This window comes from Vicugna pacos, chromosome 7, assembly GCF_048564905.1.
Source record: "Vicugna pacos chromosome 7, VicPac4, whole genome shotgun sequence".
NCBI classification, from domain to species: Eukaryota; Metazoa; Chordata; class Mammalia; order Artiodactyla; family Camelidae; genus Vicugna; species Vicugna pacos.
This window is the reverse complement of record NC_132993.1, coordinates 52,577,346-53,730,778: the sequence shown is the minus strand read 5'-3', so window position 1 is coordinate 53,730,778 and position 1,153,433 is coordinate 52,577,346. Positions and strand designations below refer to the sequence as shown.

At 39.7% G+C, this 1,153,433-nt stretch overlaps 2 protein-coding genes and 6 long non-coding RNA genes across 18 annotated transcripts in view; 2 read left to right on the top strand and 6 right to left on the bottom strand.

The window, feature by feature from the left end:
• Positions 1-223,597, bottom strand: part of LOC140697421 (uncharacterized) — a 586,614-nt gene extending 363,017 nt beyond the window's left edge. Inside the window, exons 1-3 of one of the 4 annotated variants that reach the window (XR_012074451.1) lie at positions 223,551-223,597; positions 221,922-222,012; positions 174,282-174,358 (exon numbers count right to left, since the gene is read on the bottom strand). This is a non-coding gene — a long non-coding RNA (uncharacterized lncRNA). Of the gene's footprint in view, positions 1-174,281; positions 174,359-221,921; positions 222,013-223,244; positions 223,318-223,370; positions 223,530-223,550 lie in introns of those variants that run through there. The other 3 variants (XR_012074450.1, XR_012074452.1, XR_012074453.1) reach the window with 3 other exon arrangements.
• A 19,889-nt stretch (positions 223,598-243,486) lies between these two features.
• LOC140697570 (uncharacterized) lies at positions 243,487-243,970 on the bottom strand. Its single transcript, XR_012074722.1, has 2 exons — positions 243,913-243,970; positions 243,487-243,699 (listed from the first exon to the last, which is right to left on the bottom strand). It is a non-coding gene; the product is annotated as an uncharacterized lncRNA (long non-coding RNA).
• Positions 243,971-301,693: 57,723 nt separating this feature from the next.
• Positions 301,694-388,938, bottom strand: ETV1 (ETS variant transcription factor 1). 7 transcript variants are annotated; one of them, XM_072964911.1, is made up of 14 exons: positions 387,152-387,266; positions 386,857-387,053; positions 386,594-386,725; positions 385,670-385,757; positions 384,233-384,280; positions 374,650-374,703; positions 341,214-341,343; positions 338,413-338,601; positions 333,738-333,985; positions 317,319-317,385; positions 315,669-315,739; positions 312,238-312,407; positions 306,984-307,085; positions 301,694-302,071 (listed from the first exon to the last, which is right to left on the bottom strand). In XM_072964911.1, exons 3-14 carry the CDS (start codon positions 386,636-386,638, stop codon positions 301,850-301,852), a joined length of 1,434 nt encoding a protein of 477 aa, XP_072821012.1. In that variant the 5' UTR covers positions 386,639-386,725; positions 386,857-387,053; positions 387,152-387,266; the 3' UTR covers positions 301,694-301,849. The 7 variants fall into 7 exon arrangements, with proteins under 7 accessions (XP_072821012.1, XP_072821011.1, XP_072821013.1 ...); XM_072964910.1 differs by lacking the exons at positions 386,857-387,053; positions 387,152-387,266 and adding an exon at positions 388,745-388,938; XM_072964912.1 differs by lacking the exons at positions 386,857-387,053; positions 387,152-387,266 and adding an exon at positions 388,773-388,938.
• A 44,889-nt stretch (positions 388,939-433,827) lies between these two features.
• LOC140697569 (uncharacterized) lies at positions 433,828-445,695 on the bottom strand. The gene is made up of 2 exons (XR_012074721.1): positions 445,506-445,695; positions 433,828-435,006 (listed from the first exon to the last, which is right to left on the bottom strand). It is a non-coding gene; the product is annotated as an uncharacterized lncRNA (long non-coding RNA).
• A 324-nt stretch (positions 445,696-446,019) lies between these two features.
• LOC140697568 (uncharacterized) lies at positions 446,020-466,537 on the top strand. Of its 2 annotated transcripts, XR_012074719.1 has the most exons (5): positions 446,020-446,628; positions 448,299-448,453; positions 448,643-448,727; positions 454,481-454,538; positions 466,330-466,537. It is a non-coding gene; the product is annotated as an uncharacterized lncRNA (long non-coding RNA). The 2 variants fall into 2 exon arrangements; XR_012074720.1 differs by lacking the exon at positions 448,299-448,453.
• Positions 466,538-505,520: 38,983 nt separating this feature from the next.
• On the bottom strand, positions 505,521-1,092,106 carry DGKB (diacylglycerol kinase beta). Its single transcript, XM_072964909.1, has 26 exons — positions 1,092,085-1,092,106; positions 1,037,833-1,038,093; positions 967,477-967,553; positions 963,783-963,803; positions 952,354-952,507; positions 939,521-939,661; positions 932,510-932,559; positions 929,153-929,227; positions 926,039-926,158; positions 917,435-917,552; positions 914,787-914,875; positions 914,589-914,705; positions 904,634-904,732; positions 879,318-879,353; positions 871,103-871,219; positions 862,180-862,253; positions 858,775-858,849; positions 838,930-839,015; positions 837,347-837,436; positions 831,530-831,690; positions 758,994-759,058; positions 665,022-665,112; positions 654,507-654,702; positions 533,165-533,285; positions 532,175-532,235; positions 505,521-506,454 (listed from the first exon to the last, which is right to left on the bottom strand). Exons 2-26 carry the CDS (start codon positions 1,037,900-1,037,902, stop codon positions 506,347-506,349), a joined length of 2,412 nt encoding a protein of 803 aa, XP_072821010.1. The 5' UTR covers positions 1,037,903-1,038,093; positions 1,092,085-1,092,106; the 3' UTR covers positions 505,521-506,346.
• Positions 515,516-517,101, top strand: LOC140697567 (uncharacterized). Its single transcript, XR_012074718.1, has 2 exons — positions 515,516-515,826; positions 516,983-517,101. It is a non-coding gene; the product is annotated as an uncharacterized lncRNA (long non-coding RNA).
• On the bottom strand, positions 751,232-754,247 carry LOC140697566 (uncharacterized). The gene is made up of 2 exons (XR_012074717.1): positions 754,171-754,247; positions 751,232-751,427 (listed from the first exon to the last, which is right to left on the bottom strand). It is a non-coding gene; the product is annotated as an uncharacterized lncRNA (long non-coding RNA).
• Positions 1,092,107-1,153,433: the final 61,327 nt, after the last annotated feature.

The window sequence follows — 1,153,433 nt, the reverse complement described above, 5'->3', positions numbered from 1 at the left end:
TCTAGGCTGCCCTCCCAGGTAGACAGGCCCACAGAGACACTCTAGGCTGCCCTCCCAGGTAGACAGGCAAGGATAGAGGCACACAGAGACCCTCTAGGCTGCCCTCCCAGGTAGACAGGCAGGGAGAGAGGCACACAGAGACACTCTAGGCTGCCCTCCCAGGTAGACAGGCAGGGAGAGAGGCACACAGAGACACTCTAGGCTGCCCTCCCAGGTAGACAGGCAGGGAGAGAGGCACACAGAGACACTCTAGGCTGCCCTCCCAGGTAGACAGGCAGGGAGACAGGCACACAGAGACACTCTAGGCTGCCCTCCCAGGTAGACAGGCACACAGAGACACTCTAGGCTGCCCTCCCAGGTAGACAGGCCCACAGAGACACTCTAGGCTGCCCTCCCAGGTAGACAGGCAGGGAGACAGGCACACAGAGACACTCTAGGCTGCCCTCCCAGGTAGACAGGCACACAGAGACACTCTAGGCTGCCCTCCCAGGTAGACAGGCACACAGAGACACTCTAGGCTGCCCTCCCAGGTAGACAGGCAGGGAGAGAGGCACACAGAGACACTCTAGGCTGCCCTCCCAGGTAGACAGGCACACAGAGACACTCTAGGCTGCCCTCCCAGGTAGACAGGCAGGGAGAGAGGCACACAGAGACACTCTAGGCTGCCCTCCCAGGTAGACAGGCAGGGAGACAGGCACACAGAGACACTCTAGGCTGCCCTCCCAGGTAGACAGGCACACAGAGACACTCTAGGCTGCCCTCCCAGGTAGACAGGCAGGGAGAGAGGCACACAGAGACACTCTAGGCTGCCCTCCCAGGTAGACAGGCACACAGAGACACTCTAGGCTGCCCTCCCAGGTAGACAGGCAGGGAGAGAGGCACACAGAGACACTCTAGGCTGCCCTCCCAGGTAGACAGGCACACAGAGACACTCTAGGCTGCCCTCCCAGGTAGACAGGCACACAGAGACACTCTAGGCTGCCCTCCCAGGTAGACAGGCAGGGAGAGAGGCACACAGAGACACTCTAGGCTGCCCTCCCAGGTAGACAGGCAGGGAGAGAGGCACACAGAGACACTCTAGGCTGCCCTCCCAGGTAGACAGGCAGGGAGAGAGGCACACAGAGACACTCTAGGCTGCCCTGCCAGGTAGACAGGCAGGGAGAGAGGCACACAGAGACACTCTAGGCTGCCCTGCCAGGTAGACAGGCACACAGAGACACTCTAGGCTGCCCTCCCAGGTAGACAGGCACACAGAGACACTCTAGGCTGCCCTCCCAGGTAGACAGGCACACAGAGACACTCTAGGCTGCCCTCCCAGGTAGACAGGCACACAGAGACACTCTAGGCTGCCCTCCCAGGTAGACAGGTAGGGAGAGAGGCACACAGAGACACTCTAGGCTGCCTTCCCAGGTAGACAGGCAGGGAGAGAGGCACACAGAGACACTCTAGGCTGCCCTCCCAGGTAGACAGGCACACAGAGACACTCTAGGCTGCCCTCCCAGGTAGACAGGCAGGGAGAGAGGCACACAGAGACACTCTAGGCTGCCCTCCCAGGTAGACAGGCCCACAGAGACACTCTAGGCTGCCCTCCCAGGTAGACAGGCACACAGAGACACTCTAGGCTGCCCTCCCAGGTAGACAGGCAGGGAGAGAGGCACACAGAGACACTCTAGGCTGCCCTCCCAGGTAGACAGGCAGGGAGAGAGGCACACAGAGACACTCTAGGCTGCCCTCCCAGGTAGACAGGCAGGTAGACAGGCCCACAGAGACACTCTAGGCTGCCCTCCCAGGTAGACAGGCAGGGATAGAGACACACAGAGACACTCTAGGCTGCCCTCCCAGGTAGACAGGCAGGTAGACAGGCCCACAGAGACACTCTAGGCTGCCCTCCCAGGTAGACAGGCAGGGAGAGAGGCACACAGAGACACTCTAGGCTGCCCTCCCAGGTAGACAGGCCCACAGAGACACTCTAGGCTGCCCTCCCAGGTAGACAGGCAGGGAGAGAGGCACACAGAGACACTCTAGGCTGCCCTCCCAGGTAGACAGGCAGGGAGAGAGGCACACAGAGACACTCTAGGCTGCCCTCCCAGGTAGACAGGCAGGGAGACAGGCACACAGAGACACTCTAGGCTGCCCTCCCAGGTAGACAGGCAGGGAGAGAGGCACACAGAGACACTCTAGGCTGCCCTCCCAGGTAGACAGGCACACAGAGACACTCTAGGCTGCCCTCCCAGGTAGACAGGCACACAGAGACACTCTAGGCTGCCCTCCCAGGTAGACAGGCAGGGATAGAGACACACAGAGACACTCTAGGCTGCCCTCCCAGGTAGACAGGCACACAGAGACACTCTAGGCTGCCCTCCCAGGTAGACAGGCACACAGAGACACTCTAGGCTGCCCTCCCAGGTAGACAGGCAGGGAGAGAGGCACACAGAGACACTCTAGGCTGCCCTCCCAGGTAGACAGGCACACAGAGACACTCTAGGCTGCCCTCCCAGGTAGACAGGCACACAGAGACACTCTAGGCTGCCCTCCCAGGTAGACAGGCACACAGAGACACTCTAGGCTGCCCTCCCAGGTAGACAGGCAGGGATAGAGACACACAGAGACACTCTAGGCTGCCCTCCCAGGTAGACAGGCAGGGAGAGAGGCACACAGAGACACTCTAGGCTGCCCTCCCAGGTAGACAGGCAGGGAGAGAGGCACACAGAGACACTCTAGGCTGCCCTCCCAGGTAGACAGGCAGGGAGAGAGGCACACAGAGACACTCTAGGCTGCCCTCCCAGGTAGACAGGCAGGGAGAGAGGCACACAGAGACACTCTAGGCTGCCCTCCCAGGTAGACAGGCAGGGAGAGAGGCACACAGAGACACTCTAGGCTGCCCTCCCAGGTAGACAGGCACACAGAGACACTCTAGGCTGCCCTCCCAGGTAGACAGGCAGGGAGAGAGGCACACAGAGACACTCTAGGCTGCCCTCCCAGGTAGACAGGCACACAGAGACACTCTAGGCTGCCCTCCCAGGTAGACAGGCAGGGAGAGAGACACACAGAGACACTCTAGGCTGCCCTCCCAAGTAGACAGGCAGGGAGAGAGGCACACAGAGACCCTCTAGGCTGCCCTCCCAGGTAGACAGGCACACAGAGACACTCTAGGCTGCCCTCCCAGGTAGACAGGCAGGGAGAGAGGCACACAGAGACACTCTAGGCTGCCCTCCCAGGTAGACAGGCCCACACAGACACTCTAGGCTGCCCTCCCAGGTAGACAGGCACACAGAGACACTCTAGGCTGCCCTCCCAGGTAGACAGGCAGGGAGAGAGGCACACAGAGACCCTCTAGGCTGCCCTCCCAGGTAGACAGGCACACAGAGACACTCTAGGCTGCCCTCCCAGGTAGACAGGCAGGGAGAGAGGCACACAGAGACACTCTAGGCTGCCCTCCCAGGTAGACAGGCCCACACAGACACTCTAGGCTGCCCTCCCAGGTAGACAGGCACACAGAGACACTCTAGGCTGCCCTCCCAGGTAGACAGGCACACAGAGACACTCTAGGCTGCCCTCCCAGGTAGACAGGCACACAGAGACACTCTAGGCTGCCCTCCCAGGTAGACAGGCACACAGAGACACTCTAGGCTGCCCTCCCAGGTAGACAGGCTGGGAGACAGGCACACAGAGACACTCTAGGCTGCCCTCCCAGGTAGACAGGCAGGGAGACAGGCACACAGAGACACTCTAGGCTGCCCTCCCAGGTAGACAGGCAGGGAGAGAGGCACACAGAGACACTCTAGGCTGCCCTCCCAGGTAGACAGGCACACAGAGACACTCTAGGCTGCCCTCCCAGGTAGACAGGCAGGGAGAGAGGCACACAGAGATACTCTAGGCTGCCCTCCCAGGTAGACAGGCACACAGAGACACTCTAGGCTGCCCTCCCAGGTAGACAGGCAGGGAGAGACACTCTAGGCTGCACTCCCAGGTAGACAGGCAGGGAGAGACACTCTAGGCTGCACTCCCAGGTAGACAGGCAGGGAGAGAGGCACACAGAGACACTCTAGGCTGCCCTCCCAGGTAGACAGGCACACAGAGACACTCTAGGCTGCCCTCCCAGGTAGACAGGCAGGGAGAGAGGCACACAGAGACACTCTAGGCTGCCCTCCCAGGTAGACAGGCAGGGAGACAGGCACACAGAGACACTCTAGGCTGCCCTCCCAGGTAGACAGGCACACAGAGACACTCTAGGCTGCCCTCCCAGGTAGACAGGCACACAGAGACACTCTAGGCTGCCCTCCCAGGTAGACAGGCACACAGAGACACTCTAGGCTGCCCTCCCAGGTAGACAGGCAGGGAGAGACACTCTAGGCTGCACTCCCAGGTAGACAGGCAGGGAGAGAGGCACACAGAGACACTCTAGGCTGCCCTCCCAGGTAGACAGGCACACAGAGACACTCTAGGCTGCCCTCCCAGGTAGACAGGCAGGGAGAGAGGCACACAGAGACACTCTAGGCTGCCCTCCCAGGTAGACAGGCAGGGAGAGAGGCACACAGAGACACTCTAGGCTGCCCTCCCAGGTAGACAGGCACACAGAGACACTCTAGGCTGCCCTCCCAGGTAGACAGGCAGGGAGAGACACTCTAGGCTGCACTCCCAGGTAGACAGGCAGGGAGAGACACTCTAGGCTGCACTCCCAGGTAGACAGGCAGGGAGAGAGGCACACAGAGACACTCTAGGCTGCCCTCCCAGGTAGACAGGCACACAGAGACACTCTAGGCTGCCCTCCCAGGTAGACAGGCAGGGAGAGAGGCACACAGAGACACTCTAGGCTGCCCTCCCAGGTAGACAGGCAGGGAGACAGGCACACAGAGACACTCTAGGCTGCCCTCCCAGGTAGACAGGCACACAGAGACACTCTAGGCTGCCCTCCCAGGTAGACAGGCACACCCAGACACTCTAGGCTGCCCTCCCAGGTAGACAGGCACACAGAGACACTCTAGGCTGCCCTCCCAGGTAGACAGGCACACAGAGACACTCTAGGCTGCCCTCCCAGGTAGACAGGCAGGGAGAGAGGCACACAGAGACACTCTAGGCTGCCCTCCCAGGTAGACAGGCAGGGAGAGAGGCACACAGAGACACTCTAGGCTGCCCTCCCAGGTAGACAGGCAGGGAGACAGGCACACAGAGACACTCTAGGCTGCCCTCCCAGGTAGACAGGCAGGGAGACAGGCACACAGAGACACTCTAGGCTGCACTCCCAGGTAGACAGGCAGGGAGAGAGGCACACAGAGACACTCTAGGCTGCCCTCCCAGGTAGACAGGCACACAGAGACACTCTAGGCTGCCCTCCCAGGTAGACAGGCAGGGAGAGAGGCACACAGAGACACTCTAGGCTGCCCTCCCAGGTAGACAGGCACACAGAGACACTCTAGGCTGCCCTCCCAGGTAGACAGGCAGGGAGAGAGACACACAGAGACACTCTAGGCTGCCCTCCCAAGTAGACAGGCACACAGAGACACTCTAGGCTGCCCTCCCAGGTAGACAGGCAGGGAGAGAGGCACACAGAGACACTCTAGGCTGCCCTCCCAGGTAGACAGGCACACAGAGACACTCTAGGCTGCCCTCCCAGGTAGACAGGCAGGGAGAGAGGCACACAGAGACACTCTAGGCTGCCCTCCCAGGTAGACAGGCACACAGAGACACTCTAGGCTGCCCTCCCAGGTAGACAGGCACACAGAGACACTCTAGGCTGCCCTCCCAGGTAGACAGGCCCACAGAGACACTCTAGGCTGCCCTCCCAGGTAGACAGGCAGGGAGAGAGGCACACAGAGACACTCTAGGCTGCCCTCCCAGGTAGACAGGCACACAGAGACACTCTAGGCTGCCCTCCCAGGTAGACAGGCAGGGAGACAGGCACACAGAGACACTCTAGGCTGCCCTCCCAGGTAGACAGGCACACAGAGACACTCTAGGCTGCCCTCCCAGGTAGACAGGCAGGGATAGAGACACACAGAGACACTCTAGGCTGCCCTCCCAGGTAGACAGGCACACAGAGACACTCTAGGCTGCCCTCCCAGGTAGACAGGCACACAGAGACACTCTAGGCTGCCCTCCCAGGTAGACAGGCACACAGAGACACTCTAGGCTGCCCTCCCAGGTAGACAGGCAGGTAGACAGGCACACAGAGACACTCTAGGCTGCCCTCCCAGGTAGACAGGCACACAGAGACACTCTAGGCTGCCCTCCCAGGTAGACAGGCAGGGAGAGAGGCACACAGAGACACTCTAGGCTGCCCTCCCAGGTAGACAGGCACACAGAGACACTCTAGGCTGCCCTCCCAGGTAGACAGGCACACAGAGACCCTCTAGGCTGCCCTCCCAGGTAGACAGGCAGGGATAGAGACACACAGAGACACTCTAGGCTGCCCTCCCAGGTAGACAGGCACACAGAGACACTCTAGGCTGCCCTCCCAGGTAGACAGGCACACAGAGACACTCTAGGCTGCCCTCCCAGGTAGACAGGCCCACAGAGACACTCTAGGCTGCCCTCCCAGGTAGACAGGCAGGGAGAGAGGCACACAGAGACACTCTAGGCTGCCCTCCCAGGTAGACAGGCAGGGAGAGAGGCACACAGAGACACTCTAGGCTGCCCTCCCAGGTAGACAGGCAGGGAGAGAGGCACACAGAGACACTCTAGGCTGCCCTCCCAGGTAGACAGGCAGGGAGACAGGCACACAGAGACACTCTAGGCTGCCCTCCCAGGTAGACAGGCAGGGAGACAGGCACACAGAGACACTCTAGGCTGCCCTCCCAGGTAGACAGGCACACAGAGACACTCTAGGCTGCCCTCCCAGGTAGACAGGCACACAGAGACCCTCTAGGCTGCCCTCCCAGGTAGACAGGCAGGGATAGAGACACACAGAGACACTCTAGGCTGCCCTCCCAGGTAGACAGGCACACAGAGACACTCTAGGCTGCCCTCCCAGGTAGACAGGCAGGGAGAGAGGCACACAGAGACACTCTAGGCTGCCCTCCCAGGTAGACAGGCCCACAGAGACACTCTAGGCTGCCCTCCCAGGTAGACAGGCAGGGAGAGAGGCACACAGAGACACTCTAGGCTGCCCTCCCAGGTAGACAGGCAGGGAGAGAGGCACACAGAGACACTCTAGGCTGCCCTCCCAGGTAGACAGGCAGGGAGAGAGGCACACAGAGACACTCTAGGCTGCCCTCCCAGGTAGACAGGCAGGGAGACAGGCACACAGAGACACTCTAGGCTGCCCTCCCAGGTAGACAGGCACACAGAGACACTCTAGGCTGCCCTCCCAGGTAGACAGGCACACAGAGACCCTCTAGGCTGCCCTCCCAGGTAGACAGGCAGGGAGAGAGGCACACAGAGACACTCTAGGCTGCCCTCCCAGGTAGACAGGCACACAGAGACACTCTAGGCTGCCCTCCCAGGTAGACAGGCAGGGAGAGAGGCACACAGAGACACTCTAGGCTGCCCTCCCAGGTAGACAGGCACACAGAGACACTCTAGGCTGCCCTCCCAGGTAGACAGGCAGGGAGACAGGCACACAGAGACACTCTAGGCTGCCCTCCCAGGTAGACAGGCAGGGAGACAGGCACACAGAGACACTCTAGGCTGCCCTCCCAGGTAGACAGGCACACAGAGACACTCTAGGCTGCCCTCCCAGGTAGACAGGCACACAGAGACACTCTAGGCTGCCCTCCCAGGTAGACAGGCACACAGAGACACTCTAGGCTGCCCTCCCAGGTAGACAGGCACACAGAGACACTCTAGGCTGCCCTCCCAGGTAGACAGGCAGGGAGAGAGGCACACAGAGACACTCTAGGCTGCCCTCCCAGGTAGACAGGCAGGGAGAGAGACACACAGAGACACTCTAGGCTGCCCTCCCAGGTAGACAGGCAGGGAGAGAGGCACACAGAGACACTCTAGGCTGCCCTCCCAGGTAGACAGGCAGGGAGAGAGGCACACAGAGACACTCTAGGCTGCCCTCCCAGGTAGACAGGCAGGGAGACAGGCACACAGAGACACTCTAGGCTGCCCTCCCAGGTACACAGGCAGGGAGAGAGGCACACAGAGACACTCTAGGCTGCCCTCCCAGGTAGACAGGCACACAGAGACACTCTAGGCTGCCCTCCCAGGTAGACAGGCCCACAGAGACACTCTAGGCTGCCCTCCCAGGTAGACAGGCAGGGAGAGAGGCACACAGAGACACTCTAGGCTGCCCTCCCAGGTAGACAGGCAGGGAGAGAGGCACACAGAGACACTCTAGGCTGCCCTCCCAGGTAGACAGGCAGGGAGACAGGCACACAGAGACACTCTAGGCTGCCCTCCCAGGTAGACAGGCAGGGAGAGAGGCACACAGAGACACTCTAGGCTGCCCTCCCAGGTAGACAGGCACACAGAGACACTCTAGGCTGCCCTCCCAGGTAGACAGGCACACAGAGACACTCTAGGCTGCCCTCCCAGGTAGACAGGCAGGGAGAGAGGCACACAGAGACACTCTAGGCTGCCCTCCCAGGTAGACAGGCCCACAGAGACACTCTAGGCTGCCCTCCCAGGTAGACAGGCAGGGAGAGAGGCACACAGAGACACTCTAGGCTGCCCTCCCAGGTAGACAGGCAGGGAGAGAGGCACACAGAGACACTCTAGGCTGCCCTCCCAGGTAGACAGGCAGGGAGACAGGCACACAGAGACACTCTAGGCTGCCCTCCCAGGTAGACAGGCAGGGAGAGAGGCACACAGAGACACTCTAGGCTGCCCTCCCAGGTAGACAGGCAGGGAGAGAGGCACACAGAGACACTCTAGGCTGCCCTCCCAGGTAGACAGGCACACAGAGACACTCTAGGCTGCCCTCCCAGGTAGACAGGCAGGGAGAGAGGCACACAGAGACACTCTAGGCTGCCCTCCCAGGTAGACAGGCACACAGAGACACTCTAGGCTGCCCTCCCAGGTAGACAGGCAGGGAGACAGGCACACAGAGACACTCTAGGCTGCCCTCCCAGGTAGACAGGCAGGGAGAGAGGCACACAGAGACACTCTAGGCTGCCCTCCCAGGTAGACAGGCACACAGAGACACTCTAGGCTGCCCTCCCAGGTAGACAGGCACACAGAGACACTCTAGGCTGCCCTCCCAGGTAGACAGGCCCACAGAGACACTCTAGGCTGCCCTCCCAGGTAGACAGGCAGGGAGAGAGGCACACAGAGACACTCTAGGCTGCCCTCCCAGGTAGACAGGCAGGGAGAGAGGCACACAGAGACACTCTAGGCTGCCCTCCCAGGTAGACAGGCACACAGAGACACTCTAGGCTGCCCTCCCAGGTAGACAGGCAGGGAGACAGGCACACAGAGACACTCTAGGCTGCCCTCCCAGGTAGACAGGCAGGGAGACAGGCACACAGAGACACTCTAGGCTGCACTCCCAGGTAGACAGGCAGGGAGAGAGGCACACAGAGACACTCTAGGCTGCCCTCCCAGGTAGACAGGCAGGGAGACAGGCACACAGAGACACTCTAGGCTGCCCTCCCAGGTAGACAGGCACACAGAGACACTCTAGGCTGCCCTCCCAGGTAGACAGGCACACAGAGACACTCTAGGCTGCCCTCCCAGGTAGACAGGCAGGGAGAGAGGCACACAGAGACACTCTAGGCTGCCCTCCCAGGTAGACAGGCACACAGAGACACTCTAGGCTGCCCTCCCAGGTAGACAGGCAGGGAGAGAGGCACACAGAGACACTCTAGGCTGCCCTCCCAGGTAGACAGGCACACAGAGACACTCTAGGCTGCCCTCCCAGGTAGACAGGCAGGGAGAGAGGCACACAGAGACACTCTAGGCTGCCCTCCCAGGTAGACAGGCCCACAGAGACACTCTAGGCTGCCCTCCCAGGTAGACAGGCACACAGAGACACTCTAGGCTGCCCTCCCAGGTAGACAGGCAGGGAGAGAGGCACACAGAGACACTCTAGGCTGCCCTCCCAGGTAGACAGGCACACAGAGACACTCTAGGCTGCCCTCCCAGGTAGACAGGCAGGGATAGAGACACACAGAGACACTCTAGGCTGCCCTCCCAGGTAGACAGGCCCACAGAGACACTCTAGGCTGCCCTCCCAGGTAGACAGGCAGGGAGAGAGGCACACAGAGACACTCTAGGCTGCCCTCCCAGGTAGACAGGCAGGGAGAGAGGCACACAGAGACACTCTAGGCTGCCCTCCCAGGTAGACAGGCAGGGAGACAGGCACACAGAGACACTCTAGGCTGCCCTCCCAGGTAGACAGGCAGGGAGAGAGGCACACAGAGACACTCTAGGCTGCCCTCCCAGGTAGACAGGCACACAGAGACACTCTAGGCTGCCCTCCCAGGTAGACAGGCAGGGAGAGAGGCACACAGAGATACTCTAGGCTGCCCTCCCAGGTAGACAGGCACACAGAGACACTCTAGGCTGTACTCCCAGTTAGATAGGCAGGGAGAGAGGCACACAGAGACACTCTAGGCTGTTCTCCCAGGTACACAGGCACACAGAGACACTCTAGGCTGCCCTCCCAGGTAGACAGGCAGGGAGAGAGGCACACAGAGATACTCTAGGCTGCCCTCCCAGGTAGACAGGCACACAGAGACACTCTAGGCTGTACTCCCAGTTAGATAGGCAGGGAGAGAGGCACACAGAGACACTCTAGGCTGCCCTCCCAGGTAGACAGGCAGGGAGAGAGGCACACAGAGACACTCTAGGCTGCCCTCCCAGGTACACAGGCAGGGAGAGAGGCACACAGAGACACTCTAGGCTGCCCTCCCAGGTAGACAGGCAGGGAGAGAGACACACAGAGACACTCTAGGCTGCCCTCCCAGGTAGACAGGCCCACAGAGACACTCTAGGCTGCCCTCCCAGGTAGACAGGCCCACAGAGACACTCTAGGCTGCCCTCCCAGGTAGACAGGCACACAGAGACACTCTAGGCTGCCCTCCCAGGTAGACAGGCAGGGAGAGAGGCACACAGAGACACTCTAGGCTGCCCTCCCAGGTAGACAGGCAGGGAGAGAGGCACACAGAGACACTCTAGGCTGCCCTCCCAGGTAGACAGGCAGGGAGACAGGCACACAGAGACACTCTAGGCTGCCCTCCCAGGTAGACAGGCACACAGAGACACTCTAGGCTGCCCTCCCAGGTAGACAGGCACACAGAGACACTCTAGGCTGCCCTCCCAGGTAGACAGGCCCACAGAGACACTCTAGGCTGCCCTCCCAGGTAGACAGGCACACAGAGACACTCTAGGCTGCCCTCCCAGGTAGACAGGCAAGGATAGAGACACACAGAGACACTCTAGGCTGCCCTCCCAGGTAGACAGGCACACAGAGACACTCTAGGCTGCCCTCCCAGGTAGACAGGCAGGGAGAGAGGCACACAGAGACACTCTAGGCTGCCCTCCCAGGTAGACAGACACACAGAGACACTCTAGGCTGCCCTCCCAGGTAGACAGGCAGGGATAGAGACACACAGAGACACTCTAGGCTGCCCTCCCAGGTAGACAGGCAGGGATAGAGACACACAGAGACACTCTAGGCTGCCCTCCCAGGTAGACAGGCAGGGAGAGAGGCCCACAGAGACACTCTAGGCTGCCCTCCCAGGTAGACAGGCTGGGAGACAGGCACACAGAGACACTCTAGGCTGCCCTCCCAGGTAGACAGGCAGGGAGACAGGCACACAGAGACACTCTAGGCTGCCCTCCCAGGTAGACAGGCAGGGATAGAGACACACAGAGACACTCTAGGCTGCCCTCCCAGGTAGACAGGCACACAGAGACACTCTAGGCTGCCCTCCCAGGTAGACAGGCCCACAGAGACACTCTAGGCTGCCCTCCCAGGTAGACAGGCACACAGAGACACTCTAGGCTGCCCTCCCAGGTAGACAGGCAGGGATAGAGACACACAGAGACACTCTAGGCTGCCCTCCCAGGTAGACAGACACACAGAGACACTCTAGGCTGCCCTCCCAGGTAGACAGGCAGGGAGAGAGGCACACAGAGACACTCTAGGCTGCCCTCCCAGGTAGACAGGCACACAGAGACACTCTAGGCTGCCCTCCCAGGTAGACAGGCACACAGAGACACTCTAGGCTGCCCTCCCAGGTAGACAGGCAGGGAGAGAGGCACACAGAGACACTCTAGGCTGCCCTCCCAGGTAGACAGGCCCACAGAGACACTCTAGGCTGCCCTCCCAGGTAGACAGGCACACAGAGACACTCTAGGCTGCCCTCCCAGGTAGACAGGCAAGGATAGAGACACACAGAGACACTCTAGGCTGCCCTCCCAGGTAGACAGGCACACAGAGACACTCTAGGCTGCCCTCCCAGGTAGACAGGCACACAGAGACCCTCTAGGCTGCCCTCCCAGGTAGACAGGCAGGGATAGAGACACACAGAGACACTCTAGGCTGCCCTCCCAGGTAGACAGGCACACAGAGACACTCTAGGCTGCCCTCCCAGGTAGACAGGCACACAGAGACACTCTAGGCTGCCCTCCCAGGTAGACAGGCCCACAGAGACACTCTAGGCTGCCCTCCCAGGTAGACAGGCCCACAGAGACACTCTAGGCTGCCCTCCCAGGTAGACAGGCAGGGAGAGAGGCACACAGAGACACTCTAGGCTGCCCTCCCAGGTAGACAGGCAGGGAGAGAGGCACACAGAGACACTCTAGGCTGCCCTCCCAGGTAGACAGGCACACAGAGACACTCTAGGCTGCCCTCCCAGGTAGACAGGCACACAGAGACACTCTAGGCTGCCCTCCCAGGTAGACAGGCAGGGATAGAGACACACAGAGACACTCTAGGCTGCCCTCCCAGGTAGACAGACACACAGAGACACTCTAGGCTGCCCTCCCAGGTAGACAGGCAGGGAGAGAGGCACACAGAGACACTCTAGGCTGCCCTCCCAGGTAGACAGGCAGGGAGAGAGGCACACAGAGACACTCTAGGCTGCCCTCCCAGGTAGACAGGCAGGGAGACAGGCACACAGAGACACTCTAGGCTGCCCTCCCAGGTAGACAGGCAGGGAGAGAGGCACACAGAGACACTCTAGGCTGCCCTCCCAGGTAGACAGGCACACAGAGACACTCTAGGCTGCCCTCCCAGGTAGACAGGCAGGGAGAGAGGCACACAGAGACACTCTAGGCTGCCCTCCCAGGTAGACAGGCACACAGAGACACTCTAGGCTGCCCTCCCAGGTAGACAGGCAGGGAGAGAGGCACACAGAGACACTCTAGGCTGCCCTCCCAGGTAGACAGGCAGGGAGACAGGCACACAGAGACACTCTAGGCTGCCCTCCCAGGTAGACAGGCACACAGAGACACTCTAGGCTGCCCTCCCAGGTAGACAGGCACACAGAGACACTCTAGGCTGCCCTCCCAGGTAGACAGGCAGGGAGAGAGGCACACAGAGACACTCTAGGCTGCCCTCCCAGGTAGACAGGCCCACAGAGACACTCTAGGCTGCCCTCCCAGGTAGACAGGCACACAGAGACACTCTAGGCTGCCCTCCCAGGTAGACAGGCAAGGATAGAGACACACAGAGACACTCTAGGCTGCCCTCCCAGGTAGACAGGCAGGGAGAGAGACACACAGAGACACTCTAGGCTGCCCTCCCAGGTAGACAGGCAGGGAGAGAGGCACACAGAGACACTCTAGGCTGCCCTCCCAGGTAGACAGGCACACAGAGACACTCTAGGCTGCCCTCCCAGGTAGACAGGCAGGGAGAGAGGCACACAGAGACACTCTAGGCTGCCCTCCCAGGTAGACAGGCACACAGAGACACTCTAGGCTGCCCTCCCAGGTAGACAGGCACACAGAGACACTCTAGGCTGCCCTCCCAGGTAGACAGGCCCACAGAGACACTCTAGGCTGCCCTCCCAGGTAGACAGGCACACAGAGACACTCTAGGCTGCCCTCCCAGGTAGACAGGCAGGGAGAGAGGCACACAGAGACACTCTAGGCTGCCCTCCCAGGTAGACAGGCAGGGAGAGAGGCACACAGAGACACTCTAGGCTGCCCTCCCAGGTAGACAGGCACACAGAGACACTCTAGGCTGCCCTCCCAGGTAGACAGGCAGGGAGAGAGGCACACAGAGACACTCTAGGCTGCCCTCCCAGGTAGACAGGCAGGGAGACAGGCACACAGAGACACTCTAGGCTGCACTCCCAGGTAGACAGGCAGGGAGAGAGGCACACAGAGACACTCTAGGCTGCCCTCCCAGGTAGACAGGCCCACAGAGACACTCTAGGCTGCCCTCCCAGGTAGACAGGCAGGGAGAGAGGCACACAGAGACACTCTAGGCTGCCCTCCCAGGTAGACAGGCAGGGAGAGAGGCACACAGAGACACTCTAGGCTGCCCTCCCAGGTAGACAGGCACACAGAGACACTCTAGGCTGCCCTCCCAGGTAGACAGGCAGGGAGAGAGGCACACAGAGACACTCTAGGCTGCCCTCCCAGGTAGACAGGCAGGGAGAGAGGCACACAGAGACACTCTAGGCTGCCCTCCCAGGTAGACAGGCCCACAGAGACACTCTAGGCTGCCCTCCCAGGTAGACAGGCAGGGAGAGAGGCACACAGAGACACTCTAGGCTGCCCTCCCAGGTAGACAGGCAGGGAGAGAGGCACACAGAGACACTCTAGGCTGCCCTCCCAGGTAGACAGGCCCACAGAGACACTCTAGGCTGCCCTCCCAGGTAGACAGGCACACAGAGACACTCTAGGCTGCCCTCCCAGGTAGACAGGCAGGGAGAGAGGCACACAGAGACACTCTAGGCTGCCCTCCCAGGTAGACAGGCAGGGAGAGAGGCACACAGAGACACTCTAGGCTGCCCTCCCAGGTAGACAGGCAGGGAGACAGGCACACAGAGACACTCTAGGCTGCCCTCCCAGGTAGACAGGCACACAGAGACACTCTAGGCTGCCCTCCCAGGTAGACAGGCACACAGAGACCCTCTAGGCTGCCCTCCCAGGTAGACAGGCAGGGATAGAGACACACAGAGACACTCTAGGCTGCCCTCCCAGGTAGACAGGCACACAGAGACACTCTAGGCTGCCCTCCCAGGTAGACAGGCACACAGAGACACTCTAGGCTGCCCTCCCAGGTAGACAGGCCCACAGAGACACTCTAGGCTGCCCTCCCAGGTAGACAGGCCCACAGAGACACTCTAGGCTGCCCTCCCAGGTAGACAGGCAGGGAGAGAGGCACACAGAGACACTCTAGGCTGCCCTCCCAGGTAGACAGGCAGGGAGAGAGGCACACAGAGACACTCTAGGCTGCCCTCCCAGGTAGACAGGCACACAGAGACACTCTAGGCTGCCCTCCCAGGTAGACAGGCCCACAGAGACACTCTAGGCTGCCCTCCCAGGTAGACAGGCAGGGATAGAGACACACAGAGACACTCTAGGCTGCCCTCCCAGGTAGACAGGCAGGGAGAGAGGCACACAGAGACCCTCTAGGCTGCCCTCCCAGGTAGACAGGCAGGGAGAGAGGCACACAGAGACACTCTAGGCTGCCCTCCCAGGTAGACAGGCACACAGAGACACTCTAGGCTGCCCTCCCAGGTAGACAGGCAGGGAGAGAGGCACACAGAGACACTCTAGGCTGCCCTCCCAGGTAGACAGGCAGGGAGACAGGCACACAGAGACACTCTAGGCTGCCCTCCCAGGTAGACAGGCAGGGAGAGAGGCACACAGAGACACTCTAGGCTGCCCTCCCAGGTAGACAGGCTGGGAGACAGGCACACAGAGACACTCTAGGCTGCCCTCCCAGGTAGACAGGCAGGGAGACAGGCACACAGAGACACTCTAGGCTGCCCTCCCAGGTAGACAGGCAGGGAGAGAGGCACACAGAGACACTCTAGGCTGCCCTCCCAGGTAGACAGGCAAACAGAGACACTCTAGGCTGCCCTCCCAGGTAGACAGGCAGGGAGAGAGGCACACAGAGACACTCTAGGCTGCCCTCCCAGGTAGACAGGCAGGGATAGAGACACACAGAGACACTCTAGGCTGCCCTCCCAGGTAGACAGGCATGTAGACAGGCCCACAGAGACACTCTAGGCTGCCCTCCCAGGTAGACAGGCAGGGAGAGAGGCACACAGAGACACTCTAGGCTGCCCTCCCAGGTAGACAGGCACACAGAGACACTCTAGGCTGCCCTCCCAGGTAGACAGGCACACAGAGACACTCTAGGCTGCCCTCCCAGGTAGACAGGCACACAGAGACACTCTAGGCTGCCCTCCCAGGTAGACAGGCAGGGAGAGAGGCACACAGAGACACTCTAGGCTGCCCTCCCAGGTAGACAGGCACACAGAGACACTCTAGGCTGCCCTCCCAGGTAGACAGGCACACAGAGACACTCTAGGCTGCCCTCCCAGGTAGACAGGCCCACAGAGACACTCTAGGCTGCCCTCCCAGGTAGACAGGCAGGGAGAGAGGCACACAGAGACACTCTAGGCTGCCCTCCCAGGTAGACAGGCACACAGAGACACTCTAGGCTGCCCTCCCAGGTAGACAGGCACACAGAGACACTCTAGGCTGCCCTCCCAGGTAGACAGGCACACAGAGACACTCTAGGCTGCCCTCCCAGGTAGACAGGCAGGGAGAGAGGCACACAGAGACACTCTAGGCTGCCCTCCCAGGTAGACAGGCAGGGAGAGAGGCACACAGAGACACTCTAGGCTGCCCTCCCAGGTAGACAGGCAGGGATAGAGACACACAGAGACACTCTAGGCTGCCCTCCCAGGTAGACAGGCCCACAGAGACACTCTAGGCTGCCCTCCCAGGTAGACAGGCAGGGAGAGAGGCACACAGAGACACTCTAGGCTGCCCTCCCAGGTAGACAGGCACACAGAGACACTCTAGGCTGCCCTCCCAGGTAGACAGGCAGGGAGAGAGGCACACAGAGACACTCTAGGCTGCCCTCCCAGGTAGACAGGCACACAGAGACACTCTAGGCTGCCCTCCCAGGTAGACAGGCAGGGAGAGAGACACACAGAGACACTCTAGGCTGCCCTCCCAGGTAGACAGGCACACAGAGACACTCTAGGCTGCCCTCCCAGGTAGACAGGCACACAGAGACACTCTAGGCTGCCCTCCCAGGTAGACAGGCACACCCAGACACTCTAGGCTGCCCTCCCAGGTAGACAGGCAGGGATAGAGACACACAGAGACACTCTAGGCTGCCCTCCCAGGTAGACAGGCACACCCAGACACTCTAGGCTGCCCTCCCAGGTAGACAGGCAGGGAGAGAGGCACACAGAGACACTCTAGGCTGCCCTCCCAGGTAGACAGGCACACAGAGACACTCTAGGCTGCCCTCCCAGGTAGACAGGCAGGGAGAGAGGCACACAGAGACACTCTAGGCTGCCCTCCCAGGTAGACAGGCAGGGAGACAGGCACACAGAGACACTCTAGGCTGCACTCCCAGGTAGACAGGCAGGGAGAGAGGCACACAGAGACACTCTAGGCTGCCCTCCCAGGTAGACAGGCAGGGAGACAGGCACACAGAGACACTCTAGGCTGCCCTCCCAGGTAGACAGGCAGGGAGAGAGGCCCACAGAGACACTCTAGGCTGCCCTCCCAGGTAGACAGGCAGGGAGACAGGCACACAGAGACACTCTAGGCTGCCCTCCCAGGTAGACAGGCACACAGAGACACTCTAGGCTGCCCTCCCAGGTAGACAGGCAGGGAGAGAGGCACACAGAGACACTCTAGGCTGCCCTCCCAGGTAGACAGGCACACAGAGACACTCTAGGCTGCCCTCCCAGGTAGACAGGCACACAGAGACACTCTAGGCTGCCCTCCCAGGTAGACAGGCAGGGAGAGAGGCACACAGAGACACTCTAGGCTGCCCTCCCAGGTAGACAGGCACACAGAGACACTCTAGGCTGCCCTCCCAGGTAGACAGGCAGGGAGAGAGGCACACAGAGACACTCTAGGCTGCCCTGCCAGGTAGACAGGCACACAGAGACACTCTAGGCTGCCCTCCCAGGTAGACAGGCAGGGAGAGAGGCACACAGAGACACTCTAGGCTGCCCTCCCAGGTAGACAGGCAGGGAGAGAGGCACACAGAGACACTCTAGGCTGCCCTCCCAGGTAGACAGGCCCACAGAGACACTCTAGGCTGCCCTCCCAGGTAGACAGGCACACAGAGACACTCTAGGCTGCCCTCCCAGGTAGACAGGCAGGGAGAGAGGCACACAGAGACACTCTAGGCTGCCCTCCCAGGTAGACAGGCAGGGAGAGAGGCACACAGAGACACTCTAGGCTGCCCTCCCAGGTAGACAGGCAGGGAGACAGGCACACAGAGACACTCTAGGCTGCCCTCCCAGGTAGACAGGCACACAGAGACACTCTAGGCTGCCCTCCCAGGTAGACAGGCACACAGAGACCCTCTAGGCTGCCCTCCCAGGTAGACAGGCAGGGATAGAGACACACAGAGACACTCTAGGCTGCCCTCCCAGGTAGACAGGCACACAGAGACACTCTAGGCTGCCCTCCCAGGTAGACAGGCACACAGAGACACTCTAGGCTGCCCTCCCAGGTAGACAGGCCCACAGAGACACTCTAGGCTGCCCTCCCAGGTAGACAGGCACACAGAGACACTCTAGGCTGCCCTCCCAGGTAGACAGGCAGGGAGAGAGGCACACAGAGACACTCTAGGCTGCCCTCCCAGGTAGACAGGCAGGGAGAGAGGCACACAGAGACACTCTAGGCTGCCCTCCCAGGTAGACAGGCACACAGAGACACTCTAGGCTGCCCTCCCAGGTAGACAGGCAGGGAGAGAGGCACACAGAGACACTCTAGGCTGCCCTCCCAGGTAGACAGGCAGGGAGACAGGCACACAGAGACACTCTAGGCTGCACTCCCAGGTAGACAGGCAGGGAGAGAGGCACACAGAGACACTCTAGGCTGCCCTCCCAGGTAGACAGGCAGGGAGAGAGGCACACAGAGACACTCTAGGCTGCCCTCCCAGGTAGACAGGCACACAGAGACACTCTAGGCTGCCCTCCCAGGTAGACAGGCAGGGAGAGAGGCACACAGAGACCCTCTAGGCTGCCCTCCCAGGTAGACAGGCAGGGAGAGAGGCACACAGAGACACTCTAGGCTGCCCTCCCAGGTAGACAGGCACACAGAGACACTCTAGGCTGCCCTCCCAGGTAGACAGGCCCACAGAGACACTCTAGGCTGCCCTCCCAGGTAGACAGGCAAGGATAGAGGCACACAGAGACACTCTAGGCTGCCCTCCCAGGTAGACAGGCAGGGAGAGAGGCACACAGAGACACTCTAGGCTGCCCTCCCAGGTAGACAGGCAGGGAGAGAGGCACACAGAGACACTCTAGGCTGCCCTCCCAGGTAGACAGGCACACAGAGACACTCTAGGCTGCCCTCCCAGGTAGACAGGCAGGGAGAGAGGCACACAGAGACACTCTAGGCTGCCCTCCCAGGTAGACAGGCAGGGAGACAGGCACACAGAGACACTCTAGGCTGCACTCCCAGGTAGACAGGCAGGGAGAGAGGCACACAGAGACACTCTAGGCTGCCCTCCCAGGTAGACAGGCCCACAGAGACACTCTAGGCTGCCCTCCCAGGTAGACAGGCAGGGAGAGAGGCACACAGAGACACTCTAGGCTGCCCTCCCAGGTAGACAGGCAGGGAGAGAGGCACACAGAGACACTCTAGGCTGCCCTCCCAGGTAGACAGGCAGGGAGAGAGGCACACAGAGACACTCTAGGCTGCCCTCCCAGGTAGACAGGCAGGGAGACAGGCACACAGAGACACTCTAGGCTGCCCTCCCAGGTAGACAGGCAGGGAGAGAGGCACACAGAGACACTCTAGGCTGCCCTCCCAGGTAGACAGGCACACAGAGACACTCTAGGCTGCCCTCCCAGGTAGACAGGCACACAGAGACACTCTAGGCTGCCCTCCCAGGTAGACAGGCACACAGAGACACTCTAGGCTGCCCTCCCAGGTAGACAGGCAGGGAGAGAGGCACACAGAGACACTCTAGGCTGCCCTCCCAGGTAGACAGGCAGGGAGAGAGGCACACAGAGACACTCTAGGCTGCCCTCCCAGGTAGACAGGCACACAGAGACACTCTAGGCTGCCCTCCCAGGTAGACAGGCAGGGAGAGAGACACACAGAGACACTCTAGGCTGCCCTCCCAGGTAGACAGGCACACAGAGACACTCTAGGCTGCCCTCCCAGGTAGACAGGCACACAGAGACACTCTAGGCTGCCCTCCCAGGTAGACAGGCAGGGAGAGAGGCACACAGAGACACTCTAGGCTGCCCTCCCAGGTAGACAGGCACACAGAGACACTCTAGGCTGCCCTCCCAGGTAGACAGGCAGGGAGAGAGACACACAGAGACACTCTAGGCTGCCCTCCCAGGTAGACAGGCAGGGAGACAGGCACACAGAGACACTCTAGGCTGCCCTCCCAGGTAGACAGGCAGGGAGAGAGGCACACAGAGACACTCTAGGCTGCCCTCCCAGGTAGACAGGCACACAGAGACACTCTAGGCTGCCCTCCCAGGTAGACAGGCACACAGAGACACTCTAGGCTGCCCTCCCAGGTAGACAGGCAGGGATAGAGACACACAGAGACACTCTAGGCTGCCCTCCCAGGTAGACAGGCACACAGAGACACTCTAGGCTGCCCTCCCAGGTAGACAGGCACACAGAGACACTCTAGGCTGCCCTCCCAGGTAGACAGGCAGGGATAGAGACACACAGAGACACTCTAGGCTGCCCTCCCAGGTAGACAGGCACACCCAGACACTCTAGGCTGCCCTCCCAGGTAGACAGGCAGGGAGAGAGGCACACAGAGACACTCTAGGCTGCCCTCCCAGGTAGACAGGCACACAGAGACACTCTAGGCTGCCCTCCCAGGTAGACAGGCAGGGAGAGAGGCACACAGAGACACTCTAGGCTGCCCTCCCAGGTAGACAGGCAGGGAGAGAGGCACACAGAGACACTCTAGGCTGCCCTCCCAGGTAGACAGGCACACAGAGACACTCTAGGCTGCCCTCCCAGGTAGACAGGCAGGGAGAGAGACACACAGAGACACTCTAGGCTGCCCTCCCAGGTAGACAGGCAGGGAGAGAGGCACACAGAGACACTCTAGGCTGCCCTCCCAGGTAGACAGGCAGGGAGACAGGCACACAGAGACACTCTAGGCTGCCCTCCCAGGTAGACAGGCACACAGAGACACTCTAGGCTGCCCTCCCAGGTAGACAGGCACACAGAGACACTCTAGGCTGCCCTCCCAGGTAGACAGGCACACAGAGACACTCTAGGCTGCCCTCCCAGGTAGACAGGCACACAGAGACACTCTAGGCTGCCCTCCCAGGTAGACAGGCACACAGAGACACTCTAGGCTGCCCTCCCAGGTAGACAGGCAGGGAGAGAGGCACACAGAGACACTCTAGGCTGCCCTCCCAGGTAGACAGGCACACAGAGACACTCTAGGCTGCCCTCCCAGGTAGACAGGCAGGGAGAGAGGCACACAGAGACACTCTAGGCTGCCCTCCCAGGTAGACAGGCAGGGAGACAGGCACACAGAGACACTCTAGGCTGCCCTCCCAGGTAGACAGGCAGGGAGAGAGGCACACAGAGACACTCTAGGCTGCCCTCCCAGGTAGACAGGCTGGGAGACAGGCACACAGAGACACTCTAGGCTGCCCTCCCAGGTAGACAGGCAGGGAGACAGGCACACAGAGACACTCTAGGCTGCCCTCCCAGGTAGACAGGCAGGGAGAGAGGCACACAGAGACACTCTAGGCTGCCCTCCCAGGTAGACAGGCACACAGAGACACTCTAGGCTGCCCTCCCAGGTAGACAGGCAGGGAGAGAGGCACACAGAGACACTCTAGGCTGCCCTCCCAGGTAGACAGGCAGGGAGAGAGGCACACAGAGACACTCTAGGCTGCCCTCCCAGGTAGACAGGCAGGGAGACAGGCACACAGAGACACTCTAGGCTGCCCTCCCAGGTACACAGGCAGGGAGAGAGGCACACAGAGACACTCTAGGCTGCCCTCCCAGGTAGACAGGCACACAGAGACACTCTAGGCTGCCCTCCCAGGTAGACAGGCACACAGAGACACTCTAGGCTGCCCTCCCAGGTAGACAGGCAGGGAGAGAGGCACACAGAGACACTCTAGGCTGCCCTCCCAGGTAGACAGGCACACAGAGACACTCTAGGCTGCCCTCCCAGGTAGACAGGCACACAGAGACACTCTAGGCTGCCCTCCCAGGTAGACAGGCAGGGAGAGAGGCACACAGAGACACTCTAGGCTGCCCTCCCAGGTAGACAGGCAGGGAGACAGGCACACAGAGACACTCTAGGCTGCACTCCCAGGTAGACAGGCAGGGAGAGAGGCCCACAGAGACACTCTAGGCTGCCCTCCCAGGTAGACAGGCAGGGAGAGAGGCACACAGAGACACTCTAGGCTGCCCTCCCAGGTAGACAGGCAGGGAGAGAGGCACACAGAGACACTCTAGGCTGCCCTCCCAGGTAGACAGGCAGGGAGAGAGGCACACAGAGACACTCTAGGCTGCCCTCCCAGGTAGACAGGCACACAGAGACACTCTAGGCTGCCCTCCCAGGTAGACAGGCAGGGAGAGAGGCACACAGAGACACTCTAGGCTGCCCTGCCAGGTAGACAGGCACACAGAGACACTCTAGGCTGCCCTCCCAGGTAGACAGGCAGGGAGAGAGGCACACAGAGACACTCTAGGCTGCCCTCCCAGGTAGACAGGCAGGGAGAGAGGCACACAGAGACACTCTAGGCTGCCCTCCCAGGTAGACAGGCCCACAGAGACACTCTAGGCTGCCCTCCCAGGTAGACAGGCACACAGAGACACTCTAGGCTGCCCTCCCAGGTAGACAGGCAGGGAGAGAGGCACACAGAGACACTCTAGGCTGCCCTCCCAGGTAGACAGGCAGGGAGAGAGGCACACAGAGACACTCTAGGCTGCCCTCCCAGGTAGACAGGCAGGGAGAGAGGCCCACAGAGACACTCTAGGCTGCCCTCCCAGGTAGACAGGCTGGGAGACAGGCACACAGAGACACTCTAGGCTGCCCTCCCAGGTAGACAGGCAGGGAGACAGGCACACAGAGACACTCTAGGCTGCCCTCCCAGGTAGACAGGCAGGGAGAGAGGCACACAGAGACACTCTAGGCTGCCCTCCCAGGTAGACAGGCACACAGAGACACTCTAGGCTGCCCTCCCAGGTAGACAGGCCCACAGAGACACTCTAGGCTGCCCTCCCAGGTAGACAGGCAAGGATAGAGGCACACAGAGACACTCTAGGCTGCCCTCCCAGGTAGACAGGCAGGGAGAGAGGCACACAGAGACACTCTAGGCTGCCCTCCCAGGTAGACAGGCAGGGAGAGAGGCACACAGAGACACTCTAGGCTGCCCTCCCAGGTAGACAGGCACACAGAGACACTCTAGGCTGCCCTCCCAGGTAGACAGGCAGGGAGAGAGGCACACAGAGACACTCTAGGCTGCCCTCCCAGGTAGACAGGCAGGGAGACAGGCACACAGAGACACTCTAGGCTGCACTCCCAGGTAGACAGGCAGGGAGAGAGGCACACAGAGACACTCTAGGCTGCCCTCCCAGGTAGACAGGCCCACAGAGACACTCTAGGCTGCCCTCCCAGGTAGACAGGCAGGGAGAGAGGCACACAGAGACACTCTAGGCTGCCCTCCCAGGTAGACAGGCAGGGAGAGAGGCACACAGAGACACTCTAGGCTGCCCTCCCAGGTAGACAGGCATACAGAGACACTCTAGGCTGCCCTCCCAGGTAGACAGGCACACAGAGACACTCTAGGCTGCCCTCCCAGGTAGACAGGCAGGGAGAGAGGCACACAGAGACACTCTAGGCTGCCCTCCCAGGTAGACAGGCAGGGAGACAGGCACACAGAGACACTCTAGGCTGCACTCCCAGGTAGACAGGCAGGGAGAGAGGCACACAGAGACACTCTAGGCTGCCCTCCCAGGTAGACAGGCCCACAGAGACACTCTAGGCTGCCCTCCCAGGTAGACAGGCAGGGAGAGAGGCACACAGAGACACTCTAGGCTGCCCTCCCAGGTAGACAGGCAGGGAGAGAGGCACACAGAGACACTCTAGGCTGCCCTCCCAGGTAGACAGGCACACAGAGACACTCTAGGCTGCCCTCCCAGGTAGACAGGCACACAGAGACACTCTAGGCTGCCCTCCCAGGTAGACAGGCAGGGAGAGAGGCACACAGAGACACTCTAGGCTGCCCTCCCAGGTAGACAGGCACACAGAGACACTCTAGGCTGCCCTCCCAGGTAGACAGGCAGGGAGAGAGGCCCACAGAGACACTCTAGGCTGCCCTCCCAGGTAGACAGGCAGGGAGAGAGGCACACAGAGACACTCTAGGCTGCCCTCCCAGGTAGACAGGCAGGGAGAGAGGCACACAGAGACACTCTAGGCTGCCCTCCCAGGTAGACAGGCACACAGAGACACTCTAGGCTGCCCTCCCAGGTAGACAGGCAGGGAGACAGGCACACAGAGACACTCTAGGCTGCCCTCCCAGGTAGACAGGCCCACAGAGACACTCTAGGCTGCCCTCCCAGGTAGACAGGCAGGGAGAGAGGCACACAGAGACACTCTAGGCTGCCCTCCCAGGTAGACAGGCAGGGAGAGAGGCACACAGAGACACTCTAGGCTGCCCTCCCAGGTAGACAGGCAGGGAGAGAGGCACACAGAGACACTCTAGGCTGCCCTCCCAGGTAGACAGGCACACAGAGACACTCTAGGCTGCCCTCCCAGGTACACAGGCAGGGAGAGAGGCACACAGAGACACTCTAGGCTGCCCTCCCAGGTAGACAGGCAGGGAGAGAGGCACACAGAGACACTCTAGGCTGCCCTCCCAGGTAGACAGGCAGGGAGAGAGGCACACAGAGACACTCTAGGCTGCCCTCCCAGGTAGACAGGCAGGGAGAGAGGCACACAGAGACACTCTAGGCTGCCCTCCCAGGTAGACAGGCAGGGAGAGAGGCACACAGAGACACTCTAGGCTGCCCTCCCAGGTAGACAGGCACACAGAGACACTCTAGGCTGCCCTCCCAGGTAGACAGGCAGGGAGAGAGGCACACAGAGACACTCTAGGCTGCCCTCCCAGGTAGACAGGCAGGGAGAGAGGCACACAGAGACACTCTAGGCTGCCCTCCCAGGTAGACAGGCAGGGAGAGAGGCACACAGAGACACTCTAGGCTGCCCTCCCAGGTAGACAGGCAGGGAGACAGGCACACAGAGACACTCTAGGCTGCCCTCCCAGGTAGACAGGCAGGGAGAGAGGCACACAGAGACACTCTAGGCTGCCCTCCCAGGTAGACAGGCACACAGAGACACTCTAGGCTGCCCTCCCAGGTAGACAGGCAGGGAGAGAGGCACACAGAGACACTCTAGGCTGCCCTCCCAGGTAGACAGGCACACAGAGACACTCTAGGCTGCCCTCCCAGGTAGACAGGCACACAGAGACACTCTAGGCTGCCCTCCCAGGTAGACAGGCAGGGATAGAGACACACAGAGACACTCTAGGCTGCCCTCCCAGGTAGACAGGCAGGGAGAGAGACACACAGAGACACTCTAGGCTGCCCTCCCAGGTAGACAGGCACACAGAGACACTCTAGGCTGCCCTCCCAGGTAGACAGGCACACAGAGACACTCTAGGCTGCCCTCCCAGGTAGACAGGCACACAGAGACACTCTAGGCTGCCCTCCCAGGTAGACAGGCACACAGAGACACTCTAGGCTGCCCTCCCAGGTAGACAGGCACACAGAGACACTCTAGGCTGCCCTCCCAGGTAGACAGGCCCACAGAGACACTCTAGGCTGCCCTCCCAGGTAGACAGGCAGGGATAGAGACACACAGAGACACTCTAGGCTGCCCTCCCAGGTAGACAGGCAGGGAGACAGGCACACAGAGACACTCTAGGCTGCCCTCCCAGGTAGACAGGCAGGGAGAGAGGCACACAGAGACACTCTAGGCTGCCCTCCCAGGTAGACAGGCACACAGAGACACTCTAGGCTGCCCTCCCAGGTAGACAGGCACACAGAGACACTCTAGGCTGCCCTCCCAGGTAGACAGGCACACAGAGACACTGTAGGCTGCCCTCCCAGGTAGACAGGCAGGGATAGAGACACACAGAGACACTCTAGGCTGCCCTCCCAGGTAGACAGGCAGGGATAGAGACACACAGAGACACTCTAGGCTGCCCTCCCAGGTAGACAGGCACACCCAGACACTCTAGGCTGCCCTCCCAGGTAGACAGGCAGGGAGAGAGGCACACAGAGACACTCTAGGCTGCCCTCCCAGGTAGACAGGCACACAGAGACACTCTAGGCTGCCCTCCCAGGTAGACAGGCAGGGAGAGAGGCACACAGAGACACTCTAGGCTGCCCTCCCAGGTAGACAGGCAGGGAGACAGGCACACAGAGACACTCTAGGCTGCACTCCCAGGTAGACAGGCAGGGAGAGAGGCACACAGAGACACTCTAGGCTGCCCTCCCAGGTAGACAGGCAGGGAGACAGGCACACAGAGACACTCTAGGCTGCCCTCCCAGGTAGACAGGCAGGGAGAGAGGCCCACAGAGACACTCTAGGCTGCCCTCCCAGGTAGACAGGCACACAGAGACACTCTAGGCTGCCCTCCCAGGTAGACAGGCAGGGAGAGAGGCACACAGAGACACTCTAGGCTGCCCTCCCAGGTAGACAGGCCCACAGAGACACTCTAGGCTGCCCTCCCAGGTAGACAGGCAGGGAGAGAGGCACACAGAGACACTCTAGGCTGCCCTCCCAGGTAGACAGGCAGGGAGAGAGGCACACAGAGACACTCTAGGCTGCCCTCCCAGGTAGACAGGCAGGGAGAGAGGCACACAGAGACACTCTAGGCTGCCCTCCCAGGTAGACAGGCACACAGAGACACTCTAGGCTGCCCTCCCAGGTAGACAGGCAGGGAGAGAGGCACACAGAGACACTCTAGGCTGCCCTCCCAGGTAGACAGGCACACAGAGACACTCTAGGCTGCCCTCCCAGGTAGACAGGCACACAGAGACACTCTAGGCTGCCCTCCCAGGTAGACAGGCAGGGATAGAGACACACAGAGACACTCTAGGCTGCCCTCCCAGGTAGACAGGCAGGGAGAGAGACACACAGAGACACTCTAGGCTGCCCTCCCAGGTAGACAGGCAGGGAGAGAGGCACACAGAGACACTCTAGGCTGCCCTCCCAGGTAGACAGGCACACAGAGACACTCTAGGCTGCCCTCCCAGGTAGACAGGCAGGGAGAGAGGCACACAGAGACACTCTAGGCTGCCCTCCCAGGTAGACAGGCAGGGAGAGAGGCACACAGAGACACTCTAGGCTGCCCTCCCAGGTAGACAGGCACACAGAGACACTCTAGGCTGCCCTCCCAGGTAGACAGGCAGGGAGAGAGGCACACAGAGACCCTCTAGGCTGCCCTCCCAGGTAGACAGGCACACAGAGACACTCTAGGCTGCCCTCCCAGGTAGACAGGCAGGGAGAGAGGCACACAGAGACACTCTAGGCTGCCCTCCCAGGTAGACAGGCCCACAGAGACACTCTAGGCTGCCCTCCCAGGTAGACAGGCACACAGAGACACTCTAGGCTGCCCTCCCAGGTAGACAGGCACACAGAGACACTCTAGGCTGCCCTCCCAGGTAGACAGGCACACAGAGACACTCTAGGCTGCCCTCCCAGGTAGACAGGCAGGGAGAGAGGCACACAGAGACACTCTAGGCTGCCCTCCCAGGTAGACAGGCACACAGAGACACTCTAGGCTGCCCTCCCAGGTAGACAGGCAGGGAGAGAGGCACACAGAGACACTCTAGGCTGCCCTCCCAGGTAGACAGGCAGGGAGAGAGGCACACAGAGACACTCTAGGCTGCCCTCCCAGGTAGACAGGCAGGGAGAGAGGCACACAGAGACACTCTAGGCTGCCCTCCCAGGTAGACAGGCAGGGAGACAGGCACACAGAGACACTCTAGGCTGCCCTCCCAGGTAGACAGGCAGGGAGAGAGGCACACAGAGACACTCTAGGCTGCCCTCCCAGGTAGACAGGCACACAGAGACACTCTAGGCTGCCCTCCCAGGTAGACAGGCACACAGAGACACTCTAGGCTGCCCTCCCAGGTAGACAGGCACACAGAGACACTCTAGGCTGCCCTCCCAGGTAGACAGGCACACAGAGACACTCTAGGCTACCCTCCCAGGTAGACAGGCACACAGAGACACTGTAGGCTGCCCTCCCAGGTAGACAGGCAGGGATAGAGACACACAGAGACACTCTAGGCTGCCCTCCCAGGTAGACAGGCAGGGATAGAGACACACAGAGACACTCTAGGCTGCCCTCCCAGGTAGACAGGCACACCCAGACACTCTAGGCTGCCCTCCCAGGTAGACAGGCAGGGAGAGAGGCACACAGAGACACTCTAGGCTGCCCTCCCAGGTAGACAGGCAGGGAGAGAGGCACACAGAGACACTCTAGGCTGCCCTCCCAGGTAGACAGGCAGGGAGACAGGCACACAGAGACACTCTAGGCTGCACTCCCAGGTAGACAGGCAGGGAGAGAGGCACACAGAGACACTCTAGGCTGCCCTCCCAGGTAGACAGGCACACAGAGACACTCTAGGCTGCCCTCCCAGGTAGACAGGCACACAGAGACACTGTAGGCTGCCCTCCCAGGTAGACAGGCAGGGATAGAGACACACAGAGACACTCTAGGCTGCCCTCCCAGGTAGACAGGCAGGGATAGAGACACACAGAGACACTCTAGGCTGCCCTCCCAGGTAGACAGGCACACCCAGACACTCTAGGCTGCCCTCCCAGGTAGACAGGCAGGGAGAGAGGCACACAGAGACACTCTAGGCTGCCCTCCCAGGTAGACAGGCACACAGAGACACTCTAGGCTGCCCTCCCAGGTAGACAGGCAGGGAGAGAGGCACACAGAGACACTCTAGGCTGCCCTCCCAGGTAGACAGGCACACAGAGACACTCTAGGCTGCCCTCCCAGGTACACAGGCAGGGAGAGAGGCACACAGAGACACTCTAGGCTGCCCTCCCAGGTAGACAGGCACACAGAGACACTCTAGGCTGCCCTCCCAGGTAGACAGGCACACAGAGACACTCTAGGCTGCCCTCCCAGGTAGACAGGCACACAGAGACACTCTAGGCTGCCCTCCCAGGTAGACAGGCAGGGAGAGAGACACACAGAGACACTCTAGGCTGCCCTCCCAGGTAGACAGGCACACAGAGACACTCTAGGCTGCCCTCCCAGGTACACAGGCAGGGAGAGAGGCACACAGAGACACTCTAGGCTGCCCTCCCAGGTAGACAGGCACACAGAGACACTCTAGGCTGCCCTCCCAGGTAGACAGGCACACCCAGACACTCTAGGCTGCCCTCCCAGGTAGACAGGCAGGGAGAGAGACACACAGAGACACTCTAGGCTGCCCTCCCAGGTAGACAGGCACACAGAGACACTCTAGGCTGCCCTCCCAGGTAGACAGGCAGGGAGAGAGACACACAGAGACACTCTAGGCTGCCCTCCCAGGTAGACAGGCACACAGAGACACTCTAGGCTGCCCTCCCAGGTACACAGGCAGGGAGAGAGGCACACAGAGACACTCTAGGCTGCCCTCCCAGGTAGACAGGCACACAGAGACACTCTAGGCTGCCCTCCCAGGTAGACAGGCACACCCAGACACTCTAGGCTGCCCTCCCAGGTAGACAGGCCCACAGAGACACTCTAGGCTGCCCTCCCAGGTAGACAGGCACACAGAGACACTCTAGGCTGCCCTCCCAGGTAGACAGGCAGGGAGAGAGGCACACAGAGACACTCTAGGCTGCCCTCCCAGGTAGACAGGCAGGGAGACAGGCACACAGAGACACTCTAGGCTGCCCTCCCAGGTAGACAGGCAGGGAGAGAGGCACACAGAGACACTCTAGGCTGCCCTCCCAGGTAGACAGGCACACAGAGACACTCTAGGCTACCCTCCCAGGTAGACAGGCACACAGAGACACTGTAGGCTGCCCTCCCAGGTAGACAGGCAGGGATAGAGACACACAGAGACACTCTAGGCTGCCCTCCCAGGTAGACAGGCAGGGATAGAGACACACAGAGACACTCTAGGCTGCCCTCCCAGGTAGACAGGCACACCCAGACACTCTAGGCTGCCCTCCCAGGTAGACAGGCAGGGAGAGAGGCACACAGAGACACTCTAGGCTGCCCTCCCAGGTAGACAGGCACACAGAGACACTCTAGGCTGCCCTCCCAGGTAGACAGGCAGGGAGAGAGGCACACAGAGACACTCTAGGCTGCCCTCCCAGGTAGACAGGCAGGGAGAGAGGCACACAGAGACACTCTAGGCTGCCCTCCCAGGTAGACAGGCAGGGAGACAGGCACACAGAGACACTCTAGGCTGCCCTCCCAGGTAGACAGGCAGGGAGACAGGCACACAGAGACACTCTAGGCTGCCCTCCCAGGTAGACAGGCACACAGAGACACTCTAGGCTGCCCTCCCAGGTAGACAGGCAGGGAGAGAGACACACAGAGACACTCTAGGCTGCCCTCCCAGGTAGACAGGCAGGGAGAGAGGCACACAGAGACACTCTAGGCTGCCCTCCCAGGTAGACAGGCACACAGAGACACTCTAGGCTGCCCTCCCAGGTAGACAGGCACACAGAGACACTCTAGGCTGCCCTCCCAGGTAGACAGGCACACAGAGACACTCTAGGCTGCCCTCCCAGGTAGACAGGCAGGGAGAGAGGCACACAGAGACACTCTAGGCTGCCCTCCCAGGTAGACAGGCACACAGAGACACTCTAGGCTGCCCTCCCAGGTAGACAGGCAGGGAGAGAGGCACACAGAGACACTCTAGGCTGCCCTCCCAGGTAGACAGGCACACAGAGACACTCTAGGCTGCCCTCCCAGGTAGACAGGCAGGGAGAGAGGCACACAGAGACACTCTAGGCTGCCCTCCCAGGTAGACAGGCCCACAGAGACACTCTAGGCTGCCCTCCCAGGTAGACAGGCACACAGAGACACTCTAGGCTGCCCTCCCAGGTAGACAGGCACACAGAGACACTCTAGGCTGCCCTCCCAGGTAGACAGGCACACAGAGACACTCTAGGCTGCCCTCCCAGGTAGACAGGCACACAGAGACACTCTAGGCTGCCCTCCCAGGTAGACAGGCACACAGAGACCCTCTAGGCTGCCCTCCCAGGTAGACAGGCAGGGATAGAGACACACAGAGACACTCTAGGCTGCCCTCCCAGGTAGACAGGCACACAGAGACACTCTAGGCTGCCCTCCCAGGTAGACAGGCACACAGAGACACTCTAGGCTGCCCTCCCAGGTAGACAGGCACACAGAGACCCTCTAGGCTGCCCTCCCAGGTAGACAGGCAGGGATAGAGACACACAGAGACACTCTAGGCTGCCCTCCCAGGTAGACAGGCACACAGAGACACTCTAGGCTGCACACCCAGGTAGACAGGCAGGGAGAGACACTCTAGGCTGCCCTCCCAGGTAGACAGGCAGGTAGACAGGCACACAGAGACACTCTAGGCTGCCCTTCCCAGGTAGACAGGCAGGGAGACAGGCACACAGAGACACTCTAGGCTGCCCTCCCAGGTAGACAGGCAGGGAGAGAGGCACACAGAGACACTCTAGACTGCCCTCCCAGGTAGACAGGCAGGGAGACAGGCACACAGAGACACTCTAGGCTGCCCTCCCAGGTAGACAGGCAGGGAGAGAGGCACACAGAGACACTCTAGGCTGCCCTCCCAGGTAGACAGGCACACAGAGACACTCTAGGCTGCCCTCCCAGGTAGACAGGCACACAGAGACACTCTAGGCTGCCCTCCCAGGTAGACAGGCAGGGAGAGAGGCACACAGAGACACTCTAGGCTGCCCTCCCAGGTAGACAGGCACACAGAGACACTCTAGGCTGCCCTCCCAGGTAGACAGGCACACAGAGACACTCTAGGCTGCCCTCCCAGGTAGACAGGCACACAGAGACACTCTAGGCTGCCCTCCCAGGTAGACAGGCAGGGAGAGAGACACACAGAGACACTCTAGGCTGCCCTCCCAGGTAGACAGGCACACAGAGACACTCTAGGCTGCCCTTCCCAGGTAGACAGGCACACAGAGACACTCTAGGCTGCCCTCCCAGGTAGACAGGCACACAGAGACACTCTAGGCTGCCCTCCCAGGTAGACAGGCAGGGATAGAGACACACAGAGACACTCTAGGCTGCCCTCCCAGGTAGACAGGCAGGGAGAGAGACACACAGAGACACTCTAGGCTGCCCTCCCAGGTAGACAGGCAGGGAGAGAGGCACACAGAGACACTCTAGGCTGCCCTCCCAGGTAGACAGGCACACAGAGACACTCTAGGCTGCCCTCCCAGGTAGACAGGCAGGGAGAGAGGCACACAGAGACACTCTAGGCTGCCCTCCCAGGTAGACAGGCACACAGAGACACTCTAGGCTGCCCTCCCAGGTAGACAGGCAGGGAGAGAGGCACACAGAGACACTCTAGGCTGCCCTCCCAGGTAGACAGGCTGGGAGACAGGCACACAGAGACACTCTAGGCTGCCCTCCCAGGTAGACAGGCAGGGAGACAGGCACACAGAGACACTCTAGGCTGCCCTCCCAGGTAGACAGGCAGGGAGAGAGGCACACAGAGACACTCTAGGCTGCCCTCCCAGGTAGACAGGCACACAGAGACACTCTAGGCTGCCCTCCCAGGTAGACAGGCAGGGAGAGAGGCACACAGAGACACTCTAGGCTGCCCTCCCAGGTAGACAGGCAGGGAGACAGGCACACAGAGACACTCTAGGCTGCACTCCCAGGTAGACAGGCAGGGAGAGAGGCACACAGAGACACTCTAGGCTGCCCTCCCAGGTAGACAGGCCCACAGAGACACTCTAGGCTGCCCTCCCAGGTAGACAGGCAGGGAGAGAGGCACACAGAGACACTCTAGGCTGCCCTCCCAGGTAGACAGGCAGGGAGACAGGCACACAGAGACACTCTAGGCTGCCCTCCCAGGTAGACAGGCACACAGAGACACTCTAGGCTGCCCTCCCAGGTAGACAGGCAGGGAGAGAGGCACACAGAGACACTCTAGGCTGCCCTCCCAGGTAGACAGGCCCACAGAGACACTCTAGGCTGCCCTCCCAGGTAGACAGGCACACAGAGACACTCTAGGCTGCCCTCCCAGGTAGACAGGCAGGGAGAGAGGCACACAGAGACACTCTAGGCTGCCCTCCCAGGTAGACAGGCACACAGAGACACTCTAGGCTGCCCTCCCAGGTAGACAGGCAGGGAGAGAGGCACACAGAGACACTCTAGGCTGCCCTCCCAGGTAGACAGGCACACAGAGACACTCTAGGCTGCCCTCCCAGGTAGACAGGCAGGGAGAGAGGCACACAGAGACACTCTAGGCTGCCCTCCCAGGTAGACAGGCTGGGAGACAGGCACACAGAGACACTCTAGGCTGCCCTCCCAGGTAGACAGGCAGGGAGACAGGCACACAGAGACACTCTAGGCTGCCCTCCCAGGTAGACAGGCAGGGAGAGAGGCACACAGAGACACTCTAGGCTGCCCTCCCAGGTAGACAGGCACACAGAGACACTCTAGGCTGCCCTCCCAGGTAGACAGGCCCACAGAGACACTCTAGGCTGCCCTCCCAGGTAGACAGGCAAGGATAGAGACACACAGAGACACTCTAGGCTGCCCTCCCAGGTAGACAGGCAGGGAGAGAGGCACACAGAGACACTCTAGGCTGCCCTCCCAGGTAGACAGGCACACAGAGACACTCTAGGCTGCCCTCCCAGGTAGACAGGCACACCCAGACACTCTAGGCTGCCCTCCCAGGTAGACAGGCACACAGAGACACTCTAGGCTGCCCTCCCAGGTAGACAGGCAGGGAGAGAGGCACACAGAGACACTCTAGGCTGCCCTCCCAGGTAGACAGGCACACAGAGACACTCTAGGCTGCCCTCCCAGGTAGACAGGCAGGGAGAGAGGCACACAGAGACACTCTAGGCTGCCCTCCCAGGTAGACAGGCAGGGAGAGAGACACACAGAGACACTCTAGGCTGCCCTCCCAGGTAGACAGGCAGGGAGAGAGGCACACAGAGACACTCTAGGCTGCCCTCCCAGGTAGACAGGCAGGGAGACAGGCACACAGAGACACTCTAGGCTGCCCTCCCAGGTAGACAGGCACACAGAGACACTCTAGGCTGCCCTCCCAGGTAGACAGTCACACAGAGACACTCTAGGCTGCCCTCCCAGGTAGACAGGCACACAGAGACACTCTAGGCTGCCCTCCCAGGTAGACAGGCACACAGAGACACTCTAGGCTGCCCTCCCAGGTAGACAGGCAGGGAGAGAGGCACACAGAGACACTCTAGGCTGCCCTCCCAGGTAGACAGGCAGGGAGAGAGGCACACAGAGACACTCTAGACTGCCCTCCCAGGTAGACAGGCAGGGAGACAGGCACACAGAGACACTCTAGGCTGCCCTCCCAGGTAGACAGGCAGGGAGAGAGGCACACAGAGACACTCTAGGCTGCCCTCCCAGGTAGACAGGCACACAGAGACACTCTAGGCTGCCCTCCCAGGTAGACAGGCACACAGAGACACTCTAGGCTGCCCTCCCAGGTAGACAGGCAGGGAGAGAGGCACACAGAGACACTCTAGGCTGCCCTCCCAGGTAGACAGGCACACAGAGACACTCTAGGCTGCCCTCCCAGGTAGACAGGCACACAGAGACACTCTAGGCTGCCCTCCCAGGTAGACAGGCACACCCAGACACTCTAGGCTGCCCTCCCAGGTAGACAGGCACACAGAGACACTCTAGGCTGCCCTCCCAGGTAGACAGGCACACAGAGACACTCTAGGCTGCCCTCCCAGGTAGACAGGCACACAGAGATACTCTAGGCTGCCCTCCCAGGTAGACAGGCACACAGAGACACTCTAGGCTGCCCTCCCAGGTAGACAGGCAGGGAGAGAGGCACACAGAGACACTCTAGGCTGCCCTCCCAGGTAGACAGGCACACAGAGACACTCTAGGCTGCCCTCCCAGGTAGACAGGCACACAGAGACACTCTAGGCTGCCCTCCCAGGTAGACAGGCACACAGAGACACTCTAGGCTGCCCTCCCAGGTAGACAGGCAGGGAGAGAGGCACACAGAGACACTCTAGGCTGCCCTCCCAGGTAGACAGGCCCACAGAGACACTCTAGGCTGCCCTGCCAGGTAGACAGGCAGGGAGAGAGGCACACAGAGACACTCTAGGCTGCCCTCCCAGGTAGACAGGCAGGGAGACAGGCACACAGAGACACTCTAGGCTGCACTCCCAGGTAGACAGGCAGGGAGAGAGGCACACAGAGACACTCTAGGCTGCCCTCCCAGGGAGACAGGCCCACAGAGACACTCTAGGCTGCCCTCCCAGGTAGACAGGCAGGGAGAGAGGCACACAGAGACACTCTAGGCTGCCCTCCCAGGTAGACAGGCAGGGAGAGAGGCACACAGAGACACTCTAGGCTGCCCTCCCAGGTAGACAGGCACACAGAGACACTCTAGGCTGCCCTCCCAGGTAGACAGGCACACAGAGACACTCTAGGCTGCCCCCCCTGTTAGACAGACACACAGAGACACTCTAGGCTGCCCTCCCAGGTAGACAGGCAGGGAGAGAGGCACACAGAGACACTCTAGGCTGCCCTCCCAGGTAGACAGGCAGGGAGACAGGCACACAGAGACACTCTAGGCTGCCCTCCCAGGTAGACAGGCACACAGAGACACTCTAGGCTGCCCTCCCAGGTAGACAGGCACACAGAGACACTCTAGGCTGCCCTCCCAGGTAGACAGGCAGGGAGAGAGGCACACAGAGACACTCTAGGCTGCCCTCCCAGGTAGACAGGCAGGGAGAGAGGCACACAGAGACACTCTAGGCTGCCCTCCCAGGTAGACAGGCACACAGAGACACTCTAGGCTGCCCTCCCAGGTAGACAGGCAGGGAGAGAGGCACACAGAGACACTCTAGGCTGCCCTCCCAGGTAGACAGGCAGGGAGAGAGGCACACAGAGACACTCTAGGCTGCCCTCCCAGGTAGACAGGCACACAGAGACACTCTAGGCTGCCCTCCCAGGTAGACAGGCAGGGAGAGAGGCACACAGAGACACTCTAGGCTGCCCTCCCAGGTAGACAGGCACACAGAGACACTCTAGGCTGCCCTCCCAGGTAGACAGGCCCACAGAGACACTCTAGGCTGCCCTCCCAGGTAGACAGGCAGGGAGAGAGGCACACAGAGACACTCTAGGCTGCCCTCCCAGGTAGACAGGCAGGGAGAGAGGCACACAGAGACACTCTAGGCTGCCCTCCCAGGTAGACAGGCACACAGAGACACTCTAGGCTGCCCTCCCAGGTAGACAGGCAGGGAGAGAGGCACACAGAGACACTCTAGGCTGCCCTCCCAGGTAGACAGGCCCACAGAGACACTCTAGGCTGCCCTCCCAGGTAGACAGGCACACAGAGACACTCTAGGCTGCCCTCCCAGGTAGACAGGCCCACAGAGACACTCTAGGCTGCCCTCCCAGGTAGACAGGCAGGGAGAGAGGCACACAGAGATACTCTAGGCTGCCCTCCCAGGTAGACAGGCAGGGAGAGAGGCACACAGAGACACTCTAGGCTGCCCTCCCAGGTAGACAGGCCCACAGAGACACTCTAGGCTGCCCTCCCAGGTAGACAGGCAGGGAGAGAGGCACACAGAGACACTCTAGGCTGCCCTCCCAGGGAGACAGGCAGGGAGAGAGGCACACAGAGACACTCTAGGCTGCCCCCCCTGTTAGACAGGCACACAGAGACACTCTAGGCTGCCCTCCCAGGTAGACAGGCAGGGAGAGAGGCACACAGAGACACTCTAGGCTGCCCTCCCAGGTAGACAGGCAGGGAGAGAGACACACAGAGACACTCTAGGCTGCCCTCCCAGGTAGACAGGCAGGGAGACAGGCACACAGAGACACTCTAGGCTGCCCTCCCAGGTAGACAGGCAGGGAGAGAGGCACACAGAGACACTCTAGGCTGCCCTCCCAGGTAGACAGGCACACAGAGACACTCTAGGCTGCCCTCCCAGGTAGACAGGCCCACAGAGACACTCTAGGCTGCCCTCCCAGGTAGACAGGCAAGGATAGAGACACACAGAGACACTCTAGGCTGCCCTCCCAGGTAGACAGGCACACAGAGACACTCTAGGCTGCCCTCCCAGGTACACAGGCAGGGAGAGAGGCACACAGAGACACTCTAGGCTGCCCTCCCAGGTAGACAGGCACACAGAGACACTCTAGGCTGCCCTCCCAGGTAGACAGGCACACCCAGACACTCTAGGCTGCCCTCCCAGGTAGACAGGCACACAGAGACACTCTAGGCTGCCCTGCCAGGTAGACAGGCAGGGAGACAGGCACACAGAGACACTCTAGGCTGCCCTCCCAGGTAGACAGGCACACAGAGACACTCTAGGCTGCCCTCCCAGGTAGACAGGCACACAGAGACACTCTAGGCTGCCCTCCCAGGTAGACAGGCACACAGAGACACTCTAGGCTGCCCTCCCAGGTAGACAGGCACACAGAGACACTCTAGGCTGCCCTCCCAGGTAGACAGGCAGGGATAGAGACACACAGAGACACTCTAGGCTGCCCTCCCAGGTAGACAGGCAGGGAGAGAGACACACAGAGACACTCTAGGCTGCCCTCCCAGGTAGACAGGCACACAGAGACACTCTAGGCTGCCCTCCCAGGTAGACAGGCACACAGAGACACTCTAGGCTGCCCTCCCAGGTAGACAGGCAGGGAGAGAGGCACACAGAGACACTCTAGGCTGCCCTCCCAGGTAGACAGGCACACAGAGACACTCTAGGCTGCCCTCCCAGGTAGACAGGCAGGGAGAGAGGCACACAGAGACACTCTAGGCTGCCCTGCCAGGTAGACAGGCAGGGAGACAGGCACACAGAGACACTCTAGGCTGCCCTCCCAGGTAGACAGGCACACAGAGACACTCTAGGCTGCCCTCCCAGGTAGACAGGCAGGGAGAGAGGCACACAGAGACACTCTAGGCTGCCCTGCCAGGTAGACAGGCACACAGAGACACTCTAGGCTGCCCTCCCAGGTAGACAGGCAGGGATAGAGACACACAGAGACACTCTAGGCTGCCCTCCCAGGTAGACAGGCAGGGAGACAGGCACACAGAGACACTCTAGGCTGCCCTCCCAGGTAGACAGGCACACAGAGACACTCTAGGCTGCCCTCCCAGGTAGACAGGCACACAGAGACACTCTAGGCTGCCCTGCCAGGTAGACAGGCACACAGAGACACTCTAGGCTGCCCTCCCAGGTAGACAGGCACACAGAGACACTCTAGGCTGCCCTCCCAGGTAGACAGGCACACAGAGACACTCTAGGCTGCCCTCCCAGGTAGACAGGCAGGGAGAGAGGCACACAGAGACACTCTAGGCTGCCCTCCCAGGTAGACAGGCAGGGAGAGAGGCACACAGAGACACTCTAGGCTGCCCTCCCAGGTAGACAGGCAGGGAGAGAGGCACACAGAGACACTCTAGGCTGCCCTCCCAGGTAGACAGGCACACAGAGACACTCTAGGCTGCCCTCCCAGGTAGACAGGCACACCCAGACACTCTAGGCTGCCCTCCCAGGTAGACAGGCAGGGATAGAGACACACAGAGACACTCTAGGCTGCCCTCCCAGGTAGACAGGCAGGGAGAGACACTCTAGGCTGCCCTCCCAGGTAGACAGGCACACAGAGACACTCTAGGCTGCCCCCCCTGTTAGACAGACACACAGAGACACTCTAGGCTGCCCTCCCAGGTAGACAGGCAGGGAGAGAGGCACACAGAGACACTCTAGGCTGCCCTGCCAGCTAGACAGGCACACAGAGACACTCTAGGCTGCCCTCCCAGGTAGACAGGCACACCCAGACACTCTAGGCTGCCCTCCCAGGTAGACAGGCAGGGAGAGAGACACACAGAGACACTCTAGGCTGCCCTCCCAGGTAGACAGGCACACAGAGACACTCTAGGCTGCCCTCGCAGGTAGACAGGCAGGGAGAGAGACACACAGAGACACTCTAGGCTGCCCTCCCAGGTAGACAGGCAGGGAGAGAGGCACACAGAGACACTCTAGGCTGCCCTCCCAGGTAGACAGGCACACAGAGACACTCTAGGCTGCCCTCCCAGGTAGACAGGCACACAGAGACACTCTAGGCTGCCCTCCCAGGTAGACAGGCACACAGAGACACTCTAGGCTGCCCTCCCAGGTAGACAGGCAGGGAGAGAGGCACACAGAGACACTCTAGGCTGCCCTCCCAGGTAGACAGGCAGGGAGAGAGACACACAGAGACACTCTAGGCTGCCCTCCCAGGTAGACAGGCAGGGAGACAGGCACACAGAGACACTCTAGGCTGCCCTCCCAGGTAGACAGGCACACAGAGACACTCTAGGCTGCCCTCCCAGGTAGACAGGCACACCCAGACACTCTAGGCTGCCCTCCCAGGTAGACAGGCAGGGAGAGAGACACACAGAGACACTCTAGGCTGCCCTCCCAGGTAGACAGGCACACAGAGACACTCTAGGCTGCCCTCCCAGGTAGACAGGCAGGGAGAGAGGCACACAGAGACACTCTAGGCTGCCCTCCCAGGTAGACAGGCAGGGAGACAGGCACACAGAGACACTCTAGGCTGCACTCCCAGGTAGACAGGCAGGGAGAGAGGCCCACAGAGACACTCTAGGCTGCCCTCCCAGGTAGACAGGCAGGGAGAGAGGCACACAGAGACACTCTAGGCTGCCCTCCCAGGTAGACAGGCAGGGAGAGAGGCACACAGAGACACTCTAGGCTGCCCTCCCAGGTAGACAGGCAGGGAGACAGGCACACAGAGACACTCTAGGCTGCCCTCCCAGGTAGACAGGCAGGGAGAGAGGCACACAGAGACACTCTAGGCTGCCCTCCCAGGTAGACAGGCACACAGAGACACTCTAGGCTGCCCTCCCAGGTAGACAGGCAGGGAGAGAGGCACACAGAGACACTCTAGGCTGCCCTCCCAGGTAGACAGGCACACAGAGACACTCTAGGCTGCCCTCCCAGGTAGACAGGCACACAGAGACACTCTAGGCTGCCCTCCCAGGTAGACAGGCAGGGAGAGAGGCACACAGAGACACTCTAGGCTGCCCTCCCAGGTAGACAGGCAGGGATAGAGACACACAGAGACACTCTAGGCTGCCCTCCCAGGTAGACAGGCAGGGAGAGAGACACACAGAGACACTCTAGGCTGCCCTCCCAGGTAGACAGGCACACAGAGACACTCTAGGCTGCCCTCCCAGGTAGACAGGCACACAGAGACACTCTAGGCTGCCCTCCCAGGTAGACAGGCAGGGAGAGAGGCACACAGAGACACTCTAGGCTGCCCTCCCAGGTAGACAGGCACACAGAGACACTCTAGGCTGCCCTCCCAGGTAGACAGGCAGGGAGAGAGGCACACAGAGACACTCTAGGCTGCCCTGCCAGGTAGACAGGCAGGGAGACAGGCACACAGAGACACTCTAGGCTGCCCTCCCAGGTAGACAGGCACACAGAGACACTCTAGGCTGCCCTCCCAGGTAGACAGGCAGGGAGAGAGGCACACAGAGACACTCTAGGCTGCCCTCCCAGGTAGACAGGCACACAGAGACACTCTAGGCTGCCCTCCCAGGTAGACAGGCAGGGAGAGAGACACACAGAGACACTCTAGGCTGCCCTCCCAGGTAGACAGGCACACAGAGACACTCTAGGCTGCCCTCCCAGGTAGACAGGCAGGGAGAGAGGCACACAGAGACACTCTAGGCTGCCCTCCCAGGTAGACAGGCAGGGAGACAGGCACACAGAGACACTCTAGGCTGCCCTCCCAGGTAGACAGGCAGGGAGAGAGGCACACAGAGACACTCTAGGCTGCCCTCCCAGGTAGACAGGCAGGGAGAGAGACACACAGAGACACTCTAGGCTGCCCTCCCAGGTAGACAGGCACACAGAGACACTCTAGGCTGCCCTCCCAGGTAGACAGGCACACAGAGACACTCTAGGCTGCCCTCCCAGGTAGACAGGCAGGGAGAGAGGCACACAGAGACACTCTAGGCTGCCCTCCCAGGTAGACAGGCACACCCAGACACTCTAGGCTGCCCTCCCAGGTAGACAGGCAGGGAGAGAGACACACAGAGACACTCTAGGCTGCCCTGCCAGGTAGACAGGCAGGGAGACAGGCACACAGAGACACTCTAGGCTGCCCTCCCAGGTAGACAGGCAGGGAGACAGGCACACAGAGACACTCTAGGCTGCCCTCCCAGGTAGACAGGCAGGGAGAGAGGCACACAGAGACACTCTAGGCTGCCCTCCCAGGTAGACAGGCACACAGAGACACTCTAGGCTGCCCTCCCAGGTAGACAGGCAGGGAGACAGGCACACAGAGACACTCTAGGCTGCCCTCCCAGGTAGACAGGCAGGGAGAGAGGCACACAGAGACACTCTAGGCTGCCCTCCCAGGTAGACAGGCACACAGAGACACTCTAGGCTGCCCTCCCAGGTAGACAGGCCCACAGAGACACTCTAGGCTGCCCTCCCAGGTAGACAGGCAAGGATAGAGACACACAGAGACACTCTAGGCTGCCCTCCCAGGTAGACAGGCAGGGAGAGAGGCACACAGAGACACTCTAGGCTGCCCTCCCAGGTAGACAGGCACACAGAGACACTCTAGGCTGCCCTCCCAGGTAGACAGGCACACAGAGACACTCTAGGCTGCCCTCCCAGGTAGACAGGCACACAGAGACACTCTAGGCTGCCCTCCCAGGTAGACAGGCACACAGAGACCCTCTAGGCTGCCCTCCCAGGTAGACAGGCAGGGATAGAGACACACAGAGACACTCTAGGCTGCCCTCCCAGGTAGACAGGCAGGGAGAGAGGCACACAGAGACACTCTAGGCTGCCCTCCCAGGTAGACAGGCACACAGAGACACTCTAGGCTGCCCTCCCAGGTAGACAGGCAGGGAGAGAGGCACACAGAGACACTCTAGGCTGCCCTCCCAGGTAGACAGGCAGGGAGACAGGCACACAGAGACACTCTAGGCTGCCCTCCCAGGTAGACAGGCACACAGAGACACTCTAGGCTGCCCTCCCAGGTAGACAGGCAGGGAGAGAGGCACACAGAGACACTCTAGGCTGCCCTCCCAGGTAGACAGGCACACAGAGACACTCTAGGCTGCCCTCCCAGGTAGACAGGCAGGGAGAGAGGCACACAGAGACACTCTAGACTGCCCTCCCAGGTAGACAGGCAGGGAGAGAGGCACACAGAGACACTCTAGGCTGCCCTCCCAGGTAGACAGGCACACAGAGACACTCTAGGCTGCCCTCCCAGGTAGACAGGCAGGGAGAGAGGCACACAGAGACACTCTAGGCTGCCCTCCCAGGTAGACAGGCCCACAGAGACACTCTAGGCTGCCCTCCCAGGTAGACAGGCAGGGAGAGAGGCACACAGAGACACTCTAGGCTGCCCTCCCAGGTAGACAGGCAGGGAGAGAGGCACACAGAGACACTCTAGGCTGCCCTCCCAGGTAGACAGGCCCACAGAGACACTCTAGGCTGCCCTCCCAGGTAGACAGGCCCACAGAGACACTCTAGGCTGCCCTCCCAGGTAGACAGGCAGGGAGAGAGGCACACAGAGACACTCTAGGCTGCCCTCCCAGGTAGACAGGCAGGGAGAGAGGCACACAGAGACACTCTAGGCTGCCCTCCCAGGTAGACAGGCAGGGAGACAGGCACACAGAGACACTCTAGGCTGCCCTCCCAGGTAGACAGGCACACAGAGACACTCTAGGCTGCCCTCCCAGGTAGACAGGCAGGGAGAGAGGCACACAGAGACACTCTAGGCTGCCCTCCCAGGTAGACAGGCAAGGATAGAGACACACAGAGACACTCTAGGCTGCCCTCCCAGGTAGACAGGCAGGGAGAGAGACACACAGAGACACTCTAGGCTGCCCTCCCAGGTAGACAGGCAGGGAGAGAGGCACACAGAGACACTCTAGGCTGCCCTCCCAGGTAGACAGGCACACAGAGACACTCTAGGCTGCCCTCCCAGGTAGACAGGCAGGGAGAGAGGCACACAGAGACACTCTAGGCTGCCCTCCCAGGTAGACAGGCACACAGAGACACTCTAGGCTGCCCTCCCAGGTAGACAGGCCCACAGAGACACTCTAGGCTGCCCTCCCAGGTAGACAGGCAGGGAGAGAGGCACACAGAGACACTCTAGGCTGCCCTCCCAGGTAGACAGGCAGGGAGAGAGGCACACAGAGACACTCTAGGCTGCCCTCCCAGGTAGACAGGCACACAGAGACACTCTAGGCTGCCCTCCCAGGTAGACAGGCAGGGAGAGAGGCACACAGAGACACTCTAGGCTGCCCTGCCAGCTAGACAGGCACACAGAGACACTCTAGGCTGCCCTCCCAGGTAGACAGGCACACCCAGACACTCTAGGCTGCCCTCCCAGGTAGACAGGCAGGGAGAGAGACACACAGAGACACTCTAGGCTGCCCTCCCAGGTAGACAGGCCCACAGAGACACTCTAGGCTGCCCTCCCAGGTAGACAGGCAAGGATAGAGACACACAGAGACACTCTAGGCTGCCCTCCCAGGTAGACAGGCAGGGAGAGAGGCACACAGAGACACTCTAGGCTGCCCTCCCAGGTAGACAGGCACACAGAGACACTCTAGGCTGCCCTCCCAGGTAGACAGGCAGGGAGAGAGGCACACAGAGACACTCTAGGCTGCCCTCCCAGGTAGACAGGCAGGGAGAGAGGCACACAGAGACACTCTAGGCTGCCCTCCCAGGTAGACAGGCACACAGAGACACTCTAGGCTGCCCTCCCAGGTAGACAGGCAGGGAGACAGGCACACAGAGACACTCTAGGCTGCCCTCCCAGGTAGACAGGCACACAGAGACACTCTAGGCTGCCCTCCCAGGTAGACAGGCAGGGAGAGAGGCACACAGAGACACTCTAGGCTGCCCTCCCAGGGAGACAGGCAGGGAGAGAGGCACACAGAGACACTCTAGGCTGCCCCCCCTGTTAGACAGGCACACAGAGACACTCTAGGCTGCCCTCCCAGGTAGACAGGCAGGGAGAGAGGCACACAGAGACACTCTAGGCTGCCCTCCCAGGTAGACAGGCACACAGAGACACTCTAGGCTGCCCTCCCAGGTAGACAGGCAGGGAGAGAGGCACACAGAGACACTCTAGGCTGCCCTCCCAGGTAGACAGGCCCACAGAGACACTCTAGGCTGCCCTCCCAGGTAGACAGGCAGGGAGAGAGGCACACAGAGACACTCTAGGCTGCCCTCCCAGGTAGACAGGCAGGGAGAGAGGCACACAGAGACACTCTAGGCTGCCCTCCCAGGTAGACAGGCAGGGAGACAGGCACACAGAGACACTCTAGGCTGCCCTCCCAGGTAGACAGGCACACAGAGACACTCTAGGCTGCCCTCCCAGGTAGACAGGCACACCCAGACACTCTAGGCTGCCCTCCCAGGTAGACAGGCAGGGATAGAGACACACAGAGACACTCTAGGCTGCCCTCCCAGGTAGACAGGCAGGGAGAGAGGCACACAGAGACACTCTAGGCTGCCCTCCCAGGTAGACAGGCAGGGAGACAGGCACACAGAGACACTCTAGGCTGCCCTCCCAGGTAGACAGGCACACAGAGACACTCTAGGCTGCCCTCCCAGGTAGACAGGCACACCCAGACACTCTAGGCTGCCCTCCCAGGTAGACAGGCACACAGAGACACTCTAGGCTGCCCTCCCAGGTAGACAGGCACACAGAGACACTCTAGGCTGCCCTCCCAGGTAGACAGGCACACCCAGACACTCTAGGCTGCCCTCCCAGGTAGACAGGCACACAGAGACACTCTAGGCTGCCCTCCCAGGTAGACAGGCACACAGAGACACTCTAGGCTGCCCTCCCAGGTAGACAGGCACACAGAGATACTCTAGGCTGCCCTCCCAGGTAGACAGGCACACAGAGACACTCTAGGCTGCCCTCCCAGGTAGACAGGCACACAGAGACACTCTAGGCTGCCCTCCCAGGTAGACAGGCACACAGAGACACTCTAGGCTGCCCTCCCAGGTAGACAGGCACACAGAGACACTCTAGGCTGCCCTCCCAGGTAGACAGGCACACAGAGACACTCTAGGCTGCCCTCCCAGGTAGACAGGCAGGGAGAGAGGCACACAGAGACACTCTAGGCTGCCCTCCCAGGTAGACAGGCACACAGAGACACTCTAGGCTGCCCTCCCAGGTAGACAGGCAGGGAGAGAGGCACACAGAGACACTCTAGGCTGCCCTCCCAGGTAGACAGGCACACAGAGACACTCTAGGCTGCCCTCCCAGGTAGACAGGCAGGGAGAGAGGCACACAGAGACACTCTAGGCTGCCCTCCCAGGTAGACAGGCACACAGAGACACTCTAGGCTGCCCTCCCAGGTAGACAGGCAGGGAGAGAGGCACACAGAGACACTCTAGGCTGCCCTCCCAGGTAGACAGGCAGGGAGAGAGGCACACAGAGACACTCTAGGCTGCCCTCCCAGGTAGACAGGCAGGGAGAGAGGCACACAGAGACACTCTAGGCTGCCCTCCCAGGTAGACAGGCACACAGAGACACTCTAGGCTGCCCTCCCAGGTAGACAGGCAGGGAGAGAGGCACACAGAGACACTCTAGGCTGCCCTCCCAGGTAGACAGGCACACAGAGACACTCTAGGCTGCCCTCCCAGGTAGACAGGCAGGGAGAGAGGCACACAGAGACACTCTAGGCTGCCCTCCCAGGTAGACAGGCAGGGAGAGAGGCACACAGAGACACTCTAGGCTGCCCTCCCAGGTAGACAGGCACACAGAGACACTCTAGGCTGCCCTCCCAGGTAGACAGGCAGGGAGAGAGGCACACAGAGACACTCTAGGCTGCCCTCCCAGGTAGACAGGCCCACAGAGACACTCTAGGCTGCCCTCCCAGGTAGACAGGCAGGGAGAGAGGCACACAGAGACACTCTAGGCTGCCCTCCCAGGTAGACAGGCAGGGAGAGAGGCACACAGAGACACTCTAGGCTGCCCTCCCAGGTAGACAGGCAGGGAGAGAGGCACACAGAGACACTCTAGGCTGCCCTCCCAGGTAGACAGGCAGGGAGAGAGGCACACAGAGACACTCTAGGCTGCCCTCCCAGGTAGACAGGCACACAGAGACACTCTAGGCTGCCCTCCCAGGTAGACAGGCACACAGAGACACTCTAGGCTGCCCTCCCAGGTAGACAGGCAGGGAGAGAGGCACACAGAGACACTCTAGGCTGCCCTCCCAGGTAGACAGGCCCACAGAGACACTCTAGGCTGCCCTCCCAGGTAGACAGGCAGGGAGAGAGGCACACAGAGACACTCTAGGCTGCCCTCCCAGGTAGACAGGCACACAGAGACACTCTAGGCTGCCCTCCCAGGTAGACAGGCACACAGAGACACTCTAGGCTGCCCTCCCAGGTAGACAGGCACACAGAGACACTCTAGGCTGCCCTCCCAGGTAGACAGGCAGGGAGAGAGGCACACAGAGACACTCTAGGCTGCCCTCCCAGGTAGACAGGCCCACAGAGACACTCTAGGCTGCCCTCCCAGGTAGACAGGCAGGGAGAGAGGCACACAGAGACACTCTAGGCTGCCCTCCCAGGTAGACAGGCAGGGAGAGAGGCACACAGAGACACTCTAGGCTGCCCTCCCAGGTAGACAGGCAGGGAGAGAGGCACACAGAGACACTCTAGGCTGCCCTCCCAGGTAGACAGGCAGGGAGAGAGGCACACAGAGACACTCTAGGCTGCCCTCCCAGGTAGACAGGCAGGGAGACAGGCACACAGAGACACTCTAGGCTGCCCTCCCAGGTAGACAGGCAGGGAGAGAGGCACACAGAGACACTCTAGGCTGCCCTCCCAGGTAGACAGGCACACAGAGACACTCTAGGCTGCCCTCCCAGGTAGACAGGCACACAGAGACACTCTAGGCTGCCCTCCCAGGTAGACAGGCACACCCAGACACTCTAGGCTGCCCTCCCAGGTAGACAGGCACACAGAGACACTCTAGGCTGCCCTCCCAGGTAGACAGGCACACAGAGACACTCTAGGCTGCCCTCCCAGGTAGACAGGCAGGGAGAGAGGCACACAGAGACACTCTAGGCTGCCCTGCCAGGTAGACAGGCAGGGAGACAGGCACACAGAGACACTCTAGGCTGCCCTCCCAGGTAGACAGGCACACAGAGACACTCTAGGCTGCCCTCCCAGGTAGACAGGCACACAGAGACACTCTAGGCTGCCCTCCCAGGTAGACAGGCACACAGAGACACTCTAGGCTGCCCTCCCAGGTAGACAGGCACACAGAGACACTCTAGGCTGCCCTCCCAGGTAGACAGGCAGGGATAGAGACACACAGAGACACTCTAGGCTGCCCTCCCAGGTAGACAGGCAGGGAGAGAGACACACAGAGACACTCTAGGCTGCCCTCCCAGGTAGACAGGCAGGGAGAGAGGCACACAGAGACACTCTAGGCTGCCCTCCCAGGTAGACAGGCACACAGAGACACTCTAGGCTGCCCTCCCAGGTAGACAGGCAGGGAGAGAGGCACACAGAGACACTCTAGGCTGCCCTCCCAGGTAGACAGGCCCACAGAGACACTCTAGGCTGCCCTCCCAGGTAGACAGGCAGGGAGAGAGGCACACAGAGACACTCTAGGCTGCCCTCCCAGGTAGACAGGCCCACAGAGACACTCTAGGCTGCCCTCCCAGGTAGACAGGCACACAGAGACACTTTAGGCTGCCCTACCAGGTAGACAGGCACACAGAGACACTCTAGGCTGCCCTCCCAGGTAGACAGGCAGGGAGAGAGGCACACAGAGACACTCTAGGCTGCCCTCCCAGGTAGACAGGCACACAGAGACACTCTAGGCTGCCCTCCCAGGTAGACAGGCAGGGAGACAGGCACACAGAGACACTCTAGGCTGCCCTCCCAGGTAGACAGGCACACAGAGACACTCTAGGCTGCCCTCCCAGGTAGACAGGCAGGGAGAGAGGCACACAGAGACACTCTAGGCTGCCCTCCCAGGTAGACAGGCACACAGAGACACTCTAGGCTGCCCTCCCAGGTAGACAGGCAGGGAGAGAGGCACACAGAGACACTCTAGGCTGCCCTCCCAGGTAGACAGGCCCACAGAGACACTCTAGGCTGCCCTCCCAGGTAGACAGGCAGGGAGAGAGGCACACAGAGACACTCTAGGCTGCCCTCCCAGGTAGACAGGCAGGGAGAGAGGCACACAGAGACACTCTAGGCTGCCCTCCCAGGTAGACAGGCAGGGAGAGAGGCACACAGAGACACTCTAGGCTGCCCTCCCAGGTAGACAGGCACACAGAGACACTCTAGGCTGCCCTCCCAGGTAGACAGGCAGGGAGAGAGGCACACAGAGACACTCTAGGCTGCCCTCCCAGGTAGACAGGCAGGGAGAGAGGCACACAGAGACACTCTAGGCTGCCCTCCCAGGTAGACAGGCACACAGAGACACTCTAGGCTGCCCTCCCAGGTAGACAGGCACACAGAGACACTCTAGGCTGCCCTCCCAGGTAGACAGGCAGGGATAGAGACACACAGAGACACTCTAGGCTGCCCTCCCAGGTAGACAGGCAGGGAGAGAGACACACAGAGACACTCTAGGCTGCCCTCCCAGGTAGACAGGCACACAGAGACACTCTAGGCTGCCCTCCCAGGTAGACAGGCACACAGAGACACTCTAGGCTGCCCTCCCAGGTAGACAGGCAGGGAGAGAGGCACACAGAGACACTCTAGGCTGCCCTCCCAGGTAGACAGGCACACAGAGACACTCTAGGCTGCCCTCCCAGGTAGACAGGCAGGGAGAGAGGCACACAGAGACACTCTAGGCTGCCCTCCCAGGTAGACAGGCAGGGAGAGAGGCACACAGAGACACTCTAGGCTGCCCTCCCAGGTAGACAGGCACACAGAGACACTCTAGGCTGCCCTCCCAGGTAGACAGGCACACAGAGACACTCTAGGCTGCCCTCCCAGGTAGACAGGCACACAGAGACCCTCTAGGCTGCCCTCCCAGGTAGACAGGCAGGGATAGAGACACACAGAGACACTCTAGGCTGCCCTCCCAGGTAGACAGGCAGGGAGAGAGGCACACAGAGACACTCTAGGCTGCCCTCCCAGGTAGACAGGCACACAGAGACACTCTAGGCTGCCCTCCCAGGTAGACAGGCAGGGAGAGAGGCACACAGAGACACTCTAGGCTGCCCTCCCAGGTAGACAGGCACACAGAGACACTCTAGGCTGCCCTCCCAGGTAGACAGGCACACAGAGACACTCTAGGCTGCCCTCCCAGGTAGACAGGCAAGGATAGAGACACACAGAGACACTCTAGGCTGCCCTCCCAGGTAGACAGGCAGGGAGAGAGGCACAGAGAGACACTCTAGGCTGCCCTGCCAGGTAGACAGGCACACAGAGACACTCTAGGCTGCCCTCCCAGGTAGACAGGCACACAGAGACACTCTAGGCTGCCCTCCCAGGTAGACAGGCAGGGAGAGAGGCACACAGAGACACTCTAGGCTGCCCTGCCAGGTAGACAGGCAGGTAGACAGGCACACAGAGACACTCTAGGCTGCCCTCCCAGGTAGACAGGCACACAGAGACACTCTAGGCTGCCCTCCCAGGTAGACAGGCAGGGAGAGAGGCACACAGAGACACTCTAGGCTGCCCTCCCAGGTAGACAGGCACACAGAGACACTCTAGGCTGCCCTCCCAGGTAGACAGGCAGGGAGAGAGGCACACAGAGACACTCTAGGCTGCCCTCCCAGGTAGACAGGCAGGGAGAGAGGCACACAGAGACACTCTAGGCTGCCCTCCCAGGTAGACAGGCACACAGAGACACTCTAGGCTGCCCTCCCAGGTAGACAGGCACACAGAGACACTCTAGGCTGCCCTCCCAGGTAGACAGGCACACAGAGACCCTCTAGGCTGCCCTCCCAGGTAGACAGGCAGGGATAGAGACACACAGAGACACTCTAGGCTGCCCTCCCAGGTAGACAGGCAGGGAGAGAGGCACACAGAGACACTCTAGGCTGCCCTCCCAGGTAGACAGGCACACAGAGACACTCTAGGCTGCCCTCCCAGGTAGACAGGCAGGGAGAGAGGCACACAGAGACACTCTAGGCTGCCCTCCCAGGTAGACAGGCAGGGAGACAGGCACACAGAGACACTCTAGGCTGCCCTCCCAGGTAGACAGGCACACAGAGACACTCTAGGCTGCCCTCCCAGGTAGACAGGCAGGGAGAGAGGCACACAGAGACACTCTAGGCTGCCCTGCCAGGTAGACAGGCACACAGAGACACTCTAGGCTGCCCTCCCAGGTAGACAGGCACACAGAGACACTCTAGGCTGCCCTCCCAGGTAGACAGGCACACAGAGACACTCTAGGCTGCCCTCCCAGGTAGACAGGCAGGGAGAGAGGCACACAGAGACACTCTAGGCTGCCCTCCCAGGTAGACAGGCAGGGAGAGAGGCACACAGAGACACTCTAGGCTGCCCTCCCAGGTAGACAGGCAGGGAGACAGGCACACAGAGACACTCTAGGCTGCCCTCCCAGGTAGACAGGCAGGGAGAGAGGCACACAGAGACACTCTAGGCTGCCCTCCCAGGTAGACAGGCACACAGAGACACTCTAGGCTGCCCTCCCAGGTAGACAGGCACACAGAGACACTCTAGGCTGCCCTCCCAGGTAGACAGGCACACAGAGACACTCTAGGCTGCCCTCCCAGGTAGACAGGCAGGGAGAGAGGCACACAGAGACACTCTAGGCTGCCCTCCCAGGTAGACAGGCACACAGAGACACTCTAGGCTGCCCTCCCAGGTAGACAGGCAGGGAGAGAGGCACACAGAGACACTCTAGGCTGCCCTCCCAGGTAGACAGGCACACAGAGACACTCTAGGCTGCCCTCCCAGGTAGACAGGCAGGGAGAGAGGCACACAGAGACACTCTAGGCTGCCCTCCCAGGTAGACAGGCTGGGAGACAGGCACACAGAGACACTCTAGGCTGCCCTCCCAGGTAGACAGGCAGGGAGACAGGCACACAGAGACACTCTAGGCTGCCCTCCCAGGTAGACAGGCAGGGAGAGAGGCACACAGAGACACTCTAGGCTGCCCTCCCAGGTAGACAGGCACACAGAGACACTCTAGGCTGCCCTCCCAGGTAGACAGGCCCACAGAGACACTCTAGGCTGCCCTCCCAGGTAGACAGGCAAGGATAGAGACACACAGAGACACTCTAGGCTGCCCTCCCAGGTAGACAGGCAGGGAGAGAGGCACACAGAGACACTCTAGGCTGCCCTCCCAGGTAGACAGGCACACAGAGACACTCTAGGCTGCCCTCCCAGGTAGACAGGCACACCCAGACACTCTAGGCTGCCCTCCCAGGTAGACAGGCACACAGAGACACTCTAGGCTGCCCTCCCAGGTAGACAGGCAGGGAGAGAGGCACACAGAGACACTCTAGGCTGCCCTCCCAGGTAGACAGGCACACAGAGACACTCTAGGCTGCCCTCCCAGGTAGACAGGCAGGGAGAGAGGCACACAGAGACAGTCTAGGCTGCCCTCCCAGGTAGACAGGCAGGGAGAGAGACACACAGAGACACTCTAGGCTGCCCTCCCAGGTAGACAGGCAGGGAGAGAGGCACACAGAGACACTCTAGGCTGCCCTCCCAGGTAGACAGGCAGGGAGACAGGCACACAGAGACACTCTAGGCTGCCCTCCCAGGTAGACAGGCACACAGAGACACTCTAGGCTGCCCTCCCAGGTAGACAGGCACACAGAGACACTCTAGGCTGCCCTCCCAGGTAGACAGGCACACAGAGACACTCTAGGCTGCCCTCCCAGGTAGACAGGCACACAGAGACACTCTAGGCTGCCCTCCCAGGTAGACAGGCAGGGAGAGAGGCACACAGAGACACTCTAGGCTGCCCTCCCAGGTAGACAGGCAGGGAGAGAGGCACACAGAGACACTCTAGGCTGCCCTCCCAGGTAGACAGGCAGGGAGACAGGCACACAGAGACACTCTAGGCTGCCCTCCCAGGTAGACAGGCAGGGAGAGAGGCACACAGAGACACTCTAGGCTGCCCTCCCAGGTAGACAGGCACACAGAGACACTCTAGGCTGCCCTCCCAGGTAGACAGGCACACAGAGACACTCTAGGCTGCCCTCCCAGGTAGACAGGCAGGGAGAGAGGCACACAGAGACACTCTAGGCTGCCCTCCCAGGTAGACAGGCACACAGAGACACTCTAGGCTGCCCTCCCAGGTAGACAGGCACACAGAGACACTCTAGGCTGCCCTCCCAGGTAGACAGGCACACCCAGACACTCTAGGCTGCCCTCCCAGGTAGACAGGCACACAGAGACACTCTAGGCTGCCCTCCCAGGTAGACAGGCACACAGAGACACTCTAGGCTGCCCTCCCAGGTAGACAGGCACACAGAGACACTCTAGGCTGCCCTCCCAGGTAGACAGGCACACAGAGACACTCTAGGCTGCCCTCCCAGGTAGACAGGCAGGGAGAGAGGCACACAGAGACACTCTAGGCTGCCCTCCCAGGTAGACAGGCACACAGAGACACTCTAGGCTGCCCTCCCAGGTAGACAGGCACACAGAGACACTCTAGGCTGCCCTCCCAGGTAGACAGGCACACAGAGACACTCTAGGCTGCCCTCCCAGGTAGACAGGCAGGGAGAGAGGCACACAGAGACACTCTAGGCTGCCCTCCCAGGTAGACAGGCCCACAGAGACACTCTAGGCTGCCCTCCCAGGTAGACAGGCAGGGAGAGAGGCACACAGAGACACTCTAGGCTGCCCTCCCAGGTAGACAGGCAGGGAGAGAGGCACACAGAGACACTCTAGGCTGCCCTCCCAGGTAGACAGGCAGGGAGAGAGGCACACAGAGACACTCTAGGCTGCCCTCCCAGGTAGACAGGCACACAGAGACACTCTAGGCTGCCCTCCCAGGTAGACAGGCAGGGAGAGAGGCACACAGAGACACTCTAGGCTGCCCTGCCAGGTAGACAGGCAGGGAGACAGGCACACAGAGACACTCTAGGCTGCCCTCCCAGGTAGACAGGCACACAGAGACACTCTAGGCTGCCCTCCCAGGTAGACAGGCAGGGAGAGAGGCACACAGAGACACTCTAGGCTGCCCTCCCAGGTAGACAGGCACACAGAGACACTCTAGGCTGCCCTCCCAGGTAGACAGGCACACAGAGACACTCTAGGCTGCCCTCCCAGGTAGACAGGCACACAGAGACACTCTAGGCTGCCCTCCCAGGTAGACAGGCAGGGAGAGAGGCACACAGAGACACTCTAGGCTGCCCTCCCAGGTAGACAGGCAGGGAGAGAGGCACACAGAGACACTCTAGGCTGCCCTCCCAGGTAGACAGGCAGGGAGAGAGGCACACAGAGACACTCTAGGCTGCCCTCCCAGGTAGACAGGCACACAGAGACACTCTAGGCTGCCCTCCCAGGTAGACAGGCACACAGAGACACTCTAGGCTGCCCTCCCAGGTAGACAGGCACACAGAGACACTCTAGGCTGCCCTCCCAGGTAGACAGGCACACAGAGACACTCTAGGCTGCCCTCCCAGGTAGACAGGCACACAGAGACACTCTAGGCTGCCCTCCCAGGTAGACAGGCACACAGAGACACTCTAGGCTGCCCTCCCAGGTAGACAGGCAGGGAGAGAGGCACACAGAGACACTCTAGGCTGCCCTCCCAGGTAGACAGGCCCACAGAGACACTCTAGGCTGCCCTCCCAGGTAGACAGGCACACCCAGACACTCTAGGCTGCCCTCCCAGGTAGACAGGCACACAGAGACACTCTAGGCTGCCCTCCCAGGTAGACAGGCAGGGAGAGAGGCACACAGAGACACTCTAGGCTGCCCTCCCAGGTAGACAGGCACACAGAGACACTCTAGGCTGCCCTCCCAGGTAGACAGGCAGGGAGAGAGGCACACAGAGACACTCTAGGCTGCCCTCCCAGGTAGACAGGCACACAGAGACACTCTAGGCTGCCCTCCCAGGTAGACAGGCAGGGAGAGAGGCACACAGAGACACTCTAGGCTGCCCTCCCAGGTAGACAGGCAGGGAGAGAGACACACAGAGACACTCTAGGCTGCCCTCCCAGGTAGACAGGCAGGGAGAGAGGCACACAGAGACACTCTAGGCTGCCCTCCCAGGTAGACAGGCAGGGAGACAGGCACACAGAGACACTCTAGGCTGCCCTCCCAGGTAGACAGGCACACAGAGACACTCTAGGCTGCCCTCCCAGGTAGACAGGCACACAGAGACACTCTAGGCTGCCCTCCCAGGTAGACAGGCACACAGAGACACTCTAGGCTGCCCTCCCAGGTAGACAGGCACACAGAGACACTCTAGGCTGCCCTCCCAGGTAGACAGGCACACAGAGACACTCTAGGCTGCCCTCCCAGGTAGACAGGCAGGGAGAGAGGCACACAGAGACACTCTAGGCTGCCCTCCCAGGTAGACAGGCACACAGAGACACTCTAGGCTGCCCTCCCAGGTAGACAGGCACACAGAGACACTCTAGGCTGCCCTCCCAGGTAGACAGGCACACAGAGACACTCTAGGCTGCCCTCCCAGGTAGACAGGCAGGGAGAGAGGCACACAGAGACACTCTAGGCTGCCCTCCCAGGTAGACAGGCACACAAAGACACTCTAGGCTGCCCTCCCAGGTAGACAGGCACACCCAGACACTCTAGGCTGCCCTCCCAGGTAGACAGGCCCACAGAGACACTCTAGGCTGCCCTCCCAGGTAGACAGGCACACAGAGACACTCTAGGCTGCCCTCCCAGGTAGACAGGCAGGGAGAGAGGCACACAGAGACACTCTAGGCTGCCCTCCCAGGTAGACAGGCAGGGAGACAGGCACACAGAGACACTCTAGGCTGCCCTCCCAGGTAGACAGGCAGGGAGAGAGGCACACAGAGACACTCTAGGCTGCCCTCCCAGGTAGACAGGCACACAGAGACACTCTAGGCTGCCCTCCCAGGTAGACAGGCACACAGAGACACTCTAGGCTGCCCTCCCAGGTAGACAGGCAGGGATAGAGACACACAGAGACACTCTAGGCTGCCCTCCCAGGTAGACAGGCAGGGAGAGAGACACACAGAGACACTCTAGGCTGCCCTCCCAGGTAGACAGGCACACAGAGACACTCTAGGCTGCCCTCCCAGGTAGACAGGCACACAGAGACACTCTAGGCTGCCCTCCCAGGTAGACAGGCAGGGAGAGAGGCACACAGAGACACTCTAGGCTGCCCTCCCAGGTAGACAGGCACACAGAGACACTCTAGGCTGCCCTCCCAGGTAGACAGGCAGGGAGAGAGGCACACAGAGACACTCTAGGCTGCCCTCCCAGGTAGACAGGCACACAGAGACACTCTAGGCTGCCCTCCCAGGTAGACAGGCAGGGAGAGAGGCACACAGAGACACTCTAGGCTGCCCTCCCAGGTAGACAGGCACACAGAGACACTCTAGGCTGCCCTCCCAGGTAGACAGGCAGGGAGAGAGGCACACAGAGACACTCTAGGCTGCCCTCCCAGGTAGACAGGCACACAGAGACACTCTAGGCTGCCCTCCCAGGTAGACAGGCAGGGAGAGAGGCACACAGAGACACTCTAGGCTGCCCTCCCAGGTAGACAGGCACACAGAGACACTCTAGGCTGCCCTCCCAGGTAGACAGGCAGGGAGAGAGGCACACAGAGACACTCTAGGCTGCCCTCCCAGGTAGACAGGCAGGGAGAGAGGCACACAGAGACACTCTAGGCTGCCCTCCCAGGTAGACAGGCACACAGAGACACTCTAGGCTGCCCTCCCAGGTAGACAGGCAGGGAGAGAGGCACACAGAGACACTCTAGGCTGCCCTCCCAGGTAGACAGGCCCACAGAGACACTCTAGGCTGCCCTCCCAGGTAGACAGGCAGGGAGAGAGGCACACAGAGACACTCTAGGCTGCCCTCCCAGGTAGACAGGCAGGGAGAGAGGCACACAGAGACACTCTAGGCTGCCCTCCCAGGTAGACAGGCAGGGAGAGAGGCACACAGAGACACTCTAGGCTGCCCTCCCAGGTAGACAGGCAGGGAGAGAGGCACACAGAGACACTCTAGGCTGCCCTCCCAGGTAGACAGGCACACAGAGACACTCTAGGCTGCCCTCCCAGGTAGACAGGCAGGGAGAGAGGCACACAGAGACACTCTAGGCTGCCCTCCCAGGTAGACAGGCACACAGAGACACTCTAGGCTGCCCTCCCAGGTAGACAGGCACACAGAGACACTCTAGGCTGCCCTCCCAGGTAGACAGGCACACAGAGACACTCTAGGCTGCCCTCCCAGGTAGACAGGCACACAGAGACACTCTAGGCTGCCCTCCCAGGTAGACAGGCAGGGAGAGAGGCACACAGAGACACTCTAGGCTGCCCTCCCAGGTAGACAGGCAGGGAGAGAGGCACACAGAGACACTCTAGGCTGCCCTCCCAGGTAGACAGGCACACAGAGACACTCTAGGCTGCCCTCCCAGGTACACAGGCAGGGAGAGAGGCACACAGAGACACTCTAGGCTGCCCTCCCAGGTAGACAGGCACACAGAGACACTCTAGGCTGCCCTCCCAGGTAGACAGGCACACAGAGACACTCTAGGCTGCCCTCCCAGGTAGACAGGCACACAGAGACACTCTAGGCTGCCCTACCAGGTAGACAGGCACACAGAGACACTCTAGGCTGCCCTCCCAGGTAGACAGGCAGGGAGAGAGGCACACAGAGACACTCTAGGCTGCCCTCCCAGGTAGACAGGCACACAGAGACACTCTAGGCTGCCCTCCCAGGTAGACAGGCAGGGAGAGAGGCACACAGAGACACTCTAGGCTGCCCTCCCAGGTAGACAGGCAGGGAGAGAGGCACACAGAGACACTCTAGGCTGCCCTCCCAGGTAGACAGGCAGGGAGAGAGGCACACAGAGACACTCTAGGCTGCCCTCCCAGGTAGACAGGCACACAGAGACACTCTAGGCTGCCCTCCCAGGTAGACAGGCAGGGAGAGAGGCACACAGAGACACTCTAGGCTGCCCTCCCAGGTAGACAGGCACACAGAGACACTCTAGGCTGCCCTCCCAGGTAGACAGGCAGGGAGAGAGGCACACAGAGACACTCTAGGCTGCCCTCCCAGGTAGACAGGCACACAGAGACACTCTAGGCTGCCCTCCCAGGTAGACAGGCACACAGAGACACTCTAGGCTGCCCTCCCAGGTAGACAGGCACACAGAGACACTCTAGGCTGCCCTCCCAGGTAGACAGGCAGGGAGAGAGGCACACAGAGACACTCTAGGCTGCCCTCCCAGGTAGACAGGCACACAGAGACACTCTAGGCTGCCCTCCCAGGTAGACAGGCAGGGAGAGAGGCACACAGAGACACTCTAGGCTGCCCTCCCAGGTAGACAGGCAGGGAGAGAGACACACAGAGACACTCTAGGCTGCCCTCCCAGGTAGACAGGCAGGGAGAGAGGCACACAGAGACACTCTAGGCTGCCCTCCCAGGTAGACAGGCAGGGAGAGAGGCACACAGAGACACTCTAGGCTGCCCTCCCAGGTAGACAGGCACACAGAGACACTCTAGGCTGCCCTCCCAGGTAGACAGGCAGGGAGAGAGGCACACAGAGACACTCTAGGCTGCCCTCCCAGGTAGACAGGCAGGGAGAGAGGCACACAGAGACACTCTAGGCTGCCCTCCCAGGTAGACAGGCAGGGAGAGAGGCACACAGAGACACTCTAGGCTGCCCTCCCAGGTAGACAGGCACACAGAGACACTCTAGGCTGCCCTCCCAGGTAGACAGGCAGGGAGAGAGGCACACAGAGACACTCTAGGCTGCCCTCCCAGGTAGACAGGCACACAGAGACACTCTAGGCTGCCCTCCCAGGTACACAGGCACACAGAGACACTCTAGGCTGCCCTCCCAGGTAGACAGGCACACAGAGACACTCTAGGCTGCCCTCCCAGGTAGACAGGCAGGGAGAGAGGCACACAGAGACACTCTAGGCTGCCCCCCCTGTTAGACAGGCACACAGAGACACTCTAGGCTGCCCTCCCAGGTAGACAGGCACACAGAGACACTCTAGGCTGCCCTCCCAGGTAGACAGGCACACAGAGACCCTCTAGGCTGCCCTCCCAGGTAGACAGGCAGGGATAGAGACACACAGAGACACTCTAGGCTGCCCTCCCAGGTAGACAGGCACACAGAGACACTCTAGGCTGCCCTCCCAGGTAGACAGGCACACAGAGACACTCTAGGCTGCCCTCCCAGGTAGACAGGCACACAGAGACCCTCTAGGCTGCCCTCCCAGGTAGACAGGCAGGGATAGAGACACACAGAGACACTCTAGGCTGCCCTCCCAGGTAGACAGGCACACAGAGACACTCTAGGTTGCCCTCCCAGGTAGACAGGCACACAGAGACACTCTAGGCTGCCCTCCCAGGTAGACAGGCACACCCAGACACTCTAGGCTGCCCTCCCAGGTAGACAGGCCCACAGAGACACTCTAGGCTGCCCTCCCAGGTAGACAGGCACACAGAGACACTCTAGGCTGCCCTCCCAGGTAGACAGGCAGGGAGAGAGGCACACAGAGACACTCTAGGCTGCCCTCCCAGGTAGACAGGCTGGGAGACAGGCACACAGAGACACTCTAGGCTGCCCTCCCAGGTAGACAGGCAGGGAGACAGGCACACAGAGACACTCTAGGCTGCCCTCCCAGGTAGACAGGCAGGGAGAGAGGCACACAGAGACACTCTAGGCTGCCCTCCCAGGTAGACAGGCACACAGAGACACTCTAGGCTGCCCTCCCAGGTAGACAGGCCCACAGAGACACTCTAGGCTGCCCTCCCAGGTAGACAGGCAAGGATAGAGACACACAGAGACACTCTAGGCTGCCCTCCCAGGTAGACAGGCAGGGAGAGAGGCACACAGAGACACTCTAGGCTGCCCTCCCAGGTAGACAGGCAGGGAGAGAGGCACACAGAGACACTCTAGGCTGCCCTCCCAGGTAGACAGGCACACAGAGACACTCTAGGCTGCCCTCCCAGGTAGACAGGCACACAGAGACACTGTAGGCTGCCCTCCCAGGTAGACAGGCAGGGATAGAGACACACAGAGACACTCTAGGCTGCCCTCCCAGGTAGACAGGCAGGGAGAGAGGCACACAGAGACACTCTAGGCTGCCCTCCCAGGTAGACAGGCAGGGAGAGAGGCACACAGAGACACTCTAGGCTGCCCTCCCAGGTAGACAGGCAGGGAGAGAGGCACACAGAGACACTCTAGGCTGCCCTCCCAGGTAGACAGGCAGGGAGAGAGGCACACAGAGACACTCTAGGCTGCCCTCCCAGGTAGACAGGCAGGGAGAGAGGCACACAGAGACACTCTAGGCTGCCCTCCCAGGTAGACAGGCACACAAAGACACTCTAGGCTGCCCTCCCAGGTAGACAGGCACACCCAGACACTCTAGGCTGCCCTCCCAGGTAGACAGGCCCACAGAGACACTCTAGGCTGCCCTCCCAGGTAGACAGGCACACAGAGACACTCTAGGCTGCCCTCCCAGGTAGACAGGCAGGGAGAGAGGCACACAGAGACACTCTAGGCTGCCCTCCCAGGTAGACAGGCAGGGAGACAGGCACACAGAGACACTCTAGGCTGCCCTCCCAGGTAGACAGGCAGGGAGAGAGGCACACAGAGACACTCTAGGCTGCCCTCCCAGGTAGACAGGCAGGGAGAGAGGCACACAGAGACACTCTAGGCTGCCCTCCCAGGTAGACAGGCAGGGAGAGAGGCACACAGAGACACTCTAGGCTGCCCTCCCAGGTAGACAGGCACACAGAGACACTCTAGGCTGCCCTCCCAGGTAGACAGGCAGGGAGAGAGGCACACAGAGACACTCTAGGCTGCCCTCCCAGGTAGACAGGCACACAGAGACACTCTAGGCTGCCCTCCCAGGTAGACAGGCAGGGAGACAGGCACACAGAGACACTCTAGGCTGCCCTCCCAGGTAGACAGGCACACAGAGACACTCTAGGCTGCCCTCCCAGGTAGACAGGCAGGGAGAGAGGCACACAGAGACACTCTAGGCTGCCCTCCCAGGTAGACAGGCACACAGAGACACTCTAGGCTGCCCTCCCAGGTAGACAGGCACACAGAGACACTCTAGGCTGCCCTCCCAGGTAGACAGGCAGGGAGAGAGACACACAGAGACACTCTAGGCTGCCCTCCCAGGTAGACAGGCAGGGAGAGAGGCACACAGAGACACTCTAGGCTGCCCTCCCAGGTAGACAGGCACACAGAGACACTCTAGGCTGCCCTCCCAGGTAGACAGGCAGGGAGAGAGGCACACAGAGACACTCTAGGCTGCCCTCCCAGGTAGACAGGCAGGGAGACAGGCACACAGAGACACTCTAGGCTGCCCTCCCAGGTAGACAGGCACACAGAGACACTCTAGGCTGCCCTCCCAGGTAGACAGGCAGGGAGAGAGGCACACAGAGACACTCTAGGCTGCCCTCCCAGGTAGACAGGCACACAGAGACACTCTAGGCTGCCCTCCCAGGTAGACAGGCACACAGAGACACTCTAGGCTGCCCTCCCAGGTAGACAGGCACACAGAGACACTCTAGGCTGCCCCCCCTGTTAGACAGACACACAGAGACACTCTAGGCTGCCCTCCCAGGTAGACAGGCAGGGAGAGAGGCACACAGAGACACTCTAGGCTGCCCTGCCAGCTAGACAGGCACACAGAGACACTCTAGGCTGCCCTCCCAGGTAGACAGGCACACAGAGACACTCTAGGCTGCCCTCCCAGGTAGACAGGCACACAGAGACACTCTAGGCTGCCCTCCCAGGTAGACAGGCAGGGAGAGAGGCACACAGAGACACTCTAGGCTGCCCTCCCAGGTAGACAGGCACACAGAGACACTCTAGGCTGCCCTCCCAGGTAGACAGGCAGGGAGAGAGGCACACAGAGACACTCTAGGCTGCCCTCCCAGGTAGACAGGCACACAGAGACACTCTAGGCTGCCCTCCCAGGTAGACAGGCAGGGAGAGAGGCACACAGAGACACTCTAGGCTGCCCTCCCAGGTAGACAGGCACACAGAGACACTCTAGGCTGCCCTCCCAGGTAGACAGGCAGGGAGAGAGGCACACAGAGACACTCTAGGCTGCCCTCCCAGGTAGACAGGCAGGGAGAGAGGCACACAGAGACACTCTAGGCTGCCCTCCCAGGTAGACAGGCACACAGAGACACTCTAGGCTGCCCTCCCAGGTAGACAGGCAGGGAGAGAGGCACACAGAGACACTCTAGGCTGCCCTCCCAGGTAGACAGGCCCACAGAGACACTCTAGGCTGCCCTCCCAGGTAGACAGGCAGGGAGAGAGGCACACAGAGACACTCTAGGCTGCCCTCCCAGGTAGACAGGCAGGGAGAGAGGCACACAGAGACACTCTAGGCTGCCCTCCCAGGTAGACAGGCAGGGAGAGAGGCACACAGAGACACTCTAGGCTGCCCTCCCAGGTAGACAGGCACACAGAGACACTCTAGGCTGCCCTCCCAGGTAGACAGGCAGGGAGAGAGGCACACAGAGACACTCTAGGCTGCCCTCCCAGGGAGACAGGCAGGGAGAGAGGCACACAGAGACACTCTAGGCTGCCCCCCCTGTTAGACAGGCACACAGAGACACTCTAGGCTGCCCTCCCAGGTAGACAGGCAGGGAGAGAGGCACACAGAGACACTCTAGGCTGCCCTCCCAGGTAGACAGGCACACAGAGACACTCTAGGCTGCCCTCCCAGGTAGACAGGCACACAGAGACACTCTAGGCTGCCCTCCCAGGTAGACAGGCACACAGAGACACTCTAGGCTGCCCTCCCAGGTAGACAGGCACACAGAGACACTCTAGGCTGCCCTCCCAGGTAGACAGGCACACAGAGACACTCTAGGCTGCCCTCCCAGGTAGACAGGCACACAGAGACACTCTAGGCTGCCCTCCCAGGTAGACAGGCACACCCAGACACTCTAGGCTGCCCTCCCAGGTAGACAGGCACACAGAGACACTCTAGGCTGCCCTCCCAGGTAGACAGGCAGGGAGAGAGGCACACAGAGACACTCTAGGCTGCCCTCCCAGGTAGACAGGCACACAGAGACACTCTAGGCTGCCCTCCCAGGTAGACAGGCAGGGAGAGAGGCACACAGAGACACTCTAGGCTGCCCTCCCAGGTAGACAGGCACACAGAGACACTCTAGGCTGCCCTCCCAGGTAGACAGGCACACAGAGACACTCTAGGCTGCCCTCCCAGGTAGACAGGCAGGGAGAGAGGCACACAGAGACACTCTAGGCTGCCCTCCCAGGTAGACAGGCAGGGAGAGAGGCACACAGAGACACTCTAGGCTGCCCTCCCAGGTAGACAGGCACACAGAGACACTCTAGGCTGCCCTCCCAGGTAGACAGGCCCACAGAGACACTCTAGGCTGCCCTCCCAGGTAGACAGGCAAGGATAGAGACACACAGAGACACTCTAGGCTGCCCTCCCAGGTAGACAGGCAGGGAGAGAGGCACACAGAGACACTCTAGGCTGCCCTCCCAGGTAGACAGGCAGGGAGAGAGGCACACAGAGACACTCTAGGCTGCCCTCCCAGGTAGACAGGCACACAGAGACACTCTAGGCTGCCCTCCCAGGTACACAGGCAGGGAGAGAGGCACACAGAGACACTCTAGGCTGCCCTCCCAGGTAGACAGGCACACAGAGACACTCTAGGCTGCCCTCCCAGGTAGACAGGCACACAGAGACACTCTAGGCTGCCCTCCCAGGTAGACAGGCACACAGAGACACTCTAGGCTGCCCTACCAGGTAGACAGGCACACAGAGACACTCTAGGCTGCCCTCCCAGGTAGACAGGCAGGGAGAGAGGCACACAGAGACACTCTAGGCTGCCCTCCCAGGTAGACAGGCACACAGAGACACTCTAGGCTGCCCTCCCAGGTAGACAGGCAGGGAGAGAGGCACACAGAGACACTCTAGGCTGCCCTCCCAGGTAGACAGGCAGGGAGAGAGGCACACAGAGACACTCTAGGCTGCCCTCCCAGGTAGACAGGCAGGGAGAGAGGCACACAGAGACACTCTAGGCTGCCCTCCCAGGTAGACAGGCACACAGAGACACTCTAGGCTGCCCTCCCAGGTAGACAGGCAGGGAGAGAGGCACACAGAGACACTCTAGGCTGCCCTGCCAGGTAGACAGGCAGGGAGACAGGCACACAGAGACACTCTAGGCTGCCCTCCCAGGTAGACAGGCACACAGAGACACTCTAGGCTGCCCTCCCAGGTAGACAGGCAGGGAGAGAGGCACACAGAGACACTCTAGGCTGCCCTCCCAGGTAGACAGGCACACAGAGACACTCTAGGCTGCCCTCCCAGGTAGACAGGCACACAGAGACACTCTAGGCTGCCCTCCCAGGTAGACAGGCAGGGATAGAGACACACAGAGACACTCTAGGCTGCCCTCCCAGGTAGACAGGCAGGGAGAGAGACACACAGAGACACTCTAGGCTGCCCTCCCAGGTAGACAGGCACACAGAGACACTCTAGGCTGCCCTCCCAGGTAGACAGGCACACAGAGACACTCTAGGCTGCCCTCCCAGGTAGACAGGCAGGGAGAGAGGCACACAGAGACACTCTAGGCTGCCCTCCCAGGTAGACAGGCACACAGAGACACTCTAGGCTGCCCTCCCAGGTAGACAGGCAGGGAGAGAGGCACACAGAGACACTCTAGGCTGCCCTCCCAGGTAGACAGGCACACAGAGACACTCTAGGCTGCCCTCCCAGGTAGACAGGCAGGGAGAGAGGCACACAGAGACACTCTAGGCTGCCCTCCCAGGTAGACAGGCACACAGAGACACTCTAGGCTGCCCTCCCAGGTAGACAGGCAGGGAGAGAGGCACACAGAGACACTCTAGGCTGCCCTCCCAGGTAGACAGGCACACAGAGACACTCTAGGCTGCCCTCCCAGGTAGACAGGCAGGGAGAGAGGCACACAGAGACACTCTAGGCTGCCCTCCCAGGTAGACAGGCACACAGAGACACTCTAGGCTGCCCTCCCAGGTAGACAGGCAGGGAGAGAGGCACACAGAGACACTCTAGGCTGCCCTCCCAGGTAGACAGGCAGGGAGAGAGGCACACAGAGACACTCTAGGCTGCCCTCCCAGGTAGACAGGCACACAGAGACACTCTAGGCTGCCCTCCCAGGTAGACAGGCAGGGAGAGAGGCACACAGAGACACTCTAGGCTGCCCTCCCAGGTAGACAGGCCCACAGAGACACTCTAGGCTGCCCTCCCAGGTAGACAGGCAGGGAGAGAGGCACACAGAGACACTCTAGGCTGCCCTCCCAGGTAGACAGGCAGGGAGAGAGGCACACAGAGACACTCTAGGCTGCCCTCCCAGGTAGACAGGCAGGGAGAGAGGCACACAGAGACACTCTAGGCTGCCCTCCCAGGTAGACAGGCAGGGAGAGAGGCACACAGAGACACTCTAGGCTGCCCTCCCAGGTAGACAGGCACACAGAGACACTCTAGGCTGCCCTCCCAGGTAGACAGGCAGGGAGAGAGGCACACAGAGACACTCTAGGCTGCCCTCCCAGGTAGACAGGCACACAGAGACACTCTAGGCTGCCCTCCCAGGTAGACAGGCACACAGAGACACTCTAGGCTGCCCTCCCAGGTAGACAGGCACACAGAGACACTCTAGGCTGCCCTCCCAGGTAGACAGGCACACAGAGACACTCTAGGCTGCCCTCCCAGGTAGACAGGCAGGGAGAGAGGCACACAGAGACACTCTAGGCTGCCCTCCCAGGTAGACAGGCAGGGAGAGAGGCACACAGAGACACTCTAGGCTGCCCTCCCAGGTAGACAGGCACACAGAGACACTCTAGGCTGCCCTCCCAGGTACACAGGCAGGGAGAGAGGCACACAGAGACACTCTAGGCTGCCCTCCCAGGTAGACAGGCACACAGAGACACTCTAGGCTGCCCTCCCAGGTAGACAGGCACACAGAGACACTCTAGGCTGCCCTCCCAGGTAGACAGGCACACAGAGACACTCTAGGCTGCCCTACCAGGTAGACAGGCACACAGAGACACTCTAGGCTGCCCTCCCAGGTAGACAGGCAGGGAGAGAGGCACACAGAGACACTCTAGGCTGCCCTCCCAGGTAGACAGGCACACAGAGACACTCTAGGCTGCCCTCCCAGGTAGACAGGCAGGGAGAGAGGCACACAGAGACACTCTAGGCTGCCCTCCCAGGTAGACAGGCAGGGAGAGAGGCACACAGAGACACTCTAGGCTGCCCTCCCAGGTAGACAGGCAGGGAGAGAGGCACACAGAGACACTCTAGGCTGCCCTCCCAGGTAGACAGGCACACAGAGACACTCTAGGCTGCCCTCCCAGGTAGACAGGCAGGGAGAGAGGCACACAGAGACACTCTAGGCTGCCCTCCCAGGTAGACAGGCACACAGAGACACTCTAGGCTGCCCTCCCAGGTAGACAGGCAGGGAGAGAGGCACACAGAGACACTCTAGGCTGCCCTCCCAGGTAGACAGGCTGGGAGACAGGCACACAGAGACACTCTAGGCTGCCCTCCCAGGTAGACAGGCAGGGAGACAGGCACACAGAGACACTCTAGGCTGCCCTCCCAGGTAGACAGGCAGGGAGAGAGGCACACAGAGACACTCTAGGCTGCCCTCCCAGGTAGACAGGCACACAGAGACACTCTAGGCTGCCCTCCCAGGTAGACAGGCCCACAGAGACACTCTAGGCTGCCCTCCCAGGTAGACAGGCAAGGATAGAGACACACAGAGACACTCTAGGCTGCCCTCCCAGGTAGACAGGCAGGGAGAGAGGCACACAGAGACACTCTAGGCTGCCCTCCCAGGTAGACAGGCAGGGAGAGAGGCACACAGAGACACTCTAGGCTGCCCTCCCAGGTAGACAGGCACACAGAGACACTCTAGGCTGCCCTCCCAGGTAGACAGGCACACAGAGACACTGTAGGCTGCCCTCCCAGGTAGACAGGCAGGGATAGAGACACACAGAGACACTCTAGGCTGCCCTCCCAGGTAGACAGGCAGGGAGAGAGGCACACAGAGACACTCTAGGCTGCCCTCCCAGGTAGACAGGCAGGGAGAGAGGCACACAGAGACACTCTAGGCTGCCCTCCCAGGTAGACAGGCAGGGAGAGAGGCACACAGAGACACTCTAGGCTGCCCTCCCAGGTAGACAGGCAGGGAGAGAGGCACACAGAGACACTCTAGGCTGCCCTCCCAGGTAGACAGGCAGGGAGAGAGGCACACAGAGACACTCTAGGCTGCCCTCCCAGGTAGACAGGCACACAAAGACACTCTAGGCTGCCCTCCCAGGTAGACAGGCACACCCAGACACTCTAGGCTGCCCTCCCAGGTAGACAGGCCCACAGAGACACTCTAGGCTGCCCTCCCAGGTAGACAGGCACACAGAGACACTCTAGGCTGCCCTCCCAGGTAGACAGGCAGGGAGAGAGGCACACAGAGACACTCTAGGCTGCCCTCCCAGGTAGACAGGCACACAGAGACACTCTAGGCTGCCCTCCCAGGTAGACAGGCAGGGAGAGAGGCACACAGAGACACTCTAGGCTGCCCTCCCAGGTAGACAGGCACACAGAGACACTCTAGGCTGCCCTCCCAGGTAGACAGGCAGGGAGACAGGCACACAGAGACACTCTAGGCTGCCCTCCCAGGTAGACAGGCACACAGAGACACTCTAGGCTGCCCTCCCAGGTAGACAGGCAGGGAGAGAGGCACACAGAGACACTCTAGGCTGCCCTCCCAGGTAGACAGGCACACAGAGACACTCTAGGCTGCCCTCCCAGGTAGACAGGCACACAGAGACACTCTAGGCTGCCCTCCCAGGTAGACAGGCAGGGAGAGAGACACACAGAGACACTCTAGGCTGCCCTCCCAGGTAGACAGGCAGGGAGAGAGGCACACAGAGACACTCTAGGCTGCCCTCCCAGGTAGACAGGCACACAGAGACACTCTAGGCTGCCCTCCCAGGTAGACAGGCAGGGAGAGAGGCACACAGAGACACTCTAGGCTGCCCTCCCAGGTAGACAGGCAGGGAGACAGGCACACAGAGACACTCTAGGCTGCCCTCCCAGGTAGACAGGCACACAGAGACACTCTAGGCTGCCCTCCCAGGTAGACAGGCAGGGAGAGAGGCACACAGAGACACTCTAGGCTGCCCTCCCAGGTAGACAGGCACACAGAGACACTCTAGGCTGCCCTCCCAGGTAGACAGGCACACAGAGACACTCTAGGCTGCCCTCCCAGGTAGACAGGCACACAGAGACACTCTAGGCTGCCCCCCCTGTTAGACAGACACACAGAGACACTCTAGGCTGCCCTCCCAGGTAGACAGGCAGGGAGAGAGGCACACAGAGACACTCTAGGCTGCCCTGCCAGCTAGACAGGCACACAGAGACACTCTAGGCTGCCCTCCCAGGTAGACAGGCACACAGAGACACTCTAGGCTGCCCTCCCAGGTAGACAGGCACACAGAGACACTCTAGGCTGCCCTCCCAGGTAGACAGGCAGGGAGAGAGGCACACAGAGACACTCTAGGCTGCCCTCCCAGGTAGACAGGCACACAGAGACACTCTAGGCTGCCCTCCCAGGTAGACAGGCAGGGAGAGAGGCACACAGAGACACTCTAGGCTGCCCTCCCAGGTAGACAGGCACACAGAGACACTCTAGGCTGCCCTCCCAGGTAGACAGGCAGGGAGAGAGGCACACAGAGACACTCTAGGCTGCCCTCCCAGGTAGACAGGCACACAGAGACACTCTAGGCTGCCCTCCCAGGTAGACAGGCAGGGAGAGAGGCACACAGAGACACTCTAGGCTGCCCTCCCAGGTAGACAGGCAGGGAGAGAGGCACACAGAGACACTCTAGGCTGCCCTCCCAGGTAGACAGGCACACAGAGACACTCTAGGCTGCCCTCCCAGGTAGACAGGCAGGGAGAGAGGCACACAGAGACACTCTAGGCTGCCCTCCCAGGTAGACAGGCCCACAGAGACACTCTAGGCTGCCCTCCCAGGTAGACAGGCAGGGAGAGAGGCACACAGAGACACTCTAGGCTGCCCTCCCAGGTAGACAGGCAGGGAGAGAGGCACACAGAGACACTCTAGGCTGCCCTCCCAGGTAGACAGGCAGGGAGAGAGGCACACAGAGACACTCTAGGCTGCCCTCCCAGGTAGACAGGCACACAGAGACACTCTAGGCTGTCCTCCCAGGTAGACAGGCAGGGAGAGAGGCACACAGAGACACTCTAGGCTGCCCTCCCAGGGAGACAGGCAGGGAGAGAGGCACACAGAGACACTCTAGGCTGCCCCCCCTGTTAGACAGGCACACAGAGACACTCTAGGCTGCCCTCCCAGGTAGACAGGCAGGGAGAGAGGCACACAGAGACACTCTAGGCTGCCCTCCCAGGTAGACAGGCACACAGAGACACTCTAGGCTGCCCTCCCAGGTAGACAGGCACACAGAGACACTCTAGGCTGCCCTCCCAGGTAGACAGGCACACAGAGACACTCTAGGCTGCCCTCCCAGGTAGACAGGCACACAGAGACACTCTAGGCTGCCCTCCCAGGTAGACAGGCACACAGAGACACTCTAGGTTGCCCTCCCAGGTAGACAGGCACACAGAGACACTCTAGGCTGCCCTCCCAGGTAGACAGGCACACCCAGACACTCTAGGCTGCCCTCCCAGGTAGACAGGCACACAGAGACACTCTAGGCTGCCCTCCCAGGTAGACAGGCAGGGAGAGAGGCACACAGAGACACTCTAGGCTGCCCTCCCAGGTAGACAGGCACACAGAGACACTCTAGGCTGCCCTCCCAGGTAGACAGGCAGGGAGAGAGGCACACAGAGACACTCTAGGCTGCCCTCCCAGGTAGACAGGCACACAGAGACACTCTAGGCTGCCCTCCCAGGTAGACAGGCACACAGAGACACTCTAGGCTGCCCTCCCAGGTAGACAGGCAGGGAGAGAGGCACACAGAGACACTCTAGGCTGCCCTCCCAGGTAGACAGGCAGGGAGAGAGGCACACAGAGACACTCTAGGCTGCCCTCCCAGGTAGACAGGCACACAGAGACACTCTAGGCTGCCCTCCCAGGTAGACAGGCCCACAGAGACACTCTAGGCTGCCCTCCCAGGTAGACAGGCAAGGATAGAGACACACAGAGACACTCTAGGCTGCCCTCCCAGGTAGACAGGCAGGGAGAGAGGCACACAGAGACACTCTAGGCTGCCCTCCCAGGTAGACAGGCAGGGAGAGAGGCACACAGAGACACTCTAGGCTGCCCTCCCAGGTAGACAGGCAGGGAGAGAGGCACACAGAGACACTCTAGGCTGCCCTCCCAGGTAGACAGGCACACAGAGACACTCTAGGCTGCCCTCCCAGGTACACAGGCAGGGAGAGAGGCACACAGAGACACTCTAGGCTGCCCTCCCAGGTAGACAGGCACACAGAGACACTCTAGGCTGCCCTCCCAGGTAGACAGGCACACAGAGACACTCTAGGCTGCCCTCCCAGGTAGACAGGCACACAGAGACACTCTAGGCTGCCCTACCAGGTAGACAGGCACACAGAGACACTCTAGGCTGCCCTCCCAGGTAGACAGGCAGGGAGAGAGGCACACAGAGACACTCTAGGCTGCCCTCCCAGGTAGACAGGCACACAGAGACACTCTAGGCTGCCCTCCCAGGTAGACAGGCAGGGAGAGAGGCACACAGAGACACTCTAGGCTGCCCTCCCAGGTAGACAGGCAGGGAGAGAGGCACACAGAGACACTCTAGGCTGCCCTCCCAGGTAGACAGGCAGGGAGAGAGGCACACAGAGACACTCTAGGCTGCCCTCCCAGGTAGACAGGCACACAGAGACACTCTAGGCTGCCCTCCCAGGTAGACAGGCAGGGAGAGAGGCACACAGAGACACTCTAGGCTGCCCTCCCAGGTAGACAGGCACACAGAGACACTCTAGGCTGCCCTCCCAGGTAGACAGGCAGGGAGAGAGGCACACAGAGACACTCTAGGCTGCCCTCCCAGGTAGACAGGCTGGGAGACAGGCACACAGAGACACTCTAGGCTGCCCTCCCAGGTAGACAGGCAGGGAGACAGGCACACAGAGACACTCTAGGCTGCCCTCCCAGGTAGACAGGCAGGGAGAGAGGCACACAGAGACACTCTAGGCTGCCCTCCCAGGTAGACAGGCACACAGAGACACTCTAGGCTGCCCTCCCAGGTAGACAGGCCCACAGAGACACTCTAGGCTGCCCTCCCAGGTAGACAGGCAAGGATAGAGACACACAGAGACACTCTAGGCTGCCCTCCCAGGTAGACAGGCAGGGAGAGAGGCACACAGAGACACTCTAGGCTGCCCTCCCAGGTAGACAGGCAGGGAGAGAGGCACACAGAGACACTCTAGGCTGCCCTCCCAGGTAGACAGGCACACAGAGACACTCTAGGCTGCCCTCCCAGGTAGACAGGCAGGGAGAGAGGCACACAGAGACACTCTAGGCTGCCCTCCCAGGTAGACAGGCACACAGAGACACTCTAGGCTGCCCTCCCAGGTAGACAGGCACACAGAGACACTCTAGGCTGCCCTCCCAGGTAGACAGGCACACAGAGACACTCTAGGCTGCCCTACCAGGTAGACAGGCACACAGAGACACTCTAGGCTGCCCTCCCAGGTAGACAGGCAGGGAGAGAGGCACACAGAGACACTCTAGGCTGCCCTCCCAGGTAGACAGGCACACAGAGACACTCTAGGCTGCCCTCCCAGGTAGACAGGCAGGGAGAGAGGCACACAGAGACACTCTAGGCTGCCCTCCCAGGTAGACAGGCAGGGAGAGAGGCACACAGAGACACTCTAGGCTGCCCTCCCAGGTAGACAGGCAGGGAGAGTGGCACACAGAGACACTCTAGGCTGCCCTCCCAGGTAGACAGGAACACAGAGACACTCTAGGCTGCCCTCCCAGGTAGACAGGCAGGGAGAGAGGCACACAGAGACACTCTAGGCTGCCCTCCCAGGTAGACAGGCACACAGAGACACTCTAGGCTGCCCTCCCAGGTAGACAGGCAGGGAGAGAGGCACACAGAGACACTCTAGGCTGCCCTCCCAGGTAGACAGGCAGGGAGAGAGGCACACAGAGACACTCTAGGCTGCCCTCCCAGGTAGACAGGCAGGGAGAGAGGCACACAGAGACACTCTAGGCTGCCCTCCCAGGTAGACAGGCAGGGAGAGAGGCACACAGAGACACTCTAGGCTGCCCTCCCAGGTAGACAGGCACACAGAGACACTCTAGGCTGCCCTCCCAGGTAGACAGGCAGGGAGAGAGGCACACAGAGACACTCTAGGCTGCCCTCCCAGGTAGACAGGCAGGGAGAGAGGCACACAGAGACACTCTAGGCTGCCCTCCCAGGTAGACAGGCACACAGAGACACTCTAGGCTGCCCTCCCAGGTAGACAGGCACACAGAGACACTCTAGGCTGCCCTCCCAGGTAGACAGGCAGGGAGAGAGGCACACAGAGACACTCTAGGCTGCCCTCCCAGGTAGACAGGCAGGGAGAGAGGCACACAGAGACACTCTAGGCTGCCCTCCCAGGTAGACAGGCACACAGAGACACTCTAGGCTGCCCTCCCAGGTACACAGGCAGGGAGAGAGGCACACAGAGACACTCTAGGCTGCCCTCCCAGGTAGACAGGCACACAGAGACACTCTAGGCTGCCCTCCCAGGTAGACAGGCCCACAGAGACACTCTAGGCTGCCCTCCCAGGTAGACAGGCACACAGAGACACTCTAGGCTGCCCTCCCAGGTAGACAGGCAGGGAGAGAGGCACACAGAGACACTCTAGGCTGCCCTCCCAGGTAGACAGGCACACAGAGACACTCTAGGCTGCCCTCCCAGGTAGACAGGCAGGGAGAGAGGCACACAGAGACACTCTAGGCTGCCCTCCCAGGTAGACAGGCAGGGAGAGAGGCACACAGAGACACTCTAGGCTGCCCTCCCAGGTAGACAGGCAGGGAGAGAGGCACACAGAGACACTCTAGGCTGCCCTCCCAGGGAGACAGGCAGGGAGAGAGGCACACAGAGACACTCTAGGCTGCCCCCCCTGTTAGACAGGCACACAGAGACACTCTAGGCTGCCCTCCCAGGTAGACAGGCAGGGAGAGAGGCACACAGAGACACTCTAGGCTGCCCTCCCAGGTAGACAGGCACACAGAGACACTCTAGGCTGCCCTCCCAGGTAGACAGGCAGGGAGAGAGGCACACAGAGACACTCTAGGCTGCCCTCCCAGGTAGACAGGCACACAGAGACACTCTAGGCTGCCCTCCCAGGTAGACAGGCACACAGAGACACTCTAGGCTGCCCTCCCAGGTAGACAGGCAGGGAGAGAGGCACACAGAGACACTCTAGGCTGCCCTCCCAGGTAGACAGGCAGGGAGACAGGCACACAGAGACACTCTAGGCTGCCCTCCCAGGTAGACAGGCAGGGAGAGAGGCACACAGAGACACTCTAGGCTGCCCTCCCAGGGAGACAGGCAGGGAGAGAGGCACACAGAGACACTCTAGGCTGCCCCCCCTGTTAGACAGGCACACAGAGACACTCTAGGCTGCCCTCCCAGGTAGACAGGCAGGGAGAGAGGCACACAGAGACACTCTAGGCTGCCCTCCCAGGTAGACAGGCAGGGAGAGAGGCACACAGAGACACTCTAGGCTGCCCTCCCAGGTAGACAGGCACACAGAGACACTCTAGGCTGCCCTCCCAGGTAGACAGGCACACAGAGACACTCTAGGCTGCCCTCCCAGGTAGACAGGCACACAGAGACACTCTAGGCTGCCCTCCCAGGTAGACAGGCAGGGAGAGAGGCACACAGAGACACTCTAGGCTGCCCTCCCAGGTAGACAGGCACACAGAGACACTCTAGGCTGCCCTCCCAGGTAGACAGGCACACAGAGACACTCTAGGCTGCCCTCCCAGGTAGACAGGCACACAGAGACACTCTAGGCTGCCCTCCCAGGTAGACAGGCACACAGAGACACTCTAGGCTGCCCTCCCAGGTAGACAGGCACACCCAGACACTCTAGGCTGCCCTCCCAGGTAGACAGGCACACAGAGACACTCTAGGCTGCCCTCCCAGGTAGACAGGCACACAGAGACACTCTAGGCTGCCCTCCCAGGTAGACAGGCACACAGAGACACTCTAGGCTGCCCTCCCAGGTAGACAGGCACACAGAGACACTCTAGGCTGCCCTCCCAGGTAGACAGGCACACAGAGACACTCTAGGCTGCCCTCCCAGGTAGACAGGCAGGGAGAGAGGCACACAGAGACACTCTAGGCTGCCCTCCCAGGTAGACAGGCCCACAGAGACACTCTAGGCTGCCCTGCCAGGTAGACAGGCAGGGAGAGAGGCACACAGAGACACTCTAGGCTGCCCTCCCAGGTAGACAGGCACACAGAGACACTCTAGGCTGCCCTCCCAGGTAGACAGGCACACAGAGACACTCTAGGCTGCCCTCCCAGGTAGACAGGCACACAGAGACACTCTAGGCTGCCCTCCCAGGTAGACAGGCACACAGAGACACTCTAGGCTGCCCTCCCAGGTAGACAGGCAGGGAGAGAGGCACACAGAGACACTCTAGGCTGCCCTCCCAGGTAGACAGGCACACAGAGACACTCTAGGCTGCCCTCCCAGGTAGACAGGCACACAGAGACACTCTAGGCTGCCCTCCCAGGTAGACAGGCACACCCAGACACTCTAGGCTGCCCTCCCAGGTAGACAGGCACACAGAGACACTCTAGGCTGCCCTCCCAGGTAGACAGGCACACAGAGACACTCTAGGCTGCCCTCCCAGGTAGACAGGCAGGGAGAGAGGCACACAGAGACACTCTAGGCTGCCCTCCCAGGTAGACAGGCAGGGAGAGAGGCACACAGAGACACTCTAGGCTGCCCTCCCAGGTAGACAGGCACACAGAGACACTCTAGGCTGCCCTCCCAGGTAGACAGGCAGGGAGAGAGGCACACAGAGACACTCTAGGCTGCCCTCCCAGGTAGACAGGCACACAGAGACACTCTAGGCTGCCCTCCCAGGTAGACAGGCAGGGAGAGAGGCACACAGAGACACTCTAGGCTGCCCTCCCAGGTAGACAGGCAGGGAGAGAGGCACACAGAGACACTCTAGGCTGCCCTCCCAGGTAGACAGGCAGGGAGAGAGGCACACAGAGACACTCTAGGCTGCCCTCCCAGGTAGACAGGCACACAGAGACACTCTAGGCTGCCCTCCCAGGTAGACAGGCACACAGAGACACTCTAGGCTGCCCTCCCAGGTAGACAGGCAGGGAGAGAGGCACACAGAGACACTCTAGGCTGCCCTCCCAGGTAGACAGGCACACAGAGACACTCTAGGCTGCCCTCCCAGGTAGACAGGCACACAGAGACACTCTAGGCTGCCCTCCCAGGTAGACAGGCAGGGAGAGAGGCACACAGAGACACTCTAGGCTGCCCTCCCAGGTAGACAGGCAGGGAGAGAGGCACACAGAGACACTCTAGGCTGCCCTCCCAGGTAGACAGGCAGGGAGAGAGGCACACAGAGACACTCTAGGCTGCCCTCCCAGGGAGACAGGCAGGGAGAGAGGCACACAGAGACACTCTAGGCTGCCCTCCCAGGTAGACAGGCAGGGAGAGAGGCACACAGAGACCCTCTAGGCTGCCCTCCCAGGTAGACAGGCACACAGAGACACTCTAGGCTGCCCTCCCAGGTAGACAGGCCCACAGAGACACTCTAGGCTGCCCTCCCAGGTAGACAGGCCCACAGAGACACTCTAGGCTGCCCTCCCAGGTAGACAGGCACACAGAGACACTCTAGGCTGCCCTCCCAGGTAGACAGGCACACAGAGACCCTCTAGGCTGCCCTCCCAGGTAGACAGGCAGGGATAGAGACACACAGAGACACTCTAGGCTGCCCTCCCAGGTAGACAGGCAGGGAGAGAGGCACACAGAGACACTCTAGGCTGCCCTCCCAGGTAGACAGGCAGGGAGAGAGGCACACAGAGACACTCTAGGCTGCCCTGCCAGCTAGACAGGCACACAGAGACACTCTAGGCTGCCCTGCCAGCTAGACAGGCACACAGAGACACTCTAGGCTGCCCTGCCAGCTAGACAGGCACACAGAGACACTCTAGGCTGCCCTCCCAGGTAGACAGGCAGGGAGACAGGCACACAGAGACACTCTAGGCTGCCCTCCCAGGTAGACAGGCACACAGAGACACTCTAGGCTGCCCTCCCAGGTAGACAGGCAGGGAGAGAGGCACACAGAGACACTCTAGGCTGCCCTCCCAGGTAGACAGGCAGGGAGACAGGCACACAGAGACACTCTAGGCTGCCCTCCCAGGTAGACAGGCACACAGAGACACTCTAGGCTGCCCTCCCAGGTAGACAGGCACACAGAGACACTCTAGGCTGCCCTCCCAGGTAGACAGGCACACAGAGACACTCTAGGCTGCCCTCCCAGGTAGACAGGCAGGGAGAGAGGCACACAGAGACACTCTAGGCTGCCCTCCCAGGTAGACAGGCACACAGAGACACTCTAGGCTGCCCTCCCAGGTAGACAGGCAGGGAGAGAGACACACAGAGACACTCTAGGCTGCCCTCCCAGGTAGACAGGCAGGGAGAGAGGCACACAGAGACACTCTAGGCTGCCCTCCCAGGTAGACAGGCAGGGATAGAGACACACAGAGACACTCTAGGCTGCCCTGCCAGGTAGACAGGCAGGGAGACAGGCACACAGAGACACTCTAGGCTGCCCTCCCAGGTAGACAGGCACACAGAGACACTGTAGGCTGCCCTCCCAGGTAGACAGGCACACCCAGACACTCTAGGCTGCCCTCCCAGGTAGACAGGCAGGGAGAGAGACACACAGAGACACTCTAGGCTGCCCTCCCAGGTAGACAGGCAGGGAGAGAGGCACACAGAGACACTCTAGGCTGCCCTCCCAGGTAGACAGGCAGGGATAGAGACACACAGAGACACTCTAGGCTGCCCTGCCAGGTAGACAGGCAGGGAGACAGGCACACAGAGACACTCTAGGCTGCCCTCCCAGGTAGACAGGCACACAGAGACACTCTAGGCTGCCCTCCCAGGTAGACAGGCAGGGAGAGAGGCACACAGAGACACTCTAGGCTGCCCTCCCAGGTAGACAGGCAGGGATAGAGACACACAGAGACACTCTAGGCTGCCCTCCCAGGTAGACAGGCAGGGAGAGAGGCACACAGAGACACTCTAGGCTGCCCTCCCAGGTAGACAGGCCCACAGAGACACTCTAGGCTGCCCTCCCAGGTAGACAGGCACACAGAGACACTCTAGGCTGCCCTCCCAGGTAGACAGGCACACAGAGACACTCTAGGCTGCCCTCCCAGGTAGACAGGCAGGGAGAGAGGCACACAGAGACCCTCTAGGCTGCCCTCCCAGGTAGACAGGCACACAGAGACACTGTAGGCTGCCCTCCCAGGTAGACAGGCAGGGAGAGAGGCACACAGAGACACTCTAGGCTGCCCTCCCAGGTAGACAGGCACACAGAGACACTCTAGGCTGCCCTCCCAGGTAGACAGGCACACAGAGACCCTCTAGGCTGCCCTCCCAGGTAGACAGGCAGGGAGAGAGGCACACAGAGACACTCTAGGCTGCCCTCCCAGGTAGACAGGCAGGGATAGAGACACACAGAGACACTCTAGGCTGCCCTCCCAGGTAGACAGGCAGGGAGAGAGGCACACAGAGACACTCTAGGCTGCCCTCCCAGGTAGACAGGCAGGGAGAGAGGCACACAGAGACACTCTTGGCTGCCCTCCCAGGTAGACAGGCAGGGAGAGAGGCACACAGAGACACTCTAGGCTGCCCTCCCAGGTAGACAGGCCCACAGAGACACTCTAGGCTGCCCTCCCAGGTAGACAGGCAGGGAGAGAGGCACACAGAGACACTCTAGGCTGCCCTCCCAGGTAGACAGGCACACAGAGACACTCTAGGCTGCCCTCCCAGGTAGACAGGCACACAGAGACCCTCTAGGCTGCCCTCCCAGGTAGACAGGCAGGGATAGAGACACACAGAGACACTCTAGGCTGCCCTCCCAGGTAGACAGGCAGGGAGAGAGGCACACAGAGACACTCTAGGCTGCCCTCCCAGGTAGACAGGCACACAGAGACACTCTAGGCTGCCCTCCCAGGTAGACAGGCACACAGAGACACTCTAGGCTGCCCTCCCAGGTAGACAGGCAGGGAGAGAGGCACACAGAGACACTCTAGGCTGCCCTGCCAGGTAGACAGGCACACAGAGACACTCTAGGCTGCCCTCCCAGGTAGACAGGCACACAGAGACACTCTAGGCTGCCCTCCCAGGTAGACAGGCCCACAGAGACACTCTAGGCTGCCCTCCCAGGTAGACAGGCAGGGAGAGAGGCACACAGAGACACTCTAGGCTGCCCTCCCAGGTAGACAGGCAGGGAGAGAGGCACACAGAGACACTCTAGGCTGCCCTCCCAGGTAGACAGGCAGGGAGAGAGGCACACAGAGACACTCTAGGCTGCCCTCCCAGGTAGACAGGCAGGGAGAGAGGCACACAGAGACACTCTAGGCTGCCCTCCCAGGTAGACAGGCAGGGAGAGAGGCACACAGAGACACTCTAGGCTGCCCTCCCAGGTAGACAGGCAGGGAGAGAGGCACACAGAGACACTCTAGGCTGCCCTCCCAGGTAGACAGGCACACAGAGACACTCTAGGCTGCCCTCCCAGGTAGACAGGCACACAGAGACACTCTAGGCTGCCCTCCCAGGTAGACAGGCAGGGAGAGAGGCACACAGAGACACTCTAGGCTGCCCTCCCAGGTAGACAGGCACACAGAGACACTCTAGGCTGCCCTCCCAGGTAGACAGGCACACAGAGACCCTCTAGGCTGCCCTCCCAGGTAGACAGGCAGGGATAGAGACACACAGAGACACTCTAGGCTGCCCTCCCAGGTAGACAGGCAGGGAGAGAGGCACACAGAGACACTCTAGGCTGCCCTCCCAGGTAGACAGGCACACAGAGACACTCTAGGCTGCCCTCCCAGGTAGACAGGCAGGGAGAGAGGCACACAGAGACACTCTAGGCTGCCCTGCCAGGTAGACAGGCACACAGAGACACTCTAGGCTGCCCTCCCAGGTAGACAGGCACACAGAGACACTCTAGGCTGCCCTCCCAGGTAGACAGGCAGGGAGAGAGGCACACAGAGACACTCTAGGCTGCCCTCCCAGGTAGACAGGCAGGGAGAGAGGCACACAGAGACACTCTAGGCTGCCCTCCCAGGTAGACAGGCACACAGAGACACTCTAGGCTGCCCTCCCAGGTAGACAGGCAGGGAGAGAGGCACACAGAGACACTCTAGGCTGCCCTCCCAGGGAGACAGGCAGGGAGAGAGGCACACAGAGACACTCTAGGCTGCCCTCCCAGGTAGACAGGCACACAGAGACACTCTAGGCTGCCCTCCCAGGTAGACAGGCACACAGAGACACTCTAGGCTGCCCTCCCAGGTAGACAGGCCCACAGAGACACTCTAGGCTGCCCTCCCAGGTAGACAGGCAGGGAGAGAGGCACACAGAGACACTCTAGGCTGCCCTCCCAGGTAGACAGGCAGGGAGAGAGGCACACAGAGACACTCTAGGCTGCCCTCCCAGGTAGACAGGCACACAGAGACACTCTAGGCTGCCCTCCCAGGTAGACAGGCAGGGAGAGAGGCACACAGAGACACTCTAGGCTGCCCTCCCAGGGAGACAGGCAGGGAGAGAGGCACACAGAGACACTCTAGGCTGCCCCCCCTGTTAGACAGGCACACAGAGACACTCTAGGCTGCCCTCCCAGGTAGACAGGCACACAGAGACACTCTAGGCTGCCCTCCCAGGTAGACAGGCACACAGAGACACTCTAGGCTGCCCTCCCAGGTAGACAGGCAGGGAGAGAGGCACACAGAGACACTCTAGGCTACCCTCCCAGGTAGACAGGCAGGGAGACAGGCACACAGAGACACTCTAGGCTGCCCTCCCAGGTAGACAGGCACACAGAGACACTCTAGGCTGCCCTCCCAGGTAGACAGGCAGGGAGAGAGGCACACAGAGACACTCTAGGCTGCCCTGCCAGGTAGACAGGCACACAGAGACACTCTAGGCTGCCCTCCCAGGTAGACAGGCACACCCAGACACTCTAGGCTGCCCTCCCAGGTAGACAGGCACACAGAGACACTCTAGGCTGCCCTCCCAGGTAGACAGGCAGGGAGAGAGGCACACAGAGACACTCTAGGCTGCCCTACCAGGTAGACAGGCACACAGAGACACTCTAGGCTGCCCTCCCAGGTAGACAGGCAGGGAGAGAGGCACACAGAGACACTCTAGGCTGCCCTCCCAGGTAGACAGGCACACAGAGACACTCTAGGCTGCCCTCCCAGGTACACAGGCACACCCAGACACTCTAGGCTGCCCTCCCAGGTAGACAGGCACACAGAGACACTCTAGGCTGCCCTCCCAGGTAGACAGGCACACAGAGACACTCTAGGCTGCCCTCCCAGGTAGACAGGCACACAGAGACACTCTAGGCTGCCCTCCCAGGTAGACAGGCCCACAGAGACACTCTAGGCTGCCCTCCCAGGTAGACAGGCAGGGAGAGAGGCACACAGAGACACTCTAGGCTGCCCTCCCAGGTAGACAGGCAGGGAGAGAGGCACACAGAGACACTCTAGGCTGCCCTCCCAGGTAGACAGGCACACAGAGACACTCTAGGCTGCCCTCCCAGGTAGACAGGCAGGGAGAGAGGCACACAGAGACACTCTAGGCTGCCCTCCCAGGGAGACAGGCAGGGAGAGAGGCACACAGAGACACTCTAGGCTGCCCTCCCAGGTAGACAGGCACACAGAGACACTCTAGGCTGCCCTCCCAGGTAGACAGGCAGGGAGAGAGGCACACAGAGACACTCTAGGCTGCCCTCCCAGGGAGACAGGCAGGGAGAGAGGCACACAGAGACACTCTAGGCTGCCCCCCCTGTTAGACAGGCACACAGAGACACTCTAGGCTGCCCTCCCAGGTAGACAGGCACACAGAGACACTCTAGGCTGCCCTCCCAGGTAGACAGGCACACAGAGACACTCTAGGCTGCCCTCCCAGGTAGACAGGCACACAGAGACACTCTAGGCTGCCCTCCCAGGTAGACAGGCAGGGAGAGAGGCACACAGAGACACTCTAGGCTGCCCTCCCAGGTAGACAGGCAGGGAGAGAGGCACACAGAGACACTCTAGGCTGCCCTTCCAGGTAGACAGGCAGGGAGAGAGGCACACAGAGACACTCTAGGCTGCCCTGCCAGGTAGACAGGCAGGGAGACAGGCACACAGAGACACTCTAGGCTGCCCTCCCAGGTAGACAGGCACACAGAGACACTGTAGGCTGCCCTCCCAGGTAGACAGGCACACAGAGACACTCTAGGCTGCCCTCCCAGGTAGACAGGCAGGGAGAGAGGCACACAGAGACACTCTAGGCTGCCCTCCCAGGTAGACAGGCACACAGAGACACTCTAGGCTGCCCTCCCAGGTAGACAGGCAGGGAGAGAGGCACACAGAGACACTCTAGGCTGCCCTCCCAGGTAGACAGGCAGGGATAGAGACACACAGAGACACTCTAGGCTGCCCTCCCAGGTAGACAGGCAGGGAGAGAGACACACAGAGACACTCTAGGCTGCCCTCCCAGGTAGACAGGCAGGGAGAGAGGCACACAGAGACACTCTAGGCTGCCCTCCCAGGTAGACAGGCACACAGAGACACTCTAGGCTGCCCTCCCAGGTAGACAGGCACACAGAGACACTCTAGGCTGCCCTCCCAGGTAGACAGGCAGGGAGAGAGGCACACAGAGACACTCTAGGCTGCCCTCCCAGGTAGACAGGCAGGGAGAGAGGCACACAGAGACACTCTAGGCTGCCCTGCCAGGTAGACAGGCAGGGAGACAGGCACACAGAGACACTCTAGGCTGCCCTCCCAGGTAGACAGGCACACAGAGACACTCTAGGCTGCCCTCCCAGGTAGACAGGCACACAGAGACACTCTAGGCTGCCCTCCCAGGTAGACAGGCAGGGAGAGAGGCACACAGAGACACTCTAGGCTGCCCTCCCAGGTAGACAGGCACACAGAGACACTCTAGGCTGCCCTCCCACGTAGACAGGCAGGGAGAGAGGCACACAGAGACACTCTAGGCTGCCCTCCCAGGTAGACAGGCAGGGAGAGAGGCACACAGAGACACTCTAGGCTGCCCTCCCAGGTAGACAGGCACACAGAGACACTCTAGGCTGCCCTCCCAGGTAGACAGGCACACAGAGACACTATAGGCTGCCCTCCCAGGTAGACAGGCACACAGAGACACTCTAGGCTGCCCTCCCAGGTAGACAGGCACACAGAGACACTCTAGGCTGCCCTCCCAGGTAGACAGGCACACAGAGACACTCTAGGCTGCCCTCCCAGGTAGACAGGCACACAGAGACACTCTAGGCTGCCCTCCCAGGTAGACAGGCAGGGATAGAGACACACAGAGACACTCTAGGCTGCCCTCCCAGGTAGACAGGCACACCCAGACACTCTAGGCTGCCCTCCCAGGTAGACAGGCACACCCAGACACTCTAGGCTGCCCTCCCAGGTAGACAGGCAGGGAGAGAGGCACACAGAGACACTCTAGGCTGCCCTCCCAGGTAGACAGGCAGGGAGAGAGGCACACAGAGACACTCTAGGCTGCCCTCCCAGGTAGACAGGCACACAGAGACACTCTAGGCTGCCCTCCCAGGTAGACAGGCAGGGAGAGAGGCACACAGAGACACTCTAGGCTGCCCTCCCAGGTAGACAGGCACACAGAGACACTCTAGGCTGCCCTCCCAGGTAGACAGGCAGGGAGAGAGGCACACAGAGACACTCTAGGCTGCCCTCCCAGGTAGACAGGCAGGGAGAGAGGCACACAGAGACACTCTAGGCTGCCCTCCCAGGTAGACAGGCAGGGAGAGAGGCACACAGAGACACTCTAGGCTGCCCTCCCAGGTAGACAGGCAGGGAGAGAGGCACACAGAGACACTCTAGGCTGCCCTCCCAGGTAGACAGGCAGGGAGAGAGGCACACAGAGACACTCTAGGCTGCCCTCCCAGGTAGACAGGCACACAGAGACACTCTAGGCTGCCCTCCCAGGTAGACAGGCACACAGAGACACTCTAGGCTGCCCTCCCAGGTAGACAGGCAGGGAGAGAGGCACACAGAGACACTCTAGGCTGCCCTCCCAGGTAGACAGGCACACAGAGACACTCTAGGCTGCCCTCCCAGGTAGACAGGCACACAGAGACCCTCTAGGCTGCCCTCCCAGGTAGACAGGCAGGGATAGAGACACACAGAGACACTCTAGGCTGCCCTCCCAGGTAGACAGGCAGGGAGAGAGGCACACAGAGACACTCTAGGCTGCCCTCCCAGGTAGACAGGCAGGGAGAGAGGCACACAGAGACACTCTAGGCTGCCCTCCCAGGTAGACAGGCACACAGAGACACTCTAGGCTGCCCTCCCAGGTAGACAGGCACACAGAGACACTCTAGGCTGCCCTCCCAGGTAGACAGGCAGGGAGAGAGGCACACAGAGACACTCTAGGCTGCCCTCCCAGGTAGACAGGCACACAGAGACACTCTAGGCTGCCCTCCCAGGTAGACAGGCAGGGAGAGAGGCACACAGAGACACTCTAGGCTGCCCTCCCAGGTAGACAGGCAGGGAGAGAGACACACAGAGACACTCTAGGCTGCCCTCCCAGGTAGACAGGCACACAGAGACACTCTAGGCTGCCCTCCCAGGTAGACAGGCACACAGAGACACTCTAGGCTGCCCTCCCAGGTAGACAGGCAGGGAGAGAGGCACACAGAGACACTCTAGGCTGCCCTCCCAGGTAGACAGGCACACCCAGACACTCTAGGCTGCCCTCCCAGGTAGACAGGCAGGGAGAGAGGCACACAGAGACACTCTAGGCTGCCCTCCCAGGTAGACAGGCACACAGAGACACTCTAGGCTGCCCTCCCAGGTAGACAGGCACACAGAGACACTCTAGGCTGCCCTCCCAGGTAGACAGGCACACAGAGACACTCTAGGCTGCCCTCCCAGGTAGACAGGCAGGGAGAGAGGCACACAGAGACACTCTAGGCTGCCCTCCCAGGTAGACAGGCAGGGAGAGAGGCACACAGAGACACTCTAGGCTGCCCTCCCAGGTAGACAGGCAGGGAGACAGGCACACAGAGACACTCTAGGCTGCCCTCCCAGGTAGACAGGCAGGGAGAGAGGCACACAGAGACACTCTAGGCTGCCCTCCCAGGTAGACAGGCAGGGAGAGAGGCACACAGAGACACTCTAGGCTGCCCTCCCAGGTAGACAGGCAGGGAGAGAGGCACACAGAGACACTCTAGGCTGCCCTCCCAGGTAGACAGGCACACAGAGACACTCTAGGCTGCCCTCCCAGGTAGACAGGCAGGGAGAGAGGCACACAGAGACACTCTAGGCTGCCCTCCCAGGTAGACAGGCAGGGAGACAGGCACACAGAGACACTCTAGGCTGCCCTCCCAGGTAGACAGGCAGGGAGAGAGGCCCACAGAGACACTCTAGGCTGCCCTCCCAGGTAGACAGGCACACAGAGACACTCTAGGCTGCCCTCCCAGGTAGACAGGCAGGGAGAGAGGCACACAGAGACACTCTAGGCTGCCCTCCCAGGTAGACAGGCAGGGAGAGAGGCACACAGAGACACTCTAGGCTGCCCTCCCAGGTAGACAGGCAGGGAGAGAGGCACACAGAGACACTCTAGGCTGCCCTCCCAGGTAGACAGGCAGGGAGAGAGGCACACAGAGACACTCTAGGCTGCCCTCCCAGGTAGACAGGCAGGGAGAGAGGCACACAGAGACCCTCTAGGCTGCCCTCCCAGGTAGACAGGCACACAGAGACACTCTAGGCTGCCCTCCCAGGTAGACAGGCAGGGAGAGAGGCACACAGAGACACTCTAGGCTGCCCTCCCAGGTAGACAGGCACACAGAGACACTCTAGGCTGCCCTCCCAGGTAGACAGGCAGGGAGAGAGGCACACAGAGACACTCTAGGCTGCCCTCCCAGGTAGACAGGCAGGGAGAGAGACACACAGAGACACTCTAGGCTGCCCTCCCAGGTAGACAGGCAGGGAGAGAGGCACACAGAGACACTCTAGGCTGCCCTCCCAGGTAGACAGGCAGGGAGAGAGGCACACAGAGACACTCTAGGCTGCCCTCCCAGGTAGACAGGCACACAGAGACACTCTAGGCTGCCCTCCCAGGTAGACAGGCACACAGAGACACTCTAGGCTGCCCTCCCAGGTAGACAGGCAGGGAGAGAGGCACACAGAGACACTCTAGGCTGCCCTCCCAGGTAGACAGGTAGGGAGAGAGGCACACAGAGACACTCTAGGCTGCCCTCCCAGGTAGACAGGCACACAGAGACACTCTAGGCTGCCCTCCCAGGTAGACAGGCAGGGAGAGAGGCACACAGAGACACTCTAGGCTGCCCTCCCAGGTAGACAGGCACACAGAGACACTCTAGGCTGCCCTCCCAGGTAGACAGGCAGGGAGAGAGGCACACAGAGACACTCTAGGCTGCCCTCCCAGGTAGACAGGCAGGGAGAGAGGCACACAGAGACACTCTAGGCTGCCCTCCCAGGTAGACAGGCAGGGAGAGAGGCACACAGAGACACTCTAGGCTGCCCTCCCAGGTAGACAGGCCCACAGAGACACTCTAGGCTGCCCTCCCAGGTAGACAGGCACACCCAGACACTCTAGGCTGCCCTCCCAGGTAGACAGGCACACCCAGACACTCTAGGCTGCCCTCCCAGGTAGACAGGCAGGGAGAGAGGCACACAGAGACACTCTAGGCTGCCCTCCCAGGTAGACAGGCAGGGAGAGAGGCACACAGAGACACTCTTGGCTGCCCTCCCAGGTAGACAGGCAGGGAGAGAGGCACACAGAGACACTCTAGGCTGCCCTCCCAGGTAGACAGGCACACAGAGACACTCTAGGCTGCCCTCCCAGGTAGACAGGCAGGGAGAGAGGCACACAGAGACACTCTAGGCTGCCCTCCCAGGTAGACAGGCAGGGAGAGAGGCACACAGAGACACTCTAGGCTGCCCTCCCAGGTAGACAGGCAGGGAGAGAGGCACACAGAGACACTCTAGGCTGCCCTCCCAGGTAGACAGGCAGGGAGAGAGGCACACAGAGACACTCTAGGCTGCCCTCCCAGGTAGACAGGCACACAGAGACACTCTAGGCTGCCCTCCCAGGTAGACAGGCACACAGAGACACTCTAGGCTGCCCTCCCAGGTAGACAGGCAGGGAGAGAGGCACACAGAGACACTCTAGGCTGCCCTCCCAGGTAGACAGGCAGGGAGAGAGGCACACAGAGACACTCTAGGCTGCCCTCCCAGGTAGACAGGCACACAGAGACACTCTAGGCTGCCCTCCCAGGTAGACAGGCACACAGAGACACTCTAGGCTGCCCTCCCAGGTAGACAGGCAGGGAGAGAGGCACACAGAGACACTCTAGGCTGCCCTCCCAGGTAGACAGGCAGGGAGAGAGACACACAGAGACACTCTAGGCTGCCCTCCCAGGTAGACAGGCACACAGAGACACTCTAGGCTGCCCTCCCAGGTAGACAGGCACACAGAGACACTCTAGGCTGCCCTCCCAGGTAGACAGGCACACAGAGACACTCTAGGCTGCCCTCCCAGGTAGACAGGCACACCCAGACACTCTAGGCTGCCCTCCCAGGTAGACAGGCAGGGAGAGAGGCACACAGAGACACTCTAGGCTGCCCTCCCAGGTAGACAGGCAGGGAGAGAGGCACACAGAGACACTCTAGGCTGCCCTCCCAGGTAGACAGGCCCACAGAGACACTCTAGGCTGCCCTCCCAGGTAGACAGGCCCACAGAGACACTCTAGGCTGCCCTCCCAGGTAGACAGGCACACAGAGACACTCTAGGCTGCCCTCCCAGGTAGACAGGCACACCCAGACACTCTAGGCTGCCCTCCCAGGTAGACAGGCAGGGAGAGAGGCACACAGAGACACTCTAGGCTGCCCTCCCAGGTAGACAGGCAGGGAGAGAGGCACACAGAGACACTCTTGGCTGCCCTCCCAGGTAGACAGGCAGGGAGAGAGGCACACAGAGACACTCTAGGCTGCCCTCCCAGGTAGACAGGCACACAGAGACACTCTAGGCTGCCCTCCCAGGTAGACAGGCAGGGAGAGAGGCACACAGAGACACTCTAGGCTGCCCTCCCAGGTAGACAGGCAGGTAGACAGGCACACAGAGACACTCTAGGCTGCCCTCCCAGGTAGACAGGCACACAGAGACACTCTAGGCTGCCCTCCCAGGTAGACAGGCACACAGAGACACTCTAGGCTGCCCTCCCAGGTAGACAGGTAGGGAGAGAGGCACACAGAGACACTCTAGGCTGCCCTCCCAGGTAGACAGGCAGGGAGAGAGGCACACAGAGACACTCTAGGCTGCCCTCCCAGGTAGACAGGCACACAGAGACACTCTAGGCTGCCCTCCCAGGTAGACAGGCAGGGAGAGAGGCACACAGAGACACTCTAGGCTGCCCTCCCAGGTAGACAGGCACACAGAGACACTCTAGGCTGCCCTCCCAGGTAGACAGGCAGGGAGAGAGGCACACAGAGACACTCTAGGCTGCCCTCCCAGGTAGACAGGCACACAGAGACACTCTAGGCTGCCCTCCCAGGTAGACAGGCAGGGAGAGAGGCACACAGAGACACTCTAGGCTGCCCTCCCAGGTAGACAGGCAGGGAGAGAGGCACACAGAGACACTCTAGGCTGCCCTCCCAGGTAGACAGGCACACAGAGACACTCTAGGCTGCCCTCCCAGGTAGACAGGCACACAGAGACACTCTAGGCTGCCCTCCCAGGTAGACAGGCAGGGAGAGAGGCACACAGAGACACTCTAGGCTGCCCTCCCAGGTAGACAGGCACACAGAGACACTCTAGGCTGCCCTCCCAGGTAGACAGGCACACAGAGACACTCTAGGCTGCCCTCCCAGGTAGACAGGCAGGGAGAGAGGCACACAGAGACACTCTAGGCTGCCCTCCCAGGTAGACAGGCACACAGAGACACTCTAGGCTGCCCTCCCAGGTAGACAGGCACACAGAGACACTCTAGGCTGCCCTCCCAGGTAGACAGGCAGGGAGAGAGGCACACAGAGACCCTCTAGGCTGCCCTCCCAGGTAGACAGGCACACAGAGACACTGTAGGCTGCCCTCCCAGGTAGACAGGCACACAGAGACACTGTAGGCTGCCCTCCCAGGTAGACAGGCACACAGAGACACTCTAGGCTGCCCTCCCAGGTAGACAGGCAGGGAGAGAGGCACACAGAGACACTCTAGGCTGCCCTCCCAGGTAGACAGGCACACAGAGACACTCTAGGCTGCCCTCCCAGGTAGACAGGCAGGGAGAGAGGCACACAGAGACACTCTAGGCTGCCCTCCCAGGTAGACAGGCAGGGAGAGAGGCACACAGAGACACTCTAGGCTGCCCTCCCAGGTAGACAGGCACACAGAGACACTCTAGGCTGCCCTCCCAGGTAGACAGGCAGGGAGAGAGGCACACAGAGACACTCTAGGCTGCCCTCCCAGGTAGACAGGCAGGGAGACAGGCACACAGAGACACTCTAGGCTGCCCTCCCAGGTAGACAGGCACACAGAGACACTCTAGGCTGCCCTCCCAGGTAGACAGGCAGGGAGAGAGACACACAGAGACACTCTAGGCTGCCCTCCCAGGTAGACAGGCACACAGAGACACTCTAGGCTGCCCTCCCAGGTAGACAGGCAGGGATAGAGACACACAGAGACACTCTAGGCTGCCCTCCCAGGTAGACAGGCACACAGAGACACTCTAGGCTGCCCTCCCAGGTAGACAGGCAGGGAGAGAGGCACACAGAGACACTCTAGGCTGCCCTCCCAGGTAGACAGGCAGGTAGACAGGCACACAGAGACACTCTAGGCTGCCCTCCCAGGTAGACAGGCACACAGAGACACTCTAGGCTGCCCTCCCAGGTAGACAGGCACACAGAGACACTCTAGGCTGCCCTCCCAGGTAGACAGGTAGGGAGAGAGGCACACAGAGACACTCTAGGCTGCCCTCCCAGGTAGACAGGCACACAGAGACACTCTAGGCTGCCCTCCCAGGTAGACAGGCAGGGAGAGAGGCACACAGAGACACTCTAGGCTGCCCTCCCAGGTAGACAGGCACACAGAGACACTCTAGGCTGCCCTCCCAGGTAGACAGGCAGGGAGAGAGGCACACAGAGACACTCTAGGCTGCCCTCCCAGGTAGACAGGCAGGGAGAGAGGCACACAGAGACACTCTAGGCTGCCCTCCCAGGTAGACAGGCACACAGAGACACTCTAGGCTGCCCTCCCAGGTAGACAGGCAGGGAGAGAGGCACACAGAGACACTCTAGGCTGCCCTCCCAGGTAGACAGGCAGGGAGACAGGCACACAGAGACACTCTAGGCTGCCCTCCCAGGTAGACAGGCACACAGAGACACTCTAGGCTGCCCTCCCAGGTAGACAGGCAGGGAGAGAGGCCCACAGAGACACTCTAGGCTGCCCTCCCAGGTAGACAGGCACACAGAGACACTCTAGGCTGCCCTCCCAGGTAGACAGGCAGGGAGAGAGGCACACAGAGACACTCTAGGCTGCCCTCCCAGGTAGACAGGCAGGGAGAGAGGCACACAGAGACACTCTAGGCTGCCCTCCCAGGTAGACAGGCAGGGAGAGAGGCACACAGAGACACTCTAGGCTGCCCTCCCAGGTAGACAGGCAGGGAGAGAGGCACACAGAGACACTCTAGGCTGCCCTCCCAGGTAGACAGGCAGGGAGAGAGGCACACAGAGACACTCTAGGCTGCCCTCCCAGGTAGACAGGCACACAGAGACACTCTAGGCTGCCCTCCCAGGTAGACAGGCACACAGAGACACTCTAGGCTGCCCTCCCAGGTAGACAGGCAGGTAGACAGGCACACAGAGACACTCTTGGCTGCCCTCCCAGGTAGACAGGCACACAGAGACACTCTAGGCTGCCCTTCCAGGTAGACAGGCAGGGAGAGAGGCACACAGAGACACTCTAGGCTGCCCTCCCAGGTAGACAGGCAGGGAGAGAGGCACACAGAGACACTCTAGGCTGCCCTCCCAGGTAGACAGGCACACAGAGACACTCTAGGCTGCCCTCCCAGGTAGACAGGCACACAGAGACACTCTAGGCTGCCCTCCCAGGTAGACAGGCAGGGAGAGAGGCACACAGAGACACTCTAGGCTGCCCTCCCAGGTAGACAGGCACACAGAGACACTCTAGGCTGCCCTCCCAGGTAGACAGGCAGGGAGAGAGGCACACAGAGACACTCTAGGCTGCCCTCCCAGGTAGACAGGCAGGGAGAGAGGCACACAGAGACACTCTAGGCTGCCCTCCCAGGTAGACAGGCAGGGAGAGAGGCACACAGAGACACTCTAGGCTGCCCTCCCAGGTAGACAGGCACACAGAGACACTCTAGGCTGCCCTCCCAGGTAGACAGGCAGGGAGAGAGGCACACAGAGACACTCTAGGCTGCCCTCCCAGGTAGACAGGCAGGGAGACAGGCACACAGAGACACTCTAGGCTGCCCTCCCAGGTAGACAGGCACACAGAGACACTCTAGGCTGCCCTCCCAGGTAGACAGGCAGGGAGAGAGGCCCACAGAGACACTCTAGGCTGCCCTCCCAGGTAGACAGGCACACAGAGACACTCTAGGCTGCCCTCCCAGGTAGACAGGCAGGGAGAGAGGCACACAGAGACACTCTAGGCTGCCCTCCCAGGTAGACAGGCAGGGAGAGAGGCACACAGAGACACTCTAGGCTGCCCTCCCAGGTAGACAGGCAGGGAGAGAGGCACACAGAGACACTCTAGGCTGCCCTCCCAGGTAGACAGGCAGGGAGAGAGGCACACAGAGACACTCTAGGCTGCCCTCCCAGGTAGACAGGCAGGGAGAGAGGCACACAGAGACACTCTAGGCTGCCCTCCCAGGTAGACAGGCAGGGAGAGAGGCACACAGAGACACTCTAGGCTGCCCTCCCAGGTAGACAGGCAGGGAGAGAGGCACACAGAGACACTCTAGGCTGCCCTCCCAGGTAGACAGGCACACAGAGACACTCTAGGCTGCCCTCCCAGGTAGACAGGCAGGGATAGAGACACACAGAGACACTCTAGGCTGCCCTCCCAGGTAGACAGGCAGGGATAGAGACACACAGAGACACTCTAGGCTGCCCTCCCAGGTAGACAGGCACACAGAGACACTCTAGGCTGCCCTCCCAGGTAGACAGGCACACAGAGACACTCTAGGCTGCCCTCCCAGGTAGACAGGCAGGGAGAGAGGCACACAGAGACACTCTAGGCTGCCCTCCCAGGTAGACAGGCAGGGAGAGAGGCACACAGAGACACTCTAGGCTGCCCTCCCAGGTAGACAGGCAGGGAGAGAGGCACACAGAGACACTCTAGGCTGCCCTCCCAGGTAGACAGGCACACAGAGACACTCTAGGCTGCCCTCCCAGGTAGACAGGCAGGGAGAGAGGCACACAGAGACCCTCTAGGCTGCCCTCCCAGGTAGACAGGCACACAGAGACACTGTAGGCTGCCCTCCCAGGTAGACAGGCACACAGAGACACTGTAGGCTGCCCTCCCAGGTAGACAGGCAGGGATAGAGACACACAGAGACACTCTAGGCTGCCCTCCCAGGTAGACAGGCAGGGAGAGAGGCACACAGAGACACTCTAGGCTGCCCTCCCAGGTAGACAGGCAGGGAGACAGGCACACAGAGACACTCTAGGCTGCCCTCCCAGGTAGACAGGCACACAGAGACACTCTAGGCTGCCCTCCCAGGTAGACAGGCAGGGAGAGAGGCACACAGAGACACTCTAGGCTGCCCTGCCAGGTAGACAGGCAGGTAGACAGGCACACAGAGACACTCTAGGCTGCCCTCCCAGGTAGACAGGCACACAGAGACACTCTAGGCTGCCCTCCCAGGTAGACAGGCACACAGAGACACTCTAGGCTGCCCTCCCAGGTAGACAGGTAGGGAGAGAGGCACACAGAGACACTCTAGGCTGCCCTCCCAGGTAGACAGGCCCACAGAGACACTCTAGGCTGCCCTCCCAGGTAGACAGGCACACAGAGACACTCTAGGCTGCCCTCCCAGGTAGACAGGCACACAGAGACACTCTAGGCTGCCCTCCCAGGTAGACAGGCAGGGAGAGAGGCACACAGAGACACTCTAGGCTGCCCTCCCAGGTAGACAGGCACACAGAGACACTCTAGGCTGCCCTCCCAGGTAGACAGGCAGGGAGAGAGGCACACAGAGACACTCTAGGCTGCCCTCCCAGGTAGACAGGCACACAGAGACACTCTAGGCTGCCCTCCCAGGTAGACAGGCACACAGAGACACTCTAGGCTGCCCTCCCAGGTAGACAGGCAGGGAGAGACACTCTAGGCTGCCCTCCCAGGTAGACAGGCACACAGAGACACTATAGGCTGCACACCCAGGTAGACAGGCACACAGAGACACTCTAGGCTGCCCTCCCAGGTAGACAGGCAGGGAGAGACACTCTAGGCTGCCCTCCCAGGTAGACAGGCAAGGATAGAGACACACAGAGACACTCTAGGCTGCCCTCCCAGGTAGACAGGCAGGGAGAGAGGCACACAGAGACACTCTAGGCTGCCCTGCCAGGTAGACAGGCAGGGAGAGAGGCACACAGAGACACTCTAGGCTGCCCTCCCAGGTAGACAGGCACACAGAGACACTCTAGGCTGCCCTCCCAGGTAGACAGGCACACAGAGACACTCTAGGCTGCCCTCCCAGGTAGACAGGCAGGGATAGAGACACACAGAGACACTCTAGGCTGCCCTCCCAGGTAGACAGGCAGGGAGAGAGGCACACAGAGACACTCTAGGCTGCCCTCCCAGGTAGACAGGCAGGTAGACAGGCACACAGAGACACTCTAGGCTGCCCTCCCAGGTAGACAGGCACACAGAGACATTCTAGGCTGCCCTCCCAGGTAGACAGGCACACAGAGACACTCTAGGCTGCCCTCCCAGGTAGACAGGCAGGGAGAGAGGCACACAGAGACACTCTAGGCTGCCCTCCCAGGTAGACAGGCACACAGAGACACTCTAGGCTGCCCTCCCAGGTAGACAGGCACACAGAGACACTCTAGGCTGCCCTCCCAGGTAGACAGGCAGGGAGAGAGGCACACAGAGACACTCTAGGCTGCCCTCCCAGGTAGACAGGCACACAGAGACACTCTAGGCTGCCCTCCCAGGTAGACAGGCAGGGAGAGAGGCACACAGAGACACTCTAGGCTGCCCTCCCAGGTAGACAGGCACACAGAGACACTCTAGGCTGCCCTCCCAGGTAGACAGGCAGGGAGAGAGGCACACAGAGACACTCTAGGCTGCCCTCCCAGGTAGACAGGCACACAGAGACACTCTAGGCTGCCCTCCCAGGTAGACAGGCAGGGAGAGAGGCACACAGAGACACTCTAGGCTGCCCTCCCAGGTAGACAGGCAGGGAGAGAGGCACACAGAGACACTCTAGGCTGCCCTCCCAGGTAGACAGGCACACAGAGACACTCTAGGCTGCCCTCCCAGGTAGACAGGCACACAGAGACACTCTAGGCTGCCCTCCCAGGTAGACAGGCAGGGAGAGAGGCACACAGAGACACTCTAGGCTGCCCTCCCAGGTAGACAGGCAGGGAGAGAGGCACACAGAGACACTCTAGGCTGCCCTCCCAGGTAGACAGGCACACAGAGACACTCTAGGCTGCCCTCCCAGGTAGACAGGCACACCCAGACACTCTAGGCTGCCCTCCCAGGTAGACAGGCAGGGAGAGAGGCACACAGAGACACTCTAGGCTGCCCTCCCAGGTAGACAGGCAGGGAGAGAGGCACACAGAGACACTCTTGGCTGCCCTCCCAGGTAGACAGGCAGGGAGAGAGGCACACAGAGACACTCTAGGCTGCCCTCCCAGGTAGACAGGCACACAGAGACACTCTAGGCTGCCCTCCCAGGTAGACAGGCAGGGAGAGAGGCACACAGAGACACTCTAGGCTGCCCTCCCAGGTAGACAGGCACACAGAGACACTCTAGGCTGCCCTCCCAGGTAGACAGGCAGGGAGAGAGGCACACAGAGACACTCTAGGCTGCCCTCCCAGGTAGACAGGCAGGGAGAGAGGCACACAGAGACACTCTAGGCTGCCCTCCCAGGTAGACAGGCAGGGAGAGAGGCACACAGAGACACTCTAGGCTGCCCTCCCAGGTAGACAGGCAGGGAGAGAGGCACACAGAGACACTCTAGGCTGCCCTCCCAGGTAGACAGGCAGGGAGAGAGGCACACAGAGACACTCTAGGCTGCCCTCCCAGGTAGACAGGCAGGGAGAGAGGCACACAGAGACACTCTAGGCTGCCCTCCCAGGTAGACAGGCACACAGAGACACTCTAGGCTGCCCTCCCAGGTAGACAGGCAGGGAGAGAGGCACACAGAGACACTCTAGGCTGCCCTCCCAGGTAGACAGGCACACAGAGACACTCTAGGCTGCCCTCCCAGGTAGACAGGCAGGGAGAGAGGCACACAGAGACACTCTAGGCTGCCCTCCCAGGTAGACAGGCAGGGAGACAGGCACACAGAGACACTCTAGGCTGCCCTCCCAGGTAGACAGGCACACAGAGACACTCTAGGCTGCCCTCCCAGGTAGACAGGCAGGGAGAGAGGCCCACAGAGACACTCTAGGCTGCCCTCCCAGGTAGACAGGCACACAGAGACACTCTAGGCTGCCCTCCCAGGTAGACAGGCAGGGAGAGAGGCACACAGAGACACTCTAGGCTGCCCTCCCAGGTAGACAGGCACACAGAGACACTCTAGGCTGCCCTCCCAGGTAGACAGGCACACAGAGACACTCTAGGCTGCCCTCCCAGGTAGACAGGCACACAGAGACACTCTAGGCTGCCCTCCCAGGTAGACAGGCACACAGAGACACTCTAGGCTGCCCTCCCAGGTAGACAGGCACACAGAGACACTCTAGGCTGCCCTCCCAGGTAGACAGGCAGGGAGAGAGGCACACAGAGACACTCTAGGCTGCCCTGCCAGGTAGACAGGCAGGGAGAGAGGCACACAGAGACACTCTAGGCTGCCCTCCCAGGTAGACAGGCACACAGAGACACTCTAGGCTGCCCTCCCAGGTAGACAGGCAGGGATAGAGACACACAGAGACACTCTAGGCTGCCCTCCCAGGTAGACAGGCAGGGAGAGAGGCACACAGAGACACTCTAGGCTGCCCTCCCAGGTAGACAGGCAGGGAGAGAGGCACACAGAGACACTCTAGGCTGCCCTCCCAGGTAGACAGGCACACAGAGACACTCTAGGCTGCCCTCCCAGGTAGACAGGCACACAGAGACACTCTAGGCTGCCCTCCCAGGTAGACAGGCACACAGAGACACTCTAGGCTGCCCTCCCAGGTAGACAGGCACACAGAGACACTCTAGGCTGCCCTCCCAGGTAGACAGGCACACAGAGACACTCTAGGCTGCCCTCCCAGGTAGACAGGCAGGGAGAGAGGCACACAGAGACACTCTAGGCTGCCCTCCCAGGTAGACAGGCAGGGAGAGAGGCACACAGAGACACTCTAGGCTGCCCTCCCAGGTAGACAGGCACACAGAGACACTCTAGGCTGCCCTCCCAGGTAGACAGGCACACAGAGACACTCTAGGCTGCCCTCCCAGGTAGACAGGCAGGGAGAGAGGCACACAGAGACACTCTAGGCTGCCCTCCCAGGTAGACAGGCACACAGAGACACTCTAGGCTGCCCTCCCAGGTAGACAGGCAGGGAGAGAGGCACACAGAGACACTCTAGGCTGCCCTGCCAGGTAGACAGGCACACAGAGACACTCTAGGCTGCCCTGCCAGGTAGACAGGCACACAGAGACACTCTAGGCTGCCCTCCCAGGTAGACAGGCACACAGAGACACTCTAGGCTGCCCTCCCAGGTAGACAGGCACACAGAGACACTCTAGGCTGCCCTCCCAGGTAGACAGGTAGGGAGAGAGGCACACAGAGACACTCTAGGCTGCCTTCCCAGGTAGACAGGCAGGGAGAGAGGCACACAGAGACACTCTAGGCTGCCCTCCCAGGTAGACAGGCACACAGAGACACTCTAGGCTGCCCTCCCAGGTAGACAGGCAGGGAGAGAGGCACACAGAGACACTCTAGGCTGCCCTCCCAGGTAGACAGGCAGGGAGAGAGGCACACAGAGACACTCTAGGCTGCCCTCCCAGGTAGACAGGCAGGGAGAGAGGCACACAGAGACACTCTAGGCTGCCCTCCCAGGTAGACAGGCCCACAGAGACACTCTAGGCTGCCCTCCCAGGTAGACAGGCACACAGAGACACTCTAGGCTGCCCTCCCAGGTAGACAGGCAGGGAGAGAGGCACACAGAGACACTCTAGGCTGCCCTCCCAGGTAGACAGGCACACAGAGACACTCTAGGCTGCCCTCCCAGGTAGACAGGCAGGGAGAGAGGCACACAGAGACACTCTAGGCTGCCCTCCCAGGTAGACAGGCCCACAGAGACACTCTAGGCTGCCCTCCCAGGTAGACAGGCACACAGAGACACTCTAGGCTGCCCTCCCAGGTAGACAGGCAGGGAGAGAGGCACACAGAGACACTCTAGGCTGCCCTCCCAGGTAGACAGGCAGGGAGAGAGGCACACAGAGACACTCTAGGCTGCCCTCCCAGGTAGACAGGCACACAGAGACACTCTAGGCTGCCCTCCCAGGTAGACAGGCAGGGAGACAGGCACACAGAGACACTCTAGGCTGCCCTCCCAGGTAGACAGGCAGGGAGAGAGGCACACAGAGACACTCTAGGCTGCCCTCCCAGGTAGACAGGCCCACAGAGACACTCTAGGCTGCCCTCCCAGGTAGACAGGCACACAGAGACACTCTAGGCTGCCCTCCCAGGTAGACAGGCAGGGAGAGAGGCACACAGAGACACTCTAGGCTGCCCTCCCAGGTAGACAGGCACACAGAGACACTCTAGGCTGCCCTCCCAGGTAGACAGGCAGGGAGAGAGGCACACAGAGACACTCTAGGCTGCCCTCCCAGGTAGACAGGCCCACAGAGACACTCTAGGCTGCCCTCCCAGGTAGACAGGCACACAGAGACACTCTAGGCTGCCCTCCCAGGTAGACAGGCAGGGAGAGAGGCACACAGAGACACTCTAGGCTGCCCTCCCAGGTAGACAGGCAGGGAGAGAGGCACACAGAGACACTCTAGGCTGCCCTCCCAGGTAGACAGGCACACAGAGACACTCTAGGCTGCCCTCCCAGGTAGACAGGCAGGGAGACAGGCACACAGAGACACTCTAGGCTGCCCTCCCAGGTAGACAGGCAGGGAGAGAGGCACACAGAGACACTCTAGGCTGCCCTCCCAGGTAGACAGGCACACAGAGACACTCTAGGCTGCCCTCCCAGGTAGACAGGCACACAGAGACACTCTAGGCTGCCCTCCCAGGTAGACAGGCACACAGAGACACTCTAGGCTGCCCTCCCAGGTAGACAGGCAGGGAGAGAGGCACACATAGACACTCTAGGCTGCCCTCCCAGGTAGACAGGCCCACAGAGACACTCTAGGCTGCCCTCCCAGGTAGACAGGCACACAGAGACACTCTAGGCTGCCCTCCCAGGTAGACAGGCAGGGATAGAGACACACAGAGACACTCTAGGCTGCCCTCCCAGGTAGACAGGCAGGGAGAGAGACACACAGAGACACTCTAGGCTGCCCTCCCAGGTAGACAGGCAGGGAGAGAGGCACACAGAGACACTCTAGGCTGCCCTCCCAGGTAGACAGGCAGGGAGAGAGGCACACAGAGACACTCTAGGCTGCCCTCCCAGGTAGACAGGCACACAGAGACACTCTAGGCTGCCCTCCCAGGTAGACAGGCACACAGAGACACTCTAGGCTGCCCTCCCAGGTAGACAGGCAGGGATAGAGACACACAGAGACACTCTAGGCTGCCCTCCCAGGTAGACAGGCAGGGAGAGAGGCACACAGAGACACTCTAGGCTGCCCTCCCAGGTAGACAGGCAGGGAGAGAGGCACACAGAGACACTCTAGGCTGCCCTCCCAGGTAGACAGGCAGGGAGAGAGGCACACAGAGACACTCTAGGCTGCCCTCCCAGGTAGACAGGCAGGGAGAGAGGCACACATAGACACTCTAGGCTGCCCTCCCAGGTAGACAGGCACACAGAGACACTCTAGGCTGCCCTCCCAGGTAGACAGGCACACAGAGACACTCTAGGCTGCCCTCCCAGGTAGACAGGCACACAGAGACACTCTAGGCTGCCCTGCCAGGTAGACAGGCAGGGAGACAGGCACACAGAGACACTCTAGGCTGCCCTCCCAGGTAGACAGGCACACAGAGACACTCTAGGCTGCCCTCCCAGGTAGACAGGCAGGGAGAGAGGCACACAGAGACACTCTAGGCTGCCCTCCCAGGTAGACAGGCAGGGAGAGAGGCACACAGAGACACTCTAGGCTGCCCTCCCAGGTAGACAGGCACACAGAGACACTCTAGGCTGCCCTCCCAGGTAGACAGGCAGGGAGAGAGGCACACAGAGACACTCTAGGCTGCCCTCCCAGGTAGACAGGCACACAGAGACACTCTAGGCTGCCCTCCCAGGTAGACAGGCAGGGAGAGAGGCACACAGAGACCCTCTAGGCTGCCCTCCCAGGTAGACAGGCACACAGAGACACTGTAGGCTGCCCTCCCAGGTAGACAGGCACACAGAGAGGCACACAGAGACACTCTAGGCTGCCCTCCCAGGTAGACAGGCACACAGAGACACTCTAGGCTGCCCTCCCAGGTAGACAGGCAGGGAGAGAGGCACACAGAGACACTCTAGGCTGCCCTCGCAGGTAGACAGGCACACAGAGACACTCTAGGCTGCCCTCCCAGGTAGACAGGCAGGGAGACAGGCACACAGAGACACTCTAGGCTGCACTCCCAGGTAGACAGGCAGGGAGAGAGGCACACAGAGACACTCTAGGCTGCCCTCCCAGGTAGACAGGCACACAGAGACACTCTAGGCTGCCCTCCCAGGTAGACAGGCACACAGAGACACTCTAGGCTGCCCTCCCAGGTAGACAGGCAGGGAGACAGGCACACAGAGACACTCTAGGCTGCACTCCCAGGTAGACAGGCAGGGAGAGAGGCACACAGAGACACTCTAGGCTGCCCTCCCAGGTAGACAGGCACACAGAGACACTCTAGGCTGCCCTCCCAGGTAGACAGGCAGGGAGACAGGCACACAGAGACACTCTAGGCTGCCCTCCCAGGTAGACAGGCAGGGAGAGAGGCACACAGAGACACTCTAGGCTGCCCTCCCAGGTAGACAGGCACACAGAGACACTCTAGGCTGCCCTCCCAGGTAGACAGGCAGGGAGAGAGACACACAGAGACACTCTAGGCTGCCCTCCCAGGTAGACAGGCAGGGAGAGAGGCACACAGAGACACTCTAGGCTGCCCTCCCAGGTAGACAGGCACACAGAGACACTCTAGGCTGCCCTCCCAGGTAGACAGGCAGGGAGAGAGGCACACAGAGACACTCTAGGCTGCCCTCCCAGGTAGACAGGCAGGGAGAGAGGCACACAGAGACACTCTAGGCTGCCCTCCCAGGTAGACAGGCAGGGAGAGAGGCACACAGAGACACTCTAGGCTGCCCTCCCAGGTAGACAGGCACACAGAGACACTCTAGGCTGCCCTCCCAGGTAGACAGGCACACAGAGACACTCTAGGCTGCCCTCCCAGGTAGACAGGCAGGGAGAGAGGCACACAGAGACACTCTAGGCTGCCCTGCCAGGTAGACAGGCAGGTAGACAGGCACACAGAGACACTCTAGGCTGCCCTGCCAGGTAGACAGGCAGGGAGACAGGCACACAGAGACACTCTAGGCTGCCCTCCCAGGTAGACAGGCACACAGAGACACTCTAGGCTGCCCTCCCAGGTAGACAGGCAGGGAGAGAGGCACACAGAGACACTCTAGGCTGCCCTCCCAGGTAGACAGGCAGGTAGACAGGCACACAGAGACACTCTAGGCTGCCCTTCCCAGGTAGACAGGCACACAGAGACACTCTAGGCTGCCCTCCCAGGTAGACAGGCACACAGAGACACTCTAGGCTGCCCTCCCAGGTAGACAGGCACACAGAGACACTCTAGGCTGCCCTTCCCAGGTAGACAGGCACACAGAGACACTCTAGGCTGCCCTCCCAGGTAGACAGGCACACAGAGACACTCTAGGCTGCCCTCCCAGGTAGACAGGCAGGGAGAGAGGCACACAGAGACACTCTAGGCTGCCCTCCCAGGTAGACAGGCACACAGAGACACTCTAGGCTGCCCTCCCAGGTAGACAGGCACACAGAGACACTCTAGGCTGCCCTCCCAGGTAGACAGGCACACAGAGACACTCTAGGCTGCCCTCCCAGGTAGACAGGCACACAGAGACACTCTAGGCTGCCCTCCCAGGTAGACAGGCAGGGAGAGAGGCCCACAGAGACACTCTAGGCTGCCCTCCCAGGTAGACAGGCACACAGAGACACTCTAGGCTGCCCTCCCAGGTAGACAGGCAGGGAGAGAGGCCCACAGAGACACTCTAGGCTGCCCTCCCAGGTAGACAGGCACACAGAGACACTCTAGGCTGCCCTCCCAGGTAGACAGGCAGGGAGAGAGGCACACAGAGACACTCTAGGCTGCCCTCCCAGGTAGACAGGCAGGGAGAGAGGCACACAGAGACACTCTAGGCTGCCCTCCCAGGTAGACAGGCACACAGAGACACTCTAGGCTGCCCTCCCAGGTAGACAGGCAGGGAGACAGGCACACAGAGACACTCTAGGCTGCACTCCCAGGTAGACAGGCAGGGAGAGAGGCACACAGAGACACTCTAGGCTGCCCTCCCAGGTAGACAGGCACACAGAGACACTCTAGGCTGCCCTCCCAGGTAGACAGGCAGGGAGAGAGGCACACAGAGACACTCTAGGCTGCCCTCCCAGGTAGACAGGCAGGGAGACAGGCACACAGAGACACTCTAGGCTGCCCTCCCAGGTAGACAGGCAGGGAGAGAGGCACACAGAGACACTCTAGGCTGCCCTCCCAGGTAGACAGGCACACAGAGACACTCTAGGCTGCCCTCCCAGGTAGACAGGCACACAGAGACACTCTAGGCTGCCCTCCCAGGTAGACAGGCAGGGAGAGAGGCACACAGAGACACTCTAGGCTGCCCTCCCAGGTAGACAGGCAGGGAGACAGGCACACAGAGACACTCTAGGCTGCCCTCCCAGGTAGACAGGCACACAGAGACACTCTAGGCTGCCCTCCCAGGTAGACAGGCACACAGAGACACTCTAGGCTGCCCTCCCAGGTAGACAGGCACACAGAGACACTCTAGGCTGCCCTCCCAGGTAGACAGGCAGGGATAGAGACACACAGAGACACTCTAGGCTGCCCTCCCAGGTAGACAGGCACACAGAGACACTCTAGGCTGCCCTCCCAGGTAGACAGGCACACAGAGACACTCTAGGCTGCCCTCCCAGGTAGACAGGCAGGGAGAGAGGCACACAGAGACACTCTAGGCTGCCCTCCCAGGTAGACAGGCAGGGAGAGAGGCACACAGAGACACTCTAGGCTGCCCTCCCAGGTAGACAGGCAGGGAGAGAGGCACACAGAGACACTCTAGGCTGCCCTCCCAGGTAGACAGGCAGGGAGACAGGCACACAGAGACACTCTAGGCTGCCCTCCCAGGTAGACAGGCAGGGAGAGAGGCACACAGAGACACTCTAGGCTGCCCTCCCAGGTAGACAGGCACACAGAGACACTCTAGGCTGCCCTCCCAGGTAGACAGGCACACAGAGACACTCTAGGCTGCCCTCCCAGGTAGACAGGCAGGGATAGAGACACACAGAGACACTCTAGGCTGCCCTCCCAGGTAGACAGGCAGGGAGAGAGGCACACAGAGACACTCTAGGCTGCCCTCCCAGGTAGACAGGCAGGGAGAGAGGCACACAGAGACACTCTAGGCTGCCCTCCCAGGTAGACAGGCACACAGAGACACTCTAGGCTGCCCTCCCAGGTAGACAGGCACACAGAGACACTCTAGGCTGCCCTCCCAGGTAGACAGGCACACAGAGACACTCTAGGCTGCCCTCCCAGGTAGACAGGCACACAGAGACACTCTAGGCTGCCCTCCCAGGTAGACAGGCACACAGAGACACTCTAGGCTGCCCTCCCAGGTAGACAGGCAGGGAGAGAGGCACACAGAGACACTCTAGGCTGCCCTCCCAGGTAGACAGGCAGGGAGAGAGGCACACAGAGACACTCTAGGCTGCCCTCCCAGGTAGACAGGCACACAGAGACACTCTAGGCTGCCCTCCCAGGTAGACAGGCACACAGAGACACTCTAGGCTGCCCTCCCAGGTAGACAGGCAGGGATAGAGACACACAGAGACACTCTAGGCTGCCCTCCCAGGTAGACAGGCACACAGAGACACTCTAGGCTGCCCTCCCAGGTAGACAGGCACACAGAGACACTCTAGGCTGCCCTCCCAGGTAGACAGGCAGGGAGAGAGGCACACAGAGACACTCTAGGCTGCCCTCCCAGGTAGACAGGCAGGGAGAGAGGCACACAGAGACACTCTAGGCTGCCCTCCCAGGTAGACAGGCAGGGAGAGAGGCACACAGAGACACTCTAGGCTGCCCTCCCAGGTAGACAGGCAGGGAGACAGGCACACAGAGACACTCTAGGCTGCCCTCCCAGGTAGACAGGCAGGGAGAGAGGCACACAGAGACACTCTAGGCTGCCCTCCCAGGTAGACAGGCACACAGAGACACTCTAGGCTGCCCTCCCAGGTAGACAGGCACACAGAGACACTCTAGGCTGCCCTCCCAGGTAGACAGGCACACAGAGACACTGTAGGCTGCCCTCCCAGGTAGACAGGCAGGGATAGAGACACACAGAGACACTCTAGGCTGCCCTCCCAGGTAGACAGGCAGGGAGAGAGGCACACAGAGACACTCTAGGCTGCCCTCCCAGGTAGACAGGCACACAGAGACAGTCTAGGCTGCCCTCCAAGGTAGACAGGCACACAGAGACACTCTAGGCTGCCCTCCCAGGTAGACTGGCACACAGAGACACTCTAGGCTGCCCTCCCAGGTAGACAGGCACACAGAGACACTCTAGGCTGCCCTCCCAGGTAGACAGGCAGGGAGAGACACTCTAGGCTGCCCTCCCAGGTAGACAGGCAAGGATAGAGACACACAGAGACACTCTAGGCTGCCCTCCCAGGTAGACAGGCAGGGAGAGAGGCACACAGAGACACTCTAGGCTGCCCTCCCAGGTAGACAGGCAGGGAGAGAGGCACACAGAGACACTCTAGGCTGCCCTCCCAGGTAGACAGGCACACAGAGACACTCTAGGCTGCCCTCCCAGGTAGACAGGCACACAGAGACACTCTAGGCTGCCCTCCCAGGTAGACAGGCACACAGAGACACTCTAGGCTGCCCTCCCAGGTAGACAGGCAGGGATAGAGACACACAGAGACACTCTAGGCTGCCCTCCCAGGTAGACAGGCAGGGAGAGAGGCACACAGAGACACTCTAGGCTGCCCTCCCAGGTAGACAGGCAGGGAGAGAGGCACACAGAGACACTCTAGGCTGCCCTCCCAGGTAGACAGGCAGGGAGAGAGGCACACAGAGACACTCTAGGCTGCCCTCCCAGGTAGACAGGCAGGGAGAGAGGCACACAGAGACACTCTAGGCTGCCCTCCCAGGTAGACAGGCAGGGAGAGAGGCACACAGAGACACTCTAGGCTGCCCTCCCAGGTAGACAGGCACACAGAGACACTCTAGGCTGCCCTCCCAGGTAGACAGGCAGGGAGAGAGGCACACAGAGACACTCTAGGCTGCCCTCCCAGGTAGACAGGCACACAGAGACACTCTAGGCTGCCCTCCCAGGTAGACAGGCAGGGAGAGAGGCACACAGAGACACTCTAGGCTGCCCTCCCAGGTAGACAGGCAGGGAGAGAGGCACACAGAGACACTCTAGGCTGCCCTCCCAGGTAGACAGGCACACAGAGACACTCTAGGCTGCCCTCCCAGGTAGACAGGCAGGGAGAGAGGCACACAGAGACACTCTAGGCTGCCCTCCCAGGTAGACAGGCCCACAGAGACACTCTAGGCTGCCCTCCCAGGTAGACAGGCACACAGAGACACTCTAGGCTGCCCTCCCAGGTAGACAGGCACACAGAGACACTCTAGGCTGCCCTCCCAGGTAGACAGGCAGGGAGAGAGGCACACAGAGACCCTCTAGGCTGCCCTCCCAGGTAGACAGGCACACAGAGACACTGTAGGCTGCCCTCCCAGGTAGACAGGCACACAGAGACACTGTAGGCTGCCCTCCCAGGTAGACAGGCAGGGATAGAGACACACAGAGACACTCTAGGCTGCCCTCCCAGGTAGACAGGCAGGGAGAGAGGCACACAGAGACACTCTAGGCTGCCCTCCCAGGTAGACAGGCAGGGAGACAGGCACACAGAGACACTCTAGGCTGCCCTCCCAGGTAGACAGGCACACAGAGACACTCTAGGCTGCCCTCCCAGGTAGACAGGCAGGGAGAGAGGCACACAGAGACACTCTAGGCTGCCCTGCCAGGTAGACAGGCAGGTAGACAGGCACACAGAGACACTCTAGGCTGCCCTCCCAGGTAGACAGGCACACAGAGACACTCTAGGCTGCCCTCCCAGGTAGACAGGCACACAGAGACACTCTAGGCTGCCCTCCCAGGTAGACAGGTAGGGAGAGAGGCACACAGAGACACTCTAGGCTGCCTTCCCAGGTAGACAGGCAGGGAGAGAGGCACACAGAGACACTCTAGGCTGCCCTCCCAGGTAGACAGGCAGGGAGAGAGACACACAGAGACACTCTAGGCTGCCCTCCCAGGTAGACAGGCAGGGAGAGAGGCACACAGAGACACTCTAGGCTGCCCTCCCAGGTAGACAGGCACACAGAGACACTCTAGGCTGCCCTCCCAGGTAGACAGGCAGGGAGAGAGGCACACAGAGACACTCTAGGCTGCCCTCCCAGGTAGACAGGCACACAGAGACACTCTAGGCTGCCCTCCCAGGTAGACAGGCACACAGAGACACTCTAGGCTGCCCTCCCAGGTAGACAGGCAGGGAGAGAGGCACACAGAGACACTCTAGGCTGCCCTCCCAGGTAGACAGGCAGGGAGAGAGGCACACAGAGACACTCTAGGCTGCCCTCCCAGGTAGACAGGCAGGGAGACAGGCACACAGAGACACTCTAGGCTGCCCTCCCAGGTAGACAGGCCCACAGAGACACTCTAGGCTGCCCTCCCAGGTAGACAGGCAGGGAGAGAGGCACACAGAGACACTCTAGGCTGCCCTCCCAGGTAGACAGGCAGGGAGAGAGGCACACAGAGACACTCTAGGCTGCCCTCCCAGGTAGACAGGCAGGGAGACAGGCACACAGAGACACTCTAGGCTGCCCTCCCAGGTAGACAGGCAGGGAGAGAGGCACACAGAGACACTCTAGGCTGCCCTCCCAGGTAGACAGGCACACAGAGACACTCTAGGCTGCCCTCCCAGGTAGACAGGCACACAGAGACACTCTAGGCTGCCCTCCCAGGTAGACAGGCAGGGAGAGAGGCACACAGAGACACTCTAGGCTGCCCTCCCAGGTAGACAGGCCCACAGAGACACTCTAGGCTGCCCTCCCAGGTAGACAGGCAGGGAGAGAGGCACACAGAGACACTCTAGGCTGCCCTCCCAGGTAGACAGGCAGGGAGAGAGGCACACAGAGACACTCTAGGCTGCCCTCCCAGGTAGACAGGCAGGGAGACAGGCACACAGAGACACTCTAGGCTGCCCTCCCAGGTAGACAGGCAGGGAGAGAGGCACACAGAGACACTCTAGGCTGCCCTCCCAGGTAGACAGGCAGGGAGAGAGGCACACAGAGACACTCTAGGCTGCCCTCCCAGGTAGACAGGCACACAGAGACACTCTAGGCTGCCCTCCCAGGTAGACAGGCAGGGAGAGAGGCACACAGAGACACTCTAGGCTGCCCTCCCAGGTAGACAGGCACACAGAGACACTCTAGGCTGCCCTCCCAGGTAGACAGGCAGGGAGACAGGCACACAGAGACACTCTAGGCTGCCCTCCCAGGTAGACAGGCAGGGAGAGAGGCACACAGAGACACTCTAGGCTGCCCTCCCAGGTAGACAGGCACACAGAGACACTCTAGGCTGCCCTCCCAGGTAGACAGGCACACAGAGACACTCTAGGCTGCCCTCCCAGGTAGACAGGCAGGGATAGAGACACACAGAGACACTCTAGGCTGCCCTCCCAGGTAGACAGGCAGGGAGAGAGACACACAGAGACACTCTAGGCTGCCCTCCCAGGTAGACAGGCACACAGAGACACTGTAGGCTGCCCTCCCAGGTAGACAGGCACACAGAGACACTCTAGGCTGCCCTCCCAGGTAGACAGGCAGGGAGAGAGGCACACAGAGACACTCTAGGCTGCCCTCCCAGGTAGACAGGCACACAGAGACACTCTAGGCTGCCCTCCCAGGTAGACAGGCAGGGAGAGAGGCACACAGAGACACTCTAGGCTGCCCTCCCAGGTAGACAGGCAGGGAGAGAGGCACACAGAGACACTCTAGGCTGCCCTCCCAGGTAGACAGGCCCACAGAGACACTCTAGGCTGCCCTGCCAGGTAGACAGGCAGGGAGAGAGGCACACAGAGACACTCTAGGCTGCCCTCCCAGGTAGACAGGCAGGGAGAGAGGCACACAGAGACACTCTAGGCTGCCCTCCCAGGTAGACAGGCACACAGAGACACTCTAGGCTGCCCTCCCAGGTAGACAGGCACACAGAGACACTCTAGGCTGCCCTCCCAGGTAGACAGGCACACAGAGACACTCTAGGCTGCCCTCCCAGGTAGACAGGCAGGGAGAGAGGCACACAGAGACACTCTAGGCTGCCCTCCCAGGTAGACAGGCAGGGAGAGAGGCACACAGAGACACTCTAGGCTGCCCTCCCAGGTAGACAGGCAGGGAGAGAGGCACACAGAGACACTCTAGGCTGCCCTCCCAGGTAGACAGGCAGGGAGAGAGGCACACAGAGACACTCTAGGCTGCCCTCCCAGGTAGACAGGCAGGGAGAGAGGCACACAGAGACACTCTAGGCTGCCCTCCCAGGTAGACAGGCAGGGAGAGAGGCACACAGAGACACTCTAGGCTGCCCTCCCAGGTAGACAGGCACACAGAGACACTCTAGGCTGCCCTCCCAGGTAGACAGGCACACCCAGACACTCTAGGCTGCCCTCCCAGGTAGACAGGCAGGGAGAGAGGCACACAGAGACACTCTAGGCTGCCCTCCCAGGTAGACAGGCAGGGATAGAGACACACAGAGACACTCTAGGCTGCCCTCCCAGGTAGACAGGCAGGGAGAGAGACACACAGAGACACTCTAGGCTGCCCTCCCAGGTAGACAGGCACACAGAGACACTCTAGGCTGCCCTCCCAGGTAGACAGGCACACAGAGACACTCTAGGCTGCCCTCCCAGGTAGACAGGCAGGGAGAGAGGCACACAGAGACACTCTAGGCTGCCCTCCCAGGTAGACAGGCAGGGAGAGAGGCACACAGAGACACTCTAGGCTGCCCTCCCAGGTAGACAGGCAGGGAGAGAGGCACACAGAGACACTCTAGGCTGCCCTCCCAGGTAGACAGGCACACAGAGACACTCTAGGCTGCCCTCCCAGGTAGACAGGCAGGGAGAGAGGCACACAGAGACACTCTAGGCTGCCCTCCCAGGTAGACAGGCAGGGAGACAGGCACACAGAGACACTCTAGGCTGCCCTCCCAGGTAGACAGGCACACCCAGACACTCTAGGCTGCCCTCCCAGGTAGACAGGCACACAGAGACACTCTAGGCTGCCCTCCCAGGTAGACAGGCAGGGAGAGAGGCACACAGAGACACTCTAGGCTGCCCTCCCAGGTAGACAGGCAGGGAGAGAGGCACACAGAGACACTCTAGGCTGCCCTGCCAGGTAGACAGGCAGGGAGACAGGCACACAGAGACACTCTAGGCTGCCCTCCCAGGTAGACAGGCACACAGAGACACTCTAGGCTGCCCTCCCAGGTAGACAGGCACACAGAGACACTCTAGGCTGCCCTCCCAGGTAGACAGGCAGGGAGAGAGGCACACAGAGACACTCTAGGCTGCCCTCCCAGGTAGACAGGCAGGGAGAGAGGCACACAGAGACACTCTAGGCTGCCCTCCCAGGTAGACAGGCAGGGAGACAGGCACACAGAGACACTCTAGGCTGCACTCCCAGGTAGACAGGCAGGGAGAGAGGCACACAGAGACACTCTAGGCTGCCCTCCCAGGTAGACAGGCACACAGAGACACTCTAGGCTGCCCTCCCAGGTAGACAGGCAGGGAGAGAGGCACACAGAGACACTCTAGGCTGCCCTCCCAGGTAGACAGGCAGGGAGACAGGCACACAGAGACACTCTAGGCTGCCCTCCCAGGTAGACAGGCAGGGAGAGAGGCACACAGAGACACTCTAGGCTGCCCTCCCAGGTAGACAGGCACACAGAGACACTCTAGGCTGCCCTCCCAGGTAGACAGGCAGGGAGAGAGGCACACAGAGACACTCTAGGCTGCCCTCCCAGGTAGACAGGCAGGGAGACAGGCACACAGAGACACTCTAGGCTGCCCTCCCAGGTAGACAGGCACACAGAGACACTCTAGGCTGCCCTCCCAGGTAGACAGGCACACAGAGACACTCTAGGCTGCCCTCCCAGGTAGACAGGCAGGGAGAGAGACACACAGAGACACTCTAGGCTGCCCTCCCAGGTAGACAGGCACACAGAGACACTCTAGGCTGCCCTCCCAGGTAGACAGGCAGGGAGAGAGGCACACAGAGACACTCTAGGCTGCCCTCCCAGGTAGACAGGCCCACAGAGACACTCTAGGCTGCCCTCCCAGGTAGACAGGCACACAGAGACACTCTAGGCTGCCCTCCCAGGTAGACAGGCAGGGATAGAGACACACAGAGACACTCTAGGCTGCCCTCCCAGGTAGACAGGCACACAGAGACACTCTAGGCTGCCCTCCCAGGTAGACAGGCAGGGAGAGAGACACACAGAGACACTCTAGGCTGCCCTCCCAGGTAGACAGGCACACAGAGACACTCTAGGCTGCCCTCCCAGGTAGACAGGCAGGGAGAGAGACACACAGAGACACTCTAGGCTGCCCTCCCAGGTAGACAGGCAGGGAGAGAGGCACACAGAGACACTCTAGGCTGCCCTCCCAGGTAGACAGGCAGGGATAGAGACACACAGAGACACTCTAGGCTGCCCTCCCAGGTAGACAGGCAGGGAGAGAGACACACAGAGACACTCTAGGCTGCCCTCCCAGGTAGACAGGCAGGGAGAGAGGCACACAGAGACACTCTAGGCTGCCCTCCCAGGTAGACAGGCACACAGAGACACTCTAGGCTGCCCTCCCAGGTAGACAGGCAGGGAGAGAGGCACACAGAGACACTCTAGGCTGCCCTCCCAGGTAGACAGGCAGGGAGAGAGGCACACAGAGACACTCTAGGCTGCCCTCCCAGGTAGACAGGCAGGGAGACAGGCACACAGAGACACTCTAGGCTGCCCTCCCAGGTAGACAGGCACACAGAGACACTGTAGGCTGCCCTCCCAGGTAGACAGGCACACAGAGACACTGTAGGCTGCCCTCCCAGGTAGACAGGCACACCCAGACACTCTAGGCTGCCCTCCCAGGTAGACAGGCAGGGAGAGAGGCACACAGAGACACTCTAGGCTGCCCTCCCAGGTAGACAGGCCCACAGAGACACTCTAGGCTGCCCTCCCAGGTAGACAGGCAGGGAGAGAGGCACACAGAGACACTCTAGGCTGCCCTCCCAGGTAGACAGGCACACCCAGACACTCTAGGCTGCCCTCCCAGGTAGACAGGCAGGGATAGAGACACACAGAGACACTCTAGGCTGCCCTCCCAGGTAGACAGGCAGGGAGAGAGACACACAGAGACACTCTAGGCTGCCCTCCCAGGTAGACAGGCAGGGAGAGAGGCACACAGAGACACTCTAGGCTGCCCTCCCAGGTAGACAGGCAGGGAGAGAGGCACACAGAGACACTCTAGGCTGCCCTCCCAGGTAGACAGGCAGGGAGAGAGGCACACAGAGACACTCTAGGCTGCCCTCCCAGGTAGACAGGCACACAGAGACACTCTAGGCTGCCCTCCCAGGTAGACAGGCAGGGAGAGAGGCACACAGAGACACTCTAGGCTGCCCTCCCAGGTAGACAGGCAGGGAGACAGGCACACAGAGACACTCTAGGCTGCCCTCCCAGGTAGACAGGCACACAGAGACACTCTAGGCTGCCCTCCCAGGTAGACAGGCAGGGAGAGAGGCACACAGAGACACTCTAGGCTGCCCTCCCAGGTAGACAGGCACACAGAGACACTCTAGGCTGCCCTCCCAGGTAGACAGGCAGGGAGAGAGGCACACAGAGACACTCTAGGCTGCCCTCCCAGGTAGACAGGCACACAGAGACACTCTAGGCTGCCCTCCCAGGTAGACAGGCACACAGAGACACTCTAGGCTGCCCTCCCAGGTAGACAGGCAGGGAGAGACACTCTAGGCTGCCCTCCCAGGTAGACAGGCACACAGAGACACTATAGGCTGCACACCCAGGTAGACAGGCACACAGAGACACTCTAGGCTGCCCTCCCAGGTAGACAGGCAGGGAGAGACACTCTAGGCTGCCCTCCCAGGTAGACAGGCAGGGAGACAGGCACACAGAGACACTCTAGGCTGCACTCCCAGGTAGACAGGCAGGGAGAGAGGCACACAGAGACACTCTAGGCTGCCCTCCCAGGTAGACAGGCCCACAGAGACACTCTAGGCTGCCCTCCCAGGTAGACAGGCACACAGAGACACTCTAGGCTGCCCTCCCAGGTAGACAGGCACACAGAGACACTCTAGGCTGCCCTCCCAGGTAGACAGGCACACAGAGACACTCTAGGCTGCCCTCCCAGGTAGACAGGCAGGGATAGAGACACACAGAGACACTCTAGGCTGCCCTCCCAGGTAGACAGGCACACAGAGACACTCTAGGCTGCCCTCCCAGGTAGACAGGCAGGGAGAGAGGCACACAGAGACACTCTAGGCTGCCCTCCCAGGTAGACAGGCCCACAGAGACACTCTAGGCTGCCCTCCCAGGTAGACAGGCAGGGAGAGAGGCACACAGAGACACTCTAGGCTGCCCTCCCAGGTAGACAGGCAGGGAGAGAGGCACACAGAGACACTCTAGGCTGCCCTGCCAGGTAGACAGGCAGGGAGACAGGCACACAGAGACACTCTAGGCTGCCCTCCCAGGTAGACAGGCACACAGAGACACTCTAGGCTGCCCTCCCAGGTAGACAGGCACACAGAGACACTCTAGGCTGCCCTCGCAGGTAGACAGGCACACAGAGACACTCTAGGCTGCCCTCCCAGGTAGACAGGCACACAGAGACACTCTAGGCTGCCCTCCCAGGTAGACAGGCAGGGAGAGAGACACACAGAGACACTCTAGGCTGCCCTCCCAGGTAGACAGGCACACAGAGACACTCTAGGCTGCCCTCCCAGGTAGACAGGCAGGGAGAGAGGCACACAGAGACACTCTAGGCTGCCCTCCCAGGTAGACAGGCACACAGAGACACTCTAGGCTGCCCTCCCAGGTAGACAGGCACACAGAGACACTCTAGGCTGCCCTCCCAGGTAGACAGGCACACAGAGACACTCTAGGCTGCCCTCCCAGGTAGACAGGCAGGGAGAGAGGCACACAGAGACACTCTAGGCTGCCCTCCCAGGTAGACAGGCACACAGAGACACTCTAGGCTGCCCTCCCAGGTAGACAGGCAGGGAGAGAGGCACACAGAGACACTCTAGGCTGCCCTCCCAGGTAGACAGGCCCACAGAGACACTCTAGGCTGCCCTCCCAGGTAGACAGGCACACAGAGACACTCTAGGCTGCCCTCCCAGGTAGACAGGCACACAGAGACACTCTAGGCTGCCCTCCCAGGTAGACAGGCACACAGAGACACTCTAGGCTGCCCTCCCAGGTAGACAGGCACACAGAGACACTCTAGGCTGCCCTCCCAGGTAGACAGGCAGGGAGAGAGGCACACAGAGACACTCTAGGCTGCCCTCCCAGGTAGACAGGCACACAGAGACACTCTAGGCTGCCCTCCCAGGTAGACAGGCAGGGAGAGAGGCACACAGAGACACTCTAGGCTGCCCTCCCAGGTAGACAGGCCCACAGAGACACTCTAGGCTGCCCTCCCAGGTAGACAGGCACACAGAGACACTCTAGGCTGCCCTCCCAGGTAGACAGGCACACAGAGACACTCTAGGCTGCCCTCCCAGGTAGACAGGCACACAGAGACACTCTAGGCTGCCCTCCCAGGTAGACAGGCAGGGAGAGACACTCTAGGCTGCCCTCCCAGGTAGACAGGCACACAGAGACACTCTAGGCTGCCCTCCCAGGTAGACAGGCAGGGAGAGAGGCACACAGAGACACTCTAGGCTGCCCTCCCAGGTAGACAGGCAGGGAGAGACACTCTAGGCTGCCCTCCCAGGTAGACAGGCACACAGAGACACTCTAGGCTGCCCCCCCTGTTAGACAGACACACAGAGACACTCTAGGCTGCCCTCCCAGGTAGACAGGCAGGGAGAGAGGCACACAGAGACACTCTAGGCTGCCCTCCCAGGTAGACAGGCAGGGAGAGAGGCACACAGAGACACTCTAGGCTGCCCTCCCAGGTAGACAGGCACACAGAGACACTCTAGGCTGCCCTCCCAGGTAGACAGGCACACAGAGACACTCTAGGCTGCCCTCCCAGGTAGACAGGCAGGGAGAGAGACACACAGAGACACTCTAGGCTGCCCTCCCAGGTAGACAGGCACACAGAGACACTCTAGGCTGCCCTCCCAGGTAGACAGGCAGGGAGAGAGACACACAGAGACACTCTAGGCTGCCCTCCCAGGTAGACAGGCAGGGAGAGAGGCACACAGAGACACTCTAGGCTGCCCTCCCAGGTAGACAGGCCCACAGAGACACTCTAGGCTGCCCTCCCAGGTAGACAGGCACACAGAGACACTCTAGGCTGCCCTCCCAGGTAGACAGGCAGGGAGAGAGGCACACAGAGACACTCTAGGCTGCCCTCCCAGGTAGACAGGCAGGGAGAGAGGCACACAGAGACACTCTAGGCTGCCCTCCCAGGTAGACAGGCACACAGAGACACTCTAGGCTGCCCTCCCAGGTAGACAGGCAGGGAGAGAGGCACACAGAGACACTCTAGGCTGCCCTCCCAGGTAGACAGGCAGGGAGAGAGACACACAGAGACACTCTAGGCTGCCCTCCCAGGTAGACAGGCAGGGAGACAGGCACACAGAGACACTCTAGGCTGCACTCCCAGGTAGACAGGCAGGGAGAGAGGCACACAGAGACACTCTAGGCTGCCCTCCCAGGTAGACAGGCAGGGAGAGAGGCACACAGAGACACTCTTGGCTGCCCTCCCAGGTAGACAGGCAGGGAGAGAGGCACACAGAGACACTCTAGGCTGCCCTCCCAGGTAGACAGGCACACAGAGACACTCTAGGCTGCCCTCCCAGGTAGACAGGCAGGGAGAGAGGCACACAGAGACACTCTAGGCTGCCCTCCCAGGTAGACAGGCAGGGAGACAGGCACACAGAGACACTCTAGGCTGCCCTCCCAGGTAGACAGGCACACAGAGACACTCTAGGCTGCCCTCCCAGGTAGACAGGCACACAGAGACACTCTAGGCTGCCCTCCCAGGTAGACAGGCAGGGAGAGAGGCACACAGAGACACTCTAGGCTGCCCTCCCAGGTAGACAGGCACACAGAGACACTCTAGGCTGCCCTCCCAGGTAGACAGGCAGGGAGAGAGGCACACAGAGACACTCTAGGCTGCCCTCCCAGGTAGACAGGCAGGGAGAGAGGCACACAGAGACACTCTAGGCTGCCCTCCCAGGTAGACAGGCACACAGAGACACTCTAGGCTGCCCTCCCAGGTAGACAGGCCCACAGAGACACTCTAGGCTGCCCTCCCAGGTAGACAGGCAGGGATAGAGACACACAGAGACACTCTAGGCTGCCCTCCCAGGTAGACAGGCAGGTAGACAGGCACACAGAGACACTCTAGGCTGCCCTCCCAGGTAGACAGGCACACAGAGACACTCTAGGCTGCCCTCCCAGGTAGACAGGCACACAGAGACACTCTAGGCTGCCCTCCCAGGTAGACAGGCACACAGAGACACTCTAGGCTGCCCCCCCTGTTAGACAGACACACAGAGACACTCTAGGCTGCCCTCCCAGGTAGACAGGCAGGGAGAGAGGCACACAGAGACACTCTAGGCTGCCCTCCCAGGTAGACAGGCAGGGAGAGAGGCACACAGAGACACTCTAGGCTGCCCTCCCAGGTAGACAGGCACACAGAGACACTCTAGGCTGCCCTCCCAGGTAGACAGGCAGGGAGAGAGGCACACAGAGACACTCTAGGCTGCCCTCCCAGGTAGACAGGCAGGGAGAGAGGCACACAGAGACACTCTAGGCTGCCCTCCCAGGTAGACAGGCACACAGAGACACTCTAGGCTGCCCTCCCAGGTAGACAGGCACACAGAGACACTCTAGGCTGCCCTCCCAGGTAGACAGGCACACAGAGACACTCTAGGCTGCCCTCCCAGGTAGACAGGCAGGGAGAGAGGCACACATAGACACTCTAGGCTGCCCTCCCAGGTAGACAGGCCCACAGAGACACTCTAGGCTGCCCTCCCAGGTAGACAGGCACACAGAGACACTCTAGGCTGCCCTCCCAGGTAGACAGGCACACCCAGACACTCTAGGCTGCCCTCCCAGGTAGACAGGCAGGGAGAGAGGCACACAGAGACACTCTAGGCTGCCCTCCCAGGTAGACAGGCAGGGAGAGAGGCACACAGAGACACTCTAGGCTGCCCTCCCAGGTAGACAGGCCCACAGAGACACTCTAGGCTGCCCTCCCAGGTAGACAGGCACACAGAGACACTCTAGGCTGCCCTCCCAGGTAGACAGGCAGGGAGAGAGGCACACAGAGACACTCTAGGCTGCCCTCCCAGGTAGACAGGCAGGGAGAGAGGCACACAGAGACACTCTAGGCTGCCCTCCCAGGTAGACAGGCACACAGAGACACTCTAGGCTGCCCTCCCAGGTAGACAGGCAGGGAGACAGGCACACAGAGACACTCTAGGCTGCCCTCCCAGGTAGACAGGCAGGGAGACAGGCACACAGAGACACTCTAGGCTGCCCTCCCAGGTAGACAGGCCCACAGAGACACTCTAGGCTGCCCTCCCAGGTAGACAGGCACACAGAGACACTCTAGGCTGCCCTCCCAGGTAGACAGGCACACAGAGACACTCTAGGCTGCCCTCCCAGGTAGACAGGCAGGGAGAGAGGCACACAGAGACACTCTAGGCTGCCCTCCCAGGTAGACAGGCACACAGAGACACTCTAGGCTGCCCTCCCAGGTAGACAGGCAGGGAGAGAGGCACACAGAGACACTCTAGGCTGCCCTCCCAGGTAGACAGGCACACAGAGACACTCTAGGCTGCCCTCCCAGGTAGACAGGCAGGGAGAGAGGCACACAGAGACACTCTAGGCTGCCCTCCCAGGTAGACAGGCAGGGAGAGAGGCACACAGAGACACTCTAGGCTGCCCTCCCAGGTAGACAGGCACACAGAGACACTCTAGGCTGCCCTCCCAGGTAGACAGGCAGGGAGACAGGCACACAGAGACACTCTAGGCTGCCCTCCCAGGTAGACAGGCAGGGAGAGAGGCACACAGAGACACTCTAGGCTGCCCTCCCAGGTAGACAGGCAGGGAGAGAGGCACACAGAGACACTCTAGGCTGCCCTCCCAGGTAGACAGGCACACAGAGACACTCTAGGCTGCCCTCCCAGGTAGACAGGCAGGGAGAGAGGCACACAGAGACACTCTAGGCTGCCCTCCCAGGTAGACAGGCAGGTAGACAGGCACACAGAGACACTCTAGGCTGCCCTTCCCAGGTAGACAGGCACACAGAGACACTCTAGGCTGCCCTCCCAGGTAGACAGGCACACAGAGACACTCTAGGCTGCCCTCCCAGGTAGACAGGCAGGGAGAGAGACACACAGAGACACTCTAGGCTGCCCTCCCAGGTAGACAGGCAGGGAGAGAGGCACACAGAGACACTCTAGGCTGCCCTCCCAGGTAGACAGGCAGGGAGACAGGCACACAGAGACACTCTAGGCTGCCCTCCCAGGTAGACAGGCAGGGAGAGAGGCACACAGAGACACTCTAGGCTGCCCTCCCAGGTAGACAGGCAGGGAGAGAGGCACACAGAGACACTCTAGGCTGCCCTCCCAGGTAGACAGGCACACAGAGACACTCTAGGCTGCCCTCCCAGGTAGACAGGCACACAGAGACACTCTAGGCTGCCCTCCCAGGTAGACAGGCAGGGAGAGAGGCACACAGAGACACTCTAGGCTGCCCTCCCAGGTAGACAGGCAGGGAGACAGGCACACAGAGACACTCTAGGCTGCCCTCCCAGGTAGACAGGCAGGGAGAGAGGCACACAGAGACACTCTAGGCTGCCCTCCCAGGTAGACAGGCACACAGAGACACTCTAGGCTGCCCTCCCAGGTAGACAGGCACACAGAGACACTCTAGGCTGCCCTCCCAGGTAGACAGGCACACAGAGACACTCTAGGCTGCCCTCCCAGGTAGACAGGCAGGGAGAGAGGCACACAGAGACACTCTAGGCTGCCCTCCCAGGTAGACAGGCAGGGAGAGAGGCACACAGAGACACTCTAGGCTGCCCTCCCAGGTAGACAGGCACACAGAGACACTCTAGGCTGCCCTCCCAGGTAGACAGGCAGGGAGAGAGGCACACAGAGACCCTCTAGGCTGCCCTCCCAGGTAGACAGGCACACAGAGACACTCTAGGCTGCCCTCCCAGGTAGACAGGCAGGGAGAGAGGCACACAGAGACACTCTAGGCTGCCCTCCCAGGTAGACAGGCCCACAGAGACACTCTAGGCTGCCCTCCCAGGTAGACAGGCACACAGAGACACTCTAGGCTGCCCTCCCAGGTAGACAGGCAGGGAGAGAGGCACACAGAGACACTCTAGGCTGCCCTCCCAGGTAGACAGGCAGGGAGAGAGGCACACAGAGACACTCTAGGCTGCCCTCCCAGGTAGACAGGCACACAGAGACACTCTAGGCTGCCCTCCCAGGTAGACAGGCAGGGAGAGAGGCACACAGAGACACTCTAGGCTGCCCTCCCAGGTAGACAGGCACACAGAGACACTCTAGGCTGCCCTCCCAGGTAGACAGGCAGGGAGAGAGGCACACATAGACACTCTAGGCTGCCCTCCCAGGTAGACAGGCCCACAGAGACACTCTAGGCTGCCCTCCCAGGTAGACAGGCACACAGAGACACTCTAGGCTGCCCTCCCAGGTAGACAGGCACACCCAGACACTCTAGGCTGCCCTCCCAGGTAGACAGGCAGGGAGAGAGGCACACAGAGACACTCTAGGCTGCCCTCCCAGGTAGACAGGCAGGGAGAGAGGCACACAGAGACACTCTAGGCTGCCCTCCCAGGTAGACAGGCCCACAGAGACACTCTAGGCTGCCCTCCCAGGTAGACAGGCACACAGAGACACTCTAGGCTGCCCTCCCAGGTAGACAGGCAGGGAGAGAGGCACACAGAGACACTCTAGGCTGCCCTCCCAGGTAGACAGGCAGGGAGAGAGGCACACAGAGACACTCTAGGCTGCCCTCCCAGGTAGACAGGCACACAGAGACACTCTAGGCTGCCCTCCCAGGTAGACAGGCAGGGAGAGAGGCACACAGAGACACTCTAGGCTGCCCTCCCAGGTAGACAGGCAGGGAGAGAGGCACACAGAGACACTCTAGGCTGCCCTCCCAGGTAGACAGGCAGGGAGAGAGGCACACAGAGACACTCTAGGCTGCCCTCCCAGGTAGACAGGCAGGGAGAGAGGCACACAGAGACACTCTAGGCTGCCCTCCCAGGTAGACAGGCACACAGAGACACTCTAGGCTGCCCTCCCAGGTAGACAGGCAGGGAGAGAGGCACACAGAGACACTCTAGGCTGCCCTCCCAGGTAGACAGGCAGGGAGACAGGCACACAGAGACACTCTAGGCTGCACTCCCAGGTAGACAGGCAGGGAGAGAGGCACACAGAGACACTCTAGGCTGCCCTCCCAGGTAGACAGGCCCACAGAGACACTCTAGGCTGCCCTCCCAGGTAGACAGGCAGGGAGAGAGGCACACAGAGACACTCTAGGCTGCCCTCCCAGGTAGACAGGCACACAGAGACACTCTAGGCTGCCCTCCCAGGTAGACAGGCAGGGAGAGAGGCACACAGAGACCCTCTAGGCTGCCCTCCCAGGTAGACAGGCACACAGAGACACTCTAGGCTGCCCTCCCAGGTAGACAGGCAGGGAGAGAGGCACACAGAGACACTCTAGGCTGCCCTCCCAGGTAGACAGGCCCACAGAGACACTCTAGGCTGCCCTCCCAGGTAGACAGGCACACAGAGACACTCTAGGCTGCCCTCCCAGGTAGACAGGCACACAGAGACACTCTAGGCTGCCCTACCAGGTAGACAGGCACACAGAGACACTCTAGGCTGCCCTCCCAGGTAGACAGGCAGGGAGAGAGGCACACAGAGACACTCTAGGCTGCCCTCCCAGGTAGACAGGCACACAGAGACACTCTAGGCTGCCCTCCCAGGTAGACAGGCACACAGAGACACTCTAGGCTGCCCTCCCAGGTAGACAGGCAGGGAGAGAGGCACACAGAGACACTCTAGGCTGCCCTCCCAGGTAGACAGGCACACAGAGACACTCTAGGCTGCCCTCCCAGGTAGACAGGCACACAGAGACACTCTAGGCTGCCCTCCCAGGTAGACAGGCACACAGAGACACTCTAGGCTGCCCTCCCAGGTAGACAGGCAGGGAGAGAGGCACACAGAGACACTCTAGGCTGCCCTCCCAGGTAGACAGGCACACAGAGACACTCTAGGCTGCCCTCCCAGGTAGACAGGCACACAGAGACACTCTAGGCTGCCCTCCCAGGTAGACAGGCACACAGAGACACTCTAGGCTGCCCTCCCAGGTAGACAGGCACACAGAGACACTCTAGGCTGCCCTCCCAGGTAGACAGGCACACAGAGACACTCTAGGCTGCCCTCCCAGGTAGACAGGCACACAGAGACACTCTAGGCTGCCCTCCCAGGTAGACAGGCAGGGAGAGAGGCACACAGAGACACTCTAGGCTGCCCTCCCAGGTAGACAGGCAGGGAGAGAGGCACACAGAGACACTCTAGGCTGCCCTCCCAGGTAGACAGGCAGGGAGACAGGCACACAGAGACACTCTAGGCTGCCCTCCCAGGTAGACAGGCAGGGAGAGAGGCACACAGAGACACTCTAGGCTGCCCTCCCAGGTAGACAGGCAGGGAGAGAGGCACACAGAGACACTCTAGGCTGCCCTCCCAGGTAGACAGGCAGGGAGACAGGCACACAGAGACACTCTAGGCTGCCCTCCCAGGTAGACAGGCAGGGAGAGAGGCACACAGAGACACTCTAGGCTGCCCTCCCAGGTAGACAGGCACACAGAGACACTCTAGGCTGCCCTCCCAGGTAGACAGGCACACAGAGACACTCTAGGCTGCCCTCCCAGGTAGACAGGCAGGGAGAGAGGCACACAGAGACACTCTAGGCTGCCCTCCCAGGTAGACAGGCAGGGATAGAGACACACAGAGACACTCTAGGCTGCCCTCCCAGGTAGACAGGCACACAGAGACACTCTAGGCTGCCCTCCCAGGTAGACAGGCACACAGAGACACTCTAGGCTGCCCTCCCAGGTAGACAGGCAGGGAGAGAGGCACACAGAGACACTCTAGGCTGCCCTCCCAGGTAGACAGGCACACAGAGACACTCTAGGCTGCCCTCCCAGGTAGACAGGCACACAGAGACACTCTAGGCTGCCCTCCCAGGTAGACAGGCACACCCAGACACTCTAGGCTGCCCTCCCAGGTAGACAGGCACACAGAGACACTCTAGGCTGCCCTCCCAGGTAGACAGGCACACAGAGACACTCTAGGCTGCCCTCCCAGGTAGACAGGCACACAGAGACACTCTAGGCTGCCCTCCCAGGTAGACAGGCACACAGAGACACTCTAGGCTGCCCTCCCAGGTAGACAGGCACACAGAGACACTCTAGGCTGCCCTCCCAGGTAGACAGGCAGGGAGAGAGGCACACAGAGACACTCTAGGCTGCCCTCCCAGGTAGACAGGCACACAGAGACACTCTAGGCTGCCCTCCCAGGTAGACAGGCACACAGAGACACTCTAGGCTGCCCTCCCAGGTAGACAGGCAGGGAGAGAGACACACAGAGACACTCTAGGCTGCCCTCCCAGGTAGACAGGCAGGGAGAGAGGCACACAGAGACACTCTAGGCTGCCCTCCCAGGTAGACAGGCAGGGATAGAGACACACATAGACACTCTAGGCTGCCCTCCCAGGTAGACAGGCACACAGAGACACTCTAGGCTGCCCTCCCAGGTAGACAGGCACACCCAGACACTCTAGGCTGCCCTCCCAGGTAGACAGGCAGGGAGAGAGGCACACAGAGACACTCTAGGCTGCCCTCCCAGGTAGACAGGCCCACAGAGACACTCTAGGCTGCCCTCCCAGGTAGACAGGCACACAGAGACACTCTAGGCTGCCCTCCCAGGTAGACAGGCCCACAGAGACACTCTAGGCTGCCCTCCCAGGTAGACAGGCACACAGAGACACTCTAGGCTGCCCTACCAGGTAGACAGGCACACAGAGACACTCTAGGCTGCCCTCCCAGGTAGACAGGCAGGGAGAGAGGCACACAGAGACACTCTAGGCTGCCCTCCCAGGTAGACAGGCACACAGAGACACTCTAGGCTGCCCTCCCAGGTAGACAGGCAGGGAGACAGGCACACAGAGACACTCTAGGCTGCCCTCCCAGGTAGACAGGCAGGGAGAGAGGCACACAGAGACACTCTAGGCTGCCCTCCCAGGTAGACAGGCACACAGAGACACTCTAGGCTGCCCTCCCAGGTAGACAGGCACACAGAGACACTCTAGGCTGCCCTCCCAGGTAGACAGGCAGGGAGAGAGGCACACAGAGACACTCTAGGCTGCCCTCCCAGGTAGACAGGCAGGGAGACAGGCACACAGAGACACTCTAGGCTGCCCTCCCAGGTAGACAGGCACACAGAGACACTCTAGGCTGCCCTCCCAGGTAGACAGGCACACAGAGACACTCTAGGCTGCCCTCCCAGGTAGACAGGCACACAGAGACACTCTAGGCTGCCCTCCCAGGTAGACAGGCACACAGAGACACTCTAGGCTGCCCTCCCAGGTAGACAGGCACACAGAGACACTCTAGGCTGCCCTCCCAGGTAGACAGGCAGGGAGAGACACTCTAGGCTGCCCTCCCAGGTAGACAGGCACACAGAGACACTCTAGGCTGCCCTCCCAGGTAGACAGGCAGGGAGAGAGGCACACAGAGACACTCTAGGCTGCCCTCCCAGGTAGACAGGCAGGGAGAGACACTCTAGGCTGCCCTCCCAGGTAGACAGGCACACAGAGACACTCTAGGCTGCCCCCCCTGTTAGACAGACACACAGAGACACTCTAGGCTGCCCTCCCAGGTAGACAGGCAGGGAGAGAGGCACACAGAGACACTCTAGGCTGCCCTCCCAGGTAGACAGGCAGGGAGAGAGGCACACAGAGACACTCTAGGCTGCCCTCCCAGGTAGACAGGCACACAGAGACACTCTAGGCTGCCCTCCCAGGTAGACAGGCAGGGATAGAGACACACAGAGACACTCTAGGCTGCCCTCCCAGGTAGACAGGCAGGGAGAGAGACACACAGAGACACTCTAGGCTGCCCTCCCAGGTAGACAGGCAGGGAGAGAGGCACACAGAGACACTCTAGGCTGCCCTCCCAGGTAGACAGGCCCACAGAGACACTCTAGGCTGCCCTCCCAGGTAGACAGGCACACAGAGACACTCTAGGCTGCCCTCCCAGGTAGACAGGCAGGGAGAGAGGCACACAGAGACACTCTAGGCTGCCCTCCCAGGTAGACAGGCAGGGAGACAGGCACACAGAGACACTCTAGGCTGCCCTCCCAGGTAGACAGGCAGGGAGAGAGGCACACAGAGACACTCTAGGCTGCCCTCCCAGGTAGACAGGCACACAGAGACACTCTAGGCTGCCCTCCCAGGTAGACAGGCACACAGAGACACTCTAGGCTGCCCTCCCAGGTAGACAGGCAGGGAGAGAGGCACACAGAGACACTCTAGGCTGCCCTCCCAGGTAGACAGGCAGGGAGAGAGGCACACAGAGACACTCTAGGCTGCCCTCCCAGGTAGACAGGCACACAGAGACACTCTAGGCTGCCCTCCCAGGTAGACAGGCACACAGAGACACTCTAGGCTGCCCTCCCAGGTAGACAGGCAGGGAGAGAGGCACACAGAGACACTCTAGGCTGCCCTCCCAGGTAGACAGGCAGGGAGAGAGGCACACAGAGACACTCTAGGCTGCCCTCCCAGGTAGACAGGCAGGGAGACAGGCACACAGAGACACTCTAGGCTGCCCTCCCAGGTAGACAGGCAGGGAGAGAGGCACACAGAGACACTCTAGGCTGCCCTCCCAGGTAGACAGGCACACAGAGACACTCTAGGCTGCCCTCCCAGGTAGACAGGCACACAGAGACACTCTAGGCTGCCCTCCCAGGTAGACAGGCACACAGAGACACTCTAGGCTGCCCTCCCAGGTAGACAGGCAGGGAGAGAGACACACAGAGACACTCTAGGCTGCCCTCCCAGGTAGACAGGCAGGGAGAGAGGCACACAGAGACACTCTAGGCTGCCCTCCCAGGTAGACAGGCAGGGAGAGAGGCACACAGAGACACTCTAGGCTGCCCTCCCAGGTAGACAGGCACACAGAGACACTCTAGGCTGCCCTCCCAGGTAGACAGGCAGGGATAGAGACACACAGAGACACTCTAGGCTGCCCTCCCAGGTAGACAGGCAGGGAGAGAGACACACAGAGACACTCTAGGCTGCCCTCCCAGGTAGACAGGCAGGGAGAGAGGCACACAGAGACACTCTAGGCTGCCCTCCCAGGTAGACAGGCAGGGAGAGAGGCACACAGAGACACTCTAGGCTGCCCTCCCAGGTAGACAGGCAGGGAGACAGGCACACAGAGACACTCTAGGCTGCCCTCCCAGGTAGACAGGCAGGGAGAGAGGCACACAGAGACACTCTAGGCTGCCCTCCCAGGTAGACAGGCAGGGAGAGAGGCACACAGAGACACTCTAGGCTGCCCTCCCAGGTAGACAGGCAGGGAGAGAGGCACACAGAGACACTCTAGGCTGCCCTCCCAGGTAGACAGGCACACAGAGACACTCTAGGCTGCCCTCCCAGGTAGACAGGCACACAGAGACACTCTAGGCTGCCCTCCCAGGTAGACAGGCACACAGAGACACTCTAGGCTGCCCTCCCAGGTAGACAGGCACACAGAGACACTCTAGGCTGCCCTCCCAGGTAGACAGGCAGGGAGAGAGACACACAGAGACACTCTAGGCTGCCCTCCCAGGTAGACAGGCAGGGAGAGAGGCACACAGAGACACTCTAGGCTGCCCTCCCAGGTAGACAGGCAGGGAGACAGGCACACAGAGACACTCTAGGCTGCCCTCCCAGGTAGACAGGCACACAGAGACACTCTAGGCTGCCCTCCCAGGTAGACAGGCACACAGAGACACTCTAGGCTGCCCTCCCAGGTAGACAGGCAGGGAGAGAGGCACACAGAGACACTCTAGGCTGCCCTCCCAGGTAGACAGGCACACAGAGACACTCTAGGCTGCCCTCCCAGGTAGACAGGCACACAGAGACACTCTAGGCTGCCCTCCCAGGTAGACAGGCAGGGATAGAGACACACAGAGACACTCTAGGCTGCCCTCCCAGGTAGACAGGCAGGGAGAGAGGCACACAGAGACACTCTAGGCTGCCCTCCCAGGTAGACAGGCACACAGAGACACTCTAGGCTGCCCTCCCAGGTAGACAGGCACACAGAGACACTCTAGGCTGCCCTCCCAGGTAGACAGGCAGGGAGAGAGGCACACAGAGACACTCTAGGCTGCCCTCCCAGGTAGACAGGCAGGGAGAGAGGCACACAGAGACACTCTAGGCTGCCCTCCCAGGTAGACAGGCAGGGATAGAGACACACAGAGACACTCTAGGCTGCCCTCCCAGGTAGACAGGCAGGTAGACAGGCACACAGAGACACTCTAGGCTGCCCTTCCCAGGTAGACAGGCACACAGAGACACTCTAGGCTGCCCTCCCAGGTAGACAGGCACACAGAGACACTCTAGGCTGCCCTCCCAGGTAGACAGGCAGGGAGAGAGACACACAGAGACACTCTAGGCTGCCCTCCCAGGTAGACAGGCAGGGAGAGAGGCACACAGAGACACTCTAGGCTGCCCTCCCAGGTAGACAGGCAGGGAGACAGGCACACAGAGACACTCTAGGCTGCCCTCCCAGGTAGACAGGCAGGGAGACAGGCACACAGAGACACTCTAGGCTGCCCTCCCAGGTAGACAGGCCCACAGAGACACTCTAGGCTGCCCTCCCAGGTAGACAGGCACACAGAGACACTCTAGGCTGCCCTCCCAGGTAGACAGGCACACAGAGACACTCTAGGCTGCCCTCCCAGGTAGACAGGCAGGGAGAGAGGCACACAGAGACACTCTAGGCTGCCCTCCCAGGTAGACAGGCAGGGAGAGAGGCACACAGAGACACTCTAGGCTGCCCTCCCAGGTAGACAGGCAGGTAGACAGGCACACAGAGACACTCTAGGCTGCCCTCCCAGGTAGACAGGCACACAGAGACACTCTAGGCTGCCCTTCCAGGTAGACAGGCAGGGAGAGAGGCACACAGAGACACTCTAGGCTGCCCTGCCAGGTAGACAGGCAGGGAGACAGGCACACAGAGACACTCTAGGCTGCCCTCCCAGGTAGACAGGCACACAGAGACACTCTAGGCTGCCCTCCCAGGTAGACAGGCACACAGAGACACTCTAGGCTGCCCTCCCAGGTAGACAGGCAGGGAGAGAGGCACACAGAGACACTCTAGGCTGCCCTCCCAGGTAGACAGGCAGGGAGAGAGGCACACAGAGACACTCTAGGCTGCCCTCCCAGGTAGACAGGCAGGGATAGAGACACACAGAGACACTCTAGGCTGCCCTCCCAGGTAGACAGGCAGGTAGACAGGCACACAGAGACACTCTAGGCTGCCCTTCCCAGGTAGACAGGCACACAGAGACACTCTAGGCTGCCCTCCCAGGTAGACAGGCACACAGAGACACTCTAGGCTGCCCTCCCAGGTAGACAGGCAGGGAGAGAGACACACAGAGACAGTCTAGGCTGCCCTCCCAGGTAGACAGGCAGGGAGAGAGGCACACAGAGACACTCTAGGCTGCCCTCCCAGGTAGACAGGCAGGGAGACAGGCACACAGAGACACTCTAGGCTGCCCTCCCAGGTAGACAGGCAGGGAGACAGGCACACAGAGACACTCTAGGCTGCCCTCCCAGGTAGACAGGCCCACAGAGACACTCTAGGCTGCCCTCCCAGGTAGACAGGCACACAGAGACACTCTAGGCTGCCCTCCCAGGTAGACAGGCCCACAGAGACACTCTAGGCTGCCCTCCCAGGTAGACAGGCACACAGAGACACTCTAGGCTGCCCTACCAGGTAGACAGGCACACAGAGACACTCTAGGCTGCCCTCCCAGGTAGACAGGCAGGGAGAGAGGCACACAGAGACACTCTAGGCTGCCCTCCCAGGTAGACAGGCACACAGAGACACTCTAGGCTGCCCTCCCAGGTAGACAGGCAGGGAGACAGGCACACAGAGACACTCTAGGCTGCCCTCCCAGGTAGACAGGCAGGGAGAGAGGCACACAGAGACACTCTAGGCTGCCCTCCCAGGTAGACAGGCACACAGAGACACTCTAGGCTGCCCTCCCAGGTAGACAGGCACACAGAGACACTCTAGGCTGCCCTCCCAGGTAGACAGGCAGGGAGAGAGGCACACAGAGACACTCTAGGCTGCCCTCCCAGGTAGACAGGCAGGGAGACAGGCACACAGAGACACTCTAGGCTGCCCTCCCAGGTAGACAGGCACACAGAGACACTCTAGGCTGCCCTCCCAGGTAGACAGGCACACAGAGACACTCTAGGCTGCCCTCCCAGGTAGACAGGCACACAGAGACACTCTAGGCTGCCCTCCCAGGTAGACAGGCACACAGAGACACTCTAGGCTGCCCTCCCAGGTAGACAGGCAGGGAGAGAGGCACACAGAGACACTCTAGGCTGCCCTCCCAGGTAGACAGGCAGGGAGAGAGGCACACAGAGACACTCTAGGCTGCCCTCCCAGGTAGACAGGCAGGGATAGAGACACACAGAGACACTCTAGGCTGCCCTCCCAGGTAGACAGGCAGGTAGACAGGCACACAGAGACACTCTAGGCTGCCCTTCCCAGGTAGACAGGCACACAGAGACACTCTAGGCTGCCCTCCCAGGTAGACAGGCACACAGAGACACTCTAGGCTGCCCTCCCAGGTAGACAGGCAGGGAGAGAGACACACAGAGACAGTCTAGGCTGCCCTCCCAGGTAGACAGGCAGGGAGAGAGGCACACAGAGACACTCTAGGCTGCCCTCCCAGGTAGACAGGCAGGGAGACAGGCACACAGAGACACTCTAGGCTGCCCTCCCAGGTAGACAGGCAGGGAGAGAGGCACACAGAGACACTCTAGGCTGCCCTCCCAGGTAGACAGGCACACAGAGACACTCTAGGCTGCCCTCCCAGGTAGACAGGCACACAGAGACACTCTAGGCTGCCCTCCCAGGTAGACAGGCAGGGAGAGAGGCACACAGAGACACTCTAGGCTGCCCTCCCAGGTAGACAGGCACACAGAGACACTCTAGGCTGCCCTCCCAGGTAGACAGGCACACAGAGACACTCTAGGCTGCCCTCCCAGGTAGACAGGCAGGGATAGAGACACACAGAGACACTCTAGGCTGCCCTCCCAGGTAGACAGGCAGGGAGAGAGGCACACAGAGACACTCTAGGCTGCCCTCCCAGGTAGACAGGCAGGGAGAGAGGCACACAGAGACACTCTAGGCTGCCCTCCCAGGTAGACAGGCACACAGAGACACTCTAGGCTGCCCTCCCAGGTAGACAGGCACACAGAGACACTCTAGGCTGCCCTCCCAGGTAGACAGGCACACAGAGACACTCTAGGCTGCCCTCCCAGGTAGACAGGCACACAGAGACACTCTAGGCTGCCCTACCAGGTAGACAGGCACACAGAGACACTCTAGGCTGCCCTCCCAGGTAGACAGGCAGGGAGAGAGGCACACAGAGACACTCTAGGCTGCCCTCCCAGGTAGACAGGCACACAGAGACACTCTAGGCTGCCCTCCCAGGTAGACAGGCAGGGATAGAGACACACAGAGACACTCTAGGCTGCCCTCCCAGGTAGACAGGCAGGGAGACAGGCACACAGAGACACTCTAGGCTGCACTCCCAGGTAGACAGGCAGGGAGAGAGGCACACAGAGACACTCTAGGCTGCCCTCCCAGGTAGACAGGCCCACAGAGACACTCTAGGCTGCCCTCCCAGGTAGACAGGCAGGGAGAGAGGCACACAGAGACACTCTAGGCTGCCCTCCCAGGTAGACAGGCACACAGAGACACTCTAGGCTGCCCTCCCAGGTAGACAGGCAGGGAGAGAGGCACACAGAGACCCTCTAGGCTGCCCTCCCAGGTAGACAGGCACACAGAGACACTCTAGGCTGCCCTCCCAGGTAGACAGGCAGGGAGAGAGGCACACAGAGACACTCTAGGCTGCCCTCCCAGGTAGACAGGCCCACAGAGACACTCTAGGCTGCCCTCCCAGGTAGACAGGCACACAGAGACACTCTAGGCTGCCCTCCCAGGTAGACAGGCACACAGAGACACTCTAGGCTGCCCTACCAGGTAGACAGGCACACAGAGACACTCTAGGCTGCCCTCCCAGGTAGACAGGCAGGGAGAGAGGCACACAGAGACACTCTAGGCTGCCCTCCCAGGTAGACAGGCACACAGAGACACTCTAGGCTGCCCTCCCAGGTAGACAGGCACACAGAGACACTCTAGGCTGCCCTCCCAGGTAGACAGGCAGGGAGAGAGGCACACAGAGACACTCTAGGCTGCCCTCCCAGGTAGACAGGCACACAGAGACACTCTAGGCTGCCCTCCCAGGTAGACAGGCACACAGAGACACTCTAGGCTGCCCTCCCAGGTAGACAGGCACACAGAGACACTCTAGGCTGCCCTCCCAGGTAGACAGGTAGGGAGAGAGGCACACAGAGACACTCTAGGCTGCCCTCCCAGGTAGACAGGCCCACAGAGACACTCTAGGCTGCCCTCCCAGGTAGACAGGCAGGGAGAGAGGCACACAGAGACACTCTAGGCTGCCCTCCCAGGTAGACAGGCACACAGAGACACTCTAGGCTGCCCTCCCAGGTAGACAGGCAGGGAGAGAGGCACACAGAGACACTCTAGGCTGCCCTCCCAGGTAGACAGGCAGGTAGACAGGCACACAGAGACACTCTAGGCTGCCCTTCCCAGGTAGACAGGCACACAGAGACACTCTAGGCTGCCCTCCCAGGTAGACAGGCACACAGAGACACTCTAGGCTGCCCTCCCAGGTAGACAGGCAGGGAGAGAGACACACAGAGACACTCTAGGCTGCCCTCCCAGGTAGACAGGCAGGGAGAGAGGCACACAGAGACACTCTAGGCTGCCCTCCCAGGTAGACAGGCAGGGAGACAGGCACACAGAGACACTCTAGGCTGCCCTCCCAGGTAGACAGGCAGGGAGAGAGGCACACAGAGACACTCTAGGCTGCCCTCCCAGGTAGACAGGCAGGGAGAGAGGCACACAGAGACACTCTAGGCTGCCCTCCCAGGTAGACAGGCACACAGAGACACTCTAGGCTGCCCTCCCAGGTAGACAGGCACACAGAGACACTCTAGGCTGCCCTCCCAGGTAGACAGGCAGGGAGAGAGGCACACAGAGACACTCTAGGCTGCCCTCCCAGGTAGACAGGCAGGGAGACAGGCACACAGAGACACTCTAGGCTGCCCTCCCAGGTAGACAGGCAGGGAGAGAGGCACACAGAGACACTCTAGGCTGCCCTCCCAGGTAGACAGGCAGGTAGACAGGCACACAGAGACACTCTAGGCTGCCCTTCCCAGGTAGACAGGCACACAGAGACACTCTAGGCTGCCCTCCCAGGTAGACAGGCACACAGAGACACTCTAGGCTGCCCTCCCAGGTAGACAGGCAGGGAGACAGGCACACAGAGACACTCTAGGCTGCCCTCCCAGGTAGACAGGCAGGGAGAGAGGCACACAGAGACACTCTAGGCTGCCCTCCCAGGTAGACAGGCAGGGAGAGAGGCACACAGAGACACTCTAGGCTGCCCTCCCAGGTAGACAGGCACACAGAGACACTCTAGGCTGCCCTCCCAGGTAGACAGGCAGGGAGAGAGGCACACAGAGACACTCTAGGCTGCCCTCCCAGGTAGACAGGCACACAGAGACACTCTAGGCTGCCCTCCCAGGTAGACAGGCAGGGAGACAGGCACACAGAGACACTCTAGGCTGCCCTCCCAGGTAGACAGGCAGGGAGAGAGGCACACAGAGACACTCTAGGCTGCCCTCCCAGGTAGACAGGCAGGGAGAGAGGCACACAGAGACACTCTAGGCTGCCCTCCCAGGTAGACAGGCACACAGAGACACTCTAGGCTGCCCTCCCAGGTAGACAGGCAGGGAGAGAGGCACACAGAGACACTCTAGGCTGCCCTCCCAGGTAGACAGGCACACAGAGACACTCTAGGCTGCCCTCCCAGGTAGACAGGCACACAGAGACACTCTAGGCTGCCCTCCCAGGTAGACAGGCAGGGAGAGAGGCACACAGAGACACTCTAGGCTGCCCTCCCAGGTAGACAGGCACACAGAGACACTCTAGGCTGCCCTCCCAGGTAGACAGGCACACAGAGACACTCTAGGCTGCCCTCCCAGGTAGACAGGCACACAGAGACACTCTAGGCTGCCCTCCCAGGTAGACAGGCACACAGAGACACTCTAGGCTGCCCTCCCAGGTAGACAGGCACACAGAGACACTCTAGGCTGCCCTCCCAGGTAGACAGGCACACCCAGACACTCTAGGCTGCCCTCCCAGGTAGACAGGCAGGGAGAGAGGCACACAGAGACACTCTAGGCTGCCCTCCCAGGTAGACAGGCAGGGAGAGAGGCACACAGAGACACTCTAGGCTGCCCTCCCAGGTAGACAGGCCCACAGAGACACTCTAGGCTGCCCTCCCAGGTAGACAGGCACACAGAGACACTCTAGGCTGCCCTCCCAGGTAGACAGGCAGGGAGAGAGGCACACAGAGACACTCTAGGCTGCCCTCCCAGGTAGACAGGCAGGGAGAGAGGCACACAGAGACACTCTAGGCTGCCCTCCCAGGTAGACAGGCACACAGAGACACTCTAGGCTGCCCCCCCTGTTAGACAGACACACAGAGACACTCTAGGCTGCCCTCCCAGGTAGACAGGCAGGGAGAGAGGCACACAGAGACACTCTAGGCTGCCCTCCCAGGTAGACAGGCAGGGAGAGAGGCACACAGAGACACTCTAGGCTGCCCTCCCAGGTAGACAGGCACACAGAGACACTCTAGGCTGCCCTCCCAGGTAGACAGGCACACAGAGACACTCTAGGCTGCCCTCCCAGGTAGACAGGCACACAGAGACCCTCTAGGCTGCCCTCCCAGGTAGACAGGCAGGGAGAGAGACACACAGAGACACTCTAGGCTGCCCTCCCAGGTAGACAGGCAGGGATAGAGACACACAGAGACACTCTAGGCTGCCCTCCCAGGTAGACAGGCAGGGAGACAGGCACACCCAGACACTCTAGGCTGCCCTCCCAGGTAGACAGGCAGGGAGAGAGGCACACAGAGACACTCTAGGCTGCCCTCCCAGGTAGACAGGCACACAGAGACACTCTAGGCTGCCCTCCCAGGTAGACAGGCACACAGAGACACTCTAGGCTGCCCTCCCAGGTAGACAGGCAGGGATAGAGACACACAGAGACACTCTAGGCTGCCCTCCCAGGTAGACAGGCAGGGAGAGAGACACACAGAGACACTCTAGGCTGCCCTCCCAGGTAGACAGGCAGGGAGAGAGGCACACAGAGACACTCTAGGCTGCCCTCCCAGGTAGACAGGCAGGTAGACAGGCACACAGAGACACTCTAGGCTGCCCTCCCAGGTAGACAGGCACACAGAGACACTCTAGGCTGCCCTTCCAGGTAGACAGGCAGGGAGAGAGACACACAGAGACACTCTAGGCTGCCCTCCCAGGTAGACAGGCAGGGAGACAGGCACACAGAGACACTCTAGGCTGCCCTCCCAGGTAGACAGGCAGGGAGACAGGCACACAGAGACACTCTAGGCTGCCCTCCCAGGTAGACAGGCAGGGAGACAGGCACACAGAGACACTCTAGGCTGCACTCCCAGGTAGACAGGCACACAGAGACACTCTAGGCTGCCCTCCCAGGTAGACAGGCAGGTAGACAGGCCCACAGAGACACTCTAGGCTGCCCTCCCAGGTAGACAGGCACACCCAGACACTCTAGGCTGCCCTCCCAGGTAGACAGGCAGGGAGAGAGGCACACAGAGACACTCTAGGCTGCCCTCCCAGGTAGACAGGCACACCCAGACACTCTAGGCTGCCCTCCCAGGTAGACAGGCAGGGAGAGAGGCACACAGAGACACTCTAGGCTGCCCTCCCAGGTAGACAGGCACACAGAGACACTCTAGGCTGCCCTCCCAGGTAGACAGGCAGGGAGAGAGGCACACAGAGACACTCTAGGCTGCCCTCCCAGGTAGACAGGCAGGGAGACAGGCACACAGAGACACTCTAGGCTGCACTCCCAGGTAGACAGGCAGGGAGAGAGGCACACAGAGACACTCTAGGCTGCCCTCCCAGGTAGACAGGCAGGGAGACAGGCACACAGAGACACTCTAGGCTGCACTCCCAGGTAGACAGGCAGGGAGAGAGGCACACAGAGACACTCTAGGCTGCCCTCCCAGGTAGACAGGCCCACAGAGACACTCTAGGCTGCCCTCCCAGGTAGACAGGCAGGGAGAGAGGCACACAGAGACACTCTAGGCTGCCCTCCCAGGTAGACAGGCAGGGAGAGAGGCACACAGAGACACTCTAGGCTGCCCTCCCAGGTAGACAGGCACACAGAGACACTCTAGGCTGCCCTCCCAGGTAGACAGGCCCACAGAGACACTCTAGGCTGCCCTCCCAGGTAGACAGGCAGGGAGAGAGGCACACAGAGACACTCTAGGCTGCCCTCCCAGGTAGACAGGCAGGGAGACAGGCACACAGAGACACTCTAGGCTGCCCTCCCAGGTAGACAGGCAGGGAGAGAGGCACACAGAGACACTCTAGGCTGCCCTCCCAGGTAGACAGGCACACAGAGACACTCTAGGCTGCCCTCCCAGGTAGACAGGCACACAGAGACACTCTAGGCTGCCCTCCCAGGTAGACAGGCACACAGAGACACTCTAGGCTGCCCTCCCAGGTAGACAGGCACACAGAGACACTCTAGGCTGCCCTCCCAGGTAGACAGGCACACAGAGACACTGTAGGCTGCCCTCCCAGGTAGACAGGCAGGGATAGAGACACACAGAGACACTCTAGGCTGCCCTCCCAGGTAGACAGGCAGGGATAGAGACACACAGAGACACTCTAGGCTGCCCTCCCAGGTAGACAGGCACACCCAGACACTCTAGGCTGCCCTCCCAGGTAGACAGGCAGGGAGAGAGGCACACAGAGACACTCTAGGCTGCCCTCCCAGGTAGACAGGCAGGGAGAGAGGCACACAGAGACACTCTAGGCTGCCCTCCCAGGTAGACAGGCACACAGAGACACTCTAGGCTGCCCTCCCAGGTAGACAGGCAGGGAGAGAGGCACACAGAGACACTCTAGGCTGCCCTCCCAGGTAGACAGGCACACAGAGACACTCTAGGCTGCCCTCCCAGGTAGACAGGCACACAGAGACACTCTAGGCTGCCCTCCCAGGTAGACAGGCAGGGATAGAGACACACAGAGACACTCTAGGCTGCCCTCCCAGGTAGACAGGCAGGGAGACAGGCACACCCAGACACTCTAGGCTGCCCTCCCAGGTAGACAGGCAGGGAGAGAGGCACACAGAGACACTCTAGGCTGCCCTCCCAGGTAGACAGGCACACAGAGACACTCTAGGCTGCCCTCCCAGGTAGACAGGCACACAGAGACACTCTAGGCTGCCCTCCCAGGTAGACAGGCAGGGATAGAGACACACAGAGACACTCTAGGCTGCCCTCCCAGGTAGACAGGCAGGGAGAGAGACACACAGAGACACTCTAGGCTGCCCTCCCAGGTAGACAGGCAGGGAGAGAGGCACACAGAGACACTCTAGGCTGCCCTCCCAGGTAGACAGGCAGGTAGACAGGCACACAGAGACACTCTAGGCTGCCCTCCCAGGTAGACAGGCACACAGAGACACTCTAGGCTGCCCTTCCAGGTAGACAGGCAGGGAGAGAGACACACAGAGACACTCTAGGCTGCCCTCCCAGGTAGACAGGCAGGGAGACAGGCACACAGAGACACTCTAGGCTGCCCTCCCAGGTAGACAGGCAGGGAGACAGGCACACAGAGACACTCTAGGCTGCCCTCCCAGGTAGACAGGCCCACAGAGACACTCTAGGCTGCCCTCCCAGGTAGACAGGCACACAGAGACACTCTAGGCTGCCCTCCCAGGTAGACAGGCACACAGAGACACTCTAGGCTGCCCTCCCAGGTAGACAGGCCCACAGAGACACTCTAGGCTGCCCTCCCAGGTAGACAGGCACACAGAGACACTCTAGGCTGCCCTCCCAGGTAGACAGGCAGGGAGACAGGCACACAGAGACACTCTAGGCTGCCCTCCCAGGTAGACAGGCACACAGAGACACTCTAGGCTGCCCTCCCAGGTAGACAGGCAGGGAGAGAGGCACACAGAGACACTCTAGGCTGCCCTGCCAGGTAGACAGGCAGGTAGACAGGCACACAGAGACACTCTAGGCTGCCCTCCCAGGTAGACAGGCAGGGAGAGAGACACACAGAGACACTCTAGGCTGCCCTCCCAGGTAGACAGGCAGGGAGAGAGGCACACAGAGACACTCTAGGCTGCCCTCCCAGGTAGACAGGCAGGGAGACAGGCACACAGAGACACTCTAGGCTGCCCTCCCAGGTAGACAGGCAGGGAGACAGGCACACAGAGACACTCTAGGCTGCCCTCCCAGGTAGACAGGCCCACAGAGACACTCTAGGCTGCCCTCCCAGGTAGACAGGCACACAGAGACACTCTAGGCTGCCCTCCCAGGTAGACAGGCACACAGAGACACTCTAGGCTGCCCTCCCAGGTAGACAGGCAGGGAGAGAGGCACACAGAGACACTCTAGGCTGCCCTCCCAGGTAGACAGGCAGGGAGAGAGGCACACAGAGACACTCTAGGCTGCCCTCCCAGGTAGACAGGCAGGTAGACAGGCACACAGAGACACTCTAGGCTGCCCTCCCAGGTAGACAGGCACACAGAGACACTCTAGGCTGCCCTTCCAGGTAGACAGGCAGGGAGAGAGGCACACAGAGACACTCTAGGCTGCCCTGCCAGGTAGACAGGCAGGGAGACAGGCACACAGAGACACTCTAGGCTGCCCTCCCAGGTAGACAGGCACACAGAGACACTCTAGGCTGCCCTCCCAGGTAGACAGGCACACAGAGACACTCTAGGCTGCCCTCCCAGGTAGACAGGCAGGGAGAGAGGCACACAGAGACACTCTAGGCTGCCCTCCCAGGTAGACAGGCAGGGAGAGAGGCACACAGAGACACTCTAGGCTGCCCTCCCAGGTAGACAGGCAGGGATAGAGACACACAGAGACACTCTAGGCTGCCCTCCCAGGTAGACAGGCAGGTAGACAGGCACACAGAGACACTCTAGGCTGCCCTTCCCAGGTAGACAGGCACACAGAGACACTCTAGGCTGCCCTCCCAGGTAGACAGGCACACAGAGACACTCTAGGCTGCCCTCCCAGGTAGACAGGCAGGGAGAGAGACACACAGAGACACTCTAGGCTGCCCTCCCAGGTAGACAGGCAGGGAGAGAGGCACACAGAGACACTCTAGGCTGCCCTCCCAGGTAGACAGGCAGGGAGACAGGCACACAGAGACACTCTAGGCTGCCCTCCCAGGTAGACAGGCAGGGAGACAGGCACACAGAGACACTCTAGGCTGCCCTCCCAGGTAGACAGGCCCACAGAGACACTCTAGGCTGCCCTCCCAGGTAGACAGGCACACAGAGACACTCTAGGCTGCCCTCCCAGGTAGACAGGCACACAGAGACACTCTAGGCTGCCCTCCCAGGTAGACAGGCAGGGAGAGAGGCACACAGAGACACTCTAGGCTGCCCTCCCAGGTAGACAGGCAGGGAGAGAGGCACACAGAGACACTCTAGGCTGCCCTCCCAGGTAGACAGGCAGGTAGACAGGCACACAGAGACACTCTAGGCTGCCCTCCCAGGTAGACAGGCACACAGAGACACTCTAGGCTGCCCTTCCAGGTAGACAGGCAGGGAGAGAGGCACACAGAGACACTCTAGGCTGCCCTGCCAGGTAGACAGGCAGGGAGACAGGCACACAGAGACACTCTAGGCTGCCCTCCCAGGTAGACAGGCACACAGAGACACTCTAGGCTGCCCTCCCAGGTAGACAGGCACACAGAGACACTCTAGGCTGCCCTCCCAGGTAGACAGGCAGGGAGAGAGGCACACAGAGACACTCTAGGCTGCCCTCCCAGGTAGACAGGCACACAGAGACACTCTAGGCTGCCCTCCCAGGTAGACAGGCACACAGAGACACTCTAGGCTGCCCTCCCAGGTAGACAGGCAGGGATAGAGACACACAGAGACACTCTAGGCTGCCCTCCCAGGTAGACAGGCAGGGAGAGAGACACACAGAGACACTCTAGGCTGCCCTCCCAGGTAGACAGGCAGGGAGAGAGGCACACAGAGACACTCTAGGCTGCCCTCCCAGGTAGACAGGCACACAGAGACACTCTAGGCTGCCCTCCCAGGTAGACAGGCACACAGAGACACTCTAGGCTGCCCTCCCAGGTAGACAGGCAGGGAGAGAGGCACACAGAGACACTCTAGGCTGCCCTCCCAGGTAGACAGGCAGGGAGAGAGGCACACAGAGACACTCTAGGCTGCCCTGCCAGGTAGACAGGCAGGGAGACAGGCACACAGAGACACTCTAGGCTGCCCTCCCAGGTAGACAGGCACACAGAGACACTCTAGGCTGCCCTCCCAGGTAGACAGGCACACAGAGACACTCTAGGCTGCCCTCCCAGGTAGACAGGCAGGGAGAGAGGCACACAGAGACACTCTAGGCTGCCCTCCCAGGTAGACAGGCACACAGAGACACTCTAGGCTGCCCTCCCAGGTAGACAGGCACACAGAGACACTCTAGGCTGCCCTCCCAGGTAGACAGGCAGGGATAGAGACACACAGAGACACTCTAGGCTGCCCTCCCAGGTAGACAGGCAGGGAGAGAGACACACAGAGACACTCTAGGCTGCCCTCCCAGGTAGACAGGCAGGGAGAGAGGCACACAGAGACACTCTAGGCTGCCCTCCCAGGTAGACAGGCACACAGAGACACTCTAGGCTGCCCTCCCAGGTAGACAGGCACACAGAGACACTCTAGGCTGCCCTCCCAGGTAGACAGGCAGGGAGAGAGGCACACAGAGACACTCTAGGCTGCCCTCCCAGGTAGACAGGCAGGGAGAGAGGCACACAGAGACACTCTAGGCTGCCCTCCCAGGTAGACAGGCAGGGATAGAGACACACAGAGACACTCTAGGCTGCCCTCCCAGGTAGACAGGCAGGGATAGAGACACACAGAGACACTCTAGGCTGCCCTCCCAGGTAGACAGGCACACCCAGACACTCTAGGCTGCCCTCCCAGGTAGACAGGCAGGGAGAGAGGCACACAGAGACACTCTAGGCTGCCCTCCCAGGTAGACAGGCACACAGAGACACTCTAGGCTGCCCTCCCAGGTAGACAGGCAGGGAGAGAGGCACACAGAGACACTCTAGGCTGCCCTCCCAGGTAGACAGGCAGGGAGACAGGCACACAGAGACACTCTAGGCTGCACTCCCAGGTAGACAGGCAGGGAGAGAGGCACACAGAGACACTCTAGGCTGCCCTCCCAGGTAGACAGGCCCACAGAGACACTCTAGGCTGCCCTCCCAGGTAGACAGGCAGGGAGAGAGGCACACAGAGACACTCTAGGCTGCCCTCCCAGGTAGACAGGCAGGGAGAGAGGCACACAGAGACACTCTAGGCTGCCCTCCCAGGTAGACAGGCACACAGAGACACTCTAGGCTGCCCTCCCAGGTAGACAGGCAGGGAGAGAGGCACACAGAGACACTCTAGGCTGCCCTCCCAGGTAGACAGGCCCACAGAGACACTCTAGGCTGCCCTCCCAGGTAGACAGGCAGGGAGACAGGCACACAGAGACACTCTAGGCTGCCCTCCCAGGTAGACAGGCCCACAGAGACACTCTAGGCTGCCCTCCCAGGTAGACAGGCACACAGAGACACTCTAGGCTGCCCTCCCAGGTAGACAGGCACACAGAGACACTCTAGGCTGCCCTCCCAGGTAGACAGGCAGGGAGAGAGGCACACAGAGACACTCTAGGCTGCCCTCCCAGGTAGACAGGCAGGGAGAGAGGCACACAGAGACACTCTAGGCTGCCCTCCCAGGTAGACAGGCAGGGAGAGAGGCACACAGAGACACTCTAGGCTGCCCTCCCAGGTAGACAGGCAGGGAGACAGGCACACAGAGACACTCTAGGCTGCCCTCCCAGGTAGACAGGCAGGGAGAGAGGCACACAGAGACACTCTAGGCTGCCCTCCCAGGTAGACAGGCACACAGAGACACTCTAGGCTGCCCTCCCAGGTAGACAGGCACACAGAGACACTCTAGGCTGCCCTCCCAGATAGACAGGCACACAGAGACACTCTAGGCTGCCCTCCCAGGTAGACAGGCAGGGAGAGAGACACACAGAGACACTCTAGGCTGCCCTCCCAGGTAGACAGGCAGGGAGAGAGGCACACAGAGACACTCTAGGCTGCCCTCCCAGGTAGACAGGCAGGGAGAGAGGCACACAGAGACACTCTAGGCTGCCCTCCCAGGTAGACAGGCAGGTAGACAGGCACACAGAGACACTCTAGGCTGCCCTCCCAGGTAGACAGGCACACAGAGACACTCTAGGCTGCCCTTCCAGGTAGACAGGCAGGGAGAGAGGCACACAGAGACACTCTAGGCTGCCCTGCCAGGTAGACAGGCAGGGAGACAGGCACACAGAGACACTCTAGGCTGCCCTCCCAGGTAGACAGGCACACAGAGACACTCTAGGCTGCCCTCCCAGGTAGACAGGCACACAGAGACACTCTAGGCTGCCCTCCCAGGTAGACAGGCAGGGAGAGAGGCACACAGAGACACTCTAGGCTGCCCTCCCAGGTAGACAGGCACACAGAGACACTCTAGGCTGCCCTCCCAGGTAGACAGGCACACAGAGACACTCTAGGCTGCCCTCCCAGGTAGACAGGCAGGGATAGAGACACACAGAGACACTCTAGGCTGCCCTCCCAGGTAGACAGGCAGGGAGAGAGACACACAGAGACACTCTAGGCTGCCCTCCCAGGTAGACAGGCAGGGAGAGAGGCACACAGAGACACTCTAGGCTGCCCTCCCAGGTAGACAGGCAGGGAGAGAGGCACACAGAGACACTCTAGGCTGCCCTCCCAGGTAGACAGGCACACAGAGACACTCTAGGCTGCCCTCCCAGGTAGACAGGCACACCCAGACACTCTAGGCTGCCCTCCCAGGTAGACAGGCAGGGATAGAGACACACAGAGACACTCTAGGCTGCCCTCCCAGGTAGACAGGCAGGGAGAGACACTCTAGGCTGCCCTCCCAGGTAGACAGGCACACAGAGACACTCTAGGCTGCCCCCCCTGTTAGACAGACACACAGAGACACTCTAGGCTGCCCTCCTAGGTAGACAGGCAGGGAGAGAGGCACACAGAGACACTCTAGGCTGCCCTCCCAGGTAGACAGGCAGGGAGACAGGCACACAGAGACACTCTAGGCTGCCCTCCCAGGTAGACAGGCACACAGAGACACTCTAGGCTGCCCTCCCAGGTAGACAGGCACACAGAGACACTCTAGGCTGCCCTCCCAGGTAGACAGGCACACAGAGACACTCTAGGCTGCCCTCCCAGGTAGACAGGCAGGGAGAGAGGCACACAGAGACACTCTAGGCTGCCCTCCCAGGTAGACAGGCAGGGAGAGAGGCACACAGAGACACTCTAGGCTGCCCTCCCAGGTAGACAGGCAGGGAGACAGGCACACAGAGACACTCTAGGCTGCCCTCCCAGGTAGACAGGCAGGGAGAGAGGCACACAGAGACACTCTAGGCTGCCCTCCCAGGTAGACAGGCACACAGAGACACTCTAGGCTGCCCTCCCAGGTAGACAGGCACACAGAGACACTCTAGGCTGCCCTCCCAGGTAGACAGGCAGGGAGAGAGGCACACAGAGACACTCTAGGCTGCCCTCCCAGGTAGACAGGCACACAGAGACACTCTAGGCTGCCCTCCCAGGTAGACAGGCACACAGAGACACTCTAGGCTGCCCTCCCAGGTAGACAGGCAGGGAGAGAGGCACACAGAGACACTCTAGGCTGCCCTCCCACGTAGACAGGCACACAGAGACACTCTAGGCTGCCCTCCCAGGTAGACAGGCACACAGAGACACTCTAGGCTGCCCTCCCAGGTAGACAGGCACACAGAGACACTCTAGGCTGCCCTCCCAGGTAGACAGGCAGGGAGAGAGGCACACAGAGACACTCTAGGCTGCCCTCCCAGGTAGACAGGCAGGGAGAGAGGCACACAGAGACACTCTAGGCTGCCCTCCCAGGTAGACAGGCCCACAGAGACACTCTAGGCTGCCCTCCCAGGTAGACAGGCACACAGAGACACTCTAGGCTGCCCTCCCAGGTAGACAGGCAGGGAGAGAGGCACACAGAGACACTCTAGGCTGCCCTCCCAGGTAGACAGGCAGGGAGAGAGGCACACAGAGACACTCTAGGCTGCCCTCCCAGGTAGACAGGCAGGGAGAGAGGCACACAGAGACACTCTAGGCTGCCCTCCCAGGTAGACAGGCAGGGATAGAGACACACAGAGACACTCTAGGCTGCCCTCCCAGGTAGACAGGCAGGGATAGAGACACACAGAGACACTCTAGGCTGCCCTCCCAGGTAGACAGGCACACCCAGACACTCTAGGCTGCCCTCCCAGGTAGACAGGCAGGGAGAGAGGCACACAGAGACACTCTAGGCTGCCCTCCCAGGTAGACAGGCACACAGAGACACTCTAGGCTGCCCTCCCAGGTAGACAGGCAGGGAGAGAGGCACACAGAGACACTCTAGGCTGCCCTCCCAGGTAGACAGGCAGGGAGACAGGCACACAGAGACACTCTAGGCTGCACTCCCAGGTAGACAGGCAGGGAGAGAGGCACACAGAGACACTCTAGGCTGCCCTCCCAGGTAGACAGGCCCACAGAGACACTCTAGGCTGCCCTCCCAGGTAGACAGGCAGGGAGAGAGGCACACAGAGACACTCTAGGCTGCCCTCCCAGGTAGACAGGCAGGGAGAGAGGCACACAGAGACACTCTAGGCTGCCCTCCCAGGTAGACAGGCACACAGAGACACTCTAGGCTGCCCTCCCAGGTAGACAGGCAGGGAGAGAGGCACACAGAGACACTCTAGGCTGCCCTCCCAGGTAGACAGGCCCACAGAGACACTCTAGGCTGCCCTCCCAGGTAGACAGGCAGGGAGAGAGGCACACAGAGACACTCTAGGCTGCCCTCCCAGGTAGACAGGCAGGGAGAGAGGCACACAGAGACACTCTAGGCTGCCCTCCCAGGTAGACAGGCAGGGAGACAGGCACACAGAGACACTCTAGGCTGCCCTCCCAGGTAGACAGGCAGGGAGAGAGGCACACAGAGACACTCTAGGCTGCCCTCCCAGGTAGACAGGCACACAGAGACACTCTAGGCTGCCCTCCCAGGTAGACAGGCACACAGAGACACTCTAGGCTGCCCTCCCAGGTAGACAGGCAGGGATAGAGACACACAGAGACACTCTAGGCTGCCCTCCCAGGTAGACAGGCAGGGAGAGAGGCACACAGAGACACTCTAGGCTGCCCTCCCAGGTAGACAGGCAGGGAGAGAGGCACACAGAGACACTCTAGGCTGCCCTCCCAGGTAGACAGGCACACAGAGACACTCTAGGCTGCCCTCCCAGGTAGACAGGCAGGGAGAGAGGCACACAGAGACACTCTAGGCTGCCCTCCCAGGTAGACAGGCAGGGAGAGAGGCACACAGAGACACTCTAGGCTGCCCTCCCAGGTAGACAGGCACACAGAGACACTCTAGGCTGCCCTCCCAGGTAGACAGGCAGGAAGAGAGGCACACAGAGACCCTCTAGGCTGCCCTCCCAGGTAGACAGGCACACAGAGACACTCTAGGCTGCCCTCCCAGGTAGACAGGCAGGGAGAGAGGCACACAGAGACACTCTAGGCTGCCCTCCCAGGTAGACAGGCCCACAGAGACACTCTAGGCTGCCCTCCCAGGTAGACAGGCACACAGAGACACTCTAGGCTGCCCTCCCAGGTAGACAGGCACACAGAGACACTCTAGGCTGCCCTACCAGGTAGACAGGCACACAGAGACACTCTAGGCTGCCCTCCCAGGTAGACAGGCAGGGAGAGAGGCACACAGAGACACTCTAGGCTGCCCTCCCAGGTAGACAGGCACACAGAGACACTCTAGGCTGCCCTCCCAGGTAGACAGGCAGGGAGAGAGGCACACAGAGACACTCTAGGCTGCCCTCCCAGGTAGACAGGCAGGGAGAGAGGCACACAGAGACACTCTAGGCTGCCCTCCCAGGTAGACAGGCAGGGAGAGAGGCACACAGAGACACTCTAGGCTGCCCTCCCAGGTAGACAGGCAGGGAGAGAGGCACACAGAGACACTCTAGGCTGCCCTCCCAGGTAGACAGGCAGGGAGACAGGCACACAGAGACACTCTAGGCTGCCCTCCCAGGTAGACAGGCAGGGAGAGAGGCACACAGAGACACTCTAGGCTGCCCTCCCAGGTAGACAGGCACACAGAGACACTCTAGGCTGCCCTCCCAGGTAGACAGGCACACAGAGACACTCTAGGCTGCCCTCCCAGGTAGACAGGCACACAGAGACACTCTAGGCTGCCCTCCCAGGTAGACAGGCACACAGAGACACTCTAGGCTGCCCTCCCAGGTAGACAGGCACACAGAGACACTGTAGGCTGCCCTCCCAGGTAGACAGGCAGGGATAGAGACACACAGAGACACTCTAGGCTGCCCTCCCAGGTAGACAGGCAGGGATAGAGACACACAGAGACACTCTAGGCTGCCCTCCCAGGTAGACAGGCACACCCAGACACTCTAGGCTGCCCTCCCAGGTAGACAGGCAGGGAGAGAGGCACACAGAGACACTCTAGGCTGCCCTCCCAGGTAGACAGGCACACAGAGACACTCTAGGCTGCCCTCCCAGGTAGACAGGCAGGGAGAGAGGCACACAGAGACACTCTAGGCTGCCCTCCCAGGTAGACAGGCAGGGAGAGAGGCACACAGAGACACTCTAGGCTGCCCTCCCAGGTAGACAGGCACACAGAGACACTCTAGGCTGCCCTCCCAGGTAGACAGGCACACAGAGACACTCTAGGCTGCCCTCCCAGGTAGACAGGCACACAGAGACCCTCTAGGCTGCCCTCCCAGGTAGACAGGCAGGGATAGAGACACACAGAGACACTCTAGGCTGCCCTCCCAGGTAGACAGGCACACAGAGACACTCTAGGCTGCCCTCCCAGGTAGACAGGCACACAGAGACACTCTAGGCTGCCCTCCCAGGTAGACAGGCACACAGAGACCCTCTAGGCTGCCCTCCCAGGTAGACAGGCAGGGATAGAGACACACAGAGACACTCTAGGCTGCCCTCCCAGGTAGACAGGCACACAGAGACACTCTAGGCTGCACACCCAGGTAGACAGGCAGGGAGAGACACTCTAGGCTGCCCTCCCAGGTAGACAGGCAGGTAGACAGGCACACAGAGACACTCTAGGCTGCCCTTCCCAGGTAGACAGGCACACAGAGACACTCTAGGCTGCACTCCCAGGTAGACAGGCACACAGAGACACTCTAGGCTGCCCTCCCAGGTAGACAGGCAGGGATAGAGACACACAGAGACACTCTAGGCTGCCCTCCCAGGTAGACAGGCAGGGAGAGAGGCACACAGAGACCCTCTAGGCTGCCCTCCCAGGTAGACAGGCAGGGAGAGAGGCACACAGAGACACTCTAGGCTGCCCTCCCAGGTAGACAGGCACACAGAGACACTCTAGGCTGCCCTCCCAGGTAGACAGGCAGGGAGAGAGGCACACAGAGACACTCTAGGCTGCCCTCCCAGGTAGACAGGCACACAGAGACACTCTAGGCTGCCCTCCCAGGTAGACAGGCAGGGAGAGAGGCACACAGAGACACTCTAGGCTGCCCTCCCAGGTAGACAGGCTGGGAGACAGGCACACAGAGACACTCTAGGCTGCCCTCCCAGGTAGACAGGCAGGGAGACAGGCACACAGAGACACTCTAGGCTGCCCTCCCAGGTAGACAGGCAGGGAGAGAGGCACACAGAGACACTCTAGGCTGCCCTCCCAGGTAGACAGGCACACAGAGACACTCTAGGCTGCCCTCCCAGGTAGACAGGCCCACAGAGACACTCTAGGCTGCCCTCCCAGGTAGACAGGCAAGGATAGAGACACACAGAGACACTCTAGGCTGCCCTCCCAGGTAGACAGGCAGGGAGAGAGGCACACAGAGACACTCTAGGCTGCCCTCCCAGGTAGACAGGCACACAGAGACACTCTAGGCTGCCCTCCCAGGTAGACAGGCACACCCAGACACTCTAGGCTGCCCTCCCAGGTAGACAGGCACACAGAGACACTCTAGGCTGCCCTCCCAGGTAGACAGGCAGGGAGAGAGGCACACAGAGACACTCTAGGCTGCCCTCCCAGGTAGACAGGCACACAGAGACACTCTAGGCTGCCCTCCCAGGTAGACAGGCAGGGAGAGAGGCACACAGAGACACTCTAGGCTGCCCTCCCAGGTAGACAGGCAGGGAGAGAGACACACAGAGACACTCTAGGCTGCCCTCCCAGGTAGACAGGCAGGGAGAGAGGCACACAGAGACACTCTAGGCTGCCCTCCCAGGTAGACAGGCAGGGAGACAGGCACACAGAGACACTCTAGGCTGCCCTCCCAGGTAGACAGGCACACAGAGACACTCTAGGCTGCCCTCCCAGGTAGACAGGCACACAGAGACACTCTAGGCTGCCCTCCCAGGTAGACAGGCACACAGAGACACTCTAGGCTGCCCTCCCAGGTAGACAGGCAGGGAGAGAGGCACACAGAGACACTCTAGGCTGCCCTCCCAGGTAGACAGGCAGGGAGAGAGGCACACAGAGACACTCTAGGCTGCCCTCCCAGGTAGACAGGCAGGGAGACAGGCACACAGAGACACTCTAGGCTGCCCTCCCAGGTAGACAGGCAGGGAGAGAGGCACACAGAGACACTCTAGGCTGCCCTCCCAGGTAGACAGGCACACAGAGACACTCTAGGCTGCCCTCCCAGGTAGACAGGCACACAGAGACACTCTAGGCTGCCCTCCCAGGTAGACAGGCAGGGAGAGAGGCACACAGAGACACTCTAGGCTGCCCTCCCAGGTAGACAGGCACACAGAGACACTCTAGGCTGCCCTCCCAGGTAGACAGGCACACAGAGACACTCTAGGCTGCCCTCCCAGGTAGACAGGCACACCCAGACACTCTAGGCTGCCCTCCCAGGTAGACAGGCACACAGAGACACTCTAGGCTGCCCTCCCAGGTAGACAGGCACACAGAGACACTCTAGGCTGCCCTCCCAGGTAGACAGGCACACAGAGACACTCTAGGCTGCCCTCCCAGGTAGACAGGCACACAGAGACACTCTAGGCTGCCCTCCCAGGTAGACAGGCAGGGAGAGAGGCACACAGAGACACTCTAGGCTGCCCTCCCAGGTAGACAGGCACACAGAGACACTCTAGGCTGCCCTCCCAGGTAGACAGGCACACAGAGACACTCTAGGCTGCCCTCCCAGGTAGACAGGCACACAGAGACACTCTAGGCTGCCCTCCCAGGTAGACAGGCAGGGAGAGAGGCACACAGAGACACTCTAGGCTGCCCTCCCAGGTAGACAGGCCCACAGAGACACTCTAGGCTGCCCTGCCAGGTAGACAGGCAGGGAGAGAGGCACACAGAGACACTCTAGGCTGCCCTCCCAGGTAGACAGGCAGGGAGACAGGCACACAGAGACACTCTAGGCTGCACTCCCAGGTAGACAGGCAGGGAGAGAGGCACACAGAGACACTCTAGGCTGCCCTCCCAGGTAGACAGGCCCACAGAGACACTCTAGGCTGCCCTCCCAGGTAGACAGGCAGGGAGAGAGGCACACAGAGACACTCTAGGCTGCCCTCCCAGGTAGACAGGCAGGGAGAGAGGCACACAGAGACACTCTAGGCTGCCCTCCCAGGTAGACAGGCACACAGAGACACTCTAGGCTGCCCTCCCAGGTAGACAGGCAGGGAGAGAGGCACACAGAGACACTCTAGGCTGCCCTCCCAGGTAGACAGGCCCACAGAGACACTCTAGGCTGCCCTCCCAGGTAGACAGGCAGGGAGAGAGGCACACAGAGACACTCTAGGCTGCCCTCCCAGGTAGACAGGCAGGGAGAGAGGCACACAGAGACACTCTAGGCTGCCCTCCCAGGTAGACAGGCAGGGAGACAGGCACACAGAGACACTCTAGGCTGCCCTCCCAGGTAGACAGGCAGGGAGAGAGGCACACAGAGACACTCTAGGCTGCCCTCCCAGGTAGACAGGCACACAGAGACACTCTAGGCTGCCCTCCCAGGTAGACAGGCACACAGAGACACTCTAGGCTGCCCTCCCAGGTAGACAGGCAGGGATAGAGACACACAGAGACACTCTAGGCTGCCCTCCCAGGTAGACAGGCAGGGAGAGAGACACACAGAGACACTCTAGGCTGCCCTCCCAGGTAGACAGGCAGGGAGAGAGGCACACAGAGACACTCTAGGCTGCCCTCCCAGGTAGACAGGCACACAGAGACACTCTAGGCTGCCCTCCCAGGTAGACAGGCAGGGAGAGAGGCACACAGAGACACTCTAGGCTGCCCTCCCAGGTAGACAGGCAGGGAGAGAGGCACACAGAGACACTCTAGGCTGCCCTCCCAGGTAGACAGGCACACAGAGACACTCTAGGCTGCCCTCCCAGGTAGACAGGCAGGAAGAGAGGCACACAGAGACCCTCTAGGCTGCCCTCCCAGGTAGACAGGCACACAGAGACACTCTAGGCTGCCCTCCCAGGTAGACAGGCAGGGAGAGAGGCACACAGAGACACTCTAGGCTGCCCTCCCAGGTAGACAGGCCCACAGAGACACTCTAGGCTGCCCTCCCAGGTAGACAGGCACACAGAGACACTCTAGGCTGCCCTCCCAGGTAGACAGGCACACAGAGACACTCTAGGCTGCCCTACCAGGTAGACAGGCACACAGAGACACTCTAGGCTGCCCTCCCAGGTAGACAGGCAGGGAGAGAGGCACACAGAGACACTCTAGGCTGCCCTCCCAGGTAGACAGGCACACAGAGACACTCTAGGCTGCCCTCCCAGGTAGACAGGCAGGGAGAGAGGCACACAGAGACACTCTAGGCTGCCCTCCCAGGTAGACAGGCAGGGAGAGAGGCACACAGAGACACTCTAGGCTGCCCTCCCAGGTAGACAGGCAGGGAGAGAGGCACACAGAGACACTCTAGGCTGCCCTCCCAGGTAGACAGGCAGGGAGAGAGGCACACAGAGACACTCTAGGCTGCCCTCCCAGGTAGACAGGCAGGGAGACAGGCACACAGAGACACTCTAGGCTGCCCTCCCAGGTAGACAGGCAGGGAGAGAGGCACACAGAGACACTCTAGGCTGCCCTCCCAGGTAGACAGGCACACAGAGACACTCTAGGCTGCCCTCCCAGGTAGACAGGCACACAGAGACACTCTAGGCTGCCCTCCCAGGTAGACAGGCACACAGAGACACTCTAGGCTGCCCTCCCAGGTAGACAGGCACACAGAGACACTCTAGGCTGCCCTCCCAGGTAGACAGGCACACAGAGACACTGTAGGCTGCCCTCCCAGGTAGACAGGCAGGGATAGAGACACACAGAGACACTCTAGGCTGCCCTCCCAGGTAGACAGGCAGGGATAGAGACACACAGAGACACTCTAGGCTGCCCTCCCAGGTAGACAGGCACACCCAGACACTCTAGGCTGCCCTCCCAGGTAGACAGGCAGGGAGAGAGGCACACAGAGACACTCTAGGCTGCCCTCCCAGGTAGACAGGCACACAGAGACACTCTAGGCTGCCCTCCCAGGTAGACAGGCAGGGAGAGAGGCACACAGAGACACTCTAGGCTGCCCTCCCAGGTAGACAGGCAGGGAGAGAGGCACACAGAGACACTCTAGGCTGCCCTCCCAGGTAGACAGGCACACAGAGACACTCTAGGCTGCCCTCCCAGGTAGACAGGCACACAGAGACACTCTAGGCTGCCCTCCCAGGTAGACAGGCACACAGAGACCCTCTAGGCTGCCCTCCCAGGTAGACAGGCAGGGATAGAGACACACAGAGACACTCTAGGCTGCCCTCCCAGGTAGACAGGCACACAGAGACACTCTAGGCTGCCCTCCCAGGTAGACAGGCACACAGAGACACTCTAGGCTGCCCTCCCAGGTAGACAGGCACACAGAGACCCTCTAGGCTGCCCTCCCAGGTAGACAGGCAGGGATAGAGACACACAGAGACACTCTAGGCTGCCCTCCCAGGTAGACAGGCAGGGAGAGACACTCTAGGCTGCCCTCCCAGGTAGACAGGCAGGTAGACAGGCACACAGAGACACTCTAGGCTGCCCTTCCCAGGTAGACAGGCACACAGAGACACTCTAGGCTGCACTCCCAGGTAGACAGGCACACAGAGACACTCTAGGCTGCCCTCCCAGGTAGACAGGCAGGGATAGAGACACACAGAGACACTCTAGGCTGCCCTCCCAGGTAGACAGGCAGGGAGAGAGGCACACAGAGACACTCTAGGCTGCCCTCCCAGGTAGACAGGCACACAGAGACACTCTAGGCTGCCCTCCCAGGTAGACAGGCACACAGAGACACTCTAGGCTGCCCTCCCAGGTAGACAGGCACACAGAGACACTCTAGGCTGCCCTCCCAGGTAGACAGGCAGGGAGAGAGGCACACAGAGACACTCTAGGCTGCCCTCCCAGGTAGACAGGCAGGGAGAGAGGCACACAGAGACACTCTAGGCTGCCCTCCCAGGTAGACAGGCACACAGAGACACTCTAGGCTGCCCTCCCAGGTAGACAGGCACACAGAGACACTCTAGGCTGCCCTCCCAGGTAGACAGGCAGGGATAGAGACACACAGAGACACTCTAGGCTGCCCTCCCAGGTAGACAGGCAGGGAGAGAGACACACAGAGACACTCTAGGCTGCCCTCCCAGGTAGACAGGCACACAGAGACACTCTAGGCTGCCCTCCCAGGTAGACAGGCAGGTAGACAGGCACACAGAGACACTCTAGGCTGCCCTCCCAGGTAGACAGGCAGGTAGACAGGCACACAGAGACACTCTAGGCTGCCCTCCCAGGTAGACAGGCAGGGAGAGAGGCACACAGAGACACTCTAGGCTGCCCTCCCAGGTAGACAGGCAGGGAGACAGGCACACAGAGACACTCTAGGCTGCCCTCCCAGGTAGACAGGCACACAGAGACACTCTAGGCTGCCCTCCCAGGTAGACAGGCACACAGAGACACTCTAGGCTGCCCTCCCAGGTAGACAGGCACACAGAGACACTCTAGGCTGCCCTCCCAGGTAGACAGGCACACAGAGACACTCTAGGCTGCCCTCCCAGGTAGACAGGCAGGGAGAGAGGCACACAGAGACACTCTAGGCTGCCCTCCCAGGTAGACAGGCAGGGAGAGAGGCACACAGAGACACTCTAGGCTGCCCTCCCAGGTAGACAGGCAGGGAGACAGGCACACAGAGACACTCTAGGCTGCCCTCCCAGGTAGACAGGCAGGGAGAGAGGCACACAGAGACACTCTAGGCTGCCCTCCCAGGTAGACAGGCACACAGAGACACTCTAGGCTGCCCTCCCAGGTAGACAGGCACACAGAGACACTCTAGGCTGCCCTCCCAGGTAGACAGGCAGGGAGAGAGGCACACAGAGACACTCTAGGCTGCCCTCCCAGGTAGACAGGCACACAGAGACACTCTAGGCTGCCCTCCCAGGTAGACAGGCACACAGAGACACTCTAGGCTGCCCTCCCAGGTAGACAGGCAGGGAGAGAGGCACACAGAGACACTCTAGGCTGCCCTCCCAGGTAGACAGGCACACAGAGACACTCTAGGCTGCCCTCCCAGGTAGACAGGCACACAGAGACACTCTAGGCTGCCCTCCCAGGTAGACAGGCACACAGAGACACTCTAGGCTGCCCTCCCAGGTAGACAGGCAGGGAGAGAGGCACACAGAGACACTCTAGGCTGCCCTCCCAGGTAGACAGGCAGGGAGAGAGGCACACAGAGACACTCTAGGCTGCCCTCCCAGGTAGACAGGCCCACAGAGACACTCTAGGCTGCCCTCCCAGGTAGACAGGCACACAGAGACACTCTAGGCTGCCCTCCCAGGTAGACAGGCAGGGAGAGAGGCACACAGAGACACTCTAGGCTGCCCTCCCAGGTAGACAGGCAGGGAGAGAGGCACACAGAGACACTCTAGGCTGCCCTCCCAGGTAGACAGGCACACAGAGACACTCTAGGCTGCCCTCCCAGGTAGACAGGCAGGGAGAGAGGCACACAGAGACACTCTAGGCTGCCCTCCCAGGTAGACAGGCACACAGAGACACTCTAGGCTGCCCTCCCAGGTAGACAGGCAGGGAGAGAGGCACACATAGACACTCTAGGCTGCCCTCCCAGGTAGACAGGCCCACAGAGACACTCTAGGCTGCCCTCCCAGGTAGACAGGCACACAGAGACACTCTAGGCTGCCCTCCCAGGTAGACAGGCACACCCAGACACTCTAGGCTGCCCTCCCAGGTAGACAGGCAGGGAGAGAGGCACACAGAGACACTCTAGGCTGCCCTCCCAGGTAGACAGGCAGGGAGAGAGGCACACAGAGACACTCTAGGCTGCCCTCCCAGGTAGACAGGCACACCCAGACACTCTAGGCTGCCCTCCCAGGTAGACAGGCAGGGAGAGAGGCACACAGAGACACTCTAGGCTGCCCTCCCAGGTAGACAGGCACACAGAGACACTCTAGGCTGCCCTCCCAGGTAGACAGGCAGGGAGAGAGGCACACAGAGACACTCTAGGCTGCCCTCCCAGGTAGACAGGCAGGGAGAGAGGCACACAGAGACACTCTAGGCTGCCCTCCCAGGTAGACAGGCAGGGAGACAGGCACACAGAGACACTCTAGGCTGCCCTCCCAGGTAGACAGGCACACAGAGACACTCTAGGCTGCCCTCCCAGGTAGACAGGCAGGGAGAGAGGCACACAGAGACACTCTAGGCTGCCCTCCCAGGTAGACAGGCACACAGAGACACTCTAGGCTGCCCTCCCAGGTAGACAGGCACACAGAGACACTCTAGGCTGCCCTCCCAGGTAGACAGGCACACAGAGACACTCTAGGCTGCCCTCCCAGGTAGACAGGCAGGGAGAGAGGCACACAGAGACACTCTAGGCTGCCCTCCCAGGTAGACAGGCCCACAGAGACACTCTAGGCTGCCCTCCCAGGTAGACAGGCACACAGAGACACTCTAGGCTGCCCTCCCAGGTAGACAGGCACACAGAGACACTCTAGGCTGCCCTACCAGGTAGACAGGCACACAGAGACACTCTAGGCTGCCCTCCCAGGTAGACAGGCAGGGAGAGAGGCACACAGAGACACTCTAGGCTGCCCTCCCAGGTAGACAGGCACACAGAGACACTCTAGGCTGCCCTCCCAGGTAGACAGGCAGGGAGAGAGGCACACAGAGACACTCTAGGCTGCCCTGCCAGGTAGACAGGCACACAGAGACACTCTAGGCTGCCCTCCCAGGTAGACAGGCAGGGAGAGAGGCACACAGAGACACTCTAGGCTGCCCTGCCAGGTAGACAGGCACACAGAGACACTCTAGGCTGCCCTCCCAGGTAGACAGGCAGGGAGAGAGGCACACAGAGACACTCTAGGCTGCCCTCCCAGGTAGACAGGCAGGGAGAGAGGCACACAGAGACACTCTAGGCTGCCCTCCCAGGTAGACAGGCCCACAGAGACACTCTAGGCTGCCCTGCCAGGTAGACAGGCAGGGAGAGAGGCACACAGAGACACTCTAGGCTGCCCTCCCAGGTAGACAGGCAGGGAGACAGGCACACAGAGACACTCTAGGCTGCACTCCCAGGTAGACAGGCAGGGAGAGAGGCACACAGAGACACTCTAGGCTGCCCTCCCAGGTAGACAGGCACACAGAGACACTCTAGGCTGCCCTCCCATCTAGACAGGCACACAGAGACACTCTAGGCTGCATCCCAGGGAGACAAGCAGGGAGAGAGGCACACAGAGACACTCTAGGCTGCCCTCCCAGGTAGACAGGCACACAGACACCAGGGAGTTAAACCTCAATGCCTTAAAAATAGTGTCACTTGCATATTTCAGGCTAAAGGCATCATTCCTTTACAAAACCTAGAGAGGTAGCAAGAGTAAGCCTAGTTAAGGGGTACCGGGATACACCCAAAGAAACAAGTCAACTATACACTCAGTGAACGGATACGTAATAGAAAAGAAGAAATCTAATTATTTGTGAGTTTACCTGTATTTTGCCAAAAATATCTTAGCATCATAGAAATAAGTTGAGTCAATCAGATTCATTATTCTAGGTACCCTAGGAGATAAAAAGATAATATTTATACGTGAAGACGACATTTTGAATGTTAAAGTGATTAAAAGCAACAGGTTTACATCACGATAAGAAGTGTTATGTTTTCTTGGAAAAGTGACTCCTTTATTATATGTACACCTAACAACACGGTATCAAAGTACATGAGGCAAAAAATAATAGACATGTGTTGCAGCCTCTAACTCTGTGTTTCTGATAGATGTTTTCACTACTAACATCCAGGAGGCATGACATCAGTATGGACATGGATGAAGTCAGAGTAACAATCACCTGGATATAAACAACAACTATATACTACTTTATCTTGGTCAGTGTTTTGTTACAGTGTGTGTCATGACCTAGAAAGTTGTCTATATAACAATAGCAAAAAACCACACTGTTTTCAAGCTGAAACAAATCAACTACAGTAGAAATTGTACCATATCTACTTTCAGATCACAACACAATTAAACTACAAACCACTAATAGAGTAAAACGGAAAATTCATAAACATGTGCAGATTAAATAACACATTGCTAAACAATATTAACTGGATATATATCACAAAAAAACAAACATCTAAAATCATTTAGAAAGTGGAAAATAGTTAAGCAGAAGACAATAAGATATAATTATTTTGGATTTAAAGCAGAAACAAAAAAAATTGAAAGTAAGAGCTGTACACAAAGTCAACAAGACCAAAGACACACTCCTTGAAAAGACAATAAACTGTGTAGACTAGGCAGAGGCTTATAAAGAAAATAGTAGACAGAAATGACTCATACAGAAATAAGCGACAAGAATATCATCACTACAGCCACCAAAGACAACACTAGATAATACAGGAATACCATATACATGTCTACACCCACAAAGTTGATACAAATAAACCACTTTCTTTGACAGATTGTGCTTTTCAATTTCATATAAGACGAAATAGATTAATAGCTAAAAGCCCATTCAAAGAAAGATACTGAATCAATAATTAATAACCACAACAGACAACAACCAGGCTCACACAAATTCATTGCTGACTTCTACTAAACACTGAATAAAATTACATTACTTCTTTTAAACTGTATGAGTCCATCTTCTGATGAAGTATTCTGTCTGCCTCTAACAGTATACTAATACCACAACCAGGTAAAGCATTATAAGAAAATGAAGATTACATAGCAATATCTCTCATAAACATACATACAAAATTCATTATCAAAATAATAACAACATTCAAAACCATACAAAAAGAATTATATACTAGGACCAAATAAGACTCATCCCAGGCATGGAAGGCTAGGTTCAACATTCAAAGATAAATTACAAACATAATGCAAATAAATGCAGAAAAAGAAATGTGACAAAATTCATCAGCCATTATAATAACAGAACAAAACAAAAGAAACAAAAGAACCTCTCAGTAAGGAAAGAAGGGAGAACAACTTCCTCAATTTGATAAGAGCTAAGTATGACATTAGCAGTAAGTTTCTGTAATTCACAGTGAGAAACTCAAACCTTTCACAGTAAAATCAGGTACAAGAGAACGATGTACCCCTAATTCATTTTCAACATCCTAGTAGAAGTCCTAGATAATGCAGCAAGACAATGAAAGAACATAAAGGTATACAGATTGGTAAGAAAATGGTCTTCGTTCACAGATTACATGATCGTTTATTGTAGGATTTTGTCATTGTTGACTCTTCTAGATGTTCTACATAAACAATTATAGCAAGGTGGCATGACACACAACTCATATGCAAAGGTAAATCACTTTCTGTATACCAGCAATAAACAAGTAAAATTTGAAATTTAAAACATAGAATGGTATTGTATCTGTGAGTGTATTTCTGTTTTGTATTTATGGGTTTTTTTCCTTTTTTTTTATGGCTGAATAGGGCCAAAGGGCAGGAAAACATACACTGGGATTTCAAAATTGTACAATAGATAAACGAGACTATACAGTATAACACAGTAAAATATAGACAAGATTTTATGGTAGCTCAAAGAGAAAAAAATGGGACAATGAACATATATATAATGTTTATGTATAACTGATAAATTGTGCTCTACACTGCAACTTGGAACAACATTGTAAAATGATTATAAAACAATAAAAAACACCCTGAAAAATAAAACACATACATATAAATCTAACAAAATACATATAAGATCTCTATGACAAAAACAAAAACTCTAATGACAGAAATCAAAGCAAAATATATAACTAGAGATATTTTCCACATTCCTAAATAGGAAAATACAATATATTATCAACTTATCAGTACTGCCAAACTTGATTTATAGATTTCAGTCAATCCCACTCAAAATCTCACTAAGCATTTTGTGGATATTGTGAAACTGATTCTACAATTTAAACAAGAACAAAAGTGGAACATAAACACTAACCAACTTCAAGCTACAACATTCAAGACACTGCGATAATAATAAAATAGACAAATAATTCAACATAACAATAGAGCCCTAAAACAAACCCATATAAACATACTCCCCAAACCTTCAAAAACAGAGCAGAATCAATAACACAGAGCAAAGATACTCTTTTCAATGAACAGTACTACAACACCTAGACATCCAAATGGGAAAAAAAAAAACGATAATAATAAAATAGACAAATAATTCAACATAACAATAGAGCCCTAAAACAAACCCATATAAACATACTCCCCAAACCTTCAAAAACAGAGCAGAATCAATAACACAGAGCAAAGATACTCTTTTCAATGAACAGTACTACAACACCTAGACATCCAAATGGGAAAAAAAAAATGAAGCTAAACATGGACCTATGTGTCACAAAAAATTAACTCAAAAAATATCATACATCTAAATGTAAAATATAAAATGCAAACATCGTAAACTAGAAAAGAAAGTAAAAACTCTAAATAATTATTTCACAATGACTTTTTACATAGAACACCAAAAACACAATCCATGAAAAAAATCATCAATAACCTCGACTTCATTAAAATGAACACCTCTGGTTCTACAAAACACACTGTCACTATTCTTATGTATGTCCTCATATGTCATTGACAGACTGGGAGATAATACTCGCAAGCAGCACATCTGATAAAGGACAGTTATCCAAAATATATATACAACTCTTAAAACACAACAATAAAAAGACCCACATAATCCTAGGAAAACATGAAGCAAGGACATTAATGGACACTTTACCAAAGAAGGTATACAGACAAAAAGCATATCACAACATATTGCACACAATACGTTATCAGGGTAATTTAAACTAAAATAACAATGAGATATCACTTAAAATACAAAGGCCAAAATCCAAGATACTGATAACACTGAATGCTGGTAAGGATGTGCAACAACTGAAGCTCTGATTCATTACTATGGAATACAAAATAGTGTAGCTAATTTGGAAAACAGCGTAGTACTTTCTTAGCAAACTAAATATACTTTTGAGCGATGACATAATAATCCTATCTCTTGTGGCGCACAAAAAGCAACTGCAAACTTATTTCCACACCAAACAGAAATCACATGGATGTTTACAGTGGCTTCATTTCAACCACCAAAATTTGGAAGCAACCAAGATATCCTTCAGTAATTACATGGACACACAAACTGCTTTAAATCCATTCAATGCTAAATACAAACTATCAAGTCATGTAATGACATGAAGGAAATGTTAATACATAAGAACTAACTGAAATAAGACAACTAGAAAACGCTGCATACTGTATGATTCCAACTCTATCACACTCTGGAAGGAGCTAAACTATACAAAAAGTAAAAACATCAGTGCATGCCAAGGGTAGTATAGGTTCAGCACAGAGGAATTCTAGACCACAGAAAATGCTCTGTATGATACTACAATACTAGAAACAAGCCATACATGTATCCAAATCCATAGACTGTGCAACACCAAGAGTGAACCATACCTGAAACTATGGACTTCACAAAATTATACTGTGTTAAGTGATTTTTACTAATGAAGGTAGATATCTAACTTTACATTAAAATACAAGTGTACAAGTAGTCCCACGTAAAATATTAATAAACACTGAAAAGCAAAGTAAAGTTCATGGAAATTGATAGATCTATCAAGAAACTAATAAAGCAACAAAAGCAAACATAAGAAATTTTAATTTACAAGTAAGACCTAAATCAACAGACTACTTTGCTAGATAGGGATACTCAGTATCAAAAGATACTATACATAAAACATCCTCAAGGTACCAACAAGAACCTACTAACGCTCATCACTGAATTTAGCAAGGTTGCAGGATACAAAATTAATTACTTTCTGATAGTTCATTGTTACTATCAGTAATGCAACACAAGTACAACAGATCTCTGTATATTAAGAAAACAATCCCATTTACAATTCCATGAAAAACAATAAAAAACTTAGGAATAAATCCTACTGAGGAGGTGAACGACCTGCAGTCACAAAACTACAAGACACTAGTGAAACACATCTTCAATAACACACTACAAGCAGATGTAAAAATATATCATGTTGATAGACTTCAAGAATTACAACTGTCAAAATGAAATGGCTTTCACGACAGTTCGCCTGGCACTTTCACAGAACCAGCCTGGTATTTCCTAACATTTGCACAAAATTTTCTCTTTAACAATAAACAGATACTGAAACATACAACAGAATATGATTCAGTTACAAAAAAGAAAAAAAGGAATCTTGCTATTTGCCACCACCTGGATGGACTGAGATGGGATTACGCGAAACTACACAAGTCACACAATAAACCACAAACACACTACCATTTCACTGATATGTACAATCTAAGACAAAAAAACACATTACCAAAGGTAGCAAAACATAAACTGAGTTACACATACAAAGAACAAATAGAATTTGCCAAAGAGCAAGAAGATGGGGCAGGTGAGAATTAACTCAGGGAAATTAAGAGTTATATGCAAGCCATTTATTTTCCACTGTCAAGTTATAAAATGTGCACTATGGTGAACATACTCAATAACTATGTAATATCTTTGTATCATGACATATTGTAACTAGACTTATGATGGTGATCACTTTGAAATGTATAAAAATATGGAATTACTGTGTTCTGTAACAGAAACTAACACAGTTTCCATGTCAATTATATGTCAAAACAAACTCACAGAAAAACAGATTACATTTGTAGGGGTGGAAGGAGGGAGGACTTGCATGAAGGTGGTCAAATAGTACAAAATTCCACATATAACATAACTAAATACTAGAGATATAACGTATACCATTATAAATATAATTAACCCTGCTGTAAGGTATGTTTCAAAATCACTGAAAGAGAAGATCTTAAAACTTCCCATCACAACCTAAAAGCCATTATTATGCCTTTCTTCATAAATATATAAGATGATAGATGTTAACTACCCTTACTGTGATAATCACTCCATGATGTAAATCAAACCATTATGCTGTACACCTTAAACTTATATACTACTATACATCAATGACATCCTAATAAAACTACAAGAAAGAAACCAGTAGGGTACTGCCATAAAAAGATACATAAACCAATGGAACAAAATCAAAATCCCAGAAATAAACCCATACATACATAGTTAACTAATATCTGACAACAGAACCAAGATAAGTCAATGAAGCTAAGATAGTCTCTTTCATAAACGGTGGTGGGAAAATTGCATATACACATGTAAAAGTTAGACCTATACTTTATACCACTCACAAAAACTAATTCAAAATGAATTAACGACTTAAACATAAGACGTGAAACTACACAACTTCTAGAAGAAAACACAGGAAAAAAATCACTTTGACACACCTTTCACAATCATTTTTTGATGATGGCATCTAAAACATAAGCAACAACAATACTAAAAAACACAACACAATTATACTACACAGCACAGGGAAATACATATAAGGTCTTGTGGTGGATCACAGTGAAAAAAACTGTGAGAATGAACATACATCTCTTCATATATAACTGAAAAATTGTGCTCTATACTGCAATTTGACACAACACTGTAAAATGACTACAACTCAATACAAAAATGTTAAACAAAAAAAACACACAAGTGAGACTACATCAAACTTAAACCTTATACATGCTGAAATAAATCATTAAAATAAAAAGATAAGCTAAAGAATCTGAAAAATATTGGAAAGTCATATATATCATAAAGGGCTAATATAAAACCAAACAATTCACAAAACTCATTACTAACAAAATCAAACACACAATCCACTTACAAGTTTGGGAAAGAGCCTAAATAGATATTTTTTCCAAAACAGATGTACAGATAGCCAAAACTGACACTAAAAGGTGCTCCATCTCGCTAACAGTCAGAAAAAGGCAAATGAAAACAGTAACATATCAGCTGATGCCTATTACAATACCTACCATCAAAAAGACGACACAAAATTTGGAGAAGACGTAAAAAAAAGATAACATTTGTATCCTATGAGTGGAATTGTAAAATTATACAGCCATTGTGAAAAACAGTATGGAAGTTTCCCAAAAAATTAAAACTAGAACTACCATATGACCCAACAATTGCACTTCTAGCTATATATTGAAAAGAAATGAAACCATCATGTGAAACACACATGTTTCCCCTCTGTTCATTGCAGGATATGTATATGTGTGTGTGTATGTATAAATTATATTAAATCTTTATTATATCTAAGTATATATAATAAAATGACGAACACATATAATATAATGAAACAATATAATAAGATATTATTCTGCCATAAAGAAGAAGAAAATCCTGTCATTTGCAACAACATGGATAGACCTGGTGGCATTATGCTAGGTTACATAAGTTAGAGAAAGACAAGTACCATATGATCTCACTTCTATGTAAAATCTAAAACAAACAAACCAAACTCAAAAAAAAAGAAATCAGATTTGTGGTTTCCAGACATAGAGAATAGAGAAATTATATGAAGGTGGACAAAAGGCACAAACCTACAGGAACTACATGGCATGTAATTGACAATGGGATGATACTGATGACTATAGGTCACCCTGCTGGACAGTATACTGAAAAGTGCTGTTAGAGAAGATCCTAAAAGTTCTCATTTTGAGCAAAACATTTTTTTTCTAAGTTTACAGGATTACACATATTAACAAAGCTTATTGTCATAATCATTTCACAATACGTGTAACTCAAGTCATTATGCTCTACAAGTTAAACTCCTGCAGTGCTATACATCAATTATGGCTCAATAAAACTAAAAGATAATCATGTAGACTACACTATCTGCAACCTCGTAATATAAACTTTGCAGAACATGGAAAAATTTCATGCCAACTACTACTGAAATAAAGGTCAGTGACTTCACATAAAACTGGGCAAAGGCTCTAGTTGCTGATGATGCCCACTCTCAACAGAGCCATTCCTTGCAAACTATGTAACTAGCTCCACCATCTCAGGCTACAGGTAGACTGGCCAATCACAGGCACTGACATAAGACTGACGATGCCAAGAGAGAAAGCATTCAGGATACTTCTCTGTCTTTATCCGTCTCTGGCACTCTTTTCTCCTAGTAGTGGTGTCCCCATAATGCTCTAAGCTCCTGCTGCACAGCCCTGGCTTCCACTGGGCTTGTACTACTGATATTCAGACTCATGACCCAACAACCTGGGTACTTATCCTCAACAGCACTAACAAGCAACAAAATGCAAATAAAATTTTCAAATACAACTAAGCTGTTCTACAATCATGTTTTCAAATCTTATTTAACACACATTAAATATTGTTAAAAAGGCCATGATACCCAAAGCAATCTACAGATTTACTGCAATCCCTATCAACTTACCCATGACATTTTGCACAGGACTAGAATAAATATTCCTAAAATTGATACACACTGATAAATGACCCAGAATTGCAAAATCAATACTAAAGAAAAATAACGAAGCTGGAGGACTAACCGTCCCAAACTTCACACAATACTACAGAACTACAGAAATCAAAACAATCACACATATGGATCAATGGAACAGAATAAACAGCCCAGAAATAAATCCACACACTTGTGATCAATTAATATTTAGCAAAGGAGACAAGAACATACAATTGAGCAAAGACAATCTCTTCAGCAAATGGTGTTGAAAAACTGCACATTTGCATGTAAATGACTGAAGTTAGAACACTCCCTCACACCATTCACAAAAATTAACCCAAAATAGCTTAAAGACTTAAACATAACACAAGACACTATAAATCTCTTAGAAGAAAACAGACAAAACATTCTCTGACAAAAATCTTAGCAATATTCTCCTAGGGCAGTCTACCCAAGGAATAGAAATAAAAGCAAAAATTTAAAAAAAGGACCTAATTTAACTTATAAACTCTTGGACAACAAAGGAAACCATAACCAAAACAAAATGACAACCTACAAAACGAGAAAAACTATCTGCAAAAGATGAGACTGACAAAACCCCAATCTCCACAATATATAAACAGGTCACACAACTTAATACAAGAAAAAAAAATACCAAACAACCCAATCCAAAAATGGGCAAAAGACCTAAAACAGCCATTCTCCAATAAAGACACACAAATGGCCAACAAGAACATGAAAAAATGCTCAACATCACTAATTATCAGACACAAAACTCCACAAATGGTAAGAGCTGGAGAGGGTGTGCAGAAAAGGGAATCTCCTGCACTGTTGCTGAGAATATAGTTTGGTGCAGCTGTTATGGAAAACAGTATGCCGATTCCTCAAAAAACTAAAAATAGACGTATGATATAATCCAGCAATCCCACTCCTGGGCATATATCCAGATGGAATCTTAATGCATTCCAATGTTCACAGCAGCACTATTTACAATAGCAAAGACCTGGAAACAGCCTAAATGTCCATCAACAGATGACTAGATAAAGTTGTGGTATATGTATACAATGGAATACTACACCACCATTAAAAAAAATAAAATAATACCACTTGCAGCAACATGGATAGACCTGGAGAAAGTCATTCTAAGTGAAGGAAGCCAAAAAGAGAAATAAATATACCATAAGATATCATTTATATATGGAATCAAAAAAAAAGGCAAATAAATTTATATACAAAACAGAAACAGACACACAGACATAGAAAACAAACTTATAGGTACCAACAGGAGAAAGGAGTACGAACGGATAAACTGGGAGTCTGAGATTTGCACATACTATCTAATATATATTAAATACATAAAAAACAAGTTCATACTATGCAGCACAGGAAACTATATTCAATATTTTGAAGTAATTTATTGTAAAAAAGAATACAAAAAGGAATATATGTAAGTTCATGTAGGACTGAAGCATTAAGCTATACACCAGAAGCTGACACATTGAAAAACTGACTATACTTCTATATATATATATAGACAGAGAGACACACACAGACAGAGAGAGAGCGAGCGAGCACATACAAGCATTAAAGGCTCAACCAAAAAACAAAAAAAACTGTTGGAATCAACTAAGAAATACAGTAAAGTAATTTCGCATATAGAAACTTCGAAATATAGAACTGTTTACTTTCACAGAGGAAAAAATGTAAAGCCCCACAAAATTGAGAACACATTTTTAATATTTACGGAGAATATCTCCATCATTTGCACAGTGGCTTCGTTTTCATTTTATTCAGTTTGTTTGTTTCTAGCCATCAGCTAACGAAGACTTTCTATCACCGTACTGTTACCCTTACAAGACATTTTTACCTCTCCAAAATTTCCATAAGATATTTGGTTCATGCCAAAAGATGTTTCACATTTGATCCCGTCTAAAACATAATCATATTGATCCATGCCAAATGGTTTTGCAGAAGACCAAATATCAAGGACATTTTGGCACTGACCAAACGTCTTACAGACATTTTGGAAAGCACCAAAACGTCTGCTGACCCTTGTTATAAATTTGACTCACACTTAATTGGTCTCAAGCATTCTAAGCTAATCAAAGCTATTATATTTGACTTTCAGTATCAGAGTATGCATTCACTGGACCTACTAACCAGTTATAATGCTGTTACATGTACTGCCATCAGCACTCTGGGGAGACAGGAAACCCTAATTTGTGGTATTTGCAGTAACTGCAGTACTCTCATTATGGTGTACATTTTCTACACAAAGTAGTGAAGAGATACTCATAAAACTACCAGCCAGTCTCAAAGCTAAGCTTTGAAATCTTGTAAATTTTTTATGGAAGAAAAGCTTGACATCAACTGTTTCACGCAGAAACAATATTAGAGATCAGCTATTACATAATACCACTCATAGAGAATTCAAGTCTTACGACAAATGAAAATGGACACTCTAAAAGGCAATTTATAGTCTCTAAAGTCAATTATCACCTTATCTCCTAATATACTTATTTACCCCTGTCCTAACTTGTACACTCATTTATAACTTCAAAAGTTCTGTACATTATATTGTAATTTCAACTTAACCTACATACTTTTACTATCACATTACTAAGTTGATTAAAAGCATTTACAATCTAATGCTATGTAATGTCACATTTCTTAAGGTTATTTTATCAACACTTTGCACACTGCATTCTGATCAACTTACAGATAATATTATCTTGTTTACAACTCTGATCTACGGTAATTGTCATAAAACTATAACTCTAGTTTAATGATTGATCTATCAATTGGAGAAATAGCAGATCATTTAATTATGCCCTTTCAAAAAAGCAGATATGAAGAAATTTTAAAAACACTGCTTCGCACTTCAGGCAACTGTAAAATACTTTAAACATCACTCATTGATTTGTTACTGAAAGCTGCTACTCTTCGGGTGGGGGTACCTTTAGTGTCAACCCTCTACATAAAATGGGTAACTATATTCTTTCAGAAATCTACCTTTAGATATAGTGTATTCCACTCCTGTGATTCTTTTTCTTTTCTTCCAAGTAAAAGATCTATTATCACTAGATCACTATAGATTAAGACAGATTCCATGTGTCACACCCTTTCCATGTTCCCCGCCCCAAAATAATTGTACATAATTGGACAGCAGTTATTATTAAAATTATCCTCTAAATGAATTTCTTTTACAAGATACTCCAAGTCACTGCCAATACAAATGCAGTCTGAGAATCAAAATCTCAACTGTGTGGCTGTAAAAACCTTTGTTAAGAACGGAGAAGGATTTAAGAGTATGCCTCATTGAAACATTCTTCTAGACAACCAGTCTTCTAACACTCACTCCAAGGTAGAAAGGGGACTTTTTCAAAGAAATATCCAGCTCTTTAGTCTCATAGAATGGACTCAACTTTTATACTCAGGAAGGCCAAGAAGTTTCTAAGCCTGTACTACAAAGAACACTGATCTATCAAAATTAAAACAACTCTTTGAGACCCCAAATTCTACCAAACAGAACACAGCCTAAGAAGACTGCTTACCTGCATACACGGTGTAGATTTTAGGGCCAAGGACGACCCACTTTGGAGAGCTGGGAGCACAGAGGGTAAAGGCAAGAGGTATGCACAATCCATCCAAGAAAGTCATAAGGACTCCTAACCAAGGGACTAGCATGTGCCCACTTAAATTTCAAGATTTCTGTGGACCAGTGACTACTATGTGCTTCCCTCTTCTTGGAAATGAGAGTGTTCATTGTACTCTCCTCATCTCACCGTGGTATATTGTGTTTGTGGGAGTCACGTAACTTGACTCATAGTTTATAGCTCTGCATATCAGGAAGGACCTGAAGCACTTCATCTCAACCTGGACTTGACTGACGTAACAAGATACTGAACTCTGAGCCTGATGCAATAACGGAATGACACTTCGCAGTTCCTGGGGAGTGGTGAGGGTATCTTCCATGCAAGACAAATTTACATGATTTCCAGCTACTCTAAAGATGGCCCATTTTTATTCTTCTTCCCATCGCTATGTGGACTTTATTCCCTTTCCTCTTGAATCTGCGTTACCCCTGTGACAGCTTAACAAACAGAATGTACTGAAAAGTGACAGTGTGCCAATCACAGATAGACTTTTTAAAGACAACTTATAGGATGGTCTACTTCCTCCCTCTAGGATTTCTCACTCTCGGAAGACTACTTCTGGGAACTCAGTCATGACGCTGTGCAGTGCCCACGACACATGTACATTACACCTCCTGATGTTCCAACTGTCAGTCTCAGATGAGCTCCCAGCCACCAGCCTACATCAGATGCTGGCCATGTGAACCGGCCATCTTGGCCGTCCAGAACAACTGAACGCACACATGATGCGGCCACAGTTGACATTCTCAGGTAAGAAAGCCATGTAGCTTGACACACTCAACACCAAGACCAGTGAGCAATAATAAAACAGTTGTTGTTTTACGCTACTAAATTCTGGAGTGGCTTGTTATGAGACAGTAAGTAACTGAAACAAGAGGTGTCCGTGTGTGGGAGGAAATAAAGGCATGAGAATGCAAGAGACTTAATAGGCAACAACATGACATTAAAGAAAAGAGGCTGACAAGAGAATCCTAGGACTCCAGAACTGCTACACAGAGGAACAGAAGACGGCACCAGAATCTGTGAAACATGTTCATAAAGGTAGAAGGGAACAGAGGAGGTTGTGAGAGGCGTCGAGGCCAGTGGAAGAGAGAGGAGCCACCGACATTAGTGCTAATGAGAAATCAAATAAGATACAGCTGGTAATTGCTTGTTACATTTCATGACATGGAAGTCAGATGTAGTCTTAGCAAAAATAGATCAGCAAACTGACAGGGTAGAAGCCACACTGGTAGAGGTACAGGTAGTTGTAGAATAAACAGGAAATGAATACGTAGAAAACATATGTAAAGGTTGAAATTACCTTTATCTGCTGATGAAAAGGAAAACGGTACACAAGTCAGGGTAAGAGAAAAATATACATGACTACTATTTTACTCTTTCCAGAAAGCATCCTCAAACCACAAAACATCCATTTAGGCACTGTCTATGCCCATTGTCCAAACACACAACAACTTCAAAAGAACATTTGCTACAAAGCAGATTTTATAATAACTTAGCTGTATTATGGATCCAAAGGAAATGATTTACTCACATATTAAATGACCTTGTTAAAAATCACATAATTAAATCAATAGTGGATATTTAACGTTAAGATTCTATAGCTCTAAAAGACTATCTTTTAAAATTTCAGAAAATTCGTTCTTCTAAAATAAACTTCAATTTATCTTTTGACTACACCATCCGTTTTCAGGTAAGGAATTACTAGAGTAATATTCAAAACTGTGAAAAAAGTCTACTTACTGCTATGAAATAAAATATAGAAAATCATTTAGCTTGACAGACTTCTAAGGAAAATTGTGGGTACCTAACACTGTGGATACAGGTAGATAATGCCCTTCCCATACGTATGTCTATCTGTTCATGAATTTACACGCATGTGTAACCATCTCCTGAGAGCTGGATAGCTTACACCCTAGTTCTTATTCTGCGTGTTCCACAGTTATGGACAGGTCTCTGAAAGAACGAGTTGTTGTGTTCAAGTAAGAGTAAAGACTAGCAAACACAAATGGCACTGAAAGAGAATACAAGAAAGGGAAGGCTCTGGACAAGTGACTTGGGACTGATGCCAGAATACGGCGGTTAGAGGAATTTCCTGACAGCATCATGTGGCTTAATTCACTAAGCCATCTTGATCCAGATATACTGGCACTAAAGGAAGCGATCTTGGGGCAACTACCACGAGGGTGTGACGTGAAATATAACATCATACCAAACATCGGTAAGTCATTCTTCAGGAGGGAGGCAGTTTTCTGATACAACTCCTCACAAAAAAAAGATGCACCCTCCCCAGCTCCCTGAGATTCTTCGCACTCTCAGGAAATCAGTACGCTTGATCTGGGAACTTGGGTGATTCAGGTCACTGACCCACTTTATTTTCCCTACATCCCTTGTCTGTTCTGGGGTGTAAATTACTGCCTAATGGACACCCTTCCCTTGGTCAAAATTGTCTTTGCTGACCCATTCTCTCCTTAACTGACTCTTACAGGAAATTAGCAAAAAGGGAATTTTCATCCTGTTCTCTGCCCTCTTTCAGACCTTGGAACGTTTCATTTTTAGGAAGCTGAAGAATGAGTTAAATAAAATTCTAAGAGCACTTAACAAGACCACATAACATACTCTGTTTCTCAGATCATTTTATGACGCAAAAGCACAAACCACAACAAAATTTTTTGTAATATTTCAGCAATCTGCTCAATTCCACCTGTTGCAGTCGAAGGAAAGTAACGACAGGGAACAGGGACAAAGTAACTCTTTCAAGCAATCAAATGTCCCTTCTGTGATTTGCAGCCCAAGCAGAGCAAATCAGGCTTCCATAAGCTCAACGAGCCTCCCAAATATGCCTTTCTGCTAGCTCAGCTCTTGCCAGTTGCCACCCTCTCTAAGCATCCTCACTATTTTGACAATAATCCTAAGTGCTTTCAAAGTTTTAATAGCACATGCTTTAAAAACTATATGCTAGACAGTATTTTTTCAGCAAGTGCTAAAAGATACTAGTTTTGTGCCCTAATTGTTAACATGGATTAAACACAACAAATTAAAACACACACACATGCAAACAACTGCAATACCAAAAATTCCATCTGGCTTACTTAGCACCAAGTCACCAATACTGAGAGAACATTTCAACGTATTAACCAAATGCCCTCAAATTAAAATGAAACCAACCAATTTCCAAATTATGGACGGTGTATAATTAGACCAGTACTCCTCAACTGGAAAGGATTTTGTCTCTCATATGGCATTTGTCTGAAGATATTTTTCTCTGTCACAACTATTGGAAGGGGTGCTACTGTCATCGAGCGTGGAGAGACCCCGAGATGCCGCTAAACATCCTCAGAGACACAGGCCAACCCCTCCGACAATTATTAAAACACCAAAGGGGCCAGATTGGAGAAATTCTAGACTTATCCAAACTCCAATTTCTTTCTCTTTATTTATGAAACCTCCTCTCCCCTGGTTTGTGACCATAAAATAACAGCATAGGCATGTAGAAAGAAACATATATTCCAATCCAGGATGGTTTTCAGGGAATGGAGAGTAAAATTACATTGCTATATCTGAAAACAATACCTGGACATTAAACACTTCAGTGAGAATATCCAACAGACTAGAATCTTTGTACAACTTGATCTTTTAGATAAATCTCAACTTCAGCAACGTTTTGAAATACAGGTCAAGTCACCAGTATTCTAATTTTATAAACTTTCTACAATGCTCTAAGCATTTACTTTCCTCGTGCAAATGCCAAACAGGATACTGACGTACTCAGGAACAAAATGACTCTAAATCTATATACACGACACTAATACTACAGTGATTGTTTTAAGTTATAGACTAAAATTAAGAAGATCAAACTAAAAAATACGATTTAAATTAATTCAGTTAAACATTATTAATCAATACCACTTCCATTAATTTTATTTTTCCCTCCATTCAGACTTATATACTAACTTTCAGAGGAAGAAAAAATGAAGAAAAGGGTATACAAATTCTTCACACAGATTCTGTGGCAATGATCTCAAGAGGTCCAGTGGGGAGGAGCAAATTGACTCTCTGGTAACTTTATTAAGTAAGAGGGATACAGGCGTAAAAAATGGCCCTGTGTTGAATACAAGAAAAATCTTCCCTGGCAATATTTTCCTTTGCTTTCCAAACATTTCATTTACAAGAAATGCCATGATAAAAATTTGGGGAACAAAGTCTATATGGTCTATGTGTTTTGTCATATGCAGACACACACCATGAATCCAAATGATAAGCTAATAGTTCATCTATATTGAGTTTTAGCAAGGATGCAACCGGATTACAATATCTCAACTTTAGTGAGAAAGGGGTAATGGTTTTTAAACTAGAATGATAAATTGACCCAAAAGTTCCTCTCCTAAAAGATAATCCTTACAACACTACTTTCTCAGGTTGCCATATGGTGGCGGGAAGGCGGGAATGTTCCTAAGACGTTTAGAACATACTACTTATGTTAATTCTTCTTTGAGATTAAAGAAGCCTTTGAGAAGTACATATTAGAAGAGTTAAGTCTTTGAGAAACCTAGTTAACTGTTTCTAGCAAGTGACATTTTTTTTGTTGTTCAATTATCCAGTGTGGTCTATAAGCCAATTAACAAACTTTGAAACTGATATCCTGACTAAAGTTTAGAAAATAGATTTCTAGGACATGAATAGTAGTGTTGGACATATCAGCTGTCTGTTGCTATTTAACAAACTATTATATCCTAGTTTCCATGGGTCAGAGGTGAAGGAACAGCTTAGCTGAGTTTACTGTTGAAGGTCTCATAAGGATCAAATCAGGAGTGGACTACAGCTTACGTCATACATGGACCTCAAGAACCCCTTTCAAGCTTAACTGCTGTCAACATAATTCACTTCCTAGTAGCTATAGGACTCATAGAGCTTGCTTCTTCAGGGCTAGCAGGATACGGACCATTTCTGCTGCTTCAAGTCTCTGACCTCTAGTCCTTCCTTTAAAGAATTCATCCGACTACATCAGGCCCATCCAGGATCATCTTCTTTTTGATAAACTTGAATCAACTGATTAGGAACCTTAATTGCATCTGCGAAATCTCTTCACTTTTGCCATAAAACATGATCTAATCACGAGAGTCAAATCTCTTATATTAAAACGTCCCACTTACACTCATTGGCAGGAGATATACAAACACTTGGATACCAGGATATGGGAATCGTGGGGCCACCTTGGGATCCAGTGTGCATTGGAGATTTTCTTGAAAAGCAGTAAACATATTAGACAGCTCAAAGGAAAGGATAAAAAATCATAAAAGGATCTCAGACCCACAATCACCCTATTTCCCAAAGGCCTACCGATGGCCAGTGTTCCAATAGAAATACTTACCATGTCACAGACCGCATTCTTCAGACTGCTTCGCTTAAGAGTATTTCCATTCACGTAAGTAACTATTGCTCAAAGTTCTAATCCAAGACTAAACACGCAAGGAAATAGCAAACATTTTCTGGCACCTTTTCAAATTTACTATTAGAATGTCATCCTGGTATTTTTTTCTAATGAACATTTAGGGCCATTAAGTCTCAGGGCAAGGATGAAAAATGTATCACACTTGGCCCATATTGAAAAAATAGATTATCATCCCTTCTCAAGAAATGGCAAATCAAATCAATCAATAGATAAGCCATAATAAAGCTCAACAAAACTTGTCAGAATTAATTTCTAATGACTAGCATTTAGATTTCGAAAGTCCTATTTTGTCAAACTTGGTCTTCACTAAAAGACTGTAAAATTTTTTCTGATGACAATCACTAGTGAAAATGTTTTTACTATCTTCACACTAAATAATCCTTTAAGAAAATTAGCCTAGCCTTTACGTTATATTCAAACTTAAGAGGAAGAAAGAAAACAACTAAAAAAGTAAGGAAGAGACAGAATATTTTTTTATCATAATTAACTTCGAGTTTAACCTTCTTAAAATGAACATATGTAACGCAGAAACACAACCCATAGAAAGCAACACAGAGTGAAGTCTATTACTGTCTTTCTTGTTTTATTAAATCATACATAATAGGCTTTTTAAGTGAAAGTAGAGTCTCATTCCTGAATTTACAATTATGGTTTTTCATCTATTGATTTAAAAAATATTTCGTTTCTCTTCTCAACAGGAAGTATGAGATCACTGATAAAACTCAAAGCCATATGTCTTCATAGAGCACTGTTCTTTGTACCAGTTATTCTCTGTACTTATTGCATATTTTAAATTATTTATATTTCAGAGGAAAGGGTTAGCTAGGTGATTTACGTACAAGCGGGGAAATCCCAGTCCACACAACTAGCCGTACAGGAGACAACTGAACCTTACTTCTGAATATATATAGATATTTTTGAGAATTACATTATTATCCTGATTTTGGAACTGACAGCAAAAAAGCAAGAAAAGTTCCTTTTGGAGAAATAAAACAACAGATCCAAGTTTCAAATCCCACTGTACTGGGACATAAATCAAGTAGAAAGATATAATTTCATACAGAGCTGACTCTCTATTAAGAAAGGGGATGTGGATTCTGGGAGGCATGCACTTAATTCTGACTTATACACACCACATTTTTGTCTGTAGAATTGTACAAATCGCCCTGTAAAAAAGGTTAATCAAATGTGTAGCGTGACTTACGAGAAAATGCCTGGGACGGCTGACCGATTCGATTCATATCTGCTGGGGGAGATCCATAAAGTCTCAATTCTTAATTATCTAGTCTTTTGTGCATTAAAGAAAAAGTGGCCAATAAAATGACAGCCAAGAAACGCAGTGTTCATTCCTTTCAGGTTTATTTTAAACCTATTGCACTTAGGCTAGAGCAAAATCAATTTTTCATGAATATCTACCCCGGTAGATTGCGCCTCCAGCCAGTTCAGCTCCCCAGAGAATTTTCAAAAAGAGATTTATCAAGTAACAAGTAACACCTCAGGAAAAAGAAACAGGGTTTTTAATTGCTTTGTGCGCCCCATAATTGAAGGCAGGCACCTTCTTGAGGCACTTGCTGCCAAGAGGAGTGAGACTCCAGTTGGCCCTGCCTAATTAATCCTGTGATACAAACCTTCTGGCTTCAATTTTCACATTTCTGTCTCTTTTTAGAGGTGATAATAAAACTAAAAATTTATGTTGGTTACTGTATGACTATAACTGTGCCAGCGGAACACAAATAAAACCATATGGGCTCAGGAGACCTTGTCTCCACATTTCTGGTTTCTCTGTGGTGTGAGGCGGAGGGGCAAGATCTGTGCTAACAGGGAAAACTCAGGAGCAGGGCAGCAGGGCAGGTCAGCTCCTGCCTGTGAGTCCGCTCTGCTAGGATGACTCATGGAAGCATATGCCTTTTTTTATTGACCAAAAAAAAAAAAAAAAAAGCTCAAAATAGAACTGTACGTGCTGAAAGCTCAACGGCTCAGCGACGACAGATCACAAAACTACACAAAGCTTTTAATGATAAAAAGACAAATTGGACGGCTCAGCCTTAAAAAAAACCTATCCGAGCGATAAGCGCACAGTCTTGTATCTTAATAGCTTACCTATTAAAACGAGTATTAAACATCATCTGTGGGAACAGCATTGTCTATAGTTGAGCTGCAATGTGTCACACATGTCCCTCATAGCAAATTGGCTCCATTTTTGACACAGGTCAAAACTAATTAGGTTTAATGGAGAACTTTTTTGACAAATGTTAACATCATTGATAAATGCCCTATGGAATGATACTTAAATAAAGAGGTGTCATTAAAAACGCCCCATCAATAACACATAGTTACTCCCAGGACAAAATCTATAAGCACAGAAGCATGCAGATTTGTCCTTTTATTAGCGGTGAGACATGCTATTTGTGCTATTCAAAACTATAACACAAAAATACAAAAGCCATGCTATCATTGACATTTTGAACAGTTTTTCCTACATAACACTTCTTCTTCCATCTTGAAATACTCACTGCATGGTTATGTCCAAACAACAGAGTGAAAATCTAAAAGATACATCGAATCATGCTGTTCATATATACGTCATCCTTTTTAAAGGGAGAGAGAAATTTCCAAAAATCATGGAGCCTCAGTTATTTTCATATGCTTAAGATTTTCACACGTTCTATCACTTCCTTGAACTTTCTTCCTTTTAAATCTATGTTTATATATTTTGAACAGAATTTCCACTCTTTCTGCTGAATTTTTAAAAATATGGGAGCCATCTGGTGGTCAATGATTATATTTTTTCTTAAAAATAAAAACAATTCTGTGTCTTGCAAAATAAAGCATCCTTCTGTTTTTAGGTGGAGTAAGCTTTTTTTTGAGTAAAAGCATTTTAACAAAGGCATCAATTCCCCATTCACATACACCTACTTAACTGAATATGAAACTAACTTCAAATACTTTGTCTTTACTGGACATGTCACCTATTTTTTTTAATAAATGTAATATAGACTATTATTTCCACATGTTTCATACATTTACAGATAACTGCTTTACATGATACAGGGACCTGAAAAAAATACCAATATGTTGTTATAAAAGCTTTATAATATGTGGGTCTTCATACTTTTTAAAACAAAACAAGTGATTTTTCCAGAATATTCTTCATAAAGGGCTATTTTAGGGAACTAAGTTCAGGATTCCATAAATGTATACATATGAGGAATAGAATTTGAAAAGTAAAGATTAAAAAATAAAAACTATACAGGTTCAAGTCCTGGCCAGTGATGTGGGAAACATCAAAACAGAGCTGACGTTAATAGCGTCTGTTGAAATTCTACATGCCTTGTTCATACTGATTTATAATATGCTGTACATCTTCAAAACGGGCATACTGGATACATATGCGCATATATATACATGCATATTATATAAATATGTACATACACACATATTATAAAATGAGGCTTGTTGTGAATAGCTTAAAGCATAATTTGACTCTGATCTCTAACTTATGATTAACTGTTGACTTTTTGTTATTAGACTTGGTTACTTGTTTTCACTATGAACACACATCGAGTATTTACTATACGGCAAGTTCTTGACTAAAAGCTTTTATACATGACCTCATTGAATCCATATAAAATACTACCTACCAGGTACTATTATTTTCCTATATAACTACTGAGACATACGAGGCTCAGAGAAGTAATTTCAGAAAGGGTGAGTGGCCTTGGTTTAACCTCCATTCTAACACAAAATACTACACTTTTATCAATCATTCAAAACCAAAATGACAGACAAACACCCTAATCACTTTTAGTTTTACTATGTTTACAACAACGCAACTATGTCCGCAGTCACCTTTGAATTAGTAGGTAAGGCACCGACTTTATAATCTAAATCTATTACATATCTACCAAGTAACATAGAGACTAAATCATTATGAAGAAATCAAAGAATGCCTGTGTAATTGTCACCTATTGTTTCAGTCCATCAGGCACTCTTTCCTCTTCCCCTTCTACAGAAAACTCCTCCCTTTCCACTGAGGCTCAGCTCTCTCTCTACTCTACCTCTGGAGTTTGGGGAAGGGTACCAATCCCAGGACTCTGCGGAGTAGGCATGGAACCCCGGCCTGGCCATAGTGACACATTCAGGACAGAGTAGAGGACCCAGCCAGGGCAAGCAGAAATATTCCCTGGGGTATTTCTACCTTTGGAATGGGAATAAGGACGGCGAGAACTCTCTCCTCTTGCAGATCCCTAAACTGACATGATACAGGCACAAAGCTGTACTCACCCCTGGGCCCCGTGCCAGTCCCCTCGATACACACACGCTCTTCAGTACTGGAAGGGATACAAGAGAACGAGGTGAACACACACAGAATTATGAAGAAAAGCAAAAAGTCTAGAGAAGATATAGCCTGCTTGTCTATCCCTAAGATCGCCAAAGCACTGTCAATCTTACAAGAGTTACTTCAGTGTTCATGCTACCTCAGAATCCTTCCAAGAAACCCATCGGAGTTTATTCTGTTTGTTGTTATTGCTGTTTTGGTTTGAGCTAGTGTGAGTTGGATAGTTGTCACTTGAACATAAGAAGCCATTAGAATTGTACAACGATTACAATACTACGTTCCTTATAGCAGAAACACAGATAACCAGTATTTAGCCAATAGTGTCTTCTGAGCGTGTTTTAAAATAAACAATTTCCCTAGGAAAAGAGCCAACGTGCCTGCTTATGGCAGGGAAGTGTGACACAAAGCACCAGACTGGTTGCAGCAAACACAGGAATGAGCCAATTTCCAAAAGCTCAACAGTTTTAATCCCTACCAGCAGTCAATTTTTGTTTTTATCTCACCCTTATATGTGTAAAACCGGACTTAAAATTTGCACACTTGAGGAAAGACACAAACAAACACACACCTTCCTGATTTTAACAAGATCACATTCAGGCCAGGTAATAATTCCTCTTTGAACTCCATCATCATAGTCCACAGATAAATGGCAGATATACTGGAAGACATAGTGTAAATTTTGAGGATGTCAGAACAAATTTAGCTATTGTGCCTAGAGACACAGAATGAAATACGCCAAATACCATATGCTTTTAAGTTGCACCACTCCAGCTTACTCTCCCAGCATTGGTAAGTGTTATCGGTTACATACTTTACTGAGTCTCTGAATGTCCATTTCCGTTCCAATACAAGACAGGAACCATAGTCAACTTCAAGAATAGACGGAATCTATGAAAAGAATAGATGCTCACTAAATAGGAGCTGTTGCTGCACTTACAGGTTTTTATTAACAGCATTATTATTAAGTCTGCATATACTATTCTTAACCAAAGCACTGGAAAAAAACATGACAGACAAAAAAGTTTTCCTTATTTACTAACTTTGCTTTTTCTAAATTTTCACAATAAGCTTCTTCTAAAGTCACTAGCGATCAAACCCAATAGTTGAAAAATGTACTGCTCAACTATAACTCTATGGTCATCACTGCCAACATTAAATATTCTATTGTAGTTTTCTTTTACAGTGAATCTTACCATTTAGCTTTATCATGTTTTTCCAAATACTCCATTTATTTATTTACCTTTTGTTTTCTAAAGTGGAGGGAAAGAAATTTTACAGATTCACAACCCAGTCTTCAGACACTCATTCACAAAAGATGCACAGTGTATTGTATAATCTGTACTGAATCACTGTTAGCTATATATTTGGACAAAACTATTACATGAAAATACTTAATCTGAGAAAGATTTATTTTAAACAGAGTAAAGCCAAGTCTGAAAATGATTCCCAGTATAAATAATACAATAGTTCAATGTTTCCCAAACTTTTTTGCTCATTGCAATCACTGAGAAACTTGAAAAAATACTGAGTTTCACTCCCTATCCACCTGCTACATTTATTATTTGTCTGGGGTGTGGCCTTGGCTTTGAAATTTGTAAAAGACCACCCGGTGATTCTAATGTGCAACAAGTTTGGGAAACACTGGTCTAGCTTCCCCCATGTGTCTCATGACTGCTTAAGCTGTTCCTAGCTGTTCACTGTCTTTTTCTCTAATCCAAGCATTCCTTAGAGAAACTTCTATTTTATAACAGATATTGGGGGGAAAAAAGCAAACATTTTTCAATCATTTCATGAAACGAATGTGTTTCATTCTCCAATATACAACATACTCTGGTAGGGACTAAAAAGCAAGAAAAAAAAGTACAACTTCTCACAGAAAATTTTTACAACACAGCTCCCATGACAGATAGGACAAGTACATATAAACATTTTAAAATTCTAAGTGTCTCTTTAGGAATAATAATCCTGACAGGAATTAAAGACAATGAAAATATTTCTTGAAACACAAGTGAGCCACGTAATTGCAGCCATCATGGAGAAATTCACAGATCATTTTCCTTTGTCAATTGTTTCTCAACTGTTAGTGAAGTTTGGCTGAAATTGAGACTGTCAGCTAGAAACCACCTTGACTGACATTCATCCATACTGGACGTGACCACACAGCTACACGTATGCAGCCCTTGACTCCTAATAATACTATCTCACTTCCTTGAATGAGGTATCTCGTCCCATCTGTATGGACATATGAAATGCTCATGCTGAGACTCTGGTGGCCAAGAGGCATTAAACTGTGTACAGTATCCACAGTCTTCATTAGCATACAAAGAATACGGGGAAAGTCCCTATTTCCACAGATTTCTTGACTGCTTTCTAAAAATCCCAGCTAACACCACAGCTTCGCATTACTAGAAGATTTCCAAGTTTTATATCCCAACATTGCAATCGTTACACCAAACCTACAAAGGGGATTAAGGGTGGTCGTGTCAAAGAGGACACTTAGCACTTTGCCTGGGACATGGTAGCCACTCAATGAACATCTCTTTTCAAAAAAAGGTAATGTCCAATTCCACTGTCTTAAAATGATTGTGTTACTTTCAAAAGTGTTTACAAAACATTCTTTGAAGTCATTTATAAGAGAAGCGCTACCACGTTACTGAAATTGCTGCCAACGACTCACACACTTAACTGATCTTCTGTGGAAACATGGGTGGGTCTTCCTTAATGGCAGTGCACTCTTTCAAAATTCAGTTATTGATTCCTAAGCAGTATTCTGAGGACACCCAAAGTTGTTTTTTCTTTTTTTTTTCGCCAAAACAGGTTATGAAAGGGAGGCAGAAATATTCTGAGGCAGAATAATAGTTTACTTCTCTGACCTTCATTAAGTCTTCATGGAGGAAACCAAAGTCAGAGAACATCTGAACTCTGTCCAAACTTCAGCTGTATTTTAAAATTTCAGGTTAGAATGCATAATATATTAATGCTATACAACTTTTATTGTGTTCACTTTAAAATTTATATTAAGTAGATTGCTACATTATGATAATGTACTCAATTACCTAAAGCAAAGTAATACAATGATTAACTGACTCTAAACATTGGTTTATGGTCAGATTATAAAGTATTACAATGATTAACATTATGCATTTTCATAACACTAGAAAATTGCAGGATGAAGTATCTGTGGATTGACTTGGTGCCATTAGGAATAATAAAACACTGGTATAACTCAGTCTCAAGTTACATCTTGAGAGTAAACTTGGTTTTAAATCTCCTCTCTAAGTGGTTGGGAAATTCATTACTTTAAAATGCCCAAGGCTTGCCAAACACAGGCTAGTGAAAACAAGTATTCATGCAAATTTATAATATTAAGCAAAATAGGGCTTAACCAACAGTTTTTAAAAATCATTTTCTCTAGTACTTTGCTACAGAACAACCAGAACACATCAATTTTATTTATTATGTATTCTTTCAATGAAGAAATAAAATTGCTATATTCAAGACTTATCTTAAAAATAGATCTGAATCTGGTTGTGACCTTAAAAACTACACTTTCAGACTGAGAGAAGCCTAGTTCATCAGTTCAACAACATAATCTAACAGACTGATTCTTTGTGGAGAGCAGGCAATGCAGAGAAATAAAGATCTGGAGGAGAACTCATGGATTTCATTGTTTCCTGAAGGTAAAGGTTTCGAATGCAGGTAGACACCAATATAAAAGACTGGGGTATCAGGGCAGAAATCTCTAGAAAAATCCTAGTGATGGACTGACGCTGGAGAATGAGTCAGCAGAACTGTTGGGCTTAAATTCTTTTGTTGCTACATAACTGCTATATAATCTTAGGCATATTAACTTAATCTCCCAGCAGTAAAATGGGCATACCTCTCAGCTGTTGAAAGAACTGAATAACAGTTGTAAAGTGACTGCCCATAACAGACAAGAAATTGCACTTATTTTTATAAACAATATTATTATAATTATTACTACTTGATTATAACCAATTGATTATTACTGGATTCTAATGACAGGGAATGGTTTCAACAGGAAAAAGAACAAAGCAAAACTGGTAAGGCTACTTTAAGAATACTGGCTTGATGAACATGGTCTGACCTTGGGAAATTCTATCAAGCCCTAAAATAAATCTGCTGCTTATTTTATATTACACAACTTCAAATGTCCCACAGTGACAAGTGCCTAGTCCTCAGACAGGAAATAGAAGCATGTGAATCTTCCCTGAAACTAAACTTCTATTATACATATTGCTTCTTCAATGGTTAATCCATCACAATGCACTTACTTATGTTTTTGTTCACTTTCCCTAGATTATGAACAATTTTCAAACAGGAGGTCATATTTTCTATAATTCTGGCTCTCAACACACTTATAGGCTGATAATAGAAGCTCAATAATGATAGATTGAATTAACAAGTAATTTAATGAATGCCTAAGGAAAAATAGAAAATGTTCCACTTAATGAATCCTATTGCTGGTCTATATTATATTAAAGTTTTAACATCCACTGGTATTCATATGACCATTTAATTATTTTTATAAACTTCCACTGGCACTCATATAACCCTTTAACTGCTCGTTTGAAAACCCTTTCCCTGCTTTATCTATTATCTACAATATTAAGAGCAAGTATTAACGGAACAGGGCACTCACACTTTTGCCATGTTATGTTTCACAGAATTCAGAACATAGGTATACACACAGTAATACTACACTTTTTGACCTGGCCACTATAACATAATATTCTACAAAGTAATAAAACTTAGGCTCATTATTTCTTATTGCCTACAAGAAAGACAATGTGATGCTCCTCGGCTGGGTGGGCTGTGAAGCCGCAAGATGACACCAAAGCCGTTTTGTAAACACAGAAAGAGGAATTTACTATTCTGTGATAATAATGGAACTATACAGTCATAGTTTGGAATTTTTTCTTTTTTTTTAAGTTCCATGTCTCTCTACACCGGATTGATATCCTTCTTGCTGAACTTAATTTTCTTCTGTTTTTCTTAACCTTAAAACATTTGGAGAACAAATTTTTAATATCATTATCAGTGTGTAAACTATTGTGGCTTCTGGCCTCTTTTTTTAAACTGGTCTGCATGAGTGAAGTACAGAAATTTTAGTCACCCACGCATACGCTTTTTTTTTTTTCTTACTTTAAATTTACCTTTGGTCCAGCCTATTTATTTATTTATTTATTTATTTATTTATTTACTGAAGTATAGTCGACGTACAACATTGTGTTAATTTCTGGTGTACAGCATAGTGATTCATATCCTCTTCATATTCTTTTTTCATTATGGGCTATCACAAGGTATTGAGTATATCTCCCTGTGCTATACAGAAGAAACCTACTGTTTATCTATTTTATATATTACAGTAGTTAGTATCTACAAACCCTGAACTCCCAATTTTTCCCACTCCCACACATACACTTCCATTGAGCAATGTGTATCAGTTTTGTGACTCTTCTCTATGTTACATTTGTTCTGATCATGTTTATGGATTCAATTTTATGTCTGTTGGATCTAATAAAAAATTAAACCTTTCACTATGTATGTATTGTTTTAAGTTTATTTTCTAAGTAATTCATTTTTACTGCATTTCATGAAAGTGTCATTCGGTGACAGACTGAAAAAAAAAAAGGTGGGAGGAAAGAAACTAGTCCTCCACCACAAACAGTTTGACAAGCACTATCCTAGAATATTACAGCCCTTTCCCCTTACACAATTCCTTTAAAAAAACAAAACAACCAACCAAAAAACCCAACTATTTTTTAACTTGTTAAATAATTTGTAGGGTTTTTTTTGTTTGTTTCTTTGTTTTTGCTCTTCTCCAGGTGCTGCGTTCCATTCGTTACTTACAGGGATGCAAAGCAGACATTACCTTAACAAACCACAGAGTTACCAAAACTGAGTTTTACAATAACAGCAACAACAACAAAAATAACCCTGATCATATTACCTCCCTGCTTAAAATGCTTCAGTGCCTTCTCCTTAACCAGTATCTTTAATGCTTCTCAAGGCTTAAGATACTCCAAGAGCTGTCTCTGATGATTTTTTCACTTCATCTTCTCTCCAGCACCCATTCTCTTGCTCTCCACTGCAGACTGCAGACCACAGACATAAGCCTTCATCACCAGGCCTCAGAATGTACATTTACCCTCTCTATGTAACTCTTCTGTATTTCTCTTTCTCTCTCTCTACCTCTAGAATGTACATTCACCCTCTCCATGTAACCCTTCTCTGCCTCTCCCTGTCTCCCAAGACCTACCCCACCCCCACCACACAAATACACGTGCACGTGTGCATATCCCTATGCCTACTTGCTAATATTGTTAACACCAACTCTTTGTAGATCTCAGACTAAAGGGAACTTTGTCCTCAGTCCTTGGCCTATTATTGATACTGTTAGTTCTTCCAATTTTCCTTAGATAACATTTACTACATATATAAAACGTTTTTAATAGCTATGTTTTTCACTGGGCCATGGAGGGCAATGAAAGGGAAGGAGACTGATTTCTGTCTTGCCTTTTGCTTTCCCAGACCCTCGCTGGGTACCTGACCCATTAAGCGTTCTTAATATTTATTAAATGAATTAATGCATAAAAGTGATACATAAACTGGTGATTTATAATTACAAATTCTCATAAATTCTTTATTCCTTCATATCTTTCTGCAATACCCACAGAATGTTTTCAAGCTTTATAATTATAATGTTAACTTATAGAAAGAATGTTATAATCTCTTGTCTTCTTAAAAACCTTACTCTACACAAGACCTTCTCTCTACAGTATTTGCCATACAAAGAAGTTTGTTGTTGAAAAGTTCAGCTTGTCATCTGGCAGTTTATTTTTCTAACTTGTCAAGGGTTTTTACAATTCTAATCCTTTCCTCGATGTGATACAAAACCTCATGAAGGCAAACATTAACCTGGGGAGAGGAGTGAGATAAAATTCGTGGAATTCAGTGTAGTTTGCTGTTCATTTGAAATTACACTCTTTATAACTCCATTATTTCAGATTAATTTACACTAACTTCATCTGTAGCTCAGACTTCAATATATGCTTTTTTCTGCTTTAGTCTTTTGAAATAATGCCTGGTTTCTATAATTTAGGTAGTACTTTAATTATTAATTTAAAAAGATTTGTGCACGTTTATACCGTATAGCCCAGGGAACTATATTGAGTATCTTGTAGTAACTTACGGTGACAAACAATATGAAGATGAACATATGTGTGTTCATGTATGACTGAATCACTATGCTGTACACCACAAACTAAAACACTGTAAACTGACTATACTTCAATAAAAATATATATTAAAAAAAAGATTTGTTTCTTGCCCACCCATCAGGAGCCAGACATTATGAGAAGGACTTTCACAAAGACTTTACACTCACTGTAAGCCTGCCTGTGAGGCTCTTATTTCTGACAACCTGAATCCTAGAAAAATAAAGTCATCTATATTAAATAAAGTAGCTGAACTCTGGGAGAGCCAAAATTCAAACCCAAGCTGACTGATTCCACATCTAATACTATTTCAAGTCCTCTTCTTATCATTTTCACTGATATTTTCTAAAAATATATATAGTTTCTCCACCAGCTCTTTCAAGATTAAAAAACTCTAAAATAATTGCCCTTGAAACTTGCAAACTAAAACACATTCACTACATTCACTAAACCAAATGGAAACCTTATAAAAGCAAAATGTAAAGGAAAATGGTTAGCACATAGGTGATTTTTGGTGCAAAGTAAGAAACAATGAGTGACCGAGACCCATGTCATCAGACTGACTTGATGGTAAAGGAGTGTCAAGTCAACTGTCCAAGAGTCAGGTGAGCTGTCTTGATGACAACACTAAAACGCAAAAGCATGTCTGTACAATTAAAATTCCAACTTGCTTTAATAGCTTTTAAAGCAGGAAGAAATAGAACTCTGTGGACTCCTCTCAAGAATAAGAGCCTATCAGCTGTGAAACACAGATGACTCCTTTCCTGAGGGACAATATTGCACTTTGTAACAGATTCATTAACTCCATTCACATTTCTACTCAAGGATAAAGGAAAAGTAATACACCTGTATGGAATGTGCTTTCCTGTGAAAGGGAGGCCACTTGCAAACAAAGACCCACAGACCATCACAGCACTCAAATTCCATGATCTAAGAACGCTGGTTGCTCAGAATGTACTGAAAATGTGACGAAGCTAATTATCCAATCACTCAGCCATAGAGTGAGTTTTCTCCTGTACAGTACATAATCTGGCCAACTGTGTCACCAATGTTTGCTCTTGATCACAAGTGGGATCAGATATGAGTCTAACCAGCCACAAACAAGTTAAAATAAATGACCTTCAATTACTGCCATTCCACATGAAAGCAAACCTGATAACACGTCTACAGAAGCACTAAATAATTTATCAGTTATGCAAAAGTCTCTTCAACATACACCTGTCAATTTTTTTATATATGCTTGCAGAAATAAATCACCACTAGCCTTCATAGCAAATAAAAACAATAATTTTCAAACAAAACACTATTTAAACTAGCAACCGGATGCTAGTCTGGAATGCAAATTTTTTTTGCTCTCACTATATAGCTTTGCCTCCTTAAGAATAAAGAATCCTATTATAAAAAAACCCCATGATATATAAACAGGCTACCAGAGATTTAAACATGGCTACCGAGCCACGTAATAAGGAAGACTGGCTGTTGGAAAAGATACAGATGTCCTTCAGAATAGCATTCACATGAAATGGAGTTTGATTGTTGCTTTCATCATAGGGTTAGAAGTGATGAGGGAGGAAATCTTATCCACTATATAAGCTGAGTGTAGAAACCTATATTAAGCAATCTGAGAAGCTTAAGTACGGAACATTAAGTCTCTAGAAATACCTTCTTACACATACAACTGAAATGGCAGAAAACAGAAATCTTCGGCCTTGCATAAATATATTTCCACTTTTCAATTTATAAGAGCAATTACTGTACGGAAGGATATTTCACAGGGATTAATGACCACCTGAAGGTAATGATTCCTGCCCTCATGTTAGGCCATCAGCTCCCTTCAGAGATAAAACCTAATCAATCTGTCATTATTGAGTTGAGGTTATATAGGTACTTAAAGGAAAAAAAAAAAAAAGAACTCTCTCCTTTGATGCTGATAAACTCCTGAAGATAAAGAAGCATGGCCCTCTTTAGCAGGAGGATCCTGATTGACTCTGTCCCCAAAATCTGCATAAAATCTAACAGTCTGACTATAAAACTAAAATACTTGCCTATAGCCACATTCACATTAAGTCACTGATGGGATGAACTTAAGAAGCCACAACTTCTCTGGTGCTGTGACGGGTTATTTGCAACAACAGCTTTCACCCGCTCAACAAACATTATTTTGGGAGACAATTAAGTACCAAGCATTGTCTTAGGGGCTAGAAATACAACTGTGACTAAGCACAGTCCCTATCCTCAATGGATTTTTAGTCCACTTGGCAAGAAAGTCAAGTGATAAAAGAATTTCAAAACAGAGTGCAAAACTCTACTCTGGCTGGGGGGTAGAAAGAACATATAACCACTTATTAGAGCAGGTATGGGAGGTGATTGGAAAAGTTTATCCATCAGAAATGATCTTGAAACAGAAAATAATTGGGTTAAAATGTACATCTCACAGGTAGAGTTGATAATACATGCAAATACCTGGAGATAATTAAAGAAGAAACAGTACATCCAAGCTGCTGTAAGTTGTTCTGTTTGGTCCAATAATTCAGGGTTTCGGTGATCAGAGACAACGCTAAGAACTAAGAGGAGAGTAGGGCATAAAGGTCCCTCACAAACAACATTAACAGGTCTTATCCTGAATGAAATGGCAGTCATTTGCAGTTTAGACTGAAGGACTGACACGATCAGATCTTAGAAAGTCAACTTTAAATCAAAACTACAATGAGGTATCACGTCATTCAAGTCAGAATGGCCATCATTCAAAAGTCTATGAATGATAAATGCTGGAAAGGGTGTGGAGGAAAAAGAACCCTCCTACACTCTTGGTGGGAATATAATCTGGTGCAGCCATTAAGGAAAACAGGATGGACATTCCTCAAAAAACTAAAAATACACTTACGATATTATTCAGCAATCCCACTCCTGGGCATATATCCAGATGGAACCTTAATTCAAAAAGATACATGTACCTTTTTGTTCACAGCAGCATTACTTACAATAGCCAAGACATAGAAACAACCTAAATGTCCATCAACAGATGACTGGATAAAGAAGCTCTGGTATGTTTATACAATGGAATACTATTTAGCCATAAAAAAGCATAAAATAATGCCATTTGCACCAACATGGATGGACCTGGAGATCGTCATTCTAAGCCAAATAAGCCAGAAAGATAAAGACAAATACCATATGACATCACTTATACATGTAACCTAAAAAAAAAAAAAAAGACAAACTTATCTACAAAACAAAAATAGCCTCACAAACATAGACAACAAACTAATGGTTACTTGGTGGAGGGGGGAGGGATAAATTGGTAATTCGAGATTTGCAGATACTAATATATATAAAATAGATAAACAAGTTTATACTGTATAGTACAGAAAACTATATTCAATATCTTGGAGCAACTTATGGTGAAAAAGAATATGAAAATGAATATACATATGTTCCCATATGACTGAAGTACTGCGCTATCCACCAGAAATTGATACAACATTGTAAACTGACTATACTTCAATAAAAAATATATATAAAAGAAAAAAAGAAAGAAAGTCAACTTTGGCCAGAGGGTAGGGTAGATCAGGGTGGAGCTCAGCCTCACCTCTGTGGGCTGGAAAACCAGTCTTGCAAGGCAGTTAAGACATGACAGTGAAAGGGAAGAAAGCACAACATTAATATTATCAGAAAATAATGAGGAAATAGAATTTAAAATTTACTGGACATGAGAAATGAGAAGGGATAGACTAGGATTTCAAAATGTGGAATAGATAAACAAGATTTTACTGTATAGCACAGGGAAATATATACAAGATCTTATGGTAGCTCACAGAGAAAAAAATGACAATGAATATATATATGTTCATGTATAACTAAAATTTTGTGCTCTACACTGGAATTTGACACAACATTGTAAAATTATTATAAATCAATAAAAATGTTAAAGAAAAAAATGAGAGAGGAGGTGATAATCCTTAAGAGAAGGTAAAAAGCAAAAATTCAGAGTAGACAAGACTTTCTCTATGGGACAAGTTTTAGGGGACATCCAAATAGAAATGTCTATTAGATATGTCAGTGTAAAAGCCTCAACCTAAAGACAAACGGCTGGCATAGAAATGAAAACTTAGTAAGTATCTGAACACATATATGCAAATTAAAGCTTTCACAGGGGCTCAAACTGCCTAAGGGGTATAGTGAGAAGAGGCAAGAAGACAGGAGATGAACTGAGCAGTCAGCTAAGTATCTGAGAACATTTGAGTGATGGGAAGTAATAGAAAGTCTGTGGAGAAACACATAAAGAAGTATGTAGATGAGCTAGGAGAACATTAAGGAGACTGTGTTGTCCTAAAAATTCGAGTGGACTGTATATATTTACTTCCCAGTATCCACCACCCACCCTCTTCTATGGGAAAGCTACTTTAACTTTGATTTGGGTAAACTCTTCATTCCTTGCTCTTGAGATGAAGTAGACTCTATCCCTAGGCTCCAGGAGTTGGAAACATAAAATAAGGAAAACCAGTAAGCCTATTCCCGTCCTGTCTGCAAGGGGTTCTGAGGGTGGGCACACACCTGCAGTCAATCAGTGTCAAAACTACTCAATGATAGGATTCTGAGTTACTCGGAAAGATAGCCTTCTGTTGCATGGGTGATGATTCTGTGAGGCTGAAGCATGTAAGTTTCCTCCACAGAGTCTGAGAAGGGAGCCAACCCAAAGGTAGGCAAGGCAAGGAAGATAGATCCTACAAGTATCACATGAGCTCTTAATCACAGGTAGGGAAGTCTGAAGTTCATTTTCCTCCTCTTCCTACCAAGAGTCTCTGGCCCCAAGAGTACTATGTTTCCTTACTTTCCTGCATTCAAATCTACCTAGGAACTGCTGCCTTCCTGACGTTCCTATTTTCATTGTTCTAAGCTCTTTCTTCCAACTATAAAGAAATATAAAATCATGGAAAAACTGATTATTGGAGAAATTACAATGAAGAGCATAAAATTAGCACTAATTGCACTACTCAAGGATACCAACTGTTGAAATTCCAACATACAATAGTAATTGTATGTAACATAATTAAAGGAAAATATGTAAAAGGAGAAACAGACCACAAGGAAAAGTGTTAAAACATCGATTTAGGCTATTTTGAATGACAAGAATGTAAATAGATTTTCTTCTTCTCCTTAAGAGAATTAACATGTCATCTCTACATATTACCTTAACATAAAGGAATTTCAGGTATTGTTTTCTTCCCAATTTACCATGGTTCAGCTCTCCCTATCAGACTGGGGGACCCAGAAACGAAACAGTCAGCATCTACTTTTCCCTTTCTCCCTAAAGAGGCAAAAATTCTGTGGACTTCAAGAAGAAGTTGGTGTTATAAAAATAAAACAGGTACACTATATGCACAACTGAACAATTCCATGCTGTTATCACGTAGGCATGTGGGATCCAGAAATATCCAACAAGGATGATGTATAATTCCAAACTACGTGTTTTAAATAAATGTTGTTTTCAACTAGTAAGTGTGTATAAATAGGCTGACGTTTGAATGATAACATATAGAATTATTCATGTGATCTTGACAGAATTATCCTGGGACAGGAGTATGTAGCTCTGGGTTTAATGAGGGATCTAGCACCAATTAACTGGGCAAGTAATTTTGTCCACTTTTGTAAAGTAAGAAGTTTATTTTTCTTGTCAAAATTAGAAAAAAAATTTATAAAGCTTAAAATGACCTCACTGTTTCACGCACTCAATATTTCCAGAGAGAGGGATTTTTTTTTAAATCATATTCAATAAAAGTAATTCTAAAGTTCATAAAAAATTACACTGAAACAAAGCCCCAGTTTCTTTCCTGAATAAGAACTGAACTGCTAAGCAGTGGCACCTTAATTTACATATAACTCTCCATGTAGTTCTCTGTAACTTAATAATGAACTAACATTTCAGCAATAAATAATACATCAAATGCTTTCTCTTCTCATAGCCCACACTTTAATATAGATTCAATGTGTGCTAACTCTGAAAAGTCCAAGTGAGATTTAAGATGACTCCCAGATATTTTAATTCCATGATATAAATTAATGACTTCAGCAAATATTCTAATGTTACACTTCTCCTTACAAGAGTTCTTTCAATGGTTGATGAGTCCTAACCAGAGCAGATATTAAAATTGTGCTCCGGAGAAACATAATTTTAACCTGTCAAGTGGTTCAGATACTTTCCAAGGTAGAACAAGGATTAATTTTATTTAAGGCAATAAAATTCACTGCATAAACCAAAACTCTGCAGAAATTATATGAGATTTGCTCTCCATCTCCTGAGTCAGAGATGCCCTTAGCATAAAGAGTCTGCATTACCTTCCTTTTCTGTCTACTCTAGCCCCTACCCACAATCCAGGGCCGGGATTTCTACGGACTAGGTGTCATATTTTCTCTCCTTAATGTGTAAAGTGTGTGCTTGCCTCAACAAACGAAAGAAAGCATTTGAGAGTTTTCATTTTTTTTTATGAGCAGATGACCTTTATAGACATAAAATATTTTACTTGTAAATGGTCTTCTAAATCTGTATCCACAAATTCCAAAAGCCATAGCATGCTGTATACTTCAAAAAAAAATTCAATTTTTGCCAACATTAGATACTATTATACAGAGCAGAATTCACAGTATGTCTTACTCTGCTGTGGTTTACCTCCTTTCCAAAGGAGGTACCTCCACTGCTTTAGATATTGTTGGCTGAAGCACTGCCTATGCAGTGGTTTTTGTTAGTTTCTTTGTTTTTTGAAATGGGGGCTATGAAGGATCCTGCAAAGATGGCTGGGATTTCTTATTTTTACGACTCCTGTCTCTTTAAAGCTTCTGGGTATTTTGGTCACATCACGATTCAAATCCCAGTTCTGAGGTAGGGGGAGAGAGTGGGAAGGGGGATGGGAGTGAGTTGCTCTTACCTTATCACAGTTATCCCCATAACTCTCTCTGGAATTTGACTCCTGCTTGAACTTAGAGGGCAATTAAAATGCAGCCATGCCCAACTCTCAGCCCTAGCCAAATGCTTTCCACTTTTCTATTAATGGAATGTTTGCCTCTTAAGCCAAGATTCCAGCTTCTGTTTGTCCCTAGGCTGGAAAGGCTCCTCACTTTGCCAGCTGTTTAGCTTAAGCAGAGATGGGAGACTGGAGGCCTGACCTCTCACTCTCTCTACACAGTAGACCCTCAAGCAGTCTATAAAACATGAAGCAGAGAGCGAAAACCACTAGTCTAGCATGGTCTTTCAGTGTGCTTCTGGTCCCAAATCCTTGGATTCTCTATGACCCAAGACAATCAGTTTCTGTGGGTAACATACGTCCTTCCTTATTTAGTGTTTTAATATGGGCCCCTCACATTTAAATATATGAGCAGTTACATCAGGGACCAAGTTTTCAATACATTCACCATGATCTGGGGACACAACTGTGGAGCAGATAGTGACACTGGATCTCTAAACCATCAAAAATGCCAAGACTGTGGTTATCCTCCCAAGGGATGGAGTAAAATAATACGAGAATAAATGAATATAGGTGAATAGCAAAAAACAGAAGTTTAAAGGGCATTTTGTCTGTTGAATATGCTTGAAAGTTAACATCTTCTTTTAGATTAAGATCAAGATGGCCCCCACAGATACAGTACGGTGCCCTGAAACCTTGGTCTAGGGCTGGACGAATTCTTAACTTTCAATTTATAACTAGACCCAATATACTTATTTGTCTGAAGCTGATGCTGCCCTCTGGCTGCCAGCTGGAATTAAATCCTTACAGAAATTGATCTACAGATCTTCATGAAGAAGCACCTTCCATTTAGGGAATGAAATTTTTTGATAATATTCTCAGAATCACTCATCTGGGTCATGAAGTCAATACTCTCTCCAAACTCTCTTAAGAATACAGCACTTCTAAAGGGCTTCTTCCTCTCCGTACTCTGTTTCACGCATCTGACATTTCCAATAAGAGGGAATTTTCGTTTTTAAGTCACATTCCATAAAAATAAAAATAAACAAACTTCATAGAAAATCACAATGAGACCAATTCTTTACCCAGCATCTCTGGCTTTCACATGTTTTTGCATAATGGAAGGGCTAATATAACATAACAAATCCTAAACTGTTTTCACAAGGAGTGGAAAAAAGATGTGTAAAAGTATGCTCTGTCTTGCTTCCTTCTGTTCACAATGTATCTAAATAAAACAAATGGTGTTCTTGCTCTTTCTGTCTGTTTCCCAATCTGTTTGGATAGTAGCCACCATTCTGCAGCCAACCATAATATCTGACACTTCCTGACATCATGAAAGCCACCATCTGTCTATCACCAAAACCCTGTACTTTTTAAAGACTACTTGGCTTGATCCTTAATGAAGCTTCACGTTGAATGCACACATCAGTTTAGATGGGATACAGGGAATAATTGACACAAGGAATCTGTATAAAATCACGTTTTCATTAGATTCTGTCTGCAAACACAAAATGAAATATTAAAGCCCCTTTTCAGGCAGAAAACTTGGTTTAGTTTCAATTGTGTTTCATTTCCGATTTGCCTGTGAAAGTTTAGACAGGGTTGGACACCAAGAATAAACCTCAACTAAAACCTAAGCTTTAAATCCAGTATTTTCAGACTTGTAAAATTAAACAGTTAGACATGACTTCGCAGTGTGTATATTGGAGCTATGGAAAAAGAAGAAGAAAATCCATCCATTACTTTTTCCAAAGCTTGAGAAAAGCATGCCATTTAAAACTGAATCAACTTCATCTTTAACACCTGAGCTATTATCCAGGAAACAAAAGGCAGCTCTGTACGTCTTCACTTGTAAATGTCACAGGTGAACACAAACAACCGAGCGCTGGCAACGTCAAGTCACTCTTTGTTTTATTAAACTATCGTAGCTCTATGTGTGTAACAAGGGACTATTTTTACAAGGGAGACGGTGGAAGAATATTTTCCTAGGTGATAGTTTCTTGCATAAAAACTAATGCTTCCCTGGAAGAGGACAGAATAACAAATTTCATATAGAAATTTCATGACTGCACTCTGTGGAAGAGATTATTTATGTTGATTTTTCACCAATTTCTTTTTTTCTCTCCTCACTCCAAAATTACTCCCATGGTTCCCTTTAACAATCTCATAAATTTAAATTTTGTGAAGTCATGGAATTTTCTCTAACAATCAAAAAAATTTTATCTGTCTATCTATATATATATAAAATACACACAGACTGTATTTATATATATGTATATGCACACACATATAAAGAAAGACAAAAAGCAAAAGATTTTATATATTTTTATGGTCTCGAGGAGCCTAAGTTTGAATCTTAAGCAGGGGGGAAAGTTACTTGTATGGAGTTGTATATTAAGAGTCCTTATGCGTAGTGAATTTGCATTTCAACAGAAAATACCTTGGTAGAACAGGATGTATTAACGGCTTATTCTATGCCAGGTACAAGGTCAAATAATTCATATTTGTTAGTTTATTTGACTCTATGTTAGGCACTGTTATTATTCCATTTTGTTGACGAGGAAATTGAGGCTTAGACAAGGAAACTAACAAGGCTAAGAGTCCTAAATGCTGGATTGTAGATTCAAATCAAGACCTCCTATTCAAAGCCTGTGCTCTCTCCCACCACCATCCTACATTATCTTTTGGTTAGACTGTATACTCTGATAGATTCTAGCTATGACATTATAAATGATTTTGAGTGACAGCCTTCAAAATCAGTGCCGTGAAAGTCTAAACACTTATTCCTGCAAGGATGCTAATGCTCTGGAAAGGCAAACGACTCCATGCTGATGTGTCAGCCTTCAAAGGAAGGATCTTACTGCATTTTGCCCCACGTTGTATATAGAGAAAGAACCCTGAGCTCATTTCTTTATAGCAGTCTTGTTACTATTCTTTGCCTATCCCACTCTACATCAATATGTTTTCAAATGGAAAGTGAAGAATGAATTATCCACTTGAAATAATAGTGAGGGAGGCAGAACAATTCACTTGAGTAGATAGTCTGTCGTAACACTAGACTCTTACTCCCCTCGAACAGAGACAAACCCAGCAGATACTCAGGGAACTGTATTCAACACATTATCCAAGGTCCTTCTTCAACTGTCATGGAAATAGCTATAACTTTTTTTTTTCTGAACAAACTCAGTACAAGGCATGTATCATATCACTGAGTCTTCTGCTCTTTGCTTCTCACCTTACCTATTGAAAGAAAATTGAAAAATTAAAATACAAAGACTTGAACTAAAATATGAGCAAAACCAGCAACTAGTCCTTTAACTACGTGTGTGTGTCCTGAATAGCACAGTCACGCTAGGACTCTCTAGAGACATTTAATTTTCCCCTTCAGTTCAATAATATTTCATTCCTTCTCCTTTGGAACATACAAACAAATTTATTTCATGCTACACTTCCCTCTATCAGGGAAATCAGGTTCATGTTTCTCAACCTGGAGATGAGGCATTGTAGTTTTAGAATAGCAACGCTACATGAGAAAAAAATGAAAGCAGATTGTTTAAATAAAAAGTGAATAAATTATTCAGACCAGCTGTTTGGATTTGGAAAGAACTTTTCTGTGTTGATTAAAACCTCTTAATTTGTTTTGTGCTACTGTGAAAGAACAGAGTGTAAATAGACCCATGCCTACCACTATTGTGCTTGATTTTATTCTTAACTTTTATTATAAATTTACTTGTGATAAAATGACTTTTCTTAGCAATGAGTCTCTAAGCATAACTAAATATCTTTCCATGGAACTGTACTAAGAACCCCTTGTTATTTTACCCCCAATAACTCAATAACCTGTTTTTTAACACTATAAAATAAATACCTTATTTAATGTAATTTTGATGGTGATGATTTTTATAGAATATTGATACGAAACATACAGGCTATCATTTGGAACTTTTATTATACCTTAGTTCTAAGGAATTTGATACAGGAGCTAGCATCCAAAGGTAAAAAAATGATAAAAGAATTTAACTCAAATGTAGTCAAAAATCAAACTTAGAAATATTGTACATGAACATATACAAAAGATCTGAAATTGATTTTTTGAAAACCTTCCATTAAGGAGACTATCAATGATTTTCAATACATGTATATGTAACAGGTGTTTATGTTTTCAATACATAGCCATTATTCTTAAAAAGATAGAAGATTTTTATTCTAGTGCTATTAACTTAAAATGCTGAATCTTGCAAAAGGTATACCAAAACCATGTGTCTACAATGTTTCATATTACTTGATTTAATCTACTTAAACTCTGGAGCCCAAGGAGGAACTTCCTCTCCAAATTTTACATCTCCCAGTTTTTTCCTCCCTCTAATACTGTTTCATTTACAAAACAAAACAATTGCGATGTGGACATCTACATGGAGACACCCTCATTTGCAACAAACTCTATTTACAAAAGCAAAACATCAGGAAACGAGAGAGGGCAAAGACCTGCCACTCAGAATCCTGTAGCTAAGCAACAACAGGATGTCACCTCTTCAGTAACCAAATTATCCAATCAACCCCTAAAGGCTCCCACTCTCCATCTAGGCTCTCTAGAATCTCCATCACCAGACATACACATGAGCTATTTCTGAGCTTCTCCACATCGGGTGATCAACGCTGCCCTGCCAAGTTTATGGGGTATGGATTTCCATCTCAAAACTGGTCACCACAGTCCTCTGGGATGCTCTCTTCCCTAACAAACCACTTTATGGAATACTTGGTAGAACTGATAAAAATAACCTGAATCACAAACACAGGTATTCATGAAAGAGCAGCTGCAATGAACGAGGACTGTTTACACATAGGACGAGTTAATATTTGCTGTAAGTTTCAGTGACATTTTTTCCACATGCAGATTTCTCAGTATCAAGCAGAAGGATATTTCCACCTAAAATTTCATAATTATATACTAGTGAGAGAATTGCCTATAATGGCCCAGCAATGGAACTATTCTCCAGGAGAAAACACCATAAGCTAAACTCTTGATTTTTTTTTTTAATTCTGGAAAATATCTTCAGAAACGTATACATATGCCAGACACCTAGGATTTCGGGAACCTGGCAAACCACTTTTTTTTTTCTTTTTTTTTTTTTTTAGGATCAATGCCATCTTAACAGATGGGTGTTAGTGTAGACATGCCAGGGAATCAAAATGTACATCACGTTCCACTACAAGGGGGCAGAATCTCATCCAGAAATGCCCGTCTGTGCCACTGGCTAAAGGAATATTCCATTTCAACTCCACCTCAGAGACAGATCACTTAAAACAGTAACTTTGTAGGGGTAGGGGTTTGTCTGGTTGTCTTTGTTTTGTTTTGTTTTTCGCTTTTGGGTATAAGAATTCACATTCCACTGGGAAAAGTAGGCAGGAGCCACTGCAATGAAGTTTTCTCCAGCAAAAATGCTATTATAGCTTATTTGATTTTTCAAATGAATGGTTTACCTACACAGGAAAACCATTTTGTGGAAGGCAGCATCTACCTTTTTTGTTAAATAGAACCCCAGAGATCTTTCTGACTTACTTTAAAGTATTATTTTCCCTCCTTGGAACCTACAGAAACCCATCTTAGGTTGGGAATCGAGAGTTTCACTGGACCTGCCCTGCTGAGCAGGGTTGTATCAATAGCCCTAATTAAACACGCTATACAGAACTCATCCACCAGTTCAAGGATGTTCACCAACGGTAATATTAAGGAGGCTCTACACAGATTCTCTGGCTTTGACTAGAGTCTAAGGGAGACATTTCCTGGAAGAATGGAATGGCGTTTTAGGCTAGTCTCCCTTGAGCTTATGATTTCATAACCCCTACCAAAGAATCTGCTCACTAATATCACAGTGAATCATTCATGTGTACTCGGTTCTAATTCTGATCATGCTACTGAAACTAAATGTTTTGCCTTTGGGTGACAATGGAAGCTTAGAGATAATGTCCATTATAAAGATAATTTTTTTAATTAGGCCTGAAAACAATTTTATCTTAGAATTTGCACTTCTATCTCTGTTTGCTTCCCCTACTAGTCAAGTTATGGCAGTTACTAATATATTAAATTTCACTAGGTATAAACTATTTTTAATAAACGACATTAAGAGCTAATTAACATACTTCTTAATATTGTTATTAAGATAAATACTTATTTTTATTTAAGCATTTATAGTAAAATGTAAATTAAAGCCTTTTAGATACACGGGTTATAGACTATCACAGAGTATTGTAATCTTTATCAATCATCACAAGTTATATAAACAAATGTGACTGTGCATTTATGTTTTTTATTAAACTTCTGCAAGATTTTTTAATTGTTATTGTTCTTAAAGGGTAACAACAATCCTCATTAAAAACATAGCTTATTACCTAAAGTTTGGTAAAACATTCATCAAGTTGCAGTAAGTAATAGAGTGCCCAACTAATGAGAACCACTTCTAAGTAAACGTACTTGGTACATGTTTCTAATACTACATTTCTAAGTTCAAGAAAAAAAGAAATCTGATATTAAGACACATGGAGACTCCCCAGTTTTTAAATTAAGAGCCAATCAATGATTGCTGGTGAAACTCCCAAAACTAATATCCCTACCATCAACCTAATTGGTAACTCTCTACGCCACAGAACTTGAAAATGGACATGGTAAGTTGTATGAAATATAAAGGCATAATTCTATTTTTAGATTCAAATATCTCAACTAAATTTTTTCACAGAATGAACCATAAAAATCACCTGGTGGTTAGCAGCTGTAAAACAGGACATAATCTTTTTTTATCATTTCCCAAACTGGTAAACTATTGTGGAGAAAAAGATCTAAAGTACACCTATCTCAAACACAAAGTTGTCTCCCATTGGCCATGAGAATTACCTAAATGTTACTTGCTTTCATTTGCTCTTCTCATTTGCAAATGTGCCAAATTGACTAGCCTTTCTATTAAAATAAAGACTACCTTAGCCAAAGAAGGAATTGGACAGATTCTCAGCTTTGTCTGCAAACACGAAGAGGAAAAATACACTAATGGAAGCAGCACGATTCTTCATCATGGACCCCTCCAGGTCTTGAAAATCATCCAAGGCACTATCTCATCAAAAGTTGAACATCTTCCAAGAATCCCTTTACACACACCCTTTTTAAGTGGTGAGTTCCTATCAAGATTTTCTCCATTCAAAGAGTTGGGAGGGGCTTCTGGAATGATTTCCATTTTCTGAATGTTGTCTAAGTCCTACCCAAGCAGTGATAAAGCAGTCAATATACCTCATTCCATTTTTAAGGATGGAATACCTCCAAGGGAGAAGGAACCTAACACCATGATTTCCAAGGACATGGCTTGCCTACCATTTGGTGGTGGAAATTGTCCAGTTGATTCTCTCTTTGCTTCTAAATATATATCTACCTCCAGACCCAAGGAATGAAAGTATTCCATGGTCTCTTTTAGCCGAGAACATCCTCATACTTACACATATGTTACAGACACACCCCCCCCCTTAAAAAAAAAACCAATTTATTCTTTTAGAGCAGTTTCAAGTTCACAACAGAATTGGGTAGAAAATACAGAGGTCTCACATAGGCCTCCCCATCCACATACATATATACTCCCCTACCCTCAACATCCTTCATCAGTGTGGCATATTTGGTACAACTGATGAACCAACATAAGCACATTATTATCAACCAAAGTCCACAGTTTACATTAGAGTTCACTCTTGATGTTGTACATCCCATGGGTTTTGACAAGTGCATAATGACATATAGCCACCATTATAGTATCATACAGAATAATTTCATTGCCCTAAAAATCCCCTGTGCTCCATCTATTCATCCTCCCTCCCTCCCTCTCTCCAAAGCGCTGGAAACCATGATCGTTTTATTGTTTCTGTAGCTGTGCCTTTTCCAGAATGTCATATGGTTGCAATCTTACAGTTTGTAGCCTTTTCAGACTGGCTTCTTTCATTTAGTAATACGTCTTTTAAGTTTCTCCCATGTCTTTCATGGCTTAACACATTTTTTTATTGCACATATATTTTTAATTTAAATATATGTACTGTTCATTGATTCTAAGAACATTTAGAGCTTTAGCTTTTTAAATTTATATTTATCAAAGAAATAAAACCAATCACAAAATAAGAATTAATTCAGAAAGATACAAAAGATACATACACCCTGCTATTAACAGCAACACTTTATTACCAAGATACAATTGGTAAAGATATGGAATTACAATTGCCAAGATATGGAAGCATCCTAAGTACACATCAGTAGTTGAACAGATAATGAAGGTGCAGCATATATATATATATATATATATATACTGCAATACAACTCACCCTTTAAAAAGAAGGCTATCTTACCACTTGCAGCTTCATTCACTATTTTTTTTTCACTTCAAAAATCAGAATTTTATAGCTGGCAGAGACATTTCCATTACATCAAAAACAACAAAACATCTAGAAATAAACTTAACCAAGGAGGTTACCTATACTCCGAAAACCGAAATGACACAAAGAAATGGAAAGATTTCTTGTGCTCTTGGATAGGAAGAATCAACACTATCAAACTGGCCACACTACCCAAAACAATCCACAGATCCAATGCAACCCACATCAAAATACTCAGGACATTCCACACAGAACTAGAACAATTCCAAAATGTAGAAGGAACCACAAAAGACCCCGAACAGCCAAAGCAATCTTTTGTAGGTCTCTCTTTTTTTTTCAATCTCTCTTCTTTTTGTTCTCTTTTCTTATGGTTTGATGACTAGAGAAGGTCCTTTAATATTTGTTGTAAAGCTGGTTTGGTGGTGCTGAAATCTTTTAGCTTTCATTTATCTGTGAATCTTTTGATTCCTCCATCAAGTCTGAACGAGAACCTTGCTGGATAGAGTATTCTTGGTTGTAAGTTTCCCCCTTTCATCACTTTAAGTATATCGTGCCACTCCCTTCTGGCCTGCAGAGTTTCTGCTGAAAAATCAGTAGATAATCTCATGGGAGTTCCCTAGTATGCTATTTGTTGCTTTTCTCTCAGTAATTTCAACATTTCCTCCTTATCCTTAATTATTGTCAATTTGATGACTGTGTGCCTTGGTGTGTTCCTCTTTGGCTTCATTCTGTATGGTACTCTCTGTACTTCGTGGACTTGGGTGACTGTTTCCTTTCCCAAGTTGGGGAAGTCTTCAGTGATTATCTCCCCCAAAATTTTCTCAGGTTCTTTCTCTCTCTCTTTTCTCTTTCTGGGATCCCTATAATGGGAATATTAGTGTACTTCATGTTGTCCCAGAGTTCTCTTAAACTATCCTCATTTCTTTCCATTCTTTTTTCTGTTCTGCAGTACTGATTTCCACTAATCTGCCTTCTAGCTCATTGACCCGTTCTTCTGCCTCATTTAGTCTATTCTTGCTTCCTTCCAGTGTATTGTTCATTTCAGTGATTTTATTCTTCAACACTGTTTGAGTATTCTTTATATTTTCCAACTCTTTGCTAAAAATTTTGCTCTGTGCATCTATAGTCCTCTTGAGGTCTCTGAACATCTTGGCCATCATTACTTTAAATTTTTTCTCTCATAAATAGCCTATCTCCTCATCACTCATTTCTTCTTCTGGAATTTTATCTTGTGCCTTGGCCTGGAAGATACTCCTTTGCCACCTCATATTGTCTATCTTTCTGTGGGTTTGTGGATTCCTTCCATAGGCATTGGGATTATTGTTTTCTTACTTCTAATATCTGCCCCTGGTGGATGAGGCTGGACTAGAGGCTTATGCAGGTTTAAGCCAGTGCCTGCCCACTGCTGGGTGAAGCTTGGTCCTGGTGGATAGGGCTGTGTCTAGAGGCCTTTGCGGCATAGGAATTCTGATGATGGGTGTGGCTCTGTTCCTACCCTGTATGTTGTTTAGCTTGAGGCTTCCCTACAGGCTGTTGGTGGGGCTAGGTCTTGGTGCTAATGATCCAGTCAAGATCTCAGCCTCTAGGAAAGCTCATGTAGATTAACACTCCCGGAATGTCCACCACCAGCTTTTATGTCCCCTGAGTGAGGCACAGCTGTCCCCCACATTCCCAGGAGACCCTCCAAATCCAGCAGGCAGGTCTGGCCCAGGTTCCTATGAAATCACTGCCTCTGCGCTTGGACCTTGTACATGTGAGTTTCCGTGTATGCTTCCCAGAACTATCCCGTTTTTACCACTGAAATATTTCCAACTAGCAGGCTTAAAGTTGTGAAAAAGTTTTAACTGCAAAGTAATTCCCAATCACATTGTTTTCATTTTGAAACAACATTTGTTTCAAGTACTCTAAAGCAATTTTAAATACATGACAAAAATTACATAGCATTTATTCATATGAAGCAGAACACTATCAATAATTCATTATAATATTGGTTTGTTTCCAACAACTTTTACTTATTTCTTCCTATTCTAAATGAAATTGATCAAATCATACAGAGGTTTTGCCCAATAGCCAAAAGCAGAGGACTCCTTTGAAAACTTTCCTAAGCCAAAATGGTGTAAAGGGAAGCAGCAGTTATCTTAGGACCTGTTTTGCTAATGGAGGTACAAAACAAATGAAGATAAAGCTCAGATTCTGACATACACAGTTCAAAGCTACAGCAGCCTGGTGCTGAGATGCTTAAGTGTAGCTCCCAGGGAAGGAGCTCGGAAGTGCCACTCTTACAGCTCAGGACGCACACTGCCTTGATAAGGGCTTGCTTCCAAACAAACACTGAGCACTATTTTCAGTTTTTATCTTTTTTCATAAAGGTGAAAATCCTCTTCAGATTTCTTTCAGTTAGCGAAGACAGGTACTAATGTAGGTGTGTTGTACAAGCAAGCTTCAGAAAAGAGGGGGATACCTATACCCCCAAAGAAAGAGGTTGATCTTGGGATGGACTCTCTGGATACAAGAAGTGGAAATTTGCAAGCATCCCGAGAGTGTGGAGATAGCAGCCAGACTCCATATGGACCACAAAGCCCTACTGTTAATGATGCCAGAATGCATAGGCTCAAGGAAAGAGGAAAACCATGGCTGTTCACTCAAGGTCATTTCCAGAACTACAGTGCACGTTTGACTTGATTGCCCTTTGTTGGCAGCAATTTGTCTTTTGGGTTCTTAAACCACAGTGGTACTTTGAATTTGTGTAAGTTACTTCGGGCTCCACCTCTCCCTATGTGAACGTACCCAGGTAACAAGCTTTGAATGGGACTTTCAGGGTATTCAGCTGTATATAAGAGAAATTTGTCAATTTGATATGAAGTGACATTTAGAAGCTGAGAGTATTTACAATTGACACAAATCCAGTACCCAAGACTGAAGAGTAAGTCATATCCTTAAAATAAAACACTTGTTATTTTTTAAATTAAGATACATGAATATACATTATACTAATATCAGGTGTACACAATGATTTAATATATGTACATGTGTATATATATTGCAAAATGATCACCATGTTAAGTCTAGTTAACATCTATTACCATGCAGCTACATTTTTTTCTTGAAGTAACTTTTAGGGTGAACTCTCAGCAAATTTCAAATATGTAATATGGCATTGTTAACTATAGTCTCCATGCTGTATATTATACCCCAGGACTCATTTTGTAGTTGTAAGTTTGTTCTTCTGACTACCTTCATCCATTCTGACCACTTCCCAAAAGTTTTTCAAAATTTTTTGACAAAAATATTTTTTCATTAAAATTGGGGAAGTCATGGTCAAATATAGTGTTTCTTGTACCATGGCTTAATTCACATCCCTGGTGGGTAAACTCAGCTATTCGGAGCTTCTCTTTCACCTTCAATGATTATCCAGAGGAAAAGCTATCGAAATTTAGAAAACCGTGACAGAGTCAGAATCTCACTGTCCAAAGAGGACAGTTTTGATGTATCTGCTTTCATTAATGTATGTTTATGGTTGTAATCAGACAGCACATACTGTTCTTTACAGTTCTTCCCTACTTAATATCAAAAGCATTTTATATTTCTCTCTTTTGTTTAAATAAAACTTTTTAATAACTGTATTATATGCCATTTGGTGACTATGTCACTGGAAATTTAATGATCATTTTCTCCTGTTTTTAAACATTTAGTTTGTTTCCAGTTATTTACTTTTTATTTTTCATTTGTAAATTATTTTGTAATAACTCATAAATTATTGCTTTTTCCTTACTCATTTTTTAAGCAAATTTTTTGTTTGGGAATAATTTTAGATTTATAGAAAAGTTACAAAGATAGTACAGAGAGCTCCCATATACTCCTCATCATAGCCTTTCTTTTAATGTTATCATACTACACTGGCATGGTTTATTCATCAAAACTAAGACTATATGATCCAGCAATCCCACTCCTGGGCGTATATCCAAAGGGAACCTTATTTCAAAAAGATACATGCACCCCAATGTTCATAGCAGCACTATTTACAATAGTCAAGACATGGAAACAACCCAAACATCCACCAATAGAAGACTGGATAAAGTTGTGGTATATTTATACACTGACTACGACTCAGCCATAAAAATGATACCATAATGCCATTAGCAGCAACAGGGATAGCCCTAGAGAACGTCATTTTAAGTCAAGTAAGCCAGAAAGAGAAAGAAAAATACCATATTATATCACCTATATGTGGAGCCTAAAAAGAGAAAGACAAATGAACTTATTTACAAAACAGATACAGACACACAGACATAGAAAACAAACATGATTACCAATGGGGAAAGGGGGTGGGAAAGGATAAATTAGGAGGTCAAGATTTACAGATTCTAACTACTATTTAAAATAGATAAACAAGTTTATACTGTATAGCACAGGGAACTATATTCAGTATCTTGTAGTAACTTATGGTGAAAAAGAATATGAAAATGAATATATATATATATATATATGATTTCTATATGACTGAAGTATTGTGCTGTACACCAGAAACTGATAGAACCTTGTAAAATGTCTATAATTCAATACAAATATTAAAAAAAAACTAAGACTACCATATTGGGTATCACTATTAACTAAACTCTAGACTTTATTAGGATTTCACCAATTTCTCCAAGTGATGTTTTAATGATGCTGCACATTGATGTAGAAGCAAAAACAACTAGGCTATGTTTGTATAAGGCTACTAGAAGACCAAAAGTGGTCCAGGAGGTTAGCACATTAGTTTTTATGTTATTTAACATGATATCAGTTATCATCATTAATTTTTAAGGCCAGCCGATTTCTGCCCTCAAGTCTAATATTAGTTAGTAAAAGGAAACAGATAATACTAACTAAACATTAAAAGTACAGAAACGTTCCTGTTCAAATGAGACCATCTAACATGCTACGAGGGAGAATATGTTTCAGCCACGTTTATGTACGTTCCGGTGTACGTTTGTGCAGATAGCCCGTCTTTACTGAACTCCAATTATCTGCTCAACCCGCTCCCAAGTGCTGCCAAAGGAAACTGAGACATCCCTAAAATAGTCGACTCTCGTCTCAGAAGCTTAAAAATCCCAAATTCAAGAAAACAACAGTAAATTCATAAAGTGACTAATGTAACTCTTGTGGCAATGGAGAGCACAGAAATGACTACACAAGTTTTCCTGACACAGAATTCTGAGAAAGGTTGAAAAGAAAAAATACAGACTAACAAAGAGGCAGGCACAGCGTCCTGCAGAAAAAAAAAGTTGTCACAGAAGTTCTAGCACTCTTTTTGGAGTTACAACAACAGTTAGCAATGATCTCCAGTGCCACTGTGGCCTTTCTATATGCCAAGAACTGATGCACAAGTCGTTCCTTCTCCTACTAAACGGAAGCCTGTAGCCTCACAGAAGCAGCTAATTCAGGTGCCCCGACTGAATGAGTTGTAAGTCTCAATACAAATCACTGGATCAAAATGAAACATGATTTTTGACAGGCCTCAGAAAGACGGGTTAGATGAAAAAATAATACTAATATTTACTGAGCACTTCACTGTCCGAGGCACACTTTTACACACTGCACACAGATTTACTCATATAACCCTGACAACAACCCTATGAAGCAGAATCTATCAGGTCCATCTGAAGTTGAAGAAACTGAGTCCCAGTAAGTCATTATCACGTGTCAAAGTTTATTGAAGCAGGAAGTAAAGAAGTGTGTCTTCAAGCCCAGGCTGCTGTCTGATACTGGAGCCTCGAGCTGTGACTGCCCTGTATCTACAGGAGAGGACAAAGTCGGAGGCAAGGGGTTCTAGTAGGGAAGCCAAAAGGAGAAAGAAAAGATTAACAAGTTAATCAGCTGCAGTGAAGTTGATGCCTTAGTAGTACGTTTTTCAGTAAGCAGAAAAATTGAAATGTGAGAGACAAATGTGAGAGACAAGATACCAAATTTATATCTCATTTTTACACTAACATCATAACCAGTAGAAACTTTATTAGTAAGCAGAAAAATTTAGATTTGATCAACAACAGAAAACCAAATTTATATCTCATTTTCACACTAATATAACCAACAGAAAAGCAGAATGCTATATAGATAACACGCAGCATTAGGTTTCAAATTACATGAGTTCTCCTTCTGTTTCATACACTTCTTCTGTGGACTTAGTCTGTCTTAATTAACATACAAAAGACACACACTATTTCCACTTGTATCCAAACAATTTAACAGCAACTGTAGATGTTAACTTAGCTAACCCTGTATCTTCTAGTTTCAAGTGTTCATCTCCCCTTTTGTTTTTAAATGTGTCTTCTGGGCTACTTTGAAAATGCTCAAGACATTCATGTTTCAAACTCTGTCCACTTGGTCAACATCAAATCCATCACCCCTTCCCCCACACACATTTTGGGGCATGTTCCACCGTTTTTCAGTGCCTAACATAGTGCCGGACACTGCTGTGGAGCCACAAGGCAGGTAGGTAAAAGCATGATCACTTGTCCAGGATTAGCATAATTCTCCCCCATCCAGAGCAATCTGCAGGTTGGCAAATTTTCTCCAAAAAACAAGAGAAACTTTTACAAGGCTGTGTCATCAAGATACTCAGGTCCTCCTCCTCCTCCTCCAACTCCTCCTCCTTCTCCTCCAATGGCTCTTCTTCCTTTCCTCCCCCTTGCTCTCATTATGCTAATTTATATCATTTTAAATTGTTTAATCTATTTCCTACTAAATATGATTAAGAAGTTGAATACAAGATACTTAAAAAATACCCCATGCTCAAATTTGGCCAAACTTTTATTCTCTTGGCTCCACGCTGTTCAGACTTAAAACACTTCACACTATATAGTCATCATCATCATTATTAAAGTTCCTATTTCTTCAGCAGGTAATGTTTTACAGATGTTAATATAATCCTCACAACTACCTTTTTAGGTCACTATTATTATTCCATTCTACAGACTCAGCCATAAACTGAGGCACTGAAGCAAAATAAATTGCTCAAGATTACACATCTATTACCTTGTGGGACCAGGAGTTGTCACAAACATTTTGATTCCAGAGTTAAAAATACAGAGTTAAACACATCATTCATTCCACTTAATGTATAATACAAAGAAGTTCCTTTACTAATATATTGGTCATTGTATACTGTATTTTTGTCAATTATGTCAAACAGAAAACATTATGCACACATTCAGAGAAAGTGAGAGAGAAAAAAATTTTAAATTGGGGGTGTTGAAACTAGTTTTGATCGAGAACCAATGTTCTATTTTTTTCAATTACCCAACTGTTTGTGCCCATTTAGCATCCCCATAAAACAACTACCATGGGTAGCTCTGTGTAAGGTCTTATTCAAACGCTTGCATGGGTACATCATGTTCTCAGTGTTTACTGAATTATTTGATTCCATAATTACAATCTCCTCTGTTAATATCTCACCTTTAGTGTTTTTTATAGGACCACATTTATTGCTGGAGTACTTCTGATGCTAGTTAGGAAAAAATACATATTGCTTGTAACCTAAAGTGGCTTCCAATGTGCATATGGCTTCAGAAGCATCAAATGCTCATATAAACTGGTGTGAAACACACCTGGGACTTATTGACAGTTCATTACATTCAGGTATATGTGATATATACGGTAAGCCTCCAATAAAATCCATTTACTATTTACAGCATGGTTAAATGAATGAATGAAGATGATTTGTTCTATTTCCTAGTAGAATCAGCCAAGGAATTACAACTAAAAGAACAAGGATAATAATTATTTCTAAGGCTTGCAATCAGGGGATAAAATAAACCACTATTACTGAAATAAGGTACAAAGAAAATATATTTTTATCTCCAGGATCTGTGTGGGCTACTCCATGACCAAACTGAAATTTCTGAGTAATTTAGCTCTACGTAAGACGTGTTTGCTCTTGGCTCTTTCTCTTGTTTTGCCTCTAAATTTCCTGGTAACCTAGATACAGGCAATACACAGGTAATGATAAAAGATTAAATGGTCAAAGACAGTTGCCAGAAGTGAACCACCTAGACACAGGAGTTGGGTTGATTCCCATACCAGGTCTCTGGAGTTGATTTCCAGAGAATAAATTATCTAAAATAAAAAGTCTTTAGAGCATTCTTGCTAGTTATAGTTTAAGGACATGGCTTTGATAAACCTTTGAAATATGTTCTTTTTAACTTTGAAAATACACAGTTCCAACAACTTGGGCAAGTTAACTACTTGGTTAAATCCTCAGACTTTATTATTTAATTTTTGTTTTCTCATCTATACAATGGTACTAAAATGGAAGGGCAGGTATAAGAATTAAATGACATCACACATGTTAGATAGCTAGCCTTTATCTTAGAAATTTTGGGGTGGGGTACTGTACTGAAAACTTCAAGCCTTGGCTTTTACTTTTTGAGCCCAAATTCTCACTTCATTCTTTACTAGCTGTGTGACCTGAAAACCACACAGCATGTACAGCGCTCAACTGACACTCAACAACACCACAACTTCTCCAGGTTCCACTCACTACCAACAATTCGACTCCATGTTCAGTATCCTCTTTTCCCTGCCCTCTCCCCAATGCTCCCCTTGCTCGCCCTCTCCAGAAAAGTAACACAAACATACAAGCTAACACGTGGGATCTTGCCTCACTCCCCCGAAACAGACCAACCCTGGCAGTTGTGCCTCATCAACAGAGGTTGTGCAATTTTCAGCTCCTCCAATTAGTTCTCTAAATAGCCAGATGTTTTTTATTTGGCATCACCACTGGACACATCAACTGAAAACAGTAAATTCAATCCAAATTCATGGCCTAGGAATATCATGTCACTTGCAATCAGGAAACTAATGCTAACTTATAAAGAAATGGATAACTACTAACTACTACTTGACAATCCATTTTTTTAAAACGAATCTTTACAAATCTATCCTTTTGGGCTGCAGAGTTTATTTTCAGAGACAGTATTCTTACAGATAGCCTTGAAAGAGAAAAAACTAGTGACAGTCTCTGTTTACTTTGAGAAGTGAAATGGTGCACGTAATATCTGTTACACAGTACACAGCACTGTACTGATATTAACCCTTAACATCTGTCATTCACTTTGACTGCAAACTGACCTATACTTACGATGGCTGGGATCAGATCACACCTTCCAGTTCCCAGCTAACACCAAAAAATAAACAGACTCTGGTTAAACAAAGACAATCCTAATACTCCAAGTTAACCAAACACCAAAGCAAGAGCTAGTCCACAAATGTCCAGTGTTATGTAAGTTTACATAGAACAAGACACCAAATGGTAGCCTCTAGGGTTTTCCATCACTTGCGCTTTCCTTCCCTCACACTTATTGGAACAAGTGCAAGCTTCGATTAACTTTGCATAAGCACAAATCTATTACTTACTACTTAGTCTTTGGCAAAACAGTAAATCTCTCTGTACCCCAGATTATTCATCTATAAAATGGAGATGATGCTTATAGTAACCTCAGATAATTAAGAGAGGATTAAATAAGGTAATACATGTAATGCTCTTTAAAGAATGATTGGGATACAGTAAGTGCTCAAAAGATGTTAGTTATTAACAACCTCAATAATAAGAGTACTTTAAAAACTTCATGCACTCTACTCTACTCACCACAGAAACATCCCTAACTGATAAGAGTAAGAGTAATTCATTAAACCACTGGTGCACATCAACAACTCATTTATTAGCATCACTTAACCAGGAGCCAGACTTTATGTCTGTATCCCAAAGCTGCAACAGAGGATCGGGAATCAAATGTGTGACTCAGGAATATCCCTCTGGCAATATCTGAACAACAAACTGAAATAAATCCCAATATGAGATTACGGCACCAGTCAAAAGGAAAGGTGTTCACAGGCCTAAAGACAGGCAGTGGCAGCTATTAAACAAGGAATGAGAGAGACATCAGGTGTATGACAAAGATGGAAACTATACAAATATATCACTGATATACATGAGTAGTACCAAGGTACCACAGTACTTTAACTTTAATAAGTTATTTTTTAACTTTCTACAGCAGGGACCCATCTTAATTTTCTCCAGTATATACCTCATACAGCAAGTACCATTTATTCCAAATTTAATTCAATTCATTTTTTAAGTAATTGTAATATGTCTCACTGTAGAAGACAGAAAGAATACTTACAGCTGGTAAAATATGATTAGCTGCATTAATACGTCAATCTATCCATATGTTAATCAATATATTTACGTTAATTGCTAATTTTCATGTCTCACAACAAACGTGCAAATTGTGGCATCCTCTGACCTTCGAAGCACACGTGATACCAGGGATGCTTTTTCTTTCTTACTAAATTGTGCAACTGCTAAAATTAATTGCACCCCAGGGCTATTATATTATGCATGAATTGTCACCCAAATGAATGACAGTGTTGGAAAGGGAGTGAAAGAATAAGGATTTAGATGTATTCTCAGTAAACACTGCCAGCTACATGACAAGTGACATGATACCCAATTACAAGACCACTAATTAAGGCTATCAAACAAGCCTGTGCATTTTTGCCCATCACTACGATTTCTGATCTCATCCTTTGCCTTTTCTTTCAGCAAATGGGGGGAAAACCTCTCAGAGTAGTTTTTTCTGGCTTTCTAAAACTAAGTCTTATCACTGGATATATCGTTAAAAAAATGGTAATTTTGCTGTTCCCAATTCTAGCATGTAACAAAATAGCAACAATACACTTTGTTATTTTTCTTACCTCAGCACTCAAAAACAGCTAGTAGAAGTCAGGTGTAGGGTTGTCCTCTTAAGACTGAGCAATGACAGTGAAATGTTAAGAGCTTGATTTCATGGGGAATGCAGGATGTGTCATGGAGAACAAAGCCCCCAAAATATACTATTCATTATTTTCTTTATTGAAAAGGAATTTCACTAGTTAGAAGTATAGCTTACATCACTATATTATCACTCACATCACTTTATTAAGAAATAAAATGAACATGACGGCTCAAGTATCTCCATATGTAAAGTGAAGATAACTTTTATTTCACAGTCATCAATGAAATTCTTAGAAATATGTGCATATACAGTCATATATGATTTTATTCATTTATCATATGATTTTATTATATATTATTCAATACATATACTAAAATATATGCAGATATATACATACTATTTAGTTCACCTTCAGTGTTTAACCAAAGGGATATAGAAATGTTTTAGTATTACCTTGTAGAATAGGATTTAGCACCACTTATACATAATACACAAAGGTGCACACATACTCACATATAGCACCTATTTAATATATTTAGGGAGTGATGTCAGCATCATGGGGGCATAGGACATCTCTCCTTTTTGTCTCCACTTTTTAACAAGAAATTTGGCATCCATTCATAAACAAGAGAACTTCCGTGTGAGTTGCAAGATTCAGCACCACACACCAAGGGAACAGGAGGCATCGTACTCAAGCAGGCATTGAGTAACAGGCAGACAGACATTGGCATTGCTATGGAGCCAGCATCAGCTTGCAAACTGATCACAGCCCTTCTCAATGTCAGTCAGGGAAAACCACTAAAGGACTGACTTGCGTAGACATCCACAGATGAGAGAGACTATGTCGGAGTCCAGCCTTCCTAAGGAGAGATTCCAGTATTTCATTTGAGGAAAAAAAAAAATACAAGTTTGGACGCACTGAAGAGGACAACAGGAACTCTACCAACACCACACTTCCCCTGAGGCAGCATAGCCCTGGAAGGAACAAGCTGCTGGGGACCACTCTTGCAGGAAAAAGAGAGCAGTGAATGAGTACCTGCCTACCCAAGTTGTGCAGGACACTGCTAAAGAAGCCCGTTTCTACCTGCTACACCCACAGTATTGAGGCAGGACCTTCAGGACTAAGGGAAGGAAGTACAGGAAAGGGGCAGATAAAAATATCAAAGGGCATTAGATACATACAGTTCCTGCTGACTGCCTTTGGGACTCCAGCAGAAATTTCACCCTTGAGTCACTGGGAGAGCCTCACTCAAGGATACCCTTACCTGCCCACTGGTACTGCCAATGCTCCAAATGCTGAACTCAGAGCTCCACACCTCTGAAGCTGACTCCTTGTGTACAATTCAGACTGTAGATGCAAGAACAAGGTCCAGTAAACAAGAAGTCCCCTCAAAAAAAAAAAAAAAGCCTGGGAATTATAGGCAAGGGAGAAACTTCAACCTTTAGCTGTAGCACCTTCTGGGGGGAAAAAGAAAAAAGAAAAAGTTTTCCAGTAGCAATACTGGTGAGTTGTAAGAACTAGAGAAAATATTTAAGATTGAGAATTCTGACCGAAAAAGGAGTAAAAAGTGTAGATTAGATGCATCCATACAAGGTTGGAGAAAGTACCAGATTTAAGAAAAAACAAAGAAGACTATCTCCCATCAGAAAACAAGTAAGAATTTGAGAAGGTATCTGTTGCTTCTTAAGTGTAAACAGCAATGCAAAGCTTCAAGGAAAATGAAAAATTAAGGAAACATATCATCATCAAAAGATAACAATAATCCTCCATAACTGAATTCAAAAGCATGGAATTTTTCAGTATGGCTTATTAAGAATTCAAAATAGCTCCTTTGAAGAAATTCAATGAGCTACAAGAAAACACAGAAACACAATTCAATGAAACCAGGAAAATTTATGAACAAAATGAGAAACTTAACAAAGAGATAAAAATCTTAAAGAACCAAGAGAAATTCTAGATCTCATGAATTCAGTAAACAAAATTAAAACTGCAGCAGAGTGTATCTATAGCAGAACAGATCAAACAGAAGACAGAGTCAATAATAAGAGAATAGGTACTTTGCAATAATCCAGTCAGAAGTAAAAAAGATACAAGAATGAAAAGGAGCAAAGATAGCCTATATGATCTAAGAACACCATCAAATATACAAGTATTAGATTAATTAGGGTTCCAAAACGAGAAACGAAGGGAAAAGAGGTAGAAAGTTTAAAGAAACAACTGAAAATGTACCAAATATGGGGAGAGACTCAGACATTAAAATTCACAAAGCTAATTGATCACCCTATTATCTCAGTGAAAATGGACTTCCCTAACACAAATTAGAATGAAATTATCAAAAATCAAAAACAAAAAGAACCCTAAAAATAGCAAAAGAAAAAATAATGTAACCTTCAAAGGAACCCTCATTAGTTTATGAGAAAGTTTCTCAGCAGAAACCCTACAGGACAGGAAGGAGAAGAATGACATGTCACAGTGTTGAAACGAATTATCAGCCAAGAATACTATATCTGGCAAAGTTATCCTTCTGCTATAAAGGAGAAATAAAGATTTTCTTAAAGAAACAAAAGCTGAATGAGTTCATCACCACTAAATCTGCCTTGCAAGAAAAGCTCAAAGAATTTCATCTAGCAGAAATGAAAAGATGACAATAACATTAAAGCACACAAAAAAATTCCAAACTGTTAAAATTAAGTATAAGTCAGATGTAGAAAACTCTAATTCTGTAATATAAGGAGAAATTAACCATGTAAATATTGTATGAAGGTTGGTGGAAAAAGTGTTAAAACTATAGCCACTATTATTTTTTAGTAAATACACAACATAAAAAGATAAATTGTGACAAAAATACATTAAAGGAGAAATTTGTCTATAATCAAAGTTGTTGCTATTAGGATAAAATGGACTGCTTTATCTATAAGATGTTTTATGTAAGCTTTATGGTAACCACAAAGCAAAAATTTACAGTGGATTCACAAAAGAAAAAACATGGACATTAGGGCATACTACCACCACGGAATATCACCCACTTACAAAGGTCAGAAGAAAGAGAGGATAAAAGAAACAATAAAAATACAAAACAGCAAGAAAGCAACTATAAAATAGCATTAGCAATTCCTTATATATCAATAATACTCTAATTGTAAATGAATTAGGTTCACCAATTAAAAGACACAGAGTGGCTGGATAGACAAAAAAACAAAACCCAACTACTTTCTGCCTACAAGAGACTCACTTCAGCTTTAAGGACATGCATAGGCTCAAAGTGAAGGGATGGAAAAGATACTTCATGGAAGTGTAAACCAAAAAAGCAAGACTAGCTATACTCAGACATAATAAACTTTAAGCCCCAAATGGTAAAGAGACAAAAAAAAAGTTATTATACAATGATAAAGGAGTTAATTCATCAAGAAGATACAGCAATCATAAATATACATGTATCCAAAATCAGAGCACTTGAATATATCAAGCAAATAGTAAGCAATCTGAAGACAGAAACAGACTACAGTTATAGGAGAGGATCTCAATATCTCACTGTCAACAATGCGTAGATGATCCAGATCAAAAATCACTAAGAACACACTGGACTGAGATTACACATTAGACCAGATATACTTAATAGACATTTACAGAAAATTCCACCCAAGAGCAGCAGAATACTCGTTCTTCTCAAGTGTACATGAAACGTTCTCCAGGAAAGATCATACAACAGTCCACAAAAAAAGTCTTGGCAAATTCAAGAAGATTCAAATCATACCAAGCATCATTTCTGACCACAATAATAGGAAACTAGAAATCAACAAGAGGAAAGCTGGAAATTTTACAAGTGTAGAAACAAAACAACACACTCCTGAATAACCCATGAGTCAAAAAAGAAACCAAAAAGGAAATTAAAAATCTTAAAACAAATAAAAATGTAAACCAACACAAAATCTATGGGATGCTACAAAAGCAGTTCTGAGAGAGATGTTCACAGCAGTAAATACACACATTAAGAAACAAGACAGATCTCAAGCAAGCAAGCTAGCTTTACTTCTCAAAGAACCTGGAAAATAAACTAAGCCCAAAGTAGGCAGAAGAAAGGAAGTAACAAATATTACAATAGAACTAATTAAACTGAGACCTTAAAAACAGTAAGACAGATTAAAAGCTGTTTTTTTTAAGATAAACACAATTGTCAAACCCTTAACTAGACTAAGAAAAAAGAAACAAATAAATCAGAAATGAAAGAGACATTTTAACTGATGCCACAGAAATACAAAGGGTTATAAAAAACTATGACTAGAGAAATGCAATCAAAACTACAATGAGGTATCACCTCACACCAGTCAGAATGGCCGTCATTCAAAAGTTCACAAATGACAAATGCTGGGGAGGCTGTGGAGAAAAAGGAACCCTCCTACACTGCTGGTGTGAATGCAGTTTGGTGCAGCCACTGTGGAAAACAGTGTGGAGATTCTTCAAAAGACTAGGAATAGACTTAACATATGACCCAGTAATCTCACTACTGGGCATATATCCAGAAGGAACCCTACTTCAAAAAGACACCTGCACCCCAGTGTTCATAGCAGCACTGAATAGTTACAATAGCCAAGACATGGAAACAGCCTAAATGTCCATCAACAGATGACTGGATAAAGAAGTTGTGGTATATTTATACAATGGAATACTATTCAGCCATAAAACAACAACATAATGCCATTTGCAGCAATGTGGATGTCCCTGGAGAATATCATCCCAAGTGAAATAAACCAGAAAGAGAAAGAAAAATACCATATGAGATCTCTCATATGTGGAATCTAATAAAAAAAAACATAAATACGAAACAGAGACAGACTCATAGACATAGAATACAAACTTGTAGTTGCCAAGGGGGCGGGGGGTGGGAAGGGACAGACTGGGATTTCAAAATTTGTAGATACTGACAGGCATATGCAGAATAGATAAACAAGATTATACTGTATAGCACAGAGAAATATATACAAGATCTTGTGGTAGCTCACAGTGAAAAAAACGTGGCAATGAATATATCTATGTTCGTGTATAACTGAAAAATTGTGCTCTACACTGGAATTTGACGCAACATTGTGAAATGACAATAAATCAATAAAAAATGTTAAAATAAAAAAAACTATGACTAATCATGTACCAACAAATTAAACAGCCTAGAAGAAATGGTCAAATGCCTAAAAACATATAAAATACCAAGACTGAATCATAAAGAAATAGAAGATCAGAACAAACCAATGGGTAAAGAGATTTAATCAGCAATATAAACCTATCAACACAGCAAACTGCAGTTCTAGATGGGATTTTCAGTAGTTAATTACATCAAACTTTTAAGGAATAATTAATGCCAATCCTTCTCAAACTCTTCCAAAAAACCGAAGAGGAGGGAACACTCCCAAACTCATTTTACAAGGCCAATTACACTGATACCTTATCAAGAAAATGATTCTAGAAGAAGAAACAGGCCAGTATCCCTTATGAATACAGATGCACAAACTCAACAAAATACTAACAAACCAAATTCAACAGCACATTAAAAGGATCATACACTACAATCAAGTGGACTTTATCCCCGGGAATTAAGGATGATTAACGTGTGCAAATCAATAAATGAGATATACCACATTAACAGAATGAAAGATAAAAATCACACCATGATCTCAATAGATGTAAAAAAAAATTGACAAAATACAACATCCTTTCACAATAGTTGGGTACAGAAGGAGTATAACTCATCATAATAAAGGCCATATACAACCATCCCACAGCTAATATTCTATTCAATGGTAAGAGGCTGAAAACCTTTCCTCTAAGATCAGAACAAGACGAAGGTGCCTGTCCTCACCACCCTTATTCAACATAGTACTGAAAGTCCCAACTAGAGCAATCAGACAAGCAAAGGAAATAAAATGCATCCAAATTGTAAAAGACCAAGTAAAACTGTCATTATTTGCAAATGGCATGATCTTACATAGAGAAAACCCTAAAGGCTCAACCAAAAATTGTTGGAACTAATCAATGAGTTCAGTTAAGTTGCAGAATTTAAATTCAACATACAAAAGTCAGTTATGTGTCTATATTCTAACAATGAAATATCTAAAAAAAGAAAAAAGAGACTATTCCATTCATAATACTATTGAAATCATTAAGATACTTGAAAATAAATTTAACCAAGGAAGTGAGAGAAGTCTTACAATGCAAACTACAACTCTTTGATGAAATACATTAAAGAAGACACAAATGAAAAGATGTCTTGTGTTCATGGAAAAGAAGGATTAATATTATTAAAATGGCCATACTGCCCAAAGTCATCTACAGATTCAATGTAACCCCTATCAAGTTTCCAATGGCATTTCACAGAAATAGAAAACAAAATCCTAAAACTTTCATGGAACCACAAAAGACCCTTAAGAGCCAAAACAATCCTGAGAAAGACCAAAGCCAGAGGCATTGTACTTTCCAATTTTAAACCATACTACAAACCTGTAGTAATTAAAACAGTTTATTATTGGCATAAAACAGATACTAATGAAACAGAGAATACAGAAATAAATACCTTTATATATGGTCAACTAGTTTTTGATAAGGGAGCCAAGACTATACAACAAGGAAAGGACAGTCTCTTCGATTTAAACCAGTGTTGAGAAAAATGGATAACCACGTGCAGCAATATGAAACTGGACCCCTATCTCACACCACTCACACAAACTAACTCAAAATGGATGAAAGAGTTAAACAGAAGACTTACTACCATAAAACTCCTGGAAGGAAAACAGGAAAAAAAACTCCTTGATATAGGTCTTGGCACTGATATTTAAGATATGATTCCAAAAGCACAGGCAACAAGAGCAAAAATCAACAAGTGAAACTACACCAAACCAAAAGCTTCTGCATAGCAAAAGAAACAATAAAAAAGTGAAAAGGAAATGTATGAAATGGGAGAAAATATTTACAAACCCTTTATCAGATAAGTAATTAATACCCAAAATATAGAAAGGATTCATCCAGTTCAATTACCAAAAACCCAAACAATTCAATTAAAAAATGGGCAAAAAATCTGAATTGACATTTTTCTAAAGTCATACAAATGGCCAACAGGTACATGAAAAGATAAGGGATTAGCTCAACATCACTAATCATCAGGGAAATACAAATCAAAACCACAATGAGCTATCACCTCACACCTGTTAGAATGGCTAGCATCAAGAAGACAGGAGAGAACATAAGATATATGCATGTCCTTGTTTACTGTAGTATTATTCACAGTAGACAAGATATGGAAACAACTTAAGTGCCCATCAACTATGAATGAATTAAGAGGATGGGAGAAGATTATAGAATTATATGCATTTAATTCAGCCATGAGAAAAAACAACCCGCTATTTGCAACAACGTGGATGGACCTTGAGGACATTATGCTAAGTGAGATAAGTTAGAAAAAGACAAATATTGTAGAGCTATCATTTCAATGTTTAATTTCAAAATGTCAAAGTCATAAAAACAGAGTAGAATGGTGGTTACTAGTGGCTGGGGGATCAAAGCCTTGGGGAGGTATTAAGATTACTTATCTACACTGGAATTTGACACAACATTATAAAATGATTATAAATCAATAAAAAAAAGTTAAAAAAAAGATTACTTATCTAATCATTGTAAATTTTTAAGAGAGCTAATGCACACCATAGCGAGTATAGTCAACAAATACTGTAATATAAACTAAAAACTTGCTAAGACAAAGATCTTAACTGTTCTCATCCATAAAAAGAAATAATAATCATATGATGTGATAGAGATGTTAGCTAACACTACTGTGGTAATCCTATTTCAATAAATAAATGTATCAAATCAACACATTGTAAACACGGTACACTTTAAATTCACACAAATATATCCAAGACATAATTATATTGTTATACATACTATTTTTCTGAAATTGGAAAATGGTCATTGTATTTACCTCTAGGATTAAATCTCATGGTCAGGGAGATCAAATCTGATCTCTACTTTCTCTAATTTAACAATTGTTTCAGTTTTCTTGTATTAATCCCATTTGTCTTAAAATAGAGCCCAGTGACTACTCAAAACAATGTAACTGATACCTTTTAGTGCAGTGCTGGGTCATTTCTTGCCCAAACTCCTTACAACATGATGAAAGGAGGAGGAAAGTAGGTGTGGAGAAGAGCAAGAGTTGAAAAAGGAGTAGAAGACCAGGCAAGCCTTAAGCATTTTCATTACGACAGAGGACTGATTACCAGTCACCTACCAATGACTTAAAGGCAATGTTGCGGGTTAATGATCAGACTCTTGCCTTGTCCTCCATACAGATGACCATCTTTTTTTTTTTTTTTACTCTGACACCCAGTTCATGACAGAAATCAGCCATATTGCTCCAGCCAAACTAACTGCCTAGCTAACCCACAGAATCATGAGAAATAACAAGAGTCTATCATAAGTCACTGAGTTTTGGGGTGACTGGGTATACAGCAGATGAGAACTGATACACTGCATTAATCCACTGAGACTAGGAGCTTCATTAACTAGGTTTTCTTTTGCTGACAAATATGACCAGTAACACAAGGGACACAGCACAGGGTCATACCCCATGGTTGACAATTACTGGCGTAGGTGACAGGTGATCAAATCCTATAGCTGAAATGACTGTTGGTAGATTTTAATTTCAGTGGTTTGAAAACTGGTTTTTGGATGCCCTCGTTTTCAGAAAAGGCTTCAAAGGCTGTCCTGAAAGAAAGGCCAGTATTTTTCCCTGCTTCAAGTGGACCACATGGGTTAAACATAGTGCTTTCGCTTCAGAAAAGTTTTCATTTTATAAAAAGACCCAACTGAAAATACACTTTAATAAAAATGTGAAAGTCACTCATCTTGTCTAACTGCATTAGAATTATTAAGCCAAGACTCAGAAAAGTAAGGTGGTTTGTTCAAGTTCATGTAAGTGGGAGTGACAGAGAAGGAACCCCAACTAGAGAATAGCCACCTGACTCAGGTTTTTGTCTCCTACAACACCCTGAGACTTTTAATTTGGAAAAGGAGACCTCTACAACCCCAGAGGGCTAGCAGCCTAGGGGCCAAGAAATGACTTCACATCTGTGCCTTGAAATTTTTTTCTTATTCAGTCAATCAAATATCTACTAAAAAACAGCCACCATCACCTACATGTACGTCCTGCCTTAGACATGTTTCCCTTTGAAGGAGGAAGTCAATCAAGATTTATAAAATAGCAGGACTAGGGTACTCTGTGTTTATTAAGCAAAACTTGATTCTCCCTCCCTGCTTTAAAAAATATTCAATCCTTTATGTTTTACATTATACATACATACACACAGCTTTTAATATCGAGTGTTTTCCTTTCTGTAATCCAACAGAAGGATTAGGAACTTCAGACCCTATATAAACCATCATTATACTGCATTGCCCACACACTAATATTCAGTTTGAGCACTGTAAATGAGCCCCATTCATTCTGCAAACAAGAACGAGTCAATAGTGCTTGCTTACAAGGTCAGGACTAATCAGTCCTGGAATAAACTTTCCCTTTCTTCCACTCTGCAGCAAGAAGGGAGTTCTCAGACGAAATACGTTCAAGGAAAGAACTATTTAGTATAACATAAAATCACATTTATACATCAAAAACCCTTTATTTTTGGATAAGGACACTTTTGTCTCATGGTAAATCCCACATCTGATTTATCCAAGATACATCTCTATCAAGCAGTCTTGACTAAAAGTTAGCTTACCCATTGCCCTGAGCAGGATAAATGAACATGCTTATGAATAACAATGACTTACAAACATGTTATCACATTTATCAGTTCAAAATAAGCATAATAAAAAGCTTGCCAGAGACCATCATGGATAGAATTGGGCAAACTTTTAAGAGCCATACAAGTCTCTTAGCTACATCAGAACTGTTAATGAAGAACTTGGTTTATCTTAGATACATTTTGGTCAGTACGCTCCTCTCTGGTACAGATGGGAACTTCTCACAATTCATACTTAATAAAATTGATGTAGAATTAGGTAAGTTTATCTTACCACAAACAAGAATAACCACACTACTACCCTGGAGGGGAAAAAACTGTAGAAAGAAAGTGTTATTGTTTTGATTAAAGTTCACCTACCACTAAGACCATGTGCTGGACACTTTCACTATATTTGGTCATTTAATCCTCTGAATAATCTTACAAGGCAAACATTACTATCATCTCCTTTCCACAGAAAAGGAAACTGATTGAAAAATACATATGAAAAACTAGTAACTTTATAGTAGAGAAACCTTGCAGATACTATATATGGTTTGCAGACCTTCCACCTGACAAAAAGACATCTATAGCCTAAGCAGTAGAAACTGAGAATGGATTCTATTAACATGGCAAAGGAGAATTAAGGTTGCTAATCAGTGACCTTTAAATAGGTAGATCATCCCAGATTAACCAATGGGCCTGATGTCATCACAAGGGTCCTTAAAAGAGAAAGGAAAGGTAGAAGATGTCAGTCAGAGGGAGAGCTGAAGATGCTGAGGGGATGGCTTTGAAGATGGAGCAAACCAAGCAGCACAGCAGCCTCTGCAAACTAGAAAAGGAGGAAGTAGTCTCTCTAAAGCCTCCAAAAGAAAAGCAGCCCCGCCAACAGCTGGATTTCAGCCCAGGGACACCCGTGTTGTCTTTCCATTATATAGAACTGTCAGAAAATAAGTGTGCACTGTTTTAAGACACGGAGTTTATGCTCATTTGTTACCATGGAAGTAGGAAACTAATACACCATTGTAACCAAGTGACAAGTCTCACATCACCAGTGGTGCCATGTTGGTGTCACGCACCCTGACACAAGGCAAGGAGGAGGGCATCTCAGTCACTGCGACAGTCTTCCCCCAAACTCAGCGTCCCAGCCGAATCACGAAAAGACACCAAGTAAACCCAAATGGAGGGACATTCTAGAAAACACTCAAAGAGCACTCTTCAAAACATTCAAGGTCATAAAAAACACACAGAAACTGAGAAGTACATCCTTACTAAAAATGATGATAGTAATGGCTAACATTTATGAAGGCATTACCTCATTTAAACCTCACAACCATGCCTATGAGGCAGGTACTGTCATTGTCACAGATCACGTTCCCCCGGAAGTAGATTCCAAGATAGAAGTCAGAATGCATGAAATTCATCAGAACATGCGTCTCAGGACTGACCTCTGTAGGGGAAGGGGAGGAAGATTGGACAGAGGGAGGAGCTGGGCTGTGGTGTAGCCACAGCAAAGCTCTCAGACATTCCCCCAGAATTTTCTAGAGCTGAAATGGTCCTGCAGAACTGAATGAACTGAGGCAAAGGGGCCAGGTGTTGGTATTTATACCCCCTCAATGACCAGTCACTGGATGTGGGCTGCCCTTGGGAAGGCATGAGGCCTTGGGTGAGGAAAGAGGGCAAGTTCCAGGAGGATTCTGAGCTTTTACTCATTGGCTCCAACATGCTCAGCAGCTAGAAAATAAGTGCTTGGGTTCTGGAGTACAGGCGGAGTGCCAAGGGGTGTGCCAGATATGTACAGATGAAAAAAACTGAGGAGGAGGGAATAAAGGACCTGTTTCAAGTCAAACAGATACAAAGCAACAAGGTGAGGCCTGACTCCAGCTCCACTGGACTGTAGCATGAGTCCTGAGCAGTGTGCTATGCCTAGAACTACTGGGGACCAAAGAAAAGGTTTAGCTGCAGTGTAGCAGGAACAAATACTTGAAGTCAATACAACTGTAAGTGAAGCTACCTACTTCAGTCCAGGATATCATAAGCCAAGGTCAAATGCTTCCTGAGAAGTGACAGACTAGAGCAGGAATGAAGTCAGTGTACATTTTTATTTTCATTATGTGATTGTTAGCTAGCCTTTTGAAATGATGACTTTCAGAAGACCAAAGTTTTTTTCTTAAAAAGAACAAGAAATTAAATATGGTCTTTGAAGGGTACATGCAAAAAACAGGAAAGGTTAAAAATGAAAGTTCAGATGCAAGAATAGAACTCCCACACCAGCAATTTCTAACTTTCTGGTAAATTGGGCTTTCTTCAACTAGGACTCACATACGTGTAATTAATTCTGCTCATACAGGGCAAGGGAACAGAATTCTGTGTACAAACTTATTTGCAAAAATTGCTATGATGATACATTTTTATATATTTACTCTAGCTCAGATGATAATTTAATGGTTAACTTGTTATGAATAATCCACAGTAATGTTTCACTTTTTTTTTGGCTAATTTAACAGTAATTGAATGAGCTGTGAATTGAATCAAACTTCTTGCAAAATTACAGAACTTGTTTTATAATGCCTTTGAAAAGCTCTGATTCCCAATGCATCAGAAAGTGAATCTTATTCTTCCCATTGCATGTTTAACAAACATGAGCAAAGTGAGAAGATCTGAAGAGAAGTAACTCCGAAGACGATTACAATGGACAATGGGAGTGGAACTCGAAAAGTTAGAAGGAGCAAAATGCAAGGATGAAGGAGGTGGAGAAGAAAGACGCAGAGATGGGGGAGCTTGTTTAAGGTTTAACGGTACAAATAGCAAGTAACTGTGCAGTTGTGAGAAATGGGAAAGATTTTAGAAACTTTGTGTTCAAGGGTCTGATTCATGTCTCTCCACAAAACTGTCAGTAAATCCCACTCTTCCCATAATCCTACTTTCATCTTGTCTTTAAACATAAAGATGAGAAACTGTCAAATGCCTTTCCTTTCCAAAATTCAGCTATAATACGTCTATAAGAGCATTCCCCAGATTTTCTAGTCCAATAAACACTGCCTAAAAAGGAAATGACTCTGGTCTGGCATTAGTTCCTTAAAAAATGTATTCTATGATTACAGCATTTTTTTCTAAGAATTCACAAAATGACCGCTTATTAATCTGTTTGAGAACTTGACCAGGGGTGATGTCACCCTCACACATCAGTTCTATACTTCAGAACTATCCTGCTTTTTTGATATTTTCAAGATTTCTGTCTTTGGCACCAGGTTGTCAGTGGTTTCCCAGTGGTAAACAGTCCCGATGATCAACAATCATAAAAGCCATTTTTGAATGAATTTTTCCCACTATTAAAATAGGAAGATTATTCTCTCTAGTTGAAAAAGACATTTCCAAAGCAGCAGAACTTCCAGGCACAGAAGTGTTCGTGTAAACACTGGATGATTCCATGTCATAGAGTGAAGTGCTGCTGCTGTCTGTCACTTGTGGCTTCTACAGTCCTTCCACTGCGGTGGTACACCCACCACACAAATGCCATGTACTCATTCATTCAGCAAATGCTTACTGGGAAAAAAAGATTTGATTTTATTCTGTACTAAATACTGAGCTCAACACTAGTGAACAAAGGAAAATAAGGCAAAATCTAAGCCATAGAGTTTACATTCCTCTTACTATCACGAAAACTCATTTAAATTAACTGGAAGACACTAAACAAAAATGTATTCTAAAAACTTATTTTTAAATTAAATCAACAGTTTAGAACCAAAGAACGATGTTCAGTATAAACATTAACACCAAGGATCATATATTCCTACTACAGGACATCTCAGAACCTAGATATGCTAATAATAGGCATTGTGAATCCACAAGAGCAGAATAGACTATGTAATTTTTGCTAAACTTATATGACCAGGGGTCCACCTCTTCCCCTTGAGACATCTTAAGGGAGTAGGATTTTGCAGAAAAAAAATCAATCTTTCCAATATGGATGGGAAATAATGGACCTGAGAAATCTGTCTTTAGCACTGCACTGTCTGTTCCCATTCTGTCATCATCACACAGCAATTCAAAGGCAGTTTCAAGACAACCAATGAGTAAGTGCGTGAGCGAGCAACGCAGACCATATGCATGAGGGAAATGACATTACACAGAGATCCTGTGGGAGAAATAGGAATCTATTTTTTTATCCTGAGTAGTTTCAGAATATATTCTATACATATGTACATTGAGTCCCAGATTGAAAGAGTGCCTATGCACAAACTGAATGGAGAATTTCTGCATCTCATGACCCAGTTTTTCCATCACTCAGATGATTATTTTTCTTTCAAAAAATCCTTTTGAACTCTTCAAATAAAGCTCAGTGCATCCCCCTAAAACAGTGACTTCCCCAACTTTAATCTACAGAGCACCTACATCAAAACTTAGAATGTTCAGTAAAAAATTGTACATCTGTCAATCTTATCAAAAAATTGGTACCTCTGGTAGCGGTATCCAAAACTCTGCTTATTTTTAAAAATTGTAGTGATTCTTAGGTACACCAAAACTGGAGAAGCACTGAACCAGAGCCCAATCTCTTCCTCCTCTTGTTCCCTAATTTTAAGAAAACATCTCCTTATAGTGCATCATTTTTAATCTCCAGGGCAATGAGATCAAGGGTCACAACAGGTAACAGGAATCACAACAGAAGCACTGTTGTGTCAAGTGTGGCAACCTTATTAAAGTACAAATCATTTAATGGAAAAAAAAAAGGAAAAATAAAGATGGCTAGTTTGGGATTAATTTCCCTCATTATTGCAAATTGGAAAAGGTACGAAGTCAGAGGAAGGCAGATAATGAGCTTGAAGACAATGAGATAATCTACCTCCAAGCATCTATTATACATAGTTATTTCTTAAGTTAAAGCCAGTATTTGGAAGAGAAAGACGATTCTGGGAAAATGGCTGCCTGAGCTTATACACTTGGCCCCCTTGTCTTCCCCTCAGCTCCTTGTTAAAGAGGCTTAATGCATTAATTAAACTTGATGGTAAAAACTCCAGAGAAATGCAGTTAGGTATGTCATTGTCAGTAATGTCTGGGACATAATCGATGGGCCAACAGAGCCAAGGGTTAAGGCTACTGAGCTAAGGTTTGGTGTCAGACACTGGTAGACTCTAGATTTGGGGAGGGAAAGGGGTTTCTGCTCTTTATTTTCTTCTAAAGGTGGCTTGTTTAGCTACTAAAAGAAATCTAGAGGAAAGCATGCTCATAAACAATCATTTGTGGCCCATGATAAAGAGAAGCCATTTCTCTTCTTCTTGGTCATAAGAAGCCAAAAGTGAGAAGCCCTTCCCCTATTCCCAAATAGAATACTCACAGTTGTTCCTGCTTGATCTTCTTGTAGAGGTTCTCCAGGATTGCCACAGAATGAGAGGTCCCCAAATCTGTCTGTGCTGTACTGAGGTTACCTATATGTAGAGGAAGGCAAAGCAAAGTTACAAAATATCAGTGCAGACATCACAGATATACTGACTGGGAGAAAATATCTGTATTTCATATATAACAAATGGTCCATAAATACTTAAGAAAATAAATTCCATACATTTATTTCATAAATAACAAGCATTAGTATCTAAAATACATAAAGAGCATTACAACTCAAAAAGAAAAAGCTAAGTTACCAAATAAAAACATGGTTAAAGTAAATAAGAAAAAGCAATACAGAAAAACTCACCACAGAAAAACTCTTGCACATATATACAAGGAGTTGATTTCAAAATCATGGAAAAATGGGGACAGCCCACTTCTTAAATTATTATTTATTCATGTAGTTGAATACTACATTAAAATGAATTTAACAGAAACACATGAATCAATATGGATAAATCCTAATACATAAGAAAAAAAAGTACATGGGTTAAAAATACACTAAGATTCTATGCACATATATTTTATAAACCATAAAATACTATATTTGTATGTGTATTTATAGACAGAGAAAAGCAGAGAAAGATACATTTAAAAATCTGCATAGGACTAGAAACCAGCAAACTAAGGATTATGATTACTTCTGAAAAAAGAGAGAAGAAAATATGATCAGAGAACTTACTGGTTTCAGATATTCTTTACTGTATCTCTAATGTTTCATATGTAAATAAAAAACGGAAAATAAGGAAAAATTAAATTATAATTTCAGTAATGTGTTCACAGATGTTTCTTATACCGTTTTTTCTATCGTTCCATAAGCTTAAAATATGTTATTTAATGGAAGGATGATATAAAAAACGTTAGCTCAGCTGAGTAAGAACACAGATTTTCAATTTGGAAAAAACTCCAGTTATGATAAATTAAAGAGGGCACTACTACGTAAAACTGATGAAATAACTGAACTCTAAGACAAACTGAAAAGCTTTCAGATAGAAAAAATAGATGAAAACAAACAAAAAAGAGTCAAACTAGAAACAGCTTTCTAATCTTCAATTCTAGGGGACAAAATGTATTAATTTATAATCTGTTCTGAGGAAAGAACTGTGATTTCAAAGTCCTATTCTTAGCAAAAATACAATTTTTATAGAACTTCCGGTTTCCTGTGCCACCGATAAGGAATCGTTTTGGGGGCGGGTAATTAGTGGAGGTACCGGGGCATGAACTCGGGACCCCGTGCATGCTGAGTGATGCCCTCCCCATCCCCCACACCCACCATAAGGAACTGGAAGACGCCATTGGGTCTCAACAACCACAAAGCTGCACAGAGTTAAAAAAAAATCACCAGCTTTTCTTGGACCCACAGAGAAGACACCGCAGGGGAGACGACCGGCCCCCAGACCTGAGAGGCGGACGGCGGAGACGAAGTCCAGGTCCACGGGGCAGAAACTCGCACTTGGAAACCACCCCAGGAATGGGGAGGGAAAGCCTGAACTCTTCACTGGTAAACTGCTGGAGGCTCGGCGTGGACAACTCTGAGAGCTAAAAATTCTGCGGGAACCCCCCGTGAGGTAAGCCTTACCTCCAGCAGCGCCGCGAGCTTCCCGCAGGCAACGGGGAACACTTCCCTCCCGGCGTGCATCGCGCCCGGGGAGGGGGAGGAACGCTTAGCTGGAGCAGGACACGTGTTTCGTCTTAACAAGGCGTGCACGCAGGAGAAACTAGTTAGCCAAGCCTAAGCGGCTGGGGTATCATCAGAGCCTAACTGTCCTGGGAGAAGGCAGTATCTCACACCAGCTCCCTTTAGCCTTCCATGGGGAGGAAGGGAAATACCCAACTCTCACCCTGTCCCACCTAAAGAGAAAGACCCTGAGAAGCACTGGTGAAGTTCACAGCCCGAGGGCACAGGCTCACTCAAAGAATAAGGCCTACTCCTAGCATTAGAAAACAATTCCCCTCCGCACACATCACTGCCACATTACTAAAAGCCTCTTCACAGCAGTTCCTTTCACCTAGTACATCATGCGCATGAAAGCAAAAAACGGCATTTTCTGACATGCAACAAATAATGTATATACCTGCTATACTCATAGAGGAAAATACTGGACAGGCTCCTACCAAATGATCATTTAATGAGAACACCATCAACAAAATAAAGGAGAATAAAATTCAATGAGTGTCAAACGATGATTTTTAAAAATACTTATACGTATATAAATACTTGAAATTACATGACGAGGCATTATATTAAAGTATTAAGTAATGATTTTTAAAACATAGACATCACTGTAGTTCATACGTACAAATCCAAACTACTTATCTAGGAGCTGGGGAAGTAAATGCATTCCAAAATCTTCCTCAGTCAAGATTTTGGGAAACCAGTGATTTGAACCATTTTGTGCAGATTTAGTAGTTGTTTAATTTCCACTGATGTAGATACATGTTTACATAGATGCTTACAACAGGAACCTAAGCAGTAATAGAATGAGAAATACAATAGTACTTGTATTTCCAATTTAAAGTAGAGAGCAATAGAGGAAGAGAAAGAAACTTAATCAAGTCAGCATAGGATAAACCAGTTGCAAATAAGGGAAAAGAAAGCAAATGTACTCAATAATTAACATAGGATATGGTGCAAATATTTTAAAATATCATTTATCACAATATGTAGGATTGAATTTATTTATTCAAAGGCAAAAGCTATTAGGTTGAATGAAATAAGGAACTCCAGTGACATGCCATTTACAAATGATACAGATAAAATATTTAAGACAACTTGAAAACAAAAGAATGAGCAAATCATAGAATTACAAACAAAAAGAAAGTAGAGTGGCTGTATCAACATCAGACAGAGGGCAATTTGAGGTCAAAGGCAAGAAAAAAGACTATTGTATCTAATGATTACTGGGCACTTGCTATTTAGTTTAAACCACAAAGAATTGTCTATTTCAGGTCACAAGTAGTCAAATACTGGCAATTTCAAAAGTGTCAACATATAACCATTAAAAGTCCTTAAAAAGCAAACACATCGCTGCATTATAATTCTACTAAAGCAAAGATTGTTCAGCATTAAGGAATGTTTGATGTTGACAAAAAGACAAAACCTGTAAGATTATATTAATAAATGCCAAAACACATTTGCTAAAGATCATCAACCATTTATAATGAAGCTTCTAATAGAAACAGGACTAGAGAAAAAAAACTCTCAACTACAAAAAATACTTTTATTAATAGCAGATATTTAAAATGAAACAGTCCAAAGAAAATCAGAAATACACGAGGATAATTACTATCACCATATTTACTCAACTTGCTTTTAATAAGGGGAAGTTTTTTAAGTAGTATATATACTGTATATACAAATATATAAAATTGGGAAAGAACAGTATTTTTTATTTTCTGATTATAAGGCTGTTTTTAGACAAGAAAATCCAAAAGATTCTTCGTATAAATCTTTTACTTAAAAGAGTGATTTGCACTGCAGCTGAATAAACTTGCAAAACTCAATAGTTTTGCTGTATAATTTCAGTGGGCACTTGAAAATAAAATAGAGAAGAAAATCACAGTAATAACTGTTCACTACTACCTCACTGAAGGGATCATCAAAATAATGTTTATCAAGCAAAGTCTAATTAATCGTTCTGCTTAAGGGAGAACACCACCTCCATAGACTCTTAGTAGAAACCTGGCAGGAGAAAGTCAAAGGAGGGATATTTTAAAATTTTGGGGGATTTGATTCCCACGCAGGGTGGAGGTCCTGATTGAGATGGAACAAAGTTTATGATATAATAGTTTAGAACTGATAGACACAGTGAAATGAGGATTTTGAAGCAAGTTTTAAAGAGGAAAGCCCAAATGACCAAATTAATTTTTCTGAGAAGGGAGCTGTTTATTATCCTGATGAGAGCAAGTTGAGTAATGTTTTCTTTGAATAAATGAAATTTCTGAAAATTCCTGGAATGAACAATACAATTATGTCCAATGTTATTATCCTGGGCAAAAGTTTTCTGGACTAATAATGTTCTGTTAATGCAAATAGTTGAATACTAAAATTACCTTGATGTGGAGTTGTATTCTTAATCCTATTAATCTGTGGCTATTGGTGGTTTTGAATTTCATGGTCAAAATTGTAAAATACTTAAGACTAAATTTAACAAGATAGGTATAAAACAGATAGAAATTTATCAAATATGATATACAAGGGGCTTGGGTGGGAACACTTAAAGTAATTAAAATGTGTTCTTTTCTAATTATTATATAAACTTAATGTACTTCCAATCAAATTTTTAGAGAATTTGGTTAAGGAGGATTCTAAAAATGGATTTTACGTTTCTTACAAACAGGTATTTTGTACAAATTTCTTAAAAATTTTTGGGAAAAATGAGGGATTATTAATTCTAGAATATGGTAAAGTTGATTATAACTCTATTTAAAACTGTATGAAATTGATGCAAGAACAAACAGCTAAATTAATAAACAAATTCAAGAGTCTAGATATAGATTTAAGTGTATTTGGGAGGGTAATATATTATAAATGTGGCACTTTAATTGAATAAAAAAACTCTTTAATTTCCTGTGTAGTTCTTGCACAGTTGCTGTCTACCCCTAAAGAAACCATACAGAGCACTTCCTCAGGACATACATTAACAGCCTAAATGAAATAAAGTTTTAAGTGTTCAAAAATAAAAGTTATTTTAAAAATGAAGAAAACTTTAGAAAATATTTCTATAACCTTCAGGTGGTGGTAAACTTTTACCAGGATGGAAACTCAAAGCCAAAAAAGAAAAAATTATGTGTTTGACTACTTTTTAAAAAATATATGTATTTAAAAAGACACAGTTGTTCAACTCAAAAGACAAATGAGACACTGAAAGAAAATTGTCCTGCGATACATATGAAAGCAAAAAAAATAATATTCATAATCAAATTCGGAAAAGACAAAATCACCCAACAGAAAATAAACAGAAGATATAACAGGCATTTCACAAGAGTGGCTAATGGCCAATAAACATGAAAGGATGCCTACTGTAACTGGTCATCAGGAAAATGAAGTGAGATACCATTTTGCACACAATAAGTTTGCAGAGACAAAAAAAACTTAGTAGGCTACATGTGGAAATAGGCCCTCATATTCTGGGGGTAAGAACATAAATTTCCCTGGCTTTTTGAAAGTCTGCTAGGGTAAAAAGATACATCCTCGAAAGGAGATTTGCTTCTTCAAAGTGTATCACACAGATATAAATGTACCAGCTCATAAGTGATTTTTAGTTGTATTTTTAGTAATATTGTATATTTACAATTTAAAATTTATTCTATTTTTCCTTACCAGTTAAAAATAACAGAGATACAAAGAGAACAGTCATCACATCATGAACAATTGGTCACATTCTGGTGCTAGAGAATACCAGCAAGCTATTGCAGGAAAGGAAAAAATTCTCCTTTACCCTCTTTGGGTGTCTGGCTGAGCCTAAGAATTAAACTGACTTAAGATAGATTAACAGGAAAACAAAGCATACAAATTTTATTAAATTTCACATGTATGTGGGAACTTTCACAAGAGAATGAAGACCCAGAGTCAGAAGCTTTTATACTTTTTAGAGAAAGAAACAATAAATTTGTGAAAAATTGACAAAACAAAGGGGCTTGGACTATGGGTAGCGAACGGTGAAGATATAGGTAGGAAGACAAGGATTAGTTTAACAAAGTTTGTGTAGATTTCTCGGCCCCACAAACCCTGTCTCTAATGATAAGAAAGCCTGCCTTCCTCCTGGTACAGGGAGGGTACCCTTCACATGGGAGGATTATCTTCTGCTTTCAGGAGGAAAAAGAAAGGTCACAGTGTCCTTGTACCTGCTGTTTCCTAAGTGCCTTTAACTCAAAATTGATTAATGTGGTTTGATTAAGTGGAAAAAAGAAAAAAACACAAGTTGCAGTATAATTTTTACCAAGTGATTCCATTAAAATAAAAGGAAGGGAACAAAAATATTTCAATGCTTGTTTGTGAATGTTTTTATATGAGCGTAAATCAAAGTGTAAAAAGACTAACGTAAGGGTGTCACTAGTTTCCTGAGATGTGGCAGTGGGTGACAAATAGAATTTAGGATGGGGGAGTTTCTTTCTTTTTTTTTTAATTGAAGTACAAGTCGATTTACAACGTTGTGTTAATTTCTGGTGCACAGCATAGTGGTTCATATATATATATATATATACATGTGTATATATATATATTCTTTTTCATATTCTTTTGTTCCTTCTAATATATCCCTTGCACATAGGAAGAAAACGTTTTCCTTGATTCTCTTAGGTTTCCTGGCTGGGTCTGAAAATTAAACTGATGAAGATGGATTAACAGAAGAAAGCATACAAATCTATTTACTATTTAGTGGAAGTTTTATCTGACACAGGAGCTTTCATGAGGAAATGAGGACCTGAAGAAAAAAGGTAGACCTGAGTACATTTATGCCAGGTTTGAAGACATGCGGGCAGAAGTACGGAAACAGGACACGTGAAGGACTGAGAGGTAAGTGTGTTACACTGGGGCAACAGTAAGCCTCTTCGGATTCTTCTTAGCATCCCTTTGTCTTTGGAGATACAGACGCTCCTTTCCTCTCCATAAGGGAGAGCATCCCTCCCAGGAGACTTTTATGACTCTTTTCAGGGGAGGAGGGCAGGACAGGAGGGCAGGGCAGGAGGCCAGAGTGACCTTCCTACTTCTGCCATTCTGTATGCCAAGGTGCTGCATTTTGGGATAGTGTCTGATCCTGAACCTCATCATTTGACTAATGGCAGAGAGCAGATACTGCTCTTATCATTGGAAAGAAAGACTTCCAAATATTTTTAAAAATAGAGCAAATCATTTTTAAAGTTTTGTGGTTGTTATTCTTACAGTGATTTATTGACGAATGAATTTATTATGAATGTTATGCTGTTTCCCCCACTAATACTGAAAAAGCCATCTTCTTCATTATAGATTAAAATTAGGCAAATTGGTTATTGTTTTAAATGATCACCTGGTATGACTTTTGCTAGGATGAAAGAGATAAATTAGATAAATACCTATTTTTTAAAAACAGGAACATGTTGACTCTTATGCCAGAAATACATCATCCAACACAATGAGTAACCCAGCAGCCCCCAATCCCAAAATAAAACCTCCGTGTATCAGAGCAATTAACTTGCCAGAAATATGATAGAATAGTGATTAATCAAATAAGTCAATACATGCCATGATTTTATCAGTTTTTATCAAGATAGAAATTAAAAATAAAGGGAATATATTTATATATGTGTGTGTGTATATATATATATATATATATACACACACACACACATACATATATACACACACACACACACACAACTATTCCTAATCAGTTTATCTGGGATTTATCTATAAGCAATTTACTCACCATGCCAAATGTCATTCTTTCCTTAAATTACACAATTTCTACACTATGAAGATGTTACGACACATTAGCAGATGTTAGACAAAAAAATAGCACATGGATCTCGCTTAGTCAATCTTAAATTCCATATATTCAAAGTCTAATATTATCTTCTCACTCAAGTATCTCCCCTTCAATGACTCCATTTCTAGGAATCTTCTTAAGTGAAAACCTGGAAAACCATCTTCAATTCTTCACTTTATTTACATGCAAGCTCTCTCTAAGCCCCATTACTTGTTCATTTCAAGAATTTCTTGCATGTAACTCTTCCATTTCATTCTGTTAGTCATTATCAATATCAAAGTATTTATCACCTTACACTTGAATTACTTACATAGCTTATACCCAATCTCATGAGAGCTGTTCTCTGTATGGGCACCACCTCTCTTCAAGTTCCTTTTCTTTTTTTTTTTTTATTAAAGTATAATCAGTTATAATGTGTCAGTTTCTGGTGGACTGCATAATGTTTCAGTCATATATATACATACATATATTCCTTTTCACATTGTTTTTCATTATAGGCGATAGAAGTTCTTTTTTAAATGACACATCTACTGTCCTTGTCAAGTGCCTACCCTCATCTCCTAACAGAGCAAATCCCAACAACTCATTCTGGCTCTTGAATTCTTCTCCAGTGTCCACTCCTCCTCATTAGTCTTGGTCTTTCACAATGTCAGCCTTCCAGTTCCATCCAGAAAAGCATCAAGAGCACAGCATGGGCAGGGATGTGGCCATTGCCCCAGTTATGCTAGCAACTTAGTCATCTTTTTAAATAATAGATTTTGACTTTCCTTTAGAGCCGAAGCCAAGTACAGGTTGAGAAAAGGCAGGAAAAAGACCCCTCTTGTGTCCCAAGTAACTTAGCTGTATCAGACTTACAGTACCACCCCTCCCCCCCAACAAACAAGCTTACCATATCTGCCCTCCACAGAACTAAGTTTAATAATCACTCACATTAACTCCAGTCCTTATCAAGGCAGTGTTCCAAGAATATGGAGTATTCATTCTCTCTGAAAGAAATTCTAGGAAACATAATTTTCTCCAACATGTTCTAATTCAATGATGTTTTTCCTCCACAATGTATTTGCAGTTCTACCTATAGATAGGTACCCAGGGTGACTAACTTAATCTGCCTTCATGCACAAATCTCCTTGACTCTCATGGAATGGTTTCCTCTTTCCTGTCCACCTGTGGAAATGCAATTTACTCACAAGGGCTGATTCAAATTTCACTCTTGCTCATAGCCTTTTCTGATTAATTTGAATACATTGTTTCCCCTTTGGCAAATTTCTATTTTGTTACCATCTCATCTATGTTAGTCTTGTCTCCTGATGGAGATTACAAATTACCAGTGATCAAGCCCTCTATACTTTCTTTTATGTCTCTCTAATCACATAGCATGTACACAGTGATCAATAGGTACCTGTTAATCAATTGAAAACTGTAAGCCATCACAGCTTATTTAACTGATCAATGTAAAAACAAATTTATAACCAAAAGTAAACTTAATTACTAAGCAATTTTTTTAAGATTTTCAACAATCTGGTACAATATCACAAAAAGCCCTCATTAACCAATGTACAAATCAAGACACTATAGACTGTTCCTTATTTACTCCATATATTTGACAATATCAAAGTGGAATATTGTATATTGGAATCATGTTTTCTGCTCCTAAGATATGAATTCAAACTGCCTAAAATCCAAAAATTTTCAAGAAGCTGACCCCCTCCTTTGTACCTGAAGACACACAACAGTCATTGAGTTTCAGTTATAATAAAATAACACAGCATGGGGAAACACGGGAGTCTGAGAAAAGCCCCGGAAGAGAGGAAACAAGAGAAAATTTCTACTAAGATACTCTATTGGAAATGTGTCTTATATTCTAGATATTCATAGGAGTGCTAGAAGACAGGAATTAGCCCTCCAGGATGTTTATGAACATGACAACCCAGGGAATCCTATCAGAGCACATTGACATGCATGTTACGTAACAGTTCTGAAAATCCTGCCAGGTCTATTCATGTGTTGAGAACAGATGTTTCTTCTGCATAATTTTCTTTTCAACATTGAAAAACTAACTTTGAAGTTTGGGATCAATTTATAGATTTCTCATAATGTTAAGTCACTTTCTACAATCTATTTGAAGTAAAAACGATGTTTATTTTTATGGCAGTGGAAAATATCCTTTTGGAGTATAAAATGGGATAGTCAGGATGATAAGGAAGTCAGTTAAATCATATATGTTTTAGCGACAGTCTGTTTTGTCTTGAATTCTTAGAGGAAAAAGAAAAGAGCCAATTAGTAAAAAAAAAATTTTGTAAAAATAGCACTAAATTAAAATTAATGTAAGCCCTTACTCAAAAAATTGTTTTAAATTTTCCCATCACTTTCCTACAACTCTTCTAATTTGTCTATGCTTGAGTTAAAAATAACTCAGTCATCATTTTTCAGAGTGTGTCTCAAAACTTCAGGTTTAATGGTTCAAAAATTGTAAATGTTACATCCACCAGTTTATAAAAACAATGAAAGTAAAATATTTTGTAACAGCCAGTAATACAAAAAAGTAGGAAATGAATGTAGAAAGGGAATGCAAGTGAATTTCTACCACAAAGTGGAAAAAACATAACATATTGAATAACAAAACATGGACAGGACAGGTCTATAGTTCTTTTACTGACTCTCAGTGAAGAGTTTATATTTACTAAGAGAAGTCAGCATTTATTAAAATATTTTCCTAATAAATAGATGTGCCGTTGCAAGCAACACCATCTGTATTAAACAAGTTTTGTTTCTTTTCTGTAACAGAGTGCCTCCTTCCTTCCTTAGCATTGTGTTAGTTAAACTTAAGTTTGAAATCATTTGTGGCTTATTCTTAGATACACAAACTTATGACTATATATTTACTATGTTTTCCTCCCAATAAGTGAAATCAGTTTTGCTAATTATTCCTCATTTTGCACAAGAGAAATACCTATCATAGCCATTAGCTGCTTACTGAGGATATTTTTAAGCTTTTGTTCATTTAACGACCATTCAATCACATTTCAGTTAAGAATTGTTCAAAGTCGAAGCTGAGTCAAATGGAGTTTTTAGATTTTTTAATAGTATCATTAATTTTTTTTTTACTATTTTTCTTTAATTTTTTCTTTTAACAATATATATTTAATTTTGCAAAACTAGTTCCAAGTGACACCAGGAATGGTGGAAATTTATGCCAGTACTAACCACCTTTTAATAATTAAAATCCAGGAATTTGTGAGACTTTTGTGTGTGTGAAATTAAACAACAGCTTCCACCTTTGGCTGCTAATTGATCGCAAAGTGAGTGAGGGCAGAGGACAGATCAATTATCACATGGTGGTGCCCATGATGTAAGGATAACCGCAATTAGGAACTTAAAAAAAAAAATTCAGTTGGTGTGTTTCTCCTTTCTTTTCAGTGACTGAGAATGAAATCATCCTTCTCAAACCATGTGTAATAAGTCTTAAATAGTGACTTAGGTGAGGCAAGGCATCATTTGAGCTTAATGCATATGCTTCAGAATCTGAAACTTACTTCATTTTTTTGCTAAATTATCTGGCCCTTTGGAAACTTCTCTTGTCAATGGTATAATCAAACCTATAACCAACTTTGAAGACATATTTAAGAGAAGGTATTTCTCATATAAATTTTATAAACATTTTCTTATATAATTTTTTTCATTACGTATCAGATTGTGAACGCTAACTATTTCCTTAACCCAAGTCCAATCATTCAATCTGTTCTGTAATTATACTGTTAGGAGAAATTTTACCAGAAGTATAGTGACACATGAGCTCTAATTTGCTCCCCTGCAAAATACGTAACACTCTTCTCACAATTCTTTTTTTTTTTACTTCAGAGAAAGTAATTACAGAAAGGAATTTATTTTAACAAAGTGCTAATTTAGTGTTCCCATCTTTATATATAGACAAACACATAGAAAATTAAATATAATTCAAAGAATATAATATAAGGGAAATGCAAATTTTTATTTTCAAATTCTGAGTGTCAAATCTGAGAAACTGTTATCAGTATTACAGAAAGAATAATCTTGAGTAACAGTTACTTAGTGTTTTATGAAAAGTTTAACAGGAAGATACGCTTACATGCTTTTTAGTGATATGAAAGAGTAACAACAGAAATAGAAACTTGGAAACAGAAAAATTAGAAATAACTCAGGCATGATAAAATTTTTCACAGAAATAAAGATGTTTCTAATGATATAAATTGTACGGATATAAAACATTCCATATACTTCCAGATCTGGAGAACATGTTTGGGTTATGGATTGACCATTAGAATGAGCAGTTGACCGTTGGAAAGAAGAACTGGGCATATATAAAGATAAGTTAGGCAGGAAGTAGTTAGCCAAAATAAGAGAAAATTGTATGATTCAGTATTTCCATGCAAGCTAGACAGAGTAAGGAGGTCAAAAGATCAAAGAGTAAACATGTGACCTCTGATTCTATTTCCCTTCTTGGAGTGGACATCCCTGTGCCTAAAAGGAACTGGCCAGAAGCCCTCAGTTGAGCCCTGCCCCACAGTGAGGCAGCATAATGATACTTAGATTCATTTAACATTCATTCAACCATTATTTTTTGAATGTCTATCAACTCTGTGTCCAGTCCTCTGAGGCACGCTGTGTATACAATGGGGGGTGAAACACACCTGATCCCTGCCCTAGGGAGTTTGTGATCTAGTGGCAAAGACAAACAATAATTATCAAAGACACAAGTACACAAATAAAGGCTTGGGTAGTGTAGTAAAAAAAAAATAGAGTTCTATCTTACATGAATTTTCTAGAGACAGAGCCTGAGATCAGGATTCTTGTTCAAGTGACTTCCTGATGGAGTGCTCTCAGGAAGACCGGAGAAAGGGAAGCAGGATAAAGAGGGAAGAGGGTTAAGCAAGACTGTGGACTCACCCAGAGACTATCTTGAGCTTAATGCCACAGGGATCTCTGGAGCATGAATTGCACCACTGGGTTGGCTTCCCACTGAGGTGACGAGGCACACGTTTTTATAATTGTGGTCAGTCACTGGTCAAGGACTATCAAGTAGACTAGGGGTGGTGTGAGGGGCACCTTCTTCTGTAAGGATATCCAAATTGAAGTCAGAAGGTTGTACAGTGTCTACCTTAGAAAATAAAAGGACTAGACAGAAAATATGTAAGGTAGTGAAAGAGATCAATGTACCTCAAGAAGATGGTACCAGTACAGTGCAGAGAGACAGACAGGTGATAGTTGTGAAGAATCACATAGGACAGGTTTAAAATGTTGGTTTTTATTCTAAGAGCAATGGGCAGCTTTCAAGGGTTGCAAGCAGGGGAGGCACTTACTCAAATATGCATCTTTAAAAGATCTTTGGAGAAAAACAGAATCAGGGAGAGTGGAGAGTAGATCTTGGAAAGTCAGGTGATAAATGTACAGAATCTAGAAAGAAATAATGATGGTCTGAACTAGAATAGTGACAGTGCACATGAATAATTCTAATAAGATTCAAGAGTTATTATCATGTGAAATTGACAGGACATATCTAGGAATGAGTACTGTAAAGAATGCAATGAGATATACCAATAACATAGCAGTCCTCTATCTTTATTAGTTTCTTCAGCTATGTTGTGCTACTGAGTTACTAGCACAGATAAAGAGGTCAATTAAGTTAAACCAGAATTGATTATTTGCCTGGACATAATGAAAAAGCAAAGGGGAAAGAGAGGGTTAGGTCACAGCTGAGAGAGTTGTTGAAACAGTGGATCCAGAATTCAAACTGGACCAAGAGGGAACGAAGAAAGGATGAGCTTCCAAGTATGGAGACATAGAGGCATCCGCAGGCTGGAGCTGTTGAGGTAGCATGAAGATTTGTCCTACCTACTATGTAGAGTTCAGTTCTGATTGTGAAATTTTTCAGATTAAATCAATTAAATTTAATAGCAGTAAGTCCCTGGAAGAATGCATAAAGGAAATTAAAGATAATTTTGCATAGGAGAAAAAAATTCTGGCTGTACACTACCAAAGTAGAGATGATGCAACAGTGTAATTCAGGGGTACTCAAGGCAAACTCATCATTGAGATGATGGGTTGCAAAGCAATGTGTACAGTTAGGTACTAGTTACACAATATGCTCATCACGGTACTCACTAAGACCTCATGGTGAATTCTTCATTGCAACAGTAAAGCCGATTAAGAGAGGTATTTTGGAAAACCAGTAGAGCCATACAAAAAGGAAAGTAAAAACAATCCTGAGATGGGCCAGGGGATAAATTTCTGAGGTCACAGGGATCTTACTGGTTGATCTGCTTGGATAATTGCTTCAGTTCCTTATTTTTGAATCTATACACACCACCTTTATGAATTTGTGTAGATTTTGGAGTCCTTGAATTGCACTGCTGTCAAGTGAATGGAAACAGGAGTGACATCAGAAAGAGACATCTGCAGATGTGTTCTCTGGAAGGTTTTCGAACTGCCTGACAGGCTGCCCGGTTGGCACCGTGGATCCTGGATCCATGAAAAACACAGCTGTGTAGACCAGGGTGCAGATCAAAGGTTAGAATGCCTATTTTTATTTTAACGTTGTGAAAAATTCCCTGGTCCAAGAACCACATAGGTTTTGACATAAAGACTGCATAGAGAGAAATCAAAGGCCTTCAGTTCAGAAGTCCCTTGGAAGGATCATATAGGAGTGAAAAGGTGGAAATCAAAGTGTTCAGATTAAAAAAAAAATCACGTAAAACTGCACCATTAATTTTGGAACTCTAAAAATATCCTTCGTGCAAGCAGAATGATTTTTAAAGCTTCCATATTAAACTTTTACTTCTGAAAATAAACAGCATGCTGTTTATAGCAACAGTGAGCTGTTGTTCCTAAGTTTCTTAAAGGTGATTATAAATGTGTCAATATTACATTTGGGGTTCCAGAAGGAGAGCTGATCTCATTATCTGAAACCTTTTTTGCTGGGCTGGGACTGCCTCTCTATTAATTCTAGTAGAAAAAATATTGTAAGGCTTTAAAAAAGTTTTTTTAAGATACCAGGACTGAATTAACCATTCCATGTCCCTTTTGCCTAAAACAGCATCATATCTTCTCCACCCACTGCCTCTAACTGTCCAATTTTTGCCTCAAAATATATCTTCTTGAAGCCAAAAATAGTCTGCATAACTGTTTCTGATAACCAGACACCTATTTATCTATATTGAAAACAGAGTCCACCCTGTCATTACCTCCTGCAATTGGATAAGCCCTCATTGCCCCAAAGCCTTGCAAAAGCTGTTGAGTTTTGTATTAAACCGTGGTATCAGATATGCTACGGTCAATACCAAACGGAAAAACCTTCAATAACTGAATGCAACAGAACTTGCTACTCCACAGTGGTTCCCCAAGGTTTTGACAGGGAGGACCAGCAGTTTATAGAATTTACCGGAGTAGTTTTTGGTCTCATTTATTTTTATAGGATCCTCAATTTTAGCACAATTTTTTCTTTTCTTTTCTCCCCCTCCCCTCTTTGGCAGTGTTTTAGATTCCTAGTGAATGCCAGTTCTCAAAAATACCTGGTAAAAACAAAAAAGTACAGGAAGATCAATGAACTCTTAAATAGTTTCAAAAAATGTCCTGTCCCCCCCCCCCTTTCTAATCTGTGTGCTCTTTAGGGAACTCATGATAGCATTTGACAGCATCTGTGACCTTAATGGGGGTGGACCTTTAAGGCATTATGAACATATGTCTTAGCAACTCCAGTATATACCATGCCTTTAAACTGATGGGTCTATTATAAAAGCGATTTGCTTTTAATTTGAATGCATTACTACCAGAGAAATGTATAGTTAAGAGTTTTATCTATAGTTAATTATTTAGCTCAGAGATTTAAAGCTGAGTGGTAAATGGGTTTCTCATTTTCTCAACAGAAGGTTAGATCAGGCTTTAAAACGCTATCACAAGTTGGCAGCCAGGAGATCTCTGGTTGGCCTCTATTCTTCCAATTTGTTATATGCTGCCTGCTATCAGCTTCAAGATCCAGGCTTGCCAGCTGCACTCGCGTGTTCTGGGTAGCACCATGCAACGAAGCTATTAGGTACAATTACATAACCATTCCCAACCACTTAAATCTAACATCACCCCAGAACAACAAAAGCAAATAGGTCCAAACCTGTTCCATTCCACGCATGTACTAATGTGTCAAATGATTTTAATAAAGGTCTCATGTCAAATCTGTTAGGGGATGGTGAGGAAAATAAAACTTTACCCTGCCTAAAATCAGAATTGTCTGCCTCTCTCTCACTGTGTGAATATGAATATTCTGCTGAAAACCAGGGTAGCTGTAGCTTTTTGTTGCTCTCTGTTACTCCGGTTTTCCAGGCCCGGGAACAGATGGTGCACCACCTGACTCAGAATAGTCTAATGTAAGATTCATTGTGCTTCACGGGAAATCAGAGATCAAGCAACATTACAGAAGGTGACGCAGCACCTCGGCAACCAGTCACCCAGTATGATACAGTCAAGTGGCGAAGGGAGATGGGAGGAGAGCAAGAAATTAAAAGCAAAAATTGGAAAAGACAGAGAGTGAAATCAGTCAACCTGCTTGAAAAACAAAACCATCAGCCCTTGAAGGCTAGTATTTGAAAATACTATCAAACTCCATCCCAAATGTTTTAGCTCAAGAGAGTCATAGCTCTCTCTCTAAAAGACATTACTTACCTGATTGTTGTCAGCACTACAAGATTATTCTGATATCCTGTCCCTCAAGATATGTCTTAAATTCAAATCACCTTTAAGGCATACTAGTGGAGGAGGAGAGTGACAAGTGTGTTAAATGTGTAACTTTACAAAATCTATGGAGAAGGTGCCTGAGCCAGAACAACTTGAATTACACATGCTAAGTTGTCTTCAGAGCTACTGAAAAAGGATAGCAAGTGCGGTGGGGCAGACATCTGCAGAGCCCTCTTCCACTTAACCTAGAAAACGAGTTGGCCAACCATGGCCTGGGCACCAAACATAGCCCCTTACCTGTGTTTTTAAATAAAGTTTTATTGCAATAAACCACATTCATTCATTTGTTTATGGTTGGTGGCTGCTTTCAGACAACAGTAGCAGAAACTTGTAGTCATGGCTGAGAACATATGGCCCACAAAGCCTGAAACATGTACTGTCTGATCCCGTACAGAGAAGGTTTGCCGAGCCCTAGTCCAGACACAATTTCCCTCTGACAATCTACGTGTGAACATGAACTTTCACCAACCCAAAAAAGACAATAAAAACCCCTATTGTAAGAGTATCCTAAATATTTGACTCACTTTTTTATTTTTTAGAAAGAAACCAGCTCCCAGGGATATAAGTCCCTGTCAGTCAGAGGCCACGTTGTTTCGCTGGCTCCTCAACCCAGCACCACCCACCACCACCAGGAGTTTAAATCCGCAGAAGCAGAAAAGATATTAAGATGCCTCCTCAGGCCAGAATGTCAGCATCTGACTTCCTTATAAAAAGAGCCTATACATATAATGCCTTTGGGCAACTGTATGCTAATTGGTAGCCTTCCTACCCTTACGCTGCTAACTCCGGTTGAATCATTTGTTCCTGTCAGGCTGTCACAAGACAAAAAAGTTTCAGGCCCTAGACAAATGCCACGTGAGGATGGATCCCTAACTTCGTTATCTCTGTAACTGGTTGTATCACAGACTCACCCCCAGAGACAGAGTGGCATTAAAGTGCAGTCAAGACATTTACAAATAAATTACTGCCTGAAAAAATCATAATAAGTGAAACAGCATTTCATCCACAAAGAGCACACTTGAAAATCCGTTATCAAAGTCAATTTGCTATTTCCACCCTACATTAGCCTAATACGATGCACACGAGGCCCAGTCGGTGGTGTTCCAGCACAGGCTCTCCGAAAAATAAGCCTTTAAGAATTGCAAAATATCTGAGAAACTGCATTACTGGTCTAGATAATGGCATTTTTATAACAAATGAAAAATAGCAGCTGAAATGCACAAAGGCATGAGACTGGGCATGAACAATCTGGTTCTAATACGATCCCACCATCTGCCACTTCATGCATCATTCTGAAGCAGGTCAGTGCTTTACCTATTTTATGTTTGAAATCAGTATCAGCTAGAGGGACACCCAGGAGACAAAGAGATCCCTTTTCTTACTGTCCTTCTCCAGTATTACAGGGATGATGAGAACACCAACTTCTGTGCCAACAACCAATCTTCCCCCCAACCCAAAGACACCAGAAAAGCAAGATCATGGTGGACAGATGGGCAACTAGTTGGAAATACTGAAGACGATTTCATCCCACAGGAAAAAAATAAATAAAACTTCTACACTGTAGCACAAAGTTAAAAAAAATAATTAATTGAATCATTTGTAGTACATGTATATGTCTCTGCCAGTTCAGCATTCACTCATGGTAACTAACACGAACATTGAAGAAATGGCAAAATTCCTTCTTTATCTGTTTGTTTGTTTTGGACCTGCTGAAAAGGTTCAAACAAAAATCTAAGTATCTCATTGTACTGCCTCCATTGGATTAAGACTGATACTGAAGGAGTGCTGTTGCCAGGGGGAACCATCCTGTCCTGGATGGTCGCTTTAATCACATGCTCCATGACTTACATGCATACATTACATGTACTCTTTTGGTATCAAATATTTTGTAATAGCAACAGGGAAGACGCAAATCTTTAAAAATAAACTTTAAAAGGCAATTATTGGACTCTTTAAACTCACCGACCTAATTAAAATGACAGGAACAAATCTGAGAGAATTTTTTCAGCATCACTGTTCTTGCTGAAATGAGCAGAGTGGCTATAAAGAGTTTTGCTTTTCTTCCTAGAAGAATGATAGTCTATAAACTTTTCAGTCTATATGACCCAAGACCTTCAAGGGTATGATCCAAAGAGCAAACTTCTAAATAAGGCAAATCATAACTCAAATGCCCCATCAGTATTGTCTCCTATAGTAGGAAAATAAACTGATGAACTCATCAATGTAATTGAGGATAAATAAAAAAGAATTATAGGTGTCTCCATGACTTTAAGTCACTATCTCGACATATGCATTATAATTTCATCTCAAGAGTGAGCCTACTGAAAATACTATTAACGTGCCTAGCAAAACTAAGGAAAAACAATTTAAATTATACCTTTCAGCAAGAATTTAGTCTTTGAGCCCCCACATTTAAACAAACATGTATATAAATAATTTGTAATTTTTATAGGAATTTTATACAAATCTTTTTTACTTATTCAAATAGCGTATGAAGCCAACATCTGATGCTAAAAAGAGGAACTAATTACACCAAGGTTGGGAAAACAATTATTCCAAGAGGAGTAAAGAGCTCAGTCTTATATTCATAACCCCACATGGAATAAATCAGTGCAAGAATACTAATTTTACATTGACCTGAAAATTAGCATTAGTAGTTCTAATATTATGTTGACATGTTTTCAGATGGTCCACCCCTTAGATCAACAAAACGAAGTGGAGTAATTCATTCAACAAACATTTACTGAATACTTGCTCTACCCTGTGGGGAACAGGAGACAGTTTGCAATGAAAGGCTTCTGGAAGAAAAATGACACCTGAGTTCTTAGGGATTACCTAGGTCAAGGATGGAAAAGGAGAGAGTCTTCTCAATAGTGAGAGCAAAGACACAGAGGAACTAAATAGTGTCTGACAAAATGCAAGCAGTTTGGCTTTGCTGAGGCAAAAAGTGTAAGACATAGGGAAGGGAGAGGTACGACGGGAAATTAGGCAAGAACTAGATGAGAGAGTTTTTGCACCAAGCTAAGAAGCTCAGGATGTATCTTCTAAATTATAAGAAGAAACTGACGGGCTTTAAGCAGAGAGTGTTATATGTTTAAATCCACATTTCTGAAGGACCATTCTAGCAGCCGGGTTGAAGATGGATCTGATTTGCACAAGAATGGAGAAAGGAGACCAATTAAGACACTAATAAAGAGGAAGCAGCCGGATGAAAGATAATGAGGACGTGAACCAAGGTGAAGACCATAGGGATGGATTAGAAGGGATGGATTGGGATTTAAAAAATCAGTAGTATTCTATAGTTAATTATACATGGGTGGTGGATAAAGGGGAGGAGTAAATTACTCACAAATTTCTATGTGAGCTTCCTGGCTATGATTCCATCCAGGTGCTAGAAAGTAGGGGATGTGGAGAGAAATTTAGTAGGGGAAGGCAAATTTGTTTTTGACATATCACAGATATGTTTCCTATGGAACAATTGTTTGGTGGTGACCAGGAGGCTCAGGGATGTATAAGTCTACACAGAGGTTAGAATTACACATTTAAGTTTGGAAGATGAAACTATGAGTAGATGAGACACTCCAATGATGAACCTGAGGCACTGATAAGAAAGAGGAGATGAATTAGAAGGCAAAGAAACAATATCAAGATAGAAGACCAAGGAGAATGACTAATCACAGAAGCCCAAAGAAGAGGGGACAGAAGGATCAACAATGGCAAAAACGGCAGAAAGGACCAAAAAATAAACAATAAGAAAGACTTCAGTTGGCAATTAGGAACAATCAGAAGCCATGTCAGAGTGGATCAAGGACACCCCTATTTAAGGGGGGTGAATGTGGAGTATTATTAAAGTCAAGCAAAATTACTGGGCCAATTCTCAAATATCAGTAAAAAGAAAATAAAACCATCATTTCTAGTCATTTTATCAGAGATCAGGTACTACGCTATAATTTTTCGAAACCTCTGAATCTGTGCTTAATGCACATTTGCTTATAAGAAAATGAATTTTGAAAGACAGAGAGATACCAACTTCAAGAGTGAGATCACATTGCTCCTTCATATAAATGACACCTAAGAATGATGGCAGGGAAAAGGAAACATAAAAAAGGTAAAATTGGAGCCTGAGGGTAACAAATATCCACATTATGATTCTCGAGTCCTTTGAAAGCACTTCTCCTTGAGGACAGTCTCACAAAGGGCTGATTTCCATCCATCCTTTACTCTGGCGCGAAGAGCTTCATGTTTCTACACTAAATGAAGGCCAGTACACTGCTTGCTTTGAGGACATGTGACATTCTGAATGGCAACAACATGAATTACCAAGTCACATTATGATCTAAGCAAATGTGTCCTCTAAAATGTGACATTAGCTATGCATCGCCATATTTCCTCCCCAATTCTATTTTTCATTGAACAGTAACAGAAGACAGTAATAGTTTCACATCTGATTCCTAGGCAAAAACTGCTTCCTTAGAAAAGAGCCAGTTTCACAAAGCCACTGATGAAGTGCAGATGATTCAATCACCAACCTCAACTTTTAAGTGAAACTCGCACTTTCCCCCTAGTTTGGCTAGAATATATTACTGTTACAAAGCAATTTGCACTTTGTAACTTTAAAGTGAGCAGAAAGGACTAGACTTGCCACCAGGCACTTGGGCAATTGTCACAGGCAGATTGTTTATTCTCCCTAGAACTTTATTATTATTTTCATAGTACTCTGCAAAGATCAAGCCAAAGTACTAAAAGACTCTGGTGGTTTTTTTTTAAAGCTAGAGTTCAAAGTATTATAAGACAATAAACCATCGAGTTGCTTGAGAGTTTATACACGTAGGTTGTTCACATAACTATATTAGCAGGGAATACACTTTATTTCCATTAATTCCAAAACTCCGTGGCCTAGCCAAGAGAACAATTTGAAGGGATTTTTAATTTTTTCCCCAAATTTTTAGCAGAACTCTGCAAATGATTCAGCGCTGGACTGTAGTAAACTCATAGCATCTGAAACAGGAATCATTATTGGCACCAGAAATCATGATTCTGTCCATTTATAGCGTCAAATGCAATTGGTAAGAACAGTAAAAGTTTACTAATGGAAGCAGCAGTCTCAGAACTTAGAAGGGAGGCAGAAAAGAAATGATCTTCCTTTGCAGTGACACGTAATGGGAAGAAATCAAGTTCATATCATGTTTCTTACCATAAACTAAAATTGCTCAAGCTGGGAACCTGAGAAGCATCTGTATTAGTTTAGTTTTCTGGGACATCTGGAACAAAATACCACAAACAGGGCTGTTGAAGTCACCCAGAAATTTATTCTCTCACAGTTCTGGAGCCTAGAAGTCCAAGAACAAAGTGTTGGCGGGGTTGGCTCCCACTGAGCGCTGTGAGGGAGAATCTCTTCCATGCCTCTCTGCTCGCTTCAGGTGGTTTGCTGACCATCTGGTGTCCCTGGGCTTGTAGACACGTCACCTCGACCTCTGTCTTCATGTTCACACGATGTTCTCCCTGTGTGCATGTGCCTAAATGTCTCCTTTCACAAAGACACCAATCATACCAGACCAGATGCCCGCTGCACTCCAGGATGACCTTATTCTAACTAAAGACATCCAGTGACCCTATTTCTAAGTAACATTACATTCTGAGGTACCGCAGGTTAGGATTTCAACATGTTAATTTGATGGTGGGGGGAGGGACACAATGCAGTCTCTTTCTACATACCGCAGTCCCGAAGTCCAATTTCACCCACTTTCAATCTTCTCTTGTGTTTACCTCTTTCTCTCCAGCTCCATTATCGCCCTCGCTGTATTGTATTTCATCATCACTGAACTGTGATTTCACAAAGGCAGGGCCCAATAACCATGTTTTCCCTCTGAGTGCCCAGCGACTGGTCTCCTTTTGGCTTGCTCTTAATAGAATATCTGTTTAATGAGTTTCAGCTGAAAGACTCCTCATTGATTATTAAAATGTATTTCTAATTAGATTTCCTGTTTTTAAGCCTAATCTCCACTTCAAAACATTTCCTTCACTGCTAACAACAACAGTCTTTGAAATATCTGTACCATGCTCAAAAATTTTCAGTGGCTTATTATGAATAACAAGACAAAAATTTAAACTTCTGAGCTGGCACAGAAAGATCCTCATCCTTGCTTCAGCTTACCTCTTCAGTCTCATCTCCTCAACCCCTTCGCCTCCCCGTCATCCAATAAAAGCAATAATTGTAGCTCCTTGAAAAATCGCATGCTCTTCCATGCCTCCAGGTCTTAGCAAATCGTCTCTTTGCCTCTTCTTTCTGTTCCTCATCCCATTGGCTCAAACACATTCTCCTGTGTGAAGCCTTCATCAACATCTCTAATAAACCTTTTATGTACATCTGTACTAGAACAGCTTGTATATGGTCTTAAAAACCCTTGTTTTGGGGTTCACCTTCCATGAGACTCTAAATTTCCTCTGCTTCCTGAAGATCAAATGCAGAACATTTTTTTTCATCTTTGTATATTCTCAGCACATAATACAGGAAAAGGGCAGGCACTGAATAAACATTTGCAGGGTAAACAAACGCATGGGAGAAAATCTATATGGTCCAATGTACCTTTACAGAGCTTACTTGGGACACTTTTATTGGAAATATAACTTGAAAGTGATTGTGGCTCTTCTAAATCAGGAGCCAGAGTCAATAGAACATACACTTCAATAATAACCCTCAGTGTCAGCATTCTACCTGTGAAACATACACAAGCCAGAAAGGACAGAGAAACTTAGAAGCTCCCTTTGTTGCTAGTACTCAACAAGTAGTTCCTAAGACTGAGACACAGAAGAAAGCTCAATAGAATTTGGCGTATACTCTAGTGATGCCTGCCTAAGAAGGCCATGATTCTAACAAATCACATGGAGATGTGGGACAATGTTTGCCCTTTCTTAAGTCATGTTAAATTGAGCAGGAAGTTACTGACTCTTGGCTCAGGTAATAATATCAAACTAAATCTAAAATTAATAATACAGGGAAAAGCTTGGGTCTTACATACCATGATCATGACCCACAGAGATTGTTCTGTTTAGGGCCAATCTTCAGATGCAGAGGTTTGCACTTACTTCCATACTTAGGAAAGCATCAGTGACGTTAGCCAAAACTCCCCCAAGGAGATGTTTGATGCATGAACGTATATAGCTATGAGACAAAGGCATTGCTACCAGAAACATTTAATCTTCTATTTCTAGCTTCTGTCATTCAGGTTGCATTTAATTTCAGGAGGTGGCAGATTAATTTTCCATACCTCCATATATACATGATCCATGGTGTATATAAGATGATACTGCAGGCACTGGCAATAAAAAGATGGCTTCTCTCCTCAAGAAGGTCACAACCCACTGAGGAAGGCATATCTTCAAGTAAGTAATTATGACAAGATGTGTGTCAAAGTTTTGCAGAAAGTCTACTGGGATCTCAGAAGAAGTCACTAACGTTGTCCCCATTGTCCATTAAAAAAAAAGTCAGAGTTCCATGAGTCTTCCTTATCTCTGCACTGTATCCCAGTGCTGAAGAGGGGGGACTGGGCAGAGGAATGGATGGTGCTTCTGTGTGAGCTGTGTCAAGGTGAAGCACCCGTGGGCAACTGGAGGGCAGAAGAAACCCCGCTATTTCTGTCCTTCTCTCACTGCCTTGGATAGCATCTTCAGTAGTGGCTGTTTCCTTCATAGCTCCATCCAGGCCAAGAGACCCACCTCGTCTCCTTAATTCCACTTCCCGCATCCTTCACTTCAGGGGTGGCGGTCGTCTCCTGCTGGTACTGATCTCTGTGTTATCTTACCCTCCTCATCTGTCTGGCTTCTTAGCTCTTCCATCAGTTGTGTAACCCATTTTGTATATTTAATTCCCTGTGTTTTAAATACTTGTGATTTCTGCCTTGCTGTTGTACTTTGACTGATACGCATAACACAGAACAACCCAAGAGTGGAAAATGTGAACTTCTCTGTCCAAATCTGGGATCTTCTATGTGCAAGGAATTGAGTAGTTATAAACATGACTAATAATTATCTCATTTCTTATTTTACTCTTTTATACTTTAAGATCAGTTTTTGAGTCCAAATTACTAATATATTTTTGAAAAATCAGTGCCAGAAATTCTGAGAATTTTTTCTAACGTGAGATAGCACGATTTAGTTAAATAAGATTCAAAGGCTATGTGCAAAACCTAGCACAGTGCTGCAGCAGAAAATAAACGATATTCTAATCTTCATAAATAGAAAATGCTAACGACTTTCCTCTCATGTCAAACTTTGCTATAACTTTAATGTTAATAATAATCTAATTACCCTAAGGAGAGGAACTGAATTTTATTATCCTGACTTAATAACAATAATAAAGATATGAAATAAAAATTCAATATTATTAGTGATAAATCATGATTTAAAACTGCTAATGCCAATAATAATGCTTTAAAACAAATATCTATGAGTTGTTTTTAGATGTTTACGTAACTACCTTTAAACATTTGGCAACGATACTCTTTGGGTCTGTTTTTTCCAGGGGAAACTCAAGAGTTTAGATTATAAGAGTTTTTCCCAACCATTAATTCTCAGGTCTACCAGTCCCCATAATTCAAGACAATATTAGTCTCTATTGAAATTTCTATTACTTGAGTCAAAAATAAAGTAATTATTTAAAAATGTTTCCTTTAGGAAGGAGGAGTTAAGACCCTACTCAAGCGAGCATTCTTTGGTGTTCAGAGGAGGTCAGATGAGCTGGCTCATCAGTCACTTAATATCTGACTCAGTTGATAATCTTAGCCAGTCCATCAGTCTTAAACAGCACAGCGCTTTTCTTAAATTCTCAGTCAAACATTGTTTAATTTATATCCATAATTAGCCATTCGTTAAAGGCAGGAAGCTCAAGGAACACTGATGTTGAAATGCAATAAGGAAACTAGGAGCATAATGATATAATTCTGCAAATTTTGTTCAATTTTCCCTTCAGATCGAAATTCTTGTGTATGTTTTGTACTTCAAAAATCAATTTGAAAAGCATAAGCTAGTGTAATGAGTATTAAACACGGCTCAGAATCATGGGAAATAAAAATTATACCGCATACACTGTGTTACTTGTACACTGTTCACATAACATCTTGAATCTCCTTTTTATCTATTCAGTTAGAAACAAAATGTAACAATTATAAAAATAAATCAGCTAATTTTTAAAGTAAAGGGCAAGAACTCTACATATCTCGTCACAGTGTCACTTTTTTCTCATATTATTATACACATTAACAATATTTTATAAATATTTATTTAAAAACCCAAAATGAAGCACTATTAGATTGTTGAATTTATTTTTCAATAAATGTTAACCTTTAAAATGAAAGTAAAATGAAGATTTGTAATGGAAAAGGTTAAAATTGGTATTTTTATGTATTATTTCTCAAGATAGCATTAAAATATTTTATAGTTTTGGATAATGGATTAATCCAAAGCTATATATGTAAATATATATCTACTTAAAATATAGTTATTATATTTCACTCAAAATTGTTTTAAAGATTGAAGCCCTACAGGCTATGTGGAATGACACATCCCACTGAAGAGTTTTTTTCAAGTCAAAAGGAGTTGGGAAATGCCTGCTTTGGCTAAACTCAGATCTTTCCAGTTAAGTCTTCATGAATCCAGTGGCTTTGATGACCCGAAGTGGATTATCCTCAAGAGAATTCTAATGTTGTTATTTGGGTCCATAAATGTCAAACTCAAAGATAAAACTGAAAGGCGAGAAAACAATTATCTGTAAAAAAAAAAAAATCATCCATTAAAAATCTCTGTCTTTCACTTTCTTCTCCCACTCTCACTGTGTCCTTTGTCTGGACTATGTGATCCAGTTTTACACAGCCTGACACAAAATCAGGCCTTGCGAAAACCTCCATGTCATCTGAATTTTTTTTTTTTAAAGAAACCTATTTTTTTTCACATTTGGAAATCAGGTATTTCTGTTTGAGACATTTGAGATGCCCGTTTGCTCTCTTCTACTTTCATTTCTAACTTTTCAAAATGCAGATACAAAACGAAACTGAGTCCTAATCCTTAGGCCTAATGGAACTGAACTAGCTAGAGGATGGTCTACATACAGATGTGACGTGTTCTTGATCTGAGTGTTTACATGGACTCCATGAGGTACATGAAGAATAAAAGACGATTTTCATAAGCAGCACATTCATTCTTTGGATTCCAGTCATTGTGTTTAAATTACAGAAAATACCTACAATATATACTTGACAACTTTTTTAGTTTCCAACACCATTCACCAATTCCTCCTGAAAAAATTCAAATGAAAATATCTAATATTGTGTGTCTAGTACTAATAGTCCTTGTACCATGAGATCACAGTTTAGATCATGACTTTCAGGTAAAACTGTCACTCTTGGGGTTGAATGAAGGCTTATTCTCGCCTTCTTGGGGAACAACACAGAAAAGCAGCTCAGTATCAGAAGTACGGCCCATGTGGTTGAGACAGTAGTTTGGTTTAACAGCAGGTTTAGCAGCAGGTATTTTGCATTTGACGATTATTACCAGCATCTAATCTGCTGCCTATCTTTTTAGTGACTAGAAATAAGAGTAACAGTCCTTTAAGAAACTGCTGGGAATAGAGGTAAGGGACTTCTATGGACTGAATTTTTGTATCCCCCAAAATACATACAGCGAAGTTCTAATACTCAGTGTGATGGTATTTGGAGGTGGGCTCAATGGAAGGTAATTAGATTTAGATGAGGTTATTATGGAAAAGTCCCCATAATGGGATCTGTGGCCCTAGAAGAAATGGAAGAGCTCTCTCTTTTAGCCACGTGAGGATGCAAGAAGGCATTCAGCCGAAGTCAGAAAGAAGGCTCTCAGAGAACCTGACCATGCTGGAACCCTGCCCTTGGACTTCCCAGCCTCCAGATCTATGAGAAATAATGATCTGTTCCTTAAGTCATTCCATCTATGGTATTTTGTTACAGTGCCCCAAGCTGACCAAGACAGGCATCAGAGGGATGAATTATTCTTTTGAAATGGGCCTCTTCATAGAACATATTAACACTCTTCTGATGAATCTCATGAGTGAAACTTAAAAATGTTTAAAAATACTGACACTGTACAAGGAGATATGTTCTCTTGTTATGCAAATACTAAATTTACAAGGGCATGTATTCCATTAATGATGAAGTGACACCAAAGGATCTGGATGAAATAAAATGCACTTCACACTAAAAATAGGTTGAACAACTTCTAAAACTTGCAGGTCCCAGAATCAACATCAGAGTATATAATACCAGTCTACTGATATATAAAGTCTACTCCATTTGTCATACCCTTTATCTGTTGCAGAGAATATTTTTGTAGTGATTCTTTGATTAGTTCAATACTGAGTGATCCAAACATATTTATAATCGGAAATAATGGATGAGTCAAATACTATAATATAGGCAATGTTTTGGTAGAGATATAATTCTTCGGAACTCTGAAATCCCTCCATTACCCCCATCTTTATACTTTACTAACATTTAAGGTATGTCTACCATGAAACAGACAAAGCCATGAACTGATGTTTGCATAAACATCACACAATCTTCGTAACACTCTCATAGGGTAGGATCCATAACCTTTTTTTCTTTCAGGAAGTTAATATTTATAATTTTAAAAAGACACTCAAAGTTTTAGCTTCATACTATCCTTACTGCTGGCAATTTCATAGAAGTGAACATGTTTTATTTAGCAAGAGTTCCCTCTGATTTTCCAGAGTTGACTCTAATCACTTTGTTTGGGTATTAATATCCTTCCTTGAACCAATTCCTCTGTCAGACAACCCTAAGTCTTTTGCTTATGCTTAGGCTGGAGGGTACGGGTGGCAATTATCAGGCTAAACCACACGGACTAAGATTAAAGGGGTTTTTCCTACAGAGATTGTGAAAGGCAGACCAAAATTGAAATACGCTTTGATGTTCTGTTCCTTGATTGTCAGCATCTTTGCATGCTACTCTTCCAAAACAAACGTTCAAAACTACCTGACTTTATATGAGACCACTATCCCATACACAACCAAAAAAGGTCTCAGCATCCCACCAAGAGACAACTCAAAACTGCCCAATTACTACCTCTCGATATCCAATAAACACACCATGAAACTTGATTAATTTAGCTACCCTGAGCATCATCAGTATACCATGGTGGAGGGTAACCAGGATTATCTTTGATAATGTCTGAAAAGGGGACTCAGGAAAATCGTAATTCAAATCCAAGCATAGGCTTTATCCTAGGAATGAAAAGAGCCCTGATTCTCCGCCTTCAGAATGACTAAGTTGCTCAACCATTTAGTTGGGTTTCTCAAAATTCTTTTCTCTGATAAAATCTCTCTTGACCTTTGTTTTCTTTGACCAAATATGAGCAGTGCATTGGAGGAAGATTTTCTTCTGGGGGTTGAAGCCCTTCAGTAGCTCAGAGCCTACTGAGATAGGTTGTGAATTTTGCTTATTTTTTTTTTCAGGATTTGATTTATTGCAACTTCTAGGGGGATTTTTTTTTTTTTTAATGGAAGTCCTGGGGATTGAACCCAAGACCTCATACATTCTAAGCATGCACTCCACCACTGAGCTATACTCCCACACCCATGAATTTTGTTTTAAATGTGAAGCAACAACGTGCTTTATTTGACAGTTTGGAGATTTCTCTCACGATATAATTTACTTAATTTCTTAACTCTAACTGCTTATTTATAAATTTCTTATAGGTGTTATCTATGTGGGCTTATCAATGACTGTTTTTAACTTGCTTATCTTATTCTTTTCAACTAAGGGTGGCAGCGAGATAAAAATGTGAAGAGTTAAAATCTCCAAGTCTCAAATCCCTGCATGCAAGAATTTACAGGGTAAATAAGGGAAAATTTAGAAGTAATCACAGTCAGGATAAAGATCAAGAGATATGATAAAAGTGACTATGCACTGTTGTTTCTGTTTTTTCTTTCATTTCAAGTCTTTGATTACAAGTCACTTATTAAACAGACAAAAAAACTTTATGTAGTAATTAGTTGTAGTGTTTTTTTAAACCCCAAAAGGCATCAGGCCATACTTCTTCAAGTCTGGGATTAGGGAGTGAGAGACCATGTATTAATAAGAATAGCAGAGAAGAGTCAGGGAGTCTATAAGTCTCTTTGGTGAGTTAATTCATCCCTCTGACTCTTGGTATATTGAAGATAATAAAGCCCATGGTGATATATTTTCCAAATATAGTCTGACTTCCTTCCAAACACAGAGTAAGACTGTAATTCCCCACCTTTTTTAACGTTAGGTGTGGCCACTTTTAGTCAATGAAATGTGAATTTCCCTGAAGGGATGACTGAAGAGTCAGTGGACAGTGACATCACCAAAATGGTGGAGTAATAAACCCCAGCTTTCATTTCCCCCACCACCCAAAAGACCAACAATTAGGCAGGTATTTGTGAACAAAAACTGCTCTAGGAGAGCTCAGGAGTCCACTTAAAAAACTTCAGCAACATAGTGGAAGAAAAGTCTTGAGAATAATCACAGAGAAAGGGGAGGAAGAATAGCTTCCTTTTGCCCACATCATCCCATCCTCCAAGCAGACACTGCTCAGCACTAAGGGAACTCCCAGCTAGACAGGGTTCCCTGGATAGGAAATGCAAAGTGAGGTGGGCGACCTATTTCTCCAGTCTTTCAAAAAAGAACCCACTTCAGTTTCACTCCACCCAGAGGCTAGCAAAGCTGGGACATACAGAGAAAACTAGGAATAAGGAAGCATGGCAAGGACTACCAATACCAGCTCCAGGAGTGACCACAGTTCCCAACAATTCTCTCTGCAGAAGACCTCAGCCCCTACTGCCACCAAAGAAACCAATGGCCAGCAGAGCTGCCAGGGACCGACTGTGGATTTCACTAGATTTCACCCCATAGGTTACTGCATTTGTAGATGCCAACCACCTGAGTCCCTCCCTACTCCTTCCCCCACCACCACCACAGCCTAGGACCTGCCAGCCCCAACCCCCGAGTTCTTTGGCTACACCCATACCAGACATCAGTCTAGATCCCCCATGGCTGACCTCAACCACCATGTACAGCTTGAGGTTAGTCCCTCCAGTTATGTACCTGCTTGGCTCTGGGCTACCCTGAAACACTGGCTTCCACTGCTATGCTTGCCCTGCGGCAAGACTCTGCAGCAACGGGAGTGTACACCAACAGCCAGGGGACCTGCAGTTAGCCCCACCCCTTACTGCTGACCCTGGCCCCTCACCACTATGCGTGTCTACTATCGGCCCCTGCCACTACACAGGCACCTACAGGTAATCTCCACAGCCAAGTATATCACATTGCCAACTCAGGTATTCCTGCAGCCTGCTCCTGTCTCTACTGTTGGACTTGGAGGGCACTGCTGAGGACACCAGCAGCCCTTGCAGCCACTCAAGTGGATCCTCAGAGAACTTACTGAGGATCACACAGTTGTAGATGTTGTGGACACCAGCGGCCTGAGCCATGGAGCCACCACACACCCCTGCACTTGGCACCCTGCACCCTGTGGCCTCAGCACATTCCATCATGCTCCCACCAATAGGCGAAGGTCTTTCTTTTCCAATGTTAGTTCATAAAGTCTAGAAGAGACGACTGCTTCTTCCAACCTGCAGACCCCTATGCAAGGCTACAGGGATTGTGAACAATCAGAGAAATAGGACACCATTAAAGGAACACAAAAATCTCTTAGTAACTGACCCTAAAGAAATGGAAATACATGGATTTCCCAACAAAGAATTTAAAAGAAACAGACTTGCAAACATAGTGAACAATCTTATGGTTACCAGGAAAAGGGGGTGGGAAAAGGGATGGGAAAGGATACATTTGAGAGTTTGAGATTTGCAAATATTAACCACTATATATAAAAATAGATGAAAAAACAAATTTCTTCTGTATAGCTCAGGGAACTATATTCAATTTCTCATAATAACCATTAATGAAACAGAATATGAAAATATATGTATATATATGAATGACTGGGACATTATGCTATACATCAGAAATTGACACAATGTAACTGACTATACTTCAATTAAAAATTTAAATACTTTAAAAATAAAATAAAATAATTGTTCTGAAGATGCTCAGAGAGCTACAAGGGAGCCCAGATAAACAACTTATGAAATCAGGAAAACAAGAACAAAATGAGAAGTTCAAAGAGATAGAAGACATTAAAAACCAAATGGAAATTTTGAACTGAAAAAATACAATGGCTGATCTGAAGAGTTCAATAGCAAAAGCCAAAGTTAGCAGAGGGGAGTAGATAAAGATCTGACCAGAAATAAAATGAAATACAGAATAGAAAAACAATAGAAAAAAATCAGTCACTAAGAGATGATTTTTTGAAATGATAAACAAAATTGACAAACCTTTAGCTAGACCATTCAAGAAAAAAGGAGAGAAGATTTAAATAAAAAAATTATAAATGAAAGAGGAGATAAAACAACTTATACCACAGAAACATAAAGAATCACAAAAGACTTCTGTGAAAAATTACATGCCAGCAAATTGGATAACCTAGAAGAAACAAATAAATTATTTAAAAACACACAAACTACCAACACTGAATCATGAAGTAACAGAAAATCTGAACAGATCAATTACCAGTGAGGAGACTGAATTAGTAATCAAAAACCTCCCAACAAAGATAATCCCAGGATCAGATGACTTCAGAGGTGAAATCTACCAACATTTTAAAAAGAATTAACACCAATTCTTCTCACATTTTTCCAAATATTTGAAGAGGAAGAAATACCCCCAAGCTGATTTTATATACCAGCATTACTCTGACACCAAAGCCAGACAAGAACAGTAGAAAAGAAAACTACAGGCTAATATTCCTAATGAGAGCCGGTATAAAAATGCTCAGGGAAATACAAAAAAATGAAACTCAGCAGCACATTAAAAGGATTATTCACCATAATCAAGTGGGATTCATCTCTGGGAGGCAAGGATAGTTCAACATATACAAATCAATGTGATACATCACACTAAAAGAATGAAAGACAAAAAGTCGTATTGTCATCTCAACAGATGAAGAAAAATTGTAAGACAGAAGTCAACACCTTTCATAATAAAATCTTTACCATGTTAAGTGAAATAAGTCAGACCGAGAAAGACAAATACTATATGATTTCACTTATATATGGAGTCTGAAAACATTGAACTCACAGAAACAAAATGGATAAATGGTTACCAGGAGATGGAGAGTTGGGAAATGTGGACATGTTGGTCAAAGGGCACAAACTATCAGCTGTAAGTTCATTAAGTTCCAGTTATCTAATGTGAAACATGATGACAGTTAACATACTTAAAAGTTGCTATTAAAGAACACTTAAATGTTCTCAACATAGTAAGAACAACAAAAAAAATCAAATTATGTGAGATGAAGATATTAGCTAACCTTATTTTGGTGAACATTTGATACATGTAATATATATATATATGTATCCAATCATCATGTTGTAAACATTAAACTTATAGGATGCTATATGTCAGTTATATATCAATAAACCTCAAGGGATACAAAGAGCCAGGGGACAGTTCTTTCTGTTCTCCATCCCGTTTTGGTGATTGTCAAACTTCCTCCATTGGTATGGGTCCCTGAATAGGTGCAGAGCATCCCTACCGACCCATGTTGGTTATGCACTGCAAACAAGAAACATCTTTTGTTGCATTAAGCCACTGTGCTTAAGCTGCTCACCACAAGGATCAAATCACACAGCATGTTATGTTTGAATACTGCATAACACATAATAGAAGCACATAAATAGGTGTTTCCTTTATTCTAGCCACAAATGTTTAATTTTGTTCAAACACTGTCTTAATTTTCCCATGTGTAAAGTTGAAATAATAACGTCTATATTACCCAATTCAAATGTGTACCATGAAGCTCAATTAGCTGATTATTTCCATCAATTCAGCATTCAGCTATTTTTATTTTCATATTTATTTCTCTCCAGTCTAACTGTTTCAGGGCTCAGTATTGTCACTGATAAAATGTTCTCTTCAACATGTTTTAGAAAAAGTATCCTTCTTGAGTTATTAAAAATTACTGATTTTTTCAGTTGCATTTCTTTACACTAACGATAAATCAACAGAAAAAGAAAGTAAAGAAACAATCCCCTTTAAAATAGCACCCAAAGTAATAAAATATCTGGGAATAAATCTAACCAAGGAGGTGAAAGAATTATACCCAGAAAACTATAAACCATTGATGAAGGAAATTAAAGAAGACTTTAAAAAATGGAAAGATATTCCATGCTCTTGGATTGGAAGAATCAATATTGTTAAAATGGTCACACTGCCCAAGGCAATCTACAGATTTAATGCAATCCCTATCCAAATACCCAGGACATACTTCACAGAACTAGAACAAATCATAATAAAATTTATATGGAACCATCAAAGACCTAGAATTGCTAAAGCATTACTGAAGAGAAAGAAAGAGGCTGGAGGAATAACTCTCCCAGACTTCAGACAATACTATAGAGCTACAGTCATCAAGACAGCATGGTATTGGTACCAAAACAGACATATGGACCAATGGAACAGAATAGAGAGCCCAGAAATGAACCCACAAACCTTTGGTCAACTCATCTTCGACAAAGGAGGCAAGAATATACAATGGAATAAAGACAGTCTCTTCAGCAAATGGTGTTGGGAAAACTGGACAGCAGCATGTAAAACAATGAAGCTAGAACACACCCTTACACCGTATACAAAAATCAACTCAAAATGGATTAAAGACTTAAACATAAGACAAGATACAATAAACCTCCTAGAGGAAAACATAGGCAAAACATTATCTGACATACATTTCAAAAATTTTCTCCTAGAAGAAATAAAAGCAAGAATAAACAAATGGGACCTAATGAAACTTACAAGCTTCTGCAGAGCAAAGGAAACCTGAAATAAAACAAGAAGAAAACCTACGGAATGGGAGAAAATTTTTGCAAGTGAAACCGACAAAGGCTTGATCTCCAAAATATATAAGCAGCTCATATGACTCAATAAGAAAAAAATAAACAACCCAATCCAAAAATGGGCAGAAGACCTAAACAAGCAATTCTCCAAGGAAGACATACAAATGATCAAAAAGCACATGAAAAAATGCTCAATATCACTAATTATCAGAGAAATGCAAATCAAGACTACAATGAGGTATCACCTCACACCAGTCAGAATGGCCGTCATTCAAAAATCCACAAATGACAAATGCTGGAGAGGCTGTGGAGAAAGGGGAACCCTCCTACACTGCTGGTGGGAATGCAGTTTGGTGCAGCCACTGTGGAAAACAGTGTGGAGATTCCTCAAAAGACTAGGAATATGTGGAATCTAAAAAACAAAAACAAAAACAAACAAACAAACAAAAACAAAGCATAAATACAGGACAGAAATAGACTCATGGACAGAGAATACAGACTTGTGGTTACCAGAGGGGTGGAGGGTGGGAAGGGATAGACTGGGATTTCAAAATTGTAGAATAGATAAACAAGATTACACTGTATAGCACAGGGAAATATACACAAAATGTTATGATAAATCACAGAGAAAAAAATGTGACAAAGAGTGTGTATATGTCCATGAATGACTGAAAAATTGTGCTGAACACTGGAATTTGACACAACATTGTAAAATGATTATAAATCAATAAAAAATGTTTTAAAAAAATAAAAAAATAAAACTCACAACCAAAAAAAATAAAATTACTGATTTTTTAAAAGAAATAAATCACCAAATGTGAGCTGGCATCTTCTCAGTGGCTCCAAGGCCCCTGAAAGATGTCATTCATCATCAGAATCAGCTTTTAGAATAAGCTTGTTGAAGACAACAGTGAGAAAAGGATGTCTAATGTCTAAGAACAGAGAGTAGATTTTTTTAAAACAAGAATAAAATGAGGTAAAAAGTGTAATATACAAGGACACCTCATCCTTAGAAGGGTCATTTACACGTCTTTTCTATTTAAAGGTAGCCTACATTCATTAAGTGATTAGCTTGTTCTTCTAAACCCTTTTTTACCCCTGGCCTTTGTTTTTCTTTATTGTTTCAGTGTATATCCTGGACTTATAAATGTTCTGCAGTGAGTGTTTCAATCACCATTTTTGGCATATAGGTAGAGTTCTCATCTATATCTGAAACTGTTGCCATTGGGAGAGCTTGGCCAAGGAGAGCTCAGCACAGAAAAAGACAGGACAAGGCCAGAGACCAGGATTCCAAAGAGCCACTATGGCCTAGTCAACAGCACCATACAGCAGAAAGCGACTGGTAATACGTTTCCAGGTTAATCTGTTTATCTCACGTAAGGGTTTTCACATATTACTCAATGAAGCACCAGCTGTAGGATGGCATTGCCTCTCCTAAGCTTCTGTTCCTCTCTGGTTGCTCCAGCTTTTCGCACCGAAATCCCCTGTTTACAGGAACACAAAGAGCTGTTTTAAGTAGGAAGCCAACATTTGGGTGCCAGACAGCATGCTGCTGCTACATCACATTGGTTCCATATGAGACTGCAAACCAAGACCTTTCTGTGCTAAAGGCCACTGCCTCTCCTACCCTGCTTCATTAGAGGGGATCTCTTCCATGATGCCAGCTGCTTTTCTGGCACCAGGCATGAAGATTCAGGCTGAATTATCCTCACTCAAACCATCGCTAGTGTCACTGTGCACCACCCTGACCAGTCCGTGTTCAAAGGCACATCTCCTCCAGGCCTGTTTTAGATTTTTTTTCCCATTTCTCCCTGGATTTTGTATCTTTGCACCATGCTGGCGGGCACTGTGTCAGATAAACGAGTTGATGGCTGTTACTCACGAATGAATTTCACAGCACTTCGTGCAGAGGCTTGCTGCCTTTTCTGCATGACATTCCTAATTATGAGAGTGATATTGTCCAAAGAATCACAATGAAAGAATAATTCATAGTTTCTGTTCTAGGTGAGACAAAAGTCATCGTGTTGTAGGGAATCTGTCTCTTTACAAAAGCATAGCTCTGTGAATGATTTGCAACCAGCCCTCAGTGTAAAGTACTGATGTACGAAAGTTACTTATGTTGTGTATTTTATAGCCATTTTCCAGAAATAAAAGGATTTCATAATATTCACCTCTTTTTTTATATATTTTAGCTTTATTGATGTGTAACTGACAAACAGTAAGAATACTCACTTCTTTTTCCAAGTTAAAAATGTAATCCCTTTCACTACTCTACAGTGCTAAGCTCATGGCTGAGAGCTAGAAACACCATCCTTTGCCAAAGCTGAGCCAAAGCAAAGGGTATCTGGGCACAGGTTCAATGACTGCAAAGCAATCTGTGTTCATCTGAGTATGAAAAAGGGAGAAAAGGACCATACCTAGTCTAGAAACCCATCCTCAGCTCACTAATTCTGTATTTTAGGAAACAGAAAATAACAAGGACCTACTGTAGAGAAAAGGGAACTATATATTCAATTACTTGTAGTAACATACTATGGAAAAGAATCTGAAAAGAAAAAATATATATGTATGTGTATATATAACTGAATCTCTTTGCTATACACCTGAAACTAATTGTGGATCAACGACACTTCAATTAAAAAAAAAAACAAAATGAAAATCAAACTGATTTAAGCAAAAAGTATTGGTTTATACACATGGATGATGCAGAGGTAGACTGGGCTTCAAGTTTGCTTTAACTCAGCAGCTCCAGGATATCATTAAGACACTTCCTTTTCCTCAGTTCTGCCTTGACTCCCTCAGTGTCAAGTTCGATCTAAGACTGTCTAAGCCTCCCCCTGCAATTCCAAGATCCATGTCATCCAGAAAGAGAGAACCTGCAGGCTGCAGCCAGCTCTCTTAAGAAAGGGGTGGAGCTCTGCATCCTCAGTCACTTAGCAACATCTACCCACGTTTCTGGGGCCCAGATTGGCCATTCCTAAACCGATTCAATTGACACGGGATTATCACAGCACACTGAGTTTAAGGCTGAGCTCTCTGAAATAATCAGCATACAGGAAGGAGCAGATTTTTCAAGATGGGTTCAATCAGGGCACACTTGGTAAGTGGGGAGGGGCCAGGGTGACTTCCACCCCCCCCGCCCCACTCTTTGCTCCTATACAAGGGGGAATATGAGACACTCACGAGATCATACTCCTAGCAGTTACCAAAGGCCTTATCTTGCTCCCTAAAAGCTTTGCCCAGGGCTATTTTAGGGGCATTTGCTCGACCTAAACACTATGGAAAACCCTTCTTTATCAATGAGCTCTCTCCGAGCTGACGAAACTAAGCTTCTGTTCCACATTCAGGGTACTTAGGAAATGAAATCACAAATGGCCCTAAAATATTTTATTGCCTTTAAAGTACAAGACCTCCAGAACAAGTTTGACAAGCACAAAATTCCATGTTTGAGGAACTCTCTTGAGTGAGTGATTTGATGAAAATTCAGACATAATATAAAAGACAGTATCATCTCTAGGATGAAAGAGTAGACTATGATCCTGGTTTTATTTTTTTTAAGTTGTTATCCATGGAATATATAAAGATAAATATATATACACATCCACACATATATGTACTCATACACATACTCATACCCACATATGTATGCATGTATATAGACACATGTAGATATCAGTATAAAATGTATATGTGTAAGTCCACATATGGTGTATATAGATAGATATCTACACATACACATATACACTTTAATCACCAAGTAAATTTTATTTCTGTTTACAAAGAAACAGTAGGGAAATCTTAAGTCTCCTTTAACCATTGTGACTCAATGAATTCTTGTTTTTGCATAAGAGAATCCATCTGGGATTATAAACCAAAGTGGTCCCCATACATGTCCTGTTTGAAGCCTAGCCAGATCATCCTGTCTCCACTCTGACCAAACGCCACAACTTCCCTTCTTACACCAGATCCAATTCACAGCTTACTGTTAATCCAGCCTCTAAAGATATCAGAGTACCCCTATCAGAGCTGTGATCAACACATGGCCACAGCCTGTCTTAACAGAGATATGAAAGTCAAGTTAATAATCAGGCAACTCCTTGGTAAGCAAGAAAAAAAAAAAAAAGATGGTATACGCAGGCCAAGATGAGGACATTCAAAACTACCAGAGATTTTGCTGGGTTTTTTTGAAGTTTTCTTACAACACACTGCCTTTTTTTAAAAAACAGATAGAGTCAAACAAAAATTGACCCTGTGATAGCTTTAGCTATGCCAAGGCAGTCATCCAATAACTTAGTCATAGAATTTGTTGTTAGGTATTTCTAGACCCTTTAGTCACAGATTATTACCTTAGTTCAGTGATTTCTATAGCTGGCTGATCTCAGTTGTTTCAAGATGATTGTGTCTAATTTCATTCTCAGAGGGAAACCTTAATTCTAAGAATTCAGGTTACCTTGCAGTTACCTCCCAGGTACTAACTACAATTTTCACTATGGGTGTGAAAGTCTAGATCTAAAAATATTGGTCCAGTGTCACAACAAGATATTAAATAGATACTGAATTCTTTTCACTCTTTTGAACATTCTCCTAGTTCTCTCTCTGTAGGGTTATGTTTCCTCTTCAGTTGAAGTACAGTAACACATTTTTAAAGCACAGAATTTCCATACATCATACTCTGTCCGACAATCTTGGCATTAAACAATCCGTGTTGAGTACACACAGAATTTGAACCTGGCAGGTTATCCCTCACTTGCTGTGCTACATAAAGGGATTTGTTAAATTGCAAAAACTCACACACCTTTACAAGTTACCTGATGGTATACAAGTTTCATGGACCAAAAAGGACTGAGTGACATTTCTTTAGGACAATGTACTGTTTGGCATTTTCTTCCCAGCACCTGCAGCACGTAAGGGCTTGACATATATTTCTGAATGAACTAACCACACAAGTAGGAAAACAAGCTCAGAAAAAACATTTTCCTGCTAAGTTATTTAGAATGCAGGGAGATTTCTTGTAGAGATTCTCCCCAAGGTGAAAATATAGATACCAGCCAAACAATGAAGTAACAACTGATTCGTACAACTGAATGACTATCACTTCCAAATTCTATTTAATGACTCATACTACTTTCAAACTGCACAAGTAGAAACACTTGTTTTCTATGATTTGTTTTATAATAGAATCAGACACTTTTCTTCAAGGAGTACACATTATTAGAAAAAGGTGTTGTTTTTTTTTTGCGAGCTTAACTGGTAAAATAATATTTTATTTCCTAAAGAGACTCTTCTTAAGAGACATCAGCAATGAAAGTAAAAGATATTTCTCAAAGTAGATATGGATGTTAAGGTGTTACAAGGCTTATTTGTGCCGTTATTTTGATTTATTTAGTTGTGACGTACATGCCTGGAGGGTACATTTTACTTTACATAGATTTAGTAAAATTAAAATTAAAGTCAAGGCTAACATGATTACCTATTATGTGTTTAGATTATTTAGAAGTTTGGATCATAGGCATGTTTCAAATCAAAGTGATTATTAATAGGCAGTAAATATTTTTCTAGGTAGTGAAAGGTGAACGATGATTAGATTAGAGCACACACACACAAACAATGACAGACCATCACCAGTACCACCCGTAACTTTCCTTGGTCTAAGCAATTCAGAATATAACTTTATTTTACTTACAATTCCAGCTTGAATCAAAGCATCTACTACCCCAAGCATCAACGCTCCTCAATATCTAATTTCACAGTTTTCTTAACACGTATCTCATGTTATTTATTATAGTCAGAGGCATCCCAACACCTTTGCCTATCCTTGCTACCTTTTAAATGATTTATCTGGCAAACCATCAATCACAAATCATGAAACATATTTTAACCCAAGTAAGATCAGTTAAGAAAGAAAACAAGGCTTGTGTAGCCTAATTGGAAACATTACTCACATCAATAAGTGATAAATGCTTGTTCTGGGAAAGAAGATTTTTCCCTCAGATCTGTCTGTCATGTTTAATGTGGACAAGATTAAAATCTCCAATCACCTTCTAACTGGAGGCCATAAAGATATTGATAAAATAAAACAACGCAAAGTTTTGTGAAAAGTTTTGAAAATTCAATTTCAGGTGCAGAAGATTGCATTTATTACCAAGCAAATAACAATATGTATTTTATTTTGACTTATTCTTTGGCTAAAACCAAAGCTGACAAACAACTTGGAAAAAAAATGCCCAGTCAACATATACAAATGTTTTGGTGTGTAACAGAAGCCTTGATAAATTTGCTTACTTGGCTTTATCCTGAATGACGTGTGCTGGATGTTTTCAATAATCTCTTATTTGAAATGTAAACTATTCAAATAACTTGTATTAATATTATAAAATGTATAATTCAAAATTTATTGATATTTTATATAGTATTTTCTGTGTCTTATGGAGGATACCTCAAACATATCCCAGTAAACATATTCTCGAAATAGGAAAAGACCTAATGTTTCTTTCATAAAATTTTAATCTAAGAAACATAAAGGTACTCACTTATTCCATGAGGTCAATTGCCCTACCACGACCACATTACCCAAGTGATGTTCATTTCACATTCCAGGTAATTTATTATAACTGCAGCACTGTCACAGGGATGGTTCACACAAATAATTTAACTTAGGTAAACACCATTTTCCAGTAATGATAGGACAAAACAAACTTTAGCAGCATTTATGAACAGTAACATCTCATTCTCAGTACACATTTGCCGACAGATCTCTGTTGTTTGCAAATGAATTAACGATGGCTGGAAAAATCATTAGAGCCATCTGCTTTGATGGTAAGGAAGAACTGCTCTGATCACTTAATTGTAGGAGCAGAGACCAGGTACAATTGTAGCATATTTTTAGCATCATTTACTTTAAATTTTACATGCTGTCTAAAAAGTCACCTGTGTTATCCATTCTCGTTGAGGGTCCTTGTAAATCCATTTACTCAGAAACCACTTAGCATAGGTAACTGTGCAGTTTTTCAGAGATGTGGAACATGGGAAATGTCTGGGTTTTTTCCCTCTAGTAAAACTGATCATTATGGTTACCAAGAGGCTTGATTTTCCAGTATGTTTTAATCCTTCAAGTAAGAACTGACAAAAGAAGTTAAAATCAGCTTAACAAATTAGTTCCTTTGATTGTTTTGAGTCAGTGGATTCAAAACATACATTTGTTCAATATATTTTCTTGTTCAAACAATTTATGTGAATGTTATTTTTCAATACGTCCAACATTTGAATGCATTTTTTTTCACTTGCTTAGAAAGTATCTATCTTTATTTTCCTATAGATAGTTGATTCAGGAACATGTTTGTAATATAACTTTTAATATTGGATTATATTTGGCAAGTATAAAAGAGGAGGAAGAGGGGAAAGCAAGTTCACTAATGGTTATTTCAATGAAAATTTTCCAATAGTCACAGAGCTTAAATAATATTTGATACATAATATTAAATATGTTTTACCATAAAATAGTTTTTTCCTTCTCTTAGGATGGTAATGGTACTGAGATGTCTGTAAAGGAGGACCTGTCTGTTTTTAAGTGCACTTGAATTCAGGTGATATTCAAGAACTAAGTATATGTTGAACAAATGGATGAATGGATGGGTTGATGGATGGATAGTTGGAAATAGACATTTAACTCTATCTAAAGCTAAATTAAAAGTTAAGAGGGAAAAAAATCTGCCTATGTACTAAAAAGCAGTTCTCTTTAATCTTAGAGCATCTTTTCTTATCTGGGTTTGCAGCTAAGAAGGGGACAAATATGCAGTTTTAATCCATCAGATCAGAATCAAAGTTCTGAATCTGCGGGTGAGAAATATGCTAACTACATCTTCATTATAACTGCATTCAGAATAGTCTTTACCAATAGGATATAAAAAGGGGTGACGGGGTAAGCAAGTAGATTTCACAAAAGTTTCTCATAATTCTACATGTACGTAAGTAGCCAAATAGCAGATACACTTGATTGAGACTGTGAATAAAATGCATAAAACTTACATCTGTGTATCCAAAATGGAATTTCACCATCTGATAACTGATTTTTCTTTTTTACATTATTGAAGAAAATAGCATTACACTCTAGTGGAGGTTTAAGTCACTGAAGCCAAAAGCTGGCCACAGGCTGGTACTAAATACTGGCCTCTTCCTCTGGCTGGGCAAGCAGTCTGACACAGAAAAAGACAGAGGGCCTGCCTTCTTATCACTTAATCTTGAAAGTAACACTCCATCACTTCCATGATATTCACTAGAAGCAAGCCACCAAGGTTCCTGTCCCCACTCAAAGGAAGGGAATTACATGAGGGAGTGAGTATCAGGAAATGGGGATCACTGGGAACCATCTTAGAGGTTGCCCACTATAGCTCCTTAAACCATGGTCAGCTCCTTCTCTCTGGTTTATTCCACGGTATTGCTCCTCTCGGAATTTCAATAATTTATTTTAAATTCAAACCTATACCAATTAACTTATCCATAGATAAGCCACACTTCCTTCTTCCCCTGGATCTTAGAAAAAAGATCTCTTCCCCTACTTACCTACTTTTGAAAATATTAACTATGGTAATGAATAGCCAACACCTGCTAGAGCACCTATGGTATACAGTAGCCCTCACTGGGCCATCTTTTTTATCAACATTGCTGCTCAGTGTTAATTCCTAAACTCTACTCTGGATCCCATTTCTACAATTCTTGCATCATCAAACACTCATCTGCCTACTTCAACACCAGTGATAGACAATTTCAAGTCAATACCATATTTTAAAAAATGACTTATTTATCTATCTATTTATGTACCTGTTTAAAGTTTTAAATATTCCTTCCCATATTTTTTTTCATCTTTGGCAGCACCTATCCTACCTATCTTCAAAGTCAAATTTCTTAGAGGATAATGGGAATGGCTGGACGCACCTTCTGACCTCACTGCATTCTAGGCTTCAGGTGGGCTCAGACACCAGAACTGTCATCCACCATTACTTTTATACAGTGAACACAATTGTCAACACTGAAAATAAGCAAATAACGGCTGATTACCATTATTATAAGATCTTGACTTTGCAAACTCCAGGAAAGCATCTCGGAGACCACCCTGATCACTCTCAGGACTCCACAGAAAATGCTTTGAGAATAGCTCATCTAGGCATTCCGCCTCCAGAGCTCAGGCCCCTAATTTTGCCTTCGCAGTCCTCCCTCATTTGGAGAGTTATTATCATGGAGTTGCCAGGTACATGGTCTCTGAGGTTAGAATGCTGAGATTTGAAACTGGCTGTGCTATGAGCTGTGTCAGTCTGAACTACAAGTGTTACCTGTGACTATTATTCTAGACAAAAAAAAAAATTACCACTGAGGACCTCGACAAATTAGGACTTAAATGCAGGTTTATCTGCGCTGTTGCCTCCATTTACAATCTTTCATTCTCTGTGTGGCCATCAGGGATTCCCATAATTGAGTTCTTGTCTCTTGTCTCCCTCTCTGCCTTCCTCTGGTCTCTCTCCACTCCCAGACACACTCCGGAGCCCTTGCTCTAAACTGCTCGTCGCCTTAACACCCACAAGCCTATCAGAAGATGTATTTCACATCTATATGACCTACGAATACTCTCGTGGTGGTCTTCCTATCTCTAACACTAATTCCAGCACTGAGGCCCTACACACTTCTACAAGAACATCGTCTTTTACTCCACTTACATGTTTGCCTAACTGGCTTCCCCTTCTTGAGGGCAGGCATCTTTGTACAGTGGAATGGGTGGAATAACAACTGTTTTTTTTTATAACTTTCAAAGACTTCAAAACACAATGTAGGTTTAATTTAGAAGAAATAAAAGAAAGGGATTTATTGCAAAGCACTCTCATAAATACGTTGGCTTTTAAAGGAAATTATGAGAAATTTTCTTGCAAAGGGCTGAAAATTTCTTCTTATCCAGAGATCAGTAAGTAAGCAATCTTAAATGAAATCTGGCTTAATTACCGTATCTAAAGCTGGCAAAGAGTAAACTAAATTCCCATGTATAAAGGAAAAATGTGCTGATGTAGAAGGAGTGAGGAGGTGAAGGGAGGCCTTAGCTGAAGGACTACACCAGTCAAGAACCCACCATGGATATCAAGAAACTGGTAAGGTGCATGTCTATACCACAGCGTGAACAGTGGTTTCTGTGGTTGGTGGAATATGCACCCATGATTTTCTCCTCATAGTTTTCTTTTTTCCCCAGATTTTCTGCACTGGAAAGATGACACATTTATTATTTTAAAAAAAATGTTATTTTGAAAAATGCCTGAGGGAAACAATACAGAGTTGCCCAATCACAGCAGATAAAGATAAACTTTAGTAAACAGAAAATAAAGGTCCAGAAAGGTTCCTGGTTTAATTACAGGAATGCAAAAACTATTTTGTGGAAAACCAAAAGCAGGAAGGTATGTTCAATGACATTTAACGTTGATTCTTACCAATTTTACACACACAAACACATTTTCAAGCACCTCTAAAATTCCTCAGGATGTTCAATCCAGGCTTTGTGTGTCACCATCAGACCTAGTCCCTGTTAACATTTACCATAGAGAGTTCTAAATGACCTATGAAGTTGTGGGTAGAAAAAGTTAAAACGTATATTTAAACCTGAACTTTCTCATTAGTAACGAGAAAGGGTTAATGTTACATCTATTGTATAGGGTTGCTGCAAAGGGCACAGGAGCACTTAAAATTCACAAAAAGCACTTAAAATAGTTTGGAAGAAAGCTCTTCGATCAATAAATGGTAGCACTTAGTGTTATAACTACTATTGTTGCTGTCATTGATTTTAAAATTTAGACATAAGTTGAGCTTTGCCTATATTTACAGAAGAGAACAGCACTGTAAACCACAGAAATACACACATCTTGGACGTTCATATTAAAAAATGTTTACTGATGGGTTTCACAGTCAAAATTTTAGAGATCACTGACATACGGGAAAAAAAAAAACAAAAAAAAAAACAAACTAAATCTCACCTCAACCCAAAGTTTGCCTAAATCTAGCCAAGGTGACATGTTCTTTCTATAGTTATGTAAAAGCAATTTCTCCTGCCTGGAGTTCTCTTCCATCTCCTCTTATCAGCATAGTAAACCCTTCAATCCTCAGTTTAACCACCTGCGAAACTTCCCATTCCTCCTCTCCCTTACTCCCCACTTCTCTCTCCTCCTTGCAATCTCTCTCTTTGTTTTATGGCACTTATCTTGAACTGCAGTTGATTATGAATTTGTCTTCCCTACTTGATTATAAACTCCTGAAGGAGTTTTATTTTATTCATTTAGTGAATTTTGTCTCTCTGGTGAATAACACAAAGCTGGCAGTCAACAATTATTTGTGGAATAAATATTCAATTTATGGTGTAGGGATGGATCGATTTCTCCCCCTCTAGAGTGGTACTCGAGAAACAGAAAGCACGTGGAAAATCTAAAAAGTAAATATTTGCATATATATTATATTTAATGTGTATTTATATTACATTTTATGTATTACATATAGAATATATTTACATATATATACACACACACACACACACACACACACCCCTACTCTTTAGATTTTTTTGCATTTTGTCTTGTGATACATATGTATCTCATAAATCTTTTTCTTGGGTTGTTAAAATCTGAGATTCATTGTACAATTTTCGTCTCCTTGGAGGTAAAGACCTTAATTTTCCTTCACTTCTGTCTGACTTTGATGTTTGACTAAAACGCTGAAACGGCTAATCTGGAGAAGGTTCTGAGGAAGGCCACATGGTGTGGAGGAAAGGATTCACTTTAAAGTCAGAAAACCTCAGTTTGTATGGCTCCACCACTTGGGAACAAGATAACTTTGGGCAAGACATGTAAGCTGTTCTGTCTGGCCATGATTTTATCAGTAAGTTAAAATGATAAAGTTTGCTTTTTTTTTTTTTTAAGAGTATAAAATCCTAGACACACTATCTGGCATATATGAGTTTCCTTATACACGGCAGACATCCCTACTGACACTCAAGAAATACAAACACTCTCTCCGTTCAAGATGGGCCTTGCATTTTAAAATTATTTTTTAATGTTAGGTGATTGCCTCATTTCTTTACTGTAGGAAGCTCCTTGCTGACAGACTCAGTCTCGTCCTCCTCTTTATCCTCTCTTCAGCGCTAAGCCTGGGTCAGAGAGCTTGCTGAATCAATATTGGTTCCTTGAATTGAACTGAGCGGGGCGGCAAGACTTCCCTCCAGTTTGGGTTATTTTCAGTGTGTTCATGTAAGTCGGAGTCTGGATGATCCAAGTACACAGTACAAGTGCCCTTGCTCAGTCTGCCAGGCTGTGATCACCAGCCAATTTTCAGTTGCAAGCCCACATTTTTTTTATTCTGGGAAGTTATAAAAATAACAATTCTGCCATCACTTTCTAATTCACAAAGTGACTTTAGTCTCCTGCTTTCTAATTCCTTTCATTTCTCCTTTATAGGCCTGCCAAAAGCCTTGGCCTTTGCTGGTCTTGCGTATTTAATCAGAATAACCAATGCTGATGATTTTTACAGGGAATTAAGTTTGATTTGTTTTGAAACATTTATTTATTCCATATGGCATTTAAAGTGACTGAATTATTTTTGGTTTTCAAATGAGGTTGCATGAACTAGATTCGAATTTTCTTAAAAAAAAAAATCAAAAACACAACCAAAAGCCCAAGAGTAGTTTAGTCTAAAAAAAAAAAATCCTCTGTAAAAGGAATTAACGTATAACTGAGGGATCAGATCTGGAGATCTGGCAAACTCACAAAGATAATTTGGATAAAGCTAAGTCTCCAGCATAAAACTCCTCAATCTCAGGCCAAGACAGTGCAGCGGGCCCTGAGTTTCCTCCCTGTGAGTACCATGTCAGGGCCATGTGACAGTGATCTGGTTGGGCTGACGTTGGCCGTGACACCCTGTCTTAGTTCCAGGGATGAGGGGAGAGGACTGAGTGGCCTCGTTCAGTCTGTGAGGTGGCTTCACTCTTGCACAAGTTCAGGAGACTCGGGGGTCCAGGCCTAAGCCACAGCATCGTGCACAGTGATTGGTGGTTGGGTCAAAGGAGGGGATGTGACCTAATTTTGTCTGATTAGTAAAGCCTACTACTTTGTTTCAATTGTTGAGTAAAGATAAAGTATTGTGCCAGATCCTATATTACAGACATACATCCCAACACTTCCACAGCCATTTTCCCACCATGGCCAAACAAGGAAACAAACAAGAAACAACCTCAGAAAATGAAAGAACTACAGAGTCATCAAAAAAGAAATATTGATCATCAAATGTTGCCTAAAGTCCACTAACCTAGATGTGAACCAAAATATTCAAAACATTGTCTTTATTGTTTAAGCCAACATGAGCTTTTTTTTTTTTCCTTTTGGTTTTGTATTTTTTACATCAACAACAACAACAAAATCTTAATACATAAGCAGAGATGCAGAAAAGCAAACGTATAATAGTGAATCTTTGTGCTAGGGTTCTTCTGCCAGGACCAGTGGAACACAGGTATATATTATTTCACACACTCCGATACGGAAGTAAGGCCACCCTTCAGCCCTTAACCATGCTCAGGAGGAAAGACTGTGTTGGGAAGACCACTGTTTCTAATGTATGTTACCAAGTTGATGCTAATGTGCATTTTAAACCATCTAAGTGCATCATTGTTGCTTCCCTTCTCTGGTGGTTAGAGGTGTGAGTCATGCTTCCTGTTAAGCCCAGAGACAGTGCCTCTGTTTGAGGTTTTATTATTTGGTAACAAAATGGAAAGTACAGGGCTCTGTGTCAGTGAGCTGGAAGCAATCAACATTTACTAGGCTTACACACACGAGAAATGCAAATATGTTTCATTTGCAGGGATATGGGTTGGTGGCTTGACTCAAACAGTTCATACCCCCAGGAAAAAGGAAGTTAAACCACAGACTTAATCCTTGACTAAATCTTGAGGCATTTAGAACCACAAATTAGAAAATTAAAACCAAAATGCGTTCTGCCATTCCTAAACCAAAGAGCTAAGTTCTTACTTTAAAGGCGGGTAAATCCCATCACCTTGGCCCATTTCACTTGACTCTTATCCACTGGTTTACTTTTATGGCTTATTGCCAGCTCTCTAAGATGGGGCTTTGGAATCACGACTCTCAGCTATAGAATCAGAGACTGGGCAACAATTAGCCTTGAGAGGCAGAAGCTTCCAGTGATAATTAATCATTGAATATCTGGGGAATCTTTGGGCGATCTTTGGGCTGCCTGGAAAAGAATATTTACCTGAAAATTCACAACCTTCACAGTTGGTATAAAAAGCATTAATTATAAAGGTAAGTAACTTTATTCCAATAGAGATGATGAGGCAGAAAAAAGAGGAAATGTGCCATCTATGTCATTCAAGATACATGGTTCTCAGCAAACAGTAGTTCATAATGAGAATACATTTACTTTAAGCTGGCAAGAAAAATAACAGTGCCTTGAATTCATCGTATAAATGCCTAATTTTATTCCACACAGATTTTACCAGGACAGTCAGGAATTTTTATGAAAACTGCAATAATTTTTGAGCTTTGTTAAGCTGAAATTCTTAACCTAAGGAAAAACTATCCAGAGAGCAAAGGCTGTTAATGATTCATTTAGAAAATGAACCATTTGTGAGAGCACAGAAATAAACACAAGCACATGGCAGTCAACTTGTAATTGATAAGGGAGCCAAGAAAACTCAATGAAGAAAAGATTGTCTCTTCAACAAATGGTGCTAGGAAAACTGCATACTCACTAGTCAAAGAATGAAACTAGACCCCATCTTACACCACTCACAAAACTAACTTGAAATAATTTAAAGACTTAAATGAGACCTGAAACCAGAGAAATTTTAGAAGAAAACATAGGAAAAGAGCTCTCTGACATGGGTCTTGGCAATGATTTTTTTGGATATGACATCTAAAGCACAAGCAACAAAATAAAAAATAAACAAGTGGGACGACATCAAACTGAAAAGTTCTGTGCAGCAAAAGAAACGATTCACAAATTGAAAAGACAGTCTATGGAACGGAAAAAATATTCACAAACTGTATATCTGATAAGGGGTTAATGTGCAAAACAGAAAAAGAACTCATACAACTCAATAGCAAAAAAGCAAATAATCTGACAACAAAAATAGGTAAAGAACCTGAATAGATATTTTTCCAAGGTGGCCAACTGGTGATGAAAAGGTACTAAATCTCTCTGATTGTAGCGAAATGCAAATCAAAGCCACAATGAGGTATCACCTTATATTGTTAGAATGGGTACCATCAAAAAGGCGGGAAATAACACATGCTGGCAAGGATGTGCGGAAAAGGGAATGCTTGTGCACTGGTGGTGGGGTTATAAATTGGTATAGTTACTATGGAAAAGTGTGAAATGTCCTCAAAACATTAAACACAGAACTAAGATATAATCTGAACAATCCCACTTCTGGATATATATCCAAAGGAATTAAAATCAATATATGGAAGAGATATGTGCACCCCTATGATCATAGCACCATTATTTACAATAGCCAAGACATGGAAACAACCTAGGTGTCCATTGACAGATGAATGGATAAAGAAGATGTGGTATGTACATACAATGGAATACTACTCAGCTATAAAAAAAACCCTGCCATTTGCAGCAACGTGGAAGGAATTTGAGGGCACTATGGTAATGAAATAAGTCAGACAGAAAAAGATAAATATCACATCTGAAAAAGAAAAAGAAAACTTTATAATAAAAGAGATAAGATTTATGGTTACCAGGATGGCAGGGGAGGAAAATTGAATGAAGGGGGTCAAAACGTGCAAACTTCTAGTTATAAGATAAATAAGCACCAAGGGTGTAATGCACAACATGATGACCATAGTTAACACTTATGTGTAGTAAACTTGAAAATTGTTAAGCAAGTAAATCCTAAAGAATTCTCATAACTTTCAATAAAGCATATTTTTCTTTTTTATATCTATATGATATGGTGTATGTTAAACTTACTGTGGAAATCATTTCATAATATAGATAAGTCAAATCATTATGCCGTTCACCTTAAATTTATACACTGCTGTGTGTCAATTATATCTCAACAAAACTGGGGAGGAGGGATGAATGATTTGGAAAAATGGGGTAGAGAAGTAGATAATTTTAAAAAGCTACAACGTATGAGCCGCTTGACAAATTCTGGTATACTAATTCTCACAATTAAAAAAAAAAATCAAAGTTTCTCCTAATCAGAATTCCAGAGATGCATCATGTTAATCTGTGTTTCTACAATGACCCTGAGGCATTCTAGTGAATGTATGGATGAGTTGAAAGCAATCTGTACCCATTGCTTTCATTAATTCATTCACTAACTATTTAATGAATGCTATTATAATTGCAATGTATACAGATCTCTGGGACTACAGAGGTGAACAAAATAAAACAGAAATTTCTGTCTTCAGGAGACTTATCACCTAGCATAAGAAGAAAGGCATGGAGCTGTGTGCCTTTCTGTTAGTATCTGGGATGCAAACTGTATCCCAGTTGTCAAGTTTGGAATTTGATTCAATTCCACTTAAAACTAGTCAGTTGGCCTCTTTTTGCTTCATAGATGCTGGCAGAAGACAAGAGATTCCTGGTTTAGAGACCAAGGACTGATTAATGATGCAAGACACAGCAAGTGGCATGAGCATCACTGTGTTTGCGTCAGGTCCTCTCGCCCCCACCCAAGTCCAGGGGCTGGCGCAGAGGGCCCAGATCGATGTCTGCACACTCAGTACGTTGTGTTGCAGCAGAGGAACCTGACCTGAGAATCTACCACTTTCCTAGGAAGCAGTAGGCAAGCCTGCTGCTGGTCATGGAGGGGGACTTCACCTCATTTGTTAGAGCTGCTCTCTGTGAACACAACCTCAAGAAATAGCAGGCAGGGTCCTGTATTCTTGGTATAACAGCAAGCCGTGCAGGAGTGCAAGGACCCTGTCACAACACCAGGCAGGACCCAGAGAGCAACAGTGGCAATACCGCCTGTTGGCTGAAGCAGGCATTCTCATCTCTCTGCCTTCAACAAAAGCTGCTTTGTGCATTCTAGGTGTGAAGGGTTTCAATGCAGGAAATCACTGGGAGGATTGGAGAGCTAAGGTCAGGGAGACCGCTGTCTTCAATCTCAACCTAAAACACCAAACTGGACGGTTCTCAGCAGCTCTGCGGGAAGGCGATGCAGCTCTCAAGGATCTCTGGAACGCCTCCACTCAGCGTCTTATCTCCTAAGGACTGAAATGTGTCCCCTGTGCCAATTCACAGACTGAAGCTCTAACAAATTCAATGTGATGGCTTTGTTATTTGGAGGTGGGGCCTTTGGGAGGTAATTAGGTCCAGCTGAGGCCATGAGGGTGGGACCCTCATGATGGGATTAGTGCCCTTATAAGAAGAAAAAGAGACCAGAACTTACTCTCCAGCATGCTCTCCACCTCAATACCCCCAATCCCCACTCCCACCCCACCCCCACCACAATGTGAGGACACAGCAGAAAGGCTGCTGTCTGCAAGGTAGAAGAAACCTTTCACCTGAATCCGACCAGGCTGGCACTCTGCTCTTAGACTTCCCAGCCTCTAAAACTGTGAGGAGTAAATTTCTGTTGTTTAAAACGTGCCCTGTACGACATTTCGTTCCACCATCCCAAACCATCTAAGACATCAGCTTAGAGCTGCAAGGCAAACTGTGTCTGTCCATAGGTCTGGCCGCTCCTGCCGAAGAAGAATAGCTACTTCTAGTCACATTCCAAATCTCATGCGTGGGTTTCACATTGGGAAACTCTAATCCAGAGACATGCAATAAGGAAATTCTAGGAAACATAGTTCCAGGCTTTTCTCAGTGATAAAGGGAATAGTTATGATGCTGAGAGTTTATTAGAGATAATCCAACCAAACTGGATCATTAAGCTAACAAGCCAATTATCTAAGTGCCACACAGAATGTTATGAACTAAGTGATACAAGTTTGATAGTGACATAGGAGCTAACTGTACGCCTGATCACCCCAGAGCTGGGGTAAAATAGAACCTCCTGGAGCAGTAGACAAACACAAACTTTGACACGACTCACTAGGTTCTTCTCAGCAGAAACACAGCTTCTTGGGAAAAGCTGGAGACTTTGCTGGAACTACAAAGATGGGACAAGTATCAAGGGGACAGGAGAGAGGACAGACGTTTGCAGGAGCTTGGGTCTTTCATTAGCAGCTGACAGCAAGCATCAAAACATTCATTCAAAAATAAAATGGTCAAGACTGAAAAATTGTGCTGAACACTGGAATTTGACACAACATTGTAAAATGATTATAAATCAATAAAAAATGTTTAAAAAAAATAAATAAAATGGTCAAGTTATATTCAACAATACATTTAATGAATTAAGTCTTTTTCAAAGAATAACATGAAATGAAGTAAGGATTTTCTGGTGGATGATGAGGAATGACATGGGAACAAGGGTTGGGATGAATTCACAGAGGCCACTGAAGGCTAAGAAAGATGAACTTCAATCCAGAGGCAGGTAGGGAACGAGTGAAGATTTCCGAATAGAGGGATGATACGAACAAGGCAGTGTGTCAGACTGAACAGGAAACAAACCCAACGCAGGAAAGATAAAAATTGGGCCACCATACTGTTTAACGTCCATGATCATCAACATCTGGCTACAGTGATAGCACTGAAAGAGGCAAAAGGAATTCTTGGTCGACACTGTGAAGAATCAGAATAACCTAGTAGCTTGGAAAGAATTTTTTAAAAAGACCTTAGAATGCCCTTCAACTAATCTTTAAGACTTGCATTCACTGAAAGCAGTCTAGTGCCTTTTAGAGCCACCTCACTGATCTTCGATTTTCAATCCTCTTAACCATGATCTTGGCTTCATTTTTTGGAGGATTCACCTTTCAGCATAAGGTGGAAGAGGAAAAGGCATTTAGTGTTACTGTCCTCTCAGCATATTCTCTGGCTGAGTCCTCACCCAATCCTTGATTCTCTCTAGATCTGAATATGATTTTTAAGTTCTTTTGCATCTCCCTAATATTTTTTTCTCAAATTACATTTGTTCATCCATTCATTCTTCGGAGAGTGGCTGCTCTATGCCAGACACTGCACTGTAGGTAGGGACACAAATACCAGTAAGGTGTGGCCACGCACACAAGGGGCTCACATCATGCAGGTAAGTACACAAATATGCCAGACAACAGTATTTTTAAAGTGTACTGTTAACACCAAGGAGAGATTCGTGACATGGACTAAGGGATAGGCAGTTTGCAGAGGCTCAACAGAGAAAGTTTTTCTTAAACTGTCCCTTAAAGAAAGAGTAGGATTGGTCAGGTAGACAAGATCTGAGGAAGGGAATACCAAGCAGCTGCAAGGCAAAGAGAAAAAAAGGACCATGGCTTTGGATGTAAAGCATTTGCACACCTAAAAATTCACGTGCTTCTTGCATACACAACTCTACCTTTCATAGGTAGATTGACCATTTTCAAATGAACTAGGGTTAAAAAACATAGCTACATGCTTTTGAATGGCTTAACTGCTTTATGAATTGTTGGAAACATCTCCATGTTAGGATGTGCCTATTATCTGGAACCACATGGAAATGCATAGTAACTGGTGTGAGTCAGCTGCGGAACAGGGACTCCCTGGTGCTGCGTTCCAAGACCGGGAAGAGTGAGTTCAGCCGGGGTAACGCAGGGCACAATGATAGGCTATTTTGATAGAGAGCAATTTCAGCTATTTTTTATGGGGCAATTTGTGGCTGTAGGTCTCAAGTGCTGCTCTAGTTTATTTTCTTCTTTGGATGCCATTTATAGAACGCCACATTTGGATGTCATCTTATCTTTGAGAAGTTTACATTAAATCCAACCTGTATTTATTTAGTTTTGGGCTCTAGTGGTACGTAACTACCTGCACTCAGATCACCACCACCAAACCACCAAGTTTAAACCTCCTTGTTCATCGTGAGATATCTGTTTATTTTGGTTTGACATTCCTGCTTTCATTCTTCATGAATGTTCTGTTAAAATCAGATGTCATCAGAGATCTCACTTGATAATCTTTTTTTTTTCCCGTCTCTTCCTCCTCTTTTCTTCCTCCTTAGAAAGTTGTTTTATTTAGAGTCTTTTGTCTCTCTTGGGTTTTATTATGTTTTCTCAGATGTATTGTTCTCTATTCATGGCATCATGGCATCTTTCTCCTTAGGGTTTCTCCATCTCTAATATGATATTAATTTTTTAGGGCTGCCGTAACAGAGTACCACAAATTGGGTGGCTTAAAACAACAGACATTTACCATCTCACAGTTCTGAAGGCCAGAAGTCCAAGATCAAGTGGTTGGCAGGGTCACATTTCCTGTTTTCTCTGCAACCTGCAGGGTTCCTTGCCTCCTCCAAGCTTCTGTTGGTTTGCTAATAATCTTTGGTATCCCTTGGCTTGCAGCTGCATGAGTCCAGTCTCTGCCTACTTTGTCACATGGGGTTCTCCCCATGTGTCTGTCTCTTTCCAGAGCTGTCTTCTTAAAAGGACACCAGGCACCCCCATTAGGGGCCCACCCAACTCCAGTACCACCTCAACTTAAATTACATCTGCAACAACGCTAAATTCAAATAAAGCCACACTCTGCAGTTAGGACTTCAACCTATCTGTTTTAATGAGACACAATTCAAACCCATAACAATTACTGATGCTGAAAAATAATACAGGACAACGCTCGAGAGTATGGGCTTTGAAATTAAAAGGCTCTGATTTCACAGCTTTGTGCTACCACTAAGTGTGACGTGAACCAATTGATGTAATCCTTTGAAAAAGACTTGGCTCTCATGTATAAAGTAGGAATAATGACAACACCTTGGAAGTTTTCAAGGATTAAATAAAATAATACATTAAGGTGATTAGCTCAGGACCTGACTTACAGTAAATGCATCTAGTAAACGGCATATAGTAAATATTAAGCACTGATATTACCTTAAAGTACATCAAATATTTCTGAATATATTCAGCTAGTCCTACTTTGAACATTATAAAGCTTGGACGAATTAGGAAGGGCAAAGGAGTCACCAGATTTAGCCTAAACTGTGTCACCTGTTGGAGTTCAGATGTCCTGGTCATGTTTGTAAAAATGCTGATGAGGAACTGGAAAGACTATTTGCATCGGGAACTGGGAAGCCTCCAGGGTGAGAACACCTTCCAAGGGAAAAGAGAGCCATCAAGGACCAACTTGATCCCATACAACACGTTTGAGAAAAGTGACCCCCCTGTCAGGCTGTCACCGGCGCAGCACCATGGATTTCCAGCTGGAAATCCTAGTGGAAAGGCAGTACTCGGGGATATAACCAAAACGACAGTTTCACTGAAAACCTTAAAACTGTGGAACACAACATGCATCACTTCGGTACGTCACTACCGAATGCTGAAACAGAATGGTGGTGTTCTATTCTAACCTGCTACAAATACCTGTGACACTTTGGAACTTTGAGGACTCTTGTAAGGCCTGGCAGTCACAAGTGCATCTAGTAAAGGGTCAGCATGAGTGACACCAACTGCAGTCGTCTCCGGAAGAAAGCAGGAGAGAAGCAATATGATAGCACAGATGGATGTGAAAATCAGGGCCAGTGCTGCTTGCAGCTGATCCTAGCAACCACCTTAGAAGAGAAGGGTTGTTATTATGCCCATTTTATACCTGAAGGAGACTGAAAATTGAACAGTGGCAGTGTCTAGTCCAAGACCAGAGTTAGCAGCAGCAGGAAAAGGATTTTAACCCAAGCCATCACACTTCCAGAGGCAAGAACTCTCTAAAATGCATGTTAAAGACCCTTTAGGGCAGAGGTCAGAGATCTTTCTGTACAAGGTGAGATAGTAAATATTTTCAGCTTTGGGGGCCTGAAGGTCTCTGTTGCAACTACTTAACTTTGCCACTGAAGTGCAGAAGCAGCTGTAGACGGTCAGTATACAAGGGGCAGGGCTATATTCCAATAAAAGCTTATTTCCAAAAACAGGAGACAGCTAGGTTGGCCCAAAAGGCCACAGTGTGCTGACCCCCGCCTCCTTTTAACCGCTGTGGCAATGGATTTGTTCAGTCACAAAAACATGCCTATAACAACAGCATGTAAGCCCACATCACCGCTTTCCCTTCCTTTACCCTTAACCCCTGTAAAACTGTTGGAGGCTAGTAATTAGCCCTGATTAGTTTCACTTAGTGAGAACAGTCCCCTTGGTAACGGAGCTAGAAACAGTCCCTCGATGTGAAGTGTACAGACGTCACTCATCTTTGCACCTCTTTCGCTGCACCTGCTCATCGCCTGGATGCTGCTGGCTTACGCTGACCCTCCTCTTTGTCTCCACCTGCACTCGCCCATCTCCTCTTTCCATTTCTAAGTGAACTTCTGCTTATGCTTCTGAGATTTCACTTGGTTTCTGAACTTTTCATTTTCCCCTTCATGTCTCTGACTTTCCCCCATTTGCTATGCCTCTTTCCCTCATACAGCTGTGACTGCAACACACTTATTTACACTCAGAGCATTTGTGTCCCTGTGGACATCACACAAATTCTATGAGCACTTCAATTAATTAGAGAATTAGCATCAGGTGGGTAAATTCTCCAAGCGTTCAATGTTAGTCAGAAGTTTGTGTTAATTCAGCCTAGAAACACTGAGAAAACGATGCAAGATGAAACAGAAACCATCTGAAGTCAAAGCAAACTCAGCACGTTCCTTAAAGAGACTGTTGGTTGCAGCTGAAAGGGACATAACTACCAGTACCTCCACCACTGTCTTTAAAAAAAAGCAAAAACAAAAAAACAGAAATCAAGAAATTTGGAGAAATTTACCGACCTGGTTGTAGAGTTTACTGCAGAGCTGACTCTTAAATTCAGGTCTGCTGATTGACCGTCTATGGTTGTTTCTACCCACAAAAGGCCTGAACAGGTGGAAAGAGAAACTTCTAAAATGTTTTTCCTCCTATTGATCTAGCTTCTTGCATCACTATCCCTGGTCCTAATTCCTCAGGTGGGATGAGTGGGGCTTCTCCCCTCATCCACAAATGCAAGGGGCAGAGTTGGTTACATCTTTAAAGAAAGTTCAGTTTTCAAGAACCTCTGAACAAGCAGCAGTATCTTCTTTCTGACTGACTTCCACCTGCAAAAAATTTCGGAGCCAGCTGAATCAGTCTTTGCTGGTCTTTAATTTATGATGTGAGGTTAATTTTCCTAAAGCACAATTCTGAAAGTGCCACATGGCTGCTCACTCCAGAAATATTCAGAGGCATCTTACTATTTCCTCCAACTACAAGTATGTCCTCATCTTCAAATTTTACTCCCCATCCCCTTTGTCTGCTGCCAGAACAAACAAAATCTCTCTCTCTGACATTCTTCTGGTTATAATCCTTGTATTAGTTGACCTGGGCCACCATAGCAAAATGCCACAGACTGAGGGACTTCAACCACAGAGAAGGACTGTCTCACAGTTCTGCAAACCAAATACCCGAAATGAAGCTTAGCAAATTTCCAGAAGTCTCTAGAAAGGGTGATTTCCTTCTGAGGGCCGTGAGGGAGGATCTGTTCCAGCCTCTCTCCTTAGCTCCTAGAGGTTTGCCTGCCATCTTATCATTCTTTGGCAGCAGAAATCCAGTCATCACATGGCCTTCTCCCTGTGTGTGTCCAAATTTCCCCTTTTTATAAGGACATGAATCACATTAGATCAGGACCCACCCTAATGACCTCATCTTCACTTGGCTACATCTGCAAGAGCCCTATTTCCAGATCACGTCACATCGTGAAGTCCTGAGAGTTAGGACTTCAAGATATGACTTGTTGGGGGGACACAATCAAACGTGTAACAACCCCATCTGTGCTTCCAGGCCTCCTACAAAAACAGAATCTTTCATTCAACAGCTTCCTACCTCCAGGCCGAAGGAGTGTCTCCCCCCCGCGAGCCCCTTAGTAACAATCCCCTCTCCCCACTTGAAGTCAGGGATTGTATTTTTCTTAGCTTGGTATTTCCTCCCCAAAGTCTATCATGCTGCACAACATGGCGCAGCCCTCCCCAAACTGTTAGCTGGATCGAAAAGTAGGGTTCTACCCCTTAAGGGGGCCCGGGACTTTTCATGCGGTGGGGATTCAGGCAAGGGCCCTCCATCGTCGAGTACACAGCCATGCCACAATGCTGAGAAACTGCATGATGTTGTGGTTAGGAGGGTGGACTAGGTTCAGATACCGATTTTGTCACTTACATACGTAGGTAACCTGAGGATGTTACCTAATCTCTTGCGAATGTCTGTCCAAGTGCCTCATTTAGAAAGCATGGCCTGGAATCCATACTTGGCAGGATGTGACTGAAAGTTAAGACAATCCACACAACATTCTAAACCAGCGTAGCTAATAATACTGCTGTGTAGGACAGCCACATGCTTAAACGGCTGGCACAATTTTGAAAGACTTACAAGTTTTCAAAGAAGTTAGCAGGACTATAGATCACAGAGAGGCCTCCATACACACACAGAAAAATCTTTTGAGCCAACTATCTCGAGAGGTAAAATAAATAATAATAATAATAATAATAATAATAATAATAATAATAATAAGGGGGACTTTGTATGACATTCAGGAAAAAGTGGTCACTACTGGTCAAGGAGAACAGACAGCAACTGTACCAAAGAAAGCTCCAGATCCTACCTTTGACTTTCCAGTCACGCCACCCAATTAGCCAGAGAGCTGTCTTCAAATATCAAGGGCAATATAAAGAGTTATTATCATCACTCACTCTTCAAAGCAGTGACCTTTATCTGGGGCCAGTTTCTTTGGCAAGGAAGTTTGGCATGATGCTGTGAAACTAGCATTTAACAGCAAAAATCTGGTCTTGTAACTACGCTCTCTTAGCGGCAATTTAACAAAACACCTAACTTCAGGCTCAGAGATAAAACCGCTGAGGATAACCCACCGGAGACGCGGAGGCAGCCTATTTATCAAAACAAGTTAAAGCCACCTTCTGAGTAATTGCCGCGGAGGTGTTTGGGCACAGCAGACAGGAGTAGTTTCTATGGGTTGAGCGATTGATCGCCAAGTTCTAGTAACAGGTGCATCTTGCTTCGGGGGCCTTGAAACATGACAGCCTGTAGCAAGACTATTAAAATCACTTTGCTAACAAAGAAAAATCAATTGTTCTCCACAAGGAGGTGCCCTCAGGCACAATCAATATACAATAGCCCAACGCTTGGTTGTGAAGCCTGAGAGCAGACTGAAGCTTTTGCTTAGGTAAAAAGGGTGGCCAGCTTTCATCTCTTTGATGGGCTAAGAGAGGTAAAGATTCTGCCGCAAGTTGCACTTGGTTTCCCTTCAAATGCAACTTGTTAAAAGGAGAGTGTTTTTTCTTTTGAGTATGGTCCTTCAAAAAGTATCATTTTCCCTGTTTTCAGTTCAAAGCACGTGGGAGCGACTCAGAGTTGATAAGGAACCTACTTACAACACTAGTCTAACAATCAAAATGGAGAGACGCACGGAAGTCGTGACACCATCAGGTGTGAAGAGCTCTGGCTGAAAAGTATGTACTATTTGTGATTTTTCTGCTCCATGTCAGAGATATGTGAGTGGAGGTGCAGGGAAGATGTAGGTCTTGGTACTTTTTGTGCAACTGTTACCAACAAATCAGTAATCACATCATTTACAGACGTATATTTGAAGAGTAGAAAAATTGCATTTTCATGGCACTTACAACCTCCATGTATTTTCATAAAGCTTTACCTGTGTGCCAGCAATCTTTGAAGCAGGTACAAAACTCAAAATAAAACTCCACCAGGCTGTTCAGGTATAAAGCACACTGTCGGCAACAAAGACCTCTACGTGGAGAACATGAGGTGATTTTTCACTGAAAGGGATGTTATGGTTGAACAGTGCAGACAAGACCCACTGAACAATTGCCAGTGACTTTTCATACTTGGCTAGAATGTACACACATTAACAGATCTGAAAACCAATGTCAAAAAATATTAAATGATCTCGAGTTTATAAAATCAGCAACATGATTCAGTGTTTTCATGAAAATTAGTTATATAACTTGATTAAGCATAAAACAAAAATAAAGATATTTTGTAATTGCCATGGAGTTGGGAAGTACATATAATTTAGGGGGTAATTTTTAAGATAAATCAGCTAGTAAGTATCATTCAGTAAAACTTTCAGCCTCCTGAGTTTGAGTTTAACCAGATTAATCTCTGGTTAATCTTGTCCCTGGGTGAATGTTTTGGCCATAGAGAAGTCAAGTAGATTGCCAGACAGGAAGCAATGCATTTCTCGGTCTATGCATCCAAAATAAAGATCTGGAAGTTTGACATTTAGTGTTAGAAACTGGGGCCAAAATTCTAAGACAGCAGAGTGCTGTAGAGTCAAAAACCAGGACAGGTCTATGAGATTGTTCGCTCTAACAGCCGCCTACGTACTGCTGCCAACTTTTCAACTGGAATGAATTAGACATAGCGATAAATTATCACTGATCTGCGTGTCCAGAAAAGGGCTATGTTCATCTCTAATCAGACACCCTCATTATCCATATGTTTTGCTCAATAAATTCTAAAGGGAGTTTTTCAGGCAGAGGAAGTTGATACAAGAGGGAAGCATAGAAATGAAGAAAAAAAAATTTGAAAGAGCAATGCATTTGGAAAGATACAGGCAAACCTAAATAGTTATTTACTTAAATGTAATGTTTTAGGTTTTGTATGTATGTATGTATGTATGTTACACACACACAGTGTTTTAAGAGATAATATACATAGTGTTTTAAGGTCATTGCATTGTCTGGAAAACAAAGCTACTAATTTATATTTGATCTTACTCAGTCAAAAAGTCTTGTAATCTCTCAGGTGGATGTTAATATGTCAAGGAGTGTTGTAATAATAAAAATAGTACAAGAATGTGTAACAATCTGATGGGTGTGGAATTTAATAATTAAACGCAAACAAAGGAAGACAGAAGAGGGCAGAAGACCTAAACAAGCAATTCTCCAAGGAAGACATACAAATGATCAAAAAGCACATGAAAAAATGCTCAATATCACTAATTATCAGAGAAATGCAAATCAAGACTACAATGAGGTATCACCTCACACCAGTCAGAATGGCCGTCATTCAAAAATCCACAAATGACAAATGCTGGAGAGACTGTGGAGCAAGGGGAACCCTCCTACACTGCTGGTGGGAATGCAGTTTGGTGCAGCCACTGTGGAAAACAGTGTGGAGATTCCTCAAAAGACTAGGAATAGACTTACCATATGACCCAGGAATCCCGCCCCTGGGCTTGTATCCAGAAGGAAATCTACTTCAGGATGACACCTGCACCCCAATGTTCATAGCAGCACTATTTACAATAGCCAAAACATGGAAACAGCCTAAATGTCCATCAACAGGTGACTGGATAAAGAAGAGGTGGTATATTTATACAATGGAATACTACTCAGCCATAAAAACCAACAACATAATGCCATTTGCAGCAACATGGATGCTCCTGGAGAATGTCATTCTAAGTGAAGTAAGCCAGAAAGAGAAAGAAAAATACCATACGAGATCGCTCATATGTGGAATCTAAAAAACAAAAACAAACAAACAAAAACAAAGCATAAATACAGGACAGAAATAGACTCACAGACAGAGAATACAGACTTGTGGTTACCAGGGGGGTGGAGGGTGGGAAGGGATAGACTGGGATTTCAAAATTGTAGTATAGATAAACAAGATTACACTGTATAGCACAGGGAAATATACACAAAATGTTATGATAACTCACAGAGAAAAAAAAATGTGACAAAGAGTGTGTATATGTCCATGAATGACTGAAAAATTGTGCTGAACACTGGAATTTGACACAACATTGTAAAATGATTATAAATCAATGAAAAATGTTAAAAAAAAAAAGGAAGACAGAAGAAGAAAACAAGGGACCTAGGACAGACAGAAGAAAGAGGAAAAAAATTGCAAGATGGTAGATTTAAACACCAATATACAAGTAAAGACATTACATGTGAATGGACTAAAATTACAATTAAAAGATGAAGATTTAAGTACTTTAAAACAACTAAACTCCCATAAATGCAGCTTATAAGAAACCTATTTTCAATATTAAAATTCAAAAAGGCCACAAATAAAAGATGAAAGAATTACTGAACAAAATAAAAGGAAGCTTTTGAAACTGCACAAATATTAGACAAGGCAGACTCTAAGGTAGGATACCTCGTTAAGGACCAAAGAGACATTCGTTTCACAACGATTAGAGGGTAAAACCACTATGAAACTATAGTCATTCTAAATATGTACACACTTAATAACATAGCCTCAAAATAACAAAAATTTTCATGGAAAAACAGTCTCACAATTATATTGAAAGGCTTTAAAACAACTCTTTCAGCAATTGATAGGACAAACAGATAAGTCAGTAAAGATATAGAAGAGTTGAACAACACAATTAACCAATTTGACATACATATAGAACATTCAACCCAACAACTACAGAATATATACTAATTGAAGCTAAAAGTGAAAGGGAATCAGTTGACATTATAGTTTATAACTGGGAACTCTATGCTTTGATCTTCAGGTTTCAGACATCATTGGACCAAGGATTAAAAATACATTATGGAGGCTTTTATCACTCAGTTCTGCTTAATTTTACATATTTGATCTCATTATTTCTTGCTGCAAATCGGCTGTCCTTCTGAGACCTAGTAATATGGACCCAAGCTATTCTAAATTTATATTATTCTAACACGAAATTCCAAAGGCAAGAGACAGTTATCCATAGCAGCCCTTGCTAAGAAAGTGGGGAGCACTCTGGTCGACCTGGATTTGGTCTCAGGCTAATCCCTGAATTAAATACTGAGGGCCCGAAGATGGGTCAAGTGTCTAATTCTGTAGCAGCCCACTTAAAGTCCCACAGAGCAGAGGAGGACTTTGCCAAATGAAAAGGTTTCATACGACTGCATAAGAAGTTCTAAACTTCCATCTTCCAGTACTGTGACCTCAAAGACAGCCTTTGATGCTGGATCATAACAGAAAGGTTACAAGAAAAGTTATGATCGGTCCATTTTGTGTTACAAATTCAGCCTTGAATAACTTTAGCCAAAGAAATAGAGAATATTCTTATTTTCTTCTCTTTCAACTTTTTAGTTGAAAATAATTTCAAATTTTCATAAAGGCTGCAGTAACATTATAATAAACTCCCTTATTTCTTTCACCCAAATTTACTAACTTTTAACATTTGGTCACCTTTTTAATTTATCATAATGTGCACAATGTTTGTGTTTGTGTGTGTGTGTGTGTGCGCGCACGCGCACGCACACACGTATGTTTGTAAGCCATCTCAAAGTATGTTCCAAACATCATGGCCTTTACACTTAACCCTCATTTTCTAAGAACAAGGACTTTTAAAATGTATATTACAGCACAATTACCAAAATCAAGACATTTAATGTCAGTACAATGCTATAATATAGTGTAGATTCTGTATTCAAATGTCATCAATTGTCTCAGTGTATTTAACCAGTTTTCCAATGTGGAATATTTAGGTTCCTCCTTTCTACCCAAATTCATTTTGACCTCATCCTTTCTGAACCTCTGTGTACCATGGTCAACTACCTACCTTCTGTGTCTCGTTTGTCTTGTTGCCCTCTGCTGATTTCTTCCCTCATCCCTCCTCTGTGTTGCCTCCCTGAGCTCCAAACACACAGTTGGTGTTTTCTCCTTTCTCCTGCTGTATACAGACTACACCACGGTGTTCATCCCCTGTGGGTGCCAATAGTTATGCCAGGTCTGCATGCACTTTGGGATTGTGTGGACATAAAATATTACTCATTCTGAGAAACAAGTATTTTTTTCTTCAGAAAGAGAAAGGAAAGAATGTTCCTAGGTCTTGACCAGTGTTCCACCTTAGCCCACAGTGTATTTACATGTCCCTGTAGCTAGAAATAAGTCAGTTACTCTAGTAGTCAACAAATTGCCCTGAACTTCCAGTCACTTAACTGAAAAAATTTCATTGATTTGTTTTTGCATGGTTACCTTTTATTCAGGAATATGGTTTTGCTATTTTCTCAGAAATGACCTTGACATGAATTTCCTGCTGGTTGATTAAACTTCATCAAAAGTTAAAACAATAGCACAGCAGCATATCCTGTGACCCAGCACCTTCAATCATAAGAGTTCAACCAAAAAAAAAAAAAAAACCCAAAAAACAAAAAACTATAAGGTAAAAATACAAAGATAAATCTAAAATTTATAACACACACACACACACGTACCCACAAGCCTAGAAGCAACTCAGTATCCAAATCGAAAAACTGGTTAAATAAATCATAGAACATCAACACAATTAGGCATCAAATAACTTTTAAAAGTCATGATGTAAAATTCTACTCAAGAATACAGAAAGTCGTCCTGGTCAATAAATCAGGTAATAACCCGATTATTCTGGAATTACCTCCAGATTAGGTAGCAAACGTTGGGATTAGACAGATTGCTTACTCTAGATACAAAAGGAAAAGTGAGCCTAAGGCAAAACTGAAAATGTTCTTGAGGGGAACTGTAGACAAAATACATGAAATTCAAGAGTTGTCTGGGTCCAAGTCAGTCTTGACAGTATGTCTGCCATACACATCCCCTCCGAGAATACTACACGTTTGTAAGAATAGCTCCCTTGTGACCACTTGAATGTCAGAGTCAGAGCTCCCCCATATTCAGCTTCTGTGTTTGTCACAGAAGAACTCAATCCGCGACCTGACTGAGCTCAGGGGAAGGGCCAGCCTCTCAGCCACGTGCAGTGTTTATCCTTCTCCTCTAACCCATCACTCTCTTAAGCACTTTAGCTCTCCAGCCTAAGTACAGCGGTGAAACAAAGCATATGACACAACGCTTCTTTTCCCTTCCACCAGCTCACAGGCAGAGTTGGGATACAGCTTAGCCAGAGCCAAAAGACCGAGTTCTCTCGCAGCAGGAGACAGTGGACATATCTAGGCTCCGTGGCTGATTAGCCTTTACAGAAGAGCATGTCCCAGTCAACCCAGCCCAGGATGATTTATCTTCTGCTTCTAGAGGACAGAGACGGGGAATATCCAGGGTGAGATGTCCAGCAGTAAATCTCAAAGTAGGATTTGGACGTGGAGTTAAGAATTAAGACTTAGAATACATCAGAGTAAGTGGTGGTTGGAACCACAGGCTTCAAAGAGCTAATGCAGGGAGAATCCATAAAAAGGCCACGGATGGCCAGCCGAGCGAGGAGAACACACACAGGGGACTGACAGGAGTGACCCAAAAGGCAGGACAGAGCAGTACCTGGAAGCCTTTTAGAGACAGAGAAAGTAGCCAAGAGTTGCGAGGTTTTATTTGTCTCTAATTCTCCCACAAGTCAACCTAGACTCAAATTTCTGTAAATGCTAGAAGTATTTCCGTCATAACATGCTCTCTCTGTGCACAGGAGAAACTGCCCCTTCTGTTCAGAAGCTTCGAGCACATGACGTGAAATTTCCTTTCGGTTTTCCTTGGTGTTGTCTACTTGGTGTGCTGCCTCTGGCTCTACTCGAACTTTAGGACCAGGTAGGATCCTCCCTGTTGCTCGGGCTGCTGCTGGCCTTGGCCAGCTACTCCTTTTGCTTTGTTCCATTCCCTGTCCAGCCCCCATCCCCTCCTGGTCGTACTGCAATGCTACCGGACCCAGCGTCTGCCTCTTAACCTGGTTCCTACTGGCATCAAAAGTTTTCAGATACCCTCCTTTTCTCAGTGCCAGTTACTCCAACAAACCCAGAGTGATGGAGGCCTGAGCTCTTAGAGGGCTATCTGTGTCCTTTTAACTTGATCTTTGCAATCTTTTGCTTCTTTAGGACTTGTGTCTGGAGCCATCGGTAACAGAAGCCAGGTTGATTCACTAGCCTAAATACATGAATGTATTCAAATACATCCAAAGGCACTGTATTTAATAATGTGTAAAGGGTCAACTTCCTCCAGCTGGAAGCTCTGAAACCTCACCCCTGGCGCATTTCATCAGGGGGAGCTGGTGGATTGTGATGGGTAGACAATTAAGGCCCATCTCCGGTCTTCTGATTTCGAGCCCACTTGGCGTTCTACAATGAGTGACAACACCGACTACCTGTTTAAATATAAATGAGCCAGGACGGTAGCTACTCTTCAGGGCAGAACCTAAAAGCCCATCCAGTCAGCTTGTTTCAGGTGTGGGTAGGATGCTGACCTCCCCAGCATCACTGGCAGTGTATGGAAAAGCAGTCTCTCCACACTGGGGTACCGCTGTTTTGACTTCAGACCTGCACTCAGAACCTTCCCACACACCCTTTCTTTCCAGGCTTATTTCTCTTTATTATTTGGAAATGTTAAGAGTGTAAGCTTCTTGAGGACAGATGTAAAGATGGTAACTTTGGATGCTCCACAATTTCCTTGTGCTTTTAACACAGAAAGCAGAGACCAATACTGGGTAGAGGACATGGAGGAGCTGCAACCCAGGGCCCTTCTCGGCGGCTCTCCCCAGAGGAACTTGCAGTTCCTAGGGAAGGAGGCTCTGGGGTCTAATTATGATCCTCGTCCATCCCTTGCCCCAGCTAACTGCATCCTAATTGATGAGCTTGTCTCCACTGTTGAGAGGCCCCGAAACACCCTGCACACAGCTACAAAAGCAGAAACATCACTCTTCACACTTCTGCTTAGTAGTCTTTGGTGACTCACCTTAGCCAAAAGCTGTTTCTAAAACTTGCTTTTTATTAGAAATCACTTGAGCCACGTTATTTTATGAGTACAATTAGCATACAGTAAAATTGAAATTTTCTGTTGGTTTGTAATTCCATGAATTCTATGCCTACATGTTGTGGTAGGTAGAACAGTGGACCTCCAAACTTACAGGCCCCCTGAACCCCTTATCCTTCCACAGAAGAATTTCAAAGTTTAGTTTCAGCCTCTCTCAATAACCTCGACTCCAGGCATACTTCCTTGTCTCTTCCATCCCCCCAGCTGAGGTCGGTGTATCACTTAGGGCAGAATCACAGGGGAATAGGATTCCTGGACCCGATCCCAGGCCTACTCAACCAGAAACTCAGGAACCTTTATATAAACCAATACCCAAAGTGATTCCAGTAATAAACAACCCAGATCTCACAGATCAAAACGTGGAGCAGTGGTGGTGTTCCTACCGGCTGAGCGTGCGTCACAGTCATCTTGGAAGATTTATCAGGAGGAGCATGCCTCCTGCATTCTTCTGCTGGGCTGTTGGGAGTTGGGGGACTGGGATGCATAGCTTAAGAAAGTTTCCCAGAGGATTCTGCCAATCCTAGATTTTTCTCTCCCTCTCTGCTTCTCACGTGCCAGTTCCTCTTATCTGCCTGAAATTGTCCACCAAATTTATATGCTTGGGATCATACATCACTTCATCTATAAAGATGTCTCCATATCCTCATTCAAGGAAGATTGACTGCTCTCATAACTGTACTCAGGTACGTAGTAGATATTTGTTATACAGAATTTCACATACTGAATTATAGTCAGTGGTCTCTGCCTTTCATGCCTACGAGACTATGAGCTCCTCAAAAGAAGCTGTGCCTTCTTTATTTTCGTCATCTTCAGAGCTTATTCAATCAATATATGTTTAAGTATATAAACAATTATGTTTTATAAACACAACAAAATGAATACCTCAGTAACAGTGAAGTCAGTGAGACAAGTTCTAGTGTTGCAATTTTGATTTTCTCATCTCTGGAAAATTCTGTGTGGCCAGATGCAAAGCAGTTCTGTTTCATGTTTTCCTAAATGTTTGACTTTGAATATCAGAGTAGGGACCAACACTTTGTTTTAAGGTGTCATTTTCACTATGGGAAACTTTTACCATCCATTCCAATGGTATTTTCCTTGAAATTCAAAAAGAATATTAGGAGCCAAAGATGGTTTGCTTATTCATATCAAATGCCCCTCCATGCAGAAAAGTTACATATCGTCACTCCCTGGAACCCAAGCATGGCCAGTGACTGTGAACAGAAGTGCTAGTGTAACTTCGGAGCAGAAGCTCCAAGAGCCAGCAGGTGGTTACCACAGCCTGTTCGCCTTTGCTTTATCATCAGTGCTCTGGCGTAAGACTACACCATCAAAAGAAAGTCTGAAACAGGACTGCCGATGACCCACGGTGGGTATATTATAGACGGAAAACTAAACTTTGTTTCTGTAAGCCGCTTAGCACAAGCTAATCGATCCTGACTGATACAGGCTCTTGTGACATTGGGCCCTAGAATTCCCCAAGCAAGTATGACAATGAACCAGAATATGGAAACCTTAGTTATTGAGCTTGCTAGGGTGAGTGTGTTTAAAACTTTTTTTGAACTTTCCTCGGGTAGAGGGTGACCTTAGGGGCATCTAGAAATGTGCGTGTGTGTGTGTGTGTGTGTGCATGTAGGGGCTTGGCTTATCATTACTGGAGGACCTACTGGCATGTAGTGTCTGGGGTTACAGGTGCTATACGTCCTACAGTGCACGAGAGACTTGCTCAAGAATTGTTCTCGCAGGGACACTGAAACACAAAACCCACTTAAAAACATGCAGGTCAATTCCATCTCAAGAAAAAAAGAGAGAGACTTACAGATTCAATAGTCATGGTCATAATAAATACATAAAAAGTGTACATGGGGTTGAATTTTTATTCAAGTAGGGTTACTGAATCAGTTTGTCAAGAATATTCTTAAGTTCTTGACAAACCTTTGTTCAGAAAGCCATGGCATTTCTAACTTTTTGGCACATTCTTGAGTCAGTTCTTTAATCAAAGGGTGAACTTTGAAGGCTCTTTCTCAGATACAGTGTCTCTCCTTCCCAGGATTTAAATTTATAATCACTAATGTGGTTATAAATGTATTGATTCTCAGTTTTTCCAGTTGAGTGTTTTTCTTGCTCTCTAGAAAATACTGATTCTCTTGCTACTAATGGATGCTATATCCTGCAGATTTACTTCCTAATTCCTTTCCCTTTTAACAATATGACACACACTTTGATCTTTCATTATGAGTCGATCCTGCCACCTCATAATCATTTTTTGTTGCTATGCGCTGATTTCCCTGTACCTTTTTGCTATTCTAGAAAAGGATGTTTCCAAAGGGAATTAACTCAGTCTTCCAGAAGGGACTTTAGCATTATATTAGAACCTGATGAGTCTTTTCCAAACTAATCTAATTAATCAAACATCCTGTTCCATCTCTTGGGTGATACCTGACATTGCAAACTCACAGGCAAGTTTCTGTTTTCTGTCGCCTCATTGCACCCTCCAGCACTAATGCTGAATATTTTTCTCCTTTTCAAGCGACTCTTGTGCTTTGCATTTGATACACACACTTATCAGCTGTGCCAGGGTACCACTGTAATTTTACTGGCCTTAACTGCTTTTAGCAGCACCGCCCAATTTAGTATCAATTGTGAATTTCATTGCAATGCTTCTACGCCTTCATATTTATCCAATTAGGTATCCGTTTAACCTGCACCTTGAGGGCAGTATCTAACGTGAAGTCCACACATGGTGGGTGGGATTCAATCTTCTGAATACTAAACAAGTCAGGCAAACAGGAGAGCTTGTGCTATCTTCTTCATGAATAGTCAGTGTAAGGGCAAGCAGGCTTATACTAAAGTGTAGTATGACTTACTGTCTGTAAAAATATGGGTGACTTAAAGAATTGGCTTGTCTTGAGACACAGAAGAGAGGTCAAATAACAGCATCATTATACAATTGTACAGCATTAAGAGACTTAAATGATCCAATAATATAAGCAATTACTTTTAAAAGCATCAAAAATGAAGCCAAATCTATTTTTTCCTTCCCCCAAATCTGGATTGATTGTATGTATTGTCTGAAATCATGGGGAGCATTCTGAATCCTTTATTCCGTTTCTTTTTACCAAGCCTGGGAAGGCTGTGTGAATGTTAATATGTCCTGAATAAATCCCGTGCTCACTGTAGCACCTTATAATGATGTGTTTCCAAGCTGCCATATCACGGTTGATTATGACTTCTTTTTCTTTGCAATCCTTCATTTCATTTCCATTCCTTACCTTGGTGTTAATATTCCTGACTATTTGAATTCATTTTAGAGTTCATGAGATGCTGTATCAAATGTTTTGCTAAAATCCAAATGTATTACATCTCCCACATTGCAGTCATCCACTAATCTTGTAATTCAATAAAAAAAAAGCAATCAGATTTGTTTGGCATGATTTGTTCTGTGTAAACCCAGGCTGCTTATTGCTCAATGGTGCTTAAATGATAAGTAGTGCTCAACGCAAATTTCCTCATCTCACTTCTCATTTTAACTCAGAAAAGTCTATAGTGTTTTTGTTCACAGATTTTCCTCCTGGCACGTAGCTAGTTTCTAGGTCCGGAAAAACCAGAGAACAGAAAGAACATACTAATTTCATCTGGGTACCCCTTTCTCTTTGTTTGCTTTTATATTACTTATTTTCCCATTTATTACCCCTACAATTTCTTATTAGATTTTCATTGACTTTATTATGTGAGTAATCCCTTTATTCCTATTTTCCCATAACATCTTTTTAGGAAACGTGTTCATTGGTAGGGGGACAAGAGGACTGTGAGAATAAAATTTATTTCATACATCTCCGTTGAGAATTAAAGGGCAATGCCTTTATGTTTGTGCAATCTCTCTATCCGTATTAGGCACATAAGAAAGATACAGTTGTAATTTCTCTCTTAAGCCTAAATCTCACATATAACGGATGATAATCATTTCATTTTAATGAATTCTTTCACTTTTGCTCAACTTTAAGTACCTGCCATGGGTTGAATTGTGTCCTCCCTCAAAAAAAAGGCATCAAGTCCTAACTGCAGCATCTCAGAAGGTGACCTTATCTGGCGGTGGGGTTGCTACCAAGCCGGTTGCCTTACCTGACGATGGGCAGCAAGTCAAAGCACTGAGACACCGAGGTTTGCAGCAAAGAGAGGGTTTACTCGCGAGGCAGCTAAGCGAAGAGGCAGGAAAACAAAGCTCAAGCTCCTTCCCCAAACGCAAGGGGTTCTGGGTATTTACGTGATACCTAGCAGGGCAGTTCAAGGCACCGGGAGCGTGGGGAAAGGTGATTGGAAAAAGGTGCAGTAATTGTGGTTCTGCGCAGGCGTAACTAAGCTAAGGGCGGCTGCAGGTTCAGGTGGCCGAGAGGCAACTCGTGCATGCCCAGTTGGAGGATGGGCGGTCCTACCCAGTCTTCAGGCACTCAGCCTGACCTAGAGGCAGCTGACTCCTAGTTCCTAGAAAACAACTCATGCAAACATCTTTTTGTAAGCTACTTGCTGCTTGGAGGACATGCCAATCTTAAAACCACCTTGATTAGTGAAGGCAGGTGAAATGATTTAACCATGGATTCAGGGTCTTTACAGAGAGGTGAGTTAAAATGAAGTCATTAGGGTAAGCCCTAACCCAATATGACCCGTATCCTTTTGAAAAGGAGAAACTGAACACAGAGGCAGATGCAGAGGGAAGATGATATGAAAAGAAGTGGGAAAAAGAAGAACAACTACAGCCAAGGGGAGAGGCCTGGAGCAGATCCAGCCCTGAAAAGATACCAGCCCAGTCAATACCTTGATTTTGGACATCTAGCCTCAGAACTCGAGACAGTCAATTTCTGAGGTTGAAACTCCCCTGTTGGTGCTACTCTGTTATGGCAGCCCCAGAAACTAATATCGTACCTATCCTATATGCATATTGTTTTGTTTTCATCATTATTTCTCTTAGATTTTTACTCTTCTGGAGTTTGGTATTTCCAGTTCTTGCTAATCACTGCTTTTATGCACATTACCATAGCAGCAGGTTTTAAGGTCCTGTAGGAATTAAGCCATTCTTGAAGGAAATGGACAAACAAAAAGGACATTCTATACTCACTAGTTTTCACATTCTGAAAATGGGTGATAATATCATTTTTAGGGACTTTGAAAAAGACTGGACACCCAGCTGACAATTCTACTTCTTACTTTAGTTTCCAGTTGCTCAGTTACTTCTCACCCATCCTGCAAGGGCTTGATGGGACTGGAAGACTCCATGCCCATTGACAGGCAAGGAGTGAGGAAACAAACTAAGGCAAACCCTTGGGTTTTCTCTCTCGGGCTCTGAATTTTGAGTAAAGTCATGCAAGAATGGAAAGACACTTGGTAATCGTCAATTTCAGTAATGATGACCTGAAATAGACTGGTAACTGTTTCTTGCTACTAAGATTTTTTTTAAAGCTAAGTTCTTTATCATTTCCATCATCTTTGCTCTCTACTCACTATACTTCTACTAATCTCTTTTTCCACTTACGGGTAGAGGACATTTTCATGAGCACATATCCAAAGTTTACAGAATTTTAAATCTATCCATTCAGCCTCACAAAAACCCAGATAGATGGCCATGTCCCTAATTCCAATAAACATCCACCATCTCTTGACTGATAAAATATAAGATACAGGAATACAAAAAGTAAAATTTATGATAACTGTTGTGGGCCACCACTGATATAGAGGGGGGGAAAGTTTAATGTTATTAGGTCCAGGAAAGTTTCCCTGTGAGGGATATCTGTCCTGGAGTGATGATGGGATGATTCGATCACAAAAGGTCACTGTACAAGGCAAACTTAGAAGAGCATTTTAACCAAGCTTTCCCATGTAGGGTGTAGATAAAGACTGAACTTGTTTTCCAAACTCTGAGAATAAAACTGAGACCTGTTAATAATATGTGGGGAAAATAGGTGTCTTAGGCAACCATGGACCATGCCAGGCAAACTGAGGCACTTATTAAGCTGGTAGCAACTCCTAAGCTCTCTGTTATGAAAGGGACAGTGCAATGGACTATCAGATGGAATGCATCAAAGACTGGAGTAATTCAGTGTTAGAAGGATGTTGTACTCATCTCTGTTGTCCTTTTTTTGCATCAGTAGTAGGTTGTGGACAGGGGGCCAGTTGGCCAGGGTGTATACCATAGATAGCTAAACCATCTACAAAACGGTGCTTCATGGCTTTGAAAACCTCCTAATCAGTTCGTTATTGTTGCCTGGACCATCAAATACTAACGAATACAATGACCCCTTCGTAACAGTGAGGAATCTCAGTATGTTCACATACACAGCAAGTGGGCATTTGATAAATGCTTTTAATCAGGATGCTGAGGGTCAAGGCAGTCCGGAAGTTAGGGAGTCGGCAGTCTGCCTTGCCTTGAGTTTTAGTTAAATGTTCAACATCCTTCTGCACAATGGGCCACATAGACTTACACTTAGTGATTGATTAAATCCTTTCTTTTATAGTAAGAGGCATGATTGAAGGTAAATACTCATTATGTTTGAATAAAAGAATCTCTGCTTCCCACTGTCACTAGCATTCTTAAAGCTCCTTCTTGACCATACTCCTCTTGCATAGACATTATGCACTATGTGATAGATTTCAGCCTAATATACCACATCATATAGTTCTCTAAGTGTGGGTTAGATTCGTGTGGGTTAGTCTTATTTAGTTTTATAAATCTTTTTATAAATCTACTATATATTCCAGAGAGTCTACCTATAGGATGGGGCACTTAATTTGAATGTAGAAAGTACACTGTCAGCTGATCTTACAGCAATGTTTAGTATCAATCTGTAGAAGATTTATAACTGGAGATTTTGAGAGACTAAATCAATAAATTTCCCAGTATAGACCAAACTGAAATAATACAAAGTCTGTTCTAATATGATTGAATTACTTTTCACTCAGTGAATATATCTGCATGCAATACATTTCTCCTTTGGGATCTAAATTATCCAAATACTTATTTTCGTATTTCTCCTTGTTTTGGTTTTAGAAACACTGCCTCGGGGTTTCTACGAGCACAGATTTTTATGAAAACAAGTAAATTCTAGGAAAGAAGTCTTTTTTCAGTTGATTCTATGTCAGTTTTCTTGGTACTGAATTTCAGAGGTTAGGATGTGAAATAATTAAATGGCAATTTTATGGGTTATTTGAAACATTTACTATTTACACATGCAAAACAAGCTCTTCAGGAAACAAGAAAAATCAACAAATTTGGAATGCTATCAAATTTGGGCCTGGTATTATATACCTCAGAAAAAAAGAAATCAGAATCTTATCTCTTCAGATGCTGCCCTTCCTATAATAAACTACAATTTAGTCCGTAAGTGAGTGATTCTAAACAAATCACCTTAATCTATATGTGATTAAGTACCATATTTCAAGGATATGGTCTGAAATGATCACTGTCTTAAAGAGCTTAAGCATAGCCTCAATCTGTTTGTGTCTTTATGATATGCTAATCAAATCTGTCCAAACTAAAGAAACGAGTGCAAAAGATCAGCTCACTGTTTGACGTGGATTGTTTTAAGGTGCTGGGCTGTTTTTATTTGTTAACATAGATGTAAATAACTTGAGTTATTTTCAAAACACTCAATAAGCTTGTTATCTAAATACATTTTTTTTCTCTGCAACAATCATTGGGACTTTGTAGAAATAGTGTTTATACATAAAGTTCTTTCTTTTTTCTTTAATAATGCTATTAAACTACAGTATGAAATCAAGGCCCATCTATTAATAAAGGAACTACAAGAAATGTGAATAATTAGAAAGCGTAAGGTTGCATTTTTTACATTTATGATTCTAACATGTAACAAAGCATCCCCTGTAGTATTTTTTAAAAATAATTTAAGGATAAAAAGAATCTAAACGCTCTGGAGATACTAGTGGTGATGGTTGGACAACACTGTGAATGTAATTAATGCCACTGAAGTATACACCTAAAAATGGTTAAAATGGCAAGTTTTATGTTATACATATTTTAGTACAACTTCTTAAAATAGAAAAAGTTAGAGTAATATTCTTCAATATTTTAAGTATATTTCTGCAGTATTGAAAGCAGGATAGCATTTTGCAGTTTAAAGAGTACCACATGCATTCTTTTTTCCTTCCCATTTTTTCCTCACATTTTTCTTCTGTCCATTAAATTCACATTAAGTTTGCTATAGGACCAGTGGTTGTACTGACTAATCAAAAAAAAAAGTTAATACACATAAGGTGTCATAGTTTCCTCTGAAGCAATGGGATATTTTTTAAAAATTAAAAGCAATATGATTTCAGTTCTATTTTTTTACTTTAAAAATGCATTTGTTACTTCTTCTGAATCACGTGACTTGAAATCTACCATCCTTTCAAAGTTTTCTGGGAGATCTACTACTTTCAGAAGTCATGTCTAATATCATAAATCACGGGGGCAGTGCTTACAACTTCCTGAAGAGGTTGACCTGTCACTTTCAGAATCATTAAGCTGTATCCTTCTCCAGTAGAAAAACAGAGTGGTACTTCATTTTGATTTCTAAACGCTTAGAGACACGTGCAAAAATCATGTTTTTATATTGCTGTTGTTTAAATAGTACTTGATCTCTTTTTCAGATTTGTCTATAATCAAAAGTGGTTAAAGCAATACATTTTAAATAAGACTGTGTTTCAGCAAAATGTGAGTCATTGCCACATACATGTTTAAGTCATTAGGAACTTAAATCAAGAAGGTAGCTAGATCCAGGTTACACAAAAAAGTAAGGTCTATGAATTTACCTGTGATCACACGACATCTTGACTCGACATTCTGGTTTTGTCTTTAGCCTCAGCTTCTCCTCAGACAAAGCCAATCAGAGATGGGGCAGAACCATATGTCATGCGTGCCAGCTGGGAGTCACTTAAATAATTTAGATCCTTCCTTTCCCCTGATTTCTTCCTGGTATAGTGGCTGAACACATTAAGTGAAATAATATATTTGAAGAGATTAGAACACAGAACTAGGAAAAGATTTGTCAAATGTCCTAGGACCTTAATTACGTGGGAAGTTACAGGAGCACAGAGACATGACCCAAGTGCCTTACTCAAGAAATAAATGCTTTAAATGATTCAGATGATTAGAAGAAAGAAAAAAAAATAGATGCCACTTATCAGTTTTCCATGTGCCACCTTCCAGAGGGATCACGAAAGTGCAATGTTTTCAGTTTCTGGGCTTTTATTTTAGACTTAGGTTTTGAGCATATTTAATTTGCTATAATCCCATAAATTTCATAGCATGTTTTCTCAAACCATAATTTTAATACATCCAAGTGAATTAAAAATGTCTTCCCCATAGAAACATAAATATAATTTTGGAATGGAACTAAATAAGAATATTGGAATCAATATGAATTGATAACTATATGAATTTATAAACTATAATTATTCTATATATACTTTTAAGGGAACATTCTAAAATCATCATCATCTCTTTCTATGGGCATCCCACTACTAATCAGATCTTCTCATCTTAAACTCTGTTTTTCCATAAACTGCTTTTTTCAATACATAAATCTTTCTAAACAAGTCACTCTACCTCATATCCATCTCCAGATCCCTGTGAATAACTTATCCAGAAAAAGGGACTCTGAATATGTGATTCAGTTAAAGATCTTCAGATAGGAAGATTATCCTGGGTTATCTGGGTAGAACCTAAGTGTAATCACAGGTGTCCTTATAAGAGGTAGGCTGGGGGAGATTTGACTACAGTAGAGGAGAAAGACATGTGACCACAGAAGCAGAGAAAGCAGTGAGGACGCCAGGAGCCTTAAATGTCAGCAACTTCTAAAAGTAGAAGAAGCGAGCACAGGATTCTTCCCCGGATCCCCCAGAAGGAAGAAGCCCTACAGACACCTTGATTTTAGCCCCTTTGGACTCATTTTGGACTTCTGATCTCTAGAACTATAACAGGATACATCTGTGTTGCTTTAAGCTATTAAGTTTGTGGCAATCTGGTACAGCATCTATAGGAAATTGATAAAAATCTATAAAAACAAGTTTCAGTTAAATGACCTCCAAGATCCTTCCATGATTTGAGCAAACTGCTCTGCACTGTCAGCTGTGTGAATTTTTATTTTTCAGCATATTATAGGCATAACTTAAAAAAACAGTTTTCATTAGTTATTTGAGATGTAACATTCTTTGTTGTAATTAGTCTGTTGGGCATTAGCATCAAGAGGCAGCAAACACGAAGGGAGATACTTCCTTTAGTTTCTTTTACCAAGATAAAGGAAATGCTATATCATTGACCTTTATGATTGAAGAGCCAATTCAATTAGAAATTCAAAACACAAGAATCTTGCAGAAATCAGCTGCCAGATTTATTAATCTATCTGAAAATGAAAACACAACTAAACAAAAAGTAGAATAAGAACAGAACTTAAAAAAAAAGTTTAGATACATTTCCCAAAAGAGTTTATAATGCAATGTTTTGAACACTTCTGTATTGGAAACATCCTTAATGTCAGCCAATTACGTATTTCATTCAGTGAGTCACTACTGTAAACAGAAAAATATATGGTTTGTCCTTAAATATTATATAATTAATGCCGATTCTTCCTCGATCCCTTAAAATAACACACGGCTCAATTCTTTCCCGATGCCAAACTAGAACTAGAATTCTTAGAGGAAAAAAAGAGAGAATGAAAAAGAAAGAATCCTCAATGGAATTTTCATTTAGATCATATTTAAAGACCCACTTTCAATTTCTCCTTCAATTTCTCCAAATACGTCAATTCTCTTTCCAATAAAACTTTAGGTGAATATTTTAAAATCTGTTTTTACTCTAAGTGCTGTAAATGGTCACACGAGCATAGTGGGGGGGTGGGGAGGAGTTCTGATTTTTAAGGCATACTTATTAGCCCATCATGGGCCTAATGACATATGATGTCTATGTAGGACAATCATTGAAATCACAGGTTATATACATGTGTTGAAATTAGAATATGTGTTTTTTCATAGGATTAAATGTGAGTAGTATCGATTATGGTAGGTCAGTTTCCCAATAACTGTTCAATTTAGAGACATGAGTTGTGATCCATGTCTTGCTGGAAAATGGGTAGCTGGGAGACCATCTTTGAACAATTTTTCCTGTCTCATCATGAAATGCTTTCATAGGTTGATATTGGCTTTGTGTTTAGAACTTTTCTTAAACATTTTGCAAATGACTCTCTAAACATTTTTCTTCCTCTGGGATATTGATGGACTGAACAAAATTCATGTTTTTTGCTTGAATTGTTAAGCAAGCTATTGAGAGATATTGGAACCCCATCTACGTATGGTTTTTTTCAAGGTGAATTGAATGATATATCCTGCTTTCCATATTTTCTCCAAATACAAAACAAAACCAGAACAAAAACTTTTGAAACTTTCGATCTTTAAATCTTCTTTCAAACAATCCACACATATACACGAGTGTCCAAAACAAGACGGGTAATATCAGTGCCAGCACTATGTCACACAGCAACTTCCTCATCTTCTTCAACAGTTTGTAAATAATTTTCTATTTCACCAAAAGTTACAAAAGTTTCCACAGTTTCCCTTAGCAAGCTGAAGCTTACTCTTCATTTTGTCAATGTGCATAAAAGCTGCTTCGAGCATAGCATGGCATAAGCTATTTTGTAAGCAATAAATGGTTTGAGTCATCTATTTTGTCCTGAAATGCTATCTGTAGTTAACTGCATTGCTTATAAATGGTCATAGTAAATTCAGCATGAAAGAGAATATTACAGAAAAGACAGCAGCAGAAGCATTAGCATTATCTAATATTTATATATGTTATCAACATAACACAGCAGTAAAAGGTTTAAATGCATATCAATGGGTACCATGTCTAAAAATTACTATAGTACCTATTTAGTGTACTGGATATTTTTCTTAAGGAGTGCTTGCTGTATCTAGAACAGCATACTATGTGATTTAGTACAGTTAATTCTTATTGATTAAATGTTTTTATGTACTGAAGGAAGTGAAAGGAGACAGATTTTTTTTTTTTTTGCTTCATTGTGATCCCAGATTTAACATTTAAATGAAGGTCTTAAAGGACCATGAAAAATACCATTATTTAACTGAAATGCGCTTCAAAATATTTAAATGACACTATGATTTGTATCTAAACAGCAAGGTGGCACCAGATATGTGTACTGCTACTGGCCTGTGACTCAGTTTGGAGCCAGAGTCCAAAATTGTGCCCCTCATTTACAGTCATGATTACTCAGCTTCAGAGAGAATTACCCATTTTATGGTTATCCTCTGTGAGTCATATAGAAAGCAAAACAAAACAAAAAACAGCAAATGCAGTCTCTAAATACCTTTTTACAAGAGGTGCAAAAACAGTCATTTCTAACAATTAAACTGCCTTTTACAGTAGATTTTTTTTTGTACACCTTGCGGAGACTCAGTAATGAAAGGGGAAAATGCCCAAGGCAAAGAGTCTCCGAATGGATATTTACACAACGTGAATTAACTGTACCATAGATACCCAGAGGAAAGGAACATTTTCTATGCTGTTATGAAATCAAATAAACGTGATGTAGCATCATCATACTTAAAACCTGTAGGACCCCCACCCAAGCCTAAGTAAAAAGTAACCCCCAAACCCCCCCGCCCATTCACCCATTATCTTCCTGTTACACAGAATAAATGTTTCGATTACTCCCACCCTCCCTCAAATAAAGTGCGCAGTCCATGGCAGACCATAGAAGGATGCAACAGGAGAAGCCCCTTTTTGTGTATCCTTATTTAAAAATAAAATACAAACAACGAAAATCAAACAAAAATCGAAGAGAATTAGAGATTCTCTGCATCTCGCAGAAGAGGAGGAGAAGCGCGAGGAGGCCCCCGACTGTCCCCCGTGTTAATACACGTAACCTTCGTTGTAGGGGTGAGGGTTGCAGCAGCCCCCGTCAGGCATGTAGGCCATGCTCTCGTCGAAGTGAGACAGCGGCACCGTGTCCTCTTCGTTGACGTGGCGCTCCATGTCGGTCTTGAGCAGCGGGCGCTGATTATCCGGAAAGGCCATGGAGAAGAGGGCTTCGGGGTCACACACAAATTTGTAGACGTATCTCTCTCCAGCCACCTGGGAACACATGGAAGAGAAAACCCATCCTTACGTGGGGTGCTGGATGGCAGCCAGGGTGGCGAGCATTTTGCAAAGACCCAATCACTGTGTGGTATGCCTGAAACTAGTATCATGTGATATGTCAATTATACCTCAATTAAAAGGAAAACACAAAAACAAACAAACAAAAAAACCTTATCTTCACCATCCTTGGATGTGGAAGGACAGGGAAAGAAATGAACAAACACATGGTTTAATACACCAGGAAAGGGTGGATAACAAAAGAAAAAGCAACCAGGCATTAAGAGATATACATAGAAAAAAAATCCTCTTTTTGTGGACTTTGTGGACTAAACTACAGTTCAATGGAGGGAAATGCAAAATGTTGAGCTTGAGTGATAATTTCATTCATTCCACACATACTAGAAAGCTTAGCAGTTTGCTTGTTTTAATATAAATGTAAACTTACATTGTAATTTGAGGGGAAAAAAATCAATGATTTCATGCAGACATCTCACATTGAAATTTCTTTCCCTCTGTTTTAAAAGGTAATATCTATGGTACTTATAAAATAACCAGACCTCTAAAGTGTAGCATCTCCTTCTCAAAATTACATTTCTGAAACTGGAGAAAAACTGAACTTCCAAACCTGAAAAGAAAAATGTATTGTGTTCCTAATAACACTAGACTAGTGATTCACTGATTCGCAGGGTGAAATGTTCTTTCTCTCTCTCTCTCTCTATTTTTTTTTTATTTTGCACTGTATAGTCTCATCTGAAAATAAGAAAAAGATACATAGCCTTATTTAAATGAAATATGGATCAAGAGGGCAGCATTATCCTGGGTACATCACTTTTAAAAATGAAAGCTAGGTGCACTAGACAGAAGTTAAGGATGTGCATAAAGTGTCAAATTGAAGTAAGAGGTGTGAAAAATTGAAAGGCATTTAAAATACACAATGCAAAGAGAGGAAACGAGAAACAGAAACTTGACAGCTACCTGAAATAAAGAAGTAGCAGAACTGGTAGGAAATGACATGTCCCAAGCTTAACTTTTAAAGAGTAATGCTTCCCCAGGAAATTATAAAAAATTGAGTAAAACTAAACAAGTATGTCTCCCGCACCTTCTGCCACTAGCAGACAATGTTGAGCTTCTGAAAATCCTGGAGAGGGTTGGGTGTGGCAGAATACAGGTCTTTGTATTAACTTTGAGAGTAACTTTTTGTGGGTATGTAGAGTTCAGTGATTTTAGGAAGGTGGAAATTACTCGGCACCCCGGCTAGTTGCTACGGGACGTGGGGGATGGTGAGGCCACGGCTTACACGCCCTCTGTGCATGTTTGGGAGAAAAAGAGGCAACTACCAAAGAGCCCCGCTGTCCTGGACTCAGAGTGAGAAGATTTTCTGTCCCCGGATATTTACCGCCCAGGACAAGGAACCGATTTAGAGAATCCAAGTCATACGAAGACCCTTAGGCTTGAAAACAGCCAGTACTTGGTTTCCATGAATTTGGGCATGTTTCATAAACTGCCCTCAGGTCCCCTTTTTTTGTGAAATGGGGGCAGGAATGGCCGCTTGGAGAGCCTGCTGGAGGGTGGACGTGGGTTTCCAGCACAGAGCAGGGCAACCAGTGGAGTCTGCCCTACATTTATTCACGGGAGCCCTCTATGAATAGGAAATTAAGTTCCTAAAGGTGAAATGGTGACATCGCCATAAAAATAAAAATGGGTAATAGCAGAAACAAAGCCAAAGAGACTAAATCCTACGTTCCATTTTTCCCTTTGTTCAAAGCACTCTGAGAAACAACTAAATGGCCTGCGTAACGCAGATCATTTAATAACCTGCTTTGCTGTGTTGAGGGGCTTCTGAGAAGGAGGCCTTTGCTTTAAGCTGTTTGGGCTGTTTGGTCCAACCTGTGGCTACTAGTTATAATTGGAAATAAGTTGATAAACGAGTGTGAGGAATTAAGGTGAACAATATACAATCAAGGTTATAAAATCTCTAAAGGACTCTGCCTTGACTCACCCTTTTATTTTTCCTTTCAGTAAACATATTTAGGGCTAGTACTGCATTTACTGGACTACATTAAATGCCACAGAGTTTAGAACAAGGGCTGATAAGCAACCAAGGGACATAACGTCTTCTATTAGTAATACAGTAACATCTGGAAAATGCTGCACGCTGAGTATACACAAATGCAATGTTGAGATCGGTAAAACATGAATTTCGCAGGACAGATGAATCAGAATTAAACAAGGAGATATCTTTTGAAACTGTGCTGTGAAAGAGATATTTAAATTATGTGTTAACTTTTAAAATTTCAGAAGTAATACAGGGATATTGGAAGAAAATTAAAAATTATGGATTAGGCCAAAAGAAACAATGATCAATGATTATATTATCCATAAATAAAATGTTGAAATGTTTGTATATACTTTTCTAGGCATTTCTAAATTTCGAATAGAAGCATGTACATAGACTGTGTATAAGGTATAATAAACATTACAACCCTGTTGCTTATTTCTTTCACAACTACTGAAATAATCAGGTTTTTTTCAAGTTTGATCCACTTGGGTTTTATTTTACTTTCTAATGTTTCCATTTAATTTTCTTTCACATACACACAATTTTAAGTTTATAAACAAGTGTGGTCACATAAACATTTTCCCCTACACATTAAAACATAAAACTCTACATCATTTTTTTAAGGACTTCATAATTTTCCTATGAATGGCTATACTAGAACTTACTTAACCATTACAACCATACATATGTTATCAAGTAAAGCCAAGAAGGCAAGACATTCTAAAACCAGAAATAATATGAGTGAAGCAATGAGAGTCACAGGTGTGTCAAAGAGTAGCAAGTTGACCAGTTCAACTCCTATAAGGATGAGTAAACATGTACATCTACAAAAATTGTAAAAGCCTTCATATTTGTGCTAGTTATAAGCAGACTTCAACTTCTGCACTTTTCACCATTAAATGACTTATTCTTTCTTCTATGAAACACACCAAAAAGGCTGTGCTGGGCAACATTTTGCTATCCTTTATAAGCTGATAAATAGTTGCTAATAATTTCTTCTGGCAGTGACAGCCTAATAGGGGAAAATGTGAGGAGCCACAGCAGTTTTATGTGTATTTCGCCATCTATGCCATTATTTAATGATTTGATAGCATCTGGCTTATTAATTTATTAAAATAAGAGGTAAACAAGTGGGATATGTGATAATTGGATAAATAAATGGGAACATGGAAGTGGTTATACTCATAATAAGAATCATAAGTTTGAACACTTCTGAGAATATTTAAGACGAGATGTGACATCCTGGAGATACCCCATCAAACACTGTCTAAAAGCTGGAGTATGATTAGATATTTTGTGATACTTTTTAGCTCTCTGTGATGGCTCCCTTTAGTAAGGGACTAATGGTCAAGGCACAGAAGCTAAATAAATATGCCTTGGCTTCAGGGTGTGAGATGCATTCACAGCTATCATTTGTTAAAGATTTTTATTGCACCAGGTACAATGCAAGTGTCTCTAGTACATTATCTCATTTATAATCACAGCAACTTGATGTGTAAGAATACCACTATTTGGTAGTAGAAAAATCTGTTGAAAAAGGTGATCTAGTGAGAAGCTAGCACACAAACCTAAGCCATTATTGCATTTTTCACCACTGGGTAAAACCGCCCAGGGGAACTATTGAGCACCTCCTGTGCCAGCCCACTTAATGTGCCAAATTAGGAAGATGCTGACAACAAGGAAAGGAATGGGGTGTATCTGAAAGGGTTTGGCTGCAAATGGGAGTGGCACATGAGAGAAAGGGACGAATTAAAGATGACTCCAGGATTGAGATGGAGGAGACAAAACAAGCAAGTAGTAACTGGCTATCCATTTTGAAGGTGAGAGTCAGGGAAACAGGAAGCAATTAAGAATCCAGTTCAGCTGTATCTTTTAAGGATCTTGGAAGTTCTAACTTCCGGGCTGGCCAGAGCACTGATTCCTTTTGGTCTAGGAAACTCTGTGATGCCGTTTCCCTCTGTTCTATTAAGTTTCATGGCCCAACTAGTCTAGCTCTTCTTGGCATAACTATGGTGACATAAAAATATGTCATAATATATAACTATGTCCATGTCCCTCCAAATAAGCAAAGGACGCATGATACAACTGTAATGTTCACAGTGCATAAATCCTAAACTTAGTTCACAGATAATTAGGCTGAATATACACACAAGGCTGAAGGATGTAGCAGTAACAAATATCCAAATGTTTTATTTTTATTCATTTATTCATTACCTTCTTCAAAAATTGTGTATTTTGCTTTATGTGCAAATCATTTTATCTCATTCTTTTTTTAAAAAGCTCCTTTGAGATATTAAGAAACACTCATTTTAAATAAAATAAATTTAACTCCATTCTACCAACAAAATAAAATCAAATGTTGTTTTTAATCAATGGTTTAAAGGTGTTAAGCCGTCAAGTTATGAAATCGGCCAAGAAAATGTTTTTCAGAATGAGAACCAGAAATGTTCTGAATGTTTTAAGAATCAGAACAAGGGAAAAGAAGGGAAGAATTCACTTAATATTCAAAATTATACAGCTGTGGAGCATGGAGCAAAGTACCAAGAACTTCTGAGGATACATACTTGCAATAGTAGTACTGAAACAACATTTTTTTTAACCAAATACAGCAAAGTAGGGACTTCGAGAACGTCTACTACTTTGTATATGATATTATTACACATTTGTCTATAATGCCCATGAATTTATAAATAGAAAGGCTTACAATCGCAAAACCAAGAGCTAAGCATATGTTAAAGTGAGCAAAATCCTTGCTTCAGCAATGCAGTGATGTGTGGGTTTTAAAAGATGACATGCAGATGAATGTGCAACATTTCAATGAATTTTAATGCTGTATTAGCTGCTCACCTTTTGCATGATTCCTTTCTCATAATAATAGCGGAGTGAACGGCTAAGTTTATCATAGTTCATAGCTGGCCTGTTTTTCTGAATGCCCCAACGCCGGGCCACCTGCCACCAAAACAGAATTACACCATAGTGTTAAGTATCAACTTCTCATCAGATTTCATAAAAAATTAGTTAATTAATCATTTCCAACCCCTCCAAAACACATCCAAACCAAAGACAGAAGTAAAGAGGCAAAAGCCATCCTGATCTGTATTTCCTGTGTCCTGATTTGCTTTTTAAACCAGGCGTTTAGAGATCAGTCTGAAACATCACAATAGAATTCTTTGTCACTATTGTTTTGGATACAAAATTAAATGGAAATAAGGGAATGTGTTTACAACGGGAATGAACAGGCTGCAATTCACCAAAATGAGGCAAATTTCCCATTCTGAGGTACCCTGGCTGTTTTTCCCTTTTCCCTTTTTTTTCCCCCAGATAAAAACTATAGATCAAGAGCAGCTTAGTAATCTCTTTGTAAAGGTGTTTTTGAGATTTTAATAAACCAGAGGAATAAAGATATCCTGCTGGAGACAAAATGAGAGTGAACAAGTGTCCTAGTGTGTGCAGCAGAGGAAAGAGTAGACAAATTAGTAAGCTGAACTGCAAATAATTTTTATTGCCTGCAGCAGCATCAGAATAAAATTGTAGCCAATACTAAACTGGGAATTAAGCATTCATTTAGAGAATAGTAATTGGATGCTAAAAATAAGAAGGAAGTGAAAAAGGTCACCGTGTATATGAGTGCACAAACAAAAATCTCTAAAGCAGAATGTCTACTTTGTTGTTTGGAGATCAATCTCAGGGCTTTTTATGATGGGGCTCTGGAGGAGCAAGTTCTCTGGCAAACAGAATTCTTCAACAGAGCTTTAGGAAAAGCTCCTTCCTCAATGTGTAGGCATCCCCCACCTCACCGCAACCCTGGGCTAGCTAGCTGCAGCAGTATCCAGAGCAGGGTGGCCTGCTTCTGCAACCCTCTGTTAATGCCACATCCTCATTAATTCCCACTTTTGCTTAATCAGAGCAGAAGCTGCAGCTGCCATGCATACCTAGGCAACCTCAAGAGAGCATTTTCTAATAGGGTCAGTGTTTCCCTTTATGCCCGTGGAATTCCAAGTTGTCTCTGTGTCTCATGTACTAAAATAGACTGCTTTGCAGAGAGATCACTCTGTCTCTATTAGCAATTATCTTTCTCCAGAGTTTGCTTTTTTCACTTTAAAAAACAGTGATCCTTGCTATTCTCTCTCACTAATTTGTATTTGCTGAGTGAAGATACAGTGTAATTCAGTCACATGTATCATCAGTGCACTTTTTTAAGAGCAGGAAGATGTGATGTCACAGGGATCTAACTGTGTATCCAAGCAGACAGTCACAGTGGCAGGTATATCTTAATGTTCCAAAAATAAACTTCATTTTAATGTAAATGTTCTGAGCAACAGTGAAACGGGAGGGTGGCAGTCAGAAGTGAAAACAATCCTTTCTACATAAATGTCTTTTACAAAGCTAACAATGGACATCAGTAAATCTTTAAGAGACATGACAACTGAACAGCATGCAAACCCAGAGGGACATGGGAATGGATGATCAATAGCTCCTGAAATCGAACAACAATTTCTGAACACTTATTCATTTATAAATGATTCTTTTCTAGAAATTCACCAGGAGGCACCTAGAAAGTAAAATACTTTAACAAACTTTAAGACAACACAGTGGAAGTCTCTGGGGAGAGGAAGATGATTTTTTTTTAACACCATAAACAGAATTTGACTTTTACGATGCCAGTTAATTCTCAGCAGTGTGGGTACTAGTAAACATTTTAGAGCAATCAAATTTATTCTTAAGAGCTGTTTGAATGTCACATTCATCATAAAGTTGAGGGAAATGGGACATACCAATAAGCCTAGGAGATGCAGACAAGTTATGCAAGATGAGTGAATACGATCTAGAAAACTGCAGTATGGCACCAGGCCTACAGTTAACAATACTGGATGTACACTAAAAATTTGGTAAGAAGACAGATCCCATGTTGTGTTCCTACCACAATAAATTTTTTTAAGACGACTGAAAATTAAAATTAACAGACAACGTAAATAATTTCTAGGATACCTACCGACAAACTAAGAAAGTCCATTCAGCCCTCACATATGAACACCCACCAATCACCACTATAAGCCAAGGTACCATGCTCAACACGGAGCAGGTACAATGGTGGCATAACTTTCAGTGACTTCGTTACAACACTCTTTCAAATGAAAACTTCACTGTTAGTAAGGAGAGTGAAAAGATCAAGGCTGTATAGAATTTACTGTTATTGTCAAATAAATTACATAGGAGAATGTAATAGTTCAAGTATTATTCAATTTGTTTTTTAAAATCATGCTTGAAGATGCAAGAGCAAACCTGGAAACCACATTCGGGGCCTGGCTATCACACATCTTGATAACTCTTCTAGCTCAAGCTTGAACATTACCCAAAGACTTCTGCTCTAGGTCCTGCAGATACTTTGTTATGTTAATAGCTGTTCCTTGAAATAATTCCCTAGGCTCTATGATTAATTCAAAATAACATCTCTGTATGTTCATATATATCTGAAAAACTGTGCTCCACACTGGAATTTGACACAGCATTGTAAAATGACTAAAACTCAATTTAAAAAAATGTAAAAATAAATACATAAATAACATCTTATTATCTCAAATATCTCCAAAAAGAGAGATATTAGAGATTATACGCTTGCTAAAGTTAGCCAAACACACTGAGCAGATCATCAGCGTAAGACTGCAGTCTCACTCAATACCGTTTTAAGCTGCAAGATGATATATAAAGAAGTTGAACCAATGAGTAATTCCAACAAGGATGGCTTCAGAGCCACCTTTCATGAGCTGTGCTGTCACAGATTCCCAAAGAACTGCTGGGGAGTCGAAAGAAATGGGTGACCATGGGCCATAGGCGAAAGAAATTTCACAAACACTTCCCAAAGAAGAAATTTAAACATAAACAGCACAGTCACTGCCTGATGGAAGCAACTGTAACAGTGAGCGAGGTAACAATCAGAAATGGAATGTTTCATTTTGAACAAAGGGACTTAGGAGACATTTAGTGCTTATTGCACAATCTCCAGGGACTTGGTTACTATTTGGAAATGGTCTGCTGACTCTGAATTACCCAGCCCTTCTTTCCTTTATGAGTTGACTACAGAAGAGGTGTGTAAGTCTTGGTTTGTTGTATGGAACAGATGTAACTGTATTCCTTCCCGGCATTAAAAAAAGAAATCACAGAAATTCACAATTTGATGCAACTTAATGGTCCTCTGGTCAAGTCTTCTATTCTATTTGTTCAAACTTGACCATCTTAAAAATCAACCATTGCTACATAACAAACTTAATCACTTGCATAAGAAGATTTACACTTCTGAGTAGATGCATAATCACATTATTCAGAAATTTCCCCCATCTTAATAAATGGCAGAAATTTTAAAATTCTCCTTCTGCTTACCTTATTTTAATCACAGATGGAGGGCGGTAACTGTCTGATACAAACTCCTGTTGAATGTACTCAGTTCTAGCATGAACCAACTCTTGCAGCGATTAACAGCTTTCATGAGGTGAAGAGCTTACATCCGCATCCGTTAAAGGGCTTTCAAATTACGTCACGTCAAGTGTTTCTAGTCTCGATTTTTAGTACTTCACTTTTTGCGGCTCTTTCACTTACATTAGTTAAGTATGTCTACATAAAAATGAATTTCCTTTGACAGCCAAATTAAATTTTAGACGCATACTTTAAAATGGATACTTTCCAATTCTGATAGTGAGCTCTCTGCGCATGCGTGCCTGGTGCGGCGTAAGGGAGATGCAAAAATACCCTCTCGTGCTACCAGGTTATTGACATAACCCGGAGTAGACTTAACTGTGTTAACTAGCGCCTCTTATTTCATACTTTATTTAATACATATTTGAGTCATATAATCTCTTAAATCTTAATGAGTAATATCACCTTATCTCCTGGATATCAAATTATGGCTTGTTACCCGATTATGATTGACTACGTAGTTTCATATAACAGAAAATTTAGGACGCACAGGCCCATTAGCCTGGGATGCCAATGTCTGGTCTATATGAAACTCATCACTTTGGGTTAAAAAATAGCTGGAAATCTGGCTGAATCGTTCAACTTTTCTGAGATGTTTAGACCCTATAGCCAAGAGGATCAGTCATAGGCACGTTAGTTGAAAGTCCTCCATTGCTTCCTTAGCTAATGTAGACTAAAGTCAGTTTTAATAGTAGCAGAGAAAGCATCTTTAATAAGACGCAAACATTTCATATGAAAGACACCTTTCTCTGGAGGTCCAAAAAGCTATTTGGTAGGTTATGCTGTAATAAGAATAGGAGGCTTAAGCTGAAACTAGTCCTGGAAAGAATAAAACTTAAACTGAGAAGTTCTTCAGGAAAGTACTCCATTGGTAGGTGCCACGGGGACAGGTTGGAGCGGGTAAGGCAGCTGAACGTTTAGTTGAAAGGTGTTTGTTCCATTTACCCATATTATCTCTATCTAGAGTCCTCTCATTTTGGTAATTTCTTAGGTATTATGGTGACATTTTAAATTTAACTCCTACCCTCCAGTGCAGCGTGCATAGGTATCCTGGTGACATTGAAACAGACGGCACCAATAATCAAAGGGAAGCAATGTTCCTACAGGTCTGAGTCTCCTAAAAAATACTCGAGTGAGGATTGTCCACTGTGACCCTTGTGTGCATTTATCCCCCACAGCTGTGTTTCTTACACATGACTTTGATCTCTAAATGATCCTCTCTAGTCCCCTCCACAAAAATCAAGATTATCCAAATAATAACTGCTAACCAAAACTTGAGCTGTGACAGATCACCCTCTCTTCCTCAAAGACCATCAAACATCCCCAACCTAACAGCATCTCAAGAGACTTCCCAAGCCCTGCATTCTCAAATAAAGGATTATGCTAGTGATGTTCTGGTTGATTTTCTTCAATAAATTCTATAGGATGGTATTCAACTGGAATAAGCCTGCAACATGTTCAGTTCTTATTTGGAATGTATGCATGCTTTTTTGGGGGGGGGGCTTACTTTTTAATTCAAAAGGTCTCCTGAAAGTTTTAAAATTAAAAACTATATTTTGGGCATATGAATCAAATATATGTTTCTATTATAACATATCTGATTTTCCTACCGAAAATCTACTAAACCTACCTCTTCAGGCTCAATCAGTTTAAACTCCATGCCTCTCCCAGTCCAGGCAATGAAATGAGAATTTGAAGGGTCATCCAGAAGAGCCACCAAAAACTGCCAGAGCTGAAGTGATCCCCGCCGCTGGTATGTGGGTCCTTCCCGGTACATTCCTGGCTCTTGTTTGATGTCTCCTAAATTAAAAAATTTTTAATTTTCTATTATTAGCCATATTATGACACTCACATAAAATTTACATGAAACCAATCACTAAAATGGTTAAACCACACCACTTTAAGGGTTTCTATGAAATACAATGTTACCATTAAATAGGAATTGAAAATAGTTAAAAAGTTAAATACAAGTCAGGAATCTACAAACTTATGGACAACTATATACAACATATAATGGTCAATATAAATACACACAAGTGCGAAATAAATCCATAGATGTCACTGACTTACAAAGCCTTTGTATAAATTCTTTATCATTAGACACTCTTAAAAACTACAGTATCTAATCATACTTTTCTGCTTCATTGTTAATGCCATTACTCACTGCTCTAAGCAACATTGCAGAGGGAGTAATCAGGTTTAAGCTCTGGGCATTTTATTTGCACAAATTAAATTCTGCAAATTATAATTTGTAAATACGTCACTGACCTGCACATGACAAACTACTGAAAATTGTAATGCAAATATTTCAAAGCAAATTTAATAGCATCTTAAACTCTCAGTTAAGTAATCTGCACGTTATACAAATTAGGAAAATGTCAATGGCAATTCAGGGCATACTGGATCACCAACATACCATCTTTCTTCCACACCTTTACACAGGCACTATCTCTTTCTCAATTGGCAGCAAATGAAAATTTTTATCATTTTTATCTCTTGTTTGTATTTCACTCACTTGAATTTAGCTTGTTATTCTTCTTCTAAAAGTCCGGTAAAAATGTATGCACACACAAAAACATTTATACACCAGAGCTTTCAGTATATCTATATTTTTAAACAAGAAAGGTTTGTTTGGGTTACATTTACTTGCTAGTCATATGAAGTGTAAAAATCTATTAAATAGATTACAGCAGTAAAGGTGTTCATCTCCAATTGTTTGGTATAAATTTGGCCAGATATCTTGATTTCACAAACAAACAAATTAAAAGAAAACACACACACAAAAACACAACTCAAAAAAAAAAAAAACCCCCCAAAAAAAACCCAAAACACAACTCAGTTTCATACTACTGATTACTTACTTCTATCTCCAGCAATCTATCTCAAAAATATGTGGAACTGGTCACATTGGGGATTGAATGTCTGGGGCCCGACAAGCATATCATTGTTAATGCATGAATTTCTCTCCTCCACTAAAGAAACGATTCAGACAATATATTTAAGCTGATCTAGTCAACACTAAGTATGAATTATAAAACAGAAGAAAATCTCAAGCTTTTTAAAACTTTCCTCCGGTCAGGAAACAGAAATTCACCTCTCAAAATACTTGCAGAAAGAACAGCACTTTAAAACCCTAAACCAAAATGAAATTATTCACTCAATAGCTGCTAAAAAATCATTATGTTGTTCTGGTCTAAGTTATATAATATAGAAATTTCTCTTCATATTGATTTCAGTGACAGTTTTATTTATCTCAGTATTTCCTTCTGAGATTTACAGATTTTCATGGGGGTAACTGAGCAATTATTCAGAACGAGTGAAACACTGTCACATTTTCTAATCTCTGGATTGCTTCTGCCTGTAAATGTGATTGATCCTACTGGCCGTGTGCAATGAAACAATAACCTTTTGTTTTTCTTTCTTCATGTTCTCTAGTCCTTATAAAATATAAGCCCAATATTATCTTCCAAAAATATTTTCTTAGTATAAAATTGAGGAGTATTTAAAAGTCAAAGGGAAAAAAACAATTAAGACAGTTTCCCCAAACATTAGTGTAACTTTGACTCTACCCTATTAGATCAAATCATAATCCTGTCTACAGTGTTGAGTTATTTTTCTTCCTTATATGCCCATACCGATCATTACATTTCTTAAAATGTTAAACTCACTAAGAATGAAAGAAAGTGATTAAGGTCATTCCCCAAAGTAGACTTTATGCTTTATCTCAAGAGAAAAAAGCTGGATTTTAAGAACTCTGATGCTCTGCTGAGGGTACAAAGTAAAGTAAACGCAGGTCATACCTTTGAATCTCAAAGGTTTAAACTAACGTCTGTTAGAGAATAAGGCTGAGGAAGTGATCCTTACCATGACTGTGGTGGGGGTTTCACTGGTGTATACACCTATCAAAATTCATCACATTATACACCTGAAATATGTGTAGTTTACTCTACAGGAATCATACCACAATAAAGGTATTAAAAAACAAAACAAAACAAACAAAAACAGCCCCGTGAACTTAGCAAGAATTTAGCAATTTAAAGGGAGGCGAAGGAAACAGATCTTCCCAAGACGTCCCACCCCTTCTAAGAAGTGTAAGCAGCAAAAGCCTCGGGAACACAGTAGTCTTCAAGCCACTAATTAGAGACTGAGAAGCAATCTGCGCATGCACTTCGCTGTTTAAATAATGGCAATTAAAAACTCCTGAGAGCTACCGAGTCATTACAGGCATGATCCCCAAAGTTCGTGCAATCAGCTAATCAGAGGGCCCCTGCTCGTTTCCTGTGAAACAATCAGAGCAGGAAATCTGGAGACCACGCCGAAGAACCACCAAGTCAATTAGCTGTTCACTTTTTTCCCAAGCCTCCTCGGAGATGCGGACTCCGCCACTTTTGTCAAGAAAAGAAGATTCTATCCAACTTGACACTCCTTTCTAACAGGGTGGGGGTGGTGGTGGATATTTTCATTTCCAGTGCCACAGCGATGGATATGAAAAAGGCAATGCTTTCCTAACTCCATTTTAAGCAATTACAAAGTAATGTCACATTAGTGATGAACATCTTCCCAGGGAAAGACCAGAAAAGGAGGACTCAACCACCACTAACTGAATGGGCAGCTATGTTGTTCCCGTGTTCCATAATGCATCTTTTCACGAACAATAAAAGGAAAAGAGCCTGCATTAGTCATCTGGGCATCCACAGTAGCATGCTTTCTGCTCTGCTTTGTTAATTATGGGATCAGCTTTCAATAAATCTCCAACGACAAGCTGCATGTGCTCAGCAGGGCGATGGAAAGGGCCTTCTCACTCTACATAAAGCTCAGGGAGAAGGAGACTGTGTATATCTCTAAAAATGGGATCTCTCATAGGACGAAAGAAAAAAGCTTCTTAATGGGCGAAGGAAAGGGAATTTATAAGAGGTAAAGTTCAGCAAGACTTGAGTGCATGCTAAGTGATGTGCATACAAATCTTCCAGTAGTGATGCAGACTGTTTTCAAGAGAGGAGAGGGTGAGTTCTCTATGCCCTCTGACAAACATCACAACTTGATACACAATGAAAAACCTACCGTCGAATTTCTCTGGGACAACACAAGTGTCATCATAAAACTGCCTGGGACCCTTTTCAAACATGCAGCCTGTGGGGAGAAATGGGAGACATTTATTCATGACAGAAATAAAGCTCACAAACAATTCAAAATATAACCATTAACACAAAAATGGAGATAGAAAAGGACTCCTCCACTTTTCAGCTCCGTGACCTTGGATACATTATTTAACCTTCGTGCCTCAGTTTCCTAATCTATAAAATGGGAATGTTAATAAACCACCTACCTTATAGGGTTGTTGTAAGGATTAAATGGATGGATACATGCAACTTTAGAAGAGTGCCTAGCAGAGCAATGGAAGAGAGTCAGCTATTTCTCTTATTATTAACCCAAGCATAGAGCTCATGGCAAACGTGGGATTTATAACGTATCATCTTTTCCATTTTCTTCCAAGTTTCATGATTCAGTCAGATGAGAGGGAAATCAGACTGAATTACTGACATTTACTTTGCATTACTACCCTGAAGAAGTGAAACAGGTAAGGATTACCTCCTCACTTCCTTGCAGAAATATTTAGCTAGGTTAACCATCTCATGTTTTCACCTTCAATAACCCAGGCATTAAAAAAAAAACAAAACCTTCCTTTTCCACTATATCATAACTAAGTCCCCAGAAAAAATGCAAAATAAGCTGACAATTTTTCACAACATTTTCTGCCCCAAATATCCTTGAGTGGGAGACCTTTGTTTAATTATTGTTATCTTTAATCACCAGGCAGAAATTTCCCGTGGATTAGTCACAGTTTTATTTCTCAAATGTATTGGTCTCTGCGATAGGTACATAATATTAACAACAGCAACAAGAATTACATTGCATGTGTGCAGAATTTTTGGTCTCAAATATTCTGGACTTATTATCTTATTTTTCTATCCTTTAAACACAGGGAGTTACTTCTATTAATGTCCTTCACAGAAAACAACCAATGCTAGACTCAACCTAAAAGGACGGATTTAAGTCATTTCACCGAAGATACATAGTGTTTACATCAAGGACCACGACCATAATCCCAGAAATACTTTAATGGGGATTCTATCCAGATAACATCATTTGTATCCATTACTTTGCAGGTATCATGTCCATTAGAACAAAACTTTCCCACCATGGTTACCAAAACACACCCATAACAAAAACTTTTTCTGTAGGACTCTTCTGTGAAAGTCCACTCTTAACAATTACTTGTCCCAAAATGTAAAATCCAGGATGTTTAAAGGTGAGTGTATTTAAATCTACTGTGTTTTATTTCAAAACAATGCCTTAGGTCTCTGAAGCAAAACTGAAAATTCCTCGAAGATACATTTCAGCAGAGAGCAGTAAGGTGGGTGATCTATAAAGCACATGTTCCACTTGAAAAGGATGTGGTTGTTGGCAAGACAGAACAGAGAAATCCACTTTTCAGTTGTTTATATGCATATGACTCATGTTAACAACCAAATACAAGCTATCAAGACCTGAAAAATCTTCCTTTAACTTTACGAAGACAAATTTTAAAATAACGGTTTAGTGGACATAGTGATTTTTCCCATGAATATCATGATTATGTGACAGCATCCATAGGATTTCTGATTGTGTGGACAGGTATTTACGAGCGTGTCAATAATGGAAAACTTAACTTCTGTTCTGCTGGGATGAGCCAGGAAGCCTTCTTGCCTCATATAAATGGAGTGGCAGCTAGGCACTTCTGAAAGAAGAAACAACATTAGTCAAAGAGAATTCTGGAGCTGAAGAGAATGCTGTTATCAGTGGACGCAGCGCAGACAGGAAAGTAACAGAAACTGACACGAGTCTCCAGGAGGGGAAGCTGTCAACACATAGTTAACATTTCAGGCAGGAACCACACAAGAAACGTAAGGAGGAGAAATCAATCATGGTGAACACTGATTATCGTGAACAGGCATGTGAATTCAGGGTTTTACCCACATCAACCTTACGAAAGTTGGCTGGAGCAGTAACCCCACGCAAATGTGACAGTGTCCTCAAAATAAAGTGTCATGAGTTAAAAGACATTTCAGGATATCTGTGGAATAAACGTGTATAACCCATGGCATCCAAAGCAAAGATCAATAAAAGACTTATTCATAGTTTTTTTTTTTTCATGAACACTGGATAGAAATAATTATGAAAAGACAAAATTGTTACAACTCTTAAAACTATTAAGGTGATTGCTATTTTTTCCCTCAGACAAAAACTTGACTGGCTTTTCATGCTGTTAAGCACACCGGTCATATACAAAACCAGTGAGGCTATAAAAGAGAAATCCAACAATTTTACAGCAAATGCTTTTATTACCCTAAGAGTGAAGCCTTGCCTATGTGACCAAGTTAACTTATCCCTGAGAAAATAAACTTGGTTAATGGTTAAACTTGAGTCATAGTGATGGCTATGTATCTAATGTGTTTAGTAGCTTAGATACAGGAGAGAAGAAATAGACATTAGGAGACAAAAGATTAAAATTCAAGTTCTTTATTTACTACTAATAAAACTACATGACTTGAGATAAGCCATTTCGCGTCTAAGCTTATATAAAATAAAGGGCTGAGTTAGATGCAATCTAAACTGTATTACAGCCCGAGGGGCTTTGATTCTGAATATAAAAGTTCACTCACATAACCAGAGGCTGAGTCACGGTGAAGACAATGAAGTTTCAACCTCAAGCCCCTCCACTTGCAAGAGTCCTCCTGAGACCCTATACCTAATTTTGTTCGTGTCATTTCATTTTCTTTTTCTTTCAGAAGGTTCCCCAAGTTTTACGAGCTTGCGGGACCACAAACCTGGGCCCAACCCTGCATGTAACATAGGTTCCAAAGGAATGCGCAAATGTGATGAAGCTGATCCTAGCTTCTGTATGGATTACTAAAGGTTTTAAAACAACATAAACACAAATAAATGTGTAAAATACATACGAGAAGTGTGCTATTGAATATAAGAATATGTGCTCCTTTCCACCACTTGTAGTAAGTACATGACTTCTGAACAAGTAGTAACATTTAAATAAATTGGAATCTAAAGACCTTTAACTCTTCATATCTGTAGACGTTTTTATCTGTAGACGTTCATGCTGTAATAGACAAATCAGCACTATTTATTTATTTGGCCCAGAGAGTATCCTTTCCTGGTCTGGCATGTTCCATTTTTTAAATCCATCTGACTTTCCAAAAATGTGCCTGGTGATGAATTTAAACCTAAATATGAGATATGATTTCACAGAAAAAGAGTTTATGTCATGTAGTTTTAGTCAGAAATATCTTAGTGGCCATCCCTAACAGCAATAACATTGAAGAGTATGCAGGCATCCATAACTCACCAGCTGAACGTAGTAGAAAACTCATTATCAAACATTTTATTACATCATGTCTCTTCTTTACATAAAGTATTATGTGGTTTGTAATTCTGACCCTCAAAAGGCAGGGTTAAGCCTTTATCAGGGCTTATGAGAGGGTGGCCGTGAAGTTGACCTTTTGGGTTATCAAACAGCTAGCAATCCATTTTATCCCAACTTTTTAACCAATGGTAATTCAACTTAATTTTTAAGCTTATTTTGATTTCTCGCCAAGGCGTAAGGTCCTTCACGCAGCTGGGCCGGGAAGGGAGGGTGCGTTAATGACTCTGCCATCGGCTTACCAGCTGCTCAGAGGCAGGCATTTTGCTGTACGGGTGTTGACACCCCGCCACAAAATACTTTTACTGACTGCTGCCCAGCTGGAGTGTGGCTGTAAAAACAGCTGGCTAGCTCGAGAGGCAGCGAGAGGAAAACGTATAGGTTAAACCCTATTACACGTAAGTGTGACTAAACATAGCCCTTCCCTCCCCAGAGGGGGAGGAAAAGAGGAAGAAAGGAAACGCAAGCATTTCTGAGGAACCCAGTGTTCCAAGTCGAAGGAACAGCTTACAGAAGTGCTCCAACATAATACAAAATAAGCAGAATCTTGGAAAACTAGACATTTGACATCAAAGACAAGATTCGATGGCTAACTTCACCGACACTCATGTGGCTGCTGACCTGGCTGACTATTTTTTGTTGTATTTTCTCTACAATACGTTTCACAAATTCTACTAATTAATCTATGATATTCAAATTCTATTGATTTAAAATTAAGTCACAATAAATTAATGACTCATAATAAGGCTAAAGCCAGAACCTCCATTATATTCCAAAGGCCCAACTTGTAGTCTAAATTCCAAGAAAAAAAGGCACTGAACAGCAATTTAGGAGAAAAAAAAATACACAGATGAGGATATATTTGTGTTTACGCCAGTTCTTAATGCTATTTATTACACCCCAGAGTAAATAAAATTAACATCACGCTCCTGAAATTGAGACACTTGGCCAGCATTGTTTAAATCCAGTCTATCCTTAAAATCGGTGTCCTTTCTAAGGTCCAGAGAAGCCTGAAAAAATATGGCTAAGAGGAGTTTATTCCCTTAAAGTAACTAAAGTCATGTTATCCTAAAGTGATATCAGTTAATTTATGACTATCAGAGTGGGTCAGACTCTAATCAAATTGTAGAAACATTTCCAAAGTGATTATTCAATCAAATGACTAACATGGTTAATTAGGAGCCATAAACATTGCTCTGAAGTTCATCAAAGTAATGACTGGCCCAGAAAAATTACTGCTAATTAAATTGCCTGCTGCTTTCATTTCTACCTTATCTAATAAAAAATCCAACCAATGAAGTTTGGCATTACAATTTAACTTCAGCTAAATGCTCAACTAAGATCCAAACTAGCTACGCGGTGACTTCAAAGGCAAGTGTTTCGTAGCAGGGAGCGAAAGCATTTCACGTGTATTCATTTACGTTTATGCACATGAAATAAAACTTAGATAATTCAGCAACAATAATAAGCTGTAGTTTAACCCACGCACAGATGTTAGGATGACAATGTATTTACCCTGCCCTTATGTGCGTCCATAATTATAGCCTTAGGACCACTGGTACGGCACAGTGATTACAGACGTGCACCTTGTCATCTAACAGACCCGGCTTTGCATCTCAGGTCTGATATTTTGTGGGGGCATGACATTATATTAGTCATTTAACATCTCTAACTCTCAACCTCCACATCCATAAAATGGGAATAATGCTGATTTCCTTCAAAGGGTTGTCGGAAGTCCGAATGAGGTCAGCCACGGGCAACAATTTGCCCAGTGTCTGCGAACAGTGAGGAGTCAAGGTATGGCACTTCTTATCCATAACAGTCTATTTTTAAGTGAACTTCACAAGTATTTAAACAGCAGGAAACACAGTGCTTAAGACTAAAAAAATTTGTGTACCAAAATTATTTCTGTATTTTAATTTGCTATTTTGAAATCACGTATCTATTGAGATGGTTAACATTGCTTGTTAGTACTATTCTTCACAAATCCACCTATTAACCTATGACATTTAAAATACATTGATTTAAAATTCATTATAAATGTATGATTTATAAATGTATGATTTATAAGGTTTAAGTGAGAAGTGTGATTACATTTTCAAAACATTTGGAGGTCTCTTTTTTGAGCTTATTTTTTACTCTTAACCCCTGATATTTGGTGCTAAGTGACTTTAGTTTACAAAGTTCTAAATTCAATCTGTAAATTGAATTACGTACATTTAATTTAGGCTAACGGATTTTTTTCTTATTATTTTGAAACTTATGGATCAAAGAGCTGTACAACGTGGCATTAGTATGGGGCCCAATAAGCTTGCGGAAACTAAACTGCCTATAATTTGTCACAGATGAGTTCATGGTGATGAAAGCTGATCCAACATGCTGCAGAAATTCAAAGCAGCAAAGCACTGTTGTTATTTTAATGCTCTAGTCAATGGAGGGGAAGTTAAAAAGAGTAAACGAACACCCCAAACTGCTTGATTTGATTAATCTTCACCCTTAGTAACGCTGTTAAAATTTCCTTTAGATTAAGATATGCAGGTATGAAACTAAACAGTTGGTTTCTCTGTTTCCTGACTTGCACTTAAAAGCTGTATTGGGAAACATAATACTGATTTGGGAGGCTTTACCAAGGGTCTGACCACAAAGTGCAGTTATGAATTTGCTGGGCACCTCTCTGATTTGCATACGTGCTACCGCGTGGTACAGGATGAAGGTTCCCTTTCCTTCAGGGCCTGCTTTGCCTGAGGCTTCTAGGAGCTACAACAGGCCAGACCAGAGAGAAACCATTTGCCACAGTCGTATGAGACATCCCTACAATTTGTTGAGATGGTTTGTTATCAAGTAGTGTACAAACCTGGAGACACTTCAGACTGTAAACTCCAAACAAAGGTGGAAAAGCACCTCTCTTTGATTTGAAGCTTGCGGTTAAATTCCTATAGAAATAATCAGTGTGATACTTAATGAAGCATTCAAATCTCTGAGAGTAAGTGAGATAGCCCAGTAAGACAGGAATATGCTCAATATTGTATTTTGATGTAATTTTGCTTTCATGTGAGTGTGCAATGCAAAGATGGACTGACTACACCCTTAATCCTTGAGGAGGTGATATGACAAGATAAAATCCACCTAATGTTGTGCATTGCACATTGATCATGGAAAACCGGGGACATTAAAAGACTAAGGCCAAAATGTGTGTGTGGACGTACATCTGACATGGACAGGTAACTGATGAAAAATGTGCTCGTGTGTGTATATGTGTGTGTGTGTTTGTGTGTGTGTGTTTCAGTGTAAACAAAGGAGACTAAACAAGTTTTGCAAAAACATTTACATATCATCTAAAGAAATAATGAGTTGTTTGTACCAAGAACTCATGACATCAGTCTCACTCAAGAAAGATGATCACTATGACAGAGCCCGTCTCAATTTTATCTGTTTTAAACTTCATTCTTTTGTTTGTTTCCTCTTATTTCCTGGCCAACTCACAGTTTAACGTTCAAAATCCAAAGGTTTTCCAGAGTGCACAAAAAACATGAGCTTCATGAAGATGTATTTAAGTGCAAAAGCATTCACACACAAACTAGCGTAGTGTCTTTTCCCTCTGCATTGCCACTTGCCACATGACTAGATTTTGTGTAGCTAATCAAGAAAACTGTATTTTATGAAGTTTCCTGAAAAGGATGCTAATGTAAGGATTTCTTTTACACCCAGACAATCTTTCTATTAGGGAACAAACCTGAAAGTAATTGACTCTAAAAATAAGGCCCTGTGTTAGTATGTCTGAATTTACTTGAAGCATGGGTGATGGCAAAAAACTCCAGTTTTATAAGACCTATTTGTTGTCAGTCACAAAAGCTCTATGTGAATACAACGTCTTAGTTACTGAACCTCATGTGAAGAGGGAAAGGCTGGAGGTGGCTGAAATCTTAAGAGAGTGATGAATTTAGTATTACCTCATTCACACTTAGATGGGAGCTTTGTCATTAGGATTTTTAGTACTGTGAATATAAATAATGAAAATCTGCAGAGATATTTCTTCTGCCACAGCTCAGATGTACTGAATCCACTACTGACAGACTTTGAGGACAGAAAGAGAACGATGTTAGTCTTTGTATGCCTAGAATAGTGTTTGCAAAATCTTGGAGGGGGGGGAAAAGTAATGCAGTTATCTGAATTCAGATGCTTTTAAAACTTAGAGGCTACAATAACATGAAATAACAGTATAGAATTTTACCTAAGAAACTACAGACTTCTCTTGTGAGCATCTGGGTCTTTTGGGGAGACAGTATCCTGCATAAATAAGGACCAGCTCACCATTTTGTACGTTTTATAAGTCTGTGGAAGGTTTTATTAATTTAGAGTTAAAAATAAAGTTGAACAGATAGGAAACGTAAGTGCAATTGTCACTTTGACCATTAGACATTATTGTATTCTGACAATGAACAGAAGTTTAAAAGAAACTATGAGAAAAGATGTCATTAGCTACCAAAATGGGCCACAAAAGATTTCTGAAGAGGGGAAGTTCTAATGATTTTTTTTTTTTTTTTTTTTGCAATTTACACGATTTGAAACCAAATCAGCATGAATCGTTTGTCCTCTCACTTTCATATCTCCTTGGGTCACCACAATATTCAGACGATGTATTCTACTTGCTTTGAACATGAATAATACTAGCAGTAAGTTCACTATGATTGTTTCACTACGTCAGAAAGAGCACAATGGTACAGTGCCTTGTGGGCCATGCACAGGATGATTGTTTTAACATAAAAATCTCTCTTTGTCTTACCCTTTAGTACCCAAGCATACCTGTAAATACTAGAAATAAGAGAGGCATCTTATTCAACGGCTGGCAACAGTCTTGGAGGAAATCTGTAGAAGTTAGGATAAAATCCTACCAAGAGAAATTCTTATGATAATTGTCTGCACCCCTAATACTGTATCAGTAACTTTACAAACGTAGCCAATTTAATCCTTATGAAAACCCAAAGGGTAGAGGAATAATTTGCCCCTTTCTATAAATCAGGAAACTGAGGTCAGAAGAGGAAATAAAACATGCTCAAAATGACACTGATAGTGAATAGGTATCCAGTCTAAGATTCAGTAAAACGTTCCCAGTGTTATGCAAAGTGAGTGGTTTTATTTTTGTTAATGCTAAGAATAACAAAAACATGTGGATGAAAACAGCGAACTGCGAAGGCCCACCCACTGAAGAGGAGGGCTATCAGAACTGACCAGTCAGACACTTCTCTAAATTTAGGAAAAGAGCGACTAAATCACAATGACATGTGCATGTCATTCTTTCAGTTTCTTATATGTATCTGTGAATATGTCTCTGTAAAATTTTCCAGACTGTATTAGAAACAATAGAAAAATCACACACACACACACACTAAAAATAATAATCATCTATCTAATCTGACAAAAATTCCTCCAAAAGGATTCAGTTAAGTTATGCATATGTTAGGGAAAAATATTTTATGAAATAAGAAGTCTCCCTTTCCTCTAAACTGTTAAGTAGTTAAGTCATTTGAGTATAGAGATGCTTTAAGTATAAAAAAATTCTATAACAATGTTCTAAACCTAAAAACATATACTCAAACATATACTTTAAAAAATAAATAATATTTATCTCCCCTCTCTTGCTCACGTTTATGAAACATACGGGGAGAGATTCAAATGTGCCTCCTTAAACTGTCTCATTTAATTCCAGATCTTCGTAGCACATAGGAAATCAGTCGTGTGTTCATTTCATCCACTCAAAACAGGCAGTTCTGGGCCGAAGCATCCTGCTTGTTTTCTCTAAAAAGCTAAAAATCCCACACTAAATAGTACGCTCCCCTCCCCCTTCTAACTCCCTTTTTCCTTTTTTCATGCTAGCACAACTCGCAAGCAAATTATCCCTCCCTTCCCCCTTTCCTGCCTGTAAAATCCAAGTTAGACAAACACTGTGTGGCTGAAATGACATATTTGAATGGAATTCAGACCCACAGTTCCTGTTTATGTTTCTGATTTGAGAATGTTGTCTTCTCATTCACTATACATTAGGAGCATGCAAGGCCATAAACAGTGTCAGGTTACACGCAGGCGGGACCAATGAGCATTAATCATTACTTCCAGTCAACTGGCAAAGGCAGCAGCTGATGGAACACTACACCCTTCAGCTCTGTATAAATGGACATTCCAGCGAGTAAGAGTGTATGTGCGTGTGTATGTGCGCTTCCTTTCAGTCTCCATTTTATGAATGAAACTCCAGGCTCTGTAGAGTCCATTCATGTAAGAGAAATGCTTACAGGGCTCTGCCCCTAGGGATCAATCAGTCATGGATAAGACCGATATGATTGGTTTAAGACAGCCTTCAGCCTTCCATTACTGACTTAAAATGCAGTCCCTGTCCATCTGACCTGTGTTAATGCACAAAGAGTAAATCCAGACCTTGGTCTCAATTCTCAAATCAAATCACTAGCCAATGCCACTTACTGTAACTGTAGATTTAGAGCATATTGAAGTATTTCTTAGAAAAACTGATACAGTGGACCAAAGTACTGTTTTGGGGGATTTGCTATTTTAACTCAGCACCGAATGAGGAAAACTCATATGACGTCTGCTAAGCAATAGAAAGCGAAGTCAAATTGGGAAGCCAATCCATGACCTCTATTATAATAACAAAATCAATTGGAAAGACATCACCATCACTTTTCACAAATGAAGCACCTAAAAATCAGAGATGAAGTGATCTACTAGTCCACAAATCACTGGCTCAGTAAAAGAAACTTATCTTTGGATGTTAGAGAAACAGAATGTTAACATTTCCTGAAGGATCGATAGCTCATTCCTTTACATTCCCAAGAGATCCTCTACTTAAAATTCTTGGACAATAGTTTTAAAGTTAGGAGGAGGAAAAAATGAGCCACCATGTTTCAGGAAAAAATGTGGCCATAAGCAAATGATTCTTAGTAATGGAGTAGGGCCAAGGCTTGGCCTTTGGGAGTGTTAAATATCAGGTACAAAAAGCCAGAGTTCATGGGACCATAATCACTGCTGCCTTAGAAATTACTAAAGATGGTAATACTTAAAAATATCTAGAGTTTTTAGGAGGAAAAAAAAAGGGCAATTATGAGAATGATTTGTAAAGTCAGTCCCATACCAAACACTGTTAAAATACATAATGGGTTCTATCAGCCATCTGTAACTTGGTCCTGGGCTCCAGAGGGAAGGAAACACTTCTTTCTTCCAATGACCAGACTGGGAATCAGTGGCAGTCAAGCCCTGAATATATCTCTAAACAGTATCTCATGGGGTCTCTACCATACGATAAAAGAAGGAATGGGGACAAACATGAAAACTGCATGGTCTTTGGTTTGAAAGGTGGGAAGGATTGTCTACTACGGCATTATGATAATTTAATATTTACCTTCCAATATCTAATACCTGGCAAATAAAATGGTAGAGAATAAAGTTACCATCATATTAAACTTCGAACTAAAATTAAAACACGTGACACAGCCAAGTGGGGAGATGATAAGGAATTCTATAATCTACCATCTAAGGAAAATACGGAGCAGAGCAAGACCACTGAAAAGTGAATGTACATTGAATTACTAATTCCTAAATAATATTCTTTCTTCAAGGCTTTAAAGAAAATTCAGTATTCTTTCAAGAATTAGTTTTCAAAGTGGTTCAAAGCTATGTAAGTAAAAATGATGAAGTAAAGCTGAATATTTCCAAATGCTCTATTTTAAATTAAAAAAAAAATGAAAGTTATTGTCAATCATGGGGTCTTCCTTCCATTTTGGAAAGGATGAAGTTGGTTTATGGCAGGTCCGGAAGTTCAAAACAAGTATCAGTGGGCCTTATTTCTACCCTCTCTGTTCTATCCAACTTTATGTTTTTTTAATCCAATTTTAATTAGCCTTTTCAACAATTTCCTTTTGTAATAACTGCATTCCTTGTATTTCTTGAACAGTATTTTTGGTTGTTTACTTATGTATAATTCAACTGTTCACAAAGGATGTAAGAAAATATATTAGAAAATATAAATGAAGCCAATGTCCCTAAAACATGTCTCCTCTTAGGAAATAAATAATGAGAAACCATTAAAAAATAATATACCATGGTAATCGTAGTTTAGGGATAAACTACTGAGTACATTTAGCCTTCTGAATTTGGGGGTTTTTGTTTGTTTGTTTGTTTAGATTTTGTACAGGTTGAGTCAGTTGATTGAGACCCTGTCAAATCATCTGCAAACACAGAAAGCACTATTTATTCATATTCCTATGCGGCTACAGAAAATAATTATGTGTTTCTTGCTCTATTACCCACTGGCTTCATCCTGTAACTCTCACTTTAAAACCATATTATAAAATCTGGAAGGGGAATCCCAAGCAACACTGACTAAGAGCAGCATTAGGAATTACTTCACCTCTCCGTCTGCCGGATGATTAAGACAAGCACCCGCCCACACAGCAAAACGCAGGATCACATTTACAACATAAAAATCTTCTTTTGCCACATCAGACACCCCAGAGTAGTCTAACTCTTAGGACTAAAGCGCCAGCTTGGGCCTATGTGAGTATGTGCGCCATCTCTGACAAATAATGTTAAACATATTCCTAGTTTCAACATCTTCAACATGAGGTCAATATTTTTTCTGCATTTATTTCACCATTTCTCTGCCAGCACACAATTTTTATACATGCTAAGGATAGATCATTATTCTCTAAACTGAAAGTTTAGTCCATTGGCCTTCATCAAAGTCCAAAGGTGATAAAGAAGTGTGTGGAGAACTTGGTAGGGGCTGCTTGGGTCAAAAGTGAAGGGACTTAAAAACAGAAGACAGAAAAGGCCCATCTTACTTTTCCAAATGCAAGCTTTCTTTCTATCTGTTTCATTTATTGCAGTCCTTCACTCATAAGCTTTCTGCTGAAAAATGGATTCAGCTGACAAAGTTTGAAAATGACTTCTCGTTAAATTTTAAGCCATCAACATAGCAAATGTTTTAACAAAGAGTGAAGTCCAATAAGAAGGCTCAGACAAACTCAAGGTTCATATAACCAAAGGATTTTAGAGCTGGAAAGGCCACTGGTTTGCTGCTTTTCCTTCTAATTATTATTCAGCCTTTTCTGAAAGAACTGTTAGGAAAAGTTACCTCAGGGACAATCTCAACTCTTGACCGTTTATGGTATATTTTTAAAAAGGAAATAGAATGCATTTTAATCCTAAATATCATTTGAGTTTCTATATTTTCCTATCTTACAACAGTGAGCACCTAACAATTGGAAGAAAATTTGGAGACTAATATGAGACGAACACATTAGGAAAGCAGACCTTAGGCTTCAACACAGATGCATTTAATGCAAATTGCCCCGGATCACAGTGCAATTTTTTAAAAAACCTAGAAAAATACTCAGTCCAAAAAAGTGAGAAAAGGATCAATAATATATCTAGTAAATTGTGAATTTATTTGGGACAATTGTATAGTAAGACAGACTGTGAATTGTGCGCTAAGCTAAGAATAAGAAAATCTTGGTTCTCATTTGGGTTGTTTCCCCTCACACCTGTGTAGATGGTGGTAGGTTATCTCGAATGAGTCCTGGACATTTTATCCACACAGCTAGGGTGTAAAGGAGGAGTCTGAACTACGTGATCCCCAAGAGCTTTCATGAGTTTAAAGATTCATGAGTCTGTGAACAGCTATCTGTGTCCATTTCCCAATTTAAGATAATGCTAGCATTTATGACCACATAAACGTAACATGCCTCGAAATTCACAGAGGCCCTCATCAGTACATCAGCCCTTTAGGAAGGGCCCTAAAAACACAATTTAAAAAATATAGAAACATTTTCTTAGGAAAATATGATGTCAGCTTTCTCCCCTCCCCTCTATGTCTCCTTTCTCTTCTTCCCAAAGCTCCAATGACACAGTTTCTCCCATTTACTTGTTTTGGAAACCATCTTTATGACCTGAAAGTTCTCTTTTCCCCTCTTCATTCCCAGCTTCTAGGTTAAACTGCTTCTTTACATGGTCTGGAGGCATCTTTTGAAACTAACTAGGGTAACAGAATAGGCCCTGAGGGTTCAAAACACCTTATTAATGCCTCGTCCCTCCAATCGACTCCTAGGTTAAGACTTTTGATACACCCGAAGTGCAAAGGGAACTTAACAGCATGAAATGGTGGGACTGCAAGCGCAGTGCAGGGATGAACCTGACACCCACCATGTTAACACTCGCATGTTAATTCCCCTCCGTCTCTAAGGCCATCCCAGAAGTACATAACCACAGGATTTTCACACTGGGTCTTATTTTGCACGAGTCATGCTTTACACATATGATTTTTTAAAACGTGTTCACTTTATTAAATATTTTTTAAAGCCTGACTTCTAATGACTGTATAATATTTCTGATTTAGAGAGCCATAACTTATATTATCATTCAATTATTTTATATTTATAATATTCCCCCTCACCAAACATTCATCGTGTGTCTCTCATTCTATAAGATAATTTCCTGAGAGTGAAAACACCAAAGTGTATGAACGCAGTGTTCTGATATTTTCTTGAGTCAAACTTTAGTTTCATGGGCCCCCCAGCCTCCTAGAAATACTACCCTAAGCAAGCCAAAAAGAAAACAAAGCAAACGACCAATCAACAAACATCTCCATCTCTAATGAAATACATTTTTCTGAGTATCTAAAATATGTACCTCACTGGGCATTCTGAACGTGGAAAACCTCATATGTGAGCATGATCTTGAGAAGATAGCCATGATTTTATGGAAGCCCGAGCACGGCACACAGCACTTCAAACGAAACATTCAATGCCTGTTCAACTCTTTTTATGTAGCCACTTGGCCATAGAGGCAAAAAAAGAGGAAACCATGTTGGATTCAAGAAAGATCAACCAACCAACAAAAAACCCGTGTCCTGCTCTTTGAAGCATTATTAGGCTAGAGAAACAGAGAAGGAAAATAACAACAGACATAATGGGGCTGCTAAGAACTTAGTATCATCAGGTCATCATAATCCCACTGCACTGGTGCACCAAATTGGCCCTAAATAATCAATTTTTTATCCCCTCAGTGTCTTCTGATCCAAATTTTTTTCCCTTTTCCTGAATAAAAATTTCTACTCTACTAACATAATATTTTGCAGTTTTTTAGCTTAAATACTCAGCAGTTGAAATTGCATTCCTATAATTATAATTATAACTAATAGACCTTCCATTTCCCATGTCATAATTAATGTCAGGCTTTATTAGCACATAATCATGTTGCCTTTTCACTTACAAAGCTGCTTTTATTTTCACAACATTTATGTTATACGAAATTAAGTAATAAAGAGTCCTAGAGGCCTCCTGAAAGGACAACCTTTAGATCATAGATGCTAAGTAAACAGACTAGGAAACGCCTTTTGCATTGTTTTTAAGTCACATAAGGTATTTTCTAATGTGCTATTTGTTCAACATCGGTCAGTGAACCAAGAACTCAGTGATTCGGTAATAAAAACACTAGATTTCCTAAAAAGGTTATTTAATGTGCTCTCAGCAAGGATGAAAGAACGAATGACAATGCAACAAAGCATCTGGAGATCAGACTCGTTGACGGCAGTGTATGACGTTTACAGACGTGTCAACTTAATTACAGCAATTTGGTGGCCAGTGAAACATATTTTGATACCTACAGATTAATTTTTCATAGGCCCTGGTTACACAGTTACTACAGGTCTCCAGGCCACAGCCAGAAGATCTACCTCTGAACTGTATCTCATGGGCAACACTGAAATTAGAATTCAAAGGTGGTGTACAACTTCAGCAATTTGAAATACAATTTAGAGGAGAGAAAGCAATATAAATGAACAGCTTCTCAAATATTAAACAAGTATTGTACAAGTCATTTGCAAGGTATATGGCAACTTAACAAAAGACATGCCCTATGCACCTTGAAAATAAGATACTGGACTGTTACAGACTGAATATCCCCCAACACTCACGGTGACGTCCTGATGCCTGATATGATGGTATTTGGAGCAGGGGCCTTTGAGAGGTAATTAGGATGAGGTTAAGCCATGAGGGTGGGGCTCCTCACAGTGGGATTAGTGTCCTTGTAAGAAGTGGAAGAGAGACCAGAGCTCCCTCTCTCTCTGCCACATGAGGACACAGTGAGGAAGTAGCCCTCTTCAAGCCAGGAAGAGAGGCCCCACCAGGAAATGAACCTGCCCGTACCTTGATCTCGGACTTCCCAGCCTGCAGAACTGTGAGAAGTAAAGGTCTGCTGTTTAAGCTTTCTGGTGGATGGCATTTTTCATTATAGCAGTCTGAGCTAAGGCATGGACTATGTTCTTCAGGTTGTAAGTGACTGAATCCGTGCTTTTGAGGGTCAGACAGCGAATGACTCAGAATATCATTTTACGTATCGCCCACAAATAACACAATTAAACCTCACAGCGCCAGCTCCAATTTTTTTTTTTTTTTTTTTTTTGCCCTCATTGTACTATTTGAATCTTTTCCTTGTTTGGTTCGCATCGTCTCAAGAAAAGTTACACATCCTCAACACCAAGTTACATATAATTTTATATACAACATAAATATGAGGGGAATTTATATATGTGGCAAACTACAGAATCAAGAAAATGCTTTTACTGTTCATGTTGTTCAGGTTATACACATAAAAACATTTCTAGAACACACAAAGAACACATTTTAAATGCTATGACCTACAAATCTTTTCGAACCAATTATTTGGGCTATTTTAAATCATTTCCATGTAAAGTTTCCTGAAATCACAGTAAATTCAAAAAAACTGTGCAGCAAGTGAAAATGTGGTTTGGAGAATAAGGAGAACACTAGTTAACAGGATTAGAAGTTTAGAGAGAAAAGTGAATCCTCTCTATAATAAAGCCCATCATAGTGTAGTGTTCTTAATTACAGGCATAAATTATGCAATAATAGAGAAGGTTCTACGCTGTAACCACTATGGTACATTTTCGAATGGTCTCCAAACCACAGGGCCTGGGGCAAGCATTCAAACAAAGGCCTTCACATCATATGTTTCAATGTTTAATATTATAAACCAGCCAAACAATCTGATAAATACAGTCTCTCCTCCCATTCCTTGAAATTATGCCATCATAACAACTTGGAAGGCCAGGTCAAATCTACAAGTTCGGGAAATTTCTTAAGATGAGCACTGAAGGAGGATGACGTGGAGCCAGTTTCCAGTTTTTAGCCCTCAGCCCACACCCCTCCTGCCTCTCTTTTGACCCCTCCAGCCCACACTGTTCCATACCAGGGGGGCCTCATGAGTCGAGCATCTGGGCACGTCCAGGTTCCATCCCCACCCTCCCACAAGCACTGCCCGTGGGCCACCTCCTTGGACCTAGAGGCACACATGGGAGCCGTGTGCTCTGCCCACAGGAAAGCAGGCCCGAAGTGAACTAGCTCAGGCCCTGGAAGTGGACTCAGGGCTGGCTGGGCAGGGAACTCGGGGGTCCTGGGTAGCTGGTACGCTTGCTGGAAGTGCAGGTATGGCCTCCCAGTGGGCAACTCCTCTTTATTCCTGGAGCTTTTGCCCAATGAGAAACAGTGGCCAGAGGCAGACTCTCAGTTTTAGGCTCCTTCTTGCTGAGCTTTAAGGCCAATTCATAACAAAGCAGGTCATTTTAGGTAATGGAAATTTAAGACCAGGAGACAATTTTTGTTCATCAATTAGAACTGATAGGAAACCTCAGCAGATATCTCCCCAGAGGAGGAATAGTTCCTTCATAAAGAACATTGTAACTTGGCATCCAAATGAAAGGAAGCCACATGGTTTTCAAATGTTTCCAAGCCCACAACCACCTGCTGACCACGGTTACAATAACGTTAATATTTTGCAGGTAACTGGTCTCCGTCTTCTGAGTGTTGGCTTTTATTTTGACATTTTTTCCAAATGTCCTAAGATGTCGGAAGAGCACGTGCCCTGATTTTGAGACTATAACAGGAAAAAATGAGCACAGATGAGTTAAGTAATGTTTCTGAGCTCTCAAGGTCAAATATTGGCATACTTGGTGGTAACATTAGCCATAGACCTAAATGCTCCCTAATTTCAGGTAACCCCCTTTCTCCGTCTTGATATTACTTGATATACTACTTTGTGGGGCCTTTCTGGCTTAGTGCGACTAGAGCTCAGCTCTATGAATAAGCCGTAAGTCTATATTTTTGCTGTTTCTCTCCTAGTATGTACAAATCCTTACTTCTGGGCCACCAAGCAAAGAAAAAACAAACAAACGAAGAGTTATAAGCAATAAATTACCCAATACAGAAGAGTATTAATTTCTGTGAACGTTGTTATTCAATAGTGCTGCAGGAGCAAAATGGAAAGGAAGCCCAGAATCAAGAAAAGAAGGAAAATGCTCCTCTCTTGGGCTGAGGGCCTGCCTGATTTTATAAACTGCACTTTTCTCCTAACCACACTTTTAGCCACGACTGCAACGGTCAGCTCATGCCAAAGTGGTTTGATAGGCCAACCCTTCACCTAGAGAGAAAGGTGCAAAGAAGGCCTAAATCAGAATGATTCCACATACACACACACACATCATCAGGAGTCACCCAGTCTGAGCCCAATACTCGTCAAACTGACAAGCAAGTGAAAAGCTACCTCAAACGTAACTTCAAGCATGGGCCTACCTGAATCATATGCGAAATCTCTGGGCTCCTGTTTAATCAGCAGAGGAGGGGGGAAGCTTTGGCTGGCCGCACCACCCACCATGGTGTTGTGTTCATACACGGGGTCGTGGTACTCCTGCTTAAAGCCTTGAGGTGGGAAGGGGATGTTCGGCTCAGACAGCTGCCGTTGGTACATGGGACGTCCTTCCCTCGGCATTGCCGGCAGAGGAGGAAAGGAATTACAGGGTTCAGAAAGTTGGCGGCGAAATCTAGAAAATAAGAGAGCATGTTTCAAACAAAATGGTAACAAGGAATATTCTTTCAAATATTGGCAGAACAGAAAAAGAAAGAAAAATACCATATGATTTCACTTATATGGGGAATCTAAAAAAATGGCACAAATGAACTTATTTACCAAACAGAAACAGACTCACAGACACAGAAAACAAACTTATGGTTACCAGTGGGGGCGGGAGTGGGAAGGGAGAAATTGGGAGTTCAGGCTATGCAGATATGAACTACTATATATAAAATAGGTAAACAACAAGTTTCTACTGTACAGCACAGGGACTATATTCAGTATCTTACAGTAACCTATAATGAAAAAGAATATGAAACAAAGTATATGTCTGTATATGTATGACTGAAACATTATGTTGTACACCAGAAATTGACACATTGTAAACTGACTATACTTCAATTTTTTAAAAAGGGAAAAAAATAAAATAACATATTGGGACGATTTTTAACTGCTTAGTTAATGAACATGATACCAGCTGACTTGGACTGTAAATCTTTAACAAAGACTAGATTTTTCCTTCCTGGGTCAGTAGCACTGTGCTTTTTAATTATAGTATGCCTTGTGTTCCCCTTCTAAATAGTTGCTTTCAGCACCATTTCAGTACATTTTTATAAAAAGTTAAAGATGTGCCTTGAGCAGGGCTAGGAGAGCAGTGTAGTATTTTCAAAAAATACACACCCTAACAGTTCAAATGGCCAATTCTCAATCAATTACATCATTTACCAAATTTCCATAGTAAGAGGATATCAAATAATCACATATAAGAAAAAACGAAAGAAAAAACAGATAGAATTTAATCTCAAACTGTATCCGCTCTTTTAATTCTGTTACCAAACTAATCAACAAATAAAAAAATCAACCGAATAAAAATCTACTCCTTGGTTTTCCTTCCCTTACCATCAGTTACGAAGAATGTAAGAAAGGAATGACTTTCTTCTCAAATGGGCAGGACTCTTAAATCTTCAACATTGTCTGAAATAACATTGTATCCTAGTGAGATATTAAACTAGAAACTGAAATCCAGGCTTGTTTGTAAAAGACCACTTCTTTATGGTCAAACAGCAGCACAGAACACACTGGCTTCTAACTGCTTCAAAGAAAATATCATGTTGATAAAAATAAGCATAAAATATTACAGCAGACCTCCAAAGATGGAAATAAGATGTATGCATTCCATAGATTTGGGACAGTCATGCTGTTAGGTCATGAGGGACTTCTAAGGACTCGGCAGAAGGCTGAGGGTGAGTCTTTATGCTCCATCATTCTTCGTTATTCTGTGTACTGATTGGCTAATCAGATAATCATTCAGTTCTGCATTTCTCATCCTAATATCATTGACCCACCACAAAGATGTCGATTAATTAAAGATTTAAAAGTGCTCTAAAAATGCCCACGAGTGCTTACAAATAACCTATCCGACATTTCTATGAGCAAATGGAAGCCTATTAACTCCCCTGCTCCCCTCCTAAAAGCATTCCTGAGATTTTAATTAGGAAAGTTAACAATTAATTTTGGCGATGTTAAATGAAAATAAGGTAAAAGCAAAACAAAAATAAAAACAAAACCAGCAGAGCAATTGCTTTCACATTTCTAAGAACCCTCCATCCCGTGACTTAACTCCAGCCTTGCTGGTTGCCACAGAAAACACTGAAATTCCACCTACACCTGCAGAAAATAAACTTAGAAACTCGGATATGGCAAAACAGTTAGGCTGACTGGCACTGCATTCATTTCCCTTCTCTTGCTTATTTCATTAGCCGAAAAAAGAAACAGAAATTATCATTAAGAACTGTCAAGGAGTGAATCAGAAAATTGTAACTAGAAGTTAAAATAAGAAATCGGCTCCCTTGTGAAGCCTTAAAAGGAAGTTAATAATACTTCCACAAAAAGCTTTGTTTAAAAAAAAAAAAAAATCAAGCCACTTGTTTTTACGAGTCAACCTGATCCCAGCTGGTCCTTGCTGAGGACTGGTCCATATCAAACACATGCGCCTCATTAGAAACCGCAAGTGTGCTGTGTCATTCTTCTGATCAACTGCAAAGAGAAAGTGACTCGGGAAGCTTCTGGAAGAGAGTTAATGTGTAAGGAGAGTGGGCTGATGAACTCTTGGATCAAGAAAAACAGCAGCCAAGTGGTGGGAAACGCTGAGAAAAACAGACAGGGCTTCTGCTCAGTGGGTTCGGGAAAAAGTGCCAAAGGGCTGGCCCAAGGAGCAGGATGAAGCCGAGGAGAGGAAGCAGGGTCCAGCCTTGCTGGCCACCAAGCGGGCCCCGAGTGAGGTGGGGTGCCTGGGCTGGAGGGGGCTATTTGGGGAAAGGATCTGTTCCCAGAGCAAATGTGCCATTTATAACTGAGGGACTGTCATTTGTTGGCTGGAGCTCTCCAAGAAATCCTCCCCAGAAACATACGGCTTCAGAGATTTTCCTGGGATTGGCCAGCTGGTACTGGCCTCAAAACCCAGCGGGGGGCAGTGGGAAAAGACCCCGAGCTTCCCTCTCCGAATTCCGGGCCGGCTGTTCTCAGTCTCAAATATTTGACTTCAAGTCGAGAAACTAAAATGGATTTGGCTAAAGCATTTCAAGTTAGGTCACCTCAAAACAGCCAGCCTGCTTGTGCAGCAATCACCTTGTGGAAGAAAGAACTGTCTTGCACCAAGCGCCCACGATCCCATCTAGAATGCCGGCAGCCAAGCGGAGGGTGAGGGCCTCGGGCGCCCAGACCTCTGGGAAGTCACCAGAGGCGGACAAAACAAAACGTGCTTTTCTTGTTCATCCTCCTTTTCCTTGTCATCCCGCACAATGTGCATCTGTCTCGTGGCCCACCCGGCAGTAAGATTTCTTTCATCTGTATTTACAAAACTGTTTACACAGATGCACATACCATGACACTCTGACGGAGTCTCAAGGCCAAGGGGCAAGAAGGGAAAGATCACAGTTAGCATTTCAGAACCAAAGCCCAGGAGGACTTAGTGATGGAAAGCAAGGTAGGAAAGATGTTACTTAGTTTCACGCTGGAAAAGAATGCTTTTATCTTAGCCCTTCATACCAAAAGAGTTACTGAATTTGAGATGGAGTCCCATTAAAGAACCTATAAAAAGCAGATCTGAGTATTCCCTTATTTTCAGAAAGTTGCCAGTGGCACATCTTCTGGTTTCCTCTGCTGATGTGGAGGATTCCTCCAGCTGAGTTATTTTTATCATGGTGTGTCAGAGCCCATTTGCACTGGCTTATTGTTAAATTTTCAGGAATTTCATGAGCCAGCTATTAAACACAGCCATTGTTAAGAATTCAATGATGTAAATTAATAATTTAAAAAAATTATATTGAAAACAAAGGCAAAAAACCCCCTCAAAACTCATCACTTTCTAATTATTTTACATTTTACTACTAATTATATTATTCTCTTGAGGTTATATCTTTTGTATCTGTTTGGTAGAAATATGCTTTAATGGCATGTTACTGTATATCTTTTTTTCCAACTCTACATTCAGAGTTGTTACACTGACAACTTGGAGTCAGCCATGGGGACAAAACCGACATCACAGACTCATCAAATGCTACACATCTGGTATTTTGATTTTTCTCATAAAGCCTGTTGCTAACCATTGACCAGCACACCCCTGGCTCTACATAAGTACAAAGTTGAAGGGGAAGAAAGGATGCTGCATGTAACTGACCCATGTTTTAAGCTGTATTACTAAGGTCTCTAAAGGTCCTCTGATATTTTATTTAAATATGAATTTATTCGTCTCTAGGAGTCGAGAATTACATGCCACAGCATTCTCTCTAGCTCTGTATTCTGTCTTGCTTTGTTCCTTTCTAAGTAATACTAATTCAATCTCTATCTCTTTAACTTTATATTCCCAGTGTCCAGGGTCATGCATCTTCTGACATAAAATATTCATCACTTGGAAAGGAGGGAAAATAGTTTCATCAAGTATATCCTATTCTGCAAAACTGTGTACAGCTAAACCATTCAGTCGAAGGTAAAGAACCTAGTTCCAAAAGCCACTTACTAAAATTAGTCTCCTAACTTTATAGAACAAGTACACACATATGCTCATAAAAATGGGATGATCTGATTTAAAGTTTAAGTGAAGCAATTTAATTCAAGCAAAGCGAAAGGAAAATGTTCAAATGTCAGTATATGGATTAATTTTCCATTTTAGCAACCAATTTAAATGTTTATAAAGAGATGTTTATAAATGACCTTCTCCACAAATTATTTCTAGCTAGAGATAGAGCAAGCTCTTTCTAAAAATATTTTGCACAGATGTGAAAAATTAATATGCTCACCTTAAATTTACTATAGGTCTTAGGAACTGGTAATAGGAATTTCTTCCAAGAATGCTAAAAATAGTTTTTTGGTTTTTTTTAAGTGGTGTTTGTAGTTTACCTGTGGTCCATGGGGTAGCTGCTGTCTTGAATGGGTTGCGATGGAGGGAGGTGAGCTGGGAAGGCGCGGTCAGGTTTTGAAGTGTGAGTTGCGTTTGGAGATGCATGATGCAGTGGGGACACAGGAGTGCTGGATGGTGTCGGGGGGTTGGAGGGCCTCATTCCCACTTGTGGCTTCTGATCATAGGCACTACCCAAGGAACAGAAGAAAAGAGAACATTTGTTTCTTTGGAGCAATCAAAACACTTTTTTTCCCAGCCCAAGGCAAGAAGAAATATTTTAAGCTCAAGTCACAAGGAAGTGACAATTATATGTTTTTTGGTTTTTGCAATTCTAGAACATGTAATCTTTGAAAGTGCCACACACCTCGGCCGAAAATAGAATAATTAATGTATGACTGGATAACAACATAAACATAAAAAATATATATTTTAATATACATGGAAACAACTTAGGGAAAAGGAAAATCCCTGGCCTTGGAAGCCGTGGCATTATTTCCTTCTATTCTTGATATGTCTCCTTAAGCATGTTTCACAGATCTTTTCTAAATCATTAAATAATTCTGATACCATAATCCTTCTATCTTACATAAGATTTTAGAATAGGAACTGACATAAGTTTAACAAGATGCTGATCATACCTGGCTTGCCTTTTTTAGTGGCAGAATTCTAAGAAGACAATGCTTTTGCCTTGTTTTCATGTTTTATGCACCATAAATGATGCCTAGCATCAACTTCCTCACATGGGATGATAAAGATTTATGAGGCAAATTAAAATGTCTCTGACATAGCTGAACTTTCTTGGAGCATAAGATTAGGTACAAAATAGTGTTCTTAAGACTCAAACCCTATTAACATAGTCTAACTTCTAAAGACAATTACAAAAGAATAAAATGAATAAGCTTGTTTTTATACACAGTATGAATTTAAATTTTCTTAAACACAGATCTCCAGAATGTGATTTAACTAATTTTTGCAGTCTAAGAAATACTTTATTAAAAACAAATTTTACTTCAGTTTCTGAACAGAAAAAGATATTTCTAGATTAAAATACTATATTTCCTTGTAAAATAAAAAGCATTCATGAATATATACTTTTTCTTTAAAAAAATAAACTCTAGAAAAATTGACTTACATAATAATTTATCCTATTGCTCCATCTAAACAACAAAATTACATCCAAGTGCAAAAATACTTTCCAGAAGTGAAGGAGCGCATACATGCTGCCTAAGTCTACTCTTGCTTTAAAGCAAATAATACTCATATTATGTTTGGTTCTATCTATTTCTTTTACCAACATTTCTGAATGAGAACTCACTTTCTATAAAATGATTCACCTGTCTCATTCCCATGTAAAAAAAAAATGATACATCTTCTGCCTTAGGATGTTACTTTTTCCCTTTATTAAATGCTGTATTGAGTTACACTATTTGTATAGAAATGGAAATAATAGAATTTAATCTATGTATCACTGTGGGAATTATTGGTCCCCTAGAAAAATCTCAAAATATTCAGGCAATTATTCTTCTACCATTAATTTATGAGTCAGATAGGTCTTTCTTTATATGTCTACAAAGCAGGAGTTATTTCAGAGTCACACTACTGATCAAGGATGAGGACAATGACAATTCTCTACCTATTTGGTTCATTAATTTAAAATTCTTCAATATGTTAAGTAATTACTCTGTGCATAAATAGTCCTCTTAAGGAGAAAATGCCAAAATTAAAAATCCTATAAAGTAAAACTCGGATCGAGCAATACTGTTTTATCTCAGTATGCTTTAATAGTTCGCTTCTACATGAAATCTTCTTTGGAAAAGCTTTGCCGTTTCAACTGAACTGGCTCATCATTTCAGGCTCTGGTGAGCCTCCTAGGAAAGCAGACAGAAAAGACAAGTTTGCAAGAACAAATAGCAATAGACTACCCAGGCATTGGTCAGCTGCTGGGAGATTGCACAGATCGGAATTTCCTGAATCTTGAATATCTGGGGTAAATGAGAAAATAGAAAGACCCCTTGGATCATAATACGAGCCTAAATCAACATAATTTATAAGACCGCAAATATCTATAATCATTTTTATAAGTTTCCAAACTAACTCCTTTTAAGAACTAAGTTTCTATGATAATTGAGAGTAATAATAAACAATACACAGAGCCAATGTTTTCCTCATGCAATTAGAGGCCAGTATAAAAAGCAGCAGAATGCAATTTACTGTGAAGGGTTTTTAATGAACATATATGTTATCAAATTTTCTAACAAATGAACAATGTACTTCTACTGCTCCACCCTGTATTATCATCAGAAGACACAACTGGCTTTTTAATAGACAATAATAGCCACTGCGAAGGCTTATAAAACTCCACCTTTGCTGCAACTGTCCACGAGCACATCTTACAGATCATCTGCAAAGCCTGTCAGATAACTAACGCAATGCTTCGACCTGCCAAATGTTTCATTTTTTTCCTACAAACTCTATCTAAAGTGCATAATGTGTTCTTTCTAGCGAGGACTTTTAGTAGCTGCTCACGCCAAGGAAGACCCCCTTTTCAATCCCTGGATGCGGCACTGCAGGAGAAAAGCAACTAACGATTTGGATGAAAATTATTACTCTAAAATGATTCTAAAAAGTATGTGGTTGAATGGGAAAATGTCCTTCAGAGTTCTGCTAAACACAGTACCTAATTAGCTTGTTATATGCTGAAGATGTGACACATGAAAATATGACTTGAGATTTTTGTATCATTCTGGACCTTGTTTGCCTAAGAACCACCGAGCTCCCTGCGTCCACCTGACTGCTTTACCTGACGTTGTACAGGCACTTTTCTCCATAGCTGAATTTAAAGGGCTGTTCTTGACTGCAGGCAGAGCCGAGTTCCGAACATGGACTGTGGGGTTCCTTCTTGATTTTCAGTGGGAGGCCATGAAAAGCCACTAGGAAACAAAACAAAAATACCCACAGAAGTGAAATGTAGTTAGGAGTTAAGTATAATCATCTCCTCTCCTCCTCTTGGTTAAAAAGTCACTACCATTTCATATTAACTTACATGCATAAGAACAATTATATTTGATGAATTTCATGCCAGAAAAGATTCTGGAGAATCTCCATACACTCGTTTTTTTTTTTTTTTTTTTTTGCTTTTATTGCATAACAAAATGCGTGCTTGAACTCTCTCTCATCACTTAAGGTAAAATGAATTACTTGTAATTGGCTTAGCTGATATTAATAACACTAGAAGCTCAGTTTTCAGAAAGTAAGTTTTGAAAACATTTCAGAGAGATTTCCAATGACTAAAGCAGAAAAAGTACAATTCATTATCCAGGAATTAACTAAAGATGGGAACATTATGTATTCCTGAAAGGAAAATATCTCAAATGCATCCATAGTATTGGTTTAATGGAATGACAACTGGACTATGAAAAAGAAAATGCAAGTGCAGTTCTAAGGGTAACAAATAATACATTGGACAAAAAACTCAACATCTTTGAGGCCAATGCTCATGTATAAAAATACAGAAAAAAGTACCTGCCTAATTGCTTACCAGAAGTGGGAAGATAACTTGTGAGAACTATGTTACAGTTATTTGTCATATACAATTCACCACAAAACAATCATTCTTCATCAAATGATGTTTTCTCCCTTTTCATAACTTAGTCATATGTCATTAATGTTTAATATAATAAAGACTATACCATAAAATAGAAAGAAATATGTATATTTGGGTGGAATCATAGCTTTCAAACCAATAAATAAATAAGAATATATATTTTTGTTCTTCTATATGAAGCTGAAAAACTACATATTAGAAATCCTATCACCATGACTGAAGTATTAGTATACATGGAAAATTAATGAAAAAATAAAGGAAAATAGACATGATGATGAATTTTATTTTTATACAATATGTACAAGTATGAAAAATCAAGGATAAACACTAGAAGGACACACTTTGGGTATTTACTCTAACTCCTGTCAAACTTGGAATTAAAACACAAAATATTAAGTGTGCACTTTATAAAGGAAGATACAAGAGAAACTGTGGTTTGTGATGCCATCCAGTCCTGATTATGACACTGTGGCACTATAAACTTGTGCTAGCTTGAATGTTATACATAATTTTAATATAAGGAATTGTTATCAATAATGATCAAGCTCCAGGAAAATAAATGCTCTTTGTTTCTACATGCACATAATTCTGACAGAAGTGTTCAATGGTACTCAAGAGCCACTTGAAACATTGTAGAAAACAAATTTGCCAGAGAAACAAAAAAATTTCAGCAAAATTAGTCATCTGAGGAAAACTTAATAAATAATAATGCAATTATTTCACTGAGCGGTCTATTTCAATGTATTTTTTAAAAACTTAATGTGTGTTTAATCTGCCTATTCAAAATACAGAGCAGAGGAATAGTAACAAAGGAGAAATTACATGTGTCTTCATGGGCAAAGGGCACATGTGTTCATTAACCTTAACAAGTTAGAAAGTTATAATTTATTAACCATCAAGCTAGAAGAAGCTTAGGAAACTCAAGAATCAATTACGACATGAAGACTTGTTTGGATTCTGACTTGAACAAAACTACTAAAAAAGACAGCTTTGTAATAAATAAGGCATTTGAATGTAGACTAGGTATTAGATATTTAAGACCTTATTGTTAATTTTGTTGGATGTGATAATGAAGTGGCAGTTGTACTAAAAAGGGATTTGAAGTTAAAGATTCCTAAAATATTTACAGATAAAATAATTAAGTTCTCTGGAATTTTCTTGACAATACTCTAGAAAAACATGTATGGGGGAAGAATCAAATTAGAAAAATGTTGGTAAATGTTAAAAGCTGACTGGTAGGTAGGCAGGAGTTCACTATGTTAGTCTCTTCACTTTTACCTAAGTCTGAAATTTACATGATGAAATATTTTTAAAATGTGAAAAAAAAGTCACAAAGAATTTAAAGTAGTATTCTATAAGAAATTCCCTACCTCTGTGTGTACGCATATGTGTAGGTGCTACTTAGAATGACAAATATTGTATGATGCAACCTTGTAATATACTAACCACTCATTTGTTGTTTTCTTAACAAATAGTTTTCAACTATTTATTACTCATTTGAACATATACAACAAAATGTATATACCCAAGTTCAGGAATTTAGATTAACTATTGGGTTTTACATTTTCCTAAGAAAAAGCAATAGCAACATAAAAGGAACTCAATTTGTAATTCAAATAAGTTAACAAATCATTATACCTGAGAAATCAAATCTAATTTATATAAATAAAAATTGATAAGACCTCAAAAGCTAATGAAGGGTAGTGTGATGCAAAGTTTATCAAATTAATCAAAATATCAGACATATCAGAGGCTACTACATTCAACATTCCTGTATTTTAAAAGCCTTTGGGACCAGGAAGTAGGAAAAGATTAGTGAACAGGATGCAAAAAGCACCAACCGTAAAAGAAAATAATCTACAAATTAGGCTTCATTGAAATTAAGAACTTCTCTTCATGAAGATACCATTTAAAGAATGCAAAGTAAACTACAGACACCAAGAAGATATTTACCATAGAAAGATCTGACAAAAAAATCATATTCAATATAATAAGAAGTGCTACAAATTAATAAGACAAAATAAAAGACCCAATTAAAAATGGGCAAAAGACTTGAACAGGCAGTTCTTAAAAGAAGATATCCAGATGGCAAAACAAACAAATGAACAAGAGAAGCACATACAAAAAGGTACTCAGCATCTTTGCTTATCAGGAAACTGCAAATAAAACCACATGAAAGTATCGCTACACACCCACTAGAATGGCTCAACGGAGAAAGGTCGGCATGAGCAAGATTTGAAGAAGACCTAAGACAAGAACTTTTACACATTCTGCTGAGAGTACGAACTGATAAAAAATACTCCGGAAAACTTTTTGGCAGTATCTTCTAAGGCTGAATATAAAAATCCCCTATGATCCAGTAACTTAGGCAGATATCTAAGAGAAAGGACTGAATACGTTTGCCAGCGGACATGTAAAAGAATGTTCGTAGCGGCTTTACTCATCATACCAAAACCTGGAAAAATTGCACTGTTCACTAGCAGAAAAATGGATAATTTGTGCTTCCTTTATACAATGGAATACTCTACAGGAATAACAAGGAACAAATTGATGATACATGCAGACACACAGAGTCTCACAGATGTTGAGCAGAAAAAAAACACAACAGAGTATACAATATACGAATCTCAGGAACAGGCCCAACTGACTGATAGTGAAAGAGTCTTTTGTTGATAGACAGGAGCAGTCACGACCGACCAAGGGGACTCGTAACCTTCTGCAGTGCTGTCAGTATTCCACATCTTGCTCTGGGTGATGGTTATACGAATACATACACATATAAAATTCATCAAGCTATAAACTTAAGAGTTTTGCATTACAGTGAACGTATATCTCCATAAGAAGGTTTAAAAATATGAGGAACAACAGGCAACGCTCTACTAATTAAGATAGTTGAACAGGGCTGGCCTCCTGTTGCAGCAGACACATCAGCGCATGTGCTTCAACTTCACAGGATAACTAATTCCGGGTGGGCCGGGGGAGGAGTGCCAAGTCTGGGACACCATCAGGAAGGGCTGCTTGCGTGAGTAAGCCTCCTATCAAGATGTGTGCTGGTACCAACCTTAGATGCAGAAGGCACAAGCCATCCCTGTGGGAACACCACCTGGAGCGCCAGTGCTTTCAGGCTGGCCCTGTGAGCTTCCTGAACGGGCTTTAGAAGAAAGATCTTAAGCTCCCAGAGTGTTCTCAGACACGAACTGATCCCTAAAAAAGGGATCCCCAAATTTGGCCAATCATCCAATTACCTGGGAAATTTTGAAACAAAACAAAACAAAACAGGAATTCCCATATTCCTATTCCCACTATAGGGTGAATTGTTTCCCCCACGAATTTTATCATGCAGTCCTAGCCCCAGGACCTCCGAATGTGACTTATCTGCAAAATTACTTAAAATGAGTTTATTAAGGTGGGTCTAATCTGGTATTACTGGTGTCCTTGTAAAAGGGCAATTAGGACAGAGATACTGGCACAGGGAGAACACCATGTAAAGACGAAGGCGGAGATCAGGGTGATGCTTCTCTAAGCCAAGGAACACCAAAGGTGGCCAGCAAACCACCAGAACTGGGGAAGAGGAACAGATTCTCATAGCCCTCAGAACTCTGCCAACACCTTCATCTCTGACTTCTAGCCTCTAGTTCTTCTAGCCTTTAGCTCTTGTAGCCAACTGTCAGACAATCCATTTCCATTTTTTAAGCCTCCTGGTTTGTGGTACTTTCTTATGACAGTCCTAGCAAACTAGCAGAACACTCCCAGAAACTCTGATTTACTAGGGCTGGGATACAGATCAGGATTCTGTATAAAATTTTCTAGGTGATGCTCATCAAGCGAAGTTCAAATCCATTAGCATGCTTGGCAACACCTGGACCCAGTGTGCGGCACACTGAAGTAGTCCAGTACTGGAAAAGACTTCAAAAAACAATCAAACAACATCTTCCTTTTTGTGAGATGCCAACACTCAAGGATTCTCACAGGTCCTCCACGAAGTTCAGGGCTCCCTTTTCCCTCCATAATACTTTCAATGTGTGTGGGCCTCTTAATCACTGTAGGTCTGGGGAACCAAGACTTTTTTTTCTAATCGTAAGCCAAATGCTAAGTTTCTTTTTTTTTTTTTTTAATTGCTGTGCTGAGGAAGAAACAAGAAGCCAACCTATGATCTTCGACATTCTGCACAAGAATCGCATGCGACTTTATCTTCCTCATTTTCTCTTTTCTGCTTCCTGGAGATTTTAGATGACAAAAAATGACTTCTCTTATGTATTCTTAAGTCAGGGGAGTAGAGAGACTCCCACCAGAGAGGGCTGAGCTGAGACAGGGGATTTCATCACAGGGCTGAGAGGCTGAGCGTCTGGAAACAGGGCAGTTTTCCAGCTCACTGGCACAGGCACAAGCGAAAGCAGCACATTCATTTTGTGCAATTTGCTTTACCTTCCCACATGGAGTTGGTGCATGTAAAAGGCTGTTAAGTACTAAATTATTCCTTATCAAATGACCATCATCTGGAGTCATGATCAACACTAATTAAATTACTTTCGCTGAACACGGCTCCAGCCTGCTGCCGAGGCTGCTAGGTGCATTCACTCCGCTTACTGCGCGGTCCTGCCTGGGTCTGGAGCGGAGAGCTACAGGCGTCGGCAGTGTTTGTAGTTTTAATGACGGCGAATCTTTCCTTCTTCAAGTACATCACATCAAGCGACTTAACTCCTTCATTTCATTTACGAAAAAGGGATGGCTCCAAATGCTATGACATGATGTCCTTATCCCTGGCTTCAGACAGTTCAGATCATTTATCTCTGAAATCTGCCGTCTTCCTCAAACACGTTTCCATGCAAACTTTTATGACCCGCAACTCCTCCGGACAATCAAATCTTTGGGAGGAGAAACCAAAAGAACTCTCAAGAGATGCAGCTTGCATTTTTTCTTTGATGGAGGCTTGACCTTTAAAACCACATCTTAAGGCTGACTTACAATGACTGAGTTGCTCTAATGGTTAAACTGAAGGACGCCAAAATACCAGGACTTTAAAAAATGCTCTTCCAAAATAAACTTAATCACTTGTTAATTCAAAAAGTTTACTTGGGGTTATGGCAGTCCTTGTGAAGTATTTATTAGGTTAGTGATTGCTTTCATTTTAGAACTTTGAGCTGTCAGGCATCATCTTGCTGCCATTTTTCCCTCCCTACATTTTAGGACAGAGGCACAGTCTTGTCATCATTCTTCTAGAGCAGAGAAATGCCCCTGGTTTTACAGACACAACAATGCTGGTATACGACCATGTCTTTGGTTCAGGGTAGACAAATAATAAAGCATATATGAACACCTCCAATATAGATGGAGATCATGAATCTAGAAATTTGCTCATAGGGGGATAATTTCCTAAACAATCAGGACCCTGCAGTAATTTCTGGTACCACCAAATTGCAAATAGACCATGCTTGTTAGAACTGAATGGTTCAGGTCAGTCCAGAGAATAAACAATAAAATCTATGAACTGAGTTTTTGTTTATGTTTCTAGAGTGAAAATTTCTTCTTAAGAAAGATAATATGCTTAACTGTAGGCGTCAACACACTGAACTGTGGGTGAGTTTGGATAGTGATAGAAAACTCTAACTATGACAGTTTTTTTTTAAATCCTCAAATTTACATAGTATTATAAAGTTTTCAAAGAATATTCATCAACTCCTGATTCTCATCATTCAAGACAAGAAGGACATTAGCATTCCCATTTTTCCAAAAAAAAAAAGAATTTTAAGGCATAAAGAAGCTAAGCTTCATATCTAACTGAAGATCTAAGGACTAACTCATAGCAGGCTAGGGACTAGAGCCTTGGGCTTTTGGCTTTACCCATTCATTCATTCATTCATTTACTACGGCCTAGACACTGTGCCAGGTGCTGAGGGGGAGGGAATACAGAACTATAGAATGAAGCTGACCAAAAAGACATAGTCCTGCCATCAAAAGCTCATAGGAGTCCAACTGGAGCTTTATTTAGGGTTTTGTTTTTTTAAAGAAAAATTCTCTCTAATAGAGACACTAGCCAGGCTTCTTTTAGTTTAATTCATGTGTATGCAACATATTTCTGTATATATGACCTTAATAATATATTCTTGGCACTTCTATCTAAATGAAAACACTTCTCAGAGTATTCATGCTTGCTTTTTTAGGCATTCTGCCCTTTTTCAATTTATGGCTATGACCAAAGGCACTTAAAAATTCACACCACTCATATTCCACTGAAGGAAAAATGCTGCTATTCCAGCATCAAAAGCTTCCCCTCAACTCTGATAACCAAAATGTCACAAGTGATGGGTCCTCTTCTCTATGTGGACGGTGAATGTAAATACAGCGATAAGTTGTGTTGGCCCTGACCTTTCCCTCGGCTTCCCTCCCTACTCTTATCATAAGAGTGAAATAGAGTAGCAATTTCTGTGAGCAGAAGACAATTACCCTGAGCAGAGAAACACATCCCATTTTTAACTACTTCATATCTAAACAGAAGTATGTCTTTGAATCACATTGGTAGTTTCTGCATCAAGACTAGCTGGGAATATAGAGCCTTGATGAAAGTCTCCTGATTTTGATGGTGAGATTTCTGGTCTGCTCAAAAATTCTGTTTTAGAATCGTCTGCTGTATGATGTTCTAAAACAGGGGTTGGCAAATTGCAGCCCGTGGGCCAAATCCAGCTGTTTTGGTACGGAAAGCTTTATTGGAACCCTGTCCCACCCATTCATTTAGGTATAGACTTGGACTACTTTGAGTTACAGCGGGTATACGTGACAGAAACCCTATGACCCACAAAGCCTAAAATATTTACTGTCTGGCCTTTTGCAGAAAAAAAGCTGGCTGATCCCCATTTGAGATCATGGTCTACAATGAAAAAGCAAAAAGGAAATATAAAAGTGGATGGTTCATTTGCCATGGCAGAGGTGGGTGGGAAGGGACAGACTGGGAATTTGAAATGTATAGATACTGACAGGCATATGCAGAACAGATAAACAAGACTATACTGTATAGCACAGGGAAATATATACAAGATCTTGTGGTAGCTCACAGCGAAAAAGAATGCGACAGTGAATATATGTATGTTCATGTATGACTGAAAAATTGTGCTCTACACTGGAAATTGATACAACATTGTAAACTGACTATAACTCAAAAAAAAAAAATAAAGAGAAAAAAAGTGGATGGATGGCACCGTGACACCTGCTAGTGATAGGTTATAGCTAAATTAGTTTTTAAGGAACATTTAATTTTGCTTTGTTAACCCTGCATTGGTACTCTGTCTCTCAAAATCAAGTGTGCAGCCTTGTGCGGCCAGTTTATGGGAATAAACACAAACAAGATGACATGATATCGAGGCTCTAAAACACTACAAATTTCTGTGCTCTGAGGAATTTCAAGGTCTTTCCTTAGGCCAGGGGTTTGTATAATGTGGAGAATTTTTTATACGTGTCTACAAAATATAACTGAGAAAGTCAAAACAAATCATTCTGTGGACACTAAAGTGCTTGTAAAATTTTTTCACTTGGCTGTAGCAGCAAATTAAAAAAAAAAATTTCTAAAAGGGGAAAAAATAAATGGCATACATAAATTAGATTACTGAGGACCAGATACAAGTATGGCATGAAAAATGCATGTAGCCTTTTATACAGATATATGTAGTTGGAAATATACTCCCGAGATGAAAAACATTCACTTTCAGTTAATATCACTTCAATTTCAGGTGATAAATGGGTGGGAATGACCTCAATTAGTACCCGGTTAACGTCCAGAAGCAAAGGGGAAGGCTTGTGTACGAATAAAGACAATGGTGTCACATGCTCCGTATATCCATCTTCCAAGACAGACAGAAAAGCAGCGGGCACTTCGGCTGCATCTGAGCCTCTCAAAGATTCTTTTCCAGTACATTTACCTCTTCCAAGCCCTCCCAACCCCCACGGTATACACAGACCACTCACACATACACACACCGACATCCATTACTAAAGGGCCTAATCTCAGCTATCAGCAGAGTGCCTTTATGGGGCCATTAAACCATTTCTCTTGTTTACAGTGCCTGAAGAAAGATGTGAATTATGTCTGTGACAAAACAAGCGATAACATTTCTAAACTGCTATCAAAATGCAAACTGAAACACATTTAAGGACAGAGGCCCTGATTCCAGTTTTCATGATTTTCCATTATTTGCAGCATCTGTAAACACATTCACCTATCGTATTTCCAAGGCAAAAATTTAGACCATAGCACAGCAAGCTGATATGTATTTTTCCTTAAATAATATTCTTGAAGTAGAATTTTTTATTAAAAAAAAAGATAATACAATGTTTTTAAAGGAACAGTACCAGTGGGGATGGGTCCAATACCTCGCTGGCCCTTCGATGTTATTTGGACAACACACGGGGCCACTCAGGAGTCATCACAGACGTACAGTAAGGGAGATTCACCCCTCGCTGTCAATCTCAGAATTTTCAAATTTAAGACATTAAAGAAATGATCAAGTCTTAGGGCTTGAGCTGGTGTTTGTACTCAGAAACTTTTGTACTAAAGGAATCATTCATGGATGCCCTTCTGGGTAAAATGATAAAAAAGAGAAGCTGCTTTAATGAGAGGAAGGCAAAGAGTCATCAAAATCTGCCCGTACATGGCTCCTGAAGTACATACTCGGCACCTGCAGGGAACTGCCTGGGCAGTTTGGAAACAGGAACTGAGTCTCAGAGAGACCATGCATTTCTCAGAAGGGAATATCAAACTTTGTTCCCAATACCAAACTCCCATCAGTAACAGGGACTCCACACTCTGTTGCAGGCGTCCCTGCATGGTCCTACCAGGGGATGTATCAATCTGAACAAAGGAGGGGACATAGTTTGAAAAAGTCCCAGAGGTCATCCTGCACCTCCCAGACTAACCAGAATCGGATGTCTACAGACTTAGAAACCAACGCTCAGGACAGAGCTGAAATCAGAAGCCAGGAATCCTCCCAGTCTACAGAGGAACGACTTCTGACGATGTTCCACAGCCTCACAAGACAGTTACTTCTTATAAGTACACTTAGTAATTCAACTTTCTCTACAATGCAAAGCACCATTATGCCGTCTTATCGGACAGAGCAGAAGGGACAAATATTCTGGATTTGGGCCCTTCCTCTCTTTACAAAACACCAAGAGGCAGCCAAGTCTCGTTCATCTGAAGGGCGGTTATCCACCAGTTCTGATGATCCAAAACCACACGTCACCAGCATTTCTGTTTGCTTCACATAGTGGTTTCAGATCATTTCACTTAGCTGTGATCACTTAAAACTCAGCTTATAAATCTTTTTCTGGTTTAAAAATCCAAACTTCTGGCTTCTCTAGAAAAAGCACAGTATCCAGCAACACTGAATCCACTTTCCAGCATGAAAAGCAGGGCAATGGTTGGCTGAGCTCAATATCAGCTTCCCCCTTGGCCAGGACCCGTGTTTTCCTATTTGTCCCAGTCCCCACCATCACGACTGCGCCACACCCCATCACCTCTGGCACTGAATTCACAGCCCTCATTTCTACGCTTGGCATGAGTGTTTTCTACACCTGATTTACACATAGCTAAGAAATCATTCATAAGTTTCCACATGTGGACCTGCGTATGCACAGACACATACACACACACACACACACACACACACACACACACAGACCCCACCTCTAACAGGCAAAAATAAATATTAAAACAACTCACATTATGCTGTGGCTTACATACTCAAGTACTTATTTGCAGGCAATAAGAGACAGTGGCAAGGCTGGCAGATACTTACATCTGCCTGGTTTCAAATCCTGCCACTGCCACTTACCAGTCGTAAGACTGGGCAAGCCTCTCTGTGCTTCAGTTTCCTCTTCTCCAAAACGGGCATAACAGCACCTGCCTCACGGAGTTGCTGCTGGGATTAAATGGGACACTGTACACGTAAAGTGCATAGTAAGTATTCAGTAACGTTGGCTACTGGTGTTATTATTCACACCCAGAATACACAGGGGTTACAGCTAGAAGAGGGCTCGGAGATCACCCAGAAACATACTAACAGTGGCTGGCATAAAGATGAATCCTGGCTTTGCTACTTACTAGATAAGGACTTCTGGTCAACTAGGTGACAGCTACAGGATTTGGCTTCTCCCTACGTAATATAGGGCTTCTCACAGATCTTCCTCATGGGGTTTGTGTGAGAACTAAATGAGGTAACACACACGAGAATGTAGAATTATACCTGACACATAGTAAGCACTCAGGAAATGTTAGTTATTACCATGATTGGTCCAACCACTTCCTTTCACAGAAGACAAACTAAAACTCAAAGAAGTAAGCTGACTAATGACAGGAGCAGAACTTCAGCCATCAGACTGTTACTGCATTTCTTTTTCTATTTCACCTTGTCTCCAATATCACTTTATGTCAGACAACTACTAAGACCAAAAAATGTACATACTGAGAAGAATCTGTAAGGAAGGTACCCTGACAGAAGGAAAAAGTAAACAGGGTGGCCCGGTAGAATGAGCACTGGATGAGGAGTCAAGTAATCTGCACCCAGTTCCCTACCCCATCTCTAACTAGCTGTGTGACCCCAGGCAAACTGTGCAACCTCTCTGGGCTTCTGTTCCTAATCTACCAACTGAAAGCATCAGACTAAGCAATCTTGCCTTGTAGTTCTAAAACGTAACTCTGGGTATAAGTACCTGTCTCCTGATCTCAAAAGAAAATGTAAAGATGTCATACAGAATTCGGAGGGTGTAACATTCTGAGGCCACACAGCTCTAAGCATCTCAATAATTACTGAGGCCATTACTGCATTTTAGCAAGCGGTGGTCACTGGAAATCATAATGAGCCTTAATCACCATGAAAAAGCAAAACTGGGTATAATCTACTATATTCAAGAAGGGAGGGTACATAATGCACATTAGAAAGGCGTACATACAGTTAACATTTTAAAACACTTGACGCTTTAAAAGGCGATTCATGGACCACCTACTCCCCAGTTGACGTCGGAAAGTAATGTTATTATACTGATACAACACAAAGCAGAGTCAAAAGACAAAAAGTTATATTCCTAATTTAAAAGCATCACAAGCACCATTAACTGAAAAATAAAGAGACCACGTACAAACTGTGTGGATTCATTCCTCTAAATCTTAAAGCCTAACCCCACTATCACAGTACTTCAGCAGGAGTGGTGCTAAATGATCCCCATCTTCAGTCTAATTGCCAGGAGAAGTGCCCTGGGAGGAAACTGGTCCTTCCATCTGGAAAAGGGGAAGAACAGGCAGAGGAAGGGCTAATGTACGAACAATCCAAATCTAATCAGTTTTGCATTTTGCATTGGCTCCAAGTCAGGTCTTCCCACCCCTACTGGTCCAGTAGATGGAGAGCAGCATGACGCTATTTTTTTGGAAACAAATTCTGCACAGGGAGCCCAAACACAGAGCATTTCATATCCAACTGGCAGGCATAAAAGCTGAACAAGCTGCAGCGATCTGAGAAACAGATCTAATCAATTGAAACGAAGTTCGGAATCAGGACACCCACCCAAACCCGCACCCCTCCAAAACCGCCCTACCTCAGAAATTACCTAATTGTGACCTTTATAAATACGGAAAACACCTCTCCTGCGGAAATTGTTCTACTGTGCTTTCACGTGGACCTTTTGAAGCCCTATAAAATTACAAGAATAAGTATTATTTCTCTGTAATTTCTTTCAAATAATGGACAAAGCTCTTTTGGAAAAGACTGACCAGTATCTATTATTATTCCCAGCTGAGCTGGAAGATCTCAACACTACCTGGTGTGTTTCAGTCTAGCATGAAGAGGTTCCAAGGAATACTAGGACAGATGGGCCCCGGAGAATTCCCAGACACCAAGGGGGCTCTGTCCTCACTACTGTGTGACCATGAAGACAGGTCCTCCCCACAGGAAGGACATGTACAAGTGGCCCTCTCTCCTGCACCCCGCCTCCTGCAGCTCTCCAGGACGAACCCCAGAGGGCCACCCTCGGCAGACTGTCCGCACAGATCTCTAACAAACAGTTCAGAAAAAAGTGGTAAACATATTCTTTGTAAAATCTACTGATAAAAAAGAAAGCAAGCAGATAACAGACAATAGAGAAGAATCAAGACAGATGGCAGTATCTACGGACATTTTACTTAGAAGTAGTAAATGAGAAATGCGATCTTTAATTTTCCTTTTTATTAAATCTCAAACACAGATGCTCTAACCTAAAATTTTACATTGTAAACTGACTATACTTCAATTTAAAAGAATAAAAATAAGTAAAATAAAACCAATAAAAATTTGCATTAATTACTCTATAGACCATAGTAACATAAAAAAACAAGATTAAGATAATAGTTCATTGCCAGAGAAGACTGCCAATTACTAATATGCCTGTCATCACTTTGGAATAATAATTACTAAAAAGACCAGCAGTTTCCTATGATTGGTAAGTTTTATCATTTGACTACCAAGCAGTCAAATAAGTAAGCTTTTATGAAATAAAGTATAACCATTTTCTCCAGTCTTATTTTGAAAGCAATGAATTAAGTAATTAGTGATGCAAATACTTGCTTCAGTGAATTTATTACTGTGGTCTTCAGAGCTAGTATAATTCTTAATTTAGAATTCATCTCATATTTATCAGCATGATCTGGAAGAGCCCAGAGGTAAGAGAACTGGTACACGGCCTACAGAGTGAATACCGGCCCCAAGACAACTGAAATTTCAAACTCGTCTGTCACGCTCACAAGTCTAACGAAATTCTGTGACAGTTCCTCTTCTTCAGCGGTGTGTGCTTTACTTGTTTTGATCTTCACCTCCCGAAAAGAGCCTTTCACTTTTGATTGGATGGGCCTGAACTGCTTGAAAGATTCTATTCTCTTTCAAGTCAGTGAATCCTCACTTTTCGATTCAGAATTTCAACGTACTTTTCCTCCAGGCTGTACGGGAAAAGAGCCTACAATTTGCATGGGTCTTAAATCGACCACTTTAGTACCCACATGATACCCTGGGTAAGCAGGAGGCGACACTCGAATGGCTGAGGCATACCTGTGGTCTCCTCACATCACTTCCAGGATATGATTGAGAACAGTTCAGACGTTATTAGCCACTTGGCTCCTTGTTCCGAAAGACCCTACCGGTATACAATCAAAGTTGAAAATATGTTCTGAATACAAGAGCAAGCAAAGTTTGCCCCAAAAAAGAAAGCCAGCTGGCTAGGACCAAAAAAAGTACCTTTCAGTAAATGCCAGTAAAACTTTACAGGCTGCCAAAATAACAAAGATAATTACAAAGGAAGCTTTGCAATTTTCCTGACAATAAACACCTTCTTAAAAAGAAATTATCTGTCACTTGGCCTTGATGGTTACAGCTGTTAATACTGACTAAGGTAAATCCTGCAAATGCATTTTACTTAAACCAACTGCCAATTTGGCATGAAATTTTTATCATTTCTTCCCCAAAACAAATTTGGGGGTTTTCTTTAAACATGCTCTGTAATATGTAATTCAATGTATATTAGAGCAGTTTCCATGAGAAATTACCATTCTTCAATTAACTGCATCAAATTAGGAACCCCTCCCAAGAAAAGGAAGACGTATGAGAGGGAAAAGTAAATACTATGATATGGGAGCCATATTTTTTAACCCAAAATAGCCTTAAGGAAGAGAAAAATGTTTCATGATTGTGTAGAAACATTTAGGAAAGTGCATTTTTCATACAGGAGATAATATTGTTAACCAAACTTCCTTATGGAAGCCCATAAGACTTTCTTAAGAAGTAAAACTCATAGCTAAGTAGCAAGATTTGCTTCTTAAACTGTGACAATAGCATCAGCCCCTCCAGATGCCAGTCAAGGCCATTTGCCGTTCCCTAACAATAAACATTAACTTAAAAACATCTACAGCACAAGAGTGCTATCAGAATACTGAACTATAAAAAGTCTCTACTTACACAAGTCCAGTCTTCATTAATAAAATTCTAAGACACAAACAAGCTGAAGGCTGATAAAAAAAAAAACCAACCAAGACAGCCTTGGACAGGCTTACCCATAGCCATGAAATAAATGGTCAAGAGAGGCCACAGAAGGTATAGCATAAAAGAAACTATTTTACTTTGCAAGTGTTGCAAGGAAGCAAATGTAAATGATCAGTGTACACACAGATCACATTTCCACAGCTAAAGGACCATAAACCCAAGAAAACTGTTACTGGAATGAAGAGTTTTAGGATGTTAGTATTCTGTAAGTGATTTTTGTGATTTCTTAATAAACTTAATTTTTAATAGATTGTTTGCTTTGAATATAAGCTTTTTTAAAAAATGCATTATAAGTTAGATTAAAGAACTTTTTTTTCTACAGGAACACATCTATCATTTTTAATCGGCCTAACAGTTGGGAGTTATGAATCACAAATGAACCAAGTCAGTGGACGGGATTACATAAGGAGTTGAAGCGATTACTGTTGCCCGTTTTCACAGTCTTCATAATGAACAGTTACTGAGAAGTGCTTTAATCGTGGATACGCTCGTTAAATCTGATCTCTGTACCCTGCAGCCCAATTTATATTCAGGCATGTTTACATAAAGTTATAATTATATGTGACTTAGTTGATATGAACCCAGGGTACAGAACCATTGGAACAGCTGAAAATATAAAATCAAGTATTACACAACTATTCATTAATTACATACACTTACAAACCAAGACATTCCCTAATGTTCACCTTATCTACAGTATTCCAGAAGGGTTTCTTACTAGGTGTAGAAAAATTAGCCTTCAAATTTCATCACACTGCATTGAGTTGTTGATGTAACCCGCTAGTTCAAAGGACGTCTGTTCCCTTTGTGTCTGCTCTGGAACCTCACTATTGCCTGATCCCACAAGTGCATCCTTAAGGCTACATTACAGGGGAAAACCCCACTTAATAAGATCATTCTGATCCTTCAGGAACCAGCTCTCTCTGCTAGGAACCAAGACATCTCATCAGGTACTAAATCTGGCCCCAAAGCAATAGTGTCATGGCAACTTTCCAATGTATATTTTTTACTTTGACTTGTTAACTGCCAATAAGGGGAAGTTAGATCACCACATTAAACATAAAATATAGAGCGTAGCTAGGTAGCAGGATTGTACAGGTGTTATTGGAAATAGAAAATCACAGCCCAGAGGCATTAATATTTGGATATTACAAATCTTTTTACTTCTATTTTGGGCAAAGCATTTTGTGATAACATCAAAATACTTAAGAAATCATACGAATCCTTGCACAGTGCAAGCCTTTCTGTTATTCATAAAATATAGATGCACTAACTAGGAAACAAATTCTGCCCTAGATTTTATTTTTACATAAATTTCACTTAAATATTAGTTACTAGTCCTTATGGATTTTAAAAATTAAAGATGTACAGTGTCTATAAATGAATCTCCTTTTTTCTGGATTTCCATTCTAAAGTGAGGAGGTATATCCAATCAAGGCCCTCCAATCTTTAACTGCTTTCTTTTAAACTGTCAAAACTATATTTACTATTATGTCAACCTAAAGCACCTATTTAAAATTAGCCTTTTGAGACTCTTAGATGTTAACAGCTTGCCCATGTGAATGAACAGATATTATAATGCCTGCGATAGATCACACATTATACAGGAATAATCACTTTTCTCCAACTTAAGGATCAAAGAGAATTACAGACAATGACAGCAAACAGCATTCTTTCAAGCCCCTTAACGGTTTACCAGCATAACACAATGCAGGGAACGCATGAGTGGAATGGATTTCTTTTTAAATTTCCTCTTTACACTGTATTATGAAATAAAAATCTCACTCTTTAGAACTCAGAGCTCTGGCAACAAACGCTTCTGCTGTAACTGCAGGCGTAAAGTGACTATCAGGTGCATCACATGCTGTAGCCAGCTGATCCATTCAGCAGCTGATATTAGCACTTAAACACACAAAGAAGAATTACACAGCCCTCCTTTGTAATTAACAGTTCTAAGGAACTAGAAAAATATGAAGATGAAAGAGGACTCAGCTCTCCTTGCATGTGTGCAAATAGAAAAGATGAGCTTTGGAGAAGCATATGGACACCACCTGCAAAACAAGTGCATGATCACAAACATAACAGGCCTGGTTTGCATTCCCCACCTCGCCCCTTTGAAGTGAACAGGGCTTTGTAAACTGAGGCTGCGCGTGGGGATAGATATTAAGTCAGACAAAGCTTGGTTCCCTTCTTCGCTTACAATGCGTGCATCTCAGTTCTTAGCCACTGCACGTTTCTTTGATTTACCACGTTAGATTCCACTGACATAACAATGGAACTTCTGATACTGGTTTAGTATTATTCAGTATCTATTTGTTTTAAATATAATTAACTATAGTGTGCCTATATGCTGAAACCTATGTACAAAAGATATATGTTACGCCCCTTTGGTTTTTTCTCTCCACTTTCTCTTCCTTGATAACATGACATCTAATTTCATGCTCAGAAATTTCCAGGCTGGCCTGTTTGTTCTTAGCAATAAACTCAGATAGATTTGATTGATTTTTGCTGACTCACAAAATTTGACTTACACTGACCTATCAAACTTCATCTCTAACACCATGCAGTGAACACCGAATCTTCGAACACCTTTCTCTCCGAGGGACCGAAATGCTCAGGCCCACTTCTGAAAAATGAATACCTGGCCTTCATTTCACCTAACAGGCCCCCCCATCATGACTGGGTAAATCATACAAATCATGAAAAGCCAACTGTGGTATTGGAAGCACAGAAATATTGAAAATTAGGTACTAAGGATTAAGTTCCACTTTTGTCACTACTTGTCACCTTGAGCAAATTGTTTTGCCCTGACAACCTCAGTTCTGGCACCCAGCTCAACTTGGAATAGTGCAGGAGGATGGTGACGGGTGCAAACTCTAGAGTCAGCTCTGCAGCCTGGTCGCTGTGTGATCAGGAACAATCCACTTAACTACTCTGTGCCTCAGTTTTCCCACTTGAAGAAAAAGATGGGGGTTGGGGATAGCTCAGTGGTAGAGCACATGCTTAGCATGCCTGAGGTCCTGGGTTCCACCCCTGGTAACTCCATTAAAAAAGAAAAAAGGAGATAATATTTCCACGACCTAGGTTTGTTGTGAAGATTGGATGAGGCGTATATAACCTGTTTAGCAGAGCACCCAGCACACAGGGAGCACTAAGCAAGCATTAGCCATGAAGGGTGGATAATCCCTGGGTTCACTGCATTCCATGGGTCTGGGTTCCTAGTTCCAGGTCATGTTTCATTTTCTTCATGAAGCCATTCTCAACTATTTCAATTTACATTAATCTCTTACTTAAAAAAATAGAATTTATTATCTGTAACATTCATTTAAATTGTAATCATGTAGCATTTTTATGGTTAATGTTTAAGAGTAATGGCGTTGATAATTACGATTGCCCTGATTTATCTGAGCCCTGTTCCACACCTATGACATCCTTACTACTGAAATCCCTTGTGTAAGCTGAGGAAATGGGAGTGAATGGGGATTAAGTGATTCACCAGGGTCACCCAGCGAGAAAGCAGTGACGGGGCACTGGGCCTAACCAGCAGGACTCCAGAACCCACACTCTTAGCTGCTCTGGTAACTCCTCACTCTCCTGTATTTGAACCCCTCTTCTTCCAAATGCCTGGTATGCTTTTTGAATTCAGGGATCATGCTTTCTGGGGTTTTGAAAACATATTTTCTGCATGGAAACTGTATCCCATATAAACAAAGACTTCGACATTTGCCTATCTTTATCTTGGCATTGTAAGTTGGCAAATAAATAGTTTATACAATTTTTAAAATGTAAGGACTCCCTAAACCATGGTTTAAAGATGATGTGGTAGGTCAAACCATCTTTTTTTCCAATTGTGAATCATGAATACAGTGTTCATCGTTCTTACAAGAAATACTCGGAGCACTGCGCGTAGTTAATTCAACACACAGACTAAAGACAAAGGAGGCTCTTCTGCGGTTTTGTAACGTATATGCTGCTACACCTGGAGTGTCTCCTCCTCTGGGGTTGTTAATGGAGCATCATGGAAAGGAGGGTGACATTTATTTTTGGAGAAACAAAAATCTCTGGATTCCCTCTGTCTAAGGTAGAGACACTCCCAGCCTGTGGTAGGTAGCAGGAATGACATCACAAACCAAATTTCTTCACTGCAAGGTCGATCAAATGCAATCATTTTGAACTCTTTTTAACTGTATTATTGCTGTTACTATTCTGAAACTGTCACTGTGGCTTACAAAATCCTCTGGCCTCAGAACAGTATCGCTGTTGCTCACATCTTACTTCTCTGAACTACCGAGTTATCAAATACTAACCTGTGTGTCAAAATCCTGACATAAAGTATCTCTTTCACTCATCACGTCAAACCATATCCTTTCTCCTTTTCCTCGAAGAGCTCAAAGAAGATAGGTAATTAGCCCAAGACCACAAATATGGTAAACTGTGGAACTTAATGTATTTGAACCTAGACGTCTGGGCTCCAAAGCCAACACGCTGCCTTGTGAGATGATAGCAACTCTAACATCTTCCTTTCTATGCTGAACAATCATCTGATGTTGGTAATTCCAGTTTTTAAAGGTACAGCTATAATGTACTTTTCTTAAATTCAGCATGCAGTGCAATGTTTGGAGCAAACACACTGCCTAACTAATTCATTCACCCTGTTTTATAAGGACGATCTTAGGTCACTCACAACTTAAGCAACAATTACTTTTAAACGGGCTTCCAGGAGCTGTATCTAAAGCTGAATACCATTTCATCTAAGCAGTGTTTCAGCAAGGGTTCTGGGGATTAATTTTTATTATTTAAGTAAGAGATGATCATAAAATTAGCACCCTTCTAATATAGTTCACATCTTGATTATTGCTATTTAACTGGTGAAATTTTTTCTTCAGGCTGAGTGAACACTATAATTATTATAGCTTTGCATTGTAAAGGTTGCATCTTAATTGAAAAATCAACACTTTTTTCCCTTTCAATGAATACATCAACTTCAAATTCAACAGAAACATTGAAGATGCAGGCAATTTTGCTAGACCCACAAATTAGGGTGTCCTGATCAACCAGAATGCATAACGCATAATCTTAAACATAAGATGCAAACCGATCTTATAACTGGGCCTGATTTTCATGTACTGAGTATTTCCATCTCGACCTTCTGTTTATGAATCCTTATAGTCAAAATGACAGTGGGCTCAAGGAAGCAGTACCTCTGAGTATCTTCTGACAATATCACTGTGGATCTGCACTGAACTGCTTAGTGTAACCAACAGTACGTGGTCAGGTTATTCTTACAAGTATTTTACAGTATATGCAGATGCAGCCTGTAAGTTGGTAGATGTAGACCTAATTTCTGAATAGGGCAAAAACCAACCAACCAACAAAAAACAATACAGAAAGGTAGGTTGATCGAAACTGATGCATTTGTGAAATATTATGAGTTGTGTATTCTGAATGTTTTATATATATTTGTGTATATACAGAATAAATGCTTATATAGTGCTTTCTAGGTGCCAGACATACATAGTTGTCCCTAGGTATCCTCAGGGGATTAGTTCCAGAACCACTCCCACCCCCGGTCCCCACCTCTGGACGCCAAAATCCCTGGATGCTCAAATCCCTTATATAAAATGGCATAGTACAGTTTATTACTTATACACTTTATATAAACACACACAAGTTACTCTAATGCTCAGCTTATCCTTGGAGATGGTGGCATTATGGTCTCTGCTTTAAACAGGAGGAAGCTGAAGCACAATGATCTTACACTGCTTATACAAAGTCACACACCTAGTAAACAGCAGCGACTCGAGCTCAGGTATCGTAGGTCCAACGGCTCGCTCCGCGCACTATGTTGTACTGAGTGCCCTGAAAGAATCCTATCATGTTTATATAATAAGGCTGTAGTGTCTGCCGCATTGACACTATACAATAGCATGAATAGGGTATATGATATGAACATGATATAAAGAAGCTGAACCAGACAAAAAAGCCAAATGCGATGGTCAATTAATTTCAACATAATACTGGGAAGTGTTTTTGGTCAAATTATACAATGCCCAAAGATAAACAGTGCCCCAAACCAAGCTTTTAAAAGTCTCTTTTGAGAGTTTCATTATTTTGTTAAGCAAACATTCAGGATTCCTGAAGCTGAAGGCTTATGTATACAAAGGACTTAAGCACTCTTCTACAATTTAAAGCCTGAGGATGAAGATTTTCGTAGAATAATAGGGAACTTAAAGGGCTGTGTACTCCACCCTTGCTTTCCACGTAGGTGTCATTTTGTATATTATGTTATAAATTAGAGGAAACCTATAAATAATAAAGCATTTTGATGTTTTCCATTTTTGCTTTATTATATCATACAAATACATGAATTTATATATATATATATATATATATATATATATATATATACACACATGCATGTGGTAAAAGTACTTCTATATATTTTATTTACTTGTAGAGTCATAATGTTTCAATGAATGATGGATTGGGACATTTTACTGAGAGGCAGACAAGAGAAAATGCTACAAGGTAAGTCTTGGTTCTGCCATTTACTACATGTGGGGCTCTGGGAATCTCACTGAAGCTGTGTGAATCTTATCTGCTCTGCGTAGCTCCCAGGGCCATCGTGAGGAGCAAATGAGATGTAGGATGTGAAAAACGATCTGTGAATTCTAAACTGCTAAACATATATAGAGATTAGAATTATCACTAATATTGTTTTTAAATTTCATTCCACAGCATCGAGCATAATGCCTGGCACTATGAATATTTGTTGGCTAAACTGATTTTAGAAAAAAGCAATGGTAGAAACTCAACCAAAAGAACAAACTGTGTTCTACCACAATAAAGATGCCAAATCTTAAGATTCTTAAACTATTATCCGCTTAACTATATAACTGATATGAAAATAAGAGTATTTTTCTGACTTCGTAATCATACCATTTGCATCTTTTTTTAAACCACATTTACAAGTATTGAAAATTTACCTTAGGAGGTTTAGAAAATATTTGAATACCAGTCCTAACAAAACAAAGGTTTTATATATTTAGACAGAAAGGGAAAGGGGAGTTTACCGATGATAAGAATTTGACAAAAGTTGTAAGAATTTGTGACAAGAATTTTAAGTGAGAATGCGATATTTGAATAAAATACAGATAGCTATTTTTATATGTAGATCTACATGTGTGTACATCACACACACAGAAACTCATATGACTACCTCTACATGTACATACGAGGACAGAGCTATGTGGTCCATTAGGACATTATCCAAACCTTCAGGAATGGCCATTTAAAACCTAAGGGCTGAAATTTTGACTTTGATCGATGAAACAGCTTTATCACAAGATGGGATAACTGAAGTGTATTGACTAGCTGATAACCTTCTAATGCACCAGCCTTTAATCTGCAATAAAACAGTGAGCTTTCAGAAAGGAAGACAAGGTTTGATTATCCGAGAAGAAAACGAGCACAGGGAGAGACTCAAGAAGGCAGAAGCAGCCAGGGAAACGGAGCGATGACATCCAGTTACTGGGCTCTCCCTGCCGCCCTGTGAGCTGAGACAACCGAGGCCCCTGACGTTCCAGCCCCAGTGCCAGGGACCAGAGAATCAAATCAAATCAACATAATGGGGCTGTTGTGTCCACGAGGATGGAGAAAAACAACCTCGAACGCAGCAAAAGTTCACTTCACAGCATGACCGCCATTTCAAAGGGAAAGCTAAGACTATTGAAGGGTTGACTTCAATGTTATCCACGTAGCTTGATAAGAAAGAGCCACATTTCACAGAGTCCGGTGGCCTTGAGAGTGTTTGACAGAACTTTTGCTGGCAGCTCTGTGGCTGGAAGACAATCTAAGAAGAGCATATTGTGGTTTCGGATTCAATGTCAGTGTTGGGACAGTTCAGAGGGAAAAGCGGACGCAGTGGGATTTAGATTTCTCTCTGAGCAAAATGTATCCAGAAGGGGTTGCTAATAAGTGAGAACGTCTAGGTGCATGTAATTTTGATTTACTATTTTCCCAGCCCACAGGTAAGAGCGTGGAATCGTTCTTTTTAAAATCAGAGACAGCCCAATAACACTTTTGGATCAGTTTCTTATCTTTAAAATAAAACTGTTGGCGTCACTCATCTACACTGTCTCTTCAGGCTGCAGCATTAGGATTTTCATGCATATTTACTACTATCTGGCAATTCCATGAATCCCACTCCTGTGACTAGTACCAGTCACCGCTGGTAACTACTATTACTATCTCAATAGCCCAAATGCTGCTTCTCCCCACCGCCACTGCAGGGAACTATGCCACGTCCGAGACATTTCTGAAGTCAAGACCTACACATAAACAACATGAGAATATATGATGGTGTCATAAATCTCTCAAACGCTGGGTAAGTAAGATAAAATATTTGAGGAAGAGGGGGAAGAAAAGCACTGTAGCCCAGATGAGAACTGGCAGAGTTCCCAAACACCAAGTCCTCCCACCTCGCTTTCCTGCAGCCATGCGCTCACACCAGTCCCCAGAGCATCTTTCCTGGGACCAGCCCCTGTGAAGAGGTTCTCTTGGTCTCTCTCAATCTGTCACACCTTGATAAGAAGAATTTTCAAATAATATTGATGTGCTATCTGAAGAACATTCTTTCTTAGCAATGTACTTTTTTTTTCCCCCCCAAAAGTAGTAACAGTTATGAAACCTGCACAAGCAGCCCAAGGAATGGCTGTCAGGAAAGGGAGATCCCCACAGAGAAAGCAAGAAAGACCTGGGGCCTGAGCGATGTCATCTCTGTCATCACACGCCTTAGTTATTCGATTATTTGATGTACTAGGTTTCTCTCTGGATAAAATGGGAACGATACCAAGTTATGCCAGGGTACTCATGCTAAGTAGAGATTACTGAGAAATGTGTTATAAATCATGAGTCTCAAATAATTTTTATTAGAGAGCCCTAATCTGATCACTGAGATTTCACTCTAGGGTTATGTAAATACACACAGCTTTGCATTATCCCGCAAAGAAAAGTGAAACGTGGGGATATAAAAGCAAGTATTTGCATTAGATTTCAAATAACTTGAGCCACCTGTGCATGAATATGCTTTTTAAAAAGGTTCTCAATACCCAAGAAGCTATTCACTCAATTCAATTCCATATCCACAGAATACCCACAACATGCGAATCATACATGGACAGACCAATTGAAAGTGTTAAAACTGAGATGTTTATAAAGCACTTATGGGCACCAAGAAGTCATTAGTTCTAAGATAATCAGGGAATAAGTGACATATGAACTTCAAGATGAGTGTGACCTCAAAAATGGAGGTTCATACACTGCATATATTAATACTGCTACATTATGATTACAGTAGGTAATTTTTTAAAAGCTGTAAAATAGTATTTTTAGTCTCCCATCTCAGGGATTTCGGCTTAGGCTAAACAGGTGTGAACACAGTCATCCACTAGGAAATCCAGTGGCTACACGTTTGAGCAGAGTGCTTTTTGTGGAAATAAACATTAAATTTTTAAAAAGCCCACAAAACCAAAATACATTTTCTTCAGAACATCATGGATCAGAGTCTGAATGCACAATGACTACGCATATACACTGGACCCCTGCTACAGTTTTACACCCCTTAACACAGGAGGAATATGACTTTGTCAGTTACATGCAGTAAGAATGAAACCTCTAGGAGAGCGGAGGTATTTTTCTGACTTGTCCACAACTGTATCACCAGTGCCTAGAACAGAGCACGGCATATAACACGGCTCAAGACATATCTGTTGAATAAATAAATTTTAGTGTCTCATAAACCTACTTAGCATCCTTAATACCCAACTATACAGATGTCTGTATGAATAGACAAGTTAAAGTCTCATATGTAAAACAGAAATTGTTACACTACTAAGATTTATTATTTATATTTTAAATCCTAAAAATGAAGATAATGGATATGGCTCACATTGGGAAGAATACATAAGCATTCCAATTTTGCAAACAGAAATAGGAATATAATGGTTCCCAACAAGACGTAAAGGAACAATCACAATTCAAACTTCTTCTACGGGATCTAACAATCACTCTTAACAGGCCTGTAAATCCAACAGCCAGGAGTAACTATGAAACAAACCTCTGAATGGTTTAACAATGTAGCATCTACAGCAAAATGAACCTTTTGGCTAAACTTCAGGTTTAAGTAAGATTTAAAGATTGCTTACAAAAACCATTATACAAAAGTAGTTTTTCTTAGAGTTCAATTGGACATGATATAAATAGGATTTTTCATCTAGCCATTCCGGGTAAATTGTTAATAAATATGTTTTTGAGTTAACAATAGCCTCAGCTAATGTCATTGCAAATAGTGCGTGTGGGGTATAATTCATAAGATTTTAAAAAGCAACCACATCAAACCGACCATTTTTACTTGGTGAGACACAGCACAAACCCTCATTAGGAGAAAATTCAATAACAGAAAGAAGCAAATATGTGCTGTGCATATTAAGTAGATGTTTCATGTTATAAAAGGAAAAAAATGGGAAAAAAAGAATGATATAAATAAAAACCCATAAAAACACTAAACATGCAATTATGACATAAAGATTTACATGTACTCATTTAGCTCAGATTATTTCTTCATCTCTTTTTTATACCTGACTCCATGAAATTTACATATCCCATGAAATGGTGGCCCCAAAATATACTTATTTTCATGACTGCTTTGGCTTTATTTTCAAATACTAGCAAATGTTGTGTTTGCTTTTTTATTCACCACTAGGTATGTATTATGTGTATATATTCAAAATACTAAAAGAAAGAATAAAATTTTAGTTCTGCAAATAACTTTCCACTTTCCTCCCTTACCTAAATTTTCTAAGAAATACTGTTTGGCTCTAAGACTATTAAGTCCAGTTACTGCATAACAACATGCTTATTTAATATTGAATAAAGTTCAACCAAAGATGGCACAGATCATTCTTCTCAAAACAATTTGTTACTAATTATAGGCAGGAGTGGAAAGTATGTGTTGACATACTCCCTTTGAGCATGTTTCTGAAGTTAATTTCTATTATAATTTGTTGCACTGAAGGCAGAATTCAACAAGGATAAATTAAAAAGGAAACAAAAAGCTAAAATCTTGGGTTGAGATTTATAATTTTAGCGTTCAGCTATAATGAAACAAACCCCAATTTTTGGTGCAAGGGAGTGTTTTGCTTTGTTTTTTGGTTTTCACTTTAGCCTGAAGTCTGAACTATCTACCTTAGGAAGAATAAACTGAGAAAACCAAAAATTATGAAAAGGATCTATCTACTACAGCAGATTTTAATAAAATTGATGCAACTTTTTACTTGTAAATACACAGTCATTTATTGTAATTCCTACTTATATATTTGCCTATTAATTATCTTTTTTTCTAAATTCCACGTTCAAGCAAGCATTTACCATATTTAGATGTTAAACTTATTTTTCCCTTGAGTGTGGAACAAGAGTCACAGAAGCACAATGTGGCCTGGGTCTGAGAGATTATTATTTCTTTGTCACTCTACAAATAAATAGATAAAGGTTAAGAAACATGCCCAAGGTGTAGAATTTAGATTTTATTTCTTCTGCTGAACTTGGTGGATTCCTGGGAGGTTATCTAAAACAATAATTCTTGCAAGATGCAGCTGATTTTCCATTGGGTTCCTATTTTGATTTGAAAAATATGTTCTTTGTAAAACAAACAAGCGCCAAACTAAAAATTTTGTTTTGCTGAAAATGTGGCTGCTGGACTCCAAACTGTGACAGGCACAGACATGGCCACCGTGCACCACCGAAGGAAGACTAGACCCTTTGGTGACAAGAAGCCCTACGGGAGGCACCTGGAGCAGGGCGGGCGCCCCAGTGCATGGTTCTCTCTAACCAGATTGGGAAAATTGATTTAAGGCAAAACAATTTATTGGGTATCCTTCTCAACTAGAATTGATTCAAGTATGAGAGGGACCTGCAATCAGCAAGGACCCTCTGAGAGCTAAAGGTAAGAGAAAATAAGAAGAAAATAGTCTTTGGTATTGGAAAACACAAATAACTCTAGTGAAAATGATGAAAATGAAGAGAGGGCTCCACCGATACCATTTTCAGATAGCCTGCATTCCCTAGTATACTCCAACAATAAAATGACGATCTATTACCTATAAGCATTTTCAGACGCTCTATCTATGGCATAATGAATTGTGTACGACTAGCACAGTCCATTTTACAACTTAGTTGCTTACAACTGAGATGCTGAGAGCTTTACTCTGCAAATGGGTAAATGACAGGAGAGGCAAAACGTCTAACCTTGTGCTCTCTGGAATGCCCACGCCAGAATCACCTGCTTGTTAGAAATTCTGGGGCCCGTTCCGGGCATAAGACGTCAAGCTCTCATGGGATAGGGAAGAGAAAGTTGCACGTGAACAAGCTTCCCAGAAGAGCTTCTCCATGCTCAAGTGTGAACAGGACTCCTGGACTCATGTAAAATTATGCAGCCGATTACCTTCAGTAAAATAACTTACCCAACATGCTTATCTATCCAAACAGGGCAACAGAGAAAATTCTAAACTTGATAAATCAAGAAGTTGTGATACAATTATATTATCTAGTATGTGGGCCAACTCCGAAGGGGGAAAAAGTGATTTCCTCTAGAGAAGAGGCCTGTGGAAAACGGGGAATGATGTTATTTGTGCCTTTTTCCCCTATTCTATCAATTTACTACTTTGATAAAATATTTAAACGGTGAAAAAAACAAAAGCAAAAGGCAAAAACAAAGGAATAAACAGACCCAAACCAACTGAAACAACAAGAGAAGCCACACACAGAGGCGACAAACTTCAAGGCTGGCGATTGCGTGGATCTCAGGCATATATACAATCCCTGATGAGAAAGGAAGGAGCTCCTCATCCTTGAAATGGATCGTTCGAGTCTGACTCCAGTGACATGCTTAAATTTGCCTCAAAAAATGTTTTCGAAGAAGACAAACCTAGGGGAGGGTACAGCTCAGTGGCAGCACATGTGCTTAGCATGAACAAGGTCCTGAGTTCAACCTCCAGTACCTCCAATAAACAAATAAACATAATTACCTACCCCGCCATCCAAAAAAACCCCGACAAGACCAAACAAACAAAAAACAAACAAACAAACAAACAAAAAGAATTAAAAAAAAAAAAAAGAAGACAAAACAAAGTAAGAAACCCATGTCTCAAATCCCAGAAATGGAATTCTTCTGTAAATATGTGCTCACCATCTGGTAAAAGCAGGTGGAAAAACACAAGTGTCTTCCTGATCAGTCCCATCCAAAAAATTAATCAAAAAGTAAACTCTACAAAGCACTCACTGTATGTGTCAAAAGGGACAGAACGCAGGAAGGTAGCCTAGTAGAAAGGCCAAAAATTAAGAAACACAAACCGTAAATGGACCTTTCCGATCCAGGGCAAGTGCATCTTTATGCAAAAGTACTATTCAGGTGGGGTCGACACAGACCTGTCTAACTTCAGGTGTTTTTTTGTTTTGTTTTGTTTTTGTTTTTTCCAGAAGCAGATTTGTAACAGCAATCTGTTAAGGTATTTTTTTCCTCCTCTTCACTGCAGAAAAACACCCGAAGTGCTATTCTTTTTTGAAAAATTCCTAACAAAATGAAGTACAGCTAGGACTTTCATTGATGTAAACAAAGTATCACTCATGGAACAGCGGCTGTAAACAACTGTGTTTCCCCACACCGGTTTGTCTTGATTTTCAGAAGAGGTCACTGGTGTTGGTATTGTATCATGAATTTTGTTTTGGTTCAAGTATAGAAATTTGCCAACTTTTAAAACTGACTTTCATAAATATATCAGCAAAGAATCAAGGTTATTATTCCTTTAATGACATCACTCTAGTTGACTTGCATTCCAGTGTTCTTCCTGGAGTGTAAAAGAAAGGAGTAAGGTTACAAAGACCTGTCCTGCCGGGAATTTTGTATAACCCTGGCCATACCCTTTGGAAGGTTCTGGGAGAACGTAAAATGTTAATTTGAACATCATCTATCACATACATCATGTAGAGAAAACATGGAAAGGAACTAAATGTAATCTAAGGGAAATGAACTGGCTAGAAAAATAACAGCACGTAACTTTGTAATGAAGAGAATGAAAGGTGGCCGATTTTAAAAGATGAGTGATAGAACTAGATTAAAGTCAATGATTTAAAAATATAAGCTTATTGATGTATTGAATTTAAAACACATGATTTACAAAAATTCAGTTCATACACAAATGTGTTTCTACCTTGGAAAGACATCATTTCTAAGAAGCAATCTGTTAGAGCCACATAATTGTTCTTCTGACCCCGCATTCATTTCCTAGGATGGGCTTGCAGGGAGTTTTTTGTTTTCATTTGTTTTTAATGTCTATACATGCTTCAAGGGTCAGCATCCTTCAAAGGTTAGCAAACTATAGCATAACATCATTAAGATTCCAGGTTTCCAACTGAAATACCTTATAAATAAAAATAAGGAATGCTTGGGAAATTTTTTAGAAAATACCCAAGTGTTACGGTTTAATCTCATTTTTCACAATTTTCGAATGCCCTGTTCACTACTCTCAGCATATGTTGATACGTGTTACCATCAAATGTATATTCTATAATGTAGTGTTGAGCAGAGATTTGCCATTCATTCTCCTAACCTACATTTACCAAAGGACTAAAGCAATAAAAGCAAAAGCAGAAGCATTTTATTTGATTGAGGTATGTAAGAAAATCTGATTATTCACATTTGAAAAAAAAAGCCCGACCGAATTTATAGACAGGCCACACGGGGGAATGGAATTTCTTTCTGTTCCTAGAGACAGGATCCCTCTGCCCGACCAAGCTTTTCCAGACGGACAAGTATCAAACATTTGTAAAGGGCATTTAGGAGACAGTATAGCCTTTCAGTTCCAATATTTGATAAACTTCTCCAACCAGAGATCCTCCTTAGAACCTAATCTGCATGTCCTATTCCTCTTTTCACATCATTTCCCTCTAGTTCCATCCTCAGTGAAGACAAAAATTAGCTGGTCACCATCATCTGAACAATAGTCCTTTATGTCAGTGAAACTTCAAATATATCACTGCTCTACTTTTTTTTAATTAGACTCTTCCAGATTTATTTTGACTTTTGTTTATAGGTTTCCTTTCTAATTAGGTGTTTTATTCACAAGTCCCAGAGCCATATTTGCTAAAGTGTAAATGTTCACGTATGGCAGGAAAACAAAATTTCAGCATTTTGAAAAAGCTTGGTTAAACATTCATGGTTTCAGCATGTTTTCCCAGAAGGAGACTATATATATTGCTTTAAGGCATGATCATATGTCTCTACCTTAAGAAGGGAGTTAGGACTTTGAAAATACTTCAGAGGAAATGAGCACCAGGGAGCTGATCATGGTTATGATGACAATTTTACTTATTGTGCTTCTAAAACATGCCAGCATACGGTATAGGACATGCTCCTAATCCCCAAGTTCACAGCCTTACCGCCATGTATCTAAAATATCATAATAAATACAAGGTACAAGGTGCTATAGAGTCTAACTCTGTAGGGTAAGGATGCAAGGAAAGGTCGAGAAAGATCTCAGTGGGGTGGAGTCTCAGCTGAGCCTGCAACAGGAGGTTTACCAGACTGCAAAGTGAAAGTGAAAAAAAAAGTTTAAAGTAAAATGAACATGTGCAAAGGCACAGAGGCATGAAAGAACCCACTCCATTTGGAAAACTGAAAAATTAGAAAGGCTACAGTCTAGAGAATGGGGAGGAACAGGGTCTGGGATGGCAAGAGTTAAAACTCAAACAGTAGTCAAGGTCCAGGTTATAGAACAATGTTCTGTACAGCTAAAGAATTAGGACTTTGTCCTGAAGGAAGTTTAGGGGAAAGTTAACAAGGTCAGAGGGCTGTGCGTTAATATCATTGCAGAGGAGAGTCTGGAAGGAAGGAAAACTGATGGCAGGACCAACAGAAAGACTGATTCCCAAGTGCAGTGGCAGCAGATTGTGAGCAGGTGGGGATGAAGGCAGTAAAACAGAGATGGAGTAGAGGCCAGGAAATGAAGATACAGTTGAAAGGTAGAATCAACAACTTGGTAAGCAAAGGGAGGTTAATGGTAAAGAACTGGGAGGGAGTGAAGATAAATGAAAGGTTTGCAGCTTAGTTTGGGGATGCCATCAACTTAGAAAGTCAACAGAAGTTGAAGGGAGATGCTGGGCAGAACATATAAAGATGACACCAGTAGTCTTACTGAGTACGAACTACTTCCATGAATGAAGAGCATCACATGGAAAACTGGGGGTGCTGTGTCAACGGGGTTTCATGCTGATGCTCAGCTGAGGGCTAGAGGGTGAGTCTGGAGGTCCTGCATTGTTCTTGTTTGCACAGGGAGCCCAGGAGTGGGTCACAGGCTGATGTCCAGTGGATGGGGGCAGACTGGAGACCCAAGCTAGAGAAGACAATGCAGGAGACACAGCTCTGCACAACTGTGCTGACCCCTACGCTGGCCAAGAGCCACATGGGTTTATATAAATTTTAAGTCATCAAAATTAAATAAAATTAAAAATTAATTTCCTCAGTCCCATTAGCCACATTTCAAGCACTCCACAATGAATGTGGTTAGTGGCTACTATATTGAATGGTATGGACAGAGATTATTTCCATTATCACAGAAAGGTCTATGGGTCCATGTTGGCATGGCACAAGCAAAGAGGAAAGGGTTAGAGATAGAGAAGGAAGGAAGAGTAAGAAAGGGAAGGAAGACGAGTGAAGTGGGAAGGAAGACAAGTGAAGTGGGAAGGAATGTAATCAAAGGAGTGAAAAAGAGAAAGAAAAAAATCATACATTGTGGACCAAAAGACATGAGTTCAAGGAGATGAATGAATCAAGAATATGAAAAACCAAAAAGAGGACAAATCAGAAAAAAAAAAAAGAGTAAAAAATTCCCTTTAGGTAGTCATTTTACCCTGGCATTTGACAGAATATTAAAATCATCCCCAATTTCTTCAGATGTAAATGACCCCATGAGATGAACTCTCCCACTCAGATAGCAGGTTTAGTATTGAGAAAGAACTCACGTGCCCCACAGGAGGGGAAATGCAGAAATGTGACCATTCTCTTCTCACACATTATCAAAGAAGGGAGCCCCTGCTTAGCACTCATCCTGCTGAGAATTTCTAGAAGTCTCTACTTAAGGTCTGCAAGTTAGCTGAATAGGTTTCTTGAAATCCTATGTCTAATAACTATATTCAGATGTCAAACAGTACACAAAATTCTCTGATCAAAAATCATGCTGATAGAACAACAGTTATCAAGCGTTGGAGGCGGGGTAAGTGGCAAATTATTTTTCAGTAAGTACAGAATTTCGGCAGGGACGATGAGGTTGTGGAGATGGATAGTGTTGATGTGTGCACAACAGTGCAACTGCCACCGAACTGCACACTTAAAAATGGTTAAAATGAGACATTTTCTGTAATGTATATTTTACCACACACGAAAAACAATTTTCAATGACGCTGAACTAAAATCTGTCACATGGGAGAGAACCTGGAAGAAACCTCTTGTAACACTTGACACCTGGGAAATTTAAGATACCAAACATCCAAGTTGAAACCATCGCTCCCAAACATCTGTTCCACAAAGTACCATAGGTATTTGTATTAGATTTATGATATTAGGTGTGAAAATACGGGCTTGAGAAGCTGCAGGGTACTAGCATCTGTCACTGCTGCCGCTATTGCCGCCTGTGAAACTGTCAATGGTCTGGAAAAATGAAACGAGTTAGAGCTTTAAAGGGTGTGAACAGAACACCACTGTATCAGGTCAGTTTTATCATCGAGATGGCATTTATACCCTTTTCTTTACTATTCACACGTCAGGTCAATAGCTGCAGTTTGCTGGTAGAAGCAAAGCATAAGTACGAGAAGTAAACCCCGAGGCAACCCTGTCTGTCCAGGCGAAACCTCACTCTGCAGCGAGAGGTCTGTGTCACTCCCCGCGCGGCCTCTGACAGTCAGGCCCGGAGCGAGGCTCGGGGAAACAAACAGGGAAAGGGTCCTAAGGGAAGCCAGTGGCTACTTCCACTTGTGTTACAGCAACCAGGAAGCAGAAAACGAGGCTAAAAAGGAAATCAAAGCCGGTGAAAGTTCATGAATGTAAAATAATACAATAAGCCAAAGAATGTTCGGTCCAGAATTTTTGTGTTATGCAATAAATAATCTCATAAGGATTTTAACTACTGGATATCTCCCATGAGCACCCAGACCGCCTGGTGAACACACTGAAAAACCGGAAATAAAACATTTGCACGTTCATGGATCACACCCTGTGTCTTCACCGAGGATATTAACCAAATAGAGAACACTCTTTTAATCACATTGGTTTTACTTAACTACTATTTGGAGCTCTGCTCAGACCATACAGGGATTCTCTGGATGTCACAACATGACAAATAAAATCACCTCGTGACTATAAGCTAAAAAGGCATGAAACACAACGCAAGAACAGACACTGGAAGTGGAGACCAACCCCAAAGAAAGAATGAAAGACGGAAACAGTGACAAATTCAAGAGACGAGTCATACTATACTTACAACTTTCAGCCTGATAGTCTGGCACAAACTGCTCATCATTGTCAGGTACCTGAGCTGAAGAAAAAAAAAATTAAAAAAAAATTGAGAGAAACTGCCAAGGAATAAAGTATGTCATAAGATCTTTCACACAAGATCTCTCTAGGCTGAGACCAAACCTATGATTATTTGCCAGTGAATTCCTATTTAAAATGGTATTGACAGCAATACTCGGGAGGGGAAATAGAAGTGATCATCAATCGCAACCAGAAAACACATATGTCAGAAATACAATGGTGGCAGTTGGAGTCCCTCTGAATTTCACCTGCCAGATGGAAATAAAAGAAACATGTAAAATAAAAGAAGCTACAGGAATTCTATTAGCAGCAGAGTTTCTTTTTGCAAGAATGGAGTAAAAAGTATTTCAATTCACCTACAGCCAGTGCTTAAGCCTTACATTTAAATTAACCACACAATTCTTTCCAGTGATGTTCCATCAGCGCACACATCCCTCTGCTTTTTAGAAATGTCCACTTTTGATGTGCATGGTCTACCGCAAATTAGACTGCCACAGTTAAAAACGTTTGCCCTGAATTTGGCCAAAGTGTGTGATGACTTTTTTTTACATGAAAGATTGTCATTAATTTTGGTCCTATATAATATTAGATCTCGATGATGATGGTCACAATAATAAAAGTAAGATATAAGAAAAATAAACTCTGGGATGTGCAGATACTTGCATATATAAAATAGATAAACAACAAGATTATACTGATAGCACAGGCAACGGTATTCAGTATCCTGTAGTAACCTCTAATGAAAAAAATATGAAAAGGAATATATCTATGACTGAACATTATGCTGTACACCAGACACTGACAAAACATTGCAAACTGACTTTACTTTGATAAAAATAAATAAATAAATAAACGCCATCTTTTCCTGCAAAATATTTTCCTGGTGACTATTCAGCACTAACAAAAAGAATGTCACTGTTTCATCAGTCCTAATGTCAGATGACTTCCCTATTTTTAGTAAAGGAAAAAAATACTGAATAGCAAGCACTTAATGCATTTGGCAATCAAAACAAGAGTATCTTTCACTTCCAGAATATTCTTATCACAGTTGATCTAGACCTCAAAATAACCTATTCCAAATTGACAGAATGTACACAAGAATGGCTCTTCACAGGCACGCACAAATATGCACACTCACACACACACAAACTACACAAAATAGAAGTTGGGTCACTTTTAATTCAGCAAAAATATAATGAGTTATCATCCTAATTAACTTTAGCTACAATCTGATTAGCTAGTATTACTTTACTAGTATTAGCTAATACTGAAACTTTTTATCCAATCAAGTCATATTAAAACAGACATCACTTTTTTTTTTAAAGTGCCTGCTCTGTATGGGGAATTCTTATTAAAATAATCAGTCTCTGTTGAAAGAGTGTTGGGCTGGTAATTGAATGAGTTAAGGGAAAAAATCCATATAAAAGGAAATTCTGTATTTAAAAATTCTGTATAAAAAGGAATACAAGGTTCATAGAATCCAAATGTCTTTTTAACAGCTTATTTAATAGTATCTTTAAAACCAAATATTTGGCTGAATAAGTTTTATGTTATTAAGAGAAGAACAAATGATAATCTTGCCTGTTACCAATACATACACAGTTTGGCCTTTAACTCTTTTCTAATAACTGTCTTCTCTACACCGATACTTCAGCTTAGTAAAGACAAATTCTATCCTCTGCCACTAAATGAAACCAAAAATACTGAAGAAACTTTAGAACTTTTTTCCAGACTAGAACTGATGCCTATTTGATCAGCCTGTACTGGAGGAAGAGGTGCTTTTCCTTCAGATTCTACTAACGTCTGAACCAAGGTTAATCAAAGTCAAGTCAACTTCAACTCACTGTTCCACATTACGCTGTGTAAATTGTGTGACATTATTTAACCTCTCTGAGTTCCGTTTTACTTATCAGTTTAACAGTGATAATACAGGATTTTTGTGAAGATTAAATGAAACAGTCTGGGAAAAAAAAAAAAAAGTCTAAACACAATGCCAGACACAGTACCGGATACTCAAGAAACGTTACTCTCTTCTTTCCAAACCTCCACCACCCACCTATTTTTTTCAACTCATGCAAAAAAACTTCAATCATTACAATGCAAGTTTAACATCTTTACTTCTAATGAGTTATATTGGAGATGGACAAAAATGACATCTAAAACTTGTACCTTAGCATTCTCTCGGCTGTAAACATTTGTTCAACATTGCAGTGAGCTTGATTTTTCTCAGACTTAAATTGTAAGTGGAGGACTATCCTTTAAAATTAAGTCTTTTCAACAACAACAAAAATTACAAAAATGTTTTTACTGTCTGTTTAATAAATAACAGTGGGCAGACAGAATCAAAATCCTGCACATTTTTCCTACCATATCCACATGTTTGGGTTTCCCTTCTAAATTAACAGCTAAACAGACATAACTATTGAGATGCAAAATGATCAACCACAGCAATTACTATGCTTTTAAAAAGCCAACATTTACAAGAATCTAATAAAAATGTAATCTCTCTTTACAGGAATAGTCAAAAATAGCTGGTGAGTAACAAAAATATACTTGTAACAGAATACACTGGCCTAAAGGCCAGACTTTTTTTCTCTTACTATTTATCATAAGACAAAGTTGCAGCTCCATGATATACATTACTGCACGAAAGGCGTAAAAATCACTGATGGATCAGTGTGTGCACTGAGATAGGTTCGCGAAAAGAAAGGCCAAACTTTAGGAACAGAAGAAATCAGAAGTTAGATCTCACAAATATCCAGAAAACAGCTACAGTCGAACAATTTGTAAAAAGAATAAGACTTGCTGTAAAAATTGCTATTTCTGTTCTAACTCCTTAACATACTGAATAAATACTTCACACTTAAGCCTGAACACATTACAGAATTTTAACAAAAAACATATGACTCACATTTTCACAGACGCTAATCTTAAGAAACTGAATAGACCAAATGAAGCAGCATGCTACTTAAATAGACAAAGGCTTAAGTATACCTCTAATTCCAAGTTAGAGTAAAAGGGAAGCAGTTAACGAAAAACACACGTTGGATCTGGGCAAGGAAAGTATGATAAAGTATTGCCACACTCGGATTATACATTTCCTTTTTTTTCCCCCACTCAATTCATGGGAATTCTATAAAGTAGCAAACTACAGCTGCCTGAAAATTTGTGGCAAGCCAGACCAACTCCAAAGTGGAAAATTCATAATCGAGGCCAATCTAAAAAAAAAAAAAAAAAAAGGTTTTTCACTGCTATCTTTTATAAATTCTGCTTGGGATAATCACCTTTGGGGAATGAAAATGTTTCCCCACACTCCATAATTAAAGAGGAAAGGGAAGGGTAAGAAAGGAGAAGAAGGGAAAGTATATACCAAAAGACCAATAAAAGGCTTTCAAGAAGATTAAGCATGTGGATTTTATTGGTAAGAGCTGGAGAGCTTCTATCATGCACATTAATAGACAAATTGCTATCGAGTCTCAGGACTTGGGCTTTAAAAGGGTAGTGTCTGCGCTCTTAGCTGTTTGCTTTAGCTAGATTATTATCCAAAGTTGTTATTTTTTTCTCTCTCTCTTTTTACTATACAGCAGTACGTATTATGAGAAAGAAACTGATAGAACTATTCATCACGGTCTTGATGTCACAGAACCACTAACCCTCATTTTTTATTTTAATACACTTTCTTACCTGATTCTTCCCAGGTAGGGGACAGGGTTGGGGGAGGGATTTGCTTTTATTTTTGTGCTTATTTTCAACCTTTAAATAAAGTAATATTCATTACTTCAGCAAAGGTGAGGGTTTAAATATTTTCCAAGTTTGGCTGCAGGCAAGTAAAAAAAAAAAAAACCCTTTTTCTTATGTGCTAGGCGCCTGTCAGGTTTTCTTTTAAAGCGGAGGAAAAAGTGGAAAAATTACAAATGAAACACATGTCAAGTTGAAAAGGGGTTAATATTTAATTAAAACCAGTTCTATCCACTGTAACAATGACCTGGAGCCAAACAAGGCGGAAGATGTGTGAGTCATTCTTTCTGCCCGTGAATGAGACAGCTGATCTCCTCAGCAATTCCTCCAGACAAGCAGGCAGAGCTGGAGTTCTGCCTCCATTCACAAAAACACAGTCCAGCGTGAGCCATGTGGCCCAACCGCAATCTTTTCATGTCACACCCTTCCAGAGAGCTCAAGCAAGTCAACTTGAACTTGCAATATAAACACGCCAATTTTACTGCTCTATCACAAATACCGCCCAGATCCATTAAGGCACACATTTAAATAAATGACAAAATTAAATCCATACATATATATTTAACCTCTCCTGCTTTAGAGGGTAACTTGTCACAGAAACTTGAATCTACAAAACTAAGAAGGAAAGAAGGCAAGCGGGAAAGAAGGCAAGCGGGAAAGAGACGGAGGAAAGAACAGAAAGAAGGAAGGAAGGAAGGAAGGAAAAAGAAAAGCCACTGAAGAAATGCTTTATTTTTCGTGCTTATTATTCGAATGTTCTTTACTCTAAGATTACTGAAGAACTTGGTAGTATTTCACTCTGGATCACACGGTGAGAAACAGGCTTCTCTGAAGAAATTTGAATTTTCTTTCAAATAAAAGTGAAACAAGAAAATCAACCCTCACACAGTAGTATTTTGTTTAATTCTAAAATCAAGCTGGCCGGCCACGGAACAAAATAATCGTGAGACCACTAAGCCTGGTTTTATACCACATCTGCTTCTAACATTAAAATGATTGTACCAATTTATAAGCATTAATTAATGCAGAAGTAAAAATGTATTCAAACAGACAAAAAAGGGGTGCTATTTCCCCTAACAGAAACGTCTTAAATACTTGATAAAGGCCTTCTTTCTATATGCACTAAAACAAAAGAAAATGGTTAAGTTTTAGTGGTCTTAATTCTCAAATCAACTTCAATTTCCTGACTCTAAACTACCCTAGATAGTGACTTGAAAACTTAAGGGTAGCTCAGAGCTGTGGTTACTAGCCACCTATTCTCTTTAATGCTACTGAGAGCTGACTTGTATATTACTATTATTATTATTATTATTATTATTATTATTATTATTATTATTATTACAAGATTGCACACAAGTCAAAGGGAATAAAATCATATTATGAAATTCAAGAAAGAGTACAAAAACTCAGCAATATTTCATGAACATGTATTAAGACCTTCTGGAAAAACTCTAGGCTGCACCCAATCCAAACCCTATTTTTAACAAATGTTTCTGTTTTGCAAATAGACCCTAGATGAAAATGCACTTGTATAATTCCAATAAATGTTGAGAAATAGAAGACATTAACTCTACCTGCTATCCTTTTATCAAGTCCAAATGAGAAGTCTTTGTTTCCTATTTTAGAGTATTTCCTGTACAAGAAAAAGCTGTGCGGTAGCTCCCCCATTCCTCCCTCCCAAATGACTCTTGCTCAACTCCAAGAAAGAGTACGGACTTCTCTAACTTAATGCTTAATTCTCAATTCCTTTTTTATTTAAGCCACATAAAATAATGTAGTTTTTGAAGGCTTTATCTCTTCCCTGCATCACAGTAAAAAACAAAACAAAACAAAACATGAGTACATACCCAGTTTATGTCCTATTTCAAAAAGAAACAGTCTAATTGTTGAAAAATAAAAAATGAGCTCATTTTGACTACTGTGTTTTGTGGATGACATTAGGTATAATGAGTAACAACAGCACATCTTATTTAAGAAAATTCATAATAAATAATTTTGAATATAAATTTAGTACCGGCCACCGAAGTGAATGAAGGAGCTGGAATGACGCCTGTACTTTGAAGTCAATCTGACTATTACCAGAAGGTCACATAAAACGAAAGAGAAATAAAGCTCATCTGCATGAGGGTCTGAGGTAATAACCTTTGGTATAGAAAGGCTGCTCTTGAAGGCAAAACTTTGACTCAAGTGTGGTGGCAGCGTGAACCCTGACTTAGAATGCAACAGAAAAATATTTTTCTGATGGCGGTGAAACACTGTTGACATTTTTCCTTAATATTACTGATAAAAGGAAACCTCTAGACCCACATTAAAAATAACATTCAAAAGTCGCTATGTATTTATGTGAGATACACACAAAATGTATTATTTCTCTTTAAGTTGTATTAGCAGGTAAGCTTTAATGAGCAACTTTAGAAGAATGTATTCTTTTTTTAAACTTAATTTTACATCCTTCCATTTCTGCCCCCCACCCCAAAGTTTCCATTTTAACTAAGAATTTCTAGGACACTATCCATTAAAGCACAACTTAAAACAGGACGTGACCCTGACGTTGACAGAATTGCTGTTCGAACCCATTGTTTCATGGGATCAAATAATTGGAAGTGCCTTTCTGTCAGTGGCAATCTAATTCAAAAGCCAAAGAATCAATAAAGAATTGTACACAGTAAAATTACAAATATAAAGTGGCTGTGGCAAAATTAAAAATAAGCATATTCTCCATTTTTTTAACTGCTATTGTGGTCACTGAAAACATTACCTTCTCAATTTTCTTCCAAATGAGATGTGATTATTTTAAATTGTGGCATATATGTTAAAAGAACCTTCAAATTGCAGCGTTAGTACTTGGAAAGTGATACCAGTATAAAGTTTCTCTTCAAAAACATATTTTGATCCCTGTTTAGAAATTTGAGGGAAGAATGGAAGCCTATTTTTTGGAGAGAACTTTAGTGAATTGAAAACACTGCTTCCAACCCCACCCTCCAGCAAGTCTGCCTTCCCCATGCCCATTTCTCCCTGGACATAAAACACATTTCATAATCCATAATGATTTCCCTATGACTAGTCTATGTTGCACTTTGGGTCTACCTTATAAAAATTCTTAAAGGAAAAAAAAAATCTGCTAGGACATATCTTTCCCAAGGATTTAGGGACTTAGATAATTTTTTTAAAATGTACTTTTCATGTGACACATTACAACTAACTTGACTCTCATGTCTAATAAGATTTTTAGAACTGTTTAACTTCCCAGTGGGATTCTAACCCACGGGAGAAACTTGGTTAATTGCCAATGATCTTTTTTAAAAGGGTCAAGATGTCTTAAAATTCCATGGTCACTTTCCTGGCGACGAAGCATTAGGAAAAGAAATATGCAAACGGTTCATAGTCTGCCAGTTTGGCAATGTTTTAATTTCTGGAGGTCCAGAAGTTAAATGGACAAATGGACATAAATGGACAAATCTAGCTATGAATAAACTAGTGTAATTTTGAGATCTCTTCCTAGCTAATATTGTTTGAGATGTGGGAAAAGTTAAGTTAAAATGCTCATGGAAATAACATATAAAATGGCTAAAAATAAATAAAAGAAAAATAAATGTATAGTCCATTAACAAATAGTTAAAGAAAAAACCTCTCTTCTTAGTACTAGATTTTTAAAAAATCACATTAATGTTATGCTTTTAAAAATCATATTAATGTTATGCTTGTATCATGATAGGATAGATTAATGTGAACTACTCTGAAAAATGTTTAAATTATTCTAAAATGCAATCTTATCATAGTCTCTAAATAGTAGCCCACCTGGGTATTCAATAAAACACTCCAAGGATTAATTTCTGACCTTACTTAAGCTTATAAATTATTTTCTAAGTAAAAGTCCATGTTCTGCCACATACATCAGTCATTTTCTAGGTTTATGTTATATAAAGCTAATCCTTCAGATTTGATTTACAGGTAAATTAATTATTATGGGTAAGAATATTCAATGCAGAGTTTTAAAATAAACTCGGATAAATTACCAAATCACTTATCCGAGCGGCAAAGAAACAAAACAAGTCAAAAGTAAAACACTGCACTGAAACTGATTATAAAATGGTAAGAGTCTGTCACACATTCCACATTTTTAAATTCCAGGAAAAGAGTTGCTATGCACATTCAAAATCTGCCAGCAAGTGCACTGACTTGGAATCAATGAGACTTAAACATCTTAAGAACCAACAAACCTTCCAGAACAATTAAAATAGATATTTTAAAGTTATTTTGGATAAGCGAATAAATTCCCTCATAAGTGTAATGTTCTCACAACCTTCAACTTTGCAAAACTAACAGACAGAAGTTAAGGCAAGAGCCTCTGTGCAAATCTTTCTTGAAAAGTTACGTTTGAATATATGGCTTATGTTGCAATAATAAGTAATCTATTCCAATAAGTTTCATTTACAGAGACAAGCAAAATGACCTTTAAATATAACTAAAACTTTCATTAATACTCACCTTTCATTAACAGACAAATACAATCACCCTTTCAAAGGGCTACTGGAAAAGCTATTTAACTTAACAGGTTCATCAAGATTGCAGAAGCTCTTTGGAAGAAGTAGAGTATCAGCAAAACAAAGAAACTTATTTTACATGCTAACAGCAACTTCATCAACTAACTGCAAGCAAGACCACCCGAGAAAACACAGCAGTCTGCCTCAAAGTAGCAGCAGCAATTCTTGGGTTTCATTTAGAGACCCTCTCCTTTTAACCACCTTAAAAATCTGTTCCCCAAATTGCATGTTTCCCATTCAATGTAAAGACAGAAATAACACAATTATACTCAGCACTTAAATAGCTACAATTTACTCTTTATGTTTCCCACAAAACACATCATAAGATAAAGTTAATATTTTACATTTATCATAACAAACCCAATAGAAAAATTTCAAATCATAGACGCCAACACAAGTCCCTCAACGCTAGGCATTTCTCAAGTTGTCAAAGGCTGTACTACAGCAATATCTCATTGTTCCTATAAAATAAAAGTTTCACACAATGAAAAGATACAATAGGTTGCAACATGAAATGTTATCAAAAAGCAATTGAAAATAAAAGTAATGCCTTTAAATGTCTCCTTGCTATATTTAATACATCCTAATAAAAGTGGCATAACAGCAAAGGTCAATTTCAACAAACATCACATAATAGTAACGAATAGAAAACAGTTTTAAAATCCTCAGATCCCCTCAAGATTTATCTTAAAGCCATAGATTTCCTTAGCATTGGATACACACCTAACGTTCTGTGTTGTGAACAAGGTGGGAAGAAGACACTTGCACTTAAATCTTGAAGCATCCCGTCCTGATGAACCCAGAGAAACTAATTTCTGCCATCAGAAAAGTCCTCCAGCAGAACACCAAATAATGATATGCGCCGCTCTAAAGGAAACAGCAAGCCGGGTTCTGGCTCTAGGAGGTCTCTCGAGGTACAATAATATAAACCTGATCAATTGCAATTAAAATCTGAACAGAGGCTTAGAACTTGAAGTCTTGGTGCATTAGTTCTTGCCAAAAGCAGATGTGATTGTGAGCTGGAAGCAATTTCTCCTGGTAATTTGTGATGACACTGGGTAGTGCAGTCCCAGATTCCCCAAAGACAAACTCATCAGAGGCTCTAATGTATGCATGACACATGAGGTGGCTCTTTTAGAGCTCAATTAATTGGGCTGAACATTAAGACAGCAAGTTCAGGACTTTTTTTTTTTTTCTTCCCCTTCTAGAGTTGCTTTCCCCCTCCTTTTAAAGCAATTTTTGCCTTACCTTCTGCAAGCCATGTTTCTTGCAATTGACTTAGATCTTGAAAGAGTTCTAAAAAAACAAGTCAAAGACATAAACAAAAGATTTGCAAACCCCTGAGCTTCATTAAAAGGAAATGTTTGTCATGAAATTAGTATTAAATATTAACTTAATTTGGGGAGGGGGGTCAATATAAAAAGAAAATAGGATTCATAACTTAATTATATCAATAATCTTGCCCATTTTGATGCCTATTAAGCAATACTTATCAATATCTTTTCCCCCTTTTTAACAAACAGCTTAATAAGTAAGCTCAGTGATACCAAAAAACACATACACTAGAACTCAAACAGGCTGAGGTTAAGGTGTGTTTATCCACAGAAACCTTTTGTAAACATATTCAACTCTTGCTAAAATAGTAGAGGAAAGAGTAGAAAGACTGCAAAATATTTTATTTGTATCTTCCGAATCTTATATGAAAGATGTAACAGTATATCATATAATTCTCAAAGTCCTATCTGTTTTCAGGTTTAATGCTGCAAAACTAAAAGGGACAACTTTAAATACAAGATTTTAGAGGAAAATTTCTACGCTAATAGGTTTACAAAAGTCAGAGAGATAATTCCCTGACATCTGTCTATTTTCAAGTCCAAAACGTTGTATTATTCTATCATAGCAGGAGGGCCAGGGGTGTGCAACTTATTCATACTTACATGGAGAGTTGAAGAAGTTTCAGAATTCAGTCTACCTAATCTAAATGGCAAACTGAACTTTGGTGATTAAATCTAAGTATATTAAGTTTATTATGAATGCCCCCATATGGCTGGAATAATTCATAATATATTGACCTCCTACCAACAGTTTATAAAAAGAATCTGTAACCTAATTTCCCAAATAGGTATTATAATTATTAATTAGGCCCTAATTATAATTGAGTGAACACTCTAATGCCTATAAACAAGATATAATGACCTCATCATGTAGTCATCAAAATCATCCAGGAAAAGTTTGATAACAGGATATGGTTTCTGTGTAAGGGGATGGGAAATCAAGCCATCACTTATATTGCTCAACTTCTAATATAGGAGAAAGGAGAAATTAAGCAGGATACAAAGCTGCCTAATTTGTGCCACTGTTCTGGATATTTTAAAATTGTTACCTTAGTGTATGGGGTTACTTATATGCCATATGGACAAAGGTACTTAAATACAAAAGAATGATTAAAAGAAGGATGTCACTGTTAAGCTCTCATTTCCTTCTTTCACTCATTTGTGACAGGGCCATAAAATATCCCTCAACGCAAACTGCCACATCATGTTAATTACTCCAAATAAAAGTCTTGGTTAAACGCAGTAACTTGAAAGTTTATTATTCTTAAGGCAACATTGAAGTGTTTCTCTTCTTTATGAGGGTGGAAAGTATAGGTATAGAGAGGGGATTCAGCCCCAAATCAAACCTCACCTTCTGAATCATGAGCCAGATCCCTGTTAATGAATTTTCTTTTCCTGACATTTGTTGGTTTCTCGTTACAATTTCTCCCACGCTGATTCTACAAAGGGAAAGATAAAATTCTTTAAAAGAATGTAAACCTCAGATGTCACACACACACACACACACACACACACACACACACAACATACATGCATACATAAGTCTACTGGATCCCCTCCCTATATAGAAAAATTAAAGTCCACAGTATCAATTCTCATTTTCATTTTCTGCGTTCATTTGACAGTGAACGCTTATGCTGAGAATTCAACAGCCAGGGAGAGTTGCTCCCCAGTGCCGATCATCATACACTACTATTTATCAGTCACATATGCATGGTATCTCAGCATCAAAACAACATTAAGCAAATACACTTAAAGTCGTTTTTAGGCTGGATCAAAGTTAGATTTTTTAAAAAGTGAATTTTATCTCTCTGACAACCTCCCCAAAAAAGAACAAAATGAGAGCAGTGAAATGAAAAATATGAGAGAAAATGAGGAGAGAAAAAAAGGAAGAAACAAAAACACCCCATGTAAACAAAAGTGTCAGCATTTGTCTCAACTTCATTCTTTTCAATGTGGCAGACAAACCCAGCCAAAAACTTTGAGTGCAGCAGCTGCTGCTGCCCTCCATCTCCTCTTCCACTCATCTTGAGCACTTTCATCAGAAAAAAGGGGTCTTAAAAACAAAACTATGCCTTATCCAAATCACTGAAAGGTAAGCTCATTTTGAAGACTGGGCTTCTAGAAGCAGAGTCGCCCTACAGTGGCAACAAAGCAGATAAAGTATCTGCAATCCCAACCCCCTTGCCCCCTCCCTTCTCATTCTCTCCCTCCTCCCCCACACCCTCCGTCGGAGTCAAGTTTATAAACAGCAACTTTCGAACTGATCACTCACATTGGTGACCATGTAAGGCACTTGCTGGTCATAAAATCCATCCATGCTGCTGCTCTTCGCAAATTTCAGCTCAGTGTTTTATATTTTGAGCATTTAGCTGGAGATTTCCTCAGGATCTGGACTTCTATCAACCTAGAGGGGAACAAGATGGCTTTTAGGCTTTAAAAAAAAAAATCATGAATGAAGCTCTCGAATTTGCATAGCTAATTACCCTCCGGCAGTCCCATTCACAAAAATAACCCTCCCTACACCGCCTCCTTCACCTGGATCCAAAGAGAGCCAAGAGAGTTCACAATTTACATATTTTCGGCAGTAGCAAAAATCCGAACAAGAGGCGATGTATTTATTTACACTCTCGATGTTTCCCTGCGCGGTCGGTGTACCCCGGGCAGCTCTGATTCGCAAACGTGTGCAAAACTAGCAATGGCGATCAACGAGACTTGCTTTGCACCTAACGGGACTAAAGAGACGGAGTCACCTCTTTCATAAGGATAGTTTTTGCAACCCATAACCATGCAATTATCTGGAGAGACATAAAAAGTTGTTGGAAAGACCCACCTGAAGGCCACGCTAGGCGAACGGCTGCAAAAAATTCCCTCCAATTTTAATAAAAACATTAATTATTGCCCAGCACTTCCCCCTTGGAAGCCGAAAGCGCCTCTGACAGAGCTCAATTCGGTGGTTTTTCCTCTACTTCTCCTCCAGGGGCCTCCAATCCAAACTGATGGATCGCTGCCTCCCATTGGCTCCGCGTCTCTTTCACAAGATCAGATTTCGGGCTGTCAATCAGGAGGCTTGCTGCCCCTTCCCGTGAATCTCCCGCGCCCCTCTGCCCAAGCCGGTGCTCTGCCGGCTGGCGCGGGGTCCACAGCCTGGAAACGCCACAGAGGAAATCGACCGCCGTCCTAAACCGCTGCTTATTGTTAAGGCGCCCGGGGACACCGAAGCCATGTGGATCGAGTCGCCAGTTCTCCTTACTGCTGTGTTTAGTCCACTATTGGGCCGATTTCCTAAAGCACTTTCGTTCGGGTCAGGTATATACTCGGAAGCGCAATCCACCAAGACCGTGCCTCCTTAGTCCCCCACCTCCCCTTCCTCAAGATATCCAGCCTCTCTACTTTTAATCTGATAAGGAGCCCCCCTTGCTCTATAGCTTAGTCTCCACTAAGCTTTTGGCCCAAGTTCTCTTCCCATTTTTCAACACCCACCACTACCGTTATGGTTTATCAAAAACATTTTTTTAAAGGTCATCCTCAAGTAAATCTTTCACAACAGGGACAGTACAATAAGGAATCTTATGGAAGAAGCACCCGGGAGAAGCAGAGGAATTGCTTCTTAGGAGGGGTTGCGTTGGGAGAGAGCATTGGGAGAAAGACAGAGCCATCCAGGCGAGGAAACGTATAAAAATAAAAATTGTCCCACGTGTGCACGCACACTGGAACAAGGCGTTTCCAGTCCTCAGGGGAAGCGGGGAGGAGCGGGGATGGGTTGGGGTAACTCAGATATCCTAGGGACCCGCACGTTTCCTGAGCTATTGTTATGTATACACGGAGGCGGAGGGTGTCACTTACTGTACTTGACGCTTTCACTTCCTCTCCAGCTTTTAAACAGCCAGTGCTTGGAGTAGGGGGCGAGAGGCGAGGGGGTCGGGTTTCAAGGACAATGACTGGGACGTTAAAAAGTGAGGGCTACAATTCTGAAACCACTTGCCCTGACACTCCTATGGGGCTTACAGCTGTAAAGTCACTTAAGAAGCTTCGGCCCAACCGGGGATGAGAGGCCTCGGGAATGGGACCCAGGACTCAGTGGTGTTGAAATTCATTTGTGATCCTGGTGGCGACCAGAGCTAGAGACCAAAGGACGTTTCCGGCAGCTGTTCTGCCCGTTGGGAAACGTGCTGCAGTTCTCAGTTTCTAATTGAAAGTTTCCTTCCTTAAATGGAACGCTGTTGGAGCCGTATTAAAATGGAGTGTGAGCGCACAAGACTCTAATCTGGACCCGCGGAGGTCAAGGGTCAAAAAGCACTTTTTAATATTAAAAACAAAACACGTATTACTGGGGTTAACAATAACTGTGGACGGATAGCAAGGACACATAGAGTGCACTCTCTGAAAGTAAGTAAATGAGAGCAGCCGGTGCTAAGGAGCGCACCTATAAGCATTTTGAGCGGGAACTGCACCTTTACCGTAGCCCGGGAGGGGTTCGGACGCAGCCTGGGCCTCAAGGCTGGGATAGCGAGGCTCTTGGAGACTTTCTGAGGGTGCAATCAGGCCCGGAGCCAAGAGCAAGGGTGTCCCGCCGCCCAGCACTCCCGGGATAACTCAGCCCCTGTAATCTGAGCAACACTTTCCAAAGGCATTCTCTGTGGCCGGAGCCTGACGGGTATCCAGGGTAACCGGGAGGGGGCGGAGCTTCGGGTTCGGCCCCGCGAGGTTCCCGCCGCAGCCAATAACGTACCGCCTGTCCCCAGCCCATTGTTGTTTATTGCTGACCCCGCAGCGCTCCGCTAGGAGATTGGCCGCTTCAGAGAAGGAGGCGGAGCCTCCCCCACCCCCGCAGCCACCTTTCGGCTCCATTCACAAAATTCCGGCCTTTCTTGGTCACGTGGTTGGGGGCGTGGAGGGGCAGGGGAAATGACACAACAAAGGCCCAAGTTTTCCAAACCACAAAACTTTTTTTCTGCCTCGCTACCTCCTCTTTGTCCCATCACCGAACAAATACTAGAAGATGAGAAAAAGGAGTCTTGGATCTGAGAGCAACCAAAAGAGGGGGAAAAAAATAAGTCAGAAATTAAAAGAAGGTTCACAGGGGGATAATTCCCGGGTGCACTACATACGAGAAAAGCTGCAAAAAAAAAAAAAAAAAAAAGAAAGAAAGAAAAAGAAAAAAGAAAGAAAGAAAAGAAAAGATAAACAATAAGAAAAATAAAGGTAGAGAATTAAAAAAAGTGGGGAGAAAGCCATAAGGATAAACTAGGAACTTTTGCTTGCTGCTTCAAATCATTGCTTTTAGATGAGCAAAGAGTTCAACTGTAAGTGGATTTCAGTTTTCTCACTTAACGCTCTGTAATTTTCATCTCTACCTTAGATTTTCCCCACAGTCAACTTTAAAAGCTTCTTTCAAGAATACTGCAAGTTTTCGCTGGCCGACAGTTTTAGTTTCCATTTCCCAAGTCTTTACTCTTTCACAGCCCCCCCCCAAAGCACTGCCCTTTCTCCCCACCAACGCTGGACTGACAAACAGAAGCCTAGCGTTAATCCTCGGATTTTACTACGCTTTGCAGGGGCCCCATGTTTTCCCTTTGGAGTCTTTAAACGGACTCAGCTTTTAACTATTTGATCTTAACAGTAATCGAATATGATATGTGAATAAGGAGACAAGCCAGTCTCGCTACAGCTCAGTTTTGTCAAAACAGCATACAGTTTTGAGACAAATGTTTCTCTTTTGCAAGTGACCTATCCGGCCATGCTCCCTCTTCTCTCCCACTTTCTCTTCTGTCCTTTCTGTTTCTGTCCTTTTTGTGCCGCAATACTTAGTGAGACACTAGCTATTAGCAGGGAAGCTGTTTGTCTTCCATGCTGGGCTCTGGGAAAAACCAGGAGACCTAGTGGCTGAAGACACTGGAAGGGCTGAAAATTCATTTTTCAGAAAATGTTACCATTGTGGAAAATGTCTACAGAAGCAGCTGTTCTATCCACAGAGAGGAACGTCAAAACTTGCCCAAAGTTTCCACTACTTTTGAAAGTGAGTCTTGAAAAAAATCAGCTTAGTAAATGCCAGTCCTCCTTGAATGGAAAATTTCATTTTGGCAGGATTTCAGGCATAGAATGGCTGAGCAGGGGCCAAGAGGCTTTGACATTTATTTACTTGTATTTTGAAATTCCATCTGGGTTTTGAAATTAGAGCTCTTGAGAGAAAGCTGCCCCCCTCCCCACCTCCTTCCATAAAAATCCGTCTCTGAGTTTGGAAAGTTTGTAAATTGCATATAAAGCTATTTAAATCTTTATAGTTCCTTTGCTGTTATTTAACAAAATAAAATAATATTCACTAGTGGCTTTTCTGCAGTTAACTTACTATAGCATTGTACTGAAAAATGCATGTTGTTAAATAAAGCCCGTTTCTAAAAGCAGCAAAAAAAAAAAAAAAAACTAAAATGGTACTGATTGTCTTAAATGGTTAATACGATTAAAATTAAATAAAATTTGTTCAGTTGGGTTGATTATTAAGTAAATTGTAACTTCTATAATTTTTCAAAATACTATATAAAGCAAATTGTTAATGGCTTCATTTGTACAGAGCTACATCAAATAGATAAGGAAAAGATAAACTATTAAATAGCCAAATGGGCAAAGGAAATGAACAGGTGAATATAATTTTAAAGGAAAACTTAGAAATCTGCCAGGACGGTGAAAGATAATCGGTGGCTGTAGCGGACTCCCTGTGGGAAGAGAAGCAGGAATTTGAGAGGAAAGTGGACCCTGGGACAAAGGTCAGGTCATCAAGGAAACTGACACTGTGCGGGAAGTGTGGGTTCCTACTCTAACCGTGCCACTGTCAGCAGGGGAATATCTCTAAAGTCCCCAAGTAGAGGAAATGCAAACATGTGATAAAAAAAAAATTCTTAACTGCATTAGAAGTCAGGACATCATTCACTAAAAAAATTTAAAAACACTTGTATCCCATCATGGCAGAAAAAAAATATCTAATATCCAGGGATGTTAGTTTTGGGGTAAGGGCACTCATATACATTGTCGGTTGGAATGAGACTTTCTGCAACCTTTCAAAAATAAGCTTACAATCTCTACTAGACCCTAAAATGTATAATATCTATTAGACCTTAAAATTAGACCCAATAATCCTAATTTGGGAAATCTATCCAATAAAAGTAAAAGCAATGAGCCTAAGGACATTTACTGAAGTATTTTTATAGTGGGGAAAATTTGGCAGCAACTTCAATACCCACCAATAAGGAAATGGTTTTTAATGTAGTATGATCATTTCAAACTTTGGGATTCAATTGTGGTGGTGATGCAGCTGTTAAAAAGTATGCTATATTCTTGGTTTTCAGACTTGGGATTACATAAGAAACTGTTAAAAATTCAGATTCCAGAGTGGATCCATGGTGTTTCTGATTCGTTAGGCCTGAACTGGGCCCAGCAAGCACATCACATGAAGACTCTGTTGCAGGGGATTTTCTTGCAGTTGGCTTCTGAATCTTTCTGGGACAAACCCTGAGCTGGACCTCTACCAGAAGTCCAAAGGGAGACCTGCAATGTTTACTAGTTTGGACAGGTTTTGCTTGACCCACATAATGTTGACACTCATGGAAAATCCAGTGTCAACACATAAAATTTGAATTTCCACTGTTGCTTGACAAATCTGAGCATATGATAACACTGAGCCCAAATTCCCAAATAGCACCGGCCAGCTGGAGCGGAATACCTCCATCCCTTGTAAAGGAGCTTGGGTCTGCAGGCTTCTGTAAGTCCTGTTTTTCTTATTCATATTACCCACCTGACCTCTGTAAGCATTTGCATGTGTCAAACCTGATTTACCTGTGACAGCATTGTAAGTGAAAAAGCAAGAGATAGAGTAGAATACAGAGTATCATATAATTTGTTTTTGCTCAAAAGAAAAACTAGTGCATAATGGTGTATATATACACCCACATGAGACGTGTGTATATATACCTATACACCAGTGCTTCTCAACGTTTGTTCATTATCCCCCCCAAAGAGTCTTTTTGGACCTTTTGTATACCTAATTACCCTTCTCTCAATAAATTTTAATACCATAGATCTATTATATATCCGTTTATGTTCTGTAATCCTTTAGAAGTTCAAAAATTAGTATAATACCTAACATCTACCCCTCCAAGAACAAATGTTCAACATTTGGGGGTAATATCACCCCACTGAGAATGTGTAATATGTACCTATAGTTTCTTCCCATAGGTACTATACGTACTTACAAGTATTGATTTTTTAACATCCAACAGAAGAATACATGTCCACCTTTTATTATTAGTTACATCTACCTCTAGTAGGCCTGGTTGGAGGTATGAAGCAAAAGATAATTAAATTTTTCTTCTAGCACTTGGAATGGCTTGTTACAACATGTATGTATCATAGCCATTTTTTAATCTATTTAAAGGGTGAGCATATTAGTAGTTTAGTTTTGTAAGATTCAGAGAAACTTTCATTTATAGAATAACAATATATCTAGGTATCGTGGATCTTAACTTTTGAATGATACATAAATTTTGGAATAAATAATAAGCGAAGAACAAAACATAAATCTTTTACCTTTCTCTGGAAAGAGGAACACTTGCGTTTCCTTTAGATTTGAAGGCATGGGATCGGTAACTTTAAAAGAAATGGTGAAACACCAGCTGCGTTCACTGATCTCCACCCTTGTAGCTGTTTCCAGGACCACAGTGAGAGATGTAGGTGCAGTTGAGGTGCTTTTCTCCAAGGTAAAAGACAGGTTAGTGACAGAAGGGAAAAAAAGGATTCTCGAAGTCCATTTTAGAAATGAACTTTATTCTCCTGGGACACAACTTGATTTAAAACAATCTAAATCACTAACAATATAGTTCATCTTTTATGTGTAGTACACATTGGGAGGACTATGTCCAGGCTGGCTTCCCAAAGTACTTCCTCTGGATAGTCTTCCTGGAAATAGTTTGTTTTCCCCAGTTCTGAACCCAAAGGTAGCATTTGAAAAACCTCTTCTTGTGGCCTCTTAGAGCTGGTATTTTTTCATAGCTCTAAGCTCCATGTAAATGTGTACTTTTGTCCTTCATTCAATAAACTCCTTAGGACTTTCATTACAATTGTGTTCTCAGCCACCAGCACATGGAAGGTGCTGAACGCTTGCTGGGGGATGAATGAATCAGTGCATGGCTAGCATGCTACTGAACTGTCTTACTCCACAGATATGAACACATTTCAAATACTAACTAAGCAATGTTGTAGGGAATCTGAAAACAAACAAAAATTCACTGGACAACTGAAAAGGGCTAGTTACCCGAGGACAAATAGCTTTTAGATAAAAGTTTGCTCTTAAAATTGTTGTCGAAAAGAAAATTAAAAGCTGCACTGAGCTGAATATACTTTTCCTATGTATAGGTTTCTTTCATTTTTTTTTTTGACACTGAGAAACGTTCTTTGTGATTTCTAAGGATGTGATATTTATGTGACCAACAGCAAAGTAGCTGAAGTGTATCATTCAGACTCACAACTTGTACCAATGTGAACTTTCTTTCTTTCTTTTTTAAATGTATTAAATGAAGGGCTTGTACTAGATGCCCTTGGGATCCCTTATGAAAGAAATCCCCTGATTTTCATCTTTTTAATCAATGGCTGTGTTGAAGTCACTCATAGGAAAAAACAAAACAAAACAAAAAACAGTGTAGTGGAAAAGAGGATTTGGCTTCAGACAGTCATAGATTTGAATGCTGGCTCCAACATAGGCCAAATGACTTCATGTCTCTGAGTCTCAGTTTCCACATCTATATAATGGATCTAAAACCTATTTTCCAAAATTACCATAAGGAAAAAATGAGCTAACATATTTAAACTGCCTCCCAGAGTTGATATTCATAGAACGTGCCTTTCTTGTCCTGTTTGTTAGAGCTTTTCTCTGACATAAGATGATAGATCTCTCCTCTCTGGGTCAGCCCTCGTCGGCCTGATGTCACAGATCTATCCCTATGATCTTCTAGATGACGTTTAGAACTGTCCTTAACACCTGGAACAGTCAGCCTGACTTCCTGCCCATGTTTAAAATAATTTCCTAGCTTCCCATCTATGTGGGGGCCAATCCTGGTCTCCAATACTTAACCTACTCAGGCAGTGGACCAGCACGTCAGATTCTTCTCCCTGCCTCTGGTCAGCCCATGTGATGCCTGATGCAACATGCCAGTATTTTGCAGTTAAGATCACCTTGCTGAGTTCAAAAAGTCTGGCACAGTAGTTGAAGGAGAGAGAAACTGTTGCTTGATAGCAATGCACAATGCAGGGACAGAGGGATTAGTCTCAAGAAAGTAAAACAGAAAAGTGGTCCAAAACAGTTTCTGAAAAGGGGGCAAAAGAACAGCCTCATGTCCATCACTTCCTAAAAACTTAGAAACTCTTCCCTGAATGAGGGTCACCAACTATCCTTAAGTCAGTTTTTTGGTATTTGAAGAACAACGTGTCTTTGAACTTTGTAATAGTGATTTCACTCCTTTGTGATCTTCCTGAAGTCTCTTTTATATTTAAAGTGTTCCTTTTGTCCTGAATTTCTTCTCAAGTTTAAAAATAGCCGTTTGACTACAGGCATTTCATGTGAGCACATCAAAGAAAGCTACAAATCTTCTTTGTATCTGTATGACACTCTCTAAATACAACTCAACTTTTTATTCTTGGTTCACTTTTATATTCTAAATTGAAATTACTCCAGTTCTATTGTGTCAAATAATATTAATGCTCATTGGTTTAATCAACCATATTTGGGAACAACAGAGTCCACCCAGAAAAATAAGTTGTTTATGATGAGAGTCTTACCTCTGTTGGGAAAGATTTGTATCTTAACATCATTCGAGTCAGTAAAGGAAGGTGTTATCAGAAAGGTATTCAAGAAGCAGAACCCAGGGCTTCAGGCATGTGTATGGATGAACTCTAAAAATAATCTTTGCATTTAGAGTTAAAACAAAGGTACTTTTCCTATACACGTACAAGTTCTCAAGCTCACTCCCACTAAAATCTACTTGGAATTCTTAAAATAATGTGTTATCGGTTAAAACAGAGGAAAAGGCCATGCCATTCATTATAAATAGCTCTTGTCATTTGACTCATTCCTGATGTAATAGCAAGATATTAGTGCTTGGATTCTGGGTAATTCGGTCTTACAGCTGGAAGAGGCATCAGTAGCTCATTTAGTTTGTTATCATTGCCATCACTTCTCTCCTTATTTTCCAACACATAGAGCCATACTTACTTAGAGTAAACCAGTTCTTACTTAAACCTTCCACATCTGATCAAGAATACTCTATGTCATTGTCTCTCCAATTATCTGCAGCGAAAGACCTGCATCAAGTGTCCATCACTGAGTTACAAACTACCCTCAAATCTAGTGGCTTAAATCAATCCACCTATATTATCTAATGGTTTCTGTGAATCAGGAATCTGGGAGCAACCTGGCTGGGGGTTTCTGGCTCAGGATCTCTCCCCTGAGGTTGTAGTCAAGCTGTGGGCTGAAGCTGCAGTCATCTGAAGCTGAAAATCTGCCCCCAAGCTCACCCATGTGGTGGTTGGCAGTCCCAGTTCCTTGTGTCTGTTTGCCGCAGGGCTCGGGTTTTTACTGTGTGTGGGTTCCTCCACAGAGCTGATGGTGACATGGCTTCCCGGTGCAAATAATCCAAGAGAGACAGCTCAAGATGGAGATCACAGTCTTTTACAACCTGATCTTGGAAGTGACTGACCATCTATTCTGCTGCATGCCGTGGGTCGTACAGACTAGGACAATGTGAGAGAGGGCTGGCACAAAGGTGTGAAGACCAGGAGGCTGGCACATTTGGGGGCCAGCTTAGAGGCTGACTATGAGAACTTTTTTTTCTTTTTAAATGTCCAATCCATCACAGATGGAACAGATTTATTTGCCATTCTAATTTCGGCAAAATGACTTCCACAATTAGACCCAAGGCTCTAGGAGAACAGGAACTTTGTCTTCTTCATGGTTGTATTCCTGTCACAGGACTGAGGGAAGACTGTTAGAGTTATTATTAAACACACCCTATTTTTAAAGCTGCTAAAACAAAGCATTACGGACTGAATGTTTGTGTCCCCCTCCAAAAAACTTTACATGTTGAAGTTTTAACCCCTCATCTGATGGCCTTGGGAGATGAGGCCTTTGGGAGGTAATGAGGGTCCGATTAGTTCATGAAGGTAGGACCTTCATGACGGGTTCAGTGGCCTCATATTAAGAGGAAGAAGAGGAAGAGAAGGCTTCTGTCTCATTCTCTCTGCCTCCCTCCCTCCCTCCCTCTTTCTCCCCTTTCCTCCCCGCTTCCTTTGCTTCCCTTCTCAGCCACTTGAGCGCACAGTGAAAAGCCCAGCCAGGAAGAGAGCCTTCACCAGAACAGGACCACGCTGGCACCCGGACCTTGACTTTCCAATCTTTGGAACCGTGAGCAAATAAATTTCGGTCATTCAGCCAGTCTGTGGTTTTTTACTATGGCAGCCCATGTAAACTAAGACCTGAAGGAAATCCAGAACTTCAAGTTGCCACACCACATAGGGATTTCACACTTCAGGACTGGGATATGCTTAGTAATAACTAAACGAAATCCCTTATGCTGAAGTTTACACTTATTTCCTCATATTAAGTTCTCTATTCAGCAAAGGGAGAAGAGCAGCTGCTCCCAGCAGTTCTCAGCATATTCATCGCCACAGCGTCCCAGGCGGTGTGTTCAGTGAGGAAGACGTAAATAATACAGCACCCCCACCAAAGGAAGAGCATACGCCAGAAGGAGAGCTGTGTCAGCAAAGCGGCCCTTCAGAGGGGCCCTCCGCGACTCCCCCACACGCCCCCCAACCCTCCCTCTCCAGCGTCCTCGTCTGCTTTATTTCATCGTGGACTTGGCTTGTTGAAACTGTTCCCACTTGGTCACATAGATGCCCTGGTTTTTGTTGCCTGACTCCTCCTCCCTCCTACATTGGTGGGTAGGGTTTCAACATATGAATTTGGGAGCAACATAAATAGTCAGTCCTTAACAACTTGTGAACAGATCTTCCTGTACAGGCACTTAACTGGCGGACAGAATTGGGAACCTGCTCTCCTAACCTGAATCCCCAAACCGAAGGATGAGCCCACAACCTCGTATGTGAAACCCTGGTTATTTTTTAGAATACAGAAGAGAAATAAGTACCTCAATATACTGCACACTGCATAATACAGAAAAGGGTAGGGGACCCTGGAATCTCATATAGTAACACTTCTGCAGCAAAGCATGGATATTCATATATCAAAAAACGAAATAAATGTAGATTATAACAAAGCCTGACATCAGTGCAAATCAGAAACAACATTCTAAACTACCACATAGTTTTCAGAACATTTTCAAACCTACGTCATCCGTCTCCCCTCAAAAAACAATCTGAATTTCCACTCAGTCAGTGAGGCCTAGCAAAATAATTTGCCTGACTTCAGCCCTATGCTTTGTGAGATTGACCTCACCTATGCCTTATTTGTCTACAGGAATTTTCCCTTATGATGTTCAGTATGTGGTTTAGAAGTCATGAGTGATACTTGCATAAAAAGGAAGATTCCTACTTCTTAATTTTTTGGGTTGGAAGAGATAATGGAATATCATCACCTGGGGAACATGAAAAATGTTAAATAATAGGCAGACAACTATTAGGGAAAGTTATTCCCATAACTAAACTGAAGAGTGTTCGTGAATTTTATTTATTAATGAGAGTTATCTTAGTGCAGTGGTTAAGACCATGGCTATGCTTGATTTCTGTGGGTCCTCAATGTCTTTGCTTTCATGGGCTACATCCTCCATTAAAAAATTAATAATTAAAACATATAATTATATTATTACATTTTAAGACTGTTGGCATAAGAATTCATTATATATTCACTATTATATTATTTATATTTATTATATGTTCAATCTGATCTTTATTCTATATTCAGCATTATTAAGTTCTTTTCTTGCTTCTGATTTTAAAAGAAACTCAAAACATTTTTATGGCCCCCTAAAATGTGGTGGGCCCCTGACACTGTGTCTGTGTGTCTACTGGAGAAGTCAGCCTGGTTAGGAATGTAGATTCTGAAGCCAGGCTGCCTTGTTGCGAACCCAAGCTTCTCTCCTTAGCAGCTGTGTGACCCTGGGCAAGTTACTTTACTTTTCTGTGCAGTTATTTGTTCTGCAAAACGGGGATAATAAAATACCTACATCACAGAGCTGATAAAAGGATGAAAGGCATTCTCTTCTGTCCTGCACTTAGATCAGTGCTTGGCACAGTCACTTTCTAGTAGTTCATAACAGTTTATTTTATTATTAAAAAAAAAAAAGCTGATAGTGGAGGTGAAGTTTTTCTGACTAGAAACAAGCTTCTTCCTGCCTAGGAAGACAAACGAAAAAGAAAACATGTTTCTTTCAGATCAGAGGAGGTGGACGTCTAGAAGGCTAAATTCCTGGGGCTAGATTGCCTGATTCCAAAACCTGCTTCTGCCATTTAATGGCAGTGTGCTCTTGAGCAGGTGATTTAATCTCTCTAAGCCTTGTTTCCACGTTTCTGAAATGTAGGCAACAATAGCCTCCAGTTTGTAAGGTTTCTGTTAGTTTAAATGACCCTATTATGGCACACTTAATAATTGCAGCCCTACATACTGTCCACAATTATTTTTATTTCTTCTTAACTTTCCACCAGCAGTTTTGCACTTTAGTTCTCCCCTATCATGACCACCTTTGCTTGGAATCCAGAAGTGTTGGCCTCAGAGTTCCAGCTCCATGGAGGAACAGCTGTATTTGAGGAGACCACAGCGCCCCATCCTGTCCTTGCCTTGATCCAAAATGTGCAAGAAAATACAAAACTTGAACACTAAGGAAATTCTTCAACATAAATACAAGTCTTTTATCATTAAATAAGTATCTTTCTCTCCACTTTCTTACTAATCAACACAGGCACAAATCTTTCTCAATCTGTATTGTCACCTTAGCCATTAGTGAAAAACAAAAGCAGTGGGGTGGGGGAAACGAGGGCGGAGGAGAGAAATAATAATAACTTGCAATTCCACTTGCTATATACATCATAGGCTCTAAAGAAGAATCTCTGACCAGCGATCATTACCAAGCATGGCTGAAATGACATTTAAATGCAAGTCCATCCTTAATATCTTCAGGACCAAATAATATTTGGGGACACAAATACGAGCGAAAGCTCATATCAGTGTGGGTTCTCGCCAAGTGCTGAGTGCCCCCTTGTCTAAGGGCAGGACTGCTTGGATGCTTGAAACTCTCCAATTCCCCCATACTTTTAAGAATGAAGGGGAGTGGGACATAGATGTGTATTTGGTATTCATAATCTCATGCTAATGGTTAGCTTATGTTCAACAGAAGTCTCTAATTCAATGAAGTGGCATATCTTTAATGGAAGGATAACAGAGGAGGGTAATTTCCATTTCTTGTATGGTAAAGTGAGTATAATACATAGAATTTAGGAAGTAGCTGCTAATAGTGTCAGGAGGTAGATTATATATTATTATAAAAATTTTGCTTTCAAACTGAAGTTATATATATGGGCATGATTTTCAAGTCTATAAAGAAAAGGGATTTAAATCAGGGATGGAAAATAATGGTTCTTTAGAGTAAATCTATGTGTATATACAAAAATATATAAATTTAAACATATCTTTTAAATATGGGGGGAGATAAATATGACATATTTGTCTCTTCATATAAGCTTTTCCTACAATTTGCTACTTAGCTTATTTTCTCTGGGTTAAGGAAGTCAAAATTATTATTTCGTTGGTGTTTAGATGTAAAAATTGCATAGACACTTCCTAAGCCAGGCTGCATTCCCCACACCCCACGCCCCCAATATTATGTATTTTATGTTAATTATCTGTGTTATAGCTTCTTTAGAAAGTGGGTGAAAACTTACTTTTTTGACTAAATATTCTTGCACTTTGGTAAGTACAAAGTATAGCCAGGAAGCTTTACTGAGAGAATTAATCCATCTGACTTAATGTATTTTCATTCAATGAAAGATCAATGGCTTAAGATTCTTTATGTTCTAGATGTAACATTGCCTACTCCATAACTTTGTGGGCTCAATTATGTCTCTGCTTCAGTTTTTTAACTATAAAATGGAATTACTATCTTTCTCTGCTTTCTTTCCTCAAATCCTATGGACTCATCTGAGTATATAGAGTTCAAACAGATGCCTTTGTTTTAGTCTCATTAAAATATGGCAGACAATCCCCATTGATAAAGGCTAACGTACAAAACATGTATGCACACTGTGATTATACAATTATTGAACTGATTTCCAGCAAACATAGATCTTTAAATTCAAAAGAATACTGGGGCTTTGATATCCTGGTTCTCTCGTTAGCAGTGGGCACATGCCTGACAGATGCCTCTAGAAAAACATTTCTGAAAAAAATCGTAAATGCATGCTTTATATTTAGTGAATCGAATACAATATGTAGACCAAAAGGTGATGCTTAAATCATCTGTATCTGGCATCAATGTGGGCAGCATATTCTTAATGGGATAATTTTAACATAAGAGAGCCTTTGAGTGCTGATTTCCTTTGAAACAATTTAAAACATGTGGGGAGCATCTCGTAAATAAAATGAAGTAAGTAATGTTGCTTTTGCTCGAATACTGGTGCAAGTTTAACGTACTCGTATTGAGACTCACTTTGTTATATAACTCAGACTCTCAAGACAGTAAGAACAGGGAACTCTGAAATTTTTAGTTGATGAGAGAATCATTGTAGCAATTCCTTTAACTGGCAAGATTAATACATGCATGGCAGTGAAGATGACAGTTCTTAGGATATTTGGCTAAAGGCCAGGGAAATAAAGTATTTGGAAAAATTATCACTATAATAGAAAATTTAAGAAGCTGCGGAATCTCTCATTATAATCTTTTTAACTTATGGATGATACCACTGAGAATCAGGAAAGTAAAGCAATTTAACCAAGCCCCTGGATGCAAAATCAGAAATTGGAACTAGAGGCAGGATACTTGATATGTAGGAGAGCTTTTTGCCACCATTACCTCACAAATGGTGACAAGTTCACTGAGCTGTCTCTCAGAATAACCAAGCTTTGTAGAGGCAAATCTCTTGCATGAGTAGTGACGTACACAGATAAGGACTAAAGAATGCTGTATTTTTTTTTTAATGTTAGGTTTCACCCCTTGGGTTTGTAAAAACAAATTTGAGAGCTTTAAATTTTTCTGTGCATTGAAAAATTCTAGGGAGTTTTTCCCTACAATGAAGCATTCTACCAAACACAACACTATTTTCACTCTACTGGAACATACATGTCCATATAATATTTATATATAGTTTGAACTTTGCCTTTCGATGTTTATAACAGAGAAAAGTAATCCTTATTTAACTATTCAGAGTTATGTGTGTTTTATAGTCAATTTTCAGAAGAATTTTTATTGCTCAGTACTTGCTGCCATTATAATTCTCAGTTTCTGTGCTCATGAGCAAGAAATGTCATGTTATCTTTCTCGTCACTAAATCAAATTGAATCTGACTCCAAGCCTCTTCTTGTTTGGCTGGTGAGAGATCCAAATTCAGTCATTTTGGCAATATTTACCTGCCTCTCTAGGACTACACAGGAATCCAGGAGTTTTATAAGACAACTGGGAAATGGGAGAAGGCTTCATTTCTTTAGTCAAGGATGACTCTAACCACATGCTCAATATCCAAGCCCATTTTTTCCCTAAACAATAAAGTATATTTTAATTTCTTTAGCTTTAGTTTTTATGCAGTTTTTTAATCTTGAAAAAAGATCAAAAACAGTTCTTCCATTTCTCCTACTTCCCACCCCCAGCTCTGGCAACCACTATTCTGTTCTCTAATTTTTTATTTATTCTTTTATATGTGTACACACACAAACACATACATACATGTGTAGTATCTGTCTTTTCTATCTGACCTTTCTCATTTAGCATAAGGCCCTTGAATTCCAACCATGTTGTCAGAAATAGCATGATGTCATCATTTTTACGACTGAGTAATCCATTGTATATATACACCACATCTTTATTCAGCCATCCATTGATGGACATTTAGATTATTTCCATATCTTAGCTATTGCAAGTAATATTACAGTGAACATAAGGATACATATATCTTTTTGAGTTAGTGTTTTTATTTTCTTCAGATAAATACCCTCAAAGTAGAATTACCAGATAATACAGTATTCTATTTTTAATGTCTTGGGAAACCTTCATACTGTTTTCCATGGTGGTTGCACCAATTTATATTCCCACCAACAGTGCACCAGGATTTCCTTTTTCTCCACATCCTTGCTGACGCTTGTTAATGCTAGTCTTTTATTATAATGGCCATGCTAATAAGGGTGAGGTGATATCTCATTGTGGTTTTAATTTGCATGTCCTTGATGATTAATGATTTGTTATGTTGTTTTGCATGTGGCTGTCCAATTTTCCCAATATCATATATTGAGGAGGCTGTCCTTTCCCCACTGAGTATTCCTGGCTCCTTTGTCATAAATTAATTGAGCATGTATGTATGTATGAGTTTATTTGGGGGCTGCCTATTCTGTTCCATTGATCTATACCTCTGCCTTTATGCCAATACCATACTGTTTTATTTACTATGCCTTTGTAATAGTTTGAAATCAGGGAGTGTGTTGCCTCCAGCCTTGCTCTTTTCTCTCAAGATTGCTTTGGCTTTTGGGGGGGTCTTTTATGATTCCATACAAATTTTAAGATTTTTTTTTTCTAGTTCTGTGAAAAATGCCATTGGAATTTTGATAGGAATTGTATTGAATCTGTGTATTGCCTTGGGTGGTATAGACATTTTAACATTATTAATGCTTTTAATCCATGAGCATGAAATGAATGGAATCTCTTTCCATTTATTTTATCACTTTTGATTTCTTTCATTAATATCTTATAGTTTTCAGTGTACAGGCCTTTGACCTCTTTAATTAAGTTTATTCCAGGAATTTTACTCTTTTTGACACACTTGTAAATGGGTTTGTTTTCCTAATTTCTTTGACATTATTAGTGTCTAGAAATGCAATAGATTTTTGTGTATTGATTTTGTAGTATCAAGTTTTCTAAATTTGCTTATTAGTTTATTAGTTCTACCAGGTTTTTAGTGAAGTCCCTTGGGGTTTATTTATATATATGTATATATATATATATATATATAAATAGCAGCATGTCACCTGCAAATAGTGGCAGTTTAACTTCTAACGTTCTTTGGGTGACTTATTTCTTTTTCTTGCCTAATTGTTCTGGCTAGAACTTCCAAAAGTATGTTCAATAAAAGTGGCAAGAGTGGGCATCTTTGTGTTATTCCTGGTCTCGGAGGAACAGCTTTCAGCTTTTCACCATTGAGAATGACATTAGCCATGGGCTTGTCATATATGGCCTTTATTACACTGCAGTATGTTCTCTATATACACACTTTGTTAAGAGATGTTATTGCAAATGGATATTAAATCTTGTCAAATGCTATTTCTGCATCTACTGAGATGATCTTTTGACTTTTACTCTTTAATTTGGTCATTCAATGTATCACATTGACTGATTTATGTATGTTGGATTATTCTTGCATTCTTGAAATAAATCTCATTTGATTGCAGTGTTGTATAAAACTTTCAATGTATTTTTGAACTCAGTTTGCCAATATTTTGTTGAGGATTATTGTATCTATATTCATCAGGAATGTCAGCTTGTAATTTTCTTTTCTTGTGATGTCCTTGTCTAGTTTTGGTATCAGGGCAATGCTGGCCTTGTTAAAAAAAATAGTTTGGAAGAGTTCCTTCCTCTTTGATTTTTTTTTTTAGAATAGTTTGGAAGGATTGGAATTAATTCTGTGAATGTTTGGTAAAATTTACCAGTGAAGCTGTCTGGTCCTGGACTTTTGTTCATTGGGGGAATTTTGATTACTGATTCAGTCTCCTTACTAATAATCAATGTCTGTTCAGATTTTCTATTCCATTACAAATCAGTGTAGAAAGATTGTAAATTTCTAGGAATTTATCCATTTCTTTAGGTTGTCTAGATTTTTTAGTGTGTAATTATTCACAGTAATCTTTCATGATCCTTTATATTTCCGTGCATCATTTATAATAGCTCCTCTTTCATTTCTGATTTTTAAAATTTGAGTACTCCTTTTTTTTTGGTGAGTCTAGCCAAAGGTTTATCAATCTTGGTTGCTTATCTTTTCAAAAAACCAGCTTTTAGTTTCATTGATCTTTTCTATTACCTTTTTAGTTCTAATTTTATTTATTTATGCTCTAGTCTGTTATTTCCTTTCTTCTATAAACTTTGGGCTTTGTTCTTCTTTCTCTAGTTCCTTTTGTTGTAAAGTCAGGTTGTTTATTTGAGACCTTTTTTTGTTTCCTGTGGTAGGCATTTATCTCTATGAACTTCCCTCTTGGAGCTGCTTTTGCTAAATCCCATAAACTGTAGCATGTTACAATTCCATTTTCATTTGTCTCAAGGTTTTTTTCTTAATCTTTTCTTTGACTTGTTTGTTGTTCAGTAGCATGTTGCTTAATCTCGGCATATTTATGAATTTTCCAGTTTCCTTTGTATAATTATTTCTAGTGTCATACCATTTGGTCAGAAAAGATGCTTCATATGATTTCAGTCTTCTTAAACTTATTAAGACTTGTTTTATGGCCTCACATATGATGTATCTTAGGAAATTTTCCATGTGCACTTGAGAAGAATGTGTACAACTGACCCTTGAACGACACGTGGGTTAGGGATACTGACCTCTCATGCAGTCAAAAATTCATGCACAACTTTCCACTTTCTAAAAGCTACTAATAACCTACTGTTGACTGAAGCCTTACAAATAACATAAACAAATGACTAATACATATTTTGTATATTATTTGTATATCTTACATGTATTTTATGCATTCATGACATACCTTTTCTTAATTTTTTCAGTATTTTTAGCTTATGCAGTTTATCTAAGTTTTTTCAAATTGTTCCAAATTACTAAAAATTTTCCTAATATATTTATTGAAAAGAATCTGTATATAAGTGGATCCATGCCATTTGATCCATGTTCAAGAGTCAACTGTATTCTGTTGTTATTGTATGGAATGTTCTATAATATCTGTTAAGTCCATCTGGTCTAACATGTCATTTAACGCTGATGTTTCCTTATTGATTTTCTGTCGAGATGACCTATTTATTGATGTAAGTAGGATATAAAAGTTCCCTACTATTATTCTATCACTATCTATTTCTCTTTTTAGTTTGTTAATACTTGCTCTATTTAGATCTTCTATGTTGGGTGCATAAATATTTACAAATGTTATATCTTCTTGTTGGAGTGATCCCTTTATCATTATGTAATGCCCTTCTTTGTCTCTTATTACAGCATTTGTGTTAAAGTGTATTTTGCCTGATTACATACGGCTATTCCAGCTTTCTTTTGATTTCCAACAGTATGGACTATCGTTTTGCCTCTCTTCACTTTCAGTCTGTGTGTCCTTACATCTGAAGTGAGTCTCTTGTAGGCAGCGTATAGATTAATCTTTTTTGAAAATCCAGTCATCCACTCTGTGCCTTTTGATTGAAGAGTTTAGTCCATTTACACTGAAAATAATTATTGATCGACATATGCTTATTTCCATTTTGTTAATTGTTTTCTGGCTGTTTTTGCAGTTCCTCTCTGTTTCTTTCCTTCTCTTACTTTCTTCTTTTATGGTTTGGTAATCACTGCTTCTTGAAGGTAAGCAGTGCCAGTCAGAGGAATTTTTGTTAAGTCCTTCAAGATCCCTGGAAGCCCCATGGACTTCACCAAACTCTTCCTGTTTCTCCCATACTCCTGTGGTTTCAGGAAGGACTAAGACACAGACCCCTGTTAATCATGAGTCCAGTAGTCTTCAATCCCCTTCCTTTGATGCTTCTTCAGCCCTGCATCTTCCCCCATTCCTCTCCCTCTCTCTCCAATCTCCAGCATAACCCCTAAATAACCTGAATCTTTTAAAAACATAAGCTATGGAGGGAGCTTGTCTTCAAGAAACAAAAGGAACATAAATTCTGGCTACTTACTGAAATGAGAATGGGAATGTAACAGAGGTATCAAAGTAAAAGTAGCCATTGTTCTTCCTGATCCTTCCATAGCAGTGAAAACAAAACACAAATTAATATAACAATGAACTATCCTGTCACATGTTTTACATGTATGAATATACTCTATATTTTGATCATTATGAATATTGGTATGTAAAAATGATGGATAAGTTTAATTCTTTATTATTACAGTAACCTATTATCAGATGGGACCCTAAAGCTGATACAGCACCAATTCCTCACTATAGGAAATGAAATAAAGATCTAGAGACAGACATTCCCATTCTTACCACCATATATGTTAGTAAATTAGCATTAACTCCCACTTTAGCATTCTTAGTATTAGAGAAATTCAAATACTTTTCCTTATAAATAGGAATAAACAATTCCAATAAAAGCCAAAGAATTTCTTAACACACCAACACTGCTAAGGTTGACAACTGTTTCAGAGTAATTTTCACATAGCTCTTGGTCTTGCTTGATATAGACTTAAACTCTAGTTAAAATTAATCAGTAAAACATTGAGTAATTACATAAAAATAAACAATTTAGTTTCACTACAAATTACTTCAAATTAGACTATTCTTCCCGCCTCTCCATCCCCACCTTATAGAGACAGAAGAAAATCAAAATTGGCTGAACTAAATAAATGTTTTGTGCTTCTTCTGTAAAGATGTGATGATAGTTAGGAAGCCCCATTTTCTTATGGAACCTCTCTTACCTATTCTCCACCCATGGCAGCTGGGGGGAAGTAACACAGCTGATGGGTTACCCTCTTCAAAACTCCTAAAAAAAGAGAGAGAATCAGCAGTTATTAAACTGTATGTGGCAAAAGAAAAAAGTCAGAGTTGGGGGGCTCATTTTGACAAGAAATTTCTAAAAAAAATGGCCTAAGGATTTTGGGGTTGGATAGCCAACTCAAACAGATATAAAGTAACTGAGAGAGAGATTTCAGTATTTAACCTTTAAGTTTGCTACAATAACACATTTTAGTCAACTTTTTATCTTCAATTTTCAAAGCCAAAATCTTAAGTATGACCGGTATTTAATAGTTATTCCTTGCATGTTAATTTCCAAGGGAAAAAAACAGTTAAACAGTTAAATGAGTCCTAAATTCTCCTTATTATTTTGAGGTTTCTAAAACTGTTCCATCTTGTATATAGTGAGCTTGAAAGGAATTTAAGGGTTTGACCATCTCAGTATTATTAACAAAATTATAGCTAAATGCATAGTGATTGATGTTACTAAGTATCATGGAAGGTAGTAGGCTTCTTGAAATAAAATTGCATAAAATATAATATTTTGCTTATTTAATATTTTGCTTAGACTGTAGGCCATCACTGGCAATTAGGAAGGCTAAGATTTGGAAAAATGAATAAATGTTGCATATTTGGTTTAATGATGTCATTTTCACGTGGAAGTCAATTTAAATGTGTAAAATATTCTAAGTGTATCTATGTTAACATGCTCCATAAGGTTTCCCTTTTAAGGAAGTGTTGACTGAAACTGATTTAGGGCAATATGGATCAGAATCAACCAGGGAAATTCTTACAAATTCAGTTCTTCAGTAATTTTCTCATGAATTTTATTATTAAAGATTAAAAGTTATACCTTTCCATTCTCCTGTTTGGTGAGAACTGAAAACAAAATCCAAATTCCTCACGATTTGAAAACGCGGTTTTACTTATTTACCTTGATGGCATACATGAAACTGCTGTAATTTCTCACACTAGTGGAATTGTGGCTAGTAAAGATAGCTAGTGTAGGTCAGTCATATAAACACTTTGTCAAGTATGAAGACAAAATTGAATATCTGTATTTTTCCTATTTCATAGTGGAGATACAGAAACTAAATTTCTATACGAGTTGATTTTCACTTATTTTAAGTTTTACCATTACACGGGATATCTATAATTGTATCTTTAGAAGTGAGCCATTTTGACATATATTCATATTTCAGATATTAAGTACGAATGTAAACATAATAAAAACAAATTATAAATATACATGTAATAGGTAGATTATTGCTCTCAGTTCTTCACATCTTTCCTATGTATCCATGTACTCTGCCACGTGATTTGGGGGTTCTCATCATTAGGAGCATTGATACAGGGCTCGGCCAAATGACTTCCTTTGGCCAATGGAATGTGGGCAGAAATGACAGTGTGACAATTCAGAAAAAAAGGAAGAAAGGCCATGCCCCAGGGTAGATCCTGCCTCTCTAGCTGGGCCACCAGAAAGAAGACACGTGAAGAAGACCTGAACCCAGCTGTCAGTCTGCAGCCACGCCCAGCTGATCTGGAGGTGACATCAGCTGAAGAATGTGGTCCAGCTGAAGAATAGTGGGTGTTAGTCTCCTAAGCTTATACGATACCTGTATACAAATGTGAAAAATAAATGTACTAATTCATGATGAAATAAATGAATAAATTACTTGAACAGAGAATTAGTCCAGCTTCTGGACCCAGTGTTATCCTTCACAGTATGATTTGGGCAAGTCATGGTTCTCATATTTCTCAATTATAGTGCTAGTGTTGGATGGGGTGGTTTTTAAGGTCTGCATACATCCCGTGAAGCAAGAACACCTCTGTACCAGAAATTAACACAACTTTGTCAGTCGGTTATACTCCCATGAAAAAAAGAACACCTTTGCATTTCAAGAATAATTAAAAGCACCAAAGAGAAATATTTCATAAGTTGAGTGCCCCTAGAAAACCATTATTGCCAGTTACACATTATGACCATTTATTTATCTAGTTGTTACTTTAAAACAACCATCCTGAATCCAGAATTTATACCAAGCACCATAAGAGATGAAGGGGAAGAGAGGATGATGTGTTTTTTGTCTGGAAGAAATGAAAAACCTAACAGGGGACATAATACAAAAAGGAAGAATCTAAGTGTTATAAGAGTGTCACTAAGAGCTTAAATAAGGTAATCCCTTCCAGATGGAGAGATCAGGAAAAGCTCTTGGCAGGAAGTGGCATGCACACTGGATCTTGGTGGACATGACTTCAACGTGAAGAAATTTCAAGTCATTTATTGACTGAAGAAAGGGCATTGAAACAAGATAGAACCAGTTACTTGAAAAGCTGGTTTTTCTCTGTGGGTGGACTACACTGAGTCAGACAGGATAGAGATATGGCTGAGAAGAGAGGTACAGGCCATATTTTGAGGATTTTGATTTCTAGGTTCAGGAGCTTAGACTTCACTATGTAGAGGATGATTAACAACTAAAAATTTGAAGAGTGTCTAATGAGTTCTAGAAAGACCCAGCTGGTGATAAGCAGGATGAAAAGAGATGAGGAAAACTCAAGGGGAGTTGGAGGCAGTTTTCAAAGAGTGTGAGCTCAAGTGAGTGGAGAAGAGAGCAAATGTTTTAATTTTATTTTTTACTCCAGTTTTATTGAGATTGATTACAGCACTATAGCTTAGGGTGCACAGCATGATAATTTGTCTTATGTGTATCATCAAATGATGACCACAGTAAGTTTAGTGGACATCCATAATCTCACACTGATGCAATAATAAAGAAATGGAAAATTTTTTTCCTTGTGATGAGAACTCTTAAGATTTACTCTCTTGACAACTTTCATATATAACATATAGCAGTGATAATTACCTTCATCATGTTGTACATTACATCCCTAGTCCTTATTTATCTTATAACTGGAAGTTTGTACCTTTTGACTACTTTCATCCAATTCCCCCTCCCCTCAGCCTCTGCCTCTGATCATCACAAATCTGATCTCTTTTTCTATGAGCTGGGTTGTTTCTGAGGCATAACTGACCTACAATACAATATAATGATTCTATATATCTATACATTTCAAAATGTCCCCATGAGAAGTCAAGTAATAATATGTCAGCATACAAAGATATTACATAGTTATTGACTATATTCCCCACACTGTACATTTCATACCCATCACTCATTTATTTTGTTAACTGCAATTTTGTACCTCTTAGTCTCCTTTACCTATTTCTCTCCTTCCCCAACCTCCTTCCCTTCTGGCAACTACCTGTTTGTTCTCTGTATCTATGACTCTGTTTCTATTTTATTATATTTGTTCATTTGTTTTATTTTTTAGATGAAGGTGAAGTCCTACTGGCATTTGTCTTTCTCTATCTGACTTATTTCACTTAGCATAATACCCCCAGGTCCATCCATGTTGTCACAAGTGGCAAGATTTCATTCTCTTTTTCATGGCTGAGTAATATTACATATTGTGTGTGTGTGTGTGTGTGTGTGTGTGTGTGTGTGTGTGTGTGTGTTTATATATAATAAGTAATGTTTTTCAAACTTTAAAGTGCATAAGAGTCACTTGGAGTTCTTGTAAAAAACACTGTGTGTGTGTGTGTGTGTGTGTTTATATATAATAAGTAATGTTTTTCAAACTTTAAAGTGCATAAGAGTCACTTGGAGTTCTTGTAAAAAACACAGATTTCTGGGCCTCAAACCAAGAGATACTGAAACAGTTGGTGTTGAGAGACACCTGCATTTGTATTTTAATAAGCACCTCAAGTAATAACAATGCAGATGGTTTGCAAATCATTCTTTGACACTGGTTGGAAAATATAATAGTGACAATAAAAGAAAACATTTATTGCTCATTTGGCTAGATACATGTATACAGTATCTCATTTTACCCTTATAATAAGCCTAAAATGTAGCTATTAATATTATTTCTCCAACTTACAGAAAACTGAGAATTAGAGGGGTTTTACAGCACTTTGAAAGTCATAGAGCTAAGTAAGTGATGAATTCAGGATATGGATCAAAGACTGTCCAACTTTAGAACCCACATTGGAAAAGTTCATATTATTAAAGATGGTAGGTTTTGTCTTTCTTCTTATCCTTTCGCTTTCCAAAACTTTCAACTGAGTGGGACCAGTGCCACATTTAACAAGATTGTCTGATTAAATTCACTCCAGTGAAAAACTTCATTCCTAAGTAGAAAAAGACCAGCTGGAACATAATCAGTCATCATAGTGGGATGCCCTAGATATGAAGATGCCCATCCTACCAAGAATAATACATATGCCCATAGCAGTAATTCTAAAATAAATATAGGAAATTTCTACAGCATGTGTCATTATAACTACTTAAGAAGAAACACAAGGACTTTAAAGTGGGACATTATCATTGCCTTGAACATTTTCTTCTCACTGCCTTCAAACTGACAGCTCAAAATAAATTCATCGTCTGGAAGTCGAAGCATTAATTGTCGAAAGGAATAGTTCACAAAAAAAGATGCTAAAAGTCAAAAGTCAGATCTAACTTTATTGTTCTTAACAATCTCTTGGCTCAAATGGTTATTTTTCTTAAGACTCAAGGGCTAGTCATTCATCTACATTTCCTATAATAATGGAAGCAGCAGTAGCTTATGCTGCTTGAAGAAAAGGAAATGAGTTAAATATGTTACGGGCCACTACTCAAAGCCCAGCCAACCCAGAACAGACATTAATTCTCCCCACTTTGAGAAACAGGCCTAAAGAGGGAACCCTTAATAGATTTTTTTGTCTCTTCCTAAAGCTTAAGGAGAAATGAACATGAAAAATTTCCAGAGTTGGAGCAGCAATTGATACCTGTCATCAGTTGTAACTTTCCAGTGTTCAACCCAACAACTGTGCCGTGTTATTGCTTCTTGAAGATGGTGACTGAGGAAAAGGTGGTGGCAGCATGTTGTCACTTTAAACTGATAACAGAATTTTTATTTGCTTTTCTTATCAGTGACACTCTTTCATGTAGTGATAGTTCTCCCTTGCTCCTGGAAGTGGAAGTGAGAGCATTAGAAAAAGTTCCTTTGAATTTCAGGCTTAGTAAAAAAGGCCAATTTATATGGTTTTTATTATTTTTTTCTAGGCCTTTTAGAAGTAGCTTTTATTTAAAGTTCATGGAGAACCAATTACATCCCAGACACTATGCTAAACTGTACACAGGGCACTGGCGGATCCTGATCTCTCTGTTTTCCCTTCTGTTTGCGTACAGTTTGCTGTGTTATCTTCTTTTGTCCTCCAGGAACTTATTAACCCTTAAAGAACAAGGGAACAATTTAAAGTCTACTCAGTACCATGGAAGTTTGATATATGATAAAGCATATGTATTTGAAAAATACATCAAATGAGAGTGGCGGAATTTCTTTAATTCTTTTTTAAAAAAAGGTGTTTATCACAGAGGCTAGACATTTGACCGTGACAGAAGATATATCAAGATCCCATTTTACATATGTCCTCTGGTCTACACTTCAGTATAAACTTTCTGATTGCTTGAAAACACGGAGAGAGTTGACAGTGGTTTATAGAAATGGAAGACTGAAAACAGTGTGCCAAAATTATTTACTTAGGATATGATTATTTATTAAGAAACCAAAGAGAACCAGCTGAAATTGTTTAAATTCAGTGTATAACTATAAAAAGTGGATACAAAATAAATAATCTAAACCAATAGTATTTTTACATTTATCAAAAAATACATGAGGATAAAAAGAATATCCCACTCACCATAAAAAATAGAAGTAATAAACCTAAAAAAATGGACAGAACTTATATGAAAAATCTCTAGAAAATGAGTATCTTTTTATACAACACTCACATAAAGGAAGAGACAGCAGATGTGAATATTCAATATTGCAAAGATGTTGATCCATTCCAAGTGAATTCTATAAATTTAGCACAATTCCACTCAATATCCCAATTAGATTTTTCTTATGAAAATAAAGAAATTAAGCACATTTTTCTTTTTCATGGAATGACTTTCTATTTCCAACTTTTGATTTATTTTCTGGCAACGATTTATATTCTTTAAACGAATGATCAGCATGCATTACTCCTATGTTGTTTTTTTCTTTTCAGTTTAGAAAAAATCTTTCTCCACCTCACTTACTCCTCAAGCTACCATGTTTTCCCTCTCTTCCTCTACACCAATACTCCATCAAAGATTTATGTGTACTTTTTAAACTTGCCCTCTACTTATTCTTTCTTCAGTTCACCCTAACTCTCCACCAGAATGCTCTTCTCAAGGTCACCAAGCAACATGACTTCCATGTTGCTAAAAGTAATCTTCCATTCCCTGTCCTTGCTGCATTTGACCTGTCAGCAGCGTTTGATGACTGCACTTAAACCCAGGGAGCTGCAGCATGTTTTCCTCTTGACTTCCAGGATACCACCCTCTTCTGGTCTTCCCATTTCTCTGCAGTCTTCTTCCTCTCCGGCTCCTTCTTAGAGATACTTCTCAGCAACCAGAGCTCTAAATTTTGGACAGACTCCCAGTTCGGCCCTTAGATCTTTTCTCTTTCCTGTTGATACGTCAGGTCTATGTGGTCCGATCCTAATTCAAGGCTTTAAATACCACCTACAGGTATTCTGAACGTTCTCAGATTTATGCCTGCAACTGGGCCCTCTCCCTTGACTACCTGACTTCCACATTCAGCTGATGACTGGAAGCTTCATTTGCATGCACACTAGGCCTACTCCACAAACAGGCCCCAAACTCAGCTCCCTCCCTCCATCACTTCCCCATCGCTGTAGACGGCAGATTCATCCTGCCAGACATTTTTGGGACATGACATTCTTGACATTTTTCTTTCTTTTTTATATCTTACATCTAGTCCATCTGCAAATCCTTTGGGCTCTTTCTTCAAATGTATCAGATTCTGATCACTTCCTAACCCCTCCACTCCTTCCACCCTCGATCAAGCCTCCGTCATCTCACTTGAACTAGAGCAAAAGCCTCTTAACTCTTTGCTTTGAACTGAATGTTGATGTCCCCTCAAGTTCATATGTAGAAAACTAGTGCCCAGGGTGATGGTATTGGGAAGCGAGGTCTTTGAGAGATGCTTAGGCCACGAGGGTGGGGCCCTCGTGGACGGTATCAGCAGTCTTGTAAGAGAGGCCCTGCAGAGCTCCATGGCCTCTTGCATCACGGGAGGACGCAAGTCAGCAGGCTGCAAGCTGGAGAAAGCGGGCTCTCACCAGAACCCCACCGTGCTGGGACCCTGATCTCAGACGTGCAGCCTCCAGAACAGTAAGCAACACATTTCTGCTGCTTACAGGGTACCTGGTTTATGATATTTTGTTATAGCAGTGTGAACGTACTATGACACTCTTCTTCTCACTTAGGCCTTTATTCCCGTAAAACCATCCCCAGTGGAGCAGCAAGAATGATCCTTTTAAAAGTATAAGTTATCACTCTGCCCAAAATTCTGCAAGAGTTTTTTTTTTTGGTTTTTTTTGTTTTGTTTTGTTTTTTTTAATCCCACCCAGAGGGAAGAAAAGTCATCACAATGGCCTATAGGATCTCAAAGAACGTATTAGTCATCTACGGCTATGTGACAACTTACCCCAAAACTTACAGGCTTAACACAAGAAACATTTATAAATTACAGTTTTTGTAGGTCAGGAATCTGAGTGCAACTTAGTTTGTTCCTCTGGCCCAGGGTCTCTTAGAAAGCTATAATCAAGCTGTCAGCTGGGGCTGCGGTCTCAAGGAAACGAGCCACTGTGGAAGGCCCACTGCAATCATGGGGTTGTTGGCAGGGTTCAGTTCCTTGCTGACTCCTGGATGGTGGTCTCCGTCAGTTCTTGCCCCGGGCCTTTCTTTCAGTCCGTTCACAACGTGGCAAGCAAGAAAGTAAGAAAAGGTATATAAATTTGGAACCAAAGTCTTTTTTTAAAAACATAATTTTGGAAATAATATCCCAGGATTTCTGTTGTATTTCCTTCACTAGAAACAGGTCACTAGGTCCTGCTCGCAGCTGCAGGTTGGCTGTGACACAAGAGCATGAATACCAGGAGGTGGACACCACCGGGAGCCAACCTAAAAGCTGCCCGCCGCAAAGGAGTGCCCTCTTCGTCACACATCTGGCTTTCTCTTCTGTCGTTTTCCCCTTGGTCACTCTGTTTCAATCACATTGGCTCCTGGGCTGTTCCACGTGTGAGCTGTACCCTCTCAGGCCATTTGGGCTAGACACATTGAAGAGATTTTTGATTTTTAAAGGCTGCATCCAAATCCTAAGAGGTTGTCTGGGGCAACAAGGGTGGTAGTGATCTCACATCAACTTGACAGGAATCCACTGTTGTCCTAAAATCAGTAGCATGTTCAGAACCCTGCTGCTGAGACGAGGCTATGTGATATATTTCCATGAATTTAAAGCATCATGCGTGATAGAAAGTGTCTCAGAAATCATGTGAAGCTAGCTTGGTGAACTGCAGGATTCTCCTGACCAGTTCTGATTTTATGGATATTATCAGCAGGTAAGAAGTAAATCTCAATTATCCTGGAGCTTATTCATTAGTTAAGGTAAGAATGTCACGGTGGCTGCAATGTTCAGAATGATTAGAAGAGAAACACTGCATAAAAAGTCAAAGTATAATTTCAAATGGAAAACAAAAAAAAAACCCACTAAATATATATAAAAAAGAGGGAAACAAAACTAGATGTGGTGTACAGATATACAATGAAATACCACTCAGCCATAAAAAAGGATGAAATAATGCCATTTGCAGCAACATGGATGGAGCTAGAGATTATCATATTGAGTGAAGTAAGTCAGACAGAGAAAGACAAATATCATATGATATCACTTATATGTGGAATCTAAAAACAAATTATACAAATTCTATTTACAAGCCAAAAACAGACTCATAGACATAGAAAACAAACTATGGTTACCAAAGGGGAAGAGGTGGGGAGGGATAAATTAGGGGCTGAGGATTAATAGATGCACATTACTATATACAAAATAGATATACAACAAGGACCTACTGTAGAGGACAAGGAACTATATTCAATTTCTTGTAATAACATATAATGGAAAAGAATCTGAAAAGAAAATATATATGTATGCATATGTATAAATGAATCACTTTGCTGTACACCTGAAACTAAAATCGTACATCAGCTACATGTCAATAAAATTTTTTTAAAAAGAGTTGACAAGATTGAGCTTCCAGGAACTTGTGGTGAAGACTACAGACAACCTAGAAAATCTTTACGAATGAAGTAAAAAGTGAGCATGGTAGGATATAGGTAAAATATACCATTATTACAGAAGCAAGACCAGAGACGTGTTCCTAAATTATGACTGTAAAAAAATACTGTGAGAAAGTCCAAAGGGCAAAAATATTATATGAAGAACTCCATATTGATAAAATATTTGCCTTCATTAGTAACTTCTTATAAAGTTTTGCTATGTTAGTACACATGCCTTCAGACAAGGATCTGGCTTTGTGGGTTTCCAGGGAACTTTACAGATTCCCAATAAATATTACATAAGTAACTTCAACTCAGCAAGCAATGGCAGGATTTTCAAGAACAGCACTACATTTTCCTAACCATGATATTATCCACAGATAAACAAAATTAAAGGAAAAAAAAAAAGACTGAACAGTATGTTTTAGAGTATTTCTTTTTCATTAAGTTATCTCTGATGAAATATTTACAGTGTATTTAATATGAACTCCTATTTTCTACTTAAATATCAGATAAAATTTGAGTATTAAAATTACCAGTATAAATATCAACATGAAGAATATTTAAAAAGAAGTAATTTTACCACATTATTGAAAAATCCAGACCTTTTTAAATCCTTATTCTGTTAGAAGTTTACTATAAGTTAGATAACTGAGTCAAAGATTTCCAATTGCTGTCTAGTGCATAAGTAGCAAGATTTTTAATATTATATATTAATAGAAAGGGGTCATGGTTTTGATTAAATGCATCTAATACCAGGTAATCACATTTGGAGTTCTCTTTACCTGACGTTGTTTACCTGACATTTAAAAGCTAACTAGGGAGAAATGCATCTAAATCTACACTACACATTTGAAATTGATAGTTTATATTTGGTATAAAAGGGATAAAATTTATAGTCTTGAGTTACAATTTTATGTAACAAGGCATGAGAATGTAAAATTCCATTCAAATTCCTTTCTTATCACTATTCATGAAAACAGCATTTCTCAGCTGGGAAAGCTAACAGTGATATTACATGGTGACATTATTTCAGAAGAGTTGTCTACGATGCAGAATATCTAATTTTTTCACACATGAGTAAGGACTATGCAAAATTTAGCATTTAATTTGCATGCTATACACAGTATTTTAAAGGGCAAGGGTAAGTATTTAAATTAATTTAAAAACAAAATTCAATATCTGTGTACCTCTTTTCTTTCGAGTCTTTCCAAATAGCTTTTCCAAAAAGAATAGTATATCTTGATATAGTAAAGATACAAACACTATTATTGCTGCTTTAGTAAAAAAAGAAACTGGTGCATGGAATGGCATAAATGATTTTTCTAAGGCAACCCAAATAAAGGATAGGAGTAGAGGAATCAGAGTATCGCCAAAGCCTCAGTATTCCTCATTTCAGTGCTTGATGCTTTTCTTTTAAATATTGAAACCTATGGAACAGCCTCATAACATCATGTGCAAGTGAGGAGGATATTAATTGCACTCACTGTTTTCACAACCTTATAGAATCATAGTTGGTGCAAGACCATGCAATTTAATCCCCTGTCTTTATGGACAAGGAAATTTAAATTTAGAGGGACTGTGACTTGGCCATGGAGTATGTTAACAGCACCCACAAGAGTCAAACTCAGGCGTCCTTTATCCCTTGTGTTGTGCTGTGAACGCCACAATTAAAGTAAAAGAATTTATGCAGGTTGCCAGGTACTTTGCTCCTTTATGCAATTAGATGAATGATACAGTTTTCTGACAATCGATTTTGACTTTAATATGTCTCAAATATAATCTGCACCTTAGGTATTATTTTCACCTGCCTTTTATACTGAAGAGGAGACAAAATTTTAATAATCATTTTTACTTAATTCAGAATTAAAAATAGAATATTTGCTATCCTTTCACATCTGATGTTCCACTTATGCATTTAATTTTCAACAAAACAGCCATGAACTCTTATATTCCTGCATCTTAGCCATCTAAAGCAGCTATGAGCAATCTTTTTCTGTAAAGGGTCAGAGAATAAATGATTCTGTACTACACAATTCTGGTATAACTACCAGTGTTTGTAGCACCGAAGTGGCCACAGACAATAAGTGAGTGAATGGAAGTAGCTGTGTTCCAATAAAACTTTATTCACAGAAGAGGTATTGGCCCAGGAGCTATCGTAGTTTGTTGACCTTGATCTAAAGCATGGTGACTGCAGAATGAAGGACCAAGATGATGATACACTGTGGCATTTCAGTTTGGGCATATTTCAGATCTGCAATAAAATCACCCTCAAAGTCTGAGTTCTAGTTTCTTTTAAGTGATATCTATAGATCTACTGAGGTGGCATACATTTTTAAAAAGAAAACTTATTGTAACCTTTCTCAGATTTCTTTTTTTTTTAAGTTATCTTAGTATTATTATTGGCAACACTTTTAAAGGGAGAAAACTGAAGAAATAGACAATTTGTAGGGTTTAAATAAAACATTATATGCTCCCTTAACTTAAATGTTTCCATATCTCTGACCCTCATCTCCATTTGTCTCATCACTCACCCTTGGCTCTTGAGAATAACAGTGAAATGCCAATAAAAAATTTTTGAAGGTACAAACCCAGTTTGAAAAGATACAGGCACCCCAATGTTCATAGCAGCACTATATACAATAGCCAAAACTTGGAAGCAATGTCCATTGACAGATGACTAGATAAAGAAGTTGTGGTACATTTATACAACAGAACACTGCTCAGCCATAAAAAAGAATAAAATAATGCCATTTGCTGCTACATGGATGAACCTGGAGATTGTCATACTAAAAGAAGTAAGCCAGAAAGAGAAAGAAAATACCATATGATATCACTTATATGTGGAATCTAAAAAAAGACACAAGTGAACTTACTTACAAAACAGAAACAGACTCACAGACATAGAAAACAAACTTATGGTTACCAGCGGGGAAGGTGGTGGGAAGGGATAAATTGGGACTTTAGGATTTTCAGATACTAGTATATAGAAACAGATGAACAACAAGGTCCTACTGTATAGTACAGGGAACTATACTCAATGCCTTGTAATAGTGAATAATGAAAAAGAATATGAAAACACACCCCCACACACAACTAAATCATTATGCTGTATGCCAGAAATTAACACAACATTGTAACTCAACTACACTTCAATTTTAAAAAAGGTACAAATTCACAAGGTTGCAGAGAACTCGGGGAGAACTAATGGGCCACAATTCTAAGCATGCTTTTGGAAGCCAGGAAGCAGAAGGAGTGGTGGAGACTTAGATGAGTGAAGGAGGCCAAGTGTAAAGTGCCTGCAGAGGAGGGCCCCGAAGAGAAACAGGCTGATCCGAGCTTCAGATGGCCAAACACCAGGAAGACTCAGCAGCTGAAGGCAAGGATCAAGGCAAGCAAACAAGGAAGCAACAAGGAAGTGAGGCATGGGAGCGAGGGCTGGTTGAGAGTTTGCATATAAAGTATGTTTCACATAACATGTGTTTCAGTGATGAATAAAAATTTTTACCATTTCATTTGCTCATGACTCTGGAAATCAGCAATGTGAACTGGGCTCAGCTGGCCAGTTCTGCTGGCCTTCTCCCCACCCCCAGGGCTCCAACTCTCTCACAGCCTCCCATCCCTTCAGTGCCTCCCTAATTAGTAGAGAATGGATGTTTACTCTGAAGTCACTGAGCCAGAGACGCTCAGGGACACCCAGTGCGATGGGGAGCTGGAGAGGAATGGAGCAAGGAGGTCAAGCTACAGCCAGCACAGAGCATTCAACATCCTCTAGGCTTGCTTTCTTCCCTTGCTCCCAGAACACCAGCCGTAAGCCTGAGGAGCCCTCTCCTGAGAGACAAATAGTCCAGGAGGAAAAAATAGAAAACAAAACAAAATTAACAGATGAGGGTCTCAGTTACTCAGCATAAGTCCTCAAACCTCACTCTCTCTGTCTCTCCTCTTCAGTCTCTCCTCCCAGCCCCCACTGCTCCTCTCAGCTTTTCAGCATCTTATTATTAGATGTGGTTTGTCAGCTAAATATCACTAATTATTGTAAGAAAGTCTCTGACATAAAGGAAAAAGACACCCAATAAAACATTAAAAACAAACAAGAAAACCCCAAAACAGGAACCTAGAAGAAACAGACCTAACATAGGAAATAGAAGGAACATTACAGTTAAGAGCAGCAGAGAGATAAGAATATTTATTACATCACCAAAATGGGAACAGAATGCTATTATAAAGGAGCAATGATGAATAAAAAGAAATCTCTTAAAATTAAAAATATGACAATGACTCTAAATCAAAGGTAGAAAGATAAAAACAGAAAATCTCATAAATCAGAACAAAGAAGCAATGAAAAGTAAAGGAAAAATAAAATTAGGGGATTGATCCTAATGACCAACATTTAACAGAGAGTTTTCCAGAAAGAGACAAGAAAAAAGAGAAGGGAGTTAAATTATCAAAGAAGCAATAAAAGAAAAATTTGAGCAATTACTAATATTTTTAAAGAAGTTCATAAAATGTCTTAAGCATATTTTAATATTTTCTAGTCTAAAATAGTTTGATACATGAAGAATGGTTGTAACAGATCAGAACATGTGATGCTATCAAATTTCGAGCAATTTTAAAACATTGATAAATAAGATGAATGATGTGTAATGTAAAGAGGCTGATTTTGATCTATTTTGCTTTAGTCAGATTGTAAATGGGAATACAGTATTCTGTATCATACGTTCAAAGGAACAGTACTCCAAGGACACAGTAATGGACTGAGTAGTGGGCAATTTACTGTATCAGTTATTTATAGTGGGCAACAGATCACACCAAAACTTTGTGGTTTCAAACAACAATCGTTTTATTTGCTCATGACTCTGGAAATCAGCAATTTGAACTGGGCTCAGCTGGCCAATTCTGCTGGTCTTGTCTGGGGCCATTCATGCAACCCCAGTTATCTGGAACCTAGACTGGGACTAGAATCCTCGCTTATGTCTGTCAACACTGGTGGTGGCCGACAGCTGAGCCACTCTCATCCTCAGGGAGACTAGCCCAGGCTTCTTCACACCAATGTCTCAGCCTCCGAGCAAGTGAGAGTGGAAGCAACAAGACCTCTTTAAAGTTATACTCAAAACTCTCATAACATCACTTCTACTGAATTTTATTGGTCAAAGTGGTCCCAAAGCCAACCCAGATTCAAAGTGGTAGAGAAACCATACCCGCCTCTGCTTGTGACAAGCAGCAAAGGCATGTACACACAAAGAAGATCTAACCATTATTTTGCAACCTGCTCTCTTTACTCCAAGCCATGCCGCTTGAAGAATGGTTGGAAAAATCAGGCACGGTTCACCTACGGTAGAGCACACAGGAGCCAGGGTATTATTTTTGACATCCAAAGTGTTGGGACGTAGAGAGGATGCTACATTTATTTTTTATGGACTCTATGGATCAAATGAAATATGTGTGCAAAAGTCTCAGGGTTGATTTCTGCTAAATACAAGGAAGAATTCTTTAAAATTTGTAAAATGTTCTCTCCCAGGAAGCCTTCAGGGGTATGCTGAACCATTGTCGATTTAGGATGTGGCCAAAGGGATCTGTACAGAGAATGACACAGGCTATGTGGTGTTTACTGTCTCTTCCAGGACGGGATTCAAACCCATCTTCACAATTTGTAGACTGTGTAACAGAGTGGTCAGGACTAAATGGTGTGTTTGGGAGTAGCTTGTGAATAAGTGACTCACTCTGGTAGCCTAAATTTATAAACAGAGAGGAGAGCCAAAGAGCAGAGAAGCAGAATTTTGGGTGATACTGAAACTCGAGGGGGAGGAAAAGAAGCAGTGCCAAAGGAGTAGCAGAGGAAAGAAAAAAATAATCAGCATCACTGATTTAACAGAGCCTGTTACCTCAGCAGTTACCTCCACATGGAAAATTTCATACTATCTTCAGAATATCTAGTTCACCTTATTCCTCGCTGGTACATACATCTTTTTCATCTGAAGTTTCTATTTGTGAAGTTATTACTTGGTTTCAGAGTTATTCAGACTCAAACGGCTCCCTCCCCTCAGAGTTTTCCATTTATAACAGCATCCTAACTAGTGTATCTTTCCTGGGAGGATAAATTACCACAGCTGTGGGTTTAAAAATCTATGGTTACCTTCCAACCTCCTGCATTTTTAACTGAGTTTATATTTCAGGCTCTTCAGAGAGAAATATGACTACACAAGCAGGAGAAGGCTGCATCACCTAACCCACCTGTACATTAGTGGCAGGATAAAGACAAACTCTAGGTCCCATAAGCAAGGTAGACAATTTCCTGGAGACTTCTGTGGGTCCAAGCTCTCTATTTTTTGGTGGGGGGGATTAGGTTTTTATTTATTTATCTTTAATGGAGGTACTGGGGAATTGAACCCAGGACTCTGTGCATGCAAGGCATGCACTCTACCACTGAGCTATACCCTCCCTGCCCCCTGTTCTGTATTTAGCTCTTACCTGGGTCTGACTCCAGTATGTTAACAGTGAAAAGTTACTGGTAGAGAGAGAGAGCCACATTCTTGTGAATCCCTCCACTACTTGTACAGTAACAAGACCTTTGTGTTATAAATTTAGTAGATGAGAGATCACAGAAAGAATTAAAACAAAACTGTCAATAAAAGATTAATTATAAGGAAGCTTTGCAGATGGAATCATGAAGCCTGCAAGCAAATCAGGTCAACGTTAAAGAGACGGAATAAGGATAGCAGGAGACACTCTGAGCAGACAAGGTCAGAATGGGGTTCCTGCCACTCAGGTTGAGCACTGGCCATCGTTTGATGTGGCACTGTCACTTTACCGAGGCAGGTTAAGTGTAGAGTGGGGAATTGCTGAGCTGGAAGAATCCATGGCTTTCTCCAGTGCGTCCCTCCAGCTCTGCTGGAGACGAGACCATGACGAGCAGCGTGCATGTACCCTGCCTGCCTCGGTTCTCCCACCTGGAAGTCCCCAGGCTGGCACAAGTGGCACTCATTTCCTTGACGTCTTTCGAGCAATGCAGATGTGGGTTCTGCTACACCCATCACTAACACTTTTCTATATTCTCTGAACTGGACTATCTGTCTAAGGAATTCACATTCTCCCTTCCAAATTCTGGATCATTACTGTAGCAGTCTTTTGTGACAAGGTAACCCATGTAGTGCCCATTCTCCCTAGCTTTCTAATGAATCTCTAACTTGGACATTTATATGAATTTTATTTAATATATATTACATATAAGAAAATGTATTTATATAAAAATTGATTTAGAGACATAAGTATATATCCATTTTTAATATATAAACATAATTATTCCAAATTTTCTACATCTTAATGAGGATTTTAAAAAATCAAAATAAGGTTTTCAGGATTCTTTAAGTAGTTTCCTTCCCAGCAGCTGTTAGCTTTGGCATTTGTCCTCAGTTACCAACAACCAAAATGGCCAGCTTTTTAAATTCATATTCTCCAAACAGAAAAAATATTGGTATTAAAGTAAAATACTCATATTACAATAACTTCAACTCCTAATATGCGTTTCTTTCCCCAACACTTAAGCAATCCATGCTTCAAGTACTTATTACATATTCCTCAGAATCAGCAAGAATATTGAGAATAATTATTATTTTTGTTAGTACCTGTTTTTATGTACTATTGTTAGTGAACAACTATTCATAGACATATCATATTGGGAGGAAATAATCAAGCAAGAGGTGAAAACTTCCCACACTTTTCCTCTAACCCCAAGTCTCAAAGACGCTCACTGTTAACCATTACTTGCCCACCACAATTTCCAACTCCCATTGCTCTGTTCTTCAGTTCCCATCATTAACTGGCATCATGCCATGTATTCTGATTTTGATAAATTTATATCACTGACCTTGTTCCAGACCAACATAAATAGCTCTGTCTCATTAATTTTAATAGCTTACAGAATACTCCTCTATTTTCTTTAGCGATTTCTTTACTGATAGACATGAAAGATGCTTTTTTCCCATTACAATCAATGGTGTAGGAATCAGACACACACACACACACACACACACACACACACACACACACACACACACAGGCACAAACTTACACTGTTTTTACACTACAGCATAATTTTATAAGTAAAATTACTGAGTAATAAGAAAAAAAAATTTACCTGCTAAAAAAGACTATCAATTTGTACTTTCATCAACAGTTCTTGAGAGTATCTTTTCTCCAATAATGTGCCAGAATATTTTTAAATTTTATTACTATGATGATAAAAAACATTTAATTGGTATTTATTTAATTTTTAGTGGGAGTAACCATTGGTATATAACCTTTGCCCTTTTCTGAGTTGGGCCATCTTTCTTTGTATTGATTTTGTATCCATTAATTTGGCAAATTTTGTGACTATTTATACTTATATTTCAATAGTGGATCTGTTACATTTGTTACAAATATTTTCTACCTGCCTAATATCTTTTGCATTCATTTTTCTTATGAAAGGGCTCTGTGTGCTATTTCCTCATCACGTTTATTCCTCCTTCCACTTCATAATCATTATCTTAAAATTTTTTCTTTTCTCATTCCTTGTTGTTTTTAGTAAAATATAATTTTAGCACATATGTTTGTATTCTTATACAATATGGTGCTGTATTTTGCTTGCCTTTGAACTCTAAAAACATGGAATTGTACTGTGTATTCTTCTGTATCTTGCTTTTTTCACTCAATGATATATGTCTAAAATGTAATTCTCGTTGGTATTTGTAGCTGTAGTTCATTTCTTTTCAGTCATTATTCTTACGTTCAAAAACTGCTAAACCATATTTTTAGTTATAATAGATGATCCATGTACTTAGTTGCTTTTTCTATGTGGGCAATCATAACATCGTTAAGTAATAACTGTTTTACTTCTTCCACCCCAACTGTTATTTTGTTTATTTATTTTTCTTCTTTAATCGATCTAATTTGGCCCTCTCATCTGTGTCATTCTCACAAACCAGCTCCCTCCTACTGAGCCCTGTGGTCTTTCCCACAACCTTCTACTCTGAAATCCTTGATTTATAGTTTTTTCCAGTTTCAGTGATGCAAATAACTCTACCATGGCCAATTTCAAGCTACCAACAGTTTCTTGGATGTAGGAAGAGGGAGGAGATGCTCACAATGGGCTCTCTTTGAGCTTGTATGAATAGGCGCTGTGAGCCCATCAGATTGTGGGCACTCTGGTCTAGTTTCTGATTTCTTGTTATCATTGAGTCAGATGATTACTCTAAGTTTTTTCTTTCTTTGTTTTTAATATATACCTTTTATAGTTTAGAGAGCTCTCTTTTATTTCAAGTTTGCTAAGAGATCTCATCATGGTTTTTGAATATTCCAGCAGCTTTTTTATTCCTAGTGAGAAGACCTTTATTTTTTTTCTTCCTCCTTATCTGTTAATGTATAAATGCAATTTAGAAATTTTCTGGTGCTGATAACCTTTATTCCCTGAGTAACTTAACTTGGTGATTATCTATTATCTTCTTTACATGTTAGATTTACTTTGCCAGTATTTTGTTTGGGATGTTGCTTCTGTATATGAGAGGTAGTTTTCATTCATACAATACCATTTGGCAATATAATACCCTCAGTTAGTCTCAACATAATTGGGGAAACTTTTCTTCTTTATCAAGGTGAGTCTACATATGTTCTCAATTATCTTTTCCAGAAATATTTGGTAGAATTTGCCTAACGAACTGGTTAAGCCTGGTGCCTTTCTTGTGAGAAGATTTTAATTAATAATTAAATTTAACTAATGGATATAGGAAATTTCATACTTCATCAGTCACTTTTGGTAAGATTTCTTTTTCTAGGAATTTTCCATTTTTTGTATATTTTTAATATTAATAAGGTATTTCCTTGTGTTTGCTTACTATTTTATTCTGTATTATATTCCTAATTATGTACAGTTTCCAAATTATCTTATTCTTTTTTTTTCATCATTCTTATTAGAAGATTGTACATTTCATCAGTTTCTTACAAGGTAAACATTTGCTGTCCTTGGTTGAGCCTCTTTCGTAATTTTTTAAAATTTTAAGTTCTGCTTGCATCCTTATTATTTCTTCCATATTCTTTAGTTTTTATCTGCTTTTAAATAAATTTATTAATGGTGTATTTTAACATACCCACAGCAACAAAAGTGGTATCATATATTTTCTTCTAGTACTTTTATCATTCTTTTGTTGTTGCTAGTTATGTATCAAGGTTTAGTAAATGTTTTCAAAGTTTGACATCCGCTTTTGAAAACCCACGTATTAGATTTCTCTGTCTGGATTCTTCATTCCCTTCTGCCTCACTAGTCTTCTATCTGTCTTGTGGTAATACACTGTTTTAATTATAGTAGCTCTATAGATTATTCTAACATTTAATAATACAAGTCCTTTCTCATGATTTCTGTCACTTTCCTACAATTTTCTTCGCTATTTTCAGATGCTTGTTTTTCTTGATGAACTGTATTTCTTTCAGGACTTGGTAATATGTACATGTATTATAAAATTTATAAAAGGAAATACAGAGGAAATCTCTTTGTACACCTCTCCTCCGGTTTCTCTAACCTCTCACTGGAGACAATTCCTCTTACTAGAGACATTCTATGCAACAACAAAACATAAATATATTTTCCTTTTATTCTCGTAAAATAATAGTATTTGCGATGTACTTTGCCTTTTTTCGCTTACTATCTTGGCCATTTTGTCAACATCAGACATAAGGGGCCATGTCTGATGAACTTCAGAAACAATTCAGCAAATTCTCAACAAGTCTGTATGCTCTTTCAAAATGAATGAAAGCCATTTTCAAATGCTATTTCTAGCAACTTAAATCCAAGGAAGTAATATTTTTCATGTCATATGAGGTCAATTTTTCAATTCAATCAAATAACAAATTATATCAATTTGTGGATAACACTCTTTAAAAGATGAAATATACCAGCTTTCATGTCATCACATTTTACTGAGGGAGGAAATGCTAACATAAGTATAAACATATATATACACACATACACACACACACACACACACACACACACCTTTTATTTTCATAAATTTGGGCAAAGTATATACTCTCTCTGTGTTTCAGTTTTCTTGTCTTTAACAGTAGGTTTAGATGCAATAAATGTGTTCATTTTCAGCTCTAAAAGTCTATTATTTTATTATATTCTCAAAGCAATTATTAATATTACTTCTTGTTAGCTCAAACACAGCAGACAGTGTATTGGAAGGATAATGTAATATATCTTTGCCTTCCTAGAAGAGGTGAATGATTGATATTCAAGAAGTTCTGTGTTCATGGTAGCTTAAGTGGCCTCAGAAGTAGTCAGCTATGGGCTACTTAGCAAAGTACTGCCATTAATATGAGTCAACCCTCTAGACTTCTCTTTTCCATGTCTCTGGGTTCAAAATTGCCTGTTCTAAAATGGAGTATCTGAGTTGGCTCAACTTAAGTCTTCAGCCACTTCTGGAATGAGAGGCCCCAGGTAGCAAGATATATAGACTAGTTCTCACTGCTGGAGCACTTCACTTTAAGCTTTTCTGAAAAGAGGATACCATTGTCAGGACCGTGGCAGCTGTATCAAGAGGTGTTCATTCATCCAATATGAAAGGTACTCTGAGTATAATTCTGTATGCTAGAGTTATTATAGTGTTTGTATTACATCAGGGAGAAGGTACTGAACACCATTATTAAGTAAATATTTCGATTGCACAAAAGCAATTCAATTGTGAACACTAAATTTGCAACGAATTATTTCTACATGCACAAAAATTCTTGAATTTTCTCTTCAGTATACCTTCTTGTTTCGCTGTGGGATTACTGCCAAAAGCAAGTTTGATTCCTTAAAAAGATATTAGAATCTAACAGAAAATGGAGTAAATAGCATTGATTTCACAAAGAAGACAAAGAATGTAACTTCTAAGATTATACATTCATGCTATTTGTTTACTGGCTATGGCGGTAGACTGAAAATCAAGGCATGCTACTTTACTTATTTATGAATGAGGGCTAATAATTTTGACCTAGGGACAAAAAAGAGACTGTGAGGACTAAGTAATGTATTTTGAGGAATTCCAGGATAAAAGAAGTTGAAAAGGTGACATTGTAAAGGGTTATTCATAGTCTAGCTTTATTCATAGTCTAGCTCTTCTTCAATAGTTTTCCCAGCGACTGTCAGTTTCTGAGCTCTCTGAAGACTGGAATCAAATTCTTATCACTTATTATCCCTAGAAATTGTGGCAAATGATCAATGCCTGTGTATTTGATAGAAAGTAAGTGGTCCTGGGGGAAAAGAGAAATGGAATTACAATACAAAATATACTTAAAATGAGACTAATAAAGACATAATTATAGAGGTGAACTGGCGTAGAAACTCGACAGGAATGCACACATAGAGGAAACAGAGTTGGGAAAGAGGAGGCCATAGCAAGGCTGGGCCAGGCAACAGGCACACACAGGGGACTCTGACCAGCCCTCAAACTCTGCTCACCTAGACACCCGTCCATCTTCTTCTTGTCCTCGTGCCAGCCTGTCACTCTCCTCTGACTCTCTGAACCCATAGAGATCCTACAACAGTCCAAGGAATATTTCTCGTCTATGGCTTTGAACCTTTAAATCATATTCGGTTGATATTTGACATACTTGTTGACAGCCTAAATGGATTTTTTAATAGTGTAGCTTAGATAAATCTTTATTCTGTTGTAGGGGAGCCAAAAATGTTTTTATGGCTAACTCTACCTTAATAAGCAGCCAGAGTTTTTAAAAAAAAATGCAACCATTTAATTTTTAATATGGATTGGTTCCTTTTGGTAATTAAAAACAAACATTTTGTAAAACTGCCAACGTATTAATCAAAACAACATAGGGTTATATACGTCAGGCACTTAAATATGTTTTAAACCTTTCTGAGATGGAATTGTGAATAAAATTAAAATAGATGGGAACAAGGCACTTAATTGCTTATTCCCAGTGTAGACCAAAGGTCATATATAAAGTTCAGACAGGGTCATATTAAATTTCAGCAGATTCTGAGATTTACTTGGAGCAATACATATCCAAATGTTGTATTGCTGTATTAACAGGAAACAAAAGAACTATGTATCACCATGGCTACGTAAGCCTCAAAGTTTCTGCCACTAGTCACGGTTAACCCATGATAGGCCACTCCTCTATTTTTCTCATTAGTGGAGGTGCTAAGAGGCTGCTCTTCAGTCAAGAAAGCAATGCAGCTACACCTTTTTTGGTAACTTAAGAGCTAGAAACTCTCTGTTTTATCCAGAGACCAAACTAAAGAAGAAGAAGAAAAAAAAAAAAACCCAAAGGAGAGTTAGCTAGAAAGCTAGGTCATTAGTAAGCTCCCAGACATAAGGAGATCAAGCATAGTGATTTCAAGGGCCTTGTGCAGTTCTGTGCAGTGTGCTGTTACTTCCTTCACTTCCATTATCTCTGTTCTGCCAGGTGTGTTCTTGAATTTTTTTTTTTTTTGGCCATCTTAGCTATTATACCAGTAAAATAGAAATCAAATACTAGTTGTCTCATTTTCGTTTGTAATAAAAGTCGATATATTAACATTTTAACCTTAATAGTAAATACCCTATGTCTTACTCTTTTGCTAATATCTTACTGAGTGTCCAGTATCAAATCCTAATATGTGTGTATGTGCGTAATATTCTATTATGCCATCCTGGCAGCTCTCTTGGTTTAATCGGTCTCTTAGATCATTGGAATATTAACAATGATCAGACAGAGTATGGGACGACAGAAGACCTCAAATAGCCAAAGCAATCTTGAAAAAGAAGAACAAAGCTGGGGGCACCACAATCTCTGATTTCAAACTATACTACAAAGTTATGGTAATCAAAATAGGACGGTATTGTCATAAAAACAGACGTGTATAGCAGTGAAACAACATTGACAGTCCAGAAATAAATCTATGCAATTGATTTTCAACAAATGAACCAAGAATACACAATGGAGAAAAAAGAGCCTTTTGATAAGTGGTGCTGGAAAGACGGGATCTCCACAAGCAAAAGAATGAAACTGACCCTCATCTTACACCATACAGAAAAATCAACTCAAAATGTTTGACTAAAGACTTGAACATAGCCCTAAAACCTTTAAACTCCTAAAAATAAACATAGTAAGGAAGCTTTTTGACATCATCTTAGCAATGATGTATTTTGGGGGATTCAATGGCAAAACCAAAGGCAACAAAAGCAAAAACAAACAAAAGGGACTGCATCAAACTAAAGTTTCTGCCCATCAAAGGAAACCATCAACGAAATGAAAAGGCAACCTATGGAATGCAAGTCACATGTCTGACTCTCTGTGCAATTTGGAAAAAAATACAACTCAAACTCACAGAGATGGCGAGTAGAAAGGTGGTTTCCTGGGCTACGGGGGCGAGGAAAATAGGGCTTGGTGCAGTTATAAGATGAATTGGGTCTGAGGATCTAATGTATGATGTGGTGACTATAGTTGACAATACTGTATTGTGTAATTAAATTTTGCCAGAAGAGTTGAACTTCAGAGTTCTTAAAAAAAAAAAAAAGTAAATATGTGAGCTAGTGGATGCATTAATTAACTTGGTGGGACTCTCTTCACAACATATACTGAATCACGTTGTATGCTTTCAATACACTATAATTTTATTGATCAATATACCTCGAAAAGGCTGCAAAAAAAAAAAAGAATGATCATGGGGAGGGTATAGCTCAGTGGTAGAGTTCATGCTCAATATACATGAGGTCCTGTGTTTAATCCCAGTGCCTCCTCTAAAAATAAAAAAATAAACCGAATTACCTCCCCCAGAAATAAATAGAAATAAACTGTACAAAAAAAATAAAAAGTTAAAAAAAAGAACGATCAGACATATTCTACGTCAATCCCATTCTTTCAAAAAGTTGAACTGAGAATGTCATAAAGTTCTTAATTCTGAACTTAATTTTTCTCAATAAATAAAGCTACTTTAATAGTAAATGACCATCCATTAAATGATGAACTCAGTGTAGGCAGTTTAACAAACTGAATTCAAAAGAACAGTCCCTGTGCTCAAAGACAATGCAGTGTCATTAATTTTCAGAGAGCTAATAAGTTCCAAGTGCTAATAGTTTGGCCTACCTAACATTTAAAAGTTTTAAGCGCTTTGAAATAATGTGAAGCTGCAGATGGAGTTTGGACTGAAACTTGAACTACCGTATAGATCTGTCTGCTTCCTCCTGATTGTTGGCGTTTCCATGTATTTTTGCAGTACTATGAAGGTGAAGATCACTAGACTCTCATTTTCTTTATGTTGATGGAGCCACTGAAAGCCCTAAAGCACCACAAAGTCAGGAAATGCAAAATGTGGTTACTTTCCACAACCTATTATGAAATAAAATTGCTCAGTCTTTTCGCGTTACATGAAGTTTCAGATATTGATCTGGAGCATACATCATCCGTAAGCAAACAAGTGAATGTGGTCCTCTTCCCCCCTTTATTCTGCATAAAGTATCAGCCTGGTGTTACAGCCAGCCACAACTTCTTTCTGCCCCCAAAAAGAGGAGCGTAGGTGAGCTACAGAGAGCAACAATGTGTTTTTTGTTATTGTATATTGTTAATGTGTAGTTTATTTTTGCAATGAGATTCTAAAACTACTTTTAAAAAAAAAAGGTTTCCTGTAGTTCTGTGTTTGAGAAATACAAGTATAAACATTAAGAAATGCTCCAACTGAGATACAATGTACTGAATTTTGGCCTTTGGAATATAAGGCCATTTTACAGATGCCACTAAAGTGATATGATCTGTAGTCACCCACTGACTAAGAGAGAAGACTTACATTTTGCCAATGAATGCAGCTCTCCAAGTAAAAGTGTACAGGCAAGACAAACTTCCATATAAAATACATTTTTGCCACAGCATCAACTGAATGTTCTTTAAACTTCACATGTTTTCTTAAGAAACATCTTTATCAATTTTCCCCTGAAATAATCTGCCTCGTTTGCAGCTATGAACTAAGATTATTAAGAGACAATTGGAAAATTCTGAACAGTTTGTCTAAGGCCCCCAAAAGCCTGTAATGCAAGAAACTAGAGGGCTTAAATTTGTTCTTTGTTTTGGCATCACTTCCCACCGTTACAAAAAAAAAAAAAAAAGAAAGAAAAGAAAAGAAAAGAAAAGAAAAGAAAAGAAAAGAAAAGAAAAGAAAAGAAAAGAAAAAAGGAAGAAACAAATGCAAGCCAGAATCCAAAACGCAAAACACCAAACAAATTCTGTAATTACAATGTGGTTGTAGAGCATGTAGATTTTGGAACCAGGTCAACTTGGGTTTGATTCTCAACTTTCCTGTGTTACCTTGGACAAAATATTAGCTTTTCCAAATTTTAAATTCATGTGTGAAATTCTGGGCAATGATAGTGTCAACTTCGTAAGATTCTTGGAAAGGATTTATGATATTGTCTGTTTAGTTGACAACCTGCCATGGAGGAGACAGTGATTTTCAGAAGAATGCTTACTGGCTCTTATCAGATTTTATCTATTGTTATGGAGTGAATTATATTCCCCCCAAATCCTTTGTTGAAGCCCTAACACTCAATACCTCGGAATGTGACTGTATTTGGAGACAGGGCCTTTAAAGAGGTGATTAAATTAAAGTGAGGTCATACTGATGGGCCCTAATGCAATGACTCATGTCCTTATAAAAAGAGATTTTAGGACAGATGTGTGAGCACACAGAGGAAGGAGAGAAGGCAGTTCTCCACAAACCAAACAAAGAGACCTCAGAAGAAATCAACCATGACAGCACCCCGATTTTGGACATCTAGCTTGCAGATCTGTGAGAAAATTAATTTCTATTGTTAAAGCCTGTGACATTTGTATGGCTGTCCTAGAAAACTCATAGGTCTAACCAGACAAATTCTCCTCTTGTTTGCAAACAGACCTACCACCTTGGACAAAAGGACTGAGCTTATGACTAGGCTAGGTCCTGACCACAGCACCTTATACAGCCAGAGTCATTTGTCCAGGCTCCAGCCAGGGGCACTCAGAACCCTTCTGTATGCTTTTTCTACTGAAGTAGGTGGTATGGTTCTCTTAATACTGAAGATCATGGTCCTAGAGCTTCTGGTAACCGTATCTGGTGATGCAAGGATAAGCCTGAGGGGACACAGCGGGTACCCAGAGGGGAGCCAAGCTGAGAGGCAGCGAGAGAGACTCCCAGAGCCTCCCACTGATCCAGCAACCCTCTTTAATTCTGTGAACATCCCACCAAAAACTTTTTTTTTCTTTTTAAGTTGGGTTGCAGTTACTTTTAGCTAAAAGAATACTGACTATTCTTTGGATTGTTGTTATGAAATTGAACATCTGATTCCATAAGGAAAAAAAGCATCCTTGCATCAACAGAGTTGCTATGTTATGGATTGAACTGTGTATTCCCCGTCCCCCCAAAAAACGTATGTTGAAGTCCTAAGCCCCCAGGACCTCAGAATGTGACTTTATTTGCGCATAGACGATGTTCAGATGTCATTAGTTAAGATCAGATTATATTGTAGTCGGGTGGCCCTCGAGTCCCGTATAACTGGAGTTTTTATAAGATAGCCATATGAAGATGCAGACACGCTCAGGAGCATGGTTTTCAAAGGCAGACATCATTTCACATTTTTGAAATAACAGCAATGGTCTGACACCGTCTTCAATACAGTAGGTTTCCATAAACGAGTTGTTGAAGCTACTTTCATATAAGGGTCTCCATGGGCGCCCGCATCTTGTTTCAGACCTTGGAGTCCTACACCGTTAGGTATCAGAAGAGTGTCTATCTCTTGAATTGTTGACTCTGAAGTTAGTCTTCACTTTTCCTGCTCTTACTTTATTTCATTTTCCTGTCTTATTTTTCACGTTATGTTTTCAGTTTCAGCATGCTGTAACATTCATTGGATGAAATATCCAAATGATATTTCAGGTCAGTAGCACAACTGGTTCCTTCTGCCCGGGGCTACCAGAGTGCTGACAAAAATTACAAACAGTTCCATAATTCTTTTAGAGAGAGTTGTAGCCGATGAGTTACATATAATTAAGGAGTGGAAGAGTCGTCTCTTACGGAATCCTTTTGGTTAGGCATTATAACTCCATTCTTTACCAACAAATGAAAATCATGACACACTAGGCTTTTGAGGCCATACAGATGACAAGCTGAGATCACTCCTCAGAGAAGAAAAAAAATACATAATTTCACTGACATGTTTATAATTTAGGGAAATGTTTGAGAAAATATTTTACATGATATGAACATAAAAGTCTATGGACTAAATTTCAGAAAATCAGATTGAGATTTAACTGCATAATAATTGTGATTAGAACAAAAAGACTTAAGTGCTTAGCATCTAAGCTTCCTTTTTTGTATATTATCTTCAAAGCATCTCATGGAGGGAAGTGGAATGGGGCGCCTCATTTTTCTCTTTTTTAACGAAGTCTTATTCATACTTGCATGTGAGGATCCAGTCCTTTCTTTAAAAGCAAAAATTCATAGCACAACTAGTCCAAGGAAGTCGTAGAACTTTCCAAAATGAAAAGTGAAGCAGACATGTAACCGGTAGGCAGTAGAGAGTCCGGGCTGTAATTTCCTCACCGAAACAGTACGTTCTAGTCATGCTGTGTAAACTGAAAAAAATGAGACATGTTTGCCTCTTTGCAAACTGGCCACACAGCCCACACTCACAGAGTTCCCAGTTGAATCAAAAACATGATGGGAAGGAAGAACCATGAGGAATCAAAGCCGCATCTGCTATGAAAGGAATCTGAAAGACTAAATGATTCAGTGGAAGATACTCTAAATTGCAGCTACTACAAGAAAGACATTTTTAAATAAGATTCGACTTCAGGGGGTCATAACGCCACATCCACTAACCCCACGGTCCATAAATAGATTTCTAGGGCTGTGTGAACTTGTATGGGGGAAAAAAACCACACCATGAGTTTCATTATTCACCAACTGAAAGTTAGCACTTCCTTCAATGTTACACGTGGGCAAGAGTGGTAGCACTGCCTTAACTCGATCATCAGTAGAACTCAGATCCTTCAAGTCACATTACAGTTGTTGGTGACACCACGAACTATTATTTATGCTCATCACTATTTTGACAGTGATTTTATGTATTGCTAAGTCTTGTCATTTAATGTGTTAATAGAGTCACACACTTTAAAAAATTATATTTAAACACTAAAACTCAGAACTAGATACAGTGGTGTCCTGGAACCAGCCTGTCTCAGCTCCTGAGAGCCAACTGCTAAGTTTTCAGAAATAAGTTTAATGAAATTAAATATTAAGTTATATAACTTATAATCACATAAATTATATTTGAAACAAAGGTACTAAATACTCAAGACTCATCATTTCCTAATTACTTTACCATAAATTCAATTAATCAGGGATTTTTTTTCCCTCCACCAAGTAGCTATTAATAGCCTAACTTTATTAATGAGAAAACTGAATTTTAAAGAGTGGACGAAGGAAGTGACTTACTCAGCATCGTAGGGGCTAGAGTGGGGCCTCTAACCCATTTCTACTTACTCTCTTTTTTTTTGTCAGTTACAGAGTGAACACTGAGTACCTGCTCGTAAGTGAAAGGCATTGTAGTTGGACATTGACAGTGAAAACCTGACGCCTCCCTCCATTCTTGCCCTCAGCTGATGACTTTGCTCTCTCTTCCATAAAGAAAGTACAAACTCAGGAGAGAACTTCCTCAAGCTCCCTCAGTCCCGTTTGGCCTACCTCCCATCTGCCCCTCATCTTAGGTGATTTACTAGCATCATTCGAAATTGCGGACTATTCTTCCTGAAAAGGCTTCCTTCTCTGGGATTCCGGGATAGCACTGCAGGCTGGTCTTTCCCTTTCCTCCATTTTCCTGGCTTTAACCTTGCTGACTGCAACATCTCACCTGCCTTCCTCCTCACCCCACTGGACTCGAAATGTTGGGCTGGGAACAGGGAATCTCATCATGTCTCATGACTGTGTAGTCTGTCCCTCTGTCTGTCTACCCACCTGCCTTTCTGATTATCTATCAGATTTATGTATCTCCGTCCCAGAAAGCTTCCCAGAACTCCAGATCTCTCTCACTGGCCTAGTTAACATTTCCCCTTAGATTTGACATCTTAAATTTATCGCGTCTTAAGCTTAAGACTGAGTTCCTTATATACCTGCCTGCTCCCTCATCCCATGTCAGCTCCTCCTACCGTCTTCCCATTTCAGGCCCCAAATCTTTATTCTCTTCTTTCAGTCACCTCCCTGCTTCCCCAAATTCACCTAAAGGCAAATCCTTTCAGTAATATTTTCAAAATACATGTATAATTTGATCGCTTCTCTCAACACACCCATTGCCACCACCCTCGTCTAAAGTGACCATGCAGCCCTGACCTTGACTAGAGCAATAGCCTCTTAACTCATTTGTCCTCCTTCTTTCCTTAGGCACCTGTAGTCTGTCACCAACATCGTCACCAAAATGATGCTGTTAAAACTTGTCAGAACATGCCATTTCTCTGCTCATAACCATCCAGTGGCAATTCCCCCTCACTTAGAATAACAGCCAAAATCTGTCCTGTGACCGCAAAGGCTCCTGACGACCTGTGCCTCCCCATCTCTCTCACACCTCGTCTCACCTGCTCCTCCCCTGGCTCACTGACCTCATTCCTAACATTTCTTCCCTTATTCTGTTATTCTGTGAACACACCTGGCACTAGGCCTCTGTGTTTGTTTCTCTCTCTATTGCCTGGAATTTCCCAAGTCTGCACACAGTAATGCTCTTATTTTCTTCAAGTCGTTACTCAAAAGTAGCCATCTCCCTGTAGCCAACTCTGGCCATTTTATCTAAAATTCAGTATTTCACATCCCCTTCCTCTACCTCCTTTTCTTTTTTGCGTAGTAGTATCACTGTCTTCTAGGGAATATTTAACTTATTCACCTTCTTTATAGTATATCCCTTTCTATAATGTCATTTTCAGAGGACCAAGGATTTGTCTGTCTTTTTCTGTTCAACATCCTATCTTAAAATCTAGGACAGTGCCTAATGTATAGCTGTTGCTAAATAAATATTTGTTGAATAAAAGATTAAATAACAAGACAAAAAAATGGAATTAGAACAATGAGCTATCCAGTTAGGTTCATATTGATATAAAGAAGGGAAATTCAGACAAACTTCTCCAAATTATGAACAAGGGATTATGACTGTCTATACCCAGGAAGACATTCTGACGTCAGCTATGAAGCAATTCCAAGCCAGCTCAGGGGACGTGGACAGTGAGAGCGGACAGATCCCCACTTGCCCACTGAAGCTTTAACCTGCTTGAGCAACTCTGGGCAGGCCTCACTCGTTTCTCCCATCCTGCTAACCTGCTTTCAGACAATACATTTTCTCTGTATTGCATAGTTTTTATTCTCTCATGCCTTTCGCTTGAACATAGTCCCCGTCCATCCCCCTCCCCACAACCCACTTCTGGCTTCATATATCATGAACTATCAGCTTCAGTTCCCACTGCCTTTGCTTTTCTCCACCTCCTACGAGTAAATCATAAGAGATACAACATTATCTAGCAGATATTTTCACAATTTAGGTAACTGGCTAGTCTAAGAATTGGCTGTCTTTGTTTCAGACACACTCCTATGACACCATCTGGTTACAATGGCAGTGTCTTATAGTACAAAATGGTTTCCTGAGGGCCAACACTTTTTTCTTTTTCTTGGAATGTTAACTGAAGTAATACTCCACCAATTCTGTCAACAAGTCTTTATCTCAGGATTAATGGCCACTAGCAGTAATTTGGATTTCACATTTCCTCCACAACATCTTTTAGAAAATAATGGAAGAAATATTGCTATCTCATCTCATGCATTCCAAATAATAATTTTTATTTAATTCATGTAGTTGAAAATATTTACCCATATTTATGCAAAGAAATGGGCTACACCAAGGTCCAAGACAGAGTCCCAAGGACTAAATCTTCAGCAGAAGCTATCAACATGGCATGGCCACTTAGAAAGAGTCATGGGCCAATTATGGCATGAAAACTGATGTATTCAGTAAAATGTAATGGCTTCAGAAACATCATAATTATCTTAAAAATAGCACAATTATCACAGTACATGCTAGAGTGGCCAGTCATTCAGCGCATATTTATTGAGCAATTTTTATTTCCATACACTGTTCTAGACACTAGGTCACAGCAGTAAACAAATTCAACAAGGTCCTTGCTGGTATGACACTTAAGGCTGGGGGATGAGATGGACAATAAACAAGTAAATAAAAGAATTTCTGATGGCGATGAGTGCTATAAAGAGAATTAAAATAAAGTACCAGGTGTTATTCTAGATTAGGGGAGAAATATCGCAGGTCAGTGTAATTACCCAGTGTAAATTGGGTAAATTTGAGGAAATTTAATGATAGGGCCTAATGGTTGAGGTGTAGAGGTCAGAATCCTTAAACTGAGGATTTTCAGTTATACTCTAGGTGGGAGAGGAAACCACAGAGAGTCCTTAAGAAGAGCAGTGGCACGATCTTATTTACAAAGATCACTTTGGTTGCATTTGCTATAGGCAGACACAAGGGAAAGATGGGCCACACATTAGTAGGCTGCTGCAGTCAGCCATCATCCTGGTGAGACATGGAGCCTAGACGAGGAAGGCGTCAGTGGAGTTGGCAGAAAGGTGAAGACTTAGGAAAATTTTAGGGATAGAGTTGATGGAACTTGTTGATGAATTGGGCATGAGCTGCACAGGAAAGAAAGAAAATCAACCCTAAACCTTAGAATTTGGCTTGAACAACTGGATGTAGTGAACATTATTAAGCAAATTAGAAAGACTGGGGAGTGAGAAGTTTGGTTGTACCTAAATGTTATTTATTGTTTGATTTCTACATTACTCCAAGTCACCTTTCCAAGTTACTGATTTCAGTTCTACCAGTGAGGGACTCTAGTGCGTGATTTGGAAGGTGAACAAGGAGGAGGAGACATTATTCTTCATGGGAATTTTTTTTTTGGCTTTTTATACCACTTTAGTCCAACCTGAGCACCTCAATATGAACACTAAACCCTGGTGAAATGTTTCCCTTGCTAATTCTGAATTGCTGTTAACATACAAGTTCTGTGAGCCGTTCAACACTTAAGATAGATTAAATCATCTCTGACACATGGAAGATTTCATATAACGAAAATACGTAAAACAATGAGTGCAATGTACTGAACTGATCAAAATAAAGTGAACTTTGGAAAACAAGCTGCAGGAGTGACATATCCAATACATATGTTGCCAGTTACTGGTACACTGTTTATTATGGTTCTAGCCAGGTGGGACCCACTGGAGCCCCTTCCATTCAAAGGGGCAGAGAAGGAAAAAGTTAGCTGTTTTGGTAACTGTATATTTTGTGCACTTTTAAGCAACTCTTAAATATTACAGAAAAGTAATAAACATACATGGAGACTACAGTGCTAGGACTTCTTTACAGTACAGCTATCAGCAGCTGCATTGGTATTGGAGATGACAGACAGAATTTCCCCCAGTGGCTTCCAGATAGCCTCCTAGGCAGCTGAGATCAGTAACAGTCACTTCTGAGTTCCCGGCCCATCCTAGTTTCATCCCCAGCTGGGGGGCTTCCCCAGACTTGCTAATGGTTGTCTGAATCTCTAGCTCCCTGAATTAAGTCATTTCCTGTATGAAATGCTTAGACTGGTTAATATTTTCCTGAACAAACTGACTAATGTAGGGAGAATAATCAATAGTTCTGTTTTCTGGATTTTCAGAGAAAAAGATCAGAGCTAGAGATATAGATTTTAGAGTCACTGGTGTTTAGATAATAAACACAGGCCAAGATAAGCTTCCTTCATAAATAAAAGAGAAGGGGCAAGAAAGAATCTTGTGGGTTCAAGTCTTCTGGAATCAAATAAAACAGAAGTTGGAAAAGATTACCAAGCAGGAGAGGTCAGTGAATCAAAGGGAAATTCAGATAGTTACGGCATTACAAATGCTGAGGGGAGAAAGTATTTCAGCAAAGAGGGAGGGCCTTGACGTCTAGAGGAGTCAGGGAAGGTTTAGCTGGAGAAGGTGAGTTTATTTGGATTAGAAGGAACAACTTTCTACCCACTTTGTGAAGTTCGCTAGAAGAGTCTGAGCATGGAAACAGAGGTGCTCATGTACAGAAGGGTCTTTGTTGGGGGAGTAGGGTGAAAAAGGGGCTAAGAAACATGAGAGCTGTTAGGGATTTTGGAGTTGGTGGAAATGAGAGGTGGGGCGAGCTGCTGAAAAAACCAGGTGAGAAAAGCAAGAGGCTTTCCAACAGAAGACGTTTAGTAGGCCTGGGTGGCACTGAATATTGACATAAAATAGTTGTAAACTGGACTGAGAGGAGTAGGGTAACATTATCAAGGAGAAGGGAAGTGACACTGCCTTTTCTGTAGAAGTGGTTTTTTGTTTTTGTTTTGTTTTTGTTTTTGTTTTTTTAACAGATACTAATTGTCACTCAATGAAATCATAGTTAAAAGTCATTTAATAAAAATTTTACTCGGAAAGAAATTGCTTGTCTCTTGCTCTCTTTTTAGTATAGGCGTTTCAAACTTACCATCGAGTAGAAAGACTAATCTGATAAATCTTTGTGTTTCTAACATGCTCTTCAACAATGATCAACGCAGGCCCAGTCTCTTTTCACCACAGTCCACAACCCCCCATACCACTCTGGCCCCCAGATGATGCCAAAGCTAACCCCACGCACGATCTCATGTAACCTGTAAGTATTTTAGGCTGCTTGTCTAAAAGAGAACCCTAAAGCTACCATAGCCACACAGCCCTAAAACACCATCACTAATCCCTTAATGTCAGGCAATGTTTAATCATTTCCTTGATTTTCTCATACTATTTCTTGGTTGCTTGGTTTGACTTAGTATCCAAATTATGTGGACGACTCTCTTTTTAAAAAAAAAAACATTATGTAATACTAATACTCACAAAAGTATATACATGAAGCATACAGGAAAGATACAAAGCAGGTTACATACTATGAACGCCAGGTCCCCCTTCAAGAAGTAGAATTTATCAACACTGATGAAACGATGTTTTCCTTTCTCCTGTTCAAACCCTGAGCCACTTTAATAAAAATTAGCACTATGGTGGGTTTTATAATTATCATTCCCTTGCTTTCCTTCTTTAAAAAAGTTTGACCACATATGTATAGGTTCTTAATATGTTGTTTAGTTTTACTAGTTTTTAAGCTGCAGAAAAATCTACACTGTAATTTGCTTTTTTTTTCACTCAACATGATGTCTCTAAGGTTCATACCTGTTGTTTTGTGTAGCTGCAATTAATTCATTTTCACTACTGTATAATCTTTCAGAGTGACTATCACGGTTTACTTACTCATTTCTCTTGCTCATGAACATTTTGCTTCTGCCCAGTTTTTTTTCCTATTATGAATAATGTGTCTCCTAATGCACATGTAGAGAAGTATCTACAATATGAACCATGAAATGAAATTGCTAGATCTTTGGTTATTGTCACTTTCAACTGTGCAAAATAATGCCAAGTTGTTTTCCAAAGGGATTAAACCAATTCACATTCCGCCTAGCAGGTAATTAGAATTCTCATGGTAGCACATCCTTACCTGAAGGATTTTCAGACTTCTTAAATTTTGCCCATGTAGTTAGTAAAACCAGTATCAAGTCTTCATCATCATGTTTCCCTGAGTGCTAGTGAGGCTGAACACTTTTTCATATGATTATTTAGTATGAAACTTTCCTGTGAAGTAGCTGATCATCTATTTTTGTCCTTTTTTATGGGTTTGACTTTTCTAAAATGATTAATGTGCAGATTTAATTTGGATACTTGTAATTGGCTACTATTAATATGACTCGAAATACTGTTTTCTAGGTTGTGGCTACTTTTACTTTCTTGTGGTATCACTTGATGAACAGACACTCTAGAATCATTTTTAATGTTAGTGGTTTTGGAGTCTTATTAAGAGTTGTTTCTTACTCAAGTTCATAAAAATTGTTTTATATTTTCTTATAAAAATTGTATGGTTTTACCTTTCATATCTACATTTTTATTTTATCCAGCTTCTGTTTGGTTAATTCTGGAATAAATCAAAACAATTTTAATATAACGTTTTATATAAAACTTTGAATGATTATAAAATGAGTACTGTGGGCTAGTCTCCCCAGGAAAGTCTCTGAGATTCTGAGATTTTTTTTAAACAATAAGTTAATTTGGGGAAGAACATTTGGGAGGGCTGAGAGGAGCCAGACTGGGCAAAGGGAGAGGCTGGACTGTGATGCAATTACAAGAGAGGTGTCAGCTCCTCCACGGAGCTCTGGAAGCCAAGCCATGCAGAGTAGCCCTGCTTGTGGTAACAGCCAGGTCTTCAGTCCGCCCAGCCAACCAGCCACCAGGGCAGCTGCTAGAGGGGCTAAAACTGCAAAAGAAAAGTCAGCTTCCTCAAACCAAAGGCAGGTCCTGGAGAGGCTCTGAGTCTGAGTCTCAGCATTACTTGGTTGAGTTTGTTGCATGTTTTAAAAATGATTAAATATGTCTTTTAAAAACAGTCAAGTATTCAAGTTTCATAGTCGAATAGACTTTCTCCAATTTGAACTCACAGAATTGTTTTATACTACTTAATTCTTTCTTTGAGTGGGAGTCTATGGTAGAAAAGAAGTGACACACTTAGAAGAGTAATTACTGAGTTTTTTGAGACTTTTTATCGAAGACATTCAGAATTTTTTGATCAAGTGACAGCATAAGGGGATGGGGATCTACAGGTGTAACTTTCCAGATGTTCGATTTCCCTCCACATGACTATAAGGGACGTCTATCAGACCGATGGCCAATACGCCCTTCTTTTGAAAATTATCTTCTGCCCTTATACATATGCTTATGGAGGAAGTGGGTGAGCAGTTTTGCACAGTATTTCTCTGCTCCTGTTTTCATGGTTTATTAGTCCAAAAACGGGCATCTGACTTAAGTCGGGCTATTCAGAATCTTGTCTCAGGATTTTCAGCATCAGCACCAAGAATGATAAATTTGTCTCTTTCTGATGACAAGTAGAACATGTAAAAAGTGAGCTGTTTTTGCCTGATAGATGAAAAGGTGGAGAGTAAAGCTAACGAAAGACAAGCAATATTGGGAGATGCAGAGAGCACCCTGTGGTTATTTGCATCCCTGTGTCTCTCACCCATCAGTCAAGAAGGCACACTCTTGTTCTTGAGCTCATGAGACATAGTATCTTATATCAACGATCTTTTTTGTTGGTTATGAGAGATGAAATATTGTTTATGTCACATGCAACCAAAAGAGTGCAGCCCAGTATAATGACTACTTCTCCAGTAAGCTCCAGGTCATAGTCAATAAGTGTCATTTTGAAAGCCAATTATAGTCCCTACTGGAATTGCTGCCTGGCATGTTGGGTTGAAAAGTTTTGTTAGGTATATATAGAGATTTGGGAGAGAGAGAGAAAGGAGGGAGGGAGAGAGAGAAAGAGAGAACGAGAGAGAGAGAGGGAAGGGAGCATGATCTGGTAGAACAGGGCTTCTCAACCTCAACACAATTGACATTTCAAGCTGAATTTTTGCTGCTGTCGGCCGCTCTCCCATGCATTGTAAGATGTCTAGGGGAACCTTTGGAGATGCGGAGAAGCATCTCCCTACCCAGTTGTGACAATTAAAAATGTCTCCCAACACTGTTATACATCCCCCAGGAGGCAAAACTGCCTTTGGTTGAGAACCACTGGTATAGAGATATTTGTAATTTATGGCAAAGCGGCAGTAAGTAAACCAAGTGTTTTGTAACTCAATTTACATCATATGAAGTGCGCATCCAACTTATCAAAAGGTTATTCACAATGGGTATTTGTTTGTAAGCTAGCTGCCCTTTCAGCTAAAAAGATAATCACGTATTCACATACAAGCCAAAGAAATCACAGAAAGGAGGGAAGGAATGCACACAAAGAACTGAACGTGACATTGGCCCTCCCGGGCGTCCACGGCTGACTGTCACTCCTGTGGGCAGCAACCATGGCCTGTAACTGCTCTGACACTCTTTTTAACATGACAGCAATCTGAAACAGTGCAGAGAGAGCTATAGAGCACGGAGTCAGCACAGAGGAAGGCTGCACTCAGAAGTGGCTAACACCATTCGAGTCTGGAATCCGTCAGTAACTGAAACCAGTAGTTTTCGGATACATGAGATAATGAATTTCCCTTTCTCACTCAAACTAACTTGAGTTGTTTCCTTCTTTCGCAACTGTAAAGATCTTAAGCATTGCAGGAAGGGATGTCAAAGAAGAATCAGGATGTAACTCTTCCATTACAAATTACATTTCTTGGATCCACCTTGGTGTTGGCATACCAGAAAGAGAAGTTATGAAAAAAACTGAAGGTGATCCAGTGAAAATGTTTTATGAGGTAGGAAAATGAATTTTATGAATACAATTTGTAACATATCTCAGCAGGATAAAATATAAAAGGGCTTAGAGCTGACCGCTTTCTATGAAATAATTTGCCATGTATTAAATATATGTATATACCATATATTATACATAGCAAATTTGGTAGAGACATCATCAATCATTATGCCTCTCAGCCTGGGGCTCCTCCCCTGAGATCCATGGGGAACTATTTCTCTAGACTCCTGCAGAGGAGCCTTTCCTGGGAGCCATGCTTTCTTCTGGGTGACCTGCACCCAGGTACAGAAGCAGCAAGACTAGGAGTGGTCTCCAGGACAGTTGATCTATACACTTAACGACGTCTGGAGCAAAACCATCAGCTTTGCTAAGCAGATTCCGTGTTTCAAGAACTTGGACGTTACGCCCTGCTAGGATGTACCTGTTAGAAACAGAACTTGAAGCAGAAATGTATCACACAGAGAGCAGTCAGAGAGACTGTCATGGCTAAGGACAGGTTAAAATGATAAAGAAGGAACCCAAAAGTGAGAAGAAAAGGGTAAATGTAAGATACTTGAGAGAGAGATCTTGAAAAGACTTACAGTCAGGAGAGAGAGAAACAGAAAAAAAGGAACTAATGCAGACTTGATGGCTTGTGATCTTCTAGACTCAGTTATCCGGTTCATTCCATTCACCTTCGTGCCCATTACCACCTCATTGCCCCTCAGCTCCGAATTCACCCTTCAGTACCTGCTCGGCAATAACGGACTTGATGTCAAGCATTTCTCCCTTACACGGAGCACGTGTTAAATTGTGTCCATAGAGGGCGCCGCAGAGACACTGAGGGAGGAAGAAGACTTCCGATTCCGGGTGCTACCTCTTGTTTTGTGTTTTATTTTTCGTCCTGTTGTACGTTCTGTCAGTGGTGGACGTGGCGGGACATCCATCAATACTCTGTCCCAGTTGTACTCCCAGAACCTGCTGTCCCTCAGTGACCTCACAGTGACCACCTAGGGGACCTTCTCTCCTGGAACCCCTTGTACTTAATGCTCCCCACGCTGGGTGCTTGCCCACCAGCCCATGACCTGCATGGTTGTCTCCCACAGCCCTGCCTGTGAACCACAGCACTGTAGGACCCGGCAGTGCTCTGGTTCCCTCTGCGCCCTGCCCCTGCCTCGGCTCGCCTGAGCACCTTGGAAGGGCTGTTTCCCAGGACCCCTCTACGTGGACACCACAGGCTCCAATTCTCCAGTGAAAGCCGTGCCCTCACTCTCTTAGAAATCTCAGCTGGCTGCAGCCTTAATCCCTGCCTACCCAGCCCCTGTGGTGGCCTACGTAACCCTGAAAACTTTCCAGGGGGTTGCAACCACGCTCTGAAGCCTACCTGGGGGTCCCCTATCCAACTCTGTCCTTCATTGCACACTGTTCTCCAGCCCTTGGGTAACCCACTGAGTTCTCTGTATATCCTTGTAGTTTCTCACCTGTTATAATTTAATCATTCTTTACCCTAAAATTTCCCTCTTCAAATTGCTATGACTCCCTAACTACTCTTTATAGTACATTCCATTTCTCTTGGGCTAACTTTAATGAATTTCTTAATCTTGTGATCACAAGAGCTGGATTCAAACAGCCAGGACATATTAGCTGATACCTTTCTCTGAGAGTTGGATGCTTCTGCCCTTTTCTTTGCCTCCCACGGAATTTCATGAAACTGACCTCAAGGCCTAGACCTGACTGCACGTGCCAAGGTTTTAGATCAGTTTTGATGAACACAAGGTTTGACATATTTGTCGATAGTACCCGGAATAGTTTTGCATGCTATAATATTTAACAACCACAGGAGAAGGGCAAACCAAGATAATTAAGGTTAAAGGTATGTGGAATAACTGACTCAGAGAAGCCTAATGTGTCCCTATTTCTATTTTAACTCCGTTCAGTTTCATGAATCAATGAGCGAGAGCAAAGATAGATAAAAAGAGTAAATATCTAAACATCCAAACAGAATTTGCTTAAGTCTCCCCAGAAGAGTTATTTGTCATGCAGATTAATTTATCCTTTGAGAAAGCAAGTAATTTTCCTCATATATCCATCTGCTCTGGGGCTCCAAGTCAATTCTTAAAGAAAAATACAAAATATCTTTAATAGTTATTTAATGATTGATTTCATTAAGATGTATGCCCAACAAATTTCTACAAAATTAGATTCATAGATGTTGGTCCACTTTGGCACAGAAAACTTTAAAAGATGGAGATTTGGAATGAAGGTCCTATGACATATCAGCCCGTTCTATATTTAAACATACTTTGTCATTAATTACATCAACAGACTAAAATTTTTGCTATGCAACTTGTTTTTGATTTGCATTGATACAAAAATATTGAATAGATTTAGGAAAAAAAGATGATGGCTGTAATACAATACTCTGGGGGATTTCTTTATATAATAAATATTTTTAAATGATGTAGTCTATACTAACAAGAGAGAATTAAAAGTAGTTAAGAATCAATAATTATGCTATAATACTAAAAAGAGCCAAGCATGGTGATTTTCAGTACAGCTGACTCTTTAATCACAGATAAAACATCTTATAGAACATGAAAAGATGATGAGCATTTCTGCTTAGAAAAGCTGATTAAACATTATAGTGTGCAATCGATAAGATGTTTGCAGAGCATTAAAAATTAGTACCAAAATATTAAGTGCCTCAGAGAAAATTATGGCTAGGTCATGTCACATTAGGGAGTGACATTGAAAGGACTCACTAAATATGTCTTTCTGAATAATTTACCTTTTTATTGCAAGGATTAAAATGTAAGGGAAAACTTTTTCAAATGCCTTAAGAAATATTCTTGAAATAGTATTCAACTGAGATCGACATTTCTGTTATCTTGAGATAAAAAGAATAAAGGCATGAGCGTTTTGGTGAGAAGGGGAGAACCAATTTGGATTGCCACAGAAACGATTTCTCTTGAAATAAGCAATACATATCATTTAACTATGTATTTTATGAACATATGGAGTAATTCTAATGCAAGTATTCCTACTCTAAAGAATATGCAGTATTTTGTGGGGATATTCCCTAACTCAAACATATTATTTGTAAGTAGAATTACATGTTTAGAGGATAAATCAAAGGTATTCAGAAATTTTAAGTGTTCAACAAAATTGAAATAAGAAAGTTTGAAAGAAAACTCCCTGAAGAGTAAGAATTACAGACCGTTGGTGAAAAATACTTGAATGCAAAAGGAAAAAAAAAAAAGATGTTAGGGAAAAAATATTAAATACCTAAGGCTCTAGATAAAAAGACATTTGTGAAAAGAGTAAAACAAAAATATACCTAGAAATGGGACACTCTTGTGCCTTTTATTTTTATATAATTGAATTTCTGGAGAAGACAGTTTAAGAGCTAATAGATGACATTTGGGAAAAAGAGGTCAATTATTCCTTAGAGATTCTGAGTCACAATTTGAATATTCTATGTATGAGTCCAAATGTGGTCCTTCCCTGCTCTTTGAAAACTCTAAAAGCCTTTAATTTCCACAGGACTCTGGAAAGGTAGCATCAAATATTGGTTAAGACTACAGTTCCACTCAGACCCACATCTTATTTCCTGGCTGAACTTGGATAATTTTCTTAGTTCTTTGTACCTCAGTTGTCACCTATAAAATGGGAACACAGGACCTATCTCATAAGATTATGTGAGTATGAAATAAGTGCATGTAAATTGCTTAGAATAACGTTTAACTCATAATAACCCCTCAAGTTATTAGAATATAGTCTGGTTTACTTAGTGTCCTTTCAGCAGCATTAATTTTTATGTATAATTTATATATATGATAATTAAAGGTCATAATTATCAATCTAATCAGCCTACTCATTCCTTCCAGAATAGTCTTATTTAAATTGTTTTTCATCATTCTATCTCACTGTTCAAGAACCAAGAATGCATCCCTACCGCCTAGGCCACCAGAGGTAAGTTCTATCCGGATACTAAATCTCTCTGTGATTGAAACCAATGCTATTTATTTAAGTTCCTTTCCTTTTTACCGCACATTATGCCCCATCTGTTTCACTTGAGATTGTCCATTCTTTCTTACAAGTGACATGCCTTTGTTCATCTGTCCTGTTGGCCTGGAACAGCTTTCTCTTTTCCATTCTTTCAGGGGCAGTTCCAAAGCATTTCACTGCAGGGTCTTTGTGCTTGGAATCCCTCTCCTCTTCATTCTTTAATCTGGAATACTTGAATGCCTAATCTTTGCACGGCCCTGCTACGTATCGCAGGGAGTGAGCCAACATGGTCCCTGATCTCAGCAGCTGTCCCGATCTGTACCAGAGATGGACAGTGAAATAAGCAACCGGACCACGCTTGGTCTGCCTAGACTGCCCTTTCTCAAGCTCTTCACAAGACCCGCTCCTCCGTATCCTTCAGGCCTCAGCTGCAACAGTTCCTTCTCTAAGATGTCTTTTGATCATCCTATCTAAAAACAGCACTGGCCCTACCTACAGCCAGTACCCAACACAATACCTGAGGAATATTTTTTATAGTATTTACATTATCTGAACGTGTCATTTCCATAGATGGATTTCCTCGTTAAGAAGAGAGTGGCACTGTCCCCCTGCCAAGCTCCCAATTATCCACTGACAATGGTGACGCAGCTGTTTGGCACAGATACTCCTCAGCTCTAGTGCAGGACCTGACTGGCACAAATTAACCAGAATAATTTCTCCACCGTTGCCAAAGTACATAGTTCAGGGAAGGTCAGCACCCGAGTTCTAAGCCATTCAGAGCAAGATATCCTCCTGGCCGCAAACGTCAAATGTCAGAGTCAAACGTTTGCAGGGGCACGGGAAGGAGATTTCTCTTTCTCTCTGGACAGTATGGTGTACACACGTGAAGGCTGGCACTGCTGCAGCCATTTGGCTACAAATAGGGCATTTTTATTTCTTCTTTTCCAAGCGATGTGCCTCCAATTTCTTTTTCTTGTCCTCCTGTGGTAACTAAACTTCCAGAAGTGATGAGCGTAGACACTCATTCCTTCCTGAACTTGGGAGAAAGGCCCGTCTTTCACCTTCAGCACTGACGCTGATGCCTATTTCACAGACACCCTTGAGCAAACTGAGGCAATTCTCTTTTATTCTTAATTTGCTGAACTTTTTTATCCTGAATTGGTGCTAGATTTTGTTGAATTCTTCTGCACCAACTGATACGATCCACATGACTTCTTCATCAACCCATCGATAGGATGGATTACACTGATTGGTATGTAAATGTTCCACTAGCCTTGCGTCTCCGGAATAAATACCAGTCGGCTGTGGTAAAAACCTTTTTTCCATACTTTGTTGGGTAGGGATTACTAATATTTTTATTGAAGACCTTTATATATAAATTCTTGACAGATATTGGCCTGTAATTTTTTTTGTAATGTCTACATGTTGGAGTAGTATTGGAGTAATTCTGGCATCATCAGGTTGAGTTGGTAAGTGTCCCTTCCTCTTCTATTTCTGACATAGATAGTGTAAAATTTATAAAATTGGTGTTAATTCTTCTTTAACTGTTTGGTAGAATTCTCCAGTGAAACCAGCTGGAGCTGGAGACGTTTACTTTGGGAGTTTATAAGTATTCAATTTTTAAAATAGTTATTGGACTATTCATATAATCTGTTGTACCTTGGTTACGTTGGGTTAGTCTGCAGTTTTCCAGGAATTGGTCCATTTCTTCTAAGTTGGCAAATTTATGAGCATAAAGTTGTTTGTCCTATCTTCTTAATATTCTTTTAAAGGCCATAGGATCTGTGGTGATAGCCCCTACTTCACTCTTGATAGTGGTGATCTGTGTCTTTTTTTTCATTGTTGTCAATCTTGCTAGCGTTTTGCCAATTTTATTGATTTCTTTTGAAGACGCAACTTTTGTTGAATTGATTTTCTCTATTGTTTCCCTGTTTTTAATTTATTGATTTCTGCTCTTATCTTTATTTCTTTCCTTATACTTTCTTTGAGTTTCTTTTGCGCTTTCCTTTTTTCTTGGATCTTTATGTGGGAACCTAGAAGATGGATTTGAGACTTTTTCTTATTTCTAAAGAAAGCATTTCGTGCTATATATATTTTTTTTTCCTCACATGGTTGTAGCTGTTCCTCACGTATTTTGTTATATTTTAATTTTCCTTCAGTTCTCTGTATATCAAATTCCCTCAAGTTTTCCTCTTTTATTCATGCTATATTTTAGAAGTTTGTTGTCTACTTTCCACACATTTAGAAATTATCCTGGTGTCTTTCCATTAGTGACTTTTAGCTAAACTTATTAAAAGTCAGAGAACATACTGTGTGATATCAATTCTTTAAAATTTGTTAAAGTGTTCTTAATGGCCCATCTTGATGAATTTCCCATGAGCATATGAAAAAAATATGCACTCTGCTCCTGTTTGGGGGGATGTTGTATGCACATAAGTTGAGTCCTCTTGGCTGACTGTGCTGTTCATTGTTTCTATATCCTTGCTGAGTTTCTGTCTAGTAGTTCTATCGGCTGGTGAGAGGAGGGTCTTGAAGTCCCCAGGTATAATTGGGAATTGATCTGTTTCTCCTTTCAGCTCAGTTAGCTTTTGGGTTCACGTATTTTGAGGCTCAGCTGTTTGGTGCCTATATTTTTACGATCATAGATCTTCCCAGTAAGATTGATTTTAAAAAAGTCATTTTATCTCTTCCTTCTTTGACTCTGACAATTTTCTTTATTCTGACCTCTGTATTATTGGGTATTTACATATCCAGTGTTTTTTTGTTTGTTTCTTTATAAATGTTTACACAGTATATCTTCTTTCATGCTTCTAGTTTCAGCCTAGTTAGGTCATTGAATCTGAGATGAGTTTCTATAAATAATACATGGGCCATTTAAAAAAATCTTCTCTGCCAGATTATCTTTTGCTTGACATTTAGGATCATTATTCCTATGTTAGGGCTTCAGTCTATCATTTCATTGTTTGTTTCCTGGTTCTCATTCCTCTTTATCATTTTTCCTTCCTTTCTGTGGATTATTTGAACATATTTTAGTATTTCATCTTGATTTATTTATGATTTTTCTGAGTGTTCTCTTTGAAAGCTTTTGTGGTGGTTGTTCTGGATATTATAATATATACATTATATTTATTGCAGTCTACTAGTATAAATATTTTTTGCTCTGGGTACTCTTTTAGTCTCACTATCTCTTCTTTTTCTTGAACTCCAATGATATGAATGTTAGATATCTGTTGTTGTCACACAGGTGCTCCTCTGTCATCTACAGTCTAGTACTGAACCAATCCAGCAAGTTTTTATTTCTGTTATTGAAATTTTCAGTTCTGTATTTTCCATTTTATTCCATTGGTTCTTTTTTTTTCTCCCCCATTGGGTTTTTTTTTTATAACTTCCACTTCTTCCCTAAGTTTACTATTTTCATTTGTTTCAAGACAATTTATAACTGATACTGAAATGTCCTTGTGACATCCGTTTTAAATTAAATGCTGACGATTCCAACATCCATTTTATCTCAGTGTTGACATCAGTTGATTGTCTGTTTTTCATTCAAGTTTTTATTTTCCTAATTCCTACTATGATAAGTGATTTTCATTTGTACCCTACAAGTTTTATCCATTGTGTTAGGAGGCTCTGGCTCCAATTTAAATCTTCTATTTTAGGAGTCAGTCACCCTGTTTAACATGCAGATTCTAGCCTAGTTTTGTGGACTGTTGTTTCAATGAAAGTTTAATTTTGTGGGGTGTGGGTGTTTTTTTAAGCCTTTGTGGTTTTATTTTGGTCTTCTTAGTTTATCTTATGCTACTGGGGCTCTCAGTGCTCCTTGCTGGTACTGCCTGATGGATGCGCAGGGGTTTTACCAAACCAGGCTGCCTGATGTCACTCAGTAAGAGAGGAAACTCTCAGGCCCACAGGTTCCTGCTTAGGACCCTCTACACCTGTGAAAACAAATTCCCTAATGGGTTGCCTGTCCCCCACCCAAATTATAACTATACTGCAATAAAAAGAGTCCTGTTAGCAAGGCACTAGCAGTGGCTCTTCTGATAGGACCTCAGGAAAAGGTAAAAGAACCAGTCACGGGTCAGTTATTCCAGCTTCTCATATGACACTTCACCACGATAAAAGCAGGCAGCTCATCGGGACGTAATCACACAGATGTCTTGAGATGGTTAATTAAAAATGCAAAAGAGAAAGCTGACAGTGTGCTCACCAAAAGCTTAGTGGAATTTTATAGGAAATTCAGTAACTTCCAACTCTTTCTCCTCAAATATTCTAGGGTATTAAAACCTCAAGTTATTTATGCTTAATCTGCACTTAGAACAATAACAGAGCAAAGTTCTGATGAGCCTCTACTATTGGTTGCCAAAATACTCTCTTTCAGCATTAAGTTTGTAATACAAGAAGCAAATTGACATGAAGATGAGAGTCCCTTGACCTAGTCTTCAGTAAGTTATCCAAATATTGGGTGAGATGGTTTGAGGATTGAACAGAAAGTTTTTAGGTCCTCTAGATAAAGGAGTACAGTGTGTGGTCCTGCTTAGACCTGCTATTCATTGACAGATCAATGAATGAAGAAAAGATGGTATATACATACAATGGAATATCATTCAGCCATGAAAAAGAAGGACATACTGTCACATACTACAATATTATCGAACTTTGAAGACATTATGCTGAGTGAAATAAGCCAGTAACAAAAGGACATATACTGTATGGTTCCACTATGTGAGATCTCTAGAGTAGTCAAAATAATGAAAACAGAAAGTAGAATGGTGGTTTCCAGGGGCTGGGCAGGAAGGGGGAAATGAGGACTTCTTTAATGGGTATAGAGTTTCAGTTTAACAAGACAAAAAAGTTCTAGAGATCAGTTATACAACAGTTAAATACAATTAACACTACTGAACTGTATGCTGAAAAATGGTTATGAAGGTAAACTTTATATGTTATTTTTATTACAATTAAACATTGTTTTAAGAAAACCCACTGATACTGATATCAAATGCATTGATAGATTAAATGAAAACCCCCTCAGGTCATTATGCCTACAGAGGAGAATTACCCTGAAGAAGATTCAGACTTGGTTACTGATAGAGTTTTTAGACTTACTATAGTTCTTACTTAGTAGATGTATACTATGAAGTACAGATAGCTGAAGATCAGAGATACAGAAGAATTGTCAAGTTACTACAAAGATACAAGAAAGTTTGTACTAATTTTTTTGGATGATCCCACTGTCTGCTTAAATCCATACCAACCTCAGGGGCTATTATAGAAGTACAAAATGTAATCTGTAGGGTATCTTAATTGTCTAATTATGCAATGTTGTCGGACAAGTGAATAGTTAATGACTAATGGAAACATTATCACTCCTGAATCTATTATTCCACCATAATAAATGCACACTTGAGCCCAAATTGCATACTCTGTCTCCTAATACTAGTTAAGTTTTGTGAAAGGTCATTTGTGGCCCATTTTCCTTTACCAAAGAGATTTCTACTTCTTAGTTCTATTCTTCCTTCTAAGAAAGATACATGCTGACAGATTTGTTAAAGATTTATTAGATATTAAGGAATATAGGGGAAGGATCTATTCCTTTATGTATACCAAATGATTAAAAATGGTATGAAAGCTATTTAAAAATCTGATAATTCTTCCATTTATTATATAATTTTTATGACACCAACAGTAGAGTTACACTAATCAATTATTATTCTTTTCTACAGTTTCACTGAAAGACTTGTCTGTCCAGCTACCTTAGTGGTTTTGAGACCTTTATCCCAAGTAAGAATAGCTAGTACCATATTAGATAATGACTATTGACTATAATATGTTTTAAAAATTGTTTTTTGGTGAGATGCTCATTGAGCACTTTGCGAATTTTCAGAATAGTTTTGAGGAAAAATAATCGTTAAGTAAGAAGTGCTGTAAATATTTCTGCCAGCCATCCTTCCACATGGGTAATTGTTCAGCCAGTTCAAGGAGCACACACACGTTTCCAGAACTGAAGTGACAGTTTTCTAAAGTCATCAGCAAATCTTTTCTTTCAAAAATGGCATGTTTTATAAGTGTCTCTGCAAATTCTTTATTAATTTAAATGCTGTTATAAATTTGATGCATTCATGTATTTCTTTATAATTTTCTGTACTTTCTTCAGGTCTCTAGTTGGTCCATTTGAATGACTGTAAAACTTAAAGTTATGAGAAACTCACAATTCTCTCATGAGTCTGTTGAGAATTAGCCTCTGAGAAAGTCCATCATCTCCAGGTCTTCTGTTTCCTTTTTCTTTTCTTTCTTTCTTTTCTTTTTTTTTTTTTTGATTGAAGTATAGTCAGTTTACAGTGTTATGTCAATTTCTAGTGTGTGTTTTTGTTTTTTAACATCCAGAGTGAGGCACTGATAATGTCAGGAACTTTAACTTTTTTAAAGTCATAGAAAAGTTTTTTAAAATCAAATCTTACAGAGAAACATAACGTGTAAAACAGGTGAGAGTCAAGCTTCTCCAATCATGATAGGAAGGGCTACAGGGACCCTGCTTACTTGTATCGTCCACATTCCCCCGCCCTCTATTCAAAAGGACTATTCGAAATGACTGAGAATTCACTTGGCTCAATTTGAAAACCTGTGGATTCAATTATTTTCATTCATGTACTGACCTAAAATCCCAACTACAAAACCTAGTTTACATTTAAATGATTCACCTAAAAATTAGTCTAATATTCTAGCAAATTTCTAATTATTTAAAATAATTAAATAATAATCATGTCCTGGTAAGATTTTAAGAGAAAGGAACATAGAAATACAGCAATGTGATGTTCTCTATGTCTGTGGTAAGGGAGTCAGAATTTAGGATACAGAAGCCTAGAACCTTGTAAATTAAAGTAGATCTGTTTTGTTTGTGTGTGTGTGTATGACAGCCAAGAGAAAGTATAAGATTCCTAAATCATATTTAATTCAAGTCAAAACAAGTCTAGGTATACAAAAGAAATATGTTGCCTTATTAAAATTCAGAACTCATGTTAAGAACCCTTTTTGCACCAAAGCATTTAAACGTTAAATGATTGTTGAAAGGACATTGATTCTCATTTTGTGTCAAAGACAATTCGGCAACATGGAGTATAAAAGGCACTTAGCCCAATAAAGGTAAAACAAATGCATAGGTGAAATAAGGCCCCACGATGCTTGGGGCAGCCATGCCAAGAGTATTCTGATGCTCAGTTTTCATTTGTTTCATTAGACTCAGATAGTGCAGTTTCTCAACATACCTAGTAGAAAGGCAAGAACGAGATGTTCACAAGTGAACAGACTTCCAGCGATGAAAGTGTGACTGTTCATTGCAAAGTTTTATTTCCAGATTTTCAGACAGCACAAAAAGCTTGACAGAATAGCTCTAGGAAAGTAAAATAAGACAAGAGACAGAAAAGAAAAAAAAAAGCCTACTGAAGTTTGAGAAATATAAAGCCACCATAAAGGAGTGGATATTCAAAAACTTTGTTGGTAGGAACACCTGGAAGATATGTAGAAGCAGCACTAAGAAACTGAACAGCAACTTTAGGCTCGCTTTATGAAGGATAAAGCTCATGACAATTTACTTAACCTGTATAGTAGAAAACAAAATTTTTTAACGAGGCCATTTGTTGTGAATGTCAAGAATTCAACAAGAAGAAAACTGCTATGTTGGTTTCTTGTTTAAATACACGAAACAGTTCTCAGCAGAAGGAGTATGATTCTTTTTTTGAAAAGTGCCCCTATAGTGCATCAATCTTTCAAGAAAAAAATTCCTCCAGTTCAGAATACTGCTATCTTTATTTAAGGACATCTATGTAGATATTTATGTCATATAAGATCGGACTCTACTTACATATCAGTCATTTCCAGCAAAGACCATTGAAAAGCTTAATTTCTTCTGGAGAAGATTTGTGAACAAGTTAAGAAATCAGATCTGGTGGCTTCTGGGGCAGAGTAACAGGATGATTTTCATAAACTGATCCCTAAATACTACTGATCGTGTATCAATATTTGTGAAACATTTTAAAGTATGTACACCCAGTATATGTGTATTAATTTCGGAAACAAAGAATAACCTATATTTCTATTCTATCATTGAAACTACATTATAAAATGTATTTAAGACATATTTTTTATATATTTATATTTTAAGGGATTAAATGGCTTCTGAGTTGCACGTAATACATTGCAGTCAGCCAGCAGCCTCACTGTAACGACTAAAACCAAGAAAGGATACCACAAATGAAACCAATTTGCAGAACATCAGAGTACTCTGGATTAGCCAAGACTAAGTGAACTAAAATTCCAGAAATGAAAGGGCCCTCCTGGAGAGCGCCAGACCCCTAGTTGTTTTCTTTCCTGGGAGCATTCGCCAAATATGGGAATGAGCTGAGGTTAACTCATTTTAGGTAGAGGGTCCCTGCTGGGGGAGAGGGAAACCAGCAGAGATTTAAACAATTGTGCGTTCTTAAATGATGGACTGCTGTCAGAGGAATCTCAAATTCATGGTTAGCTTCCATCCTGGGATGTTTGCTTATTTCTGGGGTGGTGTGGAAAGCTGGGGACTCGGTCAGAAACATTTTAAAGGCACAGTGAAATATTCTGTAGCTTTCTGGTACTTAAGAGAAACTTCTCCTAGAGGGACTGCTTCAAACACATGGTCATCTCTGCCTCAAGATAGATGTGACATTTTGAACCTCCACAAGGTAGAACTTTAAAACACTAAGCTCAAAACCTAATAATAGTGGAAATTAATCCCCTCCAGGGTTTCAGGACCAGGGAAACAGAGATCTGGCAGGCTCTAAATCAAAACCGAGATGAAGGTCAGACTAAAACTCAAGCTTTCTTTTTCCTTCAATACTAAATAATTCACTCCACTCCCTTCTTGCTTGCATGGTTTCTGAAGAAGTGTATAATGTAATTCTTATCATCTACCTGAAAAGGTCAAGATTTTCTGTTTTTCTTTGATTTCCACAGTTTGAACATGATATGCCTAGGCACAGATTGTTCGGTTTTTATCTTGCTTGGTATTGTTTAAGCTTCTTGGGTCTGTGGTTCAGTTTCTGGGATTAAATGTGAAATGTTTTTAGCCAGTATTACTTCAAATATTTCTTATACTTTTTTCTCTTTTCTCCTGTTATTCACATTATATATATGATACACCTTTTGTAACTGTCCCACAGTTTTTGGATCTTCCCTTTTTTTTGTTGTTCTTGTTTTCCTCTCAGCTTTTCAGTTGGGCAAATTTTCCTAACATACTTTCAAGCTCACTGATTCATTCCTCTGCTGTGTTGAGGAATTTCCATGCTGTTTTCCATAATGGCTGCATCAAACTGCATTCCCACCAGCAGGGTAGGAGGGTTCCTTTTCTCCACAGCCTCTCCAGCATTTGTCATCTGTGGACTTTTTAATGATGGCCATTCTGACTGGTGTGAGGTGATACTTCATTATTGTTTTGATTTGCATTTCTCTGTTAATTGTAGCTGTTTAAAATTCTCAGTCTGATAATTCCAAAATCTCTGTCACGTTTGCATCTGGTTCTAATGCTTGTTCTGTCTCTCCACACTACGTTTTCTCTAGCTTTTAGCATGCCTTGTAGTTTGTTTTTTATTTAAAGCCAGACATGATGTATAAGGTAACAGGAATTGAGATAAATAGGCCTTTACTATGAGATTTGATGTTTATCTTCAGTGTTCTTATCTTTGGGCTTCTATAGAAGCTCTGCCTTAAATAAAGTCTGCCTCTAGAATATTCTATGTGTTTCATCCTGAACCTCAACATATCTAAGGTTTTTTTCTATATTTCAATTTTGTCTTTGATATTTCTTCCCATCTTAAGACTTGACTCTCTTCTTCATTTTGGGAAAATGTTTTTTAGTTTTTCTTTTTCTTTCCTTGCTTTTAAATTTCTTCTTTTTCATTCTTTTCCTTCTTATGCTCTAGAGATGAGCTACAGTTTCTGAAAACATTCTTTATGTCTTTCAATTTGATACCTATAATTTTTTTTGGTTTTGTTCTATATTATAGAAATTTGATTTTATCTTATATAGTACTATTTATTTTTCATCTATTTATTATATGACTTAATGCTAGTAAATTTGTACCTTGGCAGTGGCATTTGAACTGTTTCTTGTTCATACATTGATTCTTTTCTATAATCCCATTTCCTTTAAAATTTTTTTCTTCTTGTAGTAACTTCTCAAATCACTCTGAAAATGTAATTCTTAAACTCTTTGTACTTATTGTATCACACCCCCTCTCTATGGGCTTAATTGTTCTATTTATTTACTTTGTTCTTTCTCTTTCCTGCTGTCAACTTTCCATGACAGACAAATCTTAATCATTTGTTTGTTTTTGCTTAAGCAGTAAGTGGAATATCTTGATTTTTATAAATGGAATTTCTGGGAGTGATCAGGCATGCTAAACCAAGTTCTCTCTCTTCCATTTCTAATCTCCATTTCTTATCATTTCTTTTTATTCTCTGGCAACAATCCTCTAGCAGAGAGATGGCCACAACAATTCCAGGTTAGTAATACCATCCCCAACCTCAAAACACTGGCTGTACTTTTGAAAACTTCAGCAAATGCCCCAGAAAATAATCTGTTTAGTTTGATTTAGATCATATATCATAAGTCTATTTTTGAAGAATTACCAAGGAAATACATGTTAATTAACACATTTCAATCAAACATAATATCCTTTTTAAAAATAGACCTCTCACTCTTATTTCAAATTATGATACATATTTTTTCAAGGCTTGGGTTATATGAAGTCAATCATTTTTACCAATGAGGTTTGAAAAGCAACCTATTTTCAAATTACTCTTTAACATGTAACTAAAGGCTTTTAAATTCTGCCTTTTGATATATTATTAAATCATAAGGAAGCTTTTCATTCTATTAGAATGAATATCAAGAGATTAGACAGCTGTCTTGGTGAAACACAAATGAAAGGGTGAGACCCTGTGAAAATGCAAAATGTTTTTTTTACATCATCTAAATTTGGGCATTCATTTCTAAACATATATAGAATATTAGAGCAAATATAGAATGCAAACTCTAAGAAGCAATTGTTTTTTTACTATGATTGGTTCATAAGCTCAAATTTATTACAAGGTTTAGTTTGAGACCCATAAATTAAAAAAGATTGCATATAATTTGTGACCTCAGAGAAAGGTTATTCTGCAGTCTTTCCCATGTATTATCAAATCTATAAATTATCCAAAGTTCAAAATACCAATACAGTTACAGATTAAGTCATACTGACATAGATAGGAGGACTTGCCTATTGGAAAGAGGAATATTTTCAGCACAAAGAGATTGCTACCAACCAGTGAGAAGTGGAATAAAGAACCACGAAGCTCAGCAGGAACCTGGGACAATTGCATTGAAGATACGTAACCTAGAGATAAAAGAGCCCATTTCAGAAGAGGAGCAAAGCCCTCACCACAGAGAGGAGAACTGCAAAGGGAAAAATTTTGGACGTGATCACAGAAATAAGCTCTCACCTATTAGAACGAACTTGCTGAAGTTTTGTTGCATCATTCCCAAAATACTTTGAATACATCATTGAAGGGTTTCTTCAGAGACTCAGTCTATCTAACAGCTAAAAGTTCTTTAGCTGAAAGAGGGAGAAGAAAGGATTCCGTTATGCAATGTGCCGCGCTTGATTTGGAAAACGTTGCAGGTCTTGAAACATCTTTTGTGTATACAGCAGGTTCAGCGAGATACACAGGGACACATTCAACATAATCAAACTTGATGCTAATTCAGTTTTCACCAGTGATGTGGGGAAAACACTGCCCTCTCTGAGGTACAGGCTAGAAGATGGGTGTAATGAGAAAAATACAGGCTATCTTGACATGATACATTTAACTCATTGCTTTAGATTCAGAGATTCTGTACTTCTGTGTCTATACGGCAATATTTAATTGTGCTCATTGTGAGAGTGAGTGACTGACAGCACAAGGCTAGTGAGTAGGAATGGGCTCTGGCTAGTGAATGAGATGACCACAAAGCACCCACATTTCAGTGTGGCTTTGAGTTCTCATCGCACAGTTACAGTTGACAAGATCCCAGCGAAGTGCTACAAAACTGTTTCATTATGAAAGATGACTCTGGAAAGAAATCAAGCTGCTAGCGGTAGTGAGTCATTAAAAATATTAATGTTTTTATCATAAAGTAACATTTTGGGTAAATTCACGATGGAGTGTCAAATTATGCAGTGGCTTGGAAGTCGGAGGTTGTCAAGCCCACCCTAAATTCTACGTGAAAAGAAGACGTGATTTGTGAACCTGACTCAGCAAACGTTCTCAATAGTCCAAAATTTGTTCTTACCTTATTGTGAAAGGTAAAACTTCAGTAAAATCTGGAAAAGCAATTAACTCATAGTACGAAATATGGAACTTCAGAAGGAAATAGGCTTTTGGGGACATTTATTTTAATAACTGTATAAATAAACTATAATCCCACATGCATTAAAAAGTCTGAAGGTATCACTGGCACTTTTCAGTTATACTCTCTTGCATTTGAAAGAACAAAATACATGCTTAGAGCTGTGCTCTTGAATCTAAGATGGTCTCAGAAAGCACTTTATCAGAACGTGAAGGCTCTATGATATCTCACTCCTAATTATCAGGAAGAATTCATGTTGTAGTGGAAAATAAAATAAAAAAGTGGAAAGGCGTTCAAGAAATCTGGATTCTAGCCTTGATTCTGGTACCAGATCAACGTGGGGTTTTGTTCAGGGCACTTGGTCTTTTAGGGTTTGGATAGTTTCTCTTTCAACTGCGGGGGGTGAGGGGTGGGGCAACAAACTCAGGTGTGTCCTTCCTAACTCTAAGCTGCCGTGCTTCCTCGGATGTTCTTTGTCCAAAAAAGAAGTATCAAGGCCCCAAAGTATCTGCAGATGATTCTAAGTCACTTCAGCTGCTCCTCACTTTACATGTTGGCAGCATCACAGTAAAAAGAATTGAAAAGCCTTTCTGCCATGAGATGAGTAAGAAATTGGGCTCCATCTACTCTCCGAGCCGCCTGGCTTCTCTTCTCTGCCACACGCCCTCAGACTGAGCGGGATGTGACTGCCAAGCCAAACATGATCAAACTGTGGATTTGAACATTAGCCTGAAACACGGGAAAAGTTAAACGCTATGACGGCTGTCTGCGGTTTCATCCACCCTTCAACTGCATATCCATTGAGAGGACTCTGTCACTTGAATCCAGTATGGTTTTCAGATATATCTGTAGCATCCCCCACACCCCGCCTTAGCCGTCTATTATTGAGAATAACGTTTGCGGCATTTTATCTGTGAAGAAATGCAAGGAGAGGGAAATAATGGGCTCCATCATACACATCTCTCAGGCACTGTATTCATCCGTGACTTCTGCTAGAATGAAAGAGGGGCGAGGCATCTGTCTAGAGCTGCTGTGACCCTGAACCTAAAACTGTGGGAGAGATGTCTAGATCGTGCTCCACTGGACACTTAATTTGAAAGGGCAGAGCTTTTCAGTAGTGTTAAGATGTGCCAACACTGAAACAGGCTGAGGTTTGTAGTCAGGCCTCAGGGTCTGTTCAGGCTGGACTCCCTCTGAGCCTCACCAGCCTCCACTCTGCAGGCTCCACAACTCTCTGCTCCGCGGTCCCTGTGGCGCACACGCACCCCGGCACCCATCGCTCACCGAGGCGACCTGTCTCCTGGGGGCTTGCAAATGTGATGAAGCCATCCCTGAGCACAGACCTACTTTTTCCTACTTTAGAATCTAGGATCCGCCTGGCACGTAGTAGGCACTGAATAAATCCACCTGGCAAGTAGTAGGCACCTCATAAATGCTTGTTGAATAATCCTATGAGTAATGCTCCCCAGATTCTAGTTACATCCTCTGGAATTCCTTTGCCAGATGTTCTATAACAGATGATGATAGAACTTTGCCCAACAAATTGACAGAATTTAAGAAGAAGCAAGATTACCTTTTGGAAAATGAGAGGGAAATTTTTTATTCAGGCTAATATCTATTGTAGCTAACATTCAGATAGACTTAATTCATGCCAAGCTCGGTCCTAAATTCTTTTACATATATTAACTAATTTAGGCCTTACTCAACCATATGTGAGAGATGCCATTATTATTCTCATTCACAGATGCAGAAACTGAAGCACAGAGAGGCTAAGTAACTTCGTCAAAGTCACACAGACATTGGCAGAGCTGGGATTCAAAGCCACACAGTCTTGTTACAAAACTTATATTCTTAACCACTTATGCTATGGCTCTCTAGAAATATATTCCATTGTCAGTCAGGTGGAACCATAATTCTAGAAGTAATAAAGCTAATTTAGTTCATCAGAATTGGAATATATCATTCAGGGGACCCCTTAATCAGCTATCCTGGTTAAAAATATTCCCTTTGGTGTTGTTTTTATTATTAAAAAGAAATAATTAACTCTATAGGATAAATGTAAAGGGCTGCCTCATTTAGAAAGAGGATTGATTTTTTAAAAAAAACTTTTGCCATCAACTTTGGTCTGCAGGTCTGAGAGACTGTACCACTTAGCTCTCACACATAGTTCTACTGTAGCTGCTTGTTTAAACAATGACAAAACTCAAGAAAGCTTAACAAATTCTCGAATGGCTGGCCACGTGAGATTTTTGTTTCTCATGTTGCCACATTGACCTTCTAATACTGGCTTGGCTGCCTGATGATCCTTGTCCAAAGGAGAGTGGAAGTATGATCATGCAGATTTCTATGGTGTGAAAACTGAGAATAATCTAGACAGTCTTAAAGGGCAAGTATCTGGGACTCCTGTAACCCACACAAGCAGATCTCTGCCTTACATTTCAGCAGTGGAATAAATATATTACCAACCTAGGGCTGCCTTAAGAAATGGAAAAGGGGATAAAGGCTAAAAGGTAGATACAGACTTGGCACCAAGCCCTATATTGTAAAACAAAGTTTGAATTTGCTGGGTCCGAAGTCATTACAGTACTGAGCAAGCAATAGATACGCATTTGTACTGAATGTAGTTTTTGTAGGAGAAAAAAAAATAGTGTTAGTGAAGCTGTCAGACTTGAGAGAGGCATTTCCTAAGTTGTCGAAGGATTCCCTGTGTCTTCAGCCTCAGCTTCTCTTTGGTAAACTCTGATTATTGTCACTGAGCATCTGCAGATTGGACAGGATCCATAGCAGTTTTAGGATAAACTCCTTTTCCTGAATGAGTTTTACTCTCATTACTTTGAGTTGTACATTTTTCCCTTTGAGGAAATACTTCAGGTATGTTTACTATACATACAGTCATTTTTATTAGGGAATGGAAATTCCTATTACCAATCCAGAAAGTTTTGTGCTCAGTTCCCAGAGATACTGCATTTCATGTAGAAACTGTGGTGCATAATGATCCTCTGTGATGGATTATTTTACTTTACAAATTATTTCTCCACCATTGGTGAGTATTTAGAGTATACTCTAAAAAAACTGAACTAGCCCGTGCACTGAAAATGACATTTACAGAGGCTGGTGTGCTTTTAAACTACGATAGTTAAATATATTATCTGATAATAGTGTGATTTAAATTACTCCATCTGATATAAACAATCTTTTAGAAATAGATTATGCATCCAGTGATTAAATTAAGATATATTTGAGTATAATAGAATGATTTTCAGGACGTCTGAAAATCTAGTAGAGTCTCATTCCGGAGAATTACGGGCAACTACGGAAGAGGGAACTCTGTGTGTCCTGCGTCACACAAAATCAGTTGGCACTTTGGAACCTGCTTGCTTGCTTATCTGTTGACATTTGTCATCCACTGATTTCTCTCTCCCTCTTGTTGTAAGGCTCTTCCAAGTCCCTGGTGGGTTTTCTCTTAGTTCTCTGGCTTGTCCTTCTGAGTCCTGTTTGCCTTCCCCTCCTACCCAAGTCATCAGCGTTGATGCTCTTCTCTGTCCACAGCCCAGGCATCCTTCCTGCACTTTCTGGCAGGTATTTAACTCAACATCTCCATTTGAATGATTAACTTACCCTTTTCCTCCTTCAAAAACCAAACCAAACCATACTACTTATGCTCCTGGAGTGAGGTTCCCTATATCTGATGCTGACACCGATAGCCATTCATTCCATCAGTTATACCAGAAAGGAGGTAGTCATCCTTTTTTGTTTCTTTCATCTCTTCTAATCAGTCACCAATAACCCTACATTTACCCTTCAAATATCCGCACATCTGTCTCGTCTCTTTTATTTTCTCTGTGATCTCCCTTCATGCTAGGAGCAGCTTCCTCACACAAGAATCCAGAATACTAGTAGGAGTATTATTTCCATACAACCTTATAATTGCATCATACTTTCTATCTCTGTTCGTCCCAGTCACCGCCAGGTGCTGGAGCTTTCCAGGCTGTACGTTATCATTCTAGTCTCATCCCCAGGCTTGATATCCACTCATCTGACCTAAGCACCCACGCATCCATGTTCACAACACCCCCTCAACAACTACTAGATCACCCACTGTGATTGGAAAGCTCCCCCAAATCTTTAACTTCCTCTTGGAATTTTCTTCTCTCCTCCCTTCCTTTTGTGAACCCAGATATCCACTGAAGTAACTTCTTCCTTTTCTTAATTTGAGGTGGTTTCATTTCTCACTCACCGCAGGTTTGAGGCATACCACTTAGAATGTCTTACTTTCTATTATTACTTAAAATCCATTACTTCAATTTCCTGTTTTCACATGTATTTCTCTGGATAAGTCCTTTATCCTCCTCATTCATGCCGTCACGTAACAGTGTTCTTTTCACCCATCTCCCTCATCGACGGCTAGAACTTACAGCTAAGAATTTTTCTCCCACTTCATGTCATTTTTCTTTAAAACTTCAATATGTACAAATCCTCTCCTCTGGACTTTTAGTTTTCTGCTGTTCTCTCTTCCAATCATCTTTATATCCGCTCTACTGCTGGCATTCTCTCTTATAATAATATGCATAAACCCTGTTATCACCAGAAACTTTAAAAATAGAGGTTTACAGCAATCCACTGTGAGATCAACAACTTCATTTTTATAGCTTTTCTATCAAATACTGCTACGGCTACAAATATCTGACCTCATTGAGATTCCCAATGTGTCAAACCCATCACTTCTTCAATATCCATCTGCTTCCTAGATCAGCCTGGTTTCTATGGTCCATAAATAACTTTTCTCTTTTGCAAATATTCTCAATTGGTTGCATGACTCTCCCTCTATTTCACTCACTTAGGGAAATAGTAGGTCTGGATGAGTCCTACCACCTTCCTTCCCTGTATCTAAACTGCACTGTGGCACAGCTATAGAGGAGATCACCCACCAGGGCCAAGGAGAGTTTGCTATACATTTTTTATTAAAATTTTAACATTATTAGTTTTTTTTTTGATTTGCACTCATTGTGGCCCCACAATACTATGACATCTCAAATAGGCTGATGTTCACACTGACTTAGTCTGAACTTACTTTATACCACTAACTTGGGGCAGAAATTGGTTAGTTTCTTTCCAAATCATTTTTTTTCCTTCCTGGACTCACAAGCTCACTCTATTCCTTTGACTCCTTTGCAGTTAGAAGCAGTCACGCTCCCCAGTTCTGACCAATGGAATGGAGGCAGAAGATAAATCCATCACTTTCAGACGTAGCCCATAAAGAGTCTTCTACATACAGTCCTTCTCTTTCCTCATCTGCTGGCTGAATGGAAAAGCAAAACGAGGACCTAGAAGATGGTGAAGGCACAAGTTGGAAAGAACCTGGGTCATGGGTGATTATGAGGAAGATAACTTGCCTATAAGGAATACTAGCATAGGTTTTGTGTACATAATAAATACATGTTTAAAAAATTTTAGCTGCCAAGAATTTGGGATTTGTTTTGTTATAATAACTAGTATTTATCTTCTAACATAATATTCTTCCCTCCTACCGTATCCTCAGGTAATACACAATTCATTAAGAAAATTAAAGCCATCAGAATCAAATTCCATTTCCCATTCCTAAATGACCTGCTTACATTTGTGCCCATTTTTCCCTTCTCGTCTATCACAAGGGAATGACTAGCCCTCCTGGTGTCTAAGAACAATCATCCTGCTAGTGCTCTGGGTTCCATCCTTTATATCCTCTTCCGGGAACTATGGTCCCTCACTTAGCGATCTCCATCTCACCTGCAGCGTCACTTCCTAGCTACACAGGATCTTTCACATCAGCATAGAAACATGCTCTAGTTCCCTCTATTTTAATAAAAACCCTGCCTTAGTTCCACATCTCCTCCCAGTTACAGCATCTTCTCTGATTCATTAATAATCAAACTTTTTTCAAATACTTTCCTACTCTTACACCTTCTATCACTTTACTAACATGGATGTTTTATAATTTTTTGACCATAAAGTGGGCCGGGGTGAGGGACTCAGAATACAGCAGGAAAAAAACACAAAGAAGAAAATAGTCATTTACAGGTCTGTCACCCTTAGTTAATGCTGGTTAACATATGGAATTTTTGCTTTGGGGCTTTATTATTTTATTTTATTAAATAATGAAATCACTTTATTATTTTTCAAAGTAATAAATTATAAAATTATCAAATTTTGCAGAGAAATTATAAAGATGAAAGTTATGGGGAAAAAAATCTCCAAACACTACTCCCCTGAAATTATTTTCCTTTACATAAAGCAAATGCATATATCATCCTATGCATGTAACAAATGAATGATTAATATTTTTATAAAAATAGAATCATATTACATATATTAAACATTTTACTTAATTTGAATATTGCTATTAATATTTTATACTCTGCAAATCTATGACTTACCTCTTCTATAAATATAATAATTCTCAATGTTTTTTATGATTGGTCTGTTTTTTTCTTGTTTAATGTTTACCACTTATCATTCTGTGTTTTTGTTTTTGTCATGTTCATCTTCCTGTTAATTTGGTGAATTTCTTTGTCAAACATTTTTTTCCCCTCCAAGAAGGATGGGTAGGTTGTCTATTCCCTGATATTTTTCACATTTGAGGACATATCCCTGTTGTCTTTATATTTGATTGGTCCTTTGGCTGGACATAACATTGTTGGATCATACTTTTCTAAGAATGTAGTGGAAAATAACTTCATTCTCTTCTGACTTTAAAGGTTGCTGAGGAGAACTCTGATGTGAACCTGATTTTTGCCTGTTGTAGGTGATTTGAGTTTCAATTCTAGATGCCCTAAAGACCTCTTCAAAATAATATTTAAATATCTGACTTAGCATATAATTTGGTCTTGAGATTTCTACATCAAATTATCCTTAAATATTTTCTTTCAACTTGTAGATTTAATTATTTCATGGAACTTCTCTTGAATTTTAAAATAATCTTCTGCTCTAATGTTAAGTTTTTCTACTTTAAGAACAAAAATTATACTTGTTGCTGGCTTATCTTGCTCTATCATCCATGTCCAATTGCTTCATTCTGTTTCTTTAAGCCCTTTTTCATATCTACAATGATGATTTCAAACCCTTCCTCTATGTCAGCAACTTTATTTTCAGTTGTGCCATTTTTGTTCTTTGCTTCTAATTAATTAATTCTATTATGATGCTTTAATCCTCATCTCCCCTCACATTTGCAATTATTTTCAAAAAAAATTTTAATCATTCATCTTGGAGCTCTTTACTTTACAGGAATCACACTTCTTAACGTGTTCTACAATGTAAATCAATTGTGATGAGCTGCCTTTTGTTCGTCAAGTTATGGTTTCCTATTGGGTGAGCTCTTTTTCTTTCTTCTCATGCTCTCTGTCTTATCTTAAGTGGCGTGTTATAGTATGTTTGCTTCATCACCACGTCAGTTCTTCTTTTTTCTTTCTTATTCCTGCTTGTCTCTATCTAATCACCCCTTTTGCTTGGCGAAGTGTGAAAGTAACTTGGTTATCTTCCTGTAGTATCGAGGCCAACTTTGTTTTATTCCCCCCCTGAGGAATGGTGTGGAGGCTGGATAAACGGTCTCTACCCAGTTTCTGTGGGATAGGGAACAGTCCTGAGAGGGGAGGTGGCGGTGTCGTTCCCGCAGAATCTCTGCTTTTTCCTTTATGCATTTATTTGTGTTCGCTATGAAGGTTTACTCTTCCTAGTTATAGGCAACGGTAAATTGACGTTTAGTGAGCGTATATGAATTTTAGGGCCCTTGTTAAGGAACATAATACAAAATTGTGAAAATAAAATTAGGTTCAGTGCCTTAGAAGGAATGCATGTAAGTGAGGGAAACCTGAAGCTTAAGGTTTATTCGCCTCCAGTAAATCTGCCTTAATCAGGTGTTGTCTTAATTCTGTCCCTGTGTGAATCAAAATTATTTTTCTTGGGCAAAGTATAGTCCTGGTGCCTTCCTTTCTATCAGAGCCATCTTCTTTGTTTTCTTTCCCTACTTTGCAGCACTCTTTTCAGATGCTAAGTCCTTTGCTTCATGGTCAGAAGAAGAAAAAGAGAATGGACCACCTTTGGTGGTTTCACTCAAGATTAGGGGATATTGCTCAGAACTGTCTGTGCAAATGTTTCAGTGAGGGTTCTCCAAGGAAACAGAACCAGTAAGATAAATACTGATACACAAAAGAGGAGATTTATTATAGGAATTGGCTTACATCATCACAGAAGACAAAATGGCCTATGATCTGCTGTCTGAGAGCTAGAGAACAAGGAAAGCTGGTGGTATAATTCAGTCTATGCCTAGAAGCCTGAGAAATGGGGAGGCTGCCAGTCTACCCAGGGTCTGGAGGACTGAGAACCAGGAGCTCCCAAGTCAGAAGGCAGGAGAAGATGGATGCTCTAGCCCGAGTCTGCCTCTCCTTTGATTCTTCTTCTATTTGTGCCCTTAATGCATTAGATGATGAGGTCCACCCACATTGGTGAAGGCCATCTTCTCCCCTCAGTGTACTGATTCAAAGGCTAATCTCTTCCGGAAACACCCTCACAGATGCACCCAGAAATGTTTTACCAGTGTCCTGGGTATCCCTCAGCCCGGGCAAGTGGCAGATGACGTTAACTGCCAGAGGGAGGGGCCGGGTCCGTGCCGGGCTCTCTCTCCTCTGGTCGCTGGTGTAGAGTCCTATGTGTAGGACTGTCCCCCTCTTCCCAGCTTACTGATTTGGGTGATTATTGCTTGTTTGACTACTACTTACACATTTTATCATAGGCTTTACTATATTTGAGGCGACAAGAGATGGGTTTCGTGAGGAATTTCTTAGGGTAAAAACTCTCCAGTCACTCTTTAATTCTTCCAAATGGCTCCCATCACTTCTCTGCTCCTGTCAGAGGTACAGTGACCTCCCTGGGGAAAAACAAATGCTTCTTTGAACTTGTCTTCCTTGATCTCCCAACATAATTTACTAAGATTGTCCACTATTTTTTGTTTGTTTGTTTTTGGTTTATTTTGGGGGTGGTGGGCTGGGGGGGAGGTAATTAGGTTGACTTATTTACTTTTTTAATGGAGGTACTGGGGACTGAACCCAGGACTTCATGCATGCTAAGCATGTGCTCTACCACTGAGCTACACCCTCCCTCTGTCCACTGGTTTTTTGTTGAAATATTATCCCCTGTGGGCGTCCCTCAAGCAATCTTCTCCTAATTCGTTGTCTTTGGGCTGGATTCTTCCCCTTTACTCCCAAAGGGAGTTGCCCTTCAGAGCACAGTCCTCAGCCCTCTTTTCCTCCGTACTCATTCATTTCCTAGCTTACATACTTATTCCAGGCTGGAGATTTCTAAACTGGTATCTGCAGCATGAACTTCTGCTCTGAGCTCCAGAACTGAATGTCTGTCTGGACTTACATATTTCACAGCTATCTGCAACTTCACTGTACAAAACAGAATTTTAGTTTTTTCATCTCAAAATCCTACCTTTCATTCCACATGAGTTTTCATTTTAGTAAACATGAGAAATAAATCATTTTCTTGCTCATCTATTTACTGTTGAAAAAGAAAGCATAGGTATAAAAGATATTCATGGAGCTAGATAGATAGATAGACAGACAGACAGATAGATAGATAATTTAATAGTTATTAGTAAACACATATGTACATGCTCCTAACCCTAAGAAACAGTTTACTATTAGCAACTCTGAAGTCCTCTGCATGCCCCTCTCAGATGCATCTCCTATCCAACTCTCCCATGCAGCCAAAATCCTGACTTCTCTTGATTTTTCTTACAGTTATTGCATACATGTAGGTATCTGAATATTACTACATATACTTATACATACATGTACTCTGTCTCTCTATATATATTTCTTACCTTAGAAAAATTAATCAATAAAAAATTCATAGTTCTGAAGCTGACTAACATCTATATGAACATATGATATTTAACAGAGATGGGATTAGAGATCATTGGGACAAAACCACTGAATAAATGACACTGGGATAATTAATTATGCATATATGGAAAGAACTAAATTGGATTCCTAGATCATTCAGCTCATACACAATCACTTTATTTAAAACAAACAAGTGAATACAACAAGGCTTGGGAAACCAAGGTGGCACACATCAGAACAGAAAGACCAAAGACAGAGACCATTCTCTTATGCAGGATGGCCATTGTCTCCACTGTTCAGCTATGATCAAGATAAGTCATAAAAATAAAAACAAAGAACAGATAAACTTAAGAGGAAATAAGATTATAAAAAGATGGGAAAATATTAAACCAAAATGAAATCAAAATTTTAAACAAAACAGAATTGACTGAAATGAGAAAGAGATAACCAAATTAAAACCAGAGATTAAATTTGGAAAATCATAAGAAATAAGAATTTGTAAGTTTGAATAATACGTAGGTAAGAAAATAGTAGTAAAAGTCGGGAAGAGTTTTTTTTTTTTTAATGGTAAAATTGAGAGACATCTGCTAGCCAAAAGATAAAAGTTTAACATTTTGAAGAAATTGAGACAGTGGAAGAGAGGGAAAAAAAAGAAGTAAGTAAAAAGCATTAGAAGACAGGAATTGTGTATCATGGAAAGCTTTTGAGGGCTGTCCAACTCCCTTGGCAATACTGTATTCCACTATGTATTTCATTGTCTCCACCTGTTTTTTGGAGATATGAGAGATAGACTCACTGACTGTCATTCCATCACAGAAACCTTTTTTATTTCTGGCATACCCTCATGCTTCTATTACCATTTTACTCTTGTTTTTCCCCTTTCCCATAGAAAAGAAACCTCAGTTAGTTTGTCCATTTCACGTCCCCAAAGTTATCATGTTGTTTTCATGGACAACTAAAACCCATGTCCAAACAAAACTGACAGCAAACGTTCTACAGTGCACTTACTAAGCATAATGTATGTATTTAATGGGTATTCTCTCAACATTCAGGCGCAAGAAGTATGACTATTGTTATTTCAAGGCAAATTAAGTTGACTGGGATTCCCAGTTATGAGAGGTCTGGATCTCTCTGTCGCTCTACAGCAGAATGTTTGAGGTTTACAAGGTGCTTGGAACCCAGGAGTGTTTGCTTCTTAAATCACGGAAAATCCCATTATTACTGTTTCTCCTTCCAATGCACAACCAGTAAACACCTTCTCTTCCTATTTCTGTCAAGAAATGATGCCTCTGAGAAGTTTAGAGGTGAATCTCACGTGCAGCAGACTAGTCCACAAAGAAGTCTGCGGCTGCGCCCATGGGCTCACGTGGAGGGTCCCGGCCTCACGCGCATCCTGCCTCCACCCCGCCTCCCCCCTGCCGAGATCAAACAGGGGCCACGTGTCATCACTGAAAAAGCTACACTGACCCCATCCAAACATCTTCCTTTCCTAGTCAAGGAAGATGAAAAGAGTGCCTTTCAGGTCCACCATCCGTGCTCAATAGCATCCGCTTCCTTTTATCCTATCCCCTTCCTACACCCATGTGCGCACGTGCGCACACACACACACAAGTATATAAATGATATACATTTAAATTCAGATGATGCAAAATTGCTGTCTCTGAAGTTGAAGATCTCCTCTCTAGATCCCTAAAACCCAAAACTGTTGGGCCCTAAGGTATGAGAGTAAAACACACACACATGAACACACACATATACACACGTTCTTCTCACGTGGTGAAACCAAGAACATGGGAAGAATTCCTGTATAAACACAATCATCTTCTCTGCATCCCTTTTGCATGTTGTCCCTGAGTTCTGCACTACCAGCCCGACGTCTGTGACCCTCTCTGTTTATTTCTGCTGTTGTTCAGACTTTGTTATCTGTATTTCTATGGCTCTAGCTGCTCTGGACAATTTGGGAATTAGTGACACCACCCGCGCCTTCACTGTGCACTCGGCTTAAAATTCTCCCATCTTTTATTCTTGGAAAGAGAAGGCCCTCTCTCTGTGCCTGTATCTTTACTTTGAATATTTTCTTTGCTCTCTTCTGTACTCTTCTCCTACTCAGAAAAAAATGGGAGGAAACCTATGGTCTGACCTGTCTTTTAGATGAAAGAAAGAAACTTTCAGATTGCCTTTGCCCATAAGTCTTCTTTGATACCTCATGAATTGCAATATCAAACAGCATCTCCATTCTTCACTCCACCTGAAATGGCACAAAACTTTACAGCATAACTGTTTCCTGCCCACTCCCCTTTAGGCTACGTCAGTAGATTCTAGCGTGTCTCTATATTCACCCAAATCATGAAAAGGTTTTAATTGGAAACTTAAGCTCATCAAAGAAAACTTCCATTTTATTAGCTGACTCTCTTTCCTTTATGAAAAAAAAAAATGACAGTGATGTCTCTTGTTAGTAATGAACTCAGCTCTTACCTAGTCTGATAAAACTCAGGTAGGGCTTCTCTTGTCTTTCTTAGATCACCTATTCTTAGGGTTTTCTTTCTTCTGTGTTAGAAAAAAGATGGAGGAGAAGAGGGAAAAAAATCAACGGAAATTAGCTCTTTGGGTTTTAAGAATGATCTAAGACTTTGAAATGTTTGTTTTTGTGCTAGAGTAATTGTCTGGGTGACTAAATTATTTAATTCAGGTAATCTTCTCTTCCATGGGAGTTAACACTATCTATCCGCGGCAAAAGTTTAAATTTAAACTCAGTGATACATTCCTATGCAGTCTGCTCTACCCCTCTGCTCAAAAAGGCTACTGTTCTTTTATTCTTGAGAATCATTTGAATGAAACTTCATTTTCTCCACAATCCACTTAAAATCTAGAGCCCTAAAATGGGGAATGAATCTAAACATCAATCCTCAGTCAGTTATTTCTTTTTCCTAAGTCTCAAAACTGTCTATTGCATCAAACTATTGTGTATGAGGATGCTCTATGCTGTAATACAAGAGGTAGCACTGCTTTTGTGCTCATGGGCCATTCTTATTTTTGTAAATTGCATAGAACAAACACTGACAATCATGTTGTTTTTCAGCAATGGGGATTGAAGTTATTTTTCCTAAGAAACCATTGAAAAATTCTTCCAGTGCAGGTTGGGATGAGAATATCTACTTTATAAATAATCAATGGGAAAATTACTGAGCTGCCTGAGTGTGCACTAAACACAGACAGTCTTGGATAGCACCTTTCTGGTATTTCTTATTCTATTAGCACTATTTTTGAAGTTTCTGACCTTCAAGGTCAGAGAAATCTCTCTTGACGCCAGTCTTTGAACCCTGTGCACTGAAATTCAGATGGAAAGTACAGCATAAACCTAGCTTGAAAGAAGCAAAGATATTTATAGGTTTGAGAAATTTTGCTGGTCTTGGCTAAACATTTTAGCTTTCAGAATCTAATTTACTAGAAATTAAACATGAAATATGTTCATAGTACATATAGTAGTTCTAAAAGGATGCCTTAAGTATTTTCTACTTCTTTAATATGCCTTGGCTATGACATTCTATGGAACTCTAAATCAGTATTCACAGAATGGTTCTCTTGCCCCACCCCACCACCTCTGCTCTCTGTGTCAACTTTACCCCCTTATCTCAAACAAGACATGACATGACATCATCTCTTTGCCAAAGACAACAACGTAGCCTTCTATTATAGAGAAATTCAAAAAGTGAGCCACCCCAAATACGATTTTGGTTTTCATTATATAACAAATGCCACAGCCTGTGCTCATGGCAGAGTCACATCTCTGCACCGCAGATAGAAAATGAGAGAACTGGAACTTGCTGTGCTAAACTGCTGAGATCACCATCATGCATTATTAATTAAAATAAATAAGAAATAAAAGAAAAAATGACTTTTGCTCCTGCTATTTGAAGGTCTGTAGTGCATTATCTAGTCATCAATTCAATTTCTTTTACCACATCATGCATCTAGCTTTAAACTGTTTGGGTGACAAAATTCTCCCTCTGACCTTGTCATTTGAAGTTTTCATAAATTCCCCCCACCCTACTGTCTGTCTCATATTCATTAGAAACTCACTTCCCTGGATCTTCTATTCATGATCACAAAGCCTTGGGAAAAAAGTAAAGCTGCTGTCATTGATGGGTTATCTCAAAATAACTAAAAATTGTGTGAGTGAATCTGTTACTTGGAAAACTTAGAATGAATTCCACATTTTTGTTGGGTGACCTTGCAAAAAGCACTGAAGTTATGTCTGCTAGATTCCCAAAGAGACAACTGAGGTAGTCAATTGAGTAAAATAGTAGATTTTAGGAAAAAAGAGAGGAGCTGGAGGAGGAGGAGGTGAAAAAGAAGGAAGGAAAGAAAGAAAAAAAGAAAGACCAATTTATTGAAAAAGCCAACCATGTTTCAGTGAATTTACTAGCTATTAGACTAAAGTGATTAGTCTTTTAAGTAAAAAATGATGCAAATTTTAATCTCTCAAGTAATCTTTGGTGATTTAAAAACATTTCTTCAAATTCACTGACAGCCCTTTCTTTACAAAGAGGAGTCTAATTTCCCTACCCTTTAATGTGGGCTGCACTTGTGAACCATATATAATAAACAGAGTGTGGCAAAAATCAAGGTGAGGCCACCAAAAGAACAGCTTTTTTAGAATCACTTCTAGGGGAAGCCAGTCACCATAATAGGAAGGTTTATGAGGCCTTTTGATGACAAGTGGCACCGACTTGCCAGCCATATATGTGAGCCATCCTGGAATTGGATACTTCTGCCAGAGTCAAGACATCAGATGCCTTCAGACTTGATCAGCATCAAACTACAGTATCATGAGAAATATCAAGCCAGAACTGCCCATCCAAGCTGCTCCTGAATTCATGACCCATAGAAGCTATAGGGGATTGAAATGTGTTTCTTTCTGGAGATTAAAGTTTTGGGGAACCAGTCAAGGACACTACAAGAAAAGAAAACTACAGGCCAATATCCTTGGTGACCATAGATGCAAAAATCCTCAACAAAATACTGGCAAGTTGAATTCAACAGTAACTTAAAATTATCACACACCAGGATCAAGTGGGATACAAAGACGGTTCAACACGTGCAAATCAAATGATGTGATGTAACACATCAACAAAAGGAAAGATAAAAAGCATGTGATCATCTCAAAAGATGCTGAGGAAGCATGTGACGAAATTCAACATCCTTTCATGATAAAAACTCTCAACAAAGTGGGTAGAGAGGGAACAAATCTCAACATAATAAAGGCCACATATGACAAGTCCATAGCTAACATCATACTCAATGGTGAAAAATCTGAAAACTTTTCCTGTAAAATCAGGAACAAGGCTTTGCCCACTCTTACCATGTTTATTCAACACAGTACTGGAAGTCCTGGTAACAGCAACAGATAACTCACCATGATATTAATATTTTCATTCTCTAGCATCTAGTCTGAGTTGATGGAGATAAATGTCTCTTTTGTGTATATTCTACTATGGACTTCATTCTTATACTTCTCCATTTAAGTTGAAAAATAGAAAAAAAGTAATATGAATTCATATTGAAGATGGATGGCTTTTAGATATAGTGGAATAAACAGTCTCAAGGATAATATTTACTTCTCTTTCTTTGCAGCTAATTTGTTCAACAGATACTTTTTGAAGTCTAGCTCTGTGCCTGGTACTGGGAATCCGGCAGTGAATGCTAACTACTTGAAGGAATTTACAGAGAAGTTAATCTACATTGCAACTAATTTACGCCATAATGTGAAGAACTTAGAGTGATTAAATACATTGCATTGTAGCTAGCAGAAAGGCTCTCTGCATTTAATCTCTTTGCCTGTGCTGCTCAATGTTCTCGTCTATGAGGAGGTCCATGAGTGTGCCTGAACGGAAGTCAACACACTGTTGCCTTCGTGGAAAGAGTCTTAATAAGAAAAGCAAAAACAAAAACAAAACAGCAGCTGAAATTAAGGGTGTAACTCATGATGTAGGTAATTTGTATTCCGGTACAAGCTCTTTATTGCATCATGCACATTCTACCAAGGTCTCTATCTTGCTGCAGACTGGCAAGAGACAACCGGCAGGTGGGCGGCCAGTCTTCTGATCTCACTTTGGATTGCACTGCTCTAGACCGTGTTCCCGCCTTACTGAGAGTTATCAACTGTAGACTCAGTTCACAAAGGCTGTAATTTGAGGGCATATATAAGGAAAGACTAAATCTTAGTATGATATGTCCTCCAAAAATCCCCAGTGCAGAATATACTTTGCGGACATAGTGCTTCTTTATTTCATATCTGCCATATATGGTAGGTAAAGGGTAAAATCTTACAACCATACGTTTTTAAAGAAATGATTTCTCTTTTCAAATTTAATGTTATACCATTTTTTCCTTTCATCGGTATCATCCATTATTCCTTTTATCATTCTTTTCTAAGATTTATATTGGTTAAAGATTAATAGGATATCAGTTATAATGCCGATTATTAAATATCTTAGAAATGGTTGGGAGAGAGAAATATCTAGGGAGATGCTTTCCTCTGCCTGGGGTTGGGGAAAGATGATAAATTTTGTTCTTTTTGCTTGGTATGGGCATATTATTTCATTGTTTGCCTTGCTTTCTAGAACAAAAAACAATATTTATTTATGGAGACCTTCCATTTTCAGCTACATAAACAAACAATTTTCAAATACTTTAAAGCAGAGTAGTATAAAGGAAAGTTATGTGAAAACATTTTAAAATTATTTTCCTTGTCAGTAGGTTAAGATACTAGAATTTCAGAATCAAGACCTTAGGGTTTGTCTGGTCTGAGCCTCTCAGTTTATATATTGGAAGAGCCAAAGCCCAACAAGATTGAGCAAAAAGTGGGGGAAATAATGCAACAACTTGCCTAGCAGAGGGTTTTTTCCCCACTTTTTTATTATCTTGCTGCTTGTTTTAGATATCTTTTTATCAGCTTGCCAAATTTACATTTGATATGAGAGTTACTATTTTATTCTCAAAATCTTATACCATTTTCTTACTTTCCATCTGACTACAGTAATGGAACATAAGCTTTTCTCTATCATAAAAACACTATGAAGCTACAGAACTAAAAATGGTTCAGAAAGACCAGAGGCTGTTCTGACTCTGCGCCCTCAAATCCACCACCTGGCTCACTAGTGCATAGATGCAGGTGAATAATTAGTGCAGTTGCTCTGTGCTCTGGTTCCGTAGCGCCTGCATGTGTACAGGTTATTTCTCTTCTATACCTATTTTCTTGGATGTATAATCAAGTTACTGAAGAATGTAACAAGAAAATGTTTAACTGATCAGTCCACCAACAGTAGGTCATCAGCAAAATCCCTCACATTCTCCACTTTCTAGCACAAGTTGAAATCTGCCTCCTGCAGCATCATGTCAAGTGGCATAGATCTGCTCCATCACACACTGCATATTCCTCTCCCAGAGGTGCAATCGGCCACTTTCCCACTTTTTACTTTTTGAAAAATCCAGCTTTTACTGCCATGATTCCATGTCATGAGACTGTCCTGTCTAGTCTCCCCCTTGCTGCAGTTGGTGTCTGGCACTCTCAAGCTCTTTTTGATCTCCTCTCCTCTACTCGCCTATCTCTAAAATTGAAGTGTTCTGCGGCTCAATCTTTGGACCACTTCTCTTTTTAATCAACATATTTGTTTCCATATGTCTCAACCATAAGATCGTTTAAATCTTGAGAAATTGTAAACAAACATCTTCAGCCCAGAACTTATCCCTGAACTCTCAACTTGAACAACTGCCTACTTGTCATTTTCACCTGGGCATGGAAGGGTCTCATGGGCTTCCTCAAGTTAACATATTACAAAATGCACTCTACCTCCCCAAACAGATTTCCCTGCAATCTTTATCATCACTTAAGGGCCAACCCATTCTTCCAGCGGCTTATGACAAAAATCTCTAGAATCATTTTCTTTCTTTAACATCCTAATTCAATTTGCCAGTAAATCCTTTTGGCTCTACCTTCAAATATATCTAGAATTTGACCACTTCTTATCACCTGTTTTTTAATCTCTCTGGTCCAAGCCTCCATTTTTATTCACTCCAATTAATGCCCAAAACTTCTCAACGATTACCTAGCATCTGCCATGGGCCTCTTCACTCTGTTTTTATCACAACTGTTAAAGTGTTTCTTATTAAATCTAAGTCAAATCAGATCAGCTCTCTGCTCATGATTCTTCAGTGGCTTTCCATCTCATTCCATGTACAAGCCAAGTCACTGGAAAAGATCTGGACTCCTGTTAAAACCTCTGCCTGCATCTGTTCCAGCATCTCCTCTCTTCCTTGTTTCAGCCACATTAATCTCCTTTCTCTTTCCTAAACAAAACAGACATGCTCCCATCTGATGGTCTGTCTTCTGGCTGTTTCATCTGACGGCAATACTCTTCTCTGAAGAACTGTATCTTGGTTTTTACCACCACCAGATCTTGGCTCAAATGTCTCCTTCCCCATGAAGACTTTTGGCAACGCTATTCAAAATTGCACTTTCCATTCACTCCCTACAATTCTTTCCTTCATTTTTTTCAATAGCACCATCTAATGTTCTGTGTGTTTTAAACAGTCTATCTACGATCTGCATTCACTCACTAATAAATTAAACACCCCGTGAAAGTATGGATTTTGCTTTGTTCACAGCTATATTCCCAGCAGAATACAAATAAAGCCTGACACAAAATACAAATATTAGTGGTATTTATGTTATTAATTCTATTACACAAAGTAATGAGTTGAATTAATTCTGCCAAATATTGTTTTTTTTTAAATATTCATGGTGATATGAGTGATATGTACTAGAAGTGTGTTAATTTTACTCCTTTAGAGGTATTTAACATCGGGTAATTCATGGCACAGGGTACAGAGATGAATAAGAGTGAAGATATATAGGATCTTCTCAGGCCAGATAGACATGGTAGGCCAGCAACACAATGGTGAGGAGGGAAAACATGAGGACAATTAGTCCAGGAAAGGAATACTTCCTGTGGCTTCAGAGTTAAAGCTGAAATTGAATAAATTCATATACTCACATAGGGGGAACATAAAGGTATGGAAGATAACTTTATGAGATACACATATGTCCAGTAATTCAGACCAAGAAAGATGGAAAGTTTTATCAATATTTATAAGCAAGCAGGAGACAGCATTCACCTTTTAAACAAGGTGCGAAGGACTAGCAGTCACTGATGTGAGCATAGCTTTTCACTTTTTTTCAAACATATTTTCACACGTGTTGCCTTACTTGAGTTGGGAACAGGCAAAGACTCACTTCACTTTTACAAAGCTGAAGTGTAGAAGTTAGGTGCCGTATTCAACGTGATATGACTTTAAGTGAGTAGAGCTGGTATCTTTGCCAAACTTTCAGTGCAAAACATTTCCCTTTGCATCATTCCAGGCATTAAGCCAGGAACCCCCTGATTAGGCTGAACCTACCCAGAGAGAGGGCAGCCTTCACCCCTGCGGCACGAAGTCACTGTATGGCCACTGGGATGAGGCATTCTGCTCCACGATGCCAAGGGTTCTTTAGTGTGGCTCGTCCTTCCAGTGAGGCGGGGCCCCACAGTGGTTCAACACAGGGTAACACTGCTCCATCAGTCATCTACTATACATCACAATTCAACCCCAAACGTGATAGCTGAAAACGGTCGGCATTTAACTTTCAGTTTCTGTGTTTTCGTGGATTTGGGAGCAGCATGAGTGGATGGTCCTGGCTTGAAGTCTCTCCTGAGTTTCACTGAGATATAACTGACATAACATTATGCAAACTTAAGGTGCACAGTGATTACCACCATGGTGTTGGCCTTCACCTCCAACACATGATTACCATTTCTTTTTTATGATGAGAACATTTGAGATTTACTTTCTTAGTATATAATGTAGTATTGCTAACTGTACTCACCATGCTGTACATGAGATCCTCAAAACTTATTCATCTTACAACTGGAAGTTTGGACCCTTTGACCAACAAGAGATTACACTTTGTCGGTGTCCTCTTTTAGGGTCTTTTTCTATTTTTGAATTAAATTCAGCCGACAGCAAGTAAAGAGTCTGTTAGCTGCTACTGAGACTGCTTTGAAATACTAATGAAGGAAGACTATCTCCAACACATGTAAGTGACAGAAGATTACTTTTCACAATATGCAAAAAAAAAAAAAAGAAAAAACTTCTGCAGATCCTTGGACTAACAATCAGATTGATGGGCAATGATAAGAGGATAAAATTCACAGAAGAGGAAATTTGCATGGCCAGTGAGCCTCCCCAGTGATCAGGGAAGCCCTGCAATGTCTATGTGGACACACACAGACTTTTCATGTGTATCCTATTTCTCATTCCCTGGGTATTCATGTAAAATAAGAATAAAAATAAGAATCAGATGCTAAATCTTGTGTTCCTGATACTCGTCCAGTTGTTTCTGTACTGGCTACTCTGTTATCTTTTTCTATGCTTTTTTTTTTCCTGTGAATTTTAACTCAAGCCATCAAATTTTATTTCCATCTTTTCTCTAATGATAACCACCCCCAACACACACACTGTCATTTCTAATTTCTTTATTTCCTTTCCAGTCCCCTCATCTCCTCTAACAAAAAGTTTGAAAGCATCAGCAGTGCCTATGAGACTTCCAGGTTCTTATTACAAAGAGATACAAGGTATGTTTCAGCTCTCTTCTGGAAACATTCCAACCTTCAGCATTGTAGAAACAATAAATTGGTTAAATTGAATTAAAATACATGATGTACATGCTGTCTTCAAATGAAGTCACAAAGGAGGCAGCAGTGAGTGGAGTCGATACATAATAGAGAGTAGAGAATGCTTCTGTATCAGCCATGTAACACTTGCCTCTTCAGTACCATTCACCAACGGGTACTCTGCAAAATTCTCATACTGATAGAATTCCTCACCTCTGCCATCACCTAGGAATCATTCTTTTCACTTGAGTTCTTCTTCTTCCCAAGGTCTAGATCACTGTTTTGCAAACTAATAATAATGAATCATAAAAATCAGTATATGACCAGCATTTTTTAAAACAAGTGATCTTTTAGCCCGAGTCCCTCCCACGCCCCTCTCCCCAGAAAACAAAAGTTGAGTCTAGAGTATATGTGCAAGTGGTTTATTTGGGATTTGATCCCAAGAAACGGTCACTGGGGACTTAAGAGTTGTAAAATCACGAAGAGAGGGAAAAAATAACCCAAAGGTGCATTATCCTGGTCATCACTGTGGGCAACAGGGGCTAGACGCCACTGGGGTAACTCTGAAAAACCCTGAGTCATGTGCCTCAGAAGAGGAATCCAAGAGAGAGCAGTGTTCTTCCACTGACTCCTGTCCCCTCGTAATCCAAGATTACCCCAAATGAGATGATCACAGCACACTTGCAGTTTTATTCATCATCATATTTACTGGTGTTCTCCCCTAGTCCAAGCAGAGGTGGGTGAGGAGCCCCAGGGCAGAAAGCAAGAAATAACCAATGCAGCTGAGGCAAATACTATCATTTGGATGCACAGCAAAGACTACAGTAAGCATGTGGCGAACATAGGATGTCCCAACACAAGTCAAACACAATAGAACAGGTTGGGATGAGACTACGCAGGCTAGGATAGGTTAGGAAACACAAGAATGTGACAGGTAATAACGGCAAGTATTATCTCACAAGAATTGTATTTCAGTTCTTTCTCGTGTGTGTGTGCTTGTGACTGGGTGTGTGTTACTGGATAACGAAGTGTAATGGATTTCTTGGCTTTGGTCTCTGGTCCCAAGTTGGACACCCACTTGTGCCAAGCTCTTCCACTCTTGCACATATTGATATCCTGATATGGCTCCCTAGAACCCAGATTTTTTTTTTTTTTACTAACATCCTCTGTGATCAGTTTTTACTGAACCATCATAATGTCTACTAAATAGAACCATACAGAGCAGTTCCAGTATTGCTCATCTTTCTTCTACCATTTATGACTGAGTACTATTTTGTCATTCAAATAGCTTGCACCATATACAAAAAGCATTTGGACTGGATTGTGGTTTACTCAGGAAGTCAGGCAAAAGCTATATACCATGCTTTGTTTATAGCTGAGGAACAATGGCTACACCTGGAAATATATTCATGAGAAAATCAATCAAATAAAATGTGGGCAATGCAATAAATTTAAAAAGAATTAAAATTCTCAAGTTTGAAACCCATCCTTGTAAAATGCATTCCATTTTATGCACTTACTTGATGCCCAAGAAGAGAAAAAAACTATTTCGAGGCTTACAAATAAGGTACAATCTATGGAAAACTATTCAGAGTTTTGATTATTGGATGCTCTTCCTTGATTTCCTCCTCATGCCAGAGTTTAGCTACTGTTGGGATATTTTTCAGAAGCAAAACGTTTGAGCCCAAAAGAAAAGCAGTGAGATGGAACTTTCATGTGTTATGGCATTCACATTGAAAGAATGTATTAAGGTGTGTGAATTGACAGCTTTGGATAAATTATTCAACCCCCCCCGCCCACTTTTTGGTTGATCAGGATCAGAGCCTTTTTCTGCAAAGGTTTTATTCAAGATCTTCCTCAGGGAAACATAGAGGTTAGTTAAGTGTGCATCCTGGGATGGGAGTTTCTATTTTCTGTTTTAACACATTTGATATTATTGGTTATTCAATCTCTGTCAAGCAGGCTAAGAAAAGGTCATTTATGATTTAATTTTTTTCAATCTTATAGAATAAAGATGAGCGTATATACATTTCAAAGATCACCTCATCTTTGGTTTAGAGCATTTGCTTTGAACATCTTCTATTAGTGATGTCTAGATGTGTAACCATTTATTAGTGATGTCTAGCTATATAAATATTTAACCTATATTCTCAAACATTGGAAGTCAAATATTACTTTTTTATTTTAGTTTTTTTTTGGTGGTGCAGGGGCGGTAATCAAGTTTATTTGTTTTTATTTATCTATTTTTAGAGGAGGTACTGGGGATTGAACCCAGGACCCTGTGCATGCTAAGCATGCGCTCTACCACTTGAGCTACACCCTCCCCCTAGGAAGTCAAATATTAAATTTAATTTTCTGCTATGGGCTTTAACACACATGTGTCATTACTTAATACACGGCCATCCCTAGGTTTAAACGAAATAACACTTTCTTAATCTCCATTTTTTTCTAGCTCGAGCACTTGAATGCTATTGAAAAGGAGCAGCTACTTGACTGAAATGTGTGTTTCTGTTCTTGAAATAACTGACAGCTTTACTCTGCGACAGCTAACCAGGAACATTCCAGTTCTGGGTGTGTGGATGCTTTGTCTGGTCTATCGTGAAGTCAGCTCATCAGGGAAAAGGGCCAGAAGATCTGATAATGATAAAATTCTCCCTGCTGAGAAAGAAATCATCATTTGGAGAAGGACAGCTAGACAGACGGACAGATACATGAGAGGGGATGAGAGGTGCCTGGGGGAGAATTAAAATGTTGTCTTTATGTCAATAACAAGAATCCCAAGCCCCTGATTTTCAATGGTGTCCTGTGCTGTCACAGGCCCCCTGGACAAGCCCGTGTATGTGACCGAGAACGCTGCAAATGGCCCCAAGTCCCTAGTTGGCCTTTCACCTTAGCAAAGTAGGTTGGACCTTGTATGAATTAAGAAAATCCCTTTTGCTTCTTTGAAGTTCAGATTAAGTCACACTACAACAGTCTACCTTGATCTTCTTCCCAAGCTTAGATTTGAAGATAGACTCCCTTCACATGTTAAGAAAGCATGGAAGATTTAGCTTACGGAAAAAGAGTACTTCCCTCCCTCAGATACTTGTGGGCACAGCCTGCCTCCTCACCTGCTTTGTGGCTCCAAACCCCACCTCGTGCTGCTGGACTTTTCACAGGCAAGAGAAGCAGGTCTGGGCTTACCTTTCCATACTCTCCAACTGGGGATAAACAGAAGCCAGGAAACACCATCCAAATTCATAAAATGAATAACCAACATATTTTTTGGTCTTCCCACATGCTGTTCTAAGCTACTTATATTTAACATCTTATTTTTAGAATGTAAAAACTATTACTGTTCTCATTTTATAGGTAAAAAACAAGAGTACTGAGAGTCGAGTAGAAGCCAGTGTCAAAGAGTTTGTACGGGGAGGAGCTGGGGTTCAGAAGCCAAGTGTGAGGAGGTAGCAAAGAAAGGAGATGCTTTATCCACGCCCCTCTTCCCACCTCAAGCCTCGCCCCCTAGCCACATGCCCCATCCTGTATCCCACGTGGCCACCGACCCTCCTTAGGGCAGGGGAGGGACTGCCAAAGACTTTAACTCACAGTGGGCACGTCTTTAAATGTCATCCTTTATTTTTAACTTTTGGTTTCTATTATTAATATTCTTTCCCATTACAGAGTCTCTCTAGATTTCCAAGGAGAGAAAGTCCTAAGTTTTTTTGAGAATGGAATCTGCTGCAATGTGTGTATTTACTGAGGCAGTTCACAAACATTTAGCTTCTGTTTGTCACTGGTGTCAAAACATCCCGGAGTCACACGCGGCTGTTTATCTAAAATATGTATTCGGAGCCTCCTCTGTGGAGAGTTGGTGCCCTTTGGGGACGGCCCTACTGAGGATGCAATTTTGAAGAGGAGAGATATTTTTACCAACTTTGTTTTTACATTTATTTCACTCTCCTGATGAACTTGCTTTTCCAGATATTCTCTAAGGACAGGAGAAATTAATAGTAATGAGCTCATTGGGAGAGAAATAGCCTCATGATCGTCTTGGCTTTGTTCACTGTGCAGTAATGGCTCCTGCTCATTTTATTTTAAGGAATTTTGCTTAGGCAAGATGCTGAGTGCAGCAAGGTGGTTTTCACTAAAATAAACTTATTGAATTTTGGTGAGCCTCTGGGACAAAAAAGGAAAGGCAATTGCCTCTAAAATGTGAAGTTGTTATCTTCTGGCGAAGAAGAACGGTAGGTGTATGCAGCATCTAAGTGATAAACATGTACGGTTCTAACTTCATTTGTACACCTGCCAAATTTCCCCAGCAGCTGTCTTCATTACAGCCATCTGAGCACTAATAGAACAAATCCAAAATTTCCCCAACAACATGCATCATAACTAAACTTCAAAATGTTTTTCATATCATAAGCTGGAAAGTTTGACAGTATATGTATTTTAGAGTGTACAGTTTGGGGAGATTTTTATTCCTTTTGTTTTACATAAATATTATGGTTTCAAAAGATAGCACACTTAATAAAACAAGGATGAAGATGGCAAGAGGGTTTCTTCCATGAGTGAAGTACCTGATCCTGTTACAGAGATGCTGGGTAGTAAGACTAACTCGGCCTAACCCGAACCCAAACCTGACCCTAAAATGTGAAGGAGATGATCGTTTATCATAGGTTCCTGCTGGCCCTGCACAGAGGTGTTTTTTTTTTTTTAAGTTATTAAAGTGTAGTTGATTTACAATGTTAGTTTCAGGTGTATAGCAAAGTGATTCAGTTATACTATACATACACATATATTTATTTTCTTCTCAGATTCTTTTCCATTATGTAATTACAAGAAGTTTACAATAGGTCTCTGCTACGCAGTAGGTCCTTGTTGTTTATCTGTTCATGCACAAAGTTCTGAGTACCCGATTTTTCATTTTCTTATTGGGAAAAGGCGGGGACAGGGAAGGGCGGAAAAATTCCTTGTTGCCTGTGCAGATTCACCGAGGTGACGTTCCTAGGCTCGCATCTGACTGGTTCGGGACTTTGCTCACCCAATGTAAGCTTTGTAAGGCAGCACGTGGGGGCATCCCTGCTCGTTCTAGGTGGCATTACTCAGTCTTCTCTTACTAATTCATTTGCTTTGTGTAATTAGTCTTGCCTTTCTGAGCTTATCCACTTCCACTTGAAAACTAGGGACAAGGACCAGATCTACTGTTGTATTAACTGTTAGATAATACAATGTGTGCAAAGTGCTTAGCGTATCACCTGGAACACACTGCTAACTAAACAAAGGCAAATGATCATCTTATTTGTGCAAAAGCTGAAGAAATTTCTTCATAAGTTGATTTTCAATGTTTAGAAATTAGAACTTATTTGGGCAGGGCTTCTGAAGGGCCCAGAAAGTGTCCTGAAGGCTCTATTGAGACACCCTGAAAAGGGACTTGGTAGGAAATCAGGCCACGTTGCATAGTGAGGAGTGATTCTTAACACAGAAAGAAAGATCCAGTGTCTCATGAAGAAAGTGAGGAAGATGACTCCATGTGTGTGTGTTTGTGTGTGTGTGTGTGTGTGTGTGTGTGTGCTCACTTTTGGCATTTGATGGAGGCAAAGGGAATACCAAAGCATGTGAAGTAATAGCAGACAGAAATTTCAAAATGCTAAATCCTACCTGATCATTTACAGTCCAGTCAAGTTGGGAACAACACTAAGTTGATATTCAGTCTGTTGTTCGCTGATGCTGGATGACCCTGGGATGGAATTTTATGTGCTTTAAACAAAATTTGTCTCTCTACCAGTTCTTTAAAATAAAATAGTTCTTTATCCCTTAAAGTTACACAATCTTTTGGATTTTGCAATCCTGACAGACTAGAAAATTGACGGACTCCAAAAGCAGACACAGCTCACTATATATAAACATAGATTTAAAAACAAGTGTCTTCTGTATAGCACAGGGAACTATGTTCAATATCTCCTAATAAACTTTAATGAAAAAGAATATGAAAACGAATATGTATGTATATGCATGACTGGGACATCGTGCTGTACAGAAACTGACACATTGTAACTGTCTATACTTTAATTAAAAAAAAAAGCAGGCACAGCTAAATTTGAATTCAGCTTCTCTTATATTGTCTGTGAAGTTCTACTCTGGTCAACTGCTTTGAACCGAGTGTCTGTGGTTAAGATAGTGGTGGGGGAGGGGGGACTTAATACCTACCTTGTAGGATTTTTGAGAGGATCAAAGTGAATAATATATGAAACACCTACGACAATGCTTGCCTTATCTCAGGCGCATGAAATATATTATGTTAGTCTCTCTCCCTTTCATGATCAACTTCTCAGTGTTTACTAGAGAGCACGGGAGCTAAGAAGTTTACGGAAGTGAACAAAAAAAGATGTCTATGTCAAAGAGTAACTGAATCAGATGATCTTAGGAGATGATTATTTAGTAAAGCTAATCACTTAGCATCAGTAATGGAAGACCAGAACAGGCACCGGGTTAACTTCTTGCAGGCAACCAGCAAAGCCAGGGTGCACAAAGAACTAAAACAGTAGTAGGCGTCTTGTAAGTGAGCAAGGAGCACAGAGTTAGCAAGGGCGCTAAGTATCATTCTCATTATATTCAGAAAATAAAGAAAACGTAGAGAGACACAACTCCTCGGACATAAACAGTAAACAAGCTCTAGCCTACTTTTGCAAACTCGGGATATTTTCTAATCTGATTTAAGACAGAGTAGAACCAAGAATTTTCCCGATTTTGGTTTCAAGTAAGGCAAGATGTTACATACTCGTCTGAAGTCCTTTTTATTTTTGATGACACCTTACTAATGACATCCTAAACTTGTCTGTGGTACATATTTGTGAAAGGGTTTTAGAATCCCACCAACCTCCTCTCCTAAGAGGCCATAGTGTGGCCACCAGAATCCTGTGGTTTTCATTCCAAACCCGCTGCAATTTACCTTTGTAACTTTGACAATATGAAAACTTTTTGACACTCTCTTTTCGCCATCATTAAAATGAAAGCATGATCTACATTTTCTGTTAGCCCTCTTCTCATTCTAAAAAGGGCTTCAAGGTCATATAAATGAAAACAAAAAATCACTGGAAATGGCTACATTTTGGCATAAGGAAATCACTACACTCAAGTAGGCAAAATGTTCCGCACGGCTGTGAAGAATCTGCTGTGTCACTTTTCACAGCACGCTGGAGTAAGTATGTAAAATTATTCATGAGACATTATTAAAAGAACCTAGTCAATTCAAATCATGTTTCAGTCTTTCAAGGGTTGCAGGTTGTTATGTACACACTGACTCAAAATACATGTAAATTTCAATTCTCTTACATTTGAGATGCCACTGTTGAATAACAAATCAATTAAGTCCCTTTCCAAATCAATCCATATTGAATTTTCATATTTTTCTCTGTTTTGGACATGTCCAATGTAGATTTTGCTGTATGAGTTGTATATAGTAAGAGGATTAAATTGTTACTAGTAGTAATACATATAAAATTGTTCTATAATCAATTCACTTTGGATGTTTAAATCATCCTTCTATTCCCTGCTAGAAGAAAGCTTACAGCTGGCATTTTAAGAATACTTTTAAGACTGGAGGGCAAGTGGAATGCTCTCAGATTCTGGTTATATGAGAGAAACAGTAACAAACAAAATCAACATGGTTTGGAGCTTTCTAGCACTTAGTGGCAAAGTTCACTTTGAACTCTCAATTATTTATGGCACAGAAGGAGACACTTGGTAAATAGCAGGAAAGCATAGAAATGAAAGGCAGATTGTGGTATTTACTAATTTTAACACTTGAGTTACCAAAACCCAAGCCTGGTGATAATTTATTTACTCTGAATTGCTTCCCAAAGAAGAGTTACATTTCTGTTGAGAAAAAAATTAGGCCATTATCCAATGACTAAAAAAAAACTTCACAAGGGAAAAGAAAAAAAAGCATTCTTCTGATCTGGTATGAAAGCAAATTTTACGAAACTTCCAGGAATCTGAAAATATTTTTTCTTAGAACTGATTAATGTTTGACAAATAGCCCATCTTATTTCAGTATAAATTAACATATGTATCTATGAAAATGCAATGTCTCACCACCAGGGCTGTAAATCAAGTACTCACAGGAAAGTTAGAAATGTAGGTGTGTGTATGAATTGTTACATAGATGTAAGTAAATAAATAATAAAGATATATATTATAAACTACACATATATGCACACATATAAACTTGAGAAAGCTATTGACTCAAAAAACAAAAACAACACCCAACAATGAAAACCAAACACCATTTGTGTTAACTACCATGAATTAAGGTCTACCTATTCCAAACCAAGTTAGAGTTACAGAAAAATTGAACTCTCAAATTATCTCTTTTCATTTAATGCTCTTGAATCTCCTCTATGATATAAAGTAATTATCCCTAGTTTTAACACATTTTCTTTCAGCACTTCAAGAGTTTTTACTTAAGTTGGCTTCTACTTGTGGATTTCATGTCAGACACCAGGAACTTGAATCCCAAGGACCCGGTCAGCCTCTTTTTTCATGGAAGGAAATGGTTACAGATGACGTTTCCTTCAATTAAATTCAGTGGTGAGGACTTTCATTGGCATCTGCTCCTGATGACATCTGGTTTATTTGTTATGTTACAAACATTTTTGTTTTTCAAGTTTGAAGTCTCAGTACTTTTTTCCCTTCAAGTTTCACTATGCATACCTTTTGAAAAATTCAGTATTCATTATTTATACTGGTCAAGTTCATGGCCAACTCTCTTTAAATATAAATACCACATTGTTCACTGTAGTTTCCAAGTGGTAGAATCCACGTACAGAAAGAAGTAACTGTAAGTACCAATGTAGCTTTTCCTTTTTAACTCATTCATCTTTGGACTCTTGTTCTCTCCCTTCTTTCCTTTGCTTGTCATTTTCTTTTTCTCAGGAATTTGAAGTCAAGTCAGGCTGACTGCAAACCCAGTCAAACTTCTGCTGCCCAAGACTGTTTCTTAAAGGAAGTACTTTGTACAACCTCAATTTCCAAATGTAAAAGATTTGGTTATAAGTATTGCCTACAAACACAAACAGTGTTATCAATTTCTTGATCCCGGAGGTAAGGAAAATCTGTACCAGTGGGAAACATTAAGCACTTTTGGCAGAATGCAATTATTTATACTTGGGATTGGCAAGGGGACCCTGAAAGAAGATGGGAAACAGTGAAGGAAGGTAAGCTTTGCCGAATTTGCAGTTTTGATCAAGGCCAGATTGGTATACACATCCTGGAATAGAAGGTGCCTCATCAGGCAGGATTTATGATCGTGTGTGTGTATATATATATATATATATATATATGCATGTATACATGTGCAGAAGAGCTGCAGGTGAGTAGATACATACCATGGAACTGTGAAAGGGAGGAGCTGAAGAGGGCAGGAAACCTGCAGAATGCTAGGACAGAACCTCTTGTGACTTCATCCTGACTGATTTCCTGAGGTTCCTCACAAGCCACAGGAAAAAAGCAAGAGGCATCCTTGTGGGATCAGACAGACATCTCAACCCCTTGCTCCCTGAGATTTAAAGGTAAAGAGACAAGAGCAGAGCAGGATGTTTTCAGAAATACCTACTGGCAGGGAAAGAACACCTCACTCCTACAAGGAAATAGCTGTGAGGAAGGCTAGCATCCAAGCTGATGTTTAGGTTAAGATGCATAGAGGTCTAAGCAGCAATGAAAGAGAACTGGTGTGAACACAGCTTTCACCGGGAGGAGGAAACCCACCCCAACAGAACAAACACTGAACGCACTGGTATATTTGGGGGGGAAATGGCCAAACACTGTGCGTAATGGAAGCGATACAGTTCAGAGCCTATGCTTGGGGTGCCGTCACTCCCACAGCACTCACGAATCTGCACCAGCAGAGGCACTGCCACCAGGGGTCTGCTGATATCCTTCAGTGCTGTCACTTAGTGGAACAAACAATGGCACAACTGCATGGAGCCAGACTCTTCTTGCCTGCTCTCTGAGCTGTCCTCCCATCCCGCTTTCTCCTCACACTACCAGAACCTGGTGATTTCTGCACTGGAAGGAGATAGGACTTGGCTTCAGTGCTAACAAGAAATGGGAAAACCAGAGCAATCAATCGTAAAAAATGAATGATACGTGACTATGTTTGAATCATGAGTTAATGGAGAAGGTCAAAGATTAAACACATACCCATTTTCTTCTCTGTCTGTCAGAGTAGGACTCTGTAGGACTGTTAATCCACTGACAGCACACTCTAAGTGATCCAGACACCATCAGAAGAATAGGAGGAGAGCGGGAGTGTGTGACTGTGTAAACAGAGGTGGTGGTGTGAATGAAGGTACACTGCCCTGTCACTTCCATGCGAACTGAAGGTTGAATACAAGCCTTGTGAATGAATTTTGACCTTAATTTAAAATCTATGTTACGTTGATAGGGATAAGCTGAAAGTGAGTAAGTATATTACAAACTATGTATGAGACACTGAAAGTGTTGAACTAAGGGCTCTATCTTATTGGTTAAAAGTTGCTTCAAATCCCTTTTAAAAGAAATACATTTTTAATTAAAATAACGTATGCTTTTCCCTGTCTAAGAATCAAATAATGTTACAATGTTACTCTTACCATTTTGACAAGGTAACATTATACCTGGCTGCAATGTTTTTTAACCAAGTGTTCTAAACCAAAAAATGAGAGAATTTGGAAGCCTAAACGTTTAAAATAACAAATAATCTCAATAGTTACTGTAAGTATGTGCATGACTAAGTCCTCTTGCTGTTTCTGTTATCTTCAGTTGTTTCAATTATAACTTTCAATTACCTACGTGATTTGGGGTTTTGCATTTTACCCAAGACATAATCTGAAAAACTTTGCCAATTCCTGTCAGCCACACTCAGTTACCCCTATTATCAGGTCTTGTTTATTCAGAAGAAGCAAAGTAGTTTTAATATTTGCCTAATAAAACAATTATGCAAATGGCCCCAAATTAAATAGTATTCTCTAAAACCAAGTATTTTGAAAATAACTATTCTATCATACACTTTTATTTTATTGGATAATTCAGATTTGACGAGAATTCTTTTATTTTTTGGAAGTCTCAGAGTTTTTTTTTCTTTTCTTTTTCTTTTTTTTTTTTTTTTTTGCCAAATTGAACTATTTATGGAGATGGGAGTAGTTGCGAAGCTGGTGGGTGTTTTATTCCTAGTTAACTGTGAGAATGTAGCCAAAGAACTAAAGCTACAGAGGCATAACTTTTAAAAACATGTTGAATGAGGGGTTCTTACAGCTCTAAATATTTTTTTGATTCTAAAATGTACAAAGTGTAGAACCAATGTAGAGAAATTTAAAATGCAATAGAAAATAAATGCTTTTGTTCAGACAAAGATACCAGAGAATGAACTTTTGTCCAGATAAAGATACCAGGGAACGAGAACCCTGGTCACGTGTTTGATGTACATATCTCAAGACTTAGGAAAGGAATACACAAATTAAAAATTAAAATGAGCTATTAAAAATCAATTTTCCAAATTTGAAAAAAAAGTCAGATTGCAAAATAGCTCTAAAATGAGCTCAAAAGAGCTCTAAATTTCCAACAATAGTAACAAAATTAGATGCTATTATGCTTTTCAAAAACTATATGGACTAGAAGCCAGTGGAAAATTGGGTTCTAGGAGGGTACACTGATTTGATGTTGTCACTTTCTATTTTCAAATGCCTACTACCCCTTCTCTAAAGTTCACAGAGGTCTTCAATGAAGGAGTATTTATAAACTAGGAGAATAACTCAAATCAATGTAAGATCAAGAGTGAGGAGTTTATTCCTGAACTTATAAATGTCCTTGTTCTTAAACGTTAATACTATGTGTTTAGCAGCAAATATAAAAGTTATTTGAAACCAAAGGATCATTTAGAAACTTTAATTTATGCATTTATTAAGTAACAATCTGTTTGGATCAGCACTGATCTTCCAGCTGCAAGAACAAAAGGGAATCTCTATTTTGCCTGTGCTTTCTCATATGAAAATTTAAAAAAAAAAACAATTCAAAGAGCATCTTCCAAGACTATTTTAAATTCCTTTCTGCAATATGAAGTTTAATGCCTTGAAATCAGTGTAGGCTATACCTGACTCTCCCATTCTTCAGGTAAATTTACGTTGCCAAGTTGTGTGTGAGGTAGCATGTGCTGAGTGTGTGAATCAATGAGACACAAAACTTGCGTCTTTCTCTAGGAAAGTCTCTATAAGGTAGAATGCGCATACTGAAAACAAGAAAAAAAACATATCTATGATCTAACAACTTTAAAAGAAATGCCAGATATTTAGAACTGCATATGTTAAGGTAATCTGAAATACTACAAGCCAAAACCTAACTCATTCTTCACAGATGTGAAAACAGAGCTCCCAGTATGCAGTGACTAGAGAGCACAGGAAAAGCTACAGAGGTGTCACCATTCTGAGAATATTACTTAGCCCATCTGCCGCTCTTCATAGATGCTAAGTGCTTTGAACTCCTGTATTAGCCATTATTTCTTGCACCAATTCCCTTATAAGTCACACTTTGTTCACTACAGGCAGTGAAACAGGCTTGGAATATATCAATGGATTCTCTAATAAACAATAAGATATTAAAAGCCATCACTTTCAAAGACTGCAAGGATGCTAGGGGGCAAATAGGAAACACGAGGGTGGAGGCCTTGCCAGTCCTTGGAGAGCTCTCAGTCGTGCTGGAAGTCTTCCAGATCAGCTATTACTCGGCCTTTCCTACCCATGTGGTGGTAAAAGTCCCTTCATCATTACTGCACGCCTGACTAGGCTCCGGACTGTGACTCTGCAAAGATTATTCCTGTGCATTTCTATTATTTTTGTTCTTTCCTCCTTCAATCAAAACAGCTTATTCTAATGCGAGACGGTAAAAACATTATCATGTAAGAATTTTGAACTACTCACATTTGTCTGAAAAGTAGTTCACTTTACTCAGTGTATAGTCATTTTTCAATGTGTATTAGTAGCATATTCATAATATATGGGTGTTTCAGAAACAATTCTTGCATCATGTGGTAGGATCATTGAAAGCAGAACAAAGTGAAAGCGGGTAGATCAGTTTGGGAACTGGCGGAAAAAGTTCCGATGAGAGGTAAGGACCAAAAGTTAGACAAAAGCAGTGGGAGTAGAAGTACAAGATGAATGGAAAGATGTGAAATAAACTGAATAGAAAAGACTGGGTGACTGATGAGATATGAAAGACTGGGTCGTGCTTCCATTAAGGGAAAAAGCAAATAGAGACAGGAGAGAAGGCTGTCACCCGAGAATGCAGACGAGTCAAGTTTTGGGCACACCGAGTCTGCAATGCCTGCGGAACATCCAAATGGAGCCACCAGCAAGCCGCTGGATACAGGTCTGCAGCTTAGAAATGAGCTCAGGCTGATGGTCAAGATACGAGCGTGGGGCGGTGCCTTCCCCAAAGCATCTTCTGAAATTCTGATTGCATAAACCAGGGAAGCTGGGGGAATATTTGAAATGAACTACTGCCAACCTCAAGTTTCGCTTTAATATTTGTGCCATCTTAAACATGTATATGGAATTGTCTTGGTTTTTACATAAACTTTTTCCCTAAATCTTAGGTAAATGTGGGAACCCCAAAGATACTTGTTCTTTGGCACATCGTTACTGCCTGACTCTTAAAAAGTCATGTATGCAGGAAGCAGTGAAAAGTACTTTGTAGAAAGTGAAGCTTCCATTCAGTTCTTCATTTTTGGCTGTATGACCATAAGGAGATTATCTTCAACTCCAATAACTGAAAATAGTAACGTTGTGCAATGTAAACAAAAATCTGCCATATTGACTTTTTGTCCCTTTCCTTTCAGTATGTACAGTCCTTTCAGTAAAAGTCCTGAGTGAAAGTCAGTCAATAAAAATTGATTAGGAAAACTAAGAATGAAAAATATTCCAAACCGAATAATATAATATGAAAGTTAGTGTCTTTGCTGTGAAGTACTTGCTTATAAGCTCCCACAGTACAGCCTTAAGAAAGTTTTGAATTACAACTTTTAGATGTTGCCATTTAAAATAGCTTACAGAGATGCTCTGCTGGTCCTGTTAGCCCGACTACAACCCACATGAGGACAAGGGCCTTTGTTTTATTCAGGGATGTTTTCTGAGATCATAGGCATTTCATGAACATGTACTAAATCTGTTAAGGGAATCAGTAACAGATACACATCATTTTTGTCTCAGTCAGGGTTTTGGTATATTTAGTCTCAGGTGAAACAACTCTTATCAACAGCAATCCAGACTTCTTAGCAGGGAACCAAGGGTGGTAATACAGCGGTGAGTCTCAGCATTACTGAGTAGACAAAGAGTTCTCCTTCTGACTGCAGAACTCACAGTTACAAAGGTAAAATATTCTTAAATAAAAGGTAACGAATACATTGAGCCCATGGGTTGGAGTTTAAGGAAGCGTTTTTGCTTTTTTATTTGTTAGCCATAGCATTTTAAAATGAGAAGACTTCGTATAAAAATCTTAGATTCCCACTTCTCTTGAAAAAATGGAAGCAGGCAATGCCAGTGTAACTTTCTCATTTGGTGAGTTTGCTTGCCAGACGGGCCACAGCGCCCCACAGACCAGGCGTGAGCGTGCTAGTTCTCGCCAGGATCCCATGCCCACGTACAGTACAAGGTTTACCAAGTGGGCTACAGTCTTCATGCAACCCTTGTTTAAAAAAACAGGCCCAAAATGGAGTTGCTTATGCTAAGCTTCACATGACCAAACCGAGACTGAAATGTAGTTTCAGCCCTCCCAGAAATGCGACCTTAAACCAACCAATCAGGCATCTTGGGATCAGCACTAGTTTGGTTATCCGCCTGATAAGAGTCCCGCCATTCACTAAACGAAAGTAACCTTTCAATAACCGCTCAACTTTTCCCCCTGATAACTTCTTTGTTTCTGTGACCCTCTGACTATCCATTTGGTACAGGTCCTTGGAGCTTCTTTCTGTCTGCTAAATTAGATGCTGCCAAATCCTGATCAGTTTTTGCTCAAATAAACTGAAAATTTTTGATATGCCCCAATTTATCTTCAAACACCCTTGTGGCCTCTTCAGGCATTTCATTTGCAATTTTTCCCGTAACATTTGATATATGGGTCTCTTTACAAGATCAGTATGCTTAGGTGGGATGTTAGTACTGCCTTTGTTTTAGCTCAAAGCTCTTTCAAAACAATGTTCCGTCAGAAGCACAGCCTGAGATTAGGTATTGCAAGATAAATGCCAGGAAGCCAATATGAGAGAGGGGGGAAAGCGAGAGGTCTAGGACAAGCCAAAAAAATGGTACATTAATGAGTGGGCTACTTCTGTGGGCAGCTGGGGCTCAGTCAGTTCTGGGCACCTTCTAAGAAACCCCCTTCAGAGTTGTCAGAGCTAAAAGAACAAGGGAGGCTGGGACATTTATCAGGGGCTTCCATTCCCAACTGGAAGTTTGAAAGTTGAGCTGGGAAGGTGACTGTGCTGCACTTCTGGGTGGAGCCTAGGCACGCCCGGCACGTCTGCCTCCTTGCAGGAGAGCGTTCTCAGGCAGAGAAGGGTCAGTGCTGCAGAATGGTCCAGAGCTGCATGTAAGCTCAGGTAGGATCTAGGGCATATGGCTCTTTTACAGCTGCCTATCTTATGAAATTGCAAATCATCAATTTCTTAAGTCTTTACATGGACAATAACAATTATTTCTACATTCTGACTTGAAGTTTTTATTTTTATTTTTGGGGGTGGTGGAGGAGATAATCTGGTTTATTTATGTTAATGGAGGTACTGGGGATTGAACACAGGACCCCGTGCATGCTAAGCACATACTCTACCACTGAGCTACACTCTCTTCCAGAAATTTTTTTATTGTATTTGATCTACATTAGTTGAAATATCAGGTGAATTCCCATAAGGAAATATTATTTTATATGACTGGAATTTTGAAACGGTCCTTAGATTCTGGTAACATACTGCCATTATACCCCAAAGACTCATGTTCAGGAAAAAGTTGTTCAGTGCCACTTGTTAAAGCACAGCGAGGAATACTGTACTGGGGGCAGGGGGCTGTCTATCAGGAACCGTGGCCAAGCAGGACCCCGGGGGCCTTCCTGGGAGAGACCCCCACCCCCACCATCGCCCACATCCCCCATGTGCCTCTTTTTTTTTTTTTTCCCCATGTGCCTCTTGTTTGTAGAGAAACTTTAGCCTCCTAGGCTAACCCCGAGTTCCAAATATATTTAATCAGAGAAATTAGAAAATGCAGAAGCAAAGGAAAACAATCAAGCAAGACAGTACAGTAATAGTTTAGCCATTAAACAAAGTCAAGGACCTTTTAGTTCCTCCTCAAAAGCTATAGAGAATATTCTGAGCCATATCCTGTGAGCTGTTTTGCAGAAAATGAGACCCCCCACCAGGTGAGAGAAGTTCACTGCACACTAACCTCAAGCACGGAGAACCCGGACTGGCTGGGACCAGGAGGCTGATGATGCTGACTCCCGAATACCTCACCACCAACCGATAAGAAAATGTCCATGAGCCAGTCACACACCCCATAACCCTTCCCCTCTCCCTGTCATTAAAAACCTTTCCCTGAAACCCACTAGGGAGTTGGGGCCTTTTGGGCACTAGCTGCCTGGACTCCTTGCTTGGCTCCCTGCAATCAAAGGGGTACTTTCCTTCACTGCAACCCAGTGTCAGGAGACTGGCTTTACTGTGCAGACGAGCAGGCCCAAGTTTGGTTTGGTGACAGAACCACAGCAATGGAATTTTACAATAGGGGAGAGACTGGACTCGACTCTAAATACAGCATGGGGAAGTGGGAATTCACAGCTAAGGAGCAGGGTAGGGGTTAGTGGACGGAAGATCACTAAGCAGCAGCATCCAGGACAAGGGGGCAGTCTGACTGGAGGCAGGCAGGGGGAGCAGGTACCAGCTGGGGGAGGGCGGGGGCTGAGAAGCCTGGTTAGCACCCACGTCCAAGAGTGAGCAGATACAGAGGCTGAGGGAGCCTGGCTGAAGTGAATTATCAGTATTCTTGCTAAAACTGGACAAAGCAGAGACAAAGAAGTCCAAAAGCTGAGACCTAGCTGGAAAAGAGGTCTGGGGATCCTGAACTTTAAGGATGAAATCTTTGTCACTAAACTACCAAAAAGAGGACTAAATTGATTAATTTCTCCCAGGTGTGTGGAGGGCCGTGGTTACAGGTAAAACTCACAACAGTGAAGGCTCTGGGCTAGGAAAAGGACTCAAGTTAAAGACACGCTATGTTTTCATCTGGCCGGCAAGCCTCCTTTGACTCAGGAAATTCTGATCTATGAACAAGATAAGAGACCCACAAAGTCTTTTTCCACTATAAAATATTTGCTAAGTACTTTAATTTCCCCCCTCCAAACACCTAGTAATTTTCACATAGACCAGTTTAAATTCATTAGCACTTGCCAAGCACACTCTTCAAAAGGCTCCAAACTGGGGTAGCGATCCAAATGCAAAAGCAGGGCTCCTGACCCAGCACGGTCGGGCGGCTTCATTAGCCGGCTCTGTTCAGCCGTTTGCTCCAGCTGAAGCTGAACTCACGAACCGATTGTTCAGGAAAATGTGGGGCAGACGTAACATCACAAACTTAACTTGAGGAGTACTCTAAACCTCTCATTTACCGTCACCTTTTATTATTTTTCTCATTCCTACAGGCAATAGTAGCAAGCGTCTTAAGCGTCCTGAGAAGGGGGAGCAATCATTTTTATACTGCAAACTTCCAAATAACTGAAACCAAGGATTAAGTATATCACTGGAAAGAAACGATTGAGATCCCTGTCTTCAGCAAAACAGGTCTCATCACAACAGGTGATTTTATTTTTTCACTTTTTTTCTTGCAAGAGCAGTATCACTCCAAAACAAATGAACTAGGGAAATAAAATCTCTCTCCCCTTCTCCCCACCCCCAACCCCCTGCTCATAAATGTATCTACACATGGTCCAAGGTGAGATGCAGACTGGACTCTGGCAATCCACAAGCATTGAAGGGAGGATTAAACAAAGTGAGAGAACTTTTACTCTATGTGAAAAGGCACCCACATGCAGCCACAGCTCTAAACATGCTTATTCTACTTTCCTATCTCGTTATGTTAGTTTCGTATTGCTGCTGTAACAAATTACCACTCACCTGGGGGCCTAAAACAACACGTATTTATCTCACCAGTCAGAAGTCCAAAATGGCTCTAATTGGGCTAAAATCAAAGTGCTGTGTTCCTTCGAGAGGCTCCTGAGAAAAACCCACTTCCTTACCTTTTGCAGCAAGCAGAGGCCCCCATGTTCCTTGGCCGGTGGTCTCCCTTCTGCTGTCTTCAAAGGCAGCGGTGCAGCGCTTCCAGTCCCTCTGACTCTCACCTCTTCCTCTGCCTCCTTCTTCCACTTTGAAGGACGCTTGAGATTACATTGGACTCACCTGGGTAATTTAGAACCCTCTTTAAGTCAGCTGATTAGCACTCTTAATTCTACCCAAAACAATAATTCCCTGTTGCCATGTAACGTAATATATTTACAGGTTCCAACGTTTAGGGTGTTCCATCGTTTGGGGACCGTTATTCTGCCTACCATCTCCCCAGCGTTCCTTAGAGAATAGGGGACAGCTGTCCACGAGTCCCACTCCTGGCACAGGCACGCAGACCTCGTGCTAGCCTAATGATAGCCACTTGCGGGCTGAAGTGTGACGTAATTGGCTACCGAATTCACTGAAAGGTTGGAAATACTGCACTGTTGCCTGTGGGAAAGTGACAAGAGATGAGGACACTAGGATTTATTTTAAATAAGTAAAGTTTATTCAGCCAAAGTACACAAGGGATGATAAAATAACTTCTTTCGTGTATTGACGTCAATGTTTATAATTAACCAGATATAGACTTTTTTTTCTATGTGTTTTCTTCTGAAATAAGCAGTACATTTTATAGGGATTTGGGAGTTGTTTTGGTGGCTGTTTTTTATTTATTCAAAGATGAATGGATATCTAACAGGGGATGGCCCCAGGGGAACAGCAGTGACTAGGCCCCAAGCCTGGCTTTCAAAGGATGAAACAATGAGAGAATCAGGTAAGGAACCATTTAACATGCAGAGTAAAAGAACCCTAGCACAGGTGTCACAGTCTTAAAGGAACACAAACAAGACACACTGGAAAAACGCACTCTAATGCACCAGAGACAAGTTGGTTCCAGAAACCCTTCCAAGTGGAGCCGAACAAACCCTCGAGGAAGGGAATGTGCCTCACTGGGAAGCTGGAGAGGCACCGGGAACTCAACAGTGGAAAGGTCTTCCACATTTAATATAATGTTGAAAGAACATTTTGTGGGGTTGTGTAGTGTTTTAATTTTTTTAGCCCTTCACAAGAAAGATACAGAAGCATCCTTTCTGATTGCTGGGTGCTGCTTGAGGATACAGAATCTTAAAAATGGTGCTACAGTAAAGAAAAAAGTGTAGATACACATCCTGAGTAATCATCTTTTAGCAAACATCTATTTTTCACAATATGCTATAAAGTCCCTAAAACTTTTAGATTAACACAATCTTAATCCGCAATGTTTTTTTCTTGGAGCAACTGATTCAATGTGTTTTCTGAGATCAACTGGATATATGGATAAAAAAATGGAGTGAGAGAGAGAGACTTCTGGACCTGCTAGGACTATCCTTCCGTTTGTAAGATGTTAGATTACTCTATTAGTCTCTTGTGAATTTTCTATTGTTATAGTCTGCTATTCTGAGTTTTTAACTTGTATTATTTTATGTGTATCCTTTAATATTTAATTTTTATACATTTAGCATTAACACATTTTATAATTAGTATTCTCTGTTACTTTGGCTTTCTGTAAGTTTTAGAGAGTTACTTACATTATTAAAGCACGCTGTTAACAAAACTCTCTGAAAATGTAAAATGGCCAGACATTGCTCCGAGGCTTTCCAAGTCAGACTGCCTGGGAGTTGTTCACTTTTTCTTTCTTCCGAAAATGTGAAATTAATTCTGAGAGTTGTTTAATCCTAATTTGGGGGTTTGCCTTCATTCTCTCCCCCTCCCTCATTACTTACCTTCTTTAGTTCTTCCTGCCTCCCCTCCCCTCCTTTTCTCTTGCTCCTTCCTATTTTAAGTAGAGCCCCTACCCAAATGTCTATTTATAAATTCCCTGACCTCTTGATGAACTGGGGCAATGATGCATCCAGGACCCGATTTCCATCCCCATGCTCGCACTCACTGTCTCTTGATTCAGGAGTCCCTTCTTTCCACTCCTCTCTTCATGTAGAAATCTAGTTACCCTAAAAAGACATCTGAAGATGTATCTTCTCTACAGGATCTTTTGAATTCCTTCCACCAAATCATCCTTCCTCATTTGAATATGTATCACATTTTGCCTACCTTGGTTTTTACCTTGGTCATTAATTTACTTAACTCTTCCAATAGATGCAAAGGGACTAAGAGAAGAGAGGGTATCGTTAAAAAAAATTCTTTAAGTTCTGCAGCCCCTTTGTAAAGGATCCTGTACCTGGTCAGTGCCCATGAGATACCTGCTGGTCTGGTTACACAAATAAAATTAAAAATCAGTTATCATCCAGAAAATTCACCGTTAAGGCTTCATGGACCCCCCAGCTTGGTCTTTCAGTCTTCAAGATTCTATCATCTAGTTCACTGGCATTCCTGGAATCTCTGAAATTGGTGAAATAATGTTCACAGCAGCAGCTTGGGGCCAAAACACCACAATGCAGAATGGTTTGATTCTTAATGGCACCAAATTCAGTCCCTAAATATCCAGACTCCTTTCTTCATGACACAAGACAGGAGGCCTGTCTGGAACCCCAGTGGATATTCACCTGGGTGGACTGAGGGCAATTCCTGGAAGAGTTCATTTACGGACAAAATCTGGGCAAAATAGCGGTAAGCAAGGACACAACTGAGTGGTTAACATTTTTATTTCAAAAACCAGTATACTGTATCTGACACTTTCTGAGAAAACAATTAAGATGGTATAATTAAATGAATTCCATGTTTTTTAAACACAATAAGGATAGAATCCTTTACATGTGAGTTTATTCAAACCTTATTTAAACAGAATGCACTCTAATTGAGAGATTTAAGGGGTGATTTCTGTGCACAAAATAAAAGCTCCTTTGCAGGTTTTTGTTATTTATTTATTTATTTAAATTTTACATCCTCAACATATATTACAAGAGCTGAATATTTTAATTTAGAATATATGTACTGTATTTGAATAGCTCTTTGGGGAATTATTTTTGCCAAGAAAGGTACATTTTCCTTTTTACAGCCAATTAACAACAAATTAACTTTGCCACAAAAAGGAATGGGACCATTTAAAAAATGCTGTCTCATTCAAGTAGAATACAGTCTGAGATTCAAAATAGATTCTTCCTGGAAAATTACAATGGCTTCCCATCCCCCTAAATAAGGAAAAAAGAACAAAATGTGAAAAAAATATACACCATCCATTAAGTCTCACTGGATTTAAATTTTGCCTACAGCAGAATACCTGAAATATCTGAGTCTTTTGCTTTATTCTGGCCATAATAACATAACCTGTTTAAAAATAATATTTTTTAAAAATTCTATATTTTCTTCACTTTCTACAAGATATCTTCTTCCACAATAAATTGAGCAGCACTCAGCATCAGACACACATGGCATACACATGTAAGTAGAGAAATACATTTACATCCTTTAAAATTCCTAGTTCTACACAGACATTGTCCTTCCTGTTAGAAGCATGGCTATTCAGGCCTGTTCTGGAATCCCTATTTATCTACTCAGTGTACAGCAATATTTAGAAAAGTGCATATCTCTTTTTTCCCTTTTCCTCTGACCCTGCAATCCCAGTTTAATTTTCACTTAAGAGCTCCATCCACTTAAAGCCTTACACAGCCATGTCTACTGTATTTAAAAGACATTGACCCAACACGCAAACACTCACCCACACACATACAAGAACAGTTTCCATCTTACAAAGCTAACATTCATTATTTAATATTTCTATATACCATAGAGCTTTCAGTTTGGAATTTTTCTTAAAATATACATTCTTCACGTGAACCTGTCAGAAAAATGGGAAGAAAATCTTCTCTGATTTCCAAACCATCGAAGTAGGTTTATAAAAACTACTTTCCACACCCCAGGAGTAGTGCACTCGAAGGGCAAGCACGTCAGTATCTTTAGAAAATGAGCTGGGGAAAGTAACGTTTGATTCCTCGTTGAACAGGTATGATGGGTACGCATGAATCCTACCGACTAAAAATGTAACTACGATGATCACTAATTATAGATATATAGCTACACCGAAGGAGAGCTGCATCCTATGATTTCAATCACCAGAGTCCCACAGGCCGGTTGCTTGATTTCTCTCATCCCACTGTCTATTCAACAGCTTTACACCGCACAGATTGTTAAGAATGATTCACAAACTGTTGCTGCCTTCAAACTATATACTATAAAAGGTAGCCAAGAAATAATTATATGTTGTACCAAACACAAAATAAATCGTGGCTTCAGAATATGTTTTCGACACAAAGCCTGCCTGCCCATTGTAGAAAATGTTGTCGATTTATGTGAAAATATTTATTACCTGTAACCATAGATACACAAAATCAATGTGTGTGTTGTGAAACATTACGGCAGTAATGCATTTGTTACTGTGTTGAGATTTCTTTTGGTCTAGATTACTGCTCCGCCAAATAACTTTTTTTTTTTATCATACTAGGGCAAGTGATTGCTGTGCAACATTTGCATTTGTAATGATAATTTTCCTGAGAATGCTAAATTATATCTTAATTTATTCAAAAGCTTTTATTTTCAAAGCAATTAAACTTATTGTTGATTGATATTTACCATCCAGTGTTCCTGGAACACTAAAAGAATATGCTTTCTACATAATCTTCCGTTACAGCACATTGCTTGAGAGTAGCTATTTGATAGAACAGCATTCAGTTGAGTTTTCAAACCAAAGAACAAAAATTATAGCAATTTCACTTGAAATCCATAGATCCATGCACAGGATTATGTTCAACAGAATCACTCAATGCTATTTGTTACTCAAAGATGAATGAATCAGTAGGAAAACAGAACTGATAAATCGTTACTACTTTAGTGCAGAGTGGAGAGAGAAGCCAATAAATCATGCATGTCAAGCACTAGTTTTCCTCATGGCATGTTTGAAAACATAAAACATGCAATGATGGGATGCAGGTCAATATGAATGAACGATACCCAAACTGCTCAGAATAGCATTTCATTTTATATCATAAACTTAATGAAACACTTAAAAAAATACTATTCCATAACTTCTTCAGTCAGAGAATCCAACCATGTCATGAAAACTGAACGATCGAGGCTGTTATTTCCAAGTAAATACTTGAAATGTCACAGAGATGGGAATGGAGTAGGTGAGGGGAGGGTGCTAATTGCATGCATGGTAGCCTTCAATGAGCTCACTATTATTACAGGTATCAACTTATACTAGAAAGGAACTGGTACGATCATTTACTTTCTCAAGTGTACTTAACTGAGCCATTAAAAATTACAGACCCATATTTATAATTGACCAAAAAAAAAAAAGCAAGAAATCAGCTACTGAGCTTTGATTGTATTGTATGGCTTCTTGTCTGTGAAAGGTGAGAATTTTAATTATAATTAATGTTTCTTCTAGAGTTTTAGTCATCACAAAATTAATCATGAGAATCATAAATTTTCTCCACAAAGCTTAATTAATTATGCACTAATGCATTTCTCTCAAGCATCTTTTTCTGAATCTTTGGTGGGAAACACAGCTTATTAGGCACATAGTTTCAAACATCTATTTGGTTACTGTTGCGATTATGAATTTTCTCCTAGATTCACATGCAGAAGGGAATAAGGCTTGTCATAGTCACTCACTTCACCACCAAGTAGCAGGTTTTCACTCATGTCTGGAATTAGCAAGACTAAACAAAATTAAAACCACTTTCTACTTTACAGCACAAGAAAACTTTATACCTGATATTTTAAATTCCACTCAGAAGCCTCAAGATGTCGAAGAACAACTATTTAGATACAGCAAGTAGACAACTATGTAATAAAATCTTTCAGTTAAAATTTCTCCCCAAGTCACAGGTCAAAGATCACTGGTATACGGTTTGATTCTAGAAGGGAAAGTATAGCCATCTGCAGTTACGATCAATGTAGCATTATTAATTATGCTAATTAATAATCAGTCGCGTGGAGAATCACATTTCCTGTGGTATTTCCGTTTCTATGTGGTACAGGCTTTTCTTACAGGTTAGTAAATGGAAATTGGGGAAGGAATGGGTAGGAGACGTAAAAATCTATGGGAATGCATGCAACAAAAATATGCAGTATTACTTCATGTCAACTTCTGCTTTCTTCATGCAAAGATGCCTATAGAAACTGAGACAATACATTTTCTAATAGCTGAATTTTACATTAGCTCAGTAACAAAAGCTGTTAAACCAATTCCATGATTTTGCATGAGCAGGAGACTTGAAATGTTTCAAAGACTTCCAGCCTAAGTGTTCCATGGCCCAATTATGCTAATTAGATCTCTCAGAGGGAAACGAGGCAGGCGGGATTATTCCTTGCTTCGGTTTCTTGTTCTTTTGACGAGGGAGCAGAACAACCCAGTTTTTGGAGGGGGGCCCATCAGCATTGGGGCTTGGTTCTTGTGTATAATTTTTATCTGGGGAGAAAAAGAAACAGCGTCATCTCCAGATAGAATACCAATTTCTGAAAATCTGTGTTAAGGTTAGTAATATCTCATGAGTTACTGAAACACCACAGGTGTAAAATGTAGTTTCAGACTTCCTATTATTTCAAAAATATTTTTAAAGGAGATAAGGACATGCATTTAAACCATATTCCAATGTTCGGGGAACTAATAAGAAATGAAGTTTAATTGAAATCACAGTTTGGATACCATGTGACATCTAACCTCACTTGTAATAACACCCCTAAATTCCTCGTTTATGCCACATGATTATCCAGTAGAATTTACTGACCATTAGTTATGTGTTACTTATTTAAGACAGAAGAGGATGCACCATTAGACTATTCAGAATCCCAGTTACAGCCCAACATTAAGACACACTTGGTTGGTACCAAGGCAAGCTTTATTTACCTTGCTAATCAGATTGTTTCTCTCTTTCAGCACGAACTGCAAGGCTTAATTTCAAAACAATCATTAAGAATGAAAGTCAAAAGTTAACGTGCATAAAAGGTCAGAAATGATGAACTATCTTTCTAATTTGTTAATTAACTGGTAATAGAATAGACTCAAATATTGAAAAGCCTGCTTAAAACACTTTGAGAGACTGTTCTAAAGCTACTCTTTTTGATTTCTTTGAGATAAAACTACGAATCACCTTAAATGAGACAACCTTAAAGTAGATTATGTCTGCAATTTTCTCTAATTCAAGTCTAAATTAGAGAAGACATTTTACGAATATATGCTATGCTCAAAGCTAATTGAAAGCAATTATCAGAGTGGCATTTTGTCTGTGACTTTAAGATACATTGTAAGATAATAAATGATTCTCATTATGTAATAAAAAGGTCACATCTTGCCTTTGGGCTAGTGACGCTAAGAGTTTTTCAAAAGCAATCTGAGACATTTTCTTTAGAGAACCGAGACTAATACAAGACCCATCGCTTATTAAATATCAGTTGTCACCTGCACAGCACCCACATCAGAGATGAGCATTTCTTTCAAAAAGAAACACCACCTCATTAAAAGCTGCAAAAATATATCTCTTAAAGTGCATAGCTGACATTTTCAAGTTAAAATGAATATCCCTCACTTGTCATTCACTGATAGCAATGAAACAAAAAAAAAAAAGTATGTCACGTGGACAGGATCATTAAAGTCAGCAGTGGGGCTTGTGGGAAATGGAGATTAACTTCACGGTCTAGAAAGACAGAAGTATGTCAAAAACCTGGATACATGAACAACTTTATTTAACTTTGTTGGAATCAGGTTATTCTGGGAAGATTCAGTGTTCTTTTCACTGTAAAAATAAATTGCCCCTGCAAAAGGCCACCAGGCTAAACCAGCCCCAGACTCTCTGGATATCTGATTTCATTGTATTTTATTTTTGTTATCTTATGAACTGGATAATCAACAGCCACCTAGTTTAGGTGCCAGAATGCACCTACCTATGTAGACTGAAAACGATCTCGACCAGATTTTCTCCTGTAATAATTCAATATGCTGCACCTTGTGCCACAGATGTTTGTAACTCCTCTGAATCCTAGCTTTGCACAGTATTGAATACACCATCATCCATTCATTTATTCATTTCAAAAAATGTATTGAGTCACTACTATGCTTTAGACATTACCAGGAACTTTTAATAAACAGACAAAGCACAATCTCTGTCCCCAGCAAATTCTAGTGAAGTACGAAAGGAGAAATTTAACAAGCGCATTCAGTAGGGTTATAGATGCTCCAATAGGAGGCTAAGCAGAAAGGTACCATTTTTTTAATGATGAAAATAAAATCTTTTTACACAAAAATATCATTTTAAATGAGTATTTGATGATGCCATTATCATGTATTACTTATATAATAACCTCAGATGCAAACAGAACATTAGCAGCTAAGATAAGAAATGACAGGTTTCTGATTCACAGTTGCTGGACTAAATCCTTCAGAGGGTATGATACTATGGTTGTTAAGACCCTCCAAGAAACGCATCATTCTAGTCACTTACACAAGGTGAGCATCAATTTGCAGCAAAGCATAGCCCAAACACCATGAATTACTGTGTATGGGATTTTGTTTACTCTTGGTGTTTTTTAGGTATTCGAATTTTGCTTGATCACAACTTATCTTGTTATTGGCAAACCTTTTTAAAAGAAATCACATGTAGCTGTTCCTTTCAAAAACAGCACAGTATCTCATTCAGGGCTCCTGACACAGTGGGACCCTTAATCCATGCTACTGACTACCTCGAAGTTCTAGTTCGTAGTTCTTAAGCAGGGTAACGGCCAGTCCTATTTGTACAATTATCCATAGCCTGTCCTCTTGGTTGTTCAATCACTCCTATGGTCAAAGTACACAACCCTTTCTTTAAGCTAACATTATTTTTGTAAAAAATGAAATCTTCATCCTTTTTGTCTGTTGTTTATAAACATGGGAAACTATTGGCTTAGGGGAGATGACACAGAGGAAACTAAAATTCACAAAATGTCTATTGTGCATCCACGGTCTCTACATACTTTATCTCACTGAATAATTACAGGTCTTTGCATATCTGAACAGAATTAAAAACAACTCCAATAAAGATAAGAATAATTCCAGTCCAGGTTAATTGTTGGTGCTGTAGTCACAGAAAGTCCAGGTGTAGACTTCAGAGAGTTGTAGAGATTTAAATGTGTCTTGATGTTAAGATTGCCCACGCCAGGGAAACTCGATTAAGGGGCCTCACCAGGCATGGGACAATGACTCAGACACCTGTTTTATATGCACTCCATGCTCTTGTATTTTTTAGTGGTTTTATTTTTTGAGAACTGGCTATCTACTAGGAAAGCAACATGGAATAAAGAGCAGAGTTTATCCCCCAAAGACTTCAAATGTATTAAGTCTCAGCAATCTGAAAACACAAACCAAACATTAGGCTCTCTCTGAGTGTTTGTATCTTTGAAGAGTCAGTAGTTACTTCTTAGTTGTTTGTTAATACATCAAATATTTACTGGGCACCAGCTATATGCAAGGCATTTTGCAACCTGATTTTGATTGCTTAGTTTGTCTCTGTCTCTCACTCTCTCTTTCTCTCTCTCTCTCTATATATTTATTGATGTATAGTCAGTTTAAAATGTGGTGTCAATTTCTGGGGTACAGTACAATGCTTCAGTCATACATAAACATACATATATTCATTTTCATATTCACCATAAGTTACCACAAGATATTGAATATCATTCCCTGGGCTATAGAGTATGAATTTGTTGTTTATTTATTTTATATATAGTAGTTAGAATCTGCAGATCTCGAACTTCCAATTTATCCCTTCCTACTGCCTTCCCCCTGGTAACCATGTTTGTTTTCTATATCTGTGAGTCTGTTTCTGTTTTGTAAGTAAGTTCATTTGCCTTTTTTTTTTTTTTTGATTCCATGTATTAGTGATATCATATAGTATTTTTCTTTCTCTTTCTGGCTTACTTCACTTAGAATGATAATTTCCAAGTCCATCCAAGTTGCTGCAAATGACAGTATTTTATTCTTTCTATGGCTGAGTAGTATTCCATTGTATAAATATACCAAAGCTTCTTTATTCAGTCATCTGTTGATGGACACTTAGGTTGTTTCCATGTCTTGGCTATTGTGAACAGTGCTGCTGTGACCACTGGGGTGCATATATCTTCTTGAAGTAAGGTTCCCTCTGGATATACGCCCAGGAGTGGGATTGCTGTGTCCTATGGTAAGCCTACTGTTAGTATTCTGAGGAATCTCTACACTGTTTTCCCTAACGGCTGCACCAAACTGCATTCCCACTAATAGTGTAGGAGGACTTCCTTTCTCCACAGCCTCTCCAGCATTTGTCATTTCTGGGCTTTTTAATGATGCCTGGCTCAAGTCACATATTATTTTGAAATTTCAAAGCACAGTGACACAATCAAGATTCTAAATGCTCTCTGAGAGGAAAAACAGATCATTTACAGAAAAATAAAAATCAGCATGGCATCAGGCTTCTCAAAAACATTAGTGCTTGAACAGAGAAACATCTTCAAACCCCAGAGGAAAAGTTAATTTTATCTTCGCGTTCTATACTTAGTCAATGTATTGATTAAATGCAAGGATACAATGAAGACATTTTCAGTCACTAAAGGATCTAGGGAGTTTACCCTTCATATGTCCTTTAAAACCTATTTGAGGGTGTTCTCTGGCAAAACAAATGAGTGAGCTAAGAAAGAGGTTCAAAAAACAGGGTCACGCCGACAACACCAAATGCTGGCGAAGATGTGGAGCAACAGGAACTCCCAAATATAGCTGCTGGGAATACAAAGTGGTACAGCTACTTTGGAAGATGGTTTAGAGGTTTCTTACAAAACTAAATGTACTCTTATGGTATGATCCAGCAATTACATTCCTTGGCATTTATCCAGAGAAGTTGAAAACTTACATCTGCACAAAAATCTGTACATAGATGTTTATACTGGCTTTTTTCATAATTGCCAAAACTTGGGAGCAACCAAAAGGCCCTTCAATAGGTGAATGGATAAATAAACTGTGGTATATCCAGACAAAGGAATATTATTCAGTGCTAAAAAAAAGCTATCAAGATGTGAAAAGACATAGAAGAAACTTCAATGCATATTACTAAGTGAAAGAAGTCAATCTGGGAAGGCTAAATTCTGTATGATTCCAATTACATGACATTCTGAAAAAGGTAAAACTATGGAGACAGTAAAAAGATCAGTGGTTGCCAGTGATTAGAGGGGAGGGCAATGAATAGGTGAAGCACAGAGGACTTTTAGGGCAGTGATAAAACAGTCTTTATGATGTAATAATGATGGATACAAGACATCACACATTTGTCTAAACCCACAGAACGCACACTACCAAGAGTAAACCCTAGTATAAACGGACTTTAGGTGATTATGATACATCAATGTGGGTTCATCAATTGCATCAAAGACACCTTTCTGGTATTTGGTATCTGGTTGGGGATGTCGCTAGTGGGGAGGTTATGCTTGTGTGGGGGCAGGAGGTATATGGGAAATGTCTGTACCTTCCCCTCAATTTTACTGTGAACCTAAAAGTGCTCTAAAAAGTAAGTTTGTTAGAAACAACAATAGAGGGTCCAACTGAGACCCAGGATGGTTAGTAAGAAACCTACAAAGAAACCTGCAGGGAAGGGCTTTTGCCATAGAAAGAAGGGGAGTGGAGATAATGGATAAATTGATATGGTGTAGCTTTAAAAAAAATGAGTTATTGTAATGATGACTGTGCAAAGAAAGAAAAAAGAGATTCTGAAAGCTTTACAGGAGAGAAAATGTAATTCTGTGTCAGCACTTGGTTCTACAGTTGACAACATTTTCATAGTCTCAATCATTAACTTAAATTGTTATTACATCTTTTTTTTCAGAAGCAGAACAGCGTAATGGTTAAAAATCTGACTGCCTGGGTCCATCACTTCCTATCTGGGGGCCTTGGGGAAATACCTGTAATTCAGTTCCCTCATCAGTACTATAGAGACTTTAATATAGTGTCTACTTCACTGGTTTCTTGTAAGGACCAAGTGAATTAACGCACACAGAATGCTTAGAATGTTACCTGGCACATAAGAATCACTCAGTACATATTAACTTTTAGTAAGAGAGTTAAACGCAGTAATGTCAGAGTGTTAGAGGCCACTTTTCTATCATAAAGGAGGTAGAATACACCTAAAACTAACAGGTGAAAAAATTACAGCAAAGCATATTGTTTACAGACAGGCAGCAAATGGTCAGAAGAGACAGCCAAGCAATCAAAGAGGGCATCTGGTGACACAAAAATGATGGGACAGATGCTGGTTATTTTTCTTGCAAGTCTATCCATTCTGTTTTCCTCAATGTGCATATACGATTTTGGTACGAGTGGTAAATAAATGAACAGCAATCTCTCTGAAGGGCACTGTCTTGCACTCTAGTGTTCTGGTTCTGCAAACATGCTCCACAAACCAGGAGCACTGACATCACTGTTAGAAATGCAGACTCCCCCATCCTAGCTGAGGCCTGAATCCCATCCTGTCTGTAACAAGATTCTGTTTGAATCAGATTCATATGCACATTTAAATTTGAGAAGCCCTGGTCTACCTGTCATTTTACTTCTCTTCCTAAGGGGTAAGGCCAACAAGAATCTGTTGACTGACTGACTGACTGAGTGACCAGCATCTTCTTATACTCACCACCAAAACATACGGCTTAGAGCTAATATTATCATAACAAAACCACCTAATTGACTCAGCTTTATTGTTCATCTACTAGATGCCAGCTTATTTCAGCTTAGTACTGGGGACTCCAAGTTGAACAGATACCTTTTACTTTTTATTTTTTATTTTTTAACACTTTTATTGTGGTATGGTTCCTGTATAATAAACTACACATATTTCAGATGTACAATTCGATGAATTCTGATAGATTGTATACACCCATGAAACCACCACCACCATCAAGATAGCTAACATTGCCATCACTCCCCAAGAGGTGCAATTTTTGAATTCCCAAAATATCCCTTCACGCCTCCTTTACCTCCTGGTAACCGTGAGTTTGTTCTCTATGTTGAACAGATACTTTTAAAACCATAATCGAGGTGCTCATAGTCTAATGACAACAACATATGCAGTAGTAGGATGTGATATGCATTGTGCTACAGAGGTATTACCAGAGCGCAATGGGAACACAAAACAATGCCATTTAGATCATGGGGTAAGGACAGGGCATAATTAAGCTGAGTCTCAGCAATGTCACTCTGGAAGCATAGCTTAAGGAAGCCAAAACAGAGACAGAGAGATCAGATGGGAGGTAAATAGAGAATCCAGAAAAGAAATAAGATGGATTTTAGTCATGGCAGTGGCAATGGCAACAGAACTGAGGGAAGATCTGAGAGATAGCTAGGAGGTACAATCTGCAAGACACAATTGGATGTGTGGAGTACTGGAAAAAAGAAAGATCCTAGTATAAACTCCATGCTTTTAGCTTTGTTTGTCATGTGTGTTGTGGTCATGTGTGATGCATTTTATAGAAAGACATATATTTCTGGCAGGAGTGGGAACCAGGACATTAATAAACTCTGTTGAGTGTGACATTCCAAAGGAGATATTCAGTGTCTTTGGGATATGTATGTCTGGTGTTCAGAAGGGAGAAGAGGTCTCGAGACAGATTTGGGTATAAATATAAGTAACATCGTCCCCTGAGAAGAGATTACTGAAGGACAAATGCAAATAACAAACAGGAGAACTTGTAACCGGGGAACATGGACATAGAACAGTGAAATGGGTGAATGATTTCCTATAAAAGAGTATGAGTACAGGTAGCCAAAGAGGTAGGGGAAAAACCACAAGGTACCACCATCGTGTAAACATTTCCAGTCCCTCTTCAGTGTGGCTTATTCCTCTTCTATTCATGAGGCTGAGACATTCAGATGACACAGTGATTTGCATGTAGGTGATGTAACCAACTAAACTGTTCATACTCATTCTAAATCTAGAAACCATATTTGAGAGTTATATACTGTAGGATGTTTAAGTAATTGTTCATGGAATTTAGGGGCTGGCAAGTATCTTGCATAAAGGGCTAGATGGCAGACATTTTAGGCTTCGTGGTCTATGAGGTCTCAGTGATAAGTCACCTCAGCCATTACGGCACAAAAGTATACATACGCTCCATGGGAAAAAATGCATGGGACTGTGTTCCAATAATAATTTCAATATCATATAATTTTAACATTATGAAACATTACTTTTTGATTTTTTTTAACCATTGAAAAACCTCAAAAAAGATTCTTAACACTTCAGCTATGCAAAAATAGGTACCTGCAGAGATCGGGTCCAAGACCCTAACTTGCTGACCTCTGATGCAATTACAGTCCAATAAGGAAATGACATCTGGAATGCTGAGGCATGAGGTGGAAGAAAGGAATTTTAATTTAAAATTACGACTCAATGGGTCAATAGCTAAAAAGATGGATGAAAGTGGAAAGAATTTCATATGGCATATCTCTGCAATCCTGCGTGCCAACAGAATTCATTCTGTGAAAATTCTGAATTAGAATACAGACGAGCTTTCTCAATTTTGATAACCTATCAGCTGATCAAATTTGGCTTCAATGCTTAATCTCTCTACTGCTTTGCACCAGGGTGGGCTTAATAATACTGTGATTCTCAGAAAGTTCCTCAGCAGGTAGCATTTTCCTTTTGAAATATCCTCCCTGTATCTAGCCCCAATTTTCTTTCCCTGATTCATCTCTTTTAGAGCTTATTATCACTGGATTTATTCGGCTACCTTAAAAATGAATGGGGTTTTCAGAGCAAAATAAATGCCATAAAATATCTGTGGGGAGAGCTTAATTTAGCAATTATCTGGAACATTAAAAGTTACCTAGCTCGATTCTGGAATAAGATTGTCTCCTTCTAATAATGGAAACCATTTTGAATTCAGGCGTGTAGGGAAGCCATATGACAGCGGAATAAAGAGCATGCTAAATTTTTCAGGTCCATAACTGCCAAAAAGCAAAGCAATGAAACATAAGTTTCTAAAATCCCTGTGCCAGCTCCTTTATGATTTCAGCTATTATTTTCTGGAATGATAGCCATTTCCAAGTTTAATGTTAAAGTCTTTGATCTAACATCAAATTCAAAGAAATCATTGTAAAGATTTACAATCAAATCTTTCAAAAATGGGTTGAGAGGTTTACTTGCTGATTAAATTCACAGGAATTTTAAATAGGTATGGTCATGAGAAAAACAAACTTTCCTGCAAGTGACTGGCTATTTGGCCACCTTGCAGGGGCCACATTCACACCTGGATTTGAAATCTCTTTTAAGATGTAATTTTGGTTCTCCCTTTATTTTACGGTTGTAAGTTGTTTGCCAGACAAGGTCAATGACATTTCAAAAGAGGTTTTTTTTTTTTATAATTTCCATGTCTCTACAGAAAAATTCTATCTACAACTTTAACCCAGTAACTTATTTTTCTTTTCCTAGGGTCTCTCTCAATCTTTGGTCACATGGGGAAAATTTAAACAAAAATAAAAACAAAAACAGAACAAACAAAACAACACAAAAAAATTTCCCTCTTTGACCATAACCAGAGAATATTCCCAATATTCACAACTTGTGATTCCTCTTCTTGATGGATAATACTTCGCACACCAGTTCCTACGTGTCTTTTCATATAGCACAGTGGTTAAGATCATGGACTCAGGACACAAGGCACGGATTTGAGTGCCAGCTTGGCCAGTGGCCAAAGGGGCTCACAGTTCTGAGCCTCAATCTCTATTTATTAAAGGAGGATGATGATACATTGACTTAACAGAACCCTTGCAAGTACCCACTGAGGCTATGCATATCATGTAAGTGCTTAATAAATGTTCCTTATTATTTTTAGTGTAATTATGTTTAGTCAAGGGGAAAACACATTTTGTTAATCTTTCTCCCATCTGAGACAAGGCTTTCAGAATTTCTTGGGTGACACTGAGAGATGACATTTACGGTCATCTGCCTTCTCCTAAGGAGGCCAGAAGCACCTGACGGGATTTCAGCCACACGTCAGGCTTCAGACCTACCCAACAAAAAGACTGAAAAAAAAAATCCACCGTGACATTTACACACAAAAGTCTGGGTTTTTCAAACCAAGGGAGACCAATAAGCCCATTCTGATGTCCTAGAGAAGAAACTTTAAGGACCCAATTCCCAGACTCAGCTGTACCCTTATTTTTTTGAAGCATCATAGCAGCAACTGAAGGACTTTCTCATCCACGTTAAACTATTTCATGGTAATCCAGTCAACAATTTGACATGAAACTCTGATCAATTTTATCCCTCAAACATTTTCTGTATCTCTTAACTATTTTTTGGTGGTGGTGGGGTCTTTCTGTCATGACCATTCTAAGGTCTGAACAATAGCAGAGATCTTCTAACTAGCTACCACCTTCCCTTCCAACCCATCCCCTGCCCGGAATGATCTATCACCATGCAAATCTAATCACATCGCTCTCCTACTTAAACTTGCTTTAGTTCCACATGAATCTTAAGCTAAAGCTAAAGATCCTTTCTGTGGGCTTGAACCTCCTACAGCTCTGATTCCCACTGAATTGACTGCCTTACCCCACACCTCCCTTCCTCTGTTGCACGTCCATCACTTCATCTCTCAGATCCTTGCAAACATCATGCTCCCTCCCACCCCATGTTGTTCCCCCTGCACTGAGAACACTATTCCCTTCCTCATGCCTAGTTATATGATCCTCATCCTTGAGTTTCCAGGTTCACTTTGAGTTTCTTTGAAAGTCTTCTTAGATTTCCTTTGATGAGGTCAAATCTCTTTAACCTACCCTCTCCTATTACCACAGTACCAAGGTACCACAGTATCACAGTTCATAGCACCATGAACCTTTCCTCCACAGACCTTATATCATGCCGGAAAGTTTACATATGTGTGATTCTGTGAGAAATGTATACCTGGAAAGAGTTCAGAGATCATTTCTTTGTTTTGTTTTCCCTCCTTTCTAGCACTCTGGGGCAAAATGTCACCACCTTCATAAAGAAGGGATCCAATAAGAATCTGTTGAAGGAATGAAGACACGAATCACTGACTTGGCTTAGATTAAACAGCTGTGTTCTTCCTTTAATTTTTATGTATTGACTGAAAATAACATTTAATACTGTCTACCTTGTCCACCCCACAGAATTGTCACACGGCTAAAACAAGGCACAGCCATATCTCCTTTCATTGCACTTCATTTTACTGTGCTTTGCAGATACTGGCTTTTGTTGTTGTGGCTGTTGCAAATTGAAGGTCTGCGGCCACTCTGCATCAAGCAAGTCTATGGGCACCATTTAATGGCATTTGTTCATTTCATGTCTTTATCACTTGGCAATTCTCACAATGTTTCAGTTTTTTTCATTATTATATTTGTTGTGGTGATCTGTGATCAATGATCTTTGCTGTTACTGCTGTAATTGTTTAGGGGGACGACCACAAAGCCTGGATGACAGCACATCTGTTTACAACATGGTTTACTGAATATTTTAAGCCCAGTGTGGAGACTTAGTGCTCAGAAAAAAAGATTCCTTTCAAAATATTACTGCTCATTGACAATGTACCTGGTCACCCAAGAGCTCTGATGAAGATGCACAACAAGTCATTTTGACTTTCAAGTCTTATTATTCAAGAAATACATCTGTAAGGCTACAGGTGCCATGTATAGTGATTCATCTGATGGATCCGGGCAGAGTCAATTGAAAATCTTGTGGGAAGGATTCACAATTCTAGATGCCATTAAGAACAATCATGATTCATGGAAAGAGGTAGAAATCTCAACATTAAAAGGAGTTTGGAACAAGTTGATCAAACTCTCACGTATGACTTTGAGGGGTTCAAGGCCTCAGTGGAGAAAGTAACTGTAGAAGTGGTTAAAACAGCAAGAGAACTTAAATTAGAAGTGGAACCTGAAGGTGTGACTGAATTGCTGCAATCGCATGGTCAGACTTCCACAGATGACGAGTTGCTCCATACAGATGCACAAAGAAAGTGGTTTCTTGAGATGGAAACTATTCCTGGCGAAGATGCTGTGAAGACTATTGAAATGACAACAAAGAGCTTCTACTGTTCTATAAATTTAGTTGATAAAGCAGCATCAGGGTTTGAGAGGACTGACCCTAATTTTGAAGGAAGCTCTCTTGTGGGTAAAATGCTACCAAATACAGAGAGATTAATCATGAAATGAAGAGTCAACAGATGTGGCAAACTTCACTGTTGCATTAAGAAACTGCCACAGTCATCCCAAACTTCAGCAACCACCACCCCGATCAGTCAGCAGCCATCAACGCTGAGGCAAGACCCTTGCTCAAAGATAAGATTATGACTCACTGAAGGCACAAATGATAGTTAGCAATTTTTAGCAAGGAAGTATTTTTTCATTTAGGTCTGCATATTGTTTTTTAGAAACAATGCTATTACACACTTACTAGCCTACAGTATACTGTAAGCATAACTTTTATAGGCACTGGGAGAGCAAAAAATTCATGTGACTTGCTTTACTGCAGTGTCTGCTTTACTATGGTGGGTCTGGAAGTGAATCTGCCGTATTGCTGAGGTATGCCTGGAATACGTTCAAATTCTTTAATTTTTAGAGTCTCGTTAATTAAGACAGGTGCAACTATGGTCTGGATATTCATAAAGGGAAAACAATACGTTATTAAATTCTACTCAGTGTATTAAGTTCTTTTATTCAAATTTTTATTTGAAATTGGTAACCCATCCTTGGAATAGACTGGAATATCTCTAGGAAACTCGACCCTGTGCTCTATTAGTGGATAAGAAGGCTTACTCTTTAAAACTTTCAGCAATACAGGATGTTCCCCTTTGAGGAGAAGCTTAGAATATATTAGCCATATTTCCTAATTTTAATACACAAAATCAGAAGAAATGAAGAGCTAGCTAAGGTCTCCCACAAGGCAAACGTGGGAGAAGTCAGACTCAGGCTGTGCAATTCTATAGTTTGCATCCACCAGAAGACAGACCTCTCACCACTCTGGAAAGAAAGCAATCAAATCTACACAGTAGTCAGGTGATGCCCATCAACTAGGAGACTGTTAACTTTACCCATTCTAGAGAAGTGTTCAATTTTGAACTAGATGTAAATATAAATAAAGTAACTATTGGTCCTCTGGAAAGTTAATGACAAAATTATGTTCTGTGCACACAATTTTTATCACTTTTAGCATGTTTAACAGTCCTGGATCACATCAATATAAATGCATAAGGTATTACATACTTAGCATATTTCTCATTTCAATTTTTGCCCTTTCATGTTTTTGGACATTGTGTCTAATTTGGGTTAGGAGTGCCTATCAAAGAACATGGCTATGAGAGACACTATTATCTTTGGGCTAACCTGAAATGAACTTCTCTAAATTGAAACTGAATAGATTAATTCAGGTTTCAAAATGAAAAATGAAAGAACAATGTAGGTTTATTTCACAATATTTCAATAGAATGTATTAAAGAAAAGAACTATAAAAAGGTAAGTCTAATTATTAACATAACCTGTTTGGGACAACTTTTAAAATATAGTAAGAAAAATTTCTTTAAAATATGTTTGCGTAAAATGCAATCAAATCTAATCAGTTTGGCATTAATTAAGCTCTAATAATGTACTTCAGTGTCTCTCCTAAGTAGTGTGATCCGTTTCCCCTTCATCCAGGTCGATTTGTGCACATTATGGTGTCATCATAATTTTAAAACATACTGAGAAAATGACAGAGCTGCAAAATTAAAATAAATGATTAATGGTATTTTTTTTCATGTTTTGTACTAATAGGTATTATTGAGCCTTTAAATTAATAGAGCTGTCAAGCTCATGGGTGTTACAGATCCAGCAAGGAACCAAAATGGAAATTATATATTCCACAGACACCTAAAGATGACACTTTGGAATATTTTAAATTTTAATTAGTAGGTGCAATTGTTTTGTTCCCTGTAACCACGGCAAATTAATTGGAAATTAGTCACAACCAACCCTTTTTTTTAAACAATCTGAGATGAAGAGGTTGGTGCTTTACACCTTAACATTCTTGTCTGGGGGCCAGAAAGCACACATGCAGTAAATTGCATTGTCAATTACAAAAACAACAACTGTTGTGAAATTAGGAAAAAATTATGCACAGGTAAACAAGACTAATTAATACATAAGTAACAGAGGAACACACAAAATAACGCCACTAAACAGTAACGTGCCAGCCTTTGGGTGAAAAAAAAAGGCTTAGAAATACAGATTTATGCAGGAGCACTTATCAATGAAGTCTTAGGTAAAAGGATGCTTTCAGTTTATGTTTTATTTAACTGCTTTTGGAGTCTCACTAGCATCACACCTTGAAAAATATATCTGCCAGAACAGCAATCTGCTTATTCAAATATGTTTCAAGATGACAGAAGACTATTTTCTTTTATTCCTCAAAATATCAAGACTTAGACTTACTAAATAACAAAAGGCAGTATTTTCTTTAAGATTTATCCTTATTTTGTAACTAAATATTAGGCAAAATGCAATTTCCAGGTACATCAAGAAAATACTCCTTGTCTACATCTTCCTGTTAACCATTTTCCAACTGATCATTTATGAGTTACACTTTTTCTTTCATCACTAAAATTACACATGTTCCCTTGTCTGTTCTTCTCCTCCTTCTAAACTAAGCTTACAATTCCTTAAAACGATATGTCTGCAAAGGCAGAAAGTATCCTGTTACAATAGCTGTGTAACTTTTATGAGAACATAATGTTCTTACCAAATTTTCAAAATAAGACTAATTTGCAGGAAATCAACCTGGTGCATTAACTGTTATTTAATACTATTTAAAGTTAAACGACTTAAGGCAAGGGTCTTGGGAGATTCAAGAGTCAGCTAACCCTGGAGGTTTCATGCACTATTCTATTCCGCATGAGTTTTAATATAATTTTCCCTTTAGATAACTACAAAAGATGATAAATAGTATGGTGAAATGAAATCCTTTTCCAGTATGAGTTCATCTGTAAATGATCAGAGGAAAACAGTCAAAGTCACTCCTACATTTTCTATAACACTTTGTCTAAATCTCAAAAAGATGTCAAATGTTGTCCCAACATAAAATAACATGGATTCAGCTTTTTTTTTTTGTCCTGTATAATTCAGGATAACAAGGGAGTTACTCTAAACAACAAAAAGGAAGAAAATTCAGGTGTATTACTGAATATAATAATACTTGATATACACCATGAAATAACTAATACTTAGTATTGATAAACATGATGTGTAGTAATTTTCAGCAACCCTTCAATACTCTTGTGATTTGTAGGAAGCTGGTTTTAGAAATAAGGAAGTAAGTCCAAGATTAAGTAATCCTCTAAAGTCCAGAGGTCACTGATACAACAAACGTAAGAATCTGGACTCTGGCTTTTATTTCTGTTTCTACTCGTTGGGATAGAGTCATTTTGCATAGTAACATTCCTAAGTGTTTTTCTCCTCCTCTCCTTATGGAAACCCCATAAAACACTGCTTTCAAGGAGTGAAAATATTTTTAACCTCAAACTACTTTGAATTTCTGCTAAGTGCTAGAGAAGTTTTTACTACTGCAGTTGTGGAAGCCAGCTTGCTCAAAATAACTTTTGAAATATTGAAACCGAGAGTGGGTTTCAAATAAAAAGGTGACATACAAAAGTTTTCCTCAAATGGTAGAGATTTTATAATACGAAAGTGGTAAGGCTTTGTCATTTCCAATCTGTCTGTAGTTCCCAGGTCTGTGACCAGTTCACCCAGACGGTAGGTATAACGAGACCCACCTGCCGTAAGGATAAGCGCATTCTATCTTCCTGCTTGTCAAATTCGCCCCTTTATCCCTATAAGTCTTTTCATGCACTGCTTATGTTTAGGCTTCAGTAGCTGCTTGTCAGGAAACATTGTTCTATCCACACTTTGCCTTTAAAAATATTTACTGTATCTTCAGTAACCAAGAGAGATGTAAGCACATAAACTATGGGAAAAGGTAATCCACCTGATATTACCATATTTCCTAATAAGATGTTATGTGGAATTCTCCTTTAAATGGTATTCTCAAGCAGAAAGGCCTTTCATGATATTCAACCTTACAAGGGGGTTGAAAAGCCATTAAAACAATCTCTTTCTTAAAACGGTTTAATTTGCTCCTTAACTGCTAAGTGCGCTGTGCCTGGTTTGCTGTGGTCAGAGCTGCCAGAGTAAGTCGCGTTGCCTGGCTGCCCGCTTGACACCTGTGCTCCTTTAGTCATGACTGTGCGTTACAGAGCTTCAGAGACCTTCTATTTTCTCCTCCCTGAGCTTTTTATTGTTAGGCAAATAAGCTTAATGAACTGATGACAGGTTTGCGAGTAGAAAAGCAAGTTTGCAATAGTACCAGTCTTGTAACTCTTTGCTTCATGACCTTGAACATATAACTAATCTCACCTCCACTGTCTAGGAGTCTCCTATACAATCACATAAATTACTTGCAATAGTCGTAAAATGTTTGCCTACAGACAAAGTAATCTAAAAAAACCCCGTATCTCATGTGGTCATCCACATCATTACTGCCTAAAGAAATCCCTAAAACTTAACTTCATCTTTACAGGTGAGTAGAAAAATTGATTCCTTTTTTGGTCAATTATTTTCACTCAAGCAAGAAGGTAAATGTGGTCTCAGCTGCTTGAATGCAGGACACAAGAATGGAAAAAAAAAACTAATGAATTTTTCTCAAAATGCATAAGATTTATGACTCAAGGTTTAGGGCATTTCCCAGACTTATTCAGAATTTTTCTGAAAGATACGTAAATGGGGACTATTCTGTGAAATCTGTAAGTTGGCAAGTGAGCACTTCCAGCTAGTAATATACTAATCCAATGGTGAGCATGCGGGCAGATCTCAAAACAGCCAAATTCCAAATCTAAGGAGGGTGGTGGTGTTTTCAGCTCTAGTCAAAAAGCAAGCACACCCTACCCTGTCTCTCCCGTTGAAGGCAATGCAAACACTGCCCAGAATGTGTGGAGCAGCTAACTGAGGACTGCTGCAAAGCAAACAACAGCAGGCAGACTGGGGAAGGAAACAGGGGCATGAAAGGCCGCCAAGCCAGTGACGACCTTCCTGTTTTTCCTCCCCTCTCTTATTTTCCAGGCTGGAATTAAAGGCAGCCCCTAACCTAGAACTGTGTAGCAAGTACAGACGGAGAGCTCCAAGAAAAGCCCTCTTTCTGGTGCAAGTGGTAGGAAATGAAGGACCTGTAGGGAAAGGTCAGAGTGGGTGAGAGAAGCATCTAGGGTCACTTTGCCCCTTCCCCTGGCCCACCCCAATCTCTCCCATCTCCCTAGGGCAACTCCATAGCAGTGAAAAGTGCCTACCACTCCAGTGATGGGAAAGCCCTTCTCTCTAACCCATAAAACTATGGTCCAAAAAGCATGGGCAAATACCTGCTGATTTTTTGTCTCTCTTTATCCCCTTACCACAGGGCCCTGAGGGCAGATGCTCTATCAGGAAGTACATAGCAGAGCAGAGAAACTAAAGTCTTGGATTTCTAACCACAGGAGCCCTGGGAGTCAAAAAACATCAGAGAGGTCCTGGAGTGGGGAGGGCCTCAAAAAACCCAACTCTTGAAGCTGTATGTGATCTCCTGAGTTTACCCCTGTGCTGTGTATGCATAGACTTGACCTTAAGAAGCAGACTGACAACATAGAGAACTGAATTAGATCACCACACAGGTTCAAGACAAGCCTGTGGATCCTGTACATGTAGGACAAATCCAAATAACACTGCAAAGACTTTGAAAATTGAGCTGACACTGAAACTACAACTCACAATCAGCAGATCAGGATTCGCAGCCTGAACCTAACTGGGTCATTTACCTGCTAAAATGGCAACAGTAACAACAATAATGAACCAACATTCCCCACAAGGATTAAACAAGGCCCAGAGTCTCATAACAGGAATATTTACAGTAGCTAGAAGACAATCCAAAATTTCTCAATCTATGATGATCCAGGAAAAATCTCAAAAACTCTCAAGAGGAAAGGCAGCCAGTGATGTAACCCCTGAGATGACAGTGTTGGAATTACCAGACGAGAAGTTCACAGCAGCTCTATAACCATGCTCCAAGAAGTAATGGCAGACACTGTTGAAATGAAAGGTAAGATAGAGACTATCAGCTGAGAAATAGAGGGTATTTTTTAAAAAAGGAACCAAGAGAAAATTTTACAACAGAAAAACTCAACAACTGAGATAAAAGTGAACTGTATGGACTCAAGAACAGCACGGAAATAAAAGAGGAAAAAGTCAGTGAGCTTGAATATAGACAAACTGATACGACCCAATATGAACAATAGAAAGAAAAAAGAGGAATGAAAAAAAATTAACTGAGACTCAGAGATTGAGATACTACATAAATATCTAAAACATGTCATCATAGTTTAGAAGGTAAGGAGAAAGTGTGGTGCTTACATCAGTACCTGAAGAAATAATGGCTGAAAACTTTTCAATTTGGCAAAAGACATAAACCTACAGATTTAAGAAGTTCAAAGAAACTAACACAGAATAAGTAAGCTCAAAGAAATCCATGCCCAGACTCACCAAAATCAAAGTATTGAAAACTAAAGACAAGAAAATTCCTGAAAGCAGCCTGAGAAAAATGATGTATTGCATGTTGAACAGCACGGATTCAAATGTGGACTTCTTATCAGAAACCACATTATGTAAAAGACACCACATGAGGTATGAAGAGGAATTAAGGATGGAATCTTATAATGCTGACAATTAAGTCTGAAGAGCCGGACACAGGCCTGCACAGGTGAAATGCAAGGCTAGGCATTGGGATGGCATTAAGGAGATACCAACAGAGAGTCACAAGAGTGCGAAGGATCAGGCAGAGATTTCAGACAGATGGGGAGTTAAAAGGGCTTCATGAGGAAATTGCTGCTAAGCTTGGCATTGAGGGAACGGATTTTATTTTATTTTTAGTATATATGTATTTATATCCCATCGCCTTCCAGAAAGATTTTGAAGTAATGTATGAAAATACATCTAACCCAAAAGGATAGGATAATTAATTCAGGCAAAATAATAAACTGTAGGTAAGATTAAATGAAAGAAATGCAAACCATGGGTCCCAGAGAACTGCTGGAGGAAGCCACAGGTTTTCTGGGAGCCTGCTTGAAGGCCAGGAGGATGTGTCTACTTCTAAACCACAAAAAAAAGGGGATAGGGATTTTAGGTACAAAATTAAGCAGCATAAGTAGAAAGCCTCTGGAAGATGGTTCCTATGAAGAACGATTGGCTGATGGCAGCCTTGGGAGAGTGATTTAACGCCATGACAAGGATCCCGAATGCTATTCTCTGTGAAGTAACGAGGCAATGAACTTTGAGGCCAGGGAATTAGACGACCCTAGTGGTGCTGCGCAGCAGTCATTCTGGCAATGTGATGGATGGATCTGACTGTAAGGAGGAGCAAGAAATAACGTATTAAATAAAGAGAAATATGTAAATAAGGTGAAAAGAATTTAATTCTGGTATAAATGGCAGCGTTGTAGTTGATTGCTGATACAAGTGACTGAATGAGGTAGCAAAGCATCATGACTAAGGGAAAAGGCATTAGAACCCACTGACCGACTCTACCTCTGACTGTGTGGCTTTGGGCAAGTTGCTTGGCTTAGCTGTTTCAGGTTTAAAAAGCGATTTATGATATGGGAGTTATAATAACTTTACCGACTTCTCAATGCTGTTTTGAGGATTAAATAAATATGAATATGAATATATAAAATGGAAACTGGTACATGGTAAAAGATGTTGAATATGAGAAGCATTAGTGCCATGGTTTCTTTCAAACATTTCCAGGACATCCAAACATTCTGGAAATTCAATCAGGCTTCAGCTACATATTATGAAATTCCTGGGACTAGGAAATCTTAAATTTATAAAATGTTTATCTTCTATCTTAATGTCCTGAGATTTATTTGTATTATTTATGTTTTAGCAAATGATTAAAAATTAAACAACACTTTAAAGTTATGATTATTTAAAATAGTTACACCACACAAATAAAAATATAATAGGTCCCGAAACACTGCTCCTCTTTCTAAAGAGTTCGCATTTTAAAGTTGTGCTGAGTAAGTTCCCTTTGCAAAAACAAGTGTCAAAATGAAGATAAACTCCAGGTAACTGCAGTGTCTAGGGCAATGGGAAGAAGATCCAGCCCTCCTAAGAGAGGGTGCAAGTGAATGGAGTCTGGGCGTCTAGCCAGTGTCTAAGTCAACTAGATGCTGCAGCCAGAGGAGGAACGTGAGATCTGAGTCAGAAAACAGCATCTCACAGAATGGTCCACATGGTGGGAATGGGGACTGAGGGACGCAGTTGCTCTTCGGGCACTAAATGACCAAGTATTCTGTACCAAGAATGAAAGGGGTCAAACTTAAGGCAGCAAGACCACCAGGCTTGGTAGGGACTGGCTGACCACCGGCCAGGGCTGAGCTGAGCCTTGGAAGTACTTAACACTGGAAGCTGAGATGGGTTGAGTGGATGGATCAGAGTGCTGAGAAGTATTCTAGTAAGGAAGGTATACAAGACAGGCAAAGGGACACCAAAACACCTGTCAGTGCTTTGCAGAGGCTGCCTCGACTTCAGCTCTCACTTTGACGCGTCATTATAGTTTACCTGTGGTCATTTCACCATTCCGTACGATCTGCTCCTGACGTCCTTCCCACTCTCCACCTCATGGAAGAAAGCTTCAGGAATCCTTTCCAACTTAATCACAGACAAAGCACCCAGAGTGATATCACATTACAACTTCTTCAGCCTTACTTTTCACAAAAGTATCCCAAGTAACAACTAACACACGACCATTAATATTTCAAAGTAAAAACAGAACGCAGCCTATACGACGTGAAAAATGAATGCATAATTGTTCATGCAGAGGGAGGCGGCCCAAAGAAGTTCTACATCAGAAAACAGAGAGGTTAAATCATGTAAGGCTGAGAAAGTATTTCTTCTCTGATACATTCAAAATTTTTGCTTTGAGGATCAAGTGAATAAAGATAACTGAAAATAACTTCTACATGTATGTATATAGGAAAAATATGTGAATGAATTGCTAGCCAACCTACATTATGATCAGTGAAAGATTTAGTGGAAAGAATTTTTAAAACTGGTTATACTACCCCAAGAAATATTTAAGAAACTCACAAATTCAAAATGCACTTGGTGTTGGCAGCCTAGTGATGTGTGAGGCACAGTGCTATGCTCGAGGTGGGGGCAAGGGGTAGGGCGGAAGAGAGGGCCAAGTTCATAGTGCCTGACCTCAGTAAGCTTATGTCTACCAAGAAGTTAGTCAGAAAAGCTGATAATTTCCATTTAACATAGTTAGTTCTTTGATAAAGCTATGAAGCACTAAGGCTGAGCTTTTAGACTAGCTAGGGTCAGGGATGGGATGGAGTGGAGAAAGGGGTGATGTTCAAAAATGGCTTATGATGAAGTGACAGCATAGAATGAATTGTGTAACTCAACCAAAGAAGAAAGTGTATTTAGTCAAGAGGAAGATACATGGAAATATGGAAGAGAAGTAAGTGATGACGTCAATGAAACAGGAAGCCTGATTCAAATTATATTTTACCAGATATAAAGTAATTAAGGTTTTAAGTAGAAGAGTGTCATGGTGAGATTAGTATTTCACAGTGATTGTTTGGTAGAAAAGCCAAGGATGGATTTAAATACGGGAAAAAAGATGGAGATGGGGAAAGACTGGTGTAGCTATAGCTGGAAGTGACAGAGAAACGAAACCAGCCAAATCTAGGACAATGGGAGTAGGGATAAAAAGAAGAGTCCAGAAATATGACACAGTATCAAGTGGGCACAGTTACTGAATTTTAGGGCATGGAGAGAAGAAGAGGATGACCCAGGCCTCTGGTATAGGAAACAGTGCGCCCCACTAGGTCAGCGTGGTGAAGTGAGGGGCGGGGGCTTTGGAACAGAGTCATTCATTATTCACTGGGTGGGAAGGAGATGGAAGGAGGTGCATGATGAGCCCATTTTGGTTACACTGAATTTAAGGCTTAGTGTGATCACTCCCCACTCAAGGAAGCTTATTAGGCACCCATCCCTTGTAATAAACTGGGTGGGAGGGCTGGGTGGGCAGATACAAAATGAAGTCTGACTTCGTGCAGGGCCTCTCGTATATTACTAATCTTCCTTCTCTCCTCCCCAAGCCACTCTATTTCTCCTCCTCAGAACAGCAACATACTGATGAGAGAGTCAGGAGGTTCGAAGTGGTCAGGAGGAAGGACTGGGGAGGAATAAGACAGACAGGAGAAAACAGTAAGGCTCTGGAGTTCCCCCTGAAGAAAGGCTCTTCATGAACTACTTCAATATAAAGTCTTCTAGGATTAACTGTCTCTTTAGTTTGATACGCTTATTGTTATCAGCACAGCTAACCACTGAATGGTTAACATCCACTCTCTGTTAACCCAGTGACCATTAACAAAACTGTGAACAGAGGAGTACCTAACAAGTTTCTGTTGACTACTTTATAGTGAGATAATTTAAAAGGTCCTAAAAATAACTACAAAGTATATATTGGAAGAGACAGTTTTAAGCTCTTCGGTTTCTGTTTTTCCTGATATTTGAATTTAGGTCTGGTAACATTTGTAAGTAAATATGACCTTAATTTTTTCAATTACTTCTTTATTGCAGTAAAATACATGTCACATAGGATTTACCATTTTAACCAGTGCACAGTTCAATGGCATTAAGTACATTCACACCTTTGTGCAACCATCACCACCATCCATTTCCGAAATATGTATTACTTTGATTGCTTTCAAGTATTAATTGATGTAAGAATCAAGATCCACTATCCCCTGCTTTTCCATTTCATATATTCCACTTAAAGAAAAGCAGAACTTCAGCTGTGCTCTAAAATTGTATCTAAAGCAATTCCTTCATAAATTGGGTATCAGCTTATGGATATTTAAATGCAGCAAAGAATTTTAACATTCTACCAATTTTTATTTTCTGTAGGGAAAACATTGTGTTATTCAGTTGAAGCAAAGAACACTCTTTAGTTAAACGACCCCAATGCTATGAACGCTAAATCTTCCCTTCAGTTAAAGTGAAATTTAAAGTTCAGAACTCTATGTGGTTCTAGGAAATGTAGAATGTGCCAGAATGTGAAATACCAATAATGAACCACAGTCTAATACAGTTCTTGGCCCTCCGGAGACTGCAATAAATGTTTCAAATGAATAAGAGTCTCCACGGAGGGAAAACTAAATATGAGTTATATAAAATTATTATTAATTTAACAATTGTTTAGATTATGAGCATTAATGGGTGAAATGAATATCTTGTTACTAATAAAATGAAGAGTTAACAAAAGAGTCGTTAGAAGTGCTCATGCAAAATAAACTAAAAGTATTCTAAACCACTAATCAGACTTTAATAGACATGTGCTATTTAAAGCTGGACAGCAGCAGTAAGTGATTTATCAAAGGTCACACTCTTCAGGGGCAGGTCACACGATGGCCCGGGACCTTTATGGGTGGAGATCTAGAGTGAAGAGTAGCCGTGAAAAGGGCAGACAGTGGAGCTAGGCTATGTGCATTTCAGTTTCTACTCTGCCACTTTCCATCTGTATGGAATCAGGCAAACTATTGAACCTTTTCTGCCTCAGTTGCTTTATCCATAAAATGAAGCTTATCATAGGGTGTCTGAAAGAATTAAATGTGTTAATACAGGCCAAGTGTCTCAAGTTGTACATGGTACAAACTAAAAGCTTAACAAGTGCCAGATATTATTGTTGCCATTAATCCTTTTTGCCTTAAAACATGGCAAAAGGACTGAGTTTTCCTTCTCCCTGAGAAAAGTCCAAAAGGACGCAGAATACTCATGGAAGGTGTTGAGTTTCTTTGTATTTTATTCACTCTTTTGTGACCCAGGCTGACGAAAAGTGACCTTTCATGAAGACAAGAATATGGCTACTACCACTACCATCCTGCATCAGGACCACCACCACCACCATCACCACCACCACCACCACCACCACCACTGAAACTAGCACCACCATCATCACCACAAGTTTCACTACTGTTTCCACCATCACAACCATACTACCCCCCATCATCATCTTGATCATTGCCATCACCACCACCACCACCACCACTGGCAACAATGAAAACTACACCTTCAATATTCATGTGAGTGTAAATGTGACCTCATAAGTGTCACTGGAAGAGTGAAGAGTAACAAGAAAGATATAAATGTATGTATGCTGGTAAAAGGAGGAACAGGATTTCTTTTTAAAGGATATTTGGAACCAAGTACAGAGATAGCAGAAGGCATAGGAAGTAGCCAGTCTAGACAGAATTTTAGACAAGTTTGTTTTACATTATTACTACAGAATTAATGGGTTTCACAAACTTGGGGCTCAATTAGCTAAAAGGAATATACTAGGAATAAACAAAAAGTCGTATTTATGTCTGTACACAAAGACTGAATGAACTGCATCAGAGTAAAACCACTGGAAACATAAAAATTAAAATTCCTCTTTTAAATGTTAAGTTGTACTCTTTGGAAGCAGCTACAGTTGTTTACACTAGTGTTTAAGAGAATAGGCTGTAATCAAAGAGTCCTGGGTTTGAGTTCCATAGCTGTCCTCTATCTGACCTTGAGTAAGTTATCTGATCATCCAATGCCTCAGTTTTCTCCATCTGAGAAATGGTGATATTCATTATTTAGAGTTCATGTGAATATTTAATAAAAACGAATATATTGTCATATGTCATTTATTTCTCAAAAAAAAAAAACAGCAACAGAATAGTCACATGTAACCATGTGACACCAGCACATAGCACAATGCTTGTACTAATCTAAGATTAAGCCCTCCCCTGCCACTCCCTAACCATTTTCCCTCCCAATCTTAACTATGCAGTAAATGGTAGCCACATTCACAGATGAGAGCTAACCTTGATTCATTCATCTCTTTCCCTTATTCCTACCCCTCACCCCAAGGGAATTTATTACCACATTTTTCCTGTTTCACCTCCAGAGTGTAGCTCAAATCCATTCACTTCCTGGCCACTATCCTTGCCCAAGCTCAGACCACTCTAATAAACCTTAGTACAATGTATTCTCCACATAGTAGCTACGGCGAACTTGAAATATGTAAATCGGATGATGCTATAAGCATTCGATAGCTTCCTACTGCGCTGACAGATGCTAATTCTTTACCATCATTTTTTCTACTTGGTCTGTCCTCTGCCCATCTTTTCTACTGCACCTCTTAACACTCTCACCTTACCTCTAAAAACTCTGGTCACACTATCCTCCTACTGTTTAACATACTGAGCTTTTGACTCTTTCAAAAAGGCCTCTCCCAGATCCACTCAGCCAAAGCATTCTTCATACTACCCCCAGCTCCTCTTCATCATTTTCTCAAAACTACTGCAATCAAAAGTTATATTTATTATATATGTGTTTGCCTTTCTTGCTTTCTTAATTTAAACCCCTATTATTATAATGTAAATTCCTCAAGGATAATTATTTGATTGAATATGTTCTATTCCACATTCTATTATTTCAATGTTTTACGAGTGATCATGGTCTATATTACTCATCATGCTTCCTTTCTTAGCACCAAAAGCAGTACCTAGCATATTATGGAAATGCAATAAAATATTCACTATACAAATAGAAATTTAAATTTGGGTAGATCTAAACATCTGACTTAAATAATATTTCACTGTGGAGAGAACAGCTACAGTGGGTGTTATTCTATAGAGAAGGAAGCCGTCCAATCCCCAAATGAAGGCAGAAGAACAGATGGGTAACAAATTCAGGGAGAATTATGTCTGAAGGTCCCATAAATATTTTCCTCATAAGGTGTTCTGAAGCAAGTACAAGAAAGGTTAAGAGGAACTTTTAACGATTTTGTTTAGTTCCAGAGTTTATAACTCATTTATGGTATCTAAAGGTAACACAAACGTTCAAAAGCTCAATCATTGCCAAGGGCATATAGTGCCTAAAATCTGAATGCAGTGGCTCTGTGACATAAAAAATGGAAAAGAAAAGGTACTTAGCGATAGGTCCAAAGCTTAGATATTGTGATTATTTATCTACAGGAGTATGTGGTTGGTTAGTTGGGGGAGTATATAATATCTAGACATTTTCATTATTCTGTACTCACAGTACATGGGGTCTGCATCCATGGTTCCCCATCGATTTGCATTGGCAGAGACTTGCTAGTCCTAGGGAAAATTTTTCATTTTAAGTTTAACACTGAAATACTTTATGTAACAGACATATCTGATATAAGACAATGAGACCAGGGAACACAAATATGGTAATGGCTGGGCTCTGCCCTAAAGTTATCTCTTTTGAAAGGGATTTGAACTCTTAACTATAAATGAATACCCTGAAAGATATCCTGGTTACAAGAATGGTAAGAGCTTCCTGGTAAATATGTTTATATAAACAAAAATTCTGGGTGCCCAAAGAAAAATGTAGAGCTTATGCTTAATGACACAATCAGAATTCCTACAGCCAAAAGGGCCTTCTTGTTTTCACACCCACATCGCAAACCTGGAGAAAGTGTTTGATGTCTCAGACTTTCCAGTAGCAACACTTTCAGATATATATATATACCTGTACTATAATCTGTGGTTTCACTTCGGGGTCAAAACAAATCTTTTTTCTACAGGTAAAATTTGGAAAACATGCCTTTTCAAAACATTTAAATGTAATACACGCATATAATTGTATTTTATAATTACTCATCATTTATTTTTACAGAAAAAAAGGGTGGGCTTTCTTCTATGAAAGAATTTAAATTAATGATGTTAATAGTGTTTTCACTGAATAATTTCCCTGGTACTTCAGTGCTTCAGTAAAATAAACTTCAGTGTGAACCAGATTAGAGGGGATACAATTTGTATGTCACAAGTGTATCCATGGTCTCAACAAAAGAGAATCCAATTCCAACAGACCTGATAAGTAACAGTGAACCAAAACTTTGTAAATTCAGCCAATTTCCATTAATTTGAAATATATCAGTATTAATCCTTGGTAACTTGAGGCACAGCTTAAACAAGCATCGTTATCAGAGTCTTATATAATTTTAATTAATTTGTACTTATGTCATGTCCACCCCCTTTCTCAGTTAGAGAGAAAGAGCTACCTGATGACCACAGAGGAGCACTGAGCCAGCCGCCGCCCAGCGCTTTTCAGTCCTGTGTATATCTGCCCCATCTCCATGGCTCCTTCCAAGCCAACCACTTCCAGCAGCTGATCACTTAGATCTGAAAGAAATCAGAAGCCGTGTAAGTTACAGTGCATATGCCTATGTGTACCATTTAATGTCATTAGATATTAGGAAAATGAAAAATAAAAGCTACTGCAGAAAGAAGGTTTCTCTGTCACCAATACTGTGCTAAAACTATTGAAAAGATGGCCTACTTCTGAAACTCTCAGTTTAACTAAACCTTGAGGTGCTGTGGGAAAAGATGGGCTGTCAGCTTCTTCTAAAACAAAGTGGGAAGAATGGATTCTGAGCCAAATAATACCAAAAAAAAAAAATACCACTAGTTTTTAACATCAACAAACTTCATGTTATTCCACATGTATATATGGAACATTTATACATCCCACAGCAGACATTTGGCAGCAAATACACATTTCAATACTATAAATAAGGTATGAGGATATGCTGCCAAACATGATTTTGTTCTATTACCCGAACAAAAGACCTTAGAGATCATGGAATTAAAGTTTTTCACTTTAAACATAAAAAGACTTGAGCCCTAAATCACTGAGTGACTTGCCCACAATCATAGGTAAATTTGTGCAGAAGTTCAAGAAACAATATTAATTTCTTGAAATGCTTTTTTTCTGATAAGGAATATGCTACTGAGTTCTTCGAAGTCAATCAGATAATTAGCACAGTACAATCACTATTTTCTTTTTAAACAGGACAGTTCTTAAAAGGCTAGTAGTATTAGTTATTGCTTTTTGAGTGTTTACTCAGTGCCCGTCACTGGGCGAATCACTCTCTACAGATTAACTCATTTGTGCACCAAAAAAGCCACTTTAAGATAAATATGATTATTAGAATTTACAGACAGAGAAGCTGAAAATTAGAGAAGTCAAGTAATTTATTCATACTCACTTACACAGGAAGTGAGAGAGCCAAAATTTGGATCCAACCACTCGGAGGCATAACCACGTTGCTATATGATAAATCAGTCACACCAAAAAGATACTTTAAAAAATTATAGAAACACTTCTCACATAGGGAGGCAGAGAGGGCCTGTGTGAGCTGCAAGGTCCCTCTCCAACCAGGTCTTCACTTGGCCGGAATGTAGAGGATGCACGTGCACCGGTAAAAACTACCGAACCTTGTCTCAGCACACAGCCCCTCTGCTTACCTAGTTATGTCAGGATCCCTGAACCCTGATTTGAAGGTAAGAGTCTAGGTGCACATATATGGTCCTTTTCTACGATGATAATTTCATGTAATCCTATGTATTTTCAAATGCAAAGAAAGCCTAATCTTATTCTAGGAGCAAAAACTAGCTGGAGGGGGTGACATAGAGTAGCTGAGGGTAGGGCATGCCGGTTATACAAGATAACCATGTAACAGTCATAGCTGAGGCTGGATTTCAAGAAAAAGAAGCCTATGTGTGTTGTATGTACTCTACTTTGCACAGAAAGCCCTCATTCCCCACTAATGATTCCACTTCAAGAAGTTCAGAGGTATTCTGGAAAAATGTGTTAAAGCTCAATATTGTAGCTCAGTGTTACAGATCGGTGTTACAGCTCAGTTGTGACAGCAACCTGGATCCGGGCAAGAGACCAAGCAGCACTCGGAGAATTGGAGAATTCAGGTTTGCCAGTGGGCCCAGAAGAGTTAACGCTCCAAGCTCTAGACCTTGCCTGTAGGTTTACATTGGCTTTTATAGGCTACCAGTTTACACTTTGTAACTTCATATGCAAATGAGGTATAACAAAAGTTGACTAATTAGGAACAAGCTTTGTAGAAATGGGCCAATCAGGAGGGAGAGAAATGACCAATCAGGAGTGAGCTCCATGCAAATGAAGTACTACAAATGGGCCAATCAGAAGTTAGGGAAATGGACCAATCAGGAGTGAAGGAAATAACCAATCAGGAATGAAAGAAATAACCAATCAGATGTGAGCCCAGGGAACCAATAGAATTTTAGGGGTAAGTAAGCCGTTTCAGAGGCAAAAAGTGAGATAGAGCCTCTGGGCCAGGGAACCAGATGGTGCTGGCAGGAGAGTAGTGGCCCTGCCTTGGGGTCCTGCCTGTCTTTTTATGGGGCTTCCCACCTCAGTATAAATGATATATTTTCAGCGTAGTTAAAGTGTGGTGAATAGCACTTCGAAAGCTCAAAGTTTTCTAGGCCCATGCTCTTTGGCAAATTTAATATAAGATCTGAAAATAGAAAATGTGGCCAGACCACTACATTAAAGAAAAAAATATTGAAGTATACTTGACTTACAATGTTGCGTTAGTTTCTGATGTGGAGCATAGTGATTCAGTTATACATATATATTCTTTTTCATTGTAGGTTATTACAAGAGATTGAATATAGTTCCCTGTGCTCTATAAGAGGACCTTGTTTATCTATTTTATATACAGTAGTTTGTATCTGTTAATCCCAAGCTCCTAACTTATCCCTTCCTCTCCTTTCTCCTTGGGGAACCGTAAGTTTGTTCTCTGTGAAGGCCACTGTATTTTTTGAAACAAACTGATTTTAAAAAGATATTTTTTAAACTTTAATCTCTAGTTGCAGCATGAGATTTCTTCAAGTAAACACAACCATCTAGCTACTAAATCAAATGTTAACAAGTCATAATCATTCAGAACATTCACCTTGCTGTGCTAAACCCGATTTAGACTTATTTCTCATGAAACTTATTCTGTGTTTCTAGTTTAAATTGATGTCGCCAAGAACAGATGGACAAGGAATGGAAACATATTCTTTCAGCTGTAGCCGGCACTAAAATGTGCTTGGCTCTACAGGCTGGCTGTTAATATACGCATTTCTTAGATATATGTCAACCCAAAAGCTACATTGTGGCAAGCACTAAAACTCCAGATGTGTGCCTGGTGATATTTACAAAACAACAACAACAACCACCACAAAACTGAAGTTCATATTTAGTATTACACATTCTGTGCGGCCTGATCCTCACATAGGTAAAATTTTATGCTAATTTTTGTAGCGATCTGGTTGATGGGAACTATTCTACAAGAAATGAAATACTTTCTCACGACAGAGTTATCTGTGAGCCTTAACTTTTCCATGAATTACAGGGACTGTCTACACCCACACCATATTGCTGCTGTCTACCACTCTCCTTCTGATTTTTTTCTTTCTTTTAATTTGTCTTTGTTTTTTCTCCCTGCAAAGATGCCCTGAAAATCAATTCTACACTTAATAATTGGTAATAAAGACATTTCATATGGATTTAGAAGACCTAGGCTCTCAAAACTTTCATGTTCTTGCTAACACAAAGAACCACAGAGGTAGTGAAATATTTACTAAGTCCGCTGAAGGTAAATAAATATCACAGTCTTTCTAATTAACCGTTTAGATAAAAAGAAAGAAATTCTAAATTTGTGCTGCATATATTTGCTCCCATAACACTTCTGCATTTTTTATATAGCAGCCTGCAATGTCTGTGTACAATTGCTTCCTCTTACCTATTGTCTTTGAGATCAGGGTCCTGACTGATTTTGGATGAAGTGTCTATATAATTCTGAATTCTGTTTCTATATGTGGTATCATATAGAAACATCAAAAACTTCCTCACTTCACATTCTAGCTAAAATTTATTTTAAGTGTAGCCCCCCTTGGGATGTCATAACAACCAGATTCACCTCCTTAATTGGTCTGTTATCTGGCTATTGCTTCCATACTTAAAACCAGGAGCTGTAAATTACAGCCCACGAACCAAATAGCCCACTGCCTGTTTTTGTATGGCTTGCAAGTTAAGAATGGTTTATACATGCTTACAAATGAAAATTGTTTTTTAAAAAAGAATATATTGTGACATGTGAAGGTTACATGAAATTCAAATTTCAGTGTTCATAAATTAGTTTTTATTGGAACACAGCCACACTCATTCTTTTAAGTGTTGTCTATGCCTGCTTTCACACTTTAATGGCAAAGGAGAGTGGTTGCAGCAGAAACCATATGGCCCAGAAAGCCTAACATGTCTACTATTTGAACCTTTAGAGAAAAAGTACCTTAAGATGATGGATGAAGAAGATGTAGTGTATAAATAAAATGGAATACTACTCAGCCATAAAAAGAATGAAATAATGCCATTTCAGCAACATGGGTGGACCTAGAGATTGTCACACTAAGTGAAGTAAACTAGAAAGAGAGACATATACTATATGATTTCACTTATACACAGAATCTAAAATATGATACAAATGAACTTATTTACAAAACAGAAACAGACTCACAGACATAGAAAACAAACTTACAGTTACCAAAGGGGAAAAGGAGGGAGAGGGGTAAATTAGGAGTTTGGGATTAACAGATACAAACTGCTATATATAAAACAAGGTCCTACTGTATAGCACAGGGAACTATATTAAATTTCTTGTAATAAACTACAATGAAAAAGAGTATGAAAAAGAAAACATATATATGTACAACTGAATCACTATGCTGTACACCAGAAACCAACACAACATTGTATAATCAACTAAAATTCAATTTAGAAAAAAGAGAGAAACAGTACCAACCTACGCTTAAGATAAACATTCTGTCTCTCAGTCCACTGAGCACTGCTACTGTAAGTGCTAAATGGCATCACAGTGGCCTGAAAGACATAATGTCCCAGCACTCATTCCTCAGGTATGCACTGGTCTGCAAAACCAGCTCTTTTCAACCGTGGACTCTCACCATACCCACACATACTGGGACGTTTCTCATTATCAGTTTGTGATTAATCATGAAATAGCAAAGCTTCCAAAAAAATTTTATTACCAAAGAAACAAGAGTAGCTTAACATTCAACATTACGCTCAGCCATTGTGTTCGCTGGCTTTCTTGCGTGTGAGGAAAAGCAGCAGAGCCATGGATAGGAAGGCAGAAGGTGCATCCACACCTGGAGATCCAGGTGACAGCTCCAGCTGTCAGAGTCGTCCCCTGAGCACGGAAAAATCCTGACATCCTGACATTAGGAAGTGTGCGTCCATCCTGAGGAAGACACCCCTTTTGTTTAATTTAATGTTATGAGATAATACTTTTGAATGGGAAAATTAGTATGTTTCTGAAAAAAGTTAACATATCTTTCCAAATGGCTCCATGGATATAACGGAGGCAAGAGAATCTGCTAAACTTGGTATTTTCATATTTAAAATAGAAAGTCTAGAAGAGGTGCTTCAGAGGAAAGAAACTTAAAGAAATACCCTGAATTAGGTCACAGTACAGCAAAAGCCTTAACACGGGGTCAATGACTCTGAACGCAGAAAAATACAACTTTCTTTCTGCTAACATGCAATTGAAGCCAAGCACTTCTTTCAATAATAATTTTAGGCAAGACACCATAGTTGTAGTAGAAATACCTTTGACGTTGTCACTGATAGATATAACAGATATTTCCATAACACACTGTAGTTGTTGCAATATTTTTCAAAATTCTATTTTCACTAATTTTTACATTGAAATCTTAATAATTCTTGAGCCCCTGTTAGATTTTTAAGGTAACTTTTTAATAAAGAAGCACATATATTACTAAATCAAAATTTTAACAGCATTTCAATATAATTGGTTTTCTTTGTAAGCCTACATATTTTAAGAATTGAAAAACATTACTCTGAGAAGAGTCAGTAGATTTCACCAGATTGGCAAAGATGACTATAGCACAAAAATGGTAAGAAACCCTTCTTTAGAGTGAACTTGCCTTTGGCTTTGGGATATCTTTTCCTGAACATTGTTAGCGCTGCAGTGTTCTGTTACATGATAATCAGGGGTTACAAATACAAAATCTGAAAGTCAGGAGTATTGTACAGTTTCGAGAACACAGAAGCAGCACAGCTAATAAATGAGTAATATTTATTCATAGCTTAGTCTCTTCATTTTTGACAGTTACTCCTTGATAATATGTCTCATTATGTAATTGTTTCAGACGGCCATATGTAGGGAACAGAAGAGGATGCATTACAAACACAGACTGAATGTGGGTTGTAGCACTTTGGCATATCGTTGAACAGAGTGTGTACTGAGGGGAAAGGAAGCGGGTGGGGCAGGGCAGGGCATACATTTTTTGTGCACGGTGTCCAGCAACAGGCTGCGACACAGTGGGACGTCCTGTCCTGGGATACACTCACCGACTCAGCAAGGACATTTTGTCATCACCATAATTTGCTAATTGTATCACCACCTATTAAGCCCTTTTTTTGGCCAGGGTGACACCAAGCTAGCTATGGAGTTGTGCCTGCTGAGTGTGGACAGATTGTATGCCTTCTAGTAACGCCTCTTTTATCTAGCAAACATTTGAAACGTGCCCGAGGGGCCAGAATAAACTTTTACAAAGCCGAGGGATATATGAAATCCCTCCATCAAAGTGAATGCTTCAAGCATTCTTTTCTAACATGTCCATCTATTGCCCATTGATTCTTAATTTAGACTCCTCATGAGCATAAATAGCTGTTTTCCCTGACCTCCATAAATTAGAAAAAGCAATTAGAAATGGGGCTGAGTGGAGAGAGCTGAAGCAAAAATTTATTAACATGAGCTCTGTGTTTCACAGTACAAGTACATACTAAAGCAAACTTTAAGCACCTCAGAAAACATACTATACAATTATAGGACTATCAAGGAAATGGGGAGTATACATATGGTATACCTACTATGAGCAGGCTCTCTGCTAAGGCATTTACAGGCATTTTCCCATTTAAGACTGCCAACAATGCTTTGAGGCTGGTCTTATTCTCCTCTTTTTATTGATGAGGAAACTATGTTACTTGGCCAAGGCTTCACACATAGCTGAAAATTTGGTTTTCCAACTAGGTATGCGTGACTCCAAAATCCAAGTTATCATACACATTGACAACAGAAAGAACTAACCAATTAAGTGCTATCAGTAATGAAAGAGAAATATCACAAAGAAATACACATAAGACCATAAAATGGTGCCACTCATAGTCCTACCACTAAATCATTTCAGATTTTGTCACCAAATTATCAGACAGTATAAAACTCTCATTCACAGTGACTATTCCAGGTCATGTGTGTGGAATTATACTCTGAAGAGACTCTAGAAGAAGGCTAACAAAAGCAGGATACTTTTTGAAGGGGTTTCAATCCAAAGTGGTTAGAAAGTAAAAACTAAAAAGGTTAGAGTCCAGTACATAAATGGATTAAGTAGTGTTATTTGGAAAATCTAGCAGTGTGAAAGATCCTATTCCCTGTTGAAATCTGAAAAATAAGTTGTTAAGGTACATACAAGATATATATACACACACAGTGCAATCACATGCCTGGCTTTAAAAGAATAGATTTGATCATCTCTTTTAAAGCCATCTGTTTTTTTTTTTAAACACCCAGCTAGAGCTGACTATAACTTCATGTATTTTCATTCTAAAATTCTGAACTTCCCTAAATGGATCAAAAAAAAAAAAAAGAGAGAGACCAGAAATCATAGTGCAGCGTATTGTCAACCACCTCCCTATTGTGACCAAAGTAGTTTGGGGCCTGCAAATCACTTTGTTATGGTGTCCTTGAGAAATGACTTTCCCCTCAGGACCCACTACCCAAGAAATCATAGGCAGTGCGTTCCCAAAGCCCATTGAGAGTCAGCCTAAAGACTTCCCACGGCAATGTCTTGCTACAGCAGCATCAGTAAATGGAAGCAGAGGGTTTATGAGCACAAGCTCGCAGGGATCTGAACACTGCCGCTCCTGGGTTCCTGAGTCAGTTTGTTCTCGTTAAGCATTATGCAGGGACTGAAGGCTGTGGCTTGTTTTCTGTGTGAATGACCCATCAGTGTGTGAGGGGATGTTTTCACAGCGCCATGCCTCCCCCGCCCTCTTCCATAAACCAAGCTGCTTCACGTGTCTCCTCACATTAGCGCCATCACCCAACAAAGCGAGTGCTCATGAATGAAGGCTGATGTCAGCAAATTCTGAGTACCTTCTGGAGGGGCATCCTGCCCCGGAACACGGATGCCAGCTAGGAGCCGAAGTCACCAGGAGACCACCAATCCTTCCTCTCCTAAGAATTAAGGAGTCCCAGCAATTAAAAAACAATCTAAAATCCAACTTCCTAGGGGGCAGTGCCAAGCTGCTTATATGACTATGTCGTCTTTCCATTCAATTTCCAGGAGCACTATGAAAATCAGTCTTTCTCTTGAAATGTGTTACAGAATATAATGGCATATTTCTAGTCTCCTTATTTTAGTTTCAATGAAAAATGAAATATACTTGAAACAGACTTGAAATTCACTTGGAGAGGAAAAAACAGTAAAATTTTTAAAACATGGTAATAACATTTGAACTCACACACTTAAGGCTGAAAATTAAAATAAAGACAAAATATAATTGTGAGGAAGAGTCATTTACACTAAAATTTTTCCTACATAACAGAGCTGGTTTTGATATCCAATTATACGTGGTTACATATAAACGCTGTACTCCTAGCAAGAAACTGAGACTGTCATATCGGGGTTATTGTCCTTTCTCAGGCTCTGTGCATAAAAGCACTACTGGTCAGGAGGAAATTTTACTCTCCTGGCAGTTTGTCTTCAGAAAAGGGGCTGCATGACTCAACAGAATTAAATCTCAGTAATCTTTGGAACTTTTTGACAGCGGTTAAAATATAGGATTATATACTGAAATCTAGTGTCCTGCCAGAGGGCCCTTGAAAACCTACTGAGTTCAAGGCTCTGCACAAGAGGAATGTCACAGTTTCTGGTTAGAACAGTGTGTGTGTCTAAGGAGTTTTGCTGTTTTGCTGGCGCGAGGACCCCCACCCCAAACCCCCGCCCTCTCTTAACTGAAGGCAGGACAAGACAACAGGACGGAACTGTTACGGTCTCAAAGCACTCACAACACACTTAATGCCATCATTGCTTCACCATTTCAAGATGAGCACTTCTTGACTCATTCAAGTTAGGGAAGACACCTCTTAATTTGCTTTTTCATTTTGTTAAAGCTTGTAACAGATTATAGACAGGCCAACATATCTAACAGGCTACCTGTTAACAAGTTAGCATAGATTCAAATACATCTGAATTCTTCAATTTTGTATATATCCCCCTCTTTTTCTTTCTTATGCAGCAAGATAATTTTATTTCATGACTTTATGGCTACAGAAAAAGAATTATATTACATCTTGGATTACTAAATTGAATTAATGTTGACATAAGTAGTTTTATTTGGATGGGATTTTAAAATTAATCCCATTTGTAAATACTTATACGAAATACAATATCCTTTGTCATGTCAATTATGAAGTTAGCAGAGAAATCCATTCCACACATGAAATCACTTAGAAGAGAGGACTTGTAACCTACCACTGGGTAGGAGATTTTCAGTGTCTATTCACCTCATGACGCTTATTAATCATGTACTGACAAGTTTCCAAAGAGCCTGGATTTAAAAAAAAAAAATGAAGAATAAGCCCTTGTATGTAGACATGTTGAGGGATTCAGATAAGTACAAAAGGTCTCTGTGAAAAACTTTTCCTTTACATCTGAAAAAGGATGTCATTTTATCTTTATAAAAGAACTGCACTGATGCTAATTCATCTTTTAGGAAATACAGCAACATTCATGACTAACAGTAATGTGAAAAGTAAAAATGGAACATTCAAAGTACCTTCACCCCTGACAACACTTGAGAAGCTAAGAGAAGTTAAATGCAAAAACTTTCCGATTTCCAACACTGAGAAACTAAGGACTTTATCTCCCCTTTCAAGGAGTGCCTTTGGGAGCGGGGGAAGCCAAAACCTCTTACATAGTACAAACTTTACTATTAACTCATTCTTCTCTCACCTCGTCTTACGAGAGAGATCCTTTTAAAAAATAGTTTGAAGTGCTATTGCGCTGCTCCTCTTGGTACAAAGACGATTTTTTCTATTTAGTACTATTCTTTCAAAAGTTACTTATTTAAAAGGGCTTCACTGTATTGGTCTCGTAGCCCTTCATACAACCGAACAAAAGCAGTTCTATGAAAGAAGTCTAAACTTGGACAAACCGTAAAAAAAAAAAAAAAAGCCAAGTTCCTCTCTGTTTTTATCAAATTTGATTGCTGCAGCTGTTCCCAGTTTCTGTATTTTAAAAATAGCCTTATTCAGTGCCTTGCTGGCAAAAGGCCAGAGTGCCATTAGAACATGCTGTACGGAAAACCTCTATTCAGTTACAGATACAGAAATATATTTAAGATCAGTGGGGGTCATCTGCAGCAAACACTTGAGGAGGAAAATAGAATTTTAATGTGTTTGGACCGATCGCCACTCTCACCAGATAGTTTACAGCTCCTGGGCAGAGCCTTCCTATTAATGTTTTTCCTCTTCGTTGGCTAAAAAGGCAGAATGAGTATCAGTTTCATTGGAAAAATATTATTAGAAAGATCTGTTCCTCCAATAGCATTTGTATAGCTGAGGTACATGTTTCAAAGAATACTTACTAGTGGTTTCTGTTTGACAAGCTCACAGGTATGCATCTACCCAGTGCAAAGGTAGGCATGATCGAGCAAATGCTACAGATGGAACAGGAACTTCTCTCTGATGCAGGCCACCTAACTAAGGTCACCAGGTGTGAAACAGACCAATGGGCCCAAGGAAAATGAGTCTCGGGACTCATTTTGGACCGATAAAGTCATATCTCTGGGCCTGAAGTGTGTGGGGATAGTGTCAAAGAACTGAATTATTTGGTAGAATCTCAGAGCTGTACCCAGATACTCAGTTCTTTCCTTTTTTCTCACCAAAGGGTTGAAACTAGCATTTGGGACTACACAGATTCATAATGGAAAGTTAATTTAAGTTGCAAGTAAGAAGAATCTGTTCTGCACGGATCATCAATAAAAAAGACATTTTTGAAGCTAGAGAATGAGAGTAATAAGAAAGAATCAGAGAGATGGTCTAGAGAGAACCTAGGAGAGAGAAGTTTTCATTAGGAAATTGGTATCATTGTCAAGAAGTCAAGCATCAGAGAGTTTACCTTTCTTGAAAGCTGACATGTTAGCCTTCCAACAGTTTGGGGGAATCTGGCAGAAGACAAGAATCTCTGGAGTCAGAGACCCAAGACTATTACCCACAACAATGAAGTCAGTCCCCTGAACCTCTCAGTTTCCACGGGAGAAGCAAAGAACACGTCCACTATAGAGTCAAAGTGGGAGAGAGAAGCTAGGCCAGCACTCTGCAGGCTTCGTGGGATAGGACTGGGTTCGCCGTGAACCCAGGGGGAGAAATAAGGCCCAGACTGGTGTTATTTCCACAGAGAGTGGGGATGAAGAGATGACACCCAGCTGCTCTAGGAGACAAGATATAGTAGAACCAAAGGTTCAGTGGGATTGCCCTGGTCGCAGAACAACGTTGCACCATAAATGGGCTGGTGTAATGAAGATCTTCATTAAGCTATTAAATTAATACAATTATGTCACTATGTTATTTTTTATGATTTTTGAAATAAATGTATTAATGATGACAAAGTATTCAATACCTTAGGTATCTGGGTAGCAATATTAGGAAATTAAGATGTATTATTTACCACTTTCAATCTCAGGGATAACAAAAACAAAAACGCCAATACAAAAAAGAATCAAAGAAAAATATTAAAATTATATGTATAAGTTGCTAGGCTAGGTGCAAAGTATACAGTGGCGAGCAAGACATAAACAAAGCCTCTGAATACAATCGTTGGAAAGAAGGTCACATCATTTTACTGCAGGTTAGAAAACAAGTGTACATCTGGAGCTCCTGGAGGCAACTTACCACTGCAAGGGGAGGAGCCATTCTGGATAAGAAATGGTTTGAGCACTGAGATTCAGCCATTCCCCAACCGTGACATCAGTTTTTTTGCTACATGAGCAAATATATACATTTTGTTACTTCTAAAATCATTTTAAACATGAACATTTAAAAGAAAAATGGTCTAGTTTTACTGAGCCAGTTGAATTGGGTTTCTCCTACTTGCAACCGTGTAACACCTGAGTGCCATGGCTTCCGGTTCTTAGACTGTGGCCATTGTCATTGTCCTCAAGGTACTTCAGTGGCATCTCATTGATTTGTGTTCCTCAGAAGGCAAGAACCTTGGCATTCAGCTATTCCTGATCTTAACTTTATTTCCAATACTTCTCTATGCAAATTTTCATCCCTTGTTCAAACTACTATTTTCTGTTCCCTAAAATAGGCCCAACTGCTACTACTTTGCTCTCCAATATTATGGAAAGCTGTTTCCTTCTCTCTTCCTTAAATTCTGTTAGTCCTCTAAGGCTCAGTTTAGTAACATCTCTCCTGTAATGCTTTCTGTATGTCATCAACTCACCGCTAAATATTATAAAAAACACTCCATCTTTATGACCCTTTTGGCACTCAACCCACACTGTGAGGCTGCTAGCATGGTATCGAAGATTCACAGAGCATGGCCCCTGGATGCAAGACCTCTCAGTTAAAAAATGACACACATCACTTTTCACTTTGGTCCTCTCATGGCCTAATGGGCTAGGTGGGAGCTTCTCACTGCTGAGCACGATCTTTATCAATATTTCAGTCCAATTCTTAGTTTTCTCCTCCACCCACAACTCACAAAAGTAATCTAATTTTTAATAGCTATTATGAATTTCTGATGCTCTCATTTTATTCCATCTTGATTAAGAATTTTGGCAAGAATTTTTCTTTTCCTGGCTTAAATTCCATCTCCATATTTTGTTATGTCATACATAGTGTTTCATAATGCTACCTAACATTCATTTGTTCATTTATCCGTTTATTTCACATTACAAAGTTACACTGAGGACCAAAATGATGCTCAGTAGATCAATACATGCCAGCTACTGTGGCAGGTGACAGAGATAGATGGAAATTAAGTTACAGTGATGTGATGTAGTATAATTAGTGCTACAACAGACACATATTCTAAGGATACAGTGACAAAAGTATTAAGTGTTTTAATTCTATGGATGGTAGTTGGGGTGGAGAGACTTGGGACAGAAGAAGTTTAGGGAAAGTCTTTCTGGACTGACGATATTGATGGTAAATTTTAGTTTCCTGATGTTAAGTGAAGCTCTTCCAGAATAAAAAAAAGTATATGCAAATAAAATGACTTAAAAATGACATGGTATGTTCAGTGGATTATAAAAATCTCCATTGTCCTGGATTATAAACAGCCAGGGAAGACTATGAGAAATGAGGTGATGAGGACTCAGCCACGAAGGGCTTTCTAAACCTTGCTTGGAAGCTTGGGTTTCCCCTGCAGTTGACTGGGGGTCAGTTAAGATGTCTAAACTAAAATGAAACTTAAAAATCACATTTGGAGACTCATGTGGAAGATGGATTGTGAGGAAATGAGGTAAGAAGCGGAGTGGTTCACTTAGTATTGCTGAAATAATCCTGGTGAGGAATGACAAGGAGTTAAAGTAAGGTGACAACCGTGCATGATGGGGAAAGTTATGGAGACGGTAGAACAGACGGTACCATGAACTGGGACGTGGGGAGTGTCAGAAGGCACCATGATGACCAGGTCTGTGCTCGTGAGGCAAGCCCATGGCGATGCTATCAGCCAAGTTGGGGGCGGGGGCAGTAGAAACACAGTGAGTTTAGTTTAGGATATGCTGATACCATGGCTCTCCGGGACATTCTCACAGAGCTCTCTGAAGCTCCACGGAGAGGACTGCTTGGAGAAAACATATCTGTAGACATGAATACTATTTCCAAATTAACTTAAAATCTTTGTGGTGAGAGTCATATACCGTGTTGCTTTGAAGTTTGTTGTTACTTTGTTTTGTTCTGAGATCCCCAAAAGCACAGCCTGGCACAGAGCAGACAAGCAGTAAGCATATGCTGAATTAGCAATAACGTGTTGTATTAAGTACACTTCAAGCTTTTCTGATAGTCCTTTATAAGTGTCTCCAAAAGAAAGACAGACTCACCTTTAAATTTGTTTTACAAGGAGTACTAGCTGGGAGAAAAAAATGGCTCATGATTTTAATGAAACTTTCTTGAAGTGACAAAAACATTCCTTTTGATTAAAGTAAACACTGACAGATTATCTTTCATGAAGTGGTTACTTTTTATATTTATCTCGCTCTGTTTAGTTTCCCCCATTTTTTCAAGATGTAATACACTCACAGTACTTAAGAACTATGCTTAAGCCATTGTTAGATGAATTTTTTTTAACTTAAAATGGAAGATTTCTTACTAATACAGTTTTACAGGTGGGGAAAAGAACTTGAAGAAGATATATCAAGGCATCTAGGGTTCTTCTCAGGGTATCACAGCTCCTCCCTGCATCACAAGGATACTGACGGAAAGAGTCTCTGGGTAATTGTCATTAATTAATAACATCAAGGTCATTTTCAAAGGCAAAAGCTGTTATTATCTGTTCATTTTGTTTTGGAAACTCATTTATCATTACTAATTCTTCTCAGTCTTTACCATGATTCACACATCTTGAGAAAGTCATTATTTTTACTGACCAAAGATTGAAATCAATTTGCCACAGTCTTTGGTATCTTTTAAATAGCATAAATAAGTTAAGAGTAAGTCTGTAACAATATAATCCAGTGTTACATAACTGTCAACTAAATGTTTTGTTTTCAAATATTTCTCAAAGTGACTATAATTCAATGAATTTTTAAAATTTAAGAATTCTTCCTTTAAATCAGAAATAGCCATATACTCGTCATTATAAGATGCTAACCATATCCTCACATTGTTAGTTGTTAGAAGTATTTTATGAATTTTGAATTCTATTAAATGATGATTTATTTTCTCCTGAGAAGTCAACGTGCAAGAGGCACTTACTTATTACACATGTTTTTCAGCATATGTTGCAAGTTTATTTTAATGCTGAAGAGGCACATTATGATCAAAGCAGAATTCTGCCCAATTTAAACTGTTCCAAGCTATTTTCATACATTCACTCATGTAATACTGTAAGATTTACATTAAAATGAATGCTCCTCTACAATTAAGTGATTCAGTCAACATTAAAAAAAAGGTGCAAATGTGTGCAACGTGAAAAAAAAATCAACAGATGTGCGAATAATCTCTGCTTGGGGGCCAGTATCAAAAATAACAGTAGCCAAAAAAAAAAAAAGTTCCAACTTTTATTCTTTCTGTACTCTACAGATTTTTCTGCACCACCTTGAAGGACATACATAAAAACGCTCTCAGGATTTTTCCTGATAATGATAGTTGGATTAGCCAATAAGAAATTGGAGTGAGGAGCAAATAATAAACTACAAAAACAGTAATAGCACTTAGAGATGGATAAATATTTTGATTTCGCCTCATTCTTTTACTCCTCTGTTTTGATAATGAACTAAGTCTAAGGGCAGCAATGATTCACCCATGCTTAGAGGAAGTTCATATATGTAAACTGGAATGTTTAGCATTACAGTATTTAAATTGGAGTGAGTCAGGCAGAATATAGTAACAAAAAGAAGAGCTTCTGATCCTAGAGGTCACCAAGCCCACAGGCCGGTGCGTGCAGCTGTCTGGGCTGTATAACACTGAGGTCACCATTCACATCCTCGTCAAGCGAGTGGTGTCTCCTCAGGGTTTACTGCACACATCCTACACAGCCCTAATCACCGGGGCCCTGGAAAATGTCATGAAGCTGCAGGAAATGCGAAGAGGTTTACTGAGGGGATAAATGAGATGAAGGCATTCACAGAGTTAATGGCTCCATGAGTTGTACTGTGGTGTTCAGTCTTCACCTGCTTCAGTAGACATGGGGCAAAGAAGAACTTGATGCCAACCGATGATCTGCAGTATTTCGATAACCACAGAAGGCACTTAAGTGTCATCCCTCTGCTCTCCTTTACCAGGGAACTTCAGGGTATTTTTCCCCTTTGTCATTTTAACTGTGCTTCCCCGTGTCATCTATTTGAGAAAATATTAAATTGGAAATGGCGCTCACAGACAGGCATATTCGTAAAAAGGAGGAAAATGAGTTGATGTAATGATACTTAAACATACTGTCCATTAATGTTTTCTCAACTAATATCTACAGAAACCATTGATATACATTATATTAACTCACGTACTTTAAAAGGAGGGTAGGACAGTGCTTCTGTCACACATGTCAACACACTGCTGGAGCAGATGAAAGTTTAACACATGGAAACTTGTACACTGAGGCCTACTATGTGCATCTGTGTTCACCTGCAACATGACTCACAGCTTAACTGCTGTTGGCCCTTCTACACAGATCTACAAGTAGCTTTGGTAAATGGAACTTTCTAAGTGTGTATGCTTGTCTACTTAGATGAATATGAGTGAAAACCATCATTCGCCTGAGGGCTTTGGTGAAGTCGTTGACCATACTTCAATCCGTGACATGAGACCAACTCTCCACACACATCTTAAATTGGGAAATAAGAAACTGCTGAGCAAATATAGGGTGTATGATTTGGTGAGGAGTTAATATGATCTAAACTGTCTCATAAAAATCTTCATTGGCTCTTTGCCCATGAGAATGAAAAGGTTCAAGTTCCTAGTGAACTTGCTAAGAGGATGTTGTGTTTTTGAAACGTTATGAAACAGCCAAGACCCCTGTTGTAACAACAGGGCAGCAACTCTTTTCCACATAAAAAAGGATATGAAAAGCAGGGTCATGGGTATGGGAGGGGAATGTATGCTCAGGTGCATCAATTCAAGGAGGAAAATAAATATATTACATGGATTTTTCTGTTCTTTATCTCCAGTAGTTATTTTCATGCCATTCTTTGAAATGAAGGAATGTACTTTAACTTGGAAAAACTTTAACCATTTGAATAGGGGTGTGTGTGTGTGTGTGTGTGTGTGTGTGTGTGTGTGTGTGTGAGAGAGAGAGAGAGAGAGAGAGAGAGAGCGAGAGAGAGCGCGCGAGCCAACATTAGTGTTCGACAAAAACATCATAGTTTTTAGTTCATGTTAGTCAACTTAATTCTGTCTCCATTTTCCCATCACTTCCTCTCATCAGTAAATTCCATCTCAGGTATTTTAAAGACAAATTTCCTCTCTAAATATCATATAACAGCCAGGAAAATTTGAAAACCACCCCTCACTCTTAGTCATATTGTCACTGTTACTCATGGTGTACGACCTTGCGTTCTGACACCATGAACATGTGGGGCTAAGGAAATTTGCTGAGACTTGTTCTGGTCTCTTCCCCTGCCCTTCCATCTGAGGACTCCTTACCCCCATCTCAGGACTCTTCTAGGGAGCCACTTGTGGGTCTACACTGTTCTTAGGACCCATCCACTGGAACCCTTTCCTCTGGCTGGCCTGCCAGAACCTTTCCTTTCTCCTTCCTTACCCCTGAAGTTCCTCTTTCTTTGGGACATCTTATGTCATCTCTTCAGAGTGTAAAAGTTACCAATCGTTGGCCAGAAGGCTAAATCTTGTCCACAGACTTGTTTGACCCGTACCATAACATGTTCTAAATTTTTTAATTGTGGTTAACTTTTTCTTAATCTGTCAAACTTTTCTTTTTTTTTTTAAACCATTAATATTGAGGTATCATTAATATTGAGGTATAATTGATATACAAAAGCTGCATATATTTAATGTATACAATTTGATGAGCTTGGAAATCAGACCATACCCAGGACCCATCACCACAATCTATGCCATAAATACCCATCAGTTCCACAGCTTTCCTCTCCTCTTTTTTTTTTTTTTTGGTGATAAGAACACAACGTAAGATCTATTCTCTTAGCAAACTTTTAAAGTACACAATACAGTGTTGTTAACCATAGGCTCTGTGTTGTACAGTAGATCTCTAGGAGTTATTTCTTCTTGTATAACTGAAACTTTGTACCCTTTGAGCAACACCTCTCTGCTCCCCACTCCCCCCAGCCCCTGGTAACCACCATTCTACTCTCTGCTTCTACAAATGTGACTATTTTAGATTCCTCATGTAAGTGAGGTCATGTAGTAGTTGTTCTTCTGTGTCTGGCATATTTCCCTTGGCATAATGTCTTCCATTCCATCCACAGTGTCACAAATGGTAGGATTTCCTTCTTTTTTAAGGCTGAGTAATATTCCATTGTATGTATATACCACATTTTCTTAATCTATTCATCTACTGATGAACAGTTAGGTTGAGCCCAGGTCTTGGCTACTGTGAACAATGCTGCAATGAACATGAGAATACAGGTAACTCCTAAAGATTCTGATTTCAATTCTTGTGGAAATATACCCACAAGTAGAATTGATGGATCATATGGTAGTTCTATTAATTTTTTTAAGGAACTTTCATACTGTTTTCCATGGTGGCTGTACCAATTTTTATGTTCCCACCCACAGCATACAAGGGTTGCTTTCCTCCACATCTTCGCCAACACTTTTCTTAAAAAAAACAATAGCTATCTTAACAAGTGTGAGGTAATATCTCATTGTGGTTTTGATTTACATTTCCCTGATGAGTAGTGATGTTGAGCATCTTTTCATATACTTATTCATCACAAGTATGTCTTCTTTGGAGAAATGCTTATTTCATTTCTGTTTTATTTTGCTCATAAATTGTGGGAGTTCCTTATATTTTGGATATTTATTCTTGATCAGATAGATAGTTTGCAAATATTTTCTCCCATTCTGGTTAACATTTTAAAAAAATTAGTAGATTCCACATAAACATGTTAATTTTGAGATTCTTGAAAAAATGGAGGATCTGGCAACACTGGGCTGACTTACAATATTGCAAATCTTCTCACCTAATTCAACCAAGTTCCTACCCAGTGTTTTACTTTTGGCCCCATTGAGCATTTGTGATTTTTGTCTTCTGAGATTAGAATGCTAACTGCAAAAAGTCCCAGGCTAGAATGTGGAAGAACCTCACTATATCCGTAAAATTGGGAATGGCAAAATACAGGCAGGCAAATCAAATAATTTATTATGTATAAATGTTATATCACAGAGATGCAAACAGAAAGATAAACAGGTAGAAAGATGTGAGAAAAGCTATGGACTTTGAATAAGATCACATCTGATATTTTATACTAACCAGGTGATAATTAATTTAATAATGCACATATTCAGAAGACAACTGTGTGTACTAACCAAAAGCTGTCAATTCCTTTAAGAGTGGGTGTTTTTGAGAGGAATTATGAAGACATGGTATGTGTCCTCATAGAGACTGTAGCCTAATAAAGAGAGGATGGTGAGTGGAATCCAGCTTTAAAACACCAGCTGAGAAAAGTGACAGGGATTAATGCAGGGCTAAATTCAAGATGCTTGGCAGTCCGCAGGAAGGGAATTTAACCAACCCTAAGGGAAGATTTCCTGGAGGAAGTCACAAGACAGTAACAACCTGAGAATATGAGACTCAGCCAGGTGAACAGGTAGACAATGGTGGTTTTAGGCAGAGCAACTGCACGTGTGAAGGCACAATGAAAGATGAGATAAATTCTGATGCTTAAAATGACTTAGAAATTATTCAATATGGCTGCAGCAGGGAATTTTGGGGGTTAGAAGGGAAAAGGCAGATTAGGCTCAAAAAGTAAGTAAATGTTGGTCATGTGGTTTTCTAAACTGTGTTAAAGAGCCTGAACTTATGTGACGGACTGTTGGCCCTCTGATGAAATATTTCATGAAACATAATTAGGTTTTTGACATTGAGAAATCACATGACCCCTCTGAAATCCAGTTTCTTTCATTTGCAAAGTGGAAATAATGTCATATATCATGCTTGCCTTATTGGATTACTGCAAAGATCAAATAATATATGCTAAAGTTCAACAAACCCTAAGATACAAGTAAACCTTATACTGGATAAAATTCATTTGTAGCAACTATTTCTGTAGTAGCATCCTGATAAGGTAAATAAATTTTGTTATAAAACAATAGGAGTCAAGTTCAATTTACATCAGTTACTAGCAAATACTCAACTAAGAGAGCGACAGACATGACACAGAAAACGTAAGTAGTAGGGTATAAAAGTATGAGATGGAGACTATAAGTGTTGAAAATAACTTTTAATTAAACTTTCATATTATTTCTCTCATTTGTTAGGCTTTTTTGCTCCCAACACTTTTAAAGCATTCCTCCTATGTTGCAGGAAGATGAACTCTGCCTTCAGCAGAGAGCAGAAGCTCATGTGCCCAGCCTTGTCTGGAGTCATCATATGACCCATCAGCGTGGGACCCAACAGTGTGATCCACCAGCACGTGTCAGAGGCTCCGCCCATCAGGTGCTCTGATGTGAGGCTTTAGTTTGGAACGCAGTGGCTTGAAGGAGGAGTCAGGCAGAAATGTTTCTGGCCAGGATGGCATGGAGATATTGTTTCCTGAGGGCGTAGGGTCAGAGGGTAGCATCCTGTGTCCTACATCTCTATGGTAACGTACTGGACTCCTACATAGAAGCTGTGATAGTAAAGTTCTCTGTGGAAAAGTTAGGTGACATACTTTGCCTGTGGTTCCTGGCAGAGTGGCTTCTAAGACTGATTCTCTGTGCTTTGGAGAGACTCTGGAGCTACTAAAATAATTAACTAAATTAATTTTTTTCTCCTTACACAAGTAAGAATCCTGTTGTTTGCAGCAAAAAATCCTGATATATATGTCAGAGTAAAACTATGATTATTATTATTGTAGTGAGGTGGCAACCTTTTTAATGCCACTGCATTGATGTACTTGGGAACTAGGGCAGGAAAACAGTGAGGGTGAGAGTGGAAATATGGAACAAAAGAGAAGAAGAAAAAATAGATCCCAACACTATAGCCTCAAAGTAAAGTAAAGTATATATTTTTAAAAATTAACAACCTCAAAATTTAACTATGACTTATCCACACAATTTCTCATGTGATCCTTGAACATGTCAATAGAATTCTGTCCATAGAGGTCTGCTCTAGGATCTTCTCAGTAGAGTTTTGTAGTGATTAAATATGCACACTTTCTCATATGAGACCTGAATCCACACTGTTGCTCTGTATGTTACTAATTGTGTGACCTTGAAAAAACATTTACTCTGTGCAAGCACCTGTCCCTTGGTTTGTAAAATGAAATAAAAATACCTACGAAGAGAACATATTCAAAACTGTTAGCATCCTGCTTGGTACTTGACAGGTCCGCAGGAGTTGTTGTTGACATCATTAACAATAAAAGCATTTCACTGAACTAGGAAAGTATTCCAAAAGTTATAGAGGAACAGTGAGTATCAGGATGCTGGATTTGAGAACTGGGGTGGGAGTGCAGCCTTGGAAGGCCTTAGAACCTCAAAGAGCACAAAGACCAGTCTACGATAAAGAAGTGTATTCGATTTAATTCTCATGTTTGAAGTAGGAAGCAGGAAGCATTCATGGGGATTCAAGTTCTATTTCACGTATCTCCCACCCATTTTATTGGATGCCAGGGACTGCCAGCCAGCCCTGATCTCTTCCTCGTTATAAATCATCTCCTTTCTTTCATCTAAGTTATGGATGGATGTTTCTTCGTGCCTAGATATACACATATGACAGCATTTTCGTATTGAATCAAAGAGTTCTCAATGGAAAGAGCTGCGTTATTTTGAGCATATTTAAGGAAACTGGCTTTTGCTGCTTCTTTCCACCTCCTTCTATATTCTAGCTCGATGCCTCTCATTTTGGAATGGAGCAGCGCTAGGCAGCCGGTGTGGCTAGCCTGGGTCTCTCACTACTCAGTGCACCCACTGTGCGTGTTTGTTCAGGCCCATCCTAGTGCCCCGGGAGTTGTCAGAAAACACAATAGGACATTCACAGCCTCCCGGATATGACTTGTTTTTATTCTTCCATTTATTTTCTTTTGCTTTTCCATTCTTCCTCTTGGATTGTCCTCTTCTTTCCACCCCATCTCTTAATTAGCTGGCTTCTTGAGCGCCTACGTCTTCTGCACAGCGAATTACTAAGTTACTGGAGTAAAACTGAGAGAACGGCGTGCACTGTTTCCCTGGGCTCTGTGGGGCCCGCGTGCAAGCCTCAGACAGAATACAGCCGTAGCTGTATACAGAGTGAGAAGTGAGCAGTACGTGAATACGAACCTGGGAAACTATTACTCCTGATGAAAACAAAAAAACTTTAAAAACCATCACCACTCATCAATTTTTAAAATCTAGCTCATGTTTAAACATTTATTTGTTTCAAATGAATAATGAAAGGCAGTTCCTTCTCGCCCCGAACCAAAATTAAGTAGCAATGAAATTCCTTTTCCTAAAGAGAGATATTTCAAAATTTGGTATTTCGAAGGATATAGACCCTCTTGCAACCATAAAAACAAGATCAAAACATTCTGATGCCCTTTCCTTACTTCAGTAGGACAGCAGCTACACACGGCTGTTCTCTAGAGTAATGATCCTGCCTCCCTCCAAAGGTTTTTTATCCCGTATTCAGGAGGTCACATCCAGTCTCCAGCTGCACAGAGCTCCACTCCTATTAATTTAAAATGGGGGCTTCAGAGGTTCACATACAGGAAAATCTGCTCTTCTTAAGAGGTAAGCTCTACCAGTCTCCCATTTGAAGAAAAAAAGGAGAACTGAGCTTTGAACCAAATAATCTGTTTATATTATCTGTCTGCTACACTACTCAGAAATAAAGGAAAGCTTAATAGGGAAGTTAACAAAGTATCTTTAGCTTAAACATGGTTCAGTTTACTTCCATGTTGCAGTAACATCGTTTTTGTTTCTTGGACGAGGAGGAATCTGGTATTGTTATTTTTATCATCATCATCATAATCATCATTTTGTTAAGTTATCTGGCAGACACAAAAGGTTATTCCCCCTATAGCTGTCACATTTTTTAAAAAAAATGTTGAGTATTCATTGAAAAGAATGAAAGAAATCTGGCTGAAGATGCAGGTGCATAATAAATGGGTGGTCTTGGATTACAGTATTTATGTGTACAATGGCAAAGCTGAACAGAAACCTAAATGTTACCCATACAAAGTGGTACAACAAGAACATCTGTGTTGGGGGGATTGAACTGGCATGGCTAACACCTCCAGTGCCAGGTGCAAAGGAAATTTCAATACAGCTTGAGTAATCTTGACTGCTAGCATCTGCCTGCATCAGATTATCTCCTGTGTTCCTCGTCCACCACTATCCATTAGAGTATTTATATGTTACATCTGGTGGTGCAGTGGCCAAGCAAGAAGTAGCGATGCCTCCATTACGGGGGGCAAATGCCTGACTCTTTAATTCGACACAAAGGCGAACAGGAATTCTTTTCAGGATCAAGGGCAGCCAGCCAATTCTACGAGACTGATTAGCAGACAGCACTCCAGGAAGATGGCTGTTTTTGCCCTTTCAGTGTAGACAGATACAAATCCATGTGCTTAATCCAAAAAAGGTTAGCTCTTCAGTTTAAAATTCTGTCTCTAAATATTATTGCCAGGAAAAGAACAGACTTTTGAAATTTGGAAAGGCGAGAATCCCAACAGAGTTTTAAAGCCTCAACATACAACTAATGCTCAGAAACAATCAGGGTGAGGGTAGGGTGAGGCTGGTGGAGACCATCCACCCATCAGTCTCCACAACAGGAAGCTTCACATAACCAGCAACCTGTTCCACACAAAGATGACGCCCCTCTCTTCAAATCTCCCTTGCCCTCAAGAAATGACCACGCCACCTACTGCAGAGGAACGAGAAGTCTCTGGAGGGGCACTGCTTCGGCCTCCCACCATGTTAGAGCCTGCCCAAACCAGCACTCACCCTTTCCCCTTTGTTTTCTGTTGCACTGGATTTGTGGGCTCATTATAGAGCTGGCCAGTTTCCACCTGCATCATCCTGTCGCATTTACTTGAACCTTCATGCACCCTCTCTCGCCACTGCACTCTTGCCATCTGACTTTTAATCCACTCAGGATTCTGTCCTTTAAAGGAAACCTCTATAGATGCTCTCTATTCCACTGCAATGATCACCTTCACCATTGCTCTCCTTTTTCTCAACTAAGCATTTTTACAAGTTTCCTTACCTTGTTTCCCTCCTACTTACCTTTCAAACCATTCAGATCTGACTTTTGTACCTTAACATTTCACTAAAATTCATCATGTTGATTTCTTAAGTCATCCTTTCTGCTGCTAAAATCAAAGGACTTCATCACCCTAATAGGTATGTCTGCAGCATTTGACATGTGTGATGATTACTTCTCATGCCTTCTCTTTCCTTAGCCTCTGCTTTGTGACATACCCTCACGTTTTGTTTTGTTTCCGACGTCTCTGAGCACTTACTCCTAGTTTCCTTTTCTCTCCCTCTTTCCTGTAACAATTATGGGATAGAATTCTGCACGGCTTTGTCTTGAGTCCTCTTTTCACTATACGCTTTCTTTAGAAATCCTCATTCACCAATATGGCTTCAGTTACCGCCATTTTGTAGCTGACCTACCCCTTTTAATCTCCAGCCTTCCTAACTTCCAGCCCTAACCACAAAAGTTCCATTCAACACCTGAATTTGAATGACTCATGAGTACTTCAAACTCAGCACTTCTGAGGTTAACTCATATTCCATCATCCTCCCCAAATACCAATTTCTTTTCTATAGTTCTCAGCCCTTCCAAATTTCAATACCATCTGCCCAATTGATTAAGCCAGATAACGTAAGTCATCTTTGACATCTTTTTTCTTCCCCAAATCTAACAATTACCAAGACTTGTAGAAATTAAACAGTTACATACATGAATATGTACTTTATAAAAAATCTCCATTCCTTCTAATGTTCATCCATTTAGAGGTAAAACTGTATGAATCTGGGGTGTAGTCGTCCAAATTTTTTGTCTCTCCTTACATGTATTCATAAATGTACCAGTTCAATTTCAAATATATGAATTACTTTGTATGTCAGCTTTTACACAAAAATGGTAACATACCCTGCAATTTGGTTTACATAGACAAAACCATGTCCTGCAGTCCTCTTTCTGTATATACACATTTGTCTCTTTTTAATTAATGCACGAAATACCACAATGTAAATATCCCACTCTTAGACTTCTATTTAAAGTCAGGCTTTCTCCTGTTTTCAACTATAATGCTGGAATAATCTGGAAGTATCTTTCTAAATGGCTCCTTACATGAGTGTTTCTCAAAGTTGAGGAATATAGTTTTAATGGATACTTCCAGATTATATTCCCAAGTAGTGTGGGGAGACAGTTCTTTTCTGGATTTGCCACATTTCTGTATGTCTGGAAAGTAAGGCTTTGTCTGAACTTGTTCTGCACTGTCTTTTCAAGGATGCACAGTGAACAGTCTGAGAAGATGACGAATCTTCCTCCAGAGCAAAAGGAAGGCATGCTTATTCTACAGTATAATAGTGTTTCCCCTAAGCTCCGAGTTCTTCCCTAAACGGCAACCCACTGCACAGGCAAATGTTACCGAGCCCTCTCTGTGTTGTCCTGGGGGATTCGGGGCTTGGGGAACCAGTGCAAAACTGCTGATGTTCCGGCTATCATTACTGTTATGAGTATAAATCTTTACTTCATCAGTAATCCAGGATTCTTGTATCTTTCACCAGCATTTATCAAACGGTGGCAAGTGCCATATATTGTATATTCTTACCATTAGAGTTTGGAGAATACAATCTTCCCCATATTATGGCCAATGATTTATAGTAATAAACTCTCTGTTTTATTCCCAAGCAGGAGGAAAATGGTATCTCACTGATTTAGTTTGGTTTTCCCTGCTAATTAGGAGAGTGAGGTTGTACAGGTTTCTCTCCCTCTGTCTCCATCTCCCTCCATTTGCTCCTTCCGTTACTCCTCATACGTATTTACTTGTGTTCTTCTCTGATACCACCATCCTAGTCCAAAGCAACTGTAATAACTTCCTGACTGGTAGCCTCTCATCACTCAGTCTCCCTCAAATGCAGATCCGATCACATCACTTCCCTGCGTAAACACACTTAGTCTTTCTGATTATCCTTAGGACAAAACTCCAAACCCTTGACAGGACCAACATGGCTCCATGTTATCCTGTTCTTGCTCATCTCTCTAGCTCTGTTGACACTCCTGTCTTCATTTTCTATAGCAAACATAGCTTTTCACTTGCTTGAATATGTCACTGTTTTGTTTTGGGGATGTTCATCCATTTATGAAATCAAATCCCATGTGTGACTTCAAATTCATGTTTTCAAAGAAATTTGTTATGATTTCATGTTTTGGAAATAAGAATTTTTTAAAAATGTGTTTTGGTTGTACACTGCAATACAAATAAAAAAAGAGAATTATAGGAAATGCTATATGGCAGTTATTTCTGGGTAGTAGAATCAATACATAATTCTTATTTTAATTTCCATATTCTCTTTTCTGCAACAAACATATTTTATTCTATTAGTTACAAATGTTTTTCTAAAAAAATTTTTTGCCTCCATTTTGCTCTCTTCTGTCACATAATTACAGCCAAATAACTAAATTTCAAATGGGGTGCATGATCCTACCTGCAAGAAGATAGCACACATTTGAAAACACCAAGAGAAGTTTAAGTGCACAAGCTGCTTCTTTATCCTCACCTACACGAACTTCAAATTAGCAAGAACTAAGGAAACACAGCACAAAGTTGAGAGAAAATTCCACTGACTGCTTCACAGGTTTGAGTCACACAGCGCTGCCTTGGCTTCCATTTGTTCACACTCCTTGCTTCTCCTCCCACTCAACACTTAATAAGCGCTATCCCAGGGCAAAGATGCTGCTGAGAGAGTCGGAAGAGTTCATGGTGAAATGGAGGAGTTGATCCATAAACAGTCACCCTCATCAGGATGGCCAATGGTAAGACACAAGCATGAAGGCAATGATTATAATTGGAGGTATACCATTTAAGCGGAGTCCTAGGAAAACGTAGACTTGTTTGGTGGCTGAGGGATGTGGTGAGATTTTGTCATACAGGGAAAACAGGAAGAATACTGCCAAGTTAGGACAAATATAAGCAGTTCCATAGACAGGAACTTGTAGCATCAGTATGCATGCGTGACAAGGTGGTTAATAAGCCTGGGAGAAAATTAAAACTTTTGAGACACATTTGTCTCAAGAGTAAAACATGGATAATACAGTGAAAGCACCTCACGAAGTGCAGGCCCACAGTAAGCATGCATACTAGCATTCTCCCTCTTCTGTCTCTTATATGCACATTCCCTTTCTGTCAAATTCCACAGCAGCCTGTCCATGCAGATGAGCCCCAAATAATAACAAGCATGGTGATAACAACAGTACAAATATAATCATGAATATTTTGAGCATTTAACAAGTATAGTAAACATGTAACTGTTTTATATGTCTTACCTCATTTAATTCTCAAATAGTGTCATTAAGGTGGGTACAAGTATCTCCATGTTACAGATGAGAAAACAGATACAGAGTTAATTAGCTGGCCTAATTCATTAAAGGTAGAGCTGGGATTTACAAGCAGGCGTTCTGATTTTGGATTAGAGCTCTCATCCAGTATGATTACTACTAACATTACTTCTCTGTGTACTGAAATCATATGTACACACACACACAGACTCGAAAGGCATGTGTTTTATTCACAAAAGTCAAACATATTTGTTTATACAATGCTAAGCCCGTTTCCTCTATAAGTGTGCTCCTGTGTACATATGGCCTGGATATTATTTCTTTAGGCAGATTGATTTGCAGATTCACTCACAAATAGTTACCAAGCTCTTACTATGTGTCAAGCCTTTTGCTAGGGCTTTAAAGACGGAAAACAATTAGACACCATTTTTGCTTTCCTGGAGTTTATTGTCTAACAAGGATGATAGATTAAAAAAATATTAAGACATATACTGACAAACTGTAATGAATACTGTGAAGGAAATGAAAAATATGGCATGATGGGAAAAATAATAAGGGGACACAATTTTAATTTTTTTCTTTACCTTTTTAATTGGGTCTGAAGCTGTAAGTAAAGAATGTGTTTAGGAAAAACTAAAACGACACTGGTAAAATACAGGTGAATGTTACTCAAGTCTCAGACATGCCCAATATTTTTGGGACTTCTTAAGGCTGTGCTAGCATATTTGCCATGTCATGTGTAACAAATTTTGTTTAAGATAATTATTATAAACCCAAATTATAGAATGAAAAAGGTGGTTATGAAAATACACATAGTAGGTTACCACTTTTGTCAATGAGCATGTTGGGGAAGGATCTGGGGAGGATGGTACGTGTGCGGAAAATAATTTGAAGAATTTGTATCAATATGTCGGTCATGGTTGTCTTGATAGATGGAATTATGAATGACATTTTGTTCCTTTTTATCAGTACATATTTTCTGTATATTTAATCAATTTTTATATATTATGTTTAATAAAAAAAACACACAGACATATTATTTAAGAAAAATTCTTCTGAACCTCTAAACTAGCTTCTTACTTCATCTTGACCATTGAATGAGAACTTGAATAGATTGAGAAAGTCATTTTTCTCTTTACAACCCAACAAATGCACCAAATGACACGTGCAAGACCCAGAGCCTCTAAGGCCCCTTACAGGTCCAAAGTGCATTATATTCCTAGGGGACATGCATCAGGGTTCCAAAATACTATCTGAACACCACATTTTTAAAAGTGAGAATAATTCAGAATTGTATTTATAAATAATATCACCTTTTCCAGTAATAATTTTAATAACTCTGAGCAACTGTCCACTAATTTTCTCTACCTTAACTAAATGTAATACTTAGATTTTTGTTTGCTTCCTTGATACATGGATTTTCTTCTAGATGCCAAATCAATGAAGCTTGTACTCCAGTTGCAATCTCTGTAATTTCACTTTTCCCACTTTCATTAATCTAGAAGAAAGGCAGTATCACAACTATTTTTTTTTTACTGCTAATCTGGACTTGCAATCTAAAGAATTCACAAATCTTTTGTGACCACTGTCACTTCTGAAACACTCGAACATACCAGGTTTACATAAAAGTCTATAATGAGAATATCAGAGTGGGAAGAATGGTGATAGGAGTCAAGAAATTCAGGTGTCTCTAGAAACTAGAAAAGAACTATTTTCAGAAGCAGCATTGAATAATTTACCATCACATGGTATTCTGCTACGTGGAAGAGGAGTGGCCAAGAGGGCACAATAGGAAGACCATGAGCTCACCTCATCCCACAGGTACACCAAAATTGCAACTATTTACAGAGCAACTATTGATGAGAAAGACCTGAAAAGCAAAAAAGATCTTCAATAAATAAAGATATAAGGAAGGAACCACAGTGAGACAGGCAGAAAGGGTAGAGATGTGGTAAAGTCAAACTCATACCTCTGGGTGAGTGACCCACAAGCAGGAGGATAATTACAATTTCAGAGGTTCTCCCCAAGGAGCAAGGGGTCTGGGCCCCACAATGGGCTCTTCAGCCTGGGGGTCTTGCACTGGGAAGACAAGACTCTGGAACATCTGGCTTTGAAGGCCACTGGGGCTTACTTTCTGGGAGAGCCAGAGGACTAAGAAATAGAGACTCTACTCTAAAGGGTGCACACAAAATGTTACATGCTCCAATATCCAGGGAAAACGCACTAATGTGAAAGGCCGGGTCAGACCCACCTGCTGATCTTGGAGAGCCTTCCAGGAAGGCAGGAGGCAAGTGTAGCTCATCCTGGGGACACAGATTCTGGTAGCAGCCACTGTGGGGAGTATATTCTATCACGAGGACACTAGAGCTGCCAAGTGCCATTTTTAAAAACTTCTTCTAGCTTATGAGTACTTGGCATGGGTCCTGCCCACCAGCCCTTCTGCACCAGTACTGGGATGACTCAGGCCAAGTAGTGAGCTGGGTGAGAACACAGGCCCACTCACCAGCAGGCCAGCACGAGCTGTGGGACACCTTGGACCCCTCAGCTATCTGCTCCGGAATTTGGCCCTACACACCAGTGGACCAATACCACCTTTGGGACACCCTGGACCCTGCATCCAGTCATGTCATGAACTCACCCTGCTAACCAGCAGGCTAACACCAAATCTGGGGCTTACAGCTCTGCAACCACCCACTTCAGGACTTGGGTACACCCACCAGTGGGCTACCACTAGCCCCGGGAACCCCTGGGGCTCCACAGACAGCAGCCTTGTGACTCAGCCCCACCCATCAGAGGCCAGGCAGCCTCCGCACAAGGCAGGGCGCGGCTGGGGGCCAGCCATGTGTATCTGACGGACCACAGTAGTCAGCCCACTACAACAGAAGGGCCCACGGAGCCCACATAGGAGGCACCCGTAGAGCAGAGAGCTCTGGTGAAAAGAGATGAATACACTGCTGGGATGCGCAGGACGTCTCCTTCAAGAGGCCACTTCTCCAAAACCAGGAAACATCACCAAATTACCAAATACACAGAAATAAAAACAGCAAATCAAGCGAAATGAGGTAGAGGGGAATATATTCCAAATTAAGGAACAAGATAAAACCACAGAAAAGGAACTAAGTGAGGGGAAGATAAGCAATCTCCCCAATAAAGAGTTCAAGGTAATGCTCGTAAAGATGTTCAAAGAGCTCGGGAAGAGAATGGGTGAACAGAATGAGAGGTTGGAATTTTATAAAAGAGTTAGAAGATGTAAAGAAGAGCGAAACAGAGCTGAAGAATACAATAACTGAAAATTTAAAAAATACACTAGAAGGTATCAACAGTAGATTAGATGATACAAAGGAATGGATCAGTGAACTAGAAGCAGAATAGAGGAAATCACTAGAGCTGAAGAGAAAAAAGAAACAAGAATCTTTAAAAATGAAGACAGTTTAAAAGACCTCTAGGACTACATCAGGTTGTTGAGATCATACTGGAAATTCCAAAAGATCTAGCTAGGACATAACTGGAAACCAGTGAAAAAGAACTCAAAATAAGGTAAAAGCAAAGACATGAAGTGTGAAAAGAATGGCACCATTCTCCCACACACAGACTTCTATGAAAATGTTCCACATAGAGCTCAGTGTCCTTCTCTTCCTGTGAAGTCCCTACAAGTTTGCTAGGTGCACTGAGACTTGATGGAAAGTTACGCTCCTCTCAAGGCATCTGATACTCCATCATTCTTTTCCCCACTTTCCTTGTTCTTTTCCCCACTTTCCTTGTTCTTTTCCCTCCCTTTATCCATTGAGGTCTAGGTGGTGACAACCCCACTGCATCTGATCCCATGTTCCTACTCCATACTTCTGTAATAAGTCTTTTGTAAATAAACCCTCCTCAAGATATCCGTACTTGAGTGTTCAATCTGTTTCCTGTTAGAACGCTTACTAGTGTGGAAATGCTCACTTGATTTTGAAACAAGCAAAGTTTTATTTGGTAGAGCAGAATCATATAAACATGGGTACACCTACACTACATAGCTCTGTATTCCTAAGACTGCAGTCTTCAAAAATAATTTAAGCAAAAAAATTCATGTTCAATATGAGATATTCTAATATTAATATATGCAAAGTAGAGAACAGAAAAAGGAATTTATTGGTTTATTCAGAGGAGATGGAGCAAGAATTTGAAATTGTTTCCAAATAGATAATGAATTTAAGCTCTAGCCTCACTTAGCTATGACACTTGAAGTCATATGTACAAAGTCATAGTTTAGAAAAGAGTTATAAATCTTGATCAAGATTACTCTATATGTCTCAACATTTTGCAAAAGCACTCAACAGTTAAATAAAAATTTCGCTCTCATAAAAAACAGTGAAAACCACAATATTTGTTCAACCTCATAGGTGAATTTGTTGGTGGTCTAAAGCTGTCTGCCAAAAAATGTTCTTTTTGTCCTGTGAATTGACCAAAGGCCAAATGCTAATGGGAATGAAGACCTGGACTGCTCTGGAAGTGGCTCTTGCCCATAATGAATAAGAGATGGCTTAAAGGAAGATAAGGGGAAGTTGATTATACTTTTGTCCATTTATGGACTTTCTAGACTAAAATATTACATTACATTCTTTGAGGAAGGAGCTAAACCACCATCCCTGGGACAGAAACTTTCTTGTTTACAGCTTTATTGAAATATAATTTGTATACCATACAACTCATCCGTTTAAAGCACACAATTCATTTTTTTTTTAGTATATTTACTGATACGTACACAGTCACCATGGTAAATTTTAGAGTATTTTCTTCCCCTCTAAAAGACGCCCTGTATCTTTAAGATATTGTCTCCTTAGTCCCTAAACCTCCAATCTCCCAGTCCCACCCTCTCCCCAGTAATTACTAATCTACTTTCAGTATCTGTAAAATTGGTCTGTTCTGGATATTTCATGTAAATGGAGTCATATGCCATCCTTTGTGATTTTCTTCTTTTACTTAGTATAATGCTTTTAAGGTTCATCTATATTGTAGTATGTATCAATACTATATTCCGTTTTATAGCTGAATAATATTCCATTGTGTGAACATCTATTTTGTTTCTTCATCCATTGATGGACATTAGCTGTTCCCACACTTTGGCTATTATAAACAATGTTGCTATAGACATTAATGTACAAGTCTTTGTGTAGCCATATGCTTTCATTTCTCTTGGAAGTTTACGTAGGACTATTTTCCAATGTGGTAGCACTATTTTGTAACCCAATCAGCAAGGTATAAGGGTTATGATTTCTTCACACCTTCTTCAACACTTCTTATTATCTGACCTTTCAATTTTAGCTCTCCAGGTGGATGTGGAGTAGTACTTCACTGTGGTTTTGATTTGCATTTCTCTGATCAGTAATGATGTCGAACACCTTTGCACGTGCTTGTTGGCCATTTATATATTTCCTTTGGAGAAAATCTATTCAGAATCTTTCCCCATTTTTTGAATTGGGTTATTTATCTTTTTGTTATTGAGATGTAAGAGTCCTTTATATATTGTAGATACAAGTCCCTTATCAGACATGAATCACAATTATTTTTTCTTATCTGTGTGCTGTCATTTCACTTTCTTGATAGTGCCCTTGAAGCACAAGTTTTTAATTTTGATCAAGTCCAATTAATACACTTTTCTTTTGTTGCTTATGCTATTAGTGTCACATACAACAATTCATTTTCAAAGCAAGGAATCAATATGTATCTCATGTTTTTTAAAAATAATTTTATTGTTTCAGATCTTAAATTCAGGTCTTTGATTCAAGTTAAATTTGGTATATGGTATAAAGTAAGGGCGCAGTTTAACTTCTTTACATGTGGCTTGTCCAGTTGTCCCAGCACTATTTGTTGAAACGACTCTTATTTCCTCATTTAGTGGTTCTGGTGCCCTGGTCAAAATCAGCTGACCACAGACACATGGGATTATTTTCAATTCAATTCCATATGAACTATGTCTGTCCTTATCCAAGTGCCACACTGCCTTGATTATTAGTGCTTCATACTAAGTTTTGAAATAAGGAAGTGTGAGTATTCCAACTTTGCTCATCTTTGTCATGATTGCTTTGGCCATTCTGGATCCCATGCAATTTCATATGAACTTTAGAATTAGCTTGCCAATTTCTACAAAGAAGCCAGCTGAGATTCTGATAGTGATCACACCAAGTCTGAAAATCAATTTGGAGAGTATTACCATTTTAACAATTTTAAGTTTTCCAACCTATGGACATGAAGTGTTTAATTTAGATATTCTTTAATTTCCTCAACAATGTTTTATAGTTTTCAGCATTAGACTTTTGAATTTTGTTTAATTTATTCTCAGTATTTTATTATTTTATGATGTTGTTATAAATAAACTTGTTTTCTTAATTTCATTTTTTGACTCATTTCCAAATATTAGATATACAGTTGATTTTTATCTAAGGATCTTATATTTTACAAGCATACTAAACTCACTTATCAGTTTTAATAGTATTTCAGCAGGTTTCTTGAAATTTCTATATACAAGATCATGTTATATAAGAATAGAGATAATTTTACTACATTCTTTTCAATCTGGGTACCTTTTACTTCTTTTTCTTTCCTAATTGTCCGAGCTGGAACTTCCCACACAATGGTGAATAGAAATGATGAAAATGGACATCCTTATCTTATTTCTGTTCTTAGAAGGGAAAGTATGCAATGTTTCACTGTCAAATATGATATTAGCTGTGGGCTGTATATTAAACAGATGCCCTTTATCAGGTTGAGAATTTTTTCCCCAGTTTGTTGAATATTTTTAATCATGAAAAAACATTAGACCTTGTTGAATGTATTTTCTGTGTCTGCTGAGAAAATCATGTGATTTTTGGTTTTTACTCTATTGATACATGTATTACTTAAATTGATTTTCAGATGTTAAACCAACTTCTATTCTTGAGATAAATAATACTAAATCACAGTATTTAATTCATTTTATATATTGCTGGATTTACATTGCTAGTATTCTGGTGAGAATATTTGCATCTATAGTCATAAAGGATATTGGTTTGTAGTTTTCTTTTCCTGTTATTTGTGTAGTTTTGGTGCCATGGTAATCCCAACCTCACAGAATGAGTTAGGCAATATTTCCACCTCTTTTTTTTCGGTGAGGGACAGTTTGTGAATAATTAATATTAACTTTTCATTAACTATTGAATAGAATTCACTAATGAAGCTATCTGGGCTTGTTCTTTTCTTTGTTCATAAATTTTCAACACTTTTAATTTCTTTACATATCAGTTCATATTGTGTATTTCTTTATGAGTCAGTTTCTGTAGTTTGTCACTTCTAGGAAATTATCCATTTCATCCAGTTTATGTAATTTATTGGTGAATAATTTTTCATAGTATTCTGAGAGAGTCTTTTTTTTTTCCCCCCGTAAGATCAGTAGTATCCTTTTTTCATTTCTGAGCCTCCTAATTTGAACCTTCTCTTTTTCTTGGTCAAGATGAAGGGTTATTAATTTTGTTGATCTTTTTAAAGAACCAGGTCTTAGTTTCCTCTATTTTCTCTATTGCTTTTCTACTTGTCTATTTCATTATTGTTTTTCTCATTTTCTATTGCTTTTCCAGTCTCTATTTCACTAATTTCTGCTTTAAGCTTACTTTTTCCCTTCCTTTTGCCTGCTTTAAATTTAGTTTGCTCTTTTTATCCCATTGCCTTAAGACAGGTTAGTTTATCGACTTGAGAAATTTCCCCTTTAAAAAAATATGAATTCAATACTACTACTTTCCCACTTTTAATAAGCACTGCATCCCATAAATTTGGTTTGTTTCATCTTTATTATCATTCAATTTCCCCTTTGATTGTTTCTTTGACCTACTGGTTATTTTGGAGTATATTGTTTATTTCATATACTAGTGAGTTTTTCAAATGTCTTTTATTATTATTTCTAATTTTGTTTCACTGTAGTCAGAAAACATATTTTGTATTATTTCTGCCTTTTAAAATTTACTGAGATTTATTTTATGGCCTACCATACAGTCTATCATGAAGTATGTTCCAGTGCTCTTGAGAAGAATGTATAGCCTACTGTTATTGGATGGAGTGTTGTACAGATATTAAATATATTTTATATACATATATATACATATTTATATAGGTTTTGCACAGGAGTTTATAGTGTTGTACAAATGTTCTACTTCCTTGCTGAGCCTCTACCTGGTGGTTCTACCATTATTAAAAGTAGGATACAGATGTCTCTGGCTATCTTTGAATTGTCTATTTCTCCATTTCTGTCAGTTTTCACCTCATGTATTTTGGTACACTCCTGTCAAGAACATATATGTTTGTAACACTTATATCCTTTGACCCTTTATCATTATAAAATATCCCTCTTAATCTCAAGTCACATTCCTTTTGTAAAGTCTGTTTTTCTTTGTGGTCGTAATACAGTCACTCCAGCTTTCTTGTGATTGCTGTCTGTATGATGTATCTTTTCCCAGTCTTTTACTTCCAGTCTATTTTTAGTCTTTGAATCTAAAATGTGTCTCCTATAGACAGGACAGAGTTAGACTGTGGTTTTTGTACTTTGTTTATTAGTTTGTTTCTCCATTCTGACAATCTCTGCCTTTTGATCTGGTTGTTTAATCCATTCATATTTAATGTCATTTCTATACAGTTGGATTTATGTTTGACATTTTACATTTTGTTTTCATTTCTTTTGGTATGTCTCATATCTTTTTTGTACCTCTTTACTGTTTTTTTGGGGGGGGGGGCAACTGAATATTTTCTAATGTATTTCAATTACTTTAAGGATTTAATTACTTTAATGACTTTTTCACTGTGCTTTCTTTAGCAATGTCAGTACTTGCTCTAAAGCCTACCTTACACATCTTAATATATCATATCAGAATCAGCTTCAAATTTATAGTAACTCAATTCCAGTGAGATATAAAAATGTTACTCTTGTAATTCTATTCCCTTTTATATCCTTTTGTGATATTATTTTTATAATTATTATATTTATAAATGTAATATTTTAATACTACACTTATAATTATTACCTTATATAATTTTCTGTCTTAAAAAAGCTGAGAGAAAAAAAGGGAGCAAATAAATACAGCTTTTGCTAATTAACCTTATTTATCATTTTTAAATCTCTTCATTTGTTTTTGTGGACCAAGTTATTTGGAATCAATTCCTTAGTCAAAACAGCTTAGATCACTCATCCCCATTGTACTATTCTGCCAGATATATTACATATCTATATGTTATAGGTCAAATAATACATTATATGCATAATGTTTTATGCAATAGCTTTTTAAATCAGTTAAGAAAGGAAAAATATACAAATATGGTATATTTTATAGTTACATTATTATCTTTCATACATTCGTGTGAATTCATATTACTATATGGGTCAACTGCTTTCATTCTGAAGATTTTCTTTAGTATTTCTTGTCAAGTGGGTTTGTTAGCCACAAATTCTCATGCTTTTGTTTACTTGGGAATATGTTTATTTTATCTTTATTGACGAAACACATTTCTGCTCAATATAGAATTCTTGGTGACATACTTTTCTTTGAACACATTTAGTTTGTTATTCCCCTTTTTTGTCTGGCTTTCACTGTTCTGATGGGGAGTCACCTATTAATCTTATTGAGATTCCCTTGCAAATTAGAGTGGTTTTTCTTCTTGCTGATTGCAAGATTTTCTCTGCCTTTAGTTTTAATATTTTTACTGTGATGTGTCTAACTGTGGATCTCTTTCTGTTTATACTACTTGGAATTTGTTGAGTCTCCTGGATGTGTTGATTCATGTTTTCGATAAATTTGGGAGTTTTTAATTATTATTTTTAAAAGTATTTTTGCTTCTTTCTCCTTTCATTCTAGTACTTCAATTATGCATATTTTGGTGCACTTGATAGTGTCTTATGTATCTCTGTATTGAATTTTTCTTCATTTCTTCTTTATTCTTCATATTGCATAATCTTTATTAATAAATTTCAAGTCAATAAGTCAGTTCAAATCAACTGAATTTTTCACTTCAGTTACTGCACTTTTCAGTCTCTGGATTTAAATTTCATTCTTTTTTTAAAAAAATAATTTTTATCTTTTTATTGATATTATCCATAAGGACAAATAATGTTGCCTGCCATTATCAGTAAACAAAGTATGTTTTAGCCATCAAGCCATCAACCACTGTAGCTACCTGTGACTGCGCACCCTAGGGGGTTCAGGGTGAAGAAAAACAGAACACTGGTCCTAGATAGTTAAGGTGCATCTCAAAACAATGACTTCAGTGACCCCAGACTCTTGCATCTTCCCATACATAGAAAAGTGCTAAAAAAGGAAAAAACTCATTAACTTGAGACATTTGGTTTTTCTTTAATTAACAGTAATCTTTTGATGTTTCAACTACCTGGTTTTTGTTGCAAAAACTCCTATATATCCTGGCTCCTTCCTTATCTCTTCAGAACAGTCTCTCAGCAATGCTTTTTTCAGGTCTCTCTTTGACTGTCTCCTTCCCTTACCATATTCAGGTACAATACTTCACAAGTCTATTGTGCTCTTATTTTCAACAGTGCCCTGAGGCATAAATTGCTTGACAGATTGATCCAATCAAACTTGGTATCATCTGAAGGAACAGTTCATGATATTTCCGTTTGGAATTTGTTCTGATTCAAGGAAGGCACCTTCCAGGTGCGTGTATGCCTGATTCTCCCCAGCAAAGTAGACAACTTAAAGTTTAGTCTGTATCTCCAATGAATCTACCAATCTCTTCCCAACTGCCTTTTATCATAACCACCACTGGTTTTGAGAACATCCTTCATTTTGAACTTCTCCATGTTCTATCGCAAATGAAGTCAGTTTCTCTGGGAAGAAATATGGAGCTCTCTGTTCTATAATTTTTTTTTTCAATTGCAAAAATTTCTGAGCTACAGCTCTGGAGCAGAAGTGGGGACAACAGCATACTTCTCTCTGAGTAACACCTCCACTTTATGACCTAAATGGGCAACTGATGGGGCCTGGCACAGTAGTTTTAGCAAATTTTGCTGACTGTTTCTTAATTAGTTCATTATATGACCTATGTTTGCCTTCCTTATAACCATTTCAGAGACTCTGAATGATCCCTAAGACAATTTCTACAGACAACAATTTTTTCAAACAATTTTTACCAGTTTCACTAGGGAGTGAGTTCACAGAGCTTTTTGTGCTATCATGTTAGAAGAATTTTGACTTTTTTCGGCGGGGGAGTGGGCTGAGATTTGGGGTTGGATTTACATAATTCAGCCATATGTATTTCTTGAAATGTCTGCCCTCATTTTAATAGCTTAGATGCAAGACCACAGAACCAGATAATTATTACATATACACATTAAAAGGAGAGTGACTGACAGAATTAAGTTTTGTGATGAATTGGTTTTGATCAGGTTACCTAAGAGTATATAGATAATCACATGGTCTATTACAAGGAAGTGATAAAAATCAAGACAATAATAAAAATGAGTTGATTAATGAAGAGTACACATTTTTGTTTTTCCTACAACACAAAGGCCTAAATTTATTCTCTAAAATCAGCCAGGTTTATGCTTATGAAATGTGCTACTGTTAAATAAAGGAAATTTGGTTTTTTTATCAGAAGAGTTCAGGTCATTTAATCTTACAATTTCTCTAAAATGAATTAAAAAATATTACTCTCCTCCATACTTAAGAGAATTTCTATTTATTTTTCCTTCCCCATGAGTCATGGATTTTCCAGGTTCTAGTCACTGAATCTGAAATACCTGAAGGTCAAATTATTACTTGACGATAGAGATCCAAGGATTGAGAAAATGTCTAATCACATCATAAATAACCTTTCAGAATCCCAACAAGGTATAATAGAAATAAAATAAGTAAAAATAAATCCACACACACAGACAGAAGAATATCAAAAATCATTACAAATGGTTGAATTTCAGGGAAAAATGCTATTACAAATATATAATCCCTAGCTACTCATTTCTTTTCCAGATTCTTAGATTTAAAGCCAGATTCCTTCATTATTTCTGACCTGATATGAAACACCATCTGGCATGTGAATGTTAAGAAGATTATATGTAAGCAAAATAGATATTCTTCTCTCTTTCTGACTCTAAGACTTTTTCAAGGCACGTAGATTATTTGGGTTTGAAATGTGAATTATAACCAAACTGACAGAAAAAAATGGTTTTTTAGTATCTTTTTTAAATTAAAGCAATTATACATGTAACTATTTCAATTGGCATTCTGTAATTTCTCTTTTAAATTTTAGATTCATGATTTATTTTCCTTGAAGAAAGCTTTTAGTGATCTTTTAGAAATCATAAAGCAAATGATAAAGTAAATATTTTTATAATTATTTGATAATTCATACACACGTCAAACTGAATCAGAGTTCACCAAACATGTGCTCGCCAAATTTTCCAGATAATTAGCAAATATTTATCAATATCTAATTGTTTTACTTATAATACATGAAATGAATCATATGTGAAAAATACATTATGCTATTAGAATCAATGTCTATAATTACTTTTGAGATGAGGAATTTCTGTTTTTAACATTTACTTAAAATCATAAACTTTTAAAGCTAGCAGCTAGTATGTCATGTGGTAAAAATGATTTAATTTTTTAAAGATAAGACAGCTGAGATCTACAAAGTTTAGCTAATTTATCAAAGAACATACAGCCATTTGATGAGAGGTCCAGGGTTAGATGACAGGTTGCCAAAGCCTTAGTTCATTCTACGTTGAAATTTTTACTCAAACAATCATAATGGCTAAATGTTTGAGTTTCAAAACATTTTCCAAATGTGAAAGCTGCTAGAGAAATCTCTGAGCAAATAGCCAAACAAAACTAGCCAATGCAAAGTAAAACAAAAACAAAAACAAAAACAAAAAAACACACCAAAAAAAACCATAATAAAAATAACCAAAATGATTTTCTAAGGTCAATTCACCAGGAAATAAGAATCAACTGAATTTCCATTTCAACCATTGAATAATTAAGATTCCTTGGGTTCTACCATGATTAAAATTACACAAAGGAGGGGAGAGAAGGAAGGAGGGATAGAGGAGAAAGAGTCAGCAATCTTGTCTGTTGGTCCAGTCCTTTATGTTGGACTCTATGAAAAAAACATGCAAATACCAAAAGCATGGAACAAGGGTATATAATTTATATATATTTCACATACACATATGTACATTTATCCATAAATTCATTAAAAAAATAAAAAGCAGGAAAAATAACTGGACACTTAAATTATGAAGTTCTGTTAAAGTCTGATCTATTTTCGTTTACTTCTTGCAAACAACATCACATGTGTCTTCAGAATTCTGGACAACTATGTGTGCTACTGAAAAATATTAAAATAAAATATTTTAGCAAAGCTCACTTGTTGTTGTTAGTTGTTTCTCCCAAGAATATTATCAATTAAGCCAACATTCATCAGGCCATTATCTATGCTGAACTAGCTACTGTACAGAATGGTTTAAACATTCATGTTTTTTAAGTTCAGAGAACTCAATTTCAGCAACACAGAGAATTTCTGGCTTTGAAGACTAAGGTTATTACATCAGCAGCTTCTGTGACTCAGTAATTCCAGTGATAACACAGTTCTCTGCAATTTCTTTTTATATTATTTTATAACTGATGCCTGTTTGCCTGGTGACCACAGGACAGAAACAGCTGCAATGCATGCTATTGATTATTTCCTCAATTTGAAGGAAATAAATATAGAGGCTGACAACACTGAAGGACAAAGACTAAGTTGTTGGTGGATATACTCTGGCACACAGTCCACTTCCCATTGCAACATTCTCTAAATTAAAGCAGAAAATGTACTCTTTATTATTTCAGTGCTGTAACCTGAAGTGGTCCATCTGTTGTCATTGGGAGTTGTACCTCATTATTTTTTTTTTGTAAAACCGAAAGATTCTAATTTGAAAAGACACTAAAGTTAGTAATGGGTAGTCCAAAAACATCTTTACAGTTACGTTGATAGCACACTCACACAAGTGCCTGTGCGTGCGCACAGACACATACACACACACACAGAAGTCTAAGACTACACTGGGTGCATTACGATGATGGCTGTCCAAACAGTACTACCCACAAAGCAAAGTGGCTTTGCTCATAAGAGTAGATGTGAGCAAATATAAAACTGGCAGATGATTTTGTCCTTTGTGGCAATCAGAGAAATCATTAGAGAAAAACAAACAGTATGGTTTTCTAGGGCGGATAACCTCTGCCACTGTATGCGACATATTAAACATTTTTTCAAAACTTATCTTGTTTCAAACCTCACTACTTCCATTACCTACAAAGAAGATTGAAGCTTAAAACTACCCAGCATCAGTTTTTTTTCCTTTATGTGTGTGCTTTAGAATATTTTTCTATGAATAATGGCAATGAACTAAGAAGAAAAGCATTTAGGGTAACTTATTATAAATCTGACCATATCAATTTAATTAAGAACTTGAGAAAATGATCAGGTAGTACTGAAATCATACACACACACACACACACACACACACACACACACACACGATATATAATACATATCACATGTCATATATATATAATTTTTTAGTATAATAGTGAAGATTTGAAAGGAAGTCTACACATAATATAGCCTGATCCCTACATTTTGCAAAAGAGAAAATCAAGGTATTTATGTGTAAAACTATAACTTTATACTGTATATTCCACACAACAGAAGCAGAGCACATTTATATTTACCACAAATAAGCTTAATTACCTTCTATATAAAAATCAGATTTGATCATTTATTTATTGAAGATGTACTCTAACTTTAATCATTCTATATCATTTGACTTTTTAATGAAATTATGTTATTATTACTATACATATATCAGAATGTACCTGGGTATGTATGTACATATTTATGCATATCTCATTCATTTCTTTTACTCTATTAAATTTATACCATAATAGAAATGCAAAAAAATTATGCCATTCAAGGAAGAGATTCTTTGGCTTCATTTTTATGGAATATTGCTTTATCAATAACTACAAAATATATTTATGTTTTGTTCAATGCCTCTATGTGAAAAGTAGTTAAATAATTTAAAAAATTAGTGTAGTGAGAAAAATTATGATGTATTCCATCCCAAGCCAAGACAACCAAATTTGCACTATTCGAAAAAAAAAAGAATTGAATAATAGATAAAAAGTATATATGAAATAATAATTCAAAAGTAAATGAATATTAGTTTGTACATAAAATACAATTCAGTGAAATTCAATTTTCCTTAAAAAAATAAAATTTTATAGTGAGATGGTTGGTAAAGGAAGTATGAAAGAGAGTTGGTTCTTGGAAAGTTCATTCTTAGTGCATCACTTTTTTCACTATGTATATATATTTTAACTCATATGTACTAAACTTAAAGTCCCAGAGGTTGGAGATTTTTGGTTTCATATATATAAAGAGCTTGGAAGTCAACCACTCTGTCTTGAAAATAAGTAAAAAGCTGAACAGACTGAGAAATCAATTTTTTTAGGATCCCTAAGAGAGAGAGCACAGAGTAAACTGACCTCAAAGACTGGAGAGACAAGCAAATATAAGGAGTCTAGGTTTCCTGAGGCGGAACTCAACTCACAAGCAAAAACTGCCGGGGAAACCAGTGCCAGGGTAGGAAAAGCTAAATGGTAATTGATGTATTGCTGGAGGCTCAGTGAGAAAAACTGAGTTAAAAACTCCAGGGGACTCCAGTCACAGAGACCTACCCCAATCTCGTGTAATATATCTCCAAGAGCTTAACCAGACTCCCATAGTACATATCAGAAAAAAATCTTCTTAGGCTTCCTGCATGAGAAGGGAAAAAGAACCATTTTTTGTGGGGGGAGTTGCTGAGGCACGGAAGAGACTAATTAATCACAGCCCAGCCTGCTGCAGTATTATCAGAGCTTTACTGACCTGAGAAAGGGAAACACCCAACTCCAGCCCACTCCGGCCATTATGACCCACCTAAGGAGGGAGAAGGCAGCAGAAATACTTCTGAAGTTCACAGTCAAGAGAAGTAAAAGACTGAGATCTAATCAGAGAACTACAGAATGCTCCCTTTTGTTCAACTCACTACCACATTATTAAATGCCAGTTTATACCAGTCCTTTTTACTTGGTACACTGTGTTCAACTATCAAGAAAAATCTGTAAGGCATAGGAAAAACCAAAAAGCAAAATTTGAAGAGACAAAGCAAGCATCAGAACCAGATATGACAGGGGTGTTGCAATTATCAAACCAGGAATTTAAAAAAAAAAACACTAAGATTAATGTGCTATTGCTCTCGTGTGGGCAGTATGCAAAAACAGAGAACATGGCAGAGAAATGGGAATCCTAATAAAGAACCCCAAAGGAAATGCTCAAGATTAAAAAAAAAATTGCTGAAACAGAAAAAAAAAAAAGTCTCTTATGGGCTTGAGGAAAAAATCTGAACTATGTCTGAAAAACACAGAACAGAATATCCAAGGACTGCTGGATCACAATGAAATGTGTAACATATACGTAATGGGAATATGAGAAGGACAAGAAAGAGAGAAAGAGAGGAAGGAAGGAAGGAATGAATGAACGAAAAAACAGAAGAAATATTTAAAAGAGTAATGACTGATAATTTTCCCAAAGCAGTATCAAACACTGAACCAAAGATCCAGGAATTTTAGAGAACACCACTTAGGATAAATGCCAAGAAAAACCTATACCCAGGGATATCATTTTCAAATTATATAAAATCAAAGACAAAGGAAAAAATCCAAAAAGAAGGCAGAAGAAAAAAACACCTTACCCATAGAGGAACAAAAATAAGATATACATTCAACTGTTCCTCAGAAAGCATGCAAGCAAGAAGAGAGTGAATAAAATATTTAAAGGAGTAATTGTTCAGAGGTGAAACAAAACAAAACAAAACAAAACAAACAAACAAACAAAACCAACCTAGAAATCTGTACCTTGCAAAATTATCCACCAAAAGTAAGGCGGAAATAAAACTTTCTTGGACAAACAAAATTAATAGAGGAAATTTCTTGCCAGTACACTTGCCTTGCAAGAGATGTTAAAAAGAAGTTCTTTAGAGAAAAGGAAAATAATATAGATTTATGTAAAGGAAGAATCAGGAAGAAATAAGTGAAGGTAAAAGAAAAAATTTTATTTTTTAATTCTTAATCAATCTAACAGCAGTTTATTCAAAATAATAATAACAGCAATGTATTCCTATATGTATGCTCATGTGAAATAAATGACAGCAATGATACAGGGATGGGGGAAGAAATAAGGATTACTATATTATTATAAGGTATTCACATTACCCATATGAAGTGGTACAGTTTCATTTGAAAATGGACTTTTAACAATAACCACTAGAGAAAATAAGACAAAACAAAGCAAAACACTATAACTGAGAAAACAGAATCATAAAAAATGCTCAACTAAAACCACAAGAAGCAAAGAAAGCATGGAAGACACAAAAAGGAAAGAAAACAAGGGCAACAAATAGAAAAGAGTAATTAATATTGTAGTTATTACTCCAACTGTATCAGTAATCACTTTGAATATCAAGGGTCTAAATGGACTGATTAAAAGACAGAGCTTGTCAGAGAGGATCAAAAACTGCAACCCAACTATATATGTTGTCCATGAGAAAGCCACTTAAAATAAAAGGACACATAAATTAAAAGTAAACAGATGAAAAATATACCATGCTAACATTAATCAAAATAAAAGTAAAGAGTAGTTACACTAATATAAGACAGACTAGACTTCAAAGCATGGAAAGTTTTCACGAATAAGAAAAAGATCATTACATAATCATAAAGGCATCAGTTCTCCAAGAAGACCCAACCATTCTTAAAGTGTATGTGCCTATCAACAGTGTCAAAGTATATAAGGCAAAAATTGATAGAACTTCAAGAAAAAAATTGATGAATCCACTAACATACTTGTAGACTTCAACACCTCTTTCTCAGAAGTGAACATATCCACAGGCAGAAAACTAGTAAGGACACAGCTGAACTCAACAATACCATCAATTAATGGAATATAATTGATATCCATAAACTATGTCATTGAACACTGAAAGAATACTGATTTTTTCAAGCTCACATGGAACATTCACCAAGATAGACCACAATCTGTGCAATAAAACACACCTTAATTTAAAAAAATCTTATTCATACAATGTCTGCCTCAGATCACAATGGAATTAAACTAGAAATCAATAACAGAAAGATAACTGGAAAATTCCAAATATATGGAAATTGAACAATACACTTTAAATAATACATAGGTCAAAGAAGAATTAAATGAAAATGAAAATACAACTTGTAATTTGTGGAATTCAGCAAAAGCAGTGCTTAGAGGGAAATTTATAGTTCTGAATGCACATATTACAAAAGAAGAAAGATCTCAAATCAATAATACAACTTTTCATCCTAGGAAACTAGAAAAAGAAAAGCAAATTAAATTCAAAGTAAAAAAGAAAAATAATGAGAACAGAAATCAATGAACTTTAAAACAGGAAATCAATAGAGAAAAATCAATAAAACCAAAAGCTGGCTTTTTGCAAAGATCAATAAAATCAAAAAGCCTACAGCCAGGCCAACTGAAGAAAGAAGCAGGGTACAAATTAATAATATCAGAAAATGAAAGAGAAGATATCGCTACAGATGTGATAGAAATTAAAAGCATAATAAAGGAATACTATGAACAACTGTGCTCACAAATTTGACAATACAGATGAAATGAACCAGTTTCTCTAAAGGTGCAATCTGCCAAAACTTACACAAGAAGAAACAGATGCTCTAAAGAGTACTAATCTATTATATTGAATCAACAATGAACAATCTTCCAAAACAGAAAGTTCAAGGCCCACATGGGCTCAACAGTGAATTCTACCAAACACCTGAGAGAGAAAGTATACCAACTCTCTGATTTCTTTGAAGAAAGAAGCAGAGGGAATAATTCCTAACTCATTTTGAGACTAGTATACTCTAATACAAAAACTAAGCATTGACATTGTAAGAAAACTACAGACCATTATCTCTCATGAACTTAGACAAAAAATCCTCAACAAAATACTAGCAAATTGAGTCTAAAAGAAATGATAAAATATACACCATGACCAAGTGGGATTGATCCTGATTATGCAAGGCTGATTTAACATTTGAAAATCAATCAATGTATTCCATCAAACATACAAACAAACAAACAAACAAACGAACAAGGAAAAACACCAAATCACGTGACTGCATCAATAGATGCAGGAAAAGCATTTGAAAAAATCCCAATACCCATTCTTGATAAAAATTCTCAGTAAGGCAGGAACAGAGAAGAACTTTCTCAAGTTGATAAAGACTATCAACAGCTAGCATCATACTTAATAGTGAAAAACTCAAAACACTGCTACTTAGATCAGGTATAAGGATGTCCCCTCTCACCAGTCCTTGTCAACATCATACTGGAAGTCCTTACTAAAGCAGTAAAGAAAAAAAAAGGAAAATAAATTGTATAAATACAGGGAAAGAAGACATAAAACAGTCTCTGTTCTCAGATAACATGATCATCTGTAGAGAAAACCTGAAGAAGAAAAAAAGACAAAAACCCTCACAAACTCTTAGAGCTAATAAGCAATTATATCAAAACAATGATAACATTGCAGGATACAATGTTAATATACAAAAGTCAGTTGCTTTCCCATATACCAACAATGAACAAATGGAATTTGAAATTAAAATCACAATATTATTTACATTAGCACCCTCAAAATTAAGCACTTAGGTACATATCTAACAAAACATGTACATGATCAATATGAGGAAAACTATAATACTCTGATAAAAAACAAAATCAAAGAACAACTAAATAAATGGAGAGCTATTCCAAGGTCATGGATAGGAAAATTCAATATTGTCAAAGTGTCAGTTCTTCCCACTGATCTATAGATTCAATGCAATTCCCATCAAAACCACAGAAAGCTATTTAATGGATGCTGACAAACTGAGTCTAAAGTTTACACGTAGAGTCAAAAGACTCACAATAGCCAACACAATGTTGGAGGAGAAGAACAACTGAAGTTAGAAGACTAATACTACCTAAATCTATAGTAAACAAAACAGGGCAATACTAGTGAAAGAATAGACAGATAAATCAATGGAACAGAACAGAGAACCTAGAAAGAGATCCCCTAGAAAAAGATAAATACAGTCAACTGATACTTGACAAAGGAGCAAAGTCAATACAATGGAGCAAAGATGGTCTTTTAAACAAATGGTAATGGAACAACTGGATATCCACATTAAAAAATAAATCTAGACAGACACCTTAGACTCTTCACAAAAATTAAGTAAAAATGGATCACAAACCTAAACGTAGAATACATAACTGTAAAACTCCTAGAAGATAATATATGAGGAAAACCAGATGACTTAGGAAATGTTGATGCCTTTTAAGACACAACACCAAAGGTATAATCCATGAAAGAAGTAACTGATAAGCCGAACTTCATTAAAATTAAAACTTGTGCTCTGCAAAAGACAACATCAAGAGAACTGGAAGACAAACACAGACTAGGGGAAAATAACTGCAAAAGGCACATCTGATAAAGAACTTTTACAAAGAACTCTTAAAAACAAACAGTTAAAATCAAACAATCTGATTTAAAAAGTGGACCAAAGACCTTAAAGACAACACATCAAAATGATACACAGATGAAAAATAAGCATATAGAAAGATGCCTCACATCATTTATCTCAGGAAAATGCAAATTAAACACACAACGAGATACTACTGCACATCTATCAGAATGGCCAAAATCCAGAACAGTGACAACACCAAATGCTGACAACTATGTGGAGCAACAGGAATTCTCATATATTGCTGGTGGGAATGCAAAGTGGTACAGCCACTTTGAAAGCGAGTTTGGAGGTTTCTTACAAAACTAAACATATTGTTACCATTCAATCCAGCAATCATGCTCTTTGGTATTAATTCAAAGGAGTTGAAAACTTAGGTCTGCATAAAAATATGAACATGGATGTTCACAGCAGCTTTATTCATAACTGTTAAAACTTGGAAGCAACCAAGATATCCTTAAGTAGGTGAATGGATATATTAACTCTGATACATTCATACAATGGAATATTATTAAGCACCAAAAAGAAATGAGTTATCAAGTTATGAAAAGATATGGAGGGAATTTAAGTGCATATTACTAAGTGGAAAAAAACCATTCTGAGAGGGTTATGCACTGTATAATTCCAACAATATGGTGTTCCTGAAAAAGCAAAACTATGGAGACAGTAAAACTATGGTGATCAGTGGTGTTAGTGGGGAGGGACAAATGAATAGGTGGGACACAGAGGATTTTTAAGGCCATGGAAATACTCTGTGTGAAACTATTATGGTGGCTACATATCATTATACATTTCTTTAAATGCACAAAATGTAAATACCAAGATGAACCCTAATGTAAATTATAAACTTTGGGTAATTATGATGTCTCAATGGAGGTTCACTGATGGTATCAAATGGACCACTCTGGTGCGGGATACTGATAATGAGAGATCCTCTGCACATGTGCAGAGCAGGGGATGATATGGGAAATCTATCTACCTCTCAATTTTGTTGTAAACCTAAAATTGCACTAACATATGTTTTTAAAAAAGTCAGACCAGGAACCAGAAAACATTATTAGGACCAAAAGTGCTTAACAAATGATGGCCTCAAAACAGGAGGATTCGCTTAGAGTGTTGTAAAAGAAGCTTTCTCTTCAGTCTCTCTTGGCCAGTCCACACAATTCAAACTTATTTGGCACGGTTTATTTTATTAGAAAATGTGACTTCCCACAAAATGGTGACTGCATTTTTGCCTAAAATAGTAATGTCAATATAAAACTTCTTATGGTCTAGTCACTTAGTATATTTTTTTGGAAAAGTCATTTCAATGGGAAAAAAGAAATCATGTCCGGGAAACAATATATATTTTCAAAGGCTCTTTTGGTGAAAAGTCACTAATTGAAGAATTATTACATGAGGTAATAAGCTGTAAAGTCAAAAATCCTCCACAAATTAAGAGAAAGGAGAAATTAATGACATCGAGATAAAATAGAATAATAACTAAAGTATTTCAAGTGAAAAAACTGGTTTCACCAGAGAATTATTGTAACATTAACAACTTTGCCACCTCTCACTATAGCAACACAGATTCACAAGTATTTTAAAATGTTAACTTAATCTTCAGACCAAACTTGCTGGATCAGTCGATCTACTGTCCTTGCGAGATCATCCTCACTAGTCTTTTCCCGTTTCATTCTCTTTGCTGCTTACTTTCCTTATATTAGTTCCCATAAAGAACCAACCTTCTCTCTGCAGTATAACTCTCACGCATGCTGCTATGTCTGTCTGCAAAATGGCCTTCTCCGTATTTCCTGCTAAGTCCAAGTACATCAGGGCAGTCACCCTTCCTCTCCTATCAGAAGAGATATGCCCCTCACATGTAGATCTATGATAAATACCCTTACTGCAATTAAATAATGACTAAGTAATTATTTGTGTCTTCATTATTATGCTGTAATTCTTCTGGATCACAAGTATCAAGTCTCTGTTGTTCATTTTTGGTTGACAGACTGGATGAAGCAAGAATTGACTTTCTAATGACTATTCAGGTGACGTTGTAGTTTCTGACAATTTCCTATAAAAGAAAACTACTCCATAGAAAGCAACTTATTAGCATTTTGAAGACTTGACTATATCAGAAATTCATAAAATAAATTCAGAAATTCATGAAATAGTTTGGCACACTATAAAGTTAATCAAATTTTACATGTGTGTATGTTTGTGTATGCATATATATGCTATGTTGTGTGTATACACAGATATGTGTATATATATATATATATCTATGTTGTGAACATATATGCATTTATATATGGTCCCTTGGTATGGAATGGAAGATAATTTTCTGCTATTTGGGAAAAATACTGCTTAAAACTAATTTCTGTGTTATATTCTCTGAGAATGCCTGAAGGTCCACTATATTGTGATTGTGATGAAAGAAACTCTTGTTCATTGGTTTTCAAAGAGGAAAAATAAAAGGTTAGTTGATGTGCATTTCTGTCATTTCTAAAGAAAGGGGTACATATTATTTAAAGTTTATCAACAATATTATTCAAATATCCCAAAGTTATCAAGTCTGTCCTTAGCAAAAGCCCCATCTTCCAGGTTTGAGAGAAGTTGATTAGGATTTACTGAATTTTCCTGTTAATAATTTTTAGAATTCCTGGGAATGCTTTCATGCCACACAAATCTGCCAAGTGCTTAGCTCTGGTGACCAGACTCTTTTACTGGTCCACTCCAGCGACCTCTGGACCACTTGTTCAGACCTCAGAATACCCCTGTATTCCTTCTGCCTCTCCCTTAATTCCCCTCCCCTCTATGATACAATTAAATAAAGATTTAAGAGAAGGGAATTAAATGAAGAAAAGTAAAAGGTTGAAGTGGATATTCAAAATCCCCTTCTCTAGTATCCATCATTCTGCCTTCCCAGGGAGCCCTACCTATGACCCTCTTTACCCTCAATTCTTCACAACATTGAAGCTTCAGAAGCCATGTGACTTTTTTTTTTTAACATTTTTTAATTGAGCTATAGTCATTTTACAATGTTGTGTCAAATTCCAGTGTAGAGCACAATTTTTCAGTTATACATGAACATACACATATTCATTGTCACATTTGTTTTGCTGTGAGCTACCACAAGATCTTATATGTATTTTCCTGTGCTATACAGTATAATCTTGTTTATCTATTCTGCATATGCCTGTCAGTATCTACAAATATTGAAATCCCAGTCTGTCCATTCCCACCCCCACTCCCTTGGCAACCACAACTTTGTATTTCTTGTCTATGAGTCTGTTTCTGTTTTGTATTTATGTTTTGTTTTTTTTTCTTTTAGATTCCACATATGAGCGATCTCATATGGTATTTTTCTTTCTCTTTCTGGCTTACTTCACTTAGAATGACATTCTCCAGGAACATCCATGTTGCTGCAAATGGTGTTATGTTGTCATTTTTATGGCTGAATAGTATTCCATTGTATAAATACACCACTTCTTCTTTATCCAGTCATCTGTTGATGGACATTTAGGCTGTTTCCATGTCTTGGCTATTGTACATAGTGCTGCTATGAACATTGGGGTGCAGGTGTCATTTTGAAGTAGGATTCCTTCTGGAAATATGCCCAGGAGCAGGATTCCTGGGTCATATGGTCAGAAGCAAAAGTCTTTGGTAAACAAATGACTGTTCAAAATTCCTTCCCTTCAAAGTCCAGAGCAAGTTTGGGAGAAAAAAGAGCTTTCTATCCCTCTGAAGCCCAACGTTGACTCTGTGTGTGTACGTGTGTGTATAAGTGTGTGTGTGTGTGTGTGAGAACTTGGGATGACTGACAGTGTGACCAGGCATTTGCTATGGGAGAAAATTTCCCCTGTGCCAAAAGGGCGATCCAGATCTTGGAGACGAAGGCAAACAAATGTTTAAAGAAGACCAACAGCTTCTCAAAATCTGTGTGATTCAATCCTACACTATCTGGCATGTACCATGCACTAAGACAAGATCAGCTCAAATTCTTAATTTAGAAAGCAAAAAACTAACTTCTTCAAGGGCCCAGTTTTGCTAAGGAAGCCCCCAAAATACACTAAGCAAACTTAATATTTACTGTAAATAGTCTGATTATTTTACTAGTTCAAGGTTTATCTCAAACCCATAGAGAGATACCTGAACAACTCAAAAGAGCTCTCCAAAGTGCTACTCCCAGAAAAATGAGTGTGCCTGATTTCCAGACAAATTCCAGCCTCCATCTTATAGGCAGAAACTCTTTACAGGCCCTAAGATGTCAGTTTCCAACCTCCAGCAATTTTAAGATCTAGACAACATGCAGAACAACAGGAAGCATCCGCTGGCCACTTCAAAAGAGCGTTTTGTCCTGGCTTCTCAGAGACAACTCAGCTTATTATCCATGCTTGATATTTTGCTGCAATGGTTCCAGAAAGGAAGTATGATTTCTTGAGGTGTCTTGGCTAGAGCTGGAAGACAGAGGGGAACACATGAAGGGGACTCAAGACAGTGCAAGCCTATGTGTTAAAAAAAAAAAAAAAGGCTTGCCTTAAGCTATGAGCTCACAAAGAAAGAAGAAAAGGAACACAGAGGGGAAGTAATGGAAAAACGGTTTTCTCAGACAATGCTCCACCCTAGTCTGGTCACCAATGACAAGCGGGACTCTCTGAAGGGACTCGGAGTGAAGAGCAAAGTCTGTCTGCCTTTCTTTTTCTTTGGACTTTACATCTTAGCCAAGGGAGGGTGCTCCTATTTGCTATTTTGTAATGAAAAATTCATGCCAATGTCTTTTCTTTTTTCTCATAAATTGAGTCCAAGAATTTCCTTCCAGAGGTCCCTCTGAGGCCCAGGCCTCATTTTTCACCCCTCTGAGTTAGTGGCAAACTCAGCAAAGTAAATGTTCTCACTTGGTCCTTTTGTTTTTTAAGCAAGTGTGAGAGAGAGGGTGTGACTGGGGAAAATTCTTCCTCATCTGAGGCCCATACTGCTCAGTAATAACTATTCCCAGAGGTACAGGGAATAAACCACCGAGGTGAAGGGAATACAGTAGACATACATTTGTACCCACTGAAGTGAACACTCTATGCTCCTCTGTACATTGCCGACAGATGATGATCATTATCTAAGAATACTAACTACAAGCTATCTGGAGCTGGGAGAGGGGCAGGTCATCCCAGAGGAAAATCACCTCTGTGATTAAAAACCAAATGTCAGGAAACAGGAAGCAGACAACAGGGAGACTGAGAGGGGTGCACCCCCAGGTAGTGGAGAGAAGAATGCCCCCTGCCCCTGCCTCCGCCTTCCCGACTATTACCCCACAAAGGCAGAGAGAGCTGGAAATGAAGCCTTTGTTTGTCACTCCCCACATCACAGCTATACTCAACTGGACAAAGACTAGGCAAGGGCAATTATAACTATGAACCTCAGAGTGAGAGGTCTACCTATTTGGGGCTCAAAAAAAGAAACCCAAAATGCCTAGAAGGCAAGGTATCTTCAAAGAACTCCTTGCCAGACAAGTAATGGGCCTTGTAAACTACAAACCTCTGCCTGCACTTTTGTCTGTCCTTTTACCTCTCCTCGGCATGAAACTGTCCCACGTGGAGGAGAAGCAGGGAGCGTGGCGATGGACTTTAAAATTCAACATACGACAAAAATAGTGAAGAAAAAAAGTCCTCTACTTCCCTTCACAAACACGGTGACACACACACTAGTCACTGCTCATTGACTGGGGAATTAAGGATAAGGTATTAACTGCAGATGAAAATGGAAAAGAAATTTCATACACTGTTCTCCAAAACTAAGTGTGGTTTCTGAAATGTGCAAACACACACATGTCCTTTTATGGTTCTTAGACTATTTGGGACTACCTTAGCAATAGGTCCCCAATAAAATATTCCTCTTCTCAAAAATGTGAACCACACAATGCTAAGTGAAATACAAATTTTTTTTCAAAATTTTTAATATTTTTATGAATATGTTAAATATGGTTTAAATACTCCAAATGCCAAATAAATTGCTAGCAATAAATATTTTGAAAATAGTTTCATATGAATGGCTTGTTAATGCTAACATGGATTTAATCATGAATCCAAACAATAAAAATCATTTTAAAATAGCCTCCTTGTACTACACCACCTTATCCAGATTTTATCATTACTTACACCCTCGGAAAGTTACTTCCTATTGATACTTTTCCACTGGCAAGAGTAACACCCCAAGGGAGTTAAGAAAGGTGATGGAGGGGGTGTATTCCCAGTCTTATATCACTGCAGTATTCACTTTAAAGCAATGTAATCCTTTTCTGTTTCTGCCCCAACATTGCATAATTATGTCATTTTACAAGAATTGTGTAATTTACATAACCACCTAAATTGTCATAATTGCTAGAAAGTGCTGAAAAAGCATACGTTAGGCATTTCAGATTCATTTCTGCTCTCTGTTTTAAACACATTTGAAATGCCTTTTGCATAAAAATTCTTTTGGTCAACAAAAAAGTAACTTGGGTTGGATTTTGAAGGAACCATCTCTTCTCCTGCTCAAGCTGATTCCCCCTCCTCTTCCTCCAGAAAGCTTTTGCCAGGTGAATGCTGAGGTTGTACCTCAGTAGATGACTCCGCCTCTCGATTTTATAGAAGAGGAAGCTGAGACCCATGGAGGTCAACTGACTTGATCTGAGTCTCACAGGTCATCTCCACTGAGTCAAGCTAGAACTCACTTTTTTTGACTTGCATATTTTGTTTACTGTCCCACACCTATATCCACTGTTTTTAGAAAGAGGAAAAGGCAGGATAAAAGAAGAGCACGGTCTCTCCACAGTTTTCTCAGCATGCTATTTCCATTATAATTATCTTAACCATCTGTTTTGCTTGGAACAGGCAGAAGAATTTGATATTAAGAAACTAAACTGTCATTCTGTACAACAGAGAAAGGCTTTAGGAAAAGACACCCTATTTCAGGATGCAGGAGTGAATAACAATTTTATTAGAGGTTTCATCAGCATCAGTGAAGTAGAATGCCAATATCTGATCACTCCTCTCTGGAAGATGAGTGGCTCATAATTTCATAAACAAAATTTTATAACTAAAACTGCAATACATTGTATATGGTAGTTGCTAAAATGTGATCAGGAAACATGTTAAGTAAATCACCGCTAAACAGTTGTGTATTTGAAAATGCCAACTAATTGTCTTTAACTTGGCTTCAACTTCCCCTCTCAAAAGCTAATCTATCCTTGCATACTTAAAAACAATGCATTAATTTTTAGCTTCCTGAAGCTAATTTGGCTGTTATGTGAAGCTATAAAATTTTGTAGTGATATAAATGATACGCATAAATAGCAAACCACATTTCTGGACTGTTTACTCTTTGCAAGTGCACACATATATGAACACATGCAGTGCACACAACGCACACATATATGCAATTTATGATACTAAGTCAGGCTGAGTTTTGAAATAAAATAAATAAAAAATGAAGTCATTTACTCATTTGACACTTTCTTTCGTTAGAAGTTACTGCAAAATATGCATTTTAATCCTGATTTTAAAATAGAATTTAAAAAGTGATGTAACTATTTTTGCAAGTTACTGACTTTTCAAATTATAAGTATCATTTGAAAGAACCAATAATGCTTCATAATCATCATTTAAAATGAATTATAACTGTTACAATTTAACCAAGCATCAGAACAAGTAACTATCAACAGAAAAGACAGCTTATCACTTCCCAAATAAGCAGGGAACGCACAGCAATTTTCTGAGAAAAGTGAAGAGAGTATTCAGTACAATTAAGGAAGAGAAGAAATAATAAATAATTATTTCTGCCCAAAAAAACGGGAAAACATTGGCAAAGCCAAGTAAGGAACCAGAGATCCTTTGAACAACAATGCCTTCCAGAACATTAATTTATAACAATGTCACTGAAGAAGAAAAAGGGAAAAAAAGCAAATATTACATATTTTGATAAAAAGACAATTTGGGGTGTTCAATAAAAATCAAACTGAGAGTAAGATTTTATGTAGCTGATAAACTAACACAGTCTCGTAATTTTAATGAAATAATTTTAGAAATAGCAGGAAATCTTCATCTGAAAGAAACAAAATAAAGTTCATAAATTTTCTAAAAATCAAAGCAATTAAGCTTTTCTCAGCTATGAATTATATATGAGAGGGAAGTAATTTAATTCCAAATTTCTCTCTTCTGACATAGTTAGCAAAAGGTTTATCAACTTTAACTTACCAACTCGACACACTTAAGCCGATTCAGTCCTTACACCAGCAATACTAATAGATTAATCAAATCTCAAAAAAACTGAAACTAAATGGAAACAAGTTTCAGTGAAAATAAGCAAGTAGAACATTAAACATCTTCAGAATTTAATATTATGTCTTTGTTTTCCTCCTGGTTACTTTTCTTTTTTCCTTTCTTAAGTCTTAATGTAATAGTTATCCTCTATTTTCTTAACTTTTTGCCAACATGGTAGAAGACCAATAAATCAATCTGGGTTACTAATCTTAGTAATTACTTAGCACTTAGTAATTATTAACCTTAATAATCATCTTGGAGTAGAGAGAAACATCTTTCTGAGATTTCTTACATGTATTCTCCTCTCGTAAATAAGGTTTATTTTAAAAGCCATAGTTAACATCCTACAGTCCAGCACTACACTTGCCTAACACTTTTCCACCTTCATTACTCATAATAACCTGTTACTCTAAAATACCTACATATATTACTCATGTATAAATATAAAGAATAAAGTTGAAATGGACTCCAGTGGAACAAGAAACATGGACACGAATGGTGTGATCAGTTTGTTCATGCTTTTCTTCCTCCCTGTTTCCCTTACTTCCTATTATTTTTTATTACATTCTGGTTTTTGAATTTTTTTTCATGTGACCAGCTGTGAAGATGATAATAAATGAGGTGCTTATTCTTTAGGGCAGTACATTCAATCCACCAATGTGCCTGTGTAGCCACCAAATAGCTGCCAGTGTGAGAAAATATTGTCTTTAGTACGTGTATATGATATAAGCTTTAGTTTTTCTAGTATTTTATAATTATTCAAGATGATTTCTCAAAATGCCATTTGATTTTGAATTCATATAGGGTTCATGCAATTTACCCAAGATATTTTGAATAAGAATCAGAAACAGGTCTGAAAGCAACAAAACAGTTTATATGGAGGAACTAACAATGTGATTTACCTGAGATGGAACAAGCCAACAAAACACATCATTAGTTTGACAACAAAGACTAGAAATTATCATTAAGTTCACCTTTTTATGATATAAAGACTTTTTAAATTTCGCATATATATTTTCCTTCATAATCTTTGTAGTGTTCAGCGAATGTTAATCATTCATTCAATATTAATTTAAACACATAACTTAATCAAGAACTCTGTGGTCCCTGATAGAGTTTATAATTATTAAAAACTATTTTTATTACTATATATGTCACTGAAACCTAAAAGGTAATTTTCATGTTACCCATTCTGAACATACATATTAAATTGGTAGGTATCCTCTACATATACAATCACAGGATGAATACCTCTCAGAGGTTGGTGAAAGATAAGAGTTTCTTTTAAACCCATGAACTTCCTTCTACCAGAAATGACAATTACTGAAAACTATGCTCTTTGAGCCTTGGTTTCCAGAAATCCCAGGACTAAATTTTGGGCTCAACTACAGTAACTTTTCCAAGAACATATTTTTCTGATTTGAGCAAAACAAAATTCACAATGCTTGTAGCAAATAACCATCCTCAAAACAGTATGGGATGAAGGGTTAGTTTTTAATTTCTGAAGAGAGTAGTGAAGTGGAGTTGAACTTGAACCCAAGCAGGGAAGTTAAAAGGCAATATTCTCTGTGTGGGGTGTCTGGGTGGTGGTGGCTTGGTCCTTGTGTCCTCCAGAGCCTCCTGGCCCAATCTCCCTGGGTTAGGCTGATAAGCAAGAACACTCTTGGCATCGTTGCTACTGACCCGGAAGCACCAGTGAATCACAAGAGCCATACCATCCCTGCTGATATTTAAAACTGAGGAGACAACTGTTTTAAGGTGCAAACCTGGACCAGACACAGAAGGTAAGGAGAGTGTACCCACACCTGTGGTTTCCCAGGCAGGTAGCTGTACAGAAACCCTCAAAGCCACTTAATTAACTTCACAGTGATACAATGCTGCATTTTATGAATTGGATTCATCACATTATGGTAGGAATTTACAGGCATTTTCCTCTTTCTCAACTCTCTACCATTCTAACAAACTACCATGGAATAGGTGAATTCAATTAATTACAACAGGTAATTCCGAGTAAAAAATAATACATCAAAATAGCAGCTGGGTACTACTTAAAGCAAGTAGCAGTTGATAAACTACATATTATCTCTATGTATATGTGCTGATTAATTTTCAGATGCTTGTTGAAGTACCATAGGAACATAGCCTAAGAAAGTTCGTGTGCTTTGTCTTACGATTTAAAATGTTTTTTTTTTAAACTTGTCAAAAGGAGATGGAGACATATAAAGCCATGATTATATTACAGTGAAGAGGGATTTTGTTTTGTTGGCAATAGAGCGTCTTCCGAGGGAGCGAGATGAATGCCCACTCCCAAAGCCTAACTTTGTAACTGCGTTTGCTGCTTGTTTCCTCTCATTCATTTTGCATCCGAGTCAGGCTTGCATCTGTTTATGTACTTGTCTATTATTCATCTACAGGATAACTGCTCAGCAGTCGTTACTTCCTTTCATATCTTTTCTGCATCTTTTGTTTCCATGGGTTGTTTTGGCAATAAAACCAAGAAAAGGGTACAAAGCTTATAAAAAAAAGTGCAGTTGGAACATCATGATTTTACAGCTCTAGGAACGTTATTGCTGATTTCAAAAAAGTTTTAAAAAATGTTAAAATACATTCAGCAAAGTTTAAAGCTCATAGGTATGATGAATTTGAGAATTTGAGAGAATGGAATTTAAAAAGTGCTTTCTAAAACAGCTCACTACTGCTTGATCTTTACATGGCAGACTGCCTTGTGCAATTTTCTGTAGACTGTACATTTTAATACCAAAATCTCAAGCAATGCAGTCACAGTAACTCCTTACATTTATATAGCACTTCATAATTTTATTACGTGTTTATTCATCCATTATGTCCTCTGATCTTTCTAGGTAGATAATTAGCATTTTCATATTAAGAGAAAAAAAGAGTACTGTGTAAAATGATGTGCTAAGGTCAAAAGGTCAATGACTCTCTGAGCCTAGACTAGAATCTACAATTACCTGACACCCATCCAGCCTGGTGCCGGCCAGAAGAATCCCCACAATGTGGCTGCCCCAGGCTTCCTGCAGGCCTCAGAGAGTAAAATGCAATTTGGAACTTTTCGATTATGTAAGCATAGCTGTGTGTGACTTTAAATTATTACTGTATTCCCAAATTAAATATGACTTTATTAGTAATTAAAGTCCATTACCCCAGAATACAAAAATTTTACATTCTATATCAGAGGGTTTATAGATTCAAAGCAGCCCTTCCCTTCACTCCAGAATAAAAACTTCAACTCTGTATGATTAATATGGTCTCCTGAAACTATATTTCTTAAGTATCTGGTTCAATATACTAGGTTGGGCCCAAAGTATAACTCTTAGGTTATTTTCAGAAAAAAAAATTGAAGGCACAGAAAAGCAATTAAAAAAATTAAAAGCAAGACATCTGTACAAGCGCATGTATTCAGAACACGCTTACACTTGTTTCTTTGCGATATCATCATATATTTACACGAGGTGACTTTGTAGATTATTAGGAATATTTGCTATATTCCTTATTCAGACACTTGTCAATTTGTTCAATAAGTCTTCATAACTATAAAAAACATAAAGAACCAGTCAAAGGCAACTGCAATGTCATTCTTCAAATGCGAAAAGGCCCATGAATCATGAAAACCTGCGATTCTTTAAATTTTGATAAGCACAATAAATGAAAAAATGAAAATCATGCTAAAATCCTTGTGTACTATGTAGGCATGGTTGAATTTAAAATGTTGAAAATGCCATGCAAAATTGGGTCTGACTAGGGCAGGAATTTTATCTGAATGATTCAAAATATTCCATGCTCTGGAAGCCTAAAGGACTTCTCAGATGTAAAGCAGTACTAATTCTTTCATTAAATGCCAAAGACTTCTACCGGAGCCTATTAAGACAGATGATGACTTGCAAAACAATGCTGAGTTGGGGTCGCTGGTGATGAGACCATCCCTCCAGCTGCCCCAATTATTATGAAATTGGAATTTAGCTGGTATAGGGGATTAACATGGGATTGGAGACTAAAGACAAATCTATAGAGATACATGTATTTTACCATATTATAATTTATAGACCCTATAGGAACACACTTAAGTTGACAAGAGATATAACTTAAAAATAATTTGATTACCTTACTGGCCACCATACACAAGCTGTGCTTAAAACATTAATGGAAAGGAAAAAGTGAGGAAGTGGAGAAGACAGCATAGTAGAGGTATGCAAATGTTCCACATCCTCCCTCACCAATTATGAATTGCCAGTATACTGCCATTAATCCAGAAACACTTTCATACTTAAGAGATTTCATTATTAACTCTCTTTGTTAAATGATTTCAACCTTCTACATCCCATAGTTGCAAATGAGTAACAAATCAATCCTCCAAAGCCTACGTTCCATTTAAAAGAAATTTTCTTTGGTAACTGGTAACACTGGTGAAAAATCACAGAATTTTAACAAGTCGCTTGCATCGCATCCAAAATAGCCAAGAAGTGTCAACGTTTAAACAACTGCTGAATTATTTAAAAAGTTATTATCTTTGGAGTGGTTCAGCTATCGTTAAGCGGTAAGTGGCAAAATGACTTTATTTTGGCCCATGACATCCAGGATTCTCCCCCAGAAACCTACGTTTGTGCTTCCTTATTATTATCAGAGCTGTCGCCACAGCACAAGGTGACTCAGGAGAAAAAATAGTTACTTCCTTCTTACAGTCCCCTCCAGCAGAAATGTCAGAAAGTGCCCCTTACCTTTTGTTCCCTCCCTCAAAGAAAGATCCTTGGTGAAAGGACTTAGCTTCTGCCATTTGGGTCTCCTATTTACTTTCAGCTAAAAAAGAGAGAGAGAGCAAGAGGCAAGGAGCTGCTGCCTCTGCTCTGACATCTTGCTCTTTGTTGCAGTCCTTCAGTCACTCAGTTATTAACTCTTAATAAGCTAAGCCACATTTTCAGGAAACGATCACAGTTTAGAGGGTGCTTTCAAAAAAAAACTTCATAAGTCACAGAAGTTTCTGGAAATTTTTATGTGTGCCCCTTATTGAATTTGCAGAATCTGCGAGTTAATCATCTCACAAACATTTTTGGGTGGGTCTCTCCAAGTTGTTTTCAAGTAGCTGTGGTCACAGATATGGCCTTAATATCCACATGACATTTGCCCTCTTTTTTGACTCCTGGGAGTAAATGTCTTCTAGTGGTTAGAAACTCAAGCGTCATGAAGAAAAGACCTGGAACTGACTTAACCATGTTATGACTTACTTTGTTTTTTGGAGCATTAATTAAATGCACTGAGCTTTCTTCTTCTAAACTTGCTCCATGGGCATCAAATCAAATACTCATTATTATCATTGTTATAACTTATAATATTAATAATTCCTATGCATATTGTATATTAGATCAAAGTTCACAACAGAAAAACAATCAGTGGCCTGACTTTCACTTAGTAGTTAAAACATACAATTTCTCCCATCTATGATTTCTACCTGAGCATTTTCTTCCATGATCCGTAATTCTATAAAGATTATCAAAATCCTAAATACTCTGACCAAGTGAAGAGGGGTCCAATATAAAACCTAATATATTAAAATTAAACATGTGAATGTTATGCTCCTAAACCCAACACATACAACTTATGAAAAATGACATATAAGAAATATCCTATAACATTTACTATGTATGTCCTAAAATTGTCCTTAAGAAATAAGCTGACTTTAAAGCAGCTTATATACACTTAACAAAAAAAATGGTACAAATTAAAATATATCATGAGAACATTTATGCAAACGTAAGAACAGAAAGAAGGCAAGTGTTAGAAATATAATGTGATGTCCAGGAGAAAATACTAAGAAATAATTTTATAAATATTATAAAATGACTGTAAATTAACGATTAAATAATGAACTACAAAGAAAATTCCTTGCAATAACTTATTTTTAGAAGTAACAAATGTAAAATAACTAGTTGGGATAATAGGACACATTGCATTAGGTTACTGACCTGCAGTAATTTACACTTTTCAACACATCTGCACAGAAAGGCCAATGTGAAGCAAATTGACATGCTCTGGTCCATATTTACAAGGCAGGTGATGCTCGATGAACGAGAAAACCTATGCTGATTTCTTTTGACTCTGTCAGTCCCTGACCTGCCTGCAGGCTGACATAATTTTCCTTCACAGAAACCAGTCTCTGGTGGTTATCAGTCTTGATCTCATCCAGTGGAGGATGAGTTCTCTTTGAATTACTGGAGCGGGGTGTACCCTATGCTGGATAAATCAGCCAAACAGAAAGGCCTAACAGGGCAGAGAAGCAGGAGGGCACCTGTCCTCACACTGTCCTGAAAGTGACCTCAAGAGTGACTTTCCTCGAGGTAAGAGGTAATTCTGTCTCTACTTTGGCAGAACTCCTATCACTCACAGTAAAGGTCACACATCGTGACAGCTCTCTGTGCTTGAGAATCAGATTACTGTTTGTCTGAGAAGGAGCAGAGAGCCGTGAGGCCTGCTTCTCTCAGGAATCTAGGTCAGAATTCATCCAGTAACGCCACCCAGGCCCTTCAAAGCAATATCTTACATTGTGGAAATACTTTGAGTGAATCCTGACGGTTGTTCATAAATTATATTACAACCTGAAGGGAGAAAAACTTATTCGGTTCCTTTTTTGACTCCAGCTTTTCATAAGGTAAGTCATAAAATTTAATTGGTGACCTCGAAGAAAGGTCATGGTTCTTAAATTCAACTGTACCCTTCATAACTTTCAAGTCAATAACAATAACTGAAGGTGATGTCAGTGCTTCTAAATTCAGTAGAAGTGTCAGCAACAGTAAACAGACAAAACTGCATCCAAATATATGAAGGTTTTAAATATATACACATATGTATATATGAAGCTTTCCAGGTGTTCCTGAAATACTGCAAATGTTTAGAATCCGGACTCATGGAACTAGGCAACATACGCATATTTCTTAATATTTTCTTAATAAAAATGACAATATGAAAACTGGAGAATGGAAAAAGATATGAAAGAGAATTATAGTAATAGAATAATCTTTTTTTTAAAAAAAGCAGTTTCAGACACTAACTGCAATTAAATGATAAAATCCATAAGCAAACGCATTAAGCCTATTTTTAGGCTTTTTACCTTCCCTTGGGGGAAAAAAAGAGACAAAAAAGAAGAAAATTAAAATGGAAAAGGAGAGACTTCAGGAGAAATTTGCACATTGCTCTGAGGTCAGACAAATGTTGCCAAAGCTGTGTCCAGCGCCACTAACACGTGGGAAATGGGAAGTGTCACTTGACAAAGTATGCCCACTGTGACTCCAAAGTCTGGAAACCTACGGCTCCTGTGAACAGAACTGAATTTTTAGTTCCCCCCAGGGGCAGGCACATCAAAGGAGGGGAATAAGTGATGGAAACTGGTGATGAGAAACAAGCACTACGGAGACATTTAAAAATTCCTAGAACTAGACGGATGCTATTTTGTTAGCTTTTAATCAAGTAACGAACTTAGATATCCTGATTTTTATCTTTAAAAGTCAAGGTCACGTGCTGAAATCACCAGCATTTCCTCCACCTAAGACAGAGTTCGAAACAGGTGAACCACACTTTCAGACTGTAACACGGCATTTCAGTTTCCAAAACCAACGTACTGAGGAATGTCTTTTGAAGCATTAGTACACCAAAGCACATTGCTATTCAACCACTTCATTTAGAGATAAAATATTCCAGCTGGATTAGTTCCTTCGCACACCGTATCTGATAAATAAAAATCTCCCCTCTTAAACTACTATCCTCCCAATAAAACTGAGACTACAATCACCTTTGACTGTAGCTTATTCCTCAAATTAGCCCAAAATATGGTCAACTCTTCTTTCAAAATGATGCTCACTTTGTCCTCTTTATTTCTACACACATTGCCATAAAGAACCTAAACTGGGATTCATAATAACTGATTTCTGTTCCCGTGTTTGCTATTCGATATTGGTCAAACTTTCTAACTTTATTCTTTGTTTATTAAACGAAGGAGTTGGAGACTGCTACATCTAAATTCCTATTACTGGTATTTTTCATCTATATGCATAAAGTATTATGAGAGATTTTGTCTATGGGTTGAGTGGGGGCAGAGATCCGCTTTACTTGCTTATTATTGTTTTTTAAAAATTTTTATTGAAATATAGTCAATTTACAATGTGCGGTTAATTTCTGGTGTACAGCATAGTGATTCAGTTGTGTGTGTCTCTCTCTCTCTATATATATGTATGTATATTTTCCTTTTCGTATTCTTTTTCATTATAGGCTATTATAAGGTATTGAATATAGTTTCCCTGTGCTATACAGTAGGACCTTGCTGTCTGTCTATTTTATATAGAGTAGTTAGTATCTGCAAATCCTGAACTTCCAATTTATCCCTTCCTATCCCCTTTCATCGCTGGTAACCTTAAGTTTGACTTCGACATCTATGACTGTTTTGTTTTGTAAATGAGTTAATTTGTGTCATCTTTTTAGATTCCACATATAAGTAATATCATATGGTGTTTTTCTTTCTCTTTCTGGCTTACTTCACTTAGTATGATGATCCAGGTCCATCGAAGTTGCATCAAATGGCATTATTCTATTTTTTATGGCTGAGTAGTAGTCCACTCTATATATACAGGTGCTTATGATTATATAAAGAGAATAAGGTGACTTCAGGCAAAATGAGAAAGATTGGAGAAGATCTAAAGAGGAAGTAGAACATGACCCAGGTCTTGAATAATGAGAAGAATACTAAAAAGCTGGAGAAGAAAAAAGTAAGAATGAATTTATCCACCATCATTGTTCTTATTAATAGTTTTCTCAAAATTCATTTTTTCATAAAATCTTCAAGCACAAAGTCACTAAATACCAACCACTCCTTATTCCACACATTTTATTACCTTTACTCTTTATATCTCATCTAAGGAGAAAGAGAGATGTAAGGAACATTTTTGAATGAATGGAGGAATGAGATTCACGGAAATGTCACAGAGGAATCTTCCCAAAAATTGAAACTAATTTCCCCATCAGATTTATTCGTACTTGGGCAGTACACAGATACACATTCACACACACTGAGATCACCTTTGGGAATAATAAAAGTCTATCTGCTACAGTAAGTATTCTACTGAAAACTTTACTAAAGCCCCAAACTCTAATTATTATTACTTAGGGGTAAGGTCAGGTAAAGAAGACTGAAATTTGCCTGTAATTGATTAAGCAGAGATAACAACAAAAAATGACGTATTTAATTACATCACACCCTGTTGGAGAAAATACCTCATGAACTAAAAGAAGGGAGGTAAGCCAATTAAGCATAGGAAAAGGAGGATCCTTTCCAAAAGTTGATACTGGCCAAAAGGTGGAGACTCTCTAAGTGGCCTCCAACTTACAAATGTTATGATTTCCTCAGCAGGGCTAATGGTTTAGTGAGTAACAGTACTTAAAGTTCTTTTAACTAAGGAACAAGCTTATCAACAAATTTATAATAATTTTACTCTCCTTTTAAGATGCCTTATGAAGAGGATGTGCTGGCTAGATTAAAGTGAAAACAGATTTATTTGATAATTATATCTCATCGTAAATAAGAACTGGCATTCTGGTTATAAATTGGCTCTCTCTATATTGAAAGAAAAGATTTCTTAAGGGACATCTCTTAGCTGGTTTGTCTGTAATGTTCACAAAGGCTACAACCAGCCCAGGGATCTATATGTAACACAGCCTCAATTTTTTTTAAATTTCAGTATGCTATATAAAATTAAATCTATGTATAATAGCTCCCATTTATTGGGTGGTGTTTATTTGCCAGGTGCTGCTCTCAGTGCTTCACATCTATCTTGACAATAGCTTTATGTTATGCATTTAAAACACCAATCCCATTTTAAACATGAGGGGATTGAGGGACAGAATTGTTAAGTATTTTGCCCAACATCACACAGCTGATAAGTGGAGGAGCTAGAATTTCAAAGCAGAAAACTGAACTTCTGTACACATTCTTAATCACTGTGCCACTGCCTAGCAGACTGTATTGAAAATGCCTAAATCCATCTTCTGTGCTGAGAGTGGCGTATAATTTACTATAAAACAATGCAACACATTGTAATTCTAAAGAATGTATCCAGTGACTTTTCAAATCTAATTTTATGAAGTTTTTTTGTTTGTTTGGTTTGGTTTGGTTTGGTTTGGTTTATTTTGGTTTTTTTTTTTTTTTTTTTTGGCTAAGGAATTGGGAGTAACTTTAAGAAGTGTGGCACAAAGTGCCCTGAGCTTTGGGTCTGTACCTCCTCTGGGTCCCAGTTGTTTGGCCCTGGGCTATCAACACTGAATTATCTAGCATTTCCTTGAGGGCCCATGTTACCTAGTCTTCATAATTGATTATTAACCACTGAAAAAGCTACAGCTTCCTATTTTTTTTTTTTTTTACCCTTAATGCTCTTAAGTCTGAAGTCTCCCTGGCAACCAATTTTTTTCCCTCCTGCGGGATTAGAGTTTTGAATATTGCGATGAGGACAAATGTCTTAAATACCTTCAAAAGAAATCTTTTTCTGTTTGGAGTTGGGAATTAAAACGACTCTCCCCTTCCTCTGTTTGCCTTTCAGAAGTGTGCATCTACTCTTTGGATGCCACTTGATTCTGCCACACTCAAGACTCCATTTCTCACAGTCTTCCTTGTTGGCCTCTCCTCCTGCTCCTACCTCTCCAACTCCACAAGGGAGAAGATCCGCTTGGGTCAGTCAGTGAGTCACCCTCTGAAGTGGACACCTCTGCTAGGCAGCACCCTTGTGTTAGGCAGTTTCCACAGCCCACCGTTCTCCCAAATACTCTGTGCACAGATATGTGACTTTGGTTTAAGTGCAAATGCTTGTCCAGTACCAGTGATGACCAATTTAATAGGATCTGAAAAAATACATTTTACCCTTTGATGACAGAGAGCGGCTGCTAAACTCATAAGCGTTATGGGTGAAAAGGTTTTGAGTTATTTTTGGCTCTCCAATATAACTATTAAACACTTCTCTAATAACAGGCTGTTTATACTCAATAGCGTGTAGGTTTTACTTTAGTTTATGAAGAAGAGGAGGCAAAAGGAGGAGAAAGAGAAGAAGAGGAAGGAGAAAAAGAACAACAGTTATATTTTTTAGATGCAAAATCTGAAACACGCGGGGAATAACTAACTTTGGGGGGCATAGGGAAACAATCAAGATATGAATTGAAAATCTTATACTGTCGTCATGCTGAATCCCAGAATGGACTGCATAGTCTTTTTTTTTTTAATTGAAGTATAGTCAGTTTACAATGTTGTGCCAATTTCCAGTGTACAGCATAATGTTTCAGTCATACATACACATACATACATTCATTTTCATATTCTTTTTCATTATAGGTTACTACAAAATATTGAATATAGTTCCCTGTGCTATACCGTATAAACTTGTTCATCTCTTTTATACACAGTAGTTAGTATTCCATGTTCTTTATAAGAGTATACAAAATCTTCTCCACACCCTGGTGCTTCTCTATAGGTCTAATCAATCTCTCTCCCTCTTTCTCTCCCTCTCTCTCTGTCTCTCCCTCTCTCTCTCACACACACACATAGAGCACTCCATATATTTTAATTATTATTATTCTAAGCTACTACTAGATATTTAAAAACCTTTTACTAAGTGTCCAAAATTGTGTTTGTTTCATTGTTTCCCTGCTTTTCCTTCAGGGCAAATACAGCAGTATGTTATCAAGTTTATCCTAAAAAGTAAGACAAGAAATCAGAAACAGAACTCAACTGAGTTTCCTCCCTTCTTTTTTAAACCGCATCTCAAACTTTTCCCTAATATCTCACAAAGTATTCTTCCTACTGTACATACTTAGAAATAATAATAATTTCCCAAGAGTGAACAGTATTCTTTAATACTGAGAAGTGTAAACAACAGGGTTTTTCTTTTCTACTTGGTAGGGCAACCAACAGAAACTGAAGGAAGTCCCACATTTGATTCATTATATTAATTTCATATGAAAAATTCATAATTTTTTTCAAATAAAGAATGAGTTATGGCAGGAAAGAGGATTACAAAAGAAAAGGCACACGTGGAGGACAATGTGATGAAGTTTAAGTGTGGTGTCACACCAATTAAATTCACCTTCTTTTAAAGCTGTTCCCCATTGCTGGGCTACGAATCACTTGCAATCAACAAATGTGAAAAGTCGTATGGCAAGACAGATATAAATGTTGCAACAAAGATGAAAACATTCCCATCTTATGCCTTGGCAAAAATAAAACAATTTAATTAGAGGTTTTTTAATGATTAAAATATTTTAATATTAATCACCCTCCTATTGCTACCTCACATAATGCAATCAGCAGAATCAATACATGTATACTCTTATGATGACAAAGACCAAGACATAGAATTCAATTAAAGACATTTCACGCTACTCGAAGCATCTCCCTTGGCCCCTAATTAGGTGGGAAGGAAGATAAAAGTATAAAAACTTCTTGAAATAGTTTCAGAGATCTGCAAAACAGAAAGCACAGCCAGAGGTGACTTGGAGACCTCTGCACTGTTGTGAAGGTAAGTGTGAAAAACAAGGCTAAAACGATGCCCTTTCCAAAGACTTTCACACACAAGGATACTATGGGTGCCTACTTTGAGCTCCCAGACTTCCTTCTCTCTACTGATTCCTTCACTGTAGTTTGTGACAAAGATCTTCATCTTTATGGATGATCCTTTCAGCTTTGGTTCCTCCACTCCCCTTCACAGCCAAGCCTTCAGCACAGTTATTTGCACTTTATTTTCTACACTTCCTCACTTGCCATTCACTTTTCTGTGAACTGTATTCCATCTCTGACCTTGGGCTCTGACCCCGCTGAACCTGTGCTGGCAAAGATCACCAAGCGCAAGACGTAATGCAGATACATTTCAGTCCCTCTTCTCTTGACTTTTCAGAGGCTCGTGAACAACTTGATACTCCTGAAATTCTCCTATTTCAATCCGTTTATGACAATGTTCCCTTATCATTCCCCTCATTCCTTATTTATCATTCCTTTTAAAATCTTAGCAGTTCTTTCCATTCCATTAGATGTTCAAAGAATCAGCTTCTTTTATTTGCTTGACTATTGAATCTGTTTTCTATTCACTTCTACTCTTACCTTTTATATTATTTCTCTCTTTCATTTGTTTTTGCATTTATTCTACTATTTTCCTAACTTTCTGAGTTGATTTATTAGCTCAACAATTTCCAATGTTTCTTCATCCCTAGTACTTATATAGATAGATAATGTTCCTTCCACGTACCACGTAAACTGACACTCAAAGTTAATCTATAGCATCTCATATATAATTCCATTTTAACATTTTAATTTCATCTTGATGTTTTCAATATGTGAAGTGCAACTCTTCTATTTTACAACAAAAGATTTTAAGTGGGAGAAGGAAATGATCTGGTTTACATGTTTTAAAAGTTGACTCTGGCTTTTGTGTTGATGGTGGGCAGTGGTCAGAGTGAACTCTGGGAGGTAAACTGGAGGTTCTTGCAGGAGTTTGAGAGAGAATAATGGTTTTATTAGGATATTCATAGTAAAGATAGAGAAGGAGTGGACAGATTACAAACTATACACTGCAAGTACAGTGGGAAAGGTAAGTAGCAGCATCATGAAAAACATTAAGAAAAAAAGTGAGTAAAGGGTGAGCCAGGGCCAGGAGCAATACCTTGTCCCTGCTTTCTCCATGTCTGTCCCTTCTAATTAAATACTAAGAGCAACTTGTATTGGGCCTAAGCTTTAAGTTATCTGAGCCTTGACTGCACTCATGATATCCACCTTTAACAAAACACAGATTAAAAAAAAATTATCTTAGTAAACAGACTTTCAATGATGCCCATACAAAATAACAGCATTCTTTATTTGGAAGAGTCTCTGAGTAGGATAACTAAATGAGCCAAAGGACCATGATGAGTACAAGTTGACATACATAATAGTAAGAGAACTTTCCTTTAACTGTGAAATGACTTTATAGTAATAAATCCTGTTCACATTCATTTGTTTGTAAACCAGCAGAATTTTGTGATAGAGACCAGTTACCTGGTATGCGTGGTTGTGCTTAATTTTTGAGGGGGACTGAGAATAAGAAGACTTTGTGTTTGTGTTAGGAGTAGGGAGAACTGCGCTTGGGAAAGGTACTTTGGTTGAGAAGAGGAATACAGATTCTTTTTGTTGGTGCATTAAGACCTTTTTTTTTCAGTCAGGAATCAATAAATCATCTGAATTAAATACATTCTGGACTTGCTGCCCAGAGGAATAACTAAAGACACAATTTCAAAGATTTACAGACTGCTGAAATTAGGGTGAAATGCAACAGGATATTCTCTGCCACTTTGTCCTACAGCTTCCTTGCATAATCCAAGAACATTTAAGCAGTTCAAATCTGCCTGAATGGAAGAGAACAAAAATTGCTGGAGGGTGAAAGGGATGGGAGGGGACAAGCCAGAGATGGTAACTGCAGCTGTAGCTCTCCAATGGCAACAAGTGTTATGGAAATACACATACGCACAATCAAGTCTATGTACAGCAGAAACTTGGTCTTTGGTGCAAAGAGGAACAGACTTTTCACAGCTGATTTAATTTGCCCACGTTACAAAATGGAATAATGACCATATAAGGAATAGAGAAAAGGATCTGGAGCTCTAGAGTAAATGTGTTGTTTCCACTAGGGTCCACCGCTCAAAAAAAAAAAAATGTAATTAGCCCTAGGAAAATCTGCAGCTTTTAAATTATTACTGAGAGGTATTTATTTCAAACCAAGAAAACTTTGATTCTTAAAGCCTGAGTCCAGTTCTGTTCTAATTTGTAACTAGATGTCTGATGTTCTTGTCTATGAATTTTATTTGAAGCAACTATCCTAGAGCACAACTTTTTCCTCCTTGAACTTTACACCATTCCCTGTTGAACACGGTTCGAGATATCCTTTGGACACCCATCTCTTTCCTACCTGGAGTAGAGTTCACATTAACTAATGAGCATTGACTGTTCTGTCCTACCTAATGAAAATTTTCATTGACAGAAAAAAGTTAAATGAAAACTCAAAAGAGAAAAGTACAACTATGTACAATAACACGTGATATATAAGGGCTACTTTATATATTTATAAACAAGAATTATATTTTTTAAATGCAATACTGGCAATGTAAAGAAGTCTGTTAAATTAATCCCAATGAGATTTTTTTTGTATTTGTTCAAAATACAGTAAATGTTCGTTTAGTTAAATGAATGTATTTTAAAGGTTCATTGTCATTGCATTTGCTTTATAAATATGGAACATGTGAGACTGTCAATAGAAAACTATGGGTTTCCCTTTTTTGGTAAAAGGAATTTCTGATATTGCCACTGAAACATTAATCTTACAGAAATTTTTCATTGCGTTTCTTCCCATTTCTCTTTGCACCTCTGATCTAATGTTAAATGGTGTTTCATAATTTCACAAGCATCTTATTATGTAAAATAAATACATTTCAAATTGTTGAGTACTTTATCTTCTTGGTTGGCAATTATGCATGTCCTGACTTTGAAACTTTATTGCAGATTAAAAACAGATTAAAACACACATACATACATACATACACACACACACACACACACACACACACAACCTTGAATTTACTTAGGAAAGAAATCCATCAAAATAAATAATTCATGTTGGGATGGACTGAAATCTAGTCTTTTAGGAGGTGCCAACAGATGGTTTACATTTATAGAATGCACACTTGCTGACTTCCAAACAGAAATTAAAATTCATGAAGTATATCATTAGTACTCCTTATAAGCAGCATTATGTTTATGATAGGAATTTGGACTTTCCCAGGTGAACAGTTTTCCATCATAATTTTACTAAGAAAAAAAAAATGAAACAAATTGCTTTCCAGTTACTATTTTGTGTTAGCAAGTTTAAAATTAAACCTTGCTGGTGATCATCCAGCAACACAAGCCAGTGGGCTCAGAGCTAGCCGAGGCTGCTGTTTTCATGATATTCAAGATTTTATAAGAACTCTTAGACATTTTTCATCATTAAGACAATAGGAATTATTACCAATAATAAAATAAGGCAGCTTCTCCAGCTTTCAATTCTTATTACATCAGTTAGGTTAAGAACTTTCAACCAATATAATTAACACTGAGACTTCAGCTTATTAAAGGTCAGGCAACTAGGTATTTTTAGTTAATTTTAGCAACTCTTTGGCCTAAGTGTGGCCACTTAATACCATGGAATTACAGTAACATTTCATTTTTAGTGAGCCTTACTACTAACCAAAATGTTAACATTTAACTCAGGTAAGGTTATGACTAAAATTTGCTTTAAGCCCACAAAAAAGAGATGATTTATTGCCCATTAAGATTTTGTCTATCCAGTTAAAAAAGAGAATATTGTCAATTATACATTTAACGCAATTAAGAATCAAGAAAACAATCATAAAAATACAAGCCTGGGACTTCACTCATTAAGTGCAGCTAGTGGCTAACTTAATCAAATTAACCAAGTAAATGACAAAGGCTCTTCAGAATGACTGCATGTACACGTGCAGAATCTAAGAAAATTAACTAAATGAACCGGGCAATTGCTAGATGCCTTTAGCCATGTTTTAACTGCTTTAACTTATGCAAGGAATTGTTTTCATTCTTTTCTTCAACATGTTGGGTTGCCCAATACCAAAATAATTTAGACAAATATTACAGTGGCAAAAATCTGTCATTTCAGTAAAAAAAAAAAAAGTCAAATATAAATGTTTTGGTATCATAGAAATAAAGCAATGAGTGCTTAGGCTGGATTTGTTATTTTTTAAGCAATAGTTTTCATAATGTATAGCTGGCTCCTTCACATTTTTATGCAGAAATAACTAAGTGCTGGCATGAATCATTCCAAGCAATGTAATATTCTCCCTTTGACAACTTTAGATATTAATATTCTACGGTGAAGGATAAGAGACAGAAGTTTTGGACACATCTATTCAAAAACACTTAGAGATGAGTTGATATTTTTGCTTTTCCAGTGATCGACTGGATTTGTGCAATTAGGACTAAAAATAGACATTATATTTAGATTCAATTACTCCATAATCAATTTCATATGTGATATATACAAGACGAAACATAAAATAAGATTGAGCAACGTTCTCTTCCTTCAAATAGGTGTTAAGAACGAAACTAAAACATACTTTATATATTTTATTCTAAGATAGAATATAACTTTTTGATGTTTTAAAAAGGACACAATAATCTGGAGGTATTATTTTTTAAATTTTATATACCAGAATTTGATATTCCTATCTGTTTGTCTGATTCTTTCTCAACTAGACATGTAGTATTTCAAAAGCTTACATTCTACATTCCTTTTTGAAAAGCAAGTGGCATTATATGTACTTCAGAACAAAAAGCAGAAATAAATCTTTTACAGTATAGCTTCCTAATTAAAAAACTTAAGGACAAACTGTGAGAATAAGATGATGCTTAGTGAAATGTGCTTTATACATTACAGAAGACTTTGAATAAATCCTGGGTTATGTGTTAAATAATTAATAACGGATTTATCTTCTCTGGCCTCAGGTTAAGATAGGTGTAGTGAGGGTAGAGGGAGCCTCTGGAGAGTAAGAGCTCCCTAGGTGATAATACAGAATTTGAATTTTCAGCCTAGCAAGGGAAACTCAATATCCAATGGTGTTTTTGGTAGAAAGAATTTACATTTTTGAGCCATCTCATGGATGGAACCCAGATGTATACGTTGTCCGTGGAGGAATGGCTGGGAAGACTTCTGGGTACAGAGTCAGGAAGCTGCCACAGGGCTATTGCAAAGCACAGTTCAAGCTGATGAAGGTGAAACACGCAGATAGGAAATGGATATGGGATGACAGGCTCAGAAATCTGGCCAAACCAGTTCGTACCAGTCAAGCCACATTAAAATGAATCCAACTATAGCTTAGAACACCAACTGGATAAGCTACAATGAACTAGACAAGGATTATTGCCCTGAGACCCAAGACGGCCAGAGGACCCTTTACCCAACAAGTCAAACTTGCCCTTCCCATCATGAGGTAACTTAGGCCATACCGCTCCCATCACATGTCCAGATGAGATCCTGGGAGAAATTTGAGGAAGGGGACAGGGAATTAAGAACTCTGAGGGGCTGCACATTTTATTTTAGAATGACTGAAAATTATGTATAGAGATTCATGAAGTGTCACTAACAAGCACATTTTAAAACACACAGGACTATGTCTTTATTTTCCTGCTACTCAGCAGATGGCAATAAATTAGACTTGATTAATTATTGGTAAAATAAACTGTTTTCTACATACCTGAGTAAACTGTGAGTTTGCAAGCTTACAAAAGCAGGTAGCATTATTGTGACTATTATGTTCTTTATTTTGTGATGACATACCCTACATCCAAGTGAAGGAGGAAGCTGTGAAAAGATTGATTTTTGTTTAATAGCCATGCATTTCATCAGAAATCTCTCTGAAATAATCAAACCAAATAGTCTCAGGTAAGCCTTGGTTTCTACATTAAATAAGTGCAAAGACAAATGAAAGCACCTGCTTCTCTGGACCTTGGTGGGACATCTAGGGATGTTCCTGCTGTCTTGTTTTCCAGGCAGAGATCCTAAAAAGATGCTCCTACGTCCTGATCGCGATTAAGGTTCTCACTCAGTATACACTCAACTCTCTGGAGCAGCAGAGATCATCAATGAGCAGGGCCTAACCCTTCAAAAAGCCAAGCAGCTACTGTTTTTGCAATTTCAGGAACTCTGAATCACCGTGGAAGAAATCTGACTGCCCTTCTGGAGTGAACTTTAGAGGAGTCACGTGGAGAATGAGAGCCTGAGACTACATGGAAGGAAAGAGAAGCCATCTGTCCAAGGGTCCCAGTGTAGGCACAGTGTTGTCACAGCGCCATCTTTGATGGTTTATCCTCTCTGTGCACCGGGATGATCATGGCCCCAGCTAACAGCACCGAGAACAGAAAAACTGCCAGGCTGAGCCTAGTAAATGTACAGAATCATGAGCAACATAAGTTGCTGTCTTAAGACATTAAAATTTGGGTTAGTTTATTATGCAGTAAAGTAACTAAAACTGAAACTTCACCAGAAGTAGGGTTTTGCTGTGACATAAACCAAAAATACACGGCACTGTCTCTGTGATGGAGACTGGGCAGAATCTGGAAGGACTCTGAGAAGACTCTTAGTAAGAGCTGGACAGGTTTCTTCTTTCAGCTTTCAACCCCACTACTCCTCCACCCTCCATCCCACTCAAAAAACAGCAACTTAATCTTGTTGTCTCTGGTCCATTTTTTTTTTCCCCGAGCCAGAGCTCATTCTAAAAACAAAGCTGATCATGTCAGATTTAAAATTTTTCAAAATAACTTCATTAAGTATTGGATACAAATTTTCATTTTCATACCTCGGACTTGACGGCTGTGCTTATTTCTCTGGTCCTAATCATTAGTATGTACTGTTTGGCTTTAGGTACGTCCCTCTATGTTTGGAACACTGTCCGTTCTCTTGCCTTGTTTTTCTGTTTGTTTTTGTTTTTTGCTTAGTAGCATCAGTTCATATGTTATTCATCTTACCATGTAAACCTCCATTCTGTTCTGCTACCTACCCTGGACTGTGCTAATTGCTCCAACTGACGCATCTTTTCTAACCTCTGGACATTTTCATATTCCTTCTGTATAGTGCTGTCCACATCCTTTCCTTGGTGGAGCTAATTCCCAAATGTCCTTCTGGGACTTCTTTTGGGAAACCTCTCCCCACATTTCCAAGATTGAGTTAGGAGCCCATGAGATCCCATTCTTGCCCTAGTAACCACATTTTTCAAACTGTCTTAGTGTATCTGTTTCCTTAGATTCTCACTCTATGGAAGGCAAGAACTATGTCTATTTCTGTCTACCTCCAGGATTGAGAATAGCATCTGGCACACAGTAGGTTCCTTATAAATACATTCTGAATAAATGAATAAACAAAAAACTGAATAAATGATTGAGTCAAGAACTTCTGCACTTTTTCCTAAACATCACTTTCTTTCTGTCACAGTAAACATGCATAGAATGTCTTATCTTTCAATTTGGGGTGTTCATGTGAGTTTTAGTATGCTTGCTTTTATTGCAAGGGGATTATATAGTGAGAATGGTGGTAATATAGGGGAGTTAGGGTTGCTTTTGAAGTACCCTCTTGCCCTTGGCCCAGACTAAGCAGGTAAATGCTTTGAGTGCATGTTATTGGTACATAAAAGGCAACCTTTTCTATGGTGGCCTATTCTCTGTGCTCATGCAATTGTTATTTTTACAAGGCAAAAAGCTATCAGTGTGTAGAGAAGCCATCAAGCTCTTAAAGATGGTTTTAAAATACTGTTTTTAGTTTGTATGCCTTCAAATTGCGCTTAAATAACACAGTTATTTTTGACTGATTGATTCTAAGAATTTTGCTATTACAGCCAAACTATGACATTTTGCATCATATATTTTTAGCATTTTTTAAAGAATGAAATGCTTTTCTATTTTTTAAAATGATTTTTCATTTTGAGTTTCAGCCAAACATCTCAAAAATCCATAGCTCCTAGAACTCGGAGAAAATTAGCAAGGCCAAATAAAATATATGTGGCTTGCTGCTGCAGCTGTGTATTTTAAAGGAAGCTAATACATCGACTAATTCTTAGAAGAACACCCATAAACTGCTGTCTTCGAAAAACGTTTGTAGCTATAAAGGCTAGAGATGATGTCATTTTGCTGCTATAGGTAAAGAGGCTTCTCTGTGTGTTTGAGCTTTTAAGTAATTGTACCAAGACTTTAAATACCAAAGTACCAAAATATATACACCATTATTTGTCTAACATGCTCAAAATAAAATGACAACATTTCACTGTATTAACCCATATCCTTAGATATCTTTACCTTCTGATTATTTTAATGGTTTGGCTGCCTTTTAATACACAAAGAAATAAACTTTGGTTTAACTAAACGGACAATATTGTTCATTTTAATACAGCCCTATAATTTAAACTAATCACTGTCTAAACAATTTCCTTGATATTAACAATCACCACCAGCATTAAAACACATAACACGTAAGCAAGCTAATGTGCTTCAGTGTAACTGAAGTTTTTTGTTTGTTTTAATTTCTTTGTCATATGAATATAACTTTATATTTTAAAGCCAATTTCATTTCAAATGTAGATGATGAACAAGTTGGTTTCCCTCTGGAGATATCTGTTACATATGAGACATATTTGGGTATAAGTGCCTGTCTTTGTGTGTCTTCTAGGGTGTGACAGGTTAAAGATGCCACAAATTCTTTCATGTTTTTCCTAGTAAATTGTGACACTTACTGTCACAAAAGACAACAGTGGAAGTGATACTGTGCCAATTTCTGGGCCAGCCCTCAGGAAAAAATGGCAGCTTCCACTTCCTGTCTCTTGAAACTACATGGACAACTAGGTGGACCCAGATCAACCCAGCCTTTCAGCCCCCCACGCTAAGGTGCCGAGCTGAACCCCCTAAGTGACCTGGTCATGCCACACAGAGCAGAAGAATTATCCACCAAATTACTGACCCACAGTATCATGGGTTGTAATAAATGGTTGCTGTTTTAAGCCACTAAGCTTTCAGTGGTTTGTTATACAGCAACAAATAACCAGAAGACAGGGTAATGGTGTGATTCTCTGGGCTGGCATTCCATTTTGTGATTCTCTTTCATCAAACTATTTCAGAACCATTCTCCTAGCTAGGCTACAATAGGACAAACATCTAAATATCAGAAAATGATCCACAAGGGTACACAGAAATACTGAAATAATTAAGTCTGTTAATTCCAGGGCTAAAGAAATAACTCAGGGTTGCCAACCAAATACTACCCAGTTTATCAGTTTTGGCAGTAAGTCAGGTCTGTTAACTTCTAGCCCACTGATCTAAGCACCGAATAGAACTATCTGATTTTCAGATTTTAAACATCTATCTTAAACATTAAAATGATGCGCACACACTCCAAATACTTCTCTCACATCAGATTATAAAGCACTTTGTAAGTCATCTTATAAAGATTCTGTGAGCTAAACAGCAAATTCACCCACCACCCACAGACAGCTGCTTCTGGGGAGGAATTCATCTTCCACAGCCATAAGTAAATAAATAAAACAAAAATGGAATGAAAAACAACAAACGCATTTTAGTATTCCTATATATGTATAAAAATACACAGAGATGCTTCAAGCATGTGCAAGGTTATTGATTTAGAATTCAGAATGAAGAGGTGTCCAAAGAATTCTCAGAATAACAAAGTAAAAACATACAGGAAATTCATCTCCTACTTGGTTTCTTTTAAAATTTAAAAATGAAACCAGTGCAGTTTAAGACATAAAATTAATATGTTAGTTAATGGTGAATTTTGGGGAATTCCTAGCATTACTAATCAGTTTTGGAGAAAGTTAATTTTGCTCTTTCTTTAAGAAAAGCAGGTAAGTCTTCTGTTGGTTGAACAATTTAATCCATTTAACCCCTACAAAGCATAAAATACTTAGAACACACACTGAATATTTTGAAAGTAAGTTACTTTATGGAACACTTCTGATAGAAAAGGGGTTGTTGAAAAATAATTTGCATATTAGAACATTAAGTATCTTTGACGGTCTCTGTAGGGTGTAAGGGCAGTGTATTAGTTATTAGTGTACTATGGGCAACACATTATCTGTAGATTAAGCAGCTTAAAACAGCCAACTATGTATAAACTCACAGTTACAGGTCAGGAAGTTGGGAGTGACTTAACAGGATGACTCTGGCTCAGAGTTTCCCCTGAAGTGGCAACCTAGTTGTCACCAAGCATCTGAAGGTTTATCTGGGGCTGATCTATGATGGCTCAAACACGTGGCTATTGGCTGGAGGCCTCAGTCCCTCCCTGGCTGTGGGCAGAGGCTTCAGTCCCTTACCATGTGCATCTCTCCATAGGGACCTCATGACATGGCAGAGGGAAGGATCAGAGAGAAAGGAGGAAGCCTTTTCATGACCAAGTCTCTGCAGCCATACACCAGAACTTGCAATTTCTGCTGTTCATTAGCACTGAGCCACCAAGTCTACTCTGCACTCAAGGCGAGGAGACTTAGGCCCCGCCTCTAAATGCAAAAATATCAAAGAATTTCTGAACATTTTCTCAAAGTATCAGTGGCAGGCTCAAGGACTCACCAAGAATCAGCTTCACTGGTTTGTCTGGTCCTGAATTAGAAGTGACAGTCTAGTGCACATTTCATGGCTGTGGGTCATAGTTAGTGAGTATTTCTAAAGACTGTATTTTTTTGGGGGCTTTCTTTGAACTCATCATTCCTCCAGCTTCACCTCCAAGTCTCACAAAAATCAAATATTTTCCCTCAAAATGCAACTTCATATTCTGGCAGTGTGGGAGCAATCCAGACCAAGGCGTTAGTTAGCTAGATAAGAGGAAACAGCGCCAGGCTGAAAACAACCAGCACCGAACTGCAGTTCAGAGATTCAGAAACTCTTCTATTTAGATGCAATACGTTTATCTTCTTAATTTTTTAGGGAAATTTTGTTTTCACTCCTGAGAAATACTAGAACGTGATTTGAATCCAAAATAAGTCTTAGAATTAACTAAAGAGAGGCTTTATAACACTTCTTAAAAAAAATAGGTCACAAATATTTAATTATCTGATTAAAAATCCTGTAACATTCCATAAGATAAAGGAATTAATAGACAGGCTTCGTGAAAAGATGGAATTATACTGACTTTTCTAAATCGGGGGCTAAGGAATCTTATGCCTTTAACTAAGTTGATTGTAAAGCTTACATTGCTGTTACAAGAGAAGGATATTCCTCAATGTACCTCATGGGAAAGGGGCTTCATTTCCAAGATGCACGTGGACAATGGTGGAAACAGAAAAGTATAGCTGTCGAAAGCGATGCTGCTCCAGCCTCAGACTCCTTTTACTGTTTGTCTCTCAGAGACTGCATATTCGGTCTCTGGTGGCATCTCCTCTTGTTACTGCATATATGTTACGTTTTCCTCTCTTTACCCCTCCTGGCAAGGCTCTTATGCTGCATCACAGCTTCTACTTACTCCAACTTCAGCCGGCCCTTGGTACTACCGCAGCCTCTCCCAAACCTCCATACATCACACGTGTCAGCTGTTAAGCCCGCCCTCAGCCTAGGCTCTGTGTTGTGTGACTTGGTTCAGGGCACCGCCCACCCTTTTAAACAGTCAGCTGTGACTGGGACAGACAGGGGCACGGGGGTCACAGAACACTGCCTTTTCAGGAAGAGATGGGGCAAGTCCATTCCTCTCAGAATAGGTCGTACAGGCATTCTGAGTCCTTGCCCAAGTAGTACAGTGTTAAAGGGGTGAGAAATGGATACGATATTTTGGTCCCATCTCTTTTATTAATTTCCTATATGACCCTATGAAAAATATTTTCATATGTATGTTTTCTTATTTTTCAAAGACAACATTGTTTTTTTTTAACTAAATATATTGAAGTCTTATGTCTATGAAGCCACAGCTACAACTTGTGGGGTCTTGAAAGATGCGTAAGAAGTTTATCTTCAAAAGCTTCTAGTGATTAATAGGAGGGATAAAACATGTAAACAAATAAGTAAAATATGAGGTGGAAAGTGACTTTTAGAAAGAGAGAGAGTTTAAACATACAGCTATTAGGGTTCAGATTAGAACTAGGTAAATCACAGATAACAGTATCTTCCTTACAGATATTATCTTATCTTACTTTACAGAAAAGACAATATCTTAACTAAGAGAATATGGGTACAAGCTTGAAGGGAAAAGACGGTAAGGACAAGTTTTGAAAATACTAGATTTCTATAGGAATACAGGCTTTCTTATAAGTAAACGATAATTTAGGAATTGATGACTAACAAAAAAAAATTTTTAAAGCTGCTTTGAATTATTTAAAATATTAACAAGACTCTCAGACCTTTCTAAAAAAAAAGTCTCTGGCCAATATTAAATTCATTTTCTTAATATTTTAATAAATATGGGAACCTCCATTCAAAGGGAAATAATAAGAAACAGAACATACCATGGTCCGAGCTATGTTGCTTGCTATTTTTATGTTCTGGTGCAAGTCTTTTAATTTCCAAGGCCTCAGTCTTCCTTGAAAACACACAATGTCTAGAGCATGGAATCTGAAGACCTTCACAGTTCTCTGATTCTGTGGAGTCTGGTCCAATTAGTCAAACTGTTACCTGTCATTACAGAGGCTGCGGTGTATACATTTTAGCACCAAACCACAATTTAATAACAGGGCACAGGAGCCACAATGCCTCCTATTCTGGTCCATTACTAATTTATCAGGGGCTAAAAGCAACCGAATTGAGGATCCCAGGCAGACAATGGTGCCTTTGAGGGGTAAGGGAAGCGTCATTTAAAGGGAGAGCATTACCATTCTAAAGTAATGGCAGAGCACATGGCCTGAGTGCTCTGAATGAGAGCGCTACAAAAAAGGTATTCTCGGCTTAAATGCCCCAAACACAAAAGCTTTTAGTAGGGATTTATAAGGAAAAAAGAGAAAATAGCTCCGAATACATTGGTTTCACCAGTATCCTTTCGTATTTATGCTGGTGCTGAGGGGGCAGGGGCAAGATGTGGCACTGTGATGTGCCAAAAATCTAACAACACTATGTTCTCCACTTGGAAGAAAACTTTAACCTTTGCTAATAAGGATAAAGAAAGCAGAGGAGACATTCTTGTGCTCTCGCCTGTTTTAGTTACTGAAAGATCATGCACAAAACCATCCTCGCTCTGTGTGTTAGCATTATAGTTACCTGTCTTCTGCCCTCTACTTCCCCTGACACTTTGATTTAAAACAAGTAAATAAGCATACAGGACTATATGTGCATATGTGATTTAATTTAATCTGATGTGAAGGGCAGCAATGAGATTAAAAAGCAATTCTTCCTAATAAATTATGTCACTTACATATTATCTTTCATAAACAACACATGATGACAGTATGGTTTTTTTTTTTTTTTTTTTGGCAAATTAGATGAATCAATGGCATCTCAATTTGAAGAAATGTAAAAGATACATGAACGTGAACTTCCAATATTCCAATCAGGTTGCCAAGGCGTTTGTCCGCAGATTCTCACTGAAGTTCTTTAAATGTGAAAAATTCTAAGCAAATGCCAGGCATTGTTATTACCACAGTTACACACATGCAAAATTATCAGTTGGAAGAAAAATCTTAATATGATTAAAAAAAAAGAAATGTGTTTTCTTAATCTATATAGATGACCACTATGAAAGAACATTTAAAGATTTAAATCAGGAAAACATATTTTCCAATCTTTTTTTTTCCCCTTTGGTTGAGTTTTATGTCTTCGAAGAAGCTATGCACATAGTCAGCTGAAGATTGCACTGGACAGCACTTATCTTTATCTGCCGCATTGTTAGAACCTCCTTCACTATGTCTATTTCCACTCTGATTTTATTGTTTAAACCAGATATCATCCATGACTGAAAACATTTTTTTCTCTGAACCATTAGTGTCTCTATTTAACAAAATGAATCCCGTAAGAACCAGGAGATGCTCATAGCGCACAGTGTTGATACTTAACAATTTGACTTACCTTTTAGAAACAGCTGTTGCCCTAGCATTCTTAAATTCCAACTGCAAATCCCTTCTAAATAATGAAGTATTTATAAGGGGAAGAAAGATACAAAGTTTGTAGATGGTAGCATTGAGATCAGGGAGCCTATTTCGGGGGGGGGGCACGGAATAGTTGAATGAAAGGATGTTTCTGATAATAGGATATCGGGTACAGCTGAACCAGTAGATGAAGATAATGAAACCCAGTATGTTTGCCCCACTATTAGCTCTAAATTCCTAAAAAGGATCACAATTTTCCTCAACGGAACACGTGATGATGCATTTGGTAATCTCACTTAAATAAGATTCAACAGTAGAGTAAGAACATGAAACTGATGTGTATGTGTAGTTTATGGATTCAGGCTGATTGCTTGACACTCACAGCTGATATGTCCGTATCAAGCATCTGGGCTTTCTAGTTTATCACACTGTGCTCCTGACAGCCAGGCTGGAGTGCTGGGTTTGGGGATGATTAGGATCTTATTGTTCTGCTTAGCATTATATAATGGTGGGTCTTCATGTAATATGATACAGACAACAGACTGTAACTGAATGACAACTGTACATACAAATGCTGTGCATGTCTCCACTGGCTAAGCTCATTTCTCTTGCTCTGAGAAGGCATGTTCTCAGATTGTTCTTACATGATACTACTCAGAAAGTTTCTGTTTCTAGTAAGTGGTTCATATCCAGGCAAGTGTGTGTGTGCTTGTAAAAAATGTATCTGCCTATTAGTCATTTCTTTTTGTAACCACAGATAAGCAATATCTAGATTTAATCATTTTGAAATTTTACTCGCAGAATGATTTTTTTCAGAGGGATTTAAATTATTGGAAGCACATTCATATTTCATCGTGTTGTGGAAGACTGTCCTAGATTTGAGCATCTATGTCCCTTTGCGATGCCTTGGGCAATGTACTTGGGAGGGGCTTTGGCTAACGTGAGGGGATCGTGACTTGCATGCTTCCAATGCAGGAACAGTCCAGGATTTGAGGGAAAAAGTAACTCCCTGTATTGTCACTGGCTGCCCTCTTGCTCCAGAGCAGCTCTCCCAAAGAATGTGACAGCTCCATCCTTTTCCTTCTTCCTTCGGATTTTGGCACTCTATCCAGGAGGTTCCTTGCAGGTAACATACAATGATTTGTTCTGATTTTGGCAATAGCCACTAAATTTTAACTTATTTTTTCTCTTGGTAACAACTAATCCTAGCTTCACATACCTGGCCAGAGTTTTCTTACTAAGACGCATACCTCTTCAACTTACTTTCTACGAAAAATCTTCAGTCATTTCTAGTTATCCCAAATTCAAGTGTGCTGGTGTGGCATAAAAGACCCTCTATGAACTGACTCCTCTCAACCTGCCTTTTATATCATCTTTATCACTTGGTACTTTTTTTCATTCAAGTCAGTTTCTCTATACTGTTTCAACCTGCGTGTGAGTCTATGACAAATGCAGTTTCCTCTACTTTGAATGGCCTCCTCCTTTGGCGAAGATAAATTCCTCTTTATTATTTAAAACTCAGATTAAGCATCACCACCTCTGAAACTTCCCTCTACCACTTTTGGACAGAAGTAATTAACACTTTTTATGTGACCACTGCTTTGAATAGACTTAACGTCTACGTTTATCTGCATTGTATTCTAGTTTTGTGTTGTTTTATCCTGTTTTTAAATGTATGTATCTTGAATCTCGAGGTGGATACCATATCTCATAAATCTTTATTGTCCCATCTCCTACCACGTGTCCTGATATAGGGTTATTAATCAATAAAAAGTCTTTGTATGAAAATTTGTTGAACTCATATTTAATTATGAGCTTTTCTCCCCCAGCAACAGAACACAAGGTCCTTGGTAGTAATTCAACATGAGCCTACTTTTTCAGCTAAACCAGGCTTACACCAAAATCTTTCCACATTTTTTTCCCTCTAATTGCTTTTCATTCAGAGAGAGGAAAGCAACATTTAGCAAACACTTAATTGCAGCATGTGTAGAATGAGTCAAATGAAGTCCATGTGTGGAAATTTTAATAGTTTCAATTCACGCAGGGTCTCTTGCCTGCTGGAACAGACATACTTCCTCTGCCTCGAACATTTGAGAGAAGACAAGAAACAACTAAAAAAAAATAGAGTTTCTTAACAAAATCAACTAGCAGTTCTTAATAGTGCTTAGCAAGTCACAACAACAATGATGTCCTGCCAGTAAAATATTAGAAGAATTCAGAAGTTTCGTAACACGTCTCCAAAGCTAGTTCATAATGATTATGAAGCTAATCAGATTTTAGGACAATGCAAATTGTAAGTAACAAACTAAACTGTCATTTAATCATGTCTTTTAAACTTCTTCATTCCTAGAGTAATTTCTTTATTCTTTATGAATTTAAATGCAAGAAGTTCTGAAATCTCATTCACAATTTTAGTTGCTAGCCTCACATACTGTGGTGATAGACCTATTAGTATATAGAAAATATTTTGCTCTTTTTTCAATTCCTCAAAAATCAGAATGTATTAAGTTCATCTTACTGTCGTGTTAGTAGTAAAGCTTTGTTCTTAACTTTGCACAGTTGTATATAATCTGCTCTTGCTAACAACTACAACTTCACTATTTAGCGACAGAAATTTTTTTTGATCAACGATACCACACAGTTCCCTATTCCCTGTAATTAAGGCAAGTAAACCTGCTCATCAATCTTGGTGAACTACAGAACCACATATGTTTTTAAATCCTACCCATTCCCCAGAAACGAACTTCCTTTAGTAGGTAAACACTTCTTGACAATCTACTTTTTTCTGAAAGTACTTTTTAGTTAATAAAGACATGATAAAACATGAGTTAAATTACAGTAGATTTATGTGTTAGAATATTAAAGTCTATCACACCACTGAAATTCTATTAAGATATTTTTATGGTATAAAGCAGATACCCCAGACTACATTTTAACTGCAAATTTTAGTTTTGCAGTATTAAATACATGGTACTATTCCAAATTTTTATTGTTTGTGTGTGTGTGCACGTGTATACACACACACACATATATATATCATATACATATTAAAAACATTACTGGAAAATATACACTAAATTCTTGCAGGCATTATTTGATTACTAGTCATTATTCCCATTATTCCTTTGATGCATTTCAGTAATATAAAAATAATATTCATTAACATTTACAGAATATTATATGCTGACCACTTTGCTAAGATCTTTCTTGTGGATTATCTCAGTTAACACAACAATCAAATGGTGAAGTCACTATTATAGTCTACGTTTTACAGATGAAGAAATAGAATGCTTTAAAAATTTTTAAAGGTTTATTTTGAAAAATATAAATTGACAACTTGTATTTCTAAACATCACTTAGACACACTTTCTTGCTCTATACCTGTAGAGATCATTATTGCTTTACACTGAATAAAAAGTAACTTGATTTAATCCTGGTCCCTAATACATGTATTTAACTGATTTGGCCACTAATGTACACCATGCCCTAACTAAAGCTCCTAAGATGGACTGCCATTGCATGGGTGCTACAAAGCTGAACAAGACATGAACCTACTAGCTTGTCCAGAAAGTCACTGATTGACCACCACAATTACCGCTATAATAGAGGGGCTACAAAGTGCTAATGGAGCAAAGTGGTGGGAGGGGTGCAGTAAGTAAATGTCTCACAGAGAAGATGCCCTTTCTCCTGGGTGTTTAAGCTGTTCATCCTATTCATCTCTCTCGAAGCCATTCTAAGTACAGCAGAATGACTAAGGACAAAGAACTAAAATTGAATACACAATGGCTTAGCAGAGGCCAGGGAAATGTCACTTGCAGACAAAAATCCCACAGACCACTTTGTGGATGACGTATCAGCGGGGCTGGGCTCAGTGATGGTTGTACCAAACTGCAACTGATAACTCACACTGTTTAGTAACTGGACATCAGATGTGCCAAAGATGGACATTAAATGCCTTTTATTTTTGACATCAGTTATGATACATATTTTTGGAAGGTATATTTGTGTATGTGGGAAGGTGTTTTATAAATAATTTAGAGAAACAAAGAACACATTTATGAGACAAATTCATATTTAACATGTTTGAGAAATCCTTGACCTTAACAGCCCTAATGGCAGTCAGCATTTCTGGAGTAACTTCAAATACTTAAATATCACATCTTCTTTGTGTTTAAAAAAATTTAAAAAGAGACCTATGTTTGGAACTGCCTTTTCTGTATTCCTAGAAATTGTATATACATCAGTGGACTACTATTGGTTTTTGTTGTTGTTTTTTTAATTACCTTTAGAAGGTGACAGCAGTTAGATGCTAGAGACCGCTTTGCCCACTGACCCACAAAGTTTGCAATGTCAGAAATCATTACTCATAATTAGAGCGAGTGTACAGCTGAGCTTTTTCTCCAACCACCGTGGGAAGCCAGTTGTGAAATCTATCTTACATAATAGCACAACACCTGTGAGGCAGCTTTGCCCAGCACTGTGTGGTATCACTTCCTGTCTATCAAAAAAGTGTGCTTCACTGAGCACTGTGCCATGACGCTTTGCAAAGGCAGAGTACGTGTAACTGGACAAACTTGAGTAACTCTGTAATTACCTCCTGTAACTAACATGTAAATAAAGCCTGACATATTAGCATGGTGACAATATGAACTTCATGGCATCTAGACTTTAGAAAGTGAAAGAATAATGGGAAAGCACTACTGGAGTGCAAATGTCTTGCACTAACGGATATGAGAGCTGCCAAAGTCTGGAATTGGATTTCAGAATCTCTTATGGTAACTACTGATCTTCAAAAGAGGGGCAGGAGTCTGAATTGAGAATTGGGTGAACATTCATATAATGGAAAAATTTGCTTACAAGTGACTTAATTCACGTATACTTTTCATTGCTCTAAATCCTCATTTTTGCAGTCCTTTAGCTATGTTGCAAAACACAATTTTTCAGATCTTTTTGGATGGGAAACTTCCATAAGTTCACTGAACATTACATGTCTGGATAATTTCTGAGATTCCAGACTGTGTTTCAATAACTGCAGTTATAAATACATAAGTATATTATAACTTAACATATTTTAGTTATTATTAGAATTATAAAATATGTGCCAAAACCTCAGTGTTAGAAAAATGTTTCAATGGACAAAAAGGCACCAGCAATATAAAATGTTCTTCACCGGCAACCAACAATTAACCACTTACAGACATGTATTACTTTTGCTATTGGTCACAGCTTCCTACATAAAGTGATATATACACACACGGACACTTGTTTATTTTGGGTGGGGGTGGGGGAAAAGGAGGACCATCTCTTTCAGCACTACATTTCTGGGAATATGATTTAAAATATATTATTTTTGTTCATTAGAAAAATAAATCTGTTAACTTCTTAAGTCAGCATGTATTAATCAGACCCTACCAACTGGAAAGTTCAAATATCGCATAGACTAAAACTGGGCTTTGAGTGTGTTGAAGATATCTGATAAAGTTAAAAAGGAAACTCTGGATTTAAGACTTTACTGATTGCTCTACCACCTGTCTTTCTAAGATGTGTTAATGGGTTCTTGGTTTCTAGCCATCCACCTTACTCACACCCTTCTTCTAATCTCTTTTACCTTCATCCTTTCATCCTTGCAAAGTAGCCAAAGTCAGCCTTTGGTTGTTAGTCAGACTCCATGGGCAACTCCCTCAATGTTTTCATTGTTTACATGAAAGCATCCAAATGTATAGCAAACAGACCAGCTGGAAACCTCCCCACAGACAGACACATCCAAGCAGGAAGTTCCTTGATGTGTTGTGGTGGGTCAGTCTAGTTCTGCTACCCGAAAGAACAGCCCACACCCATCTGCACGGTTGTTCCTGGATGCAAGGCTTCCCACTGCATCCACATGGGCTGGGTCTCAGCCAACACTTAGCCCTTAGCACATACAGTGATACAGAAAGATGTGACGACGGCAGAGTTTTGGAGTACTGTTTGTAGCATGCTGTTCTTTGGCATAGTTCTTCAGAATCTAAGAACAGAATTCTCCTAATTTTCCCAAGACACATGGTTTATTATATAACCAGTCTTTAAAACTGACTCTAGATTTAGAGATGACTGCTTTAATATTGATCTCAATATTTATTACAGATATTTTTGAAATGGTTTTGAAATGTTGCAACAGAGACTCATGCTTGAAAAGAATCACCTAATTTTTAGGATTTTTTTCAGAGTGAGGGAAGAGGAACATTAGAAGTGAGACAAATACAATGATTCTTGACTTTTACTGGAAAATTGTAGTGGAGAGTATCAATAAAAGTAAAATGCTTGAAAACTGAAGCAAATGTATTTGAATGAATGCATTTCACAACAGGGGCAGTTTCTGAACAAAAATAATACGTTTGCATAACTATGCATTTATATTACACACCATACTAAAATCCTGTTTAAAACTTAAACACTTCAGGCCATTTTTATACGTTCTATTTTGAAGATGGTAGATATAGGCTAATAACACATTTAATCAGTAAATATTTTGTTATAAGTGATTGGAAAGAGTAATTACTTACAAATTTCTATCTTAGGCATGGTGATATGCCATAACAAAATAAGATAATACCATTAAGAAATCAATGTCTTAGTTTTGGATTTTTTTTTTTTTAAACTGGAAGTAATGGGGGATTAAACCAGGACCTGGCGCATACTAAGCATGCTCTCTACCACTGAGCTATACCCACGCCCCCTACTGTCTTAGTTTTGGCTTAAAAAAAAAAATCCCTTCCTTTATTTATCACTATACTTTAAAAATAAAATAAAATTTAAAAATAAATAAAATGACACAACATTGTCAAATGACTATAACTCAGTAAAAAAAATGTTAAAAATAAATAAATAAATAAAAATAAGAAAATGGCCCCCCCAAAAAGAAAAAAAACCCTAATGAAAGCAATTCTATTAAGAGTAGTATGGTTAGAGAAACATATCTTTACCTTCTTTTAAGGAACTGCCTTGATAAACTGCTCTCTGTGGTGACGGACTTCCCCTGATAGAACGAAGTGATGCATTTGCTCAGATAACCTACGACCTCCAGTGTGACATGAGACTCATTGCCAAACAGCATGTGAGCAGAAGTAGTTGGTGTCTCCCCCGGGGAAGAACATTTGAGAACCTGTGTATAGTTAGTAAGTGCTCTTTTCCCCCATTGTAACAACTAGCAATGTTCCAGGTAGACTGAAGGAAATAATGTGGCTAGTTTACAACTCATCTTGGATGTGTAGCACAAATGGAAAATGAAACTTTACGGTTGTAAGTCACCAACACCTTGGGTGCTTTATGCAACCGGTTAACTGAGCCGGCCTCTCTTCACTGATTTAACTCTCATCTCTCTGAGTTTATAGGTTTTCTGATGCCAAAAGTAAAGTCTAAGAATTCACCCTTCTACAAGATGTTCAAACTGCAGAAGACTACATAACTTTCAATCAGTCAGTTTCTAGAATTCAATATTATGTCGTTCACAATGAGGGATAAGAGATAACTCTTCCATTTTCCAAATCTCTTTCTCAGAAGACAGTGCACTGAAAAATCTGAGGTTGCTTGGAACAGGAATACAGCTTTTCAGCCAGTGCCTGTGTTGGGCTTTTGGGTCAAGCCAGAGCTTCTCCTTTGCTTCCCTGTGTCTGTGAGCATCCTCCCATACTGATGGGTCCACGCTGGCTGTCATGTATGCCAAGTGCGTAAAAGTGCCACCTACACTTTGGATTGGGTTATAGCATTTGATTCTGCACATTTAGCATCAGGCCACAGAATTTCCAGGAGTGAGGGAGAGGAATTGCCAGCAAGGTGGACTAAATGAGGAATGTTGGACTAATAGATACTTGGATGAACTATGACTTCATGGGCAAGGAAAAAGATCACAGATAACAGATCCAATGTGCCACCCTTAAAGTATTAGGGGGGAAGTGCCAAAATAATCACACTACCCTAAAGGAGACAAATGCTCTTCATTGTTAAGTACAGAGAGGTGAAATACTGAACAATTTCCTAACTTGTAAATTCAAGGGATTTCTTTACGATTGGCCAGGATACAGGAAAGAATTTCATATATGTCTCAAGGAGCCACGAGCCTGAAGTGAACTGGGTTCTAAAATATCTTCTCAGATTTTGGCTTCTTCATTGGTAACCCCAACTTTTTTTTTGGTTCAGGAATCCTAAATCCTCCTCAGAGGAAATGCTCCAATCAGTCTTAAAGGAACTCATAGTTTTGGGAACTTGAAGACCTTGGCCTAATGGAAGCCTGAAACTCTTTGTCTCTGCCATTTTTGTTTTGATGAGAAAAACGTTTCAGTGTAATCGCTTTTATGGGACCAGATAAAGGTGTCAATTTTAAAATTTTATTCTCAGAAATGTTCATAGACTTCTAAGGAGTAGATAGTAAATAGCAGGGATACAACCAGATGAAGTATTCAAGGTAAGCAGGAAATTCTTCCATTACCAGTAAAGATCACAAACCCTATAAGCAGGCAACAAAGATCTTGTTGCTCTAAACATCTGGCTTCTCTAAGCAGCAGAACATGATGTCACTTTAGACAACAAAGGAAACATCGGCACAGAGAGCCAAGAGCTAATCTCAGGAGTGTCAGACAGACTGACTTCTGGAAATTGTTAGTAACATCTCCTATTAACCTCCTTTTCAATTTCTTCACAAAAGGGGCACAATCTCTGAGAGACAAATGCTCGCTTTAGAAGTCTGAATGTTAGGCTTAGCAGTGCAGTGGAAAGCAGGGGGAACTGTACAACTTATTCGTCCTGTTTGTGCAAAGTCATTCTGGTCTAATCTTTTTGGTTTAAAAAATAATTGTGAATCTCTTTGGGGAAGATACTAATTATATGTTTAAGTTCAAAGGTCCCTCTCTATGAGAAGTTCGCTCATCCACCGCATTTCCTTCGATGGTAGCTTTTTCACCGTGCTGGGTCTTCCCTGGCAAAACAACGCTGCACTGTCAGCACTGACTCAGGATGTACAACCTGGTAAGGCTGCCTTTCTCACAGTGTTTTAAGTATATTCAAGCTGTGAAAAGTGTCCCAGCAATACTCCTATTCTGTATCAGCTGAAGTCTGCTTGCTTGTATTTGTATCTTGGATTGATATGAATTCAAACCTGTTTGTGTTTTTTTTAATAAATTGTCACAAAATAAAAGGCATATTTCAACAGCACTCTGGAATCCCTAAATAGGAAACCAATTTTTGGACAGATCTATACCATTCTTTCTTTAGGAGTATCAATCCTTAAACCAGCAGGTGAGAGTACATTTTCTTAAATGGCTCATCCTAATTCAGCTCCTGAGTGGTCTTACTTATGGATGATTGTACCGCCCCCTACGGAAACCATTAGCCGATCTGCACTTAGAGAGAGTGTCTGCATACCTACTATCTGATTTCAAACTATGAGATGAGAGGCTTTGGGTTTGGAAATCAGTTTCCTCAGAGTCGCTGGTCTTGACAATGGCTACCACTTCATTAAAAAATGAGTAAGATAAACCTGCAGAGTTTTGGCCACTACTGGTTTCCTTTTGGGCCATCCCTACATGATACAAAATGCTGGATCAAAAATCAGTCATCTAGGATCCTGGGTTTTCTGGATGGACAAACACAGACCGAGAAAACTCAACTGATGGTATGTAAATCATTCTTAGGATGAGGAGAGAGTTGAAAAAAGAGGAAAAAAAAGAAAGAAAGAAAGAAAGAAAAAAACTTCAGTAGACACCTACTGACATGCCCTGTGAGTCTATATTTAAAAAATGCTTTTCTTTACAGTTAAATTAGAGATACTGGTCTTTGTTGAAAATCCACATTACTAATTTAGGCCATACATTATGCTTAGATACAGCAATTATTGAATAGTCCAGAAATAAAGCTTGTTATATATTTGCTCACATAAAAATAGACAAACTCCTCAGAAATCATGTCAAAAAAACCCAGTTTATCTGTGTTTGCAGGTGCATGATAAAAATATCTCAGGGCTCAGCCTCTATTTGTACCTGCCAAAATGACGGCAAACAGGGAAAACTGAAATCTTCCCAGAGTGTCTGAATTTTATTCCATCGTAGGTTACCCAACGTCATCTTTTTCTTTCACAGGATAGGTACTAATATCTCATACTTGTGGCTGATTTAGTCTCCATGTGGTATACCATTTATTGTGATTTTCTTAGAGCACCATGTAACAATGTGCTCAATAAAGAAACTTATAAAACAGAAAGAAACAAATAAAAAAGAAAACACATACATTACCTGACCTGTCACCATTCAAAGTGGCTAATGGTAACATATGGTTTGGCTTTCCGTTATTTTTCTGTGTCTCCTCCTTGTCTCTTCCTGGGCATCCTTCTCTTTTCTATCTGTCTTCTTTTTCTAGGTGTTATCTTCCTAGCTTGCCTATAATCCATGCTCTGACAAGCAGACTGAGTTTACTTTTAAAACTCTCCCTGGCTTCCTGTTGCCCTTTGAACACATTTCAAAGTCCTGATACGCTGTTCTTGCTGAATCCTTTGCAACTCTCCTCTCTGACTGTGTACAGTCTGGTTTCCCACCTTTCCTCCCCTTTATTAGTTTCCTGTTGCTGAGACCAAATAGCACAAACTCAGTGGTAAGGATACATTTTTTATCCTTCAGTTCTGAGGGGTGAAAGTCAAACACGGGTCTCAGTGAGCTAATAGCAAAATGCTGGCCGACTGTGTTGTCTCCTGGAGGCTTTAGGGGAGAATCCATTCCCTCGCCTTTTGCGTTGCTGAGCTTCTCAGCCCTCTTCAAAGCCAGCGACCTTGGGCTGGGCCCTTCTCACACTGTCAGCTCTGGCTCTCTCCTGCTTCCTTCTTCCAATTGTAAGGAACCTTGGGATTACACTGGGCCCACCCAGATAATCTCGTTTAATCTCTTTATTTTAAACTCAGTTGACTGGCAACCTTAATTCTATCTGCAATTTCTTTTTTTCTTGCTAGGTAACAACATCGTCACAGATCCCAAAGATAAGGATGTAGGCATCTTGGGGGGTGGGGGTGGGGGCATTATTCTGTTTACTACACTCCCAAGTATTTCTTGGAAATCACAGCCAGCGATCCACTCCCTCAACAGCATGCAGACCCCAATGACAGCTAGTCTAATACAAAGAATGCCATCCTGTGCCTAATGATGCATCTTAAGAGTTGGAAATGTTGGAATATTGCAAATGGAAAGTGTAAGAGATAAGAAGGACATCAAGGTGAGTGTAAGCTTATTCAGCCAAAATTTAACAAGAATGATAAAAATAGTTGTTTTTTTGTACTGATACCTGTTTACTGTGATTTACCAAATAGAGATGCTTATTTTTCTTTTTATATAATTTCTTTAGAAACAGGTATTGCATTTTGTCAAAACTTGTGAAATGCTTTGGTGGCTCTCTGTTATACAGTCATGGAAAAATCTATTATGGCATGGCCTTGGGGGTAGAGTCAAGAATAGGACCCAGGAGTGGCTTTCAAGGTTAAGGAGAGAATCACACAGGGTAAGAATGTTTGGCAGGTTTCAGAAGATTTTATGGGAGTTCAAAAGAGACTAACCAGAAAGAATTACCTAATCTCTAGACAAGGGAGGGAGGTTCTGGAAATTTCTCCAAATGGAGAAGACCAGCTGTTGAGGGAGGGGACTTATCAAGGGGTATCACATTTCTTTCTTTCTTGTCTTTTTCTCCCAAGAGCTTCATAAAAGAAAGAATCTGATTTCTCTTGATTGTAACTGTTTCCTCAGCATATAGACTAGTTCCTGGTATGTAGTAAGTTCAGCATAAATATTTAATGAGCATAGGAATGATTACACGTATAGAAAACATACAGTTTTTCTTTATGAAAAAGGCATCACACTGAACGAACTATTTGGTAACTTACTTTACTTTCTGTTAGCATATGTCACCATCCTTCTCTGATCCCATTTTGGCTGAAATTCAATCACAAATAAATGTTTCATCAACCAGGCCTATTTATATAAGATTTCTTTATTTATAATTATTGAATGAAAATATTATTTCCTTTCATTTCTTAAAGGAGCTTCAGGGACCAAAAGTGTGTTTGAATTATAATTTTCCAAAGCCCCAAACCTGCATTTGTCTAACATGAATCTGTTTGAAGGTCTTTGTGCTTTAGATCTTTATTTATCTCTATCTTCTGAGTTCAAGGCTATAGGACCTGCAATCTCACTTACATTTTTCTTGGACATGTTTTTCTGGGATAGTTTACTTTCAGCCCACTCTCTCAAAACCATAGAGCCTACTCTTGTTTCCCAGTAAATAAGTATCTCAATCTTCACCCCTCCCTCCACCTTGTTTCATGAGCTTTATGTTATTTTCTTCAATTGGTTATTTTCTAACCAATCCTCATAATTCTAATTCATATTTATACAAAGTTAGCAAAGGTGCAAAGGTGGTGGCTGTGGAAGTGGTGTATCGGAAGCAAGGTAGGAAGTAGTAGGTAGAAAAAAGAAAGGTATGTTTTATAATGGTTCCAGACTGGCCACAATGTATAGTTTCCAGGGAGAAAAGTAAATGAAAAATTGCCTATGTAAATGTAGAATTACATTTCTATAACAAGTCATTTCCTCTTTGTATCATGATTTTCTACAGTAGTTTTTGATTCATTTTAAGGACTCAAAATTAAATGCGTGAATGAATAAACTGCAGCATGTATTAACAACTGGGGGTAAAAACTAGATGTTTCAATACAGGAGGCTAAATAAAGTTAACAAAACTACTAGTGTGCTTCATTTAGATCATCACCATAAAAGGTTACCCACATTTTAGTCTTATAGTTTATTCTCATTCTCTCTCTCTCTCTCCACACACTCCTACACACAATGTAAACCCATGGTGATAACATTTTAGGTATCAAAGACTGAGTCCCATGGTATGCCTGAATGGATAGAAGAGTGTATGATGGGTTTGTGGAAAGGCAGAAAAGGGGCCACAGTGTATAAACTCTCCTAGGGGATGCTTTTACACCTGCTACCTCTCTCACAATGTGTTACAGGTCCTCATGAGGCATAGCCTCGTCCACTCCTCACTCCTGAGAAATACTGTCTATCCAGCTACTATTAATCATTTGTGCTGTATTTGTTAAGATTACTGTGCCAAAACAAAAGCAAAATATCCCACAAAAATCCCTGTATTTGGAAACATGGGAAGAAAGTAATTGAAAATGCCATGCTCCCCTAAATATAGGACATAAGGTCACTATAATTGTATACCAGCTACTTCCAGACACACACAGAAGAATGTATAATTGCACTTTTATGATTGCCAAAAGAAATGTACTAAGAATTATAAAATGGCTGAAGGATAATTTCCAAAGTCCACCAATATTCTCCAATCCTATGTGATGTAAATATGTCCTAGCAAAATTAACTCAACAAACATTTGTTTCTATTTTAGGTGTCACCAATTTTTTAAATATAATAGCAAAGTGTACCTTGTTTGCCCCGTTTCTCTTCTTTCTTCATGAATTATTATTGTAACATTTCTTAAATGGTTAATGATATGATTCATGGATTGATACACACAATGATACTGATATAATTACCTAGTGTATTACTTCTTCCACATTTAAAAGCCCTGTGTAAAAAATGATCATTTATTTTTATGAGTAATTAATATTTACAAACCTGGTTGATAAAATTAACTACTCTATAAATCTCTGAATACTTTTAGTCGAATTAAAAAATTTATCTTAACTTTATATTTCATTCCTAAATTAGATTTTGTTTTCTGAGACTTGTTTTTTAAGACTTGCCATTCTTGCCTTTAATTTTAAGGCATAATGACTTTCTTACAGACACCCAGAATCCAGTTGTAATAAATATATAATAGACACATCTCCTCTATGGCTCTACTCTTTTGTAGCATCCTGGTTTTGAATACTTTCATTTCTCTCGTCAACAATGAGCTTTAAGGTACCTCATTTCAACTAAAGCAAATGGTTGTTGAATTCAATGACTCACTCAGCAGAGAAATTCATTAGACACTAGTTTATCAGTCAAAGATGACATTCTGTTTTGAGCCAGATGGGTTTTCTTGAGGAAATCCTTTAACTGGATGCAGATTTGAGTGGATTTTAGCTGTCCTACACTATTAGGCATCCAAGTTTCACATGGCTCTCACTGCCCGCAATATATGTGTATATATTTGGCGTGATTTTAATAGCCAAGGATTTAAAAATAAAAGATCGTACTTTCCCTTTAGTTTATCTATTTGTGATATTTGACATTTTATTTGTTTTAACACATGCATCATCTTATGTATTTCCAAAACCAGAAATCTGAGAATATATTTTAAAATCAAATGCCAAAGTGTAACACCAAAGAAGATAATCTCATTTACTAAGATATCTACTTGCAGTGGATTGGGAATAGTTGATCCTTGACACGAGCTCCCCTTGGAAATCAGGCTCCTTAACTCTTCTACTTTCCATCCCTTCATATCCTAACAACTGGCAAGTCCTGAGATTTCTACCTAAAGAGAAAATCTCTCTCTACAGCTATCACAACCAGTCAAAGACACCTTCATCTATTGCACAGACAACAGCATTATTGATCTAGTTTACATCCTTTCTTCAACTCTTACCACTTAAATAAACCCATTCTCCTTAAGGCAGTCAGTATTTTTAGAAATATAAATTAGGGAGACTTATTTTAATAAGAACTAGGGAATCTGGGCCAACCCTACAAAGAGAACTAGTGCCACTGAATACATACACACGCATGTACATAAGCATATTCTTGTGCTTATACATCACATACATGTACAAATATGTGTGCATCTCTGTGCATGTGTGTGTGTGTGTATGTATCTATCCACCTGAAGGCTTAACAGCTATGAAGAGTGAAGAAACTGGGCCACCATCTGAATAAGGATGGAGATCCCCAGGGAGGTGAACTACTTTTGCCCTGTGGGCTTTCATTCATTCCGGGAGGCATGGCTGACAGATTGAACAGTGCTTCTGTCAGACTCATGGAACTGAGTTCCAGGCTTGGAAAACACCCTCTGTTTTGTTTTGGGACCCCAAATGACAGTCCTCTATCAGTAAGAGCCAACCAGAATTAGGCAGACTCTCGTAGGGACTGCATCTGTTTTGATTCTGTCAGTCTCTGTAATACTGTATAGCAACAAGTACGAACAAACTAAAGCCGAAAGACGACAAAACGAGCCAATTTCACATATGTAGTATCGAATAAAGACACGTAGATAAAAAATAATAAATACTAAATGACTGCATTTATTTCAACACACAAATTAAACTACAATGTTTAGGGATGCAATCTTAGGTGCTAAATCAGATGGAGAATCAAGACAGCATTTATAATCAAAGTCAGGATAATGGTTTCCATGGTGGTGGGTAGAGGCTTGCAAATGAAAAGAGGACACAGGGAACCTGGGCTGCTGCCAATGTTCTATTTAGGGGTGATGTTTACACAGGTGATCACTCTGTGATAAATCACTGAAGTGCATTTTTTGTTTTGACACTTGTATACATGTGTGCTCCATTTTATTCTAAGACTCTTAAATTGTTTATTAGATCATGTTGTTCCCTACTGAAAACCTTCCAATCATGTGCCACTGTCTGTCTCCTTCTCTCATCTAGAAACTGCCCGCGTTCCTCCTGCTCATTTCACTCTAGGCAGACAGAGTTCCTCGCTCTTGCTCAAGCAGACAAAGAGGTTTTGCACTCAGCAGCGTCTTCTGCACTTAAACTTCCTTCTCTTCCAGCAACTCCCTTTTATTGGCCTGTCACATACCTGATTCCTCATTCTTCAGCCTCATCCTGATTGTAGCTTTCTCAGAGATGCCTTCCTTGACCACTCATTCTGAACTGAAAGCCACCCACCAATTACTCTATATCACCTTGTTTCTTTCCCTCATATTGGGAAGCTCCATCTGATGAAATTGAATTTGTAAGTTTTTGTGTATATCTTTCCTCTTGTACTTAATGTGAAATCTTGGCTATTATGTATGATCTATGAAAGTTAGTATTCTTTTGGTCTTTATTATCAAACCAAAATGAATTCTGGTCAAGAAAAAACATCTTTAAGATTCTCAAGATTAGTCTATTTTACTCTGGATGGTAGGAGAAGCCTAAGATTTCATTATATAATTTGGTTATCACAGCTATGCTGCAAGGCAATAAGGATATTTATCCCAGTTATTGAGAATTAACTTTGATAAATTTTCATATGTATCCAGTGCCAGTTCTCAAAATGACTTTTTTTCTGGCACACCTGAATGAAGTATTTCTTTCAGAGATGTTATGAAACAAGGATAGGAAAGACTGTAGGTAGTAATGTCAAAGTTGTTCTTTTTTTTAATGACAAAGTTCATCTGTAATGTAACGTAACATAATGACAAATGTTACTGTATTTCATCTTTTTTTTTGAAAATTGCCTATGTCCTTTAAACAAATTTGTCTTGGTGGTTATGATTATTTTTCCCTTCATGGGACAATAAGAAGGTTTTTTTTTTAATTTTATTTTTAGGAAGGATGTTTCACATAAAACCATATTCACCCTTCCACAATAAAAAATGGATATTTAGCCTGAATTCAGAAACTACATCTATCTTATTGATTATTGATCCTTTTAACACTGTGCCTCTTTCCACTTTATCAAATAACTTACTTGCTATATTTACTGTGTGAACACTGATTTACTTTCCCACTTCATTTTTTTCTTTGCTGTTTGCTGTTCCTTTGTTCAGAACAAACATGGTCTTGATCCAGCCACACTGTGCATGTGGTCAAGTTTAAATACATCCACTGAATCATGGCAGCACTCTATATTAACTTACAAGCATCAAAGGAAGCCAGCCCAAACAGGGAGAGAGATACCGAAGGTCAACTGCCACTTACACTGAAACACGGGCTCCAGGTAAACACTCAGTCATCTCTTTGGTTATAAAGCATGATGGAGCCAGGAGCCTTCATGGTGTAGGTGGCTTAGTGCTCACAGCAGAGTTTATCTGCTCTTTGCTTGGAGCGCTTCTTTTGCCACCATGAAAGTCACCTGAAGATTACAGACTGTATCAAGTGTTAGAGGGGAAATGCTACCACATACACAAAGAATTTAATGTCTTAATGAAATCCTGAATTGCAAAATGGGCTTCTTCATTCTTATTTTGTTTTTTGTTACATGCCTCTTAGTCTACACAGCTTCCTTTTGTAGAACTAGCATCACACACACACACACACACACACACACCCTCATACACACATAAACTTTAAGCAAAGGAGGAGGCTGCAAATACTTTTTTCGAAAGAACAAATCAACCTTTAATTCTTCATGTTAAAGGCAAGGTTTATGTCTTTGCTTCAAGTTCAAATGACTACTGTTCAGATGAATTATCTTTTTATTTTTAGTTTTTATTTATTTATTTTGAGATCTGCCTAGGCTGTCAGGGTTCTACATTTGGCATCATTATACCCAGTTAATGTAAGACAGCTTATTTTTATAGTGTGGTGTTTTATAGATTTTTTTTATTGCACCATTAAGAGCATTTTGATTTCTGCAATATTCCCGAATTTTCTTGTCATAATATATAACATTTCACAGCCCCACTTTGTGCTAAGCCTCACAGCATTCACTTACAACCAGTTTTCTGCCTCAGAAGGCCAGGTAATGAGATGAGCTTCGAGAAAAGAAATTGCTGGTTTAGTTTTTTTACATCAGAGTCCAAGCAGATTGTTGTCTCTTCAAATGTTAGCCAGAGCTCAGCTCACAGAGATTTCCCCTGGTATGTAATCACTGCCAGCTCAGTGTCCAGTAGTGAGTTCACAAATGTCATTTGACTTTCAATTTTTTTTAAACTGAGAAATGTCTATTTCAGTATACTGTGAATTTTAATGGAAATTTGGTGGAATTTTTCAACTTCTTGATAAAGTTAAAAAAAAACCAAAACTGTCCATTTTATGACACAGTAGGCCTACTTTAAGCCTAGTGAAAATCATTACGGAATTTAGATTATTGACACTGATTAGTTTTGGAAGTATTACAGGGCTATTTCGATGACAGGGGCAGCCTCCAGTTTTAAAGTTTACAGTTTATTACTGTATTGTCTGTGACTTTCCCCTCAAAGTACATATATATCTCATAAAAATGCTATTTCAGCTTCTTACCTTACTTCTTTTTTTTTTGCTGTTGGTATTAGCTCTCTTTAGTTAATCTACTTGCACAATATTTTTATTTTGTTTACTTGTTTGTTTCTTTCTTATCTCATTTCTAATTATATTAAGTAGGGGTCTAATCTCTGGTAGTGAGGTTTGAAGTTGACATGAGGGACAATAAGGCAGTCACGATTAGAATGAACTGATTTTAAAGACAGTGACCTCTCTCATGTATGTGGATGAATGTCCAGAATCACTGCTCAAATGCTGAAATGCAAAGCTTTCTGAACATGTTTAAGAGCAGCATTCATTTATAGATCTATGGTTCGTGATCCATCAGAAGGTAAAGTTGCTACTAGCTTCAGGACTAGAAGGTCTTCTTGGCAGTGTTCCAACACATTGCATCCGCATAATTTCAAGGCCCTGATTTGCTAACAGTCTTATCACGGTAGCAATCACTATAGTCTTTTCAGGTTTCTTATTTTAAAAGACAAATATTAGAAAGCAGTTGTTTCTAAAGTGACTGCCATAGCTTGACAAGGTGACTAGACTGCCAGCCTGTTTGGCTTCCTGTTCTTCAGACATTTAAACTTGTACCTAAGTGATTAATGTCAGTTTGCATGAGAGTGGCAGAGAGTGGAAGCACAGGAACTTTCAAGGCTTAAAAAGAATGGATGAGACCGAGTTTAACTCTAGGACTGAAGTCTGAATGATTAAATTTATTGATCTAGTTAGCCTGAAATCTAAGTGATATTTTTTCTTTCTTTTTCCCTTAGAGCTGATAGCCCCACGTAGGATTTTAAAAATTCATTCTGAAGCAGTTAAAATGTTTGAGAAGCTATTTACTTATTTGGAATCATTCAGTTTTATCTCAGTGGCATTGAGTCAGTCAGAGTCTTTCTCCCCCACCCCCACATATAAATATACACACACACTAGATAGATAGATAGATAGATAGACAGACAGACAGATAACCAGTAAAACAAGATAAATAAGTTAAACAGACTAGAACCAACAAAAAGCTTAACCATGTATAAAACTAAAATAAAGTGAGCAAGAAGTGAATAAAATAAAAGGTGGTAGTCGAACAGCAAAAGAGTGGAGGGATTAATGATTTTTCATTTGGTTTCTCGGAAGGGGGTGTTAATGTTGCAAGATTTGGCTGGGATTTAAACCGTGATTACTTTTTCTGGGCAATATTAATAACTTATTAATAAAACAGACACTGAAAGAATATTAGCCATTAAATGGTTATTATGTGTTTATATTTAGGCTTTTATCAAGTGAAGTGTCTTTTCTCAGAATGTTTGGGTAGGTGGGTAGACAGAGTAGACAACTGAAGTGAATGTTGCCCGGATCCTTAGGCTCTATGCTTCCGAAATACGCTTGTCCCTACCCTCTGCCCCATAAGAGTTACGATGGAGATTGGAAACCATATTGGCTTCAGGCAGAATTGAGTTCTCAACCTCACTTCACTAGATACTCAGTTTATGAGTCTGAGCACTATTTTAGAAGCTGAGTCAGTTGCCTCACCTGTAGATGGCTGGTTTTTATGAAGATTGGCATTAATATATTCCTGTGATGTGCACAGTTTGTCCTTAGTCTCACGGGTTTCCAGTCCTCCTGTTTCCCCTCTCCCCCCCGACCCCTCCCCAACCAAATAATCACTGGGTTACTACTGAGTGCCTGGAACCAAGCTCAGTCCTGGGAATACAAGAGGAAATGAGAGAGCTATGTTCCCTGACCTCATGACTTTTACAGTTCAGCAAGAGAGAAAGAAAGACAATCCAGGTTGTCTGGCCAATAATGAGCTAATTCTATTGTGACTTCATGCTGAATGTCTTTAGCTCTTCAAATGTGTCCCACCAGAAACCTAGAAGAATACAAACATTTCTCTCCCTCTTTGATTCGTTCTCATTCCTCAAGTCTCAGCTTAATATCATGTATTTTCTAAATTCTCTAATCTCTTCAAAAAGCTTTGGTGCTCCAGGTGTGCATGTCTACATCACCAGTAAGTACTTCCCCCTATAGGTGACCACACTTTATTATAACTGCTGACTTAATTTTATTTTCTACCCTCTATTTAAATTTACCACATTGCTTTGCATATGATACTAGTACAATAATATTAGTAGAAAAAAATGGATAAATAATTGAGTAATATGCTTAACTTTATGTTTGGAGAATTATAGTAGAAATCAAATACCTAACAACTATTATCACTATTTCAAACTATACTTATCTCTAATTTCAAAAAAAGAAGAATTTTAATAGTATAAAAAATGCTTACAGTCATTTAATATTTTCAGACTTTAATTAATTAAAGTCTTTCATAGAAAATGATATGGTGTTATAAGCTTTCATCTGAGACATTTAATTCTAGTTTTCACATATTTCTAATGTATGACTGGGCATATTAATTGGATAGTCAAATAACAGTAAAGGTTAAAGACTAGAGAATTTTCTAAATGAAAGATGAGCTGTTGGCTGCTACATATGCATATAGGAAAAGAACAGCTGGAACTTTCTTAGGATTAAAGAAATGTGGCTATATGTGTACAAATAAAATAAAAGTCTTCACCATATACAGTACAGAATGCCAACTTATAAATGAACTACTCTGTGAAGAAAAGCTCAGAAATTAGTAGTTAATATGAATAACAGTAATGTTAGCAGATTTAAAGCAAGTAATTTGCTTCATTTATATATTGCTAACTATATCCACTGTACTTTTCCCTGAACATAGTAAATGCATCACTGACTTAGCTTTTTGTTTTCTTTTAAAATCATATCTTACCCAAAAGTTTATATAAGCTCTTTAGTTTTGTTCTAAGCCACTGAAATATTCCCATATTGACATCTTGAAATTATATGAAAGTATCCTTCACATCAGCTCAGATGTATCAACTGATTACTAATCCTGCTGGCTTAGGGCTTACGGGATAAACATCAATAAGATTTTTTAAAAATAAAATGTTTAAAATAACATTTTCCTGTTTTGAAAAGTAATAAACTAATTTTAGACAATTTGAGAAAATAAAAATAATGTAAAAATAATCTATTCTCTCATTATTTTGGAGATAAGCACTTCTATATATACTCCGTGTGAATGTATACACTAAAAACAAAATAATAATATTGCTGTTTATGTAGTTTTACATCAGGCTTTTTTCATGCAATTCCACATCATAAACATTCTCAAATCTTATTAAAATTCTGCAATCATATTGCAACACATAAATGTATCAAATCAACATGTTGTACATCTTAAACTTACACAATGTCATATGTTAATTATAGCTCAACAAAAAATCAAGTGAAAATGTAAAGCAAAACAAAACTTCAACATATAATTTTTAATGGCTATGCCATGATTAACTTAACATTGCCCCTAAATTTGGACATTTACATAATTTCTCTTTATGCAATGAATATATTCAGGTATAAATCATTTCTATACTTACTAACTTATAATAGATTTCTTTAATGATTATTAAAGGACCTAATTGTTTTTTACAGTATATTGTGAATATTAACATGCTAGTTAATGGTATAGAAGTATGTGTTCAGAGATTAGCCAAGATACAAATATAATTTTTCTTTTAATCACAAACATCTTTGCCAAATCTTTTAACAACAGAGAGAGTGATACTGAGGCATAAGCATCTTGTTTAATATGGATGAGGTGAGGAGATGGAATTAGTTACAGGACCTCAGACATTAAACAACAGTCAAAAAGCAACAGGTAAACCTAGAAACAAGCGTGAAACTGTAAGTCTTAAGGTAGACAAAGGGGAAATAAGTGTATCGGGGGGGGATGGAAGGGATGAAAGCCCTTAGAGACTGTGACAGGGTAGAATCAGGTCTTGCTTCTAGAATAAGCTAAAAATATGTGGCACACTGATCTCAGCTCTGTAAGCAGGTCTCTAACAGTCTCCATGCTCTCTGTTCTACTGCTGAAGATACATGATCTGAGTTTCTTCATCTTAAAAACTGGCAAAATATTGCTTCCTTTGCAGGACTGTTCTGATTAAATGAGATAATCTGCTGGGGCAGAACGCTCTCTTGTTCATCGTGTTTATTCATGGGTTAGCACACAGTAGATCTTCCAGACAACTTTTTTAAATGGCTCTAGCGAAAGCAAGTACCATGCTGATTAATCACCAATCCTAGGGCTTCTTCTGCAAAATTTAAGGGGATCTCCTTGCCAGAGAGCAGGAGAGCTCAGGACCAGGGCTGGGGCTTGGTTATAAAAGCATCAGACTTCAGAGAAGTCCAGTCTTCTACTCCATGATCAGAACCCTGAAAGCTGCAATAGTGATATATGGATACATCCTCTCTGGGCCTGTGAAGAGTGGCCCTCCCGTCTCTTTACAATGTACTACTCTCCACACTCCCAGGGCAGGTTTCTATAAATAGTCCTTGCCCTCCCTCAGGATTTGCTGCCATCAGTCCCCCTGACAACCAGACAAACATCAAGAGTCAAATACCAGCACAGCTAGAACAGAGAGCTCCGGGAATGCTGAGAGAGGAGAGGGACTACCGCTGAAGTTCTGAAGGCTCTGCGGGAGCTGGGAGGGTATGCACGGCACGGGTCCTGAGGGTCCTGTCAACAGGTGACAGAACAGACACTGAGGTGCAGTAGTTAACTGATATGAGAGTACTCTGCTGTGACACAGAATTTAAAACCCTGGCATATATCCTCAGAGATGGTGTTAACAGCTGCTGGATGGTTCTTGGAAGCTTGGGAAAATTTATGATCTGTGCTAAGTGAGGTAGAAATTCCAGAACTGCCATGGGAGGTGAAGGAGGAAGAGATCAGAAGACTCAGTGTATTGGGCATGCCTGAGAAAAAATATGTATGTAAGGCTAGGAACCCCACCAGCTAACTTTAACCTACAGGACAGCCCATGAGACACTCCGGTTACCAAACAATGAAGAATGTGCTATGGAGAAGGACACCAGGACCACTGAAAAGCTCGGTGAGAGCTCTCTTCTGCAGGCAGGGTAGGAAATGAGAGTCCAGAACTGGAATTTCTGAAAAAATGGGAGTGACAGAATCTCTAAATGATAAATACCAAGACGCGGCACTTAATGGCCTGAAGACAGGTAGGTGCAATCATTGCCATGAGCAGGAATACAGGAGTGGCAAACGTGAGGTGAAACCTTAAGAAAAAAGACAGAGTAAATAAATAGAAAATGGAGTCCCTGAAGGCAAGACAGATGGACAGCCACCAAGGGTGTTGCTTAATTTATAAAATGAAAATAGGCCAAGAATGGATGATTAGAAGATTAGGGCAAAATGGGGAGTTCAACATTTGCAGATACTAACTTCTATATATGAAATAGATAAAAAAACAAATTTCTTCTGTATAGCACAGGGAACTATATTCAATATCTTATAGTAACCTATAACGAAAAAGAATATGAAAAGGAATAAATGTATGTATATGTATGACTGAAACATCATGCTGTACACCAGAAATTGACACAACATTGTAAACTGACTATATATACTTCAATAAAAAAATTTAAAAAAAAGAAGGCTAGGGCAAGTTTTCCTTCTTTCCTTGCTCCCTCCTCTATCCCCTGAGCTTCCCAATTACCATCTCTTGCCCAGTTTCTAGACCTGAGTGGATTCTCAAAATTTTCTTTGAAGACTATTTACTGAAAGGCAGGGCAGATCTCTAAGAGGAAGGACCCTGCAATATGAAAAGAAGAGCATAAAGCAGTAATTCCCCCAGCCTTTTCCCAAAAAGCCCTAAGGTCATTTACTCAAATGACTATGCAACAGGTAAAGAGAAATATCCAGAACCTTTGACAATTGTTGATTCAGAGTCAAAACTAAAATTGACACTCTGAGACCCAAACTGACCCAACAGTCCAATGAAGGCATATGGGAGCCAGATGATAAACCGAGTTCTGGCCTGGATCTGGCGCACAGCGGTCCACAGACCCACCAGGCGGTCTTTTCCAAGACCTCCAAACGCACTGTTGGATTGCGCATCCTTGGTAACTGGCAGATTCTTTACACTGGTTTCTGGTCCTGTATATAAAACTATTAATTCTTGCCACCCATCGAGTTTTAAAGAAGGTAGAGGTAGAGTCTCTGTCATACCCCACTTACAACACTAGTCTAGTAACTATTAAACAAAAAGGGCTGGATCATGGCATATGACAGTGGAAAACTGTAAACTTTACCAAACAGTCTCAATTGCATTGACTTTCCCAGATAACGGTATTTTTTTCTGGAGCACAGTAACAGCCTTTAGTGTGAGGTATGCAGCCACTGAAATGGGCAATGTGTTAATTTCTCTCTCTTTCGGAAAGGAGGTTGAAAATAAGTTTAGATCCATGTGGTATAGATAACAGTAATTTACAGAGTCTTAGTTTGGGGCTCTGTTAACTCTCTTGACCTCTGCCATAATGCACAGAGAAGGAGCCCTTAAATCAGAAGCTCAGAAATCCATTGCAAGGTGGAAGTAGTGTACCTCGGTCAGACATGAGTAGGGCCAGAAAGTATGAAAAGTTGAATGAAAAGGTGGCCTGGATCTCTACCACTGCTGGACCAGCACCTCTCTTGCAGCTCCCTCATATAGCTAATTCTTAGGATCCAATGACAAAGAAGGAAAAAGCTTAAGCATGTTTCACAGATGTTTTGCCTTGTCACGTTAGTGAGCATCAAAAATAGGCTGCTGATCTACTACAGTGCATCATAAGAGACAGAGGTGAGGGGAGTTTCTCCCACTGAGCAGAGCTCTGGGAGGCACACTGAGTTATCCTTTATGTGGACAGAGGAGTAGTCGAAGGTGAGAATATACATAGACTCACATATGTCTGGACAAGGAGTTCCAAAGATGCTTGCATACGGATTTAAAGGAATGGGAACAAAGTTTGAAGATCTCTGTATCATAGATTAATACCCACCAGAGAGTTTCTCCACAATATAACAAGACAGACAGACTATCACAGCTAGTGATAAAGGAAGCTACATCATATTGCCAAGGGATCCCTCTTTCAGCAAATGAGTAGAGCAGAGGGCATATTATTATGGAATACACTGGTCCAGTTACTTCATCAACCAAAAATATGCTGAAGTGATAGTAAAGTGGAATGCTTTCTAAAGACTCAGCCAAAGTACCAATCAGGAGATGATATCCTGCAACGATGAGGGGCCACCCTTCAAACACAGTAGACATCCTAAATTAGTAACTACTGCATGGTGTTTTCTTCCCAATAAGGAGAATGCATGGGTCCAGGAACAAAAATAAGAAAGCACAAGTGGTCTTATTCGCCATCACTCCTAATGACCCATGTTGTGGTACTGTAGCGACAGAGCTGAGTAAGTGGGACAGAAAGCCCATGACCCCAAATTTAAAGTATTTATCGTCTGAAACTGGAGAAGTTTGTCCATTTTTAGTGTGGAATATAGAGTCCAGAAATAAATTAATACATAAATGGACAGTTGAATCAAGATTATGTTACCACTGAGCAATGGGGTAGGAGCCTTTTCAACAAACAGTGAATAATGAGATGCAAAATGAAATTATTCCTGACCTCCATCTTAAACCATGCACAAAATTCAGTTTCATTTAAAAGTCAAAGTTAAACAAATAAAGCTTCTCCAAAATAACACAGGAGATGTTAAAAAGATTAAAAAAAACCAACTAACCACTGATAACAAGCAATCAAAAAAAAGGACTCAATTGATACACTAAACTTCAACTAAATGAAATCAAGATGTTCTGATTTTCAAAAGACATCATTAATAAAGAGGCAAGCCACACAGAGGGAGGATATATTTGCAACCCATAGAACCAACGAAAGACTCTACGTTTTTCAAATACAAATACATAAAAAACTCCAATTAAAAAAAGATCCAACAAAAATAGGCAACAGACTTTGACAGACATTTCATAAAAAGAGGATATCCAAATAACCTGGTCACATAAAGGGGGGCTCCACATCCTTAGTCATCAGTAACATGAACACTTAATATGAAATGAACTAGAATGGCTAAATTAAAAAGAAATGCCATATAAAGTATTGGTGGGGATATGGAAACAACTGGAAGCTTTATCTGCTGAGTGCACAATGATACAACCATTTTTAGCAATATCTACTAAAGCTAATCATACACACACTCTATGGCCCAACAACTTTCATTTCTTCGTCTATACTCAGAAGAAATACATATACATGTCAAAAAACCTGTACAATAATGTTCACAGCAGTAGATTTTATAGTAGTGCCACACTAGGAAAAAAAACTGTATGCTAATATAATGAATATGACTGAATAATGAAAATGAGAAATTAAAGAAGCTAGACATAAATGAATATATGCTATATGACTGTGTTTATATAAAATTTAAAAACAAGCAAAACTTATCTATAGCAATAGCAGCCAGGATATTGAGTAGGGTGTGGGTTGGGGGTGTTCTGTAGGGTTGGTAATATTCTATTTCTTGATCTGGAAGGGTCACTACATAGACATGTTCACTTGTAAAAATTCATCATCTATACAACTACTATGTTGTGTATGATGTTCTGTACAAATGTTATAATTCATCAAAGGGTTCAGGTTTTTAAAAGGATAAGACCTAGTGGGACAGGGATTAGGGTATGTGAGGGGATGGCATGATGTTAGAGATATGTGGTCGGGGAAGTCTCTCCCTAGAGAGTATATTTAACAGCAACCTGAAAGAAGTGAGGAAGAAGCCATGTGAAATGAGGCGAAGATCTCAGGTGAGAATATTCCAGGCAGAGGGATTATCAGTGTAAAGGCTCTGAGAGGGTACCATGCTTGGTGTACGCAGTGATCATCAAAACTGTCACCTGGGCTTCGGCTTGAGTGGAGTACATGAGAAGAATGGTCACAAATCAGACTGGCTGGGCACATACTGAACTATTAAGTGAATGACTTCTGTGCATTCTGGTCTTAACACGACTGTTCTTTGTTATCTGTCTGTTAAATATACACAGTACATTGCAAAATGTTTTAAAAACCCTATCCACTAACCTGAGGAAAAAAAAAGAGTTAAAAAAAGGGTAATCAATTTGCTCAATTTAAAAGCTTATTCCTGTTTCATTCAATCTTTAAAGCTTGGTCCATCCTACACAATTCCTAATGAAGACAGAAACCATCAGTTAATCAAGAAAATAGATTGAGAAAAAAAGTGTTAATAAAAGCATAATCTGTTCATTCACTGATCATTTATGGAAGAAAGACTTATATGCCCAATTTATACATACAGATGAAAGGTTTACCCGGAGACAATGCTAGACTTAAGACCTGACATTGGCAACAATGGAAATGAAAAACAGAAAATCATTCTTTCAAGGGACATATTACTCTTAAAGACAATCGACACTACGGTTGTTCAGGAACAGCAGGCATTGCCATTTGAGATAAAACTTAATCTCAGAAGGCAAAAAAATATGAACAAGGATTATACTTCCTACATTTAATGAGAATCTACATATCCCACACTCTAACTCTGAGAGAATTTTTCCTTTTTAATTTAAAAATTACTACCAAGAGTGAAGCAACATATGCCAAGACAATAAAATAAAAATTCAAAGTCTTGAGACCAGGCAAAGAGCTTCTGTGAGAGCTGTGAGCGACCTGTGCTGCGTCTGCACCCCTGCTGCCCAGGAAGAGTGCCTGAAAGGCAGGAGACACTCAGCTTCATATAGAATCACAGGGTCTGCATTAAAGGGCCGTAAATCCTGTTGACAGTTATTACCACATCTATTGGCACACAGTCAGTACCAGTTTGGAAAGAGTTTTGCAGCCTAGCTAAGGCCGATAATCTGTCCCCTGTACTCTCTTACAATTTATTTCACCCGGCAGGCAGCACCCCACAATGCCATTAATTTGGTAGGTAGCTGGTACTTTCTGGTACAACCTACTTTAGAGAGGGCTCTAATACACATCTCTGTGAATCACCAGTAATGCAGTCAGGGGGAGACAGAAACTTAGGAGCAGCAGGTACAATGTGAACTCACTGCTGAGGTGACTTTGTCTCGGCTGCAAAATCAATGAGTGTGGTCATAGGCAGTTTGTGTATGTGGCTCCCAAGGAGTCAGTCCTGGGGCACCACAATCCTAAGATCATTGTGAGGAAGTGAGAGCTGGAAGGTGTGTAACCAAAGGGAGCGCAGAAAGCAAACAATGGGTTCCATAATTCACCAAGAAGAAGAGACGAATGCATGAGGAAATGAGACACCAAGAAACTAACCAGCATAAACAAAATATTTTTCGATCATCCCAACACCTGGAAAGTAGCACAATTACACCTACTTGGGGATCAGAAGACAGTAGCTTCTGAAGATCTGTAGGAAAGTTTTGTGCCAATACAGTATTAACTTTTTTTGGATGAAAAGTTTACAAAAGTAACATATATAAAATACTCAGAAACCAAACAGCAAAACTAAAAAACAAAACAAAAAGAGCAACGGAAATCTAAAATAGACTATCTTAACAAAACAAATAAGATAAAGACCTATACAATTCCTTTAAAAGAAATAGGTTTCATTAATAAAAAGGGTAGAAAAATATATTAGTGAAGAATTATAAAATAATACCTAACTACACAAATATACAAAGCCTCATATTCAACCTGAGTCAAAATAGCACTGTTAATATGTCAGCCTGTTTTAGTCACATACAGTTAAAATGAGACATACAAATGAACTCATTCCATATTTCTAAGAGTTCTTCAAAACCTACACACATTTAAAACTGTTATTTAAATTTGATACAATTACTGTCTTTTCAAAATCAAATAGCATCTTTCATGCTTTTATACCAAATAAAAGATGCACTGACTTCTTGCTTCCCACTGAGCCCCCTAGACACCCGGGTACTTCAGTGAGCTGGTCTGGGCGAAGTTAAGACAAGACTACAGTATGAGGACTCTTAGGAAGAAAGTGCTTATCATCAAGTGTAGAAAGCTTGGCAAAACCATCAATGATTAATATATTATTGCATTATTGCTCAATTACTTACCAGACAGATTTAAGATAAGAGTTAAGGTATGCACGTGCACGTGACTATGAATAGCTCATTTCACAGCACTACCATGTTCAAATAGGAGGTGATGTGTCTTTGCTCTATTTTCTATCGAAGTCATATTTTTGTGCACGTGATTTTCCTTTTAATTTTGACAAGACACTTAGTCACAAAGTTCATGAACCTTTCCTGCAGTAAATTTTAAAATGGAACATTCTTGGATAATGGTTGATTTTTTTTTAATCTCTTATTATTCTCCTAATAAGATACTTCGAACATGTGAATGCCACATCCTTAGTAAGAAAATGTCTGATATGGTATTTTGGATGGAGAAGTACAAGCTCTCAAGCATAGGTAGGCAAAGAGTCAATATGCTAACGCTTTAACTATCAGAAGAGACATGGATTTAAATCATTGTACATAAAAAGACTATTAAATACTTTTTGTTACTCAAAATTAAAAAAATATATTATGTTTGTTTCATTCACAGAAACTGAGTTCTACAAAGGACAGCTGATTCTTTCATTAAATCAGAATCAAATTACTAATTTCAGTATTAATGATTAGCTTTGACATGTTTAAAAAGGGTAGAAAATACTTAACAGACTTGTCTTCAACCCTGAGATGAACAACTGTTCAGGGAAATGAAACTGTTCAAGATACATTTTCGTTCTGCCAATCTGTGAAATATAATATAATTATTCTCTTTTAATGAATCTCTCAACGAATAGCAATCTTTCAGAACTTGAACAGGTAAAAAATGTAATGATAACGGGCGAGAGCAGCTTTGTAAATAAAAAAGACACAATGAGATTGTTATTTTGTGCCATGTTATGGGATAATTAGGGTAACAGTGCAGCATCCATCAGGCATTTGAACTTTCTCAGAAAAGCTCCCTAGGGCTCATTTAAATTACTTATGTTTATCCATAGAGATTTTTAGTCTTTTTTCAAGTGACTATCACTTTATAACATTCAGGCCTCAATCTTTAGCTCACTCTGATTAACAGCTGTATTGCACAGCAGCCAAAAGGCACTGCATAAAATAGACACCAACCCCCGTCCCACCCCCAGTTTATGAATCTAGTTTATCAAAGGAAGAGCCATATAACGCTATTAAACCAGGAGAATAATTAATCAGTGCAGAGGAAATAGTGATCTAACGGATCTATCAATTTCCACAAAAACAGAGTTGGCTGGATTCTGTCCAAGAAGCTATCATTTCTATGTTAACTGGTTCCATACAATGAAAGACTGTATTTGTAAAAACTAAATTCGTGGCAATGGAACTCCAGTGGGTAGTTGCTTTAGGTAACTCAAAGATACACACAACACAAAGATAATGAAAGTGGATGGTGGGGTTTCATTCTTTCAAGAGTCAGGTCTCTTTGATCTCTGCTGGGCCCCCTGCACCCTTTGGCAGTTAGACAAATGCCTGAAAGTAACAGGTACTAGATTGTGGTGTTTTCACCACATCCACTAAGGTAACAAGAAAATAATACTTTTAAATAGAGAGGGGTAAAATAAAAGTTCTCTCCTGGCATGACGTGCTATATCTCTAAATAAAATGTCACTCCAAATGTGCACTTAAATTTTCATTCTCAATGAGATTATAGTTTTTCTTGCCGATTGTTTTCTATCTTGATGGAAAAGAAAACATGGTTTTTAACACAAACAAACAAAAAAAATAGAATCATAGTTAAAAATTTATGTAGCTGATTTCATGTCTTTTTGATAGCTCTTTCACGCCTACTATTCCTTTAGAATCCCCTCTAATTTATTTTCCTATGTGCTGAATATAGAGTAATTATTTTAAATTCCCTGGAACACATCCATTACCTGAGCTTCAAAACACCAACCTCAAATGAAAAAATTATTATAGGGCTTTGTATTTAGGACCTTTTTAAGATTGGTCTCATATTCGGAAACTTCATGTGATGACTATTTGAAAGCATGCTCTACAAGTGTTAATTAGTTGAGGGTTGTAAATCAGCCAATTTTATTTCACTCGCAAATATGTTTTATATTTCTACCATGCATAGGCTAAATTTACTGAAAATTATAGCACAGTTTTAGCCTGGGTTAGATGACCCACCATTATTTCCAAGAGACTGAGGATGGGATATTGTATCACAGAAACAAGTAAGACGGTTGTTTTATCACTGACATCAACATCATAGAGAAATGACCCATTAAAGCATTTATACTTTCCATCCTTCTCTGAAGTCACAATTAAAATCAATAGCCAGAAATACAGAAGAGTCTCAGAATAGCATTAGCATTTTGAAACTAAAGAAGGTATTCTGCCTCAGAAGTCAGAGAAGGTAACAGCTGAACCTTAACTGAAAACCTCAAGGAAACAAATTCCTTTCCTTCTGCCCTTGCATCTATTAAACTGATTGCCAAATCATGTATTTTTTCAAAATGCAGCTGCTACTAAAACCTCATTTTTTTCTCAAGTTTTCCCAGATTCATTAGGTGAAAGCAAGTCGCTCCCTGTTCTGCCGTCCCTACCTACCCATTCCCTGGGTTTTCTCTATTTTCCTCATTTCAATTTGTTTTCAAGAATAAACCTTTAATTGCAATGTGTGAGAAAATATCACTTTCCTGTTTAAATGATTATGTATCTGCTTTCTTATACCCCAAATGATTTTGTGGCCTTACCAATTTTACTATAAGAAATTCTAGAAAATTATACTGCATGTCATATTTTGTTGCTAGAATTATACTGCATGTCAGAACATTTGACCATTGAACCTGGGGTGAAAGGTGATAATCCTAGACATAAAATGGTATTTTATACAGCTCCAGAAGGGATATAAGAATATTCTAAAGATTATCATCGGTTTTGTTACTAAAATATTAATTTATTCATATTAATGGTGTCTGCTTTCCAAATTTCTAGGAGGCCAGTGGTTTGTGTGAAGTTTTTATAGTGTTATGACAAATTGAAACTTCATAAATGTTTCTTAAAAATACATACATTTTTATAGGACAGCTAGACCAAATATGAGTACATGACCTTGTATTTTTGAAAATACCCTTTCATTTTTACATACAAGAAATACGTCTTGTATTTTTAAATTTCTTTTTATTGCTGTTTCATAAGTTTTAACGAATGTCTTTTGTTAAAAATGGAGAACCATCACATCAAGATATGCAGGTATAGGATGCAATCTTCAAATGCAAACAGGAATTTCTGTATTTAGATAGCAATATTAAGTACCTGCTATTATTCGCATTATCCATTGCTGGAAAATTTCAAAAGAGGTAGTTTAAAAACAACCAACTAGAAATTCATTTTGAGACATCTCCTTAAAGGTTACTAGATAGCAAATGTTTGGATCTATCTATTTTCAACCAACGAAATTATCATGGTATTAGTATATGCATAGATTTTTGTAAAATGCAACATCTCAAATGCCATGATCTTTTTTCAACAATTTTAACATCCAGGTATAATAATGCAGCATGAAATCCTTTTCTTGCTTCTAAATTTAATAGATTTAATCACTGAATTTAAATGCTTGGAAATTGTTCTGCTTGCCGGTGTTTGAATGCCAAACACATCATCTACAGTTCTAAAATGAATGTTGCAGTTATATTTAGACAACTTAAAACACTGCCTTCTAAATTACCCTAGATAACCCATAGAAATGTCTAGAAGAACTGATAATAATGCATGACCAATGTCCATTATCATCAACTTTCCGTTAAGTGTAACTTGTACAAGGAGTAGGAGGTATTAGAGTCTTACTATTTAAAGTCTTTGTGCAACTTTCTAAGCAATGCAATGGACAACACACACAGTCCTCATTTTAAAGATAAAGACCTTGAAGCCAATAATCTCGTTTATCTTCAGTAGCAAAAGAAATTCAAGTTTTGTCAAGCTTTCACAGACATCAACTCATTTATTCTCTTTGATCAATTTGGTTTGAATTGACTTTTTTTTTTTTCCTTCCTACTTCTTGAGAACTTCAAAAAAATAAATAAATAAACTAAGTCATCTGATGTAGAGAGATTCCTTGACAGCCAATCAGGTACATAGTTTCTCCCCTCCAGCTCCTAAAAGAATCAGGGTTTTAGTTTTCCCTGGGACAGTGCACAGACATCAAATAAAGTGAGGTAGGGGAATGAGCAGTGTAACATACACAGAAAAGCTTATTTTGGAGGAAATGATATACAGTAAATTTTCAGCAAAATAATGAAGAATAAAAATAATGTTTACACTAAGTATTCAAAATTGGGGCTACACAAATTATACGATGTGGAGAAATCTGTGGTATTCACCTAGCAGAGTTTCCTCTATGTTAGGCTTTCTTGTACCACTTTCACAATTATTGCCATATTCAGGTACCTCTTCTATTATTTTTCAGTTTTGGCTTTTGCTCTATTTTCACTTAAAAATTTATTTTAAAAATAAAATTATTTTAAATTACAAATTAAAAAAAAAGTATCCCTTTTTCAACAGTAATAGTACATACAAAAACTAGATTTAAATTCTTGATCTGTGTAGTGCTTAAACTATCTCAATTTTCCATCAGTGGAGTGCACGCCACACTTGGAGACATTCCGCTCAAAGAAAAGGATTCGCATTGGTAAATGGAAATAAAATCACTGAAAACTTCATGGACAATATCACATATTAATTAGTTTTTAACATAAACTTTTTCTAGCTGTATCCATATGTGGCGTGGACAGTCACCTAGTGAATGATGTTTCAAGCAGGAAGTCCAGCGGTTCCTGACAGTACCTCCCTTAGCCTCTGGCAAATGCTGAAACTTCCCAGTTTGAATGTAAGTGCTTTTGCTCAGTGGTTTCAAACTTTCTAAAGCAGTCAACTTTCTCTCTCTCTCCTTTTTTTTTTTTTCAAATGAAGCAATGTTTTTAAAAAACAGTAAATTAATGAAAAATTAGAATTGTATTTGTACAAATACACTTTAGAGGTTCAAATTGGGAACACATGGAATATAATCAATCTATGAGAACAATGGAGTTATTTTGATGAAGGCAGTTGCCATGTCCGAGGCATCCTAATTTTCACTGATGTCTGCTATTTGTTTTTGTTGTGCGATACTGGGACTATCCTGAACCAGACAGGCAAGTCATTGTAAATGATACAAACTTTCTTACATCTCACTTGGCAGTCTTGCCTCATTCTGGGTTCATTACTGGAAAATGGTATAGCTGGACTTGTATCTTCAAAGCTAAAACCATTAGAATCTCTAAAAACTGCTCACATTACTCGAGAGGTCCTCACTGGTTTAAAAACAGAAAAAACATTTTTCACAGGTATCCTTTTAACAGTTTTTCAGCTTCATCAACACAAATTTACTTGCTGTCTGGTTCAGATATTAATTCAAGTTTCAATCAGTCTAATTTATCTTATTCTGCATACTTAGCTGAAACTTTGTTTCAATTTCACCCCTGCCTCCTTAGCAGCAGTTGTGAGAATGTTTATATCATAAATCTCTGACAAAAGTACACTTGATATATAAACTAGTACAAGCTTATCATTTTGGAGAACTAGCTAACTAACGCAATTTTTTTATGAGCAAAAACTTTTCTGAAAAATGATTTACATTTTTATTAAAAATATTAGTATTGTCACCTTGTTTTCACTTCCATTGATTGTTATGCACTGTTTATTACTTGTGTCGAACAGAAGTATCTGAGCTTGTGGACTTTTTAATTGCTTGTGAGTCACATATGCTGTGGTGGTAACATACCCATTTGTACAATGGGTACGTTTGTACCTCATCAAACATGCAAAGGTATATTTTAAATGACCATTGCAGAGGTACAGACTTTACAATGAATGCCACAGTTATTTGTTTATTTGTTTGTCTATTCAGCTGTGTATATGTGTACAAATGCATGTCTGTGGATATGCAGACCTAGGCTTTGATCCATCCGTCTATGGGTCAGTCCACCCATCAGCAAGAAGAAGAGGAAATGGAACAGGAGGAGGAAAAGAGGTTGTTTTCACCTGGGAACACAATTTAATGATTTGGGAATTGTCAATATGACAAAATGGTTTTATAGAATGCACGTTTGTGAGTTTTTATCATAGGTTTTTTTTTGGTTATTGCCCTAAAATATGGCAAAAATGAATACGATCGCAAGTTTTTTACAGAACCTCTGAAAAATTGTACTTGTAACTCGGCGGAACACAGTTTGAAAAATAATGGTTTAGCTGAAGGCTTTTCTTTCTTTTAAAATGCAAATAACTTTTACTCTAATCTGCAACCAGTCATTTATACACTAATGTGAATGAATTTAAGACATCTTTCTGAGGCTTAGATTTAATGCAGAAGAAGCAGCAAAGATGAACTCAGCACGTGAAAACACAGGGAAGACGGAACACAAAGGCTAAGGAGCAATGAAGACCTACTTGGCCTACTTTCATCGTTTTGCTTAAAGGCCATGCCGTCTGTATATGATTCATTCATGTGTACTTCCAAAAGAAGAAAAGCAAAACAAGCTACAACAAAATCCAAACCAAACAAAAAGACAAAGCCGCGAAGAAATGTCTATCGATTTAGATAAACGTATGAATACATTTTAGAATTGCTTCCAACTGTTTGAGAATATTTTGCTGGAACAATAATGTAATTAAATTAACTGCTTATAATTTTGATCAACTCGAATTAAATCAACTATCAATTTCCAACCAGTGAATTTATTCACCGATGAGACTATGATCTTATGCTGTGAGTGTCCTCAAGGACTGCAAGCAAATAAATTGTGCAGGAGTCCCAGATCATGTAGAGCAAAGAATAAAAGAGTATGTAATACTCCAAACATCATGATGTACCTTTGGTCTGACATTTTTTTCTCATTAAAATGAACTTGTAACTTTTTTCTTAATTTAAATACTTCTACTAAATAAAATAATTTTATTACAAGAATCTAGCCAGGTATGCTTCCCCCCTCTCCCTGCCACCAAAAGCTTTCTAAAGTTTATGGACAAGCATTCATTCTGATATAGTAAAAAAAAAAAAAATTAGTTTAAACTTCAAACTTTTTACAGAGGCATATCAGAAAAGCTGTTAGTTAAGATTTCAAGAAAGTGCATCTTAAAAAGAAGAAATTTACATTATTAGATTTTTTTCACTTATTTGCTTGTATATTTTCTAAGAGTGAAATCATTAATTTGATCTGGGCTAAAGAAACTTGTTGGGCCAGAATTATAGTTCCTATATTTCATTTCTAAAGTCAATACCTATAATCATTTTGTGTACGTGTGAAACTAAATCCAAACTTACAAGCATAGTCAGTTTAGAGAAGGAAGAAAAAGTTGAGCCAAATCAATTACAAACACACTTTGGTTATTACTCACACAATGACCTTCAAGAACTCTGATTTCTAATGTCTCTCCCCAGCTTTATACTGAGAAAAATGTATTCCTAAGTCACCAACCTGCAGGTTCTCACTTCTTTCTTTCCCAAGTTTATGGAAACCTAGTCCTAATATTTCCTTAGTACAAAGCAAGAAGGCAGAATAGGAAGAGACCTCTTCCCAGGGTTATAGGCACTCACAAGTCTATTCAGCACTTCTGGCTGATTTGCCTATGCTTTATTCCAAATGTGTATTCCTCAGAAAAGCACATAGAGGGGGATGAGTGAGTGGGACCAGCAGACAGCAGGTCTGCAGTAGCTCCACAGTGTACAGACACTTGTCCCGGTGGAGCACAGCCATGAGTTTTACAAACTTTAACAGCTCAGTGGGTGAATATAGCTGGCAGCTGAGCACTGAGAATCAATTCAGATCCATGTCTAGAATGTCTACATGCAAAGGACATGCCAAGTACAATCTGTAGTAACCAAACAGAAAAAAAAAGCCTAGAAATTATTATATATTTATATCATACATATAACAGTCTTTTTTAACCCTATGGACTGAGTTACTATGTAACACATATGAACTCATTAACTCCCTTGGGAGAGAAGCAGAGATTTTTAAGTGTGATCTTAGTATGGTCTTTGGACTAATTCTAAAGCTTAGAAATTTTTCATAAATTTTTTAAGAAATCAACTAAACTTACATTTAAGTATAAATGCAATATTAGTGTCAACAACTCCTAGAAATTAATAATTATACCCAATTCCCCTCATTTTAAAATTCATATTGCACAAACCTACTCATTTTTTCGACGCATTTCTCCTTCAAAAAACCATTTTCCTCCATGTTTTCATACATTCATCCTGAGTGTGAAACATTTTAAATTTGATATAAACTTTCTTTTATTAAATTATGCAACACCTCAGACTTTACCTCTTTGGGATTACTTATTCATTTAACGGGCATCAAAACCTACTGTTAGGGGCAGGTTGTAATAAACACGTCTTTCTAGTGGATACTTAATATGTTCTCCATCCATCTTTGACAACCTTATGGTCACCACATTCCATATAACAGAAGCCACTGCCTGCTGCTGAAACTTGAATCAGATGCCGCAAGACACCAAAACAAAGCTATTTCCTACCGCCATCAAGCCTAGCAGCCATTCTCAAGTTTTACTTATTTAAAGAAATATTATTTTTATTGGGCCCCCAAGGTGATAACCTCTTCATATTTTGTCTTTGCTACACTGAGCTGAGTTGATACGTTTTCTTGGCCATCTGAATGCCATCAATGGTATGAGGTTGATTCCGGAAGGTAAAAGAAGTATTATGGATACTGTTCATAAATTGAGGCATGAGCAATTACTAGAATACTACTAATTTGATATTTGTTTATAAAATCTATCAACAAGAATTAACTGTCACGTCCCAGTGTAAATTATATGACAATGGAGTTGAAAGCTGATCCGCAGCTAGTCTACCCTATTTTGTTAGTCCTTTGCCCTTTCTCTTCCAGGTCTTCTACCTGTTACTAAATTTCTGGAAAACTAGAAGCAGATAAGCAAAATTTACTGTGGAATATTTAAACATGCCATTATATATGGTACTTCGGACAATAGCTCAATGTAAGATGGCTTCAAAATCATAGGCTGACTGCAGAAAGTCAAGAATAAAAAATCTTGCAACATACCTCAGCATAGTCTAACCTAGGCCCTTGTTACAGCAAACTCAAACATCCTGACCAAGACAATCACATTCCAGAATTTAAGGTACAAGATAGCCTATATTATTTTCCCCTAAATACCCATATGTATTTTATTCCTTCTGGAAAGAGATATATCCAAAAACAGGAGAATAAAGGAGAAAAAAAATCCATGAAAATATAGCCAGTTTATACATGATTTTAGAATCTATTATAGTATAATAGAATCACACATGTATATCTGATATCATAAACAATACAACTGCATACATATACGGACTGTAGTGAAATAGAAAACTCTTTCATTTTGAAGTAGCCCTCAAAAGCCAAGCAGGAAGCAACTTAACAATGAAACGTTAGGAGACTTACCTTGACTTGCAAACTTCAACTCTTTGGCATCTGTGAGCGTGGTCCTCTTGTCAGATCCTTTTTTCTCCATTCGGCGGTGGCTTCGTCTTTTCTTAGACTCTCCCCAAAGATTGGACCCTCCGTGCATGCTCGGTATATTCAAAATAGCAATTCCCTCCAGAGAGATGTTTATTAAGTCAATCTGTACTCCATCGCACTGATCAGTAAAGTGAGAAAAACAGAAACAATAAGATATTTTAGCTTTCTTTCCTCGATTTCTTCTTTTGCATTTCCTTATCTTTTAGTAAGAATTTTTAATCTATAATCTTGCTCTTTCTAAATAAACCTTTTAAGAACACTTAAATGGTTACCCTAAATGTCAGTATAAAAGATAAAGCAGCCAATAACACTTATCAGGTATCATTAATAGTGTTTAAAAACGATCAAACTAAACCATCAGTGAGTGTATCTTTGTTTATAGTAAGAAAACCTTTGCAAGGGACATACTTATTAAGTGTCTGCATATATAACCAGCTGCAAATTTCTAGTGTGTTACAAGGAGGTTGATTCTGGGACGTCTGGTCAAACTTCAGGCAGCAATTTTAGTGACTGTCTCCTCTTTAGAACACACCATAAGGCACTACTGGGGGAAAATAAACAAAATTCATAATTCATGGTCTCATTTTTGCGGGCAGAGACAGAAATGGCTCAAGAGACTTTTGAAAAAAGAAAAAGTGCAAAATGGCAATTCAGAGAGATCTGAATTACACTGGAGTGGTGAAGGATTATTTCTTGGACTAGATTAAGTTCCAAGGACAGTGTTAAAGGCAATGAGAGGCACGCTGTCTACACGAGTGTGAAGGACCAGGACGACTGAGTGAAGGAAATACCAAGATTAGCAGCACTGAAAGGAAGATCTCCAACCCATCAGCACAGTACCTTATAGCTGCTTTAACAATAGATTGGAAAATAAAAACAATTAGCCAGGTTTTTTTGCTTGTCTGGTGACAAAATACCCTTTTGACTATGCTTTCCAGACAATTCTTTGCCATATTCAGTGGTCACTTTTTACTTTTTTGAATTTTCTATACTTCCACTGATGGACATGTACGGAAAGTGACACGGCCATACTGTATTTCTGTAATTATTATTTACTTATTCATTTGCTTTAAGTTTTCTAAAGCAGTAGTTATTATAAATATATCCCAGATAGTGTTCTCCCATTTTCAGTTCTAAGTCAAGATGAGTTATAAGTACCTGTGTTTTACAAACTTTGTTAGGGGTATGCACTTCATATATCAAAGTGTATCTGCAGTGGGACTGTTTTATTTGCCATGTCTTATTACAAAACAAAGAAACAGCAACAACAAAACCCCAGAACGCTGACACTGACTTCATCACACCCTTTCTCATGGCAACCAGGAGTTTTGAACCTAAAAGAGATAATGTGCCACGAAAATTATAAAAACAAAAAACAAACTAACAAAAATCCTCTCTTTTTTCACATTTTCCTCATTTGAATCTAGTACTGTATCTGGCTCACCAAAGTATAAAAAGTGAAATAAAGCAACCTATCTTGAGCCTACTTGGCACGGCTAGAAACAAATCCTAGAGACGGTGCCAAGTTTTCATTCAATTTCTTTCAACGAGGGTGAAACCAAGGTCTGGTTGATGCCTTTTTTTTCTCCCTTAGAAACAAGTAATTTTTTTCCCCTCCTTTTCATGTAGTAAATCAAGACGATTTCTTTTTACTAAAGAATTCTGCTCATGTGTATACTCACTTACTGCTATATATTCTAGATAAACAGATATTAATTTCATAATTAAAAGTAATCTTGTGTAAATACCCTGCAGGCCTCAATGAATCAAACACATACTGTGTGTCAGGCCTCCCACTGTCTTCAAGTGGAATGTACTGGCTGGATAATTAGATAGTACATATTTTTTAACCTTATTTGCATGCATATTATATCTTTTGCACACTGACAAGCAGCAGTAACAACAAAAGTCAGATTACCACAGGGAATTCCCACAAAGAAGTCTTCATTCCTTATAATTTGCAGCCTAAATTAAAATAATTTGATCTTTGACAAGGATGAAATGTCAAGCAGAAGGGGGTCCTCTACAAGCCACGGCCTGTGGCTTCTGAAATCTGCCTAATTTATGTCAGTCACTTCTTAATACATATTTAAGTATTACACGAAAAAGATGATAAATATGCAATCTGACACCTTTGGTATTTCCCTGCTGTTAATTTATAAAGGTCTGGCTTCCCCTAAACTGACTAAAATCATTTAAATAACAGAAGAATCGTGAAATAAGCTGGAGTTGGGTCCCAGCTTCCATTTTCACTCAATATTGAACACAGCAGGTAGTGCTCGAAGACAATTATTTGACTAGGCCTTCGAACCCCACTGTGACAAGTTACTTTCAGAATTAGTGCAGGAGTATTCCTTTGTTCATCTGCAGAAAAGGAGAGTACGTTGCAAATAGGCTTTTTTTTTTTTTAATTGAACTAGGGGAATCACATCTGACAACTGAAAAACATCAGTGGGTACTAGTATTCATGTTTTCACCCTTCACAGTCTTGTCACGTGTCGTTTTAAGGAAACAGTAAGTAGCGCTCTTGAAAGCGAAAAGAAAAGAAAAAAAAAATCCTTAAGAAATCCCAAAAAAGAAGGACTGACGAAGAACACGGAAGTTCCTATGAGTGCAGGACAACGTACTTACATAAATGCCCATTTATTAATGGTTTGTTTCCACTAGTTCCTGACCCCAGGCTCCCTTCCTCTGTTTGCTTTAACGTTATGTTCATTAGTCTGGAAATCTCCAGCGCTGGGTCTGATGAAGACCAGGAATCGTAGCACACCGGCTGAGCGCGTGGAAATAAAAGCTGAGGTGAAGGCGATGAAGTGTAAACAAGTCATAAGACTGCGTCAGATAATATTTTCATCCACCTTGAAGATTTATGATTTTTAAAAAGGTAGCTACAGAGGAAAATATATAAAAAAGCTTAAAAGCTAACAGCCTCGGTTAGTCAATAAATCCTGAACATTTTTTACTATGTTGAAAAGACGTCGTTAACATACAGCGCGAGGGGGGCTGTTTGCAGAGTGTGGGGCTTGAGGCCACTGTCCACTCTTAGTTTGAAATGAAAGATCTTATTCCAGAGACAAATCCCTCTAAAAGGAAAGAAGATGGTTTAAAATTTTCTTCCAATGTATTTTAACCACAGTTTACAAATATACCCTGCACAATTTCATACAGAAGTGTTATAATGAAAAAGAACATGAAAAGGAATATGTATATATATATATATGCATGTATAACTGAATCACTGTGCTGTATACCAGAAACTAGCACAACATTGTAAACCGGTACACTTCAATTAAAAAAAAAAGGGATCAGAAGTATTAAAGACAAGCTTTTATATATGAATTTAGTGTTTCAGATTCAGTTAATATGTTATTTGATAGGAATATTCAAAATGGTATTTTGAAGAACTTTGGAGAGCCATAACTGTGAATAATAAACCTGATGAGATATGATTAATGAGAAACCGTAAATATTTTTCCCTAGTGAGTCTAATTCGATGCCCAAGTCATAAAAATGATTCATAATTTTACTTAATGAAATATATAAACATTGTGTTGTTCATTGTTTAAAATGGCATGGAGTAAAATGACTTATCTAAACCTGCTGTTAGAAGAGTTTCTACAAATTCATATGTAACTCATAAGGCAAAATCATTTATGTTTGCAGAAAACTGCAGCAGCAACCCTACAAATTAAAATAGACACACATAAAAAATTGAATATACTAGACACATATACATGTAAATGCCTTAATGTTATCTCTTGTGATGTTTAAGGCCACAGTATTCTGCATTTCTCCAGTGATTAAGCTCCATGTTTTTTCAAACGCATTTTATAACTTTTATCTACAAAACACAGTGTGACATAGGGGCTCAGAATATGCCTTTCAGATAATTTTAGTGTTAGCTGGCAGTCCAGCGATGGTGACAGAAGTGCTGATTGCAGATAATCCCAAGATATTTTCCAGAGTGGAAGGGGAGATATAGCAGGTAAAGGAGAGGAAGATAGAAGCAAATATGGAAAACAGAAAAATTTGAGACTGGTACCATGGATGTACACACACAGTTGCTGAATGTGTTGATAATAATATTATTATTATTACTGGTTCAAGATATCAAGCTTTAGGCCAAAGTGTTGGCAGAAAACCACTTTAATTTTTCCTGGTTCCCTTTTAATTTCTGGGAAAGCCAGAAATTATTGCTAGAATATTAAAATTCTTACCAAAAGTTATCTCATTAAAAATAACTTCTGCTAAATACAGAAGAGAATTTTTCCCTTTGGTCACCTTTTACCTATCTCATTTATTCCTAACTCTCTTCAGTAAGGGAAAGTACAATGTATTATTCTTAATGAAATGATAACACCACCTGATCCCACTACATTTCTTGTTCTTTCATGGAATAAGAAGTTATTCTTTGTTTTGGACTTGATGAGTCCAATTTTTGTTTCCTATGATCATCTTTGTTGAGGTCCACAACTGTAACATCGCCCTTCATCTTTGCTTCTGGAATTTCATTGCAAAAAAACTAAAACAAAACAAAACAAAATCACCTGGGGTGCTTTAGAAGAGAGGGTAAGATCTTCTGAGTGTTCTTATTACACACACACACACACACACACACACACACAAACACACACACACACACACATCAAGAGGATAGGAAGATACTTTTGGAGGTAATGAAATGCTTATGGCTTTGATTATGATGGTAGTCTCATGGATATGTTCTTTTCTCCAAAGTCATCAAGTTGTGCGCATTAAATATGTACAACTTTTTGTAGGTCAACTATGACTCAACAAAGGCAATAAAATTTAGAAAAGAATGTCCAGTCCCAAGTTCCATTTCCTCCACTCCATGATCGGGTTTTGGTAGGGCTAAGACTGAGCTAAGGTTCTCTAAATGCATGCTGAAGGACCACGCAGGAAGATTTTGACAAGAGGTGGGGCAAAGACAAAGCTGCAAAAATCTGCCCCACTGACTTTAGTAACTGTGCTTTCCAGGGTACTGCACAATCAGAATCTTACCTTTCAAATCCTGCTAATTTATTTAGTGTCCCTGACACTCTTCTTGCAATTTGTCAATACTTGAGCTCATTCAGATTTTATAGAAACAATCATTAAGACAAAGGTCAGTATGTGAAGACGGAAATTCTTGGCCTTAAAATTCACCATCCTTCTAAGTCTTACCAAGAACCAAAAGACTTAAACACTTTGGAGAATGGGCCATTTTATTCTCTCATGAACTTTGCCTGGTACATGGAACAAATTAAAAATTCATGAATTTTATAGACTTCAACTCCAGATGCTGACCTGAGATTCTCAGGGACATATCCAGGCCCCAGATAGTTTAATACAAACTTTGCTTTTAATACATTATCTTGTAATTTTAAAGCTTTTCATTGGATTTTTTATTTATCTTTTGTTTTGAAGTTAGAGGATAACTGAACTTCTTAAAGTTACAAATTTCCCCTTTGTTCTTTCTTTCTATCTATATATCTATCTGTCTATTTACCCATCCACCCACCCACCCATCCATCCATCCATCCATCCAACTTATTTGTTCCTTTAGATTTAAATATTTTGGCAGCAAGCAGCACAATTCTCATTTCTTTTTTAATTATGGAAGAAAATGTTCATCTGCTTATCTCTGCAGGGGAGACATAACAATCTCTCTAAATCATGGGATTTTGAGGAAGATTAAATCAGGTAACTTATATACATTGTTTAGTACCAAGCATAAGGTATTTTTAACAATAATCTTAGCTATTATTATCATCAACTATTGCCCCTTGATATTAATATTATTCCAAATATTCACTCTTTTGGGAAAAAAATCTTCCTAAATGAAAGAGAGATGTGAATTAAAGGGTCACACAGCAAATGGTCTGTTTTGAAGAAGCTGTCAATAAAATATATATCCATTACTTGAGGTACTCTTGTACTGAAGTGGTCTTATTCTCTGTTTTATATTTTCAAACCATAGTTGGTATCATTTTAGGCCAAACAGGAAGCAACAGCAACAGAATCAAATTTCCAAATTGCTGTTTTTGTTATATTTAATTATGAAGTAACCTTGAGGGTAGAAAGGCGTATTCTGCTCATATGATAGACTGGATTCATTAAAAAGTAAATAGAGAAGCAGATTTTACATTACCATCCATACACACACACACACACACACCTCGTTTCAAAATTAAGATAAACACGTAAAATTTCAAGATACGCAACAACAGAATGGGGAGTGCACAGCACTACCTCTGATTTACAAATGCTCCTACAGTGGTGCCAAGAAGAAGGCAGTAAATGCAGACCTGAGAAGCTCAGACTTCGGGAGGATGTGGAACCACAACCCTAGAGTCTTTCCCTAAGATGTAAAGTCCCACGGAACAAAATCATGGAATTTTATCACTTGTAATGTTAAAATCAATGTTATCCATTATCTATTTTCATCAAATGTCTTTTGCTTCATGATACAAACTTTTCCTTGAACATTTTCCACTTTGTGACATATATAATATTATACTACAGATCCATGTTTTTTGGTTTGTTCCTTTTCTCTTTTTTTGTAAGTTAAGACTTAATTGTTGAGAGTAGTTTAAGGCTCATGGCACAATTGAGGGGAAGGTACAGAGACTTCCTATAAATGCCCTGTCCTCACACATGCACAGCCTCCCCTATTATCAACATCCACACCAGAGAGATACATGTGTTACAGCTGATGAACCTACATTAACACATCATAATAACCCAGAGTCCACAGCTTCCATCAGGGTTCACTCTTGGTGTACATTCTCTGGTTTTCAACAACTGTATAATGACTTGAAGTTACCATCATTGCATCACACAGTATTTTCATTACCTTCAAAATTCACCTGTTCTTCCCTCTCTCTTCCTTAATCCTTCGCAACCTCTGATCTTTTTACTGTCTTCATAGTTTTACCTTTTCCAGAACATCATATGTTGGCATCATACAGTATGTAGTCTTTTCAGATTGGCTTCTTTCACTTGGGAGAATGCATTTAAGGTTCCTCTGTGTCCTTTCACAGCTTGGTAGCTCACTTCTTTTCAGCATTGAATAAATACTACTCCATTGTCTGGATGTACCACAACTTATTTATCCATTCACTCACTGAAAGACCTCTTCTTTGCCTTCAAGTTTTGGCAATCATTAAATATGCTGTAATAAATATCCATGTGCATGTTTTTGTCTTGATAGAAGTTTTCAACTTCTTTGGGTAAGTACCAAGGAGTATGACTGTTTGATTATACAGCAAGAGTACGCTTAACTTTGCAAGAAACTTCCAAACTGTCTTCCAAAGTGGCTGTACCATTTTGCAGTCCCACCAGCAACGGATCACAGTTCCTGTTGCTCCACATTTTCACCAGCTTCTGCTGTTTTCAACATCCTAACAGGTGAGCAGTGGTATTTCACTCTTGTTCTAATTTGCACTTGATGAAATATGATGTAGAGCATCACTTCATCTGCTTACTTGCTATCTGTATATCTTCTTGGGTGAAGTACCTATTCAAGTTTTTGGCCCAGTTTTCAATAGAGTTGCTTATTTTCTTATTGTTGAGTTTTAAGAGTTCTTTGTATATTTTGGATACACAAAGTCCTTTATTACATATGTGTTTTGTAAATATTCTCTCTTAATGTATGGCTTGTTTTCTTATTCTTATGACACTGCCATTCAAAGAGAATTTTTTACTTTCAGTGAAGTCCATCTTACCAATTATTTCTTTCACAAATTGCGCCTTTGGCGTTTTATCTAAAAAGGTATCACCATACCCAAGGCCATCTAGGTTCTCTCCTATGTTATCTTCCAGAAGTTTTATAGTTTTGCATTTTACATTTAGGTCCGTGATCCACATCCTCCTTAACCAAAGAACAGTTGACTGTATTTAGAGAAATCTATTTCTGGGCTCCATTGATTTGTCTATTCTTTCACCAACACCACATTGTCTTGAATACTATAGCTGTAAAGCAAGTCTTGAAGTTGAGTAGTATCAATCTTCCAACTTTGTTCTTATCCTTCAATTTTGTGTTGGCTATTCTGGGTCTTTTGACTTTTCACATAAACTTCAGAAGAAGTCTGTTAATAGTCACAAAATAATCTGCTGGAATTTTGATCAGGATTGTATAATAAATGTTTAGCTCAAGTTCAGAAGAACTAACATCATGACAATTTTTTTGTATTTTTTTTATTGACGTATAATCAGCTTACAATGTGTCGATTTCTGGTGTACAGCATAATGTTTCAGTCATACATATTCATTTTCATATTATATTTCACCATAAATTACTATAAGATATTGAATATAGTTCCATGGGCTATACAATATGAACTTATTGTTTATCTCTTTTATATATAGCGGTTAGTATCTGTAGATCTTGAACTCCCAATTTAGTCCTTCGTACCCCCTTCCCCATCTGGTAACCATAAGTTTGTTTTCTCTGTCTGTGAGTCTGTCTGTTTTGTAAGTAAGTTCACTTGTGTCTTTTTCTAGATTCCACATATAAGTGATATCATATGGTATTTCCTTTCTCTTTCTGGCTTACTTCTTTTAGTATGATGATCTCCAGGTTCATCCATGTAGCAGCAAATGGCATTATTTTATTCTTTTTTATGGCTGAGTAGTATTCCATTATATAAATATACCACAACTTCTTTATACAATCATCTGTCGATGAACATTTAGGTTGTTTTCATGTCTTGGCTGTTATAAATAGTGCTGCTATGAACATTGGGATGCACTTCATCTTTTTGAATTAACAGTTGCAAATCAGATGCATTTCTCTACAATAACAGTGAAATATCAGAAAGGGAAAGTAAAGAAACATTCCCTTTGAAAATTGTATCCAAAAGATAAATATGGCAATATTGAGTTTACCTATCCATGAACAAGAAATCTCTCTCTTAGATGATTTTTTTCAATCTATGTTCAGTGGTTGGATAAGGTAAGGAGAGGTCCAAGAGGCTTCAGTATATCTACCCTACATTCAATCAGAAGTCATATTTCAATTTTTTTTCATTTTTGCTTTCTGCTTCAGATTTTCTTTGAGCATAAGTTTCTGAAAATGCTCAAAAGCCACTATACTGTGAATTTTTTAATAAAAAGTTTTGAAGATAAAGGAAGATTTTAGATGATTTTTTTATAAATATATATGCACATATAACTATATAACTATATATATGTGTGTGTACATACACACAAATTTATATATATATATAACATGCACCCATATTCATCATCACAAATAGCAGTCAAGAAAGTCCATCTTGAGCCCAAATCCTTCACCTTTTGTAATTATATTCCTTTTCAAGGTTATGATCCGATTCAGTCATAAGGGGCTTTTTCCTTTCCACAACAATCAATTCTACCCCTAACACTTCAATTTATTCACCAACCATGATGTGAAAAAAGTCCAAAAAGATTATATTCTGAAATGGTACCACTTTTCAGGTTATTACCACTAATAGTAAATTTAAAAGTCAGGATAATGATGAACCTAGCCAGGCCAATATTATGCTTCATGGTCCAAAACTACTTCTGTTTACCGAACTTATTACCTGAATATATGTGACTAATGATTTAGGTCTCAGTAGACAAGCTATGTATTTGTTTTTAAAATGAAAAGTGTGAAGGTCAATATTTCTCAATTCATATCATCTAGTCATCAGGTGTTCTTGTCTCATAATTCTGCTCCTTTGATTTGTCTTTATCACCTATCAAAATGTAACTTCGCCTTTTTCTTTCATCCCCTTTCTCTCAATAAAACTAAGACATTTTCTATTAAAACTTGCCCTACAAATTTTTAGTCCTACAACGTCTACATTTTTTTGGTAGACCTATTTGCTCCAAATCTTCTTAAAGTGTATCTTTTTTTGCTATCTTTGCTCTCTTTCTTGGCTTTTCCACTTCCTATGAATATAATGGGGAAATGGCAACCCCAGGAACGGAGAAAAGCTAGTTAATGAATGGGAATGGGAGTGGAAAAGTATATTTTTTAACCTTTATTCATGAAAGTGAGTACAATTTTAGTGAACTCTGTTTTAAAGGTTATAAGATATTGAGACCTGAAAATAATAAGTTTTTTTTTAATGTTTTGTAACTTTTTTCTTCCCTTCAGTTACTTTCTTTTATCTTACATTTTTCTGTCCACACTATGCTCATTAACTTCTCCACTGATTTCTAAAGTTGTGTCCACCTTTCATTCTTTTATACTGTATTAAGACAACTCATACTCAAACTCAACTTTATGCTACTAGTTCAGATAGTGCTAGATTCTCAATGAGAGACAAAAGTGACATTTTCAAATCTTGGATAAAGTCATGTGAATTGTTCAACATATACCTCCTTCCATGGCCTATTGCAAACATATTCAAAGTCAAATTCAAGCCATTTCAGAGTATTATAAAGATAATTCATTTTTCTTACTTCTATTTCTACAGATTCATGTAGCTTCTTGCAGGTGGCTGAGAAAGTTTCAGATGTGCCAAACTCAAAATACCAAAATTTGTTCTTCATTCTGAAAAAAGGAAAGGAAGACACATCTTAGGCAATTATCAATAACAGAAGGGATTTTTTAAAATGGGGGAGGCCTGTCTTGTACTGTCAGTGATAGAAAAGGTTGGAGGACATGTACCATCCATTATGTAATAGATGGTCACATAATTCTCAAAGCTTAAGTGTTGGTGTCAAATTATATGATTATCCTGGAGGGATTACAGGAATGTGCTGATTTGACAGATTCAAGTACATTTCTGGCTTTTCTATAATATTGGTCATCCAGATTTTAAAATATAGTTTTAGTGCTTATGATTCCTAGCTTGTTCTTAGATGACTTGATTTTAGACCAGCCACTCTGTAGTCATAAAGAGAGAAGGGAAAAAAAAAAAAAGTTTGGGTTGTCCATGAGAAAAAAGAGACCAAATATAAACATGCTCAATTTTTCTAGATGGCTATGTAGTCATTAGAAACTGGCATAGTTGGATAGCATATTAAAAAGTAAAAGAACAGTGGTTATACACAAAATAAAATTTAGTAACTTTTGGATAACTATTAATTACTTTTTAAAGATACTGTCCTCTTTTATATGAACCATAGTGGGAAATTATGATACAGCATAAAAGAAATAAAGAATAACAGTATTTGATCATTGTAACAAGTATTGCAAAGAAAATATAGTTTAAACTATTTCAGTATCTAATCTGGAAATAAGATGTTTAAAATTTATTTTCTCCTACAGTCCAATGGCCATATTGTTTCCTTGTGCCAGGTAGTTAAATTAATGATCAGTTAATGTAATTTTACAAAGGTTGACTAGATTTTTATATTACCTAGCATTGGATTTAAAATTTCATTCTCATGAGAAACTGCAGTTTTTAATTATATATAGTCTAACGGGTATCATGCCCTCAATTAGAAGAAAATATAGGTAAAATGAGATACATGTTTTCATACATAAATGCAAAACAGAAATTTTTGTAATGATATTCAAATATCTCACCAAGTTATTTTTTCACTTGTAAACATTGATATGTACTTTTCACATTAAAATATAAAATACTTCAACATTAAAAAGATATTTGGCAAGGACCTTACTACTTAATTCAACCCTAATTTGTTATGGAACACTACATGGAACCTAACCCAGTACTTCTCTGCTGTACAGAGTTCTCTGACATGAAATCGCAAACTACAAAAGTAATCTTCTCTATCTAGACATATTCAGTAATATTTAGTCTCATGCAAGGTTTTATTTGCTTACAGAATTTTCATCAGCCCTTCTTACATCAATCACCATATCCAGTCCAATAATCTGAAGACCAATATAAGTTTCATAGGACTCTAGCACCATGAATCATTATTCTTTTCTAGAGAATATCTTCCTTGGATTCTAGCCTGATATAAAATATATCAGTAGATAAAAATAGATGATAGCTAGTTAGACGGAACAATGGCAAACATTTAACACCAAGATCTGTGGGCCTGAGTCAAAATGTTAGTTTATATTAAATTACAATCTACTTTACAAAAGAGAGATACTTTTACAAATTTATACATTGACTGAATTATGCAAAACTAAAAATATTTTCCTTTGATTCATTATTCTAATGAAAAACATATCACTCAACAAATTGAGAGGAAAATGTTCTGTATGATGTGGTCTCAAGACACCTTAGAATAATAATTAGTGGATGTTTTATGGCTGGAATTGTCTTTCTACGTTCAAGTTTTCTAATAACAGTTTTCTGTTGGCCTTTTATCCAGACCTTCCTGGATTCATTTATTCATTCATTCATTCATTCATTCATTCAACAAATATTCAGTGAGAACACTCACTTTCATATGCTACCATGTTTAGTTCTCAAGATACAAATATGAACATGATTATCTTTATCTCTAAGGAGCTCAGAATGTTTAAGATTATGGACATATACAACAATTACAAAGTTAATTTTCTAAACTAAATATGAGCAAACTATTGTGAAAAAGCACTTCAGTGAATCACCTACTCTTACTTGGGGGGTCCAGAAGCTTTAGAAAGGAGGGGACATTCTAATGGATAAGCAGAAGGCAAACAAGAAGATGAGACAGATTCTGGGCATTTTAGGAGTGTAGTGTGACTTCAGAGACTGCTAAGTATGGACTAGCAAGGGTCTTTTTCAGAATGTGCATGTCAAGTTAAAGGGTCTGGATTTAGTATTACAGATTTATAGGATGCTGACAGAAGTTTGTTAGCAGTGGAGCCACGTGGCCAGCTTCGTTATATGGATAAATAAATGGTATAAACGAGTAAGTGGGCTAGGATGTTGAAATGTTGGTGTTGTGGACAGAAATGTGGCTACTGGAATAGTACAAATGAAATAAAATCGAAGGCCTAAACCAAGTGGCAAGGAAATGGAAATGAGAGGCTCAATTCAAGAGACATAAATGAGGAAGATTCAATAGGAACTGGTGGTATTAGATTATACAGATTTCTGCCACATATAAGTTATCTCTAGAGACATATGTGGCAATATTCAAGCATTACTCCAGCAAAAGAAGGGCTATGGATTTATATTTTGACAAGTTCTGTGATGCCATGTATATTGTATTGCAGTCTGAAAATTAAACTTTATATATATATACACACACATAAATAATATATGGCTTCTGATTGCATGTCAATGGTTACTCCTTCCGGTTCTGTCCATCAAAGTTCTTCATAGCTTAATCAATATGAGGAGTTTGCACCAGCTAACCAAGACATACTCACTTTAGCAAACACATCACAAGAAACAGAAATTCTGAGAATTTACATTCACTCTTTATTCACCATATTAGTTAGCATTACTGCTCATGTGCTAAAGCTGCTTTAAATTCTCCATTATTACAACCATTTTATGTTTCACTTAGATAAATATATGGAGGTAATAAAAAGCACATAGAATCAGATTCCACATGACAAATTAAAAGCTGTTAAATTTTATTTTTTTTCAACCAAACTGATCTTTAGGTTGTAGAAATGCAAAAAAGCACATTTACACATGTATGCTATTTATTTTTATGGCTCACATTAGAAAATGATCCAAATAATTCAAACTCAAATTTGTCAGAGAAAACATATAGCTTTGAATTTTAAGAACAAGGTGACTGGACATTTAACCCATTGTGAAATGTTCACACCAAAGCCAAATTTATTGTGTTCTAAGCCAGGTTTTGTGATTACAGGTATGATGACAAATGTTCTACAAAAAAAGAGTTATTCATACCATTATCATTTTAAGTCATTAATATATTAAACCTGATTTCAATGAATTTAATTGTAAGGCTACAGGTTTCAGTTTAACATTTAAGGTGCTTGGCCAACAGATGTTCAGGTAAAAATGAAATTAGTTCCCATTTACCAGGCATTTTCTTACTACCAGTAATTTTGCTTCTTTTACATGTCCTCAGGAAACTGTGAACTATCAGAGACTTTGCTCAAGCAAAAAAGTCATTCTTGTCATTATGAAATTTAGTTAATATTCAGTTCTACAAGTTCTGAACTTTCAAATAGGCATTTTACACTCGAGCAATATATTTTCCTTTGAACTTTTCTTCCTGGTTTACATAGTTCCTTTTGTTTCTTGCTTGTTTTTTGTTTTACTTTTGCCTGCTAAATAATGTTAATGCAGCAAACATAAAACAAAACAAACAAAACATGAATTGCTGGTGCATTTCCCAGAAAGAATACCAAAGAACCTAATTAGATATGGAGCTCATTTCCAACAAAGATGTGAGATAAAATGGGTGAAACTGCTTCAATTACCTTACTATAGAAAACTCAAAAAGTTATAAACATACAGAAAATTTTAATTCAGTGAAATTACTCTTAAATTAAAGGTCAATCTTAATTCTCAAAGTATGCTTCTTTTAGTATCTTTATGTATTTAGTGGTGACATAAGAGCCATAAGAAGACCATTTAAATATATATAAATAAACATATATATGTATAACTGAAGTCCTCTATTAGACATTTGAATCCCTTTTTAAGCATCCTTAACTAAGCGATTCTATCTATACTGTAGGAATAATATGCTCATTATTATATATATATTATATAAGAAAATAAAACCCTTTGATCTTTGTTTTTTGAATGAAAGCAAAATCATAATGCCCTAAGTAGTTAAAATGAACTTACAATGAGTATTTTTTACTTATTAAAGATGTTTCACAAATCTCATATTTTATATTAGCTTGCTTTCACTTCTGTCTTGTATGAAAGCATTGAAATAGTCATTTCCAAATCAGTTCTTAAAATTATTTTCTCACAGAGAACTATGTTTCTAACAATTCAGTGACTTTATTTTAATAAAAAAAAAAAATCAGTCTCACAATTCGATGGACTACCCTGGAAACACAGAAGGAATTTTGAACTTGGGTAACAATGCTGGTGATGAGAGACACAGCATTCTTGACCTACTGCTATAGGATAAGTGTTTAAAGTGGTACAGTTACATCACAGAATCAATTCAGTTCTATTTTTCATTGCCAAAAGACATTACAGCAAGCAATGGTTACAGGGTTACTCATTTATTCCTAAACGTAGTGAGGTATTACTCTTAAAAATACCCACAATCAAATGGAAAGGCCTTGGTGAAACATGGTTTCACCAGTGGACAAGCAGTCCCTGAAAGCTTCATTCAGCTCAAGCAAAAGGAAGGAGAAGCATTCAGCAGGATAGCTGTGGAAAACAGAAAGCTGGCAGGGCAGCGGGGTTGACTGCAACAACCACAGGTTAGCAGGGGGTAAAGACAGGGGACACTTGCAGTTTATGTTGTCTGTCAATTCTTGAAGTCTCCTGTAAACTAAATGTCATCTAAATTGGCTACTTACTAAGAATCAAGTCCAAACCCAACTTGAATGAAATGAGGACTTTATTTTTTTTCTTTTGATTGGCAACTGTTAATTCACTAATAAATACTTATGAAAAAGATTGTTCAACATTTGAGATATTGGGATAAATGAGACCTTTTACCACAATTTATAAAAATCATAGTATCAAACACTGAAGTATATAGTTTTTTATTTGCTTACAGCAACTTAAAACCATAATTTTATGACAATAACTATCCATATGAAGATGCTAGTGGCATAAATAATTATATTCCATATGATTATATTTTATAAAAAGAATTACATCTTATTGAAACTCTCAAGCCCATTTTTTAAAAAATAGGAATGTACACTCTCTCATAGCAACAGAATAATGTTGATGATCTTTTTTCATAAGGAAGAAACATGACTGTAATGACTACAGTGGGGACATTTTATATTCACACCAAAGAGAGCAAATATATTTCATGTTTGCAAACAACAGGTAAAGATACAATATTTTTTAAATGACACATAAAAATGCTTGTATCTAATGCTCATTCAGAAGATACGCTTGTTAAGTTCCCAGGAGACAATGAACAAGCTACAGAAGCTTCAGACAGAATCATAAAATATTCCATCTTGGTATGTAAAAAAGATGGATATTCTAAAAATACAATTTTTAATCTGAATTACTTTTACAAGCGTAAAGAAAGTTTCCCATATGTAAGTATATGAAAAGGATGCTCTCAAATATCAAATACTTTAGTATGTTTTTTTTTCAATTCTCTTTAAAAAAGAAAAAAGAAAAAAATACGTGGTTATGCAAGAGTGTTTCTGTGTATAAGAATTTTCTCTCAATAGTAATCAATTATTTCTTCTCTAAATAATATTTTTCTCTGCCTTTTATGGCACATTAGAAATAATTACAAGAGTTAGAATGGAAAAGTATGAAAGTATAAAAGCAGTAGTAATGCCACACTGCAGTCTATTTTAAAGACGTACATATACATAGTGAGTCCCCAAAGAGCAATAAGTTCATAATTATACGAAATGTAAAGCTAAACCTACAATATGTTTATACGAAGTCCAAACATGTTTAGAACTACATGTATTTCAATAACTGTTCCTCTACTATTAAAATAAATATTTCATAATCATAAAAAATTTCTTTAAGAACATTGTTAAGGAGATTAAATGAAATTTGTGGTAGCAGTAATTGCTATTGTGATTGAGCATGGCTTTGTCACAGGTGAACCCAATGAGGTTGAGAAGTCACTCACCCAACATCACCTGCAAAGCAGCAAAATCTAACTCAGGAAATTCTAGCATTTTCACCATACTATCTCTCATTAAACATAATAATGAATGCAGCATCACCTTAAACCTTTCTCTATGCCGTAAGTGGAATGTTAGAGGTCAGATGGGTCACCAACATTAAATGGCTCTTATGTTCAAATTTCTATTTTAAAAGTATTTTTAATTCCCCTCTCCTGAAATAAGCCAACTAAATGACAATGTAAGCTAGAGCTGACCACTGGGACCTGAAAGAAATATATTGTGGGCTTCTAGGTAAGATTGCCCATTCTGAAACAGAGACATGAACAATGTGAAAGCTCAGCCTATTTTCTTCCCCGTTTTTGCATGTTGTCAAGGAAGGATATTATAATTGGAAGTGAAGCAATCATGAAGGGAAAGGTAAGGGAAACCCAGAGATGCTGACCCAGATTCCTGAAGAGAGCTGAACTTTCTAATTAGTCAATTCTGAAAACAGTTCCTTTCTGGATTTTTACTCATGTGAGATTTACAAATAGACTCCTATGATTTATTTTGTGTATTCTGTTACTTGCAGCCTAAAGTACATTGACAACACAGTCCATTATGTTTTAAAAGAGAAATTTCACATACATTCTTGGAAAATCTAAATGAGCTGGTATATTTGTTACACAACACTATTTTGCTACATGTGAAATCGGTGGCAACTGAAATAAAGGACTTAAGGTGGAGAATTTCTGTTCAGCATGGTTCCCTGTGCTAATTTTGTGACTAGATACACAAATATCACTGAATATGCTTTCCTCATCTGACATGCCATCCCCCTAAACTTCCTAAGAGTGACTTCCATGTTTAAATACTTGAAATAATCTTGGGAGAAAACTCGTAAAACATCCCTTTCTGAAATGTCCCCAGTGTGCAACTGATGCTTTTATCATAGTCAATGAAATCTGTATAGACAAGTAAGCAGCTACTAAGTTCATACTTCTGACCTTCCCCTGTCCCATACCCAATAACTTAGAAATAGAGTCAGTGGGTAATACCTGAACTCATAAAATATACCATGATGTCTCAAAGTATGTGCAGAAATATTTAAGGCATAGTATTTCTCACTAATAGAAATTGAAACTCGTACAGCCTAGACAAAATTGATGTGAGAATCTAAGTTTGTATGCCTCAATATAAAATAAAGCACTTCTTTATTTAAATGGATTATTGTATTCATAAATAGAAAATATCCACAACCCAATAATTCCCTTCAATATGTCTAAAAACAAAGAGGAAGGCACTGCAAATGCAGGAATTAGCATGTCTCCATGCCTAACTAAGTATCAGAGGAAACCAGAATGTTCTCCTCTCTAGTGGGAAAAAATTCATTTGTACAACATTCTGAGCACCTACTCTGGACATCTTACTGTGGTCAGCAATGGAACTGCATTTGTACAAAGGATAGAAGAAATCTCTGCTTGTACCACACCTAACTGTTAGTCAAGAAAAAATAAATGAAATGATTTAATATTAATTCTGATAAGTTCTAAACAGGAGGTTTACAGGATGCTTTAAGAGTGTACACAATAAAAGGGAATAGCAAGACTTCCTTAAGGAAGGAAACTGGCCAGATTTTTCAAAGACTTGAGGTGACAGTTACTCAACTCATCCTTTGCTCCAATTCCATAGTTATCAAGCAATCTGGAGTTAATTTGGCTTCACATGGATTCTGATAACCAAGAATATGATATACTGAATTCTGGAATTATGCATCCTACTCCCTGGAATGGGACGACCACCACCTCCCCTCTATTTTAAGTGGTATGTATAATTTTATCATTTGGTAAACTTGAGCAATTGAGTAAGAGCCTGATCACTTCCTATACCACGATACAAGTATGTTTTTCCTTTACCCAAAATGAGGATGAGACTGGACTATGGTCACACACTCAGGATACTGCCCACTGGAAGGACTGTTGGAAAGCCCAAACAGCATTCACAGGCAGTTGGGACAACTAGCTGGATAACATGAATTAAATATGTTGAGCTAGATAGTGGAAGAATTGCTTGCTACACCCTCTCTTTTTACTACTCACCAACTGACTTTCTTGTTTATTTTTCTGTCTTTCTGTCTCAGTCTGCCTCCCTCTTTTTCTCTTACTTGCCTTCACTGAATGTACTAAGTCCATCAGTTATTTAAGCACCAGGTATAAGAGTATAAGGGTTCGTTAGAGTTAGTATAGTTCAACATACACTTAGGGAGAGCCTACTTAGTTTCAGGGAAGTTAATTAAGTGTAATAGTTTCAGTAGACTTACAGTAAAAAGAGCTCAATTTCTCTGTCCTGACTGACGGACAAGTCCTTACAACCAGAATATAAATTAATTAGTAACTTTGTGCATTTAACAACTACAAGGAGTCAACACTATTAAACTAAATAAATCTGTTTAATGGCATTGGCTTTGCGTATTAAAATATTAATGACATCTGAAATCACAGTCAGTTTTATCAGACAAAGCAATTTCAGATACAACATAAGGAGTTCAACATGTGAAAAAGATGATACAAATATTTTTGAAAAACACATTTACTTTCCATCACTGAAAGGCAAATTAATTCTTTTCTATTACTATCTTCAGTATCACAGAATAATTTTAAATCAGTAATTATGAACCATTAGAACATACTATATACCTTGCCACATTTTTCATCTGTTTCTCCTAACCAATTTTAGATGCTATATTTTGTAAAACTTGCAAAAATAAAGAAAAATTTACACCTCTCTAGCTCCTTCACACATTGTTTCCCTTACCTATATTCTGTGAAGACTACCACAGCTTCACAACTTAAAAAAAAAAAAAAACTTCTAATAAAACTTGTTTCGCTTCTCTGACAATTAGTTAAGTGTTTTACCTTTTGTTTTTCTTCACACATCAGCAGTCCTTTTCCAATTCTGTACCAAGAAGCACAACTTTGCATTTTGAACATGCTGTTCACCTTAAAACTTCTCTCACACTAAAACTAAAAAATGGGCAATCCCCCTTTTTCCAAGGATATGGAGGAGTCATTTTACAAACACATTCATTATCTTATATAAAAATGATAAAGAAAGAAATCAGACTACTTGAGTTATATTGGAAATACTGATATTTTTAAATCAAATTGAAGAATTATACAGTCCAACACATGAATCAGTAAACCCATTATTATTTAGATTGCATTTTTTGCCACTGATTTATATCTTGAGGGACCCAGATGACTCCCTGAAATATCATGATTTGTTTTTGTTTCCAGTCAAGATGATATAATTTATATAAAATGTTCAGGCTGGCTTGTATATAAACTAATTGACAGATGTAGGCATTATTATTTGGGAATTAATCATTGTGCTGGTACATTCAACTACATGTTGGGTAATTCTAAGACAGATGTGAAAGAAATATTTCCTCTCCTTTTCTCTCTAGCATTATTTTTTTATTTTAAAAATACACCTAGACCAGACACTATTTTCTCCTGTTTATAATTATGCCCAAATGAGTAGATAATAAATGGAGATGAATTATAGCTGAAGGTCTTTTAGAAGATAAAGCTATTTTCAATTTGCATTACCATAAACAAATCAATAAACCAACATTTTTCGCTACATTAAAATATTTAGCAACATGTTGCATTGCTTTCCAGAATTTAAATTAAAAAAAATTACCTGTATTTTTCAGTTGAGGCAGAAAGAAACGACATCCTATCCAGAAAAGTAGTACTACCGTCTGAACCTAGATACAGCATGGAAGTCATTTCATCCAGAATATTACTGCATATTTATCGTCATTCATTTAGTTAGTGGCTCATTTAGAGATGTTTCCTATTCTGAACAGATTACAGAGATTGCAATTGATATCTCATTGTTATTTTTAATCTATCAATATAAAAAAAATCTCTTGGAGGCTCTTTTTAGTGAGTGGTCAAATGTAAAATAATCATAACGTAGTCATGCTTTTATATAAAATGTTTTAGTATTGCTAAATCTTGCCAGAGTTTGTTATTATAGGTCCATGGAATTACGTATGTGAGCAGGAGCTCTATTTCTTATTCAGTTATTTCCCTAAAAAGATTAGAACCTAATCATTTGAGGCAGATGAAAAAAAAAAGTGACTTCCTTAGGAAGATAAAAGGGAAGGAAAAACAAAGGAATGCCTATTATTTTTGCTCATTCCTTCAGCAAATATTTATTAAATACTTCTTATATGCCAGGTACTGTTCCAGCTGCTGGAAATTCATCAGGGCCTAAAATAAAGTTCCTGCTCTTATACTGCCCATAGCCTTTGTCTAAATGTGCGGTTAGATCACCTATTACCATTCAGAGTTAGTGAGCTGCCCTTTCCATCTCTTCTCGTTCTTAGAGCAGAGGGTATGTAAAATAAAACCCCAGAACAAATACAAAACATAAAACGTTTAAATCAGCCAATTCCTGTACTAGTCTTCAAAACCACACTACAATTGTGTTTATATTGAATTGAAGTATTATTGAATGCAGTGGTAGACTGTTTAATGGACACATGTTCTTCCCAGGCCTGCACGCATGCCCCACATAGTGGGGCCACGCCAGTTCGCCCTTCCCGCGGCACGTTTCTTTCTTCACCCCCGGGCTAGCCTGAGCGACTTACTTTGACCAACAGAATGTAACAGAAGTGATGCTGCCTGAATTCCAGATCCTAGGCTTCAATGGTCTCGTAAAGGCCACCTCCCTCTCGGAGCACTGTCCTGAGATCTTCCTGTTGTGAAGGAGCCCAGAGCGGCAAATGATGTGAAGAGGCAGATCTAATATCCTACCTGCGCCCAGGCCCAGCTCAACCAATGGCTTACTGCCACTGAAGAGCTGCCTAGCTAACCTAAAAATCATAAATTGCTGTCATGTTCAGGCACTAAGTTTTGGTGTGGTGAGCTAAGCAGAAACGGATAAAAGACACAAAAACGTATTATATACTTACAACGTGCTAAGCACAACATACACAAAGGTCACAAAACCTTTCATAAACTCAGCCTTATAGACTGTCTTACAGTAGTACAGTGAGAAAGACAGTCATTCCTCAAATACACAAACACTGTGAAACTGCTGTTTTAATATGTGAAAGGAAGAAAAGTGAAAATATTTCATGAGAGGTTGTAATTACTGGGAGGGAAGCACATTCCTGGCACAGGTGACTGTCAGCACAAAGGCCCTGTGACAGAAAGCAGGTTCCCAAAGGGAACTGAAGGGAGGCCAAAGCACCTAGGACAGAGCAAGCATGAACTCACTGTGAGCAAGTGCTGGTAGGTTCAGGCCACTCAGCTGGACAGTGTATCTGTCTTATGATGAAAACTGCTAGCAGCAGCAGCGCTTATACGGAATTTGTATCTCTTTTTGTGTGTGTGCATTATTTCTTTTTGATGCAATTACTTGCTGCATGAGCATTAAGGAAATGGCAACAAAACATGTTCCTAAAAGATCAGCAGAGCAATGCTTGAATTTCATGGTTAAAACTCCTTGCATATATAAACCCTCAGAGCTGAAACTAAGTAACCTAAATAAATTTAATAATGGAAATGAATTAGAGAGGAGAGAGCTCTGGTAATTGTGGTCATATTTGTCTTTCAATTGAACAATTTAGACTTTTACATAGAAGAAAAGGAATATGATAGGGCAGTTAAATACAGTAATAACCAGGCAAACCAACACATTTCTGTTGTACAAGTTGACTGCACAATGTGGTCATCAACTTCATTAATTCCATATAATATAAAGAGTATGCAAAATTCTGAAGGGGAGATAAAATTTCTCAAACTCTTATTGTTCCATAAAAGAAAAGTATTAAGTGAAAGAGTAACAGTCATTTATTTCCAATCAGCTAAAATCACTGAAATATTTCTGTTGGGAACAAAGTCTTGCTTTCTTCTCAGCTCAAAAAAACAAAACAAAACAAAAAAAACAAAACAAAAAACAAGAGACATAGCAAATTAACAATCCTGGAGTTCCCTTCCTTTGCCTATTAGACTCACAATAATATGACTGCCCAGAAGGATAAGGAAGCATTTGGGGAGATTATTGGTTTAATAAGCAATAACCCTTTCAAGCAAGACAAGCACAAAGGAAAAAAGAAAGAAAAGAAAAATTCTGAATTCTTTTTGTTACATTCAATCGTCACAATAGAGTAATTTTCTCTCATCATCCATAAATCTATCATCTTGCTAATACTTCGCTAAAATCATTTCATTGTAGCACATAATATATATTAATAAGCTACTAGACTTTTTCTAATAATCTACTTTCCTTTCCACTTTAGATTTAACAATCGTATAATAATCACCGTTCAGCTTGCAAATGAATCATATGCAATAGTAAGGAAATAGCTAAGAGGGAGATGCAGCCCATGAGAGATTTAATCATAGGAAATGGCTGACTTTTTATTTCCAATAACCATCTGCACTCATGGTAAATCAGGTGCTAATGAAGCTCAGGCCCAGACTGTACGGGAGCATAAATTTTGAGAACCAAAAGTCGTGGAGCAACAGACTTCAGAAAAACAGAATTTTCTAAGGAAATGCACCAAGATTATCATATAGAAGGTCACCATCTGCAAATGTGTCACACAAATGAATATATTTGATAGTCCTAATACCACTTTATGACACTGGCTGTCAACATCAAATCCATACCTTTCTTTTGAAACATTTCACTGTAAAATAGCATGATCACTTACGGTTTCCTCCTAGACAGTCATCTTTTTGAGGGTAGGGACACTCCATGCCAATTTCATTTTAATCTCCCTCATTGTGCCTTAGACTTTGTTGTACTCAATATTTATAGAATTAAGCAATGGGAATAAACTTATAATTGTGGAATCCCACTTTTAGAGCAGAAATAACTGATCTCCCCCTCCAAGTGAATGAGGAAACCAGATCTATATCGGCTTGAATTTGTGCCAGACATGGGACTAGATTCAGATCATCTGACAATCAATCAAGATGACAATGTCTTCTAAGACTTTTTTGTCTCTGTCATCATAATCTTCAACTTCATGCCTCACTCAACCACTGTTGTGGTGACACCCACAATATGAATCAGGACAGAAGTAGAGGGACAAGAGGAAAGACAACCCAGAATCTACAGTATCAATCACATTCTCTATCCCAAAGAAGGGATTCATGTCTGAGCACGCGACAAAATATTGACATTTTTCTATGTGCTAATGTTAGACATAGACCATATATCTACCCCAAGATTATTAATGATTATATTCTTAATCTTTTGCAAATAATACAAAAGCAAGAACCAGGACTCACAGGCAAATATGAGAGGTGGGATTTCTATTAACTTTGAGTCAACCTGAATTCCCTACCAGCCCCTGCTTAATGTGGCTTCATCCTTCCCCACTCGTTACCATGCATGCAGGAATTTTTAGTGAAGTGCTAAGAAGTCTTTTCTCTCACTTTTGTGAAAATAAAATCAGAAAGCACTACAAAGAAATGTGAGAACCATTTGTCTGTAAATAGATTTATGAATTCTGTGAGGTGGATACTTAGAGCAGCGGTTCTTAACTTTTTGTAAGTCATGGATACCTTGAGAATTCGATGAGGGTCATGAGTCTTCCTGTACATCTGTGTCATGAAATATACACACGACACAGATGTAAAGGATTATGACTAAAACTGCAGGAGTTTTACAGTCTTCTTGAAATCTATTCATAGTGCCCAGAACCATGAAAACCCAAGTTGTAAGTCCTGACTATAATCATATTTGCAACCTTGAGGATTAATAAAAACCTTAGGTAGTGTGTGTTATAAATGACAGACTTTAAATGTAAACTATTTTAAATGTTTATTTAAAGTTCTTTGGTGCCAGCATTTATCATGTTAGATCACAAATGCAATTTTCAAACTGTGTTTTCTTATGTCTACATGAAATAACTGATAATTGTTTTCATTTAAAATTGAGAAGACTGGCACATTTTACTGTTTAACAAGATACTGGGGGACATGATATTAGAGATGTAGGTATGTTCTGTTTTGCTACTCTAATAAGAATTCACAAAATTAGAGCTGATTATATTTTATGAGTGGGTTTTAATAACCTTCAGTCCATCATCCTGCCTCCTGCAAATTTACATTGCAGTATCCCAAGTATGTTGGCATTTAACTTATTAGAACCTAACTTGCTATTAGGGAGAGGAATACCTGTATATATACATTTTACAATGTATTATTTTCATTGTGATCTGTCTTTTACTCTTGTTTATCTTAATACATAGCAAAGAACTGACTAATCTTTGTTTCATTCTTTTATTCTTATGTGAAAGCACTTTCTTGCTGTATAGCAGGGTTTCTCAATCTCAGCATCATTGATATTTAAGGGCGAGAGAATCCTTTGTTGTGGGAACTGTCCTGTGCACTGTAGAATGTTCAGCAACACTCCTGGACTCTATCTACCATATGTCAGTAGTATTTCCCCCATGTGACAATCAAAAACATCTCTAGACATTGCTAAGCATCACCTGAGGAGGGGAAAAACTGTCTACCTGCTGTCTCAGAAACTTCACTTAGGATATGCCCTCCGCCTAGAGGTTTCTTTTTCTCATCTTCACCTAGAGAAGTCTTACTCTTCTCAGCCTTGGCTGACCCAAACTAAGTCAGTCCTTCTTTTTATACACCATCCCATATTTCACTTTTCCTTTGTGATTAGACAGGTTTCTTATCATCTTCTCTGCTTCTGGTCCAAAGAGATACTTTCCAATGGTTGGTCCATGGCACATACCACACATCAAGGCCAGAACAACACAATGAGGCCATTGCTAATGCAACTGAAGGCTGAGGAAAAGCCGAGATTCTGGTGGAAAAGCCTTTCAGGCCAATGTGACCGTTTTTTTCTTTTTTGGTACACAATTGGCTGAATCCATCGCTTTCACTGGTGTTTCTCCTTTTCGAGTTGAATGGATGAAGCTCAGTGAACAATAATAAGATGTAGCATTTACTGAATGTATACTACGTGCCTTATGTAAAATGATATATTCTCTCCTCACTATGATATTGCTACTGGTATTACCTTTATTTTACAAAAGGAAAAACTGAGACACAGCAGATAAATTATTAGCTCAAGGTCAGGCATTGGTTTCTTTATTGAGCTTTGCTCAGGACAGGCAGAAACCTGTCTTTATCCATTGTACTTGATGCTCCCTCTGCCTGGAATGTTCTTCCTCCAAGTAACCACATGCCTTTCAGGTCTCTGTTCAAATGCCATCTTCTTAGAAGACTTCTTGGCTACTCTACTTAAAATTACAACCAATGCCCCATCCTGGTAATCCCTGCCTTGCCGTCTTCTGTAGAACTTCTATCTTCTGAAACATTGATGTTTTACTTGCTGATTGTCTGGCTCCCCCAAAAGACTGAAAGTTGCTTGAGGACAATGATTTTGTTTCTTGGCTATATTCTCAAGTGCTTACAACATGCCTTACATTTGGGTAAGTCCTCCGTAAGTATTTGTTGAATAAACACATGAACACATTTCCAATTTACCATGGAGGTCTTAGTATTTGAACCAGAGCAGATAGCACAGAGACCTGGGTGGAAATGCTGACTCCAATTTGTTTCAAGAATGATTCCATTTCAGTTTCCTACAAGTAAAGATACCAGCTGTGCATATGTTATATAGACAATTCAGGGTGGAAGAGAGCAGAAGTGGCCTCTCCGGTCTCTCTAGTTTCTGCTGAGAAATCAAAGCTCTAAGGCAGAGGCAGAGAACAAGTGGGCACCCAGCTTGCCCCTGCAGAAGGCTGCCACTTGAGGGGGGTCCCAGCTGGCACAGAACGTCCAAGGCAGCTGTGGCTGAAATCGAAGGTAGACTGAATTCTTCATAAGGTACCAGAGTCCTTATGATAATGCACCATAGGAACCTTTTAGATCTCAAAACTCCCTTTAATTTTATAAGTAACCTAATCCATCATGCAATATTTTAAATACATTTCCTTCTTTCTTGCCACAAGAAAGATTATGAAAACAGATGCACACTCTCATCACAAAAATAGCCTCACATCAGATGAAGATTTTATCAGTTCCCTCCCCTCCAAAATTAACAAAGTTACTAACTATGCAATTTTTCATTTTAAATTAAATCAAAGGAATAATTTTCCTTTCACCTTAAACCCATTAAAAGTCCAGTACTTTACAGCGGAGATGACACTGAATGATTCACAAATTAATGAAACCATTGTTACACTGCTCTAAACTTTAGGGAATGGAATTATAAAAGCCTTAAAAAACCATGACTCTCCCAACCCCTGCCCCTTCAGCAGCTTTGTGTTGCTTACTCAAATCTAAACCTATGTAAAGCCATTTTCTGAACACTTTTGTGCTAAATAAGTTTCTAGGGTGATAAAGGAGGAACCAGGTATTTCCATGCAGGAAGCCTGGGGAGAGGTTGATCAGACTTAAATTGTAATATTGTCTCTTAAAGCAGAAGTGGTCTTTCTATAAATGACGGAACTTGGAAGAGAAATTCTGCAGTTGGTGTGAGAGTCTGTGGCTCTTTTCTGGCCCGCAAAGCCATGCAGAAATTTTCCAGCAGACCCATGGCACAAGGCTGCCTGGGACCTCTGTAACTTAAGCCAACATTTAGGAAATGTAAGTGCATGATGGTCTCTGCATTCTGCAGAGTTCAAGTAATGATGATAAAATAGCACCTGAGTTACAGGATGGGGGTTCTGAACCATGAGAACCCCTAAATTTGAGACAGCTCTGTGCCATGATATTCTGAGTCCTCTCTCAAGAGATTCTACCCTTTGACCCACTGTGCGGAACTGTTTCCTAATTAGGCTCTTTCAAAGCTAAGAGGGACAAAAATAGGGCTCAGCAGCCAGCCAGCCAAATGTACCTTTTATAAATCTATCTCTAAACTTGCAGCGAACTCTAACAAAGGTTTCATTAATTTAGCAATCACTCAATGTCATATCTATTATAATATACTAAGCTCTTAAGAGAGAAAGAAAAAAGAAAATTGTTTTATTCCCATGATTTAATTTAAAATGAAAAATGAAAAATTGCAATGATGGTAGCCTTGTTAAACTTTTTTGATTTGCTTTATGATTTAAAGGATGGACTTGCTTTCCTTGAGGGAAATGCTTTTGTCTTTTATTTTAAAACTCGTTCGTGCACACTTTTATCTTTCTAGGACAGGGATGAAAACACTTAAGTGATTTTAATAAAACCTGGTAATATATATTTAAAACTTAGTAACAGATGCAGCCCCAAAGGATGTGTAAAAAACAGTGCATATCAAAACAGTACACCTAGCAAGGACCCCGAATTACCTGTGGTAACAATGAAGGACCTTGTCTCCCATCAATAATCGTGTACCTTCATCGGCTGGGCCCCTCTCCCGGATCCCTGGACCTTCTGGGGATTCTTGCCAAATCCAGCTCCCATGCTCCCCTTGCCGTGTACAGAAACACATGAATTAAGATGCCAAAGGGAGCAAAAAAGCTCCTTCCTAGTCAACTTTACTTCTTTATTTTTTATTGAAACATATAGTCAGTTTACAATGTTGCATCAATTTCTGGTGGACCGCAGTCATGAGACGTAAGCAGATGTGTCGTGTGGGACATCTAGGAAGGATGCTTGCTTATTATTGGGTATTCAATACACAGTCGACCTTTTTGTAAGCATCCTTACAGCCCCATGAAACTGCAGAAGAGGCTGAGAAGTGTAGTCTTTTAGCTGAATTCAGTATCACCTTGAATTAAACCTGGCGTTCTAAGGAGAAAGGGGAGTATGGCTAAGGAATGTGTCATTTCACACAGCCTGTCTGTAGAGGACACGTTAATTGGCATTCATACTGATGTTTTAAAAAAGCACATAGTTTGTTTATAAGAACCAAGACTGACTATACTTTGCGGCTGTCTTTGGTCATCATCAATCATGGACTGAAAGGCTTTTAAAGATGAAGAATGCACTGCCTAGCACTTCTGTAACAACCCACTTACTCATTTCCACCTTACTTTCAGGCACAAGGTACCAAAACGTTGACCAATCAGTGAAGAATAGGCCAAGCTGATTCATTAATTTATGTAAACAACCTTTGAGATAAGATGCAGTGCCAATTTTGAAAATTAGTATGGCTGAATGATTAGCTGAATGTGTATCAAATACATAAAATAACAGTTTCTTAGAAATCATCTTTCCTTATTCTAGACCTAAAATTAATAAAGAGCATTTAAGGCAAGGGTGAGCCAATACAGGTTGTTGGCCAAATCTGACTTGCAAAGGTCTGGGGTAAATAAAGTTCTATTGAAACACAGCCACCCTCAAATGTTTATGTACTGTCAGTAACTACCTTCATCATACATGGCAGAACTGAGTAGCTGGAGGCCAGGGGTGCCAGGAAACATCCTGAAGCCCACAGACACAGTGGCCCACTGCAGCTATCTGGCCCCAACGCCGACAGTGCTAATGCTGAGAAAGCCTGTGGCAAGTGAGAGCCTGGACGAGACGCTGCTGATTGCCAATCACCCTCCTTGGAAGAGAGTCTCGGTGGTGGTAGCTTTGCTATATTCCTTCTTCTTCTTCTGTTTTCCTGAGCCAAAACACCATTTTTACCTGCACTTAGCAACTCAAAGGTTTCCATTCATCACTTAAAATGTACTGACAGCATTTCACACATGGGTGTCATGTTAAATGCTAGCTCCTGAGTTCTGTCACAGGGTTCCACGGCCAAAAGAACTGGGGGAAGGATGCTTATGGTATCATAACACCATCCCTGTGGAGATTCACTGCATACAAAGGTGGCACAGGCTCGGAGAAGTCTGGTGGTGGAGCAACCTGTGAACGTTGGGCATGCTCAGTGTGTTGAGGCAGCCAGTTATAGACAGGGTTCTCGAATAAACACAGTAGGTCAGTAAAGCAACGGTCATGCCAGAATTTTCTAAAACAGCGTTCCCTGGATGACTCATTCCAACATGGTCATTGGTGGGAAAAACAAGGATTCCTAAATAAATAAGTTTGGAGATTACTAGGTTAGACAGAGTTTAATGAGTTTTCTTACAGCAATGGTTTTAATCATTGTCGTATGTGTGTGTTTGTGTGACAGACCCTTTTGATGACTAGAGCTCCCTTCTCAGAATAAACTTATTAAATACATAAGACAAAATGTATGGGGTTTCAAAGGAAGTGAATTAAACTTCCTTTGAAGTACAATGATCAAAATATAAAAATAGATCTGTAGCATATTAATGTATTTCTTTGTTAACACATTAAACAAAATTGAGTAGTCGGCCTAACAGCCAACAAAATTTTGAAACAGTCACAAGTATAAATAATACAATAATCCCAACAACTGTAATGTGATTTTCATTGGGGACAAAGTCTGAGGTGCGGCGATCCTTATAGGAGCTCATTGTCTTTATTCAAACTGAAGGAAATACTTCATTTCAGTGAGAAGTTAGTAAAAATCTAAGATGTAAAACACCACAGAGCCTTTAAAATGTTGTGTTGATGGTGAATGTCTAACAGTGAGGGTTGTGGGGCTTCTATGAACTTGTTTGAATGTGGGAACCATTAATTTATTTCAAAAATACGGCTCTACATGGCATGTGGGAAATTCTGCTCTGAACTAGTGCCTTAGGCCTGGAAGCTTCTAATGTCATGACGCAGTACTGCATTTATAATCATTGTTTTAAGCTAGCATTTTCAGATCCAGTTCAGCTCCATGATAACAGCTGTTGTTTTCTTTACTGATCCCTTTCACTTTCAGAAATAAATTAAAAAAAAAAAGTCTTTGAGCTTCATACTTGTTCCGTGCAAGTACCACCATGTAAATTCCTGGGATGAAAGGAAGAATGAGTCGTTTCACACCTCTCCAGTCAGGGACCCAGGGGGACCGGGACCTTCTGCCCTAACACGTGGCTGTGTTAAACACAACTCCCTTCCAACTAAGTGTCCTCGTTCTGCACAACAGACGTGTGGTGACAAGGTGTTTTTGGCCACAGGAATCATGACACAACCAGGCGGCAGGAGCTGAAATAGTGGCACAGATTTTTAGTAAAAGGCAAGAGATAAGTGAGAAAGAAAGCGTCAATCGTCAGCCCGTGAGTTACTGCTGCCCTCGGTCTGCAGTAATTACAACAGAGCTGCAGCTAACTGTCCCTCTGGTGAACACCAGCAAACACGGTCTTTCAAGCTTATCAACTGGACATGGTCAGCTCCTCTCCCAGGAGGCCTGGCCTCCTCTAAATGATGGGGGAAATAAAGGACAAAAGAAAGGGGGAACAGACAGAGAAGCAAACAGATTATTAACATTAATTAGATCTTTACATTTATTATATTTAAAAGGCCTATCTAATAGGAGGCTTCTATATCTTTTATGGTTTCTCTAAGTGGTGCTTGCCATTTTAATGGCAAATCACAGAAGTAGCAGAAGACAGGCAAGGAGCTACATTTTACCCTGTGAAAGCAAAATACATGAGAGATTCGTTTTAAACGATTTTTGAGCTACCAACTCAAATGACTGATCGCCATTCCTGTTACTTTTTAAAGTTATGTTTGCGCTCTCAAACATCCCATGAGGCGTGCGCTCTGTCCTTCCCGTTTCACAGGTGAGTGCTGTCAGTTGGAGAAGTATTCTTTTCAGACACCCACTGCTAGAAAAGAGTCAAACCATGATTTCAAGGAAAATTCTTTTGTGGATTATGTAAAATGCTCCTGAAATAATATTAAGTGAAACAATACAAGGTTGTTCCAATATATTAAGCAAGTACACATAAAAAGATGAGCTGAGGAAAAAAAAAAAAAGACTGAGAGAAAAAAGACTAAAAAAAACCCAACAAAAACAACAGTGCTTATTCTAAGCTGAAAGAATTATGAGTGATCTTTTTAATACTTAACATGTTACATCTTATCTAAATTTTCTACAATATGCAACTACAGTTCTCTAGTCAGGAAAGGAAAGTACTATGAAATAAAGATGACTATCTATCTTTGAAGACTGTAAGAGTAAGTGGGTTGATGAATGCAAAGTTCCCAATGGATTTTTATTGACAATAGGATTGTTAAAAACACTCTCAGTAAGGTGGGTAATTAAGAGACATCTCTGACAACTTTCCTAAATAGCGTCAATTCACAAAATTTACAACAGTGGACATGGTTATGACAACTGAGAAAAGAGCACAGAGATGAAACCAGAAGCTTGGTGACCGCACATCTGTCTCCTGCCAACAAAGGATAGAGAACTTTCACACAGAATTTCAAGGGCTGCCCTTTACCCTTTGTTAACTCAGTCTAAACACGGAGGCAAGTCCTCTTGGAAAGAGTATTTAAAACACTAACCACCCTTTCATTACAGCCTTGTCATATTTCACCTGAGTGAACAGTAAGTCACAAAGCATTTTTTGTTGTTATTGTTGAAGCACATCTTTCAATATTATCACTGATTTCAGAATTGATGTCTTTTTAAAGCTCAGACTAACGTGCGAGCATTTGGGATGAGCCCTCTTTTGTGCGCCTGCTTCATTCCTTTGTTGGAGTTCTGCATTTTCTGTGTGGGATTGAGGAATCATGGAAAATTGCCCCTTACGTGATAAATTACTGTTTTCACCCATCAAACATCGAAAATGCACCACGCGAGCCTTGCACACCATTACGTGGTCCCATCTAGGACCCTCTGAAAGTCAGCAGGGTGCATCTGGCTGAAATTCAGTCAGGCGATTACACTTATTCAAGCCTGGTGAACCTGGGAGCTTTCAAAAGGAGAGGAGCTGAAGGGATGAGATTATAGTCCTGCCAGGGCTCTGGAAAGGTGTCTGACATCTGACTGCTCACAGTGAGGCCTGATACCTGTTTCCATTGATTTGCAACGAAGTCTTTCTCGATAAGTTTTTCCACTTAACATTTCCTCTCAGGGAACCTGGGCCGTTGAAGATATTTACGAGTTGCTTTCAGCTTAAAAATAAATCACCTCTAATTCCTCTAAGCGAAATCAATCAAAAACCTGTAAAAAATGGACTGGTTGTTTGGTCGATTCTGGCAGAAAAGTAAACAGCACTTCAGCTTTTCTCCGCCATTAAGGCCTAAATGGCCTAGAGAGTAAATCAATATCTCTAGTCAGCCTTCTGGCTATTGTTTAGCCAGGAGATATGGATTTGCTCTGGCTTACTGCACTCCTTCGGGGCTAACCTATAATCCTCCGAGAGGAATAATAAGTTCGTTATCTAGTCCAGCTCTCTGCTGTACATTTAAATGGACCACATCCATCAACGGCCCTTGTTAAAGTTAAAAGATGAGGGCAGGCCATTCACCCTCCTTTACAGGGAGACGCTTCCAACATACATGGGGGACATTACGACTCGAAGCTGGACGGGTTGGCAAGTGACCTCCAAACCCTCGGTAGGGGTGTGGGCAGTAATTTGAGCGGGAGGAGACATATATCACAGCTGTCTCCAGATAGAAAATACTACTTTCCCACTTTTGAGTCAACTATGATAGGTCCGTAAAGCTACATGCTAACAGAATCTTTCATTACACCTACTAATTCTTCTTTAACGTCGATTTAAATACTGGTGTGAGTCCAAATGGTAAGAGCTATTCAGAACTTCTTTCTCTTCTGAACTTGCAAACCAAAATACCTCTCCGTCTTTATGGCAACAAACGAAAATCTCTCACATCCTTATTAACTTCACTTCAATAATTTGTTTTAATAACTTCATAATAAAGTCCTTGAGGTTTTTAGAAGAGGAGACTCTTGGAGAAAAGAGATTTCCTTGAAGAAATTATTTTTTACTTCCCTTTTCAGCTTGATAAACTAAAATTCTCCTTTAAGTGTCATCCGTGGTTTAATATGAGACAGTGATGGTGAAGGAATAACTTATCTTTGAATTATTTTATACACTTCATTCTTATGTCATTTTATTGATTTCTTGAAAGAATCACAAAGAAAAAAATGGATTATTTTCATTTAAAATTTCAAATATAGATATTTAAAGAGCACAGGATGTTTCTTCAACAAAATGACAACCACCACCACAACAAAACGAAAAACTGGGGGTTATTTTTCATGCATCCAAGCCCCAGGTATCTTTCATTTTGTCTTGGTCTATGCTTTATTGAGAGATCTTTCCCACAATCACTTAAGAAAAAACTATTACAATAGAATTGAGAAGGGGGAATATAATTATTTAGGTAAAATATTGTAAAATAATTTAGAAGATGGAATATGTCTGTAAAATACACTCATTTAGGAGAGAAAGTGCAGCAATTAACTAGTATTGATTTAGAGTAGGTAAAATGACTTGTTCTGAGGAGAGATTTTGGCTGTTTCCTTTTTTAAGGACTCATCTCTTCAGTTTCTGGAAAGTTTGGTTTAGCTTCAAATAAATTTGATCTTAAATTAGAGAAAATATTTAATTCTTTGGAAATTTGCTTTTAGGAAAAATTAAATTAAAAATACTCAACATGACACCAGTAATATATTGGCACATTTATTATCTCCACTTGCTAGTTAGAAGTATTTTTGTGATTAAAATAATAAATTTAGTAACAATATCAAATTAATCCACTTTTAAGAATTCACTTAAAATTAATTTTGTAAGGAAATGTACAAGTTTATTTATTTTGTTTTTTGCTGTATTTTGTTTAAGTCTTTGGCGAGAGTCTCACGAAATTATTAGACTTTGCCACTTATAAGTTGTGCCAACTTTCTCTCCCCACAACCTTTCATGTTCTCCATCTCACTTGAGGGCTGAGGTTCTAAGGAGGATGGAAGAAGGTAACTTGAAAGGTAATGGAAAATGGTCGTGTTTTGTGTCTTTCAGTTATGATATATGGACACTTGAAATTTACACTTCTAATTCTTTAGTAATGTACATACTCTAAAGAAAATGGTTGAAAAATTCTTACTATATTCTCACTGTAACATTGGATTGGACACAAGGAATACTGAGAGACTCTACTAATCATATTAGAACTAGACAAATAACCGATTTAGAAAACTGACTGATTCTTCTCTTTAGTTACACTTGAACATCCTTGTTAAAATAAAGTTACATTAAAACTGTTTGAAAATACACAAAAGAGCAATAGCTCCTAGTATATTTTTAATATAAATTTCATGTGTTTCCTCAAAGAATGTGGTATGAATAGCTGACAGGACCAGACAGTTCTGGACCATGTTTTGTTTGGCCAGAAAATTCTGTCTATGTTTTTGATATTGCCTGATTTAGAAATGTTAAAGCATGTAATTTTTCTACTTTTATTTGCTTCATTTTTATTCTAATGTTTGAAAAAACTGATCTATATAGAAAATATTGTTATGTCAAAAAGGTTGAATTCATCAGTCAAAACTTTTTAAGATTATATGATTGTATCTTTTATTTGAGAACTGTCACTACTAGCTGGCAGTGCTATAAAAAAGGTAGTAAGGGTCTAGTTTACTTTGTTGTCTAGTTAATATCATGATGTAATCACCTGTCTAAGAAAAACATCCATAAAATATTTGTGTCCTCAGTCGTCAGTGAGTGTAACATACTATGTATTCAGCACATAACTGTTAAAGAATGTATAAACAATAAGGAAACTAATGTATATGAACATAAACTAACACAATTATGTTGTTTCTGTAGTAGAAGCTTAGACCATTTGGGCCTCACAAAGGCATCAAGAGACACTGTCGGAGTGAATTCAGTAAATGAAACAGATTCGGTGCTGTTGTCTGCACTCAAGGAGTAAAGAGTGGTTGAAAATAAATGATTTTGGTTAAATTCTATTGGAAATTCCAAATCCCACTGGCAAAAATTGGTTCTGACATACAATTAAAACTAAAAAGAAATAAGAATTCTAGGACATTTGGTCACATTCAATTGACTAAAAAAACCTTTATGCTATACTTTAGGTACAGATCTACTTTGCGGTACCAATATAGATATTCTAGTTAACTTTGGGGTTAAGAATTTACCTAATTTTTCCACACAGGAGATAAAACTTCCACAGATAAAACTCTGCCCTTGGTCAAAAGTATTTTAAGATAGGACTCAGTAAGTCTTGGTTTGCAGGTTAAAACAAGTGTGTTTCTGTATATCTTATACGTCTGCAGCAATTGATTTGATGGCAAGGAACACAAAATCTGAATCTCAATTAAGCAAAATGTTACTCCCGAAAAATAGAAAATCCATTTTTCTCAGGAGTAAACACGTATTACCAACACAGCACTCAATGAAGATTCTATTTTAACGTTATCAATGAAAACGTATGAGAATTTGTTTTCCTTTCTATTATGTAATAATTCACATAATAGCCTCAATTTTGCATCTTGGTCTACAAATCCTGTCTTTATTCTTTGGCTTTTACAGAAGAAGTTTGCTAACTCTTTTTCCAGGGTATCACTCTGCTCCCTAAATATCATAAGATATTTACATTGCTAACTTAGCTGATACAACATTTTGGGATCTTTATCCTTTTTGTGTTCCCTTCACCTTTTATCTACCTGTCTGACTGGTCTACCAGTTGCTTATGGAGCAGCCAAGGATAATGTTTTTATAGTTTCCAATGACTAATTTTTTTCTAAATCAGGACAAAAACTGTAACTCCTATTCTATTCTAGAAAAAAAACTGTAAGCAAGCTCGCTGATCTGATTTATATAACATGAATATTGTGTGCACCACCTCAGAACCAGGTGACCAAGAACAATACGAGTCCAGTGACACAGGCCAAAAGAGAAAGACTACAGATACAGCCTTATGCTGGATTTCTTTAAAAGATAAGCACTTATAAGTTCAGTTCACTTCGTTCTGTCTTACAGCAAAAAAGTAACCTTTTTTCATTTCATTCATTGTAGTACCTAGAAATCAGTGATGGAAAAGAAGATCAATTAGGTCATTTAGTTCCCTTCCAAGGTTCCAATTTTCTCATTCAGCATAATAACTTTGGCCTGTCCAAATTTAACTGACTGAAGAGAGAGGTTTCTACAACTTAACTTGGGAGATATTTCTAAATCATATTCATCTGTACCAAAGCATCATTAAAGACCTTGCTATTAGGATTATACTAAATTGTTCTGTGCTTAATTGCATCTCATTTGTCCTTTATTCCCCTTGGCTACCCAAAGCAAATTATTTTTTTTCCTTTGACTACATTTATTTTATACCAGCTAGTCCACATATCTTGCTGATGAAGAATATATCAATAATGGTTTCTGTTTACTGGATGTGTCGTTTCATAAATACCTGTGTTCAAACTGTGGTGAAAGGGAAACCCCTTTGTGTTAAAAATCACATTTTGTAGGAAAATTTCTTACTTCAGCAAGGGCTCCCAGGGCTTAGGTACAACCTTTCCTAGCTTCATTTTTCAACATGTCAAACCATGAACACCGACATAACTTGCTGCTATGTGTGCACTTTCTTCCATGCTGTTTCCCCATCAAGGCCCATATTTGGATTTTCTGAAACCCCAATCACATTAAGCTTTTCTCTTTCTGCAATAAAACATGGTCCCCCTACCCCTCATTGATTAACTCTAACTCAAGAAATTCTGAGGAGGCTAGATTCTCCGGCATATTGTTCACCTCTTCCTGCCCAGTTGATGGATATCCTGTAGCACAACCTTGAATCCCAAAATGAGCTGATTAAAGAAGTATTAAGAAAATCTATATATATGACTAAGTCAATCCATCAGTGTTTTGTTCACGAGGGTCAACTTTTCCTGTGTGTAGAAAACACCACGGCCAGGAGATAGTAATGAACTACGACCTCTGAGAGTGTGGCAACAGGAACTAACGACGAGGAAACATTTGCTATTAGAGCAAATAGTCTCCTAATCAACATATTATCGATCCTTCATTTTTGTCAAGGTCATTTTGTGCTTTAAAAAATGATCTGACAGTAAGGCTTTAATAGGAAAAGTGGACTAATTTGATTTAAAGAGTAAATGCTATTAATTATGAAAGACAGTCAATAAAAAGCTTGTTCTTCCAAACATAAAGGCAAATCTTACAGTGCCTTTGATTTATGGTAATGAACACAAAGATGAAATATTTTTACTAATAACTCTTACCCACTCCCTTCCCACCATTTGCTCTTTTCCTTGCTCACACGTTATTAAAAATCCTTAAAATAACCTTTGTAATTCATAGCAAGTTTTGGTTAAAAATACGTCTTCATATATTTAATACTATACTTTTAAAATTTTCAATAGATAAATCTGTTATTTTATAGTTTGATATTATTTCTAGAATAAAGTTAAGAAAAAGAAAAAAAATTCCACTTTATAGTTAAAGATCTAGGTAAAAATTTTAAAAGTAGCTTATTTATAAAATGTTGATGTTCAAAGTCACCATGAGATTTAAACGAGAATTTTAGCACCTTGAAATCCAGATAAAAATATTTTAGAGAACAATTACATCTAACTAATCTTACCATACGAACAGATATGGACCTTACCATATGTATAAATATGTACAAATTCCAAATATGAAATATTTTAGGTATTTGGTTCTATTAAAGTCATCTTTAGGTTTAATTAATTTATTATTCATTTAATTTACCTGAAAGAAACCAAGATATAAATTATCTGACTGGTAATAAAATAAACTCCAAGAATTTAAGATAAAGTAAAATCCTTGAACATTTAGGCCTAACCTATTAAATTTCTCTAAGAAAAAGGGTAAATATTTTTCCCTCTAAAAATGGCTTCATTATAAGCCCTACAAGCTACTCTATATATCACTTCAATAACATAAAATTTCTTGGTTATAAAATATGCATTTGAAGAACTGCCTTCAATATAGTTTTCCCATTGTGAGTCATCAATAAGTGAAGTGAAGTGTGCTCTCCTGGACTGTAATTACGTGACTGTGTCACCAAAGAATGGTAGAGCAGGTCAACCTTTCACACCTCTAAAAAGATGCAATTTTCTTCTTCTTCTTCTTATGAAAGAGTTTGTTAGTTAGGAAATAATACACTTTAAATATAATAACTAAATGAAAGTAAATACAAATTCTGAGTCTAGTATGATTGTAAACTACTATCTGAGAAATCCCAAGCATTATTCTAAATTTTACTGAAGATCTACTTATTTGAAAAAAATAATTAGTGTCAAGGAAAACACAGTAGCATCTCTTATAGGAAATAAGAGGCACAGAAGTCTATGTCTGCATGGTGATTAAGTGACCAAAACTTGATACAGAACAAATATTTTGGGCCACTTATCTAAATTATTAAAAGATTACATTTTCTAGATAAAGAAAGAACATTGGCTTACCATTAGGAATCTCATTAATTATGGATTCAGAAGTATTCTGAGTTAAACCTTATATACTGGGATTTAGTACAAAGAACACTCAAGCTCACGCCAAAGCAGGAAGAACCCCAGCTCTATGTGGCCACTGACCAAAAGGCTGTTAGGAGTTTTTGTTTGCTGATTGGGATTTTTCAGTTTTTTCAAATGGCATAATATTTAATAACACTGATGACATGCAGGTCAAATCAGACAGCATATTTAAACAGCTTCAGTCTTTTATTTTTAAAATGCTGTAAGTGATGTGTTTTATAGCCCTTCTCACTGCATTTCATAGTAGGGTGACAATACACTTCAACCTGCACCCAGTTCTTCCATAGCAGAAGCTGCCATGCTATGCAAGTATCTACTAAGCTGACAGAGTAATAAAACTCTGAAGACCAGGGACAGGATAAAAAAGCACAGGTTTTTCACTGAATAAAAGAGACAGAATATGTTGCCCTATTATCTACATCTGACTGACTGACAGCAGTGAGAACTCTCAACTCAACTGAGACGTTGTGTACTGATTAATTCCCATGCTTTTTATTTATTCCATATTACACAGGAAATATTGAAGGGATATAATATTCTGTACAAGGAACTTTTTAAGTTTTCTGAGACAATTTTATATTTATTTACACAAAGTGGCATGGAAATCTCTGTAAGGGTTATGTGTTTCCTTGCAATTTTATATAGCTTGTCGGAATGTAATTTACACTTTCTTGATAACAGAGACTACATTATTAGCATTAATACTTGTGCAATACTGTGTGAAGAGCTGAAGTTACAAATGTCAGTTTTACTGGTACAGAACTGTATCGGGAATAAGAGCTGTCACTGCTTTAACTGTGGATGTTTGATGCCCTGAGTCTGTTTCACCACAGTGGTTGAGCTACTCTGAACACACAGACTATTTCGCAAGCAGAGAAGCATCTGCCCATCTGCACATTTACACCTTTCCACCCTTCCATCACCCAGTCATTAGAAATAACCTATGAGTATATCTTAAGGTTCTAATGTGGTTAGTTAGCTCTTTGCTTCTTTTTTTCATTTAAGGTAGCTCACCTCTAATTTATGCTTTCCACAGTTTTCAAGTCCAGAACTAATGTGTCCTTCTACCAAAAAAGCTGCTTTTCCAACTATGCCTCTTCATTGTTCATTTTCTTTAGCATTAGTCTCATTCACCACTTCCATCACTACCATTGACCTGCGTCATTCCCACCCTGGGCCAATGGACCCTTCTTTGCCATGTGTCACCATCTTTCATTATACATTTTCACTTTTGTTTGATTGTGTTTTGTTTAATGCTCCTTCTTTTATGCTTCTTAGCTTTCGTATGAAAAAAAGTGGCTTGTTCTTGTCAGCTAATCAGAGTATTTATTTGGCTGCTTTCTTACAGCCAGTGTAATCTCTGGGTCTTCCACCTCTTTTAGATCAATTTACTTCTTCCTAGCTGCCCAACAATTAGACTTTGTTTTCAAAGAACTGGAAGTCTCCTTTTGTATTTATGCTCTTTCAAGATGAATGGGGGGACAAGAAGTCTGGTTTCAGATAGCCAAAATTTTACTGCAATCTCTGAACACTTAGCATTGATATAAATATTGGACTCACTTCAAAGAATGCTTTATGCATTGGAGAAAATGTGACATAAGCACCATAAATGCTCACACACTGCACACAACTACCTAAATATCTACTTTGATCTCATCCTCTTGAATGATTTTGATCAATGGTAATGACCGGCTGAAAGATTAAAGATGGTAGAAAAGAAGAAATGTCAAGTTTTATAGTATCCATTGTGAAACATTATGCTAAACCACATTTACCAATAAATAGTCTCCTATGTTTCCTATGAGCTGAGGCCTTGAAAATGTCCTTGTGAATACAAAATGAGTAATTAGGAAAATAGAAAGATACCTTATAATGGACATCACTATGATTGGTATATGGTTCTAAAGGTATAATTCATTCAAAAGGCTGAGCAACTGACAATCAATGCTTTGAGCACAAAATCACATTTATGATTTTGATAAATGCACACTATCATTTTGAAAATGAATAGTGAGGCAAAGCTACAATTACTTTTATAAAAAGGAAAACTAACTTGCACGTGTGAAGGCAAAACCTTGGACTCCGTTTTTATTATCATTTCATTCTTCTCAAGTGGGCAAATCATCAACAGAGGGACTTAGTAGTAATTTCTCTCTGATGAGCTAGCATGAGGGTGTAGAGGAAAGAGTGGTTAGAAACACATCGTGGGAGTGGAATTAGAATGAACAGCGGTTGACATTTATTATCTGAAGTCATCTATGAAGTAACGTGAGCCTAGACTCTAACCCATAGTCTATAACTAAAAAAAAATGCAGGAACAAAAGTGAAGTAAGTTATTGGTCTACAGAAGGCCATGATTTGAAAGTCATTTAGGTGCCCAAGTTGGTTGTCAGCAGTGGGCCCAACCTGAGGCTAGGGGACATCTAGGAGCTATATCAGCACAATTTTTCACAAGTCATCTTGAGATGAGCGATGCCAGCAAATTCGGCAGATCTGGGACACCTACTCACATTTACAAGAGGTAGACATGGATGAAAGGTATAATGCTATTAGGAAGAAATTTTGAATCAAGAGATATGAGTCTAATGAATTTGCCCTGTAATTTATAAAATGTATAAATTCACATCAATGTTTTAACTTCTCTAAGCCCCATTTTCTCACTGGTAGAATAGGACTACCACTATTATCATCACCACCATTACTTCTCCTAAACCAAAAGTAGTCTCTGGTTTTGAGAATGTATTTGAAAGCACTTTAGTACATGAAGCAATACATTAGTACCTACTGTTATAAATATGAATATTCATATATCCACCATGTTTTTGGATATGTATCTAATTATGGAAAAAAAGAATTTACCACTCCACCAGAGCATTCAGATCTTCAATAATTATAAATATCTATAGCTCTATTTTGTGCCAAAAACCTAACTATCAGACAAAAGTATTTATCTGATATTAGGTAAATCCAGAATAAGTATATTTTATCATCAGTACTTAAGAATATTCTTAGTACCCTCAATTCTTAAAAAAAGTATGTCTATAATAGAGACAAAGATAAACATTTAGACTCCATATTAAACCACATTATAACCTTTAACTAATTCTATAGCCAAGAACTACAGTTTGAAAAAACAAGTAAATTGATCATCATATACAGTGATTGCCCTATAGTTCCATGAAGAAGTGAGCTTTGATTTTGGCTTAAGAAAAAGAAAACTTTGAGTTGTTAGTGTTTTAATTGAGACACACTATAGTGACATTCAAAGTATGTTTCCAGAATGGCAAAGAAAATCTACTTCAACAAGGTATTCTTTGAAAAAGCCATTTCTCTTGAAGTTCTCTCAAAAAGAGAACAGGGAACAGATTATTTTGAAGCCTTTGAATCTAACAAATGAAAAAAAAAATTTAACAACCTTCAGACTGCCAGAGATTTTTCCTTTTGATAGGAGAGGTACATGATGACAATATTAACAAAAATTTAAGATTATTATGAAAACAACCAAGAATTTTGACAAGAACAACAGAATTTTTCTCAAAGCATTTTAAGGGTAGCTCTACATGAGTATTTAACAGACTACCAAAAAAAGAAAAGCATTTGTACACTGAAGTGTATGTAAAAACAGTTTTCTAAAAATCCATTTTGAAGTACCATGGAAATCTCTTCAATTGAGTCTAAGATGAAAACACCCTGTATGGTCTCCCTTAGAGTCAGGGTCATGATTTTACTTCCTTCTGACTCTCAGTAATACCAAACATGATGCATATTCAGTAAATACAATAACCCACAGATTTCCTTGCATTGTTTAATAATTTGTGACTCTTAGAGGAGTAAAGTGGTGATTCCTTAGAGAAATCACCCAATTAACCCAATCAAAATTTGAGTACTCCAGGCCTCTTCTGCTGTTTCTACACTGGCCAAGTACAAGCACATACTCTGGCTTTTGGACAAATGCTGGTGCCTGTACAGAAAGCACCATATTCTCCAGATATCTGGCAAGTAACAGACTTCATCTTGCCAGTGTAGAAATAGCATTAGAGCAAGACTAATTGCTGGAAAGCCTGTTCAAAAAGATTTGTCATTCAGGATGGTAAAAATAATCCCACTTTTCAGAGTACATTCAAACTTTTTTTTAAATTCCCAGTATTTAATAGAGATCAAAACATTTCCATTTCTACAAGTGAATGCATTTTATGTAATACAGCTATTTCCTTTGATTCAAGTTCAAGCAGGGAAGCTAAAATGAAAAAAAAAATCTGTCTAGACTTACCATGTTTGTTCCTTCTGTAAGCTGAAACTTATTGAGACTGAAATGTGGCTTAAGAAAGTATTCATTTGTCCTACAAATACCTTATTGAAAAGTAGCAATGCCAAGAGGTAGAGATCTTCTGGATATACACTTGAAAATACAGTGGAGTATAAGCAGGTTAGACTAACATGATGGGTCCAGAGATGTACAGTAAAGGGAGTTTAAAGGAAACTATATGCCAAGCTATCCTTGGCCGCCCTGTACTAGACGTGATGTCTTGTTACAGAAATCACCACCAAAATGCCTGTTTCTAGCAGCAGCAACCAGCACCTCTCCTGAATTTAATAACCTGACTCTACCAGTGATAACATGTCTAATAAAATCCACTGCCTCTAATTATTTTAATTTTAGGTTCAAACTTTTCACTTTTTTTAAATTGAAATATAGCTGATTTACAATGTTGTGTTAGTTTCAGGTGTACAAAAAAGTGATTCAGTTATACATACACATACATACAAATATATTTCAGATTCTTTTCCCGTATATGTTATTACAAGATATTGAGTATAGTTCTCTGTGCTATACAGTAGATCCTTGTTGTTTATCTATTTTATATATAATAGTATCTACAAATCCCGAACTCCTAATTAATCCCTCCCCTGTACCCGTTTGGTAGCCATAAATTTGTTTTCTAAGTCTGTGAGTCTATTTCTCCTTTGTAAATAAGTTCCTTTGTATCATTTTTTTTAAATTCCACATATAAATGATACAAAATTCCAATTTTTTAAAAAAGTTCTCCCCTAGAGTTACAATCATAATCCAAATGTCTTCCATCATGCAGAGCCAAACTGCCATAGTGTTATCGAAACAAAGTGCAGATTAAGCCAGTTTCTTCACTCCTAACCTTTAACGGTGATATGAACATAGTTGCTAGATTTCCAGCATCTAGTATCCTTATCTACCATTCCATGAGCTTAAGAAAGCATCTCTCTGATTTGAAACTCAAGAGAGCCAACATAACCACAGTAAATAAAAGAGAAACATGTTATGATGTTAAGCCATGTGCACTGCTTGGCATTCGTTCAGTTCACTGTAGCTGAAAAAATAACTGTGAGGCTCCATATCCCATTAACACAGTGTTAATTATTGTCATTGTCTCATCAGTGGCTTGTTTATGACAGCTCTGGCTGACAGGAATAGTGGGATGTTCTGTCAAGGCCATCACCTGATGAGATTTTTATTGGCAAAAGATCTTTCTTTCCTTTACACAACTACATTAGGGGAATCAGTGCTTCATTAACTCCAAACGTAATCACTTGCATTAGGCCAGTTTTTAAACGTTTCAAATAATTAGTATAGCAGTGTCTTTCTAGCATCACAGTTAACCAATTCACTCTCTAAAAATGGAGAGACACTTCAATCTTTCTCAGCTCAAAAAAATTCAACTCAATGGCAGCAAAAGGGAAACACTACTTCACTGGGGGAGACTTTTAAAATATTGATAGAAAATTTTGTTCCTCTATGTACGATACCTGTGAATAAGAGTGATTTCACAGAGGAAAAAATTTATCTCAGGGATTAAAAAAAACCCCCACAATTTGCATACACTCACACACACATACTCTATTCAGCTAATATGAGCCATTGCCCTTTTTTGTTTTAGGCGTGGGGAAAAGACTTCAGTTTCCCTCAGTGGGAGGAGTACTTCAGAGTCTTTTGCAAGAAATGGTAATTATCACTTTCTCTTTCATTCTGTCTCTCTCCTTCTCTCTAAATAAAGATACAGGTTATCTGAGAGAAGTAGATCCGTTTCTTTTTTTTTTTGTGATTTTAATGGCTTTAAAAAAAAAAAAAAGAAGACAGTATCATCCTTACCATCAAAATTGTTTTATAACTATTTACCTATTTCTATAAGTGAAAATATTTCAAACTAAATTAAAGTTGCTTACAAATTCAAATATGATCCCAATATTATATTTTCTTGCTAAATTTTTTTCCTATTGGCTGCTAATTAAATTCTTCATGACAATGGATGTGGACTTCAATCCACAACTTAAGAATTATATGTTTTGAATGATTCTGTTTCCTCATTTGTATTATTGGAGTCAAATTGGCTTCCCTGCTGAACTTGCAATACTGTTGAAAGAATTTAAGACTTATGGCTATGACAGTATGCAAAGATAGTTTTTAAAACATGAGAGGTTATTATCCATAGCACGCATCTGGGCCATAAGTAGGTACAGTAAGTGTGATGGTTAATTTTATGTGTCAGCTTGGCTAGTCTACGATGCCCAGTCAGACATCGGTCTTCATGCTGTTGTGAAGGTATTTTTTAAATGTGATTAACATTTAAATCAGATGACTTTGAATAAAACAGATAACCCTCTATGATGTGGGTAGGCCTCATCTAATCAACTGAAGACATTAAGAAAAGAGCCAGAGGTCCCCGTAAAGGAACAGAGTCTGGTCTCCAGAGTACAGCAAAGAAATCCCACCTGAGTTTCCAGTCTTTAGATTCACAACTGTAACACCAACGTTAGCCAAAATTTCCAGCCTGTCAGCTTGTCCTGTAAAATTTGGATATGTCAGCCCCTACAATCCTTAACTGCACGAGCCAATACCTTAAAATCTGTCTGTCTGTCTGTCTCTCTCTCTCTATATATATATACACACACACACACACGTATACACACATTATATGTATATGTATATATATATATTACATATATTTATTGTAATATATATCTACCTTATTGGTTCTATTTCTCTACAGAACTCTGATTAATACAGGGTTTTTTGAAAGAAATTATGTACATTTACATACTTCTCTCATAAACTGAATTCAGAATGTTTTCCTTAATAACAAAATGCCTGACATTCTGGAGTAAGGTCTCGCCTTGTCTCATAGTCATTTTCTGCTCTTACAGGACAGTACATTTTTGCCCAACAGATACCATGTCCTCCTTCCTCTAGCCATATGCAAGCATGAAAGTAATTAATTCTCATGCTTAGCTTGAGTTTGGTTTGGCTTTGGCACAGCATGCTTTCCCTAGCAAACCATAATTGATTCTGAATAATTGATCAGCGACGACCATTCAATTTTCTTTATCTTCTCTTCCTCTCATTCGCCTATGATATATGTTTTCATTGGGGAACCATTTTCCACTTTAAAAAAAAGCCCCAAATGCAAGGCCTTTTAGTGATCAAATCAATTTATGCTGCTTTCTGCCAATTCACATCAACTCCGATGCAACTCCTCTTGGAGAACTCTTAGGGAACGCTAATTAGTGTCCCACAGTATCCATTACTTTTCAAAAAGGAAGTAAACTTCTTATGTAAAGACCTCGGAAGCGATTTACATATGACTGCTTTCCATCTATCTAACCACCACACCGCCTTGCTCTTTTCAAATATTCTTTGATAAAGATTGTTATTGAAACCACTAAACCCTACGTACATGAATCATGAAATCAGGCAGGCTAAAGACACCTAAAATCAAGACCTGTGACACTCATCTAAGCTTTGTTAATTTGCTTAGTGATTATGCTATTTAATTTTCTCTTACGTACAAAGTAAGATTGCATTATAACAGCACCCTACTTATCTAATTATTACAATTTCCTAGCCACCAGAATAAGACCTCCTTTTAAGACAGAAGTAAAGGATTCCTTTGAGGAAGAGAGTTTTCAGAAAGGCCATACATTTTACAAGATCAGAAAGACGTGGGCATCTTTTTGGCCAACGGAATGAGTACTGTTAATATGCCAAGTTGATTTAGAAAGACTAAAATACCTACTTTCCCCTTACAGTTAAACACAGATAGTAAATCAAAAGTAAGAACAGAGTAGGTTAGAAAGTGCTGAATGCTGATGCTGTGAGATGCATCCTCACACACGCTCAGCAGTCTCCACTTAACCTGCTTCCTTCAGAGGCAATGCCCTTCCTTCTTCCTCAAACATCTGAAACAAAAATGTTATCTTTATCTTCTCTTTATTGAGTGCTAGGCTGTATCATCCATACCTTTCCAATCTGCTGGCACCAGATACTTAGAAGGGCAAATCCACAAATGGACTTCATTTCATTATTCAGTCTCCCTGAGAGCTAATTAGCATATACACTCAATTGCTCACTCTATCAATTATTCCTCAAATTCAATTATAACTCAGCATTCAATGCAATCCTGTCATGTGATGTTAACATGCACTGGGTAGTCACTATAAGCCAGAAACTGAGTCCAGCGATGGAAACAGAGGTGCAGCCTCATTTCATCAGAAACTTCACAATGCAGTGGTCTCTGTTCACTTTTTCTATTACCTCATCCCCCACATTCTCACTCAGCTCATTCCGTCAGTCTTCTCCAATATGCCAGAAGTGTTCTTTTCTGCTCTGGTCACAGCTTCCTCTGCCTTGACCCGAATTTATCTTTCTTGAATCACTCTTCCTCGTTTATGTCTATGAATCTACACTTCCCCACTTTTCTCCTTACATTGCTGGCCACTCCCACTAAGTCTCTTTAGTTTGCTCCCTCCTCTCTCCTCAGTCATTAAACACAGGTGTGATCCAAGCTTCCACTGAGTGCTCTGTGCCCACGTTCTCTCCCTGATAGTCTGTGGATAATCTCACAGACCTCTGAGGCTGAAAGAACTACGCAGAACTTGGTTGTTCTCAGATTCACACATTAAAGCCCCTGAATCCAACAGGTCATCTGACGTCACCATTTAGATCTCATATCTACTGTGTAGAAGCCCAAATTCTTGATCTCCACATTCTAAATCAACTCCACATCCAGTTTCTCAAAACTAGTACCTTTACTCATCACTGCTCATCTGGATAGCTGAGACATTTTACATGCAGCAAAACAAGGGAGAAAAATTCTCTTACATGGTCTTGTCAATCTTTATTTTATATGTTATTTTATCAAATAAATTCTGGTAAAGAGTATGGATTACAGAGTCACAAAAACCTGTTTCTTTACAGATTCCACCATTTGTTAGCTTTTTAATAAGTTAATTAATCTTATGACTTTTGCAATAACTCATGAGAAGCCACTCAGTCTCTATAAATGTCAGAGTACTCACCTGTTAAATTCGGTTAATAACAGTAATTATGACATTGGCTGGCAGTAAGAATTAAATAAAATGTTAAATAAAATGGCCTTCCTAAGGTCCTTAATCAGATCTTATTCATTCATTTGGTCTCTGACTCACTCAAGAAATGCGTACTATAAGTCTAATATGTCCATTCTAGGTGTTGAGGATCAAGGGATAATCAGGACAGATGAGGTCTCAGTCACCATGAAGCTATAATCCAATTGGAGAAGAGAGTCAACACACAAGTAAAACAATAATCGTGTAAGCTACAAGGACTGTGACACATGGAATGAAAGGATTCCATGTGATAGAGAAAAATGGAAGCCCGAGACAGCTTTGCAAGGAGATACTTGAGATGAGACCTAGAGGAGAAGAAGCTCTCCATGCACCAAGTGAAGAACAGCCATTCTACATCAGAACCCCAAGAATGACAAAGAAACTATGGCAGGAAAGGGCCTGGTGTCTTCTAGGAATAGGTGTGACCATAAGCTAGGGCTGGTGATGCAATACAAGATTAGCAAGAGCAGGAAGCCACTACCTCTAACCTGTAGGGACAGAAAGGGGACATGGGATAACCAGAGACCAGGAAATGGTTCTCTCAGGAAGACAGAATCTGAGGTTGTCTGTCCAGAGGGAGCTGGAGCCAATGAGATACAGCCACTTGCTAGACATGCTAGATATGCTGGCTCAGGCATAGGGAAGGAGACAGATCTTTAAACTCCCCCTTTATCCTTTCCTCCGTTACCCCATAGATCAATGACTTGCTGTGGCTGAACCAAATCAGATGCCTGTTGGCACAACAGCCTGGCAAATACAGCCTAAGAATTCAGTCCCCTACATACCAGGAGAAAAAGCAAAGCACAACAACTGATATGAGAACAATGTTGGGTCAGAACTAGCAGAAGACCCTTCAGGTCATTAAGGCTCACCTCCTTTAATACCTGGGGGAAAGAACCCTGCTGTGAAGGGAAAGAGGGTAGATTTGGAAGTGTTATATGTTTAGGGATATAAAGGAAAACACTGTCTGTCCCTGATATAAGAAAATGGGAAACTCAGACAAAAGATTTAGGTCTATGAGTTGGGATACTCCTGGTCAAGCCCACACTTACCAGCTCCATCTGGCTGACTTCCAGAAAGATGGCTGTGTAAGGGAACCTAGAAAGAAATTCTGCTGGTGATCTTTATTTCTTAAAAGAAAAACAAGCTCATGAAAAGGAATTATGTATGTACAGGTATGAGTGAAACAATATGTTGTACATCAGAAATGAATACACTGTAACTGACTATATTTCAATTAAAAGAAGAAGAAGAAAAGTAGGCTCTTAGGGTGCAAAGAACTGGCCCACTTAGGGGCTATCTAAACCCTGAGATCTTGGGAAATGCACAGAGTGAGAGAAACCTCTAGAAGATCCTACACTTTCCGCTATTAAGCTCAGTGGCATCTTGAACAAGTAATCTATATGAGATGAGATAATCCCACATTTGCATCCATTTTGTGAAGTTATTTAAGTTATACACAGTTTTCCGAAGTGTTATATTACTAATCCAAATGAAGAAGTAAAGAGAATAAATTGTGACTTGATCTATGTTTGGGGTTTTCAGGATAGATATAGCAAGTGAAAGAGGAACAGATTGGTTGAGGATTTAGTCAAGTGAGTGACTACGGGTCTGCACTAAACAGAGAATTTAGTTCAAGAAGATGCTGATAGTTGTGGGAGAAAATGTAGGCGTCAAGTACATGAGGTCTCTATGAGGTCACAGAGCAGTTAAGGAGGAGTGAAGGAGTGTGAGCTAAAAGGACATAAAATGGAAGTCAGAGAGTGGGGGCAATGATACATTTTGCTTTATGAATATGACAGGGAGTAGGTGAACAGAATGGAAATAGACGTTCTTCTAGCTCATGGGTTCCAGAAAGTACAATCCTAGGGAGCTAAAAAGTTTCTTATATGGATTTAGATTCACCAAATGTATTAAAGTTTATAATATCTCTTAATCAGCTTTGCTGATTAACAAACAATTTCAAAATCCCACTGGTGTACAATAGCAAACATCTTGTCTTATGCCCACAGGTCTTCAATCTGACTGTATTCAAGTCAGACTGAGGCTGGACTCACCTGGGCCACTGGGCTCCAAGTTGCCAGAATGGAGGTTTTGCTCTAGTATTTAGTTCTCCTCTATGTTGTCCATTCTAGAAGCAGACTGATGGAAAAGAAGCCACCTGGGCATGCTCTTCCCATTCTGGGTGACAGGAGCACAAGAGGCAAGCCCAACCATACAAAGTAAAGCCTCAAATCAATTAATATATGCTAACATTCCATCGGCCAAAATAAACTGTATGACTCACACTGAAATTAATGCAGCAGACAAAAAGAATCTACCTTTTCTAATACATTGTATTGAGAAATCAAATGGCAAAGTCTGTGATTCAAGACAGAGAGTGAAGAATTCAAAGGATGATGCAATAAGAATGAAGACAAATGCTATAAACCAGGTGCCTTGATGGGCCTTTGAAACTACTGGGAAGTGAATGAAAGGTCAACAGACACGGACAATAAGGAGAGAGAATCAGCTGAATTAAGGTGTTAAATTTCAAAGACGCCCCCTCTAAAACAGGAGAGAAGGGTGACAGTCTGGAGAGGACAGTAAGGCAATGTAAGAACAGAAGCTCCCATCCCCTGGCGGTGAGGGAAGGGGGCCTTGGGTCACTTTGTCCTTTGTATTTTCTTCAGCAGTCTATCAACAGTATTACTGCCGATAATATATTCTTATCGGAAATTATGGGTATTGACACAGATAGACATTAGAGACAAGAGAATCACCAACTCTAAAGTAGTTTCGTACTGAACACAAAGTCCAGCAACTCTGGGAAGACATCACTTTTCAATTCCTAGAGTCCACATCGATAATTATTAGTCATCAGGAGCCAACACTGTATGAGGTGAGAGCAGAACACTTTTGGAGGTATATCTAATAACTTTCCAAACTCATGGAACAACTGCCACCTCTGTCTTATTTCATAATCCTATTCTTATAGTTCACTGATTTTTTTAAACCTAAATTTTGAAAAATTTGGTATTTGTTTGTTGATTATTGTGATACTCACTGGATTTCAACAAAGAGAACACTATGCTACCACAGTTAACAAAACGCCTATCCATACTCAAATCTCTTAGCTATTCTTCCAACAATTTTCCTGACCTTTTAATCACACCAAGACTGTTTATAGCAGCATATATATAGTTTTTAAAAATAATCTTTCAGCAGAAGTGTTTAACATATTTTAAAATTTATAATAGCTGTATATTTTTATAAAGTCTGTTATGGGTAACTTTCTATTCATTTTGTTCCAAATTCACTTCATGTGTACATTTATTCTATTTCTAAAACCTTTAGCTATTCCTATCTCTAAGACATTTTTATTCAGTAAGACACATCTAAAATAAATTCATCTGCATTCACTTATATAACCAACCACATTTATAATTTATGTGTTTCATCATATTTCTTTCAAGAATTATTTACCCTTTATCCATCATCAAAATGTTTCCAAAAGTTGAATACTGAATATAATAAAAGCATATAGTTTTGAATTATTTGCTATGCAAGAGTCAAAATGACTACAACATTAAAAGTACACACATATACTCTATATAAATTAAAATAAAATTGACAAAATGGGAAAATATTTGCAATATGTGAGGTACACAATTAATGCTCTTAATATAGAAAGAGCTCTGAAGAATCAATAATATTAAAAATTATACCAATAAACAGCATAAAAGACTAGACAACTCAGAGAAAGATACAAATGTACTGAATCTTACTCACTTGTATTCAAATACAGAATGATGTATTAAAAATAAATTACTATATCTTTATATAGAGAAAATATTTTTCCTCGTTAACAATAGTTAACTACAATAATAATGATGGCATAGACACAGAAATTCATTAGTATAGATTACTATAAAGCCTCTGGAGGGCCTGACTATAAACATCAATAAATTTAAAATGAACATAGCCTGCTATTAATAAGCCTTATTGTGATCATGTCTATGACCCAAATTACTGGTCTGCGCTTGTTTGTGATATAATCCCAGTAACTTGATTTGTGCAATGAGTCTTAACTTACATTTCTGTATAATGGGGATCACAATAACCACCTTACAGGATGGCTGTCAAATAAACAATATAATAAACATGTAACTAAGCATTGCCCTTCAGATAAAAACTGCTAGTGTCTCATCATTCTCCTCTGGAAATAATTATAGATATAAACAGAGCTTAATGATGTTAACCAAGTTATCATCTCCAACAGTAAAATAAGAGGATGTTGATTTAATACATCTTGTCACATTCATACGGTGGGATAATGCATGGCTATTTAAGTACTACTACAGAAAGAAATAATAAACATTTTTAGTAAAAATAGGGCATACTGATATAACAAAAAAATCACACTGTATAAACATTGCATGTTTTATCATCACAATTCTGCTTATAAGTGTATGAGGTACTTGTAAGGGTACCTTACCTTATGTAAGGGTACCTTACCCTTACATAAATATGTGTGTAGGCCATGTGTGAACACAGCATAATGCACATGTGTAACAGTGTGTATGTGTAAGCAGAGACCTGAGGTCTATGAACATTCATTTATTCAAAAATATACGATGAATTCCTGCTATTAAGTGGATATCATACTTGTTTCTGGTGATACAATTCTTTTGAAAAGACAAATACAAATCTGTATAATAGATTGGGCAGACATTGGGAGGATAATCTCATAATTAGACTTCAAATTATAACTAGGATAATGCTACAAAGGGAAGAAGTATAGAAAAGCATGCAATAGGGACAGTGACTTCTAAAAGAAAGTAGGTCAGACTTCCCCACTAAAGATGGAATTGAACTGAAATCAGAAGGAAGAGCAGGATAAACAGAGTAAAAATTGGAGGAAAGACAGCTCAGGGAATACCTTGAGTCAGCAAGTAGCAAGGGACTTTGGTGTGGTTTTAATAGATAAGTGTGGGGCTCAGTGAGGTGCAAGGGTCAGGTGAGTGACAGGTCCCATAGGGTTTGTAGGGTATTATTAAGATTTAAGGAGGTGTTCATATAGGTGAAATGATCAGAGATCTGTCTGAAGAATATCACTCTGGCTACAGATTGATGGTGAGCAAGTCAGTGAAGAGAACTGTGGAGTCACTTGGGTAATGCAAGTGAGAGGTCACAGAAGCCTGGATTAGGAAGGAGCTGGTAGAAATGGAAAGAAGTGATCGATCTAGAAGCCACTTGTGAGCAAAACTAAAATGATATAGCCATGGACTAGAAATGGAGAGCTCAGTGTGAAGACAACAATAGTATCTTCCTCACGTAGTTATGAGAATTAAGAAATAATCAGACACTTAAGCACTCAGTAGAGGGTCAGGCACAGAGAGGGAATGCTACTGACTGACAGGGAGCCAGTGCAAAAGGTTTACAGGACCCTAACCTGCATGATGAGATGCATGATGTTGCTATTCATGAGATGGAAAATGTCGGAAGGTCATCAAGTTTGAGGAGGAAAATTATTAATTCAGTTTTACAGGCCCTGACCTTGAATTACCTTCCAAATTTGCAAGAGCAGATTCCAAAGACGCAGTTGGATAAATCAGCCTGGATTTGAGGAGAGCTCTAGATTGTACATAAAGTTGGGAATTACATATGGGACTCAGTAAAGGCAAAAGGGCCTAGTAATGAGTCTTTGGCTATTTCAGGAGAACAATCCTGAAGGGGAGATAGAACAGGATTGGCCGGAGATACGGTATCATAGTGGCCAATTGAAAAATAAAATGTGTTTCTAGAAGTATCCAACCGTAATGAATCCTGCAGAGAGCTCAGGTAAGATGCAGTTAAAAGAAGCCTCACTGAAGAAAGCGACACAAAGGTCAGTGGTGCCCACAACAAGAGTGGTTGATATAGACAAGACTGGATTAGACTTGAGTAGTGGAAATAGAAAATACTGAAAACCTCCTCAGTACTTCGGCTACAAATAAGAGAGGCAACAAAAAGTATTAACTAGAAGGGCATAAGCTATACAAATAAAAGTAGAATTTGTTTTTTAATGAGAGAGATTTGAGCGCATTAAGAACAGAGACTTGCTCTTAGAAGTTAAAGGTTAAACTCTACTGTTTATTTTCAACAACAGTCATACTGTTTTTAACACACTGTACATATTTTAAGCTGACAGGGTTACAATCTTTCACAGGTAATTCAAGGAAAAGAGTAAATAGATTCTAGCAAAAGATGAGAAGTTTCAATATACAGCAATAAAAAGATGAGGTAGATGAATATTAGGGACTACTGTGTATCCTCTCCAAAAGGCTAGAGCTTGGAAAGTGAAAGCTCATGATAAGAGGCTGGGCCGGGCCGGGTCAGAGGTAAGTGAGTAAAAGGAACACGAAGGGAATTAAGCAGTTTTCCCTCTGAAAGTGGAACAGCGCAGACTTTAGAAAGATGTAAAAACATATTTGAACAATTAAAAATAAAAAAAAGAGATGAAAAGTGTCTCATGATATTAAGAAGGCCATTTGACTATTTGGTGACACCAAATTGTTCTGGAGATGGGACAGTATCGTACAGCTGAAAAGCTCCCTGGAAGTCAGGTACAAGGGTTTGCTCTCGTCTTTGCCAATAATAAAGAGGGATACTTGGATCAGTCATCTATTTAGTCTGAGCTTTAGTTTCTTTACATGTTTAATTAAATAATTTCCCTATATTGTATTTCTCTTACAATGTTAGTATTTTTAAATTTATTTCATTTATTAATTTTTTATTGAAGTACAGTCAATTAACAATGTTGTGTTAATTTCAGGTGTACAGCTTACTGATTCATTTATACATATGTATTCCTTTTCATAGTCTTTTTCATTATAGGCTATTACAAGATATTGAATATGTTCCCTGTGCTATACAGTAGGACCTTGCTGTTTATTTTATACACAGTAGTTAGTATCTACAAATTCCCATGCTCCCAATTTAACCCATCTCTCCCCCTTTCCCTCTGGTCACTGAAGTTTGTTTTCTAGAATTCTTTACTTCTGCTACCAAAAGAAGAGGAAAGGCATGTTGTAAGGAAAAAACAAAATACTCTGAAGTATCTGTATAGCATGAGATTATCACAACTTTGTATTGTAGGTCCCTGTGTAAATGGGGATAAAAGCTCCACACATTCCTTGACTTAATTCTGAAAAGTTTAGCAGGGGTGTGAAGTGATATTCTCCAGCCTTAGGGACGTGTGAAGGGCACTTCACTTTTCTGACAAGCCCATCATTTGCCTTTATCCCCTGTGTAACTTATCCATTAAAATCCTCTCTTGTGCACATAATTTTACAACTGCATATGATTTAAATACTCTGAATAAGGCAGCTAGTCATTTTGAGACTTCTTCATGTAATCTATGTTTAAACAAACAAAACACTACAATAGAGTATCAGTAGAGAATGAATTTAAAAGTTAACACATATTTCTTGATGTAAACATGTTAAAGTAAGCATGTAAAAATAATGAACAGATGATATATAATGTGATTACAAGTAAACATGTCTATTTCTTTTCGTAATTCGTATTTTCTAGTAAGTATTAAAATTGGTTTGGCTTCATGCATGAAATCAATCATTAACTTTGAGTCAGATTATATTCATGTATTTTTAAATAGGGCTTTGCTTTGGTTTCATTAAATCTAAATGAGTAAGATTCTGTGGTGTTTCTTCTCAGCTATATTTCATAGAACTGGGTAACTTCTGAAATTTTGGAAGATAAGAGGGAATTGCTTCCATTCTTAACCATTACCTCCTAACTTTGTAAACTATACACTGAAAATATGTACTTTAAAATGTTCTTTATATTATGGAGCAAGAACCAAAATCTTGCTCTTAGGTTTAAATCCATTCTTGAAGAGTTTAAATTAGTTAATTTCTATAACTCCAAGTAATTTACTCAACATTTCCTTTGTCTGGCAACCCGCTCAGAAAACCTTTTCTAAGTTGCAACTCATGCCTTCAATGAACAAGTCTGTGCTCTACTCACCAGGCATCACTCATGTGATGACTTTTTCCCTTTGCTTTGAGTATTCGATACTATCACATTCTAACAGTTACCATGCACATCACTGATACTAAAGACACACATATCTAATGGAAAAAAAACTAGGATCAGAGGAACAGATAATATGTTTTAGTTTTTCCAGTAAAATTCTATGACCTGGGGGAAGGCATTTAAATTCTCTTCTCCCATATTGTTTTTAGTAAAGATTAAGTGTTTTCTGAAATCCCATTTTCTCTAAACTTCTAGGGTTCTATATTTTGAGGATACTTATAATAATGAATTGCATGACATCAAAGATTTCAGTGTTTATACTTATTTTGATACTGTTAAATGTAGATACTATTAGAAGAAAACAGTAACTTTGAAATATCTAGAGCCTTCAGCGTTCACATAAAGCACTTAAAGAAATATAACAAAACCTAGAGCTATCATGGTTCAGTGAGTTAAGCTGTGAATTTTTTGAGTGGCAAGAATGGCTGGAATTATGAAGCATCCACTATTCAGAATATAAAATCTATGATACACTTTCTGAATAATTTCCCTTTTTCCTTCACCTAGGAGAAAATGATTCTTGAACTTCTGGGAGATTTGATGAGTGACATTTAAAATGATTAAAAATCATTCACTTAATTTAGGGAACTCTATAAATAATGACTGGATCGTTCAATTTTGCTTAAATTTCTGCACAAACATGTGAAAACTGGGAAGTAAAATAAATTATTTCTGGCAGTTATTTTTTATATGCAAACTATACATTTATCCTGTATATTTCTCCTTATGCTAGGAAGTAATTCAAAATAAACTTCGGTAAAGCTCTCCATTCCAGAACTCTGGATGAGTAGGATGGCTTGGACAGCTGTGCCTTCTGCATATTTGAGGGTATATTACATTCAGCAACAAAGCAGAGAAAACGAAACAAAACAAAACATTTAACCTAGTTTGGATGGAAACCTTGAATATATCATGTACCCATTTGGTGTTTTTTGAAAAATGAGGGAGTTACACACATTTAGTAATATGCCAAGTCATCATCTAATTATGAATGAATGTAGCTTTCTGCAGCACAGTAGTATTTATAGGACTCTGTGAAGATTTCTATATCCCTCATTAAGTACAGACTATAATGCTTTTAGATTTTTCTCTGAAATATATCTAAATTGTATATACACTCACATACATATGTGTGTGTGTGTATATATATATATAGAGAGAGAGAGAGAGGAAGGGACGGAGGGAAAGGAGGAGGCAGGAAGAGAGAGATCTCTCCTCTATGGCAGGGTATGTAATATCAACTTCCTCTAAATAAAATAATAAAGGATATAATGCAAAATGAAACAGTGTCTGGTACACAGCAACTACCCTTTAACTATTAGTTACCATTACTACTGTCAAAAAACTATGGAAAGGCTGACCATTTATATCAATCCATTTCTTTGTTTTAATATATTGTTCCACTACAAATACAAATAAAACACACAAACAACTTTGAAATGCATTTTAAAATGATGAGGTTTGGAGTAGAAAAATCCTGGGTTTAATCTTGGGTATGTTACTTAATAGCCGTGTTAATTTCATCATCCCTTGTTATCCTCTGAACTTGATATTTTAGATATCAAGTAAGAACAGTGATATTTACATCATAGACTTAAGAGAAATAAATTTTAAAATGTGATAAAACATGTGAAATGATTGAACAATATAAAAGGTATTCAGTAAGAGCTAGTTGAATGTGAAATCAGGAAATAAGGCTGCTTCTTGAAATATAAACATTTGTAAACATTCATGATAGTTCAGGCCATATATTCTGTATAGCTCATCGCAGAGATAGGACCCACTTCCACTAAGAAGCCCATCATTGAATATAATTACTGTAACTGAAAGAGCAGAGGAAGGAGTATTTTAGAATTGGCTCTGGGGCAGGAGAATATCTGCACTATTTCAAAAAATCCTTTACACAATTATAATAAATTATTTTTTTTGAAAAAGTAAATTCATTAATTTAATAAAGCATACCCAAAATAAACCTCTACAAAATTCTCTCTCCCATGGGAAAGGGAAGAAAATAAAGTGAGAAAGTAGTCTGAGTAAACTCTGAGCACAGTTAACATGATATACAACACATTTCTTAGTTCAGAACCTATATGTATAAAGTTGAATAAAATTATGCTGCAATCCAAACTAGAGGAATAAATATATACATATGTATGTGTGTGTGTGTGTGTACATACATATGCATATACATCCTAAAATATTTTTGTATCCAATTCTCATCAGTTATAAAACTACTGGGTTTGGGAGATACACATTTTGGTTCTGCAAAAGCTCAAATCATAATTCCTTTTTGGCTTTTAGTCATAATGATGGCAACTGTAATCATCTATTTGTTGATACTTGCTATGTGGCTCAAGACAAAGCGAAAAAAATATTTTGTTAGGTAGGTCTTGGTGGTCATCACTAAACTGGATTTCTCTATGCAACTGTGCTGAAATTATTCAAAGTAGAGATACTGGCATAGCACTGATGGTGTTCTAGCAAAATTTAATAAAACCATGACCAGGAAAATTGTTCACTAACAACTAAACTAGATTTAGAGGCTCCTAATAAGCTCTAAAAATGGCTCTTTCCCTCTCAAGATAGAAAGCATGTGAACAGTGAGTGCTAAACACCCAGTTAACAGTCCCAAGAGCCCTGTGTTCCATACTGTGGTCCATGTGCTGCCAAAAAGATACATGCTTGGCCAGATGAAGCCAGACCAAAGAATGAAACGGACATTCTATCTGGTACTTGGAACATGCAGAACGGGAAATGGAAGAGAGGAGACCATCCGACTTCTTAAATGATGTCAACTTGGACGAAACTGCAGCACTTTTACGTGACAAATACATTTGCCACTCTTAAGTACATCCAGCCCGAAACTCCAAGGGACAAAACATCAATATTTTTGCTTATTTTATGTATTTTTAAAATTTGAATTAAAATGCAGCCCTAGGCATAGAAAAACAATGTTTAATAAAAAGTTCCTGTCTAGACGTGCTAAATGAGAGCGAAGATCCTGAACTTGATTTCATGACATAAAAAATAAGTATGATCTAGTCTATATCAAAGATGAATTTAGGTGGTGACATTTTCATTATGATATGACTAAAAATATATTGTCAATCTAGTGAAGAATCCTTTACTTACTAATCTTCAGTCTTTTAAAGATGAAGTGCAGGAGGGTTTTCAGATTTCGGTTTCATTTACCAATATAAATTTGAGAAAATTACTTTAGAGAAAATTTGGGTAAAATATCTCTCTGCTTACTATAAATTCAGTGAGCCAACTTTTCGGGTCTCTGTCTCATATAAATACACCCTTCACAATCTGTTTTTTTTCTCTGTACTTCTGAACTGAAAAACGAATCACCACAGTAGATCTGAATGTGAAAGTGAATGCACTGTCCTTAAGCTTCAACCATAAATCGCCGAGGTGCTGATTTATTTCAATTTAGGTATTAATTAGGTAACTAAATCCTTGTCTAGCTGATGAGAAAGAAACCAATCACTCATACTTTACAAATGTATATATGCTCATTTTAATTTTTAAAATAGTTCCTCAAAATTTATGTATTCAGTCATTGAAATGTCCTGTGGTATTTTGGAAAAGTGAATGCAACTCTAAAGAACAGGGATGTTGGTACTCAAATGATTTCAAATAGTCAAGCCTTGTATCTAGCAGTTACTAGCTGTTTGGCCATAAATAAATGACAAGGAAGGAAGGAGGAAAGGAGGAAAGAAAGAAAGGAAGAAAAGAAAGGAAGAAAAGAAAGGAAGAAAAGAAAGGAAGGAAGGAAGGAAGGAAGGAAGGAAGAAAGAAAGAAAGAAAGAGAAAGAAAGAGAGAGAGAAAGAAAGAAAGAAAGAAAGAAAGAAAGAAAGAAAGAAAGAAAGAAAGAAAGAAAGAAAGAAAAGGAAGGAAAGAAGGAAGGAAAGGAAGGAAAGAAGGAAGGAAAGGAAGGAAAGAATGAAAGAAGGAAAGAATGAAAGAAAGGAAGGAAGGAAGGAAGAAAAAAGAAAAGCAAAAAAGAAAAAAGGAAAGGAAAGAGCTGCATCTCACAGGATTTTGATCAGGCTTAAATAAAATAATTTATTTTAAAAGTACTTAGTAAACTGTAAACTATTATAAACATACTATTTGTTATCACCCTATTTTTTTTTGGTCAAATAAAATAGAAAGTTCTGAAATAAGTTATTCAAATATTTGTTCTGAAATAAGTTATTCAAATATTTGTTCTGAAATAAGTTATTCAAATATTTGTTCTGAAATAAGTTATTCAAATATCTGGGGTCAACTGTCTCTAGACTCTTAATTAAAAAAAGGAGACACTCTGCCTTTCAATCTTTATCAATGGAAAACATTTCACTCAATCTCAAAGTATAATTTCCACAGATATTTTATCGAGTAGGGCATATTTTAAAAGCTCTAACTGAAATAAGAATATTGTTGTAATGGAAAACAATTTTTAGTATCAACATTGAATAGGCACAAAGAGTGCTCTTGTAATTAGACACACTTAGACATGCAGCTAAAGAAGAGATACCTCTGGGAGAAACGCTGACTGCTGTTCCTATTTTCAAACAAATATGGGACTCAAAAGTACCTATTTCAGTACTGATATTAAATGTCTCACCATGTTTCCATTATAAACCCTTCTTTTAGGAGTTGGTAACAGCCCATAAAAATTCACTTCGTGCACTCCTTCACATCCAAAAAAGCTATTACACTCTCCTGGGAAAATAATCAGAATATTTATAGAATGGATATATATAAATATTGATATACTGTGTTTACCTATTTTAAAAAATGCACTTGTGACAACTATTCTCCTTTATCAATTTGCTGAATCACATTACCCTCTTCAGTTCCATTAACCTAAAAGGAAAAATACAATTAAATTCAGTGTCCTTTCAATTGTTTCCAAATATGATTAATCTAGTGTCAACAAAGTATCACTGTACTTCAGAATTTGCTTGCTGGCTTCTAGAAAAATCAAAAGAAGGGCCAATCCCCTTCAATGGGAATAAACTCATATTGATTTTTCTGAAGTTTATTTTTGTCCTGTAATTGTTGAGAATTGCCGTTGCAAAAATTGTGTGCAAACAAAAACTTTTGCTATTATATAAAAGAATAAAGAGACTTAATAGGAATATATATTGTCTTTAGTTGTTTACTTCAGAATCAGGAAAGCTTGAAATCCATGAATATTTTATTCAGGTAAAAGGCCATCCAATTTTTCCACAATTATTCACATACAGCACCAAGGGAACACAAAGAACTTCCAGGCTTTATTTATTTCAAGTATCAAAGGACCTTCTTGAAAAGAAAATGTCTTTGTTGTATTTTATTTGATAGTGTAGTTTAAAGATTCCGTTTCTCTCACAGGATATTTTTAATCTTAAGTGCTAAAAAGTTTCCCCATTAAGACATTTTTAGTACTGTGTTGTTCATGCATGAGTTTGGGTCATTGAAAACACTACAGATAGAACAGATTCTTCAAATTCTAACAATGATAATAATTAACAGCAATACAAGGAATACTAATAGCAAGCACCCTTTATTGAGTACTTTCTATGTACCTGGTATGGTGTTAAATTCTTCTTATTTATCATTTCATTATTTTCCCAAAATAACTCTATAAGGTCAGTGCATATTTTGATGGGAGAGTAGGCTCTGAAGGACAAAATCACTAATACAATATTATATAGTGTAACACTGGAAATGCTGAGACTCAGATTTTATTCTGATCATGCTCTACCCATCCCTATACTCTAGAGAACACCATTGTGATTTGGTAAATTAAAGGAACAGGATAGCTGACTCAAGTAATAGATGGATAACTAGATGACAAGATAGCCAGATGGCTAGACAGTAAATAACAGACCATCTCTATGTGATTTTCAAATATAGAATATATTTTTGTCATCCGAGAAACTAGTCTTTAATCTTATTATGCACCTTGGTATTGTTATTCCAGTCTGAAATGTTAAGATAAAAAACACAGCCTACTTTTAAAATAACTGTCAAAAAGAATTATGTTATTTACCTTTTGAAATCAGCAATGGAATATTAATTACATGAACACTAATAAAATTATCTGACATTTAAGGAGTTTCAAATGGCTTCATAACTCTTACACTTTTAGTCTTCACCAAATCGGTGCTCAAATATCATCTGGTCCATAATTAGTATATAAAAGCCAATGAATGTAGTTATGCATAAATTTTTTATTTAACTGTATAATTACTCTTTAGTAGTTCATTAAATTGGTTGGGAAATATTTTGAAAGAATTAGCAATAGCTTTGCATCTTTCAACTCATGAGAATGTCATTCCATGTAAAGCTGAACTAAAATTCAGAAAGCAGAATTTCTGAAATAAGTTAACTGTAATCATTGACTTTTCACACAATGGTGATTACATCTGAACCACGGACATACATTTAACATTAATAACTGCTGCAATCTTTGAATTTGGTACATGAATATAAACTGAAAATAAAACTCAATCTCTTCCACATCAATCTGCTTGTCCTATAATATTCTCCCATTAATAAATGATTCCTCTACTCCTTTTCTAGTTGTTCAGGCCTAAATTGTTAAATTTACCACTTATTTCTCTTTCATATCACATTTATAATCAATCAGTGAATCTCATTACTATCACCTTCAAACATATCCAGAATTCAGCCACATCCCATCCCCTTCACTCACCACCATCACCTTTGTCAACCATTATCACTCCCTGCCTAGACTTGGGCAATAGTCTCCTAACTGGTCTTGCCACTTAAATCCTGACTCCTGTTCAGTCATTATTGAATGCAGAAACCAGAGTGGCCCCTTTACAACTTGCCAAATTAACTCAGTAAAACCTAATCCTCATCACTGTCTATGAGGCCATACCTGGCCTGGACCTCTGGCTCTTCTTTCCTCATTCTCCCCACCCCATTTTTCCTTTTGCTCACTCTGTTCCTACCACACTGCCCCCTTGCCTTAAATATATCAAGCCTGGATTTGTTCCTGGATCTTCATACCAGTTGTGCTCCCTGCTCAATATACTCTTCCCTCCAGATTTTCTGCATGTCACATCCCCTTCCTTTCTCTAAGTCTTTGCTTAAATGCCACTTAGCAAAAAGCCTTCTCTGATCTCCCTTATGTAAAAGAGTTAAGTTCCATCATTCTCTACCTGGGAGTATTATTATATAAATATTCTAGGCACTCTGCTGAATGTATTATATATGCTATCTCATAATCTTAAAAATAATTTGAAGAAGTAGATTTTATTTTTTCTCTTTTATACAGAAGGCTGGAGAACTTAAGTAACTTACTAAAATTTGCACAATACTCCAGACATGTGACTAACATTCAAACTGATAAAATAAATATTTAATTATTTCAGGCTTTGAATTCTTACATTTTTTTTCCTGTAGATAGATTTGTTTCAAATCACATTTTTACTGGGAAAAAAAAGGGTCAGGTAAATTTTCACTTATTAAATAATAAAAGAATGATGAAACAAAATGGACTTAAGAGATATGACTGTCTTTAAGTAAAAATAAAGTGACAGTAGTAGTATTTCTTAAATATTTATTTTATCACTAAAAAATATCATTTAAGAGCCTTCTTAAGATATTTAAGCCATTTCCTTATTCTTTATTTTAATTTACTAAAAAAAATTTATCCATTCAAGTTTCCATTAACCTGCATTTGTTTCCTCTTTAATTCAGTTTTATGATATTTTATTTCTATTTGACTGTTCAGTCTGAATAACTCACATTTCTCCAATGTGAAAATTAAAACTGACCATAATGTTCATATAAATGCTAAAACAATGGTTAATATAAATGGACGACCACTTTGCTGTTTGTAATGATAAAGTTGTCCTTGCAAATTATTTTATTATGCATATTTATGTGAATCTTGATGTCTTAGATCCAATCTTCTCAAATAAGGATTGATTAAATGCAGCTAAATAGGACAAACAAAGGGATTAAGTGCTTTGGTTTCCCAAAAACACTTATTTGAACAACTTTCTTAGAATCTCTGCATAAAAACTTTTCTGACTTGCTTATAATTTCAACTAAAATTTTAACTAAGATAAGCTAAAACAATTATGCTTATAGTAAATTACTTTATACATTACAATAACTAATACTAAATGTATTCATACATTATTAAATATATTTATATACCTATATTGCTTCACTATTTAAATAAAATTGTTAAAAAGAAACAAGTGACCCAAAATGGAGTCACTTATGCTTCGGCCTATCAAAACTTAATACCTAACCTAACTGCACTTTCAACCTCTCTCAGGAGCAGAATTTTAAACCAGTCTGGAATTTCCTGATCAACCCTCTTGAGATAATCTGTCTGATAAGACCCCTGCCCTTCTTGGTCCCTGAGAGAAAGTGACCTTGCCAGGAACAATCTGTTCTCTTTGCTAATAACCTTGTCCTGCCCTGTTTCTGCCACTAAAAGTCTTCCATTTTGTATAGCACCATGCAAGCGCCTTTCGACTTGCTAGACAGAATGCTGTCTGATTTATGAATTATTGAATTATTGATTAGATCTTCAAATTAACTCAGTTGAATTTTTTAAACAAAATCTATTAATCTTTCAGCTTCTGTTTTTATTTACATTTTCATTTTGTTTCATAAATAATGTTTACAGAGCTTTATTCTCAGTCTATAATTAAATTATTTCTATGCAACTTGTAGTTCTTTCATTATATTACCTTTAGTTATGTTTTTTGCATGTTCAATAATATTGGTATAGTTGTGTCCAAAAATTTGGGTTTACTCTTTACATATTTAAAGATTTTGTAGGTAATTTTTTCTACTATCTTCTAGAATTGAATGTTATTGTGAGATGTCTGAGACCAACCAGAAATGTTTTTCTTTAGAGTGAACTTGAAATTTTTTGCCCAGATACTCTAGAGAATCTTTTTCTATATTTCAAAACCTATGGTAATATGGTATGTTTCAGTGCTGGTAATTTCATTTTAAACTGTCTTTAAACAAATTTGGCCCTATAAAACTGTAAACTCAAGTCTACATCCATTTCCGGAAAAATCTTTGTATTATTATTACTTTTTTTAATCTGTGCAGTTGTTTTCTTCCAGAATATTAATTTTGTATAGGTTTATTAATTTATTGAACTGGCAATCAGCAATAATAGGCAATTACTTAATACTGTTATATATTAGGCACAGTTCTAGGCTCTGTAATTCATAACTTATTCTGATATATATCATTTTTCTCTGAAGTCTTATTCAGTTTTACTTTTATTTCATTTCAATTTGCTTTGATTAATCAATTCTGTTCTTTGCATCTCAGACCAGTAAACAAAAGGGAAGTAGTAAATATAAATGCTTTTTGCACAGCAAAAGAAACCATCAACAAAATGAATAGACAACCTACTGAATGTAAAAAAAATTTGCATGTGATATGACCTATGATCAATAAACGGTTCATATCCAAAATATATACACAGCTCATACAACTCAACATAAGAAAACAAACAACCTGATTTTAAAAATGTGCAGAACACTCAAATAGCCAATTTTTCAAAGAAGACAAAAAGATGAGCAATAGGCACATATAAAGAAGCTGAACATAGCTAATCATCAGGAAAATGCAAATCAAAACCATAAGATACCACCTCACACCTGTCAGAATTCCTATCATCAAAAAGAACACAAATAACAAATGTGCACAAAAGGGAATTCCAGTACACTGTTGGTAGGAATGTAAAGTGGTGAAGCCACCGTGGAAAACAGTATGGTAGTTCCACAAAAATCTAAAAAATAAGCTATTATATGATCCAACAATTCTACTCCTGGGCATATATCCAAAGAAAAGAAAACACAAGTTCAAAAAGATACATGCAACCCAAAGTTCATAGTAGTAGTATTTACAATAGCCAACATTTGGATGCAACCTAAATGTCCATCAACAGATGAATGGATAAAAAAGATGTGGTATACATACATAATGGAATATAACTCGACTATAAAAAAGAATGAAATTTAGCCATTTGCAGCATGGATGGACCTGGAAGTAATGTATTAGCCTTAATGACCTAAGCCAGAGAAAGACAAATACTGTATATGTTATGACACATGCAGAATTAAAAAAAATAAAATCAATGAATATAACAAAACAGAAACAGATTCACAGATACAGAGAACAAACTAGTGATTACTAGTAAGGAGAGGGGAAGGGGGAGGGGCAATATAGACATAGAGATTAAAAGATACAAACTAATATGCATAAATAAGTAAGCTACAAGGATATATTACACAGTACAGGGGATATAGCCAGTATTTTATAATAACTTTAAATGGAATATAACCTATAAAAATATTGAATCATTATATTGTACATCTAAACAAATACAATATTATAAATCAAAAACACTCCCAATAAAAAATAAGTATTTCAAATTAAGATGCTTTTTCTTGAATGGCTAATATTTTTTATTAAATTTTGATTAATTTTCGGAGATTTATGTCACTTTTATCTATTTTTTGAATCATTAAAATAGCTGCATATTTAAACACGGAATATATCTTAATCTGTCAACATATCATGCTTTTCAACTACATCCAAGAACAGAATCCATGATCAATTCCCATGTGCTGTGGTTCCACTAATCTTACTCATAATGAATTATCAGAAGCCAGGTCCATAGTTTTAAGTTCTGAAATTTCATATTTCTATAACTAATATTTTATAAAACATTCCAAGCCAAGTCTCTAATACACTGAGTCAATAAATTTTTGTTATGTCCAACTCTTAGATACCACTAGGCTCTATTCTCTATGAAAACATTTATCTAACTATATTGATGGGACATTATATTTATTTTCTAACTATAACCCCGCTGTAGACAATTCTACCTATAGATTTGCTTTCAATTCTACCTAGAAATAATGAACCTAGAAATATCTACCTGGAATTGCCTATATCAGAGAGGAATTTCTTCTAAAGCATCATTTCCCTGTGGTCAGTCTCCTGTCCTGCTTGTTCTATCAGTTGACATGACCTTCTTAGCTGTGGCTGATCTCCTGGATCTCTGATCATCTCGCAGTGTAAAAGGTCCCTTCTCCTCCGTACTGCCTTCTGGTTTTCTAGTTCATTGCTATGTATCCTCAGATGTTTCCTTCCATGACTGGTGGACTTCCTCCCCTGACTCATCGGACGCGGTGTCTCCTCCCCTGGCCTAGCACTTGATCTTACCTAGCATCTGTTCTACAATATCACCTTTGTCTCCATTTGGAGTTCCTTAAACCTCCCATTTTCATCTACCTCCAGTGTGATGCAACTTTACACTTAATACTGTAGTGTGTAATAGTCATTTGAAACAAACTTTCTGCTTTTGTGAGTGAAAATGTGGTTGAATAACAGGAGTTTAATTGGATCAGCCTTATCCTGAGGGTAGACATATACTGTGCTGCTGAACCTGTCTGGAAATTCAAAGTACTCTACTTCAAAGCTCTGAAACCATTTAATGAACCAAAGAAACAATTTGGTAGCTCTTACAGAGTAGACTTTTAAATGATTATCAAATAACACTAAGTACTTACTTTCTTTAAGGCAATGTTCTAGGGGCCTTAATAGTTAAGCTTTACCTGTAATTAAGAATTAAACAAAATTTTTTGACATTTTAAATAGTTTTATACTTAATTCAACAGTTAAAATGATTAAGTTTTATCTCTATTACTAAGAATTGATAGCTGTTTATCCATACAAGAATTGATCAATTCTTGAGGAAAACTGTATATATTGATTTATATGAGATTTCTTATAAAATTATACTGAAGTTAAAAAAACATATGTACATAATCATGGGAAAGTGACACGAATACACTGTATGAAAGATCATGTCTTTTATTATTACCTTTACTTATACTTTCTATGATTGTTTATGAATATACATTTGCAATGTTTTAACATTTGTTAGCTGTGAAAGGCTATAACAGAAATGCTTCAGTGGAAAATGAAAGTGCTTGCCCAGAAATATAAAAATGGTGCTATCTCTTCTTCTAATATTTACTATTTATTTCTGATGATAAAAATAGTCTCCAATATGCTTTCATATATACATGCAAAATTCCCAATTTACAAAATCCCTTCCAATTACTGGTTTATCACTGGTGGGTATAGAAATTGCTACCATCAAATCAGAAATATTTCCTTGTGACCTTCTGTCCTTGCTGTTGTCCTATGGGTCCTATAAAGGATTCTCTTTGTCCCTTTGTCTAAGAATTGATCCAATTTTTGGCATAGAAAGGAATGAGAAGTCCACATAATAACCCATCCTAGAGTCATGTACTCATGAACCACCACCTCCTCCCAGTGAAAAGCCAGGCTGCAAACACTACCAATGTCTGTGGCAGTCTTTCCCAAATGTCTTTGCTCTTTCAGGAAATACTTCTACACTGATTCAGCCCTAAACTGTTTCCAACTCTTCTGTTTCTTATTCACAATTCCACTCCTACTTCCCCAGGTTTGGTCTGTGACTCCTATCTCTCTGAATGGCTTTCACTTCCCCATCATGGCCTTTGGCTTGAATTCCACCCACTAGACTTCCTTGCCATTACTTTTAAAAGGTATACAAAGAAGTTGACCTCTAAGAGGTAACTCATTAATCATAACCTCAAAAAGAAGGACATTTGAGAAGTGGTTCCCATGTGTCTCCACCCACTGCCAAAGCTCTGATTTCTTTAGCCTTGTTCCAGTCCTAATTTCTTTTCCTCCATTTCCTTCATATCATGCTTCCCTTTCTATCTCTCCTCCTTCTTCCCTTCTCCATTCTACTCCCAAGCCATTTTTATTTCTCAAGTGACATGTTCCAGATGTATCACCTAGGAGGGACAAGGAAGTATGAAGCCTAGAAGCCAGTCCTAGGGAAGAAAATCAAATGCAGTGAATGGAAGGAACTCTAGGAAGCATAGATGGAAAGTGGCAGGAGAACAGTAGATGTTTTGGTGATCTTTCCAGTTCCCCCTTTTGAAGACTAAAGTTTTCATCCCTGTCTGCTGGAAATACTGACAGCTGACAACAGCTGGGCAGGGAATAGCCCCTAAGCCCTACATCACAGCTTCTCCCAGGGAAGAAGATAACTGGTCAATCTAAGATTTAAAAAAGGAAAATTGGCCCTTTGCTCTAAGAACTGCTCTCAAGGGCCATTCCAGCTCTAGAACATTCCATGAGATCAGCTGAAGCCTTTTTTGAGATTTCATTAAAATTCAACTCTACTCAATCCAATTTCTTTCACTCCCTCACTGCTGTTGATACCAGTACAGTTCCTGGATACAAATCTCCATTTTAGAATCTCTTTTTCCAGGAAACTTGACCTGAAACTATAGGCTTTAGGGGTCAGAGAGATCTGGTTGTGAACCCAAGCACTTTAACTTGCTGTGTGACCTTAGGTTCTTTGGTTTCCTCAGCTTCTGTCAACAAAAAAATCATAATATGAAGGCAACAAATCCATACATACACCAGAGAAGTTACGCTGTTCTAGATTATAAAACTACCACGTGGAGAAACATCAGAAAAGTTGATGTCCCTACTTTTGCTTGTTTATTTTTTTGGCCTTAATATTAACACCAGTTAATTCAAATCAGTTCTTGATCTAGATTTTTAGTTCTTTTCAATCCCTCCCTAACTCAACATCTCTTCCTATTTGTCCAGAAATAAGCACTGCTCTCAGTTCTTTTTGCTGCTGTTTATTCTTATCACAAGGAAAAATTATAATCTGACCAACCATGTGTTGATTCATCACAATTAGAAAAGAAATCTCTAAGTTTGTATGTGATTCGGATGTAAGACAAACTTCAGGATAAAGAAGCAACACGCAGAGGACTAAGTGAAGTCAGTCAGACCTAAGTTCAGTTTGTGCTCCCCCAATTGGTCAGTATCTGATGTCAAGAAATTTATTCAACCGTCTAAATTCCAGTTATCTCTTCTGAAAAGCACGTTGTACTGGCCCAATAGGGGGATTATGAATATAGTAAATGCAATTACAGTACTGTGGCAACTAAATAGAAAAACTTTCAGTTTATTAATAAATAATGTTTTTTATTATTTTTTATTACAGTAATCAATGACATTAGTAAATAATGCCTTGACAAAGCTCCCCACATAATATTCAGTGTCACATTATCTTCAACAGTCTATGTACTCCTGTCCACATACTCTTGCAATTTATGTTCCTTTCCTCATGTAAGAAAAAAAAAGTTAGTTGGTTTTATTGATCTGAAACTTTAATTATCTTTGCAAATAAGATTTATTTAATTTTCTATTGTAAATCTATGAAAAAGCAAATTTTGTGAGTTTATTTATGAGAACTATCTCTGGAAACGTGCCCCAAGCTCCCAACAATTAGGTACAGTTGTTAGATTTTGGCACATACTGTACTAACATTTCTTTTCTGGAAATACAGGCAAACGGGGACTGTAACTGATCACGATTTAGAACAATACCAGAGGAACGATCAACAGAAATTAGCACTAGTCTTCAAGCAAAAAATATTTCAAATGGAATTGAATGCCTAACTATCCCTATTATATGTATTAGCATACTAATTAGAAATTGCAGGATTTAAAAAATTCCGAATACCAATAATTAGTTCCTATTTATTTTAATAGTACTGAATATTTAACTCTGAGAAAAGAGCATTATTAAATAAATAGAAGCTAAATATTAAATTCAACAATCTAATATTTATTACAAGAGTTGGATTCATTTACCAACAAAATAGACTATGGCACCTCCTGTTTGGCTGAGGGCTGAGAATTCCTGTCCCCGACTTCATAGATATTTCTGACTCCCTGAACAGTTGTCTTGGCAAGGTGTCCATTCAGCGACAGGGTGCTATGAAGCCCTAACCACTTGCTAGTCTCTTGCCAGAGAGGCCACTCTTCTAAAATACACTTTTTATTTTTGAGCTAAGTTTTTCATTTCATTCTTAGTGACTTCCCAGTGATTCATTTCCAAGTTGAATACCTATTTCTATCACAAAATTCATTCAAAATAATCTAGCCTTAGCTGAAATTCCTGGAAGCTGACCTTTGTTTCAATTAAAGAGCTTGCTGTATGGTATTATTAAAAGTACTGGAACCCCCAAAAAAGTGGATATAATCTTTGAAAATGTTTTAACGAACCTCGGAGTGAAATTATCTAAAGGAACTATTAAAAACTATATTATTGTTAAAATGCTTTCACAGAATTTACTAATTAAGACAACTAATTTCACCTTCCTTAATGAACTTTAACTCAATTGGCATTTGGGCTTTTCTTTCACTTTTTCAGTTTTCTTTTTGCTTATTTGTGTGTTTCTGCAGTAAAGAACTGCAACCTCAGCAAACCATAAATTTTATTTTTTATGCACAAAATATTCTTCTGGGAAACAAGACTTTATGATTTATGGAGAAGCATTTCATTTTAAAATATATAAAGGAGCTAAAACAACAACAATGGGGAAAAAGTTATATTAAGACCCAGAATAAGTGACTATAATTAAAAATTAAGCTGGAGTTGACTGATTCAGTAACCAAGTGCATGAGAGTGGAGATTCATTTTATATTACTCAGTATTGCAGAATTAACATAAAATGACTTTAATAATTCCAGAACTATTCATGCTTTTACACTGGTTTTGAGTTTCCTACACATTTTCTTACTGGTTTATCGGTTTCTGGATTAGAAAAGTAAAATTTAATTTCAGCTGAGGAGTAATACCCACTCTACAGAAAATATGCTGTCCTTTTAAAAGTATGCTAAACATATTCCTTAAAGTTTCTCATTAGAAGTTAGTTACTTACCAAATGTGACTGCACATGCCAGCATTCGTTAACTGATTTATTACTTTGATTACATACCTCCTAAATATGTTTTCAACTAAGATAATTGTGTCAATTGGCATCTTGAAAGGGAATCTTTCAAGACAGAGAACTGTCTTTAAAGGACCTTCTGGGGAATTGAAAAAAATATTTCTAACACCTTATCAAGAGATTTTTAAAAGTTAATTCCCCACTTACTCTATAGTTATGCAACTCCACAAATTTCCCCTAGGGTTCTCTCTTAAGTCTCTTAGGACACAACTATAGAGAATTCTAGGGAAAGCATTTTAAAGGCAAAAAAGGCCTTAAAGAAACTGAAAAATAAGGCAAAGATATTGCAGCCTAGAGTTTCATATTTTACCCTTAGCATAGGAAAGGTCAAATTACAACATTTAAAACTTTTATTGCAAGATAACAAAACAACAAACGAATTAACATGTGATAGTATCTAAAAGGCAAAGCCTTTATCATCAAGCCTGAAGTTTTGAAGTACCTTTTTCTGTAAGTATCTGTCTACCTAAAAGAAATAGAAACTCAGGGATACTAGGGCAAAATAATTAAAACTGGATAGATTGCTGATCCAACTTGTCAGGTAACAGTAGAACAGCCAGAGTTAAGAAATTGGAGCTCAAGCTCTCCACCTTGGTATCAGGTTGGACACTGCCACTGTTCCTTAGAGAAGCTGATGGAATCTTATCAGTAGGTCAAGAGAGCAAAGGTAGTCTTTTTTTAAACAAAACCAAAAACAAACAAACAAACAAAAACCCAAAAGAAAAACAAAAAACAGTCTAACCAAACGTGATATTTTGAGGAGGATTTAGTAGACAAATCATCAAAAACACTGTGTCGTTTTTGTGAGCATGTTCTAAAAAGGAAAAAAAAAAGTAAATGCAGATTCTCTTACTAAAGGGATACTGTCAAGCTAGACTTAAACATATTTACTGAGAACAATTTACTACCCAAATGCACTGTACAGGTAACACAATAATTTAGATAAAAACAGAAAGAAAAGTGCAGTGAATCTTGCTTCCTAGAGTGACAGAGGTTGGGGCATGGGTGAGATTTCAATGAACTACACTTAGGAGTGGCCATGAATTACAGATGACAGCATAGTCAAACACACTATTTTATCTCAAGTTAGAGCTGACATTGTGAAGCAAGATGTCCTTCTAGCAATTTAAGTAAGTGTTGGCTGCAAGAATAGGTTTCAATCCAGAAATACATTCCTTAAAGAAACAGACAATTAAGTATCACCTAATTATCTTCTCTATACTTTTTGAAAGGTTAACACTTCCATGTTTCAAAATCTAATAAGAAAAAAATACATATAGTGACCAGAATATATTCTCTAACCTTTAACAATTTCTAAGATGTTCCCTAACATTTCAAATCCTATAATGATGAAGAAATTACATAATAATGGGGAAAGCCTTATTATTATTTTTCAGTACAGGCTCCTTCCGAGGCAAAAGTGCCTTATATTCCATTGAAAACATGGCCAAAATGATGCAACTCCAACTAAAGTCTGTTCAAGGGAAACAAATGTGATAGAGAGGTGTGGTTTCCTTAAGGAGGCTTGTTTTTATTATGTGTATTTATATCCAAACTGCCTCTTTATAATTTTTCTCCATCACAATCATTCCTGGTATAAGCTGGTCAATATTGTAGAGAAGAAAATGAGGCTTCTTATGGCATTTGCAAATGTTTGTTTAAAAAGAATTTCAATGTAAAGGCAATAAAAATTTTTATTGAAATATAAAATACGTTTATAGTTTATAATAGTATAAATAATATATAATTATATATTAATAGTATAAATAATATTTTCATAATATACCAATATAAAATATTTAGATATACAATGATAAATAAAAATAATACAAAAATACCTATGTTCCCTTCACATACTGAAGAAATAGAATACAACGAATGTAAGTGAAGCTCCTGTGACCTTCTCTTTACTTACCCCCCACCCCCCTCCTCTCTCCACATAGATAACCACTTTCTTCAGTTTGGCATCTGTCATTTCCATGAACTATGCTTTATGTATGTATGAACCTCTAAAACGTACATGACTTTTTGCAAGTTTTAAAACTTTCTAAAAATGTTATCAGAGATACGTTTTTTCGTGCATTTTGCCTTTTTAAATCCAGCACTGGGGTTTGTAAGATATATTCAGGTTGACAGATGTAACTCAAATTCTTTCATTATCACTGCTGAATGATATTTCACAGTTTGAATTTGCTACCATAGTTTATTTGTTGATCCACTGTTGATGGAACAGTAGGTTGACTCCAATTTATCTTACAAGTGTAAACAATGCAAAGAGTGTTGAACATTCTTAAACAGTTCTCATAGTATACACTTGTGAGAATTTCTCTAGAAGACAAACCTAGGAATGGAAGTGCTGGGACTTAGCATATGCACTTCTTGAACTTTCTATGAATAAACTGCTCTTTAAAGTGCTTCTATCAATGTATGCATGACAGACAGTATTTAAGATCTGCCTTTGCTCCACATGCATGCCAATGCCAACACTTGGTATTGTCAGACTTTTAATTTACATTAGTCTGACAGCTATACAATGGTAGCTTTTCATGTGCTTTTTGCTAATTGAAACTAACTGAAAAGCCTTCCTTGTGTTTATTGGGGATTTACTTAACCTCTTTTAGAAGTGCTCTTTTCACACTGCTTGCCCATTTTAATATAAAATAACTCACTTTTTCATTTATGACCAGAGAAATACCTTTTTATATTCTAAATAATAATCCATTGTCAGTTATAGACATTACAACTGCCTTCTCCCTAGATGCAGCTTACCTTTTGCTTTGCTGTTGTTGGATATACAGAAGTTTTTGACTTTCATGAAGTCAATTTTAACTTTAAGTTTTGTGATATGAAATAGACATCTCCTTTAACTTTTTCCAAACGGACAAATAATCTCCCAATATATCTAAATAATCTCCTTTTTGATTTACAATACTATCTGTCATATATCATTCTTTCCTGTGTGTGTGTAGGGGCGCATGTTCCCAGGCACTCCTTTCTAATAGTATTTTTCTGTGCCTGCACCAATACCACATTCCACACTGTCGTGATTATCATAGCTTCATAATACATATTGACATTTGGTAAGGCAAACTCTCCTGCTTTGTCTTGACTGCTATTAAACATCTGCCTTTCATACACATTTTAAGATAAACTTGTCCAGTTTCTTTTTTTAAATTACCTTTAAGATTATAAACGAATTAAAATTGAGAAGAACTGACATTTTGATGATAATCTTCTTACTAATGAATAGGGTTCTGATGCCATTCCATAAATGTATCATTTTTTTTGTTCTAGAAGGTCTTATGCAACTTTGTTAGATTTATCTCAATGTAATTTGTATTTTCTGACATATTTGTAAATAGGATCTAATTCTCTTTCTTTGCAATTACATTTGGTAACTACCCATTAAATATCAGATGGGTCATATTATTTCTAATTTGAAAACAGACTACTCAGTTCTTTCCATATAATCATGTATATGAAAAATGACAATCTAGCTTCTCCTTTCCCAGTTGTAATAAATTTTATGTTGCTTTGTTTCACTTCATGTTTTTGACTTACTGATCTAGTGATAACTTCCAGTACAGTGTTCTACAGAAATAATGAGATTGCAAGCCACTCTGTATCACTCCTCAATCAAAAGGATATGCTTCCATTTCTTATCATTATGTCATCACTATGTCTTGTTAAATTTTTTAATGGGCATTCTTCATTTTTTTACTCCCACTTGCTAAGGATTTTAATTAGGGGTAGATATTTAATTTCAATTACTGCTTTTCTTTCTTGATTTTAATGAGACACTTAATAAATTATTTTTAAACATGTTCACTTTTGATATATGTCTACCATAATAAATATCCTAATTTTGAACCATCTTTGTACTCTTGAGATGATCCAACTTAGTTATAATGTGGTTGATATTTTAAAATATATTTATTTTTGGATTTGATTTCCAAGTATTCACTTAGAATTTTGAATCTATGTTAATATGTGAAATCAGATTTTAATTTTCCTTTCTCATTCTGTCTTGGATTATTTTTATCAATATTCAAACATCACAAAATGAGTGGATAGGAGTTTCTTCTTTTATACCCTCTAGTTGGTATGTATGCTATTGAAATTAACTTTTCCTTGAGTATTTTTCAGTAATGATAATAATAATAACAATGAAATAATGATTCAATTTCTTTGTTTTATATCTAATACATTTTTTTCTTTTGTTGTCAGTTTCATAAATTATATTTTTCTTAAAAAATTGTTCTCATTTTTGAGTGCACTGTAATAAAGTTCTTCATACAATATTCTTTTAATTTTATTATTTTGATTTCTGCATTTTAACTCCCTGTGACATTCCTGAAATTCTTTATTATTAACATGAAGAGGTAAAGCTTCTGATTTCTTGATTTCCTGTTTCCATTATATATTCTGGATATATTTTCAGAAAGACTGCCCACATTCCATTGCTTTATTACTTGCAGGTGAAACTAGCAATCATTATCAAAGCAAAAGTTGATCAATACTAAAAAGAAATCCGAATAGCAATATCCCCCCGAATTTGCAATAGTCATTTCTTTTTATTTTCCCAAATTATTTAATAATGATTTATGGGACACATAAAATTCAGAAATATACTTAAAAAGAACCAGAAAGGAAATGATGGAGAAAAAGCCATAATAATGGAGCCCAAAATGAAGTTAAAATATATGAACTCTGGCTTTAATTAATCGTGATTATTTATAACATATAATTTATATGAATTATAAGACTAGAGAAATCATTTTGATCTTAAAAAAGTAGAAACTATTTCAAGGGACCATAAAGAGAACCCTGCACCTTGAAAGGTAAAGTGTCACTAATGACATATATTCATTAAACACAGCCACAAGTTCCATGTTTCTTATAAACCCAGGCATCTATCAAAATGTTATTACTTTTTGGTAGAATTCTGATTTTCCAAAAGCAAGTCTTGAAGTACTGCCTTCTGTGAAACTCAACTACTGTTTGCTGTAGAAACTCCCCAGAATTCAAAGTCCTACCAGAAGAGGATGTCTACACTGAATTGTTCAAAGGCTTCTGTTTTTACTTAAAAAACAAAAAAAAAACAAAAAAAAACTTTTAAATTAAATTTCAATCACCACAATGTGTAACATGAGGAAAAGCCATGTTTCACTGACTTCCTTGGCTGTTTAGCCGCTTCTTTATACACATCACAACCAAAATTTTCTCCAAACACTTCTTGCAACCTTCTGTGTCAATGTATGGGGTCTCCCCATACTTCACGAAAGGAATTTGCTTTGAAGCAAATTTGTGTTCTAAAAGGCATGGAGAAAATACTGTCGATAGTAAATCCAAGAGTCATACAAATTTTGTGTTTTGAAAAGCAGCTGCTTAACTAATGTTCCATTCAAACAAAATGTGTTCTTTTCTAGGACAGTTATTTGCACATTCTTCAAATCTCTTCTAAGATCCTTATCAAACCTTCCTGAGCACTTAGGTAAATTTGTTACTTTATTCTTTATCAATTGCTCTATTAAATCCTTAAGAGTGATCTGGTAAGGAAAAGAGGTATAGTTTTCTCTAACAGAGACTTGCTTTGTTAGCTTTTACACAGTCCACATACGGCTTTAATTCATGGCATGCAGCCAGAAACAGTTTTATCATGAATGGCAATTTAAAAAACAATTCAACTAAACACTGACAGATGATCAAATTTTTGAATAATAATAATACATCCAGTAAATTACGGTAAAACACCAACTTCTGTGCCTTCTGTTCTAAGAGCTTTCTGTATTTCTCTCTTTTACTCAGTTTACCATTGGCTCAATTTGTACCTAAGGACACGTTTAAAGTCCCTCATCCAGGGTTGTAGGTAAGAGTTTTGTCCAGAGACATGTAGAGGCTCAAATAAAAGCAAGCTCAAAAATTTGGCCTCCTTCACACCAGGCTCAATTCCAACAGCTTCCAAAATGTGGATCATGGGTAGGGTCCATCAATATACTACAATGGGTCTGCAGAAAAACATCTGTAGAAATAGCATTCTGCATTTATACACATTGATAATTTCCAAAGACATATATTTTTAATTAGATTATAAAATGCACTTCTTTTGAAGCACTGGCATGTTTATGTTACTTTGTATCATTTTATATTTTCTCAGCAAAATGGGTACTTAAAATACAGCTACCAACATACCTAGATCTCAAATTTGAAACAATGAAAACCCTTCTGGCTATGAATAGACCTAAACTAATAGTCGTGCAAGGCTACCACGGCCGCCTCTGTCACAGCACCCCCACTGGTGTTCTCCCAAATATCACTCATTAGCTGTTTCTAAGCTTCTATGTGTATTAAAACATTTCCACGACTTTGGTGATCCCAAGAAACATTAATTCTGTGCTTTCACTGGGGATCTTAAGCTATGTATCTGATTTTTACTGGGCTCATGACTAAAGAGATCTTATCTAAAACCTGACAGAGTGACACAAATTCCAAGAACTTTAGGCCTTTGGATATCTTTAAAACACAAGAAATCCCTCGTTGGATGCTTCAATTTATGCATGCATTTACTTACCTGCTTATTCATTTTCTCACTCACCATATACTCGCCATGTAAGGCTATATACACTGAGTGTTGGTACTATGCTCTTGAAGAATTTAGCAACTTAGCTGCAGAGGGGTTATGAATTACAGAAACAACTTAGTAACAATACCATGTTGTTCTATGCCTGGTTTCGGCTATTAGTGTTGGAGGAACTTGGAAGGGGATAACTTAGGAAGAGGATGAAAAACAAAAATATTATACAGGAGGTGGGATTAAAGGCCATATCTGAATGCCATGTATCATCTAATGCATAGCTTGTGGGTACAGAGAGGTGTGGTATTGGAATGCGGATCACCATCCTAGTTTGAGGAAAGCTAGAGATTAAAAGATGCAAGCAACAAAGTACAAGATGAACGGAATACAGACTGCCTAGAATAGTCTGTCTGAGGAAACAAGGTTGGTGAAGACAGGAAAATTTCAACCATCAACAGATGGCTGAAAAGACCTCAAAAGCCTCCCTAAGAATTTTGAACTTTCTGTTATGCAACAAGGAGTCCTAAAGTTTTCTGACCATGATCATGACCTTTAGCTAAACATTTCCAGTGCCCTGGTGATGTGTCCAGCACTGTTTAAAATATTTTGCAAATAATAACTAATTTATTCTTCACAACAACTTGGTAAGGTAAGTGATTTTACTATCTATGAATCTGATACATACTTGGAGAGCTAAGGAACTGAGAAGTCAGTCACCCAAGGTCACAACTAGGAAGAGGCAGGGCTGGAACTCAAATGCAGGCGATCTGGCTCCAGATTCTGTGTTCCTATCCATGACTCCATCAAGTTGAATGAGCAAAATCAATTTTTAAGAAAATCAATCTGAGTGCAACACACAGATGTGCTTTAAGGACTGGACGGACAGGGAATTAAATTCAGTCAGAAATTTTCAGCAGTTCATGCATGGGGTAACGTTATTTAAACTAGAATGGTGTCTGTAAGAAATGGCTGAATGGAATAAATTTAAAGTGTCATTATAAACTCAGAAAATGGAATATAATGATTATACAGTAAGTTAAAACATGTCATTGCTCAAATAATTTATGCATACAAATATACACAAAAATATTAGCAGTTAATAAACATATCTTTTAAATGCTTGATAAAAATCTGTTCTTTTAAAACACAAACTCAGAAGTAGTTTTAGTATAGTTTTCCTAACTAAGAAATTATTATTTTCTGTTGATAAGCAATAGCCAAGTGTTAAATGTGAAAATATTGACCACGGTTGGCTAAGTTCTATTTTACATGATGTTGACTTTCTGTTTGTGTAACTTTGCATTTTCCTGATTCCTTACGGCCGAGACTGTGTCTTTGTGAATTGTCTGCAAGCCTTCTGGGATGTAAATTCCAGGTTATTTTGAAGTTACGCCTGTTTGTATCATTCGCCCACTCAAGATATCACACATTCTTCCAACCACCCCCTACACTTGGAACAGCCACTCAATTAATATACGCCAGGCAGGCCACCTTGCTCTTCTCCTTCAAAAACTCCTAAAAAACCATCTGCTCTGGGAGGCGTTCCAGCTAAAATAACCACCTACTACTTTCAATTGCCTATAATATCTACATCCACTTTCTTGAGCACAGCTGACATATTCTACCATTACAAAATCCTTGAGATAAGATATCTTCTAAATAATTTATAGTGGTATTTAACCTCCCCCCAAACATCTACATTCCCTTAATGTAACAGCAATTCTTGCAAGCTTTTCTTTCATGACAGATTAAGGAAATATCAGCTTCAAAAGAGTAAGAGAATTAACATTTAATTTGTGTGTGACTCTCAGATCAAAATGTTTAGCCAACCCAGTTAGTTATTCTGATCTAGGTTTTGTGCCAAACTCTCATGGAGAATGTTCAGTGAAACTATCTAATTGGATCCTTTATGAACATACTATAGTGTAGAAAGTAAACAATGTGGTGAATTGTTTTTAAATTAGTGGACTTTGATTTTTAAAGTTGGTTATAGATTACTTTCTAGGCAACAACAACTAATTGTGATCTGATATTTTTGATAAACTGTTTCAAACAAAAAAAAATTACGACAAGAATATATTTCATGATTATGCAAAATAGATACGAGGAAGAATTTCTTATTTTTGAAATATTAGAGTCATGTGTCGTCATGCAGCTTAATAACAAAATCCTGAATGCCTGTGACTCCCTTCCTCATTATGTAAACAATATGCATTATCTTCTAGGGGATGGCCTCATCCAGGTAATAATCAAGACATGCATTTTTGACCTGTGCTCAAGTCAGGCCTTGCTGAAGGATCAACGGCCTTCTTTGTATATTCACAGCAGGGATGTACAGATCAAGAGACAGATACCAGAAGACTGAGAACAGAAGAATTAATACAGGGAAACCATAGAATAAGGAGACACAGTGGGGATTTCTGCCAAACCGGAAGGGCAAAGCCCTGCTGTTGCTGGGCAGGGAGTGGTGGGTGATCAGATGCGAGCTAACGTGCTGGGGATGGAAAGATAAGAGCTTAGGTATAAGTGTTGGCCCCCTCATTCTTCAGGTGAACCACCCAGAGTGGAAAAGGAAAATACCCACGTACGACAAGGCAATCAAAGAGTCGGGCAGTGGCCTTGGGAGACTCTGTCTGTGAGAGCAAAGAGCAATGTTTTCACACTTCTGTGCCTTACAAGCCATAGGCTCAGTGAGGGAGCGATGGTGAAGGAGGCGTCCAGTCATAAACAGCAGAGATAGAGTGCTTCCCTATGTTCAGGGAAAACGGCATGCCCTTTGTATCCAAACGCAGTTTTGGGAAGGAAGGAACGCAGGATAAACCCAGGGAGTAGAGAATGATACCTACAAAAACTGTGCAGTTAAATCAAAGAGAAAAAATTTTAAGTCCGAAAAGACAAGTATTTTAATTGACAAAACCAGTTGTTTAGTCCATCAGTGAAAAGCGTGACTCAAAAACAAGATGAAATCAATTACAGAAATTAAAGAAAGGCCCTCTTTCGCAAGTCTGACTTATGATTGCTTTATATTTTACTGCCTATATTAATATGGCTATTGCCAAGGGTAATAATTTTTATATAATAACGTGAAATTAACTTAGCTACCCTTACCATTAATTCTATCCCACAAACACTGAGATAGAAATCATCCACTGAAAGATAACAAGAGAAATTTAATATTTGTATCATTTGATGCATGTTGAATGTCTACTGTGTGTTAAGGCTCCTGATAAGCAATAAAAATATAAAGATGAATAAAGCATGATTTTTATCTTAAAAAATTAACATAGTAACTGTTTGTAACAATATTCCTAATTTGAAGACAATTTCCACTTTACGTTTTTTTTAGTTCTTTTTGAAGTCATTCAACAAGTTTGTTTTGCAATTTATTTGGAAAGGTACACCTGTTTTCTGACTGTTTAGAAAATATTAATTATCACCATCAATATGCTTGCAATATTTCCTGCCAAATAGAAAAGAGCATGCATGGCATACATCTCTGTGCTTAAACTTCTCAAGATCACATAAAATAATGCACATAAAAGCAAATTTAAAACTGTAAATCAGTGTGCACATGTATTTCAGTATTTAAAAAATAATGCTGACGCTCCAAAATTGTCTTAGAACACAAAAACAACCAGATAATTACAGAGGGTCTTATAACAACTTTATTCTCATATAAATTCCAAACTATTCAACTACGTGTTTTTAAAACACTATTTATTTTCAAATGAAGGAAAAACCTATGACCCTAGAATTGCAAATTTCGTCCTTTAGCACAAAAATATTTATGCTTCATTTCATCTATTAAGGCCCCAAAGAAATATTTATATAGCAACTAACATTCGGAGAGCTACTGTTTGCAAACCATTTTATAATACACTTCCTTGACTGAAATTTTCAGGTAAGATTCCATCTGTCCAAAGAGACATACCTATCTGAAGGTAAATTTAAATCAGTGTCCTATAAATATATTTAAAAGAAGATCAAATGAGACTGACTTCACATTATGCAATGAAAATCGTAAGTAGTAAATATAAATGAGACAGCTAACACAAACTAACATATGCATGTGCATGGAAACGGAAGTAGCGATGAATTACGCATGCAGTGATTACAATACCCCAGTCACTCTTTTTTGAGTTTTACACGTAGCACCTCATACACCGCTTTCTACTGTCCCAGGTAGAAACCACTGTCCTGTCTTTTTACAAGGAAGGATACTGAGGCACACAGAGGGCTAAGCTGCTTGCCCAGGATCAGGCAACTGGCAAGCAAAGGGGCCTGGATTTAGATTTAGGTTGTCAGGTTCCAGAGTGCATGCCTGTCACCTCTACAGACATTCCAAAGATCGAATTAAATGTTTCTGGTACGTACTGCCTATCCTAACGAACAAATATGCAAAGCTGACAAGGACACAGACTGAACACTTGAGAGTCTCTATTTTACCCCTTGCGCTAGTTCACGATTTTGGGTGACATATGGACCCAAACTGGAGTGCATTAATCTTGCAGAGAATCTCAGGTTCTCCACCACTGCTCCAAAATCCACACACTACTGAAGGTCCCAGGTCTACTTAAATTCCTCATCCACTGTACACATATCCCCCACCCTTTGGAAAGCTCGCTTTCTGTCACTTCACTTCTGCGAAAGACCTCTATCAGTATCAGTTTTCCCTAATCTAAAGAAATCTTAAGAGGATTTCCCTTTTATGACGAGAAGAGGAGAAAGCAAAAGCAGCGCTCAGGTTTGTTTTGCAGCAAGTTGTTCCAGGGCCAGTGAGCATCCTGGCAGCAGAGTAACAATGCCGGCTGCCCTCCGTCCCCACGAGCATCTCACTCAGCTTCCCAGCGTCAAGTCACCATGGCTTTGAACTATGTCTGTGAGCATCTGGGCTTTACCTTGGATTGTTTTGTACAACCATTAGCAAGATGTGCATCCATCAGCAAGCTTCTCTGCAATACACCACTCTGGCTTACAAAGGTTTCATAGGGACTCTCTGCTTCAGAATAGTGGGGAAAACTGTATTTCTCAGCTGTATCTACTGTGTACGTTCCTAGTTTACAGAGATTTCTACTCGCTTCACAAGCTCTGATATCTAGCCACACTCTTTCAAACTTTTCCTCCATAGTTACAGTTTTCCATCTACTCTAAGGGAGTCCATTTCTTCTGTAAAGGGACCAACAGTAAACACTTTAGGCTATGTGGATCACATGGTCTCTGTCACAATTCAACTCTGCCTTTGTGGTTCAAACAGACACAGATAGCGGTAAAATGCAAGAGCTTGGCCTGTGTTTCAACAAAACTTGTTTCAAAAAGCAAGCAGAGGACGGCAACTGGTGTGTGTACCATAGTTTCCTGATCCCTCATCAGTCTTGCTACGTGACACTGTGAGGTCTTTATATCTTGCTCTGCCTTTGGGGGAGGAAAGTATAATTTGAAAAATGGTCTCCCATCTAGAGAAGCCACTTCATTCTATGGCATTCTCTGTGTGTCTCTACCAAATTTCTCTTCTCTTTTTGACCATGATTTTGACTGGGAAACAATTTTGAGCCAATTCTTGTGTAGTCTGTTCAAAAACATTATCACACTGGATAGCTACAATAACCCTGGGAGCTGTCTTACTAAAATCATTCCAATTTACAGAGGCGGTAACTTCCACAATGAGGAATTATGACATAGCTTAATCCTAAATCTGTGCTCTCTTTACTATATCATTTCTGCATTACATAGAAAAATCATATTGATTACTACCAGGTGCATGCTACCTTTTAAATAGTAAACTTTTCAAAAATTCCCAACCCCATTTACCATTTTCTACAAATCACTTAATATTTCTGACCTGCCTTCCTAAATCCCAGAAAATTACTGGAGCTTACATTTGGACATCAATGTTCCTCACACACTTAAGTCAGATGCTAGTTTTGAAAGTAAATTCTGATGGTGATATGAAGGAAAGAAAATGGTATTACTTAAGCTACATCCTATGCATTATTCAATTTAATTTACTCTGACAACAACCCTGAGAACTAGGAATTCTGTTGTTATTCTGGAAATGTTTCTGTTGTTATAAGTGATAAAATGAAGGTAATTGTAAGTGATTTACCCAAAGCCTCAGAGCTGGTAAGAATCAGAATCAGAATTTACACATTTGTGTGCATTTAGTATGACATCATGATGTATTAGGTCCAAACTTCCAGATCGTCAATCTACTTTTTCTTAAGTAAACTCCCCTTAGAACTCCCTGTGTTTCTCAATGAGGACCAGGAAAATTTGCCGGTTATCATTTGAGCAATGGAGTTAAAAAATCAGGGAAATAACTTCAGTATGAGTTTTATTACTGTTTACATGCTAGAGAGCTTGGAACATTCTGAATGAAATTAAAATGCATTTCACTGGTGTGGAATCATGAATATTTGTCAAATTGTTTTGTACAAAACTCTCTAGGTTTTCACAGCTGTATAAAAGCTCTCCCAGAGAAATAATTGCGGAATGAATAAAAACAGATGTGGCATTTTTGCACAGTATCAACAAAAATCTCTTTTCATTTCACGTTGCCACTGTCTTACCATAACTTCACCTATGTCATATTATAGTTCTGTAAATAACATGTACAAAGTACGTGGCATTTCCAGTGCATGTAATGGCCTTCAACAAGGTTTTCCGGTTACTTATATTTCTCTAGAGGTTACCTTTGCACAGGAACTAATTTTGTATGTTTCCTAACTAAAACCCAACCTTTCATGCTGTGCACTCAAAGCTACACCAAACATTCTTCACTCTATTGAAAGTAATTGAATCAGAACGTTTAAAAGTATTTTAAATGAATGTGCACTGAACATTCTCCAACTTGGTTCAGGAAATAGATTTAGGGAAGTTTTTAATACTCTGCAAACTTTAAGAAGAGGAAATTACCTTTGGTTATTTAAAACTAGAGAAGATTGGACTGTAGAACTTCGAGACAATGTGTTATCATCAACCCCAATGCAATGAAAGAGTCTTTCTTTTAAAACTGTCAGTCTATGTTCTGTTTTTATAAATTGCGTTTTCACTGTTGGAAATTCAAACACCATATAGTACTTTTTAGGCTCTGAGCTGTGGGACTGAGTTAATCTTGTGTAATATAAAGCTAAAATTGAAATGTAACCATTTGGAGTGTCTAACAATAATTTAAGCTCTCAACGACAGAAATTGAGGGTGTTAATATACATGCACAAAATTATTCTATGCGCCATTTGAAAGATTAAACTGCACACTCTGTGTGGACAGAGAAAGAAATTAAATCAGGATATGAATGAGTCCTGTTTTATTAGGTAGATGTTCTAGCAAAGCCTAATACCATTGCTTTAGCTCAAAAGTTAATCACTTCTTACATTATTTTTCCAATTGTTAACCTTCCAACGGGTAGTGCTACATTAAAATCAATTCGGTATATTAGCTGTATTCACTTAAAAAGTTCACAGAGAAAAATACTTTATAGCTTTTAATTGTTTCACGTTTATATAAAAGATTAAATATATTTTAACAAGCATCTACGTAAGTGACATGATCATTTTATTCTAATCTGAAAACCTAATTATCACCTTCTTATGGAGGACAAGGAACAGCTTTAGATGCAAATTAATGTATCCTATCAGTGGGACAGTTTGTTACTTTATTAAATAATCATCATCTTGGCAAATAAAATTGTTATAAGCTTCATCAAATGAAGAAAAGAGACAGGACCCCCCCACACACTATTAAACATTAAAATTAACTTCCCACAGGTTTCTAAACAATTTACTATACTTTGACTGTGTTGGATCATAAAGTAGAAATGACAGCATTAACTCCTCTTTAAAACGTAAGAGGCACACATATTTCACAATAGCATTTAAAAGTAAGATTAAAGATACTACACAGATATACCATATACTTAATTGTGCACAAGTTTAAAAGTATGCTACATACTATAATAACAAGAAATCATGGTCATGGTGTACTAGGTTAAAGAGGACATGTAAAAAAGCCTGTATCATCAAAGCCTAACTGACATTAAGCAATTACCTAAAGTACACAGTTGCCAATAATTTCTGTACATTAAAGAGTATACATGTGCTTAAAAATAAATGTTTTCTTTATTTTCTTATCTAAATAGAAAAATAAAAAAATTATAGTAATAAATGTATATAAAATATGAGATTGGATAAAATGTTTTTAAGAGAAATACAGTGTTACTTTTTTAGTATTTATAAAATAATATTTTTTTCAAGATCATGAAATACATCTGCACCAAAGTGGTATGCTGAAAAAAAATACAATATGTATTATATCATAAATAATGCTATTCCTAAGTTTAATTATCTAAGAATTTTTTTTAAAGATTTTTGTTCTTACTATGCCCTCAGTTCCAATTAGGAAACTATTTCAGACATTTTGGCTTTTTTAAATTAGTAATGCTACAATTAAGAAAGAATACCAAAACTTTGACTTTCAGTTTGCTTTAAGTAATGTCATTTCCACATCAAAATAAAACTGCTCTTGTCTGTCAAATGTGATCAGAGCCTCTTAATTAGTTAGCAGGACTCTGGAACACAAGTGACCTCTGACCTCTCGCCACAGATTGCTCAGATTTTGGCATTTTATAACAAACTTTCAAAAGTGTTTAGCTGGCTTTCAAAGACAACTCAAATTACACTTTGCTAAAAGAGATGCATATTTACACAAGAGAAGGACTACTGGTATAAATATATACATTCTGGCATTAATGCAACACTTAGCAAAACAACTATTTTGCCAGTGTGCTTATTAAGAAAGGACTCTTCCTGTGTTTTCTGGATTCCAAGGATTGTGGCAATGACTGAGTGCATGTGGGCCAGCGCCCTCTGCTGGCTGGATTCTTCAGCTTCTTTAAACTAGTTAAGAGACATTTCAAGACTTGCTTGCAAGGATGTCCTAAAGCTTCTTTCTTTCTGAAATTTAGAATCTGTGGAAACTTTACATAAGAACTTGAACTTTAAACTGAATTCCCAACATTCTATCAAAGTGATAGTCTCTGTGAGGGCCACAATAAAGGTCGATTCTTAAATTCCCTATCCTAAAAATTAGAGAAACAATTTAGTCAGCTAACATGCCTAAATAATAAATGGATGCTTCTGATAAAATAGTCTAAATAAGTAAACAAACAAAACAATTTAAATGAATGCTAAATAAATGCCTCTGAGAAAGCTGATAATTAACTATGTATAAGAACATGTATTACTATAATTTACATGTAATGCAATTAGATCTCATAATGTATGAGAATATAATTCACCAATGACAGACACTAAGTCAGTGTCCTCAAAAAATCATAGCTGCCACTGATTATATCTGGTATAGGTGAAAATTACCAAACCCAGCCAAATAACCCAGTTCTCACTCTGGATTTTACCAGTGCTCCAGTTTACCTTAACACATGATATTCCTTCTACTAACTCCACACTCACTTGTGAAGTGGCTTTTCATCTTTTAGAACCATGTTCAGGCATTTTATTTTCTACAACCCTTTCTCACACCACGTGAAAGCAATTTTCTCCTTTGTATCCTTAGGTATGATATTTTGGTTACTGCATTTATCTCACAGTACCATATGTGTATCTGTCTGCAGCCACCTTTCCCCTACTAAGCCACAAACCCTAGGAGTCTAGAATGGTATCAAACTCATCTTTTACCCTGAGCATAAAAATGTTCTCTGGTTTGTAGATATGCATTACATAACTGTTAATCTGGACAGAATGGTTAGTAACTTGCTGAATATGTAAGCCAGACAAGTTCCTTATAATTCTGGCTTTGCTTTCTAATGTGTAAAGCAGGGATGATAATAATAACCACCTCCCAGGGCCATGTGTGGATTAAATAAAATAATCCAGGAAAACCATTTGGTGGAGTATCTGGGACACAGTGCAGCCTTTAAGATACATTAGTGAGTTTTATCATAGTACATTGTTAGAACAAAAGACAGCTATTAGATTTATAACTCTATCTCCTAGGCTACAAGAATTCTTAATGAAAATGAGTACTAACTATTGCATTATTTAAAATTTTCATAGTAATTCAAGGTTGTTTCTCTTTATGAAATTATTTTTCTAATAGAGATTGACAAGTTAATAGATAAAGAAACATCAATAGAGTTTTCATTAGACTCTGCATTATTTCCCTTATATCATAGAGTTAGTTTAGATATATATTCTTTTTTTTTACATTTTTTATTGATTCATAATTATTTTACAGTGTTGTGTCAAATTCCAGTGTTCAGCACAATTTTTCAGTCATTCATGGACATATACACACTCTTTGTCACATTTTTTTCTCTGTGATTTATCATAACATTTTGTGTATATTTCCCTGTGCTATACAGTGTAATCTTGTTTATCTATTCTACAATTTTGAAATCCCAGTCTATCCCTTCCCACCCTCTACCCCCACCCCCAGTAACCACAAGTCTGTATTCTCTGTCCATGAGTCTATTTCTGTCCTGTATTTATGCTTTGTTTTTGTTTGTTTTTGTTTTTTAGATTCCACATATGAGCGATCTCGTATGGTATTTTTCTTTCTCTTTCTGGCTTACTTCACTTAGAATGACATTCTCTAGGATCATCCATGTTGCTGCAAATGGCCTTATGTTGTCGGTTTTTATGGCTGAGTAGTATTCCATTGTATAAATATACCACCTCTTCTTTATCCAGTCACCTGTTGATGGACATTTAGGTTGTTTCCATGTTTTGGCCATTGTAAATAGTGCTGCTATGAACATTGGGGTGCAGGTGTCATCCTGAAGTAGATTTCCTTCTGGGTACAAGCCCAGGAGTGGGATTCCTGGGTCATATGGTAAGTCTATTCCTAGTCTTTTGAGGAATCTCCACACTGTTTTCCATAGTGGCTGCACCAAACTGCATTCCCACCAGCAGTGTAGGAGGGTTCCCCTTTCTCCACAACCTCTCCAGCATTTGTCATTTGTGGATTTTTGAATGACGGCCATTCTGACTGGTGTGAGGTGATACCTCATTGTAGTTTTGATTTGCATTTCTCTGATAATTAGTGATATTGAACATTTTTTCATGTGCTTTTTGATCATTTGTATGTCTTCCTTGGAGAGTTGCTTGTTTAGGTCTTCTGCCCATTTTTGGATTGGGTTGTTTATTTTTTTCTTATTGAGTCGTATGAGCTGCTTATATATTCTGGAGATCAAGCCTTTGTCGGTTTCACTTGCGAACATTTTCTCCCATTCCGTAGGTCTTCTTCTTGTTTTATTTCTGGTTTCCTTTGCTCTGCAGAAGCTTGTAAGTTTCATTAGGTCCCATTTGTTTATTCTTGCTTTTATTTCTTCTAGGAGAAAATTTTTGAAATGTATGTCAGATAATGTTTTGCCTATGTTTTCCTCTAGGAGGTTTATTGTATCTTGTCTTATGTTTAAGTCTTTAATCCATTTTGAGTTGATTTTTGTATATGGTGTAAGGGTGTGTTCTAGCTTCATTGTTTTACATGCTGCTGTCCAGTTTTCCCAACACCATTTGCTGAAGAGACTGTCTTTATTCCATTGTATATTCTTGCCTCCTTTGTCGAAGATGAGTTGACCAAAGGTTTGTGGGTTCATTTCTGGGCTCTCTATTCTGTTCCATTGGTCCATATGTCTGTTTTGGTACCAATACCATGCTGTCTTGATGACTGTAGCTCTATAGTATTGTCTGAAGTCTGGGAGAGTTATTCCTCCAGCCTCTTTCTTTCTCTTCAGTAATGCTTTAGCAATTCTAGGTCTTTGATGGTTCCATATAAATTTTATTATGATTTGTTCTAGTTCTGTGAAATATGTCCTGGGTAATTGGATAGGGATTGCATTAAATCTGTAGATTGCCTTGGGCAGTGTGACCATTTTAACAATATTGATTCTTCCAATCCAAGAGCATGGAATATCTTTCCATTTTTTAAAGTCTTCTTTAATTTCCTTCATCAATGGTTTATAGTTTTCTGTGTATAATTCTTTCGCCTCCTTGGTTAAATTTATTCCCAGATATTTTATTACTTTGGGTGCTATTTTAAAGGGGATTGTTTCTTTACTTTCTTTTTCTGTTGATTTATCATTAGTGTAAAGAAAGGCAACTGATTTTTGAACATTAATTTTGTAACCTGCTACCTTGCTGAATTCTTCGATCAGCTCTAGTAGCTTTTTTGTGGACCTTTTAGGGTTTTCTATATATAGTAACATGTCGTCATTATATAATGACACTTTTACCTCTTCTTTTCCAATTTGGATCCCTTCTATTTCTTTCTCTTGCCTGATTGCTGTGGCTAGGACTTCCAGGACTATGTTGAATAGGAGTGGTGATAGTGGGCATCCTTGTCTTGTCCCAGATTTTAGTGGGAAGCTTTTGAGTTTTTCACCGTTGAGAACTATGCTGGCTATAGGTTTGTCATATATAGCTTTTATTATGTTGAGATATGTTCCCTCTATGCCCACTTTGGTGAGAGTTTTTATCATAAATGGGTGTTGAATTTTATCAAATGCTTTTTCTGCATCGATTGAGATGATCATGTGGTTTTTGTCCTTTCTCTTGTTGATGTGATGTATTACATTGATTGATTTGTGTATGTTGAACCAGCCTTGTGTCCCTGGGATGAACCCCACTTGGTCATGATGTATAATCTTTTTTATATATATTCTTATTTATTTTTATTAAAGTATGGTTAGTTTACAATTTTCTGTTAATTTCTGGTGTACAGCACAGTGATTCAGTTAGATACTCCTTTTCATATTATTTTTCATTATATAGTTTAGGTATATTTGAATATGGTTTAGATTATTAGGCAAAAAGAAAACAGCATCTGCTTTGAAATGTAGAAAAGCCAATAAGACTAAAGTAATTGAGAATGAATATGAATGTATTTCATATTCATAAACTCACAGATTAGATGAATTACAGGACATGAATGTTTCTGTATCTTGGAAGTTGTTATCAAAATTCCAAATGACCTTTGTAAATTGAATATGCCTTAAAATTAAAATAGAATGAATTAAATAAGAAAAAAAATAATGACAGGATGATGAAAATAAATACGTAAAAAGTACATGTAAAAACTGAATTATGTCTATGTGTAAAAATAAAATGAAACAAATTATGCAATCACAGCAATAATAAACTTTTCAGCAAATAAGAAAGAGGGCATAAGCGGCTTATACTCTGCTTGTAGATAAATGGACATGTAAAGATTTAAACTGATAAAACTAATAAATGTGAGGTTGATTGCTTGCACTACAAACAGGGTTTTTTACGCAAGGTTTTCTAATGGCATCTGTATCTTTATTACATCATTAAGCAGATGCAACAGAAGATGAAGACCACAGAAATTTAGTTGTAATTGACTTCCTAAAGCTGAGAAAGTGAATTAAGAATCCTAAACTGCATGAAAATCCCAACTCGTGTTTACACTACGTGAAGATTTTGGCAGAGACCATGGTTTGACTTCTAGTGTCCACTTCTCTTCCTTCCTGTGTGCACCAGAGCCTCCAGGTTTTCTGTGGGCACACGACCTCACAGGGGGAGACTGCAGTTTCCTAAGCTCAGGCCTTTCGGGGTGGCTGCCTCACTAAGTCCTCACATGAGCAGAAGTGACAAGTGTGACTTCCGGTGGAGGGACTTGGTAAGGATGCTGCATGCAGTGGACCTGGGTGCGAGCAGAGCATCTTCTGGGGTGGATGGCCTCAGACAGAAATAGATCCTTCCTCCTGGTAGCACAAGGCACTCAGTTTTGCACTTAACTTCAGTCACAGTCTTTACCACATTTTATTGTGATTACACATTTGGTTTGTCTTCCCCACTGGCCTGCAGCCTTTTCAAGGGCAGGAAGGATATTTAATTATTAACCTTCCTTATTTTCCAAGCACTTCTATATTATAGACCTGTAATAAATATTCCTCTCATGTTACACATTAAAAATAATGGAACACATTGTGTTCAGGCTGTTTGTATTAAAGTTGTAGGTTTTTTTTTTTTTGCTTTCTAAAACTTGGTAGTAATCATTTTGTTTTTATACGTAAAGGAATATAAATGTGTAAACTTTTATTTCTTTACTGAATAAATGATATGTGACTGTTCTTAGAAAAGTAAAATTGTGGCCGTAAGCTGAAAAGTGATTAATTTTCTGAGTTTATATTTGTGTAAGAAAATTATATACATATTTGATGTATATACATGAAGTATTTCTATTTGGTTATAGGGTAAATCTATTTGGTGATGAGTTACTTTCTTGAATACTTGTACTCAACTTTTCTCCCAGCAGTTAGAAAGATTTTCAGAGAAGACCAGAGTAGAGACCTAATTTTAAAAGATGTGTTACACAGCAAGTCAAATAAATTCTAAAATAAAATAAGGAAACCCATATAGACCATAAAGAAAAATCAGTGTTGAATAAATATTTCTTCTTCTGTTCCATGCCAAAGACAGACAGGAGAGACAAGGAGAGAAACAGAGACAGTTCAGGATGAAAATAAAACCCAGAGAATACATACTGACTTTCTTACTTGAAGATCCACATTTACCTAATTATTTGAAGACCCATGTATACTAGGCCCTATCTAATAGAATAAAACTATTTCAACATAGATTGCAACTCCTTTTAAGGTGAATTTGCAGAAAGTTAAAAAGTACCTTTAACAATGAGCTTAGGGCTTGGACAGGTATCTATACACCAACATTCCCAGCAGCATAATTCACAATAACTAAAAGGTGGAAACAACCCAAACGTCCACCAACAGATGAGCGAAAACCAAAACGTAGTGTATACACACAATGGAATGTTACACAGCATTGAAAAGGAAGGACATTCTGACTACAGTATGCTAAAAAAGATGCTACAATATGTACTAACTTTGCAGACATTATGCTAAAGTGAAAGAAGCCATTCACAAAATGACATATATGGCATGGTTCCACTTATAGGAGATAATCAAATTCCTAGAAACAGAAAGTACAATGGCGGTCGTCAGGGACTGGAGAGAGGGGACGAAGGGAGTTGCTGTTTAACAGGTACAGAGCTTTAGTTTGGAAAGAAAGAAAAGTTCTGGCGTTGGATGGTGGTAATGGTTGCACAGCAAAGTGAATGTACCAAATGCAACTAAACTGTACATACAAAATTAAAGTGGTACATTTTTATTATATATATTTTATCACAATAGAAAAGTTGAGACATAACAAAAATATCAAACTTTGAAAAAAATTCTCAAAAGCAAAATAAACATCTGGTTTCATTTCTATGACTTTAATGAAAGCCACATACATGTGCCTACATAAGCAAAAATAGTCTTCACTCAGCACGAAGAATTCTATAAATCTGTTAGGTTTGGTATGTAATGAAACCTACAGTGAAAAACTGAAGTTGAGAACTGTGAAAATCTGGAATTCTGCAAAAAACCTAATCGGATTTCTAAAAACAAAAATATAAAATCCTAGTAACTAGAAAGAACACCGGAAATAGCCATCAGTGAGCTCTTCCTTTATCATTAATACGTTCATGGTCTAATGTGACTGTCGTTCTTTCTCATGCACCCCTAATTCCAACATTAGTCTCTTATCTAAGTGCTGGGCTCTTATTGCCAAACTCCCGTAAGTGCCATAAAAATACATAATTTTTAAATAAAACTTTCCGATGTTTCAGATCACTTTGGAGACTCTATAACATCAGGTCTATGATTATAACATAAATCTCATGGCCTGAGTCCTTCAGGCCTTCACTTTTGATATTCACAAGACAGAATTATGCAATTTTCAAATCTATTCTCCAACTTTTGTCTCTGACATGATCTTCAACTCTTTTGAAATTTAATAACCGAGAATTGTGGTCCCTTCCTTCCTAACCCTATCATGAATTAGTAGATGAATTAAAGTACAGTTTGGAATAATGAAGAGCCAGGAAGTTAAATCAAAATTCATCATGGAATTAAAAACTCATCAAATTATTGATCTAAAAAATACACAAAAAGAAACTAGAAGGTAGTTTGGAAGCTTAACCTGGCTGATGGAACAAGAGAGGAATATCCTTAGGAAACAGCAACAGCGCAAGTATCATTCTAATGAATAGCAACAGCCAATCTAAAGGCAGAGAAGGGCAGAAACAGCCAAGGACAGAGAAAAGAGCAAAAGTCAGGCCAGGAACCTGACCATGGAAGGTCTTGTAAACTAGTAAGGACTTGAGAAATCAATTGGCTTAATAAAGGAGGCAGGTTAGCTTTTTAAAAAAATCGCTCTCAAAGAAGGTTCGAGAGATCAGAGAAGATGGTGTAAACTGAGGAAAGTGTGTATCTCAGAACTCTGACAATCACTAACAATTTTGGCTTTGCTAGACAGCAGAATGAACCAAAAGTAAAGCTCAAAATTTAGAAGGAGCAGGTAAGATGGTGTGTTTTATGGATCAAGACAACAGAAGTTTTATAAAGAGAGAGTAACTGACAGATTCAAATTTAATGTCTGTAAAAGTGGAAAAACGTGTACACACTGTATTTAGTGACTTAGAGATCTTCTGTAACCTTAATGAGAGCAGCTTCACTTAAGCGGAAAGAGAATCCACATTAGATTGGTTTCCATAAGGGAATGAATGAACAATGAGTAAGTGTATAAAATTTATTCAGATAATTTGGTTGTGAAGAGATTAAGTTAATCAGGTGTAGCTAAAGAAAAACAAATCAAGACTCTTTTTTAAAGTATGAAGCGAAATGCTAGGTAGAGCTCGTTGGGAACATGTTGGGAAGGCGCTTACAGTAGTAGGACACAAAAAAATCTGGGAGAGAGGGATAAAGTATGCTTCAAGATTGGAGGAAACAGAATGGCGGTGGCATGGAGACATGGCTCACAAGATGGAGGGACTGGCTGTAGATTAACGGGTGGCTAACTCAGCTGGTGGGTTAGAAAAGATGAGGGAAAGATGGATGTTGATGTAGGCAGATTGTTGGTTTGTCATTTGGAAGTTGGGTTAATCCTTTTCTAACTGACGGTTTCTATTTTTTCTCACTGAAGTATAAATCAGAATCATTTCCAGGAGTGAAGGTTTATAGAGAGTGGGGGATGTTGGAAATGAGCACTGTGCTGATAGAGAGGAATCAGAAACACAAATATATGTAGGCTATCCATTCAATACCGAGCACTCAGATAAGTTTGCTCTTGTTTTGTGATCAACATCCCGGTGGGATATGGGTTAACTACAGCGCTAAGCTTTGTACCAGTGGAAAACAGCAGAAGGTGGAATAATTTCAGTTTACTGGCAACAGCGATTGAAATAATAAATATGTAAGAAGAGCATCAGATATTTTCTGGTGAATGACACTTTCAGACCAGAATCTTTAAGGCAGTATTCAGATTTATATTAAAAAAAAAAGAACAGGTTAAAAAAAAAGTCAAAAATAAAATTAAAATGTTGTAATATAAGTAAGAAGCCAGGTTTAGTAACTGATGATCATAACTGCTTACCAGTGTGTAGAGTGAACACTTAGTAGCAACTATATCCCATTTCCCAGACACCCTCTGTTTCTATCTAGAAATCTCCATGGTTTGGGGGGAAGTGATTTCCATCCTCTGGTGAAAGTGACTGTTCCAGGGCCAGGCATGTGACAAAGGCAGAGCCAATAAGAGTGAACATCAGGACTTCCTTTGTCTCTTTCTCTCTGGACAATGTGGATCTGTAGTTGTAAATCCTGAAAGCATTTTACTAACACAACCTAAGTTTGAGGACAAAGTTTACAAATGAAGGGGGCGGCAAAGACCAGAGAATAAAAGAAAAATGAAAGTAATACCTGATAATTTTATTTATCTTTGGATCACACTTGCCCTGAAGCTCAGGTGACTGAGCACAGACACTGTGAGAGGTGCCGAGTGTACGTGTCGCGGGTGTCCAGGTCTGTTCTTAGGGGCCACGTTCCTTGCCATTCACCAGGAACAGGAGTCTGCAAGCATAGCCTTGATGGTAATTCAGACACTCTAAGAACAGAGACGCAAGGTGAAGAAACTATGAGAGACAGCTGGAGGGTCCTGTGGGAGTTGTAGGCAGTGAGTGAAAAGGCCACGAATCATAGTTGCTCATATTTATCAGAAACTTAGTATTTGCTAGTCACCTTCTAAGTGTTCTCTATTAAAAAAAAAAAAATCTAGCAACAAACCCCCAAACTGCTATCATTAGTATTAATCCTCATTACACTGATTAGCAATCTGGGGCCCAAAGGTCACATAACTGACCTTTAAAGGAGAAAAGCCAAGATTTGAAGCCAGGAAGCCAGGTTCCAGAGTCCTAACTAGCAAACTATGCATGTTTGGGGGAGAAGAGGATTAAATCAAGGAGATCCAGGTCTGACTCTTCATTAAGATCCCCTGCTGATGAGTGCTGTCTCTAACTCAGTGTGTGGTGAAATATGGCTCACTGCCACATAGGTGAGCCATGGACAGGTGATAGCTATGTCCCCTCCCTTTGAATCTGAGTTAGCTTTTGACCACTTCAATCAATAAAAACTGTAAAGAACACGAAACTCTGTGCTTTCAAAGCTAAAGCCATGAGCTTTTCCCTGTTCTTTTGGGATATTCCCTTTCGGAGGCCTAAGTTGCCATGTCAGAAGTCTGGGTATCTTAGGCCACCACACTCTGAAAAACTCCAGGCCACATACAAAAGCCATGTGCAGGTGCTTGTGAAAATTAACTTTATATGGCAATTTGGCCACAAGAAAAGCAGAACACGTAACGACTTTTGCTTTGGAGCTGAAGGCCGAGCAGAACCTGGAGGAGACAGGAGGGCAGTAATGAGCCTTAGGACGCTGCCAGTGAGGGCTTGGGCAAAGCAGGATCAATTTTATTGGAAAGAGGAAGAAACTGAACTCATTATATGGTGGCAAAAAATATGCTATGAAGCAATAGTAAAGGGAATACCTTGGCAAGTCTATTTTTGGCTCTTTGTAAGTGTTTGCCAAGCAAAATCTTACAAAATCCAATAAAGCTGTAACATGTCTGTTATTTCTCTTGCTAGAAGCTGAGGTGAGGAGAGATTTTTAAGAAATTAACATTAAAAGTTCCTAATAAATCAAGATTTCATACTTCAACTTTCTAACTCTGCTCAGAAACACACCCATTAAGGAAGTATTTTCTTCAATTTTAGAGCTAGGACATAGGATTAGGAGGGTTGCTTGAACGAGATTTCCTACTTTGTGAAAACACTGATCGTGGGGATCTACAAAGCAGAAAATACACACTTCAAAATGCTGCACGTTATCTTTCTCTTCAAAGAAAAATGTATGTGAGGAAACCTTTAAGTAAATCAGCCATTCAAAGTTGGTATTTTAGAATTAATATATTCAGTCAGAAAATAATGCTGAACGTATCCGTATAAGAACATGTATTCCAAAAGGAAAAGCGTTAGGAACTAATGCTTAGGTGGAGCAAGAAGCCACGGAGAGCACCTGATTAGTTCCAATTAGCCACGCCGGGGATGACTTTCCAGGTAAAATTACCTTATAATGAGGTGATTAACCTCTTTGGAAAGAGTTCAAGATAGACTTACTTTATACTTAATAATGTCCTATACAGAAGTGATATAACCAGGATCCTCAAGATTCCACGCCAGGGGTAACTTTTACCAAGAATCAATATATTTTATTCTAGAAGAACCAAACACATTTTTATTATATTATTGCTGGAGTAAATCCTAAAGTATTTGGATATTATAAATCAGGTATTTAAACTTCATATCAAATTTGCTAACTTCTATGGCCCTAACTTCATATAAAGAATGCAACGACTGAACTATAACCAGTTCCAAATGCTAGTCTATAGATGATCTGTGAACATCAAAGGAAAATATAATTTCTGTCATAGACATTGGGCAATGTTACAGGCTCGTTTCCACGCTAAGCTATCCACTCTCCAGTTAGTTTAGTGGGTCCCCTCAGTCCCCAGAGCATAAGCAGTTCTTGTTACAGTTAGAGAGGCTAATGCTTAACAAGGGAGTTGACGTGAACACAAAGGAAACAGGAGAGTCAGTGCTGTCAACACAAAAACATTTGGTAGCTTGGGGATAGGGTTCTTAGCAACAGCAGCTTTAACCGCTGGCTAAGCTTATCTTTGGATTTTCCTTTAAAATAGATAACTTATTATGGACTAGTTGAAATTATATACATAAATTTATATGTATTATACACATATATATATTTGCTGTCAGCTTATAAAAAAACAAGAAATAATTTACTTTAGTGTTTTAATTTAACAATTATTTCCTGAAAATTTCTATGAGGGCACAGAATCCATAATAATGAGCAGAAATTCTTCTCTTAACTGCTTTCTTACTATTTAGCACTCTTCCCTGTAAGAAAATACTCTATCTTGGATTATTCAGTTGATTTTGTGGATATCTCCGAAACACTGTCGTGCTTCATAAATCTTGTTTCTTAATTTGGTATCCTAGGAAGTGAGTGTGTGCATGTGTGTATATGTGTTTGTGTGTGTATATAAAATTTTTGCATAAAAACACTTGCAAATTCATGTAAAGCAGAAACACAAATCCTAGGAATGGAAAGGCAAAATCAAGGAGGAAAATGTTTAGAACATTTGCATAGAGATGATACTAATAAAATGTGAGTATCTTGCAAACAGAAACTGGAAATGAATGTTTCTTCTTCAGCTAAATCAGAGAATACATAAGCAACCCCTGCTTCAGCACACGTCCTTTAGATTCAATGATCACCTTAACTTGGGAGCTCCAGAAAACATCTTTCCCTATGCGCTGTGACAAGTGGGCTTTCCTTCCAGTTTATATTTTCCTGCAGAACCTACAACCATCTAAGGGTTCTATGGAATCCCAAGTCCATTTTCCTCTTTTGTCTTAGAGATCCCAAAGATTCCGTGTCTAGCGGGAAGCCTATCGTATTAAAAGAATTATTAAAAGAATAAATGTCTGCAGAATAAGGAATTAACCAAATCAAAAGGAGATAGCAGTATTTTTTCCAAACTTCAGAATCCGCATTGATCTTTCTGTTACTCCACTGCAGTGTCAAAAATAAAGGGACAAGAAAAAAAAGAGACAGACAGAGAGAAAGCAGGAATAAGAAACTGAGAGAGAACAAAGTTTTAAAAGAGGGAATAAGAGGCAAAGAAGAAAGGAAGAAATGTTGAATCTCTTCCTTATTTATGTCCCAGTTCTCACTCGCTCTATTCCAAAGAGCCACCTCACAAACATGATTTTGAACAGCTCAGATACCAAAGTGAGCATTCTGGTTTAAAGACACCAAGAAATAATGTAGGAAGATTCTGATGAATCAAATCCCCCAGACCAGTGTGCATACAGCTCTAACTCATTCAACCATTCACACTTTTACCTGCTCAGATCAGACAAATATTTCAATCATTTTCCACAGAGAAATGAAACCATGTGAATACAATAGCATAGTTAGTAAATTATTAGGAAAAAAAGTAAATCAAGAATCACCTAACAAAATGAGTGTGACCTTGAAGACATAGTCAAATTTTCTAAATTCATGTACACTGTTAATCTCTTGGGTAACTTAGAGAGCAATACATTCTTTTCAAAATTAGGCTTTATTAATATAGTAATATCAAATTATCAGTCCAGAATGCCAATTTTTCAGTTTTGTTTCTTCTCTTCGCACATTTTGAATGCAAGGCCCTCTTGTCGTAACTGATGTCACTACCTAGATTCTGAGTTACGCTGCCTTATTTAAATTAGCACACCAATCTCGGTTTTCTAGTTATAGATTTCTTCGTGAAAAGCAGAAAGTAGTACAGAAATGAAGCACGCACCTCTTGAACAAGGGGCTAAGAAAATGATCATTGTCTCATTCAGGGAGTTAGAGACTGGACACTTTCAAAAAGTCACTGTGACTTAATGAAATAGTACCTTTGTGGAGCGCTGCCACCCTTCAGAGTTGGCCAGCAAATGTGTTAGTAAGTGTTGTGTGTTAGCGTTCTGGAGTGGTTCTTTAACACTAAATTCATGACTTTAATAAGAAATCTTTGTAAACCACCAATACTTCTACAGTACGAATGTACTCTATTTTGTATATTATCTATAAGTTATTGTCAGTGTTACAAGGTTTTTACTCATGGAATTCAATCGTTTTGCAGTTTCTCCAAAATTATTATAACCCTTTATAATTTTAATAGATGAATACTTGAGTCTTTTTTATACAATTGTTAGTATGATTTTTTAGTATCATTTCTTTAAAGCAAGAACTTAAAATGCTTCTTCTAAATAAAGCCCAGAGAGGGGTAATGTATAAGAATTAGGACCCTAAGTATGACTTTAAATAGTAATAGTCAAGTTGTATAAATATTTTGAATACCAATATCATGTAATAATTGGTTTAAATAATAGTAGCATAGATATTTTAATTATTTTTCATAGCCTAAAAGAGTAGAAAGGTTTATTTAAATTCAGTTTGATTGAAGACTGTCTTAAAGTTTAGAAAGTTGAGCAACATACTTCCTTTTAACAGTTAACTTAGATTTACATAGAAATTTGGAAAAGAATGTAATATAAACCTCTCAACTAGTACTCTCTTAAGCACCACCGGAAAAATCATTATCTTTCCCAGTTCTTTCAATTTCTGTCATAAGAAGAACAGAGAGCAGAACTATATATTTTGGTAATTAATTTCCTTAAGATAATGTTAGAAATATCATGTTCTTTAAAATATAAATGAATTTCAAGGTGAGCATGCTAGAGGGTAATATTAATGGCATATGATTTATTGTGACAAGAGATCTGATCTGAAACACCATTATTAGGAGTACTTAAAAAAATCCATTTGCAAATTCCTGAAAATATGAAAGAGCTATAACTGAACGTGCCTCAATGTTGAAATCTGGAAATCTGTCCTTGTAAGTATGAAATAGCTTGTGCACAGCAAGCTGGCATGTCTTCCTCACAGAAATTTATTTAAAATTTTTCATATTCTGAATATGTTGTATTATCGTTTAGGGAATGACCTAAAAGCTTGTAACTCTGAGTAAAGACAATACACCAAAGTACAGACTGAAATGTAGATGGATAATTAACTTGGTAATATATGTAATTTTAGGGCTGACTGTTATCTTAAAATTAACAGCTGACAATGATACATTGAACATCTACTACGTTCCTGGCATTCCTAGAACTCACAATAGAAACATGTGACCTGTGTCAATCTAGAAGGTGTTTTCTATGTTATTACTGTTCCAAATGAGATAATCCCTTTAAACTATAAACAAGATTTACCTGTGACTTAAATTTACAAATAGGTTTCAGTAAGATGCACTTTCACATCGAATAAAACATAGTGCGGTATATGAACACGCTGCATATGGCATCTATTGGGCAATGAGGAATGTTGTAAATTAGTATTGCAATTGATAATAAAATTTGAGTAGATATATGTGATTAATAGGAGCCTTTACTAGTGAAAAGAATTAAAATTATTCTGGAGAACAGAATTCATTAGCCTCTGACACCTGAGGGAGGATCATAAATACTGGCATTCTTACATATAGACTGTCCGATCTGAGTCTCACATAAACATGCAGATACTCCTCCTCTATACTTTTAATTCCCCTTTCTCCTCCTCCCTTCTGCATGTCTCCCTCTTCCTGTTCTCTGGTTTTCTCCCCTCCCTCCCTCTGTCCTCCTGTCTCTCTCCTCTGCTGAATAAGCTTGGAACACAACTTTCCCCCCCTTGAACTTTTTTCTCTCTGTACATTTCTTAAAGTCTTCATCGGGCTTTAAAATTGTGGGATTCCTGAAGGAGTACATTTTTTGGTTTGAAATCTATTTTTAATATGTGAATATCAACACATGAATGCTTCATAGAATGGCATTGGGATAAGCATAGCTGATTACATAATACGGTTCTAGGTACATTAATAAACATGTTCATTTCCAGGACATTCAAGGTGGATCATCAAGTGGTGAAATATACTATAAAGTGAATATATTGTCATTATTATTTCAATTTATTTTCACCTCATGAAATTATATTGGATCTTATACAATGAAAGTATCTCTTTAATCTAGATACAAAGAAAACTTACAGGTGCAACATTTTAATGAGATTATGTTTGACTTAATTTTGTAATATACATTGTACAAAATTCAAATTCAATAAAAATTCAGTATCCATCCCAACCACTTGGTTTCCTTCTCCAGAAGGAATCACAGTTAAAAGATTTTTGTGAATCCTTCTAAAGATATTATGTGCATGTATATTCACATATATACTTTTTCCATTTTCTTTAAGACAAAAATTATAGCTGCCTGAACTATGAAAGAAAAAAGCAAAGCATAACATCATGATCTATCATTTGCAGGGTAAGAAAGATCTCAAGGCAATACCTAAGGTACGGTTGAGAAATAAGTTGTCAAATGTTTTGCTAAAACATTTAAATGGATCAATATAATAAAAAATGAGACAGGATCTCACTAATCATGAAACTATTTAACATGATGGTTCTTGTGTAAAATAGTATGCTAAAGAGTCTAGAGTTGAGAAAAATCTAAAAGAGTTTTGAAAACACATTTTAACAGCATTTTGAAACTACATGGAAGAAAATCATGTCTATGTACGAGTATATGACAAAATGGAAATAAACAGAAGAACTTCCAGGAGTGGCTGTCTTACAAGTTGGTCTGTAACATTCAGAGCACCAAGTTAACCAAGCCAAACAAAAGGCTACTGGGACTTTGGCTTTGAATACTAATATATAAATTACTTAAATATAGGTACAGACATGTTGATTATGATTTCATAACTTTGTGAAGTGAACAGACTAGAAATGGGTATAAGTGAAGCCAAAAACGATGATTCACTTCTTTTGCCCCATTTTTTTCAGGGGAGTGGGGTGAATATAGCCGTACTTTCTTCAAGAAATGCAGAAGACAACAAAGCAGAGCTTTCTTTATTTCCCTGAATATCAGAAGGTGTCAATGTCTGCATTCCAGAACAAGCAATGCCTGCATATTGCTATCATGGTAAAAGTAAATCTGGCCATCAAAGCGGTTCACCTTTAAGGAGTATTTAACGGTAGTTTCTGTCAGCCCTGGTATTTCTCTGGCTTATTTTCCATTAAGTTGAGGCCAATGCAGGACTGACAGTGCGAAGATCAGAGGCCTTCTCTGATACCTACGCAATGTGCAGTTACTCAGCATGAGCAAATCAGAGCCCCGTGCTTTTCCTCTTGGGAGTTAGGGTGATCACTCCTTACACACTTAGCTAGGCAGAGACTTCCAGATTATCTTCACACAATGTTATTTTCACCTTACACTTGAAATCCTTCTTCTCAGCATGTAAGAATGGGCTTACAGATGATCACATTGTATTCCCATTATAACCACATTAAAAGTTAACAGGAAAAACTGACTTCACTTACACTTGTATCTTAATACTTACACACACACCAAACCTTATTCAGTCATTGTATGTAAAACGCTTTATACCACGTAGTGATCCTTTTTCTGTTTTTTCATGACATGATTCATCAACCACAATCATCACTATGGTACGTCTTTTGTTATCTTACCTACTGTTGAATTTCTCTGGGTGTTTTTCTCTCATGATGTGGAATCTGTGGGCAATGGAGGCATCCTAAGGAGAGAAACAGAAAAGAAAAATGGGACAGGTTACTATCCTATTATCTTGCGGGAATAAAGATTAAAATAGAAAAAAATTGATAAATAACATTTTAAAGCTAACTTTTCCTGAACAGTATCATTGCCAAGAAGGTGTTCTAAAATTAGGGAAAAATGTGTAATCCATGTAAATTCTGTGCAAGTGTAATTTAGTCACCAATGGTTGCTTCTCATAGTTACTTCTAAGAATTGATTTCTATTTAATTTATTGATCTCCTTTCATAATTGCTTCTGGCCTCATGCTTAAAATATGTTTAAGATAGTTCATATAAACAAAAATGTCAAAAAGTCGTTGAAAAATCTGTAATGCAAGAGCTAGGATAGCTTAAGTAGAGAAATAATCAGGTAGAGAAACTCCTAGTCCTTTGAGATTAGTTATGGGTTAAAAGATAATGTGAGACTGCATATCTAGTAAAGGTAAGTATGACACATGACTTTAAAGTTTGCTAAGGGTATGCTGGATCTGTAATTATTAGCTGTTCATTCTGCAAGCAACTTCTGACATATCTTGCTTAATGGAGAAAAGCCACAAAGAGAAAAATGTATTTTGGGATAGCTGGTGACAAATGTAACTAGGTTCTGAGACCCCAAATGCACCAGTTATGAACCCTAATGGATGTTTCTTCCTTGTAGGACATTCATTCAGAGTTTCTATGAGACAGAATCATACAATGTGTGCAATTGGTGGAATATTTCAAGCACAGACTGTTCTTGCTGCTGACTTTTTAACAGTTGCCCCTGCTATTCCAAGCAACGAGATATTTTCCTATTCTTCATCTACACGTGATTAATCGCTCCAATGAGAAACTAATATATTTACCAGTTGTCTCAATAGAAATGGGGCTATTGTTGCGATTAACTGTTAATTTTGATTCATAGTGGAGATGAAAGAAAAAGAAAAACCGAGTACAAAGGAAATAAAGAAGTTGTGTATTTGAGAGAATCCTGAAAACACTAATCAAGGATTAAAAGTCTAATGAATGAAATGAAAAGGCTAATGTGCTTACTCATGCATAACAAAGCATGAGGCACAACAAGAGAGGGACCAATGCCCGCTGCAGATGGCAGACAGAGAGCTGCTTTTCCATGCAAGATAGAGCTGGGATAGAACTGAAACTGTTTCTGTACAGTCTTATCCTCTAAAAATTGTTCAGTAATTGAATTAATCCACAAGTGAAAAGGACACAAAGATACAGATAGGTGCGTTTTGAAACAATACTTAATAAAAAAGTTATAAAAAATTCTATGTTTTCATATTCTAAGATAATAATTTTGTTATATCTTAGAAATTGACATATACATGGTCAGTTTCCTGGCTTGCTAATAAGAATATCAAGATGTTCATTTTTATTGGTCCAATAGCTCTCAAAGCCAGGCACAGAGTTTCTTCTTTTTTAAAAAATCCTAATATGTCATAAATAAACTTATATATTTTTTGAATGTGAAGTTGTCTTACTGTGGCATGAAATTACAGAAAAAAACCTGAGTTTGCCCATTTATGATATATTATGTGGCATTATCAGTAATTAATTTTAAAAAATCATTTATTTTGACTTTATCTCTAATCTGATTCAAAATCAGTTTGGAATGCCTTGAAATTAAATGCATACATGCAACAGACCAAGTAAACAAAAGCAAAGAAATATGAATTAAGTACTAAGAATGAATGATCAACATCAGTTACCACAGGGAGATTATCACTGAATTTATCTCAACTTAAACTGTTTGTTTCTGCTAAGTTAGAGAAGTGAGACTTTAAAAGTAGATTGTGTAGTATAATCTGCTTTACAAGAATATATGTTTGCAATAACAGATCTCTTTCTTTGCAAAGCAACATAAATAGGATAGAGAGAGGCAGAGAGGAAAGGAGAAAAGAGGAGAGGAGACAGAGTATCAAAAGAAGACCATTTAAGGAGACTGGACTGTAACTGAGGAGATTCCTAGGAACACAGAACACCAAATTGCCAAAGCTAAACTTAATGCTAGCTCCTCTGTCTCCAACCTACTCAGGCAATGAATCACGTAGGAAAAAGTGTGTGTGTGTGTGTGGTGGGGGGGAACAGTGAGGGACACTGGCATGCCTTTTCCTTGTGTTGAATGGGTTCCACCACAAAGAGAGCTGGCATTGCTGACCACAGGATGGATGAGGAACAATGACAGCAGGTGTTCATTTGGATGAAAATTCACACCAAATTCCTATGGGACCCTCTGGTGTAACCCCAAGAGGCTTGAAAGGGAACTGTCAAACCCTGCTAACTTACCCAGCAACCATATTTCAGGGACACTTAAGGTTCTCTAAAAAGGGACCAAATAAGGAAAAGCTAAAATAATGTTAGTTTTTTATATAAAAGTTTGCTGTTTCCTTCTCTATATATTGAAATTTTTAGGGAACAGAAATTAAATCAGCATCAATGTCACACCCTAGAATGGACAAACTTTGAATCCAGACAGACTTCCACTTCCAAGACTTGTGACTTTGAACAAATTACTTATTAACCATGAGTCACAGCCCCCTTATCTTTAAAAGAGGACACTGATACCCCTCTATAGTAGTGTGGTGCAGACTTACTGAGATTATTGCAGAGAGCCACTGTCATAGTGCTCTGTATGGCTGGGTTATTCATATATCTTATGTCCATACTAGAACATTACTCCAGGTAAGCAGGGGGTGCTAAAACATGGGTGAACTGTATCATTTTGAAAAAAGTAATTTACTGACTCTCAACTTGGTGTTACTTCCTGAATTTATAAAAATAGTTTTATTTTAAATTAATTAAAAAATAAAATCAGACCTAAGAAATAAAAATAAAACATATCCATCTTTATTAAAACAAAATATATTTAAATATCATTTATGTTGATCTTTAAAGCAGTAATAAGTAAGTAGAGGGGTTTATATAGTAATTTATACAGTAGAGTGTATATACATGTATCAAGACACATATACATCAACATATACACATGCACTTACGTTAGAGAATCAGCTTCTTAGTTTTCTCTGTAATACTCTGCACTGGTATTTTTCTGAAGACTAATTTTTTTCCTTTTTCTGTGAGGGCTTTTTTAAAATTTTTAATAGTTACTGTAAATCCCCAAAGTTGCATTCTAAGTTATTAATTTGAAAAGCTTAATTATTTTATGTAGAATGTAACATTCTTAATTGAGAAAATGTAAGTACTGAGATACTCGAGCCTGTATGTAGCAAATTCTACCAGAGGAGGATGTATCAATACTGATCCTTTTCTTAAAGTGTAAAATGCATTTGCCCAAATATTGTCCTAGGTACTACCTTTTAAAATCTAAAGAAACGTTCTCTGACAAATATTTTTACATAACTAGTCAAATAATGTTTTTATTTCTGAAAACTGTATTATTATTTTTATTATTATACCAAATTCATGATTGTCTCAATTTCATTCCACTTTGGGACAGAATATAAATCTAGCCAAATATAAATGAGTATTTTTATAAAGAGTTATTCCAAAATGCAACTACGGAATTGTAAATTAAACTTTGTATACTAGATGAATTTTCATTGAGATTTCTTGAAACAGTTCAATTCATTCTTCATTATAGATGAATAGATCACAGTGTCTTTTTTATGCGTGAGCTTTCTTTTTCCTTTAATAATTGCAAATTTGTTAAAGAGTTTTAAAAGCTGAAGTTCGTGGCACTTCATTTGTTGAATATTTTTAAAGATTTCCAATTGAAATCTTCTGAGGTTTTATTTCCATAAAATAAAATTCACCAATTTTAAGTGCATAATTAAATGTTAAATTTTAAGTGCACAATTAAAGAATAAGCTACAGAGCACACTTCCTAAAATTATCCTAATGCTTTCACAGTCATGATATGGAAAGTTTCCACTGAAAGCGTGTGTATGTATAGTCCCTCCTCTACACTTAAAAATCATTGATTTACTTTCTACCACTATAGTTTGCCTTTTCTAAAATTTCCTATAAGTGGCATTTAAAAGTACTCTCTTATGCATGGCTTCTTTCACTTACTACAGTGCTTCTGAGATGCAGCCATGTGTTTCAGGATCAGTGATTTGTCCCTTTTTATTGCCAAGTAGTATTCTATTAAACAGATATACTCCATTTTGTTTATTAATGAGTTAATGACATTTGAGTTTTATGCAGAAAGCTGCTATGAAATTTTGAGCACAATTCTTTTTGTGGACATGTGTGATTAAAACTTTAAAGTGAATATGAGTGAGGCTGCTGAGTTTTATGGTATGTGTATATTTAACTTTTAAGGAAACTGCCACACTATTTTTCAAAGTACTTGCACCGTTTTGCATTCCGACTAGTAACGGATGAGAGTTCTATGACTCTACATCCACACCAGCTCTTGACAGCCTTTTAAATTTCACCATTCTAGTAAATACGCCATGGTTTACTTTCTTGGAGCCGTAACCCCTATGACCCAGCACCATCTGCTTTAGCCGAGGGGGTCTGCCAATTCTGATGACACTATAGGATTTGAAAGTTCTGGTGCAGACTTAATGGATGTTCCCAGCTCTGTCCCAGTTCATTCATCTTCACAGTCTTTTTCCTGTTTTATTCACCTCCATATCACAAATAGCCTGGGAAAGACCAAGCACTCAAATTTTGATGGACTTAATTAAAGGACAAATGAGTAAAATTATATGTTTTATAACCACCAGATACTGACTGAAAATCTGTAGAGCAGAGGCGTTAAGAACTTGGACTCTGGAGTGAAACTGCCTGGGTGGGAGAGCTGGCTCTAAAATTAACCAAGTCTTTGACCTTGAAAAGTCTCCTCAGGCTTTCAGTGTTCTCATCTCCTATCTTTAGAACAGGAATGATTCTAACAGCACCTGCTTTGTTATGAAGATGTGAAGTTCCAGTACCTGGAGGATAGCTAAAACAGTGTCTGGCATGCATAGAGGAAGCAAATAAATGTTAGCTCTTATTATTACTGAAACATATTTATCATTTTGAGATTCATATGATTTTCTCTTTTGGTTTACTGATATAGTAAACTAAATAAATTCCACAGTGCATTAGATGAAGTATTTAGAGACAGCAATGTTTTGATGTTTAAAACCCTGTGGACTTTAGAAAGGCTATACTGTGCATATAAGGTATGTTAAATAAAAACCCAAAGGGTCAAAATCATCACGTTGTAATTAAAATTCACATATTTCTGTACTAGTACATTTGAATATTGACTTAAAGAAAGATAAACTAATGCTGCAAAGAACATGTCAGTTCAGATTATATGCCTCAACAATAATAAAAAAAAATTTGGTTTGTTAGATTTTGAAATTTTAGATAAGACTTTATAGTCCCAATAATGTATTTCCCATCTGCAATAAACAATCTTTGCTCCCGGGACAATCTTTACCTGAATGTATTAATTACATAATATACTGTCTGTTAATACTTCATTTAAGAAAACTATACCAGTAGCAACAAATGGGATTGTTTCAAAGGCAGATTTTGTCAGATACTGATATTCGTTGCACTGGCTTAATACAGAGAATCAGAAGGTTTCCATCTTTATGGTCCAGGATAGTTATTAGTGCATAGGAATTACTTGTTCTTTGAAGATTTTAAAGAATCATTCATGAATTGTTGATCCTGCTTTGGGTCTACAGAGGGATTATCAGTCAGAGTGATGGGAAGATATTCTCCTCATGACTGACAAGAAAGAAGTCACCTCCGTCTCAGATCTGAGACCTACGACAGGACCAGAGCTGATGAAAGCAGGCTAGGACTCCAGGCACAAGAGCCTGGAATACCGCACGTGATGTTACAGCATAAGGACACAAGAGAGGGACCAATACACTGAAGCAAGGCAGGCAGAGGCTTGCGCACAGCCAGACATGATGGTCACGAAGAGCACATGACAGTTTCAATTCTGCTACACTCATGCTATCTCCAGGCTGCTGTTTCCTCACTTGAAAAATGGAAAAAGTTCATATCTACCTTGCCAAGTAAATACTAATTAAATAATATTCTTCTAAGGATCCTTATCCCGTGGCATAGAGCCTGGTAGTAAACAAAACAAGAAAGCTGTCATTGCATTGCTTGAATACATGGCAGATGAAAACTACTAGTCTAAGAGTAACATGTCATAGAAGAAAAAAATTGATGATGTCTAACACAGAACCAATTCAGTTCCTTAAGTATCACCCAACCAGAAAAAATTTACAAAAAAGCCTTACTAAGATTCACACCAGCCTAGAACATTTCCAAAGTCTGCCAGTGTACATTGAATACTGTGGGGTTCCAATGTGTATTTTTCAAAGTCTTGATCTCTCTGTAGAATTCTTTCCTCATAGTTCGCAATTGTCTCTCTCAATTTGAAAAAAAAAAGTAACTATATGAACTTAAATATTAAAATATTTATTATAACTACTAAATTTGCCTGAGATTGTGAGTTAAGAAAAATCATGTCAATGTCATATATTTTTAACTCTTCCTTTCATAGTCAATTAGATGCTTAAAAGTCTGTTTCAGTTTCTGGAAATCCTAAGTGTTTTGTTGCTATCTATTATATTCAATAATCAAGATAATTTTTCAGTTAAAACAGAAGGGCTGGATCCATCAATCAAATTTATGCCAGAGTTTGATTTGGTGACCACGGTACTCATTCAATCTAAAATGCTGTAAACGTATTCAGAATTTTGTTGTAATTTCAGCAAATCTGCAAAGAAAACTTTTGTTATCTCTGAATATCCAGGGGGTAGAAATGGGGTAGCATTTTTTTATAATATCTCAAATTAGGAAAAATTCTTGCCTTTGTGAAATAAATCTAAGTCAATACTTGGTGTATGATTATCAGTCATTAAACTGAAGCTGAGAATGATGAAGCTGATATGAGGGCAACCAGGAAATTGGAGCGAGATGGGGTGGAGGAAGAGGCAGTAAGTACGTAGAAGCAGGGGCTAAGGTGGATGAAGAGGGGAGCTGAAACTTAGAAAACAACAGAATTTCTATTTACTGTCTGTAAATAGGGATGGGAGCAGACATTAGAGGTGAGGGTGGGAATAAGTCTGCATGTAAAACAGAAGGTCGGGGGAGTTCCCTGGAGGACAACATAGGTGCAGGGAGGTGAGTGGTTTAATAGAACAAAAAATAGAACTAGAATAATTCTCACGAAAAAAAGTACGAAAGTAAGGCTCTCTATAAAATATTCACAAAGTCAATGAGTGCCAAATCCCAATGACGCACCAAGCACTAGGAACTAGGAGCAATTATATAGACTTTATCCCATTTAAATCTGTAAGATAAATACTACCGTAAAGAAAAAAAACTGAAGGTTCATCAGTTTGTATAATCTGACATAAAGTCATCAAGTCGGAGCAGCCAAAACATAAACCAGAACATACACACACGTAAACAGTTTACAGCCATGCATTCCACTGTCTCTAAAGGCAATTGCTTTCAAAATGATTCTAGCTTTCTTACAGGAATGATGTCCAAATATGACTCTATTCCTTAAATCTGAAAAACAATGATACTAATAGTTTGGTTTATTTCAATGAAATGTGACAGCATGTATTCTATTTATTTGTTCCATCTTAGGGGAGAAATTCACTAAAAAGTACTGCACAACACTTGACTCTCCTGTCCTCTTTCTCACTTCTCTCCCTTTACCTTTTTCTTCCTTTCTGTCTTCATTCTCTGACCTTTCAAATATACACATAGGAAAGTCCCTTAGGAAGATTTCATATTTTTTCTACAAAATATTCCTTTCCTAAAACTGCATACCAACCTAAGATACTTTGGTCCTAAAAGGATAAAATTGGGCTGTGGGAGGTGCTTGGCGCCTTCCCAATATCTATTCCCCTCCTCTTTTTAACCAACAGAATTCATTTAATCTGGGCAGCCATGTATCCAACTAATAAACATGTAAGCAAGCAAGCAAACAAATTCTAAATCCTCAAGGTTCCTCTTTACTAGCTAGGAATGGTGATTTAGTTACAACTCCTTTCCACTTTCCACCACCGCCAATTTATTCATAGGAATGTGAATGTAATTCCTAAGAGGTATAAGAAGAAAACTTGAAAACATAAGGATAAAAGACAATGCTGAAAATTGCAGGGGAAAAATAAGGAGTCTGGTCCTTTAAAACCTCTTGGTCACCACGGTACCTTTGAACAGACTTCTTCCAGATGTCCTCCTGAGAAAAGAAGCCCCAAACTTATTAATTTTTTTATTGCTCCACAAAACCAAACACAATATAACTAGAATATACTAGATAAATTCCGTAGGAACTCATTTTTCTGAAATCATAAAGACAGGGAGTCTGTAAATTCTGTAATGGGGATTTCTGAGAAACATTTCACTCAATTATTTTTCTTTGTGCTTAAATCACAAAATGTTATACTTGCACAGAGCAAATTGATTTCTAAAGGATTTTCTGGAAAATTATATATTTTGACCTCATTATTTTTGCTAAATTAGATAATTTTACTTTTTTGACAGAAACTGGCAGATATTAATCTCTTTATTTCAGAATGAAAATATCTATCTGGGTTTAAAGGACCTTCCCAAAGTTATGTGGCTCACCAGAAGGGCAGCCAATGTCAGTCTTTTATCTCCTGATCCATAGCTTACAATGTGACTCCTTATTCATCCCAGTATGGATATATCACTTAATGCTCCTTTTGATCACGTTCTTGTCAACAGTATTTGAAAATTAACTGCTGTTAACACCATTAGCATCCCATATTTCCTAGAACAACCAACATTATTCCAAAAATCAGGAGAAGCAGCTTGTGTTCAGAAGTCTAAGAGTAGGTTTCATTGAATGAATGATGTATTTCCTAAGTGATGTTAGAAAACAAAATGGTACCGATTGGTAATTGGTAAATAAATGCATTTGTGCTTATTATTTGTTCTCAAGAATAAATAACATTAACTGTCCTTTCCTGTAATCATATTCTCTCCTTGAAGAGAATAAAAGCAGTAAGTCAGTAGCTCGAGACCATAATCACAGACCCTAATTTACCTAACTTGTTAGAAGAACTTGACTCGAAAATCCCATTGAGAAAAATACCTCATGCCTTCATGCTACAATCACACAAAGCGACTACAGATCTCCTGCGTCAGTAAACTGGGACTTTACTGAGGATAAAGGGCTAAGACATCATCCTAGTCAATGAATAATACTGGTAAGTGAATTTGCAAACAAACTTCAGAGACAAAATTACTTTGTTTCTAATGTAATATAAAAATTAAATATCTCAGTATTTAGAATAGCAATATCTAGAAAAAATTAAAATTATAAAGGAATATTGCTCCTGTTAGTCTGCTTTTACATCTCCAAAACAGGGTTGTAACTAGTCTATGACGGACCTTGTTATGAACAGCAGAAACACAGAAAGGAGCGATCTTTACAAAAGGTTTGATGAACTGAAGGAAAGAGCAGGCCCACTGGGGAGGAAGAGGGGAGCTCCAGTCTGGGGCAGAGGTGATGGCTTTAGTTGAAAGCGCTGAGAGAAAATCCATAAATAAAAAATAAAAGATCATATATCAAACATTGCTTCAGTAACTTTTAAAACATTTGGTCATGTTTTTTCAACCTAAAAGTAAAGGCTTAATCCTTAAGCAAGGAAAAGTATCTTGCATTTTGACTTCTTTGAAGATAAGTAAATACAGTTGTCACATTTATTAGTGTAGTACAGATTACACAGACGCACAGAAGTTATGAATATTGGAGACATTACTTTAATCTCTGCCTTACACGAATCACAAACCCCTGGGAAATGTTCCTGGGAGAGCCACAAGAGAAGTGGCAATAAAATCCCAAACTCCTAAGTGTCTTCCGCATGCCATTCCCAAGCAGTTACTACACACAATTCGGTATTGCATGTTCTACAAAAGACTTATCATAGGGGCAAATTAAGACATAATCCTTAAATGTTATAACGTATACAACACTACCTGTGATAGAACACAAACTGTTAACACACAAGGACCCACAACTTCCTCCTCTGCTGTTTGCCCGCTTAATTTTTCTCTCTTCCCCATCTACCGCAAAAAGAAAGTTCAGATGGCTTTGTAAATGACTTTCTGGAGAAAAGTCATATAAGAAAAAGAATTAAAAATAAGATGAATAAACTCTAGAGATCTGCTCTATAACACTGCACCTGTGGTTAGTAATATACCAGACACAACATTTTAAAAGGCTAGATTTCATGTCAGCGTTCTTTTAACAATAAAATTAAATATAAAATAATGAAATAACAAAAAACAATACCAATCCCCAGAGGGCTACTTACTGAAAGGGAACTTACTATGTATGGTGTGCACTCAGTTGTGTTGTGTCTTCAACAAGAGTGAAACTATCAAGGAGGCGACAGAACGGAAGGGAAAGCAGTGAGTTTCACTGAAATTGGAGAGTTTAGGGGAGCCAGAGAATGGGAGTGTGCTGACAACGCTAACATGAGTTGTGTTCAAGGAAAATACAAATACAGGTGAAAGATTCTGTCGGGTCATCCTTTAAATTCAACATGCTCCAAAACAGGACTTCAGGGGTCTATTTCTTTATAAGCAGTTCAAGCAGTTATTTTAAAAAACTATTTTAGTTTTAAAATCGTTATGATATATTTAAAACTGTTGTTCTATAGAACCTTCCTACTGGGAACATTTATTTTTCAGGATGAAATTTCCTAGGAGAAAAAGAATATAAGATCTTCCTTAGAGTACAACTGAGCATTTATAACTTGACAGGTTTGGAAATGCTAATCAAATCTCCTCTTGACAGATATGTGAGCCTAAGCTGAAAGTTCAGTTTTCCACAGTTGCTCTAGATCTGATATCTTTCCAGGTATGACCTTTGATTGATGGCGTCTTACTGGGTTCTGATTTGGATTTGGAATTTGTTCAAGCCCTCTCCAAGCTAGTTGTCCGATTGTGTTTCACACAGCAACTTTGTTTTTTCTGGACATATTATACATTCTCAGTCTTCTCTCACCTGTGCCAGGTGGCTTTATCTCCTACACACACACACACACACACACACACACACAAAATAATAGCCGTGCTTAAATACTATGGTAAAATATGTGATTCGACTAGAGTCACTACCTATGACTTTAAAAGGCTGAATGACTAAAAGCCTATTTAAAGTTATTTCTGGCATTCATAAACTTAAGTGCAATTATAATTACGTGATGGTATAGTGTTAATAACTTTTAAATAATTAAACAAATAGTGCAACAGGTTGACAGTTAATGAGAATATTAAGAAAGTCTGTGTCATCTAGAAAATATTAGGACGCGTGCTAACATCTCAAATAAAAACTTATGTGATACGTTGCTATAACATTAAAAAAGTGATCTCTTCCTAGAATTTATCTTCCCTTTAAAAATTTTAAAATAAAATATACAAAATTTTAAAATAAAATATACAAAAAATTTCTGGAATGCTTACATATGATGATGATGATGAATAATTCAGATTTTGCTACTTCATTATTTCAACAACGTTTATTCTTACGTTATTTAATCTAGGTTAAATAAACAACCGTTCAATTTTTCATTGGGAAAAAAGCCAAACATGATTCCAAACATGGAATCAAATAGTCCTTGCTTTGAATCCTTTCTCTGCCACTTGGACTCCTAGGAAAACTACTTCCTCTCTTTGAGGTTACGGTAAGGAATAAGTAAGAAAATCGCTTAGTGAAAGATTCAAACTAATACCTGCAATTTAGAAAACATTTGATAATGGTAATTTTCTTTTTTCATTATATTTAAATTTGCTATAGTAAAGCTTGTCACTGGTAATTTATTGTAAGAAAAGTGTAAGATTTTGACTTCATAAGATTTTTAAATACTTACATGTATTATCTTTTAAATATATCAATTAAAAACACTCCTCACTTCCATGTTGTATACAATATATGGATATGTATTTAAAAATTAGAATATTTCCTTTAGAAAAGTAACTTCATACAAGTAAAGCTGATACAGTTACTGATTTGTCCCTGGATTTCCCTTATCTTTCCAGCAATTCTTAAAATTTAAGCCTCTAAAAATATGGCATTATTTGTTTTAAGACCTTTGTTGAGTGCTACTGAGATATATTTCATTGATAGTCTGAGGAGAGATCAAAGTTATTAGAAAGTTCACTGCATGAGAAAATAACCCCAAATCACTGAACTCCACAGCCTTTTTCAGGATTGTTCTCTTGATTCCTGCAACACTGCCCTCCACTTCTTCCCAACTCATAGTCTTAAAACCTCCCCATCTTTGGTCACATTCTATGACAGCATTCATCTATTCTGACAAAATCTAGTTCAGTATCTGCAGCCTTGACTGCTCTCTTGAAATTCAGTTTCATGATTCCAAATCCGTCACGCTGAAAGTCAAATTCAGCGTCATTTTTCCCCCAAAGTGGATCCTCTTCTCAAATTGTTAGTTCCATCCATGATGCCATCATCCTGCTCCTAGCTACTCACATTCACAGTTCAAGTTATTTTTGATTTTCTCCTCTTCGCCCACAGCTAGTCAATAACCAGTACTGTCGATCTACTTGAAGCTTTTCATTTCTATTGTCCTCATCTTAGCCTAGGTGTGGTCATATCCCCACATAAACTACAAGGGTGACCCAATTTTTTTTTTCTGCTAATAATGATAGACGAATACAATCCCTCCTAAGTACCATTACTCATTTAAATGTAGTAATTACTCTCTGACATCAAAGTTCCCATTCTGAGGCTTACCTTTAAAGGCCTTTTACTTGGAAAAGTGGTTTTTACTTTGGCCACTCTACCATTTAAAACTTACCAGCCTCTACAAATCTATTCAATATTTACAAATATTTAAAGATAATCTAGGATCTTCTACTTCCACAACTCATCTGTTTCCAAGTAACAAGTATTTATATCTATAATGCCATTATAAAGTAATTTCACAAACACAAACTGTTTTGAGTACCCTATGTAATTACTGAACCTGCAAAATGAAGATACATATGTCACGTTGAAAAGAAATAAGTGCCAAGAAATTTAAGTTATTTTGATATTTCACATCCAATAGCAATAAAAAAAATCATAATAAAGTACGTATTTAAAGTGCATGGAAATAAAATAGTTAAACCTGAGTGGCGTTGAAAAATGAAAAATATGTTAATTATACTGTTTTTATGTTATAATGAATAATGATAACCACAGTCAAATTCTGCAGAAGATAAAACTATCACACATACTTATACAGACATAACCATTTTCAATACGTCTGCTTTGAATTCTTAACCTATGCAAACACAGTTAGAGATGTATTTGCCTAGTGTTGCTATTACTGATAAAATAGTCTTATAGCAATGTGTTTAGCAAAATGGTTCTATGACTAGGCAGACAAGAAATGTTCATATATGCTTATTTGAATAAATTATGGGTTAAAAATGGAGTTTCATGTTCCATATTGCTATTTGCAAACTCAAACTAAAAAGAACTTTCTACGTATGACTGGACTTATTCACCATGAAAACTTCCACATATAAAACTATTACTTTTAACTCAAAGAATGAAAAAAAAAATCACAGATTTACCTACATGACTATTTACTCATCAGAGCAATAAACAGAATATGATCTTAATCAAATATCATAAACCAATATAAGATCCATAAATACCTGAATGGACAAAAAGTTCCATAATATTTTGGCACCAACATATTAATATCAATTTCTTGAGATCTTTGAAGGTTTAATACATACAAAAATGCTCTTGAACTAAAATTATGAATTTTCCTGCTTAGAGAAAATATATAACCAAATTGTACTGTCTTATAAAGGTTTTACTTTCATATTTCTATTACACTTAGTATTTACCACTTTTATCTTATATGTTAATGGAGTATTTTAGTTTATCTAGTGCTTTATAAAATGACAAGATTTTAGATGCCTAATTCAAAATGTATGAACAGCTTAAAACAAACTGTATTTAATGCTTCAAAAGGATGATTTTTTTCTGTTTTGTGCTGATCGTAATTCAGCACCCCACTATCCAAAAGAGGAGATACAAAATTACTCAGTCTTCACAAATTTAAGAATATGAATTTAATCTACATTTTGTTCATCTCTTTTCAAATGAGCAATATTTATTACAATGGTTTTCATTTGTTCAGAATTGTAACCACTTTAAATCAGTCTCACAAACAAAATATTATGGTGCACCTTGGACTGAAGTGCTTTGCTAGGCAAAACATCACTAACTCTGACATCAAATATGCAAAGTGAATAGAAGGATGCAAGCGCCTATGGCTCTCTAAAGATATTCAAAATTATACATTTGTAAAACACTACTTTGCTTCCATGATTTAGTTAAATCATTTCATGTATGTCAAATTATATGCCATTCTTTCCCTCTAATGTAAAACGAAAAAAAAAAATACAGACACGAAACCAGTATCTAGCACTGCTAGTGTCTGCAAGCCGAGTGGATGTATATGATATGACTTCACGATGAACAGTTATCTTCCCATGATGAGAATACTGGTTCAACAAACAAACCAACAAGAAGCCCTTGAGAAAGACAAAGGTGTTAAGAGGTAGTTGAAGTCAAATTTGATAATATTCTTGCTATCTATCAGGATCAAGTTAACTATTTTTGTTGTTTAGGTGAAAAGTCCAAACACATTCCTATTATATTTCGAGTTGACCTGTGAGTCTCTAAATATAGGCGCCACTAATTAGCGGCCCCATGGAATTCAGAGACAAGTCTTTCCTGATACACACAATGGAAAAAGCCTTTAATAAGTGAATACCTAGGAATCTATAATACCATTACACAAAGAGAACTATAACAACAGTCAACAAATGGCTTTTTAAAAATGTACCATGTCACTAAATATCTGCCATTATAACAAGAAACCTTTTGTGCTTTAAAAGGGTATGTTTCTCTCAGTAAAATATTTATGCTTTCAGAAATTACCAGACTATGTAGCTCATCCACAATTTCACTGTTATTGCATAAAGTTGTAAATTATTTCCTTTAAATTATTAACTCAACAGAAAAGAAGAATGTTTCAGTCTCATAGTCTTTTGAAAGGACAGCAAAAGAGATGAAACAAAACCAAGATGACAATTTCAGCATTTAAAATTTACACATGATAATTCAAACAAATGTTATGACATTTAAGATAATGAAACCCTTCATTTATTCTACTATCTGGTATGAGTTTTATTTCACATATAAGGAGTTAGAACAGATGTCCAAATATTGTAATGCCAAAAGGAAGTTAGGGCATATCTTGATTAATACCCTCAGAGCAGCCTGCAGTGTCTCTTTAAAACTGGCGTGCATTACCTCAAAACAACTATTCAAAGCCATTCTAGGAAATATAGCTAGACAAAGCATTCCCGAGACAACAAGAAAACAATAAAGCTCAGTATAACCCTTTTAAGCAATGTGAGCTGCATATTATTGGCAGACCATTCATTGCAATCAGCAAATGATTAATTGCAAATTTGTTGCTAAATTGACCACAAAAAAAAAAAAAAAGAAAGAAAGACAAGCTTCAGGCTACTGTTAAAGAGGAAAACTTATGTTAAAAATGATTGGAGACTTTTTGCAGTGAATTAATTCTAATCAATATGCTTGTTGACTACACAGTAGAATAATGACTTCCTTAAATAGCAGACGTACCCATTATTGTAGACACTGAAATTAGTATTTAACCTACTGACTTGCATTTTTTAAAATTTATTGAAGTAGCATTTTCTTGCTTTGCCTTTAACAAGTAAATAGTTCATGTTCTATGAAACATGTGCATAAGATTTGTCTTTTTTTATTTCAAATGTTGATTACAGAAGTAATGCCCATATGGTCAAACTTATAATAACTGCCTGAAGCAATTTGTTCTTGGATTTTCAAGATAAACCTCAGTGGCATATTAAAAATGTAAAAGGTGATGAGACAGTAAGATGGATGAGTATTTGGCTCTTGGTTACAAATGGCTGTTATTTCTTCACAAACAGTACCTTTTGGATTCTTTTACTCAAATAAGAGAGATTCAGACAAAAAAAGAATGGTGCACTGGTATAGTATAATGGATAATTTGTTCAAAATGACTATTTTCATAAAACTAACTTTCAAAGTTATTTCCTGAATAAATATTTACTGAGCACTTACAATGTGCCAAATATTGTGCTGGGTTCCAAGTTAACAAAATTAAAAACAGACCTGTGCTTAGGAAAATCGTAACAGTTGTGAATCATTATTTCCCTGTCTTATTTTTCTTTGAACCTTACTGGGGATGCAACAGTGACAAAGAGGTGGGAACAACATTCTGAAGTTCTTGCAAAAAGGAGCAGCAGTATTTTTTGCAACAATGCAGAAAACAGAAGGTGAGAAGACTTGCTTTAGATATTTATAGTAATTCAATTACTACTAAAATTATTCTGGTAATTATGCAGTCCCATTTTCAGTGAGGGTACCAAAAATTAATATACCTGACAGGAATGTATTTGTAAAAATATAAGAGGGTTCTTCAAGATGTAGACTGTGTAAGGCAGGAAAGTGGTATGGAAAGTAAACATCCTTAGTTTTCAACCCTAGCCTCCATATTGACGTTGCAGTATTCGCTTGGGAAAACGACACCAAACTCCACGAACTCCATTTCCCATATCACAGAGTGTGCCTTCTTTGGTCAACTCTATACTCCTGGGTTCGTCAAACAGGGCATTTAACAGAATGTGTCACTCTGTTCCCCAGTACACGTCAAGTCCAGGGACGAGTCAGCTTAAAGAGCCTCCACTACATAACCTAGAGACATTAAACGACCCAGAGCAAATGACCCAGAATCAAAATGTGGCTGGATCACCTGGAATAATCATAATCTACTGAAGTTATCACAGGCTGAATATTATTATACATATAGCCAAGCAAACAGGTTCACCGATGTTGGGTAAATCATGTAATGATGCAAAACCAGTATCTGGCTTCGACCTGTGTTTTAACCCCATTCAATTGTCTCCTCTGTTCCAGATTATGGCTGGTTATCTTATTTACACAACATCAGTGAAGACTGAAAGAACTGTTGTTCCATCACCAAATGCCACTCAGGGAAGGACCACTGACTTTCTAGCACTACTAAACCTCAAAGCAAAAGTTTTGTTGTACAATTAACTTTATTAATGAAAATATACATTAAAGGTGTTTTTACTTATTTTAGATTTTTATGTCCCATTGGCATGGAATTAAACTTTTATACTTTTAAATTACACGGGGAAATAATCACACTTTATTTGAAAGGTTTAAGGCCAGTACAGGAATAATCTCCCATTACATCTCTTCCTCAATTTGTGAAAAGTATTTCTTAAAGCAAATAGACATTGTCTTGGTAAAGCAAATCTGCCACCTTACACATTCCCCTTAACAGCATTTGTTAAAGGTGCTTACTTTGCTTAAATGTCTTTAAGGCTCATTAAAATATATTCACAAACCTAAGTGATCCATTAAAAAAAACGCTCTATTAAGGATAATTAAAATAGCTAACTTAATAATTAACACATAGTACTATAAAATCATGGAGATACAAATTTAAAAGAAAAATAGCACAGGTAACAAGCCATGGAATTTTAAAAACTTGAAGAGTTTTAGATATTCAAACTCAGAGTCCAGAAAACAAAACAACCTGCCTAAATGTTAGTGCTGAACCAGGAGTGGAATGCAAGTCTTCTCCATTAAAACACAAGCATTCTTTTTACTTCATATTAAATCATCTGAATTAAGGTCTACTGAAAGTTACTTCAGGCAATTGTTTGTTGGGTTTGTTTTTGTTTTTGTTCTGGCTTTTTTTGTCTCAAAACGTGTACTGTTCTTTCAATGAGTATAGGATTTTTCCATAAGCGCTTGTCAGGTTTTGCCAGCAAGGACATACAGGACCAAACTACTTTGCATTGTTCAACGAGAAAATACTCATCCCAACAGACTGGAAATGTCAAAACTACTGATGACCTTAAACAGTGATAGTGCTTTCTTACTTGCTTTATATTTATCAATTACTCACATGTGGGAAATGGATTATAACTGACAGGCAAGGGGAGGAGTCACTTGGAGAAGAAGCTAGAAGAAAACTGGTTTTGAAGAAGAAGAAAAGACATCTGTGCTAACCTAAAGGGCTTTGACAGTCCGAAGGTAAAGAGTTTTATCTGGATTTGACTGACAATTGGGTCCTCATCATAAGTTCTTGAACAGAAGGAGGAAAATGTGTATCTTAGAGATGGGCTTCAATCTAAAAAGACAGCCGTGATTCATTCCATTTCAAAATGATGAACTTACTACTACATAAATGAAAGGTGGTGGTAAAATGTTGCAAATAATGCTGCAAATGCATTTATGCTCATATTTTCTGTTCTTTTTATTCATTTTTTGGCCAGATATGTAACTCAGCTTGTTTTGAGATGGCATCTAGGAGTTGTCTGGGGCAGAAAGTTACCAGCTGTGGTGGGAAGCAAGGCTTCATTTGATTAAAATAATGCAAGGTTCCATTTTTCAGTCTGTTTTGCTCATTGGGAACTCTTCTAGAGAGAGACGGGTGAGTTTTTTGCTACCATAATCTACAAAGACATCATTTTACTGGCTATCAATATCACTCCCAAAAGATTCATTCTGGTTTGAATTCTCTGTCTTCTTCTCCAAGACTTCCTGAAATGAAGACATCCCAGACCAGGAATAGATTAACATAATCATAAAACCACAAATTTGTAATCTTACAGATCAGCTTGCTGAAACTGTCTTTTACAAGGAGGAAAACTGGAAGGAAACACCCTCTACGGGATGATTTGTAAATAGTTCATGAACTTGTGGCAGCAATGTGTCTCTTGATTCCCAGCATCTACCTTTTATACTACATATTCTAATGTTAACGTCAACTAGTAAAGAAATCAAATACCTTCTGCAAAGCGAACGGGAGACGTTGGTTAAAGCATGGTGTAGTGGAGTAAGATAAAGGCTAGGACAATTATATATTTTTCCACATACCAAAAACAGAAAACCTAAGAGAACTGTCAAAGTCAAGCAGACTCCTGGCTTACCCTGGTGTTTTTGGGTTTTTTTTTCTGGCAACGAGGGGAAGGCACATTTCTTCTCGCACAGGTCAGCCTCGCAAGTCAGAAAATAAAGTAAGTTGAACTGAGACTATAACTCAACAGCCTCTTTACCCTTTTGGAGTTATTATTCATAAATTTATTGTCGCTTCTTCAAATATTTTTATATTTTTTGTTTCCCAATTATGCTCTATAAAAAATATTCTTCAGTGAGTTTTTATTTGCTCTAAATCAATGTTAACCTTAAAGAATCAAAAAATGCCTTATTTTCTTGTATTTTTAATCTGGTTAACATCTCTGCCCTTTATAACTTTAGTGATCTAGACTCTGCGTTATCTTAAGCTTCATCTTTTGGAATAAAATGTTCATAAGATTTTCATATTTTTACTGACCACCCTTTCAAATAAACTTTACTTTTCTCTGGAATTAAAAATTGCTCATTTTTTTTACTCTTAATTCACTTATTTAATTTTTAATAGACGTTTGGTATTGGTGTAAGGGCTTAAGATAAGGAAATGGACATAAGTGAAGCATTCTATGATAACTTTCCTAAAGTGGAATAACCAGAAGTACAAACAGGAACTCTAGCAGAATTTTCATACATTTTGTAAAACATCCTCTCCTCCACCCCTCTAATTTTACTATCATTGTTAACAATAATAAAAACAAAAAGTAAGGGATATGTGCTTCTCCTAAACATAAGCAATCTAACGTACTGTAAGCGTTTTGCTGGCAGTGCTGGTCTGCACTGGCTGATGGGCAGAAGTGCAAAGGGCTTCAGGGGGCCTGTGGTGGGGATCTGAAAGCCAGGGAGGGGAATGTTACTGAGAGTGGAAGGAGAGGAGGCCTTTGTTATATATACTCGTGATGTGCTCAGCAACATCCCCCCTTCTTGTTACATGGAAGACAGGAATTGTATCTAATAAGATTATGAATACGGTTGTGAACAATTCTAGGAAAAATATAAAAAAAAAACTATGCATTCACATCTTCTAGTTGCCTATAATAAAATGCAAGAGAGAGGGGAGAGAGAGAGGGAGGGAGAGATGGATCAAATAATAAAGATTGTTAAGTTTAAAAGCAAAATTTAGAAAAAAAAAATTATGCACCAGGACTTGATGGGCTTGAAAAAAAAAAACTGTTCCTCACTCTTAGTCCCTCTTATTAAAATATTCTCAAGACTGGCTTCAAAGAAAAGATAAAATCCAGGCACTACCAATAATGTATGGATTCAAGCTTATGATCACAAGGTTGTTACCAAGACTCTTTGGTAAGACCCGAACATTTTTAAGGTCTTGCCTACTGGGGCTTCTAAGACTCCTAAGAGCATACTTTATAGACACTTTCAGTTAATGAGGTTTTTAAGAATCTTAAGGGCACCGTCTCACAGCAGCCAGCCGCTTAGGCAACCCGAGTTAGAGAAAAGTCTATCAGGAAGATATACAAGGGTATGGGGTTTGTCTAACGGAGTGGATTTATAATCTGACACACAGGAAGCATGAAGGTTTTAAAGGAACTCCAGCTGCGCGGATAGGGAGAGAACAGTATAAAATGAGAAGTTATTGAAGCCACACCTACAGGAAGGTAGCAGGCTGAGAAAATGGTGTAACAGAAAATATGGGCTATTTTTTTTTTTTCTGGAAAAGAAATAATGACTCAGACAGTAGAACTAAGACCTCAGAGAATTGTCTCCAGGAAACTGAATGGGGTGCTAAACAAGAAACAGACAATGTGTATGCTCTGCTGGATTTCAGAACTGCTGTTTACCACCAGCAACTGCTCTGTACTTTGCATGTCCTCACTTTTTGGATGGGAATATCTCTGGCTGTTATGTTAAGGCATTTGATGTTGGGTGTGTAAAGAGGGTAGAGATAACTTGTCTCTTTAGCCAACAGATGTTTATTTCAAGATAAACCATACTCAAGAAATTGTACCTAGCAAAGTGCACTGAGGAATCTCAACTATGCCTGCACCTGAATTTGGACTTTTGGGGATCTTGGAAGATACTGCGTATATTTTGCATATGAGATGGCCATAAATCTGGGTGGCAAGAGGGTAAATGTGGCTTGTGTCAGTAGCGGGTGTCATGGCTGTCTTTAAATTCTATACCTATCTGATCACCTACGTCATACCCCAATGAAAGGTGAAGTCTATTCCTCTCTTCCTGAACCTGAGCCTGACCGACAGAGTGCAGTCGAGGTGACATTCTAGGCCTTGCAGCTGCTACCTGTCTCTCTTAGAAAACTGCTTTTAGGGCGACTCACCCAGCCATCATGTAAGAAGCTTAACTAACTCGAGACCTCTATGAACTGAGATAGAGGGATGAGGCCTTACCAACCTGGAGGGAGAAAGAAGAACCAAGCAGAACTAACGTACCAGACATGTGGGCAAGGAAACTGTTTTGGAATTAGATCCTCCAGCCCAAGCTGCCAGAGCGAATGTCCATGAATCAGAGCTAAATCATCCACTGATCACTTTCCAAATCTCTGCCCTACAAAACTGTGTGCTAGACAAGATGGTTGTTTTAAAGCATTGCGTTTTGAAGTAGTTTGTTACACAGCAATAGATAACTCTTAAGCAAGCCAAAAACACCTATACTGTCATTTCAGTATTCCTTTATAATTCTGAAATACTTTTGGTAATAGCTGTTTTTCTGGCACTAAAATGTAATTTATAGAAGTTGGAGCCTAAAACACAGTTGATAGAAATATAAAGATAACAAATGTTGACATCACATTGACAACTTAATTCAAAGTTTGATTTAGATTGTCATGGGTTTTATAATTGCAGCAAATATGCCAATACATGGTCCTTAAAAATATATGATCTATACCACTGTACCCATCACAGTGCAGCCCAACTGCAAAGCCCCGCTTGCAGCTTGTACTCACCATCCAAAGTCCATTCCTACTGTTTTGAAAAAACTTTACCCAGTATTCTGACCCTCAGATTTCCTTTCTCCTTCACCTAAGAACTTCCTACTACCCTCAGCTCAAACTCCTTCAATCTTCCCTTCAAGGATCAGTTTACTTACAGAAAACTAGAATCAATGACAGCACTGCTAGAGAGCTCAAGATTTCAAAAGCCTGGCTCTATCCTTCTTTTGACTTTTTACTTTCATCGCAGCAATTAAATTCCTATCCCTTTTTTACCCCCTTGTGATTCTGTGTCCCTCTGGGATCTAATTTATGTTAAGTGACGATATGTTGTCGTGAGTCCTTGCTTTACAAACTTTTGCATGCCTCCACCTCTGCCATTTTTTATTCCTCAGTTTTTCACATTAAAGAAAAGCTAGGATCTACTGCTGAACCTACCTGATATTGATTGTTCTTAAAAAAGAGACATAGTTGACAAGACATGTTTCTTAAAATTCCTTCCCATACTCCATACTTATGTGATTATCTTCTCCAGAAACTGATCAATCCTTGTCTACTGTGTTGTCCTGAAGAGGAGATCCTGTTTTAACAAACCTCTTCCTCTCTACTATAACACTGCATGGATTATTTATATATACTGATTTTTCACATACTTTGAACCTACCTTATGACTTTTATTTTGACTCATTTTTATTTAAGTAGACGTGATAATCATTTTATTAAACTGGGAGTACCTTTGGGGAAAGAATCACCTGTGATAGTCTTATGACAGACATGGCTTTGAAAGATTAGCGTGAATAAGATCAAGTCCTACACTGATTCAGTGGGTCTGGAAAGGGGCTTAACATCTGCATTCCAGGTGCTTCCAGCCCAGAGACTATGTGACAAACACTGCTCTACTCAATCAAGATGAGATTCAAGACAATTTTCTAATAGTAACATGAAGCGGTGAGAGACTACAGGGCCAAGTCCAGTTAGAAAACCTTTGCAAAAGTGCAGAGGAGAGCCACCAGAAGCCTGATCTAGACAGTGGCACTGGTGATAGAAAGGAGGGGACAGATGGAAGCTACACTAGCTACTAACAAGTTTCTGAAACTGTTTTCTGTCAAAGCTGCCTTAAAAAAAAAAAAAAGGAAAATGCACTGCTGTAAGCACTAAAACAAACACAACCAAAAAGATGTTTTCTTAACTGGGAAATTATGATGTGCAGTTATGTTTGGTATCTAAATGCAAATTTTGCATGGAGGCTGCATTTATGGAAGAACCGAAAACAACCACAATATACTACATCACAGCAGAAACAAAACAAACTAGTTGTACTTGGCATAGTAATGATAAGCCCTTTAAATTAAATCTTTATGCAGACTCTGTGTCATACTCTAAACTTTTCACGGATCCTGTGTAATTCTGATGTGTAAACCAACAAATAGATATGCTCTGTGTACTGAGTAGCCGGTTCGGGTACCAGCTGGCTTGGCTGTGTGCCTTTTTAATGGTAATGAAGTTACACAGCTGCTAGGACAATCAGCTGGAGTTCAGATTATCACTAGCTAAATGGATATCCATTGACTGGCTTCTTATCCGGGCTCATTAAAGTTCAGTATTGACAAATGAAGAATGGTTAGAGGTTTATAGCTAAGAGGTATCTAGAAGTGAACTTGTTGACTTTTTTTTTCCCTGTAGCCTTCTCCTTGTGATTCACGGAGCATCATTCATCTATTTGAGATGTGTGATTACTAATGTACTGTAAAATTTTAAGTACTCTTCCATTTCATCTTGTTAAAGTGAACAAATATTCCAAAGCAAGTAGTCATGTGCATCAACAAGGAGCCAATATATGAAAACAAAAGCATACCAAAAAGTCCTGGTTTTCTTAAAACCAGAGAAAGACAGGATTCTCACCAAAAAGTTTGTAATTGAACCAAAATTGATCTTTATTTTATAGACTCACTCGGGGATTTCAGCGGATAATTTCCAAGATCTGACTCTGGCTACACTAGTCTACATGTCACTGAGAACCGAATGACTTTGTTCAACCTAACAAATTAGGTAAAGTGTGGTCAGTGTGACTTAGCACATCCTATAAATCATCATCCCCTGAATGCGCTAGACCTTTTTCAAATCCTTGAGGTAACAAGGACTTGAATTCAGTAAGTGCTACTCTCTAAAGGTCAGAAGCAGAAAACAAGCCTCCCCACCACAGTAAAGCTCTCCCACATTCTTCCTCTGCCCCTCACTGCAGTCAAGACACAGAGCTCAGAGATAATACCCCATTTCTTGCAATCATATGCTATTTTTCATGTATTTTTGTGTCATTTGTTTCAAGATTGCCTAATCTTATTTCCCACACCCATCCTTCCTTATCTTGAAGACTACCTTCTACTTGTCACAAGGTCACTGCCTTGTGAAGATTTTGAAAGTGCTCTGTCCATGTTATCCAACTTACACCTCCAAAATATCAATTTAATATTGCCTCTGAATCATGTATGTATAAAATTATTTGCCTTAGATTTTGATTAAATGTCCTTTAGACTCTTCTTCATGAAACAGAAAACAAATTTTTCTTAACCCTTGCTCAAGAAGATGTGGAAACAGAAAGTGCTGGGGCAGTACAAACGTGAGTGGTGCTCCAAAGCCCCGTATATTTGCTTCTTTACGACGTCCTCATGCAAATTATCTGTTCCCTCTCTGATCTGCAGTGCACTTTAATCTCTAGGTCCTGTCACTGCCGATTCTAAAGACAGAGCAACTCTTTCCTCTGGCAGCAGTGTGATTTAAAATGTGTTCACTTTTAGCCATGCCCAGATATTTCTGTAGGTCTGCCTCGTATTTTCAAGAGTAAGTGCTACAAAGCAGGACGTATGCATTATTAAACGTACATTTTCGAGCTCACAGCACACTACACTCTGACTAACCACACTTCCTGGTAACTCAGAACAAAGATTTTGGCAGAATTCTCTTATTAGAGAAGAACATAACTCCAGGCCTCCCACAAACCAATAAATGTAAACTCACCCACAGGAAGGATGTTGTCCTGCCTCCACAGAGCATGCTCAGAGCAAGTCCAGACCTTTACGCAAAGTACATTTTTGGGGAGGCAAAATGGCAAACTCCTACAGTGAAAAACTACTTCTTAATAATTTTTTAAACTTCTCACAGGGAACAATGAGGTTGTCTAGCTTCATAATATTTATACAAGGTAGAAAATACACAAAGTCAGTGCCTCTATATTAGCACAGAGCTGTATCAGGAGTCAGAACATCTGGCTAACTTTGCAAATGGAGGACCATTATTTAATCCCTTTTGAGCTGACAGATAAAACAGGGGCTCAGATTTCATTCATCCATTCACTCATTCATTCAAAAAACAAAGTTGTGCCACAGAGTGTGCAATGCACTGGAAACAGAATCAGAATGCCCCATGCACAGCCCTGCGAGATCACACCTGGGACCCCTAGGATACCTGAAGATCAAAGATCTGTTAGGTGAACGCATAGGAGTATCATCACTCCCTTGGATTTGCCACACCTTTGCTGACGTCCTGACATCCTCTGCTATAGCAGGGGCTGCTGACACTGCCTGATACTCCGTTCTCTTCTGCATCTCCTGGCAGCTTAGCCACTGGCTACTTCTGGCCAGTAGATTATAAGTGGAGGAACTGGGTGTAATAGGTATCACTTGTAGCCAGGAGTAGTTCTGTGTCCAGGATTCCTTCTTTTTGCCCTATTTCTCACTCCATCTGTAGGCGGGATGATGCCAAGGTGACACTGCACTTATAAGACAGCAGAGGTACTAGCCGCAAGTGCCTGGATTATTTAAAGGACAACTGCCCAACCCGTGGACAAGGTATAACTTCTGCTGGCCTAGGCCACAGAGATTTAAAGGCCTGTTTGTCACTGCAGCATAACCTAGCACAGTATGCTTAACTCAAACAACTATATAATATTAAAAGTCTCACTTGTGGACATAGAACAGTTAAGGTCAATGCATTTTTCAGTGCTGTTCATGACAATTCCAAACTTCAGCATGTTATTCTCTGGCACTCAAAAATTAAAGAGTAGCATTTCAGCTCTAATATTTTCTCCAAGGAATCTTGCAATTTTAATGGAATACATAACTGCCCTGAGCACACTGTCAGAAATACTCCTGAAGTATTAAATGTGCCATGGAAAAATCCTGATGGTCTCTTACTAACCCACATGTTCATGGAAAATCCACATATGACTTAACGTTAAACGCATCAAGCCATAAGGTGTGTGAGGTGTTTTCATTTTGTACTTGCACAGAGATTTTCAGTGTTCTTATTTTTGCTGCCATTGGGGAGTATCTGTAAATTCCATGTCTTTGTTCACCCTTTCTCCTGAGGGATCCACAGAAGGCCATATGTTGAACCAATGTGGTGCCCCCTGAAGCAGGTTTTCCTCTTTAAAATGCTGCAGTTTGCAGCATTCTATATACCATCCATCGATATTCCATGATGTTGGCACAGGTCTGACCAACTTGCGAGCAGGCAAAATGCCAAGCACACAGATGGCACGAGGGGAAAGAGCCAAAAAAAAACATGTGAATCAACTGTGGGTATTGATGGCATAATTCCCAGACATGGAAGTCCAAACACTTGTCCATCCTAAGCTTACAGTACAAACTTACAGATACACAGATTTGTCAACAATTATCTAGCAGTGACAGATTAATTTTATAAAATATTTTTTAAAGCCACCTTTGGCCGCTGAGGATGGTTGCAAGGCAGTAACTCTATAAAGGTTGGTGTTTAGTCTTTTGTCTTTACCCTGGTGACTCTTCAGGAGACAATCAGGCAAGGCATTAAAAACAATTGTTTTAACAAATCACTTGTAAGTAAAGTGAAAAAGTATATCTTGGCTGTAATTATATACACTGTACAATAAAAAGAGAAGACAGATGTCAGTAAACTCTATGCTAGGACCAAAGACTGAACAGCAAGCTTCAAATTGTGGCTCTCTTAAATATTCATCTTTGACTCTTCTGCTTGTGTGATCAAAAAATGCAGTGTTTTATAGACTAGTAAACTTTATTATCAGGATTGGACCTGCGAGCACGTAACATGGACAGTTATGATCTGAGGATCTTAAAATGGATTATCTACTTAAAGAATCCCTTCCTGGCTGTTTTGACAATTTGCCTGAAATTTCTTAAATTGACAGTTAGGTTAAGCTACTGAATCTCCAGAAGGTGCCTATTAGAAAGAAAATATTTTATTAGGGAAAGAAGAAGAGTGGATTTTGGACATGGGGACAGATGAGGTGTAATTATTGCGGCAACAGCCCTCTGGACCTACTGTGACAGACCCCCAGGATCTCTCTTTCACCTTACTTGCTACCTACACTAAAGACAATCCCTGTTGGTTTTGGAGATAGCATCTATTGGAGAAGTTGATACTGAACTTCTTTAGGTTGAAATACTTAGAAAATTAATTTAGGACGTAGATAACCTACTCAGTATGTTCACAGTGGCTGAGTGAGTCATATTTAACCCAGGTCCCTTGAACCCAAAACCAGTGCTATTGCTATTACGTTATTAATCACCATGGTATTTTACAGACTTGAACTAGTTTATTTATGTCACGTTTACAATTTAAGACGTGAATAGGAATATTACATTGAATTTTGAAGTGACCACTTATTAAATGACTACTGACATATAAGTGCAAGATTTCAACCTAGCAAGAAGAAAGTAAGTTGTCCTTTCTAAGCGGCTGGTTAAATCATGTTATATTTCCATCATTTTCTTAAATTCCACAGCATATATTACAAACAGACATCTAGTCTCTTTTAAGATTAGACAGCACACCACTGTTTTAGTCTTGACTCCTGGTCAATGTACGGCCATTGTCTAAAGATGTATCTGATTTACCAAATGCTGAGCACATACCTCCAAAACACCATATTCATGTTTACGTTAAAACATAGTCACAGAAACTCAAGCCTGAGAAGACCACTTTATCCTTATTCTCCTACAGGATAGAGTAATTTGGCTTCACTGGATTACCAAAAAGAATTGAAACCAGTGATGCATATTCAAAGACTATCCTGGAAAGTTTTCATTATCATAATTTTGTTTTTCTTGAAAAAAAATTAAAACATTAAGAAATAGGCTTACTCATGAAGTTTACTTGAATATGAGATCGCATTAGAATATCCTTAGGTTGTTTAAATCTTTCTAAAATCTCACGTTGAAAACTCAGTCTTTCTTTTATTTCTGTCTTAAAACATTCCTATAGATAGCTCAGGTTTTAGAAAGGGCTTACAGCCATTTCCAAAACAAAGAAGTTACTATAGTGCTTTTCAGATTTCTCAAATTATAATTAAGACAGACAACTTGTAAAAATTTACTGTTTTATCAATTTTCCCCACTGAACATAATTGAGACTCCCTGTCCATTAATATATTGTAGAACTCAATTATAACAAAGCTCACCATCACACAGGCTTTGAAAGACCACACATTATAAAATCTCCCTGACAACAAAAGTTTACACAACAAAACCTGAAAACAGTTTATTTGAAGTAAACAAAGAGATTTTGCTTGGTGACAATTTAGTCTCTTTTTTTTTTATTCCTTCCTTCATTCAATTATGTCATCATTGATTCATTCACCAAGTCATTGTTAAGCACTTACTACATGTCAAGGAATGGGGCAGATACAAAGAAAATATGGCATGTACTCTAAAGAAAATTCCTTTGGTGTAAGATTCAGAATTGAAAAGATTATATAACTTCTGCAATGAATACATAAAAGGAGATGAGATTTCATTCAAGGTAGAAAATGACATCCATTATAAAAGTGCTATTAATAATAGCCCTTTAATATTTAATAGAGCAGAGTGATTAAGACAGAATCCATACTTTATTATTCTATCTTCTACATGTATTAAGTAGATTTGACCACATTTGGGGGTATTACATATAATTAAGAATAAAACTAAAAAAAATTTTTTTAAATCTCTATGGGACATGGTAGATGGTTCTGTCCACTTAGAGCAATCATATTTATGTCGCCAGCTTATTGCTCCTACTGAATGCAAATCTGTTGTGTAATTTCACACTAAAAATAATAAATTCAAATGAATTAGCACTGCGAGTATAATGAGTGGAAGTTTTTTGAGTTTATTCACTTGACCTTAAGACACAGTCACAGTCAGTCTAATTCTGAAAGCAATTAAGACTTAGTTAATTATTACCCATAATTTCAGATTATACCAACATAATGATTTTACTAAAACGAGATTTTTTTCAAAATACCTATTGAGTTTTAAATACTATAGTTAAGGCTAATTTTTTGTCTCGAGTGTTGTCAGAATTTTATATTGGAATACAAAGGAAACACATTGTTTCATTAGGTTGTAAATGCTTTTACAGGTAGAACTCTATGTTGTTCATCTTTGTATGGCTTCCTAGGATCTAGCACCATGTTTCATTTAATGAAAGAGTGTTAAAATGAAATTAAAATGGTGAACATATGGATGGTTTGCTAAATATAAAAATGTTCTGTGCAGTTAGTGTGTTCCACTGGTTACTACTAGTGGTTAAAACATTCTACCTGCTACTTTGTACCTAAATTTGCTGGTACTGCTTTTAGGCTACAGACATTTCTAGGCAGTTAATTACCAAAAAAGTAATGTGATTCTCTTTTTAAAGTTCCATTTCTTTTCAATGCAAATTAAAACCTTTAAATCCATGAGATAAATGATAAATGCTAAACATATAAAATGCCAATGAAAACCCTACTAATTAACTTGAGAATTGATTATATTTGAGGTACTATTTAAATCACAAGACTGTTAGAGCTCCAGCCAATGAAATTCTTTCTATAACATTTTTCTAAATTGTGATGTAAATAATAAACCAAACTTTGATCTACTTTTTAAATCATGCAGGTACCCCTCCCACCATGTAAAAAAGAAAAAAAAAAAAGAGTTGTTCCCCAAAATTCAAGAATTGTAGTTCAGCACTGACAAATGAAAAAATATATGAGGATCACAGTCCCACCTCAAAATAACTTTAGAAATAGGACATAAACTGGACTTTCTTATAAGCTACACACAAGCAGAACTCTAGAACTATCAACAGCATTATCTGAACAATGTATGAATGTTTCCAGCTATCACTTGCACTCCCACAGAATTTGATTTTAATTACAAATAATATTTTGTTTAAATATTTGAATATAATATTTATTAAGGATTGGTCATCTAATTATAAAACAAGCAAGTGATTAAATATTTGTTATGAGCAAAATAGATGCTTATCAGAATCACAAAAATATTACTTAACAGATATTAAGATATTATTTTGTATCAAATGGACATACTTTTAATTTTATCCCACATCAAATATAGCAATAAGTTAAATGTCCTCAATTAATTTTTACTACAAGATTACAAGAAAGGTTCTATTAAATTCCAACTTAAAAGACAAATAAATAGATTAAGAATGGTAACTTCAAGATGACCCATTCAGAGTTGGACATTCCCTCACCAATAAAAATTTCTTATTCATGTTTAGAGCATTAGAAAGTCAATTAACAATCATTAAAATCAAGTAACAAAAACAACATTCATTATGACATAAATATATTGTTTTTTATATTTTTCTATCTCATTAGCAATTACAGGAAAATTACTCGACATTTTTGAGGAAACTGATGATAGCGGATTCTGTGGCTATTTGTCAGGAGAATAACGAAATCAGCAGTGGCAGTGTTCAAGGTCTGATAATAAGGAAAGAATTTGTTTGCTTTGAGATGGATTGTCTCTTTGGTGTTCCTGACAGGCAGATCAAACACTTCCCCACCCTGTGATTAAGAATAAATCAGAAACTGATTCAAACAACCTAACATGCTTAATAATTTAAATGTATTAAACTATCTTTTCATTAATCTACTAACTTGAATATCACTCTTTTCAAAAAGGATTTAGGCATCTCACCAAAAAAATCTATGAATCAAGGAGAAGGTAACAACAAATTTCACATTTCAAGTGTCTAATGCCAAAGTAGTCACAAAGCACTGCTACAACGTGGCCAACATCTCAACCTTCTGCCTTCTCATCCAAACATAAGAACTTTACCACTAAATTATCTGAATAATCACCTTGGCTATTTTTCTTAAAGCTCCTTGGAGAAGAATAAATGACATGGTTATTACAGAAATGTAAAAAGATTTCTCATTCCCAATTGCTACCACAGAATTTAGATTTCTTTAAAGGAGAAAACAACTGTTTAACAACACAAGTAAACAAAACTATCTTATCTACTCTAGGGATGAGTAATCTATTATTGGAATTCCCAGCACAAGAAGCGGCAAAGGAACCCTCCCCCTCGAAAAGTACATAATTTGAATAAAGTCATTGAACTAATTGAAAATATGGCAATAAAATCAAACTCTACACATTCTAACAGAACCATTATAGCAAAACTATCTTAAAAATGTTTTCTTGCATACAGAAATATTTTCTTGCATTCTTGAAGAATTCAATGTACTTTCCAAAATCTGTAATGTGCGCTCAAGTAGTTGGGGGATACAATAAAGATTGAGAATAAGCAAATCAGACTTAGAAGACCCACACATATAGGGAAGATGAGTGAAGAAAGCTGTGTGGGACAGAAGCTTGCTCTCTCAAAGGGATACACAAGATCTGCTCCAGCTCAACACTGACGCACGCGAGAGAAGCACTGCCTCATCTTGTGATTTTTCAAGAGAAACATAAAATTTAGAATTTTATATGCAACACTTGCTTTTAAAAAATATTCACCTATCCAACATTGAAAAAAAAACTAAGAAAAGCATTTGGCTGGTGGGGGCTTAGGATATAGGAACATTTTTTCAAGGAGAGAACCATACTACTTCAGATCCCTGCAGGTGTGTGGCTCCCAAATTTCAGCATGTATCAGAATCACCTGGGAAGGCTTCTCAAAATGTAGATTGTTGAATGCCTTGCCCAGAGCTTCTGATCCAGCAGGTCTAGGGTAAGGTCTGAGAATCTGCATTTCCAACAAGTTCCCAGGTGCTGTTGCTGCTCCAGCTGCCTACGTTGCCGGGTCTTCTCTTCTTATAAAAAGGAACAAATAAGTGTTCATTAAATTTTCTAAACTACACTGAAGTATAAAACACATACAAGTATTTGCATGGACATAACTTTTCATTTCTCCTAAGTGTATTTCTAGGTATGAAATCAAATTTTTAAGAAACCACCAAACTCATCTGAAGTGGCTGTTTCATGTTACCTACCAGAAATTAATGAGGGCTCCAGGTTTTGCACATTCTCTCCCTCCCTTAGCATGATCCAGGTTTTGGTTATAGACCTCCTACTGCACATTTAGCAGTATATAGCTGTAATTTTTATTTGCATTTTTCAAAGGATTAATAATGCTGTGCTCATTATATGCTTATTAGGTTTTCAAAACAACGTTTTTGGTGAAATGTCAGTTCGAGTCATTTGTTCATTTTATAAACTGAGTTGTCTTATTAGTGTTCATATTTATATAATCTGGATACAAGTCATTTATCCGATATATGATTTGCAAGTAATTTTCCACCCTACCTCATCTTTCCATTTCCTTAATGGAGTCTTTTAAGGGGGAAGCACTTTTAATTTTATTGAAGCCCAATTTATCCCTTTTTGGTTGATGAGTCATGCTTTAACTACTGTGTCTAAGCACATTTTGCTTAACCCAAAGTCACAAAGGCCTCCACCAGTAGCGTCACTTTCCCTCATCCTGAAAGACTTTTTGTAGTGCCTTTTGTATGGCAAGAAATCTTATATGAAAACGCCCAGTCTTTGTTTATCTGGAAAGACCTTTACTCACCTTCACTATTAAAGGATAATACTGCTAAGTGCATTATTTTTGTTGACAGTTTTTTCTTTTGCAGTACTTTGAATACATTATTTCACTATCTTTTAGCCTTTTTTTTTTTTCTGATGATGAATCTATTTGTAACTCAGTGCATTTATGCTTCAGGCTGTGTTTTCAGGTTTGTCCAGGCTTTTACCAGTTTTTTGGCTCTCAGACATTCCTGCCACACAGAGGCTTTACAGACCAGAGATGTGTGGGTGGCTTGGGACTGTTCTGTTATGAATATGCACATAAGTTCTTGTCTACTTGGAACATATGGGAGGTTTACCAAGCCCTTTATGTCTGCCTGACCCCCCATACTTCTCTGTCAGATTCTTGGACAGTCTACTGGCCATTGGGAGCCACACGTGGCAGTGGCAGCAAGACAGACCCGTCCCTGGTTTAACTGCCAGATCCACACAGCTGGGGAGGGAGCGGTACGCCCATATCCAGATGAAAATGCTATAGATTTGAATTGTTCTTACCGAAGTTCAAACTTCTTCCATGAATCAACACTGCTCACTTTATGTCTTTGGTTGAATGAATTCTAGAGCAAAGAAGTGTCTGCTACTGAACAGTGTGTCCAGCTTTATACTTGTTTTGGAGGGGAAAGGATTTGTTGACAACTCCCTCGGTCATGCCATCTGTTGACTTTTGATCAATTTATACAAGATCACTTAAAAATGACAGAACTTAAGATCAGAAAATCTCACATCTTCTTGTGCTGAAGAAGAAACTGAGACAAGAAAGAGTATGAAACTGACCAGATCTGAACTAAGTTTTTGACCAAGTTGAATCTGAAGCCAACTTTCATTAACAGCCCCATAACCATCTATCACATCAGGCTTCCTGAAGCCAAAGGAGTCAGAATTATACTTAATGGCTGATCACTGATGATGCTAAAACAAAAGATAAACTTCAATAATAGGAAGCTGAGACTCCAGATCAAATGGATCATATCCTTTCACCTCTTTCTTAAATAATGAATTCATTAGTTATCGGTCATAAGTCCTCTAAAAATCACTTAATTTTGACAGCATCTCCTTTGACAGAAGGTATCACGGAAACCATCTAAGAAGAGAGGCTTACGTTTCCCTTGTTCATGAAAGCTGTTTAAATTGAAGAGGTTACAGTCTTTCTAAAAGCTGGTACAAGACATGCCACATTCAGGCTGTCACAGGGATAGCCATCTTGATTGACTAAAAGTAGGTCACTGCTCTACACTGAAGAACTGTTTCCTTTATACAGTTTAGTCAGCAATCCAGAAGGTAGTCTTACTTACAGGAAGCTCAGGATCCCTGACAATATTTGTGTTAAAATTACACACCAAGTCAAGGCTACATATAAAACACAAATGTTTACAAATTAGAACATAGTGTAATATGAATAATGTCAATAAAATAGTCATATGCCATCTTGTTTGGAAATAATCATTATATACAAATGTTTTCTGCAAGTATTAATGATTCATAAGTTATCAAACTGCTGCTGAGTATGTTTCGTACGACACATTGCATACTGCGGTAAGAAAGGGCTTGAGTTTCCGTCAGACACATCAGCGCTTGAATACCACTTCCACTAACTACTCGCTGTGTGATTTAGCGTCACTTAGCCCTTCTCTGCTTTAGACTCCTTATCTTATTAACAAGGACTGCAATATCATCTACACTATATTTCTCTAATAACTAAATGCTATCCTAGATAGAGATATTTATTAAACTATTAGACATACAGACCAGAGGTAATAACCGCCCTTCTCTCTGCAGACCCCAGCTCTCAATGGAGGCATGGAAGCATACTGGATAGACCAACTGTTTTGTGCCTCCTCAAATAGCCACTTTGGAAATGTCAAACACTGATTTAATATGAGCTGAGACATGACTATTAAATTTTTGTATTTTACATTTATTGTGTTATATCCAAAACATAAGATGCATTTCATATTGCAAAACAATTTCTTAGGAGATACATTAGCAGTTTAAATTTAAAATTGGAAAAAAAAATTCAGTGTTCCCGGAAAATAGCATTCCCAGCGAACTGGTTATAGTTCCTTTCTCTGAGTGTAGGTAACTAACTGGTCTCATGAATTCCAGACAATGAAATAGTAAAAGCAACACCCTTTTCTCAAATATAAGCCAGCCTACAGAATGTGGCCAGGTTACTTGTTACTTGTGTAATCTCCAAATCCTGCCTACATATTTAAAAATAGTTCATTCATTAAAGTCATTGCTATATTATCCCAATTTGAATGTGACATTTGTTTCTTATTGAGATTGTGAAATAGTAAGAACTATTGTTAATTTTGTTATATATGATAAAAGCATGGTAACTGTTAAGTAAATAAAATGCCCTTAGCAGCTAGCGATAAATACTAAAATAATTACAGATAAAATAAAGATTGACAAAATTTTGATAATTACTGGAGCTTCTTTGTAAGCACACAACCTTTATTAAACCCTTCTCTCCATGTTCTGGTATAGTTCAAGGTTTCCATAGTAAAAAACTATTGTTTTTTCTAACTGCTGCTACTTTGAACCAATTTTGTAAGTTACTTTAATTTATCACCTCTGGTTTGGTGGACCTGCCATAAATACAAACAGAACAACCATCTCTAAGACAAGTAGGTCAGTATTTCCTCTTTCGTCCACTCTGCAACCCTGATCTTGGTAACCTTCTCCAATTACAGTTAAAAATTTCTTTATGCAGGATCCATCCCAAAATTCATCTCATTTGCTCCAGGGCAGCTCTAAGATATATCTGTGACCTTAGTCTCAGAGGAAAAAAAAAATTCTGAGTGGTTTAAGTTAGACTCTTCTGGAAACAAGAGTGACTGTTCTGGAAATTATACTCTTTTGCTACATTTATACCATGTCTTGAAAAGAGTGTTATCAAGTTGTCTCCACTAAGCAGCAGAGGAAAAATCATTCTGCCCAATGAGGAATTCTCTCTCATTTGGTTAATGACTGGGTACGTGTCTTTGGCAGGTCACTTAAGTGACTTGGTCTAATGACCTTTAAATTAGAGTCATAAATGTTGATAGAAGGCAAGATGTGATGATTCAATTGCTGTGATGGACGTAGCAACACTGACAATTCAAAAGAAATGATCAGGAGGTAGAGTAAAACAGTTTCGCTTGTGCAACAGTAAAAGTATTTCAGTCTTTTTTATTACTTCCTACGCTACCTACCTATCCCAACATACTTTCCAAGAGTTATTAATCTGTGTTAATAGCATCATAACAGTAATGTTCAAAGTCAAGTTATGAAGGAAAATATCTGAAGAAAAATAACATTAAAGGGGGAAATTTTAGAATTTTTATGTTATTAAGGATAGTGACTTAGTACAGCCTTTTACATATATTGAAAAGCATCTTCCTACTCCCCAAAAGCCAGGCAGACTGATTTTTACTTTATGTTGTGTGTAATGTTTTTCAAAACTCGACTGCATGTAATTTTTCTTTATTTATGTATGTTTTAAATAATTTTGACAAAAAAAAAACCCATTCTGCTAAAATTCCATATGATTAGTTACAAACTAGTTAGAAACTATTCAGGTAAATGTATGATCATTCCTTGAAAGCAGGGTTTTCCCATTTTAGGACTACAGAATTTGGGATGGGTAATTCTTCACTGTACAGGGTTGTCCTGTATATTGCTGCACATTTAGCAACACCTAGGGTTTCTACTCAATAGACGTCAATAATATCCCTCCTATCAAGCTGTGACAAGCAAAAATGTATCCAGACATTGTCACATGTGCCTACGGAGGCAAAATTACCCTCTGCTGAGAACCAGTGCTTGGAGGTATGTTTTCCTTTGCATCTGCCTAAATTTCAGTTATTCCTAACTCACGTAACAGGAAGAGTTAAACAACTAAAAGAGACAAAGGATTTTAAGAAAGGCACTGGGATAAGAATAGTTTTTCAATTAAATGTATTTCTTAAATTAAATAATTTCAACTAACGTGTGCTTAATGTGAGGCTCTTTGGCGAGCACCACAACAAACCGCTGCCTGAAAACTTAAGTTGCTTATAAAGCCAGGGAAACGGTAGGATGGCCAGCACTGCATTTATCATCAATTTGCTTTGACCCTTCTTCATCTAGAACAGCTCATCATAGAACAGGAAATACATTTTAAATCTTAATATATGCAAACCAAAATTGGCCGGACATAAATACACATATGCACACACAATTTGATATCAGTAAACTTACTTTTTAACTACTTAGCATTCACCTATTTCTCTCACCCTCCTTTGTAAAATATCAAATGATAATGTTAAATATGATGGCTTGAAGACCTGACTGACCTTAGTCTTATGTACTTACAAAGCCTACAAGTAATAATATGTTCAATTCATTTCTTTGGCTTTTGAGGATTTTTATCTTATTCTAAATATCCTCAACATTTATGTTCAAAGATGATCTTGAACTACCTTGAATTTGCTTACCTATCTTAGCATTGACCTCTGGTTGATTTATTTCATCTCTACAACTGTACAGGAAGCTCATTTGGTTAGCCCCGCCCACTGCAGAAAGAAAAGCACCAGGAATAGCGTAAAACCTGAACATTTAAAGACGTACACACCAAGAAACACTTTTTCCTGTTTGGTGGTCACCTTAGCTTTTAGCATGTCCATCAAAGACAAAGCCAAAATTTAAAATTGGTGAAAGTAAACCATCCAAATTGCCGGTGAACTAGCAACTTTGTAAATTTTGGCAGTACCCAATTCCCTAAGAGAATTAAGGTTAGAATGGTTATCAACTCAAACGTTTTCCGGTGACTTTTATACATGCTTGACTCTGTCTAAATTACTTTTGGAAGTTTCAAATAAAGTGTAGGCCACTATTATCATAAATGTTATACATCTGGTTGGGTTTAAGATACATTTTTTCCATTGTAACACCAAAAATGCCAATTTCTTTTAACAAAACATGATTGTAATAAAAATAAACATGTAGAAAATATCAAATTATAGAATTAAAAGAATTACATAGTTCAGTAGGAAATTCAGCCATGTAAAGCTATTTTTAAAGTATCCATTTTCTTTAACTCTCAAAGTAGAAAATTATCAATTCTTGCCATGCAACAACTCAATAAAAAGAAAATGTGCTAACTATGATCTTTTGCTGAGTGCCAGGTGCTGGCACTTAAAACTTCTTGCTATATAGGGAAATGAGATGGAAATTTTTATTGTGTGAACCTTGTACTATGTAATTTAAAATGGTCTATTAGTAGCCCCCCAAAAAGCACCTTTGGGTAAAGTGACGAGATTCTTCAGCAAAAATGACTTGCTGAAAAGAACAAACTGGCGGACTACAGAAAATTTCAACAGTTAATATAAACTCTCTGTACATATTTTATATTTATTAGCCACGTTAAAAATCTTAAAAACTAGTCATCACTACGTTAATAGGCCTTTCTATTGCACGGCCACCTGCTCTCACCTTTACAATGTGACCCACTCTCTCAGGCAGTTCCTCCCTACCACAGCCTGCAGTGACCTTTCCACGCCTGAGTCATAAATCCCTAAACACAGGGGATGAAATCACTGACAGTGCCTTACATATGCTGGTGTGAATGCACTACAATAATTGCTCTGTAATTACATGGTAATTATTGACCATTTAAGTACATTTAAGAACAGGGTGAGTACTATGTAATCAAAGACTAATTATCTGATTATTTCTGTCCCTTAAACTGCAGGCTTACAAGATATAAAAATTGCACGTAACATGATGATTAGTCACTGAACCGCAAGGTAACCTGAAGTATAATTAGGAAGTGATCCATAGAAATTGTATTTGTATTGTGGTCCTCCTCACCAGTAATAGCAGAGTAGCTATACTGTAATATACATTCTATAAAGTGATAAGAGAAAAAAATCAATACATTATACTAACAGAGCATAAACAGGGTAACCAACATTACACAATTCATTAGAAAAATATGTGAATGGGGATATATCCTTTGCAAGACAGGTAATCAGTATCTGATATAATAACTGTGGTGGTTTATCTATAAAATACAGGCCTACCGTCTCTTTTAATAGTCATGTAACTATTTTACATATTACTTAAAAATACCTGATAGGGCAAATAACTGAGACTGAAAGAAGTCAAAGGAGCTGAAATTCAGAAACTGATCATTTGCACTGGGGCTGAGTGGCTGAATCCAAACCAAGAGTGTGGCTTAACTTCACTACTGTCTATAGGACCTAACTTGGATCATTTACACATCCTCACCATCTTCCTCCTGAAATTACTAAACAACATGGTAACTGTCTGGGTAACAATGTACAATGATACTGCAACATACTAAAGATATTTACTTAAAACTATTTTAAACCTTCTACTTTAAGTTTGGAAAGGGAATACGAGAGGATTCTCCCCTGAAAATTTATTTGCTATAGGCTGAATGTCAAAATCTCCTAAACAAATACAAAAATTGTGGAATGGTGAAGATGTGTACCAGAAGAAAGATTTAAGGGAATATGGTTTACACATGTTTGCCGAGGGTGAAGATCAACTATTTTGTTGAGGAATGGTGCTAAACATTAACAATCTGTAAAATCTATTTAAGTAACTATTTCTTCTTTAGTAATATGATTAAAAACACCAACCAATAATATGAGCCCTGAAATAAAGATCATGTTGATTCCATCACAAAGTAATTATGGCATTTTGTATATAATGTCACCATGGAATTCTGATACGTGTAATACTATCATTCTCCATGAAAAATGTCTTTGAGCAACAGACAAAAATTCCCTGCCTAAAGGGTAAGGGTGATTAGATAGCATCCAAAGAAATGATAATGCTATCAAAATGGAACTTGGTTACTTTCAAATTCTTTGCTATATTGTTCAACATGGTCTTAATGTTATTTTTTAGTATTTGTCTATTTTCTTCCACATCTCAATGAAACATAATATACATCTTGAAGTATTTTTTTTTAGATTAAGCCTTGAGTTATATTGGTTTGCTATGTTCCTTATCCAAGGAATTCTACACTACAGTAAATTGCAATCCAAAGTACTTTCAAATATTGTCTTGTACAATTAGCTAGGTACAAGTGAAGTGCTATCAGTAGTCACTTAAAAATTTGTTAATCTTTTGACCTGAGCAGCTATTCATAAAGTGAAATCCAAAATGGACTAGGGTAATTTATTTGATCAGTATTGATTAATTCTTATATCATTACTAAAATATTTTCTTTGATTGAGATCTCCTTAAAAGTCTCTGCCTTATATAAAAATGTCAATAATCCTAAGACACAAATGCCATTTTATCAAGGCTATATTTTCTAATGTAGTAACTAAAAATTATTTATAATTGCTTTTCCAAAAGAACCTTTACACTACTAATTTTTAAAATAAATCACTATACACTGTTTTATAGAGCATAAAAAATTGGGAGGTAATAAATAAAGATCATGCATTGAGTAATGCCTTTGGTCAGCCTGAGGAAGGGAGCTACTAAGTACCATGGCTAGCCACTCTGTATATACAACGACTCTTCTCAAGTTGCCTCCTCCCTTGATCATGTCTTAACTGATACAGCCCACAATTTAAAATTCCTGTCTCCTTTACAAAGAAGAAAAGCTGAAAAGTGAATAGCATGTATAGAATATGAAAAGATGCTTTATGTGAATTTACCACACAATATTGAGTGTCCCATAAAAAACATATATGAGATCAAGCTACCCATTATATTAAGAAATGTGCCGTCATACAAAAGACAGCAAGGTGGTTCAAACTGACTTCTAAACAATCTCACCATGAATCATTTATGTAATTTATCACTAGACTAAACCTCTCCTTTGTTCTCCTTTTCCCCTACTATTTCATTGTTCTTGTGTATGATGACATTTCTCATAAAATAAAGAAGCCGTCAGAAAATATCATGAATGGATACAAATTAAGTTTCCCAGTTTATTTCACCTAGGCTGTTTCCTCCATAAGGTAGCTTAAAATATATGTATATAGTAGAGTTAAATGATCTAAATCTAAAGCAAAGCGTATCAACACCTGTTATACAATATGGAATAAAAATAATTTCAGTCTGTTTAATAATATTACCAAATATTGTTACAAATATTTTGCAATTATTTCTATATTGGCAAACACATATAAAGGGAAGCTTGTGTCCTCAAATACAGTTGAATCTATCCCTTGAAAAACTACCAAACCAAATGGAGTATCTACTTTCACCATTTATATTCAACATTTCATTGGAGGTTATAGTTAGAGCAATAAAGGAAAAAAAGGAACTAAAAACATCCAAATTAGAAAGAAGAAAGGAAACCTACATTTTATTTGCAGACACCTTGATCCTGCATGTAGAAAATCCCAAACTAATAAGCTCAACAAAAAAATTACTAAAAGGAATATATACAAATCAACCTAGAAAAATCAATTTTTTTCTATATGCTAGCAATGAACAATCTCGTAAAGTAAAATCAAGAAAATAATTTTATTTATAATATTTCCTGAAACTAAAAGCCTTAAGAATATATTTAACAAAATAGTGGAAAATCCGTACAATGAAAATTACGAAACATTGCTGTCAGAACTGAGGAAAGTCTAAATAAAGTGAGAGAGATTTTATGTTCACAGATTGGAAAAATGAGTATTGTCAAGACAGCAATTCTGCTGAAATGCCCTATAGGTTTAATGATATCCTTATCAAACTGCCAGTAGGACATTTTGGAGAAATTGTCAAGATGATCCTACAACACATGTGGAAATAAAAAGGCCCCAGAATAGTCAAAAGAATATTTTATAAAGAATACAATTGAAGGGCTTACACCATCTGATGTCAAAACTTGCTATGAAGCTCAAGCAATAGGGAGTGTAGTATTAGTATAAGGACAGGTATGTAGACCAACAGAACATATTTAAGAGTCCCAAAATAAACCCTATATTTATGGTCAATTGAATTTTGACAAAAACATCAAACTAACTCAATGGATAAGAGGACAGGATTCTTAGCAATGGCAATAGGATAACTGGATATTAGTATGCAAAAAAAAAATGAGCTTTGGCTTTTCTTTCAAACCATACACCAAAATTAATTGAAAAACAATTCCATATCTAAATATATAGGTTAAAACCATAGAACCTGTAGAAGAAAATATAGGAGAAAATCTTCATGGCCTTTGGGTTGGACAAAGAGGACTTAGACATAATACCAAAATAGATGGACAGAAAATTAATAAATTGGACTTCATTAAAGCCAAAATTATTGTATATCTAAAAGTACCATTAAGAAACGGAAGACAAGTCAGATTAGAGGAAAATATCTGCAAACATGTATCTGATAATGAGATTTTATATGTATAAAATATATAAGAATATATAAGGTTCTCTTTTAATAAAGACAGAAGACCCAAACGTTTTAAATGGGACAAAGATCTGAATAGGTATTTAAGCAAAGAAGATATATCAATAGCTAACATGCATGTGAGTAAATGATCACAATCATCAGTCATTAGGGAAATACAAATTAAAATCATAATGAGGTATCACTACACACCTATCACAATGGCTAAAATAAATAAAGACTATACTGAGAGTTGGTGATGATGTAGAGAAACAATTTTTCACGTAATACTGGTGGGGATGTAAAATGGCACAGAGCCCCTTTGAAAACAGTTTCACAGTTTCTTAAATTGTTCAGCAGATACTTGCCAAACAACTAAGCATTTCTAGTCTTAGGAATCTAAGAGAAGTGAAGATATAGGTCTACACAAGGGAATTCATGTGGATGCAGCATTATTTATAAATACTGATAGCCCAAACTGTGAATAATCCAAATACACATTAATTAATGAGAGGATGTACAATATTCGATATAACTATAAAGTGGAACACCACACAACACTAAAAAAATTAACTACTGATGTATGTTATAATATTAATGAACTTAAAACATTATAAATGAAAGAAATCAGATGCAAAAGACTGAGTATTTTGTGATTCCATTTATAAGGAATGCCTAGAATAGACATTTTTCCAAAGGCATATAGATGATCAACAAGCACACGAAAAGATGCTCAGCTTCACTAATTAGCAAGGAAATGCCAATCAAAATCATGATGAGATATCACTTTACACCTATCAGAATAGCTATTACCAAAAACACAAGTGTCGGCAAGGATATGGAGAAAAGCGAATCTTCTTACCCTATTGGTAAGAATGTAAACTGGTGTAGTCACCATGGAAAACAGTATAGGGATTCCTCAAAAACTTGAAAGTAGAACCACCGTATGATCCAACACTTCCATTCCTGAGTATTTATCCAAAGAAAACAAAAGCACCAGTTAGAAAAAATAGATGAACTCTAAGGTTCACTGCGGTATTATTTGTAATAGCCAAGATAAATGGAAGCAAGCTAAGCGTCCACCCATAGATGAATGGATAAAGAAGATGTGGTATATGTGTGTGTATTTATTTTATATATATATAAACAGAGTATTACTCAGCTGTAACAAAGAATGAACTCTTGCCCTTAGCAACAACGTAGATGGACCTAGAGGGTAGTATGCTAAGTAAAATAAGTCAGACAGAGAAAGACAAATACTGTATGATTTCATTTATATATAAAATCTAAAACAAAAAGAACAAACATAATAAAATTGATACAGATACAGAGAACAAACAGGTGGTTGCTGGACGGGAGGGGTTAGGAGGGAAGAGAGAAACGGGTGAGGGAGATTAAGAAGTGGGAACTTGCAGTTGACAGAATAAATGAGTCATGCTATGAAACGTACTGGGTGGGGAATATAGTCAATGATTATGTAATATCTTTGTATGGTGACAGATGGTGACTAGACTTATCATGATGATCATTTTGAAATGCATGGAAATATCAAATCACTGTGTTGAGTACCAGGAACTAACACAGAGTTGTAAGTCAATTATACTCCCAAATCAAACAAACTCATAGAAAAGGAGATCAGATTTGTGGTTACCAGAGGCAGGTGGTGGGGCTAGGGGGATCTGGATGAAGACAATCAAAATGTACAATTTCCAGCTATAGGACAAATAAGCACTAGGGATGTAATGTACAGCATGATAAATATAATTAATACTACTGTATGTTATCTATGAAAGTTGCTGAAAGTAAATCCAAAGAGCTTATCACAAGGAAAAATTTTTCTCGTAGTTTTTAATTTTGTAACTATATGAAGTGATCAATGTTCACTAAACTTAATGTGGCAATTATTTGATGATGTATGTAAGTCAATCATTATACTGTATGCCTTAAACTTGTACAATGCTGTATGTCAATTATATCTCAATTAAAATGTCTAGAAAACACAAAGTTATAGAGACAAAGGATATCACTGGTCATCTGTGGCTAAAGATGGGAGTTGTTGTTACTAAGCTCAAATGAACACAAAGAAACCACTGAACTGTGCACTTAAAATGACTGAACTGTAAATTATACCTCAAGTGCTGTAAAAACAACTAGAGAAATAAAAATGATACTGAACAAAAATCTGTTAAAATTCACCAAAAAAGCATTAAATGGTAAACAAAGGAACAAAATTTCATAAGACCTACAGAAAACAAAGACAAAATGGCAGGTGTGAACACAACTATATCAATAATTATAGAAATATGAAGGACTACCACCTGTATCAAAAAGCAGAGATTTTCAGTGTGACTACAAAACAAGATCCAACCATATTCTGTCTACATAAACATGGTTCAGATTCAAAGACACAAACAGTTTGAAAGTAAAGGAGTGGAAAACCACTAAGCCATGTAAATAGAAACTCATAAGAGAGCTGAGTGGGTATAGTGACATATAGGAAATGAAAATTTAAAACATGAAATACTGTTAGAGGCAAAGAACAAAGTTTCATACTAACAAATGGTTAAACATAGGGAAGACACAATAAGCATAACATATACATGCATAACAACAGACTTCAAGACAAACTAAAAAGTGACAAAAATTGAAAGAAAAAATAGACAGTTCAGCAATTATATTTGGAGAGTTAAATACGCTACTTTTACTATCAGGTAAAACAATTCAAACAATTCAAAAACAGATGACTTAAAACATTATCAACCATACTGACTAAGCTGACGTTTCTTGAACACTACACCCAACAGCAGAAGCTACACCTTATTTTCAAGTGCACAAGGAGTATTATCTGGGATATACAGTAAGCCAATAAAAAAATCAACTATTTTAAATTTACTGTCATCAAAGGACACACTTCAGTCACAGCAAAATAAAACTGGAAAACAACCACATTAAAAAAATGAGAAAATACCCAAATATTTGGTAAATATCACACTTCTAAATACCCATTAAGAGGAAATCATGAAGTAAACTAGAAAATTTCTGAACACATATCAAAACACGCAAAAAATGTATTGGTTGCCGCTAAAGCAGTGCATAGAGGGAAAATGATACATGTAAAATGCCACCATTTCAGGAGATACTGAAAAATCATTTGATAAAATCCAATAAAACTCACCATGACATAGACCTATCAAGAATCTAGCATTAAAAGGGAACTTCCTCCGTTTTATCAAAAAGACACTCAAATTTAATTGCTAACCTCAAATATGACTGCCAAAGACTGAGTGTCTTTTTCCTAAGATCGTGAACAAGGCAGGTACACCTGTTCACTGGATTCTAGCCACTGCAATAAGGTAAGGAAGCAAAAGAGACAGAGAGAAGACTGGCGGCTGCCTAATGTTGGAGGTGGAGCAGGGACTGGCTTCAACAGCAGGAGGGAACTTTTGGGGATGACAAATATGCTTCAAAACTGTTTTAAGCAAACAGTTGCACAATTACAGAAATTGAATAAAAATCATTAAACTTTACCCTTACAATAGGCTAACTCTCTGATACGTTAATTATATTTCCTAAATGTTTTCAAAATATTGCTGAGATGTGAAACCCGAGTAAATTACTTACAACCATTGTCCACAAGAATTTTTTAATATTCATCTTTAACTCAAAAAGGCTCATGTTATGCACCGTCTTACAGTCTTCTCGACGATCGTGATAATTCAGTAATAGAAAGGAAAATTCCTCGAATTGCTATCCAGTTCCTCAAATGGCGCACTGAAAAGGTTTATACTGAGAAAATGTTCTTTGTTCACCTTCACACCATTGATTTGACACACAGGTGTATATATGACCACTAGTCACAGTATGTGGATTGTCTTTCAGGGGTAACCACTTCAGGGTGTAATATCCAGACTTTTAAATTACTGATCACAATATACCTTTTAATTCTCCATAATAATTTGTAAAATAAGTTTTACTTATCTCCCATAGCGTGAACTTTCATGTGATAAAGCAGAAAAAAGCCCTGTATCATATCAGTGATTTCACTTACATAAAATATTTGACAGTATGCAAAATTCCTGAATTTGCTCTTCCAAAGTATAGGCCAATGATATTATGCTAGAATCAGCAGTATCATTTGATAAAGGAATTCACCCATACATCATTTTGGGGGGTGTAATATTTATTAACCTTGCAGGTGTTGTTATAATACTCTCAGTAACCATATGACATATTTACTACAAAAATGTGACTTTAATGATGCCTTTGAAAATGCTGGTCTCTCTTCCTTGCCTTTGGCAAAAATGATAGTAATCAATTTTGTAAACATTATATTATGATTATTCTAAAATAACTCAATTGGCTTACCAGAGGGGTTATTGTGCTTTCTTTGAAAATTAAGCAAAAGTTCATGCCCCAAATTGTCAGAGATATCTAACCTAAAAGGCTCTAGGGTAAGGCAAGAAAATCATTAATACAATAAAATCTAATTTTAAAAGATTTTTATCTTCATAATTCCTATTATATCATTTTCTGTTTGGCTGCTTGTGCAAAGTCATCACACTTGCCAATTTGCTTCTCTGAGAATATCCAGTTTTACCTTCTATACTTCTCTGGTTCAGTCTGAGTTACAACTTCATGACTGATTTCATCATTGTATTTATATTCTAATGGTTTATTCTGAGGCTTTGGTTAATTTCCAATGAATTGTGGATAAAACTCAAAAACAGTAACAATGGCAAAGCATATTTAAAACACATAAGCAAAAAACACAAATATTATGAAAATATTAGGTGAGAGGAAATTTACTTTGTTTCTGAACATGTTCTGGGACAAACTGACCAACATTGTCCTTTTAGCATGATATAATCTTTCAAAGGCAATTAGTATTAATAGTATAAGAGTATCTACGAAAATAGCAATTAATCTTACTTTCAAATTTGTGCAACATATGTGAACAAAAACTACTCCACAGTGCACATGGTTTTACACTTTGAGAAATACTGCACTAAAAGTGTTGCCTCTTTCCTTCTCTTGTTTTTCCAGACACACTCCTATGACAAGTGATGCCCTGTCCCAAGATTTGTGATATTCCTTCATTCGTGAGAGCAAAGAATAACTCAAGTAAATGGCAGCTGTAGTATTACAATAACTATGATTCTACGGTAATAAAATTTGAAATGAAAATCGTTCACAAACATAGGTCAATTATAGCACTATTTCACTGGAAGGCACCATAAAGTGCTTCTAAACTGGATTAGAAGATTTGGCAGTACCTTAGCACCCAAATGGAAGAGGGGAATTGTAGGCAATATATCCTGCTATATTTGTTGAATGTGACAAATGGAGCAGAATGAACTGAGCCCTCTGAGGATAAACAAGTAATAAAAGACAAAATATCACTCAAATTCACCCCCACAAATACATGTATAGAATAACACACTTTAAAGTAATTATCTGTGTTTTAGAGGTCTTGTATTAAGAAACAATAGACATATCTATGTAAAGAGAGCTATACAGAAGCAATGAAAAGATTTTAAAACTCCCAAAGCACATAAATGACTGACTCTCCAACTCAGTCCTAGACCACTTTCTTTTACATTCTGCAGGAGTTTCCCAGTCACATCCACATTAATCGACTTCCAAATGTTTATTACCACATCCTCTTTTCTGTGTAATAGACCTGAATTTCCAACGGAATCAGTACATTAGAGAAAGTTTCTGAAGTTGTAACATTTTTGATAGCCATGTCAACCTCAATTCAAATCGATTATCAAAATTCCTCGATCATTCCTCTGGGCTTCAGCACATTATGATCTCTAACATTCCCAATCTAATAATCCTATGCCGCTTCACTGCATCATCATCTCAAACCACGGAAACTGCTAGCCTCAAACTAATTACTGGCCTCCCTGCTTCCATTTTAAAGTACATTTTCTTGGCTGCAGTTGGACTGTTCTTCCTAAAAACAACATTCCTTGCAAATGCTCAAGTGTTTTTTCCCAAATTTTCTAATGATTCCTTATAGACTACATCTTTACTGCCAAACTCCTTGTTAGTTCTTCCACGGTGAACCACACTGCTGATTCTGAACTCTCACATGCTCCTTGACTTCTCCCCTGCAAACAGCCCTGTCAAGGCACAGGAGTGACGCTCCACTGAACATGGCTCGCACTACCTAAATTCTCCACTTCATAACTTTGCTCACATTATTCTTCTTGTCCAAAAAACTCTTGCATACTTTATTTTGCTATTTAATTCCTACATTCCCTTAAAAGATTCTGGAGAAAAAGATTTTCTGTATAATTTTACCAGTTTTGCATTTCACTATTTTGCCTGGTCACCTGAACCAACCTGTAACTGCCACCCTCTTACACAGGCAAAAGATGCAGACATTCAAATATGAATATAATACTTCCGCCTACCAGGAGTCCAAGCATGTAATTCTAGGGTTTTCTGTTGGGGAAGATTCTGCCTGGGAGTATCTTCCTGAGACTTCAACCAAGCCTCGACTTTTCCAGCAGAACTGTCAGCTCAGTTACCACTGTGGACAGGGGACGTCAGGAGATAGTGATGAGCAAATAAAATGCCCTGTCTCTACAGCTAAACTGCTCCCAAATCTATATTTAGCTGACTTTGCTGTGATGACTTTGAATGAATAGAAAGGTCCACTGAAATCCATTTAAGGATTCTGAGACAAAGGTAAAGGTTTATTTGCACAGTTTCATACTATGAGCGCTAACACTTTACACGTCCATGTCATGTTTTATTTTGCATACATACAATGGAATAGCATTCAGGGACGAGAAAGAAGAACATTCAGCTGTTTATAAAGCAGCTGAACATTGAGGATATTGTGCTAAATGAACTACGTCAGAGAAAGACAAATATTGTATGATATAACTTACATGTGGAATCTAAAAAGGATGAACTCACAGAAATGCCAACTAGAATGGTTACCTGAGAGTGGGGAAAATGGGAGACATGTGTCAAATACTTCTAGCTATAAGATGAATTGAATCCTGTGGATGTAATGTACAGCAGGGTGATAATATTTGATATTATATTATATACTTGAAAGTTGCTAAGAGAATAGATCTTAAATGTTCCCACCACAAAAGAGAAATAGTATTTATGAGACATGGTACAGATGTTAGCTAACACTACGGTGGTAATCATTTTGTAATATATAAGGGTATCAAGTCAACATGCTGTGCAATTACACTTACACAATGTTATATGTCAATTATATCTCAACAAAGCTGGAGAAGTTTATATACCTTTGTCTTTATAAATGTTTAGCAAAATAGTGGTTTTCATCAGCCTTGAATACAAGAGATACATGCTTACAAGAGCTAGATACTTATAGAACTAAGTGAGTAAACTTAAAATACAATAAACTTAAAATACAAAATCATTCAAATAACAGAAGACCTCCATTATAACAATTTAAAAATCATTAACATATGTTTGGAGTTTCACTCACTTTTGTGTATAAAAAAATGTCTGTAACATCTATCATTCCTATGGGTCTCTAACATGGCTGATATGCAAGTCAAATTTTGTGTCTAATGGAAAAAATTTAGTTATCAAAGAAAGAACATCTAAATTATCTAGCACATTCATTATTTGGATTGTATGGGTAGTCAAAAATACTGGGGCATGAATAACAGTAATGATAAAAACTTCACATGCTGTTATTGACAGGAAAACTCTTCTAGGATAAGGGTGTCAAACTCCTTGGTAGTGTTTCTTTTATAGAAATCCATTTTTGCTTCACAGGCCTATCACACTGTTTTTCCCCCTACAAGTCAGTTCTTTCTCTGTGCTTTTTAGGCTTGCTCCCAAATGTCAATTTTCCCTTTCATTCACTCCCACTTGTATTTCTACTGTCAGATGCTTCTTCATGTCGATGCCAAAATATGTATTTTTTAAAAAAATTCAGCTTTTGAAAGAATGTCTCCCACTTCCTTTATACCTGCTATTTCACCCTTTCTATCACCCTCCCCTCTCATCTCCCTCTGTTGCTAAAGGTTTTGTTTCTCTGACAGATTTTTCTAAAACTGCATTTTTTTCCTTACTCCCCTTCATGCGTCAATGCTAACTAAAAGAGTCATTAGGGCTGTTTGCCCATATTTCATTTCACCTTTTTCAGGGTCCTGCTAGAAATCAGGAGCGGACATGTGACTTGCTTTACGGAAAAAAAAAAACAGAAGTGAAGCAAAGTGATAGATAATCACTGTCAGTCAGATGCCTTGAAGAGCCAGTGTGTGATTCACTACGCCACTTTTCTGCTGCCAAGGCAACCATCAACTCCAAGTTCTGGAGACAACAGCCAATTGTGGGTCCATGAATGCGAATGATATGGATCAGAGAATCCTGGCAACATACGCTGGACACACAGCTTGAATGAAAAATAAACTGTTTTTAATCCACAGAGATTTGGAGCGCATTTTGTTACCACATTGTAAAAGAAATTGTTATCTTATGGAGGATATTGCCATGATTTTTTTAAAAAAGTAAAGGAGAAAACATAAGACATTGGCTTAGCAGTTAGGCCAAGGATGCTGCATAAGGAGGAAACTATTATCAGAGATAGTAGGAAAGAAGGGGATGGTTCTTCTTACACCTTGGAGGAAGAAAAGAGGATGACACACTAAATATCGTCAACTCTATGAGAGAAGTTTTGTTTTTTTTTTTTTTAATGTGAGTATATGTTACACGCTGCCACTGCTGATACTTGGCAACAAATTCCAAGAAAGAGGTAAGTACAGAAAAGAACTAGAGAGAAGCAGAGGAGTACTTCAATTAGAAGTAGAAGAATATAAACAGAAATCCAATGTAAAAAATGAGCAGAAGACCTAAGCAAGCAATTCTCCAATGAAGACATAAAGATGGCCAAAAGACACATGAAAAAATGCTCAAATCAAACTACAATGAGATATCACCTCACACCGGTCACAATGGCCATCATTAAAGAGTCCACCAATGATAAATTCTGGACATGGTGTGGAAAAGGGGGACCCCTCCTAGACTGCTGGTAGGAATGCAGTTTGGTGCAGCCACTGTGGAAAACAGTATAGAGGCTCCTTAGAAAGCTAAAACTATAGTTACCAGATGATCCAGCAATCCCACTCCTGGTCATATATCTGGAAAAATCTCTTACTTAAACAGATACATGCTCACCATAGCAGCACTATTTACAATAGCCAAGACATGGAAACAACCTAAATGTCCATCAACAGATGACTGGATAAAGAAGCTGTGGTATATTTATACAATGGAATACTACTCAACCACAAAAAAGAATAAAACACTGTCATTTGTAGCAACATGGATGGACCTGGAAATCGTCATTCTAAGTGAAGTAAGCCAGAAAGAGAAATACCATATGATAGCTATCACTCACACGTGTAATCAAAAAACAAAGAAAAAAGAGGACACTAATGATCTACAGAACAAAAACAGACTTGCTGACATAGTAAACAATCTTACGGTTACCAGGGGGAAAGGAGTGGGAAGGGATAAATTAGGAGCTTGGGATTTGCAGATACAAACTACTATATATAAAACATAAACAACATCCCACTGTATGACAGAAGGAACTACACTCAATATCTTGTAATAACCTATAATGAAAAAGAATATGAAAAATATGTATGTATGTTTAACTGAATCACTATGCTATATACCAGAAACTAATACAACACTGTAAATCAATTATACTTCAACTGAAAAATGGAATATAAAGAGAGAATTCATTAGGGTTGGAAGAAGAAATTTCTCCTCAATACTATGCAGTACAAGATAAAATTGAGACAGCTCTAGAAAAACAAAAGCCAATTAAAACTCAGCTCTTGTAAAGGAATATATGGATTCATACCTATTATTAAAAACTTCCAATTTATTAAATTCCCTCAGGATAAGGATGCGATTAAAGTTATGGTCTTCATCCACATTGTTAGAGCTTCTGAAAGATTAACACGCACTGGAGAAAAGTTAGGCTAATGTGTGTGGCGTACAGTGAATTCTTTTAATTGCAAAAGATGGCTCAAGGAAAAAAAGAATAAGGGTGACAGTCTCCAACTGAAGTTCATATAATTAAAGTAGCCTCAATTAAAACGAATTGTGGGAACAGGTATTCGACAATGTTGCTGACTAGAATCAAAGAGTTAACAAATCAACTAAGTAGGCAAGGTATTTTTAAAAAGCATGGACCTAAAGAGACTAAGTCTACCAGACTGAGATGACCCATGACGCCCCAACGATCTATGAGCAGAAATTGTGCTGAGAAAACAGAACATCTCTCCAGAAAGATCAATTTCCAAATGCCTATCCTAAATGTGGACAAAGAAGATAATGAAAAAGACTAATGGAAAGAAACTCTAAACAATGGACAATGAGGTCTCTGGAAAGCAGGAGAAAGGCTTAGTTAGGTTCCATGACACATTCTAGAGTTGGAACCCTCACAGTTTTATGCTCAGCAGCCTTTAAGAATTGCCAGAAATCAGAGTCAGCTGGGTCACCCCCATTCTTCCCCTTTCAGGGAGCATGTACTGTGGTTATCCTGTTCCTGACTCATCATGTATCAGGTAGGAAAGTGGGCAGAGAATTGTTATTTTTAATCCAGGGCTCTAGGTCAAGAGAGGCCACACAAAGAACTGAAGCACATCACTTTTTCACCTCCTGAAGAGGAAACAAGCATGATTAAGGCAGAGGTTGGGAAACTGGACCAGTCTGGACATGATTGTCTGAGACTGTAGAGTTAGCATCCCCAGTCAGGGTATGAGTGTACTGGGTGTGGGGCAGAGATTAAACTGATTATTTTCTAAACAAAAGAGCTGACCTTACTAATCCCTGGCCATGTTTCTCAATACTCTGGTTTTTCTAATGAGTACACAGTAAAAATAAACTCCCCTGCCCCCTTGAAGTTATCTGTGGCTGCAGACTTCCTTTAGTAATAAAACGTAAAAGTGTTCTGTATCAACTTTTGGTAAAAGCCTTTAAAATCCAGTATTGAATTTAGCATTTTCCCCTGCCACAGTGGAAGGAGAGGTTCCAGATGGGGAAGGCTCTGTCAGCCTGAGTCCCCTGAATTAGCACAGTCGGAACACAGTCCCTTCTGGACTCTGACAGGTACACAACACACCAGCAAGAAACAAACCTATGATTTTTTTTAAGCCCTTAGATGTTGAGGGTCTGTTTCCTCAGCATAACCTAGTCTATCTTGGCAAACACACATATTACTTTCATTTAACTTGTTACTCTGCTTTTATCCAGTAACTATATCTGTAAAAATACTAAGTAAAAAATAACAACTCAATTTTCTTCATAGTTTTTCAGATCTCAGCTATACTGCAGTCCTCTTTAGAGGAAATACCACTTATTACGGTACTTAAGTAATATTCTCATCAACATGACAGTTACTTGCATGTACATGGAAACCGATTATTTGAATCAATTTTTATTTGAATTAATCTTACAGTTTCCTTCTTTAGTGACTTCCCAAGTTTTTAATGACTTCTGGTAGGCATCTTTTTGGCTTTGCCTTTCAAGTACCCCTTCCCCCTTTTTTCATAATAAAATCTCTCTTTACAACAGGGGAACTTATTCCTTGTGATTTAGGTAGAAATAAACTTATCACCATCAGCACGACCCTTCTTTGGTGTGACAGTGACTCAGGACACAGGGACTGTTCCAGGAATGAGTCCATGCAGGGCTGGCTTCAGGGGCTCAGGACGTGTGTAGTCAAAAAAGGGCCTCACCATCAGGAGGGTCTTTCAATAGGTTTAATGTTCTACTGCTACTTTCCTGAAATTAACAACTTTTGAACAAGAGGCTCTTTATTTCATTTTGCACTGGACCTTAAAAGCGATGTAGCCCATCTTGAATGTAGGTCCAAAATGTTTTCAATGAAGCATCGCTCTAGGGTTTGCTGCTAGAACTATGAGGTAAGACTGTGTCTTTCCACTGTGGACCTAGAATTTCAGGACGGGATTTTCTTCCCATCAGCTGGGATGAGTCTGAGGTAAGCAAATGCAAAAATGGGAGATAGAAACTGAATTAAGAATATACTGTTTGAACCCAGTCTAGAAGAGAAATCCAAGATAACTCAACCAAGAGACAGAAGAAATAATATGGTACCAATGATGATGCTGATCCTCTAAACCCAGCTTGAAGCCTGAAACACTCTTGGATCAGTTATGGGAGTCAACATAATTCATTCCAGCTTAAACCAGCACGTGTGGGGCTTTTGGTCATATGCATTCCAAGCAGTTCTCACCAAAACATGTTTTATTTTTGTGCTGAGTCTCAAATGCTTTCCTACTTCCCTAAAATGTACTTGAATATGTCCAGAAAAGCATCATACTTTGCACAAAGTCAGTTCCTTCCTGGTTAGCTAATACCCATAACAATCACTGAATGCCTCAACTTGCTAAGGATTCAGTGCTCAGTATGGAAGGATGAGTATGGAATAACAATCGGCTATGAGTTTGAAAGGTCAATAACACCTTACTTAATTACTCTGAATTTTTCTTACTAACATGTGCTCAATGCAGACTAAATGCTATACCTCCGCTCTGAATAAATATTTATTGTGTACATCTCCACTTTCTCCAAGAACCCAAAATAGACCTGATGCGTGGTGCCAGCAAGAAGTCATCTAATCACAAGAAATTAGGCTTTATTTTCAAATTACTCATTTCTGTACATACAATGTAAAGAATAAACATTTACTCCTGCCTTTCAAAGAAATGGTAAATGGAATAAAATGAAAATGTATGACAATTATGTTACAATAATATGATGAAAACATTAAGATGAATTGTTAATCATTACCAAGCAAATTACAACTTGGGTATGGAGAATATAATACATTACATATATAATGAATAATATTACACTTGGACTAATATGGTTGTAAGTTAATTATAGACTACACAGCTGATTCAGTTTCATTTACCTAAGGAGCTGTTCTGACCCTGTTGCAGATTAATTACATCTTCAGGCATACACTCTCATTTATCACTGTCACTTGCAGCATTATAGCTCTTGGAAAGAGAGTAGGGATTTTTTTAATATCAAAAAAAATCCTTAGCTGTGATACATTTTGCAAGTTTAGTCATTAAAGCACATGACAGCTAAAACCAGGTAAGATTAAATTAGCTACGGAACATTAGGAAAGTCCATGTCCCAGAAATTAAATGACTGTAAGAAAATCAGAATTCTGTTAACAATCATTCAAGTCAGACAAAGGCCTCTCCTCTATTTTACAGCATTTTGGAGAAGACCTCATGCTTTGAAATGTATGTATAGAAAATTAATGGCACCTTATGAATTCCTTTATGCACATTAGGTAGCTTTTTAATATTCCTATTTCCTAAAGCTGTTAGACGTTTTCTAAAGAGTAACATGCTTACATTTATATGTAACTAGTAAGTTTTGTTTAAATTATGATGGGAATGTTATAGTGTTTGCTTGTCTCTAACAATGAGAACGTTCTTAAGTATGAACAAGAGGAAGAATCAAACAGATCTGTCTGTAGCTTGGAAGACAGTAGAACATGTATTCATTCATAGTAAATGATCGTTTAATATCTATTGAGAGCTGCTACAAGCTAATGTATGTGCAAAGAGTAGGCAATCTTGGATAACTTACATTCCTGATCTCAAGGGAGCTCAGATTCTAGGGGAAGAAAGACAAAGAGATGACTGTAAAGACAACGTGAAAATGCAAGTAATGTTAAATAAAGATATGTGAAGACTAATGTGAGGTACCAAAAAGGAGTGGCAAACCCAGTCTGGTAGCTCAGGAAAGACTTTTTAAGGAAAAGCAGCTTAAGTTGATTATTCACAAATGACAGCTAACCTTACCATTTTCAAGTAAGCAGAGGGTGGATATACTTGGGGAAACCAGTCGGGGGGGTGGAGCAGGCAGGAGGTGAAAGTGGCCAGTGTCACCCACACAGAGCTGACGACATGGGCAAACCCACAGATCAGGAAGAAGCGTTTCAGAAACGACTGGCAGCTCCCCAAATAAATACGAGGCTCAAGATGTGTCAGGGCCAGAACATGATAAAGAACTTGCAGTTCATTTGTATAAAACATTAGGCCACTGGAGGCATGGTTGCCTGGGTGGAGCATAGACTTGATGAACTAAGACTGGAGGCAGAGAAGAACAATGAGGAGGCATTGACTGCAATAGTGAAAATGAGAGGTGATGAGAACCTGAGCTCCTTAGGCACTTAAAAAAAAGGAAAAAAAAGAGAAAACTAAAAGAAAAAAAAAGAGAGAGAAAAGAGAAAAAAAGAAAAAGAAAAGAAGGGGAAAGAGAAGAAGAGAAACAGAAAAGATTTAGATGATATTCAGATACAGAATCATCAGAATTCCTTGATTAGCTGTGGAGATTTGTGAAACTCCAAGAAGAGATCTAGATGACAGAGTGCTATCATCTTTCCATATGATGTTTGAAATCATGAGAAGGAATGAAACAACCCAGACAGATATGGAGAGGAAAGAACAGAACAGGAAAATGCTCCCAGTGATCATCAACAATTAAAGGGCAGATGAAACTAGAACAGCACAGGAAGATGACACATCTTCAGGAGGGTGGTCAGAAAAGAACTGTTAAGACCTGAAAGGGCATGGGGTTGAGGAAGTTCAAGGAAGTGAGAAAAGAAATTCAAGAATACAATGATTCAATGTTAAGTGGCGAAAAAATACTGAGATAGAGAGTGTTATTGAAGTGGTAAGTTTGAAGGTCAAGGGTGACAACAGCAGAGGAGTCCGAGAAGAGTGGTATGTGAGAGACTGCTTTGAAAGACGGCAGAGTCAGTCTGCATCAGTCCAGCAAATGGGAGATGAAGTGGGGTCAACTAAAAATACTTGTTTTGGACTCAAAATGTCCTGAAATAAAGAGTTCCTTTATTTAAAAGTAATGTGTGCTTTGTATTTCTTCTTTCCCCAAATATATGTTGAACTTAAAATACTCTGTTTAACATTTTGTATTTTATTTAAATACTTTAAACGCTGCATTGTATCATGTTCAGAGATCAAAAAATTGTGTCAATAATAAAAACGCACTGTAAACTTTCTTGAGTGATGAAGAAAATGCAGGAAAAATAACTCAAAATATTTAAGTCTGAACATTAAAATACCTGGTGGGGAAAAATAAAAGACAACTGGAAAATATGCAACCAGTTGCTTAATGAAAGAGAAATTCTTGAAAATTTATTAATAAAACATGAACAACAATTTTGTTTCAGCCTCTGATTCAATGTTCTAATTTGCAGGTTTTAGTTTTATGGGTAAAATCAAATTCGAGTATTCACTGTTGGTTTTTTTTATGATGGATCTGTTTTGAAAAAGTCTCAGTATTTTCTGTTTGAGGCTTAATCAATTACCAATCAGTAAAGAATAAGTCACTTAATTATTTTAAAATAATTTACTAAGGAGTTTAATGTAGCCTAACCAATAAAAGAGGAACAGTATGTAACTGTAAGAAGATGGTGAGAATCAAATTTGCATGGAAATTTTGTAGGTAAAATAAATTGCTGTGAAGTAAAATTATCACAGTACTTGAGACTAGTAATCTTTTCGCGATTGACAATTTACTCAAATATTATAAATCTTCCTTGAGATAAATAACCTATGTCAGCAACAAATGTCCTGAGACAGCATCTTCCAATAAAAATATGAAGTTGGAGACCCAGAAAATACATTTTATACTAAGATCAGATTAATATCATTAAAAATTTCTTTTTGTCATAAAATGGGAACAGTACATTTCAAAATAGTATCTTTCTATAATGAGAATTATGTTTTCAATTTTTCAAATGTATTATCTAAGTTTCTGAATTAGGAAAACACACAACAATTATTGTTGGCTTAATAACAGTATTATCTTTAGACCAACAGAATTTGCCAAAACAAATTTAAAGTAATAAAAGGTGGCAGCCTAAAAATTATATAATGTTTATAATAAAAAGGTAAATGAAATGGACAAGTCAAAGGAAATGAGATATTTTTAAAAAGAGATTTTGATCATATTCAAAGTCTAGTTTTATTGATTTCAGGGCCAGATAAAAAAACTCTGTGTTCTTAACCAGTCTGGGATCATAATTAAATGTCTACAGTTAGGATATTTCCTTTGTATTTTCAGTAAAGGCATAGGAAAATATGTAATGTTAAGAAAGGGCTGATGACTAAAGGAATTCTGGTGGGTAACTACTCCACGAACTTGAAATTTACGGTTATGAGAATTAAGTAGTCACATTTTTCCTACACCGGAGGAATAAGAGGCTCTTAGTGACTGACTAAGGCTGAAGGCTATTAAATCATAACTATGCAAATATCTATTTGATAGGACATTTGGGTGGTAATATATATGGTGCACTAAAAGTCCACTTGTCTTTGTCAGATTTCTTCCAGACTCAGAGAGTAATTCCACAGTGAGCACAGAAACATTTCCAATTTCAGAAGTACTAATATGAATAAGGTTTTCATTTTCATGTTGGCTTTCGCTTTTACACAGCGTGTGATACTAATTTGTTTCTGGATATGTTCTATAAAAACTGGAGGACCTTTCCAGAAGCCTTTGAAATTCTTATTGCCTTGCTTGTTTCTGCTCACAGTGCTGACTTCTGTGTTGAAGACTGTCCAAATTGGAACTTACTGGGATGATTAACAGCTGCTACAAAATCAATACTCTAAGTAGGGAAAACAGAATTGGGCTAAGATGATCTTACATGAGCACTATTCTGTGGCTGAATATCTATCCATGTCAGCAAGTCAGATATAATTTATGTTAGTGGAAGAATTTCCATGGATTTAATCCATGGGCTTTTCAGAATCAGCCTCAGAGACCTAGGGCCTGGGGAAGATAATTCATAGGTTTTAATTATGCAGAATTATGCATATTCTCAGTTGCAAAGATGATCTCTGATATACTTAGTAAGAAATGGGTTTACTTAAATCTTTCATTATTTTCACATTTATTATGGTTGAAACTCTACATCATACTATTATTGCTACTGCAATTGGCCTCAAAATGAGTCTTAAAATTTGTTTTCCACAAGTTAATCTGAAAGTAACACATGTTTGTATATTTGGTTTATTATACACCGATGCTCCAACTATGAAACAATAAGGTAACTGCTGACATATGTGCTAAAAATCCCTTATAACCATTTCTGGAGGACTAGATGCTCCTTATAATAAATTATTATGCTCTTTATAACTTAGTAACTTTAAAATAACAAGATAAATATGTTAATGGTTTAAATGGACAAAAACTAATTCTATGAACTCTTACTTATTTGTGTCTCTTCCAGCTACATTTAAGAGAAGATGCACGTGTGTAATGTTTCACCTCCAACATGCTGGAAATTCACTTCTATCTGGCACAATGTTCATCTTCATATTACAGCAGGCACTGAATAAGTACTTGTTGAATAAACTAATAAATGAACTCCTTTGTGACTGACATACTAATCAGAACTAGGGCACTAAATGACTATGATAACTCAGTATTTTACATTTTTATACTAATGTAAGTACAGTATCCACCATCAGAAGTTAAACAATGTTTATTTAACAATGACATTTATAAATCCTAGTCAATGACCCCGAAGAGGAATATTCTGCTGATCCGTTTAACTGAATCCTCCACTAGGAATACCTTGGTACCAACACTCCTCCTTCCCTGATGTTACACATTAATCTCTCTTTATTGCCAACGCGGAGTGTGTTGCTGGGGTGAATGAGAACTCACAGGGCAGGAAAGAGTTAATGTTTAAAGAGACTTAAAATGATCTTTTGTGTGTGTGAGGCAGCAATTATTAATCTGAACTATACCCTTTGCATATTAAATATGCAGTCGCTCCTGCTTTCTGTACTAGTGAGAAACGTGAATGTTTCTGAGCAGGTGACTCTCATGGACTGTGGGTCCTACAGTTACCAGTTGTGCATGTTTCCCATCAGGATTTTATCCAGAAAACTCACAAGGACAGAAACATAAACGGGCAGGGTCAGTGCATTTCTGGATTGGGAAATCACAGTTATCAACAAAACCAGAAAGGTGAAAAATAAAATTAATGAGCCATCGGTCTTAAGGCTAATAATGAGGATCTTGATACCCTTGGGATACATAAGGCCTAATCAAGAAGCAAATGGAGAAAACACTAATCTGAAAAGATAACATACATCTCCAGGTTTGTACCAGTATTATTTACAATAGCCAAGATACGGAAACAGCCTAAGGCACACCGATAGATGAATGGGTAAGGGAGATGGGGTATATGTGTACAACGGAATACTACCCAGTCAAAAAAGGCATGAAATCTTGTCATTTGCAACACCGAGAGACCTTGAGGACACTATGCTAACTGAAATAAGTCAGCCAGAGAAAGGCAAATACCAAATGATCTCACTTGCATGTAGAATTAAAAAATACAATGAAACAAACAAAAACCACGCTCATAGATACAGAAAACAGACTGGTGGTTGCCAGGAGGACGGGGTGCAAAATGGGCAAAGGGGGTTCAAAGGTATCAACTGCCAGCTATAAAATCAGCAAGCCATGGGGATGTAATGTACAGCATAATGGCTGTAGTCAGCAATACTGCTTTGCCTATTTGAAAGGTGCTAAGAAAGTACGTCTGAAAGTTCTCATCACAAGAAAAAGAAAAAATATTGTGTAATTATGTATGGTAATGGATGTTAACCAGACTTACAGTCATGACCATTTTGCAGTGTATTCAAATAATGAATCATATTTTACACTTGAAACAAACATATAACGTTATATGTCCATTATACACAATAAAAAAAAAAAAGATGAAGCAAATGGAACACTTGAAACAGAAGAAATGTGCCATGGCCTGCTACAGGCAGCCAGGCACAGATAAAATCATACTGAAAAGTGCATCAAATAATGTCACACAAAACAAAAAATATTTTCTATCCAAGAGACTCTATGTGGTATGCATGCTCTTAGTCACTTTCTGTCATAGTACCTTGCACCTTTTCCTTCATAATACTTATCACTACTTGAAATTCACTTGTTTGTCTCACCTTCTAGGAAAACAAAGACTGAAAGAGAACTGAAGTACTGCTTGCTCTATTCTCCAGTACTGATTTCCACTATACCCATCTATGCTCAAAGGCTGTCCCGCACATAGTAAACATAAATAAATTGTTGTATAAATGAATGAATGAGACTACATGAAACAAGAACAGAACAGCAGTTAGTTTGGTACAGTCCATCCACTTAAAATAAGCAGAAGTACATCAAATCTCAAATCATTACTAAAATAATTTTGTACGAGGCAGGACTACAGAGCAGGTTAGAGTGAGTATCCGAATAAGAATTTAAGCATCATGGTAGCAAGTTTAGAAACATTTAAATACATTTGACTAATCCTGTGAAATATGAAAGATTACCCATGGGCCATCAATATTTTGAATCACACTAAGTAAGAAGAGGAAGTTTCAATCCTTTTCCATATCCCTATCAGAGGTTAGTATTGTTAACACTTTGGTATATGTCTGCTAATTTATTTATATGTTTTTAGAGAGACAGATCTACATAAAAAAAAAAATTCGTGTTTTATCACCATCATCACCCTTAACATTTACATCATCAGTGCTAGATACTCTCGTGAGAGCTCTGGAAGTCCCTAACTGATCCCCACACCACCTTAAGATAGCTTCTATGTCATGCCTACTCACAACAGAAGAAAAAGAGACAATGTACTTTAGTGATTTAACCTTGTAATTTTAGAATCTCCTTTCCTGTTGTAAATCATTTTCAACTTGATAAACTTTTAGGATGTTTCCAATCGTATGTCACCAAATATAACTGGTACGGATTAGGCTTTTCCATTACTTATTTCTGTTCAATGGAATCTTTAAATGAGATTTGTGGCTCAAAGGGTATTTGCATTTTAAATTTTAACAGATACCATCACATTATTCTCCAAAAGGTTACTTAAACTTAGAGACCTGTCACACAAGTATGAACGTGCCTATTTTTGTACACACTCATTGACATTAGGTATTACCAACTTTGTAATTTTTAATAATCTGAAAAGCAAAACATGACACCCCATTGCATAATTTTGCACTTTCTTATAAATTAATAACATTAGAAATCTTTTTATCTGGCTATTTTTATAATTTCCATAATATTAATCTATTTTTCTAATTGGTGCTTTTTTATTAAGAATTCCATATTTTAGCTTATGAACACCATGTTTTTTACTTGTGTTAGAAATATTTTCTTTGATTTTTGTTAAAGAGCTTTAACGTATCTTTTTTAAAGAAAGATTATGAAAAGTAATTGCAATTTCCTTTTCTTTTATGGATTCTAATTTTCCTGTTTGCCTCAGACAGGTTTCTCCTACCCTAAACACTAAACTTTTATATTTTCTTCTAATATCTTATGAGGATGTTACTTATACCATTATGTTAATATTACCTTGTATCATATATTAACACATAGGATGCAATTTGCATTTTAATTATTTAACTTTTTTTTATTGAGTTATAGTCATTTTACAATGTTGTCAAATTCCAGTGTGGAGCACAATATTTCAATCATACATGAACATACATATATTCATTGAGCACAGATTAAAAATGCAAATTACAAGATAATACTGTATAGCACAGGGAAATATATACAAGATCTTGTAATTTGCAATTTTAAACTATTTGATGTATATTTTACATGGACATGAATGGCATATAAATTTATTTCCATCCAAATGAGTAACCAATTCTTTCACCTAATTTATTGTGCATTTCATTCTTAGCCAATGATGTGACGTTTCAACATTTCACAAATACGAATTCTCTGAATATCTTTGTAATTTTTTTGGTTTCATTTTATATTATGTTCTATTTTTGTGCTACCACATTTTAGTTACAGCAAATTTATAGTATTTTGTACATAGCAAGGAAATTGATGCTTATAGGACTTTTTTTATTGAAGTATAGTCAGTTATGTGTCAATTTCTGGTGTACAGCACAATTATAGGATATTAAGCATCTGAAAAAACTCTAAAGGCATTTTTGTCTAATTGTAAATCACCATTTATCAAAACAACTATCAGTAATCCTATTAGAATTCTCAGTAGCAATAAACTAAATTTATAAATTAATTTGAGGTGACTTCATTTCTTAATATTATTAAATATTCCCATATAGGAACATGAGATGACTTACTCAGGCTTAAATTTATACATCTGCATTAAATGATTCAGTTTTCTCCCTATAAGCTGGGTGTCTTTCTCATTAGATGAAAATCTTGGTATTTTATAGTTTCCTGACACTGTTAACTACATTTATATTCATACCAACATATTAACCAATAATTTTATAAAGGAAAGTTTCAGGGATTTTTTTGTATATTTATCTAGCATTTGGAAACTAAAGTTGATTCACTAGATTTATTTTTAGCTGATGCATATTTACCATACATGTCATCATATCACCTTCAAATAATAATCTTGTCTGTTACTTTTCAATGTTTATATGAGATTTAATTTTTTAATTATTAAATTAGCTCATTTTTCTGTAAGTGTTAAGTGGAGTGATGACAGAAAAATCCCTGTACTCTTCCTGATTTTATCTGGAATGCCTCTAAGACCACAATTATTTTATTTATTTCCTATTTAATAATTCTTAACATTTAACTTAAAGTAATATTTATTATTTAATTCTTTAATATTTTAAAATTGTTATTTTAATAATTATTAAGTAACTATTAATTTGTAAAAATGTTTTACATATATTTCAGTAGTTTTAAATTATAAAAAATGGTAAACCTGGTTTTTATTTAAGTTAAATAATTATGCTATTTATTACTGACACATTTTGGCTTTGTTGAAATAAATTCAATAGGTTTTAGTCCTTGAATATGATTCCTAAATTTATTTGCTGATTTTTTTGTTTGCAACCGTTGCATTTACATTCTTTTGCGGGGTTATGTTTTATGAGGTATTGATATTGAGGTTTGCTAGCTATCTAAAACGAATGGGAAACCATTCTATATTAATCTATATTCTGGAATAATTTTTAGAATATAAGAATTATTTGTGCTGTGGAAGAACATTTAAAATAACAACCAGTTTTAATAATTCTTTTACTGCATTTTTACCTTTTTCTCTTTGGCTATGTGCTTAGAAAAATGGTTCTCAAAGTATGATCCTGGACAAGTAATATTAGAGACACCTGGGAGCTTGGTACAACAAATTCTCAAACCCTATTTCAGACCTATTGAAACAGAAAGCCGGGGTATGAGGACCATCAATCTGCAGTTTAACAAGCCCTTCAGGTGATTCTCATACATGCTTAAGTTTGAGAACTATTGGCTTAGATTTCTGTCCCCTTCCTCTTCAGCAAATTTCAGCTGTTTATTTAGTTGGAAGGGATTCAATTTCTTCCATTTTTTAAAGTTTACTGGCATAGAAGCAAATGATATACTCATAATTTTAAAAAATATTTCCCATAGTTGTGGTTCTACCTTCAAATATACTATGCTGTGTACTTCTTTCCTTTCGTTAAGGGAAAAAAAAAATCTTGGACAGTGACGACAGCAAGACGTCGGAATAAGAGTTTTCAACTACCATCTCCCCCTCTTCCACCACCTCCCCACAAGAACATGGCTTTTTGACGCTCGGGAACGACAGTACCTTTGTTAGGAGACAGGGAGTCCAGCGGAGAAGTTCGAGCACACCATTGGAGCAAAAAATCCGAGAACAGAGCCACTGAAGAGGGTAGGAACACTTTTCCCTTTACCTCCCCAGAGTGGCACAGCTCAGTGCCAAGACGAACCCCACTCAGCCCGAGGTTTCTCCCAGGGGGGCAAGTGGGAACGTCGTGATTGCTCAGCTTCTCAAAGCTCGCAGGACGCTGCCCAACAGGCCTTTTTCTTGCCTCATCAGGAAGACCGAGGCTCTCAACACAGCCGCGTGATTAGAAGACGCAGGGAGCAGCTGCGAGAGAGGAGGACTCCCAGCCAACAGGGCTTGCAACTCAACAGCGGAGCAATGGAGCCTGCAAAGCCCTGCAAGGTCTCCATCGGTAGGCCGGCCCCCGAGCTGCCAGGGAAGCCTCCATGATGATTCCTCCCGGGGAAGGGCCCCCGGCCCTGCAGGCGCCGCTCCCTGCGCGAGGTTCCCGCGCGGCTGACCCCGCCCCCGCGGCCTGCGCCCCGTGCATGCCCCGTGCGTGCCCCGAGCGTGCGTCCCGCGGAGGAGGGCAAGCCTCTGCGGGCCGCCGCTGAGCATCTGCAGACCGCTGGCTCCACTCCGGCAGGGGGATTGGGGTAGGTACCCTAATTTGAGTATTTCAGGGCGCTGCCCCAAAGAAAAGGAGGCTCTCATCACCTCCTCAGCTATGCTTTTGGGGCTGGAGAGGAAGTATGAAAGTGTAAGAATTCCTCCCTCCACCTTTTCAAAGACCTAACAAGAAATGGAGAGTGGGTGCGTCTGTAGACAAGTTCTGAGAGAGCCTCAGAATCCCTAGCTGTGCTGACAAGAGAGTTAAGACTGGAGGAGGTGACTGCTTCTTCAAATGCAGACAATCTATGGATCCTGAAGTTGCTCTGTAACTTGGCTCCAGTTCCTCTTACCTACGGTCCCAGCGGTCCTGTCAGCAGACAGGGAACCAAAGAGGGACATGCATGTCCTTGCCTCACCCAGAAGAGGCCCGCTGACATCCTACCTGTTGACCACTGAGGATACTGAAGCACATGTAACTGACTCAGTTCCAGCCTCTCTCAGCTGCTACCGTCTGGTAGTGTTTCCACATTTTGAGGTTTATGCTCGCCAAGAGTCGTTTGTGTTGTTTCCAGCACTGTTTATGCCAATTTTAATTTTTATTATAATCATGTAATTTAATTACATATTATATAAATGGAAAATATGATTACAAAAAAGCGTTTTATATGAAAACAAAGATGATTTGGGAAAAGTTGATATAAATGTAATTCTGAAACTGCTATAGAATTATATGTAAGAGAGATCGTTACAAAAGAGTTTTTACATTATTGTAAAAATCTAGAAGGATTTATAGTCATATTACTTCACAAGTATCTTTTGAGGTTTTATTCCACTTAAAAGAAATTAAAAATGGAAATCACAGATGGTTTATTATGGAATGTGATTTATACGAACAAACTTTGTAGAACCCAAGTCAATGACCCACATTCAAAGAAATGACATTAGCTGGGCTTATAAGGGAAGACAGGTCAACTCAGCTATGCTTATAGGTTTTAGGTTAAAGTGAAATAATCAAACTTCGTGTGTATCATTTTTATGACACTTGTTTTATCTTTCAATTAATATCTAACTCACCTCTGGTAGGAGACCTGCTGTACATAAGTTGGACTACTTCATTTTCCTGATTATATTCATTGAATCATTCAATGCCTCTCTGAAAAGGCAAACAGCAAATGGTGGCTTCCAAGAGTCTTCAAGACAGGGTCGCAGCCACCTCTGCCACTACCTTTTTTTACCATTCGTGCTCACCTCTCTTTATGTTCCAGGCATACTGACCCTCTGGGTCTTTGACGACACCAAGCCTTTACTCTCCTCAAGTTCTTCACATACAGTCATACCTGCTTGGTGTGCTCTTTCCCTGTCTTTAGTGTCCAGCTCACTTACCTGTATTCATTAGATCTTCCTTTAAATGTATCTTCTTTATATAGGCCTTCCCTGGGTATGAGATCTAAAGTTGTCTCTTATTCCAGTTCATGATAACTTTGTTTTCTTTCACAGTATATACATGATTTTCCAAAAAACTTGTATTTGTACATTTCTTTTTTTAATGCCGCTTCTACCATTAAACTCCAAGTTCTAATAATATGGTGATCTGTCTCTTTAATTCATTCCTATAACTCCAGGATGCAACCTGAGGTACTTATTAGCCTTTTTGTTTATTAAGCAAATAAGTGAAGAATCAACTATGAGGATAAAATTAACAGCATATTTGAATTTGATGGCGATGCAGTGGGTGAACAGTTTTCTGTGATTTTTGAGATTATCTATAGTTATCTTAAAGTGCAAAATCAGAATGAAGGGTAGCATATAACTTTTTTTATTATTAATTTCTGTAATCCATATTTCTCACATCCAGCTGTTCCATCTCTCATAACGATTCTCTCTCACCTCACTATAATACAAGTTTAATAATGACACAGACTTCTGTCTTGCTCACTGCCAATCCTCAAACAGAATCTGGCCCATGAGAGGCTCTGAATAAATATGCTTTTATTGAAGGATCACCACTGTCAATGAATACCTATTTTCAGAGTTAATTATAATTTCAGGATTATTTCTTTCTAATTGTTCTGGTGAAATCAAAAGGTATTACAAAGAAAGAATTAACAGAAACTGTCTAGGTATTTACCAATTTCCCTTTTCTTCCTGGGCAGTCAAAATTCCTTTCCCAGCTTCCTTACTATTAGCTGCAACAAGTTGATTAAGATATGGCCAATGTGTTATATGTTAAACACTTTACAGTTCTGGCCCATTAAAAAAACAAACAAACAAACAAAACACTCCAATACTTCACTCTCTTTCATCACCCAGCTGTTGAATAAAGTCGACTCTGGGTATCCAGAGGAGAATGGAGCCACAAGATGGAAGAAGCCTGGGTCAATGACTGACCAAGAGGAGCCTCTCCCCAAATGTCAACCATGCTGTCCTAACATGTGAGAGAAGAACTAATTTTTAGATGTTGTCAGACCACTAACATTTTGAAGTTGTGCCAATAATCAACCCACTCTGACTAATTTGAGAGTTATATCATAATGCATATGAAAATTATATTTATCCATATATTTCTGACACTCACAGTTTTTTCTAAAAATTTGAAGCAAGGTTTTATATAAAGTATAAAGCGCTTAACAATCAGTATATGAAGAGCAATCATTGAAATAATGAAAACTACACTGATAGTAGAGTCAAGCTTTGAGACCTCCTTGTAACTAGAGGCAGTAGGGTTCCCAGAGATAATTTAAAATACAAATTATTTGCCATATTAAGCGTTCTTATGCTGGTGATAGCAAAAATGTTGAAATGTCCCCCTTAATTTTTAATGCTCCAATTCCACTACTTCTTATATATTCAGAAATAGCTTGATATAGGTGATCCATTTCATTTTGTTTATTTCCAGATCCACTCATTAGGGCAAAGGAATACAAGTTGCTAAGTAGAAAGCAGCCTAGCTGAGTCACAGCCAAAGCTTGAACTCTCTGTAAGGTCTGCTGCTGGGATTGTGCCCCTGAGTGCTGAGCCTTTGTGTTGCTGGGGCAGAGGCAAAGAGTTCAGGGAAGGATGCTCTCCCTCTCTTCACACCTCTACTTCCCATGTCATCCTCAGTGAAAAAGGCTCCACGTCCAATGGACCAGGACCCTTCTAAAGCAATCTCAGTTAAAATCTACTTTGTTTAATTCTGTTCTACATCAAAATCATAAAGGAATGCTATTACATATTCTTTTCTTAGGTCCCGAACCTTGCATTTCAAATTTAGTACTTTAATACATCTAGCATCTGATGTAAGGTAGAGTTCTAAGAAAATTTTCATCCCCAGGAAGCTGGTTTTTGAATATATCAACTAAGCACCATCATTTCTCCACTGAGATTTTGGGTCACATCTATACTGAGTTTTAGTATGTGTCTCTCTACTTCTCCACTGATTCTTTCATCTATTCATTCATTGTATCATTTTATTATAATGATCCAATTCATTTGTAGCATCTCTGATTTGGTAAAACAGTTCTCCATTGCTTTTTATAAAATTAACTTAGCTACTTTGTTATATATATTTTGGGGGAAAAAGTTTTTCAAATTTGTCATAAAATCTAGATCAAATTTTGATTATTTATAGATTAAAGGTATAAATTAATTTGCGTATTATATTAAGCTACCCGATCTAAGAATAGAAATGTCTCTATTTTGATCTTTCACATCTTTGTAGAGTTTCAATATTTTCTATATAGGTCTCATATATTCTTTATTAATTTCTAGATATTTCCAATTTTTGATTGCTATTTGTGTAAATTTACTGATTATTGCTGATAGAATATTATTAAATATTTAAGTTGATTTTATATTTGACAACTAATACACTTTTAGTTGGGTTATTACTTTTTGATCCTATCGGGGTTTTCTTTCCACTCTATATTGTTTATTTTCAATTCTCTTTGTAATACTTGTATAAGATCAATTCTGCAGTAGACTTGATTAATTATTTTCAATAGTCCAGCTTTTTTTAAATTTCACTAATATACTCTAAAAATCTAACATGCTTTTTTGATCTCGTTCTTCTTTGCTGTATTTACTGTCTTATTTCTATTATAGCTTTCCTTCTAATTCCTTTAGGTCTTAGCCATTTCTCCTTTTCCAGCATCTTACGTTTTGTCATTAATATTTCTATTTCTTGATATCAAGGTTTCTCAACCTCAGCTCCATTGACATTTTGAGCTGTTTAATTCTTTCTTGTGTGTTTGGGGGGTTGTTCTAGGACCTGGAAGTGTTTAGCAGCACCCCTAGCCTCTACCCACTAGCTGCCTACAATCTTCTGTCAGCCATGGCAGTCACACCTGTGTCCAGACATTGCCAAATGTCTCCTGTGATGGAGAGGAAATAACTTCAGTTGAGGACCACTGGAAGTTGATCAAAGCCATATAATAAACTGAGAAGTATTTATTCGAGAAAACCAACTGAACCTAAAATAAGAACACTGGTAAGCTATGATGTTTCAGCCTCGGGCGGCTACCTTACCCTCCAATGCCATCAGCACTACAGTTCTCCCAGGGTGTGGCAAGTTATGAAAGTAAGCCACCTTACTGTCAGGGGAGCTAACGTGATTTGCTAGGAAAACTCCAAGGACCAGAGAGGTATCTGAAATAACAGTAATCTCTGGCAAATGAATAAGAAAAGTCAGTGTAGCAGCTCACTTAATTTGTGAAACTGATTAAGGCAAGCAACTAACAGCCAACTCCCCAGATATTCAATGGGAGATCCATAAACCATAATAGGCCTTGATTAGCTGCCACATATTCCTGGCTGTCTGAAAGGCTACATGCATGTGCAACGCTGCATGTATGTTCAGAAAAGACCCGAGAGGGCTTTAGTGAGCTACACATCCTTGGCTAAGTGGGAGGCCTTGTACGTGAGCAGAAGAGACAAGAGGGCCAGCAGGATTAAAAGCTGAATCAGATCAATAATTGCCTTCACTTTGTATGTGTTCCCCAATGAACACAAAGATCCAGTGGCAAAAGGATGAGGACTTACTATCTCAAGTCATTTAAGCACAAACTTTGGTCAAGCCTGTTGACACAGAAGTAATTCCTAGAGGCCAGGATAAATATAAAAGCAGGAATAAAAAACAAAAACAAAAACCCTGAGGCATCAGCATTAATCCACATAATTAGTGCAAAGAAATCCCTAAACAAACACCAGAAGGACTGCAACCCCCATGGGAGAATCCAAATCCAGATTTGTTACAATGTATTACATAGTATCTCCAGTTTCCAACAAAAAATCAGCAGACATAAAGACGAATAGGAAAGCATGATTCATACTTTGGAAAAAACAATGTCTCTAATGGATTATAGATGCTGGACTTCAAAATAGCTATTATAAATATACCAAAAGTACTGACGTAAACTATGCTTAAAGAATAAAGGCAAGCATAATGACAATGACTACTCAAATAGAAAATACCGATTAAAGACCTAGAAATAGAAAAAGACAAGCAAATAGAAATTCTGGAGTTAAAAGTAGAGTAACCAAAATAAAAAAAAAAAAATTCACTAAAGGGACCCAGGAGAGTGGCATTAATCATGATATCCAAAGACAGGAAGCAATCCAAATGTACATCAACTCGTGAATAAACAGTATGTGATATATCCATATAGTGGGATACTACTTAGCAATAAAAGACATCCAGCATTCATGCAGTTAATATAGGATAACCTCAAAACATTATGTGAGGTGAAAGAAGCCAGATGCAAAAACTACAAATTATTTCTTTCGTATGAACTATCCATAAAAGGCAAATTTTAGAGGTAGAAAGATCAGTTGTTGCTTGGAGCTCGGAAAAGGACCCAGAATTGACTACAAGTGGGCATGATTGTTCTTGTCTTGGTGATGAAAATGCTCTAAAGTTGGATAGAGTTATTAAAATCATTAAAAGGTTTATTTAAAATGAGTGACTTATGTTAAGTTATTTGCCAATAAAGCTGTTAAACTATTGTTACTCATATTCATATCAAGTATAAATAGGATTTTTATGGATCAAACGCATTATATTTTTCTTACAAATAGTAATAATCATTATCATAGTGTTAGCAGTAATTGTATATTTAGCCTATATTATATATCATTATATGAGGCTCTTTAAATGTATAATCACATTATTTATGAGAGAGAAAATAATAACCATCATGATACAAGTAAATGAATGGAGACTAAGAAGAAAAAATTGCTAAATGACTCTTACCCAGGTAGCTTGAATCCTACTTTCATAGACTCAACCAAAGCTTTTTATAGTTTGTTAGCTATGTTTGTGTGTGTGTGTGTGTGTGTGTGTGTGTGTGTGTGTGTGTGAGCATAAGAGAGAAATGATAATGACATAAGTTAATATTGGGCAAATATGTTCAATGGAATGTAATGCTGTAGATAATACATTTTAAGACTTCATAATTACTTGGTAATACATGCACATGTATATAAAATCACTGTTAAAATTATTAATACCTTAGGGATTAAAATTTCAATAACTTTTAATTGCCAAATGATATTTTAATTTCATTCTCAGATTTTAAGAAATTTAGTGAAAAGTTATCCTTTTGACTTATTAACCACTTGAGAATTGTAGCAGCATTTTTCTTAGACTTCAGACCTAACCATAAATTTAAAAATAATGTCTATGTGTAAAAACCTAATAGGTTATGATAGTATAATATAGATCTCAAAATAAGAGAAAACTTGATGTACTGTTTTCACATTTTTACTAATACGGAAATGTAGCTTATAGCTACCTTATAAACCATTCTAAGCTTTACTTTAGTAACATAAACGGTCAATTACAAAAAATAGAGTTTCTTTCCTTTGTTTAACATAAGAAAAAGAATTGCTGATTCTCTGACTTGAAATAAATTCATAAGCTTTATTATTAGCCATTAGAAGAGGCATTTTGCTGACACAAAGATAAAATAAATTATTTATAATCTGTAAATCTTCATAGTGTAAGAGTTTACATCAGTGATTATCCAGGACTGATAAAAAAGAACAGTTAGTGGAAAATCTTACCACGCCAATGGAAAAGTAATTATTGATGATACTGTAAGGCACTGGGTCTCCCTTCTCATCTTTGTCATTAGGTATGACTTCAAACTTCCACCTGTCCAACATGATTTCTGTGCTGTTTTCAATGTCTTTTAAGATTTTCATCAGATTCTCACCTTCATAACCTAACAGGAAAAAAAAGTATCTTGAGAAAATATATAACTAAATAACAAAAGCTATATTTATATATGTTTAAGTATATGAATGCATATCATTCTAAACCAAAACAAAGCATTTTTACAGCTAATTCTAAGACAAGTTTAAAAATTAACCATAATCTTATTATACTTATGCCAATTTTTTTTTTAGCATTTAATTTGCAACTCATATTTCTCTCCTATGGTACAAATTCTCAATATAGCCACCTGCCCGATGAACCTCTCCACTGCACACCCCTTACAGAACTTTTTTAATCCATGGTCTCAAAATGGAATTCATGACCTGCATCAGTGTCATCCTCCTGTGAACTCTCCCTCTGAAAGACAACACCCTCCACCCTGAAGCTGAAGGAAAGCCTGGATGCCATGTTCATCTCGTCCCTTGATTCCACGCCCTCTGCAGGCTTTATATTTGATAACACTTCTTTCCTGAAGCCAACCTCCCCAAATAATGGCTTCTACACAAACCTACAGAATAGAGTTCTCAAAACTAGCCTTGCCTCAGAACGAGTGCACTGCACTGGAGTAATCTGCACCTTTCTCCCTACAAGCTCCCTTTACCAAGGCTGCCCTACAGGAAAGGCTCAACAAATACATTTTTTAAAATAAATCTACTATAGATAGTCCCCATGCCGGAAAGAAAGTTATCACTTAATACTATATTTTCTCTTAAATCTATAGATATCTAACATTATAGTTAACTAAGACCATAGCCTGATCCTGTCTGTGTTACTTAAGTGTTTGCTTTTAACATTTTAAATAGTTTCCTCCTCTGTAAAACTTTAGGTTTGTTCTAAGAATTAAATGAGGACAAAAATGAGAAGATGCATAAAAAGTCTTAGTACATGAGACATAAGGCTGGAAAGTTGTCAACAATATAACACTGATGATAAGTGCCGAATTTGATACATGATACTAAGTTAAATATCTCTCTAACTCTATATATATGAAATTATATTTTGAGTTAGAACAATGTTTTTATAGATTTTTTTCCTGTGCCCACCTTCAGTCTATATTTTAATAATTTATTCATTGAACAAGTAAATGCCAGAGGCTATGAGTCCTCATTAGAGGTGCTAGCACACATAACATTGGAAAACCTAATTGGATTAAAGGAAGAAAGAACAGACACTGTAATGTGCCAACATTTTCTAAAGATGAATAAATTACATTTATGGTGTATTTGTTGAATTAACTGTTAGAGGGTTGAGAAAGCCAGAAACTAGAACTATGTCTTACAGCCTACCATTACTTCTTACCTCGCACAGGTCTAAAAACTAATTATGCACTATTTAATATACAACAGTAAAGAGTACAACAAACAATGATTACATGGATATAAACATTAAAAGTATTTAATATTATTTCTATAGAAGTCACATCATATTTTATAGCATAATTCAAAAATTATGAACATATATAAGATGCATATAATTATACTCAGTGATAAAGCATTGAATTGTTTAAACTACAAGACTATAATAATTAAGTATACTGACTTTTCAGATATTTCTTAGTTGTTCTACCCTCACTTTCAATGTTTATTTTTTCTTAATTTTTAACTTCTTTTAAAGCCTGTCAAATAAATCTTATATATCCATGTTTCCCTAGTGAATCGAATAAAAAATAGTTAAATATTTCCACCTGTTTTGCAAAGTCTACTCCTGTTTGAAAATAAGTATAATGGTCTTCAGGTATAAACAAATTTACATAGATTAAACTAATATTATATAATATGAAATGGAAATGTTATATAATATATAATATAATATACACATGCTCAGCAGAAATACGAGTAAATGATAATACTTTAAGACAGACATGGAGCTTGTCCTCAGCTATGTCTGTGGTTAATATCAGCATGGTTCAACAAAACACTGGAAAAATGTAGGAATGACAACTGACCAAGATAGAACACAATAGAAATGAATTTAGTGAAAATTAGCACAGCTAGCTTAAGGAGGGTCAGTCAACTTCAACTCGTTACCATTGGGTATGTTCTCCAAGTTTTTATGGCCAAATATGAAAAAGCTTAGTATCAATCAGCCTCCTAGCCAAGTAAAAATGGAAAGAGAGAGGCAATAAATCTATTTAGAGAATCATATCTGCAGGCCAGAAGTAATTCACAGAGGTGAACAATTCCAAGTTGTAGTCCCAACTTAACAAATATCTGCACTTTACTCGTTTCTGTTTCTCTATACTCAAGCTTGTTAAATAGTAATTCATAACTAGAAATAGGATTCCTGAACTCAGAAGACCATATTTTTTAAAAGACAAATTAAACTTACTAAATATGCAAACAAAAGCTTATTTCCAGAAAAGGATAATATTTTGCTTCCATTTTTTTTTTTTGCTTTAAAGTCTATAATCACTCTAGGCTAAGAAACAAAATGAAAACATAAATAGTATTTATCTTTAATTTAATGATACACTGTTATAATGACTGAATCTATCTAAAGTCATAGAAACTTTTACAAATTTCAAATCATGCAAAGGAAAACAATGAAATATATTTGTAAGAGTGGGCTCCCTCTAAAACTCGGTCCCTTATGCCTTCACTGTTCACAAAACAGCATTTTTTTGCAATAATCTTCAGACTTTTATTAGACTGACTATTGCCAGAAAAATTTTATAAGAATGTAAGTTGTTTTTATTCAAATGCCCTAGGTCATACTATATTTGTACAGTGTTACATTTTCAAAATATGGAGATACACTCACAAAAAATAAGCCAAGTCAATATATTCCAGTGACATTAAATGAACTAAATGATTATCAGTTGAATAAAGTACTTCCTTTCCCAATGTTAAGCATAATGATAAATCATAGCATTATAGAAGACTCAGCACAGACACTGGGCAAACAAGTCGATAGTTGCGTATGAGAAACCATGTGGCAGGAACAATTATTTTCTTCAGATTCTGATGAGGAGTGAAGGACACAGTTGTTTAAGCAACTGGCTCAAGATTACATGCCTGACAATAAATAATCCCACCCCAGAGCATGTCTCTTTATAAGTAAACTCTAGCAAACAGTACGTCCATCATCCTAATTGCTCACCTTGGGCATCTTGCAGCCCCGCTTGGTACCTCACTTTCCCAAAGCCCCTCTCCAGTCCCCTGGCCAGGTCTCTCAGTCTCTCCCTGAAAAATGTCACTCCAGTTTGTCCACTTGTCTCATTTGCTTCACCAACCCCGTGACCCAGTCCCTTTATTCTCTAATTACAGCTATGAGTTCTTATTTTAAAAACTATGATTCTCCACATTTCCACATTTTCTTAACAGTTCTTTAAATCCCAAAGTTAATCTGTTTTTTAAAACATCAATGTCACAGTGTCACTCTGCTTTTGAACTCAAGAGTTGCACTCTCTGTTTCAAAGTCAATCATGGAAAATTTTACCATGACAACCAAGACCCTGCCTTATCTGGCTCTGGATTCTTTCTTCAATGTCTTATTAGTCACCTCCCTCACTCCAAACCTATCCACCACCCCATGACCTCTTCTCAAGTCACATCAGCCTTCCTTCAGTCCTTACAGAGAGCAATTTCTCCTTCATATTTTACATTCAGCTTAAATGTTACGTCCTCAGAGAGGCCCTCTTAACGATCTAGCTGAATAGTTGCTCTCTGTTTTTTCTCTAAAAATACAGTCTGTTTGAGCCTTTCATAGCCTTGTTCTTATTTTGTAATTATTTATTTCATTGTTCACTGATTTATTGTCTGTGTACTCAATGAAAATGTAATCTCCAATAGGGAGGAGCCCTCTGTTTATTTTCTCACTCTGTATCTAGCATCTTGAACAGTGTCAAAACATGCCAGACACTCACAAAGAGTTCATCATCAATGTACACTTGACATACTATAATCCATGTGTCTTTGGCCACAGATAATAGTATCTTCTGAATTGTTTTATAAGGAAATAATTATGAGATATCCAAAACGGAAATTCCATATCAATTTTGAGATTTAAGCCATTTGCTTATTTGGAACTGAAATAAAATTACTTTTTAAAATTTATTTTTTGCTATTATTTGGGAGGTGGAGGGGAGGTAATTAGATTTATTTTTTAATGGAGGTACTGGGGACTGAACCCAGGACCTTATGCATGCTAAGCACAGTGCTCTACCACTGAGCTACACCCTCCCCTCCCAAACTAAAATTACTAATTTTCAAATATTGAAAATATTTTGCAGAGGAATATACAAGAAGCCACATGCATGATTTCCTTTATTTCAATCAATGTATATATATATATATATATATATATATAAACACTGGCAAATATGGGCATCTCATAAGCAATTTTTCATTCTATCTTTAGATAACTTTAGATTCTATACAATTTAACTCAATATTTTATAATTTTCTTTTACTAAGTCATATTCTTAATGAAAATTACAAATATATCAGATACCATGTTTTTAACTGGCACTCAAATTCTGTCATATATACATATGCATATATACATCTTAGAAGTCACAAGTTGCCCAGTACTCATGGAAGAATTGTTCTCAAATTTTGTGGTAAATCATAGTTACCCATGGAGTTTATTTAAAAAGAAAATCATCTGACCAGGTCCCGCCCCCAGAGGATTTCCATTCAGCATATTTGAGGTGAGGTCAGGCCACTATATTTTTAACAAGCTCTCCAAGGATTTCTGATTCACATTGTCTTAGTAGACACTTTTCAAACTTCTCTAAGTGAGTTTAGATGCTAAAAAAATTTAGGATTCAATTCTTCCTTCTTTGAGCAGAATATGGTTCTTGGTTATCTTCAGGTAAGTAGAGCTTATTAATGACATTTCAAATTATTTTCAGAGCTCTTCCTGAAGAATTTTCCCCTAACTCACCGTTATGTCTACACTGTTCCATTTTAAGTTCCTTGATTATGTCAACTGCCTTCCTACCTCTGGGCCTTTGAACTTGATGTTCCCTTTGCCTATAACATCCATCCCCAGTTCCAGAGGGCTCTGTTATTATCCACCCATTATGGTTCTCCCTCTGTCATCTTGTCAATTCCTAATTGAGGCGGGTCGTTCTGTTATCAGCTTACTTGTCAGAAAGAAGTCTCACCATTTACACATGACTTTGTGTTTCACTAAAATTTAAGGCCCCTTTGAAAACAGACCTTGTTTTCTATTCTTAACCTTGTATTCCAAATACAGAACATGCCACCTGGTGTACAGCGGGTCTCAGAAAATGTTACATCTTATATTCATTCCTGAACAAATCATTCATTAGTTTTTCATTTTTTTCGCTTTTATTTGTGATTTTTCCACATAATTCAGAGATTAAAAATCTGAACATTAATTGAGAGTTAATGCATGCTTATGTCATGTCTTAAGTTGGAAACCCAAAACCAGAGAGGGATGGAAGCTGGCTTGCCCCGTCAAGGCTATAATTAGCACTCACAGTCTAAGGCTTGGCCCACTATTTCTTTTTCTAGCTCAGATTATTGTTCAAAATTATATCCTGTATATTTGACAACAATTACATTTGCTAAAATCACATGGAAGCTGTCATACAGCGAAGAAATGCTGGATTTAGTTTTTTGGGGGAAAGTGTGTTCTGCATCATTTTTCTGTGTCTTAAGATTTTTGTTGTTGTTTTAGCTATTTTATTTTACCTCCTCCCCATCGCAGGCATCTTGCTAGATCATTGCCGGTCCCAAGAGGCAGAATAGCCACTGGAGGATGCTTGACTACGTTAGCCTTTTCTGTAGAATTGAAAAGTTAAAATAAACTTTTGATCACAGATAGAACAACAATAACAAAAAAAAGAAGGCAGCTTGGCAAGAAATGAAGGCATTCCAACAGGTACTTATAAACAAAAAGTTATATTTTATAGATATATACAATTATAAATTATGATTAGTTTGTGTATCTTTCTAACAATTTATAAAACAAATAAATGACCTAAGTCACAAAGTGACAGGAATTTTCAAGACTTATACATGAGGAAAACATTTTAAATACATTAACACAGTTAAAAATTATGGGGAGCTTGATTAAATTGCACTGAAATTCTCAATGGTGCAGGAATATGCAACATAGGCATACACACACAGGGACATCACCAGAGTGCAGGAGTAGGTTCCTATATGCAGTCCTTTTGCAGCATCAACTCGAGGTGCATTCTACTTTAAGGGATAGAGTAGCTTGAAAACAGTCAAGTTCTAAAAGCTAGTGAAGTACTAAGCTTGGTTGTGTTGTTCCCACTCATGGTGCTGCCAGAGTCAACAACATACAGGCTGGATAACTCTGATAGCACAAGGTTTTGACTGAGATTCATCTTTACATAATACAGCTTTTGGGTTCAGTAAAGCTACTTATCACTGAAATTCCACCTGCTTTTGTTTAAATCATAATATGATTTAATGAATTGAATCTCACAAACCTGCATTACTTTTTATTTATTTTTTCTGCCTTCTCAGCCCCTCAAAATAAGTAGATGTCTTTGTGTAAGAATGGGGAGGGAATACACTACTTAGAGATGTGCCACGTATTATTATATTGTATTAGCCGAGGCCTAGACTTTGGGAGTGATGCAAAGCAACAGTACTCTACTTTCTTCACTATAATTCTCTCAAGTCCTCAGATACTGTTCAAAGCAACTCTTTAATTTTTTGCAATTCTTGAATTCTGGTTTTCTCCTTATATATAGAATATTAATACTACTAATATTGTTCATTGAAGTCCAAAGAATACAATTTTCCCTGTTTTTTAAAAAATGTTAATAGATTAAAGTTATTAGATGCTTAACCAACAGTGTGCTGACAAAATGTTTTCATTTTTAATTTAATATTTTTGAGCGTATGAAAGGGTAGAATATTCTCAACTGCACTAAATAAAAGTTTGCTTCAATATATATAGATAGCAAAACCTCTTTTGAATCAATTCTTTCCTTTTTGTAAAAGGGCCTGTTTCTACAAAAGAATTGATGAATGCACATTTGGAAATACCTGAGGGTTTACTAAATTCCACGAGAAATGAATGAGAAAAGAAGGATTTCGAGATAATTATAAATTATTTTGTCAGTTAAAAATCTGAAATATAGAAGATTAAACTAAACCAGTAAACAGTGTGCAACCTGCCAGACATCTAATTATACCACTGTAGTGTCCAAAGGTATGGATGCATTAAATAAATAAAACACACAGAATTTAAGGTTGCCCTTCTCACCCAGCTACATTAAATATGTTTTCATTACCTATGCAGTCCAAAATCCACCCGACAGTTCCATCTCCACCGCAGGCTAACACTCTGAAATCAGGAACATCACGGAAAAAGTTTAACCTGAAAGATAAGCATGTTACAGCGCATGATTGATATTTCAAAAGTAGGACATTTTTAGTTTTGTACATTTAGCATTTCGTCTAGGGAAAAGTTTTCATTTTATTGAAAAATATTAAATTCTTGTCTAGAATAAAATCCTATGATAAAGGTACTAATATGTATTAATTTAAACATTGTCAATGTATTCTAGATATAATTCTATAATAAATATATATTTTTCTCTTATCAATTCTAAAGTTAAAAAATAAGACTAATACACTTTAATAATTTTGCTAAGATATTTCCCAAGTGTGATCTGTATACAGTTCACATAATCGAGAGTAACATATATAATGCTGTTCCATTTAATAATTTTTATTAATCAAAAATTCTTTTTTGAGTAATTATATAAATGTAACTATAAGGTTGGTAAATATATCTTTAAGAGGTTTCTGCCTTTTCCATTACTGGGAGAAATTGATCAGGCTGCACGGGGGGTTCTAGCCAACTGTTGTCAGTGTTTCCTTCTGACTTTGAATCTGCAAATAGAAGCCAAGCCTCCCCTTGTCTTTTGACCTGGAGGGCAGCGTGTGCCACCCCAAACACTCAAGACTGATTGCTGGGTCAGCTGTGATAAACGCCTGCTGCTTCTGCTGCGACTGCATGCAGCGTGCTTGTTAACGGAACCCACCTTGGGGAGGACTACAAAGGTAGGCAATACGGCCAGCTGTACAATCATAAATGCCTATTTTGTTGCAAAAAAAGAGTTGAAACAGGACAGAAATATTTGGAATGTGTCTCTTCACTTTTTTTGCCCCAGAGAAAATGATAATAATATAATATAGTCGGCCCTCCGTATCTGCAGGGCCCAGTTCTCTGGATTCAACCAACCAGGGAACAGAAATATTATAATTTTAAAAAAAAGTCCAGAAAGTGTCAAAAGGCAAAACTTGAATTTGAGGAGTGGCACCTATTTACAGAGCATTTATATTGTATTTACAACTATTTACATAGCATTTATATTGCATTACGTATTATAAGTAAGCTAAAGATGATTTAAAGTATACCAAACACTATGCCATTTTATGTAAGGGACTGAGAGCATCTGAAAATTTTCATTTTTGTGATTGTCCTGGAGCCAATCCTCTGCAGATATCAAGGGACAACTGTATGCGGTCATCAAGAAAGTTTTCTATATGTTTACATATATAAATGTACGTGTTAACTGGATCACATACATATTTTAAACATAAATGGGGTTAGCTATACATCCTTTTAATTTATTGAAGTGCATTATTTTGACTTAAAAGTGTCAGGGATCTTTCCATGTCAGTGGATATATCAGGATTTATAATTAGTGACTGTGTTAATAGGGTGTATATTCTACGATTAAATAAGTCATTTCATGTACTTTAAAACTAGTGTTTCATTATCACAAAAAAGTATTGCAGTTAACAATACTTGAAGTGCATTTATGTGAACACGTGCATTATGTCTGAAGGCTAATCTTCCAGAAGGGAAATGTCCCACTACATCACGTTATCCTCTGAAGAGCTCCCACTGTACAAGGTGTGAGTGTACATTTCCCCGAAACTCCAAAACACTACACACAAACCACTTTATGATATTTCTTCAAAAATAGCGTGGCGCCATTACTACGAGATTACACTCCTCTGTATACTAGTGGGTTGAACATATTTTTGTAAGTTTACAGAACATGTGTGACCTCTTTTGTGAACTGCAGCTTCAAGCCTTGTACCTCTTTTCCATGAAGTTTCTTGTATTTTACTATTATAAACTCTTTACATATTATGAGTGCTATTTTCATTTAAATTAGCATCATTAGAAAAAAACAATTTGTTAATATAATACAAACAGTGCATAAATATAATAGTAATGTACAAAAATCAACTAAAGCCCCACCCCTTGATAATACGAGCCACAGATATGTAGAGCATGAAATTTTCATGTATTTCCTCATATACTGTATTGTGGTTGTTTACCATTTGTTAGACATACTGCAGTATGTTCTTCCAGACTACAGGTTAGTCTGCTTTTATTATATATAATAAACACGTATGTATCAACTGCCCACCCCAGAGGGTAGAACTTTTCTAGTAACTTACATATACCTCAGTGTTCTTTCACTAAAGCATCTCCTTCCTCATTGACAAAGTTGAGCACTGTTCTAAATTTCAGGTTATCATGTGCATGCCATAGACAAAACATTGTTTTCTGTTTTGCTTTTTCTTCTTAGCATTGTGACTAAGATTCCTCCATGTAATTGCTGAATTTCCATCCATGTAAGTTGAAGTTATTTTTATTTCTATTGTTGTATATACTACCATTTATGTGAATGTACCCTTTTAAATCCACATCAATGGACATTTAGATTGATTAGTTTTATGCTCTTATAAAAAATGCATTACTGGGCACACTTTCCAGTGCTCAAGGACAATGACTACTTTTGGAGCAGTGTGTAATTACATGCAACTTTACAAGATAATGCCAATCTGTTTCCTAGAGAAATCATACCAAAGCGTCTACCCACTAGGAAGGCAGAAAACACTGTGCTCAGCCCCTCCTAACATACTTTTTAATTTCTAATGGCACACTTTAGGATTTTATATATTTCCACATTTGTGAAATGTCTTTCCATATCTTTTGTTTCTTTTCTCTACTTTTCTTGTTGATTTGTAAAAATTCTTGACGTATTCTTGATTTTAACCCGTTTTGGTTTGTTTGGTTTTTGTAAATACCTTCTACAGGTGGAAAAGTTTTTTTTTTTAATTTTAGTTTCTTTAATGTGTGTTTTAATTAAGAAGATTCTAGTTTTAATGGATACAAATTTATCAATTTTTTAATAAATGGATAGCAGTTTAGCCTGTTTTTTAACAAGAAATATTTATTTCCTCAGAGGTCAGAAAAGAAATCATATATACTCTCTTAAAATTTCAGCTTTACTTTTTTATATAGAAATTTTATGTGGTTATGCAAGATATAATGGTGTTAGGTATTATATCGATGATTGAGTGGAATATATAGTACATATAAAATATTCACCGTATTCTTTTGTGGTGGTGTCAAGAAGGAATCCCTTTCTTTCCTTTCTTCGCTGTCTTCCTTCCGCCCTCTGCCCTCCCTTTCTCTTTCTCCATTCCTCCTTTTCTTCCTTCCTTCCTTCTTTTCAACTGTTGTGCACCAATTTTTCTCTTCATTTTGAAATCCATCTTTTCATGTATTGGGTAATTCAACTTTCTATCATGCAAATCCATCATAAAAAAATTTCCATATATGGGTATTTTTCTTTTTGACTTCTATTTTATTCATGAGCTTGTCCATCTCTGAATAGTATCCTACTCATAACAATGACTATAGCTGCATAGTTTGTCCACTACATTCATTGGGCATGAAAACTCTTTGCTACCATTTCTTCTTTGCTTTTTTATAACGTTTTAAAGTTAATTTGTCATAGTCCATAAAAGTAAAAATAAAAACAAAAAAAATCACAATTAAAAAAATTAGAGTTATATAGATCAATTTTAGAAGAAATAACATCTATATGATGTTACTGATTTCCTTGTCCATGAATATATGAGTTTTCAATTTACTTAGATATCCTTTAATGTCAATAAATTTAAAAATTTTTCTGCATGTGGGTCTTACATGTACTTTGTTAAATTTATCCTTGGTTGTTTTATAGTTTTTGCTGGTATATCAACTTTTTAAGTTATTTATTAAAATTAATGTTTTCACTGCAGATATATATATATATTTTTTAACTTTTATGTATTGGTCTTATAAACAGCCAGTTTACTCTTGTTTCTTCTATTGCCTGTATTTTGTTTGTAGATTCATTTGCATTGCTATGTAAACAATTGTACTGTATGCTTTAACAATGGTACTATTAGTGTTATTCAATCCCTAGAAATGTTATTTCTCTCCCTATTTCATTGTTCTAGCCAGAGCTTCAATACTGCGTGGAATTAGAGTCTTGCTCCTGGACGGAATACTTCCAGAATTTCCCCACTGCACATGATGTTTGTTGTAGGGATTTTTATTTTTCTTCTTTTCTGAATGACACCATTTATAAGGTTAATAAAGTTTTCTTTTTTTCCTGTTACACAGAAGGAACTTTTATAATGAATCAGTATTGTTTTCTGTAGTTTTTGAGATATTGATATGGTTGATCTCCTTTAATTGGTAATGGGGGTATACATTTATATATTTCTACATTATTAAACCATTCTTATAATACTTTCATATACCTAAATTGGACACTGTTTACTAATATTTTTATAGACAACTGGGTTTGGTTTGCTAATATTTTATTTATAAATTTTTCATCTATATTCATGAACACGATAGACTTACTATTTTTCTTCATACCATATCTAATTTTTTTATCAAAATTATTCTGCCTCAAAAAGTGAGTTGCAGAACATGACCTTATTTTCCATTTTTTGTAGGCATCAGTATAATTTTGGAAGTTCTTTAAAACTGGTACACTTGCATGTCTATCCAGTTTCTGGTGAGTCTTTGATTTCTTTTTTTAAAATTAAGAGGTATTAAATAATTGTTTCAATTCCTTTAAAATTATTGAGAAAAAAATTCATGTTTTCTAATTCTTCTTAAATCAGTTTTTACCATTGTATGTCTGCATTAGTCTATCTCCTAAGTTTTCAAACATCAGGTCATTGAAGCCTACAAAAGCTTTTCAAATATGTCAGTAACTGAAAAGTTTACCACAGAGCTGAAAAGTTGACCATCACTGTTTCTGGTGAAACCCTAACCATCCATGTGACTCACCATTGCTCTTCTACTCCATGAAGATGTTTCATCTGTTATTCATTCTTGTTTTCTTTTAAAATTGTCATCTTTGGTTCTTCAGCAGCATCCTACCCCCAAACATAAACCCCATGTGACTATCAGACCAGCTTACTCTCCATAAATTGATTGCTAAATGGATTGAAATATTGACCTCTCTATAGAAAGTTCTTAATCCACTCGAGCCATGCAGTTTTCCCTAAAGAGTCATTCATTCCTTATTTCATTCATTCCTTGAATAGTAATCTTGGATAATTATGTAATCATTCTAAGCTTCAGCTTCCTTTTCTTTAAAATGGAATTAATACCATCTGCTTCATTGGGCTGTTTTAAGGAATAAACAAAATGTGTATGTACATTACACGTTACTCTTCAGAGGGTATTATGAACTTGGTAATTTTCTTCATTAAAAGGAGTATATGTATATATTATAGGTCAGAGTGCCACTCCTCTATTTCACTCCCCCACCCACAGTGTTCCAGCAAAATAGTCACTAAGAGAATTTTCTAACAAGCAAGGCTGGATAGACAGTGATGAGAAATCTCCTACCTCCAATCTGAAACTACTGGGAGACTGATATGGCATCAGGGACAGAAAATGCAGAGAAACACAGCTCTGACTGAGAATAAACAAATGCAAGAGACTTGGCAAGAGTCAAAATTGGGGGTGGTTTTGCATGAGCACTGACATTTCATTCATTGAGCTGCAAAGACCAGCAGATGAGAGGCTCTCAATTCCTAAGTCATCCTTACAATAGGGAGGATGATGGAAAGAGGAAGGTCTGAAAAGGTTCCCCTTTGTGGGAACTTTAGCACTGTGTTGTCTACTGTACTTTCCCCCTGCTGATTTCAAAGTTACACTTGAAGAATTAGTAGGTATAAACATTTTGTAATAAAATAATCATACATGGCTCCTGAATTTATTTTTTGCCATTTTAAGGAAAATTTTGTAAAAATTGAAACTTAAAATGATTTTCGAAGCAGATTAATGATTCTTGAATTTTCAATGTTAGTCATTATGGCATTGGTTCCCCTAGAGAGTGTTGTATCTGTGACAGCTAAATATGAAAGAGACCCCTACGTTGATGTAGGATTTAGTAGTTCTGTGTCCAAAGCCTTCTAATTGCATTTGCTCAACAGCCACCACTACCATCACATCCTATAAAAAGCAGGTGGTGAGATTATGATGCGTAAGACCACTGAAGGAAAATCAAAATGTTTCAATTAAGTCTCAGAAGTCTACTTTTCATTTTAAATAAGTGTTAGAATAAAACTGATACAGAAAAATTAGGAAGTTTTCATTTGTGCTTGACAATAGTATTTTAAAACACATGAGAAAAACTTCATAAGAAAGAAGAAAAACTGCAGCACTGATTACATTATGGAGAAGGTGTCTTATGATCAGATTTCTTAAATGACAATATGTAGGAATTTCTTCTTATTCCAATCTCACATTTTATTATTTAAAGAAAATAAATGATACTGCAATTTATATGTAATTCTGACATATCAGATTGAACATATAAAAATAAATAGATGTATGGCTACTAGTGTACATATTACACATTGCATATTATAAGATTTTATTGATAGAGGAAACCAACATGAGATTCATAAAAACTGTTAGCAGAGTAATGCAGACTGAATGCTCATTTAATTGTACATATTCATTCCTTGGTATTAAAGAAACACGGGGTTGAAAGATGGAAAAATGACTTCATCATATTTTACTCTCTTGTTCCTTCTTTTCCTCCTCTTGGTTTAGAAAAAAATAGCCTACTTCAAGAGCTTACCTTAAGAAAGGTCTGCATTCTGATTTAAGCATTTTGAGCCAGAAACAAGCATACTTATTGCTTATTATTCAGCTCAATGCATATTCATATTTCTCTATACACTTATATATTATTTTTACAGTTGTAAGATTATATGGCTTCACAATTCTCACTAAAGTCAGGCAGAATTTTCTGGTCTGTGATGTTACTATTGTTTTTGAAAGTATTTTTATTGACAAGAAAACCAATTCTTAATACCTTCCATCTTGTTTTCTAATACCCAGGCTGCATCTATGTATTCTTTGGTGTCACTGAGATCATTGATGCTGCAGCCAATTTGAAAAATATGTGCAAAAAGAGAAAAGTGCATGAAGCAATTATGTACTCCAATTTTTTTTCTATCTCATATATTACAAAATGGGTGGGGGGAGTATATGTTATCTTTTTCTGTGAGTCTAGGTTATGTCAGCTTCAAAGTGATGACTCAACAACTGTTATGTTCCTCCTGTATCATTTCAGCCTAAGGTGAAACAAATTATAACCATGTTCTCCCATCTCATATCTTTTGTACTTTATTTTACTGAAAAATCATAAAGTTTATGTAAATTAGGGAGTGCACCTGTTTCAACAAATTTCCTACAATAGAGGATACTGTAGGAAAGATGAATTTATAGTGTCTAGGGGGCATTTAATGTAGACAAGTGGGATACTTACAAAAACATAGGTCATTTGGACTCATCATTATAAACCCAGTAAATTCCAACACTGTTTCATCACATTCAAAAATAACTTTCAGAGTATTAGAGAAAAAAATACATTCCAATGAGCCATTAATAATTGAAACATTAATTTCATTATCACTGAAAATCTCAAAAACATCTTGTATGCATATGTATATTTTAGAAGAGAAGGAGAGAGGGACAAGAAAAAGGAGAGAGACAGAGAGAAATGACAAAGAGAAAATGAAAGACAGAAAATGAGAGAATATTTACTCCTGGGAAACCTGTGATGCTATTTCATTAAATAACTTTAATATTCTCCCTAGTGTAAAATGAATTAGAAAGAAGAAGTCAGTAACAATAGGCCCTGTAAAAGTAAAGTGGTCCAAATATTTGTTCTTTGTTTTTGACTAGTGCATAATTACTGGAAAATGAATGTGTTAATAGGAATATCAAATTCTCTCAAGTCATTTTTGAGTGAATAAAAATAAAGTAATACTTAGTTAAAATAGTTTTGAAATTTTTATTGGAACTATTCATGATTTCACTAGTATAATAAAACACTTCAAAAGAGCTTACTTTAAAGTATAAATGTATCCTGGTATGTGGAAAATAGTAACCCTTTTAGGATCTTACACACACACACACACACACACACACACATACACACACACACACACACACATATACATACACACACACACACACACACACATATATATTTAAGGGCCAAGTACATTAAGAACACGAAATAACTTGTTATTTTCCACTCATCTATAAATATAAGAGTTTTCTGCTAAAGTGTGAGGGAGTTAATTTGACTCAGTATTTACATTCCATATTTCATGCTAAAATATGCAGTCAAGTTTATGGTCAGGAATGTGTGTCTCCATCTCACAAAGTACTATATGCATGTACACACATCTACATATACATGTGTATATACATATGCATATATAACATACATGTAGTATACATTTGGAAATGCAATTAAAACATTTCTTTTCAGTTTGTAAGTTATATGACTACAACATAAATAGAACTGACCAACAATTTTAAAATGAAGAATGAAGTGAAACATACGATAAAGAGTTTAATGTAGCCAGAAACTAGGCATATTTACGATCTTTCAAAGAAGTTAACTTGGAAAAGCTCATTCTTAATACCTCCAATTAGAAAGCACAAACATCTGGTCTGTGGCCCAAAGGATAGTCCAAAATTAACCCCTACTATGTAGCAGCAAAAGTGATTAATTTGCTTGGGTCTGTTTGGCAAAACTATTCAAATCCATTTTGTTATCCTAACACTTTTATTATTAACAATCAGGATGCATTTTTATTTTGTATGCACCCGATTGTTCTACTAAGTTAACTTTAGAATGTGAAGTAAGAAGTTATTATGAATTAGGACATAAATCTAGATGTCTATGAAGAAAAAAATTTATTTTGACTAGGATCAAATACAAAACAATAGCTATAATTGCCTAAGAAAGAGAGATACATTAATGGATAATCCATCTACCTAGAAAAGTAATTTTATAAATGATATAGCACATGTATCAATTCACTTTTTTAATATGCATTTAGTACCCACAACTGTGTATCAGTGCATGGGTTAAATTCAAGACATTCAAAAGCAACATGGAGCCCTTACCATCAAGTATCTGACTGGCTTAAGTGAGAATAAAGACAAGAAAACATTCATTTCAGGCCACTGTGGGATGTTCATTCAAAAAAAGTTAATGCAGACTAAATGAAGAAGATCACGGTGGGCTAAGTAAAAACAGAGACACCTGAGTAGAATTTTAAAGCAATGGTAAAAACTAATCTGCTGATGAACTGGGAGACAAACATGAAGGAATTGAGTGAAGGGATAATACGTAAGAAGGAAGGGGAATACAGGATGCTAGGAAGGTGATTAGATGAGAAAGGAAGGCTGGCCAGCTTGAAATAACATCTTCAGAGGGAACAGGAAAGTGAATGGTCTCTCCATTCACCAAGTTAGTGAATAAAGTCAGTGAGCAAGTTCGGAAAAGGGTGAGAAAATGAGTTTAGTATTAGAATGTAAAATTTGAGATACCTGTGGAACATCAACATGGAAATGTAGACTAAGTAGTTAAGTACATCTGTATGGGGCTGTGGAGAGAAATCTGAGATGGAAGAAGATACTCAGAAGCAATCCATGTCCATCTGATGGTCAAAATCATGAAAAGAGGGAACACAGGCGAGAATTTAAAAGGAGAGTGCTGGAGCACAACAGACATAGATTTGCTCTTTTATGAGATTAAAACCCTAAGCAAATCTTTTCAGGTCTCTAATCATAAGCTTCCTCAACTGCAAATAAAGAAAATGCCTAAGTCATAAGGTGACAGTGTTTTGTAAATGCCAGAACACCAGGAATAAAGCAGAAGAGTCCGGGTAAACCTAACACCCTGGTAAACAAGGTAAACCTTGTTATGGTCACAGCAGTTGTAAGACCCTATGTGACCTGGCCTCTCAGGACCATTCTCATGTGCTCTCCCTATTCAGTCTGCCCCTGCCACCCAGGCCTTCTCGCTAATGTTCCCCAATCACATCAAATGTTCCCCTCATCGTGATGCTTTTGCTCTCACCCCTCCCTCTGCTCTAAATGTTCCTCTATGAGATGACCAAATGTCTTGCTCCCTCATCTCCTTCATGGCTACGTACTCAGTGAGTTCTCCCCTGCTCAGCCTATTTAAACGAACAAACACAAAACACTTTTTACCAAGATACACTCTGTTTACCTTCCCTCCTGATATATGTATGTATTATTAGTTTAATGTGTGTTTTCATTCACTAAAACATAAGACCATGAGGACAGAAAAAGTGTCATTTTGCTCAAAGTGGATGGGCAGTGGTAAGACTTTCTCCTGACATCTGATAGCCATTGAATTAAAATGTTCAATAAACTTATATTATTACCATTATTATATATTGTTGTTGTTGTTATTGCTAAGCTACCATTTCACTTTTTACTTAGTTGTTGCATCGTTATTCTATCTGAATAACGATGGACAGAATTCAATAGTTCACTCTTATTATTTCTAAGTAAATTCGAGCAGGAGGCTACTACATTATCACTATTAAAGGATTCCGAGATAATCATCTCTTATGAATTTTCTTATTTTCACTCATTAGTAAGACATTGTTATTTAACTGCCCGGGGGCTGATGGTAAAGTTGTGCCAAGGAGATTGGTAGGCAGGCTTAGGCAAACTGAGGACGGTCAAATAAAATCGTTTGTTACATACTAGAAACTTGATTTTTGTAGAATAAAACAAGAAACGGGTAAGAGGATATACACAAACGAACTGGTTATTTCCAATATCTAATTCAGGAGAAAATGTTATTTTTTAGAGTGTTCAGGGAAGTCAGGTAAGTAATCACCTCTAAACAGTAACACATGGATCTATAGTCTATTGCTATTGAGCTATTCCTTTCTCTGTGAAGTGAATAATAAAAGCTTAGATTTTTCAATGTCTTTAAGTCATAATCCATTTGTTGATATATATGGAAAGTAATTATAGAGTTGTAATACCCCAAATGGGGGAATTCTTCCCCAAGGCTGACAGTTATATGACTTTGTAAATTGTAGGAGCATGTCATATTTTTGTTACTTGTATAATGTGTAGCTCTTTAATACAGAAACATATATCAATTCTCAAACTCAGTTGCTCTAGTGATCAAGGCAGAGACAGAATTATGCTTACAGATTTAATTGAGAGAGCTTGCAAATTCATCTGCATCATATTTTATGATTGATCATTAGGACTGAAAGGGTGAGTTCAGTGCTTTATTTTTACATCAGCAAAGCAACACTTTTTTTTTTTTCTGGACATTTCCAGTAGAGATGAAGTGAATATTGATGAACATTCGCTTAGCATTTTAAGGATTTTGTTCAGCCTCTGACATAACAAGACTCCATAATGAGAGATTTATGCAATAGGTCCTAAGTTGCAATTCAAGAGGGCTTTTATTTAAGCAAAATGTGGTAGAAACTTTGTTACGTAAAATGATATTTTAAATAAAGAAAGAATTAAAATCTGTGGAACAGATTATGTATTTTCTAAATTACAAATTTATTTTAACAAGAGAATATATTGCAAGGCTTTACTATGGAAATATGTATGATACTTGGAACATGTGAATCTGTAGGTTGACTGTTAAATTTTATTTTTACATTCTATATATTTTACATTAGTTCAGGTGGATGAAACCACAGATTTCTATAAAGTACCTATCTCACAAACAATTCATTACACCTAACTATGCTGAAAAATCTGGAAAATAATTTACAAAATTTAAAAATATTTGTTGCATAATTTTTTAAATCAACAAATACTTGTTATTTTTTACTTAAATATTTTAGAGATGATATAAGAATAAACCATCTGTACTTTCATAAAGCTTATAGTCAGAAGGGAACAACCAATATCACAAGTATACAAAAACTTGGTATTAACTTTTCATAAGTCACATTAGCATATGCAGTGAGCGCAGCAGCTAGAGATGTACATATTTATTTTAATGTTGTGAAAGGAAAAAAAATCTGTGAAAACCAGTGAGGAATATATATATTTTATATCTCATCTTTTGAAACTAAATTATACCTCCAAATAATTTATTCAATTATATCATAATATGCTTCATCAGGAAGAGACAACTTACATGATACAGACTCTAGTTCTTGACATCTTTAAACGGAACAGTCAGAATCAGAGGGAGAGAATTTACATAAGGAGATAAAATGAAATCAAACAAACACTGATTTCTGTCTTGGAAACAAATGAGAAGTGACCAGAGAGTTCTGCTATTTACTAGATAATTCAGAGCAGGGATTAGCAGAGTTTCAACACGTCAAGAAAAGCTTCTATTCTATAAACCAAATGTTACAAAAGAAGAAATAAATAAGGATAGAGTGGCAGAAGAGATGATTATGAAAGATTTAAAAGTGTGATATGGTAAAGAGGAAAAATGGAGAAAAAAGGAAAGTAAAAGAATGAATAACTGCCGGCTCAGGTTAGCGGATAAAATACATATTTTAAAAAAGGATACCTATAGGAGCATTGGAATAGTAATAAACCAGATATAGAGACGGAATTAAGTCTCAATGGGCATTTGACCAGTAAGGAGACCTTACAGAATAGCACAACTTAGAAAGCAATCCACTGAAAGAAAACCACTGCAAACGAACTGGCCCAGCAAACCCAGGACCAGGGACAGCACGAAACAGGGACAAGAGGAGTTAGAACAAGCGAGCAGGGCCGCCACGGGGTAAGTGAGGGATTACAGCACAGCCTGGCCAGAGTCCCGTTTCAGAACAGCTGCCTGTGGCATCTGTCCCCTGGATAACAACAGAGGAACAACTCTCTAATAAGTGCGAGTCGACCACTGGCCAGGCAGCATGGGCACTGGCATCCGGTAAAAACAGGGCATTTTCCTAGCGATCATGATCAAACTAGAAATTTCATGCAATTCGATTCAAAATCACTTTAAAAACTTGACACATGAACTTATCACATTGAGGAGAGTAAATATCACAAAATCTTCAGAGAATAAGTAGGGAGTTATAGTACATAAAAGCCGATCATAAGAATCAACAATTAGATCAATGAAGCAAAAGAAAGGGCAACAATAGTCTAAAATATATTATTTCACCATAGATGAAGTCCGTCAAATCAGTGGTGAGAGAGAGGGCTAATGACAGAACTTTTGTTGGGCAACTAGATTTCAATTTGAGGGAAAAAAAGTGTTCATCCCTACCCCATCCTAATATATTAGTGCACTTCTAAGAAATATGCCATCTTTAAAGATTAAATGTTAGAAATTTAAAGCTAAATGTAAAATTAATAAAAGATATACAAGAATATGTCCATCATTTTAGCTTGAGGAAAGGCTTTCCTAACACTTAAAATTAAGAACCCATTCAGCATAGAATTAGCAAATGAACATTTCATATGTTTATGTGGACTAAAAAGGAAGAAATATATAAACTGAAAGCACATAGAACATCCTAGAAGAAAACATTCGCAACATAGATAAAATGATGATGTTAATATTTACGCCATGGGATCTTAAAATGAACATGAAAAAGATAAATCAAAAGGAAGATGGCAAATAAAAGAGCATATGCTTTACTTAAGAAATCAAAAGTTTAGTATATATAAGAAAAAAATGCTTGTTTGGAGCATCTGTTGTTTTTGCCTCATTTGATTACAGGGAAACATATTGCTAAATACAGTTTTGGTAGGTCTATCAAACAAGGAAACCAACTGTATGGACCCAAAGAATGAGGTAGGCATGTGGCCAAATCTAGACCAATGAGACACTTTTTCTCTAGAATTTGAATCTGAATTTTGATCTTTGCAACACAAAGGTTACCGATTCATCCATATGAGGCAACCTGTAAAAATGGTAGTGCAAAAGACTAATGGTTGTCTAAGAATTTAAAGAGATTATCAATTTAATTGGGAAGTTATTCTGTTGTAGCATATCAATATGACCTATAACAGCTATTCTATAGTAACTAATGTACTCAATCTGGTTCTCCACGCTGCCTCCACATACTAGGGCTAGAGAGCTTTTAAGAGACTGAAATTCCTGGGCTGAACCCTCAGATAGTCTGAGTCTGGCTACACTCCCAAACCTACCTTCCACCCATATCTATGTCCTCAGAGGGACTGCTCCATTTTCATTTTTTAGGGATGAACAAACCAATTTACCAGTGCCTCTCCATGACATATCAGGAGCAGCCGGAAGTAGACCGCTGTGGTAACACAACCACACTGGGAATAATGTGAGGACAGGAAAGAATGCCTCGGCCAGGGGGCAGAACAGTATTTCAAACAATGAAATTTCCTATTTACCTTTTCTGGACAGAGAGATGTCTAGAATTGAGGAAACATACTAAATCAGCAGTTCTGATTAATAATATATTTTACATGCCTAAGGACTTGGAAATGATGAGAATGGAGAATAAGGGGTGAAAGGAGACTTTATTTAAGTGAATTTCTCAGAATGGACCCATAACTGGGGCCATAATTGCTCCAAAGGAACGCCAGTTAGCATTTTTTTCTTAGTCAATCTCAGTGAGTGTTCAAAACACTCAGGTTCATTTTGGTAGGGTTGGAAGCCATGGAAGAGATAAACAATATGAATTTATCTTCAATAAGAAGAGTGGTTACTGACTCTGGAGTACTCAGTTGTCATCACAGGAACCAATTAGTGACTTCTAATATGTTACTATCCCTCAAGGGAACCAAAGCCAGCCACTTAGGGGTAGCCGAAATTTCCTGGCCCCTTTCCATAATGCAACTGCAGCCATCTATTCTCACTAGCTAGACACATGTTCTACAAATTCGATTTGCTTTTCCTTCCCATGATGCCTTTGTCAATGGTCACAGCAACTGAATTACTGAATGCCTTATATACTGTCAGAGCGTCTCACATACTTCAGTCTCCTTTCAAGGAATGTCTTTCACAAAGAAGGAAGAAAGACAGTGGGCTGATGCCCCTGGGACGTACAGGCCTTCTCATATGTTTTATCAGGGAGAAGCGGTTGGTCCATAGAACACGGAGACAGCCTGCTAAAGACTCAGTCTCTGAATCAGTGGAAGTGACTTAAATGATATATTTATTTTATCAAACAGCTGTACCCTGTGCTCTCAATAATATGATGCTGATTTACTCCATTCAGAAAACATGCTTCTGGAGAGCTACCAATATGTAAGCTTGGGTGATGAAACTTACAATTACACCATGAATCTTGATTTTATGTGTCAAATGGGCAGGGCCATGGATTCCCAAATAGTTAAGCAAACATTACTGGCTTGTTTCTGTGAGGCTATTTTTGGATGCAGTTCACATTTAAATCAGTAGACTGTGTAGATCAGACTGCCTTCCTTCATGTGGGTGGGCCACATCCAATCAGCTGAAGGCCTGAGAGAACAAAAGGCTGACCTGATCCCAAGAAAGACAGAATGTTCTACCCTAATGGCCTTTGAATTGGAACACTGGCTCTTTCTCTTTCTACAGCAGCTTTCCAGCCTTTGGACTCAAACTGGAACATCAATTATATAGATTTAGATTTGTCAGCCTCAATTAATGTGAGCCAATTCTTTACAATCTCTCTCTCCAAATACACACACACACACACACACACACACACTCTCTCTCTACTGGTTCTATTTCACAAAAATACACTGACTAATATATTCACTTCAAAATATTTTGCTTCCTACCACCTTGGTTTTGAACTCTTATGCTTTAGATGTTTTAACATCAAAGACAAATGCAGGCATAGGAGACAAAGTATTGAAATAAAAGCTGAAACTGACACCTGGACATTTTGAGGCTTCTCATACTACTAGCCAAACAGGCAAAGAGACAGCTATGCTATTTTTTAATTTTGTGTGTTTGGCGGGGGGGAGGGGGGAGTTACGTTCATTTATTTATTTATTTTAATGGACTTACTGCAGATTGAACCCAGTACCTCATGCATGCTAAGCACACATTCCGCACTGAGCTGTACCCTCCTGCCTAGATATGCTGTTAAATGGTATAGCTGCCTCTGATTCCCAAGGAGAAATAGGTTTGCTCTATACAGAGGAAACAGGGAGTACTATTCCAGTTACTGGGTAGTTTTAAGGCCTTGGTTATATGCAGTAGCAAACAACCCCAAATCTTGCTGGCATAACCTCACAGAGGCTTATTTATCACTCATTCTACGAGGATCATGGGTAAGTGAGGGGCTCGCTCCCTGTCTGCCCTCTGTGATCCAAGCTAACCAGAAACCAATACCCGGAATCTTGCCAGTCATGGTGGTACAGGAAAAGAAAGAGAGGAATATCTATTTTCCGTCCATAGTTATTGTGACAGAGAGCCATACGGCTACTCTTAATACCCAAGGTGAAAGGACTGAAGTCAAAATCAGGTGTCTGGGTGGCGCCTTGGGGATAGTTGATAAACAGCACTAACTCTGTCATGTACCAGCATGCCTATCACTAAGAGTAAACAAGGCTAACTCAGTCCTATACAAGCAGTACTGCCAAAATCCCAGACCCATCAGGTAATAATGTTTGAGTCACTGCACTGGGTAAACATTTCTTAGAAGCTGAAAACGTTGTGTATTTCAGCTACAGCTTTCCACCAGGAGCAAAACCAGGGCTGCAGACTTTACATATGTTTTATTTTTTATATTATTAAAAACAGCGTTTAATGAAATTCGTATTTGTAGTTAAATGTATAATTTTCTTCTTAAATTTCTGTATATTGAGATCAAATGGATGAAGAGAAAGGAGAAATCAATCATCTACAGAGGTGTTTCAGAGAACCAGGAACAAAGCTGGATGTAGTGACTAGCTGAGACTTTGGGTTGTCTACATTTTCGGAGAATGTGTGGTTTTGGTTATATATTTAGTAGTAGCAATATGTTAATTGGTGTTTTTTTTCAACTTGTATGTTCAGAAAAGAAGGAATCTTGCATAGCCCAGTGGTTGGACTGTGGTGAACACCTATTGTCTATTGCTACCAAGAATTCATTTTTCATCCTCAGGTTATAGCATCCTCATTTGGCTTTGAGGAAACAAATGATTTAGTTAAGTCTTGATGGACTGTTAGTCAAGATGTCCGATTCCAAAGTAGCCAAGGCTGTGACATGGAAAACAAGAGAGACTGATAAATGTGCTTCTCCCAGCGATAAGAACCTTAAACTGAGAAATGAGAACACCAGAAGCAATTGGAATCAATTTCTCTTAACAATAACTCCTACGAAACTCTGTCTTTTTAGTCTCGCTACTGTTTCCTCAGATTGTCCTGATTCCTATCTTTCTGGAAACATAGTTCATTTTCCCATTAATTCTATGAACAACTTCATAATTTTCTAATAAACTCTATTTTGGACCATAGGCCAAAGTATATTTCTTTGTTTATAGGAAAGCGAATTTAACTAATGCAATGTTCAACTTTAAAACTGATCAGACATGCAAATAAAAAGGTAAGGATATACTTTCACCTGCTGTATTTGACAAAAAAGAAAATTACTGAAGGGAGCCAATTTAAAGGAGGTTGTTGGAAATAAACATTGTATACTGCTGGTGGGATTATAATTTGATATAAACTTTTTGTATAGTAGCTAACAATTAAAACTGAAAATATTTTCTTTTCTTTATTGATTTATAGTCAGTTTACAATGTTCTGTCAATAAAACTGAAAATATTTTCAACCAAGCAGTTCTACATGTATCAACCTATTATATGACTTTCTAATAATGGAAAATTGATGAAGATGTTAACTTAGCACATATGGTAATTATTTAAAAGTGCAGGCAATTTAAATATTTACCAATAGTGGAACAGCTAACAAAACTATGGAATATTGTGCAGCTCTTAAAAACAGTGAAACTGATCATCATCTACTGAACACGAATAATATCCATCAAATGATTTGAGTAAAAAAATAAAGCAAGTTTCAGAACAATAAAAAGTATACTCTAAGTTATATAAAAATCTATTTATCTATGCAACATATATATTATGTGTGTCTCTATATATGAATACATTATATGTATGTAAATACATTATATACATACATTAAGCTTTATATTTATAGAAATTCTTGGAGTTTATGCACAATTTGCAATAATAATCCCTGAGAAGTGGTTATGCTTAAAGTGAGACCTTTAACTTAATTTCTAAAAAATATTCATTATAGTGTGGAGTTTCACAAGTTCCTATGTTACTTTTATTTTTATCAAAATATTAAAATAGAGTAGATAATAGGATGCCTAACATTAAAAGAGTAAAAGGAAACACGGAATACATATTTAATGTAGTGTAAGAAAAAATGAAATGAGAAAACAAAGCTAAAATCAATGTTACTGCAATATATTTACATAGAGCTACAAAGTGATCATGTCATTATTAATTGTTAATTAATATTACTACCAATGATATTGATAACAAATGACATTATTCAAGGACATACTATGTGGCAAGCACATTTTTAGATGCTTCATAGGCATCATCCCATCTAACTTCAAAGCTATCCTATGAGGCAGGTACTATACCTTTGTTTCACAGAAAAGACCATGAAGACACAGGGAGGTTAAATTATGAGGTCTATAATTAGAGTAGACCCAGCAGGCATTTATTTTAACTATAAAATATAAGCAAATCCCAGATTTGCTTGGTCTGGTACAGCTACAGAGGTCTTGGAATGGCTCAACTTCTTAGTGCACAATTCCTTAATCCCACAGAATAAAAGCTATTTCTTTGAACTTCAGAGACTATTAAAGAATGAGACAAAGACAAAGATCCATCCTGACTGAGCTTCTGCGTTAATATCAAGACCTTACTTTTGCTTGTCTTTGTCTAGACTGGGACTTCCTGCAGGTGGTTCACAGAGCCAACAATCTGATCATGAACTTCTACATTGTGGAGCCTGGAGTTTGACAAAGGCAGTGCTCTGAACTAAACTCCTATGGTGAGCCTGCCCCTGCAGCCAGGAGGTTCCACAGATCACTGCTCAGCATTTGGAAATCGGCCCCCGGTACAGGTAGCAGGGAATGGAAGAAAAAGATGAGCTGAATTGTGGGAGCCTGTGCTAATTAACTGTATGTTATTTACATTTAACCTACATAAGATACGATGGCATAAATTTTATTCTGAGCATTTAAGAGACAATTTTAACATTTGGTGTCCAGTTTCTGAGACTAACCTAGAAGATGTATTTTAATCATGCTGATGTTTTAAAAAAATTTGTTTATTTATAAAGCTTTTTGCCACTTTATCTGGGTCTAATGTTTACTCTTATGTTGACAGGGAGAAAACAGGTCACTGGAAGAAGATGACATTAATTAGTTAACTAGGCCAAATTAATGACAGTTTATTTTAGTGCATACTCGTGACATCAAAAGTATATGGTATCTGTTGAAAAATAGTTTTATTTTACTACATCTTGCCTGTTCATAAAGTAGCTAATAAGAGAGTGATATTATTAGATTTTATAAGTAGTGAATGTAAAAAATTATATGGTTATTTCCATTCTTTGTTAACCAGCTTTCTTCTTCACTCTAGAGTAGTATGTTCCATATTTAACAAGGAAAGGCAAGGACAGCATTTCCTCAGATAGATGGTTGAGTAGTTGAAGCATCCAGCTAATGTAGGTGTATGTTTGTAGTGTGATGATTATTATTATTATGAGAAGTAGTAGCATAAGGATCACTTCACAATATTCAGGAAAGGGGAAAATATGCTTCAAACAGGTTATTTTGAAAAACAGCACCTGAATTAGTTTCTCTTACATAGTTGATATTCAGTGGTTTTTTTTTTTGTATATTAATCTGGCTTCTGTATTCAAATAACATTATTTCTAGGCATGTCAGGCAGCTTATTTAATAATTAGTATTAAATGAGTTAATGGTAATGATATTATATTTTGACTTACCCTGGCATTGGTCCATTTCCAGCAAGACTATAAACCTGACGAGGATTTAGTAGATATTGGAATTTTCTGTAAATTCTATAAAGATGAAAATATGAAAGGAAAAGAATGAAATTTAATGATACCTTCAAATTGTTAAAAAAAAAGCAACCTTTAATGTTATAATTACATATATGGTTGTAATTAAATATATTTAATAAATTTTGCATGAATAATATTACAAGTATAACTGCTCAATAGGAACGTAAGGCTTTTTTAAACAGGGGCTTAGTAGCAGTATAAAGGCAATATAGCTGGTAAATTAGAAATAATGATATCTGCATTTAAACATGCATATGCATTTAAGGCATTCTCCATCCTGCTTTTGAAAATGGTGATTTCCATTCTTTGTTAACCAGCTTCCTTTTTCACTCTGTAGTAGTATGTTCTACTAGATTATAACAGGATTCAAATAAATATTTTAAAACATTAGTATAAAATTAGTAAACTATCTTTTCATAGATTCTTGTGAAATTTACACATTATTGGGCCAAACTAACAGAGATGAAAGCTATCGATTCTGCCTGTAACGTGGGACTGTGCACCTTGTATGTATGTATGGAAGCAAAGATGAGACCTCATTGGCTTAATTATTTCGCATAAACAATCATCTTGATCAGCTAGCTCACAAAACTGCTAAACTATCTCAACAGGTACATATTAAACAATTTTTTCTGAAAGAAATCAATCTTTGTATACCAAATACAACAGAAACGTTTCTAAATACACACACATCCCATATTGGAATTCTGAGCCAAAATACCAAAGTGAAGGGATATATTTTTATATTTATATATATGTATGTGTATATTTAAATATATATTTATATATTTTTATATATATTTATATATAATTTTTAAAATTAGTTTTTATATACATGTGAAAATATCACTATGTATTTTACAAATACAGCCATATTATTTAACTCATAGAAACTACATTATATCTGCTTATATCCTCCCACTCCCTTGTGCAGTAACCCTTATATTTTAGATCTTGAGTAGTTATATCACCTAGTGTTTCAAGAAAGATCTTAAGAGTCATTCTCAGTACTGTCTTTTCCCCGGTACCTGAACCCGAAGAGGAGACACCCTGTACCTTCTGAGTCATGTCGATCACACCTGGTTAGCCCATCCAGCCTAGTTTAGGCTTTCAAATTGTCTCTCCAGCTCTATAACAATCTTGCTTATCCAGCCTTCTTCTATACTTTTATTTAAGAAGAGTCATATTGTTCTCGTGATTTAAGTTTTCTGCCAGTGTCAGGTTACTTATAATATAAAATATTTTACTACAGTTAAAATAATTTATGTCTCCTCTTTCCTCTTCTTCCTCTTAAACTTAAACCTCCTTGCCTATCTGGTGGCTCCCTAAAAAACACCACAGCCTTCCACGGATCTTTTTCCTTCCTTCACCTGACAAACATTTACTTCTATCAGAACCAGCTCAAAAGCTAGATTTTGAATATCCAGAGTTAATCATAACTTCCTCTGAACTTCCATGGCACCTGTATTTGAAACATTCCTAGCTTAGCATTTGTGTTGTGGTATTATAGTAAATCTATGTGTCCTCCTCCCTGCATGACTGCGTCTTCCGTTTAAGCCACAGTTCCTAGCAAAGACTGGGTTCCCTCAGGTGTTGCCGACTGAATGAATGATGTGTGAACATTTTGACACCTGTTGACTAGCAAGGGAAGCTAACTTTGTTTGAATGTATAATTTTTTTTTTATTTTTTTGCTGCTCACTTAATATATCAAAGAAAAAAATCCTAAATACTTGGAAAGGAAAACCCTGAATAGAATCCCACTACTTGTGAACGATGCCTCGTATGCCTTCAGGAAAATTTATGATTGTCTTCAAATTAATCTCTTTTAAACATATTTACAATTCTTTTGACTTTGAATGGTCCCTGCTAGTGTGTAAAGAACAAAACATAAGTGGATATGTATATAGGAGCACTCAAATATCCTCTCTATCCTATGAAATTTAATTTACTGATGACTTTAGTGTATCTGTATATATTCATCTTTAATTAAAAAAAAATTTTATGTATTGTGAAAAGGAGAAGGCAGATACTCAGTTAAGGGTCACTCTACATGATTACATTTACCTTAATTTAAGGGGAATGTTTTCAGGTAAAATACATTTCTTTCCCTTGATACTTCATTTGTTTCTCATTTGTTTCTATTTTCAACATGAATACAAGTCTCATCTACCACGTGAAGAATTTACTTCTTTTCAAGTTATCCATACTATGTACAACTAACACTGAGTGTTGAAGGAGAAAATAGTTTAAGCATCATTATTTAATTACTATTTTATATCTCTAAAAGTGAGGCAACCATTCTCTTTAATAAAGCATTATAAATATTTTATATTATTAGACCACTAGTTTAAGACAATTTCTATCACGTTTAAGCAGAGCAAATATTATTACTATACAGATAAAAGGGAAAATTTTTTAAGCAGAAATAATATTTTGTTGATTAGAAAATGACCATTCCTCATTTAATTGAAATATAGCTAGAAAGTTAAATGGTAGGAAAGGAAATTACAAAATTCTCTTATTCATATAAACATTTCATCCTCATTATTTGGTGAACCACAGTGGAAATTTCTGTTCTATTATCACAGTGTTTGTGTGAGGACTTTTATCTGATTGCTTATTTTTTGGCTGGGATTAATGACGGTTTCTAGGAATTGAGACAGGTATGACTGCATTTTGTTTATCACAGTCCTTTTAGAAGAGCATAAAATTCACTCTTCAATTTGATGCTTTTCAGATTTTTCCTTAAATACGATTTAATCATTAATTTAAAAAAACGAAATTTTATGTTGTCCACAAGAATACGGAGAAACCTGGTAATGCGGCTTATTATTATTCAGAATGAATATACTGCGCTTCTCCAGGATATACGGCATCATGTTCTCCAAACACACATGCAGAAGATCATTATAATATATTTCATCTAGAAGCTAAATATAAATTCTGCCCCTCACTACTGGGTGATGATTTACCTGACGTCACCGTGCTAGCCATCTAGAGAACCAATTTCCATTCAACAGTATTTATGAAGCCATACTGTATGCAAAGCTCTTTGTTAATGACTAGGGGTGATAGGCAGACTAGAGAGAATTCAGATACTTATGATAGGATAGTAAAAATATTTACAAAAGGCCATTATTATATCAAAATTTCAACTGTAAAAACACGGAGAGATCAAATCAACATATAGTATCACATATTGAGGCTAACACCACTTGCTTCACATTAACGTTAGTAAACGTTTTTAAATGTTTTTACACCATAAAATTTTTTTTAGCTTTTTACAGGTATATAACAGAAAATAAACCTGATCTTTAATAACATACCGTTCTCCTTGCTTCCCGCCACTTTTGGGATTCACAAAAACTAAAAGTGGATGAGTACCTGGAACAGGAGTGATCTAGAAGAAAAGCAGAGTATGTGGATAAGTTATTTTTATTATATATAAAGAGAACTCCCTGTTATTTCTAAGTCATGAAATGCCAAGTAGCAAAGTCAGGAATAGGGTTCTTTTGTTCCGTAATGTGGCTAGATAATGGATAGACCCTTTTAATAACTTAATTAAATCCTGTGCTTTGACCATGTACCAATAGGAATACCCATTCCACTAAGAAAGGTTGTGTGTAGCTAGGTACCGGGCAGAGGGAAGGCAGCTATGCAAACAGGTACAATTTGTGGGACAATGAACAAATCAGCCAGAGTAAAGCAGAAGATAGTGGGGGGAAAAAAGTTAGAGGAAAAGAAAGATACGAAATTACAGAGAGCCCTGCGTTTACAGATGATCCCTAATTTAGAGCTTTATGGTGCGCATGGAATTCATTTTCCCAATCATTTATGAAATAGCATTTAAATAAGATGCTTGAAGCCACTTCCTGCTTGAATCTCCATCTTCACAGTGTTTCCTTAATGCTTTCTTTTCCCACTTGGGAAGCGAAGCACTCTGTTGGCTAAACAGGAATCCATTCAATTGACTGTGTCCCTGCTACACACCATCAACTGTTTTCATCACTACACATCTCTCAAATTTAACAAAAACAGAGAAGTTGCAAGTCCTAGTGGAGCTTAAATTCTAGTAGAGAAACAGACAATAAACAAACAAACATATTTAGAAGTGAAAAGTCTCATAAACAGAAATAAAGCTGGTAAGGTGATAGGACTTTATTGCTGGGGGTGGAAACTGTTTTTCAGAGTGGTAAAGGAGAACTTGTATCTTATATGACTTCAGTGTTAAGAGGTAAGCTCTTTTAAATAAATGTATTCCTATTCAATGTATACCTATGAGGCAGGATGGAAGGGGGCAGGGCACAGCCATTCAAGCAATGCTACAGCAATTAACATCAAAATGGGGGAAGATTCAACCCCCAGGAGGCCTTGAGGCTCAAGATGATGGGAGATTTGACTTCTAGCAGATCTTGAGCTTCATCATATGTCCATTGTAATATATTAACATGGTGAATAACATGCCCACAGGCACCACGGCAGTCCCAAGGCTAGCCACAAAAGGTCACAGGGTGGGAAATGGCCAACTTCCTGGGAATCCCAGCCCCTTCCCCAGGCTACTTAGACTGGTCCTTCCACTTATTAGCATATGAAGCCATGAAGCCCATAAAAACTAGCAACATGGTGCCTCGCAGGCACCTTTCTCTCTCCATTGGAGACAGCCCACACTCTGTCTATGGAGTGTGTACCAACTTTTAATCTGAGCACCCAACCCCACACCTCATGGCCTTTCTCTTGCCTTTCAATGTATCTCTCTGTATAAATCTACCTCTACTCAACTGTGGCTTGCTCTTGAATTCTTTCCTGCATAAAGCCAACGACCCACACTTGGCGGGGCACCTCCCAGGGGCTCAACTGAAGCCTGGGACACAGCCCTGCTCATGCCCCACATCTGTTTTTCTGCACCACCTATAAAACATCCATCTAAGTACAGTTAGATAAAACAATATTTTAACAAAAATATGCAACTAATGGAGTCTTCTAAATATTAAGTTGAAAAGTTTTAAATCAACCTACTTTTTAAAAGTAGATTCCAAGTGTCCTTTATTGCCCTGTTAGTTCTCCGCTAGAAAGCAGCCATTAATATTTAAAGAGACGATTAAAAATAATCATCTCACCATATCATGTTCTTCCTTTTGTTTGTTTAAACAATTTTAGTTAAAATATTCTACCAACATATTTTCCTCCAATTCTTAATGAAATGCCATTTTTTAAATGCATATAGGCTCTGGGAAATTGTTAAAACATTCACACTATACAAGAAGGTTGATTAAAATATTCCTAATTCCTACTCTCATCTAACTTGTTCTCATTGCAATCTGTTCTTTCTGTCTCTGTTTTACTTTCCCTTGTAAAGAGGACACTGTTTGGGAGAGGAGAGGGTGAGCTGGATTCGTAGGAACTTCCCAGCTCTGCTCCCCTGAATTCATGTGCTCAATCAGTTCTTGTACAGAAAGTGCTCTGTCCCCCACCCCCATCTGCCCATTAGAAGCTAAAAACAGAAACACCAAAACACACCTCCATCTGAAAGACTAGTATTCAGTTTTCTATATTTTTCATCCTATTACAAAATCAAATAGAACTCCTAATGGTTTCATTCGCAAAATGTGAGGAAAATACAAGTAGATTTTACTTGATTTTGCACTTAATTTGAATTGTTATTCCTTATTTTTAAATAGAGGTAAAATTCTCAAGGTAAATGAAAGATTTCAGCAAAACATAACATCTGAACCCAAATACTAATCAAGATGATCTTTCCAAAATTCCACATTCAGTTTACCATTACATGAGATTATATTAAACTCACTGGGGTAAATTTTAGAGATCTCTCCATACCCTCACAAAGATGCAATCATGTGAGCTGAGGGAGAGATGGCAGCCACCTACAAGCCAAAGAGGAAGCTTCAGCATGAAACCTAACTTACCCACACCTTGTGCTTGAGCTTACCAGCCTCTAGAACTGCGAGAAACAAATACCTATTTTTTTCATGCCACCCAGTCTACAGTATTTTATTATAGCAGCCCAAGCAGACTAAGACAGAAAAGTCTTATCGAAATTCAAGATATGTTCTTTAAAAAGAAAAGTGAGAGGTTCCAGTCATCTTCCTCTACATGCCAGTATGAAATTTGGTATTATGAGAATCAGCACTTATCTTCGATCCTGAGGTGATCTTGAAGATGCCACAGATAGAGGACAGGAAAGATGGTACCAGTCCTGGTGGAAACATGGAACTGTCTTACTAGCCCTGCTTCTGGAGATCCTACTTCTGAACTTCATTTATCTGAGATAAAAGGTTTTGGCTGTCTTGTCTAAAGCAGAGTTATGTTTGTTCTTTGTCTTTGCTGTTTCCCTGTGACAGGCTGTAGAACCTAACTGCAATTGATGTGAAAGACAAGAACCATGGGGACAAAGAATTGAACACAGACAGAACCAGTCCTAGCAACTTTATTCTTCACCAAACTTGTTAATATTTCTAGTCCTTGAGTAAAGAACAATCAAGACTTGTTATCAAAATCCATGAATAGCCTCTATTTTTTATTTTATTTTATATTATATTATTCTCATGATTGAATATGGGCATAATCATTTTCATTCAATTCTCTTATAATTTAAATAGTCTGAGATAAGGATAAAAATGTAAGTATTATGTTATTTCAATCAGTTAACTTAATCTATTTCATTCCAGATCCTGTTTTTTCATTAAGGTCTAAATCAAGTAAGAACCAACATCTGGAATTAAAAATCAGTCCCTCGGAGTGAATTTATATTGTGATGTAAATCATATATACTTAAAGAAATTTAAGTATATTAAAGGAATACAGTTTTCTTAGTTTCTGAATCTCAGGATGTCCGATTTTGACACAGTTTTACGGAAATATCTTAACGATCTTTTTTTTAATTTACAGTGATATTTGTATTTTAGGGGGAGGTGATTAGGCTTATTTATTTATTTTAATAGAGGTACTTACTGGGGATTGAACCCAGGACCTCGTGCATGCTAAGCATGCACTCTACCACTAAGCTATACCCTTCCCCGATATATTTATATTTATGCTTTGAAACAATCTCAAATTATAGAATAGTTGCAAGAATTATACAAATATACATTTTTTCTGAACTATTTGAGACTCAGTTGCCAAAAAGATGCTCCATCCATTTACCTTTGGATGGCCTACATATGAGAACATTCTCTTACATAAACATAACACAACCATCAAAATTGGGAATTTAGCATGATTCTGAACTAGCTTCTGTTATAAAAGCCACTATTGAGATAATGAATGAAACTCGAATGGGATCTGCTGATTAGATAGCATGAATTTATAAGTTTATATGCAAGTTCACTAATTCTCTTTTAAACTGTATCTACTATAGTCTTTAACAGAACAGGTTTTGAATCTTTACTTTCATACAGTAAGTCTGAAATAAGACATAAGGCTCACTTCTTTTGAAAGCTGATTTACTGTCATCCTAAAATATCATACACATTTTGTTACAGATTTTAGTGGGATGGGGAGGAGTAAGACAAAAACACAAATATTTTAAAATTCTGTTAGCCTAAAACTATTTGTTCTTGGACGACAATATTTATACGGCACTTGAAATAATTTCAAGTGGAACAGTATTTAAAACAGCTGAAAGGCAAGTTGCTCTGTTTGAAATGTGAAAGGACCCTGAACCTGTTCTCAGCTTCCCATCACCCCACTACTGTGCTTGAGGCATCTCTATAGAACCCTGAGCATCCCAAAACAGTTTCTGAAAAAAAAATTGAGATAGGATAATACGGTATAATAAAGAAAATAATAATGATTGGAGAAAGCGCTCAGGAATATTTTACAGCATACACGGTACTTGAAATATTGAAGAATGGTTATAAATTTGGCGTGAAGGGCACTGCAGCAGGGGACAGTTTATGCTGAATTCTCCTCTATACAGAATAGAGCTAATCATGTGTCATTTTATTTACTTACATAAAGAGGCAGTTTCATTCATCCTGACATTCTGCTTGCAGGGATAGAGTAGGGGCATGGGATACAAAATCATAAACAGGCAAAGAAAAAACCAAGGCCATTGGGTAAAAAAGCCAAGGTGACTGGCCCAGGTGACTCTCTCCAAAGCAAAGCTCCTTCCGTAGGCAGGATGCAACACATGTGCTTCATCTGGCCAGAACCATATGTTGTAGATGCCTATACGTAGCATTTAAATAAATAGCAAAAACGAACATCGTTGTGTACAAGCAAATGAAATGTCTCTCCCAGGGCATTTCAGGAGATGTGAAAGCAGCAAGTCAGGTGATAAGACTGGTGCCCGCACCAGGGAAAGACCATGTGTGGACATGAAGATGCCACCAGCAAGCCAGGAAGAGGGCCATCACCAGAACCCAGCCATGCTGGTACCCTGATCCTGGACACTCAGCTTTCCAGACACAAGAATTAAGAAAAATAAATGTCTATTTTGTAAACCAAAAATGTTTCACTCATCTATAGTAAACATCGAAGAACCTGACTTTAGAGTCAGACTGGTTTGGGGACTCCAGTTCAACCATTCTTCTCTACATAAGCTCTCTCCCTTAGTGAACTTATTTTATCTGATGGTGTTAAGTGTCATCGATATGCCTTTCACTTCCAAATTCATATGTGTCTTCACCCCTGAATTCTAGGTTCACATATCTGTCTGCCTACTTGTCATTTCCATTTAGATGTCTAACAGCATCAGAAATTTCTCTCCAAATTTAATTCATCCAGATCTTTTTCCATCTCAGTCAATGGCAACTCCATCATTTCACTTACATGGGCAAACTTCTTAGAGATGTCCCTGACTCTTCTCATTTTAATGAGACTTAATCCCCATATCCTACTTAAAATTATACACAGCCCTTACACTTCTTATCTTATTCAGCTCCACTTGTTTTCCATTACATTTGAAACCTAGCACATTATATGTATGGAGACACGGACTCAGTTTAAAGGTTCTTATAATACTCAAAGTTTAGAGTAGTAATTATGGACTTAGAGGGAATTAAAATGACAATGAAGAGCTGACTATAAGAATCACCAGTTCTAAGGATTCCAAAGTGGATGCATGCGTGCGCACACACACAAAGACACACACACATGTCAATTAAAGAAAAGGAATTACTTTTATACACACACAATACATTTGGGTAGAGTGCATAGATTAAGTTTAGTTTACAGTTTTGGTCACTATAAGAGTGAGATATTACAAATAAGAAAGGCAACAGGGATACAGGAAAGCAGTTGTGGTGGCAACAACACTGGTTCAGTTTTAGCTATTTCAGTATAAAGGTTCCCCTTATCATCTTTTGTTAAGAGTATTACAAACTAGATTCGTGGTTCCCAAGTGACGCTTTAATTTGGAAATTTTTCTCAGAGAATAATTAGGGACAAGTTAACATCAGCTTAATGCAGTTTAAACAACTGTTCTGCTTTTCTACGTATTTGTTCACATGTGGATAATCATCTGTATTTTCCCATCTCTTGCATGTTCGGATATTGTAGTTTCAACTCCATTTGATCATATGTATTAAGTGTAAACCTATGGTGTGAGCGATGACAAAGACGAAGTGTCTAACCACCTCTATTTGAAGTCCCCTAGGACTCGGGTTAATTAATGAGACTCATCCTAAGGTTATACATGATCTATTACTTCCTCTAATTAGAAATAATAATCCTGATCATTATGCTGGTTAGCTGGAAAGAAGTAAGATGAATGTGCTTAACTATGATTAATAGTCTTTAAGCAGTATAGATCTCTTCTGTCACTGACTTATATGCAAACTGGGCTGCAACTCAATGCTTTTCATGATACATACTTTTTAAAACTCACAGAAAATATTAATTTTCTGGAAGATCCTTTTTTATCTTCCCTGATAAAGAATAACCATTTTCTTGTTTTAAAATTGATTACCACAACAAAAAATACTTAGTTTTCCATTTTGTATGAAATAGCTATCCAATAATTTATTCTTTCACTTTTTTCATATTTTCTCCAAAATTATGTGAATACCTATGTGTATCATACTTTATTTTAGTCCATTCTATTTAGGTGAAATAGACTAGTGCACATGATTATACACAATTTTTTTAAAATTCAAAATATTACAATGATGATTAGAGTATTTCTTCATTGCTGATTTATAAAAGCTGATGTACACCCTTTCCTAAGTGTCAACTTTACCTGACACTTTTATGTCAAAGAAAGTTCTGAGAAGTTATTATCTGGTTAGAGAGATAAAATATATTCACTGAGAAAGTTAATCACCTATTGCTTTAATGTGACTCATTTAGTTGTAGTAAGATTGAAAATTTTTTATTCTTTTTGAATTAAAAAATACAACTTACATAGTTATGTCAAATTACAGTCTTTAAATTTAAAGTCAATTTAAAGTCTTTAAAATACGCTGAATGCACCATTTAAGTTTGGTTTTGATGTCTGAGTAAAGTCAGGTGTAATTACACCAACCTTAAAAAACTGGGACTGAAGAAATTCTAGTGCATGCTGATTTTTATTTCAAAATCTGCAACAATATAATAGTATACGGGAAAGCAAGGTGGTCAGAAATTTAGCATTTCTATACCTGTTAAAATTTGTTAATCCAAGGAGACAGAGTATCTTACAAATAAAACACATTAACTCTAAGTCTTCATTCAAAACTCACTAATGGGGAATAATTTTACTTCTGAACATCAGTATGCTCATTTTAAATGTGGTGATAATAATACTTATTATATGTTTATTGACAGAATTGAGAATTAATATTTATCTCATACACTTATTGAGAGGTGCCACTTAATATGCATAAAATATTATCACAGTGATTAGCTTACACTGTTTCTCAAATGATGCATGTTTCCCTTCCATGTGGAGAAGTATGTGCCTGGCCATGTGTGAAACACACTTGAATTTCAAAATTAGGTTTCCCTCTTGTTATTTTCATCATGGGAAGCCAGAGTGACTAAGTGTTCAAACTATTCAGTATCTGCGATTGACACTAAAAAATTCACAGGCTCACTTAACAAATTCAAAGTTTTTGCTATCAAAGTTGTGCACAGATATCATATTTGGAACTCTGAGTGAGATTGCTAAATATACAGATATGCCTTCGAAAAGGTACCGGCCCTCATTTCCTCTTTCGATAATTAATGGCTACACTCTCTAACCAATGTATTAATTTTATCACTCAGGATTTCCTCTTTCTCCATTTGAGTTTAGTAAGTCATATAAGATTTTCTACTCCCAATATGTTGTATTTATTTATTTATATGTGCCTGAACTGTGCTTGTAAATTAAGGCATATAAAAGGCATAATCCATAGAATCACCGATGAAGTAATGAATAAAAAAAGAAGATATAAAATCATATATATTAATTCAAGTCTGTGACATATCTTTGTTGGTTAAGAGGTGTGTAAATTTTCTTGGAGATCCTGAAACTCACAGCATCTTCTTACGGAAAGGAATTAGAGATTGGAAGAGAGGAACATATAGACAGGAAAACAAAACCAAACCAAAAGAACCTCTACAATTTCACAGATAAAAGCAAAGTAACTGTTTTCATGTTTGATGGGAAACAGAAGCAAATAAATATAATATATTCAATCTATAGACTATCCTAAATATAGGTGGAAAGAAATCTTATTGTTGATGTTGGAGACCCTAGGGATAATTTAGAGGTTTTTAAATACTCAAAACATGATTTTGAGCACCTGTGTTAAACTGGAAATACACATGAGGTTTTCATTTTGACTTAAAATTTTGGAAGGTAGGGATAAATTATAATAGAGTCTTCATTTTTATTATTCATTTAGAAAAAATATTCCACACAAGTAGAGTTCATTTTATTTTTTTGTAAAGACTTTTTATCGCCACCAAAATAACTCTTTCAAATAAATATAATAATATATATGGAGAAAGTACACTTGGGAATAAATAAATACATATGTACACAACAAATGTGTGTAGTTAGTAATAATTTGCAAAACCTTCAGAATGACAAAAGATCTCTTACCAATTTGAGTCTAAATGGATATATCCTCAATGATTAATCTAATCAGAATGTCACTGCCATTCAACTATAAAACTGACATTTTGATAAATTAATAAAATATTTTCTGAATTTGTTCTCATCTGCACATTAAAAATTGTATTGATAGCTGGATGTATGACCCTCTAAGATCATAAAAGTAACACATATGAAAGCTACGAAAATTTAAATTTAAAAAATCATACCTGTAGGCCTTGACCATCCACAGTAACGGAGTTGGCTCTTTGCATTTTGTTCTTGTCAGTTACTTTGTTTAATTGCTGGGAACCACCCTTTTCTTTTCTCACTGTTGCTTGTCTTTCCTATAAGGGAAAAAAAACATAAAAATGTTGAATTGTTTTATGACAAGGAACAACATACAGAAACATTTCATGGCTACACACTTGGGCCCAGTTTCCTAATTTGGAGTTTCTAGTGAATACTGGAGAGCTAGTGCTTTCCACTGGCTCAATTTATACGGTAGATGCATGGTCAAACTATTAATCGAAGAAAGGACGTGAATGGAAACCAAACTCTATTATCCCAATTATGCCTGTATTAAGTTATTAGGTCAACTAAAGCAAATTATTTTCATAAACAGCAGTACAGATAATAATATAGGATTATAAGTTGAAGAATTTGGTAATGAGCACTGGAAATAATGCTTCTAAATGCATGCAATTTTGAAAATGAATACATGACGGACCTTTAAGCTATATCAAGAATAGCATAAAACTTACAACACACATTCCACCCCAGCTAATTCCTATGTTCACTGTAATAAACATTTTTTTACAGTTGTCTTCTTCCTGTTCCTATTTCTACTCCTCTCACTCTCTTTTCATCCCAACCCAACAAACTTTTCTGACTCTTAATCCAGCAAATCAGCTTTTATCAATGACCTGCTCATTTGCCTCACCTGTTGGTCAGTCCTTCTCTTCTCAACTTTTAAGCAGCATTTGACAGAAGTGACATCTCCTCTCTGGAAAACCTGCCTTACTGGGCTTCCAGGGCACTTGTTCTCCTAGACCTCTTCTTACTTTACTAACAGCTCCGTCATTGTCTTTTTTATTTGTTCCTCCTCCAGCTTTACAATCTGTAACTCTCAACCTCTTCCTTGGACCCTCTCATGTTCACTATCCACACTCACTCCCTAGATAACTTCATTTAAACCTAAGGCTTTCAATTTCAATTTGATAATGAAGACTTCTAAATTTATATTTCGTGTTCAAGGCTTCTTGCTAAAACCTTAACTCCTATATACAAATGCCCTTTCTCTCCCCCCAAACCTGAGTATCATCTAAAATTCATATAAAATGCACATCAATCCTGAAATGTCCAAAACTAATTTTAAAATAAATTTTCTGCCTACGCACCTTGAAAATAAATGCAAAACTGGATGATTACTCAGCACATCCATCATTACATGGTCTAAGCCTCCATTATCTTCTTTGCCTTGATTATTGTAATCATCACCTAACAGATCAATCAGCTTCCATCTTTCCTCTCCCTACAGTCAATTCGCTATACAACAACCACACTTAGCCCTTTTCACTGCATTCCAGCTACACTCACCTCATCTTTGTTCCTTGATCACAACAATGTGTTCTTAATACAGGGCTCTTGTAATCACTCTGCACCTTGCTGGACAGCTCCTCTCTGTATATTTGTTGGGCTTGCTCCTGGTCAAATGTTAGACAGCCTTCTCTATTCCTTTCAGCATGTATGTATATATATACATATATATATATATATATATATAATTTATTACTAACTGAAATATTATCTATTTAATGCTGGTCTTCCCACACTTTAATCAGAGCTCCGTAGAGAAAGGATTCCGTTTACCTCACTATTTTACATCAGATCCTAGATCAGTGCCTGACGACAAAAAGTCAGTATGAATAAATCGAAAAACAAATGAATCCTAACATGAAAAAATCAAAAACTGTAAAGTGCCTGAACAATTGTGTTGAGAAGGATTCTTGGGGCATGTCTAGGCTTGGTGTGAAAAAAAAAAACTGTCCTGATCAATTAGCAAAGTCTGCCTTGTGCGCTTAAGTGCTTAGAGCCACATATTTCTTATCACTTATTTAGATATGTATTTCCTAGTCTCTATATTTGCTTTTTAGAGTATCATTTCAATTACTGTGATTTACGAAAATATTTTTAAGTGGACTTAGAAGTAAAGCTCTTTTTAAATATATTAGGGCCAGATGGAACAGAAAACTTCTTGGCCCAAAATAAATGCTAATCAGTATAGTCCTTTTATAGTCCTTGCAATTTCATGGTGCAAAAACACTGAATATATTTTTTGTGTGGCTGAAAATGGATGGTTTAATAAGATTCCTGAAACTCAAATTCTTTGGGAAATGAAGTGCTTTCTTATGAACATAATTTCTGGCAAAAATATTGATATTTTAAAAATAGGTCATTCTTTCTAAACTTGCAAATTACATTTTGTCCACATATAGTTAAGCATATAATGCATAAAATGAGTGAATTATAGGATGAAGTTTGAGTCAAAAAACCCATGTAGAATCCCATCTCGGCTACTTACTGTGTAACATAACAGAATTTATTCAAAGTGGAGTTAGTAATATCTATTTTACAGAATTGTGTATAGATTAACAGAATATGTATGAAGTTTTCACTTTGTGCCTGTATTAGTGTAGGTGCTCAATAAATGAAGCTTATTGTGAATAATGTAAAACAGGTCTGATTCTCCCATTAGGGTGCTCATTAATATTACCATTATGCAAAGTATTTCTTATATTTCCAAATGCGTAGATATGAAAAAATCCACTAGTCACATTAGGAATACTTCTAAATAAGTAAAGCTCAATGTTGATATCTGAAAATCCATAGCTTGTGTTGAGTTCAAGCATGGTAACACTAGTGGTGAGAATGGCAATAATTTCTTTCTGGATTCTAACATGCAGGTAAATAAAACATGGTAACAATGTTCCATAAAAATCTACATTATAAAAGATACACCTCATCTTATCTGCCTTATATTCTGCCATGGAATCCAACAATTGTTATTTAGCATTTAATTCCCAAATGCTAAAGTTAAGAGAATTAAATAACATTTAAGTTGTGTAGTCACTCTGAAACTCTCTATTTGTGACCATACTATTTATAAACATAATTCTGGAATTTAAGACATATAAATATATGTCTGTAAAGGTTACCAAATCATCTGCTACCATTATTTTACTCTTGGCTCTGCATACAGCTAGGGAAAGTCCTGTGTGCTAAGAATCTCCAGCCAGCAGATCTCACTTGATTAAGTGGCTTCATGCCTCTCCAGGGATTCACTCTTCTCAGTAAACTGTGGAGTACGCTACACTAGTGCTTTCTAGTAATGACTGCAAACTATAAAAGCAAATATTAAAACTCTAAATTGAGTTTATTTTTTGAAGTCTAGATTTTATTTTTGAAGTCTAGAATTATAAGAAGCATATAAACAATTAATAAAAATATCCTCAGTATATCCATCTGTAGGTGAATTTTATTAAGTAATCTGGATAATACTAAAACTAACATGTGTGTAAACACACACAGACACACAGAGACACAGACACAAACACACACACACACACACATACACACACACACCCAAGAAAACCAAGTGGTTTCTTTGAGGGAAACATACTTAGTGGGTGGAATTTGTGGAATTAATCAGGGGTGACAATTTAAAAAGAGGAAAGACTCATAACTATTTAATTTTTTCCAAGGTGTACTTTTTATTACACTCTTTTGTTTTATGTTTATTTCTACATTGTATAGAAGTCTCTGTGAGATATTCACTATATTTTTACTTAAGCAGCATAAGCTAACAGGAGGGTAGTTGGACACTTTTTTCCTATTTCCACTAAGAAAATCTTTACTTCTTTCCTATCAGATAAGAGGGACAGGAAGGGTGAAACTATTGCACCTCTGAAAAATCTACTGCCCACAAAAATTTTGCTGGCCTGTTTTAGGGATTAATTAACCCTGACTGGCAGAGTTCTATTATGATACTTATGAAAGTTACTTCCAATGTTGTAGTTCTGGAAAAGTTTCAGGAAGAGCTCACCAACCTTATGCTGCATCATTATTCAGGATAAACTTGCTCTCTGGTAATAGCAGGGAGTGCTTATCACTTAACGTTCACGTCTTTTTTTTAAGCTTTGGGGTTCTAAATCACTAAATAAATTCCTTTGTGATAATGAAGGCAAATTGCGTTCTGCCAGATAAATTATCCCAGATATAAAAAGAGTTAGAAAACTATTGCTTTAATCAATAGAAATTATTCAAACACTGAAAAGAGCTACTCTAACCAAAAAAAGAAAATTCATGTAAAAATACAGAACGTATAACTACAAAATATAAAATACAGTTATTGATATTCCAGCACTTTCAAATATCAACCATTTATGCTTGCCATGCAGGCACTTTAAATATAAAATTCCATGTCTTGTGGTCCTTAGACTCTCCAAGTAGCACAACAGACCTTAACGGGGGAATGTATTGTATTAGAATTCCAAAAGATTCATCATAATAAGAAATACAGAAGAAAAGCTGAAAAGACCACTCACAGAAAAACGAAAGATGGGATAAATGAAATAAAAAGACGTCACTTTAAATATGAGCTCTAAAAAACATCTTTTTCTATATCATGCTGATTTCTCAGAGGTGGGGTATTTATAAGTTACTGCAAACTGCTTTCACAAAAGGGATGTTTACCATAATACTTAAGCTTGCTGTTATGGATCACTCACAAAGGACAAGCAGCAAGGGATGATTACCTCAAGCACAAGGTTTTCTTCTTTTTGTCCAATCTCAGCATGAGAGACAGGCAGTGGCAAAGCACCTCGATTGTTACAAAGCCGCAAAGGGTGGGGGTGGGGGCTGCCTGCTGCCAACAGCATCCTTCACTGGAATCCTGGAACTTGCTATTTCTGCCTCTGCACCACCTGCCCGAATGGAGACTCAGCCCATCCAGTGCTTGGAGCTAGGCCACAAGGATCTCCCAGGACCTCTAGAATCTTAACCCAAGGAACACATGGATATTCACAATATGAAAGATCTTCCTGAAGCAGAAATGTTACCATGTTCATCAGGGCTTAAAAGGGTTACGAGCTCCAAGAAACCAACTTAAGGACAGCCACGGTGCTGCACCTGTCATTATCGTAACCTTATCTTGGGATCTGAACATTTTCCTGCCAAGAGAATCTAATTCACCTCAAAAATGGCAAGAGTTCTAAATCTGCTAGAAATCCTTAGGAGTTGCAGAAGAACAGTGCTAAGTAGCAAAGTAGCCTTGATTAAAAAAAATATTTAAATAGTTCTAAACCTAAATAAGATAAATGATGTAAAAATTTCCATTTCTTTTCATTAGCTGAATATATACTTTTTAAAAATAAATTTAAATAAATAAATTAGGCACTCAGCAGATGGCAGTAATTCTTACAGCATTAAAAAAACGCTATATTTTATTGTTAAGTTTAACACAGGTATGCTGCTTAGAGTGTAGTAAAGATAGGTGTTGTGAAGAAGTATTTTATTTACTTTATAGTATTTTACTTGTCTACTAAGTCACCATAACTTGGGATAATTTCGATGATCTGGGCAGAGTGTTTTATAGGGTAATAGGAGGAAATTAGACAGAATTAATCCTAGTCTTAAAGTACCTGCAGGTGCTACTTACCAACTCAGCTTGAAGGTACAATTTACAATTTGATTCATGAATCTAGGTTTTCACACATCACCCATGATGTGCAGTCTTTCCAAGAACAATTTTATACTGGGTGTGTCCCACTTACAAGATTTCTGTTCAAGAAATCCTGATTGGTAGAAATGAAATTTAGGAATGGGAAGGAAGGTCTATGCTAAAATCATTTTATTAGGGCTGTTTATGAGCATATGGTTGTGCAATTATAAATTACGTGTGTGTACATGGACCTTAACTTCACTCGCCCTCCACTCTCTCTGTAAACTGTCATAATTGATGGCCACAATAATCCGAAGGTTAAAAGCCAACAGACAGCTCTCCTGTATGTCCATGCTCATCATCTCTTTCTACTAGTTGAGTTAAATGCTTAACCTAGTGATTTCTATGTAGCCAACAATCTATTTATGCAAGCTCTAAGTAGAATTTATCTTGTTATTGAAACTATGAAATTTAATTATCACTCAAACCATTAGCTGTGAGTGTAAAATGAGTGGTGTCCCTGAAAAATTACTTGCTTTCTTTGGAAAGACACGATAATACAAGGGTGTGTGTGTGTGTGTGTGTGTGTGTTTCTGAGGGTACACGAAAAGTGGTCAAATTGAGTTGGACAGAATGGCTGTAAAAGCTTTGAGAATTAATAATACAAATAGAGAGTTTTTATTAACACTAAAATTGCTTCTCAAATGTCCTCGAGTTTTTCTTAGACTTTAAGACAACTGAAAGTAACTGAAAACAATCACATTCATTAATAAACAGATAGCTTTCTACAAAGTAGTGAATACTTCTGTTATACTTTAAAACAAATGAAAACTGAAACTTATCATGGGTGATGAGGCTATGATATATGCCATTTCCAAACAGTAGATGGGTCCACATAGAAAAGCCCTTGATCCTATGTCAAAAGCGTGGTCAATGAATAGACATTTACAGATTTTAAGTAAAATGTTTAAGGAACGCATATATTTCTCCATAAGTTCCCCCGCATACAATATAACCACATTTTCAATTAACCAACAAGTAATTGTTGACAGAGGAACATAAGGCTTCTTGTGTATGTGTACGTATATTTACACACCACCCACATATATATCAATGCATGGGCTTAAAGAAATTTTTGGAACAAAACAGTTGGGAAAAAAAACTTACAGAATGATTTCTGACATGATGGAAAGTCTAAGTTAATGTAAGCCAATATATCTTGCCAAAAAAGAGTAGTGTAGGAAGACTCTTAAAATCTTTATAGAAGAAAAAAAAATTAACAGATTGAAAAAAAAGCATGTTTTGAAAGCAGCAATTTTGGTCTATGTATTCAATCTATAATGATACAAACTGTGTAACTGCATACTGGAGGCCATCTGAAATTAACAAGTCAAAAGAGAAAACTTTAAACCTCAGACACTGTACCTATTTGATGAGCTGTGATGGAGCAAAAATAAACTCAAGGATCTGAACGTGTCAAGTTAATTCTTTTATACTTAAATAATTAGTCTAAGTGATAAACTTTCCTAATGCCTTTGTCACCTTGGTGTGTAATGTAGCCTCTCTATTTTACAATAATTATGGTAATAATGGTATTAACTGATAATATAAAAACAGTTTAATATCTCTCTTAGAAACAGAAACACTATATTTCAATTAGAGCTCCTAGTATATTTTTAAGTCTATCTATGGTTACAAAATGAAATTTTTGAAGATTTTAATGAGGCAGTCTACACTGATTTGAAAATATTTTTATGGGAGAAGGGAGAGCAGATAATACATTTTGTGCAAATATAATATCCTCTAAATGAATTGACACTCTTTATACTATTCACAAATTATGAATAATATTTTTCTAAACAGGGAGATTCAAATTATCATTTTAAGAATAACAGTATCATTTGAGCATACCCTTTAGTGATAATAACAACTGAATAGGATATTGTCACTGAACAACGTGGAAGCTTTGCTTTATTAATTCAGGTAAAGTTAACTCCTTACTGAAAATAAATGTTGTGGCAATGCCTAGATTTATTTTCAATCAAAGTCATTTATTCTGTGACTATATTTTATTCTGGTAACTCTCAATGCAATGTCATAGGCTAAGTGATTAATGTAGACATACCCCCTTTTTTCCCCCAAATTAAAAAAAACATTTTTTTGGTGAAGAAGGCAATTAGGTTTATTTGTTTTTTAAATCTGGAGGTAGTGGGGATTGAACCCAGGACCTCATGCATGCTAAGCAAGCACTCTACCACTAAGCTACACCCTCCCCAGAGACATACTCTTTTGAAAGGGATAGGCACTTCAAAGTGAGTAAGAATTTCTCAATCTACTATCCTTGAAAGCTACATTTTAATGGCTTACAGGAGTGAACTGTTTGGGGTTTTCTGCAAAGTTTGAATGTGACAAATAGGAATGAGGCTATTCTTATATACTGCTCAAAACTCTACAAAGTAACCTTTCTTTTTTCCTGTATACTTTGTGCCACATAGCTTCTTATTTCCCTAATGCTTGTCACAAAGGTAGATTGGAAAGATTTCAAGTCTACCCCATCATGAAAATATAAAGATCCCAACTCAAAATATCACAATATGAGAAAAAATGAAACATACAAATTAATATTAGCACTTCACTGATACAGCCCCAAACGTTCTTTATAACAATATAAGATGTATAATGACCTATAATTGCAAGCGTGAAAACCTTTTTTGCTTACGCACCTCAGGGGCTGAAACTCCTGAAGTGGGCAGAGTCTGCTGAAAAAGAGAAGTTCATATTAAAACTGAAAAAAAAAAAAAAAGTCAAACTGAAAACAAATACCAGTGAAGGTTCTTACATCACTACCCACCTGTGAAATAAATGAATACATTACAAATGCATTTCCTGGTCATAATTTTTCTGCTTTCATTAATAAGCAAAAATCTTTTCATGAAATAAGGAACACTCAGATGCGGAGGGGATAAGGGTGTAGGCTTGTGTATCTCAAATACAATTTCACATACTTAAAGTAGACTACTCTTTGATCAGCTTCACAGACTTCTCTCCAATAACACTGATGTATTACATTCATACTTTGGAATGAGAACTCATCTCCAAGTTCCATTATCCTTCATAAACTATTCCTACTAATTTTCAAGTTGCCCATTTACCCAGCCCACTATTTCATTTTCTGTTCCAACTCTCAGTCCTTTCTAAAAATACTCAGTGTCTTTTTGAGGTCACCAGAGCTTATGGATTTCGATTTTATTTTCGTGATACTCTGGAAATAAAAAATATATATATACTCCATTAATATTAGTAAAAATACAAATAAACAAATATCAAATGTTAGTTGGGAATAATTTTTTAAAAGATTAGGTGAAATACACTAAGGTTGGTCTTCAATTACCCACCACCCTTCCTTTTCTGAGTCACACTGGGGAAGTTTTTTTCTGGCAAGAAACAGAAAAGGTTACCAAAATCTAAAAGCCTGTGTCCTCTGGGACCTTATAACATAAAACACAAATTTGGAGGAATCGTTGGTAAGTCACACACATAATACTAGATAAAGATTTTCGGTGTCTCTGGGTGTGTAGGGGGAAGGAAGAAAGGCGGATGGGAAGCTAGGACTTCTTGGACATTTGTGTAACTCTGAAAGGAAGGGAGCGGTCAGCGCACTTGCATTTCCTCTCCTGGACCAAGCTATGTGAGGGGGGCTCTAGGCGGATCCCCAAGATGGGTCTGAAAAATATGGGCGCACAGATATTAATTTCCCCTCTTACCCAGCAGAACTCCAGGAAGGGAGAAAACCCCAAAAGAATAAACAGCTACATACGAGGTGATGAGGCCTCGGAAGACTTCATGGCTGCTCTTACAGAGAAGGACAAGAAGGACCCAATGCACCCAAAAGTGCAACAGCAAGAGAAGAAGTCCGGGGCAGCCCGAGAGAAAATTAAAGTGTCCAAGAACACAACTCTATTTAGAAGATATTTACATAATGTAAGTAAAAAAAAAAATAAGGATTTTTAGTCAAAATAGTTCATGAAGTCTGGGAGGATGAACTTGGGCCAAATATGCCATCAACAGGAGAAGCTTGTGAGGGTAATGGCTGTTGTTTCTCAGATAGATTGACAATAGGTTTTGTAGAACTTTCACTGAAAGCTTCCTGATTTCAGAGGTGTTCTTGACTTCTGAGTCCAAGTTGGTCTACACCTGGGGCAATGGGTGATGGGGAACACGTTTGTGCCGTCTTCCAACAGGGACAGCTCAAAGCATTTTGTCAGCCTTACTATCTTTCTTTCTTATTTCTTGGTTAAAGCTTAGATTTGAATCAACATTTAAAGACACAAATGTAGCCCTTCCATCTTTATTATAATATGTAAGTGTTTGAACTCCTCAAATCCCGATTAAGTGCCTTATCGTTTTTTCTTTTTTTCTAATAGAGGTAATGGGGATTGAACCCAGAACCTCATGCATGCTAAGCATGTGCTCTACCACTGAGCCACCATGGTAACCCTCTAAGTGCCTTATCTTATCCTACACTGTTGGCCTGGGAAAGTCCCGGGGACTCTCAAGCAATCAAACCAAAATGCCCCTCCACCAGCCTCCAGGGCATGAGTCTCAGATGTCCTTTACATCAGCAAAAGTCTAAGCTTCCTCTTCATATGTCTGTACAGAGCAAGGCAATGGAAAGGCAAGTGAAAAGACTACAGCTAGCAAATGGTCCAGAACAGCCACCAAGTGCAATGCAGTAACTTCAAATAGCTCCTGTCCACCCCATCTCTACCACCAAAGAAAAGTAAAGGCTATAAAGGATATTTTTGAGATAACTGTGGGCATCTGAATATAGACAGGATAATTATTGATATGATGGAACTGTTAATACTTTCAGGTGTGATAATAGTACTGCAATTGTACAGAAAATTGCTCTGATAGTAGAACATGCCTACTAAAGTATTTAGAGATGCGGTGTTACACTGCCTGCAGTTTACTTTGGAAATGTGTACACATGCCTGCAGTCATACATATATAAAGAATGATTAAAATATATAAAGTATACATATATATATAAAGAATGACTGAAACAATAACAATTACTGCATGTAGAGTGGGGATACACTGCATTCACTGTACTGTGTTTCAGAATTTTTGTAATAAAATTTGGGAGAAAAATTGATTTTTTTTTACCTTTATACTACACCCTCTAATTCTGAAAATAGTGAAAATATGTTTCTACAATGAAAAAAATATATGCGTGTGTGTGTATATATATATAATCCAGCAAAAACATGAAGTTTCTAGAAGTTTGGTCAAAACAGCATGGGGGTAGAGTATGGGAGGGGAAGTTCTCTTTATAAAGATGAGGAAATCTAGGTAAGTATCTAAGTTGCTGGGAGAGAGAAGCAGAGGGAGACAGGGAGGGGCCATTGGAAAATAAACAATAAAAGGGGGTTCTCTGAAAAATAATGTTTCAGATGAGACAGAAGCTCACACAGACAGGTATTGGCCTTTTCCAAATCTGTTCATTTTGAAGGAATGACTCATGATGGAGAAAGAGGTCTGAGTTTGCACTCACAGGAGCTTCAAATGCAAAAACCTACAGGAGCCAAGAGGGTAATACAAACAGGCCTGATGCCACAAAAGGCAAAGACTGTGCTGAGTTGGATAATACAAATCCCGTTTTAAGGCATCCGCCCAAAACACACTAGGGGATGAAATGGAAGCCGAGCTGCTATTTTGCTACCACTTTTGTAGAGAATTTGTCATTTACAGATACTCACGTTTGCAGGCTTCATCTTTCTCAGATTAGTGGGCATGTGAGTTATCTACTGAGGGCGAGTGAAGCTGGCAGAGAGGCAGTGAGAGGAAGAACGCAAGGAAATTATAGAGACTTTGTCACTGCTTCTCCGAGAATGGGAAAGCAGCTGATGAGGAACAGGACCAAGCAAAACTGAGGGCTCAGCTAGAACCAGAAGTAATAAATATGTAAGAGAGAAAGCCACCGGTTACGAGAATTCCTCCAGCAATGCTCAGCCGTCTGAGAGCAACACTAGAAGTTCCTTCCAAGAAAAAGAGTGATAAAAACAACATATATATGAGCTCACTTTCAATCAAGATGTGTAGGCAAAGAGTGTATGTTAAACTAACATGCTCACCAGTAGCCTAAACCTGAGTTCCAGTAAGCAAACCATGGACTTCGGGTAAAAGACAAAGCAATTTGATAACAAAACAAACTCAGATACTACATACTTCTTTTTCACTCTTCTGTATATATTTTTTAAATATCAAGGATGAACAGAGTAAATGTTTTCATTTTCTGAAAATTATCATGAGTGTCTAACTCTAAATGTAATGTATTTTTAATCAGAATTAATATAGGAACTGTGTATTTTTTATTTAATCCAATGTGAAGGTGTGACTAGAGAGGAATGTGACTGATTTCACTTAATCAGTATCATTTTAATATTAAATAGAATACACAGTACAGATAATTAGTTTAAAAGATGCATTTGCCTTCAGGGCACTTATTAAGTTTAACCTAATGTCAAGAATTTTTTTTAAATCCTATTATTCTTAAGTATTGAGATATCTCTTGTCTTCATATTTTCTAACATGTAATCATTTTAAATTGACAATTTAATCCAAATTGTCGTAGGACTAAGAACAAAAAATCTTTGGTAGAGAGATTACTGGAGGTTTGACTTAGTTAAAACAAGTAAGAGTAAAACACTCACATTAAAAGGTCATCAGTTATTTCAAGATAAAGTAAAATGAACAGAATTATACCTTATGCTATATAAGAATATTAAAATTTTTAAAGTCACTTTCACGTTTATGATCTTATTTAGTCCTCCCAGTAAAACAAGACACCCCATTTTGCAGACTGGAAAAGTGTGAATCAGAAAGTTTAGATGACTAGCCAAGAAAATAAAGTTAGTTGCTCCCCTGTCCACACTTCATTTATGAAAACAACAGGAGGTTCAACAAGAATTTTTTTTTTTACAGTTCCTTTCCTGTGGCCATATCTCTGCTTTTTAAGTGATCTGGAAATCAAATTAATTTAAAATGTTGATGAACCCTGCCAAATATTTAGAACCACAATGTATCCTTGTTCTGGATGCCAGAACAGGCTTAGGTATCAGTATGGATTCATTTCATAGGATAACATCTAACGCAGTGGTAAACATAAAGAGGCCGAATAAAGCTATTTAAAAAAACGTGTTTTCTGTGTGTATGATTGGATATCTCTGACATCAAAAAAGTGAGAGACAGGAAAGCAGGTTTGGGAAAAGAACAACTGTCTTCCTTAAATGGTGCACTGCCTCGGCCGAACAGAAGCTGTTCCTTCCTCACACAATGATAATACACTGTATTGAGGGCAACTATCTCCAGGTATAGAAACTAAACACGTACTTGGTTTCCAGGAATTTTATTTTTACATTGAAGCTTCGTAATTTCTTTAACCTTTTGTGAGTCTGCAGATCTTTAAGTATATGTACTCACAAAACCTGAACACAATATGTATTATGAAAGGAAGTGGGTCAAAAAATGATTTTTATACTATGATTGTATTTATTAACATCTTTAATCAAAGGTTATTTCAATATATGACAAGTATGTCACTTAGAAGAATCATAAACTGTTTTCCTTTTCCACTGGCACTTCGACATATCTAATTAAAAGGTGACTATCAACAATAAAATCCTTTAGAAGATAGACATGTTGCAATCTTATCCAGCATCCTCTCCTTAACCACTTCTCCCTGGAACTAAATTTTTAAGCTTACACTAACATAAATTTCAAGGTAAAAACATTTTTAACTAAGATGATTTCACTGCTCTTTTGTAATCCCTCACAAAAATGTTCTATTCTTACTCTTGTAAATGTGATTGTTTCTGCATATTTGCAGAGTTTTTCTCAGGAGATATTGAAGACAAGGGAGTGTAAGGCTCCATCCTTCACAGCTTCCTCGATATTCATGTCTGTGTCCAGAATATAAGCACACTGAATCTTGAGGAAAAGTACACCCTGTGCAATGGACAGTTGGAAATCCAAGTGGTGCCAAATGTTTCCAATAAATTACTATCCACCATAGAAACACAATGAAATAATGCCATTTGCAGGAACAAACTTGAACTTAGAGATTATCATACTAAGTGAAGTAAGCCAGAGAAAGACAAATGTCGTATGATATCACTTATAAGTGGAATCTAAAAAAATAACACAGATGAGCTTATTTACAAAACAGAAACAGAATCACAGACAAAGAAAAATAAACTTATTGTTACCAAAGGCAGGAGGAGGGATAAATTGGGAGTTTGGGATATGCAGATACTAACTACTACATACAAAATAGATAAACAAGAAGGATCTGCTGTGGAGCACAGGGAACTATATTCAATAACTTGTAATACACTATAATGAAAAAGAATGTGAAAAAGGATATATCTATGTGTGTGTAACTTACTCACTATGCTGTACACCAGAAACTAACACAACATTGTAAATTAACTATATTCCAATAAAAATATCAAAAATGTATTTTATAGCAAAATCCAAATCATTTCAAACATGGATTTCTACTTATAAAAGCAATCTGTAAGAATAATGTTATTGTCTTAAATACTTGATTTGCTAGTGAAATAAAACCTTTAGAAATGTTATCCTGTTTGCTTAGGTCTCATAAAATTACCAGAAGCCAAGATGATGAAAGAAGTGTTGTTCAATTTCTTTCTGGCTGTGAGCCACAATAAATATTTGTGTATTTACTCACTTGTAAAATAATTTCACAAAGACCACTTACGCTGTGTGCCCCACTCTCTCACCTGTTATTCTCTTCTCTCTTCACTTCCATTCTCCTCTACTTTACTGCTTTTCTTCCAATTCCTTTTTTGAATTTAGGTCCCCTAAATTTATTTCATGCCTCACCAATCTTGAGGGACGGCAGCAGGAACATAAAACAATAGGTTTAGAACAGGGGATTCAGGGTAAGGCAGGTAGTGCTTCTGACACTTGCACGTTGTGTGACTTTGGGTAAATTTCTTAATCTCTCTAATGTACAGGGGTATCATAATTACATCTACCTTTAGGATTAAAAGGATGTCTGGCAAATTTTATTTCTCAATAAATGGTAACTGTTGTATTAACCTTAGAACACAAATGATCTGAAAACTTCTTTGTTGCTAATAAGGAGAGGGGACCCAGCAGATTTATTTTTTAATGAGAACATTATGTGAGGGCTGTGAGAAGAGAGAGAGAAAGGAGGAAAGATGCAGGAGGGGAGAGAAGAGGTCAAGAAGAGAAAGCAATGTAGGAAAAGGGAGAGAGAGGAAAAGGCTTAGAAGAAGAGGAGAGGATTGGAAGCAGAGAGTCCTCTCAATGACAGAGACCCTCTCTTCCAATACCTGAGCAAAGAGAACAACGAAATTGAGTAAAGGAAGGCTGGCGGCTAATATTTAGACCATGGCTTTAGATTCTTTAGGAAGTATTAAACATTGGATTGAAACCTCTCCAAAACACACTTCTAAAGGAAACATACATGTCTTATGGATTATTTTTTCAGATTATTCCTTTTTATTTAATGAAGTATAATTTTCATTTAATTAAGTATAATCGATTTACAATATTGTGTACATTTCAGGTGTACAGTAAAGTGATTCAGTTAGACACATATATGTGTATATATATTTTCAGATTTTTTTTATTATAGGTTATTATACGGTATTGAATATATTTCCTGTGCTACACAGCATGTCCTTGTTGTTTATCTCTTTTATACATAGTAGTTTGTATCTGTTAATTCCAAACTACAAATTTATCGCCCCCTGCCATTCCCTCTTTGGTAATAGTATTTTGTTATCTATGTCCATGAGTCTGTCTCTGGTTTGTAAATAAGTTCATTTGTATCATTATTTTTAGAACTCTTACATTACAAACTGGTAATTAAGTTACCTATTTATAGGTATGTGTATGTATGCATAATTATGTTTGTGAATTTGAGGACAGGAGTCTGAATGCAATTGGTTTGAAATTTAAAAACATCCTAATAAAATAGATGAATACCTACTGAATTTTATGTTCATAAAATTAATCAATAATATTTCCTGTTATGCCTAGTTTTCTCTCTCAACAAACGCATGAATCTGTTCTAGAAATGCATCATTGTATCATTACTGTACTGCTGCTTTTCAAAATACAGAAGAATCACTGTAGGTGATGTAAGAATAGTGATAATAATGTTTAGAACTAAAGCATTAGGCTGCTTATTTTTTCTATTCATCAATCTTGGAAAAGACCTTGAATTAAAAAACAAACAAGTTATAATGAAATTTGCTTTCATCCTTTGCCCCTCTAAATACCCACTGATCTCACACCAAGCATTTTCTAACCAGGTTAAAGTCCAATTCTGTACTCACATTAGGCTTAGATTCAATTGAGTTAAAATTTTACACTGACTGCCAGTCAACCTTATCATGAACTTTCATTATGTGCATGTAATTAATTGGGTCCAACGAACAATATCAGTGCTGAGTTATAGACTCTTTTCCCCCGACCATATAATTAGAATATAATTACCCACAGGATATCAGAATGATGCAAAACCTTTCCTCTAAATGCGCCCTCATTAGGAAACAAGTCTCCATGTACATTTATTCAATCAGTGTGAATTAATTAAAATGTTACTGAAATAAAAGAGGGCAGCAATAAAGATTATCTGATATCTATTAAGAGACCATCACTTGAGATCTGCATGCACAGTTTATATTTAAACCCACTTAGCTCAAGCAGGAACTTTGCCATGTAGCTTTACATACATCCAGTATGCTAGGAAATGTGAGTACACGAATTGGTTCGTGCTGTTGTTCCTGAAAAGACCGTAATACACGATGCACACAAACACCTTAAAGAATCTGGGTAAAATTCCAGAGGCCCTATTACTCCCTGATGGATCCACAAATTTGTTATCATCACATGGAACATACTTAGTGAATGAAAGTCATTTCTAACACGAAATATCCAGGCAATTAGTTGTTCATCTCACACATTTTCCTTCCGAGTCTGACATATTTATTCAAATCTGGCTTAGGAGACGATGGCTCAAAAAGCCTAGCCTTACCAAAGCACTGGTTATTTTTCTTCTTTTTTTTTTTTTAATAGAGAAAACAGCCTCAGTTACTCAGGCTGGCTCGAGCTATCTTAATAGTATATTTTCTTTGAGCAGACGATTCCTATGCACCTAAGAATATACACATTCAGGTTATATAAAACATGGAAAAAATAGTTAATGTATACAGAAGCCAAAGGACATAAGATGCATATCTCACAAGAAGCTGCTGATTCACATAAAATCATTCTTCCTAGAAGCTGTTTGTCTTGGTTCCTTAAATACTTGGCACATTGTCATATGCAATAAAATTTTATTGAATGAATTAATAAGTAGACAACCATCATATAAAGCAATACTCAGCAGTATTCAGGAACATTATCATAAACAATAGCAAGAGTTTTCAATGCAATATATAGCATCTCTGTAGAGTAAAATATACAGAGAATTTCAAGCCTTCTGTGTTATTGTCAAATTCTCAGACATTTTTCGCTTCAGAAGTATGTTTTATAAAACTTCATTCTGATAAGCAAAATTTGGTATTCATACCTACAAATAAACATGGAATGGAAATCTATAATGGAAATTCTAAGTGACTCTAACGTAAATTAAGCCATCTACGAATTGTTCTTTATCATACACATCTTAGAAGCAAACTCCAATCAATTTGTAAATTATGGCTAATTATTTCTTTTTGTTAAGAAATTTTAACTCCATAAAAATGTATATTTTCAAATGTTCTGATGGCATGTTATATATACAATAATGGCATAACACTTCATTCAGACATTACACTGATCTTGGTAGAGGCCAAAAACTGAAAGAAATAATGGACTTAACTCTTGCTAAGCAAGAAGGGGGATTATTGTACACAGGTTTGCTTTATTTCGAATATTAACAATTTTTTTAGGACTTCAGTAACAAAGACAAGCAACTATAGTTGCTTGCTGAAAATGCTGTGATTCGTGTAACATTAACTAAAATACCACACTTATTAAGGATGATCACCACAAAAAGAAAAAATTCTACTAATGCAATACAAACAATTTTAAAATCGCATTTTATGGTAAGTATCAATTTTCATTTTTTGAGCTACATGAAGAGAATATTTATAATATTTCACATGAACTACTGTGTCACTTAAGCTATATTTCTTAAAATCTTATTTTAAATATAATTTAATATCCACAGGAAGATGTCTCAATTCTCCTCAAAATTTTGAACTGTTTCATTTAAGCTCTCTACCTGCAATACCACTTTATTTTGTATTTTAAATATTAGGCATTTCACAGTACCATCTATTGGGTACTTCTTATAACTACAACAACATAACAAACACAAGCTTTTTATAATTTAGTAATAATTACAAAATACTTCAAAAGCCACTCCAGAAACTAAACACAATGCTAATTTGACGTCCGCTAAGACTATCATATCATCACACACTTTAAACTCAACTTTATGAGCTTGTAACAACAAAATTCAATTATCATGGGTGATCGATGATTTGAATAATAAACTTCCCTGTTGCATATTCATTTTGATTTGTATTTGATATTTATGTCACTGTCTGATGTATTTTCTCCTTTACTTAGGAAAAAGAGTGGTGACTGGTGAGAGCAAAAGACCCAAATGACTGTAATTCATTAACTCAGTAAATGTTTGTTGAGCATCTACTACATCTCAGTTGAATCAGGTGCCAGAGATAAAGAGAGAAATCCTCAGTGTGAGCGCTAGTAATGACGGTGGTGCCATTCAGTGAGCACAGGGGACAGCTTAACAAGAAACAGGTTCAGGTGGGGAACATATAGTTCGATGGAAGAGTGTGTGCTCAGCATGCACGGGATCCTGCGTTCAAGCCCCAGTACCTCCACTAAACAAACAAACAAACAAATAAACAAAGCGAATTTCCCCACCGCCCAAAAAAATAATAATAATAAAAAAAGAAACAGGTTCAGTTCAGTTCCTGGTGTGTTGGTTTGGAGGCTTCTCTGGAACCCCCGAGGGGAAATTCACTATATGAAGCTGGGTGCTTGGATGTAGAAGGGTAAGGGAGGACACACATAGATATATTCACTGTAGTCATGAAATCAAATGAGATAAGTTATACAGAGCAAAATGACATGAGGATATAATTAAAAATGGAGTCTACACATATTTAAGAACAGAAAGGACTAGGAATTTAGCAACATGGGTAGCGTGGCTAGAGAGTCAGAAGAAACACTAGCGGACATGTCTTAGATGAGTATTACAGAATATGAGAAAACAGCATTTCAAATACTGTCAAATGCTGAGGGGATTAAAAGCAGATCATTCTAGGAAAGAGTGTTTAGTAGATGCTGTTGGTGGTCCAAAGCAGATGCTCTGCTGCCTGGCCGGGCACCTATCCCCAGCTGCTGAGTGTCCACTACTGAGAACCCCCAGCTGACCCACTTTTTGCAGAATCATCCTCTGCTCGCTGGGGCAGGCTCTCCAGGGAGCGCCTCCTGCCCTGGTGCTCAGGATCAGCTAACGAATGACCAATACGGGTTACAAAATGGCAGCCCCTTGTTTCAAGTTAAGAACAATCCTATGATACGATTTTGCCCTAGAGTCCAAGGTTCAGGCCGAGGCTTCAGCTCTCCCTGTGACCGCTCCCTTGCTCAAAGCCTGCCCCTTTCCGTTCCTGCTTTTCTTCCTTAAAGGTTTTTTTTATAATAAAGAAACACTGTTCTTTCTATATATATATCACACACAGCTAAATCCCCGGTTCATGGTCTGCTCCTTGGGAATCCAACTGAAAAGAATGCCAATGGATTTAGGATAGGTGGGCAGAGTAGTTTCAGATTCATTTTTACAGTCAGAAATGAGAATAATGTGGACTGAGGAGGGAAGAGGAGGGCTATGTGACACAGTGAGTGTACTTCACACCTGCCTATGCTGATGGCCACATTAAGAGGCAGACAAAGACCACATCCATATACAAATTTAGAAAACAGCATTACACGGGAGAAAGAACAGCTCTTCCACTGGTATGGGTTCCATGCCAGACACGCAACTAAGAGGGAAAACTGAGAAGTTCAAGTGCTGGACTCGAGTTAGAGCGCTGTCAAGTGCTACCCAACACAAGCATGCTGGGATACACTTCGTTTGAGGTTGTTTTTTTTTTTTTTCCAGTTTCAAGTTAGCAAATTAACATACTATTAGATGTGACAAATGCCACAAAAGGAGAAAAATGGGGAGGTCTAGGGACAGAGAGGGGCAGAAAATGTGAGAATGAAATAAACTGGAAGAATATAGGCCTTGGACAACACAGGGATGTTGGAGGATTGGTAACCAAATGAAATAATTTGAAAATATCTGTGATTGGGATGAAACAGAAGAAATAGCATAAGGAACAGAATACTAGGTGGCAAGTTGTACTCCTCCAGAATTTGGGTTTCCTTCAGCAAATGGGGAGGAATTGGTGAAACCTCCTATGATTATCAGGAACAGAATTTAAAATGATTTTATCATCTAAAGAGCAAGGAGTGAGCATCAATGTCTCCCACAGAACTAAACTATCCTCATTCCACAGAAAGGGAAAACAGGTTAAACTAAGGAACAAAGAGAGGATTAAGTCAAAAATCATTGCACTATTCATGAAATAGATGGATGGACAAAAGGATATATATGAATCAATTCTTGCTCAGCTTTCAAGTGAACTTGAGAACAGACAAGTTATATAATGGTAAAATGGAGGAAAGCATGTCTGTAAATACGTTATGATCACCAGCATTGCATCATCTGGAATCATTAAAACCACAGGTTGCCTTTGCAAGGTGGAATTTATTCTTAAACGTCTAGTGGTGAAGGGACTCTAATTTTTGTTGTTGCTGAACTCAAAATTTAAAAGTTAGAAGATGGGAGTGATATAAAGCATTTATTTCTACTATAATGAAATTGTATTTCGATATTTGCCCTGTCCTAACCCCAATCTTCAATTGGAAGGTACAAGCAGAAATACCTACACAGAGGCTTACATTTTATGGCACAGTGGGAGGCAATTTAGTCTCCCCAGTGTTTAACGAGAATAGCCAATTTTGTACGTCCTTGCAAACACTGAGCATCGTCATTTAAAAGATATTTGCCAAAAGGGATAGAAAAAGAATACCTCATTTTTCAATTTGCTATTCTTGAACATTTATAAGCTTTAAATTTTGAAATCATTTTTTTTACTTACATGCATTAATTTTTTAAAAACAGGGCTTTTTTGTTACAATGCTTGTGTTTATCTTGATTTGCAAGTTTCGGTCTTTACCTTTTAAAGAAACTTTTGATTGGTCAAGGCTGCCAACTTTTTATCTTTCTCTTTTTAGGAAAAAGGTAAAAATGCCTTCTCAGGCAAAAATTGGATCTTTAATCGTGTGTGGTTTATTTTAGAATGGGTTTTATAAAGTAGAATTGATCTTAATTTAGCTTCCCATATGGTTATACAGTAATCTCAACACCACTGACCTCCACTAGCCCGTATCAGATTTGACCTACAACCTTCATCATATACCAAACCATCACATACAGCTCAATACGTTTTAGACTTTCCGCTGTGCTTTGCGTCTTCTAGGGCCACTCTTACATCACTGTGATCACTACAGCTTTAGTAAACACATTCTTAGGGATTGTTAAAGCAGCTCTTTCCTTATTACTCTTCTTTCTCAGAATTTACAGTGTGTGTATGCACATTTATTCTTCCAGGCACACTGTGGAGTCATTCTGTCAAGCAAAAAAAATATGGCATGGAAATTGCATTAAATAGACTAGTGAATATGAAGAAACATTGGTTCTTTTCAGCTCAGCCTGATCTTCTTCAATGTACTTGGAGAGGATAATTCAGTTTTAATTTTTTTCTTTAGGGGTAGCATGGTCTCCTTCCACTTTGTTGCCATTCTCCTTTACATTATAGGAAATTTTCTTAACTTTCTCCTCCAAATTACCAATTCAGTTGTCCACGACACTGAGTATTCTCTGTGAAGATATATTTCAGTTGTTGCTAAGGCATTTTTTTACATCTTTTCTTCACCTTTTAGATATTCCTTTCAAATCATTATATTGGAAAATAGATGTTTACTTTAGTATTTTTGGTCATGTAAAATTACTAACCTTTTCCTCTGCTTAATGCAGTAAATGATGCATGGCATCCACCTAACTTTGAACCGCTATGCTTATTTCTTTGTTTTCTTGTTGCAGAATGGTTACTATTTTATTTTGGCATTAGGTAGACTTACCTACACTAAAATTCACTTTGGCAATAAGCCATCAGTATGTATGGACAGTTGTTATAAGACAGCAAAACCAAAGCAAAGAAACACTACTATACCAATTATAGCAATATTTTTGAAGTGTAGTCCTCTACCAACACAACTGCAGGTGGAAAAAATTATCTTGGGTCTCAGTAACAACAGCACTAAGAAAAAGTGTTTCCTCTAAGTGAATGGTCTGTTTTAAAGTCAGGAATACTCTCAAGCCAGTATGTCCCCCTCTTTTCTAAGGCTACTAAGAAAATCAGGGACAAATGTGTAAATTATTTCTCAACTTTTTAGGATATCGTGACATGAATTTCTAACTTAATTTTGCCATGACCTTATTATGTTTTATACTGCTGCTCACTGTATATTCATATAAACTGCCTTGCAGATTGTTTTTTAATGAGCTGTAGAATAGTAATTCACTAATACGTAATCTCACCCCCTCACTGTTGCATCAGACATATATATAATAGTCTTTGTTATGTTTAAGTCTGTTTCATAGATTTTAGATTGTGAATATTTTAATACTTCTCATTAATCCTTCATGAGATAATGCTCATTTCTGGCTACATGTTTTAGATTTCTACCTGAATGTCAAGTAACTAAACTTCCAGTTTATGTTGTATTAGCCTTCTGTTTTTGATTTTCTACAAATCATGACAAAACCTAGAGGGTGCAAGACTGTTTCCTTAGAAAATTATAACTTACTCTGGGTATAGCAATATTTTAGTCATAAAATATCACAGAACTTGTAGGAATATTTTCACAGTTCTATTAAAAATAAACTAATAGAAACTACTATATATAGAATAGATAAACAAAACGGTCCTACTATATAGCACAGAGAACTATATTCAATAACTTTTAATAACCTATAACAAAAAAGAATATGAAAAAGAATATATAAATTTATAACTGACTCACTACATTGTACACCAAAAACTAGCACATTGTAAATCAACTATACTTCAATAAAAATTTTTTTAAAAAACTAAAACATAGTTTAGAGTTCTAAAAATAGAATTCTACCATATTCATTAGGTAAAAAGTGTAAGTAACCATGATAAGTGAAATTTTTCTTCTATACTAGACATTGCTTTTAAGTTATGTATTCTGTAAAATATAGCCCAGGTTGGCATAAAGATGTGTTCTTCATAAACCAGAAAAACCAATGTAACTAAGACAATGTAACAGATAAATGGTTCGTTTCACAAGTGTAGTGATGGAATCATCACTAGGTGATATGGGGGCCTTTTCAGATTTCTTGTACTATGTCCTTTCAATAAACTTTAATATGGCATATATATATATATATATACACACACACATACACTGTAAGACTATGCTCAACAAAACGGATTTACACATATTTTATAACATTATAGCTGTCTAGTGCTTAATGTGTTCTTCATGGGATTTTGAATCAGAAAATCACAGGCAAAAAGATATAAGAACATTCAGAGTTTAATTCTACATACTTAAAAAAAGTAAATAAAAAGCAGCTATCCTTTATGACTAATACCATGAACTAGAGTCTGAGTTAGATTTTGAAAATATGGGAAAAATGAGATTTCTTCTTGCCTATCATTACTATGATGACTATTATGAATTGATCTATAATGAATATTAATTAAATGAATATTAAGTAATGACATTGATGAAACATTTATTGAGCACTGACAATGGGCTTTGTCCCACTCTTTAGACAAAAAAAGAAAATTGCATAGGCGCAAACCCATAGTATATTACATAAAGAAATTTCAAGAAAATAGATGACTTCAGTAACTATGGTTAAGGTTAAGGAGGTAAATGGGAAAGAACGGCAGAGCAGCTGAAATGACGTTAAATAAAAACTGGAGCTCAGTGCAGCAAGTCGCATCCTTAGCCAACTGTTCGCACCTCTCCACCAGACTCTACGCTTCTGGGAGCTCTCTAACTAGTATAGGAAATAAGGCTACAGGGAATTCAAAATCCAAGTTTCAGAATTGCAGAGAATTCAAATGTCTCCCTTCCTCTTTTAATCAGTGGATGTTTAGTACTGAAGTTGTCCTTATTAACTGTTGATGGTTAGGGCTAAGAAAGAGCCCATAACAGTTGGACTTGAAGAAGAAACACATGCTTTACTTCCACTCCCTGATGTGTCTCTGACATTATTGAGGAGTAGGGACTTGGTTAAACACATGCTCTAAGGGGAGATTTAACATACTCTATGCTATTTAAGACTTAAATCACCATATCTACAATGCATAATTTAGTAGAACTCTTATAGTTGTGGAAGAGCAAGCAAGATCGGAAGAAGAGGAAAAGTTACTATAGACATATGGTTCTCTGAGAGTGTTATACCTAGAGATAACACAGCCTGCTGCTTCGGCACCACCAACACCACGTGGCCAAGTCTGCAGAGTCACAGGAAAGAAGGGAGGTAGAAGTGGAATCATTTGAATCAAATCTAAAGGCTATGTTTAAAATTTACATTTTCTAAATAGTTCTATTTTCCTTTCTCTGTGTCTCATTATTTATTATGCTGGCATTCTTAAAAGTTAGCTTAAGTTAATATAAGATGCTACAGTAAGAGAAAGTATTCCTGGAAGAATATACCACAACTGGTCCAAAAGGGGCACAACGCTGAACATGTTATTTGTTTTATATCATATCAACTTCCTACCAATGAATATTACATTTACTGTATATTCTGATAATATTATGTCTGTTTAAAAATAAGATAAAATAATCCTGCTAAATTGGTTTTTAAAATATTTAAATCATTAATAGTTTATTGTAAAACTGGTTTTTGGTTGTAGGGTGCATTTCAATCACTATTTCCTGATTTGGAAATGTGTTTATAGTACAGAAAGAACTAAAAAGCTATAAAATCTGATTTATTTGTAGATCAAAAGAACATAGTATGGGAAAAAAATGATACTTTCCAATGTTGATTAGAGAGTAACCTGGAGAAGTCACTCTTCATAAAGATGTTCACTAAGGTGTTATTTATAAGAACAAAACAAGGAATTGCAAACATGCTAAATATAAACAGTTTCAACTGAATTATGATAGCTTCACATAATGAGATTTCATGTAGCCATTAATAATGATGTGCCATAGTAAACAGTAATTTATAAAACACTTAATGATATCAGTTTAAATGTAAAACTAGGACGTCACGTGATGTCGAGTTTAATTACAAAACTGTCAAAAATATACACCTAAAAATCAAGAGGAAATTTTTAATAGTAGTTCTGTTTAATATTAACAGTGGTTTCTATATAACTGTTAGAGATTTTTAAATGTTTTTCTCTTGATTTTACATCGTGTTTATACATTTTACTTACTAAATGCATAGTTATCTTACAATAAAGTATTAAATTAACTTTCTGGTTCAACATAATACTTTAAATAATAGTAATATCAGATGATACTGAGTGAGTAATTACTAAATACTAGGCATTGTTCTAAGAAGTTTTCATGAATTAATTCATTTATTTCCATTTTGCAAATGAAGTACACAGGTACAGGATGTTAATAACTTGCCTCATGTCATAAAACTAGTGAAAAAGCCAGGATTCAAATACAGACGTATACTGCTAACAGTAACTGGGTTGAACCAATTACTCTGAAACTTGCAATGTACGAACAATCTGATGGCTTCATATCTTTACAAAAGCTCAGGATTTGTCATTGTCTCAGTCATCTTGATGGGTGTGTACTGTCATCTCTTGAGATGGAAATATGCACTTTCCTGATGAGAAAGGATGGCGAGCATCTATTCACATGTTTATAGGTTATGTGCGTGTATACATTTTATTCAAAATTCTTTTGGGTCTTTTACCCTTTTGGATTGGGTTGTTTATTACTTATTATTGGTTTACATAAGCTGTTTTTATATTCTGGACATAATCATTTGTCACCACTGTGTACCCACTTGAAAGAAACAACCTGCCTACAGACTGAGTTTCCATTAGAAATTGAAGCTTTTAGTCTTCTGTCTTTTCTATCACCATCCCATGCTCATTTGTGTTTCTTCTCCTCAATTGATCTTCCATACCTCACTTCATTTCTGTAACTTTTCACTAGGCTGTCTAGAATTTATGCTCAAAATGAACAAATAATCCTTTTTCTTTCTAACTCAACGTCACTTTCCCTGTAACACTTCTGAAGATGTTGCTCATTCTCTTAAACATTACTTGTCCTACAGTTTTTTTTTTTTCCTTAATAGAATTTCTTGGCTTAGCATTGTTCCTCCAGCCCCATGGTAGAATCTCTTATCACTGAGACTCACAGACTCTAATACTTCCTCCCTCTACCCTTATTCATTACCATCATATAGCCATTCTATCAACACCCTGTAATTATACTGGGTGGCTTTATGGACAGCATACGATAAACCATCCGCAGAATTCCTTGACCTCCTGACATCTAGTGAAACTCCTCTGCACACCAGCTGAGTTACCCAGATCCATGATTGCATACTGGATTTGACCATTCTCTGGAACTAATCTATTCTGAAATCAAATCAAGCTCTAATACTCTGCTCTCTGCTACCATCTTCTCTCCTGGTTCCCTCAGTTTCTTCCTCTGTTGGTGTTTCCTGATTATTTGCTTTACAACCCAGTAATTACACTCTCATATTTCCTCTGCTCATTGCTTTAAATTTATTGTAATTCACACTACTAGCAGAATTATCTTTCTAAAACACAAACCCCATCATGTAGTCTCCTATTTACACTGGATAAAGCCCAAATCCTTGACAAGAAAGGCCTGGCTTTTCACTATCTCAGACCTTGTCTTGTCTGGCTCTCTGAGCCTCACCTTTACTCACAAGCCTTAAGAAACACTTTACAGTTTCAGGATCTCACTCTATACTCTCTTATTTCTAGACTTTTCATACAAAGTTGTCTCTGCATTTGCCAAATCCTTATTTTTATTCAAGATTCAGCTCAGGCATCATATTTTCAAGAAAGTATTCATTATCTCTTTGAATTACTCTCAGGATGGATGAAGATTCTCTTTATGAAAGCCCCCAAAAGTTAATGTTTATTCCACCGTAATATGTAATCTGCTTGCCTGTCCTGCCCAACAGACTTGAAATTGTAGTAAATAAAAGAATTGTTTTTATCTGAATTTTTAGCTCCAGTAACTTTAATAAAAGCTCGTGGAAAGAAGAAAGAAACAAAGAAAGAAAGAAAGAAAATGCAAAATAAATCTAACACCGCACATATTGTATATAAAAATAACATACACTGATAATCAGTAATGATTTTAAAAATACTGTAATAGCACAGCCATAACAGTTATATGAAGAGTAGAAACTTATAATGTAATATAAACTCAAGCTTAAAGTAATCAACATTTTATAATCCTTATATTTTATCAACCTTACTAACATGTTAATATAGAAAATTATTAAGTAATTAACCTTTATTTAGAGAACACAGCCTTGCTTTTAAATTATATTATAAAATAATTATTTTATATACAGAGAAAGCTAAATTAAATCACAGTTAAGTATAATAGAAATAATTTTTATGATGATCTGCTTTCATCGTTCAAATAGAAAGTTTAAAAAGCTACTTTTTCATGAGACATCTCAAGTATTCATTTGTTGATAGTGGCAGAATTAATGAAATAAAAGCCTAACCCAAACTGAAGAATCATCACAAAAACATATGTAATCAGAGACCCAGTTTGCCTGATCATTCAAAAAGTACATAAAATTTATAATGAACATAACACTATTTCATAGTTCTAGAGAAGTGGATCAAATTTACAGTTTCCGCTATAAAATTACTCTAAGAATCAAAGGGACTCTACCCTAGTCTATTGATTTCTGTGACCTAACAAATTTATGTACTATCAAAAACAATTTTAAAAGTACTAAATGAGGCCATTATAGTAAAAAGAAATTTATGAATGGGATAGCAATGGAATTATAGATTAGCACATAGAAATAAATAACATGTAAGCCAGCATCATAGTCACACTGGCATATAAATTTAATGCCATGCTCCTAAAGGATAGAAGATAAAATATGATAGTAATAAGACACAAAGGGTCCAAAAGATAACATGAAACAGAGCTGAGAAGGACTTCTGTCACATAACGAAGGCATCTCCAACAATGTACTTTTTTTGTTAAAATAAGTTGGCTTCATATGATTTTTTTAAAAGCTTTTCAATGCAGCTTGGTGACATAACGATGAGTCACTCCAAATGTAATTAAACAAATTGATGAACGACTAAAACAACATGGATCAAGTCTGCCTTAGGTTGGGGGTAAAACTTAGAACATAAAAGAGAGGGTAAGTTGCAAGCTCATAAGGCCATGTCTTATAAGAAATTATTATAATTTTTTGCATTGTCACTTTGACTGGGATTAGATAGCAGAGATTTCTGAGTGTTGTGATCCATAACAAGAATCAAGAATGCATTTTTGATGGAATCTAATAAAGACAGAACATCTGTTTGGACAATCAGTTGGTAAGGGTTAATGACCTTGTACAGGAATTAAGTTGCTGAGCAAGAGTCCTGACTTAGTAGAGCATTTATTCAGAGGTGGAATGAGGAAACACCTTCCAGAAATCTGCCTTTGGAAATGGTTCTGAATTGTCTTCACTACGGCAGTAAATGGACTATGGTTGTAATCATTTTTTTTTTTTTGCTGTAAAATTATCAAAGAAAGCAGTATAAATACTTAAACACAAAGAAAAAATCTTGATAAAGTTTAAGCAATGGAATTTTCTGATAGTATTATCAAAATATGCTAGAAACCACTTGCAATGCCAGAAATCAGTGGTTATACTTGATGCACAGAATCACTGATTACATTTTAATTTCAGAGGTGTTGGTTTTAAGCCATTTTTTATGGCTGTAGGCACTATCAAGACAAATTCTCTGTGGAAGCTGTTGTTAGCACATGCTTGTAAAAGCATGTCATCAGTGCACAGGAGATGCTTAGCTTGCTAATCTTCATAACAGGTAAGCACACAGCTATTGAACCATTAAAGTTAATAAGTGTTGGGGAGGGACTGAAGGCTGAGAAGAGAGTTTCAGACATTTTTTCTTAATAAAAAAATAACACCTGAAAAGATGTTCTAAAATATAAGAGGACTGTGTCTATAGACCTTGACATGGAAGTACATCGTTAAGATGCTTCGCCTAGGAATTAGGGACCCATAATGAGTTTATGTTGTTCATTCAGTAACCAATTCCTGACCACAGGGTCAAAGGAAAGGGACAGAAAACCTCAATAAGATTGTATGTCTTAAGTTCTCCATCTCATGTCTTCTAGAATGAACTGGAAAGGATATTGATGGCCACTTTGCAATAATTGAGTCTGAAACTCACCTGCTCTTCCTAGAGACCATTATCACGAGAAACTGAGACGTACATTTTGAACGAAAATATTGTTATTAAGGAATTAAAAAAACAAAGATCATTATTTGCGAGGACTAATGATTTTCTTTCAATGAAAGGTTACAATTTTACAGCAGGTGATGCAGTGTGAAATCATTCCTGGGAATGTTAATGAGAGTTCACAAATTGAAAAGCCTCAGAGCCCATCAGCTGAAGCACATTAAGCAATTCTGTGTACAGAACAACTTTATTAACTTCTTTAAAGTTTTAGTATTTAAACAGTTAATGGGTTTAAGAGTCAATGTACTCATTCCATGATCAGAAAGTAACCTTTAATTTCTACCTAGCAAGGCAGTGGAAATTTTAACGCCAAGTGATTTAGGCTAATTTATTAACATGTACAAAACCACAAAGCTTTAGAAAGCAGGTGTACTTAGAGAATTACAAGTGGTTTAAATCCTTGATTTCTAGTGTATAAGGTGGTATGTGAGAGACTGGGTGGTTGAGTCAGTTAAAGAGCGTTGTTTCCCATGCTAGGTGGTTGGATTCAAAGAGGAATCACTAAAAAATAGTTTAAATATTTTTAAATACTTAAGCAGGAAAATACTGTATTTTTGAGAGTGGATCCAGGAAGCCTTGTGGAAGATGCACAGAAAAGAAGTGATGCCGTGGTCATGTTACTAGTACCAGGACATTTCTGGAGAACAACTTGTGGGTGACACATGGACAGCTACAACTGGACTGAAGAAAAGAGAAAGAATTAAGAACATCAGAATCAGCTGCCTAAAAATTAATTTGATCTTCAAGATGATGCATCAATGATAATTATTAGGTTTCTAACTTGGGTATTGGGTATGAAGTTTCTACATAAGACAAATAGGAGAAGGCTTATATTGGGATTTGAAAAAAGGGCAGAAATGCTAAGTTCAGTGCCCATCCCTTGATTGCCACTTCATAGCCACGTGACAGGGGAAACTTAATCTCTCCGTTTCTGTTTCCTCACATGCAAAATAGGGATAGTTACAACATGCATCTTATGGGGTCACTGTGCTGATTCAATTAACTCATACACACCATCACCAACAACTACAGCGCTTTCATAATCTCAGTTGCTACCTCACTCATTGTAACTTGACACAAATAACCTTGATTCCAACAATCTTTAATTCCACTGTAATGCACAACATATTTCTCCTAACATCCCTTACTGTACCTCACTCTTCACTGCCCTTAATTCGCTTGTGTCCCGGCTTAAATTCCATGGCCAATCCTTGGAATCAGGCCCTTGCACACACCTTGCACACTTGCAATCTCTACTTCTTTGCTTCTCTCTCCCTTCACTGTATCGGGTGAAACCGTCTCCATAAGGCTGGCTCTTGTCTACTCCTGGAGCTAGAACCTAACTGGAGAAATATGACTGAATGTGACCAGAGAAATATACCCATCCAAGCTTAATGGTCTTGTTCTAAATTTACAGTTATTAAGAAGAGACTGCTCATTATTCCCTGCCAATCATATGGCATTCCCTTGATCCATGTGGCTCCCACTCTCTTAGGTGACCGCTGTGTAACTTCTTCCAGATCCTCAGAATCTTCATACCATCCTTCCTCTCAGCAATGACCAAGCCTCCTATTTCTCTAAGAAAATCTAAGTGTCATATCTTTTTTTTTCCATAGCCATTCCCTCTACATGTCGGTTAGATTGTTCTTTTAAAAATATGCCAGATCATTCTCTCTTCTGATCAAAGTCCTCTAATGGCTTTCAACTTCACAACTTCACAATAAAAGCTAAAGACTTTACAATGGCCTAAACTACTCTACACACATGAAAATCTTAAGACATCTTTGGCCTTCTCCACTTTTGCTCTCTGCACAGACTCTGACCCAGCCACTAATTTCCTTGATGCCCTTCAGATACGCCAGGTTTCTCCAGCCTTTGAGCTTTTCCTTGTTCTTTTCTGGTGACTCCTCTGTCTACAAAGTTCTCTCCCCAGCGAGAAACAGGGGTGACCCCCTCATTTCTCAGCTCTTCATTCAACTATTTCTTTGGTAAACTGCCTCTTTTACAAATGCAATCCCAGCATTTCTTCTCTTTTCCTGCTTTAATTTTGTCCTTGAGTTTTTAGATACCACCAGTGTTTTAATACAACCAGGTAGTAAGTAATACACGTATTGCTCTGTGTGTTGCCTGTTTCATCCCACAGAATGAAACCTCTACAAAGGCGAAGATTTGATTTCACTTTTTATTGTTTTTCCTTCTACTGATAAAACTATTTGGCACATACTAGGCACTCAAATACTTCTTGAGTGCATTAATATATTTAGCATAGTAGCTGGTATAGTATATACGCTCAATAAATAAGAGTTATTGTTATCAAATATAATATTAATAATGCATTGGGCAACATGGAATACATAAGAACATGGAAGCTCCAGGTTGCAGCGTTACAACTTTCAGATTCAGAAGAGGAGGATGAACTTAATACACATTAACATGGTAATAAAATAAGACGAACAAACAAGATCCCATGGGGAAGAATGTTAATAGTGGAAAGCTGTGGCAGGTGAGGGGCGAGTATCGGAATGAGCTAACATGGGGCAGGCTGAAGTCCTAAAAGCCAAGGAAGATATTAAAAGGAAGCATCCAGAGAAACAGAAGGAGAATCAAGAGAATGTGGTTTAATGGGTCAATGAAAGGTAGACATTTGTGAAGGCTGAGGTGGTTAACCGTGCCTAATACTTCAGAGCAAATAATACTAAGGAAAGGATGACATCATAAATGTTCAGCTACAAATCATAATTCAAACTGCAGGAAAATTTAATGATTGAAAATAAATGTTCAGAACCAACAGTGTCTACAAAAGCAATAAAAGAGTTGGCAAGATCAGTAGAAGATAAGACGTTCATTTAACACGTGCTCTTTACCTTTGATTCTTTTGAAGAAAGAAAGGAGGGAATAATAAAAAAATCCATCTCATGTTTGACCTTGTATGACCAGAGGCTGTGACAAAAGTGAGCCAAAGAAACAGTCCCTCCGCTCACTGAACTGAGCAGGCTTTTACCCAGATGGGTGGGTAATCGAATGACATCATCAATTTCTTCCTCAACTTAAAAAATCTAAAATCAAGGGTACAACTCAACCAATAAAATGACTGAATTTTTTAAACCGAATGAAAATATATAAAAATTTTACAAGTCCTTTCTCTTTAAGAGAATATTCCAAAAGAATAAAAATCATACCAAATTCAACTAAAAAGTCAAGTATTTTAATAAGGCTCTCATTATTTTTAATCAACCTTATTTACTACAGGATATCTAATAAATCATACATGAAGAAAGAAAATTTACAATAAGTTACTGCTATCCTCAGCAACATGCAGGTATTTTCCTTTGCTCCAAATTTGTAGATTGAGAAAATGAAGAGTTTTAAATATTTTTTTCACTAAAGGCATTTCAAATACAAACAATATTTTACAGATAATTACAAAATGAATCATAAGTGGGTGCGAACTGAGTAATTTGATTAATTTCTAAGTTGACCTTTAGAAAAGTATTTGTCTAGCATTTCTTAGTTGTTGTACTTTAATTCTATAAACCTGAAGTTCCAAGCTGCTTAAATTCCATGTTGTTTTTAAAAATGAGAACTGCGTTACGGATATAAAACAGTTTGCTTTGTAAGATAACTATTTCACTTTAGAAACAAATTGGATTTTTGAAATGTAAGATGAATATCATCTCTGAGTGCCTGCTTCTCTTTCTATCAAAATGTGTTCTTCTCAGGGTTACCTTACTTATGCATTTTTCACCTGTATATTTATTGAATCAAGTAATTATTTTGCAGGTCATTAAATTTATTCTCCACGAACAAAAAAAACCAAATGCACCTAATGGCAGTGCACAGCTTTCTTCAAGCTATGTGTCCTCTTTCTAAGTAGCCTCTGACTCAGAATGAGAGACCTCCACATTGCAGATGTATTATGTGCATCTCCAGCAAAATTGCCCATAAGAATAACTTCATTATTCTGGGAAGCTAGATCTATAAAACATGTAAAATGTGGAAGTGTTCTGCCTGTACAATTTCTGGTAAGTACCACATGGCTAAGTGATAAAACCTGAGTCAGCGTTAGTTAGAGCATACCTTACTAAGACGTTTATTGTGCCACGAAGGAAAAAGGAAATACAGTGGGCAGAGGGGTCCTGTCTGCAGTAATGAGGTATTTTACATCTCTAGAGTCCTGCCTCGATAGAAAATGATCTCTGGAAGCATCTAGTGGCAGCGTGCACCAGTTGGCCCTAGAAGCCCCAGTGATTGCAGAATGATGAGAAGGAGAAACTCACCAGCACCACTGGACAGATTGTTGTGGGTGGTAAAATATGGTCCTTCAAAGGTCCGCAGTCACATTCAGGTTTTAGATGAGAAGCACATTTGTTATGCAGCTATGAAAGGAGAAAGAGGACACTATCAGATGGGCAGGACAGCAGCAAGCACGAGGCCGACGACACTTCTACTGAGATAGAGCAGATACATTACAAGTATTCCAAGAACAAGCAAACAGCATCATAAAGGGATTCACAGTACACTTGCTCTGGTACAGTCTGCCTTTAGTAACTGTTTATCAATGCCCGTAGCCCAGCCTATGCATTTTCTAATTCTCAGAAGTGTTTGTATTAAAAATGCGCTTAGGTTTTCCACCCAAAAATCTGTTTTCTTTGACAAGCACACATTATGGTCTATTACAGCCCTTCTTTGGCTTATCTGTTAGTGTGATCTTGAAAACACTGTGCACTGCAGATGCTTTTTTTTTTTTGACCCTCCTGTTTTCTCAAAGTCATTCCAAAGTGCACAGCTCAGTATGGGGCATAATTGATCCCATCATTAGTTTTAACTTTGTAATTCAATATGTAAATGTAACCAGAGATTCATCTCAGTAGGAGCAGGATATAAATATAAGAAGATGATTACGATGAGAAAAATTTATCTTTATATTGTATTTATCAGCTCTACATTTAGCATAGAATCATATGACATGATATTCAGTTTCCAGCATGTATGGACCCAAACTGTTATTTTTATCAACCTTGGTGTTACAACATAGTGCATTAAATAGTGATTTTTTTTTTTAATTGAGTGATAGTTCTTGAAAGTATACAGAATTGCTAAAGTAGTAGTTGTTTCAAGGCATCTAGGGATTTCTCTGTCCTCTACTCCGTATCAATTTAATATGAAATACTCACACTTTAGGCAAATTATACATGCTAATAAAATAACACGCCTTGTTCAAAACTGAAAAGGAGTTGCTTCATTTTTCAGTTTTGAATCCAAAGGCATCCCATTTAAGTCATGGTTATATTAATTTCCACAACAGACCTACCTTCGTAACAGTTAATTAGCAACCACGCATAGGAGTCTAAGAAGTGTTGATCTACTGTTGGTGATGGTAGATCACCACCACTGAAGAGGTATTTCTGTTGTCCTTGAATCTGAAACGTCTATCATAGTAATGCCCTGTCTTGGAGTTAAGGCTACATGTACTGTAATTAATGCACATTAGGCCACATTACGTGAAATAAAAGTCCCTTTCCACATTCATCCATAATTAGCAGCCTGGCTTCTCAGTGGCACGTAAACTCCTTATAAATAGTGTTTTAATCTTATCAGGCACTGCGGCTCTTTCTCAAGAGGCAAAAGGTATTGAAGATAAAGAGGTAGTTGAAGCCACATGCAAAATAGAACCAAATTAAGGGACATCGTTTCACAAATGAACATGTATCATTTCCTCAAAATAAAATTAGTGGCCAGTTCCCATATATTATTAATTTATTGGACTTCTCAATTTTCTTAGAATAAATGTTAGTTTTAGACATATGGACTACCAAGCATTGTAGATTAAATTGGATCTTTCCCCAGTGGAAATCCTAACTCCTGGGACCTGCAAAGATGAACTAATTTAGAAATAAGATCTTTGTAGGTGTATTAAAGTTCAGATGAAGTTATACTGAATTAGGCTGGGCCCTAATCCAATGACTGGTTTCCTTACCAGAAGAGAAAATCTAGAAATAAAAAGACAGACCTGGAGGGGAGAAGGCCCAGTGACAGCAGAGGCAGAGATTTGGTGCTAGAACCTCAAACTGAGGAGCTCCAAGGATTGTTGGCCACCACCAGACACAAGAAGAAGCAAGGGAGGACTCCTCCTGACAGTGTTCAGAGGGAGCACGGCTCTGCTGCCATCTTGATCTCAGGTTTCTAGCCTCTAGAACTAAGCGAGAATAAATCTCCTTTCTCATTTTGTGGTATTTTGTTACCCACCCTAGGAAATGCATATACAGATCATTCTGAAAACTGAACCAAAATCAAACACAAACTGTGTGTGTTAAGGCTCTTTTGTCCTTTGGTGTCACAGAGAAAAAGCTTTGGCTTTTTGATTCTGTACAACTAGTTTAAAACTGACAATACAAGCCAGAAAGAAAGAGAAAATTCCATACGATATCAATCATATGTGGAATCTTAAAAAAAGAAAAAAAAAGAAAACAAAAGGACACTAATGAACTCATCCACAAAACAGAAAAAGACTTGCAGACATAGTAAACAGTCTTATGGTCACCAGGGGAAAGGGGGTCAGAAGGGATACATTTGGGAGTTTGAGATTTACAAATGTTAGCCACTATACATAAAAATAGATTTAAAAAAAAGTTTCTTCTATATAGTCCAGTAAACTATGTTCAATATCTTGTAATAAACTTTAATGAAAAAAATGTGAAAATGAATATATGTATATGCATGACTGGGACATTGTGCTGTAACCAGAAATTGACACATTGTAACTGATGGTACTTCAATAAGAAAATGATCTGAAAATTAAAAAATAAAGGACACAGGCTAATCAATCATAATGAAAAAAAAAAATGACAATGCAAGACTCTAAGAAGCCACCACAAAGAAAGAGATCCCAGATAAAAATTCAGTGTGTACCAAGCGAGAAAGCACTACATTTTCACTTTTGACTGTGGTTTGCAAAGCTTCACATGTGACTCTGAAGGACAGAGAGGCGGGGCATGCTGAACTGTTTTGCCTGCACTGATCACAGATACAGTCTGGGGGTCTCAGCCTCCTCTAGGCCTCCATTCCAGGTTTTTCTAACCATCTGAAACTGATAGGGTAAGGGATGGCTAACCTCTCGCTATCATCATTTGAGGGTTACCAGATATAAGAAAAGATAATAGAAATGAATTTAATGACAGCTTTTTGGCATTCAGGCTAGTTTTCCAGCCAAAAAGAAGGAATCGAGGACTCAGGTAGAATCACGCAGTTGATAAGCTGAACAGAATGTGTGTGCAAAGGGGTAACTCTTCATATTGCAGTTTGAGGGTTTCAGAGCCGAGCAAAAAAACCAGCATGGGATTTTCCAGTGGGATTGCCACATGGCCCATATCCCTGAGTTTCCTCTATGGAGCTGCAAGGCAGAGTGTTGCCGGAACATGAGCATGTAGCAAGGTCTACAAGAAGGTCAGTAACCATATCATCCTCAGTGAAACAGTGCAACACGCAGTGCAGGAAAATTATCCTCCCCAAGAAGGCTGTAAAATGTGCAAGGATACCTTGTACTCTTATTAAGTCTGGAATCTGGCAACTGCTAAACATATCTGGGTATCCATCGACATCATGACATCATTAGTAGCCAGGTGCATCAAAGCTGAGGACACCATGTTGGAAAATAGTAGTCATTCCACAATTTGTATAGCAGGTGTAGTTTATTCTCAGAGACAAACTTGAGGACAAAATACAAAATGTGAAAGCCAATGAGAAAATGCTTATGGTTCCCAGGACTACTTATCAAGATTAAAAGTGAACATCATGTTGGCTATGAAACTAAAACTTCTGTTAAAAAGCAGTCTATTTAAAAAGATAGCAAATGTCAACAAAAGAAAAACCATGTAATAGAATTTAAAACCACTGCCCCACAAAACTCTCTTATGTTACTGGTAATGTTGTGTTTCCTGATCAGGTGCTGGATACATGGGGTGTTCATTTGTGAAAAATTTATTGAGCTCTACCCTTAGGAAACTTACACTTTTTCTGCATGTATGTTATTTTCAACAAAACTGTAAAAAGGAAAAAAAAAAAAGGAACATAATCAGCAATTTTAAAAAGTTGCTTAAACTTGTCACTATGATATTTTACAAAAAAAAAAAAAGACCTAGCTGAGTCTTTCTCAGTGTCAGTAAGATACTGAAGTCCAACAATTGTCTTGAAGAGAAATAAGCTAGAATATTAATGAATTCTGTCTCTTAAATAAAATGGCCAAGGGAGTCCAGAGAAAAGAAATCAATTGTTCCCTTTTGAAAAATATTTTTATTTTTGTTTAGTTATTTTTGCATTTTTAAAGACTAAGGCATAGAAATCCTGAGGTCATTATTTTATTATACGTTCAGAAACTTCCATTCATGTTAAGGAAATCAGTCCCATATCGAGGAAATTCATAAAATATGAACCAGCTATTCCTAGAAGTGAATTAAACACTTGGAAATAATTCCAGAGTTTATGACAATTTCCAAGCACCTAATTTAGAGCCAGATCTATGTTTACTGGAAAAAGCTGTCTCAATTGAGGAAGAAAAAGAAAATGTGTGAATGTGTGTGTGTGCATGTATGTGTGTGTGCGTGCGCTTATGGGATGGAGTTGAGAAGAGTGAGGTTATGTACTGAAAAGAAGGCAGTGGGATCTAACAGGTCAAAGGAGGAAAAATAGACAATAAATTTTCATGGGAATTTGGAGGAATAAAGAGAAAAAAGTCATTTTTCTGAAGAAAAATGAAGACCTGATTTAGAGAAATATTAGTCAATTTATAAATTCTTTTGTCTCTAACATTTTGCTATTTCAGGTGCTGTCAATGCTGGCACTTGCTGAAGCATAAACCTTTCTTTTGCAAAGGCATTGGAAACCTTTGAACATCATTGTTAGGAGCTTATGATTTTAATTAAAGTAGTAGTCCTACATGATACCAAAAGTAAATAATTCACAGCCATCATACAGGCTTTCTTTTGCCAAACTCAACTGAAACACGTCACCTTCCTATCCTGGAGGGTCCTGCCTGACCAGGGACATTTTACCACAACTAGGAACAAATGATAACATGTTTTAAATGGAACATCAAGAAAACACGTTCATGGCAGAAATGAGCAGGTACAAACAGTGGGATCTTAAGGATCAGGGAATGTAAGCGAGTGGAGAAAGAGAGAACCAATGAAGATACCCAGGCCTGCTGACCGAATGATAAAACACAGCAAAGTGGCTGCCTAAATGTTAGAAGACAGTTTACATTGCTCTTACTTAGAATTTTTCTATTTTTCTTTTTTTTTTTAATTGATGTATAATCAGTTTGTGTTACAATGTTGTTGTGTCAGGTTCTGGTGTACAGCATAACAGTTCAGTCATATATACATACACACATACACACATACACAATACATACATATGTACCTATGCTCATTTTTATATTCTTTTTCATTGTAGGTCTCTATAAGATATTGAATATGGTTCCCTGTGCTATAAAGTATATAAACTTGCTGTTTATCTATTTTATATACAGTAGTTAGTATCTGCAAGTCTCAAACTCCCACTTTATCCCTTGGGTTTTCTGGTTTTTTCAAACGGCTAGATTTGCAAAAGGAGATAAAACTCAGTTCTAAGAGCCTAACTTTATATCTACAAGATGGCAAAACAGTGCAAAATCAAGAAGCCAGAAATACTGACGGAATAGGGGTGTTGACTTTGTTTTAATCTTTAAGTATTCATCTATGCTTGTAAATCTGACGCAGATCTGAGTATCACAGAATGATTAAAAACAATTTAAATCATGCACTTAAAATTCACTATTGAGCAGGAAGAATAGTATATCAGTCATTCAGGTGAAATTATTGAGGACCGCCTCTAAACTCAACACTCAATCAAGAATTTAGGAAAAAATGTGTACACTGGACTCGGAGCTGAATGAGAACATCATCTAGCAGTGTAGACCATGTGAGCATGTAGACAGGACACTGCTGGACAGCATTCCCGTCCTTCCTTTGGTGTGGAATACAGAAGAGAAAGTATTCCGAAAAAGGAAGTATTAGTGTCAAGGAAAATTTCAAGGAAGATATGGAACTTAATTTGGTTCTTGAGGTGTAGTTAGAATTTAAGGTGGGTGCACTCACGGCACTAAGAAGGAGTAAAACAACAGGAAAGAAGCATGACTGTCCCAGCGGCCGGCCAAGAGATGCACACTGCTGCAGCGGGGGCTGGGCACAGAGGGGGGTGTTACACGTGTCGTGTGCTCAGGTTTGGGTCTGGTACTTGGGGAACTGAAAACTAGACTGAGGTAGGAAGCAGCGAAGGCTGCATTTATCACCACAGAACTATTACAGGTTGCTGAAGGTGGCATATGATAACAAACTAGTATTTTCAGAAGATGACTCTGGAGGTGGGTTACAGCCTGCGTTATAGGAAAAGTACCTTCTGTCAGGGACATGAGCCAAGAGCTCTGCCTCTAATCTAGTTAAGAGGTGCTAAGAGCTTGCACTTGGGCTGTGAATGGTGAAGACAAAAACTCAAATCTGAGGGAGATATTTTAAGGAGGAAATTTAAAGGCTCAGTGGTAGATTGAATATGTGAGATGAAGGTGAAAGACAAGGATGAAAGAAATTGATTTCGAACTCTAGTTCCAATGACTGCGAGCCATGCAAAGCATGCATTCCATGTCTGATAGAAAAGAGAGGGTGGGAAGAGCTGTTCTTTGTGAATATAAATCAATCAGCTCCGTCTAGGATTCAGTGATATGTAGGACCACACGGTTCTGGATGCTTTTAGAACACCCAGGCGCTATTCTTAGATGAGGCAACTACAGATCATTCCAGAATTGAGAGAGGGATGGCACGAGCGATATTCATGAGTGCCCTCTGTGAGCCAGGGGTGTGGTTTTGTGCCCCCACATGACATTTTACCTAGCCTTCACTATAGTAATAAATGTCAGTGACTGAGCACTGTTACGTATGAGGTCCTGCACTAAACATATCTAGACAGATTTTTTAAATTAATTCTTATAACAATCCTACAAGATAGGTAACATTAAGCCCATTCTACAAATGAGGAAACTGGCCAACACTTTTTACATACCGGGCCAATGAATGCACAGCTACCAGACTAGTTGTTGGACAGAGACATTCTTAAGAATCTGCTCATTCTTGGCGGGGAGGGTATAGCTCATTGGTAGAGGGCATGCTTAGCTTTCACAAGGTCCTGGGTTCAATACCCATTGCCTCCTTTTAAAAAAAAAAAATCTAATCAATCTAACTTATCAGACTCAAGCCATTTCCAGAAGTCACACGTATAAAGGAAGTGATGGCATTTGGGAAACCAGTGAAATAAAGCCAGCTTGCATTCTCTTTGTTTCTCTCTGCAACCTGTTCCTCGTGGACTCTGTTCAGATGGGCTTTCCTAAAGCCCAGCACTGATGGTGCCGCAGATTCCATCACCTTCACTTCTGCTAGCTTTTTGCTATATTAATAGCACTTTCCAAGAAGCATAAAGACATAAGAAAGTAGAGTCAGTCTGTTTAAAGGCAACCAGTAGTGTAGGGGAGTGTCAGTCAAGAGTAGGACAACTTTATACTAAAATTTTCATACAATGGTTCAAGAAGAAAGTAGAGATTATACCAAATATGCAACTGTTCTGAGGGAAATATATTGTTTAACCCAGACACACAATCAGTACATCTATAAGTGAATTCTTATAGCTGCTCAGCGTTAACAATCCCAGAGTGCACAGAGGCTGAGGTTACTTTTGAGAAGGCTACATATGTTTTTTTCTGGATACATAGGGACTTTTTGAAAGATTTCAAGTCTTGTTCCATGAACCCAACACCTAGAGGACCCCTGGAGATGACGGTTTACAGCTAAAAGGTGGAAGTCAGCCAGCAGCTGGGAGAGCGGAGCGAGAGGGCAGCCACTTTCCCCCGATCTGCTCCCTGGTGAGTCTGCGTCTTGAGCAGAACTTGGGACTTAAAGGCATTTGCCGTTTATATTGTGCTTTGCCATGGTGACAAATAGAGTCATCTTCGTGTATACATTTACCCTTTGCTAGGAATAAGATTTTAGTGGCATGTGGTCTGAACTGAATTGGACGTGAAATCCTTGGATTTCAAAAAGCATAGTTTATTCAGAGGCGGCACCTTCCATCCTATAAAAGGAAGGGCCTAATTTCCTACAACTCTCGGGTCAAGGATCAAGACCAAATAGAAATGTGTCACTGAAGAGTGCTTGGGCTAGAAATGCAGATTTTGGAGTCACAATGAGAGGAACTGCTAAAACAAAAGAAAGAAAACAAGAAAAACAAAATGAAATATAAGGCAAGAAAAACATTTCAAGATGTTCCGAGTATCAGTATGAGTCCATCAGCAATGGTAACTTTGAGGAGAATGATTCCCATAGAATGAAAAGGGCAGAAGGCATACTCCATAGAGCTCAAATGGGGAAAGGAGGAGAGGAGTCCAAGAAAGTTCTAGAATCTCTAAAAGCTATTGTATTAGGAAGGCAGAAATGTATATTTTAGACTCTTCAAACACTAAATACTAAATTGTCTTTTTTTCAAGAAATGAAAAAGGAAAGAAAAATAACAAATCTAAACATTACATTTGAAATATATGAAGGATGAGGAAATAACCTGAAAATCAAGAGATAATTTTGATATTCTCTAATTTCACTTTATGTTAAAGTAAAGATATAAGAAATGAAAGATGCACTTTGTGGGGAAAGTAAGAGGAAAAGGCTCCTACAAGATCTGAAACAAAAACTAAATTTTTATAAATGTTTAGCAAGAAAAAAAGAAAACTAATACTTTTTAACATGCACAAATTTCTTACAAAATGAAATAGTTGTGGCCTTCTTAAAACTGAGAACTCAATATGTTTAGGTAGTTCATATGTGTAATTTAAATCATTGTTAGACATTTTATTATAATAACCAAACACTTCAAAAAATAAAACTGTCTTTCATAATTGAGGAAATTTCAAGTGTAAATATAATTTAACCGAGGAATAGCTGAAAATGATTGAAGAAAATGTGTTCATTTAAAAAAAGTACTTAATTGTACTTTTCAAATGCAAGTCACAGTTTGTTTTTCTCATTATCCTCTGTGTGTGTGTGTGTGTGTGTGTAAAGAAAGTTTTTTAAACGGTGTGTGTGCTGGGAGGGGTACTGAGGGGCACTACAGAGAAACTTATTTGCTTCACTCAAACAGTGCTCCCTACTGCTTCATTCTCACAAAAGCAAGAACAATTTGTCCTAGTAACAAGATGAGTCATACAGGAGTTGTAAAAAGAAAGCAAAACCAAAAGGGGAAAAAAATTCAGCCCTTTAAAGGTTTTTGTATAAAAATGTAAAAAAAAATAGCTATTCTTGAAAATGTGTATTCTAATTAAGTTCCAGAAATAAAACATGAAACATTAGAGGTACCATCTAACAACTGCATTTATTCCAGAAGTTATCTGAAGCACCTGTGACAATCATGTGAGCCAGGTGGGATGCTAAAGTCACCCAGGGAAGGCCAAGTGATCTCTTCTTTCAGGACTGTCAATGCCATGAGTAAGTAGAGTTTACGTCCATACCTCTCATGCCTCACTTTACGATTTAACTAAAGGAGCAAGGCAACAACATGTGGTGAGGAAGAGTAAAGTGAGTTTTCAGGAAGCCTCAAGAATTGAAATATGGACCCTCTTGCATCTCTGCCTAGCCACGTGGTCACCGACGATGTGTTTAGATTTCCTTGCTCTTAGTATCTTCACTATACAATTAAGTCTTTGGATCACATTATTCCTTTTTTTCCCCCTCTTTAAGCTCAGAGATTCTGTGATCAAAATAAATTTACAACACGTGCAATAGAAAACTCTACCGAAATAGTGCTGCGGGGCGGAGGGGCAGCTGAGCCCTCCCCAGGCACCACTACAGTCACGGAGTCGGCCTGCCTCCCCGGCAAGTCCCAGAACGCCACAGCGCCCGGTCTGAAAGCCTCCCCGCGGTGCAATAATCTCTGAGGCTGTCACCAGCTCTAAAACTCCGGATTCTACGAGGACAAATCTGGACTCTGACCCTTATCCCATTGGCAGCCACAGATGAGAGAAGAAGCCTCCGTGATTCCGTGCTAGCCTGGACTCAGTCTAGAATTCAGGCCGCCCTTCTGCGCTGGGGCTCTCGGAGAACACGGGTTACGCTGCCTTCACTGCGCATGAAGGCCGGAGGTGTCTCCTCCGCCGTTACTCACTGTGATCTGACACCACACGCAGTGCAGTCCTGTCAGGCCCTGGTAACACTTCACCGTTTTGTGGCACTTGTCACACTTGGTCGGGCAGTTGCCTTCAACCCAGTAATGATGCATCACCTAGAACAGGACAAGAGCGCCACGGTCAGAGGGGACGTCCGTCCACACCCCCCTCAGAGCGCAAGCATGCCGCACACTTACGTCCGTGTTCTTCTTGGACTTCACGTAAGTCTTGATGCAAGAAGGAGGCGCTCTGGCCACGCAGCGCTCGTGCACCGTGTACTTGCAAACTGAAAGGAAACAGGTACACAAGTTGCGAGCTAATCCCGGTCCTGACTGCAGTTTTACAGAGAAAGGATGACGTTAACAGAAGCTCATCTTGTCTCCACTGGTCCCTAATCAATCCCATCAGCCACATCAAGGGAAAGTCCAGGTCGACTGTTTGGACCGTGGAATACAAAAGCCAATTAGCACAGGAAATATTATGCATGTGAAAAACCAAGGCTCCTCTGTCACGGCAGAGCAGGAAGTGCTTGATTAAATCAGGCCCCACTCAAATTTTTCGCAATAATTCCCAGATGACAAAAATATTAAAGACAAATTGATGACTGCCAAATGGCTGGGTGTCATTTGCTAGAAGGAAGAGATCTATGTCTTACAAAGTATAGGCATGAGAGCAGCTGGCAGTCATGGGAATAAAAGCCCACGAGCTTATGCAATTTTGTCTATTGATTTATCTAAACCTTAAATGGCTGATTAGTCTATTTTCAGAGAATAGATTTGATCATACATGCCAGGCGTTCAGTACAAGTCCATTCCATCTTGTCATCATGTTTGTCCAAAAGGAACAACCTTTCCTGGGCAGCATATGAGATATATATACGTAAATTTTTATATGTATGTGCAAATATGTATATATACACATATACGAACATAGGCATTTGTGTATATATGTATATACATACACAGATACATATATATTAAAAATGACATAAAGCCAATACACACACTTTAAAGCATCTTCAAATTATTTCATGGGTTAATTCTGAATATAACTTAGGGTCATATACAGATGTTCTTTAATAAAATGCTGATTCGAAACAAAAGAGTTCTAAATGCACTAAGAATAAAAATAAACAAAAAACAATATACACAAGATCTTATGGTAGCTCACAGAGAAAAAAAATGTAACAACGAATATATATATGTTCATGTATAACTGAAAAATTGTGCTCTACACTGGAATTTGACACAACATTGTAAAGTGATTATAAATCAATAAAAAATGTTATATTGTTGTTAAAAAAAAACCAGGTAGCTCTCCCAATCAAACAAAAATTAGTCACTGCATGAAATTAGAATAAAAAATACCAAATCCACATGATATTTATACAGTAAAACTCTTCCCAAATAGCCACATCTGTGATTTCCTTTGGCAACACTGAGGAAGAAAGGTACTTTCTTTTCTCTTCCATATTGGCAATAACGTTGAATGCATCTACGCTACCTCAGTCAGTTAAATTTGTGAGCATAATTCTCATTCTGTATGACACCACTCAACATTATTAGAGAGTTATCATTTTGTTTCATAAGCTCCCATCAACAGAATGTACCATGAATTTTTTTCCCTTAAAAATAATAAAACTTTAAAAATAAGTTACTTCCTTTGTACATGGAGAATGTTCTCGTGTAACTAGCCTTTTAAATGTGGCCACCAGAAACTGCCCTCTGAAGTCACACAAGGAAACTACATAGAACTTTATTAAAATCCTTAAACACTTAAGAAATCACTTACAAGTGGCACTAAAACATGATTTTTGATGTCAAGTGGTGTATCTGAGAGAAAGATAACTCTCAAATATGTTATCAGAGGAGCTGCTAGCTAAAACTAACATCTCAAAGGTACATATCACATGGAAGCCATGTAAGAAATTAGGTGTAATATAAATGCACAGAAATAGGATGTGTCTAATAAACTCGCCAGTTTCAGTAACTCCATACACTGGAGAAAAGGGAGTGGATGGACAAATTGCTGGACAAAAGAGAATGTCACACTTCGGTGAGAAGGACTCAGTATTTCCTCTGTTTTAACAGGGATATCAAGGGATTTAAAAGTTCCTTAGGCTGACGTGCTGTTTATTTAAAAAAGCTTAGGTGACTTTTATAAACTGTTACATACACTATCAGACAATTGTAATGGGCAGTTCTCAACAGAATAAAATAAAAATTGAAAAAATGCATGTACTGAAATGAAAATAATGGCCACAATTCATGAACTGGCAATGCTCTGGGTTCCAATATCCATTAACCATCTGTGAAGAGTTTTGTCCTGATAGCATTAAACATCACATGCCTGAGGTATAAGACTAGCTTCTATTCCTGTGATTTCTTAACATGAATGTAAACTGATAAATCAATACTTATTTCTAAAAGACTTAAAGGGATTGGCTCATTATAGGAAGACAATGTGAATTAAGAGATTAACTTAGAGGAAAAAAGGACAAAAAAAAAAAAAGTAAGCTAGAAATACAAGAGACCAGAGGCTATCTTCATAATGATCCCAGAAGAAATGGGAATTATAAATAAATTAAACTACAGTGGGACAAAACTGGCTAATGAACTGGAAAATGTCCGTACTTCTTTGTCAAAGAGAGAGTTTCCCAAAACTGAAGAAAGTTCAAACTACTCTGATCTAAACCTTCAGAGACATACTGCAGTGGGAAACATAAATCTTAAGTTCAGGAAGGGTCAGGATTATGTCTTAAGTCCATGTACAAACAGGGCGATTCCATGAGATCACCCTCTCCACACCGGAGAGGATGATGTCCGGGCAAAGCAAACATACTCACAGGAGCAGCAGAGGCCCTGCTTCCCCACGCCGATCAGCATGTTCAGGCAAAGGTTGCAGTAGGCGGGTTTGTTAAAGTGCTTGAGTCGCCACACATGCTGGCCGTCATCCTTCACGTTCTGCACGGGCCGTTTAAGAGAAACAGATTTCACTTAATGAAATAAACAGTGGGCTAGGGAAGTGCCAACAAAATTCAGAGCTGGACTGAAGCATTTGAAGACAATCTGTTATTTCATCCCTGACTTTCTCCAAGATCGCCACGGAGTCTAGAAAAACACATGTGCTCTGGTGGAACGCGATCCTGCTAACAGATCTCGGGTGCTATGGCAACCCACAAATTCTTGCCTAATGTCAGCAGTTCAACAGCATGCCCCAAACCATCACCGTGACCGGCCACGCTGAGGACTCACAAGAACAGAGATGTGCCTGCCTCACCTTGGTATACCTTACCTTCCGCATGATCCCATAAACAAATACATGAATAAAGAAAGAGGAAATACTCTTCAGTGGAAGATTTTGAGAAAGGAAAACCTGGATAGAATATTAACCCTTGCTTAATTGCAGAAATATGCAAATTTCATATGGTGGTTAGATCTTAGAAGGAGGCAGAGGGATGGGATGGGAAAATAACACCTAAAGGTAAGTCACTGGTGCTAGTCTAAGTAAGGCTTCAGTGGAGGGATTCCTTATATGTTATGATTTATGTCAGTATATTTTGTATGTCTCATATAGCAAATTTTTAAAAATAAACTTTTTGAAGTGTCAAATTACATTATCATTTTGTTTGCTCCTCCTTTGCAAAATACTTTAATCTTATAAAAAGATGGAAACAATATTAAAATTCTATTATTGTGCTTATTTATAACAATCATTCTAGTTATTTGCCACAATAAAACCTTGGGTTTAATTAATTCACATTCTAACAAAACAACTGTAATTATTACTTATTCTTCTAAGTAAAATCCTACATAACATCCTAATAGCTACTCCGCAGCAGGCACTTACTTCCATCTGCATTGTTCAACATTGAAGTAAAATGAAATAATATGATGCTTTTGAATCTCGTGAATCCCTTACAAGGAGGTCAAGATAATAAATGAAGTTATTATATATCATTACTTTTGTTATCATCGTTTTCTGTATTAACATGTAGTCCTTGTACATCACTCACCAAATTATATCAAACTCAGATTAATTTCAGACATCATTTATTTGTATTGTATAGAAACCATTACTGGCCAGAGTTTTTCAGGTTATACAAGTTGCCATATTTCTTAGAACACAATGACCTAATTAATTTTTTGAGCACCTATTATGTGCTGGGGAGCTAACACAAATTCTGGGGTACAGGGGCAAGATAAACATGTCCAGATCATCTTGTTTCTCTTGATAATAAAATAGTAGTAATAATACTTCCTAACCACATTTTCCTACTCCCAGTCAAGAGATAAAACCACCGGATCTAAAGCGCCCAATTAAATCCATAGTAACTAAATCTTACATTAGAACCAGAAATGTCAAATTTGCATCATAATATGAAACATTAATGAAAATGCTTCCTGGGAGATCATTCTCCCTGGGTCTCTTGAATTTCTGCACATTTTGTAAGCAGAAGAGCTGTCTTTTTTTTCCAGGCTATCTTTTCAAAGATGTCTGAATTACACAGAGCCTTGAACAATAGAGATGTGTCTCCCTCCAGAGGAGAGGATGGGTTTGCTTACTGTCTATATCATAAAAAGAATCTCTCCTTTTGAACCAAAGGTTAGGCAGGTTTGTCTACTGCATATTATAAAAGGTTTAGTTTCCCCAAGCCAGGGGTTCCGAAACCTGACGCTGTGCACAGCCATTACTTGGGTCCCTCTCCATCGCCCCTAAGAGACTTCATGGGCCAGGAGCCCCGGCTCAGATGTGACGCGACTACCACTTCTTTGCTGTGAGTAAACAAGTCTTTGCTGCTGACCCAGGTGCTCATGTCCTCTGCCGGCGGCTATGAACCTGTGGCATGCCAGCCTGTCCACCTGCCGGTACAGTACCTCTCAGCCCCTTCACGGCTCTTGATAATGTTCAGCTTCATTTTTCTGAAAAAGGACTAACAAGTTCTCAACTAAATCCCTTACACAGAACGTGCTGTGGGGAGGCTGTCCGAAGACATTGGTGTTGCAATTTTTTTTTCAAAACTTAAGACATAGGTTTTCTAGTAGTTTCTGAAGCCAGTTCCAGTTTAGCTGAGTCGTAAGATTTCTAATATCTTTATTATGTGAATGGCATACTTTATACATTTGTTTAATTTTGCTGTATTTCCCAAACTGTCTAGATTTTTAAATTTCTATTCATTCATGCAAGAAAAAGGCACCCTGATGTTAAAAGTTTAGGTAAGGAGGTTCACTCTTTAAAAATACACTGCAAGTTAGCTTTAAGCATTGTTTAATTAATTTAATTTTTTAGTGTTGACGTGTAAGAGAAAAAAGAAAATTTAATTTTCATGTGGATGACTGTTCTCCTAATCCTTGTCATTTTATTTTTAACTGAGTGTCCATTACATGTGAATAAGCCCCATCCTGTGGAAGAGCACATATGGACTAAGTTAGCTGGCATTTTCCTTATCAAAAGATAAACAAGTCTGAACGTGGGTGTTCTGTCAATCAGAACACTTAGCCATGTTACAGGCTGCCACTGATGTACAAATCCATTACCCAGACAGAAAATGCTTTACCAAAAAAACAAATTAAATCGCTTTATAGCTCTTAGCCGGATACATCGCCAAAATATGCAAAGGATGAAATATGTATGTGACTTCAAGAAATTGAAACCAGGAGCCAACTATTTCTCAGCAGTGCAAATTACACTCCGACGCGCTGTAGTCTCATGTCCTGTCTTGTTTGTCTTATTTAGATGGCAAAGTTAGTGGGGAGGGGGAGAATCTGCCCCTCACAATATTCTATCAGCCAGTAGAACATAGTCCTATTAGTACTTCTATCACAAATAAATATTTATTGTCATAGAAGGGAATCCATTTTTATAAAAGAGGAATAAAGAGAAAATGTGGAAGGCTGGATTCCTGGCTCCTGATGAAAATGTGGATAATCCATTCCACCTTTCTTCTTATTTTCCTTTCTAATAAAATCAAAGTACCCACTTTCCTCACCCGAGCCGTGGTGTGAGGTTTCATTATACAATACCTGTGAAGTCAGTTTAGCTCCTCAGAAAACTGGTGTTATATAAACAGCAAATATTATTGCCCTCACTGGGCTGGGTTGTGTAACGTCCCAGCACTTCAGCCAAAAGATCTGAGAAAGATGTCTGGAGGTTCACAACATTTTATTTCATAAAAACTGTGTTCTCCTGATTTTTTTCATTGCCAGATATTATTCTTCATAAACATTTATTCCTGTTACTTGGAAAACACTGCATTTTATCATGAAGCAGTTCAGTTCTGGGCTGACGTCAAAGAAACGTGTCATGAAACCCAGGGGAGCCTTCAGTCATGGAGCCCCAGGTTCCCCCTCGTCTTCTCATCCTCTGTGTGTCAAAGGGAGGTTTCAAAGGGAAGAACGCTCTTTGGACAATTTTGAAACCTACTTCATTATCTCAGTGATTTTTCAAAAGTTTTAGTTTTTCTCTAAATGCCTCCAAGACCACATAGACGGGTCAAGTGAACTAGGGCTGTTATAAATAAAATCATTTTTTTCCTAAAAGACCTCAAGGAGAAATTTCACTGGTGTCACAGCTGAAATGCTCCTGTCCTCACACCTGGCCAGGCCCCTGTTTCCACTGACATCACTTATAACACATAGAAGAGCTAATGTCGCAAATGAACGCAACTCATTAAATAATAAGCACCACTAATTCACCTTCCTGTTCTGTTCAAGGTCTCCCAGAAATAATAACAACATGAAAGAAACTGCTCTTTCAGACAACAAAATGAGCAGTGTTTAGTCCTAGGCAAAGAAAATGCAATGAGAAGTTGTACAATTCTGAATGGAGCTGCAATCAACTATTTATCTCCAGGCCCCACTTTCTGAAGTCAGGCTGAGACCCTGACATTCATCAGGTCCAAATGCCTATTCAACTGTGTGTGACATCACATGGTCAGTTTCCTTGAATGGCCCTATCTGGCATCTCAAGAATTATCTGATTTAGCCAGTTTCATAACTCCTTTCTAGACTGAGCAATGTATAAACAGCAGAACAACAACTCAACCAAATTCAGTTTTTAAAAAATAAAATGTGAAACATCAGTTTTCCAAATACAGCTTTTAGTCTATCAAGAATGCATCACCTTCTACCCTCCCCCACACTCATCAGGGACACATTTCATATCAGAAATCAGGAGGCAAACCAAACAACTACTTTTACTGTATTGAGTCAGGCAAAAAAGTGCCCTAAAACATTTCAATCAATGGCAAAGTTTAAACAACACATAGGGATTAAAGATCGGATTTTGTGAGCACATATAGTGAAATCAAAATACGTATTCATTCAAAAATCATACAGACCAGATGTGGGCATGACCATCTAATACTAACAAGTTAAGGTATCTGTAGTAACCTTTAATGAAAAAGAATATATGGAATAAATGTAGGTATATTCATGACTAGGACATTGTGCTCTTCACTAGAAATTGACAGATTGCAACTGACTGTTCTTAAACATAAAACAAAAAACCAAAAAAAAAAGAAGAAGTTAAAGTATCCTTATTTTAAGACAGTCTCCTATTGAAGTATGTATTCCTGTTTTTATGATAATATGAATTTAGTAATTTTCCTTGAAAAATCTAATAATGATAGAAGATGACAGATTTCAGAAATTGGAACATTACTAATTATCTTATTTATCTAGGAAAAAAGAACATTTGAACTGAAAGAATGTTAGAAAAAGAAAGGGATACTCTTGACTAACTTCTTTTTATATGTCCAGAGAAAATAACTGTCTGGCACAAGATGATCTAGTTAGTTAATAACCAAGCCAAGGTGAAGGTCAATTTGATGAAATGCACTGCTACTATAGTAGAGTATAATATAATTAACTAGTCCTCATGTCTTGCTGGGGCGGTCTAACTGAGCTACGTAAAAGATATGAGATTTCATTTTCCAAAATAATTAAAAACAAGTTAAAACTCATTGTCTGTCATGTGACAGATTAGTGATAAAATAAATCAGGGATCAGCAAATTATGGGTCAAATCTGGCCAATAATCTGTTTTTGTTAATACAGTTTTATTGGAACACAATATTGTTCTTTCATTAAGTAGTGTCTGTGGTTGCTTCTGTACTAAACTAGCAGATTAGTGTTGCAACAGAGACCTGATGTACCACAGAGTCTCAACTATTCACTGTCTGCCCTTTTACAGACAAAGTTGGCAAACTGCCAGAGTAGAGTCTATTGTTAGATACAGTTATTTAAAACAGAAAAACATTTTCATTCAAAATTAAGATTTTTATAAAAAAGTAATTTTTCAATGAGATGAATGCTGAGGAAGAATGAGAAAGTCTCAGGCATATTTTTTTTATTGTCATCAAAATCACATATGCCACCCCAACTCTCAATTTTCCTTTAGATGGTAAGAGGTTACACCATTTCAGATCAAGGATCGTAAAGTTTGAAGGATTTCTTGTAAGAGAAAGGAAATGACTCTTACTCTCTAGCATTTGATAAAGAATTAGGTTCTGACAAAAGACACTTCTGATTTTGGCACTGAAACAGTTTCAAAAACTCTGTTGACGGAGAAGAATGAACTATAATAAAATTACAACTGCCTTGCGCTACATCACAAGTGAGGATGGCTCTCGCAGGGCAACATTTTCATCTGTGTAATCTGGCTACTACACCAGTCACTTTCAAATACACTGGGGTATTTAACATTACTTAGAATCAGCTCCCTGAGCTCGTGACTGACAACAGACAAGAATATATAGGACCACATAACAAGACAGACCCCATAATAAATGGCTGAATTCAACCTAAAGCTTCTAGATTTCCAATCTGATAAGCAAAGGTGGGAGGTGGGGCGTGGGGGGGGGGGGGGGCAATGGAACCATGAATCAAATTCTGTATAGGTAATAACATAACACAACACATTAACTGCCTACAGGAAAGGAAATAAGTCTCAATTACAACAAGAGGGCCTTCATCGCTCAGTTATCACTGTCTCATTCCTGCTTTGTGAAAAACTTACGATGCCTGGGATTTAAAAAGCTGTTTTTAACAAACAGAGGCTCGGTTTTGTGATCGTAATTATATGGCTTATCTATTTTATTAAAAGGTAATTTTAAAACGATTATTGGTATAATCTTTTCAAGAAGTGAAGAAAAAGTGATATTACTCTCAGAATTGTTCTTTACAAAGGAAACTTCTAATCTCATATGCAAGTTGACCTACAGGAGTTAACCAAGGTTGCCCTGCCATCTAGTGGTCATCACTGGGAAGACAGCTTTGGAACACAGCTTTCGGTTACTTTGAAATCCGATACTGATTTCTCCTATTAGGTTCGGGGTGTGGCGGGGGGAAGAACCTCTTAACTAAAAACATAAAATATAAACTTAAGAATGAATAGAAAGTAAATTGTGTATCATTAACCTGATTGATACTAATGAAAAAATTATCATTCCATTGAAACAGTTACTGCTACACTAGAAACTGATGAGGTAATTGTTTAAATATTTTTAGTTAAATCCAAAAGATCTGTGGATTATGTTTACTCATGCTATTTTGATAACTTCAAAAATATCTGTATCTATGAACAAAACTGTAAATAATTTTCTAAACATTATTTTCCAAAGAAAAACATTAATACTTCCAAATCCTTTTGTGATACTTGAAATATAGATGACTAAGTCTCCATTCCTTATGAAGATGAATACATGTATATATATATATGACTGAAACATTGTGCTATCCACCAGAAATAGACACATTGTAGCTGACTATATTTCATTAAAAAGTATCAATTTCTGCACGTGCCTGTCCAACCAAATGACTGACTTATTCATTCCTGCATATTCTCTCATTCTATCAAACAAGAATTTCCATAAGGATTTAGAATTTAAACACGTTAGCTTTAAAAATATAAAATTCCCTTTTAGGGAACCATTATCGTTAGAATTTCTTGAATAGTCATTTGTCAACTATTTTTCAGGACAGAATATACACCAAACCTTACAAAGTTAACATTTTGTCAGTTTTCTCCCAACAGCCTGATTTACATATGTTTTTTGTCAGAAGGTATATTAAAAAGTTAAACCCATATTTATGATAGATATATAGTCAGTTATTACAAAAAGATAAGAGGTTATGCACAGTATAAGGACACTAAATACAAAAACCATTGCTTCATTAATTTTCAAAATGTAGAAATATGTATCTATTAACAATGAGATCTATATTGATTATCTTTGTTTTAATAAATTATTTAAGGGTAATTTCCGCTGATTTATCATCTATTAGTAATTTTTCTTTTCCTTCCTCTGACCATGTCTAAAATCCCATGGGCCTCATGAAGGGTAAAGATTAAGCTGAATGTAAAAGAACGTGAAGATCCAGGCAAAACAGAGACAAATTCTGCAGACCCAAAGCCCATTTATAAATTCCCAAACGCCTATGTGAATATGTACAAACATATTTTTACATACTCTCACATGTCTTACAAACACAGGCTGCAAGATCTCCTGAGGACTGACTTTTAAAAATCTCGGTGTCTTGAATAACTTAGGTATAGTCTTGAATCTAAAAAACTTGTTATTGCTGGTAAGAAGCAGCATGAAAGGTTTTGGGGTCAGCAGCAAAGCAGCAGACACTGTGTTCTTGCATCTCAAAACTCTAAATATTACATGTGGTGCTTTCCATCAGTAAAACTCCTTGAATCTAAGTAAATATTTTACTACATGCATGTTAGAGTTAATTCTTCTTTATTAACGCTAGATACAAAAATCTAGTGTTGACTCATTGGATTTTTAACTTAACTGTTACTGAAATTCACATCAAGACTAGGGGAGCAAGATTTGGTTTCAAAATCATTATCATACCAAATTCTGATCTCAGGTTGGTCTACTTTATTCCCAAACCAGTTTTAATCATGACGGGAGGCACTGATATAAGAAAACCGACAAACTTAGAAGGAAGAATTTTGAGAGACTGCTTTAAAAAAAAAATATATATATATATATATATATATTATCAATCATCTTGATATATAGTCGTCTCCTCCAAGTACTGATCTGATCATCAATAAAACAGATCTTCATGGGGACGGGGATTACAAAATGGGTGGAGACCATAAGAACCACAGAATGCAATGCTACTGGGGCGTTTCTTGCATTAAATAAACTGAGACAGCTGAGATTTTTAAAAATTAGATTGTACTTTAAATAGCAGGAAACTAAAGAGAGAAGTTATGTGTTAAATAATAAGCTAATACCTAAAATGAATCAATTTATTCATGGCAACTGTTCCTGCACAAGGAGTTACTGTTAAAGTGCACGGTAGCATACACATTAGAAGGGCCGGGCACTCACTGTACACTTAACGGTAGAAAATGACCAGATCAATTTATAATCAAAATGTGTCAAAGAAAACCCTACACCAGGCCATGCTCTCTGTGTAAATGCTTACGTTTTCTAAGCCCAGGAGCACAAGAAGTGGAATTGTTGTCATTCCTCCTTGAATCCATTCCTCCAGAGAGACGGTTCCATCATGATCATAGTCAATTTCTTCCATCATTTCATGAAGGATCTGGAGTGAAGATGAGGAAAAACTTGAAATACATCAATAAAATAAATGTCACATGATACAACAAAGTACTACATTGAATTGCTTAAGATAAACTGTGACTAGCTGCTAAGTAGAGAGTTGAGGTAAATAGCTAGATAACTTGGGACAATGTTAACCCTATTATTGAGAATACAGTGGCTTTGTTATGACTTCTACAACGTGACTACGTACATTGATCAACTTTGAGAAATCCTTGCTCAACTTTTTAGTATTTTGTCATCAAATGGTACAATTTTAACAAGAAGATATCTTTAATTTAAGGACAAAAGTGGCTTTAATTGCTTTCTCTAGTTTTTTTTTTTAATTCAAATATATGCCAGGTAATGACTGAACAAATTAACTTCATGGCAAAGAGCTGAAATAATTCTTTGCTAAGTGGCGTGGGGTGGGGGAATTAAGTTGCTTTTAATTGCCTATCATAACTTAATAGAGCCAACATGTTAAACAGTCTAGTCATTTTTGATTAGATTTCTTTTCTAAAGATGACTTGCACAGTGTGTCCCAAAATGTTCTCCGCGGTACGTGTTTGTAATACATCTATTTCTCGCCTGTATAGTGCTAATATTAGTTGTTAATTCAAAGGGTTGTTGTGAAGATTAAATGCATGAATACAGTGTCTTCGAAGAGTCCGTAGTATACATAGTAAGTGTACTATAGGTGTTGTTCATGTTACATTAGCAGAAATTATGTTTGCGTCTTAAACATATTACCCTTGGCTGCTGGGAAGGTGAAGCATCTCCCATCTAATGGACCCAAAGTGGCAAACATGGTAGAATCCAATAGAAAATAACTCACCATTTTAATCTAATATGGATGTGTTAATCAATTTGGGGGGGAAAAAAGAAATACAGAGAGCATTAAAACAAAAATTTGAAAAGGTGCAATAAATGGAATATTTGATATGTTGACAGAAGTGTTGTTTGTAAAAATCCCTGAACTTGGCTGACTGGTGTCTTTCCTCAGGAAGTATCTGAAAATCAGATTATTTTCCTTCATAAAAACAAACTTCTTTAGAGGCATGGGCAAAAGACTCTTTGGAATAAAATGATGCTGAAATAATTATTTCATTATCCTCAAAATGAAAGACAAGGAAAATTGTTTACAATTTGGTAAAATGGCAGATGATCTCCTAGGACATCTCTGTCTCCCCTACTAACTGCTATCAACCTCAAAAGTACAATTCTCTTTATTAACTTATGCAAACTCATCAGGAGTCAGACAACATGTGCAAATGTGTACGTTTAAAATGGGGAGAGCTGGTGCATCATTAGGCAGCAGGAGGCAGTTACTATGGCAGCGAACACAGTGCACAAGGCAAGTCTTTTATCTTGACTCTCTACTGTCCATCCTACCCAGAGAAGAAGCAGACTTCTCAGTACCCGCCACAAATGACTAATGATGGGATATAGTTTATCATTTGTATTTTCCAAAGGATATTTGTCCTCATTAGACTGCCCGACCACCAACTATTCCCTTCCTTAGAGCATCCAGATCTCCCCTTCCTCAAAGTCCCCACCACCAAACACTTTCTGTTGTGATGTGGTGCTGCCTCCATCTGCTTTCAAGGCTGACTGAAAAAGATCCCCTTCCCTGTATTACTCCAATGAGGACAAGAGGCTTGATTGGTAGATGGATTCTATTCACAGGTATTACATTAAATAGGATGGAGAATGCTGTTTTAAACTAACCAAAAAAGGCAGCAGAATTTATAAGAAGTCCTTTGATTTCAGTGAAAACAGTATTATAATGAATCAAGCGGTATTCTTAGCATTAAATATATGTTACTTTGTTATTCCATATGTAAACTACAATTTTGTTAATGGTAACTGCCATTCATTATGTCACAGAATGTGCATTTCCACATAAAAAAGAAAGACAGAAAGAAAAAAACGGTAGAGTTAAACCTCAGAAAATCCTAATCCCAGCTAAGAATGCGTCCTCCTTTTAGAAGACAGTGCCGACTTGGTTACCCTTTAACACCATCAGTTTGCAAAGCAAGGGGAATGCCATTAGGGCTCTTGCATCACTTAATCATGCCATCACCATTCTGTTGACTGCATAAATGTGAATTTCTGTGGTTAAATAGGCTCTCTGAGTTCATATAAAATGTAAACCATTTAAATAAAACTGACTTGTATTTATTTAATTAATGTGCAATTTGCTAAACTTCGTTCGTTTCCAAGAGAAATTAAGATCAATAACATTTGTTAACTCTCCCTAAAACACTACCTGTGGCCAAAGTTTCTAATCAAGTATGATTAATACATCTTTGAATAATGTTGTAACTTTGGTATAAATCTACTGAAAATAAGAAGGTTTTTTTTAAATGTGCTTCTAGTCATTGTTAGATACTATTTCTTTAAACAACTGATTAGCATTTCCGGGCTCACCCTTTAACTAGCTGAAGACCTTTGGGTAAGTACCATTCACATTTTGGGATGGCAGTTTCACCATCTGTAAAATGAATAAAATAGCAGTGCCTACCTCACAGAGTTGTGAGCCTTAACACACACACAAAGGATAACACAGAGCACTGTGCTCCGTAAACCACCATCATCATCTCCTTAATCACCTTCATCCTCTTTTAGAGTCACTATTTTAGCTGTTCCCAGATAAGGAAAATCATAGAGATCATAAAAAACATGTCAGCTCTGAGGTTTTTATGGCATGGCATTAGCCATGTCTTCAGCAGCTTCTATTCACCTGCGTGTACATAAGACCACCATTCAAATTAATTTCCAGGAGAAGGAAAAGCAAAAGCTATTGATAGGAGCTTCAGAAAATGACATATGCCTTTTCCTGTTCAGAATCCACTTTGGCTACTGATTCGAAATAGTAACTTAGAGTTATCAAAAGATAAAATCAATGCCAGTAATATATTACAGTTCCAAAAAAGACAAAAGAGACAGAGGCCTTCTAGAAGGCGGCCACCAGTTAAGTCATTCATGTACCTACTGGGTTAAGCTCAGTGACGTCCCACTCCAGGTACTCGGCCACGTGCATCATCTGACTGATGATGTTTTCCAGCTCCTGGATGGGGGGGGGGGCGAGGAAGGGGGAGAAACAGGGTGGGTGGAGGGACAATGAATGCAAGGTCTCAGTAAGTTCTTCAACGTTCACTGACAGGAACTGTTCTGTTCAACTGGTCGCTCAGAAACTGAAGGAGTGATGTGATGCATTTTATATAAATAAGTAAACATCTACCTCTTCTCTTTAAAGCTCTAAGTAACAACACATGAAAGAGGAGCCAGGAAGCAAATTCACTTTGTACTTTGTCTAGAAATCGTCACCAGGAGAGGGCACAGCTATACAAAGAAGGATTTTTTTTTCTTCTAGAAGATTTTTAAGAAAAATTTTGTTTGAAAAGCAGTGTCTGATGAAAGTAGCCATATGCATATTTCCACAAGACGTGATTTTCAAGTCACCAAGCATCCTGACCCTGTGGCTTGCAAACAGGTATGGACGGGAGGAAGGAAGTGTTTGAGGGCAACTGAGAGGTTTATTATTATTCTGATACACTGAGAACGCGTATTAACTGTTCCAGCCATTTACTGGTATAATTTGTTCGGCTAGAGGAGTGTTCAGGGTCAAGGTTTGAAGGCTAAGTGTACATAGAGTTTATTTTACAAGGGGAATGAATTTTAGATTCAAGTTTTACATTGTTCTGCTCAATGTTAACTCTTTGAGAAACTGCTAGTTAATATATATGGCTTGGCTAAATAAATTAAAACATTTTTATAATGATTTATTTAATATTTAAATTTTTCTGTATCTCCAGAAATGATTAAATATGCTTTGTGAATGCTGATCATTTTAAGGGTGGTCAGTCAATGACATAATTAAAGGTGGTGTTTTATAGCATTGCATTTGAAAATATAAAAAATATAAAAGAATAAGGCTTGAAAATATATTAATAAAAAATTATTATACTCAAATCTCCGATCTAAAGTAAGTGGCTAATATACGTAGGATGAGGAAGGAAATATGGCAAAAATGGTTTTCTTTTGGGAGGTCATAGAACCTGTGAGAAACTGATGAAAGTTACACTCCTCTTCTCCAAAAAACACATATGCATCACAAAAATGTTATTTATACAACACACATTGTCCCCAAAACAATACAAATAGAAATGTGTTTACTTATTACCGATAAAAAAATTTTTAAAAACAAGCCTTGGAATTAGAAACTAGCATGTGTGTGTGTGTGTGCGCGCATGTGTGTGTGGCTAATCTTCCACCTACTTTACTTTTGCTTGTAGTGGTTTGGAAAGACTGAAGCCTCTGGATGTGTTTCAAGGAGCGGAAACTACTTTTGGTGACTGCTGTGTGGGCATGTGCCCTCTGTAAGACTCAGTTTCCTAAACAGTAAAATGGATATTCTAATAGTACCTAGTTCATAGAGCTGTTGCCAAAATTAAACAGGCTATTATATAAAATACATTGATCTTATCTGGCATATCACAAGTGGACAATAAACATTAACTAGTAGTATCAGACACAGCGAACATTTTCCAAAGTATTAATTTTCCTCTCTTCTTTCTCCAATATATGAACAGCTAAAACTTTCAATTTCAAAGACAAATGACACATGAAGATGCAATTTCAACCTGATATTGAAGGAAATATACCAGGGCAGTAAGTTGTGTGGCGAAAACCGTACAGATTAAAAACTAGACCTTTCGTTACAAAAAAGACTAACTGAATCATAAACAAACTTATTTACCCTCAGCTCAGTGTTTAATATTGGAAGTATAGTTATAAATATTGCTAGTAATCTACTATATGTTAACCAAAAAAATGGCCAGAGACCAAAAAAAAATGGCTGATTTGAAAACTGAATTTTCAAATCAGCTGCCAACCCATGGCTAAAAGCCTAGTAAAGAAACATTATTTTAATGTAATTAAAAAGAAAACTAAATAAAACAGATCCATACTAAAACATAATTTGCATTAGTGTAGTAAGAATTTGCTACAACACGCATATTAAAATATGGAGAAGAAATCAGAACTCCTAGCCGTGAAATGCCACCAGAAAGTGAGCAAATGTATCCTATGGCTTAATACCCCTAGATGGAAAACTGAACACTACTAGGCACTTAAAAATAATAGCCTGTGAAAAATCAGAGAGACTTTAACATAAGACATCCCACAATCACAGCACCAATTCAGATAGGTGGCCATTTCCTAGAGTAGGAATTATACATTTTCACCTCTCTCTGGAGAAGCTAATGCACCATTATGCTACTCAGTGTTACATAAAAAAAGTCTCCAAGATCATCGCTTTGCTTGTGAAAGTCTGAATTCTGCCATGGGGAGGTATATCCAATGATGAGAGAAACTCATTATCAGAAATAATGTCTGTTTTAATCAATATTAAATGTATCAAAATATTGGCTTTTAATGTACCTATGTACTTCAAAATTTCCATACCTTGACACTTACTTTGTTAATATTCTTATTCTTCCTTCATAGAACAAAAATGATATAATATGCAAAACATTAAACAGAATAGGGATCATTTGATGGTAGCTGAGATGGATGTACCTGTGAGCCTCTGATTTGAGAACTAAGAGTCTAACTACTGTCTGAAAACTGCCAATGATTTACCTACAATACAAACAAAATAAAGATTTAATTATTGCTTTCAGTCAAATCATAGAGATGGTATTTTCCTTCTACTAATTTTTAAGACTAAAACTATAGACAGAATGAAAGCTGCATTTAAAATTGGATGAGCCATTTTAAAAAGGGAATTTTGCCAAAGCAATTTTAAATCTGTTTACCTAGTTCAACAGCGTATATGACTAAGAATACTTTTAAACAATGGGAAAATAATACAATGTTTGAATTGATTTTATAATTCCTTTAAATTTTACTTGTACTCTCAATATTTTCCTAAGTGCCAAATTTCACTGATATATATATACATACACACACACACACACATATACATATATATATATACATACATATATATATATATATATATATATATATATATATATATATGTTCCCTTTCTAGACCAATGGCCTCCTATTTCTCTTATGCTTTATTCAGGCAAGGTAGAAGTTTTTCTTTTTTTTTTTTTTTATCTTTCCGTGTCACTTTTCTGTAGTACAGTTATTCAACAGAACAATTGTAATCCTAACAGTTTCCTCAGAAAACTCTCAGAAAGTCAGATGATAAAAATGCTGTGTGAGTGCATGGAAATTATATTGTGTCTTCTGTGGTAATAGCTATAAATTTATTCATTGCATTTTTCAGAACAAACTACTTTGAAATTTTCACAGAAAATTTGAAGAAAAAAATTACCGAGCTGTCCAGGAAGCCATTTCCATCCGTGTCGTAGAGGCGAAACATGACTAGAAACAAAAGAGGTGTTGGAAGCAAGGTTACGGGCAAGGAAGATCAATGCTAGAATAAGGCATATTCTTTAAAATTCATTTTCTGTTGAAAACAAATACTGCTAAATCCTCTCCCTGTTCAAAGCAATTTATCTGTGGGATCATTTCTCAAGCTTTAAAAATGAACTAGTCATTAATAAAAATACTGGATATCAAATATAAATTCTATCCATTTTTGTTAAATAGCTAGGAAACACTACAAAGCACCATTGTCCAAATTGTTTATTGTAAGATCATTAAATGGAAATTCAAAAACCACAGAAGAGTTCAGACATTTAGACTCTGGATATTAAAAGACTGAGTGGGTAAGAAGAAAAAAATTGATTTCAGAGTCTAGAAATCAATTATAATTTGGAATGTGCCATTCACTATTAGATGAGCTTAGGGAAACACTGTTTTCTCATCTGTAAACTGAGAATAATCACCGTGGTAAGACACACATCTGTTGTGACAGTTAAGTGAGGTGATGACACACAAACACGCATCAATAGCTCCAGGGCAGTACACAAAAATAAGCCATTGTTTTCACTGATCCTTAAGCCGTATGGGAAGGAAAAAAAATTAATGCAAAATAAGGGAATTTTTCTGATGGAGGACGCCAAGACATAAATGTGTTATTAACATGGCTATCACAGTGTATTTATTTAAATATGAGATGTAGTTGCATAAGGTAATTCCTCTGCACCAATCAAACAAGGAGAAGGCCAGGGCTGGCTCCGTGGTAAGGCGCTCAGGAAAGCAGGGTGACAGTTCCCTGGCTGGCCTGGGGACTCCCTTGTATAACTCACATGCCCCAAGACCACAGAAGAGGCTGCAGAAGGAGTGAAAATCATACAGACAGAAGTCCCAGATGTCAAATGAAAGACATAAGAGGGAAAAAAAGAAACTGGAAAACAGGAAAATAAAAAAAATATATAACTCAAAGTTCAGTCTTACAGTTTTCACATCCAAAATTGGTGATTCCAGAAAGACTGAACAGTAAAATTAAGGAAAAGGTAACTAACAATGAATAGATGAGAGAACAGATGGAGAGCTGAAGTTTTCAAACAGAATTTAGGGCAGAGGATTAGGGAGTTAGTTATAAAAGAATGGAGAAACCAAGCAAGCAAAGAAATTATGGCAGTTATTAATGCCATGGAAAATAAAAAAATTATTTGGCTCGGTAATCCTATAGGCCCTTTCCATTTTAAAATCATATTTGAAAAATATTGATAAAGCTAGTATCTATCTCAAACATTACAGTAAGACTATTCTTAGAATTTAAAAGTAGTTAATCTCCAAGGTCAAATGAATCACTGAACAAATAGGTCTTTTTTAAGTTAAAAAAAATTTTTTAGACCTTATTTTTAAAACCAACACAATCAGGATATAGATTTTTAGGTGCAAAAGTAATGTAAGCCCAATATGAAAAGTAAACTGTCAACATAATAGATTCCAAAGGTGGGTCCCTGTTACAAAGTTACAAACTAGTTTAACCCACTGTTTTTCTATTTTTGCACTCATGTAATTATACTTTATGTGGAAACAATTATGTGCCCACACATGAATTTGGTTAAAAGATCAAAGGAAAGGCACATTATGTAATATGAGGGTAATCCTTTATCCCTAGAATTTGTGTCTTTTACAAAAGATTTACAAGTTTTTATCTATTTGTTTTCTCATTGAATGTTCTACTCTATATACTGGTGTTTTTGTACTTTGCATAATGATATAGAAATATTAATATGGAGATTGTTTTTAAAGATTGGAAGATTTTTTAGAAGGCATTTAAGCCAGAATTACTTTACTTCATAAATTTTTTACTGTTTTATATATTTCAAGACCTACTTAATAAACTATAAGGGTAGAGGGGAAAACAATTTGCTTAGAGTTTTTGACATCTAACATAATGCTGTAATATTTTCCCTTTTTTTCACAAAAGGAACAATAATAAAAACAAGGAAAGGCAGCTTTGCAGAATAAAAAGAACACTTAGTCAGTAGGTAAAAAATCATGCATTTCAATCACAGGTAGCTAAACTGGTGGCGTAATTAATAACCCCTCTCTGGGCTTTAGTTTTTCCATTGATACTATAGGAATGTTGACCAGATGATCTTTAAGGTTTTTTTCAATGTCAAATTTCAGTGGTTCTAAGATTATTACTATACGTAGCAGTAACTTAAACATACAGGTTAGTCTTCATTATCTGTCTGTCAGTGATCTATTTTCCATCTATTTTCTTTTTTTTTTTTAGTGAATATATTTTCAGTAAATGCAAACAAACTTCAAAGTTATTCTAGTTAAGTCATTAATAATTTGATAAACACTAACCCAAATGTGAACATCAAGTATTTTAAACTATAAATGTAGTATTATTTAATGCCTGAAATAACTCACTTTGTTTTTCTCTTGTCAAGCACCCATCGACTTCAGTACAATTCACTTAACTGTCATTTACTGAGCATCTATCTTTTGAAATACACACACACAAGGGGTAGGTGCAGTGTGAGAAGTTATACACAGTGCGAGGGTACAAGGAAGGAGAGCGAAATGAAGACAGCAAGGTTTCATGATGCGAGCCAGGCTTCAGGTGTAGACTGGACTGAATACGATCCACAGTAGGAAAGATATACACCTCCAGAAAACGCACATTATAAGCAAAGGCACGAAGGTGGAAAAATTCAGTCTGCCTGACTGAAAAGTGGATTCTTGTAACTGGGACGCTGTTGTGCATGTGTGCGGGGGTCAATGCCAAACGGGAGACTGGCCAACTAGGTTGGGGTCAAACTGTGGAGTGAGATTAGTTTACAGACGCTACATCAAGGACTAACTTTTATGTACTGTTCAACAGGGAACTATCAAAGGGACGCGCTTATCCTGAGTCAAAAGAGAAGGAGGAAAGACACAGAGTTTGACAAGCTTTAGGTAACATGAGAGGAAGTTGCAAGAACTGCTATCTGGTGAGTGAGTGATGATTAAATACGCTGGGGTTTGAAGCCAGGAAACAGCCAAACAAACCTGTAACTAGAAGTCAATAACCACACAAACGCTGAAGGCACTGGAGGCCAGCTGAGGTTTCAAGTAGAGATATAATCCACAGAGTTGCACATTTTTATTTCATTAGATCTCTGCCAAATCAGCATATGAGCCAACACACTGGGTGCCCGGACTCAGTGAGAAAGAACGACTGACACTGTGGACTATGGGTTCAGCCTGCATTTAAAGGGACTGGAGGCCCCAAAGAAGCAGACAAGCTCAGGAGGAAGGGAAGCGGGCAGTGACAAGAATTCTTAGCTGACTCTTATTTCACTTAACATGTATACAAACTAACAACGCGAAGGAATGTATGTGAGCAAATATTGGTTCATTTAATCCCCAAGGCAAAAGACAGACATTATTATGATGCCATTCTACAGCTGGGGAAGCTGAGGCCTGAAGAGGTTTTAAACATGTGCCCAAATCACTCAGATAGTAAGTGTCAAAGCCAAGACTCACTCAATTAGTGAAATTAAGAGTCCAGGCTCTTGAGCATTGTGCTATACCCTATTTACATTAAATTGGGAAAGTGAGAAGTGAATGTACACTGTGGTCAAAGTGAAATACTAGAGTTTAAAATTCTAGGATAAGAGCATTCTTTGGAAATTACAAGGCTTGGGGTCACTGCAAGAAGAGTCAGTGGCTGAAAGAAGACAGAGGTGAGGTGACAGAATTGAAGGAATGTAAGGAGACTCAGAGGGATGTACTGAAAGGCTCTCCATAAAGGACTGCAGTTGGTTTGAGGTGAAGAGGGCGTATCAGCCCCGGTACAACGTTCTCATCTGGGCACCAGGGCGGCTGGTAATTAACACCAGCAAGGAGAGAGAAAAATAGGTTCCGCTCCACAACCTCAGCGCACACACACACACATACACACACACACACACACGCACACGCACTTTCTAAGGGTCCACGGGAGCAAGTGGATCAACACCTTCCACCTGAAAGGACCTCAGGACCGGCAGTGAGCTCAGTGAGGAACTAGCCCGGAATGAAGGGAAGCAGCAGAAGAGATGACATATGATCAGTAGGAAGTTCAAGAGCTTTTGTTAGCTTCCTTTCAATGAAAAGAAAAAGCTTCATTCTAAACACTTCGTAAATGCTCGGGGGATAGGAAGTGGTGGTGAGCTCTGAACAGATTTATGAAACGTTATTTGGGGAGGGAACTCTTCCTTTGATAAACATTTAAAACAATGATATTACTTTTTCTAATAACCCAGGTAAAAGAAACTGTCAAATACGGCCACCATTCAAGTCCAAGAAACAACTGTCATTTCAGATGACTTGTGTGATGGTGTGTGTGTGTGTGTGTTTTCATTGGACAGAAGGAATGCCATAAACCAATGCTTCTCAAAATGTGGTCCTTGGAGTCAGCATCGCCTGAGATGCAGATGCCAAGTCCCATTCCAGACCCGCGGGATCGCGCTTCCTGCGGTGGGGGCCCAGCTTGCTGTGTGTCCATAAGCCCTGCAGGTGACTCTTATGTGTGATAAAGCCCAAGGACCTCTGGCCTCAGCCAAGGTGTATATACTTCTTTCTGCTTAGCTACTTGGAAATTAAGATTCAAAAACAGTACTCACCTGCAAATGTTAATTACATTGGGTGCTTGATCGCTATCTATTTCTGTGTTAAGTTAAACTATTTACTTCTTTTCTTTCCTCTAGTATATATTGTGTCTGTTGAGTCATAACTATTTTGGAAATAAGTATATATTAAATTAACAACCATCAAATTTCTTTAAATTCTTATTGAAAAAAAAACCTTTATTGAAAGACTCTGTAATTAGGAAAGAATGTGTGGCATTCCTAACAATATTAGAAATTTTTAAAGGGTGATTGTAGAAGGGAAAGACGTGTAAGAAACCGTCGGCTAAGAAACCGAGTGAAAGAAATGGATTCTGATCTAACTGATGTAGGAAAGGGCCACATACTGGCATTTAAAAAACCAAGCAACCAACCGAACACACAAAAGCAAGCTCCAGATGAGTAAGGACCAGGTTAAGGTCCTCCCAACCTGAAGACAGTAGAGAAGAGAACCAGAACAAACTGGAACCTTAATGTGCCTCTGAAATTGAAATTCATTGACTCTGAAGACTCTGGGGGAAATCGCAGCAATAGAGCCAGGCTGTCACAACTCCATGAGAAGAGTCTGAAAAATGGCTAAGAGAAAAGGAAAATGCAACCACACCTGGTATGAGCTTGGAAAGAGCTGGAAAACTCAAAGAACAGAGGGAAGGGGACTGATAACACTGAAGAAAGGTAAGCGGCAGGTCAGGTTTGATGTGATTCATCCTGGTTTTTTCTTTTATTGTTTGTGGGTTAACATTCTGCCTTATCACTGTGGACAAAGACTGTTGATTCACAGATGGAAACTGAGGACTGAAAACATGCCTCTTAGGATTTCTACCTAGGATTTGTTTTTAAAAACATACACACAAATAAAGACAATATACACACACATACATACAGATACATACACACATATAGATATACATGTGTATATATACACACACACACACACACACGCATACACAGACACACACATATAATACTTCCAGTTGACCTAAAAATAATTAAGTTGGAACACAAAGACCATGTTGGAGAGAAGCGATGGTGCCTTTATTTATTCTCAGACCTGGAAAAGAATATTTGTCTCTGTATTTTTAAAATCATCCTAAACGTGGTCCTGATAACACCTGAGAAAACTCTCTCTGGCCATGACCTCAATAGAAATTCACTGAGCAATAATATTTATTTTGGAATGAGAGTGTTCCGTAGGTTCTTAGGAATACAAATACATCTTGAAGTGCAAATATTCAACATTTACAGCTAATAAATACGCATTTGAAGAATGATGTTCATGTGGTTTATTCATAACCTAAGCAGGCGTGACTCAAATATTATGGTAAATTCTTTGTTAGTAGGATACATATTATCAACAAGTTACTGTGAAATTTAATTAAACATGCTATCTAATAATTCGGAGATGTCACAATGTTCTGTATCTGCTTCAAGAAATATCACATTTAGGGTTCATTATCTTCACTATCATTTCAGTAGCAAGAATTTTTAATTCATTTGAATGATATACAATATAATGAAGTTAATCAGATTATGGAACAAACCATCAGCTCTGTATCTGGCAAGGGCTTTGGAGACAGAACGGATGATTAAATCATCATGCTTAGAGTAAAGGTTTGATGTTCTTGCCTTGCAATGAGTATAGTTTGCCACCAGAGGGGGCACTGTCACTGTATTTTATAAAAGAGCAACTATTTCCTTTCAACTAGATAGAAATTCTCTGACACGCCTGCTATATGGTAGAAGAAACAAAGCTTTTGTTTAATTATTTACAATATTCAGAGTCTAATTGCTTACAATATTCAGAGTCAAATCCTAGAATTGAAACTCTCATGTTTGGCATTTAAGAAATTATTTGTCCCTAGTAAAGAAAATTGGTGATGAAGGTTTCAAGGAAGATTTCCAGAGAGAGGCTCAAGTTGAGTGCATACAAGGAACCTCTTTTCTAACTAACAGGAAGATCCCTTCACATACTAGAAATAAATGGGTTTTTTTTTCCCCCAAAACAACTCAAAGGATAGCTTTCAATATCAGCTTGTTACCAAACTGGGTAAGATCTTTAAAATGTCATTTGACAATCATGCTCGAGAAATACTCAGTAATGAGTGGTACTTTATCAACAATAGCCTAAAACTGATAGATTCTTAATATCTTGTAATGGTCTGATTCTCAGCTGGAGGAACTTATTATTATTATCATTAACCAAGGTCACTTTATTTAATAAAAATTTAGACAGCCACAGTAGATGCGATTTTAAGTTTGTCCATACCCAGTCCCTTCCCCCACCCAACCATGATAAATAAACTAAGTGAAGAAGCACATACACTCCAGTTTATCCTCAGGTCTTCCTCTTTCAAGGAGAGACAGGTAACAGACAATGTCCTTCAGATGGATCACTTCTGGGGAACACGTATTTGCTGGAGAAGTGCGGGGAGGCGTGATGGCACCTTTACTCATTCTCAGACCTGGAAAAAAAAATATTTGTCTTTATAGTCTCAAAAATATTCACAGTGTTCTCAAACAAAAAAACCAACAAAGAAAATAGAGAGAGACTGCCTAGAGCATGTAGCAAGCTGTACATCTTCTTAGACATAAAATAACCAAATTCTCTGGTCTCCAGCACAGCAGAGACCGACATTCTATGGCTTCTGTAAGTAATGGGGAGCTCTTTGGGATCCGTGGACATGGGGACTGCTCTGCCTACCCACCGGAGGGTGTCCGGTCAGGCTTCTATTGCCCAGGCTGAGCTGGCCGACAGATTTCAAAGTGTGAGGAACTACTTTCCTATTCCCCTTTCTCTGCCTTACGCACTGACAGCTGTAAGTCAGCTGGGGAGATTGATAACCGGTCTTTCACAAAAATCTAAAGGACTGTGAGTCTGTCACAGTAAGATTTCTATGTTGATAATCAGGAATCATTCATACATAAAAGCATGTATTTATGTCAAATATTTGCCAGCCTCATGAATAACACATCCTTTTTGCCATCAAGGAATTCACCCATAAGGGAGAAAGGGAACGTAAACAAAAATCCGGATAAATATGACAGATTTAATGAGGGAGGTAAGAATATAAACTGCTGTTTGGTTTTAATATGGTCCACACACCTTGTTTCTGACACCCATTCACTGCACCTACTCTAGGACAAAGGTAGAGAACTCGAGTGCCCGTTCACAGCAGCGGATGACTGCAGATTACCTGGCCGATGACAGTTACACTGAAACTCTTTCACAATAGTTAGTTCCATCTTACAGAGAAGCCTCTGAAACCAGATCATACATATCTGAGAAGGTCTGTAGGTAAATCCCAATTATTCTTTGGGGTACACTTGGCCCTATAAAAGGAGTTTGGGTGAGATGGCTCATGGGCTGAATGACTATTAGAATCCCAGTCAACCAGGAGTTACTGGAAGGGAGAGAATGATCTTAGGCAAACACAGTTCTACCAGTCTGTCATTCACCAGCACCCCTCCGCCTGGCCATGTCTTTCTCTAGTCTTTTTCCTATGACGATAACTGACTGAACACCTGTCCTCTCCTTCAGCCACCTCAAGATATCCAGGTACAAAAACGTATGCATTACGAAAAGTCCTAAGTTAATTAGTTTAACAGTCACAATGCTACTGCTAATAACGTGCCGTTTATCGAGTGCACAATCTGTGGCAGGAACCGTGCTGGGCACTTTAACATGTTATCACCTCACTTAATTCTCCCAGTAACCCTGTGCTGCAGACTGCATTAGTCCCTTTTTATAGACGAGAAATAGACTTAGTGAGATGAATTTCCCAGAGTTCCATAACTAGCAAAATGCAACCTCTTTAGTCTACACTGATGACCTACAGACTATTTTTATTCAAGGCTAATAGTAAGAAAAAGTAAGAAAAAACAATTTACATCTTGACGCAACACAAATACACTCACACACACACACACACACACACACACACACCAGTAAGTACCATGACGGATCCAATATTTTCTATGTTAACCTATTCATCCTCTTCATTCTTAAAATTCTGTCAAAGACCCCCTAAATTGAATTTATTACCCACTAATGGGTCACAATCCACAGTATGAAAAATACTGCTTTATATCCTTCCTTCATTTCTTTACCAAAAGCTTACTTATTTCAAATACGTCATGTTTCATACTAATCCTACTTCTATTTGTAGTTATTGAACAAGATATATATGTATTATAAATTGATTTCCCTCCTTAACAGAAGTGTCACTGTATATCTGATTCAAACGGACAAGGGTAATTTTTATAAACCAAAGGCAGAGCATTGAAGGCAATCTTGAGCTTTAAAAAAAAACCCCACCTGACTAATCCCCACTAACCAACTAAAGCCCGGCCAGCTGCAGGAGTAAGCAGTCCCAGCTTATGATAAAAGGCGTTCTGGCGTTGACCCCTGACATGACTATAACTTCCAGCCTTGGAGAACACCGCGCTTGAATTACGGCTGCATAAACTATGACCTAACTCATCCTGCCTGGTGAGCTAATCCTCTCTTCTGCGCCCCCCCTGATGGCAGTGAAATGATGTCATCAGCTCAATTTAACTTTCTCGCACAGAAAGTCAGCCCCAAACAAAAAAGAATAAAAAGTGCACACCATCACGTTCATTTGGAAGCACGTCGGAGGTATTATACACGTCCACGTATCAATATTCACTTATCTATGATCCTTCTGCATTTATAAAACTAAGGCGGATGGAATTTCATCAGCAGCTTTCGGAATGCTAAATATAGATCATTGGAGAATGTGGGTCTCACATGATTTTCTGTTTGCCTTCCCTGTATGTAACATGTATACTGAACATGAACACAAACAGATTTAAATGTGACACTCCTTTTTGGAAGAAACATGTTACTGGACTAAATTCATTTTTGTTTGACAAAATGAGTTGACTATTTCCCATTTTCTGTTCATGACATGTTGTAAACGGAAAGCTGTACCACGCATTTAGTTGTGTCACAGTTTTACATTTAAAAGAAGAAATAGTGGGCACAGGTGACAACACACAATGGAGAACTCACTGCCTTTTCCTCAGTTTCAGCCAAATTTGGGAGGGAAAATATACACTCTTGGCAATGATTTACAGGGTGCATCAAATTAAAAAAATAAAGCATCCAAAAACCCTTTTCACAATTACTTCACAACAACAAAAAAGTTATAGAGCTGGACTTCACTAAATCTTGAGATAGTGAAGTGAAGAAGCTCACAGGTTTGCTCCTGTTCCTAATGCCCATCCCTGGACCAGTCCACTATCTCCTCTGCAGCAAAAGGTGTTCATGTATTTTCACTTTATATTTTGAAAGCAGGCCCTGGGGCCTCAATCTGTCTTCATAGAGGTTATTTTTTACACCCTACTCGACCCTTTAGAATTTTTTTTCCTGCCCCTCAATCTGGCTGTAGGTCGTTCCCCCTACTTATCTCCCTCTGGGGAAGTTCACAGCCCCCACGAAAAGCCCTTTTCCTTTTAAGCCGTTTGTGCTCGTGGGTTCGCAGAGCACAAAGGAGGCCACGCAACGGCCAGCCGGCCAGCAAGCCTCGTCTCCGGGCCGCCGCTCCTCGGCGAGCTGAGGGGGCAAACGGACCCCAGCGCTCCTCAGGAGCAGGAACAGCCTCTGAAGAAGAGGCTCCGAAGTCGACGTCCCTTTAGCAAAGGCCGTCTCAACCCATCCATCCAATCCTCAGCGAAGCCCTCTTCAGTGTTAGAAGTGTACATGAAGCTAGGTCAAATGCACTCTTTCTTTTGCCTCGAATGGTCAGTATTCAGCTCAGAAGTTCATGTGATCGACACGCAATATGCAGGTTCTCTGACTCGCCCAAGTTAACTGTTTCCTTTGACTATCGCCCCACAAAAGTGAGGCAAGTGTATGCACATAGACACACACCATTTCTGTCCACACACCCAGAAACACGTATAACATATACTACGATAGACAACAAAGTACAAAACAAAGTGAAAAATAGGCACTGTAATTAGTCTGTTCTATTAGAAATAATTATCTTATACTTTGAGACCATGTTTCTGTTTTTACATGATTTCATATATATATAAACATTGTTCTCTTCAAAGCTTTAACCACAAAAATAGTAGGCGTTAGTCAAATTGAATATTGCCTACGACTATCATATTCTTCAAACACATGATTTTCATTACATTGAAATGAAACCATTTCTTTAAACCATACCCTAAAAAGTTTTGTTCTAATAGACACTTTTAATTGCAGTGTCAAGGTTCAATTATTAGCAAAAAAGTTTTAGGTACATCTTCAATTATCGCCTCTGCTCCAGTTTATTTTCCAACACCTGCATTCCAGATAATGAAAATGGCAGGATTATCTCCACGGTTTCCCCTTTATCTAGTAAAAAGAAATTTTCAAAACTAGTAACATGAATTACATTTCTAAATTTATAAGGCAATAAAACACTGTGGCAACCTGGCTTCTCCACTTTTTCTTCAGGTTTAGCATGCAGAAACATATCAGGCTTGTGAAGCAATTTGTCACACAGTGTAATCACGTCTCATACTTCCAATGTCCGTATTAGTGGTCGCGATGAGTAGAATAATCAGGAGTAACAACAGTCATTTACTATCATCATACATTTCATGATATTTAGACTTAGCCTTTCAACTATGCTTGTCATAGGATAGTATTATTATTTTTTTAAATTTTTTATACTTGGACAAAATGGCAGCAAGATGGGACAGACTGGGTTATAAATCGATACGAAATGTAAAATAGATGGTGATTCCTCATAAAGCGAGGACAGGCAATCGGAAACAATCCCTGACAAGAGACCAGAGGCAGCAAAATCCCTCTAGGGTATGACATGGGTTTCATCTTTTTGGACATCGGCAGAAATACCCAAACAGTCAATTATAAGGAACAGGGCTGGAAGCGGGTCTTTGGGGGTGATGTTCTAAGAGCAGAACCAGCTCCGTGAAGGAGCAAGAGTAGCAACACTCCCGCCTGGGTCCCAGCAGCACTCTCACCCGGGGCTTATCTGATCCTGCGACTCCACCTCGGAGGGCAGAGCGTGCAATTTCAGAGAGCAAAGTAAACTACTGACGGTGATGGAGCAATTCATGGAGCAATTCCGGGAGGCAGGAGCTGAGGACAGACCAGCAAACTCCAAATTTGGGGCTCTTTTCAAAAGCAATAAAAACAAGAGCTGTCTCTATCAGTCCTGTCCAGCAGAATACTCTGCGATGAAATGTTCTACCTATGCATTGTTCAATACAGTAGTATTAAGTTGTTGAGCATGTGAAATGTGTCCCCCGTGAATGAAGAACTGATTTTTTGTTTTCACTGAATCTTAATGAATTTACCAAAATGTAGGTGACCCACTGTCTCCAGGTAGAGAACTGAGAGGTGGTTGAATCGCTCTCGGTTCCTTGAATAGACCTAGGCATGGGTATAAAACCACAGCATATGGAAAGAAGTCATGCTACCAAAACTTCTGTATTTGTCACATTTAAAAATAAATTCCAATACTACTTCTTAAACTTTACTATGCCCTTGGAGAATGTATGACACCTCAGGGGAAAAAAAGACATTGAATTTGACCTTTATCCTGTGTTTTCAAACTAAAATACAGGATACTTGTGACATACCTAATACATTATACGACTGAGTCCCACAACACCCAGTCAGATAGACGCAATTATCTCCACTTTACAGTCAAGCGAACAGAGGCAAAGACAAGTAAGTAGTGCGTTCAAAAGGCAGCTCCAAGTGGGATTTTATGCTCTAAGTAGAATTCTGTGAGGCTAAGGAAGGAAAAATAAATCAGAGGAATCTGTCTCCTGCCTCTCAATAATGACCTTTTGGTTTTATGAGTCTGGTTTTCAAGACTCTTGAGAATGCACACATTGATTATTTCATAAACCTTTGAAAGGAAATTAGAAATCCTAGCCATGGCTGAGAGCTCTAAACGCTCATCTTCCATTCAGATCATTCCTTGGGCCATCCGTTAGAATATATGTTTGTGAGAAGCGTGTGTACATGCCGAATAATTAGAAACGCGAATCTGGAACTCTGGAGGCATAAGAAATAGAACAGCTTATATAAATAGATGCTAATTGGCCAAAGGATAGAAATTCTTTTGTTTCTGGAGCATTTACATGCAAGGTGCACAGACCATAATTAGTAGTAGTAGTAAGTTTATCAACATATATATTTTAAATGCCTACTGTGCGCCAAGGATCTTCCCACCTCATAGCCTTATTAGACCCAACAGACGTGTGAAGCTACTTTACACTCAACACACACGTGTGTGCGCAAACATACACACATTTTCAGTATCCTTAAGACAGTTCTGATAAGAGTAATAGTTTCTTCTCAGCACAATTAATGAAGCGTGTCTTTCGGCAAGAACATTCAGTCAGGTCATTTGGCAAAAGAACATTTTCCCCAAGGTTTAAGTACCTCCTTCTCAACGTATAATTTTCTATTCTTAGCTTGGTCAACTTCCTGAGGGACAAAAAGGTGTTGTTTCTCCTTTTCTGTCTAAAAAAAAAAGAACTTGTGGTGTAACTCTCTGGTTGTAGAGAAAACCCAAAAAGAGCTAAATACCATTAATGATAGACTAACTTCACAGCACAAATCAATTAACTATTGCCACATCAAATGGGCACTGAGAGGGGACCAAAGATAAAGTACCCTGACTTTTTCAGACAGAGTTTTTATTATTCTCAGTCTTACATATCTTCTGCCCTTTTTTACACCTTCAGCCTCCTCTGCCTTCATGAGAGCCTCCACACTACTGACATCGTGATAATTTTCTGGCTTACATCCTTATAATGACTCTCCAATTCCTTTCGGATACAATTTAAAACAGCATGGCGGACAACACTCTTCCCCATGGGGTCCTGCCTGCCCGTCTGTCTCTTCTCGGCTGTTCCCCTCCAGTCATTTCACCTGCCCCCGCCGAGCGGAGGCACGGCACAGACCCAGCCTCTCGCACTCCCAGTCAGTCCACGTCCCTGCAGCTCCCTCTCACCCCGCCAGGGCCACTCGCCCCACCCCACCTCCAGGCTGTGACCCCATGCTTCCAGGGTCATGACTACCATCTGCTCTGGGACCATCAAAAATGACCTCCTTATGACCCTGATCCCAGGGTCAGTCAGGCATGAGAAACTTGAGACTTTCAGTCATCTTCAGCCCCCCACCTGCACCTTCTAATCTGATTTATTTTTGCCAACAGCACTCATTACCAGTCGACATGCCACAATTTTTCACTTGTGTGGTAGTCTTTCTCTCCCCACTAGAACGTAAATGACTGAGGGGGAAGCAGCTCTGTTTTGCTCACTGATGTACTCCTGGGATTTCAATAGCACCTGGCACACTGTAAGTGATCAATAAATGTTTTTGAATGAATAAATACTGAATGGCTTATAGTTTGTGCACTGTTCTTTGATGGGAGATGATTGTAATGTCTAAATAGACATCTGCATATTGCTTTCTCTTCTTGGAACTCCCTTCCACTCCACTCCCATCTGCACCTGCCCCTACCTCGACTTAATCTAGATAATTTCAATTTGTGGTTAAAATCTCAGTCAGATGCTCTTGATAAACAGAGCACAGCACTTACTTTATTCTCATATAACTGATCGCCTAACTGTCTGCTTTTCTCCTTGGCTCTAAAGGATCCTCAGCTTTCTTGTGGAATTCCTGGCACACAGTGTGTTTAAAAAAGTGAATGGCCAGGTGCATGGATTAATAAAATAATAAAATGAAGAATTAAATGGTCAACTCACTACACGATCTGATTTAAGGGGTGCTATGAAAATCTTCTCTTTGTACCCAATAAAGCAGCTAATAAGAAAGAACAACAAAAACTCTTATACTGACCTATGGCTAATAAACAGATGTTTATTATTACAGAGTCAATGTTTTAGACACGGGGGAGCCCAACAGCCATATACAGTATGAGCGTCTGAACCAGCTAATAAATCATATTCCATTCTCTTCTAATTGTCATATTCTTAGAGAAAGTCATTGTTATTAATAACTGCTGTTAATTGCTATCTTATACAAAAAGTAAAAAAAAAAATTTAGCTGAAGAGGGTTGAGTCCAGGAGTTTCTGTGCGGCCACTGTCATAGGTGGGAGTTGGGGGGGGGTGTACCAGCTGTCCTGAGAGGAAGATGGTGTGACTTTTACAAGGATGTCGGGGTGCTTCCCAGATGCACTCGCTAAGTATCCCATCGGACTGACGACTGCCTTCCTAGCATGGAACACAGCCCGTGCTACTGAATTAGAGTGAAGCATGAGCTGAGGCTTGGAGGAGATGGGTTGTGCTGTGAAATAGGCAGGGGAAACACCATGCAGAAAAGCAAAGTCCTGAGCAAGGAGAAAGAAGCCAGGTTTTAAGCCACAGCAAACAGTCGGATATGCAAAGGGCATGGGTGCATGGGGCAAAGAGGCAGAGAATTAGAGAGAATGAGGACGGTAGGCAGACTCCCCGTCCTGCATTGGCATGTGTCTAATGCTGCGGAACTCAGATTTTATCATCTTCTTAATAGAGATGCTTTTGAGGCTCTGAAGTCTCACTAAGGGCACTTCAGGAGGGGGTGTCTCCGGAGGCAGGGGAAGGCAGAGTCACAAAGACTCCTGTACTTTTTCCCTGCACCTCCCCTCAAAGCAAAGCAGCGCTGCTTTAATCGGATTTATATATCAAGGATTTAAGCTTACTTGGAAAATTAAAGTTTAAAAACCCTTCTGCAAGGTGCCTATGAAAGCCAGAACTTGGGAACTCAGGACTACCATAACCAGGCTTTTGTGATGGCAGGAGCATTTCGCAGATGGGAAGTCAGGGCAAGGCTGGGAGCCGTGCTAACCGACAGTCGAGGACACAAACAGTGATGAGTCAAACCGACACTGGTAGAATGTTTGAGAAAAAGTTGCCAAGAGTGACAGAGAGCGCTTTGTAATTAACTAAATATGAGGAGTGAGGCAGTGAAAGGGAGGAAGAGGCCACAACTTAGGGGCTGGGAAATAAATAGATACTTGGGTTCCATTTACCAGGAGAGAAGACAGGAACGGAGGCAGGTTTGGGCAGAACATAATCATTTGACTTCCAGATGCATTTAGCTTGATGCCCTATGAACACTCAGATGAAGAGCTCCATCTGGAATAGAGTTAATGTGTATTCTCCGTGAGTTGCTGAAACAGTTTGGGGTTGTGTGGGAAATAATTGAGGCGTTTTATGTTAAGACAGTGCTTATTTTTTTTGGTATGATACGAAAAAAAAAGTCATCTGTTGAAAGTGAGGGGAAAGATAGGAAGACACGAAAGGAGGTTTGAAAAGTTGAACCTAGCGGACCTAAGAGACAGTATGAAGAAAAACTACTTCACAGAATAGGTTTTTTTAAAAGCTGAAGAAGGGTTAAAGCTGTGTTAATAGTGGGTGTTAGCAATCTACAGTGGCGACAATCTGCATATTTATGAGATCTCTCCCTGTTCAAATTGTAGGGACTGAAATATAGGATCATAATATTGATTCATGGTTCAGGGTTTGTGAGCCACTTACAGAAAAAAAAAAAGTTCCAAATGATTGAACAATTCTATAAAGATAATAATTTAAGTGTTAGATTCTAGGGATGAAGGTAAGATCAGAAATTGGCCATTGGACTAGCAAAGAGGTGAACAATTAGGGACCTGGGAGGTACAATGAACCAGGAGAGGTTGTAAGAAAGCTGGGAAGATGGTACATTGGAGATAAATTCAAACATTAAAAGTCCAGCATGGGAGCAGCAGAATTAATCATCTTATATTTAAGTAGGTGACAAGAGACACTGAACTGCAACAAATGTTCCAAACAATATATCATCCACCACAGGAAGTGCCAGATGGATCATTAGATTTTACAAATTCAACAAAACACAGCTACCTACACACACAACCTTTATAACTATTTATAATTATTTAAAAATATTTTGTTCTATAAAAACTAAATGCTTTACTTTTACCAAATACTTTATTATTGTTCATTAACAAGAAAAAAATAGTTTTTTCTTTCAAAAAGTTTTTCCTTTTTTTGAGAAACCCTCACTGCTCAGCTGATGTGCAGGATCAAGACTGGCTACCATATTCCTGACGGCGCTGCGGCCATGAAACACGGTGAGCTCTTACACAGGCTACACGAAGCAGATTACAGCACCTCTTTATTCAGAAATGATTGTGACTTTTCAACCATGCATACATCGTGTGTAGATAACTTAGATTACTGTAAAGCAAGTTTCTAGGAATAAAAATATACTGATTTTTTTCAGTTTCTGAGTCAAGGCCTTGAAAAATTTTATTATTGTCCTGTGGTCCTTATTCCCCAGGAAAAAAAAAGAAACAAACCAACAAAACAAAACAAAACAAAACAAAAAACTATCAAAGGTAGTCTGAAAAGTCCACAGGATTAGAAACAGTCTTAATGAACGACGTATTGTCCTTTTACATTTTAAAATATGGAGGTCAGAATCTGAGGAGGCCTCACTCACAGCTTAATTTCTTGTTGCTATATGAGGGTTACATCTTGCAAGCCCATTTTGCAATTCCTTTCAAGTAGGTCTCAGCAGGGTATGTGATTGTCCGATTTAGGTACAAGCTGTTATTTATCCTTCCTTCCTTCCTTCCTTCCTTCCTTCCTTTTCTTCACTTTGAAACCTGCTTTGATTTCTACTCTTTGTAAAACAGGCATCTTCCATGTAGTGCCTACTGTATGCTAGCTGAAGAAAGGGGGGTTTGAGATGTGAACTTCTTGCTAAACTACCTAAGTCATTAAACTTGTTCTCTTTCCTCCAAGTCTGACACAATTACTCAGAGAGAGAACATGTCAAAAAATATTCCTGCTCTTTCTTTCTCAAAACCCAAGGACAGTATTGCTTCATGTAAGTTTAAATAAGGGACAATTCTGCTACTTCTAAGGAATGCAGAATCTATTTCCAGCATGAAACAGAGAACACAGAAGTTTTCATTTCTAGATCCCAGTAAGAAACTGTCCCATTTTAAACTGTTCAGTCCAGAACACTGCTCAGCTCTGAAGCCACACTGTAGGACAGACGAAACGGGACTCACCGGACAAGAACAGCCGGTGTGGGGCGTCCTCTCAACTCATGTTAAAAGGGGGATTCCTTAAGGAACTAAAATACTGCATCAGTAGCTAAAGGTTATAAACAAAATAACTGTTCTATATTTTGCAGGGACCAAGATGGAGCATATGGAAGGTGTATATCTGCTTCAGAAAGCTTGCAGCAACATGTGATTGTTGTAGGAGAAACACTCCACGAACAGAAGGAGAAGTGGAACAACAGTGGGATTCTTTATCAGACTGCCCAAGTGTTGCTCATGGCTCAAACACCTATTTCTTTATTTTTTTTTTAAATTGAAGTGCAGTCGATTTATGATGTTGTGTTAATTTCTGGTGTACAGCATCGTGATTCGGTTATACATATCACCTATTTGTTAATGACATGTTTTAAACTTTTTATGTATCAGAGGGTCAGTTATTAAAATTTTCATCATCTCTTTACCCACATTTTCATATTCTCCTTTGTGATGTTAGGGCTGGAAGTCGCTAGGCCAGTGGCTCCCCTGGGATCCTTAGGCCCTTTGCAGGGGATTTGTAAACTCAAAATGGTTATCAATGACACTTCTGAAGTATCATTTGCTTTTCACTCTCATTCTCTCCTGAGTGTACCGTGGCGTTCTCAAGAGGCTACATAACATATGATCTGACAACACAGAAGCATACACGGCTACTCAGCTGTCTTCTATGAAGTTGGATGTTAAAGAATTTGCAGCACTGTAAAACAATGCCGGTCTTCTCACTAACTGTTTTATTTTTTAAAACAGTCACTTTTCATAAAGATGTGATTTTTGGTAACATCCCATGGGTTGACTGTTATTTTTAGAATGTTTCACCTTTGATATCACAGATACAAACAAAAGCACTCTGGGGTCCTCAATAATTTTCAAGAGCCTCAAAGAGTCCTGAGATCAAAGAGTGTGAGAAGCACTGCCATATATGACATTTCTCCATAGCCAGACAGAAACACGTTGGGTCACTGGAGAGAGATGGGAAGGAAGGAGGGAGAAGGGACTGGTTCCTGCTGGTCGACCTGAACCTACTATTAGATCTTTCCAGGCTTCCATCTTTGCAGCACCCGCTTCCAGTAGCAACAGGCTCTCCTCTCCAGCTCACTGCCACACCGAGAAGGCACAGTGAGCTCCTGCCATATGGTCCTGCACACCATGGTGACGCCGCTAAGAGGTCTGACTTCTAGGGCTGCAGGCTCCCCCTGGAGCTCCTGAGCTGCCAACACCTATCAGGAAGCATTGCCTCCACAGGAGTCCTGAGGTGAGCTCTACCGGGCAACATCCTGCTCAAACTCTGTCTCCCAGCTCCAACAGGTGCTTCCTCCGGGCTTCTGGGTTTTGATTATTCCAGCCTGGAGGAGGTAAGTGCTTCCTGAGGTTCTGTCTCTGCAAACCTCCGTATTCACCTCTGCCTTTTCAACTCTCCAACTCCGTTTGACCAGTTTCCCAGTTCACATGCCCTAAAGTTACACAGCGAGATTCCTGCTTCCCTGATTGCATGGAGAGTGATACAGTTAGCAACAGGCAGTGATGCATTAGACCTGCCTGCAAAGCTACACACAGTAAGAGAACCAACCATCTCTATAGTGACAGAAATTTAATTAAGTATCTAAGAGAAAAAAACCCCAAAAAACTCTGTTCTGAGCTTACAAATCTCAAAATATGAAAGTATATTGGGATCTGCACAGATAATACTAAATATTACGTTTTCTACACACAACTGCCTTGTGACTACGTATAGATATATATGTGTCATTTAAAAGAGTGCTTTCCCATGTTTGACAGAAGTACCCCCAAAAATTATGACCCAAACACAGACCTCAAAGACACTGAATGACAAGTAATGAATAGTGATAAAGTATATTTCCTCTCATTTAGCTATTATTCTATTGGAGATATTTTAAATACTTCACTCAATCTTAGTATGAAAGCATAAATCCTGCAACAAACATAATTTTTAAGCAAATCATCTCTCTCTTAGAGAGAACGTGATACTGGCTTTTCCCTTTCAGGTTTGTGCAATACACACATTTTTGAAGTATGTAATTAAACTTACCACCTGACAGGAGAGCGGGCTTATTTTTTACCATTGGACTAGAATGAGGAAACTTGTTGCTAAAAGACATGAAGAGGTGGGCTGTGAAGTCATCAGGCAGCTCGGCCTCCAGGAATGTCTTCATAAATAACTTGAAACCTTCAAAATCTATTGTCTGAAAAAAAAATTTTTAAACATGTATTTTAAGACTCAGCCAATGTTAAGGTTTTGCGCTATGTTCAAACTCAGTAGCAATAGAAATGATCTCAAACATTCTTAAACTCAGGTCTACAAAAGGAAGTTACTATTTGAGAAACACACTGGGCAGTCCTAGGCTGACACTAGAAATTAGATTTGTATGTCTTAGCTGCAGTAATGGAGCAGGAAAAGCAAGAGTTTTCCAGCCACATTATTTTTATTTCCATGGTACCTGTGTGGCCTTAAAAACGCTACTCTCTGAAACTTAATTTCCTTCTCTGTAAACTGGGCATAAAATTTCCAATCCCTTGGAACTGTTGCGATGATTAAATCCGACAACCACGTGAAGACGCCATCGCCGAGTTATGAACACAGCATGAATATTCAGGAAGAAAGGTATCTCTCTCTTCTCCTTTCTTTGTATCTAATAGCAAATACTGTTTCTGACAACTAGAGAAGGTGGTTAACATTAAAGTTTCATCCTAACATCAAGATCAATGGATAAAAAAATTCTTAAGTGAAATTCTAAAACTTTCTGTGCAGATTTTCAAAGAAAACCCATTTCAAGATCCTTGCCCACTCTTACTCACTACAGGACTAAAAGAGAGTAGACGCTGACTTGCAGAGAAGCATGGCTATACTGAGAATCTCCATGTTCACTTGGGGAAATGGTGATGGAAGCTACTTTCTATCCTCCAGTTAATGAGAGGATTTCACAGGAGCTCTTAAGAGAGCTTGCTTTCTCCAAGCAGCCGGGAACAGTGGGCCAGGATCTGGATTCAGCCTGGGAAACTGAGGACAAGGGTGCAGATGCTCTGGGGCAAAGGCAAGGAAGTGGTGTTGTAATGGGCTTGGACAACACTCCCATGACTACAGGGACAGTGATGCATGAACGTTGCCTGAGAAACAGACGAGACCTCGTGGAAGAGAAGCCAGCGGAGGTGTACCGGGTCCTACCCAGTAGGTCACTTGAAGAGACTAGACACCTAAGGAGAAGCAGCTGGAATAAAGCCACACCTGTCCAGATCAGGAGAGTTGCAAGGGCTATACGCCCTCATAGGAGGCCCTTGAAGGGCATTTTTTTTTTCTTACTCAGTTTAATATAACTGAAATGAAACTAAAAATAAGGCAAAAATAAAACTTGGCAGACTAATGCTCTGTCTGAATTTTGTTCAGACTCTTGGCAGATGAGAATAAAATGAATTTCATAAACTGCTGTTTTGGATACAAAGTGTCTACTTCTCCTATGTAATAATATTGGGATAAGGTGGTAGAGAATGACCAATTTTGATTACTGTATTATTCTGAATAAACCTAAAATGGAGTAAGACACGCAGGAATATCATTAGAGAAAGTTCGTTTTTGTAGATTAGATCATGTACCTATTAAGTATATGTACTGTGTATGTTTTTGTACCTAATACAATCTCAAGCCAACAAAAACCAAAACCGAAGACTTCACTTTGTTTATTAACAGTTTCAAGACTGTCTACAATTTAATCTGATAGTTTTAGTTAGGTTTAGACTTCTTTCGTGTATTCATGTTCAGAAAGGCACTTCAGATATTTATACTGGTGGCAATAAAAAGCCTTCATTTCCTTCCATGTTTATTAAATCACTACCACCACAAAATACTGTAAATTCTACTAGTGGACTGACAACATAACTAAAAACAATGAGTAATATGAAAATATACAGGATAGCATCAATTAGCAGAAGAAATTTCAATTCTTGTTTTAATGGAGGTACTGGGGATTGAACCCAGGACCTCACGCATGCTAAGCACACACTCTACCCCTGAGCTATACCCTCCCCACAGTAAGAGGACCATCAAAAAGCAATTTGCCACAATGGATGAAGGCAAGATTTCAAAGCACGCAGATGAGGACAACAGGCAGCCTGGGGCACCCAAATGCGTTTGTCTGAGCAGGGGCACCTTTTCTTACTAACAGGATTCCTTAGACATGACCTATGGAGAGAGAAGTAATCCACATGCGGTTGGGTGAGTGACAACACTGATCAATAACCCTCAACATACATGAAGGCCCATGTGGAACCAGTAGTTAACTTTATTTGCAAAGTTATAAGAAATTTGTATGATAAACATATTCATAAGCACTGTGATTAGAATCAAAGTTACTTGTAGTTGCTCTAAAGCACCCTCAGCCTTTGTTGCCAGCATTGCCTTTGGAAATGTAGCAATTGCTAGAAGCATGAAGTCAGAACACCTGGATGAGCTCTGGGATCCGTCTCTTTCCAGCTGTGTGACACTAGGCAAGTTATTAAGCTCTCTGTACAGACGTTTCATCCATAAATGAGAATAATATTATATCAACCTCTTGGTTTGTTTAGGAAGAATTCCTTACAGTATTCAAAGAATGAGCCTCAAAACCACATTAACTTAAATGTTTCTACTTGCATTTAACCAATCACTACCTGATTCATTGTCTTTTGGTGGGCTTTTTGTTTGCTTGTCTGTCTTTCTGTCTTTCTGTCTTTCTTCTTTCCTTTCTTTCTTTTTTTAAGAAAGCTGGTAATAAAATGTGAACAAAAGACTCTAACTGCTTTAAGTTTCTCTCTGCGTCTTCTTTTGCAATAAGATTATATTTTAAAACAAAAGTATTTCAAGCCAAGAGTTTAACATGGTAACACAGGAAACCACCACCACCAACCAACCAACCAACGAAAACAGAAACAAGGGCTTCAGAATAACACAATCTGGTTTCATATTCCAATACCTCTGCTCGCCACCTGAGTGACTTGGGGCAAGAAATTTATCTGCCCTTTCAAGGAAAATTCTGCCACATCCCAACTGTGTGATATTTATAGAGCCTTACATAACTCCCAGAGAACCTCCTTGAAATAGGTGCTTGTGATTTAATGATGAAAACCAGAAAAACAGCCAACCAAAAGAGAAAAAAAAATGAACTTAATGTATGCTATCCCTTTTAAGAAGGAATATATTTCCCCTTGGTCTTTCTTTTTTCAGTTCTCAGGAAAATGTTCTGAACTTTCTCCAGAGTTGCAGCTCTTCCTTACTCGGTAAGCAAAAAACAGTTTAGTTTTATTCTCTGACAGCTTGACACTTTAATTTCCTCCATTCAACTGCTCAGCCTTGTTGCCTAAATATAATACAACATATAATAAAACAATGTAAAGCACTTAGTGTTCCCCTGGGCAGGTAGGATGTAAAATAAATCAAATAGTAAAAAAAAAAAAAAAAAATGGAATAAATAAAAGGGAACATTGGTTTGAAATTAGATTTTTTTTTTAATTATCTTAATTTTCCCTTCTCTTTATTGGTCCAAAAACTGGAAAATTCATTGCATTTTTCCAAATCAAATCCTCAGTTTTTTGCGTCTTAGATATTTTGCTGTAATGGTTCTCTGTCAGGCAACACTGGCAAATTACTGCCTTCAGAAAGCAAGCATTTAAAAATAGATTATCTTACTTTAAAAAAAAAAAGCCTATTGTAGACATAAGAATTGAATAAAATTTCTTTAGTTCAGATGACGTCATCTTATTTATTACTGACGTTTTCCGAATGATGTAAACTTTTTCCTTTGACTTCTTTACAGTGTTGGTGGGAGCAAACTTCCTTTCTCTTACATTTCCTGCCATTACACACAGCTTACAATGTTCTCTAAGCCAAAAAATAGCTGCTTCCGTGTTTCCATTCATTGAGGAATTAGTCTTCAATGCCTCTCCTGGTTAACCCATTTCTTTCTTACCAGTAAAAGATTTTCAAATCCTTTCTAAAATTGTGTTGTCCAAAATACCAAACATTTCTCTAAGTGGATATTGTCCTCAATCTAGACATTTTCCTTATCTCATGATTCAGCAGACCATTTCCAAATGCATGTGTCTGGGTTTCTGCTGCTGTCATGGAACAGCATTAGAACTGGTTTTTGAAGATTGTGACCTTTAAATAGAATGAGATCATTTATATGCATATCAATCGAAATAGTAATGGAAAAAAGAGGATCAGACATAATTGAATGAGTGTTCAAAAAACTGAATTGGCTGTAAGCTCAGAGACACATGCACCAAACAATATTTAAAATTTTGCAAACGGCTTTTTCATTTTTTTTTTCCTTAAGGAGCAGCCAGTCTATTTAGGGAGATAACACAGAGAATCTGTAAAGAATACAAACTGAGGAAGCTGCTCAGATGTTGCTGCCAAATTGGCATAAATCCAAAACACATTTCTATATGCCTTTCATTATTATATCTGACCATCTGGGTTCTTGGTGTTTAAATCCCTGCTAATATTGAAGAAATAACTCTAGTATTCATCCAAGTAGATTCAAAGTGAATGAAAATAAATGTCGTCATTCTATCATTAACTTATTTTGGCAGTTTCAAGATGACAATTTTCTCATGTTCAGCAAATGTGCTTTGTATATCCGTTCCCTTTGTAATGGGCTCTGTTTTTGGTGTTCGGGTAAAGATGTTACCAGCGCAAACTAAAGTCCTTCTGTCAGGGGGCTTAGCTTCCAATGAAGGAAATAAGGAAAAAAAACAACATAAATGGGATAAATCTTTGATGTCTATTGGTATTAAATGTTGTAGAAAAATAACGGAAAAAGTTTATATATTGGTGGGGGATACAGTTTTAAATTTGATGATCAGGTAATGAGAATATGTTCTTTGAAGAAAGATTTGAATGAGATGAGGGAGAGCACCTAGCACATATTTGTAGAAAGAATGCTTCAGATAGATAAAGCAGGTGGTGCAAAGGTCCTGAAGTGGTGCAAATGCTCCTGTTTTGGAGGATTTTCTGTAGGAGCCAGTGAGAAGGAGCTGAAGACTGGAGTGGACGGAGGGAGGACTAGAGCCGTGAAAGATAAGGTTAAAGATATGATCTCTGGTGGTATGTGGGCTGAGGTTGACCATGTAAGATCTATTAGACTATCCATAAAGCATTCTGGCTTTAAGGTATAGTGAGAGGAGCAGTTATTGGAGGGTTTGCAGCAGGAAATCCCATGATCTGACATACTTTAATAGGATCATACACCCATAGAAACACTTTTATTTTTACAAATGATGGTCCAATTTTCACATTTTCTAACAAATGTGTATACAAACCTAATTAGTAAGTGATCTTTAAAAGACAAAAATGAATCACTAAACTATAAGTAACTAGCTAAAACCACAAACAAAAAAATGACTTTAATTTATTTACCAGCAAGTGTTGACTGAGTGCCTACCATGTACACAGCACTATTGGCTGCTGGGCCGAAGAACTCTGATCAAACGAGGTGGGCAGGACCTTAAATTGGTTAGAGGCTTTCTTTCACCATTTCCATTTAAATTTTGCTTCCTAATTATATCATTAACTAATTATGTTAAATTGAAAACTGATGTAAAGGCCACTGAGCCAAAGTATATAAATTAATGTGTAGCAAGGCTAACTTTCTGAGATTTCAAATACTCATTTTTCACATGAAAGTACTTTAAGAAAAAACATTGCATTTTTAATTGTCTCATTTCTTATGCTTATTGTGTGCTGCACTTGACTGTTCATTATTCAAATTTCTAAGAGCTCCCTGAAGATCTGCCATGGAGAAACCCCGTTGGAAAAGAAAAGGGGAAACTGTGAAAACTTGGAATTTTTAAAAACCAATTTTGGCAGATGAAATTACTTTTACTGCCTCAGAGGCTCATAAGTTATTAATTGTATTTGTCTCTACCTAAGACCAACATTTATTACAACTCAGTAGAGAGAAAACTAGAAGAGTATTTTCCAGTAAAAAATCATAAATGGCGAGAAAAATAAGCAATGCTACTCCAAATTATTTGAGTAATTATAAAATGCAAATAATGGGTTGGAAGAATTTTAAGCAGAATATTTTTATTATGATTTTCAGGATACCTTGTGATCAAGAGTATCTAATCAACTAAATTTTGCACTTCACTGGAATCCACTTAAAGACGCTGCCTCATCTAGTTCTCAGTGTTGCCCTTAGAACTGGTGTTAGCTGTTAATGAAGCGCACACTAAAGGCTTGAAAGTTATTTTCTCCTCAAAAAATGAAACCCAATAAAGATTTATTGAACAACTATGCCTATGTAAGTTTCATTAGTAATGCCAGGTTTTAATTATTGCCTATTTGTATCTTATTTTTAAAGAAAATTTCCAAAGGGAGTTCTTCTAATGCAGACATGTGTACAGGTAGACTTAAGAATATATCTTCTTCCCTGCTAGACTGTCATATCCAACAGGACTTCGCATCACATAGTGCATAATGCAGTGTCTTTTACGCTGGAGGTCTTCATTATATATTTGAGGTATGGACACAAGAACAGAACAAAAAAAAATTCACTCTGTTACCTCTTTGTAGGAAATCTAGCAAGAAAGAAAATTGACTCTGATGGGATGATAAGAATTTGTGAAATATGATCAATACAAAAAACTTCCCATCAGGAATATATTATTTCATTTAAGCTCAAATGAGATTATTTTAAAGTATGTTAGTGTACAGCTATAGATTTAATATTGCAGCAGGTTATAACAAAACAAAATCAACCAGACTAATGATAACAAAATAACAAAGAATTTGGAACGATTTCAAATATATATTTTTCTCATAAATTCTATTCCTTCTAATCCATCCAGACCCAAATCTACCATAGTTAGGTCTGGAAGAAACATCAAAATGAGAAAATGTAGAAGACCACAAAACACTTAGCCAACATGTAAGAGTGAGAGACTGAGATTTTACAATTGGGTCAGAGAATCCACTAATTATTTGCAGGGCTTAAGATTTCCTTGAGTTGAAGCCTTTGTCAGCAATTTGTAAAATGTATTTATTAGTCTGATACTCTTTGATAGCAAAGATCATCTTGACCATTTCTGTTCCTCCCACAGGACTACATACAATATCTAGTATACAATATACACGCCATAAATGCATTTGGGATGCAACCCAATAATTTTTTTCTGTTCCAAATGCTCTTCTGACTTCCTATACGTTTATCTTTCACTAGTGGGTGTTTTTATGCCTAACTCCTTTTTGAAGCCTCCAATCTCTCCTTTTAATCTTTATAGTCAGTGACATTCTCTATTATCCATAAATGGAAAAATGAAATTAGATGTTCATTTTAAATGTTTGGTACATATCATGGAAATGCTGTCTAAATGTTACTGTGTTCTAGGAACTACACAAGTATGTTATGTGTACAAACATTGTACCTTTAATCCTCACAATAACTCTGTGAGTATAATGCTATATCATCCTATATTATAGACAAAGAAGCTGGGGCTCAGGAAAGTTATGTCAAGTGCCCAGCATCAAAAACTCCTAGTTAGCACCAAGGACCTAAATATTTCTAACTTCAAAATCTACTATGTTATAGTTAATCGAAGTTTAATTTTATAGACAGATTTTGATTTTCCAATATTCACACCTAGAACAACTAGGTGTTTAGTTTGTCACTATCAAATGTATTTAGTCTATCAATAACCTAGACATTTCAGGAAAAGGGAAATAAAAGTATAAAAATAAAAAGTAATGGCATAACTATCTCTGCTCAATTCCACAATCTTGAAAACTCTGAATTGACTGAAACTCTTCCCTTGCCTTTTGACATTTTAAGGGTAACCTATTACTTTTGACTACATATCTGAAACATGTTCTAAATTTGGACCCAGCTCCACTACAATCCCCACTGCCACCCCAGGTTCCGTCATTTGATTGCACTGCTTCGGTAACGCATACCTGGTCTTCTCTTTAACTCAAGCCTGTTGTTCACATTGGCTCTAGAAGTATTTTTCTAAATGGCAAACTTAACTTGATGAACTTTAGAATATTATTTATGATTTCCCTTACCCATTAAAAAATCTTAAAATACTTAGACACTCTAAACCTTTCTACAAAAATCTCCAGATTTACTTTCCCCTAATAACTTTCAGTGCCCTTAGGCTCAAGAAAACCAAAAACCATAAAACCCACCTATTCTGGATGGTGAAAACACACAAACAACAATAGTCAAATCTGAAAAATAAGCTTCAGGTGGAGCAAACACCTAAAGAGTTTGTTCGATTTGTCCTTGGAAAAGTGCGAAAGGATCCCTGAAGATCCTAGCATCACTGTCTCTCTAACCTGATTTTCAACTCTTATATAAATTATTTAATAAAACTGATGAAAGGAATGATAGAACAATCTACACAGAACGTTTAAATACCAAACTTCAAAGCTGGATATTATTATCATTAAACTAAGGAGAGTTACTAATTTATTTTTCAAATTATTTAAGCTTGTTTTTAAAATTCATCTGTAGGGAAAACTTATCTGTAGTATAATCATATTTTATGTACCCTAAATATTTATCTATTTGAAAATTTCTGTATGTTTGGTATAGAAAGTTAGGGGAGAAATAGATCAACTGTGACAGATTGTCACCTGGCCACTTCAAGCAGTCAAATCATGAATCTAAGCTTTCAATTTAGGATAAGATGTAGCAGATGGTCCACTCTCAAATTCTAAACGTTTTCATAGATACAAAACTGTGTGTTTTTTGGGGAATGTTGAGATTTGATCCTCAGTGCAATTACTAGAAACCTGCAAGGAGCTATTCAAATTGATTTCTTTAATTATGACATAACTAATTAGTCTCGTAAGTATCTATGCAAGTATCTTCTCGAAGTGTTAGACATGGTTCCATTCTACACCAGAGCAATTCTCTGAATAACAACTTATACTCAAGATCATATACTGAAATAAAAGTTACTATATTTTTCAACAATAATTCATACCTAGTCAATATCAGGTTAATAACACAGAACTGTAGTAGGCATTTTATTATTCAATTTGGTGGTATGTTTTCAAAACTGTGTTCTGGTCGTAGGTTTGATAAAAACAAGATGAACTTGTGTTGACAGGAACAGGGAGGTAAAGCTGAAATACTGGTCACCATGTCATACTAATCCTCGCTAACTCATTGTCCTGGCAGTTACGCAGTTGTGGGAGGTGGAGCCAATACGACAGACACCATCACTCTATCACCAGGACAGCATTCTAGATTGTGACCAGGCTTGGTAGTGGAAACAAATCACCCATCATGTCCTCCACTCATACCTCACAGCAGAAGGAAATTAATGTTAGAAAAGACATCAAGAGTTACAGCGCTCTATTTCCTCACTTTATAGGTGAGAAAATTGAGGCTCTGACTCAAGGTCCCAGGATTGGTTGGGGTATCTCTGATATTCTCACCTTCCCCTTTCAGACACACTCCAGAACTTTCATATGAATCATGTTGGTTGCTTAGTGTGACCAACAGCCACTGACTCTAAACATCAGTGGAACACCATAGAGATAATTATTTTACTATACTTTAGAACTGAATGCTTTTAACCCTGTTAACAACTCAGTAGGGCTCTTCTTTTTGTAGGTGAACAAACCGAGCCTAGGAGAGATGAAGTAACTTGCCCAAGACTTGCTCATATGTGGCTGATGTGGGATTTGAACTCAGTTCAGTTGGATTCCTAAGACCAGATTTTCTCTGTTATACTTTCCAGGTGTTGTCTTGAATGTGAAGGGTTGAATTTGGTTCAGGAAGGACAATTATACCTCACAATAAAAGGGTGTTTATATCATTGCTAATAATTGTATCAGTGTCAATATCCTTGTTAAAGACATTAAAACGCTATGTTTGGCAGTATATCCTTGTTAAAGACATTAAAACACTATGTTTGGCAGTAGCCCCACAAAATGTAGGTTCTGAACTCCACCGTTTCTTATTAAGGGATTGAAGCAACTCACTTGTTTGAATGTAAAAGGTACGCACATTAACATAAACCCAATACAGAGTGCTGAGAACAAACATAAGGTATGCCCAGGGAGCTACGAAAACTTAACTCAGCTTTGAGCCAAGAATTATCTACTGAGAGAAAATGTAAAGAGAAAATCCTATACTCACAGAACAGTAAGAGACAAAGAACACATAAAGGGCAAATAAATAAGCATGCCTTCATTCTTTTTTTTTCCCCCTTTGGCTACCCCTCAGCTTTCCACGTTCTTTCTACTCCGCTACTGAAATTGCTTCCCTACCAAACAACTGCATACGGAACAATGACTGAATAAGACAAAGGAAGGTGGAAGCTCTTCTGCTGACTCCAAGAAAAGACAGGCTAACTTCAACACTAGTTTTCAGACAGCCTGGAGTAGAGATGCAGGTTGTGCAGAATGATGTGTTTGTTGACCAAGGTGCTCAACAAATGCCCATTAAAAGCCAGGGCATACTTCCTAAAAGTGACTGTTTACTCTGAGGAGCTGCCTTCTATTAACAGAAAACCCATGTAGACTGCCTTTGGGGAAGCTCATAGGTTTCCACCCAGGTCAGGGATGAGATCAAGGAAAGGCCATTCTCTGAAAGAGACTAGTAAAAATCTGCAGTCAATGAGTTGTCATTTCAGCTGTGCCTCATCCTAGGAGACTATAATATGTAGGATGAATGTCTAAGGCAGTCAAGATCATTCTGATGTAAGTAATTATACTGGGACATGTTGAGGATGAAATCACAGTGCTTGTCCCTGAAGCAATAGGGAAACTTGGGAATAAGAAGCAACTAGTATATATCCAGTATTGTCCAAGGGAGATAATATTATGGTTTTAGACAACTCGTGCATTTTAGGAAGATATATTCCTAGTAGGATAGAAAAATCCATATAGAGAACTCAAAAGCGTGTTGTACTTCTATGCGCCCAACTGAACTATGGACATATGACTTGCTTTACAAAATGGACTTTACCAGGAGAGAGTGGCTGAAGCAACAGACGGGTTACTCTTTTTTTCCAGGAGGGCAAAAATCAGCAGCTTTTCCCTTCTATTTTCCCCACAGATTCTAACAGCACTGTAGACCAATTTTTTAAAAGCCCTTATCAATTGCATTTAAAAGTAATTTCAAAATTTCCCATTGCAAATTAATAAATTAAGACTTTCATTAAATAAAGGATCTGAGCAGAGCCTGATTCTCTTTTGGTGAAATTAGAAAATTAAATTCAACAGACTACAAAACTGAAGCTTATGCTCTGGACCCTTTTCAATTCTCCTAAAGCATCAGTTCCATTTGAGACCTTAATTTGAGCAAATATCAGTCACTTATAACTTTATAAGTATTACAGACAGTCTTGCATATTATATGACTCTTACTGGTACAGAAGTACAGCACAGTGATATGGATGAGAAATTCATAGCTCACATCAGAATAAAGAAAGAAAAGACAGAATTTAATAGAAAAGAAAATGTCTTACTTGGTTAAGAATGTCTTGTTTCTGTGCATGCAAGGAAAGAAAGAATACATGTGTTAATGTAAGAGAATTTATACTCATTATCTCGTATTGCTGATAATTTAACTAAAAAGTCAAGTTACAGATTGATTTTAAAACATCCCCTAGCTACACGGGTCTCAAAAATGTGGTTCCAAACTAGCAGCTTCACATCAGCTGGGAAATTTATAGAAATATAGATTTTTGAGCCCCACCGTGGAAACACAGAAACTAAAGGGCGAGGGGGAAGGCAACAATCTCTGTGTTAGGTTTATTTATTAATTAATTTTTTTTAATGGAGGGACTGGGGATTGAACCCAGGACCTCATGCCTACTGAGCGCGTGCTCTGCCACCGAGCTATCCACTCCACCCCAACAATCTCTGTTTTAAAAAGACCCCCACGTGATTCTGCTGCAAGCTAAAACTTGAGAATCCCTGACTAGATCAATCTTAGAATGTAAGAAGCAAACAGTTCTAACTGACATGAGATAAATATAATGAAAAACGCATACAGTATGATTAAAACTTTCCAGAGAAGATAAAGATATAATATGTATAAAAATAGATTATACTTATTCCCCATTGCTGTTTCCTTCTATTGGAATAACATCCCTAGCCTCTTTCCATCCCTTTGAAGATAAATATCTTTCCACACATGTGCCACTACTTAATTTCTTTCCATCTCTTTAGATGTCAATGAAATAGTATCTGAGATGTTCTGTGTTTTACTGTAAATTTCTCACTAGGACTGGCCGGCTACTACAACTTACCTTTAATCGTAGCCTTTGTTTTATTCACACATGGTTAGTCGGAGACTAACGGGAGTCTCTTACCTTGTTAGGCGTGAGTCAGTCACACTTATGTTCCCTGGAATATGCCACACTCACTACATAAGCAACGCCACTCAAGTATGTGAAATACCTTTCACTCCCCCTTATCCTTCTCATCTAAGACCTTCCCTCTCATTCTAATGGCCTAGTCAGTTAAGTGAAGTGGAAAGGTCTTAAACTGGGATTCCAAGCATCCAGATTTTAAGTATGGTTATTGTCCTAAATCGAGTTGGTTAATCTTGGGAAAGTCATGTTACTTTTCTTAAAATGAGTTTCTTTATTTAAAAATGTTATAATCATATTTGTTTCAAGGCCTTTCCTAAGTTTTTATTCTTAAAGAATCTTTAAAGTCACTTGTTTAAATTTACACCTTCTGATTCTGTTATTTATTTCCTCAAAGAATGATTGCCAAATGATCTTTAAAATAGGAACAGGAATTAAAAATAAATGATTCATCCATATATTATACTTCACAGATACTCTCTCTTCAAATAAACATTTTCATTGGATTAAGTTTTTAATGCACAGAGCTTTTATAATTCAATAGTTCAAGTGAATGATAAGTAAAATAATGCATCTAACATTTAAGCAGCTTTACTCTGTAAAGGGGGGAAGCAAATTTAAGAGCTACTTAAGTTGTTCTCCCTTTGCAAATACATTTTATATGGATGACACAGCCATGTTCGTTTTAGAAAATAAAGTGTTAGTGATTTATTCTAAAAGCAGACTAGATTACTCACTTTTGTAGTTTTTCTTATATATTTGAACATCAATTAGGTAGTCATCTATGCCTACTTTAGGCTAAACTTAACCAGTCAATAGAAGTGATGACTTCGCACGTGAGTGGACAGTATGAATGCGTTCATACTATTAGAGTAACTTTCTGTAAACTTCATGGAGACATGTACTGAAGAGAATCTCAAGGCCTTAAAGATTTCTTTCTCAGCAATGACTACTCCTAATTATTCCTATTGGCTTTTGTAAAATACATACTAGTGCTCAAGAGAAGCGCGTAAACTTTAAATTTTTCACTTGAAGGGAAAATACCTATCAGCTTCAAGGTGAAAGAGTGGTTTCACTCTTAAATTAGAAATATTTTGGGGTCATGAGATCTAACATTTGTTTTTCAGCTGTTCATTATTTTGATAGTTCATTTCAAGAGCAGATCTGTGCATTTATGGAGAAGTACATTACTGAAGGCTGACATCATATGTATGTCTTATAATGAATCTAGTAATTACCTCAATAAATCCAGAATACAGTGACTGGCAATCCTCATGAAATATAGAACATCAGTAAGACTAAGTCTTGAGAGTCCTTTAAATAAGAAATAATTGAAGCAAAAAGTCTACTTTGCAAACAAGATCACATTTCAATTGAATTTATAGCCAATGGCTATCTTTAGGGAGAAAAAAACTGGTTTCCTTTCTGTATGTAAATTAGATAACATGCATGTTTTCAACTGGGACTGGGAATGTAGACATTAATGACATTTTTGGGTCTTACAGTAATTCCGTAAAGTTGTCACCTTTACCTTTCCAACTCTGCTTTCTTGGTCTTTGAGATTTTCAGTTCTACAAATTTATCTGCCAACATTTTTTTCCCTCACTCTATAGCACCTAGGAAAATAAAATGTGAGGAATAATGTAGGCCACCTGCCTGTATCTTGCCCCTGATACAGGCAAATGTGTATGGCTTTAAATTGTCTATTTTTCCACATCATTTGCAGGCACTAAACTTTTAACTTTATTTTTAAGAAAGAAAATAAATTTTAGGTTAAAGAATTTTTTTAAGTATAGTTATGTATCACAGTATAAAAAGAATTTAAAAACTATAGCATGAAAATTAATAATTATTGGAATAAAAATAGTATTGGAAATACTAAAAGGAAATTATAGAGCAATATGAAAGTTTTGAGGTCGAAATTTAGAGTTTGGGTTTTGACTAAAATATAATTTCTATAGCTCCCAGAGAAATAAAATATTAAGGATAATCAAGAACTGTGCTTTTGCAAACATTCAAAACCACAATGACAATGATAACAAAAAAAACAAACCACATTTTAATCAGCAAACAAATCTACCTAGATGGCTAGATGAAATATCCAGGCAAAACTGCAAAGGGCAGTTTGTTTGAAATCCCATACAACCTAACTACCATTTGGTGAGGCTGCAAAAGATCACAGCGATGATGATCAAGCATTTAATATGTAACATCTCTCAGGTAACATGAAACACAAGGTAATTTACCAAATACTTAAGAAGGAAAAGGCACGGTGTTCATGGTGTTCATTTGTTCAAGAATGGTGTTCCACAGCAATTGACAAGACATCAACTTTTTACAGGGAGAAAATTTCATGAACTCATAAGCTTACTGGTAACGGGCTAAAACAAGATAGGGAGTAGAAATTCCTTTCGTTTTATTTAAACTCCTCTTTAAAGTAATAGACCAATTGTATCCATCACAGACTCTTTCTTCAGTCAAGGGAATACTTCCCTTGCCCCATACTGATGTTTGTTTGGGGTGAATATATGCAGGTCATAGAGTGACAGTCAGGCAAACTTTCCCCTTCTACCTAGTCCTATGTCCTGACTTCTAGGAAAATAACCTAACATAGACTATAGATGATCCCTATTCTTTCAAGCACACAATATAAAAATGTTATCTTCATTAGCAAAATGTTTTTGGATGAAAAAAGCAGTACACCATTCATGTATCTTCCAGAATAGCATTTCATTATCAATTTCATTTCATTTATGAATATATATTTCTAAGAAATTGTTGTTTAAAAAAAAATCTCTCCTCCAAACATCTATATAAAACATATAAAGAAAAAAAGAAGTTTTACCCCTTCAGGATTATACTTTGCAAGCACACCATTACCATGGAATTCTTCAAGAACATCTTTTAATTTCTTTGTAGAATCTGTAAGAAAAAGAAAACACATATTGTTTATATACGCTACAGTAGTTACGTAACCCTGTGCAGAAACAAAGACTTCTTAAAATATAAATACCACCAGACATTAAATTTTAAAACAAACATGCAAAATGTTCTTTACTCTTTTTGAAAGCATATTTAGTTGGAAAAGACAATCACAAAAAAAGAAACAGAAAAAAGTATGTTTTGCCCAAGATGAGGATTGCCAATGTATAAAATCAATTAATGCACAAGTGAATGATAAGTAGCATGTTTTCCCCTGTTTTGATAACATAACATCTAAATGAACAAAACAGGCTTAATTAAAAAAAAAAAGAATACGTAGATATTCTTTGTTGAACTTTACAATTTACACACTGCATTTTTCATATATCACTCCTTTAGCTAACAATAACTCTGTTGGAAAAATAAGAAAAATAAAATGTGTAGTTTAGCATCAATAATGAATCTATTCAGAAGAAAACCATAGATCTTAGTATTTTGCAGGTATTTTTAGAGGGATTTTCTAAATATACATGAAGCTCAATGTATTTTATTTCAATTAAGAAAAAAGTTTAGATATGTTACCAAAAGTAACATTAAATTTACATGATTTTTCAAATTTTTAAAATAATTTTTAGGAATTTCATTGTATTAAGATGGTAACAAAAAATTTTGAATTAATATGGGCAATAATGTCATGGAAGAAGCCAAATATAATGAGCGTTAAAAAATTGTGTATAAAAATAATAAAACTATATATATTCCATCTACTAAAATAATGTTCTCGTAGTAATCAAAATACAAGTTTTTGATCAAGAAGTCTCAAAATTACAATATATTTAAGTAAGATTAAAACAAGAGCTAACAAATATTGATGTCATTTAATACTCAATCAGGCTTGAATGCCAGTGATAAAACAACCTTGAAAATAAAATATGGGGAACAAACAGAAGGCTTTTAGTTTTCTATTAAAGAACAAGGTGTAGACATTATTTTCTAGCATTTGAATATAATCATTCCTGCCCTATCCCCAAAACTCAGTGATACTGGAACCACCATAACATTTTCCAGTTCCAAAACACAGATTTACAAATGTGCTTTTGAAACATTCTTAGAAAATTCACTCTTAGATGTCCATCAAGAGCATCATGCCTATATTTTATAAATTGTACTTTTACTGGCATTTATAAACCTGTATCTTTATGTTGTAAATTCTGTTTACTTTTATATAGATGTGATTGTACTTTTTAAACTGTGATAAAAATTCACTACATAAATTTACACTTTAACCATTTTAAAGTATCAAGTCTGGTAGTTTATTAGTATATTCACAATCCTGTGCAACCATCGCCACTATTTCTAGAACATTTTCTTCACTCCAAAAAGAAACTTCATGTTCTGGATATATCATACAAACGGGATCCTTACAATGTGTTGCCTCTGTGTTTGACTGACTTCTTTCACTTAGCATAATGTCTTCATTCAAGGTTAATGTATGTTGTAGCATGTGTCTGTATTTCACTCCTCTTTACAGCTAAAAAGTACACCATTTTATGGAAATATATTTCGTTTACTCATTCATCAGCCGATGTATATTTGAATTGTTTCCATGTTTTGGCTATTTTGAAAAGTGCTGCTATGAACATTAACATACATGTGTTTTTGTACAAATAGATGCTTCAATCCTCTTGGGTATACACCTAAGAAGAGAATTGCTGGGTCATATGGTAATTCTATGTTTAACGCTTTGAGGAACTGCCAAACAGATTTTCAAAGGGTTGTACTATTTTATATTCCCACCAGCAACGTATGAGGGCTGCAATTTTTCCATACTTTTGTCAACACTTGTTATTTTTCAGTTTTCTCAATTATAGTCATCCTATGGATATAAAATGGTTTTGATTTGCATCTGAGTAGTCATTACTAATGAGTAATGATCTTAAACACCTCTTCATGTGCTTATTTGGCCATTTGTATATCTTTAGAGAACTATCTATTTGAGTCTTTGGACCATTTTTAAAATTGGGTTGTTTTTCTTGTTGTTGAAATTCTCCGGTGTGTGTTTGTGTGAGTGTGTGCATATGCACTATAACATGCTTGAAGCCTGTACAGCTTTCTCTCTCTCCCTCCCCCCCGCCTCTATATATATATTTAGTATGTTTTTTGCTAGAAACTTTCCATGTTATGATGAATGTTAATTTGTTATTCTGTGTTCCTTTCTAGATTGTAGATTGTCCTAGGGAAGAAAATGTACATTTTCATTTTTGCACAGCATTTACATTTATTACAAAACTGAAACAAGAGAATTGCAATAAATATTGGAATTAAACTGAATAGAGCTATTCCTAAAATACAACAAATTACGGTAATTGCTTTGACATGTACCTAAGCAGAAACATACTACTTCAGAGACAAGGTTCTATATGAAAAAGACACCTGAAGCCAATTCCTTATTCTCAAACTGTTCTCTGTGGATGATAAAGCACTATTTATCCTAAGTTAGCAGAACATCTTCTACTTCTTGTTTATGGATGTAGATGCAGACCCTTCCGTGCATGCCTACAGGGACATACACATATTCAGATGCGTGAAGTTGGGAACAACATAACCCATAGCTTGGCTCCATGATGAGACGGAAGTGGGAGAAGAAAAATTAGGTTTCTTATACACAGGTCTTCTACGTAACTTTAGAGACATTGCCTAAAAATGGACTTTTCAATTCAGGCATACATAGAAGTAAAAAACATGTTCAGTAATCATTTATAAATGCCCCAGAGAAGGCACCAGTCTTCAAAATTATTCATGTCATTTTTTAGCAGTCTGCTGGCCAGAGTTTGCACTGGGATATTCTCACTGGGGAGACCACTAGGAATAAATTAATAAATTAAGAGCCAAAATCGCCATTCCTGTGATTGCTGTTTCCATGAAGTGAAGCTCGATGATGATCTTGTTCTGGGACAATTTAAGAAGCTCTGATTCACATTCAGATGAATCACCATCAATTCAACTTGTTCCTTTTCCAATTCCCAAGTTCCATTTTTAATGTCTTGACATCTGAAGTTTACCCACAATCCAATTCTCACTTTAAAATTTAGTTTAGAAACTGGAGCCTTATCTTATTCTCCTATTCTTGTCCCAATAACTTTTCTTGGATCCAATCTGTCTCAGACTTGACTTTTCCAGCCAATATTCTGTAGACAGAGATTCTGGTATGGAACACCAAAGGGTTCCAGATACATTGCCTTGGCCTCATATCATTTAAACAGAATTTCCTTATGCAAACTGTCTACATATCTGCTTGGATACCCAAATTGCACTCAGTTCTGAAGTACCTAATATTATGTACTTTCAGAGAACACACACTTACTTATTTTGTAATTCAGCAGCTTTCCTGGATTTGTTCCTATCATCATAAACATTCCTAATTTTTTGATTATGTCAACTCTGAATCACATCTGTGCAAAACAACATTAGGGCAGCAAAGTGAAGAAAAGGATGCATGACTGGCTCTGACCTACCCTCTGGTAAAGACAGATACCAAGGAAGTGACGCCTAGATGAACAGATAGGAAGTGAGTGAAAGGCATAATTTCAGTTGTATTTCAGCTAACATCCTAGCTTCAACGATGAGAGCAGAGTGACAGATTCTGGGCTGAGCAATGCTGAGAAAACCAGGCAGGCAGCCAGACAGCCAGACAGCTGTGAGCTGTGAGATCAATTCAGAGTTAATATGTGTTTGTAATGGGACAAAGGTTCACCTTCCAAGAAGATGGGCAACTGAAATACTGGGCAGCCACTTTCAAAGAGCTGATTTAACCCTTGGGATAAAAGACCAGGACAGATGCTCAACACAAAAATATTGGGTCTCCTAGAAAGCAAAGGAGGGTCATGACTTGAGGCAATTCTGAAATATAGAGCTAATTCCAGAGCCACCGATTTTTGGCTTGGCTAATAGGACAGGAGACTTGGAGAAGAACACTGGATAACAACTGCTGCCTTTTGACTAGAATATCCATCTTACCAGGAAGTAATTTAATGTTAATAACCATAGCAGAAAGACTGAGGTCACTTTAGGTCGTCTTTTCCGTCACTCTCAGCATCATCTAAGAAGTAAGGTGGTAGTGAGCCTAAAAGCAGGAGCTATTTTGTTCAGCAAACACCCCTGATACACACTGGAACAGAGACAATCTATATGGGGATTGAAAGAGTAGATTTTCTCTTATGGCTTATCTTTCTAGTCCCTGCTGGAGTGCATGAGTTGTTTCAGAGGTCTCCTAAAGTGCCAACTCCCTGTGAGTCCTCTCATGTTTGGATGAGTCACATAATATCCAATGCCATGAGAGTTTCACTAGCTATATTTTAGAAATGTACAATTAGGAATATTCTGAATTTTTACATGATTTTCAAGGGTTATCCAATTCCTTTTACATAATTCTGACATAAAAATAAAATGATAAGTATATTTGGCAATGTTTAGAAAATGGAAGAATCAAGCGAACAGGTCCTAAAAAATGCTACATAAAAAAATAAAACACTTATGTTTCCCTCCTCTCTCTGTAGGTGTCTGTTGTGTCTTGAATGAGCTACCTTTGTGATTTCACTGCTTATTTGCCTCTTTTCTCCAAAAAAATCTCAATATACATTTGTCAGACTAATTGCAAAGGCCCCACGGAGTAATGGAAAAATTTAAAGCCAGATAGGTTTGGATTTGAGTCTTGGCTCCAGAACTCTTGGCTGAATATCCCTGGGCATATATTTAATCTCTCTGTGGCTCAGTTTTCTTTTATAAGCTAAACAAAATTAATAAACTTTTAGTCAGACTAATCAAGAAAAAAAAGGCTCTAATCAATAAAATCAGAAATGAAAAAGGAGAAGGTACAAATGACACTACATAAATACAAAGAATCATAATAGATTACTATGAACAATTATATGAAGAATGTGAGGGCAAGTGTATGTGTGTGTGTGCATGGCTGGGACATTGTGCTGTGCACCAGAAACTGACACAGTGCCATTGACTATACTTCAATAATAATAACAAATAATAAACCTATCTATCTATCTATCTATCTATCTATCTATCTATATATATATACATATATTCATTTAGTTCATGATATAGCAGTCTAATTAAAAATAGAACTGGAGGTATGAGCCACATCAAGGAGAGGATTTTATTAAAATTAAGATGGTTAAATCACTTGAACGCAAATTATTCTTTCTCACAGTGACCAGCCAAGCAGTCACTTTTTATATGTAACTTTCATATATTCCTGTTAAATTAAACATCAAAATTAAAAATAAAGAACACATTTTAAATTTTAAAAATTGCAATTATATGCCAGTAAAATGGACAACATAGAAAAAAAATGGTAAAATTCCTAAAAATGTACAGTCTCCCAAGACTGAACATAGATGCAAAAATCCCCAACAAAAAATTAGCAAACTGAATTCAACAATACATTAAAAGAATCATATTCTATGATTAAGTGGGATATTACCCAACGAATGCAAAGATGGTTCAATATCCACAACTCAATCGATGTATCAATATATCACTTCAACAAATTCAAGAATAAAAATCATACAACCATCTCAAAAGATGCAGGAAAAGCTTTTAATGCAATTCAACATCCATTTATAATTTCAAAAAACCTCTGAACAAAGTTGGTATAAACAGGCCGAACTTTAATGTATTTAAGGCTGTATATATGACAGCTAACATCATACACAATAGTGAAAAGCTGAAAGTGTTTCCTCTAAGATCAGCAACAAGACAAGTATGCCCACTCTTGCCACTTATATTCAGCATAGTATTGAAGGTCCTAACTACAGCAATCAGACCAGGGAAAGAAATAAAAAGAATCCAGACTGGAAAGGAGGAAGTAAAACTGTCACTGTTTGCAGATGACATGACACTATATCTATATCTATATCTATATCTGTATCTGTATCTACATCTATGTAAAATCCTAAAGATACCACCAAAAAAACCCAGCAAACCTCATCAATGAGCTAAGTAAAGTTGCAAGATACAAAATTAATATTCAGAAAATTGTTATGTTTCCGTGTATTAAACAAGAAAATTTGGGTAGAAAAATTATGAAATCAATCCCATTTACCCTTGTGTCAAAAATAACAAAATACCTAGGAATAAATCTAACCAAGAAGGTAAAAAACCTGTACTCAGGAAACTACAAGACACTGATGAAAAAAGTTAAAGACAACCCAAACAATGGAAAAATATACCATGCTTGTGGGTGATGAGGAGACATTTTCCCAAAGAAAACACACACATAACCAACAGACACATGAAAAGATTCTCAATATTAAATAATCCCCAGGGAACTGCAAATCAAACCACAATGATTTTCAAAAAGACAACAAATAAAAAGTGTTGGCAAAAATGTGTAAAAGGGAACCCTAGTACACTGTTGGTGCGAATGTAAATCATTAGTCACTATGGAAAACAGCACGGAGTTCCCTTAAGAAATTAATAATAGAACTACCGTAAGATCCAGCGATTCCACTTCTCGTTATGTATCTGAAGAAAAGGAAAACACTAATTTAAAAAGATTTACTCCTATGTTCACGGCAGCATTTTTTACAATAGCTGAGATACAGAATAATGAGTCCCAAGGGTGAAATATTCACGTGGGGAATATAGTCAATTATACTGTAGTATCTTTGTATGACGACAGATACTAGGTAAATCATGGTGATCACTTTGTAATGTATATAAATGTTGAATCACAATGTTTTGCACCTGAAACTAACACAGTGATGTAGATAAATTATACTGTAACTGAAAAAAGAAACAAACATGTAGACATTGGAATGAAATGCATTAAAATGCTAACAAGTTATCTCTGACAGTTGGGGATTGCGAGTGACTTAATTTTTACTTTATGCTTTCATATATTCCTAGTTATTTGCAATTAATGTGTATTGCTTGTAAAATTAGAAAAAAATGCCATTAAATTAAAAAAAACAAAAACACTTCAGGCTTTCAGGTTATAACCTCAATTCACTTGCAATGAATGATTTAAAAAGTAAAGCACTGAACAAAATCTTGTCAATTAAAAAAGTATATGTATAACAAAAAACCCAAAAGTCATAAGGGTTTTTTTTAAATTAGAAGTGTTTCATTGCACCCTATCTTATTTTTTTTTGCTCAGAATTATGTTTCTGTTTCATAATGTAATTAGAATATACATCTATCTTTTTGAAAACTTTATACTATATTTGCATAATGTATGTTTTATATAGTTATTATAAGAATGCATATTACAGAATAAACATTAAACTTATTTATGCTGCATTTTAAGGGGAAGTTACATTAAAGAGACAGAGGACTATTGCACAGAAGTAAAAATAAATAATTCTGTAAATAATACATTCTCATTATGCCTCATGAGAAAATTTTTTTATTAGATTCAAAGTAAGTATATTTTAAAAGACAAGGTCAGGAGTTTTCCTATCCAAATAATAGTCATAGCTGCCGTGAGAAGATCATTATATTCCACTGGTTAACACCAAGACTATCCAACTTACTAAAATTCATTTGTCATTTTTTTTAAAAATAACACATTTTTAAAGAACTGACTGTAGCTTAATAATCTTGTCCTTTATTTGTGAAAGTAGACAGGGCCAAGGGTCCCTGTTTCAGGGGGTCATTATATTTCTAGGGGAAAACGAAAGCTCTGCCCACATGAGAGGGGCAGCCAATGCCTTTAATCTTAATCCTAGATGGGACATAGAAAAATCATCTTTTAGTTCTCTCAACTCAGCACTCCCAAATATTTCCTTCAAAATCTAGACCTCCCAGCAGAGATATTTCCCTTGATCAGTAAGGATATTTGTGGCCTAGAAATCATTCTTTTGCCCCGAGGGAAGCATCCTGGCAGTGGCTGCTTTAACCCCCGAGGAGGAGGGTTGTGTAGCTTGAACTGTTTAAAGAGCAGGCCATTCTAGTCAAAATACTGAGCTAGCATTAATGCGCATAACATGTTAGTGCAGGTTTTTCTCAACTTCCAGTGAGGTAACATCCTGATGAACCCAACATAAGTTGAAAATATCCTAAGTCCAAACTGCATTCAATGCATCTAACCCAGCAAGCATAATAGCTCTCAGCCTAGCCCACCATGAGTGTGCTCAGAACACTTACAGTAACGTATGGTTGGGCAAAATCAACCAACAGAGAGCTGCTTTCACAGTAAGGGTTGAATATCTCACGCAGTTCATCGAATACTGTGCTGAAGATGGAAAGCAGAATGGCTGTGTGGGGACAGAGTGGCTGTAAGTGTGTGGGTTCTAAGTTGTGATCGTGTGACTGCCTCGGAGCTGCAGTCACTGCTGCTGCCACATATCGCTAGCCTGGGAAAAGATCAAAATTCAAAGCGCGTCTCCTATTGAATGCATTTTGTTTCTCTGCTCAAACTGGATCCGTCGTAGGAACACCTGGGTAGCTTTTAAAATACACTGATGCTTGGGCCCGAAACAGAGTGATAAAGATTGCATTGGTGTGGGGTGGGTCTCAGGCATGGGGACTTTTGAAAAGCTTCTCACATGATTCGAATATTCAGCTAAGGTTGAATCAACCAATGCTCTGATTCTCAAAAAGATACACAAAGAAACTGAGAGTTAATTATGAAATATTTTCTGGCAACATATTCCTGTGCATGTACATCTACTTTGGTTGCTGCTCAGTGGGCTGCTATTGGGGGGAAAAGAAACTTCTTAGAACATTTTATTCAAAAATTTATTTACCCTCACCTCAGGTAACAATTGTAAAAAAACAGTATTCTGAAAATCCATAAGATGCTATTACTATGCATTCAATTCCCCAGGTGATATAAGAGATGTTCTGCTTAAACTGTAGCCAGCAGGAAAACAAAACAAAACAAAACAAACAAGCAAAAACACCTTAGCACTACAGAGTAAGATCTTTGGAGAACTCACCATCAAGAGTCAGAAGTTCATATCTACTTGTGTGAGAATTGCAATAAAAGTACAAACGGATTGGAAACGCAATGTGAAACCACTGCTAAAAATAGAACAGTCACATTGTAGCAGTTTATATGCTAATGGAAATCTATACACCTGGATTTTTAAAAACATCCTAAGAAGAATATTCCAGTGATACAACTATTCAAGGAAGCGCTGTAAAATAAGCTCTTAAACTGTCCTGAGTAAAACTCCCCTCTCCACAGGCTCCTGCTAAGATCCTTGGGATCACTGCTAACTTGAAAAGATGATGGCCAAACTAGCTTAGAGGAAAGGCTGTACACGCTGCAGCTGCGCTGCCTATGTACCTGGAAAGACACCTGTTTAATTTCAGGGTAACTGTTGATTTGAGAGTATGAAGAAAATGTCCTTTCTCCCTTCCATAGTCATCACTTACTGATACTACTTTTAAACAACTAGCCCTTAAAACAAACACTTTTCTGCATTTACTATTATTTTTTCCCTTCTCCATCTACCTACATTTAACTTTTTGATATGTGCATCTATGTATATTTAACTTTTTGATGTGTTCAGTGCCTTGGACAAAATATCTGTAAGAGTAAATCTTTGGACGGATAAACTATCTTATCATTTTCTTAGCAAATGGACACTGTCCTAGGAGCCCATGAAATAATTTACAATTTATAGAGACTGTGTTGTCTAGGAAATGCATTAAGAAAATATATACTTGCCTTCGAGCCACTCATCTATATAACAGGAAAAAATGATAGGGAAAACAATTTTAATTAAGAATTTTAAATGGTGGTTGAACTGACTGGTCAGATTCAGTGGTGTGCTGGTACATGTTTGCTGAGAGTGCAGGGTGCTAACCCAAAGTGTATGCTGACTGAACTCTTATAGATATTCCCACTATGGCCATTTCAAACCCCCAGCATGACATCATGAATGTGGACTTGGGAAGAGATGACAGCATGGGAGTCACATACACTGTATTTAATGAACTAATCAACATAAAATTTTATATACTTTAGGGAGAAGGAACAAATCTTTCAAAACAAATAGTGATAAACAGCAGAAACAAAAGTTCCCAGATACAATTGCTCAATCGTTTTTCAAATATCTGGGAGGCATGCATTGAGTTTAGAACAAGTATTGTTCTAAGTACTTGGAATAATCATTGCCCAAAACCGAAAATATTCTGGCTGGTGTAGCTGGCAGTCTAGTGCAGGAAGACAGAAAACAAACACAATACATAAATGTAGTAAGTTAAAAGACTGCAACAACTATGGAAAAAATAGCAGAAGGTAAGAGGGGTTATCAGCTTGCAGGACACAGTTTATCATTTTAAATAACAAGGTTGCAGTAGACTTTTGTGGAAAGGTGATATTTGGGCAAAAGTTTGAATCTGATTTATGTTTTAAAAGAAGCATTCTGTTCATGTAAAACTAATAAAATCTGAATAAGCTTTGTGGATTATGTCAATGTTTATTTTCTGGTTCTGATAGAATTTTATAAACTGTAGTTATGTAAGATGTAACCATCTGTAACTGGTACATGGGGCCTCCTGTATATTTTATTTCTTTTGGTAAGTTTCTGTGAATACTATCATTACTTCAAGATGTTTTTTAAAAGAGAGTGCTATTGTACTGAAAATAGCCTATAAAAGATAAGGGTAACAGCAGGAAAATAATTACAAAGTTATTATATTAACTCAGTCCAGAGATCTGATGACTTTGTATGAACTTATTAGTGATGAAGCAGGAATGATGGATTATTCTGAAAATGGAGCCAAAAGGATTTCCTGATGGATTGGATATGGGTTGTGAAAGTGAAGAGTCAAGGATGATTCGAAGATTTTGCATTTGAGCCACTGGAGGGTGAAGATGCCACAGACACGAATGGGGAACACTACAGAGGGAGGAGGCTTGGGATGGAGAGGCCTTTGTTTTAGTTTTAGCCATTCTATATTTGAGAAATCGATTAGACATTTAAGTGTAGCCACCAAGGAAGCAACTATACATATGCATGGAATTGAAGAGAGGGTCTAGGCTAAAGAACTAACTTTGGCTGTTACTGTGTTATGTGTACAAATGATGTTTAAAGCCAAAGAGCTGGCTGATACCACAAGGAGAGTGAGCAGAGAGAAGATACCAAGGACTGAGACCCGGAACACTCCAGAGTTCAGATGTCAGGAAAAGAGAGTGAAAATGCAAGAAGACTAAGAGTGAGCATTGAGTGAAAGAGCAAGAAAACCAAGAGAAACAATGCGACGTGAAAGCAAAGTGTCATAAAAGGTCAGGTAAGATGAGGAGCAGAAACTGATCATTGGATTTAGCAAGAATAAAGTCATTCATGTCCCGCCAAGAACTTTTTCAGTTTAGTGGTCGGGACAGAAGTCCAATCAGAGTGAGTTAAGAGAAAGTAAGATGGGAGGAATGGGAGGCAGCAAATATAGGCAACTCATTCAAAAAAATTTGCTGCAAATGGAAGCAAAGCATTGGAGCAGGAGCTGACCCACAGGACTCAAAATGATTTTTTAAGAGAAAAGAAAATAGCATGCTGATAGAAATGATTCAGTGAAGAAGGAAAATGAAGGGAAAACCACTAGAATGGTGCCCTTCAGTGGAAAAGCAAGCATGCAATCTTGTTCGCAGCAGGTCTGCTTTAGGGGGGGTTAATCTAAGTGAGACATGGAGAGTATATGGGATCACGTGCTGGGGGAGGGAGACGTCCAGGTGGCGTACGTACGTGTGTGTAAGTATGTATGATTACTTTACCTTAGTCAGTGAAAGAGAAAGAAAGGCCATCAGCTGAGAAAAGAGGACAAGGGAAATCATGGAGATTTGAGCAAAGGACTGAGGTGTTGAAAAGTCACCCAGGAGACAGAAGAGTGAATGGACAAGGGACATGTGGTATGATTGCCCAGCCACACTGAAGGCAGGCAGCTAGAAAGAAGGAACAGAGTGATAATTAATTTGGGTTATGGTTTCTCCATCCAGATGCTGTGGACTGAGACCAGGCAAGAGAGCTGAGGAAGGAAGCAAGGAGACAATTTTAACGACTTCTCATGGGGGACTGCACGTGGCTTGTGGCTTATTACTTCCACTCAGGAAGAGTCCACCGGGACTCTGCCGGTCATCCCCTTCAGTTTGAGAGAACGCTTTCTGGTAGCAATGGTGCTTTTCAGAGCTTGACGCCCTGTACTCAGACACCAGCCTCCTTTGCACCAGCCCCCAGGCAATACGGACAAGAGAAACTGGTGATTCAGGTGGCTTTCTCTGTGAGCTTCTCTCAAGTTCACAGAACCTCAGTGGTTCTTGTCTTTCTTTTAGTTCCCCTTCCTTCATTTTCTCTCTACTCTGTTAAGCAGCCAATCATGCTTGGAAACATCTGGTTCTGTTTTACAATCGTCTTTTCAGCCTTCTTCCTGGTCCAGAGGATGGACAATAGAAAAACAGAAAGCCCAAGTAGTTTGCTTCTATGTGGAGCCATCGTTATTAGTAATGAAAAGGGTTATTTCCCAAGAGAGGCAAGCTAAGCCTCTTGTCCCCATTTCACCTCCCCTGCTCTTTCCTCCCTGTCTGAGGATGCTCTGCAATGCCAGCACACACTCGCTCAACTCACTCTGCAGAGGCTGAAAAAGAACAGCGAGATAATACTTGATGCTTTCCTTGAGGACATGTCTTTTCCCCACTCCTTGAACTTAAAGTCTGCTCATTTACTCTCTCTCTCTCTATCTTTTATTCCTTTCTTTTTAAAAGTGATTTGGGGTCATTTATTAGGTTCAGTTGGTTTTAGGTTTTATAATTTTTTTAAGTTTTACAAATTGAATTCATCATATTTTCCAGAAAGATAGACTAGATTAATATATATATATATATGAATGTGTATGTGTGTGTGTGTGTATGTATTTGCAAGAAATGATCATTTCATTCACTAATGTTCAAGTAGTTCCTTCACAGTTATCAAGTGGAATCTTCAAACTAATGAGCCCATTTTCAACTAAACATCAAGGCTTTTAGATTGGCTAGTGCTAATTAACTACCATTCACTATTTGTAGTAATTGCTGTTAGTAAACAAGAATAATAATAATATGTTCTTGTGCTTCTGCTGAGATTAGCACCTCGTGTACATTAAACGGTATTAACTGTGAGCCCTCATCATCACCTGTGCTGTCAGATTTACACTGAGCTCTGTGAATTTCTCTTTTGCCAGAACCTTAATTTCAGATTATCAATTTTCATTTTCTTTTGTATTTTCACTAGATGCTTTAAACTTCCTATTTGAACCAACAACCAAGATACAAAGTAATAATTATCAGTTTCAATCTCCTTATAGGAAATTCACTTTCATAGGCAATAGAATTAAGCACAGTCATTGTAGGCGTTTCAATCAAAATAGTTAACGAAACACAACTATGAGTTACAATTAATATAGTTACTAAATATAAATGAATCTGTCCACCATTAAAACTTTTGAAACCCACCCTAGTTCAGAAGATGAAAATGTTATTTTGTTAAGTCCTTTTGTGGGTTAAAAAATATTTACTAAGGAACCAGACATTCTGGAAACAATAATATATTCAATATTCCCCATGCTAATAATATCCTGTTTTAAGACAATACACAATGACCAAAATTTTCCAAATAGTTTCTGACCATAAAAATTTCCAGCTCTCTCTGCATTTACCAACAAACACAATATTATGCAATCTGGAAAAATCAAAGTCTATTCATTCTGCTGGCATACATATTTCAAAGCATATCATTTGCTCACATACATATTGTAAAGAACATGAAACTCCAAAACACTCTGCCCAAGTTTTAAATTCAAAACAGAACTCAGGGAAATGTGCCGTATTTATCTTGTGGCTTGATGGACCCACTCATCTTTACCACGTCTCTGGAGGCTGTGAAAGCTTCAATGTGAAATGGGGGCTGTAGCGTGCGTGGGATTACTCTAGATCCAGGCACTTGGATGACCTCTAGGCTAGCCCTCTCATACAACGGACCTCCGTCTTCTCCCTCTAACACTGAGGAAACTAGCAGCAACAATATGTAAGGACTCTTCCAGCCACAACAGTCTATGATTCATGAAGAACATCTCCAAATAACCTAGAAGGATACTCAGCCCCACACCCCCTAGGTATTCCCCTCCTAATGTTCCCATCTCTTGCTTACGTCTCTCAAATCTTATCCAACATTTGAACAGAAATTTCAGATTGAGGAACATGGGAATTTCTAATCCCACTTCCAGATTAACTGAAAAAAGGGTGAGAGGAGCAAAAATTTGAGGTCGGATAAAGGAAAATGTTTTTCTGGCACATCAAATTCCCCAGGACATTAGAACCTCTCACACTATTAGTGTTGGTAATAAATTTGAGAAATATTTTTAGAATTATACTTACTACTCTGAAAAGCAATGGCTTTGGTTAAGTTCCCTTAAAGCTTAAACTGACCATTGTAGGCTGAGAAATTTAGCTCCAATGGGACAATCAATCTTTACACTTTTAAAAGTTATTGCTCAGTGCGGGGGAGGGTATAGCTTAAGCGGTAAAGCGCATGCTTAGCATACACAAGGTCCTGGGTTCAATCACCAGTACCTCCTCTAAAAAAAAAAATAAGTAAACCTAATAAATTCCCCCCTAAAAATAAATAAACAAAATAACAAAGCAAAAAAAAAAAAAGAAAAAGAAATTTTTTTAAAAAGGTATTGCTCAGAGTAGACTGGAGATAAAACACTATGCATGAATACTGTTGCTTAGTTTTCTAAAAATCCCTGCTGTGCTGTGTTTGAAAGGGATATTTATGGTGTTACTTTTCATTAAATGGTATCTCTTACACGCTACATCTTACATTGGAACATCTGCTGTAACAACTTCTAACAGACTTTCCCATAATTTGCAATCAAATGGAAAAAAAAAAACTGCAAACATGCTAACTAAATGTGCTGGCAATGCTGAGTGAGGGGATTTCTGATGTACCTGAGCTGTATTTCAGCCATTCACTTCATAGGATAAAGGCCCATCTCACATTGTTTAAATATTTTTGAAGATATAAAAAAGAAGGGAATGATTAAGGGTGATGACTTTGTAAAAGAATTTAGTTACAGAACAGTCAGAGATGGTTTAAGGTCTATGCACTGCTGTACAACTTAAGAATGAAACAGAAGATGAATGAGGCTGCAGCAGCCGCCCGAGTGAATTGCAGGAATCCATCCATCAATGTGCTTCTATTACATAGGAAATTCTCATTCATGTTGGTGTGTGAGGGGGAGAACCCGCCAGGGACACAAACCTGTCAACGTTCAGCTAACGTTCCTTATTAGTTTCTTAGGCTGCTTTAAAAAAAAAAAAGTATCAAAAACCTGTGGCTTACACAACAAAAATGTATTTTCTCACTGTTCTGGATGCCAGAGGTCTGAAATTAAGGTATCTTCCAGGATGGTTCCTTCTGTTAGCTCTGAGGAAGAATTCGTTTCATGCCTCTCCCTCAGCTTCTGGTGGCTGTGGGAAATCCTTGGCAATCCTTCCCTTGTCCACGCATGACACTGATGGCTGCGCCTGTCATGACGAGGCCTTCTCCTCCTTTTCTCTGTGTCTTCTCCTTTTCTGGCTTTCATAAAGACACGGGTCATTGGACTTAGAGCCCACTCCAAACCCGGGATGAGCTCATCTTGAGATTTTTAATGACATTCTCAAAGACCTTTATCCTAAGTAAGGTCACCTTCCTAGTTCCAGGGGTTAAGATTTGGACATACCTTTTTGAGGGCACTATTCAACCCACTGCACATTAGATTTAGGTAGAAACTTCAAAGATAATATTCAGCCAAAGCTTTCCTTGAAGCATTGCTCTGAAAACCCCAGGAGTCTTGATGGAATTCTGAAAAGTCTAGTTTTTATTACATGGTATATTATTTCAGGTTCTCTGAGATGCACATGCAAGATACTGAAGAGACATCTGTGAAGGATAAAGGGGAGCAGAAGTAGGCAGGGAGAACTTTCTGATTGTACAGTAGGTCTAACACTTGAGAAAGGAGACAAGAAGGAAGGGAACTGGGTAGACAAGCCCCACACGTGGTGCAGCTCTGAGGAAGTTTCCACGAGGCCAATGAGGAGCTCCTGAGGAAACACTGTCCACTGGAAGAGCATAGCACTGGAGCCTGGACTGACCACCACCACCACCACCACCACCACCGCTGTGCTTGGTCACTGCCTGGGAGCAGACCAAGGACAGCGTGCCCTCAGCATCAATATTGTAGGAGGTCCAAAGTGTAACGTCTGAATGATGAAGGAGGAGTCAAAGCTCGGCAAGAGGCTTTCCACCACCATTAATCACAAAGTTCCCCGAAGAATTCAAGAAGAAGGAAACTTCTGCAAACAGCTCTTTTGCTATCTCTAGGGCATGTCTGCTCTGGGACCGCCTTCTAGGACTGTTGATTATGAGATAATGCACAAGTGATCTTGGGATCTTCTTCTCCCACTGTTACTATTACAGCCAATGTTACTGGCAACCTTAAAGACACATCACACGATATTGCTGATGCAGTATCAGGAGGGGGTCCTAATCCAGATGATTTTGCTCTAATGAAGGATTAATGAAACGGTCCTGAGAGCAAGAAAGTACTTCAATTGATTGACTCAGTTACCATATACCTAACAAGAAGTATGAAAAAAGACAGTTCTACACTTTTTTTTTTTTGCTAAACTTCCAAAATTTTTATGAAGAGAGCTAACCAAACGCACATCTTGGGTCTAGTATAGAGGCCAGATTTACTACTGTGAACAGCAAAAATGTTGCAGAACAGGTTTGTAAGCAATAGCGAGGAATTACAGCCAGAAATGTGTTCAACTTAATTACTGCTGTGAATTGGAAGAAGAGAAAGCAAAACTACTTGATGCAAATCTTTAAAGAAATTTTAGATCCTGCAGATAAAAACGAATTTGGCAAATGTATGTGGTCGTCAGAGGAATATGAGCAGCCTCACATTGTCACATTATCACCAGTTATATTGATACAAGCAAAATGAATGGAAACAGATGTGGAATTTGAGTTCTCAGCCTCCTAATGTTTGTGTATACAGCATCAGTTGGTAGTTTACAACCACCCATTTCTAGAGACAAAAGAGCCAACAGGAAAAGAACTGTTCCCTGGTTCCATGTACTTGAACGTGGCCTTGTACTTGGACATGGCCAAACTTTGGGCGTTTATTCCTGCCCCTCTCACTGTTCCCCAGCTCCCTCCCTCCTGTTCACCCTTTCCCTTCAACAAGCAGCAGTTCTAACTACACCTTCCACCTCTCTTTTCACCACCAAACTTCAATCAAGAAGTCTGCAAGAGTTTAATTTAAAAATCACACTAATGAACTCATCTATAAAACAGAAACAGACTGGAAGACATAGTAAACAATCTTATAGTTAACAGGGGAAAGGGAGTGTCAAGGGATGTTATTTGGGAGTTTGAGACTTGCAAATGTAAACTCTTATATATAAAAATAGATAAAAAATAAATTTCTTCTGTATAGCACAGGGAACTATATTCAATATTTTACAATAACCTTTAATGAAAAAGAATATGAAAAAATATGTGTATATATATGCATGACTGCTATACACCAGAAATTGACACATTGTAACTGACTATACTTCAATTTTTTTTAAAAATTTTTAAATAAAAATAAATAAATAAACTCTATCTTGTCTCTTTGCTGTTTTTGTTAAGAGTCATTTACTGCATCTTTAACATATTAAACATTCTTCATGTTTCTGCTTCGAAGGAAAAGGTAACTTGTATCTAACCATTTGCAAGGTAGTACCATCATATACTGCACACATACACACTAAGAAGCTCAAAAGTGCTAAGTAATCAGGTGATAAATCATTAAGTAATTAGTGCTTTACATTATGTGAAAGTCTGTTGAGTTTTATATAGGTGCTGCGGAATTTATTATTACTTGGGAAAATTTGGTTGGTGTTTTTATAGGCTCGGAATGTATTTTTATTTTTCCTATTAAAAATAACGGCATAGAGGCTCTGCTATTTAAAAAAAATCAGTAGTCAACGCATTTTCAATCATAGATTAGATTCAGATAATGAGGGATGCATACATTACACTTCCCAAGTAGAAACAGAAGGTATAAAGTCAGTGAATTCAAAATAACTAAAGAATAACCAAGAGAGGATAAGGCAGAGACCACAGAGTGAGAGAAGCCAAGACCAGCACTGAATTTTAACCCAGCAGATCAGAGGATCCAACTAAACCTGAGCAGTAGTCTCTGCTATCAGCTGCGCTAAATGCGGCATCCCATTCTCAGGCTTGTGATGAAAAACGCGGAATGATCAACGCTGAGGGGCAGACAGATGCATAATCAAACACCTATACCCTAGAAAAAGTTCTGGGAAAGAGAATGAGGGGCGGCTTCTGCAGTGGACACAGATGAGCTCACCAGGAGGTATAAATGGACCATAAATAAAAACGACTCCGTTGGCCTATGTCTACGGGAAATTCTTTTATATTGCAACTTGTGAAATATCATGACAAAAGCATGTTTCTATTAGACAGTTATTTTTCATAAACTTACGTTGCCTCACAATTTTTTTGTAGTGTCTACTGCAAAGGGGAAAACAAAAAAGACAGTACGTTCACTTCCTGACAACGTGACTTTTATAAATTGGCTTGTGTTGCTAGGAAAGTGTGACGGCCAGCTGCCTTGTTAGTTTTTGGCCCCGACTTGTATTAGTGGTATTTGCTCTCACCTACAGAACTGGGAGCAGCATAAGGACAAGTTAACGATCGGGCAGAAGAGATTTACAAAATGTAGAGAAATCACCTTAATGTTATTTTTGTGATAGGAAAAAATCTGAGAAAGACAGGGAAATTATCTTCTCCAAAGTTAAATTAAGAGACTTCCAAGAAATGAAAATAAACTCCAATTATTACCTAGCAAGAGCTTTACCTAAGGCACATTATTCAAGCACATACACAATTACGAAGGCAATTCTAAATTGTTTGGATATGTGTTTCAGACAAAATCTGAAATTACAGAAAAGCTGGGAAGAGGCAGCATCAAATGGAGAGTGTCAAAGATTTCAGGTTTTCTCTTATTCATATGTTACGGACATTGTCATTTTCCTACAGCATATGGGTTTTGCTTGAATATTAGCCTGAATGAGGTTATCAGATTAACTTTTTAACAACGTCCCTTTGCAAATGTTATCTATAGCTCAGTAAGATTATAATTGGGTATCAATCATTCATTTTTCCAATTTAGGAATCCATGTAGTCAGATGCAACAATCTCTTCCAAATTATTAGGTTTTCTAAGGAAGTCCGAATAAATCAAGACAGATGGTCAACTACATGAAACTGGCAGCAAATTTATCCAAATTTGTGATATTAAAAACAATAATTTGTTATTGCCTTAGAATCCTCCAATTCCCTTCCTCCTTTTCCCAAGTCCTTTTGCCATCAGAAGTTACTTTACATCCCCCGGCTGTCAGTGTCCAGATGGACATCATGTGAACTGGCCTGTCCCTTTGCTGTTAAGATTTTCATGTATTCTTAAATGAACATATAGCTAATAATGCGAATTAAAAAAAAAAAAACCCAAAGCACTTAAATATGAAAAGATATAATCATTTGCAATTTCTCTACCTGGAAATGACTATTATCATTGTTGTGACATCCTTCTGGAATGTGCTCAATATGCATGTATCAATAAATATTTATAAAACTGACATCAGAAATTATAAAAAATGGAATTACAAATTACTGGCATTTTCAAGCTGCTTTTCTACTTAATGTATTTAAAATATTTTTTCATGTTAGTAAACATATCCCCAATGCCATCACTGGCATTGGTTAAATAATGTGTCCCTGTGTGGCTATACCATAGATTCATTTAATAGTCTCTTATACTTAAACATTAAAATTACTCTTAAAACTATATTAATATTAAAACTATAGCAGACATGACATATATACATCTCTTTAGAACATATTTGATTCTCTCCTTAGGATAAATTTCTGAAGGAAGCACACATGGGTCAAAGGTGTCATACGTTTTAAGGCTTTTTTACATCATGCTAACTTGTTCTTCAGCAAGTTTGAACCCATTTAATTTGTCATAACAGTGTATAAGGGGGAAATGTCTGTTACCGTGCATAGAATCTGAACATGATTCAAATGTGGTGCAAATCGACTTGCATTCTAACTACAATGATCCTATGCGCAAGTAAAAATGTCTTCTTAATTTCAGATTCCATATTGCTAACAATAAAGTGGACATAGGCATTACTAGTAAGTTCTCTATTTTTCTTGTTTGCAATAAAGTGATTACTGAGCACCACGTTCTTAAAGACTAACAGGATGCAGCGACTGAAGAATGAAAGTGCCCTGAAGTGGAAAGAGGACTCAGCACTAGGACCTGCTCTACCAGGGCAGACAGGCTCCTTGGACCTAATTTCCATCATCTGTAAATAAAGGTGATAGGTTGGGCAATTCATAGGCCTTTTCCAGTTGTAGGACCCTCTCTATATGCTGCATTACAAGCTCCATTAAGCTAATGACCATAACTTATTTTCAGGTTTGCCCGTAGCACCTGGCACATAAAGTGCTTCCGCAGAAGTCATTTTTATGTGCTACACAGATTGCACTAAAATCTATTTTTAAATGAGGATGCTAGCTGCTTATTAACCAAATATCATTTCATAGGATTGTATCAAAATAAATTAAGAATTGATTTTCCAGTATTAATTACTCTATAACCCTTTACAGATGGAACCATTCTTCCAAGCTGCTTGGATTTTTTTTTTTTAGAAAGTAAAGAGAAAAAAGTTGAAGTTTCATGTAACATTTACTAATACAAAATATTCAGTCAATGAAGAAAGCGTTGTTTTTTATTTCTTGCCTTCAGTTAGAAGACAACTGAAGAAGTTGGCCCGTAACATTTACTCTGCATTTTAAATGTACTTAATTTTTGTAACTTTTAAATGTAATACAAATTATTTCGTAGGAAAAAAAACATTTGTTCTTATTTTTATGTCAGTTGCTTAAAATAACAAAGGGAAATTTTGAAAGGTTTAATTAAGAAACATAGCTGCCCTGTTTTAATATTATCCTATTTTTAATTATAAAAGTACTATGATTATAATCATCATTTAAGAGTAATATGGTTAAAGTAACTTGATTAAAATATTGAGTCAGTACCAAAGAGTATAAAGTAAAAAGTAAAGGCTCACCCAAACCCCAGAATAAACTATCCTAGCCATTTCTGTTCTGTTTAGTGATGTTTCTTGTCACAATATCTATTTATTACCTGATATAAATGAAGAGGAATATCCCACAAAACACACAAATATTCACATTTTTACTGGTTATATTACCAGTTTTAGTTCTTCTGACTGGCATTTTATAACTGCAAAGAGTGCACTGAAACTCTATTTCTTGACCTTTCAACTTAAAGAGGATGTGCTGTCTGTTCTTTAAGAAGTCCAAGAAAATTGTCTAGCTTACAATCTCTTTACTTCACTAACCCTTTTTCCAATTTTTCGTAACTACATCTTTACATTTACATTTTTATCCTGTGATGGGAGTTCTCTCTTCTGCAGTTACTGGTGTAGATGTAAAACCAGGGCATGCGATGCAAGGAAGTGATCTGGGCTCATGCTAAACGGGGACACTTAAATAGTGAGATGCCTTCGTCATGCCTTCCCTTCCCTGCTCTTGCCAGCTGGAAAATGAACAGGACCCAGCCTAGTGTCTGTTGGAGATGGAAGGGCCAGAAGTTAAAAGTAAATGACCCTGTGATGTAGAACCACCTACAGATTTGGAACATTCCCTGCCTATTTTGTGCAGGAAGGATAAAAACTTCTTTGTTCTTCAAATCTCAGAAAGTCTGGCCTCTCTGCTTTAGCATCTTAGCCCACTTTAACAAACACATGCCAATAATTTGCGTATTTTTTTATTTTAAAATTTCAAAACCACTGAGCATTTACAACAGCAAGCATATAAGAGAACAATTTACTTATTAACCAAAAGTGGGATTAGTCCCCGAGGGAAGGCGCTGTAAAGCTAGATTCACCTTATGCCATTTGAAAAAGAACGTTTCCAGCATCAAGTAGATTCCATTTTCTTACATTCAATCAACAGCTTAAACCATGCCACACTTCTTAGTCTGCACGGTGTTTTTCTGCAAGCATGATTTTCTTATACAGATCTTTTTCAAAATTCCTAAATGTCTGTCTTTATTTTTTCTCAAAATTTTACTACATGAATACTAGACCTCACATCTCTCTGTTATTTTGTCCTGTGTGCAAAATGGATCCATCACTTACGATCAGAGTATTAAGGTCTTCAACTATATATACTGTATCACTCAATTTTTTTTTCAATGTTGACATCACAATTTTAATTTCAGAAATGTCTTGCTAACTCTGTTCCAATCTCATCATAAATTTTCTTGTTTTGTGAGGCAGAATTCTCTTAAATCTCACTAATGATAACACTTACATATGCTTTTTTATAGTATTATTTAAATCTATAGCTTAATTAGTAGAAAATTGAGGTAAGTGATTTTTTTCAATATTAGGTCTTCCTAATCATGAACATGAAGTCTCATTCCTTTTATTTATGCCAGTTTTAATGTTTTCCTAAAATTTTATAACTTTCTTCATTAGGTTGTACTTACTTTTGTTAGATTTATTTTAAGGTACGGTATATTTTTGTTGTCATTTTGAATGATACCTTTTTTCTTTTAAGTTATATTTTCTGATTGTTAGCTTTGGAAGATAGAGTTATTTTTCTGTATTGCTCTTACATCAAGCACCAGGTTCCTTCAATTATTAATTCTCAAAATGTGTTCATAAAATCTTTTGAACTTTTTTCTTCACCACTAATGTTATTATTTTTTTAAATTACAAAAGCTGTACAAACCAGTTGGAAATAAATATATAAAAGCACTAAGAAAGTGAAAACCTCCCTTGGGGTAATCTATTTTTATCTTTCTTCCAGTTTTATTGAAATATAATTGACACACAGTACTATATAAGTTTCAGTATATAATGATTTGACTTATATACATCATGATTACCACAAAATGGTGAATATCCATTATCTCATATAGATACAAACTTAAATGAATGCAACTTTTTTTCCTTGTGACGAGAACTCTCAGCATTTACTCTTCTAACAATTTTCATATATAACATACAATAGGATTAATACTATTTATCATGTTGTACATTACACTCCTAGTACTTATTTATCTTATAACTGGAAATTTGTACCTTTTGGCTACCTTCATCCAACTCTCCCTCACCCCACCCCCTGCCTCTGGCAACCACAAATCTGATCTCTTTTTCTATGAGTTTGTTTGTTTATGAGTTTGTTAGTATAATTGATCTATAACACTATACTAATTTGTGTCACACAATAGAGTCATTTTTCTTATACATTTCAAAATGATCACCACTGTAAGTCTAGTTACCATGAGTTACCATGAATTTTAAACATAGATAATCACATTATCCATAGACTATTTATTACTTTGCTCCTCCTATTCCAATCCTTCTACCTTTCGTTTCTTTTCTTATTTTACTGACAAGAACCTCCATTATAATGTTGAATAGAAGCAGTGACAATAGGCATCCTTGTGGAGTTGCAGATTTTAGAGGGACTATTTGGGCTCTTTTGGCATTGAAAATAATACACGTTATGCTTTTCTGTTAAATACTTTTAATCAAGTTGAAGGCTTTTTTTTTGTTTTTCTGGTTTACGAAGAATTCTTAATCATGGATATATTTTGAGTTTCACTGAATGTTTTTACTACTTCTTTTTCAATGTGAATCTGTTATTCTAAGTTGCATTCGTTGCATTTTAAGTATCAGAGGACTTTCATTCCTGGAGTAGGTGCAGTGTGATTAGGGTACGTTGTGTTTTTTTTCAATGATCACAGTCTATTGATTTGTTCCCCTCAACCCATGTTCTTTTTTGTACTCTACTGCCTTGTATGTTGTATCCTGTAACGTATTCCTTCAATGGTTACACCTGAGATAAGACTATACCTATTTACCTTAGTAAAGTCTAATTTTAATAAAATCTGAATAAGGGCCATTGAACATTTTAAACCTACTCACCTCCCTTCCAAATTGTATGCTATTTTGACTGGAGTTTTAATTATCCATTTTTTTAGACATCATTAGAAATTATTCTGATTATTTATACGCTTAAGATTGGCTTAATTTTCTGGTGTTAGCCTTTTTCGCGGGGCAACCTGGCTTCTTTTTGTCGTCTTTACCCATCCTGTGTCAGCTTTTTTTTTTTTTCTTTTTTGGTCTTTGGGAATTTTTCATACTTCTTATGCATTCAACAACAATATATTTCAATGCACGCTTTTCGCTGAAAGATTTCTCAATATGGTTAGACTGCCACATTACTCAAAGAGCCTCATTCTTTTCCTAGAGCAAAGCTGTCACACACCAAGGTTCTGGCTGTGTCGCAGTAACATATCTTACATCCTCCCTTCTAGTCAGTTCATCAAAATCATATATACATACAAAACTACATGTTTATGTGGCATAAACGTCATAGCAACTCACAATTCAGTTATACTAATCAATTCATTGCTGTACTGCCAGCAGAACAAAGAAGACAGAGGTCTCATAAGAACCGAGCTAGAAATCTAAGGCCACCTGCATAAAAAACAGCTTTCTAGATGCTTATTTACCATCTGTATATTCTCTTCAGGGAAATGTCTGTTGATGTGTTTTGCCTGTGGTCTAATGGGAATGTTTATACTGTTCTATACTTGAGTTTTAATGTTTCATTACATACTTTAGATACTGGTCCTCTGTTATACATGTTTTGCAAATATTTTCTGCCAATACGTAGCTTGTCCTTTTTTCCCTCATAAGAGAGTCTATTGCACAACACAAATTTTTGATGAAGTACATTTTATCTATTTTACCTTTTATGGATTGTGTTTTTAGTATCAAATCTAGGAAATTTTTGCCTAGCATTAGATCCCTAAGATTTTCTTCTATGTTGCTTTTCTCCTAAAGGTTTTATATCTTAAATATAAGACTATGATATATTTTGAGTTAACTTTTTAAAATAATATTTAAGGTTTAGGCTCATTTATTTGTTGTTGTTGTTGTTGTTTTTTAATTTTAAAAATGCCTCATCACTTAAGCACTTTCTGTTTGAAAAGCTTTTTTCTCCATTGATTGAGCTTTTGCACTTTTATCAAAAATGAGTTACGCATATTTTTGTGAGTTTATTTCAGTGTTCTCTAAGTCTCCATTAATTATGTGTCTAACCTGAAAATACTACTTGGTCTTAATTACTGTGCTATATAATAATAAAATAATGAAATTAAACAGGTTAATTTCTCCCACTTTATTCATTTTCTAAATTGTTCTGGCTATTCTAGCTTGTTTACCATTTTGATATACATTTTAGGATAATACTGTCTACATTTACTAAAAAAATCTTGTTAGAATTTTGATAGTAATTGTATTAAAGCTGTATATTATTTTAGGGATAATTTCTATCTTTGCTATGTTGAGGCTTCCTAACTATGAACACACCTGTGCATTTATTTAGACTTTTATCTGACTTCCTTTTTATCTGAATTTTTGGTTTTGAGCCCAAAAGTTTTCTGCAAATTTTGTTAGAATTATATCTATGTATATTTTTGAATACTTATAAATGATACTGTTTTGAATTTCACTGTTCATGTCTTTTTCTAATTCACAGAAACACAATACACATTGAGATATTTATCTTTTATCCTGAAACCTTTATAAACTCCCTGAATAATTCAAAGAGTCTTTTACAATTGATTTCTGAGAATTTTCAAAGACAACTATGTCCTCTGCAAATAGTGACAGTTTTTTTCTTCCTTCCTGAGTATATGCTTTTTATTTCCTTTCCTTCATTTATTGCACTGGCTAGAAATTCAAACACTATTTTGAATTAGAATGGAGAGAGTAGACACCTTTCCCTTGTTCCCAATCTTGGGAGAAAACCATTTGTTTTTCACCATTAAGTGGAATATTAATTGTGGCTTTTATGGAGATGTTTTTTAGCAAGTGGAGGATGTCCCCCTCTGTTCCTGTTTTGCTGACAGCTTGAGCATTTCTCCTTATAGTTCTTCCAGTTTTGTTTTACATATATTGAAGCTCCATTGTTTGGTGCAAATATCCTGACTGCTCTGTCTTCTTAGCAGGTTCACCTTTTTACTCTTACAAAATGTCCCTCTCTGTTACTGGAACTAGGCTTTACTCTGAAACCTAAATTATCTGATATTAATTTTTTTCCATTTCTACTTGCTTTTGATTCATATTTGCATTATTAATTTTTAAAATCTTTTTACTTTCAATCTGCCTATGTCCTTATATTTGAATTGAGTTTTTTGTGGACAGCATACAGTTTGTCCTGATTTTCAGTCCACTCTGCCACCATGTAACCTTTAACTGGCTCACTTAGACTCTTTATATTTAATGTAATAATTTACATATAGGGCATAAGTCTGCCTTTTTTTGTTTTGCTTTCTCTTTGTTCTCGCTGCTTTTTTTTCCTCTCTTTCTCTTGCCTTTTAGTGGACTACTTGAAAATTTTTTAGAATTCCATTTTGATTAATCTTTAATGTTTTTGAGTATATCTCTTTACCAGGTTTAAGCTGTTGCTCTAGGAATTAAACTACATATATACAAGTTATTATAATCTACTGGTATCATCATTTTGACAATTAAGTGGAATGTAGAAAGTTACTTCCTACATCCTTTACTCTCTCTGTTAATAATTGTTTAAAATATTTCTTCTACACACATTTCTTTATTTTCCAAGAGAAAGGAAAATATGTATGAATAAAAAGACTTGTACTCAAATGTTCAGAGCACCATCATTCTTAATTGCAGAACACCGGTTCACAGGTAAGCTGCTAAACAAATTGTGGGACATCAGTACAGTGAAATGTGCAGTAACAGAAATGAGAGCAAACTACTGATACAAGCAACAAGGAGGCATTCAAAAGCATGCTGCTAAGTGAAAGGAGCCAGAAAACAACAATAACAAAATTAAAACAAAACAAAATAACTGTATGACTCCATTTTTATGACACTCTTAAAGGACAAAACTGTCATGCAAAAATCAAACTAGTGGTGCCAGGGGCTAGATGCGGTAGGAGTGAGCTGACTTAAAATAGGCTAGAGGGAACTCTCTGATCTGATGAAAATTGCAAATTAAAAAATTTAAAGCAGTTAACGTATTACTACACATCTGAAGTACTTCGCAGAATGTTTTCACACATTATTTCATGCAGTCATCATGTGAACTTTGCTGTGTAGCTTGTGCCATACTGCTGTTATTTAAACGTAATGAGACTGAGTCTCAGGGAGAACCTGTAGTTTTCCTAAGGCCACTAATCTTGGGAAAGTTAATGGAAAAGTTAACAGAGATAGTAAAGTAGCAATTGGACTGACTAAGCGATTGGTTTTCTGTATATCATGTACTATATTCCTTATACGAATATGCTATGCTAGCATATGGTTTTAAAAACCCTACACCTCAAATAGAGTAGGTGTCACATGTAGGTCAAAAAAATCCAGCTATGTGTTTTTAAAAATAACCTTTATGGGCATGGTTATGAGAGCAGGAGGGTGAAAGAATAACACTGAGCGGCCTAGCAAGACGCCAATCAGTCCCTGAAGAGAGACAGCAGAAGCACGGGAAAGGCACAAAGATCAGCTTCCTTTCATTGACATCCATAAACCTAAATAAATAGAAAAACTACTTGGTGCATCTTAAAAATTGTCTTTAATCTGCTTTTCCGAAAGATTCATCAAGGTTGTTTTCAGTTTTAACATAAAGCATCTAATAGTTTTCATTAGAAATAAAATATGAACGCATCTGTCTTCTTACTGGCTATTCCTTTGTCAAACGTTCCGAAGCAATTAAACCTGGACAATCCGATGCATCACAGATCAGAGGGCATCTTGCCAGTTTAAATCCTCTAAAGAATATTCTGACATGTCCAGCACTGTATTACTCAAAACAGCCAAGTAGGTGGGTGTGGTGGTTACTACTGTTCCAGCAATAGATTTGCTTACAAAGGGCGGGAAGCCTTGACAGAACTCTGACTGCCAGCCGTACAATCATCTGCCTTGCTTCACAGCTAACATTTGCGTTGCCTTCCCAGAGCAAAATGTTCTAGCAGCCACCAGATATGAGAAGGAAGAAGTGTCGAGCCTATTCATGCCACTCTAATCCCCAAATCCAATTAGCATTCAACCTTGTTGTGCAGCTATCCTTCTACTGCTTTTGCAGCTGCCTGCAGTTCTGCGGCTCTGATTAAAAACAGTGGGTGGCCTTGATCACTTAAGATGCTTCTTATAAAATCCTCAGGAGCCTAGCAGACAAAGAGAATAAAACCATGTAGAAGTGTGGAGACTACCTAACAGTCCAAGGGAAAGCCACAGTGATGTAACCAAGAAAGATATTTTCATCTTAAACTATTCATTGGCAAGATTACACGAGGAAGACAGACAGTCAGAAAATACTCATATTCTTGCAATGTTAACTTGAATAATACAATAGAGAGAAGAAAGGTAATTATTGTGGCTACTCTATGCCGTACATCCTTCAGATCCATAGTAATCATCACATTTATCCTCACAATGATCTTCTCAGGTACCTGTTATTTCCCCCATTTCACCAAGGAGGTAAAGGAAGACCAGAGATGCAAAACTTACCTGTGTTCATGGAATCGTTTAGTAAGTAGCAGAGACCTCCAACCCAGGTCTCTCTGACCCTAATGACTAAGCTATATTTGTTTTTTTGTTTTTTGGTCTCCCACACCTATCCTTATATAAGTCTACTTTTTAATTTATCAATTAACTTCCTAGCTTCTCAGTAATTCTACTTTCTTTTAATCACCCTACTATGTCTGTGAGATATCGATTTTAAATGACTTTATCTCTATAATTATCTATAAATATGAGATGAATTTGAGAACTGCCAGGAGTGAAAGAAGGATCCTTTCCAATTCCTAAAACAAATATATACAGCTTTGGGCATTGGCATAAAAGAACTGACAGAGAACAAATTAATCAGTAATAAAGAATATAATGTAGCCATAAAGAAATAATGAGAAAGGTCTTTCTATACTGTTATGGAAATAGTACTAGTTAAGTGAAAAAAAAAAAAGCAGAGTACAAGAAAATACATATACCTTACAGAAGTTTTGTTTAAAAAGGAATCAGGATAATAGTGTATATCAGACTTTGCTTACATTTGCAAAAAGACACTGGAAAGGTAAATCAGAAACTAAAAGGGTTACCAATAGGGAACCAGAGGTAAGAAGATACATGAATGGGGCCTCATTGTTATGGGAAAGAGAGTTCTCAAATTAGTCTCCCTTTTAATGGTTTAACTTTTCAACCATACACGTATCTAACCAATTCAAAAATAATTTAAGGAGAAAAATGCTAATATCTTGAGGGCTGTCTAGCACGGCCTCTCAGTAATTTACTGTTTCATTGAAGTAAAGGGTCAGGAGGCTTAGCTGAAACCTTTCAATTGGGACAAGACTGGACACTGGGTCAAACAATCTGGAGTTTAAATTCTAGCTTTCTCATTTGCTAGCCACGTGATATTTGAAGGTTACTTAACATCTCTGAATTTCAATTGTACTGGCAATAATAATGGTATCAGCTTCTGAAGGATGTAATGAAAATTAAATAAAACGCTGAATGTAAGGAACTTGGCACATAGGAAGTGTCTGATTAGCGTTTAGAATTGGCATCATTATAACTATCACTCTTATCATAGAAGTGAAAAGGAAATAGACAGACAGTATCTCTTGGAAGCCACCCAAAGAAGGATAGGAACTAAGAGAATCTCAACTCAAGTAGTTGGACAATGATAGGCAGACTAAAGGAAGAGTTTCATTGGTTTTGGGCAAAACCTATCTCTTTCCTAATGTTTCTTTAAATGATAACACTGGTAGCTTGAGATATCTTCATATGTACAGTAAAACCAGGCCGGTAGACTCAAGTCAAAAGATGAATACCAAGGCAAACAAAACAAGATCTGCTGAGCAAACTTTGAAACTTACTTTGTAAACGTAATATTACAATAGTTTTGGTTTGTTTAATATAGTGACACCTCATCTTTTTGCAAAATGGATTTAAGGAAAAGCTACAGTATTATCATTAACCCCTTCATACTTTTTCTATGTGAATACTTATAATTCAACCCACTAAAAAAATGTCCTCCAAGGAAACAATATAATATTGCTCTTATAAGAAGAAATTCTAAAGGAAATTAGTTCCACGTTAAAATACATTAATTGAATTCAACAATTAAGAATATACTTAAATCTAAAGAAAAATGTTCTTTCAGCAGAGCACTAGCATTCTAATTAAGGAGGAAAGGAAAACATCAAGTACATGAAAATATACACAGTTACAAAACGTCATGTGAGATAAAAGTCACCAGTTGAGATTCTTGGAAAAAGACTGCATACTAACCATACGTGTGTATAATGTACATCTTAGAGCAAGAAGGTGAAAACACTGGAGACACAAGCTAGAGAAGCTTCTTAGAATTCCTAGAGGGAAAAGGTGCATTTGCTGTTCTGCATAAATATTGTGCTGAATTTGAAGAAAAATAATGGCAATCATTCTGGTAGAAGCCTATAGGAAGTGCATTCTGTAAGAAATGGTACATGGAACTTCTCAGTTTCAGAAAAGACAAAATCACTGGAATGGGATTCCTCTCTTCATCTTGCCTTATCAAAACATGTCATTTCACCACTATTGCCCCAAGAAAACATTTCTGCCTTTTCTCCCTGCACCTCTAATTTGTGATATTCAAATATCTTATTTCCTCTTTCTGTTTCCTGAATGCATGGACCCTGCCTTGCCTTCTCTGTCTGGGTTTCTGAACCTCACCAGAATTTTCAGCTTTCAGAAATCAGGGAAAGTTGCATGATTTTTAAAGCAGCACTCAAATATTTGGTATGATTGGTACTTTAGAGTTTTTTGAAGATGATTAATATTGCTTATGAGAATCAGAGATATCTCAGTTTTTTCAAAGAGTACATGTACAAATTGTCCTTTGAAAGAAGAATTATGATAAGATTAACTATCTTCATGAGAAATTCTTATTTTACCTCTAATGTTACAATTACTGTCAAAGTCTGGGTTTTCTCCCCTAATCTATGGTCCTTTTAAGTCAAGAGTATGCTATTTTATTACAAGTTGAAGATGTAAGATTATTTTAATCATCTCCATCCTTGATTTAATTTCCAGTTTACAAAATCACTGACACTGCTGTAACTGCAACCTAGTTTTTAAGGAGCAATCATTTCTGTAATTCTTTTTTGCCTCTCATTTTTCTTTTGTCATTAATTTTACAAATGCAATTATTTTTCTGCAAATGTCCATTGCAATCAGTAGGAACGTGGAGGCTACAACATTTAACTTGATAGACCCATTAAACTCTAGCCAGTCTAATATTAATAGGTCAATAGTACGTGTTTGGCTTCTCTCAGCCTATTTTGTGAAGATTCTATAAAATATTATTTTTAATTTCTGTGAACTTCTCTGAATATTTGAAAAACCTTTATTTGTTAACATTCTTAGTATAATGAACTTATTTATAAAACAAGGTTGAAGTTTTACCAAATTCTGATGGATGAAATGATCATTCTATTAGAAATACTGCAAACAATCAGAGAAGTTAAGAGAATAACATCATTAACATCTGTGTACCCACCACACAGATTTAACAAATGTTAAAATGTCACATTTTTCTTCAATTTATTTATAATATTCAACATAAAAATTATAAATTCACTCAAGTCTGTATATACATATTTCTCTCAATCCCGTCTGGAAATAACCACCTGGAAATTCTAAAACTGAAGTGGATCTTCACCATCCTAAATATTTATACATTGCTGCACATTTATGTATCCATAAAGAGACTATATATTTATCTAATATTTGCACAAATTTTTCATTTTCATAAAAGTTTTCAGCATTTTATCTTTATTGATAAAAATTATAAACATAATGAAAACATTTTATAAGTGATAGCGTTAAAAACCAAGCTGGGTAAGGGGAGTGTGAAGTGTGTGAGCTAGGGGGAGGCTGCAATTTAAACAGAGGAAGGAAAGAACAGAGGTCTTTTGGAGACGGTGCCATTTGTGCAAACATTCTAAGAAGAGAGATTTACCTGCCTCTTCTATTATTATATCGGTTTGGCTTTTTCAACACAAGAACACAGCCTTCTTTATTCTTATTTATGCTTTTGCTTTTAATTCTTTTATCTAACATTGTCATACTAGCCAACTGTGTGTGTATGTTTGTGTGTGTGGGCATGAGGTGATAATAATTTACCTAAATATCTCCTGTCATTATTAATTTCACCTTGTCTTGCTTGTTTCTCATTTCTTTGTTTGGGGTTGATTTTAAAACATCAAATGGGCTCCTTGTCCTTCAAATGTGTTAGGTATCATCCCTTCGTGACTGAGTTAACCTGTCTGAATTGATTTCTATCACCTGGTGTAATGTGTGTGGGTATGGATGTGTGTGTGTATGTTTTGTCCACCATGATTTTTCTTTAGAAAGCTAAATACCACTTTTCAAATTGATTGATCTTAAATGTTTAATATAAATGATTAATATATTTTTTCTAACAATGTCTAAATAGTTTAATTTCTCTATTATTGTTCCAAAAGAATGTTAGCATATTTTAGTCATGAATGAACATCTCCCCCATTTCCCTTGTAACTACTGTCTAGAATATTAGTCCTTTCTTTTAAAACTTAAAAAATTACTTATTATTTATTCCACTTGATAATGTATTACAGTTACCACATTGTTTCCTGTATTGTTTCTTTACATTGAGTTCTTCTGTTTGTTTGGTTTTTTGTATTTTTGTTAGTAGTTCTTTCATTGAGGGACTTTTTGTGCTAAACTTTGAGACTGATTATTTTATTTGCCCCTATTCTTGAACCAATTACTATCAATCTATAAAATTATACATTTACAGTTAATGCTCTTGAGTATTTTGAACCATTTTTCACTGTCTTGTGATATCTCTTATTGAAGAGGATGTCTGTCCCTGGTGAGTTTAAAAGTCAATTCGGGTAATACGCCACTTTTATCCAATCGCTTATAAGATTTTTCTCCTTACATATTCTGCAGTTTCAACATTAAAGTCTCAATTTTTTTATGTTTCTATCTATGTACCTATGTATGTATGTGTATATGCTGGTAGGTACCTATTTCTATCTATCCATCCATCCACCCATCCACCCTTCCATCCTTTACTCCCTCTATATATTTTCTGGTCAGCATTGAGTGTTCACTTTCAATTAGACTTCTGTCTTCCTTCAATTCTAGATAATCATGTAAATTATTTTTCAAATCACCTCTCAACCTCCACTCTTTTTTCTAGCCCTCCTAACAGTCACATGTTATATATTCTCAATCTAATCTTGGTGTCTTTGAAATGCTCCTTTATCATTTTAACTTCACCTGCACTACAGTTGGAGAATTATCCTCCACTATCTTCCAATTTTCTAATCTCTTTGTTTCTAATATAGGTATTTTTCCACCTATTGCATTTATTGCATTTCAGTGTATTTTCTTTCTCAGAAATTTCTTTCGCTCTTTTCAGATACACCTCTTAACTGTTTCACTTTTCTATTTACTGTAATTCATTATGTCTTGTTATTGTTGTTGCCTATAAATTCTAGTTCTTTGTGAGCATTTTCAATCATAAAATTATTATAATTCCTCTTTTAGAGTTGATTTTTAATGGCTGGGTATTTATTTTACTGTTTTTTTTTCCTTATTGGTTATCACACTTACATTTTGTAGGCAGATTGTGAGTGGAAGATTTCTTTCTTGCTTTATTCTCACCTGTTTCCTTATAGATATTGTATAGTTGCCTCCATTCAGTCCTAAAGCCCAGCCTAAAAACAAGATATATGTTGGTGAACCACCATCCCCAGGACTACAGCACAGAGCTATGACCACACAACTCCAATGAACCAATTTATTTGGACACAATATGAGGGACACGCCTGAGAACTGTGTAGTACACCATCCACACACTGCAGGCTGCTGCCTTGTGGAACACCACCTACTGAAATGGGAATATCATGGAAAACGTTACAAGCCAGTGGGTGGAATCGTAAGAGTCTGTCTGTGCTCTTTCCAGTATCTGTTGCCCTCGGCAGCAAGTATGTCATTTCCGAGCTTCTTTTCACTAACTGGCTAGACTCACCATAGCACCCGGTTTCTGACTTTGACTGTATTTCTGGTATCTCCTCCTTTGTGGGGTTCTTTTGTCTCAAACTGGTACATGGGAGCTGAAGTCTCAGCCTCTTATACGTTTGAGTCTAACAGCAAAGTCCAGCATGGCTACATACTTAGTTACATATCCTATTTTATGTTTCTCTCCAGCTCTTAGTCCATGGAGGTGTATAGCTTATATTCTTATATAAAGTATGACTTTGTTTTCAATTTTTGAAATATCTAATTCATCAATGCTAGTTAAGATTTTGTAACAAAAGGGTGTGAACTTACAGTTTCATCTTGATAAGTATTCCAAGGAAATGACCTGTATGCTTCTTTTTGGTTCTCAAAATTTTTAAGTGTCTAACTTGTCCTTCCAAAGTAATGTTACCACGAATTCATAGAAGTTGAATCTCAAGTATATTTATATCTAAATTCAAACATATCCTATATTTCTAATTATGTATGAGAAAAAACCTTTATACTAATTCAAATCGCAGTGTACTTGCATTTCCAGTTTTTCAAATTTTCACATTATAATTTCACTATTATTTATATACACTAGGATATTAATAGTTCTTCCTATTTTACTCCAAAAATAGTTGAAAGTTATTTTTACAGATTTATATTACAAATGACATGGTATTCTCTGTTTCCTCCACCATAATTTCGCACAGCAATTTTTAAATTCCACTCTTTTTTTGCAACTCTAGCTGAATTCCCAATGCAGTCTTCCTGAAAAGCTAATATTTTAACTCAAAGCGAGGCTCAGAAAGATCAGAAAATGTTCTTCATCCAGCTCATAATTGAGTATCTTTGACCAATATTCTTTCATATGTGTAAAGGATTATTGACTAGCATTACACTATACTGCCAGATCCTATAGCTCTAGATCCTATGTTAAGGTTCCTGAAAAGAAACTGGGTCTTGTACTTGTGTTAATCAAACTGTACTGAAGCTCATGACAGAACACCTAATTCTTCAAAACTAGTCGTGTAAATATGTGATTCCAAATAAAGGAAAAGGTAAACACAAATGGCCAAGTGGGATAATTATTCTGTTTTAGCACAACATGTGAATGGCAACTAGTGCTACAGTTGGCGAGATGAAAACGTTTCAACATGGCGTTGTACTCAGGTCCATAATTCACATGGCGTTGTCTGCTGGTGAACAGTGTCACTTGCATGCTCTCCCATGGCGCCTGGTAACTGTCACACCTCATTCCCTGTAATGAACAGCTGCAGTATTTGCCTGCTTGGTATTCACAGACTGCCCTGTCTTTACTGGTAACCCAGCAATTTCCTTTCCGAATCTGCTCTGCTCTTACTCTCACACTGTGCTAACCCAGAGGTCCTCCATATCCCAATCGGAGGAATGACAATATCACACAGGTTCAGGCCGTCAAAGCCACAGCACTGGACATGGCGATGAGCAAGTGAGGTGAGACACCATTTAGCATCATTAGCCCTAGGGTTTTCCCCGAACAATTAGAAACAAGGACAGCTCTTTCTGCCAGGTCCATCAACCAGTAAGGTAAGTGGACTCCAGCCACCCGACTACCAGAAGGAAGGACAGTGGAGCACTTGGAGAGAAAAATCAGAGCTGAAAGACGGGGACAAATTCCCGAGGGCATGAAGCTATGCACAAAGCTAGATCAGTCCTGGAAATGTTCAGTTAGGTCGGTAAATTATCTCTCTCTTTCTCATAATAGCTAATTAGAGTTTAGCTTCTCTCTAATTGCAAGAGTTTTGCCTTACAGACCATGCATAATTGTCTGTTCCCTCCTGTGTATCACCCACTATATAATGTCTCTTGAGAACAGAGATGGTGCCTTGTTAACCATCTTATGTTCAGTTTCTATCATAGTGTCCAACTCAAATACTTAATTTAAAAAAAGTGAACAAATAAGTACTAATTTTCATAGCTATACCATTATAGTTAACATTAATTTAAAATAATTGATAAATAATTTAGCCTACACTTCTGAGTTAGGTATCTTGAATGGGCATAAAACAAATATGATTTTCCTTCCTCTCTGTCCCGTGGGAGATTATTGTGAAGAACTGAAATATTCAGAATAAAAAAAAAAGCTATCAACTATGGTGTCAAATCACATCGATGAGGTAAGATCGGCATTGATGTGGATCAGAAACGACAAAAATGACAGAGAAAGGAATGGTGCTGGAAGTTCTGGGAACAACACACGTCCTCCTCATCTCTGCTCCAGAGCTCCTCCTCCATAATGGTATCATCAAACAAACAGGCCACAGTAAGAAACTTTTGAGTGCTACTGCTTTAGGGCATCTTCTCTAAATAATAGTCTTTGGTTTGGTTTGGTTTTAGTTACAAAAAAAAACCTCATAGTATGAAAAACATGTCCTCAAAGTAGCTTCCATAACTGTAACATGTTGTCATATTAGTTTATCTTTCATTTATCTGTGTATATACAACTTTTGATGTTACTGTATAACAAGTTATATACATCCTAACACCTCACCTATACGTTCTTCATCATGCAACTCCTAGGAATAGGACTGTCTCTTACAAAGCTACAATGCCGTAATAACACCTAAAATAATTCACAACAATTCATAATCTAGTAACTAAACCATATTCAAATATCCCCCGTTGCCCCAACATTGTCCTTTTTAAAACTAGGTTCATGCGTTGCAAACGGTTATTCAGGCTCTCTGTTCTAGACTAACAGGATTCCTGTGAGTCATGTTTATATGAACAGATTACCCTTTCCTGAACATTCCCCAAAATACTACTGCCAAAAAATGTTAGTGTTTGCAACACAGAAAATATCATTACGAACCAAATAAGTTCTTAGGAAGAAGAGTTCTATAGAAAAGTAATAAACAATTAGCGATACAAAGGGAGCACAACGGTGAGCAGGTTGGGGGAGCTACAGAAAAGACTCGGAGCTAATCAAGAAACATTCATAAACACTTACTAACTGTTCATCACCCTCCACCGGAACTCTGAAGAGTCCAAAAGAAATGTAGTAAGTCTGAATGAAAAAAAGAGATATTGCACTCTCAAGGATTTCAAGGACAGTACAAGGACACTGAGCTGCCATCAGTACCCAGTGGAGGAGTTTTGTACAGGAGAAAATCTTGATGAAGATAATAATTGGGGGAAAAAAGAATGTAGCACAAGAGGTTACAAAAAGGAAGGAAAACGTAGGCACAGGCTGTTACAGGTGAAAACTGACAAGGGCAGAATATTTGCTTTTAATTCACGTCTTTCATTTTGCCAGAAAAGGCCAGGAGGCTCTTCAGAAACAGTGGACACAGCCATACTTACATACAAGTGTTCCAGGTCCTTCCCCTAGACCTGCCACTAATCAGCTGTGTGACCTTGCAGAACTCAGGAAACATACCCAGCCCTCAACGTCCTCACGTGAAACATGAGGCGGCAGGATAGATGACAGCTAAGGTTCAGCCCTGAGTTCCTCTCGCTCCGGGACTGGAGTGGCCGTATCAGCCCTCCTCCGTGTACACTTAAGGTTTCCTGAAATTTTCAAATGATGTGGATAGAAAAGCATTTATGTTTAACAGGAGATAAGCAGAACTTTACAAACAAAACTTGGGAAAGTGATGGCTTTATGTAGGCTGAGTTTTCTCCTGGTGTCCTCTTTAGCGCTACTGTGGAAAAGTATAATACAACGAAGAGACAGACCTATGGTCAGAGTATCTCAAAAGAAAGTCTTAACTGGAAATTTAAGGATTCTTACTGAATTATTTCTATTGGGCATTTAAGCATATTTTTTCACATGTACAATTTTAATTGTGATTTGATTAATAATAGTATTAAAACCCTTCACCCATAAGCACTAGGGTTCTTGCTCTACACCAGGGTTTAATACCTGATATTTCAGGTTAAATACAAATAGTGGCCATATTTTCAAGGTCATATCAGAATGAGTGAGTGAAACATCAAGTTTAAGGCTACACGTGCCACAGAATCTAGGGCCAAGGAGTGTGCGAACTGGACAGGAGGTGTCACCATCCCCAGGAACATGCAGCTCATAAAAATGTAGGGTTTTTCTCAACAAATACCCTAACACACTGGGGATCCTTTACTGAGTGTTCATTGGTACAGAATGCATATGAGTAGGCAATTTTTTTTTTTTTTGCCGAAAAAGTATTTTGTTCTTAGGTTTGAAGTTAGTATGTTTTACAAAATCAGGCTGAAAACATTCCTGGAGCAGCAGATATCAAGTGAAAAATATGCAACAATTCAGAGCCAATGATGCAGTAGTGTTTTAGGAAATAAAAGGGTAAGGAGTGAGGAACATTAAAAACAGTAAATGTAGTTCTTTCCTCAAGAAAAAAATATGACTTTGTTGATTTAGTTTACATGCATTAAAGTAAGTAACAGATCCTTCATTCAGCATCCCCTGATACATTTTACGGATATCAGGCTGTTGCATTAACAGGACAAACGTGTCTATGTAGATTTCCAATATTAAACTTCTAGGACTGTGTTGACTGTTCTGTTTTCCACTAACTCTGGTGCATAAGCAAATCACTATTAAGTGTGTTGGTATCCTGTTCTACCCTCTGCAGTTTCCTAGGAGTTTGACGACTCTCGGTTCCTCATGTAAGTGGAATCATAACAATAATTATCTCTTTGAAACTGACTCATTTCACTTAGCATGATGTCTTCAGGTACATCCAAGTACTAGCATGTGGCAGAACTTCCTTCTAAGGCTGAGATTTCTTCCTCCGTATAAAGCACGTTTTGTTTACATGTGCATCACTTGGTGGGCACTTGGGTGGCCTCCACCTTTTGGCTATTGTGAAAAATGCTGCTGTGAATACGAGTGTACAAATATCTGCATCCTGGGCCTTCACCTTTATCACCTGTACTAAGCTTGTGGACCACTTAGCTTTCCTATTTTTCTCTCCTTAAAATGGTGGCAGATTTTTCTTTCACTTTATAGAGTAAAATAAAATAAAATAAAATAAAATAAAATGTTTCCTCTCTGTGCTGGTAGCATATACAGTCATTTTCCCTGAAAGAACAACTAAATTTACTCCCCTGAAAACTTGAATTTTTTTGTCCCTTATCGCCTAAATCTTATTCCACCCTATTCTTCTAAGGTCATCATTTTTAATATTAAGTCATTTCATGTGTAGAAATGTTAGCATAATGAATTCTGAAAATTAAGAGTATCTGTAGAATATTCTAAGCTCCAGCTCCCTGGGTCCCAGATAAATTGTCCCAGTTTCACATTTTGGTTGGAATTTTTCTTGTCACATACTCCAGGCTTCAATCTTTCAACCCTCTTCACTCTATTAGTCCTTCTCTCAGCTCCCACATGTGAACTATTCTTGGTATTAGAAACTCATTTTTAAAGCAATACAATTTCAACAACTAAAATACCATGTGTGCTTGGCTAGGTTAAATTTAGCCTTGTGAAATTGCACCTTAGCAATTTTGCAGCATCAGTAAATGCTTCTCCTATCTCCCATTCCTTTTTATCCCTAATCCACAACTTGGATTCAACTGTAATTTCTTCCCCTCTAGTAAGTATGGCATTAAGGATGCATGACCCAAACCAAGGAGAAAAATAAGCACAGTGATATACCAAGTATGATCTAAAAATAAGAAAACAAAGCATATGAAATCTTGAGAACTGATGCCCAGAGCAAAAGTAGACTGTTCTCTCAATTTTTCAGTGCCATATTTAGAGTGTTCAAAGACTTGTGAGAAGCATATGATAATTTTATTAATAACCAGAACTATTCCAAAGACCTTGACTGTCTGAATTTCTAACACACTCAGTGTTCCCTATTTCCAGCTATTTCCTTTAGCAAGCCTTAGGAGGCACAGAAGAGAAATATAGATGAGCAGATGTAAATAACGCAACATTTAATTTTCACGTTAAATGCAATTGAAAAACAACTCTCATCTCTAGTACACCAACAGGCACGTTGTCCCAACTGTCCCCAACCAGGATTGCTCTTGGGAACATCAAGCTATCACACGAATGGGAAGCAGTGAGAGAGAAAGATGACATGGAAGAAATACAGACATATATGCATTGCAGCCACATGGAGTCAGGATTCCTATTACTGCGGTTGAAAATACCCTCAAAAGGAAGAATTTCTTCAAGTAATACTATTTTCATTAATAAAGGATTAACTGATTTCAAGATCACAGACTCATATAAACGTCTGGGTGTTGGTCTCTGGTGTATTCGTTTATGAATGACATTGGTCTCTGGTGTATTCACTTATGAATGGCAATGCAGTTGGGTTAGGAATTTTGGAGTCATTATCCATTCAATGTTTAACTAATTCCCCTTCATTTTCTTCTAAAAATTGGGTCTGAAGAGGGAAATTCTGAAACTAGATCAAATGAAATGTTCTTACTTAGAAATTACCTTCCTAAGTGCTTATAAACGTGTCCTTATCCTGCACATTTAAAACATATTATGAGAGTATGCTAGGTAAGTGTTTCCTTTTATTAACTATTTAATTAATCCCTTTGGTCAGCGGACTTACATTCTTCTTCAGCTCAGAAAGGCACATTCTACTATATAATTAATTAAGGTTTACAGTCGATTTCTTCTACTCTCTTCGTCTAGCATTTCAATTACAGGAGTTTATAATTTCTCTAGTCTTCATATTGACTATTTTCCTCTCATATTTAATACTTTTCTTGGTGTTCTCCATTATCACAAATGAAACATGAATTATATATGAAATATTATGAACTACAAATAAATACAGAGAGTTATAATCCTAAAATGAAGGGAATAGGAAAGAGGGGAGACATTTTTCTTTTGTTCTGTTTATTTGCCTCTTTGTTGCTTCCCTGTTTGCATCTTGATTGCGGCTGCTTATCTGACCAGGGCTGCTGGTTGTCACTCACTGTGGGGCAGGCATCTCGTGCCAGCACTTCCATGTGCAAGTCTGAAATCGTCATTCAGGTCCTCCCACATGTTCCTCTGACACTGGAAACCTGCCCCCAGCTCACCCCTTCCTCCCACCCTAATCTAGTCAGGTTCTTGCTCCAAGGTCCCCTTACCAGCAGCCCTCCCCTTGGGGAATGACAATTCCAAAAGAACTCAAGCCTGGCCAGCTTTCATTAAATCCATTTAACCCATGGGAAACTCACACATCCCTGCCATGCCAAAAGAGGAGGTATAGATTGCTCCATGTCTGCCTCACTTTTTCCAGGCATTGGTTTTCCTTTTGCTTATGTGCATGGCACATAAGGAAACCTGCTGCCTAAGAGAGGGTCTAACAGAAAGAGCCATATTGTGGTCTCATCTTCTACCATCCTGATCTCTGGGAGAGGCTCTCTTGGACACCCAATCCTTTGAGTTGGAGGTTGGAGGACTTCAAACCACAGAACGAGCCACCAGGCAGGCTCTACACTCCTTCTTCCTCCCCTTTGTTAACTCCTTATAGCAACAGCAACACAAAAAGAAGTCATGAGATCACAGACTGTGTGCATGAAAAGCAAGGAAGCTGGTGGGAACATATGTGGGAGACAACTCCCTGGACCAGAATTGTTGGGCACCAGGAAATGAAGAAACCATAACCTCAGGTTAAACTGAAGAAAATGCAGATTTTATATATAAAGGGCTTGTCTTGCAAGCTGTTATAATATACCTGTAGTGGGTATCTGGCGAGAACAGCCGCAAAGTCCCTCTGCATGCTTATTAGGAAATTATCTATATGTTTCTTTTCATTCTCCAGATTGCCTTTTTGCCTCGAGCTTTTCTGAACTCTTATCCATGTTGATGGCTGGATGCTGCTGAGACAATCACTGATCATTGTTTCTAGTCTCGAGCTGTTGATAGGCAGGAAGAACTGGGACCACTCATCAGAACAGCAAGAGTGAAAAAAGCATGGACTGTGTAATCAGACAGAATCCATTTCCATTTCTGACTGCATGTTAAAGCTGTACCATCTCCCCAAACCTTAATTTACTCGTCTTAAAAATTGTGTGATCTCCTAAATTTGATGTAAAGATTACATGAGATAGTGCAAGCCAAGGATACAGCATCCGGTTTACACATAGATGCATTATGTTACAAGACGATACCTACATTCTCTGCGAATGCTTTTATTGTAATAGCAAAAACAAACAAACAGAAAACAAACAAAAACCTCTGAACCAACATACGCTTATAATAATAATGATGCCCTCTAGGTACCCCAAAATATTTATGCAAATGTTGTTCAGAGATGAACTCCTGATGAAAAGTAAGACTTTATATTCTATGCTGCCGATGGGACACACTTAATACATAAAAGCTCACAGACTATGGACCGAGGTTTCTGTCCATAATAAGCCCCTTTTCATATTATGCATTAATATTTGTCTTTTTATTTTCCTCATTTCAAATCTCTACTAAAGCTCAAACCCGGTTCCAATGTTTGAGATTTCAGGAAATAACCAAGGGCTAAGAGTATCGTGAAGTTCATCTCCAAGTTACTTTAATTTGGTGATAATATCTCTCGGGGATCTTGACCTTCACTTCTGAGGATATTGGTTTACAGCTGCATCTACCACACACAATATATATGACTAAATGACACTGAGATATTTTAAGTTATCTGTCCCACTGGGAGTGCATCTCATAGTCTGGTGAACGTTGCTAGTTTTAATTTGTCAATCATAATAAACGTCTAGTTACACTAGAATAAGAATTAAATTACAAAAGTCCAGGTACAATATTTGGCTTTAGTTTCAAAAGAAAAAGGATGAAATCCACTCAGACATTATTATCATATTTTTAAAAATCCAACCAAATAGAAATAAAAATATAAAAGCTTCCAAGGGATTAGCTACAATAAAAATGATCAAGGAGAGATTAGTAATTTTAAAAACTGAGCAAACAGATTTTGATTTTTCAAGTTTTAAAATTTTTTCTTTTTTGAGGTCTCTAATATCCATGCTTCTGCAGGAATATACTCATTTTAGAATTTGAATCAGAGTTAGATGTTAATTAACATACATTTTTTCTTCTTACCAGGGAAATGCATGTTTTCATCTAAAATAAGCCCAAATGACACAATGTTTAGATTATATTGTCAAAACCAATTGTCTACTTAGTGTCTATTCCTATATCCCTACCACAGATATTGACAGATAATGATGCAGTACAAAGAAAAGGTCTATTTTTAATCACTTCACAGTGAAATATAATAATACAAATGTACGTGTGCGTGCAGAAGCCCACAAATTATGGCATGATGCTGATAGCAAGAATCAATTCTGGTAACAACAACAACAAAAAATCAGTAGGCGTCTCATGTATCTGCCAAGTCTAATTCTGAATTGCTCTACGATGTGCTAATATAAGAGAAAGCAACCCAGATACCAACTGGGAAAAGCTCCAGATTTTCTCTTGGGTACACAAATCGTGACTTCAACTAGGAAACTGCGATAATACCAATGTTCCAGAAGATTAGGATGTGAATTCTTAAGAGCCTGAAACCTCCACAGGCTCATGGAAGGGGGGCCCTTAACAACTAAGCACATTTGTTTCAGAAACATCAAGGGAAATTGGGCCATTGTCACAATCCTCCTACAAGGGACTATTGAAAGTAATTTAAAGGTATGTTCCAGAAATAAAAATAAAATGGCTAAATCAAGGGTGGTCCAATTTCTATTCTTTACTAACTCAAATACAGAACTCTGCCCCCTCTCACCCATGCAGTTCTAGAACCTTGAACCAGCAGGCTGTGATGAGAACGCCAACCAGCCCACATCAAGAAGGGAGCCCGGCAGGTGGCCTTCTATACTCCCCATCAGCATGGAGAAACGGCCCACGGGACTCCTGCAGGTGCCCCTTTCCCTTCTGCCTCCTGCCATCTTGCCACCGTGTCAGTAAACTTCTGGGGAAGGATCTGAGTAAAGAATATGAAGAAAGGAACTATAAAACAGCTACAGCATGAGGGAAAGAGACGCAGAGGCAACGGCTGTTTGGTGAAGGAAAGAAGACCTAAAGAATACAGTCGCCTCCCGTCAAATGATTCCATCAGTTGGGATTCTGAATCCAACTTTTAGTTGTCAAGCTGAAGTTCCCACTTTGCAAACTAGAAGGGGACGATGATAAAGACAGCGGCATGTTAATTGTGGCTGAAACTGTATTTGGACTACCATGCGCTCCAAATCTACGTATCAGGGATGGTGCTATTTGAGGAAGAGGGAAAACCACCAGAGAGAATGGTATTTTAAGGACGTGCAGAAACAAAAAGTCAGATGTAAGTGCCTATTACAAAAACAGGTACAGGTCTTATGCAGTTTAAAAATGGAATATAAAGCAGTCAATATTTAATTATTCATTAAAAGAACTGGTTGCATTGAATCATTAGGCTATGTGCTCTTTCCTTTATGCTACTACTCTGCCCACTTTTCTCTTCCTCTTGGTTTCCCTTGGTTCATTCCCCATCATTTTGAGATGCCAAGGATTCATTCACTTTCCACATTTGATTTCTTTTTTCCAGTATCTTCCATTTTTCTAACACAAAGAGTACATAATGTATAATGATACTGTGGGATAAACTGATATAGAGACATCGATTTAAGTTACATGTATTTTATTTGGATAAATCAATTGTTGTGTTGACCAAAAATAACTGGTAATGATAATAATGACTAGCACTGTGTCCCTATATATGTATCCACATTTTACAGATGAGGATACTGAGGACCAGAGATGAAGCAAGTCCACACTTGCATAGTTTGTAGAGCAAAATTCAAACCTAGGCAGTTTAATTCTAAACTCATGTTCTTAACCACGGTATCACATATATTAAGAGTTTAAAAAGTATATAAACATACTAGGTTAAGTCATGAAACTAAATGAAGAGTCGAATGAATGGTATAATCAATAAGTGTAATAAATTCCGAAAAGACAATGATTAGGATAGGCTGAAATATTCAGAGAGAAGACATTCCTCTCTCACCCCATATAATGTTTTGGGATCTTGTGGGGGAAAAAAAAGGTAGAAGAAGAAGAAAGAGAAGAAAATAAAGGTAGAAGAAGAGAGGTAGAAGTTACAATTTTTTTATTATTATTCTTGTAATACACTGCCTGATCCCAGCTCACTGTAGAAATTACCTTCAATCACCCATCATCTAACGATTCTCTATGCTTTAGGGCATACTCGGTCACCTTTTATAAGCAGAGATTCTGAATCAACAAAAAACCTTTTAAACCCAGTTTAAATTTGCCCCCTTTTTCAAACACCATCTAGAAAATCCGATTCCTTAGTGTAATAATATGTAGGCAACATTGTATTATATAACACTGGGATATACTAGTGTTTCATTGTTTTCCCAATTGCCTATACCACACTTAATTTCAAGATAGAGTTGATGATCTCTATAATATAGCCTAGTAAGTACTAAGAACATTAAAAAAAAATCAACGTGGCAGTGGTATTCTGCAGTGCCCGATATTATAATAACACTTGCAAAAATTCCTTTGGGTTGGGTATCGTGAAGTATTTCAAAAACTTTTTAACTGCACATATACTCAGGAAATAGTGTTTATCATTTATGGTTTCCAATTAGCTGAAGTCCTGTATTAAATAACCTTGTTAAAAAAAATTCAGATTATGTCAATTCAAAGATAAGGGCAAGAAAGGAGAAAATACTCTTAATAAACTTACCATTCACCACAGGATGGATAAGTGGAGAAGGTTTAAAGTGAGTGGGTTGTGTATGAAATACCATGGGGGACAGTGTTCCTTCCTCGATATGACTTTTCTACTGGGTTTAAGGCAAGAAACTCTAACAAAGTTAATCCAAAATTCTGAAAGAGACTAATCAGAGCTAGAACTCTGAAAAGTCTGGAGCAAAGTGTGGCTCTTTGTTAAATTAAGCCAGACCTTGGAAACTGCAGTGCACTGAATACTTTTTGACTCAAATTTTATAGTTATAATCTCAAACTAGGCTTTTTACAAACATCTCAGGTATTTACAATAAGTATGTGAAGCTGTCTGTATTCTCTGGAAACATATTAAACCAGAGTCTGGAAAGGTCTGCCCATAGTCACTTAATCACTTGGAGATTAAAAAAAAAAAAAGTCCATTCACTTCTAAGTCAGTGACATACCCATGAAAAGGAAGAGGGGAATCTTGAAGTCAGAGAGTCTTTTTTTGTATCAAAGTCTCTTGGAATATCCTACCATGTTCCTTTCTATATAGAAAGACTAGAGTCATTTTCTCCATTTACCCTGAATTTCATTAGTTCATTAGATCCATATTTAGTGAGTGCCCATTGTATGTTAAATGCTATGTTTACAAGTTGGATATGTATTTGCAAATTGCAAAGTTATGGGATGATAACAGTACACATTCAAAATGCAATAACCTAAGGAAGTAACAGAATTGTGCTTTAATTTTTGTTTTATTTTGATGGAACTGAAGGGAAACAAAAATTCAATTTTGGATCTGTGAAATGTGAAATGTCAATGAGACATCCAATTGAAGATGTCAGCTAGACAGCTGCATATTTAGAGCTGAGGTTGAGAGTAGACAATTGGCTCAGAGATACACATTACACGTCACTGTCACCTACAAGATAGTTAAAGTCATTGTCACGTCTATTTCATCTAGAGGAAATGAAAGCTGAGTTTTAGAAGGGAACTAAATACGAACGAAATACAATAATCATATTAATAAAAGACTGATTAATGGGAGAAAGATACCAAAATATGCCTCCTTACCATAGTGATTATGTTAAGCTGGTTGTTTTTAAGAAAGAGTAGATAGACGTGAGGCTCTGAAAACTGAACAGAAATTACTTTTTTGTAATTTACATATATAAAATAAATTTACATTTATAAGAGAAACCTCCATTTGCAGGGGCGTTTCCCTTACTGTACCAGGAAGAGAAGGATGACCAAATCTCTAGAAACTGTTACCAATGGAGAAGGTATCATCTCAAATCTGCAAAACCACTTTACCGTTGCTTACTGTGTTTTTCCGGCTACATCTCCCATAACTGACTCCCCACTCTCAGCATCATCTGTCTTCAGGTGAAGCTGCTATTTAAGGCGATGCTTCAGCTATTTCAGAAATTTACTCAGTTTTCCTGGATGTTTCCCAAGTACACAGGAGGTAACCACGTTATTAAACTTTTGTTTGTTTTTCTCCCATGGATCAGTCTTTTATCAATTTAATTATTAAACCAGCCAAGGGATCTACTAGGGAAGAAAGGAGAAGTTTTCATCCCTACAGCGGGCAACCCACAAAGGGCCCTTCACTGCCAAGACCGTGCTTGCTCTAAAGCGACTGCAGCTGAGGGATCCTGGGACCTCTGACAAAAAGCCAGAAAAGAGAAAAATTTTTATGACATCAGTTTTACAAATCTCTGCCTGCAGGGTCTGATGGAAGTGGGAGTCCTTTCCTTTCCTAAATTTAGAGTAGCAGGAGAAAATACTTGTGAAACTGGTTACCTGGGTATAGTGACTTTGGTGACAACTTCTTCTGAGTATTCTTGCTTCCTGTTGATCCTCTTCCTCCCAGGGACGGTCACTGTTTTGTATGCCGTTTGTATAAGGAGGAAAACGGCAGATCTTGTACGAGGTTTTGCTTTAATCTTGTTCTAGATCCTGATGGCTTGGCTCTGTTATCAGTAAGAATAGTCTCTCTGGTCTCCCCCAACTGGAGGATGCATGTACCATCATGCATCTGAAGCACAGACGAATAGGCTGTGGATCTGGTAAGCAGCGTTCTGTTTGTCAACCCATGGCAGTTCTCAGGAGAGTCTGTCACAAGAGGGTTCCACCCCTAATGGGCCATGGTCATCTCAACCTCTGTTGCTCTGTTAACGCTGGAAATATCCCACTCCAGTAGCCCCTGCACCATGTCACGGATTAGTGGGTCTGTTGCTGGGGCATCTTACATTCTCCTAGGAAACTGGAGACACTGTTGGCACGACACCATTCTTTTTAATGCCTGTGACAACCCATATTCTTGCTTTCATAGGCTAACTTTGGGAGTGAACGTTCTGAATCATGTAAGGACTGCATTCTTCTTATGGCTGCCTCTTGTGTCCTTGGTTAAGCCACACAAAGGCTTACTGGTTTGAATCACTGTTGAGATTAAGAGATGCTACTCACCAATGGCCAGGCAATGGATCTTCTGAACTGGAGTATTAAAAAAATTTTTTTTAGCGAGCTCTCATCCTAAACAATTGTCTTACTGGTATCTATGCAAAGATAAATGGAAAAGAGGACACAGAGAGGCGTAACAGCTGGCCTTAGGAGCTCCTTAATAGAATGGAACAACAGAAATTGGACTTAGAACAAAAAATAATGTCTGCATCTAATGCAGATTCCCTTCTCAAAATCTGGCCCCATCTGCCTGTTTCAGCTTCCCTTTTCCTACAAGATTTACAAAGAACACTCCAGCCTGATCTCCAGGTCCTGGGTACACAGATTACTCATGAAAATAACTGAAACTCAGGAAATGAATTTAGCAGAAGCACCTGGGACAGGCAGTAGGGCTCACTTTGCTGTTTCTTACTGTAACTGAGCAGGACTCTGTGGGGCCTTCCTGGGACAGAGCCCTCCCCCATATCTTTTGTTGTGACTCCTCTCTGAAGTACCCAGATAATAGTATCTCAAGCATATGTCCTGAGTTTTTCAGATGCTAAAAACCACCACCAAAGGGAAGCAACTAACTACTTGATGATCAAGAGCACATGGCCGTCAGATCTTCTGGTGCTTAGGGGTTGAAAGTGTTGACGCCCTGTTACCTCGGGGTAACATCAGCCAATTAGAGAACTGTGCAAGAGCTGATCACATACCCTGCAACCCTCCTCCCTCACCTGGCTTTTAAATATGCTTTGCTGAAACTCTTTAAGGAGTTCAGGGTTTTCTTGGGCATGAGCCACCCCATCCTCCTTGCTCAGCCCTGCAGTAAACCTTTCTCTGCACCAGACTCCAAAGTTTTGGTTTGTTTGGCCTCATGGTGCACTGGGCACACAAACTTGCCTTCAGTAACACTAGAAGTACAAGACCCAAAGTAGGCTGAATTCATGAACGCAGGACCACAAATACTGAGGGCTGATGGCAAACTTATACATGGATTTCCAAGTGTGTGGGAGACTGGCACCCCTCACCACTGCATTGTTCAAGGATAAACCGTGCTCTCGTAATCCATTCCAGTAAAGGTTCCTCAAGAAGCCGATAATACTGATCTACAAAATCAAATAACTCCTTCAGACTGTACCCTCTGGTTTCAGTAGGTTTTTGAAGATCTGCTGCAGTGCAGGGGACATGAATTCTTTGCAATGGGGGTCAAGGATTCATTCACAGAGGACATGACACAGGAACTTCTGAAGCAGGCAGAGCCTCATGACAGAGGCCTGGGAAGTAGGAGGAGTGATAATGTTACCCAGCGCAAGTTTGTGTGCCCGATGCACAGTGAGGCCGCTGTGAAGTACTATTATCTGGGTGCTTCAGAGAGGATGTACAGCAGCGCACACGGGAGGTGGGGGTCTGTCCTGGGAAGCCCCCACAGGGTCCTGCTTGGTTACACAAAGGTGCATACTTGTTGAAAAAAAAATCTGCATATGACTGGACCCATGTGGTTCAAACCTGTGTCGCTCAAGGATGAACTGTCATTATTTTGGGAGCTGTGCCTTCGGTTCTGAGGGGTGCGGAGTGGAAGAGCGTTTTGAGGTTGATACAGAACCCAGAGGTCACTAACCAGGTCATGGTAAACACTGTGATTAATGCGACCCTTTCACATGAGCACCTCAGATACTCTTATTGTTGAAAAACCGGAAAACACAGTTTGGGAAGCCTTATTAAAACTGCTGTCTCAGCTTCCCCACAAGGGTCTAACAGATGCTTAAAAAAAAAAAAATACATGAGGCGAATTAATTAACAAGAGAATGACAAGAGGCCAAGCAGGAGAGTAAAGAAACTCTTCCCAACAAGGTGGACATTCTTAAATGATAGTTAAAGAATAAGGTGAATAAAGTGAATACTGTTTGGGGCAAAACAAAGCGGAGGCAGGAAGCGGAGAGTCACAGGACTCATGCAGCAGTGTAGAAATCTTTAGATAGTTATTACGAAATGGGTAAATAAAACAGACATTGATGAGTAAACAAAGGTTTCTGATACAACACAAAGGTTGAACAGGCCAAAAGGGACCTCTGGCTGGCTCCCACGATGTTAACAGTCCCTAAACAAGTCTGCTCTATTTACTGTGGTTTGGAGAAATTTAAAAGCTGGAAGGTAGAAATTACTATGAGAAATCTGACCAGCAACCACCCAGGTCAGTAGTTAGACAGGTTAATCAAGTTAAAGATTAAGAAAAGGATCAACGTCCCTCAGCTCAAGTCCTCACTGGGTACTCAGAGCTCTTTGCACAAGGATGAGTGCTACCCCCAAAGGGAAAGGAGAAGACCCCAGTTCCCGCCACACCTGGAAGAGAAGAATTCAGATGGGAGACGGAACATTGTGCAGCAAAAGATTTTAAAGGATTAATCAGCAAAGGGAAAGCACACCTCCAAGAACGGGAGGCGGGCTGCTCCAAGGGAGGGGAAACGGTGGTCTTCGCCCCGTCCCTTAGACCCTCGCTTAGACGTGGTCTCTTGATTGACGGCTTTTGCCCCTGGAGTGCGTAGTCATGTTTGTTCTTTTTGTGCATGTCCTCAGCCACGATGCACACAGGAGCAGCCACGGTGGGGCCTAAATCGCAATACTAATTACACTACAATGAACAGTGTGTCAGGTCCGGTTAGGTCTTTGTCGCTACTGCGCAGTTGCGGCTGTCAGATTCTAACCAGTTTCTTGCTGGCACTCATTTAGAGGAAGTAAAGCTCCTTTACGCTGGAGGTGGGCACAATGCCATCTCCTGGACCGTCTTCCCTCCACTCCACCTATCTGCCTTGTGTCCCCACTCATCTAACTGCGTAACATGACTGAAATGATCCCCAGGTGGAGAAAAAAAGGATGTTTCCAGGACTTGATACAAGAGACATGCACTGTGGCACAAAACCCACTGGTGAAGCTCAGATGTGGGTTATAATAAGAGTGAAAAAATACAGAAATGTAAGAGATTTATAAAAATCCTTTCATTTAAACAGGCTTTCCCTGAATGTTTTATGGAAACGGATCTTAACTGTGGCTGGGAACACTTCCCCTACTCAGCAATGTAAAACCAAATCTACTGATGGCGTTCCAACTATATGTCTATAGTTAGGAATGCAAGAGTTGATGGAATTAAAGTAAAAGTTTGTGTGAGATAAAATTCATATTTTATGGCAAGACAAGAAAAATTAAACATGAAAAAATTTTCTCTGCCCTCTGGCCTCCTCTTTCCTCTCTACGGCGCGTTGTGTATCCGCATTATCTGCCCATCGGCAGATACACCTGCTCAGTCAGAAAGAGCAACGTTCTCCTGGCATCAGCGAGACAGCTCCTTAAAAGATACCCTTCCTTCTTGATCTTGTAAGAGGTCACGATGACCCACCACTGTGCACCTGCACATCTGGATTGTGTAAACTGTCAATATACATCATTTAATGTACTGCCCTCTGTTTCAAAAAACTTTTATAACCGTGCTTTTACTGCTAATGGGCAGGACAGCTCTTGGAGCTTTCTGAGATGCTACTCCCTTCTCCCCGCAAGTTACAATCCTCAGTTTGGCTGGAGTAAAAATTTCCACTTCTTTTTCACATCGACTGATTAATTTTTGTCAACAATTGTGAACAACTTATTTCATAATTTAAGAGTGAAATTTATATCTACTTATTTCATACAAGTGTAGAGCCTAAAATATCTTTGTATATTAAAAGAAAAGTGAAAAAAAAACTTCAAAAATCTAATTGAGGAAGCCAAGAGATCTCAGTACAAACTAAAGTTAAATTAGGTAGAAAAAAATGACTAAAGTAATGGATAGAATATTGAAATGTAGATAAGCTACAACATTTAAAGTTTGTTGATTCTCATTTCTTGTGTCTTCAATTACAATGTTTTATTCTAAACCAGCAGATTTCAAAAATGTTTTCTCAATTAAAAACTTTACCTCTGGTATACCAAATACAGTCTGTTTTTTGCTGTGTCAGAAATTAGTCTTTGGGTGAGGGGAAAGCATGGTTATTATAGCATTTTTTTAAAGGTAAAAAGTTACAAGGACATAGAAGGTTTTATATTTTAGATAATTTCAACTGAGAGAACTTAAAAAGTTGACTATGCTTTACAATGTCAGAGATAAATTCGAAAAATTATGATTTTTTTAACTGAGAAAAAAAGCAATATTTAAAATCAATTACCCCCAAAAAGCAACTCTCACAAAAATAACTAGAATAACAAAAACATTCTTAATTAACAATCAAGAAGGAAGTGAAACTAAAGATATTAAATTTATTCCCTGTTTCTCTACACTTTGCAGATTACCTGCAAAGAATATATATGACTTTTAAAAATAAAATTCACTTAATTGTCCTTACTCATCAATCTGTATTGGCATAACCTGTGTCCCCACTGACTTTTCTTTTAGATGCATAATCTTTTTCTCATTTTTTTCTCCCTAAGTAAATAGCAAGTGATCAATTAAGTAAGATTCCCTGTTAGAGAATATAATAATTCTGTTGTTGCCAATTGGGATACTATTTTTTTCTCTCTCAGGACTATGATAAAGAAAAATATAGTGTTAGAGGGGGAAAAAATAGGAGTGCAATAGAATGAAGAGAGAATACAGGCTGAAAAAAAAAGAAAGGATGAACGAGGGATCAAATTTGGTTATTCTGGAGAAGAAAATTAGTAGCCAAATATCTTCATTACTCATCAGAATTCAGAAAGCTACATTATAACGGCTAAAAAATTATTAAGATCCTCAAAAGTTTCTTCACTGGCCTAGACTTGGAGAAATTCATTATTTGGTTTGATGTGTCATAACCAAGGTGAATTACACCAGAGATTAGAAGACATATTAAGTTTATTTGCACTTAGCTTTTTTAAAATTACTACATTGATTTAGTCTGTCATTCAAGGTCATATTACAAAGTTATATAAAACATCACTTAGGAGTCTATTTTTATTGATTATAAAATCATAAATTTTAGACTTTTGACTCTCAAAATAAACGACCTGTTCCACATGGATCAGTCTCAACAGAAACAGCCTGTTTAATGGACATATAAATTCAAAACAAACAAGGAAATTAGGTACCTGGTAAGCAGAGATGTTACAGAGCATTCATTCAGCTATTGTTCTGCATGTGTCCCTGAGTGGCGGGAAACACATGGCGCCCAATGCGCTTGAACTGAAGAGCTCCTCTCTAGAGCAGGATGGGGTTTCAGTTAAGGTGTTCACTGGCTACTGCCTTAGAAGGCACTGCCCCTACTCTCCAAAAACACAAATTAAAAGGTTCACAAGTTAAACAAATGATCCAGGCAATTTCCCCTTTCCTTAAAATCAACTCTCTATTCAAAATAAAACTATAACTGAATCCCTACCTACTGAGAACAAAAACATAGCTTGAATCTCTACATTCTATCAGCCAAGGATATACTGTGAGGTGAAGGACAGAGGGTACACAAATACAGAGGTATCCTGGGCTTCCTGACTAATTCATTTCATTGTTGTCAATTGCATTAACTCTCCAATTGCAAACTTCCCTTTGCCCATTTACTGGATTATCCCTTCAGCATTTCTTGTTACTGCCGCTGCCTGAGGCAGTCTATTTGATTTTGCCTACACTGCTCAGGGCTTGCACAGAGCAGCAGTGGTAAACTTGCAGTAAAAATGAGCCAAGCCTTTAAATGCTTACTCAGACAACTTGGCTGACCCCATCAGGCTTCTCCCTACTAAAGCCTGGAAATGGATTCTGCCTAGGAGAAAAGTATCTTCTTCACAGAACCTTCTGCCCATAATCTCTGATTTTTCCCTGAGTCGCTTAAAGCTTTCAAAGCGACTCCAACTCCCTACCCATCAGAGCTATCTCAAGGCTGCCTTTAAAAGATACACTGAAAACACTTGGAAAATGATCCATTTCTCAGCCCAGCATCTTCCAAGAAATACCATACTTTATATTTCGTCTTCCTAGTCATAGCAAACATGCGTATCCTCTACGAATAATTTGAACTTCCTAGTCTCTCTACTCATTTTTCCCTTCCTATTACCGTTCCTATTGGAGTGATTTGTTTGTTTATATTTTGTTTGTTGAACTAATGATCACCCAAAGCATAAGATACAGAGAATCAGTATAGCAGAGTGATTAAGTGCATGGATCCAAGAAACGGTCTACCTGATTCGAACTACGATTTTTTAATTTACTATCTCTATGACCTTAGGCAAGTTATTCAATTTCTCTGGGCTTCCACTTCCTCATATGTAAAATGGAGATAATCATAATAATTACTGGCCTCACAGAGTTGCTTCAGAGATTAAATACATCAATACAGTTTAAGCATAGGTACTTAGATGGTTTTTTTTTTTTTGGTGGGAGGAGGTACATGCTGGGGATTGAACCCGGGACCTCATGCTTGCTAAGCATGTGCTCTACCACTTGAGCTATTCCTCCCCCTTAAAACATACGTACTTAGAAAAATGTAACTTATAATGAACTCATGATAAACTCTTCATAAGTATCAGAGTTTATTATATTTGCCATCCAAGATGCCATATGAGGGATAATAAGTACCAGCATGCAAACATTTGGCTTGCTTTAAAAGCACACCACTCTGAATACTCACAAAGAGAGCCAAAGTCTGCCATGAGCTGTCTTTTGCCCTCATGGGATGAAACCATGAATAATAGCTGATCATGACTACACAGGACACCAAAATAATGATTTTGCCAGCTTTGATCCTGTGGAACTCAGGCAGGATGGAGCCAAGACACTTGCAAAGGGCTACAAAAAGAGAGAGGAAGGAAAACAGGAGAAGAAAGGGCAGAATGGATGTACAAGTGTTTTGCCTCATACTTTGTACTCTAGGCATGTTTTCGATCAGATACTTATGGTAAAACAGTCTTTGTGAAACATGGACTGTTCCTAACACCCCTTAAACATTTTATGGAGTAACAGCATGAGAACTGTTGGAGAAGGCATTGCCCAGGACTTCTGACCTGTAGAATGGTCTAACCTACAGCCAGGCATACCATAGGAAGTTCCAGAAGCTTCCACTTTGACATTTAAATTGACAGTAGAGAGACACAGAGCATTTTAAGAGAAAGGCACTAAAAACATGGAGACATCCTGGACTCTGCAGTGGACCTGAGGAAGAAACATAAGCTTTGAGAATACCGTTTCTACTCCAAAGTCAAGACCAAGCTATATTATGTGGAGCATAGATAGACAGACAGACAGACAGATAGATAGACAGATAGATAGATAACTAGATAGCTAGCTAGACAGATAATGTATATGTGGGAGAGAATCTGGAGAGAGCTGGAGAAAGTGGCAGCATCTCTGTGTACTGAGCTCTGTGCTATTAGTAGTTTAGAAAGCAAATTTTCATTCAGTTAAGAAATGCTAAGATACTCTATGCTGTTTTTGATCACCTGGGCAAAAGAAGATAACATAGATGCAATTGTGTGATACACAAGAAAGTTTTTTTTACAAAATACGTTAAAGAGGAGGGCTTAGGAAAAGAATACCATTTAAGACTCATCCAAGATCTGGTAGGAGCAATTATATAGCCCAGCGCCAAGCTCTGCCAGCCATCAATCTCCCTAAGATGTCTGGCTATCTCTGGTTTTTATTAATTCAAGGGGGATCAAGAAAAATCATAGAGAACCAGAAAAAAATAGAAACAAAAAAACCCCAGAAAAATAGTTGAAAAAGCAAGGGTCATACATCAACTCATAAGATATGTCTGATTGAGAGCTGAGATGCCGGTAGACACTTTAGGTGGCTGGAGAAAGTATTTCCAATCCTCACCGCATGAGTAGAAGTGACACCATGGGCAAGTGCCCCTTCAGATCCCCTTGAAAAGGGCACCCTACCTACTGCTACCAGTGCAGTCGGGGGGAACGTGTAGCATACATAGGCTGGTAAATTACGTTTCCAATGGATTCTGGCATTGAGTTGGACAAAATTCCATCCTACTGGATCTGGCTGTGCTTCCTACCATCGAGCCCTTTTGGAGCCACCATCTTGCAATACTCTGAAAGCAGTTTCAGCAGCCTAAGGTGTCTGCACTGACAGAGAAGAATTCAGGACAGCATCTCAGGAGACTATTATTATTTGGCTTATCTCTGGGCATTACTGTCCACATTTCACCTAGACTACTGACATACTCCCTGTGGTCTAAGTGTGCCGTTATATGCACCTGGGCTGACTGCACTGCTAAGCCCCTGAAGTTTCCAGAGCAGAATGAGGAAGTCAGAAAAACGGTGCATGTGGACCCAGCACATGTAACCAGACTAATGTTGCTAACTAAGGTCACTTCCAATTTCTTTTAGGTTATCAACCTATTCTTTACCTCTTACAGAAGAGGTCTGGCATCTTCCCATGTTCCCTTTGTGTCAACTTGTATGGTCAGCTGGAAGTCAAAAACATTACAAGAGCAGTTTCAAATGTCTCAGTCTACAGACTGTAGTGAAAAGGAGCCAAACGCATAGTATAAACTTCTTTTGACGCTGAAAATGGTCAGATACCCAAGGACCTGAAAGAATAGCTAAAAGGGAAACTACAAGTTAGGAGAAAGAGTTCTCTCATTTTATGTGGAATGTGGACGCAGAAACATTGGCACAATATGCAATTACAGGACACGTGGAATTTTATCAGTGATCAATTTAGGAATGTCTGCTCCTCCAAGAAGAATTCTTGAGGGATTACATTAAGGAACTCTTGTATTAATGTTTTGTGTTGTTTTTTAACTTCTCAACTCTACTTTTTTCTTTTTTAATTAGACCGGGAGATAGGTAATACAAGGAAAATTAGCACAGGACCTCAACACGATGATGATGGCTGCCAACGGTGGAAGAGGGAAGAGTTCCAAGAGGCTCCCTCCCCGTACTGTAACTTTGGAAATGGCAAAGTTATCATTAAATGGAGGGGTACCACATAGTCATGCCTCATAAATGGCTTGTGGAAGCAGTAATTGCTGCTTCAGAGATACTTCTCAGAGATGCTGAGAGCAATGTCTGATGTCCTTGACACCAGGAAGAGAAAAGAGACTGGAGATCATTACAGTGCAGGTTTTCTGGCCCAAAAGAGCCCAAGATGTTTCAGGCATTTAATTTTTTTTTTTTAATTCTGGCACCTGTGAAGTAAGTATGATGGGAGTAGAAGGGAAAATGTGCCCTCCCAGAAAGGTTTATTTAAAATCACTCTGGCTTGTAAGTTTTAAAAAGTTTATGAGTATTTTCCCAAACTAACCAGTTAATTTGCTATTGGTAATAGGCTATTTTAGTAATCATATCGAAGCATATCCCACCAATAACCAGAATAAATCCTCTGTTCCAAGCTATGGGATTCCTTTCACTATAGTCTACGTCTTTGAATACCTTCTAACTAGGGCAGACCTTTTAAGAGTGCATTTCGAGAGGAAGACTTCTAATTTGGCAGAATTTTAAAAATATCATGACTAACCTCTGATACCCATTTCTGATATAAACCAGAAACATTTGGCAGAATTTTGTAAACATCTGGGGAACTCTCCTGTCCAAGTCAAAGCTGTGGCTACCGGCATTTTACTCTTTCCTTGATTTTATTTTATTTTATTTTTTTATGTGAGAGCTCAGGTTTCCCACTGTCTTCAGTTTGGGGTAGGTTTCAAGAGACAGTAAATTATCCTAAGCTAGTGAGAAACAAAGCCTTAAAAAGGTATAGGAGCCATTTATCATTTGGCAGCTGCAGAAGCCCAAAGAGTAACACATTCTGCTTCAAAGGCACTTATGATGTGAGGCAGGAAGTCACCAGCTTCCTCAATATTCATTCAATTCCAAGGAGTTCCTGAAGCATTCTGCAACAGGAGAGACTCTGCCTGGAGTGGAGCTATTTGTCCCCCTTCCCCAGATCCTTTCTGCATTCATTCTATAATAAGGCACTGAAAAATTAGTTAATGGTGATTTATACTTGCAACCAAAGGATGTATAGGGGTGTGTGTGTGTGTGTGTGTGTGTGTGTGTGTGTGTGTGTGTGTGTGTAAATGTCTGTTTTTTTAAGAGATTTGCTTTTTTTTTAATGAATTAAGCCTATTTTTCATGGTAGGCTCTAAAATACCAGTAACTAAATATTCCCCTTCATCCTTCCTGGACAAATATAGAAAATTAGGTAAGTCTCCATCTACATGGAAAATGTAGGGTACAAATAAGATGGACCTGAAAACCAGGTGGTAGCACACAGATAAAGATGAGGGGTCAGAGACCAAGACAAGGAGACTTCTGGGCACAAATCTGAGGCTCCTGTGGACTGAAAGGCAAGCTGGCAGGAAAATAAGTGTCTTCATCAACCTTTGGACAACAGATGATGACGGCAATCACTATTACAAGCTTATATTTATTTGGAGACAATTTTCACTGTTCCTTTCATGTTTCTGCAGAGTTTCCAAGCAGAGGCACAGACTCCTTTTTTTCCCAGACTGTTATTTCAAAGATGCCTTTGTAGTGAGAACCTTGAGAGATACAGATTGTGACCCTCTCTTGAGCCAAAGGCAGGTTTGTTTACTGTCTATTATAGAACATTCACGTTCCCTCAACTTGAAGTTCTCTTCCTAAGACTCAACTCACTGCTTGTGCAAAGGTCATCTGGCCCTTTTTCATGTTTTCCTGTGGGAACTAGAGTAGGGGAGCCAAGAAAAGCAAGAGGTACATGTCGTTTTCTGTGACATGATCAATAGTCCTTCTTCTCTGACCCGGGAGTCTTGTGTCCTCTGCATGAAGCTGCAGCATGTAACTTACTGCATTATAAGCAAGGTAAGATCTCAGACTCTCTACAGTCTTGGCAATGCTCTTCCTTATAAAATACTGTTTTGGATAGGAGAAAATAATCCTTGCACCTGAAGAAGCCTAGGCAAGGCTTTGAAAGAGGCTGCAGGATTTGAAGATTAACTGTGATCTAAGAGGTAAAAGGAGGAAATTGGGCCACAAGGAGCAGGAGGGTATTTCTCACATAGCTCCATAAAAGCAAACTATAAAATAAGAAATGTGTATTTGGGAGAAGCAGAGATACTGAACTACAGAAAAAGCAAAGAAACAGTAGAGAGAACTCAGAACATTCTAATAATGACAACAACAAAGGCAGTAATTAACTTACACATGGTAGTTTGCAGTTTACAAAGCATTTCCACACATATTGTTTCATTTGAGTATAACAACATTTCTTGTGAGATAGGCTTTACTATTTTAATTATACAGTTGAGAAAATTAAACTTTAGAAAGGTTATGTAACTTGTCAATGGTCAAAACTAACATATTCAGAACATGAACAGTAGAGAAGGATGTAAGAATGTTGAATAAAACCAAAACAAAAATCAAAATTTGGTCATAAGCTCAGAATCTTTCATCACCAAGTTTTTCCCTTTATATACTGCCCCACCTGCCTCCTATAAACATGTCTTTCTCGCATATGTGAAAGAGCAAAATCTCTCTTTCTATCCTATTAACTTCAGCTATGATCTTTCCTCTTTCCTCTCATGGCTAAGATTCTATAAAGAGCAGCTTATAAGTATTCTCTCTGCCTCTCTCTTTTTCCACTTCGTTAATATCTTTAATTTCTCCCAATGACTATGCATTGATAGACAACATTTTACTAATGACATTCATGGATCCATATTTTATGACTGTCACTGAATTCTCAGCCTTGTCCTCAGTGTTTATAGGTCTGTCCATGTGCAGACATACATGCTCAGACACAAATACGTGTATACACCAAAAATCCTTCCAATTCTTCCCTAACGTGTCACTTTCTTCCATGCCTCCATCACACACTCTGATAACTATTTGGAGTTTCTCTGTTTCTTTTAACCCCATTAAATACTTTCAACTAAAATTAAAATTCCATTCCCCTTTCAAAGCCTGCCCACACAAGGAAGGGCTAGATCACTCCAGGAGTCTCGCGCAGGCTGTGGTTCAAGACGGTGACATAGGAGTTTCCTGAACTCACTCCTCCCATGAACACACCAAGTCTACCGCTATATATGGAACAATTCCCTCTGATAGAAATCCATAAACCAGATGAACGACCCCTACACCTGGGGCGAACAAGAAACAGCCCACACCAAAATAGGCAGGAGAGGCTGAGGCACAATCTTGTCATGAATCCCGTCCCTACTGTGGTGACACACAACCAAGAGGGAACTCACAACTCCCAGCTTCTCCCTGAGAAGTGAGGGGTTTGGACCCCACGTATGGTACCCCGACTTTTAATACTTACACCTAAGAGATGGGCCCCCAACATCCAGCTTCGAAAGCCAACAGGGCTTGTGTCCAGGAGACCCACAAGGCTGTAGGGAACTGAGAAGCTGTTCTTAACAGACTAGGAAGGACTCACTGTGGCTAAGCCCCCAGGTCCAGTGCAGAGACAGCAGATTAAAATTTGTAATGCTCAGGCTTTAAAATGAGAGTATATTATGTATTGCTTATCAAACGTATGTACATGGATAAAGAGATACAGATATGGGTAGACATTAACATGACCAATATCACAGGGATGAGCACATGAAGTGATACAGAACTTTAAATCACTAAAATAGTTTCTTCCACGAGAAAGTATGCAACATTTTGTGTAGGAAAGTTGCTTAGTCTCTCCATTAAAAAGGACTATTTGCCACTCTTAATAGCTGTGGCCAGAGAAGCAAGCATCTAATTTAATACACATCTAGGGGCTGACTGCAATGCTCTCCAGAGATGGAAGGCTGGCAGGCATCGCCGTTGCTGGCTCTCTCTGCCTCGCCCTAGGTGGCCTGATATACCAGAAAGGAGCCTGCACACACGTCCGGTGCCTCAGCTTTTGCAGACGCACCCCTCGATTACTTGACTCTCGTGGCCCGTGGGATTTAGGTTCAGGGGCCCCACAAGTCTGTAACAGAGAATCAGTTCTTAACTGTCTAACCCCCAAGGCACAGTGCAGAGGCTATGAACTGAAATACCCACTCTTTCAAAGAAGGATGCCTGCTTGCAGATTATGTACCAACAGGTACAGGAAAAGTGCTTCACCTCACTGATCATCGGGAAAATGCAAATCAAAATCACAATGAGATATCACTTCACACCTGTCAGAATGGTTATCATCAAAAAGATAAGAGGTAACAAGTGTTGGCAAGGATGTGCACAAGAACCTTGTACACTGTCCATGGGAATGTAAGTTGGTGCAGTCACTATGGAAAATGGTATGGAGGTTTTTCAAAATATTGAAAATAGATCTATCATATTTTCCAGCAATTTCACTTCTGAGTATACTTCTGAAAGAAATAAAAATCAATATCCTGAAAGGATTTATGGACCTTCATTTTCATTGCAGCATCAGTACAATAGCAAAGACATGGAAACAGCCTTTATAAGTGTCCAAGAGAAAAGAATAAAGAAAGAAAATTTTATACACACACACACACATAAAAAATTCAGCCATGAGAAGGATGTCCTGCCATTTAACACAGACGGCCCTTGAGGGTATTATGCTAAGTAAAATAAAACAGAAAAGAGAAAGACAAATACTGTGTAATCTCACTGATACGTGGAATCTTAAAACAAAAGCTGAACTTATAAAGAACAGACTGAAGGTTGCCTGAGTTGAGGGGTAGGAGGTGAGTGAAACAGATAAAGGTGGTCAAAAGATACAAACTTCCAGTTATAAGTCAGTCCCAGGAATGTCACGTACAGCATGTGACTTAGTAAACAATACTGTATTGTATATTTGAAAGTTGCTAAGAGAGTGCATAGTAAAAGTTCTCATCACAAGGAAAAAAATTTATAACCTTGTGCTGATAGATGTTAACTAAATGTATTGTGGTAATCAATTTGCAATACATATCAAGTCATTACATTGTACACCTAAAACTAATACAATGTTATATGCCACTTCTACCTCAACTAAAAAGAATCTTGTATATGTAACAGTCAGATTTGCCACATGTTTGTATCTCTGAATAGACTAAGCTCTTTGATTGAAAAAAGCGTGTGTTCATTTCTGTATTACACAGAACCAAGCATAATGCCTAAGAGTAAAAGGTATAAATACTGTTGGCTGAATGACCAATAAGTAAAATTAAATTCCTTTAGTCTGAATCTTACACACTTATATTTGTGTGCATGTGTGTGTATGTGTGGAAGAGTGTGTGGGGGGGGGCACTTCCTGCTATTATGTGGATGGTGGCAAATAAGAAAATTCTGGTAAATAACAATTTTTAATCTCTAACTGAATTAAGGATGAAGTATATAATTTAGTAAGCGTGAATATTTGTGATCACTTTTGCTATAACTTGTCATACAAATATTAATAATAAAAGTAAGAGATTACTTATAGGTAGGAAGGATTATCTTCACTTTATAACGTGAATAAACAGAAGCTTAAAGAGATTGGATGACTTGCTTAATGTCCCAAAGTAAATGACAGGTTATATTTTGCTTGTGGATACTGTCCACCATCGTAGTTTTCACCAAATACTTTATTTCTCTCCCGATACCGGGCAGATGGGAGGAATACACCTCTCTACTCCCTTGAAGTTAGACAGGGTCACACGGGTTGTTTAGCCCAAAGAAATGTTAAGTGTAACAACATCAGGGAGAAGCCTTCAGAGCCAGCACCGAATGCACAAATCTGCATTTCTCTCTGTGACAGCATCTGTCAGTCTTTAAGGTTGATGACTGCTCCGTCCAACTGTGCCCTGATCAAGGACAACATGAAATTAAATCATTTGCTGATTCAGATCTAGAAATGCAATAGGAGCAAGAAATAAACCTCTATTCTGTTAGGCCACTGAGATTTTGTGAATTCCTCGATCGCTGCCTAATTTGGCCCACACCTTGACCAAAGTATTTCACTGAAGTGCTAACTTTAATATTAAAGTCTGTTTCCATAAACCTTAATAAAACTAATAGGCAGGGGGCAAGCCTGAAAAGTAGGAAAAAATAGACATTTAAGATATCACTGAAAATGATGTATTTTTAGAATACCAAAATAATGGAAATTTAGACATTCATAGTTATTACTTCCTTTTACTATTATAAGATTAAAGTATTGAAAAGTCTAAGGTATAGGAACCCAGAGAAGCCACCGACAGGAAATTCAGCCTGAAGCAGTACAACAAACAGGAGCCAGCGCCAGAGATGAGGCAGAGGGACTATGCAGCCAACATACATTCCAGAAATAAAATCTGGGTCAGAGCCAGGAACTGCTGAGTTAATCAATGTGAAGCAGAAGAAACAGGGTCGGAAATGAGAGACGTATCATCTAAAATAGAGTCACAGATTCCAATTTCAGACCAAGTGTCAGGGCCAAGTCAAGACATTCCACATTCGGAGTATAAGTGAGTAGGTTTGTATCAAAGAATAAGAAGGCCTCATTTGATATTAAACTACCTCAGTCATCACCATTATGACCCTCATCAAAATAATAATCTATTGGTTACCGGAGGTGAAACGGGATGGGAAGGGATAAATCGGGGGTTGGAGACTTGTCGGTACTAAGTACTATATATAAAATAGATAAACAACAAGGTCCTACTGTACAGCACAGGGAACTACATTCAATATCTTGTAATAACCTATAATGAAAAAGAGTATGAAAAGGAATATATATATGTATGTAGAAATGAATCACCATGCTGTACACCAGAAATTAACATGACATTGTAAATCGACTATACTTCAATTACAGGGAAAAAACAATAATGTATTGAATCCTGAGCACTTTACAGGCATCTTCACACTTAGTCATCGTCACAACCATCGGACACAGGTGAAAAATGTGACATTTACATCACAGCACTGGTGCTCAAACCCAGTTCAACCTAACACTGAATTATGTGCTCTCAGACACTGAATTATGTGCTCTCAGCCACTACGCTAAATGACATCTGTGCCATTTATTCTTCCATCCCCTGCAAAGGAAGTAATTAACATTAAGTGGCGCCACCTCCCAAAATAAAGCCAATGTAACCCAGGGCACAGGCCAAAACTAAAAGCTAATCCCATCAAGACAAATTAGAAAGAGGGCTGGTGTGTATCTATACGTGCTCAACAATAAACTGCACACACACAGGAGAGGAGGGCTCCTGTCTCCCTCCCCTCTATCCCATCATACAGGGATCAAGCACAAAACATTCCTCATCGACATAACTCTCCTATCATGCCAGAAGGTGGCGTTTCTCAGGACAAGAAAGGTACTTGATATGGAAAAGAACTTCACCAAATCTTACATTGCAGTTGCTTCCTGGTTTTATCCTCCTCTCTTTTCCCTCCCACGTTTTTCATAAGGAAGAGTGAGGGAGGTTCCAGAGACAGGAGACAGGCGCATGGGTAGAATGATGAAATCTGACTCTTAGGGTCCACACAGGATCCAGTCCAATCCAGCAGGATAAAAGAGCAGAAAGGTATGTGGGGGCCAAAGCCATACTCAGGAGCTTCGCTTCTGTGCTTTGTCCTGTACACAAAAACCCGCTGAGAGATGGCTGTGGCTGATGGAGATCTGAGGACCTGAATCCTGCATTCTAGTTTTCCCTCCTTTGGAAACATGACTTAACAACCTATTTATTAACACATCAATTTTTATAAGAAACATAAATGAATTATTATTGTGCTGATAATCTGCCTGAAAGATACCTGGCTCCTCTAGAGCTTATTGTGGATACTTTTTCAGAAAGTGTACACACACACACACACACACACACACACACGTATATATATTTTATGGAGGTACTGGGGATTGAACCCAGGTCCTCACTCACACTAAGCATCTGCTCTACCCTTCTTATTGTATTAAATGAATTAATGCTTACATATTATATAGAACAGGGTACTAAAAATCTATTATTCATGATAATGATGATGACTGTCTCATTAAATCCTGCAACAACACTTGGAGGTGGAATTCTCCTCTTCCAGGTGAGAAAGCTAAGGCATAGGCAGTGCAGAACATTCCCAAGGTCCCTCCACTAGTAAATCCAAGAAAGGGCAGGGGTTCAACACTGTCAAATGTTAGTCTGCCTGCCAGGCCTACGCTGTTCCCACTAAGCCATACGACGCGCCTCTCTCCAACGGAGGAAACTACATGAGCTCCACTATTAGGCACACTGGTCCTTACTGAAAAGAACAAGTTCATCGTAATTCTGCAACTCTCTACAACGCCAGCTGCTATAAACAGTATGAAATTTATAAAAGTTTGGAAGTGTTCCCACTGTAATAACACAGTATTTTTCAAAAATAATTTACATGCTCTATACCACACTTTAAATATAGCAAATAAAAAGCTAATCCTAAATGACAACATGTGGGCAGATAATGAACCACTTGGAAATACCGTGTAGATTTTACACAGAAAATACTGTCAGCCATGAAAAGACTTGGAGTCTCTTAACCCTTGCTGCGCCTGAAGACCACAGCAGGAAGCACCGACAAACTAATAATGTGATAAGCTCAATTCTTTACACGGCAGGAGTGAGAGCTCTCTATCTTATAACAACAGTTTGGATGACTTTTTACAAAGAGTGGAAAAGAAAATTATACCCCTCTCCCACATATCAATGGAAACGCTTCCCGTGGAGTGACTCAGCCTGAAACCCTAAACAGGAGCATGGTCTCAGCATGCTGCAGGCAGCCGCAGCAGGCTTCACATTAGCTGCCGTCAACATTTGTGGGGACAACACAGAATCGAGGCTGCCAATAGCACCAGGAGCTTCTACCTTGTGGGAAGAATTTGGTCTTGTAGCAGAAAAAAGACACCAGCTCTTAATGCTCCAGAATGTGGCACTTTTTAACTTACTCATCAACAATATGTTCACACAGTTAACGTAACACACTCACTCCCTATCAAAATAATCATTGTAAACAGTTGTATTACCTGCAACGTGCCAGGCACTGGTCTCATTACTTGACGTATATTAACTTATCCAAATTAATCATTACAACACTCAATATAGTTTTTTTTTAATTTTTCTACGAGAAAAATTGGGGCACAGAGTTGCTATGCAACTTACCCAAAGTCCGAAATCTAAAATATGGTGGGGCCAGGATTTGAACACAAGCTGTCTGATGTGCCAGCTGTCTAACCAGAGATGCCGTGCCAACATCAGTCTAATCTGTCCCAATTAATTATGTGAAAAGCCTCGGAGCTGAAATAACATTTATAGCTGCAGAGTGAAATGGAATAAAACTTTGTGTCTCCCCCTAACGCACAGGCTGAAGCCCTGCCTCCCAATATGAGGGGTCTTTAGGAGGTAAACAGGAGTAGGTGAGGTCCTGAGGGTGGGGCCCTGATGAACGGGATTAGTGCCTTCATAAGACTCTCAGGAGAGCTTGCAGCCCTTCTCCTGCTCTTTCCACCAGGTGAGGATACAAGGAGAAGGTGGCGATTTGCAGCCCAAAAGAAATTTACCAGAATCCATGCTGGCACCCTAATCTCAGACTTCCAGCCTCCAGAACGATGGGAAATGAATTTCTATTGTTTATAGGTCACCCAGTCTGCGGCACACTGTTACAGCAGCCCAAACAAAGTAAGACACAGGATATATTACGGGGTTTGTGGAGAGAACTCAACATCAAACAACTTGAGGAAAAGATCTTCATGGTACTATCTAGGTCCAACACTGACTATCTGGTTTTGCTGGGGTAGGGAGTCCAGGAGCTAAGCCATCATCAAGAATTCCACATTCTTACCACATCCCCCCAAAACATATAAAACACTTATTTGATATATATCAAATATAATTTTATAGCATGCTGCAAATTTAAATTTAAATCAGTAACTTCCTTGAATTTAGTGATTGAATACATATAAACAATTTCTTATTGAAAGTTATTAAGCAATTAAAATCAAGAAAGCAAATGCAATATATCACTTTTCTAATAAACTACAGGAATGTCACTTTGCCAACATTGCATTGCAACATGAAAAAATCTGATCCTTAAATGATGCTGATAAGCTGACCACAAGAACTGAATAGCATAGAAGATTCACTACTTTTATAACCTTCAGGATAATAAGTTTGTTTCCAGTTATGTGTTGACTATGGCAATTTATTACGCAACGATACATCCTAATCTAAATATTTTTTGCTTTTCAATTACACAGGAAACTTCCTGGAGGATTAAGTACAGCACTTTTCATTGTTGTCTTGGTTATTTAAAATAGACTAGCAAGTCTAATGATCATTGAATACACACTATTTATTTCATTCACAGTTAATCAGTTAATTCGTCTTCTGATAAAATCCATTTCAATAATGCATATACTCACCATGTCACTGCTCACTACCCATGTATTGAGTGCTCACTAATCTTTGTCTCAATGTTACAACTTATACATTTATGACAATTTTTATTACCACTTGTCTTAGGTATTTCCACAAATTTATTACTAAATCAAGCATTTTAAGGATATAATTAAACATACTCCCATATTCCTTAACCAATAAAAGTAGCAGCCTATAATATTTTTAATACTTAATTATTAAATTCTATTTACCGACGCAAATGGAATTTGAATATCTGAGCCAAAGTTATTCTAAATGATCATGTAGCTATCATCACAATAATTTATCTGTTTTATACAAATGCTTCCATAGGTATATTTCCTATAAGTACCCAAACACTGGAAAACATACCTTAATAATCCAGCTAAGTTCAATGTAACTTCAACCAAGCTATTATGTTTACCTTCCTTGGGAGATTATGTCACCAAACTCTCCTGTCCTCCAAGTCAAATCTTAGGGCTAAATTTTATAACTCCTCTGTCTCTCTCTTCCTCCCTCCTTCTGTCTCTCTCAATTCTCATATTTTATTACCACCCAAGCTCTCCTCTGTTCGTTTTAATGCTACAATATAAGAATCCATGCTTTTCTCATCATCTTTCACCATCCACATTTTTCCAACAGCTCACTGGCCTGACTTCCATCTCTCTCCATTACCATAGTCCAGTACCATGTTTGCAAACTAAGCTCCTCAGAGCCTAGCATCCCCGTTGACGTCACCCTACCCCAGTCCCCTACGACTACTCTTCACTGCCTCACTCTCTTTAAGCATTGTATATTTTAATTCCATCTCATTTTCACAGCCTTAGCTCCACATATTTTCTTAATTTGCAGCATGGCTAAATGTGGGTCATCTCACTTTTTCAAATATATGCTGAATTTGTTTTAATCCATATCAATTTTTTTCCATTTCCCTTAAAACTATTTTTTAAGATCCAATTCAAATCCTACTTCCTCCATGAAGACTTCCCTTTCTTCATCTCTAGCTGCATACTAAAGCCCTCCAGAACCCTAGACTTTGCTTGTGGCACTTGGAATATTTTCTGTAGATACAGGTATTTATCCATTAATTTCTAGCCTTCATAAACTGTAAATTCTGAGACGAGATGGTCTGTATCAGTTCATTTTTGCATTTCCTGCAGTTCTAAGCAGAGTACTCTTCCTAAAGAAGATGCTCAGAAACACTTAATTACTGGATATGACACTACAGTAAAGCACATATAGAAATTGGAAAACATGGGTAAATCATTTTTTACTCAGTGTAGAAATCATTGAGTACATACATGCAGACAAGAGTTCAGCCATCTTAGGCTAAATTTTCTTCATGCAGTAAGTACGCGAATCATGCTTTCAGTGGCTCAAAACCGTTTTTAAGTTTGAGGACCACATTTTGATGTCAACAATTTCTGACTCTCTCCCCTCCATGTGATACTTGTTGTATTTTTATTATCACTGACTGAGAAAGTTCACGGGTTCTTCTATGGATTTGCATCTTCCATGCAAATACCCACCAGCATTCGCACAGCCTCGCCCAGAGCACCTCAGCCCTCGAGTAAGGCAGTTCGGGGAAACCTATGAAATTGGCCTGTTCAGGTAATGTACACTGAGTGTTTACTAATGTTCCTGACTTAAAATACGTGCCCTCTAAATGTGAGTGTTATTACTCATTCACCTGTATTTCTTATTATGCCAAACCCCGCTTTCGTGTTTAATCCCTACCTTCCTCTCCTTCATAATGTGACTCAGCCCGCTCCTGACTTGTCTGCCCTCCACGCCATGATTCCTCTCTGTATGCGCATCTCCAGCTGCTTCAGTTCTTGCCCCTTTTACTACCGGGGGCTACTGGTTCTTTTTCGCTCCCCACATCTTGAGTTTCATTCTCTCCCACCTTCATTGTTACTTCCTGTGTTCATCATGTTCCCAGCCTTTTGCTGCCCCCTCTTCATTAGTTGCTTCGTGTTCTCTCTTTCAACACCTTGACTGACACGGTTGCTATCCATTTAGATTCGAAATTCAGTTTGTGAAACAGACATGTTTTTCCAAACTCCATGGCAAAAACAACTTCTTATGAATCAAATTTAATGGTTTGCATGTACAGAAACTTAATATATGTAAAAGTCACATACTATAAAGCGAATCACTATGGCCTTTCTTTTGTACAAGTACACACACTAAATGAGTTGGTGTAACATCCTGACACCTCTTTCTTTTACCACCTCTAATTTCAACTCCATGATGTAACTAGGACTCCATACCGCCAGCCCCCAGTCCTTCTGAAATGTTACACTAACAAACAGGAAAAGAAAAATCTCACTCTCCCTTTTACTTCCATTTATCCTTCTCTCTGACAGTATCACCCGTCTCCACTCTCCCAAGCTGTCTTGCCCTTTGCTTCACATCTATTACAGCTGGAGTGTTTCCAAGTTTAGTTTTGCATCTATCAGCCTAGTTCTTTTTCTACTAGACTTGATGTTTAAGTTTACCTTTTCCTTTTTTTCATGCCAAAGGAGGAGTCTCAAATCCAATTACTTGCAAATACAAAAGACACTCCTATATTTATTAAACAGGATCTCTAATCTGTTCTGGTAAGTAAATACTTTTTAATGCAAGTGCCAAATAAAATCATATTATTAATATGCATACTTACACTCAGCATATTTCTGAAGCTGAGAAAATTCTGAGGGGCTGAGGTGGGCCCACTTTTCCTGGTTTGTCATGGTGGCGGTGGGGAGTTCTCTTACATACCAGGTGAGGAATTCTTTCTTCAGAAGTCTGGCAGAATTCTATGCTTCAAAGTTTCCACATGGTATGTCTCATTATAAAATACCTCAAGCTTTCAAAATATGCAGGCTGTCAACAGGAAACCACTGTGGACATGAGTTTGTAGTTTCAATAAGGTCTTAAAGGACTGCAGAAAGAAAAACATAAAGATCAAAAGATTAGCATTATTAAAAAGAAAAAAAATGGTAAGTTGTAGAATGTTAAAGATTTTTAATTCCTAAATAATATATTTTAAAGTTATTCTATTTTGCATAATACTCCATCTTGAATTGTTCACTCTTTAATGGCACTTTCATATATATTTCCTAATGCCAAATCACAGAAAAAATATGATTAAAAATACAAAGTGTAAAGATAATTGTGTAAGGTCTACTTAATACAAGGAGGTTTCTTTTGGTTTCTTCTGGTTCAGTTTTATGAACTCCACATTTCACGAGCAAACAAGGGTGTCATTTTTACCAATCAAAAACGTATCATTTATTTAATACCTAAACAAATAATAGGTAACTAGACCCGAGGTTTTTTTTTTTAACATTTTTTATTGAGTTATAATCATTTTACAATGCTGTGTCAAATTCCAGAGAAGAGCACAATTTTTCAGTTATACATGAACATATATATATTCATTGTCCCATTTTTTTCTCTGTGAGCTACCATAAGATCTTGTATGTATTTCCCTGTGCTATACAGTATAATCTTGTTTATCTATTCTACATTTTGAAATCCCATCTATCCCTTCCCACCCCCCGCCCCCTCAAGTCATTAAAGATGGGTAAATAAGCTCAAGAGTTCCCTGCACATACAATCTATTAGTCCAACCAGCTTTCCAGCAATGGTCTGGAATGTTCGTCAGTGGTAGCACGTCTATTTGCAACTATGCAAATCAATTTGGGGAGTTAAATAAATTGGTTTTTTTCTAGCAATAAAACAAAGAGAATAATTTTCATTTTACCATCTGTAAAAATCCCAATAAAGTTTACCAAATTAAAGCAATTCCAAATGCCTGACAGACTTTCATAATGATAGTAGATGGAACTACTGTGAATCATGCTTAAAAATAAACCCCTAGGTTGTCATGGACCTACATTCATTGCTACATCTATAAAGGCAAACAAAATGAAAAACCATCTGGTTTCAATTTTTTATCAGAGACAGTAATCAATTGCTCAGTAACCAAGCAGACTGACACTGCAATTGTTATAGAAACTGAAGCATTGAGAAACAACTTACTTGGATAGTTTATGAAACTGTATGACTGGAAGCCTTATGTATATAAATGCCATTACCTAAAGGCAGGGTACCTATATTTGGCATTAGCCTAAACCTTCTTCAGTATCTCTCTACTGTTCTCCACAGTCAACCAAACGACCTAACTGTTCTGTTGACTTTGACTAAAAGCACACACACACACACACACAAACACCTCTTCTTGTTGGTTCATCTGCTTATGTTTCCTGCAGTCAGTTTTACAAGGTGATAGTCTGCTACTGATGCATTAGCAGAGGCCACATTGCTAGGTCTTCTCTTCTTCCCAGGGGCTGCTCCTACATCACAGCCATGACTTTGTAGAGGCAATGCCAATGAAAAGAAATGAAAACATGTGATAGATATTTCTTTGTGTTTTCCACCCAGTTTCTTCCTGCTGATTCCATGCTTCACATTGATTTCATCCTAATTCTTTGCTTCTATCCAGTTACATGCCATTTTGGTAGGATGATAAAACAAGGTGTCCTGTTCTCTCCTCTCCAAAGAGAGACAGATGATTCAGTCGCATTTGTAACATCAGATTCTGTTTCATGGGGCTTTAAATGTTAAGTGGAGTTATTCAAGGACAGGGTGAAAATAGCTGTATCTAAATGATTACAGCAATAACGGGATACTTGTCCCTGTCGGAGCCTGACTCTCCAGGTTATCTTTTCACTTCTGGAAGCAGGTAGCATCATTTTAATAAGGGCTTAAGGGGGAGAATCAGTTTCTGTTGCCTACAACTGCAAAATCAAAATTGATGATAATGGCTGTTCATTTATTCATTCCAAAAACTGTTTACTGATCTCTTCTGTGCCAGAAACCATTCTAGGCACTGGAAATACGACAAAGATCAAAACATACAAAAAATGAAAATAATATAAATTCCAACAATATGTCAGGTTTACTGTATGCATGGCACTCTCCTGAGAGCATTCATGTGTTACATCATTCAGTCTTCAGGAAGCAACTCTGTGAGGTGCTAACAGTGCCCCATTTCAAAATGAGGAGACTGACAACAGGTGATAGGAATCTGGTGGAGAAGACAGAGATTCCCAGAAACCTGCTCAATATCCATTCTCTCTTGCTTCTTTGGTAACAGAACCCTAACTTTGTTGAATGAAAACACACCCACCTAAACAATTACATTCTTCAGGTTCTTTGCACAAAAAAGTGGCCAGCGAGATGAAAGTGGACATGGGGTGAGGTATACGAGAAGGTTCTATTTGAGGAAACAGCTGATACGTGTACTTTTAACCTTGTTTTCTCTTCCTCCAGCCTCCTACCTGAAATGTTGTCATCTTGGCTGCAAATTCAGCAGTTTCTTACGCTACTGACACAACTTTCAGAATGGAAGCCATGTGGGGGAGAGGATGCAGCTCAGTGGTAGAGTGTGTGCTTAGAATGCATAGGTCCTGGGTTCAATCCCCAGTACCTCTGTTAAAAAAGTATTAATTAATTAATTAATAAACCTAATTACCTCCCCGTCCAGGGGAAAAAAAAAGAATGGAAGCCACATGCTAAGAATAGCAGAATCCCATAAAGTAGACCAGGGGCAGGCAACTAGCAGACTGTAGACAACTTTGGAACATCATCTATTTTTGCAAATAAAGTTTTATTGGAATACAGACACACCTAGTAGAGAAACGAACAAGAGGCTAACTGTTGAAAGGATTTCAATGCCAAGTAAAGAGAGCTGGGCATTATTCTGAAGGTAGTAAGGAACTACAAAACAAGCCAGAAACCCGATTACTTTGGGAAAATGTCATTTTGGATTAATGTCAATGTCTTCACTCAGTTTCTTTCTCTTTCCCTTCTATTGTGATAGTTTCTTTACAGGGCCCTGAGCTCTCTCTTCTTTCCTTAACACAGCCTATCCTTAAATGTCCATGTATAGTCAAAAACTGAGATGATTCCACAGGTCTGCCTAATAAATTACCAAGTTAATTAATAAATTAGAATAGCAGTTAATTACTTAATTAATTATAGTTTTCCACATGGCTACCTGCTCAGAAACTTATTAAAATTCCCCAGTTAGTTTCAGATAAGTCACTCAAATTTAAAATGACTGGTTAACTGGCATCTTTGAGATCTTTACATGAATGCTGTCTTCACAATAAAGTCTCACTTAGTCATTCAGTTTAAAACTGAACACACCATCCCTCCAGCATTCTTCTGTTTTGAATATAACACCTTATTATCAAATATTTAACTTATTTATATTATTTAATGTTTGTCTCCTCACACTAGATTTAGGAGCACACAAATGATTTTGAGCCAGGATGGGATTCCACAAAAAGGACAAAACAACTAAAAATATTTATCGAATTTGCCCTTGATTTTCATTAGAATGTATGGATTAGATTTTGTGTCACCATCTTCTCATGTGCTCTAAGATGTAATTCCCATAAGGGCAGGGATTTTTGTCTGTTCACTGCTGTTTTCCAGTGCTTAGAAGAGTGCTTGGTATATATAAATATTTATGGAATGACTCACTTAAATGCTTTTTTCTTAATGAAAAACTTGGGTAGGAGAGTTAGAAGGAGCCCTCACACTGACTAAGAGAAAATGGTACGTAAAGAAGGAGTCACGAACAGAAGTCACTGTGGGTTTCACTTTCCCTAGGAGCCACGCCCCTCCCTTCAACTGAATGGACATAAACAGAAGAAGTACTTGGAGATACAAAACTTTCACAGTTACAAGGAAAAAAAAAAGCTTTATTTCATAGTTCGTATTTTTGGTTGTTGTTAAATATAACTGACTTTGTATAAACGAGTACCATTCCCGAGGGCTGCCATAATTGAGATGTCAGTTAAGCAATTCATAATAACAACACTTACACGAGTTCAAGACAGCATTTAAATTATTTTTAGATACTTAACAAAAACACTACTCAGCTTTCTTTGATTTAGTATGAGCTTGTCAACTTAGGTCTTCACTTTTTGTGATCGAGAACAGCTTTTCTGGATTGACCTCACCCAACTTGCATTTTAGCAAGTGGTATTTAGAGAGTAAGGTAACCCTGAAGGACTCAAAGTAAATTCTCTTAGGTTCTTAGATTTGGTTAATTCCAACATCAAGATGCTTTGAATAAAACTCTTTCTCATCCTTCTCTTAATGGAAGCCTTTGGTTTCTCACACTTCCGATAGTTCCCACTCTCATGCAGCCAAATAAGGAAAAATAATAATAATAATAGTAGTAGTAGTAGTAGTAGTAGTAGTAATAATAATAATAATAGTAGTAGTAGTAATAATAATAATAATAATAATAATAATAATAATAATAATAATAATGTGGGGTACAAATGGAAACGGTTTTCCTAATCAAACCTTTAAACTAGCTGATCTGATGTATCACAAGTCTCTGTAAAGGGACCCGTGGCCTGTGCTAATGTTAAATCAAGAGGCACAGCTCTTCCTTATGCCTCAGAGGGAGATGGGAATGATGGCAACACTTTTATGGTCTCTGCCCCTTGATAAATGTATAGAAAGAAAACGAGATTCCTTATGGTGCTTTTATGGACTCCCCACTTCCTGCAACGGGTTCTCTTCAGGCACAAAAAATGAAAGCCAGGAAGGATCCGCTTTGCTGGCTGTCGGGATGCGGTCTAATTCTGACATTCTCACTGAGTGAATGGATGTGCCACTTTGCTTGGCTGGTGGCAGGACGTTCTTGTATGGGAGGAGCTGGAGAAGGCTCTCTGGATTACTGAGCCTGGACTAAAACACATTCTCCATAATTAGGGAAGAAAATCAACCTTCTCATGAATAAGGCACAGGCAATGTCTAGATAAATTGATTTGATGGGTTCGTTGTGTTGTTTGTTCGTCACATAAAGTGTAGATTCCTAAATAATGATTAGAACTCAGCATGTGATGACTCCAGTCATCAAATAAAGTTAACACACACCCAGGCACACTGAAAACTGTATGTATATGAGTTTAAGGTATTATGATGATTGAAAATATGTACTACATCTCAAGGATCATAAACTCCAAATTAGAAGGTAACCCATGAGAAAAAAATCACAGAAGAAAAAAGGACAAGAGCCAAAATAGTGATCATAGAATTGCGGAAAGAAAAGTCAATTAAATAAAATAGTAAGGCTGCACTTGATTTGTAATTATTTGTTTTTTGTCCACGAAAAGAAGTCTAAATTGAGACCTGCTGACGTGGTAGGCACTGTGCCAAGTGGTGGTGATGCAGTTACAGTAAGACAGTTCCTGGATCTTGTGTGAAGGAAAGGTCTGCGGTAAGCAAGCCAACTACAAAAATAAATAATTATAAACTGTGATAAGCTACATGCAAAAAACAGGTAGTGGAATTATGCAGGAGAGTGCAGCATGAGCCCTGATTTAGACTGAGAGATGCAAAGTGCAGCCCATAGAAAAGTGTTATTTAAATTAAATCCAAAAAGCTGAGTAACAGTTATAAACTTGAGTGAGAAGAAGAACATTCTGAGCAGAACCCTGAAAGTGAAGAAAACAAGTAAAGAAACAAAAAAATAGAAACAGCAGGGAAGTGCTTCCAAAAAACCAAGCCTGGTGCCTGGCAAGCAGGAGGGGAAGGGGCATGTGACTGGACTGCAGAAGCAGGTGAAAACCACATCATGGAGATTCTCAGATGCCACATGGAGGATTTCCTATAAGCAGATTGTGACATATCGTAAGTTAGAAACTATGACATTGTAAGTAAATTATGAAGCCACTGATGTATTCTGAGAAGGAGATAAATATGGTCTGCATCTATTTGAAGAAGTTCATTTTAATCAATGGATTGGAAGGTGACAAGAATCGCAGCAGGAAGGCCAAATAGGAGGCTGTTCCAGGAACTGGATGACAGCTGGCAGTGGCTTTAACTAGGAAAGTCATAGTAAAGGTGAAGGTTAAAGAGCCAAACTCAAGATGTATTTTTGTAGCCTGATCTGAAAATGAACAGGAAGGACTGTACAGAGGAAGGGCTATCGAGAATGACTCCTGTAGTTTTGGGTTGAGCACAGGGTACAGAAAAGTGGAGTGTAAAGTTCCTAAATCCTGGAACACTATCAGGTGGGAAAAGAGGAGAAAAATCAGTATTTTTGTTTTGGGGTGTGTTAAATTTGTGGCGAGACATTTAAACAGAAAGGACTAGTAGACAGTGAGACAAGCCTAGCGCAGCTGGAGAGATGGAGGACTAACACTGTGAGCTGTAGGATACAGACAACATTTGAAGATGCGGAAATGCACACGTTTGCCTGATAATGGCAGCCCTGAAGCTGTGCTACTAAACTCTGTCTTCAGGGAAGAACTTGCATTCAGCTGCAAAGAGAGCAGTTAGCTGACAGCCTCTAGGTCTTTTCCCTGCAGAATACATTCAGCTTTTGAACCAAGGTCACGCTCTTCACAGGTAGAGGTCAATGACTAAAGATGATGTATGTATGAAGGTCATGCCATTTTTGTCCAGTGTGGGAATCCTCTAACGAGCCATATTTGCTCCAGAACTCCCGAAGGGAGTGGCTGAGACTTTATCATAAGCTATTCATAACCAAACCTGCATGCCCCCTCTTCTTTCCTTTCTAAGGTATTACATATGAATCATTATTTGAAGGATCTTTCTGCCTAATCCTGCTTTTCTTCTTTTGTTTATCTTTCACAGGAAAAATTTCCTGATAAGCCTTTGTATCCATCACTCCATCTCAGTGTTTGTTTCCTGGTGAGGACCCCACGTTTGAGGATCCCAAAAGGAAACAGACGGTGCACTTAAAATGGATAAGTAGGAGTTTAATAAAAGGCTTATTTAGGAAATGTGGACAGAGGTTAGAAAAGCTAATAGTTAGGCAATGATGAAGGGAGAGGGAAGTAACAGTGAGAAGATATGAATAAAATACATACAAATGTAGTAAAGGGAGCTCACTAAAGGCATGTAGTAAAAACAGCAGGCAGAGCTAAAAGCTAATAATATACTAGTTTTCATTAATTTAAAACTATAACAGCCTGATTTTAAAATATTAACTTGTCAACTAAGGCATCTAAAGGACAATTCATCACATTCTTAACCTGCCACTTCTGAATTAGATAGATCTGTATCCTCCTTCAGGTTCTGAGCTGTCTTCCCTTCCTAGGTAAAGTAATTCATTTAACTTGAGTTTAATTCCTTTCTTATGAAAAGTGGATAATACCACCCACCTCCCAGGGGCATTAGCATTTCATGAAATAACATGTGCATAATGTATAACCATAAAAGATTCTCAATAGAGGTTATTTTCTCCTTGCTTTTGTAAGTAAGGATTTGAGATAATTTTTGCAGTCCTGAATTAGAACATATATACAGTATGCGTATCAGGGAAATAGATTAGAAGTCTACAAACCTTTCAGAAGATTATCTCAGTGGCTTAATATTAAGGTTAATAATTGTGTTGTTTCTGACCTCTGCTGACACAAAAATCTAAAAAGAAATTTAAGGGAAATCTCTGGTGATGCAAAACAGGGAAATATACCAAGCTTTGTATTGTCTGCATTTTGTAGTCACGGTTTTTAACTTGGATTATTATTCAACTGATTCTTTTTAAGAAAATGAAGTGAATTTTCTCTTTCTTTTCACACATGATTTTAAGGTGGACACTTCTTAGAACAGAGAACTGAAGATCAGGTGAAAATGTGATCATGACAGGGGTAGGAGATTTCTCAATATGAGATACTGAATGTAAAGGGCCCTCCTGGAATCCTGCTGTACCCCTTCGACAGGTGATGTCTGTCTCCTCCTCCTTATCACTACCTTTCAATCAATAGATTACAGCGCAAGGGACGCTATACGATGTTCTAGAAGAAAGCCCAAACTAGCCATGTGAAGAGCCCACATGGAGACGCCACGCATAGGTGCACCTGTCAACAGCCTATAGCTGAAGTCCCAGTCAACAGCAGCCAGTGTCATCCCCCAGGTATGTGAGTCAAGATGCCTTCAGATGATTCCACCCCTAGCTGTCAGGTAGTCTCTGTCTCCAAACTGGAGGTCTCCCCAGATGAGGTACCAAATTGAGTGGAACAGAAACAAGCCAATGTCAAGCCCATTCCAAAAGCCTGCCCCACTGAACCCATGAGCACGATAAAATGGCTGTCTCGCAGCAGAGTATTCTGTGGTTTGTTCTGGTACAGTAAAAAGAATGCACGTCTTAGAGCAATATTTGACACACACAAAAAGTACCAACGTACTATTACTTTACTCTGATGATGATGATCACACTTTGCATGTGCCCAAATATGCAAAACGTGTGTGTGTGTTTAACTCTTATTTTACCATTCTTACATTATATGGTCAAGTTCATATTGCCGTGTATTTTCCATTTCCCTCTGAAGTGAAGAATGAAATCTTTGAGAGTTGAGTATAAATATTTAACCTAGGTTTGGACTTTACAGTGATGGATTGCTAAAAGATTAAGAATAAAAAATAAAAACCTAGCAGAATACATTAGAAAAAGACAAAGATGCTGTACTGGGAAAGAGAAAAGATCCATTTTGTAGATCATTTTTTTTTGTTATGTTTTGAGAAGGAACAAGGCCTATTTGTGTCTTCTGTAAAGATTTTCTGAATACGAATACAAGTCAAATAAAGAAAAGAAAATGAAAAAGACAAAGGATAACCCCTTTCTCTCACCTCCAGGATGGAATACTGATTAAGGAAGGCGGCCAAGGGCTTTTTTTAACCTGTCTGACTTGAGATGTTTTCAACAGAAACAGTTATTTCCTAGAATGTTGATTATTACAAGTTGACATACTTCTCTTTACTGTTTTCCATGCCCAGCTTAAGAAAACAGAAATTCTCTCTTCTTTTCCGAAGCATCTCTGATATAATGCATTCAGAGTTTATATTGAATTAAGAATGCATGTGTTTACAATTTTCTTCTATTAATTAAAAAATAATAAATTCAGTCTCAGGCACTTCCTGGAAACTGATGATTGCCGTAAGGAACTAACATCTTTCAAATATTTAATCCCTAGAAAATAATCAACTCTATAAAGATGTTATTCAACTTCAAGTTACAGTACACAACTGCCGAAGGAAAATCATTATTGAAGTACACTAGGGACCTTTTTACCAAATGAAATTTGATGTCTGCTCTGAGAAACAAGTAATGCTTGCAGTAAATCCACAGTATAAAACCACAGAATTGTATTCAATTTACAGACACAGCGATAGATGTCAGCAATAGAAGAACGTGTATTTTGACCACACACAATTTTGTTTTCTACTAAAAAAAACTCAAACTTTCCATGTACATCATGGTTCACCAAAAACAGCACTGAAAAACACAAAGTAATTTTCTTCTTTGATTTCTCTTTTGTTGCTAGTATTGAAATATAAAATGCTGCCATTCTCTGCTTGATAAAATATTAAATATCTTTTAAAAGGACCAAGGAAGAGTTCAAGATTAGTAACTTTTTTTTTTAACCATAAATTACAAAACTATAAACTACCAGAAGCTTTCAGAAGTGAGCATGGCAAACTTCTGGAATATAACCATTTTTCTCTAAAATTGATGTAAAAATGGTGATTGGTTTAAATTTTACATGACATTCTATAAGCAAAATATACATCGTCTCCATTCCTCTGGCCATTGTATTTCTACATACCTTCAAGACATCTCCCCTCACTCATTTGTCCTAAGCCCCCTTCATTCTACTATCATCATTGTGGTCAAGGTACACTTTCAAAAAGTCCACCAGCATATGGGATTCCCACATCTGACATCCCTTCATGGTTCTCTATTACCTGTAGGATAATGTCCAATTTGCATCATTGAATATTCATAATTCAACCATGAACTCTAAATTGGTACTCTGAAGCTATTATCTGTCCTATAACTGTTACTTTGAACAATATTTAACTTCTTTGTAGCCTATTCATATCTTGGGGGAAAATGATAATACAAATGACCTCAGGAGCATTAAATATGTTGCATGAGGCAGCATGTTTATTATAGTGGATGACCTAACTAAAAGAAAGATTTCTTTCTTTTTTATTTCACAAGTTAAGCTTTTACTCTTAACCTATACAAGTTTATCCACAGAATTATGAGAGAACGAATAGGCTAACAAAATTAGACTACTGTGTATGTTACTCGTCCTAAAGGAAAAAAAAAAGTAGGAGTTCTTATAACCAAAGAAAGAAAGAAAAAAATGAATCAAATTCTAAACTGGAATAATTCTTTGGAAGAAACATGATGCAGTATAACACACTCAAGAGAGCCGGCAGGACATCCTTCAGAAACCAGAAACAGTGGCAAACTGAGCCATGTTACAAAGGTTTCAACGTAGGTTTCTAAAAAAAGGTATTGAAATTAAATTACTCTTTCTGAGAAGAAGATTTTGAGGTGTGAAACGAGGTTGTAATATTTTAAATCAGGTCTATATCTCAAAAAAGACTGGTGAACAGCAGCAGCTGTTTGGAGATCAGCAGAGAAATAGCACACCTCAGTCTCTCCTGGTTAGAATGGCCTAAATTTAGCAGCACTTGGAAATCCAGGGAGAGACTCAGTCATCCTGTAAGATCTATTTCCAATGAACAGATTCTGTCTTCAAAGTTCTTTCAGAGAGAGGATGTATACCCTTTCTGCTTAGGTAGGCAGCTTTAATCTTGAGGTATTTGTTACAAACATGTATCTGTGACATACAGGAAAAGGATGCAGAACTGAAGATTCGATTATGTAAATCTGTATTTTCATTGACTAAGACACAGCTAACTCTCAACATAAGTAAACACACACACTCATCCACACAAACACACACGTACACATTTTGTCAGAGACGAATTGAGTGTTTCGTCTTCCTGAATTATAAGTTTTGAGTTCATGTATGTGTGGGTGCTGATAATTTTGTATTTTCTTTGGGGGTGGAAAGAGAAAACAATTCAAGCTGCAAAAATTATCCTTTAGTATTCATTTTTATAAATTGTATTAAAAGAATTTTGTTAAAATGTATATTAAAAAAAGGACTTTACTTACTCTTTAAGTCTCAGATATTTATCTTAAAGTGTTTTGAATAGTACAGCGTCTTTGGAAAGATCAGATTCTTTCCATACTTAACTTATTGCTCTCCTTTTTACCTCTAAATAGCAACACCCTATTTAATGTTGATTACATATGACTTTTGATAAAACCCCCTTTCTATTCTGTTGAAGAGCAGCTCGTGTGCACTTTAAAAAATATTATTTTTAATCCTGAGAATCAGGCATAAATAACAAAAGCATAAAATGTAGGTAAAACATGCAGAAGACAATATAAAAAATATCACTTGGTAGTAATACTAACGGTATTTATCGTCAGTGTGCTGAGTTAGGTGATGTAATGAATCCTAGTAATTAACCTTTTCCAAAACCTGTAATACACCTGAATCTCTGAAGCACATGTTGCTATCAGTTTAGTGATAGAAATAATGCTTCAATCAAATACAAAATCTGATAGCATTCAAGATACTATCATAAAGCAACTCATTAGTGAGCAACTTTCAATTTACAAACTTTTCCTTATTAACCTCCTGAGGCTTATTTCTCAGTGCTGAAAAATCCAAGATTAAATTTCGAAAACTGTTTGAGGGGACTATAACACAAAGATCACAAGGTAGCCCGTGAAAAAATTTCCTCACTGAAATACAAGTATAAAAGTACACAGTTACAACTGATCTTTTTTTTTTCCAATTTGTAAGCATACATTTTTTTTTCACTGACACAAACCCACTCACACCTTTTTAAAGTCCAGAGGTTAACACTGCTTTGTATTATTTCTAGCTTCCTGCATTCTTTGACTACATTTGTAACATCATTTATATGTATACATATAAAATGAACACTGTATAGTACCATTTTATATGTTTTGAAACTTTATATAATTTATGTCACACTATCTTTTTCTACAATTTATATTTTTTCACTCAAATTTTCCAGAGCATATATCAGCGTATGTATACAAGCATATGTAAGCTCTGATCATTCATTGTCACTACTGTGGAACAAAAGCATTCATTGTATGAATATACCAAATTGATTTATCTAGTCTTCTATTTATGGAATTTATATTTTATGTCTGATTTTTCATTATTAAAAAAACGCAATTGGACATTTGTGCATTTACCTTTCAAGCACATAACTATACATACAGTTGCTGGATTTTAGAGTACACTTTAGTTTATGCTGCCAAATCCATCTTCACCATGGACTTATTTTAGTGAGCTTCTTAAGTTTTTGCCCACAATATGAGTATGAAAGACACACTAGGGAGTGAACCCCAGGGAGTCATGCCCTTAGGTAATCTCCTCCCCATGAATGGCAGTGGGGACTGTGACTTACTTTTAACCAATACAATATGGCAATGGTCACTCCCTTGATTAGGTTACACTATAGGGCAAAGAGATTTTGCAAATAATAAAAGTACTTGATCACCTGACTTTAAGTTCATCAAAAGGAAATCTTCCTGGGTGAACTCCATCTAGTCAGGTGAGCAAGCCCTTTGAAAGAGGGTCTAGAAATCAGAGAATTGAAGTGGCCAGGTCTCTCTCTCTCTCTCTCTCTGTTTCTTGGCTTCCGCGAATTTTATAGCCTCAAGCAAAGAAATTCTGCCAACAACCCGAGGCAATTCAAAAGCAGACCCTTCTCCAGTCAAACCTCCAGAATAGAATGCAGCCCTGAAGACAGCCTGATTTCAGCCTCGTGAAACCTGGAGCAGAGAATTCAGCTAAGCTATGCCCAGATTCCTAATGTGGCAAAACTAAGACATGTTGTTTGAAGCTGCTAAATTTGTGGCAATCTCTTAAGGAGGTTTGTAAGACTAATACAATAGTTATAAAATGGCACCTTATTTTTGTTTTAATTCACATACTTCAGATTCTAGGACACTGAGCACCTTTTCACGTGTCTTTTGGCCATTCAGATATCACTTAAAATATATTGCTTATTTGTAACAGTTTTCCATGTTTCTATTGGGTTATTTTCCTTTTTCTTTTTCAGATATAGGGGTTCTTCATGTATAAATTTATTGCTTTAAGTATATTTCAGTTGCTGATGGTATCTTATTGTCAGGATCTTAAATTTTTTTTTAATCGACTTTATTCTTTTAGAGCAGTTTTAGGTTCACAGCAGAAAATACAGAGAGCTCACACATAACCCTCCCCACCCACACATATATAATTTTAACTTATTTAAATCTACCAATTTTTATTTTATAATTTATTAAACATTTTAATACTGTATGTAATTCTAAGTATCTCAAGAGACAAATCTAGAAAAAAGAAATGCCCAAAGTGAATCTATCTTCTGCTCTATGGAAAATTTCTTACTTGACCTGTGACCTTTAAAAAGGAATACTCAAATGATACTGATTCTCAATTATAATTAAAGTTCCTACTCTAGTGACCTATAACAGCATTTTTCAATGCAATGTATAAAATGAATATTTAAGATTTTCAATGTAATGCACGAAATGAATATTTAAGACTGTGGTGAGGATGGAGAATGAGAAGGTAAAACTGTTTTCTAATACTGGCCTACAACACTATAAAAAATACCCCAGAACCATGCTGTAGGGTTTATCTTTTGTTTCCAAATGCCTCAATACAATGCTACTCCAGAGATTGTCCACAACAGATCCCCGTGTCAAGAAATAACTAGTTAAAAGGACTTTGAAGGCCAACAGTAATACATATCAAAGAGCCAGCGTGATTACACTGTTCTCACAATTGTTTTAGGATATGAATATATATCTCCTGAGAAAAATAAAAATAGAAAATATGTATCTAGAGAGAGAGGAATATATGTGAAAGCAATGGAAGACACATCTAAAAGGGACCAATAAACTCTACATGAGATTAGGACCTGCCCTGCGGGACAGGAGCAAACAAAATTGGTAAGTGAGGTGGCAGCTTTGAAAGGATTATCTTTGCTTGGAACTGTGGAATGTGTACTATAATTAAGTGGCATGAGGGATATTAAGTTGTCATGGTGTCAGATGGCAACAGATCAAGGAGTAAGAGGAAAGAGAAAGAGGTATGCATAAGAACCTTAGTTAATGACCAAGAGATAGAGACAAGGTAGATCAGAAAGGGAGTTAATAAAACCAGCCAGAGTAGATAAGGCACAGGTATTCAAATCAGTCATCAAGTGACAAGTGGATGTCACTGTCACAGGCTCTGGGGAAAATAAGCATCATTAAGCAGAGTTCTCAGATCTCAGTGACCTCACAGACTATTTGGAAAGACAGACACATTCATCTTCATACGAGGCAGCTTGGTGAACAACAGTGCTTGGTGAACACAGAGGTGGGAGTGTGGTTCTGGCTGGGAAGACTACGGACTGCTACAAAGAGGAGGCGTCCAATCCAAGTGTGACCTTGAATTACATGTTCCCCAGGAGAGAGGAAGCCTGAGAGAGGGCTTTCCAGGCAGTAGGAACATTGTGATCAGCAGTGAGAGGACGAGTTGTGGGTGTATGCCAGGAAAGGAAACGAAAATCGGAGCAAAAAGAGGTTGGTACCAGGACAAGAGACCTGAAGTATGTACGGGAGGCAGTGTCACAGCTGAGGCTCCTGCTTAGCCTCAATAATGAGATTCGTGTCCCCAGTCATATGAGAAAACACATCCTCAGGTGGGGAGCGGCGTGCCCTGGAACCAACCCCTCATGGATACCCAAGGACAACTGTATGTTGTTAATACTTTATTAAATATTTGTTTGCTCAGAGTCAGAAACAGACTATGTACATGAGCCAGACAAAAAAAGCTAGGAAAGCTAGACTTCAAAAGATAAACCAAGAGAGCAGAAGTACAGGGGTCACTGCTTTCTATCCTCAGACTACACAAGAGTGGGGAAAGAGGTGAACAGCGGGGTAGAATGGCAAGAAAGACATTTTCAGAGTTCACAAATTTCCTTCTCCAGTCTCCTCCTACCAAAATGCTGAAGATTACTAGTCTTTTAATTATAGAATCTCCATGTTGTTTAATAAATATTTTCCTTCCTTTCTCACCAACTTTCCTGACCAACGCAAATACCTGGAATACACTAATGCACATCTCACAATAATTGTGTTAGATCCAAGCATCCGGTTTATGTTATAACGTCACTTCCGCTGCGCACTAAGGGCACCCAATTAGACACAACCTACAGCCAAAGTTGTTAACAAAGGCAAATATTCAGGTGATTTCAATAAACAGTCTTATGACCAGAGAATCGTACCAAGAAATACGGAACAATCTGATGACATCTACTTATTCACTTTCACTGGCACAGACAAAATGACAAGAAAAATTTCATTAACTACATAAGCTTTGTATTTTCATACTTCAATGATATATTCTAACAATAATGTGTCAGGTATTTCCTTTCTTAAATACCTCCTTTGATGACAAAGCACAGCAAAATAAATACTTCAAAGATAATCTACCATTTCTGTCATTTTAGAAATTGTGAAGTTTTATAACTGAAAGCACTTATTTAAAAATGTTTAGATCTATAAAGGAGTAATTACTTTCTCACAAAAAAACAAACATCATTCACTCTTGATAACTCGCTGCTTCTCTTGTAGCATACGTGTTTCTTGGACAAAATCTGAACTCTGATGACAATCATATACATCTATATTTACCCTTCATTATTTATTGATTTTATATGTGTACATAACACCTAGTAAGCTGGTACTCAGGAAATTGTTTTGTGAAGAACAAACAGAAACTGAAAAAAGTCAGGAAGAAAAAGAAAGTGATTTTAAAATGGTGCTTTGGCATCATTTTCTAAAGACATATTCTATTCTCTTTTTATTACCCTGTAAAACTGAATGATATGTAAGTCCTGAGATAAGTATTTCAGGGACACAGTATTAATGTAGACATATAATCAGTTAGATGCTTTTACTGTTAGTTATTTATCAGTTTTATAGTTACAAACGGTGTAGTTAAATATTATTTATATTTCGAGGACTGTGTAAAGCAATCTCCTTCCTTGAGTTCTTTCCCTCAGGATATTAAACTGTTCATGGACACTGTCAGGGAATCTTTGAACCTCCTTTTAATAAGTGCGAAGTTGTGTGAATATGTGTTCAAACTTTGGAGAGAAAGTTCCTAGACTTTGTGACATTCTTTAAAAGTTCTAAGATTCTAAATATTATATGAGAATTTTAAATGGTGCCATATACTTCCTTCACAAAGAATGAATGATATATTATATCCCTGTATTATGTATATCCTGGTAGGAAAATGATTCTTAGCAGTGATGCAAGGGGAAAGTTGTAGGGGCAATTCAAACTCAGAATTCAAATTCAGGGCGATTTTCCCAAAATGTCATTTTATTTAAAGGTACCTATTTCACTACTTGTATTGCAAGTAGGCCATCACAATAGTTTGACCATTATATTTATACACGAATCATATAAATTTATGGGGTTTTTCACTATTTTTATATTTTATATTTTTTATTTCTCACACCCCGAGGCATCCAATAAAATGTACAAAAATATTTCTGCTAGATTGCACTTTCAAAAATATGCATATTAAATAGACTTTCTAATATAAAAATATGTGCTAAAATGTTTACCTTTCAGCATAAGCCATATTTTAAAATTTGTGATATGGTTTAAAAAATAAAAACAGTAAATGGTCAATAAAACTAAAAAAACTAACAATAGCTTACAGTTAGCCAGTGCTGTCTATAACCTTGGCACATGTTTAACCCTGTGTATTTATTCAGTGGTCAGCTTTCTGGTGAGGTAATACTATTATCTCCATGTTTCATATAAGAAAACTGAGATGAAGAGTTTTTCTCCAAGTCACACAGTGAATAAATGATACAGCCAGAATTCAAACTCCTGGGGCCCCATGGAGGAATGTGCTCTCAGCTCGTTGTAACCACTGCATTCTGCTGTTACCTTATACACAGACTAAATATTGTATGTTCTATTTAGAAGTCTGGGATTCAATGGTGGAAGAATCAAAAGAAACAACTAAAGGGCCCTCATCAATTCTCTTACAAATCGGTTCTTTCTTTCTCTCTTTTCTTTCTTGCCTTCCTGCCTTTCGTTCTTAACATATAGCGTAGTTTTATCTCCTCACTCATCTTTACATTTTTTTGTATATTGGTGTCTTATGTCAACCAATTTAGTTCTGCTGCATCAAATGTATTATATAGGTCACAAAGTTCATTAAATTTACTTTTGAGTCTTGTCTGTGCATTCCCTCGGGAATGATTATTTAAAATAATTTCCAACAGAACTATTTTATATTAGACACTGTGAGAGGTGATGATAAGAGCAGCACCAAGAGTCAGGAAGTGTAGGCTTGGTCGTGGCACTGAGCCCTGAGGAAATGACTGAATTATTTTAATGAAATTATTCTTAATTTGTTTTTATTTGATGGTCTGGAAATGGCAAACCATTTTAAATTATACTTCTTCCAGTATTAGTGAAGGTACAAAACTTTTTATATCAGGCATTTGTAATTTTTTGTACGTGTGAACTGCCTCTTCAAATCACTTTGTCCATTTTCCCACTGGGATGTTTTTTCTTACATGTTTTCTTAATACTTTATATTAGGCATTAACCATTTGGATCATTTATGTGTTGTAAATGTTTTCTCTCATTTACATTTTTAAAAATATTGGGTATAGTTTGCAATTATGGTAAAAAAAAATTAAAATCTAATAATAACTCTATTAAAGTTACCTATTTTAGAATTGAATATAAGCCTAAAATTTTACAACAAACTATCTTATAGGAAAGAATGGAAACTCACTGCAAACTCAAGAGGAACGGATATTCACTACATATTTATAGTTGAGTAAATAAATAAGAATATTATAATATGAATTAAAATACAATTTTAAAGTTTTAGGTAGTATATGTTAAAATCTAAAAGATGCTAAGTTTAAAGTGGCACACTGACTTTGCAAAATTAAAATTATTTAAGGATTTCTGCCTTAATTTAATTTGCCAACAGAAGTGATTTTATAATTACAATCATCTTTATTTTACAGAGTAGTTTTGTATAGCTGTATTTCTATAGGTATTCCTACTTGCTCTTAAATCATTTAAATGATACTGTGTATATACATATTTGTATATATACACACATGTATGTGTGTACATAGAGATATAAATTCCTAAAATGCAAGGAAGTAAATAAAAATAAAACTATGTATGCCTAGTCACTAGAGAAATGGTTTCACAAAAAATGGGATATTTGAGCAGAATCCTATAGAAGCACTAAGATTTAGCCAAGCTAAAGGAACAATATGTATATAGAGAGAGAGAAAGAGAGAGAGAGGAATACACATGTAATAGTTAAGGGTGTTATAAGCCATTTGACAGGACTAAACAGAGGCTATGGACAAAGAGATGATAGATGGCAAAGGGAAAAAAATAGAGTCAGAAACCAGGCTGATGCCCTAAGATTTTATTCTTTAGGCAATAGGTAAGTATTGTAAAAATATCAGTAGGGGAATCTCACGGTTTGGTTCATATTCCAGACAGAACTGTGCCGATGTTGAAGACCAGAGGCAGAGCCGCTGGTGAGGCAGCTTTACAAAGGTGCAAGTAGGTCTACGTGAAGGGTAGACACAAAAGTCACAGTAGTGGGGATGAAGAGGAAACGGCAAACTAGAGAGAGATTCTAGAGCGAAAATTGTAAAGAATTGATGACCTACTGAAGAACTAAGAGATTACCATAAATGACACAGGTAAATATTAATTCTATTAATGGGACCCTGGAAGAGCAATGGATTTGTGTTATGGTTAAGGAAAATGACTTCAATAAAATTATTTTACATTTCTGAGACCTGTGAGTTCCAGTCCTTGTTTATTTACAGTCCCTGTTTCTCCTACTGTATATCCCAGCTCCCTCACTACCTAGATTCAGCTAACTATGACATAACTCCCATACAGAAACCAGCTCACGCAATAAAGTCAGAAAAATTAGGGGAGGGTATAGCTCAGTGGTAGAGTGCATGCTTAGCATGCACAAGGTCCTGGGTTCAATCCCCAGTACCTACATTAAAATGAATACATAAATCTAATTACCTCCCCCCCTCTAAAAACAAAGAAAAGTTAATCTGATTTTATATTTTTAAAATCGTTTCAACTAAGTTTGGAATACAGATGGTACCTAACTTGTTAGTTATATTTGAATTTATTGGGCTCTCCCTTAAATAACTCCATTTCTAATGAGTAAAAGGAGAGTAGTTGTCAATGAAATTGATAGTCGTCAGCAAAATAAATCCATTCACAGGAAGAACACTCCACAAATACTACTTTAACTCTTCTGAAGAACTCCCCCAAGTAAAAAGACTTTTTTTTTTTCCATTCATTAGTAGTAAATAGTCTTCTTGATTGACAGATGGAGAACGTCATGGCCTAGTACTGACCTTCTGAGCTACACTATTACACAGAGCTTGTGGAAAATAAGCACAAATAAGAAGCCTAAGTTATTCTGTAATAATTACGACTCACATTAAGTATTAAGCCTTAAAATAACGAAAGCAAACTCAGGTAGTGTTAAATGATGATTTTGATAGGGCAGTGGTTGTCAACCTATGACAATTTTGCCCCTAGGAGATATTTGGCAATGTGTGCAGAGAGGTCTGATTATTAAGACTGTGGAGTGGATGTGGGGATGCTATTGGCAGCTAGTGGGTAAAGGCCTGGGATGAGGCTACACATCCAGAGATGCATGAGACAAACCCCAAAGAATTATCTGACCCAAAATGTTAATAGTGCCAAGGTTGAGAAATTTCCTTATGAAGCACTGCAATGCTTTATAGACACTTTATAGACACAAATTTATGAAATACTCTTTCAGAAAATAACCGTTTTCCACTTAAATTGTCTTTCTAAAGTGTCATATATGTTATGTTTCAAGCACTTTAAGAACTAATTTCCAGCAGCATATAAAAATAGTAAGACCAAAATTTTTTTGCTTGCATTTTTAAAAGTAATACATTCTTGAAGTGTATTTCATTTTATGAGATGGTACTTACCGAATTACTCTTTAAATTTAAAAACTGACTGTGTTTTGTGAAATGGGAACCCTAACTTTTCAAACTCATTTGCTTAAAAGTGTTTGCGGAAAATAATAATAAAGCTCTTGATAGGTATACATTATTAAAAGTAAATGTAATTAACCTATGTATGTATTTCTCACATGAATCACATTTTCTCCTTTACTTTTAATAGAAAGTGAAACTAACTTAGCCTTCTGTTTACTCCTTTGAGAATCGTCTTTATAAATACCACCAGCAGACAGAGCTCAGGAAATACAGTACCTTAGAATATATATGCAAGCGCAGTTAACACTGACTCTCTGACTGACGTCTAATTCTCACCGAGACATCAGTCAAAACGGTCAAATCAGCTGTCCAGTCAGAATTGACAGGATGTACCATCAACAAAGGACACAGCAGCGTTTTGGACGTGTTTCCCTTTGGATTTACAGCTATTTTCAAATTGTTTATAAAATGAGGTAGGTAACAAAGTATGTATGAGATTTGGAGTCAGGCAGACCTGGACTGAATTCTATCTTTAATTAATGGTTATCATCAACCTGTAACCTCCATGTAACTTGACGCTGTCCCTGGATCTAATCTGACCAAAAACCCGCCTGAAGTCAGTCTTTCACGGACAATATTCTGGACTATATGGAAGGTTTTGCGATAAAATACAGAAGAAGCTACTGAACACATTTTCCAAAGCAGAATATCCCCTTTAATCTCCTGCTGATCATGGCTCCCCTCTGAAGCGCCCCCATGCCTGCCTCTCTCCCCTCTTCTATGGAGTCTGACTTCAGAGACGTTCCACACACAGCAGCACAGGCTCTGCTCCCAGTCTCATGCCTTCCTCCAGGCTTCCTTTCAGTTTCCCCACCGTCTTACCTTTCAATGAACAATTTCTCTTCCCTTCAACTTCTCTAGTTTTCCATTTTCCAGTCTCCCTCTTCAGAAGTGGGAAAGAAGGTGAATTCTCCCTTCCATACGATATAAGAAAACAGTACCTACCCTCAAGGGATCCTTGTGAAATTAAAGCGAAGCCTCAAGAATCCAGCATAGACCCTGTTGCATATTTAAGCACTCAGTCAATGTTAGCAAATGGCTAGCTCCTGGCTTCCTTGCGCGAATGCAATTTCCAGATACCTCAAGGAAGATGAAGACATAAAACAGCTCCATGAAGACACTGAAGAAAAGAAATCCTCACCACTGATAGTCTTAGAGGTAAAGACAGAACATTTTTTATCAAACTCCAAGGACAGTTCCTCTGGATATTATAATCTAAACTGTCAGAATTCTTCAAAACGAAATGTTAACAAACCCTACCTTGGGATGGCAATCGAGAAAATAACTAAACCCACAGAGGTGCACAATGGCATCTTACTAAAGGGAGTATTATACACAAAGGAAAAAGATCGTGTTCCTCATCAAGAAGAGTCATGAAAAACCAAAAACAGTCTGTATAATTCTTGGCAAATTCTCAGAAATGAATTAAGAATTCAGTCTTGGTTTTTATTTCACAGTGGGGTCCACCTTAGAGACTATGAGATGTTATCATGTTCTGATAATTAAAAATTTAAGGCTTATTGACACATTATAACTGACTATACATATATATATAAATAAATATATATTTATAATATAAATATAAACATATATAAATTTATAACATAAATACACATAAATATAAAATATATGTATTATATATATAAATAAATAAAAACTTAAGGCTTAACTGAGTCCATAATTTCCTGTGCATTTTAAAGTTTAAAGGTTTTCTTTTCCTTTTTTACAAATGCATTTTACCACAACTTTGTAACTGAGCATACATTCCTCCAAAAAAAAAAGAAAATATTCTTTCCATTTGTTGGAAAGCTGCCACGCTGTATCATAGTATTATTATCAATTCTTCAGTAAACAAATCAGTTCAAATCAGTTAAGTACTTCACTTCTAAAAAAGAAATACGATCAATCTTATCTCAGTAAAAGCTTTTCTGAAAGCATATTCTCATTGAATTATATACAAGTAGTTCATTAATAGGGAAGAATATATTACATACATTTACTGTACGTGGGCAGGTTTCTGTTCTATATCTAATTTATGTTTCAAACAATTATATATACACAAAATAAATTCAGATTTTTAAATTAACTCTGCTTTGTGTTTATAATAATTTACTCATATCCAGTCAGTTTAAATGGATCATGACATAGCACTAAACAAATAAAAGGTTACCCACTAATGTTCATGCTATGTCAGGTCTAGTTAACGATTTGGGAGGTAATATTAAATAATGTTTTATAATCCAACACTTATTTGTTCTTTAAAAAAAATTTTTTTAATTGAAATTGTAGTTGATACACGCTGTTAGTTTCAGGTATACAGCAAAGTGACTTAGTTATACATAATTACGTGTTTTTTTCTTTTCAGATTATTTTCCAGGATATGTCACTACCAGAAATTGAACATAGGTTCCTGTGCTCTACATTAGGTCCTTGTTGTTTATCTATTTAATAATGCAACAGTTACTTTTTAAAAAATTTACACTCTCTCTTAACCATTGGCCACCTTTCTTACTAATTTTTAATTTCCTTTAAGAACTTTTCTTTCTTTATGCAACACTTTGACCCAGCATTGTATCCTGGGAGCATTGGCTACACATGCTTTTCCCTGAGTGAACTCACTCACGTCTATGGGTCAACTGGCACCATTTGGAAAACCTTATAACCTTATCTCAGCCATTAATTCCCACCCAATATTCAAGCCCACGGAGTCATATATTAAGCAGAGCTTTTCGTTTAGATATCCCACAGATCAAAACTTGAAGTGTTCTCTGCAGTCTCCTTTATCCTACCTTGCAGCTTCCTATACCCTACATCATAGGTATACAAATTCTTTGGATATTGAATGAGTGAAATGAAATGAAACAAACATGTGAATCAGTGAGCTAATTCTTTAGAAAATAATTTGGGATTTTGCTCCAGATAGGTCCCCTACCATCTTTGAAAAAATATTTCCCCCATTTTCTCTAATGATGGAAATCCTGACAATGACGAACTGAAGTCTGAACTTCCTAAGAAAATCTGTGTCTAGGTTCCAATATTCACCTTATCCTAACTTACTACCCTTAAGGTCAGTCCCACACAGTTTATTAATTATTTATAAAACGCTTGCTGTTTTCTGCTTTTGGTAATGTTAGTATGCCTGAATGTTTGGTATGCTAATATTATCTAGAATTGGGACTGAGAACTCAGGACTAAGCATCTTGTTTCTTATAAAACAAGCAAAGCAGACTGCTGAAAAAAATTATTCTAACACACAGATCACCCATCTATCAAATAATCACCATTCTGTGAGCTTTTAAGTGTCCAACACTGTTTAGATTTTGTAAAAATATTAATGCATTTATTGTTAATTGCTGTGCATGGGGGAAAACAGATGACATGGTACAGACAATAGGTGATCATTATCAAAATGAATTGTAATGTTTACCCATTTATATTCTGTACTTCTATCTTAAACGACCTTTACAAGCTTGAAATGTAAACATTCTCTAAGGCTTTTTGCTAAAACTTCTATCATGGATGTGGCACTTTGCCAAAAATAAAGCTATCGTCAAGACAGAACTGAGATTCTCAAGAACATTTTAACCTCCCTGAGTTCTTTGTGAACCAAAGGGCAAACGGTGATTCATGAGATCTAAAACTAAAGATGAGTTTGCAAAGGATGAAGAACCCAGCATCATAAGTCATTTCTGCAGTTTAATATAAAAACTATCATTTATTAATCTGCTCATATTGTTCATTATATAAATATGCTGCCTATACAGTAGTATATACCTATTTTTTGATGAAATGCTGATTCCAAATAAGAAAATAATAGAACAAGGTTAACAAATGCACGATACTCCTGCTACCACTAGGCACTCAAACAGGCAGGATAATAAATAAATAATTAAAATATTTTACTGTTAAGCCAAGAGGCAGGCCCAGAAGTTTCCTCTGTACAAAGCACTAGAGGCAAATACTACCAACTGATTAACGTTGGCATATGTAATGAAACTTATTTTTCATCTGCTCTAGAATCACAGAATTTACAGAAAGTGGCTAGACAAAGTGTCTGTCGTATATCGTATTATATCCCAAACGCCTACCAGTTTCTGATTTAGGGTAGGTACTAGATAGATGCTGGCTGAATGAATAATGTACAACATTGGTGAACATCTCTAGCAGACACCATCACTGTTCTTTGTTTTTGTCTTTTTTTTTCTCATCATCACTATCTAGAGAACCCAAATGGCTCCAAATACACTGAAAATGAACTTTGCTTCTTTGTCTACCACCTTGTATCTTCAGAAATGTGCCCTCTAAGGTACCTTTTCTCTAAGACACTATTTAAGCCTCACTCCTTGCTCCCAGTAAAGAAATCTGCCTGCTGAAATATTTACATTTTAGAAATAATACATATTTTTTGAGAAATTTCCTCAACTTTGAAATGGGACCCAATGGGAAAGGAATTAAGAAGTCAACATTTTATTTGATAATCAACAGAGTAGGAATACAACTATTAAGTGATAACCATATCACACTGAAACGTAATCCCCTGCGTCTAATGCCAAAATGTAAGTTCAAAAAAGTAATCAAAGAGGAGTATCACCTACGACAAGTGACCCACGTGATGGAAAATTCAAATCCCCTTAAAAGGGAAGAAAAGTACCCGGACTCAGAAACAGAACTTTAAAACTTCTTTTTAAACTTCTTAGAAATAATAAATGACCTTCAGGAAGGTCTTGTTTGGTAATTATTCTTTTGGCACAAATCAACACAGCCAGCCCCTTTCTAGGACCCCTCTGCAGTCTTCCATTCAAATACGCACTCACTCGACTTAGCTGCCATTACTTGTTCTGGTAGAAGGAACAAATAAACATTTTCACATTTTGTTCTGAATCATGATAATAGCCTGCTTAATAATACCATAATTAACATCTTAAAATATTTAGTGTATTAGTGCCCCGCACTCCCACCACAATGACAAAGTAAAGAGAGAAGGCAGGAAAATAGCGCAGCTTCTACAAACTTAGAAAGTAACTCAAGTTTACCAAATAGTAAAAGTTGAAGCCTTTATTTTTAGGTTTATTGTTTTTTTTTTTTTAATTTTGAACAATATACCTATGATTTTGGTGGGACATGTTTCAAATGGGCAGAACAAATATAAATAACACCAACCTAATATCAACTGTCCCAATTAACTTTTTATACATACTCTTTATAGACACACACAGCCACACAAGCACATGCTTACATATACATACACGGGCAAACGCACATGCCCTTACACACGTACCTACACAGCGACTTAGTTAATTCTGAACTCCACTATTTCTAAGCAAAGTTACCTTATAGTCCAAAATTATATATTCATTATTACTGAAGATCTTTGAATTGAGTGAAAAGTATTTAAAAGTCACTCAGTTTCTTTAAAGAAGTATAACTAATAGAATTCAGTAGTGGCAGTATTTATATATTCTATTGGTAATTTAATTGTTAAATATTACATAGGTGGTTAGTACACAAATATGGAATAATAATTTTATTAATTAAAGTGACAAAAAACAGAATGCTGAGTTATTAAGAATGAAACAAAAATATACAACAGTGATTTAAAAATACTTTCAGTAATAGCATTCCTTCTTTGAATAAAATCCTACCAGGACAGCAATGCATCAAACAGAGGTTGAAGGTGAAGAAGACACGTACCCAGTTACGCAGCACACTTCTACTTACACACACACACACACACACACGCACAGACACACAGACACACACACACACACACACACACTTATCCCAGAGAACTCTGTTTTGAAAGTGCTCATAAAATCAGGACCTGACTTCCTCTGCTCTGCCTCAAGACTCTAAATGCTTCATCTACTTCTCTTTAATCAGGATTTATGTTATCACAACTGAACTCCTGGATCGTTTCAGCAAACATGCATTTACAATAACACAATTTCTGTGGAGAAAAGTTAGTTGATAGAGCTTAGCAATGGAAATAGGATATATTTTTCCACATTCCAAATTCAATCCATTAAGGTAAATAATATAAACACATTGTTCTCATTCATTCAGCTTATATCAGATGTGACTAATGTATGAGAATCCCAATCTCACGATGAGATTCTAATGAGGAAAAACACTACACTAAAGTACAGTAACTAACAGAAAACTATTGAAATATAACACTAAATATGAACATATATAATACTATGTACACATATATGATAAAAAAAGTGGCAGAGTATTGCTAGAAAAGATTGAAGTCATCTGAAATATGGCTTTGTTTAGTAACAACTGAAAAAAGTATGAATTGCAATAAAATTCACTGTACCCTGAGCTTGCAGGCATTATTCTGAATCAATCCCCCTACATAGATTTATTATTAGATACAATATAAAACTAAGATCACACAGTCCCCTGCATGTAAATTTTCAAGTTGTTCCTCCAAAATAAGCAGGAGACAGAAATAGCTTTGCAATATCTTCCCTTCCTAAATTTTCTTTTTCATCTTGCTAGCTTAAGGGGAAAAAATAAAATAACTAGATATTTTGTGTAATTCCATAAGCATCTTTGGATAGTAAGGGATTTTTCTTCTGTGTGAGAAAATAATGGTCATCTACAGAGGAATTTGGTGTGTCGTTAAGAAGTTCAATGTGATGGAGTTAAAATGAATTTCCCTGAAAGCCAGGATAGCATACAAGAATAAGATACTTTAACAACAGTTTGATCGGCATCATACTAAGAAAAGCGGTTATGAAGAAATGAAGCTGTCTCTACAAGTCACAGACAAATAAGTTTCATTCCCCTAAAGCTATTTGCCATCTAGGACTGTATATTCTTTTCAAACATCCTCATTGAATGCCAAATGCTGCTACTTATTCAGAAGGGAAATTCTGCTTCCTGTGTCTGCTTGTAGCTTAAAATCTAAGAATACTTTAACCATTCACTTCTTAGAATTCATCATGCTTTTTCTTATTAAGCCACAGAGATAACTGAACACTCTACATCTGAACTATCCCAACTGGTACCCCTCTGAAAAATTTTTTAAAAATACTTTTGGTAACTATTAGTTGGTATGATGTCTTGCGTTTTCACATCTATTTATTTATTTGTAAAAATATATAATGCAAAAACATCAAAGATCACCATCAATCTTGTTGCTCCATAAACTGTCAATAAAGATCATATGAAATTTATGTGAATTAATATGCACATACATGCTAAATGTTAGATTACGAAGTGTATGTGTGTGTGTGTGTTGTGTGTGCATGCACACACCATATCTCTATCTCAAAATTACCAGTATTATGATAAAAAGAACTTATCTTTCCTAACACACTGTTCAGCATCATTCAAGTAAATAATAAGACATTTAAAATTATCATGGCTACATTTTTGCCTTTACTACTAAGGTGAGTCAAGCTAGAACTCAACCAACTGTCCTAACCTGTTCTTCTTATACATCTTAGGTTTGTGTGTTTATTTATATCAGAGCTACCATGTCAGTTTTAAACTGTTATTGTTTGCATTATAAGTTGCCACAAATTCAACTCAATGTAACTTTGCGTTTCTGGACTTGTTTTTTATTTACAACTGATATTCAATCTGAACCATATGATGTTCCATATCATCATTCAATGATATGGACATGTCTCCTCACCTAGCCGGACTACGTATTTTGCACTTCTAAGTCAAATGTGCTAGCACTGCTCTAATATGCTTGGTGCAAAAATTTGTAATCAATTAAATCAAATCACAAATAAAAGTTTAACTTATATTTCAAATTACCTCTCTCATATACTGCATATTATTTAACGATGATTAGTAACATCCACTGAATTCTGTTTCCAGGAAATAAACATTAGTCGATGTCTACAATGTCAAGATCGCCATGCTTTTTTCTTTGCTAAGAACTGTGCTTAGTGCTGAGAAGATAATATGAAGACTGTGATATTTGTAGACTTGCATGTGAAAAAAATAAACTAACTTACGTGACCACAGTTTGAGAGTTTTTTCCTTACGAAACAATGCTAGGATGCTAGGGGAGCTTTCATAACTATGTACCACATACTGGCACTGCCGTCTCTGAAAAGTCCCATGTGTGATTCACCCTCTACAATATTACTGCTGAAATTCTGCCAAATTTTTGGCCTCATCCCTACTCAAATATTCTTTTCAAAAATTCAGTTTAGAGCAATCACTCTGGCATTGCATTTCTGTCGCCCTTGTGCACAGCTTATGCTGGTCTGCATTATGTCAGTGGCTGGCTTATATACAACTTCATTTGTTGTGAAGTGTTCTCCAGAAAAATCAAGCTTGTGATAGATGCTTAATAAATGTTTATTTACTAAGGTAACTTCACATGTTAAACTTTTCCCAGGGAATAATTATATAACTCTCCCCAATGCAGAGTGCTGCAAGTAATAGGGCCTTGAAGCTTTTAAAAATATGCTGATTTGTTATGGGGAAAAACCATCTATAGGAGAATTAAATCAAACCCCTAGCCTTGAGGGACTGATTATCATTTTATGACTTTTTGTTTTTGTATCTCTAGTGCCTCGTTTATATAAGTATGTGTCCTAAAAAGAATTCATATTAGTGCCAATTTTTACAGAAGGGCAAAAAGAGCTTTTTCATTTTGTTTAACTTATGGTGACTTTGGAATTGTCCAATTAAGGGGGAAAAAAGCCAATAATATTTTATCAGTGAAAGAGGCACATGTACAAATACAGCCTGTCAATAAAAATTCTTTATGTCTGACTGTTAGACATATGAATCTATAAATCAAGCTAAGAAGTGAAAAATTCATGCCAATAATAATTCAGAAGTTAATACTTCTACCATGTTTATAAATCTCATCTGCATTCATTAATAGTAATGCAGAGTAAAACTTGTCCCAATTGCTTTATCTTTCTCTTCTGCAATTGTTCTATCATTCCTTCACTGAAGCTTTAAATGATGTCAGCCACTAGGGTAGTTATATGACCACACGTTTACTGCACAATTTGTAAGTTGGTGAAAAGGCTTTATACGCTACATTTTCATTGGGTATAAAAATCCAGAGACAGATATTTACATCATGTAGTCTATTAAAATATCTTACAAACTAATTTTACTTTCCTCCTACTGAATTCATTATGTATCTTGTAAATGTTCTAGCTCAAGGGCTGTAGGTCATAAGATCCCCCAGGCCATTCAACTTCATATCAAAAGCCAACAACTATTTAAACACCACCTACACTTAGAATGAGGATCTCCAGAAAGAGAAAGAAAAATACCATATGATATCACTCATATGTGGGCTCTTAAAAAAAAAGAAAGAAAAGAAAAAATTCGACACTAATGAACTCATCTACAAAACAGAAACAGACTTGCAGACATAATAAACAACCTTATGGTTACTGGGGGAGGGGGATGACAAGGGATAAATTTGGGAGTTTGAAATTTGCAAATGTTAGCCACTATATATAAAAATAGACAAACAAATTTCTTCTGTATAGCACAGGGAACTACAGTCAATATCTTGTAATAACCTTTAATGAAAAAGAATATGAAAACAAATATATGTATGTATATGCATGACTGAGACACTGTGCTGTACACCAGAAATTGACACATTGTAACTGACTATACATCAATCAAAAAATAAAAAATTTGGAAAATTTTTTTTAAAAATTAACACCAACAACAAATAAAACCTATAAATCATTATATTTTAGGGCTCAAATCTCCATGCTTTTATTCGATAATAATAAATTATATACACAAGGTCTCATGTTACCAGGCAGAATAATATATCACACAGATTTCTGATATATTTGTTTATTAACAAAGTATTGTGTATCAAGACAAGGGCTCACAACTCAAGGTAATATAACTCTTCCCAAATAATGACAAATACAAATGATCTATATTAATGTGCTGCAAAATATTCATGACCTGAGGTAAAGGATATTCTGTTTAGATGCCCGATTGATCTATGGTTAGCTAGCAAGGTCTACCTAATGAAACAATTTAATATGATAAACTTCCACTCATTGCATTCAGTACATGAATGTGGTCAGATACATCACTTGAAAGAGACAGACTATTTCTGTCACTTCAGATGGGAGTTTGCTCCCTAAATATAAAACACTTAACTCTTCTTCCAAGTTATTTGGATATTTTATACTTCATCTTGTCAGAACATCTCAAACAGTGCTTGCATTCTATCTAAATATTTATGTCTTGAGAAGGTTCTAATCCAAGTGGCCAAAACTTTTTTTTTAACTATCTGAAATGACTGAGGTCTATAAAGTCCAAAGAATACACCTATGACCTTAAATATTTATGTTAGTAAACAAACTTGTAAAACTCCTTTCTGGTATCCAACAAAAACTTTTATAGTAACTGCCCCAATAGCTGGGAAGAAAAACCAAGCAAGGGTACTCATTCTTCACCAAAGCAAATTATCCCCATGTTGAAATAATCCTGTTACGTAAGACTTCTGTATGACAAGCCGAAATTCTTTCTAAGTGAAATAATCCAGAAGTTGTCACCGTAAGAAATAAGTGACAGTTGGATGCCCGATCTTTGTTTTCTCTCATAATAGGATTCTACTTTTAAAAAATTACACTTAATGAATATTTATCTAGTTCACCTTGCACAGCATGTTCAAAATCTTCATATTAGCAATTCTGAGCGTCACAAGTTGTCAATTGGGTTTCTATTAAAAACTACATTCTTCAGAATCCTTATGAGAGTTCATGACTAGGGGATATAATTTCTATTGAAGGATCAAAGTGATAATTTTAGAGAAGTGACATTTAAATGGAATCAGCCAAAGTATGGGAAATGTGGGTTTAAAGTGTATGGTAGTGAATAAAAGATTTTAAGGTCAGAAAGAATCACACTTTCAAAACAAACTAAAAACAGGAAATTGTTTCTAGGAAAAATTAAGGAATGCTAGAATTGTTGAAGATGATAGATAGAACAAAACTGAATCACAAAGGAATTACAGATGGGGGTAAGAATTTTGGATTGTATCCTAATGCCATAAGAAGCCCCTTGAAAATTTTGAGCATGGGGGCAGAAATATTATACTATTTAAAATTATATGTATAATAGTAAAAATAATGTGCTTTTTAACAAAATGCTAAAGTATCAAAATTTAAAATGTCTTTAGGAGCCTCGTATCAACCTCATAGCCTTTATCTAATCACTGGTAAACTCTGTGTATAACTTTGCTTATACAACCTCATCATATATAGGAAATATCGCTTGTGTATTAGTTTTTATTTTTTAAAGATATGATCACTGTGTGGGTTAAATCGTTACACTGTACACCTCAAACTTACACAGTGCAATATGTCAGTGATATCTCAATAAAACTGGATGGAAAAAAATTTGATCATAAACTACACATTCTATAACTCACCATTTTTACTTTAAAAATAGAACAGGGGACAGAGGGCAAGGGTATATAGCTCAGTGATGGAGTACATGCCTAGCATACCTGAGATCTGGGTTTAATCCTCAGAACCTCCATAAAAAAATTAATAACCTAATTACTTACCCCCCAAAAAGACTTTAAAAAATAAATAAAAATTAAAAAAATAAAATAGTTGGACAAAACAATTAAAAAATTTTAAAAAGAAAGTTAAAAAAATAAAATTAAAATAGAATGGAATTAAAACTCATCCTTCATGATATCCACTGAACATTACATTGTATGGAAGTGTAATTCACTCAACCGTATCTCTCCTGATGTTTATTTGCCCTTATTCCAGTTTCATGTTATAATAAATAATGCTGTGATTTAAAAAAAAATCCCTGCCATATTTTATATACCAGTACCTTTACTTTATTGCATAAAATATAATGAGGCCAATGGGCCAAAAATAACGGGAAACTTGAATTTTAATAAGTTATGGCAAAATGTTTTCCAAATATTCCATAGCATTTACAGAACTGCTGATAGTTCCTAAGAGAGCAATTTCTTTACACTCCTGTCAATATTGGATGCTATTAAATGGTTTTAAATTTCGCCAATCTAACAGGTGAGTTTTGGATTATACTGCTGTTGGTGGTGGTAGTGACATGGTCATCATTTTGTTTCCATGACAATTGAGATTGGGCACCTTTTCACAGGCTTAGCCATTAGTATCACGTGTATAAATGAATGTTCTTATCCCGTTGAATCATTTCTATGGCTCTGTCACCTTTTTTTTTTTTGGTTTGTTTTTTGTACATCATTGAACATTAGAGAAATTAACCTTGATCAACTCTGTAAACCTCACATCATCTGATTCTCTTTTGAGTCATTCCAGGCATTTAACTGGTTACTTCATTAATTAGTGAGTCAAATAAAATCTTTGGAAAGTGTTCATCTCTTAACTATGAAGGTCATATTTTTAACTTTAATAGATGTTTCCTAAACAGGAGATTTTGGTGGTCTCAAGCAGAGTGATGCAAATAAAGAGTAGTGGATTTTGGAGATAAAAAGACAGAAACTGAGTACAAATATATTTGAGTGTATGAGGGAGACAGAGAAATCAAGGGTTAGAGGGAAAGAATGAGAATGAGTAAGTGATGGAGGCGGTTCACAAGAAGCATAGAGTGTTTGACAGAGTATATACTGAGATCTTAGACTCCATATGAGGACCAAATCTTCCTCTCTCATACTAGCAGAAAGAAGGAGGGGCAGGGATGGGATTGTTTTATAGACTGATAGGCAATGTTGAATTTCCTGTTTAACATTTGAACTTCTGATATATGTTCCTATATGAAATATGAGCCATGGCCAACTGTGAGTTAGATGAAACACAATGGCTGAAATTTAAAGAATAAAAAAGTTGTGTGACTTGTAAGCATATAAGAACAAGCTTTCCAGAAAAAAAATTAATAGTTATTAAAGTGAAGTACTTAGTGTAATTATGTATGTATAGAGAATTTGCTGGGGTATGTTTCCCTTCTCTCCTCTTGTCTTTGCCTAACTTCTCATTTTCTGTCTTAGCTGAATCATTACATTACTTTGTTAAGATTTCGTTATAATCTGTGACTCTTCTATCCACACCATGACCCTTGTTAACAAACTCTGTTTTTACCTCCTATAAATGGCACAAGCTAAATTTGTAATTTTATATATGTAATTCAATATGCTTTTTTTCCTTTTTGATGTACTTATTTATTTATCTAATACTACTTTGTACAAAAGACAAAAGGCTCAGAGTGGTCAAAAGTTCAAAGACATTGAAATTGTCATCAACAGATGGAAAACGTCAAGTGTTTCCACCAGCTGGCCAGCAGGTGACAGAACAAGGTGAGCCAGGTGGGCCTGGAGTGGCTGGCCACGCCCTCCCCAAGGGACAGCTGCTCCTGCTTCCGCAGGTTAGAGTCTTGAGAAGGGAGTCCACAGGCTCGGGATAGCCCAGAGCTGCTTTCTCAAAAGATGCAGAAATACAAATTTCCTGATTTATAAATATTAGCAACTCAATGATATAGAAACTTCAGGTTTGATTCGCTGAGGTTAGAAGGCAGGCAGTGGTTTTCCCTGGAGGGTCCAGATGACCAGGAGGGGACTCCTAGGAGATCACTGGGGACTTTCTGTTTCTTGATCTGGGTTGGTCACATGGGTGTGTGCAGTTTGTGAATATTTTATGGGGACATACACTTAAGATTTGTGCCTTTCCTCTCAGATAAAAAGGTGAAAAGAGAAAAATACATATATATGTGTGTGTGTGTATATATACATGTATGTGTGTGTGTGTTTATATATATATAAATAATTTGTTTGCCATGTATTAAATATGTACACTCTCCAACTGTGAGGGCTTGATGAAGTTAGGAACCATGCCCTTTTGCTCCTTTTCAGTACCTACCACAGTGCTAATATTTGATTAGATGATTATTAATGAGTGTTAGTAAACAATACATAACTAGAACACAAAATATATGGACACAGGAAATATTAATAAATTCAATTTTTTTAGTTTCTTTGAACAGATATTTACAATGGAAGACTACATGCACACACACACACACACACACACACATAGAAAGAGATGTTAGATAGAGATGGAAAGGGAGAGACAGAGGCAGAGATAACCTGAAAGTTCTTCCTAGGGGTCTGCACTCAAAGTCTCACGGTTTCATATGAACCACTGAGACCGTCTTTACTTTTGAACAAGTCGGAGAGGCACTTTTTGGAAACCTCTTATAAGAGGGGACCTGAACCTAGAGGTTTCACTGACATTTTGCTCAGGTAGGTGGACTCAGTAGCTCTGCAAAGGATACCTAACTCCGCGATATCTAAGGTAACTAAGGCAGGTGTAAATTTACTGTCTTTTCACTTGTAGCCCTATTTGAAATCCAACTATACCCAACAAACAAATGAATCAGTAGACTAAGATACCAGTTAATACGTAGAAGCTCCCATCACAAGTCTGTCATCGATCAAGAGACATCGATCACGAGCTTCCTATGAATGTCCTTATGGACAACAGAGTGCAAACTTCCTTGTATGACAAAGTTTCCTTCTAGGCCAGGGGGCGACAAACTTTCTTTTTCAAGGGCCAGGAAGTAACTACATTAGAGCTGCAGACCTACGTCTCTGCTGCAGCCACACAGCTCTGCTATGGGAGTGCGGAAGCAGCCTTGGACAACACGGAAACAAACGAACTCAGCCACTTTCCAATACATCGTATTTACCTCTGCCTCAGGCAAACCTGGGAGATCATTTTTTTATATATATAATTATGTATTTCCCTTATAGCATAATATTAATTCTTGAAACAGAATGGAACAGACCTATTTAGCCAGCAAGCTCTCTCCCCAGTACTACGTTACCACTGGGTGGGGGTGGGGGGGATAGTTCATCCTTGAATAATAATAGATCTCAGATATTCTTTACACCAAGGCAGTCCATAAATTATAAATAAAATGGTTGTAAAGCCGTGTCAGACTGACCTTCTCCCTTACCTGTGAACATTTTCGCACGGGTTTTTTAAAAGGTCGGTACTTACCCTGCTCTGCTTCCCAAACGTTGAGATAAATATGTTCCCTGACAGCCTGACTTTCTCTGAGGCAGCACTCAATTTATCACTGCTCCTAGAGCACATTTTCCAAAACCTGACAAAAACACCCCCGAAACCTTCAGAGGGGAAAAATAAACCCTCATCTCAGGCTGTGTAAGTTACCACCAAGTATAGCCATGAATAAAATGAGCATCAATCCTGATTCATGCTTTTGGAACATCCTAAAACACGGCCGCTCATGCTCCGAAGGCCAGGGCTGGGCAGAGCTCAGACCACAGGAAACTAGGCAGGAAACAGAAAAGATATTTAATATTCTTTTTTATGGCACATTTTTAAAAAAAAGAAGCCAATTATTGGAGACCTCCAAGTGGAACAGTATTAAGCTCGGTGCTGAGCTGCCTCTCCTAAGACTGCTTTCTTCAAATTATGTATAACTGGGGGAAAAAAACACCAAAAATATCCCCCTAACTAATGACTTGGAACACAAAAGGAGGGCCGTTGTTGCCAGAAGGGCTTAGTTAAATGTACTAAGAGTTCCTGAGAGCACAGGAAAACACATTAGCAATGATTGGTTTAGAAGATTGCCAACTTGAAAGCTCCCATCCTTAAGGAAAAAGATCTGGGACAGGTAGCTTGATGCTTCTTGATGGGGAGTAGAGCCAAAGCCAGTCTGGGTGAGAAGGAAAAGAGAGAATCTGTGCAGGTGCCTGAAGGAACTGCCCACTTTAACTGCGGCCATCTGCTCACAAATACTGGAAGCGCTACGGATGCTACCCAAATACCGTTCCTGTACTCAAGGACCACGTGTGGTAAAGCTAAGAAAGCGACATGTGCAACTACAGACAAGGAGCTGACGAGTATTTAAAATGTGGGGAGGAGACCCTGAGGTGGGGGAGTGGGGAGGGCTGAGTAAGAACGGAATGTTTACTGGAGAGAATGGAGCTGGTCCTTGAGGATGAAAGAATTTAGACAGGAAGTAATCATGTTGCGGGGAGAGTCGGCCAAGAGAAGAAGGAGAAAGCATTCTAGGAGGAAGGATGCAAGGAGTCTAACACGGAGCGTAAAACGCGCAGTAAGAGGCTCACACAATAACCACAGAAGCTTAACTGAGAGCCAGCTCTGTGCCAGGGACTGTGCGAAGAGAAGTTCATGGATTCTGACTTTAAAACAACCATGTAAATGAGCTGCTATTACTAACCCCATCTGAAAAACAGTAAACTCTAATTAAACAACTTAACCAAAATCGCACAACTAGTAAGTGTTAAAGGCAGGATTTAAACCAAGAAGTCCTAAGTACCTGCCTTATAAAGTGTGGCAGGTGAAGGAAAACCTGTAAGTTTTGCTTGCTTTTAGCCCGATTGCCAGGCCAAGGTGAATCTACAGTTTATTTAGAAAGAAAAGGGGAGACACAAAATTATTTTGAGCAAGGACAGGAAAAAATCAGAATATAATATTGGTATTGATACTGAGGATTAAACAAGAAATGTAAAGCAAGGAATGGATTGAAAATGAAGAGACCACATAGAAGGTTAAGAGTACAGATGAGTAAAAGCTAAGCATCTGAAAATGCTTGGTGGGGGTAAAAACGGACAAGAAGAAAGACACGTGAGATAGAACAGAGACAGGAAAGATCAAGAGATGGAACTGAGTCAACTAATAAGGAAGCTGAGGGGGTACCAGGAAGAGGGGACATCTCAAGACGGCTACGTCTGGATCACAGGAAGGACAAAGTTTGGAGGATGAATATAAACTCAGTTTTAATAACATCCTTGAGGAGTCAGTGAGGTATACAGACAGAAAAGTGTAGCAGGCAGATGAAAATGGCTCAACAGTCCCTCACATTCAGCGTGATTAAACTGAATTGATTAAGGCCCCCAGAAGTAACAGCAAACCCGTGGACTCCTGTTCCAATTCTCTCTGAATTGGTGCCAAAGCCCTGCCTCTCTACTGCAAATGCCAGAAACTTAGAGGTCATCTTGACTTCTCTACCTCATTTCCTCATCTACTCATATCCAGGTTGTCAAAAGCGCTATTCGCTTCTTAAACATCACTCAGATTAATCTTTCTCTCCACTGACACTGTTACTGTTATAATCTAGGCTAAAATAAGCACTCGCCTTCATTACCACAATGGCTTGCTAATGGGTTACCCAGCTTCCATCTGGCCAACCTGCAATTTGTCCTGTACACATTACAGCCAGAGGAATCTCATCAAAGCATAAATAACATTGTCCACATATCCCCACCTCCCTTAAACCATCAAGTATGCCCAGTGCTCTAAGGTTAAGACAAAAAAGCCTTGTACCACTGGACTCCTCTTAAAACTCATAATACCCACTCCAAACTGCACACACGCCTTTCAGCCCTCAAGTTTGCCATGCAATAAAGCCTTCTTACATGCTTCTCTAGTTTGGCTTTTTTATCTAGTCAATATCAACTCATCCTTCAGACCTCAGTTTATAATCACTTGGTAAAGCCTTCACACTCTCTTGATTAGGCCAAATAATACTGTTATATTTGGACCATTCATTTTATGTACAACTTCCAGTTTATATACTCGTATTCAGTGTATCTTGGTACTTGATTTGTTTTCTCTCTACATTAACACCAACAACTCACATTTTAATCTGCTTCGGTCTGACTTGTGCTCACCACTTCCCTGAAACGGCCCTTGTCAAGGTCAATGAAGACCTCTCTTTTCCAGTCCTGTGGTCAATCTGCAGTCATCTTGCTGGTTTCTCAGTAGCAACTGTCACATTTCAAAAAACCCTTCTTATTGAAACATTTTATTTGACATCCCGGGCAGTACATTCTCCTGGCTTCCTCCTGCTGCTCCTTCTCATTTACCTTGCAGATTCCTCCACCTCTTCTCTACACCATGAAATGCTGGTTTACCCCAAGGTGCAGCACTGGACTTTCTCCATCTACATTCAGTCTCTACGGGATCCCTCTTGGTTTCAGGACAATACACAATGTTCATTTTTATATTGAGGTAACACTGAATTATAACATTATGTAAGTTTCATGTATACAATACTGTATTTCTACTTCTATATATTTTATAGCCATGATCACAGCCAACAATTTAGTATCCACCCATCATCATACAGTTGATCCCCTTTACCTATTTTGCCCTCCTTTCCAATTCTCCACCTCTGGTAACATAACCACTACTCTGTTCTCTGTATCTTCATGTTTGTTTGTTTGACTTGGTTTGTTCATTTATTTTGTTGATGCTCACATTTTTGTCTTCAACAGCTTCACTTAATTTAAGCCTTGTTTATCTTACTGCCTACTTAACAGCGCCTCTTGGGTATATTAAAGACATTTCAAATGCAGTATGTACACAGAAGAATGAGACATATTTTTAAAATAAATATAAAATAGTAAATTATTTAAATTAGCACCTGTTCTCTAACAAACACGTCGCTCTTGCCCTGGCTTATTACTTTTCATGGCACTTACATATCAAATTGCATTATATACTTGTTACTTTCCATCTCCTCCAAGAAAATGTAAGTTCTGAATGGACTATTTTTCACACTGCATTTCTCATGCCTAGAACAGAACCTGGCACAAGCCGGTGCTCAAATATATTTATTCAACTAAATAACAGATTATTAATACCAATCTACCTCACTAAACTGGGAAGTCACTGGGGACGGAAACTATTTATGTGTTTGACTAGCACTGTTTTTTGAGTGCCTGGCAAATTATAGTCATTAAATACTTTTTGACTGCTGGAATAAAGAGAAATAATATTATGGTAGTGCAGTCTGACCCATGACAAAGGAGGACATAGTTGCAACCGTGAGGGGACTCATCAAAAAATGGCAAGTGCTGAAGAGGCTAAAGATAACAAGACATGATAAAAGGTAAATACAGCTGACAATCAGGAAATTATTAATAAATTTAAGGCCAATTTTAATAAGGGCACATACTGATGACAATTATAATAATAAGGAATTAGTGGAGGTACAAAGACAGATGCCCAAAGAATGCTCTCTGTGGTGGGTATTACTATTGGCACCTGGGTTCCCTTCATTCTATATGCGAGTGTTGACATTTCTTGCACCATTGTATCAACTAGGGCTCTAACTCCTCTCTTCCCTGCACTTAAAGAGTTCTTTTCCCCATTGGGAGAAATCTGAAGGGACCAGCCCTCTTCATTTTTCAATCTTTGTGTGAATAAAGAGCCATACATCTGACAGCTATCAGGGTAGGTCATTGCTTATATGCAGAACATTGCTATGAAGTTAAGTTTCAAAACTAGCTCCACGTAGATGGTGTTTGAAACCTCTTATTTAAATATTGAAATTAGAAACTGTAAGTTAATATGGGTTGGTAACTATGTTTACTGGCTTGTCAGAGTTTTTTAAAATGTAACGACTTCTGAAACAGTTAAAAGAACTATACAGCTTGCACTCAAGGGGGTATAATATGAATTAAAAGAGCGCCGTGGAGCCACCAGAGCCAGGAAGTGTTGAGGCTCTGCTGGAAGCGCATGCAGTCTACGCCCAGTCCAGTGAAGATCTTTCTCATCATAGACTCCGAGTGGGTCAGAACAGAAAATCTGGTTCAAGTTCTGACATTGGCAAGAATTAGGACCATGACTCAGCTCCATTTGGCTTTCACTTTAATTTACAATTATGCCAGCAAATAATCCTTGCAAAGAGTAAACATAGGATTTGAGAATACAAGTGAGTAGATGCTCCCTGAGGCTTTGTTTTATTCCACACAAGGGCGCAGTTGAAGCTCAGTGCCACCAGAATCCCATGCCGAGGGAGGAATCCTCCCGGTCAACGCAGAGCAAGCCCTAGGATTTTAGTTTTTTTTATAACCATCTGGGTGGAGGGCCATGCCAGCACTAAAGGGCCAGCCCTCTTCCTCTCAGTGACATTCTTGCTGCATCACAGATGTACGCTTCTGTGTTCTGTATCTTGTGCTTCATCAGGCCCCTCAAACCTCTAATGCCGCAGACTTGGCTCTAGCCTAACACACACCCCACTTGGAAAACCGCCTCCAGCCCCAAAGTGGGTGGGAGAGGAAACCCATCTCACCAATTAGTACTCAATTTCAGAAACAGAACTGCTTGTTAGCGAACAGAGCAATGAACATCCGTTGGGTAGTAACAGGCCACCAACATTTTGCTCATTGTATAAGAAAGAATAAGTCTTCAGCAAAATCAATGAGTAGTTTGTAATTAATCTCTCAGCAATAGAAAGTAGAAAGGGAAAGAAAAAGAGTCTTAAACAAAGAAAAGAAAACTCCCAAACTACAAAAATGCAAACTGTGGAATGAGGGGAATCCGGACAAGTGAAGACAGAGGAAAACTTGACCTCCACCAACTTCAACTGAGACCTATGGAGAAAATCATTTTTCGGGTGGGAGGGTATAGCTCAGTGGTAGAGCACATGCTTAGCACGCATGAGGTACTGGGTTCAAGTCCCAGAATGTCTATTCAAACAAACAAATAAACCAACCTAATTACCTCCCCCCATAAAAAAATTTTGAAAAAAGAAAATCATTTTTCAAAAGCAAAAATTAGTTTTTCATTTCTTTTTCTGCTTGGTCTGGAATAAATAGCGTACAGAAATATATTAACCTCTTCCAGTAATGTACAAAACCAATTAAAAAAAGTGAAAAAAATCAAACATACATGCATTAACAATGTATCAGCTTACCAGAATTTACCTATTCCTAAAATCTAATAGTTTCCCAGCCTGAAAGCCTTCTCTTTCCACACAGTTTTAACTTCCTTGTGAAGCTGTATTTTTTTAAATCCCACAAATAAAGTTAATGAGGGCACATACTATATTGTGTTCTAAGCAAAATGACAGACTATACTTTTTTTAGGTCAGAGCTAACCTTCTTTATATGGCTTAGGTAAAATTACATAGAAAAGAAATACTAGAAATTCAAAAGCTGTTTCAGGGACAATTTCAGTCTACGATGTCTAAAGCTACACATAAGTGAAAAATGCGTACTTGCAAAGTAGACTGGTGTCCCGCTATGAATACATCAACTTCAAGGTCAGATTGATACAAAGGATGGTTTCCCCCTAAGAAATGCCTTCATTTATCTCCCTAGTTGACACCCGCTTTTATGTAAAGAATGGAGGGAGGACAGGGCTTCAGAAACCAAGAATCTGAACCAGTGACCACCCACGCACCAATCATACCTGGAAATCACAATCAACTCTTTCCAGAGAATTTTCCCACATTTCTTCTAATATCCAATGTGGCTGAGAAAAATATTTTCTCCGTCATTGGCACATCATCATTTAAACGAGGCTCTGAGAAAGTGACCTAGCGTTGGGGGAAACAGACTGGGTTTTTTTTCTATTCTCGCCACACATATGACCTCTTAGCCTTCTGTTTACCTCCTGAAAGCCTCAAAGCCTCCATGCCTGTTCTTGTCAAGCACTGAAAGTAACCCCAGCCCTTTTACTTCCTTATATCCAGGTTCACAACTGAAAGCCAATACTCAGTTCACAGAATGTGTCACAAATAAAATAAAGGCCTAAATCCAACTTGGGCTGCTAATATTGGAAAAAGAAAGTCTCAATTACTACATTTGGTCAAATTAAGAATATCATTCTCTCAAAATAGAATCATACAATTATTACCTCCAGAATGAGCAAATGTATTTATTACTGTTATGCACCAAGGAGAAAACACATGTGAAGCACAGACAGTTGTTCAGAATCAGTACAAACCATACTGAAAAACACACAGAGAGGAGGTAGCAAACAGTATTACTATTTCAAGAATGAAGGAGATACTTACCTGTCTCTCTAACAGTAAAATCAAGGATAAAAACACTGTTGACCCAGGGAGATGCTTGGCTAGATAACTTATTACCCCTAGTCAAGAAAGAGGCATTTTCAAAGTTCACTCAGGTTTTCTCTCTCCCGGTACCTGTTTGTACCAGCTACTGTTCTAAGTACTGAGAAAATAAAGAACTGCAGATACAATGGAGTACAAGTAAGGTGAGAAAGAAGCAATGACAGAAAGGGTATTTTAAGCAGCTTAATGTCAAAGGCACACTGAACTGGAAGAGAACAGAGTGGCAATAGTCATTCTGGAAGAGATAAAGAGGGGCCATGTTATGAAGCTTCGTCTAAAATCAATGGTACATAGAAGGTGGGCGGCAGAGAGGAATTGGGTTGAAGTAATTGTGAATGTTAATATTTTTTAGATTAAAACTAAATTTCATTAAAATATTTAAATGCCAATACCCCAAAATGAAAGTAAATGATACAAAGAGGAAGAGGGCAGAGATACTCAAGTCCTTCTTTTCTTAAATATAATATGAAGTACATGGGTGGAAGGGTTTTATGAGGAGGCTGCTCTGGAGAATGGAAAGGAAAATAAAACACGGGCACTTAGAAGAATTACCAAGGTCAGACTGAGATGGGAAATCACAAATTTATGATGACATTAGTTTTCATGGTTTTGTGATTTTCAATAGCATTCAATACCCCAAGTGCAAAAGCAAAGCCAGACTGCTCAATTGAGAAAGGGTATGGGTTTTGCCAGATGTAAAAATGGAAAGAAAAGAATACAAAGGAATGGAGATTTGGGAAAAGAGCTATTTAGGTTGTATATTAGGTCTTGTCTGGATAGTACAGAGTCACTGGAAGAAAACAAGGTACCAGAGACTAGTGGGAGGTAGAGAGAAAGAGGTGATGGTTGTTTTGTAATTCATTATTTCAAAGATGTAAGTTTCAGGTAATATCAAGGTCCAGATAGAGTCACTGATCAATGGTTAACATGGAATAGAGTAGCATATGGATAAAGGTAAGGTGGTTAGGGAATTTCAGTAGGGTATTAATTGACTTGTAAAACTATATGCTTTGTTAATTACAGTAATGACAGGAGATATAAAGGAAGACTGTCATCCAGATTTCTAAATGTGAAAGAGTAATAAAGAAAATGGCAGATGATACTAAAGGGGATAGCTGATGATACCATAAAAGGCAAAGCAAAATAAAACAATGTATCTTGGATGAACTCTGTTTTTTTTATGAAGCATCCTGAGCTACTGAAAGGAGTCATACATTGAGGTAAATTGTTACCATTGTAAATTCATAACTCAAATGGCCCCCAATATTGTCTACATTCTAGTAGATGTCTCAGGTCATTAAGTTCTCTAACACAGTCCAAAAACTTCAGACTTTCTCCATTTGTTCCAATTCTACCAAGCAAATTTAAATTCCAGACATATCCTCAATTTAGCACTAAGACACGTGTATGCCTATTCAGACTGCACTTTTTCTCCTTCCTTTCCTCTCTTTCAGACACTGTTACTTCTTGTCACAGTCAACTCATACCCCCTATGTCTTTGAATCTATTCAATTCCACATTATGAGGTATCTATCAAACATTCCTTTTCACTTCTAGTTTTAATCATTTCAATTTCTCATAGATATTTAAACATACTCAAAAAACCCCCATCTTAGAAAAGTAAAAGCTCCTTCAAACTTCCATGATTCTCCAGAACCAAGTCTATCTTTTTACAAAACCTTCATAGACAAACTTTTGAATCTCCATTTTCTGAGGTCCTGTGCAACCTTCAAACACATTTTCATTTGGGTTTCACCCCAATCACTTAAGCAACACATTATCAGCTAAGATCATCAATGATCTCCTTGTGTTCAAATTCAAAGGGTATTTTTCATTCCTCATCTTAATTAACCCCCCAGCAACATCTGGCAGCAATGATTACTTTGTCTTTCTTATGGGATGTTTTTCTCTGGTCTTTGGAAGATCACAATTTCTGTTATTGCTTTCCTCCTCTGCGATAATTCACTTTCATTCTTTACAATATCATCTACTCCAATACACTATAAAATATTAGAACTCCTCAGGATTTGTTCCTAAAATTATCTTCTTTCCCATCTTATCTACCCCCAAGGAATGGATTACCATCTGTACCACAAAATTTATATATAATCTCTTTCCCTGTTTGCTGCTCTCATCTCTTTACTCATGTAGCCAACTGTTCACTCAAGAGTTATGCTTGATAAATGAAAGGAGTACTGGTTTCACATGAGGGGTGAAAGAATAATGATCTCTAAACATATCTTTGTAATGTAATGCTTTTATTGTCCTTTTTTTTTTTTTTTGGTAAATTCTAAATTTCCCTCAAGACCCAACTCAAGTTCTAAACTACCTGTGATAAATTTCTTAGTCTCTTACCGCCTCATCTCCTATAACAACCTAACATGTACATCCTCTGCAACTACTTTTAATGCTGCACACAGCCCATCGTGTTATAATTTTTACATCTATGTCTCTCCCTCCAACGCCTAATTCAGGAGTTACTTAATGTCAGGACCAAGAAATTTTTTTTTCCCAGAACTTACTCCTCTGATGTATGGTAGATGCTTGAGAAATTTTAAGTGAATAACTAAACGCCAATAGAACAATAAATTGTGTTCTGGGGTTTTTCAAAGATATACTAATAGATACTTTCAGAAGGAGGGATTCTGTGATTAAACCAGATCAGGGAAGTTTGTTCTAAATCCCACTCCTAGATAGTCTAACACACACTTGCATCGGGAGAATCATAAGAAGTCCTTAAAATAGAAAATGATTTAATTTTGCTTAACATTTAGATAAGGAAATCTTTCTTTCCCTTTTCTTCTTTTAACACACATATTAGCATTCCTCAAACAATTTTTTTGTCGTGCCTTGACACAGTTTGGATTTTAACACATTAGGATTAGCAAAACAGATGTTAAAGAGGAAGAAGGTATGATACATTCTCTTTATCCAGGATGTTCCTTGATAGTAAGATACAGGTACCCATTCCTTCAGTACGGCTTTGACACTTCTTAGGAGAGAAGAAATGTCGGTCAGGATAGTACAACCATTCTGTTGACATATACATCAAATCTAAAAGATTCTTAATGTTTACTTTTCTTTACAGAGTTACTAATTTCAAGAATTTAATCATAAAGAATAGCAATACTATTACAGCCACATTGAAACCATTCCTGTTTTGTTTTTTTCTGAAAGGGCTCTTAGCAGGGTAACATAGTTATCCAAGCATCAAATGTGCCACCAAGCAGGTATGTAGGTAGCTTATGGTAGAAGCACTACTAGCTCCAAAAATTCCACTTGAAGCTCAAAAACCTTATCGCTTAGCTTTCACAATACGCTGTCTAGCAGAGTTTGGATAGAGTACATTTAAAACCAAGGACCAGAAACCAAACAGTAGTCCTCCCCTGAATGGCTTTTATGCTCTGCTTTCTTCAACGTGTGAGAGGAAAGGAAACTCGACTTGCCAGCTGGAAGTTCTGACATATGGTGTGGCAAATAACATTATATAACAGTAAAGCACCCATCCTGGTAATCAGCACTCTTATTAAGAGCAACAGGAGAGCAAAGTGACTCATCAGCGTGTGTGCGCTTTCTCGATCCTAGTCATTTGGGACAAATGTGGGGAAGCTACAAGTTGTTTGTGTGCAGCCCAAAATGACAGGCCAGAGAAGTTACTAAGCAACATTAAGTACTTGCATTCTTCTAATCTTTAAAAACTGCCACAAGCTGAATAATCCTGTAATAATATAAAGATAAAGGGAAAGGCGATGTGGGAGTCATGTTTGTGACGGAATGAAAATGTTTTGCTCGATAATTCTGAAATTCTGATTCACCGTGAGTTCACCTGTCTTGGTTTCAGGATTCCTTCAGGTGCGCAATCCCCTTCTACTCACTGTTAACACCACAGACCTGCTCAATAATGAAAGAAAGAGTGTAAGGAGGGGAGGAGTTCTTATGAGTCTTGAAACCAGTCTGTCCCCCAATAAACGGGACCTCTGTCCTCTATTTCAGCTTTCTGTTTGTTTCATAGAACTTATTACAACAGTAACTCATGTCCTTGCTTCCTTGCTCAGTGTGTTTGCTTCTGTTTCTCTTTCACTGAAGTTCCGTACTGTAGGAACCTGTCCATCATTTTACTCTTCCTTCCTTGAGCCTGGCCCAGTGCCTGACAATGACAGTAGCGCATCCATGACTGAGGGATAAAGAGAGTACAGCGTCATGGTGTTAGGAGTTCTGTGCCAGAGGTGAAGGTCTTAATAACTATGCCTATTTAACCTTAAATGTCCCAGAAGTAGATGAGTGTTGCTTATAATCTCTAAAAGACACACCAGGACAGGCAGGCAAGTGACAATTCCCCAGATCTTATTTCTTTTCACTAAAGAACCAGCAAAGGGATTCCTTGGTGAAAAGCCCAGGAACAGCACGGCCTTACATTCTCTGTCTCAGCAAAACAAGTTGCTGAATAAACTACAAACTCTTCTTCTGTGCTTGAAGTCTGTTTTCAGGTCAAGGATCCTGTAGTGCTTTTCCACAGCACCTCTGTTTCTTCCTCCTTTCCAGTTCATATAATTCAAAAGGAGCTGATCTCGGTGGTAATAGATTTCCTCACCTAAGAGGTCACATTTTCCCAGTCTGCTTGGGTAGAAACAGCGGAGCAGTCAATATAGGTGAAAACAGAAGATCACTTTGGACACTCAATGAAGGGTAACTGTGACTATGTTTTAAAAAGAGGAAAGCAAAAAAAGGAAGACTTTTCATTTTAGTTTTAGATAAGAGGAAAGGAATTAAAATTTCTGAGGGTTCATTGTATGCCAGTCACTGTCCTGGGGTCATGGACATGGGTTATCTACCTGACCTTCGTTAACTTTTTTTTTTTTTTTGTAATTCAATAAAAGCTTTTTGGACAAAATAAGTAAAGATGATCCTGTGTAGAAGGTGTTTATTATCACATTTAATAGATTTTATGAGTCTTATTTTTTTATTAATACAGAACTAAAATAAAAACTACTTTTAGGTTTAGATTTTATTGGGAACACTTTCTTTGCTATTGATTCTTTACTCTTTATCTGAGACAACATCCCAAATAAACAGGAAATAATGCATAGCTAAGGTTCTGAGTATTTATTATGTGTTCTCTGTCATGAGCCCTCACACGATTAAATCATGTAATTTCGTAAAGTGGGTATCACTTTCATTACCCCTGATTTACAAACACAAATCTAAAACACAGAATGCAAGATACTTGCTCAAGGTCATCCAAGCAGTAAAGATCTGCGGCTAGGCAATTTGAATGCAAAAAATAAGTCTGAACCCCTACATCATAGTGCTTAAGAAGAGAACGATGAAATTCAAATCAGTATCTTTGCATATTGAGAAAACTTAGATGGAATCAGTTTCTCCTCACCTTCATCATGAATCATCAAAACATGACATAAGCTGAGATTCTTAAAAGAAAATAAATTATAAAGGAAGGTCTAGCTATCTCACTGGGGTAACCTCACCCTGAGATTACTCTGCTGAGGAAATTTAAAGGAGATTTTAAAAAGCCACCACACTTCTCATCCCATCTGTCCTTTCTGTGGTTATAATTTCACATTTCATAACTAATTCATGTGGATTAGAAAGAGAACAAAATAGAATTATTTGACCTAAGATGACACCTTTAATAAAAAGTACTGTATTTTGGACAGCTTTCCATGATGTCCACCCAGTGCACATTGCTATAGCATTTGAATACTTAACTGTGAGAAATGTACAGAATTGTTAATAAGTAAAAAGCAAATTATCCCATAAACTGAAAATGCTTCTTTGGGGGAGGGGGAATGGGGATTGATTTTCCCGCCATGATCCATTTCTTTATTTTTCTCTAGTGGTAATCAAGTTTCTAATGCCTGCTCACACATATGACTCAGTCATTTGTCAGCTATGACTGAACCAAAATCTCCTCAGGATTTTTCCTCAAAAGAAGTTAGAGTTCAAGAAGCAGTTTATAAAAAGCACCATTTCACAGCTTTATTGTCCCACACAGCAAAACATGTTTGATGAACCATTTATTCTAATGTTTGTTTTTCCCCCCTTAAAGGTACAATAGTATCAGAAATTAGGCATCATTAAAATTTTCAATACTGTGACCTGGAAATAAGTATGCCATCTGTCCTATTCCAAAACATTACCTTATATATTCTAAATACTCAATACCAGAGAGGGTAGTAAATGTCTTTTGAGTAATTTAACACTTACCATGAGTTCAACTTATTAAAACTTACTGTGTGGCTCAGATCTTGTAACTCGTATTTGAAAGAGTATTCTCTAGTCTTCTGGGGGGTAAAGACTGTGAAAGTGGAACTACTTATTTCTTTAGGGAATTGAGTAAGAGCTTTGAATTCAGTTCATAAAGAAGTGTGTATTGAGCTCCAATAATGTGTTAAGTCACTACTATGCTCAGCACTGAAGTCCCAGAGATAAATAAGGCCTGATTTCCTTCCTCAGTGTAGATAAGATTATGTCAGCTCTCTGTAGCATACCTGATATTACAGTCAAGCACACGTTTCAATGGATGCAGAGAGAAAGGTGCTTGGGCCAGTGGTCATGACACTAGAGTAGAAGGTTAAGGGATGCAAATGCATCATCAGCTTAAGCATTCACAGTTGAGGGTAGAGCAATCTGGATGTCAAGAGAGAAAACAGAGACAGAGACAGGCATGAGCAAAGACAGAAGAGATGGACAAACAGCATGCACGGCGGAGGGTTATAACGAGCTAGGGATAGTGAAGAGCAGACCTGGAGACTTCTGGTTAACAGCATGGGCTCGAGAGCCAGACTGGCTCACACCCAGCGCAATTCCATGCATCCTGAACTGTGGTCAGTCACTTAATCCTCTCGTGCCTCAATTTTTTTTTTTTATAAAATGGAAATGAAGATGGTAATAGGATTATCCCTGAAGGGTAATTCCAAGATTAAATGTGCCAGATGCTTATACAAGCAACTGGCATGTAGTAAGCACACAATAAAATATGTCATCATTTTTAAACTATGAGGGGAAGAGAGCCAAGGCACCATCTTCAAAAAATCAACCCTTGGGAGTCTGAGATTTGCAAAGGTTAACCACTATATATAAAAATAGATTTTAAAAATTCCTTCTGAATAGCACAGGGAACTACATTCAATACCTTGTAATAATCTTTAATGAGGAAGAATATGAAAACAAATATATGTGTGTATATGCATGACTGGGAACACTGTGCTGTACACCGGAAATTGACACATTATAACTGACCACACTTCAATTAAAAAAAATAAAAATTAAAAATTAAAAATAAAAAAAAAATCAACCGTTGAAACGAACTCTATCCCTAACCTCAACCTGCAGTGTCACAAATGACAAGAGATGGGCAAAAGAATCAGGGCTGACAACGTGAATGTATCTGCAAAGCTCCATCACCACGTAGATACATGACAACAGTTCAGTAGCATCAACTCTCCTTACGCAGCATTCACCTCTGTACTTTGATTTTGAAGATGACAGCTTTTGTGCTTTGTATCTGTAGTGGCTGGCATATTGCCAATCAAAAATAACTGAGTCAAGGACATTGTGTTTCAAACTTACAATGCAATATAGACTTCCTGTTAAAAGGCAAGTTCTCCATTTCAAATTGTTGACTCAGAAAATACTTCAAAAAGAATTTCAGAAGAATGTTTAAATTTAGCATGCTGAGAAAGACCAATCTTAAAATACTGTTTGGCTTTGTGCCCATAACATTTTCTTTTTATCCCTTGTTAGTATTTGTCTTCTATGATAAGAAGGTAAGTGACAGTAATCACATTAGTCTCCTTAACACTTCAAATTTTACCTAAATGAACAGTTTTGTTTTTATCCTCACCAGTTAAAGATGGCCTTTCATTTCCTGGCTAATTTTCAGAAAGTGCTTATGCAAGAACCAGTGATATTTCCAAGCACTGTTTTACCTCTTCAGTCATCATCTGGCCTTTCTCCCCACTTTCCTTTGAATCATCATTTTTAATCTTACATACACACACACACACACACACACACACACATAAAGGAGATTATCTGAAGACAAGCCCACTCTAAGTTTTGTAATCAGACCTTATAACTACTTAAGGATATATTTTGAGCCTCTGCTTTATTTGTGATTTTAAAGATCCCTACCTCACACACAGCCCAGAGAATTCATTTCACGGGATCTCTCAGAGCAAAGAATCTAGACAAGTTCTCATACCAGCCTGCCACCACCTGATCCCCTTAACTCCATCATCTTTCCGCCTGGCAAAGATGTCCCCAGCTTCATTTCCACAGTTCGTGAAGCCAGAGCACAACACTGATACTGGAATTGTAAAGTATGCCAAGTTTGGATCTGGGGTCGATTTAGGTTCCAGTTTAGGTAGATCCAATCTTGGGTATCAGTGGAGCTGGAGATCTCTCCTGAGTAACATGGTTTCTCAAGCAGTCTCAACCCACTCACCTGCACAACAGTAAGCTCATTTCACATGATCCGTAACAGAGTACCATTTTAATAAGGCAAACTAGCAAAGCGATAAAGAGTTAGAGAAAATCACTCCTGGACGCTAATCCTAGTCCACTATTTACTAAATATGTTGCTTTAGGCAATTAGCTCACACCCTCTGGGACTGAGTTTCTTACAGATGGCAGAGAATGTCATCTCCCTCCTACAGCTTTTATTCCATAAATAAGGAGACATTCAGAGTGCTTAACCTAGGGAGGGGCACGATAGGGGAAGGGGATTAAGAGGTATAAACTACTAGATATAAAATAAATAAGATACAAAAAAAGTAATATACAGCACAGGAAATAGAGCCAATATTTTATAACTTGAAATGCAGTATAATCATAAAAATATTGAATCACTATGTTGTACACCTGAAGCTAACATAATACAGTAAATCAAATACATTTCGATTAAACAACAAAGAAACAGAGCGCTTAACACAGGGCCCGCCATTGGTGCACTCCCAGTAACTAGGAACTACTCACGCACTGTGTGATGAGAAAGTCATACGTGCAGATAACCCAAGGAGCTATCGAGGAGCTGAACCTATTTCACGGTGAATACCTAAAGGTGAACTAGTGCATGGGATTCTTACTTGAGGTCTGATGTTGTGTTGGTGTTTTACAAGAGAAAGGAAAAGCCATAGACAGGAGAGGGCCAGGAGGAAGAGGCTCCTTCAATAGCTTGTCTAGAGCTTCCGCCAGATGGTTGCTCCTAAGCTAAAGGTATTACTCTTAAAGAGACTAATGCTCAACAATCTCATGCATACATAAGTACAATTCTATTCCTGAGGTTGGCCAGGAAGAGAAGTGTCCAGGAAAGGATATTCTTAAAATGTCATTTGAAGCCTATGTATCAAGCTCACAGTCATTACTAGCAGGCAGAATTAGGTTGAGGGACCAGCTGATCTTTGTCTGGCTTGTCTGGCCACAACTCTTCCTTCTTTCAAGTGTACAAGGAAAAGCATGAGTCATAGGATACTTTTCCAGTTCAGATGTCATTCCAGCAAACCTTACCAATGGTTGAAATCTTAAGACAACTGCTTTATTTCAAACATAGTATTGAAAAGCTTCTCCTCAGATGGCATATGAGCTTTGTTTACCAGAAGGACAACCAAAATGCAAAGCAAAGGTATTCCCCAAACTCAATGCCTCCTACCTAAGTTTCATCTGTAAAGAAATTCTGACAGATTCTTACTCAATCTACATTCTCATCGACTGCAACCAGGGTCTCAGCCTGATTTTTCTTCTCTTTAGGTCTGGGTAATGATTTGTCCTAGTGTCTCAGAGAACTGCTTGCAAACTCTGTCCAAACATATTCATAGATGTTACCTTTTCTTTTTTTTTCTTTTCTTTTACTGTCTAAAATTTTTAACCACCATTATGCATGCACTATCATAATAAATATATCTCTTGAATTATACCTGAGTCAGTGATTTACAAAGTCATATGCAGAGTTTTTGCACCAAGCAATTATGTATGTGCTGAATTGGTTATCTCTAACAAATTGGGTATTTCAATAAGAACACAAATATTATATCTAGAGATTCCCGAGGTGAGTAGGCAAAGTAGTTCAAATTACCTTCAGAGTATGTTTTACTTTAAATAAAATTATAAAGATTAGGTGGATAAGAGAAAGAGTAACACAATTTAAAACTGAGATAATTGGAGAAGGTGGACCTTTAGTTTTCTCTTTTCAAATGATGGAGAAGTTCAGAATTACTTCACATTTCACAGTAGTTATTTCAAAAGCTGACATACCCCTTTATCCTATGGAATTTATGGTAGCATATAAAAGTGTTCAGCTTAAAATCCTGGATTCTCTTTTACATAAGCTCTGTTTTTCCACTAATATTTCTTGGAGAAAACTATAGCTAATACAGTAATTTTTTCAAGGATCCTGTAGCTAAGTCTAGTATTTTTGTGTGACCTATCCTTTCTGCTTGAGATTCCCTTTTTTTTTTTTTTCCTCCATTATAAAAATCTAGTCATTTATAAAAGAGGACCTGGCTAGAAATACCCCAACCATTTTAGATTCATTATTTCTGGTTTCCCTTCTTAAAAAGAGCTTTAGTATTCTGCCTGCATTCACATTCATTTGGCCATTTGCTTTTCAATGGGCTGGCCCTTGCTGACCTGTTTTTACCTCCTTTTAAAAGTTGGTTATCTGCAACTTAAGTACTCAGAAGTCGTTCTTTAAAAGTTTTTCAAGCTTTTTTTTTTTTTTTTGCCAGTGGACACAATTCTGCTTGGTTCCAAGTATAAAGCCATTTATATGAAAAAACCACTTTGAAATCACATATCACAAGGAAGGCACCGTTTAGCAATTGGAGGGGATTATTGCAGTAGTAAGAAATTGGGGGAATCCTGTACAGTCCCACCCACTAGAGAGTATTTGAATGTTTATCGTATCATCAGTGTCCTCTAGGCTGTTGCCTAGCAGTTATCTAGAGACCCACTTCACGTTTTATTTTCTTTACTAAAGTCAATCAAAGACTTTTGTTTTGTTTAATTCTTTATTTTACAGGTTAGGGGTAAGTCTGGAATAAAACTTGTAACAATTAACTGGGCACTAGAAAATCTAAGCCTGATTCTTCACAAATTTTCTGTTGAAAAGGCAAGCTGCTATCCATTAGTAACTTTCAGGATCCCACTGTGGTCATTAAATCTAGAACGTATTTACCAGTTTTGTTGCCAAAAATCACAGTGAAAAGGGCACTTTTTGCGTACCTAACCAACAAGCTGTATCCGTGTGTACATAACTGAGAGCAACCTGACTACAGCATAGCTAGGACAAGGGTCAGGGGGACAAACCGGCTGAATACCTCATGGAGAATTCAAAGCTCTGCTTTTCTAACTTTCCTCGCCATTTCTTGTCTGCCTCCCTTCCCCCGCATCACATACCCAGAAGCCACTCACATTGCCAACCGTGTCGAGTTTAACTTACTGCAGCGTGATGCAGGCGAAGGCTGGGCACATCTCTGAAGCCGGAGCGACTGCTTTTCCGGAGAGGAACTGGGACTAGCCAGCTCTCAGGATCCTTTCCAATTCACACGCTCCGCTCAGTAAGAAGGCTCCCTCACAGCTCGGCTTCCCCAGAGGAGTGGAGCTTCAAGAACTCTGCTCCCAGCATCTCCTCCTCTCTACTTCCACCCCCTTCCAGAACACACAGCCCATTCGAACTAGTGTCTCAGAGATGGAAATCGACTTCCAGTCAACAACGGCGGGCTGCCTGCAGTCCACCAGTTCCTGACAATTTGCAACTCAGAAACAGCGGAGGCTGAAAGATGTGGGTTTCCGGAGCCTGAAAGTCATCTTTGGCAGTCCCCTTCCCCACCCTTCACTCCTCCCACTTCCCCCTCCTCTACTGCGGCCACCTCCAGTCTCCCACTCCAGCTAGGTATCACGAATGATGATTTGATTATCCATACCAATAAGCATCGAAAGGAATTTATCCGAGACGAAATACCTGTTGTCCATGACTAATGCTCTTCTCTCATCTCGTTGAGTCCTTGATTCATATCAAGACGCGTTGATATTGAAAATCTGTGTGGGGTGTGTGTGTGTGTGTGTGTGTGTGTCGAGGAGGAGGGAATCTGCGCGGCGGCTGCAAGCAACAGCCCTGCCTATCTCTGGCTGCCGCTTCTACAGCTGCTGTTGCTACTATTGCTGTTGGAACTCAGGGAAAATGAGACAGGGAGAGAGGGCTTTACAGCTATTTAACTGCTGGGCCAGTTCTAAGACAAGGGAGGAGACTGTGTAGGTATGAGTGGCTGGTGCTGAAAGACTGAGCTCGATTCACAGCGATTACTACCATTCAGATACATTTCCCCTCCATCAGGAAACCTGATACCTGTCTCCCCTCCCCCTTCCACTAACTATGGTCCCTGACGGGTCATTGTTCATCAACCGTCTGCCTAACCCACTTCTAGCAATTGTAGCAGCTGCACACTCTATTGCTATATTCGAACTTGGCAACCACAGAACAGGTGACTGGAGGATGGATGAGGATAAAGAAGAAAAGATGGGAGAAGAGAGAGTAGGTGAATATTTTAAAAGTTGTATGTACGGGTAACCAATCAGAGCACAGATAAAAATGAAAATTTCAAGCCAGCTGTGCAAAATAATGCACTAGGGTAATAAAAATGTAAGCCAGTAAATAATCATGCCTATTTTATAGCATGTGTGCAAAACCAGATAGTGATTAAGGAGTGTGTTTACCAGCTTAAATGCAAAATATCTTGATATACACGTGCCTTGATGGCTGTCAGCTTCCCTGACTTATATATGATCTCAGTAGATTTATAATCTCAGTGGACTGAGATTTCAACGCATTAGTATCTCGGTTAGCTACAAATTCTAGTGAAACCTACAGGTTAGGACTGTCTATGAACTTTCCCTTTCTCCTTATTGGTTGCTCATTCTCTACCCTGTTTTATCTCCAGATTATTCTCACATAAGGTGATATTCAGCAGAACTTAGAAATTAAAGAAGTCCTCAAAACCGCCAAAGATTAGAATACTTCTTGATGATTAACTTAATTTGCTCTAGCAATAGTCTGTCTTCACAGTCTGTAATAGACTGGGAAACCATGAACAACCCCTCTCACTTACACACGTACACATACACCCCTTAATGGAATAGTACTATTAATCTACTTTCAGCATTCAATTTTCTGAGCTAAAACTAAACTTAATTCCTTTTGATTTTATTAGTAATGACCACCTTTAATTATTTTTGCCTTGCTCTAAGCAATTTTCATATTTGCCATATATTTTCCCTGTTGTTAGGGGTTGTATAAATCAGGATTAAATTGGACAGATGTTAACGCAGAAAGAAGAAAGCCCCTGGAAATGTAACATACAACCCAGAAAGAGGAGAGGAACCCAAAAGGATTAAATAATTCATCTTCTCCCGATCTGTTTAAATTAGAAAATCACTGCCTTTAGCTAAACAAAGGCCAGTTAATGTGCAAAGTGTTTCCTGATTATCCAATAAATATCAATTTACCAAAACCAACCTAACTGCAGTTATAATAGAATAATACAGAGGTTAATGGTTTCTTTTTAAAATCATGCAATGTAGTAAATTCAGAGTATTTATATTTTCAAATGTCAAAATCCTGATGAAAATGATGCCAAATAGCCACATATTTTTGTTTGTCTATTAAATAACTACTAAACCACAATCAATATTAAAAATGTGAAAAGCAACTTATATACTTATATACAGTGCAATGAAACGAAGTTGTCAAAAGTGGTATACACCACTTAGAGACACATTTGCATACAGAGACCAACTTTATTCATGGGTGATGTGATCTGAAGGTTATCCTGCCCTTCAAACTTATTCAATACTAAAATTACCAGAATCTGAAATTCCATAGTTTAGAATTTGGGGGTGGGGGTGGGGGTGGCTTAACTTTTACTATTACTTTAAAAATCAAATATATTTAGGAAGAGCAGTTATAATTTAAACATTCTTGAGAGAGAGAATTTATTAGATATATCTATTACAGACAAGCAGGAAACGAAATATCCAGTCTTGGTAAAGGAAGAGTCAGGAAGTAGTGAAATACTTGGTCATGGGCATATATGGTTGGCTTTTTAAAAACTGTTTACAGTAAGACCTTATTGTTTATCTATTTTATATATAGTAGTTTGTATTTGCTAATCCCAAACTCCTAATTTATCACTCCCCCACCCCCTTTCCCTTTGGTAACCATAAGTTTGTTTTCTATGTCTGTGAGTCTGTGTCTGTTTCGTAAATAAGTTCATTTGTGTTTGTATAGAACAAGGAACTATACTCAATATCCTGTAATAAACCATTCAAACAGAATACGTATGTATGTATATGTACATGTATGTATATGTGTATGTGTGTGTGTGTATATATATATATATATATATAAAACTGAATCACTCTGCTGTACACCAGAAACACAATATTGTAAATCAACTATACTTCAATAAAAAATTAAGTAAACATTAAAAATTGCTTACAACATTACTGAGATTTAAATAAGAAACAGCTTTCTTAAAAAAATTCCCACACAATCCCCAACATTTGGTATTGAAAGGAAAAAACCTTCAGTTGGAGACTGATGGCTGACCCTCCGTATCTTAACACCGTTAACTCAGGATTTTGTGCTTTGTAGGAAAACTTACAAATATGTATAATCCCTCTGTAACCCCACGTCCATTTTTCTAAGATGCTTCTCTGGCCCCACCACTAAATTTTCAGAAACTTCATAAGGATCATTGTGTAATTAACCAATCTTAAAAAAAGACAGTGGGAGAAAAATGAACTTGCTCTATAAATTCCCATTAATCAATGACATCAAGAATTTATGGGAATACAGAAAGAAATAATTTCTTAATTTTCAACTAAAATTTTTTTTATGGAAACACGTATTTCCAAACTAAATTCAGTAATTTAATGGTACTCTTTCACTGAAGAAAAGTGAAAGGACTGTGAACTCTACAGGGGCAGAAGCCCTGTTTGTTAAGTTCACTAACGTGTCTCCGGCATCCACCAAAGTGCTCAGAATATGGTGCATGCACAGCAAATAGTTTTTTAATAAATGAGAAAATGAGTAAATGAATTAACCTATGAATGCAGGACACTGAGAAGATAAGTGAGCTGGGAATAAAGATGTTTAAATTCTTCCAGGCTTTTCTCTGCTGCTAAATAACTGGCACTTTAAGGAAGTGACTCACTTCTTGTGGTCTCAAAGCATCCTTTCAGGCGTATCACTCACAGACTCCACAAAACTGCATAATAAATGTCTGTCCCCAGTATGCCTCCAAAATGGGTTTCCTACTATACAATCAATGCAATTCCCTAGAATTTCATTTCCTGAGCATTTTAAAAACCAGCAGCATTAGGACTATTTAATCCCTAAAAAAGGCATGATTTCTCCCACTTAATGACTTCTAAACCTGCAATGAGTCTAGTGGGTACTGCAGCAGACGATTAAAGAAAATGGGATTTCAGACATCTATGTGTGTGTGTTCCTAAAATGTAAGTCCCGAATCAGGGATTACAGTCAAGGCAACCTTCACTGACTTTTTATAAATCAAACTAAGGTAATTTTGAGATAAACAAACAAAAAAATTATGAGAAACAGAGCTTAAAAGATGAAACACCATAAATTACAGTACTTACAATATGAATCCATAGACCTTTATGCAAACTGTGCTTAAAAACACCTTTCATGTTAATTTTATTCAACAAACATTTATTGAGCATCGTTTCAGTGCAAAGCACTGCAAAGAGAAACAGTCCAATCAGCCTTAGCAACTGCTTTTAAAGGACATATGGTCTCAAAAACAAATGCATTCCTACTTCGGAGTTAATTTTTTTGTTTAAGTAGATTATGTTTCAGAAACATACAATAGCTATAATCTATATCAAACATAATTTATATCCTCATCAAATGTGATATAAACAATGAAAGGAGAGAGATTTCCTAAACTGATCAGACTGTCATGGGAAATTTTCAACTGGTTTACAATGTGTGAATCAGCAAATGTAGGCTGGCAGGTTAGGGGAGGGTCAGAAAAGATATAATTTTGTGGAACTATCTTTAAAAGAGTAATAGTCAAAACTGTTGAATTAGGATAGGCCTTTTGACCTCATCGGGCGGAATTCTCATACTTTATATGACAGGAAACTAACACAGTAGTTCACCATGGCTTATTGCTGGAAAGGCCATTTACTCTCTCCACTGGACCATCTGGCTAGGAATAGCACAGTTGTTAGATGTGCAAGCTTTGGCACAAAAAGGCATGCTTTGATTCCCAAGTATGTCAAGGCCTAGTTGCGTGACTCTGGAAAAATTATCTTTCTACACATCAGTTATCTCATCTATAAAATGAGGATTTTTTTTTCCAACCTCATTGAGGTATAATTGACAGACAAAATTGGAATATATTTAAAATGTACAATGTGATGATTTGATGTACATGTACATTGTGAAAGGATCCCCACTATTGATTTAATTACCATATCCATCACGTCACACATTTGACTGACGTTCCTTTTCTGTGAGAACACAAAAGTTCTGCTCTTAGCAAATTTCAATTATACAATATATTTTTGTCAACTGTGTCACCATGTTATACATTATATCCTCATAAATTATTCATCTTAAAACCTAAAGTTTGTATCCTTTTACCAGACTCCCGATTTCCCCTATCCCCGGCCCATGCTAACATCCATTCTACTGTTATGTTCAATTACGTTTTGAGGGATTGTATATATAAGTAAAACCAGGCAGTTTTTTTTTTCTGTCTGACTTTTTTCACTTAGCATAATGCCTTCCAGTTTTATCCATTTTGCCCCAAATGGCAGGATTTTTCTCTTTTTAAGGCTAAATAATAGTCTACTATACATATATGTCTATCCTGGGTAAGTACTGAGTGTTGGGGGCCACAGAAAGGAGAAAGTTCCAGTTGGATAAACATTGTTGGCAAGTCATGGGTGGGACTCACAGAGACCTTGCTGCTAACTCTGGAGGGCGTCCCAGTTAGTACTGCCCATTGAGTGAGAACTGCCTCCTGGTTCTTGGAGGGCACCCGCCAAGGACACAGGACAGGGAGTCCAGGATGGCAAGTGCAACACAGGGTAAAGGCCAAGGAGAAGCAGATGCTCTGCAGTGGCCAGAAAAGGTTCATATGCTGAGGTGGAGGCACATCCTGTTATCTGTGGGGGGTAGGTGTGTGCGTGTGTGTGTGTGTTTGTGTGTGTATATAAAACATTTCCTTTATCCATTCATTCGTCCACAAGCACTCAGGTTGTTTTCATTCTTTGGCTGTTGTGAATAACGCTGTCATGAATCTGGGAGCAGAGGTATCTCTTCAAATAATGATTTCCTTTCCTTTGGATATATACATAGAAGTGGGAATGTTGGACCATATGATAGTTCTATTTTTAATTTATTGAGGAACCTTTAAACTCTTTTCTCTAGTGGCTACACCAATTGACATTCTCACCCGTGATGCACAAGGATCTCCTTTTTCACATCCTTGCCAGCATTTAACTCTTATTTTTAATTTTGATAACAGGCATCCTAACGGGGTGGAGGTACATCTCATTGTGGTTTTGATTTGCATTTGCCTGATGATTAGTGATGCTGACCACCTTTTCAGGTTTGGCAATTTTGTTATCTTTTCAAAAACCAACACTTAGTTTCATTGATCTTCTCCATTACCTTTTTACTCTCTATTTCATTTATTTCTGCTTTGATCTTTATTATTTCCTTCCTTCTACTAATGGATTTAGTTTGTTCTTATTTTAGTTCTTTGAGGGGTAATTTAGGTTGCTTATCTAAGGTCTTTCCCTTTTCTTAAGGTAGGCATTAATCACTACCAGCTTCCCTCTTACAACTGGGTCTGCTGTATCTCATAAGTTTCGTATGTGATGTTTCCACTTTTATTTGTGTCAAGATTTTTTTTATTCTTTTCATTTCCTTTTGATCCATTGGTTGTTAAGGCACATGTCATTTAATCTTTACATATCTGTGAATTTTTCCATTTTCTTCTCATAATTGATTTCTAGTTTTACATGACTGGTGGTGGCAAAAGATGCTTAATATGATTTCAATCCTCTTAAATTTATTAATAATTGTTTTGTGGCCTAACATATGATCTATCCCTGAAAATGCTCCAGGGGCATTGTGAAGAATGTGCATTCTGCCACTGCTGGAATAAATGTTCTGTGTATGCCTGTTAGATCTATCGTGCAGTTTAAGTCCATTGTTTCCTTATTTTCTCTCAAACTATTATTGAAAATGGGGTATTGAACTGCCTATGATTACTGCATTGCTGTCTATATCTCCCTCCAGATCTTGTTAATATTTGCTTTGTATATTTAGGTACTCTGACATTTGGTGTATAAGTATTTATAATTGTTATATAATCTTGATGAATTGTCCCCTTTATCATTATATAATGGCCTTCTTTGTCCCTTGTTGCCATCTTTGGCTTAAAGTCTATTTTGTTTGATATAAATATAGCTACCTCTTCTTTCTTTGGCTTGTTTGCATGAACTCTCTATTGGGTAAATCACTTCTCTCTCATTAAGATCTGTTTCTACAGATTTATCTTTTTCTTTTGCTTGAAACATACTCCTCTATTTCTTCATTGTCCATGACTCTCTGAGTTGGTTTCTGAACATAAGGTAAGACAGCCACCTCTCCTGTTCTTAACAGACTGGTCTCTTGTAGGAGATACACCTTATTGATCAAGCTTTGGGTTGTCTCTCAATCCTTTGTGATTGTCCAAGCTGCAGTCTTTGTTCTTAGTGGCTCCCAGTATTTGAGGGTGTGTGAAGACCTGTTAGTGTCCCAAGGGGGATGACTGCAATCAGCACCCAGATACAGGGTAATTAGAAGCCAGATTCTCGGGCGGCAGCTTGGAAATCATGCAGTTAAGCCTCTCTCAGGGAAAAACTGGGAGATGACCATTTTTGTCTGCTTCTCCCATGCTGAGTATGGGTGTATAACCACAGTATGGAGGTGGGGTGCTCCTTGTCACATTTAAAAGTGGCTTCTTTTGAAGACACAAAAAAATTGAAAGATATTTTGTGTTCATGGATTCAAAGAATTAATATTATTAAAATGATCATACTCCCCAAAGCAATCTACAGGTTAAATAGAGCCCCTATCAGAAAGCCAATGATATTTTTCACAGAAATAGAATAAACAATCCTAAATTTGTATGAAATCACAAAACACTCCAAATAGCCAAAAGCAATCTTGAGAAAGAAAAACAAAGCTGGCATCACACTTTCTAATTTCAAACTATATTATGAAGCTATATTAATCAAGACAGTAAGGACTGTCATAAAAACAAACACATAGAGCAATAGAATAGAATAGAGAGCCTAGAAATAAACCCACGTATATATAGTCAATTAATTTACAACAAAAGAGCCAAGAAAATGCAATGGGGAAAGGATAATCTCTTCAATAAATTGTGTTCAGAAAACTGGACAACTACATGGAAAAGAACGAAATCGGACTCCTATCTTACAGCATGCACAAAGATCAGCTCAAAATGGATTAAAGACTTGAATGTACATTCAAGAACTGAAACCTTAAAACTTCTAGAAGAAAATAAAAGGGGTAAGCTACGTAACATTGGCCTTGGAAATTATTTTTTGGATTTGACACCAAAAGCAAAGGCAACAAAAGCAAAAGTAAGTAAGACAGATTACATAATACTAAAATGTTTCTGCACAGCAAAGGAGATCATCAACAAAAGGGCAACCTATGAAATGGAGAGAATATTTGCAAACCACGTATCCAAAAGGGGTTAACATCCAAAATATAAAAGAAATTTATATAACTCAATAACCAAAAAACAAACACCCCATTATAAAATGGGAAAATGATATTAACAAGCTTTTCCAAAGAGAATATACAGATATGTGAAAAAGTGTTCAACATCACCTGTCATTAGATATATGCAAATTAAAACTATAATGAGATATTACCTTACACCTCCTATGATGTCTATTATTAAAAATGCAAGAGATAGCAAGTGTTGGCGAGGATATGGAGAAAAGAGTATACTTGTGCAGTGTGAGTGGAAATATAATCTGGTGCAGCCAATATGGAAAACAGTACGGAGGTTTCTTCAAAAATTAAAAATAGATTACCATATGACCCAGAATTCCCACTACTGCATATATATCCATAAAAAATGAGAAGATCTCAAAGAGACATCTGCACTCCCATGTTCATGGCATCATTATTCATAATACCCAAGATATGGAAACAACCTAAGTGTCCATCAATGAATGAATGGATAAAGAAGATGCAATGTGTATGTATTTATCGTACACAAACACACACACACAGTGGAACCTTATTCAGCGATGAGAAAGAAGAAAATACTGCCATTTGCAACAACATGGATGTACCTCGATGGTATTATGCTGAGTGAAATAAGACAAAAGAAGACAAATACTGCATAGTATCACTTATATGTGGTATCTTAAAAAAAAAAAGTCAGACTCATAGAGACAGAGAATGGAAAAGTTGTTAGTCAGGGACAGAGAGGTAGTGAGGGAAAGAGGTTGCTAAAAGGGTACAAACTTTCAGCTGTAAGATGAATAAGGTTTGAGGGTCTAATATAAAACATGGTGACTATAGATGACAATAATGTATTGTGGAACTGAAATCTGCTAAAAAAATTGAACTTTGTTTTCGCTAAAATGAATGAATGAATCAGTAAAAAATGAGGTGATGAATGTGTTAATTAACTAGATGAGAATCCTTTCTCATATATACATATATCAAATCACCACAATATACACTTTAAATATCTTACAATTTTACATGTCAATTATACCTCAATGAGGCTGAAATTTAAAAAGATAAATAAATAATTAAAAACCACTCTGTTTTTTTTTTGTAGTCATGTAGGACTTGTGAATGCAAGCCCCATTGGCTATCAGAGCCAGGTGATCTGAGGGTCACACTCCTTAGACGGCTGTCATAAAAGCTGGGACACTAGGATATGTATACGAGCTACTTCAAGAAAGATGGTGGTGACCTGGTTTTATAGTTGGAGTGCATTGGAGGGAACAAGCCGCAGCAGTAGAGGAAGTGCCCACTGGCTCCCCCTGGCGACATGGAAGATCACAGCCAGCCCCTAGATTCATGCAAATGAGAAGCTAGATGCTCAGGCAGCAGCATGTAATGTATGTAATAAAATCCTTTCCAAGAAAAGAGAGAGATGGTCTTTTTGCCTGCCCCCTCTGTGCTGAGCCCTACTGATAGCCTTGGTTAGTGCTCAAGTGCCTGTTAAGAACAGATTCTTTGCTGTAGTCCTGCTGGTCTTGTGGATGTAAGCGCCTTTGGTCTTCAGAGCTAAGTGTTTGGGGAACTCATCCCTTGAGTGGGAGCCTTAAAAGCTGGGACACTAGATGTGTGTTTCAAACCTTTCACTCCTCAAGGAGAAGCTGGGAGTTAGGGGTTCCCTCCTAATTGTATGACACTGTGCCAGGCATGGAGTTTATGGGGAAAGCATGTCTCAGCCATTTCTATCCATTTTCATGGGGGTATTTTTTCAGTTCCCTGATGTCGAGGAGTCACTCAGCTAGTTTCTGGATTTCTCTCAGCTCTGTGTACGTAGCTGTACATTCGGTATATCCATGAGAGGAGAGAAGTTCAGCAGCCTCCTATGTTGCCATCGTGGTCCCTCTCAAAACGAGGATAATAATTGCACCTACCCCACAGAGTGCTTTAGAGAAGCAAGAATCTGACACATGTAAAGCACACGGCCTGGCAGAGTCCTACACGTGCCTATATGCATGCACGCCTGCGCATACACACACACACACACACACACACACACACACACACGATCAGGTTTTTTTTAACATTTTTCATTGATTCATAATCATTTTACAGTGTTGTGTCAAATTCCAGTGTTCAGCACAATTTTTCAGTCATTCATGGACATATACACCCTCATTGTCACATTTTTTTCTCTGTGATTTATCATAAAATTTTTGTGTATATTTCCCTGTGCTATACAGTGTAATCTTGTTTATCTATTCTACAGTTTTGAAATCCCAGTCTATCCCTTCCCACCCTCTACCCCCCTGGTAACCACAAGTCTGTATTCTCTGTCCATGAGTCTATTTCTGTCCTGTATTTATGCTTTGTTTTTGTTTGTTTTTGTTTATGTTTTTTAGATTCCACATATGAGCGATCTCATATGGTATTTTTCTTCCTCTTTCTGGCTTACTTCACTTAGAATGACATTCTCTAGGAGCATCCATGTTGCTGCAAATGGCGTTATGTTGTCGGTTTTTATGGCTGAGTAGTATTCCATTGTATAAATATACCACCTCTTCTTTATCCAGTCACCTGTTGATGGACATTTAGGCTGTTTCCATGTCTTGGCTATTGTAAATAGTGCTGCTATGAACATTGGGGTGCAGGTGTCATCCTGAAGTAGATTTCCTTCTGGATACAAGCCCAGGAGTGGGATTCCTGGGTCATATGGTAAGTCTATTCCTAGACTTTTGAGGAATCTCCACACTGTTTTCCATAGTGGCTGCACCAAACTGCATTCCCACCAGCAGTGCAGGAGGGTTCCCCTTTCTCCACAGCCTCTCCAGCATTTGTCATTTGTGGATTTTTGAATGACAGCCATTCTGACTGCTGTGAGGTGATACCTCATTGTAGTTTTGATTTGCATTTCTCTGATAATTAGTGATATTGAACATTTTTTCATGTGCTTTTTGATCATTTGTATGTCTTCCTTGGAGAATTGCTTGTTTAGGTCTTCTGCCCATTTTTGGATTGGGTTGTTTATTTTTTTCTTATTGAGTCGTATGAGCTGCTTATATATTTTGGAGATCAAGCCTTTGTCGGTTTCACTTGCAAACATTTTCTCCCATTCCGTAGGTTTTCTTCTTGTTTTACTTCTGGTTTCCTTTGCTCTGCAGAAGCTTGTAAGTTTCATTAGGTCCCATTTGTTTATTCTTGCTTTTATTTCTTCTAGGAGAAAATTTTTGAAATGTATGTCAGATAATGTTTTGCCTATGTTTTCCTCTAGGAGGTTTATTGTATCTTGTCTTATGTTTAAGTCTTTAATCCATTTTGAGTTGATTTTTGTATATGGTGTAAGGGAGTGTTCTAGCTTCACTGTTTTACATGCTGCTGTCCAGTTTTCCCAACACCATTTGCTGAAGAGACTGTCTTTATTCCATTGTATATTCTTGCCTCCTCTGTCGAAGATGAGTTGACCAAAGGTTTGTGGGTTCATTTCTGGGCTCTCTATTCTGTTCCATTGGTCCATATGTCTGTTTTGGTACCAATACCATGCTGTCTTGATGACTGTAGCTCTATAGTATTGTCTGAAGTCTGGGAGAGTTATTCCTCCAGCCTCTTTCTTTCTCTTCAGTAATGCTTTAGCAATTCTAGGTCTTTGATGGTTCCATATAAATTTTATTATGATTTGTTCTAGTTCTGTGAAATATGTCCTGGGTAATTGGATAGGGATTGCATTAAATCTGTAGATTGCCTTGGGCAGTGTGACCATTTTAACAATATTGATTCTTCCAATCCAAGAGCATGGAATATCTTTCCATTTTTTAAAGTCTTCTTTAATTTCCTTCATCGATGGTTTATAGTTTTCTGTGTATAATTCTTTCACCTCCTTGGTTAGATTTATTCCCAGATATTTTATTACTTTGGGTGCTATTTTAAAGGGGATTGTTTCTTTACTTTCTTTTTCTGTTGATTTATCATTAGTGTAAAGAAAGGCAACTGATTTTTGAACATTAATTTTGTAACCTGCTACCTTGCTGAATTCTTCAATCAGCTCTAGTAGCTTTTTTGTGGACCTTTTAGGGTTTTCTATATATAGTAACATGTCGTCAGCATATAATGACACTTTTACCTCTTCTTTTCCAATTTGGATCCCTTTTATTTCTTTCTCTTGCCTGATTGCTGTGGCTAGGACTTCCAGGACTATATTGAATAGGAGTGGTGATAGTGGGCATCCTTGTCTTATCCCAGATTTTAGTGGGAAGCTTTTGAGTTTTTCACCGTTGAGAACTATGCTGGCTATAGGTTTGTCATATATAGCTTTTATTATGTTGAGATATGTTCCCTCTATACCCACTTTGGCGAGAGTTTTTATCATAAATGGGTGTTGAATTTTATCAAATGCTTTTTCTGCATTGATTGAGATGATCATGTGGTTTTTGTCCTTTCTCTTGTTGATGTGGTGTATTACATTGATTGATTTGCGTATGTTGAACCAGCCTTGTGTCCCTGGGATGAACCCCACTTGGTCATGATTATAATCTTTTTTATGTGTTGTTGGATTCTATTTGCTAAAATTTTGGTGAGGATTTTGGCGTCTATGTTCATCAGTGATATTGGCCTATAATTCTCTTTTTTTGTAGTGTCTTTGCCTGGTTTTGGTATCAGGGTGATGGTGGCTTCATAGAATGAGTTTGGGAGTATTCCCTCCTTTTCAATCATCTGGAAGAGTTTGAGAAGGACTGGTATGAGTTCTTCTTTGTATGTTTAGTAGAATTCCCCGGTGAAGCCGTCCGGTCCTGGACTTTTATTTGTAGGGAGGTTTTTAATTGCTATTTCTATTTCCTTTCTAGTGACACACGATCAGGTTTTATAATGATTACCTCTCCTCTTCATTGGAGCCATAATTTCTGACGTTAATGTTTAAGTACTTAACTTTCCAGTTAATTTTTTAATTGAATAATGATGATAAAATTTTTATGATTCACTTTTAGGGGCAGCAAGCATATTGCTGACCTAAGAGACACTATTTAAAATCAGGGAGATATCCCCTCTACTTCAAAGAAGATAAGTGGTGTTGTAAAATGGTCTGACTGGCAGGGATAACATGAATTACTGAAGAAACCATACATTTAAACTTTTTAAGCCACCACCGGAAGTCCTAAGCTACATACACACTTAAAGAACCATAGAAAATGTAGTAAAACACGATTTAAAGCATAAAATAGAAAGCCTACGATAAAGAAACAATAGTTTTGAAATTGAACTTTTATATGGTAAATGAGCAGACTCTAATACAGCCTAGCTATTCATCTGGCTGTCCCCATGACAGGCATGGATTACACTATAATTAATTTAGCAATGTTTATCCACATAGTGAATTTCAGGACAAATTCCTGAAAATGGCCTTATCTTATATTGCATGACCCATTTTATTATTTAGACCAATGGCTTAAAAAAAGGCAAAGCATACATAGTCTGTCATGACATTCTTCTTTCTTTTTTTCTAAACAACCAGACAGGGAGATACAACTAATTCTTCTATGCCTCTCTAACCCTCGAATAGCACCCAAACCTCCTTAACAGTCTAGAGGCCATTTATGTATTTGTCTTTTCACTGGACTTAAAGGCCAAATTATATTTATACTTGCACAGAGCCTACAAACAGAGGGCACTCAAAGATTTTTCAACTGCATTGATATGGTGTTGTAACAAATGATCCTTTTAAATGTCATTTTTGAAAGAGAATATACAAGTCTTCATTTAATAGCTAAATATTTAAAACAGCATTCAATAAATTTCAAGCAAATACATACTTTAAGCTATTCAACTGGTTAAGTATAGTTTATATTGTTTACAGTGTAGACTTTTTGGTGGGGGAAGAGATTGAATAGCTTCCTATTACATCTTACATGTCATTTACCCTTAGAGTAAAATGTTATTAAATTAAAACTGAGATTTCTATAACTTCTAGAATAGCAGGTAACCTGAAAGGAAGATCTTTATTAAAATTTGTATTAGTAATTATAACCAGCTGCATTATGCAGTAAAAATATATATACATATAGATTGGCTTGGGAGGGTTTAACACAGCACTTTGTGAAAAGACAAATGCTGTGTGATTGTGAAAATTTTAATAACAAGATTTATCATCTTTATCTTCACTACCGTGAAATCAGTCATCTGTGTGGTATTGGTCCTTGAAGTTAGTTTGAAAAATTGAGGATGAATGTTTTCAATTAAGCTTCTCAGTCTATCCTAGCTAAGAGATAAACATAAATGCTGAAATAATAAAGCATGTTCACGAAATAGAGAAGTTCATTCTAAGTCTCAGATAAATGTGTTTTTTTTTTAATTGAACGCTTATTGCTTAGTGATGGCTTTCTATTCTATGGTTTCCCTGCGTCCAGCTTGAAGAGCTTGAAGGAGGAAAAGTTTGATCATGTATGTGACCTGCACAATTCCCAAACAGCTCTGTCTATTAAAGCCAATTCATTTCACCCTACAGTAATTAATTTTTTGTCTTCATACTGTAACCATATTTTTAAATGTCAGACTCTTAAAAACAACATAAAGATCTGAAAGAAGGGGTGTTTTGTGCAGTGTTGCCTTTTTCTAGCCTTTTGTCATTCTTCCTGTCTACACCAATATCACATATATGTTACATTTTGGGGATTCACCATTGTAGCTCTTCTTAGCGTATCATAAGAAGAAACAGAAAGAACAATAATTTTCACTGCAGACTTACTAAATAGTTATAAATATACCCAGCCCAATGTTTAAAACTAAGATGCCTTGGCCAGTATGAAAAATTGAATTTGAAAATGGGCTTCATTACATGTCAGCTTGCAAATTAAAAATAAATTGCATAATTAAAACAGACAACGACTAAATATATTTTTAAAAAATCAGTCACTTTTCCTCAGTTGGCATGACCTGAATTCATACATTGTATTTGCCCTGGATGATTTATCTAAAAATGGCTTTTGAGGTTGAATAGTTTCATGAATCACTGGCATATAAGCACTTTCACATCAATCAGAATTGACTTCAAACTCTTAGGGAAAAATTTTCACCCATGATGATAATCCTGGGAAGCTGTGATGTCATGCTACTTTACAAAAAACAAAAAATATGATATTCTTTTAAAAGCAGAAAAACTAACACCTATAGTAAGCAAAGTTTTTTTTCTTGGAAAGATTTATTCTAAAATATATTTTTTTTAAAGCTTGGTAGAGCATACACATTTATGTTAACTATTTGTTTCCTTTTTGTCCACCAAAATATATTCACTTTCAATAAGAACAAATACTTTTATGCTAGGTACTAATCTAAGAGCTATATAATGTACCACGGCACCTCTTTAACAATCAGAAGTATCTTTTGAGGAAGATACTGTTGTTACTTATAATTTTCAGATGAAGAAACAAAGTACCAAGAATTTAAGTAATTTATCCAAGGACCAAATTCAAGGATGAGCGGCAAAGGCAAGAATCTTTATCATCTTTATAATCCAGATGTCATATTCTTAATAGCTCTGCAATATCACTTCTCTGCTTCAACAGATAAATATCATTTAAGCTATGAAATTAGAATGCTTAAGGCAATATAACAGATAATTGATTAATCTATTTTTAATCAGTACAGGATGTAACTAACACTTGAAATGGAGTAATTTATATTAACTTTAAATCACTCAGAAGTAGAATTCTTGACAATTTAATATCCTCATTAAACTACAAATTCAGGATTTCTTATGCTTTTCTTGCATTATAATTTATTTCAAATATATATATATATTTATTATACACAGCTTGTATCTATCAGATACATTTCATACCAAGGTAAAGAATAACTAATTAAGCCATTAATTTTGCATTTTAATAACTATGCTAACTTTACAATAAATACATGTAATGAAACAAGTTACAGCATTGTAATTAGTTTTCCTGTGGCTCATTACACTGTAAATTCAGTGAGGAAAAAGCTGTGTCTTATTTGCCTTTGTAGCTTCAGTTATTTGAAAAAAAAATTGGAATTAGAAACATCGCCAGAACTATCACAGCATAAGTAAATACGTTTGTGTAAGGATCTGTCCAAATGCTGAAAATACTTTGGTTGGTTTTACTTTATGTAAACGTTACAGTCTGGGGTTGAAGAATAAGTACATTTTCTTTTTGAGGGCTTAGGATAATTATTAATTATATGGTATATTTATTGTTTATTTGCTTAAAATTTGTCAATCTCACTAATTTTAAGCTCTATGAGAGGCAGGATTGTGAAAGGGTTTTTGTTTGTTTATTCTGAGTGTGTGTTTGTGTGTGTGTGTGTGTTTTAACCATTATGGCTCCAACACTTAGTTCAATGCCTGGCAGACAGTCACTCAAGTTTAATGATCTATTAATTACCAACACATAAATAAAACTGATAAATTCAGGATAAGTTGGTAAATCTTTTCTTTCTTTCCCTTCAAAAAACATATTGTCTTTTCCAAGAATAAATCATCTGAGAAAAATGTGTATATTCACCTAAGGCTGTCAGGAGTACCTTAAGCTACTGGGTCAGCATCTAGGTACCATGACCCAGAGAAGCCAAGTTGCAACAACACTGTATTTCATTTAACTTAAGACAGGAGACCAAACAAGATTATACTGTAAAGCACAGGGAAATATATACAAGATCTTGTGGAAATATACACAAGATCTTGTGGTAGCTCACAGCGAAAAAAAAAAATGTGACAATGAATATGCGTATGTTCATGTATAACTGAAAAATTGTGCTCTACACTGGAATTTGACACAATATTGTAAAATGACTATTACTCAATAAAAAAAGTTTTAAAAAAAAGACAGGAGCTCACAGATGTTAAAATAAACTGAAGGTGAATAATTAAATTAATGGACCATACTCTATTATTCATGTGCTGACTTTATTTATACAACCGTGTGTTAGAATACTGTATGACACTGAAACAAAATATAGAAGTCAGAAAAAAGATCAGGCTAAGATCTCTGGACTATGTTCAGAACACATCTGAGTTGACTTTTGGATTTGTTTTAGTTTCTGTTTACTTCTACTTAGTGTCTTCTTCTGGCAACAAACATTGATGTTCCTTTGGATACAATTTGTTGGAATGTACATTAAAAACGCCCTGTTACAAAGGCCAACAGGACCTAAATTAAGCCAGTCACACTCTTTTCCTAGGAATTTGAGTTTCCCAAACCATGTGAAGATACTGCAGTTGATAAAATTCCAGTAGAAACACCCTCAAACGTTTCTACCTAGACCTTCAAGTCAGCCTGTTTCCTCACCTTTCTAAGCCTAGTCCTGGTGTGGTTTATTTTCGTCTATGAAAATATTTCTATTTCTAGGTTATTTTACGTGGTTTTTTTTTTTTTGTGTGTGTGTGACAAATCTGATTGGTCACTTTTTATTCTTGTGCTTCTTTCTCATATATTTAATCCTTAATTTTATGTATGTAAATATATTTACTAAGAGTCTTTAATATTTTATGTCTCCTATAGCCAGCATTTAATATCTCCAAGTTTGAATCTGGTATCTATTATTTCTTCTGGTTCTTGTTGGTTGTGCCTGTTTCTTTTTGTGTTCATAAGTTTTAGAAATCTCATTTTTACCTTAAAATTTATCACAGGAGTTCTCTGACACCTTGCTCGATGTGATTTTCTGCAAAAGACTTTCATTTGCTTCCATCTGGTTGGAAGGGTGATAGAGACTCTTCCAACCCAGGACTATCTGAATATCAATTCTGAACTTCAGGTCTTAAACCACCCAGTTAGAGAAAATTTCACCTTCAGACTCATGAAGGAGCCTGTTTAATCATTAAAAAAATTTTTTTTTGCTTTATTCTTTTCTCATTCTATACTAAGCATCAAGTTTCAAGACAGGAAATTATAGAGTTTCCTATTGTAGGCCTCATTGGAAGGTAACTATTTCTACTCTCCTGTTTAATGATGATTTAGATTTTGTGGGTTCTGATTTTTTGCAGAGTTGGGTAGGACCAAGGCTTCCTAACTGAGTGATGTTCTCCACAATGAGTGGGCCCTATGCTTTTTTTCTCTCTCCTGTTGCTATTACAAATATACCTCTCATAATATTATTTCTAGATGATATGACAAGAATAACTAGTAGAACTGCTTGGGAACTTGAAAAATCTAGTTAAATAAAATTTTCTTGCAGAAGTCCTTTCAACTTGGCAACAGTAACCTACTTAAAATTACATTTACATTAACATAAATCAGTGGAATTTCTTTACACTAACAATAAAATATGAGAAAAGGAAAGTAGAGAAAAAAATCCCTTTTAAAATTGCATCCAAAAAAGAAGATACTTAGGAATAAATCTGACCAAGGAAGTGAAAGGCATGTATATGGAGAAATACAAGACATTGACTAAGGAAATTAAAGATGACTTAAAGACATGGAAAAATATTCCATGTTCTTGGATTGGTAGAATTAATATTGTTAAAATGGTCATACTACCCAAAGCAATCTACAGATTTAATTCAATCTCTATCAAATTACCCAGTACATTTTTCACAGAACTAGAACAAATAATCCTAAAATTTATACGGAATCACAAAAGATCCAGAAATGCCAAAGCATTACCGGTAAAGAAGAATGAAGCTGGAGGAATAACCCTCCCAGAGATCAGACAATATTACAGAGCTACAGTCATCAAAACAGCATGGTATTAGTCCAAAAACAGACATATGCATCAGTGGAACAGAATAGAGAGTCCAGAAATAAATTCATAAGCTTTTGATTAATTAATCTTTGACAAAGGAGGCAAGAATATAAAAGGGAGTAAAGACAGTCTCTTCAGCAAATGCTGGAAAACTTTACAGCTGCATGTAAATCAATGAAGTTAGAACACTCCCTCACACCATACACAAAATATAAACTCAAAATGGCTTAAAGACTTAAACAAAAGACAAGACACTATAAACCTCTTAAAAGAAAACAGATGCAAAACATTCTTTGACATACATCTTAGCAATTTTTTCCTAGGGCAGTCTACTCAGGCAATAGAAACAAAAGCAAAAATTAACAAATGGGACCTAATTAAATTTACAAGCTTTTGCACAGCAAAGGAAACCGTAAGCAAAACAAAACAACAACGTATGGAGTGGGAGAAAATATTTGCAAAAGATGAGACTGACAAGGGCTTCATTTCCAAAATATATAAATAGCTCATATGACTTAATAACAACAACAACAAAAAAAAACCCCATTCTAAAAACAGGCAGAAGACTTAAACAAGCAATTCTCCAATGAAGACACACAAATGGTCAATAGGCATGTGAAAAAATGCTCAATATTGCTAATTATCAGAGATCTCCAAATCAAAACAACAATGAGGTATCACCTCACACCAGTCAGAATGGCCATCATTAAAAAGCCTACAAATGATAAATGCTGGAGAGGGAGTGGAGAAAAAGGGACTCTCTTACACTGTTGGTTGGAATGTAAATTGATACAGCCACTACAGAGGACAGTACAGAGGTTCCTTAAAAAACCAAAAATAGACTTATCATAGGATCCAGCAATCCCACTCCTGGGCGTATATTCAGAAGGAACCTTAACTTAAAAAGATGCACGCACCCCAATGTTCACAGCAGCACTATTTACAATAGCCAAGACATGGAAACAACCTAAATGTCCACTGACAGATGACTGGATAAAGAAGATGTGGTCTATTTATATAATGGAATACTACTAAGCCATAAAAAGAATAAAATAGTGTCATTTGCAGCAACATGGATGGCCCTGGAGATTGTCATTCTAAGTGAAGTAAGCCAGAAAGAGAAAGAAAAATACAGTATGACATCACTTGTGTGTGGAGTCTAAAAAAAAAAAGACAAACGAGCTTATTTACAAAACAGATATATTATATATCTATAATATGTATATATTATATATATATAAATAGATACATAGAAAATTTCTTCTGTATAGCACAGGGAATTATATTCAATATCTTGCAGTAAGTTACTGTGAAAAAGAATATTAAAACAAATATATGTATGTTCATGTATGACTGAAGCTTTATGCTGTACACCAGAAATTGACACATTGTAAACTGACTAACGTCTGTAAAAATATATATATACAAAATTTTTAAATAATATTTACATATAATAGTTAATGAAAATAGATATACTAAAATATAGATCGAGTCTATCAAAAAATATTTAGTGAGCAACTATTATCTGCTGTGCACTAGTAATTCAGAAGTAAACATAAGGCCCTAACCTCATGGAACTTGCATCCTAGTAGGTGAGTTTATAGAAGTTTATTTAATAGCAATTATGGCAACATAAGGACTTATCAAATACACAGAAAAATGTTAACCATATAAATACCTATTTACCCTAGCGATATTCTATCAAAATTTCCTCAGAATTTTACTTAAGCCATTAATATGTCAAAATAGTAAATAAACATGTTCTTTTCTCTGTGAGATTATAAAAATCTCCTTTTTCACAGATACTTCTTCATATGTTATCGAATTTCTCTCTTCTTTCAAAGCAAACTTTTTTAAAATAGTGAGATACACATGCTGGATTAATGTCCTCAGTGCTTCAACACATTCTTCTCTGCCTCCTGTGCCCTGTGTGTCATTGAAACCACTCTTAACAATGTCACCAGAGACCTCTCTTTTGTCAAAGCCAATTCACTTTTTCTCTTTACCTGAATCACTTTTAGTCTTCCCAAATGAATACCATACTAGATTTTCATACATTTTAGTAATCCTGCAAACTGTAAGACTTTATAACACACATGACTGTTTTATGCCACCTCCGTGAGCAAAATCTCACAACTCTTTAAAATTGAAGTATGGTTGACGTACAACGTTATGTAAGTTACAGTTATATAATAAAGCGATTCGCAATTCCAAAGGCTACATAGTCATTATAAAAGATATGTATATTGCCAAATATACATTGGCTACATCTCCTGTGTAACACAACACATCCCGTCAGCTTGTTTTATACATAGTAGTTTGTACTTCTCAGTCTCCTACTACAATACTGCCCTTTCCCCCCTTCCCCCTTCCCATTGGTAACCGCTTGTTTGTTTTCTGTATCTCTGAGTCTGTTTCTTTTTTGTTATAGTCACTAATTTGTTCTATTTCCTAATGCTTTTCCTATCTGTTAAGGGATATTCAAGAATTAGAAACCAAGCTAGGCTTTTCAAACACAGATCATTTACTAGAGATAATTGGTTACTCAGATATTAAAAGGCTAAAGCAAAATGGCATATTAGTAGTTAGGTCCTTAAGTCTAACAAAGTCCCCGAGGTATCACCAGAAACCAAGAGTTCAGCTGTGATGACAGCCAAGGGGCTTTTAGGTGGCATGCTGGAACCTGGCTGGGGATCGGGCTAAAGGACAAAGAGGTGAGGGAGTGTGGTGGGAACTCTGTGGATAATGACTGGGCTGCCTTGGAAAGTGCTATGTAGCTGGTTCTTGAAGAACCAAATAGCAGTTGAGCTGCCGCTGTCTGCTGATGCTGAAAGCATACTGACAGAAGCCACGGGCGGAAAGAGAGCTCTTTCTCTTCTCCTACCTTCCAGTCACACAGCATTGCTTCCCAAATAGTAAGAAAACCACAGAAATGGAGTTTGCAGACTCCCTATCCCAGTATTACAGAGAAGGTTATAAAAGTGGTGAACCTGGCGCTGAGAAACAATGGCTCCACTTAGGATAAAGCTTTGTTTCCAGATTAATCTACTACAGCATCACTGCTTATTCTCTATTAGATTATTCTCTATCACCCGAACACACATAAACTTGCCATCACGCACATCATATTATGACAACTTTGTACGCCTGGAGTCCACTTCTGTTCTTTCTCACTGGAAATCGTATCAACCCTTTAGTTCCTCTCTTAAATTTGATTTGTCTATAAAGATTTTCCTTATCCCCAGAGTTAAATTTTTATTCTTAGCGTAGTGCTTGGCATCTAGTCTATGGGAACTGTGTGTTGCATGAATAAAGTACATTTACCATTTACCGTTTTCTCTCTCTCAAAGGGACTACATTCTGCCTTTTTCTTCAAATAATCATTGTGCCAACTGTATCACTTCACAAGCTCCTTCAAGGTAGACATGATGTCTTTGATACCGAGCAGGACGCAGCGGTTTGCCCCTGCCCTCATCCCGCCCCACAACCCCCGCCTCTTGTTTATAGAAAAGCTGACGTGTCCGGGCCTCCCTGGGTCATAGAAGAGCAGGCTCAAGCAGCTGATTAGGGCAAGCCTGCAGGCAAGGGGGATGGCTACGACTCTGACCACCTATCTCAACCATTAATTGAGATTACTCCCTCATTTCCCTTTAAAACTTCCATGGCTGAACAGAATCTTTGGAGATTTTTTTGGTAGGGGGAGTTGGGGGGACGGTGCTGGGTCCACCAGACTGCAGCCATCCTGGTTAAAAGCAACTTCCTTTTTTGTTACCAAGGCTGTTGACCCCAGGATCATACACCTGCCCCTCCCTCAAATAGAAACCAATTACTCTTCTCTAAGTCTCAGGAGGCAACTTCAATGAGAAGAAACAAAAACTGCTCAGAACCAAGGAGCCCAAGATGGTGGAGGATTTGAATTCCAGTGGACCTTGAGCCTCGTTATACGCCCACTGTAATGTATTAGCATGCTAAATGCCACACCCTCAGCACCATGGCAGTTGATGATTGCCATGATAACAACCAGAAGAGTCTGCACAAGGACTGAAAAGCCCCTAGAAGGACGGATTGGCTCCATCATACCCTGAATGAGAACACGAAGGCAGAATCCTCCCATAAAAGTCCGCGAGACCGGACCCAGGCCGGAGCTGTCTCTGCTGGCCATCTTGGTTGATGGCTCCCTGCTTGCGTGCCACTTCCTCACTTGAGTGGTTTTTTTTTTTCCATCTCCCTGCTGCTGCACCTTCCTTCCTTTTCCTCTTTTGAGATATAAAAGCAGTTTTTGCTCTGTCCCTCTGCTTCAGCTGTGAATTCTTTCCAGCCAGTAGGCGAGGACTCACACTTCAGTAGGTCTCCTAATTCAGGGGTCTCACTATTGGCTAAAATCTTCAGTCCCGCAGATGTTAAGTGCTCATCAAGTGACAGAATTTCCAAAACTGATGTATACCAAGATAGAAAAGAAAAATAAAAAGTTCATATACTCACGAACATTAATTTTAGGGAGGCAAAGTTTTAGCTAGCTTCAGAACATAAATTTCTTCAATTTTTCTACTTGATGTTTTTCTGTTCATTAATTATGATTAATATTTAACAGATCAAACATATCCAATTTTCAAGTGTCCTGAAAAGTTTCTCTATTCAGTTGATGTTTGAAAATTACAAAGCATTGCCGTTTTTTGTTTTTATCAATATGGCACATAAGTGTAGAACCATGAAAGGCTGACTCCCTAACAACCTAACAATGTGACATCTCAATATGTTCCTCTCTGGAATCCACCCCTGACTCTGTAGAAAAAGAATGTCCTGTCAGTAGTAATTTTTCTTCATGGCATCACAAAAAATGATACCCGTTCTGAATACCCTTTCATTGTTTTATATCTGCAGATGATCAATGTCCTCAGGAAAAAGTGAGCATTCGAATTACCTGTCAGCTCTGAATTCAATAAACAAGGTTCAGTGCTGCAACCTCATGAATAATTCCAACTTCCATTTGACCAGCAGAGGAATAATTTCAATTATTTTTCCCTTTTGACATTTCTAACATTTAAAATGACTAATTGAATAAACTGCTCATAGGAGAGGAATATCACGTTAAAACTTTTAACAACAAACCTTATTTATTTGTATGCATATATGCTAAAAATATATTTACAATATGCTAAACAAGCATTTGAAATGAGAATTAAAAAGTATGCTATTTACAAATGCAAGCAATTATCTGATAATCTGATTATCAACTCTTTGAGTGCAGGAGTACACGGCAGGAGTACACGGCTATAAGTTATCAATTCACGTTCTCATTGAATTAAAAATTAATTTTCATCTATTTATTTTTCAGTCATTGTTGTGTGATTAAGCTATTGCTTTTTGAAAGTGCTGACTGAGTACCCTAAAACGGAGAATATACAAGCAATAAGAAATCATTAAACGCTCATTTTAATAATCAAGAATGAGTCTTAAAATACATTTTACCATAATTTGTTCCAGTTTGTATCACTAAAATATATTCTGCCTAACCTAATACATTTTATCATGTGAAAATAATATGCAAAAGTGGGTATATTTCCAAATGAATACTCACTTAAGCAGCTGAGAAACAGACAAGGCCAAAAAATTACAGTAAGAAATGTCTGTTTCAATCAGTTCCTTTAACTTGATTTAAAACTCCATGCGGTATATTGATCTGTTCTTGACATTTGCCCAACTTTTTTAATTCAATGATTTTTATCAGTGACTGAAACAAACAAAAGAAAACCCACATAACTGAATTTCCTTGCAGTCATAATTTTACCTACAGCCTAATATTAAATTTGGAGTCTTGCGGTTCTAAAAGCACATTACTAATGCTAAGACAAGCCATAAAGCCTATTTGAGTTTTATTGGACAAGAAAGCATCCAAGTGCCTTCTTTGTTCTGGGGCTATCAGCTGACAAATCAGCGGCTTTAATCACTGCAGGCTTTAATGAGCTTGCAAGTGGGATCCCAATTTAAAGTGGCTTTGGCAGCCTTATTGATCTGTGAATTCACGGTGCTTTTAATAGTAAATCTCCAAAAAGAGAGATAGCATTTATTGTGAAAATGTGTAAGAGAGGTAAGTGTGTCACGCTGTGGTATTTTTTAAGTCAAGAAGGAAAAAAAAAATTCCACTTACAGCAACGGTGGGATGAACTGTGTAAGTTTTGATGGATTGCAAGAGTCTCGCCAAGACGCCACAACAGGCCTCAAGCATGAGAATGTCTATCAAGGATTTTTTTTTCCCTAAAAATATCCTACCACACAATTCTTGCTGAAAATGTTTATGTGAAAATAATACAATATCAACTAAAAAATTAAAAAGATTTAAAAAATAAAAACAGTATAATGAAACTATTACATGAATTTTTGACTAAAAGCATTCAAATAAATCTTTCCATTGGTTGTTTGTAGTTGGGTTTGGTAATCATGAATAAGTGCAATGATTCCATTTAAAAATAGAAAATGAGAGGACTTGTGAATGTAGAACAATGGCTGTGTATATGATGCACTTTACAATACCTCTAAGTATATTATATGCAGAATATTATTTCTCTATGGAAAGGCATTAAGTAGGTTAATTACACTGTGAATATTTAAGAGGAAAAACAACATGTTTTCGCTCTTCTCTTCACCTTCTTCTGTCCTTTTCTGCCCTTTTCTGTCGCACTCTCTTCCCTTCCTCTCCTCTGCCCTCCCTCCCTTCCTCCCTCCCTCTTTCTCCCACCCTCTTTTCCTCTCTCCTTCTCCATTTTTGTGTATCTCTCCCTCTCCCCTCCAAAATTTCATGGAGCTCGTATTTAACAGAAAAGTGCTTGTCAAAACAAGTCACCTTAAAACAAAGGATCTTATTAAATTGTAGATTTGCATTCAGTAAGGTCTGGGGAGTCTTCATGTCTAAAACACCACCTAGTCAAGTCTATACTGCTGTTCTGTCAACCACACTTTGAGTAGCGAGGCTACGGAATTCATTCTGAGACATGCTCATCGAGGCCAAAGATACTGGGCAGCCAATCAGGGACCGAGAAGAGTTGATTCTTCAGAGCCAGGAGTTTGAGTGATGTGGACTATCTCCAGGTATTTAACAAGGTTGACAAGAAGAGAGGTGGTATTATTAGCAGAAAGAGAGGTGTCTGTATGACCACTGGATTTGACCTGGAAAAGGAGTTTCATTTTGGCATGGCTGGGGCATCAGCATGATAGTGGGTGAAGACCCCTAACCAACAGCTGGAAATAAAGTCTGCAGTGGAAAAGTCAGACTTACACCTATAAATTTAGTGAAGTGTTTAAACACGAGAAGTTTAGTGGAATGAAACAAAAGCGGTTGAAAACTAGAGCTTAGAAACCACTGGTATTTTGGAGGTGGGTCATGTAGGAAACATCCCAGAAGAGGCAGAGGAGGAGCTGTCAGAGGTAGGATCATAATCAGATACCAAGTGCCCGAAAAATGAGAGAAAAAAGGTTCAGACTGGTGCTGTCTGAAAATACAGGGAACTTGAGAGTATAAGGAACAAGAAAATACATAAAATGATTTAACTTGTCAGTTAAGGCATCTTTTCAAAAACAACTTAGGGAGTATTCCTTATCAGACACCAACAAGTAGGTAAGAGGGAAGAGTAAATGAACCTAGAAAGTATTATTTTATTTTTAATAAAAAAGCAATGAAGAGAGGGAAAAAAAAAGAGACTGATGGAGAAGGTAACAAGGTTGAAAGAGATTTGTTTTGCTTTCTCTGCAGTGGGCAAGCTTGAACACCCTGGATGGGGAGAGACTGTACAAATGATAATAAAGAAAATGGGTGGAGAACAGTCCTTGTGAAAATTGTTTAAACTGGATCAAAACCACAAGTGGAAGTAATGCACGTGAATGAACAGAGACTCCTATTTTAGGAGCAGGATGGAAAGGAGGATGAAGGTAAAGAAAGTCTTGGGAAGCTTCCATGTGTTACCACAGGAGGGACTAGGGGAGCCGGAGGCAGGCATCTCTAGAGTGTACTTTCTGTTCCTTTATCAGTCCTCAAATGTCTTGCTCAGTTTTGATTTGTCTATACAGACCATTCTTCTACCCTCTAAAAGAAACAGGAAAGGAAGGAAAAGAGGAACTCGGGAGGGAAGAGATCACAGGTGAGGGCTGCACGTAAACCTAGGGCAGCCCGGTTTGCCGGCTCGGCGTACTTTGCCCCTTCATCTGGGAGCAGACATAGACCTCCCCTTGGGAAACCAACCCTCTCCCATTCCCTGTGATCCTGCTGAAACTGTTCATAAGGAAGCCAAGTTTCCGGGCCAGTAAGACTTGCCCTTTCAGGAATATTCTAGCAGTGTTACCAGGATAGAGAATGATTAAAGTAAAATCATTCCACTGGTGTGACCTGTAGCCTGGCCTTCTGTTTCTATCCCTGAGCTCCCTGCCCTGGCTTTGCTCCTCCTGTGAAGTGATGTGAAGGTTTACCTGTGATCCTAATTTTCCTCTCATTTTCTTCTTCTTGTTGTTGTTCTTTTTTTTAAATAAATCTTCCCCCAAATTGGTTTTGCACCCATAGAATCTTACCTAACGTACTTAGCGTTGAGTACTGGAGGTGACAAGTTGACTTATTCAGTAGTTTCTTACAAGCAACAGTAAGAGATACTTAACATAGATTTAATATAGAGAAATGTACTTTTGCTCATTCTTGCTGGAAAGACAACTTGCAGCCTCCAGACAGGTAAATGTTCTTCCTGCTGGCTCCTCCTGCATTCTGTGTGTACTTTATATCATATTAAATGAAGCTTCTGTGAGACCTTCCCCACTACATTTTAACCTTTCAGAGCTAGACTATCCCTTAATTGTATTTCTGCTCCACACATTTAATTCTGTGCCAACCATCAAGTAGGTGCTCAGTAAACATGTATTTTTCCACAGTATGAAAGAGACAGTAATAGATGAGACCTTTTTTCTGTATGTTGTAAAGAGCTGGTTTCAATACTAAAATCATCACTTGGACTTATTTTTGATAATATCTATTTAGTGGTTTCTGTAATATCCAAAGCTCCCTTAAGTGTTTTATTCTTAACCTTGGTAGTAAAAATGATTTTTTTTTTGTCTGTTTAAAATATTCTGCATGCCATGCTGAAATTCTGAGAAAATTTAACAGAACAGAGAAACCTGAAGGAATGGTGAAGCTGATAAACTCAGAAGTTTCAAAAAAATTTTAGTGCAATGAATATTCCTGGCTATCTCAGAAAACTTTGGCTGCTGAAAAGCAGATGGTTATTAAAGAAAGGCAACATACATGGTTTAACTATTTTTTAAAATAATTAAAAATTTGCGGACAAAGTTCATTAATGTGGACAGGTAGAATTATGGGCCTCCCATGTTAGTTTGCAAAAATAAATGATACCATGCTCAATTTTGTCTTTCAGGTAGTTTTAGAAGATTACGTGATAAAATACAATTTTAGTTTTACAGAACTCCATTAACAATTCACTTTGGAGCTAACTAAGTATTTTCTTATGATGACTTTCTGTTTGAGTGTAATAAATGCCACTTTTGATCTGATTCATTGTTTTTCACCCCAAGTCAACTTGACCTGACTTCTTCCTTAGATTATTGAGCATCATGGTAATGACATTATCATATTTACAAGATTAGACTTATAATTAACCTAACTTTCCATATATTTATTATTTCACATAATACATAATGCAGCCAGGGTTTTTAAACACACATACTGTCAACACACTAATCTACTGATTCATTTATTACTCATGGAGTTAAGATAAAAATAAATGTCATATTTATTTTTGTACATCCAGTTTAATTTTTATAGATGTATTCAAATCCTAACTGAATATAAAGTTTATATGGAGGGAGGGTCTCCTGATTGACTGTACAGTTTATATGGAGGGAGGGTCTCCTAAGGAAAGATGTTACCCTTTGAAAGGGGAGACATCATACATACTTACATTTATAAAACTCTAGCCAGATTGGATGGTCAACATAATTGGGCAAGTCAGCTCCAGTCTCTGGGCAGTCACACTCACATGTACATACGGATGTAGATTTCCTAACCCCAAGTTCATTGTTCTTTCTTTTATAACATTCCAAAAAACATTGATGTAATATACATGTTCCCCAAAATATGTGAGAGATATATATGTACATAAAACATACGTTCTCTAGTTATTTCAGTTGTAAAATAGGAAGATGATTAATACCAGCTTCACAGTGTTGTTGCAAGGACTAAATGAAATAAGGTATATAGGGTGCCTAGACAGAAGCTGACACAAACTAAGCAATAAATAAGTCATTTGTTCCTCATCTTTCCTCTCCTCTACTGTTTTTACGGCCTCTTTCTCTGCCCAGCTTTACTACATATGAACATACACACAACACACACGTACCCAAACAGGCACATATGTTTATGTGCACACACATGCCATGAACAATATAGAAATCCATGGACATTCTTCACGTGGTCTCTAACTATTCAAAATATATACAATTTTAAATTGCTTAAAAATATGCATTTGTTGCCCATTTCCAAAAGGCCCTGTAAGGCTTTTAAATGTAATTTTAGAAATGATGTCTAAGAGATAGAACAGAACACAGAGCAAGTCAGAGCCCTAGGGAAAACACTATTAGGCATCTGAGATGGGCTGATTGAAAGAGTGAGCACATAATTAGGCTTGAGTTTTTCCCATAGCTAAAAGAAATACATAAAACTTTCAGTTGCATTTTTTACCTTGTCTGATAAAGTAGAAAGTAAAAACCAAGCTGTAAAGATAACGATAAACATTTCTTTGAAACTCAACAAATATTTCATTGTAAGACACATTTGTCTGGGATCACATTTTGACAAAACCACAAAATCACTATTCAAAATTCAACATTTCCCACGTTATCATTTTTAATGACTGAGGACATTGATAAATCCTATTTCTACTTAGATATGTATCTTTGGACAGTAAGTTGAGATTCTAGGCATTTTATTTTATGATAATATGATATTAATTGAGCTTTAATAACTCCTTAGACTGTTCAAATAACATATATCTGAAATAAAACTTTGATAGGAGGGAATATAAATTTATTATTTGAAGTCTCAAAGTGTTCAGATCATATGGTAAGGAGCATGATTTAAGTACTAGATGTGAGGAAGACAAAGTTCTATTTTTTTCATGAAAATTTATGAGATGTCATACTTTTTCTTGCTCTGAGCAAAGGTCAACTAACTTCAACAGCGCATGGACAGCTCGAATGATTACAAATAGAACTGATCACGTCATAAAAATTGCATCTTTTCAGCACTTGTAAGAAATAAATTATTGAAAGAGTAGTGCTCTGTGTCATGAAAAAGAATCTTAGCCTGAGATTGTAAGGTGCAGGTTTTATGAAGAGACTGTCTTATTCATTAAATAACTCAATGTGTGATTTTTAGATGGATTTTTTTAGATGGATTTTGTTTTTAAAAGATGATTTTTAAAAATATTAATTTAAATCAGAATTCTTATCCTGACGTCCACAGACTTAAGGGGTACTGGATTTCATGGTGACTGCTCACTGTAGAAATTGTATTCATAGGTTATAGTTTACATAAGATTCCTGAAGTGGTCTTTAGATAATTAATAATGATGATTTAAATACAGGTGAATAATATCAAATACAAACTTAGGTTTCTTGTTCCTGATTCTGAAAAACCCTCTGGAAGTAACTAGCAAAAAGGGTCAATTCCTATTCACTTACAATAGAGATTGCATAAAAGTTTTAAAATTATACTAGATTTTAGGTTAAATTACAATGGAAAGATATCAAATTATATGAAATAGTCCAGGTAAAAATTAAAAAAGGGATGCTTGGAAGCAGTATAGATATAACAAGATGCAATTTCATAATTTATTAAATTATTACTTCCAACTCAGCTTTAGTAACAGTCAATTTTAGAATCCAATTAGTAATAGTTTCTTTGGAGCTGTGCTCATTTGTGCTAATTTAGTTCACAGATTTATCTTTGCAATTGGGTGAAAGACTTACCAATTCAAATACATTAAGGAATATAAAGTGACAGTTATTATTGCTTGCCCACTCAACAGCTATGTTCCCCAACCTTTACTTCACTGTTAACAGAATCACAGATTTGTTTTCAAAAATTAGATTAGGCAAATAATTTGTTTAAGTAACCTTGGCCTTTTTCCCCACCCTAGATTCTGAATCAGGGATGTCCCAAATAGGCAACTCTGTCCTCCTTTGCCAGTGACTAATTTCTACTGGTATCTGATGAAGGTTTTCATATAAATTCAAAAAAAAAAAAAAGAGACATGAGGAAGTGAAGCATGCACTGGGACTTTCATTTCTTCCAGACTGGTCACAGACATGCTACACAGTACAACAAAAGCAATCCTTGGACCATCAGAGAGAAGAATAAAAAACTGTATGATAACCATTTCAGTGATGTTCTGACATTTTGAATCTTTGAATCCATCCTAGAATTGTCTAACTCCAGTTTCTGGTTTGGGAAAAAATAAATGAGTGAATATTCCTATTGCTCAAGATACTCAGAGGAGAGGTTTCCATTACTTGCAGCTCAAAGCATCCCAAATGAGTGTCATGGCATACCATCTTCAGGTTGTCTTACATGGAAATATTGACAAAACCAAACTCTAAGTTTTATCCATAATGTTTCAAACTACTGATGAGCAATATTTCAAAAATAATCTATTATAATTTCAGCCACAGATACAGAAATATTTACTATAAGCATGCAAGTTCTAAATTTTTAGTTATAACATTAAAACTGCATATAAAATTTCAAAAGTATATTAGAAGGCTAGACTATCACATGAATATGAAAGTGTCTTTATGTAATACTTTGAAGTATAAAATTGAATATATAATGTTACAAAAATAGGATAATTTTTTACACTTCTAATTTCTTACTCCTAAAAAAAGCCTGACACAAAAATAATGCATAAAAATATTCAGTAAATAAATGAATTAACAAAGTAAATTTCTCCAAAGAAAGGTTACTATAATAAAAATGCATCTAGAAGGCTTTATTTAACAGAAATAACACTATTTTCATTCTTGTTCACTTGTATTATTTATATTTATGTTATTAATAATAATAACAATCTGATTTTAAAGTTCTCTTACGCTTGTATTTTTTTGACGAAGGGACAATTGTGGGTCATAGTTTCCCTACTTTTGTTTTAATATTGGGACATATCCTAACTAACAGGGCTTAACTGTCGTAAATTCAATCTATCATCCTGTCCTTGGATATCTCTTCCACCTACTCCTCATCCCTGGCTTAGTTTGCTCCTGCTTTACTCACTACCCTCTGTCCTTTGAACTCTCCAAACACGCTTTTGCAATTTTTAAATTTCTCTGCCTGGAATTCTCTTCCAGATATTCTAGCACTAAATATTTGCATGCCTCAGCTTCTTATTTTATTTCGGCCTCAACTCAAATGTCATCTTTCCAAAAGTGCTTCCTTTATCACTTGATCTAAAATACCCTCTCCACTTCATCTGCAACCCTCTTACCACAAATTACTTACCTAGCAATTACCTCGTTCGTTTCAAAGCCAGAACTAGTGTTTTATGTGGAGTTTAAAAAAATTTGTTCAATGTCTTTTTAGTGAACAAATGTAAATGAAATAATACGAAATAAATGAAAGGCCCCAGAATGAAAGCGCTATGAATACAGAGATATAATCTACTTTATTCACACTGGAAATAATTTAGTGAGCACATTGTAATTGCTCCACGTTAACTGGATAACCTATTGGCTTACTGATAAATGTGCAAATTTAATTTTCTTTATTTTTGTATTTAATATAGAAAAGTATTTTTAATATTCCATGTTCACATTCTTTCACTTGAGACACAATGAAAGCTCATTTTTCTGTTGTATTATAAGATTGTTCTCAGGATGAAAACATTAGATATTATTATTAATGAAGACTTAGTTTTATAATAGATTAAATCATGTTTATACATATCAGTTAATATCTTTTCTGAATTCTAATACTATACAAAATATGTCATAAGGAAATTAACTCCATAAAGATGTCAGATAATGAGTAATAAATCAAGTGTAGCCTACCAAAGATAACAATGATTACTTCTGGATGGTTATTTTATAGACACATTTTTGTGTTCATGGAATGTTTAGCACACAGACCAGAAGAAATCCTCCACCTTATTTTTATTGTTATGAAATGAGTCTTAGACACAGGTTTCTAGATAGTTTGGTACTACAGTGATATTTGTGGCCAGACATTTGTTGAAAAGAACTTTGTTGTTCCTGTATTGCAATAACGAAGCACATTTACATGTATTACTCATGGATTCTCACAATCAGTGAAATGACTGAGGAGTGGTTTGATGAAGACAGCTGTACCAGCTCATGAGTGCTGACTGTATTAGTGAATTTTCAACAATGTTTTGATGCAGTTGTCAAACACAGCTATCGTTAAAAGTAATGTACAGTTAAATAAATTACATCAAAAATAAAGGGAATAAATATCCCAATCCATCACCTCTCAATTATTTTACTACTATTTTACTATTATTGAGTCAGATTCACTCCTCTCCTGGCCCACACAACTCTACCCTTGCTTTCACAGTGTTATCTGTTTTCTTTTTAGCAGTGGATTGCTCTTAACCTGTTACCTTACAAGGCTGTTCCTCATTCTGCCAACAAATGTGCCCTTCAAAGGTCACTCTATTATTGCAGCAGGTTATTTCTTGAAGCCAATAAGTGAATTCAAGCTCACTGTCAATGACATCTAAACAATCATCCTTTATTGTCTGACAATGAATTAATTAGTGTTGCACATTTTATCATCCCAATGCTTTATTACACACTTTACACAGAGAATCACATTTAGACCTCCTAATAACTCTACATGCTAATGGCATCAATATCCCATATGTGGGAGAAATCGAGAAACAGAGAGATGAACTAGCTCACCCACTATTATAAAATCTGTAAATGGTAGATTCAGGAACCCAGACTTATTTGGTCCCGCTTAACCACAATAGCTTGCATTAGAATTTTTTAATGCTGCAGTTAGCTAATAAAGAATTGGTGATACGTGTGAAGAGATACAGTAGGCAATCTCTGCTGATGATGAAATTTGGGGGAATCTAAGATAAATAGTTTAAAAATTATTCTTCTGGCATTGATTGTTTTTGAAAATCGGAGATTCAAATTAAAATCTGATGTAGAATAAAAATTTCAAAGTATTTATGAAATTCTTTTTGAGAAGCAAATCATATAATTTCTTTTCTGTGGTACACATAATCAGCATTATTTATTATTTTTTTCCAGAAATATCATTCCAGTAATTCTAAGTGAAAGGCCATTCCTCTCCTTCCTCTCTCCTGGGACATTTGGCAATGTCTGGAGATAATTTTGATTATGCCTGTGTGGAGGTAGCTACTGGCATCTCATGAGTAGAGGCCAAGGATCCTATTAAGTGTCCTAAAATACACAAAGGACAGAATTCCAGACCCAAGAAATTTCTTGTGCAAAAAAGTCAATGATGTTAAGATTGGAAAAACCTCAACTAAATCTGCCTCATTTTGTTTGTACAATGAATTTATCAGAAGGGTAGGTTGGAAGTATAATTTTTAGAAAGGATGAGAAAAATCAATTTTTTTCCCAAATACTGCCTCTCATTTCAAAAAAAAAATCTAGTAAGAAATGTTGCAGTGTATACATTACAGAAATGTTATATATATTCACTGAAATACAAGTACACATATGATTATAACCCCCTATTTATAATACCACAAAAATGGAAATAACCTCAATTTTCAGAACACGAGAATGGGAAAATAAATTGTGGTATAATCACATAACAGATACTATGGAACAATAAAAATTAATAAACTCTAACTACATGTAACACCAGGGATGAATTCTCACACACATAAATGCTGAAAAAGGTTCGTTCAAAAATCAGTTGCCTTTCTTTACACTAATGATAAATCAACAGAAAAAGAAAGTAAAGAAACAATCCCCTTTAAAATAGCACCCAAAGTAATAAAATATCTGGGAATAAATCTAACCAAGGAGGTGAAAGAATTATACACAGAAAACTATAAACTATTGATGAAGGAATTTAAAGAAGACTTTAAAAAATGGAAAGATATTCCATGCTCTTGGATTGGAAGAATCAATATTGTTAAAATGGTCACACTGCCCAAGGCAATCTACAGATTTAATGCAATCCCTATCCAATTACCCAGGACATATTTCACAGAACTAGAACAAATCATAATAAAATTTATATGGAACCATCAAAGACCTAGAATTGCTAAAGCATTACTGAAGAGAAAGAAAGAGGCTGGAGGAATAACTCTCCCAGACTTCAGACAATACTATAGAGCTACAGTCATCAAGACAGCATCGTATTGGTACCAAAACAGACATATGGACCAATGGAACAGAATAGAGAGCCCAGAAATGAAACCACAAACCTTTGGTCAACTCATCTTCGACAAAGGAGGCAAGAATATACAATGGAATAAAGACAGTCTCTTCAGCAAATGGTGTTGGGAAAACTGGACAGCAGCATGTAAAACAATGAAGCTAGAACACTCCCTTACACCATATAAAAAAACCAACTCAAAATGGATTAAAGACTTAAACATAAGACAAGATACAATAAACCTCCTAGAGGAAAACATAGGCAAAACATTATCTGACATACATTTCAAAAATTTTCTCCTAGAAGAAATAAAAGCAAGAATAAACAAATGGGACCTAATGAAACTTACAAGCTTCTGCAGAGCAAAGGAAACCAGAAGTAAAACAAGAAGAAAACCTACGGAATGGGAGAAAATTTTTGCAAGTGAAACCGACAAAGGCTTGATCTCCAGAATATATAAGCAGCTCATACGACTCAATAAGAAAAAAATAAACAACCCAATCCAAAAATGGGCAGAAGACCTAAACAAGCAATTCTCCAAGGAAGACATACAAATGATCAAAAAGCACATGAAAAAATGGTCAATATCACTAATTATCAGAGAAATGCAAATCAAAATTACAATGAGGTATCACCTCACACCAGTCAGAATGGCCGTCATTCAAAAATCCACAAATGACAAATGCTGGAGAGGCTGTGGAGAAAGGGGAACCCTCCTACACTGCTGGTGGGAATGCAGTTTGGTGCAGCCACTATGGAAAACAGTGTGGAGATTCCTCAAAAGACTAGGAATAGACTTACCATATGACCCAGGAATCCCACTCCTGGGCTTGTATCCAGAAGGAAATCTACTTCAGGATGACACCTGCACTCCAATGTTCATAGCAGCACTATTTACAATAGCCAAGACATGGAAACAGCCTAAATGTCCATCAACAGGTGACTGGATAAAGAAGAGGTGGTATATTTATACAATGGAATACTACTCAGCCATAAAAACCGACAACATAATGCCATTTGCAGCAACATGGATGCTCCTGGAGAATGTCATTCTAAGTGAAGTAAGCCAGAAAGAGAAAGAAAAATACCATATGAGATCACTCATATGTGGAATCTAAAAAACAAAAACAAACAAACAAACAAACAGAAACAAAGCATAAATACAGGACAGAAATAGACTCAGGGACAGAGAATACAGACTTGTGGTTACCGGGGGGGGGGGAGGGGGGAGGGTGGGAAGGGGTAGACTGGGATTTCAAAATTGTAGAATAGATAAACAAGATTACACTGTATAGCACAGGGAAATATACACAAAATGTTATGATAAATCAGAGAGAAAATAATGTGGCAATGAGTGTGTATATGTCCATGAATGACTGAAAAATTGTGCTGAACACTGGAATTTGACACAACAGTGTAAAATGATTATAAATCAATAAAAATGTTTAAAAAATAATGTCTGCATCATATAATTCCATTTGTGTAAAATTCAAAACTAAGCAGACTTCATCTATGGGGTTAGAAGTCAGGAGCGTGCTTATAGTTGGAGAAGGGTAATAACTGAAAGGGAGTACACGAAGACCTTCCACGCACTGGCAACGTCCTGCTTCTTGAACTCAGTTCTGGTTACGTGTGTGTTCAATGTGCAAAAACGTTTTGATCTATATGCTCATGATTTGCCCACTTTCTTCTTTGTATGTTATTAACAACCAATTATGTACAAAATTAAAAATGGGTCCAGTAATAAACATACCAAAATCAGGTCTTTTATAAGTACTATGATTGTTATTATTTATACTGGTTCTCATACACTCACCCACAAGCACACACACCAACACAAGTACACACATCACAAAAGGAACTAAATCTGAACACATTCTCCTAATCCTCAACTAGACAGTACAAATATTCTATTGCTAAAAATCCAACCATTTTAGACATAGATGAAGATAAATGAAAAAGCAAGGTAGTATCAAACATCAATATTCCAAATACTAATGTTTGTTTATTGTACTTTGGTTATCATTAAGAATTAAGAACAAAATTCTTAATCTTTGATGATTTATCAACATCATGCATAATATATCTACATCAGGTAAATGAGCAAATTACAGTAGTCAAGTTATAACTTTCTTCTATAGTTTCCCATGTCTCTAACGTTCTAAAAAAACTGTAATTTCAAGGGGAAAATATTTTAGCATTGATATTACTGTAGCAGTGTGTAAATTAAGTATTTTTCTTTTAGATGGGCCAGAATGAAGATGTATTAAGCATCTAATATGATTGTGCTATTAACAGATAAAATATTGACAGAGTATTTGTACTCATAATCTTGATTTGTTGAGAATGTATATGCTACCTATTATTTTTCTTGCTAAGTTTTCCATATTTTTACCTAATTGATTTTGTAATTTAAGTTTATATAGATTCTATAGTATTTGTGCTTTTCGTTTTTCATGATCTGCTTATCACCTCTGATAGAATTTAAGTTTGAAAGTTGACACAGAGTTTAAAGAAGAAAAAATTCATGGACCGATCTTGCAGAGAAAATCAATAAACTCTCCATTTCCTCACCTACCACCTTTTTATTTAGGCAAAACTCCACTTGCTTTTATGATGGTGTCTTAATATATATCTCTCCATCCTACTTTATGGCAATTTTGGGTTCAAACTGATTTCACTTCCCTTCCAAAACATACACATACTGCATAAAAATAAAATCTACCATTTCTTAATTTGGAATTTAATCCTGTATCTTTTAAATGTGATATAGCTCAGTAAAGCATTCTTAACCCACTTCAAAAATTATGTCCCTACACACACACACACACACACACACACACAGACACACAAATATCAGATCCTCGATGTTCCTTCAGGTCTGGCACCCAAAAGAATCTATGTCATCATATGAGTGGGGAAATTGAGAAGTCTCAGGAGACATGACTTGTCCACAATCCCAAAGTCACTGAGTAATCAAAAAAGGAGTATCACTCAGTCTTTTCAAAGTCCAGTTTGAAGCTCCTTTCTCCACATTATTTACCACTGTATCTATACTACTTGGCAAAATTCTTCAAACATTTGAATCAAGTTCCTTGAAGTTAATCTATTTTTATTAAACTTGATTGATTGCTAATTGAAACCACCTTATATTTATTATCAGATAGGAATAATTGAAAAATATGTCTAAAACGGCTTGTTTCTAACAAGCAAGAAAAAATAAGCTGTAATCTAAGAAGATGTTTATAGGATATATTTTTAAAAAGAGATTAATCCACATAGCTAGGCTGTTGTTAAGACAAGGATTAGCAAAAGGGGGAGAAAATCTGAAAAATGAGTTATTTGTTGTTTACAACGTCAAGAACTTCTAGTAGAAAAGAGAAACTCTAATTTCTGTAGTGAAGCACCTTTTTATTTTACTAATAAGCATCTTTCTAATGCTTCAGTTTGTTATGCTTAAACCTAAAAAGTATAAGGTCTGTTTAAGTATCTAAGAGCCTAGCAACAAGCAAATTGTTTTAAGCCATTTGTTACTTTGCTTGTAAAACAAGCTCCTTTATATAGAAACGGAAAAACAAAACCATTCTGTTATGAATCTTTTAATTTATGTTTCTGGCATTCCATTTGTTTCTGGATGCATTACTCAGATGTAAATTTTTACTTAATAAGAATTTTTGCATCCTCAACTTTTTGAAACATATAGAAATTACGTATATGCATATTTAACTGGAATTCTTATATGAATGAAATTATTCTGAGCACACTGGAGTCAAGTTGATATAATTACATGATCATATAGTAGTATGTACTGAGTAATATCCACAGAAGAAATACACTCTTAGGTTTATACATGTGAAGAGCTATAAAATCAAGCAAACCTGAAAATATCATATTTATATTCATTTATATCATATATATTTTATCATGTGCTTTCAAAGAGAAGTTGGGGAAAAGCAAGTGCTGAACGAGTTTTACTAGATATAGCAGCATGTACTCAGTTTCCCCAAATCTTTTTTGTCCAAGCATCTCTCATGTTTTCTTTATATCCACGTGTGTAGTCATCCCACTCAGCCCATTATCATTAATCCACTGCTGTCGCTGCAGAACTTCTCATATTAATATTCTTTCCCATTCATGAGCTTCCACATCAAACTGGTATATTATGAAAAGGGAAAGGAAAAAGCACCCCTTCTCAAGGTCAAAAGAATGAAGAAGGAAAAGCCACTTGTTGACGGGAGGGATAATAGCTCAGGGGTAGAGCATGTGCTGAGCATGCACAAGGTCCTGGGTTCAATCCCCAGTACCTTCTTTTAAAACAGACAAAAAAAAATTTTTTTAAGTGGATCATTAAAGAAAAAAAAGTTACCGGTTCAACCAACACACCTGAAGCGATGCTCTTTAAATGAGTAGCTCTCAGAGCTAAGAATAACTTATTGACAATTGCATTTTCCTTACCTGAGGAGAAACTTGTCAACAGAATGAAAATATTTTTTATAGGGTCTTAGAAAATGAGATTCAGGTGGAAAAATATATCAGAGAATCCAAAACAGAGATTACAAATACCCTAATCTTACCCTTTCTATCTTTGCTTACGTTTTTCTTGATAAGAACTTATTTATCTTATTGATAAGAACTTATTAAAAAAGTTCACTTATTTTAAATTCACTTATTATGAACATTTTTAACAACTTTTCCCTCTTAAGTTTCTACTGAATTTTTTTTTAAGTTTCAAACTTAGTACGGTGTTTAAAATTTGGCAGAGCAATCCTCTAGAACCCCCCCCCCCCGCTAAAATATATTGTCTCCATATTAACCACAACATGCAAAAGGTGTAATGCATTACCGGGTTCACTACAGTGTAAAGGAAATTTCCAAACTGTAAAACAACAACAACAAATATGGAGCAGAACTTTCAGCAGAGATAAGAGACAAGGAAATATAAAACATAAAGTGTGCTACCTTAAGATATCAGCCACCAGAGATCAGTGTGCTAATTATAGGTCTCCCAGGTATCTGAAAAGGCTGAGGCTTGCCGCATTAATTTCAGGACCCGTAGAAAGGTCCCCAGCATTTTGATTTAATTGACTTCGGGTGTGGTACAGGCATCAGGGTTTTTTATACACTCCACCAGATTTTTCTACTGTGAGCCACAGCTGAGAACTACTGATCAGAGCAAGCGTTCTTAAAGTGTGGTGCCTGGGCCTGATGCATTGGCATCACCTGGGAACTTGCTGGAAACGTCGATTTCAGCCCTTCACACGAGCCCTACTGAATGAGAAACTCTGGGGGTGGGGCCCAGCAATGCGCCGTCTCCTAAGACCTCCAGATGGTTTTGGTGCTGCTCTAATTTGAGAATCAATTTATTAGGGGAAAAGAAGAAGAAGGCTTTTCTAAAGAAGTTTTTACCTATTTTGGGACTTCAAATTTAAGTAGGAGTGAAGAGGGAAAATGACATAGGTCTGCTCACTCAAGTCAGAAACCTGTTCCCTGAACCTCAACCTCCCAGTTAAATTGCTCACTATGTTCGGAGATTCTGCGCTTCTAGTAAGCTGACAGCTGATGTCCATGGTGCTAACCAGGAGAACAGCCTATTAGTAGCGGGCAGAGAGCACTTCAGATAGATGAGCACTGAGGAGGAAAGAGTTTGGAAAAACACATTAAATGTCAGGTAGAAAGGTTTAAGGTGAGGCTAAAAAATAAAAAGTAAAATTATGAAAGCCTGGTAAGGAACACCAAGGTTTTGAATTTAATACTAAGTTATAGGAAGTCATTAACAGATTCAAGCAGTGTAGAGATATGATTAGATTTGCATTTCAAATAATCACTCCAGTCACTGATTTGAGGAAAAAGAAAAAAAAACTGCAGGGAAAGAAAAAGTGAAAGTTAGAAAATTAATAGAAGGCTATTACAGTCATCCAGGTGCAGTGATTTTTTTGGATTACAGATATGGTGTCAAGATAAGTAAATGTGAACATATTTGAGACATAGTCTGGAAGAAGACCAAATCCATTAAATATTTATGTCCTTGATATGAGGTAAAAGCAAAAGGAGATATGAATAATATATGTATAATAAATATGTTAAATTTATAAAGTAAGAAATAGATAAAGCAGATGCCTACTAGATAGCCAAGTGGAGATAAGGAGCTGGCTGTATATGTCTGGAGCCCTGGAGAGAAGTTTATGTTCAAGATCAAATTTGGGTGTCACTAGTATGTAAGAGATATTTTCCCAAATGCATGGAAGCTGTGGGGAACATATACAAGGAGAAGCTAGTATAAAACTGAACCTGAAGAAAATTTAAAATTAAGAGAGTTGCTAGTGGAAGAGTAGAAAACAAAGAGAAGAAGCCAAAGTTAGGAAGAACTCCGGGAAGACTGTCAGGTCATAAAAGGCAAGAAAAGAGTGTCGGAGGAAGGTGAGACCAACACTGTGATAAGTTGTTGAGATGTCAAATAAAATTAGGACTTGAAAGCACACCTTTGATTTAACGACAAACATCACTTGCAAGAGCAAATCCAATGGAAACTTTAGGGCAGAAACCATATTTTTTTCAACTGCAGAGCGAACAGGAGGAGAAACAGAGAGAATCTGTGTGAACAATTTTTGTCAAACTCAGCTCTTCTCAATCTCTTTTACAAGCTCAATTCTCTTAATTTCTTAAATGGTGTGATTTCTCTTTCACTTTCATTCTACACACTTTTCATAAGTTATTTGAACCATACCTTTTTGTTTTAAGCAAAACTTTGATCTCAGAGCAATTTATCTTCATCTAACTTCTTTCTGGAAATGGATTTCTATCTTGAAATTCTCAGTGGCACCTCAGCCCCAACTCCTCACCCCAAATAAACACACACATTCTTTTTTTTTAACACACATATTCTTGATCATCCTCTGTTTTCCTTTCTTTTGTGAGTGGCATAAGCTTCAACAAAGTTGCTCAACTCGGTAACTTGGAAGTTATCTTTGACTTTTCAGTCTTTTCCATGACTAAAACCAATTGTTCATATGTCCTGTTGATTTTTGCCTCCCTTACCACTCTACCAAGTATTCTATTCATATATCAGTCTTTTTTTTAACCTGTATTTTTTAAAATCTTCTTTTCAATCTTTCTTTTTTTCAATTAACGAATTTTGTTTTTCCAATCTACAACTCTCCTCCTCTTAAAATTTATTCTCCAAATTACGAGCATTACTTGAATCAAATTTGATCATCTTACTTCCCTTCCTTGAAATATCTAATATCCACCATTAGAGGATACAAGGAAAAGGTGGCTGTCTTCAAAGTAGGAAGAGAGCCTCACTAAGAACTGAATGTTGGCATCTACATCATATAACTTCAAGCCTCCAGAACAGTGAGAAATATTTATTAAGTTACCAAGGTTTCCAGATTCTGATACAGAGGGCTGAGTTAAGACAATGATCAACCTCATAGGATAGTCAGCCTTTTAAATAAGATAGTGAATAAGAAAATGATTAATCTTCTGCATTGCTTTCATCAAATATTGGCTATAATTTTGAAGACTTAGGTCATGAAGTTATTGAAGAGGAAGCACCGGGACCAGAAATCTAGGTTTATTTACTCTTAGTGCTATAGGTTTGGTTTGAGCATAGCACTGCCTGAATCTCTGGTTTCCAGTCGGGCCACATGGGCCTTGAATGGCCACAGTTCACCTGCTTCAGCTGTGACTGGCCTTTTCCATTTCCCCAATGTACTATACAAATTATAACTCTTTTTACTTGTGCCATGGCCACATCAAAGTTAGATATCACTATTTTATAAAACCAGGTCACCTTCCCCAACCCCACCGATGGTCTGTCCTGTCTGGTTGCCAGGCACTGTTTGGTTTCAAAGTAGAACACTAACAGAGTTCTGGGGAGGCAGCTGTAACCCTGAAGCTACTGTCTCGAGGCAGAGCTGCAGTGCACTTTGGAACAAGGATGGCCTATTTATGGTTATGAACATGTCTCTCCAACTAGTCCTGTGGTAGCTGTATGGCAGTCTGATGATGTTGTCTGAATTATGAACACAAGGCTCAAGTCTCTTTGAGTTTCCCTTGAAAATTTTGGTTTATGCTGTTTTGATTGTTTGTACAGTAAAAAGTTGACACACATTGAGAGAAAACGACCCGGCCAAAGGATTTGCTTCCTGAATGGTAGAGTATCTTAAAGTCAATGGGAGGAAGAAACTTATTACATATGTCTTTTTTTGCCCTGGTGCCATCTGCAGTGGAGTCCAGTTCTCCGATGCTGCAAACTCTGTATTTGGCAGAATTTAATACCGATGTGAATAGGTCCAACTTTTCACTGAAAGATAGAGTCAACCTTCTTGACTGAGAACAGAAAAGCCAGTCCTATAAAATTTTACATCATGGAGTGATGGTGGCTTATCTTGAAGGACAATCAAGTTCCCTCAAAGAGGCATCAGAATCACTCTGGTCCAGGCGACTGAGTCCAATAACAACTTAAAGGCATTTTAGAGGACCGTAGAACATCAGAGGTCAGAGGAAAGCATTTCATAATATTAATCTGATCATTCAGCTTCACTAAAACCAAAAGTTGCTTGTCCAAGAAGACACTACCTGGAAAGAAAGAGTGCAGGAGCTACAGGAACAGAAAGAAACACTTGAAAATTTCAGCACCCAAAAGAAACAGAAAGGTAGTGATTAAGAGAGCCAGGTACAATAATTGAAACTGTGCCAAGGTGATATACACAGATGAGACACATGATCATGAATATACCACGTAGGGTAATAACCATGTGAGTATCTGCCATTACAAACGCTATAAGCAGAAGTATATCTGAAAGTGGGCATCTTCTAATTTGATTTCAGCCCATTTGAGTTTAAGTATTGTGAAAGAACTACTAGAAGTTATACTGAAGAGGCAAGTGTGAGATGTATGCAGTCTGGAGGAGAGTGACAGGTGTGAAAAAAAGTGATAATTCTAAAAGAGATACTGAAACTAAGGTTGGCAAAGCTCAGGCAATAACCAGATGTATCAAAAATACAGTTCAAAGTCTGTTAAAACCCATGTCAGGTAACTTTAAGAAAAATGGCTGCTTTGACAGAGTGCAAAATTGGATAGAGATTGAGAGATTAACTAAAATAATTGCCTTTGCCATCTATGTGTAAGATACTTGACACTTTTTAAAGAATTTTAAATACAGTGCTTTATGCAATGAGATCTTCCCAAAATTGAAATCACTTCTGCCTCCTCACAATGACCTTGATGTCCACACAGTAAAGATTTCTAAATCTGCTGAAGGACCGAGTATTATTATAGTAAAGTGGATTACCAGCACACCTATATGACATGATTTAATTAGTTCAATTGATGTTTTGCTCAATAACTGGTAAAGATTTTAGGAAGCCTTTGTTCAAATTCAAAATCTGCTGCAGAGTAATAACATATTACAGGGGCCCAAATTTTTAGAGGATGTCAAGGTGAGCTTCTAATGAATTCCATTTATCCCCAAATTAATATGCATTCTATCTGTACCAAAGAGGCTACATGTATGAGTAAGACAGCTTCTCGGCTTTTAATTAAGACACTCAGCTTCTCACAGCATTCCAGTTTCTATGCAAGAAATATTACCATAACATCACAGACCAACATTAATTGCATAAAAATACACGGGTTCGTAGAGAAAAAAGATAAGTATACCCACAAGTGCAGCACAGCAGATGTTAAGATGAAATTTTGGTTGTCTGAAGCATGAGACTTCGTTTAGGTAAAAAGAAGAGAGAAAAGGCATTTCATGAAAAGAAAAATACAAAAAGGCAAATGAGCAGAAAAGAAAGACAAACATTCTTGTAGCCTTACTTCCTGTCTCCCTCATCCTTGCTTCCTCTAATTCAGCCTTCATAACTCCAGAGCAAAAGGAATAAAATCCCTAGCTTGACACATGTCAATCATATGCTAACATTTTTCAGTGTCTATCAAAGGCCCAAATTTGTGAGCCTTTCAAGGTTTCGAAATTTTCTATTTCTCCATGTCCTGTTTCATTAAATATTTTGCTTCGTAATCCTTAGACAAATTTTGAAAATTGCTGACACTCCTTATTTTTCTTTCTTACTATATTATTTTTGGAGCTTTCCAGAAATGTCCCAAGAACAAACGTGGCTTTGACCCACTTAATGAATTATTTATTTTGTGATACATTTGGGATGGATAAAATAAATAACATTACATACTATTGGAGACATTTTCTTCTACAATCAATTGTAATATAATGTAGAATTTGTTACAAGTGAGCACTGGGGAGCAAAAGAATATGAGAAGAAAGAAATGGAGAGATTAATTCCAACTAAGGAAGATTGAGAAATATGATAGAAAAGTGCCTAAAAGGATGGGGAGAAATTATGAACGCATTTTCTGAGACTAACTGTTATTCACCTAACAATGCTCTTGACACTCTTTCCTCATATTACATATCGACATATCTTGTGTTTTCTAAGCTTTTCTTTTTTTTTTTTTGCATGAGACTGTTATGATTTATTACCATGCCTATTTCTATATATTACAGATTTTATACCTGTCCCAAAATATTATATATAAAATGCCTAAAATATGTAATTTGACAATGAAGCAAATAGTCTCATTTATAGAGTTATATGACTGATATGTGAATACTAATGTAGAGTGAAATTTCAAAATTTAGTTCATATCCATAGTGCTATAAGAGCAAAAACTTGATAAGTACTGCTTTAAAATATTTTTAAAAATATACTTGGCAATCAGTGATTATTTATAAACACTTGTGTTTATACAGTCTGTTAAACAGTAGAATCTGTTACATTGTATATGTACAATTTAAATGCACTGATTTGAAACCCTGATACAAATGCTAAATCATTCTTATATTATTCAAACCATTTTGGCAGCAGTTCACTAGAATTAGATCAACTTCCAGTCAACCCTGGCACCCACATCACCGTATCCATCAGCATCTCCAAATGTGGTGACAGGCATTTGTTCCCCTTCCATCTGCAAAGTTCTCCGTGATGTAATTAAGAAAGCCTCCAGGAGTTTCTTGTGACCTCATGAGGATGGGTTCTTCAGTTGAAGGACTCTTACAAGAGACAGTAGTTTAGTTTTACCACAAAGGAGATGGCAGATGGTGAGCACGTAAAAAGGAAGTGGGGGTTTTCCTAAATTGTTAAGCACCCACTGCTAAAAGATAAACCGAGGCACATTAAAATTCCAGGGTATATTTGAGCATACATCAATTTGAAGTGGGCAGCACCTAACCAAATGCGGTTAGGGGTGCTCTGCCAACAGGAGTTAGGGGGGACCTTTACAGAGAAGCAAAGCAAGGAAAATGACTGGCTACAGCTTAAGCCGTTGCCTTAGATGGACAAGCCTAATTGGCTGTTTGTGATGGGCTGTTCTTGGGTTTTGTTTCCTCATATTTGATTTTGGCTACCAAGGCATCAGAGCCACCTCAGTCTCATGGCCGCCCTGTTTAATTACATCAGCTCTCCAATACCCACACACACACGCACAAGCCCCTTCCAGAAGATGTTACTAAAATAGCAAAAACAAAAAGCAGAAAGTCTAAGCCTCAGGAAGTTTGTTTCAGTATATTAAGGCAAAAGCACCTGATTTTCTTCCTTTAACGACTGTTTTTGTGAACCAGTGTCCCAAAGATGCCATTTCCATTTTCTTAAAGTAACCTACATTTTCATTATTTCAAGGTTTTCAACTCCTGCGCCTTTGCAGAACATCTCTACAGGAGTAAGTACCATGCACATCCTTGGCCAGTGTTTATCATCTCCTCACATGTTGTTGTCACGTGTTTGTACTGTGGTCTCCTCCTCCTCCCCAGGAGCTTCTCTCGAGAAGGTACTTTCAGATGGGCTAATGTTCTAGGCAGAAGGAAATGTCCCAGTTCACATCTCAATCAATAATAATCTATATTCTTATGTCAGAAGCCAAGAAAGAACCTAATTACATCCTTTCAAAGCTTCATTCTGAACATTGTTTCCGGAATCCATCTTTTAGTGGAAAAATCACTGATGTTGATTCAGTACTTCATCTGGCATTTTGTTTGTGATGGCACCGAGTAATGGGCTGTTCATGGGAAGGGAAGCTGGATGAAACCTGACATCTTTACAAACGTGTCTTCACATTTAGGGGTATTGAATACATTTCCATTTGCTCAGATCTTTTTTTTTTTTTAGTAAAATATTGTAAGTTTCTTCACAGAATCAGTGCATATTTATTGATAGGTCTATTTCTACATGTTGTATAGTTTTTTTTCCAGTTACATTGTCTACTTGGTTATAGCTGATTTACATGAAGACTGTTGATTTTGACAAAATGATTTTATACCTGATTCATGACTCTTTTGTGTTCCAGTATAGTAGAGAGATTTTTTTTTTTAAATACACTTTTCATCCTTTTAGGGTATTTTTGGTGGACAAGAGTTATAGGCCTTTATGCACTCAATCTGCCACTCTGATCCGGTTTCTTGAATTTAATATTTTCAAGCTTGGGGGAGGACACTAATTTGGGTATTCACAGCCCTACAGTTCACTAAGGACAGCATAACTCATTTGTAGCCTAGTAACCACTTTTGTTACTAAATTACATATTGCCAGGCTAGCTGACTAAGTATCTGCTCCACTGTGCCACCCTGAAAGAGGTCACTGGAAATCTCAGTAATTTAAACATTTTAGGTCTATTCCTCCACAATCAATTTTGTCCGAAGAAGAAAAGGCTCTAAACATTATATTTCATACTGAAAGTAAAACACAATGTAAGCAAAAACTTGTCTAAATTATAATTGGAGAAAATTTAAGCTACAAATATATTTTGTGTAATAAAGTCAGATCCAGCCAAGGAATGAAAATGACAATGACAACGGTGACTTCCCTCCAAAACTTCAACTGATACTGACTAGTCTAACCCTAGTGTCAATGCCACATAGCTCATCATCTGTTTATTCATTTTAAAGTCGATGTGAATGCTGTATGCTTAGTACAGTGAATCCACATATCTTCTCTGTCCAGATTTTAAAAGTTATGCTAACAAATACTTCTTTTGCTATTAAGTCAAATCAAATATAAGCCATTGGTAAATTTTTCATGACTTAGGATCTCAGGCAGAAGGGCTAAGGACAAATATCAGAGAACATGACATCCCAACTACAAGATTTATTAGATGTTACAATTCCATAAACTCACTTGCGTACCTGGCAATCTCATTCTTGGAGGTGATAGTTATTACACGAATTATACAGCTTATTTTAATGTGCGTTCTAGTTAAGGAATTATTCTTTCTAGGTTCTTTCTTTATTCAATTCTCCTCCAGCATGACTCCACTTACATTCCTTTTCTATTTCCTTTTATTCTTGACTCTTTATTATACTTTGAAAATGGCCTTGTGTTTTGTTTTAAAAATTGTTGAACAGGAGTTAGATGACCAAGGGGGCAGTACAATTTTTTTTTTAATTTTATTTAAAGAGATCCTGCTGGCAACAGTGTAGAAGACCGATAAGTAACTGACTGTTGCCCATTAAATGAGATAGAGGACAAGAAGTATCATTTCTTTAACCCAATCAGTGATACTAGAGATTGAAGACGGATGGTAGAAACCTGAGCATCATTATAGGATGATTTGTAAGAAAAATATGTTCCAAATTTTAGAACAGACATTAAATAAAACAAAACCGAAATATGTGTCTCTTAATTGTGGATCAGTGGTGGTTTGTATTAATCATATATACACACTGCTTAGTTATCACTAGTAAACATCCAATTTGGTTCAAAACACAGAAAAATGAAATAGAACTGAGTGATGGTAACATATGCGCACAAGCATCCGCGCACTATTCAACTCATACAGGCCTACCATCAAATGAATTTAAAACATCATGAAAAGACCTTACCAGCTCTAAAATCATGTATTTGCCTATTCAGTGCTCTCCATTATTTGACAGCACTTCTATATGTTAAAAACCATTTCCAACTCACCCATGTTAGGCACACTCTAAAACTCCCTGCCTCGATTTTCTCAATTTTTTTTTCCTGACCCCATGTGTTTAATTACATTTTCCCCCATCATTACATGCCTTTCTTTCTTCTGTCATCCAAACTCCATTCTCCCAGACACTCGAGGCCTGGCTTGAGTCTCTTCTCCCATGATGATTTTACTATGACGGCCCATGCTAATCACTTCCTTCTCTTATTTCCTAGGAGTGAATGAGTAAGACACCATTTGGTTTTTAAATTGTCTCCCTAATTAGACACATAGGTCTTGATGGAAGGACTAAGTCTTAAAAGTCTTTTTTTTTCTTTTTTTTAGTATTTCACATAGCACAGCACAAAAGGCATAGGAAAATTTTGCTAAATAACTTTTTAGTGATTCATGCTGGTAATATCAGAATGGATTGGCATCATTTTCCTTCTTCAAGGAAAAAACCTAATTAGACAGGAGTGGTAGACGTTTTTAAGAGGACATTCAATCACTGCTGCATACTGCCTGAGTCTGTGCAGCTTCCACAGAACAGAGTGACCAGATGAGAGATGGAGCTGGATTTTTCCCTTGGCCCCATTCCATGATAACCTCAGGCAGTCTAATTAATTTTTAATTTTCCTTTTTTGGTCAACTCAAGTACAGAGATGCTGTAAAGACAAATAGCTGAGAATCAGAGAAGGAAATACTTCCATTTGATCAGTAACACAATTTTGTCAAAATGTAACATATAAAATCTATATTATAGAACATTATATAAAAATTAAATGATGGAAGAGTCTTAAAATCCTTCAAAATTTCTTCTTAAAGACATAATACGCATAAATTGTACATTTTACAATCGACTTTGACATATTTAACTCATTCTACGTATAATGCAAACTCTGGGAGGAGCTGGTTACTTGAAATGAACCAATTTAGTGATATGCCTGATGGCAAGTTATTGCTTCACTTAAACTACATAATTAATATTAAGTTTTAGACTGAAACTTCAGCTGGTTATCTGCAGAATTTTTTTACATGAAAGATGAAAACTTTTATTTATTTATTTTTTAACAGAAGTGTAGTTGATTTACAGTGTTAGTTGCGGTGCACAGCAAAGTGATTCAGTTACACATATATAAATTTCTCTATTCTTTTTCAGATTCTTTTTCATTATAGGTTATTACAAGATATTAAACACAGTTCCCCATGCTGCACAGTAGGTCTTTTTGTTTGTCTATTTTATATATAGTAGGGTGTATGGAAATAATTTTGAATGAAAAATTTAATCCAAACGTGCCAGGGAAAATCTTAAGAGGATTTTAAAATTCCCACATAATGTAAACAAACTCAGCCTACAAGCACACCCTACAGGAAGTGCTTTCTAACTTTAGAAGATGTAGTTGACTCTTAAAGTAGACGTTTTTCATAATTAAAAAAAAAACTATAAAAATTATGAGACAAAATTTCAGAAATGATTTTGCAATTTCAGGTGCAAAATGCAATTGGAGAGCTTAAAAGATCTGAATTATTCTTGCTGGTAAACAATCTTTTTAAAATATAAAAATTAGTAAAGTATGTAAACTAATGAATATCACTAGATGAATTTAGGCAGAAAAGTAACTATTGGAAAAGGTATTGAGAAACTGAGAGACCGAGAGAAAGCAAGACAGGTCTAAGTTTAGTCCAAAGCAGTAACTACTCTAATAGTATCTGGGGACCTGGGAATATTCTGGAGAGAAGAGTGTGGACGCACAGTCAGCCATATTCCATGTATTAGAAAAATTCAGGACTGAAATATCTGTGTCCACCTTTTGCCTAATGGTATTCGTAGTAGAGAATTCACAAATATTTCTATTATTCTCCTATCTTTTTATTTCAGACAAGTTTGATTTTTTTCCCTTGTTTTTTCCCCGCTAAACACTAAAATACATATTAAGATAATAAAACAAGCTTCCACTGACTTACTCTCACATACGTCAAGAAACAGTAATGCAACAAGCCTGCTCTTAGTTGATAAGCAACAGTAAGAATGTGAACTTTTTTTTTTTTTTAAGGAGTTCCTAACCTGAGGCTTTAGAACATTTCCTTGGAAAGACCTTTGATTGTGTTTGTGTGGATGGCTAACTGAATCAAGCTACATGTACCAGTGCTGTTTTCACAGTGAAAAATAAAATACCGTGATAACAAATTACCCATTTGTAGCTCTTTAAAATATAGCAGGTATTGAAAAAAAAATTTAATATATTCTCTACCTTTGAAGACTGGAAATAAAAGATCCTGTCTTTTCCTGTTTACTTTCTTGGGTTTTGATGTTGTAGTGGTTTTTTTGTTTGTTTGTTTTAGCCTGAAATAATTTACCCAATAATCAAATCTCAGACTTGGAAGGGACTTGAGTATCATCCACACCTTTCTACTTTCCAGTGCATGGATTCGCTCTGCAACCTGACTGAGAGGCAGTTACTCATTCTTTACCCAAAGAGTTCCCTGTGGTGAACTTCAGGCCCTTTGTTCTGGAAAAGCACAGACTAAATTTAAATGACCCTCTCAAAATGGTAGTAAATTTTTAGTATCCATCTTACAATGCAATGTGTGGTATCCTTTATTTGAGCATATATTTTTATCAAAACAATAAAATTTCATGTTTTTCACATGTTCACCATATACTGGCATCATTCAAAGACAGCGATGTTTTTGTTTTCACGCTAATACTGTCATTCTGGGCATTTTCTTATTACATATTTCAACTATTTTTTTAACCTACATACAAGAGTTTCTGTGAATTTTTGTAAAATTCTAGCCCTTTATCTGGACTTATTTTCCATGTGTCAAAATTATTTTGATTGCTCATTGCTCACTTCTCAAGTATTCACCGTCCTGTCCAGCATTACGCCATTTGCAAAAGAATGAACAGAAACTCTATTAACAACTGCACCAGCAGCAGATGATGGTGGAATCAAAGCAGCAGTGGACTCTCCGTGTTACCATCAGTTCTCTTTAAGGATCCCTGTCTAACTGTTAGGCAGTTAGACAGACATGAGCACCGGGCAAGGGGGAGAGGAAAGAGGAGGGAGCAGTCCAGAAGATAACAGTACACCTGCTCTTAGGATAAGGGGCTTCAGAGTTTTGCTTTCTCTAAATGAGTGCCAACAGAGAAGCCAGTTAGAACTGGATGCTGTGGCTGTGCAGTAGAAAGAAGGAGCCAGCTTAACATAACTCAGCGTTCATTATAATGTAATTAGCATTGCGGTATGGGCCCCTGCCATAGGTTTTTCTGCGTGCATCATAGGTAACAGCATGCGCAAAGAAAAGGAACACACCTGAGCACTCAAGGGACGTGGGCTGTCCATCAATCACAAGAACACCCCTAAGCCAGGATACAGGACAGGAGAAACACAGGAGTGGATCCCTTTTCCCTCTCTTGGGTTGGCCCACCTTCAATTCTCGAAGGTGTACTCTCCTAACTTCTGCTCTACTAATAAAATGTTCTGCTTATATCATGCTTTCAGTCTCCCATTTGAATACTTTCTCTCGAGTAAGACAAGAATTGAGGACTTTTTTTCCCCTCCTCTTGGTAACATCTTAAAAAGTGTAACGACAATTAGGGGTCCGGGGGCCTCAAGTGATTATTCATTTAATACACAGTTAAGGTCTCACACACACAAAAAGTAACTGGAACTCCTGGCAAATACAAAAGTGCTGGAAGGATAATATAAAGAAGTGACTGCACGTACCCTCTGATTACAGCAACTTTGAGTTATTTGAAAGTGAAAATTTATGAGATCAATTGGTCATTAAGTACAGTAACATGATTTGAGTCTAATTAAGCCCAATGAATCTTCCAGTTTGGCTTCACTCATTCATTCTTCCATTTACTGAACAAACATTTACAAATTTTAGCACAAGGTAGCGGCTATTAATTACTACTACTACTACTACTATTACTACTATTATTATTATTATTATTATTATTTACTATCCATATTATAATTACTAGATGCCAGGCAACCCTCTAGATCTGAAAAATTCAGCAATGAACTACACTGAGAATTTCTTTCTCACCAAGTACAATCTGTAAGAGGGAAACAGACAATGTAGACATCTGGCTGGATGGTATCAAGTCGTGACAAATTCGCTGAAGAAATAAAAATATGGTAAAAGGAAAATGTAAAGTCTTATGGAAGGAACAAATCTGGCAAATAAAATAAAAGTAAAGTGACTTATGATGCTAAAATGCTCAATAAATGTTAGCTGAATAAATAACTTAAAAATTGAATGACACAAGAGAAAAAGGGAATTAAGGAATGCATGATTTAGAGGAGAAAAAGATAAACAGGACACAAATCATCCTCAAAACACCCACCCATGAATCTCACAGAGCAAACAGATGAAACGGCCCCTCAGATTTTCCCGCCCATTCCCCAAAGTTGCCTTTTCATGATTTTTCCCCTTGAAGTCTATCCATGTTTTAACAGGGGAACAAATTTTGTTGAGAGCAAACTGGGTAGTGTTCCTTAGACTCTATTCCAAAAGATGGCCCTGCCCTCCTCCCGCCATGGACACCATTCACAGAGCTCTCTCTGGAGTCCCCACCAAACATATATACGAGGTTGGCGCAGAATGCAGGGTGAGGCGTGGAGGTGTCACAGGACACTTGAACCAATTTTGTATAAGGCCCTAAAGTGAAGTTTCAAATGCAAATCTGAATGAAAAATAATCAGCATTTTCTTTCTTTATCCCAAGGAGTCAGATAAGGTAAACTATCGTATCACAATGAAAAATAAATAAATAAACCCGTGCTCTCCAAACGACAATTTCAATTGTTGGAATTAATTTCGCAGTTGAACAACATCTGCAAGTGGGATTATTCTGTTGCTGCTTCTGTTCAGCTCAAAAGATTTCCTGGCAGATGGTGACATAGCAAGTAAATAAGGCCTATGTACTTCAGAGGCTGGGGAGTGCCTGGGCTTACGAAAAAAACTATCATCAATAAATAGATTTTAAGTTGTCCCTATGCTTACCACGCTCTGAGATCTCTAGAAGAAAAAAAAATCTCATTTATGCTGCAGAAAATAAAGGTTCCTGCCCCTCTCTCGCTCCTGCATGATACTAACAAAAGACTTCTGGTGTATTCTTGGCAGAAAATGCTGACCACAAGATACCTCCTTTGTAGACACTAAACATAGTAGTTTTTAAATGGCTATTTGGTTCAAGGTTTGTAGATGAGTAAAAAGATTTAGTCTGTTTTCCATTTCCTAACTACAAGACAGAATCAGCTGAATTTAAAACAAACATTTGTGAAACCAATTAGGTTTATTCAAGAAAAAGAAAGCAAAAATAATCAAGTGTATTAGCATTAAGCTTGTCAAATGCAATAAAATACTGTATGTGGAAAAATTCCTGGATTGATGAAAATCTTTTATGTTTTTAAAGTCATAATCATGCTGACAACTGTTTATAAAAGAACATAATCTTATGGTAAATCAAGATGATATTGCTTTAAGTAAAATAATGATAGAATTACTTTGCCGTAGGATCTGGGTGTGATAAACATCAGTGTCTGGAACCCCTGTCATTCTGCTCACAAATGCAGTTTTTACCACGCATTGCAAATAAACTAAAGTTTGATTTATAACCCTAACATACATAGTAGAATAAGTTTCCATTTTAAATTTATTATTTTTTAAATGTTAGGATTGCTTGTGTACTACAAAAGCTATTTGATGTTATTTAAGCTGGCAAACTGGAATAAATCAGAGTCCGTCTATAACACAGAGATTTTGATGCCCTTTTGTCCTAAATTTATAACTAGCAAATACAGCAAATTTTATTTATTTCCAGAGCAATTAACCAAAACACTTATTTTTTTAAATACAAAAGACAGGAAAAAAAAAAAGAGTGCTTTGCTGCCGTCTCTTTCTGACTTGCTCTAAAATCACAGAACTTAAATATATTTGAAAAAACAGGTGAGGGGAGTAATCATCATATTAAAGTGATTTGTTTAATACATGATTAATATCCTGTTAGATCTGAACTAAATTTCCTAAGATTTGAACTCGTTTATGATTTTGATGTTGTAGATCTCTCGGAGGTTACCAAAAAAACTACCATTGCTTAAATTTTCAAATAAAAAATTGTTCTTAGGAAACTGTGTTTTAAATTTGTTTACTTCTATAAAAATTTTTAAAGGAGAGATGTAAAAAATAAAATTATGGTAAAATACATCATTTGGATTACAGAAAATAAACACAAAAGCACGTATGTGTATGTCTGTGTATGCGTGTAAGGGGGAAGATAGTAGAAATTAGGTTAACTTCATATAAGATAAAGGAAATCTAATGCTTGTGTTATTATATGATAAAAATAGGTTAGATGGATGGTGCTGAAGAGATTTTTTTTTTAGTGATATACAATATGCTCTGCTAAATCTTACTTTAAAATAGAAACTACAATTTGCAAGGGAATCATGCCTCATGAAAACAAATCTCTTAAAGCAATCAATTTGAAGGATTTTTCCCCACTACAAATACAAGTGTGAGATTCTCTTCTCATGAAGTTTCTGCATACCCAATAAGACTTTTGATTATTTTTCTTCTCTTTGTAGCTGTATTTAATTTTTGTTTAAAATGCTATTGAGGCATATTCAAAATGTATTCTATTGAAATGATATTTATTTTCTTTTTGGTCTAGGCATTGTATAATACAGCCATAGTAAGTATAGTACTATACTTAGTATATGCAAATACAGTCATTTGGAAAACAAAAGTTGTCTAGTCAAAAATAGTATAATCAGAGCATGTACATTTGTCTTCTAATACAGAGACTGACACCAAAAATATAGATTGAATGTTAAGTTAACCATATCACTTCTCAAGAGAAACTTCAGGCTATTTATAAGTAAATGTTATCCATGTTGAATTTTTGCAATTATTTTTCTTAATTGTTCCAGATAGACACTTGAGTAACACAAAAAACATACTTGACTTTTTGCACCAAATAATATACTCCGAGTAGCACACCCTTTGCCAAGAATGTTTCTTTTTCTTTCAGTGTCTCTAGCACCAAATGATGCATTACAAGAATCTTGTAATTAAGAAGTTATAAGGGAACACGGTGTCCATCACTATAATTACAGCTCCTATTTATACATGATGTTTCAGTCATATTCTCTTAATTGCTCAGAATAAAAAGTAGACATTTGAAATCAAGATAGGCTACACCTTTTGTTCTTTTTAGAAATCAACTATGTCTTAGAGGGAAGGAATTCTTCTAAAGAGTTTCTATTTGGGATCAAATAAAAAGGCAAACATTACTGGGAAAATTGCCATTTGTCAACTGTTCCGTGTCATATCGTGTAGTGATACAATTCTCTAAACAACAAATGTCGGAATGCTGATACGCTACTGTACACACTAAAACAAGTACAGAATTGAGCATAGATAATCTAAAAATACTGGCAGCAGTGCATTTGTAGATGAATGGCATTTGTGATGACTAAGACCTTCCTACTAAGGCTCTAGCGTACCCTTATTTATTTTCTATAGGGCATCTTTGGTGGGAGAGCAACAGAGAACATATGAGAGTCAAGTCACTTTTAAAGTTAACAATCAGAGAAGATTTTGAATCTTTGCTTAATTAAAAATGGAACAGTACAAGAGGATGACTCACTCCTATCATAAGAGGCTGAAAATGAAAAATTATGTAATATCTTAAAAGTATAGGACGGTGTAAGTAAGACTGATTCAAACATTGCTTCACACAAAAACCTTCAAATAGATCCCAAAGCTCACCTCTTTAATACGCTGATATCACAGCATTGTGCTTTCTTAAATGCAAAACAAACAAGCCAACATAACAAAAAGGCAGGTAAAGAGAAGGGCGCCTATTGCCTCAAACAGTTCCTTATGATGAGAAAACAACTGCTTCCTTTCAAACTGACTGAAAAGTTAAAGGATATATTTCTCAAATATTCAAATCTTACCTTTAGAGAAACATGAACGTGAATGGTGTCTTCGTCCAATTGTGATTCAACATTCCCTAAGCGTTAAGGTACTAATTTATGCAACAAAGTAGAGGCTCTAACATGTGTTACATTTTATTCAGAATTATAGATGACAATTCCTTTTACTAGGTAGCTTGGAGTGACTAGTTCTTGTCATAATGTTGTCATAGTGATAGTGACATCAATGTACTTCATGGTAATCAGTGCAGCGATTTATCTGAGAAAAATATCAGTGCTGATTCCTGATGCATTTTACATTTTAATTCATGCTGACAATTATGCTACTTAATATATTCCAGGTAAATGGGCTGTACTCAGGTAAAGCAGGCCCAAACTGTAGACTAATTTGATGGATATAGGTATTTATGAAAAGTAGATAAAAACACAAGCATCTGAATGGATGATGCGGATATTGGTGAACAAGCCAAGAGATCATGATTAACCGGTTGCTAAGGAAGATCCTGCTCTCAAGCGCCTTTGCCAAATACAAAGCTTCTCAAGTCATGAGCTCAGTTTAATTATTTCGTTAAATCCTTTTTTAATTTTTTTGGACTCCAAGAGCGATATGGTGGTGACAGTCCTGAATTCTGGATTCCATCCCTCACCATCTTGGCAAAACACTTTCAGTCCTCACCTTTCATGCCAAAGGGCTGTTACTGAAACTTCAGATGCTGTGCTTTACAGTAGTTCAACTACCTCTTACTCTGATGCTTTGCAGATTGACATCACAATAAGCAATGAGAAGAACATTGACAGAACCTCTCAGAGATGCATTTTTAGGTCGCCAGCACATTAACAATGAAAAACTATATAAACAGAAAAGGGTCATAGTTTTTCGTGTACTTAAAATATCTTCTTTTTATAAACTATTTTAAGAATGAACTATGATACAATAATTACACTTTTCACATAAGATTATAGGGTTTATTTTTAAAATAATAATTCATAATGAACTGATGAATTCATCAATGTTGAATGATGTTGGGATCTCTTGCTAAGTGGAGGAAAATTACTCCCTTTTCTAATTGAGGCAACATATCTCTGTAACTGGTTGTGCAGTCTCATTTTGAAACCTTAATGTCCTTCATGAATGTGTGAATACGGCCGTTCATCAATCCTTTATCTAAAAGTAATTAAGTCTAATTCAAATAAAGAGATATCAGAGGCTCTCGGGCAAAGTAGACCCTACCATACCTAAATGACAGAATCATAAAAGTTTATTTTTGTTCTTTTTTTTCTACTTTACATTTTCTGATATGTATAAAATCTATCAATTTGTGGAAGATAAACTATGAAAACCACAACAGGATTACTTTCAGTCAGTTATTTGCCTCATCAATCATTCTCATTGTTTAGACTCTAAAAAGTAACACTGCTTCTGTGTCAGCCTTGTAATTTCACTTCAAAAACAATGACTTAGATACAGTCAAACATCATCATCTCTCTGCACTGAAAGGACCATCTTTTAGTTGATTAAAAATGATTAGTTTACTCAGGGTTCTAGTTATAAAGATAGGTTTAATAGAGCTGATTTTGATTCAGTATTATCAATCAAGGGTTCTATTTCCATTTAGTCAATCACAAGTCATAGATTTGATATTTGCTGTTTTGAGCATTTACTTTATGCCGCACCATCTTAGACTGGTTTAGTGTGGAGAGACTGGAGGCCAAAAGGAATATTGAATCTATGCTGTCGGTAACATGTTCACATGCTGTATTTACACCTAGAGAAACATATAAATGAATATATTCATACTGTTGAGAAATCATCATAGACCAGAGCTTCTGAAATGCAGGCTATTCTGGCCCCCCCAGGAGACACCTGCTGATATCTGGAGACACTTTTGTTTGTCACAACTGATCTGAGGGGTGCTACTGGCATGCAGTAGGTAGAGGACAGGGCTAAACAATCTGAAATGCATAGAACACACCCTCACAACAAAGACTAACATGGTCTCCCATGCCTCAAATATCAGTAGTGCCAAGGTTTAGAAACACTCATTCACACACACACACACATGCACACACACGCACACACGCAGGGCATGTAAAGCTGCAATGAGCTGACAGTCATGACCACATTCTGTTGCTCTGAAGAGCAGATCAAATAATTTGCATCTTAGCAGATGTAATTTATCAAGGCTTATTCTTAAGCCAGGTGTGTGGTGAGCCATCCCAATTTTCAGACACATGCTCAGCCTAGCTCAAAACCAGTACCAGTGCTAGACAGTGTTTCTTCAATGTGGTAAAGTTCTGGTGTACAGCACGGTGTCCCAGTCTCTGAGATGAATATATCCTGCCACAAAGCACATATATTTGAGAAAGTAACCATACTTTCACCCAGCAAGACTTGCTAGAAAGTACACTCCTAAAGGATGCGTGATATAGCCTGCTTACATCGTGCACGTGCTCTGTTTGGAGGGCTAACCATATTGTCAGGAGCGTATTTTCAGACCCATCCAGGAAGTCTTCTTGAGGTTGCAGAAGAACATATGCTTGCTTTTTTTGTGTTTTGCATTACTAAACACGGGTTCAGAAAAACATTTACCACCCAAAAGAGTAGAGATCAAATCCAAGATAACACAGTATCTCAGGAAGAAAAAAAGACAAAAAAGGAAAAGAAAAAGAAAAAAAGGAAAAAGAAAGACTAATTTAAAAGGATTAGAGATATCAAGCTTGCACAAAATCTTTTATATCATAATTGGTATATCTGTCTTCATGGTTTAAAAATGTTTTTTCCCCCAACTACATGTTCCCATCACTTTTTCTCCCAGATTGACCTATCTTATTCTTCAGATAACAAACATTCACCTAAAATATCTGATATATTCCATAAAACTATTCTGACAAATAATTCAGAAAGTAGTTAAGGGAATTAATAGGCACCTGTATTGTATAAGAGAGCTGTCCAGTAGGATCTTCTGGGATGGAGGAAATGCTCTCCTGCAGTGACCGATACAACTGCAACAAGCAGAAGACCTGGAAATGTGGTTAGTGTAGCTCAGAAAACAAATTTTCAATTTTAATTAATTTTAAAGTTATTTTTAATTAATTAAAAACCTTTGAATGTTTTAATTTTATCTAACTTTGACATTAGCTGCTGTATTGAAGAGTGCAATGACAGAATACCAATGACTAAGAGAAATCGAGATTAGAGGAAACTTAAAACTGATTCGAACAGAAGGACAGAAGAAATACTGAGACAAAAAAGGAGAAAGATTATGATGAATTAATGCCTATAAAAGTTTAATCTTCTTTTGACATTTAGGTTCTTCTGACATTTTGCTTACAAGGCTTTATTGAATGCAGAAATGTATTACCTAATTTTTTGGTAACTCAATGTGACTTTTTTTTTTTTTTTTTTTTTTTTTGCTTTGGGACAATTCTAAGAATTTAGAAACTTCACATTTGGGTGGAACATTCCTGTAACTGCTGTATAGTAAAAGAAAATAAACCACATGTATTATGAGATTTAAAGTTTTTTTGATAGAGGAACAAAACACACTGACACTCAGACAGATGAAAAGGAGAACTCTTGGTTACACAGAGCTCCAGGGGAGAGATGCTGCCAGGCAGAGACACACAAGGATTTCTCTCCCCACCACCCTGCTGGGTGACAGCAAGCTATAACCGTAGTGGGGAAGGGGCCACAGCTATTTGGTTTACAGGGCTCCCTGTGGATTGGCTAATTTAAATGATTTTTCAGGCGCAGGGCACACGGGCTGTCCTTAGTCGTCTGGTTCCTGGCCCTGAAGCAGCTAGGATGGATGTACAGTGGTCCTAAATATGGAAGCCCAGTGAGGGAAGTGGTTGGGGTGTGGGCCTAGCTGCTCAGGAAGGGGAACTGACCAGCTTTTAGTGAGCTCCTCAAAACTGGATCAAAACAGCTCAGACACAAAACTGTATTACATTTGATGTCGTTGTCCTGACATCAGTTTTGAGCTCAATTATTTGAAGAGTTCCAGTAGCCAAAATAGTAGAGGAGACTTTTAGAGAGTAGGGTACAAGCTCCCCTAATTTATCTAGGAAAACATTTTATTGTGAGAGTCAAAAGGAGGGAAACGAGTAGAAGTTTAAGTAGGTTACTAACCTGTAACCATGTTTCCTGTTAATACGGCAAAAACAGATCTGAAATGTGGAGGTCTCTAACAACATCACGGCGGAGTCATAAGGTGTGTTAAAGAATGCATCATATATATATATATATATATATATTGATATATTTGATAATAATATCTTGGTGTATTCCTTGAGTTACGGTGGCAGGTACAGAGTTTTGTTGTTGGAGAATATGAACTGACAGCTTAGTAAGGTATACGTAAAGGTTAGCGACATTTGTTTACAACCAAGGGGAAAGGGTGATTGCAGCGGTCAGAGACACAGGGTGGGAGGTGGTGGTGGCAAGCTGGAGGGGGAGGGGAAGTTGGAGAAGG

Excerpts from the sequence above, each read along its gene's own strand:
- DGKB (XM_072964909.1), bottom strand. The coding sequence starts at position 1,037,902 with ATGACAAACCAGGAAAAGTGGGCCCACCTCAGCCCCTCAGAATTTTCT. Across the intron at positions 967,554-1,037,832 it reads GCTTCAGAAATATGCTGAGT|ATTCTACAAAGAAATTAAAA; the intron begins GTAAGTATGCAT and ends TTTTTCTTACAG. Across the intron at positions 929,228-932,509 it reads ATGGCTTCCTGGACAGCTCG|GAGCTGGAAAACATCATCAG; the intron begins GTAATTTTTTTC and ends CCCCCCATCCAG.
- ETV1 (XM_072964910.1), bottom strand. The coding sequence starts at position 386,638 with ATGGATGGATTTTATGACCAGCAAGTGCCTTACATGGTCACCAAT. Across the intron at positions 374,704-384,232 it reads AGAAACATGGCTTGCAGAAG|CTCAGGTACCTGACAATGAT; the intron begins GTAAGGCAAAAA and ends TTTTTTCTTCAG. Across the intron at positions 312,408-315,668 it reads TGTCCCAGAGAAATTCGACG|GAGACATCAAACAAGAGCCA; the intron begins GTAGGTTTTTCA and ends TTTTTAATTTAG.